Consider the following 909241-nt stretch of genomic DNA (forward strand, 5'->3'; position numbering starts at 1 on the left):
GGCTGGACAAGCTAGGCAAACGACTTGTTTCCATGCTGCTGAACTCAATAACCTCATCACACAAAGCCCCACACCACACAAAGCACAGGAGCACACACACACACACACACACACACACACACACACACACACACACACACACACACACACACACACACACACACAGACAAATATACACATACAAATACATACCCCCACAAAATACACACACATACACACCCACACACACACACACACACACACACATGCACAGACATACACCCACACACACACAGACAAATATACAAACACAAATACACCCCCCCCACAAAATACACACACCCACACCCACCCACACATGCACAGCCATGCATCCACACACACACAAATACACACACACCACACACATCCACACAAGGACACACACACACACACACACAGACACATACCACACACACACACACACACACACACACACAAATACACACACACCCAAATACACACACACATACACCCACACACAAATATGCACGCAGGCACACACACGCACACACACATTCACCCACAGAAACACACACACATAACCCCACAAATACACACACCCACATATAGACAAATATACACACACATATACACACAAATACACACACCCACACACACACAAACAAATATACACACATACACACACACATAACCCCACAAATACACACACCCTCACCCACAGACAAATATGCACACACACAGACAAATAAACACACACACTCACAAAAATACACACAAATGTGCACACACAAGTACACACACACAAATATACCCACACCCACACACACACACACACCTACACCCATACCCACACACACGCGCGTGCACACAAACACTCACCCACACCCATGCATGCATACAAACACCCCCACCCACACACACAAATACCCACACACAGTCACACACCCACATGCACACATATACCCACACACACATTCACTCACACACACAAACACATGCACACCCACACACAAACACACACACATGCGCACTCACACCACACCCATAACAGACACATTCAAATACATCTCACGCAGATGCTCACATTCACACACATTAACTCCTACCCACACTCTTGCATGCACACACATGCTCTCAGAAATGATGCACACTCTCACACACCATAGACAGATTCATGCACACCTCCCTCAGTCCAATCCAGCAGACACCAGACACACATAACTTGCTCTTTCTGATACATTCTGGCTCACATACAAATGAAGAGAAAGTTCTCCAGATGAGGAAACACAGGACACTTCCATACAGTGCCTTCTGCCTAAGTCCTTTGGATCCGTTCCACAATTTTGTGCAGTCCATTCAACCTCTTACCATAGGATGACTGCTCTAGTTTCCCATTTGCTTTCGGCCAGGTGAACACGGTTTTTTGTAGCTGCCCATCCCTCTTGCCCCAGTATCATCCTCCCTTTCATGGAAAACATGGCAGCCACAGGCTTGGTAGAGCCTCAGGAAAGCGTGACCATCAGCAGTTCCTGACATCACAACCACAACTTGTATTTTATAGCATTACATCCAATGCAACCTCCCCAAAGTGCTTCAGATGGTCGATTTACAAAGCTCCTATGGACGCTGTGAGACCGACTGAGTTCCTCCAGCATTTTTACTACAATCCTAGCATCTGCAGACTTTTGTGTTTCACTCAATTTACAAACAAAATTTGTCATGTTAAAAGATAACAAAGTAGATCAGTGAAACATTGATCAGTTTTAAGAAGCTGCTTAAATGTGGAATGGGAGAGATATGGAGTTGGAATTATGTAACTGTGTTTTGACCAGTGAACCATCTACATTCAGGGATAATGAAAGGAGCAGGTAACTCAGAGGGTAGCAGGGGAGGGTGGAGCGATAAAGAAATTGCTGATGAACGAGGTAGAATCTCTGAAATTATTCAACTATAAGGATACAGACCAAGCATTGGGAAATGGGATTAGTGTGTGTGAGAGTATGTGGTGTGAGTTAGTGTGTGGTATGTATGAAAGTTTGATCAGTGTCAGTGTGGACGACTATGTTGTATTTGTGTGTTTATAAGTGTAAGTATGTGTGCGTGTTGGTTTGTGCACGTGGTGGCGTGTGTACGTGGTGGTGAGTGTGCATGGTGGTGTGTGTACATGCTGGTGGGTGTATGTGTACGTATAGGTACGGGTGCTTGTGGGTACATGAGTGTGAGGGTACATGTATGTGTAGTATGTATGCGTATGGGTACATGTGCACAGGTACATGTGTGGGTATACCTGTGCAGGTACGCCTGTGTGCGTTGGTATTGGAGTACAAATGTGTGTTAATGTGTGGGTTCATGTATGTGTGTTTGTGTGTGGGTTCATGCATGTGTGTTTGTGTGTGGGTTCATGCATGTGTGTTTGTGTGTGGGTATATGTGTGTGTGACAATGTGTGGGTATGTGCATGAATGTGCACATGTGTGTGTGTGTGTGCAGGAGTGCTCAGGCACATGCCCAAACAATCAAATGCGAGAACTTTACAATGGGGTTTGTGTGTGGAGTAATTCAGAGGAACAGAGAAGGCGGGGACGGGGTACTGAACTTTAAGATCAGTCAATGGCGGAGCAGGCTCGAAGGGTTGAATGACCTACTCCTGCTCCTATCTTCTATGTTTCTATCACACAGGCTGTAGACAAAGATCACAATTTGAAGCTGTCTGATTTATTCCTGTCTGTCCCAGTCGGGAAGAGCACTGGTCAAAGTTATGCTCCCGAACCTCGTGCTGAGGAACTTTCCTTCGACTTCCCTAGAGGTCCCACGCCCTTCACCTCACTCTCATCCCTAGTGACAAGATTGGAGCATCTCAGTGACAGCCGTGAGCTCCGCTGAATGGGTTGAGATGAGTGGGAACAGTGACGGCAGACTGACACAAGTCGTTTGAGGGAGGGCTGTCTGCTGTGAGTAGATGGTTAGGACACCTCACATTCAGACACTAAGTGCTGGAATTAACACCCCTTGCAGAAGCAGGTTAGAAAAAAGGTGCTGATGATGTGGGGGCGGTTCAGAGAACAGGATTAATGCTGAAATTACTTCCATGTGCAAAGTTTGCAGCTGTTAATGTGCGTGCACACTTTTCCTTGGTCGCTTTTTGTGAAACGTCTGTTTCTCTGAGCACAGCATGCTTGAGAAAATTATCATCACCTCACAGGTCCAACTGCATTCTGAGTCTGCCAAAGGTCAGATTCACTGGCAGGCATGATTGACGGCCTGTTACCTTTGACCCTGGAACAGGGATCAAGTTCAGGTTGCAAGAGGTGTTTGGGGGTGGGGGTTGTAAGGCCTGGTTTCCAGTAGAATGAAATCACAGAACAGACCAACTCTATCGGATTTAAAAGAAGAACCAACAAAACGGCCAAGGACAAGCCGAGAGGTTTCAGAATAAAGAGCCCGCTGCCTGGTGAATGAGAAATACATTTGAGTACACAATGCCTGATTAACAGAGGGTGCCCTCGAAACAGACCAAGAGAAAATAGCTGTTACTCACCAGCAACTGAAATATGAGACGATTTGGAAACTTACCCAAGACAGTGAAGCCTTGTTCATTTTAAACAATGTTTCTCCTTTCATCTCAATCCTTTCATAGAACAGTACAGGCCCTTTGGCCCATGATGTTGTGCTGACCTATGTATACCAAAGCAAACCCAAACCCTTCATACCTCATAATCTATTTTTCTTGCATCCATCTGCCTGTCTAAGAGTCTCTTAAATGCCCCTATTGTTCCAACCTCCACCCCTGGCAATGCATTCCAGATTCCCACAACTCTCTGTGTCTCCCCTAAACTTCCCTCCCTTCACTTTGTACAGATGTCTTCTGGTGTTGGCTCCTCCTACCGTGGGAAACAGGTGTTGGCTGTCATAATCTTGTAGGCCTTTATTAAGTCACCTCTCATCCTTCTTTGCTAACCTTGTCTCATGAGATATATTTTCCATTTTAGGCAACACCCTGGTAAATCTTCTCTACACCCTCTCTAAAGCTTCCACATCCTTCCTGTAATGAGATGACCAGAACTGAACACAAGATTCTAAGTGTGGCCTCACCATTGTGGGAAAGAGGGGAGGGGGAAGTTGCCACAGGGTTCACATTCACTCATTCATACATATCATATGCAGTGGATGCAACTAAACAACCGATATACGCTACAATCTGTGACACCCACCGATAATGTAAAAACCAGTATAAAACGGTACCCGCCATTCCTCGATAACCAACAGGTACAGCACGTATACTGTAGCTCCCCAACCTTTAACAATACACATTGAATGGTCTCTCCAGCATTGCCCATGACTTGCTACCTGGAGTGGATCTCAGATTGTTCTCAGGGGAAAAGCAAGCTAGCTGTTCCACATGGTGGGCTTAATATAGCACCTATATCTTATGGTCTTATGGACCATATGCTTGCTAGTCAAAGAGCTACTCAGTACGGCAACAGGCCTTTCTTCCCATGTTGCCCATCTGAGCTCATCCTATTTGCCCGCCCTTGGCCTTTACCATTCTATCCCTATCCTTTCCATGTCCAAGTGTCTTTTAAATCTCATACAGGTACTCCTCTCCCCTTCCACTTACTCTGGCAGCTCACTACCCTTATGCAATATCCTCTGTGTGAAAAAAGTGTGTCCCTCGGGTCCCTTTTGAATCTTTCCTCCTCATCTTAAACCTATGCCCTCAAGTTTTAGGTTCTCCTACCCTGGGGAAAAGATGGTGAGAATTCATCTTATCTATGCCCTCATGATTTTGTGTACTTCTATAAGGTCCCCCTACACTGCAGAGGGAAAAAGCCATCCTCTCCTTATAACTCCAGCACACCAGTCCCATACTATCCTTGTGAATTTTCTTTGCATCCTTTCCAGTTTAATTACTTCCTTCTGCAGCAAGGTGAGAGCGCTATCCATCCACCCCATCTCAAAGTTGTAGAAAGGATGAAGGAGTTACGTGATAGAGTACTGGCCAGTAGGAGAATACCAGCCCTCTCCAGAAAAGAAGAAATAAAGTGAAGAAAACACAAAGTTCAAGAAATACAAAACACAACAAATAAAAGATAAAGTTGTGGAGAAAAGAAAGAAAATGGCACCCAAGAAGGAAAAAGTAAAAACAATGGGAAAACAAGAAGAAAAGATGCCAGAAGAGAAAGGAGAAGGCCTTACCTGCATGAAGAAACAGGGAACCATTGTGGAGAAAAGAGCCCGCTCCCCAAGGTTTTTGACAACCCTGCAGAGTCGCAACCTCCCGACCGCTGGACTGCAAAAATGGCTCTCTGAGCCAAACAGAAGTGCGCAACTGCGCATGCGCAACACACTAAGGAAAAAGAAAACACTGATGGGAGGGGGGGCCCAGCTGAGGACCAGCTGAAGGATGCCTGACATCAGGGCTCCCAGCTGGAAGAAGAGGAAAGCGACAGGAAAGGGAGTGATAGGAAAGAAGAACAGCAACAGGAGGCCCAACAGATAACTAGCCCAGAAGAAGAGGACCAAAAGCAAGAAGCCATGCAAAAAAACACCCAGTAAAGTGAGGCAAGCAGCTCAACAAGAAAGTTAGAAGACTCACAGATACAAAGAAGAGAAGTAGAAGACACAAACACAGGTGCAGTTACAGAAGAAGAAGACCAAGCCCTGCACAGAGGTAAAAATAGATGGACAGTATATAGATTTTTTAAAATTTCAAGAACAAATGAGAGCATTAAAAGAATGGTTGACATTAGAATTTAGCAAAATGAAAAGAAAAATGAGGTACAGAAGAAAAAGTGAGTCGAATAGGCTGGTCATGACAGAAATAGGGAAAAGATTAGAAAATGTGGAAGAATGAGAAACGGCTGTAGAAATGGAAGTGAATGACTTAAAAAGAAAATTGGAAGAAAGCGACAAAAAAGTTAAAGAGTCACAGGAACTGTTAACTCAGAAGTTAACAGGATATAATGGAAAACTATAGTAGGCGAAACAACATAAAGATAGTGGGCCTAAAGGAAGATGAAGAAGGCATAAATATGAAAGAATTTATAAAAGAATGGATCCCAAAGGTCCTGGGAATGCCAGAAATACAGGAAGGAATGGAAATAGAAAGAGCACACAGAACATTAGCCCCAAAACCACAGTCACAACAAAAACCAAGATCCGTTTTAGAAAAATTTCTGAGATAAACGACAAGAGAAAATATACTGGAGAGGGCAAGGAATAAAATTAGAAAAGACAACAAACCATTGGAATACAAAGGTCAAAAAAATTTTTTTTACCCAGACATAAGTTTTGAACTCCTAAAGAAGAGAAAGGAGTTTAACACAGCAAAATCGACCCTATGGAAAAAAGGCTATAAATTTATGTTAAGATATCCAGCTGTGCTTAAAATATTTATCCCAGAGGAGCAAAACAGACTGTTCTCGGATCCGGAGAAAGTACGAGAATTTGCAGAACGCCTGCAGGACAGAAGGAGAGATGAAGAGATGTAACAAGAACGAAGAATGACGACAAACTACATATAAAGATGTAAAAATAATGTATAAGTAAGAACTAAAGAAGGGAAAGAAAAGGGAAGAAAGGAAGTAAGGGGGAAAATAAAGAGGGTGAGCTTTGTTATATGTGAAGATAAAAGCCTTTTCTGGAGGGGGTTGGGTGGGAGAGAATAACAATCAGTGCGAAATTAGTTGACGCTTGCGAGTGGGTTCGCAATCCAAATGGAGAGGGGAGTTGTGGTTGTCCGGCAACGGACAAGGGGCAACTCAGAGAGGTTGGGGGGGGGGGACATTTGGGGTTAAGGGAATTTTAGATGTGGGAGTTGTTGGTATTTTATGTTTTAAAAGTGTTGTCATACATTAAGTTCAAAAAGGGAAAACTGAGAGATGAAAATGGGGAAAAGGGAGAAGGTGGTGGTGAGGAAGCAGAAATTAGGTGTAAACAGAATATGAGATGGCCGTGTTGAACTATATGACTATAAATATTAGTGGAATACATAACCAAATTAAATGAAAAAGGCTATTAAATTTCCTGAAAAAAGAAAAAATAGACATAACATTTGTGCAGGAAATGCATCTAACTGAAGTGGAACATAATAAATTAAGGAGAGACTGGATAGGGCATGTAGCGGCAGCATCATATAATTCAAAAGCCAGAGGTGTAGTTATATTAATAAATAAATATGTACCAATCAAAATAGAGGAGGAAATAATAGATCCAGCAGGGAGGTATGTAATGATAAAGTGTCAGATATATTCAGAATTCTGGAATTTGATCAATATATATGCACCTAATGAAGAGGATCAAAAGTTTATGCAAGATATTTTTTGAAGATTATAGATACACAGGGGAATATATTGATAGGAGGGGATTTTAACCTTAATTTGGACCCAAAGTTGGATAAAACTGGACAAAAAAACTAGCAAAAAGAATAAAGTGGCCAAATGTATGGTTAAATCAATGCAGGAAATGAAACTTATAGATATATGGAGGAGGCAGCACCCAAGGGAGAAGGAATACTCATATTATTTGAGTAGGCATAAAACATACTCAAAGATTGATATGTTTTTGTTGTCAGCCCATATTCAAGAGAGAGTTATGAAAACAGAATATAAAGCTAGATTGCTATCTGATACTCACCCCTGTTATTAGCAATTGAACTGGAGGACATCCTACCAAGAACATATAGATGGAGATTAAACTCCATGCTACTTAAAAGACAGGAGTTTAGAGAATTTATTGAACGCCAAATTAAAATGTACTTTGAAATAAATACGGAAACAGTGAAAGACAAATTTATTTTATGGGATGCAATGAAAGCCTTCATTAGCGGGCAGATAATAAGTTATGTAACTAAGATGAAAAAGGACTACAATCGGGAAATAGAACAGTTGGAAAGGGAGATAGTAAGTACAGAAAAAGAACTAGCAACAAGGGAAGATATAACAAAAAGAAGAGAATTGGCGGACAAAAAAATAAAATACGAAACATTACAAATGTATAAGGTGGAGAAGAACATAATGAAAATAAAGCAAAAGTATTAAGTGCTAGGAGAAAAAAACACATAAAATATTAGCCTGGCAACTTAAAACAGAACAAGCTAAAAGAACTGTATTGGCATCAAGGAAAAAGGACAAATAAATTTCATATAATCCAATGGAGATTAATGAGAACTTTAAGGAATTTTATGAACAATTATACCAAACTGAGAATGAGGGAAAGAAGACAAAATGGAAGGATTTTTAGCTAAAACTGAACTGCCGAAATTGCAAGAAGAGGAGCATAACAAGCTGATAAAACCATTTGAAATAGAGGAAATACAGAATATATTAAAAAAGCTGCCGAACAATAAAACACCTTGAGAAGATGGACTCCCAATAGAATTCTATAAAACATTTAAAGAGTTATTAATTCCTCCTCTCCTGGAAGTAATGAACCAGATAGAAGAAACACAAAACTTGCCAGATTCATGTAAGACATCAATAATTACAGTAATACCAAAGACGAGGAAGGATCCACTAACACCAGCATCATATAGACCAATATCTCTACTTAATTCAGATTATAAGATAATAGCAAAATTATTAGCAAACAGATTGGCTGACTCTGTACCAAAACTAGGAAAACAAGATCAAACTGGGTTTATTAAGAAAAGACGAACAGCAGATAATGTCTGTAAATTTATTAATTTTATTCATGCAGTTCAAGGAAATAAGATACCAACAGTAGCTGTTGCTTTAGATGCAGAAAAAGCATTTGACAGGGTAGAATGGAATTATTTATTCAAAGTATTACAGATGTTCAACCGACCAGAGAAATATATTAATTGGATTAAAGCATTATATAATGGACCATTGGCGAAGGTAACAGTAAATGGATATGTATCGAACCAATTTAAATTAAGTAGGTCAACTAGGCAGGGATGTCCACTATCTCCCTCACTATTTGCTTTAGCAATAGAACCATTGGCAGAACTGATAAGAACAGAAAATAAAATAAAAGGGATAAAAATAAAGGAGAAGTATAAAATCAGTTTATTTGCAGATGACATCATAGTATATTTAACAGAACCATTTTTTTTCTTTGGCTTGGCTTCGCGGACGAAGATTTATAGAGGGGATAAAAGGTCCACGTCAGCTGCAGGCTCGTTTGTGGCTGACAAGTCCGATGCGGGACAGGCAGACACGATTGCAGCGGTTGCAAGGGAAAATTGGTTGGTTGGGGTTGGGTGTTGGGTTTTTCCTCCTTTGCCTTTTGTCAGTGAGGTGGGCTCTGCGGTCTTCTTCAAAGGAGGTTGCTGCCCGTCAAACTGTGAGGCGCCAAGATGCACGGTTTGAGGCGTTATCAGCCCACTGGCGGTGGTCAATGTGGCAGGCACCAAGAGATTTCTTTAGGCAGTCCTTGTACCTTTTCTTTGGTGCACCTCTGTCACGGTGGCCAGTGGAGAGCTCGCCATATAACACGATCTTGGGAAGGCGATGATCCTCCATTCTGGAGACGTGACCCATCCAGCGCAGCTGGATCTTCAGCAGCGTGGACTCGATGCTGTCGACCTCTGCCATCTCGAGTACTTCGACGTTAGGGATGTAAGCGCTCCAATGGATGTTGAGGATGGAGCGGAGACAACGCTGGTGGAAGCGTTCTAGGAGCCGTAGGTGGTGCCGGTAGAGGACCCATGATTCGGAGCCGAACAGGAGTGTGGGTATGACAACGGCTCTGTATACGCTTATCTTTGTGAGGTTTTTCAGTTGGTTGTTTTTCCAGACTCTTTTGTGTAGTCTTCCAAAGGCGCTATTTGCCTTGGCGAGTCTGTTGTCTATCTCATTGTCGATCCTTGCATCTGATGAAATGGTGCAGCCGAGATAGGTAAACTGGTTGACCGTTTTGAGTTTTGTGTGCCCGATGGAGATGTGGGGGGGCTGGTAGTCATGGTGGGGAGCTGGCTGATGGAGGACCTCAGTTTTCTTCAGGCTGACTTCCAGGCCAAACATTTTGGCAGTTTCCGCAAAGCAGGACGTCAAGCGCTGAAGAGCTGGCTCTGAATGGGCAACTAAGGCGGCATCGTCTGCAAAGAGTAGTTCACGGACAAGTTTCTCTTGTGTCTTGGTGTGAGCTTGCAGGCGCCTCAGATTGAAGAGACTGCCATCCGTGCGGTACCGGATGTAAACAGCGTCTTCATTGTTGATATCAATAAAAGAACTACATAAGAAATTGAAGGAATATGAAGAAATATCGGGGTACAAGATCAACGCAAATAAAAGTGAAGCGATGGCAATGAGTAATGCGGATTATACAGAATTTAAAAAAGAATCACCATTTAAATGGCAAACACAAGCAATCCGATACCTAGGTATTAGATTAGATAATAATTTAAGCCACCTATACAAATTAAATTATCAGCCATTAATGAAGAAATTACAGGAAAACAGAACATTGGAAAGAATTGCCACTAACATTGATAGGGAGGGCAAATTGTATTAAAATTAATGTCTTCCCAAGGATACAATATTTATTTCAATCGTTACCAATTCCCTTAACAGAGAAATTCTTCAATGAACTAAAGAGAACAATAAGGAAATTCTTATGGAAAGGGGGGAAACCGAGGATAGCGTTAGATAAATTAAGAGTGGTACAAACAAGGTGGTTTGCAGCTACCAAACTTTAAAAATTATTATAGAGCAGCACAATTAAGGTATTTATCAGATTTTTATCAGACAAGGGAAAAAGCAGATTGGACTAAGATAGAGAAAGATAAAATAGGTGAGAAGAACATATACTTTGTAAGTGGGATGAAAAGCTGGTGCAATATAGAAATTCACCAGTACTGCATCATTTATTCAATATATGTTAGAAGATTCACTTAGAAAGGAAAAAAAACAAATGACCAACTACCAAAATTATTATTGACACAAAATCAACTAATCCCTTTTACAATAGATAACCTTTCCTTTAGAGAATGGGAGAGAAAAAGAATTAAAAGAATAGAAAATTGTTTTTTGAGAAATAATTTATTAACATTTGAACAAATATGGAATAACTCATGGTACAATGTTTGCATACCATGAACTGAAAGCCTATTTAAAGGACAAATTGGGAAGCAGACTGAGATTACCAGAGGAAGCAGCTTTAAATATGTGATTACAGAAACAATGATAATAAAAGGATTTATAACAAACATGTACATCAAACTGCAAGAGAAGGAAAATGATAAAATAAGATATAATCCCAAACAAAAGTGAGAAAAGGATTTAAACATAAAGATAAAAAATGAAGCATGGGGAAAGCTATGCTCTGGAACTATGAAGAATACGATAAACACGTGGTTACGCATGATACAGTATAATTGGTTACACAGGTCATATATCATGCCCTAAAAGTTAAAAAAATGGGATCCAACAGTATCAGATAGATGTTTTCGCTGCAAGAAGGAAATGGGAACAACAGTACATGCAATTTGGGCATGTGAGAAAGTGAAAAAGTTTTGTGAAGATCTAAATCAGGTATTAAGGTATTAAATTAAATCACAAAAAATAACATACCAAAAAATCCAGAGATCTTTCTTCTAAGTAATATAAGAAGTAAAGAATTAGGCCTCGATTTGGATGAAGCACAAAAAAGATTTATTATGATAGCCTTAGCTATAGCAAAAAAATGTATAATGTCAACTTGGAAATCAGAAGAGAGCCTGAGAATACAGGAATGGTACATGGAAATGAATAAATGTATTCCATTGGAAAAAATAACATATAATTTAAAAAATAAAGTCACATTATTTGACCAAATTTGGGAACCGTACATGGAACACAACAGAGAGGGCTCACCTCGGACCTCCATCCCCTAATGATAAGACAAAATGACCTGATCCAGTATGTAAAAGTAGATGACACAATTTTCTTGTTTATTTTCATTGTGTGATGACCTTGTTTAAGGGTTTTATTGTATTGTGTATGTTGAATGTTTATTGGTTTTGGAGTGGGGTGGAAAGGGGGGAGGGAAGGTAGGGGGAAAAAAGGGGAGAAAATGCCACTGTGTATATTTAAGAGGGAAATGTTTGTGTGTATTTTGATTGATATGGTTCACAGTATGAAAATTTTAAAAAAATTTTTTTAAGTTGTAGAAAGGATTAACAGGTTTCAATGCTTCAATCTGCAAGTGAGATGAGAACTAGGAACCATGAATGTAAGATGGTCGCTAACAGGAAAATCAGAAAACTGGGGGCATAGAAACCACTTCTCGCAGAGGTATCTGAGGCAAGTGATATTTAGGTCTTTATGGAGTTTGTAGGTAATCAGAGGAGATGAAAGGACAGAAAGTGCATTGAGAGTTTGATGAAAGGGATGGGTGGAGAGTTAAGGGTATTGTGGCAAAGGGCTAAATGATGTGTTTCTATGCTGCAAAGCAACTTGTAAATACAGTAAAACCCCAGTTATCCAGAGTTCAATCAATTGGCAGCCTCAGGCAACCAACAAAAAAAATATCATGGAAAATAAACAGGTAAAAAAATACAAATGTTTAAAATAGGCGCACCTCGCCATTAGTTCGCCGATAATGCAACATGCAGTCTCAAATAACTGGAAAATTCACATATCCGGCATCTACCAATCTGCCAGATAGTGGGGGTTTTACTATGGATTATTCTGTGGAATAGGTGTCTACTGTTGTATGATGTTCATCTGTCTGAAATATCTTCATGAGATGCTGAAAGGAGTTGAAATCACCTGTCTCAAGTGGTAATAGGCATGAGAACAGAAGTTGAAAAACAATGACCCATTATTTTTTTGAAGGAAAGCGCCTGATCTAATAAAAATTCAGTTCTTTGAATTCAAACAGCACTTGATTCTCATCTTAATACAAACAAAAATCATAATGTAGCTGATATCACAGTGGGGTTTCTCGACTTCCAATCACCTCTGAGAGTAATTTCTCCTCATCTGTATAAAATGAAAAACTTGTGATGTTTTTCACGATCAAGATATTTACAAGCAAACAAAATACCCCAAGGTTTTTCTCATGATGAGTCTGACAATAAAGGTGTTAACAGCACAATGATATGTGGTAGATGAAAGTTGTGTCAACTGTTCAGGATCTTTCCTTGGACAGGTAGCCGAACAGGGGAGGTTCAGAGGAATATGGGTCAGGTGTAGGCAAATGGGACTATCATTGACAGGTATCTTGATGGACATGGACCAATTGGGCTGAAGGGCCTAATTCTGTGCCCTGTGATGTTCTAGGGCTGGCACAGTGTGTGGAGTCACTGTCTCACAACTCTGGGTCTGATCCTGATCTCCAGTGCTGTCCGAATGGAGTTTGCTTGTACTCTCTGTGACTGCCTCTCGTATGAATAGTGGAATTTGAGGGCAGTTAATGGGAATATAGGATTAGTTTGAAGTGAATCATGTAAAGGGGAATGTGACAGTTTATATAATATGGGAATTTCCCAAGGGAATGCTGAAAGTAAGGCAGAGAATGTGCTGATATAATCCAAATCAGAATTTATTGTCTTGAACAAGTCATGAAATTAGTTGTTTTGCACCAGCATCACAGTGCAAGCATTCATATAACCCGCAATAAATGAAAATAGTGCATGAAAAGTCAAAGTAAGGCAGTGCCTGTGGTTCATTGTTCATTCAGGAATCTGATGGCAGCAGGGAAGAAGCTCTCTTTGTGCTGGTGAGCGCTTGTCTTTAGGCTCCCGTACTTTTTCCCTGATGGTAGCAGAGTGAAGAGGGCATGGCCTGGGTGGTGGGGGGCCCTTGAGGATAGAGGCTGCTTTCTTAAGACACCAATTCTTGTAGATGTCCTGGTTGGAGTGAAGTCTGGTGCCCGAAATGTTGAAGGTCGAACTAACTACCTTTGAATAGAACTATAGAACATTACAGCAGAAACAGGCCTCTTCACCCTTTCTAGTCCATGCCAAACCATTTTTTTTTGTCTAGTCCCACTGACCTGCACCCAATCCATAGCCCTCCACACCTCTCCCATCCATGTACCTTTCCAAATTTCTCTTAAATGTTAAAATTGAGCCCGCATTCACCACTTCAGCTGGAAGCTTTTCCACCCTCTGGAGTTTTTTATTGTCCTGAGCATTGACACCTGTACCAGATGGTGATCTAACCAGCCAGGGTACTCTCCCCAGTACACCTGACATACCACATCTCCTCAAACACCTCACAAAAAAATGACAAGCCTTTCTCGTGATTGCATTGACATGGAGGTTCCAGGACTGATCCTCGGAGATCATGACTCCCAGAATTTGAAGTTCTTGTTAAGATATCTGAATAGAATGACCATACCATCCAGTATACATTCTAATCAAGTCTTTACTGATGTCTGCTCTTGCCACATTTGCCATTGCCCTGAACATACATGGTCAAAGCCAGACAGCCAGAAGCTGAATGCAGAGAGACTGAGAAAGCACCATGAAGATGAACGGGCCAGACAAAGCCCGTTCAAGGGATCAGCAGTGGAAAGGGTTAAGAACTTCAAATTCCTGGGTGTCAACATCTCTGACAATCTGTCCTTGGCCTTCCATGACGATGCAATCATGAAGAAGTCTCGCATTGAGGAGTTTGAGGAGATTTGGTATATCTCCAAAGCCCCGGGGACTCTAATTTCCTCCCACCATTCAAAATGTACTGGGGGGTGTAGGTTAATTGCGTGTAAATTGGGCCACATGGGCTCATGGGCTAAAATGGCCTGTTACCGTGCTGTATGTCTAAATTTAAATCTTATTGCCACTGTTGAGAAATACCTGCAAGCAACAACAAAACTATTCCTTTTCAGATAATTATTTCTATTTGATATTTTCATTGTTATTATTCTTCTATAATCCTTCTCCAGGAATGAAGGACGACCTGCATCCACTCCATTTCTCTGGCTTCTGGGTTGGCTGATGTGAGATTTGCCAATTCTTCTGCAATGGGGCAAGGAGGTGGGTTTGAGGTGGGATACCCCTTCCACTGCTGATGCAGGACTATTTGGTTGTGCCATGCATGGTCTTGAGGTTCAACCATCCCAAATGCTCTTCTCCACTTGGAGGAGTCATGGGGCAGAGAGTCCCAGCAGTCAATGGGCATGTTACACTGTTATCAGGGAAGCTGGAAATCTTTGACTCTTTCTGCCTAGTAACCACTTTAAAGCACACTCCTCCTTTCATTCTTCCCACGTTGATATGAAATCCCTTCTCATTCTGTAAAAGTTTCGTGCCTTTTAAACCCTGGAACAAATTTCAGGTCCACAACCTTATGAAGGGTTCCACAATTCCACTTTCAAATCTTCTTTCCTAATTCCTGCACTGTGCAAGATTTTACCAAATGAAAGGAACAATTGAACCTGCTCAGCTTCACTCCCCCTTTTCTCTTGCAATCAGTATTTCCTAACTACAGCCTGTCAAGTTTACTTTGTAATTTGGAGTTGGCCCTTTTGACCTTGTAAAGCAATGGTATGAAGCAAATTTAGATTGGATCAAGAGGCCACAAACATTCCAACACCATGATGCTGAAATTAAGCTAATAATCACTTATTTTTCCTGAAATCCAAAAACCAGAGTTTGTTTTTATTCTCTTACTTATAAAAACTGAAAAAAATCCTTAAAGGACTTGTTGCAATTTTTTTTATTTTCTAAAAGAATTAGTGATACATAGGAACCATGCAGAATCTACGTTTTGTTTTCAATATATTATACAGACCCCATTTAACGGGTTTGTGCAGTACACAAAAGTGCTGGAGAGATTCAGCAGGTCCCAGAGGAAAATAACGGCAGTCAACGTTTCAGGCCTCATTGGTGTTGAAAATCAGTCAGGCCCCTGAATTAAAAGAGGGAGGGGGAGGGGGGTCTGATTTTCAATACTCTCGATGAAGGGTGGCCTGGTTAACATAGCAGTTGGCGCAACTCTATTGTAGCTCAGCGACCTGGGTTCAAAACATATAGGGTTGGGTGTAATTGCGCGGCATGGGTTTTACGGGCCAGAAAGGCCTTCTACCATATTATCACATTAAAATTAACATAAATTTGAAATGTTGTTTTTTCTCTCACAGTAAAGTCTGATTCAAAGGATGGTGAAAGTGGAATCTTTGAATATTTTGAAGGGAGATTAGATACCTGATAATACAGGGTTAAACAATTACCACACAGAGGCAAGAATGCACGAATGAGGTTAAAATCAGATTATTAAAACAAAAGAGCCGAATCCTGCTCCTATTTTCTTGGATTCCCCACTGGTTGGAGTCATATTGTACAGTTGGTTGTGGCCACTGAAGTTTGAATATCTTGATCCTGGAGATTTTCTGAGGGGGTTCATCAGAGCAGTCCTGGCTCCAATCACCTTCAGCTACTCATTTAAAGACCATTCATGTTCCTGTCATCAGTAAATTACTTTCATAGAACATAAAATAGTACTGTACAACAAAGGAGCAGGCCCTACTGTCCACAATATCTGTGCTGACCATGATGCCAATTCAACTAATCCCATCTACCTGTGCATATTCTCTTCCCTTCCATTTCCTACCTTTTCAGGTCCCTTTCCAAATATCTTTTAAATGTTGCTGTGGTCCACATCCTCCCCTGGCAGCCCATTTCAGGCAGCTGACACTCTCTGTCTAAAAAAGACAGAACCATAGAACATTACAGCACAGAAACAGGGCACTGTTTCCCACTGAACTGCACGCACTCCATATCCCTCCATTCCCCTCCCATCCATGTAGCTGCCCAAATTCTTCTTAAATGTTAAAATTGAACCCGCATTCACCTCTTCAAATAGCAGCTCTTTCCACACTCCCACCACTCTCAGGGTGACGAAGTTTCTCCTCATGTTCCCCTTAATCTTTTCCTTCCTCATCTTTAACCCATGCCCTCTGGTTTGTATCTCACCTATCCTCAGTGGGAAAAACGTATTTGCATTTACTCTATCTTTACACCTCATAATTTTATCTATCTCTGTCAAATCTCCCCTCATTCTTCAATGCTCCAGGGAATAAAGTCCTTACCTGTTTAATCTTTAACTCAGTTCCTCAAGACCTGCCAAAATCCTCAAAATTTTCTCTGCACTCTTTTAATCTTATTGATATTCTTCCTGTAGTTAGGGGACCAAAACTGCACACAATGCTCCAAATTTGACCTCACTAATGCCTTACTCAACTTTACCAAGACAACCCAACTCAATACTTTGATAAATGCCAAAAGCTCTCTTTACAACCTTGTGACGCACTTCCAGGGAATTATATGTCTGTATTCCAGAACCTTTTCTTTTATCACACTCCTCAGTGCTCTACCATTTACCGTGTATACCCTCCTTGCTTGGTCCTTCCAATATACAACACCTCACACTTGTCTGCATTAAGTTCCATCTGCCATTTTGCAGCCCATTTTTCCTGCTGTCCAGTTCCTCTGTATGGCTGGCACCAAGGTGGGGGGGGGGGCATTCGCGGGCATTGCCCTTCCAAATTAGTTATTGTGCCCTCCCACCTGCAGCACTAACGTCACTAGTCTCCACGTGCTATAAGCAGCGCATTTGTCTGTTACGTTGGAGGGAAGGGGAAGTGTGATGGCAGTGCACAGAGGAGGTTCATGGGAGGTAGGTAGGCACAACCATTCCACGCCCCCCCTCACTGAGCAAGTTTTAGAATCTCAAACTGTCCCCCCACTACCCTAATGTTCCCTGATTAGATGTTATGATGCCAACCCTGTCCCTCTACAAGCTTGAAAGCCTTCCTCGCTGTCACAATGCTTCCAATCTTTGTGTTATCTTGTCTAGATAATTCATCCAATCTTCATCCCTCTCTTCTTAAAGCTATGGCTTGTGGTATTTGACATTTCCAACCTGGGAAAAGGACTCTCACCATTTACTTGATCAATGCCTCATCATTTTATGAACTTCCCTTGTTTTCAATGCTCCAGAGAAAACAACTCAGTTTTATTTTGGTTCTATGGCTGAAGAACAGGCAGCGGGCTGTTGGTGACTCCTGAAGGGGGTACCCGGTGTTATGTCCTCGTTGTACCATCGGAGGTCTTAATAAACACTAGGAAGGCTTGCAAGTTTAAAAGCACAAATCTTTACTCACATTAGGTTACTGATCAGGCACTGATACACTACCGCACTGAGCATGTTCACCACTCAAGTGTGATGCAGCTCTTATAGTCTTGCAGTGTTCATGCTCCAGCATAAAATAGTCCCAAGTTTCCTCTGAATATACCACCCAGTATCAGAACCAGGATGCAAGGGGCCCTCAGGTGCAGAAAGGCCTCCTGATTGTGCCAGAGGTTTGGATCTGGAGCTCGGGTTGCCGATGGTTTGAACTAGTATGTGTTGGCTGCCGAGGCAATGGGAGTGATGGAGACAAATCCACAGACACTCCGGCGGGACTCTCGTTTACTTCTCTTTCTCTGACTGCTGATGGCGAATCTTTGACTGTCTTATGGCAGACTAAATGCAGATTCATGTAATATTACTTCTGTTTTATTACATGAAAATGAAAGAGTCGAAGTTTTTCTTATAGCTCATACATCTTATTCCCTCTGCTAAATGGTTAATGGAACTCAGAAAGAGATTATTTTGGTTTAACGTTGGCAAGAAACTTCAGGAGGTTGTGAACAGGGCTCACACCATCATACTAATGGGCCACCTTTCCAATGACTCTTGATGCCTTGAGAAAACTTTGAACATATTAAGGGACTCATCCTACCCCAGGTCACACTCTCTTCCATCCTCTTACATTGGCCAGAAGATACATGAACTTGAAAACAGACCTCCCAATTCAAGGAAAGCTTCCTTCCTGCTGTTATCATACTCTTAAATGGATCTCTCATTGGTAAAAGATGACACCCCTGGTCTCGTCGACTGTTCTCTGTACCCTGTATTTTCTATTTGTAACACTGTGCACTGCACTCTTTGACTTACTGTTACATCACATCAGGCAGTTTTTTTTTTCATTTTTCATATATTATGATTGCATGACTTGCTGGACATATATGACCTGCTGTAAATATACATTGACTTGCCCGGATAGCATGGAAAACAAGGCTTTTCACTGTTTTTAATAAACAATTCAATTCATATGCAAGTCATTGATCTTCTCCATAAGAAGCAATTTGCCAAACCTTCAAAGTTTACAGTATAGTTCTTGCAGAGGAAGGTGTAACAGTGTGGCAGAGTCAGTTTTAGAATGCATGCTCTCTCCAGCCCCTAAAAGTCCAGTCCATTACTCAAGGAGTTATCGTCATGATGTCTCCTTAAACCCTTGGAGTCAGTGCCGACCAAGTATCCATTTATTATTTCATTTTATTCTCACCGTATTCTCATCATCTCCCAAGATTCTTCTGCTCACCTACTCAATCGTGGTAATTTGCCGGCCAACCCGCACTTCTTTGGGATGAGGGAGGAAACCAGTTCATCCAGAGGAAGCCCTTACGTTCACGGGGAGACAGTACCTGATCAGGATCAAAGATCGGAGACTGGAGTCGCGAGGAAGCAGCTCTGTTGGTTGTGCCACTGTTTCACTATGCTGCACAGGGCAGAAGCCCGTTGTTGGCTACACCCATAGCCAGTGCGGTGTGAAACAATGATTCTCTTAGAGAGCTGACATCAAAGAAACAGCATCAATATTTGCAGCCTTATTAAAAATGCATACCATGATTTACTGCAATGGATTTTCACAAACTCAGATGTGAAAACCTGAAGATTGACCTGGGTTTTTTATGCTTATAACTAGAGGCGCATTTTTAATATAAATTATTATTGTGTATGCATTTCAAACAAGCAATCAAATAATCATGTACAGTAAAACACCTGCAACCGGCAAAAAAAATTGCAGAAAATAAATAGGTAAAAAATACGGGTTTAAAATTGATGTGCCTCGCTGTTAGTTTCCCAATCATGCAACTGGAAAATTCACTTATCCGGCATCTAGTGTCCTCATAGGTGCCGGATAACAGGAGTTTTACAATATATATATATTTCAAGTAAGAAAAAAAGTGTCAAGGCACATGCAATGAATTAAATAATTTAATTACAATATGAATTTGAATGTACAGTAGTCCCCCCTTATCCAAGGGGGATAAGTTCCAAGACCCCCAATGGAGGCCTGAAACCACTGATAGTACTGAACCGTATATATACTATGTTATTTCCTATACATACAAACCTATGATAAAGTTTAATTTATACATTAGGCACAATAGGAGATTAACAATAATAACTAATAATAAAATAGAACAATTATAACAATATTTTAAAAAAAGAGTTATTTGAATACAAGCACTGCAAATCCACAACAGTTGATCTGAAAGTCATTAATGAGCGAGTAGCGTATACAGTGTGGATATAAACAAAGGGGATGATTCACGACTCGGGCGGGACAGCGCGATATTTCTCATGCTACTCAGAACAGCAAGCAATTTAAAACTTACAAATTGCTTATTCCTGGAATTTTCCATTTAATATTTTCAGACCGCGGTTGACCGCGGGTAACTGAAACCATAGATAAGGGGAGAACCACTGTACACATGTTGTAACCTTAATTTATTTACAGAGACCAAAGTTTTTTTTAATAACAGACATTACCTGTTTTTACTGAATAATATGAACTGAAAGAACACCCTGAACTGAATGAAGCATTGAAATCTCAAGCCCATATCACTGAGCCCCTCTCCCATTCTTTCTACTGATTCTTGCTGGAGTACTCTTGTTTTACAAGGCAAGGCTACCGGCCACCATCCTAACAATGTTCTACAGGAGCACAGTGGGGAGTGTTCTGGCGGGCTGCATCATATTATGGTGCGGTAGGAGCAAAGCATCAAATTGGAGGTCAGTATAGAAGGTGATTAAAACTGCTGAGAAGATCACTGGGGCCTCCCTGCCCTCTATCGACAATATCTACAGGGAGTGGTGCTTAAAGAAGGCTTAGGGAATCATTGTAGACCCTTACCGTCCAGCCCGCAGTATCTTTGAGACACTATCATCAAGAAAGATCATCAAGAAAGAGGCACAGGAGCTTAAAAACTAGGACTGCTAGGCTGGGAAAAAGTTTCTTACTGTTTCCCAGTGAGGCAGCCGTGAAATGAATTGTACCTGTGGCCCTTCCCCACAGGCTCCTGTATAAAGGTGACTGTTCCTCAGCGTAGGACAGCCGAACAGTAGGGATGTGCTATGTTCTCAAGTGAATTAAAGCCTATTGGTTTCTCCACAATAGTCTCCTGAGTGATTTCTCAAATTTGAGAAAATAAAAAGTGAGACTGTTGAACAATCCTAGAAAACAGAAAATTATATTTATATATATTTATTTTGGATTGCTATGTATATACATTGTTTGTGTGTAGGGTGTAGATACTGTGACTTGAATGTAAACATGAAAATTTGAGGTTTGAGGAGGCTCATAAAGTTTTCACCAAGCTTATTTACCAAGAAAGTCTGCAAAGGACTGTGATGGTCCTTGTCGAGGTTCACCCCAAACAGCTGCCTGACATGTGATTTTGTTATATGGGTTGTTCTCAGGGACACACTGAGACAAATGACTGCTGTTAGAAGATCTACAACTCAGTGAAGGATATACTTTGGTCTGCCTGAGACTTGCTGGTCTTCTCATGCAAAAAGATGACTGGAAGCGAATGCTGCCAATTGACCGGAGAATGTGCTGAGGAACATAATGAGGGTCTGTAAACACTTAAGGAGGAAGACCACAGTCTAGGGTCCTGCCCCCACTGAGAGGCTAGAGGCTGCACAACAGTTGCTCAAACATTTCTCGGATGCCTTGTTTAAAGAGAAAGTATTGAATTGGTACAACAAACATAGAGAAAGACATTCTGGTTGCATTTACTGTACAAATGATGAATAAACCGTGTTTTGGTGGGGGAAAAAAGGCCATGCTTCACTGTCAAAAGCTGTTCAGGTGGCCAGTCATCACATGTGAATATTGACAGTGAAGGATGGCAGGAACCATCGAACCATAAAACATTATGGCAAAGAAACAGGTCCTTTGGCCCTTCTAGTCGGTGCCAAACTATTATTCTACCTGGTCTCACTGAACTGCACCCAGTCCATTGCCCTCCATACCCCTCCCATCCTGTCCTGTCCAAATTTGTACCTGTCTGAATTTTTATTATATGTTAAAAATGAACCCACATTGACCACTTCAGCTGGCAGGTCATTCCCACCACTCCCTTTGTGAAGAAGTTCCCCCTCATTTTCCCCTTTCACTCTTAACCCATGTCCTCTTGTTTGTATCTCACAACCCTCAGTGGGAAATGCCTGCTTGCATTTACTCTCATAATTTTGCACTCGTCTAACTTTATGGGTGGCCAATTGTCTCTGGTCTTTCATCCTCTGCAACCCCTCTCTCTCTCTCTCTCGAGGACTTCCAATTTCCAGTTATATGTTCCAGAACTGATATGTGGCCCAAGATGTTGCAATCAAATTGACCATCATTGGGACATTTTGAGAAAATGTGAGGATGTGGTGTTTAGGAAGAGGTAGAGGTGTGTTGATTTTAACAACACAGCTCGGTAGAAGGCCCTTCTGGTTATGAAACCTGTGCTGCTTAATTACACCCAATTGACCTACCAAACCTGTACATTTTGGAGGGTGAGAAAAAGGTGGAGCACCCGAGGGAAACCCACACAGACACAGAGAGAATTTTCAAAGATCTTACAGACAGCTCAGGACTCAAACCCAGGTCGCTGGTGCTGCAATAGTGTAGAGCTAACTGCTGCACTAATTAAGAAATTTAGAGATGAAAATCCAGAAATGAGGTCCTTTGGCAGCTGTACTATCTGATGAGTAAAATTTGAGGCAACCAAAAAGCAGAAATGAAAGTATGTAGTGTGGTAAACTATTAACTGGTCAAGCACATCTATTGACCCCTCCCCACAGGCTCCTGTATAAAGGTAGCTGTTCCACTCAGTGCAGGACAGCCAAACAGTGAGGATATGCTATGTTCTCAAGTGAATTAAAGCCTATTGGTTTCCCCACAATAGTCTCCTGAGTGATTGATAGCTTGTAGAAATTTCTCAAATTTGAGAAAATAAGGAGGGATAAAGCAAACCAAAGACAACCCATTTATTTGTCTCCCCTTGTGGTTCCCATGACCCATTGCATTTTGCCGATGTTTAGAGTTTTTGGGCAGCACAGCTCACTGTGATAGTACAGATCTATCACCAATGTATATAGTGTATCTTTCTTTGGCTTGGCTTCGCGGACGAAGATTTATGGAGGGGGTAAAAAGTCCACGTCAGCTGCAGGCTCGTTTGTGGCTGACAAGTCCGATGCGGGACAGGCAGACACGATTGCAGCGGTTGCAGGGGAAAATTGGTTGGTTGGGGTTGGGTGTTGGGTTTTTCCTCCTTTGTCTTTTGTCAGTGAGGTGGGCTCTGCGGTCTTCTTCAAAGGAGGTTGCTGCCCGCCAAACTGTGAGGCGCCAAGATGCACGGTTTGAGGCGTTATCAGCCCACCAGTACAGCACAAGCAAAAGAAACCTCAGGTCTGAGGGGAGGATCACACTGCTGCCTTCATCGCTCTGCATACCCAACTCTTCAGGACTTTGAGTGGCCAAACATTTCAGTGGCCTGGGCATTAGAATATTTGCTGAATTGCTGCTGAGGGTGAGTCAACTGGTAGTGCCCAACAGTGAGGAAGTAGTGCAGGGAGATTGTGAAGGTGGCTGTGAATGATAACAATGTCACCCAGCCAGCCCACACTAGCATTAATATCAACTTCCCTGGTTTCTGCTAGTCCACTCCCCGCTCTCTCTCTTTTCCCAATCCCTGTCTCCTTTCCTCCAGCTCGCCACTTCCTTCCCTCTCCATTTACAGACCCATTCCACCCCTTTCCCCTGTTTGCTGGTGGGCCCGCCCTTCCTTATCCACCTATTAGCTGCCTCCATCTTAGCAACACCCTCTGACTTCTTAAAAATTCACAATGTTTTCATGATGATGGCACACAGCCTATACAAACCCACAACCTCTGACCAGCTGTGCGCCAGTCACTTGGGATTATCCTTAACCCTAACCCTAACCTTCGTGGCTTTGTTTGGCTAAAGACAGATTTAACACAGACACTGAGCATATCTGCTGTTGACGATTAGTTGATTGTTGCTCAGTTTATGTCAAGTTTGAGTGCTGCAATACAGTTTTGACTTTTATTCTAATAAAAACACACAGAAATGCTGCAGGACCTCAGCCGGTCTCACAGTGTCCATGAGGTAAAGATGCATTACCGACATTTTGGGCTGAGCTCATCTTTCAGGAATAAGCAAAGAACAGGAAGGCAACAGGAGACTGGCAGGGGGAGGAGTCCAGATCAATAAAAGGTGTTAATAGGATATGAAAAGAGGAAAGGTGAGAATTGATTTTGGCTCTGTGAAAGGAGATGGAGGGAAAAGGGGACGAGAGGGAGAGAAAGAGAGAGAGTCAGACAGAGAGACAGAGACAGAGCTGGTGGAAAGGTGGCAGAGGGAAATAAAGAGTGGGGTGGGGATTAACGGAAATGGGAGAAGTCGACGCATATGTTATCCAGTTAGAGGGTGGCCAGACGAAGATGAGGTGTTCTTCCTCCAGTTTGTGGATGGTCTCAGTCTGGCAGCGCATGAGACATATCAGCAAAGGAATGGGATGGGGACTTGAAATGGATGGTCACTGGGAGATCCACACTTCCCCTGTGTGATAGTACAGATCTATCACCAATGTACATAGTGTATATAGTTACTGTATCTAGACTGTGCTTACAGTGATTGGCTGAGAGCTAAGCCACGCCTACTGTCTGGGCCTTAAAGGGTTGTGTCCCTAGCCAGGTCGGATCATTCCGGACTGGTCGGCCACCTGTGAAGAGCTCCTGTCTTTTGCTAATAAAAGCCTTGGTTTGGATCAACAAGTCTTTGTTTCTTTCGACGAGCTCTACACCCTGCCAGACTTGTTCTTAATATTCTGAAAAATTCCTGTTCTTTGCTTATTCCTTGAAGAAATGCTCAGGGCCCAAAATGTCGGTAGTATATCTTCACCTCCTCGGACACTAGGAGACTGGCTGAGTTCCTCCAGCATTTAGTGTTATTACATGTACTAAAATCACAGTGTCTGCAGGACTTTCATGTCTCACTTGACTTTTTATTCTGTCGTTGTGTTCAAACAGATGGGGTGATGATCAGAGAAGTAATGTGGAAACAGTCGCTCTAAATAACACTCCAATCGGTCGGTCAGATACAGTTTAGTGAAAAAGAGGGGCTTAACATTGCCTCTTTTCTTCCTCTTCTTCCTTCCTTCCTTCCTTCCCTCCAACTCCAGAATTGGCAGGTTGTTGTGCTGATGCAACCACTCCACCGACCGCACTCCTACCCGCCCACTGCAGGGGGAAACCACTGTACCTGCAGGTAGGCGACCTGGGAGGCTGGCCCCACCTACTGGCCCCGTATAAAGACTCGAGCTGGCACCTTCGGGGACAGTCAGACGTGTGGAGCCGGCAAAGGTATTAAGACTGGTGTGTACAAGTTGTTCAGTCTGTGGACTTTGTGTCAGCATAATGGGGCGGCACGGTTAGCATAATGGGGCGGCACGGTTAGGCAGCGCTCTCGGTTGTGGAGCACGTAGCAGGCTACCAGGAAGGTGGAGGCCCTTACCAGGGCCACTCATGAGTGAGCAGGCTTGTTGCACTGTGATGCTGATTACCTCACTGAGGATGCAGGTGGCAACATTGCTTTTAATCCGAATCCATTCTACTCTTGTTGGTGAGTTTTGCACTAGGATAAAGACCTTGGTGGAGACATGACTTTCATGGTCTCACAGTGACCGTTGGTTTGGTTGCTCAAAGGACACAGAGGATACTGCCTTGACAAAAGAATGGAAGCATTCCAATGGCAGCCTTATTAGTAATCACAACAATCCTCTGGGCACAGTCACAGAACGCCGCTTAACCAGGAGACGGATTATGGGATTGCAGGGTGTCTCAGTGTTTGAATGTAGCACCTCAAACAACAATGGTGTACTGCATCACAGTTTAACAAATTTCCTTGTGAAGTTCTTTCCCACAAACATCACTGTCCTGCAGTAGAGTATCAGTGAGGTCCTGAACATAGCACTGTTTTTCAGATTGTAAGATGTTGCAGATAATCTTTGCAGCAGTTTGAAACGGTCCGGTAATTATGGAAGTATCATTGGCTTTGCAGCCACTAGTCATGCAGTTCTATGTTTACATTTTACATTTTTAAAATTTTTAAAAAAATTTAGACATACAGCACAATAACAGGCCCTTTTGGCCCATGATACCGTGCCGCCCATTATATCCAATTGATCTACAACCCCAGTACATTTTGAACAGTGGGAGGAAACTGGAGTCCCCAGGGAAAACCCATGCAGATGCGGGAGAATGTACAAACAGACAGTGCTGGATTTGAACCCCTGGTGCTATAATAGAGTTGTGCTAATCGTTACACTAACCACTATGCTAACCGTGCCGCCCCATTATGCTAACCATGCCACCCCATTATGCTAACCGTGCCGCCCCATTATGCTAACCGTGCCACCCCATTATGCTAACCGTGCCGCCCCATTATGCTAACCGTGCCGCCCCATTATGCTAACCGTGCCGCCCCATTATGCTAACCGTGCCGCCCCATTATGCTAACCGTGCCGCCCCATTATGCTAACCATGCCGCGCTTTGTTGCAGAAGCATGAGAATTTCTGACATGATAGAATAGCGTGCCTGACTCGATGAGCCAAATGGCCTAATTCCGCTCCTATGTCTTATGCACATTTGCACATTTCTTGCCTATACATGTGGGAAGGCAATATTCTTGAATAGGACTTCCTATTCCTTGTTTTGGTGGGCCCTCCTTTGTTTGCCCTCTTCCTTATTCTCACCCTCAGAATGCATTCCTGCTGGAATGGTTACCAGAGCAACCACATGCTCACATTCTCCTGCAGATCCAGTCAACTGTCACACTTTTCATTACTTACACTGGACAACGAAGATTTTGCTTCCTGAACATTTTTAGGTGTATTTTATGGATCACGAAATCACTTTAAAATGTTCCTATTACACACTATTGTGATTGGAAGAATTAAAAATTTTGAATGTTCCAGAGATTCTCTGAGGTTGCTATCCGATACACAATTTCTTTTTTCTTTTACAAAGGTTACCTTAACTAGAGGGAGGGAGGTCGACTAGATTTAGTTTTTAGGGATTTTTTTTGTTTGTTTTCTTTTTTTATCAATTTTTATTTGGATTAATTTGGCAAATATGAGTTTCAACATGATTAAGAAACTGTCTAATGTAGTTCCATCCACTTTTTTGTACTTGCATGAATATGAGATGAGTTATTATGTGTTTTCGTTAAAATTTTGTATTAAAGTTTATATGTTAAACTCAATGAAAATATTATAAACAAAATGTTTCTATCACACTGTTTTTAGATATAATCTACTTTTGTGATTTCCTATCATATTTTACATCTTCTTCAAGCGGACAAAACCACAAAGTTAAACACGTCATTGAACATTCATTTTCAGCCTTCGCACTTGGACGTCCTCCCTGCTGATCTTGGTGCAGTCAGTGATGAACATGGTGAAAGGTTTCACCAGGACATCGCGACCATGGAAAAGTGGTATCAGGGCAATTGAAATCCATCAATGTTGGCCCACTATTGTTGGACACTGACATGAGAGGCATCAAATGCTGAGTACAAACAAAAATCAGTGGCAAAACATTATTTAGTCAATTGAACTAAAGCATCATTATGTAATTAAACATGCTAAATTCAATAAAAGAATGTTATGTCTCTCCAACTTCCTACATGATATAGCAAATCTGAAATTATCTTTGTGTTCATCCTGAGGTTGTCTATCATAATTCCCAATTTTTTTTTCAGGAAGCAAATCTTTTTAAAAAAAAATTGGTTGTGCAGTGTAATTCAGACAGCAGGGAAGCTGGAAAAATATAATGATCCCTGCAATTCCCACAGTTGGGACTTTTTCTTGGGAATACTGCTGCATTGAGGTTCATATAACAGCTTACAATGCGGAAACAGGCCATGTCAGCCTTCAAGTCCACGTCGGTTCACTCAAACAACTCCACTAGCACCCCCCCCCCGCTCCCCGCCCATAACCCTCCAACTCCCTCACATCCACGTACACATCCAATCTTCTCTTAAATGACAGAAGGGACCCTGCCGCCACTATCTCATTCGGAAGATCATTCCATTCTGCCACCACTCTCTGAGTGAAAAAGTATCCTCGAATATTTCTCCTAAAGTTTTGCCCCCTTCCCCTTAACTTATCCCCTCTTGTTCTAAGCTCCCCTGCCCTCAGGAGAAAGAGTCTATTTACGTCTAGTCTATCTATTCCTTTCATAATTTTAAATACCTCTATCAAATCCCCTCTTAGCCGTCTACATTCCAATGAATAAAGTCCCAGTCTTCTTAATCTTTCCCTGTAATCTAGATGCTGTAAGCCAGGCAACATCCTTGTAAATTTTCTCTGCACCCTCTCCACCTTATCTGTATCCTTTCTATAATTTGAAGACCAGAACTGAACATAATACTCCAAACCTGGCCTCACCAATGCCTTAAACAGCCGCAGTTTGAAGTTCTGCCATCAAATGAGCTTTGCATATCTGTACATGTCCAGTCTGACTCTTCTACATTCTGATGAAGTACACAAGCATTAGATGTGTTCCAATGTCTCTGATTTGGAGGACAACACACACAAACAAACAAATGCACAAATGAGCCTCAGTACCACAACAAGCATTTACAAATTCGCTGATGATATCACGACATGAGTTGTATAAAAATGGGCGATGAGTCAGCAGATTGAAAACTTGGCTGAATGGTGCTCCAACAACAACCTCACACTCCGTGTCACCAAAACCAAGGACCTGATTATTAACTTCAGGGAGGGAAAATTGGGGGATCAGAGATGGAGAGGGTGAGCAAATATGTTCTTGGAAGCCACTATCTCAGAGGATCTTTTCTGGACCTAACACACTAAGGACATAGTGAAGAAAGCATGTCAGCACCTCTATTTTCTCAGGAATTTACCAATGACATCAAAAACCCTGCAATTTTCTGGTCTCCTTACTTGAGAAAGGATGTCCTAGCTTAGGAGGTTGTTCACCAAGTTGATTTCAGGGATGAAGGGGTTGACCTATGAGGAGAGATCACTTGGGACTGTACTCACTGGAATTTAGAAGAACGAGAGGGGGTCTATTAGAATCATAATGAAATGAATAGATAACATAGAGGTAGATAAGTTGTTTACATTGGTGGTGGAGACCAGAACAAGGAGACATTGCCTTAGGATTCAGGGTAGTACATTTAGGATGGAGATGAGGAGAACAGATTTTCCCAGAGAGTGGGGAATCTGTGGAATTCGCTGCCCATTGAAGCTGTGGAGGTGACCTCAGTAAATATATTTATGACAAGGTTGGATAGATTTTTACATAGTCAGGAAATTAACGGATACAGGGAAAAGGCAGGTGGGTGGAGATGAGCCTATCATCAGATCAGCCATGATAGGCTGGATGGCCTATTCCTGCTCCTATTTCTTATGTTCCTATTTTATTGATACATCTTTCCATCGTAACCCCAATGAAGTACTTATCTGGTCATTTATCTCATTTTTATTTGTAAGATCATGTAAAATTTGACTGCTAAGCTTGTGTACCTGACAATCTTGAATGTTTAAACTGAAATACGAGCTACCTTGGGATGTCCTGTGGCACAAAGACATGAAACAAGGTAAATACTTTCTTTTCACGAAGAGATAAATATTTCTGTCTGAGGAAATGAAATGACAGAGCAGCTGATAATAAGGTCTGAGTAACATATGCAATTAATGAATGTATGGAAAATGCTTCATCCTTAAAAATATTACTGTCTTTTTATTATCCCTACATTTATTTTCAGAATACATTTTTTTAATGGCTCTCAAGTGCAAATGGAAAATAAACAAAATGCCAAAATTTCCCTTACAATGTACATTGTTCAGAAATGTTGGTCTTCCATTCAACCATAGCCATTCTTACTTCTTGTCTTGATATCATCTTGTTAATTTTTAAAAATATTTTAAATTTTAAGTTTTAAATTTAACCATACAGCACGGTAATAGGCCCCTTTCAGCCCACCATCCAATGCCGCCCAATTTGCACCCAATTAACCTACAACCCCCGTAATGTTTTGAACAGTGGGAGGAAACTGGAGCACCCAGAGGAAACCCATGCAGACACGGAGAGAACGTACAAACACCTTACAGACAGCGGCATTTTCGAAATCCAGTCGCGATTGCTGGCACTGAAACAGCGTTGTACTAACTGCTACATTAACTGTGCTGCCCCAGTTTTCCAGTAGAATATCTCATTTGTAATTTGAACATCTCAGTTTGCAATATTTCTTATTTTAAATTTTGAACTCGACATGTTGAAAAGTTAGCTGGAGACACACGAAAGACTGGAATCTGGAGCACAAATCAATCTGCTGCAGGAACTCAGCCAATCGACCAACATCAATGGGACAAAAAGAATTTTTGACGTTTTGAATAGAAATCATTCATCAAGACTGATCTTGAAGAAGTCATAAATTTGAATCAATTTACATAAGAGACAAAAACCAGTTGACCTGATATTTATGAACAGGTCAAACAGTGCACTTTATATAGCAAAGATAAAGATACATAACCAACGTTTATGGCTTAAGCCCTTAATCATGTAATGAGCAAAATGTAGGCAGGTGCCTGAACAAAATGATGGGGTGGAGGAGGGTCAGGGGGAGGAGCACAGGCCCACAGGCAGACATGTCAGCGTGGGTGTGTGGCACAAGATTGAAATGGTTGGCCACTGGGAGATCTCTATCACTGATGCAAATGTGGGAAGAATGTATGAAAGTTCTCAGTCCGCGTCCAGTCTCTCTGATGTAGAGAAGGCCACAATGGGAGCATCGGATGCAGTAGATGATGCCAACAGATTCACGTGCAGGTCTGTTTGGGGCTCTTTTATAGTCGTGAGAAAGGAGGTGGCCAACCATTTCTATTCTGTGCCCCAACTCTCGCGCAGACATTTCTATGCACGGCCTCATACACTATCAAACTAAGGCCACCCATAATTGGAGGAGCAACTCTTAATTTTACAACTGGATGACATTAACATTGACCTCTGTTTTGTGCTATCCCACTCCCCATTCACCCTCTTTTCCCCATCCCTCTGTCTTCTTTCCTCCAGGTCTCTACTCCTTCCCTCTCCATTCACAGACCAGTCCCCTCCTCTGTTTGCTGGTTTGCCCTTCCTCCCTTATCCACCTATTCCCTCTTGCCTTTGGGACCGTGCTCCTCCCCCTCCCCCTTCTCCTCTCCACCACCATTTTGTTCAGGCACCTGCCTGCATTTTGGTCATCCCTTGTTGAAGGGTTGAAGCCTGAAACGCTGATAATGTATCTTTATCTTTGCTATAAAAAGTACACTGAATTTCTCCATCATTGTGTTTTTACTTTAATCACGGTGTTTACAGACCTTTCTGTTTTATTTCTGATATTTAGTGTATGAACTTGGAATGCACAAACTAAAAGGAGGGTATTGTGGATCCAATAGGAACTTTCAAAAAGGGATGGAAGAAATTTATTGGATTGTGGTAAAAGAACATTAGTGGGACTGACTGGTAGCTCTTAAAAAGAGCAGAGAACAAACTCAAAAGATCACTTGTTTTCTGTGCCATTTGAATCAAGGATTCGATGAAAGACAATTCCCAAATAAACCTTCCGGTACCACCTTCTAATACTGGTTTTATTTCTCAATGGCTCACGTTTGTAAAAGGAGTTATCTTTGTTGCATTCTACTATCCCAAGTCTGTTTTCCTTCATTTGACACTGATCGAGATCATTTTCAGACCCCCTTTGACCTCAGAATGCCAGAATTAAGTGTGTGACAATAAATAACCTAACTTTGTCAGATTTAGCAACATCTAACTCCCACTAACATGCACAAAGACTTGAATTTATTATTTATAATTTCCTTGCTATGTGTTACAGAGAAACATAGACTGGCTTCAGAGCAATCACTTCCATGGACAAGGGATCATGCTCCCTTTCCACAACTCCATGTCCACAGATTGCTGTGTTACATACTTGCTATGGAGATTGCTCTGGTATTCTCTTCCCAGCCTCCCCTCTCTCTCCAACCCACACAACACTCAAGTTCTTAAGCCTGAGTTACATTATTAATAATTCATTGTTGACCCGTCAGCAGCACTGATGATTTGAAAAGTTTTTCATTGCTGCGCCCATGATTTTGCAACGCAAAACTAACCACTGTTTTTTTAGCTACATTAAAAGAAACTTGCAATAATTTATCCTCTACAAAGCATTTTGGAGGGTCCTGAAGTTGCAAGGGCTGCTCCCATCAGGGAAGAGATACAGGAGGATCAGAACCAGCACCACTAGACTGAGGAACAGATTCCCACAGGCGTGAGAGCGCTGAATGACCAAAAGAACTATTCACACTCACCATCCGAGATGCTCATATTCATGAAGGAATATTTATTTATTTGTTTGTATCTATGAATACTTGACCTGCATTATTGTTTGTTTGTATGTGTGTTAGGTCTGGTTGTGTGTCTGCATGTTTTGCATGAGGACTGGAGAACGCTGTTTTGTTGGGTTGCACTTATGCTAACAGATGACAGTAAGCTTGAATTTTAACATTTTTATAAATTTAGACATACAGCACGGTAACAGGCTCTTTTGGCTCACGAACCCATGCCGCCCAATTACACCCAATCGACCTACATTTTTGAATGATGAGAGGAAACCCGGAACACCTGGGTTTCTGCATCATGCAGACACAGGAAGAAGGCACAAACTCCTTACAGCCAGCATGGGATTTGAAGCCCCGGTCTCGGTCACCGGTGCCCTCGTCCTTTATTTTTATAGTTTGCTCATATACTTTATAACAGTTCTTCATTAGTAGGTTTTTAATTCCAGCCAATCCTGTTCCACAAACCACTTAGTAATTTAATCAACAATATATTTCTTAAAATAGCCCATCCCATTGAGATAGGAGCAATGGTGTCACTGGGGGGGTGTGGACCGCACTGGGTGACACCAACAGAGAGGGTGACACCAAAATGGCTGTCTATAAAAATTTTTGTGCAGTGTTTCAGCGGATATTTTATAAAAATATCTTTTTAGCTAGTTATAACAACAAAAACATTTTTGGTTAGCCCAGCTTACATATACCTACAAGGCTAAAACTCTCTTTTTGAACCTTCTACTGCGCTCTAGTCAGAGCTGTTGATATTCCCCAATTATAATGATGCTTTGAATCACATGGTTTCGTCTGCCCACGCCACCAGCATGTGCTGTTGTTTTCGTTGCCGCTGGTGTTTTTCTAGTCACTGCTTTGGTCAAATTTTCTGATGTTTTAGCTGTAATATTGGGGTAATTAGTATTTGTGAACCTCAATCAATAACATTTTTGAGAATGAAGTAGTAATTAGAAGAAAAGAAGGAGAAAAATCAAAAAAGGTTCCACTCCATTACTAATAATGTTGTAATTCATGGTAGAAAGATTTTACAAAACAATGCTGTGTATTGATATAATCTAAAAAAAATTACAGTTAAGCAATTTACAACATATTCTATAATTTTACAACTATACAATATAAATATATTTGGATTGTTCATATGACATTGTAATTTAAAGGTATCATTTTAATTTTGCTAGATGGTTATCTCACTACTAATGCTATTACACTCAGTAAAACATGGGAATTATGATTTACAAGTTACAATAATGCTGTACAAAAAGACATGACTAAGAATCCTCTATGGACTGGTACAGGAGGAGGTCCAAGGGGCGGGTGGGGGGGGAGTATGGGGTTTGATGCCATGAGTTACCACACTGGATGACACCAAGCCTAGTGATACCATTGGATAGGAGCCAAAGACGAACTACAATAGATGGAATAATTCAAAACATTTCAAGTGAAAGTAAAAGTAAAGGAAACCCTTTCCCCCTGAGATTAACTGAAGAGGGCAAACCTCTCTACCTTTTCTCCCTGTTTATTTTTACATGTCAAGAGAGATCCATGAATGTTCTACATGGAATATTCTTTGGGTGCTCATTAGTTTATACAGCAAGAGTAACTCATTAGTTACTCTTAAAACACTATTGTCTGTCACGTGTCCACTGTTTCCTGGAGGAACTCATCCGTTCTTGCTGTGTCCATAGGAGGTAAAGATATATTACTGAAGATTCGGGCCTTAGTCTTTCCTCAAGGAATTAACAGAACAGAAAGACATAAGTATAGAGGCTGAAGACTGGAGGAGTCAAAGCTAACAAAAGTTCCTCCAGCATTTCTGTGTGTTTTTACTACAGTCACATTATCTGCAGACTTTCATGTTTCACTCCATCTCCACTGTTCTAGAATCTAGAATCAGAATTTATTGTATTGAACATGTCACAAAATTTATTGTTTTGTGGCAGCATCACAGTTCCAACATTTATATGAACCACCTTACAACAATAAATAAAAATAGTGCACGAAAAGTCAAAGTCAGGCACTGCCTGTGGTTCATTGTTCATTCAGGAATCTGATGGCAGTGGGGAAGAAGCTGTCCTTGTGCTACTGAGGGCTCGTCTTCAGGCTCCTGTCCCTTTTCCCCAATGGTAGCAGAGTGAAGAGGGCATGGCTTGGGTGGTGAAGGCCCTTGAGGATAGAGGCTGCTTTCTTGAGGCTCTTGTAGATGTCCTCGATGAAGTGAAGAGTGATGCCCATGATGTTGCAGGCTGAGTTGACAAGCTTATGGAGCTTTTTCCTTGTCCTCAGCATTGGCACCTCTGTACCAGGCTGCAGTTCAAACTGGCTGGAGGGCTACCAGGTATTGGAACCAGTATGTGAAGGGGTTGCCGAGGGCGCTGGAGGGTTCCTAACCGTGTGGGACATTTGGATCTGGAGCTTAGGTTACCATTGGATTGGACTGGACTCTGGGTGCCTGGAGGCGAATCTACAGACTCTGGGTGAGTCTGGGGAGTCTCTCTTTTGCTTCTCTCTGACTTTAAGAGGTACTTAGGCAACTCCTGCTGGTGGTGAATCAGACAAAAAGAAATTTCATGTAATATAACACTGTTTTATTACTATGATAATAAATTGAATCTTGAAGCTACCTCTTAATGATAAACTCCAAAGACTGCAGGTCTTTTATCCATTTGACCAACAATTTTGCCTTGCATAACATTTCTTTATGGTTTAATTTTAACTGTTCAAATGTTTTATTCTCTTCCATTGCAAAGTGAAATGTAACTGCAAACAAAATATGTATGGCAATTCATAATTTTAAATAAATAATACCGCTTTCGAACATTTGCACCTTCTCTGTTTGTGACTTATGTGTGCACATGCCATTCAAGTTTATATTTTGTAAACCATCACTCAAATGTCGTGCATCCTTTCTTCAATCTGCCAATCACCAGGTTGGCAATGTGTCAGTCACCAGCAAGCACCAAGGCACGGACCCTCACTTGCAACAGCACGGTGCTGTTGCCTAGCAGCAAGAGCTGTCAGTCATCCAGTCTCCTTCCACCGCCGTTCAACAAGCAACCCTCGTCGCCCGTCTCCTAGCAGCGGCATCTTGTCAATCACGCGCGCCGTGGGCGGGTCCCGCCGCCGACGGTCCCTGCCAATCAGGGAGGAAGTACGCCGTCGACGCGGGGCAGCGGCTCGGGCTCCACCAATAAGCGGCAAGGTCTCGCTCGAGCGCATTTTTTTTCTCTCGCCTTTCCCCCCCCCCTCCCCTTTTTTCCTTTGGACTCGCGCCGTCAAAACAATCGCGGGCTGGCGGTGGGCGCTCGATCCGCGGCGGTTGGGATTTAAACGCGCTGCAACGGTTGGCCGGCTGGTCCCCGCGCTCGCGAGCCGCGTCAGTCGGGGACGCGCCGCCCGCGCGTGCCTGCTGCCTTGCCTCTCCGTGTTGTAGAAGGGAGAGCGGCGTTGGGCGCAGGGGGGCTTCGGCTTCGGTTCGCGGCTCAGCCCTCCCCTCCGCTTTTTGTGTGTGTGGGTGGGTGTGCGCGCGCGGTCGGTGATGGAGGAGCAGTCCCGACTGCTGCAGCCTCACCCCGGGGTGGCTCTGGCCGTGCACTCGCTACCCCCTCACTCGCAGGCGGACGGCGGCGAGGCCGAGGGACGGAAGCAGGACATCGGCGACATCCTGCAGCAGATCATGACCATCACTGACCAGAGCCTGGACGAGGCGCAGGCCAGGTCAGTACCACCGTCTTCCACCCGTCCCCCCTCCACCCTCACCCGGGGAAAGTCCACTCTCCAACCCGAATAAAAAGTCAGCTCCCAACTTTCTCCCATGCACTTTTAAATCCTACAGAAACCGCTCATTCTTTGCATCTTTTCAGTTTGATTTTCCATCAAAGAGAATAAAGTATTAATAATTCTTTTTGTTGCAAGCTCAGGTCGATTTGGACTTGCAATTGCTCACACACTGGTGTTATAAATATAGTTTCAAACAATCCACCTTTTGCACGGATTGCTAGTTCATATATGCGTGTTATATATCCAGGGGGGCTGTGCATAGGGCACATTTTCAAATAGTCCAGTGTTTAAACAGCTTTTGTACGGATTGCTGCTAAATATACGTGTGTTGTATATCCAGAGGGGCAGTCCATGCGGTGGGATGCAAGTTGATCTTGGTTTTGGCTTGTGGTTTGTCGAAATCCTCTCTGAATTGAATCTGAAGTGTGGTTTGCACTGCAGCCGTGCAAAGGCGTTGTAATTCTAGACTTTCTGTTCTTTAATTAATTGAGTGGCTCCCTAAATGGGCCTGACTTGTAGTGGGCACAGGTTCTCTGCACTACTGGGGGCTCAAATTAAAAAAAAATGTTTAGCCAAATGCTAATTCCATTTCTGTTTGACTAATGTTCCCTTTTGACTTTTCCAAGTTATGCTTGGTGCTGGGGTGGTGGACAGCATTGCACAGAGAGAAAAGTTTCTTCCAAATCCTGCAGTTCAACAAGCACAGGTTGCTTAACAAACTGTTTATATTGGGAAAACTTTTGGCATAAACTGTCATTGGAATTTTATGCATCCGTGTAATGTGTTCATATTTCACTAGATTAAGTTCTGATATATTGCAAACAGATTTGGGGGATCTGCATTGCATTGAAACCATGTGTTTGGAAAAACATTGGTTGCTGTAAATACATGGTGACAATTTACTTCAAAGAAGTGACATTGGTTATACTCATCTAAATACTTGTTGAATAATGTTGTAAGGAATTTGATCTTGGCCACAAGAATTAAATGCTGCACTATTCTAAATTAATTAAATCTTAGGTGAGAATGATGTAGACTAAAGAAGAACAAATTACTGAAAGGAATTAAGGAAGATCTGCACTTGAAGAATAGAATCAAACTTGGAAATAGTGGCATAATGGAAGAGAAGATTTAAAAAAAAGTTGTCCAGTTTGTTAAAATGTTTACATATCTCCCTCCTATATTTGCAGATCAATACATGTTTTGTTAGAGTTATGAAAAATAGGTGAATGAGTTGAAGACTTCTGAAACTTTTCAGCTGATGTGCGGAGAAGTTGTACAGTACCCAAAATGTGAAAACCCACTGCTGTTATCAGTCATTTTAGATTTAGAATATTCACCTAAGATTATATAGAGAATGCTGCCAGTAAGTAATTGTGTACATTGTGGTTTATATAATCCACAGTACCAGACAATTGTACTGTTTATTTCTGTATTTTTAGTGCTTTTATTTCCTGGTAATTGCACTACATTTAGATGAGAAAAAAGATACCAAGAGAATCTATAAATCCTTTTGACTACATGCTTTATAGAGCAATTAATTGGTTACAACTTTTAATCAACGGATAATTAATCTATTCATAGATGTTATCAGGCCAGCCAGGACAGGATATGAGAGTAGGGAGAAGAAAATGAACTGGGACTTGAGGCACTTGTAACCTATCTGATTATGTTCCATTAAAAAATTGCCAGGTATATGCTTTGACAAAATATAAATTATTTTTTTAACCAAACTACCTGATTTTATTTGTATGATATTATGTAATGTACAATAACTTGTATGACATTAAATGTAGTAATTTCTAATATTTGGCTTGTCTTGAATAATTAACTGAGTTTTCTGTTTAAATGTCAGGTTAAAAATATGTAGGATATCAGATTTTGAATAATAGGAAATATTGAATAGTTAATGTACTTCTACTCAGAGACAGTGAGTAGATTTGAACATTACATTTTATTTACCATGCTAATGGATTATGGTACATCTTAAATTGGTTTAGATTTTAATGCTGTCTCCTTTCATCCCCCTGTTGCAGATTGCTGCACAATGTTTGTAGTGTTTGTTATGGCAATGTTTTGGGGGTGTTACCTGGTATAATATGACCAGGTGACTACATTATTGGCCATGTTTTTGCAAAAATTGTAATTATTTGTTACATAAATTGTTTGCACAGTACTATATTACAAAAAGTAAGTTTGGTATATAACTGAGTTTGCATATTTAACTTTTTTTCCATCATTTTATCCTTTGATTACATTGTTAAAACTATTTTGTATGTGCACATTAAGAGGGTGAAAAGATTTCAAAAATTGCATTGCTAACTTCTATTTTGGTATTCATGTGTGTAATTTGATCTTGTTAATGTTATTCCTGGAAGGTGGAAAACAATGGCTAAAAGATAATTATTGCAGTTTTGTTAAATATTTAAAGTTAGTGTGAGTAACTACACATTTTGTTGGTGGGAGGGGCAACTGATAACATATTTGCTGAAGAAATTTTACTGTTCATGGATTTCTTAATAAATTTGAAATTTAGCCTTGATGTGTCTATTTGAATGTAGTAAGTAGAAGACCAGGTAGTAGCACTTGTAACTTTCAATTCTGATACGACTGACATTTTCTGATGGCTAAGTAAGAGAATGTAAAAGGACAAAATTCATTTTCTGTTTGAAGCAGATTGTATTGTTGCAAAGAGGAAAACTAGAAAGTAAAGACTAGATTTTGCAACTGCATTTATGTTTCAGCCAATGGTGGTTTCCTTTTTAACCAAACCATAGTGAATTGATTTTATGATTTGGAGTTGCCTGTTAGTTAATACCCATTTAACAATCATGTTTTTTCAACACTGCCGTTTTTATTTTCCATGCATTTCGTTGTTTATATATGTTCTCGTAGCTGAATCTTTTAATCGTTAAGGCCTATGTTATTGCACTGTTATTACACTGGAAGTATGGCTTTGCTTAAAACACATAGCTGCAAGATTTGAGAAGCTTCATTGGAAAAACATTCTGACAAGTTTTCCACTTTTTTCTCATTACAGCATTTTTGTTGATGTGCTTGTTTGAGGTTTTTATTAATTTCCTGCCAAATAGCATAATTAGAATATTTAAATTAAAATTTCTATTTACAGTTCAATTTTTTTGGCATTTTATCAAAAATTCCAATAATTTTTATTTTTTTATGTTTTTCTGCCTAGTTATGCAGTATGACTTAACACGCTGGCTTGGTTTTTGTAGATCTTTTTGCAATGAGATGTATGAAAAGAGGAGTTGTATAAATTGAGTACATAAATTAATGTAAAATGCTTAAATTTAACTAAACTAAATGCAGTATTAAATTACTATATTCAACATTTGTTCATACATTAGTTAAAAATTTAGAAATGGGTTTTGTGCTTCAGCAAATGTTTTGGAGAAGTGTATAAAGTTTATAAATAATAATCTGTACATTAGCAATAAATATGTGGACATCAAATTAAATGTTGAGGTTTTATACAATGCAAAACACTGCTGAACTGGATATTTTGCTTTACAAAATTGTTTTTATTTTAAAAAGGTTTGACTATATTTGGTTTCATTTAGTTCATGTTCAATTGCTTCTGGCATATCCAGCAAGAAGATTGCCACTGTAGATCTATTTTATGGTCGTACAGCTTTATTCTATGGACCAGCTTTATTGCCATGTTATTTAATTGAAAATTACATTAGCAAGAAATAAAAAGGCGTAGAATTCTGCAGATTTTGCATTTTTAAACCCAAGGAATATGTCGGTAAGGAAATGCAGTTCCGAACGCAGTTAATACTTTAGTATGTAACAAGTTCGTTTCAATGGTCTTATTGGAGTGTGTGCAATCGGCTGTCAATCACCTCACAACAGTAACCCCTGAGCAGTTTAATTGCCTTGCTTTTCTGGAGATTCATGGAGTTTTTGAATACTGAATAAGGAAGATTAAAGGAAGATTTTAAATTTATTTTTATAGATGTTATTTAATCGTGGTTAAAATTTCAAATTGTTGTTGAGTATTTATTTAATATAAATATTTTGGGGTCAACCAGTCTGATGCTTCGCCTGAGAAACCACGCTGGTTGTTTCACATCGATCTTCCCAGAATCGTGTTTTGAAGAAGTGTGTGTTGAAATCTTCGTTTTGTCATTTTCACCGCAGAAGGCGACCCTGATGTACTTTTAAATTATTTTTGCAGGAAACATGCCTTAAACTGTCACAGGATGAAACCAGCTCTCTTCAGCGTTTTGTGCGAAATCAAAGAAAAAACAGGTACTGTTTGACAAATGCGTTTAACATTTGCAGACGCATCTCGCCATGTTAGTGGAGTGAGAAGTGGTGTGTGGCCGGGGAACAGGCGCCGGCCCACGTCCACCGTGTCCGGAGAGCAACAACGCCTTTTGCTGTTTGAGCCGGTATTTGCTATTCGCGGTGGTTATTTTTCTCGGTTTGGTCGATGTGATATAAACATTTTTAAGCAATGCAATTTCGACCAAATCTCTGAAAATAGTGTTTGAAGCAAAAGTGCTAGCCGGCCCCTAGTTTGTTTCGACCAGCTGAAGCTGATTGTGTTGAAATTCGAGATGCCTACTTTCTGTGACTAATGTTAAAAATACACCTTGAAGGGATAGAGCGCATTATGATTGCGAAGTATCGAGCGTTGAATATAAAATTGTGTATATTAATGAAGTGCCACTGCCAAGGCTATAGTAGCAACGTAATGTGTGAAAGTATGAAGCCAGTAAAGGATCGCTGGGCTGGAAATGGCAGATCTAAAAAGCTTTGTACGAGCACAATAGCAGCAGAATTCTCAGGACAAAAGAATTCCTGTTTTCCTTTTTTATTTCGCGACGATTAGCAATCATTTCACTAAGTTTGTGCTTTTTTTTCTGTTCTAAAGATTGTTAATGAGTCCAGGGAGAAGTCTTTTTAATTAGAATAGGCCGGGTCACAATAAAAGCAATTGGTATTTCAGGCACTGTGTAAATAGTTTAAAAGATCAGCGTTTCAAAATGTTTGGTGGTGGAGTATTCTGGGTCAGATATTTAACACCCAGAAATAAAATGAAAGGTAGATATGAAAATGCAGACATTATTTATAATTTTTGCAAATTCAATCCAAAACATTTTAGATTTTGATTTTTAAAAAATTGTTGTAAGTGGAATCTCAGATGTTTCATCTAATGCAGAACAGCACAAGCAGAATTTGTATAATAACCTGTCAACTCAGTAGCAAATGCTCAAATAAACTTTAATGGTATAAACACAGATTCAGAAAAAAATAGTATCATTTTACATTGTGATGTAATTGGAGTTTTGCATGGAATTTTGTAAAACAATGAAATATTGTCATCTGTTTTGCAAACTATGATATGGATTTGATATGCTCAGTCTTGATTTTTAGCTACAATTTTGGATGCTCTGCACCATTCAAATTGTACAGCATGCTTCATCATTTCTAAGTTCAGTAAGTCACAATGTGAAGCATTGTGTCACTATATAAAGCAAACGTACAATGTGTAATGTTATTTGATGTTGGAATGAAGCTTTATTTCATTGAATAAATGTTTAGCTATTTCTGTAGTAGAAGCTATAGTCAGACTTAGTGTTAATGTTCTATTTCTCCATACCTTCATGAAAAGCTGGAACACTCAAGGACGCTCACCAACTGTAGCAGCTTGCGGGAAGTGTGGTTCTGAGCTTGTACTCATTAGGCAATTTTACTGAAATGTCTAATACATTTGCTTCACAAAAATTGCTGAGAATGTCATTACCACTGTAGTGTGATTTACCAATTACATGCATGCCTTTTTAAAATAAAATTGAACCTTCATGCTTAATGAATAGATATTTTCCAGCATTGTTCTATAATACATGTATCTACAATGCAGACTGAGTAACTTGAAAGTTGTGAGCAGTCAAGACAGCACACTTGCCATATAAATGTTATTATTTGTTTTATTTTCTGATACAATAGATTTTTTGTAATTGATATTTTTATTAAAATAAAATAAACTCCAACCCATAATTTCAAGAAGTGATGAACTTTGCAAGATAGGTTAATAATTATTCTTTCATTTTCTGTGTTTAACTCTGAACTGCAAAATCTTACTGGGGAGGGAGGGGTTTGATGATTTTTGAATTAATGAGCGCCATCCACCAATATAAACAACTAGCCTAATTTGTGATTTAAGTTCATCAGTTTGTAATTCTGCTGAACAAGTCCTATAACTGCTGTAAGAAAAGGAAAATCAATACTATACAAGGTGTGCAAGTCTATGGTGGGAACCAAAATGCATCATTCTGGCAAACTATCGAAATTGCAAAGATCACAAATTTTTGGTCCTGGTTGACAAAATAGTCAGGGTTGTACAGCACAGAAACTGGCCCTTTAGCTAATTAGGTCTAGGCCAACCATCAATCTTCTTATCCCATTTACCAGCATTTATTCTCCAATTTAAGTGCTTGTTTCTTTCTTTGGCTTGGCTTCGCGGACGAAGATTTATGGAGGGGGTAAAAAGTCCACGTCAGCTGCAGGCTCGTTTGTGGCTGACAAGTCCGATGCGGGACAGGCAGACACGGTTGCAGCGGTTGCAGGGGAAAATTGGTTGGTTGGGGTTGGGTGTTGGGTTTTTCCTCCTTTGCCTTTTGTCAGTGAGGTGGGCTCTGCGGTCTTCTTCAAAGGAGGTTGCTGCCCGCCAAACTGTGAGGCGCCAAGATGCACGGTTTGAGGCGTTATCAGCCCACTGGCGGTGGTCAATGTGGCAGGCACCAAGAGATTTCTTTAGGCAGTCCTTGTACCTTTTCTTTGGTGCACCTCTGTCACGGTGGCCAGTGGAGAGCTCGCCATATAACACGATCTTGGGAAGGCGATGGTCCTCCATTCTGGAGACGTGACCCATCCAGCGCAGCTGGATCTTCAGCAGCGTGGACTCGATGCTGTCGACCTCTGCCATCTCGAGTACTTCGACGTTAGGGATGAAAGCGCTCCAATGGATGTTGAGGATGGAGCGGAGACAACGCTGGTGGAAGCGTTCTAGGAGCCGTAGGTGGTGCCGGTAGAGGACCCATGATTCGGAGCCGAACAGGAGTGTGGGTATGACAACGGCTCTGTATACGCTTATCTTTGTGAGGTTTTTCAGTTGGTTGTTTTTCCAGACTCTTTTGTGTAGTCTTCCAAAGGCTCTATTTGCCTTGGCGAGACTGTTGTCTATCTCATTGTCGATCCTTGCATCTGATGAAATGGTGCAGCCGAGATAGGTAAACTGGTTGACCGTTTTGAGTTTTGTGTGCCCGATGGAGATGTGGGGGGGCTGGTAGTCATGGTGGGGAGCTGGCTGATGGAGGACCTCAGTTTTCTTCAGGCTGACTTCCAGGCCAAACATTTTGGCAGTTTCCACAAAGCAGGATGTCAAGCGCTGAAGAGCTGGCTCTGAATGGGCAACAAAAGCGGCATCGTCTGCAAAGAGTAGTTCACGGACAAGTTTCTCTTGTGTCTTGGTGTGAGCTTGCAGGCGCCTTAGATACTACTTAAATGTTGTAGAAGTAAATGCCATCATCAATACTTCTCTTAGCTAGTGTACTCCAGATTTCAAAAATCCTTTAGGTGAAAAAATCCTGAAACTGATCCTGTTTTAATTCTTTTTCCTCTCCCCTAAATCTCTCCCTTTTAGAAATCTCAAATGGATAGAGGAAGGAGTAAATCACTACTGCACTAGTAAACTTGCTGAGCACATTATTCCTTCGTGTGCAAATTTTGAAGAATAGCACTCCAAGAGTAGGATCAAATAGTAGAATGTGAGCTGCTTGAAAGATGTACCAATAAAAACTATACCATTATCTTCTGATATATCCACTCAATTTCCAGGATATTCAGCTTTTTTTTAAGCATTGGCATGTGGCATTGATTTGTATAACTAGTAAAATTCACATCTCGTATATAATGTGCTATTGGGGGACTTCAATAGAGCACTGGAGCAATGTGAAGCTTCCAATACCTGATTATTGTTTGTAGACTTCTTTCAAAACTTTACCACACGTGGTGTATGGAGAGTGATAGGCTTATCCATGCTGTTGTACTTAATAGAATATGTTTATCAGTCTTTGCTCTGGTTCATGTATCCAGAATGCATCATGAAGTTTGAGTGCTGCATTGGAACAGCCTGGAGGATATTTGAAGTAACTATTAACTTGTGTTAAAACAAGTTGATGTTTTTTTAAACAGTGTGGGGTGATGAGAAGTGGTGCAGAATATTTCTTGTGCTACATGTGTTTTGGTTTTAGGTTTAAAGTGTAAAATGCTGGAAATGTGTAGGCCAAACTGCATCTGTGGAGACTATTAGCATTTCAAGGTTAATGACCTTTTTGTCAAAACTGGGGGGAAAAAAACCAACCTGACAAGGAATTCAGCAAGTCAAGCAGCATAAATGAGAGAAAAAGAACTCTTCATTTTGCCAGCCATTCTTGACCATTTTTTGGCTATGGTTCCTCTTGGCACTCCTCAGTTTTGCACCCCCCCCCCCTTCCCTGTGAAGTAGTCAAGTTTAGTTGGTTTCTCTCCTACTGACTATATAAAAAAAAAACTGAACCAGTGGTGGTGGGGCTGGGGTGGTGTTGCATGGGGGCCCCCACCCTTGTTGAGAAAGGCTGAAGACAATTCACTATTCACTTAATCTTTAAGGTCATCCCTGGGGCATCCCAAGCAGAAGGTAAAGTTGGGGGAAGAGTTTTGTTTGTTGTCAAAGTTATGAATTAAACAGTTTTTTAAATGTCTGATGTTCAGAATTTTAAAAATTGTTTCAAAATGATGCAAATAATTAAAATGTATTTAAACACAAACAAAAGTTAAAACACTGATTAGTTTTTAAAAGCTTCATTCATTAAATAAAAATAACTCCTCTTCCCTTTCTCAACAGCCAATCAAATCAATAGGGTCTCTGATTTTTTTAAAATCAGTGTCACCTGGAGTGATTGCAGCAAGATTAAACTCTAGCTCTGAATTCCAAGTGGTGTCTGTCGCTCAATCTTGTATTAACATCTGTCCCTATTGTATGCCCAGATGTCCCAAGGATGGAGCTGCCCTGCTGATTAAATTATTTAATTGATTTAGACACTATTGCAGTGCTATATGCTTTTTCACACATTGCACTTTGACTTACTGGTCACTTTTTTAGTCAAGGTGTAATGATTCCATATAATACTGCATGATTGTGTGCTTGGCCTCATGCTTGTAAATTTTACTAATTACTTAATCTTAAATACTATTATTGTCTGGGAGGATAAATGGAATTTCCCTTCAATATATTATGGTGATCAATGGAATTGATTATTGCTTCACAAATGCAAAACAATATGCAGAACAAAATGAAGTTTAACAAGTGCAGAGGAAAATACAACCGTGGATGCTAGAAAAGAGAAATAAAAATATAAAAATATAGAGAAAAAGAGTTGATGTTTCAAATTGTTGAACTTTTTATCAGTTTGCATCAGAGGGGGATAATTCCACTCATTCAGAGATATTTAGCAGATTTTTATTGTTTGACTCTTGATTAATATTTTTTTACTTACAGATTTAATTATTTAGATGACTTGAAGCAGGACTTATTTATGACTAAAAGCACATTTTGGTCTAAATAAGCTGTTCTTGGTGGTCATTGGAAAATTGAGTTGGTAATAAGCAAATTAATCTGACTGTCTGAAGTTAACAAGTTTTGCAGTAACTGTTCTCTTTCAGCAATTTGACCATTACCTGCCTGACCCCAGCAAAGGGGGCTGATTTTAGTTTTTTAAGGGTCATAAAATAAAAGAATAACAGTTTTTATTTTTGGGATTTTTATTCAAGTAAAAACATTTGTAGCACATGTAATAGAGTACAGAGTTGTCAATTTTTATTGAAAGAATAAAATCCATTTGTGCTAATACAATGCTAATGACCAGGGTTTGAGTCCTGCAGTGTGTTATGAGTACAAATGTTCTCCCTATGTCTGCATGGGTTTTCTTCCCCCCATCTAAACATAAGGGGGGGGGGGAAATATAGGTTAATTGGGGTTTGTGGGTGGCACAGGCTTGTGGGCTGAAAGACCCTGTTACTATGCTGTATGTCTACATTTAAATGTTTTCTGAATTTTATTAGATGTTGATGGATTTCAAGATTCCTTTTATGTCATGTAATAAATACATAAGATTTGTCAACTTTTGCTTGCCATAAAAGTACACAGTGCCAGCCTGGCAGCACCAATAAAAATCTACAACGTGGATATTGTTTTGCCTTGGAATATAGTTTAAGTTGGTGAAAATTTGGCAAGTAGTTTAATGCAAGGTCATGCAATTTGGTCAGAAAAATCGTAAGTAAATGATGATTAAAATAGAAAGTGACTACAAATCAGTTAAGTACTGAGAGGGTGTAATGCATGATTCACATAAAGCAGACAAGCACTGCAGGTAACTAAGGCAGGAGAGTAGAGGAAAATTTGATGGAGATATCAGATAAGTTTCTTATGTGGTGGGTGCCTAAAATGGATTGCCAGGGATGGTGGTGGAAGCTGGTACAATGAGGACATCTAAGAGACTCTTAGGCACATGGACGTAAGAAAAATAAATGGTTTGGGAAGGGTGAGGTTGATGGAGTAGATTTGTATTGGTTGGCACAACCTAGTGATCTGAAGGGCCTGTGCTGTAATGTTCAAATTGAATGGGCAGGCTTCTTTGTGGAGCATTGTGACCTCGTAATTTTTTCTTTTTGTCTCCATTATCTATGAAATTTTTAAGATTGGCCCAAGAAACTGGAGGGAGAAAGGAGTCAAATTAGGTTCAGAAAGAAATGTTTATAAAGTAAAAACTAATAAAAATATTAATATGAAAATATAGAAACAAAACTCAGTTTCTTGCAGGGGTGGCAGTCCATAGTTTCAATCACTTTCTGAAACAAAGTTTAAATTTCATACCAAGTCATAAATCACATCATTGACAGGATCCTGACAATCTGATATACCATGTTTAAATGGAAGTGGTATGATTTATTTGTTTAGGGGAAAAAAAATCAATTTCTTCAGTTTTAGGGGCATGGAATACCAGAACCCATTTTGAGATCTGTTCTTTTCACCATACCAACTTGTAATTCACCTCTTTTGGATGCCAATTTATTGATTGTAGCTCCACCTTCAACAGCATAGTCCCAAACAAATTGGTTTCCAAACTCCTGTGTGCCAAGGTCTTGGCACCCCAGTTGCGCTCTTTTTCCCTCTGTTGGGTAGAAATGACAAGTTTAAAAAAAAAAACCTCTAGATTCAAGGACCGTTTATCAGACTCTTGACCAAGCCTCTTATTAGTAATTGTTGCTAAGGATATTTCATGGCCCCCTTTGACCTTCATAATGCAGGGCTCTGTCTGATTGTCTCTTCCTGAAGTTTGTATGCTTACTTTTTTATTTTGACCAGTTCATCTCTCTCATCATCCAATATTCTCTTACCATGCCAGCCTTGTTCTTCCTTCGCACTAGAATATGCTGGTCCTGGACTCTTAATTATCCTTTATTTTTAAAAAAAGTGTCTTCCACATATAAGTTGTAAGCAGCATTCTCCAGACTACACATTTATGGGAATGAATAATGGATGTGTTTGAGAATATCACATTGCCATTTTTATGTCAATCTTGCATAAATGTTCGACCCTTGTGATGAGTTAGCTTATCATGGGTAAAATTAGACATTTAAAAAGTTGAATGTTTGCAAGTTTAATGATGAATATTCCATTTTATGATTAGTCTTTTAAGTCTGAATGGAGGCCAGTTACTTTTAATAATTAATGATTGAATCAAACAGAGCAGAAATTCAAAATGTAACTAACGTAGCTCAATCTAGCTCCCAAATTGTAGAACTTTTTACATTGTTCAAGTTCACATATATCAAGGTACAGTGAAAAATTTGTGCTATCCAGCAAGTCAACTCGTACATAAATTCAGCAAACAAAACAGTACAAAGAGATGGTAGATTGGATCAAAGGCAATGTAAGGTTTATTCAGGAATCTGATAGCAATTTTGAATAAAATATTAAAAAAGAATCTGATAGCAGTAGAAAAGAAACTGTCCTTGGATCTGGTGGTGTCTGATTTTACACAAGTGATGCTATTTCCAAATATGTAGAGTTGGAGTGGTATTTGGTCACAGTCATGGATGAACAGGGAATGTAAGGCAATTGAGTGTTCAGCTTTCTGTGCACCACTGTTGAGGGTCATTGTCAGATTTTTGTCAAGTTCAAATACAACCTGATAAATGTTTTCTGGTCCTCTGCAAAGGCGTGCAAACAACCAGATATAACACACATAGACAAATGATACATATGCAGTATGTATATAATATATAAAAATAAATAAATATTGTTTAATAAATGGTAGAGTCTCAGAGGGTTAGTAAGAGCAGCAGTTTATTCAGTCGCTCAACAGACTGAAGAAGCTGTTTCTCAGATCCTCAACGATTTTTGGGCTGCAGGAGGGGAAGTTTAGAATCCAGTTGCAGAGTGAAGGTGCTGAAACCAAGCTCCTAGTTGATTTGGTATGAGCTTAGTTTAGCATTGCTTCATGGTGTATCTAGTCCTTTTCACACTGGCACCTTGTCCTAGTTATTGGTGGCCAATCTACTGGTTAAGGGTCCAGAGTGAAAGTTCTTTAATTGGCATGTAAGTGTCATCACACGCTCTTTTTAATCTTTTGTTTCCTTCATGTTCCTGCACTCATGCAAAAATGTAATCAACATGTCACTACTCTATCCCAGGATACCCTATATCCCTTTCACATTGGGTTAATCGGCACGCAGGTGTCATCAGATGCCAGGGATGATACTTCCTACCAATGTATGCTGATTTAAAAAAAACTTTCACATTCTACCCTTGGTAGATTGGCTGTCAATTGCTGGGACAAGGTGCCAGTGTGAAAGGGGCTTTAGATTTCAGTGATGTGTGAACCAGTTTGGCCATGATTTTTTAAACTTAGAACAGAGGGAGGAAACTGGAATATCTGGAGGAAACTCTGACAGGCATGGGGAGAAAGTACAAACTCCTTGCAGACAACGCTGAATTCAAAATTTGGTCGCTGGCACTGTAACAGCGTTGTGCTAACCTTGACACCATTCCCTGTGCAATTCTGCATAGCATTATGACCCATTTGACATTTATTGTTCAACTTCATCTAATGTTATTAATTTGTAGTCCAGTGGTTTGATCCAAAGTATAAAGCAAATATCATTTTAGCTTTATTATTTGCAGTAAACAGGAGACAGTTTTTACTAGTTTTGAGTTTTATAAAGTGGAATATTATCAGGGTTATTGTTCTGAATAAAGTAGCTTCATATCAGCAGTTTGTAAATTGTGTAGTATTGTTTTCATTCATAATTGTTGGAAAAAAAATCATTAAATATATTCAGATCAACTGCTTTACGATTGGTCATTGTTCCTATAATAAAATATTTATTACTTACAATCACAAAAGTGAAAACAATACTGGAGAAATTTTTATGTGCAAGACCATTTGTGTGGTTGATTCTACCTGTGTTAGTAATAGTTAATTTCAATATCTAACTTGAGAAATCTTGTGGAATTAATAGGAATTGGAATAATTAGTCTATCAAATAGATTTAAGCATTTTTGCTTTTCATTTAAACATGTCATGTTTGAAACTAGTAATTGCAGTAAGGTTTCACATTGTATAGGGTATCAGGTCTATGAATGTTTTTGGATTTTGGGAAGTACAGTAGTGATTCAAGTATTTTGCCAATTACAGTAACTTCTAGTTTTGAACCGACATATTTTTGTTCTATTTAGACATGTTTTTAAAAAAAAAAAAAAAAAAAATTCTTCCTCTCTGTACACGTGAGTGTGTGAGATGGGGAAAGAGGAATTCGAAGACCAAAGGTAAAGAAAGTTCATTGGGGAGAGCTGTAGTGATGTTGTCCATCTTAGTACTTATACATTTTAATTGTCATTTAATTTTTTTCCTTTTTTTGTAATAGATATTGATAAGTAGAAAAGTTTTGTTTTCTCTACAATATTCAAGAGTGACTACTATTGGTACAAGACAGATATTTCTATATGCCTTAAGATTTGCATTGGGGTGTCACAGTTAGTGTAATAATTAGTTAGCAAACCGGGTTAGAATCCGGTGCTCTCTGTAAGGAGTTTGTGCATTCACCCAGTATCTTTGTGGGTTTTCTCCTGGTGCTCAGGTTTCCTCCCACCCCTCAAACATACTAGGGTCGTAGGTTAATTGGGTTATTTAGACAGCATGGGCTCGTGGGTCAAAAGGACTTTTCACTGCTGTATGTCTAAATTTTTTTGAATATTTTAGTTTTGATTTTCCAAAGACTCATGTAAATCTAATAAACAAAATATGACATTCTTTTTGTGTAATATGATTTAGAGTCCTTATTTCCCCCTCCCTCCCTATCCCTTAAATTATACAAATACCAAAATACAAACACCACCGAAATAACATCATGATTCTCCTCGAAGCTAGAGTACCTTGCGTTAAATAACAGGTAGGGACAAAAACATGGAGTCTATGCCACCTTCCCCATTTCATTCTCTTAATCCTTTACCTGCTGGGATGGATTGTTTCTTTTCTTTTATTCGGGGAGATACAGATACAGTTGTTACACTTCAACAAATGTGTCATATATCTTCTGTAAATTGTAGGTGATTTTCTCCAGGGAAATGCAACACTGTATATCCACATTTCATTGTGCTATATTTAGCTGCCAAATACTTCCTGGCTACTGACAAGGCGACTATCACAAACTGAATTTGGTGTTTGGACAGTCTAAAATGTATTTTCCCAATGTCCCCTAGAAGGTATAATTCCAGATCCTGCGGAAAATCTACCTTTGTAATTTTTTTCCCCCATAGTATCCCCCAGGTCTTCCCAGAAAGATCGCCCCTTGTACACAGCCAGGTGGAGTAGACAAAGGTTCCAATCTCCACAATGCACCTAAAGCACATCCCTGAAATTTCTGGCTTTGACTTGTGTAATTTTATCGGTGTGAGGTATAACTGATGGAAGAAATTGTATTGCACCAGGATATGTCCAGCATTAACAATTCCTGTCAGGCTATTCAAACAAATCTTCCCACCATCCTTCATCAGTTGTTATGCCTAACTAAGTCTAACTCCTATCTTTCCCTTGACTGATGTAAGCACAGTTTCAGGCCTTCGCTTTGGATTATGGAATGCATCCTAGAGATAAATTTATACGCAATCCCCTTTCAAATTAGTGTCTCCATGTCACTACAGTCAGACAGAGTCATTGTTGATCTCAGTTTATCCCTTAGGAAAGATCTTAATTGCAGAAAGTAGTAAAATGTTTTCGATAAGTTATATTTAGTCCTCAACTGCTTGAATGACATTCTGCCCTTGATGGTAATAATCCTCTATGCACCTGATCCCCTTCTAGCACCAGGTGTCCAGGATCTTATTGTCTAGAGTCATGGGTATTAAATTTTTCTGGGTCAAGGGTGTTTTAGGAGAGAGCCCTATCTTCAATCCAATACATTGATTTATTCTTTATCATATGTAGCACAAATGTTTTATTATGAGGTTCTGTTTTTTCAAAACTAATTTGGCATCCCATTTGTGCATAAATTCTCCTATTCTTTTTCCTTACCACATGCAACCCAATTCGTGCCCAAGAAGGGAGACCCCCCCCCCCTCCCTCAAACCTTGCTGGGATGCCCAGTAGTATATATTTTTAAAAATCTGTCAGTTTTAAGTCCTCCAATTTATATTCCCATGTCAACTTTTCCATGGAGTCTCTAGACACTTTACCGTTCCACTAAAAGTTTCTGACATATCCATTGAGCATTTTAAAGAAACACTGGGACAATGAAATGGGCAATGTTTGAAAAAGATATTGTAGTCTTAGCATCACCTTCATTTTTACAGTTAACTCTGCCCACCAATGTTATGGCCAAAGTTTTCCATCTAGCCAGGACCTCTGGAGCAAGGGGAGATGATTTGTATGCAAATTAGTGGTCTTTATCCCTAGGTATTTATGCCTTTCTGTGGCCATGTGAGTTGGCTTTCCTGTTGATGAAGTCTATAAATCTCATTTCAATAGAAGCAGGATTTTGCTTTTATCTAGATTAATCTTGTACCTGGAGAATTTCCCGTAATCCTCTAGTATGGTTCTCAGTCTGGCCAATGCCCCCCTACCACCACCGAGGTTCTGTCAAATATACTTACATCGTCACCAAAAAGGTGGATTTTTGTTTTCCACTTTACCCACCTTGCCCCACCTTGAACTAGTTTGTCTGGATTTTGCCAAATGGTTTCCACCAGCAGTTCAATAGCTAGTATGAACAGAGCTGGGCAGACATTGGGGAGCTCTGCCAACTAGATCTATTTATTGTGAACACTGGAGACATCTGCTAGTTTGTGATTATTTTAGCCAGGGATTTATAATACAATGTCCTTACCCAATTGATAAATGTTTGACTCAGTGCAAATTTTTCCAGTGTCTTAAACAAAAAATCCCACTTCAAAGGCATTCTCTGCATCCAAAGATCTAGCCACTCCTAGGTCCTCCCCTAACTCTGCCAGGCGTATTAGCAATCTAGCTACATTATCTGCTCATTTGTTCTTTTAAACAAATCCAGTCTGATCCAGGTTTGTTAATTTCAACAAATGTTTTGCCAGTGTTTTTGCTTATAATTTATATTCTACATTCAATAATGATATAGGACTGTAGGAAGAAAGTTTCAATGGATCCCTGTCTTTTTTGGGTCACCATAATGATTGCTGTTGAAAAAGACTCCAGGAGGGTATGTGTCTCTGCTGTCTGATCCACCAACTTCATAAGAAAGGGCGTTAAAAAGTCTTTGGTTTTCCCCATCAAATTTTATAGAAAATTCATCCTTTCCTGGCAATTTACTCAGCTGTAGAGTGCTCAGAGTATGTTCAACCCTTCTCTAGAGAAGGGGGTGTCTAACTCCTTTTACGAACCCAGAGGACCCCAGCAGCAATGGATATTCATCAAATGGTTAATTAAACAAAAGTTGCTTTTAATTATCTTAAAACATGAAAACAGAATCACACTTGAGCTTATCACTATTGTCTTAACTAACCTAACTTAACCCCCTTCTAATTCTCAGCGGATATCTATGTAATGTGTGTATAAATTCAGAAAAGTTCTTTTGATTTACAGTCCAATCTCACTTCTCATTCCTCCCAAGTTCACTGGTTGCAGGCAATTCTTATTCTGTGCACAGAATTTAACATTCATAAAGTTCACCAGGCTTTGGTGTTTGAAAGGTAAATGGTTACTGCTCAGGAAGGTTCTGTTGGATTTCAGAAATTTGTTGTTCGCTGGATACCAAACTGATTCCTTTTTAATCAGCCACTTCAATGTCTTGCTGAAGAAACTTTCCCCCTCAGGGTTCTCCAGATGATGACCTATTTCTTTCAGGTCACCACAGAGTTTCTTTTTGTTTCTCTTATTCCAAGTGAAACATTAGACAACCAGTCCTCTCCTCTTGCATGAACCACAAGGGCTTTGGCCAGGCTGAACTAAGCACTCATAACCAGTCTTCCAAGTGGGGTTTCCCACAAGCTTGCCAGCTTGTCCTGTTCCAGTCCCAGTTGCTGCTGCTGTCTGTAAAACTGCAGAACTGATCTGCCTCTCTCACATTGAAAGCCTGTTTGCAAAACCACATGACCCTCCTAGAGCAGCAGATTCCACTCCAGACAGTCTGAGGCTCCGATGAGTTCTTTCATCTGTTGATTTTTGTAAACAACAATCTATTAGTGAACTCTCTTGAGCACTTTCCAAAGCTTTCGCAAAGGCTTTGGGGCCGACATGTCTAGCATGAGCAGAGCTCCAGTATTTTAAATAACATCTGTTTTAAAGTGTTTGTATGTGACCTACACTTTAAAAAAAAATCTGCCCCAATTTATCTCCCTAAAGCATATCTATGTCTAATACAAACACAACATAATCTGTCACACTTCTCTTGATCCTCCAGATTCAAATTTGGTAGTTCCAATGAAAGCAAGAAATCCTCTATTTTGGCAGGGTCCACCTTGATTCTGATTTATTTAGTTCTTTATAGAACTTACTAAGTGTATCATTTATTTCTTTTGGCTTGTATGAAATCTTGGCTTCCCTCGTTTGAATCGCATTAATTGTCCTCGACCTCTTCTGCCCTCACCTGCTAGGACAAGACCTAATGGGCTCTTTCCTCCAGTTCATAATACTGTTGCCTCAATCTTAAATTCAGCCTCTCTGTTTTGAATATTTGAGCTTTTCAGTTACTAAATCAACATATTCAGACCCTGATCTTTAATCTTTTTCAAATTGAGTCTCCTGTTCCAAATTATTAATTTCCTTCATATATCCCCTTTTAATGTATGAAATTATCTAAGCCTTCAAAGTGTTCCAAATTTTAAAAAAAATGTGTCAGTTGAGGGCCAGTTCATCTTGCAAAAAATTTCTGAGTTATGACATAGCTACAAAATTCTGGCTTTCCCAACAGCAATTGATTTAGGTGTCGTCTATACACCATAGCCTGCTTATCTGGCATTATGATCGACAAAGTCAGGGAGTGAATGGTCTGACAGCAGCCAAGCCATGAACTCAGTCTCCACTATTCTACTGTCCAATTGGGCTGATGCCAGAAAAAAATCAATTCTAATGAAGGAATAGTGTTGCCTCAAGTAAAAGGAATAATCCCTTTCCGTCAGATTTAGCCTTCTCCAAGTCTTTCATGAAGGCCAGGGTGGACTTAACTGCTTGACCCTCGTCACCTTGGCTGACTTGTCCATGACCGGATCCAGACAAAATTGAAATCCCCTCCCCAATGCTTTCAAGAGTATATCTTGTATAAGTGTTTCATCAATGAAATGTTGGATATATATATTATATACACGTATATATCACTCACACACACACACACACACACACACACACACACACACACACACACACACACACACACACACACACACACACACACACACACTAACCTGTTTGCTGGGTCAATGACCACCTGGAACATTCTTTCTTATTAAGATTGCCAGTCCCCAGCTCTGGAATTGAAGGATGACACTGCCACCTGACCTACTCATCCCTTTTTTTAAATTTGGAATGTTTCTTGTTTGTAAGATGGGTTTCCTGCAGCTTCTTGAGGTGTGTCAAGACTTTTTCTCTTAATCTTTCTAATGCCTATCAGCATTGGATCCAGTGATTACTCCTGTGGCATACTACTGGACACAGTAAAACAAATTAGTAAATCCAATCAGAAAAAGATCCCTGCATTACTACCATCTGCCTCCTTCCACTAAGCTAGTTTTGAAAACCATGTGCCAGCCCTCCTTGGATCCCATGTGATTTCACCTTCCAGACTAACTTGCCATTATGGGATCTTGTCAAAGGCCTTGTATATAAATATAAATAGAGAGAGTATCTACCCATGCATTAATTCATGTTGACTACAACTATTCGGTATTTTATATCCAAATGCTGGTGGATACTGTCCCCAGAATCCCTTGCAGCAATTTATCAAACTCACTGGTCTGTAGTTGCCTGGCTACAATAACAGGGCGAGGTTAATTCGTCTTTCTGCACTTCACACAAGGTCAAAGATGATGTAAATGTCTCTGCAAGGGCCTCTGCAATTTCTTTCCTAATTTCTTACAAGGTATGAGGATCCACTTCATCAGACCCTGTGGATTTGTCCACTTTAATATACCCCAAGTCTGCTAGGGCCTCGCTAGTATTCTAATCTGATTAGCACCTCATCATTTGTTTTCTCTATTTCCTTGGCTTCCACAATCTCCTCTATAGTAAAGACTGATAAGAAAAATTCATTCAGAATCCCACCCACAGATGACTTTGATCGTTAATGGGATTAATTCTCTCTCTGGCCATCCTATGTCCTCTTTTTGCCCTCCTGATTTTCTTCTAAAGCATACTCCTACACTTTCACCCTAACAGGAATATATAGTCCCAGAGCGCTTGATATCCCATATGAAAAACATCCCACATTTTAAAAACATGCCACTTTCCAAACACCCCCTTACAGACATCCTCTCCTAATCAACTTCTGCCCAATTGCTCTGATATTGGCCTTGCCCTATTTAAAGATTTCCATTTGTGGACCAGTTCCATTTTTCTCCATTAACTGGCCCAAACTACTCCCCTCTGAAACTTCAGTTGCAGTGAATTGTGGAACTCCCTGCCACTGGAAGTTTTGGGGGTAGTTCACTGGATATACTGTATTCAAAATGGATTTGGATGTGACCATGCAGTTAGAGATCGAGTGGTATGGTGAGAAAGCAGGAATAGGGTACTGAAATTCAATGATCAGTCATGATCATATTGAATGGAGATGCAGGAATGGCCTACTATGAGATGGTAAGGCTTGCATAATTAATTCTTGGGAATTTTGTCCATCTTGTGGTTTTTGTCTGATTGTGAAACTGAAACGAATGATGAGTTCACAGCAATAAAGTATTCAAATACTTTTCCAGGCTATATGAAACTATTGATCTGAATTCTGGTTCAGTGAAGTAGAGGTGCAAAATGGAAGCATGCCCTATCCTTTGGCTCTGAGTACATATGAGCCACAAAGTATTCCCATTTTATGTTTTCAAGTCATCATTGTAAGATGTTGGAATTGTTTTGTACTCCTGAATTCATGCAATATTCAAAACTAAATTAATCTTTTTAAAAAATTTACTCATGTATCATCTATAAATAGGAAAATATTTGCACTTCATGGGAATAAATTTTATTCTTTTTGTTTCCCTCCCCCACATACAGTTGCATTTTTACATTAAATTACAAAGTGGCATGGGCAAAAACTATCCATAGTATACTTACCGTAAATATTTGAGTATAATGCAAAAAATTTTTCCCCCTTTTCCTCTCAAAAATAGGGGGTCGCATTATACTTGAGAGTAAAATTTAAAAAAAATTCTGCGGGCAAGTGGTAGATGGTAGTGCAACTCGGGTGGCCAGGCGAGCCGGCGAGGGGCAGGGTGGCCGGGCGAGGGCAGTGTGACTCAGGTGGTGGGGGGGGGGGGTTCGTATTATACATGGGGGTAAAAAAAATTCCCCTCAAAAATGGAGGGGGGTGTCCCATTATACATGGAATGCATTATGCACGAATATTTACGGTATGTTGGGTAAAATTTCATTTTGGTAAAACTGATGTAAACCACATGAGGCCCTATCAAATTTAATAGAAACTAATCAGTAATGTCAAAAGGTATTAAGTGAAAAAGATGACAGCAAATCACTAAGTATTTGTGACTTTTGTTGCTAATTTTCTTTTCTGCTAATTGGAGAATCATAATCTGGAAACAAAGTTGCTCACATAATGATGCATAATTTACTGTAGATGCACAAATTCACTTAATACACAAAATACAAGTGCAAGTGTGCTGTATTCCACTCCAACCCTCAGTCTTTCTGGGATATTTCCAAGAGACATTTTGAGTGCTAAACAATATAGATTGTTTTTATTTTAAAATTTAAAATGTAAATATATTTTTTTAAATTACTGTGTATACCATACTATTCAATGTAGTTATTTAAAATAAGTCAGTTTTTTGTGGAAGTTTTTGAAGAGATTTGGCATTCCATCAATGTTTGTTTCTGACTGCTGGTATGCATAAAATAAGCTGAATTTAGATGTCAATTTCCAAGATTTTAGTGCTTTAGTATCGTGCAGTTGCTACATGATATTCTATTACAAATTCACTGAGCATTATACTTTTGAAGGCTTGGCATTAAAAATTTGCTCCTGTTACAGTAAAGCACAGAAAAGCATTTGGATAGTAGTGGAAATTTGGAAGCGAGTTCATCCTATTTATTGCTTGTTCACTAAAATTCGGGCATCAATTTTGAATGGAGTGGGAAATAGAAACAGTTATTAATATAGAATTCATTGGAAATGCTCAACATTCAAATTCAGAGTAAATCTTTTGATTGGGAATGTCCTGAATGTTTACATTTAACTTGTTGGCAAGTTAAAACCCACAAATGTTTTGGCAGTTGATTAAGCCACTCTCCCATGCTGAGCCAGCTGTTCAAACTGTCAAATGGCTTGAATGTTTGTGAATCTGACATTTGGAATCATTAAAAAAAATGAAGTTAAACATTTTATTGATATTTCTTGATTTAAAAAAAATTAAAATCTATATATACTATACCAGAAAGCACATAATTAAATAGATTGAAATTGGCTCGATGAAAACAGAATAATTATAAATGAACAGAAACTTGTCTTTCTCTTTTGAAGTGGTATTACTGATTGAACTGAAATAACATTCAGTTGGCACATTTTCCAGTTACTCCTGGGAAATTGCAGGAAATTGGCACACTACCACTGGACTCCATAAAGAGTTCAATGGTAAAACACAGTTGAAATGACAGTGTTGAGGGCCTATCAGGATGTTCAGGATCCCCTTGTGTGGAATTGTGACCATCCTGAACTTAAAAGTTGAATAGTAGTTCTTCCCTTTTATATAAAAGGCCCTTGGATTTTTAAATGGATGTGGAGGAAATTGAGTTCAGGAGAAAAAGGTAATGTTGGAGCTCTATAAAACTTTGGTTAAAGTATACTTGGAATATTGTGTTTAGTTCTGGTTGTCTCACTGCAGGAAGGATGTAGTAGCTTAGGAGAGGGTGCTGAGGAGATTTACCAGGATGTTGCCTGGATTGGAGAATGAGTCATATAAAGCAAGGTTAACAGCTACCCTTTTCTCTTTGAAGAAGGATGAAGGGTGACTTGATAAAGGTTTACAAGATTGAGAGGCATACATAGAGTTGACAGCCAGTGTGACAGCAGCAAACACCAGAAGACATCTGTACAAAGTGAATGGAGGAAAGTTTATGGAAGACATCAGGGAGTATTTGTCTGTATTTGATGGCATATAAGGCCCCCCTTTTCAGTGGGGAATATTATGGTTAAGCATTTAATGTTATTGAAATATGTAGCTGCAGTATAGCAGAAAAAAACTTGGTCAAAACATGCAACAGGACAGCAGGAAAAATCTTTTTAATAATAATACTGCTGTATTTTGCAAGAGAAAATAAAAGCAGATTTGCTTTAACAGAAAACATCTTGAAAGAAAACAAGTTACCAGTATGGTTATCATAAACAAAAACACAATAAGAAGTTACTGTGAAAAACACAAATATCAGTGTTTTGTTAATCATCTTCAAAGCCAGAAAATTTGTCTGCATCATTTTCAAAGACCAAAAACTTTTCATCACTAATGCTGTCTTTAAATAATGGATTGTCTTCAGTACCATCAAGGAAGGGCATTACTAAATCCACACTTCTTAAAAGGCTTCTCAATAATTTCAGTTCTTACATTTCCCAAGATATCTTCATCCATTCCCATTTGTGGAATGGTGGGATGTTTCACTCTTCCTGTTGATGTGAAGTCACTATCTGAATCTCCCATCTGTTTGTTCCAGTGTTTTTGCATGCTATGTTTAAATGGTTTGTTTATGCACACATCTAAAGGCTGCAATTGGCTCATCGGACCACCAGGAATGACCACCAGGAATGTTCTCCCACCTTTTTAAACATCATTTCTGTGTGCCCTGAACTGATCCCAGACCAGCAATGAAGGTTTTCTTAAGAGTTCACCTGGACGATTTCCCCATATTTTCTGTAACCATAAGTTGATTCCAGCTTCGTCCACTCAGCCTTTTGGATGAACATGAACAAAGTTTTCTTTAGGCTGTTTTTCTTTTAAATATTAAAAAGGTGGCAATTTTGTGGCATCAGCACAACAGGCCAGAACTACTGAATGGTGTCATTTCATGACCAGCGGTTTTTACTACGACTGTTTTAGCCCCTTTGACACTCAGTCTTGTTGGAGGGAACATCAAATGTTACTGGAACTTCATCCATGTTCCCTATTTGGCTCAGTTCAAAACTAGTTTCTTTTTGTGCATTTATTAGAAATTGGTGAAATTCTAATATTCTGTCTTAATCTGCTGGCATTTTCTGCGCAATGGATGTTTTTGCATACATTGATAAACCCTGCCTTTTCATGAACCTGTTCCTGCAAAGCCTTGATTCCCTTGTTCTTTTCCTAATCTGGCATTAATGATCATTTTGGTAGAAACACATTTCCCTGAATTCCTCTCATCACCCATTTTTTTTTAAACTCCCAAGTTCTGGCCAATGTGGGACTGGACTACAAAGGTTATGTTTACCTTTTTTAGTAGTCTGTAGCTGTTGTTCTTGCTTTCTCCATTCTCTTATCATTTTTACTGTAGTGGTGCCCCAAAAAACACTTACTGCTGCTCTATTAACATGCTCCTTAGCATAGTTCACCACTTTTAGTTTATCCAATAATATAGCTTAAGCTTTTTCCTTCAGTTGTCATCTTGGGGTAAAATCTTCCACGGCTATCACCATGTTGAACAAATGCCCTTATTGTGATAAACACCAAACTGCTAGTGAGCATGACTAGGAGTTTTCTGTGCGCAATGATAGACGGCGGTGATGCTAGTGAGACCACACAGCGATGTCAGCGCCATCAACTTCTCATAATGGTCATTATACGGGTCCCAGTCTGTATCTGATAAGGCGGCTTCAGTGTCAACGTCCCACAAAAAAACTTCCATGGGATCACTTGCACAAGACTGCACTTTTTAAACAATTATATTAGTCACATGTCACATCAAGTAATGCAGCACGCATTGCCCCACCTTTTGTAAACAATTTTTCTGCACTTGTCATCCTTGTATTCCATTCCTCACACACATGGTCTTTGAATGGCTTGTTCAAGCAAACATCGAGGTTGCATTAGGTGTCAAACCATTCAAGATAACTGCCATGTAAGTATTATTTAGTGCTAATTTACTTGGTTTTCTCTGTTAAGTGGCTATGAAACATCCCAGACCAGCAAACTTTGTTCTTTGCGTAAACTGCCTGTTCCACACATTGTCTATCCATAGTTTTACACTATTTTCATCCATCCAAACTTTTTGATGAAAATGTACAAAAATACCTGCTGGGAATTTTATTTTAGGTTTTATTTTTGCACTTGAAGATTACCATGGGTCTTCATCCTGTTGGCCATGCACAATAACACCACCATGTTCCTTTCATGGCCTGTACTTCTGGTTTGCAGTTTTCACACTGTTGTATTGCCTATCATGTCAAAATTCATGGGGGGGGTTTCGTCCATGTTTCCAATTTTTGCCAATGCAAACTGTGGTTTATGCCGGTTACATAATAAACTGGTGAAAACATAACTTTATGATCAAGATCTTTTGGTAGTTTCTGAGCAATTTTTGTTTGTTGTAATACCAGATTTTTCCTGTTCATGAAATAGTTGCACCAGACTACTGTAGCTTCAAGATCTTTACTGAGTTCAGGTGCGACTTTGCCCACTTATTTTTGTGTTACTATGCAGCAAATTTGCCTCTGTTCACATACCCATGCTGCAATGTGATTTTCCAACTCTGGCCAACAAGTGATTCCTCTTCTCATTAAACATTGCCTTTTTGGTATTTTTCTTGGAGTCTCTCTTTCTCTAATCTCTTACCAGCTTCTCATATCAAATTTTCTTGCAGCAGTTTTCTTGGCCACTTCTATTACTTTTAACTTGACTCACTTCATACTTTCATCGTTTTGCTGGAGCCTCCATGATGACAACTACCTTCAGCCAATGCCCAACATCCCAAGCATCGTGATTTTTTTTGGGGTGGGGGGTCAACCTGTACACCAGACAAAGCCCAACAGTGACTTTTAGATGTCAATATACACCCAATGTATGATTAAAACCATTAAAATGAGGCTGAAAAAGGGCAGTCGACCTATTTGCCAGTTGATGTATATGCTAATTGATCTGTTGGAAGTGGTGTAGATGACTATTTTTTTGTGGATCCAAAATGGTGCTTGAATTTGGTGACTTTGTGCAAGCTGCCTGTATGGTATGCAAAAATAAGGTTTTCTCTGTACACTTGACAATAAACAATTCAATTTAAGCAGTGGAAAGCAGTTGTGATGAACAGATTATCTCTCTGCACAATTGGGTTTCCCCAATAGTACCTACTTCAATTGGTCTCCAAGAAAAGCAAGCACTGCTCCCTGGAGGGTAGGATAAAAATTGGGATAGCCAAACCATTCGGCGGGATCCAGAAATTAAGGGGTTTAAGATGGGTCAGGTGGAACACAAAATCAACCTATTTGCTGTTGATGAGTTAGTGTATTTGACAGAACCTGGGCCAGGTTCATTGGCCAGACTGAGGACCATACTGCAGGATTACTGGAAGGTCTTCTGGTTAATCTGGATAAAAGTGAAATCATGTCTTTGTTGAAAGTAGATTATACACCCCATCAATGGGAAAGCCAATTCATGTGGCTGCAGGAAGGTATTAAATACCTAGGATTAAGAATGGCTAAAGACCTACATGAGATAGACAGATAGATATAAATTATCTCCTCTTGCTCTGGATGATTGAGGAGGACTTGGCTAGATGGAAAACTCTGCCCATAACGTTGGTGGGCGGAGTTAACTGAAAAAATGAAGGTGATGCCAAGACAACAATCTTTTTCAAACATCACCATTTTGTTGCTCCAGTGCTTCTTTGAAATAATCAATGGATGAGTCAAACTTTTTGTGAAATGGTGAAGTGTCTAGAGTCTCCATGGAAAAGTTGACAAGGGAATATAAATTGGGGGACTTAAAACTACCCGATTTTAAAAAAGATTTACTCTGTGTCCAAGGCGAGGTTTGTTGCCTTTTTTTTCTTTGGCACAAAGAAGTGGGGGAAAAGAAAGCAGGAGAATTTGTATATAAATGGGATGTCAAATTAGTTAAAAAAAAAAAAATAGTTAAGCCCATAATGAAACATGCCAGATTGGCAAAGAGTAAATCAATGAATTGGATTAAAGGTGGGGCTCTCTCCTAAAACTCCCTTGACCCAGAACAATTTAATACCCATGACTCTAGGTAATAAAATCCTGGACACCGGTGCCAGAAGGGGATCAGGTGCATTGAGGATTGTTGCTATCAAGGGCAGCTCATGTCACTTGAGCAGTTGAGGACTAAAAATGATTTGTCGAATAGAACATTTTTCTTTTTTCAGCTTTCTGCAATTAAGATCTTTCCTAAGGGACAAACTGGGACCAACAAATACTCTGACTGACTGTAGTGACATGGGGATTCAAAAGGGGATTGTGTTTAAATTTATCTCTAGGATATATTCCATAATCCAAAGTGAAGGCCCAAAACAGGGCTTACATTGGTCAAGGGAAAGATGGGAGTCAGACTTTGGCATAACAGTTGATGAGCGATGGTGGTAAGACATGTGTTTGAATAGCCAGATAGGAATTGTTAATGCCAGACAAATGCTGGTGCAATATAATTTCTTGCATCAGTTATACAAATCAAATTGCACAAGTCAAAGCCAGAAGTTTCAGAAATGTGCTTTAAGTGCAGTGTAGAGGTTGGAACCTTTGTCCACTTTACCTGGCTGTGTACAAGGGTGAGATCCTTCTGGGAAGATAAAGGTGGATTTTCCACAGGATCTGGAGTTGTACCTTCTCAGGGGCATTGGTGTTTGGACATTATTCTAAACTGTATTTTCCCAAATTCAGTTTGAAGGTCACCTTGTCAGTAGCCAGGAAGTATATAACGGTTATGTGGAAGTCCGACTCCTAGCTAAATATCGCATGATAGAATATGGAAATACAGTTGCATTCCCCTGAAGAAAATCTACAATTTACAGAAGAGATATGACACATTCGTCGAAGTGTGGCAACTGTATCTGAGGCACATAAGTACATAGATTATAATTCACACCCCCTCCCTCCCCAAATAAAAGAACTGTCTGTTCCAGCAGGTAAAGGATTAAGAATATGAAATTGGTGAATATGTTTTGGTAAGAACTAAATCAGTTATTAAATAAAATTACAAAAAATATCATACTAAAAAATCTAGAGATCTTTCAAGTAACATAAAAAGTAAAGAATTAGGCCTCAAATTGGATAAAGTGCAAAAAAAAATTAATTATGACAGCCTTAGCAGTAGTTTGAACAAGTCGCATTGTTTGAACAAATTTGGGAACCATTCATGGAACATAACAGAGAGAGCTTGCTTCGGACCTCCATCACCTAAAATGAAAATGATATGAAGACAAAACTAAGATTCACTGTGTAACAAATAGATGACGTATTTTTCTTGTTTATTTTCCTTTGTGTGAAGATATTGTTTTATGGTTTTACTGTATTGTATATGTTGAATATTTATGGGTTTTGGAGGGGGATGGGAATAGGGGAGGGAGGGAAAGGGGAAAAAAAGGGAGAAAATGCCACTGTGTAAAATTTAATGAGAAACGTTTGTTCATATTTTGGTTGATATGGTTCAGTGTGAAAAATAAAAAAAATATATAAAAAAAAATATGAAATTGGGAATGCGGTGCAGACAGCATGTTTTTGCCCTACCTGTTTTTATTTAAAACCCAAGGTCCTCTAGGTATTTAGGTGGTATTTTTATATTTTGGTATTTGTATAATTTAAGGGATAGGGAGGGAAGGGTGTAAGGAGGGGTAAATAAGGACTCTAAATCATTACGTGGAAAGAATATGTAACATTTTGTTTATTAGATATGCATGAGTCTTTAGAAAATCAAAAATAAATTTTAAAAAATGGAATAGCTTATGTGATGGGGATTTGGTTGTAAAAGACAGATGCTACTCTGGCTGCAAATAAGATTCTGGCATGGTATGGCAGCTTCCTGGTGTCAACATCTAGAATGTTTCAAAGGAGCTGAAGGGGAGAGTGAAAGTGAACTAGTGGTTGTGGTGCATGTTGACATTACTGACATGGGCAGCTTAAGGGATGAGAAATTTCATTTGGAAGAAATTTAAAAAGCAGGACCTTTAAAAATAATAAACTCAGGATTACTTGCTGTGTCATTTAATAGTGAGTATGGAAGAAAAGAATGGATCAGATGACTGTGTAGCTGTAAAGGTGGTGCAGGATTTGGATTCCTGATACTTTAGGATTGGTTCTGGGAAAAGTGGGATGTGAGCAAGCAGCATGGAATGTATTTTCACAGGACCGGAACCAGTATCCTTGCTGAGGAGAGGATTTAAACTGGAATGGCAGGGCAATGGGAACATGAGTGGAACAATTGAAAAGGTTAAAACTGAGACAGGAAACTAAAATTCATGTCTGGAGAACAAAGAGATCAGGGGCTACAGCAAATGTGATTAAAGAGGAAAGTTAATGCAATAGTGAGGAACATTTAGTTCTGAGAGACGCTGTTTACATCCGGTACCGCACGGATGGCAGTTTCTTCAATCTGAGGCGCCTGCAAGCTCACACCAAGACACAAGAGAAACTTGTCCGTGAACTACTCTTTGCAGACGATGCCACTTTAGTTGCCCATTCAGAGCCAGCTCTTCAGCGCTTGACGTCCTGTTTTGCGGAAACTGCCAAAATGTTTGGCCTGGAAGTCAGCCTGAAGAAAACTGAGGTCCTCCATCAGCCAGCTCCCCACCATGACTACCAGCCCCCCCACATCTCCATTGGGCACACAAAACTCAAAACGGTCAACCAGTTTACCTATCTCGGCTGCACCATTTCATCAGATGCAAGGATCGACAACGAGATAGACAACAGACTCGCCAAGGCAAATAGTGCCTTTGGAAGACTACACAAAAGAGTCTGAAAAACAACCAACTGAAAAACCTCACAAAGATAAGCGTATACAGAGCCGTTGTCATACCCACACTCCTGTTCTGCTCCGAATCATGGGTCCTCTACTGGCATCACCTACTGCTCCTTGAACACTTCCACCAGTGTTGTCTCCGCTCCATCCTCAACATTCATTGGAGCGCCTTCATCCCTAACGTTGAAGTACTCGAGATGGCAGAGGCCGACAGCATCGAGTCCACGCTGCTGAAGATCCAGCTGTGCTGGGTGGGTCACGTCTCCAGAATGGAAGACCATCGCCTTCCCAAGATCATGCTATATGACGAGCTCTCCACTGGCCACCGTGACAGAGGTGCACCAAAAAAGAGGTACAAGGACTGCCTAAAGAAATCTCTTGGTGCCTGCCACATTGACCACTGCCAGTGGGCTAATATCGCCTCAAACCGTGCATCTTGGCGCCTCACAGTTTGGCGGGCAGCAACCTCCTTTGAAGAAGACCGCAGAGCCCACCTCACTGACAAAAGACAAAGGAGGAAAAACCTAACACCCAACCCCAACCAACCAATTTTCCCCTGCAACCGCTGCAACCGTGTCTGCCTGTCCCGCATCGGACTTGTCAGCCACAAACGAGCCTGCAGCTGACGTGGACATTTACCCCCTCGTCCGCGAAGCCAAGCCAAAGAAAAGAACATGAGATCTGTAGTGGTGGAGCTAAACAAAACCAAGTGAATAAGTATTTTGTGGATGATTTTCTCATTATTTGTTGCAGACCAGAAAACCTTGTTTTGGGATACATTTTATAAAGAGCTGAAGGACTTTGTCTGAAATGTCTGTAACATTAGGATTAGGTATCCTTTGAAACTGAAAGGGGAGTGGAAATTAATGGAGGGCATTCAGTAGAGTATCACAGGACAGCAATGATTATGTTCTGGAAATGTTGAGCAATTAGAGACTATAAATGTACAGAGCTATGTCAAAAAACTGGGGTCAAGTAACAAGCAAAATGAGGAGATGGAATGAAAAGTTGCACTTTCAAATGTATCAACTATTACTTTAATTTATAAAGCATTTTTGTATTTTTTATTTCTAAGCAACTGGGCTTTTATAATGTTAAGTGGTAAAACCCTGCATTTATAATAATTCTGGAAATAAGAATCTTAAATAATCCCTTATTCCTTAGGTGCCAAAATTACCTTCAGGGACACAAGTGAAAATCTTAACATTTGTATATGAAACTGCATTTTTGTTTTTCCGCGAAACAGGAGCTTTATTAAAAGATCATTCATCTTATAGAAATAGCAGTGAGTTGTGTCAGCAGAGTAATACTTTAGCATTCCACAGAAATTTCAGACCTTTATGTTGAATTGTAATTTGTTTTATTAAGAATATTTCTTGAAGTATACATTTCCCTCATTTTAAAATATTCTGCAGTAAGCTGTGAAACATAATTGAGACAAGTGGAAATGAAAATTTCAGTACTCTTGGTGAAGTACTTTCTTGTTTTAATAATAGAGATTTGTCTTGGGTTGTTTTCTATCCTGCATTTGTTTCTTGTTCTGTACGCATCAGGAAATTAAGAATATTTCTGGTTATGTGACTGTAATAAAATTAAGTGCACCACTTTCCTTGGAACTACTTTGTTTACTTCGCTGTTGAGCAATATTTATAAAAGGGATTCCCTTTTTTCCTGAAAGAATGAATCAATCTGGATTTAGTTGGTGGCTTGTATTTTAGTTTTTATTTTGATAACTTTGTAACTCTGACTTGTGCAGTAAAATAAGTGCTTGAAAACTCTTAATTCTTAGAACTATCTGTTGCTTATTTTTAATATCAATTGCGTACAATTTATTTTTTTCTTCAAGGTTTTGTTCTATTTTTATTTAATTTTTGAATCAAACAGTGTCATGAACATTTTGGCACATTTTAATGGGATTCATTCAATTAATATGAAATACAAGAAAAGAAGTGGTTTCTGTTAGAGGACATGTTGCATTGAAAAGTCAGGTCCAGAATCTGAATTTATTGTCTTGATGAAATTTGTTTTTCGGCAGCATTACAGTTAAAATTTAGCTATAAATTGCATTTCAAAATAGTGCAAGAAAATGGGAGAAAGTAAGATAGTGCATTAAAAAAAGGTGTAAGGCAGAGAAAGTGAGGTGGTGGATTAAGAGGAGCAAGGGGAGGTGTCAGGAGGAAGAGTGCTGGGTGGAGGCGGTGTATGAGGAGGGGTGGAGGAAGTTGAGCTGTACAGGGTGGATTGTGAAGGGAGGCGTTGGTTTCCATAAACTGGAACCTGATAGAGAAGATGACACTAGTGATATAAAGAGACCAGGTGGAACAGTTTTTTTGGGTTGAGGGCAGTGTGTGGGGAAGGGGGTAAGTGGTAATATCCAGTGGAGAGATGGGGTGGAGGGGAATGGAACCAAAGTGGTGGGGGGGAGGGTGGGCGGTGAAAATAAAAGAGAAATAGGAAAGAGCAGAAGTGATATGGAAGAAGAAAGAGTGAGAATGCTTGTTACCTGAAGTTAGAGCATTCTACATTAATTCCATTGGGCTGTAGATTAGAAAATAAGTGTTCCACTAGTTTATGTTGGTACTCATTCTGGTTATGGTGGTGAAGACCCAGGACAGACAAATCAGTATGGGAAGGGAAGTTGAAATTGTATGCAACTGAGAACTGAGGGTGGCTATTGAGTTTTGAGAAATGGCTCCTGTCCCACCTCTTTCACCTGTCTTTTTTATTATAGCTTCTCTCATCCCTAGTCTTCCTGAAATGTTTGGTCCAAAACGTTGACTGTGGTTCCCCCCCCACCCCCTCACTGATGTTGTTTGAACAATCAGTTCTTCCAGGAGATTTGTTTACAATTAGCTACAACTCTTGACTGTTGGAAAAGAAGAAAAAATGTGCAGCGAGTTTAGTGCCATCTCTGAATATTTAAGTTTATCTATGATGATTTTCTCAATCATTGAGCGTTTCAGCAGAACTCGTGCCTGGCCTCACTGACTTAATATTGGCACATCTTTATCCTTGATGTTTGTCTTCTCTGCAGTCTCTTCTTGTTTGATTCTTCATTAAGTTCAGACCTTGGTTTCATGCAATATTTATGACCAATGGTAGTTCTCAAAGTGTGAAATCGAAAGCATGGGTCAATATGTGGAACTATGATGTTGTGGCCATTACTGAGACTAGGCTGTCCTGGGGGCAGGAAAGACTGTGGAACATGCTGAGCTTTAAGCATTTCAAATTCCTATCACAACTGCAGAAAAGAGGGGAAGTAGTGAACGGATTGTTTACTGAGTCATTGTGGGAAGTCGGGAGCTGGAACGGGGCAATAACCCTACTGGGTCTATATTATAGACTCAATAGTAACTGATGTCAAGGAGCAGACAGGGAGGAAAATTGTAGAAAGGTGCAAAAATAACAAGGTTGTTTTGATCAGTGATTTTAACTTTCCTAATATTGGTTTGCACCAACATGGAGTGAAGGGTATGGATGGAGTGGAATTTGTTAGGTATTCCAGAAGGTTTCCAAACATAATATGTAGATTGGTCAATTAGAGGGGAGGCACACTTGACCTGGTATTGTGTCAGGTGTCTGATCTCTCAGTTGGTAGACATTTAGGAGAAAGTGATAACAACTCCCCCTCCTTTATTATATTGCTGGAGAAAGACAGGAATAGCAAATTTTGGAATAAAATATTTAATGAAGGGGAAAATGTGATGTTATGGGGAAAGAGCTTAGGAGCATAAATTGGGAGCAGATGTACTTGGGGAAAGATGTGGCAAATATTCTGGGAACATTTGCATGACACTGCACAAGTGTATTCCATTGAGGTAGGTGTAGGGATATAGAACAAGGGAGAAAGAAAGTCTAATTAAGAAAAGCTCATGAAAGGTTCAAGTGGATATGAATTGATAACTAGAGAAATGATTCAGGAAAAAGCTTAAAGGAGTTGAGAGAGCTATACAGGGCCATGAGAAGGCCTTGTTGAGCAGGATATAGGAAAACCCCAAGACACAACATGTACAGTATGTAAAGAGCGAGAGAATGAGTTGAGGATAAAATGAGTGAGGGGATGTGATGGAAGTGTGTTAATGGAGTCAGAGGAGGTAGCGGAGGTTCTTAATTAACACTTTGCTTCAGTATTCACCAGAGAAAACTGCCTTGGCAATTGTGAGGATGACAAAGCTGACTGAAATACTTGAGCATGTTAACATTAAGAGGATATGTTGGAGCTTTTGAAGTTGGATAAGTCGCCAAAACCAGAAGAGGTTTACTCAAGGCTTCTATGGGAAGTAAGGGAGGAGATTGCTGAGCCAATGGTGATGATCTTTGCATCATCACTTTGGGATAGTAGAAGGGCTGGAGTTTTGGAGGGTTGCAAATGTGCCTTTGTTCAAGGGGAGAGATAACCCAGGATATTGTAGACCAGCGAGTCTTACTTCACTGGAGGGCAAGGTGTTGGAGAAGATCCTGAGAGACTGGTCCTGTAAGCATTTGGTGAGGCATAATCCTATTGTAGATATTCAGCATGGCTTCATCAGGGGAAGATTATGTCCCACGAGCCTGATAGAGAATGTAACAAAGCACATTGATGAAGTTAGTGGTAGATGCCGTATATTTGGATTTCAAGAAGACTTTTGATGAGGTTCCTCATGCAAGGCTCATTCAGAAATTAATGAGATAGAGAATCCAAGTAGATCTTGCTATGTGGATACAGAATTGACTTACCCATAGAATGCAGAGGGTGGTTGTAGATCATATTCTGCATGGAGGTCAGTGGTGCTTTGCAGGGCTCTGTTCTGGGACTCCTTTGTGATGAGAAAGTGGGAGGTTGGGTTAGTATGTTTGCAGATGACATGAAGGTTGATCATGAGTACAGTCTGGAGGGTTGCCAGAGGAACATTAATGATCTTGAGTAGTTGATAAGATAAGAAATGAGAACATAAATAGGCTATTCAGCCCATTGAGCATGCCCTGCCATTTAATCACGAGTTGATCCTTTCAGCCCCACTGCCCGGCCTTCTCCCCATTAACTTTGTTTCCCAGGTTAATCAAGAACCTATAAATCTCTACCTTAAATGGTGTATTCTGCCTGGAGAAACCAAAAAATTAAGGTAATGAGTTCCTGAACAAAAGGAGCATTTGTTTTTTGGGGAGCTCCCATCATTTTTCTAATAGTGAAAGTTTATAGTTTTGTTTCTTGCAGTTCAATTTTGCCACAAGATGGCTAATATATTTGTGTATAATAAGATGTATAATATATAAAATTGATCCTTTGGAGAGTTTTCAGTTGAATACTTTATGCTTAGAAAATGACCATTAGAGGAATAAAGTTTTCTGAAATCAACCCAAAACAAACACTTACAAACAAAACAATCAAACATTGCCCAAAATGTGTGATCACTTTTTAAGCAAAAAGTCACATAATGAACACACATTTTGGGTAAGATCCCAAAATTGCAAAGGATCTGGCAGAGAAATGAGTAAACTTGCTCAACCAGTTTCTAGAGTTACTGCTAAGACTGACAGAGGTATGTTAATCTGTTACACCAGGGAAAAAAAGTGTGCTTTTGAGAGTTTCCTGGTGGTGGCCAGAGTTCATTCAAAGTTCGTCTTGGTTTTATTAGTTTAAGATGGTTATTCTGACCTCATCCTTGTCTGATTTAATTATAGTTATGTTAATGGTTTCCCAGATAATGCATGACCATTAAGGCATAACAAATTATATAATAGATCTTAGAAATCTTTCAGCCTGCACAGAGCATACAAGTTTGCAACTATTGTGGTTGCTGATATAGCTCTGGTTTTGTGTAGTGCTTTAACCCATAAATTGTTAGCTGGTCTAATAAAATGACTACCTCTCAATATATCATAGTTTTGTAACTTTTCAGCTAGTGTAATTCAAAGGAAAATGAATACTATTCTCGTGCAGTTTAAGTAGAAATGAAAATTTGTGTATCCTGTTTGCAATTGTTTTCTACAATTATCTTTTTATTGTCCACCCGACACTTTTTTCATTCCTCTGCTTTTATTTCCCTCTACTTCAGTGAGGAGTTGTGTACAGTCTTCCAATCTCAGTAAAAAAAAGATTTAATGGCTAAAAGTAGCTTTAAATTTCAGTTCTTCATCCAAACGAATGCCCATTAACAAAAAATTCTTGATGTGAGCATCATGTTGGCCTGACAGGTTGGTAATGAGGTGACACCTTGGACTGCTATTGTTTGTCACATTTTGATCCATCTAGCCATCTAGGATATTTTTCATCCATATTTTAACAATTTGGATCATCCTTATGGATTGAGGATAACTTGTTTCCGCTCTGGTTTATGGATTTTAAGTTGATTGGTTTGGAAATCATGAAGTTGTCCATAGATGTGGCAAGAAATACCAGTAGTTGACAGGTGCTCCACTTGTGCTCCCGTTGCATAGAATTTAGGTACTGAATGCCACCCTGAATGATCTTTCAACATTTTATTGGAGTCATAGGCCTGGTATTTCCAAGAATTGGTCACATTTTTAAGGAGGCCAAAGCTTGGAATAGAGAACTTATTTTGGAAGTCTGGAGTTGGGCATATGAACAAGGCAACCTATCCAGTGGAACCAACTTGATTTACTTAAGGGCTCAATGCATAGGTGAAAAACAGGTCTTCAGTTCCTCTGATTGTAGTAAAAACATAGAAATGCTGGAAAACTCAGCGGGTCTCATAACATTCATAGGAGGTAGATACATAATCAATGTTTTGGGCTTGAACCCTTGAAGTTGTGACACCTCTCTGTTATTACTCGTACCTTGAAGGCCTCAAGTCCAAAACGTCGGTTATATATATTTATCTTCTATGGATGCTGCAAGATTGCTGACTTCCTCTAGTATTTGTGTTCTCAATGTTGTCTTTAGGACAAAACATAAATGTGGGTATCAGTCTGGTAAATTTTCTGAGACAGCATTGGGAGTAGTTTTCCCATGCTTTGATGCACCTCCTATATGTATCTAGGTCTCAGAAGTACAAGTCGCCGTGAAGAAAACACATCAGCACCTCTACTTTGGAGTTTACAGAGGTGTGGTATGACGTTCAAAACCTTGGTATGCTTCCATAGATGTGAAGTGCAAGGTGTGCTGACCAGCTGCATCACAGCCTGGTTTGGGGGCACCAATACTTCTGAGTGAAAAGCCCTGCAAAAGGTAGTGAATAGAGTCTAGTACATCAAAGGCAAAACTCACCCTATCAAGAAAGTCTACATGGAGCACTGCTGTCAGAAAACAGCAGCTATTATCAAGAATCCATACCACCTGGAACATGGTCTATTGCTGTTGCCATCAAGAAAGAGTCATACTACCAGGTTTAGGAACAGTTACTGCCCTGCCATCATCAAACTCTTTAACAACTCTCAATCAAAAACTCATTTAAGGACTCTTGCTTTAAACATAATTTATTATTGAATATTTATTTTCTGTATTGCAGTCAGTTTGATTATATTTTTTTGTTTACCTTGCTCTCTTTTGTGTATGTATCTTTTTTTGAGTAGTATCAATGAGTAAAAAATTCTACTTGGCCGGCAGAAAAAAGAATCTCTGGGTACATATAAGTATGTACTCTGTCAATAAATCTGAACTTTGAATTTATAGGTGGCCTTGGTTTTGCAGTGTATGAGGCCATTGTCAACATGTTGCCGTGGGAATGGGGCGCAGAATTGAAATGATTGGCCACAATGTAGATGTCAATATAGGGGAGGAAGACCCACACAAGCAAAGTTCCTCAGTTTGTCCTCTTACATTAATGATTACATTAATGCTGCGTCAAGCACCCATGAAAAGCTGGTCAGCTTTATCCATTTTGCTGTTAACTTTCACCCCAACCTCAAATTCACTTGGTCTATCTCTAACTCTCCCCTTTCTCAATTTCTCTGCCTCTTCACCTCTTCACACCCTTTCCTTGAGTAAGGATTCTATTCCTTTCTCCATTCCTCCATCTACATTGCATCTGGTTCCATTCTAGATCATCCGAGATTTCATCCTCCCAAAAAGTGATTACCCCTCTACCACTGTAATTTCGATCCTTACTGGAACTCCTCCATTTCCTGCATATCTATATCTATCCTGCCCTTTCTGACCCTTTTCGCAGCAAGGACAGGATTCCCCTTGTCCTTGCCTACCACCCCATCAGCCTCCACATCCAACATATCCTCTGAAATTTCCGTCACCTATGACATAATCCCACCACCAGATACATTTTCCTGTAGCTTCCTTTTGCAGGGATTGCTTCCTCTTGCCTCTCTTGTCCACTCATCCCTTCCTTCCAGTCACACCCTTGATACCTACCTCTGTGACAGCTTCATCTGGTGCTCCTGCTATGGTGACAGGATGCAGACTGTGTGATCATTTTACTGAGCACCTTCACATTGTTTGTTACAGTGGCAGGGATCTCCCAGTGGTCAACCCCACTCTTGTGCCACCATCTGTTCATGGCCACCTGTAAATTGGAGGAGCACCACCTAATATTCTGTCTGGGCATTCTCCAACCAGATAGCATTAACATTGACCTCTGGTTTCTGTTAGGCCACTCCCCTATCTCCCTCATCCCTCTGTCTCCTTTCCTCCATTTCTCCATTCAAAGACCCATCCCCTCTATCACATCTCATGCCTGAGGCTCTGCTCCATCCCCTGCCATGTCACTTTTTAAGCTGTTATGAGCCCAGAGGACCCAAAAACGCAGCAGCAATAGAAATTCACCAAGTCAAATGGTTATTTAAACAGAAGTAACTTTTAATTATCTTTAAACATGAAAACAAGATCAAACTTTAACATTACTATTAACAAACCTCTTTTAATTCTAAGTGCACGAGTATGTCATGTATATACAAGTTCAGAAAAGTTCTTTAATTCACAGTCCAATCTCATTCCTCCATTCCTCCAAGTTCACTGGTTGCAGGCAATTCTTATACTTTGAGCAGAATTTCATCAGGCTTTGGTGCTTGAAAGGTAAATGGTTACCACTCAGGAAGGTTCTTGTTGGTTTTCAGACAGATTTATTGCTTGTTGGACACCCACAAATGATTCCTTCTGATCAGCCACTTCAGTCTCTCGCCAAAGAAACATGCCCCATCAGGGTTTTTCCAGATGATAGCCTCTTTCTTTTAGGTCACCACAGATTTCCTTTTCTGTTTCCCTTATTTCAAGTGAAACATTATACAGCTAGCCATCTCCTCTTGTATGGACTACAAGGGCTTTGACCAGGCTGAACTTCAAAATGGGACTTTTCTACTGGCTTGTCCTGTTCCAGTCCCAGCTGCTGAACTGTCTCTCTGTCTCTTTCAATCACATGACCCTCTTAGAACATCAAACTGCACCCAGACTGCAGCACTGGACCCAATCTTCTGAGTCGTTCATCTGTTGCTTTCCAAAAACAATTACTCCACAGCAACTCCAATTAACACCTACTTGTGAAGTCCTTACAAGCATTCTTCAAAGTTTTTGCAAAGGCACCCGGAGCCTGGACTGAATGGCTTGAGCAGAGCTCTGGCATTTTAAATGAAATCTGTTTTGAAGTGTTTCTATGTGACCTGCACTTTAAAAAAAACCTGCCACAATTTATCTCCTTTGAAACATATCTATATATAATATAAAATATAACAATCTGTCACACTGTAAATGAGAAACATTGATGAACTACATTATTGTTAGGCAGGGAAAAATAATCTGGCAAACATTGATTGCTTTATCAGTGTTAATTCTGTTACTATTTCTAGTACAGGGTTTAACACTGATCTTTGTTGGAAACCAGCATTTTTACTACTATTCCCTGGCCAATAAATCTATCAAAATCAATAAACCAGGTTGCATTTGGCTGTTGTTGTGATCCTGCTGTATGTAAATTGGTTGCCATGTTTCTTATTTTAAAATGATTGTACTTCAGTAGCACTTAATTGGTTCTGTAAAGTACTAGAGATGACCAGAGCCCATAAAGGTGCCATATAAACACAAATCTTTTTTTGATGTGTATGTTGTAGTTTAGGGTTGATGTGCAGGACTCTAGACAAGCAAGATCAAGGCCTGTTGTAAACCACGTATGGTTGGAAGAGAACCTCTTTAAACTTCATCTCTGGGGAGCTGTGGGTGTTTTGAAGAGTTAAGTTAATAAAAACTTAATGGACTCTTTATGTTGCATTCTTTTACCATGGTGTATAGAAGTCTGTTAATTTAGAATTCTCTACATAGCAATCTGTTAAATGTTTTAATTATTGAGGTATTTTAACAAAATCTTATGCATTGTTTTTATTTTTGCAATGAATATTTGCAAGACAGAAGAATTAAGCTTGCGTTATGCAAAATGTTAATCAGGTGTGACATCACAATTTTTTTTGGTAAAATGTTATCCTGATAACTTTGAGCTGTTCCATAATACACTTTGATATTATTTCCTGTCCTTATGCTTTTCAGATGTGCAGTATTTTCATGGTTTGTAATTACAAGAGAAGGCTTATTTCTATGCTTTAAATAAAGTAAATTAACACTATTTAAGCCAGGATGAGGAAAATTAAAAGATTGCACAATGAGCTTGCAAAATGAAATTCCAACAGCATAGCCTAGGTTTGTTAAAATAAATTAATGGTTCTATTGCTCAGAATTGTATTTCATTAACCCTCCTTTTTACTCCATATGAACCAAAGCTAGTAAATATGATAATTTGCACTAAAACAGAAAGGTATGCAACTTGGAATTAAATATTTGAAAGAGGAAATCTCCAAATTATTTGATCTTGATAGACTTGTTTTAGTAATGGTGATGTTGTATTGAGGCTAGGTTAGGTTGGAACCTGATCATTCAAGCACTGATTAGAATTATAATTCTCTTTTTCAGTATGATGGTAAATTCAGGAAAAGATTATGCTGTGTTCAAAACAACTCAACCATCCACCTCACTATGTACTCTCTCACAATATATAAAACTTTCAGATTTCAAAGCTTCTCCATCACTATCATTGCCTAATGTGCATTGCAGTACTTCTGTGTCTTGGGATTCTCCTTTCAGTGCTAAGAAACCCTAATGGGACTATACTAACAAATAATAGAAAACCGATAGCAGGAGATTTATACATAAAGGAAAATAGTGAAAGTAAATGTGATAGAGATGGGACTGAGGACAGAAGCATCCCACAAAATTGGCTGTTCATTGTCCTGGGATAGGAATGGGGGTTTGGCTTTTCACACTTGACCACTCCTAACTGGGACACTGAACACCTTCACACTTGCAAGGAGCCATCCCCAAGAATAGGACTACTCGACCGGTGATGTCATGATGCAGTGAATGACGGTGGACCTGCCCTAAATCCTGATCAATGTATTAATGATCTTGCATTTGAACAAAATTAATCATGCATAATTATAAACATAATTAAGCATTATGTACAGCACAGTGTGAGCCCTTCAGCTTCTTCTTGTTGTGCCGATCTATATAAACCTTTATAAGGGTCTGAGGGAAAAGTGCTAACAATAAATAGCAATAGCAGACAATTTATAAACTGTGGGAAAGTTGGTAGTGCTTTAGTGCACAATTTATACAGCATGGGAAAAGTTGGGAGCACTATTGTGTACAATTTGTATAGCATGGAGAAGGTGGTAGTGCTATCGCTACAATTTGTATAGAATGAGAAAGTTGGTAGTGTTACAGGCCCAGAGGACCCCAAAACCAAGCAGCAATAGATATTCACCAAGACAAATGGTTACTTAGTTACTTTTAATTTTCTTTAAACCTAAAAGCAGGATCAAACTTTAACTTGTTACTATTAACTTAACCCCCTTCTAATTCTAAGCACATGTGTATGTAAAAGTTATTTGATTCACAGCCCAATCCCATTCCTCCAAGTTCACTGGTTGCAGGCAATTCTTATACTGTGCACTGAAGTTCACTCTACTTTGGTGCTAGAAAGATAAATGGTTACCACTCAGGAAGGTTCTTGTTGGTTTTCAGAGAGAGACTTGTTGTTTGCTGGACACCCACAACTGATTCCTTGTAACCAGCCACTTCAGTGTCTTGCTGAAGAAACTTGCCCCATCAGGGTTTTTTCAGATGATAACCTCTTTCTTTCAGGTCACCACAGATTTCCTTTTCTGTTTCCCTTATTTCAAGTGAAACATTATATAGCCAGCCATCTGTTGTATGGACTACAAGGCCTTTGACCAGGCTGAACTTCAAAATGGCAGCTTTTCATGTTCTAGGTGCAGCTGCTGAATTGTACAACTAAATTCTTGCTCTCTCTCCCTTCCCCATCCCCCCCTTCAGGCTCTTTCAAGAGGCCTGAACACACCCTTGTAAAACTGCATAATTCCCCCCCCCCCTCCACCGCTGCTAAAGACATACTCACCTGAATGCGGCAGAGATGCCAACATCAACCCTCCTCCGTGGTAAGCGGTTACCTGATGATGATTAGCCCGTAACCCAATGCCCAGCTGTCTGATTGGTTCCCGCCCCACTGTGGAAGTTGGCGAGGGCTGGCTGTTGTGGGGCTGCTCTCACCTTCATTGGGTATTATGGGTAGGGAGGACAGCCATTGCTTTGCCGCATATTTATTACGGGTGGTGCTGTGGCACCATTTGCCCTGCCTCCATCAGATCCGGAGGTGCTATGAGGCACCTCTGGATAGGAAAAGGCCCTTTCAGGTGGACCCTCCACCTTGAGGCCAGCAACAGGAGTGAATTTAAAATTGCAAACACACCTTTCAAGTGGCAACCCTAAAAGGCTGCAGCAGCGTTAACTGGCCCAACTGAAAAGGCCTTGTGTCACACTCAGAGAAAAGCCTGTTTGACTCTCTGCTTGCAAAACCACATGACCCTCCTAAAACAGCACACTCACCAAAATGGCTTGATGAATCCCAAAATCAATGAGAGATCTTAACAGTTTCCTGAGATGGGCCCTTTCATTTGTACCTCGTTTTGAAAATCTCTAGCATAGGAGTCTATCATCGTTGCAGACTTGTAGACACCACCTTGTTCATAGCTCTTGCATTTGAGATTTGTATCTAAACACCACAATCTATCTTTCAAAAACATATCTATATATAAAATATAACATCTGTCACAGTAGTGCTTCAGCGTACAATTTGTACGGCTTGGGAGGTTAGTAGCGCTATCGCGTACAATTTGTATATCATGGGGAAATTGGTAGTGCTGTCGTGTACAATTTGTATAGCATGGGGGAAAAGCGATGGCAGACCTGGCATCCTAGAAATTCGTGCAGCAGAAAAAATATGCATCACTGCATGCACAGAGGATTCATGGAGGGGGTTTCTCTGTCGTGTGGCATTCTGGGAAGTCTGGTCTGCCATTGCTTTTCCCCACAGACTTCATAAATTGTATGCTATAGCGCTACCAATTTTCCCACACTGTTTAAAAATTGTCTGCTATTGCTATTTATTTCCTCTCCCACTGCCACTTTCCCATGACAAAGTTTATATCTTCATTTTAATCTTCCTACTAGTTCGAGCACTCCAGCCAAAACTTGGGTCATTTCAATCCCACAATGCCAGTTTCACACTTGCCTAATTGCAACGCCAGCGTCTGCAGATGTCGGGAATTGTATTAGGGGTTGAGGCCATCAATCCATGGTGTGCGATGACATCATCTGATGCTGGTGATGAGCTGATTTTGCTTTCACACTAAACAGTTTAAAGGCCGACTGGCAGTTAATTCCTGGGATCACTTGCAAATGTGAAAGGGGCTAGATGCTCTGTGATGGTGGTGGGGAGGGAGTTAGAGATGAGGGAAAGCAAGAGACTGGGATATGATGTTACTTGAAATTGGAAGTTGATATTAGCCCCTTTCACACTTGCAAATGATCCCAGGAATAACGCTGGGGATTGACGGCTTCTACCCCTAGTACAATCCATGGTGACTGCAGACGTTGGCATTGCAATCAGGCAAGTGTGAATTGGGTAATTGCTTTATAGGATTGAAATGACCCAAGTTTTTGTGAGTGCAGGAAAAAAGATTAAAATGAAGTTATAAACTTTGCTGCAGGAAAGTCGCAGTGTGGGAGAGAGGACATAAATAGCAATATACAGCAATAATGGACAATTTTTAAACAGCGTGGGAAATTGGTGGTGCTATAGCACACAATTTATAAAGACCATGCGGGGGGGGGGGGGGAAGGGGGGAAGCAATGGCGGACACCTTCCTCCCAGAATTCCATGCAGTAAAGAAACCCCCTCTATGAATGCTCCATGTATGCAGCTGTGCATATAGCCTTTTCTCTGTCACATGGAATTCTGGAAGGTTCTCCATTGCTATTTCCCACGGTATTTATAAATTATATGCAATAGCACTACCAATTTTCCCACACGATAAATTGAGCACTATATGCTACCAATTTTCCCACCCTGTTTAAAAATTATCTGGTATTGCTATTTATTGCTCACACTTTCCCACTGTCCCTTAAAAGTTTATATAGGTTGGCACAGCAATGGGCTGAAGGGCCCATACTGTGCTGTACATAAAACTCAATTATGTTATAATTATGCATGATTAATATTGTTCAAATATAATATACATTGATTAGGATTTAGGGCAGATCCACCATTGCTTGATGCATCATGATGTCACCAGTAGAAGGTAGAACAGTCCTAACCCTGGGGGATGGCTCCTTGCAAGTGTGAAAGCATTTAGTGTCCCAGTTAGGAGTGGTCAAGTGTGAAAAGCCAAAGAACCATTCCTCTCCCAGAACACTGTACTTCCAATTTAGTGGGTGCAAATGGGAAAGGGGCTACTGATGCTGTCTGGTTGTAGACTGTTGAGCCAGAATATAAGCTTTTGTGTGGGATTGAAATAGCTGGCCAATGGGATGTCCTTGTTGCAAAGGACAGAGCAGAGTTGATCACTTATATTGGATGTATCCAAGAGACAGAGGAACGAAGCAATTCCTACCATTAAAGATGAATAATGAAGCAAAATAATGAAGATAAAAACCAATGCATCTTTCTGAACATGATGATGCATCCTAAGTATTTCAAGAAAGTGGTTACAGAGATGTTGTGCATGCTGTACGTGCTGGTGATATTTTACCTGGATTTTAGAGATGAATGCAAATGTCATGTCCCTTTTCCAAAAATGGAGTCAGTAGTTCTCTAGAGTATAGCAGGTATCAAGGTTTTTTTTGTGGTTTAGCTGTTGTTTGTCTCACAAAAATCTTTGTTCTTGGGTTGGATGGCAGGGAATACTTAAAGTTTCAAGGGGCTTGGATGGACTTGTACACAAGTAACTGAAGGCCTATATGCAGGCACAGCAAATTTGGAGAACATTTGCATGTTAACTTGATGTACAAGAGGGTTTAATGACAAGAATAAGGATGTCTTGTTGAGGATACACCTGGGCCATTTGGCTCACCACATCCATGCTAATCTTTCACCCACTTAATTGTGAAATGGAAACGCAAAGCAGGAAGCCTTACAGAGCCACCTTGCCCTCAGCATCCTCTTGATTCCTGGTTCCGATACCTGGTTTTCATGAGCCAGTCTCCAGCAGCCCAATGCTGCAAGTCGACTGCAGCTTGTGCAGACCATCTCGCTGGTCTGTTGCACCATGACCTCCCTTCTCTTATATGGCCAGCCTGATTAAGTATCCTACATGCTTTCATCCTCACTTTAACTACCTATACTTCCTTCTTCGGGAATCCTCCAAGTCTCTCTATTTCCTAGTCATTCCCAATTTATTGTGTATCTTGATGCTCTTCCAAAGTGCAACACTTTACACTTCGTAGGCAGATCAATAGCCAATGGAATTTAATCTTGTCTAACCAGCTAATCATTTGCATAGCCTACTCAAATGGTGTTCCTGGACATATCTTCTGAGCCTACATAGACCAGCTGTGGGTTTTTTAATTAAAAAAAATGTTTTACACCTACAGCACACTGGCAGGCCATTGCGGCCCATTAGCCAGTGCCACCTAATTAACCTACAAGCCATGGTGCATTTTGAACGGTGGGAGGAAACTGGAGCCCTGGGGAAAACCCACATAAACACAGGGCAAGGTACAAACTCCTTATAGACAGCGTGGGATAAGAACCCCAGTCCCAATTGCTAGCGCTGTAATGGCATTGTGCTAACTTCAACTGTATTCACAGACCTCCTCAACTTCTCCTATAGCCTCAAGCAACACCTTCAAGAAGGCCACTATCATCTTGCTGCCAATGAAGAATGCAGTGACAGGCTTTGAGCCTGTGTATTCAGCCTCTGATTCTACGTACATACATAGTTGTAAGGCTAAATCCCACTTCAACTGCCTCTATAAATTTGTGGATGACCCCACTGTGTTTGGTAGGATCCCTAACCGTAATGAATTGGTGTGTAGAAGGAGTATAGGAGGGACTAATGAGTTGGTGCTAGGACAGCATCCTCCTCTCCAATTCAGCAAAACCAATCGGCTTGTTGTAGACTTCAGAGAGGAAAAGAGCTGACTCCTCAGTTTGTATTAACAGTGATGAGGTGGAGATTGTCAGTATTAAATTCCTTGAAGTAAACCTCTCTAGAAATGGCTCTGATGCCTTCCTGATCATTGTAGGGGACTTCAATCAATCCAACCTGAAGAAGACTCTAACAAACTACCACCAACATGTTACATGCAAGACCAGAGGAACCAACATACTCAAGCACTGTTACACCACCATGAAGAACGTCTACCGAGTTGTATCACAACTGCACTTTGGCAAGTCTGATCACCTGGCTGTACTTCTACTCCTGGCATACAAGCAGAGACTGAGGTCCACAACACCAATAGTGAAGACAGCGAAAGTATGGTTGAGGGAGGTGGAAGAGTGTCTGCATGACTGCTTTGAATCTGTGGACTGGACCATATTCAAGAACTCATCCTTAGACTTGAATGAATATGTAACGTCACTGACTTTATCGAGACCTGCGTGGTTGAGTGTGTCCATGCGTATATACCAGGTGTTCCCCAACCAGAAGCCACGGATGAATCAGAAGATTTGCAACCTGCTGAAGGTGAGATCAAGGGCATTTAAGGCTGGGGGATCCAAATCTCTACAAGTCATACGTATAATGTGCAGAGGCTCACTGAAACAAAGTAGTAATTCTGGACCAAGTTAGAGACCAACACACGCCAGCTATGGCAGGGAGTGCAGGCCATTATTGTCTACAAAGCTAGGGTAAACACCTAGATGACTATGCTTCATTACCCGATGAGTTGAACACCTATGCCCGCTTAGAGAAGGAGAACCCAACAGTTCTTCCGAGAATCCCTGCAAAAGCTGAGGACCCTGAGAAGTCTGCTCTGAGTTTGACATCAGAATATCATTTATGAGGGTGAACCTTTGTAAGGTTAAGGTGTTAGGCCCTGACGATGTACTTGGTGGGGCACTGAAAATCTGTGCTAACCAACTAGCTGGCATATTCACGGACATTTTCAATCTCACTGCTGCAATCAGAGGTTCTCATTTGTTTCAAAAGTCCTCTCTGTGTCCAAGTAAAGCAGAGTGAGGTGATTCAATGACTATTGCCCAGTAGCAATAACATATAGGTATGCACTGCTTAATGTCCATTTGGGCAACGTTCGCCTGCATATACATTTGTCGTCCATGGTCCCAAGGTTATAATAGTTTAGAAATCCTGATCGGAGAATGGGACATAACTGGACGTACGCAACAACTTCCCACAAGCGATGTGTATCTTATGTCTTTTGTATACAAAGTCTTATATATGTAGGTACTGTACTTTCTATCAATTGTGGCTCCCAAATGCAGCAAAACTAGTGATAGCAGCTGCAAGAGGCAAAAGGAGAAATATCGATTTGGAAGTGAAACAAAGGTTATTTAACAACACAAAGGTGGAAAAACAGTGAATGCTATTGCTTGTGATTTAGGCATGTCATACTTGACAATCACAATGATCCTCAAAAACAACGAAAAAATTCTCAAGCTGTTAAAAGGGTTGGCTCCACTGAAAGTTACAAAGCTAACGAAAATGTGAGAGGGACCATAACTGTTATGGAGATGTTGCTAATGACATGGATTAAGGACCGAACACACAAGCCTCTCAGCACATTGATGATCACTGCTAAGGCAGGAAGCTTGTTCCAGATGATTAAAGAAAAACCAGGACTACACTGCAATATTGAGTTTAGTGCTAAATCTGGGTGGTTCAGGTGCTTCAAACAGAGTTTCTTGCTACATAATATGAAAGTGAGTGGTGAGTCTGCGACTACTGATGTGAAAGCAGCAGAAGAATTAGTTGAAACCTTAGATAAACTAATTGTAGAGGGAGGTTATTTGCCTCAGCAAATTTTTAATATGACAAAACATCCTTATTCTGGAAGTGAATGTCTGAAAGGAGGCCAAGTCAATGCAAGGCTTTTAAACTTTTAAAGACAGTGACAGTGTTGTTGGCTACAAAAGCCATTTCTTATTTGGCATAGTGAAAACTCCAGGGCTTTCAAGAACATTAACAAAGACACCATATCAGTTTATTACAGGAACATAACACAAATGCTGTTTCAGGATGCCCTTGATTGCTGTGCCAGTGAAGTGGATAAGTACTGCTTGGAAGAAGGCATATACCTTTCAATGCTCCTCCACCTCCACTTTATCCCATCCAGCACCACTTCTTGAATAGCCAATGGACCAATGGGTTATTGCAGTATTCAAGGCCTACTTCCCGAGGAGAACCTTTGCTCAGGTTGATGCTGCAACTAATGACACTGGCAAGAAACTAATGCAGTTCTGGAAGGAGGACAGCATTTTCCACTGCATAAAGAACCTTGCTTGGGCCTGGGATATGGCATGACCAGAGTGCATGAATGACATAGGGAAAAAATAATACTGAATGCGCTTGACTAAGGGATTTGAAAAGGATGATGATAATGCAAAGATTAATAGAGCTGTTGTCGACATGGTAAACCATAATCTGAACCTAGACATAGATGATGAGGACATTGAAGAACTCCTAGAGGTGGTACATGAGGAACTAACAAATGAGCTGCTGGAGCAAGAGCGAATCGCTGAAGAGGAGGCTAGGGAGAGGAAACTGTAGGAGGAGAACAAGAGCAGAAGAGGTTCATGGTTAAGGGGTTAGACAAATCCTTTACAACTTCCTGAACCCAACACTGAATAAATACTTTTCACCGATGGGGAGGAGTGATTATGCAGTGTTCGCTGCATATAAAGAAATTTATAAAGAAAAATCAAACTAGGCAAGCAACACATATTCTTGAAGAAGCCAACACCTCCCTAAGAAGAGCCTCAGCCGGAGGAGTCACGTGATGGAGTAGTGGCCGGTAGGGGAATTCCAGCCCTCTCCAGAAAAGTGAAAAAAGGGTCTCTTCTTTGGCTTGGCTTCGCGGATGAAGATTTATGGAGGGGGTAAATGTCCACGTCAGCTGCAAGCTTGTTTGTGGCTGACGAGTCCGATGCGGGACAGGCAGACACGGTTGCAGGGGAAAATTGGTTTGTTGGGGTTGGGTGTTGGGTTTTTCCTCCTTTGTCTTTTGTCAGTGAGGTGGGCTCTGCGGTCTTCTTCAAAGGAGGTTGCTGCCCGCCGAACTGTGAGGCGCCAAGATGTACGGTTTGAGGCGATATCAGCCCACTGGCGGTGGTCAATGTGGCAGGCACCAAGAAAAAACAAAGGCACTAACACAGAAACCATAACAAATTGAAAGTGAAAGTGTGGAGAAAATGGCAGCAAAGAAAGAAAAACCAAAAACAACGGGAACTAAGAAGGGAAAGAAAGGGAAGAAAGGAAGGAAAGAATTAAGAGAGTGACTTTTGTTATATATGAAGATTAAAATCTTTTCTGGAGGGGGGCTGGGTTGGGAAGAATAACAGTCACTGCGAAATCAGTTGACGCTTGCAAGCGGATTCGCAAATCCAAATGGAGAGGGGAGATGTGGTTGCCCGACAAGGGACAAAGGGCAACTCAGAAAGGGGAGGGACTATTGGGGTTAAAGGAATTTTAGATATGAGAATAGTGGAAATATTTTATGTTTTAGAAATGTTGTCTTATAATGTGTTTTAAAAAAAAAACAGAAATGGATAAGAAGGAAAGGTGGTGATGAGGAAACGGAAAGGAAAGATAAACAAAGTATGAAATGACTATGTTGAACTATATGACTTAAAATATTAATGGAATACATAAACAAATCAAAAGGAAGAAACTGTTAAATTTACTGAAAAAAGAAAAAATTGATTTCGCATTCATACAAGAAACACATCTAACTGAAGTGGAACACAAGAAATTAAAGAGAGATTGGATAGGACATGTAACAGCAGCATTATATAATTCAAAAGCCAGAGGAGTAGCTATATTAATGAATAAAAATGTACCAATCAAAATAGAAGAGGAAATGATATCTCCAGCAGGGAGATATGTAATGATAAAATGTCAGATATATTCAGAATTTTGGAATTTACTCAATGTATACTCGCATAAATTTTTGATCTTCATTAGGTAAGATATCTTATTGAAGATAGCAGTTACGCAAGGGAACATACTAATAGGAGGGGATTTTAACCTTAATTTGGACTCAAACATGAATAAAACTGGAAAAAAAACTAACAGAAAGAACAAAGTAACCAAATTTATAATTAAATCAATCCAAGAAATGCAACTTTTGGATATATGGAGGAAACAACACCCAAAGGAAAAGGAATATTCATATTATTCGGGTAGGCACAAAACATACTCAAGGATAGACCTATTCCTGTTATCAGCCCACATTCAAGGGAGAGTTAGGAAAACGGAATATAAAGCTAGACTATTATCGGGGTCACTCACCCTGTTATTGGCAATAGAGCTAGAGGACATCCCACCAAGAATGTATAGATGGAGATTAAACTCCATGCTACTTAAAAGTCAGGAGTTTAGAGAATTAATTGAACGACAAATTCAAATGTACTTTGAAATAAACATGGAATCAGTGAAAGATAAGTTTATACTATGGGACGCAATGAAAGCATTCATCAGAGGGGAAATAATAAGTTATGTAACTAAGATGAAGAAGGACTACAATCGGGAAACAGAACAGTTGGAAAGGGAAATAATAAATGTAGAAAAAGAATTAGCAATAAAGGAAGATACAACTAAAAAGAATTGGCAGACAAAAAAATAAAATATGAAACACTACAAACATATAAGGTAGAGAAGAACATAATGAAGACAAAATAGAAATATTATGAGCTAGGAGAAAAAATGTACAAAATTCTAGCGTGGCAGCTTAAGACAGAACAAACTAAAAGAATGGTATTGGCATTAAGGAAAAAGGACAAACAAATTACATATAATCCAATGGAGATCAATGAAAACTTTAGGGAATTCTACGAGCAACTATATCAAACTGAAAACGAAGGGAAAGAAGACAAAATAGATGAATTTCTAACTAAAATTGAACTACCGAAATTACAAACAAAGGAGCAAAATAAATTAATAAAACCATTTGAAATAGAAGAATTACAGGAGATATTAAAAAAACTACCGAACAATAAAACATCAGGAGAGGATGGATTCCCAATAGAATTCGATAAAACATTTAAAGACTTATTAATTCCTCCCCTCCTGGAAGTAATCAACCAGATTGATAAAACACAAAACATACCAGATTCATGCAAAACAGCAATAATTACAGTAATACCAAAGACAGGGAAAGACCCACTAGAACCAGTGTCATATAGACCAATATCTCTACTTAACACAGATCATAAGATAATAGCTAAACTATTAGCAAACAGACTGGCCGACTATGTACCAAAAATAGTAAATCTAGACCAAACTGGATTTCTTAAAAAAAGACGAACAACGGACAATATCTGTAAATTTATTAACTTAATTAATGCAGTAGAAGGAAATAAAACTCCAACAGTAGCGGTTGCTTTAGACGCAGAGAAGGCCTTTGACAGAGTAGAATGGAATTATTTATTCAAAGTACTACAAAAATTCAGCCTACCAGAGAAATATATTAATTGGATTAAAGCATTATATAAGGGGCCATTGGGGAAAGTGACAGTAAATGGATATGTATCAAAACAATTTAACTTAAGCAGATCAACAAGGCAGAGATGTCCACTATCTCCCTCACTGTTTGCGTTAGCTATAGAACCACTAGCAGAACTGATAAGAACAGAAAATAAAATAAGAGGGATAAAAATAAAAGAGAAGGAATATAAAATCAGTCTATTTGCAGATGACGTTATAATATACTTAACAGAACCAGAAATATCAATAAAAGAATTACATAGGAAATTGAAGGAATATGGAGAAGTATCAGGGTACAAGATCAACGCAAATAAAAATGAAGCAATGCCAATGAATAAGTTTAAGAAAGAATCGCCATTTAGATGGCAAACACAAGCAATGCGATACCTAGGTATACAATTAAATAAAAATCTCGGCCATCTATATAAACTAAATTATCATCCATTAATGAAAAAATTACAAGACGACTTAGAGCACTGGAAAGACTTACCACCAACACTGATAGGAAGGGTAAACTGTATTAAAATGAACATTTTCCCAAGGATACAATACTTATTTCAGTCATTAACAATTCACCTAACAGAGAAATTCTTCAAAGAGTTAAAGAAAATAATAAGGAAATTCTTATGGAAAGGGGGGAAACCGAGGATAGCACTAGATAAATTAACAGAATGGTACAAACAAGGAGGCTTACAACTACCAAACATTAAGAATTATTATAGAGCTGCACAATTAAGATACATATCAGATTTTTATCAAACAAAGGAAAAACCAGATTGGACCAGATTAGAACTAGATAAAATAGGGGAGATGATACCTGAACATATACCAAATAAATGGGATGAAAAATTGGTGCAACGTAGGAATTCACCGGTATTGCATCATCTGCTCAACATTTGGAAGAAGATTCATGTAGAAAGGAATAAAACAAATTACCAACTACCAAAACTAACATTGACACAAAATCAACTAATCCCTTTCACGATAGATAACCTTTCCTTTAGAGAATGGGAGAGAAAAGGGATCAAAAGAATAGAAAATTGTTTTTTGGGAAGTAAATGATTATCCTTTGAACAAATGAAGGATAAATATAATATAACTCATGATACAATGTTTGCATACCACCAACTAAAAACCTACTTGAAGGACAAATTGGGAAACAGTCTGAGGTTACCAGAAGGAAGCAATTTTGAATATGTGATTACAGACACAATGATAATTTAAAAATTTATAGCAAACATGTACATCAAACTGCAAGAAAAGGAGAATGAGGAAACAAATGGTAAACCTAAACAAAAATGGGAACAAAATCTAAACATAAAGATAAAGAATGAAACATGGGAAAAGCTATGCTCTGGAACTATGAGAAATACAATAAACACGAGGTTACGCATGATACAATATAACTGGATACACAGGCTATACATCACACCTCAAAAGTTAAATAAATGGGACCCAACAGTATCAGACAGATGTTTTCGCTGTAAAAAGGAAACGGGAACAACAATTCATGCAATTTGGACATGTGAGAAAGTGAAAAAATTTTGGGAAGATCTAAACCAGATATTAAATAAAATCACAAAAAGCAATATACCAAAAAACCCAGAGATCTTCCTCCTAAGAAATAAAGAATTTGGACTCGATTTGGATGGAGCACAAAAAAGATTTGTTAGGATAGCCCTAGCTGTAGCAAAAAAATGTATTATGTCAACCTGGAAATTAGAAGACAACTTGAGAATACAACAATGGTACATAGAAATGAATAAATGTATTCCATTAGAAAAAATAACATATAATTTAAGAAATAACATCACAATATTCGAACAAATATGGGAGCCATACATGAAATACAATAGAGAAATCCTACCATGGACTTCCACCACCTAAAATGACTGAAAGAGAAGATAATGAAAAGAACTGACTCGGTAAATTTTCTTGTTTATTTTTATTAAGTGACAACATTGTTTAATGGGTTTAATGTATCTTAGATTGAACTTCAAATAAATGGGAAAGGGGGTAAGGGAGGGAGGGAAGGAAGGGAGGGGGGAAAAAGGGGGAGAAAATGACACTGTATATATTCAAGAAAAAAAGTGTCTGTATTTATCTTGGTCAATATGGTTTATAGTGTGAAAAATAAAAAAATTTAAAAAAAGAGCCTCAGCCAGGTCCTTCCGGCATTGTAGAATGAAAGTTCATCAGTGGAGTTTATTTGACCTGAAACTCTTCCAGTGGAACACGATGAGGAAGTTAAAAAGTGACGTGGATGATCCTGATCCTCTTGGTTAAATTGGGTTTAAAAAGTGAAAATAAATGTAAAGTTTAATTTACTGTAAGTTCAATATCCCATATAGCTTTGCTAAATATATACGGTACTATGGGGTTTGCACAAAGTCCATAATGCCCAATTTTGCCATGTATCATGGACATTAAGCAGTGCATACCTATATGATGATGAAATGCTTTGAGAGGTTGCTCATAGCAAAATTAACACATCCCTAAGCAGAGGTCTGGTCCCACTGTAATTCGCCTATCGTCACAATCGCTCCACAGCTGACATAATATCACTAGCTCACCATTCAGCTCTGAATCTCCTCAAACAGCAACTCATAAATACAGCTGCTCTTCAGTGATTACAGCTCAGCCTTCCCTCATTGCTGGTCAAGAAGCTCCAAATCCTGGAGCCTCTGCAACTGGATCCTTGACTTCCTCATCTGAAGACCACAGTCAGTGCAAATTGGAAACATTGTCTCCTCCTCACTGACTGTCAACATAGGTGCATGCTTAGTCTAGTGTTGTACTCACTATACACCCATGACTATCTGGCCAGTTCAACTCCAATGCTATATATAAATTTGCCTATGATACCACAGTTGTCGGCAGAATCACAAACGACAATGTGGAAGGGTATAGGAGGAACATAGATCAGCTTGAGTGGTATCTCACCAACAACCTTACACTCGACATTAGCAAAACCATGATTGTAGACTTCAGGAGGAAGTCGGGAGAACATGATCCAGTCCTCAGAGGGCTCTGTATTGGAGAGGGTCAGGAACTTCTTGGGTGTCAGCATCTCTGAGGATCTGTCCTGGACCTTCCATGTCAATGCAATCACCAAGAAGGTTTACCAGCGGCTATGCTTTCGAGGTATTTGAGGAAATTCAATATGCCACTAAAGATCCTCTACAGGTATACCATGGAGAGCATTCTGACTGGTTACATTACCATCTTGTTCTGAGGTGGCAATGCTCAGGACAAGAAAAAAACTCAAGGTTGTCTGGAGGAGTCCCTCAAGCATCAGTTTGGGACCTCTGCTTTTCGTGATTTTTATTAACTGTTTGGATGATGGGATAGAAAGGTGGGTTGGCAAGTTTGCAGATGACTCAAAGATTGGTGGTGTTGTGGATAGTGTAAAGATTGTAGAAGATTGCAGAGGGACATTGATAGGATGCAGAGCTGGGATGAGAAGTGGCAGATGGAGTTCAATCCAGAGAAGTGAGGTGGTACACTTTGGAAGGACAAACTCCAAGGCAGAATACAAAGTTAATGGTAGTGTGGAAGAGAATATCATTGAAAGTTGCCTCACAGGTAAGACGGTAGTTAAGAAAGCTTATGGGGTGTCAGCTTTCATAAGCTGAGAGATAATGATGCAGTTCTACAAAACTCTGGTTAGACCACATGGAGTAGTGTCCAGTTCTGGTCACCTCGTTGTATGAAAGATGTGGAAGTGTTGGAAAAGGTGCAGAGGAGATTGACTAAGATGATACCTGATTTAGAGAGGGTGCATTATGAGCAGAGATGAGAGGAGCTAGGGCTTTTCTCTTTGGAGAGGAGGAGGAGGATATGAGAAGACAATAGAGGTATACAAGATATTAAGAATAGATAGTGGATAGCGAGCACCTCCTTCCCAGGGCACTGCTGCTCAATTCAAGAGGGTATGGGTTTAAGGTAATGGGTGGGAAGTTCAAGGGAAATATTAGAGGAAGGTTTTTTACCCAGTGCTTGGTTGGTGCGAGGAATGCACTACTTGGGTCAGTGGTGGATGCAGGTACATTGGTGAATTTAAAGAGGTGACTAGACAAGCATATGGATGGTTTTAAAGTGGAGGGTTGGGCCTAAGGGCCTGTACTGTTCTGTTTTTTAAACACCCTGGGACATCACAGGCACCAAACATCAATCCATTGAGGACATTTACAAGAGATGGTGTCTTAAGAAAGCAGCCTCTATCCTCAAGCACCCCATCACCCAGGCCATGCCCTCTTCACTCTGCTACCATCGGGAAAAAGGTACAAGAGCCTCAAGCTGAGCCCTCAGTGGCACAAAGACAATTTCTTTCCTGCTGCCATCAGATTCCTGAATGATAGATGAACCAAAGACGCTGCTTTATTTTGACTTTTCTGGCACTACTTTTATTTATTTTTGTATGGTAGTTTATGTGGTTGTTTGCACTGTACTGTCGCAAGTGAATTGTTCATGACAATGATTCTGATTCTGAGAAACTTCCTGGTCCACCCATATTAACTGGCTAAGAAAGTTGACCAGTGCCTGTGCTTCCTCAGAAACCTGAGAAAATTTGGAATGACATCTGCATCCCTGAACTTCTCCAGGTGTACCTTTTGAAAGCATCTTGTTAGGGTACTTCACTGCTTGGTGTGGGTAATTGTTCACCTAAGCCTGCAAGAAACTGCAGAAGGTTGTGAACATGGTCCAGCCATCCCACAACCCTCGCCCTCCTGCATTGACATCATCTATATTGTCCTGCATTCTACTGCCCAGGAAAAGCAGCCAACATTTTTATATTTATTTTAAAAAAAACTTATCCTGCCTTCACCAAATTCTCTTCATCTCTAAGTGAAAGTCACGCACCACCAGGTTCATAGACTATTTCTTTCCTGTTATTTTCAGACTCTTGTCTAAACCTTGCAATAGTAAAATTATGTTGCCTTTACTCTGTATGAACTAATCTCTTTCTCTAACTCTGCACTTCTCTCATGTCTTTCTTGTACCATGCCTGAGATGTCTAATTGGACTCCTCCAAAACAAACTTTATAGCTGCATCTTGGTATGTGACAATAAATTTGAATTATTTTATTACCAAGCCAATTTCAAATCAAATTTTCCAACTTGCCTGAATCCTGATGGCTCTAACCTTTTGGACAATCTCCCTTAGGGACCCTGTCAAAGTAATTACTGAAGTCCGTGAAGACCACAGCAACCTTACTGCCACATTTAATACATTTTGTTACCTCTGAAAAATTCAATCAAATTGGTCAGATGAGATCCATCAAAACTATGCTGCCTATCTTTGTTAATCCAAATGTAGATTAACTTTATCCCTAAGAATATTTTTCAGTTAATTATCTATCATAAGACTAACAAGTCTGTAATAACGTGGTTTATCTTTGCTGCTTTTGAATAAATATCACTGCTATCCTCCAGTTAACTGATATTTTTCTGGTGTTGCTAGTGTAGACTTGCAAATCTTTTGTCAGAAAAACAACAACATTCTCCTCTCCAGCATCCCACTCCACCCATGCGAATTAATCCACCATTAAACCATCTAAACAACTATTTTAATAATAATTTGCTTCAGAATTTCACTGCTGCTCTCCTCCACTCAGTTCTCCAACTTCAATGTCCTTGTGCATTTAATACTTCAACCGGCTCCTTTAATTTTGGACCCTAATAGTCATACAGCATGGGAACAGGCCCTTTGGCTCAACTTGGCCACACCAACCAAATTTCACCGACACTGTCCCACTAAATTCATCCATGCATCTGTCCAAATGTTGCTTAAACATTGCAATAGTACATGTCTCAACTACCCCTGGAAACTTGTTTTGTACACCCACCCCTCTGTTTAAAAAAAGAAAAAGTCATCCTCTGGATCCTATTAAATCTTTTCCTCCCTTTGCTTTAAACTTGTTTTCTTTAGTTCTCAATTTCCCCTGCTCTGGGCAAAAAACTGTATTTATCTGATCTATTCCTCGAATGCAAGGAATATATAGAGAGAATGGTGGAAGCGGAATTGCTGATGACATTGTCTAGATCAGCTATTCTCAATGGGGGCCACAGCACATTTAAGTAAAAGCTTTTTCTTTTTCCCTTCGCGTAGCATTAATATTTTTTGCTTTTTATGTAGTCGGTAGGAGGGAAGTGTGGGGAAAAATAAAAATGACCCCCTCATTGTGAAACTTTGAGCAGAGGCCTTTGGGTGGAGGGGAAATGTAGAGAATGGCTGATCTAGATGAACATTTGAATTGCCTAGATTACGAGCTAAATCCTTGAAGATGAGATTAGCATGCCATCTTCACTGGCTGAGCTAGATATAGTGGGCTAAATGACTTGAATTTAAATTTTGGCCCATGACCGTGCTGCCCAATTACACCCAATTAAGCTACAACCTCTGGTATGTTTCAAACAGTGGGAGGAAATCTGAGTCGCTGGGGAAAACCCACGCAGACATGGGAAGAACATACAAACGTCTTACAGCGCAAGATTTGAATCCAGATCACTGGCGCTGTAATGTTGAGCTATGCCAACTGTGGTGCCTTTGTATACATGCTACAGAACTCTTGGTCAGATTTCAGATTTTTTGCCAGAGTACATATGACATCACATACAACCCTGAGATTCATTTTTCTGCAGGCGAGGCAGAGTTAACACTTATTGGTAGTGCAAAAAAACTGTAAACAGCGTATAAATGTAAACAAATAAAGAACTGTAAACATATATAAACTGTGCAATGCAAAGAGAAAATAAAATCAATGAAGTGTACAAGAGTCCTTAAATAAGTCCCTGATTGTAGTTTGTTGTTGGATCTGATGGTGGAGGGGAGCTGCTGTTCCTGAACCTGGTGGCGCAAATCTTGTGGCACCTATACCTCTTTCCTGATGGCAGCAACGAAAACAGTGTGTGTGCGCTGGGTGGTGTGGGTCTTTGATGATTGCTGTGGCCCTCTGACATCAGTGTTCCCTGTAGATGTGCTTAATAGTGGGAGGGTTTTGCCTGTGATGCTCTGGGCAGTGTCCACTACCTTTTGGAGGGCATTAAGCTCAGAGGTATTGGTGTCCTCGTACCAGATCATAATGCAAGCAGTCAGCACACTTTTCACCACGACTCTAGAAATTTGTCAGGGTTTTACTAAACCCTTGCAAACTCCTGAGGAAGTAGAGGTGCTGGCGTGCTTTCTTCACTATGCCATTAGTGTGCTGAGTCCAGGAAAGATCCTCTGAGATAGTGACTCCCAAGAAATTAAATTTGCTCACCCTCTACCTCTAATTCCTCGATGATCACTAGATTGTATACCTCTGGCTTTTCCTTCCTGAAGTCAACAATCAGCTCTTTTGTTTTGGTGAAATTGAGTGCAAAGTTGTTGTTGGGCATCATTCGGCCAAGTTTTCAGTCTCCATCCTGTATGCTGACTCATCCCCTTCCTTTATACAACCCACTACCAAGGTATCGTCAGCAAATTGTAGGTGTAAAGTGAGTAGAGCAGGGGGCTAAGAACACAACCCTGTGGTGCTCTAGTACTGGAGATTGTGGAGATGTTCTTATCAATCCTCACTGATTGTGATCTGTCAGTGAGGAAATAAATAATCCAATTTCAGTGTGGTGTTGAATCCCAGGTCTTGGAGTTTGCTGATCAGTTGTGAGGGATGATGATGTTAAATGCCGAACTGTAGTTGATAAAGAGCATCCTGTTAGTTTGGTTATTGTTAGCTTAAAGTTCAAAAGGAAGAACTGCAGTCAAAACAAAATGTCAGAAATATTCAGTAAGTTTGATATTGTGTGTGGAGAGGAACAGAATTTGTGTTTCATGTGGATAATTTTTTTGTAAAAACAAGGAAACATTGGAAATAAAACAAGATGTATAATACAAAAAAAAGTGCTAAAGAAACTTAGCAGGTTGCACAACATCCATAGGAAGTAAAAGGCAGTTGATGTTTCAGGCCTGGGCCCTTTATCAGGATTTTTGAAAATCAGGCAGATGCTGAATAAAAAGGGGGAAAAGCGTAGGCTAACAGATAAGGGCTAATAGAAGAGTACAGGTGGGAGGTAGAAGAAACTAAAAAGTGATAGAGGGATAGGGCAGCAGACTGAGAGGTAGCTCGCTATAAGAAAGAGAAGGGGGTGAGAAGCTGAAGGAAGGGAAACGAGGATGAAGGAAAGAGGGGCCTAATGAAATTATGCCTTTTGGTTGGGGACTGCTGAGATGGAATATAAGCTGTTCCTCCAATTTGTAGGTGGTCTCAATTTGGCAGTGCATGAGGTGTGAACACAGGTCAGTGGCAATGGGGTGTGGAAAAAGGTGGTTGGCCACTGGAAGGTCTTTGCTGTTGCAGCGGACAGAGCAAAGATGCACAACAAAATAATCTCCCAATCTACCTGATGTAGAGGCTGTATTGGGAGCATCGGATGCAGTAAATGGCCCCTACAGATTCGCAAATGAAGTGAAAGGTGCAGACAAGGGTAGGTGAGCACAAAAGGGAAGTTTTCCAATAGGATACAGTGAGGTACTAGAGAAAGCAATTCAAATAGTGATGGTGCTGACTAAAAGTTAGGGGTAAAAGTGTTGAACAAAAGATGCTAGTTTGTCTGAATAGGGCAAATATAAAACCTGGAATAGCAAGGGAGATTAATAAAATGTTTACAGAGTTGTACTGTGGAAATGGGCTCTTTGGCACAACTTGTTCACAACGGCCAAGTTGAGTACCTGAGATTGTTCCATTTGCTTGCATTTCTCTACATCTTTCTTATGCATGTACCTGTTCAAATGTATTCTAAATATTGTAGTTGTACCTGCTTTTACCATTTCCCTTGTGGCTTCTTCCACTTACCCACCAACCTCTGAAAATATTGCCTTTGGATATCTGTCAAATCTCCCTTTTCCCTCCTTCTTTCCCCCCACCCCCACCCCCACCATAAACCTGTGCCCTTTAGTTTCTTACTCCTTTACACTGGGGGGGGAGGAGAATTTGATATTCACCTTGTACATGATTTTATATTTCTCCATATTATCCCCCACCCTGCTTCATTTTACAGGAATTATGAAATTAGAGACAGGGATGGATAATTACTGGAAGTTTTTGAATTCAACACTTACAGCCTTAGAGCCATAGTATTCCAGATTGGAAAATTTTAGGATTGTACAGTACTGAAATAGACCCCTTCAAACTCCTCATCCATGCTGATCACAATGTCTATAATTTGATCACACTTTCCCATTTGGGCTCATATCTTTTTTTCTTTTCATCCAAGTTTCTGTGCAAACATTTTTAAACATAGTTGTATCTCACCTCTGTTAGCTCATTGCAGTTATTTATCACCTCCTGTATGGGGATGGGATGGGGGCGGGGAGGGGTTTGGGGTGGGAGAAATTACCTTCAGATCTCCTTTACATTTTTCCCCTAAAATCTGTGCTCTGGTTTTAGACTCCTCTGCTACAAGAAAAAGATTCTGATTATCTCTCCTGTTCTACGCCTTTTATAATTTTTTCATATTCAATTTCCTATATTCCAGTGAGTATAAATCCAGCCTTCCAATCATGCCTTGTAACTACACTCCTCTATTCCAACCAACATTCTGATCACTCTTTTCTACATTCTTTCTAATGCTTCCACTTCCTTCCTGTAATGTGGTGATTAGAACTATAAACATAACGGGTAACCCCTACCTTAGTCTGTTTCAGTTATAGAAATTTGTCCTTGCAGAATTCACAAATCAATTCCCAAAGATATGGATTTTTTGCTCTTAGAATTTGTATTGTGGGGGGGGGGGGGGGGGGACTTTTCATCTCATGTTTTTTGTTGCAAGCACAGTTGACACACCTTTACATCACAAAGTTTTGATATTCCGGTAATTGCAATAATTTCTAGGAATGCAAACCCCCTATAATGCAGGGTTCACTGTACTCTAATGTAGTCTAACCATGATGGGGTGCTAGTGTTCAAGTGTATATTTGTCTTCGTGGGAACATTGTGGAGCGCCTAATATGTAGATATGAGGTTTAAAGCGGGGCTTGAATTAACGCATTGAATTCATATGTTCAGTAAAACAGAACCTGCTTTTCGTTTCTTCAGTGTAGTTCACATTGTGAGTAGTACATACATGAGCTGGCTCTGAATGGGCAACTAAGGCGGCATCGTCTGCAAAGAGTAGTTCATGGACAAGTTGCTCTTGTGTCTTGGTGTGAGCTTGCAGGTGCCTCAGATTGAAGAGACTGCTTGATGTCCTGTTTTGTGGAAACTGCCAAAATGTTTGGCCTGGAAGTCAGCCTGAAGAAAACTGAGGTCCTCCATCAGCCAGCTCCCCACCATGACTACCAGCTCCCCCACATCTCCATCGGGCACACAAAACTCAAAACGGTCAACCAGTTTACCTATCTCGGCTGCACCATTTCATCGGATACAAGGATCGACAACGAGATAGACAACAGACTCACCAAGGGAAATAGCGCCTTTGGAAGACTACACAAAAGAGTCTGGAAAAACAACCAACTGAAAATCCTCACAAAGATTAGCTTATACAGAGCCGTTGTCATACCCACACTCCTGTTCGGCTCCGAATCATGGGCCCTCTACCGGCATCACCTACAGCTCCTAGAACACTTCCACCAGCGTTGTCTCCGCTCCATCCTCAACATTCATTGGAGCGACTTCATCACCAACATCGAAGTACTCGAGATGGCAGATGCCGACAGCATCGAATCCACGCTGCTGAAGATCCAACTGCGTTGGGTAGGTCACGTCTCCAGAATGGAGGACCATCGCCTTCCCAAGATCGTGTTATATGGCTAGCTCTCCACTGGCCACCGAGACAGAGGTGCACCAAAGAAGAGGTTCAGGGACTGCCTAAACAAATCTCTTGGTGTCTGCCACATTGACCTCCGCCAGTGGGCTGATATCGCCTCAAACCGTGCATCTTGGCGCCTCACAGTTCGGCGGGCAGCAACCTCCTTTGAAGAAGACCGCAGAATCCACCTCACTGACAAAAGACAAAGGAGGAAAAACCCAACCCCAACCAACCAATTTTCCCTTGCAACCGCTGCAACCATGTCTGCCTGTCCCACATCAGACTTGTCAGCCACAAACGAGCCTGCAGCTGACGTGGACATTACCCCTCCATAAATATTCGTCCGCGAAGCCAAGCCAAAGAAGAAGAGAGTACATACATGGCACTAAATTGGAAGAAGCAAAAGGAATCATTCCTCCTTTCTAGCCTTTTACAGACCTTTGTTGTTTCAACCCTTTTCTTTGTCTTTTTCCAGCATTGACCTGAAACAAACGCTCTCCACAAATGTTGCTTGATTTGTTAGGTTAAAATCCTGGCTTGGAAAAGAATCAAAAGTTGATGCCATTATGCAGTTGAAGCTGTTTATTTTGAATAAGCTGTACTGAAGGTTTTGGGATAGAGAATGACTTTCTTCCACCCCATGTGTACAGTCTGATTTTGACTGATGCAGTCTTTTTCTGCTATGTCAGGGGGTGCCTGATGATTGGAGCAGATTCTTTACAAAAACCTATAATAGTAACCTAATTAAATTAAAAAAGACAATAAATACATAGCTAGATATAAATATTCACAATAAATAATCTTGGTGCAAAAAAGTGATACAATAGTGCAAACAGTTTTTATGGTGTCTGAGCAGTCTGCATTCTTGGGGTGGCCCCGTGTTGATAGTCAAAGAAGAGGATATGATGTTGCCAATCCTCACAGATTGGGATCTGCCGATGTGAAGTTGAGGATCCAGTTACAGAGGATGAGTATTTGTTGGTGTGCTGCTTCCATCATTTGTTAGGCTGATGCACGAACTTTGTTCTTAATGCAATCCTGAATGTTCATTTTTTTTGAGAAATCTTTTATTTTTGTCTTATCAAATAATCTCTCTGCCTGATGGAGCCCAGAATATAATATCTGATTAGGGTGCTGGTGTGAGGCATGTTACAGCTTTGGTGGTATCTTTCCAATGCCTTGAGGTGCTCACTGTAGGAAGTCCAGATCTCAAAATTGTATAGTTTGCTTGACGTTCATGTTTAATTCCATGTTTGAAGTTTTGGTCTTCAGTACCTCTTTCCTCAATTGACAAGGCTGATATGGTATATTGAAAACAATAGTGGATTTCATTATGGAGGCATGGCACCCAACATGGTGAAGCAGTTTTTGTTTTATAGAGCTTCACTGCGAATCTTTATCATTGGAAAGATGGTGTACTGCAGGGACATGTTGGAAGAGAACTTTTGTCCTACTGATGTTAAATATCAGGCCCATTCTCTTGTACCCCTCACTGATGGGAGTGGAGCTTAGCCTCTAAAAATGCAAGTGCTATCTGCATACTGATGGTTGGGGTGATATTATTTCTGCAGTTGTAGATTGAAGTGTTTCCCATTAGTTTTGGCAGTTTTGCCACGCTGATTTGTTTTTTTGTTAGATGCAGCATAGCTGTGAAAACAATTGAGAAAAATCTCAGGGTGATGACAGTTTTTCTGCAGTGAGGTTAACCCTCCTGTGGACTTGTTGCTTAGTATTTTGGCTTGAATGTCTTTATGAAGCAAGAAGAAAATTGAGATGTTTCTGTGGACATCTGAATTTGAAGATTGCTCCACAGTCTCTTCAGATGGAGTCAGAAGTTTCTGTGAGGTCAAGAAAGCAGTGCAAGAAATGAAAACAATGTTTGACATGACTTCAGAATTACATAATTCACAAGAATCAGTTAGTTTAAAAAAAAACTAGCATGAATTACAATTGAAACAGATTTTTAGATGCATTCTATTCAGTTAGTAAATTGCATTTGTTTCGTTTTTGAAGGGACTCAAAATGGTAGCAATGGTATATCAACCTGGCAACCTTAAAACCGGTTTAACTAATTTTAGGAGCTTTAAGCGCTGTGCTAGAGATATTTGATAAAGAAGGAAAATTAGTTAAAACTTTTATGAAAAGAAACATTTGTATTATGTTTAGTCCAAACATTTGATTTTTTAAAAATGGCTTTAGCACTAAAGTTTAATAATTTTTTTTTGAAACTTTATTTATTAATTTTAACATATGAAGAAAGTAACTAATTCACGTACAGAAAAATAAAGTAATACAAGTACAAAGTAACATAGTTAATATAATACCAATCTCGGCATCTCCCCCTAACAACTAAAAGCTAAGCCTGAAAAAAAAAATTATTTTTAACCCCTAAACCCCCCCCTCCCCACCCCCACGATAAAGAGTGAAGAATTAATACTATTAGTATCATAAAAAAAACAAAAAAAAATAATTAAGTATTAATTATTAATCCAAAAAAAATTTATTATATAAGAATATATATGAACAAACAAAAACAAAAAGAACTTAAATGAAAAAAACCAACTAATAATAAAAAACTAAAAAAAAGAAAAAAAAAAGAAAAAAAAAGAAAGAAAAAAAGGAAACATATATATAGAAAAAATATATAATAAAAAAATTTAAAGAAAAAAAAATGATTAATTCAAACTTATTTAAATTGTATATAATCAATAAATGGGGTTCACTTTAACTCATAAAAAGACATCTTATCTTGTATAGAAAAAGATATTCTTTCCATAACCAAACAAAACTTCATCTCTGAATACCACCTATCTAAAGACAATACATTTCTATTCTTCCAAGTAATCGCTATACATTTCTTGGCCACTGCCAGCGCTAAGTAAATAAAAGAGATCTGGTAATTATCTAATTCTAAATCAATCAACGGTTGCATATTCCCTAATAAAAATATATCAGGGTCTAATACAATATGAAGATTATATAGATTATTAAATACAGATTGAATACCTTTCCAAAATTGTTGTAACCGATCACACAACCAAACAGCATGTAAAAAAGTACCAGAAAGTTTAATATTTTTAAAATTCATTTCGAAAATCTCCTTGTTCAAGAAGAACTGAAAAGCAGTTTTATATCTGAATTTCTGTAATACTAATAAATTTTATTAGATCAGTGTTTTTACTTTTTCCTGTGTAGATATACGTGAGACTGCGTAACAGTGCTTGCTATAATTTCATCCCTGATGTGCTTGACAATGAGTAACCTTTGAATCACTGAACTCCAAACTTTACATTTGGTGGATGCCCATCACACACCATATAAAACATGCATTTACTTTTCAAATGAAGTTTATTTGCAAATTGAAAATTAGACAAATGTAACTACTGATTTCAGAAGTTTACAAATAATTACAATTACTTGAATAATATTAATGATAAATGCCTTAAAAGCCATGTTAGCAGCACTAATGTTGTGAGCCACAGGCTTGGACCTCTCATCCATTACAGACATAAATTTGAGGCACTCCCTCAAGAAGGCAACCAACATTAATGACCCTCATCACTCATGTCACAGCCTCTCGTTGCTGCCACCTTTGGGCAGAAAATGTTGAAGTTTGAGGTCCAGCTCCTCTAGGTTCAAGAACAATCTTTATCCAACAGCTATCAGGCTCTTGAACCTCCCCAAAAATTAAACTACCCTGGGCTGTCAAAAAGATCTGTCTACCATGTTGAAACATTTTGTTCTTGCACTAATTATAACAGTAAATACTTATTCATCAATCTGTCCTTTATTTATTATCTTTGTGTTGGGGTAAGTTAATGTACACTCTTATGTAATTTTGGCTGTAGCAAGTAAGAATTTTGGCGCACGTGTGTATTGTATTTGTACATGACAATAAACACTATCATAATCAAAGGTAGTTTTTTTTCTAACTTGGATAAGAATTAAATGAAATACCATATAGGAAATGTTCTAAGAATGCAGCTGTTTCTGTGTTTGGTAGCAATGAGTGGATGAATCTACAGATCTGTGCTTCTACACAGAGTGACTCCATTTTCTATGTGAGGCTCAGTGTGAACTGATTATTTTAGTTGGTAAGAATGTATAATTGGGACTAGCCAGTGAAAAACCATTAATTCCGAAGTATTTCCAAAATTGAGCCCAAATTCTCAACCTATTTCTTATTAATGGATTATGTATTCATTTGGAAAAGGAAAATGCTAAAAAAAATCCTAGAAGTTTTTTTTAGGAGAAGTACAATTCCATTTTTACCCAAGAGGGGCAATTCACTGACTTATCCAAAGGTAAGAAAGTAAATTGCGTATGTTAATCTGATAATGATCCTCTATTTAAAGTGGTTTTTTGAAGATGGGCTTTATTTATATATGGCAGGGGGGAAAAAAAATCACATACAAATAAAAATAGCCGAATCCAGTTAGCTGAAAAAGGATTTGGGGATTAAAAATTGGTAACACTTGAAAAAGATACAAAACTTTAGATAAAATATTCATTTTAATCAAATTAATATTTTCTATCATTGTCATAGATGAGGGTGACCAACCTGATTAATGATAGTTTAATCTTATTGAGTAATAACAAGAAATTCTGTTTCAATAAATTTTTATAGCTTTTCATCATTATAATTCCTAAATATTGGAAATGTTCTTTCACTATTTTAAACATAAAATTGGAATAACCTGTAGAAGTACCTTTTGAGGGTAGAAGTTCACTCTTAAGATAAATTTAATTTGTAACCTGAGAACTGACTAAATCTATCAAACAAAATTAACATGTTTGGTATAGTAATTTCAGGATTTGGCATCAAGTGATACTTTATGTTCAATTCCCCCTCTAATTATACCATTAAATTCTATACACTGTTGGAGAGCAACAGCTAATGGTTCCGATACTATATCAAAAAAACAAAGGACTTAATGGTAACCCTGCCGTGTTTCCCTATTGAGATTAAAACATATCCCATTGCTGTAAATTAGAACGAACTGATGCCTTAGGGCATGAATACAATTACAAATTAACACATAATCTGTTGATGAGAAATAGATTTGGGCTCAATTTAGGAAATTCTTTGGAATTGATATTTTTCACCAGCTAGTCCTATTATATAGTCATCTTTTTCAACCGTCTTTGTTACGCAAATTTAAAGGAATGGCATAGAATAGGCAATCAAAGTTTTAATTCTCTTTATTTGACATAATTTTGCCTCTTTTGAACATGTATCAGCTAAACTTAATCTTTCCAATAGACACTTTTTTTAGATACTTATAAATTATACATTTTGTTCAGTCTAAGTTTCAGATATTCTGCCTATTTACAAAACTAATATTCTTGATCTGTTATTTAATTTAGTTTTATTTTCATGTTGGATTAACATGCATTTATAATAATTTATTGGTATTAAATTAGGTTCCCATGTCTGGAATCAAGAGTGGTTGGGAACGAGATTTGAGCTTAACTTTTTCAGATGAAGATTGGTACTCTCCTCTCAGCTTGATTAACGATTCCTCATTTTGTGCAAGGCATTGCTTATTACAATTTAAGGTAGAACACAGAACTCGTATGTCCAAACTTAAATTATCTCATTTTTATGCAGATATTGATCCATCATTTGGGAAATGTAAAATTTTTGAATCCATAAGTTTTGGGAGTTCCCAAATTTGGAGAGATTCTGGAAAGACATTTTCCTAACTTTATCAGCAATTCTTAAGATTAATTTGGAAACTTGCCCATTAATTGCTCTGTTTGGTTTTTCTCATGATTCAGATAAACTTGGCATCTCGGGGGGAAAAAACTTTGGTTTTTTATCTTGTTGATAGCCAGATGAGAATTTTATTGAAATGGAAAGATGATTCATCTCCTAATCATGCACAGTGGTTATATGATGTAATGTTCTATTTAACTTTAGATAAAATTATATATAACAAAGATAGAAATTTTCAATTTATGAAATTGTGGGGCCTATTCTTAGAATTTTTTTAATAATTGGAAGAATTAACAATTATTGTATGGTCCGGTGGTTCATTGCCTGCTCTCTGAGGGTCACCAGTGGTTGATTTTTTTAAATTAATTTATAAGGTAACCTTGATTAGTGGGAGGGGATAGATTAGATTTAGTTTCAATTTTTAAGTTTTTCATTTTTCCTTTATTTTATACGTTAATCCAACAAATGAGTTTAACATGGTTGCATAGATCATTTCAATTAAATATTTTGAGGAATTACAAGCCATTATTGATGTAATTTTATCTACTTTTTTCAGTTTTTCATGCTTGTATACAAATGAATTATGTAATTGTCAATTCTGTATTTATGCTTGTATGTTAAACTTGATTAAAAATATTTTAAAAGAAAAGCATGTATAATTGGAAGCATTAACTGTCCATGATCACACATCAAAGTCTTTGAATTTCCTGCTGTTGATAACCTAGAGGGCACAGCCTCAGAATGCAGAAATGTCCCCTTAGAACAGGTGAATTTCTTTTTCCAGGGGCAGATGAATCCATGGAATTCATTGCTATGGACGCAGTCATTAGGCCTTTTTATAAAGTGAAAAAATGTGACTATCTTCCCTTGCGTTGCAGAATTTACCATAATAAATGCTCTGTGAGTAGCTCCAAGGTGCTGAATCCAATCCCTTTTCAACCTAGTGTCAGCGATGGAGTGGAACGCTCCGTTACGCATCATAAATGTACAGCTGCTGCAAGGGGCAGGTTGATGATTGGGTCAGCCTGCGACCCAGGACCTAACAAAGCTGCTGAGTTAATCTGCGCTGTACAGTTTGTGTCAGGCAGAGCCCTGGGTAATTTCTGCAGACATCTGTCTAATGAGCCTCCCCTGAGGTCGTTGCTGTTGTGTCTGCTTGTGCTAGTTTCTCCCCTCTTCCCCCCCCCCCTCCCCCACCCACCCATGTGGAAGGGGAAGTTTGCCTTCTTTCGGGGATGCATGGCTCGAGGTGCAGTAAACAGCCTTCCCTCATGCTCATGGATGAATCTGCTCCTCACCCCACTTCCTCCTTCCAACCAGTCTAAATCTTGTTGGGGGTGCTACCCCCACCCCATCCCAAAGAGAGAGCTCTGCAGTCGAGGGTCGGTGAGAGGGTGCGCTAGTTCTCCTTTCCCATGGTCCTAGTCTCTAAAAATGATCAATGGCCAACTTTGTTAACCGTAATCCCACATGCAGCTGGTGCTGCTCTGTGTTTCCCAGAGCAGTTCCAGCTGTGTGGGGAATTATGGGTAATGATGGCCATTGCGTATTTATGCTATCATGTTGACAGGCAGCACCACGGAAACAGTCTCCCCACCTATAATGACTCCGGAGTATGCACCGAAGCTTCGGTCCGCATATAGAGCTATCTTTTAGGGGAGCTCTCTTTGGCTTGGCTTCGCGGACGAAGATTTATGGAGGGGGTAAAAGTCCATGTCAGCTGCAGGCTCGTTTGTGGCTGACAAGTCCGATGCGGGACAGGCAGACACGGTTGCAGCGGTTGCAGGGGAAAATTGGTTGGTTGGGGTTGGGTGTTGGGTTTTTCCTCCTTTGTCTTTTGTCGCCCGCCGAACTGTGAGGTGCCAAGATGCACGGTTTGAGGCGATATCAGCCCACTGGCGGGGGTCAATGGGGCAGGCACCAAGAGATTTCTTTAGGCAGTCCTTGTACCTCTTCTTTGGTGCACCTTTGTCACGATGGCCAGTGGAGAGCTCGCCATATAGCATGATCTTGGGAAGGCGATGGTCCTCCATTCTGGAGACGTGACCCACCCAGCGCAGCTGGATCTTCAGCAGCATGGACTCGATGCTGTCGGCCTCTGCCATCTCGAGTACTTCGACGTTAGGGATGAAGTCGCTCCAATGAATGTTGAGGCAGCTCTACATAAAGGTAAAATTAAGATTTTCCTCCACAGATGGAGGCCCTCCATAAAAACACGTATTGGGTTTATTTAAGACTGAGGGAGATAACTCTTGATTCCTTTCCTAATCAAGAATTTACATGGTGGAGGCAGAAGCATGGGTTTGAAAGAATGGCAAACTAGCCACAGTGGAATGCAGAATGGACTCTATGGCCTAATTCTGCTCTTGTGTCTTGTGGTCTAATAGACAAAAAGTATAACAGCTTATCAAGAGGCAAAGGAAGAAACAGTTCAGAAAGGCTCATGAGGATTACAAGTTAGCCAGAAAGGAAATTAAGATTTTATTTCAAATTTATTGTCAGAGAACATACAACCCTGATTTTTCTTTTAGACAAAGCATAGTAACAGGCCATTTTGACCCATGAGTCCATGCTGCCCAATTTACACCTCATTAGCCTACACCCTGGTATATTTTTTTTGAGTGGTGGGAGAAAACTGGAGACCCGGAGAAAACCCACACAGATACAGGGAGAATGTACAGACTGAACAATTTCCTTACAGACAGAACTCCTGTCCAGTCCCAGTTGCTGGCGCTGAAAAGGCATTGCGCAAGCCACTATGCCAACTGGGGATTCTTCTTCCTGAGGGTGTTGCGCAATTACTACTTATTGGCAGTGCAAAAAAATGGACTCAACGTACACATGTAAACGAATAAAAAAATGTAAACTGTGACAGATTATAGATATGTTTTTGGGGCATAAATTGGAGCAGGTTTTTTAGTATAGGTCACATACAAACACTTTAAAACAGATCTTATTTAAAATACTGGAGCTCTGCTCATACTAGACAGGCCAGCCCCAAGAGCCTTTACAAAAGATTTGGAGAGTGCCAAAGAGACTTCACTAATAGATTGTTGTTTACAAAAAGGCCACAGATGCAAGAACTCGTCAGAGCCGCAGGCTGTCTGGAGTGGAACTTGCTGTTCTAGGAGGGTCATGTGATTTTGGAAGCAGAGAGAGTAAAACCAGCTTTTCTCAAAGAGAGAGAGAGAGGATTCAGTTCTGCAGTTTTACAGTTCTGCAGTTTTACAGTTCAGCAGCTGCTAGGACTGGAACAGGACAAGCTGGGAAGCTTGTAGAAAAACCCATTTTGGAAGATGGGTTGTGAGTGCTTAGTTCAGCCTGGTCAAATCCCTTGTGGCTCATGCAAGAGGAGAGGACTGGCTGCCTAATGTTTCACTTGAAATAAGGGAAAGAAAAAGGAACTCTGTGGTGACCTGAAAGAAACGAGTCTGCAAAATCCTGAAGGGGCAAGTTTCTTCGGCAAGACACTGAAGTTGCTGGTTACAAGGAATCAGTTGTGGGTGTCCAGTGAACAACAAATCTCTTTCTGAAAATTGACAAGAACTTTCCTGAGCAGTAACCATTTACCTTTTTAGCACCAAAGCCTAGTGAACTTCATAAATGTTAAATTCTGTGCACAGTATAAGAATTTGGAGGAATGAGAAGTGAGATTGGACAGTGAATCAAAGAACTTTTCTGAACTTGTACACACAATACATACACGTACGTGCTCTTAGAATTAGAAGGGGGTTAAGTTAGGTTAGTTAAGTTAATAGTGATAAGTTAAATTGTGATTCTGTTTTCATGTTTAAAGGTAATTAAAAGCAAATTTTGTTTAAGTAACCATTTGTCTTGGTGAATATCTATTGCCACTGGGTTTTGGGGTCATCTGGCCAAAACAAAATGTGCAATACAGGGAAAAAAAAGTGGAAAAAGTAAGAGTCCTTAAATGAGTCTGAGTTTGTTGGGAAGTGTGATGGTAGAGGATTAGCAGCTGTTCCTTGAACCTGGTGGTTCGAGTCTTGTGGAACTTGTACCTCTTCCCTGATGGTAGCAGCAAGTACAGATCATGTACTGCTTGGTATAGATTGTTGATGAGCGCTGCTGTTCTTTGACGGCAATGTTCTCTGTAGATGTTTTTGATGGTCAGGAGGGTTTCACCTGTAATGTCCTAGGCTGTATCCAGTACATTTTTCAGGGCTTTATGCTCAGGTATTGGTGTTGCCATACCAGACTGATGCAGCCGGTCAGCACACCTTCCACCACACCTGTACAAATTTGCCAGGGTTTCTGATGTCATTCCAAACCTCTGCAAACTTCTGAGGAAGTAGAGGTGTTGGTGTGCTTTCTTCACTCTGCCATTTGTGTGTTGGGTCCAGGAAAGATCCTCTGAGAGAGTGACTTCCAAAAACTTAAATTTGTTCATCCTCTCCACCTCTGATTTCCCCAATGACCAGTGGATCATACACCTCTGTGTTTGACTTTCCTGAAGTCAGCAATCAGCTCCTTGGTTTTGGTGGCAATGAGTGCAAGGTTGATGGTGCATCATTCAGCCAAGTTTTCAATCTCCCTTCTGTCCCTTTTTATGATGATACCATTACCATATACCGAGCCACACAGTCATGGGTGTAGAGCTGGGAGCTTAAAAACATGGTACTCCAGTACCAATGGAAATTGTGGAGATGTTCTTACCAATCCTCACTGATTGTGGTCTGGAGGTGAGAAAATCCAAGATCCAATTACACTGGGGTGTTGAGTCCCAAGTCTTGAGTTTGATAATCAATTTTGAGGGGATGATGGTGATAAATGTCAAACTGTAGTCAATAAAGAACATCCTGATGTATGCATCTTTGCTGTCCAGATGTTGCAGGGCTTTGTGTAGAGCCAGTGAGATTGCATCTGTAGATGTTTTTGATGGTCAGGAGGGTTTCACCTGTAATGTCCTAGGCTGTATCCAGTACATTTTTCAGGACTTTATGCTCAGGTATTGGTGTCGCCATACCAGACTGTGATGCAGCCGGTCAGCACACCTTCCACCACACCTGTACAAGTTTGCCAGGGTTTCTGATGTCATTTCAAACCTCTGCAAACTATTGTAGCATTGCTACAATAGGTGAATTAGGACTGATCCATGTTGCCACTTGGACAGGCTACAACACCAGCCTTTCAAAACACATAATCACTGTTGATTCAAGTGTCATTTAGGCAGGTTACCACATTCTTTTTGGCCCTATTTGAAACAAGGGGGTACTATCTGGGAATACTTTGGCAAGTAGGTCAGCACAGATTTTTAATACTCGACAAGATATTTCATCTGAACTGGATGCTTTCCTTGGATTCACTCTCCTGAAGGCAGCCTGCACGTCATCTTCTGATACAGACAGGGTAGGATCATCAGGGGACATGGGTAGTTCTTTGTGTTGAATGTGGAGTAGAAGGCATTGAATTAATATGAGAGTGAAACTTTGCTATCCCCCTTCTTCACCAGATTTGGGTTATATCCACAGCTGTCGGGTGTCCTTCGTTGTTTCCACTTCTGTCCAGAAACCCTACTCTGCCTGGGAAATAGTTTTCTGAAGGGGACTCTATTATTTACTGAACAGTATCTATTTATGTGTGTATTGTATGTCTGCATGTTTTGCACTGCAGAACAGAATGCTGTTTCGTTGGATTACACTTGAATATTTGGATGAAAATGAACAAATTTGAGGAAAGCTGGAAGGGAACATGAAAATACTTGGTAAATTGGATTAAGGGAAAACCCCAGGGCATTCTATAATTATGTGCAGAACAGATTGATGACTAAAGTGAGGGTAGGGCCTCTTGGGGATAAAGGGGGAACATGTGCCTGGAGGTGGAGTAGATAGGGAAGGTACTCAATACTTTGCCTCATTGTTCACTGGGGGGAGGATATTGATGGATACAAGGTCAATGAAGTACAGACAAATGTGCTGGAGCATGTCAATAGACAATAGACAATAGGAGCTGGAGTAGGCCATTTGGCCCGTCGGGCCAGCACCGCCATTTTAGATCATGGCTGATCATTACCATCAGTACCCCTTTCCAGCCTTATCCCCATAACCCTTAACTCCGTTACCCACAAGAGTCTTATCTAACTCTCTTTTGAACATAGTCAGCGAATCCGCCTCTACCACCCTCTGTGGCAGAGCATTCCACAGATTCACACTTCTCTGGGTAAAAAAATGCTTTCTCATCTCCGTCCTAAAGGGCCTACCCTGTATTCTTAAACTATGCCATCTAGTCCTCATCTCCCCCATCATTGGGAACAAGTAATCAGACTTCACCTTGTCTATCCCCCTGATGATTTTATATACCTCAATCATGTCCCCCCTCATCCTTCTAAACTCCAATGGATACAAGTCCAGTTTTTCTAGCCTTGCTGCATATGACAACCCTGCCATCCCTGGAACTAACCTTGTAAATCTGCGCTGCACACCCTCTATAGCTAGTATGTCCTTCCTCAAGTTTAGAGACCAAAACTGGATGCAATACTCCAGGGCCCTGTATAACTGCAGAAGGGCGTCTCTGTTCCTATACTCCAATCCCCTCTTTATGAAAGCCAACATTCCATTTGCCTTCTTCACAGCTTTCTGAACCTGCATGCTAGCCTTCAGTGACCGGTGAACAAGTACACCCAGATCCATTTGCACTTCCCCACTCCCTAGCTTGTCTCCATTTAAATAATACTCAACTTTCCTATTATTGCCCCCAAAATGAATAACCTCACATTTGTTCACATTGAAATTCATCTTCCATTTAGCCGCCCACTCCTCCAGCCTGTCCAAGTCCCTCTGCATTTTCCTTACATCCTCCTCACACCGCCACCCAGTTTAGTGTCATCTGCAAATTTGCTCATGTTATTCACAATCCCCTCATCCAAATCATCAACATAAACTACAAACAACTGAGGACCCAACACCGATCCCTGAGGCACTCCACTCATCACATCCTGCCATTCTGAAAAAGACCCATTCACTCCAACCCTTTGTTTCCTATCTCTTAACCAATTTCCTATCCATGTCAGCACCTTACCTCCAATACCATGCTCCCTGATCTTGCCCACTAGACTCCTGTGCGGTACCTTATCAAAGGCCTTCTGGAAGTCCAAATACACCACATCCACTGGCTCTCCCGAGTCCACCCTCTTTGTCACATCCTCAAAAAATTCCAGAAGGTTAGTCAAGCATGACTTACCCTTAAGGAATCCATGCTGACTAACCCTTATACTATTATTACTGACTAAGTGTTCTGCTATTTCTCCTTTTATGATGGACTCCAATATCTTCCCCACCACTGATGTCAGGCTAACTGGTCTATAATTTCCCGTTTTCTCCCTCCCTCCTTTCTTAAAAAGTGGCACCACATCAGCCACTCTCCAATCCTCAGGGACCTCCCCGGAATCTATGGAACTTTGGAAAATGTCGACCAGTGCCTCCACAATTTCCATAGCCACCTCTTTAAGCACCCTAGGATGCAGCCCATCAGGCCCTGGGGATTTATCAGCCCTCAGTCCCAACAATTTACTCATAACCTCCTGCTTCTGGATCCGGATATCCATTAGATCCCCTACCTCCCCAGTAAAGTTCCCCAAGTCTCTTGGTACCGCATGACCATTACCCCCTAACTGACTATAACCTATATCCTCCTTGGTGAAGACAGTTGCAAAGTATTTGTTAAATTCCTCTGCCATCTCCTTGTTTCCGGTAATAATTTCACCCTTGCCCATTTTCAAAGGGCCAATTTTAGACCGAACCAATTTCTTCCTCTTCACATAGTTAAAAAAGCTTTTGCTATCCTCCGCAATATAATCTGCTAATTTCCTCTCGTACTTCATTTTCCCGTCTCTTATGGCTTTCTTAGTTACCCTCTGATGTTCTTTGAAGGTTTCCCAATCCTCTAATTTCCCACTCCACTTCGCTATCTTATAATTACTCCCTTTGGACTTGATAATGCACTTGATTTCTTTAGTTAGCCAGGGCTGCCATTTGCATCTCCTAGAGCCTTTCCTCCACTTTGGAATAAATTTGTCCTGAATCCTGTGAAAAATATCCATAAAAACCTGCCATTTTTCCCCAGTTGTCCTCCCAGCTAGTGTATCTTCCCATTTTATTTTGGATAGCTCCTCCCTCATAGCTGCAAAATTCCTTTTATTTAACTGAAGTACAGATGCTTCCGACTTCCTTTCCATTTCCCTTTCTAATTGCAGCTTAAAAGTAACCATACCATGGTCACTATTCCCTAATGGCTCCCCAACATCAAGGTCACTTATTAAGTCTGCGTCGCTGCACAGCACCCAGTCCAGAATCGACTTCCCCCTGGTAGGTTCCTCCACTAGCTGTTCCAAGAAAGTATCTCGTAGACATTCTATAAACTCACTCTCTTGTGTTCCTGCCCCCGTCTGATTATCCCAGTCCATCTTCATGTTGAAATCCCCCATAACTACCGTATTGCTACCACTTTGACATGCCACTCTTAATTCCTGATTTATACTACTACCGATATCTGAGCTACTTTTCGGAGGCCTGTAAATGACCCCCATTATATTCCTCTTGCCCTTGCAATTTCTTAATTCAATCCAAGTACCTCACCTGTTTCAATGTCCTTCCTTTCAAACGCCTGAATCTCATTTCTTACCAACAGAGCTATCCCACCTCCTCTTCTTAACTTTCTGTCCTTTCTAAAGGACGTGTACCCTGGAACATTTATTTCCCAATCCTGCCCTTCCCGCAGCCATGTCTCCGTTATTCCGACAATGTCATAACCTCCCATCGCCATTTGCGCCTCAAGCTCATCCATTTTATTCCTTACACTCCTTGCATTCATACACAATACCTTGATGCCATACCTCCTTTCTCCCTCCACCTTGGTTCTTGGTGCATTCGTTCTTATTCTCCTATCACTTTTAGCTCCCTTATTCCTTATTGTTTCACCGTTCTCTCTCCTATCTACTTCCCTATCAGTCCTGTTCCCTTCCCCCTGCCAAATTAGTTTAAATCAGCTCCGACAGCTTTATTAAACCTAACTGCCAGTATATTGGCCCCCTTCGCATTCAGGTGTAAACCATCCCTCCTGTATAGGTCCCGTCTTCCCCAGAAGAGATCCCAATGGTCAATGAACCTGAATCCCTGCACTCTGCACCATTCCCTCAGCCACACGTTTAACCTCTTGATTTTATTATTCTTGCCCCCACCCTCGCACAGTACAGGAAGCAGCCCCGAGATTACAATCCTGGAGGTCCTGCTTCTCAACCTCCTTTCGAGCTCACGGTAGTCTCTCTTCAGGATCTCCTCCGTCAATCTATCTACGTCATTTGTGCCCACGTGTATCAGGACCTCTGGCCAGTCTCCTTCCCCCCCCAGGATACTCTGAACCCTATCCGAGACATCACGTACCCTGGCTCCTGGGAGGCAACACACCATACGGGAACACTTGTCAGGTTCGCAGAATCTTCTGTCCGTTACCCTAACGATGGAGTCCCCAATGACCACCTTGTTCCCCTTCTTCTCCTTCCGTACCACTGTCTTCTTGTAGTGTAGCTTCTGAAAAACATTCAAATAGATAGTCTCCACAGGTGGATGGGAAAAGAGGGAAGTGATTTCTGGTGTCTTGTCAATAACCTTTGCCTCCTCTCTGGCCTCGGGAGTACTACAGGAGGATGAGAGGATGGCAAGTATACCTTGTTCAAGAAAGGAGATGGGGAGTATCCTGGGAATTGTTGACACCATTGGTGACTAAGCTATGAGGGGACTCTTAGGGATAGCATTTTTGGCATTTGGAGGTGACAAAAGAAACTGATGAAGGTAGGGAAATAGGTGTGGATTATGTGGAATTTAGTAAGGAATTTGACAAGGTTTGCATGGTAGGCTCATCCAGAAGGCCATGATGCATGGTAGTAGTAGATGGAGCATATTCTGCCTGGAGGTTGGTGACTCTAAGGAATAGATGTGGTGCCTCTGCTCTTTGTGGTGTTTTGTTTTTATAAATAACTTGGGCAAAGAAGTGGAGGGGTGAATTGGTACACTTGCAGATGACATGAAGGTTGGTATTGAGAATAGGGAATGGGGCATGGACAGGATGAAGAGTCAGGTGGAGAAATGGCAGATGGAATTCAATCTGAAGAAGTGCGAAGATTGAACTTGAAGGTCAGGTAAGTGGTTAATAGCAGGATTCTTGGTGTAGAAGAATGGATAGATTTTGGTGTCCAAGTCTGTAGCAACCTTAAGGGATCTGTGCATTAATGTGTATGGTGTGCTGGCCTTAATTAATTGGGGATTGAGTTCAAGAGTTGCAAGGTGATATTGTAGCCCTATAAAACTCTGGTTTGACCACATTAAGAGTATTGTTTAGTTCTAGTCGCTCATTATCAGAAAGATCTGGAAGTATTGGAGGTTGTAGATGATATTTGCCAGGGCTGTCTGGATTGGAAAGTGTCTCGTGAGGGAAGGTTAAATGAGCTATGGCTTTTCTTTTTGGAGTATGAAGAATGAGTGGTGACTTAATAGAGGTGTATAAGATTGAGAGTCATGGATAGAGTGAACAGCCAGCACTTAATTTTTCCCCAGGGGAGCAATAACCAACACCATAAGACATTCATTTAAGATGAGTGGAAATTTAGGGGAAACATCAGGTGTAGTTTTTAACATGGTGGGTGCTTGGAATGCATTGCTGTATGTGGTGGTGGAGGCTGATACATGATCCAATGGAGACCTTTTAGTTATTAATCATTTGGATGTTAAGATAAATGAGGGTAATTTACTGTGAGGGTTAGATGGGTCAGCACAATATCGAGGGCTATTAGCTCGTACTGTGCTACATTGTTCTGTTCTAAGGTATCATAGAGCATATCTTATTACTGCTAACTTCAGGCTGAAGTCTGGCACCTCAAGGTTCAAGGACATTTTTTCCGCACTGGCCATCATGCTCTGGAACTTTCCCAAACCAAAATGTCTCTCTGGTCCATTGAAACATTGCCGAAATGGCAACAATTAATACTTTCTATCCCTTCATATGTCTCTTTTTCTGTCACATTGTGCAATTTGTTCATTTAATTTGAACTATTGTTGATGTTAACATGCCAATGTGGCTGTGAATATGGTGGATTAGTACATTGTATGTGTATGACAATAAACTTTTGTATCACATCAATGATATTTCTCAGTCTGTAATCCACAGGTTGGCTATTTGGTCTGCAGTGAAGGCCATCATTACTGATATAATTAACATGTGAACGCTGTACAAACGATTTTTTTTAAAAATTCTTAAATTTTCCACCAAAATGAAACAAAAATCCTATCAGTTGTCTGGGAAAAGGCGTAATGGTTGTCCATGCATTTGTTCCATGAGGAAACTAGATGGTTTGTGCCAAGTAAAGGAATACTTCAGGTTTGTGGGTGTAAAAATAGTGGAGAACCACTATTCTATAACAATCACACTGCTTATATACATTTAGACATACAGCAGAGTAACAGGCCCTTCTGTCCCACGAGCCTGTGCAACCCAAAATACACAAATTAACCTACAAGCCCTGTACACTTTTGAAAGGAGGGAAGAAAGCAGAGCACCAGAGGAAACTCTCACAGACACAGTGAAAGCATACAAACTCCTTGCAGGCAGCAGTAGATTCGAACCTGGATTGCTGGCACTGTAATGGAGTTGTGCTAACCCCTAAGCTAAACGTGCCACTCAAACTGTACACTCAACAGATAGTTCTTCGACTCATAAATACTTTTGGCATTCTCTTTTTTTGTCTAGCATCAATCATGTTTTGTAGTGAATTCCTTTTTTGCTCTTTTTTAATGGCCTTGTGGACAAATCTGCAATCATCACCACCTCTCTTGACAGCACAATTACCTTTTGCATCAGCCGCTCTTTCTTGGCTCCCTGCTGTGGCAGAGTTGTTCTGTTCAACCTCTCTTCACTATAACTTAAAACTAATTTCATTTCATAGTTCTGATGAAAGGTTTGAAGAAACAGTAATGGATTCTCTCTTCACATATGCTGTCTGACCTCCTGTATTTCTAGCATTTTTTTCAGATTCGAGCATCTGCAATATTTTTTGCTTATTGCTTGTTTCCTCTCTTTTGAGTATAGCTTGTATCCTCCTATAAGCCAGGCTGGTTCCTTGTTTCCTTACAGCTGGGACAATTCTAAAATTCCATTGGACTGAAACCTCACAGTTCCAGCACTGACCTTTTATTTCATCTTTTTCCTCTATCCTAATTCGTCTTCCATTTCTACCTCTGAGCTGGTACTGCTATTAAAACTGCAGGGTGTTGGTAATTTTCAAACCTGAGATATCTTTAGTCCTGTTCATTTTTCAAGACCTTTCTAATATTCCCTAGTACTGGTTCTGCACATTTTCTAGAATGCCGCTCATCTTGAACTTGATATCCTAATTTCCTATTATCATTACTGCTAAAATAAAAACAGACTATGATATAGTGCTCAGCACACTAGACAACCTCTGTAGTCACAAAAACAGAATTAATATTTCAGATCACTGACCTTTTGGACTTAGAAATCAAACTTATTTTAAGTTGCAAGGGAGATGGAGAAAGCAATGGGAACATGTAGGATAGGGTGGTCATCAGGAGATTGATACAGTGGTGGTGGAACACAGGCTATGTGATGGATCTGTTGAGGGTCATTGGAAGACTTTGAGATTTTACAGTGCTCAACAAAAGTATATTTCCAGTTAAAGGCAAAGGCAGTTAAGTTTGGGTAGAAGCACCCTTGGATAATAAAGGAAGACATCAAACTAAATGTTCATGTGTACAGTCACCAAGAGTTGTGGGAAATTGGAAGACTGGGAAAACTTTAAATAGCAACAAAGAACCATGAAGCAAGCAATAAAGGGAAGATTGCTTATGAACTATCTAAGCTAACACAAATATAAAGCAGAAAAGGGTGGCTAAAATGAACACAGGTTCCTTGGAAGATGAGAAGGCAGAATTTTTTTTCTTTTTTCTTTGGCTTGGCTTCGCGGACGAAGATTTATGGAGGGGGTAAAAGTCCACGTCAGCTGCAGGCTCGTTTGTGGCTGACAAGTCCGATGCGGGGCAGGCAGACACGGTTGCAGCGGCTGCAGGGGAAAAATGGTTGGTTGGGGTTGGGTGTTGGGTTTTTCCTCCTTTGCCTTTTGTCAGTGAGGTGGGCTCTGCGGTCTTCAAAGGAGGTTGCTGCCCGCCAAACTGTGAGGCGCCAAGATGCACGGTTTAAGGCAGAATTAATAAGATTTTAAATAACTATTTTATGTCTGTCTTCACAGTGGAAGACATGTCAGATGTTATGGATGCAATGGGAGGTGAGGAGCTTGTTGTAATTGCTCTCAAGAGGTAGTGCAGAGCAATCTAGTGGGCTTAGAGGTAGACGAGTTTCCTCATCTCATCAGCAGACCAATCAAATCGCAAGGAGAGAGCGCTATGCACAGATTGGCACTTCAGCGAATCAATTAAATCATGAGTCATTAGCAGGAACAAATTAAAGCAGACACAAAGAGGAATGGCCGTTGTTGGAGCAGCCAATATGTGAGTGGTCTGTATAGGTAAGGTCAGGTAAGATCTTTTCATAGTAATCCACAGTAGGTAGTGGAGATGGCAGGTAGGGCAGTAGTATGCTCCAATCCCGGGATATGAAAAATCTGGGACCAAAAAAAATGGTGGCGCTTCCAAAGCTGCCGTAACGTCAGAGCTTTCACTGTTGTGGAAATGTTGCAAACTGAGTCAGTGCTCCCACAGGGTCCAACTGCCCAATTCAACTGCTGTCAGCTCCATACAAGCTTTGAATGGCTCGTTCAAAGCCAACAGGATTTTAAATAAAAGTACCGTGACTGCGGAGCACCTAAGATCAGCAGCAGCCACGAAGGGTTGCAGACTCCAGGGAAATGGAGGACTGGTACATGGCATTAGAAAACAGGGAGACTCCCCCCAGAGAAGAAGCAGAGCTGAAAGGATAGGTATCAGAACTGGAATGCAAGAGTGTGCTAAAGGTGTTGAAGGGTTCCTAATGATGTCGGAAGTTCGAATCTGAAGCTCAGGTTGTCGATGGTTTGGACGACTCTGTGGCTGTGGGAATGCTGGAGGAGAATCCAATAGGCACTTGGTGATGGGGGGGAAGAATCTCTTTTGCTTCTTTCTCTGACTGTAAGAGGTGCTTCAGGCAATTTCTGCTGATGACAAATCTGTCTGCCTTACAGCAGTCAAAAGCAATTTTGTGTAACATGACAATGTTTCTTTATTACATGGCAATAAATTGAATCTTGGGACAGCACAAATGTCCCTGATGACTACACCTACAAGAAGTGCATCCAGCTTCCAGATATTGTTGCAGTACTGAAGCTGGATGCATTCCAGATCATTGGTGATAGGCAGAAGCTACAAGGAGACAGTCAAACCCAAGAGGTAACTGGGTGATCATTGGTAATAGGCAGAAGCTACAAGGAGACAGTCAAACCCAAGAGGTAACTGGGTGATCATTGGTGATAGGCAGAAGCTACAAGGAGACAGTCAAACCCAAGAGGTAACTGGGTGACTGTTCGGAACGGAAAGGAAATAGGCAGTCATTGCAGAGCACCCCTGTGGCTATTCCCCTCAACAATGTAAACTGTTTTGGACACTGGGGTGTGGGGTGGGGAGGAAAACTATCAGGGGCAAGTTGTTATAGTGAGGTGTCTGGCCCTTCAGTTCAGAAGGGGGGGAGGGTGAAGAGGAGAGCTGTAGTGATTGGGGAGCAGATGGGAGGTTCTGAACAAGATTGGGACTTCTGGATGGTAGGTTGCCTCCCAGGTACCAGGGTCAGGGATAACTTAGAGTCCATAGCATTCTCATGTGGGAAGGTGAGCAGCCATATGTTGTGGGCCACGTTGGTACAGTTACAAGCCCAAAGGACTCCTTTATTGAAAACATCCATGACACCCTTATCAGGTTTGGAACATCTGCTCTGCCCAAATTCAACTCTTTGAATACATGCTTCTAGTAAAAACCTTCTTTTCTCTTTTGTTTTTCAATACTAGACAATTTACAAAAAAAATGACCAAGTTTCTTACAAATGACATATAAATCCAGAACTGCTGTCCTTTCCAACCTTAATTTCATCTCCAGACTATTTCAGGCTTACTTTTCTGCTCTATATTAATCCTCTAAACAGGTTTATTAATCTGTTCCATATTAACTTCCTGAAAATACCTACCATTCTGTTATGTATTTTTGTGAATCAGGGCAAATTCATCTGCTAATCTAGCTGTTTGTTGCCATGTCCCCATGTCTCTCTCATCCAGGTATAATTTTATCTCCTTTGCGACACACCTTTTAATTTCCTCAATTAACATCAATTCTCTCAATCTGTCAAAATCGTTATTTATTCCTCTTGAGGCACACCAATAGTCAAACCATACAGATTTCTTCAGAGTAAAATCCATATAAAATTGATTCCATGCTTTCATCAAACTCCTAAATTTTTGTCTATATGCTTCTGGAACCAACTCATAAGCTTTCAATTGTGCTTGTTTAACATTATCATAATTTGCCACTTGCTGTGCAGTCAAGCTAGAGTATGCAATTTATGCTTTTCCTTTCAATACACTTTGGAACATTAAAGTTCACTTGGCCATCTTGAGCTCTCAGCAACCTTTTCAAAAAGCTGAAAATGGGTATCTAGATCTTCCTCATCAAAAGGAGGCACTAGATTTACCTCTCTACTAGCCAAAACCTCTCCCTAGGAGTTCCAGCCTCAGCTCTCTTACTTTCCTCCTTATCAATTTTAATCCCATCTGATTGATACTGTCCCTTTCAATCTTTTCCAAGTCATATTTTATCTCTTTCAGCTAACTCTAACTCGTATCTCCTCTGTTTTTCAGCTTCCTCTCTTTGCTTTTCAGCTTGGTCTGCCTCATACCGTCTCTGTTTCTCAGCCTCCATTTTTCTTTCTTCTTCCATCCTCAATTTCTCCAATTCCAATTCACCAGATCTATCCTCTGGAAAATCTTCTAAGCCTTTCTCAACAGATTTTCCCTCACCTATATAATATTTCACTATAATCCTCTGTATTTGTACTTTCCTCATCCAAAGCTCAACTTCAGTCAGTTGTAATACCTTAGAAATAACCATCAGTTCCTCTTTTCTCTTGCTCTTCAGCTCTGCAGGTGAAGGTTGTAACAAAAATTTATCAACATAATTTCTGCTGTTTTTCACACTCAAGCTTTAAATTAGCTCGGTGGGGGAAAAAAAACACAATTGACTAATAACCCACAAAACTAGTGTTCGATTGACTGGATGAGACCCCATAAAATGTTACAAGCCCAAAGGACCCCAAAACCCAGCAGCAATAGATATTCACCACGACAAATAGTTAATTAAATAAAAATTGTTTCTAATTATCTTTAAATATGAAAACAGAATCAAAGTTTAACCTATCACTATTGACTTAACTAACCCAACTTAACCCCCTTCTAATTCTAAGCGCACATGTATGAAATGTGTGTGTAAATTTAAGAAAAGTTCTTTGGTTCACAGTTCAAATCTCACTTCTCATTTTTCCAAGTTCACTGGTGCAGGCAATTCTTATACTGTACACAGAATTTAAGATGTATAAAGTTCACCAGGCTTTGGTGCTTGAAGGTAAATGTTTACTGCTCAGGAAGGTTTTTGTAGGTTTGCAGAGAGATGTGTTGTTCCAGGATTTCCACAACTTGGGTACCACCATTAGTCACCTCAATGTCTTGCTGATGAAACTTGCCCCATCAGGGTTCTCCAAATGATAACTCTTTCTCAGGCTACCACAAAGTTATTTTCTGTTCCCTTATTCCAAGAGAAACATCAGACATAGCATTTCCAGCCATCCGCCATTCTGGAGCTTTTGCTTCAGTTCCAACAAGCTTCTTCTTGCTTGTTACCACTTTCACACACAGTAAAGACTCCCCTCTGTCTCTCTCTATCTGATTTTCAAACTGCCAGTAGCATGTCCTTCTCTGTCTCTCTCACTTGCAAAAACCCCTGACCTTCTCCAACAAACAATAGGAGTTAATTTTCTGCTCCCATCTGTTGTTTTAGGTAAACAAACCTCTCAATGACCTCTGAGTGAGCACTTTGCAGAGAGGGCAAAACCCTTCCAAAAATGTCCAAAACAGACAACCTGACTCTGGTTGTTCTTCCAAGACAATAGTCCATTCATTTTATGACATCATTTCAATTAGCACCTACTTATGAAATGTGCATAGCATTCTCCATAGTTTCTATAAAGTCACTGAATATGAATTCTTCAGTATTTCAAATAAGATGAGTTTTAAAGTGTGTGTATGTAACCTACTCTAATTTTACCAATTTATCTCCCAAAAACATTCCCAAATATTCCAACACAGTGTAGGAGTTTAGAAACAGTTACTTTTTGATTATTGTAGGAGTTTAGAAACAGTTATAGAAGGTAGAAAAAGCAAGGAAATAGCTAAAATGTTCTTTGTGTAAAATGGCGCATGAAAAAGTAGACAAGATAACAGAGGAATTTAAGGAGATATAGAAATATGCACGTACACACAAAGGGCTTGTTTAATAGGGGGTGGGGAAAGGAGGTGTGAGTACTGGATAGGAGAAAGTCGGAGTCAGTCAAGAGTCAGGCGAATAGGGAAAAGTGCCAAACCAATCCAAGAAGGATAAATGTAAGAAAAATGTAAGGGGAGGTGAATTGAAAAATGTATAAAAACAAAGAAGCTTCCTGCCCTCGGTGTACTTTCCCGAGGTAGGGGGAGAGTACCCAACTTTACAATGTTGTAAATGTAAATAAATGTTCTTTGTTCTCAACTTTTGTCTCGAGCTTATTTTGTGAACGTGAAGGCACTTCTCACAACAGTACTAGTGACTTAAGTAGGAAGATGGAATATAGGGAGTTTGGAAGGAAGCTAAAAAACTGGACCTCAGGGGTGTGGTAATCTCTGAATTGTTGCCTATGACACATCCCAGTAGGGGCAGGAATAGGAAATTATGACAGATGAATGTGTGGCTGAATAATTGGTGTAGGGGCCAGGTATTAAGATATGTGGATGATTCATATGTGGATGATTGGAATCACCCACAGGTCATAACTTCCCTAGAAGATACGACTGTGGAAGACATTAGCAGCATAACTGCCTTTTCAAGGCTGTCATAGAAGAGAGGTGAGTGCAGTCACAATCACTAGAGAGAAGGGCTTGGGAAGCTGAAAGGTACAAGTGTGGATAAGTCTCCCAGACCAGATGGAATGCACCGTTGAGTTGTGAAAGATGTAGCTATAGAGATTGTGGAGGCATTAGTAATGATCTTCTACGAATCAACGGATTCTGGCATGGTTCTAGAGGACTAGAAAATTGCAAAGGTTGCTCTGCTATTTTAAAAAAGGAGGAAGGAAGCAGAATCTTTAAAAAAAAATTAGACATACAGCACTGTAACAGGTCAATTCGGCCCGACGAGTCCATACTGCTCAATTTACATCACATTAACCTAAACCCCAGTACGTTTTTGAAGGATGGGAGGAAACTGGCGCCCCCTGATAAAACAGACAGGAGGAGAACGTACAGACTCCTTGCAAACAATGTGGGATTTGAACCCAAGTCTGGTCCCAATTGCTGACGCTGTAAAGGTGATGCGCTAACTGCTGTGCCAAGAGTGCTGCCCGAACTAGTTGGGATATTGTTGGAGCCTATTGTCAAGGATGACGTTATGGAATACTTTCGTGGTGCATGACCAGATGGGCTAAAGTCACTATGGTTTCATTAAAGAAAAATCTTGCCTGACGAACTGTAATTTATTTGAGAAAACTACAAACAGGTGAGACAAAGGAAATTAAGTGGGTGTTGTATATTTGGACTTTCAAAAAAGCCTTTGACAAGTTGCCACACATAGACTGCTTAACAAGATCAGAGCCCATGGAATTGCAGGAAAGATACTACTATGGATAGAGCATTAGCTAATCAGCAGGAAGCAGAGTGGGAATAAAGGAATCGTATTCTGGTTGCAGTAGTGTTCTGCAGAGGTGGTTGTTGGGTCGCTTTTTACGTTTGAATGTTAATGATTTGGATTGTGAATAAATGGCTTTGTGGCTGTTTGGTGATAGATGGAGGGGCAGTGATTGAGAAAGACATGGAAAGGTTGCAGACAGACTTGGATAGATTAGTAGAATAAATAAAATGGCAAATGAAATACAATGTTAGAAAGTGTATAGTCATGCAGTTTGGTAGAAGGAATAAAAGGGGATCCTGTTATTAGGATGGAGACAAAATTCAAACTTTGGATCTGCAAAGGGATTTGGGAAGCCCACATGCAGGATAACCTAAAGGTCAACCTCCAGGTTGAGTTGGTAGTGCAGAAGGCGAATGTGATGTTGGCATTTGTATCAAGAGTAATAAGTTGCAAAAGCAGAGATGTTGAGGCCTTATAAGGCAGGATAAGGCCTCACTTGGAGTACAGGGCTCCTTATTTAAGAAAGAATATGCTGGCTTTGGATAGCTTCAAGTATGATTCCTGGAATGAAGGAATTAGCAAATGAGGAATTATTGACGGCCCTTGGATAGATATTTGAATAGCCACGTTATGGGGAGAAGGCAGGAGAGTGGGGTTGAGTGGGAGAAGAGATGAGCTCTTGATTGAAGGATGGAGTGGACTCTACAGGCTGAAGGACTACTTCTAGATTGGAAGACAGCCAATGTCATGCCGCAGTTTCATAAAGAATGTAGTCAAGAGGCAGTTAACTACATGCCAATTAGCCTAATGTCTTTAGTCAGGAAAAAGAAATAATAGAAATCTTGATAGAAATTATTCCATCTTGAAGATCCAGCATGGTTTCAGGAAGCGGAAGTCACATTTAACAAGTTTACTGGAGTTATTTGAGGATGTGATGAGAGTAATTGATAGAGAACTGTTCTCAAGATGGCGCATGAGGTTTCAGGGGCCGCCACTTCGGCTCCTCAGAATAGTGAAATCCCAAACCTGCTACGTTGTATCTACGATCAGGAAATTCTCCAAAATACGAAATGCAAACAGGACTTGCAAATTAACAGATCAGATTGGTAAGATTTTGTGCGTTTTTAAACCTACTGAAGCAGGCTGCTGCAAACTGCGAAGGAGATCATGGGAGATGCGTGGGAGGCCATCGGAAGCACTACTGGTGAAGGCAGAAGCATGGAAAATGGGCCAGCATCAGGATTAGACTAATAGTTAACCCCTTCAGATCTGCGCTCACAACGATCTTGTTCTCAAATGTAAGATTGCTGCAGAAGAAAATGGATTATCTGAGGCTGCATCTGAATCAGAGAACTGCAGGGCTGGTGAACTCTGATGATTATAGAAACATGGCTCCAGGACACCAATGCAAACTCAGCAATCCAGCTGGATGGCCTTACCTCCTTCAGGGCAGACAGAGACACTGCTGCTTCTGGTACTAGGAGAGGGTTTTTTTTTTTTTTGCATCAAAAACTGGTGCACCAATATGTCTGTTATAAAGACCTTCTGCTCAGTAGAGATAGAGTACCTCCTGGTGAAATGCAGACCCTTCTACCTGCCCAGGGAATTCTTGGCCACGCTGATTATCACAGTTTACATTCTGCCTTTGGCTAATGAGGAAGCCATGAAGGAACATTATGGTGCCATCTACAGAGCCCAGAATTCCCATTCTAATAGTGCCATGATTATTGCTGGTGACTTCAAGCATGCTAACCTGAAAATGGTCTTACCATGGTTTTAACAGCATGTGAACTTTGCCACCAAAGGAGAGATCATCCTGGATCAGGTGTACACCAGTCCCTGGTGCATTCAAGGCTGCATGCTATCCCCACCTTGGTTTCTCAGATCACATTTCTATCCTACACTGATGTTATTTTTATTGAGTAATATTAAGGCCAAAATAAAAATTAAATATCTAAATTGAATTTGTGTTGATTGCTTTAGTTTCTAGGTAATGTATAGCAATAGCATGGAAGTCAGAAATAAATTTAGGTATTGAAAGATGGCATGCAAAGCCTCACAGCTGTATACCATTAGAGAAGATTACTTATAATCTGCGAGCCATTTGTTTTTTGGAAAATATGGGGCCCATATTTACAAAATTTTGGTTTGCATGTTTAATAGGCTCTCTGAAGTCCTCGCTTGGTAACCTCTAGATTTTATTGTATAAATATTTTAATTTCTTGGCATTCTCTGCTTTCTTTTTTAAGCGGTGGGGATGGATGGGTTGGTGGGGTGGGATGATATATACTACATGTATAATTTTTTGAAATAATTTCTGGAATTGAATGTAATGTAACTATTATGGTTTAAAATTTATAAATAAAATATTTTTAAAAAGTTATCCGTCCTGCTAGTCCTGGTATACAGACTGCTGTTAAAGCAAACTAGGTTCACAGGGAGATCAGGACCTTGAGGAGGATGGGGGGGGGGGTGGTGGGAGGAGAAGATCCTATAGCAGTGCTACAAGACTGCTTTGACACTGCAGACTGGAGCTGTATCAGGGAAGTGGCCACCTACAATGATATTGTACACATAGAGGAGTACACTAGTTTAATGACTAGCTGCATCAACAAGTGCATTGAGGATGACACAGAGATCAAATGCTTCACAAACAGGGCTAACCAGAAACCATGGTTGCATGCAAAGGTCTGGGCCCTTAGAACTCGTTATGCTGCCTTTAGGACAGGGGATAGGATGGCACTAAGATCAGCCAGGGCTGAACCCTCCCATGCAATCTGAAGGCAAACAGAGGGTACCCACAGAAGATCCACAGACAGCTGTGCAAAATGAGGCACATGTGACAAGGGATCGACTATTATGGATCACAAATCAACTTTGCGAATAAAGGACAATGACGCCTCCCTTCTGGACAGACTGAACACCTATGCATGATTTGATGAGAAGAACAGGGTGATACTAAAGAAAACTCTACATGTCCCCCTGATAAACTGGCTCCTTGTGTAGCCGCAGTGAGGAGAACCCCACACAAGGAGGCAGGACCAGGCAGCATACCTGGTCAGCTATTGAAGAACTGTACAGACCAGTTAACGGAGGTCTTCACTGACATCTTCAACACCTCACTGCATCAGTTGCTTGTTCCCGTAGCCACCATCATCTCAGTACCCAAGAGGGTGACAATAACAGGCCTCATTGACAATGACCTCCAGAAATGCTTCGAGTGACTGGTGATTGAGCACATCAAAGAACACCTCCCAATTTGTGATAGAAGAAACCATTCCACAGACAATGCTATAGCCCTGTCGCTACACTCAGTCCTGGTCCATCTGGAGAACGATGCCTCAAGCCAGGCTGCTGTTCAGCTCAGCATTAAATGTGAAAATTCCCCAGAGGCTGTCCTTGCCAGGACTCAACACACCTTTCTGTAATTGGATTCTGGACTTCATAATGGAAAGACCACAGTCTGTCCAGGTCGGTAGCAGAATATTGAGCACCATCATATTGAGACCGGGCAGTGGAACCACTTTGCAAGCACGTCCGGAATTACCTGTATCTTGAAGCACAAACATCCAAGATCGAGGTTGTTCCAAATGCATCTCGAAATATTCGGACAACTATTTCAGCACATCTCAGGGCTGTGTGCTCAGCTCACTCCTGTTCATGCTATTGACCCATGACTCTATTGCCAGATCCAGCTCCAACAGGTTTACAGATGACTCAACAATAGTTGGTCTCATCGGCAACAGTGAGTTATATAACAGAGAAGAGATGGAAAATCCATGAAATGCTGCAAGAGTAACAACCTGAGTGTCAACGTGGACAAGACGAAGGAGGTAATTGTGGACTTCAGGAGGACCAGGAGCAACCACCCTCCACTACACATCAATGACTCTGTAGTAGAATGGAAAGCACACAGTTCCTTGGAGTTCACTTAACTAGTGACACTCAACATCTCACTTGTCAGGAAGGTGCAACAGCAATGACACACTTCCTGAGAAAACTGAAGCAGGAAAGGCTATCAGCCACCATTATGTCAACCTTCTTGAGAAGCTCTGTTGAGAGTGTCCTGGCCAGTTGCATTACAGTGTGGTATGATTGTTGCAGAGAAATGTATTGGAGGTCAATCCACAGGACCACAAAAGTGGCAGAGAGGATCATTGAAGTTTCTCTCCCCCCATGACATGATCTACTGGGATCATTATCTGAAGAGGGCGTGCATAATCTTGAAGACCCCTTCCACCCTGCACACAGCATCTTTCCGCTCTTCCCATTAGAGAAGAGATGCAGGAGCATCAGAGCCAGCACCACCAGGCTGAGGAACAGTTTCTTCCCATAGGAAGTGAGAATGTTGAACAACCAAAGGTACTGCTAACCATCCAAGCCTCTCATTTGCACGAAACCATATTGATATATATATTTTATAAATATATTACTTGTCCTGCATATGTATTATTTGTATGTGTGTTATGTCTGGTTGTATCTGCATGTTTTTTGCACAGAGGACTGGAGAACGTTTTGTTGGGTTGTACTTGTACAATCAGATGATAATAAACTTGACTTGGAACAGGTGGATGTTGTGTACTTGGATTTCCAGAAGGCCTTTGATAAAATGTCACATAAAAAAACATTTGATTAACATGGAAAAGCAATAAAGTCAGAGAGATGGGTGTTTCTCTGGTTGGCAATCTGTGGTCAGCGGACTGCCACAGGGTTCAATGCTGGGCATCAAAATTTGCTGATGATAATAAATTGAGTGGAAACACATTGTGCAGAAGATGTGGAGAGTCTGCTGAGAGATGCAGATAGATTAAGTGAGTGGGCAAGGGCCTGGCAGATGTTGTTAAATGTGGTATACTTTTTGGAAGAAAAACAAAATATCAGATTATTTTTAAAATGTGGAAGATTGCAGCATGCAGTTGTGCAGAGGACTTGGGAGTATTGTGCATGAATTATGAAAGTTTGGTTTGCAGATAAAACAAGTAATCAAGAAGGCAAATGCATTGTCATATTGCTAGAGGGATTGATTTTAAGAATAGGGAAGTTTTGCTGCAAAAGTACTTGAGATTGCACCTGGATTACTGCATGCAGTTCTGGCTTGAGAAAGGATGGGAGGGGGGGCGTGGCAAGATGGCATAGAAGAAAGACATGTACTCCACCTTTCCCCAGCTGGATTACTATATACCTAGTTTTTAAAAATTATGAAAGTGGTTAAAAATAATATTTATAGGTGTTTAAATAACAGTGATTTATGATGGCATCAAATGTAAAAAAATTTAAACCTCAACTTCAGAAAAAATTACCATACAAAAGTGCAGAAGAATTGAGTCATCCTGCATAGCTGAATCCACGGAATCGTCGTTGGGAGTCTCCAAGCCTCAGAGGACTCCAGCCTATTCAAGTTTGACCTCTGCGCCGATCCTGCCTCCACAAAATGGCGCTGGCACTTTGGTGAGCTAGGCTGTTGCTGACCCATATTCTCGTGAGGCTGTGCGCACAGGCGACACGGCTGACAAGGGGACCCGCGAACTCGCTGGGCGGCCCGGGGGAGCGCAGTGTAGCGTCGGAGGGCGCTCCTGCGCATCTGGCGGCTTTGCCTGGCTTGCGTGGGGCATCCCGGGTCCAAGAATTGCTCAACAAAGTATGGGCTGTGGAGGAGCCTGAATGCTGACGTCCTGATGAGATCGAGGTGCCGGCTTTGGGTGTCCTGACCCGCAGCCATTCAGTTAAAGCACACATGTCAAACTCAGGCCCACGGGCCAAATTTGGCCCGTGATATAATTATATTTGGCCCGCAAGATCATATTAAATATGTATTAGAGCTGGCCCGCTAGCTGCCACGCCAGTATAGTGCATGCACAGCTAATACTACAAATCCCAGAATGCTATGCAAATGCGTTGGTGCCGGCCCGTAAGCCCGCTAATCGCCCCCACCTCCTCTCTTCACTTTCATTAGCATCTGCGACCTGTCGCCCAATTCACATGTAATAAACCCCTTACGAAAAATGGCCAAACGAAAGACAGAAAACAGGACCTTTCAAGACAGGTGGGAGGTAAACTCTGACCCCAGAGTTTGATGAACTTGCATCTAAGAAGAGTTGCCAAGTATCTGGTTTAGACCCAGGTGCATCAGAGTAAATCACAGTGTAGCAAGCTAACCTTGGATTAATATTTTCTTTGGTTAACTTTGGACTGTTCGTAGTTGAAAGATTGGATTTTCATTGAAGCAAGTTGTTATTTTTTTGACTTGTTGGCTTGTGAAAAAAAAATACATTTAAAAGGAACTTAAAGGCTATAGAAAAATATTATTTATTGAATATTTTATTTCTCATTTGTTAATGCTTCTTCTGGAAAGAGTTTAACCAAAACTATTATTAAACATTTATTTTAATAAGAAAAAGTTTAACATTACATATGTTGAAAGAAGAGAAAACATGTAGATGTTGTTGAAAATTTTAAATAAATATTTAGTTTGGCCCACGACTTAGTCCAAGTTTTTAATTTTGGCCCTCTGTGAATTTGAGTTTGACACCCCTGAGTTTAAGGATCTACGACGACTGAGGAAGAAGAGGAACTTGCCTTATTGGAATTTGTCCAGGAGGAGGAGCCAGTAGTTAAAGGAGGTAGACCTCAAAAAATGGAGGTGGAATCTGGAATGGATTCAGTGTTTACTATTTTGGAAGGGATTGTTTGTCAAATGCACAATATGTCAAAACAAATATCAACCCAGGTGAATCAAGGATTTATGGAGATGAAAATAAAAATGAATACCCTGTATGTGAAATGTCAATTGTGAAACAGGAAATGACTGTAGTTAAGAGTGATATTAATAGATGTATAAAATTATCTTCAACAGTATCAACTGATTTTAAGAAAATTGAAACAGCCTTTTCTAAGTGTCAAATAGAGAAAAAAATGGAAGGTTTTTTGAAGATTGGGGGATTCAAAAAAGAGACTTATTGAAGATTGATTCATTGGAAAATCAAAACAGAAGGAATAATGTGAAAGTAGTTGGTCTTCCAGAGGACATTGAAGGTTCCGATCCTATAAAATTTTAAGCATTGGATCCCAGTGGTGCTGGGTAAAGAGTTTTTTCCTGAAGGTTTGGTATTGGATCGAGCTCATAAGAGCTCTGAGATGAAAACCACTTCCAGGACAAATACAGAGTCTTGGTTCGTTGTTTAAAATACCAAGATAGAGAAATAATTCTACGTATGGCGGTACAGAAAGCATGGCAGAATCAGTCTCCATTAATGGTTCAAAATGTTTTTTTTAATGCCGATTTGAGCATTATCCTGCAATTTCGAAGGTTTTTTATGGAAACTTTCAATCTCAAATCTTGAGAATGATCATGATGCTTTGCCAGAACTGCGAAGAAATGGGCGTTCTCCTCTGTTGTCTCCTAAGAGGAGGGTAAATGGAAATGGATATGGGTATGGAAAGAAAGAAGAGTTGACACAAAGTCTTCTTGATGTTGAAGATCTGGAGCAGTCATTGGGCATGGAGTCATTGGGCTGAATATATAGACTATATTTTATTGTGTTTAATTAAATAATAAAGATTTTCAGGGTATTACTATCTTTGGGAGGTTTTTTTGGTTATTTTTTTTCTTTTTGAGGGTTTTTTTTCTTCGAAGAATTATAGAGGGGAGCATTATTTTATAGTGTGTAAATATATTAGTAGTTAAAAAAGATGTCTAAATTGAATTTTGCAACTTTTAATGTTCAGGGATTAAATAATCTAATTAAGAAAGAGAATATTGGCTTATATAAAAAAAAAGGAAATTGATATTGCTCTTTTTATAAGAAACACATTTGACTGAAAAAAATAATTGAAATTGAAAAGAGATTGGGTTGATCATGTTTGTTCTTCTTTTAATTCTAAGGCAAAAGGGGTAGCAATTTTGATTCATAAAAATTTACCATTTGAATTGGAATCTTCAGAGGGGTATGCTGGCAGAGTACTAAGAGTGAACTGTAAAATTTTTGCTGAATCTTGGATTTTGCTGAATTTTTATGCCCCTAATATAGATGATGAGTGGTTTATTTCAGAAGTTTTTTTTACTGTTAACTTAAACTAATGAAAATGTTTTAGTTGGTGGTGATTTTAATTGTGTTCTCGACCCTTTATTGGACAGATATCCAAAAAGTATAAGGAAATCAAAGAAGGCAACACAAATTAATGTGTTAATGAAAGATTTAAATTAGGTGGCTATTTGGAGAAAAGTTAATTCTCTTTTCATTCTTCCAGACATGATTCGTTTGTTACTTTTGTTAAAGAGCATATTTCTTTATTTTTGACTGAAAATGTAATTCTGTGGATAATCATTTTGTAACATAGGATGCTTTAAAATCTTATCTGAGGGGGAAGATTATTAGTTATTCTATGAAAGTTAAGGAACAATATATGGCAGAAAGTTTAGAGTTAGAAAATAAGATTGCTGAGTTGGAGAAAGATTTTTAGAAAGGTGTAACAAGATAAAATGGGCGTTAGCAAGGTTGAAATTACTTTACAAATTTATCAGTTTGAGCACTTAATTAATCGATCTAAACAATGTTATTATGAGTTGGGGGAAAGAGCTCTTAAGGTACTTGCTTGGCAATTGAAAGCTGAACAGACATCTCGGACTATTAATCCTGTTAAGAAGAATTCAGAAGTTACTTACAAACCTCAGGAAATCAATAACCAGTTTTATTCATTTTATTTGAAATTATATACTTCTGAGGGGAAACAGGATAATAGTATTAGATGGAAATGATGTTCAGGAATTGAAATCTCCATTTACAAATTTTGAAATTAAGGAAGCGATTCAGGAAATGCCTAATGGAAAGTCCCCAGGGGATGATGGATTCCCTGTGGAATTTTATAAACTCCTTTATGATGATTTTTCTAATGAATTTGGAGAAGTTTTGAATCAAGTTATTGAAGATTAGAAGCTACTATAATCATGTTCAAGTGCTTTAATAACTGTCATTCCAAAAAAAAGATAGGTCTATATGAGGACACTTTTAATGGATCTCTATTTCTTTATTAAATGTAGATTATAAAATTATAGCGAAGGTATTAGTTAATAGACTTGCTAAATATTTACCCAAATTGGTACATATTGATCAAACAGGTTTTATTAAGAATAGAAATGCATCAGACAAGATATATTGATTAATTACCTTGGTTAACACATATCGAAAGCAACCTAACCATCATATGGTGGTTGCATTAGATGCAGAAAAAGTTTTTGATAGGGTTGAGTGGGATTTTTTATTTAAAGTGTTAAGAGAAATTTAAATTAGGCCCTTTTTTTATTGGTTGGGTTAAGGCTTTATATACGAGTCCGATTGCTAGGGTGGTGACAAATGGACAGATTTCTTTTCCATTTAAATTGACTCATTCAACTCGACAGGGCTGCCCATTGCCACCAGCCTTATTTCCTTAGCTCAGGTTATTAGAAAAAATGAAGAAATTAGAGGGATGAAGGTTAAGAATGAAGAATATAAATTTAATTTTTTTGCGGACGATGTGTTGGTATATTTGACGGAACGGGAATAGTGGTTGAAACAATTGCAAGAGTGTTTGTTGAAATTTGGAGAATTATCGGGATATAAAGTTTATTGAGATAAAAGTGAAGTTTTACCAGTTGGAGTGGGAGATTATTCTGAATTTCAAACAATTACAAAATTAAGGTGGACAAGTAAAATTAAATATTTAGGTGTGTTTATGGATAATAATTATCAATCATTATATCAATTAAATTATGTACCTATATTAAGACAGATTAAAGCAGATTTGATTAAGTGGAAAGATCTTCCTTTAACTTTGATTGGTCGGGTTAATTGTATTAAAATGAATATTTTTCCTCAAATTCAATATTTATCTCAGTTAATACCTTGTTTACTTTCTAAGGGCTTTTTTCAAGATTTGAATAAAGCAGTGCGAGAGTTTTTATGAAGAGGTAAATTAGCTCGAGTGCCGTTGCAAAGACTTGCATGGAAGTATTCATTGGGCAGATTACAATTACTACATTTTCAAAACTATTATGAAGTGGCCCAGTTGAAGTTTGTTATTAGATTAATGGATTTAGATCAGCCTCCTAGCTGGGCTAAAGTGGAGATGACACGTATGTATGACGAGATACATTAATTTATATTTCATTGGAATTTGATTTTGTTACAGCAATATATTATGTCGATATTGAAACATTTGTTAAAGATTTCGATTTAAAAAAAAATAAGTGTTAGAGTCGAAAGATAAATTATCAATTTTAACTCCATTGTATAATAATCAGCTTATTCCTTTTTCAATGTTTAATAATCATTTAAAGATTTGGAATTCTAAAGGTATAAAGACAATACAAGATTGTTTTGTAGAGGGGCAATTTCTTTCTTTTAATCAATTGAGAGAAAGATTTGAGATACCTGTAAATTCTTTGTTTGTGTATTATCAACAGAGCTTTAATAAAAGATAATTATGGTAGAGAGATGATTTTACCTACTTTGTCGAGATTTGAATCTTTGATTTCCTCTATACTGAAAAAGGGTTATGTTTCAGTTATGTATAATTTGTTACAAGATAGTATGGATAAGTCAGATTGGGAGAAATCTAAACTTAAACGGGAGAGTGATTTAGTATTTATTTTTCCCGAAGATGATTGGGCGAATATGTGTCAGGACAATGTAAGTAAATTGACTAATGTAAGATATGGAATGGTTAATTATTTTTTTACATCAATTATATTTGACTCTGGAAAAGCTTTAAAAAAATGGGTTTAGTAATTCGGATTCTTGTTTTGGATGTGGTTTATGTACTGGAACTTTTCTACATGCCGTTTGGACTTTCGTTAAAGTTTCATCATTTTGGCAAGGAATCAAAGTAGTTTTGGAAAAATTATATAATTTACGATCCAATTTTTTTTTGTTGGGAAATTTGTATTTGTTAAGGCGAATGGGATTAGACAAAATTCAAATTGCTTTTGTACGTTTGTTGTTATTAGTAGTGTGTAAATGTGTTGCTAGTACTTGGAAAGATGATACTGAGATTAATATATCATGTTGGCATAACGAATTGAAAGTATGTATTGTCATGGAAAAAAATTACTTATAATTTACATGATGATTATTTTTCTTTTGTTACTTAGTGGTCTCCGTATTTGAAATATATACATTTAGATGTACTTTGAAATGTTATTAATATTCATTATTTTTTTCTTTATATAATCATTTTTTTTTGTTGCTCCCCTTAAGGGAGTTGGCTGTAAGGGTGGGAGGGGTATTATTGTAAAATCTTTTCTTGATTATTTCTATACTGTATGTAATTTTTTTTTACACTATATTTTAAATAAAGTTTGAAAAAAGAGAAAGGCTTTGAAGGCAGTGCAGAGGATGTTCACTGGGTTTTTTCTTGAGATAAAGGGGTTAGCCCTATAAGCAAGGTTGAATTGCCTGGGACTATTCAAAGGAAGTTAGAAGAAGGAGAGGGAATTTTATAGAACATAAAATTATGAACGGAATTGATAGAACCATGCCAGTTGTTTCCATTGGTTGGTGAGACAAGAACGAGAGGGAATAAAGGTTCAGGGGAGTTGTTTTTACATGGCAGTGAGGAGGAAATGCTTTTTCCAGAGCATTGAATCTGCAATTATCTGCCAACAGAAGCAATAGAGGATGATGCCTTGTGAGATATATTTACGATAGTTAGATTTTGGGATAAAGGCAGGTCAGTGGAGCTGAGTCTATGGCTAGATCAGCCATGATCTTGCTGAATAGCAGAGCAGGGTCAATGGACTGGATGGCTGACACTTGGTTAGCACAAAGTGGGATCTATAGGAAATGTAACAGAAGATGAATGAGGATAGGAAGGAAGAGGGCAGTGCTGGATCTGTGAGACAAAACACTAGTAACTGGACATTGAAAACTGCCTATGAGCATCCAAAGCTTTTCACCAATTACATTTTTGAATATTTTTAATGTTTTTAACAATATTTTCACGTCTGACTGTTATTTACTTTAATATTGTTTCTTCTGTAAAAGTTTTCTGTTCATATCTTGCCAAATTCTAAATTTTTTATTCATTGATTTGCCACTCCTTGTGGAACACAAGATGTTTCTTTAATCTGAAGCTATCTTTACTTTGTTAACCATGGGGGCAACACTTTTCCTGTGTAGTTATATCCTTGTATATTTGTATCCATTTGTAAATAATCCAATTTGTATTGTACCCCAACCTATTTTGGCTAATCCACCAATCGTGTCCAGATAATTTTCTTTCTTTAGACTCCATTGGAATTTAACTTGTAAACAGTGTAACTTTGTTTTGTCTAGTCTTCATCAGATATTCTTTTGATGCTATTAATCATTTGTCTCATGATATGAAAGTCTATAAAATAGCTTGCTTACTTACTGATTAGTTCCATGATATACTGATTTCACAAATTGTCTTGAATGCATTTCATAAACCTGTATGCCACTTGCCCTAATCTTCAGCAAGTATTTCATGATTGCTTGTAGAGCTAATATTCCAGCATCAAACTGTTAGAAGGCAATTCTCCCTATTTTTTAAAACCTTAATCAAACTGATTAAGCATCTTGATGTTTCTAAATGAAGTCCCTTTCTCTCTGCTGCCTATCTCTCAGATTCAGGGCAGAAGGCAATTTAAATAATGTAGGAGCAAGACAAATTGTTTATAAATGTAATTTATTAATACAACATGCATTGTGGTGACATTTGTTCACCATCAGTTTCTAGATGCCATGTCTCATTTAAGATTTTAAAGTACAGTGTTCATGTTTAAAATCTTGATATTCTATAGACTAGTTTAAAAGAAAATGAAGGGAAGAAAAATAATTAATAATTTATTTAATATCTGAAATTGATGCTTCAACTCTCTAAACACATTTATTTACTGTATATGATCAGTAAGACCATGAAAGTGAGAATGGAATTGAAAGGGCAAAGATTTAGAGTGGAACAAATTGATACAGGAAGTAAGAGTTGAAGCTCTAATTACAGTCAGTCAGCTCCTTTGTTCAGTCCACGTGATTCTTCTACCTGACACCAGACTCCTGAACTAAAAACTCCCCAAGTACTGTCACAGATGTGCCTTTGGGGAAAAAATGTAAAAAATGTATAACCCCACTAACTCCTGGGAATCTCCGCCTCGTAACCTCTCCAAAAAATGGCATTGAGAACCTCAAATCCTTTTCAATGAATAAAAAATCCAATCATGTGACCGATTCCACATTATAACACCATTATCAGACTCTTGTGCCAGAGATCATGACTCTCTCATTGTGGACTTTGTCAGGGGTTCGTAACTACTATTTGGCCCATTAGTGAAGAATATGACTACTAGGGTGTTTGTGGAAGCCATAAAATTAACATCACTAAATTAGTGTTATCAATAATTAAATTTGAGATTAAGTGGTATCATGCATTTTTAAAACTAATACTTGAGCTTGAATTGTACAACCATTTTCATCTATGAAGTGCATGTGTATTATATTGCCTATTAACTGTTAAAAATGAACAGACCATTATTACAGCAATAAATGTTGAAATATAGCATGTAGGTTGCATAAATTGGGGGAAAATAATCCAGTACTTATGGTACAGAAAGGTAATGAACAATAGATGTACTTATTTAGCTGTTGTTTTGAAATACCCTGACTGGCTGTGTTGTATGTAATTTTTTTTGTGGAATGTCTGGAATTGTTGAATTTAGCTGTGCAAATACAGGAAGAAAAATTAGTAATAAATAATGTGCAAAGTAATAGTCCTTAAATGAGTCTCCAATTGAGTCTGCAGTTTAGGAGTCTTATGGCACTGTAGCACGTCGAATGACTCAAAGACTTGAATCAAACTTAGGCTTTTATTAGCGTATTACATCGAGGTCGCCCAGTCCAGACTGACTTGGGTCTGGTTAGGAGCAGCCCTTTATGACCTGCCAGTAGGTGTGGCTACGGCTCTCAGCCAATCACTACTACTATATGTAAATATATACAAATATATATATTGGTGATAGTATTCTGTACTGTTACAGGCACCTACACTTTCTTGATTGTAGTAGCGACTACAGCATGTCCTGGGTGTGTGGATCCTTGATGATTTCTGTTGCTCTCTGTTGCTGTTGTTCCACATAAACTTGATGGTTGGGAGAGTTTTGCCTGTGATGTACTGGCTAATATGTACATTAGCTTTTATAGGGCTTTCCACTTGCCCTCCACCCCACCCTGGACCAGGTTGTGTTGCAGCCAATCAGCACACTCTTCACACATCTGTAGAAGCTTGCCAAGGTTTCTGATAACATACCAAACCTCCACAAACTCATGGGGAAGTAGAGATGCTGACGTGCTTTCTTCACTGTGACATTATTGTGTTGGGTCCAGGAAAGTTCCACTGAGATGACTCCCAGGAATTTAAATTGCTCACCCTCATTATGATCACTGGATCATACACCTGGTTTTCCCTTCCTAATCAGCTCCTTGGTTTTGGTGATAATGAGTGAAAGGTTGTTGTTAGTACACCATTCAGCCAAGTTTTCAATCTGCCTTCTCACTCAGCACCCCCCTTTTATGCAGCCCACTACTTTGATATCGTCAGTAAATTGGTAAATGGTTTTGGTGGTGGACTGAGCCACACATTTGTAGGTGTAAAGCAAATAGAGCAGGGGGCTAAGTACATAGCCCTTCGATTCTCTGGTGGGAGATTATAGAGGAGATGTTCTTGCTAATCTGCACTGATTAGGGTTTGGAGATGAGGAAATCCAAGATCCAAATACAGTGGAGTATTGAGGTTCAGGACTTGGAGTTTGCTGATCATTTTTGAGAGGATTATGGCGCTGATTGCCGAAATGTTGTCAATAAGTAACATCCTGATGTAAGTATCTTTGCTATTCAGGTGTGTCAAGCCAGTGAGATAGCATTTGTGGAAGATGCTGTTGCTGTGGTAGGAAAATTGGAACAGATCCATGCTGCTTCTTAAATAGCTGATGTGTTTCAACGCCAGACTCTCAAAGCACTTCACTGTGGATGTGAGTGCCACTGGTAGATAGATTTCAAAGACTAATATCTTTCTGTCACCCTTTTACTTCATATCTGGTTTGCAGTTTAACTATGCATCCTACACCCAAAGTTGTTATTCTTTGAGAAGGCAATGAGCATGTCACCATTTTGATTGGTCAATTTGACTCTTTGTCCACTGGATGCCTAATGCTTAAGGTTCATAATCTGGTTGATAAAGGAAATCTTTTTTCATATGGACAAGGATTATACCTAGACATAATGGGTAGATGTGGACATCGTGGAACAGTTCATATGAAAAGAATTATCAACGACAGTGATGAGATTGAACAGAATCCTGTAACAGAGTAAATCATCCCAAAATATTAATTTTAAATGATGTTTATATTTTTGTCAAATAAACACACACACACACTCACACACACACACACAATTGAATATGTGCAGCACATGGTCTGGAGAAATGCTGCTTCGTTGGATTGTTTATGTACAATCTGATAATAAACGAACTTGAGAGTCTAAAGTTAGAGGGTAATTTTAAGGTGAGAGGAGAGAGATTTAAAGGGACCTGAGAGGTATGTTTTTCCACATAGAGGGTCAGAAGCATGTGGAGCGAGCTGCCAGAAGAAATGGTAGAGGAGGATACAATTGCAATGCTTAAAATTGTAATTGGACAAGCACATGGAAAGAAAAGACGAAGGGGTAAGGGCCAAATTCAGGCTTGATTGACATGGATGAGGTGAAATGAAGATCCTGTTTCTGTGCTTATATAACTCTGACTCTATGATGCATTGATCATAGAGGCAGCATGGTTTGCGTAATGGTTAGTGCAAGGCCATTACAGTGCCAGTGACCCACATTCGAATCTGGAGCTGTCTGTAACAAGTTTGTATGTTCTTATGTCTGCATGAGTTTCTTCCAGTTTCCTCCTACCCTTCCAAATGCACAGAGGTTGTAGGTTAATTGGGGTATTTGGCGGCATGGGCTCATGGGCCGTAAGGGCCTGTTACTGTGATGCAAGTCTAAATTTAAGTATTTAAGAAATTTAAAATAACAGAGAGCTGATGTTGTATCGCTTGTGTAATTCAATTTCAGGGAATCAAAATTGGTTCTCGGAGCTATGGTTAAAGTTCCAAGCTGTATTTCACTTAGTGGTATGTTATGTCCTTGTAACCCAACCCCAACCAACCAATTTTCCCTTGCAACTGCTGCATCCATGTCTGCCTGTCCCGCATCGGACTTGTCAGCCACAAACGAGCCTGTAGCTGACGTGGACATTACCCCTCCATAAATCTTCGTCCGCGAAGCCAAGCCAAAGAAAATGTTATGTCCTTGTATGAAAAATATGTTCTTACAAATGACCCAGAAAACATAACATGTTATTAATTTTGACTATTTATTTGAAATATTTTTGTTCTAATTAACAATTCTTGCCCAGTAATTTCAGTTCATTAGCAGATCCATTGCAATTGCATTACTGTTTTGGAACAACTGTTTTCATAGCCACACCATAGAACAATAAAGCACAGGAACAAGCTCTGTTCATGTCTTTCCATAGCTTCATGCACTGCCAGACTGAGATCACTCACAAATTGGAGGGACAACACCCTCCATCTTCTCTGACTTTTGTTAACCCTCCCACTTCTTTCCCAGGTCTGTTTCTCACAGACTAATAAATTCTCACCTCTCCCCTTATCACAACTAACACCTTGTTGGTCTAGATTTCCACCCCAACCAGCATTGTCTGTATTCTGAGATTTTGTTTTTGCTCATTCTGCTTATTAAGACACTGTTGTTGAAGTAAACTCAGCTGGTCAGTATACTTTATATAGCAAAGATTTTTTAAAAAAGGTACATAACCAACGTTTTGGGTTTGAGCCCTTCTTCAAGGTAGGGCTCAAGCCTACCAAATTCAGTTTGTGAAGGCCAACTTGTAGGTAGCCAGGAAATATATAGTGAATGTGTGAAAGTCTGAGTCCCAGTTAAATACCAGACAATGGAATATGGAAATGCAGAGTTTTTATCCCCCTGGAGAAAATCACATGCAAGCTAAAGAGGAAACATGACACATTTGTCAACCCTATTTGAAATACATTGGTACATAGATTTGACTAGCCCCCTCTTCGAAATATGGGTACTGTAACAATCTGCTCCAGAGAGGAAATAAGTGCGATTAAGGAAGTAAGACATGATGCAGATTACATGTTTTTTTTAGGTTTGTTTTTAGTTTTTTTTTAAATTCTTTATCTTTTGTTATTTAGTCACCCTGGTTGTTATTTTTTCTCTTCCTTGGTTGGAGGAGTTGTTGACTACACTGGTATTTATATCTATATAATTTATATGTCTGTATTCTCAGTGTATTGTGGTGGGGAGAGAGTAAATACAGATTCTGTATGTTATACGAGTGTTGAAAGCGATTATATTGTTGGTTTGAATTTTCGAGTCTATGAAAATCAAAAATAAAATATTCAAAAAAAAGGTAGACTCGAGCCCAAAATGGGGTTACCTGAGTTGCATACAATATTCCAAGAATGGTTGAACCAGAGTTTTATATAGAACAGTACAGCACAGGAACAGCTTTTCAGCTCACATGATGTGACTTGTTTTTAATGTAATTAATGATCCAGTATATCAATAAGCACTTGCAACTGGGGCCCATTGAGCATTGCCTGTGGTGAGAGTGTGCTACCCAGTCTCCTCTTCTGATGTTAGATTCAGGAGCAGAGATTGGGTGCTGGAGCACAAAATATTGGTAGGTGGGTTGGATTGGGCTTGGCCAGAATAGAAGTGTGCAATTGCATGATTTGACTAGGAAATGTCACATAAATTTATTTTCAAATCATTGTACTAAGGCAAAAAAAGATAGACTGCAATACATCTTTTTATGGTAAATTTGTTCTTTTGTATCCAGCTAGAAATTTGATAAAAATGCAGATTTATCGAGGTAGAAGAAATTTGTGGGGGAAAGACATCATAGTACAGTGCAAAGACAAGTTCTTTAAGCTACCTGTATCATTGACAATGTTACGAGCCCAGAGGACCCATAAACCCAGCAGCAATAGATATTCATCAAGGCAAATGATTAAATGTAAGTTGCTTTTAATTATCTTTAAAAATGAAAAGAGAATCAAACTTTAACATCACTATTAACTACTAACCTAACTTAACCCCCTTCTATAGTTATAAGCGCATGTGTATGTAACATGTGTGTAAGTTCAGAAAAGTTCTTTGCTTCATAGTCCAATCTCATTTCTCCAAGTTCACTGATTGCAGGCAATTTTTATACTATGCACAGAATTTAACATTTATAAAGTTCACCAGGCTTTGGTGCTTGAAAGGTAAATGGTTACTGCTCAGGAAGGTTCTTGTCAGTTTTCAGAGAGAGAGAGAGAGAGAGATATGTGTTATTCCAGGACATCCACAACTGATTCCTTTTTAATCAGCCACTCCAGTGTCTTGCTGATGAAACTTGCCCCCTTCAGGGTTCTCCACATGATGACCTCTTTCTTTCAGGTCACCACAGAGTTTCTTTTTGTTTCTCTTATTCCAACTGAAACATTAGATAGCTAGTCCTCTCCTTTTGCATGAATCACAAGGGCTTTGACCAGGTTGTCTTCAAAATTGGGGCTTTCCACAAGCTTGCCAGCTTGTCCTGTTCTAGTCCCAGCGACTTCTGTTGGTTGTAACACTGTAGAATGATCTCTCTTTCAGAGAGAAAGACTGTTGACTCTCTCTGCTTGCAAAAACACATGACCCACTTAGAACAGCAAGCTCTACTCCAGACTGAAGGTGGCTCTGACAAGATCTTTCATCTGTTGCCTTTTGTTAACAACATTCCATCAGTGAAATCTCTTGAGCACTCTTCAAAGCTCTTGCAAAAGCTGTGAGCCAATATGTCTAGCATGGGGCAGAGCTCCAGTATTTTAAATAAGATCTGTTTTAAAGTGTTTGTATGTAACTTACTCTTTTAAAAAAAAAGCCTTGCCCAATTTATCTCCCAAAAACATATCTATATACCAGGGGTCACCAACACGGTGCCCACAAGCACCAGGCTGCCCGCAGGGACCTCATGAGTCACTGTGGGCCTGTTCTAAAAATAGCACTAGTTACCAATGAGTGCCGTCTAAAATTTTATTTAATTGTGTATTCTTTTTGAATCACACTTGCATTGATGTAGATTTGAAAACGAAAATACAGGTACCGGCAGCATGAGTCAGGCGAGCGAGGGGGAGAGACTGGCAGCATTAGTTGGGCCAGCGAGGGGAGGGGGGTGAACCCGGCAGCACAAGTCAGGCCAGCGAGGGGAGGGGAGAGATCGGCAGTGCGAGTTGGGTGGGTGGGAGACAGTGCGAGCCAGGCCGTGAGGGTGGGAGACCAGCAGCGCGAGTCAGGCTGGCAAGGGGAGGGGGGTGATCAGCAGCGCGAGTTGGGTTGACAAGTGGGGTGTGGGGGGGAGATGGCAGCGCAACTGGAATGGGGTAGGGGTGGATTTGGCAGCACAATTCGGGTGGGTTTAAGTCTGGCTTTCCGAAATCCAGAAAAATCCAAAATTCGGAACACGCTGTCCCCCAAGGGTTCCGGATAAAGGGTTGTATATCTGTATATTTTTTAAAAAGTTAAATAAAAATTGTTTAATATACACGAACTCTGATCTAGTCTGGTTCGAAGGTCAGTATTGTGCGCATGACAACCCGGGCGCTGCGAAGATGACGAGCTAAATGCGGTTTCTACTCCCAAAAACATGGCAGAAAAAAGAAAGAAAATGTATCATTTTCACAGTGAATGGGAGGAAGAGTTATTTTTTTTACTGTGAAAGAAAACTGTGTGTGTCTCATTTGTGGGGCGATTGTGGCGACGGCAAAACAGCACAATGTGGAGAGGCACTTCAGTACGTGTCACAAAAGCTACCATGCTCACTACCCACCGGGCAGCGCACTGCGGGCAGAAAAAGTCTGTGACTTAAAGGCAGCTTTGGGCAAACAGCAGTCTTTTTTCACGAGGGTGGTGAAAAACAACGAAGGCCTCATTCAGTGCTCCACGTTTTTTGATAACAAAGGCGGCATTTTCAGATGGGGAGGTTTTCAAAGAAGCGATGATGATAATTGCAAACACTGTTTGAAGACGAGAAGAACGGAGCCGATGTCATATCCACTCTCTCTGATGTCTAACTGGGAGCAGATGGTTAGAAGAGTTAGAAGGCTTTGTCCGGAAACTTGGTATATGCACAACAGCTATGAAGGTTGCCAGCCTGTTTGGTTCAACCTATTTCTGTGAATCAGCCTTTTCTGACATGAACTTCATTAAGAACAAACACAGAACGGGTTATCAAGGTATTTGAAGAAGCCGGCCATTGTGCAAATTACCGAAAGTTTGATAAAACAGTGAGCAGAACATAATAACTGTGAGATATTTTCACTGGAAGAAATTTCATTGCATCAACAAGAAATTGAGAGAATTGAACACATTGACAAATGGTGCAATGATCGAAAATTATCTACTTTCAAAATAATTTGATTCCCAAGATTGGGAAAATGAATCTCCATTTAACCAAGTTTGAAGGCAAGGGAAGTGTGAATTAAGGATGCAAATGCCAGTGATTCATGATTTAAAAGAAGTTGGAAACTTGAAATCCAGTGGTGGATGATGATACCTTAGAAATGAAGAACTCACTGAAACCTGCTCATTCTGTTGTTCCCATGAGATAGCTGGATGTTACATTGTTGCTCATAGTATGCTAGCAGTGGATAGTTTTCTTTAGTTCTAAGGCTGATGGTGTATTTTCCCAAAATACAGGGTTTCTACCAAGAGCATTATAGTTGAACTGAAACAGGATTGCTAATGAATGGCTTGCCCAGTCATATCAGAGGCCAGTTAATGGTCAGCCAGATTGATGAAGAGATGTATACAAAAATACAATTTAAAGAATAAACATGAACATTTTTTTAAATGTTCACCTTATCTTAATTTTTTTATTTTTATTATTGCCTAATGTTTTGTATGTTTTTTCTTTATATTTAAAACTTGATTAAGTAGTAGTGCATTGTATAGTGGTGTATTAGTTTATTATATATTTTATATTTAGCAGATATATTTGTAGGTGTAGATATCAATATAATTAGATGATAATTTATAATAAAATCCAGTATGGTTTTTAAAAAAAGAACAAACACAGAGCATGCCTCACTGATGCACATCTGCAAGACTCACTCAGAGTTGCAGTGTCAAGTTACACCCCAGATTACATACACTGGTGAGCAGCTTGCAATGCCAGGCTTCCCACTAACAGACAAAAAAAACAGATACCAGATGTTGTCAGTGGCAACATGGCAGTGCCATAGCAAAGTTAAATTCTGTTGGAGTTGATTGTTTTTATATTAAATTACCCATCTTTTAATGTTTATTTTTACTGACTCCAACAAATTCAAATATTGAAAAATTGTGACAAATATGTTCGTAAAGTGTGACAGATATGATGATTTTGTTAAAAAATGCTGCAGATTTGGTGATTAGTAAAAAATGTGATAAATATTATCAACTGAAAGAGTTGATTTTTTGTTAAATCTTACATAATTGATAACGTACAAACATGGTACATAGTTCATGATTTGTTAAAAATTAAGAGTTGGTGGCTAGTAAAAATGGGACATGATGATTTCCTATGAAATGTTGCAAAAATGATCATTTGAAAATGAAACAGTTGCAAAGATTAATAGAAATAAAGTGTTGTATGTTAAAACGTATCTGTTTCCTAATTGTTTAAAAAAAATCATTGTTAATAATTATTGTGAGGAATCGTTAATGTGATCAATGTCTTCACATAGATGAATATCATTAATCATTAATAATATATAATTAAAGGTAAACTATGTAACTTTGTTATTTCAGAAGTGTGTACTAAACTGGTAGCCCTTCATATTACTCAGTACCCTTGAAGTAGCTCGCAGTTTCAAAAAGGTTGGTGACCCCTGCTATATACTCTGTCACAACAGTCAATTGATATTGATCTAAATTTCTAACAATTTGCTTGTCGACTTCCAGAACAGTGGTTCATGGCTTAATTTTTTTTAATTAGTTGATTGCCACTTGTTGAATCTATTACAAAAAGCGGGTTGATTTTCTGACTATAATTAAATGGGAGGGAAATATCGGAATTAATTTTCACTCTTTGGTTTATGAAAATATGGTTATTTGTATTTTTTATTTTGAAAGCTGTTTCTCTGTTTAACTCTAGCTTTGGATTAAAATTTCTTGTATGGATGTCAAGATATTCAATCAGTAATATGAGTAAACGGATGGAGAGGCATAGAAGTCCTTTTGATCAAGATGCAAGCACCTTGTAAATTCTGTGGAGGCACGTGAGAGACTACGGATGTTGGAATCTGGAGTAAAAACTACTGGAGGAACTCATTGGGTCAAGCAGCATCATTGGTTGTGGGGAGGTAGGTGTAAGGAGTGGACATTTTAGATTGAATGCTGCAACAGGACTGAGAATAGAGGGAAAATAACCTGTATAAAATTAAGATAAGGGGGAAGTAAGTGGTGGAAGTTGACAAAAATGTATAGTGCAAGTTGGGGGGCAGGAGTAGGGAGAAAAGGGAAAGGAAAGGGGTGGGTGAAGGTTGAGACTAGAGCAGGGGTGTCAAACTCAAATTCACAGAGGGCCAAAATTAAAAACTTGGACTAAGTCGTGGGCCAAACTAAATATTTATTGAAAATTTTCAACAACATCTGCATGTTTTCTCTTCTTTCAACATATGTAATGTTAAACTTTTCCTTATTAAAATAAATGTTTAATAATAGTTTTGATTAAACTCTTTCCAGAAGAAGCATTAACAAATGAGAAATAAAATATTCAATAAATAATATTTCTCTATAGCCTTTAAGCTCCTTTTAAATGTATTTTTTTTCACAAGCCAACAAGTCAAAAAAATAACAACTTGCTTCAATGACAAACAGGTTTTTCTTTTAAAATTATGAACATATAGTCTCCCTCCCACCTGTCTTGAAAGGTCCTGTTTTCTGTCTTTCGTTTGGCCATTTTCCGTAAGGGGTTTATTACATGTGAATTGGGCGACAGGTTGCAGATGCTAATGAAAGTAAAGAGAGGAGGTGGGGACGATTAGCGGGCTGACGGGCCGGCGCCAGTGCATTTGCAAAGTATTTTGGGATTTGTAGTATTAGCTGTGCATGCACTATACTGGCATGGCAGCCAACGGGCCAGCTCTAATACATATTTGATATGATCTTGCGGGCCAAATATAATTATATCACGGGCCAAATTTGGCCCGCGGGTCTGAGTTTGACATGTGTGGACTAGAGGGTGTTAAGTTAATTTTATTCCTCCCTGGCATGCACATTTTCACTTTTCATGGGATCAGACTTACTGTTACTAGTTATTGTACTGAACTAACAGTTGGGCTGAGATCAATGCAGGTTGGAAATTATCTCTGATAGTCATCAATTCTAAAGTAGCTTACCATTTTAAGGATAATTTATAACTTTTCTCTTTAGATTAAGAAAAATTGCCAACAATTCATTTACTTTGTTATAGGTTTACTAATTCAGTCCCCAGTGATTCATCCTTGCCAATTCATACATTAGGGTCTTGGATTGTTTATTGCCATGCTAATGTAACTGTGCAGATGCATGTTTTTCTTAGACACCACTTCTTAATAAAGGAAGCAGCGTGGGCCCAGACTAATTTTTATTGAAATTCACACAATTGTCAGTGCTCAGCTGAGCTGAAAACACTGAGGAGCTCTAATTCTTAAACGGTCTCTCACATCGAAACCATACCACTATAGGAAATGATTTAGCTGGCTAAATGGGACAGAGCGGAAGGGGGAAGATTTGCATTAATGGCGGTCCTTCATGCTTTCTCTTTCTGGACCTAATGGCACAGTTATGAAGAGTGTACAGGAATAGAGGGATCTGAGGTTCTTGTACATGGATATTTGAAGGTGGCAAGACACTTTGAACTACGTGAAACATAATGCTTATGCTTAAATTTGGATCAATAAAAAATCTGGAAGAATTCAGCAGGTTGAGCAGCATTGGAGTGGTTGGGGAGGGGGTGTGGGAAGAATTGTTGAAGTTTCTGGTTGAAACTTTCAAAACTGAAGGAGTAGTTTGCAGACCACTTATTGTCTTGGGCTTATAACTTGGAGGTTTTGAGTACAAAAGTATGGAGATTATAACTGAATACAAAGATGTGTTCAGGTCACTATCGTATTACGCCCAGTTTTAGTTACTACACTTTAGGAAAGAACTGAGGTTCTTGAAAAATGGCAGAAGAGATTTGCTTGGATGAGAGATTTTGGCTCCAGTGATAGGTTGGAGAATTTGGGATTATTGTCTTCGTGAAGGATATTGAAATGCAAAATTGACCAGTTTCTTGGAGTCGCTTTTGCATCTCTGTTGATTGGTGTGGAATGGGTTATTCAGCTTAACTTGACCACACCAGTGGGCACTGTTTCTTATTAATCCCAACACTCAACATTTCGTCTACAGTCATCAATGTCTAAGCAATTCAAATATTTGGCACATTTTAAATGTTTTTAAAAATATTTTATTTAATATTCCATACATGCAGTAATTAGAATTATAGTACAAATATCAAAAAAGAGCAAATTGATTACATACATGATAGTTTTCACCCAACCTCCCCCAATAAAAAAACATACAAATTGAAAACAGTACCAAAAATTGTATAGGTATAAAAAGGAAGAAAAGAGAAAGTAAAAAAGAATCTTTGGTGGTTATTGCAGAGAGAGATGTCGTGCAGTACAATTCATCAATTCTATCATGAACGTACAGAGAATTCTGCAGGGCTAGAGGGATAAAATAATTAACACTGCAAATTTAATCCCATTATTTGAGTGTATGGGCACCAGATTTGAAAAATATAGAATATTTATTTCTTAAATTATAAGTAATTTTTCCAAAAGAATACAACTTGGAATCTCAGCATGCCACCTTGGCATAGTTAAAGATGCATCTGATTTCCAAGTAATTGGAATACATTTCCTTGCTGCCGCTAAAGTTAATTTAATGAATTTCAATTGATAATTTCAATTTATGATTTATACCATTAATGTTTCCAATAAAAATAAATCGGGATTTAATGGAAAAAAAAACTCCTGTAACTCGTTCCAAAAAGTTACCTATAGTCACCCAAAAAGGACTCACATTGGGACAAGACCCTGTAGACTGTGAAGATCCCACATTTTAAACATTGATTTGATGAATCTGACCAATCTATTCAGTTTCTGTTGTGTAAGATGTAATTGATGTAAAAAAAAGTTGTATTGAACTAATCTATATCTTACATTGATAATATTAGTTATACATTGTCTACATAAATTTTCCAACATTTGTTGATCCTTTGTAATATTCAAATCTGTTTACCATCTCTGCCTAGATCTATATAATCCTAATTTAGGAGTTCCTGCTTGTAATAATGAATATATAAAATAAATAATTTTTTTTAACAATCATTCTAATAAGGTCTACCTCAGTACAGCTAGACCAAAACATTGTAGGTCCCAACTTATCTATATGCTTTTAACTGCAAGTTGCAACGGCATGCCACATGGCAGGCGAACTGGCCCTGCTTGTAATCCACGCGGAGGGGCAGCCGGCCAAAATGGCGCTGTCGGGGGTTTCCCCTTCTTCTCAGCACCGGGCTCAGAAGCCCACACTGGGGGACCATGTGACGCCCGAGTGACATCAACACCCCCCAGCGCTGTTCTAAACCAGGTCCGGGTTGGGAGTATAAGTCCAGCCCGGCAGCCAGCAATAAACCATTTTTCTGCTCACTGAGCTCAATCCGTCTGGTTGTGTATTCTTTCAGTAGCAGAGTAGCTGCTGCTACAATTGGTGACCCTGACTGGTTCAAATGTTTTTGAACCCAACATGAGTGAACCTGGGATCAGTGCTATGGCCGTCAAGCTGCCTGACTTCTGGGTTCAGGAGCCGGAGACCAGGTTCGGCCATGCGGAGGCCCAGTTTCACCTCTGCCAGATTTCGTCTGACACAACCAAATTCTACCATGTGTTCGCTGCCCTGGACCAGGCCACCACCAAACGTGTGCTGCACCTAGTTCAGCACCTGCCAGCCGAAGAAAGACATGGAACTATCAAGTGAGTGCTCACCAGATCTGTCGGACTATCCAGGCGTCAGTGTGCTGCTCGGATGCTGCACCTCGACGCCTTGGAGGACAGGTCCCCAGTGGAGCTGATGGACGAGATGCTCGCGCTTATGTGTAATCACACCAACTGCCCACTCTTTGAGCGAATTTTCCTCGACCATCTGCCCGACGACATCCAGCTGTTACTGGTCCAAGAGAGCTTTACTGACCCGAGGAAGATTCCTCAGAAGGCCCAAGTGCTATGGGTCGAGCGATTCCCGGAAGGCTTGGCGGTCCAACAGATCACGAAGCACGGGCATGACCACGCCAAGCCTGCCCCTAGTGCTGCGGTAGAACACCCGGCCCCTGCAGGGGCCACCAAGAGAATAACCAGGGGCACGGCATCCACTCAGGGCCTCTGCTTCTACCACCAGCTCTTGGGAGCCAAGGCTCAGAAGTGTCATCAGCCCTGCTCATTCCAGGGAAATGAGCAGGCCGGCCACTGTTCATGGCTGTGGCGGCTGGCCAAGGACACAGCTTCCTCTACCTGCGGGACTCAGTCAGCGGCCAGCGCTTCCTTGTCGACACTGGGGCCCAGATCAGTATCATCCCAGCCACGGCCATAGAGTCCAGCAACTGACCTCGAGGACCTCCCCTCCGTGCGGTCAACGCAACAGAGATCCGGACGTATGGGAATAAGACTGTCCATTTCCAGATCGGCTGGCGAAAGTTCTCACGGAGGTTCAGAGTCTTGTCCCTTCCAACCACCGTCCTGGGTGCCGACTTCCTCCTCGCCCATGGCCTCCTAGTGGACATTCGAAGTAGGTGCCTGGTAGACGCCAGGACTTTCCAGGCAGTTCGCCTCGACACCTCCTGCACAGAGCAACTGTAGATGGCCACGATCAGCATGGTCAGAGATGAATTCCAGCGAATCCTAGACGAGTTCCCGGCCCTCCTCAGGTCACAGGTCTCTGCTGCCTCCTGCGCCACGGGGTGTTCCACCACATCCCCACCCAGGGTCCACCGGTTCAAGCCAAGGCACGCCGGTTCCCGTCTGACAAGCTCCAGGTAGTGAAGGAAGAGTTTACGCATCTGCTGGAGCTGGGGATCATTTGGTGCTCCAACAGCCCGTGGGCCTCGGCTCTCCACCTGGTCCCGAAAGCCTGGCGCCTCTGTGGAGACTATCGACGGCTCAACGAGGCGATAGTTCCTGACCGTTACCCCATCCCTCACATCCAGGACTTTACGGCCAACCTGCATGGTACAAAGGTTTTCTCCAAGGTTAACCTGGTGCGCGGATATCACCAAATCCTGGTGCACCCTGAGGACATACCCAAGACGGCCATCATCACCCCCTTCAGCTTGTTCGAATTCCTTCGCATGTCGTTCGGGCTAAAGAACGCCGGTCAGACCTTCCAGCGCCTCATGGACTCAGTGGGCAGGGACCTGGATTTCGTCTTCATTTACTTGGATGACATCCTCATTGCCAGCAGGGATCGGGCGCAACACAAGGCCCAGCTGCGCACCCTCTTCTCCCAGCTAGCCGACTTCAACCTCACCATCAACCCAGCCAACTGCCAGTTCGGAAAAGAGTCCATGCAGTTCCTGGGCCATACCATCACGGCCGAAGTAGCCATGCCCGCCGCTTCAAAGGTCGCCACTATCAAGGAGTTCCCACGCCCAGATAACCTCAAGGGGCTGTAGGAGTTCGTGGGTGTGGTCAACTGCTATAACTGATTCATCCCAGGAGCCGCGCGCATCATGCAGCCGCTATTCGCCCTCATCACAGCCAAGCACAAAACCTGGACTCCAGTGGCCTGCAGTGCATTTGAGGCCACCAAGGACACCCTCACGAAGGCTACCATGCTCGCCCACCTGCACACCGACCTGCATATGGCGCTCTCCATCGATGCCTCTGTCACGCCCGTCGGTGCCGTCCTGGAGCGGTAGGTGAATGGACAATGGAAGCCGCTGGCATTCTTCAGCCGGCTTCTCCACCCACCAGAGCACAAGTATAGCACCTTCGACCGTGAGTCACTGGGCATGCACCTGGCGGTGCGGCATTTCCTCTGTTTCATGGAGGAGAGGACTTTTACCATCTTCACTGACCATGCTCGCGATGGCAAAGGATCCCTGGTCAGCCCGCCAGCAATGTCACCTCTCCTTCATGTTGGAGTTTACCACCGACATTCGGCACAAGGCGGGGAAGGACAACTTGGTCACCGATGTACTCTCACGAATGGTCATCTGCACGCTGATACCCAGCCTCTACTTCAACCAGTTTGCCCGAGACCAGAAGTCCGACAAGGAGACGCGAGCCTTCAGCACTGTGGTTCCAAGACCTCCAGACTCCTAGCGGCGAAGACACTGTCCTGAGTTAAGTCTCCATGGGCACCCCGTGGCGAGTGGTTCCCCAGCAGTGACGCAGGCAAGTCTTCCATCACATCCACGACTTTTTGCACCCATCCATCAGGTCCACAGTCTGTATGGTGGCAGAGTGGTTCGTCTGGCATGGGCTGCGGAAACAGATCGCGTGCTTGGCCAGAACATGCACCCATTGCCAGATGTCCAAGGTGCACAGGCACACCAGGGCGTCTGTGCAAGAGTTCAAGCACATCCAGGAACAATTCAGCCACATTCGCGTGGACATAGTCAGGCCCTTACCAGTTTCCCGGGGCAACTGTTACCTGTTCACGGTGGTAGACTGCACCACTCGTTGGCCCAAGGCGATCCTGATGCCAGACGCCTCCACGGACTCCTGCTTGCGAGCGCTGTTGCATGGTTGGGTAACCCGGTTCGGCGTTCCGAATCACCTCACCAGCGATCGGGGCACCCAGTTCACCTCTGTGCTCTGGGCACAGCTCACCAACAGATTGGGGATAAAGCTACACCGCACCACAGCCTATCACCCACAGGCCAATGGGCTGGTCGAGCGTCTGCACCGCCACCTTAAGTTGGCACTTATGGCTTGACTCACCGGTTCCGACTTGATGGACGAACTACCTTGAGTGCTCCTGGGCATCCGCTCCACCCCCAAGGAATATCTGCAGGTGTCATCAGCTGAGCTGGTCTACAGCGCACCGCTGGCACTGCCTGGTGAGTTCACCAACACGCCTCACAATCCCCAGAGCGGTTGTCGCATGATCTACTTCCCCACCTCCGGGCTCACTTGGACTCCATCGCACCCCCACCGTTGCTCAGACATTGCACATGTCTTGCGTCCCCAGCGAGCTGCACTCAGCAGTGTACGTTTTTATTCGGCGGGTCCCGCCCGCGGCACCTCTGCAGAGACCTTACAAGGGGCTGTACAGGGTTGTCCAGCGTTCAGGGTCTACGTTCACGCTGGACATCGGCGGCAGGCGGGAGCTGTTTACTGTTGACGGGCTGAAGCCAGCTCACCTCGACCCCACCGAACCAGTGATTGTGGCCCAGCCCAAGAAGCAAGGCCATCCAGCTAAAAAGGACATTGGCGCCGATTCTGGTGGGAGGGGGTGGGTGCTGTGTGGCGGCATGCCTCTAGGCAGGCGAACTGGCCCCACTTGTCATCTACGCGGCGGGGCAGCCGGCCAAAATGGCGCTGTCAGGGATTTCCCCTTCTTCTCAGCATCGGGCTCAGAAGCCCGCCCGAGTGATGTCGGCGCCCCTCAGCGCGGTTCTCAGCCAGGTCCGGATTGGGAGTATAAGTCCAGCCCGGCAGCCAGCAATGAACCAGTTTTCTGCTCACTGAGCACAACCCATCTGGTTGTGTTCTTTCAGTAGCAGTGTGGCTGCCGCTACAAAGTAACAAAAAAGTATTACATGGTATATTTGTTCCTCAATTGCTCAAATTACATTAATTGACCTCTTTTGTTACAGCCTTCCACATTAACAATCCCTTTACGGTACCATATATTTAAAAACTCATTATCTCTTAAAGAATAAAAGAGGATTAATCAATAGCATTTTAGGTGATTTGTGTTATTCCAAACATTGTAAGATTTTCAGTTCTCTTTATTAGCAACCAACAGTTTCGATTCTCATTTAGATATAAATTCTTCTGATTTCTTTTCTCCTACTTTATTCAATTCTATATTAATCCATGCTGGTTTTCTATTTTCCAAAAAAAGCCAGGAATCTCATCTGAGCTGTAATCCTTCTAATTCGTATTTCTATATTAACTTTTCAAAAGAGACTCTTGCCATTTTACCTTTCAAAAGAAATTTCCTTGTTTGTTTATTTAAATCTTGAAAAAGTTTTTGGGTATTAATATCTGTAATGTTTGATAAAGATATTGTATCCTTGGAAATATGTTCATCTTTATACAATTCACCCTTCCAACTGAAGTTATAGGTAAATGTATCCATTTTAAAAAAAACTTCCTCTATCTTTTTATGTAAAGATAAATAATTCAATTTATATAAATTCTTCAAATCACTATCCGTATGTATTCCTAAATATTTGATACCTTTTGGCCATTTGAAATGTGTCTGTTTGTCGCTGAATATAATTACCTTCTGTCAAAGGCATAATTTAACTTTTATCCCAATTTATTTTATATCCTGAAACTTTTCCATATTCTTTGTAAAGATGGCTCCGGGTCAGTCAAATATACTAAAGCATCATCTCCAAATAAACTAATTTTATGTTCCTTGTGTCCTATTTTAAAACCCTTAATTTGTAAATCAGAGCAAATCATCTGTGCAAGTGGTTCTATGTATTATTACTGATAGTAAAAGGAAGCATTGAACCTTTTAAATCTGTATATTTTAATCATCAAGAAGGTCAAAGATGGTTGCTAAATGAGAGCATCACGAGCTGCAATTTTCTTTCCTAGTCTCTCTATCATGACCTGGAACTATCACCACTCCTTCAGCTTTGCTGGATCTTATTCAGGAACTCCTCATTGTGCCTTCATTAGAGGATTGTTGAGTTGATCAGGTGATTCACCATCACTTAAGCTCTTTATGGGTGGATAGTGGATTGACCATGCCAACAATGCCCAGACTTTAAAAGTGAATTGAGAGAAAATAAGGATAACTTGCAATTCTTTTAATATCCCTTTTTTGGACCACTTTTCAAAATCAGTTTTGTCACTTTTTGCTATTCTGTAAATTTGTAAGAATTTGTGCTTTTCTTTTGGCATTTTGACATAGTTTTTTATTGAACCATATTTACTTCATTTTTCTTGATAAAAGAAGCTTTACTACCTTTTGGATCAGTTCTGTTACATGCCAAATTGTTTCTTTGAATACCTTCCACTGTCTTTTTGCCTACAAAAAGATTGGTCCTGCTGACAATGAACAGCTTCTTGATCACTTTGTGGTTGGCCTTAATTAAAGTTAAAATCTGAACATCAGTTTTGCATTTCTCTTTTAAACACAATGTTGAACTTGGCTCAGTTTTTCTTTAAAGCCAGAACCTCCAAGAATGGTAATATTCTTAAATCGCACGTACAAATACAGAACATTTACAATTATTCAAAAATTACAACCTAAAATCTCAATTTTTCTGGCGGCAACATGACGTCAAGTTGAAAAAAAAAATTCACCCATCATACTTGTGGGGCTCTGATGTTAATGCCAGTTTGGTAACAACAGAGCTAAGAAGTCAGAACCACCAATGAAGACAGATGCTGAATGGCTAGATGCCAGTTCAGAGAAGCAGGCTGGAATCTCGAGTCATCAGTGAATGACTAGATGAAATTGGCAGGCCAGGCAGTGCATGGGGAGATTGTCCTCTTTTCAGGTAACTCCCTCCCCTCTCCATTTCTTCTTTACCCTCCACTGAACTTGGTTTTCTGTTGTCCTGGTGTCATCAAGGAGAACAGCCTCCCGGGCAGGAGTGGAGACCTCAAGTTCCTGAACAGGATTGGCGACGGCAGTGAGGAAGTGTCAGACATCGGCAATGGTGGCAGGAAAGGGGACCTTGGGCTCCTGGGCAGGAGTGGCGACAGCGGTGGGAAGGTATTGGGGATTGGCAACAGGAGCAGGGACCTCGGGCACTGAGCAGGATTGGCGACGGTAGATAGAAATATTTTGCTGATGCTACTGGACTGATTAAAACCATTTCTTGGTTATCTGAAAAATTGGGTTAACCAAAAAATGTCCAGTCCCTAAGCATTTAGGATCATCGAAAACTTACTGTAGTTTGTTTTGTATTTATTATGAATTAAAGAAACTTGGTGCTATTCTCTGTGGGTTATTTATTGGTTAGGGTATTCAGATAGTAGCAGTGGCATTTCAAAACCTGGATTGGGAATTTTGATAAACCTTTGATAAACCATAGGATACACAGACCTGCATCTTAGACTGTCACCTGGAGAAGGTAAAACATTTGGTGGTGGTGAAATTACTTCAGAAAGTGATGAATTTTTCTTTGGGCAAGAATTACAATCTGTGGGTATGATGTTTGCAGCTGTGCTGATAGACGAAACACAGTGTTGGCAGTGTCATTTACAATTGTTGATACGATTATAAGTCTGTTCTGCATAGTTTCTTTTAAACTTGTCAACAGTTAGGTTGTAGGATATCAATGAGCCTGTGAAAATGCTGGACTTGAGTGAGAAAGCAGCTTCAGCCCAAATAGATTCCATTGTGTACCAGCACTGTTTCATTTTGCTGCCAGTTAAACATTAATAATTATTTAAATTATTTTTCCTTAGAAGCAACAGCTGTTTCTCATGGTGAGAGACCAATGAGTGTTCAATATTATGACCTATTTTAGATCCACTGCTAATTTGTGTGTTGTAATTTCCTTTGGGAATGAGGGAATGAAAATAATTTCTAGAAGCTAAACATAGTCCGTTATTCTCAATTCCCTCTAATGAGGGAAGAGACCAATTATTTGTTGATGTGACCTACCATCCCAACTATGATACTGTATACTCTTTCTGCTGTAATTTTTCTGATGTACACCAAAGAAAACTCTCAATTTCCTTTGGCCTTTAATTTTTTAGAGCAAATGAAATTATTTTGGGGGTGACCATTTCTAACAATTTTGATTATATGATATCTACAGAAAGAGATATCAATATACCGTACATTTCTTTTAGATATTTTTAAAAAATTTAGACATGCAGCATGGTAACAGAGCCTTTCTGCCCATGAGCTTGTGTCGCCCAATTACATCTGAAAGCAGAGCCCCCAGGAAAACCCACGCAGACACTGGGAGAATGTACAAACCTCTTACAGACATCGCAGATTTGAATCCCGGTCTTGATTGCTGGCACTGTAACAGCATTGCACTAACTGCTACCCCAACAGTGTCACCCACTGTTAAGTTCTAGACCATAATGTCACTACAGCTCATAGTCTATTCTATTTAGGAAGCTTCTATTTTAAGTGCCAATTAAAAAGATGAATTAGAATTCAAAAATGCTCTCTCAAATCAGTTTAACTGCAAATGTAAAAAAAGTGGACGATGCTTGAAATCTGAAATAAAAAAGCAGGAAAAATTCAGTTAAACAAGAATGTCTGCATATGTTGAGGTCAAGTGCAATACATTTCATGTGCTGAATAAACTCAGTAGGTCACACAGGAAAGAAAGGGTGATCAATATTTCAACCTTGGGCCCTTGGTCAGGTATGAGTAAAATTAGACAGACACCTGAATAAAATGGTGGGGGGAGAGGGAGGAAGGGACAGAGGAAAGCACAGGTCAACAATAAAAGATGGCTATAAGTAGGAGGGTAGAAGATAAAAAAGCTGAGTAGTGATGGGGAGAGGGTTAAGGGTAGCTCTCTGATAAAAGAAGGAAAAGAGCACAGATGATCAGTGATCTGATTGTAACAGCCCTTTTGTTCTGGGACATTTGTTCTTTTTTAATGGAACGCCTGCTGTCTAAAAAGCATTGAGCTGGAATGGCGGAGTTATTCCAATCCTGGCTTTTTTTCCGGCAGTTGACCTGGTAAGGATGTGTATGTGTACCATAATTTGTATATTTACAGGTAAGCATTTAAAATTTGGACACAACATGCAAGTAGGAAAAATCTTTTTAATAATAATACTACTGTCCTGCTCTCTCCCAGCAGCCTACTCTCTCCTGGCGGTGTGCCACTCATGGAGAAGAGTAAGGGAAATCAAAGTGTGACTGGGTCCAGCACCAACCCAGCAAGGTATATTCCCAGTACATCACTGATTTGACACTATGTCTGCCAGATTGAGCTGCAGTTATACTGAAAAAAAGGCAGAGTTGATCCAGCTGACTGAGTAGTTCACTAGGCAGGCACTTGGGGTTTACCTCATCTGTCTATGCATGCCCCCATAAGTGCAGGTCTGAAATGAGTTGTAAATGAATTGGCTGGTGCTGGAGATGAAATGAGCTGGTGGTGAAATAGTGATGCATCCTCTACTAGACTCATCGTTTCGTTAGTTGGGTGATGCACTGATGTGTTGCTGGGAGGCGAATGAGAGATGATTTAATTCTTAAATACATAATTCATGGTTTTGACAGGACAGATGTGGCATGGCTGTTGGTCTTTCAAAATAGGGCTTGATCATTCATGAATAAAATACAAAGTATGTATGAAATGGTACTGAATCTGGAACTCTACAGAAGGTGGGTGTATGCTCAGTTACTGAATGTTTTCAAAACAGTCACTGACAGACCATCTGATATTAAGGGAGAGGAGATTAATGTTAAGGTGTCTTTCTTTCTTTGGCTTGGCTTCGCGGACGAAGATTTATGGAGGGGGTAAAAAGTCCACGTCAGCTGCAGGCTCGTTTGTGGCTGACCAGTCCGATGCGGGACAGGCAGACACGATTGCAGCGGTTGCAAGGGAAAATTGGTTGGTTGGGGTTGGGTGTTGGGTTTTTCCTCCTTTGCCTTTTGTCAGTGAGGTGGGCTCTGCGGTCTTCTTCAAAGGAGGCTGCTGCCCGCCAAACTGTGAGGCGCCAAGATGCACGGTTTGAGGCGTTATCAGCCCACTGGCGGTGGTCAATGTGGCAGGCACCAAGAGATTTCTTTAGGCAGTCCTTGTACCTTTTCTTTGGTGCACCTCTGTCACGGTGGCCAGTGGAGAGCTCGCCATATAATACGATCTTGGGAAGGCGATGGTCCTCCATTCTGGAGACGTGACCCATCCAGCGCAGCTGGATCTTCAGCAGCGTGGACTCGATGCTGTCGACCTCTGCCATCTCGAGTACCTCGACGTTAGGGGTGTGAGCGTTCCAATGGATGTTGAGGATGGAGCGGAGACAACGCTGGTGGAAGCGTTCTAGGAGCCGTAGGTGGTGCATTGTGATAAAAGACAGCCCCTACACTAATCCCACTCCCACACTCTCAGCTGTTCCCAGGTGTCTCTACTCACCTTGTGCTGTGAGCAAGCTGGTCCGTGGGTTTGTCCTTAGTTTGAACAATCTGAAGCCCACTGCCCCGCTCACCTCCCAACCCCCACCCCCACCAAAAGCTTGTCACCAGCACCCAACAATAGCAGTGATTTGTAAGGGATAACTTAGTGGTATGTGAGTGGAATGAAAGTTTGAAATCCACTGCTATAGATCAATGCTTGCAGTAGATTTTCCCATGCTCTTTTAGAAATTGTTTTATTAAATTGTGTGCCTATTTTCCTGTGCTCTTTTATACATTGTGTGGATGTTTTGTCCACTTTTTTCCCATGCTCTGTTATAAATTGTACATATGTCTTATTAAATTGTGTGCATTTTTATGACGCTCTTTTATAATTTGTGTGCATGTGTGTTTTATTCCTGTTATGATTTTCCCATGCTCCTCTATTAAATGTGTGTTAATAAAAATAATGTTTGATTGCAAACCCCGTGTCCAGACTCATCTCCCACGATCGGACACTTCTTCATCACAACAATGACCAGTGCGGGGACTGACAACATTACTGTCGGCATTACTCACCATTATTACCCTAATTTCAACCTTGCATTTTGAACCATTTTTTGGGGGGGGGGGGGAGTGGGCCTAACATGCTGTCAAATATGGTATGTTATATGTGACACTAGATGCCGACGCTGTTGAGTTACACATCCTGCCTCTTTAGCTTGCAGAATGCTGGCTTGATGGGTAAAAAGACACACTGACCCAGAAAAATGCTAGTTTTGTTTGTTTCAGTGTAAACGACCAAAGCCGGTTTAATGATGAGTATTCCTTTTGGAAATATCGCAGAATTTGTTTTTTTAAATTAAACTGCATGTCCCTTGCCTTTCCCAATAACCTTTTGTCTATTTGTTTATCAAGAATTTATCTACAACTAGGTTTAATACTCTGGTGAAAATACATTCTGAGTTTGGAGCTTTTAAGCTTGAAGTGAGAGATCAATTTAATTCGTGTGAAGAAGATATAGACGAAATACGGGATCAAATTTTTGATGTGACCAAAATGGTCGAAGACTTACAAACTCAAAATAAAAATTTGGTGAAAAAGATTGATTATTTGGAAAACCAATCCAGACGGAACAATATAAAGATTATTGGTTTGCCGGAAGGTATGGAGGGACCAGACCCAAGAAAAATTTTTACTGAATGGATTCCGCAGGTGCTGGGTCAAGAACATTTCCCGGAAGGCATAATACTGGAACATGCTCACAGAGCCTTGCGTAGAAGACCTATTTCAGGTCAAAGTCCAAGACCTGTTTTGGTTCGTTGCTTGAATTATTACGACAGAGAAATAATTTTACGAGTGGCTATTAGAAATGCACAACAGAGAAAATCACCCTTGATGATTCAAAATAATCGAGTTTTCTTCTATGCGGATTTGAGTCAAGAAGTTATGTTCCAACGACGGGAATTCAACCCTGCTAAAGAGTTGTTGTGGAAGAAAGGTTACAAGGCAACCTTTAGATATCCAGCTGTTTTGAAGGTTTTTCAAGATGGTTACCAACCGAAGTTCTTTGATTCTCCAAAGGAAGCTATAGCATTTGCTCAAGAGCTGCCAATTACTCAGTTTCAACAGAGACATAGTCCGCCGCAATCTCTAATGAGACAAGAGATGGAAGTAAAGAGCCGTGCTCCAGGAAGGAATGGTTGTAATGGTGACTCGGCAGTTGGAGCTGATTAAAAGAAGAGTTGTCCTTTTTTTTCTAATTTTTTTTTAAAAAAGGGATATTAAATAATGATGATGTTAGTTTAAGATGAAGTGAGAGTTGGGGGAGAGAACTGGATAGGCACTATTTCCTGAAAGTCATCTGCTACGTGTGAGTTATCTCACACCCATTTTTTTTTGGGAGTTACCGCATTGCGCGGTTTAGACGGGAGGGGGTATTTTTAACCTGCTACCTGTTTTTTTTCCTTTTTTTTGTATTATTAGATTAAAGAGTGAAGGGGTTTTTTTTTGCTTAAATATAAAAAAAAAGCATAAGAAAGTATTTGATTGTTTAAAAAACTAAAAATGGATGTGGTTTTTTTTGTAAAGTTTATTCAGTAGATAAGGAATATCTGAAATTTAAATGTGAAATGGGATGGATAAGTTTTTAAAAATTTTTTCTTTAACTTTAAGGTGAAAGGAGTGGTAATTCTGGTGTATATTATTTTGCTATTTTAGTTATAGAACGAAGGGAATAATGGTGAAAGTTATAAATTGAATTGTTCAATTTTTAATGAGGCTTGAATTTTGTTTGTGGTTTATGCTCCATTTGTTGAAGATGTAGATTTCGTTGTAGATGTGTTTTTATCATTTGGATATCTGAATTTTAACGTAATGATTGGGGATATTTAAATGTGGTATTGGAGCTTTTATTGGATAACTATTCAAGAGTAAAAGGGAAAAATGGTGGAAGAGTACTAAAATTGAATTGTACAATGCTTAATGAGGTTTGAATTTTGTTTTAAGATGGTGGTTTATGTGACTAATATGATGATAGATGTGAAGTTAGTTGATATTTGGTGAAGGTTTATCTCTATAGAGAAAGTTTTTTTTTAATCTTTTTCTCATGCTACAATTTTTTTTAAGAATTGATTATTGTTTAAGAATTTTTGATAGATAATGTTACTAACTTTACTAATTTTTTATATTAAGTTTGAGTTAAATATATGTTACATCTTAATTCTGTTTGTTAAATATATGCATTTAAGTTTGATTTAAATATGTTTTTTAAGTCTGATATCTTAATATTAATTACTTTTTTGTTAGTATTTTAATCGGTTATGTTTTTGTTTTTTGTTTTTTTTGTAAGTGGTTTTTTTTCTCACATATTAACTTTATTAATTCTTCACTCTTTATTTTGGGGGAAAGGGGGGTTGGATTAATTTGAGTTGGGTTATTGTGTAATAATTATTGGGGAGGGTATAGTTTATTTAGATTACTGATACTGTATTGTAATTTTATTATTTTATTCTTAATTTTTTTAAATGTAATCCTATATGTTATTCATGTTATCAAATCTTAAATAAAGTTTGGAAAAAAAAAAGAATTTATCTACAATTTAAAAATTTTGCCTGTATATGTTATGTTTAGGGCTAAATATGTAAGAATGTACTTCCAGCCTCTTAAGACCTGTATAATCTTCTTCCCTAAAGTTATTTTATATTAATACTGTAAGATTTCGGTGTGTGAGCCAACCCTTTGTGCAATCCAGATTGCTATTACTTTTACTTTATGGTTTTCTTACTCTTTTTATATAATTCTTTTATATAACTAAATATTGCATTTAATGTCATAATTATCTTTATAATTGGTTGGAGATAAGAGGGTGGGCAAATGGAAGGGGTTAATCATGTAATACTGTAATTTTTAAACTTTAAGTTTTATCTCTGTATAGTTACATGGATGAAAACTTTAAATAAAAAATTTTTTTTAAAACTTTTAAAATGTTCAGTGTGCATTCATCTCCTTTGGGTGAAAAGACTTCCATTGCTGGTCTTAAATGGTTTATCCCTTAGATTTAAACATTTCTAGGTTCTTTCACAAGGGCACATTCTCACTACATTCACCTTGTCAAGTCTCCTCAGGATCTTAAATGTTTTAGTCAATTTTCCTCTAATTTTTTTAAACTCCAGAAGATACCAGCCTAGCTAGACCAAATTATATTCATTAAACAGTATGCTCGTTTCAGAATGCCTTCTCTAAAATACTTCAAAATTCAAAGTAAAAATTTATTGCTAGAGTACATGCATTGATATCACATCCAACCCAGAGGTTTACAGAAAATGTTCAGATTTCAAAGGTTCTTCGGTTCTTTTTACTGTCATTTCAATATACAGGTGCCTAATCTTTTATCTGGGATCGTCTGGATCAGACACCTGCCATTGTCAGGAATCTTGTGGATTTTGGAATCATTTTAAAATGGCGATCCCTTTAAGTAAAACTTCAAAATAAAACTGGCTCGGACATTGAGTTGTGTCATGTTTGGTGTCGAACTCCATCTTTTATGGCTTTTACACGAGTAATGTTAATTTCTCGTAATAAATTAGAGTACTTACCTCTGAAATGGCTGTTCATACAGGCAGGGTGTTTACACTAAAAAAGGTTGAGTTGTGGTGAAGGAGGCCAGGGGTGCCTGCTGAAGGAGGCCAGGGGTGCCTGCTGAAGGAGGCCAGGGGTGCCTGCTGAAGGAGGCCAGGGGTGCCTGCTGAAGGAGGCCAGGGGTGCCTGCTGAAGGAGGCCAGGGGTGCCTGCTGAAGGAGGCCAGGGGTGCCTGCTGAAGGAGGCCAGGGGTGCCTGCTGAAGGAGGCCAGGGGTGCCTGCTGAAGGAGGCCAGGGGTGCCTGCTGAAGGAGGCCAGGGGTGCCTGCTGAAGGAGGCCAGGGGTGCCTGCTGAAGGAGGCCAGGGGTGCCTGCTGAAGGAGGCCAGGGGTGCCTGCTGAAGGAGGCCAGGGGTGCCTGCTGAAGGAGGCCAGGGGTGCCTGCTGAAGGAGGCCAGGGGTGCCTGCTGAAGGAGGCCAGGGGTGCCTGCTGAAGGAGGCCAGGGGTGCCTGCTGAAGGAGGCCAGGGGTGCCTGCTGAAGGAGGCCAGGGGTGCCTGCTGAAGGAGGCCAGGGGTGCCTGCTGAAGGAGGCCAGGGGTGCCTGCTGAAGGAGGCCAGGGGTGCCTGCTGAAGGTGGCCAGGGATTGCCATTGTCCTCCGATCAATTGCTCAAGTACACCACCGACTGCGTCCCCCATGAGGATGGTTGGGACATCTGTCCTCTGATGCGCCAGGAGCGTTTCTTTGACCTTCTGGAAGTCTTCTGAAGCTTCCTCATTGCATTTGACCTCTTTTTGGTTCTCTGCCATGAGCAAGAGTAATGGCGCATGATGCGGCTGCTGCCGGTGTGAAGTGGTGGTAGAAATTAATCATATTGGCAAAATCCTGGAGGCCTTTCACCATGTGTGGCTTGGTGAAATGTCTGATGGTCTCTACCTTTTTGGGCAGAGGTGTTACCCCATGTCTATTGATTCGATGGCTCAGGAAGTCTATTGTCTCTCACCTGAACTGGCATTTGGCCAGGTTGATGGTCAGGCCAAACTTGCTGAGGCGGGTACATAACTGTCTTATGTGAGCCTTGTGTTCTTGGTGGTCGCAGCTGGCTATCAGAATGTCATCCAAGTAAATGAACACAAACTTGAGATCCTGGCCTACCACATCCATTGGGTTTTGGAATGTCTGAGCTGTGTGTTTAAGGCATCCTCAGGAACTCAAATAAACCGAAGGGTGTGATGATGGCGGTTATAGCGATGTCCTCTGGGTGGATAGCCCCTTATGAGGTTGACCTTGGAGAATATTCGTGGCCCCTGTAATTTCACAGTGAAGTCTTGTATGTGGGGCACTGGATATCTGTCTAGCGAGGTGGCCTTATTGAGGCACTGATAATCCCTGCAGGGTCTCCATCCTCCTCCCGCCTTCGGTACCATGTGCAGTGGGGATGCCCAGGGATTGTCGGACCGTTGCACTATTCCCAGCTCTTCCATCTTCTGGAACTCTCCTTAGCAAGGTTGAGTTTCTTGGGGGGGTGGGGGGAGGTGGTGTGCCCTGGAGAATGGGTGGGGGGGGTGGGTGGGGAGGAAGAGACCCTTAATGAGGATGTGGTGCCATATCCAGTGTTGTGATACCACAATGGAGGGGATTTCCTCTAGGATACATGTGAACTAATTATCGTTGGCAGTGACAGAATGTAGGTGGTGGGGTGGGTAGCTTGGCCTCTCCTGGGGGAAGGTCTGGAAAGATTTGGCGTGCTCTAACCATTGCCCTTTTAGGTCCACCAGCAACAATGGCCCCTGAGAAAGTGGTTGCTGCACTGCTGCTAGGGTGAACGTCCATGTGAACCAGCTTTTCCCAAAGTGAAGTGGGATGCTGATTTTGGCCCTGATGTTGACTAGGAATCATTGCCCTGATAGGGGGTCCTATATGTGGAGAAGGCTGTCTCATTGGCCAGCAGCCACTAGCGATGGTTGGCTATGGCTTTTCCCTGAAATGCGCAGGGAGGGTGGCATCGATGGGCCTCTGAACCCTATTGTTGGTGATGGAAACTGTACTGTTCACCAGGGGGATCTGTTGACCTGCTGATCATCTGTGGCGATCTAATCGTCTGCTGTGCAACTTGATCTACCACAATGCTGGAGTCTCTCTTCGCTCCTCAGAGGAAGTCTGTTTGAACCGTGACATTCCTGGGGTTGCTGAAGTCCTCTTCGGCGAGCAGCACTTGGATATCCTCCAGTAGTCACTCCAGAAAGATCTGCTCGAAGAGCAGGTGAGGCTTGTGGCCATCAGTTAAAGTTAACATGTCATTTCATGAGAGTGGAAGGGGCCCTGTCCCCCAAACCATCCACATGCAGCAGTCAGGTCGCATACTCACGTTTCAAGAGCCTAAATGTCAAAAATAACTCTTTGATAGCCACATATTTGCCCTGCTTTGGAGGCTGCTGTAAGAAATCAACGACCCTGGTGGCTGTGTCCTGGTTGAGCAAGACCTAGTAGTGTCAGCTATGATCTATGGAATCTGGAACAGGGCCTCTGCCTGCTCGAACCATACCAGGGCTGAGAAGTTCAGAATGTTGGCAGTTTCAGTGAAACTGCATGGAGTACTGCTTGTTCCTCCATTGTTGGGTCCAAAGCGCCATTGGACCAGTTGGGGTCACCAATGTAGCATGTGCTACGGCAGAGCATGAAAGAACTGGCACAAGGTGAGTACAGTTGATATTAACTTTATTGACATTTCGCCCTGCCTTATATAGGCCTGTCGGGCACGCTGTTCCAGCGGAAATAACATCACCACCTTACTGGTCGTGGATAGGCCAGCATGGAGCCGGCAGGTTGTGAAGAAAGCCGATTTAGGTGGCATGGCTCTTGCAGGATTACAGTGCTTGTGCGGCATCTTGCATGATGGGTCGTTGCAGGCTGCCACACCTCTGCCGATTGTGAACTTAAATATTTTTGTTTTCATCTTTGTGCAGTGGCTTGGAGATGCCACACTGATAGTATGTCTTAATAACCATGATTAAAGGCAATAATTGGCTAAAATTGCAAACCTTAAGGTTAACGATTTTAGCCAATTATCACTTTTAATCCAGGTTATCAACACAGACTATGGGTGTATCTTATAGCCACCCATTAGGCCCCTCTTCCCCCATCTAACTCCTGATGCAGCAGCAGGGGTACCGAAGTTCACCAGAGCGCCACTCCAGCATCTGATTGGGCTGCTTCGGGGCTGCCCCGGCAGCTCACAGAGATGGCTCAATGCAGGAGTGATGGCTATCTTTGTTACCTTTAATCCCCTCACACAGATGGAACCGATCTGCCAGTGTCAGCGCAAGGGAAGTGCAGAGCAGTTCCAGCTGTGAGGAGGATTATGGGTTAAAAAAGACAGTTATTGATCCCTCATTAAGCCAACTGCTGGAAGTAAGTTTTGTTTTAATGTGTGAGATTCTTTATGGTGACAAATATTCAAGTTTTGTCTCATTGTTGTACTGTTGTGCCAGTTTCGGGTTACCTGTAAGACACAGTGGTGAGAAGTTGTTTGCACCGACAGGATAATGTGGAGTATAACAATACTGAAAACCAATAACATGACACCTCCTCCCAGTACTTAGCAAAAAGAGATGCAGGCTCATTGCAGTAGGAGGCAAGTTTGCGGACTGGTTATTCCAGGAGGTGTGTTATGATATCTTGATTATTAGCTGCAGTAATCTGCTTGGAAATGTGAACAGCCTTTATTTTTTCCTACTGGAGTCAATGAAGTTAGATTGGGAGTCCATTGCAACTGTGACCAGGAAGCTAATCAGGAATCTGGATCGCTTAATCGATATGGCATTACAAATCAGTAACAATGAAATAGAGCAACTCAGTAAAGGTGCTGCAAGGCAGGCAGCAAGTTAGCAGTTTGAAAATCGATGCAGTCCCTAGTTCATCTTAAATCATTCCATCTATTCCCAACTTTTAACAGCATGTTCACAGAAGTCCATCGATGGCTAATTATTTAAACTCTTGCATTTGCTGTTTATTCATATTGTCAAAGCACAACGTAGAGAGAGAGAGAGTTACTACAAGTAATGACCATCCATTTTTTAAATAAAAATATTCCATGTAAGGATAATCAACCTGCCGGTGTCAATAAATGAACATCTAAACATGTTGTATGCTGGAAATGATGTTGCAATCTCCAGCTTCATTTTATGGTACCAAATAGTAGTAATGGACCAAAATTGGTTCCTCCTCGTCTTTGTGCTGTTGTCACGCTTCTCCCTCACTGCTCATGGTCTTGCCGACACGATTTAGGGCCCCTTTAAATTATATGCTACAGGCCCTATAAAACCTTAATCTGGCACTGATCATAATGATTTTGGTATCTTTGGGAGCCCTAAAATGTCATTTTCTTCCTCAACATAGGATCTTTTCTTAAATCTTCAACTAGAATTTTAAGGAAATCATTTATTCCAGATACCATGTTTTTCATCTTATTCGTCTATGTAGTAGTTAAGGCTATTCAGAGAGTGATCTTGCTCCTTCCAGACATTGTTGACTGCTGCCCCTCTGTAGCGTAGATAAAAGCTCTCACTCGACTGGAGTAAGCTCTTATTAGCTTACAGCACAGGTAGGGTTCATGATCAGGCTTCAGATGGGTTCTGAGTTTAGGCGGGAAACCAGGGTTATATACGGGCCTCAGGGGAGGGAGGCAGGACCAGTCATCAGTACAGTACCTTCTAGTGAATCCCAGTTCACTACATTCACCCCTTCCTTCAGAAGTGAGGGTCTGTGGATGAAGAGAACAAGGATCAGAAGGTGGTAATAGACACAGAAGAGAAATATTTACAATACTATTTACAGATTCAGGCGGTCCGGGGGTCTGGAGATCCTGGTGAAGTGCCTTAGCACCAGGGGGCCTTGGGCTCCTTGAGACTTCGGGTTTGCCTGTGATGGAAGGGTAGTGGCCTGGGGCTCTGGCTCGAAAAAGAGGGGTGAGGAGGGTTTACTCTCCTCCTGAACCAGGTCCCCTGAGGCCCTGAGTGGAAGTGGGGAGAAAAAGCTTGCTAGCTCATTGGGCACCTTAGGCAACAGATCCTCTGTTCCAGAGGGTGCCAGGTCCCTGATAGAGACGTTGTCCTCCCTGGCATCTGGGTACTCCACATAGGCATACGTGGGTTGGCATGGAGCAATTTCACCCTTTCGGTTGGTCTTGCTTCTCCTCACGTGCTTCTTGAGAAGGACTGAACCAGGACTAGTGAACCAGACTGGGAGTGTAGTCCCTGATGCCGACCTTCTGTTGAATGTAAACATGAGCTTATGAGTAGCAGCATTGGTCGTAGTGCAGTAACGACTGAATTGAGTGGAGCGCGAGGGAGGGGGACATCCTGCTAGTGCGAGTCTGGAAGGCCTTTTTGCTTCAGGGCAAGTTTGACAGCCTTCTAGATCGTGGTGTTCTCTTTTTCAACCTGCCAGTTCCCCCGGAGGTTGTAACTGGTAGTGCTGCTAGATGCGATGCCCCTCACCAGCAGGTACTGACGCAGCTTGTCGCTCATGAGGGCTGTGCCCCGGTTGCTAAGAATATAGCCAGGATATCTGAACAGGGTGAAAATATAGTCTAGAGTCTTCATAATGGACGAGGCGGATGTGAATGTGCATGGGATGGTAAATAGGAAGTGGGAGTACTCATCAATGACCGAGAGAAAATACATGTTCCTGTTTGTGGAGGGGAGAGGTCCCTTAAAATGGATGCTGAGCCGTTCGAAGGGCCTGGATGATTTAATCGGGTATGCTTTTGCAGGGCAAAATAAAGTGCAGCTTGCACTGCGCAGACCTGGCATGACCTGGTCATTTCCCTGACATCTCCTATTGAGTAGTGCAAATTGCGGCACTTGACAAAATGAGCCATGTGGGTGACCCATGGATGGCAGAGCTCATTATGTATGATCCGCAGTTGATCTGTGTCTGTAGAGGCACAGCATTCTCTGGACAAGGCATCTGGAGGGTCGTTAAGGGCGATGTCAAAATTGTAGGTGGGGAGTTCAATCCTCCACCTAGCAATTTTGTCATTCTTGATTTTCCCCCTCTTGGCATTGCTGAACATGAATGTGACAGAGTGCTGGTCCATGAGGAATGTAAATCTTCTACCAGCCAGGTAGCGCCTCCAGTGCCTTACAGTCTCCTTTTCCACAAATGGGTTCCAGAGCTCATGGCCTTGAAGCCTCCATGAGAAAAATGGGCCTGCTCGTCTGATTGAGAGTAGCGGTCAGGGCCACGTCCGAAGTGTCATTTTCCACTTGGAAAGGTATATTTACATTCACCTCATGCACGGCAACTTTCACAATGTAACTTCGGAGGAAATTAAAAGCTGTCTGGGCTTCGACTGAAAGGGGGAAAGTGGTGGCCTTTAAGAGGGGTTGAACCTTGTAGGTGTATTGAGGGACTCTCTGGGTATAATATGAGGAAAAACCCCAGGCATCTCCTCAAAGCCTTTGTGTTTCTGGGGAGGGGAAGCTCTAACAGGGGGGGCATCCTATTAGGGTCGGGGCCAAAGGCGCAGTCTCCACCACGTAGCCAAGTCGTGTAGTCCTGAATACACACTTGTCAGAATTGTAAGTGAGATTCAAGCCCTCACTGTGTGGAGAAAGCTTTGGAGATTGGCATCATGGTCTTCCACGGTGTGGCCACAGATGGTGATATTGTCGAGGTAGGGGAAGGTAGCCTTCAACCCATACTTGTTCACTATCCTATTCATCTGCCGCTGGAAAATAGATACCCTATTTGTAATACCGAAAGGGACCTTCCGTAACTGATAGAACCAACCGTTATCCTCAAGTGCTGTGTACGGGTGGTCCTCAGAATGGATTGGCAGCTGGTGATGGGCAGGTTTCAGGTCAATGGTCGAATAGACCCAATACTGCGTGATATCATTCATCATGTCTGAAATTTGAGGGAGGGCGTTAGGACCTAGTTCGGAGCCTTCATGTAGTGGGCCTTCAGTGCCTCGACGGCCCCCCCATACTTCGGGCAGTCTTGGACGACTGTGTACCCTTTCGTCCCTACCCTTGATGAGCACTGACCTTCGGAGCTCATCTGTATGGAAGACGTCCCTGGTCATGTTCAGGTAGGCCTGGAAGCAGGCTAGCCAATATGTGAACTCCTCAGCCACATCGGGGGACTGGGGGTCTTTTAACAGCACACTGGGCTTGAGTAGCACCTCCATCCTTGTTTGTAAGCTAATAAAATAGTAGTGTACATAAAAGCTCACACCTGACTGGAGTGAGAACAAATGCTTTTATTAGTTTACAACACAGGTAGGGTTCATGAATAGGCTTCAGAGGGGTTCTGGGTTTAGGTGGGAAACCAGGGGGAGGAGGCAGGACCAGTTGTCAGTACAGCACACTTCTAGTTAATCCCAGTTCACTACACACTCCTTGATAAATTTTCCTCCATCCTTGGGTATATAGAATATAGACTATTTTTGTGTACAAATATCTGAATCCCTTGCATTCTTTTTGTCTGTGTTCAGAAAATTCCTTTGTGAGGTCTTTGAAACCTTTGCTATTGTTAAAAAAAAGACCAATCTTAATGTAGTGCCTTTAAATGAATTCTCCAAGCTGATTGCTGCTGAAAAGTCTTTGCAAGGGTCCTGCTTCTCCACAATTTTAAATTTGTAATCAACCAATTCACAAGTAATTAAAGTGCATATTCCAGATTCTATTCAAGGTTATTTGTATACTTTTTGGATTTACCATGTAGAAATTACAGCACTTTTTATACATAGTTCCCTCATTTCAGGGCATCATAGAGTTTGTCTTCACAGGTGTTTGTGTGATGGAATTGCTATTATTAATATTTGGTTAAAAATTGCATATGTTAGAAAAGGGATTTTGTGGGCTGGACAGAGACATAGACGCAGACAATTCTTTGAGATGGCAGATGGCAAGTCTTTCAGGAGATGCAGCATCTGGAAAACTGAACAGTGATTCATTCAATTGCTTAAACAAGAGTGTTTGCTAAGGAGAAGTACCTATGTAGTAAGAGTACTTTATTTAATGGCCAGGAGTCATTTGGTTTTGAATTATACTTTTGAAGTGATTTGAAGAAACTTAAAAAGACAGCAGTGATGTCATGTGAAAAAGGCATTTCAGAAAGATGACTTTAATATTGCACCATCTGAGGTCAGAAATGCAGTAGCATCTAAGGAGAGAGGTATTGTTCTTATTGTATTCTCTTTACCTCAGCTTCTCTTTGAAAGGAGGACAGTTTCACCATGTCCATTTTTATATGGCCACTTCATGCCTTGCCGGGGTTTATGAAATCATAGTGGAAGAAAACATGAGTTCTGAAACCTCCATGCAAGAGAAGGAAATCACTTGTATGAATAAACAATTCTCTGAAAACAATTCTACAAGAATTCTGTGAGTTTTGAGAAGTCTGATGCCTCAACCTACTCCATTATGACTTTTGAAAAACCATTTAAAGAATCTTGAGTTTTAAAACAAAACTGAACTTTAAAAATTGATTATTTTTACAATTATACATAAACTGAAGGGTTAAGTTAGAGTTAAGTAACACATGTTATGTTATTAATAGTTAATAATAAAAATTATTGTCTGGTGAATTACTTTTGCTGCTGGTCCAGGTCATAACATTTGTGGGTCCAAAAAAAACACATCTCGAAAAAAGTGGGGTTGCGCTAAATTGGGGTTTCAACAAATTGTTGTGGATACAGTTAAAATTAAAACAAATTAATTTTTAATAAACCGACTGTGTCCACTTCCAGCGGCAGCTGGAGGGTGCTGTACTTTGTATTCGCTCCTGGCAACAGCCTGATGCCAGAGTCCAATGACTCATTGCATTGTATCTGGATTTGTGTTAAATCGGGGTTCCACTGTACTCGAGTATGTTTAATTGCTTCATTGATGAAGGTATAAGAGAGCTAGACTTGTTTCAAAGCATTTAACCACCTTTGGAGTCTGCAGTTGCCATTTTTATACATGACTAGAGTTTTTCCAATGAGTCAAAGAAGCCATTGAGGCTGAAAAAAGAATAAAACAGTAGGAGTCATCGCCAAAATCTTAGAATTACCAAAATCAATTGTTTGGGATATCATTAAGAAGAAAGAGCCTACCAGTGAGCTCAGCAATTGCAAAGGGACTAGTATTCAAGGAAGACCTTCACTGCTGATGACAGAAGAATCTCCTCATAATGAAGAAAATTCCCCAAATGCACATCTAACGGATCAGAAGCTCTTCAGGAGGCAGGTTAGGATATGTCAATAAACCCTTTCACAATTGCAAGTGATCCCAGGAATCAATGGGCAATTGGCCTTTTAAAGTGTCTAGTGCGAAAGCAAAGTCAGCTCACCGCCTGTGTCAGATGACGTCATCTCACAACGGGGATTGATGGCCTTGACCCATGGCAGATGCTGGCGTTGTAATCAGGCAAGTGTGAAATGGGTAATTGCATTGTGGGATTGAAATGACCAAGTTTTTGCGTGAGTGCAGGAACGTGAAGGCAGAAAAAAATTAAAATGGAGGTATAAACTTTGCTGTTGGAAAGTTGCAGTGGGGAGAGAGGAAATAAATAGCAATAGAAGACAATTTTTAAAAATGTGGGAAAGTTGATAGCACTATAGTGCATTATTTATAAAGATCGTGGGGAAAAACAATGGCAGACCTGACTTCCCAGAATGCCATGCGGCAGAGAAATCCCTCTATGAATGCTCCGTGCATGCAGCCCTTTCTCTTTCGCACGGCATTCTGGGAGGGAGATAAATTTTCCACACTGTATAAATTACGCACTAAAGCACTACCAACTTTCCTAACCTGTTTAAAATATTGTCTACTATTTCTATTTATTGCTAGCACTTTCCTATGGTCCCTTATAAAGGTTTATATAGGTTGGCACAACAGAGGCTGAAGGGCTCATACTGTGCTGTACATAATGCTTAATTGTTATAATTAGGAATGATTAAATTTGCTCAAGTATAAGATCATAATAAATTGATCAGGATTTAGGGCAAGTCCACCATCACTCAATGTGTTATGATGTCACCGGCTCCTTGCAAATGTGAAAGTGTTCAATGTCCCAGTTAGAAGTGGTCAGGTGTGAAAAGTCAAACTCCTATTCCTATCCCAGGATACTGAATGGCCAATTTAGTGGGACGCAAGTGTGAAAGGGGTAATGACTACTGTCCTCCAAAGAATTCAGGGACAGAAATACAGAGGCTACATTGCAAGATGCTAGCCACAGAAAAGATGGCCAGATTACAGTTAGCCAAGAAGTATAGGTGCTCCTCTATTTATGATGATCCAACATGATTTTTTAAAGTAATGATGGTACAGTAGGGTAGTTGTTGATATTTACTTTCATGTAATACATTAAAGCAAGCATCATTGATTTTTCCAATAAATATTGATAATTTCTCAAAGGTGAATTCTTTGTAGCCTCCTTGGTCAATCACTTTTAGCTCTGTATTGTTCTGACAAATGTTTCAGATGTAACAAAGAAACAGGAACCTTATTACATGCAGTTTGGTCTTGTGAAAAGTGGGAAAATTTTGGGAAGATTTGAATATATTGGGACAAATTATGAAGATATAGAGACCAAAAGATTCCAGAATATTTTTGCTTGGTGATTTATATGACACTGATACTAAATTGAAGTTAGACAAATATCAATGAAAATTTTTGAGTGTACCAATAGTGGTGACACAGAAATATATGGCAGTAACATGGAAGTCGGATAATTTTAAGGTTGGATAGATGGCTTATGGAAATTCAAAATTAGAAACTATTGGAAAAGATTACCTATAATTTAAGGAATCAACTTGAGAATTTTAATGATTTAGAAACCATATATGGATTTAGTAAGAGTCCATCCATGTCGTCTGTAACACCCACTCCTCCCAATTAATATGTTCAGGATAGAATAATAATATGAATAGTGAATGATAAATAAATTCAGGTGTTTTTTTCTTTTATCTCTTTCTTTGGGGAAGGGGGGTATAAAAAGAATAAAATATATATATTTTGTATCATAATTACATTGTATTATATGAAGTATTATTATATGTATGTATTGATGCAAATTAAATATAATTTTTTTTAATAATCACTTTTAGTTTTGTTATGAGCCTACAGGACCCCAAATCCCAGCAGCAATAGAAATTTACCAAGACAAATGATTACTTAAATAAAAGTTGCTTTTAATTTTTTTTAAACATTAAAAACCGGATCCAACTTTAACTTATTACTATTAATTTAACCCCTTCTAATTCTAAGCACATGTTTAGGAATGTTCTTTGCTTTAATAGTCCAGTCATTCACTTCTCACTTCTCCCAAGTTCACCAGTATCAAGGCAATTCTTATACTGTGCATAGAATTTAACATTTATGAATTTTCACCAGGCTCTGGTGGTTAAAGTTAAATGGTTACCACTCAGGAAGGTTCTTATTGGTTTCAGAGAGAGAAATTTGTGGCTCGTTGGACACACACAAACTGATTTCCTTCGATCAATCACTTCATTGTCTTGCTGAAGAAACTTTGCCATATCATGGGTTTTCAAAATGATAACTTCTTCTTCCAGGTCACCACAGAGTTACTCTTGTTTCCCTTATTTCAGGAGAAACATTCTAGCCAGCCATTTCCTCTTGTAAGGACTACAAGGATTTTCAATAGGCTGAACTCAGAACTCACAACCCGTCTTCAAAATGGGGTTTTAAACAAGCTTCCAAAAGCCACTGCATACAACCAGCAGTCAGCCTCCCTCTCGCTCTTGCTCGCTCTCTTCCCCCCACCCCCCCTTGCAAAAATCAGCACTCCTTGCAAGGCTCCAAACTCAAGTCCTTGAACGATCTTTATCTGCATTTGATCCCGTACTTCGTTCCATTTTTCACCTCATTCTGAAGTTCTTTACAAAGCATTTCCATTGTCTTTTGCAGAGCCACTGGTCCCTGAATGTCTAGCTTCAACAAAGCTCTTTCATTTTAGATGAGATGTGAAGTGTAAGTATCTGTTTGTGAAGTGATCCCCCACAATCTATCTCTTTTAAAAACATTTATATATAATATAACTTGTAACAGTTCAGTTGGAAAGCTTGTAGGGACTGATACATCACTGTCGAGAGAGCGGGGTAGCTGGTTTAGTATGGGGACTGATACAGCGCTGTCGAGAGAGAGAGCGGGGCAGTGGGATCAGTGTGGGGACTGATATGGTGCTGTCGGGGAAGGGTGGGTTAATGAGATCATTGTTGGGGATGATAAATGGCTGTGGGGAGAGAGCAGGGCAATGTGATCAGTGAGGGATCTGATGCAGTGCTGTTTGTGTTTTACAAGGTATACCTGCATTCTTTTTTGACAAGATTTTATTTGACTTAGTATGGGTTTGCCAGAACTAAGTTGAGGATCACCTGTATTTAGAAGAGCCTGCAGAATTCTGGAAAAAAGTCTTGTGGACAGTAATGGGAAGAACCAAGTGTGGAGGTGTAAAGAACTGCCCAAGATTCAAAGCATACTACCTTTCCCATGGATTGCATCTTGCAATGTATTTCTGTTCATGAAGTCTCTGAGTACAGTAGTCATTGACATATCCACATCTGCCCCCTGAAGTATTTCTCAACTGTCAGACATATGTTTGGGGAATTTTTTCATTATGATGAGACTTCTGTCATCAACAGTGGAGGTTTTCCCTGGAATACCAGTCCCTTTGTGATTACTGAGATCACCAGTGCGCTCTTTCATAATGATGTTCCAAACTGTTGATTTTGGTAATCCTAAGGGTTTGGTGATGTCTCTTACTGTTTTATTCTTTTTTAGCCTCAAAGGCTTCTTTGACTTCCTTTGGCAAAACTCTGGTCCTCTTGTTGAAAAATGGCAGCTACAGACTCCAAAGGTGATCAAAAGTTTAGGATCAATCCTAGCTCTCTTATTCCTGCACCAATTAAGCAATTAAGCATACCTGAGTAATCTCAAACTCCTGTGAAGCCAAATGTCCCAAACATGGTGCCATGAAATGAGAGCACCATAATGAATAAAAAGTGTTGTAATTTCTACATAATTAATCCAAAATGTCTACGAATAGCCTTGAATAAAATCTGGAATGTGCACTTTAATTATATTTGAAATTTTTGATTACAAGTTCAAAACTGTGAAAAAAAAATGTCTGTCCTAAACAAGCACTGTCTTTCAAGAGCCAATGTGGATATGCACATTGCTCCTCATAAAGCTATACAAAAAATGCAGAAAGCACCATCACCCATTATATAATCTTTTGATTTTTTTTGTCCCAGTCGAGGAGGATGATGGTGAACTCAGATTTGGCTGCCATTAGAAATTTAACTCCATTTTTCATTTGCTCCATAAGGATGTGCAGCTGAGAATGTTACTAGACCTAATCCCATAACTGCAACACTTAAAAAAATCTTTCTCACTGTAATATTGCACCTCATTCTCAAAGCTTCTGAACTACTAGATTGGAGTCAATTGTCAAGATGGATGAGAAATTGTTCAACCTCTGTTGTCTCCATTCTAGAATGAAGTTTACTTCATCTTTGGTCATGGAGATCCAGATCACTTAAGCAGATGAGAAGATTCTAATATCGCTAATAGATTGGTAAAGATTTACAATGAGACAATGGCATATGTGGGCTATTCCCCCCCCCCCCCAAATATTTCAGGAGCTATCTGCCAGTGAAGGTAAACTTTAATAAAGAAATTCACCATAATTTCCTGTGTGCCATCATTGTGTTTGTCCACCTGAGGAAACCATTCTTCAATGCTTTGAGATTGGACAGTAATATGACTCTCTAAGTCATTGGAGCATTTGAAGCTGATGGATGAAAAATGTCGTTATTCATCTCGACAAGAAGGCATTCTCTAGTAGGGGATTTGAATTTTTATACTTTTAATGACAAACTCCAGTTTCAATGGCCATCATTACCAACTAATCGACTGTCAGGAGAAATTTGATAGAATTTTATAAAATTATTAAAGAGGCATAGATAGGTAGACATTCATAATTTTCCCCCAGGGTAAAACTGTCAAGTAAGAGTTGGAAAGTTTTTTTAAAGTGTTCAGTGCCTCGATCAGGCTAACAAGTGGCAGTGGAAGATGGAAGTGTTTGCAGCTTTTTGATACACAAGGGATGGAGGGATGTGAGCCATGTGCAGGCAGAAGAGATGTAGTTTTATTTAGCTTTGTGTTCAGCATAGATACAGTGGGCCCAAGGGCCTGTTCCTGTGCTGTACTAAGATACTATGTTCTAACTTTCACATTTTGAGTGTGTTATGTTTGTTCTTTTAAGAAGAATGGCTTTAATACTTAACTGACTTTATTTTCCTTGAGCTGTTTCAACTAGCTTGCAACGACAACCCCCATCATATGCCACTTCTCATCTCCAACCAACTGTGTGCATTGCATGCTGGGAAATGTTCTTCTTTACACACATATTAACACATCTTTCCCCCTTTAAAAAAAACCACACACAATACTATGTCTACATAATAAAAGTATTTACATTCCATGGCAAGTCTCTTTCCACTAGTTGCATCTGATAACTTTTGGCTTCACAAAGTCATTCAAGGCATCTGCAAGATTCAGCTAAAGTTCAGAAATCTGTGAAAAGGTTTCTGTTTATCAGCAAGTTCACAATCACCAGTAGCTGTTAATTTTGCTTTTGCAGTTCATCGACATTACGATAGGTCACCAGATACTGAGAAATCACTTCAGAGGAAATGTGTACATCCCAGAACTAACTTTCATCTTCACTTAATATGATTTTTCCTCATGCATCTTCTAGTTCCATCATAAGCATCCTACTCTTCTGTGGAAGATTTGACATTTGTGTTTTGTATTTCTGATTCTCCTTGTTGAGTAATGAACTATATGCTTATTTGCATCATCATCCTGGATATTGACATCAGCGGTGCAGAAAAGAAGAGCTTTCACCATATCCATCCAACCATGGCTCACTTCAAGCATCAGCGCTGTCTGACCAGCCTGACTGGCTTTGGCATTCACATCTCCTTGGCTAAATAGTTCATCCACAATGTTCATGTCTTTCTAATTTTCCATTGCAGCAAGAGTAGCCAACTTTGTTCTGCAGATTGACATTGCATACATTTGCATCAAGCAGCAGCTTCACAATTTCAGAATTTGAGTGAGACATGCTTTAGTGAAGGGCAATATTGCCATTTTCATCAGCCATGTTGACCATGTGTTTTAGGGCTTGTGGTGAAATCTCCTTGAATCCCATCTTCCCATGATGGGAACTGCCATTTTCTGACTGGATATACGGAACTATTCATGCTGGATGTTGTTTAGACAGAGTCTTACTTTATTGACCATTGATTTTGGATCATTTAGCTGGTTTTTCAGTACTTTGCACACTGACACTGTTTCATTTATTTTATACCTCTCTCTTATTTCCATTTTGCCAATTTCTTTATCATTTCTCTCCAGCTTGGAACCTCTTGATTTAATATGTTTGCAGTTTCCTCCTAAACCCACTAGGCTAATCTGGTTGCATGTCACAATGAACCTTGACTTTGTCTTTAGAATTCTCTTGATCTTCAAACTCCTTCTTTGATTCAGAAGATTCCCTGCACCCCCTCCTTTGCTCCCCCATCCCTGAATAATCACTAGTTTCAAACTCAATATCCACAAACTGAAGGTTTTCTTCATACCATTTGCTTCATGCTTTCTGGAGCCATCTTTCAGTTCCTGAGTCTCTAAATGTCTCGAATGTTCTTCTCTGCTGCCATTTTGCTCTTTAGCCTTTGTCAGAGCAGCAATTCCCTGGGCAAGTTCAGCTTCTACTTCTGGTAACGTTTCTGCTGCTTCATTGTTTGCTGCAGTTTCTGTTCAGCAAGTTCCAGATGTTACTGTGTTATGGAGCCAGAGGACCCCAAAAACCAGCAGCAATAGATATGCACTACAACACAGGGTTACTTAAACAAGAAAACAGAATTGAACTTTAACTTTTACTTAACCTATCTAACTACTTAATCCCCCCCCCCCCCCCCTCTAACACTAAGCGCAGGTTTGTGTAATGTATATTTAAAATTAGAAAAGTTCTTTGGATCACAATCCGATCTCACTGGTTGCAGGCAATTCTTGTACTGTGTACAGAAGTTAGCATTAACATAGTTCAACAGTCTTTGGTGCTTAACAGGCAGGGTTCTTGCTGGCATTGGAGAGAGATTCTTTTTTCAGGACATCCACAACTGATTCCTTCTTAATCAGTCTTGCTGACGAAACTTGACCCCTTCAGGGTTCTCCAGATGATCCTCTCTCTTTCAGGTCACCTTTCAGACTGCCAGTCTTCTCCTTTGACCACGCAGCCTTCCAAAGTTTGCCAGCTTGTCCCTCTGGAACGGATTTCTGTCGCTCTCCTCTCTGTTTTACACCGTTACTCTCTGAGAGCAAAACTCTTCTCTGCCTGCAAAAATCACATGCTCTCCCAGGCAAGCTGCTGTTGATATTTAGTTGGCTCCTGCAAAAACCATTCTGCAAAAGTCCTGCAAATGTTCTGTTTTAAAATATGTGGGTGCAAGCTGCTCTAACAATTCCTCCCAAATCATCTCTAAATACTCTGTCACAACTGTAATTGTCTATCTTTGTCTTCTAGCTGGCATAAGAAGGCATCCTTACTTGCCAACTCATTTTCCAGTTTGTCATTCCTGCCATGTAGCGAGGTTTATTTTCTCTGTACATTAAGGTATCACTTCTCCAATGTAGTTATCCTTCCTTCCATGAGTGTTGTGTGTTTATCTTCAGTCTGTGAAGCCATTATGAAAACTCTTTTCACCAGGTTGAGCTCTTCACATGCTTGCAGATCTAATATTGGCAGTATTCTCCTTTTCACAATCAGTAGCTATGACTTTAGATGCCACTTTTTGTGTTTGAAGGTCACCATACAGTCCCTTTTAACTGGAATGTTCTCTCTAGTGTAGCCTGTCACTTTTAATTTCACAGGATAAATCTTGCTCTTTACGGTGAGGTCTTGTAATCGTCCATAGATAACAGATTCACCTGGGTTCCGTTGTCTATGTTAAATTGAATTACTGTCTCATTCAAGTCACTTTATTTATTTTTCTTCCTAATTTAATCAGGTCAAATTACTGCTAACGAGATGGTCACCTTTATCTATTTACATGATTGGTCACATCATTTCTATTAAAATGAATATTTTACCTAAATTTTTTATATCTTTTCCAATTTATACTAATTTTCATTCCCAAATCCTTTTTTAACTCACTTGATTTGCGTATATATTCCTACATATGGCAAGGAAAATGCCCCCACTTAAATAAAACTCATCTTCAAACAGCTAAAAGGAATGGTGGATTAGTATTTCCTAATTTTAGATTTTATTACTGGGCAGTCAATTTACATAATTTGCTTCTTTTGTTACACTTCAATAATCTACTTGACTGCCCTTCATGGGTAGAAATGGAACTCATTACAGTCACTGGAACAATCCATTCCTTTTGGGCAGCAGCAGCCTGTAGTGAATCCACGAAGAATTATTTCATTTCTTCATTCACTGTGTATACCTTTCTCTTGGTATCCCCTGCTTTGTAGCACTTAGCTAAATGATTCTTCTTCTCACATTAATGGCACGACTTTCCATTGGACACATCTTTGGAATATGTCTATCTGCATTTGCTGTTTGAGCTTACCACGTGGCTTTGTAGTTGGTTTGGGAAACTCCTGGTGCTCTGCTTATGTTTTTATCACATGCACTGTTGTGTCTCCTGTGCAGCTCCTTAACTGGTGTGTCTTTCTATCTTGTGCAGCTCATGTGTTCTCTGCCCTACACAAATTCACAGACTTTTCCAGAGTCAAATCTTTTTCACGCAAGTCTTTCTTTTAAGTCCATGTTATGTTTGTTTTTTCAAGAACGACTTTACGTGGGTTTAACACTTAACCAACTTTATTTTCCTTCAGCTACTTCAACTGACTTTCAATGACAACCCCGTCATATGTCACTTCCAGTTTCTGCTAACTGAGCCCATTGCATGCTGGGAAGTGCAGTTCATAATAAAACAGGCAACTTTGCAAAATTACCTACTTGCAATGGGAGCAAATTTTAACTGGCAGAACCCCTTTGAATATTCAAATACCAGTGATGAGCCTGGAGATTCTGAATACAAAACACCACATACATAATAGACTAAACACAATCTGCTAGAGCAGGGATTTCTTATGGGAAGCACTTGTAAATCGCGGAATGCCGTAGTTATAAACCGGAAGTAGAATGATGTCATCTTCCGGTTTGAGTGTGGTTGAGTCTAATTTAAATTAAATTATTTTTCTTAAACAGTAAGAAATCTGCCAAGGCAGTGCTTGCAAAATCCTATTTCTTCAGAATTTAATTATTTTGTCTCAGATGAACATTAACTAAATTGCAAATACAAAAATCACTAACTTCCCAGACCCCAAATGCCCACCATCACTGCCCTTGCAGAAGTGGGTTTCCAACCTGTCCCCAGCTACCCACAAGTCAGATCTCCCAGTGCCTCTGATGTGGGTATCTACCTTGGCCCTGCTGCCTACAGGTGGAGCTCCTGATGCCTCAGACGTAGGTTTGCATCCCAGCCCCTACTGCCCACAGGCCTGAGCTTCTAACACCTCCATCGCTAACCCCCATCCCAGCCACCAGGTGCTGGAGCCTCTGCTGGTGACCCTGACTGTAAACATACCATAGCCCCCGATACCTCTATCGACACAGGTCCCAACCAGTACCATTTTGGTGCCCATGCTGACTCCGTCACCAGTTCCTAGTTTTCTACACCAACCTCAGCAAGAGGGAGGGGGTGGGGGGGAAGAGAGGCAGTTTTAATTTTTTTTTTAAATGTGGCCAGCCTTGAGCCAAAATAAATCTGAGTCTCATTGGTTGAAAATGGCATCTTGAGGCCTGATATCTGCGCTTAAGTCTGTGTTGTTGACATCAGGCCTCAATACGCCATTTTGTTTTGTTAGCATCGAGGTAACAGGTTAAAAAGTAATTTAAATTTAAATTAAATAAAAACAGTTATTACAAGTTTTAGTTATTACTACCCATTTCTTCCATGGAATCCCTGTGTCTTTCTGCGAAACCCTATTTGGGAAATGCAGTGCCAGAGGAACCAAATTGGTTGAGCAGCATCAGTGGGGAAAGAGAGATTAATGCTTCAGGCAGGAGCCCTCCAACAAGACTAAGTGCAGAGAGAAAAACTAGTGCAAAGAGGATTTGCAGGGAGGAGCAAGTCGGGGCCCATGGATTGGTGGACCAGGGAGAATCAAATGTGACAGCAAGAGGTAGAAGATTAGCAGTTGCCAAACAAAGGGGGAGAGGCAAGAAAAAGGGTCACATGGAAGAAGATGAGTCACCAGGGTGGAGTGGGTGATTAGTTTGAAATCTGATGGGAGCAGGGGACAATGCTGGTCTCAAGAGAGACCAGATTGAACTGAAGGTGTGGGGGTGGGGGAGAGAGGCAGAATAATTCAGTGAGAAAATATGGGTGGAAAAATATGGAACCAAAGAGCGGGGGGGTGGGGGAAGAGATGGGAATGGGTGGAAGGCTGAGGCCATTGTTGACACTTCCTGCATCATTTTTACCTTACCATCTTTCAATTAAAAATGTTTTGTTTTTATCAAAGTGGAGAACTTTGAAGTTCTCTATACTGTGTTCCAGCTGACATATTTCTTATCCAGTTAAAACACACATTTCTCAAGACACTTCCTTTAGGTCTTCGTCAGTTAACATTTCAACTGCATTTTGTATTATGAACAAATTTACTACATTACCTACAATCCCTCATCTAAGTAGTTGATTCAGTTTGTAGATATCAGAGGCAGCACTTATTTCTGTAATGACCTTTTTGTAATGACCTTTACTGAGGCACCTAATGAATATTTGTTTTGAAAATCCAATTATATGCCATTAAGTTGGTTTCCTCTGTGCTGCCTTGCAAGTCCATTTAAACTTGATTTCCTTTTTATAAATCCTTGTCAACACCATTCATTTGTAATGATTTTTTTTTAAGTATTCCATTTCCAAATCCACTAATGTCAAAAACATTTTGGCTTGCAGCTAAGAAACATGCTTCTGCAATGCCCTAAAAGTTGTGCTTGTTGTAAAACCAGTGAAGGATGGATGGTTAATGGTTTCTTCAGTTTCAAAAACATTTAAAAACCAGAAAAATCATTAATTTCAATTTTAATACTTTAAAAATAATTTCAAATATTAAAAGTTTTTCTGAAACCAGAAAAATCTTGACTAAGGACAGCAATGAGTCTAATAATAAAAATAATCAAAGGAAATTGTAATCCTAGGGTATTTTCACAATTTTCCCCATTCCAAAGCGGTGAAGTCCAGTGAAGAATGAACCCTGCAATTTTTTAAGCTTCGAACTTCTGCAATTAACTGCCATGTGAAGAAGTTCCAGATTTAGTCCTCTTTAAATTCCCAAAAACTAATTCTCAGCAGATTGTTGCATAATTTGAATATTTACAGAATTTTTTTGTATTTAATATTCTCTCATATTTGCTTAGCCACGGTCAGATAAATTTTCCATGGGATTTTTAATCTTTGTAGATGTACATTAATTATGAATTATAAACTATCTTTAAATGCTTGTTGCTCAATTACCATATTTTTTTTTAAAATCGATTTGTGATCTATTGTGGCTGATTTGTCAATATTGACACAGCAATAATCAAGGTAGACACAATCATTGCATTGAAACTGCTGGAACCACACAACTGGTTAGGCAATGTCTATTGCCCTTTTTCCACTGGCATCTCAGTTAATTGGCTGTGCAGTGTGTCCCAGTATAGGAAGCCGTTTGTGCTGTTCCCACTGGGCCACCTTTGTCCAGAACTTTGACTACTTTTCCACTGAACACAACTCCTCTCCGGGGATAGGATAGTCTACATTCAACTGGAAACAGGTGATTTTCTGCTGTCGTTTTTCCACTGGTTTAATTGGTACGTTGCTGTCAGCTAACGCCGGGGATATGAGTAGGGATAGAGGCCGCTAATCCCCAGTGTGATTTGACGCTAACGTGATGATTGTTTTCCTTTTCCACTGGACCCTTAACTGGTTGATTCCCTGTTAATTCCTAGGAGAAAGTGTCAGTGGAAAGGGGCTTGTGAGAAAAAAAGTATTAATATTTCAAGACAAGAAGCAAAACACTGCAGATGCTAGAAATCTGAAAGGTTAGCAAACCTCAGATACTGCATGATTAAGCACTTTTCCCTTTTGTCAATAAAACCATGAAAATTTAGGTGCAATTTTTGTTTTAACCAATACCCATTATCTTAGTTACAAGAATTTTCAATTTGGTGCATCAAGCATGATGCCACTTTTTAAAAAAACTACTCCCAGCTGACTCTCCCAAAGAAATTTTAAAATATATTGTTCAGTGGCTGTAGACTTTACAGTGCCAAGTAAAATCTAGTAATTTTCAGGTAATAGATGAAAGGTTAATTGGATAAAAATTATTACATTTCCCTTTAATTTCAAACAGTGAAGTGATGTGTGCAGTTTTCCAATCTAGAGGAAATGTTCACAAATCAAATGAGCTTTTGGAGGAACACTGATGGGATATTTGGATTGGTCTTATCTACTTTTATACCTGAAAAGAAAATATTATAACCAAACTGAAACAGTCACAAAAGAAACAAAAGCTTCACGAGGATATCTTCTGGGATTGGTGGGCTCAAGTTATAAGGAGAGGCTAAGACTGTGACCTTTCTCCTGGAGTGCAAGGCTGAAGGGTGTCCTTGTAGAGGTATATAAAATTATGTGGGGCATAAATAAGGTAAACAGTCATAGTTTTTTTCTTCTCAGAGTTGGGGGCTGTCTGAAACTAGAGTATATTGATTGAAAGTGAGAGGAACATTCTTAAAGGATTCTGAGAGTCAATTTTTTTTTTTAAACACAGAAGGTGGTGGGTATGTGGAAAGAGCTGCTGTAGAAGTGGTATAGGTGGGTAAAATTTTAACATTTAAAAAAATATGTAGACAGGAACAAGGACAGGAAAAGTTTAGAGGGATATGGACCCAACGCAAGCAAATGAGAATAGCGTAGGTAGACAAATTGGTTGGCATCACCAAGTTGGGCAAAAGACTGCAGATGCCAAAAACTGGAGCAACGCAAATGCTGGAGGAACTTGGTGGGACAGGCAGTATCGTTGGAAGGCAATAGACAGCTTGTTTTGGTGCATTACAACTCTCAACCATGACCTGGGGATTAAAACATTTAATACATTTGTTTTCTTCCTTACAGTAGTAATTGATAACAACCTTTCTCTGAACAGATACTGAATGATTAAGCACTTTTTCCTTAAAGAGCTAGAAGTAATTTTTGTTTTAATCAACCACTATTATTTTAGTCACAAGAATGTTCAATTTGGTACATCAAGCATGAAGTCACTTTTAAAAATAGTGTAGAAGTGAAGATATTGGACAATCAGTCAGGGCTCTGGACCATTAATCCAAAGTCAAGTTTGAATGCTCTCACACAAAGTAATTAACCAAATAATGAATGGGGTGGGGGTGGGGGTGGGTGGGAAGTTCGCTTGAAGTAATAGCAACCTTGAAATTCATTGTCATAAAGGCTGTTCTGGTTCACTTTCAAGATTTAAAAAATGTGCCAGTGCACCACTCTTACTCAGCCTTGCCTTCATGCATCTCCAGACAGAATCAACTTTATTGATATTAACTGCCTTTTCAGTTGCGGGATTAGGGGTGAATAATAAATTCAGGCATTACTGTTGACATCCAGAACCTGTGAATGAATTAACACCAGTCTCTAGATCCATTTAATAATAGCATAGATTAATTTCAAGGAAAATAAAGTTTGCACATATACACAAGAAATAATGATGAACATGGGATAGGAAGAGGCTTGTATGGATCTGAAACACTGCTTCAGACCCATTTGGCCTATATATATACCTTGCAAATATCAGTTAACTACAAAAAGGTCGAGCAATTTTCTGAACAGTACAAATTCCATCTGAGCAAGGGTGACATAGTAACCCTTACTCTCCTGGACACAAACTAGTAATGTCTCTGATAACAATTTAACCTAATTAAAAGAAGGAAAAAAATATTCATAAAATGACTGATTTTATAATTCTAGTGGTTCTTAATGGGCCTGCCTACTGAAGTAGGAGGTCTCTGCTTCCCATAACGTTTCATAATTCCCTCACCTCAGGAGGAAGGAAAGTAGGTTCCCCATGTTAATTGACAACCAGGGGATCAAATAGCTTGCCTCCACTAAGCATAGATTTATTAATATCCCAAAACAACTTGCTTTGAATCTCCGGCACACATTATTCATAAGCATCGCTTTCAGATTTATTGTCAGAGTACACGACATCGCATACAACCCTGAAATTCCTTTTTCCTGTGGGCGTGGAGAATTAACACTAATTGGTGGTGCAAAAAATAAACTATACACAGTGCGAACATGTAAACAAATAAAAGAACTGTAAACAGATAATGAATGTAAACAATCTGTGCAATTCAGAGAGAACAAAAGAAAATCAATTAAGTGCACAAGTAAGAGTCCTTAAATTAGTCTCTGATTGAGTTTGTCGTTGAGCATTCTGATGGTGGAGGGTAGCATCTTTACAAGTACATTTGGATTTCCTTCTGCAAGGAATTGTCCAATTAGAATGCACTTCCTGCTGTAATTACAGAAAATTTTAAACATGCCTCAACATCTTCTCCCTCACCTCCATCCAGGGCCTTCCAGGTGAGGCACAGTTTTACATGCACTTGTCCAACCTATCCTATTGGTTTTGGTACTTGCGGCCTCCTCTATATTGGCAATACAAAACAGATTTGGCGACTGCTTCATCAGGCACCTAAACTCAGTCCGTAGGTTCAAAATAAAACTGGTTGCTAGCAATTTCAATTCCTCTCACATTTCATGTTACAGAGACATGTCTGTCATCAGCTTCATTAAAACCTTCATTTCAAGGTTGAGACTAAACATAAACTTGAGAATTAATGCATTGCAGTAAAAGCACAGAAATATTGGAGGAACTTAGAGGGTCTTGCAAAAACACATTATATTCCCCTCAAAAATCCTTAAACCCAATGGCACGAACATTGAATTTTGCATTTTAAGGTAAATTCCACCCCCCCCCTCCCCGACCCCACCTCTATCAGGTTGCAATATATTGATCCTGTCTTTACCTATTACTGTTCTCACTTAACTCTCCAACTCAATTCCCCTCTCCAGTGTTTTCTTCCTTTACCTGTATCTGGCCAACTTGAAGAAGTCTCTAACAAACTTCCACCAACACATCACATGCGAGGCCAGGGGAACCACCATGAAAAACTCATACTGAGCCATACCATGACTGTACTTTGTCAAGTCTGATCACCTGGTTGTGCTTCTACTCCTGACATACAAGCAGAGACTGAAGACTACATCATTTAAGAGGGTGAACCCTCCCAAGGCATTAGGTCCTGATGGCAAATCTGGGAGGGTACTGAAAATTTGCACCAACTCGCCAGAGTATTCGCAGACATTTTCAACTGCTGATTGTGGCAGTCAGAGGTTCCCACCAGCTTCAAAGGGCATCAATTATCCTGGTACTCAAGAAGAGTAGCGTGGGCTACCTCAACGACTACCACCAAATAGCACTAACTCTACTATGATGAAATGTTTCGAGAGGCTGGTTGTGGCTAGAATTAACATGCACCTAATAAAGATCTGGACCCACTGCAATTCACCCATCATCACAATCGCTCCACGGCAGATGCAATATCACTGGTTCTCCACTCAGCTCTGGATCACCTTAAAAACAACTCATACATATGGCTGCTCTTCATAAACTACAACTTTGCATTCAATACCATTATTTCCTCAGTTGGCCAAGAAGCTATAAACTCTAGGCCTCTGTACCCCCATCCCCCCCCTCTGTAATTGGATACCACGATTAGTATGAATTGGAAACAGCATCTCCTCACTGATCATCAATGCAGGATGTGTGCTTAGCCCACTGCTTCACTCATTATACACTCATGACTTTGTGCCCAGGCACAGTTCCAATGCAATCTACAAGTTTGCCGATGACACCACAGTTGTCGGCAGAATCACAAACGGCAATGAGGAACCGTAGGGAGATAGATCAACTAATTGACTTGTGTAATGACAACCACCTTGTGCTCAACGTCAGCAAAACCAAGGAGATGATTGTGGACTTCAGGAGGAAGTTAAAGGAACATGATCCAGTCCTCATCAAGGGCTTCGTAGTGGAGAGGGTCAAGAACTTTCAATTCCTGGGTGTCAACATCTCCGCGGATATGTCCTGGAGCCTCCATGTTGATGCAATCACAAAGAAGGCTTGCCAGTTTTGAAGGTGCCTGAGACGGTTCAGTATGCCACCGAAAACTCTCAATCTTCTACAGATGTACCATGGAGAGCATTCTGGCTGGTTGCATGACTGCTTGGTATGGAGGCACCAACTCTCAGGACAAGAGAGTTAACTTGGCCTTTAACATCAGGCACCAGAGTTCACTCCATTGAGGACATCTACATGAGGTGGTGTCTTAAAAAAATAGCCTTTATCCTCAAAGACCCCCACAATCGCACATTAATGCCCTCTTCACCATCGGGGAAAGGGTAACAGGAGCCTGAAGAAGAGCATTCAGTAGCACAAGGACAGCTTCTTCCCTGCTCTCATCAGATTCCTAGATAATCAATGAACCAAATACACTGCCTTACTCTTTGTGCTCTAATTATTGTTATTATTTTATTTTTTATGATATTGTCGTAAGATGATATTCAAGCTGCTGATTTTAAGTTTATTGTCATCTGATTGTACGTAGAAACAATGTATCCTGGACCATAGTGTGCATACACATAGACACACAGTACAGATACACACAAAATTACATACCGTATACGCTGGTGTATAGGAGGATCCGAAACTTTAAAATATCAGCTCAAAATCAGGGGTCGTCAAATGCCGGATCTAAAATCCAAACCTTGACAAATGCAAGTGTCCTGGTCAGGCCCTAGGCGTACTCTACAACCTTCCTCATGCTGACAACCCGGCTTAGCTCCTCACAAATTGCAATAGCAAAAAGAAAGGAACCTTACATTTTTCTCTTTTGTCAGTTTGCAAAAGAGGTGAAAATGCTCCTAAGAATTTGTTTGGGGCCGTTTTTAAATGCCTTGCACACACATTGAGGGGCATTGCCCGTTAGGCGGGGAAAACCTGTGTGGCGTTTGTTAGTTATCAACAAAGTCTCAGTGCTCCTCCATGGGGTCCACCTGCCTAGTCCGACGGCCATCGGCTCTGTCCAGGCTTTAAATGGCCTGTTACAGGAAGCTTATTTCAAAATAATCTAATAAAATTAAAACCTTTACAGGGTAATTTGTTATTAAAATATTATGACAGCACTCCAGTGGTCAGTGCCAGACTTGTGGGGTTGTCCTATACAAAGGGTATCGCTCAAAACCTACATTTTAGGTGGTAAATCTGAGAGTTGTCTTAAACAGAGTCATTCTATATGCTGCTATATATGTGCCTTTTTTTCCTCATTTGTCTCTTTCTCGCACCAGGACGTAGTCTAGGAGGTGCAAGTGTTTGGATTGGGGATGCATCCAGGTAGTCTTTAGGCCGTCCCTCTGCTGAAAAAGAGTGTTTGTAATGACAAGCCATTGTTCTGCGCAGAGCTCCAACAGGAGGCGTCCATTGTCGTTGCACTTGCCGACACCATGCTTGCCCAGGATTCCTGGCCAGGTTTCTGAGTCTTTGCCGACGCGAGCGTTGAAGTTGCCAAGGATGACAACCTTGTCGGCTGTAGGGGTGCGTTGAATGAGGTTGCGCAGATCAGTGTAGAACTTGTCCTTTTCTGCTGGTTCTGCCTGGAGGGTTGGAGCATAGACACTGATGAGGGTGATGCGACGCTTGTTTTGAAGGGGGAGTTGCATGGACATGATCCGGTCCGAGTGGCCTGTCGGGAGGTTTTCGAGTTTGGAGGCAATGGAGTTCTTGACCATGAAGCCTACACCAGATAGGCGTCGTTCATCCATAGGCTTGCCAGACCAGTAGAGTGTGTAGCCTGCGCCACGTTCTTGGAGGCTGCCTACATCTGCAAGGCGGACTTCACTGAGAGCGGCTATGTTGATGTCAAGTCTGAGGAGTTCATGTGCGATGAGGGCAGACCGACGTTCAGGTCGGTGGCTGTCAGCCACCTCCTGGACTACGTCCTGGTGCGAGAAAGAGACAAACAAGATGTGCTCCACACCAGGGTCATGCCGAGCGTGGAATGCCACACTGACCACCGGCTTGTTCGCTGCAAGCTCAACCTTCACTTCAAGCCAAAGTCCAGGAATAGTAAAGCCCCCAGAAAGAGGTTCAATGTTGGAAACGCAGTCAGACGAAGTGAGAGGAAACTTCTAGGCAAACCTCAAAGCAAAGCTTGAGGATGCAATCCGCTTCACGGACTTGTCTCCTGAAACCCTCTGGGATCAGCTGAAGACTGCCATACTGCAATCCACTGAAGAGGTACTGGGCTTCTCCTCCAGGAAAAACAAGGACTGGTTTGACGAAAACAACCAGGAAATCCAGGAGCTGCTGGCAAAGAAGCGAGCTGCCCACCAGGCTCACCTTACAAAGCCGTCCTGGCCAGAGAAGAAACAAGCCTTCTGTCGCGCATGCAGCCATCTTCACTGCAAACTCCGGGATATCCAAAATGAGTGGTGGACTAGCCTCGCCAAACGAACCCAGCTCAGCGCAGACTTTGGCGACTTCAGGGGTTTTTACGAGGCTCTAAAGGCTGTGTATGGCCCCTCACCCCAGGTCCAAAGCCTGCTGAGCAGCTCAGACGGCAAAGTCCTCCTCAGCGACAAGATCTCCATCCTCAACCGATGGTCAGAACACTTCCAATCTCTTTTCAGTGCCAACCACTCAGTCCAAGAATTCACCCTGCTCCAGCTCCCTCAACAGTCCTTAAGGCTAGAGCTGGATGAGGTCCTCACCCGGGAAGAGACATACAAGGCAATTGAACAACTGAAAAGTGGAAAAGCAACAGGTATGGATGGAATCCCCCCCCCCCCCCCAGAGGTCTGGAAGGCTGGCGGCAAAACTCTGCATGCCAAACTGCATGAGTTTTTCAAGCTCTGCTGGGACCAAGGAAAGCTGCCTCAGGACCTTCGTGAAGCCATCATCATCACCCTGTACAAAAACAAAGGCGAGAAATCAGACTGCTCAAACTACAGGGGAATCACGCTGCTCTCCATTGCAGGCAAAATCTTCGCTAGGATGCTCCTAAATAGAATAATACCTAGTGTCGCTGAAAATTTTCTCCCAGAATCACAGTGCGGCATTCGTCCAGACAGAGGAACTACTGACATGGTCTTTGCCCTCAGACAGCTCCAAGAAAAGCGCAGAGAACAAAACAAAGAACTCTACAGCACCTTTGTTGACCTCACCGAAGCCTTCGACACCGTGAGGAGGAAAGGGCTTTGGCAAATACTAGAGCGGATCGGATGCCCCCTAAAGTTCCTCAACATGGTTATCCAACTGCACAAAAATCAACAAGGTCGGGTCAGATACAGCAATGAGCTCTCTGAACCCTTCTCCATTAACAATGGCATGAAGCAAGGCTGCATTCTCACACCAACCCTCTTTTCAATCTTCTTCAGCATGATGCTGAAACAAGCCATGAAAGACCTCAACAATGAAGACGCTGTTTACATCTGGTACCGCATGGATGGCAGTCTCTTCATACCCACACTCCTGTTCGGCTCCGAATCATGGGTCCTCTACCGGTATCACCTACGGCTCCTAGAACGCTTCCACCAGCGTTGTCTCCGCTCCATCCTCAACATTCATTGGAGCGACTTCATCACCAACATCGAAGTACTCGAGATGGCATCGAATTCACGCTGCTGAAGATCAAACTACGCTGGGTATGTCACGTCTCCAGAATGGAGGACCATCGCCTTTCCAAGATCGTGTTATATGGCGAACTCTCCACTGGCCACTGAGACAGAGGTGCACCAAAGAAGAGGTACAAGGACTGCTTAAAGAAATCTCTTGGTGCCTGCCACATTGACCACCGCAAGTGTGCTGATATCGCCTCAAATCGTGCATCTTGGCGCCTCACAGTTCGGCGGGCAGCAACCTCCTTTGAAGAAGACCGCAGAGCCCACCTCACTGACAAAAGACAATGGAGGAAAAACCCAACACCCAACCAACCAATTTTCCCTTGCAACCGTGCCTGCCTGTCCCGCATCGGACTTGTCAACCACAAACGAGCCTGCAGCTGACGTGGACATTACCCCTCCATTAATCTTCGTCCGCGAAGCCAAGCCAAAGAAGAAGATGTATCTACCAATCTAATATATATAATTCATGAGTTTCGAGGATTCTCAACAGTCGTACAACCTGCAGGAAGAAGCTGTTTTCCATCCTGGCAGTCCTGGTTTTTATGCTCCTGTGCCTCTTACTTGATGTTGGTGTTTCAAAGATGCTGCAGGCTGGATTAATGATTCTCTGAGCCCTCTTTAAGCACTGACCCTTGTAGATATATTCAATAGAGGGAAGGGAGACCACAGTGAGCCTCTCTGTTCTGATCTCTGATCTGATGTTTTGCATCTACCATATCAAAATATAAGGCAGCCAGCTTCTTTAATGTTAAGAATGAGCTGTATAGCTTCATTAATTTTTTGAAACTTGCATAATTTTGTTTCTCTCTCCAGAATATACCATAGCACACTCTTGGGTAACAGTCAAGGACCGCATAACATTAATTTTTGCATGTGATAACAGAACTTCTACTTTGCATCTGATTAGATCAGTTCATTAAAATTAGTTTTATGTTATTTAATTTAGGGTTTTAGTACTTGTACTACACAATAATACGAAGTTGTGTGCCAAAAAGAACTAATTAGTTTTGTTCCTGCAAATCATTTAAATCTATGGGTTTTCCATCAAAAAAAAGACAGATCCAACTTCATAAATATGTTTATACCCTGAAGTAAATAACTACTCATCAAATTTCTGTCTTGGTTGGCATTTGTAAGATCACTAGTGTGTTGAAACTTAAACGTTCAGAGTAATTTTGTTAATAATGAATGAAGCATTCATTATTAAGAAAAGGGTAAGCATTATTATACAATTCAATAGTATTGAACTCAAAATACTGTTACATCCTTCGATTTAATATTAGGACCGATATCCTGCACATCATTAATCTACAGTCAATTACTGTTGATTATCGTGAGCAGAATTCATTACAAGCATATATTTTTGAGTAATTCCACCTTCTGACAGAAAGCTGAGGTTTTTAAGTTATGGCTTCTTTCTAAAATGTATAAATATATTAACCCTTTAAATTACTTATTAAGAGATCATTGCAGATGACTTGATATTTGTGGAACGTTGCCTTCTTAAAATGTGCCTAGTTCTGAGTGAAATTATGCATTTCCTTCAGAAATTTATTTTCTAGTGTCTTAAATTAATTGTCCTTTTATTTACTCATTTTTTTTGTTCCTTTGATCTCATGCTGTCACAGGTTGAAGTAGTGGTGTGGTAGATATTGTCAAGACTAATGAATTGCTTAGAAATTACTGTAAATTTCAAGGTTAATTGTACTAATTCAGATATTATTTAGGTTGGTGTGCACAGTGTTTGGGATAAAATCATTTCAGTCTTAAGCAATTAAAAAAAAGGGAAGGTGACTTAAAAGCTTTATGCTTTGCATTCAAAAATATGTCTACTAAGATATTTTAAGCTCCATCCATGCATTTGGTGAGCAGTTATATTCCATGCTCATCCTTATGTAAATGATCGTAAGAATTTTATTTGTCAAAAATGACACACATTGCACTTATGAACTGGGAAAAAGTTTTGAGCATTTCAAAATTAATAGATCATTAATTAGTATTTTTTGATTTATTTTTGTGAATCTTAACAATTCACAACAATATGTGTTTGGAGAACTGAGCTTTCTTTTCATGAGTTGTTATTACCTATGACTTCTGTACAAATGTATAATCACCAGAAAATACAATACAAAATCATTTGGCTTGTAAAGTCTATTTTATTGTTCAGCTTGCCATCTTTAGTACTTAATTTTTGTTTAAGAAAAGATTTCTTGTTCCACTATTCCCTTTAATGGAGATTTTATCTTTCGCTTGATTTGTTTTTATAATTATTCTGTACTCTTCTATTCCTAGCTTATCAACCATAGGAAAAAATATATCCCTATTTAACATTATCATAACATTTTCTGATTTTAATTTTTTTGTTTATCTCTTGGTCATTTCTTCTGCAGTGGAATAAGCTCTCCTTTTCAAATCATCCCTTAACTCTAGATAGATATTCTTGATTATTGATTAATGGATTAGTATATAGTCATTGAACTGGCTGGCTTGTTTCAGTTCAGAATATCCTCTGAGAGAAAAAGTTGCTCCTCAGGAACTTCTTAAATATCTCCCCTCTTGCCTTATGTCCTCTGGAATCTTTCTCCCGGAGGGGTGGGGGGGTGGGGTGGGGAGACTTTGAGCATTCACTTTATCTATGCTCCTCATGATTATATCTTTATAAGATCGTTTCTCAGCTTCCTATGCTCTAGGAAATAAAGAACCATCTTATCCAGCCTCTCCCTATCTTAAACCCTTCAGTCCTGGTAGCATAGTTGGAATATGAAACATTACGGCCCTTCAGCCCATGATGTTGTGCCGACCTATGTAACTCTACAACAATCTAATATTTCCCTACCTCACTCCCATAATCCTCTATTTTTCCTTGTGAATTTTTTTTAAGTGCATCCTTTCCAACTTAATTGCATTCTTCCTGTAGCTGGGTGACAGAACTGCACACAGTACTCGCCAGCACCTTGTAAGCTGAATCATTGATGTCAAATTTTTTCGTACTCAGTATGCTGCCAAATGAATACAAGCATGCCAGATGACCTCTACCATCCTGTCAACCTGAATCATCACTTTAAGGGAACTAGGGACCTATACTTCTAGGTCATTCTCTTCCACAGTACTCTCTATTTGTGTGTAAGCTCTATTTTGTGCAAGTCCTATTTGACCTAACAACCTCATGCTTGTCAGAGTTGGATGTCATTTGCCCTTCCCTGGACCACCCCCTTTACTGTTCTAGATACTGTGGTAAATTTAGAAATCCTTCCTCATTGCCATTATACCACCAATTTCGATGTAATTGAAAATTTACTAAGCATTCTCATCCAAATTGTTAATATAGACAACAAAAAAAGGACCCGGTACACTACTGGTCATAGACATCCAATCAGAAAAGCATTCTGTCCACTGCCACAAGAGGAACCTCCTAGTGGTCAACCACTTTAATTACATCCCATTGCCACATTGACATGTCTGTCCATGGCCAAGTCTCAGCATTCTCCAGTCAGATGCATGAATGCCTTTAATTGCACTAACACCTTCCCCCATCCTTTCTTTTTCCCCCTCATCCTTCTCTCTTCCTCCAGCTCCCTAACCCCTTCCCTTCCATTTCCTAATGAAAAGCCCTCTCTCTCTCTGTCCTCTGCCACTTCCCATCACCTCCTTTTTAATTTCTCTTCCCCTTCAACCTAAATCCATCACCTGTTAGCCTGTCCTCCTCCATATCCCCCCTCCCCCCCATCTCCGTGATAGCGTCTTAATTTTGACACTCCTGAACAAGGGCTCAGACCTGAAATGTTGACTGAGACCAAAAAGACAAAGCAATGGAATGAGGCCACCCACTATTCCATATGGCTGATTTACCACCCTTTCCAACCCCATTCTCCTGCTTTGCCTTCACCCCATTACTCTTGATTTCCTTCTTAATCAAGAATTTGTGTACCTAGGAACATAGGAGTAGGCCAAAAATGGCCCATCGAGCCTGCTCCGCCATTCAATATGATCATGGCTGATCTAATTTATGACCTAACTCCACCTACTTGCCTCTCCCCATATCCCCTAATTCCTCTCATGTAAAAAATTTATCTAACCGAATTTTAAATATGCTTTATGAGGCAGCCTCAACCACTTCCCTGGTTAGAGAATTCCAAACATTCACTACTCTCTGGGAAAAACTATTTTTCCTCATCTCTGTCCTAAATCTACTCTTGAGACTGTGTCCTCTCGTTTTAGTTTCCCTGGCCAGATCAAAAAACCTTCTTACATCTATCCTATCCATACCCTTCATAATCCTATATGTTTCTACGAGATCTCCTCTCATTCTTCTGAACTCGAGCGAATACAATCCTAGACGATTTAATCTTTCATCATAAGTCAACCCCTTCATCCCAGGGATCAACCTAGTAAACCTCCTCTGGACCGTCTCCAAAGCCAGTATATCCTTCCTCAAATATGGAGACCAGAACGGGACACAGTACTCCAGGTGCAGTCTCACCAGTACCTTATACAGTTGCAACATTACCTCCCTACTCCTGAATTCAATTCCTCTAGCGATGAAGGCCAACATTCCATTTGCCTTCTTAATAACCTGCTGTACCTGCGACCTAACTTTTTGCGATTCATGCACAAGCACACCCAAGTCCCTCTGAACAACAGCATTTTGTAGTTTTTCACCCTTTAAATAATATTCAGCTCTTCTATTTTTCTTGCCAAAGTGGATAACCTCACACTTACTAACATTGTACTCCATCTGCCAGATTTTTGCCCAATCATCCAGCTTAACTATATCCCTCTGCAGACTCTCTACATCCTCATTACAATTTGCTCTTCCACTCAATTTGGTGTCATCCGCAAACTTGGCTACACCACATTTTGTCCCCTCCTCCAAGTCATCAATGTAAATGATGAACAGTTGTGGGCCTAACACTGACCCCTGCGGCACCCCACTTACCACTCTCTGCCAACCTGAAAAACTCCCATTTATCCCGACTCTCTGCCTCCTGTCAGACAACCAATTTTCAATCCAGGCCAATATACTTCCCCGGACTCCACTGTCCTGTAACTTACTGATAAGTCTCTTGTGCGGCACTTTATCAAACGCTTTCTGGAAATCCAAATATACAACATCAACCTGTTCCCCTCTATCCACCGCACCCATTATATCCTCAAAGAATCCTAACAAGTTTGTCAAACAAGATCTTCCCTTTCTAAAACCATGCTGCGTCTGCCTGATTGAACCCTTACATTCCAAAAGTTTCACCATTTCATCTTTAATGACGGCTTCAAGCATTTTTCCAACTACAGACATCAAGCTAATTGGCCGATAATTTCCAGTCTTCTGCCTACATCCCTTCTTAAAAAGTGGCGTGACATTTGCTATCCTCCAGTCTGCCGGGACCTGCCCAGAATCCAAGGAATTTTGGTATATGACCACCAATGCATCAACTATAACTTCTGCCATTTCCTTCCCTTGGATGCATGTCATCAGGACCAGGTGATTTGTCTGGCTTTAGTCCCATTAGTTTCTCCATCACTACTTCCTTTGTAACAACTATTTTATAAAGGCCCTCCCCAATATTCGCATCCTTAACTTCGCACTTGGGCATGCTGGACCGGTCTTCCACCGTGAAGACTGACAAAATATTTGTTTAATGCCTCGGCCATTTCCTCATTTTTTGCTACCAGTTTTCCTTTCTTATCCTCCAAGTGTCCTATGTTAACTCTGGCCACCCTCTTCCATTTTATACATTTATAAAATTTTTTGCTTTCTGTTTTTATATTTTTTGCCAATTTACTTTCATAATCTTTTTTCCCATTTCTTATTACCCGCTTTGTAACCCCTTGATGTCTCTTAAAGTTTTCCCAATCTTCCAGTTTCCCACTGCTCTTTGCAGCTTGGTACACCTGCGCCTCAATTTTATACTCTCCTTTATTTCCTTTGTTAACCACGGTTGATTTTTCCCTCCCTTGCTGCCCTTTTTCCTAACCGGAATATATTTTTGTTGAGCATTACAAAATATTTCTTTGAAAATCTTCCACTGTTCCGCAACTGTTTCATCAATTAGCCTGTGCTCCCAGTCCACTCTGCCCAATTCCTCCCTCATCCTATGGTAGTCACCCCTGTTTAAGCATAATATATTCGTTTTAGATCTAACTATTTCCCCTTCCATCTGAATGAGAAATTCAATCATACTATGATCGCTATTTCCCAGATGGTCTCTGACTATTACATCATTTACTCTACCTATCTCATTGCACAACACTAGATCCAGGAGAGCATTTTCTCCTGTGGGTTCCTTAACATGCTGCTCAAGAAAATTATCGCGGATGCATTCTATGAAGTCCTCTTCCAGACTCCCATGACCAACTTGATTTTCCCAATCTATGTGGAAGTTAAAGTCCCCCATGACTACTGCTGTATCATTATTACATGCCTCACTTATCTCTATTTATTTCCTGTGCTACTAAACTATTGTTATTTGGTGGGCGATAGATAACACACACCAATAATTTTTTCCCTTTGTTATTCTTTATCTCTACCCAAATGGACTCAACATTATGCTCTTTAGATCTTATATCATCCCTCACTACTCCCTGGAGCTCATCTTTGATTAAGAGTGCAACTCCACCTCCCTTACCATCCTGTCTATCTCTTTGCACCACCTGATACCCTTGAAAGTTTAATTCCCATTTAGGGTCACCTTGTAGCCATGTTTCCATGATGGCTACCAAATCATAGGCATGGGTACCGATTTGCGCCTCAAGTTCACTAACCTTATTTCTAATACACTGCGGGCATTCAGATAAAGTGCCCTTATGCTCTTTGTCCTTTTAATATCTAGTGACTTCTGTAACCTTTTCTTTTGATTTTTCTGCCCACTATTTTTCTTTGTAATTTTCTTAACAGTATCATTGACCCGAAAACTCACTGCACCATCAGATTTTTTACTTTCTCCTCCCAACATTACTTTTCCTATTTTACCTTTCCTGGCCATTACTTTATCTTCCCTGCCATTTTCCCTATCACTCTGGTTCCCATACCCCTGCCAAATTGGTTTAAACCTTGCCCTACTTCTGTACCAAACATACTTGCCAAAATGTTGACATCTTTTGGATTTAGGTGCAAAGATCATGCCTTCCTCAAAAGAGAAACCAATGATCCAAGAAGCCAAATCCTTGCCTTGCACACCAGCACCTCAGCCACACGTTCATTTTCCTTATCCTTACATTCTTTTCATCACTTGCATTTGGAACAGGTCGTAATCCCGATATCACCACCCTAGCGTTCCTGTCTTTCAGCTTTTGTCCCAGCTCACTGTAATCCCTTTTCATTACCTCCTCATTTTTCTTGTCAATGTCGTTTGTACCCACATGTACCAAGACATCAGGCTGCTCTCCCTCTCCTCTCTGAATATTTTGGACCCGATTTGTGATATCTCGTACCCTTGCACCAGGGAGGCAGCACATCATGCGGGTATACTTATCTGGCTCACAGAACCTCCTGTCTGTATCCCTGACAATGGAGTCCCCAATAACTACTGCATTTCTCCTTTTCCTTTTCTTTTGCACCACTCTACCAGGCTCATTGCCATTGACCTGGTGCCTGTGGCCATCTTCTGTCCTGTCATCTCCCTCAACAGAATCCAACACAACATAACTGTTGCTGAGTGGGATAGTCACTGGTGTGCTTTCCGTTTTTCTCGCTTTTTTCTTCCCCCCCCCCCCCCCCCACTGACAGTTTCCCACTTACCTGACACGGGTTCTGGAGTATTTATCGTCCTGAAAGTTGAGTCGATTAACTCCTCACTCTCCCTTACAAGCCGCAGGTCATCAATCTGTAACTCCATATCCATAATTCATTCCCTTAGTAACTGCATCTCGGTACACCTGGTGCAGATGTGGCCATTTGGGAGGGTGGAGGTCACCCATTGTTCCCACATCTGTCACCCAGTAAAGAGCACTAACCCTGTTGGCATGACTCTGAATACGAAGGCAAATAACTCAGCTTACCTTTTTTTCTTGCCTGCTTTCTCCAAAGCCTGATGCCAAAGCCAGGAAGTCTCATTCCTTCACTGCTCACTGAGCCGCTCCTCGCTGGCCGCTCTCTCCCCTTTCACTCCTTTTATTGGCCCCTTGGCCAATTAACCCTGTCACTTTCAGCAAGCTCCTCCTCTGACTCACAGCCCGACTCTCTCCAAGCTCCTTCTCTGACTCCCAGCCGAACCAAGTAGGCCCAAGCCCCGGTAAGCCCCTGACTTTAATAGCTTACCTTCTTCTCACTTTCAGCAAGCTCCTCCTCCTCCTCTGACTCATTTTCAGCAAGCTCCTCCTCCTCTGACTCGCTTTCAGCAAGCCCCTCCTCCTCTGACTCATTTTCAGCAAGCTCCTCCTCCTCTGACTCGCTTTCAGCAAGCTCCTCCTCCTCTGACACACAGCCTGACTCTCTCCAAGCTCCTCCTCCGACTCCCAGCCAAACCAAGTAGACCCAAGCCCCGGTAAGCCCCCGACTTTAATAGCTTACCTTCTCCTCACTTTCAGCAAGCTCCTCCTCCTCTGACTTACTTTCAGCAAGCTCCTCCTCCTCCTCTGACTTACTTTCAGCAAGCTCCTCCTCCTCTCCTCTGACTCACAGCCCGAATAGGCATGAGGTAGTGACAAACCTCTGTCATAAATATCCCCTATGACTGCAACAAATTCCATGCACTCTTTGGGTCAAGAAATTCTTACTTATCTCTGTTCAAAAGGAACATTTTTGAATTTTGTGAAGTGTCTTTACATTCTCTAATCTCCAGCACTTTTGTATGCTGTATTGTGGCAATTGAAATTTTTAATACCATTGGGATTACTGAATGTCATGTCTGGATTGGCTGGAGTAGGTATCATGAACCTCTTTATCAGTTCAGCTGGCACACTTGACAAAGATGACCCAAAGGGTGAGTTCCTTTTCATTTTTATGAACTTAATGTATTTCACTATATTCTTGGTCTGTTCAAGAACCTCACCCTCAAAGCCTGAATTAACTTTATTTTCATCTAGATGCAACATTTGTTCACACTTACTCAATTCAGGAAAAAGTATTTGTTTCTCTCATGATTGTGTATTCTTCTTCTTCTTCTTCTTTGGCTTGGCTTCGCGGACGAAGATTTATGGAGGGGGTAAATGTCCACGTCAGCTGCAGGCTCGTTTGTGGCTGACAAGTCCGATGCGGGACAGGCAGACACGGTTGCAGCGGCTGCAGGGGAAAATTGGTTGGTTGGGGTTGAGTGTTGGGTTTTTCCTCCTTTGCCTTTTGTCAGTGAGGTGGGCTCTGCGGTCTTCTTCAAAGGAGGTTGGTGCCCGCCAAACTGTGAGGCGCCAAGATGCCCGGTTTGAGGTGATATCAGCCCACTGGCGGTGGTCAATGTGGCAGGCATCAAGAGATTTCTTTAGGCAGTCCTTGTACCTTTTCTTTGGTACACCTCTGTCACGGTGGCCAGTGGAGAGCTCGCCATATAACATGATCTTGGGAAGGCGATGGTCCTCCATTCTGGAGACGTGACCCACCCAGCGCAGCTGGATCTTCAGCAGCGTGGACTCGATTGAAGAATTGTGTATTGATCAATTAAAAAAGGCTGATGAGTCAGCATGCAGGAGGGAGATTGAAAAATTGGTCGAATAATGTCATAATGAAGAAAGCACATCAGTGTCTCAACTTTATACCTGACCAGATGAGAACAGTAAAAGATGTTGTCTGCTTCTATGGAAAACCAAGTGCACAAATTTAGTTCAGTAAAGCAGTTGATAATTGTATTGCTGTACAAAAGTATTTATGTCCATTATGTGAGTTTGGAAAAATTATTAAATTTATCTTCATTTTATTTCTGTGGGAAAACAGATTCATCTTGCACCAAACAAAAATGAGACCTGTTCAGGATAATAATTTTTTGAAGAATAAAATTATCATATGGATATACCATTTCTATATATTTATTTGTGAATCTGTGAATGATAATCAGACTTGTCCCTGTTGTTAATGTACCCCCTTGAAGTGCAGGAAAGGCTGATCCACACAGCCAGAGAAAGGCCAGTTCCAACAACCTAGTCAGAGTGAGTTTAACTGAGTGACAGAAATGAATGGGTTCTCCCCCAAGCACCCTGTGATTAATAGCTTATGTGTTTGCAAACATGAGTTTCACTGTCAGTCCTCAGGCTGAAGTAAGATACAAAAAAAAATATGCAGCACATATTGCATTCCTTTGGCTGCTTGGTAGCAATGGGTCTTCTTTGCTCCCCTTCCGATTACCAATCTTTTCTCTTTTCATCTTCTTGTTCCATAGATCATTGCTTCTATTCCTGTTGTGCTTTATGAATCCTGTGCATTTTGTTTTCAAGCTGCATTACATTACATGGCAGTTTTTCTCTATCAATTTATATCTGTTTCAGTCAAAGCAGTGCTGTGAACTGCAGAAGAATATGATTCATGAAAGCATGGCAACATCCCTGCAGTGAATTGAGCACAAAGTGGATAAAATAGTGTAGTTCTATCAAAAATACAGCTATTACTTTTTTTCTATTATTGATAAAAGTTATGAAATAGCTGACAGGATATTAGATCTTTGGGAGGCTTAAGTTTATACCAATAATTTATGAACTGCTATTGAACTGCTTGTGCAAAGTCTGAAGATTTTGAAATATTTAGTTTTCATTCCATCTTTCTCCCATACACCTTGGAACTGAGTGATGTTTCTTGAGAAATATTTCATCCATATTGAATATCATTGTAGCATAGTGTTAATAGTGGTGATTTGCATGGGTCTACTCCCACACCCTAAAAGCACTTTACATTTCCAAAGAGGTTATTTGAAGAGCTGAAAATTATAGGCATTGTAATTTGATTAGAAGACTATTGTATTGGATCTCTGTCCAGTTTTTCTGAAGTAGCAGTCAGATATATGCATTCATTGAGAAAACAAATCTGCCAATTCCTATTTGTATTTGTGTAAGACATTGAATTTATTATTCAAGCCTGTTCGTGACCTCTATATTGGTTCTTGGTTTCTTTTCATTATCTTGCCTTGGAGATTCTGCATTTAAAGTAGAAAAGGCTATATGAAATGTCCTTGTGACGCTCCTTGATTATCTGATGTGATGCCTCCTTTTGGGTTTCATTGATTCACTTCATACTATGAGTTTACTTATAAATATGTTACATATATTCTAGCAAAAAAGTGTAATGTAATATCCCACACCTCTCAAGCCTTTAATCAGGTATTGCAAATAGTACAGTTCTGTACATTTCCAATTATCCAAAATGCTTGAGACCTGATAATATAATCGAGAAATTTATTTAAGCAGCCTAGTAGCATCAGCTGAATATTTATATAAGCTGCAGCCGATCCTCGACACCTCCCCACAGCTGCTGCTGATCCTTGACACCTCTCTACTGCTGCTGTCGATCCTGCCTGAGCATCCCAGGTCAGAGATTGTATATACAGTCCCAGGGATTTTCCTCCAGCAGAATATCAGCAACCCCGACTGAAAGGGTATTTGTCAGAAGGAGCGGCTCGGGCAGGGGAGCGGGGGGAGAGAGCGCGGTTCGGGCAGGAGAGCGGGGGGGGGGGGAAAGCACACTATTCAATTCAAATTCTGAGAATGCTACAATGCAATTTATCACAAAGTTGCAGTAAGTCATGGCAAATAAAATGACAATTTATAAATAAATAATCAAGTGATACTTTCCTTCAATGTGTAACCTGTGGACAATTGCCTCCTTTGAGCATGGTGGATTTTTTTTTAAAAATTCATTTTTTCAACTTGTCTCAGCCGAAAAAAATCTCCGATATTCGAGAATTTCAGTAGAACGGTTTTTGGATAATTGAAAATGTACAGTTGGTCAGTTTAGCAGCTGTGGATAAAGAAAATGTGAAAATATGTCGAACTTATTGTTTTTAATGTTGTTTGGCCTGATGATAGTTTTCTGATCCTTGATGCAATTGGTGAATCCTGTTAGTTTATCCACATCCAACCAGGCTCATCTGAATTCCCATGGTATTTCAGCAGTCTGTTTTGGTGTGCAATGAATGAACAGTTGATTATTGAATCATTCATCAATAGATTAATCTTTTTTTTTCAGAAATAAAACAAAATAAAAGTTGTTCTACATGCCAGCATTGTACTCCTGAATGATGGACATCCTTTGAATCTATGCCCCTGATCCTTTAACCATCCGTTAATGGGAGCAGCTTCTCCCCATTTGTCCTGTCTTATCATGATTTTGTATACATCCATCAGACCTCCTTTTAACATTCTTTGTTTCAAAGAGTGCAGTCCCAGCCACTCCAGTCATAGCTTTAAGCTAAAATCACACAACCCTGGGATTTGAGTAAATCCCTTTTTGCATCGTATCTAGAACCTTTATGTTCTTCATAGAGAGTGCTTAACAATACAGTTATTTTTTATAATGATTTGATTTAACCTCTCCTTTATGAAATTCTGGGTTCCTTATGTTTTAGTAACTGCTCATTCAATGTCCTTAAAGATTTATGCACATACACACTTATATTTGAAGAATATCTTACTTGAAATTCATAATTCAAATTTGTTTGAAATTAATGTTACTTTAATTTTTTTTGTATTTTATTTTTTCATTCAATATTAGAGTCGGGGGCATCCTTGGCATTTATTTCCCCCTCCCTCCTCTCCAAACTCTCCACTGCTTTTGTTCTTTTAGAAGCACTTTAAAGGTACTCCCACAATGCTACTGTATAGGAAGTTTCAGGATATGGAGTGAGTGACCATGAAGGACTGATTATTTACAGTATTTCTAAGACAAGGGTGTGTGGAACTTGGAGAGGAAGTTGTAGGTGGTGTTTCTCGAGGTATGGAAGGTGCTGTTGTAGTAACCTTAGCGGGTACATGCAGTGCTTTTTTGTAGATGGTATACGCTACCGTTAGTGTGCACTGGGTTTGCAGGAAATCATTGTTTTGAGTGGTTGATATGGTGCCATTTAAGCATATTGTGTTGTCCTGCATGGTGCCAAGCATCTTATGAGTTGTTGACATACCTCTCATAGTAAGTGAAGGGTACTCCATTGTGATCTTGACATGTCTGTAGATAATGGAAATGAATGAGATGTCAGGAGGTGTGTTAGAGATAGCCATCCTTTGAGCTGCTCTGTTCATCAAATTATTTATGTTGCTGGTCACTGTTGACACCCCATCCCAAATATTAATGATGAGAGGACTTCACAGTGATAATGCTATTGAATGACAAGGTTAAATGGGTACACTCTCTCTTGTTTCAGATGGTCATTGCTTGGCATTTTGAATGTGAATATTACTTGCAACCTATCACTCCATACCTGAATGTTGTCCTCATTTGCTGAGGAGTTGCAAATAAAATTCAAAATTCATCGAGGAATATACCTGATCTTCCCTTAGACTGGATGGTTGATCATTAATGAAGCAGCTGAAGAAGGTTGTATCTTGGAATCTTCCTCAGAGTAAATGTGGCAAAGTTGTTTCCCATGTAGTAGACTCTAAGACAAGTGAGCACAACTTCAGGATTAAAGGGCACCCATTTATTACAGAGGAGTTTCTTTAGTCAGAGTGGTGAATCTCTGGAATTTGGTGTCATGGATAGCTGTTAGGTGGATTAAAGGCAGAGATTGATACGTATCTCAGTAGTCAAGGTATGAAAAGTTATTTGGAGAAGGCACAGGAGGGGGCTGAGTGGAAGAATGGATCAGCTCGTGATGGAATGGCAGATGGACCAAATAGCCCACTTCTGCTCCTATTTCCCAGGGTCTTAAGGAACTCCTGTAGTGATATTGAGGAATACTGAATAAGAAATGCAAGAAAGCATTTTAAAAAGGGAATCAAGAGGACTAAAAGAAGGCATGAAGCAGCTCTGACAGACAAGATGAGGAACATTCCAAGGGCTTATAGAGCCATATTAAGAGCAAAAGGATAGCAAGAGACAAAATTGCTCCTTTTGAAGACCAGAGTGATCATCTATGCATGGAGCCAAAAGAAGTGAGGGAGATATTAAATGGATTTTTTGCATCTTTATTGACTTGGGAGATGGTCAAATAATGTATAGAAGTAAGCCAAAACAGCAGTGAGTTCATGGACTCTATACACATTACAGAGGAGATAGTGCTTGTGGTCTTCAGGGAAATAAGGGTGGATAAATCTCCAGGGCCTGACAAGATATTCCCTTGGATCTTGAGGGAGGCTAATATAAAAATTGCAGGGTACTCTAGTGATGGAAACCTGAGTGTAGTGCATCAGTTATTGAAGTCTGGAATGCAGGTATACCAGATGGTGAAGAAAGCAAATGGCATGTTGGCCTTTATTGTAAGTGGCTTTGAATATAGAAGCAGGATGGTCCTGCTGCAATTGTATATATAAATTTAATTTTTTAAATTTAGACAGGCCATTTTGGCCCACGAATCTGTACTGCCCAATTTACACCTAATTAACGTACACCCCCGAACATTTTGAATGGTGGGAGGAAACCAGAGCACCTTGGGGAAAACCCATATAGACACAGGGAGAACGTACAAACTCCTTACAAACAGTGTGGGATTTGATCCCCAGTCCTGATCGCTAGCACTGTAACAGCATTGCGCTAACCGCAATGCCAACCATGCCGCACATAGAACCTTGAGGAGGCTACATTTGGGCAATGTGTATAGTTTGGTCTCCTAATCCAAGGAAGGAAATTCATGCAATTGAGGGAGTGCAGAAGAGGTTAGTCACCCAAATTAGGTTTTAATTGGGATTGCCTATAACTACTATTTGGCATTTAACGCTCACATCCGTTCAGAATTGATGAGCAAAGTCCAAGACCTGCAACTCAACACCCCACTGTACTATTGGATCCTGGATTTCCTCACTCGAGACTACAATCAGTGTGTCTTGGTATGGCACCTACAAATTCGCTGATGATACCACGGTAGTGCGTTGGATAAAAGGCTAATGAGTCAGAATTCAGGAGGGAGGTTGAAAACTTGACTGAATGGTGCACCACCAAAAACAACCTTGCACTCAGTGGCACCAAAACCAAGGAGCTTATTGTTGACTTAAGGAAGTGAAAAGCAGAGGAGTACGATTCAGTAATCATTGGGCGATCAGAGGAGGAGAAGGTGAGCAAATTTAAGTTCTTGGGAGTCACTATCTTAGAGGATCATTCCTGAACCCCACATACTAATGGCATCATGAAGAAAGCACATCAGCACCTCTACTTCCTCAGGAGTTTGCAGAGTTTTGATATGGCATTGGAAACCCTGGTAAATTTCTACAGATATGTGGTGGAAAATGTGCTGACTGGCTGACACCAATACCCATAAGTGGAAATCTCTGCAAAAGGTAGTGGATACAGCCCAGGACATCATAGGGAAAACCCTCTCCATCATCGAGAAAATTTACAGGAAACACTGCCATCAGAGAGCAGCAGCAATCATCAAGGATCTGTACCACTCAACTCATGTTCTGTTCTCGCTGCTGCCATCAGGAATGAGGTATCGGAGGAGTCACGTGATGGAGTAGTGGCCGGTCGGGGAACTCCAGCCCTCTCTGGAAAAGTTTTAAAAAAAACAGAAAACGCAAAGGCACAAACACGAAAATTAAAATAAAGTGAATGTAAAGGTGGGAAGAAAATGGCAACGAAGAAAGAAAAGTCGAAAGCAACGGGAAGAAGAGAAGAAGAAGATATCGGAAGAAGAAAGTGAAGGCCTTACCTGTCCGAGGAGGCCCGCTGTGGAGAGAGAAGCCTGCTCCCTCAGGTCAGTTGAAGTCCTGAGCTCGGGACTACAAAAATGGCTCGCGGAGCCAAGCAAAAGTGTGCAACCGCGCATGCGCAAGACAAAAAAAACACTGACGGGAGGGGGGAACAGCTGAGGAGTCGATCTCCACAGCTGAGAATGACAGTACAGCACAACAACAAGAGGAGAACATAGAAAACAATGAGAACAAGAAAGAGAGAGTAAAAAGAAATCAAAGAAACAACAAATGACCAACCCAGAGGAAGAAGTAGAGGAAGAACACAGAGAAATGGAAGAAGAAGGGAAGGGCAAGACAATGGATTTTTTTTTTTAAAGAATATATGGAATGAGTAAAAGGATTGCAATCACAAGAATTTAGTGAAATAAAAAGAAGAATAAAAAGTACAGAAGAAAAAATGAATAGATTAGAGATAGTCATGTCAGATATAGGAAAAAGTGGACAAGGTGGAAGAACGAGAAACAGCCGTAGAAATGGAAGTAGAGGACTTAAAAAAGAAATAAGAAGAATCTAATAAAAAAGTTAAAGAGACACAAGAGCTGTTAGCTCAGAAGATAGATATAATGGAAAATTATAATAGAAGAAATAATATAAAGATAGTGGGCCTTAAGGAAGATGAAGAAGGCAAGTATATGAGAGAATTTCTAAAAGATTGGATCCCCAGGGTCCTAGGAAGACCAGAATTACAGGAAGAAATGGAAATAGAAAGGGCACATAGAACATTAGCCCCTAAACCACAACCACAACAAAAACCAAGATCCATTTTAGTAAAATTCCTAAGATATACAACAAGAGAAAATATATTGGAGAAAGCAATGAAGAAAATAAGAGAGGACAAAAAGCCACTGGAATACAAAGGTCAAAAAATTTTTTTCTATCCAGATATAACTCCTGAAGAAGAGGAAGGAGTTTAATATAGCAAAAGCGATCTTATGGAAAAAAGGATATAAATTTATGGTAAAGTACCCAGCAGTACTTAAAATAGTTATTCCAGGGCAGCAAAACAGACTATTCTCGGATCCGGAGGAAGCACGAAAATTTGTAGAACAACTACAAAACAGACAGAGAGATGAAGACATGTAACGAGAGCAAAAATGACCACGAACTATATGTATGTGTGTATATGGGTATATATATATATATATATATATATATATATATATGTGTGTGTGTGTGTGTGTGTGTGTATACATGTGTGTACATGAGTGTATGTGTATTTAAAAGAAAATATATAGAGTATAGATAAGAATTAATAAGTGAAAGAAAGGGAAGAGAGGAAGTAAGGAGGGAATTAAGAGAGTGACCTTTGTTGTATATGAAAATTAAAATCTTTTCTGGGGGGGAGGCTGGGTGGGGAGGAGTTATGGTCACTGCAAAATCAGTTGACGCTTGCGAGTGAATTCGCAAATCCAAATGGAGAGGGGAGATGTGGTTGCCCGACAAGGGATAAAGGGCAACTCAGGAAGGGGAGGGGATAGTGGGGTTAAAGGAATTTTAGATAGGAGAATAAGGGAAATGTTTGATGTTTTTGAAATGTTGTCTTATAAAGTGTTCAAAAAAAGAAAGCAGAAATGGATAAGAAGGAAAGGTGATGATGAGGAAACGGAAAGGAAAGATAAACAAAGTATGAAATGGCTATGTTGAACTATATGACTTTAAATATTAACGGAATACATAACCAAATCAAAAGGAAGAAACTGCTAAATTTACTGAAAAAAGAAAAAAATGATATAGCATTCGTGCAAGAAACACACTTAACTGAAGTGGAGCACAAGAAATTAAAGAGAGATTGGATAGGACATGTAACAGCAGCGTCATATAATTCAAAAGCTAGAGGAGTAGCTATTTTAATCAGTAAAAATGTACCAATTAAAATAGAAGAGGAAATAATAGATCCAGCAGGGAGATATGTAATGATAAAATGTCAGTTATATTCGGAGTTTTGGAATTTACTCAATGTATATTCACCTAACGAAGAAGATCAAAAATTTATGCAAGATATTTTTTTGAAGATAGCAGACACGCAAGGGAACATACTAATAGGAGGGGATTTCAATCTTAATTTGGATTCAAACATGGATAAAACTGGGAAAAAAATTAACAGAAAGAACAAAGTAACCAAATTTATAATTAAATCGATGCAAGAAATGCAACTTTTGGATATATGGAGGAAACAACACCCAAAGGAAAAGGAATATTCATATTATTCGGGTAGACATAAAATATACTCAAGAATAGACCTATTCCTGTTATCAGCTCGCATGCAAGACAGAGTTAGGAAAATAGAATATAAAGCTAGAATATTATCGGACCACTCACCCCTGATATTGACAATAGAGTTAGAGGACATCCCTCCAAGAATGTATAGATGGAGATTAAACTCCATGCTACTTAAAAGGCAGGATTTTAGAGAATTCATTGAAAGACAAATTAAAATGTACTTTGAAATAAATACAGAATCAGTGAAAGATAAGTTTATACTATGGGACGCAATGAAAGCGTTCATCAGAGGGCAAATAGTAAGTTAGGTAACCAAGATGAAGAAAGACTACAATCAGGAAACAAAGCAGTTGGAAAGGGAAATAGCAAATATAGAAAAAGAATTAACAATGAAGGAAGACACAACTAAAAGAAGAGAATTGGCAGATAAAAAAATAAAATATGAAACACTACAAACATATAAGGTGGAGAAGAACATAATGAAGACAAAACAGAAATATTATGAACTAGGAGAAATAACGCACAAAATTCTAGCGTGGCAGCTTAAGACAGAACAAACTAAGAGAATGGTATTGGCATCAAGGAAAAAAGACAAACAAATCACATATAATCCAACGGAGATTAATGAAAACTTCAGAGAATTCTATGAACAATTATACCAAACTGAAAACGAAGGGAAAGAAGACAAAATAGATGAATTTTTAACTAAAATTGAACTACCGAAATTACAAACAGAGGAACAAAATAAATTAACGGAACCATTTGAAATAGTAGAAATACAAGAGATAATAAAAAAACTACCGAATAATAAAACACCAGGAGTGGATGGATTCCCAATAGAATTCTATAAAACATTTAAAGATTTATTAATTCCTCCCCTCCTGGAAGTAATCAACCAGATTGATAAAACACAAAGCTTACCAGATTCATGCAAAACAGCAATAATTACAGTAATATCAAAGACAGGGAAAGATCCACTCGCACCAGCGTCATATAGACCAATATCTTTACTTAACACAGATTATATGATAATAGCTAAACTATTAGCAAACAGATTAGCCGACTATGTACCAAAAATAGTAAATCTAGACTAAACTGGATTTATTAAAAAAAGACGAATAACAGACAATATTTGTAAATTTATTAACTCAATTCATGCAGTAGAAGGAAATAAAGCTCCAACAGTAGCGGTTGCTTTAGACGCAGAGAAGGCCTTTGACAGAGTAGAATGGAATTATTTATTCAAAGTACTACAAAAATTCAGCTTACCAGAGAAATATATAAATTGGATTAAAGCGTTATATAAGGGGCCATTGGCGAAAGTGACATTAAATGGATATATATCTAAACAATTTAACTTAAGCAGATCAACAAGGCAGGGATGCCCACTATCGCCCTTATTGTTCGCGTTAGTCATAGAACTGATAAGAACAGAAAATAAAATAAAAGGGATAAAAATAAAAGACAAGCAATATAAAATCAGTTTATTTGCAGATGATGTTATAGTATACTTAACAGAACCAGAAATATCAATAAAAGAATTACACAAGAAATTGAAAAATATGGAGAAGTGTCGGGATACAAGATTAACACAAATAAAAGTGAAGCAATGCCAATGAATAATGCGGATTTCTCAAAATTTAAGAAAGAATCACCATTCAGATGACAAATGCAAGCAATGCGATACCTAGGTAAACATATAAATAAAAACCTCGGACATCTATATAAACTCAATTATTATCCACTAATGAAAAAATTACAGGACAACTTAGAGCATTGGAAAGACTTACCACTAACACTAATAGGAAGGATAAACTGTATTAAAATGAACATTTTCCCAAGCATACAATACCTATTTCAGGCATTGCCAATACACTTGACAGAGAAATTCTTCAAGGAGTTAAAGAAAATAATAAGGAAATTTTTATGGAAAGGGGGGTAACCGAGGATAGCACTAGATAAATTAACAGAATGGTATAAACAAACTTTAAAAATTATTATAGAGCCGTACAATTAAGATACCTATCAGATTTTTATCAAACAAGGGAAAAGCAAGATTGGACTAGATTAGAACTAGATAAAATAGGGGAGAAGATACCCGAACATATTTTAATGGGATGAAAAATTGGTACAATGTAGGAATTCTCCAGTATTACATCATCTGCTCAATATTTGGAAGAAGATTCATGTAGAAAGGAATAAAACAAATTACCAACTACCAAAACTAATATTGACGCAAAATCAGCTATCCCTTTTACAATAGATAACCTTTCCTTTAGAGAATGGGAGAAAAAAGGGATCAAAAGAATAGAAAATTGCTTTTCGGGAAATAAATTATTATCCTTTGAACAAATGAAGGATAAATATAATATAATTCACGATACAGTGTTGGCATACTACCAACTGAAATCCTACTTGAAGGACAAATTGGGAAGTAGTCTGAGGTTACCATAGGGAAGTAATTTTGAATATGTGATTACAGACACAATGATAAGCAAAAAATTTATAACAAACATGTATATTAAACTACAAGAAAAGGAGAATGAGGAAACAAATGGTAAAACTAAACGAAAATGGGAACAAGATCTAAACATAAAAATAAAGAATGAAACATGGGAGAAGTTATGCTCAGGAACTATGAGAAATACAATAAATACGAGGTTACGTATGATACAATATAACTGGATACACAGGCTATATATTACACCTCAAAAGTTAAATAAATGGAACCCAACGGTATCTGACAGATGTTTTCGCTGTAAAAAGGAAATGGGAACAACAATTCATGCAATCTGGACATGTGAGAAAGTAGAAAAATTTTGGGAAGATCTAAACCAGATATTAAATAAAATTACAAAAAGCAATATACCAAAAAACCCAGAGATCTTCCTCCTAAGTAACATAAAAAACGAAGAATTTGGACTTGATTTGGATGGTGCACAAAAAAGATTTGTTATGATAGCCCTAGCTGTAGCAAAAAAATGTATTATGTCAGCCTGGAAATTAGAAGATAACTTGAGAATACAAGAATGGTATATAGAAATGAATAAATGTATTCCATTAGAAAAAATAACATATAATTTAAGAAATAATATTACAATATTTGAACAAATATTGGAGCCATACATGAAACATAATAGAGAAAACTTACCGGGGACATCTACCACCTAAAATGACAGAAGGAGAAGAGAATGAAAAGAATTGACTCAGTGGAATTTCTTGTTTATTTTTATTGAGTGACAATATTGTTTGACAGGTTTAATGTATCTTAGATTCTGAACTTTAAATGAATGGGAGGGGAGGTAGGGAGGGTGGGATCGGAAGAGGGGGGGGGAGAAAACGACACTCTATATATTTGAAAAGGAAAATGTATGTATCTTGATCAATGTGGTTTATAGTGTGAAAAATAAAAAATTTAAAAAAAAGGAATGAGGTATCAATGCCAAAAGACTTGCACTACCAGGTTCAGGAACAGCTGCTACCCCTCCACCATAAACTCAATCAGAGGCTCTGTATTGCTCAATCAGTTTGTTTATACTTTATTTATTTACATGTATAGGTTGTGTGTACAGTTTTTTTTTGCACTACCAATAAGTTGTAATTCTGCTTGCAGGAAAAAAAATCTCGGGGTTGAATGTGATGTCATGTATGTACTCTGATAATCTGAAATCTTAATCTTCCAAGCAGTCATTCTTGTTCTCATTAAAGATTGCCTCATTGGTGGAATTAACGCTCGATTCAGAATGACTGTTTAATGTGAGTTGTCCCTATAAGAGCACCAGAGTCTGTATTACTGATCATTAGTACATTGTTGACTGCTATCTCCTGCATATTGAGAATGACCTGCAATCTTCACTGGATCTTTAGGCACAAACCCACCAAAGCCTCAGATTGACACTTAATTTCAAGAACACTAAGATGCTTTATCATCCAGCCTTGCACATAATTCAGACAAATCACTACAAAGGGACAAAACACATTGACAGTTGAGTACTTGTGTTATCTCTGTAACTACCTCCATCAATGTACTAATATAGAGTGAGATTTTGGTATTCAAGTGTTTAATTTGAGAAATTATACAGAATTTTCATTGATTATGAATTATATGTGACCACCAAAGTCCTATTCATTGAGGGGGTTATAAGTACTATACCATCCAAGTTCAAATTTATTTTCAGAGTCTTCTTCTTTGGCTTGGCTTCGCGGACGAAGATTTATGGAGGGGGTAAAAAGTCCACGTCAGCTGCAGGCTCGTTTGTGGCTGACAAGTCCGATGCGGGACAGGCAGACACGATTGCAGCGGTTGCAGGGGAAAATTGGTTGGTTGGGGTTGGATGTTGGGTTTTTCCTCCTTTGCCTTTTGTCAGTGAGGTGGGCTCTGCGGTCTTCTTCAAAGGAGGTTGCTGCCCGCCAAACTGTGAGGCGCCAAGATGCACGGTTTGAGGCGTTATCAGCCCTCTGGCGGTGGTCAATGTGGCAGGCACCAAGAGATTTCTTTAGGCAGTCCTTGTACCTTTCCTTTGGTGCACCTCTGTCACGGTGGCCAGTGGAGAGCTCGCCATATAACACGATCTTGGGAAGGCGATGGTCCTCCATTCTGGAGACGTGACCCATCCAGCGCAGCTGGATCTTCAGCAGCGTGGACTCGATGCTGTCGACCTCTGCCATCTCGAGTACTTCGACGTTAGGGATGTAAGCGCTCCAATGGATGTTGAGGATGGAGCGGAGACAACGCTGGTGGAAGCGTTCTAGGAGCCGTAGGTGGTGCCGGTAGAGGACCCATGATTCATATGAAATCACACACAACCTGAGATTCTTTTTCCTGCAGGCCTGGCAGAATTTCTAATTACCAGTATCTGTAAACTGTACTGAAGAAGAAAGAAATGTAAACAAACTGCAAATACAGACAATAAATAAATGAACTAAATAAGTCTTATTCTGGAGTCTGATGATTGAGGGATAGCAGCTACTTCTAAACCTAGAGGTCCGAGTCTTATGGCATCTGTACCACTTTCCTGATGGCAGCACGAGAACCTAGCATGTCCTGGATGGTATGGATCCTTGATGATTGCTGCTGCTCTCCGATGGCAATGTTCCAAGTAGACTTTATCGATGGTGGGTAAGTTTTTCTTGTGATCAACTGGACTACATCCATTATCTTTTGCAGGGCTTTCCGCTCAGAGGTATTGGTTCACCTATACCAGGGTGTGATGCAGCCAGTCAGCACACTTTCCACTACATATCTGTAGAAGTTTGCCAAGGTTTCTGATGACATACTAAGCCTCCACAAACTCCTGAGGAAGTAAAAGCGTTGGCGTATTTTCATCACAATTATATGAGTATGATGGTTCCAGGAAACGTACACTGGGAGATAGTGACTCTCAAGAATTTCATGACCTTCTTCACCTGTGATCCACTGGTTTTCCTCTCATGAAGTCTACACTTAATGGTCTTGGTGACATTGAGTGTGAGGGTGATGGTAGTACACCATTCAGCCAAGTTTTCAATCTCCCTCCTTTATGCTGACATTGCCACATTTTATGCAGCCCACTACTGTGGTATTGTCAGCAAATCTATATATGGTGGTATTGTCATACAGAGCCACACTGTCATAGGTATAGAGCAGCCGATATCTGTGTAAACCTGTGGTGCTCCAGTGCTAATGGAAGTTGTGCAGTAGATATTCTTACCAATTTGCACTGATTTGGGTGTGGGGTGAGTCAATCCAGGATCCAATTGCACAGTGGAGTATTGAGGCCCAGGTCTTGGAGTTTTGCTGATTAGTTTTAGGGGATGATGGTGTTTAATGCCAAAATGTAGACCATAAAGAACATCCTGATGTATATATCCTTCCTGTCCAGGTGCTCAGAGTTTTGTGTAAGGCCATTGAGATAGCATCTGCCATAGACCTGTTGTAGTAGACAAATTGGAACAGGTCACTCTTGCCTCTCAGACAGGAGCTGATATGCTTCAACACCAGCTTTTCAAAACACTTCATCACTGTGATGTGAGTGCCACTGCTCGATAATCATTTAGGCAGTTTACCACACCCATGGATACAATATTGGGTGCCCTACCGGCATCACCCAAAATCAGGAAAGATGCCTCCAATGTTCCCTCTGAAAGATAATATCCATCAATGGGGATTATCACCACACAGATCCCTACTGTTGCCAATGTTGCTAGCATTGAGGCAATAATCCTCATGAACTACTCGCTGGACTGGATATTGTGTCTTATGCACATCTTTTTAATCCCCCATAAAGAAGAACTCTATTTCCTGCTCACTGCACTCACAATCAGATTCTGTGAGGGTCAGAAGAAATGCCACAAGGACATTTAGAAACCATAGATGTGAGGAGCAAATGATCCATTGACATCAGTTATTGCATAATTCAGGTAACATTTTTGGAGTGAAAACAGGAAAATAAATGACCACATCTTTTGCAGAAAGGTTTGTCACTTAGAGATTGGACCTGAATTATCCTAGGAGTCATTAAAAAAGATTTTTATTTAAAGTATTGGAAAAATTTAAATTTGGATTAAGACAATATATAAAAATCCTATGGCTAGAATTGTGACGAATGGACAGATATCATTGCCATTTATATTGGAGAGGTCTTCTAGACAGGGTTGTCCTTTATTACCGGCATTGTTTGCATTGGCTATTGAACCTTTGGCTTAGTTAATAAGACAAGATTGTAACATTAAAGGTATCAAAGTGAAATCTGAAGAATTTAAAATTAATTTATCTGCAGATGATGTATAGATTTACTTAACAGAACCAAAATAATCCTTGAGATTTTTATATGATAGATTGGAACAATTTGGGGAAATGTTTGGTTCTAAAATTCATTGGGGGAAATTGATTGAGGTTGATAATGCTTCTTGTGAGAATATTGTTCAATTTATATGGTCAGATCAAATTAACTATTCGGGTATTAAAGTTGATAAATATTTTAACCATTTATATGAATTAAACTATTTGCCTTTATTTTATAAAATTAAAAATGATTTAAATCAATGGAAAGATTTACCGATAACATTAATAGTTAGTTAATTGCATTAAAATCAATATTTTTCCTAGATTACAATATATTTTTCAGTCTATTCCTTGTAAACTTCCTCAAATTTTTAAAAAGATATGAATTTTATAATTAGGAAGTTTTTATGGGAATATAAAATGGTAAGAGTGTCTTTACAAAAATTAACATGGAAATATGAATTGGGAGGTCTACAACTTTGAAATTTTCAATATTATTATAATGCAGCACAATTAAAGTTTATTAATAGAATGTTTGATTTAGAAAGTCGATTGATTTGGGCAGATATTGAATTAAATTGAATTAATGAGAATAAGAGATCAATTTATAGATAAATGGAATTTGAAACTGCAGCGCAAGTATAATTCTCTGATTTTAATACATTTGATGGAAATATGGAATAAGATAAATTAAGAAATAGGTTCATGTGGTAAAATTTCCAGGAAGACACCTTTGTATCAGAATAAAGTTTTTCCCTTCATGGTTACAATCGTCTTTTGAAAATATGGGATAAAAAAAGAATTAAAGATGTACAAGTATATGATTCTTATGAGGTAGGTTATTTTATTTCTTTTCAAAAAATGAAGGAGAAATATGAAATACCATCAAGTACTTATTTTATTATCAAGTTATTGGATCATTTTGGGAATACTTTGAGGTTACCTACACAGACTAAATTTGAAATTTTAATTGTGGAAGGTAGGGAAAAAAGATTTATATCTGAAATGTATTGCATTATTTAGTGAATAAAATATCTAAACTAGATTTACAAAAATCCAGGTTAAAATGGGAAAAAAGATTTAGGAATAGAAATTACTCAAGAGGATTGGAGAAATCTGAACAAAGACAGTATGACAAAAATTGTGAATGTAAGATATAAATTAGTACATTATAATTTTTTATACATCAATTAGATTTGACCCCTGAGAAATTAATGAGATATAATATGGCAGATGAGCAGTGTAAGAAGCACAGCCACGCCGCTGAGGGTCGTTAATGACTGTTTTATTTGAATTTGGCGCGTGCCCCTTTAAGGGCAGCATTGGTTCAGCCCCCACGTGCGTGATGACATCACAATCTCTGCCCGGGGCATGCGCCACATGGGAGGTTTGAGTGAGGAAGAAACCCCCAACAGCGCCATCTTCCCAGGGCTGTCCCGCCACGTGGCATTACAAGCGAGGCTGGTTCGCCCTGAGCGAATACGCCGCCACAATAATTTACTTTCCACAGATTTATGTTTTAGATGTCAGAAAGAAATAGGAACTTTTTTACATTCTACATGGCTTTGTGATAAGGTAAAACATTTTTTGATGCGATTTAAGGAGCTTTTACAAGATAGTCTTAAAGTTAAACTTCCAGTGGACCCATCAATATTTTTGTTGCATAATATTAAAAAGATTTGTTTGGAATTAATATTAGATAAATTTCAAATAGAAATTTTGAGATTAATATTAGCACTAGTGAGAAAACGTATTGCAATTATTTGGGAAAACGATATAGATTTGAATTTATATAGATGGCATACAGAATTGAGATCTTGTATACTATTGGAAAAAAATAACATAATTTACGAGATAATTATCATTTTTATCGGAAAGTTTGGAGCCCTTATTTGGATTATATGGGTTTAAAATTTTGAATGCTTCAGCCTTTTTGTGATGGAAGCACCTCAGTCCACTGTAATTGTTTACATTATTATTAGTTTACATTTCTTTTTTTTCTTTTTTCTTTCTTTTTTCTTTCCTTTTTGGGAGGGGGATAGATAGTTGGTAGTTTAAAGGTGGAATTAGGTTAGGGGTATGCAAGGGGAGAGGGTTACATTTGTTTTTTGGGGTTATATACATTTGTGAACATTCTATATTATGTATTAATTATTTTATTAACTATTATGGTTTTAAAATTTTAAATAAAAAAAGATTAATTTAAAAAAATCTCTGGTGAAGACCATCCTGAAAGAATTGCTGATAAACTCATGGATTTGCACAACAGGGAAACATGCCTTTTGATTTAAATCTAATGGTATAGAAGAGGAAGTAGATGTTAGGGTTTCATATCAAATCTTTAGTAGTGAGCCATGTTGATAATGGTTGTGGAAATAATGTATGGAGAAAGTGCTTAATTGATGCAAATTATTGGTCGGACCACAGTTTGGCAAACAATCAGGAAGGGTTAAGTGCCGCAGAGGTTATGATTGAGGTATTCATGACAAAGGCTTTAATTATTTGGAGGTTAAATGATTAGTGGTCATTTTGCTGAACAAAATAATAGAGTAGGAATCAGAATTCGTGATCTATATTAGAAGGAAAAAAATTGATAAGAAAATAATTGAAAGGGAATTGGAAAAGGGGAAGGATTTAATTTTTGAGAAGTCTTTAGATGGACTGAGTAATTTCTTGTGCTCTAAAATGTTTATGGTTCAGAATCAGAATTATTGTCATGAACAAGTCACGAAATTTGGTGTTTTGCGGCAGCATCACAGTGCAAACATTCATATTATGAACCATATTACAACACATTGTTATGAACCCAGAGGACCTAAAGGACAACTCAGGAGGGGAAGGGGAGATTGGGGATAAATAAGATAGAAATAGGAGAATAAGGAAAATGTTGGATGTTGTTTGAATGTTGTCTTATAAAGAGTTGAAAATAAGAAAACAGAAATGGAAAAGGAGGAAAGGTAATGATGGAAAAACGGAAAGAGAAGATAAACAAAATATAAAAGGGCTACGCTGAACTATATGACTTTAAATATTAATGGAATACATAACCAAATTAAAAGGAAGAAACTACTAAATTTAAATGAATAAATGTATTCCATTAGAAAAAATAACATATAGGTTAAGAAATAATATTGAAATATTCGAACAAGTATAGGAGCCTTACATTAAATACAATAGCGAAAACCTACCGGGGACAAACATTACCTAAGTTGATGGAAGGAGAAGGAAAGAAAAGAATGGACTCAGTAGAATTTCTGGTGTATTTTTGTTGAATGACAACATTGTCTGACTGGCTTAATGCAACCTAGATTGTATACCTAAAATGGATGAGGGGGGGGTGGGGGGGTGGCTTGGGAGGAGGGGAGGGGAGAAAAAGTCACTGTATATGTGTGAAAAAGAAATAGTGTATATCATGGCTAATGTGATTTATGGTGTGAAAAATAAAAAATTTAAAAAAAAAGAACAAGTCACGATATTCGTTGTTTTGCGGCAGCGTCACGGGGCAAACGTTCATATAAATCACCTTATAACAGTAAATAAAAATAGTTCACGGAGAGTATAAAAAAAAAACCCAGAGGACCCCAAAACCCAGCAGCAATAGATATTCACCAAGACAAATAGTTATTTAAACAAAAGTTGCTTTTAATTATCTTTAAACATGAAAACAGAATCACACTTTAACTTATCACTATTGACTTAACTAACGCATCTTAACCCCCTTCTAATTCGAAGCACACGTGTAAGTAATGTGTGTGTAAGTTCAGAAATGTTCTTTGATTCACAGTCCAATCTCACTTCTCATTCCTCCAGGTTCACTGGTTGCAGGCAATTCTTATACTGTGCACAGAATTTAACAGTTATAAAGTTCACTTGGCTTTGTGATTGAAAGGTAAATGGTTACCACTCAGGAAGGTTCTTGTCGGTTTTCAGAGAGATTTGTAGTAGGCTGAACACCCACATTTGATTCCTTTTTTAAATCAGCCACTTCATTGTCTTACCGAAGAAACTTGACCCCTCATGGTTCTCCAGATGATAACCTCTTTCAGGTTACCACAGAGTTCCTTTTTGTTTCTCTTATTCCATATGAAACATTAGACAGCCAGTCATCTCCTCTTGCGTGAACCACAAGGGCTTTAACCAGGCTGAATTAAGCACTCACAACCCTTCTTCCAAATGGGGTTTTTCACAAGCTTGTCAGCTTTTCTTGTTCCAATCCCAGTTGCTGCTGCTGACTGTAAAACAGTAGAACTGATCTCTATGACTCTCTATCACACAGAGAGAGAAAGCCTGTTTTATTCTCTCTGCTTGCAAAACCACATGATCCTCTTAGAACAGCAAGTTCCACTGCAGACAGAATGCAGCTCCGACAAGCTCTTTCATCAGTTGCCCTTTTATAAACAACAATCCATTAATGAAGTCGTTTGAGCACTCTCCAAAGCTTCTGCAAAGACTGTTGGCCCAAACCTGTCTAGCATGGAGCAGAGCTCCAGTATTTTAAATAAGATCTGTTTTAAAGTAAGGCAGTGTGTTTGGTTCATTGATCATTCAGGAATCTGGTGGCAGCGAGGAAAAAATCAGTCCCTGAGCCATTGAGTGCTTGCCTTTAGACTCTTTCCTGATGGTAACAGAGTGAAGAGGGCATGGCCTGGGTGGTGGAGGTCTTTGAGGATAGAGACAGCCTTGTAGATGTCCTTGATGGAGTGAAGTCGGGTGCCTGTGCTGTTGCAGGTCAAGTTACAACCCCCTGGAGTTTTTTCTTGTCCTGAGCATTGGAACCTCCATGCCAGACATTGATGCAACCAGCCAGAATGCTCTCCACTGTAGAAGTTTTGGAGAGTCTTTGGTGACATACAAAATCCCCTCAAACACCTCACAAAGTGTAGCCGCTGATGTGCGTTTTTCCTGATTGCATCAACATGGAGGCTTCAGGGCAGATCCTTGGATATGTTGACACCCAGGAATTTGAAGTTATTGACTCTCTCCACTACTGAGCCATCTATGAGGACTGGGTCATGTTTCTCTGACTTCCTCCTGAAGTCCACAATGATCTCCTTGGTTTTGCTAAGTTGAACGCAAGGTTAATGGTGTGACACCACTGAAAGAGCTGATCTATCTCTCTCCTGTACACTTCCTCATTGCAGTTTGAGATTCTGCCGACAACTATGGTGTCGTCAGCAAACTTGTAGATAGTATTGGAATTGTGCCTGGCCACACAGTCATTGGTGTTTAATAAGTAGAGCATTGGGATAAGCCCACATCCTTGGGGTGCACCTGTGTTGATAATCAGTGAGGAGGAGGCATTGCTCCCAATTCGTACTGACTGTGGACTTCAGATGAGAATGTCAAGGACCCAGTTGCAGAGGCCCAGTGTTTGTAGTTTCTTGACCAGAATAAGAGAATAATGGTATTGAATAATGGTTTTGAGTTAAACAAGAAAGACTGTAGATGGTGGAATCTGGATCAACACACAATGCTGGAAGAACTCAGAGGGCATGAAAGGCAATAAAGGACAGAAGCCAGAAAGCAGCGAGGAGCACAAGCTGGTAGGTGAGAGGTGAATACAGATGGGAGGGGAAGAAATAGAAAAAAAGTAAGAAGCTGGGATGTGACATGAGGAAGAGGCAGAGGGCTAAGGAAAACACACTTTGATGGAGGATAGCAGATCATAGAATGAAGGGAATGGGGTGGGGAGCTAAAGGAAGAAAGTTACGGGTCCCGGGCAGGTCGAGAGCATGGTGCAGGGAAAAGAGGAGAAATGACGCCAGAGAAATCAGGAAAAGCAAGGAGATGTGTGGGTTAAGAAAACAATTGGGGAGATTACCAGAAACCTTCAATAAGGTTTATATTGATGGTTTCAACATTGACTTCTTTTTTTTTGAATATTTTATTTATGATTTATCAATGTAAATGTTAGTATCAGCATTGACTACAATTTACAATTATTCATTTTATATAGTTTCCTGCAGAGTTCAAGCTCTTTTCAACTCCCTCCCTCCCTTAAAATTTAACACTTAACTAACCACAGTTACACACAACATTCAAGACACTCACAACAAAGGTGTGAAACATATATCAGGGTTTTATGGGTTTGTCATGACACAGTGGCCTGTGCTCAGAGGCTGTTTTCTTCTCTTGACTTTTCCTGGTTGGGTTGGGATGGGATGGAACTTTCCCACCGATTGAGGTATAGACGGGGAAGGTAGGGCATGCAATGGTTCACACTTTAATTGTGCTCCTATGGAATTTAGGTATGGTTGCCAATTTTTCGAAAAAAGTATTGAACTTCTTACTTAAGTTGTAAGTAATTTTCTCCGGGGCAACACAGCTTTACATTTCTGCATTCCAGTGAGTAATGCTCAAGCAGTCAGATTTGCAGGTAACTGCTATGCACTTCCTGGCCATTGCCTATGCAATCAATATGAATTGGATTTGAAATTTCGACAGGCTCATTGTAAGTCTTATGTCCATTATGTTTCCAAACAGGAACAACTCTGGGTCTTGTGGGAATTCTTTACCTATGTTTATTTCTCGGACAGCCTAGTTCCACCCAGAAGGGACTCGCCTTGGTACATGTCCAAGTTGCGTGCACAAATGTTCCTGTCTCAATGCCACATCTAAAGGATTGGTTTGACAATTCTGGTTTAGATCTGTTCAATTTTTGCAGCGTCAGGTACAGCTAGTGTAGAAAGTTGTATTGTACCAGCCTGTACTGCGCATTAATGATTGCAGTCATGCTGATCCGATATAAGTCAGACCAGCACTGTTCATCATTTGTTATTCCTAAGTCTGACTCCCACCTCTGCCTTAATTTATGAAGGCGTGGCTTAGGTCTTTCAACTTGGAGCAAGAGATACATTGCTGAACTTCCGTGTGTTCCCCCTTCAAATCATGGCCTCTATGTCACTGCACATTGGTAGGGCCATAGTTGGACCTAATTTGTCCTGCAGGAAAGATCTTATCTGAAGGTAGCAGTGGAATGTCTTATTTGATAAATTATATTTATGCCTGAGTTGCAACATTGACTTCTTCAATAAGCATAAAAACGCACAATGCAAAGGACATAAAGATCACATAAAAAATCATAATAAATGTGTATAAATATTTGTGCTGATTGTCACAGATACAGAATATTATTCATCAGTCTTACAGCCTGTAAAGAGAAGCTATTCCCCAGACTGGCAGTCCTAATTTTAATGCTTCTGTACTACCTTTTGATGGTAGTGGGTTGAAGATACTGTGTGCTGGATGGAAAGGGACTTCTAGATTTTCAAGTGAAGCATTCATTGCCTCACTTGGAAGGACTGCTTGGGGCCCTGAATGGTGGTGAAAGAGGATGTGGTGTAGGTGCAGATGTAGCTGGTCCAGTTCCAGGCATCTGCTGGGGGCAGGGAATGGTCAATTAGTGGGGAGGAAGAGAAACTGATGGCTGTAGAAAAATTTGCCTGGTGGTAAGATTCTATTGGAGGTGATGGAAATTGCGGAGCCTAAAGTTTGATGCAGAGGCTAGTGGATGATATTTTCTTTCTGATGGCAGGATCTCGTTGGAGGTGACATATATTGCAGAGAATAATATATTGGGTGATTTCTTTCCAGTATTTCCCATTTCTGTAGAGTTTCTAATTAAACTATTTTTAAAAGTAAAGTTATAGTCCTACATGTTAGGTTTGAATCATAATTGAGAATAGCACTGCATTTCTTGTCTGTCTGATGAACATCAAATTATTCAAATGTCAGATATTACGTGGACATAATCTTGTTTAATGACTACATTTTCAAGGCGAGTCTGGTTTTAATGGCTGCAGTGGGTATAACAGTTGTCAGAATCCCAGTTTCATGTGAAGGGTTTATAGATGAAATTTGTGATGTGTGAAGCAGTTATCCAATGAGTTTTGGAAAATTCAGTCTGTGGTATCAGTAGACATCCACTTACGGTAACACTTGGCAAGTCAATAACCCATATAACTTAATAGTATCAGTTTAACAATGTTATATAAAACACTCATTTCATTTTCCACTGTGCTGTAAACAGTGTCACATCACAGTGTATATGTTTTTTCATTGTTGCAGAAAGGTTTCTAACCTAAATTGCATTGTCCAATTCTGCAGTGGCATTTCAATAAGATGTGATGGTAAATGGTTGAAAAATTCACACTTCAATAGTGTATAAGGTAAGTATCATTGTAGACAAGTTACTCGTCTGGTGTTCAGGAGTCAAGAGGCATGAGTTTGACTCTCTCCATGCTTGGTGGGGAATTTCAATTCAAGTAATTGAATAAATCTTGAATTTAAAACCCAGTATAAGTAATTTAAACCTAAAATTATAAGATTGCCATGAAAACATATTTGGTTAATTATTGGAACCTGCTCTCGGCTCTATGTGACTGGTGCCTCAACAATGCCTCTGTACCCTCTGAAATGGAAAACCACTGTTCAGAGGGATTAGAGAAAGGCAATAAATGCAACATTTGACATTGATGTCTACATTCTGTGAATTTATTGGAAAAAATGGCTTTGTGAACTTTCCTGAAGAGTTTTGAGATATTTGAGAAGTACAATAGGATATTTTAAGAGACTAATAGATACATGGAACAGTGAAAAATAGAGGGTTATTCAGTACGGAAAATCGAGGCAGTTGTTAGAGAAGGTTGTTAGCTCCGAACAATACTAGACCGAAGGGCCTGTACTGTGCTATAAATTTCTGTGTCCTACATTAAATCAATTTTTAATTTCCTATTCTGAATATTGATATAATTTTAAAACTAGCTCATGTAGTTTTCACTATTGGAAAGATTATAGTCAATACCTATATTGACATATTCCTGAGTTGTTAGTACTGTCAAACGCGGCAGCACAGAAACAAGCTCTTCGGCCTATCCGGTCCATTCTGAACTGCCGAGGCCCATCAATCTGCAACCAGACCATAACCCCTCCCATCCATGTATCTATTAAATTTCCCTTAAATTATGAAATAAATCAGCAATGACTACTCTTAATACCCTCTCAGTGAGGAACTTCCCCCCCCAAATGTTTCCATAAACTTTTTACCTTTTACCATTAAAAATTAAAAGAAAAACACATTTACTCTGCATAGGAATTGTTATCATTCATGTAATCTGTCTCTGGTTTGACTGGTAGCAAGTTAGACAGGCCATTTCTTGAATGGCAACTAAAGTTGGCACAGTGAAATTTGTGTTATGATTTGATAACAGTTCATACTAAATGAATAAAGGACATGATATCAAAATGAAAATGTTTGGATGAATTTGCAAGGAATTTGTCACAACATCACCTGTTGCAGAAAAACAAAATAAAACTATGGTTTCAGTTTTCCCTTTTGTTTTCTTATTGTGAGACTATGAAGGAGGAGTGGCAGTGACCATTTAAAAAGTGTTATAAGAGGAGCTGTTTATTTTCATATTGCGAACCCTGAAGGCAATGAAAGGGAGTCAGGGTCTAGCTGAGAGGTCATTTCAGGACAGGTAGCTTTGAGGTGAATGGAGGATGACACAAAGATTGTAAATGATGTGGATAAAGTACAAGGTTGTCAGATATTACAGTCCTTGGGTTAAAAATGTCTGATTTACGAATAACTCGTATTTACGAACTGACAAGCTGGCCGGAAGTAGAAAGCCGTTAACTTCCGATTCAAGCGTGGTTGAGTCAGCAAAGCTTGCTGGGAGCCCAATATCCACTCCTGCCTGGAGCCCAACATCCCTGCTCTTGCTGGGAGCCCAACGTCCCTGCTCCTGCTGCATCAGTATTTACGTAGGAAACTGGCATAGTGCATAAAGAAGGAAGGTAAACAAGCAGTAGTGGCATGGAACATATAGAGATTAAAGAGGAGGAAGTGTTTGCTGTCTTACAGTAAATAAAGGAAGATAAATTCCCCGGAGCTGACATGATATTCCCTTGGACTTTGAGGGAGACAAGTGTAGAAATTGCAGGGGCCCTGGCAGAAATATTTAAAACATCCTTATCCACAGGTGAGGTGCTGGAGGATTGGAAGGTAGCTCATGTTGTTCCATTGTTTAAAAAAGACTCCACAAGTAAACCAGGAAATTACAGGCCAGTGAGCCTGATGTCGTAGAAGGTAAATTATTGGAGGATATCTGAGAGATCAGATATACAAGTATTTGGACAGTCAAGGGCTGATTAAGGATAGTCATCATGGCTTTGTGTGTGGTAGGTCATGTTTAACCAATCTTATAGAGTTTTTTTGAGGAGGTTACCAAGAAGATGGATGAAGGAAAGGCTATGGATGTTGTCTACATTGGACTTTAGTAAGGCTTTTAACAAGGTCCCACATAGGAGGCTAGTTCAGAAGGTTCAGACACTAGGTATCCATGGATTCAAAATTGGCTGATTGAGAGAACACGGTGGTAGTGGATGAGGCCTGTGATTAGAGGTGCGCCTCAGGGATTGGTGCTGGGACCATTGTTGTTTGTTGTCTATATGAATAATCTGGATGATGATGAGATAAATTGGATCAGCAAGTTTGCTGATTATGCTAAGATTGGAGGTCTTGTGGACAGAGAGGAAGGCTTTCAAAACTTGCAGAGGGATCTGGACCAACTAAGTTTTATGTGAAGGGTTTATAGAGGAAATTTTTGATGTGTAAAAAGTGAGCCAGAAAGTGACAGATGGAATTTAATGCAGAAAAGTGAGAGGTGCTGTATTTTGGAAGGACAAACTGATGTAGGACATACACAATAAATGGTAGGGCACTGAGGAGTGCAGAGGTATAAAGGGATCTGGGAATTCAGATACATAATTCCCTGAAAGTGGCGTCACAGATAGACTTGTGAAGAAAGCTTTTTGCATCTTGGCCTTCATAAATCGAAGTATTAAGTATAGGAGTTTAGATGTTATGCTGGTGTTATTTAGAGATTGGTGAGGCCAAAATTTGGAGTATTGTGTGCAATTCTGGTCACCAAACTACAAGAAGGATATCATTAAGATTGAAAGAGAAGGTTTACTAGGATGTTGCTGGGTCTTCAGGAGTTGAGTTACAGGGAAAGATTAAACAGGTTAGGACTTTATTCCTTGGAGCATAGAAGAAGCATAGGGGAGAATTGATAGAGGTTTACAAAATTATATTATCATTATATCTCTTAATAGATTAGGAATATTTAAATACAATGGTTTTAGGGTGAAAGGGGAAAGGTTTAGGGGAAATATTAGGGGAAACATTTTCATTCAGAGAGTAGTGGGAGTGTGGAATAAGTGGTAAAAATAAATTGGATAGATACATGGATGGGAGAGTACTAGAGGGCAAGTAAGTGGGACTAGCAGTTTTAGGCACAGACTAGAAAGGCCGAATGGCCTATATTCTGTGCTGTAGTATTCTATGGATTTATGTTTAAGATATTGTATTTGGAAGTATTTCTTAAGTGTTTTACATTCATAGAAAGGTAAAATAAATGCCATGTACTAAGATAAACATTTGTCTAACTGATGCTAAACAAGGATCTTGTGTACTTGTTCTGACTTAAATACAAATTCAAATTAAAGACAGATAAAGACAATGGAAATCGTTTTTAACCCGGGAACTGCCTGTACAACAGGATATAGGAGGTAACAGAGTTAGGCTGGGAAGTGGCAGATGAAGTTCAATCCGGATATGTACGTAGTGATACATTTTGGAAGGTCGAACTTGAAAGGAGTACTTGGTTGCAAGATTCTTAAGTGTGGAGGAATAGAGAGATCTTGGGGTCCAAATAAATAGATGCCTCAAGATTGCCTCACAAGTTGATAGGCTTAAAAGGGGCATATTGTGCTGGCCTTCAATAGTCGGGGGATTGAGTTCAAGAGCCATGCGATAATGTTGCTCAAGAAAACTCTTGTTAGACCATACTTGCATTGTTGCATTCATTTCTGGTTACTTCATTACAGGATGTAGATGCTTTGGAGAGAGTGCAGAGGAGACTTACTAGGTTTGGAGAAAATGTCTTATGAAGCAAGAATGACTGAGCTGGGACTTATAGGGTGGCACCGTTGGCGTAGCAGTTAATGTGCTGCCTTTACAGCGCCAGCGATCAGGACTGGACTGGAGTTCGATTCCGCACTGTCTGGAATGAGTTTGTACATTCTCGCCGTGTCTCTGTGGGTTTTCTCCTGGGTCTCCAGTTTCCTCCCAATATTCAAAACATGCTGAGGGTGTAGGTTAATGGAATGTCAATTGGTTGGGACAGATTCATGGGCCAAAATGGCCTGTTACCATGCTGCATGTCTACATTTAAAAATATGTAAAATTTTCTCTTTGGTACGGCAAAGAATAAAGAGAAGACTTAATAGACAAATGTAAGATTTTGAAGGGCTTGTTAAAGTTTGTGGGCAATCTATCATTATTTTGTGGCATTGCGAAGGATTCTGGGACTTTTGCTATAAAAGTTGGCTAATGTAGAATGCAAAGGATTATGGCGCTGTTGCCTTAGAAGTAGAACAAAGAAGCTATATTCTTGAAAGGAGTACTGTCTGTCACATAACTCACAGACTACATGCTTTTCTATTGATAAGGAAAGAAGTCACATTAGCTGTAGAAATGTAACAATATAATTTAAAAACTTATTTAGCTAAAGCATTTGTAACACAGAAATATAGTCAAGCAATAGGAACTCAACATTTGACTGAAGCTGACAATATTTCATTGTGACAGGAAGATAAGCAGGAATAGTTTCTCAGAGCAATTGGTTAATCAAAAAAAGCTGACAGAAGCAAAAATATTGAATTGCCAATAGTCAATAATTTGTGCCAATTAATAAGCATCTTGAGCCAAGAAACTCATAGAACTGCACATAGACATTGGTCCCAGTTTACTATATAAATCAGGTCTGAAACCTGTGTAAGTTGAGTGGGTGCTCAGTACAGAGAAAGAGTTACTGACTTCCTCACTCATGCTTGTGAAACTAAAGATGAATAAACAGACTGCTGTAAATTTAAGTGGTTTTGTTATTTTCTGCTGTGCATTTTCTTAAAGTGCTTTCACAGGCTTACATAGGGTAGACTGCCAGCACCTTCTTTCTGGAATAACAATAGAAAATACGAGAGTATATCTGTTTAAGGTTAATAGAGGAAAATTTTAGGGGTAGGTTATTTTACACTGAGAGTGGTGGATGAGTGGATTACATTGCCGGAGATGATGGTGGAAGCTGGTACATTAGAGACATTCAAAAGACTTTTAGATAAGCACATGGATGTTAAAAAAAAGAGCATGATTGGTGTGAGGTAGGGAAGGGTTAGATTGTTGTGGAGTAGATTTATAGAGGCTAGCACTACATTGTGGGCCAAAAGGCCTGTACTGTGCTGTCATGTTTTGTTCTGGCCATTGTTTTACAGGAAGGATGGAGAGGCTTGGGAGAGGATGAAGAAAAGTTTCACGAATCAAAGTTCAAATTTATTGTCACAGTACATGCGTGACATAACATACAACCCTGAGATTCTTTTCTCTGTGGGCCAGGCAGAATTTCTACTGTAAACTATACTTGAGAAGAAAAATGTGTACAGGCAGTCTCTGGGTTACGAACGCCTGACTTACGGACAACTACTTGCGGCTTCCAGTATGTCGGCTTGAGTAGGGAGAAGATCATTCATCATTTCAAGTTGTATAATCACCTTGCCGTTAATATTGTGTTGAGTGTGCCTCGTACTCTTATATGCCTAGAAAGGTAAAATATTTACTATATACTAAGAAGAACACTTCACTAATTGGCGCTAAATAAGAACCATATGTACCTGTTCCGACTTAACCTACAAATTCGACTTAAAGACAGACTTAGGAATGGATCTTGTTTGTAACCCAAGGACTGCCTGTACACAAAAGAAAGAAATGTAAACAAACTGCAGTACAAAAAATTTCAATAAAAATGTGCAAAGAGTCTTTATAATTTTCTGAATGAATATTTGTTTAGGAGTCTGATAGTGGAGGGTTAGCAACTGTTCCTGAACCTGGTGGTACAAATCTTGTGGCTCCTATATATACCTCTTTGCTGATGCAGCAGTGAGAACAGAGCATGTCTTGGGTGGCTTGAATCCTTGATGATTACTGCTGCTCTCCGACAGCAGCATTCCACGTAGACTTTCCTGATTGTGGGGAGAGTTTTGCCTGAGATGTATTGGGTTGTGTGTAAGGTAAAACATCATGAGATGGGAATGTGTAGGGAGTTACCCTGTACAAGGCTGTAACAAGAAGGGGAGGTGTCCTTGTACTCCTGTTAGGTAAAACATCATGAGATGGGAATGTACGGGGCAGTAACAAGATGTGAATGCATCCTTGTACTTACAAGATAAGAGAGACATTGATGGATTGAGAGGCAGGAAGCTAGCAGGGAAAGGATAGCAACAGTTTTAGTCATTGGACAAGTAATGATATGATGATGTTCTAAGCACATATCCAAGGGTATAAAAAATCACCATTTTGCTGATAACGGCAGAATGCATTCTCCGACTAACATGTTTAGTCGCAAGTGTTACAATCCGGTAATAAAGAACAAAGAACCCTGATTTCGACTCAGCCTGGTGTTTGTCTCACTCATTCATGAACAAAGCAGACCTAACATGTGTCAACCACTTTTTGTAGAACTTTCCGCTCAGAGATATTTTTGCTCCTATACCAGGCTGCAATGCAACCGATCAGCACACTTTCCACTGCACATCTGTAGAAGTTTGCCAAGATTTCCAATGACATCTGTCAAAATTGGAAATGCCATTAGGAAGCATTAGGTTTACTGGAAGCTGGCAAGTCTCCAGGGGAGGACGTGTTTCCCCCTAAATTCTACAGGGAATTTAAGATCTTTTGATCCCCCTCTTTATGGAGGTTGTTGGTTAGGTGATGGAGACCCATACTCTTCCAGAATCTTTTTCAAAGGCAATCATTACGGTGATTCCCAAAAGGACAGGGTCTCACGGAAACCATCTTCTTATGAACCCATCTTGTTACTGAATGCGGACTATAAGATTCTTGCCAAAGCCCTAGCAAATAGATTGGCAAAACATTTGCTGAAATTAATAAATATTGATCAAGCAGGCTTTGTGCAGAAGTGACAGGCTGCAGATAATATAAGCAGACTGTTGAGCATTATTCACTTGGCACAGTCAAGGGGTGACCCAAGCGTGGCTGTGGCCCTGGATGTGGTCCTGCAGCATCCATGGAAATCAGTCGGGAGTTGTGTTTTGGGCCTGGGGTGTCAAAATAAGTCAAGTGCCCAAGTAAGGTGGGGAGGGGGGAATAGGAAGGAGAACAGATTAGCAGATGATAGGTAGATACAGGTGGGAGGGGGAAGAAAAGAAAAGAGCTGAGGTTATAGTGGGAGGGCAGAGGGCTGAGAAAAGTGCTGTCTATTAGTAGAAAGGCAGGGGTAGGGAACTGGAGAAAGGAAGGTGTAGGTGATGAGCAGAGAAAAGAAGGAAAGGAGAGAGAACTATGAGGGAGGGTGAGAACGATAGGGGATGGTGAGAGAATAGGGGGATGGTGTTACTAGGAAATGGAGATTAATATTTATGCTATCTGGTTGGAGACTGTCAAGGTGGACCTTTACTTCAGTGTGGCCAGTACAGTAGGCATTGAACAGACATGTCAGTTTGGGAAGTGGAATTAAAGTGGCTGTCCACTGGGACATCAAGGCTCTTGTGGCAGATGGAACAAATGCGCTCAACGTCGATCCCTGTATTTGTGTCCAGTCTCCCTGATGTAGAAAAGGCCACACTGAGAACACTGGATGCAGTAAATGACCCTTACAGATTCACAGGTGAAGTGTTGCTTCATTTGGAAGAATTGCTTGGGGCTCTGAACAGTGGTAATGGAAGAAGTGTAGATGCAAGGGAAAGTAGACAAGGGAGTTGTTGAGGGAGTGATCCCCTATGGAAAGTGGAGAGGGGAGGGAGAGGAAGATGTGTCTGGTGGGGGGGAAATCACATTGTAGATGGAGGAAATAATGGAGAATGATATTTTGGATGCAGAGGCTGGTGGGTGGGCGAGCGCTTTAAAGATTTCAATTGTACACACCACAAACACCTCCTCTGGCAGCTCATTCCACATATTTTACCCTTTGTATTTCTGCCCTCTCTCATGGAAGCTGAGACATTAACATGAAACTTCTAATCTGGAGGAAGAACTAAGTATTGGAGGAACTTGGTCTTTGCAGATGTTATGATTTGTCTTCAAGTGCTCTAATGGAATTGTACAGGACTTCTGCCTAGGGAACAAATGGCTCTAACTTTGTCCCAAATCACTGTGGAAGGTTGGTCAGGGCTAGCCCATAATATTAATGCATGAAACATTTCATTGAACAGTCATCATTTACCTTTTATGGGTTGTTCCATCAAAGTCCATTTTTGAAGCTTTGCAGTATAATGTATGTGTGCATGGGCATTTTCATACTTAATGGAACTGGTACCCATGCTTCCTTTGACTCCAGTCCTAGCTATAGGCCATTCATACTTGATTTTCCACCATGCACATATCCCATCTCTAAGCTAACCTTTAAATTATCAGAGCCCGTGTTAAAATGAATGACATTTTGACTATCTTCCCTCTGTTTTATTTATTCTCCCAGCAAAATTATAATTCTTGCTGTTTGAAAGGAAGAATATGTGAACAGTGTAATCACAGTAAGGGGTGCGGGGAGAGTAAAGGGTATCTGTAGCTAGTAACCAAAGATGTTGGATGATTGAATTTGAAAAGCAAGTTTTAAAATGAAGATGCCAATATTTTCTCTAGTTTCTGTCTTTTGCAAAGTCCTCGTATTGGCCTTGCAAGAAATGTTCCCTCCATGTCCTGCTGCCTGTCAGTTAGTGTTATGTTGCATTTGGGTGAAGCATGAACTTTAGACATAGAACATCGAACAATGCAGCACAGTATAAACCCTTCAGGCCTTGATGTTGTGCCAACCTATATATTCCTTGCAAAAAAAATTCTAAACCCTCCCTACCCCGTAATCTCGATTTTCCTTTCATCGATGTAGCTGTCTCAAGAGTCTCTTAAATGCCCCCCATGTTTCAGCCTCCATCACCATCCCTGGCAAGGCATTCCAGGCACCCACAACTCTCTCTCTGTAAAAAACAGCCCTGATATCTTCCCTAAACTTCCCTCCCTTCATTTTGTACATATGTCCTCTGGTGTTGGCTCATCCTGCCCTGGGAAACAGATTCTGGCTATTCTCCCTATCTGTGCCTCTCATAATCTTGTAGACCTCAATCAAGTCTCCTTTCATCCTTCTACGCTACAAAGTAAAAATTTCCAGCTCTCCTAACCTTGCATCATAAGACTTGTTTCCCAATTCAAGCAGCATCCTGGTAAATCCCCTCTGCATTCTCTCCAGAGCTTCCACATCCTTCCTATAATGAGGTGACCAGAACTGAACACAACACTCTAAATATGGTCTTACCAAAGATTTAGATTTATGAAGGACCTCTACTCCTGAATTCAATCCCCCCTATTATTGAAGCCCAGCATCCCATAGACCTTGCCTTCTTAACTCTCCTATCAACCTGTGTGGTGAGCCTGAGAGTTGAATGGATTTGGACACCAAGGTACCACTGTTCATGCACACTCTTGAGTAACTGACCATTAACCTTGTACTCAGCCTTCCAGTTAGTCCTTTCAAAATGCATCATCTCACATTTATCCGGATTGAAATCCATCTGCCACTTTTCTGCCCAACCTTTCATCCTGTCTATATCCCCTTGTAACCTTAAACAACCCTCAACTCCATCCACAACTCCACCAACCTTTGTGTCAAACACAAACTTATTGACCCATTCTTCTGCCTCTTCATCCAGGTCATTTATAAAAATCACAAAGAGCAAGGGTCCCAGAACAGATTCCTGCAGCACTCCACTAGTCATCGACCTCCAGGCAAAATACTTTCATTCCACTACTACTCTCTACTTTCTTCCTAAAAGCCATTTTTTCATCCATACAGCCAAGGATCTACTGATCCTGTGCCTCTTGACTTTCTGGATAAGTCTTGCGAGGAACCTTGTCAAAAATCCTTGCTAAAATCCATGTAGACCACATTTACCACCCTAGCCTCATCAATTTGTTTTGTTACATTCTCAAAAAATTCAATTCGATGTTTGAGGCATGATCTTCCGGTCACAAAGCTATACTGACTATCCTTGAGTTGACTAAGTGGAAAGGTGGCGTTCTAGGTGGCGGAAATTGCCCAGGATAATGTTGGATGCAAGGCAGTTGGTTGGTGAGGACAAGGGGAATCCTGTCTTGTTGCATCTGGGGGAAGAGCAGGCCAGGGCATAAGTGCAGGAAATAGAGATGTGGTTAAGGGCTGAGTTGATGGCAGTAGAGGGGAAGCCACTGTTTTGAAGAATGACATCTCTGATGTTCTGAAATGAAAGACTTAATCTTGGGAGCAGATGCGATGGAAATAGAGAAATTGAGGAAAAGGAATAGAATCTTTACAGGGGACAGGGTGTGAAGGGCTGTATTTAAGGTAACTAGGCATTGGTGGGTTGTAGAAGATGACTAAAGATTTTGTCTCCTGAGATGGAGATAGAGAGATCAAGAAAGGGGTGACTATCGCCAGAGATGGGCCAAGTGAATTTGAGGTCGAGGTGAAAGTTAACAGCATAGCGTATAAAGTTGATGAGCCCTTAATGGGTGTATGAGGCAGCACCAATGTACTCGTCGATGTAGCAGAAGAAATGTTGAGCCTTACGTCTGCAGGCTTGTAGCATTGATTGCTCCACTTATACAACAAAAAGGCAGGCGTAGCAGGGTACCTATGGCTATCCGTTTGACAGAGAAAGTGGGATGAAGCAAAGGAGGTTATTGAGGGTGAGAACACTTTGTGGAGGAGGATAATGGTGAAGGGTGACCAGCTGTGGATCTGTTGTTTGAGGCCTTTGATATGGGAGATCAAGGTGCATAGAGATTAGATGTTCATGGTAAAAATGAGATGATTGAATTCAGGCAACTGAAAGTTGCTGAAGTGATCAGATCAGATTTCATATTTATTGTCAGAGTACATGCATGACATCACATAGAGCCCTGAGATACATTTTTTCTGGAGGTGATGGAGAATTACCACTTATTGATACAGTAGTGCAAAATAAAACTGTACGCAGCTTATACAAGTAAACAAATAAAGAATTATAAATAGATAATGGATGTAAACAAACTGTGCAATACAGAGAGAAAAAAAATATTCAATAAAGTACACAAGAGTCCTTAATTGAGTCCCTGATTGAATTTGTTGTTGAGGAGTGATGAAGGTATGACTGGACAAGGAGGTTAGATCAGTGGTTCTCGACCTTTTGTTTCTACACACAACCACCTTAAGTAATCCTTTACTAACCACAGAGCACCTATGGCATAGGTGATCTATGATTAGGTTAGTAAGGGACTACATTGATGAGTGGAAAAAAAGGTTGAGAACCACTTGGTTAGATGATATCAATTTGGTGGGGGGGGGGGAGGTTCAATGTGTTTCCCTACTCAATTGGGGTTTATGGATCCTGGGTAGGAGATAGAATTGGGTAGTATGGGCTTGGGAAACAATGAGGTGAGAATCCTCCTCCCACTTTTTATTCAGATGCCTGCCTGTTTTTTTTTAATCATATCTTGACAAAGATGATCTTCGGCTACCCTTTACTTCCTATAGATGCTGCGGGACCTGCTGAGTTTCTCCAACACATTTGTGTATTGTACTCAAAATCACAGCTTCTGCAAACTTTTCTGTTTTACTCTTGAGTGCAAAATTGTTGTTCTGGAACCACCCAACCAGATTTTCAATCTCCATCCTAGATCTCAAGATTTCTAGTTATTCTGCCAATTCTTATAGTGTCGTCAGTCAATTATGAGCTGAGGGTGCAATGAAAACTATTCAAGAGTACAGTTTTAGAAGTTGTTTTTGCAAAATTAGTGATGTTTTAAACCAAATGTGATGCTCCTTGACAATGCAAGTTGTGTGAAGTAATAATCTTGTACCATAAATTAAAATACTGCCTGACTAAGAATATATGAAAACAGACTGAGTTTCAGAATCAAAAATCTTTAGAATAGTTGGGTACCATGTTTCTTTGATTTTCACCTGCTGCTTTCCATATAAGCTTTAAGATTCTGCCTAGCTCTTGAATAGATCTTTTCCTTCTGCAATATTATTGCTTTGTTTACCTGCCAGGTTTTGGAACGTCTCTTCATAAAATCTGATGGGTTCTGGACAAAGTAGAGAGAAAACGAGTGTGAACAAATTGCATATCATTCTCATTTTGGCATCACTGGGTGCACAGAGCTCATTAAAAGACTGCAGATCTTTAATTAATGATATGTAAATATCCTCAAATGGATTGGATTTGCATATCGAGAGAGATTTGAACGCTTTAGGATGTAATATATTCTAATTAAGGTTGAATTAAAAATGATGGGAATTTCATTTGGCCTTGCAGAATTATTTTAAATTTTGATGAACATCAAATGAAGAATCTAGTGTGAATATACAATATAACTGTTTTACTGGAGCTTTGATTTTGCAATGTGCCTGCCCGTGCGCATTATTTGTAAAATTGTAATTAAAAATGAAGAATGGAGGAAGCAAGGCGTTAGCACTTGATTGGGTTATCTGTTGTCTTCTTAGTCATGCTTGAAATTTTTAAATAGTTTTTAGCCGCTGTATGATCGCCATGGAGCAATTACATTAATGGGATACTATTAGCCTGTGGTTTTGTCTTGAGCTATTCGGCAGATAGCAGCTGAGATCAGAAAATTAATATTTGAGACTGGCTCCTGAATTTTTTTCATCTTCATGTACTTTTCAGCAAAATTTGCATTCTGGCTGATAGAGGACTATTCTGCTCAGATATTCTGTGCATCCTCATGCAAAGTGGGAATATTATCAGGTGGAAAATGTGTATTTAAGTTATATTCTGAAGGAACATCTACACTGCTTTTTCATAAAGATTTAAAATGCATAATTAGAATTATTCGACTTAGTTTTCTCATATTTATGAATTGCATACATTTTTTTTCAATAGATATCGAGAACACTAAAGCTAGGCTTCTGTTCAGTGCTGCTTCCAAAATGCAGGCAAAAATTGTCATCACGTACTCTAAATTGTGAATAAGCCTGTGCTTTGATTAATGTAATTATGAAATTTAATCCGATACTCTGTGGTTCAAGATTCCTTTATTGCCATGTAATAGTAGAGAACATGTAATATTACATAAAATTGCTTTCTGCCTGAAGGCAGCCCCTTTCACACTGGCACCTTGTCCTAGTAATGAACAGCTAATATATCAGTTAAGGGTCCAGTGTGAAAGCTCCTTAATCGGCATACAGGCATCAAATCACACTGGAAATGGGCCGCCTAGGTATTATCCCCAGGGTCAACTCATGCCTGTGTGCCGATTAGCTCAGTGTGAAAGGGACATGGACTATCCAGGGACAAAGTAGTGACACGTTATTGACATATCTGCGTGAGAGCAGGAACATGAAGGAAACAAAAGATTAAAAAGAAGGTATAAACTTTGCCGATCTAAATAAACCTTTATAAATTTCTAGTGGACCATGGGAAAGTTGCAGTTGAAAAGAGAGAAGGAGAGTGATGGAGGGCCTGCCCTCCCAGAATTCTGTGTAGCAGAGAAACCCCTCCATGAGTGCTCCATGCATTCAGCCCTTTCCCTGCTGCAGGTCCACCATTGCTCTTTCCCACGTTCTCTATAAATTGTTCACTATTGCCTCTACCACTTCCCCATGGTCCTTTATAAATTTATAAAGGTTTATATAGGTCAGCACAACAACAGGGGCTGAAGGGCTCATACTGTGCTGTACATAATCTTTAATTATGTTATAATTAGGCGTGATTAATTTTGTTTAAATACAAGATCATATTAGATTGATCAGGATTTAGGGTGGGTCCACCATCGTCAGACGTCACCAGTGGAGGATAGACTCCCCAATCCCTAGGGATGCCTTGTGATGAGTGTGAAAGGACGCAGAGAACTGGTTTACAGTGGTCCATTGTGAAAGGCAAAAACGGCTTCTTTAACCTGTTCACTGAACAACCAATTTACTGGTTAGCCAGTTTGAAAAGGGCTAACGAGTCACCATTAATGTTGCGTAGTGCTCGCTATAGTACGAAAGAAAGAGAAGCAAAAGAGAGTCCATTCAAAGACACTGAGTGTCCATTGATTTGCCTCCAGCACTCCTGAAGCCTCTGTTTGATCTGTTGGCAACCCCAGCTCCAGATACAAACCTCTGACACGACACAGGAAGCCTTCAAACCCAAGGAGCACTTCTTGCTCTCAGAACCCACTTGAATCCCGGTTCTGATAACTGGTTCACATGACGCTGTCTCCAGCAGGCTGCTGCCCATGCGGGTACCCTGACCGGAAGTCGTCCAGAGCCTGTGGTCCTTCAGCCGCTGAGTCCCTTGCTAGTCTGCCGCTGTGGACACTGACCTGTCGGGGCACATCCTCTGTTTCTTTTTTCAAAGTTGGGGGGGGGGGGGTGCCCTGCACTGGACTGCTGCCCCCTAGAGTCTGTAACTTCTCATGGTCGCTGCTGAGCATAAGTGCCGCCATCTTGGGCACAGACCTGTGGTTGCAGGATGTTACTTTAAAAATGCTGTTGGATCCTCTAACATGCTGCTTAACACCTGTACTGAGCTACCAGCATCAGGATCAGGCATTTGAACCCTTCAGACCACCGCTGTGTCTCTGTTGTACGCTCTCCCGCTCCACACCAGAGGCAGCGGTGCCATTACAGCAGCACCAGTTGGCACTGTTCTTTCATCACTGCTCTCCTCCTACTCTGAAATACATAATAGTCAGAATTGATGGATGAATGATTACTACTCCTTAGATTCTTAATTTTTGATCAATTCCATCTGGTATAAAGACATGCAGTAAAACCATATAACAAATACAGAAACAGGCCAGTTTGGCCCTTCTAGTCCATGCCGAACACCTTTTCCCATCTAGTCCCATTGACCCACTCCCATCTATATACCTTTCTAACTTTTCCTTAAATATTAAAATCGAGCCTGCTTTGGATGGAAGCTCATTCCACACTCCCTCATGTTTCCCCTATACTTTTCCCTCTTCAATCTCAGTCCATGTCCTCTTGTTTGAATCTTCCCCACTCTCAATGGAAAAATCCTATCCACATTTACTCAATCTGTCTCCTTCATAATTTTAAATACTTCTATCAAATCACCCCTCAATCTTCTATGCTCCAGGGAATAAAGTCCTTGCCTGTTTAACCTTTCCCTGTAACTCAAAGCCTGAAACCCAGGCAACATTTTTGTAAATCTTCTCTGCACTCGCTCTATTTTTGTTGATATCCTTCCTATAATTCAGCGACCAGATCTGCACACAATATTCCAAATTTGGCCTTACCAATGCCTTATACAACTTCAACATGACATCCCAACTCCTGTACTCAATATTCTGATTTATGAAGGCCAACCTACCAAAAGCTTTCTTCACCACCCTATCTACCTGTGACTCCACTTCCAGGGAATTATGTACCAGAATTCCAAAATCCCTTTGTTCTACTGCACCCCTCAATTGAATTCCATTTAACGTGTATGACCCTTGCTGATTATTCCTACCGAAATGTAGCACCTCACATTTCTCACTATTAAATTCCATCTTCCATCTTTCTGCCCACTCTTCTAACTAGCTGATATCCCACTGCAAGCTTTGAAAACCTTCATCACTGTCCACAACACCACCAATCTTTATATCATCCAATTTACCATCCTATTGTCTAGATCATCAATATATATGACAAACCACAAAACACCCAGCACCAATCTCTGAGGCACTGGCCTCCAATATGACAAACAATTTTCCACCACTACTTCAACATTAATACCCAATGATTGAACCTTCCTAACTAACCTCTTATGCAGAACCTCGTCAAAGGCCATACTAAAGTCCATATAGACAACATCCACAGCCTTCCCTTCATCAACTTTCTTAGTAACCTCCTTGAAAAATTCTATGATTTGTTAAACATGATCTACCACGCACCATGTTGACTACTCCTAATCAGTCCCTTTCTATCCAAATAATTGTATATTCCATCTCTAATAACACTCTCCAATAATTTACCTACCACTGTCATCAGACTCACCAGCCTATAATTACCCAGTTTATTCAGAACCTTTTTTAAACAGTGGAACAACATGAGCTACCCTCCAATCCTCCGGCACCTCCCCCATGGCTAATAACATTTTAAATATTTCTGTCAGAGCTCCTGCTATTTCTACATTAACCTCCTTCAATATCCTAGGGGATATTTTGTCAGGGCCCACAGATTTATACACCTTTATTTTTAAAATAGCCAGTACTGCCCCCTCATTCATCTGTATATTTTCTATGACCTCACTTCTAGTTTTCCTTACTTCACCTGACTCAATATTCCTTTCCTTAGTAAATACTGAAGAAAAAAAATCATTTAAAATTTCCCCCATCTCTTCTTATTCCTCACATAGCCTACCCCTCTGATCCTCATGTGGTCCAATTTTATCCCTCACTATTCTTTTACTTTTAATGTAGAAACCCTTTGGATTTTTTTCCTTGCCTGCAAATCAGCCTCATATCTCCTTTTAGCCTTTCTAATTTCTTCTCTAAGATTTTTTTTGTACTCTTTATATTCCTCAAGCACCCCATTTATGCCCTGCTGTCTATACCTATTTTGCATATCCCTTTCTCTCTGAACCAAATTTTCAATATCCCTTGAAAACCAAGGCTCCTTATATTTTTTAATCATTCCTTTAATCCTCACAGGAACATACCAACTCTGTACTCTCAATCACATGGCTGAGTTCACTGGAAATTGGAGTTGGGGATGCCCTCAATGCTCACATCTCACAATTTTTTTTAAGAGGTGGTGTGGGAGAAATGGGCTTGAGTATTTACAGTTGTCAACTCATTCATAGATATTAGACTGATCGGAGATACAGCATGGTATTGTAACGGCATTGATTTGCTACAGCTCACAAACAAATAAAGAATACATTCACTTATTTCTTTCAGCACACCATGAAGTCTTTTATTATTTACTAGCATTCTTATACTTGATCTTAGCCAAAAGGCTGAGAAGCAATAGCATTGCATTCTTCAACTCCCCAAACACAACCCAGCTAAACTCCTCTGACCTTCTCATTGACTCACTGCCACACAAGTGATCCTGACACTCTCGCTCTCCTCCTCCTACACCTGAGATTCATCACCCATGTACTGATGTTTAACATACCTGTGCATGCGTGCTATTACCCCCGCATTTTGCATCGCTTACATCATCAGTGGCAGCAGGCACTGCTCCCAATGAAGGTAAGTACGCGACTGTGCCCCACCCATGGTTCCCCCTCCCCAGTTTCTGAGTCATGCAAGGAGCCGACTGATTGGAACTGTCCTGCTTTGTAACAGTCTGGAGGGATGACAATTCGGTCCGATCTCATATGATAGTGCAAGTCGGGCGATGCATGGTCTGATTGGCAAGGGTGGTACTGCTCCTCTGACTCTGGCTCTGCAGGACATGGACCATCGATATATGCCAGCTTCAACTTGTCAATGGAAACTATTTCAGCTTTTCCATTCCTGTTGATCACAAAAGTCTTCAGGTGGTGTCACAAGACCTGAAAAGGACCATCTTAAATGGGCTGAAGGGGTTTATGAACAGCATCATGTCAGAGGAACACATGAATACAGTGTTGTAAATCATTCGGCGCATACACTGCAAGTGACGCTGCCATGTTAGGTGTAGTGTTACAAGCCCAAATGACCCCAAACCCAGCAGCAACAGATATTCACCACAACAAGTAGTTACTTAAACAAAAGTTGTTTCTTATTATCTTTAAACATGAAAACAGAATCAAACTTTAACTTATCTCTATTAACTCAACTAACCTAACTTAACCCCCTTCTAATTCTAAACACATGTGTATGTAATGTATATATAAATTTAAGAAAAGATCTTAAGTTCACCGTTCAATCTCACTTCTCATTCTTCCAAGTTCACTGGTTTCAGGCAATTCTTATGCTGTGCACAGAATTTAACATGTATAAAGTTCACCAGGCTTGAAGGTAAATGTTTACCGCTCAGGAAGGTTCTTGTAGGTTTGCAAAGAGAGATGTGTTGTTCCAGGATTTCCACAACTGAGGTATCACCATTAGTCACCTCAATGTCTTGCTGATGAAACTTGCTTCATCAGGGTTCTCCAGATGATAACCTGTTTCTTTTTAGGCTGTCACAGAATTCCTTTCTGTTGCCCTTATTCCAAGAGAAACATCAGGCAGATAGTACTCCCAGCTATCCACCACTCTGGAGCTTCTGTTTCAGTTCCAATAAGCTTTTCCTGCCTGACTCTCTCTCTCTCTGAGATTCAAACTGCCAGCCAAATGTCCTTTTCTCTCACTTGCAAAATCCCCAACCTTCTCCAGCAAAGACAATGATGTCATGACATCATTTCAATTAGCAGCTACTTGTGAAATATGCATAGCATTCTCCATAGTTTCTGTAAAGTCACTGAATAAGAATTCTTCAGTATTTCAAATAAGATCTGTTTTAAAGTGTGTATATGTAACATGCTCTAATTTTACCAATTTATCTCCCAAAAACATCTCCAAATATTCCATCACAGTAGGTTAGAGTAATCTCATGTTTTCCCAAAGATGATCAACATAACTAGCTGGATCATAAGAGTGTTGTGCTTGGACTCAGATTCACAAACTCGCATAACAAGGTTGATGTAGTGCCATATACTAGCTCTGCCACTGAACATCCAAAATCTGCCTTAACAGCAGTACATACTCCAAGGAGAACCATGGGCAAACGTCGTTCAACGTAGATGTATCGACAGAAACACTCAACAAGGCCGTTGGCCTGTGGATAGTAAGCTGTAGTGCAAATATGGGTAGTGCCCAGAAGATCAGTGAGAGCTAGGAACAACGCTAACTTGAACTGAGACCCTCGATCCATTGTAATAATGACCAGAACACCAAAAGATGGAATCCATGAAAGCCCTAACGACTGTCTCCGCAGAGATGTCAGTGATAGAAACGGCCTCCTGCCACCTGGTAGTTTGGTCTTTCGTGAGCAGATAGGTATATCCCCGATATGGCGGAAGCAGTCCTACCAAGTTTAGGTGCATGTGCTGTAAACAGGAATTTGGAACAACAAAAGCCCCCAGTTTGGATTTCATTTGTCTGGAAATTTAGAGCGTTAACACAGCAAGCAGGACCTTCCCCATAATTTAACATCCTGTTTAACATGAGGCCATTGGTTGATGCTCTTTACCAGGATGTGATAGATTGTGAAGAGACTCAAATATCTCCTGCCTCATAGCCGCCAGCACAAAAGGCCTAGGGCTTCATGTGTAAAAATCACAGTACCAACTTTTCACCTGATTCATCCAGGATCACATCTTGAAGGTGGAGACCAGATCCAGCGATACTGGATGAGATCAAGATAGGTGTGCTTTGCATGAGCCACGGCAGTAGTTGTATGTAAGGCATCCACATCACGCCTGGATAGGGTGTCAGCTACGGCATTCATTTTATCTCGGATGTGCCATATGTCCAGTGAAAATTGTAGGATGAAATCCAAGTGTCGAATCTATCTGGGGGAGTAGAGATGCCTGCTTGTACTCACTATATATGTAAGAGGCTGGTGGCCTGTATAAATGGTGAAAAGATGACCTACCAATAAAAAGCGAAAATGTCTCACTGTGTGATAGATAGCCAAGAGTAGTTCAGTAAGGGGTAATAGAGATGCTGCAGCATTTGGCAGGAATCAGCAATAAAAATTCATCATGCCCAAAAAATGTTGCAAGTAGCCAAACGTAACGGTTGTAGGAAATCCTCAAATTTCTCTCATTTTCAATTCACCAGGCAAAATACTATGTTGCGTAACTCCATGTTGAAACTCAAAAGTACCAATGAACAAATGAACAATACTTATTCAAGTAATAAATGTACTTGTTTTAGAGGTAATGTGGAGAAGATTTGCCAGAATGATTCCCAGGATTGTAACAAAGAAAAAAACAGGCAGATTTGGCCTATACTCAGTGGTGTTTAGAAACATTTAAATATATAAGATTCTGAGAAGGTTTGACAAATAGTACACCAAGGATGTTGGAATTATGATAGGGGCGGGTGGGATAACTAATTGAGATGTAATGAGGATTTTTTTTGAAGGTTGTGATTCTTTGGTATTCTTTCTCAAAAAATGTGGATGCCAATATCAAATATATTGAAGGCTGTGTGTGACTATGTGGGATAAAAGGGATAGAGTGGAAATGGAAGTGTCCAAGGATCAGGACAATCATAATTATCAGATACTGGGAAAAAAATTCTTGAGAGTAGGATTTTGATTAAATTATGAAGTGATGGTTATTGTGAATTAAGAGTTCATTTCAAAATTTTATGTCCATTTTAGTCATCTGAATTAACTACTGATACTAAAAAAATTGATGCTGTTTGTTGATTTAATGTTCCTTCATGTTGCTTTTGTTCCTATATGTTATACTTTGAGGTATCTTTCGTAGATTCTAACATGACATGAAAAAAATGAAATGGCTTACAGAGCATGGTCACTGGTCAGAGGTGCAAGGAGGAGGAGATTATTACAAATTTGCAATTGATCCTCTATCCAGCACAGCGGGTCTCATTAAATCCCAAGGAGTGATTCCTTTGGAGGCTCAGTTTAATCAAGGAAGATCTGTGGATGTGGGTAGGATGTGCGGCAGTCACAACAGCAGCTGGAAGGCCAAATATTTGGAGCAAGTTTCAGCTACTGCATTCTTATCTTGCAAAATTTAATTCTATTAAATAAAAAGCAACATCTGCACTCTTAGAGAATAGAACATAATTCATTGCCTCCTTATTTTGGCAGAGTGCATTAGGCAGCAAGAACGTGAAGAGTAACCCAGAAATGGCCTTTGCTCATTGCATATTTGAATATTGAGATATTCTGCAAACCCAAAGTGCCTTTTCCTTCAACTACACAGCACATTTTGATTGTCTCTGCCTAGTATCTACGAAGCAGTCACAATGCTTTTATTTTGCTGTAGTCAATTGCTACAATATTAAAATTCCCAAAAGGGCACTCCTGTCAGCTACTCTATCGAGTGTGAAGCCTCTGCATTAGTATTTCAGTTTTCAGAAAGCAAACCTCCAAATTTGTGCTGGTATTTGTGTGCTGCACACCTTGATAATTGTATGGGCTCAGTCTTTACCAACAGCTGTGAAGTAAAAAGAAGATAAAGAAACAAGGATGCAAAATTGAGAACCTTATGTCAGGTAGTCTAAGACCAATGATCAGATCTGGTTCCTCATGAGACTATAACTGACCATTACAATTATAGTCTCATCATCACCGTATTTACTAAATTAAATGATAAGGTGAAATCCAACGCCCAATCAACATTCCAAACCATATTTATTCGATCAATAGCCACAAAGAATTTAAACATAAAAATCCACACGTATTTCTTAATGCCTGCCTTCTTGCTCTCTCTTCCCAAATATTACTCAACAGTGCTCCTGTTTTGCCCATGATCAGTAGGTTACTAGCTTGCAACATTCAACGTGAGTTTATTGTCATATATGTAATACAATGTACAGATACACCTCAATTTTTACTTGATGCAGCCTAACAAATAGGCAAGATAACCTTCAGTAGGTTAGGGCCAAGAAGGCATGAATTCAGAATTCAACTTCACTTCAATTTGACTGGCAGCAGTTTAAGCTAACTGGTTGATGGGTGAAAGGAATGCCTTTAGCAGAATGCCATTGAAATCACAGAGAAAATGTAGCTTGTGCCTGCTTTCAAGAGATATTACCACTCCCCTGAGGTGTCATCTAGGCAATCCATGCAATCTTGGAATAATGCCTCTTTCAGATATCCTCTCCACACTGTTGTCCACTGTCTTGGTGGCTATATGCTCTGTTCCGTGGCTTTGGTTGTGCTTCAATGAGAGCTGAGGTATCAGTAATATGGCATCTACCAACACTTGCAATGCTACAGCAGAAATGTCCATGTATCCATTTGTAAACTTTAAAAGTGTGAAATTCTATTATTCACAACAGCCACCAAGTTCTCGCCAACTTGGGTACAATGGCTTTAATCAGTGCTAGATTGATCTAATACTAGTCAAGAAAACTGCACATGCTGGAAATCCAAAACAAAAATGGAACACACTGGAAAACTTGACAGGTGAGGCAGTGTTTGCAGAAACAGGAGCACAACTGATTGTTGCAAACCCAAAACAGTGATTTTCTTATCAAAGATGCTGATAACTTGCGATGTTTTCTCGCATTTTCTGTTTTTGTTTGAATTCATTGTGGAAATTACAAAATTAGTGTGGTGGTGACCTCTTAAAATAACCTTTGGATGATTGTTAAATTTATGATGGTGAAATGGCAGTAGGAATTTACACATCCACCCTGAACTGGGTTGAATGTGTGCAGTCATTTTTGTTTTGCCATTCCATTGTTGTCCAATTTTGGATCTTCACAACTCACTCTTGCGGTCTTGGGCAGAGCAAATCCCATACAAAAATGTTAACTGACCATTTCTACCCATGGATGCTGCCTAGGCTGCTGAGTTCTTCCAGCATCTCATTGTTTGCTCTATTATCTGGTGGTGTTTATAAAAATAAGACGAGACTAGATTGAAACATGCAGGATCCTGAGACGTCTAGAACAGTGGCTGTGGAGAGGATCTTTAATCTTTCATGAATCATGTACATAATTTTCTAGCTGAGTGCATTAGACAAGCTGCCTTTGAGTCAGTGTTTTTTTTTGGTGACCCACATATTTGTACTAAAATGTATGAAGGAGTGGATGTTTCCTACTTTGATGTCATCCATTATATTTTTGCATAATGTTTCTTTATGGGATTTTGGAACTTCTTGTAAGGCCAGGATTTCAACCATTCTGAGTTTTGTCTGGTCAATAAAAAGGCTGAATTTTGTATATGTTAAATATTTCTTGAGAATTGTGATTAATACATCAATCTTTTACCAGTGTGCCAATGTTCCATCAACTGCCTAAAGATTGGAATTCTACAATACACAAAGCACATTACAAAAGCACAATACTGCAAACCCCACGGTTGCAGTATTCTTAAATAAAACCACTGTCGGCTCCATTTACAGGCTGCTGAAAGCCTGTACAGAGCTGACAGCAGTCGGACTGGGCGATTAAACTCCATGGGAGCGCTGTGACTCCGTTCTCCGCAGTCCGCACTAGCGACAGCGCTGCAGTTACAACACTGGCTGAACCACCATTTTTTACTACCGACTACATAAAAACCATATTTTATGATTTCAATCTGTGCCCACTCCCTTAAATGTGCTGTGGCTCTATTAAGAATGTACAGCAGGTAATGCAAAAATAAAAGCATGGTGTTGTGATAAATGTGCAGGGTATCATGTTAGAGAGAAAAGTACAATTGGGAGGGAGAGAAGAGAGTATGACAGGATGGGAGGTGTCTTAATATATTGGCTTTCTCAAAGCAGTGAGAAATTTAAATAGATGATAGAAAAGATGCTGATTTATGTGATGATTTGAGCTGCGTTCACAACTCACTCTTGCGGTCTTGGGCAGAGCAAATCCCATACAAAAATGTTGACTGACCATTTCTACCCATGGATGCTGCCTAGGCTGCTGAGTTCTTCCAGCATCTCATTGTTTGCTCTATTATCTGGTGGTGTTTATAAAAATAAGACGAGACTAGATTGAAACATGCAGGATCCTGAGACGTCTAGAACAGTGGCTGTGGAGAGGATGTATCCTTTGTTGGGAAAGTTTGGAACTAGGGGACACTTTCTAAAACTAAGGACAGATTAGTTTTTTTTCTCTTTCAAAAGGTTGAGTCTTTGCAAGTCTCTTTCTCAAAATGTGGTGAAAAAGGTCTTTGAATATTGTTAAGAAATAAAAGTGGATAGGTCCTTAATAAGCAAATAGTTTATCATCAGATCAGTCATTGTGAGAAACAGAAGTACCTTCACAGATTTCGCTCGAGACAAAAATTGAGAACAAAGAACATTTATTGTACAACAGTGCAAAGTTGGGTGCTTCCCCTTACCCTGGGAATACACACACATACTGTGGCTCACCCAACTTTTATACAGTTCATTTCAGTGTAGAAGTACCCTCCCCCCCTAACATTCTTCTGCCTCCTGGATTGGTTTGGCATTTGGTAATTCTGTCTGTCTACCTGCAGTTTCTGTAAGAACATGGGGGTATCCTGTCTGGGTCCCATCATGTCATTGTCCTTATTCATGAATCTGCCTTTGCCCTTATTCACACATCTCAACCCCCAGGACTTACTAATTCTATATGCAGAACTTGCTAATTCTTTCTATCACTATAAGAGCCTTATTCTATTATACTTGCGTAACCCTTCCTCACACTCTTATCGGAATTCATCCCTACTCAGCACTTACTTAACTTCCTCTAGTCCAGTCCAGTATTCCTTATTTCATTCATACTAGCTTTACTTCCTATATTCTATTATCTCTCACAGTCATGATCATATTGCATGACATGGTAGATTCTGAGCTGAGTGGTCAGCACCTAATGTCTACATTTCCAATGGAATATTACCATGATAATGGTAATATCTAGGAGAGTTCAGATGTGTGGAGACTATTTGCTCTTCAGTAATTAGTTACGTAGCCTAATATTCATATTTGCATGGAAACTTATTTGCTAATATAAGTGTGGCACTTTTAAATTTCTTAACAGTCCACAAATTGCTACCACTTATGAAAAGATGATGGCTTGGTAATTCTTTCTAATTCCAGCATCATGTTTGAACAATTAGTTCAGCAAACAGGTAGTGATTAAGAATCCACAAACAGTAGTGAATAGGTTAAGAAAGTACCATCTTGTGCTGGACGCGAGAGCATTTTTTAAAATTAATTTTGAGATACTTGAAAGGCAGGCAAGACCACCTTTTATTACTTATGCTTAATTATCCTTGGGAAAATGATGATGAATATCCTTCTTGTACTGCTGCATATCTTCTAGTTAAAATACATCCTTAATACTGTTGGATGGGGAGATCTTGGATTTAGATTCAGCTAAAACATAGAAACAGTGCTTTCCAAACAGAATGCTGTGTAATGTGGAAGGGATCTACAGATAGTAGAGTTCCCATGGGTTTGCTGTTTTTTTAGTAGAGGTTGCCGATGTGATAATAGCCTCAGTGAGGTAGCTTGTAGTTTTTGGATGGTACACACCATTATCACCTTCAAGGTGAGCCCTTCATCAAGGCTTCATAACTTGATGAAGGAAGGGTTCAAGTTGGAAAAGTCTGTTATGTATCTTTATCTTTGTTCTATAAAGTACACTGTTTTCCCTGCTGAGTTTCTGCAGCATTGTGTTTTTACTTTAACCAGTGTCTGCAGTCTTTTGTGTTTTACTTCTACCTTTTGACATTTGTTCCTAGGCCAACATTATTAGCATTTAAGCACTCATGTCACCCACAAACCACCAATGGGCAGGTCACTGTTCACATGCTCGATTTAAGACTTTCAGTTCTTTATGGGCAGTAATTACTATAACAACATCAAAGATACTTCAAGAATGATCGCAAAGCCTCCCTAAGAAATCACAACATCCCACAGCTCAAAATGGGGAACATTCTTGTGTCTCTTTACAAAAATATGAAGTATAGTGAAAACTGCTGAAGGAATGCACAAACTCCTAAAATACCCATCCACCAGTCTTCAAGTAGCTCCTGCCATGCCAGAGGCAATCTGAATCCGTGTCAGCCTCATCAGCTACCTTTGCAACACCTTTTTATCACAAGGAGTACATAAGAAGCTATCTATTTAAATTGTGAAAAGTGTGCAACAGTGCAATTATATGCATCTATGAAAATTGGTACTCTATTTGGGAAGGTTATTTGACCTATGTAACAAGAGATTGACATCTTAACTGCAGAAACATCTTCACTTTGTTGAATTAAAAGTATCATGGACAACTGAAATTCATTAATGTGTCCTGACAATGGGTTTCATCTGAAACATTCCTTCAGCCTGACCTGCAGTTTGCAGCATTTTCTGTTTTTGTATTAAAATTTTATTGCTAAATGTAGTTTTTTTTCAGCATATTGTATCAGACTTTTGACTGGAGCTGAAATTTATTTCAATCTTGATGGCACATTTGGTGTACTGATTAGCGCAAAGCTGTTACAGTGCCAGTGATTGGGACCTGGATTCGTATCCTGCGCTATCTATATGGAGTTTGTACGGTCTCCCTGTGTCTGCTGGGTTTTCCCCGGGGGCTCCGGTTTCCTCCCATTGTTCGAAGCATACTGGGAGTGTAGGTTAATTGGGTGTAAATTAGGCCAAAATGGCCTGTTACTGTGCGGTTATGTCTAAATTTGAATTTTAAAAAATGTTAGTCATAATGAGCATAATCTAAAGCTAAATGTTTTCCATAATATTTTACTTGTACGAAGTACAATTCTGAAATGTTAAGTAACAAGATGGATATTTTAATTGAACATTTTTTTGTAGGACTTAAATTATTCTGTTTTTTAAATAGTTCAACTTAAATATGCTTGAATTTGAAAATTGGTCATGATTGTGATTTTAATATCCACTAAGAAGAAATCAAATGGTATTTTTCCAGATAATGTTTCATTTTACATAATATTTTTGATGGAAAAGATTTTGGTGTTATAATACCAGTGTTCATCTTGTAACGGTAATGGAATTATTTCTAATTCAAATGACAGATTTATCACAGTCTTTGATTCTCAGAGCAGATAGTTTTCCATATTATCATCAATAAAATTGCAGCTGGTGTCAGAAAAGTCCAAGGGGATTTCTTTGAAATCTGTAACTGACAAAACTACAGGACTGATTGGTATCATACGGAACATTAATGTATTCTGCACTCTGCCTGGTTAAACTGGGAGTTGACACAGCTGGAGCACTGAGTATAACAATTAATAGGGCTCTCTTTCCCTGTATTAAGTTGTGAGAGAACTTTATGGTTCTCAAGCAACAAAACGAACATTTCTGTTTATTTGTCAGTGACTGTTGGGTTTTGTAGGATTTTCATGCTTCGCAAGAGATTATCCAAAATAGAAACCTAAAGAGGAGGATAGTTTGGGAGTAGGATTTGCAGTAATTATGTGACGCTGCCCCGCCCCAACATTTTTTTTGCCATTATGACTTTTTGCATTTTAGTACAGAATTTAAATAATGAACAATGTAGCAGAACAAATTTTTTAGTTTTATTTATTACTCAAAATAAATCGTACAATCAAAATCAGAATAGAAATAGATACATAATGTTTATCCCCAAAAATCCCCCAACCCCCGTCTAAACTACCCTAAAAGAAGAAATAGAATAGAAGATAGAAGAGATCAACTCACATACCAATCATCAACTATTGCCATGGTTTGCTGGAAAAAAATCTTACAAATTCAAACCCATATATCTCATATATGAGCTCCAAACCTTAACAAAAAAGGAATAATTATTACATAAATTATACGTTATCTTTTCCAATGGAATACAAGACCTCATTTCCATATGCCACTGTTGAATACTTAAATCAGTCTCATTTTTTCCAGGTGAGTGCCAAACATTTTCTTGCCACAGCTAATGCCAATCTCCAAAAAGTAATTTGAAACTTAGCCAATTTTAATTCCAAACTCAATTTTTAATATAACCCAATAAAAATACCATAGGGTTAAGCAAAATTTTAAATTTAAATAAACCTTCTAAAAATTCCTTAATTCTATTCCAAAAAGGTTTCACTATCTCACACAACCAAGTAGAATATAAAAAAGAACCAACTTGCTTATGACATCTAAAACATAAAACAGAAGAAATAAACATATTTCCGTCACTTCAGGAGTTAAATATAACTGATGTATAAAATTATAATGAGCTAATCTATATTTTACATTCACTAATTTAGTCATATTATCCTCACATATAGTCATCCAATCATCCTGAGAAACAGATATAGACAAATCTTTTTGCCATCTGAGCCTAGATTTATAAATATCCGGCTTAAGCATTTCATGCTATAATAAGGCATACACCTCTGATATAAATCCCATCTTACCCCCTTCAGTAAGTAAACTTTCAAATTTAGACCACCTAAGCAACTGCAATGTACACCCAAAGTTATCTAAAAACAAGGCTCTAACCTGATAATAAGTAAACAAGGTGTTTTGAGAAATTCCATATTTCTCCTTCATTCTTTAAAATGAAATAAAATACCCAGCTTCATAACAATCCTCTACCAACTTATTAATACCTTGCTGTTTCCATATTTTCAAGAGATAATTATTTAATGGAAAAGAAAAAAGTTTATTCTGATACAAAGGAGTTTTAGCCAAAACTTTACCTTCAGTATCTATAATTTCATTTTTCTTACTCCATAATTCCATTAAATGTTTAAAACTTGGTAAATTATAACTCTGTAAAAGCTGAGAATTCCATTTATAAATAAAATGATCCATTCTCTTCTCATTAATCTGAGACAATTCAATCTTAGCCCAAACTAAAGGTTTATCCACTTCAAATGTTCTGTTAATAAATTTCAATTCTGCCAATTCATAATAATGCTGAAAATGAAGAAGTTGCAATCCTCCCAAAGCATATTTGCAAGTCGATTTCTGCAACAACACCCTTGCCATTTTATCTTTCCATAAAAAAGTTCTCACCAAAGCAATCAAATCTTTAAAGAATTTTGGGGAATTCTACATGGGATAAAGGTATTGAATATATATTGTTATATATTCATTTTCACACAATTTACTCGTTCTATCAAGGTTATTGGTAAATCTTTCCACCGATTTAAATCATTTAATTTTAATTCAATTCATATAAATGATTATAATTATCATCTATTATAATTCCTAAATACTTGATTCGGTCAGACCACTTAAATTTCACAATATGTTTACAAGATGAGTAATCCACATCTGCCAAAGGCATTATCTCGCTCTTATCCCAATTAATCTTATAACCTGATAATTCACCATAATGTTCCTGTCTCGCATGTAGATTCCCCAATGACTGCATAGGCTGAATTAAATATATCAAGACAGCATCTGCAAATAAATGTATTTTATACTCATTTGCACTCACCTTAATACCTTTAATATTACTATCTTGCCTAATCAACTGAGCCAAAGGTTCAATAACCAATGCAAATAGAGCTGGTAACAAAGGACAGCCCTGTCTAGAAAGCCAAACAGGAAGATAGTTTGGGAGAAGGAAAATTCAATGTTTCATGCATTGGGTCCCAGGCTGACCAGGAATAACCAACATGTACATTAAGCTGCAAGATAATGAAAATTAAATAAACTATAAACCTAAGCAGAAGAGGGAAAAGAATCTAAACATAAAGATAAAAAAATGAAGTATGGGAAAAGTTATGTTCTGGAACTATGAAGAATACAATAAACACAAGGTTATGCATGATACAGTATAATTGGTATCACAAGGTATATATTACTCTTCAAACATTTAAAAAATGGGACTCAACATTATCGGATAGATGTTTTCGCTGTAAGAAGGAAATGGGAACAACATTACATGCAACTTGGGCATGTACGAAAGTAAATACGTTTTGGGAAGAATTTAATCAGATACTAAATAAAATTACAAAAAATAACATACCAAAAAAAACAGAGATATTTCTTTTAAGTAAAATAAGAAATAGAGAATTAGGCCTCAAATTGGATAAAGTGCAAAAAAAAAATTCATTACTCAAAATTCATTCCTTAGCGATAGCAAAAAAATGTATAATGTCAACTTGGAAAATGGAAGAGAGCATGAGTATAAAGCAATGGTACATGGAAATGAATAAATGTATTCCATTGGAAAAAATAACATATAATTAAAAAAATAAAGTCACAATGTTTGAACAAATTTGGGAACCATACATGGAACCTATCAGAGAGAGCTTGCCTATGACATCCATCCCCTAAAATGAGAATGAAAATGATAAGAAAACAAAATGACTAGATTCAGTGTGTAATAAATAGATGACATGTTTTTCTTGTTTATTTTCCTTTGTGTGAAGATATTGTTTTATGGTTTTATTGTATTATATATGTTGAATTTTTATGGGTTTTGGGAGGGTGGGTAGAGGGGAGGGAGGGAAAGAGGGAAAAAAGGGGAGAAAAGACCACTGTGTAAATTTAATGAGCTACGTTGTACATATTTCGGTTGATATGGTTCATAGTGTAAAATTTTAAAAAAAATTTCAAAAACAATGGTTGGACAGGAGGAGCCAGAGAGTGGAGGCCTGTGACTACTGGTGTGCCTCAGGGATCAGTGCTGGGACCATTGTTGTTTGTCATCTATATCAATGATCTGGATGATAATGTGGTAAATTGGATCAGCAAGTTTGCAGATGGAGGCATTGTGGACAGTGAAGACAGTTTACAAAGCTTGCAGAGGGATCTGGACCAGTTTGATAAAAAGGCTGAAAAATGGCAGATAGAATTCAATGTAGACAAGTTTGAGGTATTGCATTTTGGAAGGACAAACCCAAAAAAAGGGCATACGTGGTAAATGGTAGGGCACTAAGGAGTATGGTAGAACAGAGGGATCTGGCAATTCAGATACATAAATTTCCTGAAAGTGGTATCACAGGTAGATAGGGTTGTAAAGAGAGCTTTTGGCAAATTGGCATTCATAAATTAAAGTATTAAGTATAGGAGTTAGGATGTTATGGTAAAGTTGTATAAGACATATGTGAGGCCATATTTGCAGTGTTGTGTGTTGTTTTGGTCACCTATCTAAAGGAAAGACATTAATAAGTTAGAAAGAGTTCAGAGATTTACCAATATTTTGCCAAGACTTCAGGAACTGAGTTACAGGGAAAGGTCAAACAGGTTAGGACTTTATTCCCTGGATTTGATAGAGGTATTTAAAATTATGAGGGATATAGACATAATAAATGTAGGTAGGCTTTTTTCCACTGAGGGTAGGTGAGATACAAACCAGAACATAGGTTAAGGGTGAAAGGGAAACAGTTTAGGGGGAACATGAGAGGGAATTTCTTCACACAGAGGGTAGTAAGACTGAATGCTAGGATGTCAGGATTGATTAATGAAGAAAAGATTGAATAGAATCAGCTTGTATTGGAATTTGGAAGAATGAGAAGAGATCTCATTGAGACATATACAATTCTACAGAACTAGCCATGGTTAAGCCATTTTGTTTTGTTTTTTTTAAACTTTATTTATTAATTTTAACATATAAAGAAAGTCAGTAATTCACATACAAAAAAAACAAAACGAAGTAATACAAATACAAAATAACATAATTAATACAATACCAATCTCAAAATCTCCCCCGACAACTAAAAACTAAGACTAAAAAAATGAAACTATTTTTAACCCCTAAACCCCCCCCCTCCCCACCCCCACAATAAAGAGTGAAGAATTAATAGTTAGTATAAGAGAAATTTTTTTTAAAAAAAATCTTAAAAAGAAAATCAATATATGTATATTAAAAAAATATTAATTAAGTATTAATTATTAGTCCACAAAATTTTTATTATATAAAACTATATATAAAATAAACAAAAACAAGCAAAAAAAAACTTAAAATGAAAAAAAGGCCAACTAATAAAAAAAACTAAAAAAAAGGAAAGAAATAAAACATATATATAGAAAAAAATATATATATAAATGAAAAGTTTTTTTTAAAAATAAGAGAAAAAAATGAAAAAAAAATTAATTCAAACTTATTTAAATTGTATATAATCAATAAATGGGGTCCACTTTAACTCATAAAAAGACATCTTATCTTGTATAGAAAATGATATTTTTTCCATGACCAAACAAAACTTCATCTCTGAATACCACCTATCTAAAGACAATACATTTCTATTCTTCCAAGTAATTGCTATACATTTCTTAGCCACTGCCAACGCTAAATAAATAAAAGAAATCTGGTAATTATCTAATTCTAAATCAATTCACGGTTGCATATTCCCTAATAAAAATATATCAGGGTCTAATACAATATGAAGATTATATAGATTATTAAATACAGATTGAATACCTTTCCAAAATTGTTGTAACCGATCACACAACCAAACAGCATGTAAAAAAGTACCAGAAACCTGATCACAACGAAAACAAAGATCTGACTTACTAAAACCAAATTTTTTAAATTTTTCGTGTGTTAAATATAATTGATGTATAAAACTATAATTGATCATCGCCAATCTAGCATTGATCAATTTTCGAACACTGTTACGACAAATTTCAGACCAATCTTCTTCAGTTATTGTTAAGCTTAAATCTTTTTCCCATTTCATTTTATCTTTATCCCAATCTATTTTACTTTCACATTCCAACAAAATACGATACAAGCCTGATATATAACCCTTTTTTGGAAATGAGAGCACGTATTTCTCAAAATCAGTTTCAGACAATAAATTCATTTGGCAACCACATACCTGTTTTACAAAAGATCTTAACTGATAATACACAAATATAGAATGACCACTTATATCAAATCTCTTTTGCAATTCTACAAAAGAACAAAAATGACCTTCTAAAAAACAGTCAGATAAATTATGTATTCCTTTCTAGTTAAGCCATTTTGGATTGAGATGAGGAGAATCTTTTCACTCAGAGTTTTGTGGAAGTTCCTACCAAAGAAATTAGTTGAGGCCAAATTATTAAATATATTCAATAAAGGAGATGGATGTCGCTGTAATGTCTAAAGGGATCAAGGGGTATGCAGAGAAACAGGAATAGGGTTTTGAGTCTGTGTTGAATGCTGGAGCAGATTCAAAGGGTTGATCGGCCTACTCCTGCACCTATTTTCTATGACAATGATTCTATGAAAGTGGATGTGTTGCTGCTTCATGACTCCGGTGACTTGAGTTCAGTCCTGACCTCTAGTAGTGTCGGTTGAAGTTTGCATATTCTCCCTGTGACTATGTGGATGTTCTGTGGGGGCTTGAGGTTCCTCATACATTCTAAATATGTTAAAATGGGAGATTAGCTGGCCACTAAATTGTGTGCAGACAGATTTGGGCGTCCAGTCCATAATTCCTTGAAAGCAGCTATACAAGTAGATAGAATGATAAAGAAATAAATGGTCTGGTTGCCTTATTTGGGCGTGGCATTGAGTACAAAAGTAAGGAAGTGATGTTGCAGCTATATGAAACTGGTGAGGACACCTTTTGAATACCATGTGCAATTCTGGTCATCTCATTACTGGAAGAACATGAAAGCTTTGGAAAGGATGCATAATAAGTTTAAAGGGTGAAGTTGTTTTTTCTGGAGTATAGGAAGTGGAGAGGTGACCTGATAGAAGTTTATAAAATCATGCGAGACATTGATATGATGGACAGTGAAAATCTGTTCCCTGAGGTAAAAGCATCACACATCAGATGACCTGCAATTAACATGATGGGGAAAAGGTTTAAGCAGGACAAGTATTTCACACAGAGAGTGGTGAGTGCCTGGATTGGGCTGCCAGCGGTCATGGTAGAACCAGGTACGAAAGAAGGATTTAAGATGTTACTAGACAAACACATGATGGGGATGGAGGGATATCTATCAAGTGCAAGCAATAGTGTGTCAGGTTGATTTGGACATCATGTTTGGCAGAGAAATATGGGCTTGCTGTTTTGTATTGTTCTTTACTCTTCTTTGTAAGTGAGTCCTAAATAAGGGGGGGAGTGTTATGGGATAAGTGAAAGTGCATGTATGCTGGTTGACACAGGCTCAATGGGTTAATGATTGTTACTGTGATATCAGACAATAATTTGAAAGTTTAGAATGATAATGATGTTTTCTGATCCAGTTAATTTTCTCCTAAAGACAGTACCTGCTTTTGCACATAGAATTCACTGATTGTTCTCTCTCATAGGATGCTTTCAATCAATATATTTTTATATGCTAGAATGGATTGCTAAAGGTGGACTCCCTCTGCACACAATTGAATAGTTAAAAATGTATCACTGATTTTTAGATATTAAATCATGAATTGCACTGAGCAACTGGTGATGGAACATATCAAATCACACCTTCCGGCGACATTGGACCTATTCCATTTTGCCTACCATCCAAGGTGGTTCACAGATGATGCTGTGGCCTTGACCTTCCTTTCTGTCCTGACAGAAACAATGTCCTGACAGAACAATGCCTCATTAACTTCAGCTCGGCGTTCAACATAATCATACTTCAGAGATTGGTGGATAAATTATTCTTGCTGGACTCCACATCCGTCTCTGCAACCAAGTCCTGGACTTCTTGACCAAAAGGCCACAGTCAGTTTGGGTTGGCAGCAAAATCCCAGTCTCATCACAGGACTGTGACTCATGTCTACTTTGCCAGATTCAATTCAAACAGAATCATTAAATTTGCGAATTTGTGAAGATGAGCCATCTTACAGAGAGGAGTTTGGGAAGCTCATAAAATGACGTGAGAATAATAATCTGAGTCTCAACATGGATAAGACAAAGGAGATGATTGTGGACTTCAGGAGGACAAGGGTCAACCACTATCCACTATGCATCAATGGCTCTGTTGTGGAGGGAGTAGAGTTCCATGGTGTGTACATCAAGTAATCAAGTCAAATTTATTGTCATCTGATTGTACAAATGCAACCCCATGAAACAGCATTTTTTTGGTCCTAGATGCAAAACATGCAGACTCTCAACCAGACATAATACACAAGGATGATCTATCCTGGACCCACAACACTTGCCTCATTAGTCAGGAAGACACAACAGTTCCAACACTTCATAAGGAGCTCGAGGAGGACAAGGCAATCGGGCCCCAATCTTGACAATATTTTACAGGAGCACAACTAAGTGTCCTGTCTGGCTGCATCATTGTCTGGTATGGTAACAATAATAAGCATTTTTCCATAGCACAACTGTCTTTAACCAGGGAGCAAAGGTTTAAAGTAAGGAATAAGAGGTTTAAAGGGATTGAAATATTTTTTCAGCCAGAGGATGGTTGAAATTTGGAATGCTTTGCCAGAGAGAGTGGTGGTAAAAGTCTCCCAACATTTAAATTTAAACCCCAATTTCCAAGACATAGAAAGCTATGGTCAAATTTCTGTTAATGGAATCTGATGGGAACATAAATGGTCAACCCATTTCAATGCTGCATGACAAGAAAGCTTCTTCAGGATATAAAATGTATGTAATCTGTGGTGATCTGTGTGGTAAAACTTTATTGTAAATATTGTGGATAAGCTGCATCCTCTTTTCCTTTTCAAAACTAAAAAAAAAGAAATTGCAGATAGAATCTTGAGCATATAGAGAAGCTGGAGGAACTCAGCAGACCTAGATAGGAGGAAAGGAGAGAAAATGTGAGAATTGATGGGGTTGGGGTGGCTCTGTGAATGCAGAGCTGGAGGAAAGGAAGCAGAAAGAGACAGAGCTAGAGGAAAAGAGAAACAGGAATAGGGAAAGGGAAGAGACGGGGTGGCATAATGGAAATCAGAGAAGATGTTAATACCATCCTTTTGGAGAGTACTTAGAGGGAATATTAAGTGTTGCACCTCTCATTTGTGCGTGGCCTCAGTTTGGCAGTGCATGAGGCCATGGACAGATATGTCAGTGCAGAAGTGGAGCATGGAATTGAAATTGTTGGCCATGGGGAGATCCCTGCTATTGCTGAGGACAGAGAGAAAGTGCTCAATGAAGCGATCTCCCAGTCTGCATCCAGTGTTTTCGATGTTGAGAAGGCAACCACAGGAACACCAGATGCAGTAGATTCACGTTTTAAATTAATAGTTTTCTTCATTTATGAAGGATTTTGTTTGGGATTTTGAATTCTGCAGTCTTAACTCTAAAAATGGAGGTGCTAGATGTCAGTTGTAGAGAAATTATTGGAGGTCATAATTAATCTACACTTAAAAAGGTAGGGATTGTTCATGTACAGTGAACATGGATTTTAGTGGGAGCTCTCATCTGTTAATTGAGTATTTTGAAGATGTAACTATAATGACACTTTCCAGGCTCTAGTATTTCCTAATTTTCATCTTCAAGGAAATGTCTGGACAATATTCCAAATAAACCAAACTTCGTAGATGCAGCTTTATGTAGCTTTAATTTGTTGATAAAACATAAACATTTTGCATAACTTCACATTAAGATTCTCATAACGATTAATTATCAAAGCATATACTATATTTAAAGATATAATGATATTCAACTTGAAAGAGATATACAAAAGGAATAAGACAAAATAAGACCAATTAAAATAAAATTATCTCGAGCTCACGTCTCCTTCATAATTCGTCGAAGAATGAGTTGCAAGCTCTTACTTTTCGCGGATATTACGACGTAATACATCAGAGTCACTATGATAACACTACAAACAATACTTTTTCTCAAAGAGATAGGCACAAAATTAATTAAGAATCAAAAACACAAGATTTTAACCTTTACATTCCGGCCCCTAATTATTATAATAGACATTAATGGCTAATATAATAATTACTATTACAGATACAAAAGTAAATATGGTAAGTATAAAATTAGAAATGAAAACTTTCTGCTTCTTGAAAAAGATAGATTTTAGTAATAGGTCTACTGAAGTAACCAGTCTTTGTTTAAATCCACACTTGTCAAACAAAACCTTTCTTGTCCGGAACCGTATCCAGGATTTTCCCCACCAATCAAGAATTTCTTGGTGCACAATCGTGCATGATAATTACAATGTCTCTGCATACAAAATTGTGTTTAGCTTTAGACTATTTTTGTCATTCTTGTAATAATGAAAGATATTCTTTACTCCATGTTTTCCGAAATAAATTTGCAGTAAACTGCACTTGTTTCCATCTGTGTCCCATATAAATATTTTCTTTCTGAAATTGACCCAGATGTGTTAAAGGTTTAGATTTAAGAAGTAAGAGATGATTCGGTGTAAGTGCCTTGATATCATTTGAATTGACAGAAATTTTAGTTATTGGATGTCTATTTAAAATAGCTTCAATTTTGCACAATACTGACTGAAGATTGTCATCATTGAGTATTTGATTATTCAAAATAGAATTAAGAATTGATTGATCTAATCCTTCTTTCCCACACACCTCCATGATGTGATCCTGTTGGTGGGTTAAATATCCAATTAATTTTTTTCTGAAATAGTTCATCATGAATTTGATGTTGATTCCAATTTTGAATTGCTTTTTGCAACTCTAGCTGAGCTTCTGTAAAATAAGATCCATTATCAGAATGTAATTCCTTTACTTGGCCACAGTCTGTATCAAGCAATGACACTACATCAATGTGAATTGATCTTGTAGTCAAACAGGTAAAATAGCTCCATATAATTTTTCAACACTTCTTTCTCATTTTACTTGCAAAGGACCAAAATAATCAAGTCAGCAAAGTGATGTAACTGAGCAAATGTGGCAATTCCACACTTTACTGGTTTCAAAATTTTCTAACATTTTAAGACTCTCATTCCAATTCATTCACTATTGTGTGATGGAATCTCATAGTTTTGTCCCATCCAAATTTTCTTCTGCACAATTTTTGCTGAATTTTCTTGGCTATTAATACTACTGGTGCCAATATTCCCAATAAGCTCGTATATTGAGCTTACGATTGGAAGAATACTCTTCTTCTTAAAGGCTGTTCTTTCAGAACAATTTTGAATTTGAAAATGTCAGATTGAACACACCATTGCACCTCTAGAATTCTTTTGACAGTTAGAATGTCACAATCCAAGTCAAGATGTTTTTTTTTAATATATATCTCCTTTGGTCTTTCTGCCTCGGGAATAACAGCCAACACATTTCAACTGTTGCTAATCCATTTCATAAGGAAGAAACCTCCTTTATTCAGATCTCTTTTAATTCATGATAAAGATCTATTGTTTCTTTTTCTTAAACCACAGAGGTAAGATAATCATCAACATAGAAATTATTTCTTTTCGGGAAATAAATTATTATCTTTTGAACAAATGAAGTACAAATATGGTATAACTCACGGTACAATGTTTGCATACCACCAACTGAAAACCTACTTGAAGGACAAATTGGGAAGCAGGCTGAGGTTACCAGAAGGAAGCAGTTTTGAATATGTGATTACAGACACAATGATAATTAAAAGATTTATAACAAACATATACATTAAGCTGCAAGAGAAAGAGAATGATGAAATAAACTGTAAACCCAAACAAAAGTGGGAACAAGATCTAAACATAAAGATAAAGATTGAAACATGGGAAAAGCTATGCTCCGGAACTATGAGAAATACAATAAACACGAGGTTACGCATGATACAATATAATTGGTTACACAGGCTATACACCACGCCTCAAACGTTAAATAAATGGGACCCAACAGTATCAGACAGATGTTTTCGCTGCAAGAAGGAAATGGGAACAACAGTACATGCAATTTGGATATGTGAGAAAGTGGAAAAGTTTTGGGAAGATCTAAATCAGGTATTAAATAAAATCACAAAATATAACATACAAAAAAATCCAGAGATCTTTCTTCTAAGTAATATAAGAAGTAAAGAACTTGGCCTCGATTTGGATGAAGCACAAAAAAGATTTATTATGATAGCCTTAGCTGTAGCAAAAAAATGTATAATGTCAACCTGGAAATCAGAAGATAACCTGAGAATGCAGCAATGGTACATAGAAATGTATTCCATTGGAAAAAATAACATATAATTTAAGAAATAACATCACAGTATTCGAACAAATTTGGGAACCGTACATGGAACACAACAGAGAAGTCCTACCGTGGACCTCCACCACCTAAAATGACAGAATGAGAAGAAGACGAAATGAACTGACCCAGTGTGTAAAAGTAGATGCACAATTTTCTTGTTTATTTTCATTGTGTGATGACATTGTTTAATGTATCGGATATGTTGAACGTTTAGTGGGTGGGAAGGAAGGAGGGAAGTGAGGGGGGAAAAGGGGAGAAAATGACACTGTATATTCAAGAGGGAAATGTTTATGTGTATTTTGGTCAATATGGTTCATAGTGTGAAAAATAAAACATTTTTAAAAAAACATAGAAATTATTTCTGATGATGTTTGTAACTGGAAAATGAAATTGCTCTTCATTATCTTCAGCACATTTTCTGAGAGCAAAATTTGCACAACTTAGTGATGAAATTGCTCCAAATAAATGAACTGTCATTGTGTATTCAATCATATCTTTACTGTAATATCCATTATGCCACCATAACAATTGTAGAAAATCACGATCTTCTGATGGTACTTTCACTTGATGAAACATTGCTTCAATATCTGCAGCAATTGCAATAAGCTCTTTACAAAATCTTATCAGACACCCATTAAAGAACTGGTTAAGTCTGGATCTTGTAAAAACTGAGAATTGAACGAAACTCCTTGAAATGATGCTCCACAATCAAATACTATGTGTAGTTTATCCTTTTGTGGATATATAACTCCATCATGAAGTAAATACCATTTTCTGCTATCTTTATGTTCCAAGATATCTTCTGATACCTTTTCTACATAATCCTTGGTTATCATGCCCAACATGACATTGGTATATTCCAAATGAAAAGAAGAATTTCTCTTGAATTTCCTCTTCAAGTTCAGCTTTCGCTGTTCTGCAATTATTTTATTGCCTGGCATACAAATTTCTATTCTCTAAAGGTAATGCTATACAGTAATGACCATCAACATATTTAACAGAATTTGAAACTAAATCCAGAAATTGCTTGTCCTCTTTCAAAGGTTCTTGAATATCTGTGAGACATTGAGGAAAATCAATTTTAAACTGTTGTTCCCACAGATCATTAAGTTTAACAACTGAAATACGGTTGACATTTACATTCGACGACTCATGATCATTATTCGTTTTTCCTCCTAATGGTATGTTAATTGTCCATCAAAGCAACGGTCTCACGGCATAAGGTCCATCATTTTGACTCCTTATTACTTTTGGAGATTCGAGAACTATTGGTACATCTAATCCAATTAAAATCTCAATCTTGACATTAATTTTGGGTAGGCAGGCATCTTTTAGATAATCCCACTATTTGATATCTTCCTGATAGGGAATATTCTCCTTATTCACAGGCAGTCTTCTGAATATGTACAATTGGAAGATTGCAAAATTCATTGCTATTCAATTCAGCAATCTGTCAACCTGAAACTATATTAGTTTCAATGTTCTTTTCATCATTCATTGTCTTCAAGTATCTTTACCATTAAGATTAAGTTTATTCATTAATTCAACAGTACAAAATGATGGGATACTTCCTGGATCAAGAAATGTGTAGGTCTTCAGAATGAAGTTACTTTTTTTTTAGCTTTAACCTGTGCAGGAACTATTGAGAGAGCTTTGTCACCGGTCCCAATAAGACTGTTTGATCTGAAGCTGAAGCATCCTCTCTGACTGTGTCTTTAGTCTTGGATTCAAATTATTTGACTTTCTTCTCAACTTTACTTCGTTGAGTATGCAGTAACTTGGGATGTTTTAAACTGCATATAGCATGACTGAGTTGTATATTACATTTTGCTGATGTGTCCTTTAAACAAGCAACCAAAACATATTCCGTTCTTCTTTAAAAAGGATAATTTCTCGTCATATGACTTTTTCTCCAATTGTGAACATCTTTCTAAAGCATGCTTATCTTTGCAATACAAACAGCTTTCATGAACAGTCTGATCTTTTTCCTTTGTTTTGTTTTGTTCTTTCTTGTGCTTGTACCTGACACAGCAGTAACAAAGATACTTCCCTTTGGTTTCTGTTGGGATGATGATTTAGACTTCTTTCCCTAGAAACTATTGAAGTATTCTTAATATTTCCAAATACTGGTATGGTGTAAACATATACATGCTATTCCAAGAATTGTACAACATCTTCAAAAGTGACGTCCCTTCCTGGAATCATTTTAAGCTCTGCAGCTTTGGTTCTCCATAATTCCTTCAACTTATAAGGTAATTTAGTTATAATAATTTAAAAATTAGCAAGCAAATTCAGCTATTGCAAAGGTACACTACTCCCCATTGCATTACTACATCCTCTCTGAAAGAGTATATATGCTTGTAAAGCCTTTGTGTCCTCTGATTGTATTGCTGACCAAAAAAGATTCATTTCTCTGTGGGCCCTTGTTCATCGCCATAATGATGATGCAATAATTCTTTAGCCCTTTTAAAACCTTGTTCTGTATTTTGACTAACTCCATCACCTGTCCTCCAGTACTCTTCCAGGTAATCCAGACGATCTTCAATTGTGATGTTCAAATTATTTCATGAATGGCAGATATTGTAATGGCTATCCATTAAAAACTGGAATTTTCTTCTTAGGTAAACCATATGAGCCTTATTGCTGTGCTAACATAGCAGAAATTTCATTTTGTTTAGCTATGAGTGATATTGTATTATTTTGTTTTGTCCACCATGGTCTTCTTGTGAATGGAACATAAATATCATGAACTGATGCAATAGGTGTAGGACCTTGAGTTGTAAGTGATGGCATTGATGGAGATCCTTGACTTGTCACTGGTTCTTCAGGAACATGAAGAGACATCAATGGATGAGTATGATCAACTCTCATGGTTGAACCTTTTTGAAATACTCTCCTTTTGGGAAGATTCACATATTGTGTGCTCTGAAGAGATTGAATGTTTGTTGCTAACTCTTTTCATAGGATTGGTCAATATCATTTGAACATCAGCAGCACCACCCGTGGCTTTTTGCTTGAGTCTCCTCGTTTCTTGTGGCTGCGGTACCCACTGATTTGCTGGAATGTTAGGTTCTACCCTTTGGGTATGTCACTTTGAGTGACAAATCTTGCAGAAGCCTGAGCTAATGCTTTTACTTTGGCCTTATTCATAGCAAATTGTTCCTCAAACTTTAGTTTTCTTTTCTCTATTCAATAATCTATTTTGTTCTTCACTACCCATTTGTAACTTCAGTTGCCGATTCTTCATTTCAGCTCCTTGCCTTAGTTGCTGATTCTTCATTTTAGCTTCTATATCTAAAGCATGCCTTTTCTTCGACCACTGTTGTTGTGCACAGACAGTAGCAAAGTCTGCTTGCGCCTTAGCATGCATAGCTAATAGGCTTGAGGTACGCAAAGATGTACTTGCTCTAGATACCTTTGAGACTTTGAAGATCTTCCTGTGCTCATAACCATCATCAAGATTCACATTTCACAGGCACATCAAAAATCAAGATCCATCTTAGTAAAATGTTTGAGAACCACGACAAGAGAAAATATACTGGAATGGGCAAGGAATAAAATTGGAAAAGATAATAAACCATTGGAATACAAGGGTCAAAAAATATTTCTTTTACCCAGACATAAGTTTTGAACTCTTAAAGAAGAGGAAAGAATTTAATACAGCGAAATCAACTTTATGGAAAAAAGGTTAAAAATTCATATTAAGAGATACAGCCGTGCTTAAAATATTTATACCCAGGGACCAAAACAGACTGTTCTCGGATTCAGAGAAAGCGCAAGAATTGGCAGAATGTTTGCAGAAGAGAAGAGATGTAACAAGAATGAACTTTAATGGCATTAAAGTATATATACAGATATAAAAACAATGTATATGTAAAGAACTAAAGAGGGAAAAGAGAAGGGAAGGAAGGGAGTAAGGGGGAAAAAAAAGAAGAAAGACAGATTTGATAGATGTGGTAATAATGTTTTCTGGAGAGGGCTGGGTGGAGGTAGAATAACCATCACTGCAAAATCAGTTGACGCTGTGAACAAGATCACAACCCAAATGAAAAGGGGAGTTGTGGTTGCCCGGCAAGGGGTATGGGGCAACTTGGGGGGGGGGTATCTTTTGGGGTTAAGGTATTAGTGGGTGTGGGAACTGCGGGGGTATTTTATGTCTTAAATGTGTTGTTGCATATTGAGTGTAATAAGATAAAACTAAGAGATGAAAATGGGGAAAAGGAGGATGGAGGTGGTAAAGAGGTGGAAAAGATTTGATGGCCATGTTGAACTATATGACTATGACAAAAGACAAGTAAAAAGAATAAAGTAGCCAAATTTATGGTTAAATCAATGCAGGAAATGAAACTTATGGAAATATGAAGGAGGCAACACCCAGGAAAAATTGAATTTTCATATTATTCGAGTAGACACAAAACTTACTCAAGGATTGATATGTTTTTGTTGTCAGCCCATATGCAAGGGAGAGTTAGGAAAACTGAGTATAAAGCTAGATTACTATCAGATCATTCACCCCTATTATTAGCAATAGAACTGGAAGACATCCCACCAAAAACATATAGATGGAGGTTAAACTCCATGCTACTTAAAAGACAGGAATTTAGGGAGTTTATTGAATGCCAAATTAAAACATATTTTGAAATAAACACAGGATCAGTGAAAGACAAATTTATATTATGGGACACAATGAAAGCCTTCATTAGAGGGCAGATAATAAGTTATGTGACTAAGATGAAAAAGGATTACAATTGGGAAATAGAGCAGTTGGAAAGGGAGATAGTAAGTACAGAAAAGGAATTAGTAAAAAGGGATGATATAACGAAAAGGAGAAAATTGCCGGACAAAAAAATAAAATACGAAACATTACAAATGTACAAGGTGGAGAAGAACATAATGAAAACAACGCAAAAGTATTACTAACTGGGAGAAAAAACACATAAAATATTAGCCTGGCAATTTAAAACAGAACAAGCTAAAAGAACGATAATGGCATCAAGGAAAAAGGACAAACAAATTACATATAATCCAACAGAGATTAATGAAAATTTTAAGGAATTTTATGAACAATTGTATCAAACTGAGAACGAGGGGAAAGATACTAGAATACAGGAATTTTTAGCTAAAATTGAACTGCCGAAATTGCAAGAGGAACAAAACAAACTAATAAAACCATTGGAAGTAGAGGAAGTACAAGATATATTAAAAAAGCTGCCAAACAATAAAACAGCAGGAGAGGATGGATTTCCAATAGAATTTTATAAAACATTTAAAGAGTTATTCCTCCTCTCCTGGAAGTAATGAACCAGATAGAAGAAATACAAAACTTGCCAGATTCATGTAAGACAGCAATAATTACCAAAGATGGGGAAAATTCCACTATCGCCAGCATCGTATAGACCAATATCTCTACTTAACTCAGACTATAAGATAATAGCGAAATTATTAGCAAACAGATTGGCCGATTGTGTACCAAAAATAGTAAAACAAGAACAAATTGGATTTATTAAGAAAAGACGAACAGTGGACAATGTCTGCAAACTTATTAATCAGTGGCTGTTGCTCTAGACGCATAAAAAGCCTTTGACAGAGTAGAGTGGAATTACTTATTTTTATTACAGAAGTTTAATCTACCAGAAAAATATATAAATTGGATTAAAGCATTATATAATTGACTGTTGGCGAAGGTAATAGTAAATGGATATGTATTGAGACACTTTAAATAAAGTATGTCACACAGACAGGGATGTCCACTATCCCCCTCATTGTTCCCCTTAGTAATAGAACCTTTGGCAGAACTGATAATAATAGAAAATAAAATAAAAGGGATAAAAATAAAGAAGAAGGAGTATTTCTTTCTTTCTTTGGCTTGGCTTCGCGGACTAAGATTTATGGAGGGGTAATGTCCACGTCAGCTGTAGGCTCGTTTGTGGCTGACAAGTCCGACGCGAGACAGGCAGACACGGTTGCAGCAGTTGCAAGGGAAAATTGGTTGGTTGGGGTTGGGTGTTGGGTTTTTCCTCCTTTGTCTTTTGTCAGTGAGGTGGGCTCTGCGGTTTTCTTCAAAGGAGGTTGCTGCCCGCCGAACTGTGAGGCGCCAAGATGCACGGTTTGAGGCGATATCAGCCCACTGGCGATGGTCAATGTGGCAGGCACCAAGAGCTTTCTTTAGGCAGTCCTTGTACCTCTTCTTTGGTGCAGCTCTGTCTCGGTGGCCAGTGGAGAGTTCGCCATATAATACGATCTTGGGAAGGCGATGGTCCTTCATTCCGGAGACGTGACCTACCCAGCGCAGTTGGATCTTCAGCAGCGTGGATTCGATGCTGTCGGCCTCTGTCATCTCGAGTACTTCGATGTTGGAGATGAAGTCGCTCGAATGAATGTTGAGGATGGAGCAGAGACAATGCTGGTGGAAGCGTTCTAGGAGCCGTAGGTGATGCCGGTAGAGGACCCATGATTCGGAGCCGAACAGGAGTGTGGGTATGACAACGGCTCTGTATACGCTAATCTTTGTGAAGTTTTTCAGTTGGTTGTTTTTCTAGATTCTTTTATGTAGTCTTCCAAAGGTGCTATTTGCCTTGGCGAGTCTGTTGTCTATCTCGTTGTCGATCCTTGCATCCGATGAAATGGTGCAGGTGAGATGGGTAAACTGGTCCATGAACTTGTCCGTGAACCCTCTTTTCAATCTTCTTCAGCATGATGCTGAAACAAGCCATGAAAGACCTCAAAAATGAAGATGCTGTTTACATCCGGTACCGCATGGATGGCAGTCTCTTCAATCTGAGGCGCCTGCAAGCTCACACCAAGACACAAGAGCAACTTGTCCGTGAACTACTCTTTGCAGACGATGCCACTTTAGTTGCCCATTCAGAGCCAGCTCTTCAGCGCTTGACGTCTTGTTTTGCGGAAACTGCCAAAATGTTTGGCCTGGAAGTCAGCCTGATGAAAACTGAGGTCCTCCATCAGCCAGCTCCCCACCATGACTAGCAGCCCCACACACATTTCCATCGGGCACACAAAACTCAAAACGGTCAACCAGTTTACCTATCTCAGCTGCACCAGATGAAGGAGTATAAAATTAGCTTATTTGCAGATGACATCATAGTATACCTAACAGAGCCAGAGGTATCAGTAAAAGAATTATATAAGAAATTGAAGGAATATGTTGAAACATCGGGGTACAAAATCAATGGAAATAAAAATGAAGTGATGCCAATGAGTAACGCAGACTATACAGAATTTTAAAAAAGAATCACCATTTAAATGGCAAGTACAAGCAACTCGATGCCTAGGGATCAGGTTAGATAATAATTTAAGCCACTTGTACAAACTAAGCCACTAATAAAGAAATTGCAGGAAGACTTAGAACAATGGAAAGAATTACCGCTAACGTTGATAGGGAAGGTAAACTGCATTAAAATGAACGTGTTCCCAAGGATACAATACTTACTTCAAACATTACCAATTCCCTTAACAGAAAAATTGTTTAAGGAACTAAAGAGAATAATAAGTAAATTCGTGTGGAAAGGGAGGAATCCAAGGGTAGCCGTTAGATAAATTAACAGAGAAGTATAATCAAGGTGGTGTACAGTTACCAAATTTTAGAAATTATTATAGAGCCGAACAATTGAGGTATCTGATTTTTACCAGACAAGGGAAAAACCAGACTGGACTAAGTTAGAACTAGATAAAATAGGGGAGAAGGTACCGGAACATATACTTTATAAGTGGGTTGAAAAGCTGGTGCAATATAGAAGTTCACCAGTATTGCATCATTTGGTACTGATACATGGAAGAAGATCCACTTAGAAAGGAAAAAAACAAATTATCAAATACCAAAATTACTAGTGACGCAAAATCTGCTAATCCCTTTTACAATAGACAACCTTTCAAGAATGGGAGAGAAAAGGAATCAAAAGAATAGAAAACTTTTTTGGGAAATAATTTATTAACATTTGAGCAGTTGAAGGACAAATATGAAATAACTCAGTACAGTGTTTGCATACCATCAACTGAAAGCTTATTTAAAGGATAAATTGGGAAACAGCTTGAGATTACCTGAAGGAAGCAGCTTTGAATACGTGATTACAGACACAATGATAATCAAAAGATTTATAACCAACATGTACATTAAGCTGCAAGATAAGGAAAATGGAATAAACTATAAACCTAAGCAGAAGTGGAAAAAGGATCTAAACATAAAGATAAAAAATGAAACATGGGAAAAGTTATGTTCTGGAACTAAGAAGAATATAATAAACACAAGGTTACGCATGATACAGTATAATCGGTTACACAGGTTATATATCATGCCCCAAAAGTTAAAAAAAAATGGGATCCAACATTATCAGATAGATGTTTTCGCTGTAAGAAGGAAATGAGAACAACATTACATGCAACTTGGGCATGTACGAAAGTAAATACATTTTGGGAAGAATTTAATCAGTTACTAAATAAAATTATAAAAAATAACATACCAAAAATTCCAGAGATATTTCTTTTAAGTAAAATAAGAAATAGAGAATTAGGCCTCAAATTGGATAAAGTGCAAAAAAAAATTCATTATTTAAAATTTATTCCTTAGTGATAGCAAAAAAATGTATAATGTTAACTTGGAAAATGGAAGAGAGCATGAGTATACAGCAATGGTACATGGGAATGAATAAATGTATTCCATTGGAAAAAATAACATACAATTTAAAAAATAAAGTCACAATGTTTGAACAAATTTGGGAACTATACATGGAACATATCAGAGAGAGCTTGCCTATGACCTCCATCCTCTAAAATGAGAATGAAAATGATAAGAAGACAAAACAACTAGATTCAGTGTGTAATAAATAGATGACACATTTTTCTTGTTTATTTTCCTTTGTGTGAAAATATTGTTTTATGGTTTTATTGTATTGTATATGTATATGTTGAATATTTATGGGTATTGGAGGGGGATGGGTAGAGGGGAGAGAGGGAAGGGGGGGAGGGGAGAAAAGACCACCGTGTAAATTTAATGAGATACGTTTGTACATATTTTGGTTGATATGGTTCATAGAGTGAAAAATTTAAAAATTTTTTTTAATTTTCACATCTGAACTTTCATCTGATTGAGTCTCTATCTTCTGCATTTTGCTTGAAACAGCACCAATGGGTGTTTGCAATGTATCTGTTCAAGTTCCACTAACCTTTAAGTCATCTAATGAGCCCTGCAGTGCTTTGGTTGTGGCCTCTTCTTGCTTGATAGTTGAAGCACCTTCTTCTATGGCTCCAATCTCCTGCCAAGCGTTGTCAGTCCGCCTTGCTTCCTCAACTCACAACTTAACTGTTCTTTGAGTGGAGCTGTTTGTTCAAGGTTTTTAGCCATCATATCCATCTTGGGTTCTTCATATTACAGCCTTTCTTCATCTGGTTCCTGGGAACTGTAAAGAAATTTGTATTTTGCGTGGTCCCTTTAAGAGAATTTCTTTATATTTGTCTTTGTTCTGCACTTTGTTCTTATCAGGTGTTTATAATAACTTTAAGAACACATTATTCTGGGTTTCCTGCTAGATTCTGCTAACCAGAGTTGTTTCTTATCTTTCCAAGGTCACAGGTGTCTTCCTAGACTTTGAATCAATTTTAAACTGCACAATTACAGACAGATTCTAACAGGTTTCTGGAATATTCTATTTTTACAGCGAGAATGTCCCTTTGCTTTTAACAAGTTGAATTCTTTCAAACAAATTTTATGAGCCTTTCTTCCAAACAAAGTTCACAATTATAATTTTTTTTTGGATCAAAATATAGACAACACTTTCTAGCTTCTAGTATTTCCTAATTTCAAAATGTGTCAACTTCAAGTAAATGTGGGGATGATATTACAAATTACTATCTTATTAATTCTATAAACCAAACTTTGTAGATTCAGCTTTATGTAGCTTTAATTCATTGATAAAAAAGATAAACACTTTGCATAACTTCACATTAAGATTTTCATAATGATGAATAAACAAAGCATATACTGTATTTAAAGATATAATGATATTTAACTTTAACGAGATACACAAAAGGAATAAGACAAATTCAAAGAAAATTATCTTGAGTTCACGTCTCCTTCATAGTTCGTCGAAGAATGAGATGCAAGCTCTTAGACTGCATGGATATTATGACATATTATGTCATAGTCAATATGGTAATACCACAAACAATACTTTTTCTTAAAGAGATAGGCACAAAATTAATTAAGAATCAAAATCATAAGGTTTTAACCTTTGCAGTAATTTAATATATTGATGAGGGCAGTGGTATACTCAAACCTTCTTTGACATGCTTCCATGTGAAAGACTGATCTAAACAATTAGACATCATGTAAGGCAAGGGAAGTTGGCAAATTGTATCCAGAATTGCTGAGCTGATAGGAAATGGTGATGGTCAACTGCCACTGATATGATCAGAAGTCTCTGTCTAGCTGTGTACTACCAGAATCAGTGATTGGACCCTTGATGTTTCAGAATCAGAACTTATTGTCATGAACTTCATTGTTTAGCATCATTACAGTGCAAATGTTGCTATAAACTACAATTCAAAAATAAATAAATAATGCAAGAGAATGGGAGAAAATTAGTTAGTGTTTGTGGTTCATTGTCTATTCAGAAATCTGATGCCGAAGGGGAAGACGCTGTCATTGTGCCGCTGTGTTCATCTTTGGGCTCCTGTACCTTATTCCTGATAGTAGCAGTGTGAAAAGGGTCCTTGAGATGGAGGTTGCTTTCTTATGACACCACCTCTTGTAGATGTTCTCTATGGAGTGAAGACTGATGCCCGTGATGTGGCTGGCTGAGTTATCAACTCTCTGGAGGTTTTTCTGTGCTGCTTGGTACATAAATAAGTGACTTGGATATAAACATAGAAGGTATAACTAATAAATTCTTTGCAAATGGGTGGTGGTAAACAGCAACAAAGTGCCAGAGGAGATGTTAGAGGCAGATACAATTACATTTAAAAAGTATTTGGGTAGTTTCTGGACAGCAAAGATTAGAGGGATTATGGGTCTAATTCAAAGCAAATGATGCATGTACATAGGCATCCTGGTCAGCAAGGACTTGGTGGGTTGAGAGGGCCAGTTCCTGTGCTTTATGATTGTAAGACAGAAAAATTGTTCATAGTAAGGAAAATAGACTTAGATGAAGGAATAATATTGTTCAAATGGTAAGTTGGGCAAGGTAGTGACATTTGAATTTAATCCTGCTATTTATGAGGAGATTTTGGAGGATATAATTGGGATATACATCATGAATGGTAGGACCCTTTAGAGTATTATGGAACAAAGTGACTGTTGTACAAGTCCAAATATCTCGTTAGTAGCACTAAACTTCAAGATAACTCAAATAAAGCTCCTCATGTCCACCTCTGGACCTGTGGCATTACACAGTGCTCCTGCTTACCACTGTCTAGCCAGGGGCCATGCAGCAGGTAGTGGGAGGTACTACTAGGCCAGAGGGTAGTTGTGGAAACCACAGCAGATGACAATAGTTATTGGGAGAATAAAATGAGCAGCTATGGGGATGGAGGCCGGGGAGAGTGCCATGCATGTGGGTTCCAGGAAACAGGATAGTTAATGTAGTCACTTGGCAGAACTTTGATTTTGTTTTGCCAATATACTAAAATGCTGGAAACCCGGGTTTTTTTTTGTCATGGTAAACCTTTTCAACGGCTGTTTGCTTACTGTGATTTTTTTTCTATGAAGAATGGGAATGAAGAGTGGATTTTTTTGCTGGCTGCATAGGTAGCACATAAAATCAAGCTTTTCACTATCTCTTTACATGTGACAATAAACTAAATACTAAACTGGAATAAATCATTAGTTTCGTTTGTTAAAAGCCCCTTTCACAATTGCAAGTAATCCTAGAAATTCAAAGTCTAGGAAGACACCTGTGACCTTTGAAAGATAAGAAACAACTCTGGTTAGCAGAATCTAGCAGGAAACCCAGAAAGTATCTCACCTACCCTCAGTGGAAAAAGCCGACCTACATTTATTCTGTCTATCCCCCTCATAATTTTAAATACCTCTATCAAATACCTCATTCTATGCTCCAGGGAATAAAGTCCGAATCTGGTTTTTTTAAAACTTTATTTATTAAGGAAGATGTAAGATACAAATAATGAATAAAGTAAAACAATACAAACATTTCCCCCAATAAAAAAAGGAGCTAAAATAAATATACATCATTTATTTAATGCTGCAGAGAGTGCCAATTCCATCTATATAAAAAAAATCTTCATTGTATTTCCAGACCCATACATTTCAAATACAGGTTCCACATTTTGATAAAAAGGAGTGATTATTATGAAAATTACATTATCTTTTCCAAAGGAATACAATATCTCAACTTTGAATATTCAATTCAATTTCATTCTTCCAAGTAATTCCAATACATTTCCTGGCTACTGCTAAAGCTAAACAAATAAATGCCAATTGAAATTTGTCTATTTTTAAACCCAAAGTCAATGTTGTGGTATATCCCAATAAAAGTAATAATGGATCAAGTGTTAATTTAAATTTGAATAAACCTTCCAAAAATTATATGATCCTACACCAAAAAGGCTTCACCTTTTCACAAAGCCAGACTGAATGTAAGAAGGTACAAATCTCTTTTCCACATCAAAGACACACATCTAAAGAACCTCTCAGGAATTAAATACAACTGATGTGAAAAAATTGTAGTGGACTAAACTATATCTTTCGTTAATTAATTTAGTCATACTATCCTCACACAGTCATCCAATCTTCCTGAGATATTGGAATCAACAAATAATTCTCCCATTTATTTTGTGTTTTATACAAATCAGATTTAGACAACTTCTTTTGCAACAAACCATACATTTCTGAAATCAAACCTTTTCTAACACTGCCAGTCAATAAAAGTTCAAACTTACTTTGTTTAGGTAATTTCAGCTCACGGCCTAAATTATCCAATAACCAAGCGCATACTTGATAATAGGCAAACAATGTATTCGGCATAATCTCAAACTTTTCTTTAAGTCTATTAAATTACAAAAAAAGATCCTCTTCATAGCAGTCTCCTACCAAAACTAGTAGCAATGTGGATAAAGTTAATGAGTTCATCAGAGGTGCCTGAGGCAGCACCAACAACATTGTCATTGTAGCAAAGGAAGAGTTGAGGAGCTTTGCTTGTGTAGTTATAGCATGGATTCCTCCACATAGCTAACAAAACAGCAGGCATAGTTGCGACCCATTCAAGTATCCATGGCTACCCCTTTGACTTGGTTTCAATAGCACTATAGCGCAGTGAATGGAAAAATATTTATAAGGACTTAAATTGATGATTGAGTGAAGCGGGAAGAATATTGAACGATAATCATGGTGACCTGCTTCTGAAAACATACCCAAGCATCACAATTAATGAGGAAAATACTTGGCTGCCTTTATTTAAAGTATTCTGCATTGATTAATGGAAATTATTTTTTTTGAAAAGTTATGCTTGCTTCAGCAACCTTTCTTGCTAAATTGTGCATTTTCAGGAAAAATACTTCATTATTTTAGTTTAATATTGCTTAGTTGTTTAGTAAAATAGTTTAGTAGAAATATGAATTTGACATTGGGATTAGTCAGAGGGTGATGTGCATTTATGGACTGTAACAATATATTACAGCTTTGCATGTTATTAACCGAAGTATTATTTCATTTCTTTATGGATCATGATCCACTACTGCCGTATATAAAATTGTGCTGTAATGTATTGGATCAAATCTAGCTTGTTTAAATATCATGCCACAAATATAGTTGATAGCATATTATTATATTAATTGATTCTTTCAATCAAGTTTAATATTTTTGAATGCATATTATAACAATTTTGAAATAAAATTATAAAATGCTGGAAAGGCATCATCTGTTAAAGTTGTAACAAGGTCCGAAATTTTTCATCAGAAGTGGGAAAGAGAAAAAAGTCAGTTTTCGTGAATAGAGCAGGCAGGGAAAGATAGGTGAGAAAGACAACTGAAGAGGGAAGATACCCAGTCAGAAAAAGAGAGGAGGAAGGGTGAGACAGAGGTCAGTAGGTGATTGGTAGACCAATAGGATCAAGGGTATTGTACACAGCTGAAAGCACACTAGACATGAAGAATATTTGAGGCATTCAACTAAAATTAATTGCTGGATGATGATTCGCATACCGCATATCACAAGCACGGGATCAGATCAGAATTTGAAATTGAAAGTATGGATTTGAACCATTGCAATTTAAAAAATCTAAGTCGGACCATTGTAAATAGAGGAGCATCTTATCATTGGTACATAAGGTACACTTGTACACTCGAGAGTACAAACTACTGCCTTTTATAGGCCGGCTGAGCCTTGTTGCTACGTCATTGGCAGGTATGCCCTATGCTCTGCTGATCACAGATTGGTGGCTTTACGATATGATAATCGCTGATTGGTGGCTTTACAAACTACTGATTGCTGATTGGCTAATTTCCTATGTTGCCATTGTGGCCTTTGGAAAAAGATTGTCTAGGCCCATGCTGCCTGCTCGATCATCAAACATGTTCAGATGTCACTACTTGTGTCGGACCATGGAGTAGAACCATGTCGTGGGGCCACATGGGTATTGGCTGGCTAGGGTCTATATGTGCTGGTTTGAGACGGTCGATCATGAATATCTCCTCCCTGCCTCCAATATCTAGCACACAGGTGGTCTCGTTGTGCTTGAACACCTGGTAGGGTCCTTTGAAAGACCATTGAAGGGCACTTGGTGTACCCCTCGTCTCACAAAGACGTGTCTGCAGTCCTTTAAGTCTTTAGGATTGAAGGTTTTGGTCTGGCCGTGTGTTTTGGGAAGTGCTGAGGCCAGCGTGCCTAGTTGTTCTCTTAGGTGAGTCAGGGCCACTGCTGGCGGTTTTTCCATGTTTTTGGCCAGGGATGACCAGGGGTGCACCATAGACCATCTCCGCTACTGATACATCAAAATCCTCTTTGGGAATGGTGCGAATACCCAGGAGGTCCCATGGGAGTTCATCAGTCCAGTTAGGGCCTGTGAACTGGGCCACGAGGGCTTCCTTGAGGTGCCCGTTGCCCTGAGGGTGGTATGCTGTGGTATGGTGGAGTTGTGTTTCCAGGGTTTTGACTAAGGCCGCCCAAAGGTCTGAGGTGAACTGAGCCACTCTGTCTGAGGTCAGATGCTCTGAAACCCCAAACCGTGCTACTCAGGTGTTCAGTAGGGCTCTGGTGCATGCTTTTATGGAAGATTCTGCCAGGAGAACTCCTTCTGGCCACCTAATCAGGTGGTCCGTCATCATCAAGAGGTATTGTGCTGCACTTGATATTGGTAGGGGGCCCACAATGTCAATGTGGACATGGGTGAACCTTTGTCGGACTGGCTCAAATGACTTGGAGGAGGGAGGGAGGGTTTTGATGCCTGGCACTGTGTCCTGGCCCACTGACTGACCTCTTTGCGGAGACCAAGCCATACGCATCTGCTGGCCACCACCTTGATCGTGGTTCTGATAGCTGGGTGTGCCAGGATGTGGACACGGTGAAAACCTGTTTTCTCCATTCTACTAGCACTACAGGTTGAGGTGTCGCACAGAAGTGTCTGTTCCCCTGTGCCGATGTGTATGTCATCTAGCTGGAGACCAGTTATTCCAGGGATGTTGGGGTCTAATTGTTGTGCCTCCAGCAGGGCTGTTTAGTCGATTCCTGTGGCGATGGATTGCCGTGAAAGTGCATCAGCTACTGTGTTTGTTTTCTCAACGATGTGTTTGATGTCTGTGGAGAACTTGGATATATAGGACTGGTGCCTTGATTGCCTGGCTGACCATGGGTCTGATACTTTTCGGAAAGCAAAAGTTAGTGGTTTGTGGTCTGTAAATATCAGGAACTATCTGTGCTCCAGGAAGCATCTGAAGTGTCAGACAGCCAGCTATGATGCCAGGAGCTCTCAATCAAAGGCACTGTACTTGAGTTCAGGTGGTCGGAGATGCCTGCTGAAGAAAGTTAGAGGCTGCCATTGTCTGTTGACCAGCTGCTCAAGTACTCCCCTGACTGCAGTGTTAGAGACGTCCACTGTTAGGGTCTGTCCTTGAATGCACCAGGAAGGTGGTGTTGTCAATGGCATCTTTGGTTTTATGAAAAGCCTCTGATGCTTCCTGAGTCCATTTGATTTTTCTCTTTTGATCTGCCTTAAGGGAGAATAAAGGTCGCATGATGTGGGCTGCCGCCGATATGAAGCAGTGATAAAAGTTAATCATACCAGCGAACTGTTGAAGGCCTTTTACTGAAGTTGGCTTTGCAAAAGACTGGATGGCCTCCATCTTTTCAGGCAAAGGCCTAGCCCTACCTTTATTTATTCTGTGCCTGAATTGGCACTTGGCTGGGTTGATTGTCAAATCAAATGTGCTCAGGTGGGCCTTATGCTTGGCAAAGTTGTGGCTGGCTAACAGAATATCATCCAAGTATATGAACTCAGCCCACTGTGTCCATCAGTCTTTGGAAGGTTTGAGCAACATTTTTCAGTCTGAAAGGCATTGTGATAAACTCGAACAGTCCGAAAGGGGTGATGATTATGGTTTTGGCTATATCCTCTAGGTGGACCGGGATCTGGTGATAGCCCCTGATGAGGTCCACCTTTGAGAAGATCCATGCCCCTTTCAGGGTGGTAGTGAAGTCCTGAATATGGAGCACTGGATATCTGTCCGATGTGGTAGCCTCTTTGAGGCAATGATAATTCCCCCAATCTCCAACCCCCTGCCGCTGTGGGCACAATGTGGAGTGAGGATGTTGGAGAGCCACACGATGCTGAGCTCTTCCATTTTTTGAAACTCCTCCTTTTGCGAGGTTGAGTTTTTCATGGGGGAAGGAAGCGTGCCCTGACGTGAAAGGGCAGACCCTCCTTGAGGATGTGGTGCCACACCCCGTGCTTAGGTTCTGCAAGGTAAAGTGAGGTATTGTGATAGAAGGAAAATAGGTTGCAATCCAAGTGAACGGTGTCGGTATCTGAGTGTAAGTGGGGACAGTATGCTTAGTTCCCTCAAAGGGGAGGGTCAGAAAAGTTTTGGGATGCACCAGTCTATGCTCCTTGACATCCACCAATAGGGAGTGCGCCCTGAGGAAATCCGCCTCCAGGAGTGGCTGTTGTACGGTTGCCAGTGTGAATTTACAGGTGAACCAGTTGCTCCCAAGTGGAGAGGTGTAGTCAAAAGTCTAAATGTCAAATTGTTGGCCACCCTCAGGCCCCAGCCCACATTTCTGTTGCCGGTATTGGACTTGGAACACTGACCTCAACCCCTGTGTTGGCAAGGAACCGACAACCCGACAAGGAATTCCAAGTGTGCAGGAGGCTTTCTTGTAGGTCAGCTGTTGCAGCCTTCAACAAGGGTCAGGTCTGGTGTTTCCCTGGAACGCACAAGGGGAGCGGCATCAACGGGCCTTGGAACTCCACCGTTGATAATAGAAACAGTTCACCAGTGGGATCCGCTGGTCAGTTGGTTGGCTGTCTTGTCACTTGTTGTAGCTGGGGTGTGGTAATTTGCTCCAACATTCAGCATGAGTCCCTTTAAACCACTCAGAGTGTGTCCTCTTGGGCAGCTACCTTTCTGGGATCAGCAACCAGATGTCTTCCGGTAGTCACTCCAGAAAAATCTCCTCAGTGAGCAGGTAAGGATTGTGCCCATTTGTTAAAGCAAGCATGTCACTCATTAGGGCGGAAGGGGCCTTGTCCACCAAGCTGTCCACGTGCAACAATCAGGCTACGCGTTTGTCCTTCAAGAGCCTGAAAGTCCGTTTTAATAACTCTTTGAGGGTCCACATACTTTCCTTGCTCTGGAGAGTGCTGGAGGAACTCCTGGTGTCGGCGGTGATGAGTTGAATGGCGAATTGTGCCTCGGCCTGTTACAATCGTACCTGTGGTTGCGGCGTCTAGAAGGTTAGAAACTCAATGAAGTCATGCTGATTGAGGTTGCTTGTCCATCTTCTGGTCCAAATTGCCGTTTGGGGTAACCATCGTAGTGCGTGGCTGCGGTTATAGCTCTGGGATGGAGCTCTAGAGAAGACATGCACAATTGAGAGTACAAACAGTACTGATTTATTAGGTCATTCACTCTGGCTGAGCCTTGCTGCTACGACACCAGTGGGCGTGGCTTAAGCTCTGCCGATCGCTGATTGGTGGTTTACGATCCGCTAATTGGTCTGTTTCCTCAGTTGCCATTGTGACCTATGGAAAAAGGATGTCTAGGCCCGTACTGTCTGCTCGATTGTCATGTTCGGACGTCGTTACTTGTGTCGGGACATGGAGTAGGCTGCAAATTGCTACGCACTGTTTGACTTGCTGAGTTTCACCAGCATTGTGTTTTTACTGCCCACCATCTAGCGCCCCAAATGTTACTTCCAGGTGAAATATATTTAGTCTATTAAATATGAAATCCTTTAGTTTACTGTATTTAATACGGTCTACAGCACCCAATAGCCTGAATACGTCTGGCATAGTCCTATCTCAGAAGCTAAGCAAGTACAGTCAGTACTTGGAGGGGAGACCACCTATGAAAACCAGGTGCTGTAGGTTTCTGTGAAGGTGCGCTGGACAAAGTGGTGATTTTGTCTGTCTTACGGTAGACAAAAGTTAAAGAATTTCATGTATGTTACAATCTAAATATGCTATTATGTGACAATAATGAAATCTTTACGTTTACAATGGAAAGATAAAAACAGATTGAGCACTTTACTGAATTCCTCCATCTGTTCACAGGATGACTGAATTTCAAGTTGCCTATCGTTATAATTCTTCTCGCTCTCACTCTGCCATCTGTTTTTAATCTCTTGCACTGTTTCAGTGATAAAAAACACAAATTTGAGGGATAGCGTCTGTTATTCTGATGGATACTGTAGTCATTGGGGCTCCACATTGAATTCACTAATTTCAAGTTACTAGTTTTCCAGTTTGTATCATAACTGCCCAGCTTAGATGTCAATCCCCTGATGTTATTTCCCATTTTCTCTCCCTCCGCAAGTGCTGCCTGGCCTGCTGAGTATTTTTTTTACCATTCTCTTTGATCTCAACCACGTTGCTATTTTTGGCCTTTCTCCTCTGTTTTTATTCATCTTTCTTTCCAATAGATCATTACCTGGAATTAGCACACATGAACAACCTCCCTCAGATGGCACCACCTCACAACCTTTCTTGGTTTCCATCCTTTTTTATATTAGACACAAATAAACAATTAAACCAGAGCACATTCATGTTTCGTTTCTATAGTTAAATGATCACAATGGTTCATATGCATTTTCAGCAATTCTGTAATATTGTTGCTTTCCATTTTATCACCTGTCAATAGCTTTTTAAAGATTGCTGCAAGCTTTTCTACCAACACTTTTTGTGGGAGGATTATTGTGAATATTGCTTGTTGGTTAGATTGTCATGTTTGTTACAAAAACAATTGAAAGAAATATACTTTGCTAAAGGCAAGATTTGTGTCTAAAACAATGTTAAATATTTGCTGTGGATAGATTATATAGTGAGGTATCAAAATGGAAATGATCTTGTGTATTTTCAGGCTAATGGTACGGCTTATCTTTCAGTGGCAGCTGTTGAAGATTCAATAGATCAAGATATTATCTGGGTGTTGATGCATAATCTTTTAATAATGTATTAAGTTTATTGGCTGTTCTTGACACCAGTAATAATTCCACACTAAATTGATTACAAAGCCAGAATTACACAGCACCAAAGCAGCCCATTTGGTCCAACTTGTCCACACCATCCAAGGAACTTCTTTGAGTTATCACCATTTGTTTTCTTTTGGCCCATATGCTTGTAAACTTACCTTTCCATGTACATGTACAAATGTCTTTTAAACATTGTAATTGTACCTCCCTTACCATTTCATCTGCCAGTTTCCACAACCCTCTATGTGGAAAATCTTACCCCATTAATCCAAATACCAGAGTTCTAAACTCACTCCTCTACTCTGGGAAAAGATCTGTCACCATCTACCTATTCTACATTGCTCATAATTTTATATTCCTCTAAAAGGTAACCTTTCAGACTTTGCTCTGGGGAAAAAGGCTGAGCCTGTCTAGTCTTTCCTTATTTAATCTAAACTATTATGAATTTTGAAAAATTGAAAAGATAGCTAGCATGTTCTTTATTTTGATTTTGTATACAGGAGTGTTGCAAAGTTAACTGTTCAATCCATTAGAACTGCAACTGCTTTGCCCACCTACACCATGCACTTCAGAAATTCAAGGTTGAAGCAGGCAATAAATGAATGTTATGTGAATAGTAAGGATGCTGAAGTCAGGCATCAAAATGAAAAGAACATTCATAGAATGTTGCCTGGAAAGGAACATTTCAATTAAGATGGAGAGACAAGATATGTTTTCCCTCGAACGGAAGAGGTTAAGAGGGGACAAAATTGAAGTATATAAAATAGAAGGGTATAGATAGGGTAGACTGCAGGAAACTTCTCTTTTTCAGAAGTAGATAAAGCTAGATTTAGCGTAAAAAGGGGTAGGAAGATATATGAGGGGTATCTTTTACATCCAGCGATGAGTACCTGAAATGCACTGCCTGAGATGTGGTGGAAATAGTTACTCACAGGATTTAAGAAGCTTCTAGAGTCTCTAGATGAACCATTGAACCACCAAGGCATAAGTGGGCATTGGCTGATGTAGACGTGATAGGCCGAATAACCTAATTCCATGCTGTATGATTCTATTACAGTGTCTTAGGATCTTAGTGTGCCAAAGTGCTTTATACTGGCATGTCAAAGGGATCGTTTGTAAATCAGACTGTAGTGGAGAAGGCATTTGTTGGCTAGGCCATAGTTACAATGCAGGGTACAATTAAATTAAGCTTAAAGCAAAAGAGTATAAGGATTAATCCATTAAGATGAAGCTATGAATGTAAAACCATATAAAATGTTACGGAGTCCAGAGGACCCCAAAAATCAGCAGCAATAGATATGTACCACAACACAGGGTTATTTAAACAAAAGTAGTTTTTAATTATATTTGAACAAGAAAACAGAATTAACTTATTACTTAACCTACCTTAACCCACTTAATCCCCCCTCTAATACTAAGCGCAGGTGTGTGTAATGTATAATTATGAATAGAAAAGTTCTTTGGATCACAGTCCAATCTCACTGGTTGCAGGCAATTCTTGTACTGTGCACAGAAGTTAGCATTGACAAAGTTCACCAGTCTTTGGTGCTCAACAGATAAATGGTTGCCACTCAGGAGGGTTCCTGCTGGTTTTCAGAGAGAGATTCCTTTTCCAGGACATCCACAACTGATTCCTTCTCAATCAGTCTTGCTGACGAAACTTTCCCCCTTCAGGGTTCTCCAGATGATCCTCTTTCTTTCAGGTCACCTTTCAGACTGCTTAGCTTCTCCTTTGACCACGCAGTCTTCCAAAGTTTGCCAGCTTGTCCCTCTGGAGCTGATTTCTGCAGGCTTTTTCAGGTGCATTCTCTGCTAAGAATGCACCTGAAGAAGCAGAAGTGGCCCTTTAAATTGCTGTTCAGGTGGCAGCATTGAAAGCGCAGCACTGGTCACCTGAAAGGACAGCTGCACCGGGATGCGCATCTGAGCGCATTCTAGCTCCTGTCCCTTGGGGTGTCAAGTCAGGATGGCTGGCTGGAGCAACCGGCTGGGGAGAAGGAGGCTGGAGCGGCCGACGGGGGGAGAAGGAGGCTGGAGTGACCAGCGGGGGAGAAGGAGGCTTGAGCGGCCAGCGGGAGAGAAGGAGACGCTTGAGTTGGGTACCAGCATTTTTTCATTCAGCCCCCTTTCCCCCCCTGCTGGCCGCTCCAGCCTCCTCCCCTGCCGGCCACTCCAGCCCCCTTCTCCCCACTCCCGAAATCAGTCCCCACAGTGTGGGGACAGCTGCGCCTGCCATCTGACAGTGTGGGGACTGATTTTGTGAGTGGGGAGAGAGCGGAGCAGCGGGATCAGTGTTGGGATGTCCCCACGCTGACAGCCCACGCCAGCCGCCTGACAGTGTGGGGACTGGGAGAGGAGCTGTCAGACATTGGCCACCTGACTGTCATCTGAATGCAGTCGCTTTTAGGCGGCTGCATTCAGAAGCTGGGGAGGCCACTGTACTGCAGGGATTATCCCTGTCTGAGGAGGGTTACCAAGCTCGCCTTGCAGGCGCCAAAATATGCGGCTTTACAAGCGGGGCAATTGGCCACCAGAAAGTGCATTGTGACTTACTCCCTCCCTCTCTGAGAGCAAAGCTGTTCTATCCCTGCCTGCAAAAATCACTTGCTCTCCTAGGCAAGTTGTATGTTGATACTTTTTTGCTCCTCTGCAAAAGTCCTGAAAAATTCTGTATTTTAAAATGTGTGTGTGCAAGCTACTCTAGCAATTCCTCCCAAGCCATCTCAAAATACTCTGTCACACAAGAAAAACTTAATAGTCTTCCAGATTCTTTGATTGCTTTGAAGTTTATACTTTTTTTTATTGCCCTTCAAAGAATAAGTGCTTTGTCCATATTTTTTTGTACCGGTTGTATTGCACAGTTGCATGTACTTATTTTTATCCACCATTCTTCAGCAATTGCTGAAGTTTTTATTGTAATGTTTATACTCCTCCCTTAATTGCCTTGTATAATAAGGCATCTGCAAATTTGATCTAGCTGTATTGGAGCTTTGTCCAGTTCTCTGATGTAATATCAGGAAACTCAGTGTTAATATTCTATCTTTAAACACTCCCATTCTTCTTTACACATTAGCTATTTTAAAAAAAATATAAACCCAAGTTTTAGGCTGCTGAATTTAATAAATAATATTTTCTGTGGAATTTTGTGTGTCTTTTGGAAGTCTTAAATACATACCGGCCCGCGATATAATTATATTTAGCCCGCAAGATCATTTCAAAAATGTATCAGAGGTGGCCCGCCCTGCAGCGAGAGCCGATGCTGTTTTTTGGTAATGTCACCCCCACCATCCTCCCCCTTCATTGCACATCCTTCCCCATTGTAACACGAGAAATTGTAACACGAGAAGTCTGTCGATGTCATCAGCCGGCAAGCCAGTTGGAAGGCTCCCCGCACAACCAGTCACTTCTCCCACCTGTCGAGCGGTGCGGCGGATTGGCGCGCCTGTGATTTCCTGTCGGCGCGACAGACATGGCAGGCTGCGCATGGCCCCTGGGCAGCGCGAGCCCTGCGCGACTGGCACCGGACGGCCCTTCCACAGCGCGAGCGCACTTCTCCCGGTCGCCACGGCCTTCAGCGCTTGCAACCGCGCGGACCCCAGGGACGGCCGGTTTGGCCCTGCACGTGAAGAGAGAGATGGTGGCTGTCCGCAAAGGCTGATCGGCAGCGCGCTGGGCCTGAGTGGGTGGGTAAGCAGGGGTGGGCAGAGGGTGTAGGTGAGGAGTAATGGGCAGGGGAAGTTATGGTAGTGCGAGGGGCAATTAGAGGGAGGGATGAGTAGAAGGAGGGGTGGATAGGGAAGAGGTAAAAGGGGAGGGGCAGGGCGAGTAGGTGAGGGGTGATTAGAGGGTGAGAGACGGGTAGAGGGAGGAACAGGTTGAGGGGAGAGGCTGTAGAGGGGTGTATATAGGATAGGGTGGGTAGAGGCAGAGCGAGTGGAGTGAGGGGTGAGTAGAGGTTGGGTAAAGGACTGGTCAGGTAGAGGGATGGTGGGTCGAGGGTGAATAGAGGCCTAGAGCCTGAGGAGTGAGCAGGAAATGCTGAGTCCTGATGTAGGCCAAAATGGACACAGCCTGTGAATGCTGACTACATCTCCACAGGGACCAAATATGTTTCCCTCAGGTCAAGCAAAGGGTGAACTTGAGCTACCTACTCCTGACCTGTAACATTATCCTCCTAAAGTTATATCCTAAAGTTTAACATTACATATGTTGAAAGAAGATTTTCAATAAATATTTAGTTCGGCCCTCGACTTAGTCCAAGTTTTTAATTTTGGCCCTCCTTAAATTTGAGTTTGACACCCCTGCCGTAAGGTATGCTTGCTGCAATTGGCCTGAGTTGCCACTCTTGGGTAAGAGTGGATTAGTGTTATCATATGTGCTTATTCCCATATTGAATCTCTCTGTGACTCTGTATTTCATTGAAAATCATGGTTTTGGCCAGTTAATTTAATTTACATTTCTTCATTAAAAAGTGTTTTTGCTTTGTTGGTTTAAGTATGTTTCAAATAGTGCAAAGAATGATGCCAGATAATTATGAATTGCTTAACTTCAAAATTGGCAATTTTTATGCAGTTTCTTCATTCTGAGAATCTTTGGCTTGGCTTCGCGGACGAAGATTTATGGAGGGGGTAAATGTCCACGTCAGCTGCAGGCTCGTTTGTGGCTGACAAGTCCGATGCGGGACAGGCAGACACGGTTGCAGCGGTTGCAGGGGAAAATTTGTTGGTTGGGGTTGGGTGTTGGGTTTTTCCTCCTTTGTCTTTTGTCAGTGAGGTGGGCTCTGCGGTTTTCTTCAAAGGAGGTTGCTGCCCGCCAAACTGTGAGGCGCCAAGATGCACGGTTTGAGGCGATATCAGCCCACTGGCGGTGTTCAATGTGGCAGGCACCAAGAGATTTCTTTAGGCAGTCCTTGTACCTCTTCTTTGGTGCACCTCTGACACGATGGCCAGTGGAGATTTCGCCATATAACACGATCTTGGGAAGGCGATGGTCCTCCATTCTGGAGACGTGACCTACCCAGCGCAGTTGGATCTTCAACAGTGTGGATCCGATGCTGTCGGCCTCTGCCATCTCGAGTACTTCGATGTTAGGGATGAAGTCGCTCCAATGAATGTTGAGGATGGAGCGGAGACAATGCTGGTGGAAGCGTTCTAGGAGCCGTAGGTGATGCCGGTAGAGGACCCATGATTCGGATCCGAACAGGAGTGTGGGTATGATAACGGCTCTGTATACACTTACTTGTCCAATAAATAATCAAATCCTTTTAAATATGTATCTCTAATTTTCTAATTACTGCCAGTGATTCCTTAATCATCTAAAGCATATTTAAAATTAAAAAAAACATTTTGTTGCATGAAATGGGAATTTTCCAGCTGCTTTAGTTGATGAAATGCAATTGCTTTGTTAAATTACTTTGGTTTTTATGCTCAAGTAATTGTTTTGGCCTGTATTGATGGGAAAGGTTAAAGAGATATCATGAAACACGGGAATTAAACAGTAAAAAATTAATTCATACTCTTCTCATTTGGCCCATCTGGTACTGAATTTTATTGACCTCTAAAATGTATTTTTAATAGTTGCCACTCACTCATCACCATGTGAAAATAAAATACAAGTGTTTGCATAAAATTGTGAAAGTTAGTACAATGTAGGTGTTAAGTTTATTAATCATCAATTCTGTTTTTCTGTTTTATGGTGAAACTGCTAAATTGATGTGTGTGAAGAGCATGAAGACAAATGGACTTGATATCTTTAAATTGTGCATTTCTTTCAGAGGATATATCCCAGCTTTGTTCCTCGTTGCTATTAAACCTTTCTCCTCCATCCTTTCTCACCCTGCCTTCATCCAGATTTCCTGCCTTTGCTGAGCAATATGATTCTCAATGTGGTGAAATCTGCTTAAACACAATTTGGAAGATCTTTTTACATAACTTTTATTAAGCTATTCCTGAATGGCAAAAGTTGGCTTGTTCTTGACCTATAATAACATTTATTCTGTTGAAAGAAAGCATGAAATCAGAATAAAGGCTGGTTTATTTTTCTTTCCCCCAACATGTAACTGTATTCCAAGGTTAAGTAATGAGTCTGACTTGTTGAGGTAATGAACTGGTTAATTGATACCTGAGATAGACATCATGAGTTGCTTTCATGCACCAGAATATTCAGTTTAACACCAGGAAAGCACAGACAGACTTTTGAGTAAATTATCAATTAACTTGTTCTAAGAGTGATATCCATCATTTAACAAAGGCTTTAAAATCAAATCTGAACTTTTGAGTTCTTTTTTTCCAGTTCTTCTTTGCTTTAATCAAAACATAAATACAGTCAAATCCCTGTTTTTCCAGAATTCAAGCAACCGGCAGCTTCAAGCAACCAACAAAAATAAAATCAGAAAATAAATATGTAAAAAGTTGTGAGATTTAAAATTGGCATCAATCATGCAACACACAATCTCAGGCAACTGGAAAATTCACTTATCTGGCATTTACTAATCCCCATAGATGCCATCCATATACCAGGAGTTTCACTGAACCATGAAATGTTCCATCACTTGAACAAAATCTCATTTAATCTGCCATTGTTCTCTAATTTGAGAAGAAAATGAGAATCAGAATTTATTTTCATGAATATGTCACAAAATTCATTGTTTTGCGGCAGCATCACAGGTGCAAATATAGCTAAAAATTACATTTAAAAATAAGTTAATGCAAAAAGAAGAGAAAGTGAAATAGTGTTTGTGGTTCTTTTTCCATTCAGAAATCTGATGGCGGAGGGGAAGATGTTTTTGTGCTGCTGGATGATTGTCTTCAGACTCCTGTAACTCCTTCCTGATAGTAGCAATGAGAAGAGGGTGGTGAAGGTCCTTGAGGATAGAGGCTGCTTTCTTAAGACACCACCTCTTGTACATGTCTTTGATGGAGTGAAGCACTGGCTATGTTCAAAATTCTCTGTAGTCTTTTCCTGTCCTGTACATTGGCACCTCCATACCAGACAGTGATACTAGTCAGAATGCTCTCCACAGTACACCTGTAGAAATTTGCATGAGTCTTTGGAGACATACCAAATCTCCTCAAACCCCTCACAAACTATAGCCACTGGCGAACCTTCTTGACATGAAGGCCCCAGGATAGATCTTCAGAGATGTTCACTCCCAGGAATTTGAAGTTCTTAATCCTTTCCACTTCTGACCCCTCGATGAGGACTGGTATGTGTTCTCATAATTTCCCCCTCCTGAAGTCCACAATCAGCTCCTTAACTTTGCTAACATTGAGAGCAAGGTTGTGGTTGTGACATCACTCATTTAGCTGATATATATCCCTCATGTACACTTCTTTATTGCCATCTGTGATTCTGCCAGCAACCGTGGTGGATGTCGGCAGATTTGTAGATGGCATTCAAATTGTGTCTAGCCACATATTCATGGTTATGGAGTGAGAAGAGCAGAAGACTAAGCACACACTCTTGAAATGCACCTGTATTGATGGAAAACATGAGATCCATTTATAATGCTATTTAAGACATGAAGAACAATCAGTATACTTGGAACTGAATGCAAAATGATTTAGAATTTATTTAGCCACACAAATTAGTAAGAGTTGGCAGCTTAAGTTGGAGTCATGAATTTATACAGTACAGAAACAGGCCCATTGGCCTAACTCATCCATGCTGACCAAGTTGCTTAATTGTGCTGGTCCCATTTGGCCTTGTTTAGCCTATAACCCTCTAAATGTCCCCATTCATATACTAGTTTGAATGTCTTCTAAATATTGTGAGTGCACCTGTACTTTTAATTGTACCTTCCTCACCACTTCCTCTGGCAACCCATTCAAATTTATTAGCATCTGATTGTTCACATACACCCTGGCGAAACAGTGTTTCTCTAGTCCATGGTACACACAAAATACACAATACATAATCATCACATAATCAAAGAAAATATATATAAATATTTGGGATTACAGGATACTTTTCATCAATCTCACAGCCAGTGGGAAGAAGCTATTACCCAGCCAAGTAGTCCTGATTTTGACGTTCTTGTACCTCCTTGAATGCATATAAGTGTGTTAAAGATACTGTGCTGGGTGGAAGGAGACTTCTGTAATTCCTTGAGCCCTACTTAGGCAATGTTCCTAAGGCCATTTTTTTTAACCAGTTCTAATGATTCAATATCAGGACTTCTCACAACTATCTTTCCTGAGTACGGCCAACTAACAATACTTCCTCATTCAGCAGAGCCAAAAACAACGTACAATTCTAATGCAAAGTAAAAATCATAGGTGCTGTGGCTGTTCATCAGATCAATGAAAAACAAAGTTGATGTTTCAGCTTCGTGATCTTTCATCATCAGAACTTTGTTTCTCTCTGCAAACATACCGCCCCAGTTCAACCAGAATATTTAGTTTCAGATTCCAGCACCTACCTACAGTCTTTTGTATCTCTAGCATTTTGTTTTAATTTCACATTTCTAGTATCTGCAGTTTCTTTTGTTTTATAGTATCTACATCTTTGCTTTTATATGTATTATTTGGTTTTCACATTTTATACATAACAGCACATGAACCTTTTTTATACTAAATGTACTACAAGTGTGTTCTGGCACTACATAAATGCAATTTAATTCTTGACTACTGAAAGAATTCAAAAGAGGTTTTTAGATCTGCAATTGACAGCAGGATGATTTATTGTGTTTGTAGTTCTCCAAAGTAAAATGTTCATTGTGCATAATATTGATTCATGTCAGATGCTTGTATTACTGCAGTGTTTAAAATAGAGTAGCCATTTCAACTGTATGAGATGTGATAACTGTCAAGGTTCAAAAAAGAATATTTCTGAATGCTCCATGAATTTTTTTAGACGTTTATCTAGGAGTGATCAAAAAGTGAGCTCCACTGCACTGTTAGAATTATGGTTAAAGAGAAGATTGTTTTGGCTCCTTTGGAGGTGTAAAACACAATTTTGAGTATGATTCTAATTTGCTAACTTTATTGAACTGCTGCCTTTGATAATTCCTATGTAATTGTTGCATTAAATATATTCTCTGGAAGCTGACCTAACAGCTTGTGCTGTTAATTTGAAAGCTGCCATAAAAATAAGGTTGCCCAAACCTAACATGAGGTCTCAATAAATAAATAAATGTCAGTTATCAGTAGTTAAATCTTTATAGCGCGTAATTTAAAAAAAACATGGATCATATGAAAGATGCAGAAAGCCTTGTTGGTGATTCAACACTAGTACAAATCAACAGAGATTTTTTTTGTTATGTTGGAATACCAGTGACCACATGGTTGTGTGTTTTGCCAACCCATTGGTTAGGAATGAATCCAGAGCATATAATGGTAACAAAGGAAAAATTAGCATGGATAAACGATTTAATAGAAATGATTTTTGTGCATTTGAAAATTGTGGAAAATTTTAGTTACTGTTCTATAAGCAGTAATAATTTAGAAGACTATATATTTAAATATCAGTAGCATGGAAGTACTGTGCAATACACAAATATGCTGGAGAAACTCAGCAGGTCATGCAGTGTCTATAGGAAGTATAAAGGCCTGAACCCTTCATCAAGGTATAAGCAAAAAACAGGGAGGCAGCTGAATTAAATGTCAAAATTGAGCCTGCATTCACCAATTCAGCTTACAGCTTGTTCCACACTTCCACCACTCTCTGTGTGAAGAGGTTTCCCCAAATGTTCACTTTTAGAGCGGCACAGTTGGCATCGTGGTTAGTGCAACGCCTTTACAGCGCCAGCAATTGGGTCCAGGGTTCGAATCCTGTACTGTCTGTGAGGAGTTTGTACATTCTCCCCGTGTCTGTGTGGGTTTTCCCCAGTGGCTCCAGTTTTCTCCCACTTCAAAACATGGGGGGGGGGGGGGGGGTGTAGGTTAATTGGGTGTAAATTGGATCTGTGTGCTGAAATTATCTGTTACAGTGCTGAATGCTGTATGTTTAAACTTAATTTATAATTTAAACTTTCCCCCTTTCACCCTTAACCCATGACCCCTCGGTTTTATCTCATCTATCCTCAGTGAAAAAAAAACCTGCTTGCATTTAGAGGAAATAACCATCATAATTTTGTACACCTCTATCAAATCTCTCCTCACTCTTCAACTCTTCAGGAAATAAAGCCTAACCTGTTTAACCTTTCCCTGTAACTCAGTTCTTCAAGTCCCAGCAATATCCTTGTAAATCTCCTCTGCACTCTTTCAATTTTATTGATATCTTTCCTGTAGTTTCAAATTTGGCCTCACTAATATCTTATGCAACTTCACCATAAGATCCCAACTCTTATACCAGATACTTTGATTAAAGAAGACTAATGTGTCAAAAGCTCTCTTTATGACCCTATCTACAGTGATACCACTTTCAGGGAATAACTATCTATGTCTGTATTCCAGATCCCTCTGTTCTCCTGCACCCCTTTGTGCCCTACTGTTTACCGTATAGGTTCTGACTTGATTTGTCCTTTCAAAGTGCAACACATCACATTTGTCTGCATTAAATTCCATCTGCCATTTTGTAGCAAATTTTCCCAGCTGTTCCAGATCCCACTGCAAGCTTTGAAAAATTTCCTTGCTGTCTACTACTCCTCCAATCTTTGTGTCATCTGCTTAGAGAGGCACGTGGATGAAATAAAAATATAATGTTATGGGTGTGAGGTAGGGAAGGATTAGTTTGTTGTGGAGTAGATTGACATAGGTCAGCAAAACATAGTGACCAAAGGGCCTGTAGTGTGCTGTAATATTCTATAAACTTGCCTTCTTGTTCACTCGTTGCCAAACCAATCTTTCAATTCATGCACAAGCACTCTCAAGTCCCCCTGCATAACAGCAAGCTGCAATCTTTTGACAATTTAAATAATAAATGGAAGGGTACTGAGGAGGGCGGTAGAACAAAAGGATCTGGGAATGCAGATACATAATTCTCTGAAAGTGGCATCAAAGGTGAATAGGGTTGTAAAGAGACATTTTGGCATAATGGCCTTCATAAATCAAAGTATTGAGTATAGGAGTTGGGATGTTAAGGTAATGTTGTAAATGACGTTGGTGAGGCCAAATTGGAGTACTGGTGCCTAACCTTTTATCCAGGATCAATGGGGCTAGACTCCTGTCATTGTTTGGAATCTTCTGGATTTCAGAATCATTTTAAAATGGAGGTCCCTTTAAGCAAATGTCTCCCTCCTAGCCCCCGCCGTCTGTTGCCCATCCCCAGCTGTCCGTCAGCTCCACCCTCCCCTGACCGTCTATTCCTCCCCACACCTCCATCAGCACGTCAGTCAGTGGGAGCTCAGCCAAAAAGATGGCCAGCATGGGGTTCCCAGAGCTGGCGGCCAAGCGGGGCAGAAGGCCGGACATGAGGTAGACGATTAGGGTCAGGTTAGCCCCGGCATGAGAGGACACAGCTCCGGCCAGAGCGGCTATCCCTTCTAATAACCTGATCTATTTCCTTCCAAACTTGATGACCTCCCTCCCATCTACCAACATTGTACTCCATATCTGACATATCCTTGCACACTCTCTTAACCTGTTTGTATCTCTCTGCATTCTCTGCACAACTGGCTTTTCCGCTCAATTTAGTACCATAAGCAGACATGCATATGCTACGCTGGGCTCCTCTTCCAAATCATAACGTACATTGGTTAACCAAACCTCTATCAATGCTAATACATTACCTCTAACACCATGCATCCTTATGTAATGGATTAATCTTTTATGTGGCACCTCATTGAGTGCCTTATGAAAATTCAAGTATCTAGTATCCACTTGTTCCCCTCTATCCACTGCACTCATTACAAGAACTTCAGTAAATTTGCCAAACAGGACTTAACCTTTCCTGAGTCTAGGCTGCATCAGTCTGTTGGAATTATTGTCCAAATGTCTCGCTATTTCTTCTTGAATGAAAGCTACAAGCATTTTCCCAATACAGATCTTTAACTAACCTGTAGTTACCTTCCTTTTTCCAACATCCTTTATTAAACAGTGACGCGACATTCTCTGGCTTCCAGTCTTCCAGAATCTGCCCGGCCAGAGTCCAAAGAATTTTGCTAAAGTATCATAAAAGCCTCTACGATAACTTCTGCCATTTCTTTCAGTACCTTCAGATGCATTCACTCAGGATCAGTGGACTTAGACCAACTAGTGTGTTCAGCACTACTTCTTTAGTGATAGTGATTATATTGAGGCCGTCACCTCCCATAGCATCAATATTATTTCTCCTTGGCAGCCAAGGCAGGTCACCCTCAATTGTGCTCCTGTAAAAGGTTGTCAAGATGGAAGCCGGTAGCTTTGCCCTCTTCAAACTCAGTAGGAAGTGTAGGTGCTGCTGCCCCTTCTTGGTTAATAAGGAGGTGGTGTGAGTTCAGGATATGATATCCTTGGTTACATTTCAACGGACTTTGTGTTCCCCATGACAAAACCATTATGTAGTGGAGAATGGTTGACCTTCATTCTCCTGTTGTCCACAATCTTATCTACGTTGAAACTCATGCTGTTCTCACACCATTTTATGAGCCTTTCAACCTCCTCTCTTTAATGTAATTCATCTTTGTTCCTGATAAGGACAACTCCTATTGTATCATCTGGAAATATGATGATTTTGTAGGATCTGAATCTGGCAGTGCAGTTGTGAGTCAGCAGCTGAGAACACAACCCTGAGGTGTATCAAGTCAACTTTATTGTCATCTGATTATACAAGTACAACCTGACGAAACAGCGTTCTCCAGTCTTCGGTATAAAACACAAGACGCATAACCAAACATACTTTAACACATACAGACAAACAATACATATGCAGTATTCATTATATACAAAGAAATATTGTTTCACAAATATGAGAGTCTCAGATGGTTAGGGTGAGGAGTTCATTTGGTCATTCAATATTCTCACTGCCCGTGGGACAAAGCTGTGGTGCTGGCTCTGATACTCCTGTATCTCTTCCCCGATAGAAACAGCTGAAAGATGCTGGGTGCAGGGTGGAAGGGGTTCTCAGTGATTTTGTGGACCCTCTTCAGACAACGATCCTGGTAGATCACGTCAATGGGGGGGTGAGGGGAGAGAGACTCCAATTATCATCTTTGTCACTCTTATGGACCTGTAGATTGACCTCCAGTCCATTTCTCTCCAGCGATTGAACCACACTGTGATGCAGCCAGCCAGGACACTTTCGATAGACCACCTAGAGAAAGTTGACATAATGGTGGCTGGTAGCCTTGCCTGCTTAAGTCTTCTCAGAAAATGCAGTCGCTGTTGCCCCTTCCTGACAAGTGAGGAGTTGTGAATGTACACGATAGGTCACTAGTTAAATGACTAGTTAAAAACTTGGTGCTCTTCACTCTCTATACTACAGAGATATTAATGTGTAGAGGAGGGTGGTCGTTCCTGGTCTTCCTGAAGTCCACAGTAATTTCCTTTGTCTTATCCACGTTGAGACTTAGGTTGTTACTCGCACCATTTCATGAGATTTTCCACTACTCTGTTGTGTGACTCATCGTTGTTGCTGATGAGGCCAACTGCTGTTGTGTCATCTGCAAACTTGATGATACTTTTGGAGCTGGATCTGGTGATGTAGTCATGGGTCAGTAGTGTGAAGAGGAGTGGGTTGAGCATACAGTGTGATGGTGGTTAATGTTCTGCTACCAATCCAGACAGATCATGGTCTTTCCATTTGGAAGCTCAGGATTCAGTTACAGATAGGGGTGTTGAGTCCCAGCAAGGACAGCTTCTCCACCAGCCTTTGGGAAATTATCATATTAAATGCTGAGCCGAAGTTGATGAACAGCAGCCTGGCATATGCGATGTCGTTCTCCAGATGGGCCAGGACGGAGGGAAGCATGATGGGGATTGAGTATTTTTTTAATTTTTATTTATTTCTTTGAGGAAGTACAGAGAAATAAAAGTAGAGGATACTTTGAAAATCACACCAAATTGATAAGAATCTGAAAAAAAATGAAGGTTTGTTCATAACTTGATTGTGCTGAGGACCTGATCTTCATATTATCTTTTAAATTTCAGAATTTGTTTCTAGATGTTGTGTTGCAGGTTGTGTGTCTAGATTTGATGTCACACCAATAACCTTGCATTCAGCATTAGCAAAACCAAGGAAATCATTGTGAACTTCAGGAGGAAGTCCTCACCAAGGGCTCAGTAGTGGAGAAGGTCAAGAACTTCAAATTCTTGGGTGTCAGCATCTCCAAGGATCTGTCCTGAAGCCTCCATGTTGATGCAATCAGGAAGAACGCAAGCTAGCGGCTATACTTTGTGAGGTGTTTGAGGGGATTTGGTATGTCACCAAAGACTCTTGAAAACTTCTACAGGTGAATCATGGAGAGCATTTTGGCTGGTTGCATCACTGTCTGGCATTGGAGTTCCAACGCTCAGGACAAGAAAAAACTCCAGAGGGTTGTTAGCTCAGCCTACGACATCACAGGCACCAGACTTCACTCCATTGAGGACATCTACAAGAGGCAGAGTCTTAAGAAAGCAGCCTCTATCCTCAAGGACCCCACTACCTAAGCCAGGCCCTCATCTCTCTTCTACCATTGGGAAAGAGATGCAGGAGCCTAAAGACGAGCACTCAGTGGCACAAGGACAGGTTCTTCCCCTTTGCCATCAGATTCCTGAATGATCAGTGATCCAAAAACACGGCCTGACTTTGACTTTTTGTGCACTATTTTTTTGTGAGGTGGTTTATATGAATGTTTTCACTTTGATGCTGCTGCAAAACAATGATTATTGTGACTTGTTCATGACAATAAATTCTGATTCTGAGGTTCTAGACTTTTTTAACTATAGTCCTGCTTTAAAAATATCAATTTATTGAGGATTGATAGCCACTGGATAATTATATTTCTTACTTCCTTAGTGTATGAAGTATTAAATTCTTCAGTGAGATGGCACGAAAAGTGGTGAACCAGAGAACATGCTCGTTGGGTACTGAAGGACTGTACAGACCAATTGACGGAGGTCTTCACGGATAACTTCGACACCTCACTGCATCAGTCCATTGTTCCCGCAGGGTTCAAGACAGCCACTATCATCCCAGTAGGGAGTGACAATAACAGGCCTCAATGACTGCTGCCCCATGGTAGTGACCTCTATCATTATGAAATACTTCAAGCATCAAAGCACACCTCTCAGAGATGCTGGGCCCATTTCAATTTGCTTATAGAAAAGGCCTTTACACAAATTATGCTATAGTCTTGTCACTTAACTCCGTCCTGGCCCACCTGGAGAATGATGACTCTTACACCAGGCTGCTTGACCTCATTGTTCATTGACCTCAGCTCAACGCTTAATACAATCATTCCCCAGAGGCTGATGAAGAAGCTGACCTCACTGGGACTCAACACTCGTCTCTGTAATTGGATCTTGGGCTTCCTAACAGAAAGACCAGAGTATATCTATATCAATAGCAAAATGTCACATTGAATACTGGCGCACCTCAAGGCTGTGTGCTCAGCCCTTTCCTATTCACGCCACTGACTCACGACTGAATCACCAGATCCAGCTCCAGTATCATCAAATTTGCAGATAGCACATCAGTAATTAGCCTCATAGCAACAACAATGAGTTGAATTACAGAGAAGAGGTGGAAAATCTCATAAAATGGTGCAAGAGTAACAACCTGAGTCTCAAAGTGGACAAGACAAAGGAGATGATCATGAACTTCAGGAGTACGAGGAATGACCACCCTCCACCACACATCAACAACTCTGTTGTAGAGAGAGTGGAGAGCATCCAGTTCCATAGAATTCACTTAACTAGTGACCTATTGTGGACACTCAGTATGTCCTCACTTATCAGGAAGGCACAACAGCGCTGCACTTCCTGACAAGACTGAAGTTGGCAAGGCTTCTGGCCACCATTATGTCAACGTTCTGTAGGAGATCTAGCAAGACCGTCTTGGTCAGCTGAATCACATTGTGGTATAGTTGCTGCAGAGAAATGCATCAGAGATCAATCTATAGGACCAGAAGAGTGGCAGAGAGGATCACTGAAGTCTCTCTCCCACCTCATCAACATCATCTACGGGGATCGTTGTCTGAAGAGGGCACAAAATCATTGAGGTCCCCTTCCACCCCGCACACAGCATCTTTCAGCAGCTCCCATTGGGGAAGAGATACAGGAGTATCAGAGCCAGCACCACCAGGCTGAGGAACAGCTTCTTCCCATGGGCAGTAAGAATGCTGAACGACCAAAGGAACTGCTCACACTAACTATCCAAGACTCTCATTTGCATAAAACAAAATTTATTTATTTAATTGTATAGATAAAATACTTGTCCTGCATATATATTGTTTGTCTGTACATATGTTTGGTTGTGTGTCTGCATGTTTTGTACCTCGGACCGGAGAATGATGTTTCATTGAATTGTACTTGTACAATCAGATGACAATAAACTTTGCTTTTGAAAGGTATTTTACCTATTCTATTTATTTATTTATAATTTGCTGATGTCAGTGATGTTTTAAACACTGCCTCCAGGTTTATATCTTATGAAAATAGTAACATTGATTTTTGATAACCATTTCCCCAAAACAATTTTTTTAAATTTAGAGCATAAATTATTAACATATTTAATATAAAGACAAGGGTAGGTATAAAACTGAGCTATTGAAATGCATAATTTCTGGTGAGTTGTATTGACTGTAACCTTGTCCTTTCCCCTATATTTACCATTGAAACATTGTCTGTTTCTCAATCCATAGTTGCTGCTTACCCAGTTGAGTATTTGCAGCATACAATTCATACCATCTTTAGATTTCCAGCAAACAATTTTTTTAAAATCTTCTGTTCCCCTTCTCTGCATTCCACTTCAATTAATTTCTGACTTTAGGCCCCTGCCCATAAGGCTTCATCTAGATTATTAATAGCAGTGCTTTTAGCTGCCTAAAACTTGTTATTTGGAAATGTTCATGTCTTTGTTTAATCTTTTCCTCTTCTTTCTTCGTTTCACACCCCATGATTGATAAGGAAAAGGACGATAAATTACTGCAGGTCGATGGAGTATGGAGTAGTGGCTATAGATTGAATCCTTCACTTCGTATCTAACAGACCATTTTTGATGAAGATGAGTAGCAGCATTTCTTCCTTGACGCATGCACACTCAGCCCCTACTGTAATCCCCCCACACACACCATTGTGTAGCAAAAGTTCGATGACGACACCACAGTGAAAGCTGAAAATTAAATAGTGATTACAGCTAGGAAAGTCTAGTGGCCTGGTGCCAAAATAACAACTTTTCCCTCAATGTTGATAAAAGGCAAAGTAACCCACTCCCCAGTCCACATCAATAGTGATTGTTTAAAGTTCTTGGAACTAAACATTTGCGTTTTCCTGACTTGGATCAACCACATTGACACTTTGGCCAAGAAAATATACCAATGCATTTACTTACTTAGAAGACTTAGGAAGTTTGGCATGAACCCCAAGTCCCTTAACAATTTCTATAGATGCACCATTGCAAGTATTTGGTCTGGGCGCATCGCAAGAAGATCATGATTGCAGCTCAGAACATCATGCAAACCTGCCTCCTCTTTTTCAACACTATTGATACCTCCTGCTGCCTTTGAAAGGCAGCAAAATAACTGAAGGACCCATTTCTCCCTCCTACCAACAGGATTCAAGATGTGAAATCATGTATCCGCGGGCTTAAAGAAAATTTCTTTGCCCCAGCCATCAAGCTCATGAATGAACACCACAATGTGATATCATGCTGCCTATGTTAATTACAAATTAATCTATTTACTGTAATGTGATACTCTGTATTCATCTTGGACAGAGATGCATATTAGTTATTAATAGTAGAGCTGGCTTAAGACTATTCATGGAAGATAGAACAGAACAGCAGAGGAGCAGGCTTTTCAGACTGCACCATTTGTGATGCCCCATCTGCTAACAAGTGGTCTGTATCCCTCTATTATTTCGAATCAGAATAAAGATCCTCCACCATTATGCTACAATCCATAGCCATGCCAGTTTTGAATCTATTCTATTAAGTCTCCTGAGATTCCATGTGTTCTAATCTTCTGGCTCAGCATACCATGAGGGATATTTTCAAATGCTGTACTAATGTCCATGTAGACAAAAATCATTGCGCTACCTTGATCAATCACCTCTGTCACCTCCTCAGAAACACTCGGGCAAGAGTGTTATAAGTTATGACCTCCCCTATTTAGGGCTTTTCCAGATGTGTGTAAATCCTCAGAATCTCCCCAATAATTTCCCTACCACTGATTAAAAGTCACTGCCCAATAATTTCTTGGTTTGCCTCTTTTGCCCTTATAATTAAAAAAAGGAACAAAATTAGTTATCCTCCTGTCCTCAGATGTGGCTAAAGAGGTTACATATATCTGTGTCATGCCCCAACAAACTCCTCTCTTGCCTCTCTCAATAAACTGTAATCGATTCTATCAGGCTCTGGGAGCTTCGTCTTAACCATATAACCATATAACCACTTACAGCACAGAACAGGCCAGTTCGGCCCTACTAGTCCATGCCGTAGCAAATCCCCACCCTCCTAGTCCCACTGACCAGCACCCGGTCCATACCCCTCTAGTCCCCTCCAATCCATGTAACGATCCAGTCTTTCCTTAAATGTAACCAATGATCCCGCCTCGACCACGTCTGCCGGAAGCTCATTCCACATCCCCACCACCCTCTGCGTAAAGAAATTTCCCTTCATGTTCCCCTTATAATTTTCCCCCTTCAATCTTAAACCATGTCCTCTAGTTTGAATCTCCCCCTTTCTTAATTGAAAAAGCCTATCCACATTTACTCTGTCTATCCCTTTTAAAATCTTAAACAACTCTATCAAGTCCCCTCTCAATCTTCTACGCTCCATAGAAAAAAGCCCCAGTCTGCACAACCTTTCCCTGTAACTCAGACCCTGAAATCCTGTCAACATTCTCGTGAACCTTCTCTGCACTCTCTCTATTTTGTTTATATCTTTCCTATAATTTGGTGACCAAAACTGTACACAGTACTCCAAATTTGGCCTCACCAATGCCTTGTACAATTTCATCATAACCTCCCTACTCTTGAATTCAATACTCCGATTTATGAAGGCCAACATTCCAAATGCCTTCTTCACCACACCATCTACCTGAGTATCAGCTTTGAGGGTACTATTTACCATAACTCCTAAATCCCTTTGTTGCTCTGCACTCCTCAATTGTCTACCATTCAATGTGTATGACCTATTTAAATTTGCCTTTCCAAAATGCAGCACCTCACATTTATCTGTATTAAATTCCATCAGCCATTTCTCAGCCCACACCTCCAGCCTTCCTAAATCACCTTTTAATCTATGGTAATCTACCTCACTGTCCACAACACCACCAATCTTTGTGTCCGCAAACTTGCTTATCCAATTTTCTACCCCTACATCCAGATCGTTAATATATATAACAAATAATAGTGGACCCAGGACCGAACCCTGAGGAACTCCACTAGTCACCGGCCTCCAATTGGACAAACAATTTTATACCACTACTCTCTGACACCTTCCATCCAACCACTGCTGAATCCATTTCACTACCTCCTTATTTATACCTAATGCCTCCACCTTTTTTCCTAACCTCCTGTGGGGAACTTTGTCAAAAGCTTTACTAAAGTCCAAATAGATAACATCCACAGCTTTCCCTTCATTAACCTTTTTTGTAACCCCCTCGAAGAACTCAATCAGGTTTGTCAAGCATGATCTACCCCTGACAAAACCATGCTGATTACTCCCTATCAATCCTTGTACCTCCAAAAATTTGTAAATAGCATCCCTCAGAACACTTTCCATCAAATTGCCCACCACAGACGTCAGACTTACAGGTCTATAATTCCCAGGTTTGCATTTGGATCCTTTCTTAAACAGAGGAACCACATGCGCCATCCTCCAATCCTTTGGTACCACCCCCGTGGCCAGTGACATCCTAAATATCTCTGTTAATGGCCCCACTAACTGTCTACTAGCCTCCCTGAGTGTCCTAGGGAATATTTTGTCCGGTCCGGGAGATTTATCCGCCTTTATCTTTTTTAACACAGCCATCACTACCTCCTCGGTTATCCTTATATGCTTCATGACCTCCCCACTATTTTTCTTTACTTCAACTGGTTCAACATTTTTTTCCCTAGTGAATACCGAGGCAAAGAAATCATTCAAAATTTCCCCCATTTCCTCAGACTTCTCACTCAGCTTACCCTCGCTATCTACAAGGGGTCCAATTTTATCTCTCACTAATCTTTTACTTTTAATGTACTTATAGAAACCCTTTGGATTTATTTCTACTCTGTCAGCCAAAGCCTCTTCATGCCTTTTTTTGGCCTTTCTAATTTCTTTCTTAAGATTCCTTCTACACTCCTTGTAGTCCTCCTTCAACTTCTCAGCTCCCTGCTCTTTATACCTCTTGTACACCTCCCTTTTTCTCCTAACCAAATTTCCAATATTCCTCGAAAACCAAGCCTCCCTATGACTTCCAGCCTTTCCTTTGATCCAGACTGGGACATAACTACTCTGTACTCTCAAGAGTATCTCACCCACTTCCTTTAGCTCTAGGCCTAAATGTCTTCCTTTGACATTGATAAATGTAAAATGCCCTGGGATTCTCCTAAATCCCACTCATCAACAGCATTTCTTTGCCTCTTTTGATTCTCCAGATTCCCTATTTCCAGGTTCTTTTATATTCTGCACTCTATATTTCAGCTTGCTAAACTTTTCTGTCTTGATTAAATTTTCCTTTCCATCCTTGTCTTTTGGCTCCCAGAACATAATGGAACTGAATTCTGACCACTTCTTTTTTAGTTGAATCTCATGTGTCAGCTATAGAATCCTCACCCATAGCTATCTGAAAACATGAAGTTCCAAAAATGCTTTCCCATTGAAACTCCGATCATCTGGCTAGGTTCATGTTCTAATACAATATAGCCCCTTCTCTGATTGGACTATCAACATCATTTAAAACAACCTTCCTGGAAATGCCTAACAAAATCTGCCCCATCTAAATCACATGCTAAAAGAGGTTCATCTCTACTTTGGAGAAATTAAAGTCACTCAGAACAACCCTCTTGCTTTCACACCTCTGTCTCCTGATGGCTATTTGGATGGGTATAATAGAGATAGCACCTTACTTATTTCTTAGCTTAAATCGTATAGCCTCAGTGAATGAGTATACTAGAATGTGATGCCCTATTCCTGTTCCAAATTCATATCCTATTATGTCTTTGAGATCTATTTCTTTGATATCTTTGAGCTCTTAATTATTTCTCCTTTTGGCTCAATAACATGTTTGTGCCTTTACCAAGCTGTGAAGTACCTTGGGAATTTTTTGTCTTCAACAATGACATACAAGTTCATATTCTGTTTATATATTTTGCTTTGGTGAATATGCAGTATAGATTGGTGGTTAAAGATCTGAAATTCTTAATCTCTGACACACTAACTAAAAATGCTCATCATAGAAGGCAGAAACATTTCATATGGAAAAATTAATTAATTAATCTACAGAAATAGATTTCACCCTCAATATTTTCTCCTTTGACTTCTCCATGGGCCCCAGCTAGTCTAGCCTTTTTGTTGGATACATGGAGCAGTCCATGCTACAAGCCTACACAGGCAACATCCCTCAACTATTCCTCTGCTACATTGAAGACTGCTTTGGTGCTGCCTCGTGCACCCACGATGAGCTCGTCAACTTTATCCACTTTGCTTCCAACTTCCATCCTGACCTCAAATTCACTTGGTTCATCTCTAGCAACACTGTTCCCTTCCTCGATCTAACTGTCTCATTCTCAGGAGACAAACTCTTAGCAGACATCTTCTACAAACCAACCAACTTAGACAGCTTCATCAACTACATCTCTTCACATCTAATCCCCTGTAAGGATTCAATTTCTTTCTTTCAATTCCTGTGTCTTTGTCACTTCTGCTCCGAGGATGAAGTCTTCCATTCCAGATCCTCTTTTTTCAAACAATGTGGATTTTCCTCTACCACCATAAACTCGCCCTCACCCACATAACCTCCATTAACCGCACATCTGCCCTGGGCCTCTCTGCTTCCATGTGGAACAAGTGCAGGATTCCCCTTGCCCTCACCTACCATTCAAACAGCCTCTGCCATTTCTACCACTTACTATGTGATCCCACCACTAGAAATATCTTCTCTACTCCTCCTCGCTCCACCTTCTGCATGAACCCCTCCCTCTGTGACTCCCTCATCCACTCCTTCCTTCAACAATCGCTCCCTTGCCACCTATCCCTGTGACCACAGGATGAACGCCACTTGTGCCCACACCACCTCCCTTACCACTATTCAGGGCTCCGAACATCCTTCCAAGTGAAGCAACATTTCACTTGTTAATCTGCAGGGGTCATCACTGCATTTGATGCTAGACTGGATGCAGACTTGGAGATCGCTTTGTTGAGAACCTCAGCTCTCTCTGTTGTGAGGATCTAGCAATAGCTACCCATTTGAATTCCCAAACCCATTTCATTGCTGACATGTCTGCCCATGGCCTCATTCACTGACAGAATGAGATCACCCACAATTGTTACAGGATATGTTAGAATAGTTATGGGTAAAATATGTCTTTAAAAGAGATAGATTGCGGGGTTTACAAACGACATCTCATTTAAAATGCAAGAGTTTTGCTGAAGTGAGACATCATGTCACCAGTGACTTTGCAGAGACAATGGAACTGCTTTGGAAAGGATTTTAAAAGGAGGTGCAAATGGAACATATGTTGATCAAGTCCAGACTCAATTACTGATAAGATCTTTCAAAGATTGGGTTTGGAGTACTGTAAGGTTTTTACAAGCCAAGAGAGGAAAAACAAACAGATATTTCTCTTTTGGAGAGAGAGAGAGAGAGAGAGAGAGAGAGAGAGAGAAAGTCAGTTTAACAGTAGCAGTTGAGGCTGCAAAATGGCAAGATGGCAGGCTTGTTGAAAAACCTCATTTTGAAGACAGGTTGTGAGTTCTGAGTTCAGTCTGTTAAAAACCCTTATAGTTCTCACAAGAGGAAATGGCTGGCTAGAGTGTTTCTCCTTAAATAAGGGAAACAAAAGAAACTCTGTGGTGACCTGGAAGAAATTATCATTTGGAAAATCCATGATGGGGCAAGTTTTGCAAGACAATGATGTGACTGATTGAAGGAAATTAGTTTGTGTGTGTCCAACGAGCAACAAATATCTCTCTGAAACCAACAAGAACCTTCCTGAGCGGTAACCATTTAACTTTAAGCACCAGAGCCTGGTGAAGATTCATAAATGTTAAAATTCTGTGCACAGTATGAGAATTGCCTGATACCGTTGAAAAATGAATGATTGGACAGTGAAACAGAGAACTTTCCTGAACATATACACATTACATGCACGTGCACTTAGAATTGGAAGGGGATTAAGTCAGGTTAAGTTAATAGTAATAAAATTGATCTTGTTATTATGTTTAAAGAAAATTAAAAGCAACTTTTGTTTAAGTAACCATTGTCTTTCTGAATCCTTATTGCTGCTGGGTTTTGGAGTCCTCTGGGCTCATAACACAATGCCTCGTATTCCATCTAGGTAATCTCCAATCAGATGGCTTTAGTATCGACTTTGTTAGCCATTCTCCCCCTCCCCCCCACACCTTTTACATCTCCTTTCCTTTAGCTCTGCTTCCACGGAGCCCCAACTCCCCCTCTCGCCCCATCAATTCTCACCTTTCTTGTGTCCCATTCATATCCAATTAATAATTTTTTTCTGGGTCTGTACTCCTTCCCCTACCCATTCTTCCCTCAACATGTTTTTAATTCTGGCACTTGCCTGCTTTTTTGCATATACCTTGAAGGAAGGCTCAGGGCCAAAACATCTGTTATTTATCTTTACCTCTTATCGACGCTTCAAATACTGCTGAAATGCTCCTGCATTTGTTTTTTTTAAATTATCCCTCGTAAATTGGTCCCTACTCCTGTCAGCCTTGCTTTCACTTGAATAGGAACAAGTTCTCCATGAACTTTTCTGTCACACTTTGCCAGATATCCCTTCACCCTCATACAATCCCATTACCCTTTGTGGGTTTCTGCCAGGTACTATCAAAGTTATCCTTCCCTCACTTTGGGATTTCAACTTGAATACCAATTTTATATTTTATTACAGTTTCGATAAAGGGTCCAGATCCAAAATATCCAGACCATTTCTATCCATAAATATTGTCTGACCTGCAAATTCTGCACATCTAATTCCTGAGCAATTAGGCAGTCCAAGTTAATCAAGGAAGTTAAGATCACCTATTACTACAACCTGACTATCCTACATCTGTGATATCTTGCATATTTACTCCTCAAATTGCCACTCACTTCTGGGGCGAGTGTCTATAGTATACTCCTATGAAAATGATCACTTTTTTTAAATTCTAATTTTAATTTAAGTTCTACCCATTGGCATCACTGGATATTCTCCGAATTTCCTCTCTCAGTTCTGCTATGATGGTCCAAAAGTCAACAGTGCAACTTCCTCTCCTCTCTTGCCTCCATTTCTTGTCTTTGCCAGGAGCATCAGTATGCTGGGATATTGGGCTTCCAATCCTGCCTATCCCTTAACCACGTATTTATAATAACCATCATATCAAAGTCCCATGTGCCGATTCATGCTCAGAGTTCATCTGCTTTATTTTGGAGGCTTTAGACTTTTTATGCTCTCTTGCCCTTCCTGCTGGACTTGCCTACTTTAATCTGAATTTGCCTCAACCTTCTCATCTGATATGTGTGGCTTTGATTCTCACCCTCTGCTAGACTCGTTTAAATCCTCTGAAGTAGATAGCAAACTACTGTTCTGGGGTGTTGGTCCCCCAAAATTTTATAATATTTTTATATTTTATTCAGATGCCTGTACACATTTTGCTCACCTTGATGAAAAACTCATGCCTGAAACACTGATTATATAATCTTTATTTTTACTATATAAAATACACTGTTTGACCTGCTGAGTTTCTCCAGCATTGTATTTTAACCTTGATCATGGCGTTTGCAGACTTTCGTGTCTACTGCTGTGCACAAATGTGCTGGAGAAACTCAGCTGGCCATACAGCATCCATTGGAAGTAGAGGGTAAGCAATATTTCAATGCTTTATGAGCTGGATATTGCCAATCATGTGTTTAGTCATGTCCTGTGGTATGCTATGCTAGACTTTTACAAAATGTCACAAAGCTATAGAGCGTAGAAAAGACCCTTATCCCAAATTGCCCATGCCTACCGAGCTAGTCCCATTTGTCTGTTTGTTCCACAACCATGTAAACATTTTTTTTATCCATGTATTTCCTAAATATCATTTAAATATTGTACCGACTTCTATCACTTCCTCTAGGAGCTCACCCAATATATATATCCTCCAACATCTGTATGCAATATTTTGCCTCTCAGGTTCCTTTTAAATATTTTCCCACTCCCCCTAAAGCTTGGACAGGGAGAGATGGCAGCGCGACTCGGGTGAGCGAGGGGGGAAGAAAGTGATGGCAGTGCAACTCGGGTTGGCAAGGGGAGGGAGAGAGATGGCAGTGTGACGCGGGCGGGGGAGGAGAGAAAGACGGCAGCACAACTCGGATGGGCGGGGGGAGAGAGACAGCAGCGCAACTTGGGTGGGCGAGGGGGAGAGAGACACCAGCGCGACTGGAAAGGGGTGGATACGGTAGCACAATTCGGGTGGGCTTAAATCTGGGGCAGCTGGCTTTTGTTCTGAAATCCGGAAAAATCCGAAATTCGGAACACACTGTCCCCCAAGGGTCCGGATAACTTTTAACCCTCAGGTCTTTCTGTTCTACAACATTCTCCAGGACCCTTCCATTTGTTGTGTATGTACTGGTTTGATTTTCCAAAGTGCAACTTTTCATATTTGTCTAACGTAAATTCCATCTCCCAGTCCCTTTCCCAGTTGATCTAGATCAGCCATTCTCCCTTTGGACTCTGCTCAAAGTTTATGGACCCCTTCTCTGTGAAGCAATCAGTTTTAGTTGGTTACTTCTGTACTTCTCTCCTAATGGCCTCATAAAAATATTTTATGATTTCAGTCCATGGTCCCCATTAAATGTGCTCTGACCCTGGTGGGGGGGGGGGGGGTGGTGGGTGGTGGGTGGTTCTGTAAGGCCCCTGTTGAGATTGGCTGATCTAGATCCTGTTGTGACCTTAGACAATTACCTTAGAGTGAAGTAATCAAGGTAATGTTATCAATGAGAAAATGGGGAGGGCCCAAAGTGATTAGATAACACAACTGTGGGTTGTTGGTGGCGGTGGGGGGGGGGGGGGGGGTAGGGGGTGTTGGGGGATGGTTAGCTGGAAATGTGAGAACAGGAGCAAATAAGAAGTGATGGAAACAGTACACCCAAAAGAGAGCTGAGGATGACCTAAAATTGGAAAATTAAATGCTTGATGCCATTGGGTCCCAGGCTGACCAGGAATTATATGTTGTTCCTCAGGTTTAGATTTAACCTCACCAATGGCGTGGATAAGGCCATGGATAGACCTGTCTGTGGGAATGGTGAGGAGATTTAAAATAGCTGGCACCTGGCATTCAAGCTTCCCCCTACAGAGTGCAGGTGGAGAAACAGTCAGCCAATCTGCTTTTGGTTTTACCAATTTAGAAAAAGCTACAGAGAGAACCGCAAACACAGTAGATTATGTTGAATGGTCATTTTAAGGCCCTGTAAGTGCAGCCTGCAGCTGACGTGGACTTTTACCCCCTCCATAAATCTTCGTCCGCGAAGCCAAGCTAAAGAAGAAAAGAAAGTGCAGGAAGAGATGTAGGGACATCTTTTGAATGTTTTGAATCTTAGTGGGAAATGCCTAAAGGATGGATATGGAGGGAGGAACTAGTTGGGGGGCCAGAAGGAGGGAAGATACTGATAGGCATACAGAAAAGTACCTTGCTGACCCTTCAGTCCACAATGTTATGTCAATCTACATAAACCTACTCCATGATTAATCTCTTGCTTCCCCAGCTCTCACATCCCTTCTGTTTACTCATATGTGCCTATCTAAATATTCCTTTTGTACCAGCCTCTACCACCACCAGCAATGCTTTTCACTCTGTGTAAAGAAAAAATGACCATATCTCTGAAGTCTCCCTTAAACTTTCCTCTACTCTCTGCAACAGATTTTCTGTTGTCACCTCAGGAAAAAAGATGCAATTTAGAAGGTGGTACAAAGGTAGGGATCATTACGTGATAAGAATTGGATGCAAGTAATCTCCAAGGGCCAGTTTGTGTAAGGTAATTGAAAAAAAACTTGAAATGGGCTCAGGCAATGCCAATTTCAAGTGAGTGCAGAAAGGCGCCACAATGAAATGCTTGCTGCAGAGTACAGCTTGGCCGAAAGGCTGTGTTCTGTGCCAAGGAGTCCAGCACCAGCTTGGCACAGAGCTCAGGAGCAATTCTTTGCAGTGTTGGAGCAGTGGCCAATTCCCTTCAACATATGAAGTTGATATGATGTAATGTCTGGAACAAAAAAATTCCAGATGCTATGAATTTGAAGTAAATCTAGAAATGCTAGTAGAATTTGCAGATTAATGAATCCATGGAAGACATTTTTATATCAGAAATGGAAAAGTGAGAAACAAGTATGTTTTAATTTCCAGAGATGGGTGAGAGAGAGAGAGATAGAGAATATTGAGTGAATGTTTATTATAGGGGACAGCCCAAAGTTGTCATGGTAACAGCTATTTAAAACTGGCACTTAGGGCCAGGAGATAAAGAAGAAACAATTGAAGCAGGATGTTTCAGCCACACCTGTGAAGAGAACATTAATGAATAGTTACCTGAAATTGTTGTTCACTCAATCAGAGAAATGTTTAACACTGGAATGGTGTCTTTTAGGCCACCTTGTCTGTACCAGTGTGATGCCTACATATACTCATTCTATTTGCATTCTTCCAGCCCATATTCTACTTCTTTCCTGTGCAAGTACCTGTCAAAATTACTCTCTGGCAGCTTGATTCAGAGAATCAGAATTTATTGTTGTGAACAAGTCATAAAATTCGGTGTTTTGCAGCAGTATCATAGCATTCATATAAACCACCTTACAACAATAAATTTTTGAAAATAGTATATGGAAAGTAAGGCAGTGTCTTTGGTTCATTGATTATTCAGGAATCTGATGGCAGGTGGGGAAGAGGCTGACCTTGTGTCGTTGAGTGCTCGTTTTTCGGCTCTTGTACCTTTTTCCCAGTGGTAGCAGAGTGAAGAAGGCGTGGCCTGGATGGTGGGGGTCTTTGAGGATAGAGGCTGCCTTTTCAACACACTGCCTCTTGTAGATTCTTGATGGAGTGGTTAGGTGCCTGTGATGTCGTAGGCCAAGTTAACAATCCTTTGGAGTTTTTTCTTGTCCTGAGTGTTGTAACCTCTGTGCCAGACAATAATGCAATCAGCCAGAATGTTCTCCACCGTAGAAGTTATCGAAAGTCTTCGGTGACATACCGAATCTCCTTAAACATCTCACAAAGTATATCCGCTGGCTAGCCTTCTTCGTGATTGACATGGAGGCTCCTGGACAGATCCTCAAAGATGTTGACACCCCGGAATTTGAAGTTCTTGACCTTCTCTACTACTGAGCCCTCGATAAGAACTGTGTCGTGTTCCTCTGACTTCCTCCTGGTCCACAATCATCACCTTGGTTTTGCTAACATTGAGCGCAAGGTTGTTAACGTGACACCACTCAATGAGCTCATCTATCTCCTTCCTGTACGCTTCCTATTGCCGTTTGTGATTCTGCCCACAACTGTGGTGTCATCGGCAAATTTGTAGATAGCATTGGAATTTTGTCATAGGTGTTTAATGAGTAGAGCAGTGGGCTAATCACACATCCTTGAGGTGTACCTGTGTTGTTAATCAGTGAGAAGGAGATGTTGTTTCCCATTCATATGGACTTTGGTCTTCTAACGAGGAAGTCAAGGATCCAGTTGCAGAGGGGATCCAGAGGGCCAGAGTTTGTAGTTTCTTGACCAGCACTGAGGGAATAATGTTGAAATAATCTTGAAAGCTGAACTGTAGTCGATGAAGAACACCCCTATGTATGATTTGCTGTTTTTGAGATGATCCTGAGCTGAGTGGAGAGCCAGTGATATTGCATCTGCTGTAGAGCGATTGTGATGATGGGCGAATTGCAGTGGGTCCAGATCTTTGCTTAGGTACGTGTTAATTCTGGCCATGACCAGTTTCTCAAAGCATTTCAACACAGTAGAAGTTAGTGCTACTGGGCGGTCGTCATTGAGGCAGCTCACACTACTCTTCTTGGGCACTGGGATGCCCTTCTGAAGCAGGTGGAAACCTCTGACTGCAGCAATGAGAGGTTGTAAATGGCTGTGAATACTGGCTAGTTGGTTAGCACAGATTTTCAGTACCCTGCCAAGTACGCCGTAAGGGCCTGATGCCTTTGAGGGTTCACCCTCTTGATGTTTTGATGTCGTTCTCAAAGACAGATAGGGTCCTCAGCCTTTGCAGGGATTCTTGTAGGTACTGATAGGTTCTCCTTCTCAAAGGGGGCATAGAAGGTGTTCAGCTGATCAGGTAATGAAGCATCACACCCATCTATGGTGTTCGTCCTTGCTTTAGTAGCCTACCTCATAATCTCCACCTTATTGTGAAAAAAATATTTCTTACTTCTTTAAATTTCTCCCTCTCAACTTACACCTGTGCCCAAGATTCCACTTCATTGATTCTGACCATCTAAGCCCTTCTAATTTTATAAACCGCTATAAGGTCACCTTCTCAGCTTCCTAAATAAACCACCTGAACATCTACAACCACCAGACATTCTAAGCAACATCCTGGTAAAATGTAATATTAAGATCTGAGGGCTGTTGTGTGCCCTTATAAAAGATGGGAGATTGAAGGTGGAGAGATCAACATGAGAGTTGGATGGAGAATTAAAGTGAAAGGCAATTAGAAGCTGAAGGTTGTTTTTAGGGCCAAATGAAAATGTGTCACTAAGTGATTGCACAGTCTGCATTTGGTTTCTCAATGTGGAGGAGGTTGTTGTATTGTAAGCATTAAGGTAATGTGAAGGTGAAAGCAGATTCAAATTTCAGATTTATCAAATTTCAGATTTATTGTCAGAATGCATATATGACATCAGATGAGAACCCTGAGATTCCTTTTCCTGCAGGTGAGGCAGAACTACCTCTTGTTGATAATGCAAAAAAAAACCCTTGTACACAGTGTACACATGTAAAAAAAATAAAGAACCGTAAACAGATAACAAATGTAAACAAACTGATTGTGCAATACAGAGAGAATAAAAAATCAATAAAGTGCACAAGTAGGAGTCCTTAAATGAGTCCCTGATTGAGTTTGTTGTCTGATGGTGGAGGGGGAGTAGCTGTTCCTGAATCTGGTGGTGCGAGTCTTGTGGCACCGAGACTTATTTCCTGATGGCAGCAACGAGAACAGTGTGTGTTGGTTGGTGCGGATCCTTGATGATTGCTGCTGCTCTCTGATAGCAATGTCCCCTGTAGATGTTCTTGATGGTGAGAATCAGGAACCAACACACAAACTGCTGGAGAAACTCAGTAGGTTGAGCAGCATTGCAAGGAGGTGGATGGTGTAGGAATGTGGAAAGAAGGACTTGTTGATGTCTCAGGTGAAGACCTTATACAGGGACAAGAGATTTTAGGCCGATAGAGTGCAATGAAGAAATACAGATTTTAAGGTTATTCCAAAATGATCCTTGAGTTGTGAGCAGGTTTCACAGGTCTCATGTATGAATGGCTCAGATTAATTAAAAGAAAGGTAGGAGCAAGTGGAATTGATTTGGTCATGATAGGCTTAATATAAATGTTGGTCACTAACCTATCCATGTGTGAGAGAGCAGGGTGGAAATTGCCACTCGCTTCTTCAAGTTCTGTATGAATACCAGAATTAACACCAACAAGGTCATTAGTGTGACAGAAAGAGAGTTGAGGATGCGCGTATGAAAAAGACTAAAATGAAGATTATTATATGTATCCAGTGAAGGATAAGCATAAGTTGGGCCCTTGTGAGTTCCCATAGCTATATCCTTGGACAGAAAGAGTGACTAGGGTTGAAGGAGATTTTAGAACAAGTTGAGACAGGTGAAGCAAGATAGTGATAGTGAAGGATTGGTTCAACCTTTGTTCGTGGGCTTTGGACCATGCTATAATTGTGAAGAAGTGCCTTTTGGGACCAAGAAACTAGAAACTATTAAATTGATAGAGAACATTATAAGTATCACACTTAGGTGAGAAGAGACTGAGCTTGGGGAAAAGAATAAAGGTAGGAAGAAGTAAGTTCTCTGGGGCAAAAGCAGGTTGAAACAGTGGGTCTACCAAGATGGATCTGCTTGGGAAGGAGATGGAAGTGGTTGTGTGGAAGTTTATTTCATTCGTTGAGCCGGCTGGCTGTGGGGAGAACACAGGGCAGTGGGATCAGTGTGGGGACCGACACGGGGCCGTGAGGAGAGACTGGGGAAGTGGGATCAGTATAGGTACAGCCTGCGCCAGTTGCCCCATCGCTGACAGCCTGCGCTGGCTGCCCCACAGTGGGGACTGACACGGGGCTGTGGGGAGAGAGTGGGGAAGTGGGATCAGTATGGGGACAGCCCTAGCCGGCTGCCCCTGTCCTGGCGTCCTGAGCCGGGGGGCATGGGCAGCAGGGAGGGGTCTGTCAGGCACTCACCAGCTGATTGTCATCCCCTTAGCAGCCGCTTTCAGGCGGCTGCATTCAGGTGCCTGGGCGATGGGGGGGACCTCAGTGCTCCGACGATTATCCCACCCGGAGGAGGGTTACAAAGTTTGCCTCGCATGCTCCTCCTGCGCTTTCAAGTGGCCTCCCGACAGCCGCATATGGGCATAATATGTGGCTTTACATCAGGGGACTTTGGCCACCTGAAAGTGCCTATTGACTGGACACTTCTGTCCATGGATGCTACCTGACCTGCTGAGCTTTTCTTCGTTCACTTGATGCTGGGAAATAGGCTGAGATGGATGGGAAATTCCAGAGACACAAGAAGATCTTTTCTTTGATCTTTCCCAAATTTATGGCTGATTTTACACTTCAAATGGCATTTTTCTACCCGAACACCATGCATTTTTAATGTATAGATATCTAATGATCTTTCTTTGAATTCACTCTTCTGAGGGAATGATCTCCTCCATCCCACTTCCTCCAAGTTAAAGGAGTAGCCATGGGTCCCAGCTATGCCTGCCTGTTTGTAGGCTTTGTGAAGGAATCCATGCTGCAATCCTACGTAGGCAAGACTTCCCAACTCTTCCTCTGGTATATAGACGACCACATCAGGGCTGCCTCATGCACCCTTGAAGAGCTTGTCAACTTCAATCAATTAACATCCAACCCCACTGACGAACTAACGTAGAATCCCCATTATCCTCACCTACCACCCCACCAACCTCCGCACCCAACACATCATTCGCTGGAATTTCCAGCACTTACTACAGGATCCCACCACTAGACACATCTTTCCCACTCCTCCTCTCCGGCCTTCCGCAGGGACTGCTCCCTCTGCAATTCCCTCGTGCCACCCATCTCATTTTTGCCACCTTCCCCTGTGCCCCCAGGAGGTGCAACACGCGGCTTCACCATGATCTGGGGCCCCGTGTTAAGCAACGCTTCACTTGTACATCCAGGACTTATTTACTGCATCCAGTGCACCCTTTGCGGCATTCTCTACGTAGGAGACTGGTCTCAGACGAGGAGATCACTTTGCTCAGAACCTCTTCTCCATCCACAATCCCTGACCACCTGCAGATTGGAGGAATAACACCTTATTTTCCGTCTGGGCACCCTCCAGCCAGATGGCACTGCTTTTCATTAAACCTACTTGCCTTTTCTTTCCCTCCCCACCCTCCCCCCCCACCCCATTTCCTGGCTTTCCAGTTCTTTCACCTACACAAAAGCCCTGCCTTTCCACACCCCTCCCCCTTAGTGCTGCTGACCCCTTCCTTCCTTCTCCACTTATCATTTCCTGCCTTGCCACCCCCTTCCCCCTCCCACTCTTTTATTCTTTCTGACACTCACCGGCATTTTCTCATACTTTGATGAAGGGCTCAAGCCTGAAAAAAATTTATGTATCACTGCCTTTGCTACATAAAGGACACTGTTTGATTGCTGAGTCTCCAGCATTGTGTGTTTTTACTTCTGAGGGAAAAATTTACCAATCTTTGAGTGAAGGAATTTTTCCTGGTGTAACCCATGTTCACGTCTACTCTGCCTAGCGTTCTAACAATTTTATATGTTTTAATAGCATCACATAAAAATTTCCTGATTATTTTAAAAATGCATGTTCCTTTTACAGTGACAAGGGATAATGAGGCACTGATCAGGGAAAAGGAGGAGAAAGGTGTCAGGTACAAGCAGCAGGGATGATGAGATGCAGTAGTACATGTAATAGAGAAATCAGAAGGGTAAAAAGAGGACATGAGATGGCTTGATAAGTTAGAGGAAAATCTTAGAGAGAGAGGGTGTGTGTATGTATGTGAGTGTGTGTTGGAATATAACCACATTATAAAAGCTGTGAAGTTGGTCTTAAGGCATATAAAGGTGGATAAATGTGTGACCCAGTATATCCTGAGGCCTTCTGGGTGTCTAGGGAAAAAATGCTAAGGCGTAGCAATCTTTGTATCATAATTAGCCATGGGTGAGGTATTGGAAGAATGCAGATGGCTAATGCTGTTCCTTTATTTAAGGAGGGCTACTGGGAAAAACCAGAGAACTGCAGGGTTGTGAATCTAATATTAGTGGTGGAATGTTACTGGAGGAGATTTTGAGAGACTGGACCTACCTACATTTCCTCTGCCATTTCTTCCCTCCTGCCCTCCCCCCCACCCCCCCCCAAGTTCACCTATTATAAATCATCATTGTATACTTCCCATTTGTTTATGCAACAAGAACAGAGCTGCTTGAAAGCAACTAATTATTAGTGTTCTGTGTCATCTTGGCTAAAGGATAAATATCATGTATGCTAATATACAAGACTCGAAGTCTTTTTCTTTACAAGTTGCACAAGGAATTGTATACATAGACTTTATTTGTACTTTATATTGCACAACATGAGGGATTTGTAGTTCCTGAAGCAATTTACCATACGTTTCAAATTTTAAGTTGACCGTCAGATAAGTCGACCCCCCCCACTTTTTTTTCAGCCTCATTTTAGTGGTTTTATTATATATCGGGCATATAAGTTGACCCCCAATTTTTGCGCTGTCCAGGCCTCCCAGCAACAACCCAGGCAGGAGCAGGGACTTTGGCCTACCGAGCAGGAGCAGCGACCTTCTCTCGGCAGGAGTGGGAACCTTGGCCTACTGGTCAGGAGTGGTGACATCATTTTCCTGGCGGGAGCAGGACTCTCGGCCTACTGAACAGGAGTGGCAGTGGCCTACCAGGTGATCTCATTCTCTCGAATAGGAGCGGGAACCTTAGGCTCCTGGGTAGGAGCAGCGACCTTGGGGTATACAATTGTAGAATGCCTGAGTGGGTTATGGCGGCGCCTAGCGGGGGGAGGTGTCAGGGAGTGCCAGCGGTGGAGAACTGCTTCCAGGATCGACTTATATGCCAAATCAATGTCCAGCAGTTTTTTGAGCTGAATTTAAGGCCTCAAATCTATATCCGGCATATAAGTTGACCCCTATTTTTTGAGAGATTTTTGAGGGTTTCAAGACTCAACATATGCTGAAATATGTACCTATGTTTCAAGCATTTTGAACCTTAATATCCACTCAGAATAAAAGTATCATGTCCAGTAATAGTGTGCATTACAATTTTTAATAACTTGAAAGAGTTAACAATTAAGGCCACATTAACAAAAAAAAGGAGTTTCAATTTTATTATCATATGCGTTGAAATGCCGTGATAGAGGTAGTTTTGCGGGACTTTCTGTTGACAGCAAAAACAAATCATCCACAACATATCATTCAAACATGCAATGAGGGCTGCAGCATTTTATTGTATTTTTTGAGGTATTACATTGATTTAGTAATATATTTCTATTTCAAATCTGAGCTGTTTGCTGATAAGAAAATATGTATCATAATACTTCAGTATAATTGATGCAAGTGGTTGTTATGGCGCAGCCATGAGCAAGAGTCTGAGATTACAGAACACTAGATGAAACTAATTCTCAAATGCTTTGGAAAAACATAGTACAAGTAGTTTACATTTTAGCTGACTAAACTAATTTAATAAATAAAGATAAAGATAGATTTACCTGAAAAAATTGATTTGAGAATGCTACCTATCCTCTTTGCCTGTCTGATCACGTACTCACCAATTCCCACCAGACTCCCTGATAGCTTTGTAGATTGGGAAATTTGTCTGTAATGCAAAGAATTCTAAGAAGGAAGCCGAGTTAAGTGCATCTCTGTGTGGTACCACTGTCCCTTGGGATGTTGATTTGAAACTTGCTACCTGTTTTTGAAATGAATTGGAACAAAATGAACTCTCTTAGAGCTTTACCATGGTGCTGACTATGATTTTATACTGTCTTTGAGAAGCCCAAATGAATTGTTTTATTAGGCATCAGTGTTTAAATATCTGTTGTAAATGTGCCAGCAAATGGAGATGAAGATAGACAGTAAGATTTTTACATTTTTGTGCCATCTACAGTCTTCTCTATTTTAAAACAAAACATCTTAAAATGTCAGAGTAAAAACTCTTATCATTGAATTGATTTCAAAATTTAAATGAAAAAAGCTATGAAGTGAAAGTTCTTAATTGCCACCTTATTTGCATAAATATGCAAATTAATGACTATCATAGGAGGAGCAATTTTTCATAAGATTTTCAGATCTGCTTGAAAGCAACTGTAATTAATAGCAGTGTTCAGCATAATCTTGGCTAACCGATTAATATTATGCATGTAAATATGCAAGAGTTAAAGCAGAAAAGACAGTTTAAAGAAGAGATGATTCAAGACCAGTACAGAACCAATGGTCTTTTGATTCACCTTTCCTGTAATTTTAATTGCTTTTCAATGGCAACAAATTTTTATGCATATTATAAGCAATTGAAGACGCCTCTCTATTTAAACTTCCTTTACACAATTTTTTAAACCTTCAGTCAAAATTTGAAGCCCAGATATTCTTATAATTGCAACTTTTCTTTATATTTCACCATTCCTATGTAATACTATCAAAGTTTTTTGAAACAAAGAAATAAGGGGTCAAAATGGCACAGATGCCAGAGATCTAGGTTTGTTTCTGACCTCCTTGGATGCTGTCCATGTGGAGTTTGCTTATTCTATCTGTGTTGAATGAATTTTCTTGTGGTGCTGTGCTCTCCTCCAATGTCTCAAAGATATGTGGATTGTTAGTTGAATTAGTCTCTGTAAATTAGTGTAATGGGTGATTAAATCTGGGGGAGCAGATGAGAATGTGGGAAGAAAAATGGTATTAAAATGGATGATTGTCAGTGGCGGGGAGGAAAATGGGTGATTGTTAATCAGCATAGACAATAGGCTGAATGGCCTGTTCCCATGCAGTATGTCTGTATGATTCTATGATGTCTATTATCTACAAAAGAAGGCATTATTTGTAAATATGTTCTCATCACATTTCTGAATATTGCAAAGTACTTCACATGCAACCGATGTCTTTGAAGTACAGGTACTGTTGTTAGGGCCAATAATGTGTCCTGATGATTTCAAAACAAATGTGGTGCTGTACAATTAAAAATTGGGCTAACCTACCTAGACTAAAGCAATATTTTGCATATCTCTACAACTCTTCGTTAATTTTAATTTAGACATGCAGCACAGTAACAGGCAGTTCTGGTCCACAAGCCCATGACCCCCAACTACACCAATTAAGCTCCAACTCCCGTACATTTTGGAAAGATGGGAGGAAACCTGAGCATTCTGAGGAAACCCACGCAGTCATGGGGAGAATCTTCAAACTCTTTGCAGACGGTACTGAATTTGAACCTAGGTCGCTGGCGCCAACCGCTACGCTAACTTTGCCGTCCTAAATGCAGTGACAACCTCCAGAGTCAACAATGGTGCTACAGGAGAGTTGGGCCATCAGTCAGATTTTTAATATCAGTGGTCTTAAGAAGCAGGATTTTTACTTGCCCTGTTTTCCCCTTAAAACTGCATTTTGTAAGTACAATATTCATTGAGTTCAAGGCTCCTGGGACTCTTGGCTTGCATCCAGACTGCAGCTGCCGACTTCTGCCATGTTTCACTATTTGTTGCTCACTGCTGCATCAGGAACTTCCTAACACCATTTCATGAGAAGGATACTTAATTTACATTTAGACTCCTGGAGCAGAAAGAGTGCATGAATGAATTTGAATGTTAGGATTTCCCAAATGGCATATATCAAGAGGCTCATGTCCTCAAAGAAATCTACTAGGCATTCTCATGCAGGTGTGTCTGGCTGTGGCCTCAGAGTCTCCCTTGCATAAAGTGCATGCCTTCTGTAGGCAGTGTCCCTCATCCCTCAGGTTCTTTTGACCTGGAAGCATATTCCTACCCTTTCCTCCCTCATCATGAAAGTGTTCATTAATTTGCTGGCTGCAATCTTCTAAGTGGAGAGAACTATTCATATGATGATATTACAAGCTGCTTCAAATGGTTTATGAGGCATTGCAGCCAGAACTGGGAAAGCATTATTCTGGAATGTTGTGCCAAAATAGACAAAGACCATTTCAACAAGCTATTCCACTGCAAAGCCCAACAATGCTGTTCCATGTCATTTGAATTAGAAGTTCTTACACTTTCTGTGATGTCCATTAATGACATTAGGATGACCCTTACTGATGTTTGAACACATTTTTAAAAAAAATCAATGGAGCAATTTTTCAGCCAGCATTCATTCTGTAGACAGCAAGATTTCTTCTATCTGGAAGGTTAAATTTATTTTTCATCTTTAGTATTCCTTTGAAGTTACTACTGGATGTTCTTTGTCTTCTACGACTGTTACTGATAATTTTTCCATAGTGATATGAGAGAAACTAGATAGCCACCTCTCTCCAAAAAAATGGGGCTTGAAAATCAATTTCATACATGGCAGTAAAGGCCATAGTGTATGCAACTAAGTAAAACCCTGTGGACCCTGGCAAGCAATGTGGCCTTCTCTGTATTGGTGAAACTAACCATAGCCAAATACCTACAATTTGTCAACCATGGTCATCTTGAAGTTGCATGCCATTTGAATTCCTAAAATGCCTTCTCCCTTGCCGTGGTGAGGTCAAACACTAACTAGAAGAACAATATTTAGAGCTAAGGTTTATCTCTTTGCAGCAATGAAGGATGAAAATGACCTAATAGAAGTATATAAGATTATGAGGGGCTTACCCAACATCGTTTTCCAGAGGATGTCTATTTAAAATGAGTGAGGAAAAGTTTAGAGAAGATGAAATGAGTAATATTTTTTACAGAGAGAGTGGAGGGTCCCTGGAATGCATTGCCAAAGGTGGTAGTGGACGATGATACAATATAGATGTTCAAAAAGACTTAGAAAAACACAAAGATGTAAGATAGGTTATGGGGTGAAATCAGATTGTGGTGGATTAGGTTTTTGTAGGTCAGCCAGGCATTGTGGGCTGAAGGACCTGTATTGTGTTGTTATGTTTTAACACCACATGTTTTATTGGGTAACCTACATCCTCTTTGTCCTTTTCCCATTCTTACCAGTCGACCAAGATTCTCTTTCCCTTTATTCATCTTTTCCATTACTTCTGTTTCCCTATGATGTAAATTCGACACTCTTTCTCACCTGGTACCATCTGCCCATCACTTGCCTGTCCCTTGTTTTAGCCAACATATTACTTCACTCATTTGGTTTCATTTTGATTTCCCTTATCAGGATCAGCCTCTGACTCTGTTTTACCCCTTCCCCATCTTCCCACACCTTCATCTACCCATATTTATTTCCTTGTATATTACCACCAGATCTTTGCCAACTTGCTTAGCCTTCCTGTATTTCTCTGCAGTGCCTCTGCAGCTTCTGCATAATTTTGCATGTCCACTTAATTTACCCACCAGCCTCTCCAAACTCCAAACACTACTCCTCCACTTGGCTCCAACTGCCCATCAACTCTACTCTCACTTAAATGCACTTGCCTCACCCTTCCCTCTCATCTCTCTATTCTGTCCATCTTTCCTCTGTACCCTCAGTCCTGACCAAAGTCTTGGACTTGCCCGTTGAGCCCACTCCACCATTCATGGCTGTTCTGGCCATGGACTTACCTGCCTTTCCTCCATAACCCTAAATTTCCCTACTATGTAGAATCCATGTAACTAGATCTTAACTATATTTAATGAAGTAACCTCCACTGCTTCCTTGGCCAGAAAATTCCATGGATTAACTACTCTCTAGGAAAAAACATGTTTCTCTTCACCTCCTTCCTAAATCTACTTCCTCAAATCTTGAGCCTACATGCCCTTGTTCTCGTCTCATCTGTCAGCCGAAACAACTTTTTTGCCTCTATCTTAATATATCCCTTTCATAATTTCATATTTCTTCAGAATTCCAGCGAGTATAGTCGCAGGTGACTCAATCTCTCCTCATCAGTTAACCCTCTCATCTCTGGAATCAACCTGGTGAACCTCCTCTGCAACACCTTCAAAAACCTATCCTTTCTCTAGCAAGGAGACCTGAAATACACATAGTTGCTCAGGTATGGCCTCGCCAGTACTCTGTACAGTTTCAGTGGAGCTTCCCTGCTCTTAAAATTAATTCCTCTAGCAATGAAGACCAACATTCCATTTACCTTCTTGTGATTCATGCACAAACACTTCAGTTCCCTCTGCACAAGAGCATGCTGCAATCTTTCATATTTTTAATAATAATCTGATCTTTAATTTTTCCTTCAAACTGGATGACCTCATATTTACCAACATTGCATTCCATCTGCCAACTCACTTAGCCTTTCTGTAACTTTCTGCAGTGTCTCTGCAGCTTCTTTTGGACCCCTTGTTCAGCACCACTTAATGACAATGGTTGTACTTAGGTCCTCACCTCCCACTGAATCCATAACATCTCATTTTGGTACATTGGACATGTCTCCCAACGTGAAGACCGACACAAAATAATAATTCAAAGCCTTGCCATTTCCTTTTTACCCAATATTAATTCCCCCATTCCATCTTCCAAGGGACCTATGTTTACTTTAGCCACCCTTTTCTACTTTATATAATTACAAAATCTGAAGGAGTCAAGAGGTTTGGCATGTTGTCAAATGCTCCATCAAACTTTGATAGGTCCATGATGGGTTACGTTCCATCAAACTCGTCCTAAGTGGAAAAAAATTGTAAATTGATAAAGAATAGATACTGAACAGTACCTGGTTTGGTTGGCGCTGCTGTCGATTAATTTCACTCACCATTAACATACACAGCTAAAATAGCTTTTGTTCCCACTCGGATCTTACAATCTCGTTGATTTCAGATACCTACCCAGGACGAGTAGTTGAACTGTAAAATGGAGCTCTTCCAGTAAGTATGCACACTGTATCGCCAAGTATGTATGATTTAAATTATAGGCTTTAAATGGAATAGAGAATAAAGCCAATACCACCAAAAGCCCCTGTTTGTGAAGGGAAACAATTCCAATGTCACCACTGAGAGCCATATGGTTTTCCATTTATCTGCTTGGACGTTCCCAAGTAGTGTTACTCAGTTGTCTGATAAGGTGAAAACAAGTTCAAATGGCCTTTTCACTCACAGGAAGGCAGTTCCCTTATCGTCAGCTTCCTTTTATTTTGATAAAGTTCGAAGATGAGAATTTTAGAGACATCAACTAACATGTCACTAATGTAACTTATATTTAGATCAATTAAAACCCATATAAAATACATTACAGCGGAGTCTTTGAGCTGGCTGTTACAATAGCTGAGCCCGGAGTTCAGCTCAGAAGGTGTGAAATGCCTTCCTTGTTTCTCTCGAGAAACTCAGGTGTTGACATCGTAACTTTGAAAAATTGTAAGTCAAAACAACGTAAGGAGAATCTGTACTGACTGGGTAAATCAAGATTTGATTTTGGAATTTACTGGCCTTGACCTTCCATCCAGTGAGGTGAGGTGCTGCCTCAAAAAGGCAGCCAACCTCTAAAAAGTTTTACATGCGTACACTGTGTACAAGGGTTTTTTTTGCATTATCAACAAGAGGTAGTTCTGCCTCACCTGCAGGAAAAGGAATCTCAGGGTTCTCATCTGATGTCATATATGCATTCTGACAATAAATCTGAAATTTGATAAATCTGAAATTTGAATCTGCTTTCACTTTCACATTACCTTAATGCTTACAATACAACAACCTCCTCCACATTGAGAAACCAAATGCAGACTGTGCAATCACTTAGTGACACATTTTCATTTGGCCCTAAAAACAACCTTCAGCTTCTAATTGCCTTTCACTTTAATTCTCCATCCAACTCTCATGTTGATCTCTCCACCTTCAATCTCCCATCTTTTATAAGGGCACACAACAGCCCTCAGATCTTAACATTACGTTTATAGTGTTCTCCCAATCTTCCAGCTACTTACTACTCTTGCAAATTTGTATGCATGAGGTTTTAATTTAATGTCTTCCTTTACTTCCTTAGTTATTCAAGGGTTAGTTATTGTAAGGTAAAAACATCATGAGATGGGACCGGAGAAGGAGTCAGCCAGTACTAAGGAGTAACAGAATGCAGATGTGACCTTGTACACTCAAGATAAGCTTTGCACTAACAAGAATGATGTGCAGCAGACTAACAGAGAAGGGTAACAACAGCTAATTCATTGGACAATGTAATGGTATGATAATTTACTAAGTGCGTGTCCTGGGGTATAAAAAAACACCACTTGCTGATATCAGAAGAATGGGCCTTCTCCAACTAACACTGTTAATTGCAAGTGTTACAATCCGGTAATAAAGAACAAAGAACCTTGATTTCGACTCAGTCTGGTGTCTGACTCACTCATTCATGAACAAAGCAGACCTAACATTATTCAAGGCTAGTTCTCCCCAATCTAACTGTCTTTGCTTTTAGTTGAAATATACTTTTATTGAGCACTGTGAAAATATCTATTTTACAAGTCTTCCACTGTTCCTTAAACGTCCTCCCAGTTATCCTGTGTTCCCAGTCTACACTAGCCAAATCCTCCCTCATCCCATTATAATCTTGCTTGTTTAAGATTTCTCTTTCAAAAAGGATCACTAAATGCAAGATTATTAATTTTGCCTCTGTCATCATGGCTAAATCTGAATGAAATCTAAGTATTACAGTCTTCCTAGATGCAGAAAAATGATTTGACCGTTTGGAATGGTCCTTTTTATTTAAAAGACTGGAAAAATTTGGTATAGGCAGAACATTTATAAATTGAATAAAAACTTTATACTATAAACCATAAGCTAAAATAATAACAAATAATCAGATATCAACGGTGTTCCCCTTGAGTAGATCGAGTAGACAGGAATGACCCTGTCTACAGTGCTTTTTATTTTAGTGATTGAACCACTGGTGGAGATAAGAAGAAGGGATTCAGATATAAAGGGCTTTAAAGTCAAGTAACACTAAAAAAAATGGAAGAATATCATGCTACAAAATAAATATGGATAAAAGTGAGAAAGATGGGGACCAATGTTGACCCCATCTAAAATTAGTGATAATGAGTGAACGGTTTAGATGGGGAATACATCCAAATTTATAAAAAAAATGTACTAAGTTCTCCAGAGAAAAAATGCAAAACCAGGGATGCAGAGGTCAAGTGAAAGATGGGAGTCGGACTTGGGTGTGGTGAATTCGAAATAACTGGTCAGATTGGCGTAAGGACAATGTAACATCAATTATAAATGCAAGTTAATGGACTGGTTCAGTATAATTTTTTACACCAATTATATCTTAAACCCCACAAAAGTTACACAGATCAAAAGCTGAAATTTTAGAGATGTGTTTCAGATGTGGGACTGAGACAGGAACTGTTCTGCATGCCATGTGGTCGTGTATGAAAGTAAGGCATTTTGGCAAGAAATCGCTGAAAAATTAACCAGAATAACAGGAATAACCTTCACGGGCGACTCGGAGCTAGATCTATTAGGTAATTTCATGGAAATAAGCGACAAATTGACCAAATATCTAATCTCATTTATAAAATTAGCACTGGCTGTAGCAAAAAATTGTATCACAATCACTTGGAAAACCGACTCCCTTCTACTTATAGCACGATGGACTGTGGAAATGAATAGCTGTATAACTATGAAAAAACTCACATATAACTTAAAGAAAAAAATATGACACTTCTGTAAAAGTCTGGCAGCCATACCTGGTCCACATAGGGGCCCAGATACAGTAATAAAAAGGAACAAAAATGGGTATAAAAATAACTATTATATATACAAAAACATAGTTTTCCCAACTGTAAACTCTATACTTAAAATATGTGTAAGCTCTGACGGCGAACAGATCTGTATGTATGGAAGGGGGTAAGGGAGAGACTATTTTGTTTATATTTTTGTTTGTTGTGTTTGTGAGAAAAAAAATTAATATATTATATATTTAAAATGTCACTATGTACAATTTTTGAAAAAAAAAAAAAAAAAAATTTGCCTGTGTCATTGCACAGGACCAGATCCAAGATAGCATTTCCCCTTATAGATTCAATAATATGCTGTTAAAGAAATTAATCATGGATGCATTATGTAAAGTCTTCCTCAAGACTGCCTAACCAACTTGATTTGCCCAATTTATGTGCAAGTCCCCCATGACAATTCTGTTCCATTCTTAAATGCATCAGATATTTCCTGGTTTATAGCCTGTCCCATTGTAATGCTATTATTTGGTGACCAAAAGGCAATTCCCACCAGTGATCCCCCCCCCCCACTTTTACTGATCCAAATCCGTACCTGTGGTGCACTGAGGTAGCAACAAGCAAGGACAAAACTCAAAGACTACACAGGCTTTATTCCAGTAAAAGTCTGAACATCAGTTCAAGCCTTGGTGCCTCCCCATGTGACTGACTCAGGAGGAGCCAGCTCAGGTTTATATTCAGTTTGGCTGATTGACAGCCAGCCAGGTGGAGTCATCCCCTTAGGTCACACATGTCAAACTCTGGCCCTCGGGCCAAATTTGGCCAGCGATATAATTATATTTGGCCCGCAAGATCATATTAAATATATATTAGAGTTGGCCTGCTGGCCACCGCGCCAGTATAGCGCATGCACACTGAAGGTGAAAATGAAGACGCCGGAGGTGTGGAGGGATCTCAGAGTCCCGAATCCTGGTGATCGGAGCGCCGCACTCAGCCCGCCCGGCTCCCGGACACACAGATGCGGCTGGAGTTGGGGACCATCCTCGCTGGGTCTGCGCTTCAGCGGCGACGCCAGACCGAACGTCTCGTTGGCGATGCCTTCCCCCTCACTCCGTGCGCGGCGGACCCTGCCTCCCGCTCCTTTTGTTGGAGACGAGCCCAGCGCCTTGAGATCGCAGTTTAATCCCTCTCCAACCATGGGAGGGGGGTGGGAGCAACGCGCTCTTCTCAGCCAATTCCTCCACCGCCCCGGACGCTGGCGTTTCAACGGGGGGGTTCGGGTGCCTTCGTCAGGCAACCGACCTGTTGGTCCAAGACAAGGGGAGAGCGTACAAACTCCACACAGACAGCACCTGAACTCGGGTGAACGTGGAGCTGCGACCCCACATTCCACATCAGGACTGTGTGTAAAATTGGAAGCACTGAGACGGAAGCTTATTTTGTTCCTGTGATTTAAGCCTTTCTTGGGGTGGGGGGGGGTCCTTCTCTGACCACTTGCCTAACAATTAACCTAATCAGATGTGGAGTTACCACAATACAACAGTTCTCAACCTTTTTCTTTCCACTCGTGTCCCTGTGCCATTGGTGCTCTGTGATTAGTAAGGGATTGCTTAAGGTGGTCTGTGGGTGGGAAGAAAAAGTTTGAAGACCACTGCTTTAATCATCCCTCATTGACTCGTCATGTGCACGGTTTCAGAACGCTAAAGGAAATGGGCCAATGACAATTTTTCTCAAGCAAAATATTTCAGTAACAATTGGGTCTAGAGCAGTGATTCTCACCCTTTCCTTCCCACTCACATCCCACCTTAAGCAATCCCTTACTAATTACAGAGTTCCAATGGCATAGGGCACACATGTCAAACTCTGACCCGCGGGCCAAATTTGGCCCGCGATATAATTATATTTGGCCCGCAAGATCATTTCAAAAATGTATTAGAGGTGGCCCGCTGGCCGCCGCGCCAGTATAGCGCATGCACAGTAATACAACAAATCCCAGAATGCATTGGCGTCAGCCTGCTAATCGCCCCCACCTCCTCTGTTTACGTTGCAGGGTCTCACCGTGGACTCTGGTTTTGGGGCCTGGCCGGTGTTAGGGGAAGCCAAGGCCGCTTCCCAGTGCCCGGAACCGGAGGCCTCGAGCCTGACCTCGCTAGGACCGTTGCCCACTCCCCCTCCCTGCCGCAGGCCGATCTGCGACTCACGGTGACGGGGCCGCTGATCCGCCGAGATGCCGCCCTGAGTGAAAGCCGATGCCCCCGCACTGTCGTTGTCCAACCCGATTGCCCGCAAACCCCGCCCTCCCGCACACAGGCCTGAGTAAGGATTATGAACTTTAATCTCAGGATAAAACGATCTTCCAATAGTTTCATGTCACAGTGATAAATATATTCCTGGTTAAAAATGGTCCTGTACCTGGATACTAGCTCATTAGGCATAAAACTTGAAAAGTGTGTAAATCAAAGGATATCTGTACCAATGGAAAAAGGGCATGGCAAATAACCCTGCTAGAGTTCATGCCCACAATCAGTCACCCATTTGATTGTTTCAGGAATCATGTTATTCTCCCACATTCTCAATAGCCCTCAGATTTTACTATTCGACAGCACACTAGCAACATTTGACAAATCCTCTTTTAAGAAATATTATTTATTGAATATTTTATTTCTCATTTGTTAATGATTCTGGAAAGAGTTTATCCAAAACTATTATTGAACATTTATTTTAATAAGAAAAAGTTTAACATTACGTATGTTGAAAGAAGAGAAAACATGCAAATGTTGTTGAAAATTTTCAATAAATATTTAGTTCGGCCCTCGACTTAGTCCAAGTTTTTAATTTTGGCCCTCCGTGAATTTGAGTTTGACACCCCTACCTTAGGTGGTCTAACAGGTTGGCTGATTGACAGCCGGCCAGGTGGAGGTGACAGAGCAAGTGATGGCGAAGGGAAAACGGGAGTATTTGTCTACGTATGCGAGGAAGTAGAAGTTCTTGTCTGTGAAAGGCAGGGGGCCCTTGAAGTCGATGCTAAGCTGTTCAAAGGGCCGAGCGACGTGGGCCTGTGGCGAGTGGAAGAACCGCGGTTTGCACTCCGCACAGACCCTGCATGACTTGGTCATGTTCCAGATTTCTTGGACAGTGAAGGGGAGGTTCCGGAATTGAAGTGGTACAGGCGCATGATGCCTGGATGACAAAGGGTGTTGTGCAGCGCCTACAGTTGGACGGACTGCACAGCGGCGCAGGTCCAGGACAGGGCACCTGGGTAGTTATTGAACTTCCCTGGTCTGTAGTGAATGTTGTAGGAACATAGGAAATAGGAACAGGAGTAGGCCAAAAATGGCCCATCGAGCCTGCTCCACCATTCAATACGATCATGGCTGATATAATTTATGACCTAACTCCACCTACCTGCCTTCTCCCCATATCCCCTAATTCCTCAGTCATGTAAAACGTAGCTGAACATGGCCAGCTCAACTCTCCAGCACAAGATCTTATCATTCTTGATCTTGCCTTTATGAGTGGTGCTGAACATGAAAGCCACTGTGCATTGGTCCGAGTGGTGGGTGAACCTGCTGACTACCATGTTGTGGCGCCAGTGGCGGACCGCTTCCACGATCGCCTGGGCCTCTTTTTCAGTGGCAGAGTGCCTGAGCTCAGAACAATGGAGGGTCCTGGAGAAGAAGGCCATGGGTCACCCCCCCACCTTGGTTGAGGGTGACTGTGAGGGCAACATCAGGGGCATCAAACTCCACCTGAAATGGGGTGTTCTCGTCCATGGCGTTCTGGTCACTCCTGATGGGGTCTGGAAAGCCGCACCTTAACGAAGTGGCCTTTCTTCCCGCATTGAGAGCAATGCAAGTTCCTCGCTGGGCAGCCTTTGTGGGGTTGCCCATTTGACCCTCAATGGGACCCGCAATACTTACAGGGCAAGCTGTGCCGGCGGCTGTGATTGTCTCCTCCACGTAGAGCCTTTTGGTGACGGCGGACGTTTGCATCTGCCAGGCCAGGGGTTGGGGTAGTTGGGTATCGAAGACCTCTGTATGATGAGATGCAGCCTCCAGTGAGAGGAGTACCTCTATTGTCCTGGTATGTGAGGCAATGTTTTCCTCCAGCAGCTTCTGTCAGGCGGTCCTCGAGCACAGCCCTTGCACGCGGGTGTCCCAGATCACTTCCCCTTCGGTCACCCCGGTCTTGGTCAGGCATGGGCAGGCTAGCTCATGCAGGGCCCCCAGATAGGCATCTGCCGTCTCACCTGATGCTGAGCAGGTACTGGGCATAGATCATGTTTGTCGGGGGCTTGTACATGCTCTCCAGGATGGCATTGCAGGTTCATAGTCTGTGCAGTCCTTGATGGCCTGGAAAGCTCGTGGACCCAGTTTGGTGCAGAGAACCATGAGCCATTTCTGGTTGGTGTTGATCACCTCAACCTGTGTTAGGATGATCGCCTCAATCGCGTGCTTCCAGATCTCTCTTTAAAATTTTTACTGGAATAAATGGTGGTGCGCTGAGGTAGCAGCAAGCAAGCACAAAACTCAAAGACTACAACAGTAAAAGTTTGAACACAAGTTCAAGCCTTGGTGGCTCCCCGTGTGACTGGCTCAGGAGGGGCCAGCTCAGATTTATATTCAGGTCGGCTGATTGACAACCGGCCAGGTGGTCTTCCTGCAGGTACAGAGATAGGCTGGTGGTTGTATCACTGCATTACCCAGATGGATTCAACATTCTGATCTTTAGGTTGCTCTCACAATTGCCCTGATATCATCCTTAATTAAAAGCACTTCCCCACCTCTGTTACCTCTCTCCCATCTTACTTTTCTTTGTTCTAACCTTTGCTTTGGTCTCTGCCTTGCTTCCCTTTGTCTTTTTGCATGTATTCCTAATGATAATCAGGTTGTCATTTTTTTCTTGGCTTGGCTTAGGAAGGATTGTAGACATGGGCATGCCCTTTGAGCCTGCTCAGTGGATTTTTTAGGTGGAGTGCAGTGTGTGCAGTACTGGCCCCACCCTTTACACCCAGGTTTATCTAGCATGCTGGGACAGTGACAGCCAGGTCCTCAGGTCACAGGTCAGATGTCAGAATGTCCTTCTCCTAGATGGATGGCCCGATGAGGCTAATGAACCCCATCTGCCTGGGTTTGAAATCAGAGTTTTCCTTCTGATAGGTTGGCTGCCAACCATGACTAACAAGCCCAGCCTACCCATCCAGTCTGCTGGACACTCGGTCAAAACGGGGACACCACGAGAAGGTGTTGCTATGGACGCAGTGATGTAAGAGAGGTCATTTCCAGTGACCTCCTGCCTGACAACCCAGACAGTGGCCATGAGGTTATCACTACACTGAGAAAGGAGAGTCAATGTATTATGCGTGCACTTTTCCTGGCTGAGCAGGACATCAGGCCCAGTTTTCACCTGCCCCCCCTATGCCATATACATTATGCAATGTACATATGCACTGAAATTCTTGCTTGCAGAAGACAAATAGGTATTTGTGAAAAAATAATAGTAAACAATTTAATTTAAAAGGCAATAAATACAAAGAATAAAAAAATATATTTATCGTAATCAGAGCACAAAAATAGTTGCTTGCTGTTGTGCAGATGAGACTATTTGTGCTGTCTTATCTCTCTGCCATATTAGTTTAATCCCCTTCAACAGCACTAGCAAACAATCCCCCCGGACATTAATCCTGGTCCTGCCCAAATTGTGACAGTCCAGTTTGTCCTGCTCCCACGTCTCCCAGAACTAATTCCAATGTCCCAGGAAATCTAAAACTACAGAAACATATGTCTACTCCCCTTCCCATGGAATACCCTACCACTACAGATCTCTCACGCATTTTCTTGCCCTTCTGTGCAAGGGAGTAGTAAATTTATGGAAATCTCAGCCCACTCCAATGCAGGCAATGACCTGGTGAACTATTTAGAGAGCTAAATCTCCATATCCTATGTGTAATATTGAAACCAGAAATGAATGCAATACTCCAAATGTGGTCTAAACAAAGTATTTTACAGCTGCAACATGACTTGCCAACTTTTTTACTTATCCTTAATGAGTGCCTCATTAAATATATGTAAGCCACATAGTAGAATTAGGGGTTTTGTGGGTAAAGGGAATCTGATGGAGCTGACTCAACGGCCAGGTCGGTCATATTATTAAATAGCGGAGCAGACACAATGGGTCAGATGAACAACTACCACTCCTCTTTCTTATTTTCTTATTGTTTGACCACGATGTCTGTCCCAACCCTGATACCAGCTTAAATTATATACTGTATCTGCCCGCACATGATTGATATTCCTCTATCCCCTGCTTGTGTGTGTGCCCGTCTAAATAACTTTTGTCTGTTGCTCTTGTATCTGTTTTCCACTTCCATTAGCAGTGCACTCCTTACTTAACAAAAAAAAATTAAAAAATTTAGCGATACAGCAAAGGAACAGGCCCTTCTAGCCCATGAGTTCGTGCTGCCTAATTACACCCATGTGACCAAGTAACCTGCTAACCTGTACATATTTGAACGTGTGAGGAAACCGGAACACCCAGAGGAAGCCACGCGGTCACAGGGAGAATATAGAAACTCCTCACAGACAATGGGAGATTTTAACCTGATTGTTGTTAATGTAATAGCATTTTGCCAACCATGCTTCCCACTAAATCTCCTTTCAAATTTTGCCCTCACAACTTAAAGCTATGCCCTTTAGTATTTGACATTTCTACCCCAGGAAAAATAATTATGACCCATCCATGGTCCAGAGAAAACAATCCATGTTTGTCCAGCCACTCCAATGCAGGCAATGACCTGGTGAACTATTTAGAGAGCTAAATCTCCATATCCTATGTGTAATATTGAAACCAGAAATGAATGCAATACTCCAAATGTGGTCTAAACAAAGTATTTTACAGCTGCAACATGACTTGCCAACTTTTTTACTTATCCTTATATTTTTTATACTTATGATAAATATTATCATAATTTATTGTCATGAACATGTCATGAAATTTGTTGCTTTGCTGCAGCATCAAAGTGCAAACATTTCTATAAACCACATTCTAAATTAAATAAAATGGTGCAAGAAAAAGACGAAATAAGGTAGTGTCTGTGGTTCATTGTTCATTCAGAAATCTGATGGCAGAGGGGAAGCTCTCCTTGTGCCGCTGATTGCTTGTCTTCAGACTTCTGTATCTTTTCTCCAATGGTAGCAGAGTGAAGAGGGCATGGCCTGGATGTTGGGTGTTCTTGAGTATAGAGGCTGCTTTCTTAAGACACCCGCCTTTTGTTGATTCCTCGATGGAGTGAAGACTGTTCTCCATGATGTTGCAGGCCAAGTTAACGACCCTCTGGAGATTTTTCCTGTGCTGAGCACTGGCACCTTCATACCAGACAGTGATGCAATCAGTCAGAATGATCTCCTCAGTACACCTGTAGAAGTTTCCGAGAATCTTTGGTGACATCCTGAATCACCTCTGATGAAATAAGTATTCCAAAAGGTGAGTGGGAAAAGTCTAAGGACAAAGTGGTGGGTGCCTGGAATGCATTGCCAGGGCGGTCGGTGGTGGAGGCTGATATAATAGAGACATGCAGAAGACATTTAAATAGGCACATGGAAGAAATAAAACTAGAAGCTTCTGGGTCTGAGGTCAAGAAAGATCATATTGTAGTGGAGTAGGTTTCCATACATCAGCACAACATCGTGGGCTGAAGATCCTCTATTGTGCTGTGATATTCTATGTTTTTACTTGGGTTGCCTCTTTCATGGGGCTATGAAGTGGCATCCCAACAGTAGCTTTTAAATTATTATCACCAATGCACACAGAACAGCAGCATCTGTAAGCTTCACTCCTAGTCGCACACCATCTGGACTTAGAAATGTATTAATGTTGCTTCATGAGGCTGAACCTAGGGAAAATTCTTTGAACTTCCTAGTCAACTACATCCTGGGAAGACTTTCATCAGAAAGACTGCAATAGTTTACGAAGGCAACTCACCATCTACTTCACATGAGTAACTAAAGGTGAACATTCAGTGCTGGCTGTCAGTGTTGTCTACTGTATATCCGGTACCTGAGTCAAAAGAAACATGGTGGAAGTTACCTTTACTCTTGGGCAGTTTGAAGATGGCAAATCACTAACAACTTAAAAAAGACTAAAGTGTTTCATTGTGAAATTCATCTGTGCCATATATTTAACTACCTTCTACAGTGTTAAAGTAAGTCTACTAATTAACTTTCACTCTTACATGTAATGTTTTCATCTTTACAAAATCACTACATCTTCCACATATGTATGTTGAGTACCATATTAACCATTGCTTTAAACGTGAATATTTCTCTGTCTTTGAAACAGTGTAAAGCAAAATAAAATATAATATTGTATATTCATTACTATTGAGGATGAAAAAAATCATAATATTTCCCAATATCTTTTTTGACTGACAAGACAAATTTTTGCTGTGATGGAACAATTGGAGTTTTGAACAGTAGATTTTGTACTGTCATTGTATTCAGACCAACAATGCATAGGGTGCTATTATTAAAAAGTCCCTTTATGGATAGTTTTTCACTGTGCTTTTTTGAATGATTTGTTTTCACTGTGGTCATAGAGTTGGCACAATTTCAGAGAACCTTTTAAGCAGTCTTTATATCTCTTGTGGACCACCAGCAAATCACAGTTCAGTAATCATAGTAGCACAAGAAGTTTAATCTTTTACTCAGGATACAATGCAATTTATTAAGTGCATAAAAGCCTGTCCATTTCTTTTACATTGGATTGGAACTTTAGAGTGCACATTGTTCTTGATTCGTTTAAATAAAAGCAAAAAAAAAATTGTTGAATTGGCTCTGCGAACAACTACCCATATATAGTAGAGTGAGCAGCTAGTAGTGGAATTCAAGGAACTGGTATTTTTTAAGCACGTGATTTAATCAAATTGCTTCAAGTAATTTGCTATTTTCTTTACTTTCTACTTGAAATATCAGTTAAGGTTGCATAATTTTGAAAAGTTGATTTGAAAATAAGTAATTCAGTTTGTGGCTTGAATTTACAATTCACCTTTGGATGTTCAATATTTTAGTTGTCATTACAAGTGGTTTTGGAGAGAGATGCATGATGAACGTATTCTGACTTGTTTACAATTTGAGGATATAGTGTGAACAAGGAAGCAATTTCTAATTAGGTGAGAGGAAAAATTGGAGATGATATCAACTTTTATTTCATGGTTTCAACTCTGCAAAATTGTTAAAATTAAAACAGCTTGCTTAGATTGCAGTCTAACCTCAAGTTCATGCATGTAATGATTCCACCAATGGCACTCCATGGGCTCTTTCAAATAACACCATAGCTTTATGAATCTCTTGAGTTTTGAATTAATTATTATGCAAATTGTGGGTAACTATGAACAATGCATTAAATTGATTTGTGCCCACTTTCCTGTCAATTGCCACATTTGTAATCAGTAGCACAACTACATTTCCCCATAAATAACTCATGAACAGCAACTGAAATGCTGGCTGAATTGGGAGAAGGGTTGTCCTTCGTATTTCTGGTTCATAAGTCTTTTGGAAAAAAACTGTGCTGAATTAGGCCATGCAAAAATCTGACATTTGACGATTTGGAAGTCTTGTTGGTTTACTGGGTGAGGATTCTCATACTCCTACTCACCGGGGTCTAGTTCCCATTTTCTTCTCCACTCCTGTTAACTCTAGATCTACGCTCTCCCATTTAGGCTGGGGGTGGCGGGTTTAGAAGGAGGTGCTTGGTATCTGTATTTCTGGTTCTTGTGAATCTGGGCCCTGGTTTCGTTTCCCCAATGGATCCCTAGTTACAGCATTTTCTTTCACTTAAAGGGACTCCAGTTGCTGCACTCCCTTTAACCTCTGTTCCACTCCTTCGAAACATACTAAGGAAAGTAAATTAATTTCATAGATACAAGATACTAGAGCTGCTGGAATCTGGAGTGAAAAAAACAGCTACTGGAGGAACTCACCGAGTCAGGCAGCATCTCAGATGCTGCTTGACCTGTTGAGTTTCTCTTTGTAAATTAAAAGTGCGTTGGAGTATTAATAAAATAACATCAAATAGTCTGGATGATCTACTCTACTAGTACCATCAATAACCTCTGCATGGAAGATAAAACCATTTTGCAATAAACTATTTAAGTTGTCAACAGCAAACCTTTTGAGTGCTCTGGCAGAGATGCATTGCCTGCACAGGCTAGAAAAAAGATCTCTGGTTTGCATTTTTTTTGCACTGTGGCAGGAATAATATTGTGAAGCTACCGATAGTGAGACTGCAGGCATGATGAAGGTATGACTGTAGGTATTGTTAATGAGTTTGAGCAGGAAGAGTGATTCAGCATTTTCAAAGAAAAATGGAGTAGAAAGAAGTTTGGCAAGTAAATTTAAACTGACAAATTGTAGAAAGGAATGCAATGAAGAATTTTTCAATGCCAAAAAACATTTATTGTATAATAAGGATAGAGAACAAAAATATTCTGTAAAAATGTCTAAATCGACGAAATCATCTTTCAAATGAAGATGCTTTTTAAATGAAAACATTGACATTTTTTTAGGTGATCTGAAGCTGGTAAACCACAAGATGTTAATTTTTTTCTTGATTCAAGAATTATAAAAGTACAGGAAATAAATATTTAATCATAATGTTCATTGCCATATGTACATTAGCTCCAAAATTCTTGCTGTGGCTGAACAGGTACTTTGTACAAAAACAACTAAAATAACAATTAATTAAATTAAAAGAGACAATAAATAAATTTGGCTGAATGATGTACTAACAACTGTGTCTTTTGCCCATTTGTGCTCCTGTAAAATGTTGTCAAGAAATAAGCTGGTAGCCTTGCCCACCTTAATCTGTATAGGAAGTGTAGCTTCAGGATAGATGTCCACACTAAGGAACTTTGTCCTCTCCACTCTCTGCACTGTGGAACCATTGATGTGTAATGGAGAACAATTGACCTTCATCCTCCTGAAGTCTACAGTCATTTCCTTTGTCTTGCCTACTTGAAACTCATGTTGTTGTTCTCACACCATTTTACAAGCCGCTCAACTGTCTCATTGTTGCTGATGAAGCCACCTACTGTAGTACCATCCACAAACAAAATTCTGTTAGAACTGAATCAGCAGCGAGAACAGTCACAGGCTGATCACACAGCCCCGAGGTGCCCTAGTGCTCAGCCTGGACTAACTGTGGTCTTTTGACCAGGAATTCCAGAATCAAGTTGCAGAAAAGGGTGATGAGTTCCAGTGAGGACAGTTTATCCGCCAGCCTTGGAGGTATAATCGTGATGATCGTTGAGCTCAAGTCACTGAACAACAGCTTGATATATGAGGCATTTTTCTCTTGGTGGGTCATGACAGAGTGGAGGATCAATGCTATAGCATCATTTGTGGATCAATTTGGGCAGTAGGCAATCTAGAATGGATTCCATATCGCTAGAAGGTGCGATTTGATGTGTCACTCAAAGCAATTCAGATTATCAGAGTACATGTATGACATCACAACCATGAAATTCTTTTTCCCGCTGGTGAGCCAGAATTAGCACTTATTGGCAGTGCAAAAAAAGAACTGATTCAACGTACACATGTAAACAAAAAAAGAAATGTAAGCAAACTGTGCAAAACAGAGAAAAAAATCAATTAAGTGCAAAAGTAAGAATTCTTAAATTGGACAGTAGTTGTTTAGACCAGTTACCGTCACTCTTTGGGCACTGAGATGATGGTGGCTACCTTGAATCCTGTAGGGACAGTAGACTACTCTAGTCAGATGTTGAAGATGCCTGTTAAGACCTCTGTCAGCTGGGATGCACAGTCCTTCAGCACCTATTAGGTATGTTGTCTGGTCCAGTTGCTCTCTTTTGGGCTCATCCTGATATATTCAGTGTGTGGGTTCATTCTGATATGTTCAGTACAGGTATAGTTTGTGATAAGGAAGGCACATGCAGTGCTAGGATTCATTTTGAGAGGGATAGAATACAAAAGGAGGGATGTAATGTTGAGGTTTTATAAGACATTGGTGAGCAGTTTTGAGTTCCTTATTGAAGGAAGGATGTATTTGGCATTGGAGAGTGTCCAGAGGAGGTTTATGAGAATGATTCTTGCTATGAAATAACCATATAACAATTACAGTGTAGATACAGGCCAACTTGGCCCTTTTAGTCCATGCCAAACACTTTCTTCCACCTAACCTCACTGACCTACACGCAACCTGGAACCCTCCATTCCTTTCTCATCCATATCCAACTTCTTAAATGCTAATATCGAACCTGCCTCCACCATTTCCTCTGGAAGCTCATTCCACACACCCCACCACTCTCTAAAGAAGTTTGCCCCTTATGTTTCCTCTAAACTTTTCCCCCTAACTCTCAGCTCATGTCCTCTTGTTTGTATCTCCCCCTTTCTTAAAGGAAAAAGCCTCTCCATGTCAACTCTATCTATACCCCAAAAAATTTTAAATATCTCAATCAAATTCTCTTGTAACTTTCTATCCTCCAAAGAATAAAGATCTAACTTATTTAACCTTTCCCTATAACTTGGAGTTTTAGACCCTGTAACTCTGGCAACATCCTAGTAAATCTTCTCTACACTCTCTCCAAATTGTTGATATCTTTCCTATACTTTGGTGACCAAAACTATACACAAATCTCCAAATTTGGCCTCACCAATCCCTTGTACAATTTTAACATAACATCCGAAGGATGAAGATACACAGATACAGAGAAGAGAAGAAGATGACACAGACATAGATACAGACACAGAAGAAGAGGAGTAAGAAGACCAAGAATTTCAAAGGAAAGAAGAAGGTAAAATAGAAGGACAAAGTTTAGATAAAGCCTTTTTCAAAGAACAAATGAGGACATTAAAAGAATGGCTATCATTAGAATTTAGTTCAATCAAAAGAAAAATGAAAAGAGCTGAAGACAGAATGCAAAGCTTAGAGTTGGTCATGACTGAAATAGGGAAAAGAGTAGAAAATGTGGAGGAACGAGAAGCTGCTGTAGAAATGGAGATAAATTATTTAAGAGGGAAGTTGGAAGAGAGCGAAAAAAAATTAAAGAGACACAAGATTTATTGTCACAAAAAATTGACATATTGGAAAGCTGCAGTAGGTGAAACAACATAAAAATAGTGGGCCTGAAAGAAGGCAAATAAGGGTCAGGTATGAAGGAATTTATAGAAGGATGGATCCCGAAGGTGTTGGGAATGACAGATTCACATGAAGAAATAGAAATCGAAAGGGCGCATAGAGTGCTAGTACCGAAACTGCTACCAAATCAAAAACTGAAATCCATATTGGTAAAACTTCTAAGATATACGACAAGAGAGAACATACTGGAGCAGGCAAGAAAGAAGGTTAGAGAAGACAATAAGCCATTAGAATATAAGGGACAAAAAATATTTTTTTTACCTGGACATAAGCTTCGAACTTTTAAAGAAGAGAAAGGAATTCAACACGGCGAAAACAATCTTATGGAAGAAAGGTTATAACTTTATATTAAGACATCCAGCAGTACTCAAAATATTTATTCCTGGGGAATGGAATAGACTGTTCTTGGACCCAAAGAAAGCCCAAGAATTTGCTGAACATTTGCAGGACAGGAGAAGAGAGGAGGAGGAGTGACAAGAAGGAAGACCGGCAAGAAAATATACTAAAATATGTAAAAATATAAAGTAAAGATAATGTATAAATAAAGATTTAAAGATGGATAAGAGAAGGGGAAGAAGGGGGGGAAAAGCGAGAGAGCTTTATTATATGTATGTCTACGGCTCCTAGAACGCTTCCACCAGCGTTGTCTCCACTCCATCCTCAACATCCATTGGAGCGCTTTCATCCCTAACGTCGAAGTACTCGAGATGGCAGAGGTCGACAGCATCGAGTCCACGCTGCTGAAGATCCAGCTGCGCTGGGTGGGTCACGTCTCCAGAATGGAGGACCATCGCCTTCCCAAGATCGTGTTATATGGCGAGCTCTCCACTGGCCACCGTGACAGAGGTGCACCAAAGAAAAGGTACAAGGACTGCCTAAAGAAATCTCTTGGTGCCTGCCACATTGACCACCGCCAGTGGGCTGATATCGCCTCAAACCGTGCATCTTGGTGCCTCACAGTTTGGCGGGCAGCAACCTCCTTTGAAGAAGACCGCAGAGCCCACCTCACTGACAAAAGGCAAAGGAGGAAAAACCCAACACCCAACCCCAACCAACCAATTTTCCCCTGCAGCCGCTGCAACCGTGTCTGCCTGTCCCACATCGGACTTGTCAGCCACAAACGAGCCTGCAGCTGACGTGGACTTTTTACCCCCTCCATAAATCTTCGTCCACGAAGCCAAGCCAAAGAAGAAAGAAGAAAGAAGGAGAATAGTGTTCTCGCGGGGGGGGGGGAAGAGAATAATTAATGGTCACTGCGAAATCGGTTGACGATTGCGAGTAAGTTCGCAAACCGAATGGAAAGGGTAGTTGTGGTTGCCGTCAAGGGACATGGGGCTATCCAAGGATGGTTCATTTGGGGATAAAGGGTTATTGCTTGTGGGGATTGTTGGGGTATTTCATGTCTTAAGTGCATTGTCATATATTGAGATTAAAAAGGAAAACTTAAAAAACAGTCATGAAAAAAAGGGGATGGAGGTGGTGAAGGGGCAGAAAAGAAGTGAAAATAAAGATATAAGATGGCCATGTTCGACTATAGGACTATAAACATTAATGGAATATATAACCAAGCTTAAGTGTATCCCATTGGAAAAAAAAATCACATATAATTTAAAAGTTACAATGATTGAAAAAACCTGAGAACCATATATGGATCATAGCAGAAAGAGCAGGCCTCGGACCACCACCACCTAAAATGATAAGAAGATAAACACGATCAGATTTAATGTGTATAAGTAGATGATAAATCTTTTTTGTTTGTATTCCTTTTGAATAAAGATAATTGTTTTATTGTATTTTATATGTTCAATATTTACTGTTTTTGGAGAGGGGTAGGAAGGGGGAAGGGAGGGATGTGGGGGATAAAAGAAAAAATGTCACTGAATATTTAAAGAGATGCATCTGCAAATATATTGGTTGATATAGTTGATAGTGCGATAAATAAAGAATTACAAAAAAAAAATCCCAGCTCCTATACTCAATGCTCTGATTTATAAAGGCCATCAGCTTTCTTCACCATTCTATCCACATGTGATTTCCCTCAAGGGACTACCATTATTCCTATTTTGATTAGCCCTTCCAAAATGTAACACCTCACATTTATTGGTATTAAACTCCATCTGCCATCTTTCAGCCCACTCTTCTAACTGGCCTAAATCCCTCTGCAAGGTTTGAAACACTTCTTCACTATCGACAGCTCTGCCTGTCTTATAGTGTCATCCATATACGTAGTAACCTCATCATCTAGATCATTAATATATATGATAAACAGAAATGGACCCAATACTGAACTCTGAGGCACACCTCTAGTCACCAGCTTCCAATTTGACAAACAGTTATCTACCACTACTCTCTGGCATCTCCCATTCAACCATTGTTGAATCTATTTTACTACTTCAATGTTAATGCCTAACGATTGAACCTTTCCTGAGGAACCCTTTCAAAGACCTTTCTAATATATCATCCACCTCCTTACTCTTATCAACTTTCCTAGTAACCTCCTCAAAAAAATTTGATAAGGTTTTGTCAAACATGATCTTCCCCTCACAAATACATGTTGACTGTTCTTAATCAAACCTTGCTTATCCAAATATTTATGTATACCATCTCTAAGAATACTTTCCATTAACTTATCCACCAATGAAGTCAAAAGTACAGGGCTATAATTACTAGAGTTACTCCAATCCTCCGGCACTATTGCCATTACTAATGACATTTTAAATATCTCCGTCAAAGCCCCTACCATTTAAAAACTAACCTCCCTCAAGATCCTAGGGAATATTTTGTCAGGACCTGGAGACTTACTTAAAAGTGCCAGTACTTCTTCTTCTTTAATCATCATCATTTCATAACTTCCCTACTTATTTCCCTTACTTTACACACATCAATATCCTTCTCCTTGATAAATATTTAGAAATTGTTATCATATTGGGCAATTTTATGCTTCTGGGACTTTAACTGCTGGAGTTTAGAAGAATGGGGGGGGGGGGAAATCTCATTGAAGCTTATTGAACACTGATAGGGACTGGATAGAGTGGATGTGGAGAGGATGTTTCCTTTGGTGGTGGAGTCTTGGACCAGATGGCACAGTCTCTGAATACAAAACGTCACTTTAGAGCAGAGATTAAGATGAATTTCTTTACCTAGAAGGATTTATTTGTCCAGATCACTGTTTATATGTTAAAATGTATAATTTTGAAATCTTGATGTTGGCATGTCATGTTGAAATTGCTAAACCCCTGCTATCAAATGATACTGTAGTGATCTTATTAAAACTTACAGAATAGTTGGGATGCTTGACTGGATAGACGAAGGGTAATATTTGTTCTAACTGGGATTCTACAACTAGAGATTATACTCTCAAAATAAGGGACTGACCATTAAGGACAAAATTGAAGATTCACATTTGCTACTTTCACTCTGGTTCCAAGAACTTTGATTCTCTTGAACAACATGGAGATAAACAAGAAAATCTGCGGATGCTGGAGATGAGTGCAATACACAAATGTGATGGAGAAACTCAGCAGGCCATGTGGCATCCGTGGAAAGTAAAATTCAATCAATTTTTCAAGCCTGAGCTCTTCTTCAAGAATGCCAAAATTGGAGGAGTCACGTGATGGAGTAGTGGCCGGACGGTGAACTCCAGCCCTCTCCAGAAAAGTCGGAAAAAACAAAGGAAAACACAAAGGCACAAAAATAAAAATAAAAGAAAAGTGAGTATAAAGGTGGAAGGAAGATGGCGACGAAAAAAGAAAAATCGAAATCAACGGTAAGAAGAGAGGAAGAGAAGACAACGGAAGAAGAAGGAGAAGGCCTTACCCGTTCGAAGAGGCCCGCGGTGGAGAGAGAAACCCACTCCCTCAGGTCGGTAGAAAGTGGACTACAAAAATGGCTCGCTGAGCCGAGAAAAAACACACCGACGGGAGGGGTGACCAGCTGGGGAGTCGATCTCCACAGCCGGCAATGACAGCTGCAGAACACCTGCAGCAAGAGGAGAACACAGAAGACAACGAAAACAAGAAAGAAGAGAAGAAAAGGGCAACAAAGAAACAACAGATGGCCAACCCAGAGGAAGAAGAAGAGGAAGAGGAAGAGTACAGTGAAATAGAAGAAGAAGGGAAAGGCAAGATAAAGGATATACTTTCTCTTATTAAAGAATACATGGAGTCTATTAAAGAATGGCAAGCGCAAGAATTTAATGATTTAAGAAGAAGAATAAACAATACAGAAGAGAAAATGAATAAAATAGATATGACCTTACAGAAATGGGAAAGAGAATGGACAAGATGGAAGAGCGGGAAGCAGCAGTAGAAATAGAGGTAGAGGACTTAAAAAAGAAATTAGAGGAATCTAATAAAAAAGTTATAGAGACACAAGAACTGTTAGCTCAGAAAATAGATATAATGGAAAATTATAACAGAAGAAATAACATAAAGATAATGGGCCTTAAAGAAGATGAAGAAGGCAAGAATATGAGAGAGTTTATAAAAGATTGGATCCCCAGGATCCTAGGATGTCCAGAACTACAGCAAGAAATGGAAGTAGAAAGGGCACATAGAGCATTGGCCTTTAAACCACAACCACAACAAAAGCCAAGATCTATTTTAGTAAAATTCCTAAGATATACTACAAGAGAAAAGGTACTGGAGAAGACAATGGAAAAAGTAAGAGATGGCAACAAGCCACTGGAGAACAAAGGGCAAAAAATCTTCATTTATCCAGATATAAGTTTTGAACTCCTGAAGAAGAGAAAGGAGTTCAATACAGCAAAGGCGATTTTATGGAAGAAAGGGTATAAATTTATACTAAAGCATCCAGCGGGATTGAAAATATTTATTCCAGGACAACAAAACAGACTATTCTCGGATCCAGAGGAAGCACGAAAATTTGCAGAACAATTACAAAATAGACTGAGGGATGAAGACGTGTAACGAGAGTACAAAAGACTGAGAACTAAAAAGACACATAAGTTTTGAACTCCTGAAGAAGAGAAAGGAGTTCAATACATCGAAAACGATCTTATGGAAAAAAAAACTATTCTCGGATCCAGAGGAAGTAAGGAAATTTGCAGAACAACTACAAAACAACCAGAGAGATGAAGATATGTAATAAGAGTAAAAATGACCACGATTTATATGTATGTGGGTAAAGAGGTATATGTGTGTATATGTATAATGTGCATACATGAACGTATCCGTATTTAGAGGAAAATATAGATAGTATAGACAAGAATTAATAAGGGAAGGAAATGGAATAGAGGGAATAAGGAGGGAACTAAGAATGCCAAAATTAGGCAGACAGCTGAATGGGGAAAAGGGGAGGAACACAGACTAACACTCAAGGTGGGAGGGTAGAAGTGAAAGAAGCTGAGAAGTGATAAGGGAGAGGGCAGAGAGCTAAGAAAAAAAGTTCACTGATGGAAGGAAGAAAAAGGGATGAGGGAAAGGGAGAGACTGGAGAGGGGGAAATTGGAAACATCCATTTGATACCATCTGGTTGGAGATTGCCAAGGAAAAATATTGGAGATACTGTTCCTCCAATTTGGAGGTAGCCTCAACTTGGCTGTACATGAGACCATACTCGGACATGTCAGTGTGGCAATGATGTGTGGAGCTGTTGGTTAGCTATTGGGAGGTCCTTGCTGTTGCAGCGGACAGAGTGAAGGTGCTCAATGAAGTGATCTCCCAGTCGGTGTCCAATCTCTCCAATGTAGAGCAGGCCACAACAGGAGCACTGGATGGATTAGATGATCCCAACAGTCACATAAAATGTTGCTTCACTTGAAAGGACTGTTTGGGACCTCGAATAGTGGTGAAGAAGGAGATGTAAGTGCAGCACTTCTTACAGTCATAGAGGTATATGCCAACTGGGTGATTAGTGGGAGGGGATGAGTGGATGAGGGAGTGGCAGAGGGAATCCCTGGGAAAAGTGGAGAAGGGAGTGGACTATGTGTCTGGTTTAGGATCCTGTCGTAGATGGTGGAAATTGTGGAGAATGATAAGTTGGATGGGGAGACTGGTGGGATGGTTGGTAAGGTTATGGGAAATTCTGTCTTTGTTGCATCGAGGGGGTAGATATGTGGGAAATAGAGGAGAATGTGTGAGGGTGTTAATAGCAGTAGAGAAGCAGCCATGTACTGCTAAGTTGAGGTGACCTGCAGTCTCCAACCTGATGGTATCAATATCGATCTCCAATTTCTGTTTCTGTTAACCCCCCCAGTCTCTCTCTTTATCTATCCCTTTCCTCCACCACTCCACTCCCTTCCCTTCCATTTATCAAAGAGTTATCTTTCTCTGCCCTCTAGCTTCTTTCTTCTCTACTCTCCCACCTGTATCCACTTATTACCTCTTAGCCTTTTACACACCTTCTTCTCCTTCCCAAGCCCCTTCTTTTTATTCAGGTGTCTATATGATTTTTGGCACTCTTGAAGAAGGGGTCAGACCTGAAACATTGAATCCCTTTTATTTTCTATTGACACCACATGACTTGCTGAGTTTTTCCAGCATGTATGTGTACTGCCCTTGAATAACATTTCTGCTTGGACTTTAATCAAAAAGAATTTAAAGGTGTAAGGGCATATTTAATGCTAGATTCATTAGATGGCTTGCAGGAGCAAAATTGTGTCGTTACTTTCCCCATTGAAGAATGATTATAAGCTATTTACCAATAATAAAATAACTGTTACAACATGAGTGACCCAAGTTTGAATCCAACACTCTCTGTAAGAAGTTTATATGTTCTCCATCTCTGAATGGTTTTCCTCTGAGTGCTCCAATTTTCTCCCACATTCCAAAGATGTATGGTTGGGGTGGTTGTTGGTGGGGAGTGGGGGTTAGTAGATTAATTGGTCACATGAGTGTATTTGGACAGCATGGGCTCATGGGACGAAAAGGCCTGTCACCTTGCTGTATCTCGAAACTAAACTAAATCTAACCAAGCAAATGTATTACAATAACATTCCAGGTAAGATATATTTTAAAGAATGCAGGCAAATCATGTGTATGCATTTTAATGTAATACATTCCAATCCTATAGAAGGGATATATAAGACTGACCTTTATTGGCAATAAGTGAACATAGATTATTTAAGAAATATTTTGTCTAATATAGATTTGCGTCAAATCGCCCACATGAGACTTTCACCAAAGTTAGATCGGTACCACCACAGGAAAGTCACAGCAAATTCCAGGGGTTCCCCTCCACACAAACTGCTGTTGTTCAGTGGTTTGTAAACTCACTGGTCTGCCACATCAGAGCACCATAAGGCAGTGAGCTGCAGGATAGTGTGGGGAATCCGATCATAGCAGGGATAACAATAATTTAACTCTCTTTTCCACAGCTCAATGCCTATATTTCAAATATTTTAAACTCGAGTCTTGCAAAGTCTTATGAGGTGGTTTAAATAGCAACAACAATGAAACTTTCTCAATGTATATTCACCTAACAAAGAAGATCAAAAGTTCACGCAAGATATCTTTTTGAAGATAGCAGATACACAAGGGAACATATTAATAGGAGGGGATTTCAACCTGAATTTGGATTCAAATATGGACAAAACTGGGAAAAAAATTAACAGAAAGAACAAAGTAACCAAATTTATAATTAAATCGATGGAAGAAATGCAACTTTTGGATATATGGAGGAAACAACACCCAAAGGAAAAGGAATATTCATATTACTCGGCTAGACATAAAACATACTCAAGAATAGACCTATTTTTGTTATCAGCTCGTATGCAAGATAGAGTAAAAAAAACAGAATATAAAGCTAGAATACTATTGGACCATTCACCCTTAATATTGACAGTAAAGTTAGAGGACATCCCTCCAAGAATGTATAGATGGAGATTAAACCCCATGTTGCTTAAAAGGCAGGATTTTAGAGAATTTATTGAAAAACAAATTAAAATGTATTTTGAAATAAATACGGAATCAGTGGAAGATAAGTTTATACTATGGGATGCAATGAAAGCATTCATTAGAGGGCAAATAATAAGTTATGTAGCCAAGATGAAGAAGGACTATAATCAGGAAACAGAGCAGTTGGAAAGGGAAATAGTAAATATAGAAAAAGAATTAGTAATGAAGGAAGATATTACTAAAAGAAGAGAATTGGCGGATAAAAAAATAAAATATGAAACACTACAAACATATAAGGTGGAGAAAAATATAATGAAGACAAAACAGAAATATTATGAACTAGGTGAAAAAACGCACAAAATCCTAGCATGGCAGCTTAAGACAGAACAAGCTAAGAAAATGATATTGGCATCAAGGAAAAAAGACAAACAAATTACATATAATCCAAAAGAAATTAAGGAAAACTTTAGAGAATTCTATGAACAATTATACCGAACTGAAAACGAAGGGAAATAAGCGAAAATAGATGAATTTCTGACTAAAATTGAACTACCAAAACTACAAATAGAGGAACAAAATAAATTAACAGAGCCATTTGGAATAGTAGAAATACAAGGGATAATAAAAAAATTACCAAATAATAAGACACCAGGAGAGGATGGATTCCCAATAGAATTCTACAAAACATTTAAAGACTTATTAATTCCGCCCCTCCTGGAAGTAATAAACCAGATTGATGAAACACAAAGCTTACCAGATTCATGTAAAACAGCAATAATTACAGTAATACTAAAGCAAGGGAAAGATCCACTCTCACCAGCGTCATATAGACCAATATCTTTACTTAACACAGATTATAAGATAATAGCTAAACTATTAGCAAACAGATTAGCAGAGCATGTACCGAAAATGGTAAATTTAGACCAAACTGGATTTATCAAAAAAAAGACGCACAACAGACAATATTTGTAAATTTATTAACTTAATTCATGTAGTAGAAGGAAATAAAGCACCTACAGTAGCAGTTGCTTTAGACGCAGAGAAGGCCTTTGACAGAGTAGAATGGAATTATTTGTTCAAAATATTGCAAAAATTCAGTTTACCGGAGAAGTATATTAATTGGATTAAAGCATTATATAAGGGACCGTTAGCGAAAGTGACAGTAAATGGACATGTATCAAAGCAATTTAACTTAAGCAGGTCAACACGGCAGGGATGCCCACTATCACCTTTATTGTTTGCGTGAGCTATAGAACCACTAGCAGAACTGATAAGAATAGATAATAATATAAAAGGAATAAAAATAAAAGATAAGGAATATAAAATCAGTTTATTTGCGGATGATGTTATAGTGTACTTAACAGAACCAGAACTATCAATAAAAGAATTATATAAGAAATTGAAGGAATATGGAGAAGTGTCGGGTAACAAGATAAACGTAAATAAAAGTGAAGCAATGCCTATGAATAATGCGGATTTCTCAAAATTTAAGGAGGAATCACCATTTAGATGGCAAATGCAAGCAATAAGATACCTACGTGTACAAATAAACAAAAATCTCGGCCAACTATATAAACTCAATTATTATCCACTAATGAAAAAATTACAGGTCAATTTAGAGCATTGGAAAGATTTACCACTAACACTAATAGGAAGGATTAACTGTATTAAGATGAACATTTTTCCAAGGATATTATACCTATTTCAGGCATTGCCAATACAACTGACAGAGAAATTCTTCAAGGAATTAAAGAAAATAATAAGGAAATTTTTATGGAGAGGGAGGAAACCGAGGATAGCACTAGATAAATTAACAGAATGGTATAAACAAGGAGGCTTACAACTGCCAAACTTTAAAAATTATTATAGAGCCGCACAATTAAGATACCTATCAGATTTTTATCAAACAAAGGAAAAGCCAGATTGGACGAGATTAGAATTAGATAAAATAGGGGAAAAGATACCTGAACACATATTATATAAATGGGATGAAAAATTGGTACAACATAGAACTTCTCCAATATTACATCATCTCCTCAATATTTGGAAGAAGATTCATGTAGAAAGAAATAAAACAAATTATCAATTACCAAAACTAATATTGACGCAAAACAAGTTACTCCCTTTTACAATAGATAACCTTTCCTTTAGAGAATGGGAAAAAAAGGGATTAAAAGAATAGAAAATTGTTTTTCAAATAGATTCTTATCCTTTGAACAAATGAAAGATAAGTACAATATAACTCAAGATACAGCGCTGGCATATTACCAATTGAGATCCTACTTGAAGGATAAATTAGGAAGCAGTTTGAGTTTGCCAGAGGCAAGTCACTTTGAATATGTGATTACAGATACAATGATAATCAAAAGATTTATAACAAATATGTATATTAAACTGCAAGAAAAGGAGAATGCGGAAACAAATGGTAAAACTAAACAAAAATGGGAACAAGATTTAAATATAGAGATAAAAAAGGAAACATGGGAGAAGTTATGTTCTGGAACGATGAGAAATACAATAAATACGAGGTTACGTATGATACAATATAACTGGATACACAGGCTATACATTACACCTCAAAAGTTAAATAAATGGGACCCAACAGTATCTGATAGATGTTTTCGATGTAAAAAAGAAATGGGAACAACAATTCATGCAATCTGGACATGTGAGAAAGTAGAAAAATTTTGGGAAGATCTAAACCAGATATTAAATAAAATTACAGAAAACAATATACCAAAAAAATCCAGAGATCTTCCTCCTAAGTAACATAAAAAACAAAGAATTTGGAATTGATTTGGATGGTGCACAAAAAAGATTTGTTAAGATAGCTCTAGCCGTAGCAAAAAAATGTATTATGTCAACCTGGAAATCGGAAGATAATTTGAAAATACAACAATGGTATATAGAAATGAATAAATGTATTCCATTAGAAAAAATAACATATAGTTTAAGAAATAATATTGAAATATTCGAACAAATATGGGAGCCTTACATTAAATACAATAGCGAAAATCTACCGGGGACAATCATTACCTAAGTTGATGGAAGGAGAAGGAAATGAAAAGAATGGACTCAGTAGAATTTCTGGTGTATTTTTGTTGAGTGACAACATTGTCTGACTGGTTAAATGTATCCTAGATTGTATACCTTAAATGGACGGGAGGTGGGGGGTGGGGAGGGTGGGTTGGGAGGAGGGTGGGGGGGAGAAAATGGCACTGTATATGTGTGAAAAGGAAAAAGTTGTACCATGGTTAATGTGATTTATGGTGTGAAAAATAAAAATTTTTAAAAAAAACAAAAAACAATGAAACTCTAACGTTGCAAATTTAAAACTGCGGGTAAGTAATTTCAAACTGTGTTATATCAAAACCCATGCTTTTCAAAACTATGTCATACAGGGTTTGCCTGAACATTTATTCCTTTGGAGACAGAACTGCTGAAGATGCACAGTAAGTTAGATAGCATCCATGGGTGGAAATTATCAATCCAATGTAGTGAAAACCACAATAGGAGCACCGGATGTAGTAATAACTCCTTCAGATTGACAAATGAAGTGCTGCTTCAGTTGGAAGGGCTGTTTGGCACCCAAGTGGTGTTTAGGGAGGATGTGTGGGTGCAAGTGGATCATTTTCTGCGATCAAAGGGGTTGATAGCAAGTGGGCGATTAGTGGGAAGGGATGAGTGGACAGGGGAGTCACAGAGGGAGTGGTCCCTGCAGAAGGCGGAAAGGGGAGGATAAGGGAAGATGTGTCTCGTGGTAGAATCACATTGTAGGTGGCAGAAAGTGTGCAGATAATATGTGGGATGTAGAGGCGGGTAGGATGTTAGGTAAGGACAAGGGGAATCTTGTCCATGTTGCATCTGGGCAGTTACATGGGAAATGGAGGAGATGTGGGTGAGGGCCGAGTTGATGGTAATGAAGGGAAAACTATGTTTTTTTTTGAAGAAGGACATCTCATATGATCCCGCATGGAAGACCATCTACAAGCAGATGTGACACAGGTGGAAGAATTGTGAGAAGGAAATAGAATCCTTACAGTGCCAGGGTGTGGAGAGGTGACTGTGGGAGTGGGTAAAAAATGTTTTTAGAGTTTGTTTCCTGAGATGGAGACAGAGAGATTGAGAAATGGGAGTGTTGCTGGAGATGGACCAAATTAATTTGAGGTTGGGATGGCAATTCGCAACCAAGATGAGCTCATTATGGGTGCATGAAGCAGCACCAATGTAGTTATCAATATACGGAGGAAGAATTGAGAAGCCTTGCCTATGAAGGCTTTTTGCATGAATTGCTCCATATAGCCAACAAGTAGCTAGGGCCCGTAGCAAAAAAATGTATTATGTCAACCTGGAAATCGGAAGATAATTTGAAAATACAACAATGGTATATAGAAATGAATAAATGTATTCCAATAGAAAAAATAACATATAATTTAAGAAATAATATTGAAATATTCGAACAAATATGGGAGAATTTTGATTCTAGGGTGTAATCACAGCTTTCTCAGAGTTATGAAATTAGCTTCATTTGCCAGGGAAGTTTGTTGGAGGTGATATGCAACATTCAAAAAGTTTAAGGAAAGTGTTATGGGGCATTAACGTTGTCTTGTTTAACACCAGCCTTCATTGTCAGTGGTTCTGTATGAATCCATTGGTTAACATTGTGGCCTGCATGCTGTTGTGCAAGTTTAAGATAGAGACAAATTTCTCTGGGTAGATAAATTTGAAGAGAGTGTTCCACACACCCTCCTAATTGCTGGAGTCAAAAACCATGTATAGTGGCTGGTTTGACTCCTTTCATATTCTCAAGAGTTATCATGCAGTGAAACTGGTCAATTGTGCCTCTGGATGGGCCATATGTTGGGTATAAGTCCACCCTCTGCTGGACATCATGACGCCCTTGTCACGATGTCACCCTTCCATATATATGTGTGTCAGTAGCCATGTTAGTCTAATAGAAGTAAAAGATGAGTAAGCATCACGTCTCCGAGTCTTAACACAACACAACACCAAGTGTACATTGTGATTCAAAGGCCCGCTGTTTGGGCACTGGAAGAAGATGGCTGAGCAGTATCCTAATGATGAATTTCTCTGTGGCAGTCAGCAGGGATTCCTCTCTGCACAAACCACACTTAGGTTGCATCTCCTCTTGAAGATGGACATAATTAAGTAGCTCTTCCCAGATATGGATTTATGATTGAAAAATGAGCCACTGAGAGCTTTAGGGTTTCAGTGGGATACCATGTGCTCTGAAGGCCTTCTTATTTCAGGTTGATTCCATGGATGAGCAGGTTAGCATATGAGGAGAGATTGAGTCATCTGGGACTGTACTCACTGGAATTTAAGAGGGGATCTTATAGAAACATATAAAATTATGAAAGGCATAGATAAGATAGAGGTAGATAAGTTGTTTCTGTTGGTGAGGAGACTAGAACTAGCGGACATAGCCTCAAGATTCAGGGTAGTAGAGATTTAAGAGGAGGAACTGCTTTTCCCAGAGGGTGGTGAATCTATGGAATTTGCTGTCCATTGAAGCAGAGGAGGCTACCTCTGTAAATATGTTTGGTTGGATAGGTTTTTATATTGTAGGGGAATTAAGGGATATGGCGACAAGGCAGGTAGGTGGAGATGAGCCTATCATCAGATTAGCCATGATCTCATGAATGGCAGAGCAGGCTCAATGGGCCGAATGGCCTCTTCCTGCTCCTATTTCATATGTTCTTATTTGTATCAAATATTGTGGACATTCCAGCAAGACTTGGTTCCAGTATTGTATTTCACGTGGATACCAGACTGAGTGCTAAAAGATTCAATGCCATCTGTCACACAATGAGTGTCAAACTTTGATGTTTAAAACCAATTGCACAGATGTCTCAGAGTAACTTAAATCACTAAACTGCCAGCTGTATCTAATGCAGTTAAACAAGAAAGTCTGCAGACTTTAGAGTTTAGTGCAGTACATAAAAGTGCTGAAGAAACTCAACAAGTCACACATCATCCATAGGAAGTAAAAGGCAATCAATGTTTTGGGCCTGAGCCATTCCTTGGATGCTCCAATTGTCTTTTACTTCCAGTTGATGATATGTGACCTGCTGAGTTTCTCCAGAATGTTTGTGTTCTGCAATTGTCTCTACTGACCAGCTTGCAAGATTCATCCCATTATCCATTGGCATGTATTCATAAAATTGTTGTTGAACTGTGCACTAATTGGGTCATACTTTATGAAGCTGAAACTTAATTATAAAAATTAAACACAATTTTAAAATCTATGAAGCATATGAAAAATTAATATAAAATCGCATACCTGTTAATGCTGTTTTCTAAGTTATGTGAAATACTCTTCTGTTAGCCTTAATTTCTAAATGTTTATCAAATCAGAAACAGTAATTTTCTTGACATCATACTCTCACATGAACATCTTGCGTCTTGATCCAAATTTTAAGTATTACATTATTCCAAAAATGTTTTTGCGAAGGGAATTTTGTGAGAATTTTATGACAAAATCTTGTAAATTGTTGTATCTTTGCAATTTGATGAAACTTGCTCAATATCCTAACAAAATAATAGCATGTAGTTCATCTTCATCTTGTATATGTTTTGAATGTTTTCTCAAGGGATCTGTTGCCTTTTTGCCTGTAACTTAAAGAATAAAATGAAATATTTTACATAAATGATAAGTTTGAAGTATTTCAGAGACCCAGTGACCAGTGCTCGCTGGACTGGATATTCACTTAGAAATGTCAAGATCTCTGTAGAAATAATGTTTAATTAGCAGGGTTCAAGGAACCTTCCTGCTGTTAATATTATATGGTCACTGGGATGTTTTTGAAGTATTCAAAAGGGATTTTACCTTTTATTTCCCTTATAGTATTAACCTACAACCCCCTGTATGCTTTGATTGTGCATATGTGGGAACATTTGAAGTCCTACTATAATTTATCAGGATTGTATAGATGGACTATTTCTGATCCATCATACATTTTTGTTGTGTACTGGAATCACATTGCACATATTTTTCCTTATTTCCATGTATTAGCTTCTTTGAGGACTGCTGCAGTAGATTTATAAAGGCATCGATTATAAGTTTCGTATTCAGTTTCAGATTTGCATTGAGAGAAATTCACTGGAGAGCAACATCAATTAAAATGCTAATTCAGGTATTTGGCAGGAGTGTGGATTGACAGTGTGAAGAATTGCACATGAAAAGGCAGACAGAATTGTAATGGAGACCACAGCCACATTCTGTATGCACAATAATATGCATGGAGCTCTAAAAGAAGACAGAAGATGTTTGAACAGCAAAACAAAGCCTTAGCCGTTCATCTCCGGTATTGACAATAGCTTGCAGCTGGAATTCTGATTCAGCTTTTCATCAATGTACCTTACTGCTCCAAAAAGGAGTGTATTTTAATCATGACCAAAGCAGCAATTACTATAGCAGGAAGTGTGGTATGTGTCGTACAGTCTTTAGTTGCTGCCATTCCCATTCTGTAATCAGTCAACAGAAAGCATGAAGTAAAACACGAAAGTCTGCAGACACCATGGTTGAAGTAAAAACGCAAAACTGGAGAAACTCAGCAAGCCAAGCAGTGTCCATTATATAGCAAGGTTCCTTGATGAAGGGCTCTAGCTCAAAACATCATTTATGAATTTTCCACTGTTTGACCTGCTGAGTTTCTCCTTCTTTGTGTTTTAACAGAAAGCATGAGTCTGCAGAGCACCATTACCTCTCCTCTACTGTGACCCCCAAGTTCATAGGAAAGGAGTAGCATAAACATTGGATTGGATTCATTTGGGAATCAATGCAGTTCCTATAGTTGGTATTTTAAAATAGGATTAATGTCCTGTCATGTATTTAAAGTTAACATATGTATTATTCTTTTTATTGGACTCGTGTTGAATCAAAAGTAGATTCATACTGGAGAAAAGAATCAAGATTTATTATGATAGATGCACTATTTCTTCTTGAAAAATCCAAACCCTTAAACTTAATAACATTAAAATTTATTGTCACACATAGATACACTATCAGCTCATTTAATATTTTAAATATTCTATTTGTGTGTGTGAATTCCTCAAATGGTGCATGTTGCAGAATTAACTAAAGAAAAAGTTAATCGTATCTACTGAAGAAATAAGGGCCCAATTAGAAAATAACTTTAACAATAAATGTGTCATTTTAAAAAGCAAACCTAGGACCCAACAATACATAGGAGATGTGATCCTGTAGATTTTCTTTCAACTAGTGAAATTCTCATCTTACACTAATTCAAATGATCTGCCTGCCAATTAAAAAAAGCCTGAATAAATAATCAGCCTGATATCATGTCCAATATCATAAGAACCATGAAATGACTTTGCTTGGCAGATGGAAAAATTACAATGGAGGAGAAAACCCCGAATCACAATCGGGTTTATTGTCATGAGCATGTGTCATAAAATGTGTTGTTTTGTGGCAGCATTATTGTGCATTCTAGGTGGAAAAATTGCTATAAATCATATTTCCATAAATATACTGTTTAAAAATAAATAATGAGTGCAAAAGAAGAGTAAAAGTGATGTCGTGTCTGGGGGTCATTCACTGTTCAGAAACCTGATGGAGGGGAAGAAACTCTTTTTTGTAATATTGGGTGTTTGTCTTCAGGCTCCTGTAACTCCTTCCTGATGGTAATGGTGAGAAGAGGACATGGCCTAGGTGGTGAAGGTCCTTGATAATAGAGGCTGCTTTCTTAAAGATCTTAAAGATGTTCTTAATGCAATTAAGACTAACGCCCATGATGATGCTTGCTGAGTTTTCCTGTTCTGTGCATTAGCACCTCCATAAACAGACAATGATGCAACCAGTCAGATTGCATACTTGTGGAAATTTGCAAACCAAATCTCTCAAACTCCTAACGAAATATAACAGCTGGCAAGTCTTCTTCATGATTGATTTGACATGATGGTCCCAGGATATATCTTCAGAGATTTTGTCACCCAGAAATGTGAAGTTCTTAACTCTCTCCACAGGACACCCTTCTATGAAGACTGTTTTATGCTCTACAAGGTGGTGGTTGTGACACCACTTAACTAGCTGATCTACCTCACTCATGTACACTTCCTCATTGTTACCTGTGATTCATCAAATTTGTAGATGGCATTTGAATTGTGCCTTCATCGATGTAGAGAAAGCAGAGAAGTTGGCTGAACACACAATCTTGAGGTTCGTCTGTATTGATTGTCAGTGCATAGGAAATGTTACTAATTTGTACTGACTGTGGTTTTCTGATAAGGAAGCCAGTTGCAGAGGCCCATGTTCTGAAGCTTGCTGACCAGTACTGAAGGGATGATGGTGTTCAAAACTGAGCTGTAATCGGCGTCTCAGGATTAGATATATGGTAGAAACGCGAATAGTGTTTAAAAACATCATAAGCCAAGTTTGCATTGCAAGTTTATGAATGGCTAAAATCATTTGAAGTTCTGTTTTGTCATAGAGTTGCAAGGACAGGCCCTTTAGCACACTATGGCCATGCCATCTGCACTGATAATCATTTTCCAGTCCAGAGCATTCAATGATTTGGAAATTCAAGTGCTTTTTTGGATTTAAACATAGAAATCTACACCACAATACAGGCCCTTCACCCCACATTGTGCCAACCTTAGAACCTACTTTAACAATTGGTTAGAATTTCCCAACTGCATACCCTCCATTTTTATCTGTTCCATGTACCTTTCTAATGCTGTCTTAAAAGATCCTATTGCACCTATCTCCACCATCATTTCATGCACCCTCCACTCTCCGTGAGAAAAACTTACCTCTTACACCCCCCTGTACTTACCCCAGGCACCGTAAAACTATGGCGCCTTGTGTAGCCATTTCAGCTTTGGATAAAGCCTCTGGCCATTCACATGATCAATACCTCTCAACTTCTTATACACCTCAACTTCCATCTCTCCAAGGAGAAAAGATCAAGTTCACTTAACCTGTCCTCGTACGGAATGCAGGGTTACCTCTACTCCCTTTCTTGAACAGGGGAACAAAATTTACAACCCTTCAATCCTCCTCTACATCTCCTGTTTCATGTGCTTTCAAGTCCCCTGAAGCTTCATCCTTAGTAATGGACTCTAGAGTCCTACCAATCACTGAAGCCAGGCAAACTGGCTCTTGCCTCTCTTCCTTCTTGAAGCAAAGAGCAACATATGTCATTTATAGATAATGTTGGCGCATTATACTCGATCTTCATTTTTGACTACTGTGTGAATAACATACTGTATATTTCAGCGTATAAGTCGCCCAGCATATGTTGACCCCCATTTTTCATCCTTAATTTTAAGAGTTTGTGGCGACTGGAATTGTAGTGGACATGACAAAATAACCACAGAAACAGATTCACTCTTTACCACCCATGCAACCTTTTAAAAACCAGAATCAAATGTTTGACACGCACTTACATCATCGCGCACTGATGTCACATGGCTGGTTCGATTCCTCCTGGAAGTTAGTGCCGCCATAGTACCACTACATGCATCCTTCCTCACCTCCATAATCGGCAGAAAGATTTGTCTGTCGACCTCTGTGATGGACTATTGGCTGATGCAGTGGGGAAGACTTGTCCACATGAGCTGGTTTAAGCCTGTCAATATTAAAAGACTGTGGCTTCCCTCCAATGTCCAAAATATAGGTTGACCTAGTTTTTCTGAGTATCCTATAAGGTCCTTTGTAGGGCATCTGTAAAGGTTGACCAAGTGTTCCCCTTCGGATGAAGACACATTCGCAGTTTTTGAGGTCTTCAAGCACAGAAGTAGGGTGTTCTCCATGAAATGATGGTGGTATAGGGGTCAATTTTCCTATGGACTCCCTTAGCCCACTCAACAGTTCCATTCGATCATCGCTGGAGTTGGAATGCTAGGGGACAAACTCCCCTGGAACCACCAACAGTGCACCGTACATGAGCTCCGCAGATGAAGCTTGGAGGTCCTTCTTTGGAGTTGTTGTAATACCCAGGGCAACTCATCAGCCCAATTCGGGCCCTCTAACCGAACATCAAGGCTGACTTGAGATGTCGATTAAATCTTTCCACCATCTCATTGGCCTGGGGATGCTAGGTATTTGCTTGATGAATTGATGTACCGAGTACCGAGCAAGCGAGGAAAGGCCGTCCGCAGCGAGGAAGTAAATTGTGGTCCTCTATCCAAAGTAACAAGTGCCGGTAAACCAAAATGAGACACCCAGGAACTGAGAAATGCCCAAGCACAAGTATCTGTAGTAGCATTTACCATAGACACGGCCTTGGGCCACTGTGTAAGCCTGTCTATTACTGTAAAAAGATATCGGTATCCTCTTGAAACAGGAAGCAAACCAACTATGTCCACATTGACATGAGCAAAACACCGAGTAACTGCCGGGAAGGACAGCAGTGGTGCCTTAGTATGCTGCTGAACTTTTGCTTTTTGGCAGGCCATGCAGGACCTCACCATTTGTGTAACGTATTTTTTAAGACCGTGTCCCACACGATCCTGTCTGAAACCATACGAATGGTTGATCTAATCAATGGATGTGAGAGGCCATGCTCAGTGTCTAATACTCAATGTTTCCATGATGCCGGAACTACCAGGCGTGGGTGTCCCATTGATATACACAGAGGAATAGGTTGCCATTAACTCCAAACAACTTTCAATTGCAAGTCCATGATTGCAGTCCGTTAAGGATTCGTCTCATGGTCATGTTCTTGGACCGCGGCCAAATACTGTGATCTACAGACAAAACCTCAAGTGGAGCAGAGCAGGAATTGCATCAGCTACTACATTATCTTTTCCGGAAATATGTAGAATTTTTGTGGAGAATTCTGAAATAAATGATAATTGCCATTGATGAGGAGCTAACCAGAGCTCTGCGACCTTGGAAAATGCAAATGTGGTCAGTGTCCTTCAAAAAATAATGTAAGTGTCGAATAGACAAATAAATGGCCAAAAGTTCCTTATCAAAAGCACTGTATTTCTTCTCTGCTTCACGAAGATGGTGGTTGAAGAAGTGTGCCTCCTATGGCCATACTGGAAGCATCTGCAGAAAGGGTGGTGGCTGCATTTAAAACTGGGTAGCTGAGCATAGTGGCCTGAATCAGCAAATATTTTGTCTTTAAGAAGACATTGTTTCCATCTTCAGTCCAATGAATGCTTCTGGCGTTTCCGGACAGTGAATTGAAAAGAGGCTTCATGGAAGAAACTGATAGTAAAAATTTACCATTCCCAAGAATTTATCCAGGCTTTTAACCATAGCAGGTCTTGAGTACTTGGTAATGGCCTCAACTTTAGATGGCAGCAGAGTCACGCCTTCCTGAGTAATCCTATGTCCCAAGAAATTAATAATTTCTTGTCCAAAAATGCATTTATCCGGATTGATGGTCAGTCCAAACATTTGAAGATGAATAAAAAGTTCTTCCTTCGTCCCACTGGCCACTAAAATGTCGCCGAGGTAAATGAAGACATTGGTCATACCACATCCTCTTGAAGCGAGATGTTGAGGCACCTTTGGATGGTGAGACTCAACATGTGGACTTCCTGGAATGTATAGAAATCAACAATGTTGAAAGTGCAGATGGGACAGCACTTGGCAACAGTGAGCATAATTTTGTAAGTTTCAAGGAAGCCATACAAAGAGATGAGATTGGCTCTCAAAGTAAGATTCTGAATTGGGAAAGGCTGATTTCAAGTGTAAGAGTAAATGAGCAAATTTACTGTAAAAGTAGTTGCTTGCGGTTAAAATGACAGCTGACAAGTGTGACTCTTTTAAGAGACTTCAGAGCTAGCAAGTTCCAGTAAGGGAGGCAAAGGTGATAAGATTGGGAATCCTTCGATAATAAACGATATGGAAGATTTGATCAAGGAACAAAAAAGAAAGCATAGAGGTAACTGTGATCAAAGGAGTCCCTTGAGGAGTATAGAGTAATGAATATAGAGTATTCAGGGGAGAACTTCAAACAAATGGGGCCATGAAATATCTTGGTTAGTAAAGGAGAGCTCCTAGACATTCTGTTGGAAGCAAGGGGGAAGCTGGTAAATGTATGGGGTCTGTAGGTTAATTGGTGTGATTGGGCTGCATGGGTTTCACAGACCTTCTACCATTATGTATTGTTTAAAATAAATCGTGGGTTCCCTTACACGTATGTGCATTTGGGAGATATGAGTAAGGTCCTAAAAGAATATTTTTCATCTGTATTCACCAAGGAGAAGTTCATGGAAGATAGTGAGTTCAGGGAGGGATATATGGATAAGAACAGTAATGAAGAGGGAGTATCTGAAGGTTGAAGAAGACATTCATTAGATGTTATCCATTTCAATAACGTTTACTGTCCTGCCTGGTAAATTAGTCCGGAAGATGATGAAAGTAATTTGATCCAAGGCAGGCTGGCTAATTGGATCCAAATTCAACTTAGACCTTAAATGTTAGCTGTATTTTTCTTCAAACAGTTATGACCTAACCCTCCATTTTTCTTACATTCATATACCTATCTATGTTTTTGACATGTCCCTGTTATACCAATATCCATCATCACACCTGGCAATGCATTCCAGGCACCTACCACTCTCTGGGTAAAAGCACCTACCTCTAACTTCTCTCCTAAACCTTCCTCCACTCACCTTAAACAGATGTCCTTTGATATTGGTCATTGCTCCCCTGGGAGAAAGATGTTGGCTCTCTACTCTGTTCCTCTCATAATCTTATACATCCTCTATTAAGTTGCCTCTCATCATCCATCTCTCTAAAGAGAAAAGTCCAAACTCGCTCAATCATTCCTCATAAGACAGTTTGTAATCCAGGCAATACCCTGGTAATTCTCCTGTATATCCTCTCATTCTTTCTATAATAAGGCAACTAGAACTGAACACAATACTCTGTGTGCTCTAACCAGAGTTTTATAGAGTTGCAACATTACCTCGTGGATCTTGAACTCAATCCCCCAACTAATAAAGGCCAACACACTATACTCCTTTTTACTCCCCCCATCAACTTGCGCAGCAATCTTAATGGATATATAGACTTTGACCCAAAGATTCCTCTGTTCCTCTGCATGGCTAAGAATCCTTCCATTAGACATGTACTCCATCTTCAAGTTCAATTTTCCAAAGTGGATCACTTTGCCAGATTGAACTCCATTTGCCACTTTTCTGCCCAGCTCTGCATGCTGCATATATCATGTTGTAACCAATGACAACTTTCTACACTAGCCATAATGCCTCCAACCTTTGTGTCATCCACAAACTTTCTAACCCACCCTTATCCAAATTATTTATAAAAATCACCAAGAGCAAGCATCCCAGACCATATCTCTGTGGGACAGCACAAGTCACTGACCTCCAGGCAAAATATGCTCTATCTGCCACATTCTTTGCCTTCTGTAGGCAAGCTAGTTCTCAACCTATTCAGCCAAGTCTCCATGGATCCAATGTCTGATGACATTATGGATGATCTTACCATGGGGAACTTTGTCAAATGCCTATTAAAATCCACATCCACTGCCCTACCTTCATCAATTTGTTTTGTCACCTCCTAAAAAAAAAGGTTATGCTCATGGAGCATGGCCTGCTCCTATCCCTAATAAGATTATGCATGTCCCAATTTCATAAATACTGTCCTATAGTTTATCACCACTGTAAATCTCACTAGTCTTATAATCCCAAGGATTATGCCTGTTATCTTTCTTGAACAAGGAAACTAACAGCTGCCATTCTCCAATCCTATGGTACCACACCTGTGGCCAGTCCTACTTGCCAAGGCCTTTTCATGTCTCCTTGTAGCTCTCCTAAACCCCTTCTTAAATTCCTTCCTATCTACCATATAATTCTCAAGAACCCTGCATGACTTTTGCTTTCTAGATCTTAATTATGCGTCCTTCTCCCTCACCTCTGGTCAACCATGGTTCCTTTATATGTCTCAATGGGACAAACCTATCCAGAACCCAAAACAACCTCCATAATTTTGCTGTTGACTTACCCAAGAACATCTATTTCCAATACTCCTGGGTTCCTGCCTAATACCAATGTAGTTTGCTCTCCTCCAATTAAATGCTTTCCCATGAAGATCGAGTATGGCCTCTCCTCTAGTTGGCCTATCCACAAACTGTGTCAAGAATCCTTGGACATACCTCACAAAATCTAAATCTTTTGTATTAAGGAAGTTCCAATCATTACTGAAGTTGAAGTCCCCATAGCAACAACCTGTTATTTTTGTATCTTTTCAACTTGTGCCTACTTATCTGCTCCTCAGTGGCCCAATGACTATTGCATGGCCTATAAAATATTCCCAATATTGTGATTACTCCTTTGATTCTGACTCCCACTTACACTGACTCAGTGGACAGTCCCTCTACAACATCTCACTTTCTGCAACTGTGACACTATCCCTGTTTATTAGTGCCCCGCCCATCCCCTTTATCTCCCTTTTGAAACATCTAAACCCCAGAATATTGAGTAACCAATGCTGCCCTTGCAACGGTCAAGTCTCTGTTCTGGCCACAACATCATAATTTCAATGACTGATTCATGCTTTTAGTTCATTGCCCTTATTCTTAATACTTTTCATGTTAAAGTAATCATTAAAGGTTGTATTTATGCTCCATCTCCTGCTTGTCCTTCCACACAATCTATTTGCACCAACTGCCTTATCATCTGAGCTAATTCCCTGTTTTCCATCCCTATGCTAAACTTGTTTGAACCACTCCTCCCTGCCAACAGTTCTAGCAAGGGCTTTGGAGATCTTGTTTAGGTTCTACACTTCCTTTATATACATTTAATACCTTCCCTAGAAAAGATCTCAATGATCCACAAACCCGAACCCCTGCCTGGTACCAACTCCTCAGCCATACATTTATCTATCTATCATATCTTCCTATTCTTACCCTCACTGACTCATGGCACAGACAGCAATCCAGAGATTACCACTCTTCAGGTCCTTTTTAGTTTCCTTCGTAGCTCCCTATATTCACTCTTAAGGGCCTCATCCCTTTTCCTATCTTTGTTGTAGGTTGTTGGTGCAAACATGTACCATAACTTTTGGCTTCCAACTCTCCCTCTCAAGAATGCAGTGGGCTTGATCAGAGATGTCTCTGACTCTCTTTCTGGGAGGGCAACATACCATCCAGGAGTCTCCATCTCCTCCTTCAAAGGATATTCTGACCCTTCTTTGTCTTAAACAAAACAGATGTTGCTGAACACCCATGTTGCCTTGTTTTCCAAGAAAAGAGATCCCTTCTGCTAATTCAACTGAAAACTAGTACCAACATTGATTTAAATTATTATTTTTTTGTAATTTACCAATTGGATAATAGGATATTGGCTTTTCCAAAATGGTAGTAGAAGATTGCCTTGGATTGGAGCCCTGTGACTAGTGTTTCAAGGATTGGTCCTGGAACGTTGTTGTCATATGCAGAGAACAAAACAAAGGACTCTACATCACCTTTGTTGACCTCACCAAAGCCTTCGACACCGTGAGCAGGAAAGGGCTTTGGCAAATACTAGAGCGCATCGGATGTCCCCCAAAGTTCCTCAACATGATTATCCAACTGCACGAAAACCAACAAGGTCGGGTCAGATACAGCAATGAGCTCTCTGAACCCTTCTCCATTAACAATGGCGTGAAGCAAGGCTGTGTTCTGGCACCAACCCTCTTTTCAATCTTCTTCAGCATGATGCTGAACCAAGCCATGAAAGACCCCAACAATGAAGACGCTGTTTACATCCGGTACCGCACGGATGGCACTCTCTTCAATCTGAGGCGCCTGCAAGCTCACACCAAGACACAAGAGAAACTTGTGTGTGAACTACTCTTTGCAGACGATGCCGCTTTAGTTGCCCATTCAGAGCCAGCTCTTCAGCGCTTGACGTCCTGCTTTGCGGAAACTGCCAAAATGTTTGGCCTGGAAGTCAGCCTGAAGAAAACTGAGGTCCTCCATCAGCCAGCTCCCCACCATGATTACCAGCCCCCCCACATCTCCATCGGGCACACAAAACTCAAAACGGTCAACCAGTTTACCTATCTCGGCTGCACCATTTCATCAGATGCAAGGATCGACAATGAGATAGACAACAGACTCACCAAGGCAAATAGCGCCTTTGGAAGACTACACAAAAGAGTCTGGAAAAACAACCAACTGAAAAACCTCACAAAGATAAGCGTATACAGAGCCGTTGTCATACCCACACTCCTGTTCGGCTCCGAATCATGGGTCCTCTACCGGCACCACCTACGGCTCCTAGAACGCTTCCACCAGCGTTGTCTCTGCTCCATCCTCAACATCCATTGGAGCGCTTACATCCCTAACGTCGAAGTACTCGAGATGGCAGAGGTCGACAGCATCGAGTCCACGCTGCTGAAGATCCAGCTGCGCTGGATGGGTCACGTCTCCAGAATGGAGGACCATCGCCTTCCCAAGATCGTGTTATATGGCGAGCTCTCCACTGGCCACCGTGACAGAGGTGCACCAAAGAAAAGGTACAAGGACTGCCTAAAGAAATCTCTTGGTGCCTGCCACATTGACCACCGCCAGTGGGCTGATATCGCCTCAAACCGTGCATCTTGGTGCCTCACAGTTTGGCGGGCAGCAACCTCCTTTGAAGAAGACCGCAGAGCCTACCTCACTGACAAAAGGCAAAGGAGGAAAAACCCAACACCCAACCCCAACCCACCAATTTTCCCCTGCAACCGCTGCAATCGTATCTGCCTGTCCCGCATCGGACTTGTCAGCCACAAACGAGCCTGCAGCTGACGTGGACTTTTTACCCCCTCCATAAATCTTCGTCCGCGAAGCCAAGCCAAAGAATGATCGGATAATTTTGAGGTGAACTGGATTAGCAAATTTTCAGATGACACTAAGATAGTAGGTGGAGTGGACAGAGAAGACTGGCAGCAGGATTTGAACCATCTGTAAAAAATAGGCTGCAAAATGGCAGATGGAAATTTATTGTAGGCAACTGTCAGGTGTTGCACTTTGGGAGGGCAAACCAAGGTAGAAATTGCTTGGTAAACAGTAGAGCAATGTGGTGAGGTAGAACAGAGGGATACAAAAATACAGATACAGATTTTCATGAAAGTTGCACCACAGGCAGCCAGAATCGGAAAGAGAACTTAAAATTAAAGTATTATTAAAATGTTATGTTGAAGTTATACAAGGCATTGGTGAGGCAAAATTTGACATATTGCATGCAGTTTTGGTCACCTACCCACAGGAAATTTATCAATATGATTGAAAGAGTGCAGAGAAAATTTATAAGGGTGTTTTGGGACTTGGAGAGCTGAGTTGTGGGGGTAATGTTGAATAGAAGAATGGGGGAAGATTTGATACTGGACTGCACATTTATGAAGGGTATAGATAGGGTAAATGTAAGCAGACATTTTCCACTGAGGTTGGGTGAGACAACAATTAGAGGACGTGGGTTAAGGATGAAAGGTGAAATATTTACGGGGAACATAAAGGGGAACTTCACTCAGAGGCTGATGAGAGTGTGGAACGAGCTGCCAGTGGAAATGGTGGAAATGATGTTTGGATAGGTAGATGGATAGTAGGGGTTTGGAGGAATATGGGCTGGGTGCAGGTCAGTGGAACTAGACAGAATAATAGTTCACCACAGACGAAAAGCGCCAAAGGGCCTGTTTCTCTGCTGTAATATTCTTTGGTTCTTATGGTCTACACTGTTTTATTCTAATTTTTTAAAATACAATGTCTTCTGATAATGGTGATTTGATATTTGAGACTAGTTAGCAAATAATTCCTCATCAATTGATATTTGCTCATCAGTGATTATTTTGATAAATGTGACTGACATAATCCTGGTCTGTCATGAAACGACATTCCTTTTTTCTCAGGTTCATTGTCTGACTTGGAAATATCTGTGTTCCTGTTGAAACAGCAGAGCAAATCTATTCACATTCAGAACAAGAATTCAGAACAGGAATATGGTTTTTAGGTCCAATCTATTGAAAACAAGCTGGATGAACTTAAACAAAGAGCACTGAAGATCTCCCATGTGTGTTATGTATTTGTGATTTAGTAATGCATTAGCACCATCGCCTTCCCAAGATCGTGTTATATGGCGAGCTCTCCACTGGCCACCGAGACAGAGGTGCACCAAAGAAGAGGTACAAGGACTGCTTAAAGAAATCTCTTGGTACCTGCCACATTGACCACCGCCAGTGGGCTGATATCGCCTCAAACCGTGCATCTTGACTCCTCACAGTTCGGCGGGCAGCAACCTCCTTTGAAGAAGACCGCAGAGCCCACCTCACTGACAAAAGACAAAGGAGGAAAAACCCAACACCCAACCCAAACCAACCAATTTTCCCTTGCAACCGCTGCAACCGTGCCTGCTTGTCCCGCATCGGACTTGTCAGTCACCAACGAGCCTGCAGCAGACATGGACATACCCCTCCATAAATCTTCGTCTGCGAAGCCAAGCCAAAGAAGCACCCAGAGATGTGAAGCTTCTCTCATGGTTTAATACAAGTTAAAGATGGTTCCCCCAGTACACAGTATATATGATATACATAACACACTCCACCCCATGAAATAAATGCTTTGTGAAAATAACATATGGGCTAATCTACGAAAACTCTGTGGAACCCCTAGACTGATGGTGAGGAATACAATTACATTATAACCTAAGTATGATATGATAGACTGCCTGGTATTTAGTCTAGTCCTTCAGTCATTCTGGAGGATGTTTCTCCCTTTTGGATCATCTTAGAGAGGTAGAAGCTGTTGGGATACTTTACGACTTTTCCAGCTCTTTCTCTTCTGGGATGGCACCTCAGTTGGTGGTAAGGACTGGGAACTTAGTCTTTGTCGAACCCCTTTGGGACTTTGCATAGAACTACACTATTGGGTAGGACATAGTGTAGTAAATTGCTGCCCAATTTACACCGAATTAACCGACACCCTTGCTACATTTCGAATGGTGGGAGGAAACTGGAGCTCCTGGGGAAAACCCACGCAGACACAAGGAAAATGTACAAACTCCTTACAGACAGCGCAGGATTTGAACCCAAGTCCTGATTGCTGGTGCTGTAAAGGCATTGCACTAACCACTATGCCAATCACGCTGCCTTATGACCCTGATGTCTCCCCCAAACTTCCTTCCTTATTTTGTTCAAATGTCCTCTGGTGTTTGCTATTTCTACCTTTGGAAAAAGCTGCTGGCTGCCTACCTTATCTGTACCTCTCATGATCTTGTAGATCTCTATTAAGTCACTTCTCATCCTTCTTCACCCCAAAGAGAAAAGCCCTAGCTCTTGCTAACCTTGCCTCATAAGACATATTTTCCAATGCAGGCAACATCCTGGTAAATCTCCTCTGCACACTCTCCATAGTTTCCATACCTTTCCTGTAATTGGATGACCAGAACTGAACACAATATTCTTAGTATGGTAAAACACAATGCTAGAGAAATTCAGTAGATCAACACTATATATATATATATATATATATATAGAAAGTGTAGTCTCACCAGAGATTTATAGAGGTCTAAAATTTATAGATTTACATTCTCTGAATGGAAAATTCAGAGAATGGAATTTACTTCTTATTTTCACTTCTTTGACTTTATATTTTGAAATGGTGCTCTTGTTCTTGAAGTTTTGAATGGATCAGTATAATAATAACATAAGCTCATTTTTAGAAATCTTGTTCATGGGTAAACATTTGTTCACTGTTTATTATTTATTAAATCTTGCTCATTGTTACTATATTACTATACTAGCATATTGTTGCAGAAAACTATCCTGAACTCACCCATCCCTCCAAAATTGAACTGCCTTTTCAGACATGAGGTTGTCTGTTTATCTATTAAACTATCTACTGGTATTTTGTCTGATTCTGCTGAAGTGCCAGAGTAGCTGTTAATGCAAGATTAATAATTTAAAAGGCCATCGCTGGTGATTCGAAGACATTCACTTACATTCCTCAGTAGAACTTGGATTTGGTTAATTAAATAATTTTTGGAATTAAGAAGCTAGAGCCAGTAATGATGCTCATGAAACTAGGATTATCACAATCCAACAATTCTTCAACATCTTTAAAGGAAAGAAATCAGCAGACCTTGCTCGGTCTGGCAAATGAATAACCAGAGTCGAAATATAAGCTGTTTTCATTTTCACAGATGTTGCCTGCGTTCTTGCAATTTCTATTTTCCTTTTGGGCTAAGTGTGACTCCAGAGTCAGGATGAAATGGTTGCCTTGTAATTGTCCTCTGAAATGGCTGAACATAAATACGTATCATTTGTCACCTTGATTTTTTTAATTTCTCAATTTCTACATTTAGGCTTTTTATGTGCTGTAGGTGGCCTCTATACAACTCCCACTAAAATCTCTTGCTTAGACTTTAATCCTTCCAGAACATCTTCAGTGCCAGCTCTCCCCTTTTATTTCTCTGTCACCATTCAAGTGATTTCTTCTGAATAACTTGGCTGCAAGCTCCCCCACTCTACCATTATCCCAGTCACTCCTGTGGCTGCTATAACCTGTTCTATCTGACTAGTGTAAGGAGTAAGTGGAATAAAAAGAACTAATTTGTGTCACTCATTGTGACCTGTTATTCCACTCTTACATGTGACTCACATCATCATTATTTCTCTTAACATTCTTCTGTGCTCTCTTTGCCTTTTGTTAATATCTGCTACTCATAAAACAGTAGTCTTCTCCCCACATGGAACACTTATTAATTTAAATTGGTTGTGACCCTCTAATGGTCTTTGCTTATGTTGATTCAGTCTGGTTCATTTCCTTTCAACAACTAGCATTAGTATTGTAAGAAATAGCACTATTTCTGTTCAAACTGTTTCTTTAGCCAAATGTTCTTGTCTGAATTGCTTATATTCTTTGTCCTGGTTTAGATCAAACCAGATGGTTAATGTTCCATTTGAGACTTTAGGTCCTGATTACAAAATATGTTATCATTCTTTAATTATGGTAATCCCAGTGCTACCTATGTGTGGATCCAAAGGTTATTAATAAGGTCCCAAAACGAGACTTGGAAGTAAAAAGCATTGCCTTGAAGAGACACTGCATTCCAGAAGAAGTGCTGGGAATACCAAAGTTTGGTTTAGAGATACAGCACAGCAACAGACCTTCCAGCCCACAAACCTGCACCACCCAAATACACCCATGTGGCGAAGTGTTAGGGGATTGGATGGGGTATCTTTAAGTGTGTCCAGGTAAACTTTTTCCAGACTTTGGAAAAGCAATATTGGTTATTGTACTGGGGAATGAAGCTAGTTAAGTAACTGAGGTATCAATAGGGGAACACTTAAGATCAGCGACCACAGTTCTATTGTCTTAAAATTGGTCATGGAAAAGGATAACACTGGTCTTCAAGTTAGAATCCTAAATTGGAGCAAGACCAGTTTTTACATGATTAGGCAGGAGTTAGCAATCATTAACTAGACACAAATGCCAAATGGGAGGCACTTAAGAATGTGATAAGGAAAGTCCACGATGAACATTTCCATGGGATAAGTGTCAGGAATGCCAGGGTACAGGAACCCTGATTAATAAGACATATAGAGGCACAGAGCAAAAAAAAAAGACATTATATCAGAAACTGGCAGGCAGGGTTAAGGGAATTCCTTGAAGAACATAAGGAAAGTAGGAGCATCCTAAAATAAGGCCCAGAGATTTTGAATGGATTTTATGCATCTTAAGAACAAAAGGACCATGAGGGAAGGAATAGGCCCTGTTAAGGATCATTAGGGGCATCTATATGTAGAGACTGAAGATATGGGGAAGATCTTAAATGAATTTGTTTACTGTGCAAATGGATAAGCAAGAGTGAAAGGTGAGGGAGGTAACTAAACCTATGGCATGTCTGGATTGGTGATGAAGAGCGGTTAGCAGTCCACTTTCCCCTCAGCCCCCATAAATTCTCATCCCCCCTCCTCTTTCTTTTACCCTCTCCACCCTTATTTCCCTTCTAGATTCTTCAGCTCTTCCATTCCATCTTGACCGCCATTTTCACCTCTTCTTATCAGATTCTAGTCATGGCAGCCTTTTTCTTCTAATCACCCATTAATCCTACATCTGACTCTTTGATTATTATTCTTGCCTCTCTTTCCCTTTGCTGGCATCTGCCAACAACTTCTCTTATCCATAATATTTCACATCTACCTGGTTTACAAATTCCATATGGGGGCTTCTTACCTACACCTCCCACTTCATATTCCAGCATCTCCAGTCTCCAAGTTGTTTTTGGTGTAGGTTTGGAGATAATAATATAAAGGAGAGAAGAGATTAGTGTCGTACATGAAGGAAATTTCTGCTTAAGAAGTTTCATTCCCTTCATTGTATTGTATTTACTATAAAAACCAATAAAAAAGATTGAAAAAAAAGTGTGTTAATATAGCAATTGGGGAGATTGGGCGAAACTAGGTGTTCTACAGCACATTGTTTTAAAAAAACCTGTATTTATAGATGATGCAGTATTTAGTGTGAGGTGTGAGAGAGAGAAAGAAATGATTAGGATGTCAGGGCAATGTTGTGGGCATAACAAGAGAAATTATGGTGGTTCTCAGACCACACATGATGAATGAGAATGAAACCAAATGACAACAATATATCACCAAGTCATGGTGGTTTGTGAATTTTGGAGGAATTGGCTGTTCCTGTTATTTGAGGAGACACTGATTGCAATTTTGGAAGAAGCTGTCATGGAGTTGGTTCTTCTCAGCTGGTTATGAGGGCTTGATGCTATGATAAAGCATTGAAAAAGACGAGAGAGCATCTTTGTTACATTGACAAATTTATCCTTCATAAAATTTGGTTTGGAATTGCGACGAAGTTAAAAACCTGATTTTAGTAGTCGTGATGGTCAGTTGTTAGGACAAATGGGTCAGGATTTGCTGAAGAAAAGATTCTGACGGATTTGAAGAAGATGGAATGTTACCTGAAGGGAGACAACCATCAACACTACCAGCTTCTTTTTGATCATTTGTTGGGATGTTGGTATCACCAACAAGATGGGCAGTCTTTGTTTGGCTCTAATTGCCTTTCTTAAGATGATAATCCAACCTCTGAACTATTTGAAGTCCAACTAGTGAATATATTCCCTTAGTGCTGCTGGGTAGAAAGTTTCAGGCAAAAGTTCAGTAATGGTAGAATGATTTATGACTTTGGGAGGGACTTGAAGTGTCTATTCTTTTACTCAATATAGATTGCAGTTTGGGAGATCCCGTGAGTGGGTTGCTATTTCTTGTATTTAATATTGTGATAAACTAGCATCACTGTACATTTTTAGTAGAAAGAGGTTACTTAAAGTAGTGGGTGGGTTACTATTCAGCTTGTTTTGTGTAGGATAATATCAAACTTTTTCATTGTTTAAGGGGGCAGTTATGCAGATGGAGAATATTCCATCACACACTTGTTATGCCTGTAGATGGTGAAAATAAATTAGTTTCTTGCATGTATTCTACCACTATTTGTGCATAAAATTTGTCCTCTGAAGGTTAGGAGATGCTGTGAAATTCCAACTTTAGGACTGGAGGACTTTCATTAGAAGGAGAGGCTGAATAGACTCCACTGTATAAGCTGGAACATTTTTCTCAGGAGAGTAGGTGACAGAAGGATGACCTTACAGAGGTATATAAAATTATGAGGGACACAGATAAGATTAATTGACATAGTCTTTTACTCAGGTGGGGCAAATCTAAAACTAATGGCAGAGATATAAGGAGAGAAGAGAAAGATTTAAAAGAGATGAGACAAATAGTTTTAGAATACATGTAATGAGCTGCCAGAGGAGGTGGTAGAGGTAGATACAATTAAAATGTTAAAAGACATTTAGACAGGTATATGGCAGAAAAGACTTAGGTATGTGGGGTAAACACAGGCAAATAGGACAACTAGGCTGGCATAGACAGTTAACAATTCCATTATATTTATATGATTGGTCATCGTTGTGTTGTTTATTTACTCATGGTAGTTCTCTTCAAGTTTAATCTTCAAGTTAGTACAAGCCAAAGCAACATTTTACTAGTGTGAGGTTCATTCAAGAGTCTGACAACAGCAGGAAAGAAACTTTTCTTGAATCTGATGGTGCATGATCTTATACTTGTGAACCTTTGTCTTGGCAGGAGAATGGATGAAGCGAGTCTTTTAATATATTGGCTTCTGAATGCTGTTGGGAAGTAGTTGTACTCTTTTTCTTAATAGAAATATTCAATGCTTAATGTCACATCAGAGTAAGTGTCTGGAAATTTGAATAGATGTGAAAAACAGGAGGATGATTCTTAGGCAGAGCACCTTTTCTGTCTCACCCATACATTGATTCACTCTTCATTTGAAAAAAAGACCAATTGTTTGTGTCTATGGACTCCATTAATATAAAGAATAACAAGCTATTGCTGATTAATTAGACATTAGATTTAAAACTAAACAAAGTTGTCCTGAGCATGCTAAGTCAAGAGGGATTCTTATAAAAATGAAAGTAGACGTCATGGAGTTGGAAATTGTATGAGCAGTATATATATATATATATATATATATATATATAAGTAGAGGTTAAAAAATCCATTAACTTGCCAGAAATGGAGATTTGTATTAACTTGAAAACATGGCAATTCCGTGTGTGTCTGTGCAGCGTCGTGCCTCTCACTGTGTGAATAACTGGTTGACCAAGATTCAAACTAAGGAAATGGGAAATGCTTTACTACTTATCTATGCATGGTAGACTGATTAAATTAAAATATCTTTTCTTGCTGTGCTGGGGTTATATGAAAACAATATCACTTTTTAGCAAAGACAATCTGTTAGTTTTAGTCATTGTATAATGAGATGACCAGCTAAGAACATGCAAAGAATGTACTCAAGAGGCTGTATAGTCAGATAAGGCACATGAATATTAGTTTTATACTTTAATTTTTCATTCTGATGAATGGTATTGGTTGTCCACTGTGGCAGGCAGCAAGGCCTTGGGCGATTTTTTCATATAGGAGCACTCCTTTCAAATTTCTCAAAGAGCTGTCAAATACTGTTAACTTGATGCAAATCCTGTCTGCAGCTTCTCTTAATTTGGCATATAGTCTTGCCATGTGTTCTGGCATGTTCTAGTTGGCTGAGACTTGAGGCAATGCAAATACAAAGTAAGCAGATTTTCACAGATTTTGTTACAAATAGACTTCAAAGGGAATTTTGCATTAGTTTTTTCACAATTTTGACATTTGTTTCTGAATATGGCTTTCATCTTTGGAAAATATACACTGCATGCATTCTCCTTTTAATCCATTTTTAAACAAAGCTATATATTGAATATTTGCATATAAATCAGGCTACGCACATCTACAAAAAAGAGATCCGAATGCAGAAAAAAGATGAAAGTGAAGAAGTTAATGATTGAAAAATTTAAAATACTGCTTCAGTTTGGAACAATTTTTGTGCATTCCAATTCCTTTTCAGGAGCTATAAAGAAACAGGCGAATATACCATTTTGGAAGGCTAGGGTTAAAACATTGTTCAAATAGCAAGAGTTAAGTTACTGAATGTGGCCACACTTCTGGCCCATTAACCCAGAGCCATCAGTTTAATTCCACCACATGGTAGCTAAGGAACAGTATTTAAATTCAGGCAATTAAATACATTTGTAAAAATATGCTAATCTTTATATAGTAAGCACACAACAGCAAAATTATTATAAAGAATACTTCTGGTTCACAAGGAAATCTGTCACAAGAGACTGTAATTGCTCGAATCTAGAGCAAAAATAATGCAGAGTTTCATCCAAGCTGGGCAGTTGTGTCCAGTTCTGGTCACCTACATGCAAGAAAGATTTCAATAGGCCTTTTCTCAACGCAGTGTAAAATGAAGATTCTTGGGAAATTTTCCAGAGAACCCTCCTGTGAACCTGTGTTATGAAAAGGTCGGCCTGGGAATTTTAAACGGGTTCGCAGCCCTAGCTCGTAGATAGGGCTGCGGCCCTGGGAAATTTTCCTGGACTACCCTCTCCCTGTGATGTGAAAAGGGAAATAACCACGCAGAGGAAGCCTCGTGATATCAGTGCTTGCGGGCTGCTTTGGCACGTCGCAACAGCAATACAGTGGAGGATGAATGGCCGTCCTCGTTAACCATAATCCCTCATGCAGCTGGAACCGTTCTATATATCCCAGAGCGGTTCTATCTTAATGAGAGATTATGAGAAACGAAGTCAGCCATTCATTCCACATTGTGCCACTGTCGTGAAGTACCGAAGTGGTTCTGATGTCCCTGGGGTTGGGTGGGCGATTGACTGACGGATGGCTGGAGGGGGAGAGAGAGGGCGAGCGAGTGACCTATTGATGGCCAGAATGGAGGGGGGAGTAAGAGGAAATGGGCAGGCAAACCGGGGAAAGAGGGAGCGGTTGGGTGAGCGACAGATAGACAGCTGTGGGGGTGGGGGGCGGAGGGTGGGAGAGGGAGCAGATGGGTGAGCAGCTGACAGACATCCGGGGGTGGGGGAGGGAAAGAGAGAGGGAGCAGGCAAACAAATGATTTGACTGACGATTAGGGGAGAGGGAGTGAGCGGGCAAGAGACCGGCTTACTGATGGCCAGGAGGGAGGGAGCAGGTGGGTGAGTGACCGACTGACCAACGGATGGATGGCCAGGAGGGAGGGAGCAGGTGGGCGAGAGTCCAATAGATGGGCAGGGAGAGAGTGGGCAGGCAATTGACAGACGATGGGGGGGCTTACTCCTGTGAGTGAGTAACACTTCATCGGCTGGGGGTGAAACTCCCCCTAAATCGCCGGGGTGGGCAAATTCCCAGGAATTTGGACTGCGGTGTGAAAAGCCCTTGAAATTTCTCTGGGACAAAGTAGGGTCACTGCTCACATGCAATGTGAAAATGCCTAATGATTGAAGGTGCTGAGAAAATTTACAAAGTTGTTGCTGGGGCTTGAGAAGCTGAGTTGTAAGGAAAGGTTAAATAGGTTTTGACTTTATTCCCTGGAGCATCAAAGAATGGGGGGAGATTTGATAGTGGTATGCAAAATTATGAAGGTTATAGATAGTGAATGCAAAGAAGTTTGTTCCCAGGAGGTTGGGTGAGACAAGAACTAGAGGACATGGGTTAAAGGTGAAATTTTTAAACAGAACCTCAGAGGGAACCTCTTCCCTCTGAGGGTGTTGATAGTGTGGAATGAGCTGCCAATGGAAGTGGTGAATGCCAGTTCAATTTCAATATTTAAGAGAAATATGGATAGTTCGTGGATGGGAGGGGTATGGAGGTTGATGGGGCTAGGCAGAATTATAGCTCAGTGTGGACTAGATGGGCCAAAGAGCCTGTTTGTGTATTGCCATTTTCTGTAATTCTAAGCCCTGATATTGTTTATTGTGTGTACAACTCGTACATAGGACGAGTTGTAATAAATGGTGCAAAAGTGCAGTTACAGAGAGGGATCAGATGGTACAGAGCAAAGGCACATAATGTTACTATTTTGAGGTTCATTCAGGAATCTGATAATGATGGGAAAGAAACTATCCTTGATTCAGGCCGTGAGAGATCTCATACTTGTAAATCTTCCTGACAGGAGGTGGGTGAAGAGATTGTGCTCGGAATGGGATGAGTCTTTTAATATGTTTTGCAAGGCAGAAGAAGTTACAGATGGAGTCAGTGGAAGGGAAGGGGATATGCATGATGGCCTGAGCTAGGTTTGCAGTCCTCTGCAGTTTCTTGCATTCATGGGTGGATCAGCTCCCAAACACCCTGATGGTGCATCTTGTAGAAGCTGTTAAGGGATGCAGGTGACATGCCAAATTTTATCAGGCTTTGAAGAAGTAGAGGTGCTAGTGTGCTTCTTGGCCATTGCATTGATGTGGGTGGGTCAGGACAAGTCACTGGAGATGTTTATCCCCTAGGAATCTAAAACGGTCTACTTTTTCCATTTCATTATGTGGAGACTGAGGAGTGAGCTCCAACCCTTTTCTGGCAGTCTGTAACCAGAATCTTTGTTCTTGCTAATGTTGAAGGGAAGGTTGATGCCCTAGTCTGTCTTCCTTCTGTAGTTATCAACTGCAGACACTACCTGACCCACTGAGTTTTTCCTCCAGTTCATTTTATTTTAATGCACTCTCCTGACCTAGACTGGCTGAAATGCAAGTGGAGAAAATCTGAATTTAACCCTCATCTTCAAGATTATTAGGCATAGGCAATAAATGCTTGTATTTGCAGAAACATACACCTCTTTTGAAGGACAAAAAAAAGTATTGACAAATTAAACTTAACTGAACAACTAAACTGACTCTTGACTTAACTACTTCTTTAATAGGAGCCATAGAACACTACAGTACAGAAACAGGTCCTTCAGCTCATCTTGTACATTATGAACTCTTTCTTTATTCAACCATCCCATCGATATGCACCTGGACCATAACCTTCTATACCCTTTCCAACCATAAATTGAAACTCATTCACCACATCTGCTGGCAGCTTGTTCAACACTCTCACCATCCTCTGAGTGAAGACGTTCCCCCCCCCCACCAATGCTCCCCTTAAACATTTTACCTTTTACCCATAACCCATGTACTCTTGATGTCTCACCCATCCTCACTGGAATAAGCCTGTTTGCATTTACTCTTATTTAAAACCCTCATAATTTTGTATATCTTTATCAAAAGGCCCCTCATTCTCCGGGAAATAAATTCCTTACCTGTTCAATCTTTCCCTAAAACGCATCTCTTCCCTGCCAACATCCTTGTAGATTTTCTCTATACCCTTTCAATGTTATTGACATATTTCCTGTAGGTTCATGATAAACACTGCACACAATACCTGTACTCCAAATTTGATCTCACCAATATCTTGTGCAACTTCAACATAGCATCCCAATCAATACTTAGCTTTATGAAAGTCAATGCACCAAAGTTTTTTTTAACGACCCTATGAACATTGAAATTCAGTCTTTCATGTTTGATCCACCACTTGTATCTGATTCAAAGACATTCATCTTCCTTAGTACCAAGTCCAAAGCTCGCGATACCTGCGATGGCCATTGACTGGCGTATAGTTCGACCCCCATAAATTGCTCAAATTGATATGCTGGGTGTTAGCTGGAGGTGATTGCTGTCATGGAGGGTCCATTGTAACTTCGTGCTCAAGGGATGGGACAAAGTTAAAGTAGAGACTGTGATAAAATTATTTAAAAAGTGCCGTATCTCTTGTGCAGTTAATGGCACAGAAGATGATTTATTGTGGGACACTGATGATGAAATGAAACCGTCTCATCAGATACAGACTGGGACCCATATGATGACTGTTTAAACAGTATGGATGTGTTTGCTGCCATCTTTGCTTCAGCTGATGATTGCAAAAGTGATTTTGAAGGGTTCTAAATGTGCTGTTTTCAGACAATATTAGCGATTTTGAAAGGTGCTAATTTGTGTTGTTTTCAATAAAAATCTCAATGAGAATCTATCACAGTCGGGGTTTTTTTTTGGTTTTTCAAGGGTTGACTTATTCGCCAGATCAGCATGAATTAGATTTTGAGATGAATTTAAGGTCTCAAAAGTATATCTGCAGATAAGTTGACCCCATTTTTTGAGAGTTTTTTTTGGGTTTCATGACTCAACTTGTACACCTAAATATACGGTAGGTTTCTACCACCATTTTTTTCAACTGCTGTTCTTTATTGGATTTGGATACAAAATCTGATAACAGCATGCTTTGCCATTCTGAACAGCCAGATTCAACATCATTAATTAAACCCAAGATGAACTCTTCTATCCCAATAACATCATCCAAATTCCGGAGAAGAGCACCTTATGCAGTAACAATTTCCTGTAATGCTCTGATATATGGCAACTGGAAACTATCAAAACTATCTTAGACCTATTTCATATTACAGATTTATTGTCAGAGTACATAGGTGATATCACATACAACTCTGAGATTCTCCTTTCTGCGGGCAAGGCAGAATTTGGTAGGCCTCAAAGGCAAGGACTCTAGACAGGTTTTGGTAGGGAAGAATTTTATTTACAGAATCAAGTGTGGGAAATGGTAACAGAAGCAACACAGTTTACAGCAGCCATGGGAAAAAGGTATCGGCAGTGAAACAACGTGTACAGTTTATTAGCGATTGTGGGAAAAAGTCAGTAAGCGATTGAACACACAGACAACTAATATTGAATTTGGAAACAAACTGCATATACACACAAACAACCAAGGGAAAAGTCAATACGATGTCTACTATCCCTTGACTCTGTGGCATGGCTCTATGCAATTTTTGGAAAATAATCAATCCTCCCAACCCTATTTAGTGCACAGTTTCTCCAGCACTGTTCCACCTTCCTCAGCTTGGAGTGAAGCAGGGAGGTCCCTTGAAGATGGCAAAAGAGAGAGAACAAAGAACATGTGGCACCTTTATAGTGCTAGATGGCCCATCCTAGGTCGTTAGCAGGGACACAATGTTCGATGCCAGGAGGATTAATCCAATTACAACAGCCGGAGAGTCCAGTCCAGGTGATTTACATGGACCCAATGGCAATGTGTGCACTAATGGGTGGGTCAGGACCAACCTTTGATTGGCAGCTGGTGTGTCCTCCAACTAGGTAGGGGGTAGTGCTGTCAAGTGACAGCCACGACCCTTCCCAATACAGTTGGGTCCAAGAAAGATACTCCGAGATAGTGACTCCCAAGAACTTAAATTTGCTCAGCTTCTCTGACCACATCTGATCCCCCAATGATCATTGGATTTTATACCTCTGGCTTTCCCTTCCTGAAGTCAACAATCAGCTCTTTTGTTTTGGTGACATTGAGTGCAAGGTGGTTGTTGGTGCATCATTCAGCCAAGTTTTCAATCTCCCTCCTGTATGCTGACTCATCCCCTTCCTTTATACAACTCACGTCCATAGTATAGTCAGCAAATTTGTAGATGGTGTTATTGTCACACTGAGCCACACAGTTGTAGGTGTGAAGTGAATAGAGCAGGGGACTAAGAATGCAGCCCTGTAGTGCTCCGGTACTGAAGGAGATTGAGGATGAGATGTTCTTACCAGTTTTCAGTGATTGTGATCTAGAGGTGAGGAAATCCATGATACAATTACCCTGTGGGGCATTGAGTCCGAAATCTTGGAGTTTGCTGATCAGTTTTGATCTGGATCTCTGGACTTAAATGCCTGTGATCTGACTCTCAGCTGATCCTTCATAAAAGATCCTTGCAGGCATTACAGATGGAAGATTTTCAATATCTTAGGTTGGATTTAATTTTAGTCTCAGCATTACAAGAATAACAAAAAAGCAGATAACTGCTGGAAATCTGAAATAAAAGCAGAATGCTGGAACTTCTCAATAGGTTAAACATTTTCTGTGAAGAGAAAAACAGTTAATATCTCAGCTCTTTCTCACTCTCCCTTCTCTCCATTGAGAGTCTGGAGCCCATTAGTAAATGAAGCAACTGTTTGGTGGATGTGAGAGGCAAGGGGGAGGGAGGAAGAAACCAATCAATATTTGGAGAGGTTTTGCATATCATTCAATACTCTGACTCATAATTTTTTTTCTTTCTAAGTTTTGATTCCAAGTGTTGCTCTCCTGTATTCCTCTGCAATATAAATTCGCCAGGAAACAAGTAACTTGCTTCCAGCTTTATACCACAAGTAGAATGAGTGAGTTTGGGGCAACAGATAGGACTGGCTATAAAGGTTATGGTGTCCATATAAAGAGTATTTAGACTGTGGATAAGGTTAGAGCCAGAGAAATTTAAGCTAATTAGGTCCTCATTGTAACAGCAACACATCGAATTCAAAGCTAGAAAAGAGAGGCTTGCATATTGAACTTGCTGAGCATTGCAAAGGGTGAATTTAAAACAGTTATGGAGTGTTGACAACAATATATTGCAGGGATCACTAATTTTTTTTTGGGGGGGGATACAGATTAGGTTAAGTTTATTTATTGTATAAGCACAACCTGACAAAACAGTGTTCCCTAGTCTTCGGTGCAAAATACTGCAAACACACATACAGACAAATTATACATATGCAGAGTACATAGATACAAATATTAAAATAAATAAAAATTACTGTTAAATAAATAGTGGAGTCACAGAAGGTTTGTATGAGCATTTCATCAGTCGTTCAGTTGTCACAAAGCCCTTGGGAAGAAGTTGTTTATTAGCCTGGTGGTTCTGGCTCTGATACTCCTGCATCACTTTCTTAACCAGAGTAGCTGGAAGATGCTGCGTGCAGGGTGATAGGAGTTCTCACAGATTTTGTGAGCTCTCTTTAGACAATGATCCCGGTAAATCACTGGTGGAGGGTTGTGGTGGGAGGGGGTTAGAATAGAAAGAGACCTTAATTTGATTGCTACAGCAACTGTACCACACTGATGCAGCCTGCCAGGACACTCCGATAGAGCTCCTTTTGAAAGCTGACAGGATGATTTGCCTCAGCCTTTTCAGGAAATTCAGTCGCTGTTGGGCCTTTCTGACAAGTTAGGAAATGTGAGTATGGGTAACTTTTAGAGTTACTGAAGATATGGTGAACTTATTTTGAAAAAAATGTGAGGTTGGGTGAGAAGAACAAGTTCATATGGGTTAAGGGTAAGCAGTGAGATGTTTAGCAGGAACATTGGGGGAATTACTTCACTCAGAGAGTGGTGAGAATGTTGAATGAGCACAGATTTCAGATTTATTGACATAGTACATACATGACATCACATAGAAGCCTGAGATTCATTTTTCTTGCAGGGCGGGCAGAATTACAACTAATTGGTATTGTAAAAAATGTAAGCGTAAAGCATGTAAACAAAGAACTGTAAACAGATAACGAATGTAATACAGTTCTCTCTATATTAACTGTGAAATGCAGAGAGATCAAAAAGAAAATCAATAAAGTACTCAAGTAAGAGTCCTTAAATGAATCTCTGATTGAGTTTGCCATTGAGGAGTCAAATGGCGGAGAGGTAGCAGCTAATCTGAACCTGGTGGTGGGAGTCTTGTGACACCTATATCTCTTTCCTGATGGCAGCAACAAGAACAGAGCGTGTGGTGGGTGGTGAGGGTCTTTGATGATTGCTGTTGGTCTCCGACAGCAGCGTTCCCTGCAGATGTACTCAATAGTGGAGAGGATTTTCCCTTTGATATCCTGAGCTGTGTCCACTACCTTTTGGAGGGTTTAACACTCAGGGATATTGGTGTTCCCATATCAGACCATGATGTAGCCAATCAGCACACTTTCCACCACACCTCTGTAGAAATTTGCCAGGATTTCTGATGTTATAACCATATAACAATTACAGTATGGAAACAGGCCATCTCGTCCCCTCTAATCCATACCAATTTAAGTGGTCTCCTCTAGTCCCACTTACCTGCACCCTGCCCATAACCCTCCAATCCCCTCACCTATCCAACTTTTTATTAAATGACAAAATTGACCTTGCTGTAATCACCTCTTCCGGAAGGTCATTCCACTCGGCCACCACTCTCTGAGTGAAGGAGCTCTCTCTCGTGTTACTTAAACTTTTGCCCCTAATCCTTAACTCAAGACCCCTCATTCCAATCTACCATCAAGGGGAAGAGCCTATTCACATCTACTCTATCAATTCCCCTCATAAATACCTCTATCGATTCCCCCCTCAACCTTCTGCGCTCCAATGAATAAAGACCCAGTCTAATCAATCTTTCTTTGTTTTCTAGATACTGCAATCCAGGCAACATTTTAGTAAATTTTCTCTGCACCCTCTCTCTACTTATTGATATCCTTCTTATAATTTTGGGACCAGAACTGCACACAATATTCCAAATTTGGCTTCATCAAACCTCCACAAACTCCTGAGGAAGTAGAGGCGCTGACATGCTTTCTTCACAATGCCATTGGTGTGTTGGGTCCAGGAAAGATCCTTTGAGATAGTGACTCCCAATAATTTAAATTTACTCACCCTCTCCACCACTAATTCCTCTAATGACACTGGAGTTCCTTTCCTGGTCAACAATCAGTTCCCTAGTTTTAGTTACATTGAATGCAAGATTGTTGTTGGTGTACCATTTAGCCAAGTTTTCAATCTCCATCCTGTATGTGGACTCATCCCTTTCCTTTATACAACCCACTACTGTGGTATCATCGTTAAATTTGTAGATGGTGTTATTGTTGTACTGAGCCATGTAATTGTAGTTGTACATTGATTAGAGCAGAGTGGTAAGAACTCAGCCCTGTGGTGCTCCAGGAGAAGTTCTTATCAATTTTCAGTGATTGTGGTCTGGAGGTAAGGAAATCCATGATCCATTTACCCTGTGGGGCATTGAGTCCCAAATCTTGGAGTTTGCTGATCAGTTTTGAGAGGATAATGGTGTTAAATACCGAACTTTAATTGATAAAGAGCGTCCTGATGTATGCATCTTTGCTGTCAATGAGTTCCAGGGCTTTATGTGGAGCAAGTGAGATGGCATCTGCCGTACACCTGTTAATTATGATACGCAAACTGGAATGTATCTATGTCACTGCTTAGGCAGGAGCTGATATGCTTCATCACCAGCCTTTCATCTCTGTTGATAGTCATTGGGCACCGGTATGATTGCCAGCAGGGTATGGCGGGCTATGGTCCAGTGCAGGTTGATGAGACTAGGCAAAATAAATAGTTTTCCACGGTTTAGATTGGCCAACAGGCTTGTTTCTATGCTGCAGTGTTTTATATTTCTATAAATATTCAGTGTTGCAGTAAATGCAAGTAATAAAAGTTATGTTTCAATGGTGCAGGCAATTTTTTTGATGGTCCTGTGATAGTTTATAGTTAGGGTTAGAAGAGTACAGGGAGGTTCTAGAACCTGATAGATGGATAAAAAAAACCTTTTTAAACCTGGAGGTGCTGGACGTCTGTGCATTCTGCCTGAATATAGCACTGAAATGTTGTGACCAGGGTGATGGGTGTACTGCCTTTTGGCACAGTGTCTCACATCAATGTTTTCAATAGATGAGTGCTCAGTTCCCATAATGCACTTGGCTACTTTTACCACTTTCTGCAGCCTTCTATGTTCCTGGACACTTGTGTTTCCAATGCAGACCATGATGCAGCCACTAAATTTTCTTTTCACAGTACACATGTAGAAGTTTGAAAGAGTATTTAACAACATGCCAAATCTCCTCATACTTCTTAGAAAGTAGAGGCATTGGTGTGCCTTGTTCATGGGGCCTTGATGTTCTGAATATATTCAAGGCTTACTAAAAGAAATTGGATTGGTGATAGAGGTGTGGGGGGGGCGGGGGGAGGTTTTGTGTGTGTGTGTGTGTGTGTGTGTGTGTGTGTGTGTGTGTGTGTGTGTGTGTGTGTGTGTGGGGCAGGCAGTAGAGAAGGAGTGAGAGAATTGGACTGATGCTTGTGCCAGCACAGATTTAATGGGCTGATCTCTCTTTGTGCCATCTTGATTTTATAATCCTATATACCTCAATAACAATAATGTAAAAGGCAGTGAATTTAAAAATAAAGTGAAATTATGCTGATATAAATGTCAATACATTGTTGATTGCTTAGTTAGGGGCAGACATAAATAAAAAGCAAGTTCGATCTGAAAATAGAGTCTGGCAAGAAACAGTGACTCCATGGTTGCAGGGTTATGACAGGGTTCCATTCCTGAGAGCTGTTCATAAACAAACTGTTTGTAAATCAGAAATGAGCCAAAACTGTGTGGGAGAGAATAACAGAAACAGTAGTGAGGGGGAGCGAGCAGGTGCAGGAAGAGCCATTGCAAACTGGTTTCACTGACTAAGATGCCCCGAACTATCAATCAGCCGGCAAATCTATTCACATTCATTCAACTGGTCTCCCAAATGCTCAATCTTATGTATGAGCTGTCCATAAATTGGGTATTTGTAACCTGGGGAGTACTAGCAATCAGAGTAGCTAACTACTCACAGGCCAAAATTATTATGAAAATATTGACTCAAAGAATCAAATGTGAATTGGAAGAATGCATTTAAGACCCCAACAATGAAGACGCTGTTTACATCCGGTACCGCACGGATGGCAGTCTCTTCAATCTGAGGCGCCTGCAAGCTCACACCAAGACACAAGAGCAACTTGTCCGTGAACTACTCTTTGCAGATGATGCCGCTTTAGTTGCCCATTCAGAGCCAGCTCTTCAGCGCTTGACGTCCTGCTTTGCGGAAACTGCCAAAATGTTTGGCCTGGAAGTCAGCCTGAAGAAAACTGAGGTCCTCCATCAGCCAGCTCCCCACCATGACTACCAGCCCCCCCACATCTCCATCGGGCACACAAAACTCAAAACGGTCAACCAGTTTACCTATCTCGGCTGCACCATTTCATCAGATGCAAGGATCGACAATGAGATAGACAACAGACTCGCCAAGGCAAATAGCGCCTTTGGAAGACTACACAAAAGAGTCTGGAAAAACAACCAACTGAAAAACCTCACAAAGATAAGCGTATACAGAGCCGTTGTCATACCCACACTCCTGTTCGGCTCCGAATCATGGGTCCTCTACCGGCACCACCTACGGCTCCTAGAATGCTTCCACCAGCGTTGTCTCCGCTCCATCCTCAACATCCATTGGAGCGCTCACACCCCTAACGTCGAGGTACTCGAGATGGCAGAGGTCGACAGCATCGAGTCCACGCTGCTGAAGATCCAGCTGCGCTGGATGGGTCACGTCTCCAGAATGGAGGACCATCGCCTTCCCAAGATCGTGTTATATGGCGAGCTCTCCACTGGCCACCGTGACAGAGGTGCACCAAAGAAAAGGTACAAGGACTGCCTAAAGAAATCTCTTGGTGCCTGCCACATTGACCACCGCCAGTGGGCTGATAACGCCTCAAACCGTGCATCTTGGCGCCTCACAGTTTGGCGGGCAGCAGCCTCCTTTGAAGAAGACCGCAGAGCCCACCTCACTGACAAAAGGCAAAGGAGGAAAAACCCAACACCCAACCCCAACCAACCAATTTTCCCTTGCAACCGCTGCAATCGTGTCTGCCTGTCCCGCATCGGACTGGTCAGCCACAAACGAGCCTGCAGCTGACGTGGACTTTTTACCCCCTCCATAAATCTTCGTCCGCGAAGCCAAGCCAAAGAATGTGTCCAAAGCCTATATATGTACTCAGCTAAATGCGACGCCAATTTACTACAAGTACAGACCAATGCCATATATTGAAATAGGGGCTTGATCAGACTCAAACCATGTGCTATGTATGCAAAAATTGCAGAGTGGGAACAACTTTAAATTTTGTTGTTCCCAAATGAGATAAAACTGCTTCTGAGGACCCTCAATTAAGTGACCTGTGATTAATTGAACCCATTACTGATGATTAATTGTCACTATTACCTATGCTATTGTGTGTAGGTGCTGAACTGGCAGTGGAGGCTCCTGATTCATCTAGATGGTAGTGAGCACTGAGAGAGTGGTAGAAGCAGAGATGCTGACAGTGCATAAGAAGTGTCTAGACAAAGCACTTAAGTTGCTGAGGTACAGAAGGCAACTGACTGAGTGCTGGATGATGGGTTTGATATAGATAGGTACCCTTGTTCGACATGGTGGGCCAAATGTGGTGTTTTCGTGCTATATGGGTGTAAAGGCTCCATTGTTAAAGCAATATGCAACAATATACGCTGACTTATGACATGAAGCAATCACACAAAATAATTCAGAGCATGGACAAATTGTTAATGCAACAAAGATAACATTTTGATTACAATCTCTGCAGAGAAGAAAACTCTCCAAATACTTTAAGATTAATAATGTACAATGTTAAGCTCAAGTGTAAATGCACCTTTCTGCTATAATATAATTTATTTGCAACCAGACAGGAAAATTCTAAAAACCTCGAGAGAATAACCAAATACAATATGATACGATACAATACCTTCATTTAAGACCAGAATCTAAAAGAGGACACAGAAAAAAAACGATAACATTCCTCCAAACCATAATGCTACCTACACATCACGAGATTACACAAAAACAATGAAGACAACGCAAGACTATGCCATTCCTACTCCAGACAAAAGAAAAAAAAACTACATGAGACTGAAAAACACCTATGTAGAGATACATAATGAATTTTAAAAAAAAAGTGCAAACAATAAGTAAATGATGAAAAACTGGACAGTAGTCACAAGTAGAAACAAGTTACATTTTCAAAGACATAAATTTTAATAAGTATCGTAGCTTGAAGTGAAGAACCACCACACAGTTTGCATGTCCAAAAGGGCCTGCAAGCTTCGGCACAATAGCCAATGATCTCCTCGTTGACCCCACCATCTGCCGCAGGGCCCTGCTCTCCAAGGCAGCACAACCTCCAGAAGCTCCAAGCCAAGCACTTGACATGGCCGGTTCGGGCTACCCAACACTTCCACTGCAGAGCACACAGACCTCCAGATCCTTCCAGCCAGGGACATGACATAACCCATTTCTCACACCTCCACAAAACCCACCACAGCATCTCCTCCTTGACCACTGGCAGCAAATGACATTGAAGTTTGGAGGTCTCATCCCCACAACAGAGGCCCGATCATGACAGCCGACCAGGTTGCGCAGCTCCAATGATCTGTACCTTACTTTGCGTTTCACACATTTCCAGAACTCCACATCTCCACAGCACTCTACTGTCCAATGTTCATCAATTAAGAATTGTTGCATGGCACCTTGCTTGCGGTAGCATCAAATCTGAAGAAGCAGCTGCAGCCACTGCTGCGCCACCATCAATCTTTGCAAGGCATAATTCATGGTTATATCAGGTTTCCGTTAGATGAACGTTGCTGTAATTTGTGAAAATGTGATCATCTATTTTAGGCAAAAAAAATATTATCACTATGAGAGATTGCAGAGATCTGAGGTGAAGAGGGAACTGGGTGATCTAGTACACAACACTGATAAAACCATACCTCAGATTTCAGATTTATTGTCAGAGTACATTAATGACATCCTTTTTCCTGCAGGCGCGGCAGAATTACGATTGATTGGTAGCGCAAAAAATAAACTGTACACAGCGTAAAACATATAAACAAACAAAGAACTGTAAACAGATAACAAATGTAAACAAACTGACTGCAATTCCAAGAGAACAGAAAGAAAGTCAATAAAGTGCTCAAGTAAGAATTCTTAAATGAGTCTCTGATTGAGTTTGTCATTGAGGAGTCTGATAGTGGAGGGGGAGTAGCTGTTCCTGAACCTGGTCTTGTGGCACATATACCTCTTTCCTGATGGCAGCAATGAGAACAGAGCATGTGCTGAGTGGTGTGGATCCTTGATGATTGCTGCTGCTCTCTGATAGCAGCATTCCCTGTAGATGCACTCAATAGTGGGGAGGGTTTTGTCTGTGATGTCCTGAACTGTGTCCTCTAACTTTAGCAGGGCTTTACACAGAGGGGGTATTCCATACCAGACCATGATGCAACTGGACAACACACTTTCTACCACACCTCTGAAGAAACTTGCCAGGATTTCTGATGTCATATTCTTCTTCTTTTTTGGCTTGGCTTCGCGGACGAAGATTTATGGAGGGGTAATGTCCACGTCAGCTGCAGGCTCGTTGGTGGCTGACAAGTCCGATGCGGGACAGGCAGACACTGTTGCAGCGGTTGCAGGGGAAAATTGGTGGGTTGGGGTTGGGTGTTGGGTTTTTCCTCCTTTGTCTTTTGTCAGTGAGGTGGGCTCTGCGGTCTTCTTCAAAGGAGGTTGCTGCCCGCCGAACTGTGAGGCGCCAAGATGCACGGTTTGAGGCGATATCAGCCCACTGGCAGTGGTCAATGTGGCAGGCACCAAGAGATTTCTTTAGGCAGTCCTTGTACCTTTTCTTTGGTGCACCTCTGTCACGGTGGCCAGTGGAGAGCTCGCCATATAACACGATCTTGGGAAGGCGATGGTCCTCCATTCTGGAGATGTGACCTACCCAACGCAGTTGGATCTTCAGCAGTGTGGATTCGATGCTGTCAGCCCCTGCCATCTCAAGTACTTTGATGTTAGGGATGAAGTCGCTCCAATGAATGTTAAGGATGGAGCGGAGACAACGCTGGTGGAAGCGTTCTAGGAGCTGTAGGTGATGCCAGTAGAGGACTCATGATTCAGAGCAGAACAGGAGTGTGGGTATGACAACGGCTCTGTATACGCTAATCTTTGTGAGGTTTTTCAGTTGGCTGTTTTTCCAGACTCTTTTGTGTAGTCTTCCAAAGGCGCTATTTGCCTTGGCGAGTCTGTTGTCTATCTCATTGTCGATCCTTGCATCTGATGAAATGGTGCAGCCGAGATAGGTAAACTGGTTGACCGTTTTGAGTTTTGTGTGCCCGATGGAGATGTGGGGGGGCTGGTAGTCATGGTGGGGAGCTGGCTGATGGAGGATCTCAGTTTTCTTCAGGCTGACTTCCAGGTCAAACATTTTAGCAGTTTCCGCAAAACAGGACGCCAAGCGCTGAAGAGCTGGCTCTGAATGGGCAACTATAGTCATGGTGGGGAGCTGGCTGATGGAGGACCTCAGTTTTCTTCAAGCTGACTTCCAGGCCAAACATTTTGGCAGTTTCCGCAAAACAGGACGTCAAGCGCTGAAGAGCTGTCTCTGAATGGGCAACTAAAGCGGCATCGTCTGCAAAGTGTAGTTCACGGACAAGTTGCTCTTGTGTTACAAGATTATGTCATATTATACCTCCACAAACTCCTGAGGAAGTAGAGGCGCTAACGTGCTTTCTTTTTTTTTAAAATTTTTTCATTTTTCACACCATAAACCACATTAACCATGATACATACTTTTTCCTTTTCAAATATATACAGTGCCATTTTCTCCCCCCCTCCCTCCTCCCATCCCACCCTCCCCACCTCCCCCCTCCCGTCCATTAAAAGTACAAAATCAAGGATACATTAAACCAGTCAAACAATGTTGTCATTCAATAAAAATAAACAAGAAATTCCACTGAGTCAATTCTTTTCATTTCCTTCTCCTTTCGTTAATCTAGGTAGTGAATGTCCCCGGTAGGTTTTCGCTATTGTGTTTCGTGTAAGGCTCCCATATTTGTTCAAATATTTCAATATTATTTCTTAAACTATATGTTATTTTTTCTAATGGAATACATTTATTCATTTCTATATACCATTGTTGTATTTTCAAATTATCTTCCGATTTCCAGGTTGACATAATACATTTTTTTGCTACGGCTAGAGCTATCTTAACAAATCTTTTTTGTGCATCCTCCAAATCAATTCCAAATTCTTTGTTTTTTATGTTACTTAGGAGGAAAATCTCTGGATTCTTTGGTATATTGTTTTCTGTAATTTTATTTAATATTTGGTTTAGATCTTCCCAAAATTTTTCTACTTTCTCACATGTCCAGATTGCATGAATTGTTGTTCCCATTTCTTTTTTACATCGAAAACATCTATCAGATACTGTTGGGTCCCATTTATTTAACTTTTGAGGTGTAATGTATAGCCTGTGTATCCAGTTATATTGTATCATACGTAACCTCATATTTATTGAATTTCTCATCGTTCCATAACATAACTTCTCCCATGTTTCCTTTTTTATCTTTATATTTAAATCTTGTTCCCATTTTTGTTTAGTTTTACCATTTGTTTCTTCATTCTCCTTTTCTTGCAGTTTAATATACATATTTGTTATAAATCTTTTGATTATCATTGTATCTGTAATCACATATTCAAAGTTACTTCCCTCTGGTAAACTCAGACTGCTTCCTAATTTGTCCTTCAAGTAGGATCTCAATTGGTAATATGCCAGCACTGTATCTTGAGTTATATTATATTTATCTTTCATTTGTTCAAAGGATAATAATCTATTTCCTGAAAAACAATTTTCTATTCTTTTGATCCCTTTTTTCTCCCATTCTCTAAAGGAAAGGTTATCTATTGTAAAAGGGAGTAACTTATTTTGCGTCAATATTAGTTTTGGTAATTGATAATTTGTTTTATTTCTTTCTACATGAATCTTCTTCCAAATATTAAGTAGATGATGTAATACTGGAGAACTTCTATGTTGTACCAATTTTTCATCCCATTTATATAATATGTGTTCAGGTATCTTTTCCCCTATTTTATCTAATTCTAATCTAGTCCAACCTGGCTTTTCCCTTGTTTGATGTTTGCAGTATTTTCGCTGTATTGAACTCCTTCCTCTTCTTCAGGAGTTCAAAACTTATGTCTGGATAGAAAAAAAATTTTTGACCTTTATATTCCAGTGGCTTTTTGTCCTCTCTTACTTTCTTCATTGCTTTCTCCAATATATTTTCTCTTGTTGTATATCTTAAGAATTTTACTAAAATGGATCTTGGTTTTTGCTGCAGTTGTGGTTTCGGGGCTAAAGTTCTATGTGCCCTCTCTATTTCCATTTCTTCCTGTAATTCTGGTCTTCCCAGGACCCTGGGGATCCAATCTTTTATAAATTCTCTCATATTCTTGCCTTCTTCTTCTTCCTTAAGGCCCACTATCTTTATATTATTTCTTCTATTATAGTTTTCTATCATATCTATCTTCTGAGCTAACAGCTCCTGTGCTTCTTTAGCTTTTTTATTAGATTCTTCTAATTTCCCTTTTAAGTCTTTTACTTCCATATCTACAAATGTTTCTCGTTTTTCCATATTTTCCACTCTTTTTGCCAATTCTGATATGGCCACTTCCATTTTATTCATTCTTTCTTCTGCATTCTTAATTCTTCTTTTTATCTCATCAAATTCTTGTAATTGCCATTCTTTCACTGATTCCATATATTCTTTAAAAAAAGATACATCCATTGTCTTGCCTTTCTCTTCTTCTTCCACTTCTTTCTGTTCTTCTTCTTCTTCCTCTGGATTGACCATCTGTTGTTTCCTTGTTTTCTTTTTACCCTCTTCTTGTTGTCGTTATTGTCTGTGTTCTGCACCTGCTGCTGTGCTGCAGGTGTCTCTCTCAGCTGTGGAGATCGACTCCGCAGCTGTTCCCCCCTCCTGTCAGTGTGTTTTTTTTCATGCGCGGTTGCGCACTTTTACTCGGCTCTGCGAGCCATTTTTGTAGTCCCGAGCCCGGGACCTCCACTGACCTGTGGGAGCGGGCCTCTCTCTCCGCGGCGGGCCTCTTCGGACAGGTAAGGCCTTCACCTTCTTCTTCTGACGTCTTTCCTTCTTCTTTTCTTCCCGTTTTTGGTTTTTCTTTCTTCGCTGTCATTTTCTTCACACTTTTACTTTCACTTTGTTTTGGTTTTTAAGTTTGTGCCTTTGCTTTTTCTCTATCTTTTTTTAACTTTTCTGGAGAGGGCTGGAGTTCCCCTACCGGCCACTACTCCATCACGTGACTCCCCGCTAACGTGCTTTCTTCACGGTGCCATTGTAAAATTGTGTGCAGTTCAGGTTGCCATATTGTAGGAAGGATGTGAGAAAGGGTACAGAAAAGAGGTAGAAGGATGTTGCTGAGCCAAGAGTCTTGAATTAAAAAGAGAGATAACTTTATAGGGGTTTATAAATCATGAGGCGGCTCAATATGTTAGATTGTCACAGTCTTTTTCTCAGGGTAGAGGAGTCTAAATTGGATGCTTAGGTTTGAGATGCGAGGGGAAAAATTTTAAAGGGAATCTGAGAGATAGAATTTTCACAGAGAGGAGGGCAGGTATATGGAATGACCTACTAAAGAAATTAGTGGAGATGAGTACAATTGCAACAAACAAAAGACTTGGGTAAGAAAGCTTTTGAGGAATATGAGCTGAAAAGATGTATGTGGGACTGGCTCAAGGAGACATGTTGGTTGGCATGGACAAATTAGAACCATAGAATGCCAGAAAACAGGCCATTCGCCCCCTCTAGTCTGTGCTCACCATCTCACTAATCCCACTGACCTGCTCCCATCCATAACCCTCCAGACCTCTCTCATCCATGTATCTATCCAATTTAATCTTAAAACACAAGATTGAGCCCACATTCACCACATCAGATTGCAGCTCATTGCACACTCCCACCACTCTGAATGAAGAGGTTTCCCCTAATGTTCCCCCAAATCTTTCCCCTTTCATCTTAGAATTATGACCTCTCTTACTTATCTCCCCCAATCTGTGGAAAACGCCTACTCGCATCCACTCTGTCTATACCTCTCATAATCTTATAAACCTCTATCAAATCTCCCCTCATTCTTCTTCACTCCAAGGAATAAAGTCCGACCCTGTTTAATCTTTCCCTGTAACTCAACTCCTGAAGATCCAGCAACATCTTAGTAAATCTTCTCTGCACTCTTTCAATCTTATTGATATTCCTTCCTGTAGTTAGGTGCCCAGACCTGCACATAATATTCCAAACAACTCCCAACTTCTATACTCAATACTTTGATTTATAATGGCCAAAAGTTTTTTTTACAACCCTGTCCACATGCGATGCCACCTTCAGGGAACAATGTATATGTATTCCCAGATCTCTCTGCTCCTGCACCCTACCATTTACTGTGTATGACCTACCTTGGTTTGCCCTTCCAAAATGCATCACCTCACACTTGTCTGCATTAAACTCCATCTGCCATTTTATGGCCCATTCTCCCAGTTGGTCCAGATCCCTCTACAAGCTTTAAAAATCTTCCTCACTGTCTACAATGCCTCCTATCTTAGTGTCATCAGCAAACTTGCTGATCCAATTTACCATATTATCATCCAAATCATTGATATAGACAACAAAGAACAATGGACCCAACACAGAGGGACACTACTAATCACAGGCCTCCAGTCTGAGAAGCAACCATCCACTACCACTCTCTGTTTTCTCCCACACAGCCAATTGCAAATCCAATTTACAACCTCTCTATGGATACCTAATGTCATAACCTTCTGAACTAACCTCCCATGTGGAACCTTGTGAAGGCTTTCCTAAAGTCCATGTAGACAACATCCACAGCCCTTCCTTCATATACATTCTTGGTAACCTCCTCGAAAAACTCTATAAGATTCATTAAATATGATCTACTACGCACAAAGAAAGCCAAGCTGACTGTCCTTAATCAGTCCATGACTATCCAAATACCTATATATCTTGTCTCTCAGAACTCTAATTATCTACTACTGACGTCAGGCTCACCTGCATATAATTACCAGGTTTATTTTTGGAGCCTTTTTTAAACAATGGGCCAACATCAGGTACCCTCCAATCCTCTGACACTTCACTGTGGCTAAGTACATTTTGAATATATCAGTACTGCAATTTCGACACTATTCTCCCTCAATGTCCGAGGGAATATCATATCAGGCCCGGGTGATTTATTTACCTTTATTCACTGTAAATCAGCAAATACCTCTTCCTCTTTAATCTCCATATGTTCCATGATACTTATGTTTGTTTCCCTTCCTTCCTTGTGTACTCTACCAATTTCCTGAATAAATACTGATGCAAAATAACTGTGAGGCATTATGTAAGGATCCACATAGTTGACCACTCTGATCCTCCAGGGGACCAATTTTGTCCCTTACTATCCTTTTAGTCTTAATATACTTATAGAAATCCTCCTTCAGACCTTCACATTATCTGCCAAAGCAACCTCATGTCTTCTTTTTGCCTCCCTGAGTTCTTTCTTGATTATTTTCTTGCTTTTTCTTTACTTTTCAAGTACCTCATTAGCTCCTTGTTGCCTATGCTTGCTGTACATCTCCCTCTTCCTCTTAATTTGATTGCCAATATCCTTGAAAGCCAGGATTCCCTATGCCTGTTAACTTTGCCTTCAATCCTAACAGGAACATACAAACTCAGCACTCTCAAAATTGTGCCTTTGAAGGCCATTCACTTAATTAACACACCCTTACCACAAACAAAATATTAAATTAGCCACAAAGGCTTGTTCCTTTCTTTGTAGAGCTCTATAGTTCCCAAATACACCCCATGAGCCTAGAACCCCAGTAGGTTTTGAAGGGCTGGAGGAAATCCATGTAGACATGGGGAGAATGTACAAATTCCTTACAGGAGGTGCTGGATCCAAACCTGGGTCACTGGGGCTGTAATAATGTTGCACTGCATTAACTGTCCCTACAGCACTACAGCACAGAAACAAGCCCTTTAGCCCATCTACTCCATCCAGAATATTATTGTGGCAAGTCCCATAGATAAATAAAAAGAATATTATCAACTGTCGGGAGAGGAATTGGAGATCATTCAATTAATCAAGTCTTTAGTGAGACTTTGTTGTTTCAGGCCTATTGCTATGATGATGGGTCTAGTACAATAAAAGTTAAATAATCTTTTTAAGTAGTACATCTGCAGTGCTGTGTACAGTATTGACTTCAGAATACTGATGCATGGGAAGCAGTTCAGAGAGGGTTTGTTAGATTCATCTCTGGCCTGATTGTCTATGAGGAAAGGTTGAGCAGGATAAAAAGGCTTGCATCCAGTCGAATTTAGAAGAGTGTGAGAGAACTTCATTAAATGTACTGTGAGTACATAGAGTATATAGAGTATATAAGTATGTCTTTGGGGGATAAATTGGGAAAAGTTTGTTATAGTAGGTCACATACAAACACTTTAAAACAGATCTTATTTGAAATACTGGAGCTCTGCCCATGCTAGACATATTGGCCTCTTACAGCTTTTGGAAGAGACTTCACTAATGGATTGTTGTTTGCAAAAGACAACAGATGAAAGAGCATGCTGGAGCCGCTGCTGTCTGGAGGAGAGCTTACTGTTGTAAGAGGGTCATATGGTTTTGCAAGCAGAGAGAGTAAAACAGGCTTTCTCTCTGAGTGAGAGAGAGAGAGAGAGAGAGAGAGAGAGAGAGAGGCACACACACAGACAGAGATCACTTGTACAGTGTTAGAGCCAGCAGAAGTAGCTTAAACTGGAACAGGACAAGCTGGCAAGCCTGTTTGTAAGACAGCCTGGTCAAAGCTCTTGTGGTTCATGCAAGAGGAGAGGACTATCTGTGTAATGTTTCACTTGGAATAAGAGAAACAAAAAGGAACTCTGTGATGATCTGAAAGAAAGAGGTTATCATTTGGAGAACTCTGAAGGGGCAAGTTTCGTCAGTAAGACACTGGAGTGGTTGATGGAAGTACATCAGTTGTGGATGTCCTGGAACAACAAATCTCTCTCTGAAAACCAACAAGAACCTTCCTGAGCGATAACCATTTACCTTTCAAGCACCAAAGCCTGGTGAACTTTATAAATGTTAAATTCTGTGCACAGTATAAGAATTGCCTGCAACCAGTAAACTTAGAGGAATGAGGTGAGATTGAACTGTGAACCAAAGAACTTTTCTGAACTTACACACACATTACATACACGTACACTTAGAATTAGAAGGGGATTAAGTTAGGTTAAGTAAATTAATAGTGATAAGTTAAAGTTTGATTCTATTTTCATGTTTAAAGATAATTAAAAGCAACTTTTGTTTAAGTAACCATTTGTCTTGGTAAATATCTATTGTTGCTGAGTTTTGGGGTCCTCTGGACTCATAACAATACAAAAATCATGAGAAATCTGGACTGGGTTGTACCAGAAAAAAAAATGTTTCCTCTTACAAGACAACCCTAAATGGAGGTCACCGTTTATACATATACAGTTATTTGTTTAATTCAGCTTGGTGAATGTTTTTCTTTCTCTCACATGGTCATGAATCTTTCGAACTCCTTCTCATAGGATGCCAGAAGCATTTTTTAAGGTTCTTGATAAGTAAACGATTTAGAGATTGAAGAAATTACAGGAAAAGTGTGGAAGCTATGGAGAGGGTGCAGAGGAGATTTATAAAGATATGGCCTGGATTGGAAAATACTTCTTATCAGGCAAGGTTAGCAGGGCTAGACTTTTTCTCTTTGGAGCACAGAAAGATGAGAGGTGAATTAATAGAAGTCTACAAGATATTGAGAGGCATGATTTTGTAGGTGAGAGATATCCACCTCTTTCAAACAGGTGTCAATCATACAGTGTAGTAAACTGCCTTAATGACTATCGACCAATAGCACTTACATCAAAAGGGATGAAGTATTTTGAAAGACTGGTAATGAAGCATATCAGCTCCTGTATGAGCAGTGACATGAATACTTTCCAGTTTGCCTATCATAGTAACAGGTCTATGGCAGATGCCATCTCACTGGCTCTACACAAAGCCCTGAAACACATGGACAGCAAAGATGCATTCATCAGAATGTGTCTTATTGAATACTGTTTAGTATTTAACACCATCATCCCCTCAAAGCTGATCAGCAAACTCCAAGGCCTGGGAATTAACAACCCACTGGGGATCATAGATTTTATCACCTCCTCCACAATCTCCATCAGTACCAGTGCACCACAGGGCTGTGTTCTTAGCCCCTTGCTCTACTCACTTTACACCTACGACTGTGGCATTATAACAATAACAGCATCTATAAATTTGCTGATGATGCCATGGTAGTGGGTTGTATAAAGAAAGGGGATGAGTCAGCATACACGATGGAGACTGAAAACTTGGCCAAGTGGCGCACCAACAACGACCTTGCACTCAATGTCATCAAAACTAAGGAGCTGATTGTTGACTTCAGGAAAGGAAAGCCTGAGGTTTACAATCCAGTGATTATTGGGGGATCAGAGGTGGAGAGGGTGAGCAATAAATTCATGGGAGTCACTATCTCGGAGAATCTTTCCTGAACTCAGCACATTAATGGCACCATGAAGAAAGCATGTCAGCCCTCTACTTCCTCGGGAGTTTGCGGAGGTTTGATATGACACCAGAAACACTGGCAAATTTCTGTGTAGTGGGAAGTGTGCTGACCGGCTGCATCACGATCTGTTATGTGGATACCAGTACCCCTGAGTGTAAAGCCCTCCAAAAGGTAGTGGACACAGCCCAGGACACCACAGAAAAACCCTCCCCACTATTGAGTGTATCTACAGGAAATGCTGCCATCAGAGGGTGGCAGCAATCATCAAAGATCCACACCACTCAGCACATGCTCTGTTCTTGCTGCTACCATCAGGAAAGAGGTATCGGTACCACAGAACTCACACCACCAGGTTCAGGAACAGCTGCTACCCCTCCACCATCAGACTCCTCAATGACAAACTCAATCACGAACTCATTTAAAGACTCTTTCTTGTACACTTTATTGATTTTCTTTTGTTCTTTCTGTATTGCACAGTCAGTTTGTTTACATTCATTATCTGTTTACAGTTATTTTATTTGTTTACATGTTTATTCTGTGTACAGCTTATTTTTGCACTACTTATTAGAGGTAATTCTGCTCGCATCTGCAGGTAAAAGGAATCTTAGAGTTGTATGTGATGTCATGTATGTACTCTGACAATAAATCTGAAATCTGAGATAAGGTAGACAGCTAGAATCTTTTTCTCTGGGTGGGAGTAGCAAACACCAGACAACTTCTGTGCAAAGTGAAGGGAGGAAAGTTTATGGGAGACATTGGGGAGGTAATTTTTTTTTTACACAAGGAATTGTGGGTGTCTGGAATGCATTGGCTGGGGCTGTGGTGGAGGCTGGAACAATAGCATTTAAGAGATTCTTAGATAGGCACGTGGATGAAATAAAAATAGAGGTTTATGAGGTAGATATGGGTCAGCCAACATCGTGGGCTGAAGGGACTGTACTGTGCTCTAATTTTATATGTTCTAAATTGTGGTTGGGGTTAATCTGATATACCGTGACCTTAAATGGATGTTAGACTCAAAAGGCCAAGTGGCCTACCTCTGTACTGAATTCATGTGTTCATATAGAGCATACAATACATAAAGTTTCTTAAAATCCATATTTTATTATTTTTTCAAGAACTCAAGATTCCCCTATTGTCATGAACACAAAATTTGTTTTCCTTTGTTTGCCGAGTAAAGGTACACAAACAGGTGCCACTATCAAGATGAGAAAGAGAAGCAAAAAAACATAAAACTCTGCAGATGCAGTGATTGAAGTAAAAGCATACTTTATATTGCTGGAGAATTCAGCAGGTCAAACAATGTACTTTATATTGCAAAGATAAAAATCAATAACCTACATTTCAGGCTTGAGCCCTTCATCAAGAGACACTTAGTATCTGCCTCCTCCAATCCTGCTGCCTTCTTTCAGCTGCTAAGCTCCACACACATCCACTGCTGTGGTCTCCTACCCAGGCTTCTTCTTTTTAATGAGGCTACTCTAACCCATATTCATTGAGGCCTGGGTGCCGCCATCTTGAGCAAGGATCCCTCCCATAGGTCTTTGATGTAACATCAAACACTGCTGGACCCATTTTGCAGGCAGTTTAAACCTACACGGATGCCTTGCAGTGGGACCCCGTAATGGAGCACTAAACTGGGTCTGCAGCAGTAGCAGCACTGGTGTTATAGTAGATGCCCCTTTGGATTGAGGATGATTTACCTTTAGAGGTAAAGTTTTCAAGGTCCTTAAGTGGCTAGTAAGATCAAATGTCTGGGAATTGCAGTCTGATCACTAAAATTTGGGTAACCTTGTAAAAAACATAATGCTGGAGTGCACTTTATATAGCAAAGATAAAGATACATAACTAGTGCTTGAGCCCTTCATCAGGTATGGTGGCTATGGTCCTTTGGGCCTATTCCTCTGTTTAAGGTTTAAGCTCATGGTATATCAGATTAACCTAACCCCAATTTAGGATGTAGAACATTACAGCACAGTTCAGCAAGGTATGGGCTTGAGCCCTTTATCAAGGTACAAGACCTAACTTGATGAAGGGCTCAAGCCAGAAATGTTGGTTATGTATTCAGAACACTGACGTAGAAAACTAGTATCTGTAAGCCAAGAAAGACATCTTCATCCCAGATTTAATTAAGAGCTGTAACTCACATCAGTTTTACCTAATAATCCAAATGACTCCATGAGCGATTTATTAATTACTTTGCCAATGTTAGAAGTAGCTAGAACTAATGCAAAAATTGTGAGAAATGGTTTTTGTGTGTGACATTCAGTTCTCAGGATGTTGTAGTTTATTAAGAGAGAAGTAATATCACATAATTTTTCCTTGATCATTGTTAAGTAAGCTGGAGCCTTCAGCTGTAGTTGTGCAAGTTGAGATAATTTTTAAAATTCATAACAATATCAAAACAATATGAAATTCATTTTCTTCACAGGAAATAGAAAAACTTAAAACTGAAAATGTCTGGACCCTAAAATTCTATGTCTGTACGATGTTAAAAATCAATGTAAAATCTCTTCCTTTTCTTTCTTTCTCATTATTGCTGTAAATACCACACTTTCATTCCTAGGAACATGACAGCATATATTGCATAAATCCCTTATTTTTGGAAAATAGATTACTGCACTAAGTATTAATGTACCATTTAATTACTTCTCTACTTTTAAAGTGCTGGTTTTGGTCGTCATTGTACTACATTAGACATTATTGAAGTCAGCTAATGAACAGAAGCTGCTAGTTGGAACTGTGATTTACAGTTGATATCAGTGTGCTTTTAATTATCATTTGAATTTTATGACTGCTTTTTATTGGGTGAATAAAATCAGTTGCGATTTGCACGGACCAATTGACACCATTTTCCTAACCACATCCTCAGCATGAGAACAGTGAGTAGCACATCAGAATGACCCCTTGTAAAACACAATGACAAGCTGGACAAAAAAGGATTCAGCACTGGGCATCATGGATGAAAAACAAAAGTGCATGTCAAAGAATCTGCGATGATGTCTCCTCAGTCAGGCAGGCTGTGCGTGAAAAAACTAATCTGCATTTCTTGCTAGCCATCCTGGTGGTCGTTTGTATTATCCCCCAGGAGTTGTTTGGCACCAATGCTCCAAGCCTTTCTATGCTTCATTTGGCTGTGCTCCACATCATCCGTTTAATCATGATTACTATCGTCAGTGATGTTTCAGTGGGCAGCTGCAATGTAGGCTATAGAGTAATGAAATGATCAGTCCAAACCACAGGCTTGTGTTGATCTTTGTTGTGGTCGAGGAGTCTGTTTTATATTGGTTTATGTAATTACAAGATTGTGGGCTATGTACAAAGGCATTTAGCAAGTTGAATTTTGCTTAAAAGGAGCCTGACAGGAAATTATTTTGATTTATGAACTTGATGTTTTCTGAGCGAACTTAACTAGAAAAATGATGATTTATTGAGACTCAAATAATCCTTGTATCTGAAATTTACAATACAGGATATATAAAAATATATTCACTAGGAAATTTTAATTCAAAAAATTATCAGATGGACCTAACCTGAATGAATTCTGAGTAGCTTCAAAAAATACTGTCAAATATGAATATCTTGTATTCACTGGGATTATGGGAATATCATTTTGTGCTGGCTATCTTTCTTAAGAATGTATAAATGTATATTAAAACAAATATGTCCACTACATCTTCATTTGTATTATTTTTATCCATCACACAATTCACAGAGCAGCAGTGCTGTCAGGCAGTATCTTGAATTTGCTTACATTTCAATATCTTTTCCTAATGAAAATGACCCGGATTTTGCTTGATTCCTATCACTGTACGCTGACCCGATTTGGAAATTTAACCTTCCATAAATATTTTTCTATTACCCCCAAACATTTAAGTGGAAAATGTACCAACAACTTCTAGCAGGAACTGCTTGCTCTAACCATCTGAGACTCTAATTTGTACAAAAAATATATTTATTTATTTTATTGGAATATTTTATTTTAATTTTCATAGACTCGTAAAATTCAAACAAACCATTTAATCTTTTTTAACATTCATGTAACATACAGAGTCTTTATCCCCCCCCCCACTTCCCTACACCCCCACCTTCGTACAACTGAAAATATAGTCAATTCAATTACATTGATACAGTTAAATTAAATTAAACTAAAAACTCAAAACAAAACTGAAAGAAACACATTGCCTGCGTCATGTCCCACTTATTTGATCACATTCATTTCACTTCTAGGACAACTTGCTACGGTACCCCTATTTTGAAGGGGGCGGGGGAACTAATCAATCTGTGTGCAATATATTTCAAGTAAGGTTGCCACACCTTAACAAATGTGTAATGTTTCTTCCTCAGATTGTATGTGGTTTTTCTCCAGGGGAATGGAACTCTGTATTTCCATGTTCCATTGTGTGGTATTTAGTTGGGAGTTGGACTTCTGTGAAACCACTATACAGTTCCTGACTACTGCCAAGGCAACCTTTTATGAATGAAATTTGGTATTTGGAAAGTCTAAAACTGATGTTCCCAATAACTCCCAGAAGATACACTTCTGGATCCTGTGAAAAATCCACTTTTGTAATTTTTTTTAATGTCTCCCAGGTCTTCCCAGAAAGATCTTACCTTTGTACATAGTCAGATGGAGTGGACAGAAGTTCCAATCACCACACCACACCTAAAGAACATTTCTGAAACTTCTGGCTTTGATTTATATAATTTTTGTGGAGTGAAGTACAACTGGTGCAAGAAATTGTATTACACCATCCTGCAGCTGACATTAATGACTCCAGTCACGCTATCCAGACATAGGTCTTGCCACCACTCTTTATTGATTGCTGTGCCCACGTCCAATTCCCATCTCTCCCTTGACCAGTGTAAGCCCGGCTTCGGCTCCTCACTTTGGAATATGTAATACATCTTAAAGATAAATTTACATAAATTCCCCTGTCGTATTATTATCTCTACATTAGTACATCTAGGTAGGGCCATAGATGGTCCCAATTTTTCCCTTAAGAAAGATATTATTTGCAGATAGCAGAAGAATGTTTTATTAGACAAATCGTATTTGTTCCTCAGTTGGTCGAATGACATGAGCTGCCTTTCCTTGTAACAATCCTCAATACACCTGATCCCCTTCAGAAACCCCAGATGTCCAGGATTTTATTCCCCAGAATCAAGGGTATTAAGTTGTTCTGGGTCAAAGGCATTTTGGTAGATAACCCCACTTTTAATCCAATACATTGATTTATTCTTTGCCACATCTGAAGTATATGCCTTAGTATGGGGTTATCCATTTTCTTTAAAACTAATGTAGTGTCCCATTTGTATATAAACTCTCCTGCTATCTTTTCACCTACCACATCCAGTCCAATTTGTGCCCAGGGGTGGGGGTGGGGGGGGGGGGCCCTCTCCCTCAAAGAGAGAGGTAATAAACCTTGCCCTGGCTGCTCAGTATTATTTTTTGAAATCAGGTAATTTTTTAAACTTCCCCCACCCCCACCATTATTGTCCTATGTCTACCTTTCCATGAAGATTCTAGCCACTTTACCGCTCCACTGGAACCTCCTGACACGTTCGTTGAGCATCTTTAAAAAGCCTTGTGGTTATTTATTTATTTTTTATAGCTTTAATACTTGATTTGCATATGTATTATTTGTCTGTATGTGTGTTATGTCTGGTTGTGTGTCTGTATGTTTTTGCACCGAAGACTGGAGAACACTATTTTGTCAGGTTGTATTTGTACAATCAGATGGCAATGAACTTGGCTTGACTAGCATATGTTTTCTAGATGGTAAAAAGGCTTTGGTAGTCAGGTGTGAACTGCCTAACATTTGATGAACTCTCATGATCATAGAAAATACTGAGCTGGTCCTTTTAAGTTCCTGCTCAGTGTGATGTTGAGGATAAGAGACTTGGTGATTGAAACAGTAGTTTGACATTCTCTTGGTCACCATTGCCAGGTGTTTGTGTGAATATTATTTTCACATGGATATACTTTGATGTTGTTGTATGCTGGCATGGAACATTCTGAAGTGAATATCACTATTGAATATCCCTTTCTGAGCTTATAACAGAAAGAAACAACATTACTCAAGTTTGCAGTTGAAGCTGGGTTGGTAGAAGAACCTGAAGGAAATCTTATAGCAATATCTTGGGGCAGGACTGATGAACAGCCAACCACCACTCCCATCTTTCTTTGCGTGAGGCATAGCTCCACCTAACAGACATTTTCCATTTGATCCCATTGACTTCAGATCTTACTAGGACTCCTTTATGTTATATTTTGTTAAATGTAATTCAGGCCATTCTTTTTTGCTATCACATTAAGACTAAGGCTTTGATAAGGTGTGCAGCTGAGTGGTAACACACTGACATCATGCCTGCACGAGCTGTTTACAAAATTGTGGGGAGCTACAGACCTACCACAAGTCTTTAAAGATGCAACAGTTGTGATCATCTACAAGAACAAGGGAGACAAGAGAGATTGCAACAATTATCATGGTATCTCTCTTCTGTCAGTTGAGGGAAAATGTCTTGCGAAGATCATTCTTAAACGTTTGGTGTCCATCATCAAGAAAGATAGTGTAGTTTTTGAACAGGCTGAAGTACAGTGGATATGATCTTCTCACTGAGGCAGCTCCAAGAGAAATAGGTTGAGCAGCAGAGAAGTCTCAATGTCACATTTGTTGATTTAACCAAAGCGTTTGACACTTGGTAGAGATGCCCTGTGGAAGCTCTTACCAAATTTCGGTTGCCCTCATGCCTAACCAACATCATCTGCCAGTTCCACGAAGGTATGGAAGGCTGCATCAATTTGTGTGGCAAGTTGTCAGACCCATTTCCCATTAGGAATGGCATAAAGCAGGGTTGTGTTTTGGGTCCTACTCTGTTTGGACTATTCTTCACTGCCGATCTTCAGAATGCCACATCAGATCTAAAGTTAGGGGTCTTCCTACAAAGGAGGGCTAATAGCGGGCTCCTCAACCTTGCAAGACTGAGAGAAAAAACAAAAGTCAGGGACATTCTGGTGCATAAGCTACAGTTTGCAGAAGTCTGTGCAATGGTTGCCCACTCTCTCTCGAAGACTTATAGTCACTTTGCCAGTGCTGCCAAGTGCTTTGGATTGACAATCAGCCTGAAAAAGATGGAAATTTTGTACCACCGGCCCCTGGCTCAAGTTACAGAGAACCATCTGTCTTCATTGATGACCCTCGTCTCAGTGGTGTCAACAAGTTTTGCTACTTGGGCAGCACAATAACATCCTCAGCTGCTCTAGATGTTGAGTTTGAGTCAAGAATCAGAAAGGTCTGCTTTGCCTTTGATTAGCTGAAAGATCGGTTTTGGCCACAGAACATCAAGTGCAAGATGTACAAGACCAATGTCATATCAGCCGTACTATATGGATGTGAGATTTGGTGCCCATATCAGAGTCACTTACATCAGCTTGAGCAACTGCAGCAGTGTCACCTATCCTTTCTGATGAAGATCACCTGGCGAGACAAGGTCTCCAATACTGAGGTCCTTTCTAGAGCTGGAAAGCCAGCATTTTCAACCTTGATGGTGTCAGCCCAACTGCACTGAGCAGAACATGTCATCTTATATGGCCAACTGTCCAGTGGGACCCGAAAAATAGGGGGCCAGCGACTAAAATGCAAGGATGTTCTGCACAGGAGCCTTAAGGAAAGAAGTTGACATTGCCCCATCCACATGGGAGGGTCTGGTTCAAGATCATTCACAGTGGGGGGGGACATCATCAGAAAAGGTGGGGATGCTGCTGAGAACAAGCTCAAAGAGCAACCGAGGAAAGGCCCAGGAAATGCCACCACAGAGCTTCTGCCCATGTTGCCCCTCCAGGCCTCACCTGCCTAGTAGGTGGCCAGCAGGGCCTGTCCAGGATCGGCCCCTCCAGGACGTACATATCAAACCCCACCAACTGACGGAAAGGAACCATCATCATCCTATGGGCTGGACGGCCAAAAGAAGAAGAAGACTCAGACTTTGATGAGGTGTGGAGCTGAGTGGTTTGACAAAACTGAAACTGAGATACAGGAAGGTAACCAGAATAGACTGTTGAGCAACATGCAAAATGACGGAGGAACTCAGTGGGTCAGGCAATGTCTACAAAAGATAGTCAGCATTTCAGGTTGAAACACTTCATCAGGAATAGCAAGAGATGGGCATATGTCCAAATAAAAGGGGAAGGGAAGGATCACAGGCTAGCAGGTGATAGATGAAGAAATGGGGGAAAAGCTTTCTTGTAGGAGGGAGAAGCTGAGGGTTGGGGAAGATAGTCTTTTATGGGACAAGGGAAAGGAAAGGACTGCAAGAAGGAAGATGTGAGTCATAGGCAAGTGGGTAAGGGGAAAGAGAAATAAAAAAGGAGGAATAGGGTCAGAGAGATGAAGGAACGTAAATGGGGAGGTTGAGAAGATGGCGGGAGTGTGTGGGAGATTGGAGACTGATATTGATGCTATCTGGTTAGAAACTGCCAAGATAGAATATAAAGTGCTGCTCCTCCAATTTCCGAGCAACTGAAATTTCCTGACTAATCTCCCTTGTCAAAGGCCTTACTAAAGTCCATGTAGACAACATCCACAGCCTTTCCTTCATCAACTTTGCTGGTAACCTCCTCGAAAAACTATAAGATTGATTAATCTTGACCTACCAAGCACAAAGCCAGCTTGACTACCTTAATGAGTCCCTGACTATACAAATAGTAATTACTTACCTGCTACTGATGTCAGGCTGTCCAGCCTTTTATTTCTTGGTCATTTATGGAGCCTTTTTTTAAAATAACAAGACTATGAGCTATCCTCCAGTCCTTCAACACCTTACCTGTGGCATTTTAAATATATCTGCCAGGGTTCCTGCAATTTCAGCACTAACCTCTCTCAAGGGGATTTATTCATTTTAAGACAGAAAACACCTTCTCTCCTTTAATTTGTATAGGTTCCATGGCCTCACTGCCTATTTGCCTCCCTTCCTTAGACTCTGTGCCAGTTTCCTGCATAAATGCAGGTGCAAAATACCCATTTAAGACCTCCCCATCTCCTCTAGCTCCATACATAGGCATTCACTGATCTTCAAGAGGACCAATTTTGTCCCTTACTATCCTTTTCTCTTAATATCCTATAGAAGCCCAAAGGATTTTTCTTCACCTTGTCTGCTAAAGCAACCTCATGTCTTCTTTTATCCCTCCTGATTTTTCTATACTTCAAGTACTTCATTTGCTCCTTGTTGACTATTACCAGCTATACACTTCTCTCTCCTCTTTAGCAGATCCCCAATATCCCTTGAAAACTAAAGTTCCTCCTGTTAACTTTGCCTTTACTCCTCACTAGAGTCCTCTGTACTTTAAAATTTTCACTTTGAAATTTTTTGATTTTTTTTGTTTATGGTGGGAATTGGGTTGAAAACTAATGTCTGTGAATATCAGGAGGTGGTCATTGTGGATAATCCAATTCTTAGTATATGGTTAAGCAAATTCCATCTTTTGTAGGGAAATTTCATCTGCAGTAAAATCCGTGTTATCCAGAATTCAAGCAACTGTAAAAAAAAACAGTGGAAAATAATTAAGTAAAAAATACAAAAGTTTAAAATTGTTGCCCCGAGTGGTTTGTTGCCAGTCACACAATACATAATCTCAAGCAACCGGAAATTTCACATATCCAGCATTTACCAATCCCCATAGATGCAGATACTATGGGTTTTACTGTATTTGGAACTGATGACTAAGAAGTGGAACTAGTTTTGGATCATTTTAACACAAACAAGATAACCTGAATTGCTCCCTTCTGACATAAGTGTACCTTAACTAGGTCCTTTTCTGGGACTGTTATTTAGATAGTACTTGTTATTTAGATAGTACCTTGCATTTTTAATGAAAATGTTAAAAAAGTACAAGTTATCCCTGCAAACGCATGACATATAGTAATATACAATGGTTTGTGACATTACAATGTGAAGAAAAAAATGAGTTGCTGACAGATACTGCTGATCTACTGAAGTTCCTGTGTTCTAGGTTATTTCACTGTAGATTCCCCAGACACTGTCGTTTATTACTTAAATTATTTGGTGAAGATGTCAACACATCCCAGGCCATGAAACAGAATGTGCACCTTAGTTGTGTGAAGAGAGTCATTATTCACTTATGGCTACTGTCAGCTATAGAGTGTGCAATATTACCTATCTGCGAGCTTTTTTGTAAAAAATATGGTTTTGCTTTAACATTTTGGAATTAAATGTTTTGCTTTGGTTAAATATCTAACTCCACAGCTTTTTTACATTTTGGTTCAATGATTCCTTCCCTCTTTCTGAACAATTCTGAAGCAGGAATTTCATTTTCATATCTCTTTTCTTCCTTTCATTTGGTGAAAATGAGCTATGGGTTTTGATAAAGTGAATACATTTGGTGTAATATATAGCCAGAATGTGCGCTTCCCTTGTTGCAGTTGTTTATTAAAGATTTCAATTTTAAAATAATTTGTCTCACAATTGGACAGTCATCCATCTGATGGGCGAACTGATAGGCACTGACTGAATGATAACAGATTAATTTACCGTAATCTGAATATTGGTTATGACAGGAATTTGAGTTTATGACCAGCCAGATTGAGAAAGTCATTTGCTGGGAAAGTCAATTGCAAGCGTTACTGTTTTCACTAGTAGGCAATTTAATATTGATTTTATTTTTCCAGACTGAAATCTGCTAACAACTATTTCTGGATAATATCTGTCATTCCTGAAATTTAGTTAGGCGCTAACAGGTGTGTGACAGAATTTCTGTATCAAGTGTATACGTAAAGGTCTCATTCACTGTGTAAGATACCTTTTGGAGAAGTGAGGGTGTTCCCTGTAAGGAGGTTGTACATTCTTCCTGTGATTAGATTTACTAGAATGTTGATGAGTCTTCAGAAGTTGAGTTACAGGGAAAGATTAAGCAGGTTAGGACCATTCGTTGGCAGAGAATGAGGAGAGATTTGATAGAGGTTTACAAAATTATGAGGGGTATAGACAGAGTAAATGTGAATAGGCTCTTTCCATTTAGATTAGGAGAGATAAATACGAGAGGACATGGCTTTTGGGTAAAGTGATGGGAGTGTGAAACAAGCTGCCATCTGACATGGAAAATGTGGGCTCACTCTTAAGTTTTAAGAATAAATTAGATAGATGCATGGATGAGAGAGGTCTGGAGGGTTATGGACTGGGTGCAGGTCAATGGGACTAGCAGAATAATATTTTGGTATAGAGTAGTAGGGCAGAATGACCTGTTTTCTGTGATGTAATGTTCTATGGTTATGGACTATGTAGGGTTTTTAGGATGTTCCAGTTTCCTCCCACCCTCCAAAATGTACGGGTAGGTTAATTGGGGTTAATTGGGTGGTACCAACCAACCAACCATCCTTTAGTTCTGGGCTCTAGTACTCCCTTCCTCCACAACCCCAATTTCATAACCTCAAGGCTCTCACTACATCTTTGGGATGTGGTGTGGGCCACCCTTGCCCAACCTAATCTAGGCATCAGAACATTGCAGAATTGAGTACATTCTGAAATGTAATTTGCAGCAGTGGTTGATGGCAGAAACTATTGTTGGTTCCCCACTGCTACACCCAACCTTTTGTGCATTGCTAACACACATGCTCCTAACCTATTTCTTTCTTTATTTTAAGATTCAACCTTTTTTTTGAGGTGTATTTCTCTAGGTGAATAAACTGATTCCTTAACAAGATGAACAGGTGATGGTCTTACAGCACAGAATTCACTCTACAGCCCACTTCATTGTCCATGCTGACCAAATTGGCATTCTTATTGGTAGTGTTACTTTAGACAGCAAAATCACTGATGCTGGAGGTATTCAAAGGGCTCAGGCCAAAACGTCGGCATTATATCTTTGTCTCCTGTAGATACTGAAAAAATGAGCTGAGTTCCACCAGCCTTTTGGTGTTTTTACTACAATCACAGCGTCTGCAGCCTATCGTATTTCATTTACTTAAGACAGTTTCTGGAAACTGTCTGCTTATGGATCTTAGTTTTTTTTTTAACCACCCAGGTCCTTATTTAATGCTCTCCTCTTTGTTGAACACACTGCAAATCTAATAGCAAAGAAAACCTTACAAATTCTGTAAATCTGAAATAAAAAGTGAAAATACTTAGAACAAGAATATTTCAGGTAGAAGATCTTTCACCTGATCTCTTTCCAAGTTCCAGTTCTAAGGAAATGTAATTCACTTTTCTCTGTTTCTCTCTTGGTTGATGCTGTCTGACCCGTTGAATATCTCCAGTATTTTCTACAGACCTAATATTGAAGTAGTGACCCAAGCCCTCCCCATCTCCAAACCATTGACTCCCTTGACTCAGTTATAATTGTAAGGATAAAATGTGTTTCGAGCTGCTATTAAATTGCCCATGTTTCCAAAAAATCAATTGCTTATTAATGTGCATAGTTGATCTCCATTTTCAGCCTGAGTCCACACAGTCATGTATCAGTCCCTTGTTCTTCCTTGCTGGCTGTCTTTTTCCCTTTGCCTCAGCGTTCTTACTTCCTTCACCCTTTAGATGAATGAGAAAAATAAGAAATTATGTTGTTGAGGCTTAGACATTGCGAGGATATTTCGTCTTGTCGGATAGAAGGAAGGATGTAACTTGGGGATATTATTTAAGGATAAACAGTGTTTGATTTAAAATGAACTGAAGACATTTCTGATTTGAGGGCTGCAAATCTTCCTCATAAATTATCTAACCTGGAGAACAGTGGATGCAGTCATTAAGGGTATTCGAGGCTGAGGCAGAAAGAATCCAGGGAGTATGGAGTCAAGCCGGCAAGTACAGTTCTCATGAACTAGCAAAGTTGGCTTAAGGGTTACATTCCCTTGTGTTCAACTGTTTTGTCCAACTCACTTTTTCTTCCATCACTTTTATATCTTATAATCTTTCACCTCCAGTAAATACACAGCAAAAGGAAAAATAAAGTGAGTAAAAATTTAATTGTCATGTAGCATCCCATTTTAATTTTTTTTATGCACTCCCTTGGATTTAAAATTACTTGTTTATCTTTTAATTCCTTCTTAAATTCTGTTATCTCCACCATGATCATTGTTACCAGCACCTGACTATTATTCTCTCACTGTACCTCTTTTTGACTGTGTTTTGTAGCCTCATTACATAAATGAGGGGGGGAAATTGGTGAATAAAAAAAGATCAGCAGACTATAATGTCTATATTTGATGTGCTAATTTTGTTGGTTTGTTATTTTGGGGAGCATAGCTGTCCCCATACATTGTGCACATCACAGCTGGAATCACTGCATAGAATTTGCAGGCTTTACATTTAACCTTATGCTCTTGACAATGTCACCATCATAGATGCTAAACTCTGTAGCAGTGTTCATTAATTTTCCATCTAGCCTGTGAAAAGGACCAGAGTTAGTGGAATAGTTGTATTCATATCAATTTTCTTTTTTTAAAAAGCACTTTGTTTATGTGCATTTGATATCACCATGCTTGTTAAATGTGTGAAGAGGGCTTCATTGTTGTGTTAATATTGATATTACTCAGTCACACAAATCAGATTCAAATGAATACTAAAAAATAATGCCAGAAGACTTCCAATATTCATGCACAAAGCTTTGTGTGAGCTTTTTTTTTCATCCTCCCCCAGCTTTGAACCACTGAGACTTCTCCCTGCACCAGTCTCATGGAGATGCTTCTTGAGAGATGAATTGCCATAATGGAAATAGTGAGTGATGATTCACCAGCCATGCACTGTATAATTACCTGCAGGCAAGTCCACTTCATCCTCCGTGTGTCATTCTCATCATAACACTGGATGCATTAAAGATATTATGTCTTGTTTTTTAGCAGACGTGTTAAATAAAATACATTTATACAAAAATGGATGTTGGTCTCACATTTGCAAAATATTTTTAATAGGAACTAAGCTGAATTTCAAATGACCCATAACATAATAGCAGAAGGAAAAAGACAAATACTAGGGTTTTTTCAAAGAAAAATTCCTGATGTTTTTAACAGATTTCAAATAAGTAGCAGAGCACTCCTAACAAAGAAACACTGCTTTTTTTACAAGATAAACATAACTTCTGAGATTTGGCCTTCTAACTATGTCATATTCATGTCTCTGCCAAGAAGTAGTCTGTTTTTGACACATATGAGACCATATGTGATCATTATGGTGCAGATGAGCAAAATACAGACTTTCATGAAGTTCTAGAGGAAATTATTCCAAGTAGAGTCACTTTCAGTTGCTATCCTTTCATGAGTTAATTAACTCCATTCCCATCGTGGCCTTGTAGCCAAAACTATTGCTTGGTGTAATAGCAACCAAGGTCCCAGATTCAACAAATGATTTCTCCTGCCCTTAGTTGGGACACAAGTAGTGGATTATAACTAATCCAGTTCTGTGGCTTGAAGGAGGGAACACTCAACCAAGTTTCCAACTTTGCAACAGTGATGAAACCTGAAAATATGTTTTTTCTAGGCGCATATAGGTCAATGGAATTACAGTATATTGGAAGATGTGGGTATTGTGAGTAAATGGGAGAAGAAAAGCATTTTTTGGGAGGCAACTTCACTGATAATTGCAGGCATGTCTAGAAATTCATTTGGGCTTTACACTACCTGCTAACCTAAACCTGGCTCCCAAAAGAATCAATAGATGGTCAATCTCCGTATCATATTTCTTTTTACTCACCTTAACCTCTCGCACTTTAAAAATCCATTGTTCAGTTTTGAAATTTGTGGGGAGAAGAGAATTGAAATTAATTGTGTAATTAAATATTTTGAGAATCAAATCTTTGAATGACCTGGCTATAATTTTAAGATTATGACCAGTGGTATTGTGCTGCTTGATCAAAGATCATATTTATCAACCTTTAATATTCAATATTCTGGGAAATGTAGCCCTAGTTTAAGCAACCTTAAAAAGAGTTAGTACTCTTAAGTTCCTGGATATCCATATATTGGAAGACCTCCCCTGGCATCCATGAAGAAGGCACCCCATGACTCCACTTTCTAATAGGTCTAATGAGATTTGGCTTATTGTTAAATTACTCTATCGAACTTCTATAGGTGTAGTGACTGGTTGCATCATAACTCGGTTTGGAAACTTGAGTGCCTAGGAAAGCAACAGGCTGCAGAAAATGGCAAAGAATTGAGGTTCTACTGGAGCTGCTGTAACGGCAGACCCAGGAAAGCAGGGAGCAGAGAATGGTGCTACTCTTCACGGTCCTACTGCCTGGTCCTAATATCGACGGCTCCCTACAGGCTTAAAATGGCCTGTTAAAGGAGCCAACAGACTTTTTACTTAAAATCCTGCAACTGCAGGATCTGTGCCAAAGATGGCGACGTTGGTACTTGGCAGTGACCACAAGAGGCTGCAGACACAGGCAATGAACTGATGTAGACTGGCTCATGGGAACCAGGTATCGGAACTTGGATTCGAGAGGTGCTGAGGGCAAGAAGGGTTCCCAAAGGGCCTTGGATACTGAAGGCTTCCTGACCTTATCGGGGGTTTGGATCTGAAGTTCGGGTTGCCAGTGGATCAAACAGGGGTCTGTGCTGCTGCGGGAGTGCTGCAGGCGAATCTGCAGACATTCGGTGTCTCTTTGTTTCTCTTTCTTTTGCTGTTAGGGTTGCTGGGCAATACCAATTGTCTGCCTTATGTCAAGCAGAATAAAATTTTGTGTAATATTACTTTTCTGTATTATTGCATGACAATAAAGGAGCCTTGACAGGTCTATCATGGGCACCAACCTCCCGTCCATTGAAGACATCTATGTGAGGCCGTGCCTCAAGAGGGCAGCCAACATTATAAGGGATCTCAACCACCCTGGTCACAACTTTTTTTCACTTCTATTCTGGTGAGTCTTATTCTGGAGCTCAATTAGCTAAATGTTCACCTTATGACATCAACCCTCCAGAACAAAAGCACTTTATTGTAGTTATAGTTGGCCGATGGCTCTTGTGCTTGTGTATACTAGGATGTCCAGCACTAAAGTATCATTAAAGGTTCATGGAATCGTATGAGAGGATTTAGATTTTCCACATACCAATGTACCCCTTCTGCACTATGCTGCTATTCAACAATAAAGGTTCCTGACACGATGCTAGAAAATATTAGACATAGACTACTAATTAAGCATCAGGAGCCATCTATCTGCAAAGGCTGACATTGACAATGAAATTTACCTCCATCTTTATTGATTAATTGAGAGTGAGGTTATTTGAAGACTCAGACCTCATTCCTATCATAAGACCCATAATCTAAAGGGCAGCAGTGATTCCTGTGTTACTATCTGCTTTTGAGACAGGACTACCAAACCATGCCAGGCCAGGCAGGCAGTACTGGGAGCATTGCTTAAATAGAGCTCAAAGTGGAGGACTTTTTCCATCCATCACACAGTATTTTTTTTTACCTACTACCATCAAGAAGGAGGTATAGGAGCATCAAAATCAGGACTGCCAGGCTGGGAAATAACTTCTTTCCTTAGCTTTGGATTGTAACCGAGTATTTTTATACATAAAAGTTTTTAATTTTTAAATTATATCTGTATGTAGTATATATGTGATTTTTATGTGCGTGTGTGTGTGTGTGTGTGTGTTTGCAATGAGGTTTGGAAAAACACTCTATTGTCCAGTTGTATGTTGTACAGTCAGATGATAATAAACTTGAATGTCTCTGTGGATTCCAGTAAGTTCATTGGAATAATAAGCAAACATCATGGTCTTCTCTGGCTCAACATCGAGTCCCTAATCACTCTTTCTTGATATGTTGGATTGCTGACAGCAGGTTTGAAATGAACACAAGTCTGAGCTTTGTCATAGGAAGTGATTACAAGGTAAAAAGAAATTCAAAGATGATGTTAAAACTTTTTTGAATGAGTACAATAACCCCTCTGATTCTTGCCTCTACTCCTTGAAGTTGCATATATTCTTATATGTTCTGCCAAGATGCTGATGGTAATGAATGGAAGGGGTCTAGGTATTGCAGTCCTCCAATTGGAAGTGGTAACTTTGTCTGTGTACTAATAGCGCAATATGATAGAGGTATGGTCAGTGAATGAACTAGCAACTGCAGATCTGAACCATTGAAAAATATTCTTGAGTTTGAATCCCATCAACTTCGGAAATTAAATTCAAGTGATTTAATAGGTCATGTATTTAAGTTCTTGAAACGACTGACTGATTAACTCCTGGCCTTCAGGAAAGAGTACTTACCATCCTTACTTAGTGTGAACTCATGACTGTAGTTAAATACAATAAGCTGCCTCGTCTGATCTGGAGAAATGGACATCCTGTGAATACATTTTTTTAAAATCTCATCTGTTTAAGATGTGTGTATTTTCAGGCTAGGTATTCTAGTAATATGCATTTGATGGCAGTTTATTTTGAGTGTGGGCTTACTCAGCATGTAGGAGAAGCTAGAGAGAGGTAGTAGAGGATTCCATTTCTGACTGGAGGCCTCTTATTTGTGATATGCCTTGGGGTTGGTGATAATATGGTAAATTGGATCAGCAAACATGCAGTGAGACAGCAAGGAATGTTTCAAAGCTTGAAGCAGGATCTGGACCAACTGGGAAAATGGGCTAAAAAGTAACAGATGGAATATAATGCAGATTGATGTGAAGTCTTACACTTGGGAGGACGAACCAGGGTAGGACATGCACAGTAAATTGTAGGGCACTGTGGAGGGTGATAGAACTGAAGGATCTGGGATTGTAGATACATAATTCTTTGAAAATGATGCCACAGATAGATGGGGGTCATAAAGAGAGCTTTTGGCACATTGTGTTGAGTACAGGAGTTGGGATGTTTTGTTTTGTTTTGTTGAAGTTGTCTAAGACATTGATGATTGTGTGCAGTTTTGGTCGTGGTCCTACAGAAAAGATATTGTTAATATTGAAAGAGTTGAGAGAAAGTTTACAAGAATATTGCTGGGATTTGAAGAGCTGATTTACAGGAATAGGTTAGGACTTTATTCTGTGAAGTGTTGGAGAATGAGGGTAGATTTGATGGTGGTATATAAAATGATGAAGGTTATAGATAGGATAAATGCAAGCAGGTTCTTTACACAGAGGTTGGGTGAGACAAAAACTAGAGGACATAGGTTAAGGGTGAAAGGTGAAGTGTTTAAGGGGAACATTAGGGGGAACTTATTCACAGAAGGTGATGAGAGTGTGGAATGGTCTGCCAGCTGAAATGGTGGATACGTACATGGATGGGAGGGTATGCAGGGCTAGTGTCCAGGTGCTGGTTAATGGGACTACACAGAATAAAGTTTGGCAAGGACTAGATGGGCCAAAGGGCCTGATTCTATGCTGTAATATTCTATGGTTCGAAGATGTCTTATTAACAATGACTGCACTTTCACACCTCAAAAGTTACATAATAGTAAATCAGAAATCTTAAATATGTGTTTTAAGTGTGGCATGGATATTGATACTTTTATACATTCTATCTGGTTATGCATGAAATTAAGTCCTTTTTGGATAAATATGGGGAAAATATTAATGAAAATTATGTGGGTGGACTTCTCCCTTGATCCACAATTGTTTCTTTTGGAGAATTTGGCTGTCATGAATGTTAACTTCCACAAAAGTAAATCTAAATTTATTAAAATCGCTTTGACAATAGCCAGAAAATGTATAGTGGCAACATGGAAATCTGATTCCCTCTTACATATTGATCGTTGGAATATGAAAATGCAAAGTTGTATACCCCTGGAGAAAATTGCTTATCTTAGAAATGAATATAACATGTTCATAGATATTTGGCAGCCTTATTTGAATTATTTGAATGCTCAGATAGTTTAGTCCATTTATTAAATATTTTATATTTAATTTTCATCCCTTATTAGTAATTTAATTTTTTTAAAATTTCTCTTTTGATTGTATTAAATCTTTCCCCTTTTCCTTTTTCTTCTTCTCCCCCTCTGTCCACTGTTTCTTTTCCTTTCTCTTAAGGTATGGAGGGGTTATTTCTAGGCTTAATGTCCATCTTAAGGATATAATTTTTTTGTATATATTTGTATATACATTCATTCATTGAGTCCTTTTTGTATATAAGAAAGAGTGAGAAGGGAAAGAAAAAAGAAGATGGGAAAAAGAACAAAGAGGAATGATGGAGGAAGAGACTCACCACGTGATGGAGGTGGAGAGGCTGACCGGGGCCTAGGAGGATGTCGGCGGCAGTGGCAGTGACATTGGAGCCCCCAAGCTTGCTGAGGGAACAGGACTCACCCTGGAGGGAGAGACAAGATGACCTCGATAAGGTTGGATCTTGAGGGGACCAGGGGAAGGACGAGACTGAAGTGGTGAGAAAGCTGTTGGGCGCAGAAGACACGGAGGCCCAAGGTCATGGGGTCCCAGTCAAGGAGGAGCTGACAGTGATGCAGGTGATGACGGAAGCACTGTAGGGCATGGAGAGTTCAGGGACCCGGGGTCAGGGGAACTGAACCGAGGAGAAGTGGATGGCGACGGGCGTGGGAGAGTCAGGGACACAAGGTTGAGGGTAATCAAGTCGAGAAGTGGACGGTAATGCGAGCAGTGATGGGAGCGTTGTTGGGCATGGGAGGAGTTGGGGAGTTGAGGTAGGGGGAGCCAAGTCGAGGTGGAGAGAAAGACCCTGCGGGCTGGAATAAAAAGTAAAGTTGAAGACATGGACTTACCTGGTAAGGCCGCTCCAACCAATGGGTGTGATGAGGTCGGATCTGAAGCGTTGGAGGGCATTTGAAGTGTCGGGCCTGGAGAACTCCAGGAGCAGCATGGCCAGAGGGGATTTCGTGTGAAAATATCATGGCAGGACAGCCTGGAGTCGGAAAGTGAGGTGGAAGAGTCAAAAAATGAGGTGGAGGAGCAGGAAGAAGAGGAAGAACAAGGGAGTAAAAGAAGGGTATTACAAGGAGGTGAAAGACAGATAAAGGGGGCAGAGGGCCTGATGCCAGAGAGATACTGGAGGCCTTTGACCAGATAAAAAGAACTTTGAAGACTCTGGTAGCAGGGCAGGGGGTAAACAAAAAAAGGCTGGAAAACCTGAAGAGTATCTGAAATGGAAGAAAGATTGGATAAGAGAGAGAGTGAAATGGATTCATGGGAAAGGGATGGGGAAAGATGTGGGAGAAGATAGATACCTTAGAAAACATCAACAGGAGGAATATAGTTAAAATTGTGGGGTGAAGAAAGGTAAGGAGGGGAGAGACACGGTGGAGTTCCTGAAAAAGTGGATCCCAGATACACTGGGAAGGGAACAAATTGGAAATAATCTAAGAATAAAATGGGCCCACCGGTCTCTTCCTCCCCCCACCCCCCCCCCCAACCCATGGCCAAACCAACAGCTACGCTCTATCCTAGTAAGGCTCCTTCAATACCAAGATAGAGAGAGGATTTTATGGGTGATGGCTGTGGGTCGAAGGCCGAGGTGGGGTGGGGGGGGGGGGGGTGTGGTGGAATATGAGGAGGAGAAGGTTTCATTCTACCTGCACATAAGCGTGACACTATTGAAGGAGGGAATTTAACCTGGTTAAAAAGAGCCTTAAACAAAAAGGAATCGAGCAACAACACTGAAGATAAGTGGGAGGGGAAAGAAAGTTTTTTAAGGATCCAAGAGAGACAGTGGACTTTGTAGGAACCCTGCTACTGCTTTGGGATTAAATGTAAATGTAAATATGATGGAATGAGGGAATCAGGGGAAAGATGGAGTCTAAATATTGTAATTGTGAGGAATACGAAAGGGATGTGTTTTTTTTTCATAATGTTAATGTTTAAAGATGAATGAATATTAGAAGTAAGAATGAATACGCAGAGCTTGGTTATTGGTGCCCGGGTTGTAAAGATAAATAGGGAGGGGGTAATATATGGGATATTTTCAATTTAATTGATGGTATTTTCAGTTGTATGAGGGTTGGGCGGGGATATAAATACAGACAAAAAAAATTTAAATAAAACATAATTAAAAAAACAATGACTACACTTGGCTGTAATGCACTTTGGGAAATAATATGAAAGTGCTACATAAATGCAGCTCTGTCTTCATCGATCATTTTTATAGTATGACTTTTTCCTTTTTGAAATCTCTTGAGGCTTTGATTTCTAGCAGAGTTACATTGTCATAGGTAATAACTGCTGTTAATATCTCACTTAATTTCTTGCTCTTTATGCATGGCCCTTCAGCAGCAAGCACTAGAAAGTATTTGATCATCGGACTGGCATAATCATGCCTTATCCTGTCCTTGACCGAGGTTGATATCATTTTCTCTTTTTAACCCTGAGGACCAAAGCCTTTTACATAAAAGTAGCACAGCTTGGAGAATAAATTCAGAATTGGTTTTGATGTATGGAACAACCCTCCATGGAGCTCAAGGCAAAAATGCATTTAGAATTATATCACTCTGCTCGTTCCTTAATTTAGTTATCAAATTATCTTAGAATTCAATCAGTTTAAATTCTATGTAGGATATTATTATATTTTTTATTGTTAGTCTGAGTTGCTATCTTAAAAGGATCTACATTAGGATTAGGGTTAAGCCAAAGTTGACACCTTATCCTGAACATGATGTATTCCTGCAATACTTCATAGAGTTTATTAAAATAGCACGATATTCCACTTTTTATGTAAATTATTACATAAAATACGCCTTCCATCACAGGAACTCAAATCTAAAATGTAATTTGATGTCATTTCTAAGTGAGTCCTTTTAATCAAACTCAATGATATATTCCTGCGTGTACTGCACATTTTGTTCTGTTACCAACATTTTTTAACTGCTCTTTCAAATCAATGTGATGATTCTTTCAGTTCTAAAAACACATCTTGAGGATAAATATTTAGTTTGCAATTCAGCCAATTGAAATTAGAATAACATTATGGGAATGATTATGTTATTCAGTTAAAAAAAATAAAATCACACATTTGCTCGAGATATTCTGCAAACCTTAGAGTCCAGTTCATTGTATGCTGACCAATTTCCATGTGCATGTTGCAGGAATTTGTTAACTTTTAAAATGTGCTGGTTAATAATTATAAACCACAATATATGGTATAGTTAGGAGTTTAAATAGAAATTTTACAATTTTAAATGCACAATGCTGTAGTGAATAAAAAAATAAACTGGCAGATTATAGGAGCCTGGAATTATATCCACAAAACAGTTTAATATTTTAGTGATAATCCTACAGGAATCTGACAGTAACATGCCCCCCCCCCCCCCCCCCCCGATCTTCCTGTTCCTCCAGCTCCCCACTCACTTCACTCTCCATTCAGAGAGTTCCCCCACCCCCACCATTCTCCATTATCTCAGCTTTTTCCTGTTTCCCTCCCATCCATATGACCTCTTACCTGTTGGCTTGTGCTGTGCTTCTCCCCTGCTCCTTCCTTTCCCTCTTCTCTCTTCCCCCACCTTTTTAATCTGATGCCTGCCTGCTTTTTGCTCATACCTTGATGAAGGGCTCAGGCCTGAAATGCTGGTTAACCTTTACGTCCTATAGATGCTTCTGAGACCAATTATTTTTTGTTAAATCTTGAAGCTTCTGATGAACAATATTGTACATCTACACATTAGGAACATAAAATTTGTGGCAGGCAATCTTTTGATAAGGATGAAAGCTTCAGTGTGAAATTATTGTTTATAAGTTGTGCAATGTACAAACATGCTGGAGAAACTCAGCAGGTAACGCTATAGCTTGTTTGGAATAAATAATGTTTATTTTTTTAAGACTTGCAACAGATTCTTCTTGATCAAGGTGGATTTAAACTTTGCACTTGGAGCAGAAATGTGCATTATATCTGGTTAGCTTACCTTATTAACTTTGGTTGAGATCAATTTAGACAGCATAATTTGATTACATTAATTTATAAGATCTGTGGTTGAATTTTGTTTTGTAACCAAACATTTAGCAAAAAATAAAGTAAAAGCAGCTGCTTAAGTTATGAAATAGCATGCAAGATAGATAGCATATTAAGAGGACCAACATATCAGGTTAAATTTCAGATTATTAAACATTTTGTCAAAATATCAACTTTGACCTGCTAAATACTTTCAACCTGTTATTACATTTGCATCATAGATTCAAGAGAAAATTACAGTGAATTGCTTTTCAGTATCAGAGCAATTCTGCCCCCAGCTATGTTAGTGCTCCCTCTGTCGTCAAAAATACAAATCTTTCAGAAAAGGATCAGATAATATTCTTCCACGTGTTTTTGTTAAGCTTTAAAATTCGATCTACTTAATTTTTAAGATCAGTTCATTTTTAAAATATATATGCAGATGTATTTCTAAACCCTCTGATACAAAGGACCCCATGTTTTGAAATCGGCAATGAAGCAGATGATATCCGACTGAATTTGATTCTTTTCATTTGAAACAACATTTTTATAACCCCTTAACCTTTTGTTGTATTTTAGGTATAAAATTTTTAATAGAATAGAAAATGTACAACTGCCCTGAATTATTTCATTCATTAATAATTGTTGTCTGATACTTGAAGAGACTTTCTAAGTCTGGTGGTTTGAGCATAATGGATGGTGTTTTAGATGGAAGAGCTTCTGGTAATTGCAAGCTTTTGCCTTGTCTGTTGGTGTCTGCAGGCCACAGTGCCAACACCAGAGCCCTGAGGATTTTAGGGGTTCCAAGCTTGTGTTCCGTCATGGGCAAACCCAATGACCTGCCAATTTTGAACAGTGTACAGTTTTCACATGCAAGTTGTACGACAGATTTCATCTGGCTTTTACCACTTGACTTGCGACTAGCTTATGTGTGAATAATTAATGGCAATTAATGTTTAATTACAGTAATTAGACAAGTCACAGAAAATTAAGCTGCAGCTGGGAGTGATGTAGTTTGTGGCATAGAGGAAGGCTGCAGCATCCTAACTATGTTGAGCAGTTCTGACAGCATGGCATAGCTCATATATACCATCTCCAACATATTTTCTAATTGCTATGGAATTACACCCCCATATTTAAAATAGTCCACTAAAATGGACATCCAAAGTATCATGTCAAGCATGTCATGTGATTTATTTAATGATCTTGTTGATAAGAGATAGGCATGATGAAAATCACCAAGGCGGGGAAAGGGGTGGTTCTTTTGCAGTTAGGTTCTATAGTACATTGATATCTCTTCTGCTCTTGAAATAAATACATTAATTGGACTTTTGATATTTTAATTAATTTTCATTCAAATAAATAAAATAATTACATGCAGTTATTTTGTCATTTTTGATTGCATTGGTGGATATTACCAGTGCATAAAATATTTTCTTTGTGAGACTTTCTGTAAAAATGGCAATAGTGTCATTATATTTGATAATATATTTCCAGACAAGGTAATGAATTATTTATAATTTTATACATCATTATATTTAACTCCAGAAAAATTAAGGAGATATAATTTAATTTCTTCAGATTTATGTTTTCGTTGTCAGAAGGAAGTAGGCTCTTTTTTACATTCTATTTGGCGATGTGAAATGGTTAAACCTTTTTGGAAGCAACTTAAGGATTTTTTAAGAAGTTACTTTTGAAATGAAATTTATATTAGATCCATCAGTATTTTTGTTAGGTAATATTAAGAAGTTGAGTTTAGAATTAAGATTAACTAGATTTCAAATGGCATTTCTGAAATGAGCATTGGCTTCAGCTGGAAAATGTTTAGCGATTACTTGGAAAAATGAGACTGATTTGAGTGTGTGTGTAGATAGATGGCATATGAAATTGAGATTTTGTATTCCATTGGAAAAAATAACATATAATTTACGTGATAACTATTTTTTTATCGTAAAACTTGAAACCCTTATTTGGATCATATGGTCTTAAAATTTTGAATTCTTCGACCACAGCCGTGATGCTACTTTAATTATGTCATTCTGATTTACATCTCCTCTTTTCCTTTCTTTTTCTTTATGGAAAGTAAATGAATTTTTTTTTAAAGTAATGAATTATTTGACTCAGACAAAAGCATTTTCAATAATAAAATAAACTTGAAACACTGTAAATAAAAAAGGCCTAAAACACTAAAAAAAAAGACCAGTTTATAGAAACTGTAACCATTTCAGTTTTACTGTTGAAATATAATGCTTCTTCAGTCTTGAAACCTTCAGATCCTCTCAGAATCATTTATGATGATTGAAGTGCATGACTACCGACTAATTTCAAACTATCCATCCAATGTGCCTTTGTAATTGGGTTGAGGACTCTAACTGGATAGTGGTCATAAAATATATATTTTGTTGTTGGTACTCTTTGCCAAATTTCAATCAATGTAAATGCAGGAGAGGCCTAATCATGAGACCATTTTTAACCATCCATGCAGGGAGATTTTGAAGACCTTTTCTATTCTAACACCTGCAGTGGATTAAATGAACAATTCTGTCTGTTAGTTTTTTCCACGTGTGGATTGCACTGTAGGAAAAAGAATTTCCTGAAATCAGCCCTAAAAATCCTTTTATACTTGTTTTTATTTAATCTTTTTTAATCTCTTTTTTATCTCCATTAAAATGCCATCTGTACCTAAACTGCACAGACAGGAAGTCATATTTCACGATTCAATATTAAAAAATCAAGATTCAATTTACTATCATGTAACATGCGTGTTATGCAAAGTGTGGAGTAAGAATGTCACACACTCACACACACACACACACACACACACACACACACACTGAGTCAAGATTGAAGATCTTGATTTATTGTACTGCCAGCTCTGCTTATATTCATTCCGTGCCTCTGACGACAGGAGTGACATCATCGCAGCGCCAGCATCTGACTAGCCAGTGTTCCTACTGTTGCCTGCTGTTCCCCGCCGTACAGGAGGTCACGTGGAACGACAGCTGCTGGTCCCTGCAGGGCCCTCGCGATCACTGCGTTTGCTGGCCATTTTATGAGCCAGGTCACAACTCGATTTGCGGGCCACAACACAGCCTCCAGCCCCCCCCCCCCCCCCAGTGTCTGCTGCCACTTTTGGCGGTCTACTTCTGCATCACAGGGTTTGAGTCTCAACTGCTGGCTGGCTAATATCTACATGGGCCGGTTTTAGGTGGTCAAAGGTGAAGGTTTCCTCTTTGCCAGCTATGTCCAATACATGTCGACCCATTATGCCTGATTACTCTGTATAGCCCCTCATGTGGTCGTTGGAGGGATGCCTAGTGCGCTTCCCTTCACACAAAAACATATTCACAGGTGTGAGGATGAAAGATTTGGGCTGGATGTGTGGCAGGGCTGTGGAGGGGCTAGGGTACCAAGTTTTCCTTGAGCTGTTTCATGGCATTTGTGGGGGCTTCCATATCCTTGGTAGTGGCCGAGAATCCTCCCAGAATTACCAAGAGTGCGCCGTAAACCATTTCTGCTACAGAGGCATTAAAGTCCTCTTTCGGCACAGTGTGTATCCCCAGAAGGACTCAAGGATCTTAAGGTTGTCATGTTGTGCCCTGGCTAGGGCTGAATAGATCCTCCGATAAGGGTCTCGTGTGGCAGCTTGCCCATGCAACAGGTGAATCGACTCATGGAATTGCAGACAAGTCCATGGCAGATCTGACTGTGAGAGCTCCGGGTATGGGGGCAACCCCACAGTCTGGCGACCGACATCAAGGTTCTGAGGGATTTAAGCACACACAAGAGTTCTATTAAAGTCAGATGGTTAACTCACTTTCAACTCTGCATGGTTCTTTCACTCTCTGCAAGCCCTAGTGCAACTACATTGGTGACCCTGACGGACCAAACAGGCATTTGGAGCCAATGATGACTGACCCAAGAATGCAGTTCCACTGAAATTGCCGACTTTCTGGACCTCACAGTCGCAGGTCTGGTTTGAACAGGCCAAAGCCCAATTCCAGGTCAGGAAAATCATCTCGGATGCCACAAAGTACTACTATGTGGTCGATTCACTTGACCAGGAAACAGCAGGTCGAATCATCGACTTCCGACAACAGCCACCAGTTGTGTACAAGTATGAAACAATCAAGGAGCTCCTGATCTGTTCTTTTGGCCTCTCCCACCATGAGTGCGCAGCACAGTTGCTCTACATGGGCTGCCTAGGCGACCGTGCACCATCGGCCATTATGAATGAGATGCTGGCACTAGCAAACAGCCATAAGCCATGTTTACTGTTCGAACAAGTCTTTCTCAAGCAGGTGCCAGAAGATATCCGCCTCCTCATTGCTGACAAAAATCAGTGATCCATGCAGTAGTGGCCTGCGCAGATATCTGGTGGCATACCAGGCAGCATGGCGGGGCCTCCATCAACCAAATTGTTGCATCACGCCCAAAGGCCCGACCCTTCCTCGCGCCATCAACGAAACCAGTGACGCCTGCAGAAGGAAGTAACCCCAGTTCAGACCATTGGTATTTTTACCACCAAAAGTGGGGTTCAAGAGCCCACTGTTACCACCCACCCTGTTCTTTTCCAGGAAACGTCAGGGCTGGCTGTTGCTAATTGCTACAGTGGCAGGCCACCGTGATAGCCTCCTTTATTTACGGGACTGACACTCCGGGCAAAGGTTCCTCGTAGACACTGGGGTGGAGGTTATCATCGTGCCCCCTGCCCCCCTCCAGCCACGACATCCTCCACTGGGAAATCAGGACACATGCCACCAACAGTAGTATTCACACATACGACACATGAACTATTCCACTACAGTTCAGTTCCAGCCATTTCACATGGTCGTTTATGCTGGAAGCAGTGTCGCAGCTTTCATTGGGTGCAGATTTCCTCCAGGCTCACTTCCTTTTAGTGCATCACAATAGACGTCACTTAGAGAATGCCAAGACTTACCAGACATTCTCGCTTAGCGAAGCCAAGTTACCGGCCCCCACACCTGGACTCTGTGATTTTGTTAGGCAATTAATTTACCAGAGTATTGGCTGAGTTCCCAACCATTATTACGCTGCAGTTCTCCAAAGACTCCGCTAGGCATGGTGAACAGCACCACATTCCCACTCAAGGACCACCACTACACGCAGGCTCCAGCCCGAGAAACTCTACCTCTCCAAGGAAAAGTTCAGGAAAATGGAGCAGATGGGGAATCATCCGGCACTCAGGCAGTCCATTGGCCTCTCCGCTGCACATGGTGCCCAAGTCAGCGGGAGGGTAGGGGCCACGAGAGGCTCAATGATGCCACCACAGCCGACCGACACACAGTGCCTCAAACTCAGGATTTTATGACCAATTTGCCTGGGGCACGCATCTTCTCCAAGGTCAATCTGGCCTGCGGGTACCACCAGATTCCTGTCCACACCAGCGATGTCCCCAAGACAGCCCTCATCATTTCGTTTGGCCCATTCAAGTTCCTGCAGATGCATTTCAGACTCAAAAACGCGGCTCAGACATTCCAGCGGCTCATGGACTCAGTGGGGGCACAGCTTGGATTTCGTCTTCATCTACTTAGATGATATCTTGATTGCCAGCCTCTCACACCAAGAGCATTTGCTGCACCTGTGCCAACTTTGCCAATGCCTTAGTGAATATGGCCTGACCATCAACCCCGCAAAGGGCCTGTTTGGGCTATTGGCCAATGATATCCTTGGGTACCACATCAACCGGCATGGAACAGTTCGCTTGCCAGCGAAAGAGAAATTGGCCAAGCCCGGTACAGTCAAGGGGCATGATCAACTTTTACCACTGATTCCTATCATCAGTGGCCCAAATCATGTGACCCCTGTTCAGCCAGATCTCCAGCAAGGCCAAGAAAATCACCTGGGACATAAAGTCAGCAGCAGTTTTCAAGCAAGCCAAGGACGCCCTTGCAAGCGTCAGCCTCCTGGATCACCCATGGGTAGATGTACCCACAGCCCTCACGGTGGACGCTTCCAACTCAGCAGTTGGTGGCATGCTGGAACAACTAATTGAGAGACAGTGGAAACCAATTGTGTTCTTCAGCCAGCACCTGCGACCCCTGGAGCTGAAATACAGAACCTTCAACAGGAAGCTACTAGCCTCTACCTCACTGTCCGGTTCTTTTGGTATTGGAGAGGTGGGAGTTCATGGACCACAAACCCCTCACCTTTGCATTCACCAAAAGTGTCGGATCCATGGTCGGCATGGCAGCAATGCCACCTGTCATACATCTCAGAGTATACCACCACCGTCAGGAACATCTCTGGGAAAAACAACATCATGGCTTACGCACTGTCTCGTAACGCCATCCAGTTGGTGCATTCCCTGTCCCCAGGGTTGGACTACGGCACTCACTGAGGCACAGTAGCTGGACAAAGAAATGCCGACGTACTGCACCACAGTCTCAAGCCCCATTGGCCCAACAGGCAGCAAGCTCCTTTGTGTCATGTCCACCAGCCAACCGTGGCCCAGCGTTCCAGCTGCTTGGAGGTGTCGGGTTTTTGATGCACTACATAGTTTGCCCACCACACATTCAGGTAACCATCCAACTGGTGGCGGATAGATTTGCTTGGCACAGCCTACATAAGTAGGTCAGATACTGGGCCAGGGCATGCATACACTGCCAGACCTCCATTTAACCCTTCCAGCTGATGTACAGGAAGTTTGAGCATGTCCATGTGCACATCATCGATCTGCTGCTGGTCTCCTGTGGGGCAAGGTACATGTTCATCATGGTCACAGGTTCACCAGAGGGCCAACATGTTCACGGAGTCCTGAGCCAGAGGCCTCATTGCAAGGTTGGTGGTACGTTTTAGCCTGGTTGCCAATATCACCTCAAACAGGGGGTCACAGTTGGCAGTTGCCTTAGACGCAGAGAAAGCCTTTGATAGAGTAGAATGGAATTATTTATTCAAAGTACTACAGAGGTTCAACTTACCAGAGAAATATATTAATTGGATTAAAGCATTACATAAGGGACCATTGGCAAAGGTGACAGTAAATGGATATATATCCAACCAATTTAAATTAAGCAGGTCAACTAGACAGGGATCTCCACTATCTCCTTCACTGTTTGTGTTAGCTATAGAACCATTGGCAGAACTGATAAGAACAGAAAATAAAATAAGAGAGATTAAAAATAAAAGAGAAGGAATATAAAATCAGTCTATTTGTAGATGACGTCATAGTATACTTAACAGAACCAGAAATATCAATAAAAGAATTACATAAGAAATTGAAGGAATATGGAGAAGTATCGGGGTACAAGATCAACGCAAATAAAAGTGAAGCAATGTTTAAGAAAGAATCACCATTTAGATGGCAAACACAAGCAATCCGATACCTAGATATTCAACTAGATAATAATCTAGGCCATCTATACAAATTAAATTATCAGCCATTAATGAAGGAATTACAAGATGACTTAAAACATTGGAAAGACTTACCACTAACAATGATAGGAAGGGTAAATTGCATTAAAATGAATATCTTCCCAAGGATACAATACCTATTCCAATCGTTACCAATTCACCTAACAGAGAAATTCTTCAAGGAGCTAAAGAAAATAATAAGGAAATTCTTATGGAAAGGGGGGAAACTGAGGATAGTGCTAGATAAATTAACAGAATGGTACAAACAAGGGGGCTTACAGCTACCAAACTAAGAATTTTTATAGAGCAGCACAATTAAGATACCTATCAGATTTTTATCAAACAAGGGAAAAACCAGATTGGACCAGATTAGAGCTAGATAAAATAGGGGAGAAGGTACGTGAACATATACTATATAAGTGGGATGAAAAGCTGGTGCAACATAGGAATTCACCAGTACTGCACCATCTGCTCAACATTTGGAAGAAGATTCACGTAGAAAGGAATAAAACAAATTATCAACTGCCAAAATTAATATTGACGCAAAATCAACGAATCCCTTTCACAATAGATAATCTTTCCTTTAGAGAATGGGAGAGAAAAGGGATCAAAAGAATAGAAAATTGTTTTTCAGGAAATAAATTATTATCTTTTGAAGAAATGAAGGACAAATATGGTATAACTCACGGTACAATGTTTGCATACCACCAACTGAAAACCTACTTGAAGGACAAATTGGGAAGCAGGCTGAGGTTACCAGAAGGAAGCAATTTTGAATATGTGATTATAGACATAATGATAATTAAAAGATTTATAACAAACATGTACATCAAACTGCAAGAGAAAGAGAACGAGGAAGCAAGCTGTAAACCCAAACAAAAATGGGAACAAGATCTAAACATAAAGATAAAGAATGAAACATGGGAAAAACTATGCTCCGAAACTATGAGAAATACAATAAACACGAGGTTACGCATGATACAATATAATTGGTTACACAGGCTATACACCATGCCCCAAAAGTTAAATAAATGGGTCCCAACAATATCAGACAGATGTTTTCGCTATCAGAAGGAAACGGGAACAACAGTACAACCAATTTGGGCATGTGAGAAAGTGGAAAGTTTTGGTAAGATCTAAACCAGGTATTAAATAAAATCACAAAAAGCAACATACCAAAAAATCCAGAGATCTTTCTTCTAAGTAATATAAGAAGTAAAGAACTTGGACTCGATTTGGATGGAGCACAAAAAAGATTTATTATGATAGCCTTAGCTGTAGCAAAAAAATATATTATGTCAACCTGGAAATTAGAAGATAGCCTGAGAATACAGCAATGGTACATAGAAATGAATAAATGTATTCCATTAGAAAAAATAACATATAATTTAAGAAATAACATCACAGTATTTGAACAGTTTTGGGCACCGTACATGGAACACAACAGAGAAGTCCTACCGTGGACCTCCACCACCTAAAATGACTGAAGGAGAAGAAGATGAAATGAACTGACCCAGTGTGTAAAAGTAGAAGACACAAATTTCTTGTTTATTTTCATTGTGTAATGACATTGTTTAATGCGTTTAATGTATCATATATGTTGAACGTTGAGTGGGTTGGGAGGGGGGGTGAAGGAGGGAGGGAAGGGAGGGGGGTAAAAGGGAGAAAACGACACTGTGTATATTCAAGAGGGAAATGTTTGTGTGTATTTTGGTCAGTATGGTTCATAGTGTGAAAAATAAAAATTAAAAGAAAAAACCAGGGGGTCACAGTTCATGTCAAAACTATGGTTGGCGCTGGCACGGCTACTTGGGACCCAGCTACACCGCACCATGACCGACTATCTGCCAATGGCACGAAGGCTGGATTGGGTGGATAAGCTCCCATGGGTGGCTCTTGGCATCTGCACGGCTCCCAAAGAAGATTTATCCACATCTTCAGCAGAGTTGGGGCCCCACTGACGGTTCCAGGTGAGTTTGTGCCAGCGGCCCGTGGCACAGAGAATACACCCATGGCAGTGCTCACAAGACTATGAGAGAAAGTAGAAACACTAGCTCCTGTCCCAACCTCTTGCCACAGCCCGACACCTTCCACTGTTGCCAAGGACCTCTGGGACTGCGTGCATCCTTGATGTGAAGGGCCATGAGGAGACCTTCACCATCATTCGCCTCAAGCTGGCACACCTAGACCTGGAACACCCTGTGACTGTGCCACCCCCATGCTGACAATATCGGCCACCCAAACAAACTAAAGAGGTGTTAGCCGTGGACTCCACTCCTCCTTTCGCCACTTCTGGGTGGGTGGGTCATGTGGCGGCTTACCCACACAACAGGCGAACCAACTCACGGAGCGGGCAAGTCCGCGGCAGATCTGACTATGAGGTTTCCAGGTTCAGGGCAAGCCCACAGCTTGGCAGCTGATGTTATAAATGTCCCCGGACCCACAAGCATCATCAGGTTCTGAGGGATTTAAGCACACATGAAAGTTCTATTAAAGTCCTTTGGTTTAACTCTGTATGGTACTTTCGCTCTCTATGTGCCTAGTGCAACTACATTTGCAAGTTCCAATTCCCAAGTCTTTTTAATCTTAATGTAAAATACTGGGCATATTTTAAATGATTTATCTTATACATAATTCCAATTACCCCCTTTCTGAGAAGTATTCAATTGAAAAATATTATCAACTAGATCTGGTGGATATACAAATGGAAAGTCGGATAATATAGTTTTTAAGAAATTTCTAATCTGTAAATATCTAAAAGAAATGATTATTTGGTGAGTCATATTTACTTGCCAACTGTTCAAAAGACATTAAACAACCTTCCTGAAATAAATTTGCAGAAGAAATAATACAGAACAACTCCGATTATCCAAAATAGTCAGGACTGGGCCCATTTCGGATAAACGTTTTTATTGGAGAACTGATCATTTGTTAAAAACAGCCCAATAGCAACAGCAAATCACTTGTAACAGTGTTTAAACAACAAAAAACAATAATGTAAGGCTTTTTAAGCATTAAAATAATGTTTAATTCTCACCAAAAAAAAATGTTGCCACCACTGATCACCGACACCTCCCCACCAAGGCCCCACTTATGCCGGGAGCCCAAGGGTCCCGCACCTGCCCAGGAGCCTGAGGTCCACTGCTGCTGCCGCCAGGAGCCTGACATCCCTGGTCAGTTCAGCTCCAAAAAATATTCAGATAAACGAGGATTTCAGATATCCTTGTTTAACCAAAAAAAATTTTGGAGAATCCAATTTCAGATAATTGGAGTTATACTACACCTTTGATTTTCCATATAGAAAAAGATTGATAAATTATTGATGGTTGAAATAAATATTTATGAGAGATATCACTAGATAAAACAAAACATTTTGGTAAATTGGAACCAAATTCACAATATATGTTTGTGAATTAGATTAGGTATATCCTTATTGATCTTGGAAAAACAAAATGGAGGAGAGATACCCAATAAAGAGGCCACTGAATACTGCTGTATAGATTTCAGTTCTAATGGATGATCCAGTTTGTCAGAATAAAAAATCCAAAAGTTAGATAACGAACATTAATAGCGAAGTAATAAAATCTAAAATTAGGTAGGCCCATACCTCCATCTTTTTACAATTTTTGTAAATGAAGTTTACTAATTCTATAGTTTTTGTTCTTCCAAATAAAGGAAGAAACTTTTGTGTCAATATTATCAGAAAAAGACTTTGGGATGAAAACTGGAATTGCTTGAAATAGATATAAAAACATTATATGACCTATTAAAGATAATGAAAAAGGAGACCATCTAGAAAAACACAATCTCACATCTCGAAAAGAGGAGAAAAATTGAGTTTATATAAATCTTTAAATCGTTTAGTAATTTTCAACCCCTAAGTATGTGAAATTATCTCTGTCAATCTTTAATGGAACTTGAGTGTAGATAGGGACCTGCATATTTATTGGAAAATGTTCACTTTTATGAATGCTTAATTTATATCCAGAGAAGGAGCTGAATTGAGAAAACACAGTTAATATGGGTTAGATCTTTTGGGATCTGAAATATAAACTAATAGGTCATCTGCATACAAAGAAACCTTATGAGTTACACCATTATGGTGGTACACCACTGGCCTACTGCAGGTGGCAACCTCTGAACCTGCAGAAGAGCATGGGGATAAGACAACACCTGGCTGGCTGTCAATCAGCCAACCTGAATGAATGAACCAAACCCCATCCAGTTGGGTGTCAATCATCCTCCGGGATATCAGCCTGATCCGGCCCTTTAGAAATCACTCAGAGCTCACAGCAGCACAATCTTACAGCTGGCTCTGTGGAGGTTTACGTCGAATAAAGCATGTTGTATAGTCTTTTGGTTTTGTGTGTTTGCTTCTGACCGACAGCGCACCACAACCATTTCGGACAATTCCTTGAACTACATGAATGTCTTTAAGTGCTATTGCCAAAGGTTCCAAAGCTAAATCAAATAGCAAGGGGCTAAGAGGACATCCTTGTTTAGTTCCCCTAAACAGCCTATATAAGGAAGATGTGTTATTATTAGTAACCACCATAGAAAGCCCATACCAAAATACTTGGAAGTATTATTGAAGATCAAGGGCAGGTGGCACTCACTTGCAGGTAAAGGGATGCCAAGCATACTAGAACAGAAAGGACCAGAAAGAAAAGGCCATTTTGGGTCATAGAAGTTCATTCTAACTTACTTCTGTCATCTACTCAATGAAGAAGTGTGTTACTTGAAGGCTCCTCATTGAATGTGTTTGCAGGTCTGCATTATGCCAAAAGAAAAATTAAAATGAAGGAATCTGTAGTGGTCCATCCAGTTAACAAAGCTTCAATGAATTGGAATGTGCAATATGTTAGATAGCTTACCAAATAGCATGTTTTTTCTTAGAATCTCATGGCATTAGTCGCACACATTTTTAAAAATAAGACTTCTTCATATATTGTACTGCAGAATTATTAATAATAAGTGATCACTTCATCAAGTATGCAATTGTACAATCTTAAACTCCTTTCCTTTTCATGTCAGTGTAAGGCTTTCTCACATTCTGTTCTATCATAATGAAAAATAAGCGATGTAATCCATCACTCAGGATATTACAAATCTATGTGGTTACTTACTTTGACCACTAAAGGAAGCATTACAAATTGATATTGGTCTGTGTGGGGATTTTAGTTCAGACAGTTTCAAGCAGAATGCTTTGTAATGTACTCATAAATACATTTGGATTGGTCTGTAGAGGTGCTGCAGTTTGAAGGCCAAGCTGACCTGACAGTGATTTTATATGAGCTATTTTAGGGTTATAAAAGATATTTTTAGTATATTTGACATTCATAAGAAAACATTCCTGTGTGAATGCAAGGAAACTTCATGTTACCAACTATAGAATTATTGTTTTGATGTTCTACTTTTAGCTTAAACTATATAGTGCTGTGACCATTTATTTCAGGAACAGTCCCTGAATGAAATTTATGTCCTCAGGAAAACAATGACTCATGAGAAGTCTCTGATTCATGATATGGATTCCCAGCATTTGAGTAGGTCCACTGTTCACTGACAATCAACATGAAAGTAATGTTATACTCTGCGCATGTGAATGTATGTGCCTGAGTAACCTGAACCCTGATCTGCACCTCCTTTCCATTACAGTCACACATGTACAGGAGATCAAAGATGGGAATCAAAATGGGAGAGTGAGGATGAGGAATATAGAGAATCAAAGAATATTCAACCAACTATTTTGGTTGTCACTCCTTTGGAAGGAAATGATTACACTGGAGATTCACCAGGTTGTTGCCTGGGATGGAGCAGTTCAATTAGGAGAAGTGATCGGATAGGCTGAATTTGTTTTCCACATCCGGCTTGTTGCATCATTCTTCCATTGTCAATGCATGGTGCCCACAATGGTGGTGTTAACATGTTTAAACACACTCAGTCTTCATAAGTGTTATAGTAGAACATTATTGCATTTGATGTAAAAATTTTTAAAATATTGTTTTTATTAAAATATGAGGTTTTATTTTAAAATCTCTCTCACTACACCATCCAACCTATATCTCCTATCTAAGCTAGTTTACAATGGAAAATATACACACTTTTCAGAATAGCACTTTGTTTCTCATTTTTCATTTTTCCTTTTGACATAGGAGGCCATTCTGCCCATAGAGTCGATGTACAGCAACAACAATAACTGCTAGGTCACAGGGTTGCTCAAAATTATATCTACATATAATTTAAAAGCTCAACATATTAATGGAAATTGATGGAAGTATTTTAGCTTATTGTCACTTATTTTTTGATAGCAGGTTTAAGCAGAAAACACATTGTAAGAAAGCAGAAGTGTTAGCATCCTTTCAACTTGAGTACTTAAAATTGATTAATTTTGGACATTTTCTGAAAACTAAATAAATTGTTGTTAGCCTTTCTAATAAGCAATGTTGTTATGCAATTTTTTTACTCCAAGCATGTACAGGTTTGACTCTGAGAGATACATGAAGTGAGATCCTACAGTAGGAGGGAGCATGTTGCCACTGATCATCTTTAAATTCTTTCAACCTAATGACCTGCATTCATTGTTCACAATGTGATCTCCTCTGTACCTGTATTGGCAAAACCAAACATAGATTGGGCAACCGCCTTGCAGAACACCATTCAGTCTGCAGAGGTGAACCTGAAATTCCTATTGCCTGCTTCTTGAATCAGAATCAAGATTTATTGTCATGAACAAGTCATGAAATTCAGTGTTTTGTGCCAGCGTCATAGTGCAAACATACATACTATAATCATCTTACAACATTACTATAAAACAATAATAACATTAATAGGGCACAAAAGTAAGGCAGTGTCTTTGGTTCATTGATTATTTGGGAATTTGATGGCAGCGGGGAAGAAGCTGTCCTTGAGTTTGTCTGTAGGCTCCTGTACCTTTTCCCCAATGGTAGCAGCGTGAAGAGGGCATGGCCTGGGTGGTGGGAGTCTTTGAGGATAGATGCTGCTTTTTTAAGATGCTGCCTCATGTAGATGTCTTCAATGGAGTGAAGTCAGGGGCCTGTGATATTGCAGGCTGAGTTAACAACCCTCTGAATTTTATTCTTGTCCTGAGAGTTAGCACCTCTATACCAGGTGCCAACTCCATACCAGGCACCAATTCCACTAATTTGTTTGACACAGCACCTTAATCTTCTTTCTAGGTACATTGTGGCCATCTAAAAAATATTGAATTCCATTGGTCAGATATATATATCTTAGTTAAAAAGTTTTAGGTGGAGAGAGCTCATTTATATTCTACAGACACACATGGTTCTTAGCAGCTGGTAGCTGGCTTCAGCATCAACAAACATATTTGGATTTTAAACACCATTGACCACAGAAGCCAGTTTAAAAGCCAAAGAGTTTGCTGTTCCATTGCAAGGAGAAGAGATGAAAGATTTTTATGATGGTTTTTGAGATAAGTGGAACAATGGATTGTTTGCTTGAGTATACAAGAAGCCATTTTATTAATAAATTCCAGAAAGCCCAGAAACAGAAGAGAAATATCAAACAAAGTTAATTACTTTGATTCTATGTGGACAGAGATGTTTTTAGCATAAGTGTTAAGAGACATCAAAGACAGAAATGATGTCACATACCATGTGACATAAGAGATTTGCAAGAAATATATTATTGAAATGAGGGACAAGGAAGTCAGTTTTGAGGGAACTCGCCATCCTGTCCAGACAGGATTGAAAGCAGCAATATCTACTACATAGGGGGAAAAGGCTGCCTAAGCTACTCCTAATAAAAGGGAACACAAAATAAGTGGCTTTGAAATAAGTAAGCCCATTTCTGCCAGTCTCTTTAAGATAAAGAGGGCAGTTTCATCATTTGGAACACAGATTCCAAAGTCTTCATTCAAGAAAGGAAAATATTTGTGTAAAGAAAATCTCTCTGAAAGACCAGTCACAATGCTACTCCCGAACATTAATCTCTCTCTCTTAATATCTGAAGGTGTGTCAGTCCCTCCTATGGAATTCCAGATTCAGTACCCTTTGATACATACTTTTTATCTTATTAATAAATTATTAAGCCCTGTTTTGAAAACCATGAATTATGTACTTGTGAATTAAATCATCTCTTATTCTCCTCCCAACAACACATCAGTGTTTCACCCACCTGGCGAAACAATGAGTCTAATAGAGGATGCATCACTCTTTGACCATCAGCTCATTTCATCTCTAACTCTAGCCATTTCATCTGCAGCTCATTTCAGACTTCTGCATTTATTTATAGGAGCATGCATAGGCATCTGAGATGGGCTAAACCCAAGTGCCTGCCTAGTGAACTACATGCTGTCAGCCAGATTGACTCTGCCTTTTACCTTTGATGTATAATTGCAGCTCAATCTGGTAGACCTAATGTCAAATTAGTAATGTACTGGGAATGGTACTTTGCTGGGTTGGTGCTGGTCCCAGCCACACTTTGTGATTGACCTCACCCCTCACCATGAGCGGCCCACAGCAAAAGAGAGCAGGCAGTGGGCCGCCGTGAGAGAGTGGGACAGCAGGCCACTGGGAGAGAGCAGGCAGTGAGCCGCCAGGACACCAGGCCACCAGGAGAGTGCGAGACAGCGGTTTTATTAAAAATATATTTCCTGTTGTCCTACTTGCATGTTTTATCTAAGTTTTAAATGCTTACCCATAAATACACTAAAAAAATATGTATGCATATACGTTGTTACCCAAATTGGTCCTGGAATGCCAGAAGTGCCTTTTACACAGCCGGCATTCCGGGACTTTTACTAGGTCTGTTGTCGGAAAAAAAGCAGGACTGGAAGGACACCCCCCCACCCCCCATTCCGTCTTGACGCCATTTAGACAGCAAATGCCCCGGAATGAAAGGGCTGTGTAGAAATCATATCTCTGCTCCTGTTCACTTATCTCATTGCAGTTCATCCCTGTGGTCCCCTACCAGAGACAAACAATTCCCTATCTACAGTTTAACAAACTTCTTTCCAATTAAAATGAAGGGTCCCCATAAATTTTTATTTTCACTTCTCATAATTAAAGGCTGATCAGCTGAATATTTCCTTGCTTTGTATTTATTTTACGTTGCTTGTGATGATGTAATTTGAAGTCAAAATAATTAGCTTGCTCATTTTTCACAAACATTGGTGTAGGAGGACTGTTTAGACAGAATTAATTGATTTCTCTTAATCTTTTCAGATTTTAATTAATCATATGACCTGCCATATGTTTCCAGCACTTTTAACACAGTTGAAATGTTCTGAAACAGTGTTTTATCCTCATATGTAAATTGAAGACAATCTGATGCAGGCAGTTCAAAAGAGATTAACGTGTCCCAGCAAATGTTAAAAAAATCTAATTACAGGTAGTCTTGTGTATATCTCAAGAAGTGAATAAATTGTGTATTAATACGCAAAGAATGGTTTCATGGTACTTTTAGAAGTAGTGTTTAACAACATCCCATTTCGAGATGCTCTGGTCGTTTCATTTGTGGCAGGGGAGCAAAATCATGCAATCTTGCATCTGAGATTGCACGTGGAGCTGAATGGGATAGGCACAACATTAATTATCAGTACAAGTCATGAAATTCTGGAGCAGTTGGATTAGTTAATCAGTTGAGTAATTACTTCAAAATTAATAGTTTAACCAAGAAATAAAAATGCATTAAATACATTTTTGTGTAAAAATAGTGCAAAACTATACTTCTTTTATATGCATTATTACAGACTTTGGTGCAGGGGTCCTTCTGACCCTTCCAAATACTCGCTTTTATGTATGATGTGTCCATAAATTGAATGTTTGTAACTTGGGGAGGAAGGGTAGTTTATATTTTCTCATATTTTTCTTCCGAAATGTATATTAAATTTAATTTTCCATCTGCCGCCTCATTGAACCATTCTGTGCATTCTTGTAATCTGTTAACATCTTCCATACTACATTACTACATTTCTAAGCATTGTGTCATTTACAGTCATAGAGTTACAAAGCATGGAAACAGATCATTTCACCCACCATATTCATGCTGACCAACGTCTGCCTCTACTAATCCCATTTCTTAGTATTTGCTCTGTAGTCACTATGCCTTGAAAATGCATAGGTTTGGAAATTTTCACCTGTACATTCATGCCTGAAAGTCAGTCATATATGTTAGAAAACACAATGATTCCACTGCTGACAGTTGTGGAACATCAGTGGCTACCTTCACTCTGAATTTCCTAGCCATGATACAAATTCCATGATTCTTGATTTAGCAGCCAATCTAACATATGGGTCATTATCTCATGCTCACACTCCTGCTAATTTTGTTGCCCTCCCCTAGTAAAATTCATGATGTTAATGACAATATAAATTTACTGATCTCTAGTTCTCTTAATTCACAATTTTATTTGTTATGTACTTGTTCATTTTAGAATTAAATACTCCTTTTACACATAATTATTTTAGCATTTGGAAATTCTTTTGCTAAAAGCATTGTTTTTAGATTAATACCATGTTCTCTAAAAGCTAGCAAAATAGATTCTGAACACTTTCATCTTTCTTAACCTTGAGATTTTTATTTTATGTGGATGGCCCAAAGTGAATTTTGGAAATTACTGAAATGGAAATACAGACATAATTATAATAGTCATGCATTGAATTAGCATTGACATTGGGTACAGATTCTTCATGTCTTTTACCCTTAGCTCAAAACAATTATTTGACTTAATGTGTTCCTTTTGGAAAAAAGGCTGAAACTTTGAATTGTACACGTGAAGTCTATGCATTGAAAACTGACATATTTTGACATTTGTTTAAAAATGATTCAAACTGTAAACCAGTGTTTTATGGCATTAATCCAGAAGGTCTTTTATTGGCAGCACAGATACCTGCCTCCTGTGCTGTAAATTTCAACAAAGCCATGGAAATTAGACTGCTTTCCAGGTAGTAAGTTTGTCCAGAAAAAAAACAAGGTTCATAACTATATAACAGGGTTACTAATGATACATTTCATGTTGTTGAATTCAATTTTATGTTGTTTTAGAATTAAAAAGTCTGTTGCTGGGAAGAAAGTTTTTGTGGTTTAAAATGATACATCTGTAATTTATCTTTTACCCACTGCATGAGATCCAAAACAACTGACTTCATTACTGTGCAAATCGTTTTATTTACTAAAGGGAAATGAAATATTGAGTAGATTAGAATCTCAGCAAGTTGTGTCATGGAGTGTGAGCTCATAAGCTTTTATCTGTAGTTTCCCACATGCTGATTCCTGAACTTTTGTCCTTGGTGTTGTTCCCTTCTCTGCTTCCTCTGCCTTTTCTCCATTCAAAGCAGACACTTGACTATTGAAGCTGTTGCTTGTGGTTCTTAGCTGCCTCCTTCTGGCAGAAATATGTGGGTGGGTTTGCCCAACTGTTACGTGTGAAAATGATGTATGATATTTGGAGAGGCGAGAGAGACTTAAAATTTGGGAAGAAAATCCATTCAATTATTTGTTCATTGCTATAAGGCAATAAGAAATTGCTGACTTTGGTGGTGATACATTATGTGTCACATTATCTAATTTAGTATGGCACTTTTCTGTCATTCTGCATCGCAACAGAAAATCTAATAAAATATTGATTTAGCAATACAGTGTAAGTGTGCTGTTAAATCGGCTTCCCTCCATGTCCTTTTACAAAATGCCTGTGATCTGTTGTATATAAATGAATTGCAGTGCCCAAAGAGTCGATATGTAACAGCACACTGCAGCTTGGCTGCAGTCTGAATTATGTTTCAGCCTGAGTCTATTTACCACATACGCTGAGGTCTTTTATGCTCTGGGGATTGTAGGTCAAAAGTTCAATCATCAGCAGGGAGTTTTGTGATAGTGTTGGGTCCAGTGAAGTTTATTTATCTAAAAGAAGTTTCAGGAACAGTGTAAAATAATATTTTTTTTAAACACAGCTTGATAAAATATCTCAGGATCACAGTTTTCAATTTATCATCGATCCAGCTCAAGATGCTGACAACTTTTTGGGGTCTACCAAATTTGAAATAGATGCTACACTTGGATTTGTCTCTTGGCAAAAATAATGTCCACTGTGCCCCTTGATAAGTGGGATCTGCATTGTGTCTCAAGGAGGATGACTTCATCGCTTTATTTTTGGAAAGACTAACTCTGTGGTGGAAAGCAGATAGATTCCTCTGTAATTTTTGTAATTGGTTATTTCCTGTGTGATCAATGTGATTTTGATGACTCTGATTTTCCCAGACTCTTCTTTCTTTGGCTTGGCTTCGCGGACGAAGATTTATGGAGGGGTAATGTCCACGTCAGCTGCAGGCTAGTTGGTGGCTGACAAGTCCGATGCGGGACAGGCAGACACGGTTGCAGCGGTTGCAGGGGAAAATTGGTTGGGGTTGGGTGTTGGGTTTTTCCTCCTTTGTCTTTTGTCAGTGAGGTGGGCTCTGCGGTCTTCTTCAAAGGAGGTTGCTGCCTGCCGAACTGTGAGGCGCCAAGATGCATGGTTTGAGGCGAGATCAGCCCACTGGTGGGGGTCAATGTGGCAGGCACCAAGAGATTTCTTTAGGCAGTCCTTGTACCTCTTCTTTGGTGCAGCTCTGTCACGGTGGCCAGTGGAGAGCTCGCCATATAACACGATCTTGGGAAGGCGACGGTCCTCCATTCTGGAGACGTGACCTACCCAGTGCAGTTGGATCTTCAGCAGCGTGGATTCGATGCTGTCGGCCTCTGCCATCTCGAGTACTTCGATGTTAGGGATGAAGTCGCTCCAATGAATGTTGAGGATGGAGCGGAGACAACGCTGGTGGAAGTGTTCTAGGAGCCATAGGTGATGCCGGTAGAGGACCCATGATTTGGAGCCGAACAAGAGTGTGGGTATGACAACGGCTCTGCATACGCTAATCTTTGTGAGGTTTTTCAGTTGGTTGTTTTTCCAGACTCTTTTGTGTAGTCTTCCAAAGGCGCTATTTGCCTTGGCGAGTCTGTTGTCTATCTCGTTGTCGATCCTTGCATCCGATGAAATGGTGCAGCCGAGATAGGTAAACTGGTTGACCGTTTTGAGTTTTGTGTGCCCGATGGAGATGTGGGGGGGCTGGTAGTCATGGTGGGGAGCTGGCTGATGGAGGACCTCAGTTTTCTTCAGGCTGACTTCCAGGCCAAACATTTTGGCAGTTTCCGCAAAACAGGACGTCAAGCGCTGAAGAGCTGGCTCTGAATGGGCATCTAAAGTGGCATCGTCTGCAAAGAGTAGTTCACGGACAAGTTGCTCTTGTGTCTTGGTGTGAGCTTGCAGGCGCCTCAGATTGAAGAGACTGCCATCGTGCGGTACCGGATGTAAACAGCATCTTCATTTTTGAGGTCTTTCATGGCTTGTTTCAGCATCATGCTGAAGAAGATTGAAAAGAGGGTTGGTGTGAGAAAGCAGCCTTGCTTCACGCCATTGTTAATGGAGAAGGGTTCAGAGAGCTCATTGCTGTATCTGACTCGACCTTGTTGGTTTTCGTGCAGTTGGATAACCATGTTGAGCAACTTTGGGGGGCATCCGAGGTGCTCTAGTATTTGCCAAAGTCCTTTCCTGCTCACGGTGTCGAAGGCTTTGGTGAGGTCAACAAAGGTGATGTAGAGTCCTTTGTTTTGTTCTCTGCACTTTTCTTGAAGCTCTCTGAGGGCAAAGACCATGTCAGTAGTTCCTCTGTTTGCACGAAAATCGCACTGTGATTCTGGGAGAACATTCTCGGCAACACTAGGTATTATTCTATTTAGGAGAATCCTAGCAAAGATTTTGCCTGCAATGGAGAGCAGCATTATTTCCCTGTAGTTTGAGCAGTCTGATTTCTCGCCTTTGTTTTTGTACAGGGTGATGATGATGGCATCACAAAGGTCCTGAAGCAGCTTTCCTTGGTCCCAGCAGAGCTTAAAAAACTCATGCAGTTTGGCATGCAGAGTTTTGCTGCCAGCCTTCCGGACCTCTGGGGGGATTCCATCCATACCTGCTGCTTTGCCACTTTTCAGTTGTTCAATTGCCTTATATGTCTCTTCCCGGGTGAGGACCTCATCCAGCTCTAGCCTTAGGGGCTGTTGAGGGAGCTGGAGCAGGGCGGATTCTTGGTCTGAGCGGTTGGCACTGAAAAGAGATTGGAAGTGTTCTGACCATCGGTTGAGGATAGAAAACTTGTCACTGAGGAGGACTTTGCCGTCTGAGCTGCGCAGCGGGCTTTGGACCTGTGGTGAGGGGCCGTACACAGCCTTTAGAGCCTCGTAAAAACCCCTGAAGTCGCCAATGTCCGCGCTGAGCTGGGTTCGTTTGGCGAAGGTAGTCCACCACTCAATTTGGATCTCCCGGAGTTTGCGCTGAAGATGGCTGCATGCACAACGGAAGGCTTGTTTCTTCTCTGGCCAGGTCGGCTTTGCAAGGTGAGCCTGGTGGGAAGCTCGCTTCTTTGCCAGCAGCTCCTGGATTTCCTGGCTGTTTTCGTCAAACCAGTCCTTGTTTTTCCTGGAGTCTGGGTGTAAAGGGTGGGGCCAGTACTGCGCACACTGCACTCCACCTAAAAGCTCCTTTGCGCAGGCCCGAGGACATGTCCACGTCCTCCCCCTCCACATCCTCCCCCTCAAAAGATGCTCACAAACTCAAGCTAGCATGCTGGAACATCAGAACCATGCTAGACAAGGCTGACAGCCACCGACCTGAATGTCGGTCTGTCCTCATCGCACATGAACTCCTCAGACTCGATATCGACATAGCCGCTCTCAGTGAAGTCCGCCTTGCAGATGTAGGCAGCCTCCAAGAACGCGGCGCAGGCTACACACTCTACTGGTCTGGCAAGCCTATGGATGAACAACGCCTATCTGGTGTAGGCTTCTTGGACAAGAACTCCATTGCCTCCAAACTCGAAAACCTCCCGACATGCCACTCGGACCGGATCATGTCCATGCAACTCCCCCTTCAAAACAAGCGTCGCATCACCCTCATCAGTTTCTATGCTCCAACCCTCCAGGCAGAACAAGCAGAAAAGGACAAGTTCTCCACTGATCTGCCAACCTCATCACGTAAATATATGACGCATATGTATGACAAATATGGATGTGCTCAGTGTACTTCGAGAGTTCAATGAAACAGTTGTACATGTACTTGGAGTTCTCTGTGCCAGTCTGTTTCTCTGTTTACTCCATATTGCTTGGGATTGAAGTGATGAATATTGAAAAATCTTGCAGACTAGCCATCTGGAAGATTAGCAGAGAAAAGATTTTGCTTTATGTGTGACAAGTGTGTGCGATTAGTTTGTGGAATAAGTCCGTGATCACTAGTTTTAACTTTGACTGTGAAAAGTACTGTCTGTAGAAAATACTATGGTATAAGCAACAGAGGCTAATGCATAAAAGACACTGGAAAAACCAAACATTTGTTAAGCATTAAGGAGACATAGTTGCAAGGGGATCAAATCTAGATAATATTAAGAGATAGTTAGGAAGGGCAGGTGGGAAGATGGCAGTTAATATGAGAAAAAAATATTTTATGAGACTTGATCTCAGCTCAGGAGATAGTGAATCTATCAGGGTGAGGTTTAAAAAAAGCAAAGAAACCAGAGGAACAACATCTTTTATTCAGTCTGCTCTGTCTACAGCCCAATGGTATGAACAGCGTTTTCTAATTTCATGTAATGAGTTCCCCCCCCCCCTCTCTTTTCCTTCATCCCCCAACCTCTTACCCCTTTTTTCTTTTTTGTCCCCTTTCTCACCTACCCCACCCCATTCGATCTTATCGCCCCTCCTGTTCGATTCCATCTGCTCTTAGCCCTCCTTTTGCTCCATTACTTCACCATTGTCACCTTTTTTTAAATCAGATTCCAACACTGGCAACCTTTGCCTCTGATTCACGGCTCATCTTCCTCCACTGAAGCCTTTGTTTTTCTTCCCCCACTCCCTAGAATCTGCCCGTCTTCTGCTTCTCCCTGGTCCACCAATCCCACATGGGCCTCCGGTCCTGCTCCTCCCATCCTTTCCTCTGCACTGACTTTTCCCTTTTCCAATCTCGATGAAGGGCTTTGACCTGAAATGTCTCCGACTGATGCCACTTGACCCACTGTTCCTCCAGCAGATTGTATTTGGCTTCAAATTTCAGCACCTGCAGTTTCCAGTGTGTCTAAGGAAACGAAGACACTGGTAGAGTAATGCCATAGACTCCTTTCACTTCCCACATTAATAGAAAGGGTGTAAGTAAATTAATAATGGAGGGATGTAAAAGGGAAGTACAATGAAGCGTTTAATCTTCATGTAGATTGTACTAATCCTTTTAGAAAGGTTAGCGATGGGAACAGAGTGCATTCAGGAAAGTTTCTTACAGAAACATGTTCTGAAATAGGGCTATAGTGGATCTGGGAATGGGCAGTGAGACCCACTTAACGATGACCTTCAGAGTAAAAGATTCCTTAACTGGTGATCACAGTGTTCTACTTGAGTGGGGCAAATTTAGCTTGAAACAACTCTGTTTAAAGGAATTACAATGGAATGAGGATAGAGTTGGTTAAAGTGGAGTGGGCTGGTAGATTAGCAGGAAAGATCAGAGGTTAAGCAGTGACAAATATTTAGGAAGTAATTCATTTCAGTGAACAAAAATGTATCCCAGTAAGGAGGAAGATTCTAAGGGAAGAATGAATCAACCGTGTATACCAAGGAAGTTAAAGAGGGTATTAGGTGGAAAGAGAAAAGGTATAAGGAAGCACAAGTTACTGGTCAGCCCAAAGACTTGGATTCATTCAGAATTAAACAAAGGAGCACAAAAAAAGTGAAAATAAACTGAAGACAGGCTAGTAGGAAATATAAAAATGGACAATGAGTTTCTTGGAGTATATACAAAGGACCGGAGAAGTCCAGATGAACATAAGGTGAGAGATCGAGGCTGAGGAGTAATTTATGGAGAAAAAAGGAAATGGCAGAGGAGTTAAACATATAGTAGAACATACTCCAACCATACTGATTTAGTATTGGGCTCGTGACTGATGTCTCTTAGGCTGAATGGCTTGCATCTGAGTATCCTCAAGGAAGTAGCTACCAGAATAGTGGGTACATTAGTTGAAATCTTCTAAAATTCTTGAGTTTCCCTAAAAGTACCAGCAGATTGGAAAACTGTCACTGTGACACCCATATACAAAAAGAAGTTCAACAATAGTCCAATGAAAAGACAAGCCACTTTAATTCCATGCACCATTGCCACCATAATGTTTGGGACAAAGACATTTTTTTCCTTTATTTTCCCCTGTGCTCCACAGTTTTAAAATTGTAATTAAACAATTCACATGTGATTAATGGGCACATCAAGATTTTATTCAATGTTATTTGTGTACATTTTAGTTTGCCCATGTAGAAACCACAGCATTTTTTATACATTGTCCCTTCATTTCAGGGAACCATAATATTTGAGACATAGCAATGGTATGTGTATTAAATTAGTCATGTATAGTATTTTGCTGTTTATCCCTTGCATGAAGTGACTGTTTGAAGTCTGTGATTCGTAGATATCAAGTGCTGCAGCCATCTTCAACTCCTGCTTGTTTTGGGGGCTTGTCTCGTTATGTTTTCTCTTCAGTATATGGAAGACATGCTCAGTTGGATTTTGATCGTGTGACTGACTTGGCCATTCAAAAATTTTCCAGTTTTTAGCTTTGAAATACTTCTTTGTTGCTTTAACAGTATGTTTGGGATTGTTGTAGGATGAAGCACTGTCCATTGAGTTTGAAGGCATTTGCTCGAACCTGAGCAGATAAGATGTTTCTATACACCACAGAATTCATTTTTCTACTGCCATCAGCAGTTACATAATCAATGAAGAAAAGTACCTGTGGCAGCCATACATACCCAGGCCATAACCCATCACCCCCAAATTTGTATCTTGGGCAGTTCCTTTTTGCCTCCACACTTTGCTCTTGCCATCACTCTGATACAAGTTAGTTTTGGTCTCATCTGTCCACAACACCTTGTTCCAGAATTCTGCAGGCTCTTTTAAATACTTCTTGGTAGACTGTATTTCTCTGGCTAACTAGTGGTTTGCATCTTGCAGTATAGCCTCTGTTTTTCTCTTCATGAAGTTTTCTGCAGAGAGTAGTCATTGACACATCCACAACTGCTTTCTGATCTGTGGGATTTGGGGATTTTTCTTCATTTTGATGAGAATTCTTCTGTCATCAGCATTTGATGTCTTCCTTGGCCTATCAAAGTTTCCCTTTGCAATTACTGAGCTCACCTGTACATTCTTTCTTCTTCATGATATTATGTTCCAAACTGTTGATTTTGGTCATCCTAAGACTGGAAGTTATGTAAAAGAAGATTCTTCACAAAAGAATGGAGGCACATCCATGCTGGTTGACTGTCCTGAACTGGGGAGGGAGCTGTGGAACAGTTACCTTTATTCAGGAGTCTGTGGGAGGAGCCACAGGTACAGTCAACCAATGGGTGTGCCCAGACAGTTAAATAGACAAACAGTGGTTTTACCACACTAAGGCTGGGGTGATGTCACTTCCTGTTTTATTGTGGTTTCTCAGCCTCATAATGGCTTCTTTAAATTGCATTGGCATAACTCTGGTCCTCGTGTTGAAAAATGGCAACTAGGAGGAGTCACGCGATGGAGTAGTGGCCGGACGGTGAACTCCAGCCCTCTCCAGAAAAGTCGGGAAAAACAAGAGAAAACACAAAGGCACAGAAATAAAAGTTACAAAAAAGTGAGTATAAAGGTGGAAAGAAGATGGCGACAAAAAAAGAAAAGTCGAAAGCAACGGTAAGAAGAGAGGAAGAGAAGACAAAGGAGGAAAAAGGTGAAGGCCTTACCTGTCCGAAGAGGCCCGCTGCGGAGAGAGAAACCCGCTCCCTCAGGTCGGTAAATAATGGACTACAAAAATGGCTCGCAGAGCCGAACAAAAGTGCGCAACCGCGCATGCGCGAAGTTTCGCGCATGCGCGATGCGAATGAAAAAAAACACACCGACGGGAGGGGGGACCAGCTGGGGAGTCGATCTCCACAGCCGGCAACGACAGCTGCAGAACACCTGCAGCAAGAAGAGACCACAGAAGACAATAGAAACAAGAAAGAAGAGGAGGAAAGGGCAACAAAGAAACAACAGATGGCCAACCCAGAGGAAGAAGAAGAGGAAGAGTATGGTGAAATAGAAGAAGAAAAGAGAGGCAAGGTAAAGGATATACTTGCTCTTATTAGAGGATACATGGAATCATTTAAAGAATGGCAAACACAGGAATTTAAGGATTTAAGAAAAAGAATAAACAACACAGAGGAGAAAATAATTAAAATGGAGATGACCTTAACAGAAATGGGAAAAAAAATGGACAAGATGGAAGAGCGGGCAGTAGCAGCAGAAATGGAGGTAGAAGACTTAAAAAAGAAATTGGAGAAATCTAATAAAAAAACTAAAGAGACACAAGAACTACTAGCTCAAAAAATAGATACAATGGAAAACCATAACAGAAGAAATAACATAAAGATAGTGGGCCTTAAGGAAGATGAAGAAGGCAAGAATATGAGGGAGTTTATAAAAGAGTGGATCCCTAAGACCCTAGGATGTCCAGAACTACAGCATGAAATGGAAATAGAAAGGGCACATAGAGTATTGGCCTCTAAACCACAACCACAACAAAAACCAAGATCTATTGTAGTAAAATTCCTAAGATATACTACAAGAGAAAAGGTACTGGAGAAGACAATGGAAAAAGTAAGAGAGGGCAACAAACCACTGGAGTATAAAGGGCAAAAAATCTTCATTTATCCAGATATAAGTTTTGAACTCCTAAAGAAGAGAAAAGAGTTCAATACAGCAAAGGCGATTTTATGGAAGAAAGGGTATAAATTTATACTAAAGCATCCAGCGGTATTGAAAATATTTATTCCAGGACAGCAAAACAGACTATTCGCGGATCCAGAAGAAGCACGAAAATTTGCAGAACAATTACAAAAATAGACTGAGGGAGGAAGACGGGTAATGAGAGTTAAAATGATCACGACTGATATGTATGTGGGTAAAGACAAAAATAGACTGAGGGATGAAGACGGGTAATGAGAGTAAAAATGATCACGATTGATATGTATGCAGGTAAAGAGGTATAAGAGTGAATAGAGACAATGAGCATACATGAATGTATCTGTACTTAGAAGAAAATATAGATAGTATAGACAAGAATTAATAAGGGAAGGTAATGGAATAGAGAGAATAAGGAGGGAATTAAAAGAGGGACCTTTGTGACATATGAAAAGTGAAATCTTTTCTGGGGGAGGCGGGGTGGGGGGAAATAGCGGTCACTGCACAATCAGTTGACGCTTGCGAGTGGATTCGCAAATCCAAATGGAGAGGGGAGATGTGGTTGTCCGACAAGGGATAAAGGACAACTCAGGAGGTGAAGGGGAGATTGGGGATAAATAAGATAGAAATAGGAGAATAAGGAAAATGTTAGATGTTGTAGGAATGTTGTCTTATAAAGAGTTGAAAATAAGAAAACAGAAATGGAAAAGGAGGAAAGGTAATGATGGAAAAACGGAAAGAGAAGATAAACAAAATATAAAAGGGCTACACTGAACTATATGTCTTTAAATATTAATGGAATACATAACCAAATTAAAAGGAAGAAACTACCAAATTTAAATGAATAAATGTATTCCATTAGAAAAAAATAACATATTGGTTAAGAAATAATATTGAAATATTCGAACAAGTATAGGAGCCTTACATTAAATACAATAGCGAAAACCTACCGGGGACAAACATTACCTAAGTTGATGGAAGGAGAAGGAAAGAAAAGAATGGACTCAGTAGAATTTCTGGTGTAATTTTGTTGAATGACAACATTGTCTGACTGGATTAATGCAACCTAGATTGTATACCTAAAATGGATGAGAGGGGGGGGTGGGGGGTGGTTTGGGAGGAAAGGGGGGGGGGAGAAAAAGTCACTGTATATGTGTGAAAAGAAATAGTGTATATCATGGCTAATGTGATTTATGGTGTGAAAAATAAAAAAATTTAAAAAAAAAAATAAAAAAAAATGGCAACTACAAACTCCAAAGGTGATCAAAAACTTAGAAACAAGCCAAGCTCTCTTATACCTTTACCAATGAAGGAATTAAACATACCTGAGTAATCACATCACCTGTAAAGCCAAATCTCCCATACATTATGGTGCCCTGAAATGGGGGAGCTATGTATGGTCAAACCAAAATGTATACAAATAACCTTGAATAAAATCTGGAATGTGCACTTTAATCACATGTAAATTGTTTGATTACAAATTTTAAACTGTGGAGCACTGGGGTCAAGAAAGGAAAATTGTGTCTTTGTCCCAAACATTATGGAGGCCACTGTATCTGTTGGAATTTCATGATTGACAATTTTTTTGTAACACCATTTGTTCTGGATTAATCTTATTTTCAGTTGTATATTGCTGAAAAATTATGCTATTTCAAGGCATTAACTCTCACCATAAAACCTATTCAAATGAATGGAATTGTGAATCTTTTACTAGGTCTAATCTAGTCAGGAGTGGAAGAACTTTCCCTAAAATAAATGCTGGGAAATCTCAGTGAGCATCTGCCATTTAATAGGACTTGACAACAAGTCTAGTGCCGCAAAACAGCTGGAAATCACTGCCACAGTTGGACCTATAAATTCACAGCTAATGAACTTGTGCAGAAATCTTGAAACTTATGAGCACTTAATTCCAAATAATGTTAAACTATCAGCCAATTCCAGCAGAATCTGGGTCAATATGTATTAATTCTAATTCTGCTCTGAATTAAGACTTCTGTTATTTCAGATTAGGAGAAGAAACATTTTAAACCATAACTTCTAAATTGCAATACTTCAAGTAACTTTGAACAGGTTGTGATCTATTTTTACAGTTTGTGATGTGGGGATAACAGTTTTGTTTTAGTCTGGTTTTGGCAATGTTTCTTTTACAATTGGATTTGGAATACACACAGGAGTTGGTAGGTGCTGGAATCTGAAGCCAAACACAAACTGCTTAAGGAACTCATTAGTGGGAGAAAAAGAATGGTCAACTTTCTGAGCTGAAACTTTCATCAGGACTGGGAATAAGAAGTTAAAATGGCATGCAACTGGAGCACAGGATGGCCCTTGTGTACCTAGCATAAATCCTGGTGAACAGTTTTGACCATTTTCTTCTCCCTCTGATGCTGCTCGACTCACTGAGTTCTTCCAGCAGATTATTTTTGCACTTAAGGTTAGTATTCTCCAACTGACACACTATATATGTATACTTTAAATGCATTTAAAATATATCAAATAGATTTTACATCATAGCATCCTGATGTTAATATTTTAATGGAATAATTCTAAAATATTCAGGCTTTTTTCTTTCTATCTAATTTCAACATAGCAGTCATTTTATTGGGTTAGTAGCTGTTGGTATTTAATTAAAAACAAGTCTCAAACTCGTGAACATATTAATATTTCCTTATTCAGGATATAAAATGAAATCAAGCAATGTGCAGGAACAAACAAAAGATTCAATTACAATCTTGAATTCATTAATACTAGAGGGACAGACATTTACATTTAAAATCTTTCACCTTCCATTGCGTGAGATATAAAACACCTACCTCCATGTCGTATTCTATGATATGACCTAATACATAAAGTGAAAAGTTAGGAGACTGCAAACACCGAGCTAACTAATAACTACATAATACTTTATTATAAATAGTACTTGGAATTATTCAATCATATCACTGGTTTCTGCTATTCGTATCAGTAACTGATATTGGGACAAACCTGGAATTGTTTTTAAACAAAGTAATTTTGATGATTGATTACCTGTTCGGTGACTATTAATCTAATGATAAATAAAACTATATAGAAATCAGTTAACAATAGGAAGACTGGTTAAGAAGGATTGGCTTAATTTGGTTGGGAAATCACATCTGATGTATTCCCTGCCATGACAAAACCTGCCATCTTGGATCTTTGCCAATACTTGGATTGCAGCTGTGCTTTTTCTGTTCCCCTGCAGCTTGACCCACTTTCCAAGATGACCTATAGTTAATGTCAAATGCAATTTCGGTTATATTGTACCTCATTGCCATCAAGAGCTGAAATCTTAAATGAAATTTAAAGTAGATAATTCTGGAAATATCTCCCTCAGGTTCATTAAGAGCATGAAGTGTTACAGAGGATTGAAACCTGAAGCGCTATTTGGATCTGTAAATTGTACAGACTGAAATGCTGAAAATTAACTCATGAAGTTAATATATTACTAAAAGGTTTAAATTAATTGTGCATGAGATCTGTTACAATTAGGACCTTGTCCTTTGTGCAAACAGCACTTTCATTACAGAATTGTAACAGCAACAGTAACAAGGCAAACAAAGTCACACACCAAGTGGATGAGGCAGCATGCGTGGAAGACACTAGACAACCAATGTTTTGGGCAGAAAACCCTTTATTAGGACTGGGAAGGAAGAAAGCAGAAGGTGGAAGAAAAGCGTGGGAAAGTGGAGGTGCTTGAACTGCCATGTGATAGATGAAGGGGGGAATGAGAATGGACGGGGGAATCATGAAGAAAGTTCATCAGCAGTTACATTTTGTGGGGAGTTTGAGGAGATTCGGTATGTCACCAAAGGCTGTCGAAAACTTCTACAGGTGTACCATGGAGAGAATTCTGGCCAGTTGCAGAGGTACCAACGCTCAGGACAGAAAAAAACTCCAGAGGGTTATTAACTCGGCCTGCGACATCACGGGCATCAGTCTTCACTCCATCGAGGATATCCACAAGATGCAGTTTCTTAAGAAAGCAGCCTCTATCCTCAAGAAACCTCCACCACCCAGTCCATTCCCTCTTCACTCTGATGCCATCAGGAAAAAGGTACAGGTCCTTTTTACAAGGACACCTTTTTCCTCTCTACCTGCAGATTTCTTAATGAACAACAAACCCAGACACTTCCTCACTTTTTCTTTTTCTTGCACCATTTTTATTTTGAAATGTGGTTTATAGAAATGTTTGTACTGTGAAGTTGCTGCAAAACAACAAATTTTGTGACATGTTCATGACAGTAAATTCTGATTCTGATGGGAATCAGAAGCTGAGCAAGATGCACTCTGATAGGAGAGATCAGAAGGGAAGAGGGTGAGAGCTGGAGGATGGAAGGTGTGATTGACAGGTAGATCAAGATGAGAAAAGGAAAGAGAAGGAGGGAAAGGGGCCAGAAGGATCTGGAAAAGGAAGAAGGGTAGAAAACAAGGGGGAGAGCTACTGGAAATTAGAAAAGAGATTGTTGATGCCAAGATGTTGTTCTTCTAATTTACATGTGGCTCAATGTGACAGTAAAATAGGCCATGGACATACATGTCAATATGTGAGTGAGGTGGAATTAAAATGCCTAGTGATTGGGAGATCCTGGCTGTTGTGATGGGATGGACCCATTCCCTCATCAGTGTATAATCTCCCCAATGTAGAGGAAGCTGCATTGGGAGCACCATATGCAGTAAATGACCCTTACAGATTCACAGATGAAATGTTGCCTCACTTGGAAGGGAAAATAAAAGACTGTTTGGTTGAGGTTCTACTTGTCCCAGATGTTACAAAGGATGGGCTTGGTTCAATTGCCGCATAATGTCCCAGTCAGCTGGACTTTGCCACAAGTCCATCAGGCAGAGGTCAGCATGAAACATCTTACAGACACTGAGAGATGAAGACTCGATGGACAAGAGGTTTTCCCTGACCAGACCATCGAGGTAATCTGACAGAATGCCTCATTGCCAGTGCTCCCAAGCAAGTTCTGGGATTTGGCCTGCTGGTACTGAGAGGAGCCCTCCTGGTCAGATCCATCACCAGCAACACACATTATACCTGAGATGACTGCAGTGGAGTTGAGACAGTCTCCCACATCTTTGCAGAATGCAGATTCTCTAAGAGTGTGTGGAGAAAGATGCAAAGATCCTTGTCACGGTTCACCCCAGAACCAGCGTGACAAATTTACGGGCTGTTCTTGGGATGCAAACAGAGACAGACATCCAGAACTACTGGATGACCATTCACTTAATGAAAAATGCCCTATGGTCTGCTTGAAACTAATTGGTCTTTGAGCACACCGGGATGTCAGTGAGGGAATGCTGCCAAATGACATATTCCAGGCTGTAGGAATATGTACGGAGGGATGGACCAAGGCTTGGTGCAGCCACTGAGTAGTCACTGTGGGGAAGGACTACAGTTTAGAGTCCTTCATTACTGGGCATTGAGGCGTTGAGACCGATGGGTTCCCTCAAACAACAGAAGGGGGAGTAACGACAAGAGGTTGCAGTGATGGCAAGGGTACTAAATAGAAAACAAATATAACAATGTACAATGATGCAAATGTATGGATATGACACTAAGGATATGAAAAAGTGTTAAATCTTGTACTTTTTTACAAATAATTTATTGCGAATGAAATATATTTTGGGGAAAAAAGACTGGGGCCCTGAATGGTAGTGAGGGAAGATGTGAAGGTGTAGCACTTGGTGCATTTGTGCGCCAGGGAATGGATTAGTGGGGAGAGGTGAGAATACAGGGAGTTGCGGGAGAGAGGGAAAGGGAGGGGATAGGTGGTGGAATCCTGTTAAATTTCAGGGAATACCCTGTTCACTGAGACTAGTAATAAAATTCTGGTGACTATAAATCCCATTGATCCTGAATCAAAGAATAACGCCACCTTAGAAGTTAGTTTGAACATACATACCATTAGTACTAGGTGCCTGGAACTTACTGCCTGAGGGTGGGGGTGATGATTAGTTTAACAGCACAGTACTATATAGTGTTCTATTTTTACTGCTCCTAAGTAGATACAGGTGCAGAGTGGAATTACAGTGGAGGCTTGCACCAGGTTTATTTTACACTCTTCCCACTTTAAAAGCTCCCAATTTTAATAATGATGAAGGCTTGAAAATTAGATTTTTCTGCGTGGTTTAAAGAGGTCAAATTCTTGTTTCACAAATAAAAGGACTAGCAAAAATTGTTCCCAGGTGTGCCCAAGAATAGTGCTTCAACAATTCAACTTGGCCCAGCTCAGCGAAGGTTGGAAGAGAAAATATTTTAATTCATTAGTGCCTTGAAGGGCACTGGGAATTTTAGCACAAGTGATGAAAAAAGTCTCTGTGACAAACACTAAGCAGGTTAGAATATATTTGCATTATATTTGGGCCAAGCAAATCATTCTGAAATACCAACTATTTGCATACTAATATGTTTCCATGCTGCTTTATGCATTGGCTAGTCCAAACAATCCATGGTTCGTGTGCCGTGGCCAAGCAAGCTGGGACGTGGCAGCGAGGTCCTTGGGTCGTAGGTTTTATATCGGAGTGGCCTTCTCCTATGCAGGTTTCTTACCCGGGCTGGAGGGGCCTGCCTCCCCTCCTAGGTCGGTCCATACTGCCCGGACCAGGGCCGAGGCCGCCGCAGTTCACCCTGTGCCTGGATTGGGGCCGCCGCCTCCCACTCTCTGCCCGGATCGGGGCCTTCGCCTGCCCCACTCGACCGAGGCCGGGGCCGCTGTCTCCCCCTTGCTCCTGCCCGGATCGGGGCCGCCGCCGTCTACCCTTCGCCCGGACCGGGGCCGGGGCCGCTGCTGCTCTCCCTGTGCCCGGACTGGGGCCGCCGCCTCCCACTCCCTGTCCGGACCGGGGCCTCCGCCTGCCTCATTCAGAGCCAGCTCGTCCTGCTTTGCGGAAACTGCCAAAATGTTTGGCCTGGAAGTCAGCCTGAAGAAAACTGAGGTCCTCCATCAGCCAGCTCCCCACCATGACTACCAGCCCCCCCACATCTCCATCGGGCACACAAAACTCAAAATGGTCAACCAGTTTACCTATCTCGGCTGCACCATTTCATCAGATGCAAGGATCGACAATGAGATAGACAACAGACTCGCCAAGGCAAATAGCGCTTTTGGAAGACTACACAAAAGAGTCTGGAAAAACAACCAACTGAAAAACCTCACAAAGATAAGCGTATACAGAGCCGTTGTCATACCCACACTCCTGTTCGGCTCCGAATCATGGGTCCTCTACCGGCACCACCTACGGCTCCTAGAACGCTTCCACCAGCGTTGTCTCCGCTCCATCCTCAACATCCATTGGAGCGCTTACACCCCTAACGTCGAAGTACTCGAGATGGCAGAGGTCGACAGCATCGAGTCCACGCTGCTGAAGATCCAGCTGCGCTGGATGGGTCACGTCTCCAGAATGGAGGACCATCGCCTTCCCAAGATCGTGTTATATGGCGAGCTCTCCACTGGCCTCCGTGACAGAGGTGCACCAAAGAAAAGGTACAAGGACTGCCTAAAGAAATCTCTTGGTGCCTGCCACATTGACCACCGCCAGTGGGCTGATAACGCCTCAAACCGTGCATCTTGGCGCCTCACAGTTTGGCGGGCAGCAACCTCCTTTGAAGAAGACCGCAGAGCCCACCTCACTGACAAAAGGCAAAGGAGGAAAAACCCAACACCCAACCCCAACCAACCAATTTTCCCTTGCAACTGCTGCAATCGTGTCTGCCTGTCCCGCATCGGACTTGTCAGCCACAAACGAGCCTGCAGCTGACGTGGACTTTTTACCCCCTCCATAAATCTTTGTCCGCGAAGCCAAGCCAAAGAAAAAAAAAAGTCCAAACAATGTCTGCAATCTGCAATTTTAAAAGAAGTTTTTTTTGTCTCATCTCCCTGCCATGTATAGGAGTGGAAGTGTCTGATTTAATGGAAGTCCATTCTATCCTACCAACTGCAATTATTGCCAGATTTTTGTACAGAAGATGAGGCACTGTTCTGCTGTAAGCTGTTATGTTGGGATTCTTGCTGGTCTATTTACTGTTTATTTAGTAACTAAAACTCGGCTTTTAAAAAAATACCATGATTTGCTGTGCTGGGTGAAATACATTTGGTTATACTGTATTTGTTATATATCCTTACTTCCTGTGGACAGTGCGATTCCTGCTGAGTTCCTCCAGTGTTTTTGGTTATACTCCTCTTTGTACCTGTCAGTTTGAAATAGACAATTAATGGTAAATATATGACATAAAAGGAAGCTTTGGCGGCATTCCACAGCACTGTCCTTGACATCATCTGTGTTCACCTAGTTGTTAGGAAGTAATCCACTGGTTTGCAAGGGTAATTTATGAAAATCAAATTAATTTGAATTTTAAAAAAAATTAATTAAAAATATGAGCACCCTGAGGGTATGATGTAGGGATTTTGCCTGGAGAACCAATTGGATTCACAGCAGATGTTTATCTAAAAGTAAGTGCTCTGTTTTATAATTACAATCTTCACAGTCATCATTAATTTCCTTTATTTTAAAGGGGTGAATTTATTGAACATAGAATTGTTTGTGCATGTGAAGGATTTGGGCAAAATTTTAAAACTGTTGATTAATGATTATGCAGATAACAAAAATTAGCAGAGGTGTGAATAGTGAAGAAGATTGTCTAAGGACATAGATAAATTGATGATATGGGTAGAGTAATGAGAGATGGAGTTTAATCCAGACAAGTGTGAAGTGTAAGGTGGAAGTAGACAATAAATAGCAGGCCCGGTAGGAGCATTGATGTATAGGTAATGGGATCCTGGGTGCAAGCAAACTGCTTCCTGCAAGTGGATGGTTAAGGAAGTGTGTGGCTTGCTTGTCTTATCAGTCAAGGCATTGAGCATAAAAGCCAGAAAGTCATGTTGCAGCTGTCTAAAACTTTAGTTAGGCTATAGAGAAGATAGTGTTTTTTTTCCCCCAGGGTGGAAATGTCAAATACTAGAGGGCAAAGTTTTGTGAGAGGGGGACAGTTTAAAAGAAATGTGCAAGTCATTTTTTTTAACCTAGGGAGTACTAGGTGCCTGGAACTTCCTGCCAGAGGGTGGGGGAGATGATGGAAGCAAATACATTAGTGACATGCTAGAGACATTTAGACACAAGCAAAGGAAGGCTATGGATCATGTGTAAAAAGCAAATGGGATTAGTTTAACAGCACAAGCACTATGGACTGAAAGGTCATACTCTCTACCACACATGTCAAACTCAGGCCCGCGGGTCAAATTTGGCCCATGATATAATTATATTTGGCCCGCAAGATCATATCAAATATGTATTAGAGCTGGCCTGCTGGCCGCTGTGCCAGTATAGCGCACGCACAGCTAATACTACAAATCCCAGAATGCTTTGCAAATGCGTTGGCACCGGCCCGTCAGCCCGCTAATCGCCCCCTCCTCCTCTCTTTACTTTCATTAGCATCTGCGACCTGTCGCCCAACTCACATGTAATAAACCCCTTACGAAAAATGGCCAAACGAAAGACAGAAAACAGGACCTTTCAAGACAGGTGGGAGGCCGACTGTATGTTCATCATTTTAAAAGACAAACCTGTTTGTCATTGAAGCAAGTTGTTATTTTTTTGACTTGTTGGCTTGTGAAAAAAAATACATTTAAAAGGAGCTTAAAGGCTATAGAGAAATATTATTTATTGAATATTTTATTTCTCATTTGTTAATGCTTCTTCTAGAAAGTTTAACCAAAACTATTATTAAACATTTATTTTAATAAGGAAAAGTTTAACATTACATATGTTGAAAGAAGAGAAAACATGCAGATGTTGTTGAAAATTTTCAATAAATATTTAGTTTGGCCCATGACTTAGTCCAAATTTTTAATTTTGGCCCTCTGTGAATTTGAGTTTGACACCCCTGCTCTATACTCTGTATAAGAGGCCACATATTTAACAACAGTTTTAAAATTATGAAATTATTCTGAAAAGTATGCAAGAATTCACAACTATTTTATATTAATCTTGCCTCAGCAAATGAAATCAAAATGACTTGACAATCTTATTACAGTAATACTACTGGAATATGAAAAACAACAGAAATTAGCATGAACAATTGAGTCTGAGGAAAGCATAGATGTTTTATCATGTTCCTTTTTATTTCCTTTTTTGTTCTATGTTGTTATTAAACTCCTTTACATGTTTATGCACAGATATGAAAATTGCTTAATTAATTGATTCTGCTTTCAGGAGAAGTTATTAAAAAAAATAGGGTAAACCAGTATACTTTTAAAAATCTATAATATGGTAAATATAGTCAAGGAGCATGCTGCACCTAAAACTTTGATTCTAAGTTTTTCCTTGTAGAACAAGTAAAAATCAGAAAACTGATTTCTCATTTTCATGATGAATGAGCTATGTATAAAACTAGATCAGCCACAATTGGAGTACCGTGTCCAGTTCATGCCACCACAATTCAGGTAGGAAGAGGATGAAGAAGACATTTGTAAATTTGATTATAGGTTTGAGGCATTTTAGATATGTGGATAGACAAAGATTGGGAAAGAGAGACCATAGGTTCAAAGGTGAAAAGCAGGGTGATTCAAGGGATTTGAGAGGGTAGATCCAATGGTTCTCTTGTGGAAGTCAACCTGCACTGAAATGAAATTGGAGAACAGATCACACACACACACAGCAAAATAACACTTTAAAGCATATAGTTCTTTATTTCAGTAATAGTCAATTCGTTTACGGGAAGCGAGTAAGGCTAATCAGGAGAGGTCCTTTTCTGACACCTGGCTGAAGCCTTTAGCTCTCCCTCCAAAGATATAGAGATTTCATTCTAATATTTATACAATTTCAAAGGTCACCCCCACCTTTGTATTACACATATTATCATTAAAAAAACACCCTTCTTAGCTCTGTTTTCTGGTGTTTATCTAACACAAAAGAATGGTATTGTTTTTGACTGGTAAATAATCAACATTACCTTGAAGGATTCAATTTTAATGATTTCTTATCTCCATCTTAGCAAGGTCTACAATGTTTTCTGCAGTTTGCAAAATGAGTTCAGCCATTTTGTTACACACTATATGATTTTAGCTATTTTATAATTATAAGCTGCCTTCTAATTCTAACAACAAAAGCTTTAAGCATTGAAATATAAACTATATTTTCACACTCTATTCCCCATATGTATTCTGTGGAAACAAGCTTTTTAGCCCTACTCATCTGTGCCAAACAGTTGTCCATCTGAGCTCGCCCCCTTTGCTTTCACTATGTTTGAACCTTTCCTATCCATGTATCTGTCCAAATGCCTTTTAAATGCTGCAATTGTACCCATCTAGCAGCTCATTCAATATATGCACCAATCTCTGTGTGGAGAAGTTAACCCGCCTGCCCCCAACCCCATGATCTTAAACCTGTGCTTTCTAGTTTTGGAGTTTTTTAAAACTCTCTCGCTCTGGGGTAAAGACTGTGACAATTCACCTTATCTATGCTCCTCATGATTTTATATACCTTTAAAAGGTCACCTCTCAGCCTCCTACACTCCAGGGAAAATGGTCCTAGCCTATCCATCTTCTCCTTATAATTCAAGCTGTCCATTCCTGGAAACATCCTCCTCAATCATTTTTGCACCTTTTCAAGTTTGATGACATCTTTTCTATATCAAGATCTACATGCAATATCTCAAAATTGTCTTACCAATGTTTTGTAGTTGTACCTGACACCCCAACCCCTAAATCATTTGTTACGCTCCCCAGCAGCTATTGAGAGATACATCAACGAATGGGTTAAGTTTAACACAAAATTTATTAACTAACTAACAATAATGGAATTAACCCAATAAACTTAGCACTGAATACAAACCTTAATGGCAACTCTAGGCGAACAACAGATTATTATATGGTGTATGTGGAAAAAAAACCCCAGACCGTTATAGTCCAAGCTCAAATGCCACAAAAGTCAATAGTTCCCAAAAGCATCCAAGTCAGTCACATCAAGTATATTAGTCAAGAAGGATCTGGTCTCTAGGTTTGGGATTATTTTTTCCTTGCCCACTGGTATTTTTAGTTTGAGGTTGTATCCAGATGATTGTCGTTCCTACAGATTTGCAACCCTGTTGGGAACATGAGACTGGCTTGACTGGCAACAATCACCTTTACTTCCTTCACCCAGGAATTTTTACAGTGACCTTCTGGTTACCACATATGGTTCTCGCCTCTGAAGCTCTCCTTTGGGTTACCAAGTGGCCTTCTAACGCGAGCTTTTCAAAATCCTCTTTATGGTTAACAAGTGACCTTCTGTCTCGCCATTCCTCTCCTTTGGACGCCCTGGCTTGAGTGGTCCCGTGACTCCTACCACACAAATTCCTCCTCTTGAAAAGGGACAGGAGCCCACAAACACACTGGGTATCAGAGTTCTCCAAACTGCTCTCAGGACAACAGTGCTGGCACCTGTGGACAAAGTAGCTCAGCCTTCCTTTTTCCACTGAAACTACTGAGTGGGCACACTGACATATCGCTCCAGACGGCAGTGCCAGCAACTCATCATGTTGCTTGCTGAAGCTGCCAGGTGAGTATGCACAGTCCGACCGACTGTCTGACTGTCTGTAGTCCAATCCACCGACTAACATCTTCAAAACCAACACGATGGTATTTTTAATCTCCGCAGTGCATGCCTGCAGCTTTCCCCATTGGTGGAGAGAGGTTTAACAGCTGCAGACTCACTCTCCTGTGAGCCCATGGACTTCCAGCACATGGTTCCCATGCTTTGACAGCTGTGAAAGTTCCCTAGTGGTAGCCCAGGGCTACTACGGCACCTAGCAACTGTCAAATCCCCCTCAGTAGGTTCAGTCCTGTCCTCAGTCAAAAATAAAATTGTGCAATGTCCATAACACAATGCCCCGACAGATGAAGTGTGCTAAATGCCTTCTACACCACTCTGTCTACCTGTGTCACTGCTTTCAAGGAGCTATGTCACTGTATCAGTAGTTTTTTTATATATAGAGAGATATATATAGTTGGTGGTTGGTGCCTGGAGCTCATTGCCAAAGAAGATGCTGAATTAAGATATGTTCACAACATTTAAGGGACTTAAGACAGGCACGAATGGGCAAAGCATAGAAGTATATGAACCTTATGAAGTCAAAGGAGATTAGTGCAGATGGGTTAAAAGTTTGCCATGGATCTAGTGGGCTCAATGGCTTATCTCTGTGATCCACAGCTTTTTGTGTAAAAGGAGCTGTAGCGGTTAGGTCAAAATAGATAAAGAGAAACTGTCTCCTAGAGGTGGATGGGTCAAGACTAGGGAACTTAAAAAGACTAAAGTGAACATGAAGATTAAGTGTTGTGTTTTAAACTCACATTTTATGTAGTAACCACACTTTAGGGGTTAACACAGGCTGAAAACATTTCATAACAAAACTTTTTCACAGCTTGTGGTCGGACAGAAGGCACCATCAAATAGAAGTAGAGTTAATGGTCTCAGTTAAGAACCAGAACAATGGATTATTTACCCAAGGAAAATACATCTGTGGAGAAAGAAGTAATTTGCTTATGAGTAATGTTTTTGGGAAATTGAAACAGAAACTGAAAATAAATATTGATCAAGCAAGTCATGTGATTGAGACACTTGAAGAAGCAAGATTGATAATAAGAAATTAAGGACTTTATATGAGGACTTTCTGCAGTTTTCTCCTTGTCAGAGGAAAACAGAGATCTGGTGTGACCATTGTAATGATCATTTTTGGATTTTGGAAAGAAGCAAGATCATTCTTGCATTTGGATCATGACCATTTTGATGGTCATTTCGTTTGACCTATGCCTGGGCCTTTGAAACCATCATGGAAGTCATGCATTTCATTTCCTATATGAAAATAAGAAGGGAGTTGTGACAATCATTCGTATGAAAGAACATTTTTCTGGAAGCAACTTGACAAGGATTCATGAGTTAAAGGCAGTCTGATGACTCTGTGTCTCACCTACTTCATAATTACTTCTGAACACCAGTTTAAAAGTTTTGAGTTTCAAAGCAGGATTCCTAAGAATGGGCTTTTGGAATTGATTTTCCAGAATTGTGCCTAAGCTGTAATGGTTTGGGTAATTCCACACACCCCCCCCCACCCACCACACACACACACACACACACACACACACACACACACACACACACACACACACATATACACACACAGGTGTATTTGCATATAGTTGGTGTTAGGTTTAGATTTAAGTTAAGTTGTTATTTTATTAATAGTTATTAATAAATATATTGTTTTAAAAATAACACTATCTTGGTGATTTTCTATTGTTGCTCATCTATGGCGTAACATTTGTAAAAACAGTGTTCATGGGAGGTAAAGATATGTAACTGAATTTTCAAGCCTGAGCCTTTCTTCAATGAATAAGTAAAAAGCAGACAGGCACTTGAATTAAATGGCTGGGGAGAAGGGAAAAATGGACAGGGGGTGGAGTACAGACCAACAGACAAAGGTGTTAATTGGATATGGATGGGACACAGGAGAAAGGAAAGGTGAGAATTGACTGGCGGAAGGGGGGTTGTTTTTGGCTCTGTGGAAGCAATTGGGTACAGAGGGAGAAGGGAAATGAAAGAACTAGAGGAAAGAAGACATAGGGAAAGATGGGGGTGGGGGAGGTGGCTAATGGAATCCGGAAAAATCGACGTCCATGTAGTTGGATGGTGGCTGGACGGATAATGAGGTGCAGTTCCTCCAATCTACAGGTGGTCCTGTCTAATAGTGCATGAAACCACATTGAGTGAAAGGTCTCAAATGGACAGGAGTATTAATAGAGGCAAATTCAATTTACAGGTCACTGCTTCAGGCAGAAGTACCCACCTGCTTCATCCCCGTGCTGAAGGAAAACATGATAGCATCTAAATGACAGATAACCCCTGGCTTTAACATTCATCATCATGAAGTGCTTTGAGAGGCTGGTCATAGCTCAAATTAATTCCAACCTCTCAGCCATTCTCTTCCCACTTCAATATGCCTACTACTGCAACAAGTCCAGAACAAACATTATCTCTTTGATTTAACAATTGTTCCTTGAATATCTGAATAACAAGGACACCAATGTTAGACTACTGTTTATTGGCTACAACTCTTTCTTCAATACCATCATGCCATATAGACTCATCCCCAAACTCTGCAAACTTGATCTCAGTACCTCCCTCTGAAACTGGATCCAGACTTCCTTATCCTGCAGACTGCAAACAGAGAGAGTTGGTGACAACACCTCCTCCACAATCACTCTGAACACCAGTGCTCCACAAGGCTGTATATTTAGCTCCTGACTATACTCCCTGTATGCCCACACACTGTGTTTCAAAGGCCCATTATTTTTTAAAAAATTATTTAATTGTTTGCATTATTACAGTTAAAAAATGAATAAAACATTAATCAAATATCCATAGCCAATGATACAAAAAAAGTACTTTTATATATTTTCTCCCCATCCCCCCTCCCACCCAAAAGTAAGAAAAGGAAAGAAAAGAAACACCTCTCATTTAATATACAATAATATTAGCATAGACAATAATTAATTGTTATTAAAAATTACTAATTAAGAGGAGTGGATAGGATAGAACAGGTGGACAGAAAATTATCCATAAAATCCATATGTAGTTTCCAAAGGAATACAATTTTGCATTTCATTATATAATCTACTTAATAATACTTCTCTATCATCTTTCCATGATATTGCTATACATTTCTTTGCAGTTGCTATTGCAAGACTTAAAAATCTTTCATGCTGTTTGTTCAATTTCAATTTTATATTGTTTTCATAAATATCTCCTTTGGTATTTTTATCTTCATAATTTGCCTTAATAATAAACTCAGTTCATTCCAAAACCTTTCCACTTTTTCACAAGACCACACTGAATGCAAAAAAAAGTCCCTATTTCTTTCACACATCGAAAACGCTTATTTGAACAATTAGGATTAAATCCATTTAACTTATGTGGAGTATAATGAAGAAAATTATATTGAACCATTTGATATCTAACATTTACTGTATTCGTAACACTTTCATAACCTAAATTTGACCAAATATCCTCCTTTATTTGTAGATTTAAATCTTTCTTCCATCGGATTTTTGATTTATTTAAACCTTTTTTCTTTACAGTCTCTTATAAAAATCCCCTCCCAACATAACTTTTCTCTTCGCATTTGATAAATTCATAGAGACATCTTGCATATATTTGCCATCATCTATATTTGGTGCATATCCATTCATTAAGGTCCATTGTTCCGAATAAATCTGACAATTCACCATAACGCCACTACATCTATATTAATATCCGATATTTTAACTGATAATTTTTTATTAATTAATATTGCTGTACCTCTAGCCTTAGAATTAAAGGATGATGCTATTACTGTTCCTTCCCAATCTCTTTTTAATTTTTGATGTTCTTTTTCTGTTAAATGTGTTTCCAGTAAAAAAGGTATGTCTGTTTTAATTTTTTTTCCACTTTATTTGATTCTGAATCCCATTAATATTAATACTAATAAAATACAATTTATCAGCCATTTAAACTTTCATAAAATCTAATAACCATCCAACCTTACATCTCCACTCTTCCTACATCCAAAATACGAACTAAATACTTCATAATACAATTATTAAATTTTAGGTGTATTAAAGAGAAAAAAAGAAAGTAAACAAAGAAAAGAACAGAAACCCTACCCCCTTCCAAAGGCATATGTTATTAACAGTGCGTCTTTATACGCCTGATCTATAGTAGTTGTGATCGAAAACCACACTAGATTCTGCGGAGGCCAGGTTCACACTCTCATCTATCTCCCCCGAAATTTTACTATCTCTTATGTCTCAAATCTACTCAAAACTTACAATGATCAATTCATTTTGTTACATAGATCTATCGGGTGAAACTGTCCTCTCTAGTAATCTCTCTCCTCCTAAATCTTAATCATTTCATTATACATCCCCAACTGGAATCTTTCCCCTTCCTCTCTCTCTTCAAATATCTCCCAGTTTTCATCATGTTTTCTCAGGCAATGAATCTGCAAACACTTTCACTTCATTGGGTTCTGTAAAAAATCTATTTTTACCCACGAACAAAATTTTTTTAACACTGCAGTGTACCTCAAAACAAAAATGTAACGTTTTTTCCATAGCACATTTTTAACATCATTAAATTCTTTTTTTCAACAAATCAAAATATTTATCAGGGTAAAAGAAAATCTTATCATTATAAATCAATGGCGATTGTCTCTTTTTCGCTTGCTTCACAGCCAGCTCCAAGATCTTCTCCCTCACTTCATATCGAAGCAACTTGACCAGAATCGAACGTGGCTTCTGATTTGGCTGTGGCTTAGGTTGTAATGCTCGATGAGCACTTTCAATCTCAATATCTCCTTGAAATTCAGTTACCCCCAAAGTTTGCGAATCCAATGTTGTAAAAATCTCTTCATATCTTGCCCTTCATCGCCTTCCTTAAGTCCAACAATTTTTATCTTATTTCTTCTACTAAAATTTTCTAACATATCAATTTTTGAGTTAATTGTTCTTTAGTTACAGCCACCTCAGCTTGAATCTTCTTCATTTGCTCTTTAACACGCTGAATTTCAAATTCATTACCTTTATTTATGCATCCAACACTTCAAATTTTTGTTCCATTTGAGACAGCATTCTCTCCACCTTCTTCATAGAAATCCTTATTTTCAATGATACCCTCATTACACTTTTTAACCCAGTTTGCTGGAAAGAATCCATATACTTCTTCATTTCAGTTGTAGATATATAAGACTCCTTTATTTTCTCCTGTGTTTTGGCCAAAACTCTGTGTTCAACACACATTTCTTCTTTCTGCTCTTTTTGATCTCTGGAGCTGGAAGATTCTTGAGCTTTTTTAAAAGTTGCCTCCATTTTTTTTGTGGTCTGCACATGCATGACTTCTCGCGCATGTGCAGTGTCACTTCTTCACCCGTGGCAGTCGGCCATTGACGGGGGAGACTTTGTACAGAAATATCCAAGATCTCCGCCAAGGCCCATTCTATCAAAGTGCAACTGCACATTCTGAGAAAACAGAAGCAGGCAAGACTATTGGCCACCATTCTGTCAACTTTCAACAGCAGCTCTATCGAGAGCATCCTAGCTGGCAGCATCACAGTGTGGACCAGTTGCTGCAGAGAATTAGATTGGAGGTCAATCCACAGGACCATAAGAATGGCAGAGAGGATCATTGGGATCTTCCTCACCCCATCAATGTGATGTACAAAAATTGTTGTCTGAAGGGGTCGTGCAAAATCATTGAGGACCCCTACCACCCTGCACACAGCACCTTTCAGCTACTCCCATCGGGAAAGAGATACAGGAGAATCAGAGCTAGTACCACCAGGCTGAGAAACATTTCCTTCCCATGGGCAGTGAGAATGGTGAACAATCAAAGGAACTATTCATACAAACCCATCAATACTCTACTGTTTATTTAACAATATTTATTTTAATTTTATTTGGTATGTGTGTATGTATGTAAATTTTATATATATGTGTGTGTGTGTGTGTGTGTGTGTGTGTGTGTGTGTGTGTGTGTGTGTGTGTGTGTGTGTGTGTGTGGGGATGCATGTGATGTGTGTGTGTACAGCATATGTATTGCTTGAATTGCATTGAGGACTGGAGAATGTTGTTTCCTTAGGTTGTACTTGTACAATCGGATGATAATAAATTTGAACTAGGCCATATCTCGAGTAACAATGAGTCAGATATTCAGCGAGGATAGAGGGATTAGTGGCTTGCTGCTAGACAGTAACCTCTCTCTTAAGGAGAGCAAGACCAAGGAGATGGTCATAGCCTTCTGGAGGAGGGGTGGAACTCACTCCCCAGTCGTATCAACTGTGCTGAGGTAGAGATAGTAGACAGCTTCAAGTTCTTAGGGTAAATGTCTTCAACAACTTGGCCTGGTTCAACCTCATTGACATTATGGCCAAGAAGCGCACCAGTGCCTCTACTTTCTCCTCAATGTACAGGAGGCCACATCACAAGCACCAAATGCAGTGAAAGACCCCCAATAGGTGAAGTGCTGATTTGGAAAGACTGTTTGGTGCCCAAAATGGTGACGAAGGAGGTGTAGGTACAGATGTAGCATTTAGTGATTCATGAGAAGGGTCGAGGTGGCAAGAGAGTAGAGGGGAGGGGATGGTGATGGAATCCTGTTAAAAGTGATGGATGTTGCTGAGAATAATATGTTGAAGGCGAGTGGAGTGGGAGGTGAAATCTTTATTCCCTATGTTTATTTCTGCCTGCAACAATGTCAGTCTATTATCAGACATTCCACATGGTCTCATCTTGTTTGCCAATGTATTTTGTGGGATCTTACTGAAAGCCTTCAGAAAATTCAAATAGAGGCAGTCACCAGGTTATGAATGAGATCCGTCCCTAGGTCTGTCTTTAAGTCGAATTTGTAGGTAAGTCGGAACCTTGCTGCTCTGGCAGCTTTTAAATCATTGAAAAGGCTTTGAGTCTTTTCTTGCCCTAAAGTATAGGCTAACAGGCAGATTACGCTGATCTTAATCATCAACGACAACGTTAATGGCAACGCAATCCGATTCCAAATGGCTGATGGTGTTCTTCTTCCTCGAGCCGATGAACTGCTGAAGCTGCACGTAGTCGGACCCAGGGACTGCCTGTACACTACATTCACTGGTTTCCCCTTATCCACTCTAAATATTTATTTATCTATCCTTTTATATTATCTTTTTTTTCCTGGCATATTGTGGTATTTTAATTTATACTATAGTAGTTTGTGTGCCTTTTGTACCTGTGTGATTGTAGCAGATAAAAATTTTGATGGATCTGAACATTGTACTCATGTATATTACAATAAACTCTCTGTGTGATTTTCTTTTAAATGAATCCAGATAGACTCTGCTCATTACTATTACTCTTTTCGAGAGTGTCCTTTATGTATACCAGTATTTTCCCTATCACTAATATGAGGACAAAAACAGTTCCTCCTTCTTTCTTAATTTTTTTTTACCATTTATACATACAGCATGGTAAGAGATAATTTTGGTCCACAAGACTGTGCCGCCCAATTTATACCCAATTAACCTACACCCCCGATGCATTTTGAACAGGGTAGGAAACTGGAGCCCCCGAGGAAAACGCACGTAGACATGGGAAGAATGTTCAAACTCCTACCGATAGCATGAGATTCGAACTCCGTTCCCGATTTCTGGGGCTGTAAAAGTGTTGAGATGACCACTATGTCAACCATGCCGCCCTTCTTCCTCATTAAATAGGTGGGTCACATTTGTTGTCCTCCAATCCACAAGAATTTCAGAATCTAAAAAATGCTGGAAAATCTATAAACCCAGAATCTATTTTCTCCAAATGTATCTTATTCATAACTTTGGAATGAAGTTTATTGGATCATTGGGCTTTATCAATTTTTGAGCTTACCTATTTATTTAGTGCAATTTTTTGAGTAATACTTGATTCCTTCAGTTCTTCATTCTTATTTGACCTTTTATTTAATATATCTGGCAGGTTTTGTATATCTTCTTCCATAAAGACAGGCATAATTGTTCAATTCCTCAGCCATTTCTTGTATATTTTTCTGTCCCAGTGTATTAGGGGAGCACATTTGCTTCCAATATTGTCGTCTTATTTTTGTTTATCTTGGTCTTTTTTGATGTCTTATGCCAGTCTTCTCTCTTATTCTTTTTTTTTTACCTTTCATTATTCTCTTCATTGTCAATTTTGTTGTTCTTTGTTGAGTTCCAAAATGGTCTCTGTCCAAAATTCTACAGCTATTTCTGGCTTTATATGTCTCTCCCTTTGACTTAATACTATCTTTAATTTCTCCTGTCACCCATGGAAGAGTAATTTTCCTTTTGGGGTTTTTGTACAAAACAAAATGTCTCGCGACTTACCCATTCTTTCTTTAAGTGCTGAGCGTCACCTGTCCAGCATCATCATTGTATTTCCTCAATCACTCATAGCCACCCTTCTCATACTTTCATAATTTCCTTTTGTTTTGATTTAAGACTCTAGTTTCAAATTGAACCTCAATATAAAATTCTACCATATTAAGGTTACCCTTCCCCAATGACAATCAATTAATCTTTCTCAAAATCCAAGGTAGTATTTTTCCAAGTTGCTTTTACAACATAAAGACAGCAGCTTGGATACATTTCGTGAATTCATTTTCCCCTTATTGCAGTAAATTTGATTTGTCCAATATATACTCCCTCTATGGGAAGAATTTAGAAAATCTCTTGCCTTCTTCTGCATTTACTAAACTTTTCTTGATCCCAAATATTATGTACATTTTAGAACTTTAGAAAAGGAGCATGTGTAGGCCGCATGGCACTTGGAGCTTGGTGGTCCATTTGTCTTGATCCTGGACCTGGATGATCTTCAATCTAAATATTCTCACTACTATCACTGTTTTCCATAATTCTCCTATATCCATAAATCTACTGACCTCTGACTTGAATAAACTTAATGAGAGATCTTCCATGGCACTTCAGGGTAGAGAATTCTAATTTATGGTTCTAAGTGAACTTTTTCCTCATTTCAGTCAATGATCAGCTATGTTAGCAAGTGCACCGATGGTGTCACGTGCCCAAGACCATCACTACTTGCCCCAACCATGGATGACTGCATGTACATGTGCTATTGAAGAACCACGACTCTGCCTTCAGAGTGGGTGCCAACACAAGAGCCAAGCTGTCCAAGGCCATCAGGGAGGCAAAGAGGGCTCATGCTTGGAGGATTCGGTCACTTCCGGAACAGCGGTGACACACAGCGCATGTGAAGGGGCATTGTGCCATCACCAACCACAAAGCCCCACCAGCTGCCTGTGCAGGGGATGCCACCCTCCTGGACACTGACTTCTACGTGCACTTCAAGGCAAAAATGATGTGGTAGCAAGGTAGTCCGCACCACCACATACAATCAGGCTCTTTGTCTCACACTCAAGGTCAACCCTCGTAAGGCTGCGAGACTAGGTATCATCACCTGTAGGGTGCTCAGAAGATATGTGGACCAACTAGTTATGTCCTCACAAACATCTTCAATATGTCCCTGAGCAGCGCCGCCATACCAACATGCTTCAAGGTGACCACTATCATCCCTGTGCAGAAGAAGTCCTCAGTGTCCTGTCTCAACGACTACCATCCTGTCACACTCATGTCCAGCATCATGGAGAGCTTCGAGAGACTAGCCATGGAGCACATCAAGACTCAGTTGTCCCCCCTCATTGGATCCCCTGCAGTTTGTGTACTGTCCCAACTGATCTACAGATCACGGTATTGCCACGAGGCTCCACCTAGCCCTCACCTACCTGGAAAATAAAGACTCGTATGTTCGAATGCTGTTCGTAGACTTCAGCTCAGCATTCAACACCATCATACTGCAGCACCTGATTACGAAGCTGAACCTGCTTGGCTTAAACACCTTCCTCTTTAACTGGATCCTCGACTTCCTGACTGGAAGACTTCATTCAGTCTGGATCAGAAACAGCATCCTCAGCCCACTCCTCTTTACCTTGCTGACCCATGACTGTGCAGCGAGATACAGTTCTAATCACATCATCAAGTTCGCTGATGACACGATCGTGGTGGGGCTCATAAGCAAGAACGATGAGTCAGCTCACAAAGAGGAGGTGCAAACACTAATGGACTGGTACAGCCTATACCTGAACGTCAGCAAAACAAAGGAGATGGTGATTGACTTCAGGAGAGCCCGGGGAGATCACTCTCTGCTGACCATCGACGGCCCACCGTCGAGGTAGTTAAGAGAATCAAATTCCTTGGCACATTCCTGGCAGAGAATCTCTCCTGGTCCCCCAACACCAGATCAATTGCCAAAAAGGCCCCACAATGCCTTTACTTCCTGTGGAGGTTGAGGAAAGTCCAGCTTCCACCTTCTACTCTCACTATATTCTACAGGGGATGCATCACCGCCTAATTCGGTAACTGCACCATCCCAGAACGCAAGTCCTTGCAGCGGATAGTAAAGACTGCTGAGGGAATTATTGGGGTCTCTCTCTGCCATGATAGACATTTATAATGGCTGTTGTTTGCAGAAAGCCATAAACATTGTGAAGGACTCCACATACCCCTCCCGCAATCTATTCTCCCTTCTGCCTTCTGGGAAGAGGTACCGAAGCATTCGGGGCCTCATGACCAGATTGCAAGACAGCTTTTTTTTCCCCCAAGCCGTGAGACTTCTGAACTCCGGGAAAACAGGGCTAGCATATGTAACATGATATTTATGTGATATGTTATTTATAAAAAAGTTTCTGACGTAATTTAGCCATTTAAATAACCAGCTCCACGGTCCGGAGAAACACTATCTCGTTTTCACTGTACACTGCAATGGTTATGGTGTGAATGACAAATAAACGTGACTTGACTTTTACTGACAAACTGTATTCCCTTGTCCTGGACTCCTTTGTAATAGGAATGTATAAATTTTAATAAGATCTCCTCTCATTCTGATAAATACAAGGGAATACAACCCATTCTACTCACTTTCCTTGTCTGGTGAAACTTAGGCAAATACATCCTTCCTTATGTAAGGAGACCAAAATTGTTTCCAACACTCCATGTGTTGTTTCACCAAGGCTCAATAATACAATGGCAATAAATTGTCTTTATTCCAATCTCAAACTCTTTTGCAAAGCCAACAAATCGCATAGCTTGTTTATTCCCTGTAATTTTCTGTTAGTTATGTGTAAGCAGGAATCTTTGAACATCATCGCTTCTCAACCTCACATAACAAATACTCTATTTTTCTATTATGTACACCAAAGTGGATGACCTCACAGTTTTAAAATAATGTTCTTGCTCACTTGCTCAGCTTATCCATATGCACCCTCCCCCCTCTCTAAAGCTGTTTTACACCCTTTTCTGCATTCACTATCCCACCAAGGTGTAGTTTCATCAGCCAATATGAATTTATGATATTTGGTCCTTTTTGCTGAAACATTGAGATAAATTGTGAATAGCTGGGGTCCCAATAATGATCCTTGCCATGTGCTACAAACCAGAGCAGGATCCCATTTATTGCTCTCTGTCTGATAACTAATTCTCAATCCATGTAGATACATTACAACCAATTCCATGATCTCATCAACCAATCTCTTATGTTCCCCACTAGCTATCTTATTGGTCACATCCTCAAAGAGCTCTGATAGATTAATCAACCACAACTTACCTTTCATAAATCCATATTGATTCTGCCCAATCCTATAATTATTTACAGGATGTACTCTTACATCTTTCAGAATAGATGCTATAATTTTCCCTGCCACTGATGTTAGGTCCATAGGCTGGTATAGTAGAACTCTTGGTATCTGTCACCTATGGGGATTGGTAGATGCCAGATAAATGAATTTTCCCATTGCTTGAGATTGCATGTTGCATGATTGGAAAACTAACGGTGAGGCATGCCAATTTTAAATTTCCATATTTTTAACCTATTTATTTTCCGCAGTTTTGTTTTGCCAATTGCTTGAATTTAGGATAATGGGTTTTACTGTACTTCCTTGTTTTCCTCTCCCTTTTTTCTTTAAGTCATCATGTAACATTTGTTAATCCACAGAAACTATTCCAGAATTTTTACAATCCTGGTTGATGATGAGCAAAGTGTCCAGTATCTCTAAAAACCATCTTTGGTAAAATTTAGGTTGTGGATCATTGGATCCTAGGGATTTATCAGCTTTCAAGCTCACCAACTTGCTAACTAATTTTTTTTGACTAATATTTAGTTCCTGCAGTTCATCATTGTCACTTAACCTTTGATTCACTAATATATCAGGCAAGTTTTATCCATGAAGACAGATGCAATTAATTGTTCAATTATTCTCCCATTTCCTTATGTCCAATTATAAATTCTCCAGACTCAGTCTGTAAGGAACCCATATTTGCTCTCATTAATTACTTCCTTTTTGAATTTTTTACATTTATTACATTTCTTCCAGTCCATTTTTGTGTTTCTCACCAGTCAACATATATTCTATCTCTCCTTTCCCAATCAATTTCTTGGTCCTAGTTTACCACGTTCTAAAATGCTCTTAATCCTTGAGTCCACAGCTATTCTGACAACTTTTAAAATCTCTTCCTTTTTAATTCTCTTTAATTTTTCATGTCAACTCGAGATGATACAGTTTTCTTTGTCGGGTTTTACCTTATGGTAATTTATTTCTTTTGCATTTTATGCATTATTTCTTTAAATGTCCACCATGGCCTGTCAACTGCCATATCTTTCAGCATCTTCTAATTAATTAACTCTCATCATATGTTCAAAGTTTCCTTTGTTTTATTTAAGATTTTAGGTTTTTGGGTTTGAGGTGCCACAGTTAGGCCTGGATTTATTATTTTTCCTAATTTCCCTTGACCATTTGATGATAAAGTTTCTTCTTGAACCTCTGCAGTCTTCCTGCAAAAGGTAATCCCATAATGCTGTTGGTTAGGACATTTCTGGATCTCTACCCACCAGTAATGAAGAAAAAGTTTATTTCCAAGACAGGATGGTGTGTGACTAAGAAGGCAAGATGCCTTCAAGGTGGTAGTATTCGAATATATCAGCTGCTTTTGTCCTTGTTGGTGGGAGAGGCCATGTGTGGGAACATTAGCTTCATATCCTTAGATATCAGTATGGAAACTAATAGTATTGCACACAAGTATGTTTTAGATTATGCATTAGTACATTCTTTAATTTTTCTGAACTTCGTTGATTGATATCACTTGAAGACCAACTTGAGAAAAATGCTGCTTTATTTCAATGGAAGACTTTCAATGCTCAATCAACAGGAATCAATCCTGAGGATCTTTTAACTGATTACTGAAGGTGTTACAATTAGTCTTCATTATTTTATGTTTTGTCAAAATTCAATATTGTAGTTTAATTTTAACCATAGATCTTAAATAAAAATAAAATTTTAATGAAGTGAAATGGGAAATGTCAATATCGTACTAAGAATTGATTGTGAAGTCATTTCTTAACCTTAAATGATGGATCTGTAGTTCTGTTGTTAAATCCCAATCTCTGAAAGCTTTAAATCTCTTCCCCATTACAGTAGGCTGAACTTTGGACCATGCATGTCTGAGAAGGCCATTTAAAAGGAGTCACCCATTTTTAAATTATATTCTCCCATCTAAACATTTCTTCATGTGTATTTCTGTGAGTTACATTAGTTAAATCTATCGTTCAACAATTTAAAATGTTTTATGTAAAAAGCAATGTGCCTTTATCACTTGAGCATCTGTTGATTATGGCAAATGTTTTTTTTTGCTTAGCACACTTTTTCATTGACATTTATTTTCTTTGCAAAGCCTGTAACAATCTCTTTTATTCTACACAGTGCTGAGCATTCGAGGTGTTCAAGAAGAGGAGCCTCCAGATCCACAGTTGATGAGACTGGATAACATGTTGTTGGCGGAAGGAGTGTCTGGTCCTGAGAAGGGTGGAGGGTCAGCGGCAGCGGCAGCGGCAGCAGCAGCATCTGGCGGATCACCAAACGACAATTCCATCGAGCACTCCGACTACAGAGCCAAACTTGCACAAATACGACAGATATACCACTCGGAGCTAGAGAAGTATGAGCAGGTATGATCCACATAACCAAATCTTGCCAAAGAGTTCAGAGCCTAATACCTGTGTGATTTGGTTTAATGCCTTTGGAAATTTCAAGAAATAAATGTTTTCAATATCAGTAAAATGAATTTCAATATTAGGCCATTTCATGCAGTGAAAAAGCCCGACTATAAAGGTGGAGATTCTCTGCCCTTACGTTGGGAGACTTACCTCTATGAATGCGCCATGGCCAGCTTCAAGGCGCTGACTGCAATTCCTCTCGGGGAAGGATAATCGGCGGAGCACTGCTCTCCCCCACATCACGTGAATGTACAGTCGCTACGAGTGGCTGGTTAGCGGCAGGCTGATGATGTCACGATGACACCGTCAGCCAAAGACCTATCTTCCCTCTCTCTCCCACCCACTCACCCCTCTCCCTGCATGACCTCCTCAGGACAGGGATGACTGGCAGGAGCCATCATCAGGGGCGGTTGGCAGGGCCGTTAGGGCAGGGGCCATCAGGGCAGGGATAGCCAGCGGGAGCCATCAGGGCAGGGATAGCCAGCGGGAGCCATCAGGGCAGGGATGGTGGCAGGAGCTGTCAGGGCAGGAGCCATCAGGGCAGGAGGGTACATCAAGGCCAGCGGGAGCTGTTGGCAGGGAACTGTCAGGGCAGGGGTTGCCCGCAGGAGCCGAAGGGTGGGGCCAGTGCGGGCTGTGACAGCCCTGCCGGCCGCTCTGGCCTTTGGGGCCACTCATCACCAGCTCAAAACATGACAGAACAATGGCCGTCTTCCCTAACCATAATCCCCCATGCAGCTGGAACTGTTCTGGAAAACTAGTGCTAAGGCACCAGTTTCCCTGCCTCCATCGACTTCAGAAGGCACTACAAGGCGCTGCTCAACATGAATGCAACGCAGGAGCAGCCTTTTAGGGCTGCTCCATGAAAGTTAAGTTTATGTTTTCTCTCCGTGCTTATAGCCAGCCTCCAGGTGGAGGCCTGGCATGAAAGGGCCTATTGAAGCAATTGGGATCATTGGCTATCACACAATCTGTAAATACTCTCTACGACATATTCATCACAAACATCACATTTAGATAGACACATAACCTTTATTGTCATTGCACAAGTACAATGAAATTGAGCACACATCCTGATGGTGCACACATACATCAAACAATAAAATATAAAAATAACAACACTATAAAACAATACTATATTCAATGTTTGGCGGTATTCATCTCACGTATGGTTCTGGGGTAAAAACTGTTTTTAAGTCTGTTTGTCTGTGATTTAATTAACCTAAAACATCTACTGGAGGGCAGCAGGTCAGACAGATGATGAGGATGGTAAGAGTCCTTCAGGACTTTGGCTGCACTACTGAGGCACCGAGATCTTTATAAATCCACCAAAGAGGCAGTGTGCAGCTGATAATCTTCTGGACCCTACTGAAGACCTTCTGAAGACCCCTCTTGTCTGTTGCTCAGCAGTTGGCAAAACACGTCAGAATGCAGTAGGCCAGCACCTTCTCGATGGAGAAACGATAAAATAGTTTTTTTCCTGCAGTTACACCAGCAATTTCTCTTGTAGTTGCACCTGAATCAAAGTGAGTTTTCTCAATAGAATTTTGCTTGCAGCACGTAAACATTCTCTAAAGGGTAAATGAACTTGGCCTAGGTGACTACTGATGAGAGAAATTTTGCTTTTGCTTCATACTGTACCTCATTGATGGCTGACATTTTTGGCAGGTGATTGACAACTTGACAATCTAAAGTACTTCTGAAGGACAATCAAAAGAAACATTTTATTTTCATCATAAATAGCCAGATGCTGATAAATTTAGTCACATTTCTAAAGAGACAATGCCACAGTTTCAATTAGATAATACAGTAAAACCTCATTAAAACGCGGTTGTTGGGGTCCAAGATTTCATACCGCGTTACACCCGAGTCGCGGAACAGTTGCATACAGATCATGATTCAGGAAACAGGAAAACAGAAAACTGTGGCTCAAACCCTATAATAAGACCTTTAAGACCTTTAAACTCCACATATTAACATAAACACCTTGTAAATTAGTCATGAGAGTCCATTTTTGAGTTTGTGGCTGTTAGCCACTGTTAGCCTTGGCATCCTAAAATCAATGTTTGGGGTCCACAGACACCTGCGCTATAAGCGATTCTGTGGATTAACGAATCGCGTTCTAACGAGGTTTCACTGTATTAACTTTTTAAATATTAAATGTTCACAACTTTACAAATTAAATTGTAATCATTCAAAAAACAACATGAACTCATTTAAGAGGTCTGGTTGAGTTCATAGTCATTAAAATCTCTTCCATCTGCAACTAATTTGTACCTAACCTGAACTTCAGTACTAACACTTTTTTTCACATCAGCCTTGATGCCATTTGGAGAATATCATTATATGATCCTACATTTTTTTCTGCACTTCATGTCAACTTTGTATTATAAGCTCTATAAGACCTGAAAGCTGAGTAATTAACAGACAAGGAAGGATGAAAAATGTTATTGTTCACATCCACTACACATTCCATCTGATGAATGCCCTAATCTTGATTTGTTTTGCTGATAGGCATGCAGTGAATTCACCACACACGTTATGAACTTGCTTCGCGAACAGAGTCGGACCAGACCCATTTCACCAAAGGAAATTGAACGCATGGTTTCTATTATCCATCGCAAGTTCAGCTCCATTCAGATGCAATTAAAGCAGAGTACATGTGAAGCAGTGATGATCCTGCGATCTCGATTCCTTGATGCAAGGTAGGTGTCAAATGCAGGCATCTATTTAAATTGTTGATGCTTTCTGTTGTGCAATGAGTAAAGTAATGTAAACCTCTACTGAACTTTCTTATTTTGGTCTGGTGTAAGAGATACCTCATTTCTCCACATCCTCACTGGGGCCTTATTTCTGTGAGAGGCGCTGGACATAGTGATGACTCTCTGTCTTCCTTACAGTCAACAAAATTAAATAATTTCTATATGTTACATTCTAAAATGTAGAATTATGTGACAATAATGGAACCTTTAACCTTTAATCATCTCTGGAAGTTACTTTCAAACTGTGAAGCTTTCAGTGTTAGGAAAAGAGTGTGCTATCCTTTAAAAAAGTGGTCGAGCTGTAGGCGAAGCTCTGTTACTGAAAATGTGAGTATTAAACACACAGGGACTCCTTTAATTTGCAAAGGCTAATGGGTGGTCAAGCAGGAATCTTCACAATGATAAAAGTTAAGAGAAATGGAAAACCTGGAGGTCATTAAGGTAATATGGTCACCAAGTAATCAATGGATACATTTTTAAGCAGTATGAATGTGGAATTAGAGTGAAAGAAGGTAGTAGTACAGATATATGTAATAGTCTTCATATGAAGGAGCAAGAAATAGAGGGTTTTTCTAATCAACTTCGATGAAGAAAGACAAGAAAATCAAATGGAGCATTAGTAATGGTTGAATCAAATTGGTGCTTTGAAGCATGACTAGGTGATGCTGTGATTCTAGGAGATCAATTATCTGGAAAGTTACATCCAGATGTGATGTTTGGGGAAGCTCTTCAGTACACGTAGATGCTGTATAGCTTGGGATTTCTTTGTTAATCTCAAACTTCTAGTAATTGGCCAGCAGCAATGTTTGCTGTTTTCTTGGTTTTGATTATTTGTTCTGCAGCAACTAGGTATGATCATGAATGAATCTACCACTGAGATCTTTCAGCAATTTTCTAGCCTCTGATTAAACAAATGCTTTATCTACTTTCTTCTAGTTGCAAGAACCTGAAATTAACGACATTAACTTTCACCCTCCCTCCTTTTGGAATAGACTGAATTCTTCAATCACCATTGGTTGCTTCATCTGATATTGTTTGCATAATTTAATTTCATATGTGAATGTCAGAAGTTGACGTTAATTTTTAACTGATAATTTATTTTTTTTTAGTTTTAGCCAAACCATGGGCAATAACAGTAAAAGTCATTTTCCCTTGGACAATTTACTTTTTCATTACATTCAATCAATCAAAAAAACAATTGAGAATTCTTGTTCATTTATTTTCAATTTCATGATAAAAATTGTGTTTCAAGGAAGGCACAATGCTGTTAAAGTGTCAGTGACCCTGGTTTGAATTCGCCATTGTCTATAAGGAGTTTGTACATTTTCCCCATGTCTGCGTGGGTCACTCCAGGTGCTTTGGTTTCATCCCACTGTTCAAAATGTATGGGGTTGTAGGTTAATTGGGCGGCATGGGCTCGTGGGCCAGAAGATCCTGTTTACTATGCTTTATGTGTAAATTTAAATTTAATCCAAATTAGCTATAAAGTTTTTTGTTCATTTTCAACTTAACTTTCCAAAAAAACTTAAGTTTCAAATATACTTTCTGATTATTTGACTTCCCATCTATTCAATCTCTTTTTCTAATCCATGTTTTATTGGAATGAAAATTATTCCCTCCTTCAAGTTCTGTCTTTAAAATTTTAAAGCAACAGCACCATTGTTCTTTCCTAAAGTCCCACTTTTAGTTCAAAATTGACCTATTTCCAACTTTCCTGCTCACTCAAACTAAGAATGCGTCATAATTTCCAAACTTTATGGTCATCTGTCTGTAGCAAGATCATGGAGTTGTATAGTATAGAAATGAGCCTTTGGCCAACACATCCAGAATCAGAATCAGGATTTATGGTCATGAACAAGTCATGAAATTTGGTGTTTTGCAGCAACCTCATAGTGTAGACATTCATATTAGAACCATCTTACAACATTACAATTAAAAAAATAAAAATAATAGTGCATGAAAAGTAAGGCAGTGTCTTTGGTTCATTGATCATTCAGGAATCTGATGGCAGTACTGTTGAGTATTCGTCTTTAGGCTTTTTTCCGATGGTAGCAGAGTGAAGAGGGTATGGCCTGGTTGGTAGGGGTCTTTGAGGATAGAGGCTGCTTTTTTAAGACTGCCTCATGTACTTGATGGAGTGAAACCTCTGGTGTTTATTCTTGTCCTGAGAGTTGGTGCCTCCATACCAGGCAGTGATGCAACCAGCCAGAATGCTCTCCACGGTACATCTGTAGAGGTTTATGATAATCTTTGGTGAATCACCTCAGGAACCTCACAAAACATAGCCACTGGCGAGCCTTATTTGTGATTGCATCAATGTGGAGGCTCCAGGACAGTTTCTCAGAGATCTTGACACCCAGGAATTTGAAGTTGTTGACCCTCTCCACTACTGAGTCCTCGATGCAAGGCAGGATAGGGACCTCAGTGGATGGGGAAGTCATGTTCCTGTGACTTCCTCCTGAAGTCTACTATCATCTCCCTGGCTTTGCTGACATTGAGCACAAAGTTATTGTCTTTACACCATTCAATGAACTGCTCTATCTCCCTCCTGCCTTCCTCCTCATTGCTGTTTGTGATTCTGTTGACAACTGTGGTGCCATCAGCAAACTTGTAGATGGTATTGGAATTGTGCCTGGCCACATAGTCAAAGGTATATAACAAGTAGAGCAATGGGATAAGCACGAATCTTTAGGGTGTACTTGTGTTGATAATCAGTGAGGAGGAGACGTTGTTTCCAATTCATACTGACTGTGGTGTTCTAATGAGAAAGTCAAGGATCCAGTTGCAGAGGGGAGTACAGAGTTCTAGAGTTTGTAACTTCCTGACCAGCACTGAGGGAATAATAGTATTGAAAACTGAGCTGTAGTCAATGAAGAGCAGCCATAGGTATGACTTGCTGTTTTCGAGGGGAGCCAGAGCTGAGTGGAGAGCCAGCGATATTGCATTTGCTGTGGAGCGATTGGGACGATAGGTGAATTGCAGTGGGTCCAGATCTTTGCTTAGGTACATGTTAATTCTGGCCATAACCAGCTTCTCAAAGCATTTCATCACAGTAGAAGTTAGTGCTACTGGGCAGTAGTCATTGAGGCAGCTCACACTACTCTTCTTGGGCACTGGGATGATTGATGCCCTACTGAAGCAGGTGGGAACCTCTGACTGCAGAAATGAGAGGTTGAAAATGCCCGTGAACACTATGGCTAGTTGGATGGCCCAGGCTTTCAGTCTCCTGCCAGGTACGTCATTAGGGCCTGATGCCTTGCAATAGTTCACCCTCATGAATGATGTTCTGATGTCATTCTCAAAGACAGGTATCACAGGGTCCTCAGCCTTTTCAGAGATTTAGGTCTTCTTCTCAAAGCGAGCATAGAAGGTGCTGAGTAGTAGTGTTGTGAACATTGCATCGGGTAGTGAAGAATCACAGCCATCTATAGTGTTTGCCCTCGCTTTGTAGGCTGTAATGGCCTGTACTCCCTGCCAGAGCTGGGGTGTATCTGTCTCTGTCTCTATCTTCCTCTAGAATTGCCACTACTTCAGAGATGGCCTTCCTCAGGTCGCACCCGGACTTCTTGTAAAGATTCCTGACCTTAAACACATTGATCTCGCCCTCAGCAATTTGCAAATTCTCTGACTCATCCAGGGCTTTTACTTGTATTTGCACATGAGCACACACTCATCCACGCAGATCTTGATGGCGACATTATTGCTACCCACCCCCCTCTGTGACTCTCTGATCCACTCCTCCATCCCCACCAACTGCCCCCTTGGCAGCAACCCCCTTAATTGCAGGAGGTGCTCCATTTGCAGCCATACCTCTTCCCTCACCACCATTTGGGGCCCCAAACTTTCCTTCCAAGTGAAGCAACACTTCTCCTGTGAATCTGCAGGGGTCATCTACTATATCTGGTGCTCCCGTTGTGGTCTCTATATTGGAGAAACTGGATGCAGATTAGGAGATTGCTTTGTTATGGATCCAGATAACCCCAAAACCTGCAATAGAAATTCACCAAGACAATGGTTACTTAAACAAAACTTGCTTTTAATTTTCTTTAAACATAAAAATAGGATCAACTTTAACTTACTACTATTAATTTAATTTAACCTAATTTAACCATCTTCTAATTCTAAGCACACTTATGTGTAATGTGTAGGTTTAGGAAAGTTCTTTGATTCACAGTCCAATCTTACTTCTCACTCCTCCAAGTTCAGGCAAATCTTATACTGTGCATAGAATTTATGAATTTTCACCAAGCTCTGATGCTTAAAGGTTCTTGTTGCTTTCAGAGAGAGAAATTTATTGCTTGTTAGACACACACAAGCTGATTCCCTCCGATCAGGCACTTCTGTGTCTTGCCAAAGAAACTTCCCCCATCAAGGGTTTTCAAATGATAACCTCTTTCTCTAGGTCACCACAGAGTTCCTCTTGTTTCTCTTGTTTCAGGAGAAATACTGTAGCCAGCCATTTCCTGTTGAAAGGACTTTAAGATTTTTTCAACATGCTGAACTCAGAACTCACAACTCATCCTCAAAATGAGGTTTAAATAAGCTTCCAAAAGCCACTGCAGAAGTCAGTTCTCTCTCTCTCTCTCTCCCTCCCCCTTCCTCCCTCCAAGAGTAAAACTAGAACTCCTTGCAGGGATCCAAACCCAATCTTTGAAAGATCTTATCAGCCCTTGAGCCTGGGCTTCGATCCATTTGCACCTTTTTTAAATTTCGTCCAAAACAGTCCCATTATTTTTTGCAAAGCCCCTGGTGCCTGTATGACTGGCTTCAGCCAAACTCTTGCATTTTAAATGAGATGTGAAGTGTTACTCTGTTTGTGGTGACCTACTCTAAACCCCCCACAATCTATCTCTTTTAAAAACAAATTTTTATATATAATATAAAATATAATATGCTTTGTTGAGTACATTGGATCTGTGTGCCTCAATAGTGTGAATCTTTCAGTGGTCACCCATTTTAATTCCCCTCCCTTTTCCCTTGCCGACATGTTTGTCCATGGTCTCATCACTGTCAGATTAGAGGAACAACGCCTCACCTTCCGTCTGGGCACCCTCCAACCAGATGACATTAACAACTACTTCTCCAGTTTATGCTTGAACCCCTCCCCTCCCATCTTCTTCCTCCTTTCTCTAGCACTCTCTCTCACACCCCCTTTTATAAATAAAAAAACACGAAAGGTGTAGATTCTTTACACTCAAGTTGCAAACTTACCTTCGAAAATGGTCCATGAGCAGCACTGAGACACCGACTGCCATCCTCCTGTAGGCTTGTGTCAGAGGTGGAGTGGAGCACTCCACCTTGCTCCATAAATGTCTAGCCACTGCAAGCATCTGGCTAGGGGTGGGCTAATGACATCACGATGAGCCTGTGAGCCTGTTTAGTGTACATATTATGCCAGAGTATGTGGAGGAGCCATCATCGGTGTGGCCACCACCACACCTTCAGGGCCCCAGACTTCCTGCTCCACTCCCTCGTCTTCCTCATTCTCCCAGATGTGGTGGGTCAGGATCATGAAGCCAACGACGATCATTCCGCAGCAGATCAGCAGGATTAGTCTGACCCTCACTGCTGCCAGCCCAGCACCATTGTCCACTTATAGCAGCTCTGAGGATGGAGCCAGCCCCATAGGCCATGGGGTCTGGAGCCAAATGCTGGGGCTTACGGCTACCATCATTGGAAGAGGGTGAAGCCACAGCGATGGATGCCAAGGACCAGCTTAAGGCGGTGAAAGCGAGGTACCCGGGAGTGTGGAGGAAGATGTTGTTGGACAGAGGTCAGACTATTCCTACTGATCTGCTGCGGAATGATCGACATGGGCTTCGTGAACCTGACCTGACATGGCTGGGAGATTGAGAAGGACAAGGTAGTGGAGCAGCAAGCCCAGGACTTTGAAGGTATGGTGACGGCCACACTGATGATGACTATTTTCACTGATGATTTTCAATATCCAAAACCAAGAACAAATAAGTGAATGAGAGTGAAGTATAAACACTGTGAAAATAATCAGTGGCCAACTTCTTTACCCATAATCCCACACACAGCTAGAACCACTCTGCATTTCCCTGAGCGGTTCCAGCTGTGTGGGGGATTATGGGTAAGAAGTAAGCCATTGCTTGCCGTGTATTTATGAGGGGGCGGCACCACAGCAACAGTCGTCCTGCCTACAGCGACTCCAGAGGACGCACCAAGGTGCCGCTCCTCATAAAAGCCAAGCTGGGCCAGCCTTTTAGGGCTCTCTATAAAAAAGGTAAGTTAAAATTTTTCTCTGCAGAAACAGAGGACGTCAATAAAAACACCTTCCCTCTTTCTCTCTCTTTCCCTCCTTTTCCATGTCTCCTTTCACTGAGTCAAAATCAATTCTCACCTTTCCTCTTATCATATCCAATTAACACCTTTTGTCTGTTGGTTTGGAGTCCTTCCCCTCCCATTCTTCCCCCTTTATTTCCCAGCCTTTAATTCAGACCTTCACTCATACCCTGAAGAAGGATTCAGGCCCGAAATATCAATAATATATTCTTCCTCCTATGGACATTACGAGTGGTTGAGTTCCTCCAGTATTTCTGTGTTTTGACTACAGTACAATCACAGTCTGCAGACTTTTGCGTTTCATGCCTTTATGCTAGTCCCATTTTCCTACGTTATTCCCTTATTGCTCTATACCTTCCTATCCAAAAATGCCATTCATATTCTTTTTAAATGTACACTGTATCTGCCTCTTCACTTCATTTTTGCAACTCAATCCATCTAACCAACAGCTGTGACAAGGAACTTGCCTTGCACATCCTCTTGAAACTTACCTCCTCTCACCTTTACGGAATGCTCTCTGGAATGTTGACAATTTTATCCCAGGTAAAAGATTCCATCTACTAGATTGTTGTCCTTCATAATTTGATGAAGTTTAATAAGGGCACATCTCACCCTTCTATGTTCCAGTGCATTCTCCTGTACCTTAACTATCCACATCAAAAACAGCTTCTGTCGTGATGTTATTCCATCGTATTAGTTCTTGTACAAAATTCATCATTATTTCTTCATTCTCTGTTGCATTCTATTGCTGGAAATTATAGAGCTATAGAATCGTACAGGAAGACAGTATGGAAACAGGCCATTCAACCCAACAAGTTCAAACTGTCAGCATTCCCATTTGTGTGGTTTCTCTACCACATATTTCAATATTGCTGCAACCTCCAGCAATGCCTTGTCAATGCATCCAAGACCTCCAAGAATTGGGCCTTGACACGCATCCTGCTATATGCTCTGAATATTGTTTCTCAGTCCCATTGCCTACTGCTTTAGAGTACAATCACAGCGTTTGCAGACTTTTACGTTTCACGCCTTTATGCTAGTCCCATTTTCCTATGTTATTTCATGTACGCACAAATCCTTCCAGTTTCATCTCTCCATTACCTAATTGGTCTCTGTATCACAGGAGAATTATTGTGAGTGTTCTGATTGGCACACACCAGTTCTCACACATCCAGCTCCTTCTCCTTACAGATGGCAGGGAGCTGGAGCTGCATGAATTCCAGATCATTCAGGAGGCAGAGAGGTAAATAGACAAGTTACAGGGAGGCAGTCACACCAAAGTGGCAGGTAGATGAGTGACTGTTAGAGTGGGAAAGGGAATAGGCAGTCAGTGTAGGGTACCTCTGTGGCTGTTTCCTTGTGGCTGCTCTGCTCAGTATCACAAATACTGTTTTGTCTTCTGTGGGGAGGGGTTGACCTACTTGGGAGAAGCCACAGTGATCAGGTCTCTAATCCTTTGACCTAGAAGGTAAGGGGGCAGAAGTGAGCTGTAGTGATAGGGGATTCATTGGTTAGGGAAAAAGGTAGAATGTTCTGTGAATGAGTATTACCTCAGATGGTATGTTGCCTTCTAGGTGGCAGGGTCAGGAACATCTCGAATCAAGTTCACAGCATTCTTAAGCTGGAAGGTGAGCAGCTAGATGTCAAGGTCAACAGTGGGACCAATGACGTGAGTAGGAAGGGTGATGAGGTCCTGCAAAGTGACCAGGGAGTTAGGTGCTGGATAAAGAAAAGGACTCCAGGGTTGTAATCTCTGGATTACTACCCATACCCGGTATGAGTGAGGCCAGCAATAGGAGGATAATGCTGCCGTATATGTGGCTATTGAGATGGCGCAGGAGAGGGTGCTTCAGACTTTTGCGTTATTGAATCTTCCAGGGAAGGGACCTATAACCGGCAGGACAGATTTCATCAGAACTGGTTGTGGGAAGGTCTGCTTGTGCTGCTCTAGGGGGTTTAAACTAGAGATAGGAAGCAGAGCGCCAGAGCAGATAGTGGAGCTGTTATAGAAAAGATGTCAGTCCTTCAGATAAAGAAAAAAATAGAAACATTGACCATGGTGGGAATAATGTTCTGAGTTGCATCTATTTCAGAGCAAGGAGTATAGAATGTGGATCAGCACATAGTGTTAAGACACTGTGGCCATTATTGAGGCTTGGTTGCAGGATAGTTTGGACTGGCAGCTCAATGTTCCAGAGTTTTAGACATTATAGAGAGGAAGGGATGAAAGGGGGAGGGGTGGTGTTGCTAGTCAGGGTAAAAGTCACAGCAATGCTCAGACAGGACAGTTCAGAGGGCTTGTCTACTGAGTCTTTATGGGTGGAACTGAGGAATGAGAAAGGAATGACCACATTAAAGGGATTGGATTTATAGAACATCCAATTATCAGTGGAAATTGGAGGGGAAAATTTGTAGAGATATAGCAGAAAGTTGCAGGAAACAAAATTGTGACAGTAGATCATTTTAACTTCACATATTGACTGGGACCCATACTGTAAAAGGGTTGGATGGGATAGAGTTTGTCAGATGTGTACAGGGGAGCTTCCTAAATCAATATTTAGAAGTCCCAACTTTAGTGACTGAAATACTGTAGCACCTATAAGGAAACAAAACAGGACCGGGGATGGAAGTGTGTGTAAGGGAATTCTTTGGTTCAATGATCATACATCCAAATTGGTTGTCTGACAGGAGGCAGAGAGTCGGGATAAATGGGAGTTTTTCAGGTTGGCAAAGAGTGGTAAGTGGGGTGCTGCAGGGGTCGGTGCTAGGCCCACAACTGTTCATCATTTACATTGATGACTTGGAGGAGGGGACAAAATGGGGTGTAGCCAAGTTTGCGGATGACTCCAAATTGAGTGGAAGAGCAAAGTGTAATGAGGATGTGGAGAGTCTGCAGAGGGATATAGTTAAGCTGGATGAGTGGGCAAAGGTCTGGCAGATGGAGTACAATGTTAGTAAGTGTGAGGTTGTCCACTTTGGCAAGAAAAATAGAAGAGCTGAATATTATTTAAAGGGTGAAAAACTACAGCATGCTGTTGTTCAGAGGGACTTGGGAGTGCTTGTGCATGAATCACAAAAAGTTAAGTTGGAGGTGCAGCAGGTTATTAAGAAGGCAAATTGAATGTTGGCCTTCATCGCTAGAGGAACTGAATTCAGAAGTAGGGAGGTAATGTTGCAACTGTATAAGGTACTGGTGAGACCGCACCTGAAGTACTGTGTCCAGTTCTGGTCTCCATATTTGAGGAAGGATATACTGGCTTTGGAGGCGGTCCAGAGGAGGTTTACTAGGCTGATCCCTGAGATGAAGGGGTTGACTTATGATGAAAGATTAAATCGTCTAGGATTGTATTCGCTCGAGTTCAGAAGAATGAGAGGAGATCTTATAGAAACATATAGGATTATGAAGGGTATGGATAGGATAGATGTAGGAAGGTTTTTTTGAGCTGGTCAGGGAAACTAAAATGAGAGGACACAGTCTCAAGATTCGGGGGAGTAGATTCAGGACAGAGATGAGGAAAAATAGTTTTTTCCCAGAGAGTAATGAATGTTTGGAATTCTCTATCCAGGGAAGTGGTTGAGGCTGCTTCATTAGATATATTTAAAATTCGGTTAGATAAATTTTTACATGATAGAGGAATTAGGGGATATGGGGAGAAGGCAGGTAGGTGGAGTTAGGTCATATATTAGATCAGCCATGATCTTATTGAATGGCGGAGCGGGCTCGATGGGCCTTTTTTGGCCTACTCCTGTTCTTACTTCCTATGTTCCTATAGGTCTGGTCCTCGGGTTGAGATTCTAAATTGGAGAAAGGTCCATTTTGATGGAGTCATAAGGAATCTGGCATGTGTGAATTGTGACAGGTTGTTTTCTGGCAAAGATGTGCTTGGTAAGTGGAAGGCCTTCAAAAGTGAGATTCTGAGTGTACAGAGTTTGAATGTTCCTTTCAGAATGAAAGGTAAAGGTAACAGGTAAAGGAAACCTTGATTTTTTTAATTATTTTTTTTAATTTTTCACACTGTGAATCATGTCAACCAAAATATGTACAAACGTTTCTCATTAAATTTACACAGTGATCTTTTCTCCCTTTTTTCCCCCCTTTCCCTCCCTCCCCTCTACCCATCCCCCAAAACCCATTAGTATTCAACATATACAATACAATAAAACCATAAAACAATATCTTCACACAAAGGAAAATAAACAAGAAAAATGCGTCATCTATTTATTATACACTGAATCTAGTCGTTTTGTCTTCTTATCATTTTCATTCTCATTTTAGGGGATGGAGGTCGTAGGCAAGCTCTCTCTGATATGTTCCATGTATGGTTCCCAAATTTGTTCAAACATTGCGACTTTACTTTTTAAATTATATGTTATTTTTTCCAATGGAATACATTTATTCATTTCCATGTACCATTGCTGTATACTCATGCTCTCTTCCATTTTCCAAGTTGACATAAAACCTTTTTTTGCCATCGCTAAGGCTATCATAATTAACTTTTTTTGCACTTTATCCAATTTGAGGCCTAATTCTTTACTTCTTATGTTACTTAAAAGAAATATCTCTGGTTTTTTTGGTATGTTATTTTTTGTAATTTAATTTAGTATTTGATTTAATTTTTCCCAAAGCATATTTACTTTCGTACATGCCCAAGTTGCATGTAATGTTGTTCCCATTTCCTTCCCACAGTGAAAACATCTATCTGATAATGTTGAGTCCCAGCTTTTTAATTTTTGAGAAGTAATATATACCCTGTGTAACCATTTATACTGTATCATACGTAACCTTGTGTTTATTGTATTCTTCATAGTTCCAGAACATAATTGTTCCCATACTTCATTTTTTATCTTTATGTTTAAATCCTTTTCCCACTTCAGCTTAATGTTCATGTTCATTATAAATCTTTTAATTATCATTGTGTCTGTAATCACATATTCAAAGTTGCTTCCTTCAGGTAATCTCAAGTTGTTTCCCAATTTATCCTTTAAGTAAGCTTTCAATTGATGAAATGCAAACATTGTACCATGAGTTATTCCATATTTGTACTTCTACTGTTCAAAGGTTAATAAATTATTTCCCAAAAAACAATTTTCTATTCTTTTGATTCCTTTTCTCTCCCATTCTCTAAAGGAAAGATTATCTATTGTAAAAGGAATTTGTGGATTTTGCATCAATAATAATTTTGGTATTTGGTAATTCGTTTTTTTCTTTCTAAGTGGATCTTCTTCCATGTATTAAGTAAATAATGCAATACTGGTGAGTTTTTATATTGCACCAGTTTATCATCCTTTATAAGTATAAAGTATAAGTTCCAGTACCTTCTCCCCTATTTTATCTAGTTCTATCTTAGTCCAGTCTGGTTTTTCCCTTGTCTGGTAAAAATCTGATAAATAACTTAATTGGGTGGCTCTATAATAATTTCTAAAATTTGGTAACTGCAAACCACCTTGATTATACCTCTCTGTTAATTTATCTAACGCTACCCTTGGTTTCTTCTCTTTCCACAAGAATTTCCTTATTGTTCTCTTTATTTCATTAAAAAAAAATTCTGTTAAGGGAATTGGTAATGTTTGAAATAAGTATTGTATCCTTGAGAACACATTCATTTTAATGCAGTTCACCCTCCCTATCAACGTTAATGGCAGTTCTTTCCAATGTTCTAAGTCTTCCTGCAATTTCTTTAGTAGTGGCTGATAATTTAGTTAGTACAAGTGGCTTAAATTATTATCTAATCTGATCCATAGGTATCGGATTGCTTGTGCTTGCCATTTAAATGGTGATTCTTTTTTTAAATTCTGTATAATCTGCATTTCTCATTGGCATCACTTCACTTTTATTTGTGTTGATCTTGTACCCCGATATTTCTCCATATTCCTTCAATTTATTCTGTAATTCTTTTATTGATATCTCTGGTTCTGTTAAGTATACTATAAATCGTCTGCAAATAAGCTAACTTTATACTCCTTCTCCTTTATTTTTATCCCTTTTATTTTATTTTCTATTCTTATCAGTTCTGCCAAAGGTTCTATTGCTAAGGCGAACAATGAGAGGGATAGTGGACATCCTTGTCTGGTTGACCTACTTAATTTAAATTGATTCGATACATATCTATTTACTGCTACTTTCACCAACGGTCCATTATACAATGCTTTAATCCAATTTATATATTTTTCTGGACTGAACTTCTGTAATACTTTAAATAAGTAATTCCACTCTACTCTGTCAAAAGCTTTTTCTGCGTCTAAAGCAACTGTAGGCTTCTAATTTCCTTGAACTGCATGAATTAGATTAATAAGTTTATAGACATTGTCCGGTGTTTGTCTTTTCTTAATAAATCCAGTTTGATCTTGTTTTAATATTTTTGGTACACAATCGGCCAATCTGTTTGCTAATAATTTCGCTATTATCTTATAATCTGAGTTAAGTAAAGATAGTGGTCTATATGATGCTGGTGTTAATGGATCCTTCCCCATCTTTGTAATTATTGCTGCACTACATGAATCTGTCAAGTTTTGTGTTTCTTCTACTTGGTTCATTACTTCCAGAAGAGGAGGAATTAATAACTCTTTATAAAATTCTATTGGAAATCCATCCTCTTGTGTATTATTGTTCGGCAGCTTTTTTAATATATCTTGTACTTCCTCTATTTCAAATGGTTTTATTAGTTTGTTTTGTTCCTCTTCTTGCAATTTTGGCAGTTCACTTTTAGCTAAAAATTCCTTTATTTTGTCATCTTTTCCCTCGTTCTCAGTTTGGTATAATTGTTCATAAAATTTCTTAAAATTTTCATTAATCTCTGTTGGGTTATATGTAATTTGTGTGTCCTTTTTCCTTGATGCCAATACCGTTCTTTTAGCTTGTTCTGTTTTAAGTTGCCAGGCTAATATTTTATGTGTTTTTTCTCCCAGTTTGTAATACTTTTGCTTTGTTTTCATTATGTTCTTCTCCACCTTATACGTTTGTAACGTTTCGTTTTTTTTTTGTCTGCCAATTCTCTCCTTTTCGTTATATTATCCCTTTTTACTAATTCCTTTTCTGTACTTACTATCTCCCTTTCCAACTGCTCTGTTCCCGATTGTAATTCTTTTTCATCTTAGTCACATAACTTATTATCTACCCTCTAATGAAGGCTTTCATTGCGTCCCATAATATAAATTTATCTTTCACTGATCCTGTGTTTATTTCAAAATATGTTTTAATTTGGCGTTCGGTAAACTCCCTAAATTTCTGCCTTTTAAGTAGCATGTTCTTATATGTTCTTGGTGGGATGACCTCCAGTTCTATTACTAATAATAGGGGTAAATGATCTGATAGTAGTCTAGCTTTATACTCAGTTTCACTAACTGTCCCTTGCATATGGGCTGACAATGAAAACATATCAATCCTTGAGTAAATTTTGTGCCTACTCGAATAATATGAATATTCCTTCTCTCTTGGGTGTTGCCTCCTCCATATATCCATAAATTTCATTTCCTGCATTAACCATAAATTTGACTACTTTATTCTTTTTACTTGTCTTTTGTCCAGTTTTATCCAACATTGGGTCCAAATTAAGGTTAAAATCTCCTCCTATCAATTTATTTCCTTGTGTGTCTGCAATCTTCAAAAAAATATCCTGCATAAACTTTTGATCCTCCTCGTTAGGCGCATATATATTGAGCAAATTCCAAAATTCTGAGTTTATCTGACATTTTATCATTACATACCTCCCTGCCGGATCTAATATTTCCTACTCTATTTTAATTGGTACATTTTTGTTAAATAGTATGGCTGCACCTCTAGCTTTTGAATTATAAGATGCTGCCACTACGTGTCCTACCCAGTTTCTCTTTAATTTGTTATGTTCCGTTTCAGTTAAATGTGTTTCCTGCACAAATGCTATATCTATTTTTTCCTTCTTCAATAAATTTAGAAGTTTCTTCCTTTTGATTTGGTTATGTATTCCATTAATGTTTATAGCCATCTTAAATCTTGCTTTTATTTCTTTTCCACCTCTTCACAACTTCCATCCCCATTTTCCCCATTTTCATCTCTTAGTTTTCTCTTATTAAACTTAATGTACGACAACACATTTAAGACATAAAATACTCCCGCAGTTCCCACACCCACTAATACCTTAACCCCAAAAGTTCCCTCCCTCTCTGAGTTGCCCCGTATCCCTTGCTGGGCAACCACAACTCCCCTTTTTCTGAGATCAACTCTTGCATCTCTTTAATTTTTTTGTCACTTTCTTCCAATTTTTCTCTTAAGTAATTTACTTCCATTTCTACAGCTGTTTCCCACTCTTCCACATTCTCTACTCTTTTCCTTATTTCTGTCATGACCAGTTCTAACCGTTGCATTTTATCTTCTGTTCTTTTCATTTTCCTTTTAACTGCATTAAATTCTAATGATAACCATTCTTTTAATGACCTCATTTGTTCTTCAAAAAAAACCTTATCTATATTCTGTCCATCAGTTTTTCCTTCAGTTTTTCTTTGTCCATCAGTTTTACCTTCTATTTCTCTGTGATCTTGGTCTTCTTCTTCCTCTTCTGTGTCTGTATCTGTGTTTGTGTCTTCTTCTCTTCTTTGTGTCTGTGACTTTTCTGTTTTTCCTGATGAGTTGCTTGTATCTCTTCGTCGGGCTTCTTCTTGCTGGTTCTCCCCTCTTGGGCTACTCCTCTGTTGTGCCTCCTGCTCTTGCTCTTCTTGCCAGTTGTCTCTCTGTCTCTCTCCCATATCGTTCCCTTCTCTGCTGCTGCCTTTCTCGTTCTTCAGCTGAGAGCCCTGGTGTCGGGCATCCCTCAGCTGTTCGCGCTGCGGCAGCCCGCTCCACTGCTGAGCCCCCCTCCCACCGGTGACCTCTTTTTCCATTATTTCCGTTGGTTGTGCACTTTTGTTTGGCTCCATTTTTGAAGTCCACCAGCAGGTGAATCGCAACTCCGCAGGGGAGGTACTGAACTCAGGGGTCAGGCGCTCCTCGCCACCACAGCGTCCCGTTCCTTCATGCAGGTAAGGCCTTCTTCTTTCTTCTTTGGCGATTTTTCTACCTCCTTTATTCCAGTTGTTTTTATTTTCTCCTTCTTGGGTGCCATGCTCCTTCTCTGAAATTTTATCTTCTATTTCTTCTATTTTATTTTTGTTGTGCTTTGTCTTTCCTAACTTTTTTCCTGTTTTCCTGGAGCGGGCTGGTTATCCCGACCGGCCACTACTCCATCACGTGACTCCCATCAAAACCTTGGTTTTTGAGAGATGTTGAGACCAAAGTTAATAAGAAGTAAGTACAGAGCAAATATAGACAGCGGGGAGCAAATGAAGGACTTGAGAATAAAGAATGAAAGAAAACAAGAATGAAATCAGGAGGACTAAAGAAAAGGCCACGTGGTTTTGCTTTGAAGATAGAACATGATAACACAGTACAGGTCATTAGGCCCTCGATGTTTTGCATCTGGAAAAGCACAGACCTATTGGGGATATTTGTGCTGGTTTATAAACTTGATTGGGTTTTTTGAAGAGGTGACCACAATGGTTGATGAGGGTAGGGCAGTGGATATTGTCTGCATGGGTTCTAGTAGGCCTTTTCAAACTGTAGCACCTGGGTAGCTCTCCTAGGACCCACGTAAGGTGACCGGATAGAGACTACCTTCTGGTCCTTTCAAACTACAGGCTTTAACTTACTTGCTAAATCGATAACCTGGCGATTTAAGGGGGATCTCACCTCTGTGGCATGTCACGCACTCAAAGGAACCCGCCAGATGTCTAATGGCAGATGGGAGGGATATACGGATGCTGGCCCTGCAACTATGTGGTGCAATTACAAAGCAGGCAAGTATTTTGAACATTGTTGTCAGTTGTATGCTGCAAGCAGTGGAGAAATAACAGCGTATATATGCTGAGCAAATGAAGAGATGGATAGAGGTTAGAATCCCAGTTCACTAACCTGCACTGCACACTTCCCTCACTGCAATCGAATTTTCTGCCAACATGCTGCCTTGGTGACGCATGCACGCAAATGCTGACATCACCAGATTGACTGGGTAATCCATTTTGTCCTTTCAAACCGGTGGAGGAGGATGATCCAGTAAGATCTCCCAGATTCCCAGACCACCTCAGGGTAGGTCTGGGACCCGGGTTGATTTTGACCAGGCTTGTCTGGTTAGGACCTTTCAAATTTCCTGTTATCTGGGTAAATTGCCTGGTTAACCCTGATTTACCAGGCAATTTGAAATGGCTTAGTGAGGCATTTGACACTGTCCATCCTGGTGGGCTGATTTCCAAGTTTAGGCACATGGAACCCATAGAGTCAAGATGGATTGGATTCAGAAATGGCTTTGACTAAAGTCAAGGTAGTGATGGATGTCTGTAACCACACACATACAGTATGTATAGAAATGGATGAATAGTGGGTTTGTTGTAGACTAAAAAAATTGAAGTTGTGGATAATGAAAAAGGTGTCAAAGGAGATGTCACATGGGTGAAATTGGCTTGTGGCCTGTTACTGTGCTGTATCTCTAAATTTAAAAAAAACCTAAAAGATCAGAGAGAAATACGAGGTCAGAAATTCATCAAGACGAGTGTGAGGTGTTGCATTTTGAGAGGTCAAATGTGAGAGGGGAGAAAGTATACATTAAACAGCAGGAACCTTTGGAGCATTGATGTTCAGAGGAAACACAAGTAAATAGGGTGGTAAAGACATTTTTGTCTTTAATCATCAGGATATTGAGTATAAAAGTCAGGAAGCCATATTTGGTTAGGCTGAACTTGGAGTATTGTGTGCTGTTCTGGTCATCCCCTTGCAGGAAAGATGTGAGGATTTGGAGAAGGGTGCAAAAAAGGAGGTTGCTGAATTGAGAGAGGAGAGGTTGGACAGACTTTGTTCATAAATATCAATGGTAGATTTGAAAAAGGTGCAAAAAAGGGAAGATAATTATAAATTTAGCAGCTTACAAGAAAAACAAAATTTAATGCTGGAAATGTGAGATATACAGTGTGAAGTTACTGAATTTAATATTACAGGAGGCTGTTATCTGCCTGGAGAAATGACGTGCTGTTCATCATGCTTGCTTTAAGCTTCATTAGAATAATGTAAGAGTCCAGAGACATAGGGGTCAGGATGAGAGTGGGTTAAACCATTAAAATGACATGTATCTTGGCATTCTTAGCTTCAGCACGACAAGTTTTTAAAAAATGTTTTTGTTGTTCAATCTTGCACTCAGGAACACTTTGAGAACATGAATGTAAAACTGTGCTGGGTCTTGAGAAAAAAGACCCACAAAAATGAGTGCACTTGACACTGATTTAATGAACTTCTATACAGCCAGGCAGACCTTGGCTGTCATGTGACTGATGGGCATGGCCCGGGTTCCTTCAGGCTCTGATTGGTGTCCTCACGACCTGCCGTCGGCGATTGGCTGGATCAGCCGTTTTGCTGCAGCGTCATCGACGAGTGTGCTTTATGCTGCCCTGGGTACTGAATGGCCCTCTCGCAACCATTGCCGGCAATTGGCTGGCATAGCATGTTTTGCAGAGGCCTATGGGAACAGGCTGCCGATGCCTCATGCAGCCTGATCAATTTCCGTGTTTGAACAGCGTCTTCTCTGTTAGGCCGCGGCGATGGTCACGGGCCGCTACAAGACTACATTTATAGACAAACTTTCATTGATTTGTCGGATGCAGCATATGATGTAACAACAACTTGGAATTATAGCATACTTCTAATGAAATTAAAGTAGATTAAATGTCCACCAAGCATAGGCAAATTTTTAAAAAATGGATGCCAAACAAATGAGGATGTTAAAGGGTTGGTCAAAAAGGTAGAATTTAAGGAATATGTTAAATGTATACCACAAGGTAATATTAAAAAAGCAATGTTAGAGTTTTGACCAAAATCACTGAAAGCAAAATCCCTGGATTAGAGAATTAATCTAAAGAATGGCATTGCTAGACAGTAGTGTAATGAGAAATTGGGGTGATGCAAGATCATGAAGAGAGTTGAAGACAAATGTAAACCCTTTGAAGTACCATATATACTCATGTAATAGTGGAATAGTTGATCCCGTGCGATAGTCGACCCACTTTTTTGGCCAAAAAAGTGTTTTCCATATATCCCATGTAAAGGTTGACACCCCTCTTTTTGGCTGTACCACCCTCTCATCTAAGCTCCTGGCGCCCCAACCGCCCTCCCACCTAAGCTCCTGATACCCCAACTGTCTGCCCATAAAGCTCTTCACAAATGATTTTGGGCCTAGTTTGGGTGAGAGGCGAGAGGCGAGAGGTGAAGGACCAGCAAGGAGGAGGAAGAGCGAAGAGCGAGCAACAAGGCAACAGGATTAATTGGTAGGGGCCAATAAAAGGAGGGGAAGGTCAAAGAACAGCCAGCGAGAAGTGGCCCAGCGAGTGAGTGGCATAGAGAAGGAATGGAGCAATGAGGCTTTGACGCAGAGAGGCTGAGGCACAAGTAAAAGGGATAAGTTCATTTAACATAATTTGTGGGTAGGTGAGGGCCAACCCACGTCATGCTCCTCTTGTGCCATGTGGGAATTCGGAGACTGACAGTGTCCCTGAGGTCTACGTGTGCAGGAAGTGTGTCCAGCTGCAGCTCCTGATAGACTGCATGACAGTACTGGAGCTGCACATGGTCTCACTTTGGAGCATTCAGGATGTGGAGAATGTGGTGGTTATCACATTTAGTGAGTTTATCACACCGCAGCTTAAGAAAGTAAAGAAAGATAGGGACTGGGTGACCAACGGCAAGAGCAGTAACAGGAAGGTAGTGCAGGAGTCTCTTGTAGTCATCACCCTCCAAAACAGATATACCACTCTGGATATTGTTAGCGGAGATGGCCCATCAGGAGAAGGCAGCAGTGGCCAAGATCGTGGCACTGTGAGTGGCTCTGCTGTGCACAAGGAAGGGAAAAAGAATGGTAGAGCAATATTTATAGGGGATTATTGTGTATGCACTCACACAATTAAGACTCAGAGATGTGATGCTTTCTCATCCTTTACTTCTATTAGTGCAGTAAGTGCTGACTGGGCCCCTTTGAACTAATAAGATTACATCAGGCCCAGGACTACAAGTGAGAATTAGAATACATCTCATGAGTAATTATAATTATAAAAGGGAAGGTAGTTAATTATAATCGGGGCAAACAGTCCTTAAAGCATTCAGGTGGTCTTCTTTCCCTTTTGGACCGCCTCAGTGTGGTTTGCTGTGCCGGTCTTTGCTCAGGACCCGTAGATAGTCGAGTCAGCGGTCAAGTCGGTGGTGACTGTCCGCCTTCTCTCTCCTGGCTGCATGTCTCAGTTACTGGACTCCTCTCTGGAATGCTCGGCTCCACAACAGTCTCTGCCCCATTCCCCCACTTGGCCTGAGGGGTGGGATAGTCAGGGCAGGCCACGGCAGGTCTGGTTCCATCTCCTCCAGTTCATGGACCTTAGTGTCAGTCAGTGCTCGTAATTGGTCAATGTGTTGCTTCCACAATCTGTCCCCCACTAGAACAGAGCAGTGCTCTGCTCAATTTTTGTAAGATAACTCCTACCACCCATGGGTCTTTATATTGTCTATAATCTTGTACCAGAACTCTCTCGCCCACTTCCAATGTTCTATCTAGGTGAGGTTTGTGGCGATGCTGTTTTTTGCAGAGACCCAGATCTGGATGAACTGTGAACAGGCTGGTCCGCAGGTTGCGGCCAAACATTAGATCAGCTCGGGTGCGTTTTATGGTAGAATGCGGTATGTTTCTGTATCCCAATAGGAAATCTGCGATTTTGTGTGTCCAGGAGGCATTTAGTTTTCATAGTTTTCATTGCTTTTTTGAATGTTTGTATAAAATGTTCTGCCTCCCCATCAGTACTTGAGTGATAGGGTGCTGACAAAATATGTTTGATATTGTTGTTGCGCATACATTTTTAAAAATGTTCTGATGTAAATTGAGGCCCATTGTCCATAACTAATTCATGAGCCAATTCGTAAGTGGCAAAGGTAGCTCGTAGACAGTCAATCGTGGGATCTGCTTTGGTATTCAGCTGTGAAACTACTGGCCATTTGGAGTGTGCGTCTACAGCTATTAGGAAAGTCTCATCCATGAATGATCCAATGAAATTGACATTTGATTCCCATGCCAGGATTTGGATGGTCATTTCCACGCGGCATTTTTGACTGCATTGACTCACATGCTTTGCATTCTCTTACTGTTGTTTCAAAGTCTCTGTCTATGGAGGGCCACCATACATGCATCCAGGCCAGTGCCTTCGTTCGTACTATTCCCAGATGGTTGTGGTGTAGTTCTGATAACATGGTAGTTTGCCATTTGGCTGGAATAATTGTATGGGTACCCCATAGTAAACATCCTTCTTCGACTGATAGTTCATGGTGGCTTGTGTGGTAAGGTTTTAGATCTTCTGGAATGCTTCAGATTCAGACCACCCATTAAGGATGAAGTATAGGATCTTGCTTAATGTTGCCTCTTTTCAGGTTTCCTTTGCGATCATATGGGCTGCAATGGGCAGTTGTTGAAGTTGTTCTTGGTTGATGGCTGCTGCCTCTGCTGACCATTTAATAATTTCTTCTCATTGTTCTGTCTCAGGTAGCGGCATGCGTGATAAGGCATCTGCATGGCTGTTGAGTGTTCCTGGTTTATGTTTTATATCGTAGTTATATGCCACTAGTAGCATTGCCCATCTTTGAATTCTGGCCACAGCTAATACTGGTATATTTTTGTGTGGCCCCAGGATTAAACTAAGAGGCTTGTTGTCTGAGATCAGGTAAAGATATTGGTGGAATTTTTTTACACCAAAAATTATTGCCAATCCTTTTTCTAGTTGGGCGTAATTGTGTTTGCTTGTGGTTAATGTTTGCAAAGCATACGCTACTGGTTGCTCACCTTTTTCTATGATTTCCTAGTCCCACTGGTGAAGCATCCACTGCGAGTGTAACTTCTTTTCTAGGGTCGTAGTGGATCAGCACCTTATTTGTTGACGTTAGTATTTCCTTTAGTTGATCGACTGTGTTTTTAGTTTCTGTGTTCCAGTACCATGTTTCATCTATCTTGAATAATTGGTTCAGCGGGATGCATAGTGTAGACATATTATGGATATGTTTTCAGTAGTGATTAACAAGTCCTAGGAAGGACTGTAATTCCAATTTGTTGGTTGGGTATGGGGCCTTGCAAACAGCTTCTGTTCCTGCTGGATTTATTCGCAGCCCCTCAATGTTGATTGTAAACCCCAAGATATGTTACTGAGGGTCGCATGAAGACACATTTGTCCTTTTGTAATTGTATATTAGCCTGTTGTAGACTGGTTAAAACCTTTTCAAGGTTTTGTAAGTGTTCACTGTTGTTTCGGCCCGTGATGATCTCATTGAGGTAACATCCAACTGAGAGTCCATGTAGTAATTTGTCCATTGTTGCTTGAACAATCACAGGTGTTGCTGAAATTCTGTAAGGTTTACGAGTATCGGTGAATAGTCCCAGATGGGTATTGATTGTCACATATTCCCTTGATTTTTTTTTTGTCCAATTCTATCTGTTGATATGCTTGTGACAAATCTAGTTTTGTGAATTTTTGTCCTCCGTTTAGTGCTTGGAATGATTCTTCTGCCTTGGGCGTGGGGTGTTCGGGTATTTTGAGTTATAGATTGATGGTGACTTTGTAATCGCCGCAAATGCGAATCTCACCATTTGATTTTTGTGCAGGTACGATGGGCGCTGCCCAATCACTGTATTGTATTGGTTCTAATATGCCTTCATGTTTTATTCTGTTTAATTCAGCCTCAATTTTCCCTTTCATAGCAAATGGGTCTGTTCTGGCTTTGAAGAGTTTTGGTTCTGCATTACCTTTTAATTGCAATTTGGCTTGAACACCTTTAATTTTCCCCAATTCTTGTTGGAAAACACTGCATGGTTGTGGAGGAGTTGGTTGAGTTCTGGCTGGGAGGTGTTTGTGTGGTTTATATTTAGTATTGAACCAATTTCCACCCAGTCTATGGGAATATGTATAGCCAGTTTCCTCTGAAAAGTGCAGGTCCCTGGGTATCTATGATGTAAAAAGAGAGTGTTTTTGGTTGCTGTTCTTTGTATTGTACTTGGACTGTACATTTTTCAAACACTTTGATTCTGTCTCCTGCAACAGACCTCAGAGTTATTTCAGTTGTTTTTACCAGGAGATGTGGTAGCAGGCACTCCCTTATGTGTAATGGCATTAGGGACACCTCTGCCCCTGTGTCTAACTCCATCTTCAGGGGGTTTCCGTTTATTTTTAGCTGTATAAAGATTCCTGCATTTCCTCCATTTATTCTTTGAATGTGCAATATCTCAGGAGCTGAAATTTCAGGAGCTTGAAGATTATTGTCATTGCTAGGTTGCCTCTCTCTCTCTCTCTTTCTCTCTCTCTCTCTCTCTCTCTCTCTCTGTGCAATTGTTTTTACTTTAGCTGCCTGTATATTTGCAGGCCACCTGTGCTTTAGAACCAGACATTTAGCTTTGATGTCCTTCTGTTTTGCCATGGTTGCATTTAGAATTTTTTAAGATACAGTTTTCTGATTGGTGGTTGCATTTCCCACAACGGAAGCATTGTTGGCGGGAAGACCACCTGACCAGTAGGTCTAGTTGACCCACATCCAAGTTTTTATCTGCCATTTCAGAGCTGCAGGCAGCCCTGTATACAGTCTGTAACATAGTGTTGCTAGTAATTTTTGCCTTGCTTGGTGATTTGCTAGCCCCAACACTAATTTGTCTTGCAGTGCCTGATTTAGAAACTGCTGCTCGAAATGACAGTGCTCTGCCAGATTGCACAACGATGCCAGGTATTCACCTACTGTTTCTCCTGGTCCTTGTCTCCTCTCATAGAATTGTTGCCTTTCTGCCATAACTGGTGGTTGGGGCTTAAATGGTTCGTTCGAACTGTGCATAATTCGTTGAAAATCTTCGTCCCTGGATCCTCCGGGTCAGCAAGATCTTAAGGAGGTCAAATGTTTTGCTGCCCATTATACTGAGGAAGAGGCACGTTTGCGGTTTACTGGACCTTCCACAATATTGTGGGCTACGTAGTAGTAGTTAAACCGTTCTACGTAGTTATCCCAACTTTCTTCTATTTCGTTGAATTCCCCGAACTTTCCCCCCGCCATCTTGGCGCGCTTTCATCTTGATCTTTTGGCAGAAATTTGTTGGGGTTGTTATCTACCTTGCTTCTTTTGTTTTCCTTCTCACGGTTGGTGCATGGAGCAGGTGTAGAGTTCGTTTCGTCCCTTGTTGCCACTGTTGTGTATGCACTTACACAATTAAGACTCGGAGACGTGATGCTTTCTTATCCTTTACTTCTATTAGACTAACATGGCTACTGACACATAGGGTTTTTTATATATATATATATATATGGAAGGGTGACATCATGATGTGGACCTCATGATGTCCAGCAGAGGGCGGGCTTATACCCAACAGGGATTTTATATTAAGGGGAACAGACAGGAGGTACTGAGACACAAATGGGACTCCCGGATGGTGTTTTGCCTCCCAGGTACAAGGGTCAGGGATGGCTGCAGGACATTCTGAAAGGGGAGGGTTAAGAGCCAGCTGTCGTGGTCCATATTGGTAGCAAGAATATAGGAAGAAAGCCTGATGAGGTCCTAAAAGCTGAATTTAGGGAGCTAGGAGATAAATTAAGGAGTAGGACCTCAAAAGTAATAATCTCAGGATTATTACCGGTGCCACAAGCAAGTCAGAGTCGAAATAGCGGGATAGTAGAATGAATATGTGGTTTGAATGGTGGAGTGGGAGGGAGGGTTTCATTTTCTTGGGTCATTGGAACTGGTTCTGGGGCAGATGGGACCAGTACAAACTGGACGGTGTACATCTGGGCAGGGCTGAGATCAGTGTCCGAGGGAAGATTGTTTGCTAGTGCTGTTGAGGAAGGTTTAAGCTAATGGGGTGGGGGGATGAGAACCTACAAAGAAAGAATGAGGAAGGTGGTACAGAGACTAAAGCTGGAGTTAGGAAAGAGAAAAAGAAAAATAGAGGGCAGAAAAGTCAAAAGCATTCTATGCTCATTCTAAATGAGCATAAGGCACTTTATCTGAATACCTGTAGTATTAGAAACCAGGTTAGTGAACTTGAGGTGCAAACCAGGCATATGATTTAGTGGCCATCACAGAAACATGGTTGCAAGGTGGGCATGATTGGGAATTAAATATGCAAGGGTATCAGGCAATACGAAAAGATAGGAAGGTAAAGGAAGTGGTGTGGTCTCTTAATTAAGGATGAAATCAGGGCAATAGTGCAAGACGATACAAGATCTAAGGAGCAGAATGTTGAGTCCATCTGGGTAAAGGGAAAAAAATAACTGGTGGGAGTGTCTTATCGCCATTGAATAACAATAGCACAGTGACACAGGTAATTAACCGAGAGAGAGCTGAGGCATGTAAGAATGGAATGGCGGCAGTTGTCATGGGGGACTTTAACTTCCACATGGGTTGGGAAAATCAAGTTGGTCGAGGGAGTTTGGAGGATGACTTCATAGAATGCATCCGTGATAGCTTATCTTGAGCACCATGTTAAGGAACCAACAAGGGAGAAGGCTATTTTTGTGCAACGTGATAGGTAAAATCAGCGATCTAGTACTTAGGGACCCTCTTGGAAAAAGCAATAGATCTAAAACTAGTGTATTATGCTTGAACAAAGGAGACCTCAATAGGATGAGGGAGGAATAACAGTTGAGGAACAGTGGAAGACTTTCACAATGCTCAACAAAAATATATTCCCGTTAAATAAGTAAGAGAGGGGAGAGTCAGCCTTGGTTAACTAAGGAAATAAAGGAAAGTATAAAATTAAAAGCTCATGTGTACAAAGTAGCCAAGAGTAGTAGGAAACTGAAGATTTGGGAAAACTTTAAAAGGCAACAAAGGGCAACTAAATGGGAAATAAGGAAAGGGAAGAAGGATTATGAAGGTAAATTAGCACAAAATATAAAAACAGATAGCAAAAAATTTTATAAATATGTAAAATGGAAGAGGTTTGCCTTGAGTCACATAGGTCCCTTGGAAGATGAGAAAGGAGAATTGATATTGAGTAATGAGGAAATGGTCGAAGCATTTTGTGTCAGTCTTCATGGTACCAGAGTGGTGTTGGGATGCAAGAGGAGGTGAGGACCTCGATAAAATAATTGTCACAAAAGAGATCGTGATGAGCAAACTAATGGGATTGAAAGGGGACAAATCTCCTGGTCCTGATGGGATGCATTGCAGGATACTGAAGGAAATGGCAGGAGTTATAGTCCATGTATTGGTAGTCATTTACCAAAATTCTCTGGATTCTGGGCAGGTCCCAACAGATTGAAAGACAGCAAATGTCACGTCACCTTTTAAAAAGGGATGTAGGCAGAAGTCGGGTAACTATCGGCCAGTTAGCTTAATGTCCGTAGTCGGGAAAATGCTTGAAGCTGTCATTGAGGATGAAATAGCAAGACATTTAGAACGAAGGGGTTCCATCAGGCAGACACAGTGTGGATTCAGAAAGGACAGGTCTTGTTTGATAAACTTACTGGAGTTCTTTGAGAATTAGATGGGCGCAGTAGATAGAGCGGAACAGGTTGATGTTGTAGATTTGGATTTCCAGAAGGAATTTGATAAGGTGCTCCACAAGAGACTTATCAATAAGATCCAGATGAATGGAGTTGGGGAAGTATATTGGCATGGATTGAGGATTGGTTAACTGACCGAAGGCAGAGCGTCGGGATAAATGGGTGCTTTTCTGATTGGCAGACAGTGGTAATTGGGGGGCCACAGGGGTCGGTGCTGGGCCCACAGCTGTTCACCATTTATATTGATGATTTGGAAGAGGAGACAGAGTGTCGTGTAGCCAAGTTTGTGGATGAAACTAAATTGAGTGGAAAATCAAATTGTACAGAGGATGTGGAGAGAGTGCAGAAGGATATAGTTAAGTTAGGCGAGTGGGCAAAGGTCTGGCAGATGGAGTACAATGTTAGTAAAAATGCGAGGTCATCACTTTAGTAGGAAAAATAGAAGAGGTGATTATTATTTAAATGGTGAAAAACTGCAGCATGCTGTAGTGCAGAAGGAGTTTGGAAGGTTGAGTTGAAGGTACAGCAAGTTATTAAAAGCAAATGGAATGTTGGCCTTCATCGCTAGAGGAATTAAATTCAAGAGAAGGGAGGTCATGCTACAATTATACAAAGGTACTGGTGAGGCCACGCCTGGAGTACTGTGTGCAGTTCTGGTCTCCATACTTGAAGAAGGATATACTGGCCTTGGAGAAAGTCCAGAGGAGGTTCACCTGATTGATCCCGGAGATGAGAGAGATGGTCTACAAGGAGAGAATAAATCCGCCTGGGATTATACTCACTCGAATTCAGAAGAATGAGAGGATAGCTTATAGAAACATAAAATTATGAAAGGGATAGAATAGAGGCAGGAAAATTATTTTCACTGGTAGGTGAGACCAGAACTAGGGGACACATTCTCAAGATTCAGGCGAGCAGGTTTATGTCGGAGATGAGGAAAAACTGTTCTTCCCAGAGAGTAGTGAATCTGTGGAATTCTCTGCCCAGGGAAGCGGTTGAGGCTACTTCATTAAACATATTTAAGGTTCAGTTAGATAGATTTTTAAAAAAGGAATTAAGGGATATGGGGAAAAGTCAGGTATTGAATGGCAGAGCAGACTCAAGGGTCATATGGCCTGCTCCTGCTCCTATTTCTTATGTTTTCCTAAGCCCTTGCCACCCATCCTCTGGAGCTCCCTACGCCCCAACCACAGATCCTCATTACGGACACCCACCCATCCAAGTTCCTGATCCACCCACTGGACCTCCTGACGTCCCAGCCACAGACTCTCTTCTAGGCCTCGGCTGCCTGCCTATATGAGCTGCCAACACCCCAAACACAGACTTACCACCTGGTCCTTGTCATCCAAGTTCCCTTTGCCTTGAATGACGCAAGTACTTACTGCAGTTAGAAGTATGACCCATGTATAAGTCGACCTCCCAAAATTTGACTTGAAAACTAGGACCAAAACACTCAATTATTTCACGCTGATAAATGAAAATTGAGTTTAAAGTGTATATTAAAAGAGTACAGTTTTTTTTCCAAATTCATGGATGAGCAGATAGCTTGGAGATGCCAAAGTAGAGAGGCAGCAAAGGTTTGATAAGGTGAGGTATAAGAGACCACAACAAAACTGCAATAGTTGGCCTCAACACCATTTCCATTATACCACCAAGCTGTGTGTACAGTCTTAGTCTACTTTGAATTTGTCCTTGGCCAAGACTGGGAGGCCAAAGGCTATGATTATGGCAGGGACTATATCTAATGACTTCAGTCCTTCCCATGTATTTAGTTATGGGAAATATTTGCTTATCCAACCTGAATGTCAGACTAACAGAGTGAAAAAAACTGAGACGGTGGAATGATCCATGGAAATAGTGATGAAATAAAGCAAAGCAGACACAGTTTTCTTCAGTTATGAACATTGATGGCTAGAGTGCAAACAAAAAGTAGTTGAAATAGATACTTTGGGGAGCCAAAGTTAATGCTGGAGCTGTGAAAGTGTTCCTATTTAGTATTTACTGTTTTCTAAGCCATTTGAATTTGGCTGTGTAATTAGACTGTATGTATTGGAGAGTATTTTAATCCTATTTAGTTTTCACAAAATTCTGCCACAAAAAATACCATTTAATCACGAATGTGATGTGTTAAACTGGAAAGTTTGTTTGCTTCCATCACATTGGATTATTGTGTCCAAATCTCAGTCCACACATTGTCTTCAAAATTTTGCAAAGAAAACCTACAAGTGATGAGAGATATAATTGTGTGGTGTGTCCAGAAAAACTGGGATTCTTCTTGGAGTAGAAAAGGCTATAAAAAAGGTCAGAGGCTGAATAGTCCATGGCACAACAGTAACTTGCGTTTTGAAACTCTGAAGCCTTTCTGCTGTCTGCAAGGCACAAGTCAGTATAGTAAATTATACTTTCCACTTGCGTGAAAATTTGACACAATCCAGGTTAAAACATACTGCTTAACTTGTCCACAGGCCTAAATGTTCATTTCCTTCTCCATTGTTATTATGTTCCATTAGCACATAATAATTGCAGTAAAAATATTAATAAAATGCACTGCAGCTATTTGCCAAGGCTCTTCCAAAAGTGCCTCCCAAGTCTGTGAGCTGTCTGACAGTAGCTTCAGGTGCACAGGAACACTACCACCTGCAGATTCTCTCCAATTTCACAGCATCCTCAGTTAGAAATATATTGACAATCCTTCATCATCACTCGGTGAAGGACTGAAGTCATTAGATATAGTCCCTGCCATAATCATAGCCTTTGGCCTCCCAGTCTTGAACCTTCCTACTGGCTACAATGTGGGTCTAGCATCATGAGCAGCACTGCAGCATTTCAAGAATCACCATCACCTTCAAAAGCATTAGGAGTTGGGCAATAATTTCCGGCCTTGTCCTCGATGCCCAGAACAGGGAAAATGAATTTGTAAAAGGATTTAATTGAGCTAATTAGAATTATGAAGAGTTTTGATAAACAGTGGAGGAATTGCTTCAATTAGCAAGAGGTATAAGAACTAAAGGAGATAGTCACTAATAAATGAACCAAATGTCGTATCAGGAGTAATTTTTCTCTGGAACAAGTTATTGTGATTTTGATTGCACTACTTGAGATAGATTCAGAAATATTTTTTAAAATGATCTGCTTTCAGAACAAAAATAACAACTCCGTGCAGACCAGTGGTTCTCAACCTTTTTCTTTCCACTCACATACCACTTTAAGTAATCCCCATGCCATCGGGGCTCTGTGATTAGTAAGGGATTGCTTAAGGTGGGTATGTGAGTGGGAAGGGAAGCTTGAGAATCACTGTTCTGGACCAAATTGTTACTGAAATATTTTGCTTGAGAAAACCCCTATTTCCTTTGGAGTTATGAAACCGCACAAATAACGACTCAATGAGGTACGATTAAAACAGTGGTTTTCAAACTTTTTCTTTTCACCCACATCCTACCTTAAACAATCCCTTACTAATCACAGAGCCTCTATGGCATAGGGAATACTTAAAGTGGTATGTGAGTAGAAAGAAAAAGGTTGAGAACCACTGGTGCAGACAGTTCAGACAAGTGAAATCGATTCAAAGTGGTATGATAACCATAGACTACGAGAGCTAATAACATAAGGTGGCTACTTTGCAGATTGAGGAAAGCAAGTAGCAAAAACAGGGATAAAGTAAGAACAGTGCAGTTTTAAAAAGTGAAATGTTTAAAATCCATTGTAAACCAGTGATTCTGAAACCTTTATTTGTTTCACTTCAAAGGCGAAAACGACGTAACTTCAGCAAACAAGCTACAGAAGTCCTGAACGAGTATTTCTACTCTCATCTGAGTAATCCCTACCCTAGTGAGGAAGCCAAAGAGGAACTGGCAAAGAAATGTGGTATCACAGTGTCACAGGTACAACCTACTCTCCCAGCTTCAGCCTGGGACTCGTCTGCAGTCCACATCCACAGATATCACTACACATTTCCCTCAAGCCAGCTTGGAGAAACAAGCAAAACAGCAAATGTAGGAGAAAAATTTAATATGTAAAGTGTGCTTATATATCAGTACATATGTTTGAACTATTTACCAGGGATTATGAGATGTTACGATATTGTACATCATTAAACTTATGGTGGCTGGCTGCTCTCTTTCACACTGCAGTTATACTAAAATTGTTGTCTTTTGCTGTCACCCAATGTAGAGAGAGAGGTTCCAAACACTTAAGAATTTTTAATTAATTAATTTGTTCCCCCAAATCAGAGCTGGTGTGATATTATATAATGCTGGGTTTTAGTCCACGTCTAAATGAAATGTTATTATGTGTATAATCAGTACTTATCCCCTGCTGGGATTGGTGACTACCTCTTCTAATCCAATATTTTTACATTTTACATCAATTAAATTGTCACAATCAGATCACTTGTTCCTGTTGTGTATGTAAATATATTCATGATTCAAATAACAGGGACTTGCACTTCCACTGAAGATAAGTTGCTAAGAATGGCCTGGCTTTATTATGTACCATATACTGCCACATACCTTTCAGTGCCAGTGTCAAGCCAGTAATTTTTCTGTCTGCTCTGCTGTAACATCCATTATAAGCTTCATGGATTTGGTGGGTTGAATGTTTTTTACAATTCCACAAGAGCCACAATAGCTGTATCTTGAAGGTGAAAAAGGGTAGTGAATTGAGGAATTCAATAGTACATCTCATTCTCTGTTCCCAGGCAGCACATTCAGTATATTAGAAATACCATCACTTCAGGTGATCAGTGTAATTTCATTTGCATGTGGCTGGGATAAATGTTTTTTGTGTGTGTTTTTCCATACCTGCATTTCACTGGAACTTAGGTCTTTTGTTCTCCCTCCCTGTTCATGAAATTTTCTGTAAATTTGAAAAAATGGCGGGCGTGTATTTAGCAAAAAAAACTTTTTTCAACATTGCGTTCCTTTTTTTGTATTTGGGTGGGTTATTGCAAAAACAATGATTATTTGGGATTTATATATTGTACTGGTAATGTCAAATCAAGAAAATAAACCTGATAAGGCATTTTTGTTAAAAATGGTACAAACCTCTTGATAGAAGCAGCTCTTTGATGAGCTCACCTATTGTTCTCTTAAGCAAACACTGCTGAAAATGTGGAGAGGGAATCAATATGTGAAGAAATATTCTCCTTAAATGAACATTCACATGAACAGTGTATTTAAATTAGCCTAACTTGGAAATAACTAATTTAAAGGAAAAATCTGTGGTTTCAAAAATACAAGTAGTCGATGGATTAAATTTACCGTTTAAACCTTAAGTGCTAGCCCTCCAATGCAATTGTATTTTCATTTTGCATTATTCAATCATTTAAGTCATGGTGTTCTCTACCAGTGCAGATTAACATAGACCAGGCTGCCATATTGTGACATTATTATTCCATCTTGCAGCATCAGCTTGTAATATTATGATGCCACAACGTTGTATGTTATCAGGCAAATCTAAACTAAATAAAGTGCATGCCTTAAATTTAAGATGAAATTCTTGTTTCTGTGGTAACTGAGTCCCTGGTTCACTATAATGTGGTTGTTAACCTATTCTGGGAAGATAGTGGTTGAAGCATGAGACACTGGGATTTCTAATTCAGGAAACGTTTGCTATTCCCTGGAATATCCACTGCTCAAATTCTCAAGTGAATACATTTTGGGGAAGAGATGGGTGCTTGCACTCTGTCCTAGAAATCTGTGGCAGGGCAAGTTAAGTGTTGTGCATGGTTAACCATGCAGCATCACGGGTGAAGCTCATCATATAACATATCAAAAGTTGTGGATATATTGCCAGAGAAGTAGTTGGAAATCTCAGCAACTACATTTTTTTCTGTTCTCTTTAAGTTTATTTTCGTGGTAATATTGCAAACACCAGCTTTCTTAGTGGTTTGTAATTTAAAAAATTGCTTAATATTCAAAGGACATAAAATTAATAATTTGGCCAAAACTGAATATAATTTTGTCACATTGTTAAGTAAAAATCAAAGAATTTTTTCTTTATATCACATATCTAGTTTAGGAATACTCCAATTGCTTTTTTTTAAATCAGGCACACCCTAAGCAAAACATAAATGCCATATCAGGTCTATGCTTTGGAGTGTTAAAAAATTTCCATTAGATATTACCATGCATTTTCTTTTAATAAATTTATTTTGAATCCTGGTTCACCCATTGACCAAAGCATTTGATATAATTTATAGAAGAAAGAAAATGAGATGAAGCAATCTTATCTTCATTTACATGAGTAATTATTTGAAATACTCTAATATGAATTTCTTAGTCACCTTTGAAAATTGGCTATTTGTGATTCTGGCTACAAATTGTTAATGATGTTTTGCTTCAAGGCACAAGACATTGGAGGGGCAAATATTAGCCAATTCAAAAAAAACCCTGAATGTCTTCAATAGCCTTGCAGTGCATGATCAAGGCAGGAATACAATTGGGAATAATCTATGGTATAATCAAGAGAGAAATTTAGTTTTAATAATCAAATTATGCTGAAAGATATGCAATATATAGACTTGTGTGTCAAAAAAAGGAAATAGGAAAAATAGGATGATAAAAAGCGACCTTCCAATATTTACATCATTATGAGGCCTGTGAAAACATTTACTGTTTCTGACTTGTTTTGGAGATCATCACCAGTGAACATTGTTATTCACTTTTTTTATTATTAACTATTTTTACATTGTGGTGTGGAACAAATAGGGGTAAGGTGATTGGGTGTATAAGATGACCCCAAGAATTTCCACTTAAAATGTAGGTTTTGAGCTATACTCGCTGTATAAGACTACTCCAAGGCTGGCACTTACTGCTGAGAGCCTTCTGCCCCAATAGTCCTTTGCCAACCATCCCACTGACCAGTGGAGTGACACTGTTATCCACACTCCTAAGTAACACTGTCTTTTTAAAATTTAGCCCGTTAATTTCAAGTAATGGCAAAGTACTCTCAATTACCTACCATAGTATGCATCAAACATTCCCACATAAACACTAGTGACGTTACTTAGGTGTCGGTTCTTTTACAGGAACAAACAATGTGTCGAGTATAATTTACCATTTACTTGAAATTGATTTACTTATGTTATAATATTATACTGTAATATATTAGAAATGTTGACATAAAGTACACTGCAGGACCTTGACTGATTGTTTACTGTTTGTCAGGGGTTGCTATTGACGAATGTTTCATTTGCTGTGCTATTTTAAGACAAGTTGATAATGCGTATTTATCATTTTACTATAACATTATTATTAATCCAGCTTCCCAAACATAATTTTCAGTAAAAAAATATTTAGTGGTAGGACCTTAGGAGTGTTTTTTACTATTTTCCATCGCCGTGGGCGACACTAAACCACAGGATTTTATACTTGGCGTATAAGATGACCCCTGGTTTTTGGGTGACATTTTTAAGGTTCAAATTCCGTTTTTTACTCCATCATAAACAGTATACAAGAACTATGTGCCTCGGTTCAGTAAATATTCATTTCCCATTCTTTGACTCTTTATTATAAACTTTAGCATTGCAAGTTGAAAAATAATTCTTTGTTCTTATAAATAATCAGGGTTATAATAAGGATGACTTATAGTGATAATGTAAAAAACAGGTTTTAAGTGAAAACTACTGAAAAGTGAAGCAAAATGTTCTGTCCCTAAGCATCAGATCACTGTTTAACATGGCACAATTGGCTGGAACAACAAATGGAACTCAAACAAGCAGAAATATGTAAATCTGTATCTAAAAATCAGAAGGTAGAGTCAAGCATAATATCTCCTTCAAGCCATTTTCTCCACAGTTTTCTTCCATTCTGCAGGCACAAAGACCCAAAGCATAAGTATTTTAGTATGATTGATGACCGATCATTTCTTTGTCTTTTGAACAAGCCCTCTACCTGTTTTTACAATATAATTTCAGGAAGTCTGAATTTATTCGAACTTCCCAAAATAAGATTGTCTATCCAATGTCAGATTCTTTCACCATTATGCTTCTTAGTGTTACAGAATTGAGTTAGATTTTCATTTGTCTCCTGAAACCTCCAGTGCCAAGTACGGTAGTCTTCCTCAGTTCTTGAAGGACTCTCCCCAGTCACTAATGCATGCATTGGCAGAAGATGCTGAAAAGGGTCAGAGGTAACAAGATCAGCCCAGTCCTGGTCATAGAGTAGTAAAAGATTCAGAAACCTCACAGGAGGAACAAATGTGAGCACACCTCTTCATTTCTCTTAACGTCATCAGCCAGTATTTTATCCTACTCTAAAACACTTTGTTCACTCTGTGTCATCCTGACCTTGCATCCCTACACTCTACAGCCAATACATCCTCCACTGGATTCTTCATGTTCCACATCCTTGCTCTTTTCATCACTTCTGCAGTGCTCATTCTGTCATCTCCAGGTCTTATCCATGAGCCCTGTGCATCTTCTCTTTTTAACAGTCACTTACCATCTGACACGTCTTCTTTCTGCAGTATTTAATGCCAAGAAAGAGACCCAGGACATGGTGGAGCATCTAATTATCGTCGCTCCCAATTAAGTGGAGCAGGACACTCCAGAGCTCATAGACCAAGGTAAGGCCTTGAACATGAAGGAAGGAAAGGTTGACAGCTAGTCTGTCCGCAGAATAATTATAACAGCTTATTCATTTCAGGAAATATTCAACAAATTTCATTTTAAAAATTGACACGTGCAAATTTCAGTGTCATCGTTATTCTTGACCACTTTCTCTTTTGTTTAGGTCCTGGTCAGGAGCAATAGCTTCCTGCAGAAGATCCTTCAGAGGACAAAATTCTGAAGATGCACAGTCAGGTTCTTCATGCATCCTAAGCACCAGTATGCAGATCTTCCCATTCTGCTGAGTTAGATAGTACACCAGAAGGCTCCATGTGCAAAGGGAACACATATCACGAATGCACATACTGGTTATGGGACAACCCAGAAGAGTGAGATCATCTTCCAGCTCTGCTGATTTTAGGACTGGAGGTCAAGCAAGGAAATAAACAATGTTTTCACTAATTCCCAGGTGATCATAAACCTGCCAAGTAGTTCCAGGATCATTGTAAAGAAGTTTCTTCCAGTTGTGGGGTCCTGCCTCACATGATTTCTGCACCTGCAACTGCAGCTGGAAGCTGCATTTGAGCTTATTCAATAGAGTCAGTGTCTGTAGACTTGGTGGAAGTAAGGCAGCTGGTATCAGACTCTGATGGGTGGTTGTCCATCTTGGGCTTATTAATGAACTGAATAGTTCAGAGCTTTGCAAGAATCACTCCTCGTCAGAGTCTGTTCTTCCATTAATCAATAGATGTGATGAAACCCAGTCATAAGTGATGTTTGCCACTGGGATCCCCCTCACTCCTTTGGACCCCCTCGATCATTATTTACAAAGCTGCCAGCAGTCCAGAGGACTCGAGTTCTTTAGCTGCCTTTTCCATTAATTCTACACAGGCCACCCAGAAAATATTTTCTACCTCCGGTAAGGTTATAAAATCTCAAAGAAAGTCCTTCTTGGGTTGAAAATAAAGTGAAAAATTATCCGTGCCATTAAAGTACATTTATCACATTTAGTGGTTAGCCCCGAACATATCTGAGGATCCTACAATACCAGTGCAACATTAACATGATTGCCAACTAAATGTTCATTAACAAAAAGGAAAAAGTGAACTAGTGGTGAATGATCTAAAAGGACTTACTTAAAAAAAAATAACTTTATAAGTAGTTTTCAGGGCAGGGGAAGGAGAAGGTAAGCAGAAATGTTGAGAAATTCTTTGCTTCTCTCTGGAAATTGTTATGGTGGCTCATTTTTGTTTTCTAGTCTTCTTTCTCAGATGACTAGCTTTTGCTTTCCTTTTCTGGATGTGGAGCTTTTCATGCAATGGCAGCGTACAGGTTGCCACTCTCAATTGGGGCACTTGATGGGGACTATTATTGGTAAACCACATTCTGTTCAGATTTCTGAAACTCTGCTTCAGTTGCTTTGAGATGTGCTGAAAAATTATCATGGTGGCTTTGATTAATTCTGTGTCAATCATTCTGGAATAGGAGGCAGTGTGATGAAGTACCCAGACAAGAGGTTTCATTCCTCCCTTGCAGCGATCCTGCAACCTAATGGAAGGATCTAATGTTGACAGGGAAGATGGAATTGCAAGAAAAATTAGATCATGGAAGCTGGCCACTATAGGATATATGAGAAGCAGAAGGAACTTAAGAATAATGAAGCAATTAGGTAGCTCAAAATGCTTCTCAATTAAAAAACGGGCAGTGGCAGACAAATCCATTTATGTATTGATGAGCCACTCATTAAATTCTACAACAATAATACTGCATCAGCTTGGATGCCGTGGCATCCAACAGGTTGGGCATTGGCCATGGATCACCCTTGTTTACAAATGTTGCCGGCTAGCATTTTTGTGGTCCAAGGAAAAAGATAATATGTCTGCAGCCAGTAAATTCCACAAACCCAAAACTTCCACTGAAATTGCAGGTGAAGTCAATGGGATCATTCTGCACAACTACCAGTTCATTAGACAGCCCAGGATATTGGTTCATCATCCTCTTCAGCCGTTGCTCCTCTTTCTCCAGTGGAAACTGGCCCTAGTGGGATATATGATTTGTAGAAACAACTAGCAAGAGTAATGAAGCGATAAGAAAGCTTGAAGCTTTTCTAACAATTCAAACATCACAGTGACAGAATGAATCCCATCTTAAATATTGCATCAGACACTGAGACACTAGTTTGGATTTTACTCTCATTTGCTGGCCAATGCTTTCTTAATGATTAGTGGGGTCCTAATTTGTGTTGCAGAGGTTATTTCATGGGTTCATGACAATGCTGATAAGAATTGACAGAACAGCAGTGGAGCATTTATCTTGTGCTCCATAAATGAGAGCTAGAATGGCATTAGTACAGTGGCTGAAATCCAGCATCAAATCTCAATTGTAAATAAAGTTTTGCTATGTGCAGTACTAAATACAGATTAGGTACAGATAGGACATACCTGATGGAGATTGGGGTGAGGAGGAAATTCAGGACTAGAGGGGTCACAGTCTAAGAAGAAGGGATAAGGAGAATTTACTTCCCCTATTGAATGGTGAACCTGTGGAATTCTTTACTATGAAAAGGAGTTGAAGCTAAATCATTAAACAAACTTAATAAAGATTGAGATAGTGTTCTTAGAAATAAAAGGAGATGTGGGGGAAATCTGGAACAGGCCCAAATTTGGACGATTAGTCTTTCGCATTGAATGGCACAAAAAAAAAGGTTAATTGGCCTATCTAGCTTTGATATTTCCATGTGGATGGAGGTGGGAAGCTGGGAGTTGGAGAAAGACCTGGGAAAGTGGTCACAGAGATGAAAAAATGTATAATTAAGGCATTTGTACCTGAAACAAATATTATAAGCAACAATTAAATTAATGTAAATACATTTAAATTAACAAGGGTTTCACACAAAGGATGGTAGTTATCTGGAGTGAGCTGCCAGAGTGGGAGAGGAAGACACAATAATCTTTAAGGCTATTTGGACAGATGGCATCGATGTAGAGAGGCATCACAGTCCGCACACACAAGATAGGCTCAAAGGGACCAATCCTTGCTTCAAATTGCAAATAAGTTCTATGAATAATTTGTGTATGTTACCTGAAACATACCAATCCTTTCATTGAACTGAGTCACTGAAACTGTGCCAGGTCTTTACCTGGTGCAGACCTCCCAGTATTAGAGCCAAGAAATCAGAGAAAATTGGGGACCAAACAGCTGCAATTTCAATTCAATTTTCCCCAATCATGCTTAAAGTAAAAACATTATTCTAGCTTTTTCCAAAGTAAATCATGTAAATGATTGTTGGCTGTTTTTGGCTACAATAACCATTACAAATGCAAGTTTGAATCCATAAATTCTTAATCGTGTGAATGACAGATTTAAGTGTGAATTCTCGCTTCGGCTCTGGCAGATGCAATTTATTTCTCCTCATATGGAGACTACTCACGGAGTCCATGCCAGCTCTCAGATCATTCCATAACTCTCATAGCCCCCAGTTATTTTCCTTATAGCCGATCTCTTTTATGTAAAAACATAGAAATGCTGGAGGAACTCAGCGGGTCTTGCTGTGTCATCATTCCATTCTCTTTTGTGTGCGCACTGTCTCTTTTCTGCTTCTCTTGCACAGTTAGTATCTCAAACCAGTTTTAGGAAGGCACCTGACTAAAGGCATCAGGAAGAAAGCCGTCAGCCCCTCTACTTCCTCAGGAGTTTGCGGAGGTTTGGTATGACACCAGAAACCCTGCCAAATTTCTACAGAGGTGTGGTGGAAAGTGTGCTGACTGGCTGCATCACGGTCTGGTATGGGGACGCCAATATCCCTGACCGTAAAGCCCTGTAAAAGGTAGTGGTCATAGCCCAGGACATCACAGGCAAAACCCTCCCCACTAGTGAGAACATCTACAGGGAACACTGCCGTTGGAGAGCAGCAGTAATCATCAAGGATCCACACCACCTAGCACATGCTTTGTTCTCACTGCTGCCATCAGGAAGGAGGTATAGATGCCACAAGACTCATACCACCAGGTTCAGGAACAGCTGCTACCCCTCCACCATCAGACTCCTCAACGACAAACTCAATCTGGGACTCATTTAAGGACTCTTATACACTTAATTGATTTTTTTTCTCTCTGTATTGCACAGTCAGTTTGTTTACATGTATATACTGTCTACAGTTCTTTTTGCACTGCCTTGCCTGTAGAAAAAGAATCTCAGGGTGGTATGTGATGTCATGTATGTACCCTGGCAGTAATCTGTAATCTGAAATATAACTAACTGGAGCTGTGTGATATCAGCAATAACACCTCTGCCACTATATTTGGGCGTTTTGTTTTCTTGAAATAATGGAACCACAGAAATTTATACAATTTGACAAATGATATTCATGGCAGGCAAAACTAAAATGATGTTGTTAACTCCTACTTTTTTTTAGCTCTTTGTGGCTTTGTGAGATTTGCCTCTTAAGTATATTTTCAAAGTGAGGGCGCCAGCTATTGCAGGCAGTGAGTTTCAGCCACACATTCCCTCCTTGACAAAATGTTCTTTAACCATATAACCATTTACGGTGCGGAAACAGGCCATGTTGGCCTTTCGAGTCCGTACCAGTTGACCAGGTAGAATGTAAAAAAGAACCTACTTCCTTATGAAACCTAAAACACCAGAACAGGAAAGAAAGTTTTTGCAGACAAGACCTAATTAAGACCTTCATCTAATTCTCAGTTAACGAACATCTCACCTAGTTCTCAACTTTAATGACTTTAAGGAACTTTCCGTTCGGCCCATCAAGGCCCTTTAATTTTTAGCATCTCAATTTTCTCTTTCTCAATCTCCTTTTTAAAAAAAAACAAACTAAGTGCACTCGATCTTTCCTAAGATGTAGTTTTTCCCTGTGACAACACATTTGAAAATCAGTACTCTCTCCTCCTAACTTTTTGTAGCCTGTTGAACAGGACTAGACAACAATTCAGCATCATCTGATCTCGTGACCTATGCAAGTAGCGTATGCCTTCTGAAAGAGATGACCCCCTAGCTCCATACTGTTCAATAAATGAAGCAGAAGTGTTTGTGTGCAGCAAAGCAATGGGCTGAGAAGTGGCAAGTTCACGTCACAAAGCTACCAGGTGACACCATATCTAACGCAAGATTGTCACCTAAATCATGGTTCTGGATGGATGATGGAAATCAGAAACAAATGCAGGATGTTAGGAACACTCAGCAGGTCAGTCAGCATCTGCAGAAGGAGAAACAGGGTTAACATTTCATTTAGATTTTGATCATTGCTTTGTTAAATTCTATCAAACCCACTACCCTCATCTCAAAGTTCAAAGTTTAAATTTATTGTCAACCTTGAAGTTCTTTCTCCTGTGGACCAGGCAGAATTTCTACCTATCAGTAGGGCATAAATTGTACTCAAGAAAAAATACATATAGGTAAGAGGGAAATATAAACAAAGGAACAAATGCAAACAGACTGACTATGCAAATACAGAAAATAAATATTCAGTAATAAATAATGTGCAAAGTAAGAGTCCTTAAACGAGTCTCTGACTGGGTCTAATGGTGGAGGAGGAGCAGCTGTTCCTGAACCTAGTGATACGAATCTTGTGGCACCGACACCTCTTTCCTGATGGCAGCAGCGAGAACAGAGCATGTCCTGGGCAGTGTGGATCCTTGATGATTCCTGCTGTTCTCAGATGGCAGTGTTCCATGGAGATTTTCTCTATGGTGGGAAGAGTTTTGCTGGTGATGTACTGGCTGTGTCCACTACCTTTTGTGGGGCTTTCTGTTTAAAGGTGTTGGTGCCCCCATATCAGGCTGTGTGTAGCTGGTCGGTCACTGCACATCTGCAGAAGTTTGCCAAGGTTTTTGATTTCATACCAAATGTTCCCTAACTCTTGAGGAAGGATGGCAGAGTTAGTGCAGCACTATTACAGCGCCTGCGACCTTTGTTTGAATCCGATGATGTCTGTCAGCAGTTTCTACGTTCTTCTCATGTCTGTGTGGGTTTCCTCCAGGTCTTCCATTTTCCTTCCAATCTTCAAAATGTATCAGGTTGAGATGCATCCTGACAAAATACCAATAGGTGGATTAATTAAAAAATTATATAAGGGAGTGGCTTCGCTGCTTCTCCGGATGTCCATTGGAAGCACTGACGCTGCTTCTAGTTTTTTTTTGGATGTTGTGGCCAGTCTGATCGCACTGGGCCGGACCAGTGGTTGTTTTAAATTTTTCCTTTCAGGGACTCTTCTTTATTGGGGGGGGGGGGGGGGGGGAGGAGGTGGGAGAGGGAGGGGGAAGCATCAAATGTTTGTAATTGGTGGATTTTTGTGTATATTGAAGAAATGTGTGATGTTGTTTCCTTTTTATTGATGGAAAAAGAAAAATAAAATACTCCAAAAAAATGTACCAGGTTGCAGGTCAATTGGATATAATTGGGAAGCATGGGCTTGAGGTCCAAAAGGGCCTGTCACCGTGCTGTTTGCCTGTATGTCTAAATTTAAAGTGGAGGTACTAACATGCTTTCTTCACAATGACATTGGTGTGTTATGTCCACGAAAGGTCTTCCATGATAATGATTCCCAGCAATTTAAATTTGCTCACTCTCTTCATCTCACTGGATCGCACACCTCTCATTTTCCCGTCCTGAAATCCACAATCAGCTCCTTGGTTTTGGTGACATTGAGTGAGAGTTTGTTGTTAGTACATCATTCAGCCAAGTTTTTAATCTCCCTTCTTTATGCAGCCCACTGCCATGATATAGTCAGTAAATTTGTAGATAGTGTCATTGTCATACGTTGTTCACCATCCTTTCTCAGCCTGGGCCATCCCTGGTTTATTTGTGCTCTCTTTATCTCAATTTGACCATTGCCGTTTCCTGAATACTTTCTAACTTTTCCAGATACAAGTGAAAAGTCACTGACCAGGAATGCTATCTCTGTTTCTGTAGCGTGCTGCTCATTTGCAGTCTATTTCAATTTTATTGCAGATTTCCAACATCTGCAGTAATTTTTTTACTGTCCATGCTGACTGATCTCCATTAATCTTGTCTTTATAACCATTTCTTTATGCTTTCTCAGGATGTTACAAATAATTTCAAATGCACTTCCAAGATGATGTCCCAATGCTATCCTTTCCATTGTCCAGGTTTATTCTCTGAAGTCTAGTTCCACTTCTCCAACTTGTTAGATCTTATTCCACACTTTCTCGTGAATGACACAACAATTAATAAGAGAGTCATTTATAGGGGACCATGGGAACATACGCACAAAATTTATAAGGAAGTGTGGGAAGAGATCATAACAGGAAAGAAATGGGAGAACGTTAAATAGTACACAATTATTAATTCACACGGATGATGCAGTCATTCACACCCTATAAGCAGGGGTTATACACACCATCCCGAATAAAAGGAAATGGATCTGATACCACTGTACCCAGAGGGGTACACGCACGCTCTCGGACCTCTCATCAGTTTTGAGTGATGGCTCCTCTGCCAGTATTGATCTATAGCAATTTGAACTATAGCAATACCACAACTCAGCTTCAGTGCAGTGTGCACCTTACCCGCAACCCTTCCAAAAGACATCTGCAGTAGCAACCTGGCTCCCAGGGCTATTACCACAAGGCAGAGACAGTGAATGTGCTCTGTACTAGTGCTAAATACAGGTCTCTAACCAATAAGGATGCAAGGTGATTTGAACCAGCCAATGGCAAGGTGTGCACTGACTAATAGTTGGAACCTAATCTTAACTAACATTCCACCTGCAAATCATAACTTTGTCTACAACTTTGTAACTTAGAGTGAATCAAAAATAACACCACGACCTGACGGGTGATGTGATTTCCGGATGAGTTTCAGGCAGGGGGGGGCCATGTGACCACCAGCAGGGAAGTCACGCCACCTCCACTCTCAATAGCCCTCGGAAACCACATCACTCTAGAATCACAATGATGCTAAGTACCACAGACACCTGTGACCAGGCAGTCATCCATCACTTGCGCATCCCGCTCTCCGGCACCAAACCTGAGTGCTTCTGAAGCACAGCCCAGATGGTGGCCGCCGTGCTATCCTTTGATGAGGCAGGGGGTCGTTCGACATCAGGATGCCATTCCTGCTTGTGCTCTCTTTAAGCGGGTGTCATAGGTGCCTGTGTTGGATCCCTGCAACGATAGCCAGGGGGTGCCGAATTAGTTAAATGAAAGCTCCCGAAGCCCCCACCTTATGAGGTGTTTTGTTTCTGTTAATGGGGGACTGGGGTGAAACTGCCACTGTCAAGTGAAACAAAAAGCACATAATGTCCATTCAATGTTAATTTTGCAGCTCAGGGAAACTGAGAAAAAAATGAGCTCCAACTCAAAGTCTGCGCAATAGATGCAATCAAATGTCCAATGTTGTTGCCCAAACAAGCTGGTGCAGTGCCCACAGCCATCGATGGTGTTGGCAGCTGAATCATTGATTGAGTGCAGCCCTCTGTAGATGGACCCTCGGATCGAGGGTCAGGAGCTTGAAGGGTAGTCTTCTCCTATGGGGGTGGGGGAGGGGGGAGAGAGAGAGAGAGAGAGAGAGAGAGAGAGCTCAAAAGATAGATTAGTCGGGGGCCTTCTCCAATCGGGAAAGAGCAGAGGGGAAGCAGGTCCAGGTTGGAGTGAGCAGTATAAGGGAATCTCCAACCCCCTCCCCATCGTGCTTTCCCCATAATGCTCTCTCCAGAGAGCATACATGTCTCCGTACCTCTGCTCTGTGACTTCCGACCCCTCCAGGAGGCCATGAGGGAAACCACCCCTCTAAGGTCAGGGTGTGCAGTGGTGACCAAATAGCCCACTAAGGCACTAGTCAACTTTGTGCTCCCTGGGCAGTAGTGATCATGGCACCCCCATAAGTACCCACGATCACTGCCCACTCCCTAACCATCCATGTCCCAATGGATACATCCATGCCAGTGATGTGCCACTGCAGCCGGCCATGTCAGCCCCATTCTTGGAGGTCAGGGACCCTGGCCTGGACTGCAGTCACCACCTGTTCCCATAGGGTGATACCATCATCGACCCTTCCTGGCAATGCCCACAAGGCATTGGCAATCGTCTTCTGGACAGACAGGGTGCTTACATCGAGACATGGGAGAAAAGAATTAGGAGCCCCCTTGTCTCCCAACTGAAGCATCGACATGGCTAAGTGTTCCCTGGCCCCTAGTGGTATTGGTCCCCTTGCCTGGTTAGCCCCTTACCCACGTAGTTCTGGGCCTCCATTGTCCCACAGTGACCACCTACATCTCCACCCAATGTCCCCCTGTTTTCAGCCACCTCCCTGTTTTCGAGGGTTGGCAGGATGCTCTCGTGGCAGACTCCAACCTTGTGGTCACTGGTCGGACTGATAAAGGCTTGGGCACATGCCCCCACCATGTGTCGATCCCCTCCTTCTGCTGGATAATTGCTCATACCTTCCTTGAGTCATACTGAGAGCCAGATCAGAGAACTCTCATCTGCTGTGTTTCAATCAGCATGGAAGCAGCCTCCCTGATTTTAAAATCTAAATTGATAGTTTGCTCTTGGATAACGCGCAGTGCCTCTTTGCAGGTCCCAACATTCATGTTGCAAGGATTTAATTTCCCTATCTTTCCAGGTCACTTGCCTTTGGGCAGTCAGAACTGCCTCTTGCAGTTCCAAACACACATCTCACAGATCCCAATGTTTAAGATGCTATTTCAAACACTCATCTCACAGGGATTCTATTTCCCTATCTTTCTGGTCACTTAGCTCGGACGTGATATCCCTCTGGCGCTTAGTAGGGTATCAGTAACAATAGGACTGCTCCACAACTCCCCCACCCCCCGGCCTCATGAAACCCCAGTAACCCAGTTGGGAGACCACATGGTGCCCTATCTTCTGCCAGTAGGGATGCAACCTGTTGCCACAATCAAATGGCCTGGTGTGGCTTGCCAGCCACGTCGTCAAACGGCTCATTCCCTGACGGTCATTGGTCCACCCTGAGATATTATACTCCTACCCTGGGGTCCCTTTCCTATTTGTGGATTACCTGCTGCTACCCTGTTAGTTAGCAGGTACACAATAAACCACGCACCTGACAGGACACCCACACATACAGTAATCAATACAATCTCCCACACAGTTAAACCAGTCTCCCACTCCAACACGATTAAAACTCCACGTGCGTCCAGTCGTAACTCCTTGAACCCTGCTCACAATGCCAATTGTTGAGAAAGTGTAAGGTTTGGTGGGTTCAAAGAGAGACAAGTCTGGACACAAGGGTTTGCAATCAAATGTAACAAAAAAATTTACAAATAAGAGGGACAATTTATAAGGGAGCGAGGGAACATATGCGCTCAATTTATCAGTAAGTGTTGGAAGAGATTGTAATGGGAAACACACGGGAGAACATTAAACAGTACACAATTATTAATTCACACAGGCAATGCAGACATTACACACACAATAAGCAGGGGTTACATATACCCCCCCACCCCGACCCCTGAATAATGGGAGGTGATCTGGTACCACTGTACTTGCAGGGGTAAATGCACGGTCTCAGACCCCTGATCAGTTGAGAGCGATGGCTCTACTGCCAGTATTGATCTATAGCAATTTGAGCTATATCAATACCACGGCTCAGCTTCATTTCAGTGTACACCTAACCTGCGACCCTTCCAAAAGACATCTGCAATAGCGACCTGGCCTGGAGTGGTGTTCCAGGGCTATCACTACAAGGCAGAGAGAGTGAATGTGCTCTGTGCTGGTGTTAAATACAGGGCTCTAGCCAATAAGGATGCTAGATGATTTGAACCAGCCAATGGCAATGTGTGCACTGACTAGTGGTCAGAGCCCAATCTTAACTGACATTTCACCTGAAAACTGTAACTTTGTCTACAACTTTGTATCTTAGAGTGAAGCAAAAATGACGCCTCGTCCTGACAGGCGATGTGACTTCTGAATGAGTTTCAGGCAGGGGGAGGACACATGACCACCAGAATGGAGGCCACACCTCCTCTGCACACAACAGGGGGGGTATGGGATTGTGGGACAGAAGGGCCTGTTACTGTGCTATAAGTCTAATTTAAATGTAAATTTAAAAATTTAAATGTAAATTTAAAAATATATTTGCTGCGATCAAACAATTGCAGTAAAACGTGAGGTGTACTCTCAGCAATGTGATCACCCATCTTCCATTCCTCATTTCTGTTACCTGGCCTCATTACATGATATTTTTGCATATCCTCTTTCTTAACTGTATTTGTTTTCTTAATGTTTCTGTATCCTGCACTTTTGCAAACTATACTTTAACATTTTATTACATTTATTTTGAAATGCAAGGTTTGAAAATGTTTGTTGGTTTGGTAACAAATTAGTGGTTTCTTTAAACTTGTCCAGGCAGATCAGTATTTTTGAGCATTTAATTCTTTATGTCATCTTTGATAATTATGTCACAAGATAATTAATTAATTTTAATCCATTGTCTTAGATTGGCTGCTGATGTCATGAATAGACTTTTCTGATTGGCCTTTTAAAGACGCAGAGCAGATAAAATCTAGAACAGTACCACACAGGAACAACTGTTCAGCCCATACTGTCTGTGCTGACCGTAATGCCAATTTCAACTGCTCATCTCCCTGCACATGATCCATTTCACTTACTTCCCTGCCCATTAATTTATCTTTCTAAATTACTCTTAAATGTTGGTATTGCCTTTACCATTTCCAGGCACCTACCACATTCTGTGTGAAAATTAAATCCTTGTAAATCTACTTTAAACTTTCCCCTTCTATGCCTTTAAACCTATACCTGCTTCTTGATTTTAGCCCAAGTTCCTGTAATCACTTTGCATTAGTTCTGCCTGAAAGAATTTTCAGAAGTATTTGTTTTAGCTAGTTTTCAACTAAGAAATTCATATTATGTATTCAATACAACAACACCTCTGTTGATCACTGTTGATCCTTTGTGCATGGTCTATGAGGCAGTGTACTGCCACCAAGGCACTAACTCAGCATCCATAAAACCTGGCTGCTCTGGTTTATTCCATCTGAGCAAAGTTGAGCTTCCTTTTGCCTGTCGTATTAATTTTGTATCCCACTCTGACCTTTGTCCTTCTGCACATTGCTAGTGAGTGTCAATGTAAGCTTCAGAGACAGCATCTCATTTTCCACCTGACAATGTCACAGCTTTGCTGCCTCGAACAGCTTGTTTACTCTGATTACGTCAGGGTGGCCAGTTCATTCTCTCTCCTCATAAACTGCTTGATCAGAGGATTTCCTGCATCATGCACCTGCTCCATGGCTTTTTAGTGCTCATGCTCATTTGTTCTCTCCCCCACTCCAGATGGCTTCAGTCCCAGTTTGTCAGAGATAATTCCACTTGATCCCACCCCCACCTTCCCTGTAATTCCAGTCATTAACTGAAACATTAACTCTGTTTCTCTGCACCATTGATGCTGCCTGACCCACTGAGTGTTTCTAGTTCTTTTTGTATTTCATAGTTCCAAAATCTAAATTGAATGATCTCGTTCCCAAGTCAAACTTCTTCCTTTATCATAGCTTGCTCTAATTATGTGCACTTGCGTTTGGCCAAATTTCTTGTGTGGAGCCTTATTAAATCCATACGCAAGGTAATAATCATCATTCTGTTTGATTTCCTTAAAAAAATTCAAAATAATTAGCATATCTCACTTTGTCATCTCAATTTGCCTTTTCCTGTGTGGAAAATCATTGCCTCTATTCTCCTGTTGGCATTCATTTTGAGAGAACATGAATGTAAATGATGTAATTCTAATGTTCTTTAAGGAGTCGGTTAGACTATATTTGGAGTATTGTGAACAATTTTGGGCCCCATATCTAGGGAAGGATGTGCTGGCATTGGAGAAGAGGTAACAAGAAAGAACCCAGGAATGAGACCATAGAATAAAAGTATGTCCCTTTAGAACAGAGATGAGGAGAAATTTCTTCAGCCAGACAGTGGTGAATCTGTGGAATCATGAGGGTAAAGGTAAATGTGGTAGAATATGATAAAACTGATAGAAATGTGGTGGGCTGAATAGCCTTTTATTTAGTTACAAGGAAATATTGAACTCTGTTCCACTCTATTAGCCGCTCTGCTAATTTTGTTATCACTAACTTATCTCTTATTCATAACCTTTACATTTAAATCCAAGTCATTAATACATTACGAAAATCAAAGGGTTCCGCATTGATCCCAATCATGTTGCCCCATGGACCACTATATTCTTCCTTCTCATCATCACCACTTTCCATGAGGACACATAAAATATTGAGGCAAATCTTAAATTATCCAAATTGAGTGATCACTGTTGATCCTTTGTGCTTGGTCTATGAGGCAGTCTACTGCCACCAAGGCACTAACTCAGCATCCATAAAACCTGGCTGCTCCACTTTATTCCCACTTCCCAAAGACATTTTAGGTTAATGGGATGGTGTAAGGTGAGTGGTGGAATATGGGGGGAGTTGAATTGAAAGTGCGGCAAACACGGGGGGGGGGAGGGTTAATGTAGGAGTAGTGTAAGTGGGTGCTTAATGGTCAGTGAGAGAGCGCACTCACACACCCATAAGTCCAAATGCAATGGAATCTTTCCATGTGCAAAGCACCTCGTTTCATTCATTCTTTTGACCAGAGTCCAACTGGACCAGGCAGAAATCCTACAGCTGGTGCTCTGTTGAATGAAGGACCACACCACTTTTTTCTCTTAGGAATTGCTCAGTCACAAGCACCACAAGCCATTAGATCTGTTGAAGATCTTGGTGGAGCCTTCACCCTGTTTATTCAGAACTCCTCAGAGTGGCTTGGTTTCTGAGAGAACCTACTCTTTACTGTATTATTTTTTTGAAAGGTATTAATAAAACAAGTAGTGGGTTTACATGATTTTATTTACATTAATACAGAGTGCATGAGAAATAGAAGCTGTAGAACAGTGGTTTTGCAGCAGACCCCCTAAATTCACATTCCACCTTAAGCAATCCCTATGCCATAGGTGCTCTGTGATTAGTCAGGGATCACTTAAGGTGGTATGTGGGTGGAAATAAAAAGTTTGAAAACCATTGTTTTAATCGTACTTCATTGACTCGTTATGCGCATGGTTTCATAACTCCAAAGGAAATGGGCCAATGACAATTTTTCTCAAGCAAAATATTTCAGTAACAATTGGGTCTAGAGCAGTGGTTTTCAACTTTCCCTTCCTACTCACAAACCACCTTAAGCAATCCCTTACCAATCACTGAGCACTTATGGCATAGGTATGTTTAGGGGCCAATTTGAAAACCACTGCTGTAGACCATTCACCCATTTCTCTATGCCCACCATTTAGTATCATAGCAGGTCCTTTAACACTTTGCTGCTCTAATATCCTACCCATCAATTCCCATAATGCACAAAAATCTATGACGTGAATATAGTCAACAGCTGATCCTCCACAGCCCTCTGGATGGAAAATTCTGGGAGAAGAAATTCTTTCTTATTTCTGTGCCAAATGGGCAATCCTTCATTCTGTAATAGTGATCCCTGGTTCCAGACACACCAGCCAGGTGAAACAACAGCTTTACAAATGCCTGTCAACTCCTGAAAGAATTTTGTACATTTTGAAGAATCACCTCTCATTCTTCTAATAAAAATACAATTTTGGAAAAACTCAGCAGGTCAATCAGTGTACTTTATATAGCAAAGATAAAGATACATAACTAACATTTCAGGTTTGAGCTCTTCAAGGTATGAGCAAAATGATCTGAATTTCTGGGTTTTTTTTGGATAGTTTTGATTTTTATAGACAGAATTCAACAAACAGATCAATCTTTCCAACATATATACACATACACACAGATTCTGAATTTATCCCCACCCCCTCCCCTGCCCTATCACTACAAATACACTTGAAAAGTTTATCTCAGTGCCAGTCATCACCGGGCCTACAAGCCCTACCAAAACTCAAAAAAGAAAAAGAAATAACAATGAATACGCCTCAAAAAAAAACCCAAAAACCTGGAAGGGAAAGAAAAGCACCTTGTCTGCCCTCGGTCCCTTTTCCGTATTCACACTCCCTGCCTTATTTTTAAGGGGGGAATTTAGGGTTTTCCCAATATCCTTACCCACCACCCCCTTCCTTCTTGTCCTTTGACATTTATCATTCATTTTGTTTTCCACCAACTCTTGGCGCAGATGTCCATGCTTGAAATAAAACTTCAGCAACTAAAAAAAACCAAAGCCAACAATTCAAGCCCCCACCCCCCCCCCCACCCCCACCCTTCTTTCTACCTCCTGGTTTACCTTTACTCACCCAGGCACCAATAGCCAAGCTATTGGTGCCAACTCCCCCACCATTTTGAAAAGTGCCCAATGCACCCATCTACTGCTTAGTCTTCCCACCCTCACCTTGAGCTCCCATATTCATTCTTTAGTTGAAATATAAATTCATCTTTAAACAATAACATTATGAGAAAAGCTTATCCCCCTCGTAGTTATCACAATTACAATATTTACAGTCCATCATTTCCCATTTCCTTTTTTCCCCCTTATTTACATTTAATCCCAAAGTGTGGGAAGGGTTTTTATTAAGTCTATTGCCTCCCTTGGATCCCTAAGAAACTTTCTTTCCCCTCCCACCCTTACTATCTTCAGCATTACTGGGTGAAGGAGGGTAAATTCAATTCCTTTTTGTTTGAGGCTGTTTTTGACTGGGTCAAATTCCTTCTTGCACTTCAATAGCACCAGACATGTCCGGGTAGAATAAAACCTTCTCCCCCCTCATATTCCGCCAGACCCACTCCTGCTGAATTTCTCCAGCATTGTTTTACTCTCATTCTTCTCAACTCAGGAGATTTTGATGGGTCAGACAAAAGGATGTTCTCATTTTTATATCTGCGGAGCATCCGCATGGCTATAATCCCCAGGTAAATCAAGTGACTCTCACTACAGTTCGTTCAGTGTCATCACCCAGCCAAGAGAACCAAGATGATGCATCTACTTTTTAACTTATTGCTATGAAGGACAACCTGCACTGCTAATAGCCCATTAACAAATGAGTGCTTTCCCTACGTACTGAATGCACACCACAATTCAGTATGCAGGGCTACATTTCTAAGCCAGTCAAGTCCACACTCATTCACTGATGAGAACTCGTGCATGGAACTCTGGAAGTGAGGTTCATTTTCAGGAATTGAACCAAGTGACCATTTCATATATACAATAGGAGCGAATGGATGGGCTTGGCTACGTCTGTGACAAAAGCATGGTTGGTGCAGCAGTTACCACCACTCCTTTACAATACCAGTGATCGGGACCGGACCTGGGTTCGAATCTCGTGGTGTCTGTAAGGAGTTTGTACTTTCTCCTCGTATCTGTGTGGGTTTTCTCTGGCGGCTCCAGTTTTCTCCCACCCTTCAAAAATGTACTGGGGTGTAGGTTAATGGGGTGTTTTGGGCGGCACAGACTCGTAGGGCCTAATTGGGACTGTTACAGTGCTGTATGTCTAATTTTTTTTTAAATGTAAAAAATTCATGGGCTACATTCAGCAGATGTTTTGTGTGACCTGGTACATATCTGGCAATCCATTCCTCAGAAATGGCAGTTACAAGAATGGGAAAAAAAAACACCAAATAGAATTTCCCAATGAAGAATTGATCATTGTCAGAAAAATTTGGCAATTGCAGCATGAATTGAATTATTTCACTAGTGGTTTGGGAATTTAACCACCCAGGAATCCAGAAGGCCCTGGAAGGTAACAAATATACCCAGGTTCATCACAGGTTATGACCTCCATATATTTAATACATCTAAATGCCTTAAGAAAATAAGCAACATCATAAATGACCCCCATCAGCCTGGTCACAACCTCTTCTCACTGCTACCTTGGAGAAGAGAGTCCAGAAGCCTGATGATCAGCCTCTCTCAGTTTGAGAACATGGTACTGGATCCATGGCTGTTTGGCATCCATATCAATGATTTGGATGAAAATGTGCTTGACTTGATATGCAATTTTGCATACGTAACTAAACTGCCCAGTATTGTGGATAGTGAAGACAATTGTCAAAGATTGCAGCAGGATTTCGATCAATTGGGCTGGTGAGGAGAGGAATGATAGATGGAATTTAATTTAGAGTAATGTGAGGTGTTGCATTTTTCGAGGTCCATCACAGGTAGGACTAATGCAGGTTTCAGGTGTGCAACACTTGTCAGAACTCGGAATAACGTGACAAATTTTCATCAGGAGAGTAGTTACATTTAATACATTTCCTATGTATTTAACTGCAGATAAAAATTATGTTTTTGAATAAACATTGTACAAAATCCTATGTTGTCTGTCAATTTTTTTCTGTCTTTTAATTTCTACCTGTTTCTGTGACATGGTTAATTCAATACAAGTCACTAATTCACCTTGTCTTGTAATTAACAGGTATCGAATTGGTTTGGTAATAAACGAATCAGGTATAAGAAGAATATTGGGAAATTCCAGGAGGAGGCCAATCTTTATGCAGCCAAAACAGCAGCAGATGCCACAACTGTGGTGGCCCAGCAAGGGAGTCAAGCAAATTCTCCTTCCACACCCAATTCAGGTAAACCTCGCAATGCTCTTTACAAGATTGAACAAACACCAATTCTAAGAACATTGTGTCGGGTGTCTATCACATTTCAAGGATCCTGTTTGCTGGTGAAGGATAATTGTATTGGGGCTATGCATTAAAAACAGTGCATTTTCTATGTTAATTTTGAGGGATATTATTCAATAAACAAAAATCTATGATAAGGCATCAAGATATGCAAGAACAACCTCAGATTTAGACTGAAAATATTTGAGTTTGGACTATACAGAATAATCCCAATTATTAAATAAGACTGTTTTTATATATACAGTACTGTATAATAGCAGTGTTCATGAACACAATTAGTCTTGCATTGTTGACTGCTTTATTTCTGTGTTGTAACTTACATACAATAGAGTGACCCCCTGAACATGGTTAGTATAAAGACTCAATCAGCAAACCTTTTTCAGTAAAATATTATTTCTTCAGATAAAATTAAGCACATTAAGTATATAGCACTCATAAAGAGAGGGCTCCCTACCCCCTTCCTTCCTTTCTCTGTTTTGGGCAAACTATTGGAGAGGGTTCTTAAGGACACGATTTACAAGCATTCAGAGAAGTACAGTTTTCTCAGGGATAGTCAGCATGGCTTTGTGAGAGGAAGGATGTGCGTCACGAACCTAATTACGTTTTTTGAGGAAGTAACAAAAGAAATAGATGAGGGTAGGGCAGTAGATGGGATGTACATGGATTTTAGTAAGGCATTTTAGACAAAGTCCTCTATGGGACTCAATCAGAAAGGGATGGGATCCCTGGAAACTTGGCTGTGTGTATTCAGAACTGTATTCTGCATGGAGGTCAGCAACTATTGGAGTTCCGCAGGGACCTGTTCTGGGACTCCTGCTCTTTGTGATTTTTTTTATAAATGACCTAGATGAAGAAGTAGAAGGATGGATCAGTAAGTTTGTAGATGATACGAAGGTTGGAGGTGGTGTGGATGGCATTGAAGGTTGTCATCAGTTACAACAGGATATAGACAGGATGCAGAGTTGGGCAGGAATGTGGCAGGTGGAGTTCAATCTGCATAAGGGTGAAGTGATGCATTTTGGAAGGTCAAACTTGAAGACAGAGTACATGGTTAATGGTAAGCTACTTAACAGTGTGGAAAAACAGAGGGACCTTGGCATCCAAATCTATAGATCTCTCAATGTTTCCGCGCAGGTTGATAGGATAGTTAAGAAGGCATATGGTAAGCTGGGCTTCATTAGCAGAGGATTGAGTTCAGGGGAGACGTGAAAGAATGTTGCAGCTCTATAAAACTCTGGTGAGACCACACTTGGAATATTGTGTTCTGTATTGGTCACCTCATTATAGGAAGGATGTGGAAGCTATGGAGAGGGTACAAAGGAGATTCACCAGGATGTTTCCTGGATTGGAAAATATATCTTAAGGTTAGCAGAGCTATCTAGCTAGGGCTTTTCTCTTTGGAGTGAAGAAGAATGAAAGGTGTCAATAGAATTCTACAAGATTATGAGAGCCATAGATAAGGTAGTCAGACAGCACCTTTTTGCCAGGGATGTCCATACAAATTGAAGGGAGGAAAGTTTAGGGGAAACACCAGAGGTAAATTCTTTTACACAGAGTTGTGAGTGTCTCAGATGCATTGCCAGGGGTGATGGTGGAGGCTGGAACAATAGAGGCATATAAGAGACTCACAGACAGTCACATTGATGCAAGAAAAAGAGGGCTATGAAGTAGGGAGGGTTTTGTTTTTATTTTTGGATAGGCAAACAGTGCCCTTCTTAATGTTTGGGACAAATACACTTTTTTTCCTTTATTTGCCCCCGTGCTCCACAGTTTTAAATTTGTAATCAAACAGTTCACATGTGAATAAAGTGTACATTCCAGTTTTTATTCAAGGTGATTTGTGTACATTTTGGTTTGTCCATGTAGAAATTCAGTACTTTTTATATGTAGTTCCCCCATTTCAGGGCATCATGTTTGGGACATTTGACTTCACAGGTGTTTGTGAGGACTCAGGTATGTTTAACTGATTTATTGGTGCAGGCAAGAGATCTTGGCTTGCTGCCAAGCTTTTGATCACCTTTGGAATCTGTAGTTGCCATTTTTTCAACATAGTTAGAACCATAGAACACTGCAGCACAGAAGCCCTCCATACCTCTCCCATGTACTTGTCCAAATTCTTCTTAAATATTAAAACTGAGCCCACATTCGCCACCTTAGCTGGCAGCTCGTTCCACACTCCCACACTTCTTCTCTGTGTGAAGAAGTTCCACCTAAACTTTTCCCCTTTCACTCTTAACCCATGTCCACTGGTTTGTATCTCACCTACCCTCAGTGAAAAAAAACTATCTATATTTACTCTGTTTATCCCCCTCATAATTTTAAATATTTCTATCAAATCTCTCCTCATTCCTCCAAGGAATAAAGTCGTCACCTGTTTAACCTTTCCCTGTTACTCAGTTCCTGAAGTCCTGGCAATGTCCTAGTAAATGTTCTCTGTACTCTTTCAATCTCATTGATGCGAATGAAAGTCAAATAAGGCATTATAAGGCTGAAAAACAAAATAAAAAAGTAAAAGACATTTCCCAAACCTTAGGATCACCAAAATCAAGTTTAGAGCATACTGGGGAATTATTTAATCGCAAAGGGACTGGTAGGCCAAGGAAGTCCTCCACTGCTGATGAAAGGACTCTCATCATATCGAAGAAAAATCCCCAACAGATCAGAAACACTCTTCAGGAGGCATGTGTGGATGTGTCAATGACTACTCTCTGCAGAAGGCTTCATGAAGAGAAATACAGAGGCTCCTCTGCAAGATGCAAACCACAAGATGCAAGAAACAGGATGGTCAGATTACAGTTTGCTAAGAAGTATTTTCAAGAGCTTGTAGAATTCTAGAAAAAAGTCCTGATGACAAATGAGATGAAGATGAACTTGTATCAGAGCAATAGCAAAGTGTGGGGGCGTAAAGGACCAAAACATGATGGTGGGGGTGAAATGGCCTGGGCATGTATGGCTACTCTAGGTAGTGGCGCACCTCTTCATTGGTGATGCAATGTCTGATAGCAGTAGCAAAATCAATTCTGAGGTGTATAGCAAATGCCTCCAAACTCATTAGATGGCGCTTCCTCCTACAGCAAGACAATAATTCCAAACAATACTGCTAGAGCAACAAAGGAATATTTCAAAGCTAAAAACCAGAAAATTCTTGAATGGCCAAGTCAGTCATCCGATCTAAATACAATTAAGCATGCCTTCCATATGCTGAAGAGAAAAGTTAAGAGGACAAGCCTCCAAAACAAGCAGGAGCTGAAGGAGGCTGCAGTAGAGGCCTGGCAGAGCATCACTAGGGAAGGATACTCAGCACCTGATTATGTCTATGAATCACAGACTTCAAGCCATCATTTCATGCAAGAGATGTACAACAAAGTACTAAACATGACTAATATACATATCATTGCTATGTTCCAAATATTATGGTGTCCTGAAATGAGGGCACTGTATAAAAAGTGCTGTAATTTCTACATGTTCAAACCAAAATGTCTGCAAATATCCTTTAATAAAGTCTGGGATGTACAATTTAATCACATGTGAATCGTTTGATTATAAATTTAAGACTGTGGAGCACAGGAGCAAATGAAGGAAGATTTGTTTGTCCCAAACATTATGGAGGGCACTGAATATAAGTCAGCATAACATTGTGGGCCGAAGTGCCAATACTGTCCTGTAAGGTTCTATATTCCAAAGAGCATCTTCCTCACCCTCTGCCCTCTCTCCCCATCTCCTCTGAGGTCTTTCCTTTTCTTCTCCCTCCCACTGGCATTCATCTATCACCTGCAAGCCTTTACTCTACCCCTTCTCCCCACATTCTTATTTGAGGATTTGTCCAATCTTGGCATTCCTGAAAAGGGTTCAGTCTCGAAATGTCGACTGTCCATTACTTTCCATGGATGCTGTGAGACCTGCTGAGTTCTTCCATTGCTTTCTTGTGAGTTGTTCTTATTGATTTACAAATGATTTATCACAGTCTCTTGTGCTGAGGCCATCTTTGAAGCCCTTCCCACTCTCAACTCCCATGATTGGGGGTCATTGGAAGGGTGTGGAGGAACGGTACTATTGATGGATTTGTACAGTAAAAGAAGACTGATCCAGTCAGAACCTGTGGAGGGAAATGTGTTAATATTTCAGGTATTGATAAACATGGTTAAAGATACCATAAGATGGGAAATGAGAGGTGAGAACAAAAGGGAAACATGGAAGGTTAGAGAGATTGAATGACAAAAGAGGTGCTGATGCAAGGCAAAAAGGGAGATGAAGTCTGGATGGGGTGGAAGTGAGAGCATAGAATAAATTCCTGAAAGAGCAGCTATTGCAACTCCTTGTGATTGCCCAAGACAGTGGTATTGAAAGGGATGACCAGATAGGTGATGAAGAAAACTAAATTCTTAGTTCCTCAGGCTTGCTCAGAAAAGGAAAGATGTAACTGATGCATTTGATGTTGGAATCACATTGAAGGAAACAAAAATGGCAGAGGATCATCGCAGAACAGAGAATAAAAACAGAACATGTGGATATAATTCTGAAAATGTGGCAGTATCTATGAAGATTGAGTAGTGTTTCCAATTGACCTCTGACCAGACTTGGGAGAACTTGGAAATAGTTGTGGTGGGAAATTGGATGGAGACTCTGGCTGAGGGAGGTATTGGAAGCTGGTCAGTCTGAAATAGCAGCAAATAGAAGGGATGAATGAGAACAGGAGAGAGAGAGAGAGAGAAAATTGTTGAAGAATTAGATACAACTGCTGGAAATCTGAAATAAAACTGAATTGTAGAAATATGTAGCTGAAAGAAAAACAGAGTTAACTTCATAGTTTACACCCTTCATGAGAACTGGCCGGTTTTGATGCAAATTGGTGATCTAAAACTGTTGAATTAATTGTTTGGTCCTTAGGGTTGCATTGTGCCAATTGGATGAGAAGATGGTGGCTCTCAGGTTCCAATTGTCTCTCATTAATTGTCCATCCAACTTTGACCTTTCTGCTTTTGTCTTATTACGCTGTCCCAAAGAACATGAGGAAGGAAGCTAAAAAAAAAGGCCCTCAAGTGCAGTAATTTCTGGATTGCTGCCTGTGCCATGCGTTAGTGAGGGCAAGAATAGGAAGTTATGGCAGATGAAGGTGTGGCTGAAAGATTGATGCCGAGGACAAGGATTCAGGTTTGTGGATCATTGGGATCTCCTCCGGGGAAGACGAGTTTCACTTTATATCGACCAATATCCTTGCAAGCTGATTTGCTAGAGTTGTTAGGAAAGGTTTAAACTAGCAATGCTATGGAACTGGAGTGTTAGGTCAGATGATGGCAGAAAGTTGCTAGGTGTAGTGAGGAACAACAGGCAGTGGATGAAGCATAAATGCAGTGTTAAAAGGGTTGAAATGTGTGTATTTTAATGTGAGAAGAATTCAGAATAGGAGTGATGACCTTAGAAGATGGATCAGTCATGGAATTACAGAAACCTGGCTGATGCCAGGACAGGATTAGCTGTTCTGGGGTTTAGGAGGGAGGTATAAGGGTGAAAAGTGGTGGTGGGGTGGGGGGGGGGTATGGTAGGATTGCTAATCAGCTACAGACAGGAGGATATAGTGGAGGGAGTCAGTGTCGGTAGAAGTCAGCAATAGGAAAGCCCTCAAATAGCCCTCAGGCCGCTGAGGAGCAGATAAGTGGCAGATTTTGGAATGGGTGCTAAAATAACAGGGTTGTTTTTGTGGGAGACTTCAACTTCTCTAATATTGACTGGCATCTCCTTTGGGCGAAGGGTTCAGATGCGGCAGAATTTGTCAGGAATGTGCACAAGCTGGATGGAAGAGAGGCCACGCTGGATCTAATACTGGATAGTGAACCTGGTCATGACCTTGGTGGGGAGGATTTCAGAGACAGTGACCACAACTCCCTAACATTTAGCACAGTTATGGACAAAGGCTAGGAGTAGACAAAATGAGTAAGTGTCTAATTGGGGGGCTAATTATGATGGGATGAGGCAGGAACGATAAAATAAATTGAGAACAGATGTTCTCATGAAAATGGGGAAAGATGGTAGGATAGTGGACCATGGTTGACAAGAGAGGTGAAACAGCTAGTCAGGAGGAATAAGGAAGCAGACAAAAGATTTAGGAAGCAAAAGAAAGAAAGGATTCATGAATTATATAGTAGCTGGGACAACTTGGGAAGGGAGAAGGAGGCATGAGGACTTGCTAAGTAGGATTTAGACAAATCCTAAGGCACTCTTCATATCTTCTTTGGCTTGGCTTCGCGGACGAAGATTAATGGAGGGGTAATGTCCACATCAGCTGCAGGCTCGTTTGTGGCTGACAAGTCCGATGCGGGACAGGCAGACACGGTTGCGGCGGTTGCAGGGGAAAATTGGTGGGTTGGGGTTGGGTGTTGGGTTTTTCCTCTTTTGTCTTTTGTCAGTGAGGTGGGCTCTGCGGTCTTCTTCAAAGGAGGTTGCTGCCCGCCGAACTGTGAGGTGCCAAGATGCACGGTTTGAGGCGATATCAGCCCACTGGCGGTGGTCAATGGGGTAGGCACCAAGAGATTTCTTTAGGCAGTCCTTGTACCTCTTCTTTGGTGCACCTCTGTCTCGGTGGCCAGTGGAGAGCTCGCCATATAACACGATCTTGGGAAGGCGACGGTCCTCCATTCTGGAGACGTGACCTACCCAGCGCAGTTGGATCTTCAGCGGCGTGGATTCGATGCTGTCGGCCTCTGCCATCTCGAGTACTTCGATGTTGGAGATGAAGTCGCTCCAATGAATGTTGAGGATGGAGCGGAGACAACACTGGTGGAAGCGTTCTAAGAGCCGTAGGTGATGCCGGTAAAGGACCCACGATTCGGAGCCGAACAGGAGTGTGGGTATTACAACGGCTCTGTATACACTAATCTTTGTGAGGTTTTTCAGTTGGTTGTTTTTCCAGACTCTTTTGTGTAGTCTTCCAAAGGCGCTATTTGCCTTGGCGAGTCTGTTGTCTATCTCGTTGTCGATCCTTGCATCCGATGAAATGGTGCAGCCGAGATAGGTAAACTGGTTGACCGTTTTGAGTTTTGTGTGCCCGATGGGGATGTGGGGGGGCTGGTAGTCATGGTGGGGAGCTGGCTGATGGAGGACCTATATATAGATACTCTTCATATAGATAAAGAACAAAAGGATGACTGGACTGAGGGTAGGACTGCTTGGGGATAAAAGAAGGAGGAAGGGGAGATGAGTACTTTGCTTCAATGTTCAATGGGGAGAGGGAACTTGAATGTGAGGTCAATGTGAAACAGATGAATGTTTGGTGGCTGCAATGACAGCATTGCCACTGGTGCTGGCCAATGGGGAGCAGAGACACCACTCCTTTTCAGTGTTCTGCTGCCCAGTCTGACTACCCATGGCTCCTTTCTTGCTCAAAAGGCCTGTTTCAGGAGCCAACAGTGGTTTATTTTAAAATCATGTGATCATGAGGTCTGGGCCCAAATGGCTTTGTCTCTGCTCGGTTAGCAGCAACAAAGGGTTACAGAATCGTAGTTATGGGGAGAAGGCAGGAGAATGGGGTTGATAGGGAAAATAAACCACATGATTTGAATTTCTGTGCAATCTCTCAGCCGAATGGCGTAATTCATGGTTTTATGGTCTCTCAACCCTTCTTCCACCTGTGTTTAAATGTGAGTTAAAGTATTCTTGTGAATGGAGTCTAGCTCAGTGGTGCTGCCACAACTACCTCACTGCTCCAGTGACAAGGTTTTCCTGACCTCAGATGCTCTGTGGGTGGAGTTTGCACCTTGTCCCTGTGACTGTATAAGTTTCATCTGGGTGATAGAATCAGGAAAATAGTTGGAGGATTAGGATATACAAAGGAACTAAAAAAAATATACCATCTCTAGGAAGTCAAGGGTAATCGATGCCAGGGCCCTGTATCAAAGTACTGTATAAGCAAAAAACATGCAGGATCCTAAATTTTAAAAAAAAGGGAGGGGTGGAGGGCAAGGGAGGAGCCCAGGCAACCAAGTCATAGGTGGGAGAGTATAAAAACTGAGAAGTGATGTGGAGGGTGTAGCTCTGAATGTAGAGGGCAGGGAAGGGAGTGGAGAACTGGAGAAAGGAAATGGAGGGATAGGGAGGGTTTTAACAGAACAGAAGTCTACGTTAATGCTGTCTGTTTGGGGAAAGCCTAGATGGAATATTAGGTTTTGTTCTTCCAAATTGTGATAGCCTTGGTTTAGCAGTGCATGAGGCCATGGACAGACATGTCTGTCTATGAATGATGTGTAGAATTAGGTTGGATTTTTGTGGGTTATGGCTGTTGCAGCAGACATAGTGAAGGTGATCAACAAAATAATCTCCCAGACTGCATCCAGTCTCTATGATCTAGATGACCCCCGCAGATTCACAAGTAATGTTGCTTCCCTTGGGAGGACTAGTTGGGCCTTGAATGGTAGTGAGGGAGGAGGTAGGTACTGAGGTGGTGATTAATGGGAAGGGATGAGTGACCAATGAAGTCCTGAGGGAGCAGTCCCTAGCAGAAGGAAGAGAGGGGAAAGTGTGTCTGGTATTGAGATCATATTGCAGGTGGCGGAAATTGAGGAGAATAATAAGTTGGTTGTGAAGGTTGATAGGTGAAGAATGACAGTTGTACAGGAATGTTGATGAGGTCCAGCCTTTGAGTACCAGAGGAGATCCAGCAGGCTGATGAATTGCCCTTGGGTTTGTATTCCTTGGAGTTAGAAAAAGATGAGAGGTGACTTCACAGAACCAGATAGGTTCCTAAGAGGCCCTGACAGGGTCGATGATGAGATATTTTCACTGGTGAGAGGGTCTCGAATAAAGAGAGAGAGCTGCAAGATAAGGGGCGATTCATTTCAAATGTGGAAATGTCTTCTCTCAGAGGGTGGTAAATGTCTGGAGTTATCCATAAAGTTGTGGCGATTGGATTATTAAAAAGATTTAAAATGAGGTAGATAATTTTTTGAAAGATTGGTGAATTGGTAAGAAACTATCACAGAAAGGATACTGAGGACAGTATAGATTAGCCATGATCATACTGAATAGCAGGGCAGATTGGGGATCCTGGTGACATATTCATGCTCCAGTTGTCGATTGTGTTCTTGTATGTGTGTGAGAGAATAGGTTACAAAGAAATAACTGTGAGAATGCAATTAATGGATTGCTGCAAGAACTGGTATAGTTCTGTGAGGAATTCATCTCTGTGATATGAGATATGACAAAAACCATATTATAGATTGGGTAGACCTGTAACCTAGTAGTGAACAATATTGAGGCTTTCGTGCCTCAGTACTGTATGTAGAGCAAGTTCATGGAACATAAATCCCTTGGTCCCTCTGGTGCCTTGTATTTGTTTCACACACATCTCCTGATTCAGGGCTTAGCAGAGAGGATTGTGGACGTGCTGTACATTTGCACCATCACACTTCCAAACCTGGCCACAATAAGATATTCCTTTTTTCAGATTAGACTTGTCCAAATACATTTTCAGTGATTGATTTTATTCTCATTTTTCTTGGGTTTCTGTTAGTTGACGTGCATGAGAATTTAATGTCTGCCTTATCTCTACACATCATTCCATGATGTACTTTGTGGCATGTCCACAGCATGAGCTATGTTGCGAAAATATTATCGGAAATGTTCATAAATCAGAGTAACGTTTGATTGAAATTGCTCTGTGTACTGTATATTCTGGGAAGACTAAGCAATTTAACTTTGTGTCCTCCCTGCACGAACACTGTATGAGAGATGCATTTCATAACCAAACCAGTTAGTCTTCATTCATCGTGGACACATTCCCATTTATCTTTTGCACCAACGATATGTGCCTGCTTTAATTTTCCTTTCACTAGCCCTGAAAGCTGGAGTCAATTGTGTCCTCCCACTGCAGATGACACCTTGGATTTTCATACAAACATCTCAATTAGGAGCAGGAGTGAAACCACTCAACAATTTGAACAAGATAATGACAGATCTGAATGTAAAATTCCCATCTGTGCAACAGTTGCTTGTTCAGAATGGATCTAATTGTACCTGTCAAAGACTCTGCTTTCCTTTGATGTCCAAGTTGTACTGGGAGAGATAAAAAATATTGCCTCCTCTCATACTTGTTTTCAAAACAATGTCACCTAGTTCTAGGTTCTTCCACATGAGAAAGCATTATCTCCACCCATCAGGACATTTCAAGATCAATTGCTTCTAAGTCATTTTAAAGTTTTATTTACATCATGGTAGAAGCCAATTCCGGTCACTTAAATGGGGGCTGCCAAATTATCCTATAAACCCCTTCTGTTTTTCGAGGGTGGGAGGAAACCGGACATGAACAATTGGAGGAAACCCACAGAGACATGGGGAGAACATACAAACTCCTTACTGACTGCGCTGGATTTAATCCCGGGTCACTTGAGGTTAATAGCATTGCGCTAACCGCTACTCTAACCATGCCGCCCAATCTGTCCTCATGAAACAACACATCCATTCAGAGTGGAGGCACAAGGGCCTGAAGAGGCTAGAATCTGGAGCAAAAAGCGATCAACTGGAGGAGCACAGTGGGTCAAGCAGCATCACTGGGAGAAGGTGTATTAGCGATGATTTGGGTTGGAACCCTTAATAATGCCACCGTTAGATTAGCAATTAGCGCAACACCGTTACAGTGCTAGTGATCAGAACTGAGCTTAGAATCTGTGAGGAGTTTTCACATTCTCCCCATATCTGCATGGGTTTTCCCTGGGTGTTCTGGTTTCCTCTCACCCATCAAAATGTAGGTTGTAGGTCATTTGGGTGTAATCGGGTGGCACGGGCTTGCGAGCAGAAAGGGCTGTTACCACGCTGTATGATTAAATTAAAAATTTAAATTTAGGGGCCAGTCAGGAATTTGTAAAGGATGCTAGACAGAGAGGAAATATGAGGGGTGGTGTTAGGGTTGGGACACTATCGGGTGGTGCCATTGTGTTTTGGGGGACTAACCTCCCCGCCCCCCCGACCATAACTCTACCAATGAATCCCAGGCAAGAGACCAGCTCTTGAATACCTCTTCATGACCTCCCCCCAACCAAAGAAACATGACCCTATCAACAAATATCGGACCACTATCTCCTCTACTGTCACACATCTCATTGCTTCAGGAGATCTCCCCTCCACAACAACTTGACAGTGACCCCCTCAGTAGTTCTGATTTTAACTCTTACCAAAGATCTACAAACAGGACTGCCTGGCAGGCCTATCATTTCCACCTGTTTTTGTCCCACTGAGCTTATTTCCTCATACTTTCACTCTATCCTTTATCCCATTGACCAATCCCTTCCCACCTATCTCTTGGAACTTGCATCTTGACATTTGATTATGATTTGATTAAAGTAATTATTCAGGATGTTAATTCTATATTTACTTCTTGCTTAAGCAAAATAAACGTAGATGCAATAGAAATCTTTAATTGTCAATTTCATTGTGACATTGTTGTCTGTTCTTCACCAACCATAATTAAATATACTATGAATGGAAAAAGTGCTGGAGAAACTCAGCAGGTCACGTAACAGCTATAGGAAGTAAATCAGTAATCAATGTTTTGAGCCTGAGCTTTCAACAAGGTATGAGCATAAAGCAGGCCACTCTCAGTAACTTGTTCTTTGACTCATCCCACTTTCTCCAAGTCAAGGGGGTAGCCATGGGTCCCAGCTATGCCTGCCTTTTTGTTGGCTATGTGGAGCATTCCAGGTATGGGTCCTCAATTCTTACTCTGCTGTAGGATGGCGTCTTCCATTCCAGACCATATGAGATTCCTCCTTCTACAAAACAAAAATGTGGTTTCCCCTCTTCTGCCATTAATCAGCCCTGCATTTTCTCTATTTCCCCACTTATTTGCCCCAAGTGCAATGAGGACAGGATTCCCCTGGTCCTCTCCTACTACTCCACCAGCCTCCGCATCCAACATATATTGTCTTCCACAATTTCCACAACTACAACGTGATCCTACAACCAGACACATCCTCCCTTCTCCTTCCCTCTCCTTCTTCACAGGGACTGCTCCTTTCATGACTCCTTCGTTCATTCATCCCTTCCTGTTTGTCACCCCCTTGGCACCTAGCCCCATGACTGCAAGAAATACTATAGTTACACCCATGCCTCCTCCCTCACCATCACCATTCAGGGCCCCAAACATTCCTTCCAAGAGAAGCAACACCTCACTTGTGAATCTGGGGTCATCTACTGCATCTGATGCTCACTTTGTGACCTCCTCTACATGGAAAGACTGGATGCAGACCAGTGAACACCTTCATTCAGTCCACTTCAATAACAGGAGCCTCCCAGGGCCGATATTTAATTCCACGTACCCTTCCACATGACATATCAATTCATGGGCTCAAACGCTGCCAAACCGATGTTACCCACAATTTAGAGGAGCAACACTTAATATTCTGCCTGGACACTCTCCAACCAGTCGGCACTAACATTGACATTGTCCTTTAAACCCATCCCTGAGTCTCTCTCTTTTCTTATCCCTCTGTCTCCTTTCCTCCAACTACCCACTCATTAAAAGCAGCCACTTCCCTCTGTCACCTCAGCTTTTTTCTCTTCTACCTTCCCACCCATGACCTCTTACCTCTCCCCTTCCCCCACCACTTTATTCAGGTGTCAGATTGCTTTTTGTTCTCGAGCCCAGGCCCAGGCCCGAAATATTGGTTCCCCTTTACTCCTTTAGACCTGCTGAGTTTTTCCAACACTTTTATGTATTGTACTACAATCTAAGTGTCTGCAGACTTTCCTGTTTAATTAAATACAATGAAGTGTGGTTGAGGCACTCAACTTGGTATCTATTAATGAATAATCATTATTTGTAATAATCTTTGAAGTTGTTATCAAATTCCGAATGCCCAGAACTTGAGTACTTCTCATTTAGAGTTCTGGCTTTCCTACTCGTTGATCACCAATACTCACATCACTGCTGGGTTTTGACATATGGCCGTGGATGACTTTAGGAATTACAAATCCTTTTACACTCTTATCTCAGTTGTCAAATAAACACCTACATTCAATTTTATCCACAATTAATATTTTGTTTCTTGAACGATAAAAATTGAGGTAATTTCCATATTTTTAAGTGTGTAGTTGGATTCTAGGTTCTTTGCTCAAATAGAAATTAAGGAAAGGAGACCTGCTGATGAAAAATTAACATGATACCAATATGATAGTAGTAAATCAGAGAAAATCGAAGGAACAACAGTTTCTTTTTAAATGTAGCCTTTCACAAGGCTTTTTACCGACTATTAGTTTCTAGATATGGCTGGTTACATGTGTTGAAGTCATTTTGCAACCTTTGAAAGCCAAATAATTCATTATAAATTATTGCTAAATATTCACGACAACTTTTTATTTACAACCATGGGAGCTGGACCAAGATAAACAGAGAAGAACATTGGAGGAGTTGGAATTGAATTTCACTGCCTTGCGCAGTGTCAAGAGCCCAAGCAAATCCAAGTGACAGAAGGGATCCACCCCAGAAAAGTTTAGGAAGAAGGAAAAAAGAATGTCGGAGGCACAAAATGATGCGGCTGCTGGAATGTGGAGCTGGAGCAACTCAGCAGGATTGGGGGGGGGGGGGATATTGCAGAGGAAGGAGTTGTTAAAGGTTGAGAATAGAGAGGGAAGATAGTCAATATTCTGTGCTATCCACTTCTGAACACAAGAAGTCGGCATCTGGCCCAGCAAGCCTGCTCTGCCATTTAGTATCATGACTGATCTGGCCATGAGCTTAGCTCCACCTACCCGCTCTTCCCCATAACCCTTAATTTCCATGTTGCTATGCAAAATCCAACTGTGTTTTTAAAATATCTAATGAGGCAACCACTACTGCTTCCCTAGTTCTAGTTTCTACTACTAGTGAAACAACTTTCCTGTCTGTATCCGTCTTTCCTTTCATAATTTACATAATTCTGTAAGATCCTTACAGAACCCTTAATTTCCATGTTGCTATGCAAAATCCAACTGTGTTTTTAAAATGTCTAATGAGGCAACCACTACTGCTTCCCTAGATCTAGTTTCTACTACTAGTGAAACAACTTTCCTGTCTCTATCTGTCTTTCCTTTCATAATTTACATAATTCTGTAAGCTCCTTTCTCATTCTCCTGAATTCTAGTGAGTATAGTCTAAAAAAACATGATCTTTCATCCGAGGCTAACTCCCCCCTCTCGACTGAACCTGGTGAACCTCTTTTGCCAAGTATACCCTTTCTCAAGTAAGGAGAGCAGAAATGCACACAGTAGTCCTGGTAGTGAAATAAGAAAGTCTGCAGATGCTGTCATTGTAGTTGATACAAAAAAATGCTGGAGCAATTCAGCAGGTCTAACTACATGCATAGGAGACAAAATGTAACCATTGTATCAGGCCTCACCATTATCCTGTACAGATACAGCAGAACCTCCACACTCTTGAATTCAATCCCTCCAGCAATCAGGTAAATGTAATGCCTCCTCCATTCCTCTTCCGATAACAGATGTCTGATACCTTTATTTACAATTTCATTAACATCATCTGCCTTCTTGATTATATGTTGCAGCTGCAAACCAACCTTTTGTGATTCTAGAACATCTGCATCCAACCTTAAATTCAGGACGTGTTGCTGGTTCACAAAGTGAGCATGGCTGTGTGTTCTCAAGGTTCTGAGTGCTCTCAAAGTATGTCAGTAATATCCATTTGACCATGGCAGCAAGTAGGGGCAACGTCATTCATCTGACTTGTCTGAGTGTTGTCTAATTAGGCTCCTGGTTCAATGCTATGAACCAACAGCTGATCATGTTCAGAACATAACCATTGTCAAAGCCAAACACAGTTACCAGAAAATTAAGTTTATTACACATCTAAGTATCCAACTACAGCTCTTCCCAAGCACCTTGTGTTCTGGTTTCATAATTATTTCTTCAGTCTCAACAGCTGGCCAACATATGTGAAGTTTCTGCAAACCTTCAAATTATAGATGGACAGTGTAAGAATTGATGCACTTGCCTTGGTACTCAGTTCTGAACAACATTTGAGGAAGGAAGAGGCATGTTCCTCCATTCATAGCTAATTGCAATACCAGATCTCTGCAAACTTTGAATGGCTCACACATAGTTGGACCTGTGGTGACTGGATTGTTTGAATAATATTCTCCCTTCCCCACCATCCTCTCCTGCCTCCTCTGCTTCCATCAGCCCTCTTCACTGGGTATTTTCCCCATCCATCAGTCCTCTTCACTGGGTATTTCCCCATCCATCAGCCCTCTTCACTGGGTATTTTTCTTCCTAAGGCCTTGCAATTCCATCTTACTGATTTTCTTGTGAGGTAGAAATAGAAAGGCAAACTGCAAAGTATGTTACAAATTTGAAGTAAAAATAGAAAATGCTTGAAGTACTGAGCAAGTCAGGAAATGTTTGTGGAGAGAAAATATTTCAGGTCAGTGCATTCTCAGGGGACCTTCTCTCAGGTATTGAGCACTTCAGCCTTTTCTGTTACATTACCTCATTTAGTGATCTCCAAATGTACGATATCTTGAAAGTAATGCCCCTTTTCTCTCCCATTCAGTACCCTGCAAGTATGAAGGTTCTGAAAATTTTATTTCTGCGTTTATGTGACAAGATCTATTCTGCTTTCTTCTCTTTGGCTGGTCTTCAATGACCACAGATTGTGAACAGCAAAATAACAGCAGCAGCAAGCTTACAGCAAAAAGTTTTACGGCGCTGTAGGTTAAAATAAACAAATCTGCCTTGCCAGTGTACCTCATATTGATTGTTTTCCCTCTGAAAGTAGGAATGTGTCACCACAATTTTGCCTTTAGCAGTGTAGAGAACAAATTTCTAACAGTCATTTGCCATGAGCAGAACATAATGGTCTTATTTACCCTTGCGCCACTGGTCATTTGATGCCAATGTATTGGTCAATATTTGAGTATTTTTTTCTAAATAAGCACAGTAACAGTGTATGCAGCCTATAGATCTCATAACATTAGTAATATCGAGCCTTGGACCAGTTGACAACAGAGGAAGAGCACAGTTCTTGTCATCTTACAAACACTTGCCCAAGAGTTACTAATCTTGCATGATGTCTTGTTTTAAAGTATTCTTAACATAAATTGTTCTCAAACTAAGACTAATATTGTCTAAACAATAAACTCTTATTTTCTTTCAACTGAAAAGTTACTTTTTCTACTATCAGCTAATCTAATGATTGTAACCAAAAGTAAATACTTCCGAGTGCATCGTGCATGTAACTAACAGGTGATTGTGAGCATGCTGAACATTTAATCTGGGCATTTTGGGTGCATGTAGCTTTGATTCTGAACTCACCCCTTCCTGTTGGCACTACCTCAGTGCTTGGCTCAAGGGGAGACATACTGTGTGCAATCTGTGCGTGATTCAGGTGCCTGACTCTTTCCTTTCCAGGTTCTTCTGGTTCTTTTAACATGCCAAACTCTGGAGACTTATTCATGAACATGCAGTCACTGAATGGGGATTCTTACCAGGGTTCTCAAGTTGGAGCTAACGTACAGTCACAGGTAGGCATAGGACGGTTCATTTGGAGTACGGGACGTCTCAAAGAGATTCTAAGAACAAAAGAGGAAGAAGCTTCAATTTGCACGCCAGCGTCTCCTGCTAATTATTGTGCGCTAGTGGCATGTAAGGATAGGGTGTTTCAATGATGGTTGAATTGTGTTCCAATAGTGTTATGGCTCACACATAAAGAATGGTTACCCTCGTGTGAAAACAAACTTCTTGAGGAACTGTCCTGTAGAAACATCCGAGTAGGAGAATTAAAAAAGTGGTGGGCCTAGTGTTCTGGGTTGTGAACTTGATCAAGATCTTTGAATTAGCTAACATGGTCTTGGGGGGGGTTTATTTTGAGGTCCCCGAGACCGATAGGTGGTAGAAACTGTTGGGCCCTGAAGAAATGGAAAATTAACCAGGATGCTGGAGTGGCAGCATTTTAAAAAAAATCAATGTTCCAACTTGAGACAAAGTATTAATATAAGAACATACTTGGAAAGAAAGGGCTGAGAGTGAAATGATTGATCTTTCAGAACTGATTCAAAAACTAAACTTCCCAGTCAATTGAATGTTAAACTTGCTATGTGTTTTTCTGCCTTTGTTTGACTTGTGCATTGCAGCTTGTATGGCACATAATTCTGACATTGATAATTATCCCTCATTTCAAAAATGGAATAAAGATTGGAATGGAAAATTATTAAAGAAACAATTGGGTAGAAGTCAAAGTCTAGTCTTCAGTATTGAATATCTAAACAGCACATTTAAATACTCTTATAGTTCCTACAATGCAATTGTTAATTGTATGCATGAGTTTGTTCCAATCCTGGTTCACAGAGGGATTTGTTATGTCATCAGAGGTTGGGTCTTTCAGATGTCTCATCATGTGGATTGAAGAAGAACAGGGGAATTCTTCCCAGTGTCCTCTCTGCTATTTTTCATTTAATAACTTTGTCCAAAATAAAATTAAATGGACATCTCTCTACAGAATGTCCTGTTATGTAACTTTACATTTCACAATAATATAAGAAATAAGAGCAGGAGTTAAGCCATCTGGCCCATTGTGCTGGCGAGGCCATTCAGTGATATCTTGCCTGATTTGGCCATGGGTTCCACTCCACTTACTGCCTCGGTCCCTGCTTAATTCCCCTACTATTCAAAAGTCTATCTATCTGAGTCTTAAATACATTTAATGAGGCAGAATCACTGCTTCACTGGGCAGAGAATTCCAGATTCAGTACTCTCTGGAAGGAATTCCTCCTCATCTGTCCACTCCTTCTAATCTTGAGGCTATGCCCCCTCATTTTCATCTGCCAGTGAAATCAACCTTCCTGCAACCATCTTGTGTATTCCATTAATAGGTTAATTTTATTTCTATAAGGTTACCCTCACCCTTCCAAACTCCAGTGAGTACAGTCTGAGACAACTCAATCTCGCCACAGAAACATCATCTGTGGAATTAACTTGTTGAACATCTTCTGCACCTTTTCCAAAGCCAGTATATACTTTCTCTAGTAAGGAGTTCAGAACTGTACACAGCTCTCCAGAAGTAGCCCACCAGTACGCTGTCCATTTGCAGCAGAATCTCCCTGCTCTTAAAATCAATCTCTCCCACATCCCATCTGCCTTCTTGATTATCTGCTGCACCTGCAAACCAACCTTCTACAATCCATGGACAAACACTCCCATGTTTCTCTGCTTCATATGCAATTTTTCAACATTTAAGTAGTAGTCTGACTTGCAATTTTTCCTTCCAAACTGGATGATCTCACTTTTACCAACATTGTACTTTATCTACAAAACCCTTGCCCATTCACCTATGTGGGTGGAAAGAAAAAGTTTGAAAACCACTGTTTTAATTATACCTCATGGACTCGTTGTGTGCACAGTTTCAGAACTCCAAAGGAAATGGGCCAATGACAATTTTTCTCAAGCAAAGTATTTCAGTAACATTTGGGTCCAGAGCAGTGATTCTCAACCTTCCCTTCTCACTCACATACTAATCACAGAGCACCGATGGCATAGGGATGACTTAAAATGGTATGTGAGTGGAAAGAAAAAGGTTGAGAACCACAGCCTTAAACATTTCACCTTTCACCCATGTCCTCTTGTTCTTGTCTCATCCAACCCCAGTGGAAAAAAATCTACTTGCATTTACCCTATCAAGACCCTCATAATTCTATATATTTCTATCAAATCACCCCTCGTTCTCTGACACTCCGGGGAATAAAGCACTAACCTTCTCAACCTTTGCCTAGAACCCAGCTTTTCAATTCCCAGCAACTCTGTGCATCCTTATCTAATGCCAAAGCATTGTGTGGCACCTTCCAGAAATCTAGGGACATCACATTCACCAGCTGTCCTCTCACTGCATTTATATCCTCAGAGAACTCCAGTAAATGAGTTAAACATGACCTGCCCTTATTGAATCGATGCTGTGTTGGCCTGGTGGAACCACTTCTATCCAGATGTCTTGTATCTAAGGAAGAAATTGCTTCCTGCCTTCAAGCATTTTCCTGAAGAAGGACATTAAACTAAATGGGCCATTGTTACTTGGCTTTTGTCTACTTACAGTTTTAAATAGCAGCGTTAAATATTGCCATCTTCCAATGCACCAGGATCAGGCAACTGACCACAAATGCAGCTGAAATAACTTCTACCAGTTCTTTCACTCCTCTGGGATACTTTGATCAGGACCAGAGGACTTGTCTACTTCAGGCCCATGAGTTTGCCCAGCACTACATCTTTAGTGATAATGATTGTGTTGAGGTCCTCACCTCCCATCGCCTCACCTCACTCTTAGCCAGGTTGCCTGTACCTTCCACTGTGAAGAATAACACAAAGAATTGAACAAGGCCTTAGTCATTTCCAAATTATCCATTATTCATTTCCTTTCTCATCTTCAAAGGGACCCTTGTGTACTTCATTTTCTGTTTTCCACTTTATTTATTTATAAAATGTTTTACTATCTGTCTGTGCTTTCAATATGCAGATACACATTGATCAAATTTCCAATATTTTGCCTGCTACCCTGGATACAATATCAACATTTCTAAAATCATGGAAATGTACAACAAAGTTGTTCAGCCAATGTATCCATGACAGTCCATGTTGGAGCTGCATAGAATTTTCATTTTCCAGGATTTATTAGGTTGTAGCTCTTTAAATTTTAAATATGATGGGAGCATCTGTATTTACTTCATTTTTCAGCCTTTTACCAATGAACATAAACTATTGAGCCCAAGCTATCATCCACTCTGCCAAGGAAATAGCTGCTTCCTCTCCATCTTGTTCAGGCCTATTCTATTTTGAACAAGAACCGAGCTGCTGGAGGAACTAAGCAGACTTCTCTGCCCTCCTCTGCCTCCCCAAATGCTACCTGACCTGCTGAGTCCAGCATCTGCAGTCTTTGGTGTCGCACTTAGATTTTATTATTGTTAAATTAAGTCTCTTTCTAAAGTTAGGTTTCTCCTCATAGCTAGAATTTTTCATTCCTCATAAATCTTCTTTATACTCACACATATTTCCTGCATGGAAGATTTCAGATGCATACAGATCTCTAGATATGGAATAACCAGTGTTTTATATATTTCCAGTATGACTTCCTTCTTCACATTTTCTGTGTCAGGTACATGAAAGTAAGAATTCTTTATGCCTTCTTAAATATTATATCTATCTGTGCTGTTAGCTCAGGGATCTATGGATGTGACATCAAGATCTTTTGCCCCTCTGGACTTTAGGAAGTGTGTCCAACATTTATTATTTATTACCTTGCCCTGTTCACATTTCTCAGGATTGAATTCCATTTGCAATCTTTGTGAATACCTAACCAGTCCATTGGGATTGTCCCACTGATTGGAACGCTCTACCTTCCTATTAACCACGTTGTCAGTTCAGATTGCTTCAACAAACTTAATATTTGTAGTTCCTACACTTTTTAAAACAATTAATATCATTTAAAAAACCATTTACTATCCCTAATGAAACCTCTCTGCACATAGCTTAGACATCACTGAAGCTCCTGTTGACACCTGCTCTTTATTTTCTCCCATAGAGCAAATTTTATCGAATCACTTGGGATCCCATGGGATTATTACTTTCCTCTTCATTTTGCAATTTGGGTCTTTGCCGAGTTTCTTGATATAGACTATATCAACTCACCTTTTTATTACCTCAGATACTGCATCCACTAAACACGTGCTTCCCATGACAAATCGACAAACGCTGCAATCGAGTCAGAGAGGTATGATATTAAAGCATGGAACCGGAACAGCCCTCCAAGTTCATCCGACCATTGGGCACCCATTTTTAGACTCATCATATCCATTGTATTTTTACACACACACACACACACACACACACACACACACACACACACACACACACACACACACACACACACACACACACACACACACACACACACACACACACACACACACACACACTTGGGAGGAAGCTGGGGACAGCACCCGAGATCAGGGTCAATCCTAGGTCGCTGGAACTGTGGACAGCAGCTCAGCTATCTACAACGTCATCTGTGATTAATCTATACCTCTCTAAATGTTGCCCTGTGTAACTGAACAGGAATATGCACAAAAGCTGATTGGCCTGAGGTTATGCAACTTTTTTCTTTGTGTTTTTTTAAATAAAGGTATCTCATTTGTAATCTTCTTTTCCTCTGCTCTAATCTAAAAATAATAGGCAAATTACAGCCAGAGTCCACGCTGCATTCTTTTTAGACGTACTGTATGGTAACAGGCCCTTCCAACCCATGACCCCATGCCACCTGAATACCCGATGAACCTACCATGTCTGTTTTGAAGGGTGAAGGGTGGGAGGAAACCGGAGGGCTCAGAAGAAACCCACAAAACACAAAGAGAACGTACAAACTCCTTACAGACAGCGCAGAATTTGAACCTAGGGTCACTGGCGCTGTAATGGCGAAGATCCATTTTTATCTATTTCTATCACTTCCATTATTTCCTGTTCTTTCTCTTCTTGTTTGAAGACAGATACACTCGACACTTGGGCAGAATTTTGATTTCTATTAAGACTCAGTCTGATAAACCTGGACTCATCCCTAATGAAATATTTTATTTCTAGTCCAGGTTTTTGTTTTGCTTAACTGTCTAAATGTAGCTGCCTTTTGCTTATTCTGCCAAGCTTTCCCACTGCATCATGTCCACCGACCCGGTCTCCACCAGAACACTGTACCAGTCCACCACAACTTAAATTAATATCAAACTGTTTAAGAATAAAATGCTGCAAAATGTTTCAAACCAAAAAAACAGAAATTAATTTCACCTATAGATGCCTGAAACACGCTCTTACAATGCCTAACATACACCTGCATTATGAATAAACAGTTTAAAAACAAAAGACAGTGCAAAATATAATTTGGGAAAAAAAATCAGTATTGTAGTCCTTAATTATGTAAAGTTCACTTTAATCAGGTAGTTCCTGTAACTTCTGAAATTTAAATTCAAACCCTGGTTGCTGGCACTGTAACAATGTTGCGCTAATCATACCACGTCATAATTAACTCCACCTCCCCCAAGTTTACGGATAAATCCTTGCTAATATACTTAATACTAATAAAGATAAAGACTTGCTAGCCAGGGTTGGGGAGATACTGGGAGAGTCGCCCCAACAGCGTCAGCCAGCCCTTCATCCTGGGCACTGCCATTTTATTTAAACTCAACTTTATTGAAACTTTATTCAAACAGCTGCTGTGGGTGCGGCATGACCAGGGCACTCCACTGGTTCAATATTTGCTTCCATTTTCACCAAGGGGTGAATGTGTTGCTTCAGAGAATGTTTACTTTTACAATTTTAAACTTAATTGCATTTTTATTTATTCTTATTTATTTTAATTTTTTTAAATGTATTTCCTCAATTTTTTTTGCTTGTTGCTTGAGTTGCCAGTTGTTTGAATTCCAGATACCGGGGATTTTATTGTACTTGTTGATGTCAGCCCTGCCATCTCATTGAGTGTATAGCCCATCAGGATGTTATAGTGGTAAAGCACAGAAACCAGCCCTTCGGCCCACCAGTAATCCTGCAATTGGACCACCTTCTCAATCCCCTGACTATTCAAGTGCCTGTCCAAATGTCTCTCTAATATATCTGATTCCACCACCTCTTCTGGCAGCGAGTTCAGATATTGAAGCTTAATCCAAGTATATGAAGGGCATGGACAGGGTGGGCAGCGGCACCTTTATCGTGGGGCAACAATAGCAAATACCAGAGGACATCTGATCAAGGTGATTGGAGGAAAGTTTAGGGAAGACATTCGGGGGATGATTTTATCCCCACACAGAGTGGTGGGTGCCTGGAATGCATTTGCCAGGGTTGGTGGTGGAGCCTGGTACAGTAGGAACATTCAAAAGACTCTTGACAGGCACATGGAAGTAATAAAAATAAGGGAAGGGTTATGGGTGTAAATAGGGAAAGTTGTTGTGGAACAGGTTTATATAGGTCAGAACATCGTGAGCTAAGGAGCCTATACTAAGCTGTAATATTTTATGTTTTATGCAATTGTACAGTTGCATTCAAACCTTCAACGTATACCCCAAACATCAATATAGAACCTCTGTTCATTTCCTCCATCACAGATCTCCAATCAGAAAAGCCTCCTTCTGCCTCCTGGGTGGCTCAGTACTTTGCAGGTAGCGGTGCAAACTGCAGTGAAGGGAGAACAAGCTGGGCCTTGGGGTGTGTGCTGTGTTGCATCCATCTCTGGGCCACTTGATCATGAGGGTGACAAATCACAAACTCTTGCACTGTGGAACACAGCTGCTTCTTGCTCTCTCTCTCTCTCTCCTTCTCTCTGGAGTGCAAGTACATAATTCCCTGAAGGTGATGACACAAGTCAGTATGAAGAAGGCACTTGGCACACTTTCCTTCCTGAGTTAGGAGTTGGGATGTCATATTACAGCTGGACAGGACATTGGTGGGACCATAGTTGGTCGCAGCTTTGATCGCCCAGCTCTCGAAAGGATGTTGTTTAACAGGAGAAGATGCAGAGAAGATTTACAAGGAGGGCAATGAAAGCTGCAGAAGCTGAATCTTATACAAGCAAAAAATTGCTGGAAGAACTCATTAGGTCAGACAGCGTCCATGAGTAGAAATCTCCAATAAATGTTTTGAGTCTGGACCTTTTATCATGACCAAAGGGAAGGGGGGTGGGGTAAAATTACATATAAATGGAAGAAAATAAGCTGTGGGAGGGGCCCAGAGATGTTAGGCATTGGACACGAGATGTGTAAGGTGGAGAGACCATTGAAAGGAGAGACCACTAGGATGGGAGGGTGGATGGGAAGAAATGTTGGAGAGAATTGTGGGGGGTGGGAAGTATGTACAGGAGTGGCTAAAGAAGATAAATTTAACTTTTAATTTTAGAGACATTGCATGGTAACGGACCCTTCTGGCCTTTGAGCCCGTACCACCCAAATGTACCAATTAACCTACAAACTCTGTACATCTTTGGAACGTGTGAAGAAGCTGGAGGACCCAGAGGAAGCCCACATAGTCATGGGGGAATGTACAAACTTTTTACAGACACTTAAAATTAGAAAGACAACATTTACACTGTTAGGTTTAAGGGTGTCTAGGAGAAATATGATGTGGTGTTCCTCAGGTTTACGTTTGGCCTCACCCTGACAATGGATGAGACCTATAAAAAGCATGTAATTGCAGCAACAGTTGGGGAAGTTAAGGTAGTTAGCTCCAAGAAGCTCAAATTTAGAAACACAACAGGATGTAGGTGTTTGGAGAAGCGCTTACCCAATTCTATTAGCAGGACTGAGCACTTGAGTTATAGGGAGAGGCTGGAGCTATTTTCCCTTGAGTATAGGAGTAGAAAAAGCGAGAGGTGCAGGTAAGGTAAATGGTCACAATTTTTTTTCGCATTAATGAGGAGTCTCAAACTAGTGGGCATAGATTTAATGTGAAATGGAGCTTTAAAGGAAACCTAAGGGGCTTCTTTTTTCACACAGAGGATTGTGGGTTTGTGGAATGAGCTGCCAGAGGTATAGAACATAGAATATCCAGCACAGTACAGGTCCTTTGGCCCACGATATTATGCCGATCTGTACAAACCTACTTAACAATCTCAACCTTCCCTACCTCACGCCAATAACATCTAAGAGTTGTTTAAATCTTCCTCTTGCAGTGGCAGAGATGAGTAGAATTATAAAGTTAAAAGACATTTGGAGATGTACATGAATATGAGAGGGTGAGAAGAATAATGGTGAAGGGTAGGCAAATGGGAGAACTCAGGTGCCAACCTGATTGCTATTGACAAGTTAGAAGGGCTTGTATCACTGGTGTACAACTCTAATTGTAACCACTGAGCTACATTTGGATACTGAGCCACACGCAATATTAGGGAGTGACTGCAGGAGGAAGTTGCATTTTAAGAGCTTTGAGTCTATTCACTGCTGACTTGCTTGAACATTAATAAAATCAATGGTTACACCATCTCTAAACTCAGAGATTGAAGCCTACAGACTGGTGAGGATGAGAGAGCTGGGAGGTGGTAACGTTTTTGTGGAGCTTGAAATAAGGTTTTGACAATTGCTTTGCAAATTTTAATAATTGCCAGGCCTGTATCAAAGCAAAATTAGTGATATTTTCAACAAGTTTTGAAAAAATAACATTAATTTCTAAAGTTAAAAAATATTTTTCTGACAAAGCCTTTTGAAGATTTGTTTCATTTGGAGAGTATGATCATTAATACTCAACCATCGTGTGATGCTATTTCATGAAACATTGAAATCATTCACTGTTCTTTAAATCAAGGTGCTCAAATTGACCTTTGGTTATTTTGTGCCCTTATTATTTAACACAGGAAGGGGTATGACAAGAGCTTACAATGCCCGACACCGTCTGTTCAGCATTATGTTCCATTTCTCCCTCTTTTTGTCATCATTCTCTTCAAATGCATAGTTGGCAATTGCCTCATTTATTTCATGCATATCTTGTACAGTTCAAGTGGATGAAGACCTCATCAGAACAGGGATGGAAATTTCATATAAGCATGGTGCAATTTCAGAATAAATATTGATATTTTCAGCATTGTCAATATTCAAAAAATCCCTTTTAAAGTAAAAAACCAGAATCTAAAGAAGGCATTATAATTAGCATGTTTATGCAACTTATCACCAATAAAGGAGAATTTAATAAGCAGTAATACTTTGCTAATTAATTTAATCTGTAAAATTTACAACAGAATTATAGAACATTCTAGCACAAAATGGGCTCTTTGGCCCATGATGTTGTGCTAACCCCTACAAAAACAAAAATAAAACCCTCCCTACCTCATAGCAATGTTTTTCTTTCATCCATCTACCTGTCTAAGAGTCTCTCAAACGCCCTATTGTTCCAGCCTCCAACAATACCCCTGGCAATGCATTCCAGGCACTCACAATTTTTCCCTAAACTTTCCTCCCTTCACTTTCTACAGCTGTCCTCTGGCATTTGCTACTCCCTCCCTATCCCTCTCATAATCTTATAGACCTCTAACAAATCATGTCTCATCCTTCACTCCAAGGAGAAAAGCACTACCTCTGTTAACCTTACCTCATAAGACTTAGTTTCCAATCCAGGCAATATCCTGGTATATTTCCTCTGCACCTTCTCTATCGCTTCCACATCCTCATGGAAAACAATATTCTAAGTGTGGTCTCACCAAAGATTTGTAGAGTTGCACCATTACCTCACAATTCTTGAACTCAATCCCCTGACTAATGAAGCTCAGCATACCACAGACCTTCTTAATTGTCCTATTGACCTCAAGAGATCTATGGACTTGGACTCCAAGGTCCCCCTGTTCTTCCATACTGTTAAGTATCAGTCCATTAATTCTGTACTCTGCCTTCGTTCAACGCTTAAAAAGGCATCACATCACACTTGTCCAGATTGAACTCCATCTGTTATCCTTCCACCCAGATCTGCATCCTGTATATATCCTGATATAACCTATGACAACCTTCATCTACAGCACCTCCAAGCTTCGTATCATCTGCAAAATTACTGACCCATCCCTCTACTTCTTTATCTGTCATTTATAAAAATCAGTCTAAATTCTTTGCTGAGGATTCTGAACAGCGCTGTTATCATTTATGTATTTGGAGAGTCTTTTATGTTGCAGCTTTTAATGCAAAATTGAACAAAAAAATCCAAGTCTCTGCTAAAATGTTTCAAAACCAGGGATCATCTTTGGAAAAAATTAATTGCTGCTAAACTCTAAAGATCAGTGTTCAAATCAACCATCATCCTGCACACTTTCAAGAAATTCCCTATTTTTATATATTCTAAACATTCATTTTATTTTAACCTCACACTACTTTACAGGAAACAAGTCTGAGCAGCTAAGTGGTGAGAACAGCCAGTGGTGAACAGGATCTGAAACAGTTCCACAGTGTGGCTTTATAGCCCACATACATTGATAAAATTGGACAGCACAAAAATAGTCTCACCCTGTTCATACTGATTGTGATGTCCTTCTGCACTAATCCTATGTACCTGCATTAAGCTCAGATCCCATGGCATCTATCCATGTCCACATGCACGTGAATAATTATCATTGTGTCTGCCTCCACCTCTGCCCATGGCAGCTTGCTTTGGGGAAACTACCTCTGGCTCCATCTTCCCTGTTTCTACCTGCATGTTGTGTATTGCTAATTTTCACACGTTTTCAAATACTTGCGCTAAAATGACAAAATTCAAAGTTAAATATTAACCAAATTAAATATACTTTATAATCTATAATCTTTAACATCAAGAAGAGATTATGGAGAACTTGATTTAAAGTCGCGATTTATTTTAAGAAATGTGGTGGCTTGGAAATAACACTCCACTAACGACTGAGTGCAACATTTTTACAGACCATCATCATTGATTGTGAAAGTGATAGTTGGTGAATGAAGAATTTACAGTAATTATGGAGCATTTTCCTTGTGGGACATTTATAAGTTGACATGTTTTGTCCTTTAGGTGGATTCCCTGCGTCATGTTATACACCAGACAGGCGGATACAGTGATGATATGACAGGAAGCCAGATGTACACACCAAGACGTATAGATGTAAGAATCATCTCTTTTTTTAATATCTGTGTCTTTAAAGCTGTGAGAATTGAAATTTCCTTCCGCATTCACTGCTTGATTCTGGATGTTTTTCCGCATTGCGCAACAGTGCCTGGTTTGATTTAATAATTTATGACAAAGGTAGACCTGCTTGTATGCAGATGGATTTCCCTGGCCTTGGGAAATCCTTCAGCTAAACACAGGGTGGTATAGGTGAGCCAGTCCAAATTTCTGCAAAGTTCTGAAATATGAACTCCCTCACACACTCAAGGTGCCAGTATTTGAGCAAGTGATGGGGTTCTGTTGCATGCTGTGGCTCAGTTGTCACTGTCTGGCTGTCTGGTCTGAAAGAAGGAAGATACATGGCATGACAGAAGGGGGAGTAACATACATACGCATACACTAGTTTGTGTCCGAAGAAGCTGTGGGATATGGGGAAGTGGCTACTGAGAAATTGGTATGAGTACATCAGGGTGGGACAGTGGGACCAACAACCCGGTTTCAAATCCGGTGCAGTCTGAAAGGAGTTTAAATGTTCTTCCCATGCTCCTGTTTCTTCCCACCTTCAAAAACGTACAGGGATTGTAAGTTAATTGGGTGCATTTGGCCAGCACAAGCTTATAGGCCAGAAGGGCCTGTTACTGTGCTGCATGTATAAATTTAAAAAATAAATTATCTTCAGATACTTAGTGGTAATCACACCAATATCTGCCAGCCCTCTCCGCCAATGGAATAAAACTTGTATCTGCTGATCCATTGTTGCTGGAGTTACTTATGTGACTTCTCCAAGTAATGTGAGTATGTGTTAATGAATGTGTTGCAATGTCTCTGTTCCACATCTGTATGTGAGATATGGTTGTGAGCAGCAGATCTCGGTGTATGTAAAGATGTGTGGGACTATTACAGCACCAGTGACCTGGGTTTCTGTAAGGAGCTTGTATGTTTTCCCTATGACCATGTGGGTTTCCTCTGGGTGCTCTGGTCTCCTCCCACATTTCAAAGACATATGGGTTAGTCAGTTGACTGGTCACATGGATGGAATTAGGAAGCACGGGCTCATGGGCTAGAAGGCCCTGTTATCATCTGTTTATTTATTGATTTAGACATACAGCATGGTAACAGGCCATTTCAGCCCTCAAGTTCGTACCGCCCAAATTTAACCCCAATTAACCTACACTCCAAGTATGATTTTAAACAGTGAGAGGAAACTGGAGCCCCCAGAGAAAACCCACACAGACACAGGGAGAACATACATGCTGTATTTTGAAAGAATATGCTGAGCCATGTGGATGATAGGAGTGATAACTGATACATTAGTGGTTACAGAGCCATGAACGACTGAACAAGGCCTTTGGCTCAACTCATCCATGCTGACAGAACTGGCATTCCAGGCTCATCCTGTTTGCATACGGCCCATTCTTTGAGTCCCTTTTGGTCACAGAGGAGGTTCCGGAGGATTGGAGAATGGCAAATGCAGTCCCCTTGTTTAAAAAAGGTAATAGAGAGAATCCTGGGAATATAGACTGGTGAGTCTTACATCAATGGTGTGCAAACTAATGGAGAAGATTCTTAAGGATAGGATTTGTGAGCATTTGGAGAAGTACTCAAGGATAGTCAGCAGGATTTGTGAGGGGAAGATCGTGCCTCAAGAGCCTAATTGAGTTTTTTGAGAAGGTAACAAAAGAAATTGATGAGGGTAAGGTGGTAAATGTGGTCTACATGGATTTTAGTAAGGCATTTGACAAAGTTCCCCATGAAAGACTCATTCAGAAAGCCTTAAGCATGAGATCCATGGAAACTTGACTGTGTGGATAAAAAATTGGCTTGCAAGTAGAAAGCAGAGAGCAGTAGTGGAAGGAAAATATTCTGCCTGGAGGTCAGTGACTAATGGAGTGCTGCAGGGATCTGTTCTGGGACCCCTGATCTTTGTGATTCTTATAAACGACCTGGATGAAGAGATGGAAGGATAGGTCAGTAAGTTTGCAGTTGATACAAAGGTTGGAGGAGTTGTGGATGGAGCTGAAAGTTACAGAAGAATATAGATAGGATGCAGAGTTGGAAAGTGGCAGATGGAGTTCAATCCAGATAAGCGTGAGGTGATGTATTTTCGAAGGACAAACCAGAAGGCTAAGTACATGGTTAATGGTTGGTTATTTAAAAGTGTGGATGAAAAGAGGGATCTCGGGGTCCAAATTCATACGCCCTCAAGGTTGCCACACAGGTTGATAAAATAGTTAAGAAAGCCAATGGGATGCTGGGCTTCATTAATAGGGGGATTGAATTCAAGAGTAGAGAGGTCATACTGCAACTCTACAAACCTCTGAGTGAGATAACACTTAGAGTATTGTGTTCAGCTCTGGTCACCTAATTAAAGGAAAGCTGTGGAAGCTATGGAGAGGGTGCAGAGGAGATACACCAGGATGATGCCTGGATTAGGTAATATCTTATGGATAGGATCTTTGATCGTTTGGAGAAGTACAATCTACTCAAGGATAGTCAGCATGGATCTGTGAAGGGAAGATCGTGCCTCATGAGCCTAATTGAGGTTTTTTGAGGAGGTAACAAAGAAAATTGATGAGGATCGGGCGGTAGATGTAGTCTACCTGGATTTTAGTAAGGCATTTGACAAAGTCCCCCATGAGAGACTTGCTCATATAACCATGAGGCATGGGATCCATGGAAACTTGGCCGTGTGGATAAAAAATTGGCTTGCCTGCAGAAAGCAGAGAATAGTAGTAGTGGAAGGAAAGGATTCTGCCTGGAGGTCGGTGTCTAGTGGAGTCCCACAAGGATCTGCTCTGGGACCCCTGCTCTATGTGATTTTTATAAATGAGCTCAATGAAGAGGCAGAAGGATGGGTCAGTAAGGTTGCAGATGAGAAGATAAAGGAACAGAGGCAGGCCACTAGGCCCATCGGGTCTGTTCCGTAAATGATACGAAGGTTGGAGTCATGTGCTGAACATTGTCATAGGTTATAAAAGGATGCAGAGTTGGGCAGAAAAGTGGCAGATGGAGTTTAATCTGGACAAGTGTAAGATGTGTGCTCAGCTAGCAGATGTTCTCACCGACATCTTTAACGCTTCCCTGAGACGTGCTGTGGTCCCAACATGCTTCAAAGCTGCCACCATTGTTCCCATGCCAAACAACTCGTCTGTGTTCTGCCTCAATGACTACCATCCTGTTGCACTGGTCCATTGTTATAAAGTGTTTTGAGAGGCTAGTCAAGCTCCTGCTTCCCCCGTTATTGGATCCCCTGCAGTTTGCATACAGATCTAACCGCTCTATAGATGATGCCATGCCACTGCCCTGCATCTAACCCCCACCCACATGGAAAATAAAGGTTCGTATATTTGACTGTTCGTATATTTCCCCCTTCTCTTCTCTTGCCAAACTTCAGTTTGGCATTCAATGCAATCATACCTCAGTACCAGGTCACTGGCTCCCCACCAAGCTTGCCTGGTGCAGAGGATGGCTAGACACTCTGCAGGATGAAACAAAAGACCTGTCAAAGGGCAGACGAATCCTCCCCTAGGGTCAACAGCCATCTAGCAAGCACGTGCCATGAAGCGCGTAACAGAACTTCCCCCAGCCACCTTGGACCTCACCATGCCACTGCATCTGGGAGGGGAAGTCAAAAGGGTGGGTGTGAACCATCTCACCTAAATCCATTCATGCACACGCTGTTCCTTTTTTAAAAATTTTTTTATAATTTTTTTATTTTTCACACTATGAACCAAAGCAACCAAAATAGGTACAAACATTTCTCATTAAATTTACACAGTGGTCTTTTCTCCCATTTCTCTCCTTCCCCTCTACCCACCCCCCCTCCAAAACCTATAAATATTCAACATATATGATACAATAAAACCATAAAACAATATTTTCACACAAAGGAAAATAAACAAGAAAAATGCGTCATCTATTTATTACACACTGAATCTAGTCTTTTTGTCATCATTTTCATTCTCATTTTAGGTGGAGGAGGTCCTAGGCAAGCTCTCTCTGATATGTTCCATATATGGTTCCCAAATTTGCTCAAACATTGTGACTTTATTTTTTAAATTATATGTTATTTTTTCCAATGGAATACATTTATTCATTTTCATTTTCTGCATTGATTTAACCATAAATTGGCTTCTTTATTCTTTTTACTAGTCTTTTGTCCAGTTTTATCCAACATTGGGTCCAAATTAAGGTTAAAATCTCCTCCTATCAATATATTTCCTTGAGTGTCTGCAATCTCCTTGTGTGTCTGCAATCTTCAAAAAAAAAATCCTTCATAAGCTTTTGATCCACCTCGTTAGGTGCATATATATTGAGCAAATTCCAAAATTCTGAGTATGTCTGACATTTTATCATTACATACCTCCCTGCCGGATCTATTATTTCTTCCTTTATTTTGATTGGTACATTTTTGTTAACTAATATGGCTACACCTCTAGCTTTTGAGTTATAGGATGCTGATGTTACGTGTCCTACCCAGTCTCTCTTTAATTTGTTATGTTCCGCTTCAGTTAGATGCGTTTCCTGGACAAATGCTATACCTATTTTTTCCTTCAATAAATTTATTAGCCTCTTCCTTTTAATTTGGTTAGGTATTCCATTAATGTTTATAGTCATAAACATGGCCATCTTAGTTCAACATGGCCATCTTATATCTTGCATACACCTCTTCGCCACCTCCATCCCCCTTTTCCCCATTTTCATCTTAGTTTCTCTTATTACACTTAATATACGACAACACATTTAAGACATAAAGTATCCCCACAGTTCCCACTTCCACTAATACCTTAACTCCAAAAGTTCCTGCCCTCTCTGAGTTGCCCCATATCCCCTGCCAGGCACCACAACTCCCCTTTTCATTTGGATTGCGATCTTGTTCGCAGCGGCAACTGATTTTGCAGTGACGGTTATTTCCCATTCTACTCAGTCCTCTCCAGAAAACACTTTAAAAAAAACTCATATAACAAAGCTCTCTCTCTCCTTTTTTCTTTCCCCCTTCTCTTCTCTTTTCCCTCTTTAGTTCTTTACAATACATTGTTTTTACATCTTTATATATACTTTATCGCCGTTCTTCATTCTTGTTACATCTCTTCATCTCTTCTCCTGTCCTGCAAATGTTCTGCGAATTCTTGCGCTTTCTCTGGATCCGAGAAATATTTTAAGCACTGCTGGATGTCTTAATATGAATTTGTAACCTTTTCTTGATAGGATCGATTTTGCTGTATTAAACTCTTTCCTCTTCTTTAAGAGTTCAAAACTTATGTCTGGGTAAAAAATATTTTTTGACCCTTGTATTCCTTTATTTTTATTATCTTCTCTAACTTTATTCCTTGCCCATTCCAGTATATTTTCTCTTGTCGTCTATCTCAAAAATTTTACTAAGTTGGATCTTGGTTTTTGATGTGGAGCTAATCCTCTGTGTGCCCTTTCTATTTCCATTTCTTCCTGCATTTCTGTCATTCCCAGGACCTTCATGTCTGTGCCTTCTTCACCCTCCTTCAGGCCCACTATTTTTATGTTGTTTCGCCTACTATAATTTTCCAACATATCACTTTTCTGAGATAACAACTCTTGTGTCTCTTTAATTTTTTGTCACTTTCTTCCAATTTTTCTCTTAAGTTGTTTACTTCCATTTCTACAGCCATCTCCCGTTCTTCCACACTCTCTACTCTTTTCCCTATTTCTGTCATGACCAGTTCTAAACTTTGCATTTTATTTTCTGTTCTTTTCATTTTCCTTTTAATTACATTAAACCCTAATGACAACCATTCTTTTAGTGATCTCATTTGTTCTTCAAAAGAGACTTTATCTATATTCTGTTCATCAGTTTTACCTTCTATTTCTCTCTGAAGATCTTGGTCTTCTTCTTCCTCTTCTTTTGTGTCGGTATCTGTGTTTTTATCTTCTTCTCTTCTTTGTGCCTGTGTCTCTTATGTTTTTCCTGATGAGCTGCTTGTATCTCTTTGTCAGGCCTCTTCTTACTGGGCCTCTTGTTGCCGGTCCTCCTCTCCTGTACTGCTCGTCTGTGGTTCCTTGCCCTCCAGCTGAGAGCCCTGGTGTCGGGCATCCCTCAGCAGTTTGCTCTGTGGCATCCCACTCCTCTGCTGAGCCCCCTCCCACTGGTGTCCTCTTTCTCCTTTGATTGCGCACTGCGTAATTTTGTTTAGCTCCGAGTGCCATTTTTGTAGTGGGTCGCGACTCCACAGAGCAGGCACTGACCTTGAGGGTCAGGCGCTCCTCATCACCACAGCATCCTGTTCCTTCTTCCAGGTAAGGCTTTCTTCTTTCTTCTCCAGGGACTTTTTTACTTTTTCTGCAGTTGTTCTTACTTTCTCCTTCTTGGAAACCATCTTTCTCTTCTCTGTATCTTTATCTTCTATTTCTTATATTCTATTTTTGTTACGCTTTGCTTTTTCCTAACTTTTTTCCTATTTTCCTGGAGAGGCCTAGTTTTCCCGACCAGCCACTACTCCATCACGTGTCCCCCCACACTGTTCCTTTTTGAGGAATTGGGTATCCTCATATCTTTGGCTTGGCTTCGCAGACGAAGATTTATGGAGGGGTAAATGTCCACGTCAGCTGCAGGCTCGTTTGTGGCTGACAAGTCCGATGCGGGACAGGCAGACACGGTTGCAGCGGTTGCAGGGGAAAATTGGTTGGTTGGGGTTGGGTGTTGGGTTTTTCCTCCTTTGTCTTTTGTCAGTGAGGTGGGCTCTGCGGTCTTCTTCAAAGGAGGTTGCTGCCTGCCAAACTGTGAGGCGCCAAGATGCACGGTTTGAGGCGATATCAGCCCACTGGCGGTGGTCAATGTGGCAGGCACCAAGAGATTTCTTTAGGCAGTCCTTGTTCCTCTTCTTTGGTGCACCTCTGTCATGTTGGCCAGTGGAGAGCTCGCCATATAACACGATCTTGGGAAGGCGATGGTCCTCCATTCTGGAGACGTGACCTACCCAGCGCAGTTGGATCTTCAGCAGCATGCTGAAGGCCTCTGCCATCTTGAGTACTTCGATGTTAGGGATGAAGTCTCTCCAATGAATGTTGAGGATGGAGCGGAGACAACGCTGGTGGAAGCGTTCTAGGAGCCGTAGGTGATGCCGGTAGAGGACCCATGATTCGGAGCCGAACAGGAGTGTGGGTATGACAACGGCTCGGATGCCCCCCAAAGTTCCTCAACATGGTTATCCAACTGCACGAAAACAAACAAGGTTGGGTCAGATACAGCAATGAGCTCTCTGAACCCTTCTCCATTAACAATGGCGTGAAGCAAGGCTGCGTTCTCGCACCAACCCTCTTTTCAATCTTCTTCAGCATGATGCTGAACCAAGTCATGAAAGACCTCAACAATGAAGACGCTGTTTACATCCAGTACCGCACGGATCGCAGTCTCTTCAATCTGAGGCGCCTGCAAGCTCACACCAAGACACAAGAGCAACTTGTCCGTGAACTACTCTTTGCAGACGATGCCGCTTTATTTGCCCATTCAGAGCCAGCGCTTGACATCCTGTTTTGCGGAAACTGCCAAAATGTTTGGCCTGGAAGTCAGCCTGAAGAAAACTGAGGTCCTCCATCAGCCAGTTCCCCACCATGACTACCAGCCCCCCCACATCTCCATTGGGCACACAAAACTCAAAACGGTCAACCAGTTTACCTATCTCGGCTGCACCATTTCATCGGATGCAAGGATCGACAACGAGATAGACAACAGACTCGCCAAGGCAAATAGTGCCTTTGGAAGACTACACAAAAGAGTCTGGAAAAACTGAAAAACCTCACATCCTCATATCAAACCCCTTAAAACTGACTAAAAGGAACCATCATCATCCTATTGGATGGACATACAGAAGAGAAGACCTCAGTACCTGATAAGGAAGTTGATCCTGCTGGGTCTAAACACCTCCCTCTGCAATTGTATCTTTGACTTCCTGATGGGAGACCTTAAGCAGTCCGGATCAGTAATAGCACTTACAAGACCATCACACTGAGCACGCCCACCCCACCCCAGGGTTGCGTCCTTAGTGCACTGCTGTTCACTCTGCTGACCCATGACTGTGCAGCTAAACACAGGTCGAACCACATCAAGTTTACTGACGACATGACCGTGGTGGGCCTTAATGATAAGAATGAGGAGTCGGTGTACAGAGATGAAGTGCAGTCGCTAACGGACTGGTGAACAACCAACAAGCTGTATCTAAACATTAATAAAACAAAAGAGTTGGTTGTCAACTTTAGGAGGGCCGGGGAGGTCCACGCTCCGCTGACCAATGACAGCTCCACTGTTGAGGTCATCAAAAGTATCAAGTTCCTTGGAGTGTACTTGGTGGAGAATCTCACCTGGTCCCTTAACACCAACTCCATAGCCAATAAAGCCCAGCATTGCCTCTACTTCCTGCAAAGGCTGAGGAAAGTTCATTTCCCACCCTCCATTCTCACTATATTCCACAGAAGATATATTGATAGCATCCTGTGCAACTGCATTACTGCCTGGTTTGGAAGCTGTACCACCTTGGGCCACAAGACCCTGCAGAGGATAGTGAAGTCAGTGGAAAAGATCATGGGGGAGGGGGGGATGTCCTCTTCCTACCATGAAGGATATCTACAACACTCAATGCGAAAGGCAATAAACATTGTGCAGGACTCCACACATCCCTCACATAAACTGTTCTCCCTTCTGCCATCTGGTAGGAGTTACCGTAACACTCAGGCCCTTCCGTCCAGATTGGACGACAGTTTTTTCTCCAAGCTCCTGAATTCCCAGAACATATGTGTATGTGACTTTAACTGTGTACATCGTAATATTTCAATGTGTTCAACTTCTATTCTCCGTGGTCCTGGAGAAACGCTATCTTGTCTTTACCGTACGAGCATGGATAAATAAATGTGACGTGACGACACATTTTTGAAGGACAAATCAGAAAGCTGAGTACAGGGTTGATAGTCGGTTACTTAGGAGGGTGGATGAACAGAGGGACCTTGGGGTCCAAATATATACATCCCTCACCGTGCAGGTTGATACAATATTTAAGAAGCCCTATGGCAGTGGTTCCCAACCTTTTTTATGCCCCGCACCCCTAAAAAAATTTAATATGTTCTTGCACTCCTTAAAGTAATAATTTATTTAAGAATAAAGGTGAAGGTGACCAAAACAAATTTGTATAATCAATTTTTAATAATATATAAACAAAATTGAAACCTATGGAAAAGAAAAAATATTACAACAAATTAAAAGTTGCATAAACCCTACAAAAAAATTAAATTTTCATCCATGCATGAAATTTCTTTAAAAAAATTAAAGAACTAATGTTCAAATGTTCATAAGCCAATTTAAGTTTAATGACTCTTTTGTTCCTGTTTATTGCTTAAGAGTTTTTCAAATCGTGGCACTTTGTTGCTGATGGCAATCCGCACGTCTGCCTGTGAACCCAAGCGATTTCTAGATTTTGTCTTGATTGACAGAAGGGCACTAAATCCAGACTCGCAGAAGTATGTCGTCGCTAATGGGATGAGCACAGTTAGTGCTTTTTCACAAAGTCTTGGAAACATGTCCATTGCCGAACAGCAATATTGTTCCAAAGTTTTGCTTTCAAACTGAATTTCAAGAACACGATTTGTACGCAGTTCAATAAGATCTTCCTTCACCTCTTCATCATCCGACATATTATCCAAATTGAAGGAGTGTGGATTTATAAAAAAAACTGAAATGTTATCTCTCACCCCCTGGAATGCTATCTCACACCCCTGGTTGGGAAACCCTGCCCTATGGGATGTTGGGCTTCATTAATAGTGGGATTGAGTTTAAGAACCAAGAGGTCATGTTGCAACTCTACAAATCTCTGGTGAGACAACACTTGGTATAATGTGTTCAGTTCTGGTCACTTCATTATAGGAAGGATGTGGAAGTTATGGAGAGGGTGCAAAGGAGATTTACCAGGATGTTGCCTGGATTGGAAAAGAAGTCTTATGAGGCCAGGTTAGCATGACTTCTTTTTGGAGTGTAGAAGGATGAAAGGAGACTTAATAGAGGTCCACAATATTATAGTAGCAAACACAGAGAACACGAGTACAAAGTGAAGGGTTGGAAGTTTAAGGGAGACATCAGGGATGTTTTTTTTGTGCATAGAGAGTTGTGGGTGCCCGGAATGCCTTGCCAGGGGTGGTTGTGGAGGCTGGAACATTAGGGGCATTTAAGGACTCTTAGGCACATGGATGGAAGGAAAAATAGAGGGTTATGGGGTAGGAAGGGTAAAATATTTATAATGAATATATGGGTTGGCACAACATCAAAGGCTGAAGGGTCTATGAAAAGAATCCTGCACCCCAAATGCTTCCTCTCCCATTCCCCTCCTTTCCATAGCCTTTCTCTTTTCCTCTCCCTGATTCTCTTCTTTCACCCAGCCCTTTTTCTCCCATTGCCTTTTGTCACAGAGTGCTACAGCATGGAAACAGGCCTTTCAGCCATTTGTCTGTCCTCTGAACCTCTACGATCCATGCGGCTGCCGAAATGTCTTTTAAATTTTACAATTCTCCTCACTCATTTTGTATATCCACCCTCCTGTGTGAAGAAGCTGCCTCTTGGTAATTTTAAATCTTATCTCTCTCCATAAATTGATGGCCTCTAATTTTAGATTTACTATTTAATTTGCTGGCGCTCATGATTTTATAAACCACGAAAAGGGCCCCCCCACCCTTTGTGCTCCAGAGAGAAAAATCCCAGGATATCCAGCCTCCTTTTGTAATTCAAGCCCTCTACATTCCAATTAATATTTTCTGCACCTTTCCAACTGAGTCATCTCCTTCTTTTTGCTGGGTGAGCAAAAGTGAGGTCACTCCAATAGCTTATACAGTTGAAAGAGGATGTTCCTGTTCCTATACTCAGTGACCTAACTGATGAAAGCAAGTGTGCCAAACATTTTCTTCACCCTATCTGCATTGCCACATTCACAGAATAATGTACCTGTCCCCCAAGTATTTGTCCTACACTCCTTGGGGCCCCACCATTCATCCTGCAAGTCCTCATGAGAGGAATAGATCAGGAGAAAGCAGAGTCCTTTGCCCAGAGTAGGTCCAGAGGATGTAGTTTTAAGGTGAAGGGGGAGAGATTAACAGGAGCCTAAGTGGTAACTTTTTTTTAATATACCCAGAGGGTGCTGGGTGCATGGAACGGGATGCTGGAGGACGTGGTTGAGGTGGGTCCTCTTGCAACGTGTAAGAATAAAAAATGGACAGATATATGGATAGGATGAATTTAAAGTGATCTGGCCCAAACTCAGGCAGGCTGGACAAGTGTGTTTAGGGCATTTGGTTAATGTGGGCAAGTTGAGCCAAAGTGCCTGTTTTATACACTGTATGACTCGGTTACCACTTGTTGAACAGAGGAACAACATTTTCTACCCTCCGGTCTTCTGGCACGCCATCTGTACTTAATGACAACACAGAAATCTCTTCCATAGCTCCTGCGTTTTCCTCTCCAGCTCCCACAGTCTTCTTGGATATATGTGATCAGGCCCAGGAGATCTGCCGACCTTCAAACACTTCAGGATCTTCAGTACCTCCTCAACTGGAATACTGACTGTTCTCATGTTCCCCAGTCCTCGTGTCCTTCTTCACAGTACAAACACGCAGAGATGATGACATTGAGGAGTCCCATTTTTTACCTCTGGTTATCTTTTTTCCCCATTATTTACCTATGAAACCTCTTGGGATTATTCTTAAGGTTATCTGTCAGTGTTAGCTCCTGACCCCTTTTGTCCTCCTGATTTCTTTTTCTAGCTTGCTCCTGGGTTCCTGAAACTCCTCTAGCTGTACATTTGATCCCAGCTGCTTATCCCTGTCCTGAGCCTGCTCCTTGTCTGAATTAAATTCCACCTGCCATTCCTTGGTCCACTTTCCCACTACATCCAGACCTGGATGTAATTTTAGAATAACTTAATTCTCTGTCCACAGTACCATCAATGTTGGTGTCACTTGCACATTTGCTAACTACATTGCATCAAAGACATTAGTGTAGATAACAAACAACTATGGACTCAACAGTGACCCCTGTGGCAACTTGTGGTCACAACCCTCCGCTACCAGCCTCTGTCACCTACCATCAAGCCAATTCTGGATCCATTTGGCCAGATCACTCTGGTTTCCATGTGATCTGACTTTCTAGACCAGCTTACCAGGTTTGAAAACCACTGATTTAATCGAACCTAATTGACTCATTGTGTGCACCTTTTCATAACTCCAAAGGAAATGGGCCGATGACAATTTTTCTCAAGCAAAATATTTCAGTAACAATTGGTTCTCAACCTTCACTTCGCACTCACACACCATCCCCATGCCATAAGTGCTCTGTGATTAGTAAGGAATTGCTTAAGGTGGTGTATGAGCTTAGGGGGCAGATTGAAAACCACTGATCTAGATCATTGATATAGATGACAACAAAGGTCTCATCACTGATCCTTGAAACACGCCTCTTGTCACAGGCCTCTAACCACTCTCTGTATAGTCAATGTCGAGTCCAATTTATTGCCTCCTGACTAACCTCCTATGTCCAAGACATTGTCAAAGGCCTTACTAAAGTCCATGTAGACAACATCCACAGCCTTTCCTTCATCAGTTTCCTGTAAACCTCCTTGAAAAACTATAAGATTTGTTAAACATGACCATGCATAAATCCATACTGACGATTCAAATTGTATATCTGATCTCTCAGAACCCCTCCCAATAACTACTAGTGATGTCAGGGTCACCAGACTATAATTCCTGGGCTATTTTTTTGAGCCTTTTTAAAACAGCAAAACAATACGAGTTACCCTCAAATCCTCTGGCATCTCACCTGCGGCTAAGGATATCTGCCAGGACACCTGCAATTTCTGCACTCGCCTCCCTCAAGTTCCGAGGGAGTACTTTGTCAAGGCCTTGGGATTTATCCACCTTTATTCACTTTAAGACAGCAAACACCTCCTCCTCTTTAATCTGTTCATGCTCCATTAACTTAGTTTTTTTTGCCTCACTTTCCTAGTCTCTGTGCCAGGTTCCCACTAGAGAATGCTGTGATCCCAGTGGGAGATATTCTGGACCCTGGCACCTGGGAGGCAACATTTCTCTTCCATAGAACCTCATCTGTTTTCCTCATTATTGAATCCCTGATCACTACAGCTCACTGCATCTCCTCCCTCCCTTAGCCACAGGGCCAGACTGTGCCAGAAACGTAATCATTGTGCTTTGTCCCTGGTTGGTCAGCCTCGGCAGTATCCAAAGCAGTATGCATGTTATTAAGGGGAATGGCCACACGTGTATCCTGTACTGCCTGTCTGTTCCCTTTTCTCTCTCCTATCATCCAACTACCTTCCTCCTGCCTACTCTGTGTGATTGCATCCCTGTAACTCCTGTCTATCATCCTCTCAGTCTCCCTAATGATCCGGAGTTTATCCAACTCCAGCTTCAAATTCCCTAACATGTTTTGTAAAAAGCTGCAGTTGGATGAAGATGAAGTTGTCCACATTCTTCAAGAGGAATATATCCCTGCCCTGACTGCCATTTCCAATGTCTAGGAAATAGAAAAAAAGTTTTAAAAACTGACCTTACCTGTGCCTCTTTGCTGAATCCTTTTGTTCCACGATCATGTTGTTCGTACCTCAACTCCTGAATCTCAGCCTCTGCTTATTGAAGCCTCAAAGTCCCACTCTTACACTGGCCATCCTCACAGTGGTCCCCTTCCCTTTACTGGCTATAGCTAATTAGCCAATGGAGAAATTTAAACAAGCACCTATCTTCCTGGTGTTTTAATTAGTCATTCCAAGTTCCGCTCTCGCAATTTCCGACGAGAAACAAACACGAGAGATCTTGAAATCACTTACAATTATGACCTTGTTATACTGATAATTATTTGTGACCTTCCTATACTTGCTTCTCTAATTCTGACTTATGGGGACCCAATAATACCCCTTCAAAGTAATCATCCCCTTGTTATTTCTATTTAGCCTAATTGGATAAATCCCCAAGAATATCATGTCGGGGATTGGCACCAATAGCTTGGTTATTGGTGCCAGGGGTGGGAGGGAGAAAAGAGGAGCTGAAGATATTCAGGGTGGGAGGGGAAAGAAAGTTTTATAAGGATCCAAGAGAGACAATGGACTTTATAGGAACCCTGCTACTGTTTCAGGATTAAATGTAAATGTTAATAAGGCAAATGAGTGAATCAGGGGAAAGATGAACTGTAAATATTGTAATTGTGAGGAATACGAGGGGGGATTTTTTTTCCCCATAATTTATTGTTTAAAGGTGAATGTAAATTAGAAGTAAGAAGGATTACGGGGAGCTCAGAGAAAGGGAGGGAGGTACAAATGGTAGATGGGTGCATTGGGCACGTTTCAAAATGGCGGGGGATTGGTGCTAATAGCTTGGTTATTGGTGCGGGGGAGGGGAGATAAACTGGGAGGGGAAAAAGAAGGGTGATATATGGGGTGTTTTTCGTTTTGTTATCGATGTAATTTAATTGACTACATTCAGTTGTATGAGGGTGGGGGTGGGTGGGATAAATACAGACACTGTATGTTACATGAACATTAAAAAAGATTACATTTATTTGATATGAAAATTAAAATAAAATATTCAAAAAAAATCCTTTCTCCCTCATCAAACATGTAACTGTAACCCACTCACCGACCGCCTCTCACCTGTAGCATCTGGACTTGGAACTTGAGCTGCCTGTCCTACCCTCATCCCCCCTCTCATCCATATTTCTGTTCTGGCTATAATATCCCACCCAGGCTCATGTACCTCACATGCCTTCAGATCATCCTCTGACTGTCGGACTCCTTACATTTAAATATGACTGACTTACCACATTCTTTGACTTTCCCCTATTCGTCTCGTCCATGTAACTTGCTCATTTTCCTATCTGGACAGCAGTTAACGTAGGGGCTAACACAATGCTATTACTGTATCAGCGACCTGGGTTCAAATGCCTCTCAAAATCTTGTAGACCTCTATTAAATTACCTCTCATCCTTCTACATTACGGAGAAGAACTCCGTTAACCTTCCCTCTTAAGATACGTTGTCCAATCCAGACAACATCCTGGTAAATCTCCTCTGCACCCTCTCCAAAGCTTCTACTTCCTTCCTGTAATGAAGCACACAGAACTGAATACAATATTCCAAGAACAGTCTAACCAGAGTTTTATAGAGCAGCAACATTACCTTAACTCTTGAACTCATCCTTTGACTAATAAAGGCCAAGGCCAACAGACCATACGTCTTTTTAACCACCCTATCAACCTGCACGGCAACCTTGAAAGATATGGATTTAAACTCCAAGGTCCCCGTTCTTCCACTTTTAAGAATCCTGTCATTAACCCTGTACTCTGCCTTCGTTTGACTTTCCTTCACACTTATCCAGATTGAACTCCATCTGCTACTTTCCTGCCAAACTCTGCATCCTGTTTCTATCTGTTGTAATCTACAACAACCGCCTACATTATCCACACCACCAACCTTTGTATCATCTGCAAACTTACTAAACCTCCCCTCTACTTCTTCATCCAGGTCATTTATAAAAAGCACAAAGAGTAGGGGTCCCAGAACAGATCCCTGGGGAACTTCACCAGTTACTGACCTCCAGGCAGACTACATTCTCCTGCTACTCTCTGCAGGCAAGCCAAAACTGGATCCCATGGCTCATGTTTTTCTAAACGAACCTACTTTGGGGAACTTTGTCAAATACCTTACTATCTACTGTCCTAGCTTCAGCAATTTTTGTTAGTTAGTCTAAAAATTCAATTAGGTCCATGAGGCATGACTTACCCTCTGTTGACTAAACTTCTTCAAATGCTTGTAAATCCTGCCCCTAAGAATCCTTTCCAATCCTTTCCAAACCCACACAGACTGTGTGGGTTCCTCAGCTGCTGACCCCCCCCCCCCCCCCTCGCTGGTTTGCTGCCAACATTCACTATCCTATAGGATCACTTCTTCTGCTTCTTCTCTGGAGGAGTGTTCTCTCATTTCTGGTGCCCTGCGCTGGTCCGCTGCTCCCCCCAGAATCTGCCACCCCTCGTGGCCAAGCACAAATGGGCACATCATGTTAGGATTTTAAAGCAATGCCAATGCCTCTAACAGGCTGTTTAACACCCGTTCAGAGTCTCCAGCTTTCGAACCAGCTGGTCGAACCCTTTGGACCAGAGCTGGTCTCTGCTCTCCCAGGTCCACAGTGCTGCTTTAACAGCAGCTCCAGTGGTGCCTCATTTATAAGGCTACATTTGGAGTATTGCTTTCAGTTTGATCACGATCCTGTCAAGTTGGAGAAGATACAGGGAGGACTTACAAGCATGTTGTCAGGATTTGGGGGCCGCAGCTATCGGGAGAGGTTGAAAAGGCTGTCTTTTTTTCCTTGGAGTGCAGGATGAAGGGTGATCTCATAAGGATGTACAAAATCATGAGAGATTGGCTGAACAGTCTTTTTCCCCACAGGAACCAATGGACAAATTTTCAAGGTGAGATGGGAGATTTAATGGGAGCTTGAGGGCTAACATTTTATGGAGGATGATGGATGTGTGGAATGGACTGTCAGAGAGGTGGTTGAGGCAGGTACTATAGTGACATTTAAGATAAATGTGGATGTGTACAGGGATAGGATGAATTTAGAGCAGTGGTTCTCAACCTTTTTCTTTCCACTCACATATCACTAAGTATTCCTTATGCCATAGATGCTCTGTGATTAGTAAGGGATTCTTAATGTAGTGTGAGTGGAAAGAAAAGGCTTGAAAATCACTGATTTAGAGGGTTATGGGCCAAATGCAGGTGGGACAAGTGAGGGTGGGGCATTTTGGTTGGCATGGGCATGTTGGGCTGTCTAACTCTATGACCTTTGTAGATGCCTTTACTGGGGGATACGGGAGAACAGACTTCACACTACATCTGCAACACAGCGGTCATTCATGAATGTGAAATGCTATGCTGAGGGTGGTGACAAGAGTCTGGTTACTACTCCCAAGCTCCTCCTCATGCAAGTTCTCCTCTTGGACATTTCCTGAATTGTGCATTCAAAAATCTTGCCCCTGGTGGCCAATGAGATTTTTCAAAACTGTTATTTGCCACCTTCATACTGCAAAGAATAAGAAAGCCTTTCCTGACAACCTGTGAGACGGTTGGTTGTTTGAATATCTTAGACACTAAGAATACATTCATTCTGTCACACTTGTGAAGTTTAATTCCTCGTGTTACCTTTTTCCTCTTCTATGCATTGATGAGAATTATTATGAATATGTGCTTACAAGTCCTAAGTCCTGTGTGGCATTAAAGTTTGTTATCACAGGACCTTTGGTTCAGGTTTATGACTTGGCAAATCTCGGGAATATTTGGACATCTTTGGCAGGAATATCTGGGGAGGAAAGAATAGGAAGCTATATTCTTCTGACTTCTCTTTAACAGCTCCTTGAAAAATAATTTTGAAAGTTATTTTTATTAATTCAAGGGATTTGGGACAGAATGAGCCAGCATTTAATTGTCCTGGTGATGGGAAGCTGCAGTCCTTGAGATGTGGGCCTATCCACAATACTGTGAGGGAGAGAGTTCTATGATTATGAGCCATTGACAATGGGAGTAACCCAAAAAGCATGCAGACTACAATCTCAGAGCACATGAAAGATTTCATTTGATGTGGATCTAGGATCAGAACGGATGAATTTTGATATTGCTCTCTTTTTTAAAAAACTCAGGTTAATGGCAGCTGGCAGGACGCTACTACCCCGTCTTCTGTGACTTCTCCCACCGGAGGTCCTGGCAGTGTCAACTCCGATACCTCCAACTGATGAGTCAGTGGTCATCTACTGCCCATTGGTGTTCACTTCACTAGGCCCATGGATGAGAACGTGACTCCACCGTGGTATCACTACAAGGGTATTTGGGATACCTTCTTGGGTAGAAGCTCCCTGCCACCTATATGTAAATATAGTATGACAAGAAAAGGTATTTATACATTTTTCACACAATGGAGTGCAGCCAATTACCTCACTGTAAAACCCTTTTGAAACCAATAGAGGAATGCTTCCTGTTTAGGTTACAGTACTTACACACTACCTCTCAGCAATACACACTAGACATTCTCATACTTTAGTCATCACGTTACATTTGTGAGTTTTAACCTATCTGTCTCATTCTGTGTTGCAATGTATGTTTTAATTAATTCAGCTTCACGGGTCAGCTGTATTAGGAAAAGGTTATTTTAACAGTCTGATGCATGAAAATAAAACCCAACTTATTACTGCTTTTCAAAGTTCCTGCTCCGAATGAGCAGTTGTTTAGCTGTGTTTTTATATAGGTTGAAGTGACTGCAAAAACAGACAATGAACCCTACACTGACCATGTGGTTGTTAGGGCATGCAGGTCTAATAAACTAATGCAGACTGACTTTTTGTTTTCTATTGACGTGTTAGTCTTAGTGTCTGACTAGAAATTAGTATTAGTTTTAAGAGATCAGCTCAGAATCTGGCTAGAAAGCAAAATAATTCTTAAGGCTGACTTTGGATCATTTCATCTTCAAGCTTGGTTACAGTGGGATGAAGGATATTTCACCAGTCGCACCACTGCATTTGAAAGAGGCATTTCAATTAGACGTGCTAACACGGTCTCCACAACATGGAGTGGTGTTATGAAAACAAAAAAAAACCTATTGTGTAAAAGTTTTTCAGGAATGACCTGTTGCTGTGTGGGTGACTGGACTAACTGAAACCTAGTCTGCACTTGCCTGTGTGATACTGAAGCAGTGAGGTAATATTGTACCTGCTGATACTCTTGTGCAGTGTGAATGTTAACAATGGCCAAAGCCCTTTAACATTTTCTTAAAACTGAGATTAACAATGAAAAATAAAATAATAATGGATTTTGTTACTTATTCTGACCTTATGTACTCTGTAGTTCCATTCCTTAGTTATGCTTCATCAAAAAAAAGGCTTCTCTGTCACCCTAATTTGTGCTGGTTTTTGGGCAAACTCCTGTGTATCAAATTGTTTCAAGTGAGGGACGGGAGGGGATGGAATAACCAAGCAGGACGCACCAGTCCATAAATTAGAAAGCAGCGAAAGATAAACATTTCTTCCAGGTGGAACTATAGGACTCTGCATCCCAGTCACCAGAAATTGCATTGAAAATTTAGAAAAGTTTACTTTGGTAAAAGGCTGTCAGGATTGCAGAAATGACGCGCTTCCACTGGAATTTTATAAACTTTTTAGCACAGACTGTCAGGTTAATATAGTATCTATTCGCAAATCTGGAGTTGTGACATTCCTGAAAACCAGTTCCTTTTTGTAGTTGCCTTTTGTGTTAAATTAATATCTATCCAAATCTACATTGCCTGTACCAAAAATCTCCATGTCAGATGCTCACACAAAAAGTACAGATGGTTCAGCTTTACTAACTTTTTTAATCTTTTGTTTCTGGTGTTATGTCTTGATGGTTGTGATGTTTGAACTTTTGAAAATTTGCTGTTATTGTACAAATTCTAAATCCCAAAGGTAATTTTTACAGTGTGAGCTTTGACTCGGTTATTGTAAAATGTAAGGAAATGACTGGTTGAAGTTTAAACATAGCTGTCCCAGAAAACTTCCTTACCTTCGAAAAAACATTGTGTGTTGCTGCAGGATTCCTTTCTGCCCTTGAATGTTACATGTTTTGCTATGAATGTATTCAGTCCCACAAAGCTTTAGGCCGGCAATACTGTGTGCATTGGTGCGGGGGTGATCTGTGCTGAATTTGGATTGAGGTGTTGAGGATGCCGAAGATGAGTAAGGCAGGGCAGCCCAAGTGAAAAGGAGCAGGAGATCCTGGATTATTGGGAGACAAGCAAAAAAAAATTGCCCCCATTAACATTAAGCTTTTAAAACTGTTGTCTTCTTCTCATTTTTAAATTTGAAAGATTTTTTATTGGTTTTCATTCCATTTCCATAAATCTTCTGCATTGAAAATTTTATGAAAAATCATCAAGATGTGGTGCAAATGAACCTTTGGACAAGCTGCTGTTGTAGCCGATAACCAGAGGAGGGGACAGTTGGCACTCCCAGCTCCGCACTGATCACTTTAGATCACGCCGCAAGATGCTGTTCACCTGTTCAGACACCACCACTAAAACAACTCAAAAAACATTCAGACTTACAATCACTGTTATGGTGCACGTGCCCTCGGTTTACGACATCAATGTCTAAAACAGTGGCATGCCCTTTCCAATCTGCTTGCCGATTTTGGAAAAGGTCCAACATTCTTGATCAATTTATTTTCGATCAAAGGATGAAGTAATGTAAAACTTCAACCACTAGCATTTGTCACTTTCCATCTCAAAGTACAAACAATTTCTGTTTACACAGATGGAAGGTGGTTGGGGGAAAAAGAACAGCATAAACAACATTTAATGGTCCAAATACCAGGCTTAATCAATGAAGCTCTCTTTCAATACTAGCCTCAGTTTTTCAATCAAGTTGGAGCTGCTGCCAATATTTTAATGGAAGGCATTTTCTCAGTGGCATTTCACTAAGTGACCAACATAAAAACTGTTCAATTTTACAACATGGTACCTTAGAATCAGGCAGTATATTTGTATTGAATTGGGTTATAAATGTTACATAGCTATTCTTATGATGTTTTGCAAATTCTTTTCACATGAAACACAGTTTCCCAATTGCTCTCCAAAAAAAGAACTTCCCCAGTAGACCGGACAGTGATTGGGTTACCACAAAACTTGAGTACCTCTCCTTTAAATTCAGACAATAATAATTCCCGGGACAAGCTACCGTCTAAAGTGTTTGTGTTTTTGAAAGAACCATAGAGAGCTGAAATATCAGCATTTTTTCATAGTAATAAAATGGTGGGTAAATTGAATTCAATAGAAGGCTATTGTACTGAACTCCCCCTCCCCCCATAAAAAGAATTAAATTTACATTTTACACTTTCAGGATGTAGCTACAAGCACAGTAGGTCGATTTTCAGTTACTGAAATGAGTTAATGCCTTAGAAAACTTTTCCTTCAAAACCATGTACGTACCTGTGTTAACAGCTTGATAGTAATTGGAAGAAGACCATGTTAAGGAAGCGGTTGTATTGCGTTTTTATTCGTATGGGTAACACGAAACAATAAAATGTTTCTTTTGCCACAAATCAGTTTCTATAAATCTTAATATGAGCTTTTTATGTGTAACGATTTCCCCAAACCAAACAAATTGTGTCAAATTTACTGGAAAAGAGTAATGCACATGTTTAAACTCATTAAAAACTATAACATATTCATCACTGAATATTCAGTATTAAAATCCACACTTCAAGCTTCCCGCAGGAAGTAAAGGAAACCTAAAATTGAAAAAAAAAGTGGAACGAGGCTACAAATTTAGTTGACAGTGTATTTAAATTGCAAGCAGACAGAGTTCCAATTTTGAAAAATGAGACAACGGCGACTGTGCATCAAGGACCAATCTCCAGCACATAGTTCCAAGTTGCAAAGTTCTGGTGGCCAGTTTGCACTAGTTCTTAATTATCAGCATCAATAATTGTTGAAAATAAAACAAACAGTTAGAAATGTCAATCAAACAATATCTGAAGAAAAACAACAAACATTTCAGGTTGTTATCTTTCCATCAATGACCGGACACTAGAAAAAGAATCAAGACTGATCAGCACAAAAGCTTTAATATACAACTTGATATTGATGCATTTGATGTTAATGAAAATACAAAAGGGCTGATGTGATCTTAGTGCCTGAAATCACTAATAGCATTTAAAAATGTTGAGATGACTTGTACTTACTATTTCCTAAGTGTTAAATGAGCTAAAATCTTGGTTCTAAGACAAGCACTTACGAAAGGTTTTGGTTTCACGTTTCCCAGAATCGCTTCCCACCCATAAATTTGAGGGTTGGGCAAATTTATTTTTGCGTAAACTTGTCTCCACCCAAAAGGAACCAAATTTGCCTTCCATTATTGTCAAAGTCATCCATTTGTGGCACAGCTAGTAGACCCATTGCCTCACTCTGCCAGAGACCCAGGTTCAATTCTGGCCTCAGTCTATCTGGTTCAACCTCAGAGTGCTTGGTTTTCTCCATCTTCTTCCCACGCCCCAAAGATGTGCTTGGTAGATTAAATGAACGCTGTAAACTGCCTTAGTGTACCAACAAATAGAAAATCTGAGAAGGTGGTGAGACTAAATCAAAGGGATAAAAGTCAGATTGATGCGAGGGCATGACTGGCAGGGCTGATTCCCTGCTTTCTCCCAAAGATTACACTAGCCATTTTCACACCATGGTCCAAATTCCCAGAAATTTTCCCTCCCAGCAATTTGTGGGGGGGGGGGGGGGGGGTCCCATCCTCAACCAATGACACATTATGCAAATTCACCCGTCCATCAGCGCTTACCCCTTGCTCTCGCCCCCGCACCCCAAGTGCTTCAGCATGTCGCTGCGGCGGCATAACGCGGGACGAATGGCAGACTTCGCTTCCTATAATCCCTTACAAAGCGAGAACCGCTCTGGGAATATAGCTGCGTGAAGGATTATGGTTAACAAGGACGGCCATTCATCCCGCATTGAGCTCCTGTCGTGACGTGCTGAAGTGGCCTGCTATTGTCAGGCGTTACCTTTTAATTTTAATCGTTTACGTGACACATCATGAGGTTTCCCTTCTTGGCCATTTGGCTCTTCACACCGCAGGGAGAGGGTGGTCTGTGAAAATTTCCCATGGACCTGTTTAAAATTCCTGGGCCAACCTTTTCACACCACAAGCTCATGGGAGGGATCCCGGAAAAATTTCCAGGCAATCTCCATTTTATAATGTGGTGCGGAGAGGCCTATTGTGACAAATAGTTTGGAAATGGAAAAGTCTTTGTTTTCTTTCAAAAAAACTAAGACATTAGGCCAGTCTGGATAATCCAGGGCAACAGAACAAATTTACAAATGATCTCAGTCAGCCAGGGATTGTTTTTGGACAGGAAAGGTGATGGCACCCAATACTTTTATTGCCTATGAACAGTGCTGGCTTCTGGGGAGAGACTCTAACATCCATCTGATGGACTGTACTTACAGATAGATGGTTCTGGACTATGACATCTCCCATTCACTTCAACACAGGCTCCAGCAGATTCATACAGAGTTCAAACCAAAGAGGTAGTGCAGTTGAAGGCAAGAATAGGTGTCGTAAGGGGCAGGTTTACATCGGTCAGGTCTCATCTTTATTTTTTTAAAATTGTGCCAGCACAAATCCTTTCCTTCTGTTCTGAAGTTGTCGGGGGTCTCAGACTCTTTGTACATTCTTCGTGAGAGCTTGGTCAGATCACACAACCATTATATCCACTCTGGGAGCAGGAATCCAGTGCGCCCACATCACTCCCTCCTTGTTCTGCACCAACTTCTGTGCCTTCCATCTGGAACCCAGCGGGCAAAATGCTACAGACAGAACTTCATTCCTCCACTCAACCCTAACCAGAGTCTCAGGTAAAATGCTAAGGGAAAGTTCAAATCCAACCACATGCCTCATTCACACCCTTTGGGCACCAGGAGCAGGGAGGTGGCTTTCACTCACTTTGTCGAGAGCCCCCTTCTTTGTGGTCCTTAAAAATTTCTGAAGTGGATTCGCCTCCAGCCCTTCAAATGCTTGGGCTGCTGCAGGGAAAAGAATCATTGGTTTGCTTTATCATCCAAGGTTTGTCAAGCTACCCTATCAAAGTGCACATCAATTGCTCACTTTCCCTCTCTCAATCGTGCACCTCACGTTCTCTTGCTCTCCAGCAGATGGTCTGAATTGACACAACAGTGAAAGGACAAATGGCTCACCTCCTTCCGTCAAGGAAGAATCAAACTGTTCTTTTATGTAAAACCTGCAACATGTTTGTGAAAAGCGGTTTCCCAGGAGGAAACAAAAATCCTTGAATGAAAGGTTCCACAGAACAGAATCTAGATCTAGACACCAAATTTCATCCTTTGTTAACAGTTTAGAGTAAGATTCCAAATTGTGAGTCCACTGAAACCATGGCTAAGATTGTAATGGGACTTGGCAGTTCTCGTGCAGGATACCCTAAAGGTTGAGTCGGTGGTGAAGAAGGCGAGATCAATATTGACATTAATTTCCCATACAAGACCAGGGATGCAATGTTGAGACAATAGAGTACTGGTGTACAGTTAGCACTGTGTAGTTTTGGGTGCCTTATCTGAGAAAAGACATGCTGGTGTTGGAGAGGGTTAGAGAAGATTTACTAGAATGATACCAGAAATGAAAGTGTTAACAAATAAGGAATGATTGTTTGATCTCAGACTGTACTCATTGGAGTACAGAAGGATGGTGGGGGGGGGGGACCACAGAGGCATTTCAAATGCTGAAAGGCTTGAACAGCATTTCCATGGAAGGGGATTCTAGGACAAGAGGGGACAACTTCAGGATAAAAAGGCGTCAATTTAAAACAGGGATGAGGAAAAATTTCCTTTAGTCAGAGGGTCCTGAGTCTGTGGAACTTGTTGTCACAGGCGGCTGTGGTAGGGAGGTTGTCGTGTTTATTTAAGAGATTGACTGGTATTTGATTAGTCAGGGCATCCAAGGTTATGGGGAGAAAGCTGGGGAGTGGGGGGGTTATGGATCAGCTCATGATTAGGATGGCGGAGCAGACTCGATGGGCCTTATTGACATACTTCTGCTCCAATAAGTTGTGAATTGCTCAAAGGACAAGGAAAATGAGTTTAGAAATGGCTCGTACAATTCTTCCTCCTCAAATCCTAGTGATCCAAGAATAAGAACTAATGAGTGAGCAGACAGATTCCAAGCTTGGCTTCAGAGGAGGTCATGTTCAGGTCAGGACACAAAGTAGTGAAGGAACTTACCCATTTGTTTGCAGATGTGCTGCAGACAGGAATCCCATTCCTGGCGGGCTGTGTTAATTAAGTTCATGGTTTTGGTGATCTGCTCCATCTAGGAGAGATTATAATTCAGCTCCGTTTCAAGTAATCTCCAAGCACAGATGAAACCTCAAAACTGTCATTTTAGGCACCAGAAAAGTCTGCAGAATCTGTGATTGTTGTGCAATACGCAAACGTGCTTTTTAATGTATTACACATCAACACAGCATGCATTTAATTGAGTCTAAATCACTTCAAATTGCTGACTTACTCAGTGAAAAACATGACACTGAAATCACTAAGCAAGGTTCAGCTTGAGTTTGCCTCTTTCCCTGTGCAGGCAGTACAGGGATATCTACAACCCCACCCCCCACTTCCCTCCAGCCCAGAGCCACCATCCTCAAGGTCATTTCTGAATTTTAATGACTTCAGCCAATTGGCAGGTAATAAGTGGGTCATCATGTCTGAAAGCAGAGCAAGCTTTAAAATGATAAATTACTTGTCTGAGCTCACTGGAGGAACTGGAAGTACATAGTCTTCTAGGGGCAACCTTAAAGGTTGAGTCAAATAGAAGAAACAAGCCCTTCAGTCCAGCTCATCCTGAGCCAATCCCATTGCCTGCATTTGGTCCATATCCTTATCAACTTTGGCTCTCCATGTATTGGTCTCAATGTCTTTAAAACTATGTAATTACAGAGAACATTGATCATTACTGTACAGCAGAGGCACTTCGTCCCACGACATTATGCTAACCTATATAAATCTACTCCACATCAATCTATCCCTTCCCTCTCTCACCCTCAATTTCTCTTACATTTGTGTGCCTATCCAAGAGCCTTTAAAATGTCCCTGTTATACCAGCCTCCATCAACATCCTAGCAATGCATTCCAGGCACTCACCACTTTCTATGTATAAAAACCTACCTCTAATGTTTCTCCAAATCTTTCCCCAACTCACCTTAAACAACATGCCCCCTGGTGTTTGCCATTGATGCCCAGGGAAACAGTTGCTGGCTGCACGCCCTATCTATGACACTCAAACTTGTACACCTCTATTAAGTCACCTATCATCTTGCGTTGCTCCACAAAGTTTTCTTAAGCTTTCCAAAAGCCATAGCTGGCTCAATTTTTCCTCATAACATTCTCCAATCCAGGAAACGTCTCAGTAAATCTCTGCACCCTCTCTAAAATCTCCATGTTCTTGCAATGAGGCAACCAGAACTGAACGCAAAAAGAGAATGGTCCCTGATTGGGTCACTTTCTCTGGTGGCTCATTCCACATGGGCCATCATCATGATGTGCAAGTCTGATGACACTGTGATTTTTGTGCATACAAAGTGCTGGAGGAACTCAGCAGGTCACCCAAATATAGGGGAGCAAAATGTAACCAATGTTCCGGGACCAAGCCCTTTGTCAAGGTATGATCAACAAGCAGCTGATAAAAAGATGGGAGGAGGAGGAGAGGAAGGGTCGTGGGGAGGAGCACAGGCAAGGGCAGAGGGGGGGACAAAAGAGAAAAGAGCTGAGGTGATGGGGGAGAGAAGAGAAAGCAGGTAGCTCTCTGAATGGTGAGGGAAGGGATCCGGAGCTGGAGGAAACAGAGGGATAGGGAATAAGAGAGACAGGTAGGGGAAGGGTCTAACAGAACTAGATAAGTCAATGTTAGTGTGGTCTGGTTGGAGAGTCCCCAAAAAGAATATCAGGTGCTGTTCCTCCAATTTGTGGGTAGTCTTGTTTGGCAGTGCGTGAAACCAGGGACATTCATGAAGAATTGAAACAGTTGGCCAATGGGAATTCCTCATTATTGCAGTGGTCAGAGCGAAGGTGCTCAACAAAACCATCTCCCAGTCTGTATCCAGTCTCTCCAATGTAGAGGAGGCCACAAAGGGGGCACTAGGCACAGTAAACTTGAAAGGACTGTTTGGAGCCCCAAGGTAGCAAGGGAGCAAGTGTAGCAATCACAGGGGAAGGTACCGAGGGGGAGAGACTAGTGAGAAGGGATGAGTGGATGAGGGAATCCCAGAGGGAGCAGTCTCTGCAGAAAGTGGGGAGATGTCTCTGGCAGTGGGATCACGTTGTCGGTGGCGAAAATTGCAGAAGACAATATGTCAATGCAGAGGCTGGTGAGGTAAAAGACAAGGAAAATCCAGTTCGTGTGGCATCCAGAGGCGGAGGAGGCCAGGGCAGATGTGTGGCAAATAAAAGATGTGGGCATAGCGATCCACAGGGATTATGTTTCTTCTAGTTGACCAGTTCTCTCCAGATCTAAACTCTGTCTTTAAAGCAGGAAGGACCTGCAGCAATATTTTCTGTTTCCCATTTTATGCAACCATAGAGTATTCTCTTGCTAGCCCACAGGCCTCTGCTAACTGCTCTGGTGCCATCTCCCAACCTCAAGCTTCATCCCATCCTGCCCCATCAACCCCAAACCTTGGCCCATCTACTTACTATGCATTCCATACTCTGAAGAATCAGAGCATCTTTGTCCAGAATAGGCTGATAATCTGGCTTGCTTGTGATCACATCCATCTGTGAATTCTCCATCACAGGGCTTGGTTCTGATGCCCCTCTAGTCACTTTTGCCTGTTCTAAGTTGCTGAAATATATTAAATTATCACATAAAAAAGTAGTAAAAGAATATTAGACTTCACTGTTGACCATTAGAATGGCAGATCAGCCCAGTTTGTCTTTCACTCTTGCTCTGGAGGTTCACAAGATGAAAATATTTTGTTACCGGCCTCAAAATACTTGTTTTTTGGTGTATAAGTCGACCAGTGTACAAGTCGACCCCCATTCTTCAGTCTAATTTTAATTTTATAGTATATCCAACGTACAAGTTGACCCCCATTTTTGAGCTGTCTGGGCCTCCCAGGAACAACCCAAAATTTTTTAAAACACCCCAATCACAAGTAAAAAAATCTGTAAATTAACTATGTTTTTTGGAAAAAACCCTCGGTCTACCAGGCAGGAGCTAGGGCAGCAACATCATGCTCCAGGTTGGACCAGAAACCTCGGCCTTCCAGGCAGCAACGGCGACGGCCCACAGAGCCGACATTATGCTCCCGGTGGAAGCAGGAACCTCAGCCTACTAGGCAGGAGCGGTGATGGCTACCACAGGGTCCCAGGTAGGAGCGGTTATGGCAGCACCCAGCAATGGGGAGGTGTTGGGGAGTGGCGGCGTGGTGCTTCCAGCATCAACTTATACGCCAAATTAACGCCAATCTTTTTTTCTGGCAAATTTAAGGTCTCAAGAGTAAATCCGGTGTACAAGTCGACCCCCCCCCCCCCCCCACCCACCCAGAAATATTTTAGTGTTTCACGATGCAACTTATACTACTGAATGTTAATAAAGCATGTATGCACCTAAATTTCTCTTTGCTTTATCGCAATTGTGTCCCAAACACAGGAAACTTAAATGACTGTGTATTTTGGCAAACAAATCAACCAACAGATAAAATGGTTGCCAATTCCATCTGAATTTCATGGTTTATCATATATTGGTGTATAAGACAAGTCCCCAAAAATACAGGTGTTGACTGAGCTGGTGTCACTTTGATGAAGCTGATGGGAATGGCCAGAAGGTGGGTGTTATCATGGAGCCTCCAGCAAAATGAAAACAGTATGTGGGACACTGACCACAAAGTGGAAGCTGACTCATCAGATTCAGACTGGGATCCGTTTGATGACAGCGTAAACAGTGAGACTTGGATGCACCTGCCGAGTTATTTGCCTCCTGCAATGATGTCGAAGGATTTTAGATGTCGTTGTAAGGTGGGGTCTGTATGGGTTATGGAACCAATCAAGTGGAGTAGAATTTTTGTATTTGGCCTACAAGACAAGCTATTTTTGGTGTGTTTAATGGGTTGTCTCATACACCGAAATATATGGTAACTGATTAAGACTTTGCCAATATTTCCCATTGTCAGATGTGTCTCGAGAGCACTCAAACCATTCTGGTGGACAGGAACGAAGCAATCTCATAACATTTTTCTGACTCTGGGTGTGGGAGGAGGACCAGCTAGATTTCAGCCGGCAGTCGGAAGAAACCTATTGCTTTGCTCGTACTGAGAAGAGCATGGTGATGTAGAAATTGAGAAAAGAATGATTGGGTCAGGGGAGATGAGGAAACTGGGGAAGTACAAAAGTAAATGGCAAGAGTTAAAAACCCCAAACAGGAATTTTTAAAAAATCAGATAACATAGACAACGAAGATTTTTATGGATTCTGGGCTGCTGATCACAAAAATCATCATAAAATTTTCTTATCACGTACTGTTTTCTAGATACAACCTATTTTTGTGATTTCCAGTCATACTCAAGTCTATTTCAAGCAGACAGAAACTTGAAGTGTAACATGTCATTGAAAATTCATTTTCTGCATTTGCACTTGGACTCCTTCCCTGTTGATGTCGGTGCCGTCAATGACGAACGCGGTGAAAGGTTTCACCTGGACATTGTGACCATGGAAAAGCAGTATCAGGGCAACTGGAATCCATCAATGCCGGCCGACTATTGTTGGACACTGACATGAGAGGCATCAGATACTGAGTACAAAGGAAAACCAGCGGAATTTTAAAAAAATGTCAGTTGAACTTATGCAATGTGTCAACACTATTTTACGATTAAAGTTAATTTGACATTTCTCCTACTTCCTACGCGAGTGGTTCTCATCCCACCCCATCAAATTCATATACCACCCTAAGTAATCCCTTACTAACCAGAGGATCTATGGCTCCTTTTTCTTTCCCATAGGCTACTATATATGCTCTGTGGTTAGTAAGAGATTACACAAAGTGATATGTGAGTGGAAAAAAGGTTGAGAACCACTCCACAATACAGCACATCTGAAATTATCTTTGTGTTCAGATTGAAGTTGTCTATCATAATTCCCATTTTTTTCAGGAAGCAAAGCTTTCGAAAAAAATGGTTGTCCAGTGTTATCAACCTTTTATTTTAAAAAAAAAATTGAGGTTCTTGAGAGATAAATATTGGCTGAAACACTTGTAGACCTCACTTCCTCAGCATATCACACTATAAAATCTATGATGTTCACTTGATCATACACAGGACCCCAGTTCAACATCTCACACGAAGAAAATGCAATTACCAATACAGCAACACTGTACCGGGGTAGCAACGTAGATCAGAGTGTCTGTTTTCGAGAACGTGAATCAGGTTGGGAGATGGAATCCAGATGAAACTGGTATTGATGTTAATGTACCTGTGTCAAAGATTACAATTGGGAAAAGTGTGCAGGAAGATTTCTTGTGCTGCAGGTTACTGGGCTTGAGCTCAAGTGTGAAATGTGCCCCCAAGAACAGTGAGCACATTCTACACAGGTCATCAAACGTACCCAGTTAATGAACTGTTGACACCTTTTCCATTTCCCAACACCTCCAGCATTTTCTTTCCTTTCAATGAAGCTCACACATTGTGAGGGGCACCTACGTATAAGACAAGCAGAACATTTGTGGCAGGAACTTACTTAGCTGCTTGGTCTACATTTTGGCAATAGACTTCTAAAAGCTGGTTCCAAGTGTCACACTCAGCATTTAATCTGTAACAGAGAGAAAACAATTAATTAGCACATCTCACCTGATGACATTTTTATCAACTATTATCACAAAATATTTAGCAGTCATCCAAGACATTTTTAAATCACTAAAATTTTGTCCTAATGTGTCTTTTCCTGCACCAGGACCAGAACCAGGAATCAATATTTGGAAAATTCCATTTAAGTCTTTGACAAAGAAACATTTCTTCTACTCAAAGGCTATCCTGGCACCAACCCAGTGGAGTACTCCAAAACTCTGGAGGAGTCACAGGGTAGCTGTTGTATCGCTGGAAATAAACCATAGGGCACAACTCTTATCCTGGCTCCAATCGACATGATACCCTCCATCTCATCAAATACACAGTGGGGAGGGGGACAAATCACAAGATGCCCTCTTTCATAATACAATTAAATAATGGAGTCTTTAATCAAATCTGGGTGGCCAATTAACACAATGGAAGAGTTCAGATCACAATGTTTTACAACAAAACCAGAAAACACTGAACGATTCAGAAGTACGAGGTGTTTTTGGGGGAGGGAGGGGTGGTGGTAGAGGGAATGTGGGAAGGAATGGCGAGTAAACAGCTGAGAAAGGAGAGATAAAATAGCATTTCAATATTAAAGAATCACAAACACCAACATTTCTTGAACACAATCACTTCGTTGTGACAGTCATTGCCGTACATCAGGGAAACAGGCCTCACTTGCTCATACATAGGGTGCCCTCCTGCTTTAGTCCTACGCCCATATACATGGAATAGTTCAATCCCCTTAAATACATGGAGTTATCCAAGTGTTTCTTCAAGGAAGCTACCCCCCTTTGTCTGGCAGTTCATTCTATGTGCCCACCACCCTCGCAGTGAAGAACTGTCCCCTCACGTCCCTTCTAAATCCCACCCCCTTCACTTTATATAGATTTCCCCTCAGATTAATCTTCTCTAGGGAGCTGACCATCACTATTCACCTTATCCATGCCCCCCATGATTTTATAGACCTCAATAACATCCCCTTTCAACCTCCCGAGTTCTATGGAAAACAGGTCTAGTTTTTCTTATCCCTCATGACAACTCAACTCCCCTAACCTCTCTGTACCCTTTCCCTCATTTTAATATCCTTCCGATAGTGAGGGGACCAAAGCTGCACGGCTTCGCCAACATCATCTTCCCCACAATCAATGTCAAACTGTCTGAAAGGCTCTTTTCACTCATGTCTGCCTGACCTGCCATTGTTAAAGAGCGAACCTGCATCCTGAGGGGATCCCCCCCCCCCACCACACTCTTTTGGGTCCTGCCAGTAACAGGGCAAGTCCAGCTCTGGTTCGATTTTCTTGTCAGTTGAACTGCATCTGGCCTTTCTTTGGCTCCATTCCCCATCTGGCCTTCACTCCCACTGTGATACAACTCGGAGCTAAAAATGCAACGATTCTTTGGAAGAAGTTGCTGTCTTTGAATGTCAGACACCAAAAAGAACAGCAATGACATTGTTGGCCCAAAGTTATATAGTGTTACAGATCTTAGGCTCCAATGCTGGCCTGCTGACTATATTACAGGCTGCATGGACAACACCTTGGTAAAAAGTCCCACAGCATCTTTCTGCAAGAAGAGACAAATCTCATTTGATGTCAAACTTACAACAAGCGGGACAACGCAGCATTGCTTTGACAGATTAGATATTTCTCCCATGGAGACCTGAACCAACAGCCTATTGATTTCAGCATTTTTGGAGCACTGAAATAGATGCTGTGCACAGCACCAATACTTTATTATGAAGAAAAAGACAATGAGTCAAAAAAAAAGCAGAACCAAAAGGGTGATAATCTCCAGATATCTTAGCTACAAGCAAATTGACAAAGAGTGAAAAGGATTTGACAAGTGGCTCAAAGTGTAGTGTGGTAGAAATGAGTGGCTCAAAGTGTAGTGTGGTAGAAATGGGCTCCGATTCATGGAACACCGACGCCAGTGCTGGGGAAAGAGAGGCAAAAACAAACTGCTGGAGGAACACACGGTGTTGAGCATCAGTGGTAAGAAAGCAATGGTCAACGTTTCAGGTCAAAACCCAGTACTGTTGAGTCATGAACATGACGACTAAAGAAAGGGCTGATCATTTAAAACTGGTGTGTAGAGATTTCATCCAGTTCGCCCTCTGCCCTGAAGGTGGTAAAGGGTTTAGATGCATTCATGATAGAGATGATTTAGAAACTGAGTCATGGGGAATGGCACAGAAGCCATGACCATGTTGAAGGGTGACCAGGTTTGAGGACTTTCCGGCCAACTTCTGTTCCTGCGCAAAAGCCTTCTCAGTTCTGGGCTTGGGCACAAACCATCATTCAAGTGATTTCCCTTCTCATCACGTGGACCTATCTTCAGGCAGTTGATAAAGCAAATCAAGTCCCCATTGGCCTTTCAATTCCAGGCTGCCTAACTGAAGGGTACTCAGACCCATTATGCAGTTCTATTTCTGTAATTCTGCACACTTCTCTCAAGTGTTACCTAGTTTCCATTTGAAATCATTGATCATCTCTACATCCACCACCAACAGCACCTTTATTTTCTGTACAGCATGAAGAAGGTACACCCTTGTCCAAGGATATTGATGGAATTTTACTCAGTGTGGTACAGCCACTGTCTAGTATTGGACCATAAAGCATTTCAGTCGGTGGTGAAAACTGCCTAGTGGATTATTGGCATCCAATTGCCCACCATTGAGAACATCTCTCAGGAACGCTGTCTGGGCAGGGCAAAGAGCATCATCAAAGATGCATTTCACCCTAACTATGGGCTTATTACTCTTCTTCCATCTTGTAGGCGCTAGAGGAGCCTTTGCTCTGTTCTCCCCCCTCCTCCACCCCCCCCTCCCGAGGCTGTGACCCTGCTGAACCTTAAGTCCCAGTGGTGCGGCACTCACATTGTATTGTCAGTACTTTTGTAATTATTTGCTTGCTGAATGCACTTGTTTTTATTTGCAGGTAGTTATTTGTATACAGCACTGTTTTTAAAACTTCTCATAAGATGCTAATTGTATTTCATTAGCTTTGTATTTTCTTAGCTCAATGACAATAAAGTTGAATCTAATCTAATCCTGCCTCCCTAGGCTCTTGCATCTTTGAAATATGATCACTCCTCATCTGTGAGATTCCAAAGAACCCCAAGACAACTCTCATTTCAGGAGTTAGCCTAAGTAAATATCTTCCAGACTGCCTTTAATTTAGTACATTTCTTTCTGAAAACAAAAAGAGACCAAAACTCTGCAGAGTACATCCTATACAAATGCAACAAAACATCTCCAGCCGTACGACTGGGATTAGAGTTTACAATGAAGTGCAATTTTCCTAAATTGCCGCTGCATCTGCCAGTGCTGCCGTATCATAAAGTGGAACTGCCAGGTCCCTCTGTACTCCACTCATTTCAAGCCTCTTTCCTTTTAGGAAATAGCCTGTCATTAATTCCTTTCCGAAACTGCATCGCCTTACATTTCCCCCCAACAACTAGATTTTCTCCTACTTACTTATCCCCGTCATTTGAACAGTACAAAAATAACAAGCATACCCTTGCACTCTTTTTTGTGTATTCAGCAATCTTGGGATACCTTAGAATCAGCCCATTCTGGAGTCATTAATATATAAACTAAGTAACTGTGGGCCTAGAAATAATCTTTGCTACACCTTTACTAGTTATACTCATTCATTTTGCTTGTATGAAATTGTGCGCTGTGTTGATTTCAAAAATTAAAGTTTCTTTAATATATTAGACATTCAGCAGGTAACAGGCCCTTCCGGCCCACAAACCCATGCCGCCAAATACCCCAATTACCTACAACCCCCCCCGCCCCCATACATTTTTTTGAAAGGTGGAGAACCTGGAGGAAACCCACAAAGACATGGGGTAACACCAAATTGTTGGTGCTGTAAGAACGTGGCGCTAAATGTTACACAAAATGTGCCACCCCAAATTATTAACGAATAGAAATAGAATACAAATAGTTATTTCTTTCTTGATTTTAGACTCTTGCCACAATGGAGGTTAAGTAAACTGACCTATAGTTTTCCATTTTTTGTCTCCCTCCTCTTCAGGTTTACAAATGACACCGATATTGGTGTGGTGTAGTGAAGTTTGTCTAGGGTTACAACAGGATCTGTGCCAAGGAACAGCAGATAGAACTCAGACAAATGTGAAATGATGCATTTGGGGAATTAAACCAGGAAGGACTTTGACAGTAAAGGACATCAAATGCCATTCTCAAATTTGCTGATGACACCACAGTCTTCGACAGGATCACAGACGGCAATGAGGAAGCGTAGAAGAGTGAGATAGATGAGCCCTTTGCAGTCAACAGCAGCAAAACTACGGGACTGATTGGGCACTTCAGGAAGGGGAAACCAGGAGAACACAAACCAGTCGTCATTGAAAGGTCAGCAGTGGAAAGGGTAAAGATTTCAAATTCCCAAGTTGTCAACATCTTTTGAAGATCTATTCTAGGACCTTCACGTCAATGCAATCATGAAAGCGGCGGCTCGTCACCAGCTAATCTTTGTGAGGGGTTTCAGGATTTAGTATACTACTAAAGACTTTTGCAAATTTCCACAGAGCGATTAGCACAACCCCGTGACAGCACCAACGACCGGGACTCAAATGCCGTGCTAACCCCGAGACAGCGCCAGCAACCGGGACTCAAATGTCGTGCTAGCCCCGAGACATCGCCAGCGACCGGGACTCAAATGCCGTGCTAGCCCCCGTGACAGCGCCAGCGACCAGGACTCGAATGTTGCACTAGCCCCGTGACAGCACCAGTGGCTGGGGTTCCAATCCCGCGCTAGCCCCGTGACAGCGCCAGCGATCAGGATCAGGGTTTGAATCCCGTGTTAGCCCCGTGACAGCGCCAGTGATCAGGACCAGGGTTTTAATCCCGCGCTAGCCCCGTGACAGCGCCAGCGATCAGGACCAGGGTTTGAATCCCGTGTTAGCCCCGTGACAGCGCCAGCGATCAGGACCAGGGTTTGAATCCCGTGTTAGCCCCGTGACAGCGCCAGCAACTGGAACTTGGGTTGAAATCGCCGACTGTCTGGAAGGAGTTTGTACATTCTCTCCATGTCTGCGTGGATTTTCCCCAGGGGTTCTGGTTTTTTCTCACAGTTCAAAACATACCAGGGGTATAGGTTAATTGGATGTAATTGGGTGACATGGGCTTGTGGACCGCAAGGGCTTGATACCGTGCTGTATGTCTAAATTTATAATTTAATATAGAGTTGTGAACTCAGTCTTCACTCCATTAAGGATATCTACAAAAGGGAGTGTCCAATTCATAATGACTGTGGTCTTCTGATGAGAATGTCAAGGATCTAGCTGCAGAAAGAGGTGCAGAGGCCCAGGGTTAGGAACATTGACCAGCACTGAGGGAATGTGTTGGTCAACAACTCGGTGTTGAAGACTGAGCTCTAGTCTATGAAGAGTAGCCACATGTACGAGTTGTTGACTCGGTGTTCTAGAGTTGAGTGGAAAGCCAGTGATATTACACCTGGTGGGCAGTGATTGCAATGGTAGGCAAATTACAGTGGGTCCAGATCCTTCCTTAGTTATGTGTTAATTCTGACCATGACCAACCTTACAAAGCATTTCATCATGGTAGATGGAAGTGTTACTGGATGATAGTCGTTGAAGCAGCTCACTTTTCTTGGGCATTGAAATATGGAATCACAGATTCCAGAGATTCAACATCGATTAACAACAAAGGTCCCTACCTGGATATGTCATTCTTTAGTTGCTCCATCAACATTTCTGTTTCTGGTGTTGGAGGGACACTGGAAGATAGAATCACCAAGGTCACAAATATTGTCCTATGAGCAGAGCACCGTACTCTACCTGCAATGAAGATGATGTACTACCGCTGCAACAGTTCTGAACTCTGGCTGTGGAAGACACCAAACAAGTAGAACAAACAGTAAAAGTGCTATGACGGAAATTGTGGAGAATTTTCTAAGACTTGGACTTGGGAGAAAATAATTGGCCTTCTCTATGTCTCTGCGAGGGAGGATATGATAGAATTCAGCTGTATTTCTGACATCCCAAGTGCACCAGGGGAGAAGATCTCATTGGAAATATTTGGAAATAGCTTTGGCAGTCAATAAACATGCCTACAGCATTAGCAAACACCATTGAGAGCCTGCAGCCCTCCAGCAGTGCTTTCAGGCAAAGAACATACCAAATAGCAGAAAGTGGTTTCCACTTCATTACACGGCAGATTCACGGAGTTTTTTTGTTCTGCTATTATAGACCACTCCCAATAGTAAAAGTAGGTCTCCTTCACTCCTTACCTCTCTCTGAAACTGCTGTACCAAGGTATGTTAGCTGGACTGCTCGCAAAACAAACTATCACCACATCTCGGTACACGTGACAATAACCTTCAACTTGATTAGTATGGACGGTCCAATGAAACTTTGTTTTAGCATTTAATGCTCCACTGGGTACTCACTCTTCTGGGTCCTCAGTGCATTTCCTTAGCGTCCCATCCAGTTTCATTGTCTCAATGATCCGTTTAACATCATTGGAAATACCAGAGGCTGCAGATAATAACCAATAAACACTCAGACCAAATTTGCTTTATATCAGAGACAATTATTCTTGGACCGACCAATCACACAAAATCCCATGCAGAGTGATAGAAATTTAAAGAGATCAAATACGACATCCATGTCTTCTGAAGACTTTGAATAAACTCGAATAATGATGAGAGTTAAACACGTTTCAAAGTCACATGGATAAGCAAAGGAGTGTGTGCAATCATGTGGGAAAACCTGAGATTAGTGTTAAACAGACAAAAGTGCAACACACAAAAGTCCTGGAACATTTGGGCCCCCCACCCCCCTTGCCCAGATTCACTATCCCTTGTGTGAATCTCCTTATAGTTAAGAAAAACACATCTAATTTTCTGCATGTTAAATAGATATTTCTCAAATAACAGGTCCTGTATTTATCACAGAATCTAGAGGCTACAAGCTTTGCTGATGTATATTCCTTGCGAATTTGAAAAGGGCCCACTGATTGAGCACTCACCAAATTAACTCAGCCCATGATTTCCCATTAATTTTCAGTAAAAGCTTTGAATTATTGCCACAGCATATTTGTATTTTAATTCATTAGACACGATTCAAACAGTAACTGACTAAAGTTAGCAGAAGTATTAATTTAAGGAGCCAAAGCTTTTTTTTGAGCAACAATAAGGATCAAATAGTTCAGTTCAAGATTGTATCTTTATTTATTCAATTAAAATTGAACTTGGGGACACAAATACATTAAATTAACTTTATTTAACCCGATGCATATGTTGACCCCAGTTCTGAGACATGGCTGCTATTTTTACATTTAAAATTCAATCTGACTCATGACTACATTGTCGAGACAAAATAAAGCCCTGGTTACTCACATTTGATGAAGCATTTTACATTAAATAGAATACTGACCAGCATTTTGATAAAACTGCTTAATTTTGCAGGCTGCCAGGCTAGCTAAATATATTGAAGCGATGACAAATTCTATTTAAATAGTATCATTAAGAAGCCCAATGGGATGCTGGGCTTCATTAATAGGGGGGATTGAGAGTCAAGACGTCATGATGCAACTCTCCAAATCTCTGATGAGATTACACTTAGAATATTGTGTTCAGTTCTGGTCACCTCATTATAGGAAGGATAGTGAAAAGAAGATTTACCAGGATGTTGCCTGGATTAGAAAACAAGTCTTGTGAGGTAAAATTAGCAGAGCCAGAACTTTTTTCTTTGGAGCATAGAAGGATGAGAGAGGTCGACAAGATTATGAGAGGCACAGATAGGGTGGATAGCCAGCGCCTGTTTACCCAGAGCAGGAACAGCAAACACCAGAGGATGCATGTACAAAGTGAAGGGAGGAAAGTTTAAGGGAGCAAAGTTTAAGGGAGCAAAGTTTAAGGGAGACATCAGGACAAGCTTTTTTAAAAAATTATACACAGAGAGTTGAGGGTGCCTGGAATTCATTGCCAAGGATGGTGGTGAATGCTGAAACATTAGGGGCATTTAAGAGACTAGACAGGCATATAGATGGAAGAGGGTAATGGGGTAGGGAGGGTTTCGTATTTTTTTTTAATGACATATATGGGTCGACACAACATCGAAGGCTGAACAATCCAGTAGCCATAAAAGGCCTGGTGAATAAAAGCTTGGAAAGAAGGCATTTTTCAAATAGAGCACATTAAAGATGTGGGAAGAACATCAAGAATCTGAAGTCCAGGGCACGAGACGATGAAAATTCTGACAGAGATTGGGATGTTGGCTGTGAACAATCTGTTGTGCAGCTACAGGGCACCAGAGTGGGGAAAAATCCGTGGAAAGATCTGAAATCATACTTGAACTCACTTTGTAGGAAAATCCAAGGCACAACCCAAGACTCCATAAAACATAGCAGAGGCAACAGAGAATGTCTGAAAGTCTCATTTTGTGTGTTCTAAACACACAATGCAAGAAGCACGTGGCTTCTAGCAACAGTTGCTCATGTCCCCTTATAGTCTTGGAGGGTAGTCCAAAGGAGATTCACCAGGCCAATTCCTGGGAATAGAGGGCTGTCTAATGAAGAGAAGGTATTCCTTGAAGTGAAGGATGGGGAGTGACATTCATTTGTACAGTACTTAAAGGGGCTTGATAAGGTAGATGTTGACATTTTTCATGGGTGGGGAAACTACCAAACAAGGAGAGAGCTACAAAATTAGAGGGCTACCTTTTTAAAAAAAGAATGGTAGTGGAATTCTCAGCCCAAGCAGTGTGGTGGAGACCAGATCATTAGATGATTTCATGTCTAACATGGAGACAGAAAAATATGAAAAAGATTGATTTAGAGGTTATGGGGAACTGGGGAAAAGAAATTAGGGAAATGGTAAATCAGCCATGATCATATTGAATAGTGGGCAGGGCTGAGAGGCTGATGACTCATTCCTTTTCCTACTTCCTGGTGTTCTTGCACACGGCAGCATGTGTCCAATCAGAATGCAAGTCCAGTGAAAATAATGCAAGGGTAAACTTGGTTAATGGGAATGAAGGAACTGAAGTTGTTTTTTGTCATTGCATTACATGCAATACAAAAACATTCACTGAACAGTCATTTTAACGGAAGCAAGTTTGAGGATAAATCGAGATGACAAAAATCAAGACTCACCATCTGTCTGAAACGTATGAAGGCTGAAATCATTTTGAGACTCCAACTTCTGTAAAGTATACTGTGAAATAGATATCAAGTGTTACCTCTACTTATCCACAAAGTTAAAAGCAAAGCAGTAATTCCAATGTATATTAACACCAAAGACTACGAAACACTTCGATGCATATTGTCTCAAAATCAGACATTCTTGACTACTGATCTGCTACCATAGGACACACACAACCACATCTACATGATAGAGGCTTGTGCTGTTCCACTAAAGTCAGATGCAGTGCTACTGGGAGCCAAACATTACTGACCAGGGTACCAGTAGTGGTGAGGCACCAGACATATCACAATCAAAACAAGTGATTATTTTAAACTTAATTTTTAAGTTTGAGATATAGGAAAAGCAATTGAAGCTTTGATAAAGGGCTTACACTAAGGGAACCCTGAGGAGGCAGTGATCATAATATAATCAAATTCACCCTGTAGTTGGAGAGGGGTGAAAACAGACATCAGATGTATCCACATACCTGTAGAATAAAGGAACAAATGAGGTTTGAGAAAGGAGGTGGCCAAACTTGATTGGAAGCAGACTCAACAACCTTGCACTCAATGTCACCAAAATCAAGGAGTTGATCGATGACTTTAGGAAGGGAAAACAGAGGTAGAGCTGGGCACCACATACTAATGGCATCTTGAAGAAAGCACATCAGCGCCTCTACTTTCTCAAGAGTTTCCAGAGGTTTGGTAGGACACCAGAAACCATGGCAAATTTCTACAGAGGTGTTGACTGCCTGCATCACGGTCTGGTATGGGAGCACCAATGCCCCTGAGCGTAAAGCCCTGCAAAAGGAAGTGGACACAGCCCAGGACAACACAGGCAAGACCCTCCCCACTATCGAGAACATCTACAGGGAACGCTGCCGCCGGAGAGCAGCAGCAATCATCAAGGATCCACACCACCCAGCACGCGCTCTGTTCTCGTTGCTGCCATCAGGAAAGAGGTATAGATGCCACAAGACTCACACCACCAGGTTCAAGAACCTCCACCATCGGACTCAACAACAATGGAGACTCATTTAAGGATTCTTTGCACATTATTTATGACTGAATATTTATCTGTATTGCAGTTTGCTTACATTTCCCACATTTGCACATGCATCTTTCTTCTTTTGTACAGTTTACAGTTACTGATAAGTAGAAATTTTGCCTGGACGGAAGAAAAAGGATCTCAGGGTTGTATGTGATATCATGCATGCACTCGACAATAAATCTGAGCAGTCTAGGGTGTAGATCATGGAAGATAAGGAATTGAAAGAAACAAATTGTGCTGTTGGCAGACAATGAATGCATTAAGATCACAAATCCTAGGGCCTTGCTAAAGACTATATTTATAATATCCCCCTGCCAAAAAATCCATCAGATTCGCAAGACACAATCTTCATGCACAAAGCCATGGAGATTACATGGAATTAGTCCTCGACTATCCAAATGCTGGAAGATCACGTCCCTCAGGATCCCCTCCACCAACGTTCCTGATGGCCTAAGGTTCCATGATTTGTCCTTTCTGCCCTCTTTTAAATTACAGCACCACATTAGCCACCCTTCAGTTTTCAGGCACTTCACCTGAGGCAAGTCTTTGCCAGGATCTTGCAATTTCTTGCCAGCTTCCCACAAGGTCAGAGGATATACAGATCACACTTGCTGTATTGTGTGCAGTTCTGATCACTTAGTAAGTTGGAAATGGTATAGAGGAAATTCACCAGGATGCTGCTGGGACTGGGTTGGGGGGAGGGGGCTTGAATTATAATGAGAGGTTGGAAAGCCTGGATCTTTACACCCTAGAGCACAGCAAGGTAAGCGGTGACCTTTTGGAGGTTTACCCATGCCCAAGGTTGCCAGATTTGACACCAGAGAGAAAAAAAAATTTAAGGTGTAAAAAGTGCCAACAGAACCAAAAATAAAAATCTTCTGAAGGACTTTCTGGCACCAACCGATTCAAGAAAGCCCTAAATTTCTGTTATTTGGCACTGAAGGCACCAAAACTGGCAACCCTGCACTGCTGCTCATACTTTTATAAAGTGAATGGTCACAGCCTATTTACCAGGGTAGATTCTAGAACTAGACGGCAGAGCTTAAAGTGAAGAGCCAAGAGTTTTGAGAAACCCCAGGAGCAACTTTTTCCACTCGGTGTCTGGAACGAACTGCCAGAGGAAGATACAGAAATACAACATTCAAAAGACATTTGGACAGATCTATGTATCAGAAGGTTTTAGAAGGATATAGGCCAAATGGGACTAGCCCCAGAATGCTAACTCAATCACTAAGGATGAGTTGGAATGAACAACCTGTTCCGTGCTGTAGAACGACGTATTAATGCCAAAGATTAAAATTTACATTACATATATACTAGCATATAGGACAATTATGTATAGGACAAACCCAGATTTTTCACCTAAAATGTAGGTTTTGATCTATACCCTTTGTTTAGGATGACCCAAGTCTACCACTGACCACTGGAGTGATGCTGTCACAATATTTTAATGCCAAATTACCCTGCAAAGGTTTTAATTTTATTGATATTTTTAAAAATAAACCAGTGTTGGCTCTTGTATCTGGCCATTTAAAGCCTGTACAGAGTCGACGGCAGTCGGACTGGACAGATGGACCTCATGGGGAAGACTTCATAGCAATGCCCCTCATTGCACGTGCATTATTTTTTGCTGTCACTGTGAGCAGGGTTTTTAGAGCGAGGAAGGTGATAGAGTACTTTCAGGACCGGAGTCTGAGCCGATAGGATGGGGATAGCATATGGAGGGGAAGGAGGAAGAAGATAGCAGTGGTGATGAGACTTCGCTGTCAAGATTTGGTTTTTAGACCTGGTGTACAAGATGACCCAACTTTGAGGAGACATTTTTAAATTTCAGGATCGTCCTATATGCCAGCATACACGGTTATAAAGGGGAAAAGAGATTTCCTTCTGATCTCTCCTGCACAGCTGAAGCGTCAGATGTGAATAAACCAGAGACTCTTGCAGAAAGGACACAAATAGATTTGTCACAGAATGCTAAAATGAAATAATCTACACTAAACCAGAATTAGTTTATTTTGTACACAGCATGAACATTTTTATTGAAATCCCAGAAACTCCATCTCATAATCCACAGTTAATAAACATGGCTTTCCAAAGTTTCATACCTCAAGAGACATACGAAACAGTTCTGCGAGCCTTTCTTCCTCAGGCAGATCCAACCTAATAGCATCACAGATTTCTGAAGAAATTGATAACATTGAAAAGCTAGAGGTAAAACTATTTCAGAGTTACCTGCAAGATTATTTACACTCCTGATAAAACATTAATTTGAAAAACTTATTTTGATTTTTTTTTCCTTTAAGAACCAAATCACAATTTGACAAAAATGCTTCTGGGAAACACAAGAAGCTAATGTTCATTATTAAGAGAAAATAACCCAATTTCTTTATTCACTAACAGCCAAAGTTGTGCTTTAGAAGTCCAGAAATGCTCATGTGAAAACTCAATACAGAATTGACCCACAAATACCAGAGAGACTTTAATTAGTTTTATTTGTGAAATGAGTATCGTGTTCATTGACAGAGGAAATCAAGATTCAATTTATTGCTATTGTAACAGTGTCATATTACATGAAATTCCTTTTGTCTGCTATAAGGCAGACATTCGTCATCAGCAGAAATTGCCTGATGTGCCTCTTACAGTCAGAGAAAGAGAAGCAAAAGAGGACCCTCCACCCTCCCAATCACTAACTGGTCACACACATCATCAGATTATAGTCAATCTACATCTCTGTCCTTTTCTATTAATTTTGTACCCGCCAAAATGATCCCAAATCTTCCGACCTTTTAAGTAAAAGAGCTCTATACTAAGTGCTTTCTGGCATGAACCCTCCATGACTTAGTTCTAACTTGCACGTCATGAGCTGTTGTTCACAAATGATCCACTCTCATGTATGGTCGCACAACTAGTTATGATACTGGATATTACATAAATCTGGAACAAAAATAAAATGCCTCAATAACTTTGTTGTCACACAAATCCCAACAGGTTCAATTAGGTTAGTTGAACAAACACGATTTGTTGTCATGAACACGACATGAAATTCATTGTGGCTAGTGTAGCAGTTAGTGTAACATTATTACAGGGCCGGCGACCCAGGTTTAAATCTGGCGGCGTCTGTACATTCTCCCCGTCTCTGTATGGGTTTCCTCTGGGTGCTCCAGTTTCCCTCACCCTTCTAAAATATATATGGGGTTTGTAGATTAATTGGTGTACTTAGGTGATATGGATTCATGAGCCAGAAGGGCCTGTTACCACACTGCACACCTAAATGTTTTTAAGAATTAAAAAAAATTAAAGGGTGAAATTCCACTGCTAGCCTTATCCATTTAGACCACGTGTGACTTTAGACCCACTACCGTGGATGTCTTAACCACAAGTTCAGAGTTGATTATGGAAAGACAATAAATTCCAACGTTTAGAAGATACAAATATGATTGGCTATCAATAAATGTGACCAGCTCAATTAGATTGTTATACCTTCTATACTCCACGAAATACAAGACCAGATTTATTGGAATGATACAAGTTCATAAACTATTCTACAGTTCCTGAGGTGGCCCAAATTAATTCCAATGCCTCAAAAGCTACCAAACCAGAACTTCACGCAGCTTCAAATTATTAATATGTTTGTATCTCCCGTTTAGCTTCAATAATACGATGCTGTTATTTTTCCAGACTGAAATAAAATTTTTTTTAAACTCTAACTTCAAAAATAAATAAATAAACAAATAAATTACCAAATAAATTTAAAAAAAAGATGATTGCTAACTCGGGAATTTTGGAAGACTGTCACCAATTCAATTATTTCTTACCTTGGAATGAAAAAAAAATGTTGGGGCAATCTTTAACAATTTTGCTTAACTAATCAAGGAGCTGCTGAAGGAACTCAATGGATGGGTAGAAATAGTCAAACAGGACTTAATTGAGACGTTTTAAAAAATATTGAATCATGTGAGCTCCTCATTTTGGTTTGTTTGTTGTGCTTCTGCCTCTTCATTCTCATCCAATTTGAATACAAATAGAAAGTAGCTCCCCGTCTTACTTGCAAGTCTACCACTTACTTATTTTCAATGACAGTTTCATTTGTATCTAGTAAGAGTCTTTATCAGTATTAAGTATATTAGTAAGGCTTTATCTGTAAACTTGGGGGAGGACGGTTGATTATGATGTTGGATGGATTGTGCAGCAGTTAAGCGCAATGCTGTTACAGCGCCAGACAAGGGTTCAAATTTAAATTTTGTAAGTTACTGGAATTACCTGGTTAAAGTGAGCTTGATGCAATTAAGAACTACAATACTGATTTTTTTAACATTTTGCACTGTCTTTTAAATCATTTATTCCTAATGCAGGTGTATTTGTTAAGTATAATAAGAGTGTGTCTCAGGCAACCAGAAAATTCACATATCTGGCATCTTCAATCCACGTAGGTGCCAGATAACAGGGGTTTTACTGTAATTACTCATTTTACTTTGATTGTTCCCATTCTCTGGAGTTGAACCTCCAAATAACAAACCTTTCTTACTAACAATACAAACCAAACAGTTTACGTTTTGCAAACTGGCAATGCCTCATCCTTCCTCACCTGTAACATCCTTCTGAATTGGTGGCAGAGATTTCCGCCCTTTACCACCCTTGAAGCTGGAGCGTCGCCAGGACTGCGATCGCGACCGGGGGCTTTTTTTGAGAGGTTTTTCCGGAAGCAGTGTCTGACTGACCTCACATTTTTTTTTGGAGCTGCCATGGGTTCCCTTGATCATCAATTGAGAGCTTGGGCTTGCAGCATCGAGTTTTTGAAAGACAAAGCTTCCATCAGTACATGGACTAGTAGTTAACCTGCCATTGCCCTCGTTACAAAGGCTTCTTCTTTGTGATGTCTCCTCCTGCTTTGTGGCACATACTTTATTAAAAAAAAGGGATTAATGAGAGAAAATTCAATAGCAATCAAAATAGAAGTGCTCCTCTGCATAGACTGCACTCAGCAGAACAAATGATTGCCTGAACTATCCACTTTCATGCTCATTTCTCTTTCAAACATAATACTGAATTTATGCATATTAAACTGTTTATCAAGGTACATTAAATCATCAGACTGGTTCCACCCAAGTAATACATTTCCTAAACAATGGCCCAGATCCACTGTAACTTCCAATTTCATTCAAGACTGAAGTGCCAAACAATTATGCCAGTCTTCCCTAAATGTCAATCTCTCGAATAGCCTGAAAATCTCCACCTCTTTTCTACCAAGAGAGTGCTCTGTTCATTGTTGCTGAAACCCAACAAAATCCTTTTGAATTTATAAGCACTTTCCACCTGCAGTAACTATCAGCATCTGCGTCCGGTTTGCGTCTCTATGGGGCAGCAGGGTAAAACAGAAGAGAGAGGGAATGTTAATCGGTAACTGGTCTGACCAGTTTGCTGGAAGAGACACCACACCCACTGGAAGACCACCTGTACCGGAGTCCAAAAACCAGTGCTGCAGTTCACTAAAGCAGTAATCATGAGGGCTCAGGCTGATTGACACTGGACTATCAGGATTGCAAACTCTAATAAACCACAATGGAGATTAAAATAGCAACCCTCAATGTGTGCAGTGTCACACGCAGTACAAAATGTGTAAATGCCTTGCATTTCCTTGCCAAATTCAAGGCAGATGTGAAGTTTATACAAGATCGTGCACTGCCAAACCTCAGTGGGGTGGGGGGGGGGGGGGGGGAGATTGTCGCCCCCACCGGTCTGGGTATCTTGCTGTGGGGGTGGAAACTTTGTAATCGCTGAGGTTAAGGAGGTGGTTGGGGGGCCATATCCCGTTAGTGGATCTAACAGTCCGCAACATCCCACTCCAGCAAATCAAGGTGTTTGCCTCACCCACACGGAGCAAGAGACTGGTAAGAGTCTTGCAGCAGCTCCCACTGCTGCTGGTGATGTTCTGGCTGGTCATTCTGGCCAAGTGATTTCAACTACATAATTGATGCGCTGGACAATCCAGTGATGCACCAACTCCTCCTTCTTCAGTCAAGAGGAGTGGATGTGAGGGAGGAACTCCAAGAGAGGATCAGGCAAGCCGCGCTAATCACCTTGGAGTCCTCCAAGATTATCTTCCAATCCAGAATTCACATGATGGAGCAGGGCGAGATATGCCCATGCTTCTTCTTCCAAAAGCTTTACAGGGGCTCTCATGATCCACAGCCTTAAAGAGAGGGAAGCTCAGTAACATCAATACAGAGGATTAGTAGATCCTATCATGCCTGTTTGAATGACACCAAGGCCACAGAGAGAAAGGCCTCCCAGAATTTCCTGTCATGGAGGTCACAGATCTCTCACCTATTAGGAAGGTGCAACACCACTTCTTGAGAAGAGTGAAGCAGGCAAAGCTGCCGCCATCATTGTCAATCTTCTATTGGAGCTCTTTCGAGAGCATCTACTGGTGAGGGAGCACAAAATCATTGAGGATCCTTTTCACCCTGCATACAGCATCTTTCAGCTGCTTCCATCGGGGAAGATATACAGGAGTATCAGAGCCAACTAAGGAACAGCTTCTTCCCCACAGGCAGTGAGAATGATGGATGACCAAAATAACTGTCCACACTAGCCATCCGAGACTCTCACATTCATGAAACAATATTTATTTATTTTGTACAGATGAAATACATGTCACACATACATATTATTTGTTTGTGAGTTAAGTTGGGTTGTATGTCTGCGTGTTTTGCACCGAGGCCGATGAATGCTAATTTTTGTCTTGTACTTCTACAATCAGATGACAATAAACTGGAGATGACATCAAGCAGAAGAGACTGGATCAAACAATGATCCAGGGGGAGCTGACCCAAATCACTGATACACGCTAACTACAAGATCCTGTCCAAAGCCATCACCAATTGAATATATGAGCCATCCTGAGCAAACGTACTATTCCGGGCAGGAACTCAAAGATACCATCGCTAATGTGCAGGACAGCAGGGTAGACAAGTGCCAGGTCAGCTTGGACCAGGAAAAGGCTTTCTAATGCATATTCTCACACATACATGATGGATGTTCTCTCCTAAATGGCCTTCGGAGAGGGAACCTGGAATTGGAATAAATTGTTCTACACGGACATCTGTAGTGCAGTCCAAATCAAAGGGTGGGAAACAAAAAGCTTCTCCATCAGGTCTGGCACCTGCTCCTCTACCTAATCCCCTATCACCAGCTTTGTCCTGGTAGGTTATCCTCTCCAACAGTATCCAAAGCAGCACACTTATCATTGAGGGTCACTATCTAGGGATTTCTCATTCTTTTGCACAAGGTGAGAGTCATCCAACTGCAGTTCCATTACCATTGACCATCACGAAGTGGATGACAGGCAGAGTCTCTTCTGTGGTATTGAAAACAGGCAAGTGAACAATATAGTCGGAACAAGGTTTTTTTATCCACATGAAGGTCGCATAATTACACTGAGCCATTTCCTAATCTGTTAACCTGCTTTCATTGATAAACAGGAGTGATTTGTACAAGATTATTCTTGGCAAAATGGCTACATTTCGCGGGCAGGGTTTTTAACTCCTTTAATTCCACCCCCCCATCCCTTCACAAAATTTGTATTTTACAGCAGGTGGGTGCCTATGGTATATACTGTACAATTTCTACACAATGTTTCAAGGGTATCAATGGATAATGTGAGCATATTCTTACCTGATTCCACATGCTTCTGATATCTGGTAGATTTCTTTTTAGATGAGGATAATGCCTATTTTAAAAATCCATAGGTTAAAAATACTAGTTATATGTTTAAAATAAATATGAAATGATCTTTATGTATCCTGTAAACATACAGAAAAGCTGGAGGAACATCATTTACAGGAGGTAAAGATATATCACACACACATGACATTTTGGGCCTGAGGCCTTCTTAAAGCCCAAAATATTGGTTGTACATCTTTACCTGCTATGGATGCTGAAAAACTTGCCGAGTATCGCCATCATTTCTATGGTTTTTTTTAATAAAAATTCAGCATCTGCCGACTTTCATTTTTCACTTTCTGTAACCTATTGATATTTTTAGACCCTAATCAATTTTTTGTTCTAAGATTCTTATAATGGGAAATATCTATAAAATATAAAAGATCCGAGTTTGATATATGCCCTCAAAAGTAGAACTCGCATACTGAAGTAATTTGCCAATCTTACAGCTTTTATATTCGAATCATGTAGGCTCGGGTAAGAAAACAAGATTCACATCTTCTTCCTATATCTGGTCTTTGCATGAACAAAAACACTTCAGTGAATATTCCAGGAAGAATCGGCTATTCTTCTCTCTCCTGCACCCACACCCCCATCTCACAAGCCTTGGAACTCAGAGTCAATCAGAACTTGGGGTCAAACTTGTAGAAGAACACTAAATCTTAAGATTATTTATTTATTTATTTAAAAAAAAAAAAATTATTTTTCACACCATAAATCACAATAGCCATGATATACACTTTTTCTTTTTCACACATTTACAGTGACTTTTTCTCCCCCCCCCCTCCTCCCAAGCCACCCCCCCACCCCCCCCCCTCTCATCCATTTTAGGTATACAATCTAGGTTGCATTAATTCAGTCAGACAATGTTGTCATTCAACAAAAATACACCAGAAATTCTACTGAGTCCATTCTTTTCTTTTCTTCTCCTTCCATCAACTTAGGTAATGTTTGTTCCCGGTAGGTTTTCGCTATTGTATTTAATGTAAGGCTCCCATACTTGTTCGAATATTTCAATATTATTTCTTAAACTATATGTTATTTTTTCTAATGGAATACATTTATTCATTTCTATATACCATTGTTGTATTTTCAAATTATCTTCCAATTTCCAGGTTGACATAATACATTTTTTTGCTACGGCTAGGGCTATCTTAACAAATCTTTTTTGTGCATCTTCCAAGTCAATTCCAAATTCTTTATTTTTTATGTTACTTAGGAGAAAGATCTCTGGATTCTTTGGTATATTGTTTTCTGTTATTTTATTTAATATCTGATTGAGATCATCCCAAAATTTTTCTACTCTCTCACATGTCCAGATTGCATGAATTGTTGTTCCCCTTTCTTTTTTACATCGAAAACATCTATCAGATATTGTTGGGTCCCATTTATTTAACTTTTGCGGTGTAATGTATAGTCTGTGTAACCAATTATATTGTATCATACGCAGCCTCGTATTTATTGTATTTCTCATCGTTCCAGAACATAATTTCTCCCATGTTTCCTTTTTTATCTTTATATTTAAATCTTGTTCCCATTTTTGTTTAGTTTTACCATTTGTTTCCTCATTCTCCTTTTCTTGCAGTTTAATATACATATTTGTTATAAATCTTTTGATTAACATTGTATCTGTAATCACATATTCAAGGTTACTTCCCTCTGGTAAACTCAAATTGCTTCCTAATTTATCTTTCAAGTAGGATCTCAGTTGGTAATATGCCAGCGCTGTATCTCCAGTTATATTGTACTTATCTCTCATTTGTTCAAAGGATAAGAATCTACTTCCTGAAAAACAATTTTCTATTCTTTTAATCCCTTTTTTTCCCCATTTTCTAAAGGAAAGGTTGTCTATTGTAAAAGGGAGTAGCTTATTTTGCGTCAATATTAGTTTTGGTATTTGATAATTTGTTTTATTTCTTTCTACATGAATCTTCTTCCATATATTGAGGAGATGGTGTAAAACTGGAGAAGTTCTATGTTGTACCAATTTTTCATCCCATTTATATAATATGTGTTCAGGTATCTTTTCCCCTATTTTATCTAATTCTAGTCTCGTCCAGTCTGGTTTTTCCCTTGTTTGATAAAAATCTGATAGGTACCTTAATTGTGCGGCTCTATAATAATTTTTGAAGTTTGGCAATTGTAAGCCTCCTTGTTTATACCATTCTGTTAATTTATCTAGTGCTATCCTCGGTTTCCCCCCTCTCCATAAAAATCTCCTTATTATTTTCTTTAACTCTTTGAAGAATTTTTCTGTCAGTTGTATTGGCAATGCCTGAAATAAGTATAGTATCCTTGGAAAAATGTTCATTTTAATACAGTTTATCCTTCCTATCAGTGTTAGTGGTAGCTCTTTCCAATGCTCTAAATCGTCCTGTAATTTTTTCATTAGTGGATTGTAATTGAGTTTATATAATTGGCCTAGATTTTTGTTTATTTGCACACCTAGGTATCTTATTGCCATCTGAATGGGGATTCCTCCTTAAATTTTGAGAAATCCGCGTTATTCATAGGCATTGCTTCACTTTTATTTACGTTTATCTTGTATCCCGACACTTCTCCATATTCCTTCAATTTCTTATATAGTTCTTTTATTGATAGTTCTGGTTCTGTTAAGTACACTATCACATCATCCACAAATAGACTGATTTTATATTCCCTGTCTTTTATTTTTATTCCTTTTATATTATTATCTATTCTTATCGATTCTGCTAGTGGTTCTATAGCTAGCGCAAACAATAATGGTGATAGTGGGCATCCCTGCCGCGTTGACCTGCTTAAGTTAAATTGCTTTGATACATGTCCATTTACTGTCACTTTCGCTAACGGTCCCTTATATAATGCTTTAATCCAATTAATATACTTCTCCGGTAAACTGAATTTTTGCAATACTTTGAACAAGTAATTCCATTCTACTCTGTCGAAGGCCTTCTCTGCGTCTAAAGCAACTGCTACTACCGGTGCTTTATTTCCTTCTACTGCATGAATTAAGTTAATAAATTTACAAATATTGTCTGTTGTGCGTCTTTTTTTGATAAATCCAGTTTGGTCTAAATTTACCATTTTCGGTACCTGTTCTGCTAATCTGTTTGCTAATAGTTTAGCTATTATCTTATAATCTGTGTTTAGCAGAGATATTGGTCTATATGACGCTGGTGAGAGTGGATCTTTCCCTTGTTTTAGTATCACTGTAATTATTGCTGTTTTACATGAAACTAAATCTTAAGATTTGATGCAAGAGACAACAGATACTGGAATCTAGTGTAAAAACAATCTGCTCAAGGAATTCAGTGGGTCAAGCAACATCAAATAGCATGGTCCTTCAGCCCAAATCTACTCCATCTGCCCAAGAATCTTAAAAGCCCCATTGTACCAGCTGCCACCTGACAATGCATTTCAGACACTCACCACACGATGTTTAAAAAACATCTCTCACATCCTCCCCGAACTTTTCTCAACTCTTCTGAAACAGATGTCCTCTGGTATTGGCCATGATCGTCCTGGGAAAAGATGCTGGTTGTCCACCCTATCTACACCTCTCATAATCTTATGAGAAAGTTGGCTCTCATCCTCCATGACGATAGAGAAAAGTACCACCAGCTCAGTCAACCTTTCTTCATAAGACGTGTTCACCAATCCAGACAACATCCTGCTAAATCTCGTCTGCACCCTCTCAAAAGCTTCCACATCCGGGTCAGGATGATGAAGCATTCCAACCTGAAACATCAACCATTCTTTTTCTTCCACTGATGCTACTCAACCCACTGAGTTCTTCCAAAATATTGTTTATTTTTTCAAAAATCTTTGATTATTCTGCTATGCAAAGACCAATATCTGATCAGTAACTGGCTAGCTTGCGATGGCCATGCAAGTTTTTGTCCATTTTCCTGGCTTTTCCATGCCCTGCATCATTGTATGCAGAGACTCTCCAGCCATGTTTCCTATTTATCTTGACCTAGAGTAGATCAAAGCAAACCCGTAAGGAAGATAGAGAATTATTTTAACATTTAAAAAATAAATTACTAACCTGATTGGGTTGTGATGTGTTTGGACTGGCATTCCTCAATCTGGCAATAGAAAAGAAACTATCAGTGATGGAGATAGGACAAGCAGTATATACAATGCTTTTTAAAAATTTTGTTAAGTTTAATATTCTCTGTCTCATAAAAGCTGCTTCAATGACAGCTATCTCAAAGTGCTTCTTAACAAAGTAACTACTTCTGAAGTTGAATGACTGTTGAAGTTGCAGAAATCCACTGAGCAAAGGTTTGCAATTGGCCACATTCTTTCTTGATCTAAAGATAGTGTGGTGCCCAAGGACCTCATAACTACAAATATGTAGTTGTGATAGTAGGAGATTTTATTTTTCCACTGAGGGTAGGTGAAATACAAACTAGAGGACGTGGGTTAAGAATGAATGAGGAAATGTTTAGGGGAAACTTCTTCATACAGAGTGGTGGGAGTGTGGAATGAACTGCCAGCTGAAGTGGTGAAGGCTGGCTTAATTTTAACATTTAAAAAGAATTTGGACAGGTACGTGGGTGAGAGAAGTATGGAGGGCTATGGACTAGATGTGGGTCAGTTTCGATGAGGCAGAACAATGGATCAGCACAGATTAGAAGGGCTTGTTTCTGTGCTGGAATGTTCTATGCCATCGGAACTCTGTAATTAGTAAGGGATTGCTTAAGGTGGGATGTGAGTGGGAAGGAAAGGGTGAGAATCACTGCTCTAGACCCAATTGTTACTGAAATATTTTGCTTGAGAAAAATTGTCATTGGCCCATTTCCTTTAGCGTTCTGAAACCGTGCACATGACGAGTCAATGAAGGATGATTAAAGCAGTGGTCTTCAAACTTTTTCTTCCCACCCACAGATCACCTTAAGCAATCCCTTACTAATCACAGAGCACCAATGGCACAGGGACGCGAGTGGAAAGAAAAAGGTTGAGAACTGTTGATTTGTGGTAACTCCACATCTGATTAGGTTAATTGTTAGGCAAGTGGTCAGAGAAGGACCCCCCCCCCCACCCCAAGAAAGGCTTAAATCACTTGAACAAAATAAGCTTCCGTCTCACTGCTCCCAATCTTACACACAGTCCTGATGTGGAATGTGGGGTCGCAGCTCCACGTTCACCCGAGTTCAGGTGCTGTCTGTGTGGAGTTTGTACGCTCTCCCCTTGTCTTGGACCAACAGGTCGGTCGCCTGACAAAGGCACCCGAACCCCCCCGTTGAAATGCCGGCGTCTGGGGCGGTGGAGGAATTGGCTGAGAAGAGCGTGTTGCTCCCACCCCCCTCCCATGGTTGGAGAGGGATTAAACTATGATCTCACGGCTTCGGGCTCGTCTCCAACAAAAGGAGTGGGAGGCAGGGTCCGCCGTGCACGGAGCGAGGGGGAAGGCATCGACAACGAGACGTTCGGTCCGGCGTCTCCGCTGAAGCGCAGACCCAGCGAGGATGGTCCCCAACTCCAGCCGCGTCTGTGTGTCCGGGAGCCGGGCGAGCTGAGTGCGGCGCTCCGATCCCCGGGATTCAGAACTCTGAGATCCCTCCACACCTCCAGCGTCTTCATTTTCACCTTCAGTGTGAATGCGCTATACTGGCGCGGCGGCCAGCGGGCCAACTCTAATATATATTTAATATGATCTTGCGGGCCAAATATAATTATATCGGGCCAGAGTTTGACATGTGTGTTCTAGGACATCCTCTCAAAAGAAGACAAAGAAAAACTCAACAACTGCTGATCAGTCAGTTTAACCTCAGTAGCGGGGACAATTTAATAAATAATTAAGCAGGGAGAAAATAGGCTGTCACTTGGATAAATATAGATTGATGAAAGTCAGTATGAATATATTGAAGGCAAACAGTAGTTAGCAATCTTTGTTCATAGAAACTTGCAAAGGCTTTTAAAGATGCAATATAATCGTCTCCAGACTAAAATTCTGCATATATTCAGATAATGGGGCAGGTGGCTATCAGTGGGAAACATTTTTATGATCTATAATTCAGTTCAACTTTAGCAATGGAAAATAAAATAAATTATGGTTAAACTTATTTGCACAAAGATGAAAAGTTGGACTGTAAAATCAAAAGCCTCAGAGGTTAGGCAAGACAATAAAGTTTATGTCAGGTACTGCCAACTTAGAATGTCATCAATAAAGACAAGAAATAAATGATACTTTTAAAAAAATTTGGTGCCCATATTTACATTTTGTCAGTATAAGTTTATAAATGGCTTTCCCTAAACCTCATGATACTTTGTTAACTCCTTGGAATAAATAAATAAAATTGAATAAAGTTAGAATCCAGCGAAAGACAACCAGGTTTACTTCTTTTTTCTCTTTACTAATTTGTATTCTTTTTCCTTTTCTTTTTCTCCTTTCTTTTCTAACTCTGTTGGGGTTATTATTCTGGGGGAGAGGGAGGTGGTGGGGTTTTTCCTTTTGAGACTTTTTATAAAGCTATCATGTATAATGGATTGATAGGATTAGATTACATATTTTGTATTTTGACATGAATACCTGTATGAAAAACTTAAATAAAGTATTTTTAAAAATGAGAAATGTAAAAGAAAAGCAAATAGAGGGCATGCAAAATGAAGTAAAATGCAAATGTGCCTCATAAGTACATAAGGAGTAAGGCAATAACTAAGAGTAGTTAGGCTTATCAAGGACCAAAAGGTTTCCACAAGTTGAGGAAAAGGCAATAAAAGCAAAAAAAAAAAATTCTGCAGATGTATGGGGTCAATGTTTCGGACCATAGACCTCAATCAGGAATCTTTCCTGAGAAGGGCCCAAGGTCCAAAATATCCACTGTCTTTTACTTCCTATGGATTCTACATGACCTTCTTAGTTTCTCCAGCACTTTGATACACTGGGTTGGATCAATGAATTCTTTGCAACTGTCTACAAAAGGAAGGAGGGGGGTTATACAAAATTTGTAGTTAAGGATAGAACTGGAAATCATGGAGACAGGGAAAAGACTGGAAAACATTTCTAATGAGTGTTTAAAAATGTGGTAGCTAAGTCAGGAAGCTAGGAGGTTAAAAACCAATAAAACAAGTATTTCAATTAATTGATAGAAAACAGTTCGCCAAGAGTATGGTAAGAATCTCAGACGCACTGCCTGAAAGGCAGAAATCTTCTTTTTAAAAAGAAACCTTTGAGCAAATATTACATTTAAAATTAGGAACACACATTGTTAACGTCATATGCTAAAAGTGTGGAGTTGAAAATCTACTTGAAAATTAAGACACAGGGTAATTATTTTTTCAGTTTTTCCCAACAGGCTGAAGATTCAAAAAGCCAATTCAGTCAGTATCATATCCTGTTTGGAAAATATTACTATCCAAATATTAGCAATCAGGAGACTGGAAAAAAACACGAATTTGAAATGGTCATAGTCTAAGTAAATATAACTCATTGATTGTGAAGCACACGGAAACAGAGGTTTGATCAGCTCCTGGCAAAAAATTCTGGAATTATAGACCAAATGCCAAAATATTATTCAAAATAACAGGAAAATCCATAGACGCTGTGATTGTAGTCCAATACACAAAAGTGTGGGAGAAACTCAGGCAAGTCTCACGGCATCTAAAGAGTAAAATAGAAGCCCAGTTTCGCCACTTCCAAGACATGACTCATTTTTGAATAATTATCAACAGTAAAAGGAATATTTCAAGACCGAAGCCATAATACGATCATTACTCATCTCCCAGAGTGAGGGGAGCTACTATAAGAAATTCGACGCATGGAAACATTTAATCTGCTCGCCCACAAGACTGTAATGTTGAACATACTCAGTAATGCAAGCCAACTTGTGTTTCCATATTACAGCAGAATCCCTGTTATCAGTAATCTTTCTTGTAATTCCATGGACTCTTACATCTCTCACATGCAGCACCTTGTCGAAGAACTTCTGAAAATCCAAGTAATAACATCTACTAACTTTGTCCTTCCTGTTACTTCTTCAAAGAATTCCAATAGGTTTGCCAGGTTAGATTTCCCCTTAATTAAATCATGATGACTGCTGCACCTTTTACTGTATGTCTTCATGTGCCCCTAAACCTCACCCTTAATGATGGAAACTATCATTTGCCAATCACTGAAGTCAGACTAACCAGCCTATAAATTCCTGTTTTTGCCTCCCTCCTTTCTTAAAGAGTGGAGAGACTTGCAACTGTTCAGTTTTCTGTGGCCACTCCAGAATCCAGTGATTTCTGAAAGATCTCTACTAAAGCCTCCACAATCTCTTTAGCTACCTCTTTAACTATATCTTGGTTCTGCTACCACCTACTTACACTAGCACAACTCACTAACCAATGTGTCTTTGGGATGTGTGTGGAAACCTGCGGGCCAAAGAGAGGACCAAGCTATTCAAAAGAATATTATATAAACACAAAGAGTACCGGAAGTTATAATCAAACAGGGGTACAAGAGCCCATCACGCCATTTTCTAATGAGAAAATATTCACCATAACACCAAATAGAATTTCCACGATGTTGCCGGGCATATTCTTTATTCTAGACAACCTTTGATCTGATGGCTGGAAGGTTATTGACCTACCAGCCAGATCGGTTGGCATTACTTTGTGAGATTTCCTACATCTCCAAAAACTCTCTACAGGTGTATGGTGGCAAGCATTTAGGCTGGTTGCATCACTATCTGGTCGGGAGGTGTCAGCGCTCAGGACCAGAAAAGATTTCTGAGGGTTGTTAACTTGCCATGCAATATCACAGGCACCAGTCTTCACTCCATCAAGGACATTTCAAAAGGCGGGGTCTTAAGAAAGCAGCCTCTACCTGAAGGACCTGCACCCAGGTACACTAAAAAGGTACAGGAGCCTGAAGAACTAGCCCTCAGCTTCTTCCCCTCCACCATCAGATTCCTGAATGAAGTCAGACAATGCCTTTGACCTTTTCTTTATATTTGTTTTGTGAGGTGGATTATAGGAATGTTTCCACTAAGATGCTGCCGCAGAACAACGAATTTCGTGACAATAAATTCTGATTCTGAGACATTTCTCTCCCCACAATTTCCCTAACGCAAATTACCAATTCGCTATTTTTAACTTCGATTTAAAGACTTCATCACTACACTTACTATAAATGTAAGTTATAATATGTAAATATAAATGTACTATACTATGTACTGTAGTCCGAATCAGCACTGGGTTCATTGTCATGAAAATATATAATCACAGTTGTTGTTTCGTGGCAGTTTTATCAGCCTAACATTAATTAATTTAAAGCCGCCAGTGATACGCACTGGGTAAGTAACCTGAGGTAACGACATCCCCGAACAACAAAAAGCACATTAGATATCACCACACTATTTAATATCCCCAATAGTCTTTGCGGCCGCTACCTCTTCTTGACGCTCCCATCCTCCGCCATTTTCGCCGCCTTTCCCGCCGACGGCACAAAGGACAACGGGACTTCGAAAGGCCCGCCGGTCAACGTAATGCGCGGCTTCATTTCGGGGCGAGAGGGCGCATGCGTTGGTTGGCGGCGTGGGATCGCAAGCTGACGTCACTCCACTTGGGACAGGGCGGCGCGAGCGGAGCGCCGGAAAGAGCCGATCAGTCGCCGAACGCTATCGGCTCGCCGAAGGTCCCGAGCGCGGCGGCGGGTGAGAATCGGTCGGACTGGGTCATCGAGGGGCGGCGGCTGCCGGGTGGGGTGAGTCTGTGGGGAAGAGGTGGGGGTCGGTGGGGGTGACAGAGCCGCTGCCGTGGGCGGCGCTGCTCGGTGTCGGCGTACCTGGGCGCGGCAGGTGAGCGTCGGGCTCGGGCGCCCACCTGAGGGGCCAGGTTAACACTGGAGGTGAAGCGTGAGGAAGTTCTAACACGCCAATGAAATAGACATGGTTCACGCTGCTTGGCTTGAAATCGTTAATTAATTGTTGTGGTTGCTTCCTTATCATCTCCCAATGTCGTCATCACAGGGAGCAGATCACCTAGAGCTGCCTCAATACCATCTTGCGAGTGGCATGCACACTTTGTCCCCAGGGCCCTGCATCCTGGCAGAGTGGGCACCATGGCAGAGATTCATCTCCCAGTGGACTGGCCAACCATTTCAGTTCTGCATCCTCCACCCCCCCCCCTCCCCCCGTCACCTGCCTGCAGTCGTATGGCTAGGTCAAGCTGACCGCTTTGCCACTTTGAGCGTCGTTACAGGACTTGGGTGCGAGGAACAAGGTAGTGCCTGAATGGATCTTAGGCGAGTATGGAGGTGGTGGGGGGGTAGTCGCACATGTCCAGACCCACCCTCTCCAGTGGCACGATGAGGTCCAAGATGGCTAGGGGAAGTTCTGTTGCTGTGAATGGCCAAACCAAGCTTTGATGTGAGGGATGCCCTATCTGCGCTTCAAGGTGTATGTTTATTATGTGGCAGTTGACCCTACAAGAGGGTTTGTCAGTCCCTTTAAATGGTCATCCTGCAGGGTTTGTAGCCACCCTCCACACCAGGCAAGCCTGGCGAGGGAGCCGGCTTAATCACCAACCATCCAACCATGTGACAGGTCGGTTCCCACTTTTCTTCTTTTTGTGTCCCATTCTATAATCTGCGTCTCCCTCCCATGCTTGCATGTTTATCTTATGTCTGCAGACACCACGGTTGAAGTAGAAACAATGCTGGAGAAACTCAACAGTGTCCTTTGTATAGCAAAGATAAAGAGGCATAACCACTTTTGGGAAGAGAAGCGGATGAGGCAAAATGAACTACAAGAGGGTTTGTCAGTCCCTTTGAATGGTCATCCTGCAGGGTGTGTAGCCACCCTCCACACCAGGCAAGCCTGGCGGGGGAGCCGGCTTAATCACCAACCATTTTCAATTTGTGCTACAATTTCTGTATGATGCCTGTCACTGATATTTTAAATATAATTTTAACGATTTCTGTATAATGTCTGTAGCTAATAATATTTTAAAGCCACAGTCTGTATGGAAGGAACCTTGTCTAACTTTCTGTCTTTTGGTGCACTTAATCTGAAAGTGATAAGGAAATATCTACAATATGGGCATTGCATCTGATAAATCACCCTTTGAATTTTGAGAATAATGGAGCTTTTGTTTCAATTCAAGTATATTGTGACATGTGTTGTATTGCAGTTAGGTTTGTTTGGTGAACAATCCAGCTAGTAGTCCATACTTACTACAACAATAAGAACGCAGTATGGAGTGCAGAGTTACAGTGAGAGATATGTTAGAACAATGAAGGTAACATTATCTTACTGGTGTGAAGTTAATTCTGGAATCTAGTTGTGTGTGATGTCATACTTCTAAATTTTCTACCTATGTGTACTTGAGTGTATATTTAAAGTGCAGCAAAAAAAGGTAAAGGAGTTTAATTGAATTTGGAAGAATTAAATCTTAGAATTATTGGATCATATTACTGAATTAGGTATACAATTATGTAGGGTATAAATAGGGTGAACAGTAGGAAACTTTTTTTCCATAGCAGAAGTGTCTAAAACTAGGTTTAGACTGAGGTTTAAGGGGAGTGGATTTTTCATCAAGGGAGTTGTAGAAACTGAAACACGCTGTACAGTTGGATAGTGGAGGCAAGTACTCTCGTGACATTTAAGAAGGACCATGAGCCTATGCCACCCAAATATACTCATGAGATCTATTAACCCCATATGTCTTTGGAACATGGGAGGAATCAGAGCACCTGGCACTGTCTGCCAGGAGTTTGAACGTTCTCCCTGCATCTGCAACCTCCCACTGTTCAAAATGTACCGGAGGTTGTTGATTAATTGAATGTAATCATGCTGTATGTCTAAATTAAATTAAATTTTTTTAAAAAAAATCTACTCTAACGATTATCCACTCCAGCACCACAAAAGATCTGGAGGAAACCCACAAAGTTATGGGAAGAATGTACAAGCTCTTTACAGACAGTGCTGGATTTGAACTTGTCACGAGCACTTTAATAGCTTTGCACTAACCACTACACTAATGATGCTGTGGTTAGATTGGTTTTGATAAGTACTGTATAATTGGCAATTAAGCCATGGGCTGAAGGACCTGTTTCTGTGCTATATGACTCAATGAATTAACATTAGAGAATTATGATGAGTTTATTGTCATACAAAATGTGGATGTGTATGTATATTGTTCTTGCTGAGCCAAACAAAAAAAATGTAAAAATTTCAAGTAGTATACATTACCCCAATACGGAAAGAGATGACAGATATAAAAGTTAATAAATATTCACTCTTGCAGTGCAAGAAAAAAAGTGCCATTTCAATAATGCCGACAGGTCTTTTTGTGGTGCTGGAGTGGATAATCGTTAGAGTTGTTTTTATTTTAAAAAAAATTTAATTTAATTTAGACATACAGCAGGATTATAGCCCACGAGGCTGTGCTGCCCCAATTACATTCAATTAATCAACAACCTCCGGTACATTTTGAACAGTGGGAGGAAACCCAAGCAGATGCAGGGAGAACGTTCAAACTCCTGGCAGACAGTGGCAGATTCGAGCCCCAGTCCTGATCACTTGCACTGTAAAGGCACTGCGCTAACTGCTATGCTAACCATGCTGCTAACCAGTATTGGGAGGTTCTAGTTTGATAGCTGTTGATGGGGGATGGGGGGGGATGAAAATTCTCTTGCACCTCGAGGTTCTGGGCGTACTTTCTGCCAGAGGGTAGCAGTGAGAAGAGGTTATAACCAGGATGATGGAGATCCTTTTTGGTGGTGGCTGCCTTCTTAAACGTCTAATGGATGGGAGGTTGGAACTCATAATGGCTGTGTTTGCTATTTTATGCAACCTTCCATGTAACTGGGCACTGGTATTACTGATCTAGGTAGTGATGCAAGCACCTGCAGAAGTTTGAGGGGTATTTGACTGTATGCCAGATCTCCTTAGATTTCTTGGAATGTAGAAGAGTTGATGTGCCTTTTCCATGGGAGCCTCACTGTGCTGGCTCCAGGAGAAATTCTCCAACATGTCTCCCCACAGGAAATCTGGCATTTTCTCAAGACTTTAACTTGTAAAGACAGTTATCTGAAGGTGATAAAACATGAACTCTTGCTTGAATCTTTTCAGTTAGCATTTGACACTATCACACTACCAAAACCCCTATTATCCAGAATTCAAGCAACCGGCAAAAAGTAAATTACAGAAAATAAATAGGTAAAAAATATGTAAGTTTAAAAATGGTGCATCCTGTTGTTAGTTTGCCAATCATGCAATATGAAGTTTCAAGCACCTGGAAAATTCACTTATTAGGCATAGACCAATCCCCATAGGTGCCAGACACCAGTATTGTAAAAATCACCTGTGTAATTGGAACCCATAAACCACTCCTCCCTGGCCTTCAATCTGTCTGCTAAAATTGAATTCTGTCCTATCTAAGCAATAGTTTTATATGCTAAGGAAATTCACCTGTATCTCAGCTTTACCTCACTTGATCCCTTTATTGGCCTTAACTTTCCAAACTGATTGAATGATGTGATAAATTTCCTTCTGCTAAATATTGGAAGAATTTAAGTTATTCCCCACACAGACGTAATCATTTCAAGCAAATGAAGCATGTTATTTGTATCCTTGGTGTTTATTTAACTGTGAGGTGTGCTGTAGTTGATATCTGTGCTATCACTAAGACCCGCAATTTCCAGATTTTAGATTTATTGTCAGAGTATGTACATGACATCACGTACAACCCTGAGATTTTTTTTTCCTGCAGGGGCGGCAGAATTACCACTACCCAGTAGTGCAAAAAAAACTGTACACAGCGTATACATATAAACAAATAATGAACTGTAAACTGATAACAAATATAAACAAACTGCAATACAGAGAGAATAAAAAAGAAAATCAATAAAATGCGCAAGTAAGAGTCCTTAAAAGAGTCTCTGATTGAGTTTGTTGTTGAGGAGTCTGACAGTGGAGGGGTAGCAGCTGTTCCTGAACCTGATGATGTGAATCTTGTGGCGCCTACACCTCTTTCCTGATGGCAGCACCGAGAACAGAGCATGTGCTGGATGGTGTGGGTCTTTGATGATTGCTGCTGCTCTTCCGCGGCACCGTTCCATGTGGAAAGGGTTTTGCCTGTGATGTCTTGGGCTATTTCCACTAATTTTTGGAGGGCTTTATGCTTGGGGGTATCGGTGTCCCCATACAAGACCATGATGCAACCAGTCAGCATACTTTCCACCACACCTCTAGAAATTTGCCAGGGTTTCTGGTGTCATACCAAACCTCCACAAACTCCTGAGGAAGTAGTAATGTGCTTTCTTCATGATGCCATTGGTGTGTTGGGTGCAAGAAAGATCCTCTGAGATGATGACTCCCAAGAACCTAAATTTGCTCACCCTCTCCACCTCAATGATCACTGGCTTTCCTTTCCTTTTTTTTTCACAACTTTATTTATTCGTTCAACAAGGTTATTACATACAGTAAAAAAAAGTACATATTGTGAACAATTTTTAAAAAATTATATTTAAAAAGAGAAAAAAAGAAATAAGAACCCCCCCTCCCCCTCTTTAGGAGAGCCAAAGAAAAAAATAACTGAAATATATTTACTAAAATCTAATCAAAGTAAATTTAAATGTAAATATTCTGAATATAAAGACCACTTATTAAGAAAAAAAGAATAATTATCATGTAAAACATACGTGATTTTTTTCCATTACCAAACAAGTTTTCATCTCATTATGCCATATATTAATATCAATCATATTAGCATTTTTCCATGTACTTGCTATACATTGTTTTGCTACAGATAAAGCTAAATATACAAAAGCAATCTGAAATTTATCTAATCCCAAATCTTTCAAAGGCTTCAATTTACCCAACAAAAATATTGTTGGGTCAAGAAGTATTTTAATCTTATACAAATGTTCCAAAAACAATTGAATTGCTTTCCAAAAAGATTGTATATGTACACATAACCAAACAGCATGAAAAAAAGTTCCAACTGAATTACCACATCTGAAACAAGAGTCTGATTCACTAAAACCATATTTTTTTTAACTTTTCAGGTGTTAAATACAATGATGTAAAAAATTGTAATTAACCATTGCATAACGAACATTTATCAATCTAGTAACACTAACATGTTTTGCGGAAACTGCCAAAATGTTCGGCCTGGAAGTCAGCCTGAAGAAAACTGAGGTCCTCCATCAGCCAGCTCCCCACCATGACCACCAGCCCCCCCCCACATCTCCATCGGGCACACAGAACTCAAAACAGTCAACCAGTTTACCTACCTCGGCTGGACCATTTCATCTGATGCAAGGATCGACAACAGACTCGCCAAGGCAAATAGTGCCTTTGGAAGACTACACAAAAGAGTCTGGAAAAACAACCACCTGAAGAAACACACAAAGATCAGCGTGTACAGAGCCGTTGTCATACCCACGCTCCTGTTCGGCTCTGAATCATGGGTCCTCTACCGGCATCACCTACGGCTCCTAGAACGCTTCCATCAGCGCTGTCTCCGCTCCATCCTCAACATTCATTGGAGTGACTTCATCACCATCTTCGAAGTACTCGAGCTGGCAGAGACTGCAAGCATTGAATCCATGCTGCTGAAGACCCAACTGTGCTGGGTAGGTCATGTCTCCAGAATGGAGGACCATCGCCTTCCCAAGATCGTGTTATATGGCGAGCTCTCCACTGGCCACCGAGACAGGTGCACCAAAGAAGAGGTACAAGGACTGCTTAAAGAAATCTCTTGGTTCCTGCCACATTGACCACCGCCAGTGGGCTGATATCGCCTCCAACCGTGCATCTTGCCGCCTCACAGTTCAGCGGGCAGCAACCTCCTTTGAAGAAGACCACAGAGCCCACCTTACTGACAAAAGACAAAGGAGGAAAAACCCAACCCCAACCAACCAATTTTCCCTTGCAACCGCTGCAACCGTGTCTGCCTGTCCAGCATCGGACTTGTCAGTCACCAACGAGCCTGCAACAGACGTGGACATACCCCTCCATAAATCTTCGTCCGCAAAGCCAAGCCAAAGAAGAAAGAAAAGAACGCTAACATGACAAATATCTAACCAGTCATCTTCAGAAAAAATAAAATTAATATCCTTTTCCCATTTAATCTTGGATCTATCCCATCCCTTTTTTTCCACACTCTCCTGTAATATTTGGTTCATCAATGAAATATATCCCATCTTTGGTACAATCACAAGAAAATATTCAAATTTAGTCAATTTAGGTAAAATCATATCTCTACCAAATATTTGTTTTACTAAGGATCGAAGTTGATAATAAACAAATAAAGAATTCTCATTAACACCAAAACTTTCCCTCATTTGATTAAAGGATAAAAATTGACCTTCTTTAAAACAATCCCAAGTTTTTTTTATACCTTTAGATTTCCAATGTAATAAACATTGATTATGCATTGAAAAAGAAATAAGTGGCTTTCCTTTTCTGAAGTCAACAGTCAGCTCCTTCGTTTTGGTGACATTGAGGGCAAGGTTGTTGTTGGGGCACCATTCAGCCAAGTTTTCAATCTCCATACTGTATGTGGACTCATCCCTTTCCTTTATACAAACCCACTACCGTGGTATCATCTGCATATTTGTAGGTGTTATTGTCATAGGTGTAGGTGTAACATTAATATTATGTAACATTAAAATCAATATTGAAAATCTTGATCAGGAAGAATTAGATTGATAATTTTCTTTTATCTTTCCCATATGACATTTATAACCTTTTGTCTTTGATTTATTCACATTGATCTTGTTTGCCCTAATCCCTGTGGTCATTGGTGCTTGGTTAAGGATAGCCCTGTTTCTTATTCTTATTTTCTAATCTTTCCTTTGCCTCAGCAGTTTCCCCCCACCCCGCTCCCCCCAACCTTTCTAGTAATTGTCAACTTCTTTAACTTGGGTATCTATGCTCTTAAGATTTTTGACCTCGATTGGGATCGAGATAAGTTTTTGGAACGTATTCGCTGTGGAGGGGAGGGGGGGTGGAGACAAATATGGACTTTGGGTATGTGATGAATGGCATTGTTTATTCGATTTTGTAAGTCTGTGAAAACTAAAATAAAATGTTTAGAAAAAAAATTTTTTTGACTTCTTGAATGTTTCCATATTTGGCCTCCCCATATAAGTTTTAAGGAAATAAGGAGCCCATACCAACTCTTCACTCTATTCCATTTCCCACTAATTTTTCATCGAACCTTTTCATCGAACTTGCACTATTCACTTACATAGGACCAATTTAATAGGGAGATTGTGCAAACTCCACCCAGACAGCAGTGAAGGTTAGGATTGACCCAGGTTGCTGAAGCTGTGAGGCAGTAACTTTATTGTCTGAGCCACAGTGCATCCCTTGTTCAAAATTCTCCCTGTACTAATGGTGCCTGGAATTCCGATGTTAAGTCACTAATTTGCTTTGTACATCTAATTTAAATCAATTTAACTTTCCCATTTAATCAACTCTGCTATCTCTGGTAAAAATGTGCAAGCTGCATTCAATGTAATTGTGTATGAGGAATTTATCGAGTTAGCTGCCTCTTGTATACAATGCTACATTAGTCAAATTTGATTGAAGTAGAGGAAACAGTCTATTGAATAAACTTTGCTTGATGTACAATAAAATATCTTTTGTAATACAGAGGAAAGAGAAACTGCAGTTTCCTCCCCAAAGGACACTGTTAATTTCTCCAGAACATCAAATAAAAGACTGTTTTGATAAATTATGTGCATAAAATAATCTCAGTTTCAGCGGTATGTAACCAAACTTGATTCATTGGGGAATTCACCAGCAGGCTTCAATTGACCTGGATGTAACATTATCTCTGAGTACAGCTTTAATTAATCTTCACTGAACACGTGATTAAACACATTATTCATTCAATCATTTGCTATTATAATGCAAGACGTTTTAAGAAATTTTACTTTTCTAAAGATAGGTTGATTATATCTAATAAGGATATTGAGATTTGGGCTTTTAAAGAATCATGGAATGGAGAATCTTCATAAAACAAGAGGACTGAAAAAGGATGTGATCTGGAATGGGAAGTGTACACATAACTAATTTCAAAAATATTGCAGGATTTGGCAAGGTCTTTCATTTTCCAAACTGATTAGAATTTTTTTAAAAAAGCAGATTACAGCTGTGCTCAACTTTTGCCATTTCTATTTCTATAATCAGTGTTGGTTTCCTTTTTAAAACTACAGATGATGGAAATATGAAATAAAAATAGAAAATACTAGAAATATTCAACAGGTTAGAATGCATATGTGAAAAGAGAGATGTAATGTTTCAGGTCCAGGACCTTCTCTTTATATTACTTGTAGAAGGTGGTCCTTGTATATTTGTCAGTTCCTTGTGGTGAGAATTTTGAATGTTTTGATGCATTTCCCTAACTTTGATCAGCGTCCTTCTGTTGATCAAAACTTTGAAAACTTCATGTTTGTGGGAAGGTTTCCAGAATTTAATCAACCTTTATGAGGAAAAAGTGCATTCCAAAGTTTCTTCATTTTCATGTGTGCCAAGATACAGTGATGGAGGTTATTTTGTGAGCAGACCAGTTCAATATCAAGTAAGGGTAAGAGGTGGGAATTTTAAATTGTATGAGTGAAGTGAGCAGAAGCCAGGACTCTCAGCAAGAGATGGGAATATTAAACCAGGTGACGCCAATAAAAAGAGAAAATACAGTGCAGTTGGAAAACACAAAAGTCTGCAGACACAGTGGTTGAAGCAAAAACACAATGTGAGAGAATCTCAGCAGGGACACCTCATACCTTGATGAAGGGCTCAAGCCTAAAATGTTGTTTGTATTTTTACCTTTGCTATATAAAGGACATTGTTTGACTAGCTGAGTTTCTCCAGCATTGTTTTTATTTTTTAAAAAGTGCAGTGGCCCCTGGGGAGCAGTCATTGTGGGAGTGCCCAGTGTAAGAGTGGGAACTGGCAGTTTTGGCTTGAGACGCTTCAGCGGGAACCACATTTAAAGACCCTTAACCCTTTTTAACCCACATTGACCAATGAGACTCAAGTTCAACCTCACTAATCAATTAAATGAGGCTACTGGCAACATTGTAATTAAATAAATTGATGTGAGGCAAAAGAGGGAGACGTGGGCAGGCTGAGAAGTCTCGGTGCAGTTTGAGCACGTCCTGTTAGGGAATTTGTGTGGGTATTTGCTGATGTCTAAAATTCAAGTTTATTGTCCATGTACCAAGATGCAGTGATAAAGTATGCTTTGCGAGCAGTCTCATCTATGATATAGCAAACAAACCTGTACAGAATTACAGTTGGTACGGAGAAAATAGAACATAATTTTACTATTTTCACGTTCTTTCAGGAGTCTGAATACAGAAGGAAAGAAATTGTCTTTGAATCTGGTGATACATAATCTCACACTTGTGAATTTTCTCCCAAGGATAGGAAGGGAACATGGACAGAATGAGATGAATACTTTAATACATTGGCTGCTTTTCCAAGGAAGCAGGAGGAATCAATGGAATTAATAGAGAAGAGGTTGGGGTAACATGTAATGGCCTGAGCTGTGATCTCAATACTCTGCAGTTCCTATATTGCATGCAGTGATGGACCATGATAGTATACTTTCAATGGTGCATCTATGCAGGTGACATGCAACATTTCCTCAGGCCTCTGAGGAAGTCGAGGCACTGCTGCCCTATCTTGGCCACCATGCTGCCATGGGTGGACCAGGGTGTGTCACTGAAGAGGTTTCCTCCTGGGAACTCAAAGCCGACTACTATATCCACATCTTCACTGTTGGTATGACTAGGGAGTGAGAGAAAGGAGCTCCTCTGCCAGAAATCTGTAACCAGCTCCTTAGTTTTGATGGCATTTAGGAAAAGCAAACCACCAGCCCCTTTTTCTCCCTTCTACAGTCCCAACTCGTTGTTCGAGATCCTGCCTACGACAGTGTGTTTGGCCACTCAGTCCTGTGCATACAAGGAGTACACTATGTGACTGAGTACATAGTCTAAGTTTCTCAAGCCCCAACACCGCTGCAGATGTGATCAGCTGGAATGACAATGCCCCCCCCATTGGTGGGGTCTACCAGCTTCCACGTTACGCAGCTGCAGCACATGACTTGATCTTGCACCCCTACTTGACTGAATCAGTTGTAATTTATTTAATTACAATGTTGCCAGTAGCCTCATTTAATTGATTAGTGAGGTTGAACTTGAGTCTCATTGGTCAATGTGGGTTAAAAAGGGTTAAGGGTCTTTAAATGTGGTTCCCGCTGAAGCGTCTCAAGCCAAAACTGCCAATTCCCACTCTTACACTGGGCACTCCCACAATGACTGCTCCCCAGCGGCCACTGCACTTTTTAAAAAATAAAAACAATGCTGGAGAAACTCAGCTAGCCAAACAATGTCCTTTATATAGCAAAGGTAAAAATACAAACAACATTCTGTCATTCAACAGCTATCCGGAAAAAAAAAAAAAAACCTGCTTAATTAATACCCAAAATACTAACTTCTTCCTTTGGTATACTGTAGTACAGAGTGTTCTATCTACAAAATGCATATCATCAATTTGGCAAGGCAACTTGAGGATGATTTCCCAAACCTGGGAAATCAACTAAATCAAAGAAGGGAAAAGTGCCATACAGACATTGTCCTGACTTGGAAATATTTTTCTGTTCTTCGGTTGTTGCTGAAAATAAATTCTGTTCCAAGATCTTAAAAACTTCTGAGCTTTGAACTTTACCCGTGATCTTGCCCTTTTTATTAGTGTAACTAATGCTGATTAAGTAGCTGAGTGATTCACATTATTTCTTTAATCCATTTTAAGAATTAGAGAAAAGAAGTCAGCATTTTGTGCCTAATTGTGTTCTTAATTTCCCTTTCGATGTCCTGCATTCCAGCTGGCAAGTATAGCTTTGTGGTTGCAATAGATTGGAAATTTCAAGATTGTGAAGGGACTGTATAGTTGTAGGTGATGGTATTCCCAAGTTTCATTGACATAAGTGGTCGAAGGTTGGGAGCGGAAGTGAAAGAACCTTGGCAATCTACTTTTGTAGCTATTGCGTACTGCAACTTCCGAATATCAGTGATGGAGAGAACGAATATTTAGGATGATTATTGCAGTGCCAGTCAAGTGGCTGATTGTAGTAAACACACCAAAACGTTGGAGGAACTCGGCCGGTCTTTTCAGCATATATTGGAGAGAACGACATTTTGGGCCTGAGCCCTTCTTCAAGAAAAAAAAATCAGAAAATGCAGAAACAGGATAGATCAGAAAGTCTCAGAATTCAAACAACAGGGGGAGGAATCCAGGTGTTGATTGGATGTGATAAGGGACAAGGTAAAATTTATTATGCTAGTGCGAAAGGAGATAGAGAATGGAGGAGAAGGGGGTGGGGTGGGGGCTTAATGAAAGCCAGAAATGTCGATATTAATGCCATCTGGTTGGAGGGTGCCCAGTTGGAAGATGAGGTGTTGTACCTCCAATTTACGGGTGGTCTCTGTCTGGCACTACATGAGACCATGGACAGAAATGTTGGCAAGGGAACGAAATGGAGAATTAAAATGGGTGGCCACTGGGAGATTCACGCTATTGCGGCGGACAGAGCTGAGGTGCTCAACAAAGTAGTCTCCCAATCTGCGTCCGGTCTCTCTCTCTGATGGAGAGGAGACCACAGCAGGAACACCGGAAACAGTAGATGACCCCTGCAGAATCACAAGTGTAATGTTGCTTCATTTGGAAGGACTATTTGGAGCCCCGAATGGTGCTGCAGGAAGAGATGTGGGTGCATTTGGACCATCTGCAGTCACAAGGGTTGGTCCCAAGGGGATGATTGATGGGGAGGGAGAAGTGGACAAGGGAGTCGTGGAGGGAGCGTTCCCTGCAGGAGGGAAAAATGTGTCTAATGATGGGATCACGTAGTAGATGGTGGAAATGGCAGAGGAGGTTGTGTTGGATGCGGAGAGCAGTGGGGTGGTAAGTGAAGATGAGAGGAATCCTGTCCTATTGTGTGTGAGGGGCAGAGGGAGCCAGGGCAAATGTGTGGGTAATGGAGAATATATGGGTGAGTGCCAAGTTGATGGTGCCAAGTTTGAAGGAGAAGATCTCTGATAATCTGGCATGGAAATCCTCATCCTGGGTGCAGATGCAATGGAGGAATTGAGAGAATGGAGTGGAATCCTTATTGGGGACATTGTGGGAAGATGTGTAGTCGAGGTAACTGTGGGAGATGGTGTGTTGAGAGAAGATGTCTGGCAAGAGTTTCTCTCGAGATGGAGACTGAGAGATTGAAGAAAAGGGAGAGTGTTGCTAGTGAAATTGAGGTCAGGGTGGAAGTTGGCAGTAAAGTGGGCGCATGAGGCAGCACCATGCAGCAGAAGAAGAGTTGAGAGGCTTTGCCTGTGTAGGCTCATAGCATGAATTGCTCCATGTAGCCAACAAAAAGCAGGCATAGTGGGGGCGCATGTGGGTACCCATGGCTACCCCTTTAACAAAGGAGAAATTATTGAGATGAGGACAAGTTCTGCCAGCTGGAGAAGTGTGGTGATGGATTGGGACTGGACCAGAAAGAAACAACGGGCTTTGAGGCCTTCACTATGGGGAATGGAGTGTGTACGGGGATTGGATATCCATGGTAAATGAGGCGATCGAGTTCAGGAAACTGGAAGTTGCTAAAGTGATGGAGGGTATGTGAAATGTCCTGGATGTAGATGGGGAGGGACTGGACCTGGGGGACAAAATAGAGTTGAAGTAAGAGGAGACCAAATCAGTGGGGCAGGAGCACGCTGACACGATAGGTCTGCCGAGGCAAAGGACATTTTAAATATTTCTGCCTGAGCCCCTGCAAATTCTACACCAGACCCCCTCAGGTCTGAGGGAATATTTTGTCAGGCCCTGGGGATTTATCCACCCTTATTTTCTATAAGATAGCAAGCACTTCCTCCTTTATCTGTGTAGGTTCCATGACTCACTGCTTGTTTTCCTTACTTCTCTTGACTCTGTGCCAGTTTCCTGGTTGAATACTGATGATAAAAATATTTAACATCTCCCCATTTCTTTTGGCTCCATACATAGCAGACCACTCTTATCTTTGAGAGGATTATTTTTTTCTCTTGCTATCCTTTTGCTCTTAATATACCTAAGGAAACCATTGGGAATTTCCTTCACATTGTGTGCCAAAGCAACCTCATTTCTTTTTTTTTAAGCCTTCCTGATTTCTTTCTTGAAGTTTTTCTTCCATTTTTTTTGTACTCCTCAAGCACCTTATTTGATCCATGTTGCTTGTACCTGCTATACACCTCTTCTTCTGAATTAGATCCCAAATATTCCTTGAAAACCAAGGTTCCCTATGCCTGCTAACTTTGGCTTTAATCTTAATAGGAACATTCAAATTCTGTACTTTCAAAATTTCACCTTTGAAAGTCTTCCATTGACCTTGCACATCCTTACCCAAAAAAAAAAGCAACTTATCCCAACTCATGCATTCTAAATCCTTTCTCATTTCCTCAAAATTGGCCATTCCCCAATTTAGAATCTCACTCCAAGGCCCAGACCTATCTGTAGATAGCTGCTACGATCTTGCCCCATTAGAATTGCATTGGGGCCACCGTACTTGGGCCTGCGCATGGCACAGGACCAGCAGTGATGCATGTCAATTGAATCTAGTGCTGGCTGGGAGCTGGAGCTCCTCCAAATACTCCTGCGGTATAAAGTGTATGTATTTCTTTAATAAAGGTTTTTAAAACTACTGGCTTCAAGTCTCTTTATTGCAAAGCACCACTGCAAACATGGGTTCCTGTCAATCCCACTTCTGACACCAAGCTTGAAGCTATGAATCACAGCTGAGTCACTGAGTAAACCCCTGCCATGTTTTTGGCTGACATTATGGCAGATGGCTTCAGACACCCGGACTCACTCATCTTCGATGGCAATGTAGCCGAATGGTGGCGAAGATTCTAGCAAGAATATGATATATATTTATAGCTGCTGTGCATGAGCACAAGTAAATGTATAAAAGCATATATTTTGGTGAATTTGGCTAGCCCAGAGGCCATCAAAAGGGAGAGGGCAGTGGTTTTTGCTGGAGGTTCGCGAAGAGGACTGTGTGATTCAACCCGCCGAGTCCAGGGAGGACCCTGAGTGTCTTAAGCGCAAGTTCAGGGACATGTATAGTCCTCAGATGGAGAGGCACAGATTTAATATGCACAACCAGAAAGAAGCCTGGGGAATCAATCCAATTGTATGTTAGATTGGGCAAATTTTGCAAATTCGGCGTGCTCATCAAAGACCACATGGTGTTGGGCATCCTAGACAATAATTTGTGCACGACTCTGCTTTAAGAAAATGAGCTTATGCTCACTAAGGCAGTTTCAAAGTTCCTTGCCCACAAAACTACCAAAGATAATAGGAAATGGCTAGAGTCCTCAACCACGAGCTACGACCATTGATGCACTTCAAATTGCTTCCAGTAGCGGTCATTGGTGGGAAGTTGCGCCAAGCAGCCATTGTCAGATGAGTACATCTAACAATAGCCACTGGAGGGAATTTGGCAATAGGACCCTATTGGCGAGCCACCCAAGATACCCCACAGAACGGGCACCCTGAAACAACTGCAGAACAGATCATGTTCCCAGGAGGGAACTGTACCCAGCTTTTAAACAATAGTGAAGGAATTTCACCATATGGAACAACTACAGAAAAATGTGTAGGACTATACGGAGCAGACAATAAAGATATATTGACCTTGTGGCCCCAGACCAGGAAAGGGACAGTTTGGATGGTGAATACTATGTAGACAGTTTGTCTACTAGAACAACAAGTGGCCTTTGTAAGAAGAAACGGTGAGGCATTTGTCTTGATGATGGTCAACAGCGTAAGGACAGAAATGAAAATAGATACAGGGACCGAGTGCAATGTGATGTCTCTCAAAGTCTTCAACCGGCTCTGGTATAAGGAAAAGCTCCAGTAAAACGGCAAGTCCACAAGCCTCGTGGGCTATGGAGGGAGCAAGATCCATACATTGCGGACCACACAACTGGAGTGTGTTATTCAAGGACACAAGCATGTCCTCACATTCTTCATTGTGAAGGAGAATTTAATCTCATTACTTGGCATCAGTGCATGCATGGAACTTGGTCTTTGTCGTTCAGTGCAACCTGTTATCGGAAGATTTTTTGGAGCCAAAATACAAGGAGTTCTTTAGTGATGACCTGGGAAGCTACTGGTCACCCATTCCATGCGACTTGATCCCAAAGTGTGACCAGTAGTCTGCCTGGTTCACAGGATTCAGGTAGCTATGAAAGACAAAGCCAAAACAGAACTAGACTGTATGGAAGGTCTAGGGGTGATAGCCTGGTGTCCGAGCCAACCGAATGGGTGTCCTCGATGGTAGTGGCAAAAAAGGATGCCAACGAAATCAAAATAGGCATCAACCCCAGAGAGCTAAACACAGCGCTCAAAAGACCACACCTTTTCATGTGAACCTCAGAGGAAGTTGCAGCAATGGTGCAATGTTGTTTTCCGTGTTGGGCACTAAGAACTCTTTTTGGCAGGTTGCCTTAGACCATCGCTCTTCTCTGCTCACCATTTTTAGCACTGCTTTTAGCCGTTTCAGATTTCTAAGAAATCCCTTTGGTATAAGCTCAGCCAGTGAAGTCTTCCAGTGCTCTATGGAGAAAATCTTTGCCAGTTATCCATGCGCCATCATCATTGATGATATATATCCTGGTCATTGGCGAGTCAGTTATAAAGCACAATGCTAACTTAAAAAAGGTACCGGACAGAGCGAAGAAGGTGAATTTTAGACTCAATCCCAAGAAATGCAGGTTCCACCTGGACCAGGTGGGGTACGTAGGGTGATATTTTCCCTGATAAGTAATGCCACTTCTCCCCCTTTTAACCCCCCTGTTCTGTCGTGTCCACTGTTGCAATGGGATAGGTAATATATACCACAGCAGATTTTTTAAAAAAAAGCTTCTGGAACTCTTCCAATCTATTTTGCCCTGCAGTTGTATGAAAACCATATCTTTTTGCCTTTAAACCCAGATGCTGGAGAAACTCAGCATGTCTGGCAGCATCTGGAAAGGCAGGTAGATATCTGAATAAAAAGTAAGGAGAGAAGGGAATAAGGGAGAATAGCACAGGCTAACAGGTAATACAGATGGGAGGGTAGCTGAGAAGTGATGTGGAGAGGGCAGAAGGCTAAGAAGGGTAGCTCTCTAATAGAAGGGAGGGAGTGGGGAGGTGGAAGGAGAAGGGTGAGAGAGAGAGAGAGAGAGAGAGAGAGACCCAGGGTGGGGGGTAAATGGAAATGGGAGAAGTGGATATTAGTGCAGTCTAATTGGATACTGCCAAAAGGTGTTCCTCCAATTTGATGGTAAGCTTGGCTAGCAGTACATGTGACCATGGACAGACTTGTCAGTGTGACAGTGGTGCATGGAATTAAAATGGCTACCCACAAGGATGTCCTCACCGTTGCAGCAACAGAGCGAATGTACTCAACAAAACAATCTCTCAGTCTCCCCAATACAGAGGAGGCTGCATTGGGAGCAGCGGATTCACAAATTAAAGGTTCCTTTCATTTTGGTTCTTTCTGGCAGGTCTTGCCTTCTCTTCTCAAGGTCTATCTCTCTATATAACTTTAAGAGTGATCACCTTATGGATGTAAAATAGTTGCTTCATTAAGGAACGTTAAATGGGGAAAAGTGATGAAAATCTATCCCCAAAAAACTAACTCAGAAAAATCAGAATCTGTTGTCATGAATATGTCATGAAATTAGTTGTTTTCTGGAAGCATTACAGGTGCAAAAATTTCTATATTTTAAAAATATAAATAAATTAATGTAAAAAGAGAAATTTAGGTAGTGCCTGTGCTTTATTGAGGTGAGGGGAAGAAGTTGATTTTGAACTGTTGGGTGTTTTGTCTTCAGGCTCCTGGACCTCCTTCCTGGTGGTAGCAGTGTGAAGAGGGCATGGCCTGGGTGGTGAGGGTCCGTGATGATGGAAACTGTTCTCTTGAGACATCGCCTCTTGTAGATTTCTTAATGGCGTGAACTCCAATGCCTATGATGGCTCTGGCAGAGTTCACAACCCTCTGTAGCCTCTTTTTCTGGGCATTGGCACCTCCATAGCAAACAGTAACATAACCAGTCAGAATGCTCTCCACACTACTCCTGTAGAAATCTGCAAGCCCCTGTGACGTACCAAATCTCAAGATGGAAGAGTTCCAAATTGTTGAAAAAAAAACAAAATTTGCTGTGATGTGTATTTGTAGGAATTATAACACAAGAAGGCATGACTGTAGTCATGGCAGAAGATCACCAAAGAAGATCTCAGCACCTAGTGACATCTATGTATCACAGACTTCAAGAAGTTGTTGCATGCAAGGGATCAACACGTAGTACTAAACATAACTACTTTAAAATACATCACATTGATGTGTCCTAAATATTATGCTGTCCTGAAATGAGGGGGCTATGTATAAAAAGTGCTGTAATTTCTCCATTGGTCAAACCAAAATGTACAGAAATACCCTTTAATCATATGTGAATTGTCTGATGACAAGTTTAATAACTGTGGAGCATAGGGGCAAATAAAGGAAAATATGTCTTTGTCCCCAACATTATAGAGTACACTGTATGTATAAAAGAGAGAAATGTCAATAAATTGTGCAATACCAAAAAAAACAGCTCTACATTTTACAACCCTTCAGAAATGTAAGACCCAATCACACATGCAATTTGGAACCAGATGAAATTACTAATACTGCCACCAAAATATTAAAAGAACAAAAAAATTAACTCCAATTTCAACTGGAATACTTACACCTGGAGATAGAAATGAGCAGAGAAACATATGTTTCATCGTATTGCTGCGGATCTGAGCTGCTTTCCTCCTTGTCACTGATCAAAATCTGCTAAAAAGTATATTGCTTTAAAATTTCTGCAGAAACAAATTTTCTCTTTACTGTCAAATCAAAGCATCCATTGAGGATGTGCACACTAGGCCCTATTCAACAGACCTCTGCTTTGTTTCAGAGACCAATGCCATTCGATTTCACACGATACAGAATTTCTATTGTCTAATGGTACAAGAGGATATCTGAAGCCAGCCATTTGTGCGTTACTGAGATAACAAACTGTAATGGCAGACTATTCATAATGAGCAAACAAGACGAGGAGAACGACGACATCACGTTGGCACAGTTAGAAAAGAAAAACAACTTTACTCCATTGTGTAAATCATAACAGCCTGAATTGTGCAGTTATATATTGGCTATTTTAAATAATACATGGTTAAAATATTGATTTTAATAAAACATTTTTAAAATTAAAAAAAAGACATGATTGTGATCTTCTGATGAGCAAGGATCCTGTTGCAGTGGCCCAGCTGACCAGTACTGAGGGGATCATTTTCTTTTTCCACATATGTTGCCTGACCATTACCCATCCACAAGCTGATGGTTTCTATTCTTCCCATCCTATTCTAGATCTGTCTACTCAAGGTGTTGGGTCCACTGAAGAATGTGAAATCTCTATCCTTTCACTTCATCGTCAAGCAATAATCAACAGTATGATTTATTGTCCCTGATATCAGTTTTCCCCTACTGCCCTCTAATTTCATAGAATAAGAGCATTACAGCATTGAATTATGTCTTAGAGACTTAATTTTTCCACATACCACCTAATTTTATTTTCTTTGCTTGCTCAATAGTACCATCAAAAAATGTCTGGATATAGATACAAATATCTGGAGTCCGAGGAAACATGGAAAATTTACAGTGGTTAAGGTTTGAAATGAACTCTCCAATTGTGAGGTAGATAGAGATTTTGCACTCCTCTAGAAATGAGAATTGCAAAGTTCCTTGAGAAGGGAGAGGAAAAAAAAAGTGATTTGGGGAGAGAGTGCCTCCAGCTAAATGAAGCTGGCACAGATATTGTAGTTAATTGGTCTCTTTGAGTTTACACATTTTTATTAGATTCAGCGCGGTAAAAGGTCTTTCTGGCCCATGTGCCCAATTACACCCATGTGACCAATTAACCCACTAACCCCTTACAACAGTGGAACATCGAAGGAAACCAGAGCACCCAGAGGAAGCCCATACAGACATGGGGAGAACATACAGACTCCTTCCAGGCGGTAGGAGATTTGAATTCAGAAGCTGACATGACAATAGCACTGTACTAACTGCAGCGCTACTATATGCTGCCTGAATACTATGGGCATTGATCTCCTATTTGTTTCAACAATCATGCTCTGAAATTGGTTGGATTTGCTTGTATTGCAGTAATGTGGATAACCTAATGAGATAACGAATTTCTATAAAAATGTAGGCTTATTTCTTTTGTTCAAACTTCAGTAAATCTCCAATGACAGCTTGTCTGGTATGGACAGTAATTTTCTGGACTGTTGCATATAATTTCTAATACCCCAAAACAACTTTAATTCACTTTTTAAAAGATGTTAATGTATATTGAAATACATTTTCCAGTAAACCAGAGTTAATTTTAAATCTACACAGTCTTTTGCCCAAAGTAGTGGAATTAATAATCATAGGTTAAGGTGAGAGGGGAGAGATTGAACAGGAACCTGAGCGATAGCTTTTTTTAAAAAAAAACACAGAGGGTGGTGGGTGCATTAATGGGTTGCTGGACGAGGTGATTGAGGCAGGTGCTATTGCAGTGTTCAAGAACAAATTGGTCAGGTATACGGATAGGATGAGTTTATCGGGATATGAACCAAATACAAGCAGGTGGGACATTTTGGTTGGTGTGGTTCCATGCTGTATGACTCTATAGGGCTTTTTACACAGAGATCCTATAAATTGGTGTGTCAACGATCTGTGTTTAAAGCCAGGCTCACACTGAACCAAGAAAAGCCCTTTCAGTGTAACTTTTTACATCAGGACCCAGCATCCCAGTGCTAAAGGAGGTATGACCGAGAGAATTACAGTGCTGGCATCCCAGGAAGGTCGGTAAGCCTTTTACATTGGAGCCAATGCGAAATGCAGGCAAGTAACAGGATGAAAATGACACCCCCCCCCCCATGTTCACTCAGGTAAGTGAAACGGTAAAAAGGCAATTAAATACTGGCTTTCAGGGGTAGTGTGAAAGCACCTAACGACTAAGGGCCTGATGAGTGCTAAGGGAGCATGAGATAGATGCCAAACAGCTGGGATTGCCACATCGTTGGATAGCATATTGATGGAGTTTTATTGCATTTTGTTTTGGTTTCAAATAAGCTTGGATACTATTCAAGAAAAGATTGGGTTTTTTTTCCCCCCACATCCCCTTTAGTTTGCTTTCATTTCATCTGAAAGGACTGATTTGATGAACTTGTGACTGGCTAATACTTTCCACACTGTTCCAGATGGCTGCACCTGAGACCAGTGATTCAAACTGCTATCCTTTAACTGGAGTTGGATGGGCTTCAAGTCAGAGCATCAGTCCAAAAGAATATCAACTGGTATGTCTGGCCTCATTATAGTTCACATTCACCTGATGCATGTTGAATTCACTTTTGAAAAGAGTGGCACAAGTTAGGAAATTATCAAATAGTTATTCCCATAGACATTCCCATTATTGTATGATCACCGCAGGCATGTCAAAATTATACCAATTCCTGGTAACCCCTGAATGTGTTGAAATGCCTTTAGACATTGTGCTATTCATGGGGTGAAGGCATTGAAATAGAGCTATTCAGCAGAAAGTTCCTGCATTTTAGCCTAGGGTATTGAGTACAAAAGTTAGCTAGAGGAATGGTGTCATTAAGCTGGAAAAGGTGAAGAAAAGCCTCGAGGATGGTGTCAATGCTGGAGGGCTTGAGTTAAAAGGAGATTCAGGATAGGCTGTGACGTTTCCTTCAAGCATAGGAGGTAGAGAGCATAGCTTTGGGAGATGTACAAAATAATGAAGGAGGGGGGTAAGGTCAGTCTCAGGATATCTAAAATTAGAGAGCATAGATTTAAGGTGGGGAAACTCTTAAAGGAGAACTGAGAGCGTTTCCATGAAGGTGGTGGAATAGTGGAGGTGATACAATTACAATGTTTCAAGTATGCCTAGACGAGGACCTAAATCGGAATGGTTAGAGGGATGTGGGCCAAATTGAAGCAAAGGTAGGCAGCTTTGTCAATATGGACAAGTGGGCAAAGGGTTTTTTTTCCTAAGAAGTTATTCTCAGCACTTCCAAGTGCCTGTTGAAAAACAGGAGGTGGGATTCTGATCAAGTATTTTACCATTTTGCAAAAGCTTCTGTTCTGCTTAGTGTACAGTATTGGAAATAAAATGAGATAAACCTACTAGGGACAAGGTATGGTTTAAAAAAAATTAATGGGAGTTTTTAAAAAAAAAAAAATTGAAATCCCAGAGATTCTTATAAATTCATATAGGGATAAATAAAGTGTGTATTTTTGAGGTGGTAAACCTGTGTGGATGTGATATACTGACTAGAATGAACTAGGTTAGAAAGACAGTAGTAAGTATCCTTGAAAATGAATAAAATACAGGAATTAATTTCATTCTGGTGACTGGGGGGGAAAAATCTAAGTGAGGTAAAATACAGCCTCTGGATACTAGAGGACTGTTAAAATGTGCAGTTAATGTAAAATGATGCAAGTAATTGCAGGTTGATTAGTCAGTAGTGGGGAAACATTTTTTTAAAAAAGGAATTCAAGATCCCATGAGGGAGGCTGGTCTTTAAGGTTGGGGCCCATTGTAATCCAGCACAATTTGGGAAGTTGAACCCAAAATAGGCTTGTTATTTGGTGGCTGGAGATGGTAGAGAGTTGTTTATGTTATTGGATGCCTATGACTAGAGCTGGGAGCTAGTACATATGATGTGACTAATACATTTATGGAGTTGATTAGTCTAGAGCAGGGGTGGCCAACCTATTAGTCTAGAGCAGGGATGGCCAACCTATTAATTTTTAATTAGGACATGCAGCGCAGTAACAGGCCATTTCAGCCTACGTGTCCATGGCGCCCAATTAATCTGCACTCTTGGTACATATGCGTGGCCTGAAATGCCCTGTTACCTTGCTGTATGACTAAATTAAAGATTAAACATTAAAAGGTTGGCCACCCCTGGTCTAGAGGGTAAGCGGAAGCCACAGGCTGATAGCGATGCATTGGTGAAATGGGTTGAAAAATAGCAGATGGAATTCAACCCTGATAAATGTGAGATAATGCAGATTGGGATATTAATCAGGGCAAGACATAAACTATGTTGGTAGGGTCCTGAGGAGTATTTATTGAGGGATGGTGTACAAATCTGTCAAAAGTTTTTTTTTCCTGATGTATAAATAGTAAAAGGGAGGTATGAATGGACATTGGACCAGTGGGAAATTACACTGGAAGACATGGTAATGGGGAATAAAGAAATGGCAAATAAACAAAATAGGTATTTTGAGTCATTCTTCACTGTGGAAGTCACCAGTGGCCTGCCAGAAATTCAAGAGTGTGGGCAGAAGAGAGTGTAGACACTATTACTAAGGAGATGATGCTTGGGAAGTTGAAGGTGGATAAGTCACCTGGACCAGATAGAATACACCCCAGAGTTTTGAAAGAATTACTTAATGAGATTGTGAATGCATTAATGAAAATCTTTCGGAAGCACTAATTTTGGAAATGGTTCCATAGGACTTGAAAATTTCACTCTATTCTTTAAGAAGGGAGAGGGGCAAAGGTAGGAATGATGGGCTGGTTTGTCTAACTTCAGTGGCTGGCAAAATTCTTCATTATTATTAAGAATAGGGTTCCAGAGTACTTGAAAGTACAAGATAAAATCTGCTGAAGTCAGCATGGTTTCCTTCAAGGAGTCAAACAGGAAAGTCTGCATATGCTGGTGTCAAGTGAAATATAGAAACCTGCTGGAGAAAACCAGCAGGTCACGCAGCATCTACAGTAAGTGAAGGGTACCTAATGTGCTCAAACATTAGTTACCTGTTACTTCCACTCGAAACTGTATGACCTGCTGAGTTTCTCCAGCATGTTTCTCTATTCCTTCAGGGGAGATCCTACCTGACAAATCTGTGGAGTTCTGAGAAGAAGTAATGAGCAGGACAGATAAAGGAGAGTCATGGTGGATGTTGTTGACTTGGATTTTCAGGGCTTTGACAAGGTGCCGCACATGAGGCTGCTCAACAAGACAGGAGCCCTTCGTATTACGAGAGAGATTAGGATAGATTTTTTTAAAATTGGCTGCTTGGTAGAAGGCAAAGAATGGGAATAAGGGAGCCTTTTCTGGCTGACTGCCGGTGACTAGTGGTGTTCCACCAAACAGATGGATGTAGACATGGTGGGCCAAATAGCTTTCTGATTCAAACTAGAGGAATGGTATTAATTATCCAGAAAGACATGGATTAGTTGAGGATTTGTTCACAGAAGTTTGTATTTAACTAATAATTGAATCTTAAAGGAAGTACGAAGGTCACTTATGCATTGCAGATTATCTCTTTTTGCTTTGTAAAGTGTTGTGTGGCTCCCAGGTCAGAAAACTCCATGGCCATGGGATCCTTGACAAATTGAATTGGTAGCAGAAACAAAGGAGGGACGTCAGAGTCCAAGTTCACAACTTCAAGGTAGTTAAGGCAAATGGCCTATTCAGTATTGCAAATTCTGTGCAGCAAGTATAGTAAGAAAATGTGGTGGATGAGGTATAAATAGGCTTTGAAATAGATTCATTAGGGTGATAATAAAAGAAAATGGGAATCATAATGGCATGTAGGTTTAGAGAAGTACAAACACAAGGATAGAATTGGAATCTATGATGTAGAAGGTATGGACAAATCCTCCAAGGACAAAAGTTTCATACACAGGTCAAAATAACTGAAAAGTCATACAACAATAGAACCAAGCTGTAAAGCAATGCCCCTGTGTGAATTCCTTGAGGTAAAAGCACCACCACAACTTTGGGTTCATATAAACATTTGTTTTGTGCTCTCTGATCCAAGAACTTACTGTAACAGATACCATATAATTGGCTTTATTTTATAAACTGTAAGGTAGCATTTCTGAAGAGGGTTTTGACTTGTAGTTTATATTTGTATTGCTTGCTCCAAATTGAGAACTATTTGGCATTTAAAAGCCCCCACATCTGAATATATTTTTAGATCACGACAACTGCAGATGGATCCTCTGCAAACTTTGCCAAAGGCTTTGGTCAAAAATCTGGATGTTACCTCTGTGTCAGTTCCTTGCTGATTAAAGAGGTAAGTATTTTTCAAACCCCGGTTCTGGCGCTGTAGCAGCGTTGCACTAACAGCTTCGCTAACCGTGCTGCAACTAGTTCCCTGCTCCAATTCAGGTGTGCATGTCTATGCATTTTATGCTACATTTTAAATTATACATAGTATTTCAAATTGATTTGGATACAAGGAATCTTTACAAAGGAGGATCCTCATTGTTGCCTGTTGCGGGACCAGTGAGTGTAAACTAATTGAGAATTATAGGTAATTTGAAGGTCAGTGTATTCAGGGCTCCAACTTCTGCACCCCCACAATCCCCAACCCTGCCCAATTTTTTTGTGTCCCATGGAATTGCTGAACTTGCCAATGGATTTGCAGTCCCTAAAATCGATTGGTTTAATCTGTCATTGCTCTCCAGCAGCAGAGCATATACAGTAAAACCCTGGTATCCGGCACCTATGGGTATTGGTAGATACCAGATAAGTGAATTTTCCAGTTGATTGAGATTGCGTGCTGCATGACAGCGAGATGCATCAATTTAAAATTTTCTTTTTTTAAAACTTATTTATTTTTCACGATTTTTTTTGCCTGTTGCTTGAATTCCAGATAACGGGTTTTATTGTACTTGCTGAGATTCAACAATTCATGGTAGTTATTGCAAAGAATTGGTGAGCAATTTAATTACAGTGGGTATTTTTATAGACTACTTACAACTAGTATGGACTGTGAGAGATAGGTAGGAAAGAGGAAATAAAAGGAATATTATTAAAAGCATTACAGAACAAAAGTTTTGCAGTTCAGTTTAAAACAATTGTTCAGAGCTTAGTTCAGGTTTCTGAGGTTTAAAATGATTACAGAGGGTGTTTAAATGAAAACAGTTCTTCAGCTTGGCCTGGCTTTGTTGTTTGTGCCATGGGTGTGGGTGGGGCTTGGTCCCAGGCACCCAGTGTGATTATAACATATAACAATTACAGCACGGAAACAGGCCATTAGGCCCTTCTAGTCCGCACCGAACCAAACACCCCTTTCTAGTCCCACCTCCCTGCACAATGCCCATAACTCTCCATCTTCTTCTCATCCATATACCTGTCCAACCTTTTCTTAAATAATACAATTGACTCCGCCGCCACTATTTCTCCCGGAAGATCATTCCACACGGCTACCACTCTCTGAGTAAAGAAGTTCCCCCTCATGTTACCTCTAAACCTCTACCCCTTAATTCTTAACTCATGTCCTCTTGTTTTAATCTTTCCTCCTCTTAATGGAAATAGTCTATCCACATCCATTTTGTCTATCCATTTCATAATCTTAAATACTTCTACCAAATCCCCTCTCAACCTTCTACGCTCCAAAGAATAAAGACCCAATCTGTCCAATCTCTCCCCATACTCCAGATGCTTAAACCCAGGCAACATTCTGGTAAACCTTCTCTGTACTCTCTCCACTTTGTTTATATCCTTCCTATAATTAGGCAACCAGAACTGCACACAGAACTCCAAATTAGGCCGCACCAACGTCTTATACAATCTCAACATTACCTCCCAACTTCTATATTCCATGCAATGATTGATAAAGGCCAGCATACTAAAAGCCTTCTTCACCACCCTATTCACGTGAGTTTCTACCTTCAGGGAACGATGTACCGTTACTCCTAAATCTTTCTGCTCTTCTGTATTCCTCAATGCTCTCCCATTTACCACGTATGTCCTATTCTGATTCTTCTTACCAAAATGAAGCACCTCACACTTATCAGCATTAAATTCCATCTGCCATTTTTCAGCCCACTTTTCTAAGCAGCCCAAATCCCTCTGCAATCCTTGAAAACCTTCTTCATTATCCACTATTCCACCTATCTTAGTATCGTCTGCATATTTACTAATCCAATTCACCACCCCATCATCTAGATCATTAATGTATATAACGAACAACAATGGGCCCAATACAGATCCTTGAGGCACACCACTGGTCACCGGCCTCCAACCTGACAGACAATTATCCACTACCACCCTTTGGCCTCTCCCTTTCAGCCAATGTTCAATCCATTTGACTATCTTAAAATTTATACCTAAAGACTGCACCTTCCTAACTAACCTTCCATGTGGTACCTTATCGAAGGCCTTACTGAAGTCCATATAGACAACATCCACTGCACTACCCTCATCCACATTCCTAGTCACCTCTTCAAAAAATTCAATCAGATTGGTCAAACATGACCTTCCTCCCACAAATCCATGTTGAGTGCTCCTGATCAGACCCTGTCTATCCAGATGTTTATAAGTACTATCTCTAAGAATTTTCTCCATTAATTTACCTACCACAGACGTCAAACTTACAGGCCGATAGTTGCCAGGCTTCCTCCTTGAACCCTTTGTAAATAACGGAACCACATGCGCAATGCGCCAATCCTCCGGCACTATCCCCATATCTAATGACATTTGGAAAATTACCGCCAGAGCCTCTGCTATTTCCTCCCTCACTTCTCTCAATGTACTGGGGAAGATCCCGTCTGGTCCTGGAGACTTATCCACCTTTATATTCTTCAAAAGCCTTAAAACTACACCTTTTGTAATCTCTATATTCCCCATATTTACCCAATTTGCTTTTTTTTATCTCACATCTCCCAATATCCTTCTCCTTAGTGAATACCGAAGAAAAGAAACTGTTCAATATCTCCCCCATTTCTCTAGGCTCCACACACAGTTTTCTGCTCTGATTTTCTAAGGGACCAATTTTGTCTCTAGCTTTCCTCTTACCATTAACATATTTGTAGAACTCTTTTGGATTAGTTTTCACCCTGCTTGCCATAGTTTTCTCGTACCTTCTTTTAGCTTTCCTAATTCCTCTCTTAAGATTCCTCTTACATTCAATGTATCTTTCAAACATCTCCTTAACTCCATGCTTCTTATATCTAATGTACGCCTCCCTTTTTCTTCGAACCAAGTTTCCAATATTCCTTGAAAACCACGGCTCTCTCAAACCTTTTGCCCCTCCTTTTAACCTAACAGGAACATAAAGCTTTTGCACTCTCAAAAGCTGATCTTTAAAAGACTTCCATCTCTCTACTACATCCTGCCCATAAAACAAATTGTCCCAATGCACACCCTGCAAGTCCTTTCGCATCTCCTCAAATCTAGCTTTTCCCCAATCAAAAACCTCAATCCTTGGCCCTGATTTCTCTCTTTCCATAATGACATTGAAGCTGATGGCATTATGATCACTGGACCCGAAGTGCTCGCCAACACTAACCTCCGTCACTTGACCCATCCCATTTGCCAACAGTAGATCTAACACTGCTCCTTCTCTGGTCGGCACCTCTACTTCTTTGGCTTGGCTTCGCGGACGAAGATTTATGGAGGGGGTAAAAAGTCCACGTCAGCTGCAGGCTCGTTTGTGGCTGACAAGTCCGATGCGGGACAGGCAGACATGATTGCAGCGGTTGCAGGGGAAAATTGGTTGGTTGGGGTTGGGTGTTGGGTTTTTCCTCCTTTGCCTTTTGTCAGTGAGGTGGGCTCTGCGGTCTTCTTCAAAGGAGGTTGCTGCCCGCCAAACTGTGAGGCGCCAAGATGCACGGTTTGAGGCGTTATCAGCCCACTGGCGGTGGTCAATGTGGCAGGCACCAAGAGATTTCTTTAGGCAGTCCTTGTACCTTTTCTTTGGTGCACCTCTGTCACGGTGGCCAGTGGAGAGCTCGCCATATAACACGATCTTGGGAAGGCGATGGTCCTCCATTCTGGAGACGTGACCCATCCAGCGCAGCTGGATCTTCAGCAGCGTGGACTCGATGCTGGCACCTCTACATATTGTTGTAAAAAACTATCTTGCACACATTTCACAAGCTCTAACCCATCCAGTCCTTTCACAGAATGTGTTTCCCAATCTATATGTGGAAAATTAAAATCTCCCATAATTACAACCCTGTGCTTATCACAAATATCTACTATCTCCCTACAGATTTGCTCCTCTAGGTCTCGGTCCCCTCCGGGTGGTCTATAATACACCCCTACAAGTGTAACCTCTCCTTTCCTACTCCTCAGTTCCACCCAAATAGCCTCCGTGGATGTGCCCTCTAATCTATCCTTCCTAGGCACCGCTGTAATATTTTCCCTGACTAGCAATGCAACCCCACCTCCTCTTGCCCCTCCGACTCTATCACACCTAAAACAACGAAACCCAGGGATATTCAGTTGCCAATCACATCCCTCCTGCAACCATGTCTCACTAATCGCTACCACATCATACTTCCAAGTATCAATCCACACCTTCAGCTCATCCACCGTTTTTACAATACTCCTGGCATTAAAATATATGAATTTCAGGGATTTCCCAATTTTTAATCCCTGTTTTCCCTCATCTTTAAGAACAACATTATTTACTTTTCCTGCCAATTGCCCTTCATCTTCTTCCAGAGCATTTCCCTTCTCTATCACCTGCCCATCCATATTCAAATACTTACTACAAACTTTCTTTGTTTGCATTCTAACCTTCTCCTTACTGCTCTGTACTATTTTGTTCCCTCCCCCCAACCATTCTAGTTTAAAGGATCCTGAGTAGCCCTAGCAAATACCTCTGCCAGGATTCTGGTCCCCCTGGGATTTAAGTGTAACCCGTCCTTACTGTACAGGTCACATCTCCCCCAAAAAAGGTCCCAGTTATCCAGAAACTTAAAACCCTGCCCCTTACTCCACCCCTTCAGCCACGAGTTAATCCTCCACCTCATTCTATTTCTATTCACACTGTCACGTGGCACAGGGAGTAATCCAGAGATTACCCCCTTTGCGGTCCTTCTTTTTAACTCCCTACCTAACTGCCTGTACTCACTTTTTAGGACCTCTTCTCTAATTCTCCCTATGTCATTGGTACCTACATGTACCACGACCTCTGGCTCCTGTCCCTCCCACTTTAGGATATCTGGGACACGAGCAGCAACATCTCGGACCCTGGCACCAGGGAGGCAAACCTGTGGTTCTCCTTGCTGCGTCCGCAGAATCCCCTATCCGTCCTCTTAACTATGGAGTCTCCTACCACAATTGCCCTCCTCTTCCTTTCCCTCCCTTTCTGAGCTACAGGGGCCGACCTCGTGCCGGAGGCACAGCCACTGTCACTCCCCCCAACCCTGATGTCCCCCTCAACAGTGCTCAAAGAGGCGTACTTATTGCTGAGGGTTACATTCACAGGGCTCGTCTCTGGCACCTTACGTTCTTTTGTCCCTCTCTTAACAGTTACCCACCTTTCATCCTCCCGTGGCCCTGGCGTGACCACCTGGCTGTAACTCCTGTCTATGACTACCTCTGTTTCCCTAACCAGCCTGAGGTCATCGAGCTGCAGCTCTAGTTCCCTAACACGGTCCCTGACAATCTGCAGCTCGACACACCTAGTGCAGATATGGACATCCGGGAGTCTGGAAGACTCCAGGACCTCCCACATCCGGCACTCCCGACAACACACAGCCTTAACACTCATCCCTTACCCCAATGAAGAAGTAATGAAGACTATCTTAGCTTTCTCTCCGCCTGCTTTCGCCGAAGCCTGATGAGCCAAAGCCTGGAAGTCCCACTCCTTCACTGTGCCACTCACTCGCTGGGCCGCTCACTGTCCCTCTTATTTATTGGCCTTTTACCAATTAACCCCTTCACACTCTCCTGTACGCTGGCTCGACCAATGGCCGCCTCCGACGCCGACTCCTCCCCGCAGACCCTGGTAAGAGACTTTTAAAAAAGTTTTCTTACCTGCCCCAGACTCCTTTCTTTTCTGTCCTTCTCTCCCCTCTCCTCCCCTCTCCTCCCCTCCCCTCCCCTCCCCTCCCCTCCCCTCCCCTCCCCTCCCCTCCCCTCCCCTCCCCTCCCCTCCCCTCCCCTCCCCTCCCCTCCCCTCCCCTCCCCTCCCCTCCCCTCCCCTCCCCTCCCCTCCCCTCCCCTCCCCTCCCCTCTCCCCTCTCCCCTCTCCACTGCTAGGCTCTGTCCCCAGTAAGAGTCTTTAAAAAGACCTTACCTTCCCGTCACACTCTCCTGTACGCTGGCTCAGTCATTGCTGGGCAGATAATATTCTTGCCACATACTTCCAATCCTAACTTTATAAGTGTGCCAGATATCCTGAATTCATGCAAGATCTTTGCAAGGAGTGAAACATGCAAGTCTGCAGATGCTGTGATTGTAGTAAAAGCACAGAAGTGCTGTAGGATCTCACCAGGTCTTGCAGCGTCCATAGGAGGTGAAGAAAAACAACTGGTGTTTCAGGCCTGGGCCCTTCTTCAAGACATGAGTAAAATGCAGGCAGGTGCCTGAATTAAAAGACTGGGGAGAAATAAAGGAAGGCGGAAGAAGCACGTACCAATAGACAAAAGGTTTTAAATGTCCTTGCAAGACATTTGAGAACAGAAGTGGGGGAAATGCACATTTAATGGACTGGAAGAGTGATTGTGCATTGGCACCTCTTCGAGAAGAAAGATGATGTTCTCAACACCAATAAAGTCTCGTGACTCCATCTGAATCTAATGTATTTAACTCGGCCAGTTCCCATCAGTTATCATCGCGATCTGAATGCAATTTGTGTTTAAGGTGTTCGAGTGTTGGTAACTCATCAGATTTTTAAATACTGCCTGTTTAGGTCTTTGAGAGGAAATGATGATTTGATGATATTGTACTCTTGTTTGTCAGAATCCTCATGGGGACGTTGTGGTGGATATCCTCCTCCTTCCCGATAGAAGCCCTTTACCTCCGGGATATGCATTTGTTGATGAATTCATAGATTCTAGTGAGTATATTTGTTGTAGTGTAGAACTGTCAGCACTCTTAACCTAAAATAAAGGGTGCATTGTTTAAAGATGCCAGTTATTTAAACTGAAATCTATTGATAGAACAGACGTTCTGCACATCCCCTTGTTCCTGGGAGTAGGGATAATAAAAATGTGAGCACATCTCTTTAAATTCTTTATTGCTAACATTAAAAAAATGCTTGTGTGCATGGACTTGCACAAATGGCCCCCATCTATTCTGTAATCCTTGTGTGCTTCTATATCCTTCTATTCAACTAATATATTCCAAAAATAAATTGCTTTCAGTTCTGAGATTTTATCAACTGCTCTTTTAAAATCCATATAAATGATTCACTCTTGTTCCTTTTGTCTTAAACTACTGTGTGGTGTTACTGTTATAGATGCAGTTGTAAAGTGTTTTATTTACTAACATCCTTTATCTTGCCTTGAATAGTGTTCTTTGTAATCAAACTATCTGTCTCACAGAGTCATTCCTTGATTTATCTTGGTGTTTCCATTTCTATATTACTTGTGTGCTATGATTTTTGACCCAGTATCTTTTGCGTGTCTTGTTCTTGAACACAGTTAAAACAAGCACGAAGTGATCAGGTTGATTTAAGGTTGAGGGAAATAGACCAAATTAGCTTCTGCAAACCTCCATATACGTGATTTTTAAAAAATTACTGGTGTATTTTTAGTACTCGGGGACTGTATTCTTGAACTAGACCCTGATGTACCATATTCAAGAGTTGATAGATAATAAATATCTATTAGCTGAACCAATTCTTCCTGACTCTGTGCTTGGGTGCAGCATAATAAGGTAAGAATTTGATCTTCTGTGTCATCTGCCTTAAACCAGAATCAGAATATATTGTCATGAACAAGTCATAAAATTTGGTGTTTTGCGACAGCGTCATTGTGCAACATTCATATTATTACAAAAATAATATATAAAAAAAAATAGTGAATGAAAAGTAAGGCAGTGTCTTTAGTTCAATGATCATTTAGGAATCTGATGGCAGCAGGGAAGAAGGTGTCTCTGTGCCATCTGAGTGCTCGTCTTTAGGCTCATGATGGTAGCAGAGTGAAGAGGAGGGCGTGGGCTGGATGGTGGGGGTCTTTGGGGATAAAGGCTGCTTTTTTAAGACATCGCCTCATGTCGATGTCCTCAGTGGAGTGAAGTCTGGTGCCTGTGATGTCGCAGGCCGAGTTAACAACCCTGGAGTCCTTTCTTGTTGTGAGAGTTGGCGCCTCCATAGCAGACAGTGATGCAACCAGGTACCACGGTACAACTATAAAGGTTTTCAAGAGTCTTTGGTGACCTACTGAATCTCCTCAAACACATCACAAAGTATAGACATTGGCGAGCCTTCTTCGTGATTGTCTCAGTGTGCAGGCTCCAGGACAGATACTCGAGGTGTTGACACCCAGGAATTTTAAGTTCTTGATGTACTCCACCACTGAGCCCTAGTGAGGACTGGGTTGTGTTCCTGATTCCATCCTGAAGTCCACAGCATCTCCTTGGTCTTGCAAACATGAAGTACAAAGTTGTTGGTGTGACAGCACTCAAAGCTGATCCTTCTCCCTCCTGTACGCTTTCTCATTGTCATTTGTGATTCTGCCGACAACTGTGGTGTCGTCGGCAAACTTGTAGATGGCATTGGAATTGTCTTGGGTGTATAACGAGTAGAGCCGTAGGCTAAGTGCAACATTTACCTCAATTATTTGTCATTTGCCATAATAATAGTTTCCCATTTTTATACAATTCAAAGAACCAGCTCACAACAGCTATAATTTAGAACATAGCACACTACAGCACACAAACTGGCCCATGATTTTTAGATAACAGACCCTCCTGGCCCATGAGCCATTGTTCCCCAAATACACCGATTAACCTACAAACTCCGTACATATTTCGCCTAGTCCATTGACCTGCACCACCGACCTCCCATCCAGGCACTTAACTAATCTTCTCTTAAATGTCAAAATTGTACCCCCCATCCACCACCTCTGCTGGCAGCTCATTCCAACCTTAAACGTTTCACCCTTAACCTCTAGTTCTTACCCAACATCTGGCATTTACCCTACCCATACTCTTCATAATTTTGTATACCTCTATCAGATCTCCTTCATTCTCAGATGCACCAGAGATTAAAGTCCTGACCTATTCAACCTTTCCCTATAAACCAGTTCTTCAAGTTCTTGTAAATTTTGTTAACTTCAACATAACATCCCAACTTCTATACTCAACACCTTGATTTATGAAAGCCAATGTTCCTAATGCATTCTCTATCACCCTATCTACCTGCGATGCCACGTTCAAGGAATTGTACATCTTTATTCCCAGATCCCCCTGTTCTTTCACACTAGCAGTTCCCTGTTGTTTACCGAGCAAGTCCTTCCTTGGGTTGCCCTCCCAAAGTGCAACACCTTACACTTGCCTGCATTAAATTCTAACTACCATTTTACAGCCCATTAGTTCCAGCTAGTCCAGATCCCGCTCCAAGGTTTGAGATTCTTCAATGCTGTCCACTACTTCCCAAATCTTAGTGTCAGTGATTTTGTTTTGCCAGTCAGTGCCACGATCTCATTGAATGGAGGAGTGCGTTCAACAGACTGGATGGCTTACTCCTGCTCCTATTCCTTCTGTTCTTTTATTTTTCACACTGAACCATATCAACCAAAATATGTACAAACATTTCTCATTAAATATACACAGTGGCATTTTCCCCCCCCTTCCCTCCCTCCCCTCTTCCCACCCCCCTCCAAAACCAATAAATATTCAACATATACAATACAATAAAACCATAAAACAATGTCTTCACACAAAGGAAAAACAAACAAGAAAAATGTGTCATCAACTTTTACACAAATAAATCAATTTGTTTTATCTTATCATTTTTGGGGATGCTCTCTCTTTTATGTTCCATGTATGGTTCCCAAATTTGTTCAAACAATGGGACTTCATTTTTTATATTTCCTTCTTACAGCGAAAACACCCATCTGATTATGTTGGATCCCATTCTTTTAATTTTTGAGGAGTGATACATACCCTGTGTAACCAATTATACTGTATCATGCGTAACCTTGTGTTTATTGTATTCTTCATAGTTCCAGAACATAACTTTTCCCATGCTTCATTTTTTTTACTTTATGTATAAATCTTTTTCCACTTTTGTTTAGGTTTATAGCTTATTTCATCATTTTCCTTATCTTGCAGATTAATATACATGTTCGTTATAAATCTTTTAATTATCATTGTGTCTGTAATCACATATTCAAAGCTGCTTCCTTCTGGTAACCTCAATCTGTTTCCCAATTAAATAAGCTTTCAGTTGATGATATGCAAACATTGTTCCATGAGTTATTCCATATTTGTACTTCAACTGTTCAAATGTTAATAAATTATTTCCCAAAAAACAATTTTCTATTCTTTTGATTCCTTTTCTCTCCCATTCTCTAAAGGAAAGGTTATCTATCGTAAAAGGGATTAGTGGATTTTGTGTCAATAATAATTTTGGTATTTGATAATTCATTTTTTTCTTTTCTAAGTGGATCTTCCATGTATTAAGTAAATGATGCAATACTGGTGAGCTTTGATATTGCACCAGCTTTTCATCCCACTTATAAAGTGTATGTTCCGGTACCTTCTCTCCTATTTTATCTAGTTCTATCTTAGTCCAGTCTGGTTTTTCTCTCGTCTGGTAAAAATCTGATAAATACCTTAATTGTGCGGCTCTTTAACTACATTAACATTTCCTTTCTTTTCCCCAGAGGTTACAGTTTCTAAAAAGAAACGTTTATGTATAAGGAGAGTTCCATTCAAAGAGGCAGATACTGCTATTTTTGATGTCAGACTGACTGGGAAAAGCAAACAGATTGTGCCTTCCTATACATGCATTGGGTAAGTACTGTTAACTGGGCATTAGAAATGACAAAATTCATCCATTTGTGTAATTTTTGCATAATTTAAGTGAATTTTTGTGGAATATGCACTTGTCCCTGTAGTCATTTCCTTTGGGGTTAACAGAAAATTATAAAGATAGATTAATGTTGCTCAGTTCTGTTGAGTAGAGACAAGGAGCGCTTTCAGTGCAGCTAAAAACATTTTCCTGTAAATGCGAACCTTGTATGAATTTCCGAGTACAGTTACTACATTGTTGCCCACGTTCTAAAAGTGATTTGCATCACTCAACATGAAGCATATTTAAACAAATATTTTTAGTTTGGTACCTAACTCCAATAAAGGACGTGTCTGTTAACTATTACGTGCCACAGTCATGGCATGACTTGGTTTAAAGAGATCTCTTTTCTTGTGGGAGTGTATTCATGTTCATGCTTATATTTATTAGGTATGTTTTGGTTTCTATTTATGTTGCTTTTGTTGTGCTTGTTGGGTATATGGGATGTACCGTATGTCTGTGTCCAAGGATATTATTAGCTATTGTCTTGTTTTTATTTTACAGAGAGCTCAGTGGGTTTGTCGTCTGGTGTAAAAAAGGGAGAGTGGCCAAACCAAAACCACTTCCAAAGCCAAGAAGCATTAGTAAAGATATGAAAAGCCTGTCACTGGACAATGAGAATTCAAACTCCTTCTCTCAAAGGTATTTGCATTTTACAACGAATGTATCTACTTTTTGGCATTGAATTGGGATCTCAATTGACTAAAATTTAAATACTTTTTTTTAAATCTGTGACTTTTACCAAATTAAAATATTTTTTTCTTTTTGACTTTGTGTAATTTAAAAACTTCCAGAAAGATCAATACTGCTATAAAAGCAGATTTAAACCCAGCACTGTAATTGGCACATGATTAGGCCAAGATTGCTCTCTCCCTTGACAAAAAGCGTAATGGCTAAGCTTTTGAAAGCTACATTTAATTATTTTTAATTTGTTGCAGCGAAAGACAAAAAGATGATGCATTTACAGTTCGTATTAGCAAGAGGCGATCAAACTTGGAGCCCAAAGATGCTTTGTACAGCTCGGAGAATATTTATGGGATCTCTGGTAAGGGTGGACAAATAATGTTGACAATTCATTTTTTTCCCCACTACTGCTTGATCTGCTATTTCTCCCAGATTGTTACTTTCTTCATTGATTGTAATTCTCTAAAATAATTTAGCAAGTGTAGCAGAGCTAGGGCTTTTCTCTTTGGAATGTAGAAGGATGATTTTAAATTGGATTGACAGGGACCACAGTACCAGAGTAGATAAGGAAGTGAAGGAGGTAATGTCAGAGGTCAGAGGGTTGTAGGTGGTGGAAATTTTATCAGGTGCATCTCTTTCAATGCAAGAAGTATTGTAGAAAGCCAGGTGAGCTTCGAACGTGAATTGGTGCATGGAATTATGACATTGTGACCATCAGTGAAAGTTGGTTGCAGGAGGGGGCAGCTCAATGTTCTGGGCTCCGCTGTTTCAGACGCAACAGAATGGGGAGGATGAAAATATTGTCATTGCTCGTCAGGGAAAATAGCACAGCTGTGCTCAAGGAGGACAGACCACAGGGCTTGTCGACTAAGCTATATGGGTGGAACTGAGAAACAGGAAAGGTATGTTACACTCATGGGGTTGTATTGTAGACCACCCAATAGTCAATGAGAATTGGAGGATCAAATCTGTAGAGAGAGAGCAGACCGTTCCAGGAAACATACAGTTGTGATAGTAGGAGATTTTAATTTTATACTTACTGACTGGTACTCCCATACTGTAAAAGGGCTGAATGGGTTAGAGTTTGTCAACTATTTTCAGGAAAGTTTTCTAAATCAATACAGAACATATAGAGGAACCAACTAGAGAGAGTGAATACTGGATCTCCCATTAGGGAATGAGACAGGACAAGTGACAGAAGTATGTGCAGGGGAACATTTTGGGTCCAGTGATCATAATGCCACTAGTTTCAAGTTAATTATAGGTCTGGGCCTCAGCTTGAGATTCTAATTGGAGAAGAGCCAATTCGGAAGCAATGAGGAAGGATATAGAATGCGTAGATTGTTTTCTGGAAATGAGTGCTAAGTAAGTGGAACCCCTTCAAAGGTGAAATCCTGTTAGGATTAAAGGCAAAGTAAACAGACATGGGAGCTTGGCTTTTGAAGATATTGGGGATGTTTCAGAAGATGTATAGCAGGTATATGCCACATGGAGCAAATAAGGTACTCAAAGAGTATAAAAATGCCATTTAAAAAAAACTTAAAGAAATCAGGAAGACTAAACCAAGACATGAGGTTGCTTTGACAATGATGTGAAGGAAAATCTTACGGGTTCCTACAGGTTTATTAAGAGTAAAAGGATAGCAAGGGACAAAATTAATCCCATTGAAGATCAGAGTGGCTGGCTATGTAGAGCCAGAAGAGATGGGGGAGATCTTAAATGTTTTTTTTTACATCAGCATTTACTCAGGAAGCTGGTACAGAGTCAAGGGAAGTTAGGAAAACAAACAGTAAAGTTATGGAACCGATACAGATTAAAGGGGAAGAGATGCTTGCTGTCTTAAAGCAAATAAGGGTGGATAAATTTCCATAACCTGACAAGATATTCCCTTGAATCTTGAGGAAGACTAGTATCGAAATTGCAGCGACTTTGACAGAAATATTTACAATGTCCTTGGCCACAGGCGTGGTGCTAGAGGATTGGAATATAGCTTGTGTTGTTCCGTTGTTTAAAAAAGGCTTCAAAAGTAACCCTGGAAATTTTAGACTAATAACCCTTGCATCAGTAGTAGGTAAGTTTAAAATAACATGAGAGGGAACTTCTTCATTCAGAGTGTGGAGGCTGTATGGAATGAGCTTCTGGGAGAAGTAGTGGCGGCAGGGTCCATTTTGTCATTTAAGGAAAATTAGATATGTATGTGGATGGGAGGATAATGGAGGTTTATGGGCAAGGTACAGGTGGTGGGACTAGAGGAGAGGACTTGGTTCGGTGTGGGCTAGAAGGGCCAAGATGGTCTGTTTCCGTGCTGTAATTGTTATATCGATTATATAAGCATTTGGTTATCCTTGGACTGATTAGGGATAGTCAACATGACTTTGTGCTTGTTAGGCTGTGTTTAACCAATCCTAGAGTTTTTTGAGGTGGTTTCCAGGAATATTGATGAAGAAAAGAATATGGATGTTGTCTATGTGGGCTTTAGTAAGGCCTTTGATAAGATCCCACATGAGAGGTTATTCAGAAAGGTATTCATGGGGTGGTAGTCAACTAGATTCGACATTGCCTACATGGGAGAAGTCAAAGAGTGCTGATAGATGATTGCTTTTCAGACTGGAGGCCTGTGACTAGTGGTGTGCCTCAGGAATCGGTGCTGGGACCATTGTTGTTTGTCATCTATATCAATTATCTGGATGATAATGGGGTAAATTGGATCAGTAAATTTTTAGATGACACAAAGATTGGAGGTGTTGTGGACTGTAAGGAAGGGTTTCAAAGTTTGCAGAGGGATCTGGACTAGCTGGAAAAATGGGCTCCAAAATTGCAGATGGAATTTAATGCAGACTCATGTGAGGTGTTACATTCTGAAAGGACAAAACAAAAAAGGACATCTGGGAATACAGATACATAATTTCCTGTAAATGTCTTCAAAGGTAGATAAGGTTTTAAAGAGAGTTTTGGCATATTGGTCTTCATAAATCAAAGTATTGAGAATAGGAGTTGGGATGTTACGGTAAAATTGCTGAGGCCAAATTTGGAATATAGTGTGCAGTTTTGGCCATCTAACTACAGGAAAGATATCAATAAGATTGAAAGAGTGCAGAGAAGATTTACTAGGGTGTAGCCAGGACTTTAGGAGCAGTGTTACAGGGAAAGGTTAAATAGGTTAGGACTTTATTTCCTGGAGTGTAGAAGAATGGGAGGAGATTTGATAGAGGTATTTAAAATTATGAGGGGTCTAGACAGAGTAAATGTAGGTCAGATTTTTCTAGGTGAGATACAAACCAGAGGACATGGGTTATGGGTGAAAAGGGAAAGGTTTAGAGGGAACATTAGGGGGAACTTCTTCACATAGAGAGTGGTGGGAGTGTGGAACAAAATGCCAGTTGAAGTGGTGAATGCAGAATCATTTCTAAGAAGAATTTGGACAGATACATGTATTGGAGGGCTATGGTCAGGGTGGAGGTAAGTGGGACTAGGGAGAAGAATAGTTTGACACGAACTAGAAGGCCCGAAGGGTCTGTTTCTGTGCAGTAATATTCTATAGCTCGATGATGAGAAGTGTCTTAATAAAGGTCCACAAGATTCTGAGAGGCATAGATAAGTTTGACAGTCAGCACCTTTTTCCCCAGGGCATGAATAGTAAACATGAGGGGACATGTGTACAGAGTGAAGGGTGGAAACTTTAGGGGTGACGTACAGAGAGTTGTGGGTGCCTAGAATGTCTTGTCTGGGGTGGTGGTGGAGGCTTCAATATTTGGGCATTTAAGAGGCTCCTAGATGAAATGGATGAAAGTAAAATAGAGGGTTATGAGTTAGGGAGGGTTTGGGTTTTTTTTATTGCTAGGAATCTGTAGCTTGATCTTGCTGAAGACCCTGTGCAGTGGTGTTCAAACTGCCCCACTAAGCTCACATTCCACCTCAAGTAATCCCTATGCCATAGGTGATCTGTGATTAGTAAGGGAGTACTTAAGGTGGTTGTGAGTGGAAAGAAAAAGTTTGAAAACCACTGTTTTAATCGTACCTAATTGACTCGTTATGTGCATGGTTTCATTACTCTAAAGAAAATGGGCCAATGACAATTTTTCTCAAGCAAAATATTTCAGTAACAATTGGGTCTAGAGCAGAGGTTCTCAACCTTTTCCCCACTCACATATCGCCTTAAGCAATCCCTTACTAATCACAGAGCATTTATGGCATAAGGATTGCTTATGGTGGAATGTGAGTTTAGGGGGCAATTTGAAACCCACTTCTAGAATCACAGAGAGAGAAATGTGAGCTTGTTGATTTTCCCGTTATTTTGGTTAAATCTTGGAGTTAAAATGCTGAGTGTAAAATCAAGCTCTTGGCTATAATTATTTAGTATGGAAGAGCCAGTCAAGCTCCATTCAGTAGTATATTATCATGTGCAAAGCAGTTTGTTGATGATGTAAATGTGTTGAGATTAAGAGGAGAGACTATTTTTAAATATTTGCTCTAGTACTGGTTTTCCTGGACTTGTATGTTGATCCAAATTCAAACAGATGCTTATTTTGGGGATGTTGAGATTTACATGGCAATAACATTGCAAGCTGGTTCTAAATTCTTGGATTTTTTTTCATACATGAAGGTTAGTTTTTTATTTACCTTACCAACCTCATCAATTGCCTGTGCACTCCCAGTATTGGAGTTCAGATCTCATAACAGTGAGAATCTCTGACCCAGTCTAAAATTATTTTGTTTGAATCCACTCCTCCAGAGATGACAACTTTGAAAATTGAATCTGCTGTATATTGAGCCACCAGTATCTGCAAACCTTGAGTCAAATTTCACACCTGTCCATGTTTACCACAAGTGAAGAAAACAATTGTAATTGTATTCTTGTCCTTATCCAAATTTTTGCTTTTCAACTTTGAACAACAATGGCTATTCTTTAGTTATGAAAATTTGTTTTAAATTATGTGCCTTAACAAAATACAACATAAATAGAACCAGGAGTGGGCATCGTGGTCTCTGGAGCCTGTGTTGCATGGTGAAGTCTACACCCCAAGTTCACTTTGCTCTCCAGTGCTATCCTCTTAGCTCACTATTCAAAATCTATTTTAGTGACCCAACATCAACAGCCTTCTTGGGTATAGAATTCCAAACATGCATAAGTTTCTATCTGAGTAATTGTATGTTTCCGTCCTAAATGGGTGAGTGGTCTTTGTGCCAGAAGAGGATGGTTTTGTGATATACCGACACTAATTAAATGATTACAGTTCTCGTCTGTCTGGTGATGGTGTGAATTGAAGAAAGATGTAATAGATGTCCCAGTAAAGAGAAGCACAATCTTTTTCTTGACATGTTTATTATACATTTTCCAAGGTTAGATTCCAGCTTCTTTCATTAATTTCACCCTTTCTCCCATAGAAGTGGTTGTTCCAGAGATTTGGTTCATTAGCTAATGGCTTGCTGATGTTCAGTTCTCAGTTGTCACATGCTGGTCCTAGAAGGTCACTAGACTATGATAGATTGGATAACCACATCCACCCCTCATTGCATGCACTTCTTTACAGTGGATGTCATCGATTGCCATTTTGGAGTAGGAATCAAGTCCAAGGGTGCAAAGCCAACTGCAAATGGTTGGATAAATAAAGCCAAAATAAGATTGTGATTGAATTAGACACTTTTTGTGCTTGTATAAAAATGTGTAATGCAGATTCAGCCCTTTGAATCCATTCTATTTTTATGTTCTTCACTTTTGTATTTTTATAATCCTTCTCTCTTAACTAATCTTAAATGCAAATATTGTACTTTAACCTCTCCTAATTGTTTATGGTCCCTGGTGTACTTTTGGCTGAAATGTATGTGTTAAGGCAGTGATACCTTGTGCATTTTAAAAATCAAAATAAAGAATGAGGGATGGGAAGAGAAAAAGAATTCTTGGTTCTCGACTGTGCTGAGAGGACACAGACATTACCATCCATGCTTTTCAGGTTCACGAATTTGTGAATTCCATCAGATTAAAAAACACTCTTAAATATTCACCAGGTCTACTTGGTCATTCCTCACCTAATTGGCATGATGAAAGGAGTCAGTGTGGTAATAGACAGTTGTTTTACAGATGAATGGTCTGTAGCTAGCATTGTACCACAGCAATCAATGCTGTTGTTTGTCATGTAGTGATTTTGTTGAGAATATGATTTGGAAGTTTGTGATAACATAAAAATTGGCAGTGCGCAGACAGTGACAAAGTTGCGACAGGAGTTTACTGAACTGAGAAAGTGGGCAAAGGAAAGGCAATTGGAATTTAACTCAGACATTTTGGGAAGCTAAATCAGGGTAGGACATACACAGTGACTGGCAGGGCCCTGGAAAGTGTTGTAGAAGAGAGACACCCAGGGATGCCAGTGGTAACATAGTTAAATAGGGTGGCGAGGAAGGTGCCTTTATTGGTCTGGGTACTGAGTGCAAAAGTTGAAATATCATTGTTACAACTTTACAACATATTGGTGAGATAACTTTTGTGTGCAGTTCCTGTTGTAATATTATAGGAAAGATGTGATTAACTTAGGCAGAAAAGATTTGCAAAGATGTTGCCGGGACTTGATGGGTTGAGTTGTAAGGAGAGACTGGATAGGTGGGCTCTGCTTTCCCTTGACCAGAGGAAGCTCATAGGTGGGCTTGGCTTTATAAAATTGTAAGGGGTATTATAGATCCCAAGGATCTATAACTGGTCTAAAGCTGGATAGCAAAGCTTTAAGGTGAGAGAGAAAATATTGAAAGGGATCCAAGATGTGATTTTTTTTTTAAACCATGAGGATTGTGGGTGTGTGTAACTTGTGTGTGACTGGAACTTTGAGGATATAATCAGCAGAATAGAAAAGGGAGAACCAGGAGTTTTAGTGGACTTAGATGTTCAGATTGTTCTTGATTAAAATACCACAGGGAAGATCAGTGTGCAAAATTCAAGTGGTGGAATGTATTGGAATGAGTTATTTGACTTTCAAGGAACTTTTCAAGTATCTTCGCAACATTGACTTTCTCCTTGATGTGAATGCCTTGACTCCAGTATATTTGGTTAAGCCTTGCTGGCACTCCTAAGCAGCAAGAAGTTGACCAGGCCATATCCCAAAGCAAAGATAACAAGACTGGAGATCAGACAATAGCTTTTCTGAAATTGGAAAACTCGATGATGAAGAGCTACAGTCCCAAATTGCACACTCTTCGCTACTTCTGGGAAGAGGCGAATACAAAGGGGAACCCCAGAGATGTTGCGATTGTAATCATTTTACGAAGGGAGATGCCAGTTGATGCTTGACAAAGTTTCATTGCATCAATCATCTATTCCCAGTGGCTGAAGAGCTGTTCCTTGAATCACTGTGTGGATTTAACTATCTCAAGCACTATGGAGAAGAGTTTCACCGCACAATGACTCCAAGAAAAAGGCAGGAACAGTCCATTAGTCAGGATGGACAATGGAACCAACATTGTGGGAAAGAACTGCACTTGAAGGACCTGCCTCCAGTGGGCACGGTGAGATTGAGTCCTTTGTAACAGCTTCTCAAACACTTGAATCCTCCTCAATTTCAGCTGCCCACAGGAATTTGTATCCATATTGTGTTTGCTTCATGACAGCATGCAGACCATGATGGTAATCAACTGGTCTACAACAGAACCAATCTCCGTGGACTTGAGTGGCAAACAAAACTGATTCAATGCCCCAATGCTTTCTCAATCCTTGCCACCAACAAACGTCCTATGGGAGTTGAGCTCATCTTCAGAACCAATAGGAAACTGTACAACCTGTAATGACTCATAATTGAGGTCTCCTGAACCTCAGTGGTTGAGCTGCACTCTACAGATAGAGCTTGCTCAAATGCAACTTCCAAAGCATCGGCCAGATTTATTTGAAGTGTTCATGATAAGAAGCCTTGCCTTATTGTCAGCAATTTCCTCTACCAATTTCCTCTGGTGCAACTTGCTGCATTTCAAAACACAATTTTATTCAGATGTCGTTTCTGAGAATGAAGGGTTTGAGGTGTATGAAGTGACTAGATAGGCTGGGCTTTCTTCCCCCCCCCCACCCCCTGAGAGCAGAGGAGGCTGGGGTATGAGGCTACATAGCTTATAAGGGGTATCGATAAGGTAAGTCTTTTTCTCAGGGTAGGGCAGTCTAAAACTAGAGGGTATAGGGTTTAAGGGGAACATTTTAAGGAAGCCGAGGGAGAAATATTTTTCACACAGTAGGTGATGAGTGTATAGAATAAGGTGTCATTGAGTTGTAGAGGCTGGTTCAATGACCACTTTTAAAACCCATTTGGACAGGTATATTCAGAGATTTATAAAATATAGGAGCTGAAGTAGGCCCATCGAGTCTGCTCCAAAGTCATGATCTGATCCAACCTCCCACTTGGCCCCACTCTTTGGCTTTCTCCCCTTAGCTCCTGATGCCCTGACTAATCAATCTCTGCCTTAAATACACCCAACAATCTCATTTCCACAGCCGCCTGTGGCGTATGTTTTACATTGACACCTTTTTATCCCCTACCATGGGAAACATCCATGGCACATCTACTCTGTCCAGGCCTTTTTAGCATTCAAAATACCTCCACGAGGTCCCTCCTCATCCTTCAGTACTCCAACAAGTACAGTCCAAGAGCAAACAATCATTCCTCATATGCTAACTCTTTCATTCCTGGTATCCTAGTAAATTTACTCTGAGCCATCTCCAATGCCAGCATGTCTTCTCAAATAAGGCACCAAGTGAGGTCTCACCATTGCCTTATAGACTCTCAAATTTACATCCCTGCTCATATGCTATTCCTCTTGAAAGGAATACCAACATTGCATTATCCTTCTTCACCACCAACTCAACCTGGAGGTTGACCTTTATGGTGTCCTGCACAAGGGTTTCCAAGTATCCTCGGAATTTTGAATTTTCTCCCCAGATTTAAGAGGCAAAACTTGGGCAAATGAAGTAGGTCCCTTGATCAGCATGGAGGAGTGTGGTGAAGGGCATGCTTTCATGTATAATTCTAACTCGAGTACTTACTATATACAAAGCACTAATCCTGTTCCTGTGTCTTTGTTGATCAGCAGTTCATTTATTGTCACCTGTACCAAGGTTCAATGAGAACTTTGTTTCCTGAGCAGTCCAGCTTGTCATCCCATACATAGTACAGCAAGTAAAACACAGTACTTAGTGCAGAGTTGCAGAGAGAAATTGGTTGCTATGGAGCAAAGGCAACATAATTTTACTAGTCTGAGGTTTGTTCAGGTGGGACAGAAACTGGCTGGGCATGATCTCACAGTTGATGGGAGGAGGCTGAAAAGAGTGTGATCAGATTTATTGTCACCATACACCCTGAGATTCTTTTTCCTGTGGGCTCGGCAGAATTGCCACTAATTGATAGTGCAAAAAATAAACTGTCAACAAATAATGAATGTAAAAAAACTGCAATACCAAAAGAACAAAAATAAGTCCTTAAATAAGTCTCTGATTGAGTTCCTCAAGGAGGAGTGTGATGGAGGAGGGGTAGCAGCTGTTCCTGAATATGGTGGTGCGAGTCTTGTGGCACCGATACCTCTTTCCTGATAGCGACAGCGAGAACAGCATGTGATAGGTGGTGTGGGTCTTTGATGATTGCTGCTGCCCTCTGAAAGCAGCATTCCCTGTAGATGTACTCAGTAGTGGGGAGGGGTTTTTTCTGTGATGTCCTGGGCTGTGTCCACTAACTTTTGGAGGGGTTTTACGGTCAGGGGTATTGGTGTTCCCCATACCAGACCATGGTGCAGCCGGTCAGCGCACTTTCCACCACACATCTAAAGAAATTTTCAAGGGTTTCTGTTGTCATACCAAACCTCTGCAAACTCCTGAGGAATTAGAGGCACTGGCATGCTTTCTTCATGCTATCATTAGTGTGTTGGGTCCAGGAAAGATCCTCTGAGATAGTGACTCCCAAGAAGTTAAATTTACTCACCCTCTCCACTCTGATCTCCCCCAGTGATCACTGGATTGTGCACCTCTGGCTTTTCCTTCCTGACATCAACAATCAGCCCCTTAGTTTGGTGACATTGAGGACAAGGTTGTTGTTGGTCCATCATTCAGCCAAGTTTTCATTCTCTATCCTGTGTGCTGACTCATCTCCTTCTTTGATACCACCCTTTACCATGTTGGCAAATTTGTAGATAGTGTTATTATCTTACCAGTCTTTTAATATGTTGACTGCCAAGTATAGATGGAGGAGAGATGGTGGTTGTATGGTGATTGAGCTGTGCTCGTGATTCTGCAGTCTCTTGTGGTCTTGGGTAGAGCACTTCCTGTATCATGCAGTGAAGCACCCTGACAGGATACTTTAAACGGTACATATGTGAAAGTGATTGGCCAAATTTCCTCAGGAGGAAGAGGGGACATTTGAGTACTTTATTGGCCATCGCGCAAACATGGCGGGGGGAATCCCTGAAGATGTTTGCTCTTAGGAATTTAAATTTTGTTTTTGTCTCCACCTCAGCGTCATTGGGTGGTGAGCCTCGCCCTTCTTCTATTACACCCTTCTAGTTCTTGAGGGGTTGTTCAAAGGATCCAGGCCCTTAGTAAACACTGGAGGCAATACCTTAGTTTGTAGTTCTTCCCCACAAGGCCTATGTGTTGGCTGTACCTTCAGTACATCCTTCCAGCTGTCTGGAATGTGTCATCTTTGTACTGGAAGACCTACAAGTTCTTGGCAAAACAAGATGTCTTTCGCTGACTTAATGATCTTCCAACAACACTATGTCCATCTCTGTAGCTACTCCTGGCAACAACCCGTGTATAAAAGAGGCCTCAGTTATGCACCTATTTGGGGTGAATCTTGAAAAGTACCCCGGCATTCCTTCTCCTGACCTTTAAAAATGCAAAGTTCACAAACAGGTGGGTGATTGTCTCCTGCCCATTGCAGTGGTATATAGGACATTTTGTGTTGGATTTGAAGCTGCAGGATGGATCTGACCGGGAGGGCCCCTCTTTCTGCCACCAAGAGAATTGCTGTATGATGTTTTGACCTTCATTAACAATGGGATAGATTTCAAGAGCCATAATATTGCATCTCAACCAGACCTTGGTTAGATTCACTTGGAATATTGTGTTCAGTTCTGGTCACCATGATACAGGAAAGATGTGGATGCTATAGAGAGAATGCAGAGGAGATTTAAAAGGATGTGACCTGGGTTGGAGAGCATACCTTATGAGAATAGGTTGAGTGAACTTGGCCTTTTCTCCTTGGAGTGACAGAGGATGAGGGGTGACCTGATTGAGGTATACAAGATAATGTGAAGCATTGATTTTGTTGATGTCAGAGGCTTTGCTCTTGGGTTGAAATGGCTAACATGAAGGAACATAGTTTTAAGGTGCTTGGGAGCAAGTACAGGAGGGGTGAAAGAGGTAGGTTCTTCACACCGAGATTGGTGGGTGCATGGAATGCGCTGCTGGCAACAGTGGGGGAGGCAGATACAAAAGGATCTTCTAAGACTATTAGACAGGTACGTGGAGCAATTTAAAAAATGGAGGGATATCCAGAAGGGAGATTCTAGGCAGCTGTTACAGTAGGTTGTTAGAGCAGCAGAACACTGTGGGCCTGTACTGTAATATGTTCTATCACTGTTTGCATTCTGTCATGGAGCAAACATCTTGGTCATTGATTCCCTAGTTACTCTTAGCTGACAATATTGGGTAAGCCATGTTGATCCATCTGGAGATTACCATGTTGACTGAGAGAAATATTGAAATGTCTATTCAAAGTGTCCTTGTAGAAATGCAGCATCCCAACTGACTTCTGGATGCCTTTGGCCCTGGACCAGTCAAAGTGGAGTAGGAACATTTGGGGTGGAATTGCGAGCCTTGTCCATGCATCAGATGCCTTATTCAAGTGGAAGAGGGAGCGCAGCATGTCGCCGACCATCAGTTTCCACATCAATTTCATCAGCCACCTCAGAACAGACAAAGACTGCAGCAGAAGCAAATGTTCCTCAATTCCAAGGGGCACCATGAGAAGAAACAGCAGATTTCTAATTGTATTAATTATTGAAATGATGGAATCAAATGCAATATTAAGTTTACCAATGGCACTAAACTGGGTGGGGTGATAAGTTTTGTCCAACACACAAGGCTTTGAAACAACCTGTCGGACCAAGTAAACGACAAAAACAGGGAGTTTATGTGCTCTCCCCGTGCCCACATGGGTTTTTTCCGGTGCTTTAATTTCTCTTTCCGATATTTTAAAGGGTGTTAAATGTGTTGACTTCATATTTCGTTACAACATTGAAGCAGCTGGAGGGATGTACTGAAGGTTGATACAGCCAACGCATAGGCCTTGTGGGGAAGAACTACAAACTAAGGTATTGCCTCCAGTGTTTACTAAGGGCCTGGATCCTTTGAACAACCCCTCAAGAACTAGAAGGGTGTAATAGAAGGAGGGCGAGGCTCACCACCCAATGACGCTGAGGTGGAGACAAAAACAAAATTTAAATTCCTAAGAGCAAACATCTTCAGGGATTCCCCCCGCCATGTTTGCGCGATGGCCAATAAAGTACTCAAATGTCCCCTCTTCCTCCTGTGTAGTATGGGATTTGTTTTATTACAAGGACAATGAATTGAATCATGAATCTAATCTATAATTGCTGGAGAAACTCAGCAGGGCATACAGTGGTAATGTCAGTCAATGTTTCAGTCTGAACATCCTTGTGACCACAAGAAATGCTATAACTGCACCTACTCCTCCAGACTACTCCGGTCAGTTGGGATTGGCAAAAACATCTCCTCCACAATCTCCATCAGCACAGGGATACATACTTAGTCCCCATCTCTACTTGCTTTATATCCATGACTGTCATTAGGTATAACAACACCATTCACAGATTTGTTGATGTTACCACTGTAGTGGGCTGTATAAAAGGGGGAGATGAGACAGCATGCAGGAGGGAGATTGAAAACTTGGCTGAATGATGTGCTAACAACAACCCCTCAATATCATCCAAACCAAGGAACTGATTGTGGAGTTTAGGAAAGGAAAACCAGGGGTATATGATCCAGTAATCTTTCAGTAATCTTTGGGAGATCAGATGAGCAACTTAGAATTTCTGACTATCTCTGAGGACCTTTCCTGGACCTATTATGTTAATGTTATTGTGAAGAAAGCACATCAGCACCTCTACTTATTCAGGATTCTGTGTCATAGGAAACCTTAGCACACTTCTACAGATATGTGGTGGAAAGTATGTCTGGTCTGAACAAAAAGCCCTGCAAAAGATAATGAATTCAGCCCAGTTCATCAAGGCAAAACTCTTACCACCATTGAGAACATCTGCGTGGATCGTTGCCATCAGAGAGCAGCATGAAAGATCCACAACACCCAGGATGTGCTCTGTTTGGTGTGTGTACATACTCACACATGCACACTATTAGTGTGCATTTGTACATTTACACGGTCAGTTGTTTACAGTCCTTCCTTTCTTTGAGTATAATTTACAGTTAGCGGAATAGAAATTCTGACTGACCCACAGAAAAAGAGTCTCTGGGTTGTTTGTGTTGTCATGTACGTTCTCTGACAACAATTTTGAACTTTGCATATTCCTGGGTTAAGGACAGAAACTGTTCCAGATGCTCATCTTATTGGAAATGGCTCATGTACAAATGTTGGGCTGAAGAGAAGATTGGGTCAGTGTTGTTCTACCTCATTGTTGAACCCTCCGTGGACTTTCATACTGTGGTGAGATACTAACAGGTGTTTAATACCAGTAGTACCATAAACAGGAGTTTGTTCCTAGTTATGAAAGGGTTAGATATCTGATGAAAGAATATAAACCCAATGTATTTTCTGTTTTTTTTATATAGCAATGGATGGCATCCCTTTTGCTTTACACCCCAGATTTGAAAACAAGATGAATGTAAGTAGTTTGTTGTACTTCCTGCTCCTGTGGGCACTGCAGCAATGTCACCGTTTCTCATTCTTGCTGCTGTTGGTGTCTGTTGAAAATCTGCTTTTTAATTACACTGCACAACAAAGATTTTGCTTCCTGAACACTTTTGGGTGTATTTTATAGATTTGAGGCTGCTGATCACAAAAAAAATCACCCATCGTGACTGCTGTTTTTTAGATACAACTTATATGTGTGATTTTTCTGCCTGGATTGACTATGCAAATGTTGTCTTAAGCCTTGCATGCTTCATCAGAATAGATGCAGACAGGCTATAAAAGTAGCTCACGTATACCGATGCTGTATATTTGTAGAGATTGAACACCTGCTGATGCACATGTTCTTCAGCCAATACCACAGTGAGTCTACTTAACAATATTGTCTTCAGCAAGATTCAGTACAGCAGAAATGTCTTGTCAATATCCCAACAGCTACGATACGTTCTGTTACATTTGTGGCAAGAATTCGCTTAAGGCTCAAAGACACAACATGACTGCACTTATTGAGAAAGCTGATGAGCTCTACTTCAGTTGTAAAATTAGTGACCAAGACCAACCCTGGGCACCTCACATTTGTTGTGCAACATGTGCAGTGATTGTAACACAATGAGTCAGCATCAATATATGATTCAACATGCTAAATTGAATAAAAGTTAATTTAACAGTTCTCCAAATTGTTACTTAACACAGCAAATCTGAAATTATCTTTGTGTCCAGCTTGAAGTTGTCTATTTTTTTTCAGGAAGCAAACCTTTTTAGAAAAAAATTGTTGCCCAGTGTTATGTGATTTCAGAATTATTGACTGTCTCTGTTTTTGTGAAGTAACTTTTTTTTAAACCTTATTCTTTGTTTGAAGGGCTATGGAGTGGTAATAGGAGATTGCTTAGAGGATTTTGGTGAGAACTTGTATTTTTAAAAACAAAAGAGGGCAGGTGTGGAGGTACTGGACCTGGTTTTATTTTTTTTTGGGGGGGGGTGTCCCTCAAAACAGAATAGAGGTAAGCAGAGACCTTATTCCGTGAAGGGCTCAGGCCTGATCCGTCAGCAATATATCTTTATCTCCTATGGACACTGTGTCCTGGGTAAACTTGTACCTCTCACTTTGTTCGTTTTAAATTGGTCACAGTGTTTAAGCTTCCGAAAGAAAATAGACACACACACCGAGAGCACTTCAGTTTATACAAGTCTTTATTACTAAATCTAAAACTGAATTCAAACTACAATTTGCAAGCCCTTCCCAATTATACTTATCAAGACCTGGACTGGTCCCAACTGCCAAAGCGAGGCAACGACTGCACACTTGTAGCAGCTTCTCCACCTCCCCTGACGTTGGTTGGAATCCAGAAGTTCTTCTTCTTGCTGAGAGATGTTGCCACCTCTAGGAGAGTCTCAAACTTCAGCAGTGGGACCATGGCTTATATTACCCAAAAGTTGTTTACTCATAGCTTATCTCCTTGAACAAATTATTTAATTATCTTCAAGGTCTCCTGACCGGCTGCGACCAACAAAAGAAAACTGCATCTCTGGGCCTCATGATGGAATTTAGATGTATCTACTAATTCAACTGCATCCCTGGGCCCCATGGTGGAATTTAGATTATGTCTTCTGATGCAACTACATCCCTTCTTGCATAAGCTGGTCTAAATCCTCCATTACACGCTGAAAGACCGGCTGAGATCCTCCAGCATTTTGATGTTATTTTACCAAAGGAGACTGCTTAGCCCATGCACTTGAGTGAGCCAGTGCTCTTATTTCTGACCATAGCATGCATTGTCAAGCCTGGGGACTTATTCACTTTTCTTTTTGCACTGTATTCCTGCATCATTGAGGGATTTGCTTCCTATACCCTCCTTTTTCCTAACCAGAGCTTCAATATCCTTTGTCAAACAGGGCTTGCTAATCCTGACAGCTTTCCCATCCCTCTGACAGGAACTTGCTGGTCCTGAATGTTCCCTATCTCACAGACTCTCCCAATCAGCCTCTGCAAGTTTCTGTCCAATGTCAACAAAATCAACCTGGCCTAATTTAGGACTTTAATTCATGCAGAAGCATTATTTTTTTTCTCACGTCTATTTTAAAACTATTTGAATTGTATTGAGTATAGGAGTTGGGATGTTATTTTGAAGTTGTTTAAGATATTGGTGAGGCCAAATTTGGAATATTGTGTGCAGTTCTGGTTGACAAACTACAGGACAGATGTCAATAAGATTGAAAGAATACAGAGAAGGCTTATTAGGATGTTGCTGGGTCTTCCAGGAGTTGAGTTACAGGGGAAGATTAAACAGGTTAGGACTTTATTACTTGGAGCGAGGAAGAATGAAGAGGGTTAAAAGATTATGAGAGGTATAGATAGAATGGATGCGAGTAGGCTTTTTCCACAGATTGGGGGAGATAAGTATGAAAGGTCATAGTTCTAAGATGAAAGGGGAAAGATTTAGAGGGAACATTAGAGGGAATATCTTCACTCAGAGAGTGGTGGGAGTGTGGAATGAGCTGCTATCTAATGTGGTGGAGAAATTAATTTTTTTAATTTAGCCATACAGCACTGTAACAGACCGATTTAGCCATATAAGTCCATGCTGCCCAATTTATACCCCATTAACCTATACCCCCAGTACATTTTTGAATGGTGGGAGGAAACTGGAGTCCCTGGGAAAAACCCACACAGACATGGAGAGAACGTACAAATTCCTTACAGACAGTGCAGGATTTGAACCCCAGTCCCAATCGCTGGTTCTGCAACAGCGTTGCACTAACCAGGCTTCCCTAGTCTATCAAGCTAACATTACTACCACCGGAAGATGCCTGTTTTGTCTACTGATACCACCAATAATAATTGTCCACTGAAGAGGTTCTCTACCATCATGGTCTGCTATTGAACACTTGAACGTTTCTACCATATCCCCATCACCACTTTCCCATCACTTATCCAGTGTCAAGCAGCCTTTATCTGCTACTGACTATTGCTGAGATTCTCCTTGACAAGCTAAAAACCATTGTCCATGGCCTCAACTGCTGAGGATAGACTGAGTTTAGGATTAGCTAGTACAGTGTTAAACTTGACCATGTCCAGCCAAAACTGAGACTGTGGGCTGCAGCCTTTATCCCTACATTCAGATATAGTGTAATAAAGATGTGATAGTCTGCTGTCGTTCATATTTAATATCTCCCTGCAGGTACCCAATACTAACATTACGAATGTCCAAATTAAGAGCCGTGCGGAAATAGAAAATGAGGTAAGTTTAACAAGTTGATCCATGTGTGATAATATTGTTTTTGATATTCATTATGTAACCATTTGTATTTAACTTTGCCTTTGTCAGTCAGGACATTGAATTGAAGTTGTCCAAGACAGCCATACTTGAAATATTGTGTGCAGTTTTGATCACCGAGCTGTAGGAAAAATATTACAAAGTTGGAAAAGGTTTAGAAGAGTGCAAGGTTGTTGCAAAATCAGGGAAATTAAATTCCCGTGATTGGAAAAACTAGACCTGATTTCCTCTGTGTGTAGGAATAAATCTTCATCCGTGAAGCCAAGCCAAAGAAAGAAAGAAAGAAGGAGGTTGAGAGAGGATTTCATTGAGGCCCATAAAATCATGAGGGCCAGAGATAAAATGAAAAGTAACAGTCTTTCCCAGAGTGGGAGAATCTAAGGCAGGATGACAAGAGGGGGGGATGAGGAGGTTGGGTTGGTCCCCATCCTGACCTCTGCCATCTCCAGGCCTACACTGCTGGAACTCTTTCCCACTCCCCAATTCCACTCCTTACCCTTCCCTATCTCCCCACCCCTCACCTCCTTACTCCTCACCTGCTCCCCCATTCTCCCTCCCCTGCTGACCTCATCTCTGTCCCAATTCTCCTTTGGCCTCCCCATCCTCCACCCTCTCACCATGAACAACACCCACCCCCTTGGATTTCCTGAATCCCTTCTCCCTGCCAGCTTCCACTCTAACCTCTGCCAGGTCTTTACTATACTCTCTGAGAATACCATGTCCTCAGAAGCCTCACCTTTGTTCTCCTTTGCCACATCTTCATGAATTTTGAGCTGGACATGATGCCAAACTCCTCTTCTGTCGTCTGTCTTGATGGTTATTTAAACCAAGATTCTCAATCACCACCCCCCCCCCTGCCTCCCACACCCCAACTGAAGACCCTTTCTCCTGCCTTAATCTCACTTCATTTCACCCCTTTGGAACACTGTCCTCCACTCCCTCTGCACCTTCTCTCTCTGCTGCAATAACAGGGACCTCACAGTGACCAATCATTTTAATTCCGCACACCATTCACAGAGCAACATGTCTACCCATGGCTTCATGCACTGCCAAACCGAGGCTACCCACAAATTAAATTAATGACACCTAGTATTCTGTCTGGGAACTCTTCAAACAGATGACATTAACATCGAACTCTCTAGTTTCCTTCCCCAAGTCTTTTTCCCTATTCCTATCTCCTTTCTCCCGCTGCCATCAGATTCCTGAATGATTAATGAACCAAAGACACTGCCTTACTTTGACGTTTCGTGCACTTTTTATTTTTGTATGGTGGTTTACATTAAAGTTTACGTTGTGATCCTGCCACAACAATGAATTTCATGACTTTTTTAAAATAATTTTTTATTTTTCACACTGTGAACCATATCAACCAAATATATACAAACATTTCTCATTAAATATACACAGTGGCATTTTCTCCCTTTCCCCCCCCACCCCCCACACCATCCCTTCCCACCCCCCTCCAAAACCAATAAATATTCAACATATACAATACAATAAAACCATAAAATTGTGTCTTCACACAATGAAAAATAAACAAGAAAAATGTGTCATCTACTTTTACACACTGGATCAAGTCGTTTTGTCTTCTTATCATTTTAGGGGGTGGAGGTCCGAGGCAAGCTCTCTCTGTTATGTTCCATGTACGGTTCCCAAATTTGTTCAAATAATGTGACTTTATTTTTTAAATTATGTTATTTTTTCCAATGAAATACATTTATTAATTTCCATGTACCATTGCTGTATTCTCAGGCTCTCTTCCCTTTTCCAAGTTGACATTATACATTTTTTTTGCTACTGCTAAGGTTATCATAATAAATCTTTTTTGCGCTTTATCCAATTTGAGGCCTAATTCCTTACTACTTAAGTTACTTAGAAGAAAGATCTCTGGATTTTTTGATATGTTATTTTTGTACTTTTATTTAATACCTGATTTAGATCTTCACAAAACATTTTCACTTTCTCACATGCCCAAATTGCATGTACTGTTGTTCCCGTTACCTTCTTGCAGCTAAAACATCTATCTGATAATGTTGGATCCCATTCTTTGAACTTTTGAGGCATGATATATAACCTGTGTAGCCAATTATATTGTATCATGAGTAATCTTGTGTTTATTATATTCTTCATAGTTCCAGAACATAACTTTTCCCATACTTCATTTTTTATCTTAATGTTTAAATCTTTTCCCCACTTTTGTTTAGGTTTATAGCTTATTTCATCATTTTCCTTATCTTGCAGCTTAATGTACATGTTCGTTATAAATCTTTTAATTATCATTGTGTCTGTAATCACATATTCAAAGCTGCTTCCTTCTGGTAATCTCAGTCTGTTTCCCTATTTATCCTTTAAATAAGCTTTCAGTTGATGATATGCAAACATTGTACCATGAATTATTCCATATTTGTACTTCAACTGTTCAAATGTTAATAAATTATTTCCCAATAAACAATTTTCTTTTGATTTCTTTTCTTTCCCATTCTCTAAAGGAAAGGTTATCTATTGTAAAAGGGATTAGTGGGTTTTGTGTCAATAACAATTTTGGTATTTGGTAATTCATTTTTTTCCTTTCTAAATGGATCTTCATCCATATATTAAGTAAATGATGCAATACTGGTGAGCTTTGATATTGCACCAGCTTTTCATCCCACTATATGTTCTGGTACCTTCTCCCCTATTTTATTTAGTTCTATCTTAGTTCAGTCTGGTTTTTCCCTTCTCTGGAAAAAATCTGATAAATACCTTAATTGTGCGGCTCTATAATAATTTTTAAAGTTTGGTAACTGCAAACCACCTTCGTTATTACCACTCTGTTAATTTATCTAACGCTACCCTCGGTTTCCCCCCTTTCCATAAGAATTTCCTTATTATTCTCTTTAGTTCATTAAAGAATTTCTCTGTTAAGGGAATTGGCAACGATTGAAATAAGTATTGTATCCTTGGGAAAGCATTCATTTTAATGCAATTTACCCTCCCTATCAACGTTAGCAGTAATTCTTTCCAATGTTCTAAGTCTTCCTGCAATTTCTTTATTAGTGGCTGATAATTTAGTTAGTACAAGTGGCTTAAGTTATTATCTAATCTGATCCCTAGGTATCGGATTGCTTGTGTTTGCCATTTAAATAGTGATTCTTTTTTAAATTCTGTATAATCCGTGTTACTCATTGGCATCACTTCACTTTTATTTGCGTTGATCTTGTACCCAGATATTTCTCCATACTCCAATTTCTTATATAATTCTTTTATTGATATTTCTGATTCTGTTAAGTATACTGTGATGTCATCTGCAATAAGCTGAATTTATACTCCTTCTCCTTTATTTTTATCCCTTTTATTTTATTTTCTATTCTAATCAGTTCTGCCAATGGTTCTATTGCTAAGGCGAACAATGAGGGGGATAATGGACATCCCTGTCCAGTTGCCCTACTTAATTTAAATTGGTTCAATACATATCTATTTATGTTACCTTCGCCAACAGTTCATTATACAATGCTTTAATCCAATTAATATATTTTTCTGGTAGATTGAATCTCTGTAGTGTTAAATAAATAGTTCCATTCTACTCTGTCAAAGGCTTTTTCTGCATCTAAAGCAACAGCCTCTGTTGGCTTCTTATTTCCTTGTACTGCATGGATTAAGTTAATGAACTTCCAGACATTGTCCGTTGTTCGTCTTTTCTTAATAAATCCAGTTTGATCTTGTTTTACTATTTTTGGTACACAGTCAGCCAATCTGTTTGCTAATAGTTTTGCTATTATCTTATAATCTGAATTAAGTAGAGATATTGGTCTATATGATGCTGGTGTTAGTGGATCTTTCTCCGTCTTTGGTATTACTGTAATTATTGCTGTTTTACATGAATCTGGCAAGTTATGTGTTTCTTCCATCTGGTTCATTACTTCCAGGAGAGAGGAGGAATTAATAACTCTTTAAATGTTTTATAGAATTCTATTGGGAGTCCATCCTCTGCAGGCGTTTTATTGTTTGGTAGCTTTTTTAATATATCCTGTATTTCCTCTATTTCAAATGGTTTTATCAATTTGTTTTGCTCCTCTTCTTGCAATTTCGGTAGTTCAATTTTAGCTAAAAACTCACCGATTTTGTCTTCTTTCCCTTCGTTCTCAGTTCAATATAATTGTTCATAGAATTCCTTAAAGTTTTCATTGATCTCTGTTGGGTTATTTGTAATTTGTTTGTCCTTTTTCCTTGATGCCAATACAGTTCTTTTAGCTTGTTCTGTTTTAAGTTGCCAGGCTAATATTTTTTGTGTTTTTTCTCCCAGTTCGTAATACTTTTGCTTTATTTTCATTATGTTCTTCTCCACCATGTACGTTTGTAATATTTCGTATTTTATTTTTTTGTCCGCCAATTCTCTCTTTTACGTTAAATCATCCCTTTTTACTAGTTCCTTTTCTGTACTTAATATCTCCCTTTCCAACTGCTTTATTTCCCAATTGTAGACCTTTTTTATCTTAGTTACACAATTTATCTGTCCTCTGATGAAGGCTTTCATTGTATCCCATAATATAAATTTGTCTTTCACTGATTCCGTGTTTATTTCAAAATATGTTTTAATTTGGTGTTCAATAAATGCTGTAAATTCCTGCCTTTTAAGTAGCATGGAGTTTAACCTCCATCTATATGTTCTTGGTGGGATGTCCTCCAGTTCTATTGCTAATAACAGGGGTGAATGATCTGATAGTAGTCTAGCTTTATACTCAGTTTTACTAACTCTCCCTTGAATATGGGCTGACAACAAAAACATATCAATTCTTGAGTATGTTTTATGCCTACTCGAATAATATGGATATTCCTTTTCTCTTGGGTGTTGCCTTCTCCATATATCCTTAAGTTTCATTTCCTGCATTGATTTAACCATAAATTTGGCTACTTTGTTCTTTCTGCTAGTCTTTTGTCCAGTTTTATCCATTATCCATCTTTGAATCCAAGTTAAGGTTAAAGTCCCCTCCTATCAATATAATCCCCTGCGTATCTACAATCTTCAAAAAGATATCTTGCATAAACTTTTGATCCTCTTCATTAGGTGCATATATATTGATCAAATTCCAGAGTTCTGAATATAGCTGACATTTTATCATTACATATCTCCCTGCTGGATCTATTATTTCCTCCTCTATTTTGATTGGTACATTTTTATTGATTAATATATCTACACCTCTGGCTTTTGAATTATATGATGCTGCTGTTACGTGTCCTACCCAGTCTCTCCTTAATTTATTGTGTTCCACTTCAGTTAGATCCATTTTCTGCACAAATGCTATCTATTTTTTCAGTAAATTTAATAGCCTCTCCTTTTAATTTGGTTATGTATTCTGTTAATATTTATAGTCATATAGTTCAACGTGGCCATCTTGTATCTTGTTTACACCTCATTTCTGCTTCCTCACCAGCACCATCCCCCTTTTCCCCATTATCATCTCTGTTTTCCCTTTTTAAACTCCCATATGACAACACATTTAAAACATAAAATACTCCAACAATTCCCACACCCAATATTACCTACCCCAAATCCCCCCCCCCCCACCCTGAGTTGCCCCTTATCCCTTGCCGGGCAACCATAACTTCCCTTTCCATTGAGTTTGTGATTTTGTTCACAAGCATCAACTGATTTCACAGAGACGGTTATTCTCTCCCCACAAACCCCCAGAAAATACTTTTTTCTACACATATAACAAAGCTCTCCCTTTTTTTCCCCTTCCTTCCTTCCCTCCCTTCTCTTTTCCTTCTTTAGTTCTTTACATATACATTGCTTTTACATCTTCATATATACTTTATCGCCGTTCTTCATTCTTGTTACATCACTTCATCTTTCCTTCTGTCCTGCAAATGCTCTGATAATTCTTGTGCTTTCTCTGGATCCGAGAACAGTCTGTTTTGCTCCCTGGGGATAAATATTTTAAGCACAGCTGGATGTCTTAACATGAATTTATAACCTTTTTTCCAGAGGATCGATTTTGCTGTATTAAGTATTAAACTCCTTCCTCTTCTTCAAGAGTTCAAAACTTATGTCTGGGTAAAAAAATATTTTTTGACCCTTGTATTCCAATGGTTTATTATCTTCTCTAACTTTATTCCTTGCCCATTCCAGAATATTTTCTCTAGTCGTGTATCTCAAAAATTTTACTTCGATGGATCTTGGTTTTTGATGTATCTGTGGTTTTGGAGCTAATGCTCTGTGTGCCCTTTCTATTTCCATTTCTTCCTGCATTTCTGTCATTCCCAGGACCTTCGGGATCCATCCTTTTATAAATTCCTTCATGTCTGTGCCTTCTTCACCCTCCTTCAGGCCCACTATTTTTATGTTGTTTTGCCTACTATAATTTTCTAACATATCAATTTTCTGAGATAACAACTCGTGTCTCTTTAATTTTTCCAATTTTCCTCGAGTTGTTTACTTTCATTTCTATAGCCGTTTCTCATTCTTCCACATTTTCTACTCTTTTCCCTATTTCTGTCATGACTAGGTCTAAACTTTGCATTTTATCTTCTGCTCTTTTCATTTTCCCTTTAATTGCACTAAATTCTAATGACACCCATTCTTTTAATGCTCTCATTTGTTCTTCAAAAAAGGCTTTATCTGTATTCTGTCCATCTGTTTTTACCTTCTATCTCTCTATGAAGATCTTGGTCTTCTTCCTCTTCTTCTATGTCTGTACCTGTGTTTGTGTCTTCTCTTTGTATCTGTGTCTCTTCTGATTTTCCTGATGAGTTGCTTGTCTCACTTTGTCGGGCCTCTTCTTGCTGGGCCTCTTGCCGTTCAACCCGTCGACTTTCTTTCTCGCCTGGTACCTCACTCCCTCTCCTGCCGCCTTCCTCATCTTACAGCTGAGAGCCCTGGTGTCAGGCGTCCCTCAGCTGGTCACGCCGTGGTTGCCCGCTCCTCGGCTGAGCACCCCTCCTGTTGGTGTTTTCCTTTACCTTAGATTGCGCACTGCTCATGCGCGACTCCTCGCGCATGCGCAGTTGCGCACTTTTGTTTGGCTCAGAGATCCATTTTTGCAGTCCAGCAGTCAGGGGGTGTGACTCCACGGGGCCGGCACCAACCTCGGAGAACGGACGTTCTTTGCCACCACGGCTCCCTCTTCCTTCGTGCAGGTAAGGCCTTTTTTTTTCCGGTGTCTTTTCTTCTTTTTTCCCATTGTTTTTACTTTTTCCTTCTTGGGTGTCATCTTCTTTCTCTTCTCTGCAACTTTATCTTCTATTTCTTATATTTTATATTTGTTGAACTTTGTCCTTTCTTGACTTTTTTTCTGGAGAGGGCTGGTTTTACCCTTCCGGCCACTACTCCATCACGTGACTCCTCTCAATTTCGTGACTTCTTCGTGACACTAAATTGATCCTGATTCCTCCAGCCCTTTCCCCTCCATCAGAGAGCTACCCCTCTCCCATCACTTCTCAACTTTGTTTTCTCTTCTACCCTCCCACCATTATCCACATGACTTCTTACCTGTTAACCCCCAACCCTTCTCTCTTCCCCTCCACCCACCTTTTTATTTGGGTGCCTGTCTGCTTTTTCCTCATACCTTGACAAAGGGATCAGGCCTGAAATGTTATTACCCTTTACTTCCCTTAGATGCTGTGTGACCTGCTGAGTTCCTTGTGTGTTGATTCAAAGTGAAACTCCTTTTTGGTAGCTTGATTTTAAGGTGTTCTAACTTCATTTTCACATCAAGATATGTTTTTCTTGCATGCAAAAAATGAGTTTCTGGTGTTCATGTTTAGCAGAAAACATTGGTAATATTGCTTGTTGAACAAAGCTAAAAGATAACAACATGGATAATACAACCTGCTTAATTGTTGGGCTGGCCTGCACCCTGGATATTTACTGCATCCACCCAGCGATAATTACCTGGAACATGTCTAATGTACAAAAGGCACTACAGTTGCTCATGTGCTTCACAAGCACATAACTATAACCACCTCCATCCTCACTTGGAAGTATATCTGCTGTTCCTTCATTGTTGCTGAGTTTAAATTTTGAAATGAAAACTCACTACCTCCATAGCACAACAGGACTGCTGGATTCAAGAAGGGATAGAAACATTGAAGATAGGAGCAGGAGTAAGTCATTCAGCCCTTCGAGCCTGCTCCGCCGTTCAATGAGATCATGGCTGATCTTAAAGTTCAGTACTCCGTCCCCGCCTTCTCTCCGTAACCCCTAATTCCCTTATACTGAAGAAATATATCTAATTCCCTCTTAAATATATTAAATGAACCTGCCTCTACTGCTCTCTGTGGCAATGAATTCCACAGATTCACCACCCTCTGGTAAAGAAACTCCTCCTCATTTCAGTTCTAAATGGTTTGCCTATTATCCTCAAACCATGGCCCCGGGTTCTGGACTCCCCCACCATTGCAAACATCCCTTCCACATCCATTCTGTCCAGTCCTGCCAGAATTTTATAGGTCTCTATGAGATCCCCTCTCAATCTTCTAAACTCCAGCGAGTACAATCCCAATTTGCGCAATCTTTCCTTATAAGTCATTCCTGCCATTCCAGGTATCAGCCTGGTGAATCGCCTCTGCACTCCCTCCATTGCAAGAACATCCTTCCTTAGATAAGGCGACCAAAACTGCACACAATACTCCAGGTGGGGTCTCACCAGCTGTACAGCTGCAGTAAGGTATCCTTATTCCTACACTCAAACCCTCTTGATATGAAGGCCAAAATACCATTTGCCTTTTTAACTGCCTGCTGTACCTGCATGCTCGCCTTCAGTGACTGATGCACAAGAACCCCTAGGTCTCTCTGCACTTCCCCATCTCCCAATCTATTGCCATTCAAATAGTAATCTGCCCTCCTGTTTGTATTACCAAAGTGGATAACCTCACATTTAACCACATTGTAGTACATTTGCCATGTATCTGCCCAGTCCCCCAATTTATCCAAATCACACTGGAGCTTCCTGATCCCCTCTTCAGTGCACACAACCCCTCCTAGCTTAGTGTTGTCTGGAAATTTGGAGATATTGCATCCAATCCCCTTATCTAGATCATTAATGTAAATTGTGAACAGCTGGGGTCCCAGTACAGATCCCTGTGGCACCCCACTGGTTACTGCCTGCCATTCAGAAAATGAGCCGTTTATCCCAACTCTCTGTCTTCTATCTGCCAAGCAGTTCTCAATCCACATCAATACATTGCCCCCAATCCCAAGAGCCTTGATTTTGCATGCCAGTCGTTTATGTGGGACCTTATCGAAGGCCTTTTGGAAATCCAGGTACACCACATCCACTGGCTCTTCCCCCATCTATTTTACCTGTCACCATCTCAAAGAATTCCAATAGATTTGTCAAGCACGATTTACTTTTTGTAAATCCATGTTGACTCTGTCTGATCCCTTCTCTGCTCGTCATATGCTCCGCTATTACATCCTTAATAATGGATTCCATCATTTTGTCCACTACTGATGTAAGGCTCACTGGCCTATAATTCCCCGCTTTTTCTCTACCCCCCTTTTTAAATAGTGGGGTAACATTAGCTACCCTCCAATCCATGGGTACTGATCCTGAGTCTATCGAGTTCTGGAAAATAATTCTTAAAGCAACTGCTATCTGAATGTTCTTTAAGTACCCTAGGATGAAGATTATCAGGCCCTTGGGATTTATTGGGTTTCAATCCCTTCAGTTTCCCTAAGACCATGTCCTTAGAGATACTGATTTCTTTCAGCTCCTCCCTTGCATTAGTCTCTATGTTTCCCAACATCCTTGGGAGGTTATTTGTATCCTCTCTTGTGAAAACAGAACTAAAGTAAAAATTTAATTGGTCTGCCATTTCCTTATTCCCCATTATATATTCCCCTGATTCTGACTGCAAGGGACCTACTCTGGATTTCACCAATCTTTTCCTCTTGACATATTTATAAAAGCTTTTGCAGTTGGTTTTTATATTTGCTACAAGCTTACTTTCGTAATTTATTTTTGCTCTCTTGATTAATCCCTTTGTCCTCCTTTGCTGCATCTTGAACTGCTCCCAGTCTTCGGTTGCGGTACTTTTTTGGCCATTTGATATGCTCTCCCTTTGGAGCTAATGCTGTCTCTAATTTCCCTTGTTATCCACGGTTGAGTCACCTTTTTTGGTTTATTTTTATGCCAAACTGATATAAACGATCTCTGCAATTCTTCCATTAGATCTTTGAATGCTTTCCATTGTCTATCCACCGTCAACCACCCCCCCCATAAACACCACCCAATCAATCTTACTCAACTCCCGTCTCATACCATCATAATTCCCTTTATTTAAATTCAGGACCTTAGTCTCGGCTTTAATTTCATCACTCTCCATGTCGAGTGAGAATTCGATCATATTGTGATCGCTCCTACCCAAAGGGCCTCGCACAACAAGATTGCTGATTAGCCCCTTTTCATTACATAATACCCAGTCTAAAATGACCTGCTCCCGAGCTGGTTCCGCAACATATTGGTCTAGATAACCGTCCCGTAAACATTCAAGGAATTCCTCCTCTTCGGTATTTTTACTAATTTGGCTAGTCCAATCTATATGTAAATTAAAGACTCCCATGATAACAGCTGTTCCCTTATTGCATGCTTCTCTAATTTCTCTTTTTATGCCTTCCCTCACCTCTACATTACTATTTGGAGGCCTATATACCACCCCCACTAACATTTTCCACCCCTTGCTATTCCTCAGTTCTACCCATATAGATGCCGCATCTTCCGAGTTAATATCCTTCCTGTCAATCGTGTTGGTCCTTCTCTCACCATCAATGCAACCCCACCCCCTTTTCTTTCTTGCCGATCCCTCCTAAATATTGTATACTCCGGGATGTTAAGTTCCCAGGCTTGCCCACCTTGCAGCCATGTTTCTGTAATCCCAATCAAATCATATTTGTTTGTCTCAATTTCCACAGCCAATTCATCTACCTTGTTCCGAATGCTTCTTGCATTAAGATATAAAGCCTTCAGATTTGCTTTTTTCACCCTCCTTGCTTTCTCATCTTTCGCTGCCTAACCTAACTTTTCCTATTTTATCTTTCCTGTCCTTTGCCCTATCATACAGGTTCCCACCCCCCCTGCCAAATTAGTTTAAACTGCATCCAACGGCTGTACCATACCTAGCTGCCAATATATTGACCCTTTTTGGGTTTAGGTGTAACCCATCCTTCTTGTAAAGGTCATGCCTTCCCCAAAAGAGATCCCAATGGTCCAAGAAGTTAAAACCCTGACTTTTACACCAGCCCCTCAACCACACATTCATTTGTTTTAACCTTCCATTTTTGTCCTCAGTTGCACTTGGCACAGGTAGCAATCCAGAGATCAACAACCAGGCAGTCCTGTTTCTTAGCTTCTGTCCTAGCTCGCTGTAATCCTTTTTCAGTACCTCCTCCCTCTTTTTATCTATGTCATTGGTATCCACATGTACCAAAACATCAGGCTGCTCGCCCTCTCCTTTCAGAATACTCTGGACCCAATTTGAGATGTCCCGTACCCTTGCACCAGGGAGGCAGCACACCATGCGGGCATACCTATCTGGCTCACAGAATCTCTTGTCTGTACCTCTGACAGTGGAGTCCCCAATGACCACTGCATTCCTCCTTACCTTTTGTACCACCGTGCCAGGCTCAGTGCCAGCGACCTGGTCACTGCAGCCAGCTTGTCAGGTCATCTCCCTCAACAGCATCCAACACAATATACCTGCTGCTGAGAGGGGTAGTCACAGGTGTGCTCTCCATTTTCCAGGCATTTTTCTTCCCTCCCCTGACAGTTACCCACTTACCTGACACATCTGGTCTCAGGCTAACTATCTCCCTGAAAGTTGAATCTATTAACTCCTCACTCTCCCTTACCAACCGCAGGTCCTCAAGCTGCTGCTCCAGATCCCCAACTCGGTCCTTAAGGAACTGCATCTTGGTGCATCTGACGCAGATGTGGCTATTTGGGAGGGTGGAACTCACCCATGGTTCCCACATCTGACACCCAGTACAAAGCATTAACCCCATAGGCATGATTGAGTTAAAATAATGCCACTTACCTTTCTCCTCGCCTGCTTTCACCTAAGCCTGTTGAGCCAAAGCCTCGAAGTCCCACTCCTTCGCCGCGTTGATCGCTCGCCGGGCCGCTCACCTCACCTCCGCTCGCAATACAACGTCTTGCTAGTCACTCCCATGTCCCCAAAACAAATTTAAAGCAACAGAGGGTTGTGAATAATTGCCTCAGAATTATGGGCATTGCTGTTTTTGATCTATGTCCAAGAAATGAACTTGTAGAAAGATGCAATTTCTAAATTTGCAATTGATACAAAATTTGTCAATAAGAATGTTGATTTTAACAAGATAGAGATAGGCCAAGAATAGACAAGGGTAAAACACAAAAGTGGGCAGACACCTTGATTGAAGTAAAAACGCTATGCTGGAGAAACTCAGTTGGTCAAACAGTGTACTTTATATAGCAAAGATAAAGATGCAGAACTAGCGTTTCATACCAGAGACCTTCATCAAAATATGAGCAAAATGTAGGCAGGTGCCCAAACAAAATGGGCGGGGGGGGGGGGAGAAAGGGAAGAGAGTGGCAGGGGAAGGAGCACAGTACCATAGGCAGGAGGTAATAGGTGGATAAGGGTGGGAAAACACAGCAGCAAACAGGAGGAGAGATGGTTCTGTGAATGGAGAGGGAAGGGGGTGGGGAGCTGAAGACAGAGGGATGGGGAAGAGTGGGGAGATCAGAAACCAGGGAAGTTGATGCTCATGCCATCCAGTTGGAGAGGCCCAGATGGAAGATTAGGTTTGTGCCTCCAATTTGCAGGTGGTCTTGATATGACAGCACAGGAGTCCATGGATAAACTTTAATGAAGGGAAATGTGAAGTGCAGCATTTTATTGGGTAGCATGAGGGAGGAAATGTGCAAGGACATGGGCTGTTCTGACAGGGCTGCCAGAGCCTGGGGCTTTGGGTGCAAAATCAGGTGACGGGGGGCAGGTTTTGCGTGAGGGAAAATGCTTCTTTACACAGCACGTGTTTGGAATCTGGGAAGCACTGTTTGCAGACGTGGTGGAGGCAGGTGCTGTGGTGGATTTTCAAAGGAACTGGTTATGGTGAGGAAAATGTGGCAGGGGAGGGGCCAAATTGCTGAACTAGTTGTGTAAGTGTGATGGACCAAAAGGCTTCCTGTGTTGTAACCATTTAATGATTTTATTTTAAAAAATGCTGTAAGTCTATGCTGAAGAAAAGTACACATATTAAAACCATGCTTCTGTTCCCTTTCATACCCCTCTGTGAATGATCTGCTCATAGAAACCCTCTGAGACTACTACCTCATTAAATGATATTTCTTTATTTATGTATATACGTACTGCATCATTATTGTGTCTGTTTGTGTGTTGTCTGCATAAGTGTTTGCATGTGTTTCACCGAGGACTGGAAAACTGTTTCGTCGAGCTGTACTCACAATCAGATGATAATATACTTGAACTCAGACATTTAACATGAATCTGATGCGCACTTGAAGGAGGAAGCAGAAAGGGTGTGCTCTTTTAATGCTGTAAATTCCATACATCAATTCTACATGGAGCTACTTTGTGATTTGGCGTTGGGTTACTCGATTGGAAGATTACTTTCCAGTCAATGGAGAGAAATGTAACGCCACTGTGCAAGAAAGGAGGGAGAGAGCAGAGATCTGTCCACTTGGACGGTAGCACATTTAACACCGTAATCAAGGAAGGAGGTAGAGAGGAAGTTAGATCAGTTAGCCTGATGTCAATTATAGGAACAATGCTGGAATCTGTGATTAAGGAAGTGGTTATCAAGCATTAAAAAAAATAATAATTGGGTAGATATATTAATGAAAGGGGAAATTTATTTGACACATCTGTTAGCTGTGAGAGGTTATACACTGCAGAATAGGAAGGGGTGAACCACACATTTGGACTTTAGAAAGTCTACAAAAGTGCATGGGATTAGATGAATAAACAGACATGGATTCAGCATAGGGGGAAAACTGTGGTAAGTGTGGTGGGTCTCCAGTATGGATTGCAAAATGATTTGGATGAGGGACCAATAGTCATGTATCTGAAATTTCAGCTGAAGGTGCAAAGTGTCATGTGAGGAATGTTTAGTGAGTCTTGAGGGAAAATAGACCATCTAAGTGGATCAGATCAGGGTAGATGGAATGTCATGTGAAGGATTGAGGCCAATCACTGGTGGGAAGACTAGAAAATGTGGGGCATTTTAAAAACAATTATAGAGTTGCACACCATGACAGTGTTGACGGTTGTACTGATCCACACCAATTCCATTTGTCCGTATCACAGTCAAGTGTTTGTCATGGGTGGGGGGGCGGGGGGAAGGTCTGTGGAACGAGCTACCAGTGTAAGTAATGGGGTAGATTTAGTCAGGTACATGGATAGGAAAGACTTATGAGGGAGAAGAGATTATTTCAGACAGGCAAAGTGGTCAGCATGAATGAGTTGGGTCAAAGAGCCTGTTTCCATGTTACAATAGAGAATTGGTGTGTTTGGTGCTCTGTGACATGGTCAGAGCATAGCTGTTACAGTGCCAACGACCCAGGTTCGAATCCGGCACTGTCTGTGAAGAGTTTGTACTTTCTCCCTGTAGTGCCGTGGGTTTACTCCCACCATTCAAAACATACTGGGGGTTGTAGGTCAACTAGGTGTAATTGGGCAGCATGGGCTCATGGACTAAAAGAGCCTGTACCATACCCTATGTTTAAATTTAATTAAAAATTTAAGATGCATGTAAACCTTGAGCCAAACTTGCAACTAACTAGATCTATTGGAATGAAACTTTCTGCTAATATGTACACAATTCTTTTCATTTAGTACAACTACAGCTTCGTGACGGAGAAGACTGCAGCTGCTAGACTCCCTCCAACAGTCTCCTAGTGCATGGATCAGCAAATGTCCAACCAAACCCAAAGATGCATCCTCCTCACTCCCTACACAATCTTGCCTCCAACATCGTATAAAGGCCATGGAGCTGTGCTCGGGTGTCATTGCAAAATCGAAGTAAACCCTTGGATTATTCACAGAATCCAAGATAGCCTTTGTTGCCACCATGCTATTTTTGTTAAAAGGATTTGGCAGAAATAATTGTGCGTTGATTGCTGAAACATGGTTTATTACGGAGGGTCCAATGATCAAGTTGGGCCAGATATGTTGAAGGAAGGTAGATGTTCCACTTTTTCATATAACTAGAATGAGAGATCTGGTTGGGTTAGTGATAGAGTTCAGGTAGTTGGAATCGTCATGAATAGTCGATGCGAAAGTTGCAGTTTAGAACATTTGTATCTGGGCCTTTGCTTTCATTACCAGCAGGCTGGTGTGTCAAAGCAAGAAGTGGTCTTCACCAATGAAGGAGGAACAAAGTAGATAATTTGACTGTCCTGTGAATTGATTCTCTGTGTGCAGACCATGGGGTGACTCCAGCTGCCTCTGCCCCAGCATTCATAGCTGCTCTCAATTCTCCACTCACCCCCAGGTCCATCATTCATTTTGGATTTTGTCATTAAATTAGAAATTTTTGTGTTTCCAATCCTTTTGGATTTGGCTCAATGTTGGTGCCAAGCACAAGACTATTTGGGATAAACTTGAGTACAATCGGTCTTGGGGGAGGGGGAATGTTCAGTTTGTAGATGACTTTTCCGTACATCTGTATCCTGAGGATCATTTTCTTAATTTACTTGATTTTAAACTTTGTGATTTCCAAAATCCAATTTTAATAATTATTAAATATGCAGAGAATACACAATCTCCCATTGTAATTTTCACTTTTGGTTGCTTTTTGCTGGTCAGTGCTGTGAATGGGAATGCCTGTGACAGCAGTGGTTTATTGTACCTCGTTACCACCAAACTGTGGCCAGGCCACAGTGATGAGAAGATGCACAAGACTGTAGCTCCTGGAATCTGGGGCAAACCAAACTGCTGTAGGGTTGAGGGAGGAAATGGCAACATTTTGGATCAAGACCTTGAAAAAGGACTGAGAGTAGTCAACTAGATAGAGTTGGATGAGACGGGGACCAAGAGGCAATAGGTGGACCAAACAGGAGTGAAGGACAATCTTAACACATTGGGGTAGGGAGGCTGTTTCTACTCTGGACGTCTAGCTAGTGAACCATAACTGAATCTATGTCTTCAAGAAACTTTGGGGTAAGAGATTCAATAGATTTTAAAATATCAAATAATTATATTAAATCTTCAAATGTTTGAGAACATAAAACATAATAGGAGCAGTGCATCTGGCCCATTCAGTCAGACTATGGCTGATCTGACCATGGACTCAGCTCCACTTACCTGGCTGTTGTTCTATTCTTCAAACATCTACCTGTGTTTTAAATTTATTTATGGCATCATTGGACAGAAGACTGCGTACAGGGTTAATGGTCAGTTAGTGTGGATGAACTCAGGGACTTTAGAGTCCAAATCCATATATCACTGCATAGGCCTAAAAGCTTCATTAATAGAGGGATTGAGTTCAAAAGTTGCAACTCTACAAATCTCTAGTAAGACCACACTTAAAGAGTATTGTGTTCAATTCTGGAAGGATGTGGAAGCTATGGAGAGAGTGCAGAGGAGATTTACCAGGATGTTGTCTGGATTAGAAAATGTCTTGGGAGCAAGACTTTTCTCTTTGGAGTGTATAAAGATGAGAGGAGACTTGATAGATTATGAGATACCCAGCACTTTTTTCCCAGGGTAGGATCAGCAAACACCAGAGGGCATCTGTACAAAGTGAATGCCTTGCCAGGGATGATGGTGGAGGCTGAAACATCAGACAGGCACATGGATGGAAAAAAAAATAGAGGGTTTGGTGTTTTTTTAATGAAAATATGATTTATCATATTGATGGGCCAGGACTGTGCTATAGTGTTCTATGATCTAATTCCACAGGTACACTAGTCTCTGCAAGAAGCAGTTCATTTGCCTTAAATCTACTCCCCCAGATCTTAAGGTTATGACCCCTTGTTCTAGTCTCACCTGCCAGTGGAACCAACCTCCTGGGTTCTATCATGTCCATTTCTTAGATAATTTTGTCTTTGTGATAAACACACAGTCTGCTAGAGGAACTCAGGAGTTTGAGCACCATCAGTGGGAGACATCAGAGGTTTTTTTTCCTTTTATACAATGGTGGTGTCTTGACTGCATATCTGGGGTTGGTGGTGGAGGCTGGTGCAATAGGGACATTCACGATTTGGGCATGTGGATGTGAGGAAAAGCAGGTTACTGGGCTGTGTGGCAGGGAAGGATGAGATTGTTGTGGAGTAAATCTGCACAACATTGTGGCCCCAAAGGCCCTGTGCTGTAATGTTCCAACTATGCATTAAAACAGTAAATGTTTCCTGTCCAGGGACCTTCAACAGAACAGAGCAAGAAAGTTGTTTTTGTTATCCAGATGGTGGGCTAACTCTGACAGGATAATTCAGTGAATCAGTGTATTAACAAGCCACAATTAAGAGCCAATTAAGGTTCTCTGCAGGAAAACTAAATTCAATTCTTATTTCAATTATTCTTTTCCATGTGGGGAACATTGGAAATCTGCTGCTCTTTCTCTGCTCGATTATTCAGTCGAACATCTGGAGTGCTTGGTCAGCCCATGGCCTGTACCGTTCAGAAATGGAGCATGTCAAATCACCAGTCACTTCAGGTGCACGATTAATAAACCACTCTATGCCACTTAAATTATCCCTTGTGTCACCACTGTTAGGGGATGGTTTTAGTGGAGACTAGATAGTTAAAATAATTACACACCAAACTGATGTAATTTTCCTCTATAATTTGACCCCCCCCCCCCCAAAATGAGTTAGAAGATTGTGGGGTCCAGATGCACTGAATGAATCAGAGCACAAGGAATGAGCTGACACTTTGCAATATTCAGGAAAAGCATATATGACTTTGCAGAAGGTGCATCTTGAGGTTCACCAGGTGTTTCCAGAAATGAGTGGTTCTCAACCTTTTCTTTCCTCTCACATGTCACCTTAAGTAATCCCTTACTTACCACACAGCACCTATGAGATCTATAGATGTTAGTGTCGTAGAAGAATTAGGGGTTATGGGGAAAAGTGAAGCTGTCCCCAGCCAGATGGCCGACTCCTGCTCCATTTCCAGATAGGCCTGTTCTGGGAAAGATGATAAATTGAGACCCCATCCCACCATAAATACAGGGAAATGTTGGGCAGCAACTCCAATAAGACCATCAAAACAGGAGCTAGCTGTGATCAAACTGGCTTTTATATTCCCAACAGTGACCACATTCTAAAGCACATCAATGGCTTATATTTAGCCTTCACATGAAGAACTGCAACTGGAATATCCCATGTTTATTCAGTGACTAAGGTTTGTAAGCAAGGCACATTGGTGGAGGGAATTACGTTGTGAAACCATTTAGTTTTGCAAAAATCAGCTTTATGTACAGAGAGATCATGAAATGATCGTGAACTTCTGAGATCTGCTCGCTATTTAACACGTACAATTGATTCTAAGCCAGGAAAGTGGGTTTATTTGGCAGCAACTCAGCACTGGGTGCATTTCATTCTCTTCTGAACAACTGTTATCCTAGACTGGCTCCTGGCAAAGCCATTATTTCTTGGCACAAGACAGACAATCCCCACCACTGAACCCAGAGCAATGCAATAAATCTCTGCTGGATACACATCTTCCTTTAGCTTCATTTCCAACCTGGAGTGCAATCTTCATGGTTAAAATGGCAACTTGTGGAGAGATGGGGAAAAAACACCAGCTCAAGCTAAGCCACAGAATGGGGGAATATGCAGGAATCAATCCTGGGGCTGCATAGATTACAGATATGGGAAAGAATTGGAGTTGGACTATTTATACAGTCGTTGTAATATAATTGACAGACTCCAGCTCTTGGCAGTGAAGTAGATGCAGACATTAGATCAGATGCTGAACAAACATATCACAGACCAGGCCTTTCAGCCCAAGCTCCATGATCATTTTAATCCTTGTACCCCATAATCCTCAAATTTCTTACATCCACAATATCCCTATTGTACCAGTCTCCACCACCATACCCATTTAAGATAGGAATGTGGGAAACAAATTTGGCATCAACAATAATAGATGCTGGATCTTGAATTCTGAACATTGAAACGGCTGGATAGTGGACATGGAGTGGGAGAGACTAGGACTAGAGGGCACAACCCAAGAATAAAAGGACATCCCTTTAGCAGAGACAAGGAGATTTTTTCAGCCAGAGGGTGGTGAATCTGTGGAATTTGTTGCCACAGCCAAGTCATTCGGTAGCTTTGAAGCAGAAGTTGCTTGGCTCCTGATCAGCGAGGGTGCTAAAGGTTAGGGGGAGAAGACAGTTGAGTGAAATTGAAAGGAAAATTATCAGTTATGATTTGAACACACTTGATAGGCTGAATGGTGTTGACCATAATGCTGTTGGCCACTGAAACAGTTGATTATACCAACACCTCTCCTACTGTCCAGTTGCTTGAGTTCCAGATGGTTTAATGTTTACTGGCTCTGACGATAACAAAAGCAGACAACTGTTTTTCTTCCCCACCACCCCCCCCCCCCCAATAATTACAATCTAAAAGCAGATCCTTGCCATTCCTCGACCATATCCCATCCTACCCCGTATCATTCCACCTCGGCCCTGCTCTCAGTTGATCCTAAACTGGAGTAAAGAATAAAGCACCACCTGTCTTCAAATTGCCAATGGCCTTGCCTCATTCAGCTCGACATCCTTTATGTCTGGGTTGCTGCCTGTTACCAGTTTCATTGCTGCTGGCATGGAGTCCAAGCATCTGTGCTTTGGCTTTCCCTAAAGCTTCCCATCTCCTTTTTGGACACACTTTTTAATTGTTTTTAATTAAGAAACACTGCAATGTAACATGAGTCAGCTGTGCCCTTACCCTACCAAAACTGAACGTCTTTGGAACGCAAGAGGAAACCCACACAGACATGGGGAGAATGTACAAGCTACTTATAGGCAGCACCAGATTCGAACCCGGGTTGCTGGCACTTTAATAGAGTCACGTTAATCATTGCCACCGTTTAAACCAAACATTTAGTCAACAATAAATCCTTGTGTGGTTCAATGTCAATGTTTTATGGATATTGTTTTTTGGGAGGCACCTGGGAAGTTTTAGACCAAATGGGATTAATCATCCAGAGCATGCAGATAAGGCCCAAGGGCTGATGGGGGAGTGAGGGTTCAATGTTTATTAGCATTCTGTGCCCAAGGAGCAATGTGGGGAAGGGGGACATCAATGTAGTTTAGGAAAAAAAGCCAATGTTCCAGGTTTTCTGATTACAGTCATTGGTTCAGCTGGATAAAGGAAGGCTTTGGAGAATATAGTAAAAACCTGTTATTCAAGCAATGGGTAAAAAATACAGAAGTTTAAAATTGGTGTGTCTTGCCGTTAATTCACCAATCACAGAACAGGCAATCTCAAGCAACCAGAAAATTCACTTCTCCAGCATCTACCAATCTCTAAAGGTGCCAGGTTCCAGAAGTTTTACTATGACAACAGAGAGACAATACATGGAATAATCCAATCCTATCCCAATTCCCAACACAAATAGGAGAGTTGTAGTTTGAACTCAAACAGGGAATTAAGGGCAGAGAGAGTTTAAGGACTTAGGAGGAGTGTTTTTGGAGAGGGAATGAGAGTTTTAAGGATAAAGATCGAGTGGAGACAATGGATGATTTAACAGCAGGCAGAAGGAACAGTAACAGTGGGGCACAGCAAGCAGCATTAATGCTCTGCAGGACACTCAGACAAAGGTAAGACGGCAGGCAATATGCACGTGTAAAGCACAGGCAATACCTTACACCAGTATGAAAATTAAGTCTCACTGTTAGGCCAGCCCACTGCCAAGGGAAGTAATGCCCTTGCTCTTTGCAAACTTCATTTTAAATAATTCAAAGCCCAACTGTTCTTAAAAGTGTTCAGAGATTCCTGGGCTATTGCTTGAACCGATTGCTCAGTAGCCTTGGGCTGGTAAAAAGTGCTATAAGAATGCAACACATTCTTGGCTCTGCAAAAATTAATTTGCCCCACTTTCACTCCCACCTGACCTTTACTCCCAAGTTGAATTTGGAGTGTGTCAAGTTGCTGGCCTGAATCTGTAGCCCTTTCTCCTGTTGATGCAGCAAGCTTTGTTTTGGAACATGTCAAGCTGGTGAAGTGGGTCATTGAAAGGAAACCACACCGATTGCAAGAGCTGGGGAAGCCATCTCCCCAATGTCAAAAGGCTTTTGTATCTGGCCTCAGCTTGTGCTCAGTGGCCAAGGGGCAGCACACTTCCAGGTGGGAGCATACTGGGGGAAAGAGAGACAGCTCGACAGTTGGTTTTACATCCCAAATTCTTCAAAGTGTGAACAGATAAAATTTGCAGTCAATGCTGGATGAACTCAGCCAGTCTCACAACGTCAACAGGAGGTAAAGATATATTACTGATTTTTCCCGAAACGTTGGTAATATATCTTTACCTCCTGTGGGCGCTGTGAGACCTGCTGAGTTCATCCAGCATTGACCTTTGTGTTTTTACAGCAATCGTAGCATTTGCAATCTTCAGTGTTTCACTGCAGACAACATTTGACACAGTCAAAAACCAGAGAAAGGCTTTTAAAAAGCATCGTAACGAATCATTTTCTCCAGTTGGGGTGAGAATTCCAGACATCCAGAGCCTGGATGGGCAAAGGTTTGGGCTTCAATGGTGGGAGAAGGCGGGGGGGGGAGGGGTGTGCAGGGGCAGGTCAAAGGCCCCCAATGGAGGAAAATCATGTTCTTCATCTCTTGCAGTGTGCAGGTCTCATCAAGTGTCCAGCTGCAGATATAATAATTTAGAAACCTTCAGCTTTCCAAGAATGCAATCCATTCAGAACATTTACCACGATGATGTGTTTACAAAACAAAAAGCATCAATGAAAGCTTCACATTCCACGGTTTGTAAGGGCTAGAGAGTAGAGGGGCTCAGAATCACCAACTCCCTCAGATGGTACACTGATTTATTATTACCTCAGCTCCAAATTGTTTTTGTTTGGGTATGAAAATACCAGTTTTTGTATCAAAAGCCATCCAAGAAAACTGTTGGAGAGTTAAAACATCAGCTGTGGGGAGAGGCATCGCGCCCCTGTGTCCTCTTGCCAGAGCTGTGGACCAGTGCAGTGACAACAGGTTGGTCCAGCAGCGAGCTGGGCTATCAGGAAGGCACCCGAAATCTGCTGCTGCCCAGCAATGCCTGCAGAGTTCGATCTATCCCAAGTGCCACAAGGAAGTCAGCCACCAGAACACCAGCGATCACCATCTTCAGCTGGATAAAGAGAGCAGAATTAGACTTGTTAGTTGGTCAGTGTCGCTGTCCATCCACAACCGTGAATGCTTGCAGCTTTAAACCTTGTCTCTTATCCCGACAAAAGCTATTTCTGTTACACACATTAGCCTGTGTTTAAATGCAGTAGGTTTTGCTCCTTAGTTTATTTCATACTCACCAAAGTCAAATTCAGTGTCAAGATAGCAATCGCCACACCCATCCCTCCCCACAAGTCTTGTCGGACAAACTTAAATTTTCTGGATGAATCAAACATTGATATACAACCCCATGTGATCAGGGAACTGCTCTCAAAGGTTCCTCTGCAGGATGGCATACATCATTCAACGGGCTCAGTAAGCAACAAAGAAGGCCAGCCTTTCCCCCAGCAACACCCCCCATCCCATTTGTATTCAAGGCAAGTCCAGGTCACTCCGTAGTGAGCTACAAGCTATTAGATCATGGACAGCACGTCAATGCAATGCTGAGCTTTGCTGTGAACTCCGCAGGTCAGAGTGCTGCCAAACCCAGGCCAGGAGAGAAAGGTGGGCATTGGAGAGTGGGGTCAGAAAGGGCTGGAGGTGAGGGGCCGCCCGGATCCTGGAACTCATTTCAGGTAATTAAGAGCATTAGGAGGCTTTAGACATCATCTCATTAGTGTTGATGTTAAACCATCCAATGAGATTCTGTCAAGAGGCTACCTCTTATTTTCTACTTTCAAGTTCTGTGACAATCCTCTTCAACAGTTCACTTCAATGAAACACTCTAAGTGAAGGATTCTCCTATCTCCCAGTACTCCCAAGATGTTCCTCATTCTGAACCTGCAAGCCCTGCTTCCCTTTAACTGACCATTCCAGACTTTGTTTAAATTACCCTTCAGTTCCTCATTTTGGGCATCAGCTACCAACTCTTTACATGGGGCCTGCTGGGAATTCCTTTGAGATCTTCCACCACATTTGATGTCTGTGACCACACCACTCCCTCCAGCTACATGTATTTAAGTTTAGGCATAAAGCATGGAAACAGGCCCTTTTAAATTAATTTAGACATACCCAGTATGTTTCGAACAGCGGGAGGAAACCGTCGTGCCCAGAGGAAATCCAAGCAGACACTGGGAGAACGTACAAACTCACTGAAGAGAGCGCCAGATTTAAACCCTAGTCACTGGCGCTCTAACGTTATGCTAACAGAAACATGAACCATGCCACCCTATTTAAAATCCACTCCCATCCCCTGTTTAAATTCTGGCCTGCTGCTCCAGCTCGCCTGGCCCTGGTCATGAGAGTAACCCTCAGCACTCCTACCTCCATGGGAATTTCCACCAGCCCGAACTGCTGGTTGAACTCTGGTGAGGAGCCGGTGAGTAGGCCCACGATGGCAAGGCCAGAAATGACAATACTCCACAGCAGAGGCCGGTTCTCCCCCAGGCTCTCCATGAACGGGTGACCCTGAAAATGCACACAACTCAAACTCAGTGCCAACATCGCCACACAGGTTGTTGCCACACATCAATCCCCACAAGCTTTGTCGAACAAATATAAATTTCCTGGATGAATCAAACACGTAACCAGGGAACTGCACTCAAAGGCTCCTCTGCTATGACAGGCCCTGTGCAACACTGCAATGTGATCAACGACCCCTGGTCCCCTTACCTTGTAATTAATTGCAAACGTGGCCATCTGCATAGCCATGGACATAATGTAGACAGTGCTGTTTACAAGGCTGGGCTCAAATTCTTTGTACAGATCCACAAATTCATCGGAGCTGGAAAAGACAAAAGATAAAATTAAAGGAGGTCAGTTTTTAGAGCCCAGGTAAGAAAACCAGGGAGGTATCCAGGAGCAAGAATGTAACACATCTCTGCAAATCAACAGTAACTTTGCGAGTAAGTGACCCATTAGCCTATGGAGATGGAACCTCTGGCTGAATAACCAGGTCAACACGTACGCACGCACGCCCTTCCCCTCTCCAGGATATGGAACCATAATAATGATATACAGCGTTACCCGCCCATGAAATCAATTGTCAAGAGTGCAGTGAACAACTGCAAATGGTGGGAGTGTGAACACCCTCCCCACAGAATCCTCAGTGCCTGATCTGCTTTCGAGGAGAGACTTTCTCGGTTTGTCCCAATGAGCTTCGCATCAATGACATCTCACAACTGTTAATTTAGTTTTAATGCAGCATGGTAGCAGGTCATTCCAGCTCACAAACCCGTACCATCAAAGTACACCAATTAATGCTGTTACAGAGTATTTAGAAGTGGTTTGGGAGGAATTGTTAGAGCAGCTTGCACACAAACATTTTAAAACACAGGGTTTGCAGAATGCCTTTTGCAAAAGAGCAACAAAGAATTGACATACAGCTTGTCTGGGAGAGCATGTGATTTTTGCAGGCAGGGACAGAACAACTTTGCTCTCAGAGAGGGAGGGAGTGAGAGAGAAGGAATCACAGAAATCAGTTCCAGAGGGACAAGCTGGCAAACTTTGGAAGGCTGCCTGGTCAAAGGAGAAGACTGGCAGTCTGAAAGGTGACCTGAAAGAAAGAGGATCACCTAGAGAACCCTGAAGGAGGCAAGTTTCATCAGCAAGACTGATTGAGAAGGAATCAGTTGCGGATGTCCTGGAACAAAGGGAATCTCTCTCTGAAAACCTGCAAGAGCCCTCCTGAGCGGTAACCCTTTGCCTGTTAAGCACCAAAGACTGGTGTCAATGCTAACTTCTGTGCACAGTACAAGAATTGCCTGCAATCAGTGAGATTGGACTGTGATCCAAAGAGCTTTTCTAATCTTAAATATACATTACACATTAGAGGGGGATTAAGTAGTTAGGTAGGTTAAGTAATAAGTTAAAGTTTAATTCTGTTTTCTTGTTCAAATATAATTAAAAACGACTTTTGTTTAAGTAACCCTGTGTTGTGGTGCATATCTGTTGGTTTTTGGGGTCCTCTGGACTCCGTAACAACGCCATATTTTTTTACGGTTGGGAGGAAACCAGAGCACCAGGAGGAAACTCATGTACAACTCCTTCAGACAGCGCCGGATTTGAGCCTGGGTCTCTGGAGCAATAAATAAGAGGTTTGCACTAACTGTGCTGTCCAGAGATCTATTGGGGTAATACTGCTGAATATCTAAGGTATAGGTTCCCTTCTGGGAAATTGTTGTTATTTGATACCAAAGACTACGTACAGGCTGCTGAGAGATGATGGAGCAAAACAAGGTGCCCGACACATACCCACACATCAGGTGTAATCTCAATCCAGGCCAGGGCATTTTTTCACAGGCACATACTGGTTGGCTTCACAGACAGCGATAACTGGAACCTATAGTGGCAGCGAGCCCCCAGTCTGAGAATGGAGGCCAACTACAACCAGTCATGAGGAAGAATGAGCACATTCCTGTTTGCTGGGAGCTAGAGAGGTAAATGGAGAAAGAAGAATGCTTCACCTGGAGGAGGACTGTTCCTGAGCCGTCCTGTACAAAAACACCAAGCTTACGAAATGGACCGCAAACTGCAGGAGGACCGTGAGGATGGTGTACAGATTGAATATGTTGGGCAGCGGACGCATCTTGGACAGAGACTTCAATGGCTGCAGAAAGTCAGGAAAACAGGAAATAACATCACAAACCACCATAGAACATCCTATCATCCCTATGGCCTGCATCTCAGAGCCAATTCCACACCCACCCACACATTCTGCATTGGCCATATGGCATTGGCTGGGAAGCAATGTCCATTTAGTCAGCAAATCCCTCAACACATTTAGTTGAACCCAAACTTCTCTATAAAATGCATTAAATGAGTCACAACAGCCACTGAACAACAAAAAGTAATCGTGGTACAAGTGTTGTCAGCAATGGGACAACAGTGGTGAGCAGGATACAGTGTGGATGCAGTTATGCATGGACATAGCACTTCAACAGTCACTGTAAAGCCTAGATCCTAGAACATATTCAAGAGTCAATCAAACTGCAATAAATCCACTCTTACATTAGTCCAACAAAGACAGCAGACTTCCCACCTCCAACACAAACCACTTGATGAATTGTTAGTAGATTGTTACTTCAGGCTTAAAGCACCAATTGAATTCAAATTCTCGAGATGAAGAAGTTGGGTTTGAACTCCACATCACTCCAGATCAGTGGCGTCCTTCTCCAGTGACAATTGTTAATTTACCCAGGGCAGACAGAGATGTGCATGGAGCAAGAGCAGAGATAATCAGTCATGGGATTACACAGCACAGAAATTGGCCCTTTGGCCCACTGTGTCAATGCTGACCACCTCGCGAGAAAAATCCCAATCACCAACATTTGGCCCCTTGCCTTCTACGACTTGTAAATTCAAGGGTCGTTCAGGTGTTTTTAAAATGCCTCCATCATCCCCTCATGCAGTGATCTGGATTCTAACCATTCTCTGGGTGAAAAAATAACTCCAGATCCCCAACTCCTCACCTCTGGTTAGAGACACCTCTGTAATGGGAAAACCTTTCTTCCAGGGTTCTCCTCAGCTTCCTCCACTCCAGGGAGGGCAAACCCTCTCTGATAGAATCCTGTCCTTCCTATAGTGGTGCTGGCAGGAAACAAACCTGCCTGAGTACATCTCACCAAACAGGTCCCAGGTGGAAAGAGCTTCCTGGCCAGACAGGAGATGGAATTTTGCATACCATCAATACGACATCAATATCCCAAACACAACTTGCCAGCCAGTGCTATTCTCCAGTACAGAGGACATCTGACTGCCAATGGCCAATATTGCCTCACATTGTTAGTGGTAGCAGGTACAAATCACTTCGAAATCTACTGGTATCACCAAGTCCATGGGAGTCCATGTGAAGGCAGCATACCAACACCTCGACTTTCTAAAAAGTCTGAGGTGATTTGGCATATCAGCAAATACTCTTTTAAACTTCAACAGGCGCAGTACACAAAGCATTCTGAGCGGATGCATTGTAGCTGGGTTTGGGAATTTGAGTGCCCAAGAATGCAGACAGCAGCAAACATAGTCAGGTCCATCGGAGGCTCCGACAGCTGCAAACATAGTCAGGTCCATCAGAGGCTCCGACAGCCGCAAACATAGCCAGTTCCAGCGGAGGCTCTGACAGCAGCAAACATAGCCAGGTCCAGCGGAGGCTCCGACAGCCGCAAACATAGCCAGGTCCATCGGACGTTCCGACAGCCGCAAACATAGCCAGGTCCAGGGGAGGCTCCGACAGCCGCAAACATAGCCAGGTCCATCGGAGGCTCAAACAGCAGCAAACATAGTCAGGTCCATCGGAGGCTCCGACAGCTGCAAACATAGTCAGGTCCATCAGAGGCTCCGACAGCCGCAAACATAGCCAGTTCCAGCGGAGGCTCTGACAGCAGCAAACATAGCCAGGTCCAGCGGAGGCTCCGACAGCCGCAAACATAGCCAGGTCCAGCGGAGGCTCCGACAGCCGCAAACATAGCCAGGTCCATCGGACGTTCCGACAGCCGCAAACATAGCCAGGTCCAGGGGAGGCTCCGACAGCCGCAAACATAGCCAGGTCCATCGGAGGCTCCGACAGCAGCAAACATAGCCAGGTCCATCGGAGGCTCCGACAGCAGCAAACATAGTCAGGTCCATCGGAGGCTCCGACAGGAGCAAATACCCAGGTCCAGCGGACGTTCCGTCAGCAGCAAACATAGTCAGGTCCATCGGAGGCTCCGACAGCAGCAAATATAGCCAGGTCCAGCGGAGGCTCCGACAGCAGCAAATATAGCCAGGTTCAGTGGAGGCTCCGACAGCAGCAAACATAGCCAGGTCCATCGTAGGGTCCGACAGCAGCAAACATAGTCAGGTCCATCGGAGGCTCCGACAGCAACAAACATACCCAGGTCCATCGGAGGCTCCGACAGCCGCAAATATAGCCAGATCCAGCGGAGGCTCCGACAGCAGCAAATATAGCCAGGTCCACCGGAGGCTCCGACAGCAGCAAACATAGTCAGGTCCATTGGAGACTCTTGACAGCAGCAAACATAGCCAGGTCCATTGGAGGCTCCGACAGCAGCAAATATAGCCAGGTCCAGCGGAGGCTCCGACACCAGCAAACATAGTCAGGTCCATTGGAGACTCTTGACAGCAGCAAATATAGCCAGGTCCAGCGGAGGCTCCGACAGCCGCAAACATAGCCAGGTCCAGCGGAGGCTCTGACAGCAGCAAACATAGCCAGGTCCAGCGGAGACTCCGACAGCCGCAAACATAGCCAGGTCCAGCGGAGACTCCGACAGCCGCAAACATAGCCAGGTCCAGCGGAGGCTCTGACAGCCGCAAACATAGCCAGGTCCAGTGGATGTTCCGACAGCAGCAAACATAGCCAGGTCCAGCGGAGGCTCTGACAGCCGCAAACATAGCCAGGTCCATCGGACATTCCGACAGCAGCAAACATAGCCAGGTCCATCAGAGACTCCGACTTTCCAACCACTGAAGACATCTATGCCAACACCATAAATTCTCCATTGCCCTGGTCACAACCGCTTCTCGCTGCTACCTTGGGGCAGAAGGTGCAGAAAGCCAAAGTCCAGCACCACTCAGTTCAGGAACAGACACCCTGATCGTCCTGTTACTATTCTCATTGTAAACTACTCATACGGAGCAAAAAGACCCAGCTGCACTTGAAACATCACCTTTTTTTTGGACTAAATGTGAATATTTATCTTTTATATTATCTGATTCAGTACAATAATTTAACGTAGACAATTGTTGAATTTTTTTTTCACTCTCAAAGTCCCCGGTTGGCTGCAACAAGAATGAATTTTGGACATGTGGACATTGTATATGTGTGTATGACAATAAACATTTTCATTGGAATACAGGGCAGAGAGAATGAAAGAAAATCCTAATGCTTCCATGAATTTACGAGAAGCACCACCAGGGATTGGAGAGGGCCAGGGCCAGCAGGGGAAATCTGAGTGTGGGTGGAGAAAGTAACAATGAGGCTGAAAATGAATACTTTCATTTCCATTGACAAAACAAGCGACTGTAGCTCATCAAAGGAGAAGGTGTAATTCTAGTCCAAGTCTCTGAAAGAATGGGGTAGTACCCAACTCCAGAATTTATCCCAGACTGCCATGAGAGGCAGAGGAAGAACACTGGGGCTTCAGCTGCGATATTTAAATCTTCACTGGTGACAACCTAGTACCAGTAGGGCTTGTGAGGTGTTCATCAATGCAAAGAAGATGCTGGGAAAAAAAATTTGGCAACCATGTGTAGAATGACTTTAAAAGACCAGATTGTACAATTCATTTTGTTATTTGTTAATTGGCATACTCCTTATTAGAAATTTAATACTTTTAAAATGATGTGACCCTGAGATGTCTAACCTCCCTCCTGCTGCTTTTTCTTTTCTATTTTCTTTCTTTTTCTCTCCCTCCCCTGGACCTGGCTATGTTTGCGGCTGTCGGAGCCTCCCGCCTGCCCCCTTTTCTTTCGAATCTGGGGAGGAGGCACTGGGAGAAGAGCAACTCTCCTTTTTATTTTTTTTCCTGACCTTATGAATGTTTTTCTATGATTTTATATTCAATGTATTATATTAATTGATTCCTATATTCTGTATTTTACTAAATAAAATATTCAAAAGTGGAAGATAGATGGGATACTGGCCTTGACTCAGAGAACCGAGATCAGTGAGAGTTCCACTTAGCACAGTAGTGTGGTTATTACATTCAACTACAGACTGGAATCAAAATAACATCAATGACAAATAATGACAGATTATCAAAGGGCCCATCTTGCTCACTGATGTTCTTTGGAAGAAGAGCCCTGCCTTTGTGACTTCAGACCAATAGCAATATAATTGACTCTTTAAATATGCCCTGAAAAAACTGAACAAACTATTCTGCTCAGGTCAATCAAGATATGGCAGTGAACGGCAGCTTGTCCAATGACATTCGCCTCCTGAAAAGTGACTGAGAACAAGCTTCATCCAGGATCTGCTTCCCAATGCTATTAGAGGCTCCACACACAGGAAGTGATTGTTGGGACAGACATTACCCCACCTTACTGTACCTTGGATCGAGAGATGAAGAGGAAGCACCCGGCCAGGAGGAGACCTTGCAGGGTTGCCTGAAAATCGCTGAACTTCACCCCTTCCAAGTAGAGGACGCTCTGACTGTAGGCAAGTATCAGGGCGTTCAAGGCCAGGATCTTAAACATCTGGAGAGTGGTGACCAAGGTGCAGCGCCCCTGCTTTATCACGTAGCATACTATGGAGAGACAGCAGAGTGACAGAATGGTGTCAATCTCGTGCCCAGCACTTATTTAGAGATGCAGCACAGTAACCGGCCTATGAGCCTGAGCTGCCCAAATACACCCTGTAACCATTCAACCTACTAACCCATTACTTATGAAAGTGGGAGGAAACTGAAGCACCTGGAGGAAGCTCACATGGTCATAAGGAAAACCTACAAACTCCTTTCAGTCAGTGCCAGATTCCAACCCGTGTCACTAGCATAATAGTACTGCCAACCCTGCTGCCTTTCTGATCTCATGGGTGTGGCGGGGCCAGCTGCTCCACATGGCTGCCAGTGAACAGTCACAAAGCATTTATTTTTAATAGTGAGCCTGGAATACAAAGACATCCAGAGGTGACCCAAGACACAGATTACTGCAATCTTTTGGAAGATAATCACCTGAAAAATCTTTCTAGAATTGTAAAGTTATTTTAAAGAATATTGAGTGCAATTAGAACCGCAACACCCCGTTCAAATTAGTGGGGCCTACATTGTGAACACGTGCCACGCTGACCTCGGCGGGGACTGGACAGTGCCACGCCGACCCCAGGAGAGAACAGCAGTGCCACAATGTGTGTGCCAGCCACACTGACTCCAGTTCACCCACAACATCTACACTGTTACATGCAGGTTAGGAGGCCCGAGTTGAACCAGACAGCGGCCCTATCAGCTCCAACAGAAGCACAGGCACAAGGCAGGAGGTTTGCTGGGTGTTACATTGCAGTCAGGACGAGGGATCGTACAGGAGTACTCACTGCACATAATGGATGACAGCTTTGAAGTAAATGGTGCTGCGATGCTGGCATCTCCCAGTTTAATTACAGGCATCTGGTCCTCCTCCAGGTCCTTCAGCACCTGGTTCAGGCGTTCCTGCAGAGATGGATGGAGAGGTGGCATGGATCATCAACACTGAACTTGTGCATTCCTCCCAATGAAGCCACCATTTCTAACCCACTTTCTTACCCCAGCCTCATATTCAACACCTGGGAGGAGAAGAACATAAATCATTCATCTGTACCAGCTGATATATGCATTAAACACACTGCCGCATTTTCCTCCCACTTCCTTCACCGCCAAATTTCACATAGTCTTCCTTTGCCACAACCTCAGTAGTCAGTTCTCCTACCCACCACCCTGCACCCCCCACACCAAAAAAACGGATGGTATGACATCGACTTCCATGGTTAAACCCCCCCCCACCCCTTCTTTGTCCCTCTGTCTCCTTTCAGACCCAAAATAATTTCTCACCTTTCCTCTCATCATGTCCAATTAACACCTTTTGTCTGTTGATCTGGACTCCTCCCCTCCCATTCTTCCCCTTTCCTCTCCCCGGTCTTCAGTCAGACACCTGCCTGCTTTTTGCTTAGACCTTGAAGAAGGGCTCAGGCCTGAAACGTCAATGATATATCTTGACCTCCTATGGACACTGTGAGACTGGCTGAGTTCTTCCAGCATTTTGTTTTAAGACATACAGCACACTAACAGGCACTTCTGGTCGACAAGCCTGTGCCACCCAAACACACCCAATTAACCTACGTTTTAAAGGGTGAGAGGAAACCAAAGCACCCAGAGGAAACCCACACAGACACAGGGAGAAGAAGCAAACTCCTTACAGAATCGTGGGATTCGAGCCCCGGTCCCAGTCACTGGCGGCATAACCGCATTGTGCTAACCGTGCTGCCCATTCCTGTGTGTTTTTACTTTTTTATTTCCCCCCCCCCCCACCACCAAAACTGATTCCCTAAGCATTCAATCTCATCTGCACAAGACTGCTCTTGGAATTGATCACCCACTGCTTCATTAGGGAATCTACAGAACACTGAAGCTAACCAGAAGCTGAACGTAGGGCCCAAGTGCTGCCCCTCTGATATCATTCCCGCACAGCCACTGCAAGACAGGAAGACTTTTGCACTGATGTTCAGTGTCTTGTAGCACTAAATGCGTTCATACATTGTGTTATCTGACAAGGAACATTCATCCAGAACCCTCAATGAAAGCCAAGACTTCTTTCCGGCTCCAGGGGAAAGGAAGCCCTAATGGAGCTACAACCATGTCTCCAAGCCAAAACAAGCTGCTCACTGCTCAACAAAATTGGCAGGAACCTGCAAAACCTGGCCCAAATGTGCAGACCTGGGGTTTCGATGCTGCTGATGCCATCATCCCTCTGTACCACGGAAGACTGGCAGGGGGAGGTGTCCAAACCAACAAAAGATGTTCGTTAGATATGAGGAAAGGTGAGAATTGATTTTGGCTCTAGGCTCTGCGTTAGGCAACTAAGGGAAAAGGAGAGAGCAAGCATGCATGCTGGGGAAAAGGTGAAGGGGGGGGGGGTGGTGGGGGTTTAATTAAAACCAGAGAAGTCAGTGTTAATGCCATCCAGTTGGAGGGTGCCCAGACGGAAAATTAGGTGTTGTTCCTTCAATTTGTGGGTGGTCTCAGTCTGGCAGTGCATGAGACCATGGACAGACATGGCAGCAAGGGAATAGACCTGAAACTGGCAGAGTTCCTCCAGCATTTGTGTGTGTTTTTACTACAATCACAGAAGCTGCACACTTTCATGTTTCAATCCAGGATTGCAACTCTTTGAGTCTTTCAACTTGCTACCTGTACCCTCACCACCACACTCTCACACTTGTGGCCTTGAAACTTGTTCAAATTCACGAGGGTAGGATTAGTGGAAAACTTTATCAGAAAACCATTCTATCAGAGGATACCTGGAAGCTGAGATACGTCAGACTGTTTACTGCCTTAACAATGTATTCCAGTATAGATCTGTTAATGCAAGAGCTTGGAAACTAGACAAAAGGGATATGACTGGTCTGCATGTCTGAGTATCACTGCTCAAGGAATAAAAAGATCAAGTAAGAACATTTTTACAACACCCAGAGGCAGACTTGGACAGTTAGAATTCCAGGTGAACCTCATGCAGTGAATACATCAGGCATGCAGAACTTGCAGATTTTACAAAGCAAAATGAATGAACCCGTACGTGTCACCTGAAATTCTCATGTAGGCTACCGACCAATTTCTCACCTATTGGGTGTGCTGGCCCGTGTTATGGTGTCAAAGGTCAGAAAAGCCAATGTGGGGAGAATAAATAATAAAAGCTAAACTGATCTAATTATTTATCTAATTTCAGTAAAACCCCCAGTATCCGGCACCTAGAGGGATTGATAGATGCAGGATAATGAATTTTCCGGTTGCTTGAGATTGGATGGATTAGTGAAATGACTGTTAGAGGATGCCAATTTTAAACCTCCATATTTATTACCTATTTATTTCCCGCATTTTTTTTGTTAGTTAATTGAGGCTGCCAGTTGCTTGAATTCCAGATAATGTATTTCAATTTGGAGAACAAAAGTTGTTGCAAAGTTTAGCACAATAAAAAAAAACTTTCTGAACACCAATTAAAAAAACTCTCCTTAGTGAATCAAAAAAAGTCAAAATCTCAGTTTACAGATATCAGATGGCAAGACCACGTCAAGGTCTGGACACAATGAATCAAGCCCACGTTGTCAGGTGCTCCATTACTAACCCGGTGCTGGGCAAACTGTTCCTCCCGGTGGGACATTAACCGCTGCCTTGCTCCTCTGGAGTTCAGTTTCATGTTGCTGCCTGCATTAGAAGCAAAGGACTTCCCATCGTTGATCCAATCTTTTGTCTTCCTTTTCTTGTCCGGAATTCGTTCGGGAGTGTTGGCGAGCAAGGCCACTCCTGCATCAAAAAAAATCAAATGAAATCCTGAACAGTGTGCAATCTCCACTGCCTGGAGCAAGTCTACCTCACATTGGTGGAGAGCTTGTCTGACTCTGGGTAAGAGGAAGCCAACACATGAAACAGCCATGCCTATCACAAAGTCGCAGGATCGATTGTTAATCTGGGCTCTCAGATGAGTAGAACCTCGGGAATAAAATTAAAAGCATTCACTCTAGTGATACTAATGGCTAAAAAAAAAGGCATTGTTGATTTAGGGAAACTCAAAGAAGGTTAACATAAACCAGAACAGCTGACAAGACACCTTCCTGATTGACAAACAACTTTTTTTAAAGACTTCATTTACTGTGCAAATATTAGCCTCAAGTCATTACCTTGTCATTAGTCAGGAAAGTACAGCAACACCTACACTTCCTAAGGAGGTTGAGGGCATGGCTGCCGGCTCCTATCTTGACAACTTTTTACAAGAGCACAATTGACAGTGTCCTGTCTGGCTGTGTTGTGTGGGTCGGTAGCTGATGTGCTGGTCCGGAAGTCGATACAGAGGATCGTCAAAATGGCTGAGAAGATCACAGGGGTCTTTCGTTCCTCTATTGATGATTTACTGGGAGTGTTGCTTAAATAGACCTCAAAGAATTTGAGGAACCCTTCCATCCATCACACGGTACCTTTGACCTACCATCATCTGGAAGAAGATATAGGAGCATCAAAATCAAGACTACCAGGCTGGGAAGTAGCTTCTTCCCACAGACTATGTGATTGATGAACTTGAATTGAAATGACGTGGCATAAAAACAGGAAAATGGAATCCAACTGAAGATCAAACATGATGTGGTGGCACACCATTAGGCAGGCAAACCGGTCCCGCATGTCATGCACGCGGCGGGGCAGCCAGCCAAAGTGGCGCCGTTGGGGGTTTCTTCCTGACCTCAGCATCAGGCTTAGAAGACCGCACTTGGCGGCCCATGTGATACTCTGGTGGCGTCAGGGCCCACAGTGTGGTTCTCAGCCAGGTCCGGGCTGGGAGTATAAGACCAGCCAAGCAGACATCAATAAATCAGTTTTGTTCACTGAACTCAACCCGTTTGGTTGTGGAGTTATTCAGTAAGCAGAGTAGCCATCGCTACATTGGTGACCCTGGCAGGTTCAAACACCTTTGAACCCAATATGAACGACGCTTCGATCAACGCTATAGCCATCAAGTTCCTGACTTTTGGGTTCAGGAGCCTGAGACCTGGTTCAGCCACACAGAGGCTCAGTTTCACCTATGCCAGATTTCATCAAATACAACCAAGTTTTATCATGTGATCGACGTCCTGGACCAGGCCACCGCCAAACGAGTGCTGCACCTCGTTCAGCACCCTCCCGCGGAAGATAAGTACAGGACCATCAAGCGGGTGCTCACTGGCTCCCTCGGCCTCTCCAGGCGCCAGAACGCCGCTCGGATGCTGCACCTCGACGCCTTGGGAGACAGAACTCCAATCGCGTTGATGGATGAGATGCTCACACTCATGGGCAATCACACCGACTGCCCACTCTTCAAGCATATCATCCTCTACCATATGCCTGAAGACATCCGGCTGTTACTGTCCCAGGAGAGCTTTGACAACCCTAGGAAGGTCGCTCAAAAAGCTCAGGAGCTATGGCTCGAACGATTCCCGGAGGCCTCAGCAGTCGAACTGGTTACGAGTCCCGGGCATGACCACTCCAAGCCTTCCTCTCGCCCTGCGAAGGAACACTCAAAGAGCATAGCCAGAAGCAAGCCATCCACTTCAGGCCTCTGCTTCTTCCACCAGCGCAAGGCTCGGAAGTGCCGTCAGCCCTGTTCGTTCCAGGGAAACAAGCAGGCCAGTCGCTGTTAATGGCTACGGCAGCTGGCCAAGAACAAAGCCTTCTCTACCTGCGAGATGCAATCAGTGGCTGATGCTTCCCCGTCGACACCGGGGCCCAGATCAGCGCCATCCTGGCCACAGCCATTGAGTCCCGGATCCGGCCTCGAGGACCTCCACTCCCTGCAGCCAATTCGACGGAGATCCAAGCGTATGGTAACAAGACCGTCCACTTCCAGCTTGGCCAGCAGAAGTTCTTGTGGAGGTTCATCGTTTCGTCCCTCCGAACCTCCATCGACTTCCACCTCGCCCACGGGCTCTTGGTCGACCCCCGAGGTAGGCGACTTGTCGATGTCCGTATCTTCCAATTCGTTCGCCTCAATGCCTCCCACACAGAGCAGCCACAAATGGCCACGGTCAGTGCACCCAAGGACGAGTTCCAGCGCATCCTGGACGAGTTCCCATCCCTCCTCAAGCCGCAGTTCTCTGCTGCCTCACCATGCCACGGGGTGTTTCATTATATTCCCACCCAAGGCCCACCTGTTCATGCCAAGGCATGCCAGCTCCCACTGGATAAGCTCCAGATAGCGAAAGAGGAGTTGTCGCATCTGCAGGAGCTAGGGATCATTCGACACTCCAACAGTCCTTGGGCCTCGCTGCTCCACCTGGTCCCAAAAACTTCTGGTGGCTGGTGCCCCTGTGGAGATTATCGATGTCTTAGCGACACGACAGTACCTGACCGTTACCAGATCCCTCACATTCAGGACTTTACGGCCATCCTGCATGGTGCGAGGGTGTTCTCCAAGGTCGACCTGGTGCGCGGGTATCATCAAATCCCAGTGCACCCTGAGCACATCCCCAAAACAGCCATCATCAGCCCTTTTGTTTTGTTTGAATTTTTAAGCATGCCAATCAGGCTCAAGAACGCTGCCCAGACCTTCCAACACCTCATGGATACGCTGGGCAGGGATTTGAACTTTGTGTTTATCTATCTGGACGATATTCTTGTCGCCAGCAGAGACCGGGCACAACACAAGTCTCACCTGCGCACCTTCTTCTCCTGACTGGCCGACTTCAGCCTAACGATCAACCTGGCCAAATGCCAGTTTGGGAAAGAGTCCATGCAGTTCCTGGGCCATACTATCACGGCCAAAGGAGCTACACCTGCTGCTACGAAGGTTGCTTCAGTCAGGAAGTTCACACACCCGGACAACCTCAAGGGGCTACAGGAGTTCGCGGGTATGGTCAACTTCTATAGCCCATTTATTCCAGGCGCTGCATGCAGCCGCTCTGCGCCCTCTTCGCGGCCAAGAACAAGACACTCGCCTGGACTCCAGAGGCCAGCAGGGCATTCGAAGTCACGAAAGGTGCCCTCGTGAAGGCTACCTTGCTCGTCCACCCACGCACCAACCTTCATATGGCACTCTCTGTCGATGCCTCCGTCACCGGTGCTGTCCTGGACAGTAACGGACAGTGGAAACCACTGGCATTATTCAGCCGACTTCTTCGTCCGCCAGAGCGCAAATATAGTGCTTTCGACCGCAAGTTGCTGGGCATGTACCTCGTTGTGCGACATTTTTGTTATTTCTTGGAGGGGAGGCCTTTCACCATTTTTACCGACCACAAACCCTTTATTCAGGTGCTCGCTATGGCTAGAGATCCCTGGTCAGCCCGCCAACAGTGTCATCCGTCCTTTGTGTCGGAGTTCACCACCGACATTTGGCACAAGGTGGGGAAAGACAACGTGGTCGCCGACACGCTCTCCTGACTGGCCATTTGCTTGCCGACACCTGGCTTAGACTATGACCAGCTTGCCCAGGATCAGAAGTCCAATGAAGAGACGCAGACCTTCAGGACTGCCATCGCGGGCCTGCGGTTCCAGGACCTCCTGACTCCTCTTGGTGACGATGCCGTCCTGTGCAATGTCTCCATGGGCACCCCATGACCAGTGGTTCCCCAGCAGTGGCACAGGCAAGTCTTCCACCATATCCACCCACCCTCTTTCCCACCCTCCCATCAGGTCCATGCTTCGTATGGTGGCAGAACGCTTCGTCTGGCACAGGCTTCGAAAGCAGATTGCAGACTGGGCCAGGACCTGCGCCCATTGCCAGCTTTCCAAGGTACACAATCACACCAGAGCACCCGTGATGGATTTCGAACAAATCCGAGAACACTTCAGCCACATACATGTGGACATTGTTGGCCCCTTACCCATTTTCCGAGGTAACCGTTACCTTTTCATGGTGGTAGACCACACCACTCGCTGGCCAGAGGCGATTCCGATGCCAGATGCCTCCACGGACTCCTGCTCCCGAGAACTTTTGACCGGTTGGGTTGCCCAGTTCAGCATCCCAACCCACCTCACCAGCAACCGAGGTGTGCAGTTCACCTCCTGCTCTGGGCACAGCTCGCCAACAGGCTGGGAATTGAGCTGCATCACACAAAGGCCTATCACCCACAGGCCAATGGACTGGTCGAGCGATTGCACCGCCACCTTAAGTCGGCACTTATGACCCGCCTCACCGGCCCCGACTGGGTGGATAAGCTGCCTTGGGTTCTTGGGTTCTCCTGGGCATCCACTCAACACCCAAAGAAGACCTGCAGGCGTCATCAGCCGAGCTGGTCTACGGTGCACCACTAGCCCTGCCCGGTGAGTTTATCAATGCACCTCACAGCCCTCAACTGTCACTGCACAGTTTACTTCCCCACCTCCGGGCCCAGTTGGACTCCTTCACACCACCACTGGGGGGCACACGGACCTCCTACGTCCCCAGCGAGCTGTATTCCGCAGAATATGTTTTTATCAGGTGAGGCCCATCCACTGCACCCCTTCAAAAAACGTACAAAGGGTCGTACAGAGTCATCCAGCATTCAGGATCCACCTTCACACTGGATATTGGTGGTAAGAGGGAACTGTTTACTGTGAACAGATTAAAACCAGCATGCCTCAACGCCAATGAGCCAGTGGTCACGGTGCAGCCCAAGAAGTGAGGCCACCAGTTCTGGAGGGGGGGGGGGGGGGGTGCTGTGTGGCAGCACGCCATTAGGCAGGCGAACTGGCCCCACATTGTCACGCTCGCGCGGGACAGCCGGCCAAAATAGCACCGCATGGCATCAGGGCCCACAGCACGGTTCTCAGCCAGGTCCGGGCTGGGAGCTTAAGACCAGCCAGGCAGACCTCAATAAATCAGTTTTGCTCACTGTTCTCAACCCGTTTGGTTGTGGAGTTATTCAGTAAGTAGAGTAGCCGTCACTACAGAGCAGACTTCAGGATCAGAATGGGCTTCTCACATTCCTCTGATTGGAGCACAATAACCACATTCAATACAGAACAAGTCACTAAATACTGAGGTTGTAGGAATTTAGAGGAAGATGTATCTACATCGAGTGCACAGAAGCAATATCAGAGGAAGATAAAATGTCAGCCAAATACAACAAGGCAGAAAATATTTTCAAAAATTGAGTTTACTTAGGTGATAGTAATGAAGCCGAATAAAATCAGCCTGGAGGCCTGCAGGTTAGAAAACTGACAGAAAACACAGGATAGTTTTCAGAGGACTTTACAAGATATAGGAGCAGCAGAAGGCCTAACGGCCCATCGAGTCTGCTCCGCAATTCTAACCATGAGCTGATCCTTCCTCCCACTCAGCCTCACTCCCCGAAACCCTTGATGCCCTGACTAATCAAATACCTGTCAATCTCTGCCTTAAATACACCCAACGACCTCGCCTCCACAGCCGCCCGTGGAAAAAGGTTTCAGACTCACAACCCTCTGACTAAATAAATTTTTCCGCAACTCTGTTTTAAATTGACGCCCTTTTATTCTGAAGTTATGCCCTCTTGTCCTAGGACCATGGGAAACATCCTTGCCACATCTACTCTGTCCAGGCCTTTCAGCATTTGAAATGCCTCTATGAGGACCCCCTCATTCTTCTGTATTCCAACGAGTACAGTCCAAGAGCCAACAAAAGTTCCTCATCTCCTAACCTTTCATTCCTGCTATCATTCTAGTAAAACTTCGCTGATCCCTTTCCAATGCCAGCACGCCTTTTTTTTTCAAATAAGGCACCCAAAACTGTACAAGAGAGGTATCACAAGAGTCTCAACATTATATCCCTGTAGTTACGTTACATGCTATTCCTCTAGAAGTGAATGCCAACATTCCATTTGTCTTCATCACCACCATTTCAACCTGGAGGTTGGCCTTTAGGGTACGAGGATTCCCAAGTCCCCATGCACCTCGGAATTTTGAATTTTCTACTCATCTAAATAATAGTCTGCCTGACTTGATGGGATACTTCAATTTGATAGCCAGCACTTCTGCATTCAGTGCTCAAAATATAGCATCATTTTCATTCAGCACAAATGCATCAACTTACCAACATCAGCATGCTTCAAGGCTCCCACATCATTGGTTCCATCACCACACATCAATGTGGTGTAACCCAGACTTTTAAAGCTGGTAATGACAAACTCCTGCGGAGAGAAGGTGAAGCCATTTTGTCACAACCTGTTGAATGAAACAAATCTGCACTTGAGACAAGTGACAGGCAGAAATGGTTTCACAAGGGGACATCAAAACAGGGAGGCCATCTTAACTGGTGTTGAAACAAGCTCATTTCTTTATAAAGAGGTAATTAAAATTCAGGGCTGTTGGATAGATTGGTGGTGGACTCGCAGGTAGTGAGAGTCAGAAGTTTCTTTTAACATGAATACAATGAGTGCTTGTTACAATAAAACAACTTTCTCATGTGTGGCCACTGAAATGGTTTGAATTATAATTCAAATAAGCCTTGTGAATCACTGGCCTTTGTCTCTTTTTCTTCTCTTTGGCTTGGCTTCGCGGACGAAGATTTATGGAGGGGGTAAAAAGTCCACGTCAGCTGCAGACTCGTTTGTGGCTGACAAGTCCGATGCGGGACAGGCAGACACGATTGCAGCGGTTGCAGGGGAAAATTGGTTGGTTGGGGATGGGTGTTGGGTTTTTCCTCCTTTGCCTTTTGTCAGTGAGGTAGGCTCTGCGGTCTTCTTCAAAGGAGGTTGCTGCCCGCTAAACTGTGAGGCGCCAAGATGCACGGTTTGAGGCGATATCAGCCCACTGGCGGTGGTCAATGTGGCAGGCACCAAGAGATTTCTTTAGGCAGTCCTTGTACCTTTTCTTTGGTGCACCTCTGTCACGGTGGCCAGTGGAGAGCTCGCCATATAACACGATCTTGGGAAGGCGATGGTCCTCCATTCTGGAGACGTGACCCATCCAGCGCAGCTGGATCTTCAGCAGCGTGGACTCGATGCTGTCGACCTCTGCCATCTTGAGTACTTCGACGTTAGGGATGTAAGCGCTCCAATGGATGTTGAGGATGGAGCGGAGACAACGCTGGTGGAAGCGTTCTAGGAGCCGTAGGTGGTGCCGGTAGAGGACCCATGATTCGGAGCCACACACACAATCAGCATTGCCCCAGTTTAAAAGTTCTGTGCTCAAATTCATCTATCCTTATCTCTAACCCAGTGGTTTTCAAACTTTTATTCCCCACTCACAAACCACTTGAGCACCCTTGTATCCTGGCTTTATCCTCTGCCAATAGGTGCTCTGTGGTTAGTAAGGGATTTCTTTTTTAAAATCTTTTTATTTTTCACACTATGAACCATATCAATCAAAATACACACAAACATTTCCCTCTTGAATGTACACAGTGGCATTTTCTCCCCTTTTTCCCCCTACATTCTCTCCCCCCTTTCCCATGCCCCTCCAAACATTCAACATATACAATACAATAAAAATATTAAACAATGTCATCACACAATGAAAATAAACAAGAAAATTGTGTCATCTACTTTTACACACTGGATCAGGTCATTTTGTCTTCTTCTCATTTTATAATTTTAGGGGGTGGAGGTCCATGCCGCGGTAAGCCCTCTCTGTTGTGTTCCATGTACGGTTCCCAAATTTGTTCAAATAATGTGACTTTATTTTTTAAATTATATGTTATTTTTTCCAATGGAATACATTTATTCATTTCCATGTACCATTGCTGTATTCTCAGGCTCTCTTCTGATTTCCAAGTTGACATTGTACATTTTTTTGCTACTGCTAAGGCAATCATAATAAATCTTTTATGCGCTTCATCCAGTTTGAGGCCAAATTCTTTACTTCTTATATTACTTAGAAGAAAGAACTCTGGATTTTTTGGTATGTTGCTTTTTGTGATTGTATTTAATATCTGATTTAGATCTTCCCAAAACTTTTTCACTTTCTCACATGCCCAAATTGCATGTACTGTTTGTTGTTCCTGTTTCCTTCTTACAGCGAAAACATCTATCTGATACTATTGGGTCCCATTTATTTAACTTTTGGGGCGTGATATATAGCCTGTGTAACCAATTGTATTGTATCATGCGTAACCTCGTGTTTATTATATTTCTCATAGTTCCAGAGCATAACTTTTGCCATATTTCATTTTTTATCTTTATGTTTAAATCTTTTTCTCACTTTTGTTTGGGTTTATAGCTTATTTCATCATTTTCCTTCTCTTGCAGCTTGATGTACAGGTTTGTTATAAATCTTTTTATTACCGTTGTTTCTGTAATCACATATTCAAAGCTGCTTCCTTCTGGTAATCTCAGTCTGCTTCCCAATTTGTCCTTTAAGTAGGTTTTCAGTTGGTGGTATGCAAACATTGTACCATGAATTATTCCATATTTGTACTTCATTTGTTCAAATGTTAATAAATTATTTCCCAAAAAACAATTTTTTATTCTTTTAATTCCTTTTCTCTCCCATTCTCTAAAGGAAAGGTTATCTATTGTGAAAGGGAATAGTTGATTTTGTGTCAATAATAATTTTGGTAGTTGGTAATTTGTTTTTTTTCCTTTCTACGTTAATCTTCTTCCATGTGTTGAGTAAATGGTACAGTTCTGGTGAACTTCTATATTGCACCAGTTTTTCATCCCACTTATAAAGTATATGTTGTGGTACCTTCTCCCCTATTTTATCTAGCTCTAATCTGGTCCAATCTGGTTTTTCCCTTGTTTGATAAAAATCTCAGATACCTTAATTGTGCTGCTCTATAATAATTTTTAAAGTTTGGTAACTGCAAACCACCTTGTTTGTACCATTCTGTTAATTTAGCTAGCGCTATCCGCGGTTTCCCCCCCTTTTCATAAGAATTTCCTTATTATTCTCTTTAGTTCATTGAAGAATTTCTCTGTTAAGGGAATTGGTAACGATAGAAATAGGTATTGTATCCTTGGGAAGACATTCATTTTAATACAATTTACCCTCCCTATCAATGTTAGTGGCAAATCTTTCCAATGTTCTAAGTCATCCTGTAATTTCTTCATTAATGGTTGATAATTTAATTTGTATAGGTGGCCTAAATTATTATCTAATCTAATACCTAGGTATCGGATTGCTTGTGTTTGCCATTTAAATGGTGATTCTTCTTTAAACTCTGAGTAATCAGCATTATTCATTGGCATCACTTCACTTTTATTTGTGTTGATCTACCCCGATATTTCTCCATATTCCTTCAATTTTTTATTGGTATTTCTGGTTCTGTTAAGTACACTATGATGTCCATCTGCAAATAAACTGATTTTATATTCCTTCTCTTTTATTTTTATCCCTTTTATTTTATTTTCTGATTTTATCAGTTTTGCCAATGGTTCTATGCTAAAGCGAACAGTGAGGGAGATAGTGGGCATCCCTGCCTAGTTGACCGACAATTTAAATTGGTTCGATACATATCCATTTACTGTCACCTTCGCCAACAGTTCATTATACAACGCTTTAATCCAATTAATATATTTTTCTGGTAGGTTGAACCTCTGTAATACTTTGAATAAATAATTCCATTCTACCCTATCAAAGGCTTTCTCTGCGTCTAAAGCAACAGCCACTATTGGTATCTTATTTCCTTGTACTACATGGATTAAGTTAATGAACTTACAGACATTGTCCGTTGTTGGTCTTTTCTTAATAAATCCCGTTTCATCTTGTTTTACTATATTTGGTACACAGTCAGCCAATCTGTTTGCTAATAGTTTTGCTATTATCTTATAATCTGAATTAAGTAGAGATATTAGTCTATACGATGCTGGTGTTAGTGGATCTTTCCCCATCTTTGGTATTACTGTAATTATTGCTGTTTTACATGAATCTGGCAAGTTTTGTGTTTCTTCTATCTGGTTCATTACTTTCAGGAGAGAAGGAATTGATAACTCTTTAACTGTTTTATAGAATTCTATTGGGAGTCCATCTTCTCCAGGTGTTTATTGTTTGGTAGCTTTTTTAATATATTCTGTATTTCCTCTATTTCAAATGGTTTTATCGATTTGTTTTGCTCCTCTTGCAATTTCGGTAGTTTGATTTTAGCTAAAAACTCACGGATTCTGTCTTCTTTCCCTTCGTTCTCAGTTCGGTATAATTGTTCATAGAATTCCTTAAAGTTTTCATTGATCTCGGTTGGGTTATATGTAATTTGTTTGTCCTTTTTCCTTGATGCCAATACAGTTCTTTTAGCTTGTTCTGTTTTAAATTGCCAGGCTAGTACTTTGTGCGTTTTTTTCTCCTAGCTCGTAATACTTCTGCTTTATTCTCATTATGTTCTTCTCCACCTTGTACGTTCGTAATGTTTCGTATTTTATTTTTTTGTCCGCCAATTCTCTTTTTTGTTGTATCTTCCCTTGTTGCTAGTTCTTTTTCTGTACTTACTATTTCCCTTTCCAGCTGTTCTATTTCCCGATTGTAGTCCTTTTTCATCATAGTTACATAACTTATTATCTGTCCTCTGATGAAGGCTTTCATTGTATCCCATAATATAAATTTGTCTTTCACTGATTCCGTATTTATTTCAAAGTACATTTTAATTTGGCGTTCAATAAATTCTCTAAATTCCTGTCTTTTAAGTAGCATGGAGTTTAATCTCCATCTATATGTTCTTGGTGGGATATCCTCCAGTTCTATTGCTAATAACAGGGGTAAATGATCAGATAACAATCTAGCTTTATATTCCTTTTTCCAAACTCTCCCTTGGATATGGGCTGACAACAGGAACAGGTCAATCCTTGAGTATGTTTTATGTGTACTCAAATAATATGAGTATTCCTTCTGCTTTGGGTGTTGTCTCCTCCATATATCCAAAAATTGCATTTCCTGCATTGATTCAACCATAAATTTGGCTACTTTGTTCTTTCTGCTAGTCTTTTGTCCAGTTTTATCCAACTTTGGGTCCAAATTAAGGTTAAAATCCCCTCCTATCAATATATTTCCCTGCATATCTACAATCTTCAAAAAAATAATCTGACACTTTATCATTACATGCCTCCCTTCTGGATCTATTAATTGGTACTTTTTTTATTGATTAATATAGCTACATCTCTGGCTTTTGAATTATATGATGCTGCCGTTACATGCCCTACCCAGTCTCTCCTTAATTTATTATGTTCTACTTCAGTTAGATGCGTTTCCTGCACAAATGCTAAATCTATTTTTTTCTTTTTTCAGTAAAATTAATAGCCACTTCCTTTTGATTTGGTTATGTATTCCATTAATATTTATAGTCATATTGTTCAACATGGCCATCTCATACTCTGTTTACACCTCATTTCCACTTCCTCACCACCACCTTTCCCCTTTTCCCCATTTTCATCTCAGTTTTCCCTTTTTGAACTCAATGTAATGACAACACTTCTAAAACATAAAATACTTCAACAACTCCCACATCTAAAATTCCCTTAACTGCAAGTGTCCCCCCCCCCCCTCTATGAGTCACCCCTTGACCCTTGCCAGGCAACCACAACTCCCCTCTCCATTTGGATTGCGAACCCGCTCGCAAGCGTCAACTGATTTCGCAGTGACTGTTATTATCTCCCATCCAACCCCCTCCAGAAAAGACTTTTATCTTCACATTTAAACAAAGCTCAACCTCTTCTTTTTTCCCCCTCTCCCTTACTTCCCTTTTCTTTCCTTCTTTAGTTCTTACTTGTATATTATTTTTACATCTTTATTTGTAGTTTGTCATCGTTCTTCGTTCTTGTTACATCTCTTCATCTCTCTTTCTGTCCTGCAGGCGTTCTGCAAATTCTAGTGCTTTCTCCGGATCCTAGAACAGTCTGTTTTGCTTCCCCGGAATAATTATTTTAAGGACTGCTGGATATCTCAACATAAATTTATAGCCTTTTATCCATAGGATTGATTTTGCTGTGTTAAACTCCTTCCTCTTCTTTAGGAGTTCAAAACGTATGTCTGGGTTAAAAAGAAAATTTTGCCCCTTGTACTCCAATGGTTTTTTGTTTTCTCTAATTTTATTCCTTGCCCTCTCCGATATATCTTTTCTTGTCGTGTATCTCAGAAATTTTACTAAAACGGATCTTGGTTTTTGTTGTGACTGTGGTTTTGGGGCTAATGTTCTGTGTGCCCTTTCTATTTCTATTCCTTCCTGCATTTCTGTCATTTCCAGGACTTTTGGGATCCATTCTTTTATAAATTCTTTCATATTTTTGCCTTCTTCATCTTCCTTTAGGCCCACTATCTTTATATTGTTTTGCCTACGGAAGTTTTCCATTATATCCATCTTCTGAGCTAACAGCTCTTGTGACTAACTTTTTTGTCACTTTTTTCCAATTTTCTTCTTAAGTCATTCACTTCCATTTCTACAGCCATTTCTCGTTCTTCCACATTTTCTAATCTTTTCCCTATTTCTGTCATGACCAGCTCTATTCTACTCACTTTTTCATTTCACTAAATTCTAATGTCAACCATTCTTTTAATGCTCTCATTTGTTCTTGAAACTTTTTAAAATCTATGTTCTGTCCATCTATTTTACCTTTCTATTTCTCTGTGCAGAGCTTGGTGTTCTTCTTCTGTGTCTGCTCTTGGGTTTGTGTCTTCTACTTCTCTTCCTTGTATCTGTGTCTCTTCTGACTTTCTTGTTGAGCTACTTGCCTCAATTTGTTGGGTTTTTTTGCATGGCTTCTTGTTGTTGGTCCTCTTCTTCTGGGCTAGTTATCTGTTGGGCTTCCTGTTGCTGTTTTTCTTTCTTATCACTCCCTTTCCCCTTGCTTTCCTCTTCTTCCAGCTGAGAGCCCTGCTGTCGGGCATCTCTCAGCTGGTCGCGCTGTTTAAGTTCACTCCACAGCTGGGCCCCCCTCCCGTCGGTGTTTTCCTTTTCCTTGTTGTGCGCATTGCGCATGCGCACTTCTGTTTGGCTCAGTGAGACATTTTTGCAGTCCTGCGGTCAGGAGGTCACGACCCTGCGGGGTCTCCAGTAACCTCAGGGAGAGGGCTCCTCTGTCCACGGTGGCTCCCTGCCTCTTCATGCAGGTATGGCCTTCTTTCTCTTCCGGCATCTTTCCTTTTTTTCTCTGTTGTTTTTGGTTATTCCTTCTTAGGTGGCATTTTCTTTCTTTTCTCCACACCTTTATCTTTTATTTGTTGTGTTTTGTGTTTCTTGTGCTTTGCGTTTTCTTCACTTTATTTCTTCTTTTCTGGAGAGGGCTGGTATTCTCCTACCGGCCACTACTCCATCACGTGACTCCTCCCCCTAGTAAGGGATTTCTTAAGGTGGTATGTGAGTGGGGGAAAAAAAGAGGTTGAGAACCACTGCTCTAACTTCCTTAAGGCCACATGCCTTAAGCTACGTAGAATCCAACAGCAAACCTCCTTTAAAAAGCTTGACCTGGCTTAATGTTCAGTTAGACACCCAAGTACATTTACATACATCCAAACACAGTAACTCACCAACTAAGATGCACTTGAGGTGGGAAAGGGCTGAGAAGAGGGGCAGCAATGATGAAATGTCATAATCACTAAATTTGGCTGTAAAGGTCAGAAATAAAAACACCTTGCCCTAGTCACAGTCTCCAGAGTGACTAATAAAAATATTTGGGAGGACCAGTTATTACGAGAGAACATTAATGTTTAGCTTTTTATTAAAAAAAAATACACTGATTATTCATTCAGGTAGAATCTAGACAACATTTTACAGAAACATATTTGAGTGTCCCATCTGGCTGCATCATTGTGTGGTATGGGAGCTGCAAAGCATTGGACATGACATCAATACAGAGGATCACCAAAACAATCAAGAACAGCACTGGGGTCTCCCTTTCTCTGATGACCACATTCTAATTTTTTTTAAAAACAGACACCCAACACAGGTCCTTCTGGCCCATGAGCTCATGCGACCAATATTCCCCAATTAACCTACAACTCCCGTACATTTTGAAAGGTGGGATGAAAGCGGAGCACCTAGAGACATGGGGAAGAACGTGCACACTCCTCACAAACAGCGCTGGATTTGAATTCGGGTCACTGGCGTTGAAATAGCTTTACGTAAATAGGGCTCAAAGAGTTATTGAGTACCCTTTCCATACAACCCACAGTATCTTTGGCCTTCTACCAACAAGAAGGTGGTACAGGGGCATCAAAATCAGGATGCCACACTGCGGAATAGCTCTTCCCGCAGGAGGTGAGATTGATGAACAGTATCCTGTAACTGAGTAAATAATTCCATATTATTTATACATTTTTTTTAAATTACTTCTTTATCTATATATGTGATTACTAGGTGGTGTATATTGTGTACGTGTGCATCATGGTCCAGGGAAACACTGTTTTGGCTGGTTGCATACATACAGCCAAATGGTAATGAACATGAACTTGACGAATAGTGCTGCTCTAGTCTCCCCTTGGCTGAGTGTCAAACATCTGTGAATTACTTGGTATGTTCTTGTACTCAAGACATTATGCTAGCACAAAGTTTCATTGTAAAGTCTAACCTTCTGTTTTGGAGCAACCCGGGCAAACACCTGGACGTGAGGCATAAGCTTCATCAGAAATGGCTCGTCCATTGTACTCAAGTGATTAAGACCTTCTCCAGTCATACACAAGTCATAATCCTTGGTCAGGGTTCCAGATGGTGTAATCATGGGAACAATAACTGTGCCATCGATGGACTCCCACTGCCATTCAGCATCTGAAGGGTGAGTAATGAACAAGCATTTACAAATATAAACAGTACTTTACATATGTTCCTTCAATAATGTTCACTGGGAAATTTTCCCAAGTTTTTAATGCTGCTTTTTACACAGAAGCTTCTTCCATGTTCTGAATTTATTCTGAGAAGTGGCAGCATCTAGTTTCCACACAGATCAGTCCTTCCCACCCAAAGCTCCATGGTGCAGTGTTGTGCAGCCACGCCTGCCATTTAGCACTCATGGTCTGTTTAAGAGGTTGCTGCACCTGCCATGTCCAGTACTGCACAATGTTATCAACTCAGCCCTTACCCACATCTCCTTCATTTCCCACACATCTGCTCTGGTTCCCTCTGCCCCTAGATGTAACAAAATCAGGATTCCCCTTGTCCTCACCTACCACCCCACCAGCCTTTGTATCCAACACATTTCTATCATCTACAACATGATCCCACCATTCTTTTGGAAAGGATTCTTAGAGATAGGATCTATGGACATTTAGAGAATAATGGAGTGATCAGGGGCAGTAAATTTGCTTTGTGAAGGGCAGATTATGTCTCACAAGCTTCATAGAGTTCTTTGAAGTGACCAGACATATTGATGTGGGTAGTGTGGTGGATGTGGTCTACATTGACTTTGGAAAGGCATGTGACAAGGTTCCACATGGTAGGCTTATTCATAAAGTCAGAAAGCATGGGATCCAGGGAAGCTTGGCCGTGTGGATTCAGAATTGCCTTGCCTGTATAAAACAGAGTTGTAGAGGAAGTAGTACATTCAGAGGATTGTGTCTAGTGGAGTCCCTCAAGGATCGGTTCTGGGACCTCTGCTTTTCGTGATTTTTATTTACGACTTGGATAAGGGGGTTTGCAGACGACAGAAAGGTTGGTAGTGCTGTGAATAATGTAAAGGATTGTAGAAGATTGCAGAGGATGCAGAGCTTGGCTGAGAAGTGGCAGATGGAGTACAATTTAAAATGCGAGGTGCTCCACCTTGGAAGGGCAAACTCCAAGGCAGAATACAAAGTTAATGGCCAGATTCTTGGTCGTGTGGAAGAACAGAGAGATCTGGGAGTCCATGTCCCCAGATCCCTGAAAGTTGCCTCACAGGTTGACGGGGTGGTGAAGAAAGCTTATGGGGTGTTAGCTTTCATAAGTGGAAAGAGCCATGAGGAAATTATGCATCTCTACAAAACTCTGATTAGACCACACAAAGTGTCCAGTTCTGATCACCTCATTATATGAAAGATGTGGAAGGATTGGAAAAGGTGCAGAGGAGATTTACCAGGATGATACCTGGTTTAGAGAGTGTGCATTATGAACCGAGATGAAAGGAACTAGGTCTTTGCTCTTTGGAGAGGAGAGGAGATATGATAGAGGTATTATACAAGATATGAAGAGGAGAAAGATGGAGATATTCTGCCATTACCTTCATGAATATGCCCTGGCCGGCTCTTCTCGGCGGGGGGGGGGGAAGGGTCAGCAGCTGAGCGCTGTGCTCCGCTGCCTAACATGAATATAATGCCACTGCAAGTGGTGGGTTGATGATATCATGGTGATGTTGTCAGCTTGCAATTCATCTCTCTCTCCCCTCTCTCTCCATGACTCCCTTCGGACAGGGGCAGCTGGCAGGGGCCATCAGGGGGGAGCTGGGGCAGGGTGTGACAGCCTTGCTGGCACCGGGCCATTTCAGTCTTCAGGGCCACTTCTCGGCGCCAGCGGCTTGATATGTAGCAGAGCAATATCCATAATTCGCCTTGCAGTCGGAACCATTCTGGGAAATGCAGAGCAGTTATAGGTGTGTGTGGGATTATGGGTAACATAGTCAGCCATTGCTTGGTGCATATGTAAAGTGTCACGGCACCAGTAGTCATGCTTCCTGAACACTGCATCAATGCCATAGCCGGCTCTAGGCTGAAAGGGGACATCGGAGAAGGCTTTTCTGGACCTGCATGAAAAGGTAAGACATACCTTTACATTCAGCTTTTAAGCTGGCCTCCATGAGGAGGCTGACTATGAAAAGGCCTAGAGAGGCCTTCCCAGGGCACCACTGCTCAATACAAGAGGGCATGATTTTAAGGTAATCGGTGGGAAGTTCAAAGGAGATATTAGAGGAAGGTTTTTTTTTAAAACCCAGAGAGTGGTTGGTGTGTGGAATGCTCAACCTGGGTCAGTGGTGGAGGCAGGTACATTGGTGAATTTCAAGAGACGACTAGACAAGCACATGGAGGAATTTAAAATGGAGGCAGGGTCTAAATGTTGGCCCAACAGTGTATTCTATGTTCTCCCCTTCTCTGTCTTCCGTCGGGACCACTTCCCTCCATGACTCCCTTGTTGTCTCATCCCTTCCCATGAATCACCCCCTTGGCACATTTTCCTGTGACCACTGGAGATACTCTAATTGTGCCCACACCTCCTCCCTCACCGCCATTCAGGGCCCCAAACAGTCTTTCCAGGTAAAGTAACATTTCACTTGTAAATCTGCAGGAGTCATCTACTGCATCAGGTGCTCCCGCTGTGGCCTTTTCTACATCACAGACCCTGGACACAGACTAGGAAATCACTTTGCTGAGCACCTTCGCTCTGGACACACCAATGATAGGGAGCTCCCAGTGGCCAACCATTTCAATTCTGCCCCCCATGCGCTGACATGTCTGTCCATGGACTCATGTACATCAAACCAAGGCCACCCGTAAATTGGAGGAGCAACACCTGGGCACTCTGCAACTTTGAACTTCTCTGGTTTCTGCTAGCTGATTCCCCGTTCTCCCTCTCTTCTCCATCCCTCTGTCTTCTTCCCTCCTGCTCTCCACTCCCTTCCCTCTCCATTCACAGAGCCATCCCCCTCCCCATTTGCTTGTGTGCCTTCCTTCCCTTATCCACCTATTACCTCCTTCCTGTGGGCCTGTGCTCCTCCCCCAGCCCTCCCCTCCCATGTTTATTCAGCCGCCTGCCAAAATTTTGCCCACATCTTAATGAAGAGCTCAAGCCCGCAACATTAGTTATGTATCTTTATGCTTACTATACAAAATACGCTGTTTGGCCTGCTGAGATTCTCCAGCTTTGTGTTTTTACTTCAATCACAGCACCTGCAGACTTTCATGTTTCACTGATGTCATCACAGACCCATTCATCAGAACAGAGCAAAACAGAATGCACATGAATATTTTGTTTCTAGACTAAATGCTTCTTAAATAAGGACAGACATGACTTGGAACAAATTGGAATTTCACCAATGATCCCTGCAAATTAGCATGTGCAGAATGCCCATAATTGGCAAAAGTCTAACTAGAAATTCTGTCAGAGTACAAAGTACTAGTTTTGTTAATTTTCTCCTTTTAAAAAAAAAATAAGCCATCTGTTTTCCAACAAGGCAACACTTTACTGTTGAGTAAACTATGTGATATAATACCATCAAAATCTTTCATTATTCCATAGTGCTTACTGCTAAAAACATTTACAAACAATGCAAGGACAAATCAGGAATCATCAGGAAATTGTGATCTTCTGCATATCTTGGATAATTCAATTCACCTAAAATGCAAGTAAATTCAAACTCACAGCTCCCCAAGCTCGTGGATCTAATACTGTCATTTACATTGTTCTTGCTGTCGGCAGTTTTAACTGCATTCCCAATCTATGCCACTAGAGGCCATGTTCTACCTTTTTATTGAATGTCCAACATTTTATAACATAATATTGGGACAACATCTACTGAAGTTTAATGCCACAATCAAGGATCAATGGATGTACTCCAAGAGCTCCCAGTTCCTCTCCACTTCCTGCTATACGTAGTGCATGGTGCTGCCACATTAGTGCTGACCAAGTGCTTCATCTCACATTTGTCTAGATTGAACTAGACATGCTCTCATTAATTTCCAATAAACAATAGTATTTTTTTTTATTTAAATTTAGACACAGCATGGTAAATGGGCTCTTTCGGCTCTCACGGCCATGCCATCCAATTAACCTACAACCCCCAATATGTTTTGAAGGGTGGGAGGAGCACCTGGAAGAAATCCACGCAGACACAAGGAGAATGTACAACTTCTTGGCAGCAGATTCGAAGCCCAGTCCTGATTGCTGGCGCTGTAGCAGTGTTGAGCTAACCGCCACAGTAATTGTGCCACCCCACTTTGGAGTTGCTTTGAAGAAAACACAAGCAGGCTTATTCAGGCAAGGCCTTTACCTTTATCATGTGGTGCTCGGAGGACGAGAGTGTGTGCCTTCTGGATGAAGTGGAGCTCTCGGGCCACATGGCAAGCTGTTAGCGGGTTATCGCCAGTGATCATAACTACCTGCAGAAAGCCAGAGAAACAGAACCAAGTGAAGGATGGGAACAATTGAAAGGATGGGGTGAGGGGAGAATAGAGGGAATGAAGGAGAACTTTCAGGGGAGTATATGCTTCAGGAGAGGTATGGTGTGGGAGGGGGAGGGGGAGGGAGGGTGCTGAATGACAGAAGACATACAGGGTGAAGAGGGCAAGGCAGAAATCACAAGATACAAGAGCAAAAGTAGGCCAATCAGCCTGTCAGGTCTGCCGTTTAATCAAGAGCAATCCTTATCACTCAGCCCCACTCCCTGGCCTTCCCCCCACAATCAGCCCCTGACTAATCAAATACCTGTCAATTTCGGTCTTATATACACCCAATGACCTCACTTCCACAGCCACCTGTGGCAATGAATTCCTCAGACTCACGACCCTCTGGCTTAAGAAATTTCTTTTCATTTCTGTTTTAAATTTGACGTCCTTTTATCCTGAAATTGTGGTCTCTTGTTCTAGACTCCTCCACCACGGGAAACAACTTTGCCACATCTACTCTGTCCAGGCCTTTCAGCATTCAAAATGTCTCTATGAAGTTCCCTCCACTTCTCCCACACCCTTCCTTCTGTACTGCAACAAGTATAGTCCAAGAGATAGCAAACGTTTCTCATTCCTGGTATAATTCTCGTAAATCTTCTCTGAACTCTCTCCAATGCTAGCACATCCTTTATCCAATAAGGTGCCTAAAATTGTACACAGTACTCAAAGGGGATGGATTGAATGTTAGAATGATGGAAGGGTAGAAACATTGGGACAACCATCCCCAACTTAGAGAAGGAGTTACCAAACCCAAGAATATGATGAGTAAAATCTAACCACAGAAAGGGCAAATTAATCTGATTAACTTGTAATTAGAGCCATGGTCACATTCAACGTACTCATGCCACCAACACATCAATGTCTAAAAACTGCTCATCACAATTCAGAGATTTGAATGCTGCTTTGATGATCAGATCACAACTGCTGCCACGATATTTGCTTCTAACATCAGGCTCTGAAAACTCTTGAAGGCTGCAAACTCGCCCCATTGCGCAAGAGATCTCCGGGGAGACTGCACCATGTAGCCGTGTACTTACCCGATGCGACGCGTTCTGGATCTCTCTAATGACTACTTTTGAATCACTCTTGAGAGGGCAAGACACAACCATGAAACCAGCAAATTTCAGGTTTGATTCCAAATCCTCACGGGTTGTTTCTCGTACCTGGAAAGTGTGAAAGAGAATGAACAACAGATCGAGCCAAAAAAAATATCACTGGCAAACTTAGCAGACAATGTGGATATTGCTTCAAAACTCCAAGCTGCATAGCCTTGCTAACTGCCAAGGAACATCAGAAAACAATTCGACATACTGTTAACTACAGTAAAACCCCTAGTATCCAGCACCCAAGGGGATTGGTAGATGTCAGCTAAACGAGTTTTCTGGTTGCTTGAAACTGAGTGCTGAGTGAATGGAGAACTATTGGCGAAGCGGCCAATTTTAAACTGCTGGGTTTTTTTAATCCATTTATTTTCCGTGATTTTCTTGAGAATAAAAGCAGGGCTTTGAGCCCAATAAAGCTGAGTGTGTGAACTACATCCAACTGGGGTTTGTGTCATTCTTTCTGGCAACAGCATATTCTTTCTAAGCTAACCTGCATGCAGCTATAACTTCTCTTGTGCTATAGGCTCCGCAGAGCCATAGCTTGTAGCAGCTAGCTACAAGACAAACAATACATTTACAGGACAAGTATTCATATTGTATATACAAATAAATACTGTTTATTTATTTTATTAATTCTGTGAATAAGAGAGTCTCAGTTGGTTAGTGTGAGCGATTCCTTTGGTCATTCCGCGTTCTCACGGCCAGTGGAAAGAAGTTGTTCCTCAGCCTGGTGGTGCTGGCTCTGATCCTCCTGGATCTCGTTCCCAATGGGGTAGCAGTGTGCGGGGTGGAAGGGGGTCCTCAATGATTTTGTGCACCCTTTTCTGACAAAGATCCTGGTAGATCACGTCAATGGAGGAGACACTTGATATAATCATTATGGTTACAATGGGACTGCAACAATTGAAAATGTTTTGGTAATGATTTTGGACAGCAGATGGCCCAGAATTCAAGAGAACTACTTTGTATTTTTCCCCCATGGAGTTTTGTTTAACAATCACTCAAATCAGGTTGAACAACCCACCCTAAAGCCCAGACTTTAAACAGTGCTGCCTTCACTAGCAATGCACTGCAAGGAATGGCCACTCACCGTACTCAAATCTTGGCAAAAGGTCTGAACATCTCACCTGGGGTGGGCACAGACCTGCACCAGTCCTTCAGTGACAGAGGATGCACTATTTTTATACGTGTGTTCAGGAATCATAGACATATTTTAGTTTCAAACAAGGAGCCAAACCTTTCTAGCCTTCCCTGTTCACTATCTCACCAGAGGTACAGTCAGCTTTGAAATGTTTTCTTTCTTGACATGAGCAGCATTCAATCCCCTCATGCTGCATTCAGTTTTCACGTGGCCTCCTCTACGACGGACAAATCAAACCCAGATTGGGCTATTGCTTGGTGTTTAGTCTGGAGAAATAATCCTTAGTTCAGGTGGTTTGCTCGTCTCTTGTCAATTTTTAGAAGCATCACCAAAACTATCCCATCCAACTTGATTTGGGAACTACTCTGGCCAAGGCCGCAGAGTTGTGAATGCAGCCCATGCCACCATGCCTGCCAATCTCCCCTCCATCGACTCAGCCCACACTTCCTGCTGCCTCAGATCCCAGTCAGATCTCCTTCCACTTCCAGTGGGCCAAAGATACACAAGTTTGAATGCATACACCACAAGATTCTGACTAGGGAAGTGACCTCTCATTAGCGAAGTTATACAGTATGTTTCCGATTATCTGAAATGCTCGGGACTAGTTGTGTATCGGATAACTGCATTTTTCAGATAACTGAGAAATGGTTTTAAGCAGACCAGGAGCATCAACAGAATACTTGTTTCGGCTGTCGCTGATCCATGAAAGCTCCTATCCGCTGTCGCCAATCTCCAATACCACCACCCCCTCACCCTGGTCTGCCACCACTGAAAAAAAAAAATCAGTTCCCCACCCCCTTCTGTTACCCTAGTGCCCCACTGATTAGATTTGTTTTGACGCCGACTCTGCGGACAGTGGAGAACCAAATACAGTGGAAGGTCAAGAAGAAAATGGAAAGAGAACCAGAAATGTATTTATTGAGAAATCTTATAGTTATTGGGCACAAAACTATCAAAACATCAAATACAGTTTGTGAAGATTGCACTAGCAGTAGCCAGGAGATCCATTGTTGTTACATGGAAGTCCGACTTCCCCTACTCCGTCCCCTCACTGGAATACGGAAATGCAAACGTGCCACCCAGAAAAGATGATTTATAAAGTTAGTAAGAAATATGACTTGTTTGTTAAAATATGGCAACCTTATTTGAATCCTACTGGCTTAAGGATATAATTAACTTTCCCGAAAAGGTTTAAATAATATGGTTAGGTTAATAGCATTGAATTCCAAAAGATCTAGATGTGGACTAATTAATGAAGGCCGCTCAAACACCCCCATTTTTTAATGTTAGCATTGGTGGAGGGTGAGATTTGGGCAATCATATGCGACTGTAATTTTAAAATACTATTTATATGATGCATGTAATAATGTTCTGATTTCTCGCCTTTGTTTTTGTACAGGGTGATGATGGTGGCATCACGAGAAATCAGACTGCTCAAACTACAGGGGAATCACGTTGCTCTCCATTGCAGGCAAAATCTTCGCTAGGATTCTACTAAATAGAATAATACCTAGTGTCGCTGAGAATATTCTCCCAGAATCACAGTGCGGCTTTCGCGCAAACAGAGGAACCACTGACATGGTCTTTGCCCTCAGACAGCTCCAAGAAAAGTGCAGAGAACAAAACAAAGGACTCTACATCACCTTTGTTGACCTCACCAAAGCCTTCGACACCGTGAGCAGGAAAGGGCTTTGGCAAATACTAGAGCGCATCGGATGTCCCCCAAAGTTCCTCAACATGATTATCCAACTGCACGAAAACCAACAAGGTCGGGTCAGATACAGCAATGAGCTCTCTGAACCCTTCTCCATTAACAATGGCGTGAAGCAAGGCTGTGTTCTCGCACCAACCCTCTTTTCAATCTTCTTCAGCATGATGCTGAACCAAGCCATGAAAGACCCCAACAATGAAGACGCTGTTTACATCCGGTACCGCACGGATGGCAGTCTCTTCAATCTGAGGCGCCTGCAAGCTCACACCAAGACACAAGAGAAACTTGTCCGTGAACTACTCTTTGCAGATGATGCCGCTTTAGTTGCCCATTCAGAGCCAGCTCTTCAGCGCTTGACGTCCTGCTTTGCGGAAACTGCCAAAATGTTTGGCCTGGAAGTCAGCCTGAAGAAAACTGAGGTCCTCCATCAGCCAGCTCCCCACCATGACTACCAGCCCCCCCACATCTCCATCGGGCACACAAAACTCAAAACGGTCAACCAGTTTACCTATCTCGGCTGCACCATTTCATCAGATGCAAGGATCGACAATGAGATAGACAACAGACTCGCCAAGGCAAATAGCGCCTTTGGAAGACTACACAAAAGAGTCTGGAAAAACAACCAACTGAAAAACCTCACAAAGATAAGCGTATACAGAGCCGTTGTCATACCCACACTCCTGTTCGGCTCCGAATCATGGGTCCTCTACCGGCACCACCTACGGCTCCTAGAACGCTTCCACCAGCGTTGTCTCCGCTCCATCCTCAACATCCATTGGAGCGCTCACACCCCTAACGTCGAGGTACTCGAGATGGCAGAGGTCGACAGCATCGAGTCCACGCTGCTGAAGATCCAGCTGCGCTGGATGGGTCACGTCTCCAGAATGGAGGACCATCGCCTTCCCAAGATCGTATTATATGGCGAGCTCTCCACTGGCCACCGTGACAGAGGTGCACCAAAGAAAAGGTACAAGGACTGCCTAAAGAAATCTCTTGGTGCCTGCCACATTGACCACCGCCAGTGGGCTGATAACGCCTCAAACCGTGCATCTTGGCGCCTCACAGTTTGGCGGGCAGCAGCCTCCTTTGAAGAAGACCGCAGAGCCCACCTCACTGACAAAAGGCAAAGGAGGAAAAACCCAACACCCAACCCCAACCAACCAATTTTCCCTTGCAACCGCTGCAATCGTGTCTGCCTGTCCCGCATCGGACTGGTCAGCCACAAACGAGCCTGCAGCTGACGTGGACTTTTTACCCCCTCCATAAATCTTCGTCCGCGAAGCCAAGCCAAAGAAGAAAAATAATGTTCTATACAAGTCTTAGAAAAAATAAAATATTTTAAAAAAAATGAAAATAGAGCTTACCTGAAATGAGAACAATCTCCCCAAGCACTGCCTGACCCCCACTGATTTCCACCAGTCACTCACTGATGTTACCAAACTGGCGCTAACAGCACATCAGAGCCCCACCATAAGCACATCGGGTGAAATTTTTTTTTCCAACTTGTGACCTAACGACGTTGCCAAAATTTTTTTTTAATGATAACTGAGATTTTCAGTTAACTGGTTTTCGGTTAATTGGAAATGTACTGTATTGGTCTTGCAGTGCTTTAACTGAACTTTCCGATACTACATCTGGACGTACTTGATGTACTTAAGGGTTGACATACCTGTATAGCATGCAAAATAAAGTTTTTCATTGCATCCTGGTACAAATTCAATTTTTCCCACTAAGACCAACCTGAAAACAGACACCGAGAGCAAGCTTTTGGTCCCCACAATACATTCTAAATGGCTCAGTGTCACACTGCATACGCTGGAGTGGGAGGTACTGAATGACCTGGAGCAAGGTCAGCATGCTCAGAAAAATTCCCCTGCTGCCTGCAGAAAAATGATTACCCATGGAGAATGGCACCTCCACAATCACAGGCAACATCGCCACCTGTACTGCATGACTGTCACAGGCAGGATATCTGCAAGGAAGAAATGTTTACCTGCTGATGAGTGAGGTATCCCATCTCTTTATAGCCCAAGGCCAAGACCCTTGCTCCTTCTCGTGACATCTCGGTGTGGACAGAATCATAGTTTTGAGGACGTTCACAGAACTAGAAAACAACCAGGTATAATGAATGAATAAACTACATGCAAAGCCACACTGAAAGAGCAAATGGCAGGACTCGTGTGCATTATGGGTAGCATTAAATGGTTCTGATCCAACGCCTTCACAGATTCTCAGGAGCCCTATTCATCTACACCTCTTCATTCTTCCACAAAAATGTCAAAACATCAACATAACTCAGTAATATTTTGGTCATCTTAATAAATTTTCTTCAAGTTCATCATCATTGCATTGAACAAATAACTATAATATATAAATACTTAACACAGTTACAGTCTCACAGCCTGTGGGGAAAAAGCTACCTCCCAGCCTAGCAGCCCTGATTTTGATGCCACCTTCTTGATGGCAGTGAGTTAAAAATACTATGTTCTGGATGGAAAGGGTCTTCTACAATTCCTTGACCCCTATTTAGACAGCATTCCCAGTAAATGTCATCTACAGAGGAAAGGGAGACCCCAATCATCCTCTCAGCTGTTTTCATGATCCTCTCGATAGACCCAGTCTGATACTTTGTAGCTACCGTACCACAGAACGATGCAGCCAGACAGGACACTCTCAATTGTGCTCTTGTAAAAGGCTGTCAGATGGGGGCCAGTTGCCTTGCCCTCCTCAACCTTTATTAGAAATATTGGCACTGCTGCACCTTTGCGACTCACGAGGAGATACTGTGGGCCCAGGATGGGTCATCACGTATGCAAACAAAGGAATTTTGGGCTCTCCACTCTCTCCATAACAGAAACCCTGATGTGTGGTAGAGACACCCTCCTGTTGTCCACAATAATCTCCTTTGTCTTTTCCACATTGAGACTTGGGTTTGTTGTTCTCTCACTATTTTTTGAGCCTTTCAACCTCCTCTGTAATATGCAGCTCAGTGGTGCTGGTGAGGCCCAACTACAGTTGTATCATCCGCAAATTCTTCTGAAATGGGGTAAAGTTACGGGTGCTTGCACTAAAGCCACAATGTCAGATCCCGTGTTAACCATCTACAAAGGTATGGATGTACAGACCCAGACTTGAACCTCATCCACCAAGAGTCTGCAGCCTCAAGAATCAGAAGCTGAATACAATCTGCTGAAGGAACTCAGCAGGTCGAACAGCATCAGAGGGAGAAGGTTCAGATACTATTTATTGTCATGTAATAAAACAAATATCTTCTTCTTCTTTGGCTTGGCTTCGCGGACGAAGATTTATGGAGGGGGTAAAAAAAGTCCACGTCAGCTGCAGGCTCGTTTGTGGCTGACCAGTCCGATGCGGGACAGGCAGACACGATTGCAGCGGTTGCAAGGGAAAATTGGTTGGTTGGGGTTGGGTGTTGGGTTTTTCCTCCTTTGCCTTTTGTCAGTGAGGTGGGCTCTGCGGTCTTCTTCAAAGGAGGCTGCTGCCCGCCAAACTGTGAGGCGCCAAGATGCACGGTTTGAGGCGTTATCAGCCCACTGGCGGTGGTCAATGTGGCAGGCACCAAGAGATTTCTTTAGGCAGTCCTTGTACCTTTTCTTTGGTGCACCTCTGTCACGGTGGCCAGTGGAGAGCTCGCCATATAATACGATCTTGGGAAGGCGATGGTCCTCCATTCTGGAGACGTGACCCATCCAGCGCAGCTGGATCTTCAGCAGCGTGGACTCGATGCTGTCGACCTCTGCCATCTCGAGTACCTCGACGTTAGGGGTGTGAGCGCTCCAATGGATGTTGAGGATGGAGCGGAGACAACGCTGGTGGAAGCGTTCTAGGAGCCGTAGGTGGTGCCGGTAGAGGACCCATGATTCGGAGCCGAACAGGAGTGTGGGTATGACAACGGCTCTGTATACGCTTATCTTTGTGAGGTTTTTCAGTTGGTTGTTTTTCCAGACTCTTTTGTGTAGTCTTCCAAAGGCGCTATTTGCCTTGGCGAGTCTGTTGTCTATCTCATTGTCGATCCTTGCATCTGATGAAATGGTGCAGCCGAGATAGGTAAACTGGTTGACCGTTTTGAGTTTTGTGTGCCCGATGGAGATGTGGGGGGGCTGGTAGTCATGGTGGGGAGCTGGCTGATGGAGGACCTCAGTTTTCTTCAGGCTGACTTCCAGGCCAAACATTTTGGCAGTTTCCGCAAAGCAGGACGTCAAGCGCTGAAGAGCTGGCTCTGAATGGGCAACTAAAGCGGCATCATCTGCAAAGAGTAGTTCACAGACAAGTTTCTCTTGTGTCTTGGTGTGAGCTTGCAGGCGCCTCAGATTGAAGAGACTGCCATCCGTGCGGTACCGGATGTAAACAGCGTCTTCATTGTTGGGGTCTTTCATGGCTTGGTTCAGCATCATGCTGAAGAAGATTGAAAAGAGGGTTGGTGCGAGAACACAGCCTTGCTTCACGCCATTGTTAATGGAGAAGGGTTCAGAGAGCTCATTGCTGTATCTGACCCGACCTTGTTGGTTTTCGTGCAGTTGGATAATCATGTTGAGGAACTTTGGGGGACATCCGATGCGCTCTAGTATTTGCCAAAGCCCTTTCCTGCTCACGGTGTCGAAGGCTTTGGTGAGGTCAACAAAGGTGATGTAGAGTCCTTTGTTTTGTTCTCTGCACTTTTCTTGGAGCTGTCTGAGGGCAAAGACCATGTCAGTGGTTCCTCTGTTTGCGCGAAAGCCGCACTGTGATTCTGGGAGAATATTCTCAGCGACACTAGGTATTATTCTATTTAGTAGAATCCTAGCGAAGATTTTGCCTGCAATGGAGAGCAACGTGATTCCCCTGTAGTTTGAGCAGTCTGATTTCTCGCCTTTGTTTTTGTACAGGGTGATGATGGTGGCATCACGAAGATCCTGAGGCAGTTTACCTTGGTCCCAACAAAGCTTGAAAAACTCATGCAGTTTGGCATGCAGAGTTTTGCCGCCAGCCTTCCAGATATAGTATTACATGAAACTGCCTTTAATCTGGCATTAGGCAAAGATTCACCATGAGCATCAGCATTGTCCGGCACCCCTTAGAATCAGAGAAAGAGAAGCAAGGGAGTCCCCCCACTCCCAGAATCACTGAGCATCTGCGGATTTGCCTTCAGCACTCTTGCAGCCTCTGCAGCCACACAAGACTCCAGATCAGTTTAAACCATTGGCAACCCAACCTCAAATCCAAACTTCGGACACATTGAGGAAGCCTTCAGAGCCCAAGGCCATTGGGAGCTCTCCTTGCCTTCAGCACCTCTTGAATCCTGGTTCCAATACCTAGTACTCATGAGTCAGTAGCCCACAGCCTGTGTGAGTCCTTCAATCTCATATAGCCCACAGCCTGTGTGGGTTCCTCGCCTGCAAGTCGCCAACTGCTCATCACCTATGTGTTTCATTCAGCTGCAGAGCCCCTCACTTTTCCACCACCGTGGTCCCCATCCTTAGGGTCATCTCCTCTGCTTCTCCTTCTAAGCGGCGTATGTTCTATCCAATACTGGTGCCCTGGGGTCTGCAACCTCTCTAGGCCACTGCTGAACATAGACTCTGCCATCTTGGGCCCAGACCATATGATTGCAGGATTTAAAATAAAACATTGGTTCCTTAAACAGGCCATTAAAGCCTGTACCGAGCCATCAGCAGTAAGACTGAGTGGTAGGCTGCGGGAGAGAGCTGTGTCTCCGCTCCCTCCAGGTCCGCACCAGCAGCAGCTCTGGAAGCGCCACCTTTTTGCATAATAAGAACGGTTGACATTGAGCCAAGACACTGCATCGAAACTATTCAAAAGGATGAGGGGACTTCAGCTGTATAACAATGATCTTTTGCTGATACCCACAAATAAAGTGCATTGTTTAAACACAAATCAAAAGAAACTCCCCTCCTCCCCTGTGTCTTCATACCTACCATGTACCGCAGTGTCTCAGGCGCACCCTTCACAGTACTGAAGTACTGGAGATCCGTGGAGCCCATTGTTTCATAGGAACCGAGGACCGACATGCGCTTCAGTGCACTGGCAAAATGAAAACGCTGATGGATTTTCAATCCTTGGGATTTGATACTTTTAGGGAAAACCTTTTCATCTGCAGAGTAAAAACATGGCAAATATTAAATAACCAAAAAGTATTTGTTCAAGTTTATTTATCAACCGATTGTACAAGTACAACCTGAAAAAAGAGTGTTCTCCAGTCCATGGTGCAAATTTATGCATACACACATACAAACTAAAACACAGAACCCACATGCATGTCTTTCGTGTATATGTGTCACAGGAATTTGTTTTAGCAGACGTTCAGCAGTCTCTCTACCCATGGGAAGAAACTGTTCTTCAGCTTTGTGGTTCTGGCTCTAGTACTTCTGTCTCTCTTTCCCAACAGGAGTAGGTGCACGGGTGGTAGGGGTTCATAAGGATTTTGCGAGCACACTTTAAACAATGATACCAGTAAATCTCATCGACGAAGGGGGAGGGAGACCTCAGTGATCCTCTCTGCCTCCCTTTGCAAATGACTCATCAAAACAACAGGCTTGGGAAAAGTCTTTATGGCCTTGTTCAAAGCCGATTGGGCAGTCAAGGATGTACCAGCGTTAATGGCAGAGGTCACATTTCCTCAAAAGGATAACTGAAGAATCACAGGATGGAGAGAGGCTGTGCTCTCATGGTGAATGTTGATGCACTGCCTTCCATCAATGGTTAACTGGATCAATGAGAGCAGTGACCAGTCCTTCACCTCCATTTCTCATTGGCACCAGTATCTGGGGAGGAGGGAGCTGTTCCCATGGGACAGGCTCCACCTGAGCCAGACTGGTACCAGAGTCCCAGCGAAGTGCCCAACTAGAGAACTAAACTAAGTAGCAGGGGAGATGGGTTCAACAGACTGGAAAAGTATGGATGAAGTTTAAGGGAAGGAGAGCATAGGACAGATAATTAAAATCTACAGAATAAAAGATAGGAGATAGAGTTTTGAAAAGGATAAACATTTGAATTCAAGCAACACAGACAAATGAAAGTGTGGGATATAAAGACAGCGTATGAAAGAAGGTAGAAATTAGAAATCAGCAGTTACAATGTTGTGGGGATAACAAAGAGGTTGAGCAAGTTGGGCCCCTATTCCATGGAGCGCAGGAGAATGAGGGGTGATCTTACAAAATCAGGAAAGAAATAAATCGGGTGAATGCAGGGAGTCTTTTGCCCAGAGTAGGGGAATCGGTAGCCAAAGGCACAGGTTTATGGTGAGGAGGAAGAGTTTAAATAGGAACTAAAGGGGCAAATTTGAATATGATGGGTGAATGGAGGAGATGGTTGAAACAAGTATGAATGTCTAAAAAATATTAATGGATGCAAGGATAGGATGGATTTAGGGGAATATGGGCCAAACACAGCAGGTGAAATCTAGCGCATGTTGTTCATTTTAGTCACCATGGGCAAGTTGGGACTGTTTTCAAGTTACATGACCAAACACAAATTGGAAGACAAATCAAATAATATCAGAGAGTACGGAAAGGCTGCTTGCCCGGTTAAAAGGTCCATTCATAACAAATTAAATGTTCTTCTGCTCTTTAGGCAAGCATAGACTTCTGTGGAAATTGATCAAGTTTATAAAACAAAGGAACAGCTTCATGTTGATCAATTAGCTGGGTGAAGCATTGAAGATCACATTCCAAGGACAGAACTGGTCAGAGTTGGCCTGAATATTGCAGGCTCTTCTGACAGGAGGGATGTTGGACGGTCTGTCAGTTCTCTATCCGCTTTATTCCTTCGATGATCACCTGGGTCAGTTTCACACAAGGATAGCATCTGTGTGCAGTTACTGCTGGGATGGAGAGAGGGGAGGTGTCAAAAATCATCCCAGTGAAGGAGAGCAGGGTGAACATCAGTAGCAAAGGGCATAGCAGCAGCAATTGTGAATGAATGCCTGGACGGGGATGGGGCAGGGGGTAGATAATGGAGGGAAGCAGAGAGTTTGCTTCAAGAGCAAGAGTGGCGAGGGAAGATCACTAACGAGAGCTAATTAGGCCAGTGGATGATGTACCAAGGAAGGATAAGGGAGGATAATTTGCAGGTGCCACAGGTGATCAACAAGGTCGTTGGTATTGAATTTTAAGAGCAGTGAGGTTCTGCTGCAACCATTCAAGTACTGGTGAGGCCACATCTGAGCACTACATGCAGCTCTGGTTTCCTTAAGCCCCTTTTCCACAGGCATCCCAGTTGATTGGCTGTGCAGTGTCCTGTGAGAGGAAGCCCTTTGTGCCATTTTCACTGGGCCACCCTTTACTGGTACCCTAATTGCTTTTCCACAGAACACACTCATCCCCAGGGATCAGAGTGTTCTACCCTCAACTGGAAACAGGCTTTCTGCTGTCTCTTTTCCACCGGTTTTATCAGCACGCCGGCGTCAGCAAACACCGGAGATATGAGTGGGGGTAGAGGTGATCAATCCCCAGCATGAAATAACATCATTTGATGCTGGCGTTCGGACCATGTTCCTTTTCCACTGAACCCTGCCCCAGTTAATTCCTGGGTAAGGGTGCCAGTGAAAAAGGTGCTTTAGTAAGAGATATAATGGCCTTGGAGGCAGTGCGGAGGAAGTTCACTGGGTTGATAAAGGAAATGAAGGTGGAGGAGACTAAATTACAAAAGGAATTAACAAGACAGGATCATGGAGGTTATTTCCACTGGCACGAGACTAGAACATAGCCTCAAAATTCAGAAGAATAGGTTTAAAGCAAAGACAAGGAAACCCCGTTTATCCCAGAGAGCAGACTGTCTGCGGAATTCTCTGCTGAAGGATGGAGTAGAGGCTGCCTCATTTAATGCATTTAAGACACAGTTAAGACTTGAAGAAAAAGGACACGCAGAACTATACGAGGGGAGGGGAACCATAGGTGAAATGTGGGAGTAGTGCATGGAAGGAACCAGGAAGGAGAAGTGAAGACTAAAATGGTTGATGGAGGGGCTGGGTGGGGTATGGGAAAGAGAAAATGGGAGGGCCAGCTTCACCCAAAGGATACCGAGGAGAACACCAAGGTAATGGTTACCCGAAATTAGAAAGTTTAGTGGGCTGTAGAGTGGCTGGGTGGTTTACAAGGTTTAGTTTGTATTGGTCCTTGCTCTGGCCACAAAGATGGCCAAGGATAGGCTGGAGTGCAAATGGGAAGAGGACTTGAAATGACATGCAACCAGAAACTTGATGGCCAAGTTTCTGCTTGGTCTCCCTGATGTACAGGAGGCCATGCCAGGAGCACAGAGATTGGAAGAGGTGCACATGAATTTTTGCCTTACCTGGAAAGACTGTTTAGGTCCCTGAGTGGTGGCGTGAGAAGTAGTGTAGAAGCCAATGAGACAGGGAAAAGAGACAGGGGTGACCAGCGAGCCACAGATTGGTCCCTCCAGAAAGGAGAAAGGGGTGGGGACGAGAAGATGTTGCTCAAGTTGGGATCTTACTGCAGCTGCTGGAAATAACCAAGGATGAGGTGCTGGATGCAGAGGCTGGTAGGGCAAGGCCAAGGACTTTGTGGCATGGTGGGGGGGATGGGGGATGAGTGAAGTCCAGGAAATGGCCAGAAGGTTACCTCTACTACTGTGGAGGGAAAACCACACTTCCCAAAAGAGGAGAACATTACAGAATCTTATCAGCAGATGTGCTGAAGATAGAAGCTGGGAGACAGAAATGGCATTCTTATGGGGGGGGGGGGGGTGGGGAAAGGGGTGGAAAGAGCTGCAGTCCTATTATCTGGGGTGAGTTAGTGGGGTTATAATAAGTATTTTGCCTATTGGGATGGAGAGAGGGGAGATATCAGAAATGGTCCAAGTAAAGGAGAGTAGGGTGGACATTAGTAGCAAAGGAGATAAAATTGACGCCTTCCATCTAGGTTCAGGAAGCAGCTCCAGTACAGAGTTGGGAGTGATGCCAGACTAGGTTTAAAACAAGGACATTACCACTCAATGAAAAGGTGGGCATTGCTGGGGGCCATGTGAGCACCCTGGTGAGTGCCACTTGGTGAGAGGATCATAGAAAAACTATTGGGAGGAGGAACATAGATGTACGTCTTTAGAATGTGGGAGGAGACTGGAGCAACCAGATGAAACCCACAGAGACATGGAGAGAACTTACAAACTCTTTTCAGATAGCGCTGGATACGACCGCAAGTCCCTGGGGCAGTAATACTGTTGTGCACTAACCGATACTTCCACTATTCATTAATAGAGTCAGCACACACTGCTCTCTTGCAGGAAGATTCTGCATTGGTAAGTTGTGCCCACCTTCACAATTCTGAATTACAAATAGAAAACATCCTTTTCACCTTTCGTCAGGGTCCAGTCAACTGCCGTGAGCATTGCCTTTTCAAGGGGATCTCCAACCAACGTCCCGTCATCCATCTGTACCAGCGAATGGCATGTGGCCACCACCCGGTGTGTCTGCAGGGGGATCTCTGATACTGGGACCAACTCCCTCCCTTCCCTGCAACAGGAACCACAAACGCCCATCACCTCACAAAATACAGGAAAATGGTGTGCTGAAAATTCAAAGAGAATTTTTCAAGCTACTCATTATGGAGGAATGTTCAATTTGAAAAATACATGTCCTTGTGAACAGGAAGAGTCTTTAAATAAACATCCTGGGGTGGATTCAAACAGGAGATTGCTGCCCAAATGAATGCCACTACCCTTCCCAGATTCTACCAATCACCAACACACTAGGAGTAATATACAGCGGCCAATTACCCTCCCAACCCACATGCCTTTGAGATTCACGTTTAAATTTAGACATACAGCATGGTAACATGCCCATCCAGCCCACAAGTCCATGCCACCTAATTAACCTTCAACCCCCATACATGTGGAAGGGTGGGAGGAAACCCACAGAGACACCGGGAGAATATACAAACTCATTACAGTCAGTGTCGGATTTTAAACCGGGTCGCAGGTGCTTTGCGGTAACTGCTACACTAACCGTGTCAGGAAACTGCAGCAAATCAACGTGGTCTCAGAGAGGACGTGCAAACTCCACATGGCGGAGGACAGATTGCAGAGGCAAGAAATCCAAAACAGAAAATGCCAGAACACCCTGCTGACCAGTCAGAGAGGGAAACAGAATTGTTATCCCTTTAGGACGTCGGCTGCCTTCTTGAGGCAGTGCCGTACGTAGACATCTTCAATAGCAGGACATTTGGTGGTGTGAAGTGACAGACAAAAATAAAACAGAGCAGGGATGTTAAGGCTTTATCAGACACTGGTGAGCCCTCAAGGATAGAAAGTACAGTTTTGAGCTCCTGATTTAAGAAAAGATGTGCTGACGTTGGAGAGGATTCAAATAAGATTCACAGGAAAGATTCCTGAAATTAAGGAATTAGCATACAAGGAACGTTTGACAGCTCTTGAGCTGTATTACCTAGAGTTCAGAAGAATGAGGGGGGACCTCAGAGGAATTTTGAATGCTTAAAGGCCTTGGAAGAGTAGATGTGGCAAAGTTGTTTCACATGGTAGAAGAGTCGAGGACAAGAGGACACAACTTCTGGATTGAAAGGCACCCATTTAAAACAGAGAGGCGAAGGAATTTCTTTAGCCAGAGAGTGGTGAACCTCTAATTTGCTACCTCGTGCAGCTGCAGAGGCCAAGTCGTGGTGTGTATTTAAGGTATTTGAATAGTCAAGGAATCAAATGTTATGAGAATAAGAGGAGAGTGGGGCTGAGTGGGAGAATGGATCAGCTCATGAAAGAATTGCAGAGCTGACTTGATGGGCTGAATGGCCTATTTCTGCTCCTATATCTCATGGTCTTATAGATTGGAAAAAAAGTTTAGTTAGGGTTGACTGCCTTTTCCACCAAGTTTTCTTGGGGTGCCAGTCTCAAAGCTGAAATCCACACAGATCCCCCAGCCTTCAGGCACAGAACTGAGACAAGCTTGGAATTCCAGAGCACAAGCTGAGGTTCAGCTTCCCAATCTGTCAATGAACTTTTTTTTTTTATTAGCTCAGGCCAGAATAAAACTTTCTATTTTTATTCAAATTAAACTAGTAAACGTAAAAGCAGTTAATTACTTTAAGGTCGCTGTGAGAGAACTTGGTTATTTAAAAATTAAGAAAAATAAATTTAACAATCTCAAGCCCTTTGTGAATGTCAAAGTGCTCATCTGGTGTCAAAACAAATATCATTCACTAGTGTGCAGAGGTTAATTAGACTATTAACTACATTAGGTGGGTCATATTGCTAGGAAAGGTTGGGCTAGAATCCAGAGTGATTAATATCTACAAAAAACCCAAGTCTTGACAGGTTGGATGTGGAGAGACAATGATTCCCTTTAGCAGGGAATCTAGAACTACCCATTTAAGAGACAATAAGGAGAATCAGGAATCTTTGGAACTCTTCATAGACAAGATGGGTGGAAGGGCACCCAGAACGCCACAACTCTTCTGCAGAAGAGTTACTGTGAAGGTGAAAATGTTACTGCAGATAAATGGGAATATGGAATTGAGGTTAGAACCAAATCAGCTATGAACATTGATTGGCAGAGCTTTTAATTTGTAGGTTTACATCTCTGCAAATTCACAAAAATAAGCCTGTTCACAATCTTGCCATTTGTCAAAATACACCGTGCAAGAATTTAATTGTTAAAAAAAATTTAGACATACAGAATGGTAACAGTCCATTTCGGACCACGAGTCTATGCTGCTCAATTTATACCCAATTAACCTACACCTCCTGTATGTTTCGAACGGTGGGAGGAGCCCCTGGGGAAAACCCATGCACACACGGAGAGAACGTACAAACTCTTTGCAGACAGCGTGGAATTCAAACCCTGGTCCCATCACTGGTGCTGTAATGGCGTTGCGCTAACCGCTATGACACTCAATGTCTCCTTCCCACTGAACACCCAGGCTTCAGTGAAGACTTGGACTTGAAAAAGGAATATCTGTGACTGAAACTCTGTCTCACATTCTACTGAATGGAACTCTGTACTTTCAGTCTACAATTCACATGGACAAGCAGGTAGATTGAATCAAGAATTGTATTCAAGCCTCCAGCTGTCTCTCATCTTTAATACAGAGGGAGCTGGCTGCACCATCCCTTCTGCATTGGTCCCTTCTTTTCCCACGTTGCTCCCAAGGACAATGGGTGTTGGTGAACTATTACATAAACCACATTTTAAAGATCACTGTGAACGGATTGAGGAGATTTCTGTGAGGTTATGCCAAAACAAAAAAAAATGCTAGTTACAACTTACTTGGCAAAGTTTTGTGGGAGAAATGTAGTTCAGTGCTAAGGGCATTGACAGATGAAAGCATCGTAAGATAAAAAATAAAGTCACACGGCAGCCAGATTAGACTGAAGGGAAAGTAAGCTGCCCAGAAATTGCTTTCAGGTCTCAAGACGAGTGCAGAGAACTGGCATGAAAAAGAACACTTACCGAAGTCCGGCCACCCCTCTGACCACCAGGTTTTCACTTGTCAGAGTGCCAGTTTTATCAAAACAGCAGAATTCCACTTTCCCAGCGAAGGGGATTCGGAAAGGTTCTGTACAGTACACATCTGAAAGAAAAACAGCAGATAAACACTCTTGTCCCAATGCCAATCTGCAAAACCTCGTGGTGTTTAAAGCAAAGCTGATGGTGATACAGTATGGGAAGACTTAACCCTACAAGCCCCAGTTTTCTACATTCTAACAATGGTGACAAGACAAAATTTGTCAATGGAAGTAAGATATTTTGGACATAGGTCAGAAAAAGGGACACAAGGAAACCAAGTCATTTCTCCTTTGAAGAATACCCGCTAATTACTTGTCTTGCAAAGAGTGCAGAGACTTATCATTGTGTACCAGAACTCTAAGGGTTAAATTACAAGCAGAGATTGGATATTGTGTTCTGTGGAAAACAGAAAGTTAAGGGTAATTTGACATTTTGAGGAATTTGAAGGCAATTAATTGGGTAATGCAGAGAAACCTTCAGCTGATTACAGGAGCTCGGGGATGGGGAGGGCAGTGGTGCATCGCAAACACGAGAAGGGTCCACAACAGCAGGGCCCAACCTGAATACCAAAGCCAGGACGTTCAGTGGCAAAGCTGGAGTTTTCTTTTCATTTGAGGTGGGACATTTTCCCACAAATATCACAATTCATCACTTCTATTATATCAAAAAAACATGGAACCACAACACCTAGATACAGTTAGGATATAGACGAACCATATCCATTTTCAGTAACACAGGATTTAGGGGCTGAAAGGCCAATTCCTGTAGGCTCAGGGACCTAGATTTAATACTAGGTCTGCCAGATTGTGAGGGAGCTGGTCTGTGAGTTTGCCCTCAGTTTAGTCTGAAGCCCACTGGGGTAGATTTTCCACACTATTCTATACATTGTGCATGCACGTTTTATTAAATGGTGCGCGTTTTTTTCCCGCACTCTTTCATAAATTGTGCGCCTAGGTGCTTTATCCCGCTATGATTTTACTGCCCTGCAAATACGTGATATGTCACTCAGGATGTCACCATTGGAGGTTTGGCCCCTCTTAGCTCCGTGATACCTGGTATTTAATGTTAAAGGGTTGACGGACCCGGAATTTCATAGTCCAGTGTGAACGGCTCTCCCAGTATTTCAACACAGGTCATTCACATGCCAATTTAGCAGGTTGCCAATATAAAAAAGGCCTTAAAAGATTACGAGGTAGGGAGGGTTTAGTTTTTTTTTAAAAAAGTATAGGTTGGCTCAACATCATGGGCTGAAGGGCCTGTACTATGCTGTAATGTTCTATGTTCTGTCTCATTTCTTATTCAATATAGAAATCCACAGTCACTTAGCTCCAGTTCCCATTCTTCTCACACTCCACAAGCCAAACAGTAACGGTTAGTACTGTAACTATCCGCAAGTCTAACAGCTAGATCTTTGATTAGAGGCAACGTCACACGTGAAAAATTACTGAACCATCTAGGAGAGGAAGAAACAGCAACACAAAACTGGAGCTGACTGCTGTACACAGATCTCAGATTCCTGACCAGTAGGACTCATTTGACAGAATTGCCGGGAGAGTCTGTAACAAGTTTTAAGGAGTGCAAAGAAAGGTGTCAAGACAAAGCCTGTTTTAATATTGAATGGTTAAGCATGCTTGACAGTCGAAGTGACCACGGCCCATTTCCTGTTACATATCCTTTTCATTTATTTATGGGGGTGGGGGGGGAGAAACGAAGCTGGATGGGCAAAGTGGAATAAGTGAACTGGAGTATTTCTCTTAATTCTAAACAAAAAGCAATTAATACGAAGATTATTTAAGTGTCATGAAAAAATACAGCAACTTAACAGTTCAAAATAGTCTTGTCATATTGCTTTGTTTGCAAGTGCAGATGCTTCACCAGTACCACCACTATAAATGGTATTTTCTGCATCCAGTCACCCCATCGGAAGTAATAATTTGCATTTATGGAGCCATCTTTAAGTAATAAATTACCCAAGAAATTTGAGTGCTGGCAATCCAGGTCACAAGATGATATTGTAAATTTGAGGAACATCCTGGAGAAACAGGTGCTTTAGGAATTCCTGACCTGAGCAGCAGGACAACCAACGAAGCGCCTAAAGCTGTGAATGCACAAGGGACCTGGGAGAGGGGCTACTCCACAAGACCAGAATCAGACAAAATTTGGCACTGCACCAAAGGGGGTAAACATCAGAACAAATGAGAAGTTAACAGAGGCAATAATAAAGGCAGATGCTGCACACAAAATATTTTTATTTAATAAAAAAGTGAAGGCTTGACAAGTTAAGCAAGAGTTATGGTGCTTGGAAAGTGCACAATATACTTTGTGATGCTTATTCACTTTCACCAAAAACCTTACCTTCGATCCAATTTGGAGGGGGGGGGAGGGGAAACGGGAAACAAGAGTCCCTTTTACCAGGTGTGTGCACACCAATAGAACTCTACTGCCTGGACAGATTGAGCACATTTGACATGTTCCTGTTATGTACATTCTCCAGTGCAGGTCTGGATAGTGTCAGAGTGCAAGAGGAGGAATACTATACTTGGCCTACACATATATCTATTGAAGCTATCTGCATTCAATTTACTGCGATGTTCTTGTTCCAAGGTGAAAGCAGTGTCCCTTCCTAATTTTCTGCTTCCATTTTTTACGATCTACAGCATGGTTAGTACAACGCTATTATATCGCTAGTAACCCAGGTTCAAATCCGGCGCTGACTGTAAGAAGTTTGTATGTTCTCTCCATGTCTGCGTGGTTTTTCCCTGGGTGTTCTGGCTTCCTCCCACCCTTCAAAATGTACCGGGGCTGTAGGTTAATTTGGTAGAATTGGGTGGCCTAGGGTCGTGGGCCGGAAGAACGTGCTACGTGCTGCGCATCTCATTTATTTAGAAATTAATGTTTTATGTCTTTTAAACTTTTTATTCTTAAGGCAGGTGTATTAGTTAGGCATTGTTATAGAGTAAGTCTCAAGCAACCAGAAAATTCGCTTATCTATCATGTACCAATCGCCATAGGTGCCGGATAACAGGGGAGTTACTGTACCTAAATTTTCCTGATCTCAGGTACACTTCAGGACCTGGATCAAATGACTGTGATTCACCTCAAATTAAGATTGGGGGGGTGGGGGGGGGGGGGAAACAATAGCACTATTGAGAAAATTGCAGGCTCAACTCCCATTCAACAATGGTTTATCTCTGTAATGGTTTATTTCATGCACTTTGAATGAAATATGGCAGGTTTTAAAAAAAAAACACATTTTCCATTCAACATCTACTTGAGCAATTTCACCCTTCAAGCCTATAGTTTCATGTGGCTTTCAGCTTCACAAAGTACTTACGAATCACAAAGTACTTACGAAGTTTAGCTAAGGCAATGAGGGAAGTGTTGACTGCCAGTGACAACTCAATTGGGAGCTCAGGTGGAACAACAGATGTTAAGATTAGTGCACACTCCAAAAACAACTTGTAACGGTTTCTATTTGGGTCCTTTGTACCTGCAAGCAAAGATGAGAAAGGTGTTAACAAGAACCAACTACAATAAATATAGCTATTTGTAATGACTAATGACTCCTGAAACAATCTTCCAATAACATTAACAAAGCAATAATGAATTGCTTGGGTTGAGAAGTAGTTTGGGAAGGGAATAAATGCAACCTAATAGATTGGACTCAACAGGAAACTCAATTTCCTACTGCAAGCCATATGCAGGTTAAACAAAGGACATGACGTGGATGTATATTTGGACTTTCAAAAGGCCTCTGACAAAGTGCCGCCCATGAGGCAGCTTCACAAAATGAGAGGCCATGGAATTAGCACAGGTAAGATAGAGCACTGGCTGATCAGCAGGAAACAGAGTGGGAACACAGGGTTGGCTGGTTGGCTACCGGTGACCAGTAGTGTTCCACAGGGATCAGTGTTGGGGGCCACTTTTTACTCTCTATGTTAATGATTTGGATTGCGGAATAAATGGCTTCCTGGCTAAGTTTGCAGATGATACAAAGAGAGGTGGAGGGGCAGGTATCGAGGAGAAAATGGAGAGGTTGCAGAGAGATTTAGGAGATGGGCAAAGTATTGGCAAATGAAATGCAATTTTTGAACATGTATAGTCAAGCACTTCGGCAGAAGAATTATTTGGATGAGGACAACATTCAAAATTCGTAGGTGCAGAGGGACTTGAGAGCCCTTGTGCAGGATACCCTAAAGTTTAATCTCCAGGTTGAGTCGGTGGTGAAGAAGGCGAATGCAATGTTGGTATTTATATCTAGATGAAAACTATACAAGAGCAGGGATGTGAGGTTGAGGCTTTATAAGGCACTGGTGAGGTCTCACAAAGTACAGGGTACAGTTTTGGACTCCTTATTTAGGAAGGATGTGTTGGCATTCAAGAGGATTCAGGGAAGATTTACCAGAATGATTTCTGGAATGAAGGAACTAGCATATGAGGAATGTTTGACGGCTCTTGGATTGTACTCCTTGGAGTTCAGAATAATGAGGGGGGTGGGGGAACACCTCAAAGAAGCATTTTGAATGTTGAAAGGCCAGAACAGAGCTGATGAGGCAAAGTTGTTTGCCATGGTGGAGGAGTCAAGGACAAGTTGGTTCAACCTCAGGATTGAAGGGCATCCATTTAAAACAGAAATGCAGAGGAATTCCTTAAGCCAGAGAGTGGCTAACCTCAAGTAGCTGTTGGAGGCCAGGTTGTTGGGAGTTTTTAAGCCAGAGATTGATAGGTATCTGAATAGTCAGGGTATCAAAGGTTAAAGATGATGTGGAGAAGGCAGGGGAGTTGGGCTGAGTAGGAGAATGTATCAGCTCATGATGGAATGGCAGAGCAGACTCAATGGGCCAAATGGCCTACATCTGCTCCTATATCTTATGGTCATGATCTGATTAGCTGCATTAGAATGGAAATAGTTTCAAAGTTTCATATATTAAAATTGGAAAAAGATGGGATTTCACAATAATACCCTGAAGTTGAGATGTTTCTCCAAGTTTTTAAATCACAATTCATTGCTGTCACTGACTGACGGGACGATACTGAATAAATAACTTTGATATTACAAATTGCATCAATCGTGGGTAGGAGACTACATACAATCAGCGTACTGAAACAGCAGGTTTGTCGCATCTTAATCCAGGTGGATGTGAAGCATTGACAAATGCAAGGTTTGCAGAATTCGTGGAAATAAGGGGAGCAGTAAAAATACAAAAGCCTTGCTCCATGTGTGACATATTCCAATGAAAATTATGATAGCACCAATGGTAGAGTTAACAGCAGGCTGGTTGTTGAACTAAACCCATCCATTTGAGCAAGAGAATGTCATGGAAAAAGTAGCCACTATAATTAATGCATACACAAAAGCACATTGAAAAATTACTCTCAGAAACAGCCGCAGAATGGAACAATGCAGACTCCACTTCAGGACACCCATTCCCTCTTTTGACCCCAGTGCTGGACGTAGTTCCAACCCCAAATGTGTCTTCACCATCCCCTCAAATGCTGGGAGATCAGTCCCCTGTGCTCGTATCTCAACGTGTTCTGAGCCCGTCATGATGTTGAGCTCTTCTTCCACCCCCCCCATGCTCATTACTTCGGCAAGGTTCCCAAACCCACTGCTGACCTTTTTTTCTCCACCTTAAACACTCTTCTTCATCATCTCCTGGCCCTTTATCCCTTATCAATCTTTTTATTCCCCACTGCCAACAATAACATCACCACCTTGACTTCCCTCCACTTCATAACTGCGGAACACGCACTCCTCACCAATGCCAACCTATTCAAAAACACAGACGAGGTAGTGCCATTGTTCTCGGGTAGACTGACCTCTAACTTTGCTGTGCCAGCTGACTCTACTACATCACCGTACCTCTCTCTTTGGGTAATGACCCCAGCAATGATCACCAAGTCACTGTCTGCCAGATCATCAAACCAATTCCATTCTGCCAATCTCTATTGCACATAAAAGACCCTCAAACAGGACTCACCAGGAAGGTCTCATTTCTCCCTGCTCTGGATCCAATTCTCACACTTCAATTCTATTGTGTTTTCCCTTGCCCAGTTCATTCCCACCTCCATCTGGGACACCTCACACATTCTCCAACAATTTATAAACAGGCTTCCAATTCCCTGGTCCCCGCCATCTCACCTACATCTCCATACACATCCATTTCCCATCAGGAAGGGCCCAAAACACAGAACCAAGTTGTTCCTCTTCAGCAACACTCTCCTCAGCCTGATAAATTTTGGTCTTGCCCCAAACAACTTTTTTGATTCCTCTTGCTTTCTAAATCAGAGATTTGGCCCCAGCTACGCCTACCTTTTCAATGGCCACTTCCAAGGGTCCTTGTTCCAAATATGGCATTCCCCAACTATTTCTCTCCTCATCAACAATTGCAATTTGTGCCAATTTCTCTTGTAAATTCTGCCCTGCTCCCAACTTAATGGACTACTTCTGAAACCGCTTCCCTTTTCGAGATCCCAGCATCCATCTCAAGAAACAAAATATCCATAGAAATTTACTGCACCCACCAACTCCTCCTGAAATACAAGATTTCCCCACACTGTCTCTTTGAAGGATGTCATCCCTTTCTCGCACTTTCTATCTCACCTGCTCAAGAGGAGACTTTCCATTGCAGGACATTCGTAATGTCCTATCAAAAACATGACATCCTGTCTACCTGGATTATGTCTCTTCCTAGCCGGTCCTTTTAAAGGACACCATCCCTTCCTCCCAGTTCATCCACCCTATCTATTTTCAGGATGAGGTCTTCCCCTCCAGGAGAGCTGAAAACATCTTTTATAAAGATGGATTCATCTTTGCTGTCATCGATAAAGTCAGCACCTTTATTTCAACTTCTCTTTCTTCTGGCCTTACCTCAACTCCCCCAAGGAGAATCAGGACAAGAGCCCTTCTAGTCCTCACTTTCCATCCCATCAGCCTCCACCGCTTCTGTCAGCTTCAGTGCAATCCAACTGCAGCTACATCTTCCCCTCTCCACCTCAATCTGCTTTTCTTAAGGGATCAGTTTCTTGGAAACTGCTCTTCCCTCCCCACCCACCCACCCACCCACCCTTCTAACCCCTGAGGAACTTCCCATTGCAACTGTCTCCTCCCTCACCTCCATCCAGACCCACAGTCAACCTTCTACGTGAGTCAGAAATTCGCATGCACATTATCCAACCTGATCTATTGCATTCAATGTGTACCCAGTGTTACATCCTCTACTTTGGTGAGACCAAACACTCACTGCAACAGCCATGCTCAATCCGGGGGGTTGGGGGGTGGAGGCATGGTTTTTGCAACACTGTTACAGTGCTAGTATAAAGAGTTTGTACTTTCTCCCCATGTCTGCGTGGGTTTCCTCCCATGGTTCAAAGTGTACTGGGATTGTAGGACAATTGGTTGTAATTGGGTGGCACAGGCTTGTGGGTTGGAAGGGCCTGTTACTGTGCTGTAGGTCGAAATTTAAAATTTATACTTGTCGCCTTGAAGAGAACAGGGATGTGTCTATTTGTTGCCTTGAAGAGAACAGGGATTGATCTATTTGTCGCCTTGAAGAGAACAGGGATTCATCTATTTGTTGCCTTGAAGAGAACAGGGATTCGTCTATTTGTCGCCTTGAAGAGAACGGATTCATCTATTTGTCGCCTTGAAGAGAACAGGGAAGGAGGAGTCACGTGATGGAGTAGTGGCCGGACGGTGAACTCCAGCCCTCTCCAGAAAAGTCGGGAAAAACAAGGGAAAACACAAAGGCACAGAAATAAAAGTTAAAGAAACGTGAGTATAAAGGTGGAAAGAAGATGGCGACAAAAAAAGAAAAATTAAAATCAACGGTAAGAAGAGAGGAAGAGAAGACAACGGAGGAAGAAGGAAAAGGCCTTACCTGTCCGAAGAGGCCCGCTGTGGAGAGAGAAGCCCGCTTCCTCAGGTCGGTAGAAATAGAACTACAAAAATGGCTCGCTGAGCCGAGTAAAAGTGCGCAATCGCGCATGAAAGAAAACACACCAACGGGAGGGGGGATCAGCTGGGGAGTCGATCTCCACAGCCGGCAACGACAGCTGCAGAACACCTGCAGCAAGAAGAGAACACAGAAGACAATGGAAACAAGAAAGAAGAGAAGAAAAGGGCAACAAAGAAACAACAGATGGCCAACCCAGAGGAAGAAGAGGAGGAAGAGTACAGTGAAATAGAAGAAGAAGGGAAAGGCAAGATAAAGGATATACTTTCTCTTGTTAGAGGATACATGGAGTCATTTAAAGAATAGCAGACACAGGAATTTAATGATTTAAGAAGAAGAATAAACAACACAGGAGAGAAAATGAACAAAATAGATATGACCTTAACAGAAATGGGAAAGAAAATGGACAAGATGGAAGAGCGGGCAGTAGCAGCAGAAATGGAGGTAAAAGACTTAAAAAAGAAATTGGAGGAATCTAATAAAAAAGCTATAGAGACACAAGAACTGTTAGCTCAAAAAATAGATATATTGGAAAATTCTTTGGCTTGGCTTCGCGGACGAAGATTTATGGAGGGGGTAAAATTATAACAGAAGAAATAACATAAAGACAGTGGGCCTTAAGGAAGATGAAGAAGGCAAGAATATGAGGGAGTTTATAAAAGATTGGATCCCTAAGACCCTAGGATGTCCAGAACTACAGCAAGAAATGGAAATAGAAAGGGCACATAGAGCATTGGCCTTTAAACCACAACCACAACAAAAACAAAGATCTATTTTAGTAAAATTCCTAAGATATACTACAAGAGAAAAGGTACTGGAGAAGACAATGGAAAAAGTAAGAGAGGGCAACAAACCACTGGAGTATAAAGGGCAAAAAATTTTCATTTATCCAGATATAAGTTTTGAACTCCTAAAGAAGAGAAAGGAGTTCAATACAGCAAAGGCGATTTTATGGAAGAAAGGGTATAAATTTATACTAAAGCATCCAGCGGTATTGAAAATATTTATTCCAGGACAACAAAACAGACTATTCTCGGATCCAGAAGAAGCACGAAAATTTGCAGAACAATTACAAAAATAGACTGAGGGATGAAGACGGGTAATGAGAGTAAAAATGATCACGATTGATATGTATGTGAGTAAAGAGGTATAAGAGTGAATAGATACAATGTGCATACGTGAATGTATCTGTACTTAGAGGAAAATATAGATAGTATAGACAAGAATTAATAAGGGAAGGTAATGGAATAGAGAGAATAAGGAGGGAATTAAAAGAGTGACCTTTGTTACATATGAAAAGCGAAATCTTTTCTGGGGGGGGGCTGGGTGGGGGGGAATAGCGGTCACTGCAAAATCAGTTGACGCTTGCGAGTGGATTCGCAAACCCAAATGGAGAGGGGAGATGTGGTTGTCCGACAAGGGATAAAGGACAACTCAGGAGGGGAAGGGGAGATTGGGGATAAAGAAGATATAAATAGGAGAATAAGGAAAATGTTTGATGTTGTAGGAATGTTGTCTTATAAAGAGTTTAAAATAAGAAAACAGAAATGGAAAAGGAGGAAAGGTAATGATGGAAAAATGGAAAGAGAAGATAAACAAAGTATAAAATGGCTACACTGAACTATATGACTTTAAATATTAATGGAATACATAACCAAATTAAAAGGAAGAAACTACTAAATTTACTGAAAAAGGAAAAAATTGATATAGCATTTATCCAAGAAACACACTTAACTGAATTGGAGCACAAGAAATTAAAGAGAGATTGGGTAGGACATGTAACAGCAGCATCGTATAATTCAAAAGCAAGAGGAGTGGCTATATTAATTAGTAAAAATGTGCCATTTAAAATAGAAGAGGAAATAATAGATCCAGCAGGGAGCTATGTTATGATAAAATGTCAGCTCCTAAGTAACATAAAAAACAAAGAATTTGGAATTGATTTGGAGGATGCACAAAAAAGATTTGTTAAGATAGCCCTAGCCGTAGCAAAAAAATGTATTATGTCAACCTGGAAATTGGAAGATAATTTGAAAATACAACAATGGTATATAGAAATGAATAAATGTATTCCATTAGAAAAAATAACATATAGTTTAAGAAATAATATTGAAATATTCGAACAAATATGGCAGCCTTACATTAAATACAATAGCGAAAACCTACCGGGGACAAACATTACCTAAGTTGATGGAAGGAGAAGGAAAGAAAAGAATGGACTCAGTAGAATTTCTGGTGTAATTTTGTTGAATGACAACATTGTCTGACGGGTTTAATGCAACCTAGATTGTATACCTAAAATGGATGGGGGGGGGGGTGGGGGGGTGGCTTGGGAGGAGGGAGTGGGGGGGAGAAAAAAATCACTGTATATGAGTGAAAAAGAAAAAGTGTATATCATGGCTAATGTGATTTATGGTGTGAAAAATAAAAAATTTTAAAAAATTAAAAAAAAAGAAGAGAACAGGGAACTCGTTCTCCCCTTCCTTGTCAATTCCTACTCCAAGTTGGAAAGCTTTTGGCATCTGGTCCACATAGAACAAGTCATTGCCAATGTAGAAACTTGCAATCACTGCAGCATTTCATCCCTGCCATCAAGGCACAGATGTTAAAAGAAAATTACCAATGGGGGCTCTGTTAAACTTACCTTCTACCCAGACATACACCGCAGCAGCAATAGCAAAGATGAGAAGAAAAAGGATGAAGATAAATGTCTCCAGATTGTTGGCGGTAACTCGTTTGACTCCAAATAAAATTGTTCGCAGCAATTTGCCCTGGGAGTTTCAAAGAAAACAAATTTAAAACTAAAATTCAGAAATCTAGAATATTTTAAAGCCAATAACTACAGCAGGCAGTTTGCATTGCCCTTTCTGATATATTCCAGGGATGGCTGTTACAGCCCAACATTGCCACACCAGGAAATGGCTTTCTATTTAATGCCATGCAAAAGATAAATGGCAGCAGAAGGGGACAGGCAAGAAGGAAAAACTAAGAGCATACTGTTAAAGACGCTGCACACACGAAAGCACCAGGATAGACCAAAGTATTCAAGGACACGTGCAAGAACATGCAGATCTTCTACGTGACACCTAATGACATGAATTCCCAAGTGGTCCACACAATTTCATCACCTGGCTTGTCACTCATACAGAAATTTTAAGTAATACAAAAAGTTCCCATCAATCCATTTTACATGCAACATGATCCCACAACAAGATGGATGGTTATTCCACCTGTCGGTTTGGTAGCAGTGATCAAGGAAGAACTTCCTAATCCTCTAATACTGTACACAGGTGAGCTATTGAAACTGGCAAACAGGGCTTCTTTCATCCAGAGAATAAAAGATGGAATTTTAATAATATTTCTCATGGATGAGATTCAAATCAATCCTGAAATTATTGATATAACCCTGTAACATAACTTTGAAATCTTAGAAATTGTAAGGAAGCATTCGGTAGTTTTCAGTCTAATCAAGCTTGGAGAGCACTGTGGAAATGTCTGCTTCCACATAAGCAGTTTGTACAAAGCCTTGTTACACTGCCCTCACATCCTCCAGTGAAGCACAGATTTGCACTATTCTAACCTCACACCTTTATTAGTACTCTCAAACCCACTCAAAGGGTACACGCGTGGAAAAATATGGGATTAGCATAAATGGATATGAATGCCAGCACTGACTTACAAGATGTGTGTGGGGATGGGATACGTTTCCTCACTGTGAAAATTATAAATGGGCACTCGATTATGGATTTTTAAAATGTGTTTTTCATTTCGGTCAGCATTTTGGATGCTGGTTTTAAAATTTTGGAGTGAAGGATAAAGCAATCAGGGAGGTCTAAAGAACAAAGACTACTTATAAGTAGTTCAGAAATCTAGAATATTTTAAAGCCAATAACTGCAGCAGGCAGATTTCAAATAGGACAAATGAGATAAACATCCACTAAATCCATTTCCAGTGGCTATATATCTGCCCTTAACATCAAGGCAGGTTCTGACTAAGTGGAGTGCCATAGTGAGCAAAGAAAAATGGAAAACCTAAGTGGCATTGGCCAAGGTATTGAGGAAATTCATCCCAACCCCAGAACATCACCGTAGGGAGTTCCATGGCCCAATGACCTTTGGATGACATGTTTAAAAGTGGAAGTGGCCACCGATGATTGGATAATATTCAATTCCAAGCATCGACCATCTCCAGCAAAACATTGTCGCCATCTACTGATGACATTTAATGATGTTATCGTCACAAAGTAATCCTTTGCCAACTTCATTAGAAAGGGAGCAGAAACCCAACTTCACCAGCAACATGCATATTACGCCTAGAGGGGGAAAGGGCTCATCTGCTGACACAAAGCCTTTTTACCATTCACAATACAAAATTCAGGTACAAAAAATATTCTGCACTGACTGAATTAATTCAGAGTAACAAAAGACAAAAGCCTCGATGCTATCCAGGACAAATCTGCCACCCTAAACATTCATCCTTGTACCTCGAGCCTCAGAGGGTAGCATTTACTGCTGTTAATTACTGCTAGTCAGCTCATGCATTGACTAGACTATGGGACAGTTCATCCAATCTCTACGTTTTCCAAGGAGAATTTTTGCTGCGTGCATATTCACTTTTATGGTATTTCAGCCAAGTTTTATGATACAAGTAGCCTACTCAGCCATTTAAAAGGGTATTTAAGTGTCAATCATATTGTTTGGTCTGGTGAAAGCAGATTTCCTCCTGGAAGGATATTAGTGAATAGAATGTGGGTGTTCACGATTGGCAATGGTTCTTTATTCTTCTTCCCTATTCCAGTTTATTAACTAAATTTACTTCTTACAGCTCCAATTGTGATTTCTGGATTTAGTTCAGCAACTGAAGTGTTGCAACGTCTGACTCACAAAGGAAAAGTTGAAGGGATCTTAAGGTGAAATAGGGTGGGCAATAAATACACCATGGATTCAGGCCATTCCACTATCAGTGGGCACCCATGCATATCAATTTCAGACTTCAGCACTTGGGCCATAGCTTTCTCTGTGCTCATCTTGACACTGTCAGTAACTGTTTCCTCCATTCTCTCCAACAGCAGATTCTAGTCCACACACCGTTCTAGTGATAAATGCCCCCATCAGATCCTCCAAATCTCTTGACCTAAATCTAAAAAGATTCTTACCCCCCAAAAAAATTTTTAGTTGGTGGTGCTTTGACTGAGAATCATTGAGAACCACAAATCTTAAGTTCATAGATAAAAATGATTACATTAATCCAGGGTTAACCACATGAACAGCAGTGAATTGAACCACGAACAGACAAACAATGTTGAATAATATCATTAGGCTCCTTGCAAAACTTCAAACAATAGTGTGTTTAACAGACTTCAAGTTTCATACGGAGTTTAGTACTCACCTGAGAAGTGTTAAAACCAGTCCTCAGGACGTAGGCAGCACAACCGTTATCCACAGCTGAGGAAGTAATTATAACAAGAGCATGCTAGTGGATAGCCAGAAATAACATGCTATTTGCTGAGCAAGCAACAAGCTAGTTTAAACATGTAAATAGACAGAAAGAAAACCAAAATTTCTGGTTACCAAATGGCACATACAATATTACAGCAGTACATGTCTTTCAAGTTTCTAAATTTTTGGATTTGAATGTCAGATAATATACAGGTGTTGCACAGAATCTACAAACCTGTATCCAGCTACGAGAAGTTTGAATCTATTTAATTTACGTGAGGGAACAGCAAAATTGAGAGTTAAACTTTGCTTGTTTATACCTGGCTGCCACTTGCAACATGTTTAAGCCAGCCATTCTCAACAGGGGTCATATAGCCCTCTTGGGAGCCTCAGCACATTTAAGGGAGAGGCATGGACTGAACTCCTTAATGGGGGGGAGAGGAAGCAAAGTGTATGAGGGTAGGAGAGAGGTACATAAGAAACCAACTAAACTACCTCACAGGGAAGGGGGCCCATAAACTTTGCGCAGAGTCCCAAGGCGGGCATAGCTAAAAAGGCTGGGAATGGCTACTTTAAAAAAAGATAGATTGGACTTCCATATTAAAAGATAAAACAAGACAGCTAGAGCAAGTGCTTAGTGAATCAACAATAATCAACTTCTAATGCTACTAATAAGCATAGAAATTGAATAATGAAGAACTCTGTGACCCAGACAAATAAATTTTATCAATGGCATGAAATGGAAAGTCTAGTGACTGGCTGCATCACGGCCTGGTATGGGAGCACCAACACCTCTGAGCAAGGAGCCCTGCCAAAGATAGAGGACACAGCCCAGTACATCACAGGCAAAACCCTCCCCACCAAAAATCTACATGATCACTGTTGTTGAAGTGCAGTAGTGATCATCAAGGATCCACACCACCCAGGATATACTCTCTTCTCACTGCTGCCATCAGAAAAGAGATACAGGTGTCACAAGACTGGGACCTCCAGGTTCAGAACAGTTGCTATCTCTTCAACATCAGACTCCGAGACTCATTTAGGGACTCTTACTTTGTACATTATTTATTACTGAATAGTTATTTTTGTATCTACACAGTTTGTTTACTTTTCTTTCTTCCTAAGTATAGATAACAGCAACCAGTAATTAGAAATTCTGCCTAAAAAGAATCTCAGGGATGTGAGATGTCATGCAGGTGCTCTGACAATAAATTTGAACTTTAAACTTTAACATTGGAAATAGTAAATCACTAAAATGAAGGCATGTGTAAAAGAAAGTGTTTCAGTTTAAAATAGACAATTTGATGTACAAAAGCAATTAAAATGTGTTTTTTGGTTTAGAACCATGCAACATTAAAGCACAGAAACAGGCATCTTGACCCTTCTCGTCTGTACCAAACCATTTTTTTTCTTAGTCCAAATGACCTGCACACATAGCCCATAGTCTTCCATACCTCTCCCGTCCACATACCTGTCCAAATTCTTCTTAAATGTTAAAATTGAGCCCGCATTCACTACTTCAGCTAGCAGTTCGTTCCACACTCCCACCACTCTGTGTGTGAAGAAGTTCCCCCTCATGTACCCCCTAAACATAACTCGTGTCCTACCTACCTCAGTGGGAAAAGTTGACCTACATTTACTCTATCCCCCTCATAATTTTAAATACCTCTAACAAATTTCCCTTCATTCATCTATGCTCCAAGGAATAAAGTCCTAAACTATTTAACCTTTCACTGTAACTCAGTTCCGAAAGTCCAGACAACATTCTAGTAAATCTTCTTTGCACTCTTTCCATCTTATTGATATTTTTCCTGTAGTTAGATGACCAAAACTGCACACAATACTCCAAATTTGGCCTCACCAATGTCGATCTTATCCAACTTTAATATAACATCCCAACTCATATACCCAATATTTTGATTTATGAAGGCCAATATGCCAAAAGCTCTTTTTACAACAGTATCCACTGGTGCCACCGCTTTCAGGGAACTGTATAGCTGTATTCCCAGATCCCTATGTTCTACCACACTCCTCAATGTCTTACCATTTACTGTACATGTCCTTTCTTGGTTTGTCCTTCCACGATCCCCCAATTCCTCACACTTGTCCACATTAAATTCCATCTGCCATTTTTCAGCCCATTTTTCCAGCTGGTCCAGTTTTGAAAACTATCATTGATATAAATGACAAACAATGGTCCCACCACTGATCCCTGAGGAACACCACTAGGTCCAAGTCTCCAGTCTGAGAAGCAATCATCCACCACTACTTTCTGGCATCTTCTATCCAACCATGTCGAATCCAGTACATTTCCTCATCATGAATACTCAGTATTTGAGTCTTCTCAAATAAACTCCCATGTGGGACCTTGTCAAATGCCTTACTAAAGCCCATGTAGACAACATCCACAGCCTTTTCTTTGTCAGGTTTCCTGGTAATTTCCTCGAAAATCTCAACAAGATTGGTTAAACACAATCTACCACTCACAAAGCCAGGCTGACTAACCCTAATCAGTTTCTGGCTATTCGAATTCAAAATTTCTTAGATTACCTTCCAATAACTTACCGACTACTGATATCAGACTCACCAGCCTTTAATTTCCAGGGTTACTTTGGACAATTTAAAAAAAAATAGAACAACATGAGCTATCCTCCAATCCTCCAGCATTATACCTGTGGCTAAGGATATTTTAAATATTTCTGCCAGAGCCCCTGCAATTTCTACCTCAAGTTCCGAGGAAATATCTTGTCAGGCCCTGGGGATTTATCCACCCTTATTTACCTTAAAACAGCAAGCACTTCCTCCTCTTTAATCTGTTTAGGTTCCATGACCCCACTGCTTGTTTTCCTTACTTCCTATGACTCTGTGCCATTTTTCCTGAGTTTAAAAAAAATTAAGCTCTCCCCTATCTTGGCTCCATACAAAGCCGACCACTTCAAGGGGACCAATTTTATCCCTTACTCTCCTTTTGCTCTTAATATACCTGTATAAACCCTTAGGATTTCCTTGCACAATGTCTGTCAAAGCAACCTCGTGTCTTCTTTTAGCCTTCCTGATTTTTCTTGCATTTTTTTATATTCAAGTACCTCATTTGCTCCATGATGCCTATTCTTGCTATGCACCTCTCTCTTCTTCCAAACCAATATCCCTTAAAAACCAAGGTTCCCCATGCCTTCCTTCATTATCAAATTAAATAAACTGATCAGAGCAATGAAACTTAATCATTGCTTCCACCTGTGCACGGTGCTATTATGAAGTACAGAAATAAACCCAAACATGGAACTTTGAAGATAAACTTAAAAGAAACAGTACCACGAGCAAGTATTGTAAGAGCAATAATTATTAACATCATGGTGAAGAAATGATGTTTTTGGAAAATGTGTGACTTTTTTCTGCACTTACGTTTGAGTCCTGCACTGGACTTTTGGGGTGGAGTATGTTGAATTACTTTTGTTCCCCCAAATATCACGTGCAACTTTGAATCTGACTGCAAATCCAGTATGTGATTTGGAGCAATGTCTTCCACTGGTTCCTACAAGGATCAGTACAATGAAAATATTATTCTACTGGATTTTCTAAGAAGATTCAATAGATTACTGCAACAATTTGTGTAAGTCGTTCCTAGTGCTCAATTTTAGTCTTTCTGTGCAGAAAAGAAACAGCAGCTCATTACTGGCAGACTAATAACCAATATTCACTTGAATCATTCCTGTCTTTGAACATACCTTGAGCATACACAAAACAATTACTCTTCCCCACTCAAACCGCTATGGGTTCAGCAACATTTGCTTCAAACTCCATTCCCATTTCAGGACTTACTCCAGGGACAAGAAACTGTTTCAATATAGAACATACAATAATCCAGTACTATGGTAAAAATATTGCATGAAACTTCACATGAACATTGAATGTCTTCCATTCCAATTGTTGCATGTTAGAATAGTCATCAGAACTTAGTGATTTTAAGCAGCATCTTAAAGGGGATACGTTCAAATATGGAGAATTATTACACAATTATTGTGGGCACCTAAACGTGAAGTGATAAAATAGTAAGCAGAGGAATTTAGAAATGGACTGCAAATGTTGGAGAGCTGCAGAATTAAATGAAGTTACAGAGCTAGGGAAAAGCAAGATCACTGAATGCTTTAAAATGTCACCAAGTGGGGGCGTGGCAAGATGGCGCAGAGTCTAGACGTGTAATCTCGACCTCTCTGGCCAGACTTTTAAGAACCCGTTTTTAACTCTTTGTTTTCAGGTTTAAATTTTTTTAAAACTTAGTTTAAAGTATCAAGGAATTGTTATGGATATTAATGGTTAAAAAGATTAAACCTCAAGTACAGAAGAAACTACATTTTCGGAGTGTTGATTTAGGGCCTAAACAGCCTGCTACGACTTCAGGTTTTCTTTCTTTCAAGCCTAAACCACAGAGATTGCCTGTGGGAGCTGAAAAATTGACTACTACTCACCAGGAGAAGGACATCGCTGGAATTACCCGTTCTCAGGAGGAAGGTGCGTGTGCCCCCGACGTGGATCCCGATCCTGGCAGCCTGCCAACTTTAACGGAGGGGGCACACAAGAAGACGACTCCATCGCTTGAAATACCCCAGGATATACTCCAATCTGAATATTTTGGTCTTTTTTGTGAGTTTTTGAAGCAACAACGGGTTGCGGGGAAGAACAGCGTCAGCCCCCTGAGGAAGTCGGGGTGCTGTCGCTGGGAGTCCAGACCTGTAGTAAAACCGTTAAACTGCCTGTTGTTGAGATGCAGCAGGAGCTGCAGTTACCTGGTTCTGCCACTACACAAGAGAAAGCAGGGCTGAGCTTTTCTGAATTACAATGTAAACAGCTAAGCCTTATCATTCAACCTATGCTAAATGAAATGTCTCAAAGGCTCAGTTTGGAACTGGATACAGTTAAAATACGTGTGGAAGCATCTTGTGAGGATTTTAAACAATTTCAGGCTGCTTTTTTGAAATGTCAACAACAAGTGGCTTCTAATACAGAAAAAGTGTTGGAGGTAGAAAAATCCGTTAAAGAATTGTGAGATCGTGAGAGGGAGTTAGAGAGGAAAGTAGATTATTTGGAGAATCAAAGTAGAAGGAATAATGTGAAGATTGTTAGTTTGCCAGAAGGTATGGAAGGACAAGATCCTCTTTGTTTTTTTACCGAATGGATTCCACAAATACTGGGGCAGGAATTTTTCTCTGGAGGTCTGGTATTGGAAAGAGCTCATAGAGCCTGAAGAAGACGACCTTTGCCTGGTCAACCACCGAGACCCGTGATAATTCGATGTTTGAATTATTTGGACAGAGAAACGATACTTCGTTTAGCAGTGCAATGCGAGACAACGACAAGCCCCATTAATGATTCAGAATAGTAGAGTTTTTTTCTATCCTGATTTGAGTCAAGAGGTTATTCAGCGTCAGCGTTGATTTATTCCAGTTAAAGAAGTTTTGTGCGTAAAGGTTATGTCTACTTTTTGCCATCTGGCAGTGTTGAAGGTGTTTTGTGGAGACTTTCAATCTCGGTTTTTTGAGAATGAGCGTGAAGCAATGAGTTTTGCTGACTTGTTGCCAGATGTAAGAGGACAAAGACGTAGCCCACCATTGTCTCGTAAAGAAAAATCTGGTTGTTCTGGAAATGGAAGAAACGGCAGAAATGGGAGAAATGGGAATGGAAAGAGTTCATTTCCTCGAAATGGGGTCGCCAAGTCTGGAATCTCTTGGATGAATAGAAGAACTTTTTTATTTTTACTTTCTTTTTATGTTATTATGATATCTTGTTGTTATTCTTTGTTTGGCTGGGGAGGGAGAAATTTGCTCTATGTTCTACTAGTCATCAGCCACTGGTGGGTGATCCACACCCAACTTTTGTTTAGGGATTACTACCTTTTGGTAGTTTTTTTTGTGTTTTTTTTTAATCTTTTTTTTTCTTTTTATTTTTTTTATTTTTATTTTATTTAGACTTTAATTTGTGGTTTCTTTTTCTCCTATTGGAGGGCTTATTTACATTGATCTGAGTCTTTATATATTGATATTATTAGTTTTTAGTAATATTAGTGGATATGTCAAAGTTGAAGTTTGCTATTTTTAATGTTCGGGGTTTAAACAGTCCGATAAATCGTAAGCGTATTTTTATCAAGTTCGATCTTTGGTAAAACATGTGTTCGGTAGAGATATGATTTTACCTGAAATGATTAAATTTGAGACTTTTGGCATAATGAGATGAAATATTGTTTAATAATGGAAAAAATTACATATGTTTTGTGGATAACTATAGTTTTTTTTATTAATAGGTGGTTGTTATATTGAGAATATTTACATTTTGATTTATATTGACTAGATTTTAATATGTATGCTTTACTTTTCTTTATTTTTTTCTCTTTTCTTTATGGCTCTCCTTAGGAGAGTTGGCTGAAAGAGGGGGGTTTCTTTCCTTTTTTTTCCTTTCTTTTATATATATATATATATATAATATAATATAATGTTCATGCTTTGTTTATTGTTATACATGTTACTTATTATCTGTATTTTGAATGAATAAATATAGTTAAAAAAAAAGTCACCAAGTGTTACAGGATCAGGTGCCACATGCATAACACAAGTTAAAATAAGGGCAGCAATTAACCTTGGCTCAAAGAGGATGCAAGAGGAAAACCCAATGAAAAAAATACCAGAGCAATGGCCAAGTCTGAGGTAACTAAAGATAGGGGCTTTGGTGGGGGAAAGGAAGGAGAAGAACTATAATTTTAGAGGAAATAAACAAGCATTGTAATGGATGTGTGGTTGTAGGCTCAACTTAACACTAAATAATAATAAAAAGTACAATAAACAATCTGATAACATTCATTTTCACGCATGTAGTAAAAATTTGTTTTAAAATTGTCATTAGGCTTAATGATTATTAATTTCTGACTGTAAAACTGCTCTAAATTACGGTTTCAGTTTCTGAATTATAAGATTTCAAGTTGTCACCATAACATTGACCCTTTTCACCAGGGATGGTCAATCTTTTAATTTTTAATTTAGACATATAGCACAGTAACGGGCCATTTTGGCCCACGAGTACATACCAGGGGCGTAGGCTAATTGGGTGGCACAGACTTGTGGGACGAAATGGCCTGTTACCATGCTGCATGTCTAAAAACTTTAATGTTGACCTCCCCTGCTTTACACCATACCTTCATCTGTGGAACAGACTCTCCTGTTAGCATAGCTTCATCTACAATGCATCGTCCTCTGAGCAGCAGAACATCACAGGGGACCAGATTCTCATGAGGCGATCGACCTAGCCAAAAATATACAAGCACAACTTTAACTACAGCACAGTGATATGCAGCAGACACAGTAAATTTTTTTAAAAATGTACTCGAGACAGTTCATTCACACCTTCAGGCTATTTTTAAACATTTCTCGGCAATTACTTTTCCTGAAAGTGGAGTCACAGGTAGATAGAGGTCAATAAAGGCTTTTGGCATATTGGCCTATCTCAGAGTATTGAGTATAAAAGTTGGGAGGTCATGTTGCAGTGTTTAAGATGTTGGTGAGGCCCTATTTGGAGTATTATGCTGCAGGAAAGATGTTATCAAGCTGGACAGGATGCAGAGAACGTTTCCAGGACTCACAGATTTAAGCTATAGGGAGGGGTTTAACATGCTAGGGCTTTATTCTTCAGAGTCCAGGAGAATGAGGTATGATCTCATATTAAAGATGGGGGACCCGAGTCTCCTGTCCAGATATCACTCACTCAAACCACTGACAGCAAGCAAGGAAATCGGAGACCACTGAAATCAGTGGGGTGCACCTTCTCGTTCTTCGATAGTCAGTCACCAAGCGGTGGGAGTTGAGGATCCTGGACAAGCCCCCAAGCTTGTGATAAAGAAATCACCCGGCAGATACTAGGGGAACTGCACTCACACTCCCACTAGGGAGCGCAAGCACTGTGTGATGCATTCTTACGAGCTTACACCTGCAGAGGAGTCTATACCCTAGCAAGACAGACACTGAACTGCTGTGTGATCTGTTTAAAGGTTAATAAGAAAGTTATGAAAGCTATACCTGGAGGAGGACAACCTTTAGCAATCCGGCCATTTCAGCAGATACAAGTGGATTTCACCGAACTCCCTAAGGTTCAGCGATGGAAATTTCTACTAGTAATAGTGGACCACTTCACAAGATGGGTCGAAGCATTCCCCACCGTCAATGCCACTGCACAAGCAGTAGCAAAAATAATTCTGGAACAAATTGTACCCTGATATAGAATAGCCGAGTCCATCGATTCAGATTGGGGAATGCACTTCGCTTCTAAAATTCACAGCCAGGTCTGTGAAGCCTTAGGGATAGAATGGAAGCTGCATACACCATGGCATCCACAGAGTTCGGGAAGAGTGGAGCGAATGAATGCCACTTTAAAAAGGCAAATTACAAAACTAAAAGAAGAGACTAAATTACCCTGGACAAAGTTCTTACCTATAGCTCTTCTCAGAATTCGGACAGCCCCACGACAAGACATTAGAATATCCCCTTACGAGATGTTATTTGGACTCCCATATTTGGGGCGGGTAGAAGGAATACCTACAGTTGAAAGTAATGATGTGTTTTTAAGGAATTATTTACTGGCAGTCTCTCGTTCTCTTGTAGATTTAAAAGCTATGGGTCTGCTGGCACAGAGCCCTCGTCTGGATTTCCCTATCCACTCTGGTTTAATGATTATAGTAGGTTTATTTATTGGATTGGCCATCCTACGATGTGTTATTACCAGATTAATCTATTCAGCTATTGGAGCAAAGCAGATGGTATTAAAAAACCCCATGGCAGGTCCCCGAGAGTTAATATTTAAAACAGAGGGTGGTGAGTGTATGAAACGGGCTGCCGGAGAAAGTGGCTGAGATACAATTGCATTGTTTAAGAAACATTTAGGTGGATACACAAAGAGGGTGGGTTTAAAGTTCAAAATTCATATTTATTGTCAGAGTACATACATGACATCACATACCACCTTGAGATTCTTTTTCCTGTGTGCCAGGCAGAATTTCTACTTATCGGTAGATTTAAAAAACAGTACTCGAGAAAAGATATGTATACAAAAGAGAGAAAATAAATAAATAACCAGTAATAAATAATGTACAAAGTAAGAGTCCTGGAGGGATAAAGGGCAAATGCAGGCAGGTGGGGCATTTTGGTCCGTGTGAGCAAGATGGACCTACACTGTATAACTCTATGAAATGCTGTCAAAGATACGAGATACAAACACTTACACACTAATGTTCCACAAATGTGATGCAACATGGAGTCAGACAGGTGTGAAATTTGATTTCCTAATTAAATACTTTGTGATTTTGGTTGATGAATCAGTATCCAGGTCACAAGCTTACTCAGTATTGCAATGAAAAAAGAGCATCCCTGTTCATAGGAAATGAATGAACAATAAGGACCAACAATACCAGCACTTAATAGCCTGAATACGCCTGAGATTGTCTAATCTCGGAACCTAAGCAGGCTCAGGATGGGTCAGTACTTGGAACACCAGGTGTTGTAGGTTTCTGTGAGGTGCGCTGGACAAAATGGTGACTCTGTCTGCCTTACAGTAGACAAAAGTTAAAGAATTTCATGTATGTTACATGCTAAATGCAGTATTACGTGATAATAATGGAACATTTACCTCCATAATCAAAAACTCCAGAAATTTAATTGGGTACAACTGAATGTGAGAAAGAAACAGAGCCTCCAGATTTCTTTCCTTTGAGAATGCTGCATTAGGTTGTTCTAGTTGGTCTAAGATCAGTGCCCAAACATTTGGCCACCCACCTCTTGTACTCTCCCTTCTCTCAATCTTCACTTCTCACCTCCATAAATAAGATTTTGCTTTCTAGCCTCCCTAACATCCCACATTTTCATCTATTATTCCCTTTATATTTCTATGAATAAAAAGCCAGGAAAACAGGGCTTCAATCAGAAGGAAAATCAGAATTCTGCAGGCACCTCATCACTGCTGATTCAGTTCCAGTTCCTGCTTGAGCTTCCCCACCCCCTTTTGCCAGAACAGATAACTGTAATTAGATATAATTTTGAGGGGTATTTGAGAAGCTTGAAATGAGTTAACAAAATAATAGTTTGACTTTTGACACTCCAATTCAAGCACAGTAAAACCCCCGGTATCCGGCACCTATGTGGCTTGGTAGATGCAGGATAAGTGAATTTGCCAATTGCATGTTGTGTGATTGGACAACTGACCACAAGGAGCACTAATTTTAAGCTTTTGGCTTTTTTTTTTTAAACCTACTTATTTTCTTTCTTTGCCAGTTAATTAAATTCTGGATAACAGGGATCTTTACCGTAAAAATGGGTTATTGTAGAAGATTTATTTAAAATACGATAGAACAGTAAACTCACAAACTACAGACATTGGAATCTTGAGTGAGCAAGAAGGCAGCTGAAGAGACTCAACAAGTCAAGCATCAGTGGGAGGAAAACAAAAGTAGTCTGTTGCCAGCCTGAAGCACCAACAAATCACTTTCTCCCATCGATGCTGGTCAACCCTCAGTGGCCCCAACAAGTTGCACTTTGCTCCATCTGCCGCAGTCGTGCAAGTTTCCAGAAGCTGCAGGGGACTTGGTGGGCCCGATAAGAAGTCCCGACCCCCTGAACTGTTGACTGACCATTTCTACCAGTGGATGCTGCCTGACCTTCTGAGCTCACAAGATCACAAGACAAAGGAACAGAAGGAGACCACTAGGGCCCATCGAGTCTGTTCCGTAAATCTACATGACACTAGTTCTAATTTCCGGCTTTTTCCCCCTATCCCTTTATGCCCTCACTAATGAGATACTTGTCTAGTGATCTGGCTTCCACTGCTGTGGGCGGCAGTGAGTTCCACAGATCCACGACGCTCTGGCTAAAGAAGTTCTTCCTAACCTTTGTTTACTGTGGCGTAGTACTACATCACAAAAAAAAGTGGTTGCGATTTACTCAAACATCTCCAAGTTCAGAACAAATGATTTTAGTACTTACCTATTGAAACAATGTCACCAGGAATTAGCTCATCACTTGAGATTTGCCTCCACTTCCTGTTCCTGTAGACCTGGAGAAACACAAGCCAAAAGAAACCAAGTGAGGACAACAAACCATCCAGACCATCAGTCACATCAGCAAAACTAACAAGAGTAAAGACATGAATTCCATTAGAATCAGAATTTATTGTCACTCGTCACAAAATTTGATGTTTGCAGCCGCATTACAGGTGGAAAATTGCTCTAAATTAGATTAAATAAATAAATGAGTGCAAAAGAAGAGAAAAGGGGGGGCATTCATCCAGAGACCAAAATGCACATGCAGAAAGATAAGTCTTATTAGTTGAAGTTAAATCTCTAATTTCACAGATAAGAATGATGCAGATACATTGAAGGAAATGGAAAACTTAAAAGATTCTCGCAAAACCTAAACAAAGAAACACATAAGAAAAAGAAAGGATCATTCCATTGGAAGTGCGATGGCTTGCCATTCAGTGTATTGACTTCCAATCTCCTTTCAAAGACTGCAAAATGATCCTTTGTGAAACTAGCATTCATTCGCAGTGCCTGTTTGGGATCGCCAACATGCACCTTTCCCTGTGACAATGAATTGGCAGAGGAGGCTGAGAGATAAAAGTGCTATCAGATTGGAACAAATACAAAACTTCGGTCGGACAACATTTGGAGTATTGTAATACAACAACTGGAACTGCACACAAGGATGTGGAGGATTTGGAGAGGATGGAGGAGAGGGTCAAAGTTTAAATTTATTGTCAGAGTACATACATGACATCACATACAACCCTGAGATTCTTTTTCCTGGGGGCCAGGCAGAATTTCAAGTCATCAGTGACTGTAAATTGTACATAAGAAAAAAAAATATGTATACAAAAAAAGGAAATGTAAGCAAACTGACTGCAAAACAGAAAAAAATATTTAGTGATAAATAATGTGCAAAGTAAGAGTCCCTGATTGAGTTTGTTGTTTAAAATTTTTTATTTTTCACACTATAAACCATATTGACCAAGATACAGAGACATTTTTCTTCTTAAATATATACAGTGTCGTTTTCTCCCCCTTTTCCCCCTCCCTTCCCTCCCTCCCTCACCCCTTCCCCATTTATTTGAAGTTCCATCTATAAGATACATTAAACCCGTTAAACAATGTTGTCACTAAATAAAAATAAACAAGAAATTTTACTGAGTCAGTTCTTTTCGTTATCTTCTCTTTCTGTCATTTTAAGTGGTAGATGTCCATGGTAGGATTTCTCTATTGTATTTCATGTATGGCTCCCATATTTGTTCGAATATTGTGATGTTATTTCTCAAATTATGTTATTTTTTCTAATGGAATACATTTATTCATTTCTATGTACCATTGTTGTATTCTCAAGTTGTCTTCTAATTTCCAGGCTGACGTAATACAATTTTTTGCTACAGCTAGGGCTATCATAACAAATCTTTTTTGGGCTCCATCCAAATCGAGTCCAAATTCTTTGTTTTTTATATTACTTAGGAGGAAGATCTCTGGGTTTTTTGGTATATTGCTTTTTGTGATTTTATTTAATATCTGGTTTAGATCTTCCCAAAATTTTTTCACTTTCTCACATGTCCAAATTGCATGAATTGTTGTTCCCGTTTTCTTTTTACAGCGAAAACATCTGTCTGATACCGTTGGGTCCCATTTATTTAACTTTTGAGGTGTGATGTATAGCCTGTGTATCCAGTTATATTGTATCATGCGTAACCTCGTGTTTATTGTATTTCTCATAGGTCCAGAGCATAGCTTATCCCATGTTTCATTCTTTATCTTTATGATTAGATCTTGTTCCCATTTTTGTTTAGGTTTACCGTTTGTTTCCTCGTTCTCCTTTTCTTGCAGTTTGATGTACATGTTTGTTACAAATTTTTAAATTACCATTGTGTCTGTAATCACATATTCAAAATTGCTTCCTTCTGGTAACCTCAGACTGTTTCCCAATTTGCTCTTCAAGTAGGTTTTCAGTTGGTAGTATGCAAACATTGTATCGTGAGTTATATTATATTTATCCTTCATTTGTTCAAAGGATAATAATTTATTTCCCGAAAAACAATTTTCTATTCTTTTGATCCCTTTTCTCTCCCATTCTCTAAAGGAAAGGTTATCTATTGTGAAAGGGATTAGTTGATTTTGCGTCAATATTAGTTTTGGTAGTTGGTAATTTGTTTTATTCCTTTCTACGTGAATCTTCTTCCAAATGTTGCACCAATTTTTCATCCCATTTATATGGTATATGTTCAGGTATCTTCTCCCCTATTTTATCTAGTTCTAATCTGGTCCAATCTGCTTTTTCCCTTGTTTGATAAAAATCTGATAGGTATCTTAATTGTGCGGCTCTATAATAATTCTTAAAGTTTGGTAGTTGTATAACTGGCACTGTATATGTGTGAAAAGGAAAAAGTGTGTATCATGGTTAGTGTGTATCTAGTTAATTTATCTAGTGCTATCCGCGGTTTCTCCCCTTTCCATAAGAATTTCCTTATTATTTTCTTTAACTCCCTGAAGAATTTCTCTGTTAGGTGTATTGGTAATGACTGAAATAGGTATTGTATCCTTGGGAAAATGTTCATTTTAATACAGTTTATCCTTCCTATCAGTGTTAGTGGTCAGTCTTTCCAATGCTCTAAGTCGTCTTGTAATTTTTTCATTAATGGATGGTAATTTAGTTTATATAGATGGCTGAGATTTTTATTTAGTTGTATACCTAGGTATCGCATTGCTTGTGTTTGCCATCTAAATGGCGATTCTTTCTTAAACTTTGTGAAATCCACATTATTCATTGGCATTGCTTCACTTTTATTTGCATTGATCTTGTACCCTGATACTTCTCCATATTCCTTCAATTTCCTATGTAATTCTTTTATTGATATTTCTGGTTCTGTTAAGTATATTATAACGTCATCTGCAAATAGACTGATTTTATATTCCTTCTCTTTTATTTTTATCCCTCTTATTTTATTCACTGTTCTTATCAGTTCTGCTAGTGGTTCTATAGCTAACGCGAACAGTGAGGGAGATAGTGAACATCCCTGCTTTGTTGATATGCTTAAGTTAAATTGTTTTGATATATATAAATTTACTGTCACTTTCGCCAATGGCCCCTTATATAATGCTTTAATCCAATTAATATATTTCTCTGGTAGGCTGAATTTTTGTAGTACTTTGAATAAATAATTGCATTCTACTCTGTCAAAGGCCTTCTCTGCGTCGAAAGCAACCACTACTGCTGGAGTTTTATTTCCTTCTACTGCATGAATTAAGTTAATAAATTTACAGATATTGTCTGTTGTTCATCTTTTTTTAATAAATCCAGTTTGGTCTAGATTTACTATTTTTGGTACATAGTCGGCCAATCTGTTTGCTAATAGCTTAGCTATTATATTATAATCTGTGTTAAGTAGAGATATGGGTCTATATGATGCTGGTGCAAGTGGATCTTTCCCTGTCATTGATATTACTGTAATTATTGCTGTTTTGCATGAATTTAGTATGCTTTGTGTTTTATCAATCTGGTTGATTACTTCCAGGAGGGGAGGAATTAATGTCTCTAATGTTTTATAGAATTCTATTGGGAATCCATCCTCTCCTGGTCTTTTATTGTTCGGTAGTTTTTTTAATATCTCCTGTAATTCTTCTATTTCAAATGGTTTTATTAATTTATTTTGCTCCTCTGCTTGTAATTTCGGTAGTTCAATTTTAGTTAGAAATTCATCTATTTTGTCTTCTTTCCCTTCGTTTTCAGTTTGATATAGTTGCTCGTAGAATTCCCTGAAGTTTTCATTGATCTCCATTGGATTATATGTAATTTGTTTGTCCTTTTTCCTTAATGCCAATACCATTCTTTTAGTTTGTTCTGTCTTAAGCTGCCACGCTAGAAATTTGTGCGTTTTTTCTCCTAGCTCATAATATTTCTGTTTTGTCTTCATTATGTTCTTCTCCACCTTATATGTTTGTAGTGTTTCGTATTTTATTTTTTTATCTGCCAATTCTCTTCTTTTAGTTGTATATTCCTTTATTGCTAATTCTTTTTCTATATTTGTTATTTCCCTTTCCAACTGTTCTGTTTACCGATTGTAGTCCTTCTTCATCTTAGTTACATAACTTATTATTTGCCCTCTGATGAACGCTTTCATTGCGTCCCATAGTATAAACTTATCTTTCACTGATTCCGTATTTATTTCAAAGTACATTTTAATTTGTTGTTCAATTAATTCTCTAAAATCCTGTCTTTTAAGTGGCATGATGTTTAATCTCCATCTATACATTCTTGGAATGAGTGGTTGGCACTGAAAAGAGATTGAAAGTGTTCTGACCATCAGTTGAGGATGGAGATCTTGTCGCTGAGGAGGACTTTGCCGTCTGAGCTGCGCAGCGGGCTTTGGACTTGGGGTGAGGGGCCGTACACAGCCTTTAGAGCCTCGTAGAAACCCCTGAAGTCGCCAATGTCCGCGCTGAGTTGGGTTCGCTTGGCGAGGCTAGTCCACCACTCATTTTGGATCTCCCGGAGTTTGCGCTGAAGATGGCTGCATGCGCGACGGAAGGCTTGTTTCTTCTCTGGACAGGACGGCTTTGTAAGGTGAGCCTGGTGGGCAGCTCGCTTCTTTGCCAGCAGCTCCCTCAACAGCCCCTAAGGCTAGAGCTGCATGAGGTCCTCACCCAGGATGAGACATATAAGGCAATTGAACAACTGAAAAGTGGCAAAGCAGCAGGTATGGATGGAATCCCCCTAGAGGTCTGGAAGGCTGGCGGCAAAACTCTGCATGTCAAACTGCATGAGTTTTTCAAGCTTTGTTGGGACCAAGGAAAACTGCCTCAGGACCTTCGTGATGCCATCATCATCACCCTGTACAAAAACAAAGGCGAGAAATCAGACTGCTCAAACTACAGGTGAATCACGCTGCTCTCCATTGCAGGCAAAATCTTCGCTAGGATTCTCCTAAATAGAATAATACCTAGTGTCGCCGAGAATATTCTCCCAGAATCACAGTGCGGCTTTCGCGCAAAGAGAGGAACTACTGACATGGTCTTTGCCCTCAGACAGCTCCAAGAAAAGTGCAGAGAACAAAACAAAGGACTCTACATCACCTTTGTTGACCTCACCAAAGCCTTCGACACCGTGAGCAGGAAAAGGCTTTGGCAAATACTAGAGCGCATCGGATGCCCCCCAAAGTTCCTCAACATGATTATCCAACTGCACAAAAACCAACAAGGTCGGGTCAGATACAGCAATGAGCTCTCTGAACCCTTCTCCATTAACAATGGCGTGAAGCAAGGCTGTGTTCTCGCACCAACCCTCTTTTCACTCTTCTTCAGCATGATGCTGAACCAAGCCATGAAAGACCTCAACAATGAAGACGCTGTTTACATCCGGTACCGCACAGATGGCAGCCTCTTCAATCTGAGGCGCCTACAAGCTCACACCAAGACACAAGGGCAACTTGTCCGTGAACTACTCTTTGCAGACGATGCCGCTTTAGTTGCCCATTCAGAGCCAGCTCTTCAGCGCTTGACGTCCTGTTTTGCGGAAACTGCCAAAATGTTTGGCCTGGAAGTCAGCCTGAAGAAAACTGAGGTCCTCCATCAGCCAGCTCCCAACCATGACTACCAGCCCCCCCACATCTCCATCGGGCACACAAAACTCAAAACGGTCAACCAGTTTACCTATCCCGGCTGCACCATTTCATCAGATGCAAGGATCGACGAGATAGACAACAGACTCTCCAAGGCAAATAGCGCCTTTGGAAGACTACACAAAAGAGTCTGGAAAAACAACAAACTGAAAAACCTCACAAAGATTAGCATATACAGAGCCGTTGTCATACCCACACTCCTGTTCGGCTCCAAATCATGGGTCCTCTACCGGCATCACCTACGGCTCCTAGAACGTTTCCACCAGCGTTGTCTCCGCTCCATCCTCAAAATTCATTGGAGCGACTACATCCTGCAACATCGAAGTACTCGAGATGGCAGAGGCCGACAGCATCGAGTCCACGCTGCTGAAGATCCTGCTGCGCTGGGTGGGTCACGTCTCCAGAGTGGAGGACCATCGCCTTCCCAAGATCGTGTTATATGGCGAGCTCTCCACTGGCCACCGTGAGAGAGGTGCACCAAAGAAGAGGTACAAGGACTGCCTAAAGAAATCTCTTGGTGCCTGCCACATTGACCACTGCCAGTGGGCTGATATCGCCTCAAACCGTGCATCTTGGCGCCTCACAGTTCGGCGGCCAGCAACCTCCTTTGAAGAAGACCGCAGAGCCCACCTCACTGACAAAAGACAAAGGAGGAAAAACCCAACACCCAACCCCAACCAACCAATTTTCCCCTGCAACCGCTGCAACCGTGTCTGCCTGTCCCGCATCGGACTTGTCAGCCACAATCGAGCCTGCAGCTGACGTGGACTTTTACCCCCTCCATAAATCTTCGTCCGTGAAGCCAAGCCAAAGAAAAAAATACATTCTTGGTGGGATGTCCTCTAGCTCTATTGCCAATAACAGGGGTGAGTGGTCTGATAATAGTCTAGCTTTATATTCCATTTTCCTAACTCTCCCTTGAATGTGGGCTGATAACAGGAATAGGTCTATTCTTGAGTATGTTTTATGTCTACCCGAATAATATGAATATTCCTTTTCCTTTGGGTGTTGTTTCCTCCATATATCCAAAAGTTGCATTTCTTGCATCGATTTAATTATAAATTTGGTTACTTTGTTCTTTCTGTTAGTTTTTTTTCCAGTTTTATCCATGTTTTGGTCCAAATTAAGGTTAAAATCCCCTCCTATTAGTATGTTCCCTTGCGTATCAGCTATCTTCAAAAAGATATCTTGCATAAATTTTTGATCTTCTTCATTAGGTGAATATACATTGAGTAAATTCCAAAATTCTGAATATATCTGACATTTTATCATTACATATCTCCATGCTGGATCTATTATTTCCTCTTTTATTTTGATTGGTACATTTTTATTGATTAACATAGCTACTCCTCTGGCTTTTGAATTATATGATGCTGCTGTTACATGTCCTATCCAATCTCTCTTTAATTTCTTGTGTTCCACTTCAGTTAGATGTGTTTCTTGTACGAATGTTATATCAATTTTTTCTTTTTTCAGTAAATTTAACAGTTTCTTCCTTTTGATTTGGTTATGTATTCCATTAATATTTAAAGTCATATAGTTCAACATAGTCATTTCATACTTTGTTTATCTTTCCTTTCCATTTCCTCATCACCACCTTTCCTTCTTATCCATTTCTGGTTTCTTTTTTTGAACATATTATAAGACAACATTTCTAAAACATAAAATATTTCAACTATTCTCATATCTTAAATTCCTTTAACCCCAATAGTCCCTCCCCTTTCTGAGTTGCCCTTTGTCTCTTGTCGGGCAACAACATCTCCCCTCTCCATTTGGATTTGCGAATCCGCTCGCAAGCGTCAACTGATTTCGCAGTGACTGTCATTCTTCCCTACCCAGCCCCCTCAGAAAAGATTTTAATCTACATATATAACAAAGGTCACTCTCTTAATTCCCTCCTTACTTCCTTTCTTCCCTTTCTTTCCCTTCTTAGTTCTTACCTATACTCTATTTTAAATATATATATATTTTTTTTGTTCTTGTTACATCTCTTCATCTCTCTGTCTGTTTTGTAGTTGTTCTGCAAATTTTCGTGCTTCTTCAGGATCCGAGAATAGTTTGCTTTGCTGCCACGGAATAACTATTTTAAGTACCGCTGGGTATTTTAACAAATTTATAACCTTTTTTCCATAGGGTCGTTTTTGCTGCATTGAACTCCTTCCTCTTCTTCAGGAGTTCAAAACTTATATCTGGATAGAAAAAAATTTTTTGACCCTTGTATTCCAGTGATTTTTTGTCTTCTCTTATTTTCTTCATTGCCTTTTCCAATATATTTTCTCTTGTTGTATATCTTAGGAATTTTACTAGAATGGATCTTGGTTTTTGTTGTGGTTGTGGTTTAGGGGCTAATGTTCTGTGTGCCCTTTCTATTTCCATTTCTTCCTGTAATTCTGGTCTTCCTAGGACCCTGGGGATCCATTCTTTTATAAATTCTTTCATATTTTTGCCTTCTTCATCTTCCTTAAGGCCCAATATCTTTATATTGTTTCTTCTATTATAATTTTCCATTATATCTATCTTCTGAGCTAACAGCTCCTGTGTTTCTTTAACTTTTTTATCAGATTCTTCTAATTTCTTTTTTAAGTCCACTACTTCCATTTCTATGGCGGTTTCTCGTTCTTCCACCTTGTCTACTCTTTTTCCTATATCTGTCATGATCATCTCTAATCTATTCACTTTTTCTTCTGTACTTTTTATTCTTCTTTTTATTTCACTGAATTCTTGCGACTGCCATTCTTTTACTGTTTCCATATATTCTTTAAAAAATATATATATCCATGTACTTGCCCTTCCCTTCATCTTCCATTTCTCTGTGTTCTTCCTCCTCTTCTTCTGAGTCCACTCCAGGATCTGTGTCCTTTACCTCTGTCTCTTCTGGTTTTCTTGTTGGATTGTTTGTTTTATTTTGTTGGGTATTTTTGGTCTTCTTATTTTTATTTAAAATGTCTTGGTGTTGGTCTTCTTCCTCTGGGTTGGTCATCTGTTGTTTCTTTGATTTCTTATTTTTATTCTCTTCCTTCTTGTTCTCGTTATTTTCTATGTTTTCCTGTTGAGAGTCTTGCTGTTGTGTTGTAGTTGTCTGTTTCAGCTGTGGAGATTTACTCCTCAGCTGGTCACCCCTCCCGTCAGTGTTATTTTTGCCTTGCGCATCGTGCATGCGCGTGGATTCGCGCATGCGCGGTTGCGCACTTTTGTAGTCCCGAGTTCGGGGTTTCCACTGACCTCAGGGAGCGGGCTTCTCTCTCCACGGCGGGCCTCCTTGTACCGACCGGTAAGGCCTTCACCTTCCTCCTCCGACGTCCTTCCTTCTTCTTTTCTTCCCGTTGTTTTTGGTTTTTCTTTCTTCGCTGCCATTTTCTCCACACTTTCACTTTGTTCTGGTTTCTATGTTTGTGCCTTTGTTTTTTCTCTATCTTTTTTTTAACTTTTCTGGAGAGGGCTGGAGTTCCCCTACCGGCCACTATTCCATCACATGACTCCTCCTGATTGAGTTTGTTGTTGAGGAATCTAATGGTGGAGGGGGTAGCAGCTGTTCCTGAACCTGGTGGTACCGATACCTCTTTCCTGATGGCAGCAGCATGAACTGAGCATGTGCTGGGTGGTGGGGACCCTTGATCATTGCTGTTGTTCTCTGATGGCAGTGTTCCATGTAGATTTTCTTGATGTTGGGGAGGGTTTTGCCTGTGTTGTCCTGGGCTGTGTCCACTACCTTTTGCAGGGCTTTATGCTCAGAGGTATTGGTTTACCCATATCAGGCCATGATGCAGCCAGTCGGTAGAAGTTTGACAAGGTTTCAAATGTTACACAGAACCTCTGCAGACTCCTGAGGAAGTAGAGGGGTTTCTTCACGACACCATTAGTTTGTTGGGTCCAAGAAAGGACTTTCAAAATAGTAACTCCCAAAAAATAAAGTTTGTTCACCCTCTCCACATCTGATTCCCCAAAAATCAATGGATCGTAGTCGTGGTCTCCTTTACGCTACTGAATGCAGTGCTCCCGTCGTGGTCTCCTCTACTTCAGAGAAAATGGACGCAGACTGGGAGATTGCTTTGTTGAGCACCTCGGCTCTGTCCACTTTAAAGTGTGGATCTCTCAGGGGTCAACAATTTCAATTCCCCATCCCATTCCCTTGCTGATACTGGTGGGCTGTGGCGTCGTTTATGTGGGCCACAGAGACTTCCCAGCCCAATGAGGGCAGGGTGGGTCTGAGGTCATGTCTCAGTCCTGCTGGGTGAGCTTGGATAGAGTAGTGATCAATCTGTCACTGAGGTCATCTTGCCGTCTCAAAGTACAAGTGGCTTAGTACTCAGTCACAGTTCCTTTCAGACCTCCTCACAAGACTGATTCAGAAGTGTGTGTTTTCTGTCTTCTTACTGCTTGTTGTTTTTCCACTTCAGTCAAGACTCTAAAATAAGGTAAGACACATGATCTATTTTTCCTCTAAAATTTGATAAAATTATTTTCAAAAATTTTCATCGAAGATTTACGCTGGACTGGATTGCTAGACAAGTAGGCCATGGCATGTTAGGCTGGAAGCAAAGTGGTCTTAGACTGAAAAAGGTTGAAAACCACCAACTTGAAGTTATCCTAGATCACAAAATATAAAACGCTAGAGATCTTGTAGGAGCTACCAAATTGAGTTTAATCATTTCAGTACACTAAGCTGACTCTACCCAAATCCATAATGAAAAGAGGTATACTCTATGTGGGAACACTGCATATGTACTTTATAAACAATCTTGCTTCTATAAAGTCCTACCTGGATCATGTAGGGTTTGTTTCCCATTTTCCGGATCTCCGACATGTTCCTCATTTGTTGCTGCACCAGGGAGGCTTCGAAGGCTACCAGCATGAAAAGGGTAAAGACACTGTAATACCAGTACTCATCCAAGCACCACAGACCCACGCAGAACACCTGTAAAAAGGATAGACGTAACATATCCAAGGCTGTAAACTCAGATTCATTGCTAAAGGGGCTTAATGACCCAAAATGACCCTGGAGTGTATTGCCAACTGTTACCTGGTCAAGTCACCATTGCAGACTAGAAAGCACATTAATTTCATTCATTGAATTCAAAATTCAACAAGCCATGTTCCTGACATATAAGATCCTGCACAGCAACAAAACACCACAGAGAATTCTGAACAATTACTGTTGAATAGTCGTTATGCTTTGAATCTCTTTAATAGCAGTAACTGAAGTTATTTTTATATATTTACTTCACAATCAAAAGAGATAAACTACTGCCAGAATTAGGGAGGAATGCTGGATTCCTCCCAAGAACATTTCATACTTTCTCCTCAACATGATAAACTCCTTGGTGCAGACAAGTAGGTACCATCAATACCTGGAATCAATCCCATGGTTTCAAGTGTCTTTAGAAGGATTAGAATCACTCCTGTTTTTAAAAAAAAGCTATTTAAACTGTTTCTAGTTTTCAGTTAGGAATGAGAATACATCTTCCTTGTGCCTGGTTTCAGCTAGGACATGTCTTCTTCATCCATACCCCAAAGACAGCGTCACTATCTGTGCATTTCAATGGGGCTTCAACTCCAGAAGGAGAATCGCAGATTTACTACTTATTTTTAAATTATTTTAAATGGAGACGTACAGCCCACGCCACACAAATTTTCCAATTAACCAACATTTCCAATTAACATAATGAAACATTGGTTATGTAGCTTTACTTTGCTATATAAAGTACACAGTTTAATCTGCTGAGTGTCTCCACATTGTGTTTTTAACTAAACGACAACCCCCATACGCTTTGAAGGGTGGATGGAAACCAGAGCACCTGGAGGAACCCCACACAGACATGGGGAGAATGTACAAACTCCTTAAAGACCACGTCGGGTTCGAATCTGGGTCAATGGCGCTATAATAGCATAGCACTGACCGTGCCGCTCCTGGAGGATGCCAAAAAATATTGAAAATTATGAAACAAACTGCAGAAAATGACAGAATAGAGAAAAACCAGAATGAAGATTCCAACATTAAAAAGGCAACTGTGTAAAGACCAAAGCATAGGATAGGTTCCTTTGAATATTTAGGAGAACATTTTTAATCAGAACATTTCTAGTCCAAAAAGAAAGGCAGAATCACTGAATCAAGATCTGCAGCTAAGAAATTCAGGAGATGGAGATTGCATTAGTGATAGCTTTGAGGAATAATGACAGCATCTTCACATTTTGAATAGTTATCACCAGCTAAACTTCAAACAAATGAAGAATTTGCTCTAAATGTGGGGTTATCTTGTATCAAGACGAGTTAATACCAATGACATTTGGAAATAAAATCCTCGACACTCGGCACCGTAAAGGTATCAAGTGTATCGAGGATTGTTATGAACAAGGACAATTTATGACATTTGAACAGCTAAAAAAAAGTGATTTGTCAACTAGAACTTGCTTCTGCTGTCTTCAATTAAGATCCTTTTAAGAGATAGTTTAGGACTAGCCACGACCCTGCTGATGTGTAGAGACATGGTGTCTTCTTCAAAAGGGGATTTTGTGTAAATTTATATCCAAGATGCATTTTCTACTGCAGAGCAATAGCCCAAAACCAGGCTTGCACAAATTGAGGGAAAGGTGGAGACAGACTGGGGGGGGATAGAGAGGAAGGTTTTGTAGAAAAGAACTAATTTGTTGTAAATTTCCTACTCACTGTTGGACATACTGTGTGGAACTCCAGTCAATGGTACCTTTTCCATGTACTGCTGAGTTGAAGACCTACATTGATACTGGACACAACCAATTATGTTCATCAACTACAGCAGTACACAAGTATCACTCCTGCCCAGACACTTTGTGTACTCAAAGTGTTGTATCACATGTACCAGCTGAGCTCAGTTCACATTCATATGTATTCATCAGATGTGACGCAGTACATCAACCCCTCCAGGCACCATACAATGGACCATACAAGGTGATACACAGGTCTCCCATTCTCAATATACAAGGCAAGAGGGAGTCTGTTCGCATCAACCCTTAAAGTTGCTCACTTAGAGGATGAGTTTTTAGCTACATCGACCAGTTGTGCCAGTCAGCAAAAACACTACTACCTCTGACAGGGATATCTCCATCTGCAACATCTCCACCTGTAAAAACAAGGACTGGGAGAAAAGTACACTAGCCAGCTCATTATGCACAATATTTCAACACCTGAAGGGACTCTTGATATTATACATCTCTTATGCTACCTTTTTTTCTCTTTATCAATTGCTCGCTCCCACACTTGGTGCTCTTGCGATCTTGGAGGGGGCTATTTTATCTGAAGGATGCACCTAGCAATTGGAGTCACCTGACTCCAATTGCTAGGTGCATCCTTCAGTTAAAATCTCTGCTGAAGTCTGCTACAGATTCAAGAACAATATTGGTCAAATAATATGACATAACCATAACTTACACTGCAAAAATAACATGGTTTAAAATCTGAAGTTCCAGATTTGTGTTTTAAGTGTGGTATAGAGGTTGGAACACATTCAACCTGGCTATGCATGAAAGTATGACTTGGCAGAAAATTTAACAAAAATTCAATAAGTGGTTTTCCATTGGAATTGGAATTGAATTTATTGAGAAATCTTGTGGTTATTGCCACAAAACTATCAAAATATCAAATCCAGTTCATGAAGATTGCATTAGTGGTCGCCAGGAGATGTATCGCTGTTACGTGGAAGTCCGACTCCCCCCTACTGGAATAAGAAAATGCAAAGTTGTGCCCCCCTGGAAAAGATAATCTTAGAAAGAAATACAACATTTTTGTTAAAATATGGCAACTTATGCGAATCATACTGGCTTAAAACTTCCCACTAAAGGTTCAAATAATATAATTAGGTTAATAGTGTTGAATTACTGAAGATCAAGATGTGGACTAATTAATGAAGGCATGCTCAAACAGCCCTTCTTTTTTGGACAATTATTTTTTTTATGTTAGCAGTTGAGAGGGGGTGGTGAGATTTGGGCAATCATATGAGACTGTAATTTTAAAATACTATTTACATGATGTTCTATACGAGTCTTGGAAAAATTCAAATAAAATATTCTAAAAAAATTAGGAATGTGCTCACAAGTGGAAAAGGAAGTAGATCCAAACCTACAGCTCTAAAAATGTTCTAAGCAAAACTATGGTGGTTGAAGTTCCCAGTAGATCTGCAAAGTATGGGGAGAGATGTTGCCTAATTGAGTATTTCTAGCACATTCTTTTTCCATTTACAGACTGATACCATCCATGTTTGTTTTGTGTTTCCATTTTAAACTTCCATGCTAATGCCAGAAAAGGGCAGCTTTCAATAAGTCCACAACATTGGTGAAAATATAGTCTGCAGAGAATATCTGAAAGCAAGGAATGAAAGTCCAAGTATACCCCACTTTACGAAAACAGAGCGTTCCTATGAAAACTTTCGTAAGCCGAAATGGCATAAAGTGAAAACCCATTCACTACTATTGAAGGCTATTTTCATAAAAGCAAAAACCCATTCAAATCCTTTCTTAAAACCAAATACAAGTTTCTTCGTAAAAGCAAATTTTCACAAAGTGAGTATTCATAAAACAGGGTACACTTGTACAGAGTATGAAGATAGCTAAGTTGCTAATATTAAAAGCGAAGACAATAAATACAGGGCCATGTCAATGAAAAGACTGAACAAACAACATCAGCTGGGGGAACAGTTAAGTAACGGAGGACACAGAGATCATCTGGAATTCACTAGTTAAAAGATTCAATCATAGAACCAGAAAACCACAGAATAAGACAGCACAGAAATAGGCTCTTTGGCCCTTCTAGTCTATGCTGAACTATTATTCTGCCTGCACTGACCTGCACCTGGACCATATCCTTCCCATCCAGTGCAATTTTTTTCTCAAATGTCAAAATTGAGCCCACATTTCCAATTCAACGAACGGACAGCTTGTCCCACACTCCCACCATTCTCAGCGTGAAGAAGTTCCACCTAATCTTCCCTTTAAACTTTTGCTCTTTACCCATGTCCTCCAACTTTTATCTTTCAATTATGGCTTTTCGTCGTGATCTTGACAGGTAATTGAGGGAGCTTGCAAGAGATTAACGGGTAACTGGGCAGCTTTTGTTAAAGACTATGGACCAAAGGCAAATTATCTCCCCCATATCAATTTCATGATTCGATGATGGGAGTTCAAATACCACATTACTTTTCCATTTGCTCATTTAATAGTGGACTCTATATCCCTGCCAGCAAAAGGATATGGATAGACTGCTTACCCATCCTAATTAGTTACACAAATAATTTATTTCAATTGAAACAACAATAACATTACAGTAAAATCCCTGGTAAATGGCACCTATGGGGATTGGTAGATACCAGATAAGTGAATTTTAAGCTGCTTGAGACTGTGAAACTGGCAAAGCCAATGGCGAAGCATGCTAATTTTAAGCTTCCGCATTTTTTACCCATTTGTTTTCTGTGATTTAGTTTGCTGGTTGTTTGAATTCTGGATAACAGGCCTAAGCCCTTCCTAGAGGTATGAACTAAAAGTAGGCTCAGGCCCGAAAAATTGGTTATCTTTATCTTAGCTACATAAAGGTATGATGTGGCCATCAGGAAAGAGGCATCGGTGCCACAAGACTCGCACCACCAGGTTTAGGAACAGCTTCTACCTCTCCACCATCAGACTCCTCAACAACAAACTCAATCAGACTCTTTTAAGGACTCTTACATGCACTTTATTTATCACTGAATATCCATTTTATGTATTGCAGTTTGTACTTTTTTTTCTTACATTTGTAGCTTTTGTAAACATATCTTTTAAAAAATTTTATTTATAAATTTAAAACCACAAAAAAAATCACATTTTCTAATAATACAAATCCATTTCAAACCACCCACCCTCTACAAAGAAAAAAAGTGTAGGATAAGAGATATTCAACAGGAGCACTACTTACTATAAGGCTTCTCATACTGAGAAGCCTTATAGTAAATGATATTCATTTAAATATTCATACCCACAGTTTGTAAATATGAGCACCATATTTTCCAAAATGTGATATTTATCTCTTAAGTTATGTAATTTTCTCAAGTGGTATACAACACTGAACTTCCAAATGCCATCTCTCCATTCCCAAGTCTGTTTCAGACTTCCAAGTTACAGCAATACATTTTCTAGCTATTGCTGAAGAAATTTGAACAAACTTCACTTAATGCAAAAGAAAGCTCAGAAAGTAGGGGTTCTTAATTCAAGACGAAGATGGGAGGTAGATTTGAATAAGCAAAGAGATGAGCGCAATTGGATTGAGTTGTGTAGAGAAAGTCTGAAAAGCACAATAAATGTGAGGTATAGATTGGTACAAAATAATTTTATTCATCAGTTATATTTGACACCACAAAAGCTAAATAAATTGAACCAGACCTTTTTGGATTTATGCTTTAAATGTGGACAGGAAGTTGGTACATCTTTTTAGTTGGAAATAGGAAATTTATTAGAACTAATAACAGGGGTTAAATTCCCACAGAATCCAATGTTACTTATTTTTATTGGGTGATATTAGAGGGGTTAAACCTAAATCAAAAGCATATTTTCTTGAGTACAGTTTTTGTACTCAAGTAGAAATTTTGCCTGGCTCACAGGAAAAAGAATCTCAGGATTGTATGTGACGTCATGCATGTACTCCGATGTTAAATCTGAACTCAGAAATATAAACAACTGCCCAACCTACTGAGTTTCCCCAGCCACTTTTGCATAAACTACAATCACAGTGTGCAAATTTGCGCGTTTAACTCTTTATTTCAATTGTGATTGTATGAACACACTATCTGCATAATAGATAACATCTATGCAACAAAGCAAAAAAACGTACCATCACCCTCAATGTTTGAGATATTTGAGACACCTACCTGAAAAACAAAGAAAGGAGCAGTGGCTCTCTCTTTGAAGAGTTGCATAAATTCAGGAACCACCATTTCTGCCCTGGTAAACAAAAGACACGCCTGAAACAAGGGTGAGCTGGATCATGCAGCAAAATCAACACACTGCTGTAGAAGTGCATGTAAACATGATCAGTTTAGCTTGCTTTTAAATAGCCCTATTTTTCAATCCTGGTTTATCTTGTTTGAAATAATCTGCAACCACCAAGATGATACTTCCAAGGCAGCCTCATCTAATGACATAAATAAGCCTTGCAACATTCAACAGCAACCCATTGCCCTGCCTCTCCTAGATCAGAGTTGTGGTGGATTATGTGGAAAGCACGCAATGAAAATTAAATTATTCCAATAAAACTATTTGTCATTTATTTGAATGCTTCAAAAATCGATCACAGATGAATATTGATTCTCTTTCAAACTTTGTAAGAGATATTGTGAAACAGGTCATCAAAATCAAAGGACAGCAAGGTTAACGTAGCGGTTGGCACAAGACTATTACACCGCTGCCTATAAGGAGTTTGTATGTCCTCCCTGTGGATTTCCTCCTGACAGTCTGGTTTCCTCCCACCCTCCAAAATATACGGGGTTGTAGGTTAATTGGGCAGCACGGCATGAAGGGCCATTTACTGTGCTGCAAGTTCAAAAACAAAAGACTGAAAGATTAAAAATTATAACTAAGATGAACACAAACAAGAAAAACAAGGCACTAAACCACTGTGATAACGTAATTGTCATCCTTATCTTGTTACCTCAAAGCCATCTCTGTCCATGCAAGTGAATGGAATAGTTTTCACATCAGGTCCAATTCATTCACTGCAAGGACAGGAGCAGATTCCCCATTCACCCAAACAATCGGCACAGGACCAGACGATCAGTCGAGCATCCACAGAAAAAGAGGATGCCGCAAGTTCAGGATTTCTGAACTTGGCGGTACTAACACCAACGTGTCAAGACCGAGGAGGAAAGATCAGGGAGCGGGACTAATTTGACGGCCTTACAAAAACCACACACAAATGAGAAATAGAGAGTACATTTTTGCGGTGCTGCTGAACATTTTATTTTCGTTAGTCTCCAAGGCAAATAGGTAATTGTTTTAATGATATGATCTTCCATCTGGCACATGATGTAATTCAATGGTAACTCAGTTATGAACTTACTGGTTTCCATAAGTGGCATTCATCATGATGGGAAAAAAAATCTCTACGTGACAATAAGTGAAACTCTACAAGCTACCAAAGGTTTAGTTATTCCTAAAAGGTGGAGAAATAGTGACTAATTTCAACTATTCTACAAATAAAATATCACAAATTCTCTCAAAATCTCAGTACATACTTGTTTGTACTATATTTCTTTTCAGCAGCCTTTAATTCGGTTTCATCCTGGAATCCTTTGGCAGTCTGGTAAAACTGAAGTTGAAAATCTACTGGGAAAGCTACCGCGAGGAACTCGCTTTTGTCTTCGTCAAACCAATACCTAATCTTCTGAAACTCAAAAGAGATGGTTTTTTGACCATTCTTGTCCTGCAGAAAGAGAGATAAAACTGTAAGCACCAATGTGAAAACAATATGATGAGTGGTTATAACAAATAACAAGAAACAAAGGAAGAGAGAGGGCCCCCATGAAGCGAGAACTTGAATTACTCAACATATGCAAAATCACTCGCAAAATGTTGTATTTCAGAAATCCAGAAGCATTTCTCAATTCTGATATGATTGAGACTTTGTTCCATTTCAATTTTTTTTTTTAAAAAATCCATTCACGTTTAACTTTTTTGTTCCACTAATGACTTACACAATAAAAGTCTAAAAATCTGACCCCAGAAATTTGGACCACCCCAAAATCTGGACTCTCAAACTTTTTAGATTTAGTGGGCTATTGTGCGAGTGCATACATAGAAAATAGTGTAGGAGTAGGCCATTTGGCCCTTCAAGCCTACACCGCCATTCATTTTGATCATGGCTGATCATCCACTCAGTACCCTGTTCCAGCGCTCTCTCCATACCCCCTGATCTCCCTAGTCACAAGTACTAAATCTAATTCTCTCTTAAATATAGCTATGGAACTGGCCTCAATCACTTCCTGTGGCAGAGAATTCCATAAATTCACCACCCTCTGAGTGAAAAAATTTTTCCTCATCTCAGTCCTAAAGGACTTCCCCTTTATCCTTAAACAGTGACCCCTGTTTCTAGACTTGCTCAACATTGGGAACAATCTTCCTGCATCTAGCCTGTCAAATCCCTTAAGAGTTTTGAACGTTTCTATTAAATCTCCTCTTAATCGTCTAAACTCCAGCGAGTACAAGCCCAGTCGTTCTAGCCTTTCTTCATATGCAAGTCCTGCCATCTCTGGTATCAATCTGGTAAACCTTTTCTGCACATTTTTTACACAGCAGTGCATGCTTGCAACAGGCTGCCAGGATATAATATAATAATACAGTAAAAACCCCTGGTATCTGGCACCTATGGGGATTGGTAGATGGCTGGATAAAATGAATTTGCCAGTTGCTTGAGATTACGTGTTGTGTGATTAGCGAACTAACTGCTGGGGGTGCCAATTTTAAACTTTCACTTTTTTTAAATCTTTTTATTTTCTGCAATTTTTTTTGCTGGTTGCTTGAATTCCAGATAATGGGAATTTTACTGAAATTAACAGGCTTCTAGATAGAGCATGAATATAAAGGGACTAAAGGGACATCTATCAAGTTTAAGCAGGGAAGCTTTATATTGATTTGGACATGTTCAGCATAGACATATGGACTGAAGGGCCTATAGTGGAACAAGAGATAGCTATCTAGTCTGACAAGTCTGCTCTGCCATTTAATCAGATAACAATCTGATCTTTTCCCCATGACCGTGAATTTCCCTACTATGTAAAAATCAATCTGTCCAGATTTTTGGACTTTTACTGTCGCAACATTTGCACTGTGACGCTGCTGTAAAACAACAAATTTTGTGACATGTTCATGACAATAAGTTCTGATTCCCATTTGGATCTTTAAAATCGTGAATTCAACTCCCATTTCCCACATTAATACAGTCAATAATTGCAAAGCTGATGCTCCGCCAGATCATTCCGCTGACTCGTGTTTACACTTTCCTGCCACACTCTGCACCCTTCTTGAATGGATCCCATTCTGAAGTGTAATCTTCAACTATATTTGATTCACGTATTTTTTAAATTAGTGTGTTTGAGCTTCACAGGCTTGTGGGCCTACTACCCTGTCGCATTTCTAATTTTTTTTTAAAAAATCAAGACTGGGGAAGTTGATTTTGGACAGAGATGAGGATGGATCTGCTTTTCCAAGATTGTGACTCTATAATTCTCTGCTAAAGGAAGCAGTAGGAGGCTGCCTCATTAAATATATTTAAGACAGATTGATTTTTACATAGTAGTGAAATTCATGGTCATGGGGAAAAGCAACATAGATGAAGCTGAGATCTCGGCCAGATCAGCCATGATCTGATTAAATGGCAGAGCAGACTTGTCAGACTAGATAGCTATCTCTTGTTCCACTATAGGCCCTTCAGCCCATATGTCTGTGCTGAACATGTCCAAATCAATATAAAGCTCCCCTGCTTAAACTTGATAGATATCCCTTTAGTCCCTTTATATTCATGCTCTATCTAGAAGCCTGTTAATTTCAGTAAAATCCCCATTATCTGGAATTCAAGCAACCAGCAAAAAAAATTGCAGAAAATAAAAAGATTTTTAAAAAATGAAAGTTTAAAATTGGCACCCCCAGCAGTTAGTTCACTAATCACACAACACGTAATCTCAAGCAACTGGCAAATTCATTTTATCCAGCCATCTACCAATCCCCATAGGTGCCAGATACCAGGGGTTTTTACTGTATTATTATATTATATCCTGGCAGCCTGTTGCAAGCATGCACTGCTGTGTAAAAAATGCTTCACAACTTTCCCTTAAACTACCCTCCCCCCCAACCCTTAAACACATCTGCCCTAGTAGGTGATGCTTTACCTGGGGAAAAGATTCTGTCCACTCATCAATGCCTCCCATTTTATAAACCGTTCTCATCTTCCCTCAGCCTCCAATGGTCCACAGGAAGCAACACAAGGTTGTCCAACTTCTCCCATAGCCCATACCCTCTAAACCAGGCAGCAAGCTGGTAAACCTCTGGGAAGTAAGAAATTTAATCCCTTTCATCAGATTGGTGATATAGATTTAGATCAGCTGAAAACTTGAGCATCATCCACTTTAACTCTCAAAATTCTGCAGCAAGTTAAAATTTTGAAAAACAACAAACACTTCTGCCACATATGTATTAGTTGCCTACCTGGTCATGTTGAAGTGGCACCAATTCAGGGGACCCATTGTTGGGGGTAGGAACAACTTTGGCCCAGGTTGCTTTGAAAGGGTTTGGTTCCTGTAACAGATGTCAATTATGTCAAAATCAGAATTTATTGTCACAAACATGCTGAATAATTGGACTTTCTTCTGCTCAAGTTATCTGTTGCTTCCAAGCACACAATTCTTGCTGTTGATCAGATCCCAAATTATTTGTTACCTCAAAATACTAATCTAGTTTCTTCCCAATAACATTGACTCCCTTTCTCAAAGTAGTCTCCACTTGCGTCAATGAAGGACCGAAAACTTTCCCTGCACGTACCCGCCCATACTATTGTTGCCATGCCTTCATCCCCCCTCACCCCCCCACCATCGCAAAACTCTGCTCCATCCCAACATCTCCTCCTCCCTCCTGGGGCGGCACGGTTAGTGCAGCAGCGATTGGTGTTTGCAGTGTGTGTAAGTTTCCACCTACTATTCAAAACAAACCAAGGGTTGATGGTCATTTGGGTGTCATTGGGCAGTACGAGCTCATGGGCCGCAAGGGCCTGTTAGCGTGCTGTATGTCTAAATTTAAAATAATTTTTTTAAATTCCCATGGTATTTTAATTACCCATGTTGCAAAATTCCTCAACCCCTGGATTTGATATTTAGCTACTTGCATTCCGTGTTGCAGATTTATCAGACCAGCATCAGATTTTATGTGGGTCTGATTCTTTCATACAGCATTCATCTACGACCCTCAGCGAGCCTCTGGTCTACTCCCTTGCTAGTAATGGCACTGGATACGCAATGGAAAGGACTCCTGGTGTGAAGAGAATTCTAACTTTCAATCGTACAGTTAGTGGACAGAACTGACCATATCTAGCCTTCCACAAGGCACACAACACCCTGAAGAACTGGGCACACTTTTTTCTCCCTCCTCCCATCAAAGGAGAGCTGAAGAGTGAGAAAGTGTGCACTAATATGTTTTTTCACCCCCACACAGCCACCAATTTACCAAATGAACCTGACAACAAGCTTGGTACTAATCACATCGCTATACTCCAAATTGTGCTCTCCTATTTTATATGGCTGCATGAATGCCAGGGTTGATAAGTTAGACTACTCACAGGTAAGGGCGGACTTCAACAATAAAGAAATATTTTCTGGATTTTTACACGTCTTGAGACCTAAATCATCATAATCTCCAATCATTTAAATGTAAATGTTACATTATAGACGTACAGTATGGAACAGGCCCTTTCGACCCACAAGCCCAAGTCACCTAATTACATCCAAATGAGTCACACACCAGGTAATGTTTTTTTGAAGGGTGGGAGGAAACCGGAGCACCTGGAGGGAACCGACGCAGATATGAAGTGACATACAAATCGCTCCAGGTTCACTGCTGCTGTAATAGCTTTGCGCTTACCACTACGCTAACTGTGTTATATTGGTGAAACAAAGGATTAGCTTCTAACCAGCATAACATGGTACTAAATGACTGTTCTGCAATTGGAAAGCAGAATGAGATTTGGTTTACAAATTATTAACTCTGGTAAAAGCACACTGAACACATTCTACAGCAATTTTTCTGGATCAAGGATGACTCCAGTTTTGTAAGTTGAAGGTGACTGGTAAAGTCAATGTGTGAACCACAGGGATTACTCAAATGGGACACAAGATGGCCATCTGCCTTAAGTCCCCAACAATTGGACAGGGCCCTCAACATCTCTCCCAAATGCTACTTCTCCAAGTGCCCATGAGTCAAATCAGGATACTGGAGTAATTAGGGAAGGAGAAAATATGTTATTATGCAAGAACTAGGGAGGATAAATTTCGAGATGTACTCCTGGAAGAGTACAACAAAAACATGGCAGAGATGATTGCTGAAGTTGGACAATGGTATAGGCTGAAAGACCTGTGCAGCGGATTTCTATGTTTTATATTTACAATTATCCACCTCCAAAGGTAAAACATTGTTTTGTGTACCCTTGGGATCTTTTCTGGGGAAAAGATGTTCTGTAAAAAGAGGAGTTTGCACCTGAATGGGAAGGGACCTTGTATCCTCGCAGGCAGGTTTGCTAGAGAAGTTGGCAATAGGAGAAAATTGCATAACATTAAGGTTTTATCTTGGGGTACTTTGGAAACAAAATTAAAGTGTGATGAATCCAGGCCTGAAGCCCTTGCAGTTAAATGCTCACAGTGCAAGAAATAAAGTTTGATGATCTAGTAGCAGAGCTGCAAGTTGGCAGATCCGACATTGTGGCCATCATTGAGTCGTGGTTGAAAGCTGACCACAGCTGGGAACTAAATATCCATGGATGCTGAGTATATCAGGACAGGAAAGTATGCAGAGGGGGTGTGGGTTAAAAATGGAATTAAAACTTTGGAGAGAGGAGACATTGGATCAGAAGATGCAAAATCCCTATGGGCAGAATTAAGAAACTGCAAGGGTAAAAAAGATCCTTGATTAGACAGGCCTTCAAAAAGTAGCCAAGAATGTATACAAAATGGGCAATATAACTCAGTGGTTAGAGCACTGGTCTTGTAAACCAGGGGTCACGAGTTCATTCCTTGCTGGGACCTCATTTCTGTGAGGGGTGCTGGACGGTAAACAAAGTTAAAGAATTTCATGTATGTTATATTCTAAATGTTGTATTACATGACAAGAATGGAACCTTTACCAATAACACAATAGTCAATATGAAGGTTGATTGAGAAAACCAGGATGATGCTGGATCCCAAGAAAAGGAATTTATTGAATGCTTTCAGGATGGCTTCTTAGACAGCTTGTGGCTAGGCTGAACATGGAAATTCTGGATTGGGTATTGAGTAATAAATCAGAGTTGATAAAAGTACTGAAGGAAACGGAACCTTGAGAAGGCAGAATTTGATAGGGAGAAACCAAAATCCGATGTGTCAGTATACCACTGGAATATTGGGAACTAAGAGGTATAAAAGGGGAACTGACCAAAGTTGATTGGAAAGGCAGAGAGGACAGCAGAACAGCAATGGCTGGAGTTTCTGCGGGGAAAACTGTTTAGACAGGTATAATCCAAAAACATATCTGAATGGAAAAATTAAAACTGTAGCTGACAAGAAAACTTAAAGCAAAAGGGCATACAAGGAAGGAAAAACTAGCAGGAACACAGAAGACTGGGAAACTTCTAAAAGCTTGCAGAAAGCAAGAAGATCATTAGAAAGGAAAAGATAAACTTTAAATGGCAACTAGCAAATAAAATCAAAAAATAAAAGCATTTTTTTAAAAAGTATATTTAGAGTTTAAAAAAAGACAAGAGTGGATTTAGGACCAATAATAAATGATATTGGAGAAATTATAATGGCAAAAAAGGAGATGGCAAAGGACTGAATGAGAATTTTGTATCACTCTTTACTGTGGAAGACATTAGCAGTATACTTGACTTTCAAGGGTGTCGGGGAAGAGAGGTGTGCAGTCATGATCACCAGAGAGGTGCTTTAGAAGATGAATCCTCTAAGGGGAGCCAAGACTCCCATATTAGATGGAATGCACCCTTGGGTTCTGAAAGAAGCATCAATATACGGTAGATTGTGGAGACATCAATGATTTCCTAGAATCAATAGATTCTGCCATGGTTCCAGAGGACTGGAAAATTGCAAAGGTCACTCCATTATTTAAAAAGGGAGGGAGACAGGAGAAGACCCCTAACAGTTGTTGGGGGTCAATTGTCAAGGATCAGGTTATGGAGTAGCAGGAGGTACATGACTTGTCCAAGATAGGCCAAAATCAGAATGGTTTCCTTAAGGGAAAATCTTGCCTGCTAAATCTACCACAATTCTTTGAGGAAACTACAAGCAGGCTAGTCAAAGGAGAAGAAGCGGATGTTGTATACTTGGACTCAATAAAGGTCTTTGACAAGGTGCCACACATGGCTGTTTAACCAGATGAGAGCCCATGAAATTATAGGATTTCAGATTATCAGAGTACTTGCATGACATCACATACAACCATGAGATTCTTTTTCCTGCAGGCGTGGCAGAATTACCACTAATTGATAATGCAAAAAAAGACTGTGCATAGTGTGAAACATGTGACCAAACAAAAACAGATAACAAAAGTAAACAAACTGCATTACAGAGAGATCAAGATGAAAATCAATAAAAGTGTGCAAGAGTCCTTAAATGACACTCAAGTTTTGTTTTATAATTTTTAAAATTTTTAACACTGTGAACCATATCAACCAAAATATGTACAAATGTTTCTCATTAAATTTACAGTGGCATTTTCTCCCTTTTTTCCCCCTTTCCCTCCCTCCCCTCTTCCCACCACCCTCCAAAACCCATAAATAATCAACATATACAATACAGTAAAACCATAAAACAATATCTTCACACAAAGGAAAATGAACAAGAAAATTGCATCATCTATTTGTTACACACTGAATCCAGTTGTTTTGTCTTCTTATCATTTTCATTTTAGGGGGTGGAGGTCCAAGGTTCTGTGTATGGTTCCCAAATTTGTTCAAACAATGTGACTTTATTTTTTAAATTATATGTTATTTTTTCCAATGGAATACATTTATTCATTTCCATGTACCGTTGCTGTACACTCAGGCTCTCTTCTGATTTCCAAGTTGACATTATACATTTTTTTGCTACAGCTAAAGCTATCAGAATAAATCTTTTTTGCGCTTCATCCAGTTGGAGGCCTAATTCCTTACTACTTGTTACTTAGAAGAAAAAGATCTCTGGATTTTTTGGTATGTTGTTTTTTGTGATTTTATTTAATATCTGATTTAGATCTTCCCAAAACTTTTTCACTTTCTCACATGGCCAAATTGCATGTACTTTTGTTCCCATTTCCGTCCCACAGCGAAAACATCTATCTGATATGTTAGATCCCATTTTTTTTAAACTTTTGGAGCTTGATATATAACCTGTGTGACCAATTATACTGTATCATACATAACCTTGTGTTTATTGTATTCTTCATAGTTCCAGAACATAATTTTTCCCAAACTTCATTTTTTATCTTTATGTTTAAATCCTTTTCCCACTTCTGTTCAGGTTTATAGTTTATTTCATCATTTTCCTCATCTTTCAGCTTAATGTACATATTTATTATAAATCTTTTAATTATCATTGTGTCTGTAATCACATATTCAAAGCTGCTTACTTCAGGGAATCTCAATCTATTTCCCAATTTATCCTTTAAATAAGCTTTCAATTGATGATATGCAAACATTGTACCATGAGTTATTCCACATTTGTACTTCAACTGTTCAAATGTTAATAAATTATTTCCCAAAAAACAATTTTCTATTCTTTTGATTCCTTTTCTCTCCCATTCTCTAAAGGAAAGGTTATCTATTGTAAAAGGGATTAGTGGATTTTGCGTCAATAATAATTTTGGTATTTGGTAATTTGTTTTTTTTCCTAAGTGAATCTTCTTCCATGTATTAAGTAAATGATGCAGTGAGCTTTTATATTGCACCAACTTTTCATCCCACTTATAAAGTATATGTTCCAGTACCTTCACCCCTATTTTATCTAGTTCAATCTTAGTCCAGTCTGGTTTTTCCCTTGTCTGGTAAAAATCCGATAAATACCTTAATTGGGCGGATCTATAATAATTTTTAAAGTTTGATAACTGCAAACTACCCTGATTATACCTCTCTGTTAATTTATCTAACGCTACCCTCGGTTTCCTCCCTTTCCACAAAAATTTCCTTATTATTCTCTTTAGTTCATTAAAAAAGATTCTGTTGAGGGAATTGGTAACGATTGAAATAAGTATTGTATCCTTGGGAACATGTTCATTTTAATGCAGTTTACCCTCCCTATCAATGTTAACGGTAATTCTTTCCAATGTTCTAAGTCTTCCTGCAATTTCTTTAGTAGTGGCTGATAATTTAGTTTGTACAAGTGGTTTAAGTTATTATCTAACCTGATCCCCAGGTATCGGATTGCTTGTGCTTGCCATTTAAATGGTGATTCTTTTTTTAAATTCTGTATAATCTGTATTACACATTGGCATCACTTCACTTTTATTTGCGTTGATCTTGTACCCCGATATTTCTCCGTATTCCTTCAATTTCTTATGTAATTCTTTTATTGATATCTCTGGTTCTGTTAAGTATACTATTATGTCGTCTGCAAATAAGCTAACTTTATACTCCTTTCATTTATTTTTATCCCTTTTATTTTATTTTCTATTCTTATCAGTTCTGCCAAAAGTTCTATTGCTAAGGTGAACAATGAGGGGGATAGTGGACATCCTTGTCTAGTTGACCTACTTAATTTAAATTGATTCGATACATATCCATTTACTGCTACCTTCACCAACGGTCCATTATACAATGCTTTAATCCAATTTATATATTTTTCTGGTAGATTGAACTTCTGTAATACTTTAAATAAGTAAATCCACTCTACTCTATCAAAGGCTTTTTCTGCATCTAAAGCATCCTTGAACTGCATGAATTAGATTAATAAGTTCACAGACAGTATCCGTTGTTCATCTTTTCTAAATAAATCCAGTTTGATCTTGTTTTACTATTTTTGGTACACAATCGGCCAATCTGTTTGCTAATAATTTCGCTATCATCTTATAATCTGAGTTAAATAGAGGTATTGGTCTATATGATGCTGGTGTTAATAGATCCTTCCCCGTCTTTGGTATTACTGTAATTGTTGCTGTCCTACATGAATCTGGCAAATTTTGTGTTTCTTCTACCTGGTTCATTACTTCCAGAATAAGAGGAATTAATAACTCTTTAAATGTTTTATAAAATTCTATAGGGAATCCATCCTCTCTTGGTGTTTTATTGTTTGACAGCCTTTTTAATATATCCTGTACTTCCTCTATTTCAAATGGTTTTATTAGGTTGTTTTGTTCTTCTTGCAATTTCGGCTGTTCAATTTTAGCTAAAAATTCCTCTACTTTATTTTCTTTCCCCTCGTTCTCAATTTGGTATAATTGTTCATAAAATTCGTTAAAGTTTTCATTAATCTCTGTTGGGTTATATGTAATTTGTTTGTCCTTTTTCCTTGATGCCAATACCGTTCTTTTAGCTTGTTCTGTTTTAAGTTGCCAGGCTAATATTTTTTGTGTTTTTTCTCCCAGTTAGTAATACTTTTGCTTTGTTTTCATTATGTTCTTCTCCACCTTATACGTTTGTAATGTTTTGTATTTTATTTTTTTGTCCACCAATTCTCTCCTTTTCGTTATATCATCCCTTTTTACTAGTTCCTTTTCTGTACTCACTATCTCCCTTTCCAACTGCTCTATTTCCTAATTGTAATCCTTTTTTATCTTAGTCACATAACTTATTATCTGTCCTCTAATGAAGGCTTTCATTGCATCCCATAATATAAATTTCACTCATTCTGTGTTTATTTCAAAATATGTTTTAATTTGGTGATCAATAAACTCTCTAAATTCCTGCCTTTTTAGTAGCATGGAGTTTAACTTCCATCTATATGTACTTGGTGGGATGTCCTCCAGTTCTATTGCTAATAACAGGGGTGAATGATCAGATAGTAATCTAGCTTTATATTCAGTTTTCCTAACTCTCCCTTGAATATGGGCCGACAACAAAAACATATCAATCCTTGAGTATGTTTTGTGCCTACTCGAACAATATGAATATTCCTTCTCTCTTGGATCTTACCTCCTCCATATATCTATGTTTCATTTCCTACATTGATTTAACCATAAATTTGGCTACTTTATTCTTTTTGCTTGTCTTTTGTCCAGTTTTATCTTACATTAGATCCAAATTGAGGTTAAAATCCCCTCCTATCAATATATTCCCTTGTGTCTGCAATCTTCAAAAAAATATCCTGCATAAACTTTTGATCCACCTCGTTAGGTGCATATATATTGAGCAAATTCCAAAATTTTGAGTATATCTGACACTTTATCATTACATACCTCCCTGCTGGGTCTATTATTTGCTCCTCTATTTTGATTGGTACATTTTTGTTAACTAATATGGCTACACCTCTAGCTTTTGAATTATAGGATGCAGCCGCTATGTGTCCTACCCAGTCTCTCTTTAATTTGTTATGTTCCACTTCAGTTAGATGCATTTCCTGATAGATACTATATCTATATTTTCCTTCTCCAATAAATTTAGTAGCCTCTTCCTTTTAATTTGGTTATGTATTCCATTAATGTTTATAGTCATATTGTTCAACATGGCCATCTTATATCTTGCTTACACCTCTTTTCCACCTCCATCCCCCTTTTACCCATTTTCATCCCTTAGTTTTCCCTTATTAACCTCAACACATTTAAAACATAAAATACCCCAACAGTTCCCACACCCAATAATACCATAACCCCAAATGCTCCCCCCTCTCTGAGTTGCCCCTTATCCCTTGTCGAGCAATCACAACTCCCCTTTCCATTTGGTTTGCGATCTTGCTCGCAAGCGTCAACTGATTTTGCACTAATGGTTATTCCCACTCCTCCCAGCCCTCCCCAGAAAACACTTTTTTTAAAAAAAACACATAACAAAGCTCTCTTTTTTCCCACCCCTTACTTCCTTCTTTCCCTTCTCTTTTCCCGCTTTAGTTCTTTACATATGTATTGTTTTTACATCTTTATATATACTTTATCGCCGTTCTTCATTCTTGTTACATCTCTTCATCTGTCCTGCAAACGTTCTGAAAATTTTTGTGCTTCCTCCGGATCCAAGAACAATCTGTTTTGCTCCCCTGGTATATATATTTTAAGCACAGCTGGATGTCTTAACATGAATTTGTAACTTTTTTTCATAAAATCGTTTTTGCTGTATTAAACTCCTTCCTGCTGTTTAAGAGTTCAAAATAAATGTCTGGGTAAAATAATATTTTTTGACCCTTGTATTCCAGTGGCTTATTATCTTCTCTAACTTTATTCCTTGCCTGCTCCAGTATATTTTCTCGTCATAAATCTCAAAAATGTTATTAAGATGGATCATAGTTTTTGATGTATCTGTGGTTTCAGAGCTTGTGCTCTGTGTGCCGTTTCTATTTCCATTTCATCCTGCATTTCTGTCATTCCCAGGACCTTCGGAATCCATCCTTTTATAAATTTCTTCATGTCTGTGCCTTCTTCACCCCCCTTCAGCCCCACTCTCTGTGAAGATCTTGGTCTTCTTCTTCCTCTTCTTCTGTGTCTGTACCTGTGTTTGTGTCTTCTTCTTCTCTCCTTTGTGTCTGTGTCTTTTCTGTTTTTCCTGATGAGCTGCTTGTATCTCTTTGTCAGCCCTCCTCTTGCTGTTGGTCCTCCCCTCCTGGGCTGATCGTCTGTCGGGCTTCCTGTTGTTGATCCTCTTGTCGGTCACCCTCTGTCCTCACTTGTCTATTTCCTCATTCTCTCCTCTGCCGCCTTTCTCGTCCTCCAGTTGAGCGCCCTGGTGCCGGGCATCCTTCAGCTTTTCATGCTGTGGCTGTCCACTCTTCTGCTGAGCCCCCCTCCTGTCGTTGTCCTCTTTTTTCCTTTGATTGCGCACTGCGCACATTTGCTTGGCTCCAAGAGCCATTTTTGAAGTCCACCAACCGGGAGGTCGCGATTCCGCAGGGCAGGCACTAACCTCGGGGATCAGGTGCTCCTCGCCACCACACCTCCCTGTTCCTTCATGCGGATAAGGCTTTCTTCTCCGGTGACTTTTCTACTTTTTTTTCGGTTGTTTTTACTTTCTCCTTCTTGGGTGCCATCTTCTTTCTCTTCTCTGTAATTTTATCTTCTATTTCTTATATTTTATTTTTGTTGTGCTTTGTCTTTTTCTAACTTTTTTTCCTATTTTTCTGGAGAGGGGTGGTTTTCCCAACTGGCCACTACTCCATCACGTGACTCACCAAAATGAGTCTCAGGTTGAGTTTGTTGTTGAGGAGTTTGACGGTGGAGGGGCAGCAGCTGTTCCTGAACCTGGTGGTGCGAGTCTTGTGGTACCTATTCCTCTTTCCTGATGGCAGCAGCAAGAACAGAGCATGTACTGGGTGGTGAGGGTCTTTGATGAATGCTGCTACTCTCCGACAGCAGCGTTCCCTGTAGATGTACTCAATAGTGGGGAGAGTTTTGCCTGTGATGTCCTGGGATGTGTCCACTACCTTTTGGAGGGCTTGACACTCATAGGTATTGGTGTTGCCATACCGGACCATGATTCAGCTGATCAGCACACTTTCCACCACAACTCTATAGAAATTCGCCAGGGTTTCTGATTTCATACCAAACTCCGTAAACTCCTGAGGAAGTAGAGGTGCCATTGGTGTGTTGGGTCCAGGAAAGATCCTCTGAGATAGTGACTCCCAAGTACCTAAACTTGCTCACCCTCTCCACCTCTGATCCCCCAATGATCACTGGATTGTAAACCTCAGGCTTTCCTTTCCTGAAGTGAACAATCAGCTCCTTTGTTTTGGTGACGCTGAGTCCAAGGTTGTTGGTGGTGCAGCATTCAGCCAAGTGTTCAATCTCCATCCTGTATGTGGACTCATCCCCTTCCTTTATAAAACCCACTACCATGGTATCGTCAGCAAATTTGTAGATGGTGTTGTTATCATACCGTGCCACACAGTGCTCTGGTGGTGATCGAGATTGTGGAGGAGAATTTCTTACCAATCATCACTGATTGTGGTCTGGAGGTGAGGAAATCCTTGATCTAATCATACAGTGAGGAGTTAACACCCAGCTCTTGAAGTTTGCTGATCAGTTCTGAGTGAGATGGCATCCACCATAGACATGGAGCAAGTAGGTTTAATTTTTACAACTTAGATAGACTGCACGGTACAGGCCCTTTCAGGCCATGAGCCCATGCCGCCTAAATACAACCAATTGACCTTTTCGAAGGGTGGGATGAAACCAGAGCACCCGGAGGACATCTACGTAGACACAGGGGAAAAGTACAAACTGCAGGATTTGAACCCCGGACTCTATCGCTGGCACTGTAACAGCAATACACTAACTGCTAAGGAAACCGCAAGGGCCAGGAATTTTCATGCCAATGAAGATACTCATTTAAAAAAAGCTTCCAAGAACCTCCTTGAATCTTTCCTCTGTCCACGTATGATAGCCTCTTACAAACAGGAGACACAGTGCCCATTTCAGGAGTATGGAGTTGGAAGCAAATGAATAAGGTGACTGTAAAGAAAGCTTTAGTGCTGGGGACATGGGCCTGGCAAAGTATGTTGATGTTCATTCATTTTTCCCACCAGCTGAATTTTGAAGTTAGTGCTAGCAGTACCCGTTTTTTGAGCTAATATCTGGCAAAACTGTGGCACAGTAACATCAGCGCTGCTGTTGGTGTGGACACTCCAGAGAGCGGGGACCGGAGACACAGCGCTCCCCCATAGGGTCCAACTACCTCATCTGACTGCTGCCAGCTCTGTATAGGCTTTAAAGGAGGCGACGGCGGCTTTATTTAAAATCCTGCAACCTCAGGGTCTGGATCCAAAATAGTGGTGCCTGCAATCAACAGCAGCCACAAGGGGGTTGCAGACTCTAGGGAAACTCAGGACTAATGCAGGGCAACAGAAAACAGGGAGAAAAACCTCAACCCCTCCCCCACCATTTAAGAAGGAGAAGCTGAGGAGACAACCCACAGAACCATGACCAGTTAGGGGCTCTGCGGCTGAGAAACACACAGGCAGTGGATTATTGGTGGATTAAGATGAAGACCCCATGCAGGCTGCAAACTGCTGGAGCCTGTGGTCAAAGAATTCACACCAGGTTATGGACAGCTAGGCTCAAAACTGGTTGAAGGGGTACCAGGTATCAAAACTGGGATGCGACTGGGTGCCAAGCGCTGAAGGGTTCCTAATCATGTTAGAGGTTTAGACCTGGAGCTCGGATTACTGATGGTTTGGTCTATGGGGCTGCGGAGACTGCAGGAGCACTGGAGGAAAATCCATAGATACTCGGTGACTCTGTGTGAACTCTCTTTTGCTTCTCCTTCTCTGACTGTAAGAGGCACCGGGAAATTTCTGCTGATGGCAACTCTGTCTGCCTTATAGCAGACTAAAGGCAATTTCGTATAATAAAAACAGTGCAATATTACATGACAATAAAGGAATCTGGAATACCAATCACTCAATTTAAAGTGCCCACAGCCTGCTAAACAGATCCTTCTCAGTTTATTCCAAGACTTGGTTTTCTGTACAATAACTGATCCAATCAGTAAAACACGAAAATCAATAGACACTGTGGTTGAATTAAAAACACACCATGCTGGAGAAACTCAGCAGGTCAAACAGTGTCCTTTATATCCATTCAATCCATCAAACAAACACACTATATACCCTATTCTGTGTGCTGTAACCTCTTGACCAACCTCTTGCTTGAGACTTTATTAAAAATTTGCAAAATCACCACATTATCTGGTCTTCCTTTATCTAGTCTGTAACCATACCCTCCAAGAACCCCAAAAATCAAACACTGCTTTCTTTCCACAAGTCCACACTGACACTGATCAATCCTATAATTCTTTTCAAAGCATATATTATATACTTTACACACTTCTTTCAATTGAAATTTGGTTAACTGGAAATAGTCTCCCATTTCGCTTCCCCCCCTCCCCTGCTTTAAACAGTTATAGAAGACATTTTTTAAAATCCACAATGTGAAGTATTATGGAAGAGAGTAAAACCAGGAGTGGGCAACCTTTTAATTTAGACATACTGCCCATGAGTGTAGGTTAATTGGGCAGTTTATAGCCTGTTACTGGGCTGTATGTCTAAAATTTTAAAATTTAAAGGTTGGCCACCCCTGCAGTAAACAAAGCATTAACTATTGCCTATTTTTCAAAAACTTTTCGTCATTGTATCAAATGCAGTACGGTTCTGATGGAAGCCAAACTGGTGTTTCACCCAAAAAGAATATTTGGGGTTAAATGGGAAAGTCTGCAGATGCTGATTGTAGTTCCATACACAAGAGCTGAAGAAACTTAGCAGCACCTGAATTAAAAGGTTGGGAGTGGGGGGGAGAGAGAGAATGAAGGAAGAGGCAGGGGAATATCAGGGGTAGATATGGGTGGGAGGTAGGAGAAAAGCTGAGAAGTGATAGGAGGAGGGGGTAGCTCTCTGAAGGGGGTGAGGAACTGGAGGAAAGGAAACAGAGTCATTGGAAAGACAGACTCGGTTGGGGGGGGTGGCAGAAGAGAGGCATTTAATGGAAACTGGAAAAGTCTATGTTAATGCCGTCTAGTTAGATAGTGGCCATACTGAATATTAGGTGTGTTTCCTCTTCTTTCTTTCTTTCTTTGGCTTGGCTTCGCGGACAAAGATTTATGGAGGGGGTAAATGTCCACGTCAGCTGCAGGCACGTTTGTGGCTGACAAGTCCGATGCGGGACAGGCAGACACGGTTGCAGCGGTTGCAGGGGAAAATTGGTTGGTTGGGGTTGGGTGTTGGGTTTTTCCTCCTTTGCCTTTTGTCAGTGAGGTGGGCCCTGCGGTCTTCTTCAAAGGTTACTGCCCGCCAAACTGTGAGGCGCCAAGATGCACGGTTTGAGGCGATATCAGCCCACTGGCGGTGGTCAATGTGGCAGGCACCAAGAGATTTCTTTAGGCAGTCCTTGTACCTTTTCTTTGGTGCACCTCTGTCACGGTGGCCAGTGGAGAGCTCGCCATATAACACGATCTTGGGAAGGCGATGGTCCTCCATTCTGGAGACGTGACCCACCCAGCGCAGCTGGATCTTCAGCAGCGTGGACTCGATGCTGTCGACCTCTAATTTGCTGGTATATTTGGGGCCCTGTTCAGAAGGATGGGAGGAAATTAAAAACAAGCATTGTACAAGACAAACAGTGGGTGCTGTTAAAGAATAATGATTTGCAGCAACCAGGAAGACTGGTCAGTTTAGAGCTATGAAAGGTAGGGTTGGGGACACAGGCAGAAGATATGCCTGGTGATACCATCATATTTACATATTAGTGCAACAGATGATCGAACATAGGGGGTCAGAAATATCGTTTTCAATTCATGATCAACGGCAATAGAATTTTCAACACCCAGGAAATCAAGAGATGTGGGGATAGTTCAGAAAAGTTTTAAGGTAAAAGATTAGCCATGTTCATAATGAAGTAGTCATTAAGGCAGGTTGCCACACTCTTCTTGGGCACTGGTATGTTTGAAGCCTTTCGGAGTGAGATGTTGAAGATGTCCATGAATACATTGGCAAGTTGGTCAGCACAGGGGTTTTCAGTACTTATCCGGGTACTCCAACCAAACCAGAGATTTCCTTGGATTCACTCTCCTGAAGGTAGCCTTCACGTTATCCTTAGATACTGACAGTAGAGGATCATCAAGAGACACGAGGATATAGAAAACTGAGCTCATCTGGGAGTGATGCATTGCTGTCTCCAATTGCACCAGATTTGATTTCGTAGAAGGTTATGTCATTTAGGCCCTGTCTCAGCTATTGTGTATAATTTGTTTTTTCCATTCTCATCCAGAATCTCCATTTCATCTGGTGATGGCTTTCCGTAGGTCACACCTGCACCTTGAATTGTGTTCTTGATTGCTGGACTTAAATGTCTATGATGACTCTCAGCAGATTCCAGATTTCAGTGTTCATCAGGGCTTCCAGTTGGGGAAAAACCTGAACAAATAGGTGGGGACACGCTCGTCCACAGCTGCTTTGATGAAGTATGTACTGGCCCCTGGTGTAACCAGCTGCACCAAAATGTGTAGACTAAGCACAAGATTCTTCATCCATCTGAAAATACCAAGTTGGAATGGAGACAATCAACCTCAAGGTGCATTCAACCCATCCTGGTGACCAGGTGGAAATGTAATGAACATTCTATCTTTGAACCCAGGTAAACCCACAAAGTACAATACACAAATATGCTGGAGAAACTAAGTAGATCACGAAACATCTAAAGGATAAATAAAGTTTCAGGACTGGGTCCTTTGTCAGTAATAAGCAAAATACAGGTAGATGTCTGAAGAAAAAGGTAGCTGTGGGGGAGGGGACAGGCTAACAGGCAAGAGGTGATAGGAGGATACCAGTCTTTTCACATGGAACCAAATCTGTCCTGTACATAAAAACACTGCTGGAGGAACTCAGGCGATCTCACAGCATCCACAAGAGGTAAAGATACCAATGTTTCCAGCCTGAGCCCTTCTTAAAAAAATAGGAACAGGGTGTAAGAATAAAGAGACAGAAAACTGACCCGAGGAAGAGGCCAAACCAACAAAAGATGTAAATTGGATAAGAGAGGTGAGAATTGATTTTAGCTCTGTGAAACGAGACAGAGGGAAAAGTGGAGGGGGGGAGGGGGGGAGAGAGGGAGGGAGAGAGGGAGGGAGAGAGAGAGAGAGAGAGAGAGGGGGGGGTAAGAGAGGAAAGGAGAGCGGTGGGGTTCTAACAGAAACTGGAGGTCAATGTTAATGCCATCCGGTGGGAGGGTGCCTAAATGGAGGATGAGGTGGTGTTCCTCAGTCTGGCAGTGCACGAGACCACAGAATGGGACAGGGAATTGAAATGGGTGGCCACAGGGAGATCTGCGCTATTGCGGCGGAAGGAACCGAGGTGTTCAACCAAGCGATCTCCCGGTCTTTGCGAAGTAGAGAACACTCCAATGCGATGGAGGGAGCACCTGATGCAGTAGATGACCCTGATAGATTCACAAGTGTTACTTCACTGGCATCCGTGTTTTTAATGACAATCACGGCTTCTGCAGATGTTTGTCTTCCCTCTGCAGTGCAAATGCCAGTGTTTTCCTGCTCTTCATGTTACCTGCCTGCAGGAGGGTGCACCTGTAGTGACATTCCCCTCCCTGCACACCCTTCATTCTCCTCTTCCCCCCCCCCTTCCCCTTACCGTGGTGCAGGTGAGCAGGCAGTGCGCGTGCACGGACCAATGGCCCGACAGCACGGTGAGGATGTGCGCGATCCCGAGGACCGCGAGCGCGACGAGACCCGCCTCCGGGTACTGGCTGACCCCGTAGCGGCACACCCACAGGTAGAGCCAGGCGGCGTAGAGCGCGGCGAAGGGCCCCAGCGTGCCGTGCAGGAGTAGAGGCCGGCGTCGGTACAGAGACACACTCTCCACCAGCTCCTCGTGGAGGCCGGCAGAACGCCGGAGCCTCGGCTCCCTGCCCGCCTCCATCACCGGGCTCGGGGTCGCAGGCCCGACACGGTGACGCTGCACGGCAACCGGCATCCCGTCCACGTGACCCCCAGGTGGCAACTGCGACTTCCGGGTCACGTGCCGAGCATGACAACCAGCCTTTCCGCTCTGAGATAGAATGGAAGAGCCCACAGTATAAACCTGCTCCTTATTCACATCTAATATTCGATATTTTCTTAACTTTTTAAGATATATTAATCAATTCATTAACCAATAGCCACAGGCATCATCGAATCAAAAGGAAGACAATAATGATGGACAGTCGGTTATATCCAATGAACGGACGCTCTGGATGAATAGTGGGCGGGAGCCATGAAAGTAAACCAATCAGCTGCCTCCCTCCGGTAGCCTTGGCCGATGGTCTTGTGGATATGCGGACGCCATGTGAGTGAGGTTGCAGGGAAAGGAGGAGAAAGGGGAGGGAGAGGGAGAAAGAGAAAGGGGAGGGAGAGGGAGAAAGGGGAGGGAGAGGGAGAAAGGGGAGGGAGAGGGAGAAAGGGGAGGGGGGGGAAGGGAGAAAGGGGAGGGGGGGGAAGGGAGAAAGGGGAGGGGGGGGAAGGGAGAAAGGGGAGGGGGGGGAAGGGAGAAAGGGGAGGGGGGGGAAGGGAGAAAGGGGAGGGGGGGGAAGGGAGAAAGGGGAGGGGGGGGAAGGGAGAAAGGGGAGGGGGGGGAAGGGAGAAAGGGGAGGGGGGGAAGGGAGAAAGGGGAGGGGGGGAGGGAGAAAGGGGAGGGGGGGGAAGGGAGAAAGGGGAGGGGGGGAGGGGAGGGGAGGGGGGGGAGGGAGAAAGGGGAGGGGAGGGGAGGGGAGGGAGGGAGGGAGAAAGGGGAGGGCGGGAGGGAATTAATGGGGTTGTTTGCTGCCAGGGAAGGGGAGGGTCTTTCTGTTCCCATCCCATTTTCCTGCAGTTGGTCCATATCCTCAGCCCATCTCATTTGTATATCTTTCTTTCTTTTCTTTGGCTTGGCTTCGGGGACGAAGATTTATGGAGGGCGTAAATGTCCACATCAGCTGCAGGCTCGTTTGTGGCTGACAAGTCCGATGCGGGACAGGCAGACGCGGTTGCAGGGGAAAATTGGTTGGTTGGGTGTTGGGTTTTTCCTCCTTTGCCTTTTGTCAGTGAGATGGGCTCTGCGGTCTTCTTCAAAGGAGGTTGCTACCCGCCAAACTGTGAGGCGCCAAGATGCACGGTTTGAGGCGATATCAGCCCACTGGCGGTGGTCAATGTGGCAGGCACCAAGAGATTTCTTTAGGCAGTCCTTGTACCTTTTCTTTGGTGCACCTCTGTCACGGTGGCCAGTGGAGAGCTCGCCATATAACACGATCTTGGGAAGGCGATGGTCCTCCATTCTGGAGACGTGACCCACCCAGCGCAGCTGGATCTTCAGCAGTGTGGACTCGATGCTGTCGACCTCTGTCATCTCGAGTACTTCGACGTTAGGGATGAAAGCGCTCCAATGAATGTTGAGGATGGAGCGGAGACAACGCTAGTGGAAGCGTTCTAGGAGCCGTAGGTGATGCCGGTAGAGGACCCATGATTCGGAGCCGAACAGGAGTGTGGGTATGACAACGGCTCTGTATACGCTTATCTTTGTGAGGTTTTTCAGTTGGTTGTTTTTCCAGACTCTTTTGTGTAGTCTTCCAAAGGCGCTATTTGCCTTAACGAGTCTGTTGTCTATCTCGTTGTCGAACATAACCTGATCCCATTGCTCAAGCCTGAAATGTTAGTTATGTATCTTTATCTTTGCTAATACAAGGTTTGACCTGCTGAGCTTCTCCAGCATTGTGTTTTTACTTCTATCTGTATATCTGTAAATCTCTGATGCTGAAACAAGCCATGAAAGACCTCAACAATGAAGACGCTGCTTACATCCGGTACCGCAAGGATGGCAGTCTCTTCAATCTGAGGCATTTGAAAGCTCACTCCAAGACACAAGAGCAACTTGTCCGTGAACTACTCTTTGCAGACGATGCCGCTTTAGTTGCCCATTCAGAGCCAGCTCTTCAGCGCTTGACGTCCTGTTTTGCGGAAACTGCCAAAATGTTTGGCCTGGAAGTCAGCCTGAAGAAAACGGAGGTCCTCCATCAGCCAGCTCCCCCCACATCTCCATCGGGCACACAAAACTCAAAACGGTCAACCAGTTTACCTATCTCGGCTGCACCATTTCATCGGATGCAAGGATCGACAACGAGGTAGACAACAGACTCGCCAAGGCAAATAGCGTCTTTGGAAGACTACACAAAAGAGTCTGGAAAAACAACCAACTGAAAAACCGCACAAAGATAAGCGTATACAGAGCCGATGTCATACCCACACTCCTGTTCGGCTCCGAATCATGGGTCCTCTGCCGGCATCACCTACGGCTCCCTGAACGCTTCCACCAGCGTTGTCTCCGCTTCATCCTCAACATTCATTGGAGCGACTTCATCTCCAACATCGAAGTACTCGAGATGGCAGAGGCCGACAGCTTCGAATCCACGCTGCTGAAGATCCAACTGTGCTGGGTAGGTCACATCTCCAGAATGGAGGACCATCACCTTCCCAAGATCGCGTTATACGGCGAGCTCTCCTTTGGCCACCAAGACAGAGGTGCACCAAAGAAGAGGTACAAGGACTGCTTAAAGAAATCTCTTGGTGCCTGCCACATTGACCACCGCCAGTGGGCTGATATCGCCTCAAACCGTGCATCTTGGCGCCTCACAGTTTGGCGGGCAGCAACCTCCTTTGAAGAAGACCGCAGAGCCCACCTCACTGACAAAAGACAAAGGAGGAAAAACCCAACATCCAACCCCAACCAACCAATTTTCCCCTGCAACCGCTGCAACTGTGTCTGCCTGTCCAGCATCGGACTTGTCAGCCACAAACGAGCCTGCAGCTGACGTGGACATTTACCCCTCCATAAATCTTCGTCCGCGAATCCAAGCCAAAGATATCTCTGAATACCCTTTAAATGTCAAAATAGTGATCAGCTGCTGATTTATCCCTAACCCATTGGACAGGTACAAGGATGGAAGAGGATTGGAGGGATATGGTTTGGGTGTAGGTCAATGGGATCAGGCAGAATAATAGTTCAGCACAGACTAGAAGGGCTGAAGGACCTGTTTTTGTGCTGTAATATTCTGTGGTTGGCTATTTGCCTTCTATGGACACTGTGGTACCTGCTGAATTTTTCCAGCTGTTTTGTACATTAACTTCTCTTTTCTTTGGCTTGGCTTCGCGGACGAAGATTTATGGAGGGAGTAAAAAGTCCACGTCAGCTGCAGGCTGGTTTGTGGCTGACAAGTCCGATGCGGGACAGGCAGACACGATTGCAGCGGTTGCAAGGGAAAATTGGTTGGTTGGGGTTGGGTGTTGGGTTTTTCCTCCTTTGCCTTTTGTCAGTGAGGTGGGCTCTGCGGTCTTCTTCAAAGGAGGTTGCTGCCCGCCAAACTGTGAGGCGCCAAGATGCACGGTTTGAGGCGTTATCAGTCCACTGGCGGTGGTCAATGTGGCAGGCACCAAGAGATTTCTTTAGGCAGTCCTTGTACCTTTTATTTGGTGCACCTCTGTCACGGTGGCCAGTGGAGAGCTCGCCATATAACACGATCTTGGGAAGGCGATGGTCCTCCATTCTGGAGACGTGACCCATCCAGCGCAGCTGGATCTTCAGCAGCGTGGACTCGATGCTGTCGACCTCTGCCATCTCGAGTACTTCGACGTTAGGGGTGTAAGCGCTCCAATGGATGTTGAGGATGGAGCGGAGACAACGCTGGTGGAAGCGTTCTAGGAGCCGTAGGCGGTGCCGGTAGAGGACCCATGATTCGGAGCCGAACAGGAGTGTGGGTATGACAACGGCTCTGTATACGCTTATCTTTGTGAGGTTTTTCAGTTGGTTGTTTTTCCAGACTCTTTTGTGTAGTCTTCCAAAGGCGCTATTTGCCTTGGCGAGTCTGTTGTCTATCTCATTGTCGATCCTTGCATCTGATGAAATGGTGCAGCCGAGATAGGTAAACTGGTTGACCGTTTTGAGTTTTGTGTGCCCGATGGAGATGTGGGGGGGCTGGTAGTCATGGTGGGGAGCTGGCTGATGGAGGACCTCAGTTTTCTTCAGGCTGACTTCCAGGCCAAACATTTTGGCAGTTTCCGCAAAACAGGACGTCAAGCGCTGAAGAGCTGGCTCTGAATGGGCAACTAAAGCGGCATCGTCTGCAAAGAGTAGTTCACGGACAAGTTGCTCTTGTGTCTTGGTGTGAGCTTGCAGGCGCCTCAGATTGAAGAGACTGCCATCCGTGCGGTACCGGATGTAAACAGCGTCTTCATTGTTGGGGTCTTTCATGGCTTGGTTCAGCATCATGCTGAAGAAGATTGAAAAGAGGGTTGGTGCGAGAACACAGCCTTGCTTCACGCCATTGTTAATGGAGAAGGGTTCAGAGAGCTCATTGCTGTATCTGACCCGACCTTGTTGGTTTTCGTGCAGTTGGATAATCATGTTGAGGAACTTTGGGGGACATCCGATGCGCTCTAGTATTTGCCAAAGCCCTTTCCTGTTCACGGTGTCGAAGGCTTTGGTGAGGTCAACAAAGGTGATGTAGAGTCCTTTGTTTTGTTCTCTGCACTTTTCTTGGAGCTGTCTGAGGGCAAAGACCATGTCAGTGGTTCCTCTGTTTGCGCGAAAGCCGCACTGTGATTCCGTGAGAATATTCTCGGCGACACTAGGTATTATTCTATTTAGTAGAATCCTAGCGAAGATTTTGCCTGCAATGGAGAGCAACGTGATTCCCCTGTAGTTTGAGCAGTCTGATTTCTCGCCTTTGTTTTTGTACAGGGTGATGATGGTGGCATCACGAAGATCCTGAGGCAGTTTACCTTGGTCCCAACAAAGCTTGAAAAACTCATGCAGTTTGGCATGCAGAGTTTTGCCGCCAGCCTTCCAGACTTCTGGGGGGATTCCATCCATACCTGCTGCTTTGCCACTTTTCAGTTGTTCGATTGCCTTATTTGTCTCATCCAGGGTGGCAACCTCATCCAGCTCTAGCCTTAGGGGCTGTTGAGGGAGCTGGAGCAGGGCGGAATCTTGGACTGAGCGGTTGGCACTGAAAAGAGATTGGAAGTGTTCTGACCATCGGTTGAGGATGGAGATCTTGTCGCTGAGGAGGACTTTGCCGTCTGAGCTGCGCAGCGGGCTTTGGACTTGGGGTGAGGGGCTGTACACAGCCTTTAGAGCCTCGTAGAAACCCCTGAAGTCGCCAATGTCCGCGCTGAGCTGGGTTCGTTTGGCGAGGCTAGTCCACCACTCATTTTGGATCTCCCGGAGTTTGCGCTGAAGATGGCTGCATGCGCGACGGAAGGCTTGTTTCTTCTCTGGACAGGACGGCTTTGTAAGGTGAGCCTGGTGGGCAGCTCGCTTCTTTGCCAGCAGCTCCTGGATTTCCTGGCTGTTTTCGTCAAACCAGTCCTTGTTTTTCCTGCAACTACAATTGCAGTATCTGCAGATTTTCTTTTTTCACACCTTAAACTGATACCTTCTAGTTATAGAATCATCAACCCTAAGAAAAAAAACATTATTCACTTTACCCATGCCCCTTATGATTTTATAAACCTCTATAAGGTCACCCCTCAGCCCTCATCTCAGCCTATCTGGTCTCTCCCTATAAATCATGGGCTCTTACCCTGGCAACATCCTGGTACACCCCCTTCAACTTGTTGATGTTCTTCCTCTAACTGGGTGACCAGAGCTGCACGTGGTACTCTCAGGGAGGTCTCACCAATGCCTGGACAAATCATAGAGTCCTAACTTTTGCATTCAGTATCCTGATTAACAAGCCTGTCCACCTTTCAGGAAAGTGTGTTCCTGTATTCCTAGGTCTCTCTGTTCAACAATCCTGTCCAGGGCCCTGGGTTTGACTTCCTGAAGTGCACACCTCACACATGTTGGAGTGGAAGCAGACTTTTGTGTTTCACTCATTGTCCCACCTTCCCAACAGATCTTGTAAAATTGTATATCTTTACTCATCGTTTACTACTCCCACAATTTGCGTGTCATCTGCTAATTTTCTAATCGCATTAACTACATTGTCATCCACAACATTTGTATGGTTAACTAACACACAGGAGTGGACCCACTACCTACCCATGTAGCCCACCACCAGTCACATGCCTCCACTACTTCCTTCTAACTCCTACAAAGCCAATTTTGAATCTAATATCCTGAGCTTCCAAGTGCATTCAAACGTTCATACTTGTTGACTTATTAAATGAGACAGGGATGGTAAAATAGTTAAGGAATTTGTATTTCAAAAATGTCAACAAAATAAAAGTAAATGAATAAAAAACAGACTGTGAAAATCAGAAATATAAACAGATTGGGCAGTATTTGTGCTAAGGGATCCAGTCTGTGGCTCTTTAATCAAGACTGAGAAAGTGAAAAATAAATTTAGTTCTCTTCCTGAAACCAAAATCTGCAAATTGCTTACTCGCCTCTTGCAGACTATTTCACATGAGTTCCAGCAGTGATATTGACTGAATTATTTAATCATCAGCTCAGCACTTCCATGGAGTATGTCAATCAATAACTGTTGAAATTGGATTGCAGATCATCTGATATTGGAGGATTTTCGGGTCTTCCAAAGTGCATCCGAACCCCAGTGTTTCAAGCTATCTAATATCTTGTATCTCAAACACCAAATCTCCAATGTCCCACAGCCTGCCAAACAGATCCAGGAACCTAACTTTTGGATCTGCCAACACTCCAGTAACAATTTAATATTTTGTTACCATTTCTCCATCTGCATTACAGCTGTGGAACAGTATGCCTTCACGGCGTTCTCTGCCATTTTAATTTTAAGTGAGGCATTTCTGATTCATCTGGACCCATAAACATTGAAGTTATAGGCCCATCAGCCAATCACATCCCCATTGCCTTTTTGCACTAATCCCATTTGCCTGCATTTATTACTGTATCCTTCTATACCTTGCCTATTTCAGTCTTTGTCTCATTGTCCCTTAAACAGTAATTGCATCTGAATCCATCACCTCATCTGGAAGAGTTTTGTAAAAAAAAATGCCTCCCCTCCCCCAGATTCCCTTTAAAAATCCTTTCTCCTGCCTTAAACCATGTTGTGTTGTTTTTGATGTCCCTTCCATTGGGAGAAGATTGCAGCTACATTTGCCTCAAATAAACCTCTATAAGGTCACCCCCTCAATTTCCTTTTTTTTAAATATTTTATCTTGTAAAGTTTTAAACACAAATACATTACAATTATGATGAATTATATAGAAAAGCAATACTCCTAACCCATCATTCATAAATCTTCAAACCAATATATTGCAAATATGGCTCCATATTTCCAGGAAAAAATGGTATTTATCATGTAAATTAGGTTTTTTTTTAAAAAAGGAATACAAGATCTCAATTCAGTGTGCCATCTTTGCATTCCTAAATCCATATTAGATTTCCAAGTAATAACAACACATTTCCTAGAAATAGCTATGGCTAATCATAAAAATTCAATTTGATACATAGTTAATCTTAATTTTAAACTAACCTTTTTAAACATCTCCCAATAAAAATAACATTGGATCTAATGGAAGTTTTACCTTTAATATTTTTTCCAAAAATATTTTAACTTGTATCCAAAAAGATTTAACCTTAGTACTCTGCTATCTTTCTACCATATTTGATGATATTAATTAAATCTTTTTAATTTTTGAGAGATTAAATATAATCGATGTAAAAAATTATATTGTACTAATCTATATCTTATGTTAATTTTAGTCATATCTTTACATGACACTCTTCAATTTTTTTCATCTATCTTTCTATTTAAATCAGTTTCCCATCTTAATCTTGATTTATGAATATTTGGTTTAAATATTTTCCTTTGAAGTAATTTATACATCTCTGAAATAAATTTGTATCTCCTTTATTAATTAACATCTCTAACTCAGATTGTCTAGGAAAACAAACTATGACCTAACTTATCAGTTAGAAAAGCTTTGACTTGGTAATAACTGAAAAAAGGTATTTGGGACATTATATTTTTACTTCATTCCCCCTCAGCTTCCTTTTCCCCTTCCATAAATGGTCCACCAGTCCAGGCAACATCCTGGTGAATCTCCTTACCCAATCTCCACCACAATTATTTCTAACTTTCCCAAAATGTGGTGACCAGAAATGAACAGTGCTCCTAAGCAATGTTTTGTAAAGATATTTCCCTTGTAATGTTTAAGTTGCATTTATTTTGAACCTTCAGAGCATTGGAACTAGTAGTAGAAATGGGTATATTGGTATCACAGCCACTTGAGTTAAAGTGGACTGAAGTTGCTTGATAAACAAGCATGAAAACCTTTTTTTTAATTCACTTTGTAAAGTGAGGGAACTCCCTTTCAAGCACAAGCAGCTAGTCTTACCCCAAGAGAGACTGCCTCGTGGCTTACAGGTTGAATATTTATACAGAAACATGTTCTTATATGGAGAAGTACATTCAAACAGATTGCTCCATGTTTCTTCAAGTTCCCTTGGGATTTATTAATCAGGGTTGTGTCTTTCACTGTCTTTGCAAATACGAGTTGTTGATGTTCATAATCAGCTTCAACCTTGCTGAATTATCAAAACAAACCATGGAATATTCTTTGTGTAATTATTTTGGTTGCTACTTTAAGATCACAAGATAAAGGAACAGAAGTAGGCCATTCAGATACCGAGTCTGCTCCACAAATCCACCCTGAGTTAAACTGTTCTTAAATCTAGTTCCACCTTCTCCAATGATCAGGCTTCCACAGCTGTATGTGGCAACGAATTCAACAAATCTGACTCCCCTCTGGTTAAAGCAATTTCTCCTCATCTCTGTTTTAAATGGATCCCCTTTAATTCTAAAACTGCCCTCTTGTCCTGGATCCACCCACCAGGGTGTATTCACATCTACTCTGTCCAATCCTTCCAACATTCAAAATGTTTCTTTGAAATCCCCTCTCATTCTAATATACTCCAATGAATACAGTCCCTGAGTTGCTAAGCGTTCCTCATATGTTAGCCCTTGCATTCCAGGAATCATCCTGGTAAATCTTCTCTGAACTCTCCAACATTATTACATCCCTTCTAAGATAAGGGGCCCAAAACTGCACTCATTACTAGAAATGGAATCTCACCAGTGCCCCACGGAGCCTCATCAACACCTCTTCATTCTTATACACTATTCCTCTTGGAATGAATGCCAACATAGCATTTGCTTTCTTTACTGCCGATCCAACCTGGTGGTTAATCTTATCCTGCATGAAGACTCCTAAGTCCCTTTGGACTTCCAAATAATAATCTGTCTGTTTATTTCCTCTTCCAAAATATACGACTGTACATTTCTCAACATTGTATCGCATCTGCCATTTCTGCCCACTCTCTGCAACCTTGCGGTTCTTTCAACACTTCCTACTCCACCACCTATCTTGGTGTCATCTGCAAACTTAGTCACAAAATCATTCAATCCTTAATCTAAATTTACATTGTAAAAAGAAGCGGCCCCATTACCGGCCCTTGCGGAATACCACAAGAAAGCGGCAACTAACCAGAACAGGATCCCTTTATTCCCTCCCTTTGCTTTCTGCCTATCAGCCAATGCTCCACTTAATCTAACATCTTTCCTGTAATTCCATGGGCTCTCATCTTATTAAAAGCAGCGTCTTAGGCGGCACCTTATCAAAGACCTTTTGAAAATCCAAATACACAACATCCACAACCTTTCCTTTGTCCATCCTACTTGAGATTTCCTCAAATAAATTCCAAAATTCCCTTCCTGAAACCATGCTGGCTCGGACCTATCATGCCATGCACCGCAAGGTATTTCATAACCTTGTCCTTGTTATTAAATAGCGGAACTACATTTACGACCTTCCAATCCTCCGGATCCATGCCAGAGTCTGTTGATTTCTGGAAAATAAATTCCAATATCTCCACAGTCTCCAAAGCTCTCTCCTTCAGAACCTGTGGATGCACCTATCTGATCCAGGAGACTTATCTAACTTTAGTCCATTCAGATCTTTCCTGGACTCAACACACAAATTCATGAAGAAAGCACGTTAGCACCTCTACTATCTCAGGAGTTTGCGGAGGCTTGGTATGACATCGGAAACCCTATCAAATTTCTACAGAGGTATGGAAAGCTTGCTGGCTTGCTGCATCACAGTCTGACCTGGGGCACCATTACGAATATAAAGCCCTGCAAAAGGTAGTGGACACAGCCCAGGACATCACAGGCAAAACCTTCCCCACCATCGAGAACATCGACAGGGAACGCTGCTGTCGGAAAGCACCAGCAATCATCAAGGATCCACAGCACCCAGCATGCGCTCTTTTCTCAGGGAAGAAGTCCAGGTGCCACAAGCCTCACACCACCAGGTTCAGGAACGGCTGCTATCCCTCCACCATCAGACTCCTCAACAATGAACTCAATCAGGGACTTATTTAAGGACTCTTACTTTTGCACTTTGTTGTTTATTTTTCCTTTGTTTGTTTACATTTCTTTATTTATTTACATCACTACCAATAAATGGTAATTCTGCCTGGCCTGCAGGGAAAAGAATCTCAGGGTTGTTTGTGATGACATGTATGAATTCTGATAAATCTGAAATCTGAGTCTAACTTGGGGGGGCTGGGAGCATAATTGCAGAAATAGGTTGGCAGAAAGAAAGTTTCTTTCTGCCCAGTACTTGAACTTATGGCTGATGCCCAAAACACGGTGGTGTTTGAAATCTTGAAGGTGTCTGATCATTGTTAATAATTTGAATCTTATTCATTTCAATTTTACTCCTTTTTCAATTAATTATTTTGTTTATAATGATGTTTGCTCTTCAAGATGTAGCCACGCGTTACAGTTTGTGAGTGTGTCTAATCTTTATTTTGCTTTCGTGGCAGGCAAGCTGCTTTTGAAATAACCGCACGATACTGTTCAAAGGAAATAGAGGCATATGGGCAATGTGTCACCCTGAACCCATCTTCATGGCAGAAGGACTGTCATCAACTGAAAACCACAGTTGCACAGTGCACATCGTCACAGTGAGTTTGTTTGAGTTCCACAAACATAGCCAAACGCTTTCCTGCAGAATGCACTGACGGTGCCACTCATTGGGAAACTGTACATTCATCTGGAATTCTGATGTCGTGACACTCAGACAAAATCCCATGGAATGTATGACCCCTCACCCCTAGGCTTTTTTTTTTAAAGGATTTTTGTGATCAGCGGCCATGAAATACACGCAAAAGTGTTCAGGAAAATTTTAAAAATTGTCATTGTTCAGTGTAATCCGGAGGTGAGAACCTTGGAGCTTCTGTTCTTTAATCTGTGGCCTTGGTTGCTAAATTCACTTTGCAGGGCTTCAACCATCTTTACTGTTAGTACCATTGTGGACCATCACCACTGGCTGTTAGCATGCCCTTTGACATTCTGTGACCTGGGTGACTCTGGCACCAGGAAGGCAACATACTATTTCCTGGCCATGAAAACCTCTATCTGTTCCCCTCAATATTGGGTCTCCTACCACTAGTGCACATGGACATTTGCTCTCCCCCCCCCCCCTTTCTTCAGCTGATCCACCTACTGCCCCATCAGCTTCACGGATCTACTAAAATGTCCCCAGTTGGGACTTCAAAACCCAGTGCTCATACCAGGAAAACTGGAGGCAAGGAACAACTCAGAACATCCACACCATGCAAGCAGATCAACCCACTGGACTGAGACATCCTTTTTAGTTCAGTTCATTGATTTAAATTGTAGTTCATAGAGTGTGACAGCACAGGTTGCAAAAGTGGTTTAAAAAGCAGCCAGAATTCTGTCTTACAATCCACCAGATTCAGCTGACGTCCCAGAGATTCAAACGTAACACAATACTCAAGAAAGAATGGAATCAGAAAGCAGGAAACGAGAGGAAAGTTAGTCCAATATATGGCACAAGGAAAATGTTGGGACTCCATTATTAAGAATAAATTGTTAAGACATTTGGAAAACCAGAGGACAATAAAGCAGTTAACATGGTTATATAAAGGGAAGATTATATTAGGCAAAGTTGCTAGCATTCACTCCAGAGATGAAGGGATGACAAATGAAGCAGGTTGGTGGAGAAGAAATGGAGGTGATCTTATTGAAACTCTGAGAGGGATTGACAAGGTGGATGCTGAGAGATGCTTCCCTCTAATACTGCTAAGGGACTTTGTTCCAGAAAAAAGGTGTCACCCATTTCAGACAGTGACTGAGATCTTTTTAAAAATTTCATAAATCTTTGGAATTCTCTACCCTAGTAGGTGTGGAGACAGAGTCATTGAGGGTACCTAGGTAATATTAGCAGATATTTGAACTACAGGAGAGACGAGGAGTGTGGAGAGAGTATGGGTAATTGGTATTAAGGTCAATGAGAGCAGAGATGATTGTAGTGAATAGTGGAGCTGGCTGGCCTATGACTGCTCCCATTCCAATACAAATGGAGACAGTAAGGAAGTCATGATGAATATTAGTGAAACACTGATTCAAATACATCAGGAATTTGATGTCCAGTTCTGGGCATTAACATTTAGAGTAGATGTAGGGTTTAATGAGTTGCTTCTGACCCCTTCCAGCAACAAGGGACATCAATTCTAAGACTAGATAGGAGAAGCTAATTTCTTGTTCTTAAAACAGGAAATGTTGCAAGGAACTGAGATTTGTTAAATTGTATGAGTATTGTATTTCTTCTGAAATTCTGCATAAAACTGTTCCCAAGAAAAGAGGCGTATACAATAAAGAGAAATGTAAACAAATTGCAATACAGAGAAAAATATATATTCAGTAATAAATAATGTGCAAGGTAAGTACAATAGATTGAAAATGATGGGCAAAAAAAGATCAAAATTAGTATGAAGAAAACAAGAGGTCATGGTCTGTAACCCACCACAAGGGCAGAAGTGGAGGCAAGAGGTCATGGTCTGTAACCCACCACAAGGGCAGAAGTGGAGGCAAGAGTCAGTTGTGGCGATCACAAGAGATGTAGATGAATATATGAAAGGAAGAATGAGCAGGGCTGTGAGGAAGGTGCATCTGGCATGGACTCGACAGGCTCAGCTGTAATCATTCCCTGAAATCGCGGTACCGCTGTCCAGCCATGTCAAGGATCCTGTTAGCATTTCTTAAAATGGACTCCACCATTTTCCTAATAACATGTCGTTAACTGGCCTGTATTCTTTTTTGGAAAGATGGTGTTACAGTTGCTGTTTTCTAATCAGCTGGGACTACTTTAAAATCTGCAGCTAAGCTTTTAGAACCTTAGAATGTAGATCATCCAGTCCCAATAATTTTTCTAGCTCAATAAAACCCTTGGTATCTGAGTTTTTTCTTTATTTTGCCAGATACATGAAGAAGAGTGAGAGAAGATTTAAACACCATCTTATTATATGAGTGGTTTGTTTCTCAACTCTTTCATTCTTAAGGTTCTCTAACCCTTTTTGTTTTTACTTTCTCTTCATCTGCTTAACCTGTTGTGGTTATAGTTTAGGTCCTTATATTCCTCTGATTATTTGTTTTTAACGTTGTTTTAAAAATTCCCTCCACCTCCTGTTTTTGCCAGTTTTCCCTGTAGATTTTCTGCAGATTGTTTTCTATTTTGTTTTGACAGCTTGTTTATTATAATCTACCATCACAGAATCTGCAGGCATATGTGTTTTGCTTAGACCTTGAAGAAGGGCTCAGGCCCGAAATGCTGGTAATATACCTACCTCCTGCAAGATCTGCTGAGTTCTCCACCATGACTGTGTGCTTTGTACTACAATCGCAGCAGATTTCCGAGTTTCACTTTTTGCTTATTACTTGTTCATCTTGCTCAGTCATGGTCTATTGTTGCTCCACATGGAGCAGTTTCCACATTTTTGTGTTAAACAAGAAAGTCTGCAAAGGTTCATGCACAATACCCATACAGTGTAGGGGTTATTTATCTATAATGTTGTTGTTTGTCTTTCAGGCGGCTCCGTGGAGAGGGAAGAACCTGCAGATGCAGCAACGGTTAAACATTTTCAAATAATGTAACTGACAAAAAACTAAAATGCTTTAAGGTTTATATATGAATATATATGCATGAATATGCAAGAGAAGTTTGTTTAAATGAAATTTTTGTCTTTTATACTGTTTATTCTTAATGCAGGTGATACCCCTGGTATCAGCACCTATAGGGATTGGTTGATGCAGATATTTTCTAGTTGCTTAAAACTAACTCTTAAAATGCTTAACTAATACACCTGCATTAAGAATAAACAGTATAAAAGACAAAAATTTCATCTAAACAAACTTCTCTTGCATATTCATGCATATATATTCATATATAAACCTTAAAGCATTTTAGTTTTTTGTCAGTTACATTATTTGAAAATGTTTAACCGTTGCTGCATCTGCAGGTTCTTCCCTCTCCACGGAGCCGCCTGAAAGACAAACAATAACATTATAGATAAATAACCCCTCCACCCAAGTTTACAGGTGAAGCCACTGACCAGGGCAACTCACTAAGCAGGGATAAGGTGACACGTTAAGAGAGTCACTCCTACGGATAGTGGTATCAACCAGCTCTTCATCATGGACGACGCCATTGCTGTTTCACACAACTTTATTCAAACTACTGCTATGAGCAAAGCCCGACCAAGGCCCTTTGCTGGCTGAATATTTGCTCCCATCAGAGAACATTTACTTATACAATTTTATATATACGTATTTTTACCTATTTTATTTTTCTTTATCTTAATTTTTAAAATTTATTTACCTTGAATTTTTTTGCCAGTTGCTTGAATTCCAGATTTTTCAGCACTCCTGAAGAAGGGCTCAGGCCCAAAACGATGGTTCCTCTTTACTTCCTATGGATGCTGCATGACCTGCTGAGTTTCCCTAAAATATTTGTGTATTTCAGCTTAAAACATTATATTGTTTATAGCAGAAAAAAATACTGAAGTTTAAAATTGGTGCACCTCACCATTAGTTCACCAATCACGCCACATGCCATCACATTCAACTGGAAAATTCATTTATCTACCAATCCCCATAGAGATCAGTTACCAGGGGTTTTACAGTACATTTTTAAAAATTAATATATTTGTGTTATGTGAGGTGAAAACTTTTACTAAATGTGCTGTGGACTACAGGGAGGCGTAGGGCCCCGTTAAGAATGGATGATGTAGACAGTAAGAAAAAAAATTAGAGAAACAATGAAGAAATTTAATACAAGAAACAGGAAGAGGGCCTTGATGAAGGGCTCAGGCCCAAAACATTTGTTATATCTTTTGCCTCCTATAGACAGTGCATCACCTGCTGAGTTTCTCCAGTACTTTTGTGTAGGACTACAGTCAACGCCCTGGTATCAGGCACCAATGGGGATTGGTAGATGCTGTATTTTACGGTTGCTTGAGATTGCGTGACTGGTGAACTAACGGCGAGATGCGCCAATTTTATACTTCTGTGTTTTTACCCACTTGATTTTTGCGATTATTTTTACCGGTTGCTTGAATTCTGGACAACAGTTTTACTGCATAATGTATTCAGTTAATTCCTTAGTAAGATCTGCTTCCAGTATTTCTACCCAGTGAGTCTTCCATCAGATTTCATTCTTCCATCCTAGAACTTCCTAACTGATGATCGTCTTCTTCCAGCCCCATCGTTCGAAAGATCCGTGCAGAATGTGCAGAGCCCTTCGTGGCATTTGAGCAGTGTTTGAAGCAGAGTCAGACATTGGTAATGAAGTGCACTGAGCACGTCAACAGGTTCCTGGCCTGTGCGGAGAAAGTCAAGGTGCCAAACTCAGGTAAAAGCATTTCTGCAATCTTGAGGTTCAGAGTTAGTTCAAAGATTGTAACAGCACATTCTTAACAACCCACGAATTCAACACAGAACTTGGCAAATTGACATCCCACCACATCTTTTCCGTTCCCAGATCTCTGTCAAAAGGTTTGGTCTTCAAAATAGAGGGACAAAGAAATTCTGCTGGCGTTGGGTCTAGTGCAGTACACCAAGGTGCTGGAGAAACTCAGCAGGTCACGCAGCATCCAGGGGAAGTAAAGAGCAGTCGGGTTTGATCTTCTCTTCAGGAGTGCTGAAAAATCAGGCAGATGGCTAAATAACAAACATGGGGAGTGGGGGACAAGTTAACAGGTTAGAGATTATACAGTAAAAACCCCTGGTATCTGGTACCTTTTGTGATTGGTAAATGCCAGATAAGTGAATTTTACGGTTGCTTGAGATTGCATGTTGAGTGATTGGCGAACCACGGTGAGGCGTGCCAATTTAAACTTCCATATTTTTAATGAAACAACAGAGGCATTTTGAATCACTTAAACCAGAATGTATGCAGGCGCTGTGATTGTAGTATAATACACAAAAGTGCTGGAGAAACTCAGCAGGTCACCCAAAGGTACAATATCAATGTTGCATGGCTTTATGAAGGGCTCAGGGAAACGCTGGTTATATCCTTTGCTTCCTATAGATGCTGTGGACCTGCTAAGTTTCTCCAGCACTTTTGTGTAGGGCTACAGTATTTGTTGACTGTTTTTTTTGCTTGAGGCTGCCGGGTTGCTTGAATTCCAGATAAGAGGGGTTTTACTGTAGGTGGATACAGGTTGGAAGGTAGAAGAGAAAGAAGGTGAGAAATGATAGGGGGAGAGAGAGCAGAGGGCTAATTAGCTTATAGGAGAAGGAAGGGAAGGCGATGGGGAGCTGGAGGAGGGAGATTAGCAGAGGGGGTGAGTTAACAGATATTGATGCCATCTGGTTGGGGACTGCCAAGATGTGGTTCTTCCAACTTTAAGTGTGACTTGAATATCCATATGGAGGGTAGAATTGCAAATCGGCACAAATCTGAAAGCACCAATGAGGACACTAATACAGACAGTTGGAGGGGGTTGACTGATAGAATCAAGGAATTATCAAAAAGACTGGCTGTGCTCAAAGTAAATGTTACCTGATCTTGGATTGCTAAGAGTGTAAGTGGAGGTAGCAAATAGATTTCCCATAATCTTCCAACCCATCCTAAATCCAAGAGTCAAAACCACCTGCCTGCACCACTGAAACACCTCTATATTTCTTCCACTACCATAACTGTAGATTTAGTGATGTTTCAGAGGCGCATACAGGGGTTTTTGGGGTGCCAGAGTAGTTTTTGATTTGGGCAGTAATGGAAGGTCCATGAGCCTGATTGCCTTTGGTTAGAAGTGCCAGACTTTCAGGGACTTCATCTTCTTCCCGAAAGTAGCAGTGAGAAGAGTCTCTCCAGCACATTTGCGATTGCACTCGACCCCAGCACCTGCAGACTTTTTAAAAATTATAATAAATACAGTACAATGAAGAAAAGGGAACAAAACTGAAAATACAATATCACACTGATATCAAGATAAAACTTCAAACAGTATAAACTCAGTCCCCCCTCCACTGCACTGGATGAAGACAGAAAAGGCATCAAAAATATTATCTATATTAAAAAAAACACTTAACCTATATTAAAAAAAAGAAAGCTAACTGAAGAAAAAAAATTTGAGCAGCTTATCCTGAGGGTTATGTACATTTTGTAACTTTTGATTCATACTGCGAATCAAAAAACAAAGGTAAGACTATATCTTATTTGGAAGAGTTAGTACATCTAATCACGTTAAAAACATTTACATCAAATGAAAATAAGACATAAAAGGCTGCCGTGTATCTTCAAATTTCACCGATGAATCAAATACACATGATATAATTTTTTTCTAAACTTACACAGGACATAATATGAGAGAACTATTGAAACACTGTTGGAAGCCTAGAGTCTTTCCATTTTAATAAGATGGCTCTTCTAGCCAACAATATAGAGAAGGCCACAACCCATTGCACAGATAACATCTGCAGACTCTTGTTTAATGAGGTTATTTTGATGCCTCATTCTTCTTGCCTAAGCATTTAAGTATCTAGACAAGTACTTGAATAACCACTGGTAAATTGGATGAATATGGAAGGGAGGGGACAGAAAGGGTGGTTTTTTGGTGCTGCGTGACTCTGTGTAATCTCACATTTATGAGATTTAATTATTTGCCAACCTCCAATCCGCCTCAAATACAGGAGAGTTTTGCCAAACAAATGTCAAAATGCAAAATCTTTGTAAAGGAAAACATGACCACTGCATTCGCCGGCCCCCTGCCAGCTCTCTTGGATTTAGGATGGGTTGGTTGGAAGATTATGGGAAGTCGATTTGCTATCTGTACTTCCACTCTTAGCAATCCAAGATCAGGCAACATTTACTTTGAGCCCAGCCAGCCTTTCTGGTATATATGACGTACACTGAGTTTCTCCAGTGTTGGGTTTTTACTTCAACCACAGTGTCTGCAGACTTTTGTGTTTTACTCATATTTTTAATTTAATTTAGACATACAGCACGGTAACAGGCCATTTCAGCCCAAGAATTAGTGCCGCCCAATTAACCTACACCCCCGGTATGCCTTGAAGGGAGGGAGGAAACCGGAGCCCCTGGAGAAAACCCACACAGACACTGGGAGAACGTACAAACTCCTTACAGATGGTGAAGGACTTGAACCCCGGTCCAGTCCCAATTGCTGGTGTTGCGCTAACCACTAGCCAACTCTGCCACCCCATATAGATATTTATTATCTATATGACTTTTTCCTGATGGTAATTTAATGTATTATTCAGTTTTTTTTTTAACTAAATATCTGTGTGGCTGAAACAAGTAAGAATTTCAGTACTTCAGTGTATGACAATAAACTGATTGTTATCTATAATGAGGGCCTTTAGTGGAGAACTGGATTCAACACAAAGGAACATAAATTAGATTACAAGTAAGAACAGGGGCATGCGAGACATTGGGATCGCTCCACGCAAAGCCAGTATGAGTTCCGTGATTCTAAGGTATGCTGAGAGTAGGTCAGTTCAGCTAATTTGGTTAATTCTGAGGTTGGGGGACATGTTCAGTGACACGAGTTTGAGTAAGGCCCGTCTTTATCTTGTGAAATTTAGAAGGGGGTGATCTGATTGAGACATATGCAAATTTGACAGAAATGGAGTAAAACAAGAAGGACTGCAGGTGCTGGGGTCGAGAACTGTGCACAAACGTGTTGGATGCTGAGAAGTTTCTTGCTCAAGATGGGAGGTTTAGACATGGGGCCATGTCCTTTGCCTAAGGGGTGAGCCATTTCCAATTTAGTTGAGAAAGTTCTACCACAGAGGATTGTCTATGGATACTCGGCCATTGAATCAATCAAGGCTGAGATCAGAGGAAGAGAAATTGGCAGAATTGGCTGTGATCTCTATGAACGATGGAGGGATCCAGCAGTCAGCTTTCTGTTTTTGTTCTTAGGTGATCCTGTGGAATAAGTTTTTGTTGCCGATGGGCTTGGAATCATCACTACCACAAACTCCACACTTTGTGAGCCGCCTTTATGAAGAATCAACCCTGGACCGGTGTGACCTAGATTGGCTTGAAGATCAGCTACCATCGAAATGAAATGCCTGAATTGACGATTCAGATCATGCTTGTTCATAAAGAGGAGAACTAAACTGGTATAAATTGTTCAATGACAAATGGCCGAGAAAATCCAGATGTTCTGGGGAGATATCTGTACATTTTCTGGGCCCTTAGGCCTCATTTCTTAATCTTCAAAAAATAAAAATTGGACAGAAGAGTGTTTTCCTGTTGCTGTACATTGAGAGTTATGGCCAGTGTTCAGAACTTGTTGCTGACCTTCAGCGACAGGAAGTCTTTGGATTATTCTGTCTTGAGAGATAGACTCGGTAAGGTGAGGATGGGTGAAAGGAAACAGCATTCTTAACAATTTAGAGCCTGCTTTGAATTTGAAAGGGCAAAATTAGTGAAAGATCTCAGGAATCACGAGACAAAAATGGAGCGAGCTTTCTATTTTTCCCTATTCTGTGACAATAATAATATTGGAATAATGCACATTCCCTCACGTTGATATCAGAACATTGTTTACTTGGGCGCTGGGCTTATTCATTAGTTTCTGAGGTTTCCATCCTTTCATTAGCTGATAATATGTGTTTTCAAACATGTTGAGCTTCAACAAATCTACCATGGTACATAATCCCAAGAAAATATATCTAGACTATTCAGGAATGACCCCAGGCATTTGGGATAGCTGATGTGTGCCAGTATTTACATTTCATCTTTTCATTCAATCCAACATTTTTCATGGTCTCTCCCATGTTATTTATGCTATTCCTTTCGTCTAATCCAGTAGTTCTCAATCTTTTTCTTCCCACTCACATCCCACTTTAAGTAATCCCTATGCCATCAGTGCTCTGTGATTAGTCAGGGATTTCTTAAGGTGGGATGTGAGTGGGAAGGGAAAGTTGAGAATCACTGCTCCAGACCCAATTGTTACTGAGAAAAATTGTCACTGGCCCATTTCCTTTGGACTTCTGAAACCGTGCACATAACAAGTCAATGAGGTACGATTAAAACAATGGGTTTCCGAATTTTTTCTTTCCACTCACGCCCCACCTTAAACAATCCCTGACTAATCACAGATCACTGATGGCGTAGGGATTACTTAAAGTGGTATGTGAGTGGAAAGGAAAAGGTTGAGAACCACTGGTCTAATCTTTGTCTAGTGGAGATTTAGAGGGAAAATTAAGTTTTACATTTCTCTGAATATACAGAAAGTTTTTTTTGAAAATCTGATTTCATGGCTACAAATGAGACAGCATATGCTGGAATTAGCAGGGTGCAGGAGGAACTCCAACTTAAGGAGCAAAGCTGGAGCTGTGATCTCGCCTTTGAAATTTTGGTTTTCCTTCTTAGAGGTCGGAAGGGATTTATAATAAGACAGATTGGCATCACTTTGTCGACCTGGCTTTCAGTATCTTCTCTCTTTCTGAGAAGCACTTCAATTTTCCCTTCTCCTGATCCAATACAGGTTTAAATGTCACTCATCAAACGACAGGAACTCTATCGAGAGTGTCCTGGCCGATTGCACCACAGTGTGGTACAGTTGCTGCAGAGAAATGGATTGGAGGTCAATCCACAGGACTATAGAGGCAGAGAGGATCAATGGAGACTCCATCCCCACCAACTGAGGTGATCTACTGGGATTGTCGTCTGAAGAGGGTTCACTAAACCATTCCACCCTGCACACATCTTTCAGCTGCTTCCACCAGGGAAGAGATTCAGGAGTATCAGAGCCAGCCCTACCAGGCTGAGGAACAGCTTCTTCCCACAGGCAGTGAGAATGCTGAACAACTAGAGGAACCGCTCACACTGACCATCCGAGGCTCATGTTTCGTATATATGCATACTGCATATGTATTGTTTGTCTGTGTGTTGTGTCTGGTTGTGTACCTGCAGCTTTTGCACCGAGGACCAGAGAACGCTGCTTCGTCGGGTTGTACTTGTGCAATGAGATGACAATAAACATGAATTGGCTTTATGGAACAAAAATATTCCGAGCTTTGCACGGAGTATCTAGTGGTGGTATGTTACTAAGAGTGAGATTCTTCTTGTCTGTTTGTGAAAGGTATAAATAGGTTGAAATGTCTTTAATATTATCCACTGAATGTTCGATTTCTGATGGATTATTTCTGCGCTTGAAGAAAATGTTTCAGTTCTCAAACAAAAAATTACCAGAGTAAGCTATTGCAATTGGCCCTCAATTACTCCCAATTCTCTTACAGTTGGGGGCCGCCAGGCAATGCTCACAGTGACTCTTGGTTTGCCTTATAGCAGGAAAAAGAACATTTCACGCATTTTACATTTTTTTGTGTTAATACATGACAATAAGAGACATCTTGAATCTGAAAGAAAAAGAATTGCACTTGTGTCCCGACAACATCATCTGGGCTGATAACAGCTGAACTGTTGAGGATACTGGGGTCAAGTGCAATGAACAAACATGCTGGAGAAACTCAGCAGGCATCCATATAAAGTAAAGGGTAACCAACATTTCAGCCCCGAGTCCTGACCTGCTGAGATTCTCCAGCACACTTGTGCATTGGGACACTTTGTGGCAGATGCCTGAAATCTATTTCTTAGTCATCAAATAGTCAAAGGAAGGGGCTTTAATGGTTTCATTTACAAAATTAATATATTTTTCAGAAGCCAGAAAAAGCTTGGGGCATAAAATTAAATTGTTGAAAGAAACTTCTCATACTTTGGAACCTACGCATTTTTACCATTTGCAGTTCTGAATTTTCAGTTAAATATTTTAAAGTAAAGAATCAATTCATTAATTTATATCTTGAAGCCTGCTGATTCTGGTAGTTTGTGAGATTTGTGCCACTACAGATCGAGTTGTTTCCATGGTAACACATAATAATGACAACGGTTCTTTTTTATCTTATCCCAATGTCAATGAGTGAGTTTTTCTTCTATTGCTTAATGTGTGTTCCTGCCGTGAGCAGGGGTGTGTGTCCCCGCTGTGGGCAGGGTTCTGCGTACCCAGCATGAGCAGGGGATGTGTGTTTCCGCCTGGATCAGGGAGGGGTGTGTGCTCCCACCGTGGGCAAGGTTCTGCATTCCCAATATGAGCAGGGGTGTATGATCCTGCCATGAGCAGCGGGGCTTCATTAGTTGGTGGATTGAGTTCAGGAGACATGAGGCAAAGTTGCAGCCCTATAAAACTCTGGTGACACTACAGATAGAATATTATGGTTACTTCATTACAGGAAGGATGTGGACTCGAAAGAGAGTGTGCAGAGAAGATTTGCCTGGATTGGAAAATAAGTCATACGGCAAGGTTAGCAGAACTGGGCTTTTCCCTTTGAAGCGTAGAAGCATGAGAGGTGACTAAATAGGGGCCTACAGGATTATGAGAGGCCTAGATATGGTGGACAGCGGCATCTGTTTCCCAAGACAGGAACAGCAAACACCAGAGGACATCTGCACAAAGTGAAGGGAGGAAAGTTTAGCGGAGACATCAGGGATAAGGTTATTTTTGGACACAAAATTGTGGGTGCCTGGAATGCATTGCCAGGGGTAGTGGTGGAGGCTGGAACAATAGGGACACTTTAGAGACTCTCAGACAGGCCCATGGATGAAAGGAAAATAGAGTTTTGAGGTAGGGAGGGTTTAGTATTTTTTGGGTAGGTATATATATTGGCCAAGTAGCCTGCATTATGCTGTAATGTGTGGACTGCATGCAAAGAATCAAAGGGGTGTACAAGGAACATTAGTTTAGAGCATGGATTGGGATGTGGAATTAATGGCCATTAGTGAAACTTGGCAGCACTGGCATCTCATTGTTCCTGCATTTTGTTGCTTTAAATGCGATAGAATTGGGGGAGGGGGGTAGGAGTGGCATTGCTCGTCAGGGAAAATATCTCAGCTGTGCTCAGACAGGACAGACGGTCATCTCCTGAGGCTGTATGGGGTGAAGCTGAGAAATGAGAAAGGTATGGACCACATTAATGGGGTTGTATTTATAAGACTAACCCAACAGTCAGCAAGAATTGGAGGAGCAAATCTGCAGGGAGAAACAAATGGCTGGAGGAAACAAAAAGTTGTGACAGCCCTATGTCGCTGCCGCAAAACACCAGATTTCATGACAGGAAATTCTGATTCTGATTTGAACTTTTCATAACTTCACTGGGACTCCCATACTGTAAAAGGGTTGGATGGATTAGATCAGTGATTTTCAGGTTTTTTCTTTCCATTCACACACCACCTTAAGCAATCCCTATGCCATAGGTGTTCAGTGATTAGTCAGGGATTACTTAAGGTGGCATGTGAGTGGAAAGAAAAAGTTTGAAAACCAATGTTTTAATCATACTTAATGGACTCGTTATGTGCACGGTTTCATAGCTGCAAAGGAAATGGGCCAATAACAATTTTTCTCAAGCAAAATATTTCAGTAACAATTGGGACTAGAGCAGTGATTCTCAACCTTCCCTTCCCACTCATATTCCACCTTAAGCGGTCCCTGACTAATCACTGAGTACCTATGGCATAGGGATTACTTAAAATGGAATGTGAGTGGAAAGGAAAAGGTTTGAAAACCACTTGGCAACTGTGTTAAGGGAAGTCATTTTTAAGATTTAAGCATAAAACATGGTAACAGGCCCTTCCAGCCAACCTACACCCCCTGTAACGTTTTGGAGGGTGGGAGGAAACTGGAGCACCTGGAGGAAACCCATGCAGGCATGAGGAGAACATGCAAACTCCTTGCAGAGGAGATAACTCTACAGGACAGAGACCATGGCAGCAGGTCAGTGAGGGGCTTACTGGCTGAGGGACCCACACTGGCTGTGGGTGACTTGGGTCGGTGACCCGCATGGGCTGCGGGTTGCTGGAGACAGGCTCATGGGAGACAGGTAGTGGAGATAGCATTCAAGAGGGTGCTGAGGGCAAGACAGGCTCCCAAAGGACCTCGAACGTTGATCAGCTTCCTGATCTGGAGCTCGGGAGGCTGATGGACCATACAGTAATTCTGAAAGGAATTGGTTCCCTTTTGTACAGTAAGGAGCACCGGGCGACAGTAACGGTGACTCTGCCTTACGGCAGGCAGAAGGCAATGTTGTATCATATTGCATATTTATGACAATAAAGGAATCTTGAGATAGCCCCAGATTTGAAACCAGGGTGCTGGCTCTGTAATGGCATCGCACTAACCATGCCATCCTAAATCAATATGTTGAGGTGCCAACCAGAGAGAGTGCAACACTGGATCTCCTTTTAAGGAACGAGGCAGGACAGGTGACAGAAGTAGGTGTCCGGGGACATTTTGGTCCAGTGGTCATAATGCCATTTGTTTCAAGTTAAGGATAGGTCTGGGCCTCGGGTTGAGATTTTAAATTGGAGTAAGGGCACTTTTGAGGAAATGAGAAAGGATCTAGAATGTGTGGGTTGGGGCAGGTTGTTTTCTGATAGTTGGAAGGTCATCAAAAATGACATTTTGAGAGTACAGAGTTAAAGGCAAAGTTAACACACTTCGGGAACCTTGGTTTTCGAGGAATAGTGATCTGGTTCAGAAAGTGTTATAAGAGGTAAAAGGCAACAAGGAGCAAATGAGGTACTTGAGGACTGTAAAAAATGCAAGAGAAAACAAGAAGGAAATCAGCAGGGCTAAAAGAAGACATGAGGTTGCTTTGGCAGACTGTGAAAGAAAATTCTAATGGCTTCTACAGGTATATTAAGAGCAAAAGGATAGTAAGGGACAAAAGATCAGTGGTTGGCTTTGTATAGAGCCAAAAGAAATAGGGGAAGATCTTAAATGGGTCATTTGCATCAGTATTCACTTTGGAAACTGGTCTAGGGAAGTGAGACAAACAAACTGTGAGGTCATAGAACTAATACAGATGAAAGAGGAGGAGGTTCTTGTTGTCTTAAAGTAAATAAGGATGGATACATTTAAATCCCAAGGTCTGACAAGGTATTCCCTCAGACCTTGAGGTAGGGTCAAATTACAGAGGCCCTGGCAGATATATTTAACATGTCCTTTGCCACAGATGAGGTGCTGGAGAATTGGAGGATAGCTCATGTTGTTCCATTGTTTAAAAAAAGACTCTAAAAAAATGCTGGGAAATTATAGGCCAATAAGCCTGAATGGATAAATTATTGGAAGGTGTCCAAGAGACTCGATATACAAGTACAGGACTGATTGAGGATAGTCAACCTGGCTTTGTGAGTCGTAAGTCGTGTTTAACCAATCTTATAGTTTTTCAAGGAGGTTACCAGGAAAGTTGATGAAGGGAAGGTGTGGATGTTGTCTACATGGACTTTAGTAAGGTCTTCGACAAGGTCCCCAACATGGGAGATTAATCAGGTGTGGTGAATCTCTGCTTAGCTGTCTGTCTTCCCTTCGGCTAGTTTTGCTGTACTTACATTGGCTGTGCCTTATCTCTACTGTTTTTTTTTAACTTTAAAATTTTATGACATGAATAAAATAAAAATTACATTTCAAGAAATAATAAAAAATAAGATAATAAAAATTAGAATACTACATCATTAAACTACACAAATTAATCCCCCCAATAATTATAACACAACATTAATCATCTAATTTAAAATTAGTCCAACCCTCCCCCCCAAAATAAAGAGTGAAGAATTAATTAACAATCTTGTAAATAAAATAGAAAAAACCCCACTTACAAAAAAAGGATAAAACTTAACAACAACAAAAAATTACTAACAACAAAAAAAATATCAATACTAAAATAATACCCTTAAACATATATTTAAATCAAACATAATACATGTATTTAACAAATGAAATCCACTTTAAAACTAAGTTCAAATATTAAAATCATCTATCAACCACATATCTGTTATACAAAAAATCATAATTAATAATACATAAATACAGAATTTCCATTAATACCAAGTTTCCTTTATAAGTCATCGAGAGAACAAAAACATCCCTTAGAAAAACAATCAGGTAAACTTTTTATTCCCTTCCCCTCCCCTTATATATATTAAAAAAAAGTTCAAACTCTTATAAAATTCTCCATATTCTTCATTTATAACATCTTCAAAATTCTCTATCGAAATTAACTTAATTTTATTAAACTCTTCTCCCTCAATGTATTTGTACTTAATTTTCTTCTTTTTCTTCTTATCACCTTTCCCCTCATCTTCCTCTTCATCTAATTCAACATCCTCAATTTTTGACTTATTATCTTCTGTGACATCATCCTCTTAAAAAAGAAAGAAAAAAGAGAAACCCCCCCAAAAAAGAGAAAAAAAAGGAGAGAAAAAAAACCTCCTAATTCCCTCTCAATTACAATCAGAAAACAAAAAGAGTTTTAAAAAAATTATTTATTTTAAAAAAAATTAAAAAACCCCTTCACTTCTGAACCCAAAAATTAAAAAGAAAAAAAAACAGGTCGGAGGTCACAACTACCTCCTCCTGTTTAAACCGCCCAAAGCGGTAACTCCCCCAAAATATTGGGTGTGAGGTAACTCACAGGTAGCTGATGACTTCTGGAAAGTAGTGCCCACCCAGTTCCCTCTCCCAACTCCCATTTCATTAAACTATCATCATTATTTAAACTATTTAAACTCTTCTCAAAAAAAAAATAAAAGATTTATCTTTTTAAATCAATGTTACCACTTCGGTCACCATTGCTTCCATTTCTTTTAAAAATCTGGATCCCACCTTACATCTCTACTCTCTTTGGAGACCTTGAAGGACTACATCGTTCCTGAAACTGCATGATTGGTAGAGACTGAGGATTGTCAAAGAACTTTGGCTAATTTCCATCCTAAAAAATCTTCAGTACCGCAGAATACCTGAATGTTGCCTTATGTCTTTTTTTCCACAACCATTCTTTCACAGAATTAAATTCGTGTCGTTGAAACATAATTTTTTGACTCAAATCTTGATAGAAGAAAACAGGATTATTCTGAACCATCAAAGGAGATCTATTTTGCTGAGCATTTCTAATAGCCGTATGTAAAATTGTCTCTCTGTCACAAGTTTAAACAACGGATCAAAACAGATCTTGGATTCTGTCCTGAAAAAGATTTTCTTCTTAAAACTCTATAAGCACATTCCAGTATTAAACCTTCAGGGAATTTATCCTGTCCTAACACTCGTGGAATCCATTCAGTAAAAATTTTTCTTGGATCTGGTCCTTCTATGCCTTTTGGCAAACCAACAATTTTCACGTTGTTCCGTCTAGATTGATTCTCCAAATAATCAACCTTTTTTGCTAAATTTTTATCTTGGATCTGCAATGTTTCAATTATTCTATTTTCATCTTGCAGTTGATCCTGTGCATTGACTAAACCTTGATCACACATTTCAAATCTTTCAATGGTTTCAAGCTTAAAAGCTCCATTAATGACTTCCGCCATCACATTAATCTTGGAAATAAACAGGTTCACAAAATTAGCTAAGTGACTCGATACAGAATATATCTTATCTTCAAGATCTTTAACAGACATTTCAACAGAAGTAGATTCAGGCATAATGGGGTCTTGCTGTTCCTTAGAGACCACGGGATCTTCTGTCCCTTCCCTTAATTTAGTATCTTTTCTAGCAGTTTGACTTCGTATAAAAATCCCTCTCAAAGTCCCCGCAGCAATGCCAGGAGACTGAAGATCAGAGTTATCTTTAAGCCAAATCTCTTTAATCATCTTCACTGAATCGATGTCTGGAAAAACCATTGTAATTGAAGATGCATTTTGCAGCGCCACCACTGTAGCAGTCTAATGACAGCTCTTTAACTCTCCAGCTGGTGGCGCCCCAGCTGATTCAACTGTCAAAGTCTGAGTAACAGCCCTCACAGTGGCTGTTGTGTGAAATACTGGCACCTGTCCAGCTCTTTGGTCTGAAAGCTGTTGAATGCGACCTTCAAAGAGCCTCACCGGCTTAAAACGGAGTTTCAATGCCGAACTCTGTACGTCTTCCTCTGGATCCATTCTACGCTGAGTCCTGGCTTCTTGTAAACAAGTAGGTTCAGACAATTTCGGAAAATGTAGTTTTTTAACAGTCTGTTGATGTTTTCTTTTACCTTTTTTTTTGCATATAAACCATTAGGCACTAATCCAACACCTCTTATTATTTATAAACTTTTAAAAGAACTTTAACGGGCACTTAAAGACAAAACAATAAATCAGAGTCAGGAGAGGTCTGGAAGGCACGTCTGTTTCCTACGCCATCTTGCCACGCCCCCCCCTCCCTTATCTCTACTGTTAAGGACACTCCCTTAGATATAACTGTGTATGCATCCATTGTCTTTCATTATTGTTCCGTTAGTTTCTGCTAATAAAAGCCATGATTATTGTTTGACTACATCGCCTTTGCTAACTTCATTAACTGGCACTTCAATTTTATTAGCAGAAATGGATGCAGCGCTCAAGCCAGAGCGGCTGACAATCGACCAGTCTGCTCCAAAGGCTAGAGAAACTTTCAACCACTGGATTGCTTGTTTCAATTACTACATGGCTCGAAGGAGCATGGACGATGAGGCGATACAGTGGGGCCATCTGAATTCCCTGCTGGATGAGGTCCCTTTTGCCGTAAAGCAAGGATCTAGCACACTGACTATAGCCCGGGAGCGTCTGACCACTTACTATGTGGCGCCACGGAACGTGGTACTTGCTCGACACCAGTTGTTGACTAGACGCTAGAAACTCGGGGAAAATGATGCTGCCTATGCACTAGCCCTTGACTCACTGGCAAACGAATGTGATGTCAGGGCAGTCAATGTGCAACAACACTGCAATGCCTTGAAGCTGGATGCTTTTGTCAACGGAATCGACTCCAGTTACATCTGTCAGAGGCTGCTGGAGACAGAGCCCTTAACCTACGACCAGGCAGTCACTCCAGCCAAAACACTGAGAAGTGCCATATGGTCCAGTGAAATGCTAGAAACCAAAAGGGAAACATCCAGGAGTGCTGGAATCCTGAAGGAAAAAAAAGGACGAATCCCTGGCAAATGCTACTTCTGTGGTAAGAGCTGGTACCCCAGACAGAAGTGCCTGGCTCAATTTTCTACCTTCAGCTATTTTGGTAAACTCGGGCACTTCACTAAAGTGTGTAAGGCAAAAAGTACACCCACTGATAAAAAGAAGAGAAGCACCAAGAAAATGTGTCCTAGAGCTGCAGGAATGGAAGAAACTGTGAAAAAGGGGAATCTTCAGACGAGCCGACTGAATTGGCTTCAAGTAATGGCGAGGTGAGATCAACACAAAGTTTTCCTGTGTTAACTCAATTGACTGTAAAGCTTGGGGGTTGTTACAGACTGGAACGGTTGACTATGAAGGGGGAGGTGAATGGTGAGGCTTTCGATTGCTTAATAGACTTCGGCAGCACTGATAGCTACTTCCACGAGAAGGACGCCAAAGCCTTAAATTTGCGGAGATATCCAGCGAACCGAAAGATATCGATGGCTTGTAGTGAACTTACAAAAACTGAATGGGACAAGTGAAAAGTTACTTTAAAATTGCAGGGACATTGTCTTGCTTATTTTTGGCTTTTTGTAATGCCTGAGCTCTCTGCTCCTGTGTTACTGGGGTTGGATATTCAATCTCAGATGAAAAGTGTAGTGTTAAATTTCGATGGGCCACTACCCACACTTACCATCCCCCGCACTAGTTATTGCAGTTTGTCCACATTAAAGATCAAAGCTCCCTCTCTTTTCAGTGATTTATCCCCCAAGTGTCAGTCAATTGCCACTAAGAGCCCTTCTTACAGCAAATAGGATCATAAGTTTATCAAAGCTGAGATCCACAGACTGCTTAAAGAGGGAGTAATTGAACCCAGTAAGAGTCTGTGGTGACCCCAGCTGGTAGTTGTGAAAAATCACACTAAGAAACAACTGGCTATTGACTACAGCCAGACAATCAACGATTACACTAACCTGGATTCCTTCCCCCTGCCACGCATCAATGAAATGATTAATCAGATCTTTGGCTTGGCTTCGCGGATGAAGATTTATGGAGGGGTAAATGTCCACGTCAGCTGCAGGCTCGTTTGTGGCTGACAAGTCCGATGCGGGACAGGCAGACACGGTTGCAGCGGTTGCAGGGGAAAATTGGTTGGTTGGGGTTGGGTGTTGGGTTTTTCCTCCTTTGTCTTTTGTCAGTGAGGTGGGCTCTGCGGTCTTCTTCAAAGGAGGTTGCTGCCTGCCAAACTGTGAGGCGCCAAGATGCACGGTTTGAGGCGATATCAGCCCACTGGCGGTGGTCAATGTGGCAGGCACCAAGAGATTTCTTTAGGCAGTCCTTGTACCTTTTCTTTGGTGCACCTCTGACACGATGGCCAGTGGAGAGCTCGCCATATAACACGATCTTGGGGAGGCGATGGTCCTCCATTCTGTAGACGTGACCTACCCAGCGCAGTTGGATCTTCAACAGCGTGGATTCGATGCTGTCGGCCTCTGCCATCTCGAGTACTTCGATGTTAGGGATGAAGTCGCTCCAATGAATGTTAAGGATGGAGCGGAGACAACGCTGGTGGAAGCGTTCTAGGAGCCGTAGGTGATGCCGGTAGAGGACCCATGATTCGGAGCCGAACAGGAGTGTGGGTATGACAACGGCTCTGTATATGCTTATCTTTGTGCGGTTTTTCAGTTGGTTGTTTTTCCAGACTCTTTTGTGTAGTCTTCCAAAGGCGCTATTTGCCTTGGAGAGTCTGTTGTCTATCTCATTGTCGATCCTTACATCCGATGAAATGGTGCACCCGAGATTGGTAAACTGGTTGACCGTTTTGAGTTTTGTGTGCCCGATGGAGATGTGGGGGGGCTGGTAGTCATGGTGGGGAGCTGGCTGATGGAGGACCTCAGTTTTCTCCAGGCTGACATCCAGCCCAAACATTTTGGCAGTTTCCGCAAAACAGGACGTCAAGCGCTGAAAACCAACAAGGTCGGGTCAGATACAGCAATGAGCTCTCTGAACCCTTCTCCATAAACAATGGCGTGAAGCAAGGCTGCGTTCTCGCACCAACCCTCTTTTCAATCTTCTTCAGCATGACGCTGAACCAAGCCATGAAAGACCTCAACAATGAAGACGCAGTTTACATCCGGTACCGCACGGAAGGCCTGAAAGCTCACACCAAGACACAAGAGCAACTTGTCCGTGAACTACTCTTTGCAGACGATGCCGCTTTAGTTGCCCATTCAGAGCTGATTAATCAGATAGCGCAATACAAAGTGTACTCCACTATCGACCTCAAGGCAGCTTACCACCAAATCTCCATTAAAAAAAGGAAACTACCCTATTCGGCCTCTCAGGCTGATGGGGGGTTATACCAGTTTAAAAGGGTACCTTTTGGAGTCAATAATGGAGTGTCAGTGTTTCAGAGGGAGATGGATAAGATTGTTAGAACATATGAGTTATAGGGTACGTTTCCCTATCTGGATAACATCACCATCTTTGGGAAAACGTAGACGGAACACAACAGCAACTTAAAGAAATTTTTAGCAACAGCTAAAGAACTCAACCTTACATTTAACGAGGGCAAATGTGTTTTCAATGTAACAGAGCTACCCATTCTGGGCTACATTGTCCGCAATGGCGAAATCTGCCTCAATCCGGAAAGAATGGCTCCCCTTTAGAAGTTACCACCCCAGACTCAGCAAAAGCCCTTAAAAGGTGTATGGGATTCTTTTCCTACTACTGCAAATGGATACATGACAACGCTACGAAAGCACGCCCTCTGTTTAACACAAAATCTTTTCCTCTCTCTGATATGGCCTTGAAGGCTTTAAAGAGGATTAAAGCTGATATTGCCAAAGCTGCACTCTCGTCCATTGACGAGGATGTCCCATTCCAAGTGGAAACTGATGCCTCAGATTGTACCTTGGCAGGAACCCTTAATCAAAAGGGCAGACCTGTGGCATTCTTCTCCCGCACGTTACGCGAACCTGAACTAAAACATCCTGCCATTGAAAAAGAAGCCCAGGCTATCATTGAAGCTGTTCGCTTTTGGAGACACTTTCTAGCCGGCAGAAAATTTACCTTGGTCACTGATCAAAAATCTGTAGCCTACATGTTCAGTACTAAACACAAAAGTAAAATCAAAAACGATAAGATGGCATGCTGGCAAATAGAACTCTCAACTTACAATTATGAGATCCAGTACAGACCCGGCAGGTTAATTGATCCCTCTCATGCATTGTCAGGAGCTGCTGCCGGTGCTCAGCTTGAGGGGCTAAAGGAGATCCACAGCAGACTGTGCCACCCATGGATCACGAGATTCTTCCACTACATAAGGGCTAACAACCTTCCTTTCCTCCCTGGAAGAAGTCAGAAAACTGTCTGAAAGCTGTCCTGTTTGCGCAGAATGCAAACTGCAGTACTTTAAAGCTCCGGAGGCCACTCTCATCAAGGCAACCCAACCTTTTGAGAGGATTAGCTTGGATTTTAAAGGGCTGTTATCTTCCAACAACAAAAATATGTATTTCATTACTGTAATCGAAGAATATTCAAGGTTTCCCTTCGTGATACCCTGCCCTGATGTCTCGTCAGCGTCTGTCATTGAGGCAGTTGACAGAATTTTCAATGTGTTTGGTTTTCCCAATTACATTCATACAGAGGCTCAGCATTCATGAGCGCTGAGCTGCGCCAAGCCCTGCTACGAAAGGGGATTGCCACCAGTTGCACCACGAGCTACAACCCACAGGGCAATGGGCAGGTCAAAAGGGCTAATGCTACAGTCTATAAGACTGTTAACCTTACGTTAAAGACACATGGTTACCCTGTTACCGATGGCAGGAGGTGCTGCCTGAGGTGCTACATTCTATTCGGTTTTTACTGTGTACTGCAACAAATCAAACACCTCATGAAAGTATGTTTGCTTTTCCTAGGATATCAGGAACTGTGATGGATTGGTTTATCTGAGCCTGGGACTGTTTTGCAGAAGAGCCGCACTCGGACGCGTAAAACGGACCTAGTCCAACCAATTCAGCTACTGCATACTAACCCCAATTATGCCCATGTTAAATTCCCAGACAGGACACTGACACTGTACCCCTAAGGGATCTGGCCCCACCTGGTTCACCCCTTCCTGACACTCCTACTCAGAGTGAGCCTGAGAGATTCGACTCCCCCCTCCCCGCCCCCCCGCCCAGCCTGTGACCCATAGTGAGCATTTAGAGGCCCCACTGCAGACACTTTGTGCTCATGGTGAAGTAATGAACCATCCACAGAGAGTGGATGATTGCTTCTCAGGCTGGAGGCATGTAACTAACGGTGTGCCTCAGGGATTGGTGCTGGGACCATTGTTATTTGTCATCGATTATCAACAATCTGGATGATAATGTGGTCAATAGGATCAGTAAGTTTGCAGATGACACTAAGATTGGAGGCGCTGTGGACAGTGAGAAAAGCTTTCAATAGGTTGGCATAGTTGGGGTAGCGGTTAGCTACCCTTTAAAGCGCCAGTGATTGGGACTGGTCCGGGGTTCAAATCCTGCACTGTCTGTAAGGAGTTTGCATGTTCTCCCCGTGTCTGTGTGGGATTTCTCCAGGGGCTCTGGTTTCCTCCCACCATTGAAAATGTACCGGGGGTGTAGGTTAATGGGATGTAAATTGGGTGGCAGAGGGATCTGGACCAGCTAGAAAAATGGGCTGAAAAGAAACAGCAGATAATATTTAAAGCAGACAAGTGTGAAATAAAAACACAATGTTGGAGAAACCCATCAGGTCAAACTGTGCTTTATGTAGCAATGATAAAGATACAGAACCAACATTTTGGGCTTGAGCCCTTCATCAAAATATGAGGTATTGCATTTGGGAAGGATAAACCAAGATTGGACATACAGGGTAAATGGTCGGGCACTGAGGAGTGCGGTAGAACAGAGGGATCTGGGAATACAGATACATAGGTAAGGCAAGGTTTCCTCTGGATAGTGCCTGTTCTGCCTTGTGTCTCCTGCCGTGGCAGCTGGGGCTGGAGGGTGTGTCTGCTGACATCTGCTGGCCTGTAGCGGCAGCGCGGGTGACGGCAGGGTTTATAGGCCCTACACGTTCTATGATGTGCACATCAGCCAAAATTCCTACTTGCTGCAGCCAAGCAGGTACTTGGAGAGAGAAACTATAATAATAAACTTAATTGAATTAAATAAAGAGACAATCAATGCACAAGATAGATATAAATATTCACAGTAATCCTTGTACAAAGAAAAGTGATTTGCAGACAGTCCTTCTGTGGTGGTGGTCCCCAATCGGTGCAACAAGGGGAGATTCAAGAGTCTGATCAGTGTTGGCAAGAAACTATTCTTGAACCTTTGGTGTTGGTCTTCAGGTTTCTGTACCTTCTACCTGAAGATAGCAGTGAGAAGAGATTGTGACCAGGGTGATGAGAGTCCTTTTTATGTTGGCTGCCTCCTTGAGGCAGCGCCTTACACAGATGTCTGCAGTGGGTGGCAGGTTGGAGCCTGTGGTAGACCTGGCTGTGTTTGCAGCCTTCTGCCTTCATGGCACTGGAATTCCCAAACATTCACAGTCTGTGATGCAGCCAGGCAGGATACTTTCCTGTGGAGATTGGACAGGATAGAGACATCACCATCTCCAACAGGCAAAGACGTTTGGACCACACTGGCTGCGCTTGTCTCCCAGTGACTCCCGGATTTGTCTGTGGGCACTGGGACGGGGCGGCTCACTATGAGTAGCCACTGGAGGGGAAGGGGAGGGTAGGAGAGGGGAGTAAGAGATGAAGGAATGGAAGGGTAGTGGGTAGAGGAAGAGGAGAGGTGGGGACAATAAGGGAGGAAAGGGGAGGGGAACAGGGGGGGGAGGAGGGGAGGTGGAGGGTGGAGCAGGAGGAAGGGAAATGATGGGAGGAGGGGGAGGAGAGATGTCGAAGAGGGCTGGCAGGATTGAAGTAATCCCTTGTCTCCAGCTGCGGAATCCAATCCAGTGCCGGGCAGGGAGCAGCAGAATGCATTCTCTCCCAGATCTAGGCCAGCTTCGATGGGCTAAATGGCTTAGACGGGCCAGAGCCTCCCCACAGCCCTGCAGCATCCAGCCAAGATCAGGCCACTCACACCTCGGACCACAAGCAGGAGGCCACACAGCCCGTCATTTTTCTCCTACCCCGCGCCGCCAGCAAGGAAACCTGGCAGGGAACTGCCACTCCCGGAAGGGAATGTTCCCAGTGAAGAGGCTTCTCTTCAGGGCTGAGCCCCTACCCCTGTTGGATAGGTCCCTCTGGGCTTGAGGGGGGAGCAGGGAGAGTGGATAGCCAGGGATAACAGGGACCAGGGATAGGGAACTTGGTGGTGTGTGTGTGTGGGCGGGGGGGGGGAAGGGAGCCAGAGGGAGATGGGAGAGGGGAGCAGAGTAACTCTGAAATACAGCATAAGTTCTCCAAAGTCCAGCTGCAAAAATACATGTGAAACTTAAATATTTAATATAATAATATATATATGTATAAAAGCATTTTGATCTCCAGCTATTTTGTACCAGGCATGTGCATTGCCATTTCCTGCATCATCCTACCACCCAGTCTCACTGACCTAGCATATTCCTGCGGCAGTCTCTGCATCCCCTCAGCTGTGGGTTGTCCCTACACTGGGGATGCGAGGTGGGGAGCCATCTGATCCTTCGGCCACAGGACCCTCCAGCGTGGCATGATCAGAAGGGAACACTGCAGCCAGCAGTCCCCACCCAGCACAGCCCAGGGAAAGGGGAGAGGGAGAAGGCAGATGGTGGCAGAGAGGGGCAAGAGTTGGGAGGGAGAATGGGAGAGTGGGGTGAAAGGAGGGGAGGGGTAGGGCAGAGGAGATGAGGGAGAGAGAGAGGTAGGTTGGTCGAGGGGATGGAAGGTGGGGCGGTAAGGGATGGGAATTGGAGGGAGGTGATGGTAGGGGAGGCAAGGTGTGAGGGAGGGGAGGTGGCGAGAGGCAGGGGAGGGAGGTGGGTGCAGGGAGACACAGCTATCACTGGGGGGGGCTTGGGGTAGTGGGTTGGGGGGGTGGGCATGGGTGGGTTGGGAGTTGGGGTTCAACCACTGGGCCGATAGGATGAGGCGGGGGGGATCACTAACTGGGGGAGGGGAGGGATGTAGAAGGGAGGTCCCAGCACACACTACAGGGAAACATCTGTCTGAGCAGAGGCCAGCTCAGTGCCAACTGGGCATGGACACTGGAATGGGCAGTCCATTCCTATTGGTCAAGCCTGTCCTCCGACCTCATGGCCCTCGTCCTCCATGCTCAGAGGAAGATGATTTTCTTTGCGAGTTCCCGCTCGATGTCAGCAATCAAACTGTCAAAATCTTTCGTCCTCCCGCTGAGGCCGGACTCAAAATCCAGCTCCGCTTCACAGAACGGACTTCCACCATGTCCAGTGCTGGAAATTGGCCCACTGACTGACCTCTCCAAGGGTTGTGAACCATTATGTGCCTCCTCTGAGGGACATATCCCACCGTCTGACCCCTCTGAGGGGCATTTCCCACCGTCTGACCCCTCCGAGGGGCGTGTTCCTCTATATGAATCTTCTGAGGGCTGTGTCCTACTGTTTGACCTCTCCGAGGGTCGTGTCCCACTGTCTGACCCCTTTGAGGGGTATTTCTCATTGTTTAGCACCTCTGAGGGGTGCATCCCACTGTGTGACCCCTCCAAGGGCTGTGACCCACTGTCCAATCCCTCCAAGGGGCGCGTTGCCCTGTTTGACCCCTCCGAGGAGCATGTCCAGCCGTCTGACCCCTCCGAGGGGCTTGTCCCACTGTCTCGCCCCTCCGAGGGCTGCGCGCCACTGTCCGTTCCCTTTGTGAGTCCAAGCGACCCCGGGGAGTTGGAGCCCAGGAAGGGCAGTTGTATGCGATCATCCGTCTCCCCTCTGTTCTTCTGCCGCAGGTAACTGCGTCCGCAGCTGCTCCAGTCGCCAGCATGCCGGTAACGGGATGAGCTGGCTGATCGTCCCAAACGGGTCCGGCATACCACCTCCTCGGACGGGAGCACCGCTGCTGGTATCTGCTGTCTGGGACGCAAGCACTGATCCACCAACGTTTTTCGCTTCTCTCGGATCCGGTCACCTGAGGGCAAGAGGCAGGGACGAGAGGAGAATCACGAATGGTCAATTTGCAGGCGCAGTGACTATCGAGAAGGCAAATGGAACGTTGGCCTTCAATGCCAGAGGGATTGAATTTAGGAGAAGGGAGGTTATGCTGCAAATGTACAAGGCATTAGTGAGGCCGAATGTGGAGCACTGCATGCAGTTCTGATCTCCTTACTTGAGGAAGGATGGACTGGCTTTGGAGGCGGTGCAGAAGTTGATTCCAGAGAAGTTGATGAGGAGAGATTGTGTTGTCTGGGACTGTACTAATTTGGAATTTACAAGAATGAGAGGTCTTATAGGATGTATAAAATATGAAAGGCATAGATAAGATCGAGGTAGGTAAGTTGTTTCCATTGGTGGGGGCAACCAGAATGAGGGGAGCAGATTTAGGATGGAGATGAGGAGGAACTGATTTTCCCAGAGGGTGGTGAATCTGTGGAATTTGCTGCCCATTGAAGCAGTGGAGGCGACCTCAGTAAATATATTTAGGACAAGGTCAGATAGATTTTTACATAGTTTGGGAATTAAGGGGAATGGGGAAAAGGCAGGGAGGTAGAGATGAGCCTGTCCTCAGATCAGCTGTGATCTCATTGAACGGAGGAGCAGACTCGGCGGGCCAGATGGTCGGCTCCTGCTCCAATTTCTTACGTTCTTAAGACACCTGCCAATGTCACCAGTTTGAGTGTCCTGGGTTACATGGAAGGCACTATGGGCTCAGAGGTCCAATACTCCAACCCCTCAGTTTGTTTATATGTGTACATTATGTGCAGTTTTTGTTTATTCACTTTCTCTGACCCGCCGGAGAATATATGATGTCATGAACGTACTCTGACAATAAAACTGAAATTAGTGTAGGCTGGGAATGAGTTGAGTCAGGAGATGCAGGAGTTCAGATGCTGAGTCTTCATAGCATCTATACATTCATACAGTCCATAAGACAGGAGCAGAATTAGACCACTCAGCCCATCGAATCTGTCCCACTATTCACAGCTGATGTATTTTGACTTTCAAACTTCTCCACCTCACAACCTACGATGCCCTGGAGAACCCAACCATAAACTTACTGGGCCACAGCTGCAGCAGGTAGTGCAAAACCTCGATGTGCCTCTTGAAGTCCAGTGCACTGGCCAGTTCCTTGGAGTGGGAGAAGGAGCAGGAGCCGCCTTGCTGGGGGTTCTCCTGCTTCTGCCCGAGGAGCACGGGCCCAAAGCAGACAGCCAGGTTCTGACACGTCATCTTGTTGGACTCCTGGAGCGAGGCCACCAGGCTCAGGTGGTCAAGGAGTAGGGTCAGCGTGGCCTGAGGGGACAGCACACACACATTACAGAGAAGACTGTGATCACCTCCCTCCCCGAGTCTCCGTCGCAAACTGGCCATTCGCTGGAAAGGGACCACCCTCCACGTGGCTCTCAGCATTGGCATCATTGTTCCTGATATGGCTGGGGGGGGGGGGAGGGGCAGAAGGAGGAATGGGGAGAGAGGAGAGGCCCAAATTAGACCCCTGACCATCTAGCACAGCGGTAATGATCCAGTGCACAAGGCGGAAGCTGCCTCTGAAGGGCAGAGCTAGGAGCTGACTTGGGCTTCTGTTTGTCATTTGTCAGGTCAAATTTATTGTCATCTGACTGTACAAGTACAACCCGACGACACAGCATTCTCCAATCCTCAGTGCAAAACATGCAGACACCCAACCAGACAGAATACACACACAGACTAATAATGCATATGCAGTATTCATATTGTTACGAGCCTAGAGGTCTCCAAAAACCAGTAGCAATCGAAATTCACCAAGACAATGGTTACTTAAACAAAATTATTTTAATTTTCTTCATACACAATAAGATTAATATTTAACTTGTTACTGTTAACTTAACCCCTTCTAATTCTAAGTGCACTTATATGTAATGTTTATGTGTTCAGGAAAGTTCTTTTTCACTGTTCAATCATTCACTTTTCCCTTCTCCAAGTTTCACTGGTATCTGCAATTTTCCATACTGTGCACACGATTGAACAATTATGATCTTCACCAGGCTCTGTGCTTTAACTTAAGTTGCTACCATTCAGGAAGGTCTTAGTTGGTTTCGGAGAGTTCTTTGTTGTTCATTGGACGCACTGATCTCCTTCAATCAGCCACTGAGGTGTCTTGCTGAAGAAACTTGCCCCCCCCCCCACCTCCGTGGGCTTTTCCAAAAGATAATCTCTTCTTACAGGTTACCACAGAGAGTTTTTCTTTTTCCCCTATTTCAGGAGAAACACATTGACCAGCCACGCCCTCTGCAATTGACTAGAGGTTTAGAATAGGCTGAACTCAAGAACTCAATACCTGTCTTGAAATGGGGTCTTGTAGCAGGTCTGCAAACTTGCAGTCTTCACCACCAACTGCTGCAGTCAACCAACTGACTCTCTCTCTCTCTCTCTCTGTCCCCAAAGAATGGCATGTTTTTTTCCTCAGTTTGCAAAACCACATGATCCCTCCTAGAGCAGCCAGACCTCAACCAGAAACTTGGATTATTGACACCAGTTTAGCAATAAAAGATTAATCAGTTTCTGAGCCTGGACATCTGTTCCTTTAAAGACAATTGTTTATTTCAATTCCACAATATCAATCCAATTAAAACCTACTTGTGAAGTCTTCACAGGCATTCTTCATGATTTCTGGAAGGTCAATGGCAGACATAGTTCTTGCATTTCAAATGAGATGTCTTTTGTGAAATGTTAATGTCCCTTGTAGAAAGTAAAGATATACCTAAACCCCCACAATCTAACTTTATTCCTTAAGATACATTTTATTCCATAATTGTATTAACTCATTCCGTAACATTATATACAAATAAATACTGTTTCAGAGCTATGAGAGCCTCGGGTGGTCAGTCTGAGCAGTTCCTTTGGTTGTTCGCCATTCTCACAGCCTGTGGAAAGCTGTTCCTCATCCTGGTGGTGCAGGCTCTGATACTCCTGTATCTCTTCCCTGACGGGAGCTGCTGATAGATGCTGGGCGCAGGGCAGAAGGGTGTTCAATGATTTTGCACGCCCTCTTCAAACAACAATCTGGTAGGTCACGTTGATGGCGGGGGTGGGGGGGGCGGTGGGGGGGGGGGGGGTGGTGGGAAGACTCCAGTGATGATTTCTGCCAATCTTATGCTCCTGTGGATTGGCCTCTGATCCATTTCTCTGCAGCAACCGCACCGCATCATGATGTAGCCAGAACGCTCTCGATGGAGCTCCTGTGGAAGGTTGGCAGGAATGGCGGCCGGTAGCCTTGCTTGCTTCAGTCTTCTCAGGAAGTGCAGTTGTTGTTGCGCCTTATCAAGTCTCCCTCAGCTTCCGACACTCCTGAGAAAATAACCCAAGTTTGTCCAACCTCTGCCCGTAACTCATCTCCGTCTAAACCAGGCAACATCCTGGCAAACCTCTTTAGGCCCCTTTCCACTGCCTCCACCTCCATCCCGGAATAGGTTGACCAGGATTCAATAGTACAGAACATGTACTATTACACAAAATTGCCTTCTGCCTGTTGCTATTAGTGTTGCCCGGCGCCCCTTACAGAAAGAGAGAACAAGAAGCAGAAGAGAGTCCCTTTAGGGTCACTGAGCTCCCACAGCTGACTCCTGCTCAATTCATCGGCAACCCGAGCTCCAGATCCAACCCCCCCGACCTGATCAGGAAGTTATCAGGGCCCGAAGCCCTTCGGAAGCCCCTTTTGCCTCTTGTGAATCCCGGTTCTGTTAACTGATTCCCATGTGCCTATTTCCAGCAGCACGTGTGGGTCCCTGAACAATCTGCAGCCTGTATGGGTCCTTCAGCCGCTGGTCCCCAGCAGGGTCATCTCCTCTACTTCTCCTTCTCAACATTGGCGGGGGAGGGGGGGTGTGGGGGGAGGTGTCTCCTCTTTTCTGATGCCCTGCTGCTTCTGCGGAGTCTGTAACCCCTCGTGGCTGCTGCCTGAGCACAGTCGCTGCCACCTTGGACACAGACCTCAGGGGTTGCAGTATTTTACTCACAAGCACCATTGGCTCCTTTAACCAGCTGTTTAAAGCCTGTACGGAGCCTCCAGCATTAGGACTGGGCAGTTAAACCCCTTGGAGTAGCACCACATCTCCGTTCTCTGGGGTCCATACCAGCGATACCAGTTTAGCAGTGCTGCCAATATGGACTCAGTACTCCAGATGTGGCCTTAGCAAAGTTTTATCCAGCTGCCCAATGAAGCCAAGTACAGCCAACACCTTCTTCATCACTCATATCTTTGGCGCATTGCCACGAGATCCATTTCCCTGGAACCTGTTCTTTCCCTTGTGGCCACCCACTTCGACCACAGTCTCCCACTCACCAATACTCCAGAAGTGACCAACCAACCCGGGTGCCCCTCCCCCCAGAGTGCGAGAGGAAACCCACACGGTCACAATGCAAACGCCACTGGAGGTCGGGACTGTGCCAGATGGCAGCAGCACTACCTGCTGTATCCCGCTCTGCCCTGCTCTGTCAGGGACCTGGAGGATGGCTGGAGGGGAGTAGTTCTGGCATCCTCACTAACCCTCACCCCAAGGCCACCAGGCAGCAGGGTAGTCACTGCTGGTATGGGGGGAAGCAAGAGCCATCATGTGCATAGAAAGTTCCCATAGCAATGTGACCACAGCCAGATAAACACTGGTCAATGAAGAGTTGGCTTCCTGAACACTTGGATCTATTTTATGGGCTGTGAGCTGCTGATCATGAAAATCACCTTAATATTTTCCTATCACGCACCCTTTTTGTAAAGATATAACCTCTTTTTGTGATTTCCTGTCATATTTTAAGTCTTCTTCAAGTAGACAAAACCATGTCATTGAACATGCAATATGTCATTGAAAATTCATTTTCGGCATTCGCACTCGGATGTCTTCCCTGCTGATCCTGGTGCGTGATGAACATGGTGAATGGTTTCACCAGGACATTGCGACTGGAATCCATCAATTGTTGGACGCTGACACAGGAGGCATCAGATGCTGAGTACAAATGAAAATCAACGGCAAAACATTTTTTAGGTCAGTTGAACTAACACAATGTGTCAGCATCGTTATGTGATTAAACATATTAAATTCAATAAAAGTTCATTTAATATTTCTCCTACTTCCTATGTGATGCAGCATATCTGAAATTATCTTTGTTTTCAGCTTGAAATTGTCCCAATTTTTTGGTCAGGAAGCAAACCTTTTGGGGAAAAAAAATTGCTGTCTAGTATAATTGGTCGTATATTTTAACTCTGCCTGGGGCTTCCTACAGAGAGCACAATGGGAGTTTAATGTCTCCTCTGGAAGACGAAAATGTTTGCTATTGAAGCTCTCAGTCTCAGCTCGGCAACTTTTCTGATCGCCTCTGGGACACGTAATCTGCTGGCTCAGACTCCGCACTGGATCTGAAGGATAGTCTGACTTGTTCATTCCCAGTTCTCTCCCAGCCTATCGAGTTCACCTCTTTGAGGCCAGTACTCGCCATCTTGCAGTCTGGAAAATAACATCATCACTGACTACATTTTCCAATTTCCCCTCCCAATTCAAATGAAATCATAGCTTAAAATGGAATGCGATGTTGTGAACCATAGTTGGCAGGCTCACAACACTCTCCACACATGTGAAAACTGTGAGGGAGAATTAAACCAAGCTTTGCATGAGATTGGGAACCTCCTCAATAGTCAGGAAAGCACAGCAGTGCCTACACTTCCTCAGGAGGTTGAGAAGGGCAAGGACACCAGCCCCTGGCTTCACAACATTTTACAGGAGAACAACTGAGCGTCCTGTCTGGCTGCGTCATTGTGTGGGATGATAACTTCGGACCTGAAGTCAATACAGGGGCTCATCAAAAAAAGTCAAGCAGATCACTGGAGACTCCCTTTTGACGACATCTTCCGGGAACAAGGGCTCAGAGAATTACAGAGGGCCCTTTCCACCCAGCACACAGGATCTTTGACCCACTACCATCAGGAATGAGGTGGAGGGGAGAGGGGGATGGAGGGAGGGGGGAGGAGAAAGGGAGGGGAGAGGGGGACGCGGGGGAGAGGGGGACACGGGTGGGGGAGAAAGGGACAATAAGAGAACCCCCCACCCAACAAACTCAGCGGCCAAACAGTAAATCTCAACCTTTTCTTGGCTGTGACCCCCCTTGGACCCACCTCCCTGTGAGGCAGTCGTTCAGTTGGTTTCTTCCATATTTCACTCCTAATGACTACATAAAAAACAAATACTATTTTATGATTTCAGTCTGAGGCCCCTATGGGTCCTGTATATGTTGACTGGCTGGTGTAGACTCTGTTTTGGGACTGGTAGTTGTGAGGCCGGATCCAGCTATGATGGGGGTGATGGGCTGGGGAGGGAAGGGAATGGGAATGTCAGGATCGTGGGACATCTTGACCCAGTCGGATTGAGGTCACATTACCTTCTCAGCTTGAGGGAGGCAGTCAAGCAGGGCCACGGTGTTCACGGAGCAGAGACTGGCATCGGGCACCCCGTTGGAAATCTTCAGGGGCTTTGTGGTTGTGGCCTCCAGCACCACGTCGTACAGGGTCCTCGTGATGAGGGGAGATGGCAGCTCCCGCAGGTAGTCCTTGAGAATGCCTGTGGATGCGGCAGAGAGAGGGAGTCATCAAAGCCAGTAGACTGCCCCTGACGGAGAGACGCAACCTCGGTGAGTTGGGCACTCCGTTCTTCCCACTGTTGCGGGGTCTTTGTTCGCCCAAGGCTGAGCATACAAACCAAATTAGTTCAGATCTCATCTTGTGTAAAACACAAAAGTCTTCTGATATTGAAATGAAAACTCAAGGCTGAAGAAACTCAGCAGGTCAAACAGTTGGCTCAATATGCAAAGATAAAGTTAGCTCGGCTTTTTAAATTTTTTTTCAAATTTAGATATACAGTACATTAACAGGCTATTTTGGCCCACAAGTCCATGTTGCCCAATTTACACCTAATTAACCTACATCCCCGGTACGATTCAAACGGTAGGAGGAAACAGGAGCCCCTGGGAAAAACTGTCTGTGGACTGTACTCATCACGTAAAACTTTGGAATCAGTTCAGGTTACTTGAAATGATGGGGCAGCAGGGTAAGGAGTTGGCACGCGAGGACAGGCATATCCGTTGGAGCTTGGACGAGTGAGGGGGGAACACGACTGCGACAGGTGATCATGTAGGGTCCTCACAACATGGACAGAACATTGAATTCCACAGTCTGCAGGGAGCACAACACCGGTCTTACCAAGTAAAGCACAAAGGTCTGCAGACGCTGTGATTGCAGGAAAAACTCAGGAGGGAATCAGCCGGTTTCACAGCATCCACAGGAGGTATAGATATATTACTGACGTTTTGGCTCTGAGCCCTTCCTCAAGGAATAAGCAAAGAAGAGGAAAGGTTTCAGAATTAAGACTGAAGACCAGCCGGTGAGGGAGGGTGGGGGGGGGGGGGGAAGCAGTCCAGGCCAACAAAAGGAGTTAAATGGATCTGAAGAGAGGTGAGAATTGATTTTGGCTCTGTGGATGCTGCAAGACTGGCTGAGTACCTTCAGAATTTGTGTGTGTTTTTAATCAATATTACTAAACCCACCTGCCTGCACGTAGACCATATCCCTCCTTCTGTCTGTCTAAATGCCCCTTAAATGTGGCAGCCACATCTGCTTCTTCTAACTCTCCTCCCACACATTCCAGGCATCATCACCTCTGTGTAGAAGAACTTGCCATACACACCTCCTTGACAGTGAGGGAGGCAGAGTTTAAATCTGTGCCTTCTTGTAGAAAGGAGACTATCTACCCTTTCAATTCTCAGAATTTTATAAACATACCAGCCTTTCAGGTCCACCTGCTCTAGAGATCATATCCAATTTGTCCAAGCTCTCCTTGTACCCAGTAGTCTCTAATCTAGGCAACGTCGTCAACCCTGGGAAATTTCTCCAGAGGTGTGGTGGAAAGTGTGCCAACCAGCTGCATCATGGTCTAGTCTGGGGAACACCAATACCCCTGAGCAAAAAGCCCTGCAAAAGGGAGTGGACAGAGCCCAGGACGTCACAGGCAAAACCCACTATCGAAAACTTCTATAGCAAGCGCTGCCATTGGAGGGCAGTAGCCCCAAGAATCCACATCACCCAGCGCACGGTCTGTTCTCACTGTGACCATCAGGAAAGAGGTATCGGCGCCACAAGACTCACACCACCAGGTTCAAGAACAGCTGCCACCATCAGACTCTTCAACAACAAAATCAATCAGGGACTCATTTAAGGACTCTTGTGCATTTGATTGATTTTTTTTCCCTCTGTATTGCACAATGTTTGTTTAGATTTCTTTATTTATTTACATCCATAGATCGAGTCAGTTTTTACTACTTATAGGTGGTAATTCTGCCACACTTGCAGGAAAAGGACATACACATTAAAGGGTAGACATTTGAGGATTGCAGTGGAACAAAGGGATTTAGGAGTCAAGGTACGTAATTCTCTGAAAGTTGAATAGGGTGGTGAAGAAGGCATTTAATGTGTTGCCTTTCATAAATCAGAGTATAGAACACAGGAGTTGGGATGTTATGTTGAAATTATATAAGGCATTGGTGAGGCCAAATTTGGAATATTGTGTGTAGTTTTGGTTGCCGAATTACAGGAAGGATATAAACAGAATAGAAAGACTGCAGAGGAGGTTTACAAGAATGTTGCCAGGGTTTCAGGGTTTGAGTTGTAGGGAAAGGTTGAGCAGGCTGGGACTTTATTCCCTGGAGCATGGAAGGTTGAGGGGTGATTTGATAGAGGTATTAAAAATAGAGTCAATGTGGATAGGCTTTTTCCACCCAGACAGGAGGAGATTCAAACAAGAGGGTTGAGAGTAAAAGGGGAAAGGTTTAAAGGAAACGTGAGGGGGAATTTCTTCACGCAGAGGGTGGTGGGGGTATGGAATGAACTTCCGGCAGAGGTGGTAGATTGATGTTAATATTCAAGGAAAGGTTGGATAGATATATGGACGGGAGAGATGTGGAGGGTTATGGGCCAAATGTGGGTCAGTGGGACTAGGTGGGAGATGATGTTTGGCACAGACTAGTAGGGCCAAACTGGCCTGTTTCTGTGCTGTAAGTGGTTATATAATGTCAGGTATGTACTCTGACAATAAACCTAAATCCTGGTGAACCTCCTGTACCATTTCCATCCTTCCTACAGAGTGGCAAACAGCTCTGCACACAGTCCTTTAAATGCAGTCGATCCAAAGTTTTATACAACATGACATCCTGACTTTGGATGTGGAGACGACTCTCTGTGGTAGAATCTCAAACTATAAGGTCACGGTTTGCCCATTTAAGAAAGCGACGAAGCAACACCTTTTCTTCAGAAGGACACGAGTCTTTGGAAGTCTCTCGGGCAGAAGGAGAGTGTGAAAGTGTTAAGGCAGATGTTCATATCTGATAAGCAAGGGGCGAAAGGTCACTGTGGGGAGATGGGAAGGCAGAATTGAGGTGTCATTCAGACTAACCATGGGGTTGTGAAATGGAGGAGCTCAGATTCCTTCAAACCGCACTGGCCACATTGGTGAACTACGGAGGGTCGTGTGACCCTGTCCGGTGGGAACATGGTCGGAAACCACCACGTCTGTTAATCAAGGTCAAAATCACTCACAGTGAGCACACATCTCATTCGAAACATACTGGGGGTTGTAGGGTAATTGGGTGGCATGGGGTCATGGGCTGAAATGACCTGTTACCGTGTTGTTATGTCTAATTTTAAAAATGTAAATAATATTCTCAAGGACAATTAGGGACAGACAATACATGCTGGAAAATACAGATCCTGATCTGTTCAAAGGTGGCCCCAACACATTTCCACCTGCTGGTCAGTTCTACCCAGAATTTCCTGCACCCCAGTTTCATCCTTCCCCCTTTGTTTCCATTTGTACCAGGGGCATGTTTAAGACCATCAGGAGAATTCTCACAAACACAGCAGTTGTTACAGGCAGGAATAGTAGAAGGAGATCCAAAAAGGGCCGAATTACGGACCAGCAAAGGGTGGGGGGGGGGTCTCCATCGAGCTAGACCAGGAACAACACGCCGAATGGCCATGTCTTGGCACAGTGATTTGTGCAGGCATTAAGCACCCTGTAATGATACTGGGCTGTGCAGAAAGGTGTCACTTGTGGCACACCATCCATGCCCACCACTCTGGCTTCCTGAATGCCACAGGGCGAGGGTCAGAGAGCAGTTCACCTCACCTGTAATGACATTGATGTCGGGGTAGATTTCCTCAGAGAGCTCCACAGAGGAACTGTCCCGTTCGAAGGAATCCCGCAGCTCTTTCTTAATGGCAGCTGATCCACAGAGACGGTACAGACCCACGGCCTGGGACATCCATTTAATCAGACATGAGTCGCACACAATAAAAGGAGATTAATCCAGGTGCAATCGAAAAAACACCATCTAATTTTCAAACAAACTGGAACTACTGAATCTCAGAGGTAGCCCCAGGCCTGAGCGAGACGGAGCCAGGTGCTCAATCCAATCAGGCCACTGGGTCGTTCCTGAGCACCCATGGCCAATCTAACATCTTGCCCACAGGGGAGACAGCAAAGTTGTGGTCAACGGCCACCCTAAATAAATGGGGCTTGTAATGTCCCGAGAGATCCCTGGAGCCTCCCATAGATCTCCTTGCTTTCTTCATCATGGGTCTGCTGGGAATGAAACTGCTGTGCTGCATGGATTGGCCAACAGGGGGCGAGATAGACAGCAGAATCAGCCAATCACTCACTAGCTCAGCCCAAGGGACTCGGCCTTGATGGGACACACCCACTTCAGCTTCGGACAAATCTGCCCACACTGGTCACTGGCCACATCCCACTTCCCCGTCACATTGTCCACATCGGTCACTGCCCTCACTGGTCACCGCACCCACCCCCTGCCTGCCCTCTGGTCACTGCCCACATCCCACTGCCCCTGTCCCATTCTCCCCCACCCCCTGCCCAAGCTGGTTACTCTCTCGTCCGCACTCCCTGCCCACTGTTTCCCTGACTAACTGCTCCTGCCTTCCTTTTCCAGTGTATACTCCCCACCTGGCTCTGACCCTGCTCTGCTCCAACCTTCCCTCCCAAGCCATGCCCCAGTATCATCTGCCCACCACACCCACACTGCCACCCTATCCAATGCCAACAAATCCCAGATCCCTTCTTCCCCATGGACTGCCCCAAGCACCACACAGCCTCACCTTTAGGCCTCGTTTCTCGATCTCAGACACACACTTCTGGATCAGTAGGGGTACGCTGACCCCAGAACGCTCCCGTTCCACCAACTCCTTGAGTTCCATCCGGAAGACCCTGGGCTCCCGATGTTCGTCAGTGCAGCAGGCTGAGATATCCCGTGCCTCCACCAGCGACACCTTCATGTAGAGGATCCCGCGGGGTTCCAATTGCATGGCAAGTTGGTGTGAACGTGCTCCTTCCAGGGAACACACAATGAACATTCTCATTAGGTTTACACAACCTGGGACAATTAATCTGTCAGAGATCACGACTGTTATAATCCATTGGGAATCTATAAATCCGTGTCAATGATCCAGAGTCTAGGGTTCAAATCCCACCCCAGCTGGATCTCTGAGCAATTATAACATCCACAATGGAGCCCATGAAACTTATCTTGTTGTAAAACCCTTGTGGTTCACTGATATCTGTAGATAGGAGACTTTCACCCAGTCTGCCTGACATGTCTCTAGATCAGTGGATCTAAACCTTTTTCTTTCCACTCACATATACCACTTTAAGTAATCCCTATCCCATCAGTGTTCTGTGATTAGTAAGGGATTGCTTAAGGTGGTGTGTGAGTGGGAATGGAAGGTTGAGAATTGCTGCTCCAGACCCAATTGTTACTGAAATATTTTGCTTGAGAAAAATTGTCATTGGCCATTTCCTTTGGAGTTCTGAAAATGTGCACGTAACGAGTCAATGAGGTATGATTAAAACAGTGATTTTCAAACTTTTTCTTTCCACCCACATACCACCTTAAGCAATCCCTTACTAATCGCAGAGCACCTATAGCATAGGGAATACTTAAAGTGGTATGTGAGTAGAAAGAAAAAGGTTGAAAAACACTGCTCCCTTCGGCCCTCAATGTTGTGCTGACCTACATATTCCTACCAAAAAAAATCTAAACCCTTCCTACCTTGTAACTTTCTACTTTTCTTTCATCGATATGTCTAAGAGACTCTTAAATGCCCTGAATGTTCCAGCATCCACCACTACCTCTGGCAAGGCATTCCAGGTACCCACAACACTCTGTTTAAAAAAAAAATACTCCTGATGTCTTCCCTAAACTTCCCTCCCTTCACTTGGTACATATGTCCTCTGGTGTTTGCTATTCCCACCCTGGATAAAGGAACTGGTTGTCCACCCTATTTCTGCCTCTCAGAATCTTGTAGACCTCGATCAATTTTCCTCTTATTCTTCTTCACTCCAGAGAGAAAAGTCCCAGCTCTGCTAACCTTGCCTCATAAGACTTATTTTCCAATCCAGGCAACATCCTGGTAAATCTCCTCTGCGCCCTCTCCAGAGCTTCCACATCCTTCCTATAATGAGGTGACCAGAACTGAACATAATACTCTTAACATGGTCTCACCAGAGATTTGAAGAGCTGCAACATAACTTCTCAGCTCTTGAATGCAATCCCCCTATTAATGAAGTGCAGCAACCAAGAAAAATGTATGGATTTGGACCCCTTGGTCCCTCCACACTGTTAAGTATCCGACCATTAACCCTGTACTGATTTTACCTTCCAAAATGCATCACCTCACATTTGTCTGGATTGAACTCCACCTGCCACTTTTCCACCCAACTCTGCATCCTGCCTATATCCTTTTGTAAACTATGACAACATTCAGCTCCATCCACAACTCTTCCAAACTTCATATCGTACACAAACACCTTCTGTCTCTAACCACTATGCCACACTTATATCTTTGCTATATAAAGGTCACTGTTTGACTTGTGGAGTTTCTCCAGCTTTCCGTTTTTACTTTAACTATCATGGTGTCTGCAATCTTTCATGTTTTACTCCCATCCATTTGGCTGAGAAGGTAGTTGGTTAAGTATTGAAGATAACACCTAACTTGGCGGTGTAGTGGACAGTGAAGGTTGTCCAAGATTATAACAGGATTGATATCAACTGGAAAAGTGGGCAAAGTAATGGCAGATGGCATTTAACTTAATTAAATATAAAATGATGCATTTTGGGAAGTTAAACCAGGACACGGCAGGGCCTTAGAGATTGTGGTAGAATAGGGACCCAAGAGTATGTACATATAGTGGTAGACAGGATGTTTGGTGCACTTGCCTTTGTCAGTCAGGGCACAAGGTTGGGATAGTGCAAAAGGTTGTTGTCGGTTCCAAAAGGATACAGACAGGATGCAGAGTTGGGCAGACTGAGTTCAAGAGAGGTCAAGGCCAAGTTGTTTTTTCTTTCCACCCAAGAGTTGTGGGTGTCTGGAATGTCTTACCAGGCATGGTGGTGGAGGCAAAAAAATTAGGCCATATATGAGATTCTGACAGGCAAGTGGATGAAATAATGTTCTTTATCAACTACAGTTTGGAATTTAACACCATCATCCCCTCAAAACTGATCAGCAAACTCAAAGACCTGGGAGATAACACCCCACTGTGTAATTGGATCATAGATTTCCTCACCTCCAGATCACAATCAGTAAAAATTGGTAAGAACATCTCTTCCACAATCTCCATCAGTACTGGACCACCACAGGGCTGTGTTTTTAGCCCCCTGCTCTATTCACTTTACACCTACGTCTATGTGGCTCGGTACAACAATAACACCATCTACAAATTTGCCGATGATACCATGGTAGTGGGTTGTATCAAGGAAGGGGATGAGTCCACGAAAAGTTGGCTGAATGGTGCACCAACAACAACCTTGCCCTCAATGTCACCAAAACTAAGGAGCTGATAGTTGACTTCAGAAAGGGAAAATCAGAGGTTTACAATCCAGTGATAATTGGGGGATCAGAGGTGGAGAGGGTGAGTAAATTTAAGTTCCTAGGAGTCACTATCTCAGAGGATATTTTCTGAACCCAACACACCAATGGCATCATAAAGAAAGTGAGTCAGTGTTTCAACTTCCTCAGGAGTTTGCGGAGGTTTGGTCTGACATCAGAAACCCTGGCAAATTTCTGCACAGGTGTGGTGGAAAGTGCTATTGAGAACATCTACAGTGAATGTTGCGTCGGAGGGCAACATCAATAATCAGACCCATACCACCCAGCACACCTTCTCACTGCTACCATCAGGAAAGAGGTCTTGGTGTCACAAGACTTGCACAACCAGGTTCAGGATCGGCTGGTCCCCCTCCACCATCAGATGCCTCAACGACAAACTCAATCAGGAACTCATTTAAGGACTCTGGCTTATGCACTTCACTGATTTTCCTTTGTTCTCTCTGTATTGGAGCTTGTTTACATTCGTTATCTGTTTACATGTTTTACACTGTGTACAGTTTACTTTTTGCACTATCAATTAGTGGTAATTTTGCCTCACCCGCAGGGAAAGGAATCTCAGGGTTGTATGTGATTGGACAATAGAGGGTTACAATGTAGGAAGGGTTTAGTTTTTTTTGTAGGAAATATAAACCATATCTGATTACATAAAAGACCCACTGTTTCCCCCAAAAAAGATGAGTAACGCTGACAGTGATCATCGTAGCTCATTGGCATCACCGTCATCCTATCCTATCGTGCCCGTGTCATTAAATTGTTCACTCACCGACCGAGCACTCACGACACTCTAGGGGAGAGGCCCTACACTGGTATCACCGTCATCCTATCGTTGGGGGCTGATGGCCGGCTGTCGGCAGGAGGGGGAGGGGGAGGGTGGACCGGAGCAGCGGGATCAGTGTCATGAGACTCTCCCGGCGGCTTGCTGTCAGTCCCTGCACTGGTCCCGCTCCCTCCCCCAACTGCGTGCCGCCAATCCCCACACCGATCCCCCAGCCCCGCTCCCCGTCCCCACCCCCCCCAACAGCCCACTACCAGTCTCCACACCGATCCCATCGCCCCACACTCCCCCTGACAGCCCGTCACCAGTTCCCACACTGATCCTATCACCCCACTCCCCCCCACCCCCCGACAGCCTGTGGGTCTGAAATGCCATCAAACGCGGTAGGTTGGGACAACATGGAATGTTCTATGAACCCGCTCCAGCTCGTAGCTGTGAGGATTGGAGGTAAGGAAGCGTTTCCACGTGGAAGGGGGCTGAATGTTCAGGGAACCAGGGCAATGAACTCTGAACATTGAGTAATGTGTCTTGCAGTGTTTTTAACAGGGGACACAGCAAAGCCTTGTTTTCTTTCCACCTCACGTAACAAATATTTTTATGTCGTCAGTAGAACCAAAACTTGACAGCTTCACAGGAAGGGGGGGGGCCATAAACTTTGAGCAGAGTCCCATAAGAATAATGGGAGCAGGAGTCGGCCATGCGGCCCATCGAGTCTGTTCTATTCAGGGAGATCATGGCTGATCTGACAATAGGCTCATCTCCATCTACCTGCCTTTTCCCCATCCCTTAATTCCCCTCCTAAAGCATCCCAAGTATAGGGATTGGAAGGTGCCGGATAAGTATATCTTCCGGTTGCTTGAGAGTGTGACTGGCGAACTGGCTACGTATTTTAAACGTTTTTATTTATTTTCCACTTTTTTTTCCTCTGTGCTTGAATTCCAGAATACAGGGACTTTACTGTACTTTCTGGACTCTAATGCACTCACTGCCTTTCCATGAGGCCGCGACCACAGTTCCCCACTCAGGCTTCCTAAGGCTCCTCCTGCAGTGCATCTGAGGCACCATATGGCAGTGAGTTCGTGAACCGCGAGTGTATCTCCCCACCACTTCTTTGTGCCTGCTTCACCTCACTGGACAGAACCTGAACAAAACTCCAAACCCCTCCCTTCTGATGCAGATAAGGTTTCTGTGGGAAGGGACATATTTCTGCGATATGTGCTCTGATGTTAATCGCCAGGGCAGCCTGCTTCCAACTTTACACTTTCTTCTATTGGAATCTGGTTCTTACAACAGAACCGGGCGCCAGATCAGGAGGATTCGACCAACTTTCAGGTCAGCAGCATTCCTCAGCAACCGGCGAGAGACGCCTGTCCTCCGCTCTAGAGCCCCTCCAGCCCGACCTTGCTGGATCCAGGCAGGACTAGTGTGGTTGGGCGAGCGGGGCTGTTCCTGCAGTGCCGCGTCCACACTTCACCTGCCAGTCCAGGGGGGAGCTGGGCGAAGGGCAACCGGGAGAAGTCGTCTGTAAGGATTCCAGTGGTTCGAGGTAGGGGCCAAGGATTCCCTCGTCCCCTCCACTGCACGTGGATCCGGGAGAACTGCTGAACGACTTCAACAGAGCATGCAGGCAAACAGAGCTCCCAGCAACCAGCCAAAACAAATCAGCAATAATGTTACAGGTTGGCAATAATGCCAAGACATTGGATTCGCGAGCGCAGTAAATGTGCCGGGACCTGCGGAAACTCAGACCACACAGATGAGCATGTGAATGCCAAGGCTTCAGCTTCGTTCACTTCCACTCCCGACTCACCCTCTCGTTTGAGAGAGACGCGAGCACCGTGGATTATTCCTCAAGTCGTTCCGGTGGTACGACGCACTCCCAAAGGGACAACCTCAGAAACAGAGCCGTGGATTTCCCCCTTCAAGGCCCCGTATCAGACACTCGCCACTCTCATCACCCCATGTACAGAGGTCACTCCTCTTAGGATTATTCCCAGACCTACTCTCCGTTTCCCCTCGGGAAGTACTCTCAATGTAATCAGTTAGTGCGATGCCTTTACAGCGCTGTCTGTTCGGAATTGGTTCGCTCTCCATGTCTGTGTGGGCTTTCCCCGGGGGCTCTGGTTTCCTCCCACTGTTCAAAGCGTTCCAGGGTTAATGGGCTGTAATTGGGCCGAAATGGGCTGTAATTGGGCCGAAATGGCCTGTATGTCTAAATTTAAATTAATTTAAAAGCATTCCTCAGGACTACTCTTCTCCAACCACACTCGCTATGGTTTACCCCGCTCTCTTTTCCCTCGGGGTTCAGCCTCGAGGAGTGTCCCATTAACTCTGGACTGGGGAAATCGGCCTACAACTCGTGCCCGACCGACCGAGCACTCACGACACTCTAGGGGACAGGCCGTACACTGGTATCACCGTCATCCTATCGTTGGAGGCTGATGGCCGGCTGTCGGTAGGAGGGGGAGGGGGAGGGTGGAGCGGAGCAGCGGGATCAGTGTCATGAGACTCTCCCGGCGGCCTGCTGTCAGTCCCTGCACTGGTCCCGCTCCCTCCCCCAACTGCGTGCCGCCAATCCCCACACCGATCCCCCAGCCCCGCTCCCCGCCCCCCCCCCCCCAACAGCCCACTACCAGTCTCCACACCGATCCCATCGTCCCACACTCTCCCTGACAGCCCGTCACCAGTTCCCACACTGATCCTATCACCCCACTCCCCCCCACCCCCCGACAGCCTGTGGGTCTGAAATGCCATCAAACACGGTAGGTTGGGACAACATGGAATGTTCTATGAACCCGCTCCAGCTCGTAGCTGTGAGGATTGGAGGTAAGGAAGCGTTTCCACGTGGAAGGGGGCTGAATGTTCAGGGAACCAGGGCAATGAACTCTGAACATTGAGTAATGTGTCTTGCAATGTTTTTAACAGGGGACACAGCAAAGCCTTGTTTTCTTTCCACCTCACGTAACAAATATTTTTATGTCGTCAGTAGAACCAAAACTTGACAGCTTCACAGGAAGGGGGGTGGGGCCCATAAACTTTGAGCAGAGTCCCATAACAATAATGGGAGCAGGAGTCGGCCATGTGGCCCATCGAGTCTGTTCTATTCAGGGAGATCCTCCTCAGAAGTTTAGAGGGGGCAAGGTGGGGGGGGGGAGGTGCATCGCCTCTCAAAACTCCTCCTCTCACCCTGGGGACTCTGTCAAAACCCTTCTGGGCACACCCACCCACCCACTGGGAGTTAATACACAAGCATGCTGGAGAACCTCAGCAGGTCACGCACCATCCGCAAGAAGTTAAGGGTAACCAATGTTTTGGGGTATTCCTGATGAAGAGTTCAGGCCAGAAACATTGGCTATTCTTTGTTTCCTTTGGATGCTGCAAGATATCACAAGATATAGGAGCTGAACGGCCCATCGAGTCTGTTCTGCCATTCTAATCATGGGCTGATCCCTCCTCCCACTCGGCCCCACTCCCAGGCTTCCTCCCTGTAGCCCTGGATACCCTGACTAATCTCCACCTTAAATACTACCAACAGCCTCCCTTCCACAGCCCCCTGTGGCCACGTTCCACAGACTCACTACCCTCTGACCAAAGAAATTCTTCAGCATTTGTTTTAAATTGACATCCTTTTATCCTGAAATTGTCCCCTCTTATCCTAGAATTCCCTCCCATGGGGAACATCTTTGCCACATCTACTCTGAGTTTGCTCTCAATCTCAGCGACTGCAGACTTTCTGGTTTAACTCCGCTGGGAATTAATTTCTCAGTGACCCAGAGTTTAACCCAATGGTTCTCAACCTTTTTCTTTCCACTCACATACCACCTTAAGTAATCCCTATGCCATTGGTGCTCTGTCATTAGTAAGGGATTGCTTAAGGTGGGACGTGGATGGAAAGAAAAAGTTTGAAAACCACTGTTTTAATCATCCCTGATGGACTCGTTATGTGCACGGTTTCATAACTCCAAAGGAAATGGGCCAATGACAATTTTTCTCAAGCAAAATATTTCAGTAACAATTGGATATGGAGCAGTGATTCCCTTCCTACACAAACACACCACCTTAAGCAATCCCTTAGGAGGCATAGGGATTACTTAAAGTGGTATGTGAGTGGAAAGAAAATGGTTGAAAACCACTGGTTTAACCCCTCAATGCCCAGAGATCTTTTCATCTCCCCTCCATGGCAAGGGAAAGGTTATTCTGTGACTGGTTCCAAAGCTAGGGCAGAGTGTGCTGGAGAGAGCGGCAGGTTCAACCACGGTACAGCTGTTGGGTCTGGCCCATAAATCTCTCTCTCCACCCCCCCCAACTTGGTCCTTGACCCTAAAAGAAGTAAACAGGATGGGAATCAGTGCACTTCCTGCAGGGAAGATCCAATGCACAGTGTCCTGCTTCAGTGAGCAGCTGAGGCTCTGACAGACTCTCCCTCGTCCATTTGCAGAAATAAACAGCAATTCCTTCCTCCCTGCCGGCCAGTCCGGATAGCATGTCTCTCCTAGCCCTGCGCACACATCTGGCCTCCGGTGGGACATTCGACCCTCCCCATGTCCGGACACTGATGGGTTTCTCAGCCTGCTCTATGCAGCCAAGAATTTCTTTCCTGAAACACAGCTGGTTGTTGGGTTAACTATTCCAGGGAAGAAATATGATGTGAAGTGGGATGGGAGGGGAGGGAGTGGGGACGGGATGGGAAGGAGGGGATGCAATGGGAAGGGGTGGGACTGGATGGGAAGGAGGGGACAGGATGGGAAGGGGTGGGACTGGATGGGAAGGGCTCTCCCTTTCTCTTCAGGCCGGGACAGACAAATGAGGACATCCTTGTGGTGGGCTGATGATTGGACGGTCTCTCCGCAGGGCTCTGATGTGATGGTCCCCACCTTTTTAAATTTTGCATACAATTTAAAAAAAAAATTTGGACATACAGCATGGTAAAACAGGCCCTTTAGGCCCATGTCTATGCTGCCCCATTACACCTAATTAATCTACACTCCTGGTACAATTTGAATGGTGGGAGGAAACTGGAGCCCCCAGGGAAAACCCACACAGACACAGGGAGAACGTACAAACTCCTTACAGACATCGTGGGATTTGAACCCCGGTCCTGATCGCTGACGCTGTAATGGCGTAGCACTGCCCCCATATCACTGCAGCCACTGGGGAAGTGTTCAGCCCACCCGTACGAGCACTGCACTGAACAGCCTTTCTGCTGATGACACACTCAGAGTCAGCTTCAAGGCACAGAACAAAAACTGAAGCCACTCTGCCCATCGAGACCCACCTTCTCACGGACATCATTTACTCCTCAGCAAACTGGATGGGAAGGTGGGGGGGGGAGGGAAATTAGTTTCTACCTTTGTGAGAAGAGTTTCTCCCTGCCCCACATCCCTGGGATTAATTCCAATAGTGGGATGTTTAGGGAACAAGTGATTCTCACACAGTCACTTGATTGAGGTCGACAAGATTATGAGGGCATAGCTTGGTTGCACTGGGTCACTAAGGGGGGCGGGGGGGGTGTGCGAACCAACCCGGGTGATACCATCAGAGGGGTGACACCCAAATGATTGTAAAATTTGTGCAGTGTTTCAGCAGAAATTTTTAAAAATAAAAATATCTCAAGGTATAACAACAAAAACATTTTCCGTAAGCCCAGCTTTCATGTATCAATATACCTACAAGGCTAAAACTCGATGCTCATTTACTTTTTGAACCTTCTACTGCACACTGGTCAGAGCTGTCATTATTCCCCAATGACAACGACGCTTCGTATCCCGTGGTTTCGTCTGCCTGCGCTACAAGCACGCACTGTGGTTTTTGTTGTTGCTGGTGTTTGTACAGTCCACTCACAAACTTCTTAAAGTAATCCCTGTGTCATAGGTGCTCTGTGATTAGTAAGGGATTGCTTAAGGTGGGATGTGGGTGGAAAGAAAAAGTTTGAAGACCCCTGTTTGAATCGTACCTCAATGACTCGTTATGTGCACAGTTTCAGAACTCCAAAGGAAATGGGCCAATGACAATTTTTCTCAGTAACAATTGGGTCGAGAGCAGTGATTCTCAACCTTCCCATTCACATCCCACCTTAAACAATCCCTTACTAATCACATAGCACCGATGGCATAGGGATTACTTAAAGTGGGATGTGAGTGGGAAGAAAATGGTTGAGAACCATCGGTTTAGTCACTGCTTTTGTCAAAGTTTCTGGTGTTTTAGCTACAATATTGTGGACATTAGTATTTGTGGTCATTAGTTTTTGAGAAGGATGTTGTAATTAAAGGAAAAGAAGGAGAAAAATGTTTCTGCTCAATTACATGGGTAAGGGGGGGTGTGGGGGTGACACCAACCCTAGGGATGCCACTGCTAGGGTGGACAGGCAGCTCCTTTATTCTGGGGCTAGCAGAGGACATCGGCTTAATATGGGTGGAGGAAAGTTTAGGGGAGACATCAGGGGTAAGTTTTTTTTAATATATACAGAGAGTGGTGGGGGCCTGGAATTCATTGCTGGGGATAGTGGTGGAAGCTGGTACAATAGAAACATTTAAAAGGCCCTTGGATAGCCCCAAATAAAAATAGAGGGTCATGGGTGTTGAGCAAAGATTAGATTGTATTGGTAGTCCAACATTGTGGACTGAATGACCTGTAGTGTGCTGCAATGTTCTATGCAACAAAAAAAAAGACCACCAGGTCCAGAGTGGCCATCGTACCCCATTCACCACCAACAGCAGAGACTGCAGTTGGAATCTGGAGCATCCCCCACCTGCACGAGGAACTCAGCGGGTTGAGTAACATTAGTGGGAGCAAGAAACTGTTGACATTTCACACCAGAATGTTTACCAAGACTGAGGGTTTTAAAAAAAAATGCAGACATAAAGCCCGATAACAGGCCATTCCGGCCTGTGAACCCGTGCCGCCCAATTACGCACAATTGACCCTCAACCCCAGTACATTTTGAACGGTGGGAGGAATCCGGGGCACCCACGGAAAACCAGGCAGTCAGGGGGAGAACGTACAAATTCCTTACAGACAATGCCAGATTCGAACCCTGGTCGCTGGCACTATAACCGCACCACACTAACTGCTCAGAGGAGGGGAATAACCAGGAAAGTCTGGAGGCGCTGGGGTCCAGTGAAGTACACAGACCTGCCAGAGAAATTCAGCAGGTCACGCTGAAGGGTAAACCAACGTTTCGGGCCTGGGCCTTTTGTCAGGTATGAATAAAATTATGCAGATGCCTGAATAAAATTGGTGGGAGGGGTAGGGGGGGGAGGAGGGAAGGACAGAGGCTGCAGGACCTGTTGAGTTCTCCAGTATTTTGCGTAGTATACACAGGAAGTGAGGAAGGTTTCAGGACTGGGGCCTGCAGAGACCCCGAGGCCAATGGGGTTGGGGGTGGGGGGGGAGTGGGGGAGCAGAGTGGATCCTTCAGAGGGCATCTATGGGGGAGATGGGGAAGTTGAGGGGGCAGTGGAGGGAAATCTCTGAGGACGGCATAGAGGGACAGAGGAAGGGGAGCGGCGTGGAATCCACAGAGAGCAGTGGAGGAGGGGGATGCGGAAGGGGAGCCCTGAGGACAGCGAAGCCAGCCAACCGCCCCACACCCATGCCCTTACCTCTGAAGAGCGGGGGCAGCAGGGCAGTGCCATGGCAGCAGACTCGGTTGGAGCAGGAGCCGGGGTCCCAGGTGAAGACAAGCAGCTGTAGTTGCTGGGAGCCCTCCAACTCGATGTTGAAGGTGTGGTCGAGGCTGAGGAATGGGTCCGGGCAGCTGAGCAGGGCGGTGCGGGCCTTGCTGACCGAGTCCACCTGGATGGAACAGAAGATGTCTGCTGGGCCTGCTCGGGGAGACCTGATGGCCTGCAGGCCGAGGAGGCGGATGTTGAGGAGGCCAGAGAGGTGGTGCAGGCATCGTGGTTGCTCGTTGCCGTTGTAAGGGCGAAAGGCGGAGGTGTCCAGCAGTGCTCCCCGCTGCGGCCAGTGGGAAGGGGCGCCATCAGCCTTGGGCACCGGCTCAGGTGAGTGCCCGTCACTCAGGTAGCCGCGCTGGCTCAGTGAGGCCTGTTGGCGGCCCCCGCGGGCACCCACGCTGCTGTCCAGATGGTAGCGGCAGATGACGTTGCGGCGGGAGGCTGCTCGGGGCGGGGATGGAGATCGACCGCTCTCCCCACTGCCGTCCCGATCGTGGCGGCCTGATCGGCTCGGGCCCCGCAGGCTCAGCTTGCGCCTCAGCTCCGGGAGCTTCCTCATCCGTAGGGACAGCCTGCGCACCGTGCCGGGGGACTTGCCACGGTCCGGGGGTGAGCGCTGGGCTGCCACCCCCGTCTTCTCTGGCCGCGGGCTGGGCCCTGCTGCTCGGCCGCTGTATGGCGGAGGCTCTGCTGCTGGGCCATCTGTGGAGGGGCAGAGAAGGGGGGCAAACTCAGTCACGGATCACTGCTCAGAGGCTGCAGGAGAAGCCTGGCGTTCATGCCCAAAATCCCCTCGAACCGTCCCCCTAACACCCCCAAACATTCCCAACCACCCCGAACCATCCCCACAAATACACCCAAACATTCCCCAATACCCTCCCCCCCAAACCATCCCCCCCAAAAACCACCAAACCTTCAAGGGGGCGGTGAGTGGGGGAGAGGAATGAGAGGGGTGGGGGGGGAGAGGAATGAGAGGGGTGGGGGGGGGAGAGAGCGGGGAGCGGTGGATGGGGGAGTGCACAGGGGTTGTGTGGAGAGCGGGGAGGAGTGGATAGGGAGAGCGCGGGGGGGGTTGTGGAGAGCCGGGGGGGGGTGGGATAGGGAAGGTGGGGGTGAAAGTGAGGTGGGTGCGGATGGGGGGGGAGAGTGAGGTAACCTAGGAGACTGGCTCCACCTACTCCCTGCCACTCACCGGCCCCAAATAAATGCTCCCGCCGGCCCCTGGGCAGGAGTAGAGCATGTGGAGCCAGAAGGGATACAGAACCTGGCGTGCAAGTTTTTTAAGCTAATTAAATTGTGATACACTGCAGTGCGAACAGGTACAATCCATGAAAGGCAGTTCTACAGGCTTTAATTAGCTTAAAACCTGCACACCAGGTTCCGTAGGTGGAGCCAGTCTCCCAGGTTACCTTCCTGCAGGTGCACTAGGCTGCTCCTGCAGAAGGCAGGCAGGAGTGCGGACAGGCACAGGCTGTCATTGACAGTACAGTGGTTGTATCACCACAGCCCCACTGGGCCATCGCCACTTACCTGAGGCTTGGGGCTTCTGTGACCAGCTCCCGAGCTGACTGCATGTCCAGGCCACAGCAGAGGCCTGCACCAGGTGTGCACGGGCTTTTGGCGGGGAGGTCTCAGCCGAACACTTCATTGCCTGCGGTTCCAGCATTGTCAAAGGGCTTGCGCATCTGGGCCTTGTTGCACTGGGGCCAGTCTCAGTCTCCTTGGGACAGGACATCTCCACGTACCACTGAGCCTTGCTGGGCCCTGCCCTGCGTGGAACCAATGCCACATTCTCGTCCTCTGGGATGGGGTTGTACCAAATCTCCCCCTCCCCCACGGCCCTCTTGCTCTTCCTTGCCTCGCTGCAGCCCAGCCGCGGGGGTTGGCAGTCCTGCTCCTGGCCACAGCGGCCTGCCATGCTGGACGCACAATCTGGGCGACTGCTGCAGTCCACGCCCCTGTCTGCACTGCAGGATGGTGCTGGTTCCCTGGGATTCCTGCACGGGCTGGCAGCGCAGCCTCCTTCGCTCTGTGCTTCACCGATCACACAATTTGTAGCCTGGACGCTCCCTCCACTTGCACCAACTGCCATCGTCTCTGAGGCCTCAGAATCTAGAAAGAGGTTAAATAAAGGTCAGGGGGCAGCAAATCAGCTCAGAATCAGGATTTACCATCATGAACAAGCCATGAAATTCGGTGTTTTGCAACAGCATCACAGTACAAACATTTAGATTATAACAATCTTACAACATTGCTGTATAAAAATAATAGGGCAGGAAAAGTCAGGCTGCGTCTTTGGTTCATTGATCATTCAGGAATCTGATGGCAGCAGGGAAGAAGCTGTCCTGTGTCGCTTAGTGCTCGTCTTTAGGCTCCTGTACCTTTTTCCCCAATGGTAGCAGAGTGAAGAGGGCATGACCTGGGTGGTGGAGGTCTTTGAGGACAGAGGCTGCTTTTTTAAGACACCGCCTCATGTAGATGTCCTCAGTGGAGTGAAGTCTGGTAACTGTGATGTCAAAAGCAGAGTTAACAACCCTTTGGAGTTTATTCTTGTCCTGAGAGCTGGCACCTCTGTACCAGGCAGTGATGCAACCAGCCAGAATGCTCTCCCAAGTACGCCTGTAGAAATTTAGCAGAGTCTCTGTGACATACCGAATCTCCTCAAACACCTCACAATGTTTAGCTGCTGACGAGCCTTCTTTGTGATTGCATCAATGTGGAGGCTCCAGGAGAGATTCTTGGAGATTTGATACCCAAGAATTTGAAGTTCTTGGCTATCTCCACTTCTGAGTCCTCAATGAGGACTGGGTTGTTTTCCCCTGACTTCATCCCGAAGTTCACAATCATCTCCTTGGATTTGCAAATGTTGAGTGCAAGATTGTTGGTGTGATACCACTCAATGAGATGATCTATCTCCCTCCTGTATGCTTCCTATTGTCGGTTGTGATTCTGCCGACAACTGTAGTGTCATCAGTAAACTTGTAGATGGCATTGGAAGTGTGTCTGGCCACACAGTCATGGGTGTATAATGAGCAGAGCAGTGGGATACATCCATCCTTGGGGTGCACCTGTGTTGATGATCAGTGAGGAGAATACAATGTTTCTGATACGAAGAGTTGGAGACCTTCAGTGAAAGGATGGAGGAGGATTCACCCATCAAATCAATCCCCTCAGATGTTTACGCTGTCCCCCTCGACCCTCTGGTATCTCAAAGCTTAGAGATCAAAGAGCAATTCAGGGACCTTGGCTGGAGAGTGTTGCACTGAGCAATGCCTCGTAACTGCTTCCTGAGTTGGTTCACCGACACCCCAGCTGCCTTTCATTTCTACGCCTGGGAGGAGACGGCTGATGCCTCTCTTCACCCACCTGAAGGGGCTTCTCCTCAAATTCGGCTGCATTGTAGCCCCCCACACACCTGATCTATGGACACCCGGTGCAGGGGTTGGGGGTCGGACGCTCAGAGGATCTCCTTGTGGGGCTGTCACTGGGCCTGGCCGAGCTGATAATTCACGGGTGGAGAGTTCGGGGGAGCCGGCTGCCTGCCCCTTTTATGGGGTTACATCCGGGCCCCTGTGTTGTTAGAGTGGGAGCAGGCAGTATCCAAGGGAACGGTGGTCCCAGAGTCTGTGTGTTTATGGTTTGTCCTTGTTTGTAGTTTGAATAAACATTTGCAAAAAAAGAGCAACTCGATGGAACGAGGGGAGGGTCTGGCTGGACAGGCGCAGAGCTGACAAGCTGTGGACTCAAAAACCTTGGCCATCCACAGCAGTGGCCACTTTGCCCAGACAGTACTCTGCTCAAGACCAGCGTCTCGAGAAACAGCCTCTATCCTCAAGGACCCCCACCACCCAGGCGACGCCCTCTTCTCTCAGCTACCATCAGGAAGGAGGTTCAGGAGCCTGAAGACAAACACCCAATGGTACAAAACCAGCTTCTTCCCCTCCGCCATCTGATTTCTGAATAGGATCATGAATGACAGACCTTTTCCTCTTCTTTTGCACTAACCAATCTATTCATTTTGAAAAATGTAATTGAAACCAATATTTACACCCGTGATACTGGCGCAAAACCACAAATTTTGTGACATTTTCATGAATCTGCAATCAGTCCCACAGCTCCATTCTATCTAGGTTTCGTCCAGCATCCGCAGAGGTAGGTCATCACCACACACTTCCTCGCCATTCCAGGACCAGAATTTACTGTCACGAATATTGTCCCTGCTTTCTGAGTGAAGAAGTTCCCCTGAATGTTCCTCTCAAACCTTTCACTCTTCACCCATGTCCCATCTGGTCTCACCCAACCTCAGTGGAAAAAGCCTGTTTTCATTTACCCCATCTACACCCCTCATAATTTTAAATACCTCAGTTGAATCTCCCCTCATTCACTGACACTTCAGGGAAGAAAGTCCTAACTTGTTTGACCTTTCCCTGTAACTCAGTTCCTCAGTCCCAGTAAATCTTCTCTGCACTCTATCAATTTTATTGATCTCCTTCCTGTAGTTAGGTGACCAGAACTGCATACAATACTCCAGATTTGGCCTCAGCAAGGCCTTATACAACTTCACAATAACATCCCAATTCCTGTACACCATGCTTTGATTGCATGGTTGGCGTAGCGGTTAGCCAAACGCCTTTACGCTGCCAGTGATTGGGACTGGAGTTTGAATCCCGCGCTGTCTGTAAGGAGTTTGCACATTCTCCCAGCGTCTGCGTGGGTTTTCTTCAGGGGCTCCGGTTTCCTCCCACTGTTCAAAACGTACCAGGGGTGTAAATTGGGCAGCATGAACTCATGGGCCAAAATGGCCTGTTACCCTGCTGTCTGTCTACATTTAAATTTAAAATATGATGGCCAATGTGCCAAAAGCTCTCTTTACGATCCCATCTACCCGTGACACCACTTTCATGGAATTATATACCTGTATTCCCAGATCCCTCTGTTCTACCACACACCTCAGTGCCCCACCATTCGCAGTGTATGTCCTCCCAAAGTGCAACATCCCACACTTGTCTGCATTATAATTGATCTGCCATTATGCTGCCCATTTTCCCAACTGGTCCAGACCCCACTGCAAGCTTTGAAAACCTTCCTCGCTGACCACCACACTCTGAATCCTCATGCCAGCTGTAGTCATCTGCAGAGACCAGGGGCTCTGAACCAGACACACCTTCAGTGTTACAAGACAGACATGGAAAATTGCCCAGATGGGACATACAAAATAAACGAAGCAGGATAATTCTAATCAGGCTAATTCCCACTGAAATCCGTCTGTTCGCTGTGGAGGAAGGCATTGTAGACAGCTCTGTGAGGCTGCACTTACTGACCCATGACCTGTCCTCTGGTGCCAAGTGCAATCTTTGCCAGAATTACACAGTTTCAGGCTTTATTATGAAGAACACAACCTTGGTCTGAAGAGCAGAAGTCCAGAGGTGAGGTGACACTGAGGTCAATGGTCATCACCGGGCCCTGTCCAAACTGGCCAATGGACATCAAGCTCTGGGCAAACTGACCAATGGACGTTAAGCTCTGGCCAATGGACTTTTCAAGCCCTGTTCAAACTGACCAATGGACATTGAGCTGTGGTCAAACTGACTAATGGGCATTGAGCTCTGGGCAAACTGGCCAAAGGACATAATCAGGAAAACAAGGCAGTGGTCGGGCCACATAAAAGAAAATGAGTGTGCCTGTTGGAGGTCAATCATCCAAGCCCAAGTTATCTTTGCAGGAGTTCAGGGCTGTGACCCAGGACCCATCACCTCCAACTGCTTCCTCCCATCACAAAGTAGGACAGTAAAATATTCAGTTCCGTTTGCAACTCCCTCACAAACCGAGCAGCCCATATCTGTATGCACCAAGACCAACCTACACACCAGCGCAGCCTGATCAGCACCAGGCATCGTTCACACGCAGACGTGTCAGGCAGGGAGCATCTCCAGTGCGAGAGGGCCTTGCCACCGATGGCAGACAGCACCTAACAGCCTGAATATGCTTGATCTTGAAACCCAAGCAGGCTCAGGACTGGTCAGTACTTGGAGGGGAGACCCGCTGTAGGTTTCTATGAGGGGCCAAGTGGTAATTCTCTGTCTGCCTTATGGTAGACAAAAGTTAAAGAATGTTACATTCTAAATGTGACAATAAAGGAACCTTTACATTTTATGATATCACCACTCACTGGTTTAGCCACACAACTACCTTGATGACAGGAGATCAGAGGGTAGGGATCCCAAGGCAAGTGACTCACCACCCAAAACCTTTCACCGCCTGCAAGGCATAGTCTAACAGTGTGACAGGATAATTTTTCACTGGCTTGGACCTGGCCATGTTTGCAATCTTCTGCACCCTTCTGCGTTCCAGACCGGGTTATGATATAAACGATCAATGTAAATCAGTCGCTTGTGTCCAGATGACTTGCTTGAACTTCAGTTCCCCAGTGCCCTGGTGGTGGGTGGGGTACCAATCAGGCGGATAATAATTTTTAAAAAAAATGTAAACATAAAGCACAGTATTTGGGTGGCGTGGTTAGCGCAATGCTTTTACACTGCTAATCTAGCACTGTAAGGAGTTTGTACGTTCTCCCTGTGTCTTCATGGGCTTCCTCCAGATGTTCCGTTTCCTCCTGCTGTCCAAAATGTACCAGGATTGTCAGTCACATGGGTGTAATTGGGGCAGTATGGGTGGGCTGAAAGGACCTCTTACTGTGCTGTATGCCCAAAATAAATTTGGGTGGCAGTGTTAGCAAAGTGACCGGCAACCTCAGCTCAAATCCAGCGCTGTCTGTAAGGAGTTTGTACATTTTCCTTGTGTCTGCAGGTGTCCCACCCTTCAAAACATATGGGGGTTGTAGGTTAATTTGGGTGGCACAGGTTCTTGGGCTGAAAGGGCCTGTTACTGTGCTTTATGTTTACATTTTTTAAAAAATTATTATCCGCCTGCTTGGTACCCCACCCACCACCGGGGCACTGGGGAACTGAAGTTCAAGCAAGTCATCTGGACACAAGCGACTGATTTACATTGACCGTTTATATCATAACCCGGTCTGGAATGCAGAAGGGTGCAGAAGATTGCAAACATGGCCAGGTCCAGCACAGGCTCCAACCTCCCATCCACTGCAGAGATGAGTACTGTAAAGGACCCCCATGGACCTGGTCACACAGTCTCTCACTGCTACCGTCAGGGAAAAGGTACAGAGCCTGAGTAAAACACTTCTAGGTTCAAGAACAGTTTTTTCCCCAACAGTGATCAGGCTGTTCAACCTCCTCTTGTTACACTGCAGCACCTCAAAAAGAATTGTCTGCTTTAGAGTAGTGCCACATTTTTACTTGTGCGACAGTAACTGTGGATATTTCCTATCATGCCATCTTTTTTCACTTTAATTTAATAGACTGTATACTCCAGTAAAACCCCTGGTATCTGGAATTCAAGCAAACAACAGCCCCAAGCAACTGGCAAAAATCAAGGAAAATAAATTTTTAAAAATTAAAATAAACAAGAATAATTTAATAGGTTAAAAAAAAGTACGTTTAAAATTGTAAAAGTAAATGTTCTCGGACATTTGGTGAAGATGGGAGCAAATATTCAGCCAGTGGAGAGCTTTGGTTGAGGTTTGCTCGTAGCAGCTGTTTGAATAAAGTTGTGTAAAACAGCAATGGCGTCGCCCAGGATGAAGAGCTGGTTGATGCCGCTCACCGTTGGGGTGACTCTCTTAAAGTGTCTCCTTATCCCTGCTTAGTAAGAGTCAGAGGCTTTACCTGTAAACTTGGAGGAGGGTGGGGTGGGGGGGGCGTTAATTATCTATAATGTTATTATTCATCTTTCGGTTGGCTCTGTGGAGGGGGAGGAACCTGCAGATACAGCGATGGTTAAACGTTTTCAAAAAAATGTGACTGAAAATAAAGTAGAATGCTTTAAGGTTTATCTATTCACATCCAAGAGAAATTTGTTCACTGCAAGGACAGTCTAGTATTTCAGTTGTGCTAATCACTTCACCAACCAGGCCGCCCTTAAATGTAGTGATTAGCACAACGCCTTCACAGCACCAGCGCTCAGGACCAGAGTTCGAATCCCGCACTGTCTGTAAGAAGTTTGTATGATCTCCCTATGTCTGCGTGGGTTCTCATCGGGGACTTTATTTTCCTCCCACCCTCAAAATGTACCCAGTGTGTAGGCTAATGGGGTATAAAATGGGCGGCATGGATTAGTGGGCCGAAATGGGCCTGTTACCATGCTGCATGTCTAAACTTAAATTTAAATTTTGAACTAATGCAGGTGTATTAGTTAGGCATTGTAAGAGTATGTTTCAAGCAACTGGAATATACACTTATCCGGCATCTACCAATCCCCATAGGTGCCAGATATCAGGCGTTTTACTGTTTTTTTAGTTTTTGTTTAGTTTTACAAAGTTACCTATTTGGCTGCAGCAAGAACCTTGGTGCATATGTACATTGTACCACAAACTCAGCATTAGTAAGATAAAGCATTTACTCTCGCCGTCCTCTCTGACAGCACCTTGGGCTGCATGGGGGGCACAGTTGGCGTAGCGGTTAGCGCAATGCTGACACAGTGCCAGTGATCAGGACTGGGTTCGAATTCCATGCTGTCTAAAGGAGTTTGTATTTTCTCCCCATGCCTGTGTGGGTTTCCTCTGGATTCCAACCACCCCTCAGAATGGACGGGGGTTGTAGGTTGATTGGGCGGCATGGGCTTGTGGGCTGAAAGGCCCTGCTACCGGGCTGTGTGTCTAAATCTAAAAACATCCCAATCCCACAACCTCCACTGCGGGGAGGGCAGTGGAACACTACCTCCTGCGCGATCCCCTCCAAGTTGAGCAACGTTGTCACTGGGTTAATCTGTTGCTTGTTCCTAAAATTACCTGTGGATCCAAATCTTGCAACTTGCCTCATAACAGTGTGGGAGAGAGTGCGGTGCCTCTCTGGAAGGTGAAGAAAGGCACCTCTTGCGGTGCAAGTCCAGGTGGATAACAAATCCACAGCTGCCAGTGATGCCTAATTACAGGAACTGAATAAATTAAATCCAGCAGGGATTCAAATGTACGTTGGTAAATAACAGTAACAGTAAGGGAGTTGTGGAGAGTGAGAAAGGTTGTCAAAGAATACAAATTGGACACACAACAAGTTCACTAGTGCTGCAATAGTGTTGCATCAACCACTTCACTAACCCTGCTGCCCAAACTGCAATGCAGTTGGTAATCGTACAGTTAGTAGCAGCAACCCGGGTTCAAATCCGGCGCTGTCTGTAAGGAGTTTGAACATACTCCCTTGTGTCTGAGTTTCCTCTGGAGAAATGGCAGATAGAGTTTAATCTGGATAGGTGTTGCACTTTGGGAGGTCAAATAGCATAAAAACTTTGCAGTAAATGTATACAGCCTTTAGGAGCCCCTCACTGTACAGAGGGATGTTGGAGGGGTGCGTGCAGGGGTCCAGGAAAGCGTCAACACAAGTAGACTGGAGGTTAAAGGCAGCCGAGAGTGTGCTTGCCTTTATCAGTTGGGGCAGTTGAGTCGAAACTTTGGGAAATCAGACTGCAGCTGTACAAAACTTCAGGCCATACTTGGAGCATTGTGTGCAGTTCTGGTCAACGTGTTACAGGAAGGATGTGGAAGCTTTGCAAGGGGTGCAGAAGAGGTTCAGCAGGATGTTGCCTGGATGGATCAGCTGTTGGGAGAGGCTGGACAAGCTTTTCTTGGGAGCGCAGAAGGCCGCGGGGAGATGTCATAAGAGCTGACGAGGGGAAGGGGAGAGGGGGGAGAGAGAGGGAGAGGGGGAGAGAGGGGGAGAGGCGGGAAGGGGAGAGGGGGGGGAAGAGGGTCAGGGTTGTTCTCCTCAGGGTGGAAGAGTCAAATATGAAAGGCCTGAGGATAAGGTGGGGGCAGGGGAGAAGTTTGAAGAATATTTCCAAGATGTTTTTATTTGGATCAAGTGTGATAGGTGCCTGGGAATGAGTTGCAAGGAGAGGTGGTGGAAGCAGCTTCAATAGAAATGTTTAGGAGCAGGCAAATGGCAGGCACGAAGTCTGCAGGCAAGTTGGGATTAGTTTAGATTGGCATCACAATCAGTGCCGTCATTGTGGGCCAGAGGGGCTGGCCGTGCACTGTACTTATCCACGTTCTGCTTTTCTAGCCCCTCCAGGACAGTCACACACCCAGAAAATAAATAAAACAGCAAAATGTGGCATTCAACTGATTCTCAAAATATTCACTGGTAAAGAAACTGTGATTGAGGTGTGTCTTAGGCTGGTCTCAGTGGAACCAGTTCACAGAAACAAAGAAAGCGCCCAAGTGTTGTGCAAGCTGCAGAGTACAAGGAAAGATGGTGTACGCCTGAAGATTTTGCTCAAGAGCCCATGAGCTGAGTGTGCAAGTGAACACATGGCACAGGTGAGCAGGAGGGAGCAGCTGAGTGTGCAAGCACACTGTGGGGTGGAGGGACGGTGATGCCAGACCCGTCCTGGTCCACATGTGTCTTACATTCTCTCACCTGCACTCCCCCCACCGACCACCACCTGGGACCTTGCAGCCGGGCATTCCACCTTGTGTAGCTCAAACCCGCAGGAGAGGCAATGGAAAAGATCGGCTTATGAGGCAGTTGCCTGCCAATATTTTTTTTTAAAAAGTCAAAGCAGTCTGGGAGTAGGATAAACACAGAGCTGTATCCATTAGCAACGCTGCCTCAGAAACATCACTGGTCAGACTTGCTAGCATTCTCTGAGGACAGAGAAGGCTCTGCAGGCTGCAGCAGGAACGCACGAGGCTGTCTATTTTAAACAGCAGCACCAACTGAGGGCCAAGTGAAAGGGTTGGAGACGGGATTGCAGGGTTTAGTGAATGATGATTGTAGCGGTTAGTGCAACGCTGCTACAGCGACTGGGGTTCGAAGCCAGCGCTGAATGTGAGGAGTTTGTACGTTCTCTGCGTGGGCTTCCTCCCACCGTTCAAAAAAAAGCATACGGGAGTTGGGGGGTGGGTTATAGGTAGACTGAAAGGGCTTGTTTCCGTGCTGTAGGTCTAAATTTAAGCATCTAAATTTAAAATTTAAATGAGAGCTGAAGTCACCTGAAACTGTACTCGCGAGAATGTGGAAAAATGAAAGGGGACAGAAACGTCCAAAAATCATGAATAATGTTTGACCGCATCATCTTTGTCTACTTCATTAACTGGCACTACAGGAATAGAAAAGATAGAAGCAGGAAAGTTGTGTCCATGGGCAGGCGACACTGGAACTAGGGAACAGGTTCAGAGGAGCAGATCGGAGACAGATGGGGAGGAACTGCTTCTCTCAGAGAGTAGTGAATCTGTGGAATTCTCTGTCAGAGGATGCAGCGGCTGTACTTTGTGAGGAGTCTGAGGAGATACGGTACATCACCGAAGACTCTTGAAAACTTCTACAGGTGTACTGGGGAGAGCATTCTGGCTGGTTGCATCACTGCCTGGTATGGAAGTGCCAATTCTCAGGACAAGAATAAACTCCAGAGAGTTGTTAACTCGGCCTGCGACATCACAGACACCAGACTACACTCCATCGAGGATGTCGACCTGAGGCGCTGTCTTAAAAAAGCAGCCTCTATCCTCAAGGTTCCCTACCACCCAGGCCATGCCTTCACTCTGCCACCATTGGGAAGGAGATACAGGAGCCCAAAGACAAGCTCTCAGCGGTACAAGGACAGCTTCTTCCCCTCTGTCATCAGATTCCTCTAATGAACAATGAACCCAGACGCAGCCTCACTTTGACTTTTCGTGCACTATTTTTATTTATTATGGTGAGGTGGTTCATACGCATGTTTTGCTCTGCGATGTTGACGCAAAACAACAAATTTCAAGACTCATAAATGACAATAAATTCTGATTCTGAGGCTGCCTCTTTAAATGTATTTAAGACAGTTAGAGAGATGTTTGAACAATAAGGGGAATGGAGGGGAAAAAAAAAATCAGGGATGGAGCAGAGGCCACAGCCGTGATCTTGTTGAATGGCGGAGAAGGTTTGACAGGCCAGAGGGCCAACTCCTGCTCCAAAACATATTTTAATTGTGAGGAGCTGAGTGGGGGGTGGGGGCGCTCTGCCGAGTACATTCTGGAGAGATCCAGATTGTTAAATTGAAATTTAGACGTACACCACGGTAACAGGCACAAGTCCATGCCACCCAAATGCACCCAATTAACTAACAACCCACCATGTGTTTTTGAATGATGGGAGGAAACCAGAGCACCTGGAGGAAACCCACACAGATGTGGGGAGAACATGCAAACTCCTTACAGGGAGTATGGGAATCGAACCTGGGTCGCTGGCGCTGTGCCAGTGTTACGCTGACTGCTACATGCTGTCTTGGATTAGATATGAAGAAATCTGGTCAGGAAAATGGTGCTGAGGTTGGAGATCGGAGAAGCGGAGATGTATGGCCTCTAGCTCTTTGTTCTGGAGTGCGAGGGGGTATAGATCAGCCTTTTTTTTTTAATTTTTTATTTTTCACACCATAAATCACATTAGCCATGATATACACTATTTCTTTTTCACACATATACAGTGACTTTTTCTCCCCCCCCCCACTTTCCTCCCAAACCACCCCCCCACCCCCCCTCTCATCCATTTTAGGTATACAATCTAGGTTGCATTAAGCCAGTCAGACAATGTTGTCATTCAACAAAATTACACCAGAAATTCTACTGAGTCCATTCTTTTCTTTCCTTCTCCTTCCATCAACTTAGGTACTGTTTGTCCCCGGTAGGTTTTCGCTATTGTATTTAATGTAAGGCTCCTATACTTGCTCGAATATTTCAATATTATTTCTTAACCTATCTGTTATTTTTTCTAATGGAATACATTTATTCATTTAAATTTAGTAGTTTCTTCCTTTTAATTTGGTTATGTATTCCATTAATATGTAAAGACATATAGTTCAGCGTAGCCCTTTTATATTTTGTTTATCTTCTCTTTCCGTTTTTCCATCATTACCTTTCCTCCTTTTCCATTTCTGTTTTCTTATTTTCAACTCTTTATAAGACAACATTCCTACAACATCCAACATTTTCCTTATTCTCCTATTTCTATCTTATTTATCCCCAATCTCCCCTTCACCTCCTGAGTTGTCCTTTATCCCTTGTCGGACAACCACATCTCCCCTCTCCATTTGGATTTGCGAATCCACTCGCAAGCGTCAACTGATTTTGCAGTGACCGCTATTTCCCCCCACCCCGCCTCCCCAGAAAAGATTTCATTTTTCATATGTCACAAAGGTCACGCTTTTAATTCCCTCCTTATTCTCTCTATTCCATTACCTTCCCTTATTAATTCTTGTCTATACTATCTATATTTTCCTCTAAGTACAGATACATTTATGTATGCTCATTGTCTCTATTCACTCTTGGGGTATAGATCAGCCTTGAGGCCAGTGTTGCCTCCCTGAGCACGGTGACTATATCTGCTCCTGGACCTCCAGGAACAACCTAAGTGTATTTGCAACACGAGATCTGCTCCTCCGAGCAGGTCAGCGCATCATTCCTCTCCTCGAGGGGGGGCATTCAGCCCATCAAACCTGTTCTACCACCCACACCATCACAGCCGATTCTCTCTCTCATTCCCCACACCATTAGGAGGTTTATCCCACTCCTCACAAATAAAATGGGGGGGGCACGATCACCCCACAGACCACCTCATCTACCCAACCAAACAAACCTGCCATCTCAAAGCAAAATACCACAGATGTCAAAAATCTGAACTAAAACAGAAAATGCTCCCCACTCCCCACCATTCCGTTCGGCACCAGCCTATATTTTTCCACACCTCGATGAAGGGCTGAAGCCCAAAACATTGGTTATCTTTGCTATATAAAGTGCACAGTTTGACCTGCTGAGTTTCTCCAGCATTTTTTTAACTTCAATCACGATGTCTGCAGACATCTGTGTTTTAATCCTGTCTACTGCCACGCTTTGTAAAATCTCTTTGACTGATGCCTGCCCAGGAGAAGTTCTCCTTTGCTCTTTGAAGGATTCTCTCTCACTGCTTCTCATCTGGTAGGTCGTTTCCCCCACCTCACCACTTTACTCAGGAACCTGCCTACATTTTGCTCACACCTTAATGAAGGGCTCAAGCCTGAAACGTTGGTGATGTATCTTCATCTTTGCGATATAAAATACACTGTGGGACCAGCTGAGTTTCTCCAGCGTTATCACAGGACAGGCAGGCAGTGACCTGGTTCTGCTGCAAGCGTCAACTCTACAGACGCAATCAGAGAACGTCCGGGGCTAAATCTTGAGAAGTATGGAGGCTGTGGAGAGGGCACAGAGGAGATTCACCAGGACGTTGATTGGATTCGAAAAATGTGGCAAGGTTAGCAGACCTGGGACTTTTCTCTTTGGAGCAAAGGAGGAGCAGTAACTTAAAGGGGTTCACAAGATCTGAGAGGCATAGATAAAGTGGACAGTGAACACCTTTTTCCCAAGGCATAAAAGCAAACACCAGATGACATCTGTTCAAAATAAAAGGAAGAAGGTTTAGGGGAGACGTCAAGGGTAAGTTTTTTTTACAAAACAGAGAGTTGTGGGTGCCTGGAATTCCTTGCCAGGGTGGTGGTGGAGGCTGGAACATTAGGGGCATTTAAGACACTCTTAGACAGGCACATGGATGGTTGTGAGGTAGGGAGGCTTTTTTGGTAGGAATGTTTAGGCTGGCTCAACATCGAGGGCTGAAGGGCCTGGACTGTGCTGGAATGTTCTGTGCCCCAACTGCAAATGCTAGATTCGGAAGTGAACAAGGAGAAGATGGAGGATCTCAGGACGTGGAGATACTGACCATCTCTCTCCACGGATGCTGCCTGTTCTGCTCAGTTTTTCTGCCTGCTGGACTCGTTTATGTGGGCTCCCCACTTGGCCTGTGCCCATAACGGTACCTCGCCTCCCAGAACCAACCCCACCCCCACTCTGCACAGGCCCCCGCCAGGTGGCACATAGTGGGAAAGGGCCACCTGTGCCCATGACGCCCAATTTACACACAATTGATCTACCTCCCTGGTCCTGAACGGAAGCATATGGAGGAAACCCACGTAGATATGGAGAGAACGCACAAACTCCTAACAGATGGCGCTGGATTGGTACCGGGAACTGTAACAGGATGGTTAGCACCATGCTGTCCAATGATGTTGCTTTTGTTCCATACGACTGGTCTCTTGCTGTAACTCTGAACTTTTGAACTGTGTCTTACTTGTTGTACTTTGGATGAGATACCTAACAGTACTGCTCACAAAACAAACTCCATTGCAACATCATGGAGCACGTGGCAATGAACTTGAACTTGACAGTCATTGGCGACACCATCTATTTAGTGCTGCTGCCTCTCAGAGACCCTGGCTCCATCCTCTCCAGCCATGCTGTCTGTGTGGAGTTTGCACCATCTCCCTGTGACTGCGTGGGTTCCCTCCCATGTCCCCAAGATGTCTGCGTCGGTGGGCTATTTGGTTATTGTAGGAGAGCAGCAGAAAAATAGTGTGAGAGACAACAACTTGCGGGGGGGGGGGAGATAAGGAAAGAGAGTGGGATAGTGAGGATACTCAAGCTGACCAAAAAAAAAACACCTCCCTCTCTGGAGGGCTAGCATGAACCCAGTGGGCTGAATGGTCAGGGGTACAGATGAAATGGAGGAGGGAGGGGTGGTCCAGCTGTCACCATGGGTACAGCGTGGAGATGCTCAGTGCTGGGTGACCTCCCTGCGCTCCCCTGCCCGCAACTCTCTGTGGCGAGAAAGCCAGCCAGTCCCCCCCCCCCAACCCCCCCTCCACCCCCAGTGCCTCGAACTGAAGGCTCCATTCACAGAATCAGCCCAGGAGAACAAGGAAGGTTTTCAGAAAAGCCTGCCAGCTTTAAAGCACAGCAGCGGAAGTCTGATCGTAACTGGAAGTGCGGGCTCTTGCTTAAAATCGGATGGCTGGAAATAAGCAGCCTGTTATGTGGGAGGCAGGTCCAGGTTAACATCAGCAGGGCATGCACACAGGCTGGGATTGTCCAGCGCTACTGCTGAACTGCTCAGTATTGCAGTGGATGGCCGACAGTCTGAGGAATGAGGAAAAAAAGGCTCAAGGCAGCACCGTTAGTGTAGGGATTTGCACAATGCTGTTACTACACCAGTGACCAGGCTTCGAATCCGGTACAGTCTGTATGGACCCCCCATTTCTGTGTTCCGGGTTGTAGGCCAATTAGGTGCAATAGGGCAGCCTGGGCTCGTGGGCTGGAAGAGCCTGTTACCATTTAAAATTTAAGTGGAGTCAGGCAGGATATCACAATGCCCCCTCCCCCCCAGTCTTAACAACTCTGGCACCAGCATGCCCACTCTCTGATCCCGCCACGCCAACCACTCTCCAGGGGCACTGGTCCACAAAAGGCAAATTGCTGCCACTTTTTCCATAATCAGGGAAATCTCATCAGAGAGAGAGAGAGAGAGAGAGCGCTCAGATCTCTGATGTCGAGAAGGCTGCCCGAGATCGGGTTCAGAGGCCTGAGGAATTTCAAATTATTTCCCAGGCAGCTTTAAGAAGCATGCAAGGCAATGTTGTGCTGACCTCTATAAACCTACTTCAGCGTCAGTCTAGCCCATTTCCTGCACATCTGCCCTGGCCTCCTCCACCCTCAGATGCCAGGATCCCATTTTGTCCTCACCTACCTCTCCACCAACCTTTGCATCCAACATATTAGTAAATTAGCACAATTAACCTACACCCCCGGTAGGTTTCGAACGATGGGAGGAAACCAGAGCAGCCAGAGGTAACCCACACAGACATGGGGAATATGTACAATCTCCTCACAAGACAACGCAGGATTCCAACCCTGTCCCTGTCGCTGCAATGGCGTTGCACTAACTGGTAGGCCAGCTGTGCCGCCGTATCCCCTGCAACCTCCGCCACCTACCACGTGATCCGACCACCAGATAAGTCTTCCCCTCTCCTTCCATTTCCTGCAGGGACTGCTCCCTCCATCATCCTAATAGCCTGAATGTGCCTGAGATGGTCTGATCTCGATAGCTAAGCAGACTCAGGCCTGGTCAGTACTTGGAGGGGAGACAGCCCAGGAACACCAGGTGCTGCAGGTTTCCGCAAAGGGCCCTGGACAAAGTGGCAACTCTGTTCACCTCATGGGTGACAAAAGTTAAAGTTACATTCTAAATGTAGTATTATATGATAGTAATGGATCCTTTACCTTTTAATAACCCCCTTGGCACATTCCCCTCGGACCACAGGAAGAGCCGCACTGGTGGCAACACCTCCTCCCTCACCACCATTTGGGGCCCCAAAGTGAAGCAATATTTCACTTGTGAATCTGCAGGAGTTGTCTACTGAATCCAGTGCCCCTGCTGCGATCTCCCCTACATCAGAGGGACTGTACGCAGGCCGGGAGATTGCTTCGCTGAGCACCTTCTCGCTGTAATAGGAGGGACTTCCCAGTGGCCACCCGTTTTAACTGCACACACCACTGCCACACCCCATGTCTGTTCATGGCCTCAAGCTCTGCCAAAAGGAGACCTCACGCGAATTGGTGGAGCCACACCTAATATTCCCTCTGGGACCTCTCCATCAGACAGCATCAGCATCGACTTCTCAGGTTTCTGCTAAACGCCTCCCCCGAGCCACTCTTTCCTTATCCCTCTCTCTCTCCTTTCCTCCAGCTCCCCACACCATTCAGAGAGACACCTGCTCCCCCAATCATTTCTCCCACCTGTGCTTCCCCCTTCCCCCTCCTCTCCCACCTTTTTATTCAGGAGGGAGGGGAGAGAGAGGGGAGGGCAGAGGGGTTGGTGAGGAGTAGGGGAAGGGTGTGAGGGGGAAGGTGTGGGGGATTGGGGGTTAGGAGGTAGTGGGTAACCAGTGGGGGGGGGGAAGAGGACCTGGTCTTCCCTCCACCCCCACCACCCCCAAACTGTGTGCCCGATTCTGCTTCCCGTCCATTGAAGAAACTATTCCCACAGCATTTTAGTCATTTATCTGGAATTTGCGCTGAAGTATCAACAAGAACTTCCTGTGCATAATCTCTCCAGCAGTTCCAATTATAACTCGGATTCGTAGCAAGGATACTTCCAACTTGTAGATGAGCTGATTAGAGCAGATCCTGACCATATATGGAGAGTGACCCAGTGCAATCACTCAGGACACAGGGATGGCTGCAAATCCCCGAACAAACCCATCTCCTGCGAGTGATTACACAGACTCCAGGCACTCACTGTCCTCCCCATCCACCACTGACCCCAACGCCCCCGTCATCCTTACCCCCCCCCCCCCCCCACCGTCCTCGCCCGCGCTCCTGTGGGATATGGACCCCAGTCCCAATCACTGTACCAATGTCGTGATGTCGTGCTAACTGTGTCGCTTTAACTCTTTCATTCCCATCCTTGGCAACCTGCTCTCTCCAACATCAGCACATCCTTCCTTCAACGAGGAGCCCAAAACTGCTCGCAATACTCTATTGTGAGGTCTCACCGGTGCTTTATAAAGCTTCAACATCACGTCCCTACTCTTGCACTCTATTCCTCAAGATGAACACCAGCGTTGCATTTTCCACTTTCACCCCCGACTCAACCCACTCATTCACTGTCAGAGCATCCTGCCCGAGGATGGGGATTTCCAAATTTCGCCTCATTTAGAAAATAGTCTGCCTGTTTATTTCTTCACCCCAAGAGCATGCCCCAAACAAGCAACAGACAAGTGGGAGCATGCTCGTTCCACCCATACCTCCACCACCGCGTAACCATGGTAACGTGGCGAATGTTCAGCGGGTCGAGCAATGTCTGGCTGGAGAGGAACAAAGCGAATGTTTCAGATCGGCCTTCCCAGTGTCAAACTCCGGCTTCACAGCTCTGTTGTCGTTTCACTTTGTTGGCTACGACAAGCGTGTGTGATCTCAGCTGAACATCCTCAATACGATCATGGCTGTGAACTCGGCTCCTGTTTCCCCACAACCCCTCGTTTTGCAAAAGGCAGTGTGACAGACTATATAGATATGTTTTTGGGAGATAAATTGGGAAAGGTTCATTAGAGTAGTTGCATACAAACACTTTAAATCAGATCTTATTTGAAATACTGGACCTCTGCTAATGCTGGAGATACCAGGGCCTCAACAGCTTTTGCAAGAGCTTTGAAGAGTGCTCAAGAAACTTCACTAATGGATTGTGGTTTGCCAAAGGCAACAGATGAAAGAGAATGCTGGAGCCGCTGCTGTCTGGAAAGAGAGCTTGCTGTTGTAAGAGGGTCATGTGATTTTGCAAGCTGAGAGCTTGTACAGTGTTACAGCCATCAGAAGTAGCTGGGACTGGAACAGGACAAGCTGGCAAGCCCAATTGTAAGATGGCCTGGTCAAAGCCCTTGTGGTTCATGCAAGAGGAGAGGACTGGCTATCTAATGTTTCACTTGGAATAAGGGAAACAAAAAGGAACTCTGTGGTGACCTGAAAGAAAGAGGTTATCATCTGGAGAACCCTGAAGGGGCAAGTTTTATCAGCAAGACACTGACGTGACTGATGGAAGTACATCAGTTGTGGATGTCCTGGAACAACAAATCTCTCTCTGAAAACTGACAAGAACCTTTCTGAGCGGTAACCTTTCAAGCACCAAAACCTGGTGAACTTTATAAATGTTAAATTCTGTGCACAGTATAAGAATTGTCTGCAACCAGTGAACTTGGAGAAATGAGATTGGACTGTAAATCAAAGAACTTTTCTGAACGTACACACACATTACATACATGTGCGCTTAGAATTAGAGGGGGGTTAAGTTAGGCTAAGTAAATCAATAGAGTTAAATTAAAGTGTTATTCTATTTACATGTTTAAAGATAATTAAAAGCAACTTTTGTTTAACTAACCATTTGTCTTGGTGAATATCTATTGCTGCTGGGTTTTGGGGTCATCTGAGCTCATAAGAGCAGGAGGCATCACAGCGCTTCCTGACTATGTCTCACCCAACCTGAATAGCCCGTTCCTGCTGCCCTTCCCCTCCCCTACAGGCCAATCTGTGGTATCCTGGGCTCCGCCACTCTGCACTGGCAGTAATTACTCTGTTAACAAGTGTGCTGGAACTCAGAGACTGCGGTGTTAATGTATAACACAGCGGTGGTGATTAATATGCTCCAGATCATAGGCTGGAACCAATTAAATGGTTCCTTTCGTCCAAAACAGGGAGCAGAATATGGTCCCTTTGGAGCCCAGTTGCCCAGCTCAGCGCTGCAGCCTGCTTTGGGGCCTCTCCGTGTTTCACAGGCATCTCAGACCAAGACACCAACTGCCTCTGGTGTTCCTCTTCATCTGGAATGAGCTGCCAGAGGAAGATGTGGAAGTGGCGATCATTTTGACATTCAGAGACATTGGGACAGACACATGGAGTAATAGTAATCTTCAGAGAAGTGTGCTTACCAGCTGTATCACAGTCTGGTAGGAGGACACCGTTGCCCCTGAGCTGCACGGCCCAGGACATCATCCCCACCATCGAGCACATCTAAAGGGAACGCTGCCTTCGGAGGCCAGCAGCGATCATCAAGGACCCACACCCCCCAGCACATGCTCTGTTCTCACTGCTGCCATCAGGAAAGAGGTCTATGTGCCACAGGACTCATCACCAAGTTCAGGAACAGCTGATACCCCTCCAGCATCAGACTCCTCAACTACAAACCCAATCAGGACTTATTTAAGGAATCTTATTTTTGCACTTTATTGATTTTTTTCCTCTCTGTTTTGCAGTCTGTTTACATTTCATTTGTTTACATGTCCATTGAGTCAGTTTTATTTTTGCACTGCCAATAAGTTGATAATTCTGCCTCGCCCACAAGAAAAAAGAATCTCAGGGTTGTATGTGATATCATGCATGTACTCTGACAATAAATATGAATATGGAAAGTAATTGCCACGTGCCTCCATGTAGAAGGACTTGGGAATGCTTGTGAATGAATTGCAAAAGGTTGGTTCTCAGGTTCAGCCGGCTATCAAGAAGGCAAATGGAACTTTGGCCTTCATTGCTAAAGGGATTGAGCTTAGGAGCAGGGAGGTTACACTGCAACTGTACCAGGTACTGGTGAGGCCATATCTGGAGCACTGTGTGCAGTTCTGGTCTCCGTACTTGAGGAAGGATGGACTAGCTTTGGAGGTGGTGCAGAGGAGGTTCACCAGGTTGATTCCCGAGATTAGGGGGTTGGCCTATGAGGAGATATTGAGTAGTTTGGGACTGTACATATTGGTATTTAGAAGAATGAGAGGGGATCTTATAGAAACATATAAAATTATGAAAGGCGTAGATCAAGATTTAGGACAGAGATGAAGAGGAACTGCTTTTCCTAGAGGGTGGTGAATCTGTGGAATTCGCTGCCCGTTGAAGCAGTGGAGGTGACCTCAGTAAATATATTTAGGACAAGGTTGGATAGATTTTTACATTGTCGGGGAATTAAGGGATTTGGGGAAAAAGGCAGGTGGGTGGAGATGAGCCTTTCGTCAGATCAGCCATGACATTGAACGGTGGAGCAGGCTCAACAGGCCGGATGGCTGACTCCTGCTCCTGTTTCTTATGTTCACTCCAGCAACTGGGTCAAGGTCCAAGGCAGGCCTGGCTGACAGCAGGCACCAATGAAACTGTCTGTTTCAGCTGAGGGGGTAATGTCCTTACCAGCTCAGACTACTAGTACTGCGGGCATCCAGGCCACCCTCCTCAGTGAAATCAAGGGCTGACCTTGGCGACGGGCCTCCCGATTCTACTTGCTCTCAGCTCACGCTGTCAATCTCTCCCCGAGGTTTCAGATTTCTGTGGGCAAAGTGCTGGTGGCTTCACGGGAAGCTTGGGTGTCCAACGAGAGTGAGCGGGTAAGCCAGTCAGGGCAGCCAGAACAGAGAGTTCTCTCCTCGTCGAGTGGTGTCACACCAACAATCTTACTCAATGCCAGCAAAGCCAAGGAGTTGATTGTGAACTTCAGGTTGAAATCAGAAGACAAACCAGACCTCATCGAGGGCTCAGTACCGGAGAGAGTCAAGGTCCTCTAATTCCTGGGTGTCAACATGTCCGAGGATCCACGTCAATGCCATTATGAATAAGGGTCACCAGCAGCTAATACTTTGTGAGGAGTTTCAGGAAATTCAGTACATCACCGAAGAACTCTTGAAAACCTCCACAGGTGAATATTTTGACTGGAGGTGCATCACTGAATGGAACGGAGGTGCCAATGCGCAGGACAAGAAAAAAAAACTCCAGAGGGTTGTTTACTCGCCCAGTGACATCTACAAGAGGTGGTGCCTTAAGAAAGCAGCCTCTATCCTCAAGGATCCTCACCATGCGCTCTTCACTCTGCTACTATCGGGAAAATGGTACAGGAGTCTGAAGATGAGCCCTCAGTGGCACAAGGACAGCTTCTTCCCCGCTGCCATCAGATTCCTGAATGATCAATGAATCAAAGACACTGCCTGGCTGACTTTTTCTTGCACTATTTTTGTTTATTTTGTAGGTCATTTAAATAAATGTTTGGACTGAGATGCTACCGCAAAACTAAGAATTTCATGACGTGTTCATGAAGCTATATTCTGATTCCAAAAGGTTAGAGAGGCTGATAGGTTACCTTATAGCTTAATAAGTTCATGAGATGCATGGATAAAGTCTATTTCTCACAGTCTCTTTCCAGGGCAAGATGACCCTAGAAGGAAGGTCCTTAGGGGAAACTTTTTCCACTCAGAGAGTGGTCTACATCTGGAGAAGGCTGCCAGAGAGAGTTGTGGAAGTGGGCATTGTTTCGTCTCTCCCAGCCTGGACATGATGGATCAAAGGGTCTGCTCCTTACTGTATGATTCCATGACGCTTCCCAAAACAGCTTAAGGAGCATGGGGCCGGTTTGGTGTCCCTCCACCCTCACTGTAATGTACCTTGGTACCTCAAGACATTGGAAAGCAACAATGAGCGAATTCTAAATATAGAAGCAGTGGGTGGACTGCACCTCAAATTCTGCCTCCCAAGAGGCAGGGGGCTTCTTTCCCCCAGCCATGTAAGCCCTGGGGTGCCACAGGGGCCAGTGTGGGGCCCACAGGCATAGCCACAGATGAGAGTGAAACATGAAAGCCTGCAAACTCTAATTGTTGGTCTCCTCCACGTCGGAGAGACTGAGCGCAGACTGGGAGGTTGCTTCGTTGAGCACCTTGGCTCTTTCCACAGCAACAGTGTGGATCTCCCACTGACCACCCATTTCAATTCCCCATCCTGACATGTCTCTCTGTGGTCTCATGCACTGCCAGATTGAGGCCACCCGCAAATTGGAGGAACCATACCTATCTGGGCACCCTCCAACCGGATGGCATTAACATTGACCTCTCCGGTTTCCGTTAAAAACCCCACCCCCTCCTTCTTCCCCCCATCGCCTTTCCCCCAGCGCTGTCTCTCTCTTCCCTTTTCCCTGTCTCCTTTCACAAAGCCAAAATCAATCCTCACCTCTCCTCTTCTCATATCCAATTAACACCTTTTGTTGGTCTGGACCCTCCCCTGGCCCGGTCTTCAGTCTTTACTCTGACACCTTCCTGCTCTTTGCTCTTTGCTTATACCTTGAGGAAAGCTCCAGCCTGAAACATCAGTAATATATCTTCACCTCCTATGGACACTGCGAGACCGGCGGAGTTCCTCCAGTATTTCTGTGTGATTTTACAGCCACAAATAAGGCAGGAGACTCTGAAGAGTCAGTTGTTCAGTTGCATAATTACTTTCGCTGTGTAAAGGTCCTGGAAGCTCCTTCTCCAGTGAATGGGGATGTCCCGGGGACTCCCACGTGACAAGGAGGCTGCAATTTTTCTCCAGGAGGTTTGGAGAACATTCAAGTAACTGCTAGAAATCTCTGGTCATGTGGGACGTCCGTTTGGAAACGTGACCCGTCAGTAGAGCTGACAGAATGTACTCAGTGTTGGGCTGGTGTTGATTCAATGGTAACCTCTCTGCTGCAATGCCTGTTCAGTTAGCCCACATTCCAGACATAGCAGGGACCTTGATGTTGGGTGAGAAGTTGGTAAGGATTAGATGTGGAGTGAATTTACAACATTTTCAGCTGAAGGGCCTGTACTGTGCCGTAACTTTCTACACCTCTCTGACTCTAACATCAGCGCCTCTACTTCCTCAGGAGTTTTTCGAGGTTTGGTAATGACACTGAAACCTGGCAAATTTCTACAGAGATGTAGTGGGAAGTGTGCTGACCAGCTGCATCACCGTCTAGTACGGGGACACCAATACCCCTACAAAAGGTAATGATCGCAGCCCAGGACATCACAGACAAAACCATTCCCACCATTGAGAACATCTACAGGGAAAGCTGCCATTGGAGAGCAGCAGAAATCATCAAGGACCCACACCTCCCGCTCTGTTCTTGCTGCTGCCATCAGGAAAGAGCTACAGGTGCCACAAGACTTGCACTGCCAGGTTCAGGAACAGTTGGTTCCCCTCCACCATCAGACTCTTCAACCACAAACTCTATCAGGGACTCATTTAAGGACTCTTACTTTTGCACTTTATCGACTTTTTTCCCTCCTCTGTTTTGCAGTTTATTTACATTTCTTAATTTGTTTACATGTGTACATTGAGTCAGTTTTTCTTGCACTGCTAATAAGTTGGTAATTCTGCCTCGCCCGCAGGAAAAAAGAATCTCAGGGTTGTATGTGATATCATGTGTGTACTTGGACAATAAATCTGAATCTATGTTCATGGCTGCCTTCACCCACGAGCTTATCTCTCTGGAGCAAGAACACGTTGAAAGGCCAATGCCCAGTGAAATCCATGACCCCAACTTCCCAGCCAAACCTTGGTTGAGATGAACCAGGTACCGATTCCCACATCAGGCCCCAGAAACCTGATCATTCTCAAAGAAGGAAGCAAAGAGACATTGCTGCCTGCCACAAATAATTAACAGGACCCCCTTCCTGATGGTCAAACTGGTGTCCGCAGATCTCAGAGTGGATTCCATCCACCGAGAAACCCAGTGGACAGGATGTTCCCCCCTCTATAACCTACACCATGGTAAAAGGCCATCTTGGCTCATGAGCCCATGCTGCCAAATACACTCAATTAGCTGATAAACCCCCCCCCCCCCCACCGGCGTCTTGAACAGTGGGAGGAAACCGGAGCCCCCGGGAAAAATCCATGCAGACACGAGGAGAACCTACAAACTTCTTACAGCAGTGTGGGATTCGAACCCCGGTCCCGATCACTGGTGCTGTAAAGGTGCTGCCGTAATCATGCTGCCCTGAGAGAAATCATTCACTCCCGATGTGATGGGAGGACCCATTTTAGCTCCCTGCTCCCTCCAGGCCTGAAGTGACCCTCTCACATCTGAGGAACAGGTCATTGAGGGTCTTGATTCTTGCCTCAGGGAGGTTTATTCTCCTTCACCAAAGCCTCCTGCTTCAATCGCTCAGCCACTGACCCAGGCAGTTGTCTCCAGATCAGCAGGAACATCTCACTCAAAGATGAGTGTGTTATTGCCTGGACTGAACGGGGGCCTCTACATTGTGCACTCACCTCTGCCACCTCTGGGTACTTGGGATTGAACAACACTGATATGAATGGGGTGGTATCACCACATCACCAACGCTAGGCTGCTTCCTCTCCACCTGCACCCTGCTCTGCCCACACCCACTGGAGATCCCACTTTCCCCATGCTGCCATTGGCCTTGCACTTCCCCTCCCCCATGGGCCAGGCAATATCGCTGGCCTGGCTCAGCTGGGCACATCTGAGTTGACTTCACCGGAGTCAGCACTGCCTTGTGCAGCAGCCGTTTCCTCCGCACTCCCGGACACCGCACTATCTGACTTTAGTCAAGCAAATCCGTGGAACGTGCGAGACCGTGGCTCTCGGCCAACACTAGCTACAACAGGGGTTATCAAGGAGACAGCAGTCGCTGGGGACTGGGGCAGCGCACAAAGTGCTGGGAACTCAGCAGTTCATTCTGCATCCTTACAAAACCATAGACTTCACACTCAGATTTATTGTCAGAGTTCATGCGTGACATCACATACAACCCTGAGATTCTTTTTCCAGTGGGCGAGGCAGAATTACCACTCATTAGTAGTGCAAAAAAAACTGTAAACAACGTGCACAATTAAACAAATAAAGAAATGTAAACAAACTGGCTGTGCCATAGAGAAAAATAAGTCCCTGATTGAGTTTGCCGTTGAGGAGTCTGATGGTGGAGGGGTAGCAGCTGTTCCTGAATGTGGTGGTGCGAGTCTTGTGGCACTGATACCTCTTTCCTAATGGCAGCAGCGAGAACAAAGCATGTACTGGGTGGTGTGGATCCTTGATGATTGCTGCTGCTCTCCGACATTCCCTGTAGATGCTCTCCATGGTGGGCAGTGATGTCCACTACCTTTTGCGGGGCTTTATGCTCAGGGGTATTGGTGTCCCCAGACCAGACCGTGATGCAACCAGTCTGCACGCTTTCCACTGCACCATCTGTAGAAATTTGCCAAGGTTTCCAATGTTGTACCAAACCTCCGCAAACACCTGCAGAAGTAGAGGTGGTGGTGTGCTTTCATATGGATAGTTGGCGTTTTTGACCTGAGCCCTTCTTCAGTGAGGTCAACACTGAAGGTAGAGGTATGTGGAGGGAAGGGTAGCACACGAGTGCAGGTGATAGGTGGTGTTCAGAGGGAGGTGATGAGGAGGGGGAGGAGAGGGTGAGGAAGGCTACATTGGGAAAGGAATTTTCCAGCTCCTGGTTGTATGCTAGGAATCAGGATCAGGCACCTGGTCAGTGATGCAGTCTGCAGTTTCATGGCAGGGGTAGATGGGGAAATCATACAACCTCCAGGGTCTCACTACAGGGTATATGAGGAATGCATGGCTCCCGGATCCCCCGGCAGGGTTATTGGGGACCCCACAACCCCCAGGAACTCACTACATGGGTATAGATTTAATCTTTAAAGAAAATATTTAGACATACAGCCCAGAAACAGGCCCTTTCAGCCCACAAGCCCCTGCTGCCCAATTACATCCAATTAACCCACAACCCCCAGTATGTTTTGAATGGTGGAGGAAACTGGTGCACCCAGGGGAAACCCACATAGACACTGTGAGCACTTACAGATCAGGCAGGATTCGAACCCTGCACGGCAGGGGTAAATGGGTATCGCCCAACATCCAGGGTCTCACAGCAGGGTATACTGGGATACACAATTCTCTCCCACCTCTCTAGTGCCTAGACTTTGTTCGACCTGGATTATCCACCATACCTAGATCAATGTAAACTCTTCCCTCTCCCCACTCTTTAGACAGGTTACTTGCCTGGAGATAAGCAGCTCAGCTTATTAGCTCCAAAGTTTCCCATCTGTATGTGACTACACAGCTGGCTGGTCCTCAGTGCCCCTCACGTGACCTCAGGATATAGGAGCAGACGTAGGCCCATTGGCCCATCGAGAGTGCTAATGAGCCGATCCATCCTACCACTCAGCCCTGAATCATGCTCTGCTTTCACAGTCTGAATTCATCGTCTTCCGCTGTGTCTTCGACCAAGAGCAAAGTGTGAGGGCAGCAACTGTACCCGAGCCCCCTCCAATCCAGCTGCCTTTGAGGGAAATTTCCACAATGAACATCAGACACACGATACAATTGTTGCAGTGGTACAGCCTTCAAACAGCTTCGACTGTCCCTAACCCACATTCCATCCTGTCCCAGCAAGAGATCTACATAACAAGGTTCGGCAATGCTGCTACAGTGCCAGTGACCTGTGTTGGTTAGTGCAATGCTGTTAATGGGCCAGCGAACCAGATTCAAATCCCGCGCTGTCTGTAAGGAGATTGTTCATTCTCTCAGTGTCTGCGGGTTTCCTCCGGGAGCTCTCAGGACAAGAATAAACTCCAAAGGGTTGTTAACTCAGCCTGCGATGTCACAGGCCCCAGATTTCACTCCATCGAGGTCATCGACATGAGGTGGTGTCTTAAAAAAAATGCACCCTCTATCCTCAAAGACCCCCACCATCTGGGACATGCCCTCTTCAGTCTGGGGAAAAGATAAAGGAGCCTAAAGACGAGCTCTCAGCGGCACAAGGATGGCTTCTTCCCCGCTGCCGTCAGATTCCTGAATGAACCACTGACACGGCCTGACTTTTCCTGCCCTATAATTGTTATTATTTCATAGTAATATTGTAAGATGGTTATAATATGTACGTTTGCACTGTGACGCTGCCGCAAAACACCAAATTTCATGACTTGTTCACGACAATAAATTCTGATTCCTGTTTCTGCCCACCCTTCAGAACATACTGGGGTGGTAGATTAACAGGGCAGCCCAGGCTTGTGGGCTGGAAGGGCCAGTTACCGCGCTGCACCTCTAAGTTAAAATACAACATGGAGGCGATGCAGCAAAGGCTCACTTGACTGGCTCCATGAATGGTGGCCACTCAAATGCCCTCTCACATGAACCAAGGGAAAGTGACAAGGTTTGTTTGCAAGCAGTCCAGTGAGCCGCCCATTACATAGTACAGAAGTGCAGGGTTATGCTGGTACAGAGGAAAGGCAGTATATGTTTCATCATTGAGAAAAGTCTGACATCAGCAGATACCATCCTTAGCATCTACCCCAGCAGAGATCCCAGCACTTCATCCCTGAGTTTAGAATAATGGGAGCAGAACTCATCACCAGATTCAAAATGGGTAGGGTTCTGGCAGGAAGAATGCTGTGCTTGAACAAGGAGTAGAAAACCAGAAAACACTCTCTCATGATAAGGGCTACTTTAGTCTGAGAGAAGTTCTTTCACAACAGGTAGTGAATTCAAGATTTATTGTCCTGTAATAAAACGTAATATTCCACGATATTGCATTTAGTCTTCCATCCTCAGGAGTTTGCGGAGGAGCTAGTGGAGTTGCTCAAGTGAACCGGTACGAACTTGAAGGGCCGACATGGCCTGTTTCTGTGTTGTAAACGGTTATATGGTTATGAGGCAAAGATTCACCATCATCAGAAATGCCCCTTACAGCCAGGGAGAAGCAAAAGTGACTGAGCGTCCACAGATTTGTCTCCATCACTGTTCGATCCGTTGGCAACCCGGCCTCCAGATCCAAACCTCCAACGTGATCAGGGCCTCGGGCACCGAAGGCTTGCTGATCGTGTCGGGTGTCTGAATGTGGAGCTCGGGTGGCCGATGGAACGCACAGGAATCCGTGCGGCTGCAGTGGCTGCGGGAGGGCTGGAGGTGAATCCATGGACACTCGGTGCCTCTGAAGGTTCTCCCTTTTGCCTCTCCTTCTCTTATTGTTAGAAGCGCTGGGCAATGCTCATGAAGACTCTTAGTTTGCCTTACGGCAGACAAAAGTTTAAGTATATTATGTAGATTATTAACTTGTTATTGCGTGACAATAAAATGAACCATTTTGAACCTTTGAATTCTTTTTCCTGAAGGGCTCAGCCACTACATTCATTCAAACACAAATCCGAAGATTTCTGGGCGTTCTGGGAACCAGGAGATATGGGAATGATGCAGTAAGATCAGCTGTGGCCTTGATGGAAGGTGCAGCAGGATCGAGAAAATGGCTGGCCGACTCCTCCCCACACAAACATGGGTACACGTAACATAGCCCAGCAGAGTTGCGATGAGTTGCCATCGGCTAGAAAGCCCCAGTCAATTCCTGCCTCGAGCAGCATTCAGAGTAGACCATGGGTGTCTCTCTCTCTCTCCTCCGAAGCTGAGCCCAGCAAGAGGCAGATGAAGGGAGCGGGGAGGAGGGAAGGGTGCGGTGGAAGGATAGAGTCACAAAAGGCAGACAGAACCAACCACACTGTGAGAGCCACGTCTCAGCCCGAAACCCATGTCCACCACTCCAGAACTGCTACATCACTGAGCACAGCTTTCTCTGACTGGCAGTGCTGCCCAAGGACAAAAGGACAGCTCCTTCAGAGAAGCACAGTAGCAATGGGCCGAACAGCCTCCTCTCGCCACAGCATCCTACATTGCAGTTTCCCATCTTGCCAACAGCTCAGACTGCCCACCATCAATTCTCCTCATCCCACAGAGCGTAGAACATTGCAGCCTAGAACTGGCCTTTCACCCCATGATGTTGTGCTGGCCTATACAAACCTACTCAACGATCTAAACTTTCCCTCCTTCACACCCATAACCCTCTATTTTTTTTTCCTGCATCCACGTGCCTGCCTGGGAGTCTTTTAAATGCCCCTATTGTACCAAGCCTCCATCTGTGGCAAGGCATTCCAGGCCCCCACAACTCTGTGTAAAAAAACTTACCCATGACGTCTCCCCTAAACTTTCCTCCCTTCACTTTGTACAGATGTCCTCTGGTGTTTGCTACATCCCCGGGAAAAAGGTACTGGCAATCCACCCTATGTCTCTCCAAATCTCTCCACTTCTCATCCTCCTTCACTCCCAAGAGAAAATCCCTATCTCTGCTAACCTTGTCTCATAAGACACATTTTCCAATCCAGGCAACATCCTCCTCTCTGCAGCTTTTACATCCTTCCTGAAATGAGGTGACCAGGACTGAACAGAATATTCCAAGTGTGGTCTCACCACAGTTCTATAGAGCTGCAACATGACCTCACAGCTCTTGAACTCAATCCCGCAACTAATGAAGATGCGCAGTGTAGCACAGGCCTTCTTAATTGTACTATCAACCTGCACGGCGACCCTGAGATACCTATGGATTTGGACCCAAGGTCTTTCCACTGTTGAGGATCCTGCAAGTTTGACCTTGCAAAATGTACCCTCTCCACAGCCTTAGCTCCAAGAGCCTTGAACTTTATACCCACTGAGCAGCAAAAGTGGGAAGTGGGTGCTGTGGTGATGGGGCGCGGTGAATCGCCAACTGACTACTGCTTAATGTCCAGCCAACCTGACAGCAGGTCCAACAGACTGGGCTGGAGGTGATTTGCATCGAACACATGCTTTGCAGGTAAAAGAAATGGAATGGGACTGACTGGAGCAGTGTAAATGATGTCAAGATAATCTCCACGTGGTTGTTAATTCTATTGGCAGGATGGGATCTTTAACAGATCAGCAGGATGAAAACTTTAATACAGGAAAATAATTCTGGACACCGCCTTAAATTTCACCAGCAAGGCTCTTAAAGAAAGAGCAGTGTCCGTTAAAATGTTATGCTGGAGTGACATTTCGCCCACCAGTCGAGATTGTCTTTGTAGTGTGACATGTTTACATAAGAAACTTCTGTCAATCATGTATAAAAGATGGATGATTTTCAAGCAGGGGTTGGGTCTGGTCCAAACCAACCCCCTCTCACCCTTTAACCCCGTTGAATGTGAACTAGAGCCGGAGTTATCCTTTTAGATTCATACAGCCCAATAATGGGCTCTTCCAGTCCACAAGCCCAAATACACCCATGCAACCAATTAACCTACTAACCCCGTACATCATTGGAATATGGGAGGAATCCGGAGGAAACTCACGCTATCACGGGAAGAACATACAAACTCCTTACAGACAGCAATGGAATCAAATTCAGGTGGCTGGCTCTAAAACAGCGCTGCACTGACCATGCCACTCCTGATAACTCAGCCATACTTGTGCTACTTTAAGTAGATTTAAACTAGACACGTTGATCTCTAGAGGCTTATAAAAAATAGAGTGACGCGAAACTGGTTTTAAACCATGGACGGTGGTGGTATTCCAGTTAATAGAGGGTGCAATAAGATTCAACACTAAAGCACAGGGGAATGCAGAAATGGACCAAACAAGCAGTATGGCTCTTTTCTCCAGGAAAAGGACATCTGGTAAGGGTTGAAGAGATACACTGATGAGAATGTTTGATTGGGGAGATGTTCTCCACAGCAGAGAGCAGTGGGTAAGAGATCGGAAATGAAGCAAAAGATCAAGGCTAGAGTTCTAGCTCTAGGGAATGCTCAGGAGAGGGGCAAGAACGTGGGACAAAGCAGCAAGAGGAAAGAGGGAAGGATGTGGTGGAGTGAGGTGGGTGGATTACGGAATTACTCACACTCTGCAGGCCAGCGGTCAAGGTAATCAGGCGACTCCCAACTGCCGCATTATCCCCAGTCCCGGGGCCCACACCGAAGCAGGCTCACGTTATTCTCTGGCATTCCCTTCATGGTTGCAGCTGACAAGTCACAGCTGACAAGTCCCAAATGAGGTTGGGTGCACGAGATAGCACATGCTATAAACGAGCTCACTAGATCACACCTCCTTACTCTTCAGGAGAGTCCAAAGGCCCACTGAACCTTGGCTCTATTCTCGCAGAGGACTGTGCATCTATGAAGTCAGGTTGCATCACTGACAAGTGGGACTTCAAATGCCCCACTGCCAACAGACAAGAGCAGTTTGGAGGCAAATGTTGATCAGCCTCAGTGTAAATTAAACCCCCAGGACTAACAAGTCAGGAGAACATTGCACGTATATTCACACTGAGTGTGTGAAATCACAAGCTCCATCCCAACAAGGTACAAGGTAGAGTGTGTAACGTCACACGAGCTCCATCCCACCAAGGGTCAAGCAGCGCCAGTCAAACAGGTAAAATTCAGAGTGTTTCACAGGGAAGTTCTGGCAGGTAAATTTTGGGCTGCAGTGATTTGAGGTTGGGGAAGGTGTGGTCATGGGTAGTGATGCAGGAGAGCCAGTTCTGGGGCAAGGGAGCACTGAGAGTATTTGAACAGCAGCTCAGTCCAAGTGTTTCTGACACGGAGCACCAGAATTCCCTCAACAGCTCAAAGCATTGTGGTCGTCTTGGAGGATCAGTGGCCCTGTCCGGATGGGTCCGCCGCCAGTCTCGACAGCTAGCGTGCTGCCCCCTGACCTGCCGGTGGCCACTCACTGCATCCCAGCCTCCCAGGCTGTGCCCTGATGCTGCATCGGGCATGGCCGACTGGTGTCTTCCTCGAGGTTCCCCACCCCAACACCCATTCCCACCCACACCATCCCCACCCCTTGCCTGGATTAACCATTAAGCAAAATAAGCATGAGCTTAGGACACCAAGGGAAGGGGGCATCAGTTTTTTTTCCAGTGCCATGGTGCATCTGAACTAGGGCCCTACAAAAAGCTCCCCCCTAACCTCCACTATAAATGGAAAAAGAAATATATATTGAGGGCTCTGGCCTAGAAGATGACTGAATTTTTAATCTATTATTTCACATTCAGCACTTATTGAGTCTAATGTCAGTTGTAGGGTTGAAGGGGAACCATCGTTGGGCTGCACTTAGGACATAAGTTGGCCTTAATCTGGTCGTGCCCCACCCAGGATGACAGGCTCTTCACCCAACACACTGTCAATTCTCTTCCCCACATCTCCCAAAAGTTCTTAAATTAAAGTCAATTTTTAAAAGTATATATTTTAAAAAATACTGCTAGTAAATGTTTAACTCTTGCAGGGTTGACCATTCTAAAGCAACAATCTGGTTGCTGAACTCAATCTGCTGTGCAGCATTCCCTGACCCAAGTCACCGCAAATTCCAAACTATTCCTGAATATTTCTGAAGTGGCAAACAGGATGGGGCCTTAAAGGGGATGTTGTTAAGGCACAGATCTACCAGTATGACAGAATTCCCACTTCTGCTAAAGTACAGTCAATCGACAGCAAGCTCGTTCTATCCTCCTACTGCAGACAGTGCTGTGTCCTGCACTGTAACTCAAATGCATTCTTGAGGTGCTTCCCAACTTGTTTCATGTCATCCAAATGAATTATCAGCAGTTGTTACTCGAAGTATGTAAACACTGCTCTCTGCGGAGCACCAATTATTCCCTTGTACCTTACAAGGGATGGCTGCTGCAGAGAAATAGATCGGAGGTCAATCCACAGGACTCTAAGAGTGGCAGAGAGGGCCACTGGAGTCTCCCTCCTCCCCCCACCCCCCCATCTATGGACGTGATCTACCAGGATCACTCTTGGAAGAGGCATTGAGGACCCCCTTCCACACAATGTTTTTCAGCTGCTCCCACCGGGAAAGAAATACAGGAGTCTCAGAGCCAGCACCACCAGGCTGAGGAACAGCTTCTTCTCACAGGAACTGGGAATGCTGAACGACCAAAGGAACTGCTCACACTCACCATCCGAGACTCTCTTATTTATGAAACAATATTTATTTATGTGCATATGTGAATACTTGTTCTGCATATGTATTGCTTGTCTGAAAGGGTGTTATATCTGGTTATGTGCCTGCGTGTTTTGCACCAAGGACTGGAGAACGCTGTTTCATCAGGTTGCACTTGTGCAATCAGATGACAATAAACTTGATGGCCTTTTAAAACATTTCCTTCCAATGGAAAATGTCTTCGGATTTAATCGACATGCACCCTACCTCTAGCCTGGGAGAAATAAGGAAATATCCTATTTTGAAATCTGTCTTACCCATTGAACTCTATTCAAAGGTTGTCCTTCAAATCCCACTCCTCACTGTACACCATCAAACACACAAGCTGCCATTTAATTTGTGCAACTCTTTGGGGGCAGACTGAAGGGGAGGGAGCAGGAATGTTTTTAAACACGGGGCTCACGCTTAGTCTATAAGGGGCTTTAAGCACAAGGAGGCTATTGTCAGGCTGACTGCCCTCAGCTGGCGTCTCTGAATGCTGTGCAGCATTAGTGACTTCAGAATTCCAGGGATATAACAGGCTCCCAGGATTGACACCAGCTGTCACTCAACATCACCCCACTTTTCAATCCCACCCCATCCCTCTATTCAGACATACAGCAGAACACAGCTAAGAATCAGGGGTTTACAGGACAGAAATAGGCTCTTCGGCTAACATGTTAGATGCCGACCTACACAAATCCCATTTGCCTGCATCGGCACATATCTGTCTAAACCAGTGGTTTTCAACCTTTTTCTTTCCACTCACATCCCTATACCATCGGTGCTCTGTGATTAGTAAGGGATTGCTTAAGGTGGGATGTGAGTGGGAAGAGAAGGTTGAGAATCACTGCTCTAGACCCAATTGTTACTGAAATATTTTGTTTGAGAAAAATTGTCATTGGCCCATTTCCTTTGGAGTTATGAAACCGTGCACATAACGAGTCAATGAGGTACGATTAAAACAGTGGTTTTAACTTTTTCTTTCCACTCACATCCCACCTTAAGTAATCCTTCACTAATCACAGAGCACCTATGGCATAGGTATTACTTAAGGTGGAATGTGAATGGGGTTGAAACCTTTCCTATGCATGAACCCGTCTAAAATCCTTTGCATCGTTGATGTGGTAGTCACCTCTACTACTGGCATTGGCAGCTCATTCCACAAACCCACTGCCCTGGGTGCAAAAAAAAGGTGCCCCTCACGTCTTACTAAAAATTTTACCCTCCTCAATCCAAGCCATTTTTGTGCTTGACTCCCTAATGATGGATACAACCCGACTGGTGGGACCCCTCATGATTTTGCAAACCTCTGTAAGGTCACCCCTCAGCCCCCTGCTCTCCTGGAGAAAAGTCCCAGCCTATCCCGCCTCTCCTTGTATCTCCAATTCCAGGAACATCCTTGTGAATCTTAAGCCATCTGAATGGCATCCTTGGTCAACAGTTAGCATAGTGGTTAGTGCGACTTGATTAGAGCACCAGCGACCCGGGTTCAGATCCCACACTGTCTGTAAGGAGTTTGTACGTACTCTCCGTGTCTACGACTCTGCGCAAGTTTCCTTCGGGTCTGCCGTTTCCTCCCACCCATCAAAACATTCCAGGGTTGGAGGTGAATTGGGTGGCACGGGCTCATTGTGATGTATATCTACGTTTAAAATTTACATTTAAAAATGTAAAACCGAAATTGTACACAATACTCCAAATGAGGTCTCACCAGCTTTTTGTACAGACTTAACACAATTCCAATTCACAAGCTCGCAGCCCTTACCAGACAAGTATGCCAAACACCCGTCACCACCCTGGCTACCTTTGTGACCACTTGCACCATACTTGTGTAATAGTTGAATTTTGTAGACCAATTTTTAGTGTAAAATTTAGAGGGCCAACTATTTCACACATATTACTGTCAGCAGTAAATCCCTGCATTATTTGAGGGGTCAGTGGCTCGAATAGCAGGCAGCCAGGGCCTAGGCGAGAGTTCACATACGGGGAGTCGGGAGCTTCGGAAGGCAGGTAGCCAGGGCAAAGAACAGGGGGAGTGGACTATTACATGGTATTGAGTATTACACTAGTAATATAACGGCAACTGCCCCTCCCTCTGTTCCACCACATCCTGCCTTTAGGACCGCTGCAACAGCGTGGACCACCCAGGCCATTTCAATTCCCCATCCCAGTCCCTTGCTGACATGCACTGCCAGACTGAGACCACCCACAAATTGGAGGAAAACACCTCAATTTCTGACTGGATGCCCTTCAACCAGAGAGAATTAACACCAACTTTTTAGCTTTCGAGAAAACCCCACCCCACCCCCCTTCTTCTCCCCCAGCTCTGTCTCTCTCCCTTTTCCATCCGTCTCCTTTCGCACAGACAAAATCAATCCTCTTCTCATATCCTTTTGTTGGACTTCTATTCTAAAATGTCACTGCTTTTTTTTTGCTTATCCCTTGAAGAAGGGCTCATCCCGAAATGTTGGTAATATCTCCTATGGAAGACTGCAAGAGTGGCTGAGTTCCTCCAGCATTTGTGTATTTTCCCAGCATCCTGCCTGTCAACCTCTCCCGTTCAAACTAGGTCTGCCCATTACATATGGACTGTTTGGCTTCCACCAGCACCCATTGCACAGCCTCATTCCCAGGACCAGAAGTCAGACTGTCGGAGGGGGAAGCCAGCTGCCAGCCCATCGCAGCTGCAGGAAGTGCGGAGGAAGAGCTTGGGGCAGCATCTTAGTCGCAAGCTGCATCATCAGTGACCTTCTCTCCAACACATTAACCCTCTACACCGCGGGCCTGGCTCTGACCATGGCACAGATGTTACCGAGGTGCAGGCTGGCAAATGGTTGGCATCACCAGTCACGGAACACTACAGCACAGACACAGGCCCTTTGGCCCATCTAGTCTGTGCCAAACTATCAAGTGCTCAACCCCAAAGACCTGCACCCACCCCATCGCCCTCCACGCTCCTCCCATCCATGAACCCAGCCAATGTCAAAATTGAGCCGGTATTCACCACTTCAGCTGGCAGCTCATTCCCAGCTCTCTCTTATAACCATTTAAACACCTTTCATCCTTCACCCATGTCTTCTAGTTCTTGACTCATCAAACCATAGCGGAAAAAGCCTGCTAGCATTTACTCTGTCTGGACTCCTCATAATTTTAAACCCCTCTATCAAATCTCCCCTCATGCTCCAACACTCTAGAGAATAAAGTCCAAACCTGTTTAACCTTTCCCTGTAACCTAGTTCCTTGTGTCCCAGCAACATCCAGATCAATCTTCTCTGCACTCTTTCACTCAATAATCTTTCCTATTGTTAGGTGACCACCTCACCACTGTGGTTGAGCAGCACTCTGAGGCAGGTAGTCATCCCAGTCTACACCAGGTGGACCAGTCCAGGTGTGACACAGCTGGCAACACTCACGTGCATGGATCCATTCGAGAGAAAGCAGCTTGCTTGTGCAGTATCCCCCGATGACAGACCCAGTGTCCACTCCCACCCACAGCCTCAGCCTGCGCTGCTCTGTCAGCCACACCCTATGGCTCCCATTGAGAGCAGGGCAACCAGCCACAGTGGCTCAAAACCTTCCCTGTTGCCATTCGCAGCTCCAAGCATCGATAAGGACCTCTCAGTGGCCACACCGACACGTCTGCCCATGCATGGCCAAGCTGAGGCCACCAGCAAATTGGAGGAACAACTAATATTCCATCTGGACACTCTCCAACCAGATGGCTTTAGCATTGACTCCAATTTCATGAACCTCCTCCCTTGTTTCTCTCTTTCCCTCATCCCCATCTTCCCTCCTCCAGCTCACCACCCTTTCCCTTCCTTCTCATATCAGAGTGACCCTTCTTCACTCTCCACCCGCTTCAACACTTCAGTTTTTTTTCCCCCACCTGGATCTATCTATGACCTCTTACCTGTCAGCATGTACTCCTCCATCCTCTCACCTTCTCATTCAGAGGCCTGGCTGGTTTTGCTTATACCTGATGAAGGGCCCAGCCCAAAATGTTAGTTACCCTTTACTTTCTAAGGATGCGGTGTAACCTGCTTCTCTCTCCCTCCCTCCCTCCTTCGTTTCTCCCATGCAGACTCTCCCTTATTCATCTACTGCCCTCCTCTCTCTGATTTTCTCCCTGCTGTCTCTCACTCCCTCAACTCATCCATCATGATCTTCTACACCCCCACCAGATCCTCCCAGAGTCTCCTACAACCTTCAGCAAAGAGGGTCTCAGCAAGGCAGGCAGCATCCATGGAGCGAGAGAGAGTCAATGATTCGAGCTGGGACCTTTTCTCTAAAAGGCTCAAGGGGAGGGAGTTTGGTACTGAACAAATGACGGGGGAAGGGGGTTGGGTTCATGACAACCCGACAGCAACGCCAAGTTTCCCAGGCCAGTTCCAATGTGTTAAATTTTCTCTGTTGCCATTTACCCCCAAACCCTGATGCCTCCTCTCATCCTTCTCATTCCACCTCTCCCACCTCCATTTGTCCAGTCCCATTATCTCAGCCATTCCACCCCTCCATTTTAGACTGCTTTCCACCCTTTCTCAACCTCCTTGTCCTCTCCTTCCTTCTTCATCTTCTCCCGCTCCCCCTCCTTCCCACCTTGTCCCCACACCCCTTCTCTCCATCGCCCTGCCTTCCTCTCCTTCCACTCTCCCTTTCTCCTTTCCCTCCCTCCCTCCTCTCCCCCCTCCCTCCCCACCTCCCCCCCCCTGCTCCCCACACCCTCTCTCCCACACTTCCCTTCCCTCACTGGCTTCCTCCCTCTCATTGCTTTCCCCTCTCCCACTCACCCCTCTGATACCCCTTCCCTCACTGCCTTCAACCTCTCCCACTCCCTCCCTCTGATCCCCTTTTCCTCCCTCCCATTCCTTCTGCCTCCCTACCATACCTTCACTGCCTCCCTCCTCCTACCCTCCCCTATTTCCTCCATCCCCTCCTCCTACACTCCCCTATTTCCTCATCCCCTCCTCCTACACTCCCCTATTTCCTCCATCCCCTCCTCCTACACTCCCCTACCCCCTGCATCCCCTCCTCCTACCCTCCCTTTCATCCCCTCCTCTCCACCCTACCCACTCCAACCCCTCCTCTCCACCCCTACCCCCTCCACCCCCTCCTCTCCACCCTACCCCCTCCATTCCCTCCATCCCCTCTCTACCCTACCCCCTCCACCCCCTCCTCTCCACCCTACCCCCTCCATTCCCTCCATCCCCTCTCTACCCTACCCCCTCCACCCCCTCCTTTACCCCTTCCCCTCCTCTACCCCTTCCATCCCCTCCTCTCCACTATCCTACCCCCTCCATCTCCACCCTACCCCCTCCATCCCTCCTCCACCCCCTCCTCTACCCCTTCCATCCCCGCCTCCACCCCTTCCATCCCCTCTACCCTATCCCCATCCCCTCCCTCTACCCCATCCCCACCCTCTACCCCATCCCCACCCTCTACCTCCCTCCCCTGTACTACCCCTTTACTCCCCTACCTTCACTCCGTCCACCCTTCACACTTTTCCTGCGCCGGGCTCGAAGTTTGGCGAAAGTTTTGCGAAGTAGCGGTTCTGCCATCGGGACTCGCTCGGCGTCGGCCGCCCTGCTCAGTGGCTGCAGCCGGTCTCGGTGCTCGCCGGGCTCCCGGTGGCGCTACCGGACGGTGCGCTCGCCTCCCCTCCAGCCCCCCCGACCCGGGACCTCAGCTCCGATCCGTTCGCTCCTTCAGAGCCAGCAGCGCATTCCTGGCCTCTCCAGGGAGCGTCTCCAAACCCTGCCCTGGTGCCGCAGGCGACCCCCTCCCCTCCGCGCTTCTTTCCCGGCTCTAGTCGTGGGACACTCCCAAGGTGGGGCATGACTTCCCTCCATCTCCTCCCCGATCACCGCGCGCACAGTCCAAATCCAGCGGCGGGAGGAAAACCTTCCTCTCCTGCGCAGCTAGAGATTTAGGGACGGTCCCTGCCCGCGCCCATTGGGCGCTGGGAATTGTAGTTCCTGATATTCAGTACACTCTCTCTCCCTCTCTCTCTCTCCCTCCCTCTCCCTCCCCACCCCCCACACCCCACCCCCAGCCCTCCCCCTTCCCGCCCCTTGTTCCAGGGTCTGGGCATGGGAATGAGGGGTAAAGTCTGGGAAAGAGGTCGGGGTTGGGAGCGAGCCCTGGGAATGGAGCTGGGAAGGAGGGGAAATGCTGGGAAAACCCAGCAGGTCGGGGTTCCTGGGAGAGTGGGAATAGAGAGCGAGTGAGAATAGAGGGAGAGTGGGGGAGATGGGGAGGTTTAAGAATGGAGATTGCAACTGAACCAATTTGAGGAGATACGCTGGAATGTTACCATAAAGGAAGTATTAGATGATTTGAGAACAACCCTCTCCTTCCCTCTCCCCATCCCTCCCTCCCCTCTCCTTTCTCCCCTCCCTTCTCTCCCTTCCCTTCAACTTTCCCCTCCTCACTTTCACCCTTCTCCCTCCTCCCTCCCCTCCCTCCCTTCCTTTCCTTTCACCCATCCCCTCCATGCTGCTGTTGAAGGCAGGAAAGGTATTTGCTCAGGAAGTTTTACCTCTTCACTGCCCACAGATGAGGTGTCAGCGGACCAGAGGAGAGCAAGAGGTGTGAAAATGCACAGAAATGCCAGAGGAACTCAGTCGGTGTAACAGTGTCCATTGGAGTAACAATACCATGCTGAGTGAAAAGGTGCTCAACGAAGTGATCTCCCATTCTGTGCCCGATTAAGAGGTGCCTTTATTCTCAAAGGACAGCCAGAGTAGGACCATAACACATCGGAGAAGAACTAGGCTAATCAACCCATCGACTATCCTCCTCCTTCAACCATGACAATCATTCCAAATATTTTTGTATATTTATTTTGATTATTTATGTGTTTATTATGCACTGTGTATTGTTCTTGGTTCTTGCACATGCACCATGGTCTGGAGAGACCACTGTTTTATTGGATTGTTTTTGTACAATCGGATGAACTTGAACTTGACTGTGTTCTGGCATTTGAATCATGCCTGATAAATATGTTTCCTCTCAACCCCATTCTCCTGTCTTCTGCCCATGACCTTCGACGCCCTTACCAATCAACAACCTGTCAACCTCCACTTTAAATCTCCCCAATGACCTGGCCTTCACAGATTTACCACCCTCTAGCCGAAGAAATGTCTCTTTGAAAGGGACGTCCTTTTATTCTGAAGTTGTGCCCTCTTGTCCCCGACTCTTCCACTACAGGCAACATCTTCCCCACATCCACTCTATCCAGCCCTTTCAATATTTGGTATGTTTCAATGAGATCACCCCCCCCCCACCACCCCCCCCCACCACCATTCTTCTGAACTCCAGTGCATACAAGCCAAGAGCCTTGTCACGTTACTCATATGTTAACCCTCTCACCCCCAGGATTATTCTCATAAACTTCCTCTGGACCCTCTTCAACGTCAGCACATCCTTCCTTCGATATGGGGCCCAAGACTGCACACAGCATTCCAACTGTGGTCTGATCACCACCTTATAAAGACTCCACATTATACATGTTACATTCTCATCCTCTCGAAATGAATGGTAGCGTGGTATTTGCCTTCCTCACTACTGACTCAATCTGCAAGGCAACTTTGGGGAAATCCTGCACTGGAACTCCTAAGTCCCTTTGGACCTTAATTTCCTGAATTATCTTCTAATGTAGAAAGTAGTTAATGATGACTCAAAGATTGGACAACGAAGAAGGTTTTCAAAGCTTGCAAAGGGGTCTGGACCAGCTGGAAAAATGGCCGATGGAATTTAATGCAGACAAGCGTTAGGTGTTGCATTTTGGAAGGGCAAACCAAGAAAGGACATACACGGTGAATGATTGGGCACTGAGGAGTGCGGTAGAACAGAGGGATCGGGGAATACAGGTACATAATTCCCTGAAAGTGGCGTCACAGGGGGGTAGGGTTGGAAAGTGAACTTTTTGGCATCGTAAATAAATCAAAGTATTTAGTATAATGTTATGGTAACATTATATAAGACATTGGTGAGGCCAAATGTGGAGTATTGTGTACATTTTTGGTCACCTAACTACAGGAAAGTTATCAATAAGATAGAAAGAATGAAGAGAAAATTTACTAGGATGTTGCCCAGACTTCAAGAACTGAGTTACAGGGAAAGGTTAAACATGTTTCGTGGAATGTAGAAGAATGAGGGGAGATTCGATAGAGGTATTTAAAATTATGAGGGGTACATACAGTAAATATAGATAGGCTTTTTCCACTGAGGGTAGGTGAGGTTCAAATCAGAGGATATAGGTTAAGGGTGAAAGGGGAAAAGTTTAGAGGGAACAGAGAGAGTGGTGGGGGTATGGAATGAGCTTCCAGCTAAGGTGGTAAATGCAGGCTTAAGAGGAATTTGGACAGTTACATAGATGTGAGAGGTATGGAGGGCTATGGACTAGGTGCAGATCAGTGGGACTGGGCAGAAAAAAATGGTTCAACACAGACTAGAAGGGCCAAAGAGGCCTGATTCTGTGGCTGTGCTGTTCTATGGTCATCTACATGTTTATTCCTTCTAGGTGACCGTACACTCCCACTGTATTCCATCTACAACTTTTTTGCCCGTTCTCCTAACTTGTCCCAGTCCCTCAACATTACCTGCTCCTCTATCTATCATTGCATCAGCCACAAACCTGGCCACAAAACCATCAATTCCATCATCTAAATTAGGTTTTCCCAACCAGGGATGCTCGCAAATAACATTTCAGTTTTTTAAAATAAATCCATACTCCTTCAATTTGGATAACATGTCGGATGATGAAGAGGTGAAGGAAGATGTTATTGAACTGCGTACAAATCGTGTTCTTGAAATGCAGTTTGAAAGCAAAACTTTGGAACAATATTGCTGTTTGGCAATGGACATGTTTCCAAGACTTTGTGAAAAAGCACTAACTGCTCATCCCACTCACGACGACATACTTCTGCGAGTCTGGATTTAGTGCCCTTCTGTCAATCAAGACAAAATCTAGAAATTGCTTGGGTTCACAGGCAGATGTGCGGATTGCTGTCAGCAACAAAGTGCCATGATTTGAAAAACTCAAGCAATAAATAGGAACAAAAGAGTCATTAAATTTAAATTGGCTTATGAACATTTGAACATTAGTTCTTTAATTTTTTTAAAGAAATTTCATGCAAGGATGAAAATTTAATTTTTTTGTAGGGTTTATGCAACTTTTAATTTGTTGTAATTTTTTTTCTTTTTCATATGTTTCATTTTTGTTTATATATTATTAAAAATTGATTATACAAATTTGTTTTGGTCAACTTCACCTTTATTCTTAAATAACTTATTACTTTAAGGGGTGCGAGAACATATTAAATTTTTTTAGGGGTGCGGGGCATAAAAAAGGTTGGGAACCACTGATCTAAATGATTTACATACAGTGTGAAAAGTAACGGCCCCAACACCGACCTCTGTGGAACATCACTAGTCTCTGGCAGGAAAGGCCCACTATGTCCCCACTCTGCTTTCCGCCGATCAGCCAATCAGTGCCTCTCTCGCAATACCATGGGCTCCTGTCCTGTTTAGCAGCCTCACGGGCGGCGCGTTATCAAAAGACTTCTGAAAATCCAAGTCAACAACATCCACTGACTCCTTGGTCTGTCCTCTCCTCATTACTTCTTCAAAGAACTCCAACAGATTTGTCAGGCAGGATCTCCCCTGAAGGAAACCATGCTGACTTCAGAGACTGTCCTCCAAAACATAATCTTTAATTATGGACGTTACAGTCTCACCAACCACTGAAGTCAGGCCATCACTTCTTGTCTCTAACCTCTCTCCCTTCTTAAAGAGCGGGGTGACATTTACAATTTTCCAGCCCTCTGGAACCACTCCTGGCTCTGGAAGATCTCTACTAATGCGTTCACAATCTCTCCAGCTCCCTCTTTTTGAAATGTGGGGTGTGGTCCATCCACTCCAGGTGACTTGTCCATTTTCAGCTCTTTCAGCTTCCCAACCACCTTAGTAACGGTGACGAAGCTCACGTCTACCCCTTGGCTCTTGTATTTTTGGCACATCCACAGGGGAAAACTGGCACAAAGTATCTCTTCTGTTCATCTGCCATTTCTCTGCCCTTCTACTATGATATTTCCCAGCGGCCCGTCATCCACTCTTCTCTTCCCTTTATACTCCTTTTCCATCTGAAAAATATTTCAGCATCCTCTCTCATATTATTGGCAAGAACCATGGAACAGAAACAGGCCCTTCAGCCCTTTCAGTCAATGTCTTCTCTACCTCCTGTTGTAATTTGCACCCCACATCCTGGCTGCTCTTTGGAGGCCCCAATGTATTTCCCATCAAGGATCTTTTACCCTGTGAAAAATTAAAAATTAAAAAAAAAGAAAAGAGGTTCACTATCCCACATCGTCAGTTGGCAATCCTAGGGGAGAGGGTTAGGCATAATAATTTCTGTCGACCATTACATTAGTTTAGATGTTATTCATTACGTGACATGGACTGATATAGGGATGTTAGAAGGTTACATGTTATGATTAATTAATATTTCACTAGAATATTACTTTAATGATAAAGACATTAGCTCTTTTGTGTTTGTTTAATAAAGACTGTTTAAGAAAATTAAAAAAAAAGGATCTTTTACCCTTGCAGTTTCTTAGCTCCCCACAAGGATTCTACATCCCCTGATCTAATGTCGTTTCTTAATTTTTTTTTAGCCAAGGGAGCCATCCCTCTGCCCACCTGCCTGTTGTTTCGATAGGATGTGTATCCTTGAATGTTTTGCTCCCAGCTACCACCCTCCTTCAGCCGCGTCTGCGTTTTGCCCACAATGTCATACCAGATTATTTCCAACAGTGCTCTCATCTACATTGTTTGAAACACTGCATGCAATTACAAACAATGCAAGCGTTCAGTCCATTCTTAACTCTTCTCACATTGGTCTCCTGAATTTAAATTCTTAATTTTTTCTAAATTTTATCCTTTTTTTCATTTATCCTGGAGGCTTCAGAAACTTCCCTGGTCCCATCCTTCCCATCAGAAACCTCTCCGGTCCCCTCCTTCCCTTTCAGAAACCTCACCAATCCTCTCCTCCCCTTCATAAACCTCTTCGGTCCCCTCCTTCCCTTCAGAAACCTCCCTGGTCCCCTTTTTCCCTTCAGAATACTCCCCAGTCCTTTCCTCCCCTTCAGAAACCTCTCCGGTCCCCTCCTTCCCTTAACCTTTATCCATCCTTTTCCAATCTGTTGAAACCTCCCCCACTATTTCATTTTAAAAAATATCCACAGCCCTGGATATGTATTTTGTCAGGATAATTTGAGAAATTCAGGCCAAATGTCAGTGAAAGTGAAATTATTGGAAAATATTCTGAGATGGGGTTCATTTGCACATGGATTAGTTGCAGGGATTAGTTGGGGCCAGTCAGTGCCAATTTCCATGGAAGGGACATCCCGTCTGACCAATATGATTGAATTTATCAGAATACGAATTTATTGTCATGAACATGTCACGAAATGTGGTGTTTTGCCGCTGCATTCCAAGAGCAAATAATGCTATAAATTACATAATAAGTAAATTGGTGCAAATGAAGAGAAAGTTTGGGTCATGGTCTGTTCAGAAATCCTGGCGGCGGAGGGGAAGAAGCTGTCCTTGTGCCACTGGGTGTTCGTCTCCAGGCTCCTGTATGTCCTTCCCAATGGTAGCAGTGAGAAGTGGATATGGCCTCAGTAGTGGAGGTCCCTCAGGATAGAGGCTGCTTTCTTGAGGCACCACCTCTTGCAGATATCCTCGATGGATTAGAGACTAATGCCCATGATAGTGCTGGGCTGTGCATTGGCATCTCCATACCAGACAGTGATGGAACTGGTCAGAACAGTCCCCACGGCTCCCCCGTGGAAATTTGCACGAGTCTTTGGTGACTTCATGAATCTTGTTGTACTCCTTATGAAGTATAATCAGAGATGTGTGTCAGTGTTACGGGGGGGGTGGTTGGTGTTATATGGAGGGGGAGTCAGTATTATGGCGAGGAGGGGTGTGTGTGTGTGTGTGTGTGTGTGTGTGTGTGTGTGTGTGTGTGTGTGTGTGTGTGTGTGTGTGTGTGTGTGTGTGTGTGTGTGTGTGTGTGTGTGTGTGTGTGTGATTAAGTCCGAATGTAAAATTGATTCTTTATTTCACTCCATAGATGCTCAATGACCTGTTGAGTGTTTCCAGCTTTTTTCCCCGATTTTTCGCATCTTGAACCTTTTATTTTCTTATCATCTGTTTTAACATTATCGGGGAAGTGTTTCCCCCTCTTGTGATCTCTTGATTGCCGCTGTTTTGTGCAATGTCTGTTCCCTGTTTATGAATGAGCGCCCATCCCCTTTGGAGATCCTCACTGTGAGTTTGGTTTCTGCGTGATTGCCGTGTGCAGGGCTCTCTCTGGGCACCACTGGGCTCTGTCCAATTTACTTCTTCCATCCAGTGAGTTGCAGGTCTCTTGGTCACTGGGTGATTAGTTTGATGTTAGATGTTCCCTGTCGGGGGGGGGGAGGAGGTGAAGGGAGGGGAGGTGGGGGGAAGGGGTTAAAAAAAGAAACCCTCGAACTCCAAGAGAAGAATTAACAAATCTGAAATGTAATTAATGTGGATATCGTTGATAATGATATTGACAATTGTTGGAGTTTGTGTTAAAAAAAGCCATAAGTATAATATTTAAAAAGAGATCACCCATGTGGCGGAGACCCCATGAGAAGGTCAGAAGGGTTTGGTTGGGTAGTGCTCGGTGGGACGAAGTGTTGTGTCAGAGAGCAATAAAGGGAGTTAACTCCATTTTGTGCTGGGTGAAAAAAGTGAGATATAGGCCTTCAGGAATATTCACTCGGGCACCGGGGAGCCCTAACGGCGCCTCACGGCAGGCAGAAGAGAATTTTGTGTAATATTACATGTTCTGCGCTATTACAGGACAATAAAGGCATCTTGATGGAATGCACCATGAGTCCAACCTCCTGGAAGGAGTTTGCATGTTTTCCACATGTCTGTGTGGGTTTCCTCCCACCCTTCAAAACGTACAGGATTTCAGGTTAATTGGGTGCAATTGGGTGGTATGGGCTCATGGGTCGAAAGGGCCAGTTTCCGTGCTGCATGTCTTAATTTAAAAACAAATAAAAATTTGAAAATAAACACAAGTTTTGTGCAGCTTTTCACAGACTGATCAACATCTCTTCTCTAACCAGTAGAAGTTGATTCTGGCTATTGAGGCCCATGCTGCCCAATTAACCAACAACCCCTGTGTTTTGAAGGTAACCAGAGCACCCAAAGGAAACCCACGCAGACACAAGGAGAAAATGCAAACCCCTTAAAGACAGTGGGGGGGATTCAAGCCTGGGTCACTGGACATATGATAGAATCACCCTGACTACTGACCTTGACTGATGGCTGTCTTGAAGTGATTTACAGGGAGATGGATTATTTATAGGTTGAAAAAGCTTTGGATGAAGGTGGTTGTCAGAACGTCCTTGGATCTGTCTCTCTTCCCACCAATTTGCAGAGCCCACAACTCTGACCATGACACAGTCTGAATGCGCTCTGTGAAAGAGAATAGATTTCATCAAACGAATGCTGAGAGACTTGAGTTCCTCACACGCAGGCATTTTGAAAACAGTTGTCTGTTTTTTCCTGACACCAGTGCCCGGTCTTCAAGGTGGAGAGGGAAGAGATCTTTACTCTCCCCTTCTCCCTCCATACCAGATCTTCACTCTCCCCTCCTCCCTCCACACTAGATCTTCACTCTCCCCTCCCCTCCACACCAGATCTTCACTCTCCCCTCCTCCCTCTCCGACAGATCTTCACTCTCTCCTCCTCTGTCTTTCTCTGTGGACCAGATCTTCATTTTCTAAGCAGTAGCAGACAATTGTTGTTGGATTGCAAATCTGGCATTTGGTATCCAGCTAGGTTCATGGTGCTATGTCGATCACCACCCAGCACACGCTCTGTTCTTGCTGCTGCCATCAGGAAAAAGGCATTGATGCCACAAGACTCGCACCACCTGGTTCAGGGAAAGCTGCTCCCCCTCCAGTATTAGACTCCTCAACAACAAACTCAACCAGGGACTCATTTAAGGACTCTTACTTGTGCACTTCATTGATTTTTTTTCTTTCTCTGTATTGCAGCAGTTTGGTTACATTTCTTTATTTTTTCAACCATAGTCCACATAGTGAAAGTACCACATGTTGCAGGATTTTGACCCAGCGCGGATGAAGGAGCAACCAAGTCTTTCCAGCAGAGATTGGCCTGTGCCTTGGAGGTGGATGTGCTACTCACCTGCTGGTCTTTTCCTTTAAGGGCTCATCTTTGGGGGAAGGTATTGTGACAGCCTGGGGCCTAAATCCAGCTGCAATCTGTGTGAGGGTCACAGAGCACCATTTATCAGTGTGAACTAACCATCTCATGCCAAAAATCTGCTGTGACACCAAGGATTTCCCGGTGGCCAACCTCTTCAATGTCACTCTCCCCTGCCCCACCGACAGGTCTGCCCACGGCCTCGTGCACTTGCCAAACCGAGGCCACTCATAAATTGGTTAGCGTAGCATTTAGTGCGACGCTCTTGAATCTGGTGCCGTCTGTAAAGAGATGGTATGTTCTCCCCGTGTCAACATGGGTTTCCTCCCACCCTCCAAAAGGTTCGGGGTTGGAGGTTAATTTGGAAGTAATTGGACAGCATGGGTTATGTGGTCGGAAATGGCTGTAAATGTTTAAAAAATAACTAAATATAAATAAGCAACACCTCTAACCAGGAGACATGAAACCTCTTCCATGAGTCTCACTCTTTCCCTATCTTTCTGTCTGCAGCTGCCCACCTCCCTCTCCTCTCAGGGAAAATCCCCTCCACGTCCCTCCTCTACCCTCCCAATTGTATCCACCTGTTAACCTGTGCTCTCCCACCACCCCCTTCCCCCCTTCCTCCCTCCTCCCTCAACCCAGCTTTATCTTCAGGCACCTCCCTGCGTTTGCTTATATCCTGACAAAACGCTCAGACCTGCAACATTGGTTCTCCAATGCTGATTTCTCCAGCACGGTTGTGCGCATTGCACTCAATTACGAATTTAACTGCCTTCTCAGACTCGCCTATTGAGATGGATAAATGACAGGGGATGCCTGTAATTAAGGAAAGAGGGAGAAAGAGGAACCCTGCTGTCAACGGTCAGTGGGGAAGATCAGAATCTATTGCAAAGAAAGAAGTGACAAGGCATTTGGAATACTACAAGGGGATTTGATAACATTGATCTGGATTTATGAAAGGGAACTCATCTTTGATAAATCTATTGGAAATTTTTAAGATGATAACTTGCAGAATAGATTAGGACAAAAAGAATGAGGGAGTATATTGTGGCTTTCAAAAGCCCCCAATTAGAACCTCACCAAAAAGACCACATATGAGATTCTGAGTAAAGTTGGGTTTTTTTTGGGAAGAAAATGGAGAATAGGAATAAATGGAGCATTTTTTGGGCTGAGAGGCCGGGAAAACGGGTTCTACAGTCACCAGATGTTCATAATGATTTGGTGCAAAATATCCAGGTCTGGTGCTGATGTTCACCTGGGTTGGAGGTGTGGGCTCTGAGGAGGGTGTAGAGGGCTTCATGGGGATATGGACAGGCTAAGTGAATGGGCAAGGGCACAGCAGATGAAATTTTAAATTTGTTTTAAAAAATTTAGAATGTGGTAACAGGCACTTGTGACCCACGATCCCATGCTGCCCAATTTCTCCCAATTAACATGAAATCGCCCCCCCCCCATGTTTTGAAGGGTGGGAGGAAACCAATACTCCCGGATGAAACCCACACAGGCAGAACGTACAAGCTCCTTATAGACAGCATTGGATTCAAACACGGGTCACTGGCACCAGGGGCGTATCTACGGAATATAGTGCCCGTGTCAGGGATGGCCAAATATTTACCTTCCGTGCGTCAAGGAGGAGGGTGGCGCTGGTGTGGGGAGGGGGTGGGTGGCACTGGCTGGGGTGAAATTGGACTCAGTCTAAGTGAATCAGACCTCAGTCTATGCTAATCATGCCTCCTTCAGTGTGCCCCTTGTAGTCATCAGGGGAGGTCCAGGAACCAATGGGGCCCGGGGCAATGATTGAGACCACCGGGGGCAGAAACTGCTCAGAGGCGCCCCCTTCAAGTGGCGCCCAAGGCATGTGCCATACCTGCCATAACCTAGATACGCCTCTGGCTGGCACTGTAATAGGCAAGGATTTCTGTGGGGTTGAATGCACAAATGTGTGGGAGAAACTCAGCAGGTCACGCACCATCCACAGGTAGTGAAAGGGAACCAACGTTTCGGGCCTGAGTCATTTTTTTTGCTGGACAACAAAAAGTTACACATTTAATTTTGAGGGGATGATCTATCAACACCACATGGTCTGTGGAGTGTTTCCAGCATTTTCTGGTTTTATTTTATATTTTATAAAAGGAGCAGGAGAATGCCGTTAATTTGGGACGAGATCTGTCCTGGGGCCTCCACGTCGATGCGATCACGAAGAAGGCTCGCCAGTCAGTGGCTGTGCTTTGCGAGGAGCTTGAGGAGATTTGGTACGCCACCGAAGACTCTTGCAAATTTTACCTTGGAGAGCATTCCGACTGGAGGCATCACTGTCTGGTACGGAGGTGCCAATGCACAGGACAGGAAAAGGCGAGCTACGAATTCGGCCAACGCTTTCACTCTATCGAGGACATTCTACAAGCGAGTATCTCTATCCTCAAGGACCCTCACCACCCTCTTCTCACTGCTACCATCAGAAAGGAGGTACAGGAGCCTGCAG

The 909241-nt window shown here is 41.5% G+C and overlaps 6 protein-coding genes and 1 long non-coding RNA gene across 21 annotated transcripts; 3 read left to right on the plus strand and 4 right to left on the minus strand.

Annotated features, from left to right (window-relative positions):
• The first annotated feature begins 35601 nt into the window (after window positions 1-35601).
• On the plus strand, window positions 35602-576519 carry pbx4 (pre-B-cell leukemia transcription factor 4). 7 transcript variants are annotated; one of them, XM_069927581.1, is made up of 9 exons: window positions 35602-36193; window positions 40458-40531; window positions 472758-473002; window positions 475565-475755; window positions 505415-505661; window positions 527600-527759; window positions 544200-544312; window positions 555300-555389; window positions 573093-576519. In XM_069927581.1, the coding sequence occupies exons 1-9, from the start codon at window positions 36015-36017 to the stop codon at window positions 573183-573185; spliced, it is 1392 nt and encodes a 463-aa protein (XP_069783682.1). In that variant the 5' UTR covers window positions 35602-36014; the 3' UTR covers window positions 573186-576519. The 7 variants fall into 7 exon arrangements, 6 of the variants coding, with proteins under 6 accessions (XP_069783682.1, XP_069783683.1, XP_069783684.1 ...); XM_069927582.1 differs by having other exon boundaries at window positions 35716-36193; window positions 505415-505550; XM_069927578.1 differs by lacking the exons at window positions 35602-36193; window positions 40458-40531 and adding an exon at window positions 440748-441661.
• On the minus strand, window positions 47265-74309 carry LOC138756449 (uncharacterized). 2 transcript variants are annotated; one of them, XR_011353074.1, is made up of 3 exons: window positions 74254-74309; window positions 70665-70744; window positions 47265-47499 (listed from the first exon to the last, which is right to left on the minus strand). It is a non-coding gene; the product is annotated as an uncharacterized lncRNA (long non-coding RNA). The 2 variants fall into 2 exon arrangements; XR_011353073.1 differs by lacking the exon at window positions 74254-74309 and adding an exon at window positions 73424-73535.
• On the minus strand, window positions 576446-613814 carry LOC138758540 (kinetochore-associated protein DSN1 homolog). Of its 2 annotated transcripts, XM_069927584.1 has the most exons (12): window positions 613124-613814; window positions 607789-607828; window positions 603714-603768; window positions 600625-600939; window positions 598145-598218; window positions 594959-595019; window positions 592251-592338; window positions 591519-591578; window positions 585716-585787; window positions 582680-582827; window positions 580217-580304; window positions 576446-579007 (listed from the first exon to the last, which is right to left on the minus strand). In XM_069927584.1, the coding sequence occupies exons 1-12, from the start codon at window positions 613231-613233 to the stop codon at window positions 578883-578885; spliced, it is 1236 nt and encodes a 411-aa protein (XP_069783685.1). In that variant the 5' UTR covers window positions 613234-613814; the 3' UTR covers window positions 576446-578882. The 2 variants fall into 2 exon arrangements, with proteins under 2 accessions (XP_069783685.1, XP_069783687.1); XM_069927586.1 differs by lacking the exon at window positions 600625-600939 and having other exon boundaries at window positions 613124-613813.
• mvb12a (multivesicular body subunit 12A) lies at window positions 612471-682179 on the plus strand. Of its 6 annotated transcripts, none has more exons than XM_069927591.1 (10): window positions 612471-612577; window positions 634046-634141; window positions 637785-637883; window positions 644513-644609; window positions 648385-648514; window positions 649077-649214; window positions 649511-649617; window positions 663082-663134; window positions 666340-666399; window positions 681250-682179. In XM_069927591.1, exons 2-10 carry the CDS (start codon window positions 634046-634048, stop codon window positions 681310-681312), a joined length of 843 nt encoding a protein of 280 aa, XP_069783692.1. In that variant the 5' UTR covers window positions 612471-612577; the 3' UTR covers window positions 681313-682179. The 6 variants fall into 6 exon arrangements, with proteins under 6 accessions (XP_069783692.1, XP_069783691.1, XP_069783688.1 ...); XM_069927590.1 differs by having other exon boundaries at window positions 612473-612590; XM_069927587.1 differs by lacking the exon at window positions 612471-612577 and adding an exon at window positions 613019-613437.
• Window positions 682180-684632: 2453 nt separating this feature from the next.
• atp13a1 (ATPase 13A1) lies at window positions 684633-798704 on the minus strand. The gene is made up of 26 exons (XM_069927574.1): window positions 798329-798704; window positions 782544-782633; window positions 779579-779766; window positions 778217-778289; window positions 772111-772266; window positions 761684-761753; window positions 757855-757961; window positions 754077-754206; window positions 750625-750680; window positions 747880-748006; window positions 740633-740770; window positions 737224-737344; window positions 734120-734277; window positions 729725-729900; window positions 725785-725895; window positions 720874-720999; window positions 719662-719770; window positions 715282-715478; window positions 706884-706980; window positions 700497-700675; window positions 697717-697831; window positions 696738-696934; window positions 692159-692301; window positions 690366-690477; window positions 690018-690161; window positions 684633-688716 (listed from the first exon to the last, which is right to left on the minus strand). The coding sequence occupies exons 1-26, from the start codon at window positions 798668-798670 to the stop codon at window positions 688606-688608; spliced, it is 3573 nt and encodes a 1190-aa protein (XP_069783675.1). The 5' UTR covers window positions 798671-798704; the 3' UTR covers window positions 684633-688605.
• A 216-nt stretch (window positions 798705-798920) lies between these two features.
• Window positions 798921-818264, plus strand: LOC138758542 (coiled-coil-helix-coiled-coil-helix domain-containing protein 5). The gene is made up of 4 exons (XM_069927593.1): window positions 798921-799021; window positions 809519-809659; window positions 814256-814407; window positions 817942-818264. Coding segments are annotated over exons 1-4 (312 nt in total). The 5' UTR covers window positions 798921-799019; the 3' UTR covers window positions 817959-818264.
• A 14415-nt stretch (window positions 818265-832679) lies between these two features.
• Window positions 832680-898270, minus strand: LOC138758538 (rho GTPase-activating protein SYDE2-like). Of its 2 annotated transcripts, none has more exons than XM_069927577.1 (8): window positions 897959-898270; window positions 859997-860578; window positions 858392-859168; window positions 847226-847455; window positions 846240-846366; window positions 842446-842624; window positions 837102-837336; window positions 832680-833514 (listed from the first exon to the last, which is right to left on the minus strand). In XM_069927577.1, the coding sequence occupies exons 1-8, from the start codon at window positions 898038-898040 to the stop codon at window positions 833480-833482; spliced, it is 2247 nt and encodes a 748-aa protein (XP_069783678.1). In that variant the 5' UTR covers window positions 898041-898270; the 3' UTR covers window positions 832680-833479. The 2 variants fall into 2 exon arrangements, with proteins under 2 accessions (XP_069783678.1, XP_069783677.1); XM_069927576.1 differs by having other exon boundaries at window positions 832680-836014; window positions 897959-898266.
• Between the last annotated feature and the right edge of the window lie 10971 nt (window positions 898271-909241).

This window comes from Narcine bancroftii, chromosome 3 (genome assembly GCF_036971445.1).
Source record: "Narcine bancroftii isolate sNarBan1 chromosome 3, sNarBan1.hap1, whole genome shotgun sequence".
Lineage (NCBI taxonomy): Eukaryota > Metazoa > Chordata > Chondrichthyes > Torpediniformes > Narcinidae > Narcine > Narcine bancroftii.

Coding starts and splice junctions, on each gene's coding strand:
- pbx4 (XM_069927578.1), top strand. CDS start 440,977: ATGCACAACGGAAGGCTTGTTTCTTCTCTGGCCAGGTCGGCTTTGCAA. Junction 441,662..472,757: donor TGATCTGCCAACCTCATCAC/GTAAATATATGA, acceptor TATTCTACACAG/TGCTGAGCATTCGAGGTGTT. Junction 544,313..555,299: donor GAGCTAACGTACAGTCACAG/GTAGGCATAGGA, acceptor TTTGTCCTTTAG/GTGGATTCCCTGCGTCATGT.
- LOC138758540 (XM_069927584.1), bottom strand. CDS start 613,233: ATGAAGCCGCGCATTACGTTGACCGGCGGGCCTTTCGAAGTCCCGTTG. Junction 607,829..613,123: donor GATGGGAGCGTCAAGAAGAG/GTAGCGGCCGCA, acceptor TTCTATTGCCAG/ATTGAGGAATGCCAGTCCAA. Junction 582,828..585,715: donor AATGTAGACCAAGCAGCTAA/GTAAGTTCCTGC, acceptor AATATATTTCAG/CAACTTAGAACAGGCAAAAG.
- mvb12a (XM_069927587.1), top strand. CDS start 613,252: ATGCGTTGGTTGGCGGCGTGGGATCGCAAGCTGACGTCACTCCACTTG. Junction 637,884..644,512: donor GTTCCTTGCTGATTAAAGAG/GTAAGTATTTTT, acceptor CTTGTTTGTCAG/AATCCTCATGGGGACGTTGT. Junction 648,515..649,076: donor CCTTCCTATACATGCATTGG/GTAAGTACTGTT, acceptor TTTATTTTACAG/AGAGCTCAGTGGGTTTGTCG.
- atp13a1 (XM_069927574.1), bottom strand. CDS start 798,670: ATGCCGGTTGCCGTGCAGCGTCACCGTGTCGGGCCTGCGACCCCGAGC. Junction 754,207..757,854: donor AGTCTGTTCCACAGATGAAG/GTATGGTGTAAA, acceptor TGATCCTTGTAG/GAACCAGTGGAAGACATTGC. Junction 706,981..715,281: donor GGGTTGCTCCAAAACAGAAG/GTTAGACTTTAC, acceptor TTCTCTCCGCAG/GAGTTTGTCATTACCAGCTT.
- LOC138758542 (XM_069927593.1), top strand. Junction 809,660..814,255: donor GCACAGTGCACATCGTCACA/GTGAGTTTGTTT, acceptor GTCTTCTTCCAG/CCCCATCGTTCGAAAGATCC.
- LOC138758538 (XM_069927576.1), bottom strand. CDS start 898,040: ATGGCAGAACCGCTACTTCGCAAAACTTTCGCCAAACTTCGAGCCCGG. Junction 859,169..859,996: donor ACAGAAGCCCCAAGCCTCAG/GTAAGTGGCGAT, acceptor GCCCCTCCACAG/ATGGCCCAGCAGCAGAGCCT. Junction 837,337..842,445: donor GCCTCCCTCAAGCTGAGAAG/GTAATGTGACCT, acceptor CTGTCCCCTCAG/GCCACGCTGACCCTACTCCT.